This window comes from Typopeltis vanoorti, chromosome 5 (assembly GCF_054136105.1).
Source record: "Typopeltis vanoorti isolate ZY-2024b chromosome 5, IOZ_Tvanoo_1.0, whole genome shotgun sequence".
In the NCBI taxonomy this organism is placed as follows: domain Eukaryota; kingdom Metazoa; phylum Arthropoda; class Arachnida; order Uropygi; family Thelyphonidae; genus Typopeltis; species Typopeltis vanoorti.
In genome coordinates, this window is record NC_143553.1 from 70,324,222 (window position 1) to 71,436,147 (window position 1,111,926).

At 35.0% G+C, this 1,111,926-nt stretch overlaps 4 protein-coding genes and 1 pseudogene across 7 annotated transcripts; 2 read left to right on the plus strand and 3 right to left on the minus strand.

Moving 5' to 3' along the window:
* Nucleotides 1–1,851: 1,851 nt before the first annotated feature.
* On the minus strand, nt 1,852–319,505 carry LOC150106512 (uncharacterized). Its single transcript, XM_090393017.1, has 4 exons — nt 319,150–319,505; nt 147,895–148,017; nt 61,065–61,116; nt 1,852–3,001 (listed from the first exon to the last, which is right to left on the minus strand). The coding sequence occupies exon 4, from the start codon at nt 2,965–2,967 to the stop codon at nt 1,852–1,854; it is 1,116 nt and encodes a 371-aa protein (XP_090249143.1). The 5' UTR covers nt 2,968–3,001; nt 61,065–61,116; nt 147,895–148,017; nt 319,150–319,505.
* Nucleotides 319,506–441,554: 122,049 nt separating this feature from the next.
* On the plus strand, nt 441,555–804,894 carry LOC150106513 (cyclin-dependent kinase 17-like). Of its 3 annotated transcripts, XR_016548362.1 has the most exons (17): nt 441,555–441,672; nt 455,912–456,233; nt 465,887–465,985; nt 474,535–474,653; nt 508,773–508,898; nt 518,473–518,529; nt 532,287–532,401; nt 538,315–538,409; nt 572,669–572,731; nt 596,049–596,172; nt 619,215–619,275; nt 627,429–627,488; nt 667,801–668,047; nt 676,131–676,221; nt 684,284–684,358; nt 750,923–751,060; nt 804,855–804,894. XR_016548362.1 is itself a non-coding variant. In XM_090393169.1 (16 exons), the coding sequence occupies exons 2-16, from the start codon at nt 456,107–456,109 to the stop codon at nt 750,928–750,930; spliced, it is 1,467 nt and encodes a 488-aa protein (XP_090249295.1). In that variant the 5' UTR covers nt 441,555–441,672; nt 455,912–456,106; the 3' UTR covers nt 750,931–751,256. The 3 variants fall into 3 exon arrangements, 2 of the variants coding, with proteins under 2 accessions (XP_090249295.1, XP_090249294.1); XM_090393169.1 differs by lacking the exon at nt 804,855–804,894 and having other exon boundaries at nt 750,923–751,256; XM_090393168.1 differs by lacking the exons at nt 750,923–751,060; nt 804,855–804,894 and adding an exon at nt 715,070–716,090.
* Nucleotides 790,534–938,065, minus strand: LOC150106514 (3'-5' RNA nuclease TATDN2-like). 2 transcript variants are annotated; one of them, XM_090393170.1, is made up of 6 exons: nt 938,020–938,065; nt 877,081–877,988; nt 865,660–865,829; nt 848,402–848,531; nt 818,339–818,551; nt 790,534–790,827 (listed from the first exon to the last, which is right to left on the minus strand). In XM_090393170.1, exons 2-6 carry the CDS (start codon nt 877,900–877,902, stop codon nt 790,687–790,689), a joined length of 1,476 nt encoding a protein of 491 aa, XP_090249296.1. In that variant the 5' UTR covers nt 877,903–877,988; nt 938,020–938,065; the 3' UTR covers nt 790,534–790,686. The 2 variants fall into 2 exon arrangements, with proteins under 2 accessions (XP_090249296.1, XP_090249297.1); XM_090393171.1 differs by lacking the exon at nt 938,020–938,065 and adding an exon at nt 937,275–937,388.
* A 21,389-nt stretch (nt 938,066–959,454) lies between these two features.
* Nucleotides 959,455–1,091,083, plus strand: LOC150106515 (G-patch domain and KOW motifs-containing protein-like). The gene is made up of 10 exons (XM_090392510.1): nt 959,455–959,827; nt 972,754–972,914; nt 984,212–984,416; nt 992,542–992,704; nt 1,021,655–1,021,787; nt 1,042,761–1,042,929; nt 1,052,595–1,052,703; nt 1,065,609–1,065,678; nt 1,074,605–1,074,690; nt 1,087,709–1,091,083. The coding sequence occupies exons 1-10, from the start codon at nt 959,667–959,669 to the stop codon at nt 1,087,841–1,087,843; spliced, it is 1,392 nt and encodes a 463-aa protein (XP_090248636.1). The 5' UTR covers nt 959,455–959,666; the 3' UTR covers nt 1,087,844–1,091,083.
* Nucleotides 1,029,814–1,029,932, minus strand: LOC150106516 (5S ribosomal RNA; annotated as a pseudogene).
* Nucleotides 1,091,084–1,111,926: the final 20,843 nt, after the last annotated feature.

Below are 1,111,926 nucleotides of genomic sequence, written 5' to 3' on the forward strand. Positions count from 1 at the left end.
TAGAGTTTTTATAAAGGTCGGACAATTTGGTCTTGACAACCTCTTACTTGGTCGAATGGTTCTTTGGCGACTATTACTATCACTGCTGTACAGCTTCAGAATTCCACATATCTTTAATACTTAATATTTTCAGAAAGATAAAACATATATTAAAGGAGGGAAAAAAACCCAAATTGTTTGAAGTACTACCTGAAAATCCGTGAAGTGTATTCAAAGAACTGTTAAGTTAGACTGAGCTTAACGTTTGAGTGCAAAATAACTAAAGTACTTAATAAGGCAAACTGATTACTATAACATATGAAAACGTTATCTGTGATTTATCTATTACTACTAGCACCATAGCAGCGTTTTTCCCTCGTCTAGAAATTTTTGTTTGTTAGTGTTCTCTTTTGTAAGGATGTAAGAGTTATTTCGTAATTGTAATAGTTGTGTATTTCTTAACAGTTATACTTAATTGTGTTGTAGCGGTGGAAGTACTTTTTCTCTTCCTTTCAAGGTAATATTAAGTTTTGGAGCCAAATCACGTGAATATGATGGATAGTCGACTACTGTATTGAGTTTTTTCCACAACAAAGCAGCAACTGCAATCTCCACATGTCAAACTGTCAGATGGATATTGCAGTAAAGTGATATATTATTATAATACAGGAGTGTTTGGTTTGTGAATCAAGTCGCTTCTGGAAGGAATGCTAAGAGCAGGATAACACTGGAATTCAGCATATAACATATTTTGTTAGTTTCAAATATTTAGGCTAGTGGAAAAAATGATCCTAAAGAACAGGATCATTTGACATAAGAATAATGTTATTTGCATTCGATGAGTTCAAATTGTGCAATATTATCATCTTCTCTTTTTGCCAATATCACTGTTTCTGTGTTTGTTTTATACTTCATCAAACGAGATACACGCTATAACTAAAATGAACATTATTTTACGCTGGTAACTAAAATCATTTGTTCACTGGTACGAAAGTTATTTCTAAAAGTAACTTTGTTGTATTCGAATCTAATTCTAAAAATCATTCTTAAATGCAAGTGTTTTTGAAATATTAAATAAGAGAAACCTGATTAATTCGCTTTCTGTTATTATTTACATTTTCGCATTAGACTGAAAATCTATCATTGCGTAAAGTGTTAAAAAGATATAGTTTGAGTTAAAACTGCATTTTATCCAAAATACTCTGTGTTCTTGAATCTTTGTACCCCATCCTCTTAAGATTAAGAATTACTATTTTAGGAGCATAACTGGTAACTTCGTTTTTCAGTCATTTTCCAGAGACAGAGAAAATCTCCACCAATCCTTGAAGTAAGGCGCGAATGAGTTTGGATAGTGTAGGAGACAATCAGCCATTTACACATACTCTCTGAAGCATCGCATTTTCTAGCAGCTTATAACTTCAAAGAACATGACTAAACTGATTTCCTTATGCGGTCTAACAGTATTTTTATTTATAGCAGACTACTGTTGGGACTTGGGTCAGCATTCCGAAAAAAAGCCTACATTAGTATTTATAAACAACGTCATTTATAATATTACCTATTAGTGAGATTTTCAAATCGCTGTCGGATTCTTTCATAAATCAAAATAGCCTTGATTCATTTTCCCTTTCATTCTTTCTAATCTAATCACTTGGTTAGACTTCATATATTACTTTTCCTTAAGTCAATATATTACAATTGCAGTTCACATTTCAATTTTATATATTGGTAAATAATATAGTATCAATCATGTGTGATAAATGACTGGTATAGTTCAAATTTTTTTAAATATTAAAATTAAAAAAACATCTAAAAATGTACTTTTACACACTAAAAACTAATTATTTATTCTAAATATAAAAGATATTTAGTTTAACCATAATAAACTAATAAAAAAAAGGGATACTCACTACCTGGAACCACTAACAGATTTCTCTTCTCAACTTGAGAAGCTGCAGCAGTCATTGATAAATCCAACAGTCTCTGCATGCTGTCGAAATTGAAGTATCCCAAAGTTGGTCTTTCGGCCCTTTCAGGAGTTTGTGGATTACTTCCATCATCGAAAGAATCAGGTGCTGAGTTGGTTTGTTTCCGAAGAAATGATAACTTCCTTTTTTCTCGGCAACCAAGTTTTCGACTGCTGTACGATGATGTTGAACTTGCTGAAGGAGGTGGAGTTAATGGCGATGAGTCGCTAGGTGGCGATGCTGTCCTTGACGTAGGAGCACTATTGTTGTTATTGGTGGTGCTTTCGCTTTTTAGGAATTCTCTGGAAAGATAATCTTTTTCTACTGATCCTTGAAATTCCGTGCTGGGAGTGAGGGTTTGGGTGTGATAGGGCGCGTATAGTCTAGCTTTCTGGAGTGCGCGAGTTTCATCAAATGACATCTGATGCAAAAGACAACGATTTCTTCCTCGTTCGGACATCGTCCTGTGCAGTATGGAAGGTTTTTTCTGGTTAAATTTTCTTTCTAGGACTGGCTCAGGTGTTTCATCTTCTTCTGCACATATAGACAAGTTCGGAAGAAATGAATCTCTTCTTTGTTCAGTAACAATAACGGGTGGCGGAGGTGGCGGAGGAGGTGTTTCTTTTGGTGTTGGAATCAAGTAATTACTGCTTCGTCGAGATATGCTGTTCTGTTCGTCCGTGAAAGTTGACATATCACATTGAACTGCGGCATCTCGCTGCCATGGAAACCGTGGATCCCCTTTCTCACAATTGATGTCCAGGGCACTGCAGTAGGTCTCTTCGGGGAGGACGGAAAAAGGGTTGAAATGATCGTTCAGATTCGTCAAGCCGCGTATCCGGGTGTGTTCTGTTAGACCGACTGGCAGCGACGGACGTACTGGTCGAGCCGGATCTTTTTGTCCAGAACCGGCTGTCACTGGAGGATCTTTGAAGTTCTCAGAGTAGCTCCGTTTGGATCCGAACCGTTCTCGGAGCGATTTGGTCCGCGAAGAAAAAGGCGATGACTTCACAAGGCTCATGGCGATGTTTGGTTAAAAGGGACTAGTTGTTCAACTGAAATGCAATTAAATGAAATTAAAATACCTACAATTAAAATTAATTAATGTATTCAGAATAAAAAAATCGTTCTTTATTTAAATTCATGCAAAAAATAGAGAATGTTATTTAACTTTCTGCACGTTATCAGTAGATCAGTATGTTCCGGAAAAGACTGATACAGCTGCAAAGTTTGTGCGATGCTACACTTTGAGCAATTTGCCCTGCACTGAAAATGACGTTCATACGATTACAACATGACGTTTTAACATTTACAACACAAGTCATGTTGTAAATGTTAAAATTCCTATTATAAGATTATTTTCTTGCTACTGGTTTAACACTTAATGTCAATTCCATCCAGGAAAAGTTGGTAACCTATAGCACTGTTTCCAGGTGAACGATTTAAATAATGTGAGAACAGTGCACTACAACAGGGGCTCTACTGAAGGATGGTTGACTGAAATTTAAAATTTATTCCAATTCTTTTTCTAAGTCAAGTGCAGTTGCCAAAATATAAAATTACAGATATAAATAAAAATAATAATAAAAGGAAATAAAGATTAAAAGTCTACTCACATTACTAATGCACTACAAGTTTACAAACTTTTGTAGGTGGAAGTCACAGAAAAAATATGAAGCGGCATGAGATAAAGTAGACACAGCAGTACAGTTGTCTTGCACTTGTTTCCTAGAGTCAGAAACCGTTCACATAGACGTTTGTACCAAAGTAAAGGAAACGTTTGTTTTTTCCCATTAAAAATGATTTATTTAATTCACAACGAATTTCGAATTTATCAGCAGTCGATAACTGAATAATTACTGAATCCGCAACAAGATGGCGCGCGGACATTTTCACAAATCAACCACTGCACGTCTAAACAAAATGCTGTTTTTATGAACGCTTGGCAATCAAGCGTTTCAAACCATGGTTTTCCCTAAACTAGATTGAATCTCTTTTCATTGTAAGATTATTCACCCAAAGCCACATTTCAGCTCAAGCTCTTTAAACATTACATGTGTAGAATACAATATATTAGCAGAAAAAGGAAAAAGTAGCAGCTGACATATCAATTAACACAGGCTATCGAAATTAAGACGCGAAAACGAAAGATAACATAATATTTCTAGCCGACTGTAACAGTATTTTAATGTAAATTTCGCTTCGAGGCACTGAATGCAAACTAGATAGTGAATTCACATTATGCGACGAAAATGTCCAGTTAATCCATAGCAATGAGGCTAGTGAATTATGTAGTCAGCGCGAGTCAACCGACACACACATATATTGAGATGTAAATCGACTGCACATGATTAACTGCAGTTATAGTAGTATTACTCCATACCTCTTAGATATCTACTTGCATATAACAAAGCGCATAAATCTCTCATTTGTCGGGAAAATCACTAATACCTGAAGACACAGTTTCCCAATATAATTCTTCTGTGGTCCATGATCAAATATTTACATAGGTAAATTACACAGAGGTACACGTTGTTCTGATGGTAAAAGTATCTAAAGTAAACTCGCCAGTATGAGTCTGCATGAATTCAGCAGTCACTTTCGTATGTATAGAAAGATTAAATTCAATGGGGATATTCCATTACATGGGAAGGGAAGAATGGAAGATGGGCTAAAAGGAAAATTCTCAACTACCTGATGTGTTCATGCATAAGCGGTTATAACGCTTTTGTGAGAGCAAAATATTTTTGTTTCTATTTCTTAAATGAAATTGTGCTAATTACTTCTTACTATTCACAACACACACACAAGTATTTATAATACTTATTCAGCAACTTTATTCGATAAGAAAACATTAATCAGTTTGGAAAGTCGATTGGTAATTAAACCGGCGCAGTAAATTTAAATCTCTAGGACTTGTCAAAAAAAGAATACTGACAACGTGATTGATTTTGCTATAGCAAAATTAATCACGATTTTCTGTTTTTGTTTAATAGAGGCGTTAAACTATGTACGTGTGCAAAGCTTCCATGCTTTTCTTATTAAATTATAAGTCGTATATGGATACAACTTGCAATTATAAGTGTTTCTTATCTAAGAAGATGTATGATGATTTTGAAGGTTTGAAAAAAATATCAGTTAATATATTTTTTGCATGCATATCGTTTCACAGGATATTTATTTTCTCAACAACAAGGCCAAGATCAAATTATAGGTATGTACTGATCGCGAACAACTTGCCTTCTAGAACAATTATGATTACTACTATTAATAAACTAACCAATTAAAATAATTATGTCATCTTCGACCAAAAAGCTAGCATGGCTTTTGATCCTCTGTTAAGGCTAAGAAAAGTATTTGCATGATACATTTTTATGTCTGGAATTAATCTGTCGTGTGTGTGTGTGTGTGTGTGTGTGTGTGTGTGTGTGTGTGAACAGTCGTATATTTCATTTGTAGCCTTTGATGACCACCTTCACAACTAAAAATATCAAAAACGGAGTACCTTCCTGCTGCTACTGTTAGCATTTTATTTTACTTCCGGGCGCAATAAGTTTTGGGCTGCGAAACACGTCTAGAGAACTATTTTGGGCTAAAAAAGATCGTAAATTACGAAACACTGCGTACGAGACTTTCTGCACTGATTACGGGTATATCAGTGAGTGTATATTCAATTCAAGCTTCGTTGTTCTTTTTTTTTATTTATTTTTCTCGATATTGGTACGTTATTGTTTGCATTTTCTATTATAAGTAAATTTATTGTACTGTGTATCATACTTCTTCCTGTAACTGTTCAAGAAAAATATTAACCGATTCTTTTTTTAGAAAAAAAAATCTTAATCGCTTGCCCACACATGACAGTGGAGAATAACAATGCCAAAAATAATAGAGAATAAGGTTTACTTCATAATAAAAATAAATTAAAAACATAATTTCGATTAGAGATTATGCAGTTGAGTAGATTTACAGTGAGTTAAACTCGGCCTAATTCTATAATTTTGGCTTAAAAAAAAGTTTTGTTAGTCACATCATATAAATTCACTCCACTTAAGAATTACAAAATTATTCATGCGCAACATATCACAAAATCCGTTAAGAGCAAACATATGACAATAGTCATTCATCATCAGTGGTCCTAACAGGCACTTAGGCGCCCACGACCTTCCAACTATTACTATTCTTGGACTTCGCAACCGTAACTCGAGGATAAGGTGTTATCCCTATGCCTCCCGGTGTGTCTTATGTCTGTAGATATATATATATATATATATATATATATATATATATATATATATATATATATAACACAGGTTAAGTAAGAAAAGGAAATCAAAGCAAGAAACAACAATATTAGTCATATTAAGTCATACTAATACTTCACTAAATACTATCGATAATAGTATTTAGTGAAGATTCTCCTTCTCTTCATAAATTAGACATTTGTCACAAGATGAAAAGACCATCCAAGCTGGTCTTTTCATCTTGCTGCTACTGGTCGAGCCTCCCTAGCTGGACAGGTCGAGAGGTCGGAGCTGGACTAAGAGAGAGATACCCTGGTCTTCCAGATTGGGAGTTTTGCGTAAGGCTGGTTACCTTACGAAGTAAAAAGTTTCTACAACTCAGACACTTGAAATGGAACATTCATCCATTTAGTGAAGATTTTATGTTTAATTTACTACATATTTTGTTTTCATGAAATGCATTGAACTTATAAGGATTTAAGAGAATCTGTAATGCAGAAATCCTCCGCACAGTGAATATGTCACTGCGTACAAAACGCTCAAAACATAATAAATTTGTGAATCGAACAGCTAAAGAAAATCATTATTTCTCTCTAATGCAGAAGATGGCGTTAACAAGAAAAAAAAGCGTAGGCAAAAAAAGACGCGCAAGTAATTAAGACATGCGACAAGATGAAAGAACTGCCGAATTTCGTTTTTCTAGTGTAGAAAAATAACAATTCTTTATCTTTTGCATCAGAGAATTCTTCAATTTTTTAGTAACTGTTTCCTTTTACGCATCAAAACTTTGATCTTGTAGTCTTCCTCTAGCGCATCAGCATAAGAGAAATGAAATTTAAAAAAAAAAAGAAAAAAAAAGGCTGAATTAATGGATAAAAATAAGAGAGAACAAGAAGCACGACACCTTTGTCTAGAAGAGATAAAGCAGGGCTACTTTAGTTCGACGTTCAAAGACCGTGAATTACGGGGCCGTGTGAGACTTTATCTGCCCTGATCACCTGGACCGCTACTATGGGTGTTTAACGATGTCATGCAGCTTCGACATACAGCATCCCCCCGTAGAGCGTATAACGGAAACGATAACACTCGCCAGTGAGCACCTAATGTATTTAGTCACCATTAGTGGGCATATATATACTAATACCACGAGAGTTCTCTTGGGCCAGTTGCATTTAGATTTGGCGATAGAGTCTTACGCTCCAGCTACCTCAGAAATGTGATACGCCTTTTAACGGATCGGTTCATTCGATGTGCTGTTAACATCGTTGCTCCTGCTACACGTTTTGTTTAAATAAAATAAATTTGCTGAGAGGCAGTTTGCCATAGAAAGCAACGAGCGAAAGAACACTCGGTGAATACCTAGACACATACTTGAGTTGGTGCACCTTGGTGGAAACGCATTTACGTTTCCACGTTAAACACGGTCCACGTGAATTGACTCCTTTAGTTTCGGTGTATATTAATATACATATCAACTGTCGAGTAGTGAACTTCGTGAAAATTATCTCCTTTACTTATATGTATTAGAATTTTCTGTACGTGATCACGATTCGTTTTTTATTTGATTTATTTATTCATTAATATTTCATACTAGTTTTCTTATCAAGTTCTAATTTTAAGTTTTCTTCGTGTGACGATCCGTTTAGATTGAATTTATTTTTATACAATTACATAAATTTATACTGTAGTAGGAACTGAACTCCACCGGTATGAAATAGATCTGTTCATTTATAGCTTTATTGTTTATTGGCGGTCGCGATTTAAAAAAAAAGTACCATGTTTATTCACTAGAACAGAGTTTCTGGATCATATGAGCTATAATCTACTCATGTCGCAAACGTGCTATAAGTTGCAAACCCAAAACCGATAACAAAACCGACAATAAATTAAAAATTTAATTAATTGTCAAAACGTTTTAAGTTATTGTCTTCGTTATTTGTTTTATTCATGTTTTTGTATGCTAGTTGATGTATTTCTACTGGTTCTTCATCTTCAACATCACTTCCAACCTCATATTATTTTCGGCTTAATTATCAACTTCTGTACTAAACTACTCCACCGTGCCATCCTTACCTTCAAAAATATCCAGGTACACATAATTTCTACTCTTTTAAATATAAAAATTATAAAAAATAATTAGACACTTAATTGCTCCATTACCATAAACATGCTATTTTCACTTAATCATCCGATATCAGGAAGATTTCAGAAAATATAAATACATGATATTCAATTTTATCATTTACTACATAACTAAATACTAGTCTAAATCTCACTATTTTCAGATGAGCTTTCATTCGTCTCCTTAAGATGACATGACGGAAAAAAGTCTACCTACTAAAACCAATGTATTATGTCTGCTAAATGCAAGCGACCGTCTGTTCTCCTCCCGAAAAGTACGATTTTTCATCCCACAAAACAGGAAACTGACCACAAGAAGAAACCAAATTTCACTGCATTCTAATATCTACGGTGATAGAGTGAGTTACTGAATGGAGTGTTCGCTCTGGATATTGTTTTCTGAAAGCTGGAAGACTCCTCATTGTTGGTCAAAACTTATGTGAAGTATTGGTCTATTTACATTACCGTAATTTAGCATTCCACAAAGAAGATGGTTCAACACAACTGAGTGTCTCTTGAGAAATCACTTCTAAAACTAATTTCTCAGGAGATTATTTTAATCTTTAGCAATCGAGGATCGTTCAAAAAGAACGTTCACTCACAGTCTATCTTCCAAAGAATCTGTATGAATTTTCAAAATAGAATCTGCTACACACATTCGGTATCATGATTACTTGAATCTCTATACGCATCCGAAGAAACTGATAGTAAGAAATATTTTAGTTTCAATCATGGATATGCTCCGTCAAGCTGATATCTGAACAACTTACATTTGCTATAATGTGTTCAATCTCCAACATGTATGTACATGAATAATGCTTGAATTGGATGGAGCAGTCTTACACCTCAAATCTCTCTCTCACACACACATACAATTTCGTATGACGCCGTTTTCTTAAGTTAGCTTTTGATTCTTTTATCAAATAATATACAGACAAGAGAATTGTAATATACCGTTTAGACCTCACGAAATAACAAGGAATAAAATGTACACTATGTTTCATAAATTATACGGACACTTTATTTTGACAAATGTCAAAAATCGTTATCAAAGGTTTGTCAAAAGCGATTACTGGTAACATTTCTATTAAATGTTGCTAAAGGAATATATATGCATTTTGTTCCACTCTTTCATGAAAATCAACTTGGGCGTGTCAATCTCATTCACAGTCGATGACAGGATTATTATCAAATATTTTATATATGGTTCAGAAAGAAATCTATGAGGGTTAATCTCGACACTTCCTTCCTTTCTTCAAACTGTCGTATCGTCAAGCCACCAGCAGTATGACATCGTGAATTATTCTGTTGATAATGCACGATATCATCGGCTTTTGTGAAAACTGGGTCGTTTCACAGAACAACTTCTTTTCAGTTGAGCTTCTGGTTGCGGGATTACACTGATGCAGGATGAGGGGAGAGGAGGGAAGCACAACTTTTTTTAAATATTTTCAGCACTCTCATATCCTTCATTCTGTCAGTTTATGCTGACTGCTTGACAGTGTTTTGATTTATTTTTCAACCAACTTTCCATCTTTTAATGGTGAAATGAAATTAGCTACAGCAAATTTTAGAAGCTCTAATAATACTGCATTCGCATAAACTATTATATAGCATCATGCGATTAGACATCGTTAGCCTGTCCCCTCCCCATTTCAAGTTCTGTGCATGTGTACTGTCATTTAGCGTTTACTCCCAAGCCTTAATAGCCTACTGCAGTATTAGTTTGCCAGTGATTCGCAGTCTTCTATGAGGGTTAATCAAAGAAGACTGCGAATGTTAATCTTCTTCGAGAAGTTCAAAATTAGCCAGAAGTTCAAAATCCCGCATACCAGAAAAATGCATATTTAACTTCCATGAGATCATCAGAACTTTCACACACTTTTATTACTTATTATATATTTATGTTTATTAATTTATAATCATTAATATATATTTATATATAAATATTATATATTATATAATATTTATTAATTTTTATTCTCTAAAAATTATCGAAATCGAATATCTAGCTACAGCTAGAAAATGAACTGTTTATATGACGTTGCCTGGCTCTTGCATAACATAACATTTAATGTTCGATTATTATTTAAATTATTCTGATTTCCACATTAAATAGTACTTGGATAAAACGTTGATTACAAATCAGAAACGACTTATCTATGAACAGAAATATATACTATATACTAAATGCATTATACAATGTGTGCAATTGAGCCTCGATAAACTGTGGAGTAGACCAAAACAAATAAGAATCGTCAAGTCTCACTGTTGTTTAAAAGGGCATAATTAACAGCGACAGAGATGAGCTTTCAAATGTTAGGCATGTATACAATAATAATCCGAATTCAGAGAAAGAGAGTCGAAAATCTTAAATTCTATTCCTTTTCTTCTTCTTTATAAAAAGTGCAGTGACAGAAATTGTCACAGGTCCCAGATTAATTCGAGATTCTATAAAGTAAAAAAAAAATCAATTAAGGAAAGGAGAATCCACAATCTCCGTCATAATGTTCGGTGCCTTTATAAAGAAGAAATAAAATCCCTTATCATTTTCTAGCCGCGTACCAATAGCGACTGTCAACGTACTTCTAGTTGTACAGCGACGACAATCAATTTTGAGGCTGGAAAAACATATTTAAACCCATGCTGCGACGCCGATTTGATGGATTGCAGTTCATCATGAGATGAAAGCTTCGAATAAAAAACTGCTAATAAATCTACTAAGATCAACCATAATGGAAGCCTTGAATCAAAGGAGAATATGTAAATAGCGTTTGCCGCGTTCTTTAGAATTTAATTAGAAATCGGTAATGGAACGGAGAAAGTGTATGTGTGGGTAATGAGGTCATCAAAAAGAAATGAAATGGGAGTACACGAAGAAAAATTATCCCCTTGATGTTTAATGCGCTCGAATTTTGGACATCGAGGAAGAAAATCGAACAGTAAGATACAGGAACTAATGGATACAGTAATTTTCTGTATGTGTAGTCGGTCCGCATTCTGAAAAGAACATGAAGTTAGTGACCTTGTTTTTAATGTTTATGCTCCTGATGACAGAATAATATTATATTCGATAACAGATGGTAGCCAGCTTTAATGAAAGAGAGACACACTAAACTTGCAATCGGATTTACTGTTTTAGAATCATAACAATGTTTTAAAAGTTCAAACACTGTCTATGACGAGAAGATGACATTGCAAGTATTACACACACACACACACACACACACACACACACACACACACACACACACACACACACACACACACACACACACACACACACACACACACACACACACACACACACACGCGCGCGCGCGCGCGCGCGCGCGACCAATGCAATAATGTTAAGTATAGGAATCTTATCCTGTTGTTGAAGAGAGCCACAATTCGTTATTTTTGCTATATAGCAGTTCCTTTGATTTATATTTCTGCTAACACAAGCGTATGCCAGTAGAATATGTCACTAATTAACTGTTTACGTAAAATGAGTGGCAATTTTCTGTGTTTTCGCGTATAGAGCTGTAACCATTAAGAAGCAAGTTAGGAGCGCAACAATTTATACAAATATATACAGTAAACAAAATAAAAATAAGATATTTTGTTATTTTTGTTAATGTGTTACTTTTAAAGAACGTATCTATAAAACCTAAGGAGCATTTTTCTATTAGAAGGAACGCCTAGTAGAGTTTTTTGTTAGATGCAAAATATACTTTACAGCAATGCTCGACTAATGTCTACCGAGATTAGTTAGTCATCACTGACGTTCTGATTATCTTTCCGCTGAAAACACAGTATTATTATCGGTGGTCACTGTATTGCGTATCAGATTAGCGATATCTAATAAATTTCATTTCTGGTGTGACTGCACAGTATTGCACTGGTGTCTAAAACCCAACGAGGAATACTGTTTCTGAACATTACAATCGCAAATTCAGATCGGCTCGTGACAACTTGTACAACTGACGATTTCGAGTAGAACGCGAGTACACATTCAAATTTTCGAATCGCGCACAAAGGGATCACGTGGTAGCACTCAAGATAAAAGGCAAAAGGCTGCGCTAAACGAATTGTGTTTGAAGGAAGTCTTTTTGTGAAGAAATAAAGTTGCAAACTTGGATGTCTTGTAATGTCTCAAAGACATCTACATGATTTCACGCGAGAAAGAATTATTGGAAAGCTTGAAGAAGAACGCAAAATTGCCGATATTGCCAGATATTTAGAATCTCAGCGTTGTATCCAGGCTCTGGGCAGCGTTTCAAACCAATGGAATGTATTCCAGACATTTGCTAAAAGGTCGCCCTCGTTCAATCAAGGATCATGAAGGCAGATATTTCGTTATAACAGCAAAAGATATTCGACCCACCATTGCAGGTCAGCCTGCAAGTCGGCACCATTCAAGCACAGGTACGTAGATATCTCGACAAACTGTGTTAAGACGTCTGCGACAAGTAAGACAATACGTCCGAAGGCCTCTAAATTTGCCTCCCTTTCTCCACAGCTCATCGTAGAGCACGTTTTCAGTTGCGTTATATCCATTAAAATGGGAGAAAACACCAATGGGCTAATGTACTCTTTACAGAGGAGTCGTTTAACGAGGGTGGTCTCAAAAGTTCTCGGCGTAATAATGAAAAAACGAATTTATAACTTCAAAATTATTTTAATTTTTCAACATAATCTCCCTTAACATTAATACATTTATTCCAGCGATGCTCCAGCGCCATTATCCCGTCCCTGTAGTGGTTCTCAGTAAGATCTGCAAAATACCCCTCTACAGCTGCAATCACCTATTAATTCGAAGAAAAACGCTGACCAGCGGGGAAGTAGTTTTGGGAAGAGATAGAAGTCAGAGGGAGCTAAATCTGGAGAATAGGGTGAATGTAACAACAATTCATAGTGCAAATCCCTTAATTTTCCCATTGCCAAAATAACTTTGTGGGCAGGTGCATTTTCCTGATGAAAGATTTCTTTCTTCTGCAAACCGGGTCTTTTCTCACGAATTTTTTCGTCTAGTCCTGTTAAAAGATCGGAATAATATTCCACGGTTATTGTTTTACCCTTTTCAAGATGATTAATAAACAAAATACCTTTAGCATCCCAAAACACCGATACCGTGAACTTTCCTACTGATGGAACCGACTTTGTCTTCTTTGGGCTAAACAACCAGCTTCTGTCCACTGTTTTGACTAATGTTAGGATTCTGGTGTGTAATGGTGAATCCAAGTCTCATCCATAGTAATAAATCGATGCACAAAACCAGTTTTATTCTTGTTAAAACGCTCCAAGCACTGTCCAGAGATTTTCATGCGAATGCGTTTTTGATCTGCTGTGAGCAAGCGCGGCTGTCATCTTGCGCAAAGCTTTTTCATTTGCAATTCTTCATGCAAAATATATCCTGCACGTTCTTTCTGAAATGGCTATAGTCTCAGCAATTTCACGCACTTTGACTCGCCGGTCATTCAATACCATATTGTGCACTTGGTCAATGATTTCTGGTGTTGTTACACTTTTTGGACGTCCTTAACGTGGATCATCTTCAAGGCTGGTACGGCCACGTTTAAACTCGGCAGTCCATTTCTTAATTGTCGAAAACGAAGGAGAAGAGTTCCCATAAACTTTTATGAACTTCGAATGAATTTCTTTTGGCGTTAAACCTTCTTTTACAAAGACTTTTATAACCGCACGATACTCAATTTTATCGATTTCAAGGGATACAAACAACACGTTTGCTTGAGACAGCTGTATAAAACAAACTGCTTGATAGAATGGCTTGCAATTTCACATCGATGCTTATGATAGATGTACCAACTTAGAAAAAAAAACTATTGCCGATAGTCTTGCCATCTAGTAGAGGCCGAGAACTTTTCAGACCGCCCTCTTAGTTTTCCCTCGGATTCTAGATGACACTTGGTCTGCCATGAAAATGGTACTGCTTACCATTGCGAGAATGCTCTTGAAATGGTAAGCATGATAGTTATGGTGTGCGAGGTATTATGCTTAATGGACGCACCGAGCTATAAGTGCTGGAAAAAGGGACTATGACTGATGTTCGATATTACGATGAAGTTCTTCAACGTCATGTTCGATTATTCCTTGGTTCTGTTCGACGAAGAATTCTTTTTTTTTTTTTTTTTCAAATCACAATGGCATACCACATCATACACTAGCAACGGAGATACTTCTGGAGTGATCACCGCGTTCCCCCAGATCTTAACACCATAGCACACGTTTGGAACGCAATAGGGAGACGCATTGGTGCTCGAAATAGCACCAATGCGTCCAGCAAACAAACAAGGAGTTATACTTGCTCTAAAGGAGGAATGGGTTAGTTTGCTTCAAGAAATCCTGAGTCACTTGGTGATAAGCAAAGTACGACGTTGTGAGAGCAAATCGCAGTTCCGGGTGGACATATTCCATACCGAAATGTCTCTCCGCAAAGTTTTCTGTAAGCACTGTACATTAATTCTTTAACTACGTCTTTAGGAAATTTGTAACTTTTTCCAAAAGCGTATTACAATTTGTACGAAATTTATAACACATTTTGTGTAATATAATTTATTAGTATGTTGGCAATAAATTTATGTGCGCATTTAGCTGTAATCATGAAAATTTTTCAATGATTACAAGTTTCACATACAGGTAAAAATATAGTTCGCCCTTAACTTTTGTACACCAGTGTAGTTTATTATAGAATTGACGAGAGTTTTGGTGTGCAAATTGCATCCTATCTTTTCATGTCTGATAATTGTTGTTGTTCCTCTTTTAAGAAATAAAATAAAATAATAATAATAATAATTAATCATAAATTTCCCTAAGGCAGAAAGATCACATTTGCTTATAAAGAAATAATCCAACGGCGAACAAAAACTTCCGGCAAAACGTTCTAAGTAGAAGGATGCCACTGAAGAAGAAGGATAACGGGATGTTTTTTTTAGAAAAAAAAAATGCATGAAACTAGTTGATAAGACGTTCTTCAAGGTCAGTTGCGCACTAGTATGCAATCGTGAATTTTCGATGTTCCCCAACAGCAGAAATAAACTTTGAAACGTGTTCTTTGGCTAGCTCTGTTCAGTTAGGAAGCAAACGGTAGTAATGGTGAGCAAAATACAAAGGAACACAGCCTGTTTACGTAACGGCACCTGTTCACTCCCGATGATGCCGAAGATTGCAGCACTCCTGGATGCGATGCGTTTCCTTGGAAACGTACTCCCGTTAAGTGTTGCCGCGTTAACATGCATGTTTTCTGCAAGTCTTGTGGTGATTTGATGCGTCGTTCGCATTGTTTTCTTAGGATCTCAGGAGAACTCATATTTCCATCCTGATTGCCATTCAAATAGCATGCATCTAATGCTCGGAGTTCAATTTGTAAGCCTACCGACTGTAATAACATAGAAAAATAACAGAATGATAAACAGAGACGACAATTTTTTTTTTGAAACGCATCGACTTTGCCGCCATACCTTTATTCAACAAAGCGGCGTGAATATATTTTTTCCCGCTATCTTTCTTTCAAATGCTGACAATGGAACGCAAAGATTTAAAGCTGAAGACCACATACAATTTTTTGGCAAACTGTTAAACAGAGGAAATGAGATGGTTAATTGAATGGTTGGATGAATGTGAATCAAGTGCTGCTTCCAGCGAGGCACTTTATGCTGATCAAAAACTGAAGGTTCATGCATTTGAGTCTTTAATCTGATATCGAGCAGAAAGGCAGCAAGAATGTTACCTGTCGCCTTTCAAGTATACCATTCTTTGTATAAACAGGGTGGTTTTATTCTATAAAAATGCGAGCAGTAATATATATATATATATATATATATATATATATATATATATATTAACCACCTTTACAATGAGTTGCCTTGGTGTTGCACCACCTTTAGACTTGAACTATGTTCAGGCGCAAACTTAACTGTTTGCTTACTTGGGATTAGTATATATATATATATATATATATATATATATATATGGAGTTTGTAGGTTCAAATTGTGGTCTTTCCAGAATTCATTTCGCTTGCAATTCCTTCTAATATTCCTCTAATACAGTTTTGTCCTTTCTGTTTTAATAACTTACAGTTGATGTAGATAAAAGTATAATTCATTGTTCTGCTTACTAGGTGCGTTTCGCAAAATGTGTAATTAATTATCTATTAGATTCATTCAGTCTCTAGGCATACAATTCCATTCTATCTAGACAGATTTTAGGGTATCTGCTATTTTGGATCTTTACTAAAATTTGTTGTGCAGTTTTAATTTAATTGCAAATAGTTTTGTTAGAAAAATTTGGCAAGACGATTCGAAATTATACACATTTTTTTTCAAATAACAATAATAAACTATCTGTAATATATTAACTAAAACTAATCTAGACTCAATTACTGTGATAATGAATGATAGTCCGAAACAGATATTTATGATTCTCTCTGATAATTTTCCTTTTATCATGATGATACTTCAGTAAGTGGCATTTCCTTGAATATTCTCATAAACATATAATGTTTATAATTATAACTTTGAAAGTAAAAAAAATAACGCGAGTTATTTTTTTTCTTTCAAAGAATAAAAAACTGGTCTGCAAACAAATTACATCTAGTGATCTTAACTCAAATAGCAACAAGCCTAACCTAAACCAATCAAAGGGTGTTGAGAGACAGTAATACGTAATTATGAAGTCTTTGAATTTAAGGTATATAAACATATAGCTTCTTCCACTCAAATATCAACCTTATCTTGTCCTCCTGGTAGAACTTGTTATCACAAAAGAGGCTCTGGTAACAATATCTGTGATACAACCGCACTTGTGTATGAGAGGAAATGCGTTTGTGTAAAATGAATATCTTAATTCTGTGAAAAAGGTAGTAGTCCTACCACTATAACAGGAACTCTGTAGGCTAACAACCTACAAGTTTCTAAAAATTTAAATATTCTTTTCAAGTCGAATAAATGAAATCGCATGGATTCCTTGATGACGACTAAAGCATGAAAAATTAGGACATGAATCTGCCAATGGAATGCAAAACACTCGATAAAATAGGAAAACTAGAGCAATTAAGAAAGGAGATAGAAAAATATAAGATTAAATTAAGGATTAGTGAAGTAAGATGGAATGATACTGGTATCAAGTTATCTCAATAGAAATGAAATATGTTTTTTTTTTATTCAGAAATGCCTAGTACAGAAGGTACCAATATGGAGAGGGAAGATGTAGTCATTGAATGATCTGATCGGTACCAATTTCAGAACGGATAATAACGGTAAAAATGCCTTAGCTTGGACTACTTAAAAGACAAGAGCGTTCATATATTCGCCTTTTATTAGTCCATTTGATAATTCTCTCCATTTGAGAGGTTTGCTCTCTTAAATGGAGAGAATTTTCTAAAGAGAACCAACCAGTTCGAAATAGCTGTCAGGACAGTGAAACCTTTATCACATGGATTAATAAAAGGCAAATATATATGAACGCTTCGGAAGTGCTCATGTCTTTTAAGTAGTCCAAGCTAAGACAACTAGGGGATGCCATGGATTGTATTCTCGTAAGCTCTCAGGTCAGCTTACTAAACTTTCATAGTTTATACAAACGTTCGGGTTTGAAATAATGTTGGATTTAATATCCACTTTGCCTAGATAAAAATTTTAAATTAAATTTGGAAGGACGAGTTGTACAGTGCGTTCTCCAACTGAGAACGCACCTTTCGAAGAAATAAAAAATTCTAATAGTCTACTCGACAGGATCTTGATAATGATGATGACACATGGTAAAAGCAATCATGGCAGACGACTTGGGTAAAAATTACTACAAACAATGAGGATAAAGTTGGTACAAGTAATGAGATTATAAGGGGTAATGAAAGAGAAATTGTGAATTATTGGTGGAACTGTGTGGAAATAGGTGATACAGTCTTTCAGCATAAGAGAACTGCATCAAGTAACCATTATCACCGGATTGCAAAACGTAAAATCAAGTATATCATATTCTCATCAACCGAAAGTGCAGGAAAATGTTATTAGATGTCCGAAATATAAGATGTACTTATAGTGCTTCATATGATCATATAATATTGCATCTATGCAGCTATACATTCTAAAAAGAAAGAAGAAAATAAAATGAAATAAACAATAAATAGGGTAAAACACTTAACAGACACAAATTTCTTAACAAAACACTGACATTAAGGAGTTTAAAAAAGTTAAAGGAAAATATAGAGAGTAATTTGAATAGCCAAGAGAATAATGAATGAGGATATAAATGATAGATGGAAGAAAGTAAAAATAAATCCCTGGAACCTGGAGACCAGTTGAAGAAAGGAAAATATTAAAACTTAAATTATGTGCACGACATTCCCAAGAAGAAAATTAGCTTAAATATAATATTTTAAATAAAAAAACAATTACGTGTTAGGAAAGATAAACGTCAACTGTCTGAAGAACTGCAACTAAGACACAAGCTACAGCTAGTCATAATAGTAGCGTTATATAGTACTATAAGACTTTTTGGAGAAGCGGTGCAAAAATAATGCTCCAGCGAAGGTTAAATGAAAAATTCGAGTGTCAACAGAAGAATAACAGAGCTTTAAAGACGGGTAAAACATTTCAGCCAAATTTAAATAATAGTTATGAGAGAATACAAATGGAAATTTTAAAAAAATACATGAATTAAAAATTAATAGCTGCTCACAATCTAATTGGAGATAAAAAGACTTAAAGAAATGAAAAATAGGAAAGCTGTAGGAACATGATGGCGTCACTGAGTTTTAATATTCTGACAACAACAATCAGATACGCTCCATCCACTATTCCAAAATATTTGAGAAAAAGAGAGGTTCTACAGTGATAGAAAATGCAAGCATAACAGTAAAAATTATCAAAGAAAGGAGATTTAGCAAACTGTAATTGAAAAGGTAAAAACCTACTATGTGTTGTTAGCAAAATTTTATGCAAGATTATCCTTCAAGAATCTTTAGTATTTTAGATGGGAAGACAGCAATTAAGTCAAACAGTACTTGTATAGTTTTTGTTATTCTAAACATTCCTTCACTGACCATATTAACATCTTAAGAATAATAAATGAAATAAAGGAATAGTCTGAACCGTCTTCTTTATAATTAGCTTGCAAAATGTAAAAGCCTTTGATTCTATTGCTTCGATTGTGTATCGATTACACTTCAAAATAAATGTAAACCGCAGAAATAAATAATATAAAGAAAGGTTATTCAACTGCCAGGTGCTGCATGACGGATGTTTGTCACAAGCTTTTCAAACTATATCTGGAGTACGACAAGTACGCCTGCTATTCCCTTATTATTTATACTGGCACTAGATCATATTCTAGAACAGACAGAAATGACACATACCAGAGGAATATCATAGAAAATAAACAAAACACTTGGTGATGTAGATTATGCAGATGACGTACGTCTAATTGCTTACAGATATGTAGATATCCAAAAGAAACTAACCACATTACAATAAGACTCGCTGAAAGCTGGTTGGAAAACAAATACAAATCAAAAGAAACAAACGAAACGAAATAGATGAGAATCAATGTGAATAATAATAACGTTTCAAGTACAAATGAAAATGAAAAAAAAAACTTTGGCCGTTTAAAGTTTAAATATCTCGATAGTGTTTAATCTGCAAATGGAGAAACAGCTAGAGATATTTATATAATGATTCAAGAGACAAGCACACACGCTAAGTTTAGCAAATTATGAAAAATGGAAAATATTCTCACAGATACAAAAATAAAAATATTTAATGCATTATTAAATCAGTTATTTTATGGGAATGTGAAACATTTTTGGTTTCGAAGGACATATAAGGAAAGTGAAACATTCATTTCATAGCCGATGTCGGTGAAGAATACTGCGAAGATCGTGGTTTCAAATGATTAGTAATGAAGACCTATGGAAAAGAATAAATCAACCAAAATGTTTATCTGGAAATGGGAAAACGAAACTTCTGGTGAACTGGACAATCTGTCAAGAAATCTGTTATGCCACCTTGGAATGAAACTCACAAGAGGAAAGCCCAATAGTCCCAATAATAGATGGAGGAGAAGACTGACTTTAATAGAATAGGAGAAAAAGAAGAGTTTGCTGAACTAAGCGCACAAGCGAGGATAAAGAACCGACAGCTAACATTTACAGACTCCTTATATTCTCCATGGAATTTGAGAAACAAGAAGAAACGAATCAAACTAAGATTTGATTCGTTTCTTCTTCTTATGACTTCTTCATGTATAAAAGTCATAAGTAATCTGTTGCTATTTTTTATTAATTATAAACACGATCATATAGATATTTAAGCATACGAGCATAATTAATGGGCGATATAATTCTGGTCTGATAGCAGACTGGATGACCTACGTGTATTGTAAACTGAGTAAATTCTAAATTGTGCAATTTTAGAAAGGAAAATAGCAGACGAATGAAGTTTAACTCGCGTGGTGAGAAAGATGTAGATATTCAGAGTTTGCTATAAGAGATTTGTTTGCATATCCACAGCACTCTTACTAAATGCTATTTAGAAAACTTCGCCGCTTGCAGCTGTTCTTTCTTCTATAAGTACATGATTTAAACCGGAAGAAAGGGAATTTTGTCCAAATGACTCTTTTTGCGAGAGAGAATAGTTTTTCAAATATTAAAGTAAACGGAAAGGAAAATTAAAGAAATAACTTACAAACTTTCTCAATAAACAAAAACTCTCTCTTATTTGAATATCTTGGAATAAACTATTTCCCATACCTGATAGACCAAAATTCCCCACTCTTGCAGAATACATTAAAATAGAAACAAATAGAAAAGGCTACTTTTTATTTTAGCATAAGGTTTAACAACAACATAACATTTTAAAAGGCGGGGCTGTGGTGACCAGACTCGTTAATCGATAGATGGTCTGCTTTTTCTACGGCTACTCTTTCGAAACATCGAGAGTCCAAGACCGATGTCCAGGAGTACTTATGGTAAGAGCCTCTTGGAAATTATTCAGTTATCTAAACTGTATAACCTTATGTTCTTAATACCCCTTCTTCGTGACCACATGATTCACGATTGTGAGCAACAAAGCTGTTTTATCTCGTAAAAGTGGGAAGGCTCATCCAAAGACCCAGGTAGCATTTTCTTATGAGAAAGAAAGTTTCTGCTTTGATCATCAATCGACGGTATTATATGGATGATAATGTTCATTATGATTTGATACGGGTATCAAATCGTGGATATTCATAGGTAACTGAAAGTGGTTATTCAAATCCTAAACTAGGATTTGAATATCCGAACGGTTGCAATCAAGCTTCACTTGATAATTATAACCAATCGTCACTTCTACGCTATCTGTTTGTACAAATTTCAGAAATTCATCTTGAGAGAGAGAGAGAGAGAGAGAGAGAGAGAGAGAGAGAGAGAGAGAGAGAGAGAAACAGTGTAGATATTTTTTAAATTTTATATCGGTTTTAGAATAAGCCTTTTAACCTTACTTTTAAAATACTGCAAATAACTGTCTATCATTTCTTCATAATGGCTGTAATATTTATGATTCGGTTGAGATTGTTAGGGCCACCTCGCTAGCACAAGAATATGACAATATTCCTTATATTGAAACACCAGTTGGAATACCCTCAACCACGAGAGGATTATGCGAAGGCTTTTAAACTGCAACTAAGGTAGCTGATCTAGTGTCTTTTTCCCTCCAGGAAACTCGTTTTTTACTCACTTAAAAAAAGAAACGTTGACTGGAGAATACATGCAGTTTGAAAACCAAAGAGTACCAAGATGCTGGTCCTAATGGTTATGTCTTAGTGGTACTTAGGTACACGATAAAACAATGATCATCTCAAGGAAATAAAAAAAAAATATAACTGAAACAGATCACTGTAACCAAACATTTTAGAGATAAAAATAGCATAGAATAAGATTAGAGATAAAAAATGTTGCCAAGTAGGTAAAAGGTTAGGTAAAATATCCTAAAACCTGAGATTTTATTATCTATAATAACATAGAACCGTAGACTAAGAAGATACCCCTTTAGTGACCTCGGCTGCTTATCAAATATCGGTCACTATTATCAAACGTCATTGCACAGAAACGAGGATGACATATTTGTAGTAATGTATAAATTGCAAGTTCAGGATTGCCTTCTTATTACCTCTAAATGTTTTTGGTGACAGTGATCTATTTCAGTTTTTTATATTCCCTTGCGATGATCATGTTCATAAAATACAAATCAATGACTTTTTAATTTCTTTTCTTTCTTTTAAATTTATTCAATCCGCAGAACTAAGTGTATAGCTTTACAACCGTTTGTGGGCACAAAATAAGAAAGATAAAAAAAAAAAAAAAACTATTCTGTGCTTCATCCTCAAAGGTCCACCTTCACCTTCAAAATTCACGACTTTTAAAAACATTATTTTAATAAGGTTCATAACAATATTACCAATGTTGAAAATACGACGTTGAATGTTAATATTAAGACAGATCGCTTTCAAGTTAAGAAAGACAAAAAATGCAGGACGGAATAAGCACTCGGATCTGCAGCTATAAATTACAACATTATGATATAGCGAATCCCTTCGTACAATGACCTTCCCTTTTAGGAAGTTCACTGCTTTGCCTAATTGGGACTGATTTCAAATATATATGCGATCAAGGAAGTTAGTTAAGTTTGTTTTAAACGTTGAATCTCATGTAACAGTTAAGTAATTCACGGCGATGGCTAGATTACCGTACAATCACGCGATTGAGTATAAGTACCATGCAAGAGCAAAACTAATTACGCGATATGAATTCAAAAGAAAACATTTCGCATATTTATTAAAAAATAACAAAATTATCTTTTTTATATGTAAGCTAAACTATCTATTTAAGTTATTCATTTGATCGGTGACATGAAATAATATGGCATAATCAAAGACTTAATGAATAAAACATTTACAGATTTAATATTTTAGAAGAAATGAGAATATAATAAATACAAAAACGAAGATCTAGCACTGGCTATATTACTTGAAGTAAAAAAACGGAAACAAACAACAACTGACTAACCATAATGAAGTAACTGATTCTGTGTCACACCATCATAGATGGAACAATTTTACTTCGGAAAAGGGTAAATGCGATTCTCTCTCTCTCTCTCTCTCTCTCTCTCTCTCTCTCTCTCTCTCTCTCTCTCTCTGTAGCTTTCCTTCAAGAGCTTGTATTTAAAGATTATTTTACTTAAAAAGAGGTCAATTTGGTATGTTGCACAGTTTAATTGTGAGATAAAATATTTTAAACGACATGGTTTAAAAGAAATAAGACGGAAAATAATTATGAATAAGTTGGGATGCGATTTATATCTTTAATACGAATAAATAGGCCCACATAGAGGTGTTTCGCAGTCCAACACTTGATAGCATCTTAAGGAAGATGTAGAATAAAAAAAGAAAAAAAAGATAGGGCTGAAGACTCAGAAAAACAGTTAAAACAGATTAAGTTAGGGGGATAATAAATCCCTCATTATTTTAAAGCCGGATACGAAACTCGGAGATCGAAATCTAAGAGTTTCATGCCGAAGAACTATCGGCGAGTCCAAGCGTAAGTCATCACTTGGATAGTACAACACTAAAACACTAAAAGTTAAAAACATGTGTTGAGGCCATTTCATACTTTGAATAATGAACGTTTGATCCTCTTTCTTTAAATGGAAAGATACGATGGAAAACCTTATATATGAAAAAGTTTCAAGAGAAAGCTCTACCTCAATCCAATTTGAAACCATCCACATGGTGGCGTTGGACGACATATTTATAATTTTGAACAGTTGTGTAGCTTTTTTTTCTGAACAGTCTACTTAGATCCAAAAATAAACTTCGCGAAATAGATACAAACAGCAAACTCTCCTCTCTCGATGTTTTACTTATTAAAGAAGCAAACAGCGAGGTGCCACTGGATGTTTAAAAGAAACTAACTCATATCAACTGGCTTGAAGGTACGGTATCTCGTAGATACCGTACCTTCAAGCCAGCTCATTCCGTCATCTATCGCAATCATCGGCAAAAGGTCGGAATTATCACAGCGTTAAGAAATGAAACAATACATATCCTAAAGGATGACGTTAATAAAATAAAAGAAAGAATTTTATCCTCTCTTCGACTACTCCCAAAAGAGGATATCCAAGAGGTCTTCAAAAATTGTCATATAAAAAGCGTGCACAGATGTCAAATATAGACAATCCACAATTTTTTTTTACCATACCTCGGCAGGTCTTCCCGACGTATAGATTCTATACATTAAAAATGATCTCAAAAAATGATCTTTTTAAGGCCAATGCTTGTAATCCTTTTATGATACCGGAAATACAGTATTCCTTTCCAAAAATGTCATGGATCTACAAAATTCTGTTTCTATAGTAAATTTTACATAGGTAAGATTGGAAGAAGTTTTGAAATCCGGCAGAGTGAACATCTTAGTGACGGCACCGACAAACGCAAGGATAAACCAGATCATCCTTAAATGCTTTTAAAATAATTCTTTTCGTAGACTTTCAGAGATTATTTAATTTTTTTTTCTAGTGCAGCTTCCTAAAGATGATGTCAGATAGTGGAATATGTTTGAAAAATTCGTACTGTCCGGTTTTTTTTTTTTTTTTTTTTTTTTTTTTTGGCAGAGAGGAAAAGCCCAAAGAGGAAAATTTGAGGGCGAACTGATAATGAAAAATAAAACTATAGAAGCGTCTCTTTCTCTTTCTCTCTCCTTTGACTATGAGAGATTGCATTTAGCTATGTTTTCAGCCATTCCGATAAACAGTATTTAAAAATTGTAACATTTTAAAACCTCGTGTATTTGAAGAATTTTTTAATAACCATCGATACAGAAAATTATGGAAGCTATTAGAATCAAAGGGATTTAAGAGTACTGTATTTCAGAAGTTGCCTTCGAGAAATAACACAAAAACGAAAGTCCCTGCTGTGAAACAAGACAGGTAGAGAAGTACTCGCGTTCAAAAAAGAGGTGTGTGTGTGTGTGTGTGTGTGTGTGTGTGTGTGTGTGTGTGTGTGTGTTTCCCGAATCGCAACGGAACTATAAGATTTTGAATATTAGCAATCATTTTTTTTTTTAGCTTGAAGTCATGTGAACACCGCCACTGAAGAAAGGATAAATAAGGATATACACCACTCGAGTGATTAGTGTAATTCTGAACAGCAGAACAAAAATATAATGCGGCAGAAGACCTCTGTCTATCTGCAGTACTGGATACAAAGAAAATGCACCAAAAGTCGATTTATTCTATTCTGCAGCGCTCAATAAGTAGAGGTTTCCCCACAGGAAACCCTAACATCTTTTCCTTCTGATACCAAATAATTCCCAGTAACTCAGAACAAATCATCGCGATTGAAAATCCTATGAAAAATTTCTCGATGGAACACTAGACAAATACACTCACTGTTCGATTAATAGCAGAGTCTTCATTCGGAGAGTAAAATAAATATGCTGGGAATAAAGCAATGTATAGAAAAACTTCATAAATGCTGTAGAATGTCGAGAACCTAAGGAAGAAACACTAAAGATTACTAAAAGCAAAAAGAAAAAAATTAGTACTTTACAGATCGCACTACTGAAAAAAGATGGATTAAATTGTGAGCTTGGGTGGGTGTATGCGCGCGCAAGCGAGCGAAAGGGTGGCTCCATTTTTTATTTCTTGTCGAGATGACAAGAAATAAGAAAAAAACTCTTATGCTTTTCACATTTATGGATTGTTATTCCAAGATAAAACTGCTAGCAGGAATAAAATCAAGTTGAGTTTGAAGGGCACTGGTTCAAAGGGTGAATTAAAAGAATGTAGCGAAGTCGGTATTATGTAATGAGTATATCTACAATTTGGAAAATAGCGATTCTTATCCCGTTATTTGAATAAATGGTTTTTTATACTTTTTATTTTCCATTGCTGGGTGAAAGCTTATGCAAATAAAATAGGGTTTTCAACAGAAATTGATTTTTATGGCATGCAAGCTGTTGATAATCTCTTTTCCAAGAAGCGCTACTGTAAAGTACTGCGGTATAAGGGATATTTCAGTAGGAATATCAAACTATAGTATTAAAATGGATTAAAACAGATGGAGTAATTATAGCGATTAAAGATAAAAAAAATAGAAGGAGAATGGAATATGTATTTTATACTATATATTAAATGTCAGGATTTTTGAAAAGCTGCGAAGGCTTAATATGGAAATAACCAGAAGGAAAGTATGTGGTTCGAATCAACCATAGCTTATCAAGTAGGCTTAACGGAATATTCAGCTACTAGTCTGGTTGAACACGTGAATAATGTATCTGCTCTTAACTAAACAGACTAATGAATGGATTCTCATCACACTGCAGAATGGATATTTGAGAATGTCTAAAGACGTTTAGGTGGGAGATGAATTTCAATGCTAAGTATCAAACCAAAAGCCTCCTTGGGCCTGCAGTGGTTTGAAAAAGGTTATGCTTATCTAGTCTAAAAGCAGGGTTTCCAAATTATCTAATCCTTATAAAATGAACCAGAATTAGTTCATCAAAACAAGTAAACAAAAAATATTGTTTATGAACTCTACTAGCTTTGGTCTCTCTGTCTCTTCTTCAGGAAAAAAAAATCACACTTGAGATATTAAAAAATCAAAAATAAATAAAACATTCAAACTACGACATAAAATGGTTAATTATGTAAACAACTGAACTAAAACTATATGCTGTGGGTTTATAACTACAATCTTTCATAACTTAGATTCATAAAAATAAAAAAATAAAATAAAATAAAACCTTCTTAGAAAAATCAGAAAAATTAGAAAACTCTATTCTTCCACTCAGAATTATTACATCGAAATGGCAGTGCGCTACACCATTATTCCATGAATGACTCCATCTACTACCATTTCCCAAACTCGTGGATATATGCAATGTAGCTATATGACAAGTGCTCTCTCACGAACTATAAGCTTACTTATATCATTCTATTTACCAAGTTGTTTTTCAAATGAAACTGAATTATCCGGTCTAAAATAATAGCTACAGGTTCCGCTCTGCCTCTCCTGGTAAAAGAGACAAATCTTACACCGCAAAAGATGCAATTCCCATATACACTGGTGTCCAAAAACTAAAGACAAACTACATTTTACCTGTATATGAAACAGTTATTATGGCTACAGACAAATGTGGAAATAAATTTATTTCCAGCATACTAATAAATTATATTACAATTAAATTGATACGTTTTTGGAGAACGCTACAGATTTTCTAAGGACCTAGTTAAGAAATTAATGTACAGTGCTTACAAAAAGCTATGCGGAGAGATATTTCAGTATGGAATATGTCCACCCCAAACTGACATGCAGCTCTCACAACGTCGTACCATGCTTAACAGGAAGTGATTCGGGAGTTCTTGTGGCAAAATGGCCCACACTTCCTTCAGAGCAAGGAAGTGTGGACCAGTCTCCCCATTGAGTCCCAAACGTGTTCTATGGAGTTTAGATCTGGACAACGTACTGGTCACTCGATACTATTAATACCCGCGGTCTCAAGAAGTATCTCTACTGCTTGTGTAAGATGGGGATGTGGCACTGTGATCCATAAAAATGAATTCTTCGCATACAGCACCACGGAACAATCGAACATGACGTTCAAAAAGTTCGTGGCAATATCGTTCACCAGTCATAGTCAATTTTTTCAGCACTTGTAGCTCGGTGCGTCCATTAAGCATAATGCATCCCCACACCATGACATTAGCCCTTTCAAGAACATTCTCGCAATGGTAAGTAGTACTACACGACAGATCATGTGTCGTCTATAATCGGAGGAAAGACTACGATTCTCATTTTTAAGGAGTATTTTAGCCCACTGGTGTCTTCTCCAATTTTTATGGATACAACACCACTGAAAACGTCCTCTACGATGAGCTGTGGAGAAAGGGACGCAGACTACAGGCCTTTGGACGTATAGTCCTACTTGTTGCAGATGTCTTGCCACATTTTGTTGATATATCCGCGTGCTTGTGTTCGAATGCAACAAGACCTGTCGTGTTGCGTCGCTTACGTTTTGCTGTTAAAAACAAATATCTGTCTTCATGCTCTGTGATAGACCGAGAGTGACCTCAGCAAACGTCTGGAACACATTCCATTGATTTGAAACACTGCCCATTGCTTGGATACAACGCTATGCGAAATTCCAAAAGCTCCAGCAATATCAGTAATTTTGCGGTCTTCTTCAAGCTTTCCAATAATTTTTCCCGCGTGAAATCATCTAGATGTTTCTTGAGACATTACAAGAAATCCACGTTTGCAACTTTATTCCTTCACGGAAAGAACTTCCTTCCAACACAATTTGCTTAGCGCAACCTTTTCATGTTATCCTGTTGAGTGCTATCACGTAACCTCTTTGAGCACAATTCTAAAATTTGAATACATACCGGCTTTTTACTCGATATCGTTAATTATATAAATTGCCACAAGAGGATTCGTCTGAAGTTGAGGTTGTAATTTTCAGAAACAGTGTTCGTCTTTACGTTTTGAACACTAGTGTGCATTTACTCATAGCTCTACATATGTCGGTATCCTAAATATATCCAAAACCTCTAGTCAAATATGTCGCTATCACCAATATCCTGTGATATGAAATACCTGAGTTCGAATCCCATCTTGTTCTTGGGTTTGAAATACTTGGTTTCCCCATCTAGGATGCGAAAAATCTTTATAATGGTTTTATGGTTTTTCAGGTGAAAGTGAGAGTTAACCGGTTTCATACAGAAGTGGCAAGGTTTTCTCTACCCAGAAACTCGGATATCCCACACACACACATAATCTTAGCTACAATTTACCCGATTCCCATAGCGCAGTAATCCAGTACTGGCGCTCAAAAATTAGCTGTCGCACACATTCTACTCATGCCAACGGTAGCATGCGGTCACCTATTCAAATATGACTGTTATTATTCTGCTTTTTATTAAGCTGTAAAGTTCATTTTTTACCGTGTTATTTTATGTCTTATGTTTTTATTTCTCACCTGAAGAAGTCGGATCACCGATGAAACTAGTTGTGATGTATTAAAGGTTTTTGTTATACTTTCTCTGGTTCTAGTCAGTTAAATTTATTTTTATAAATATATATATATATATATATATATATATATATTATTTACAATAAAGAGCCAATAGGCTTCATTTCGGCGATGTAAACATTATTTAAATTAAGGGAATATTAAATCCCACATTATTTTAAAACCGAATAAGAAACTCAAAGATCGGAATCAAAGAGTTTCATGTCGAATATAGTAACTATAAAAATAACGGCGACTACTAGCGTAAGCTAAAGCACGTAGTTCAAGTACGTAGTACAAACTAGGGCAACTCGTAGCAAAGGTGGGTAAAGCTCTGATCGCTATTCTTAGTATTTCCCATAATGTAAAACACATCTCCTAGGAGATATATGATGTTATACATTATGGTGGGAGGTCACTACCCAGACCGGTTTCGATCTTTATTGAGATCTCATCAGTGAGTAGCTAGACCAAGTATAATACTAAGGGTATAGCGAAAAGAACTTATATACTCTGCTATACGAGTTGTCAAAAAGGTGCACGCATAAATTATTTAAAATAAAGCGCCAATAGGCTTCATTTCGGCGATGTAAACATTATTTAAATTAAGGGGATATTAAATCCCACATTGTTTTAAAACCGAATAAGAAACTCAAAGATCGGAATCAAAGAGTTTCTTATTCGGTTTTAAAACCATGTGGGCTATATATATATATATATATATATATATATATATATGCAATATATATATATATATATATATATATATATATATATATTGCAGCTGTTGCCCCTACAAACCAATTAGGAAAGGTGGGCCTTGAAGATGTATGTATGTATGTATATATATATATATATATATATATATATATATATTTATAAAAAGATTGAATGAGTAGAACCGAGAGAAATGAAAACAAAGTTTATCAGTACGACACAACTAGTTTCAGCTTGTATCAGCCTTCGTCAGGTGCACATTAAAAAATAACCAGTAAAAACAGATGGAGGAAATATCTGTAAACAACAGGGAAAATTAGTGTACATATATTTCAACGTTAAAACGTTGAGGTCTGCGCATTCAAAATTGTTCCCTCGTTGGCTTCATTGTTGGGCGTATGTATACGTATAGCATCTCGTGAACGCCAGTATTTGATAGCAGCACAATAACAGTCTGAAAGGTTGTAATTCAGGTTGTTGTTGAGATGTAGTAGGGGGGGGGGAGTTCCTTTGATTCTATTATCTTCCTTTCTACTTCATTATAGCAACGGAAAATGTTATTAGACTTGTCCCATATGACTGTATGGCTAGGGTTTTCTTCATTAGAATTGGCCGAGATGCTATACGCATGCATACGCCCAACAATGAAGCCAACGAGGGAACAATTTTGAATGCGCAGACTTCAACGTTTCAACGTTGAAATATATGTACACTAATTTTCCGTGTTGTTTACAGTTATTTCCTCCATGTGTTTTTACTGTTATTTCTTCTTTTCTAATGTGCACTTGACGAAGGATGATACAAGCTGAAACTAGTTGTGTCATAAACTTTGTTTTCATTTCTCTCGGTTCTAGTTATTCAATCTTTTTATAAAAATGTACAACAACCGAGTACAATTTTCATATATATATATATATATATATATATATATATATATATATATATATATATATATATATATATATATATATATAAACAAACATTCTATCTATTCAAAATGTCCGCATCCCTAAAATATGGCATCAAAATTATAAGTTGAATAGGATTACACTGCATGAATATAATCCTAGCATCTTTTAATTTAATCAAGTTATAAGAGGCCATTCCAGTGTGTTTCATCTACTTAAAATACTAATAGCCTAGCCCATTATACTTGATAACAACAACACGCACTATCAAAAAACAGAGGAGTTTAAAATAAATAAGTAAATATTTTCTAAAATGTTTACTGCTACAAAAACGTTGACAGGTTACCCAGTAATGGCTAACAATAGCAACCTGAGAAACCAGTGCAGTTTAAAACAAATGAAAGACTTTAAAAGGATAAAAATAAAAGTTATAAAGTTAAACTGACTCTTTCAACAATACACAAGAATCCAAGGCAGAATTCCAAATATTATCATTCGTTATATTTGAACTCATCCTTTAATTCTCAAAATTATGAATTTGTACTCGGTAGATACTTTAAACACTGAACTGCAGCAATTTCCATACTTCTATCAAAATGCTGAGGTTTCTTCGGATAATATTGCAAGTATAATGCTTTGCTAGAATAGTGTTGAATATTTACTTGCTACCACTGAAAAATATAAGCGCACAAATAAGAAGGACATTTCATTGGGTAAACAACTGATCTTCTTTCGTTTCTTGGAGACGCATAAAATGAAAAGTATTCATTTTATGTGTATTCCGTGTATTTCAGAGTTGCAGGCGAAGAAATATCTTTAACCGAACTGCTAAATATATCACCACTGTTATAAGAAAATTTTCAGTTGGCTTCTGCGATAGCAAAACCAAAACTGTAATTTATTTCGTATTAGAGAGTTTTTATTTTATTTATTTATTATTTTTTTATTAACTCGATGCATTCAACAACACACCGACAACACAAACTGCAATGTTAATTTCGTAATATATAAATGAAGAAATGAGACAAAAGAACTTCAAATTGGAAATTAATAAAAGAAGAAATAATAAACATCCATCATTTGAAATTTTTTGAAATTTGCTATATACTTACTATACTACATACTTATTATTCTTTCTTAATTTATTATTGAGAGGAAAAAAAATAGTTAGCTGCCTGCTTGTTTCTAAACGTTCACATTGAGAATTTGTTAAAATAATAATGTAAGAAACTACACAAAACGAAGTCAATTGTCAAAATATGTTAAACATAAATATGAAACCTGAGAATAATGTATGCTGTGAATACATAAGTCTAACTTGGAAGGATTTCATTATTTAATTATTTATTTGATATCAGTAAAATGAAAACGGAGAAGCTGAAATGAGCAACAAGATAACCGAAGATGCTTAACTTCAATTTTACTGATATCAAATAAATAATTAAATAATAAAATCCTTCCAAGTTAGACGTATGTATTCACAGCATACATTATTCTCAGATTTCCTCCGTTACTCCCACACAACAGACAAATCAGCTGAAGAATATACGCAATTAACATATATAATAATAATAATAATACACGTAATGTTAGCTGCTTGTAGTATATTAAGCAAGGCAACAATTTTAAGTTACATCGTTTTCCATATATTTAAATGAGTATACTGTGCACTAAAGAAAATGTGCCAATTAATTGACGTCCTTAGCTATGTTAACTCCAGAAATAATCCTGGTAAATAGCTGTGCATTTATTTACAAGATTTTACTTTTCTTCTATTATATTAACATTTATGTGTATAAAACAATGAGCAAAACCTTCAACATTGCCTATTTCAAGAAAGGATAATTAATATAAAATACATATTATATTCATTTACGTGAATACTGATTAAAATTCTTTAACATTTTAATGAATACCATTCAACAAAATATTTATAGAGATATTAAACACTTAAATTTATTGATTTTTGTTTAAAAATTCATTAACATTTCAAAATATATAGTCATCAATTCACTGGCATAGCATAAAACTCGCAGCTAATTTTATATAATAGCGATTAGACAAGTTGCTGCTTTGCTTAGCGAAGTTTAGGGGCATATTTAAGTTTTATATCATAACACTAAGAATGCAATCGTTGATAATAAAGTAGTAACACATATTGTTCTTAATGATAATCCAAAGTTTTCAAGTCTTATAAACAAAATACTTCTTGAATGGACTTCAGCATATGCAGTATTATTTTCTCCTGAAAAAAGACTTTTTTATTTTGTAAGGCAAATAGGCTAGAAAAACAAACAGTTAACAGCCGTAATATAATGGACTACCTGACCACAGCTGCTTTGGGTTTAAATTCAAATCAAACCAAGCTAAAGCATATGCGTCGTTCTCATACGAGACTAATGTTTTTGCCGATTTTCCTCAACAAAAATGATAAACCGGCCAAAAGAGCATCTGCAATTAATAGAGATAATACACTGGTCTCATAGCGCGAGTTGCTTCATCCATAACATCAAATAGCCCACAAACATATACAATAAATGCTCGATTATTATAGTGAAATTTAACAAAATTTAGAAGACAAACATTAACCAACAAGATTTTTCGATCTCTTCCCTGTATCTGTTTATTTAAAATTGTATAATTGTGTTCATTAGAAATGGCGATCAATCCGCATTTTGAGTGAATAAAATTATTTCGCTTTTCCCTTAATGTGGTAGGTTAAATGGCTTGCCTGTAGCGGCTAAGATGCATGGCTTAATATAAACTAATTAATACTGCGCTTCTTGGGGATGGGGAAGTGGTGGAGAGGATTCAGAGACGAGTGATCAAGCTGGTGACAGGTCTGTGGAATGTTCTCTATGAGGATAGAGTGAGGATGTGCGAGTTGAAGAGTTTAGCTGACAGTCCGAAGAGAGGGGATATGATAGAAACTTACAAGTTACTAAAGGTATACTATAAGACTGACACAAAAGAAAATTTTCACAACATGGGGAGCAGGGGGAAAAACAAAGGCTCACAGTTGGAAGCTATCTAAGTATGTGGTAGTAGTAGAAGTATGTGGACTAGGTTCTTTTCTTGGAGATTAATGAATGACTGGAATGGATTCCCACAGGTGGTTGTGAGCCCTAACAGCCAAAATGTTTAAGTAGATACATGATAAGTATTGTGTTGTTGGATAATGTGTATGTGTGTGTGTGTGTGTGTCTCCTGCGTTGAGCCTTTTGACTCCATGGCGTGCCCGTATAAATAATAATAGTATGATAAATTGTTTAATTCTACCTGTATAGTCTATCATTTGTGAGTGTACTCAAACCGGTTTGTCTGTTTTTTTTAATGAAAAACCTTGTTAACTGCGTGATACTGCTCAACTCACCTTCAGCTGAAAAGCCTTAACAAAGGTTCTTCGTATACTAGAAAGGATTCGAACACAGCTCTTTCGAAAGGAAGGACATCGTAGTTACCCACTGAGCTACGGATCTGAACGCAATTACTCTAATGAGCCACATTCTGAATAAGTCCCAGAAAAAACTCCGAAAGCAAAGATCTTATTCCTTTATCTTCTCTTCTCATTATTAAGCCTATAGTGCTGTTTGTTTTCGAGACTATCGTGCCATCTTTGTCTTGGTATTCTAGGCCACTCTTTACATTTGATACAATTCTTTACTTTTATTTCTAATGTTATCCTGCAGTTTTTATATAGGTTACCCCCATTATTCTTCTTGTTCAGATCCAATCACTAAACGCCTGTAGATTTTAGTTTTCCCTCATCTTTTGTGTAAATATTGCTAAACCTTCAACTTTTCTTAATATATTAATTTCAGTGGTTTCATTAATTTGTGCACCAATCCTAATCCTTTTAATCCTAAGCGGCTAACATAGGAGGCGTTCTCCGTTTGAGTTAGAAACTCGCCTGAGAACGTTAAACCCACTTTCTCTAAGATATCAACGTTTGAAAAACCGGATGGCTGCATCGGAATTGACCAAACTGAAAATTAAACGAGCAACTATAAGTTAAGCTCGTGGCAGTATGTTATATGTATGAAGTTAATCTTCACTTACTCGAAGACATGGTTATTATTACTTACAATATCAGTTCTTCTATTCTCTCTCTCTCTCGATATTTTATTTTTTAATTCTCTCGTCTCTCTCGACTGCAGGAAAAAGAATAGGGACACGTATAAGTGGGGGAGAGAGAGAGAGAGAGAGAGAGAGAGAGAGAGAGAGAGAGAGAGCACATCTGTAATTTTAAAATCGATTGTGAAACTCGTCATTTGTGCGTAATTTAGCAGCCATTATTATTTTCTCTCTGAAGTCTGAAATAATCGACTCCCATCTGCTAACAACTGTTTGCTTAATTCAATTCTAGAGAATTTCGTCGGACCTGTTTTTTTATTTATTTTTAGAATAAATAATTTTAGCGCAACTTATACCACAAGAGAAAACAAAGGAAAGATGAGAATTATTTTTCTTACTTAATATCTTGCTTAGAACTTTGTGCTTCATAATCACAGCTCATGGTTTGAATAAACTTGATGAAAAGATGCTTAGAATTAGGAAAAAAAGTATAAAAATATTTTTCAACAATTAGTAAATATGCCCATTCGAGAAGAGATGAGTTAAGAGGAACGGATAGATAGCTATGGTTGTTGTAATGTTAAAAATAGCTATGGAGTTTTCAATGGTAAAAAATAAGTTAAGTAGATATGTAACATAATAAAGTGGTTATATGACATATACATTTATGTTTACAAGATGTTTATAATATACGATAACAAGCGGTTCAACCACAACGTACTAAACTCGCGGATCGCCTCTTTACAAAAAATAAAAGCGAATGATTTCTACTGTTATTGCATTTACAGGTATATAAAATGTCGTGATTATGTAAAAATAACACAATAATAATTTCAAAGTCAAGCCATCTTTTCATTTATTTTCATGCAAGTAAATCCTAACTGATCCTTCATATTCGACGCAATATTAACGAACATCGATGACGACCTATTAGAATGGTACTAACATGTTTTCTCTTCCACTTTTTATTACAGCAGTGATTTAATCTATTTATTTTTCAAGTATTAAGTTATGAATTTCGAGTTAATATTAGTTGATTTTTTGATGCCAATAATTTTCTAGTATATTCATAAAACTTATATAAAATCAAATGAAATGTTAAAATTAATAAAATCCAGAGGCACGTATAGAATACACGTTTATTTTAATGTTTATAAAAAAAACACCCTCAGAGGAGCTCCATTTAATCATTAGGAAAGAATTTCTCGGGCCATATAAAATGGATGCTAAAGTGTCTCACGGATTGCGTAGTAACTAAAAGACGATAAACAGCTATAGTAAATAGACTACAATAAGCAGCTTCGTGTGATAACGCTGGAATCACCACCAAACTTCAGTGAGGCACAATACGGTGTTTCACAAACCTTTATTTTTCATATATCATATTTCATGACCATCATACATAAAGCTGCATTACAGTTTTATTCAACCATTAGACGTTTATTTTATTAAATAAAACTGTTCTGAAATAGTTCGTGAAATCAAAATAAATTAAAGATCAAAGGCATTCAACTAGAAGATGTAGAATTCAAGTCTCTCGCAAAACGATGAATGTTAAGAAAAAAAGAAAGGGGCATTTTCTAGATATGAATTCTTTATTCATGTCTTCGTTTTAGATTTCACAAATTATATTTTAGAAACACTTGCTTCGGGGGGACAAGCGCTTCTGAATGGGTTATTCTCTGCGTAGCAAAGCGTTGAATTTTGGCTGCTGATTACAGGAAATATTTCTTATAAAAGTCAACTGGCAAAAAAATTTTATGTTTTTCCCCTTTTGTTAGTCTTTATAGAGTTCAGTAAGTGCCAGTTAATGCGAAGCTTCTTTCGTGTCTGAAAACTGGAATCTTAAATAAGGACTGAACAGTGAAACTAAATTTAATAATTACGTAAGACTTCGGCATAATTTATTGTTGATTAGAAAAGAAACCTGCAGTAATGAGACTATTTAGAAAACTCTCTGAGGAACATCAGATATACATCGACATCATTAGTGGAATCAACCCCAGGACTGGGTTCTGTCATCTGCGCGAAAGATGTCCAGAACAATATTAAGCAGTTGCGACTCTCGATTCAGTTGTGATAACAAATGAAAGTATTATACATGGATGCTATTACGAAACACACCTTTACCCTCTACCATTTCTTTCTTTTTTGCTCTGTATTAGCTTTCACTAAATGTTAATGAGATAAAAGCTGAGAAGTATCTTGTACAGCTGTGTATGTTTATATGAAATTGCGTTAATGTGAAATTCGAGTATGACAGGTAGATCACGGAGTCTCAAATATCGTGATACTAAAGTGCTTATGAAGTTGTGCAACTCCAATTCTTTCCTCCGTAAACAAAAGTAAGCGTTACAACGAGATTAAAATTAGACAATAAATAAATGTCTCAGTCATTTTAGATATTTTATAGGAATACAAAAATATCAAATTTTAATTCCTATTGTTTAGTTTAACATAAAGAATGAGCTTGTTTACTATTGTATAATTTTTGAAATCTGGGTTTCTTGTCACACATTAAATTTTAATCGATATTCGCTTCTTGTAACAGCAACTGAAAACAACTCGGACGAGCAAATAAAATGCTGAGAACGGTTTCCACAAAGGGGTACATTGCGCCCAATAGTGGGATTAGCTCGCATCCCAAAATAAATTGCAAGAACAGTTAATAGGTTGGTGAATAACTAATTAATATGATTAAATAAGAAAATGCAACCGCGTATGTAATTATTAGAATTAACTTAAAATTCGAATTTAACTAAGGCTCTATATTAAATGATCACTATTAACGTTATCCACAGGCTGGTCTGTGTGAATGGAAAATGATTTGTTTCCTCTTCTCCTTCTTCTTCTTATTTATTTTTTTTAAATTAGTGTCTGAATAAATTCTTCTGCAATATCTGACATTCTGCGACAAACGATGTCATAAACAAAGGAATTTGTACAAGCCTCTTTGAACACGGTCATAACCTTATCAATAGTCGATGGAAGTATTTAAGTTTTATCAAATAGTGGAGGACGTTTTACGCTTAGCAGTCTGAGCATTTCTGTTATGAAAATTGACAAAAAAAAAAGCCAACAGTGTATTTGAGTGACGCGTATATATTTAACTAGACAATTTTGTTGTTTCATTTCATTTATTTTTCGAATAAAAAAACAACACGGGGTTTGTTAGCTATGTCTGCTTGAGTGTGTCCAGATGGTGTTTTAGTTTGCTATGCTTCATACTTTCAGTGGATAGCATTTTCCGACAAATAACACGCTGAGGCCATTCCATTCCAGAAATAAAAACACTGGTGGAGCTTATGGTGATTTTCATCATATGTTTAAATTTAGGCCTATTTTTAATAGCACTGCGGGATATTTCTGCCACCTTTTCTATCCTCAATTATTCCATGTTATAGGATAACAAATATAACGTATTTATTTAAAAAAATAAATTTATCACACACACACACACACACATTACGTGTTCGACAGTAACAGGCGTTATTACTCTCTCACTCTCTCTCTCTCTTATCGCATAGCTGTAAAAGAGCGAGAAAAAAAGGGACTTATGTCTTGTGATTTAGTTAATAGAACGAGTGTTAAACGAAATTTCAATTTTAAGTTAATTCTATTAATTACATATGCCGTTGCATTTTCTTATTTAATCATATTTATTAGTGTTATTCATCAATCTATTAACTATTCTTGTAATTTATTCTGGGATGCGAGCTAAACCCACTTTGGGCTTAGCTCGCATCCCAGATTTGAACATCGATTTGAGCTCAACAATTGTTGAGCTCAAATCGATGTTCAGAATAGCTCTATCATTTATAATGGAGCCATCGAGAACTCTAGCTTTCACTGCAGTTGCATACTCTGTTATTGATGGATGATTCATGTTATTTTATTTGGTAAAAGCAGTATTTGTTTTTCTTAAACATTAATTCTGCATGTCCATAGAAACAGTTCGCCGCTACTATGACAAAAGCAATTACCAGAAATTCTTTCCTAAAATTTCGTCCTTAGCGTTGATATTTTTGTCGGATGCACTGCCATTTAGGCTTATTTAAACTCATCTCATGTCACAAAAATTATCTCGTAATTAATTTTTGTAATTTATCTGGGACAAAAATTTTGTTTCCAAAGTGTCTTTAATCTGCCACAAGTCAAATCAGAAAGTTTCATAATTTGATGTTCAATATGTCCTAAGGCGCAAATTTGCATACTGGATAAACAAATATTGATTTGACTTTCATATACACGGGTAAAGTATACGACCATCCAGCGCCCAGTTTCATGGGATAACCCGAGAGCTCATGCCTGTAACCTCATTTAATATCTTCTTTACTTGATGCTCCGAGCTCAATAAAGAAAATGTTAAGACTTATATTCGTTAAAATTACAGACGACACAACTAAGACTATCCGAACAATTAAGAATTATCTGTTAATTATGTGTATTCCAGGACAGTGTGTCAGTTTTGGAGTATTAAAAACCCTATTTTCCAGGAGAGATTTTTCTACTCGAAGACGCGAAAAAGTCCAGAACCATACATACAGAAGATAATTCAAAGAATCTAAGTAACTGATAAATTCTATGCCACTTAATGATTACATGTTAGGATCCATTCTTCAAATACTTTTAGTTGTCGTACCTAACCTACTGCAGGCCTTTATTGCAGGCTAAAACTTGCTGTCCAACAGATTTTTTTCTTTTTATTTATTCGACCGTAGACCTGAAATTCCTCTTATATTCAAGTCATCAAATAATGTAGTATATTTTTATTATTTTGAAAGAAAATCGGTTTACGAAAGAAAAGGAAGCTTAGGTATACCAACAACAAATTAGCTAAGTATAATATACACCGATGCTGTAATAAATACCAACTAATTCCTTCCCACAGGCTTCTAACTGTAACACGTGACTGAGCAAGAGCGGAAGAACAGAATTTCTCTATGACCTCTGTTCATTGTTCATGCTAGCGATCCGTTTTCTTTGTGTCTATTCATTTTGATACTGTGATGATATACTCATCACGAAATATTAGCGATTTATATTAAATTCCTTATTTTCCTTAGATAATTTACGTATGTAGTCATTAAATTAATGATTATGAACTGAAGACGAGCTAACCAATCACATGCGAAAAGGTTTTTCATGTGAAAAATGCTGAGGCTCCCCTCAGCATTTTTATCCTGCAAAGCAGGAAAACCAACCCTAGAACGAACGAACGCGCACGCACGCACACACACACACACACACACACACACACACACACACACACACACACACACACACACACACACACACACACACACACACACACACACACACACGTTATTAACATACATAATTTACTGGCTTTAAGACCTATTGCTTTGACCGTAATCTAAACTCAACCAAAGTAAACATAACGGTTATATTTCTGAATAACTAAATTGACAGTAGTTCAGCACCTACCTTAAATCTGTCTCGTCCATAAGTTCCTTGAATATTTGCTTTTCAAGGAAATTTTCATGCGAAACCAACGATTTCCAGTTATCGTCAGAAACGGTTATTTCCATAGTTTATTTCATTCGGATGACAAACACATAACTGGGACAAAGTACAATCTGACGCAGCACTTTAGTTCTCAGTTATTTCTAGTTTTGATTTCTTAGTGATAAAAACCGGTTACACCCTGTTTCTACACCTGTAAAGGTATACTAAACGAACCAAAACTATTCTGAAATAAATACTTTCATTGTGCTAGATATTGCTGAGATTCTTTATCTAGTCATGCAACCAAACTCTGAAAACAAGAAGGAAAGGATGAAAATAAAATGTGCACACGACAACGAACGTTTGTTTTCGATAGCGCCTTTTTCCTTCTAACCTTTCAAACATATTTTCTAACATTCTATTTTCTTCCTACAACTTAAAATGTATTGTTCTTGTCCGTGTATAAGATCCAACGCTAACAATGATTACTTTGAATTGGAATCATTCGATAATGGAATATAGTAGCTTTATTTCCTAAATTCTTTGTCATTACGAAGTCCATTAAAAAATAAAAGATAAAATAAACTTACCAAAAATTCTGTAGTTTAAAGATGTTAACAGAAACTACTTTAATTAAGGATAATTTTCAAGAATAATTGTAAATAAATATGATATAAGTTATCAAATTAAGCAAATAAGCCACTAGAAATGAAAAATGATTTCAGGAAACTGAACTCTTTATTACTATGTTGCTTGCTACCATCTGGTGATCGGAATTAGCATTACATTCTATTTCACTACATACACCCTCTGATTTTTGAGGGAAAAAATCTTGCTTTTAAGAAGATTGTCTTTCGGCAGTTGCAAGTAAGTGTGCTTTAATAAACAGCATCAGCCGATATTTCTTAGCCAAACATCAACGAAATATTACTAGTCAGATCTTTTTTTTTTTTTTTTTTTCAAATGTGTATATGAAGAAATTAGCACAGAAATCGAGCAAAATATTTTAAAGAAAGTCGACAGCATAACTTGAATATAAAAATAATTTAATAATACTAGTAATCCAAACTTCAAAGATAACTGAAGGGATTTAAATCCGCTTATTACGTTTAAAGACTCAAAAGGACAAACATGAGAAGATTTCCTAAAGTCATAATACTAATTGCGTATTTCTGGACAAACAGCAGAATTTGCGGTTAGCATTTTCATCATTTTATAATCCCATTTTTTTTAAAGCAGTAAGTGATAAAACGATCAAGCTATTCATGAGAATCACTGGAGGGCAAAGTCTGACTACCACCTCCTCGTAGTGCCCTCTGGATGATCTAACGACAGCAGTATTTCTTTTTTCCCGTCATGGAGACAAATTTCAGTGATTATACCTATGCTACCGCATACAGGGAAGCCGACGCGACTCTTAATTTGGAAATGATGTCAGAGTCGAGAAATAAGCAAATCATAAAACCCATTACAAGAAATATTAATTCATCCAATGTAATTTAAATGGCATCGTTACTTCAGCAAGCAAAGAAAAACTAAATGAACGATTACTGCTAGCTGATAAACATGATGCTGATATTATTTGCATCCGGCAAACCAAACTTCGACAAACCAGCAGACTAAACATTAAAAACTATGAGATTATACGACAAGATAAGCCTACTGACCAAAATGGAAGAGGGCTTCTGACACTAATCCGAAACTTGTCATATAAAGTTGTTGAACTAGACCTAGTAGCAGAAGGAACTGAAATACAGTAAAAGGAATCCAAATACTGGAACCAAGTAAAAAGCCATTAAACATATTCAATTGTTATCATCCTCCTCACAAACCTGGATCAAATCTTTCCAGCCTATCCAATCTCATTGAAAAAAACTTCATTATCTTAGGAGATATGAACAGCAAACACCTGGTATGGAGTTTTGAGGAAATAAACCCAAGAGGAGAAAACCTGAGTAATTTATTAAATGAAACAGGACTAATAACTCTCAACAGTTGAGAACCCACTTATTTGTCTCATTCTTATAGTAAAAAGATGCCCTAGATATTACTTCTAGAGCATCTTTTTCTTCATGACAAAGCTATTTGGTCTGATTTGGAACCAGTAGGAAGTGACCATACCCCAATATTAATCAATCTGAACCCAAAAATGACTAGACCCAACCAAAAAAGAAAATACCATTGGAACTTCCAGAAGGCAAATTGGGAGAAATACAAGGAGGAAGTAAGTAAAATGCTGAAAGATCACGCATACCACAATGACTTAGACAAAGACTACATAACTTGGAACAATAATATCCTAAATGCAGCAAAGAAAAGTATCCCAAAGGGCTACAGGAGAAAAGCTATTTAAGACTACACAAAGGATCACCAGGAACTTTAACATCTTAAAAATTGGAAGCTCTCCAGAAACCAGGATCGAGTACAACAAGATAAATGCTGAAATTAAACAAAATTATAATATATTACAAAGAACTAAGTGGCAAGAATTTTGCCATAACATAAATCCAAACACTTCAGATACCAAACTTTGGAAACTGACTGCTAATTTACAAAGAGAACTACCAAAGGCAAGTGGGACTAACATGCTAAAAGATTCAGATGGAAATATCAAAATTGGAGACAGGGAGATCGCAAATATCTTGGCCTTTCATTTTCAAAATATAAGCAAACTAGAGGTGAATACTAGGAAAGACCATCAAATATCATCAGCAGAAAACGCTGCAAATTCCCCAAAATATAAAAATAAATTATTCTGGGATCCATTTTCAATCTCTGAATTGAGAGATGCCTTGGAGAGACTAGATATAAATAAATCATGTGGACCAGATAACATACAAGGAATTATGATTAAACATCTTCCTTTCCTAGCTCCAGATTGGTTACTTCGCCTATACAACAATAGCCTAAAACAAGGAAAAGCTCCAAAAGACTGGAAGACAGCCATAATCATACCATTCGTAAAGCCTAACAAACCTCAAGACCAACCAGGATGTTATAGACCAGTTTCACTGACTTCAATTCCATTTTTTCCATCTTCAATTGATGGAAAAAATGATACTTCAACGTTTGAATTACTATCTAAACAAAAATAGTATACTCTCATATTTTCAGGCTACCTTTAGAAGAAATCATTCAACAACTGATCAACTTTTCTACTTAACCCAGTCAATTCAAGATAACTTCCAGACAAAACCTACCAAATCCACCATCGTAGCTTTTATAGATTTTAGCAATGCCTTTGACAAGGTGCGGAGGCAGAAACTCTTTTCCAAACTTTGTCATATTGGAATAGAAGGGACTGGATTTATGACTTTCTAAGAAATAGCACAATTCGAGTTAGAATAAATAATATCTTTTCCAAGAAAGTGAAAATAAGACAGGGACTCCCTCAAGGCAGCATTTTGAGCCCATCTACTTAAACGACTTAGATAAAAATATAAATAAAGAAACAAAGATAGCTATGTTTGCTGATGATTTGATCCTATTCTCAGCTCATAACAACCTAGAAACAGCAGAAGGTCACTTAAACAAAGCGATTGAAAGTTTATCTACATACTGTGAAAACCAAAATATCAAAATTAACCCTACTAAAGAATACATTTTTGTATTTACCATTAATAACCATCTCAGAAATTGGAGACCAAAGCTAAACAGTCAAAAATTAATTACATTTAATGAAAACACCTTGGAGCTACTCTGGATCCATCACTAAGATTCAATAAATATATCAACAATGTTGCAGTCAGAGCAAAAAGAATACTAAATATCATGAAAAGTATCTCAAGTAGAGAATGGGGAGCCGATACTAAAACCTTAAAAGTCACATACACCTCTATTACCCAACCCATAATGGAATATGCTTCGCCTATCTGGATGCAAACATCACAAACCAGTTTAGACAAGCTTATAACAATTAAGAAAAATGCAGCTAGAATAATATGTGGACTAAGGAATACAACTGGAAAAATAGCAGAATTCGAATTCGACCTTGTTCCTTTAAAAATTAGGTGGCAAGAAAATCTTACTAAATTTGTAGAAAAAAGAGCCAACCTTGCATATCATAGAACAAATGAACTTTTTAAAAATTGGTAACCAACAAACAAAATAAAGAAACAATCAACAATGCATGAAATCATGGAAAATAAAATTCTCTTGGATTGTTTAAATAAAATAGCCAACTATCCAGAATTTCTTCCAAATCAAGACAGGAAAAATATAGTTAGCAATGTTGAAATAGGAAAACACGAGAAAAAAAGTCTAGAAAACTATGAAATCCTGAGATTATTAGCTCTTTCAAAAATAGTTGAATATGAACCTAACTCAATAAAGATCTACACAGATGGCTCCAAAAATCCAAATGCCAATTCTAGGAGTGGAGTACTTATCTGTGGCTCTCAAAATATAGAACTAAAAATAACTAACAGTATTGGATGCAACTCATACTATGCAGAATTAATAGAAATTAACGCAGCACTGCAACATTTGGATAAACAAAATCCAAAGGAATTTATATTTTTCACAGATTCCTTAGCAGCCCTTCAAGCTATTAAGAACTTCTACACTAGCCATCAAGAAATACTTAGAAACATAGCAAAAAACATAAACAAACTACATAAGGATTCTGAAGCAATTTTCCAATGAATTCCATCCCATGTGGGATTAAGGGGAAATGAAACTGCAGATGAAGTAGCAAAAATGGCTGCAACATTAAGTGATACCACAGATTTCGATCTTTTTAAAACCACTCAAAAAGAAGGGAAAAAAAAGAACGATTCTCCAGGACATGACTCGCCAATGGTATTCAGCAGAAAATCCAGAAGCTACCATCAACTCTAAGTTAAATCGCTGTGCCACTACCATGATCTCTCGCCTCAAGACCGGCCACACAAGACCAATCAAGTTTAGCAATGGCATAATAGTCTTCCCCATCTGCAAAATCTGTAACATTGAGGAGGCATCGCCAATGCATTTGCTAAATTGTATGAATATTTCCAAATGTGAACTTTATAACAATCCAGAAAAGATGCTGTATAAAATACATAAATTTGACCTCTATGATCTGGTGTAATAATAACATGGGATAATAAAAAAAAATGAGAATCACTTTAGTGGTTTTCGTTACCATTTTCGTTTTCGCTTATTCTAAGAAAAACCCCTTCAATTAAACGGTTTAATTTACGTTTAAACATGCAGAAAATATTCAAAATTCTATACATTAGAGTCGAATAAGAAACAGCTTCCCTCATTGTTGATTTAACAAGATTATTTGATTTAACAGAACACATGAAGTCAGGTATCTGAGATGCTTAACTAAAAATATTTATGTGAGGGTCACACTTGCACGCTGTGAGCGAGTTGCCTTTTCTTAAATCGCCGAAAGGGTAGAAACACACTTGAAGATTTCGAAAAGTGTAATTTTTTTGTTTTCTCCTGGCTGAACATCTTAACTTAAACTTTTCTTACACACCTCAAGGGCGGACTCCTCACCGAAATGGGTTACTTAATTGCATAGTAGATTGCGACACACATTACATCACAAATTATTGTTCGTTCAGCGCATTTATGACAATATTTGTGTTGATGGACTATAGGAGTGATGGGTTTCCCAATATACGAACAACAAACAGTAGCCTAATTTGATAGACAGATGATATTTAATAAGTGCCTCTTTCTGGTCAGCAGTTACGAATTAAATATGGCAAAACCTTAGAGTTTTATGACCTCGTTGTTGGCCCAATGAGCAGCATAAGATGCCATTCAGGTGTAAACAGCCAACAACGACGAGTTTAATTACAATGTCCTCAGTTTCCTGATTGCCAGCGAACAGCTGTATCTTTGTAGAATAAAATCGATTAGAACGATCCCGGCTGTACGCTAGTCTGCTATTTAATTAACATTAGTTGATGATCAGTTGTTAATAATGTAATTCCCTCGATAGTTAAAATTTACTGTCTTAAATGCGTTACTTCTGAGACAGCAGGCTTCGTGGATTTCAGAAAGTTTTACTGAAGAACTGGAAATAACCATTTACTGATACTTTTATTTATTGTTCAAGATATCTTCCATCTGAACAGACAGTTATTTATGACAGATTCTTAAAGTTTCTTAAAAATTCACTACTGTATAATTGGAGTGAAAATAAAAGGATGAAATAATGTAAGATACCACAAGTTTTCATGGCAATTGTTGTTGAATTCCGGAAAAGTCATCCGGAGAAACCAAACTGATTGATATATAGTCTCCGAATAATTGAGCATCATAAAGATTTAAAATAGGACTCTATTTTTGAAATGGTATTGGTGAAATGCAGTGGTGAAGAGTTAGCGAAGTAGTTCAAGGTCTCGATGTTTAGAGAAAAATGGATCATCAAACGAATTTGAATCTCTGTTCATCAATGAACACTGATCAATAAGAAGTATTTCCTTTTATAAATTACACTCCAGTGTAACTTTTGTTCCATTGCAGGATCAGATCAAAGCTACTGGAGTATGCAAGTTGTATGAGTAACATTATTAATAATCATCCTCATTATTCATTTATTTTGATAAAGTTGAATCGGACGATCATGTCATCTGATTCTTTGCGATAACCTTGGCATACTTCACTGTTCAGCGCTATCTCGTCAAGAAAGCAGAAATCTTTTATCTATGAAAATTCTCCTGATGCAATTAGTCACAAAACTTCTCTCGATGAAAAATACTGCTACTCAATCATTTTCGGCTACTCTCCTTAGATAGAAATTTCATTTATCAAATAGTAAATACTTATTATGTTTATTCACCAGCCATATCTCTACACTGTATATAGTGAATGGCTATAATAAAATTGTTACTATCAGTAAAAGACAGATATTCTCATCGAATATCACAAATCATAATACGATTCCGACAATACATTGTCGCATTTCAGGCCCAAATCACGGTACGGGAGAGGAAAAGATTACTAAAGAATTAAACAGTCCTATTTCTCGAGAAACGGTTTAAGGGTTCAATTGAAGACAAGTGATTGTCCATTAGCACACCCACTAAAGCTGTACGACAAGCTTAGACATGTCTTCTTGAAATCGTTCCACAATATTTTTTCAAGGTAGACCATAGTTAAAAGGAAAAACAAAGGTCTTCTTCCTAAATAACTTCGGCATTGCAAGAATTCCACTGAGGATCACCTGGAGAAAACTACTACATAGAAATTTCTCTTTTAGACGATAGCATTTGGAACAATATCATTTTATTAAATAAAAACAAATTCGTCGCCCAAATAAAACTCATGCAGGAAGGAGAAATTGCAGCATGACATTTCTGCTATTATATGGGCATTGTCTGGGTAAATGGATTCTTGAAAGATGTCTTTACAATTCTTATCAGATAAAAGACAATGATGTTATCACACATGTGATTTTTTGTTTTCCACGCGGGCACTAAAGAAATCAAACCCATTTAGGCATGGACGTTTCGTATAACTCTTTACACAAAAGTAAGTTTTTTATTAGATTGTCGCGATTCGAAATGTAGCGACAAACTAAATACAGCCTTCAAAAGCACAGAATAATAGTGCTAACCCAACCATACGAATTCCATGCATCACCGGATTGCATAACACAGAGTTGTTCAGTATTGTGAATATCATCACATGTGCTAAAATGCACTCTACAGCCAGCCGAAGAAAAACTAGTGATAATCGAGTTTTTTTTTTGTTTATTTTCTTTACTTTTTTATTTTTATGCAGACAGTGTATTCATAGTATTGGGGAATATCCATTTATTGAGCAGTGATTCTTCACAGATCATGAAATCGGGTATAACGAACCATCCCAGAGAGTTGGGATTCCGATTCCGATTGCGGTTTATGAATTATGGCGAAACAACTGTTTTGCAGGATGAAAAAACCTGGTTTCAAGAATAAAAAATTTTTGCTACCCCAGTCGGAGACCACCTAACTCACCGTTAGTTGAAAAACCCTGATAAAGATTCTTCGCTTATTGCATAGGAAACACACACACACACACACACACACACACACAGTGTGTGTATGTGTGTTTCCCCCCCAAACGTGTGTCCTATCCTCCGAAGACCTGGAATGAAATAGACTAGAACAGTCACATATTATTATTATTATTATTATTATTATTATTATTATTATTATTATTATCTGAGACCTCCAGGGAGTCAAGGCTCATTGAGGGAGGCTGTAAATTACCCAACCCAGCTATCATACCTTCCCTTAAATTCATTTACACTAGATGCACTCACTACCCGTAAGGTCAAATGATTCCACTCACTCACTACTCTCTGGGAGAAAAACCCAGCTCTTACCCATTTCTTGACTGAGAACAACCTTAATTTCCATGGATGCCCCCGTGTCTCTCCCCGCCTTCCATATAACGAAAAATTTCATCATTTGAAATGCTATAACACCCATTCAAAAGTTTATGGACCTCTATCATATCACCCCTCTTTCTCCTGTTAACCAGAGTCTGTAATCCACATACTCGCAATCTGTCCTCATAGTGTAAATACCATAATCCGGATATAATCTTTGTAACTCTTCTTTGCATCCTTTCCACAGCTTCATTATCCCCTTGGAACCTGGGAGACCTTGCTTGTGACCGCACATTTCCTAGAATAGATACCGACCTACTTTACTCGCGCTCGGAGGTGTCGACAACTGCGGGAAATTGAGTCAAGGCCAGCGCGCGCTGGCCTTAGTAACACGATCCACAACCAAAGGAGGAGCGCCTAATTTTCAAATACGTTTGAACTTGTCGCAGCATTTAAAACCATTCCAGGCTCATATTAATTTTGATAATTTTTCACGGAACACTTATTCACTTTCCGCGGAACACCAGTGTTCGTCGGAACATAGTTTGGGAAATCCTGGTTTATTAGATGAAATTTTGCTTGCTGATAAGTGCTTATATGTCCGCATGTACAAAATTATGAACACAATAGCTTAGTAATCGTTGAGAATAGAACCACTGTTCATGTAATTTCTATGTGTGAGGGAGGGGGGGGAACCTCAAAAATAAGATTCTTAAAGTATTGACATACAGTCACACTGCAGATTATGAATGAGCATCGTATACTGCGAATATTTAACTCTTCATGATTAAAATACATACAACGTCGCGAAAACTCATTTTGGGTCTCCAGTTGGATAAATTACAACTTTTATAAATCAAATCAATAATTTGAATACGATTACATGAAAAATGTGTACTAAATAAGCAACTAAAATAATAGAGTAGTGAAATTAGTAAATCTCATAAGTAAATATTTCAAGTTGGTGATTATACGGAAATGCGATGATATCGTTCACAAACACTCAATTATAAATTTCCAAGATTCTTATATAATTCTGTAATAGAAAACCAAACAAATATAGTTCCGATTTCAGAATTTTAACACATAAGCTATGCAATACAATGTTGTTCGCATTTTCCTCAAAACAATTAACGATTTTTGTAAAGTACAGGATTCAGTTAGAGTATGTAGGACAGTTATATACACCTGTAGTTCACTGTTGTGTTCTTTACACTAACGTAATTCATGATTCTGCAACAAAATAAAATAAAATAAATCCTCTCATACCTATTATTCCCCATAAGGAGTAGGCGGAGCTATTTTAGTCTAACAAACTTTTTGAAGACGGGCAATCAGTCTCCATCCTCTAAGCTTTCACTGATAGTGAGCACATCTATCAATTAACCAAAGAGAGCGTACAACAGACAACTGCTGCAATAGTGTGATATGCAAAATAATAATAAACAGCGCGGTCTGCACATGCCGATTTATGTTATATTGCTAAAATTTTGGCCTTATTAAATGCGTAATCACATATCTAGTTATTAATCACTTGATTCATCTGACTGCAGACACTACAACTGTTATAAATAGTTTTCGTCTGAAAAGAAGAAATAGTAAATTCTTTTTTACAGACGAAAACTTGGTGCATTTTTCATACTACTCGAGGCACTTCTAGTAAGAGAATGGTGGTCTTAGACCGAAGACAAAAATCACCTATCAATCAAAGATATTCACAAATTTTCTGCCACAGTAGGGCTCAATCTCCCACAGCTTGTAATATGCGTTTCTCTCCCGCTTCACAAAGCAGTCGCAAGGACGATGCTATACAGTATTTGACTCTTATCTTCCCTTCGGCTTGGAAAAAACCCCTAGTATAAATACCGTCTGGGATGAGAAAAATCATTATAAGGCCTTTTTAGTAGAAGTAAGATATCAAAGTTCCCTTCATGCAAAATAATCAAAGTGGCAGGAAAACACAAGTAAATAACAGGGACAATGGGCGGCCTCATTAACTCAGTTTCTTCGGTCGTTCCAACTCAACCAAACTAAAGATTGCAGTGGAAATGGAGACGCTATCCATGCATTCAACCAGGCTGGGTCTTCTAACCTATTCAAACATATGTATAATTTCAAATAGTTCTTTTGTAGCGATGCTGATTAGAATTATATATTTCGAAAGAGTAACCCCCCCCCCATTTCCTTATTGCTAGCAAAAAGATGTTTCCAACTCAGAACCGCGATTAATTCGATGTTATGGGCACGAGGTTTTTCAATATTCTCATCAGTAGTCAATGTGACTGGGTATCCTAATTGATCGTTGTCAGTGACACCTGTTTACTCCTTTCTTGAAGTCGGCCTGGTTGGCCTTTTCAGTCAAGAGGCTACGAGTACGAATCTCGCCAGTGGCATGGAGATTTGTGATTATTCTACTAACCGCTTACCATGTGTACTGCTGTAACCTGTGTCCTGGCGCAGTACAACTTTTGATGTCTTTGCGTCATCAAAATAATAAATAACTAACCTTTCCTGAACATGTAAATACACTCGTAAAAGTTTGCTGTGCAAATCACACTATCTAATGTCACCACAGTGGGCTGTATGTCCTAAACGAATTTCTGAATCCACTGTCCCTTGAGCCCACAAAACTCGAAATCCTGCACGCTATTTTTCTTTGGTCCCAGATTTCATATTGCATCATATCTGCAATACTTAATTATTAAGTATGGAAGATATAGCACTTTTAATATATCTTTATATAAACAATTTTAGTTCTGTACATTGTTATGTTTTCTAATTTTTATTCAATAGTCCACATCTTCCATTTCTATATCACGGTTGTGATTTCACATTATAATTATATTCTTCTGTTTTACTATTATCAAAAATATATATTCACTTTCGATCATAATGAAGTATACACGTTCCACGTATGTTTAGCATGTGACATTTTGGTTATTTATTGATTTTCCTACGTTTCGATACTTATATTCGACTATATTCATCAGTGTATTTATTCAGGTGAATAAATTACACAAACTCTTAGATTTCAATTATATACAACAAGCATACAATGTTGCAACTAATACAATTTTAATACACTACAATGCGATGTGGAAATAAATAACTTAACAACTATATTTCAAAGAAATGTAAACTACACATAGCCTTCTACAAGATTTTCATTTTCTTCCGTGTCGCAATATAACACCTGCATTGCATGGTACACTGTCATGTGGAAAGACACACAGATCCGTTCCGTTAAATGTCAAACTGTAGGAAGTACTGTACTGTATTATTCAAAAGTGTTGCATATCTTTTCAGGCACTTCAACCACGAATAATCAACACCACAAGAAGTTGCTTCAATCCATGCACATCTATCACCATTCAGAGCTGTGATGATGATGCATTCGGAAATAAGTCATTGCCCAGGCACCCATCACATCAGTAAACCACCCACCCGATTCGAAAATCGTGTAGCATGATGCTTGCGTTATGTACGGCAGCTTTTACGTAGAAATACAGATTGTGCATGTAGATACTTAAGTAATGGCCTACTACTAACCTCAACCCCATAGCTTGTTGTTGAACTTTCTGTTGATTGTTTCTACATCTCACTGCCGAGATTTTCGCATCATCATCATTCCAAGCACTCCTTGATCCTCTGGTGTTAACTTCTGACATTTCTTGCGAGGAAGAGCACCTTCACATTTTCAATGGTTGATAATGTTGCCTACAGTAACTGATTTTGAGTTTTCCAAGTTTTCATCAATAATCGCGACATATAAGCCGCTTATATGATATCTTACACCTTCTTCGAAGTCCGTAAATTTTTTCCTAGTGCCACTGTTGTATAATATGAAGTTGACTCTTGATGTACATTTATTTCTCTTATATAACAGTATAGTCTACGATGACAGAAATATATCAGTGAGTTTCAGCTAAACGAGTGTCCTAATGCTGATTGCAACATACAGGTATTCCAAAAAATGTAGATACACTTTATCAGTCCATTATCTGTATTGGATTTTCTTTTACAGATAAAAATTGGTCTTAGAAAAAAGAATAAAGAATGACAGACTTAGGTTTGAGGCTGAAGTTTGAAATTTGTACTGTAAGTAGTATTGGAAATGTGAAAACGTAAACAGAACCTCCAACGCAAATTGCAATTTCGCATATCTACGATAAATTTGAAACTGTGGCACACAAGCAAACACTTATACAGTTACGGCTAGAAATCGAAGCGAACTCCAGCACAATTACAAGAGATATGTTAACTGATGCTTGCAGATCAGTTTCTACCGATGTCAGCAATGCCTTGATGAGAATGAAAGTTATTTTGAATACTTAAGATAATGGATCATTTAAATATACAATACTTAATGCTTTTATATCTAGTCTTTACTGTAACATTTACTCTTAATTATACAATTATTAAATTAAAGAAAATAAAATACCAGTTATTAACAACCAAAGTATGTATGCATTTATGGGACACCCTGTATCTGTATACTGTATAACTAAGTTTCAATCGTTTACAAGCTTCTATAATTGCAAAGATGAAATAATATGGAATGTTTATTATCATTATTTGAAGCTGAAATACCATTTATTGATGTTTGTGGCTTATTGTGTTTCTAGATGGAAAGTTGATTTGATCTTTACGTGCAGTGATATGAAAATAAACTCATACCTTATGCAGTTAAAGTAGAAAATCTAATAATACTAAACGTAAGGTTGCAGTTCACGTTAGAATTTACAGTGTTGCTTGGACAAAATAGCTTCCTTACAAAGAAGTTCATATTTTCTTTCACCAAGGAAGGCATTTGCCGAGTTCCTTTCTATTTCATGCTACTTTTCAGTAATATGCGAGCACGGTCTTTTTATTATTATTATATTTTGTTTGTTTATGTGCAACTTCCACTATATGTACTTTTCCATAACCTCAGTTATATTTTTATTGATGTTATTGTCCGCGCGGTTAGCCTAGTGGCTGTGCGCTTCGCAACCATATGACTGGGAAAGGAGAGTCCCAGGTTCGATTCCCGTCGAAGATGTGAGGAATTTGAGGATCTTCCTCAGCCATAGCCAAGTTAGCCAGTCTTGGGCGCGGGCAGTAGGGTTTTTCATCCCGCAAGCAGGCAAACTGGCCCCGTGAACACACACGGATCTACAGCCATAAATACCTAACCCCCCATGAGGGGGCTCAACTCGCTCCAATAGGGAGGGGGGAGGAAACTCCATACGAATAAATAAATTGACGTTATTCAGTCGCAGCATATTTTAATTAACTAATACAAAAGAATCTCCCTGCACAGTGTCTCCATCTTGACGTGATGGGGGAGACTTGCCTATTCTCATGATCCTCTGAGATCTAGCGGAGAAGCATCCCAAGACAGATGGGCAAAGGCAAGGGGGTAGACGAAGAAAGCGCCCAGCCCTCCGGCTTTGAGATTGAACATGGAATAGACAGCACTGGCTCCTGAAAGACTCCTCCAAGTAATCTTCACTAGGCGGATTTAAATGGATATCGACCCAAGTCATGGAACTAATGATTCCAAATAGGATCACAGAACGTGAGAAGTTCGCGGAGCCTAAGAATATCAGGAACTCATACTTGAAATAAACAGATATTACATGGATATAGTAGCAACACAAGAGGAGAGATGGATAGGGATAGGCAAGTTGAAGACAGCTTCTTACTAATTTATGATGGAAATAAGTAAGATAAGCATGAACGTGGAACATATTTATCTGACTTGCATTATTGTCAGGAAAACATATGGTATCTATGATTGAATTTGAAGATTTTAATTTTCGAAAGAATAAGCACATTTCAATTACAAATTTAAATGGATCAAGATAATTTTTAGTAATGCGCATGCAGCCATAAGGAGCAGGAAAGGAGACAGAAGATGATTTCTACGAAAAAAAAACTGGACTAATTCTTGAAAACAAAAAATTAAACAAAACACAAAAGGAAATAATCCAATTATCAGATTTATGCAAAAACTACCCATGACTGGGGAAGAAGTGTCCCAGGTTCGATTCCCGTCGAAGACGTGAGGAATTTGAGGATCTTCCTCAGCCATAGCCTCAGTCTTAGCTACACTTGCAACTTTTGCTATGTGAACTTCGAACTTTAAATTCCTATCCACAATTACACCAAGATCCATAAGTTCATCAGTTTCTTGTAACATAACCCCGCTAATATAATGGGCTGCTTGAAATCTCATCATGTCAAAGCGCATAACTTTACTCTTACTAACATTAAAATGATAGCCATTTTCGTTTGCTCAGATTTCCAGCCTATTCAAATCATTTTGAATTGGTGGCATCCCTGATTGCCCTGGTTCTTTTCGCATCATCGGCAAACAATTGCAAATCTTTTGTTAGATCCTTCCTAAGTCATTAATGTATAGGTTGAACAACAATGACTGAATCGTGAGATTCCCCACTGATCACCTTACATATGGCAGATTCACACCCACCGTATGCCACGTTTTGATATCTGTCTGCCAACCATCCACTGATCCAAGTTAAAAGTTTATATTCCAATCCCATATTCTTCAGTTTATGCAACAGCTTTTTGTGTGGTATTGTATGAAATGCTTTAGCAAAATCCAACATTATCCATTCCCTTTAACCAACTCGGCCGTAACACTGTTATAAAATATGGACAAACTGCTAAAACATGACATTCCTTTAGTAAATCCATGCTGCTCCTTGCAGAGTACAGTGTTTGTCTATCCATTTCTGTATGCGAGTTCTTACCAACTTCTGTAAAATCTTCAATGCCACATCAAAGATGCTGATAGGTCGGTGGTTAGACACATCGGTTTTTGAACCACCCTTGTACAAAGGAACTGTCATACATTTCTTCCATTCCTGTGTTATCATTCCTGAGCTGATGCCCAAGTTATACAAACATGTGAAAGGCCTAGCCAATTCGGTTGAACATTCCTTTAGTAAATGTGCTGATATTCCATCTGTCCATATTGACAAATTCATATGCAGGTTATGAAACAGGTCTTCAACCCCATCTCATCAATTCCCTATCCAATATAGCAGTAGCACTGTGCACCATGTGACATACAGCTGGTTGACATATCTTAGCAAAGTGAGTACTCATTAATTGAAAAATCACAGATGGTACTCAATGCTAGAATACTATCTGCATTCAGTAAAGTTATTCGTCCACATTCATCCTTATTTTGCTTGCAGTTTAACGATAAAATTCTTTTGAATTGCATTTAGCATGCACTGCCAATTTCTTTTCATATTCCGTTTTAGCTTTCCACACAATACTTGTTACTTTTCTAGCCTGCAATTTATACATTTCATAACTTCTTTCACTCTTATTTTCACGATATTCTTCCCACATCGTCTTCTTTTTGTGGATCTCTTGCTTAATAAGGTTGCACATCCATTTCACTCCCAACCAATTTCTTCTCCGAACACTAGGGATACATTCAGATGCCGCCTCATTTAAGCACTTTTTCAAAGATTCAAAGAAAATTAAAAATTAAAATAAAATGAATATATTTAATTAATAAGTTATTTTATTAATATTTATATTAATATTATTGATTCCTATTAATTTATTTTTAATATTAATTATTAATATTGATATTTATTAATACTTAATTAATTTAATTTAATAAAATGAATACACATAAAAATTAAATTAAAGAACGTTTTTTCATAACTATCTACGAACTGTTATTATTTACAGATATCAGAACAGTTTTTTAATTCTTTAGTGGGTTTTCACCTACTGTGAAAACCCACTAAAGAATTAAAAAAACTGTAAAAAAAATACTTACTGAAAAAAATTGGCCCTCTGACATATTACGCTGAACACTGCTCTTGTCGGTAACTCATATCGAACAGTTAGTTGGAAAATCAGTCTGGCAATTATTTCAGAGTACATGTATTTAGTCTGTAATCAGCATTTTCAAAGTAAAGAATTTTATTATAATGAATGTAAAAGTACGTCTTCTTTTATCTGGTTTGAGTAACATCATAATAGAAGCATGAGGTGATATGCTTAATCCGTGTCTTCAGGGCACAAGCATCAAGATAATCCAACAAATAAAACATGTCCCATACTCACTAAGAAAGATTAAATTCTCTAGAGGTGATGAAAGCGAGTGAAGACAAGCGGGTTAAAATACCAGTTATATTCTGATGTGATATATTGCAGGCAGAGAGAAAGAGAGAGAGAGAGAATTGAGTAATCAATTTTCTTTTGTAATGCTAAATACAGAAGTATGGAATATTAGCCAAACATTTATCGTATCTGAAACCCAAACTGCACTCGCATTTGCAATTTTGTCTGTTTCGTAAGGAAACACTTTTAAACGTCACTTAAATATGGCATGCGGGCATGCACAGGACAAATAAAACAGAAAATCTGATGTGTCATTTTTCTTTCATCAGCTTTTAGAGCTTTTATTCAATCAGAACTATCTGTTAACAATTTTATTTATTTTTATTTTTTTGGTGTCTAAGAAAGGAGGGGTTCTTAACCGGGTACTCCCAGCCTGAGGATGCGAGAGGAACGTTGCCTGCCTATCAGGTTTGTAGAGCGTGCTTAGAATGGATCCATCAAAACTGAACAAAAGTAAGTTGATTTATAAATACCATATTTATTTAAATTTTTTTGAAATTATCTATGTTAAATTTAAAATGTGCCACAAGTAATTTAAAAAATTGGTTTGTGCATTGAATTTTCTTATGTTGTGGAATTTTCAAATTTTTATTGCATTTATCACGTGATCATATTCTTACGATGTCTTTAATTGAGAAAACATTGTGTTGAAAAGTAATTTGTAATAAATGTTTCATTTTATACCTAAAAATAAGGTCAAAATTTATCGTTACGAAAAAAAATTGGGAGTGCGGGGTTACCATAGATCACTATAGAGGTGTGGGACTAGAAAGGGTCAAGGATCCGGATTCCAATTTTCGGATTCAACTAACCTGAAAACATAGTGTTTTATTAATTCACACCATTCTATCGAAAGAGAGAGAGAGAGAGAGAGAGAGAGAGAGAGAGAGAACGTGAACCTTAATCTTTCAATTCTGTTGCATAATTCTTGCATACAAGATTATCTCATACATCTTTGTATTAATTGGTAGAGGCGAACCATAAATCATATTTAATGCGAATGATATTTATTTATTTATTAGAATTAACGTTCATACATAATGGAATATATTTTATATGTTGGCTGCTAGTTCATCGACCAGTTTTTCAACTTTAAGGTAAGAGAGGAAAAAACATTACCTTCTCTTTATGATAGTAAGACTATTTGCTAAATATTCTAAGTGTGCAGAATAAACTGAGGGTTTCTAAGACTTTCATTTTTTTCCCCCATTACAGATCATTAAATGAAGTAATGCTCTTTGGGGAGAGGGGGATTCAGAGAAGATGTATCACTCTGTGAGTGAAGAAGGGAGAGGCACATTTAGAATAAATTCATATTACAAAGTTGGTGAAGGCTTTGCTTAGAAAATATTGAATTTCATGATTTTAAGAGCCTTATTTTTTACAATCTTACGAAAAAAGTCATTTGAAATCAAAGCTTTCCTAAACTTGTTTTCAATATAAACAAAAAATCCACTTTTTGCTTTATCTTGTGATTTACAATATGGTGGTATCGGTCGTTGTATATCCATGCTACGTTTTATAAAATGCAATTTTATTATTATTATTATTATTTATTATTTTTTGACAATCCTCCGTCCCACATGAAACTATATAAGTGTACAGTACCTTAGTGGCATGGATAGATTAAAATCAGATAAGCAGCAATTTTGCTGGATCATTCAACCCTTTAAAAACACTAAACATAACACTTTTTTCAAGTCAATTCGGGCATCAAATAAGCAGAGTGATCAAGAATCGTCTAGCACTTAAAGAAATAAATTTTGGCAACTTAAATTCAGTACTTTATTTAGTTGTTTTATGTCACACTTTTTGACAGAGGGAAGATTCAAAAATCTAAAACTCCATATAATTAATGGACAATGTCTAACTTGTCATTCTCATTTTACTATTCCCAATGCGATGTCATTTTTCATTTCTCTTTTTTTTTTCTAGTTTATTAAGAACTTTTATTGAATTTTATGCTAATGAGCTAGCCGAATGACACAAGGAAAGAGGAAGCTTCCAAAGATGTTCAACTGTATGTGTAAAAGAGCCCACATTAATGAATTTAAGAAAATTCCTTTATGTAACAGCAGCTCATTAAATTAGAAGATTTTAAATTCGCAAGTGTTCATAACTGGTGCATATATATATATATATATATATAATATCCCTTTAAATGGCAGGCAAAGCACGCGGGGGGGGGGGGAGACTAATATCTCTTTTCAGAAACAATAATCGTATAGACAGCACAGGATTGCATTATCTAATATGATTGGATAATTCTTAATGAAGATAAATAGTTAAATGATGATACCGAAATTTTAAAGTGTACCTTATTCACAGCTGCAATGGCGATCGTAGGATGATTATCTACAGAAATATCGCAAAGTGCCGTCTTTTTTTTTCTCAGTACACGACATCAGAAAATGCTACCAAATATTCTATACAAATGTTATCTCAACATGTTTCATAACTCTCGTACATGAATTTGCTGTAAGTAGTACTATAATGGGATTTATATTAAAAATTATACAGAAAAATCATTTTCCCAACCGTTTTTATTTTTCTATGAAACAAATTATATTACTCATCTTTCATATATTTTTGCGCATATATTCTACTTCATCGCTAAAGTACATTTGTAATCGACGATCATTAGTCTTCCCAGCATTAAAATAGATCCTCGTTTACACAGTAATAGGGCGATGAAGTAGAATATATGAGAAATATTAAAACAGATGGGATATTAGTTTTTCTGCATAATTCAAAAGAAAGGATGAGAGAGAGAGAGAGAGAGAGAGAGAGAGAGAGAGAGAGAGAGAGAGAGAGAGAGAGAGATCCTCACAGAAAAGTCTCAAAAACAAACACACTTATGATGATTAAAGTATTTGTAATTAATGTAGATGCTAGATTAAAATTCTTACGGAAGTAAGACGAAAATGATGTGATAGTATAAGTTATGTAATTCCACAACAGTACAAAACTGCTAATTGCATATGAAATTGTGTGTACTAATAAAGATTTGGATAGGTCGTTTGATCAAGTCTGCAGCTCGAAAAACCTGTAATTACGTTAGTGAAATAATTAACAATTTACAAAACAGACGAGTACACCAAAATATGCAATTCAAAGTATAACGAATATCGACTTACAACAATAAACTGCAAACAATGCATTAAATCATTGGCTATTGAAACATTTAACATTTACTGTAATGAGTTGCTGGTTGTTTTACGTTAGATATATTGAATTGAATGAATTGAATTCATTCAATTCAATTCTAAGAAAGTCAGATAAACTGATAGTCGATCAATATTGTCTAACTTTGCTTGATAGGACTGATTTTAATTAAACTTCGACACAGCATAGGCTTATAGTCTCATTCCAGAAATACGCCTGTAAAATCTTTCAGTAACACGGCTGCTCTTGGCAGATATTTATTTTCCTTGAATCTCGTGCTTTTGGTTTCCCAGCTCTTCATAAAAGAATGGAGGCTGTGTTTAACGTAGTCCCATCTGAAAGTGGCAGGTTATTTAACGTTTCTATGAGTTACTGTAAGGAGAAGCTTGGTTGATTATCTGTTTGGTTCAGTGGAAACTTGCTTGCATATTCTTATAGCGACTCTGTTGTACGATATAAGCTTATGTCATGCCAACACGTCAAACAACGTGTTAAGGACTGAATTCCAGTTGAGAAAATAAAGGGATATTCAAAGGAAAACATGGTTAAATCACATCACACTTCATTTACCTTTCGTGGATCCTAGCCCTGCCACTAGATCTTAGTAGAAATCTGCTCTTGTGTCGATGGATTTCAACGCAAGATTGAGCACCGTGACGAATTCTTTTCGTACGGCTCTGCTTTATTCAGCTTTCAATATTCTGCAATTTATAGGTAACGCAAAACCAAAGTGACTGTACACTGAAAATCATTTTCATATTACTTCATAACCACAATATCAACAAGAACAGTACAATGATACAAAAAAGTGATCGGGAAACGGAATAATAAAACAGGCGATAGCAATATAGCGAAAAAATATATCTCGAGCTGTCTCATATTAGTAATGGAAAATTACTTACATTTTCATGAAAACTGGAACTCTATTTTGTTAACCAGTGAGTCTAACCAAACCTATGAAAGGCATAAAGAAAGCGGATTTCATAAAAGTTTAAACGGTTGTCAGTTATTTCTTATCTAGGACACAGTTATTCAAACAAAATTAATTCATTCAATTCATGATTCAATCTTATTTCCAAGAATTGTTGCGTTTCGTATAAAAGCAATTAATTACAGAAAGGCAAACGCAACGTGTTTTGTTTATGACCTCTTCGATTTCTTTTATCCCTTAGTTCAGAAGATTTGATGTGCACAACTAAAGAAGACAGGCGGCAGATATTTTAATAACGTCTTGAAGAGACTCTTGTTTTCACGCCGGGAATACAAGTTGTTAATTTCCAGGAGTTGATAACTATGCCGCCATAAATGATGCGATGCATTTCTATCATTATCCCAGAAAATATCTAACTTATAAAACATTGTGATTTTTAGGAACACGTTTTAAAATTTTGTTATTGTTAAAGCTTGTTTAAGAATTGCATTTTTTCAGATATTTAGGCTCTTAAAGCTTTTATCAAACTATTATGATATAATCAACCCCCACAGATTACACTAAAACCGAATAAGTTATATTTACAATAAGTTGCAATAAAACTAATAAATATAATTTCGATATCTTTATTTTATTATAATATATACATAATTCTTTATTTTAATACTCGTATGTTGAATTATTAAATTACTGATTAGTCCACTGAACCTGATCATTCAATGCCGCCCTGTTGGTGGTTAGCTTACGCGCTCTCGAACTGACAGACTGCGGGTTAGAACCCCAAAGTGAGCATGGATATTTGTGACTGTCTTTAGGTGGGAGATGAATTTCATCGCCCGGTGTGAGACCAACGCCATGCTTATTGGAGGTCTGAAGTGGCGTGAAAAAGTTCCATCCATATATATATATATATATATATAATTGACAAAAATAGAAAAATAATCCTTAACCTACCCACGATACAAAATGCACTATAGATTTGCAAATAACCTTTCATGGGCAGTAGCAACATGAAAAGAGAAAAATATATCATCATTAAATTCATCAAACACTGCTATGTACTGCAGTGATACACACGAAGTTCTTGAAGTAAAATAACTTCGACATATTCTCGAAAGATATATGAAGGAAATTCCCATTTTTCCAGACCACATCTAAGTTAACCGATTGGCTGAATACCTAAATCAGGGAGACAATTCTTTAATATTTCAAGAATTTCTAGACCTTGACCCTCAGTAGTGTACCTGTCACTCTGAATCAGATCAAATCAAGATAGGATAAGGAATCGTGACGTAATTGTTTGTTCAGATGATGACGTCATTGTCTACGAGACGTCACGAGTTTGGAATGTTTGGAATTTTTCTGGGGAACATATGTGTGTGTGACGTCACGTTGTTTGTTTTGTTTACGTATGGCATTATGGGTGATGATTAGAGATAAGGATTCGTATCGTGGATGTGTGTTATTGTTATCAGATTAAGATAAGTGACGTAATTTGTTAGTTGTAAATAAGTGACGTTATTGGTTTGAATGGAAAAGGAAGATATATTAGTGGATAAGGATTTGTGATGTGATTGGTGGAATACTTTAAACCAAACAGGGGTAGGGTAAATGGGGGAATCAAGTCCATGTCGTGGATGTGTGTTGTTATCAGATGAAGATAAGTAACGTAATTTGTTAGTTGTAAATAAGCGACGTTATTTGTTAGTTGTAAATAAGCGACGTTATTGTTTTGAATGGAAAAGGAAGATATATTAGTGGATAATGATTTGTGTCAAAATTCGTGGGGCACTTTGAACAAGATTAATATCAAGATAAGATAAGGAATCGTATCGTGTATGTGTGTTGTTGTTATCAGATGAAGATAAGTGATGTAATTTGTTAGTTGTAAATAAGCGCCGTTATTGTTTTGAATGGAAAAGGAAGATATATTAGTGGATAATGATTTGTGTCAAAATTCGTGGGGCACTTTGAACAAGATTAATATCAAGATAAGATAAGGAATCGTATCGTGTATGTGTGTTGTTGTTATCAGATGAAGATAAGTGATGTAATTTGTTAGTTGTAAATAAGCGCCGTTATTGTTTTGAATGGAAAAGGAAGATATATTAGTGGATAATGATTTGTGTCAAAATTCGTGGGGCACTTTGAACAAGATTAATATCAAGATAAGATAAGGAATCGTATCGTGTATGTGTGTTGTTGTTATCAGATGAAGATAAGTGATGTAATTTGTTAGTTGTCAATAAGTGACGTTATTGTTTTGAATGGAAAAGGAAGATATATTAGTGGATAAGGAGACTCTTACCGCGAGGTTAGCCTAGTGGCTTTGCACTTTGCAACCATATGCCTAGGAAAGTAGTGTCCCAGGTTCGATTCCTGTTCTAGACGTGAGGAATTTGAGGATCTTCCTCAGGCATAGCCAAGTTAGCCGGTCTTAGGCGCAGTCAGTAGAGTTTTTTCCGCCAGTATATCTGACGTTTTTCATCCCGCAAGCAGGCAAACTGGCCCCGTGAACATAAGCCTATACAGTCAAAAAAATATATCCCCTCCCCCCAGCGGCAGACCAGGCGACGGGTCGGTTGGAGTAGTACTAACAAGAAGTCGCATCTAAGTAACACGCGGACCCTGCATAGGAAGCGGGAATAATGTGTAGAAGTATTAGTGGATAAGGACTCGTAGTGTGATTGGTGAGACACTTTAAACCAAACAGGTAGTAGGGTGAATGGGAGAAGCAACATCAGTGTCATGGATATGTGCCATTTTAAGTTTGTAGATAAGTAAATGGTTTGCATAGGGCATTATGGGTAATGGTTAGTGTTAAGCTACAGTTTGGAATGTTTGGAATTTTGCCCGGGGGGCTCCTTTCTGTCAGGGACATCCCGTAGTGTGTTTGGTTCGCATTAAGCAATGTGTGTAATTTTAGAGATAAGGAATCGTGATGTTATGTGTTTGTAAATTTCTGGGGAACGCATGTCTTTGTGACATCATGTGATGTTTTGGTTTGCCTATGGAATAGTTGGTGATGTTTTGAGATAAGATATCTTGGAATTTTCGCAGGGTGACACACATTGTCATTGTCATCAAGTTTTGTCTTTGGTTGTCTATAGATGGCTGTACTAATTTTCCAATACATTTTGGGGTATTTTTTTCCTGTTAAAGGGTGGGAATTCTTAAAGTGGAGTCATGATGGTGGCAGTGTTTAGGCTTTTCTGAATAATTTAATTATATGCTGGTGTTCCCTCAAACACACACTTTTTTTGCTCATATACATAACTCATCTGAATATTTGGATTTGTCTACATTTAAGATCTTAAACTTCATTAATTTTCTAATTAACATTTGCTATTGGTATTTTTTAGTTTACAGTCAAGAGAAATACCAAACGCCATTTAAAAAATAAATTAAAAGAAACGGACACTTAAATAAATTACATCACCTTTTCTATGTAGTCTAGAAATTCTAATAATTTAAATTACTTACAGTCTTTCAAGAATGGGTCTTCTAAATGTAAATATTCCAAAAAAGATATTACAAAATAGTTGAATTTTATATCCACAGCACAATACACACTCCCACATGAGTTGAAAGAACAATATTTCTGTAAATAACCAAAAAATCTAGCTGACTACATCCTTTAGATTTCCATTCATTTGGTATTCCATTAATTTCTTCGCATTGGGATCATACTATGTTTTTATTCCCACGGAGGTAAGTGTAAGCTCAAACTGTCTTTTCCTCAGTAATATCCACCAGCGATTAGTAATTTCACATCTCTCAATGAAGATTTTTGTTTTATATCGTTCTTTTTTTCAAATGATTGGTTGTTTTTTCTATTTTACTTTTAAACAGTTAACTATATATTATAACCAGAATAACTGGGTAAAATAAATTAATAAACTGTGTGTGTGTGTGTGTGTCAATTTATTTTCCCCAACTGTAGATATTTCATGTGTTATCTTAACCTGACTTATTTCCAGTTGCAATTTAGTTGTCCATATGTGTGTCATCCTCTGATTAGGTTTGGAATTCTCAGGTAGCATTTTCTTATTGCCACCACAAATAAATAGTTATTTCTTCTTATTTCAAACGAATATTAGCTCTGTAATATAGTTTGTTAATTTCTATTACACTACAACACACAAACGTTTTTCTTTTTTTTAAAAAACCAATACGTGTAATTCTAATCAATAAATAAATTATGTGAATTTCTTCACTGTAGATTTTTCAAATGTGTTATCTTAAACTGCGTCATTACCGTTCGCTATGCTGGTTGGTTGTATTTCTTCTATTATACTTTTAAATTCAGTTCCCTTCATTACGAAATTGATAATCATTTACTATTTTTGGAAATTGAATTACCAGCTATTCGTATCATGGGGAAAATTATCGCTAATCGTTTAAAGTCATCAACGGTAAATTTAGACTTTCAAGATTTTATCCAATTTAATATAGTCTTTATTTTGGGACATTTACAAACATTTTACGAAACCTGTTTGTGTATATTTGGTGACAAAACAATACACAGAAAGTTTAGGGAGGCATGGTGTCATTTCCAGACTAACACAATATGAAATGTATGGAGCTGTGCTTACCATGGCAACTGCTCGAAAAACTCTTTTGTGTGATAAGCTATTTTGATATAATATAACCAAGAAACAGTGTGTAACAAAAATTTTATTCATTGAACTCTTTGGAAAATGTTAAGAGTGTAAGCTAAATATTGTGAAATATTTTTAGGTAATTACATCTTTTGAATTTTTCTCTGTGAATATACTTGTAAACAGTATTTCAGCAAAATAAAATATGCATTTATAAACTTAAATGAACAAAGATGTGTATTTTGTTGTGTTTTTCCACAGTGAATTTTTATTCAGTTATTCTGATTAGAATTGGATATTTAAATCCATAACTTTATACCTTAATGCAATTCTGTTTAATTATTGTAAAAAAATCACTATTGTGAAATAAATGTCAGGAATGGGAAAAAGTGGTGAAAACTGACATCCATGAAATTGCTTATTTTAGAAATTGTCTAATGCTACCTATTGACATTGTTTCAGTTATCTGTAAACCTTTCGTTCGCATAATCGAAAACCTGAACTGTTAGAACTTGGTTGTTTTACAGAGAAACAGCGGGTAATTTAATCCAAAAAAGTGACTTCAACTCTTAAAGTTTGGCATAGAAAAAAGATTTGTACTCTCCAGATAACAAAAATACAAATTTTATCTTTCCCCACACAAAACAAGATAAAACACATCAACAGTATATCCAGCAGCATGTGAAAACATGTTGTTGAGTCATCTGCATGAAAGGTTCATTTTTTAAGGAACAGTCAGCATAGGGTTGGGTAAGGTAAACAGTACTATAAGGAAAACAATCACGTTGAGTGACTTTAGACTTAAGGTAATCGTTCATCCACTGCACCTGCTGTATTGTGTTGTGGTGTTTTGTGTCCAGTAATGTAAAAATAATGGGTGAGCTACAAAATTCTTTGAAAGTTTCTTTGTGAAAAGTCCTAATTGTTTAGAATTTTATAATGGAAAGTTAACATAAAATATAAATCTGAGCTAATAATCAGTCAAATAATAATAATAATAATTAACTATTTATTTGTGGTGCCATATGAAGTAATGTAAGAAGAATGAATGAAAACGATTATGAAAAATCGACATTCGGTGAAAAATACGAATTTTCAGTTATCATTGGGATAATTGAGTGTCAATTTATTTTGAATAAGACTTCAAATTTATTTCCTAAAGAAATTTGTATTTCTGATGGAATTGTTTTAAGATATGCATTGACAAAATCACCTTGTAGTTGGAAAGAATTACCTGAAAGAGTTAAAAAACAAGAATTCTTGGTTAATAAAATATAACCATCAGCTGAAGTAGGAAATTGGTTCATTATCTCTGGACAAACTAAGAAATTGGATGATAGAATCAACATGCAAATATCAAATATTACTTGCCAAAGGAAGAGAAAAATCAAAAACAATAACAAGTTAATAGGGAGGTCTGTTCTTGATTTAAATGAAATTGGATGTCCAAAACGTGAAAACATAACGTGTATACTTTTAAATGCTTTTGGAAACATAGCGAACATTTTTGTGCTTTTAATAATGCTCAAAAATATATGTATTGGTTTCAAAAAATAAAAATGTGACCCTTAATTTTACTACAGTAACAAATTCCCAACGATCACAAATGAAGAAACTTTCAGATGAAACTTTCACATTGTTGAAAACCACATGATGACAATTCTGCAACCATGGGAAGAACTTTTGAACAACAGTGCAAAATTTATTTATAAATTTTGCACTGTTGTTCAAATATAAACAATAAGCAGATTAAGGAACAAAAATAAGATTGTATTTTTCACTTTATTAATTTTCTGTATGTTAGATTCAGTAAACACAATTGTAAATAATATTTCACTCAAATAAAATGTGTAAATTAAAATGAACAAAAGGGTGTTGTTGATGTGTTATGCAATTTTAAGTAAGACCATATATATATATATATATATATATATATATATGATTTTTAATATTAACTGACTTAAAACCCGAGAATTATAAGAAAATGAGATTTATTTGAAAACGCAACATGTTTCATCGAGATTGACTTCATCAGGCGTTAAGAACATAGAAAGATATTAAAAAACACTGAAAATAACATTGAGACACTCTAAAGCTATACTATTATAAAGCTATAATATTCGACTGTGAATTACAGTTATTATGAACTTGAGCTATAGTCCGTGTTAAAGTTCTATTGTTGTACACCACTTGTGTGTGTGTGGAACCACGCGATCTCCAGTATCTGATAGTAGAGCTGAAAGAGTCAGGCAAATTATAGCTGAGATTATTGTTCATATGAAGCGGGTTCAAGGTGATTTCTTTATATATATGTATATGTGTATATATATAAACACACACACACACACACACACACACACACACACACACACACACACACATATATATATATATACATATATACGTGAATCCGGAGTTAAGTGGGTTCTTATATGTATGTATTCCCGTCCCACTTCACACCTCACCACTAGTCATATCTTTCCGGTACTGGCTGCATTCGCCAGTGTTGCACATGCTGTGAACAAGCACTGACGTGTTTCTTGCCGTCTCCATTCATACACAATTTTTAGTCTACAAACCTTGCGATTGTTTAATGTTATATTCTTGATAAAAATTTCATCACATAAAAAATAATAATGTCGTCCAAAAGAAGCAATCCCGATTATTCTACCGCTAGCAAGAAAAGAAAAACATTGACTTTGGAAGCAAAAATCAACATTATTAAGGATTTTGGAGGCAGAATAAACATTTGTGAGCTGGCAAAGAAGTTCGATCTACAGGAATCCACAGTAAGAACAATCATAAAAGAAAGGTTTACAGATTTTGGAGGACATAGATTCTAAAGAGGAATGAATTGTAGCTACAAGGCAAGGAATAAAAAAATCATTAGCTTGCTATGAAGGAATTTTTCATATCAAGAAAAAGACATTATGCCATCAGACGAATCTATTAGCTTTTATTACACCATTGACATCGAAATAACTTTCTTTTTTATGTACGAAAAATTACAATTATGATTATATTTCTTAAAAAATATAGGTGTTTTTGTAAACCTTTCATCCCAATTGTATGTTTGTATACATAAATTACATGCAAAATTATACCCGAGTTATGCAAACTCGACTTATACGTTTTTTGTTGGTCCCACCTACTGCATAACTTATAATATATATATATATATATATATATATGTGGTCTTACTTAAATTATTATTTTTTTCTTGTGTAATTTCTTGCCACAAACTAACTGGAGACTTTACTTTCTTTTTTTTTTTTTTTGAAAATCCACACAGTGGATTTTAAGAAATATTTCAAAAAACTGTGTCCTTGCAAGCAAAAGGAATCGGGTATTAAATTAATAGCTAAAATTTTAATGGAGAAGATTTCACCTGAAAAGTGACAATTTGTTACTATATCTGTAGATACCTCCACCAGACTAGAAAAAAAAACAGTCATACTGAAAGTACAACTGTTAGAATTTGGTCATTTTACAGAGAGACCATAGATAGTTAGACCCATCACATTTCCCAAACTCTTAAATAAAGTTTGGTTTAGAAAAAAAACAAAGACAGATGTGATAGCTAATAATGTAATTGTATCTTTGGATTCTAAAAGAAAACACTAACGGAGAGTTAAAACCTTGTTTGTCTAATATCTGTTAACTTGTTAATGCTAAATGAAAATAAATAAATGAAATAAATTTCACTTGCAGAAATAGATTAAGAGCACAAGGAATTGAAGGTAAAATTAATAGTCAGAGGACAATCAGTTCTTTCTTTCTTTCTTTCTTTCTTTTTTGTTATTCTGATTAGAATTATATGTATTGGTTTAAAAAATATAAGCATTAATTTACTACAGTAACAATTTCCCACAGGATCAAAGAGTTCCAAACTAAACACACGTATTCTCACCTAGGTACAACAAATTGCGACCGGATATGAGACATATCTAGAGTGTTGGGAAAAGAAATTCATGTACAATTTATTTATTTATTAATTTTCTCAGTTATTCTGTTAGAATATGTAGGGAACTGAATTTAAAAGTAAAATAGAGGAAATACAACCAAAGGGCATAACGAACAATAATGACACAGTTTAAGGTTACACATTTGAAAACTTACAGTGAAGAAATTCACATAATTTATTTATTGATTAGAATTACATGTATTGGCTTAAAAAAAACAAAAGTGTGTGTTGTGGTGTAATAGAAATTAACAAATTATATTACAGAGCTAATATTCATTTGAAATAATAATAACTATTTATTTATTTGTGGTGGCAATAAGAAAACGCTAACTGAGAATTCCAAACCTAATCAGAGGATGTCACACGTATGGACAACAAAATTGCAAATGAGTCAGGTTAAGATAACACATGAAATATCTACAGTTGGAGAAAATAAATTCACACACACACACACACACATTTTATTTATTTATTCTACTCAGTTATTCTGGTTATAATATATAGCTAACAGAATTTTAAAAGTAAAATAGAAAAAACAACCAATCATTTGAAAAAAAAAAGAACCATATAAAAAATCCGCATTGAGAGATGCGAAATTACCAATCACTGGTGGATATTAGTCAGGAAAAGACAGTTTGAGCTTACACTCACCACCATGGGAATAAAAACATAGTATGATCCCAATGCGAAGAATTTAACGGAATACCAAATGGACGGAAATCTAAAGGATGTAGTCAGCTAGATTTTCTGGTTATTTACAGAAAAATTGTTCTTTCAACTCATGTGTGAGTGTGTATTGTGCTGTGGATTTAAAATTCAACTATTTTGGAATATCTTTTTTGGAATATTCACATTTAGAAGACCCATTCTGGAAAGACTGTAAGTAATTTAAATTATCATTAGAATTTCTAGACTACATAGAAAAGGTGTTGTAATCCATTTAATAGTCCGTTTATTTTAATTTATTTTTAAATGACGTTTGGTTTTTCTCTTGACTGTAAACTAAAAAATACCAATAGCCAAACATTTTGTAAAAAGAGAACATTAATTAGAAAAGTAATGAAGTTTAAGATCTTAAATGTAGACAAATCAAAATATTCAGATGAGTTATGTATATGAGCAAAAAAGCGTGTGTTTGAGGGGACACCAGCGTATGATTAAATTATTCAGAAAAGCCTAAACGCTGTCATCATCATGACTCTACTCTAAGAATTACCACCTTTTAACAGGAAAGAAATACCCCAAAATGTATTGGAAAATTAGTACAGCCATCTATAGACAACCAAAGACAAAACTTGACGATAATGACAATGTGTGTCACCCTGGGAAAATTCTAAGATATCTTATCTCAAAACATCGCCCACTATTCCATAGGCAAACCAAAACATCGCGTGATGTCACAAAGACATACGTTCTCCAGAAATTTACACACACATAACGTCATGATTCCTTATCTGTAAAATCACACACACTGCTATACGCAAACTAAACACACTACGTGATGTCCCTGACAGAAAGGGGTTCCCGAGCGAAATTCAAAACATTGCAAACTGTATCTTATCACTAACCATTACCCATAATGGCATACGCAAACCATTTGCTTATCTACAACTCATAACAGCACATATCCATGACACTGATGACGTTTCCCCATTCACCCTACTCCTGTTTGGTTTAAAGTGTCCCACCAATCACACCACGAATCCTTATCCACTAATATATCTTCCTTTTCCATTCAAAACAATAATCACTTATTTACAACTAACAAATTACATCACTTATCTTCATCTGATAACAACACACATCCAGGACACAGACGCACTTCCCCCATTCACCCTACCCATATTTGGTTCAGAGTGTCCCACCAATCACGACACCATTCCTTATCCACTAATATATCTTCCTTTTCCATTCAAAATCACTTATTTACAACAAATAAATTACGTCACTTATCTTCATCTGATAGCAACACACATCCACGACACGAATCCCTATATCTAATCATCACCCACAACGCTATATGCGAACAAAACAAACAACGTGACGTCGCACACCCATATGTCCCCCAGAAAAATTCCAAACATTCCAAATTCATGACGTCACGCACACAATGATGTCATCATCTGAACAAACATCATGTCACGATTCCTTATCTTATCTTGATGTGGTTGAGAGTGGCCGGTATACTACTACCTTCTATTTGGAGAAGCAGAAGTGGAGTTAGAATAAACTGACTAAAAAAAACTGCAAGTTTCATGTAAGGTAATAACAATATTCTTCGTCACGTTTGAAAATTTAAGGAAAGTAATGACTCGTTCTAAGATGCTTAGCTATGATATTTTTGTATGCGTGTGTCGCAAAATGCATCCAGAAGCCTATTAGAATCGTATGTCCATATACATGTTAGTGTAATCTAGCTGGAAGCATTTTATTTTAATTGGGTATTTGAAATCTCTAAAAAATGTTGAGCTACCTTAAATTTTCGACCATAATTCGCACAGAATTCAAAAAAATATTTCAAAATTATACGGCGTGATAACTTCACTGTTACTCCATTAAATTTAGTAAAATTCTGATTTAGCAGACACATTAATTTATATCCACGTGGTTACAATTCTGATTTACTAACATTTTAATTGGCAAATTTTTCAAAATAACTCGAGGTGATGGCAATAATTCTGTCCCTGCTGAATGCTTTTTTTCGAACTATAATTCATGATGTCATTCATTTTTAGGTACAACCGGACCATTTTTAATGTAAAACAAAATTATATGTCTCTGTATAGAACAAACCAAAAAACTATACAATAGCGATATTCCGAAACGTAATCTTCGATAATAATTAATATCTGCAGAATAGATATAATAGATTTAGAAAAACCTCTGTAGTCAGCTTTATATGATATAACAATTCATTGATATTTTGTACAGTATAATTTTAAATTCAACGTAGGTTCTAGACTTGTGTTTAGAACCTACGTTGTTCAGAACTTTTGCGAAGAGTTCTGAAAATCTTTTTATTATTTCTTTAATTTTTATATTTATTTATTTGTTTATCATATGCAGTAACTTGCATATCTTGGACTGCTCCATAGTTCTATAATAGTTTCAAGGGCACTGTTACTGATCTAGCTCCCGTATTTTTTCTAAATTTCTCAAAACTGTAAGAAGTCTCTTCTCTCTTTTCCCGATTTATAGTTTTTTCTGTCCAACACTACACTAATATAGATTTTACAGTTTTTTTTTGTCTTTTTGGAATTGAAATAATAAAAAATTGAACCGTACTTCATAAAATTGAGGATATCGACACACGTTTATGGTAATTTTCCATACCCAATAAATTCTCCTGAACTGAAGAGGTTCACATTTCACTTTTGCAATGGAGGTGACATTCATTTAAACAAAGCATCGATGTTTATACACAAATCAACAAGGAAACAAAGCATTCCACATCTTTCACAATAAAAGCTTTTCCATTTATTCATAAAAGGAAATTAATGATCCATAAGTATTTGTAATTGTAATGTTTCCGCAAACGAGTTGTCATTTATTAATTGACAAAGCAAAAGACAACGCACTTGTACTCCAGCTTGTTACGTGATTAATTCCTCTTGGTTTAATCTTTAATACTAAGAGCGTTACGAAGACATTTTGGCAAACTAATTAAGATTCGATCGGCTTTATGAAACCGTTTTGAAATAAGAAAAATAATATAAATCAACGTATATATAAAAATGCAACATTTTAATGGCACTTTTAAATTAAACTTAGTTGCCATTTTTCTTAACGTAAAACGCAGTTATAAAAGTATTGCCTTATAAACGCATAATTAACATGTGAGGCAGTATATATATTTTTTATTTCCATAAAACACAAAATCAAAATAATTAGTCAACAATTTAGAGGACACGATACTCATATTTCATTTTTTTTTTCTGAAGAAGGCGGTTCTGCAAAACAGCAGCTGAGGAGATTTACTGCATATATTTTTTAAAGCATTATTGCAAAAGGCAAACTGTTTTTTACAAAAAAAAAAAGACGCACTGGTGAAGGCACCTCGTGAAGTCATAAAAATTCCTGTTAATTGGTTTTTTATTTTCATTTTTATCAACTAGCTATTTGTACGCTTACACGTTAAAAAGCAAGAGGTGATCTTCACTCAATAAGAACACAAATTTAAAATGCGATAATTGCAAACCTTATCATTTAGTAGAGTACCCGATGTGATAAATTACTCAATTTACATGCAATTAGCGAACAACTAAATAATAAAAAAATATTTAAATATTTTATTATTTTAAACTGAATATATATATATATGTGGGGGGGGGGGGAGAGAAGTAAAACCATCAAACATCATATGATCATATAAATTAAGTGGATATTAAATCCAACATCATTTCAAAGCCGAATAAAGAAACTGTAAAAGTTTCGTGCGAAAATTGACCAGAGAACTTGCGGCAATACACCGCCGCTAAACTACGAGTTGTCCCAGGAAACTAACCTAATAGAAAAGCGCCCGTATATTGCCTTCTATTGATCCATTCTGTTTCAAACTCATTGGTTTTCGTCAGAGACACTGTTTAAGTAAAGGTTTCTTTAAAAATTAGACGATCCCCCGGATCACTCCCTACGAGTGACCGACTGATCGTCCAACTCAGGCGTTGGTTCCACTCAGAGATAGGCTCACCTCACCACTGAGCAGAACCGCTCATATTTCAGGGAAAAGAGCTCACCGACATGGTCCTTCACGGACCACGCCGGAAAGCACTCCCCCCCCCCCCCCCCGGAGACTCAACATGCTCTCTCAGGCAAAACTCTTCCGAAATCTTAAGTACCCTCAGCGGGGCAAGACACTGTTTAAATAAAGGCCTCTCTCTTTAAAAATTATGCAATCCCCAATCCGCTTAAAACGAGTGACCGAAAGATCGTCCAACTCAGCGTTGGTTCCACTCAGCGACAGGCTTACCCTACCACCGAGCAGAACCGCTCATATTACAGGGAAAAGTCGACACGCCCCCCCCCCCCCTCCACACACCGACCACGCTGGAAAGCACTTCCCCAAGAGACTCAAAAAGCTTTCTCAGGCAAACTGCCAGAAATCTATGCCCCCCCCCCCCCCCTCACCGGGAACAAAATTACGGAAGCAACCTAAGAGAGCAAAAACTCTCAGTATTGGGGAACTTGAAGAGTCGGAGAGGTGTATTTTCCGTAAGCGAACTCTCGGTCGGCGCGTAAAGTATTTACTAAATAAAGAGCCAAAAGGCTTGACTTTATTTAGTAAATGTATTTATTTATTATTTAATAAAATAATAAATTAGTAAAATGTATTATTTTATTAATTAATAAAAATTATATAATTTTATTAATTTATAAAAATTATATAAATTAAGTGGATATTAAATCCAACATTAGGCTCGGCTGGGGCAGCTCGTAGTATGGCGGCAGTGTATTCCCGCAAGCTCTCTGATCAATTTTCGCACGAAACTTTTATAGTTTCTGTATTCGGCTTTGAAATGATGTTGGATTTAATATCCACTTAATTTATATAATTTTGCACCGCCGAAGTCAAGTAATTTGGCTCTTTATTTAGTAAATCATATGATCATTTTTTATCGAAGTCCTACCTCCCCGAAAGGTCATACACTTTTCGTATTATAACACCAAGGCGGGCTAATCAAATCCAGAAGAAACTACGTTCTAGTGAAAAACAGATTTTCCTTCAGGCATCCAATAAGGAGGATGGTGATCTCTGAGAGATAAAATTCATCTACGAATCTGATCACAACTACGCCTGCATTGGAATTGAAACTCAAGAAACTGGATTGAAACTCAAGACCCAAGTTTAGAGAGAAAACTCTTATGCACTGGGCCGACCAAGCCGGTTATTAATAAACCTGTTAATTCATAAACGCAATATTTCCTTTTAATTTTTAAATTTGATCATTAAACAGGAGAAGTTTATTCAAGATCAGGACTCTCTGTTGGCAAATTTATAGAATATATTTACAATATTTGATGTGATAGCATTAAAGTTAAAAGAACTAGAAAACATTCCAATATTACGATGGTAATTATAGTCTATTAATTTCTTCTTTTTTTAGGGAGGGGTGGATCAAAAACAACAGTTTTTGAGAAATTATTAAACAGTATCGTTATGTTGCATTGGAGACCAGCAGTATGCTTATACTGCTTTAGAAACTTGTAGTATGCTTCTTATTTTTTTTATTTATTTCAACTTGTGTACTTCAGGCTAAATCTTGAATTGGTTCGGTTTAGGGAACCAATTCGAAATGAGCTTTAGCCAGAACATTCACGTTCTGGCTCCAGTTGCTAACAGTGATTCTGTACTGATCTGAGAAGTGGCTAAATGTATGAATATTCCATTAAGAAAATGTTATATGCTGAACTACAAAGGAGGAAATTAGGATCAACTGAGAACACTAGATTCAGTTCCACAGTATCGGTTGCTAGAAGGGGAGTATTAAAAATACATCAATGATACAGTTTCAGAATATGTCCCTGGAGTTCGAAGAATAACAAGTTGGGAGTGAAATGGATATGCAGTCGTATTAAGCAAGAGATTATTAAGAAAAACATGATATAGGAGGAATACCGTGTGAATAAGGATGATGTTAATTGTGAAAATTAAGGCGCAGGCAAGAACAGTTATAATTATTGTACAGAAAACTAAGGGTAGATATGAAAAGAAACTGGTTCTGGTGCAAGCTAAAGATAATCCAAGAGAATTCTACTGCTATGCTGCATAAAAGAAAGAATAGCTGTCCTGTACGAGGTGATATGCGGGTGGCAGATGCAAAAGCGACTGTTCAACTAAATTTCCCATTCTGCTAAAAACTACCCACTACAGTAGAACTCAATGCTACCGCTACACTACATTAAGAAATTGAGGTGTATGAGTAGGAGGCACTAATGCTGTTGATTAAACTGAATAAGGAATCTGGAATAGGGACTGATGGGATTTCAGCACGGATGCTAGGGAATGTTCAGCTGAACTGATTGTGCCTTTAACTGGCTGTATAATTTGAGTCTCAGAACAGATAAAAAAAATTATGATAATCCCATGCACACGGGTGGTGCAGAGAATGTTGTGTCAAACTCTCGGCGTATCAGTATTCCTGGAGTGGTGATGAAAACTGTGGAACAGTTTGAACGAGCCTACGTGCAGAAATGGGCTGACAGAGATTCTATACTTTTGTAAGGAACATCATGGATTTACTAAGGGAATGTCATGTTTGAGTAAGTTGCTCATATTTTATAATAACGTTACCATTGAGTTAGACAAGGGAAATGAATACACCATAACTTTGCTAAGGCTTCTGACAGGACACAGCATGGAAGGCTGTTGCATAAATTAGAATATATGAAATTCGATTATAAACAATTAACCTAAGAGGATAGTTGACTGGCAGATATCAAAAAGTGGTGTATGGGGATGTGTGTCTGCAAGATTTAAGCTGATCAATGGTATAACACAGTATCACATCTTTACATGAATGGCATTGGGAAGGATTTGACAGGAGACATGCGGCTATTTGCTGATGATGCAAAGAGAGAAAGGGGTAATCAGGAATGCGACTTGCATGCAGTACTTGCAGGATGGTTTGAATAAGCTGGAATTGTAGGTTTGTCAAAATGGATATCTGATTAATGTTAGATGTAAAGTAATGCACTTTGGTGTAATGAAATATCGAATGGCATATTAGGTATGAAATTGAAGTTCAGGGACCATATAGTAAAGACCGCGAATACAACTCAGAGAATTGCAAATTGACATGTAGGGATAACAAATCATTTTGCCTCTTTAGAATGTTTTGATACGGCTACATCTGGACGACTGAGCGCAGATCTGATCTTCTGGTTTCAGAGGTGATGCAGATACAGTGGAGTTGGTGAAAAGAGGAGTGTTAAAGATGATATCGAGAAATGTGGAACAGTAGATTATGAGGGGAGAGAGAGAGAGAGAGAGAGAGAGAGAGAGAGAGAGAGAGAGAGAGAGAGAGAGAGAGAGAGAGAGAGAGAGAGAGAGAGAGAGAGATTGAATACTTGTGAACAGCAGACACCACCAAACAGGAAAAAGTGGATTGATATGATGGAGACCTGCAAACTTCTCAAAAGATCACCGGTATTCCGGCAGTTGAAAATTTTCATTTTATAGAGGGTGATGACAGGACGAGAGAATATCCATTAAAGTTGACAATGAATGACTGTCAGGAAAGGGATAAGAACTAGATTTTTTTTTGTCATGGAGTGGTGCGTGAATGAATAGTGGAGGTGGTGATTGCAGACAGTGTGAATAAATTCAAGAGAATATATATGGTCTCCCTCGAGTCTCTGACTCCCTGGAAGTCTAGTAATCATAATAATAGTTTGAAAATCTGTATGCTTTTAGTGAATTTTAAACTTCGGTAGTTTTCTTAATTTTCTTTTTTTATTTAGTTTGTAAACGACTTCGTTTCAATTTTGTGCATAATGCAAATACCCCACTTTTCCACCTCCTAATTCTCTCTGCTGCACACACTGCATTTCAGCTGTATGAGTTAACAATGCACATAATCTCATGATATTATGCAGAACCTGAAGTTACCTAAATTAATTACCTTACTATAATCTAAATTTTATATTATATGAAATTTTATATTAAAATTAAAATTGCCTTTAGTTAGTAACACTGATAGCTCGAAATAATAGAATTTCCATTTCCATCTGCTATTTCCATAATTGCTGTTATTAAGAGCAACCTGAAACTGTAGTTTAAGAAAAATTTTAAATTTAAAAACATTATTTATATTGGGTTCATCATCTCTCTCTTTCTCTCTCAGTATAATATCTTAGGATACTCGTAGACGTTTAGTATTCAGTATTTGCTTAAGATAACTGAATTGCACGTTATTACATCATGTAATGTTATGCATTTATACTTTTTTAAAACAAAAAGGAAGAAATTCTAAGTAATTTTTAATCTTTCTGAAGAATACTGTATTTATTCTATCAGTTAAAATAAACAGTCAGTACCTTGCGGTCTCAGATAATCCCAATATTACGATAATCTGTAAAATTAAATTATTTGAGAATTTTATTCCTATGCATGTTACCAATGGCTATTACTTTATTATTTTTTTTTATTCAAACACCAATAAAGAAATATAAATTTTATCTAATATTTAAAGAAAAGATAAATTCAAGAATAAAAATTTAAGTAACTTAAGAAAAGATAAATTCATGACTATAAAGTTATGGAAAACTATAAATTTTATAGCTTTTAGGAATATAATTATTTTAGTGTTCCATCTTTTCTCTTTTACCTCATTCTCTCTTTAAAATTAGCTAATTTTCCCATTCCACGGTCGAATTCGTCGTAACAACATCTGTCAACTATTTTAGATCGGAAATGATGAATGAAATTGCACCATTTGTGCTCATAGAACAGAAACATAAACGTTAAGCTTAAGACTTCTGAGTTTATGTCAATTTTATCAACTGTAAAAATGGAATGTTCAAGAATATCGTAACTTGAGTTACTAAGAAACTATAAGAGATTTCCGTTTTCTTTAGAATGAAATTCAAAAGTGTCAGAGACATATCACTGAAGTGTTTTTGAAACTACGATGTGTAGCAAATCTCATGGTTCATTTAAGGTTCATTTAAGAAATAATTTGTTAGTAGACAGAAGATAAATTTTATATAACTACTGCAACTTTCTTCAATTAATCTTTGTTAGCGAAAATCTCTTTCTAGAAAGCTGATACCAGGCATGGCAGCATCATGGAAGCCACAGCGTGAAAACAATTTATAATTTGCTGCCTTGTCATTGTTAAAACAAGTATCTAGTAAACTTTCAAGCTAAACGAAATGAAAAATAGAAAAACAGACAAGATAAAAATTCTAATCTAAGAGTCTGACAAATGGATGTCATTTTAGAAAATGGAGCGGAATTTTCAAAACGACTTTGCAAACACCGTTATGCAAGATGATTCAAGTTGCTGAGTGCCGATACATTAAGTAGGACTGCACTTTGTATCTGTTCGTAGTGATAAATGTAATCTCACTTTATCTGTAAAACGAAACCACAAACTTTGTGCATCAATTTTTATTTATAACGTTTCGAGTCTGGAAATAAGAGAGGCCGATGAACTCTCTCCATGAATCACAAATATTTCTTTTGTTTCAGAGTTTAGCCGATAGTTTTAATCATTATTTTCCCTTGAAACGTAAGGATTCAATTTTATAATAAACAGCAGATAGATTTTTATTGTTTGAATCGATTCGCATCAATCATTCTAGGAAGAACATTAATTTTATGTGCTTTCATCACACGCAATATTTAGATTTCAACAAAAGAAAATAATAAAAAAAGAGATTTGCAGTCATTCAGAAAAGGATAAATAACTCGTATAAAAGCAAGCTTGTCTGCTCGATTACAATCATTGTTCGTTCACATGGCTGCTAATAAATAACCTGAATACTTTATCGATTTGCTGATTACTGCCTGAGTGTTCAATCACATCACTAAATAGATAAATTTATGCATAAATGAATTATGATATGACTATTATATTATTCTAAAGTTGAATAGCAGCCAACATAAACGAAAGAGAATACTTGAACTTCAAAACTGGCTGTATAATAATTTTAAATTCCATTTAAGTTTAATTCTATTTATTTAAATATGTAATTAAGTACGCGCGGTTAGCCTAGTGGCTTTCCGCTTTGCAACCAAATACAGTCAAATAGGCCTGGGGAACAGAAGTATCCCAGGTTCGATTCCCGTCGAAGACGGGAGGAACTTGAGGATCTTCTTCAGGCATAGCCAAGTTAGCTGGTCTGGGCAGGGTTTTTTCCGCCAGTTTATCTGGCGTTTTTTATCCCAGAAGCAGGCAAACCGACCCCTTGAACATACCCCTCTACAGCCAAAAATATATACCCCCAGCGGCAGGTCGGTTGGGAGTGGTACTAACAAGAAGCCGCATCTAAGTAACACATAGGAAGCGGGAATAACGCGTAGTGAAAGAAGGAGATTTAAATATGTAATTAAGATATTTTTTGTGGAGGTTTCCCTCCTTCTTACTTTTTGTACTTTAAGAAGATGTTCGTTTTCTGGCACATTTCATAAGTTGCGTAAGCAAGCACCTAAAAGATTCAGCTTGTCTTTTTGTCCGCAAATTTCTTAAGAACTATGTAGACAAAAAAAATTGTCAGAAATTTGCATTTTAGTTTAAATCGAACAGTTTATAGATGCCAGAAGGGAACAGACATGTCTAAATTATATAATACAAACATTCCAGTTGGCTGGATCAAATTTAATAAATAAAAGAAAAATAGTATGTAGGATTTGGTAAGTCTTTCAATCTCGATTTCAATCGGACAATTTTGAAGTGGCAAAAGAATCAAAAACTATATCTCGAAGTCTGGTAAGAAAATAATTGTAAAAAAAAAGCGCATTTCCTAAATTGCATTATCCTATAATGACAGCATTCTTATTATTACAATAACTGAAATAAGAGCCATTTTTGCTATATAAGTATATGTATAATTTTGGATATTTTTTTAAAGTTAAATGCCCAAAGTGAAATGAGAAATTATGGACTCTTTCAATTGAAGGTGAGTTAGCCAATCTCATACAGAGGTAGCACCAGAGGTTTTCAACCTACATACAGTCAAATAGGCCAGAAACAAACACGCAATTTAGAGACAAACATATTATTGGTGGCGGGCGGTAGAGGGCGTTGTTTGTACTTAGCTAGTAGATTAAGTAGTGGAGACGGTGAGTTGTGTGTAGTGGAGTAGAGTGCCCTCACATGATGAGTTCTAAGGCTCCTCGAGGTGTCGCATAGTAATAATACTAATTATCATTAAATTTCATCAAGCCAGGGAGGAAATATAATTATTTCTAATAGTTCTGTCAGTCGAAACAGTTTTATTAAAGCGAAAAAGAAAAAAAAACTAATTTCAAATTATTTTATCATAAAATAAAATTATAATGGTGGGAAAATTCATCGCTTTAGTCTTAAACCTAGGCCTGGCTTAAAAGCAAAATTTAGTGCTGTACACTATGCGCCAAAGTTATCAATACTATAAATAAATATAGGTTTAAAATGTTTTATAGTAAAATTTATTCTCGTTAGTTTTATTGATTTCATGACAAAGTTAAGTTATTCAAAGAATTTTGCCGAGTAGTGATATTTTTATAAATAACGATGACTGTATCAAGTTAAAACAAGTGTTTTAAATTTCACAAGTGCTTTTTCATATGCATGCACTCCAGATATATTTTATATGTAATTCTCACCTACGAAAGATTGCAAACCTACAGTTATATTAGTAATGTTTTTTAGGATAACATTATTTTTTAGGGAAGGATTTTTATTTATTTAAAATTTTTTATTTTTTATTTTTTACATAAGCTAGTCACTCTTCTCTGCAGACCAAATATGGAACTTCTTCAAGTGCTTCCAATATGTTGGGGGAGGTGAATTTCACCGGAAAGAATGAAATTCGTCTCCCACCTAAAGACATTCACAAAACATCCAGGCTGTCCACAGCGCGATTCTAATCCGCAGCCTGTTTACTGAAGAGCGAGTCTAACCGCTCAGTCAACCGGACAGACCAGCTACTATACTGGCAGTGGTATTTGCCGCTACAAATATCGAGACGAAACCAAAACTTATATTACTTTACAATTTTAAGATATCATAAATACCAAATTTCATTCAATTCCACCCAACCAGTTAGGAATTATGAATATATGTTTAAAATTGTTTTTGTCATATTTAGTAAAATACGTCGATAAACACTAACATTGAACTATGTGAGAGTATTCGTGCGTACATTTTCAATTCCAAATCTCATTAAATTTTATCCTGCCGAAGCAGAGTTACTGCAAATTTGGACATGCCGCCAAATAACAATCTCTTAACTTGCGTATAACAGATGTCAGATTTTCTGAAAAGTACTACTTCTCGATATATTCTTTAGCGGTTCTAGGAAATCAACAGAAATATTAGCAATAGAAGATTCTATTCGACGTAAATTATGTTTGAACTGTATTGTATGCAATTATAAGAAGCTGCTGTTCGATGTTTATTTGATCTGGTGGAACACCTCAGTTCAATAATTCTGTTTGTTTAAACCACTCATCGCTGCTTTAATTTTTTTTTTTGTTGTTGTATAATGCCATATTTATTGGCAACATCTTTTTCAAATGATATAATGTTTCTTTTTTCGCTATTGTTAAAATATTATTATTTTAAACCATTCGAATAGCTCACGCCTAGAAATGGTTATAATAATTCTTCTCTGGCTTGATGAAATTTAATAATGGAATTTGGTACGTAGAATGACTATTAACAAAATGTAACAAACTATTTTATGATTATACGCAAACTATTCCCCCCCCCCCCCTACATTTCCATGAAAATCCGAACACTGATCTCAAACATATTTTGGCAGTAGTATTAAAATGATTTACCCTTATATAATGTACTATTTCTTTCTCCAGAAATTGTGGGATAGAATTGAATAATGTGACAAATTCGCATGAAGGAGTGCAGTAAAAGAGAGTCTACTGTTATCCTCAGATATCTGAACTCTATCAAAATTATATAATAAATACCTCTAACGTATCAATCCTGAGTCGTTAGTTCCGGACAAAAAAAGTCAAGGTCACTAAAATGTTTTTGAAAATTTTGACTGTATTGCAAGAAGTATAGTATTTTAAAAAGATTTCTTAAGAAGAGTTTCAAGTCTTACCTTTGTATCCCTATTTTATAAGCACCATTTTAATTATTAAATTTTATTCTTATAATTCCTTAGAATATTTACGATTATTATTAATGTATTTAAGTTTTCATATAATTTTCTGTTCATTTCTTTTGGATGGCGCAGGCTACAAAAGCGAGATACAGCTAGCATAGTGAATGGCACTTACTAAAAAACCAAAATTAAAATTAAATAACAACCGTCCGAGGTTGTTATTTTAATTTGACACACTCGAAAAGAATATTAAGTCACATTTGTTGGGAGTGGGGTAGGTTGGAAAAATTTCTATCAATCAACGGGAATGACAGCAATCAGTCCAGCTTTTAGGTTGAGAAGACCTGGATTCGAATCCCGTCTAGGAACCTTTATAATGATTTGTTTTTTCACCTCAAGATAAGTTAGCTAATCTCATATGGAAAGTTCAAAATTTATTTTTTTATGTGTCTCCTATCTGCCAAAGGTTGTAAACCTATTATTGTATATCAGTACCATGGGCGGGTTAAGGAATTTTGTTAATTAATTCATTATTTATTATTATTATTATTTTTTTTTTTGTATTGTTACATAATTCGGAAGTCCTATTCTAGAGAACAAACATGGAACTTTTTCCAAGCCACTTCAGGCCTCTAACAAGCCGGTGGGTGGTCTCACACGGAGCGATGAAAATTATCTGTCATCTAAAGACAATCACAATCATCTATGCCTACGGCGGGATGCGAATCCGCAGCTTTTTGATTGGAGAGAGAGAGAGAGAGAGAGAGAGAGAGAGAGGAGATATGTTATCCACTAATATACGATGTAGTGCCGGGCTGCCTAGTCACAATTCTAATGGTTAACAGTGATGAGATCAGATATTCCATCAGCGACTTTTAACAGGCACTTAAGCGCCCATGGCCTTCGAAGCCATTGGACTTCACAACTGTAATACGAGGATAAGGCGGTTACCCTCTATGCATCTAAGTATCTTTGACTGCAAATTGCGTGTGTTAACGGAGCCGGATTGTCTATTCTAAGGGACGAAAAACGCGAGTTTCCGGGAGAAAAAAAAAACTTCTACCTCCGGCTAACTCAAATTCCTCACGTCACTGAGTGGAATCGAACCCAGATGTTTCCAACCAAAAGGTTTCGACTATACCGACTGAGCTACGGAGGCTCTGTGACCTTTGTCATGCAGTAAAATATAATAAGAACTCTAACAGAACAGGTACGCATCAGCGTCGCCCTTAAAAAACAAAAGAGCATTAATGTATATAGAAAATTTTAAATTACACCTCATCATAGGTCACAATCCACGTATTAAGAAACTCTTTTAAAGGAACCAATTTCCCTGGAACATGTATTATTCAGCTGCCTATAAATTAGTGTACCTGTCTGCAAACAACTTATTATAAAAGAAATAATCACATCCGATGGCTCAACTAGTAGAGAAATGCAACAGGAAATTTCAAATTTAAAAGGAAGTGCATGGAGAGGAGTGGTAAACCAATATTTTGCTTTTCACGTAGTTGGTAAATACACAAAAGAAAACGGAAAGAGCAACATTTCAAATCCCCGATTTTCAGGAAATTGCATACTAAAGATGCTATTATTGGTTTTTGCAACCGCACGTGCCCAGTTTATTTTCCTGCAATGCGTTTGCTGAAAACTCGTTTTATTCCAATATTTCCATTTGCAGAAAGCATTATTTTTTAGTTTCTTAATTTAAGAAGGATTTTATTTAGATTCCCCCCGCAACCACTGATAATCAGAAGCTTGTTGAATTATTCACTGATATTGGTCGCATTTCAGCTCTTGTGCAAAAGATGCAATATTTGGAATTTATCTCAGAAACGGAATGTTCCATTTCCTCTTATCTGACACATCTCTTAAAGTGAAATTGATCTAGAGGTAAATATTTTTCTAAACGCTCTAGAAATTTGGTGTTTGAAAAAAAAATTAAGAAAACGCTCTGGATAAAACAGTATTTTATACAGAGTATTTTCAAGCATACAAAAAAAAAAGTTTATATTCATTCAACAATCCAGCTGATGAAGAATATAAGGAGTGACATCAGATAGTTCTTTTTTCCGTTAATGTTGAAATGTAAGTAATTAACTCGGGTTTCTTTACTGGTTAGTTGAAAAATTGGCAACATTTCAGGAAAAGTGCGGTAATCACCCATTAGATGCATTTTCTAGTCAATTTTCTTTCTGGTGGAATATCTTGTAGCTATGGCGTTTTGAATTGTAAGCAAATATAAAAACCTGCGTTAAACACGGGAATCAAGGAAATGTTAAGAAATAACGAGGAGAAAAATAGGATGCGAGCACTCCGTAAGGAAAAATGTTTAAGTGGTTGAGGAAAATTAGGAAAACCATGAAGATGACATCAAATTAAGATTATGTTAGCAACATATCTTGATTTAGAAACTGCTTACCACATTCAATTTTCTGTAGGATGTGGTGACAGAGATACGAAACAAGAAATAAGCACTCTCGGCATCAAGCTGCTGGTTATTGTACACCATAATGCTCTTGCACCGAGGTTATTGTCCTTGTTCAGTGACGTTCGAAACTCAGTATGAAATAATCTGTCATCGCCCCCCCAAAAAAAAACAGTCTATGCGATTTTCAATAAGTTTCCACTTCAAATGTTATGGACTGTTTCATCAAAATCTATATTAATACCATCCCAAAAAGATTAAACTGTTATCCAAGAATGCACGGTATTATGCGAGATAGCAAGATATATATCGTGCGTGTACCACTAAAAAGAAAAATGTATGCAAAAAAAAAAAAGAAAAAAGAAAAAAGCTAACAGTACATATACACATATACGTTGCCTGTTTTGAGATTTCGGAACATTTAAACAATACTTATTATTAAAAGCAAATTTAAGAGATAAATACATACTTTTGAAATAGTTAATTGTTTTTAAATAGTTATTGTGCACCCTCAAAAGGAAAAGTGATGCTAGGGTTTCAAACAAAAGCAAAACGAGTGAATCTAAAAATTTACGAATTTGAATTGGAAACTTTGTATTAATTAAATAGGGTAATAAGGATAAATAAGGTGAGCATGTGACGCTTTTATAGGCGAATTTAACATTTTTTTCATTCGACTTTTTTGTCATAATTTTGATTTTTTTTAAAATGAAACCAAATTGGATAGTCGTGTGTCTATAAGTGTTTAATTATTTTTGTTTTTGAGCAGGCTTCCAAAATTACGCATTTCAATTTTTTAAAGTTTTTTTTTATTAAGGTGCAATTTACATGTAGCTGTGTTTGTCTCTATACACATATTCTTCGGGAAAGGAAAGATCGTGAATATCCCTTTTTTTTTGCATATTCTTTATTAAAAAATCTCTTTAAAATACCAACATAAAGAATAAATTTACATAATTTTTGGAGGGGACGAGGGGAGATTGGGCCCCCAATGTTTATTGATCGTGAATTGTTACACTCTCTGGTCCAAAATAATAACAATAAACGAACGCCTGCTTCATTACAAAATGCATGAATAAGTTGCATAAAAAACGTGGGAGGGGCAGATTTTAAATCAACGATTTCAGTGATGAGCCATACACTGATATCATATCTCTGTTATTAAGATGGTAATTGCCTAATGTTATACATGAGGAAAGATTAGATTAAGAAAACCTTTGTATATGGTTTTCTACAAATTACATTTAAAATTAACATTTGAAAAAAAAAAGTTTATTATTTTATTTAAATCTTATTTTTAAATAAAATATTAGTTTTTTTAATTATTATATATATTAGAAAAAGTTCATTTTCGAAATTTCGTATACGAGTCGCAAGTATGCTTTGGAGCAGTGGTTCCTAACCTTCTCCCACTTGTGTACCCCTTTTAAACCCATTTCTATAAATTGTACCCCTTGTTTTTAAAATAGCTGTTTTTAAATACTGACATTTATTGTTCCATAACTAACGTTTTGTACTTTACTATATGTATACTTTGTTTACTTTACTTGGTTTTCCGCCATTACTGATTATTTTTCGTGTACCCCAGAATGGCCAAGCACGTACCCTCGGGGATATGCGTACCGCCGGTTGGAAAGCGATGCTTTGGAGTACACTCATGCATCCTTAGATTTAAAAAGAACACAACAATACATCATTGGGTAAATCAACTATCCCAAAGAGTGTGATAACTGATGATCTACTGTTAGTAAGCTCCTAGTGAAATATATCTGTCCTTGTACTACAAGATATATGGAATTCTACTGGAAATATAGCATTTTTGTATGAGGTATAAATGCTGTCCAAAATCTGTTATCAGTCAGATAAATACGCAGATAGTAACATCGGTTTACTATCTGCGTATAATACGATAACAGAATATTCAATGTAAATTCTTTGTCTGTTAGTCTATCAGTCGTCTATATTGGAAGTAGGCGTTTCGTACAACGCGAATTAAAAATTAACTTATACGATAAACAACTATTGTACCTCTTTATCAAGAGATAGTTGTTTATGAGAAGGATTCTGAATGCAAACTAGGAAAGTATTTCTCAACTCGAAATCCTATCGTGGAATAAAATGTCTGTCCGCGGTAGAAAAACATGTTTACGTCAGTTATTATTATGCATGCTAAGACATCATTAGAGTCTACAGCTGAAATATGAGAATAATATTTCTGTTGGTATTTCTGTCTTAGCTAATATAGTGATTGTAGCAATAACATGTTTATCGGAGATTTCAAAGTAGATGTGTTTTAAAATTATTTTGCACATTATAGTATTTTATATCATTTATTCTATAAGAAAATGGCTGCACCATGATACTAAGTTATGGAGGTTCGTCAAAGACAGCCTACTACTTTTAAACTGTGAACAATTATTAAACATGTTTATGTAAATTCGCATAAAAATGTATTTTGCTATCTCTTTTTACCAGTATCTATATTAATACGTTAACTGGCAAAAAAAAAAAAAAATTCAATGCCGCAAGTTAATTTGTAAAAAATAGAATCAAAGAAACTATGGGCTTTAATTTCTCTGATCGCTCATGGTGACCAAAATTATATTAAGATATGGAAGAGAGAACATCTAGGTTTCAAGCATTCTTTTCTAGATGCAAATCTAGAAAAGAACGTGTGTGTGTGTGTGTGTGTGTGTGTGTGTGTGTGTGTGTGTGTGTGTGTGTGTGTGTGTGTGTGTGTGTGTGTGTGTGTGTGTGTCTCACACACACGCACGCACGCACGCACGCCACGCGCGCGTTTGCTTGTTTTTCATATAGTTCATTGAGAAAATGTATATTTTCAATTTTCTCAATGAACAATACATATCATGCATTGTCTCATAAATATGAAGTAGCAACGGTAAAATGCAGTAATCTTACGGTTGCTCGATAACGTGTCACTTAAGCATTAAAGACATGATATGTGCAATAGAATGTGCGACCTTTCTATTGCATAAAGGTCGCACAAATATTGATGAAGAATTCCACAAAATCGTCACAAAATGTATCCAAAGTTGATAAAAATAATAAGATACGAGAACTGTTAATAAAGCTGTATCCAATAAGATTACGAAATATTACACGGTGTAGTGTTTTCGTGCAAATATCAACTGTCAATGCTTGAAAGTTTTGTGCAGGGACAATAATCTATGAAGTAAATGGAGTACTCCTAGTCTTCATAAAAATCTCTGCTAGCTTTCAATCACAATCACAACTGTAAGAGTTCACAAGAAGACTTGGTATTAAGCTTCTTAAATGCAAGATATTTGATAATTTTTAAGGATTCGACTGATATGAAAGCTAATATTCGAACTCGTTGGTTTCTCAAACCCAGGATAGATAACACCATGAAGCAATCTACTAACAAGTCATTTTAGTATATATTTAATATTTTACACAACAAATGCTGAAAACGTTGCATCCGAAAACTAGCAAAAACATTATTCAGCTGTTTGTCTGAGGAAACCACTTTCATCTTGAATGATTTCATGACTGAAAAATTTCATGAATAAAATACAATGTGATACAATTAATTATAATTATAGTGACATTATCGTCATTATCACTCAAAGTAATATCTCCTAATTTAAACTCAATTGCGAGAGGGATTTAAAAACGTTGTTAATATTTGTACATAACATGAGACAGTAGAGCAACAAAGGAACATTATGTGAAAAAATATGGCCTTCTTGAAACTATTTTATAACAGTAAACTTAAGAACATAAATCCCAATCCCCAGACCACAAGAATTTTGGCAATCATCGCATATTATCTGGGACTCAAGAAAAACTTTGTTAAAACAAGGGCAAAATGGACATACATTCCAGTACTTAACTGTATACCTCCAAAATTTTCACAAGCAAAGCAAACTGAAAAAGACGATATATTTCTGAACCTCAAATTATTGAAGTATTGAAAGATGAAAGATTAGAAAAGGGTTTTGCTAAATGGAAGCCCGCAATTCTTTTGTTATTTAACAGAATAGAAAAACAATTATTCTAAATTTTTTTAAAAAAGTAACTAATCAATTATCTAGTATTTTTAGAATTTTACACTTTTCTAAACTACATGCTATCAGCAGAGACTGGGGGCCGGGACCAGGACGTCACTGAAGATTCATTTCCTTCAGGCTTACGTGGACTTCCTTCCTGAATGTTCACGTAGGGAAAAATGGAATGTAGTATAACTGGAGACTATGGTTCAGTTCTTCAAAGGGAGACTCGTGAAGAAGCGCTTTATATAAGTAGAAAAATCTATTTATACGCACTTTCACGCTTACATGGTTTTAATATTTTATCTGCTTAATAATTAGTTATGGTAATTACATTAAAATATGCAAGGACTTCAGTTTTACTATAATTACAATAAGAAACAGATAAAAGTGTTTAAAAGAAGGCTGTTCATAATCATGGAATAAAATACAATTCTTTTTATTGATTTTATTATTACCGAACAATACTAATTAACCTAGTTTGTATTTTAACATATATAAAACAAAGAATCCTTACATGCTGGAAAAAAAAGAAGCAACATCTATTTTTAAAAATTCTACAGTAAAACACATAGAATCCACTTGTCTTGATCATAGTTAAAAATACTTGTGGGCTAGTGTAATAATATTAATATATGATGACTGAACATCGCAACAAATTCAGGCCAATCCGTACAAAGTTATTTTATTTTTCAACAGCACACGAACGACAACCGTATGAATTTGAAATTCTGAATCTAAATTTTAGGAAACATAATTATAGTTTCGCCCCAGATGACAGCAAAAAAACGTTTTCGCACTTTTTTTAGAAGATTTCAATATGTTTGGCGAAGTAGAACACAAAAATCCAAATTGAATGGAACATTATTAATAGTAGATTCTGATCAAAACTTTTTTATTGTGTTATTTACATATAAATTTCAGCAATCTCATTAAGATATTTTGAAAAGGATATTTTTTAAAAAAAAGTAGCAATGCTAATTTCTGAAATAATATCAACATTCTTTGAGTGGGGGAAAAAAACTTTTCCAAAATTATTTTGTGAAGAGTGCTATAAAATTCAGCACAAAAATATTCGAGTGCATTCGGGTCTTATTTAACGTATCTAGACGGTAAAGAAGGACAGATTTCAACTTTAGGGATAAATTGCTATCACAAGTTTACATTTTTATTCCATGGTCAGATCAAGAAATGCACTCCAGGCTTTAATCCATGTGCAGCTACCTGAAAATGATATTTTATTGCCTGAGTTAGCAGGCAGTAAAATAAGCAAGATAAAAATAACGTAGTCGTTAAGAACAGCAATTTATCAAGTAATGTCACTGTGTTTACTAAGGAATGTTAGAGGGCTGTCGGAATGAAAGATGATCTTTAAGATGAACTCCCTTATCTACTTCAAAATGATCTCGCTATGGTTTTATACCGACTTTACACGTTTTTCTATTTGTCTATCTACATGAAAGATATAACACCTGCGAAGTTGGGGTAAAAAGGTCACAAATTCTACCAAGCTAAGAGAGAGAGAGAGAGAGAGAGAGAGAGAGAGAGAGAGACTCTTTATGACTTGAACACTTTCAGTTTTTAATTACAAAAAATGCAATTTAGATTTTTTTTGAAGTTTTCAAAATAACTATGAAGGTTAAAATCTATGCCGTTATAAATTAGCAACAATATAATTCGCTAGAAAATAGTAAAACTTTTTAGTATAATTTTATAACATTATAATATTTAAGAGGATAAAATTTCATTACCATCAATCCAACCAAACAATTCTGTTCTCTTTTATATACAGGCATACCCCGGTCATACGACACGTTAGGTTCTAGACCACTGTCGTATAGCTAATCACCACTTTTTTACTTTTTTCAGTTGTAGATAATGGTTTTCACTTGCATGTAATGGTTTAATAGCGTATTTAACAGTCATATATATGTACGTACTTGACGTAAATAAAGCATTCAGTTACGTCAAACACGCAAAATGTTTGACGAAGACGTTATTCTTCATAGTTGGATTAAGGAAAGGCCCATCAGTTTGATCATCAACCTGCACCAGCGATCGCAAAACATTTGCAAGGGAAGGATTCTATTTTAATTTGAAAAATAGAGGGATTGTAGTTGACTAATTTTATCATAAATTATGGCCTTTTCCCCATTTTGCATCCGTTACTAGGAATAATAGAAAAGGAAACAGGTTTTGTGAAAAAAGAATGAAAATCAGCAATGAATAAATAAAATAAATTATTTTATCTATGGTTACAATAAATTAAAAACATTGATTTTTAGTTAGTGTGAAGGCTGATGTTATCTGACGTTTAATATGCACCCATCTGTACAACGAAAAAGAAAATTCATGCGGTAAACAGTAAAAATACACCGACATGTGGCATACACATTGAATGTACATCGTGCCACAATGCGTTGTCGGTCTGTAACAGTCCGTAGTAGTACATCAAGGCTGTTTGTAGCATAAAATATTTGTTTTGTTCTCAAAAATGCATCTCTTGTGGACCCTCTCATGTTATCGCGGACCACAGGTTGGGAACCGCTGATCTATACCTTTAAAGTTTTCACTTCACTAATAACTTTACCATTGTTTTTTTTAACAACTGCAACAACAGGAATTTGAGGTAAGTTTAACCTACCACCTACCTCAGTGTTGGAAGTGCCATCGTCACAGCACCCTTACTTTGAATTTTATCTGTCATTATTAACCACAAGAAAATAAAATAATAGTTATGAACAGTTCATAATTCACAGCGAAACACCAAAACACAGAGAGAAGTATCGAGAAACAAATATTTCACGAAAACTTCACATTGATTGATTCACGACAGCATCATTCGCAAAAACCATCGTATAGGTGAATGCGGCGACGTATAACTGGACATAGGTCATTGAAAAGGGTCGTATGAGCGGAACGTCGTAATGCGATTAAGGCGGAGAGATGGCGTTAAATTATTACTATGTGTTATTGGAAAAATACATCTAAAATAACAATACCAGTACTTAATCGAATGAAAACAAAACATACAGCATCAATGTCAAAATAAAATCCTAGAGCAAAACGCCATTGCCAATCTCATAAACTGACCATTCACAATAAAAGTACATAAACTAATAAGCAATACTCGACATCTTAAACTGATAATAATCCGTGGTATTATATGTCCTTAAGGCACTAGACCATAATTTTTAGAATAAGAAAAAAAATAATGTAGTCTTATGCCCGGCTTGCCTGTTTGCATAACGAAAAATCTGCGTTTCTGGGAGGGAAAACTATCCCAACTGTATAACACAGGCTAACTCACCTTCAATTAGAAAACCCTGAAAAAGATTCTACAAGTCCTAGGACATTAAACTTCCACCTTCAAATAATATAACTTATCTTTCTTCATTTGTTTACAGTTTTCATACTATATAGTCTCCAGTTTATTCCAATGACTGAACACTAGAGCCTCCTTAGTCAGTTGGTTTAGATGAGCCCTTTAGATGGAAAAGACCCGGGCTCGAATTTCGTCTATGGTGTGAGGAACCTTTATCAGGTATTTTTAATCAGGTGAGTTGGTCGGCCTTATATGAAGTGTAGTACTTTTCCTTTCAAAACAGGCTAGGATAACACACGCAATTTACAGACAAAAATGCATTACCGCCAATAGCTTAATATTCGTTTCATGAGATGGTACCATACTTCTCCGTAAGGGGACCCGCGGCCGTTGTATCATCAGACATTAACTAACTAAATGAACGTTCTCTCACTAAGGAATATTTCCTGTTCTTAGTAACTAACAACGTTAATAAATTTAACCTATAACAAATACTCTATACGCAACTCTTAAGAAATGTAAAATTATCGTTGTAATTCAACTTATTCAATCCCTTGACAGTTTTGTAACTTTCGGTCAGGACTTTTACTAATTGTAACGTGTTTCTAAGATTTCTAGTATTACAGGATCTAGTAAGAAACTTATAACTAGATATTAATCAGATTGTTTTCAATTGCGCTTTCTTTATCGTATCATATCAATTTTTAAGTAGGGATACAAACTGGTATATTCCTCTAAATTAGGTCTAATTATTGATTATTGGGTCTAATGGCAAAAGTCCAACAAATTAATTAATTATTACTATATATTATATATGAAGTTCTGCTACCTACTTTACCGCAGTCGAAATGTATGTGCCATCCAGTCGTTTTCCTCTCTTGGTGATCTCATGAACAAAGGCTATCCATTCCGCTCGGCCTCTTGTCTTTTATTTCAGCAATTGTAAGTTCCTTAGCAAGTTTCTTTATGTTGTCCATCCAACTCTTTTGCAGTCTTCCTCTCCTTCTCATGTCCTCAATCTTCCCCAACATGCCTTTTCTAATGATTCATCTGTTCGCATGATATGGCCAAAGTACATTAACTTCAGTTTGCAATCGTTGCCTCAAAGGAGAATTCTGTCTTTATATTCTTCTTACAATAACCTTCTTATTAGTCATTCTTAGAATTAAATTACCTTAAAATTCTTTCCATAATCCATGGGATTCTTACTAGTCTCCTTCTCCTCCACTCCTGTAATTCAAATGAATCAATTCACTTTCTGTCATTCTTCTTAATAATCCATCTTTTACATCCATACATCACTACTGAAAATACCATTGATTTGAAAATTCTAACTTTCGTGGCTTTACTTACACCGTTATCTTTCATAATTTTTGTCACATTTAACATAGGTTTTTTTTTTCCCATGACTATCTTTCTTTTAATTTCATCTACACATTTACCGTCATTTATTATTCTGGGCAATCTTTATTTTAACGATCAATTAACCAACGATCTATATTTTCTCTCTCTCTCTCTCTCTCTCTCTCTATTATAACTTCATCTAACTTGCCAGAAGCCATCACTGTTGTTGTGCTGCTATTTAAATTAAGCCCGGCTTTGCTGCTTTCCCTGTTTACTAATAGAATCAGCCGCTCCAGATGTTCCTTAATTTCTGCTATAAGGGTTGTATCATCTGAATATCTTAAACAATTTTTCTGCCACCAATCTCAATTCCAGCTGGGTCTTTGTCTAAGTTAGCCATTTTCATAATGAATTTATTATAGATATTAAAAGATAGGGCGACAATATACAACCCTGCCGAACCCCGTTTTCCAATCGAACAACGTCTGTTCAAAAACTAAACTATTTGTTATTGAAGATTCTTGGTTGTCATGCAGCTCTCTTATCAAGAGAATTAGATATTCAGGTATTCTCATTGCACTCATTTCAATCCGCAGTCTATTGTAATCAACGCAATCAAAATCTTTCTTATATTTAATGAAACAGATAAGTGCTTCTTTCTGAAATTATCTTATTCTTTCCATAATCTATTCTCATGTTTACTCTCTGGTCTCTAGTTCTCTACCTCTCATAAAGCCTGCCTGTTCTTGTAACATTTACTCTATTTACATATGGCTCCACTCTTTGTTGGAATATCAAATATAAATTAAATAAATCGAAATAACATATATAAATTAAAGATTCCAAGAAACTATATTGTCGGTTTAACCCTTTACCGAAGTGTAAGCAAACAAAGTTTGCGCATGAAGTATCTTCACGACAGTGCTACTTGTATATATAGGCTAATGACTTCATATCATTCGCCTTAGTATCCCATAGTGAAAAGCACACATCTTTTCGGGAGGGTATAATGCTATGCATTATGAGGACCACTACTCAGACCGGTTTCGACCTTTATTGAGGTCTCATCAGTGGGAGCCAGATCCAGAAGAAATACCATATATGATAGTACTATTATTTGTTCTTGACATCTGACACAGTCTTGAGTTTTCATCCTCACCCACTGATAAGTTATTTTTAGATTATTTTGCTGCCTACATGGTGACTAGATTTTCAGCTTTTAAATTTGTCGCTGTCACTTGTATATTATCAAAAAATATTAACGTCAAATTTGTGATTTCATTATTCATTTCATTGATCAAGTAGAACAATGGACCTAATGCTGACTTTGATTGTATGTACCATTAATTTCAGAATCTCAGTTGGAGGTATGACCATTCGGTACTTCGCTCTAACTTGTATATTTAATCATTTCTCTTTCTTTTTAACTACTTCAATATCTTATCCGTAATTGAATTCCCTTTCTCCTCTTAGTCGGCAATCACGGTGCCCTTTGGTTGTAAAAGGGGGTTCGAATCCCGTCTACAAAGCGAAGTGCTTTTATAAGTGCTTTTCAATTCATAATCCTATTCACAACTTTGTAGACGATAGTATTCTCCACTCATCCTACTCATTTGACAAATCAAGAAATAATCTGCATTTCAGGCTACAAGATTATCTAAAACTAGTACCTTAAAATTGATCTACATACTATTCCTTCAATGAGGCCAGGACAATCTTGTTCAATATCACCAAAACACAGCATTGGCATTTTTCATGCAAAAGAACGCCACCTTACCTACAGTAATACAAAAATCACCAGATAAGATCAGATCGTTTTGCTTGGACTAATTTATCTCTAGTCTTCCCTGGCATAAACACATCACATCATTAGCCTCCTTAGCATCCAAAAAACTAGGCATTCTCTTTCGTCCAAGATGCTACTTTACACGCAACCAACTCTTAACTACATATACAAAAGCAAAATCCGCCCATTATTAGAATACTGCTCACATATTTGGTGTAGTGCACCTAAAACGCTATTCAGAGGGGAATAATTAGGCTAATAGATGATTCCCCCCCTTTACAGATTCACTTCAACCTCCACAAACGCAGTGTTTCAACACTGTGTCCTACCTCCATGGTCACTGCTCCAGTGAATCGACAACCATCTTTGCTCCACTTTCTGTTGCACATTAAACAAGAGCAGCAACTGTCTAGCATCGTTTTACTGTACAACTGCAAATACTCCGAACCTGTTTTTTCTCTTTTTCTTTTATTTCATCTGCCTCTGTCCTCTGGAACAACCTTCCTCATGAAATATTCCCAAACAATTACAACCTGAATAAACTTATATCTCAGTTCTCATCTACTGTATATCCCACATACGCCACTGATGCATTCACTGGTCTCTCGACCTCTAGTGTATAGGATTAATATAAAAAAATCCTCACTCATCTCCCTGCACTGTCTATTTAAATCGTTCTGAATCGCTCTTTAAGCTTTTGACAAATTTTGCACAATTTGCAAACTGAATATCTCTCTGAAAATATCATTTACAATATCATTAAAATACAAGGCTAACATACAGTTTAAAACAGAAATCAGCAATCCAAAGACATAACCGTATGACATTCCATTCGTGACTCTCCTACTCTGAAATTCTGCTTCTCTATACACAGCCATTTGACATTTGACAGAAAGTCAGTCTCTTATCCATTTAACTAACATACTATAGAAATTCATTTGATGCAACAAATATACACACACACATATACATACTTATCAATCAAACCCTATGGTCGCCTGCCAAATGCTTTGGCAAATGTCCAGTACACGCATCCTCGTATCCATCACTGTAGTAAACATATTATAAAATGCTGACAAAAGAAATCAACGGTCATTTTATGTTATATACATTATATATATAATAAAATCTGATAACATGAAGGCAATCAATTAATCAACACACACACACACACACACACACACACACACACACACACACACACACACACACACACACACACACACACACACACACACACACACACACACACACATTCGATATATAAACACTTTTTCGACACGCACATATATATAAATATAAATAAAAAAAAACATAAATCGCCACTGTTAATAACCTCTTTACAGAGTCTTTCCGCATCTACCTTATCCTGTTCTGGGGGTATAATTAAGGAAAACCTTAACTGTCACCTCAGAAACGCAAAATAGTCTGTAATTTGATATTGCTGTTTATTATGCACTACACCCTTAAGCAATGGCAGAGTTTTGCTCTCTTTTGCCATCGCAGTAGGTTCGATAGCTGGTTGTTTATTTCAAAAGGATAAGAGTTACACGTTATGGATAATTTTAAAGTCTTGTTTTCTGTAAGATTTTGCATAACGTCTTGACTTTATAAGAACTATCTTAAAATATTAGTAAATTCACTATATTTCTTTTTTATAGAAAACAATGGCTTCCACACACTATTCCGGTTGAAAAAACACATAACTATACACGAAGAAATGTAAATATTATACAAGGCGTGGATGGGTTAGTGAGAGGAGAACACCGAAGGAGCTTTCTGCTAATTATGTTATCTTGGATAGCTATGGACTATACAATGATCAAGACATGGGAGAGGAAACAGGCTCATACTCTTAAGATAATTTAACTACAAAATGCAACGTGTTGCCATTATTTCGAATATCAGCATTGAGACTGATATTATAAATATAAACAACAATCTTGATGTCTCGCTAAACAAGTAATTGTATCTAGTTCTCCCCTACCACATACATACACAAGAGGTTATAAAAATTTGCATTCATGTATAACAGTTTGCAATAATATGATATCCAATATGATATGATATCCAGGTGAATGGCTGAGAAGAAAAAAACATTGATAATCAGTACGAATAATTGGGTTGTAATCCCAGTTATTTCAGATACGATAAATGAGATATTAAAGAAAGTGCTCTTCAGTCAACAACAGAGAAACGGAATGAATTAACTAAGCGAAAACAGTTATGTGGAAAGCAAACCTGCCATCGAAAGCTCAGCTGGTTTTATATCAGATGATATAGATGAGAACTTGTTGCACTTTGATAAAAACAACTTGAAGGATAATAAAAGGATTATGGATGCCAGGTGCGTATTTGAATTATGTCCACTAAAATACCTAAAAAAGCCATAGAACCAAAGTAATACATGCGTACAATAGAGAATGGTAGGCTTCCTCTCACTTCTGAACAAAATAAAGGAATTTAAGACACATGTTATAAAACCATAAATGTGGATACAACAGATTAGGAATTTTATAAAAAAAGTTTTTGAAATCAAAATTCTTTATGTCACTGTTAATACAAGCAAAATATCAAAATATTCATATCTGGAGATTTATGACGGTGGTCTGAAAAGTTCTCGGCCTAACAATGAAAAAACGAATTTATAATTTCAAAATTATTTTTATTTTTCAACATAATCTCCCTTAAGACTACTACATTTATTTCAGCAATGATCCAGCGACATTATCCCCTCCCTGTAGTGGTTCAAGGTAAGATCTGCAAAATACCCTATACAGCTGCAATCACCTCTTGATTCGAAGAAAAACGATGACCAGCGAGAAAGAGTTTTATTTTTGGGAAGAGATAGAAGTCAGAGGGAGCCAAATCTGGGGAATAAGATGGATGTTCCAACAATTCATAGTGCAGATCCCTTACTTTTCCCATTGCCAAAACACCTTTGTGGACAGGTACATTGTCCTGATGAAAGATGATTTTTTTTTCTTCTGCAAACCGGGTCTCTTCTGACGCATTTTTTCGTCTAGTGTGGTTAAAAGATCGGAGTAATATTCCCCGGTTATTGTTTTACCCTTTTCAAGATAATTAATAAACAAAATACCATCAGCATCCCAAAGCACGGATGCCATGAACTTTCCTGCTGATAGAACTGACTTTGTCTTCTTTGGCTCTGAACAACCGGCTTCTGTCCACTGTTTTGACTGCTGTTTGGATTCCGGTGTGCAATGGTGAATCCAAGTCTCATCTCTCATCTCAAAATCAGTTTTAGTCTTGTTAAAATGCTCCAAGCACTGTTCAGAGATTTTCATGCGAGTGCGTTTTTGATCTGCTGTAAGCAAGCGCGGCAACCATCTTGCGCAAAGCTTTTTCATTTGCAATTCTTCATGCAAAATATATCCTACACGTTCTTTTGAAATGCCTATAGTCTCAGCAATTTCCTGCACTTTGACTCGCCTGACATCCAATACCATATTGTGCACTTGATCAATGATTTCTGGACGTCCTTCACGTCCTATACTTTTTGGACATCTTTCATGTAGATCATCATCAAGACTGGTACGGCCATTTAAACTCGGCAGCACATTTCTTAATTGTCGAAAACGAAGGAGAAGAGTGCCTATAAACTTATGAACTTCGAATGAATTTCTTTTGGCGTTAAACCTTCTTTTACAAATAATTTTATAACCGCACGATACTCAATTTTATCCATTTCAAGTGATACAGACAACTGTATAAAACAAAGTACGTGATATTGCAATTTCACATGGATGCTTATGACAGATGTACCAACTTAGAAAAAAAATCGTGCCGATAGTGTTGCCATCTATGGTCGAGGCCTAGAACGTTACAGACTACCCTCGTAGATATCACTAAGCACGATGACAGCGACCGTGGAAGTCGATGAAAGCAGCATCCTTAGCAAGAGTATGGACGATTTGTCGTGAGTGAGGAAAGTTCATTGAGATAGACGTATAAAAGATAGGGGGATACTTGAGACACGCCAAATTTAGCAGGAAGCAGGAAAGAATGTGATAAAGTTGTCCCCCCTTCTTCTTTATCAATGCATTGGACACACACATTTTGCAATATGATCACTTGATCATACCGCAAAATAAAGCTTTTCAAATGAGTTAATGGTGTCATATAAAGGATAGGGATTAAAGGTTTTATTCGAGAAACTCTAAGTCATTGTCTGTGACGAAAGTTCTTTTTTGTCTGTGAACTGCATGCGGCACATGCAGTTCACAGACAAAATATATATTTAAACAGGTATAAAACTAACCACCATATTTTAATAAATTAAAGATTCGGAAGTCAAGTTGGTTTCTGAGTGCCAGTGATGATGTATGAATAAGAAAGATTTTACAACTTCATTAATGAAATATTTTAAAACCTGCAGACACGTTTGCAAAATAACCATCGACAAAGAGATATCGCATTCTTTCCAGATTCAAATCTCTCTTGATTTTCATCTTCAAATGCAAGAGATTTATTAAAAATTGTGCATCAAATTTTATATTTGAAACTGTTTTTAGAAATACATTTTACAATATTTCTTATAATATTTCAATTATTTTAAGTTAGAGAAACTTGTATTTCTTCCATAACATCGGAAAAACGCATTCCACTTTACCATTATGCATGATACTATTAACCCAAAGCATTTTTATAATTATTTCATGAAATGACAACGGTATACATGAATTAGAACTTTTTTTTTCTGAAATCCAGTTAACAAAAGGGCACAAATTCACGAAAGAAAATTTTACAATTTCTTACTTTTATACATAAGAGATTGAAAAATAAATAAATATATATATATATATACCAAGGGCTTCTCTGACAAGGATGTCAGCAATGTTAGCAGATAAAGCTTCAGTTAACAGATATTTTACTCGTCGAAATAAATACTGGAAACATGACGACTCTTTCTATAGTGCAGATGCGTGAACTAACATCTTCAATTGGCTAATAAAAATTCAGAAACAAACTCTTATGGTTGTGACAGCTCTCGCTTAACTTTCAATAGATTTTTGCTAAAACTTCGCCTACAGAGGACAGGCTGGGGGCTACACTGGACGAAACTGACAAAAATGAAATGGAAGAGGAGTACGATCGAAGCTGATAAAAACGACGGAAACCTCTTATATGTAATGCCAGCTGGAGAAAAGAATGCTGGGAGGAGCGGTAAAGAAGCGAAAAGTGAACGGAGAAGATTTTACTTTCATCAATATTGTTTGAATAATCCTACCTTAAAATATATGAAAATAAAGCGCGTTTTCAACATATTTGCGCTATAAATTTTTGCTTCAAGGGAATTACTAAAAAATGAAATGTGAAATGCTAACGCATTTCTCGACAAAAACAGGTTCTTAAAATTTTCAAGAATTCTATAAAAGCATATCACCAGTAATTTATACGAGAATCAACACATACTAATCTTATATAACTGAGATATTTATTAAAATGTTACAGTTATTAAAATAGTAATAATTTATATAATAAGTATATAAAAGAGATCCCAGAAAAATCATTAAGTGTTGCAATAGTGACATTCTTTATTATTACAACTGGTCGATGAATTTCATCGTCAAGATAGGAGGCCAACAACCTGTTTATTCGGTAGCTGAAGCTTACAAATGTTCCATGCTTCGTATCTAGGTGGAGGTTTTTGGATTACCTAACTTTTAGACCACCAATTCATGTAAGATAAGTTTGCAAATTTTCGTGAGTAGAATTCACATTAAAAATGAATCTATTTAGTTCTGGTTTATATAGTGTATAAGAATTTAATGCCATTTGTAGTATATAATTTCGTTTTTCATTTTAAACCAAAATTTAGATAATTTCAGCACAGATCCTGAATATTAACTTTGAATAAAATTCCATCATCCAGAGCAAAGGAATCACGTACGTACAACTGGAAAAATGAATGTAACAGATGCATACACATTTAGTGAAACTTAACAGTTTTGACTGTTAAAATAATACAAACGAAAGAACAAAAAATAATAATAATTCAATAGTCGAAACATAATGAGAAATATTAAAACAATTACAGAAATTAATTATTCTAGTATAGGTTATCCAAACAAGATAATGGTAAATGGTGCTGCTTCATATATATATGAGTAGTATAAAAAAAGTTGATATAGAGAGTATTCTCAAACTAGTACTACAAACGTGCAAATAAAAAAAAACAATCTTAGTAATTTCTCCTCTGGTTCTAAACTTGCTAAAAACATCTACGGCTGTAGATGCTTTTAGCACTATAGCAGCAGTGGCTAAGATAGCCGATAGCTACTAGAGCTCTGAGGCATTGATAACCACTTAATGCTGACTGGCATTGAATGGCTACCAAGTAAGGTAAGGTGACTTAAGAGCGCTTGATCATCTTGCTTGCTTTGCTTTTCCTGCTGTGGTTGTAACTTCATGCTACGCTATAACTGTCGTAATAAGTTATGGCCCTGTTTGTATCACAACTCGATAGGAAATGCGTTATTTTTGCAAGGCAGTGTATATTACTACTGCCAGATCTACTTAATTTGTATTAAGTAGGACTAGGGAAAATTCTGAACGTTTAAGTTTAAATTAGCAATGAAGCAGAAGAAACACAATACACACATCTGCTAGGAAATTATTATAGAACACGGTGATTTCCCGTTGCCTTCCTTGCCAGTAGTATCTTACCTGTAGATAACGCGTATTCACGTGGCTAGTTTTCCCCTTTTGGGGGAAGAGAAATTCCTGGAGAGAACCACTCCACCTCCATATGAGACCGGCTAACTCACCTTTGACTGAAAAATCCTGATAACGGTTCATTGCGTTATAGACGGGATTCTAACCCAGGTGTTGGAGCCGTTTCAAACATAGCGTCATATTCAGAATTCATTCTTTCACATTTCTTAGAATGTGAAACACATTTCAGGATTTCAGGTTTTAATCATTAAATTACAGGGTCCAAGTCAACGAGGTCAAAAAATAGGGAAGCTCCTAAACACAATAAGCTTGCTATTATATTATCTCGATTAATAAAAAGAGGAGCTTCATTAACAAATTTCAGAAGTAATATAATAACGATCGCATTAATTAATTCACTAGTCCAGAAGATTTTAGATGAAAATTATTTATGCACAGTGTTAACGAATAATATTTCAGTTTGCCAACCAAAAGTCAGTGAATTCGAATCCCGCTTAGGGCATGGATCATTGTGAATGTTAAGTCACAAATGAATTTTTCGCCCAATGTTAAATGACATCCTTCTTATCGGACGTGTGAAGTGGCTTTACAAAGTTCCATGTCTAGTCTTCTAGAGCAGGATACCTAGATTACCTAAACCTTACTTATCCCACTTGTGTTTTTCATATACTATTAATTTGTTTAAAACCACTGTTTTAAATGTTTATATATACACTGCAGGATTTATATATATAAACATCGTATAGTCGAGTACAAAAATGATATAATACCATCTTTCATTAATATATAATAATCGATTAATAATCGATATAATATAAATAATCGATATAATATAAATAATCGATATAATATAAATAATCGATTAATAATCGATATAATATAAATAATCGATTGACAATAGAAAATATATTATTATATCTTATATACTTGTATATTATATAAATAGAAAACAACCTGTCAACATATATTCTTTAGGGTTACATATGCTGAAGTCTTTCTTATTCTGCGTAAATATGGTTCTTCACTATAAGAGTGTGACTTTAGCCAGATACATTAGTGAGTGTCTCTGATGCCAAAAATTCAAAAAGTCATTGTTAAAAATAGTTTTTTTATCAGGTGGAGAAGTGAGGAGTCCACTAGTGTTGACCTTAGCCATGAGTGTTCCGTTTTCATCATGCCGCTGGTTTCCTCTGGCATAGGTAAACACCACGTTGGGCTTTCTGTTTAGTCAAGTATACCAGCCGCTGAGGACACGCGGCGGGTTTCCGCCCTTTCCGTGTACTACGGTCATAATGAATGGCCTTAGTGTCACCTTATTTGTCTGGTAGTGTTATTTTGACAGGTCTAACCTTTCATCTTTCTTCCTTTTAGTTTTCTTCATCGATACCTTCTTCTCTTTTGTCTTGAGTATTTCCCGACCACCCATGCGGTAGTCTAACATTTACTGACAAGCATGACATGTGCTTTTTCTTTACCTTTCCCTGAATCATATCTGTCTTTGTAACCGGAACTATTCATTTTTCATGGAAAAATGAGTGGTTTCGGTAACAAAGTGTGTATGGAAACTGCATTTTTCCTAATTGCTTTTTTATTAAAACAATTAAGAAAAATGTTATTAAAGTAAAGAAAATTTGTTAATATTCGTATTAGTATATAATATTTAAATTTCAGTTAGTTTTTTTTTTTTTTTTTTTTCAAACATGGGTAATTTCGAGCTAAGAATACTGAGCAATCGAAATCAGGTGGACCAACTACCTACCATCAGGCTTCGACCCTTGGTAACAGATGGTTTTAATTGTCTAGTGCAGCGTTTCCCAAACGGTGTGTCACGACCCGGCACCGGGTCACGAAAGCTAAATGCCGGGGTCGCAGAGAAGCACTGGCGTCAAAAGAATGCCATTGTTTTTAAATGCAACTATGCAAGAATGTGTACAATTTATAAACTTTATAAAATCTCGTCCACTGAATTTAAGAATATTCTCTACGTTGTGCAAAGAAATGGGGAGTGAACATCTTTTACACTGCGAGGTGCGATGGCTGTCAAGAGGGAATGTTTTAAGATTTATTGAAATGAAGGATGAAGTTTTAATGTTCTTAGACCAACATCCCCCAACGGCTAGGGATGTAATATTTGAATTCAAAGACAGGTTTCATGATGTCAATTGGTTAATCAACATTGACTACCTTTGTGACATTTTTGATTTTTTGAATAATTTAAATCTGGCATTACTAGGTAGCAATGTAACTGTATTTAAAGTGCAAGAGAAGGTGGAAGCTGCAACAAAAAAACTCAATTTGTGGTCCCGTCGTGTGGAAGCAGGGAATTACAAATCTTTTACAAAGCTAACAGAAGTACAAAAATAGTATAATATGAGTTCCATGCCGGATGAGATTTCAGCTGTTATCAAGGAACATATGCTAGGACTGCAGGCAAGTCTGAAGGAATATTTCCCCCCAATCAACAGCAACAAAGCATGGATAAAGAACCATTTTACAGTGAACACAGATTCTGAGACAGAATTGCTGGATTCAGATATTGAATCTATAATTGAACTGTCGTGTGATACGGCACTTAAAGACATCTTCAACACAATGCCACTGATGGAGTTTTGGCTGTCTTGCAGTCAGGAGTACCCAGTTTTAGCAGAAAAAGCGATAAAATGTCTAATGCCTTTTGTCCCAACCTACAAGTGTGAAAAAGGATTTTCAACACTGGTTTTTCTAAAAAAAAATAAATATAGAAACCGATTGGAAGTCGAACCACATTTAAGAATAAAGTTATCATATTTTCCTCCAAACCTGAAGTTTCTAGTTAAAACAACAGCATCACACTTCTCATTAATAAATTACTTGGCTTTAATTTAATTTCTTTATATTTTTGTAAGAGTAAATTCTTCTTTATTATAATAATAATAAACGAAAATTCTATGAACATTCAAATCTGTTTTATTTACCCATTGGCCATAAAAATTTTAGTGAGTCACGAAGATGAAGTATTAAAATAACCGGGACACGAAAAAAAAAAGTTTGGGAAACCTTGGTCTAGTGTGAAAGTACAATTTTTCTTATTATAGTCAATCGTAAAATAAGAGATAAAATCGCAAAATAGTAAAAAAAAGTTTGGAAACCTATAGGTTTCAAAAAAAAAACTATAAAATGTGTCATATTTTGTCATCCATGTGTCATCTTTCTTCCCATGTAAACAAAAGATTTGGTCTGGTTAGGATTACAGCCAAGACAAAAAGGCTATGAGGTGAATGCATTCACTGGCATAACTAGATAGTTTGCTGCCAAAGGGAAGTCATTGTTACTTACTACTGGAGAATGAGACTGGAACCGTAGGTAATGAGCATCGTCGGTTTCGACAATGCCCCTCCCAGAAACTCGGGATTTTAGTCGGCAACCAGGCATACAACCATAGAAGTTATGCCAGGTTTCATTAGATGGTGTCGTACTTTCCCGTATGGGTTTACAAGGATGTTCGATTTAATCAGCAATTAATCAGCATATGATGATGATTAATTCACAGTAAAAGTTTCTGACTTTTGTGTTTCAACATTAATTCATACTTCTGCCGTTCTATGAACTGAAGGAATTTAAAGGGGAATTTTTAAAATTTTTTTGTCTCAATGGATTATGGTGGCCGGCGCGACTGCGCCCGACCTGGTCCACATCCCCAGTATCACACAGGATGCGTTGTGTATTAATTGAGTGTTTTCTCCAACAGGTTTGCTTGTTTTGCGAGATAATTTCCCAAGGTTTCTGTGAAGAAATTCTGTCTGAGCCCAAATGAGACAGGTTGCGAGGATAATGCAACCTTTGTCTTTGGGCTTCAAAAGGCTGGGTTCGAATCCTTTTTAAGACGGACGCACCTTTATAAGGCCTTTTCAAAGTTGAGTTATCCAGTCTCATTCATATTGCGTAGCCAGTAAGAATTTTCTCCATTAAACCGAGACCTTTCCATCCCGAAACGGGCAAGAAGTTCGGAGAATACACGCAATTAACAGAAAAGAGTTTAGGGTGGTTACTCTAATTTATTGCCAACGCAACTAAGGCGCAGAGGTCAGCGTACTTCGTATCTAAATTGCGTGTGTTGTTGTTCTATCCTGCTTGTAACAGAAAATATTGTCCCCTAATTAGATCCCCAGCTTTAATTTGAATCGAACTAAACCACTTTAATAATTCTAACGTATTGAGGTTATTATAATAAAAATTACAAAGCATGAAGTAAGATTTAACTTAACAATGATATTATGCAACTGTTAGAACATTTCTAATCTAGCTAGCATCAGTGAATAAATAACAGAAAATGCAACAGATGAAATGATGTTACAATTGTTTAACTTTTGCTATTATAATCTTGTTATTTGTATGAAAAAGTAAATAAACACGTCTATTTCATAATGTCCATGAACTCACAATCTTCTGTTTAATGCAAAGACTAAAAAAACATCAGTAAACCGCTTAAGATGCATTGTTACTTAGCCACGAGTTCAATTATTAAAATTACGTACTGGCTAGTTTAAAAGTCAGCTGTTAGACAGTTTAAACCATGAAATGTATTGAAGGGCAAATATGATTTAAGCAAATCGACTAGTTTCATTATGAGCTTTTGAGATCACAAGATACATTTCAATTTTAATGGAACTGTTATTCTGCATTCATTTTATTGCAGCGCGAGTAGGTCTTGGCTGATGTTTACATCATTATAAATTACTACAAGATGCAATATCAGTAACACTGACACAATGGGATCCGGAGTACCTAGTGTTATACATTATCTATCCATATATGCAGCTAGTGACTAGACAATTAACAGACTTGGTTTCGAAACCTCTAATAAAGTTAAGTTGAAGTGGAAATTTGATACCACTTAATTATCGTCCATAGAGGATCCAGGATATGTGATAAAACGCGATCTCATCGTTTTATCAAGCATGCTTTCTCTTCGAGTTTTCCGATTTTGAATCTCTCTAAAAGCACATAATAAGAGATATTTCACCGAATATCAGTTTGAATCTCCAGACGGAGGTTCCTTTTCACAGAAATATCATAATCATCTACGACATCGTACTCTTCATTTCACCTATTCAGATGATCTATGCTTTTTCTCACTTCATTTTAGGCCACTTTTCCATTATGTTTTCTGCTTCGTAATATATTTCGCATATTTAATCTGACCTAACAATCATATTTTATCATATCTGCCTAAGTACATTTCGAAGGGTTCTCGAGCTGAAAACGATTTCTATTTTATAATAAATAAACACAAGCTATAAATAAAATGCAATCCAACACGGCTATTTTAAGATGCTAAATTTGCTGAAAAATATATAAACTGTTCACTACCCTAACACAACCAAAATGACAGTCCTAGCTATCTCTTAAAAAAGTAAGCCAAGTACTTGAAGTAGCAGAATGTTGGTCGAAAAAGATCAAACGATGTTCCCGTATAGCTGTCCATGGTGAAGAGACCCCACCTTACAATAAGTAACTTTGTTTCATTTTATCCCTATTTGATAACATTGTAAAGGTTTCCTGAACATTTTAGGAGACCTTTAGCAAAGTTAGAAACAACTATATTCGCAATTTGGTAAAAATTAATTGAACAATACGACGTGAAGAAGTCATACAATTCCCACCCTCTTCATTTCAATCCGATTGGAACAAATATTTCAGAGGATCTTAAGCCGGTCTAGTTGGTCAAGTGGAAAGCTTACCTTCTGTACTAGCTATCCGATCAACATACTGTGGGTTGGAATCCCACAGTGTTATGGATGTCTGTGAAAATCTTTAGGTTAAAGCTGATTTTCATCGCCAAGTGTGAGCCTACACCCTGATTATTAAAGAACTGAAATGGCTTATAAACGTATCACGTTTAGATTTCAGAGAAAACGTTTCAGGATTATTTAACCCACAAGCACCTCCGTAGGTTAGTCGATAGCGGCGATGCCCTTTGGTTGGAAAGACTACGGTACGAATCCGTATGGGAAGCGAGGAATCTTATAAGAATTTTTTACTAAAGGTGAGTAGCCAGTCGCATATGGAGGTGAAAGCGTCCCCCCCCCCTCCTTTGAAACCGGATTTTTCATTCTACGGGACAGACAACCCAGCCAGGGGAACACACACAATTTACAGGCATAATACACTGTGGGATTCTGGAGGTTGTGGTTCTGGAGTTTGGATTCACAGATATAGATGCTTCGGGCCGTAATTCCAAACTCCAGAACCACAACCGCATACCCACAGTACTAATGTACTATAGGTTTACAGATTTTCGTATCATCAAGTTTATTTCTGGTTGTATTCCCAAGTTAATCGGTTGGAGAACAGTGACGCTATCCATTCGATCAATCAGACCGGTATTAATGCTGCGTTATTACGTACAATGGTGATTACAAAATTTAAACTTCATTAACATGACGGTTTTAATTGTTTAGAACAGGGCTGTCCAAAACATGGCCCGCGAGCCGCATGCCTGTGGGTTTTGATTTTCAGGAGCGAAAAAATAAAATAACAATTTGAACCGAATGCTTATTAGATATTTTAATTCTATTACTAATCGATAATCTCGTTGTTGGTTATTTTATTTGGTGTTTTTACATCACTATATACCACGTGTTTTTCAAATATTAGATGTGTCAAAGAAGCGTTCTTACACTGTTTTGTTCTAACGCACATGCTCCGGGTGCTCACGGGGAACGTGAGCGCGCAATTAGTGTTGTTCGTTTGTTCAGCTATCGAGGTTGTGTCGCCACTGCTAAATTACTAGATACGCATTGGATGCGGCCTTCGGATAAATCTTTTGTTTTTTTTTTAATGCGGCCCTGTATTACCTAAGGTTGGACAGCCCTGGTTTAGAATATCAATTCCCTCTGAAATTTGAGCAAGATCATAACAGCAGTATCAAATATCGATAATTATTTAAAAAGAAAGCCTACGTAGCGCCTATCTTCGAATCCTGTCTTGGATTCGAAGAACTTTTATTCAGAATTTTCATCTGAAGGTGAGTTAGCTGATCTCATATGAAAACTCGGTTCTTTTTATCTCGCAAACCGGTAATCAGAAACGCACACAGTATCCAGACAGAGGAGACTACAGGAATAAGGATTAACCACCCTATTCTATTGGTTCTGGTTTCGATAGCCTGCATGGTATGATATGAGTCTGCGAGTAAGCGTAAAACAGGAAGTAAGGATTTAAAATTATGTCATTCAAGTAATCGCTTCTAAATTGCAGCCAACCTCCTGTAAAAAAATAACTTACTTTTTGTAGCCAATCTTCTTTTCTGTAAAGAGAGCTTACATTTTATATGAAATGTTTTTATGGATCGATAAAACACAACTTCCTTCATGCATCAATATGAAAATACTACTTTTTTGCAATAGAAAAGTTTAGGCCATTGTACTGTTGATCGATTAGTTAAATGTATGCAGCAAGAAAACAAATCTAAAAACTAAATATTCTTTTTTATAGTTATCGTGCTAACAAAATCTACCTGTGTTAGGGAAAAAGTGACTTTTTTGTTACTAATTTAGAATAACAATGTTAAAATACAGGGTGACCCATAAGTCATGAAGGGGTTTAAACAGGTAATAACTTTTTTATTTAATTTTTAACCATTTTTTTGTTATAATGCAATACAGAACCTAGAGATTTTTTGAAAACTTATTTCGGAGATTTTTCACTGCCCGCAACGCTAAGGCCAGAATGAAACGGAGAGAATGGAACAGCTAAGAGGCATTTTTTTTTTTCGCGAGCGAATAATTTTGCGAAGATCTGCAATTAATTAGCCATCACGTTCTCCAGATCTGATGGCTCCCAACTTCTTCGTTGTGGTTCACATGCGCCTTTACTTGAAGGAAAAGGCGCATGTGAACAAGCGTCAGACATTCCAACAGCTGAAGGAGAACATTTGTGCAGAAATTAGGACGCTGCAGCCAGAAACATTAACACCTGTCACGGAGTATGCCGTAGAAAGGGTTCATCATTGTGAACTCGAAAATGGAAAATGTGTGATGTGGTTTTCATAACTAATAAAAAACTCTCTAGGTTCTGTATTTCCTTATAACCAAAAATAATACAAATAATTAATAAATAAAAAAATTAAATGTCTAAATCCCTTCGTTATTCATGGATCACCTTGCGATAATAGCAGGATGTTGCGCGCGAACACACACACGCACGCACGCACGCACACACACACACACACACACACACACACACACACACACACACACACACACACACACACACACACACACACACACACACACATATCGTAATGCTGTGGGATAAAATTACCACAATTTCCCAGGGTGAATAGGAACTTGCCAGGAAAACTGATATGGTTATCTACTACATCCATCTGAAAAAATTGCACTGGAAAAAAACCAGACGACGTTGGCTTTAGATTACGAACTACCTTCCTTACAGGTATATGGAAGTACTTTATTTTCTTTCTTTCTTTCTTCTTCCCCTTTGGATTTTCTTACAAAAATAAAGAATTAAAAATGGTATACTTATTCCCTTTCATCAGTGTTTTCATATCATGTTTGGAACAAAACAAATAAATCAAAACACTAAAATATGTTTGTCTTTTTGATTAGCTTATTTATCTGATCTATTATGTGGCTAGACTTCAAATATTAGCATAGGCCATTTTCTATGGAAATATGGATTGGAAGGCATCATTGTTTCTTTCAGCATGAATGAAACAACAATGCTGTCTCATTCAGGATGATAAATTCGCTAAGCTTTCCTTCCCTCTGGTCGTGAAATATATGCTAGGTGTTATCTTACCGTTCCTGTAAATATAATTTAATTTTGCAGAAAATGCAGAAATCCCATTTACATTTTACCCAGTTAGAGATATCAACTGTGAAAAACAAAATTCAAACTTACAAATATGTTCTATTATAAACTGAAATTCAGAAGATGTAAAATATGATTCTTACAGTGTTTTTCAAATAGTCTTATCACTATCGTGGCAAAAGTGACACGAGCCTATAGTCCACGAGATGATATCTATTATTATGATGATAAGCACTACTGCATCAGTCAAAGACAGGTAATTTTAGTGCTTCCCCAAATTTTTTTTCTCGTGACTTAAGTTGTTCGCTAAAAGGCTTAAATTTACAGAATAAGACATTTAAAGTCGGAAATAATAATGCATAGTAATATTTCATCAAGAAAAAACATGCGTAAGTAATCTTTATATCAGTAATCAGTATTACCAGACTGAAGCATAAGCTAAACAATGGAGACCTAACAGCATTTTGCCAATAATGCGTTAGATTCTATGCATCGGGAGTAACGGAAGTAAAAAAATTCGAAATAAAAATCCTAACGAGTAAATAATTTTTATGGAAAAGCGCAATATAGCGTAATATTCACAGTGAAGCGAACTTGATTTAATTTGTAGTAATCTATTCTATAGATATACTGTAAAGATATGTTTCGAAAAATTTCCCTGCCATATTAAAATAACGTCTTCATTCCTAATCACTGTGTAAGTAGTGCATTATCCCATACATACACGGTATTAACGTACTATAAGTTATAACCAACCAAACTCTCGTGGGGCCAACATAAAAAAAAAGATACCGATAAAGTTAAAGGATTAATCTCCAAATGCATACGTCATAGAACCATTTAGATATATTATATAAAATAACGGTGTATGTGTATAAAAACTGGGTCTTCATAGCTCAATCGGTTAGAAAGATCATGGTTGGAATCCCATCTAGGATGCGAAAACCCTTTATCAGGACTTTTCAAATCAGGTGAGCTAGCTGATCTTATAGGATGGGGAGGGTTTTTCATATTGCAATAACCGGTCAGAAGAACACGCACATATATATATATATATATATATATTTAGGCACAGGACTAACTACCGTATCCCAAAATTGTGATCAGGAAAGCCAGTCTGCGCAGATCGTGGATTTTAAAGTACGGCAGATTATTATGTGATTATTTATCAAAAGTGGAAGCAGAAATGGAGGGCGCCAGAGAAGATTTAATTTGATTCTTTAAATTAGGCATGGGCAACCTTTCCTAGTTCGGGAGCAAAATTATCATTCTGTCTCCGAGTCAAGGGCCGGACCAAATTATTAAATAAAATAAATTAATATTAAATGAATTAAAACAAGTTGCTACTTCATATTTCATTTATTTATAATATAATGTGTTTGGTATAAAGCTCTACATAAATTTTATAATATAATGAACGACATAACAATTTAATGTGAAGATTGGCCTTGTACTTCAACTACGAGACTATCAATATTGATGTTAATATTATTTAAGGATAATCGCATAGAATTTTCGAGGTTTTTCGCCCGTTATTCTTATCCGAATTTTTGATTTACTGTATTTCATCCTCGAAAAAAACTGTTCACACATATAGGTGCTGCCGAAAAGACAAATGATTTTTCTTGAAAAGGCGCGTAAATTTGCATATTTTTCTTCCACCAAATAAAATTTATAAAAATTCGTCAAAGCAATGTTGTTAAATTGTGATTTTAGTACTAAATCCGCCGGAAGCTCAATAAGTTCAATCCGTAAGTTTTCTGGCACATTATTTACATCAGCATCCATCGGACGAGCAAATATAGCGAATGTGGAGTCTTTGTTTTTGAAGTCGGCAAACCTTGTATCAAATTGCTCTATTAGTGCCTTCAGTTCATCTCCATAACAATTATAAGGGATATTTTTATGAGTCGCTAGAGTAGGAAAATGATAACAATTTTTAGCTCTTATCTGACTTTCCAACAATCTAAAAAGCTCTGACATGTCATACAGTTCATGAACCAATTGTCCTTGTTTTTGGAATTTAAGATTCAGTTCGTTTAGTTATCCGGTGACATCCACAAGGAATGCTAAATCACACACCCCGCTCATCATCTTTTACTTGGTTAATTGTGTTTCATTTTATGTCCATAAAATCTGCAATGTCTTGTCTCAGATCATACAATAGTTTTAACATTTTACCTTTACTCAATGGGTAACTGGACAATGAGACTTATTTGTGCCTATGGTCCCACAGAAGGTTCTACTAAGGTAGAAGTGGAGGAATTTTTTGAGGCTTTAGAAAAAGCAACTGACACAATGAAAAAGGAAAAGTTGGTCCTTGTTGGGGATCTAAATAGTAGAGTAGGAAATGATTGTGAGACATACAAAAATATTTTGGGAAAATTTGGAGAAAAGACCAAAGCTAATAATAATGGCAAATATCTGTTGGATTTCTGCTCAGGACATGGACTGGTTATTACTAACACCATGTTCCAACATAAAAATGTGCACAAATTCACATGGAGAGAAGAGGCTAGGAATAAGAAAAGTCTCATTGACTATGTTATTGTTGATAGTGATGTTTTCTCCCTGGTGCAGGACACCAGAGTGTACAGAGGATTTGAAATTGGAAGTGATCACTATTTAGTCTTGAGCAGAATAAAATTGAATTAATTTCATATTGAAAAGAATAACATGTAAGAAAGTTTTAAAGCGAATAAAAGTTGAGCAGCTCTCAGATGTAAACTGTAGACTAAAATACAGAAATATTATTGAAAAGAAAATGAAAGAGTTTGAGAACAGGAATCAAACCTTGGAGATTCAGTGGCAAACTCTGAAGGAAACATTGATTGATTCTGCCAGAGAGGCATGTGGTGAGGTTGTGTGCAAAGATAAAAAAATCAGAACTCCCTGGTGGACACAGGAAGTTAAAGAGGCAGTGAAGGAAAAGAAGAAAGCATATCAAAAGTTCCCGGCAAATAAGTCAGCTTTTACTCTTACAGAATACAGAGACAAATGTAAGAAATCTAAACAGTGTGTAAAACTAGCTAAACAAAAGTCATGGGAGGACTTTGGCAAGAATATAGAAAATAAATATCAAGAAGGTGGCAAAATATTCTGGAGGTTGTTGAAGAAGCTTAGGAATGGAGGAAAGAGTGCTGTAAAAGGAATTAGAGATGATAAAGGTGAAATGAAAACAGGAGAAAAAGATATCCTTGAAGTATGGAGTAATTACTTTGAAAAACTGCTAAATGAAACAAGCAGTGATGACAGCACAGTGATAAAAAACACTGACCAGGCATGCAGTCAGGAATACATATCCATACTTGAAGTAGAAAAAGCCATCAAAGGCTTGAAATGTGGAAAGGCAGCAGGAGTAGATGATATTCGACCAGAAATGCTGAAGTATGGTGGTATAAGAGTCTTACAGTGGCTGCACTGCATAGTTCAGAAAGCCTGGACAGAGGGACGAATTCCCGATGATTGGAGTAGAGCTCTCATAGTACCCATATATAAAAAGGGAAATAAAACTGAATGTGAGAATTACAGAGGTATTTCCCTACTGAGTGTTCCTGGCAAGATCTATGCAAGTATACTTGAGAAACGGTTGAGAAGAATTGTGGAAGAAAAGCTTAGTGAAGAACAAGCTGGATTCAGGCCAAATAGAGGCTGTCAGGATCAGATCTTCACTTTACGACAAATAGTGGAGAAAGCATGGGAATATAACAAAGATCTGTATTTAAGTTTTGTCGATTTGGAAAAGGCATATGACAAGGTGCCAAGAGAGAAGCTATTCAATACGCTGCAGTTATATGGTGTCAATGGGGCATTATATCAAGCAATACTTAGTCTTTATTTGAGTTGTGAGTCAGCAGTTAGAATTGAAAGAAGTACAGGAAGATGGTTTACTGTTAAATCTGGTGTGAGACAAGGATGTACATTATCCCCTCTGTTATTCATTATCTATATGGATCACATTATGAAGGAATGTGGTATTAAACCTGATATCAAAATTGGAGATGTTAATGTCAGCTCTTTGCTTTATGCGGATGATGTTATACTTCTAAATAAATCCGCTACAAGTCTGCAAGATTCTCTGACTAAATTGAATAGCTGTTGTAATAGATATGGTATGAAGGTCAGCAATAAAAAGACAAAGACAATGAAAATAGGCAGAATCATTGAAAATGTCAACTGTGTTGTGAATGGAGAACCTGTGGAACAAGTAAAACATTTCAGCTACTTAGGCACAATTTTTACTGAAGATGGTAAACTAAATATAGAAATAGACAACAGAATCAGCAAAGCTGGTATCGTGGGAAGTCAATTGAATAAATTCATATGGAATAAGAAAGAAATTAGTCGGAACACTAAATTAGCTGTATACAAGACTGTGTTCAAACCAATTTTAACTTATGGATCTGAGAGCTGGGTCAGAAGTAAAACACTTGACCAAAGACTAGAGACCGCAGATATGAGAGTCCTGAGAAAGATTAGAGGCGTGAACAGATGGCATCAATGGCAATATCATATTAAAAATGAGGCTATTAGAAAAGAACTTGACATTGTCAGCATCCAGGAATGCGTTAGCAGAGCTAATCTCAGATGGTATGGTCACTTGAATAGAATGGGAGAGGAAAGATTAGCAAAACAAGTGTTCTCTGCCAGGTTGGCAGGAAAACGACCCAGAGGAAGACCAAGATATAGGTGGATTGATACGGTACAAAGTGCCTTAGACGATAGAAATATAAGATCTGATAATGTTGGAGTCTTGACAAGTAACAGACTGATTTGGAGGAAAATTGTAGATAGGAAGTTAGTAATGATGTAATTTTTTCATGTAGTACTGTCATATCCTGTACACCCCTTGAGGGTACATGGCAGGAATTTGATGATGATGATGATGATGACCTTTACTCAACCACCTCACTTCACAATTATAAGACACATCTTCATAATCCGAAAATAGGTCTGCCAAATACTCCTTAAATTGGCAGTGATTAAGTGCACGTGACCTAATAAAGTTAATACTGGCTACTACAACTTCCATAACATTTGTGAATTTAATCGATTTTGCAAAAAGATTTTGTTGGTGGATAATGCAGTGAAAATTTGTTAAATTTTCCGGATGGATCTGTAGTTCTATTGCTCTTTCATGAACTATTCCAATAAATCCCTTCTGTGTATCAACCATTGCAGGGGCTCAATCAGTGAATATGCCAGATAGTGAACTCCATTTAAGCCCAACTCTCTCGAAGACTGTGTTGATTGTTTCAAATATATCTTCACCGGTAGTTGCTCCTTTTAACGGCCGAAACGCCAATAATTCTTCTGTGATGTTGAAGTCCGCATCAACTCCTCGAATAAATATTGCTAGTTGTGCTGTATCGGAGGCATCGGTGCTGTCATCCAAAGCAATTGAAAATGCTTCAAATCTAGCAATCTTTTCTTTTAAATGTTTTTTGATATCATCAGCCATAATTTCTATCCGTCGGAAAACAGTACGTCTCGACAAACGAATATTCTCGAAGTCGTTTTTCTTTTCAGGACATATTATACTTGCAACATCCATCAGACATTCTTTGATAATTTCTCCTTCACCAAATAACTTAGAATGCTTAGCGATTTTTTCGCTTACCACAAAGCTGGCTTTGACAATGCTGTGGTGCTGCGTTCTTTGCTTGTTGAACATTTGCTGCTGGGTATCCAAGTTCTTGTTCAACTTCTGTATTTGATCTTTTCGTATTGCAAAATTTCAACTTTTCGTAGTTGTCCATCGATTTTTGGGTGATCCGTATGTCTCGAAGTAAAGTGTCTCTTCAAGTTGTATTCTTTGTTGAAGGATACGGATTCGTTGCACAGCAAACATACAGGCAAACCTTTATTCAGAATAAAATAATAATCCTCCGTCCAGTTGTCTTGAAATTGACGATTCTCTGCATCTACTTTTCTTTTTTTTTTTGCAATAATCCCTGACATTGTCCCAAATTTATAAACGATATTCAGAACTGTCAAACAAAACTGCCTTCTACACTGCAGGCACTGAACAGAACACACCATGAACGCAGGCACCGAACAGAACATAACATCAATGCAGGCACTAAACAAAGCACAACACCAACGTAAGTACCGAACTGACACGTTGTAACACGTTCGCACACGCCGCTAGTCAAAGTGAGAAAGAGACCTTGGTTGGAGAAAACATAGTGTGTTTTGCGCAAATCATATGACGTCAGCTTAATGTGAGTTAGTAGAACACACCATGTTTTCTCCCACCATGAATCAGACAAACTTCACTGAAATAAACTAGGGCCGGATCAAAAGAAGTAGAAGGCCAGATTCGGCCAGCGGGTTACCCATATGTGCTTTAAATTAAGATAAAGCGTTAAATATTGCTAACAACTTGGAGCATAGCGCTTTTTTTAAATAGTTCCATTGGACTGCGGCAGGTTGTAGCCACACGTACAGACTATTAGCACGCGTAGCCCAATTATCTCAAAGAGGCATGCTTACATAATCCGTTCAATAGTCTGAAAATTGTGAATGAAGATATTAGAAAGGAACTTGACACTGTTAGCATTCAAGAATGTGTAAGCAGAGCTAACCTAAGGTGGTATGTCCACTTAAATAGAATGGGTGAGAAAAGGTTATCAAAACAGGTATTCGAAGCCAAAATGGCAGGAAGGATAATTCAGACAGAATTTCCTTAGAAGCAAGAAATGTTAGGTATGATAATATTGGAGTACTGACAAGTAACCACTAATTTGGAGGAAAATTGTGCATAGGAGATTAATAGTAATGTAAATTTAATCATGGAATACTGCTATAGTAGCCTGAACATCCCTTGACGGTACATATCAGGAAATTGATGACGAATCCCGAAAGACTGTAAACTTTTAATAAATTAGTAGCATGAGTGGACTAAATATTAGATAATTTGGAAATCCTGTCTAGAAGGGAAAAATGGGCATTTATTTCAAACAACTTACTTCAGGCCTCCAATAAATGCACAATGATCTCACGCCTGGCAATGAAATCATCTACCACCTAACGACATCCACGAAAATCGTTGGTGCATCTTGAAGAACGGTGGCAATAAAAATGAAAAACAACAACTCCACACAGAGTTGTTGTTTTTCCTCACTTGATAAAAGAATAGTATCCTGTGATGGAAGTGCCCGATTTACGCATAAGCTAAATAAGGTACAACTATGGACCTCACATTACAAGGGCCTCTGCCGAAGTATAAACAATTTTTTCGCAGTACAGGGGGAAGCTCTTAACAGTTAGAGCTTAGGCGCCGCCACAACCATAAATTCTGAAACTAAACTAGCTTAGATTAAAATTCAATGATGGACTGTGAACACGGTCTGTCTCAGGCTTTTTAAACGAAACAGAATTTATTTAGTTTTACTTTACTTAAAAGCTGTTCACTGATGACGTATAAACTGGTTAACGGACGGGGACTACCATCTACAACAAAGCAGAAGAGGTTAAACATTTCCAGAGTTATAACTGAAAGAGGTAAGGAAAGTCACGCGGCAACCCTGAGATTGTGAAGCCCTATCATATCATGGATTTGTTCTCTAACTAGAAATCAGTTTAAGGTAAAGTAAAGTAAATTGGTAAACTGAGGATTCCATCCCATCCAGGAAAGTTTTACGTTTGGTTTCATTTAGTTTGAATTACAGCAGAAGCAACTAGACAAATGCGTGTATTCTCCGACCGGTTGTCTTTGCCACTGTGGGATGAAAAGTTTCCAGAGTTACCAATAGGAAAATCCTATCACCTCCCTGGTGGCAGACTAAATCACCTTCAGATGAAAAACTCTTATTAAATTTCCCTGTATTAAAGACAGGATTGGAGTCCATTTCCTTCAAACTGAAGGGCAATATTTTAAATCACTCCATTACCAGGTTATTACATCTCCGCATGGTTCAGGTTAAATTTGGTCTTTCATGGCAAGGATTCTATTAGATCTTTTTCACACAGTGTTAAGTTTTCACCATCATTGTGATATTTTTCTAACGCAGAAAAGTGTATGGCTTTGGTGGAATGGACGAGCATAGAAAATCTGTTATTCCTCCATCTAAATCTACGGTTCGAACTCACTATTATGAATTTGTGACGTCTGTTAATAGTAGCTGGTTAGAGTGCCATCACTCTCTTACGAACTGATATCCTAAAGTGCCATGAAAAAAACCATGCTTGGTTTCTGAAAACAAGGATTCTGAATTAACAAACTCTAAGCTCAATCAAGGTACTAAAGTGCTAAAGATTTCCAACCTAAAGATTTGCTGGCGAGCCTTTCATAATAATGGTTGCATTAAGTTAATTACTCCTCAAAAGCTTTGGTTTGATTACTGGGATTAGTTACTTAAAATACTCAGTTTTTTCATACTTTAATACATGGTATTAAGATCTTTTTCAGTAATTAATCTTGCTTGTTTCAATAGCTTTTTTTTTCGTAAAGAAAATGTACTGATATAGTTCTTGAAATATTAAAATTGATTAACATATAAAGGTCCAAAATAAATATGAATAGATTTCCGTCCGTACACTGTATATGCACATACACGTTTTCAGCTTTTCATCGATATAAATTCTATATAAAATTCAAAAAATACGGAAAAGTATTGGTAATACTGTCAAAACATCAAAACCGACAATCTGCGATTGTATATATGATGCGCAAATGGCGGCTCCGATCAGTATCGGTCACATTCGAGGTCAACAATAGTGACACTAAAGTGGTTCGAAAAAAGTAGAGAGTGGCCATTCAATGTTTTCAATGCAGAACATTTACGCGAGACTAAAACAACTCTTGGATCAATAGTGACAAGGGACTGTAAAATGCAGAATATGTTTGGTTCATTTGGAGTGGCAGCATTTCCATGTGGAATATTGCTCGATTGGTGAAAGTCTTCTCAGGAAGTTTTGACAATTCTCCGCATATTTCTCGTAAAAGTATGAAGCAGTATAACGGAATCTGGAAAGTAACTTTTCATCGACAAGACATGGGATCCTCAATATCACAATAAAATCTCTACAAGATAGACAGATCCCCTGGAGGATCTGACTATCCTGTAGAGATTTTATTGTGATTTTGACGTCTTCACTAAAAAGAAGTGTGAACTGTTCATCATGAATAGGATATTTTACGCACTAAGACAACTTTCCTACGGATATTCAGCATAACCTAGTTAGCAAGACCAGTTTTATTGGCAGAGCGACTCTTCAATCAACAGGTTGCAAATTTCAATTCCATCACAAATATGGCCTCACATCGGCCGATGAAGATCAAAATCATCTACTACCTAAAGACATTCATGTCATTGGGGTATTCACACTCAATGCATGTAGGCTTAGAACGCTATGAACCCGGCCAACTATTTCGGTAAACATGCTACATTTCTGTGAACAACTTGGTTTCTGACTGTTTTATATGTAAGCAACTGTTGAATGTACACTTTTACACTAGTCTTGTGGATAACTTAGAGGATATCTAAAATAAAAAGACATTTTTTTTGAATGATTTTGTTGGAATTTGTATGGCTTTTATGAAATATTTAGTATCTAACGTTTCTAACCATTTCGTGATTGGATTTGGCGAAAGAAAGGAAGAACTCTCCATTGTTTTGAGAACTGTGAATACAATTTCCAAATCGATATTTTATTCTTCGCTTTATAAAGCATTTGCTGTTCAGATCTCATTAATTTCTTTCTTCAGTTGAATTTCAGAGGAAAGCGTTTGAATTAATATTCTACAACTAGCACCGGGGAAAATGACAATACAGTCTATGAAATTCAAAGCAGTTCTAAAAAGTTTAAAAACCACCTCAACTTTCATAATTTAAAGAATCTAATAATCGGAGTACAAAATTTAATTGGACAAATTCTAAAAAAAAATACACTTTGTATTTTAATATTTTTATAACAAATAAATTCTATATAGTATATACAGCTGACGTTGTACCATGTTGTATATGCTTTGTCTGATTATCAGATTATAGCGAATTATAACAGGATTAAATTCACCATAACAGAATGAATCTTGTAATCAGAATAAAATGTAATGAACTTAAAAAAAACTAATATGAATAAACCTGTCCTCTTCTGAATAGCATTATGGGGTATTAGGTGCATCACCTAATACATCTCTCATCACAAATGTGAGAGCAGTAATACAAAGCTGGAAGGATTTGCCATTTGTACAGAGCAAGTAGTAGTAGCTGAACAGATAGAAAGTAACGCCTTGAACAAAAAATAATGCTAAGTTTTTTTAATGTTATTTTTGGAATCAGAGAATACTATAAAAGTGATGATGTGTTTGTGTTGGGAAAGGCTAGGAGTATCAGCTAGAGATTAGAAGCCTGGACTTCACTTGAGTTGAGCATTATCAAAGGTAAAGGGGAAAGATTTAAGATCTTTTTTTTTGCAATAAAAAGACAAAATCGTGATTCTAAAGTATCAAAAGTACACACACACACACACACATATATATATATATATATATATATATATATATGTGTGTGTGTGTGTAATATATATATATTACACACACACTTACTTGTGTGTGTAATATATATATATTATGTGTGTGTGTAATATATATATATTACACACACACATACTTCCATGTCGCAATTTTCACTGTATAATATATATATATATATATATATATATATATATATATATATATATATATATATATATATATATATATATATATATATATATATTATACAGTGAAAACGACCTGGAAAGAACAGGCAATGGCATTACAAAAAAAAGTGAAGGACAGACTATATAAGATGAAAGACAGTTATAAGATGACAATTTTCTGATAGGCCTTCGATACTAACCCTATCAAACGCCTTGGAAATGTCAAGTGCAAGAGCACAGGTTTCTCCAAACCTTTCCATGGAATGTGTCTAGAGATAGGCGATGTAAGTGAGGAGTGACTGGCGAAACCTATATTGCGGTTAATGATTGGTTGAAGAAGTTGAATGTGGATGATTTTTCTTCATTACTTTATACAGCACTGATGTAAGAGTAATAGTTCGAAAGTTTGATAACTTTTGTCTCACTTTGAAACTGGTTATATATCGGCTTGCTTCCATGTCGCAATGTGGATGCTGACTGAATACCTAGTGTAAAGATGACATAGGAAAGGTGTTAGTTCAGGAGCATATCTCTTGAGTATAACTGATGGTATGCCATCACGATCAATACCTTTTCTGGTATCTAGGCTGATCAAGATTCTTCCGTCTTTCTGGCAGCACATGTAAATATGGGAGTGATTTTCTTGGGTCATCTATGAAGAAGCTGTATGAGAAGAATGATGCCAGGAAGTTAACTTTTAACTTTTGGTGATGTCGTCGCAATATTGCCATCAAGGCGCGCGCGCGTGTGTGTGTATGAGAGAGAGAGAGAGAGAGAGAGAGAGAGACCAGAGCACAGAGGGAGCAGAAATTGCGCCAGACACTGACCAGAATACACGATTGCCACTGGCACAGGAAGCGAGTTTTTTTATATTTAGTCCTTTTAAAGTGAGACAGCATCCGGTAATGATTATTCTGCATGTGTTTCGGTCTCCAATGTAGGCTGTGTATTAAGAATGAATTTTAGTCTCAAGATATTCTCTCTCTGTTTTTTTTTTTGACCATCCTGTCACACTTGGAAAACCTTGGCTTAGATAATGAAACAGATGGAAACAGAGGGAAAGGTGGAATAAAAGCTTGAAGATCTTCCCACTTGGCGTTGTTATAGTGTCAAATGATATGAGGTTGTGAATGGTTAAGAGAAGTGGAATTTTCACTAGCGATAAGCATGGCTGGGATTGGGATATGAATTACCAAGAAAAGCGGTCACGTGTCTGGAAGGAGAACTCGTTAAGAAAAAGATACTGAGCTTCGTTTGGGTGGATGGATTGTCAGGTATTCTGATCGGTTGGTGAATCACTTCTTTAGGTAAATGCTTACAGCAGAGAGAAGCATCTCTTCCAGCTTGGTCGTGTAATTGTAAAATGAAAGCCAGCGGGAGTTGGTTTGTGAACATTAAAATCATCAACGTGAAGATGACTTCACGGTTAAGGTAATTGGCCCGCAGGAAATCAAGCTTCACTGATAAGAATGCAAAGATCAAAGAGGTCAGAATGATTTTCAGAAGTAGGAAGTGGTTGAGACAGCAGATGAAAGATACATAAAGAGTCAAAAAAATTTTTGGCGAAAGAAGGTGAAAAGGAGGAGATTCAAGACTGGGTACTTTTGGTAGGAATCATCAGTGTGCACAAAAGCACATGCATCACTCTTGAGGAGGAGGAATCATACACACAGATTATAGTTTGCATAGTTAAAATGAAATATGGTTGTTGTAGCAGTAATGTGGACTTTGGTAAACAAAATCAGCTTTGGATGTCGGTAGGTGATAGTGAAAATAATTTAATTTTGTTGTTTTATGCAACGAATATTGGTGAAGTGAAAGAGGTTTTTTTAAAGTTTTGGAGTTTTATTATTATTATTATTATTTTGATTTTTGAGGGATTTTTTAAATTTTAACAGTGATATCTATCTATCTACCTAACATCGTTCATATATAAACACATATATATTTATATAACACTGTTCACGACAACAGTGTTTAGATAGATCCGTGTTGTCTCCTTAAACAGTTTTGCTAACATAAATAAACATAATAATAAAACACGTTTTGAATGATTTTCTGATCTATAGCTGCAAACGAATCTTTTTAAAACTACAGCAAAAAAGGTGGTATATAGTAATGCCTTTTGAGTTATAATATAAATCTGTACTCTCTCTCTCTCTCTAGCATCTTTCATTTATTTAGGCCAAATCTACACTGTAATGACAAATTCTCAGCACCAGTCAAGTTCCTTGACCACACTTGCTCAAACTTATAGTTTATTATTAAAATGCAAAGCAGTTTTTTAAGAACTTATCTTTTCAAAGAAAAGTCAATTAACTTCCATTTAATTAAAGTTACCATAGTTGGATTCGAAAAAAAGTATATTTCAAGTGAAAATGGCTACCATTAAATTTTACTTAAATATGGTCAAAATTCGCATAGTCACTCAATAAGCTGACCAATAATTAAAAAACAATAACTAGAGTATTGTAATTCATTATGTAGGTCCGTTGCTGAAGAATTGGACAGGAATAAACATGTCGTTTCTATTTACAGAGTATATTTATATAGCGTCATTGTACTGAAAAGTAAACGAACATTCTCCTCCATCGATATGCTATTTACAATTAGGCTGAAGTAGGCTTTTCATAAATTTAGTTTACGTTAGCCCTATCGTAATAATCTGTTACGCCTATTAATGCAAGTGTTCTGCAGCTAGCTTGTCAGTTTCGAGGAGGGGAAACATGCTTCTGGAAAATCGATTAATTAAATTTCAGCTGAAAAGTCTCGCTAACGTTCCTCGTAAAGATACCTGGTTTGAATCCAGATCTATATAAACGAAGAATGTGATCATTCTTTCGACTCCGCAAATAAAAGTGATCTGATGAATATGTTCCCTCCCTGGTAGGCATAACAATAAATAACTTTCTTCCTTACCTAGTCCCGCCAGAAACAGCAGCGACTTTCTCCTCAGTATGGGGTAGCGTAACTCACTTGGCTGCTTTTCAAATGGATAAATTTAGATCCCCTCTTTCGTCCCCATCTTATCAACGTCCTATTTCCACCTCAAGCTCTAGCCAATTAAAAGAATTACATAGAAATAGGACAATGTCAAAAGGCCTTGAAGGAGGAGGAGGAATAAAACTGGATGCGTACATAGGCACTAATAAATGATGTGGAGCAGCCAATAACTGTTTAACGGATCTTCTGGTCTCTCGGCAGGGTCATGTGATGTGATTACTAAGCGGTGCTCTGCATTCGATATAACGACGCAATCCTTTCTCCATCTTCTTTTTACCTGAGGAACTCTATGTTGCCATGACTACTAGTTCTTTAGAGAAATTCGTGTGGAACTGATTATGAGTAACGAGCAATAACCTTCAGCATTCGGCGGAAATCCATTTTAGTAACAAAAAGAAATTAACGTCAAAGCCTTTATCTTTCTAGTAATAATTGCTTCCATGGATAAACGTAGTATGCTCTACGAATGTATGTATGTAACGAAGTGATTGGTCATACTAGTTTAAGGCTCTTTTCACTCCGATTCAGATGAAAAAGGTGTAACTGATTGTCATGAGAACGAAAACTGTTTTTAATCGCTGTCATTCTGCAGTACAAAGATGACCTTCAAAATATAGAAGGCACTAGATAGACGTTTTAATGATGTGGCAACACTGTAGGTAACTGACAAGGGGGGTGATGGGATCGCAATTCCATGCCAGTGACAAAAAAAGAAAAAAACGAGCACGTCACACTAAAACAAGAGCGCATTGTTCTTGGAACATTTTAGTAAGCTAGAATAGTCTGAGAAGTCAGTGACGTCAAGCACTGTTGTCTAGGAAACACCTTGTAGCTCATAGTACAATCAATCATTATAACATTATAAAGCAAAGTTTTGTTTTTTTTTCAATTTCAAGAACTTTTCGTCATTCAAGCAATTCAAATCTCCCAAGACTTTCGGAAAACGACTATGAAGAAGTAAATTAGAACGAATAACAGACAACTATCACTGATGTTAGCACTATCACCATTATCATTGCTACGACTACCAGTAGCAGTTCCACCACAGTGTTGTTTCTTCGTTATTATGAAGGTTAAAATTCTGCATTTCATTATTGCTCAATAGCAGGAGTAAATGCTGTTGCTCAGAGAACAGTGGCCTTGAGAAAGTGGAAGTAAAATATTATTTTTCTTTGTCTTATCTGGCATTTTGCCTTTAAGTTACAGGTACTGTTATGTCTTCTGATGATGATGACTGTTGCTCACAATAAAGGGGCCCTGTATAGATGGTGACAGATTAAGATCACTTGCAGGGATTTGAGACTTTCAGTATTGACATATATTCTCCATTCCAACCTCTAACTGACAACCAATGTTTCGGTCAACCACTGACTAGTACATATAATGCTTCTAGAACAAATTATGAACGATCTGTATTTAGACATTTACGGATGACTAAGTTTATTTGGACACTGATATTTTTTAGAATAAACAGTTACGAGAATGCGCTATAAAATACATAATAAAAACTTTATCTAGCAGCCATTAAGTTCTCGTTATCGGCATACAGAAGCAAGCCTTCCAAGATTGTTTAAATTACATACTACTGTATTTGAACGACGATACTATATTAAAAGTGCGTTGTCAAGTATCTAGATATTGCGCTTCTGATCAGCGTTTGTTCTAAAAGCTTTCGATGATAAATGGATTAATGATAATACACAATTTCAGTTTTATATATTTTCAGAGAAAAGATGCAAACATCATGAAGGAATGAAAATAGATAAAAAGAATAAACGTTTCAATGGGTAAAAGGCATGGAAAAGTAATTATAATTACTAAAAGATAGCAAAATGAAAATTAATTTTAAGAGACAAAATAGGTTGACAATATTATAATTATAATCACGCTCTAGTTTCATTGTTATTTAAACAGAATATTACGCAAAGCAAAATAAAACCATATAAATCCTTAACTTAATTTTTTCCTTCCCAAATCTGACCTCTCCTACTAGGCTCCGTATGGCGACTCCCATAACTCACAGAGTTTTGAAAGCGAAGTCACTCCTGGGAAAAGAAGTAACAGAGTCGCAAACACCTTTTCTACACACACATACAATTAGCAGTACATCAACCACGAGCAGCTACACCCATGGTGGGATTTGAACCCACAGCCTGTTAGTTGAGAGATCGATACACTACTAACTCGGCCAACCAACCCACAGCACTGTTTTAGAGGCTGTTAATTACTGTTTGCATAAATATTTTGGAAAGGATTCAGTTTTTATACTACGATTCAACATTAGCTATTAAATCGACAAAATTTAACATTAATTTTACTCCTTGTTACTTAATTATCAGACCTCGTAATTATTACCTTATTAGATGTTTTCAGATGAAAGTTATGATACCGCTATCACTTTTTGCAATTAAATGTACGACTAAATATTAGGCCAATATCGATTTTTATCGTCCATTTCTTTTAATACATCCTGAGATTCACTTAATCATTGTTTTAAATAACAAACCAGTCGAAAGTGCAAAAAGATTGTTAAACACCAAACGGATGTATCTCTTTAATTTTAAGGAAAAGTGGGATAATTCACTAGTCTGACGGATGGTGTTGATTGTATCTCTCCTTCCAGCTGATAGGCGTAGTTCCAATTCCATTATCTCAAGGAGGATTGTGAATATTTTTAGAGGGAAAAATGAATTTCGAGCTCAGTGTGAAATCACCATGTTTGATCAGCAGGGGTTTGATCCTGAATTGTCTTATCCTTGGCCACCCAAGGCATTAAATGCTATTGACACATTTATAGTCTACTGTTTGTTGGTAGAATGCACATAAAAATAAATGCATGGTCCAGTTTGCAGTTTTAACAATAATTTAATTTACCTTTGACAAGTAAGGAAATGAGCATAAACTATAATAAAAGTGCGCGTTTCGTAATATCATTCTTGATTAGCGCACCAATCATTTTTGCAACAACTGAACTTTAAGCCATTTTTGATAATATCTATCGTAGACAATTTTGCTTTGCTTAATTTTGCCATTAAAATGGTCCAAAGTGAAATTATTCCAAAGCTTCAACACGCTAAATAAGAAATTTCATTAAATTACATCAGCAAGGTAGTAATTGCTATTTTGAACTGTTTTGCAAAACTTTGCCAATAAGAGAGGCCCAAATATCGGAAAGAAAAGAATAAAACGAGAAACACATTAAGCTAGCAGGCATATCTGTTGACACAACGAGAAATACAGTTAGAAACAGTTGAGTATTTAATTTTCGACCTTCGAGTGAGCTACTACTATAATGCCTGTAATAAATTTACGACATTCAAAGGGCGATAAGAATGGCTCACAGTATCCAAAGAGTTCTACCAAATAGTTTATATTGAAAGGGACATTGAATACTTACAGTATGTCAAAAGCCCTAATCGTTCAAAAAAAGCTACACATTTGTTTTAGCTACTTTAATCATTACAAAAGTTCGATTGAAACTGAAATGACTCAACTAATTTTATTAGCGTCTCAAATACCAAATTTCATTAAATTGCATTCTTGCCAGTACGGAATTATTATTGTCTGTTCTAAGAACAACTCGACTGATATCAAAATTGAAGCACTCATATCTTCCACTTCATAACTTAAATATCAATCTTATTGAATTCCATCATCTACAGATGAAATACTGCTACATATAACTTCTTTAAAAACATTTTTATTCCTTTAACCTTGTTCTATTGACGTAAAAACTGAGATAACTTGACAAAGCTTTGTAAGACTTCCAAAAAGTGAACTTCAGCAAAATTTGTCCTTTTCCGAGTTCACGAATAATTAACGTACGTTCAAAAAGTTCTCTACTTATTGCAAAAATTACTATCAACTAGTAAGGTACATTTTCGAAATCAACTAATAATGATTTATATTATTAACTAGTTGCAGCTCTGAGAATTATATCATTCGATGATGTCGACACATACACACACATGCTTAATTCACTACCATGATAATCCATTTAACTTTTTCTCGTTATGAGATCATGGTGCATTCCATTAACGAAAAAAACTTTAGCAATTCCAAGTCATACCGACATGATTATTATGTATCATCTATTTGAAATAATTCATTCTAGAGATTAGCTTTGGAAACAATAATTAAATCTCGTCACGCATCGGAACATGTCGATGAACAACAGTCGCTTAAAGAAAATTAAATAAAATAAATGTTGTCGGGTATTATGTGACTTGACTGGATGACTACTTAAAGAACACTCCAATCTCAGTTTGGCATGTGAGTACCATACTTCTTTCTCTCATTATTATTTCTGATTCCAAGAAATGAGTTTTACTTCCAGTTATTATATTTATTGCATCACACCCCAAATTTTATGGATTTTTATAATGTACATTGAATTAGACTTGAAATAATAGCTGATTGCGAAAACGCGAGATGTTTAAAAGATGCCATCGTGATAATGATCAATACAAAAACAAATCTCGACTTACTTACTTATTGTTAAGCAAGTAAGTCGAGATTTGTTTTTGTATTTACTTACCATATATTCCGGCGTACAAGTCGATATTGGAATTTTTTGAGTTTTTATAGTATACTCGTCGTATAAATCGACTCTAAAAATTTCTTTTTCGTATTGACCAGTTGATCAATAGTGAACTAAAGTGCAATGGCCCCTTTTAAAAGAATGAAATATGACGCGAGTTTTAAGTGCAAAGTGATTAAATTTGCAAAAGAAAATACTAACTGTGTTGTTGCACGTCAGTTCGGAGTAAACGAAAAACTAGTTCGCGATTGGAGAAAAAATGAAACTTTAATAATGAAAGTGCCAAAAAATAAATGCGCATTACGGAAAGGAATTTGTAAGTGGCCTATTCTTGAAAATAATGTTGCGGATTGGGTTCGAGAAAATCGCCAAAATGGACTCATTATAACGAGAAATAATATTCGTTTACTTGCTTTGAAGTGGGGCAAAGCAAATAAAAAGGACAGCGAAAACTTCAAAGCTACAGTGAGTTGGTGTTGCCGGTTCATGGAAAGGAAAAATTTAGTGCTTCGACTAAAAACGAAAATTGCACAAAAGCTGCCAAAGGATTCGGATGATAAGTTATTAAGTTTTCAAAGATTTATAATTGCTAAAAGAAAGCAAAAAAATTATTTATTGTCTCAAATCGGAAATATGGATGAAACTCCAGTTATGTTTGACATGACCGGGAATAGAACAGTAGAATTGAAAGGAAGTAAAACTATTTCTTTAAAATCAACTGGACATGAAAAAAGCCGTTTCACAGTTGTACTTGCTTGCATGACTGATGATACTAAATTAAAACCTATGATAATTTTTAAAAGAAAAACAATGCCAAAGATCAAAATTCCAAGAAACGTTTTGTCCATGTTCATGAGAATGGTTGGATGGACGAAGCAGGAGTTAACCTGTGGATAAAAAATATTTGGAATACACGACAAGGTGCATTAAAAAATCCAAACAGTCTTTTAGTGGGGGACGTGTTCAAATCCCATTTAACAGAGAGCACGAAATCTTTATTAAGAGAGAATAATACCAATATGGTAGTGATTCCAAGTGGGTTAACTTCACTAGTGCAACCGTTGGATATTTGTATAAACAAGCCATTTAAAGACAGTTTACGAAAACAGTGGAATGCGTGGATGCAAGAAGGAAAGAAAAATTACACAAAAGGAGGACAAATAGAAATAGAATACAAATACAAATGCGTCTTTGGTGACTATGTGTGAATGGGTAGCGAAAGCATGGGATGAAATAAAACCAGATACAGTAATAAAATACTTTAAAAAATGAAAGCCATCCGTGCCATCTAATTTGAAATTTTAAAAAAATTTCAAATTAGATGGCTCGGAAGATGATTTTGTTTACAATGATGACGAAATTGATAGTAAATCTGATGGAGAAAACGAATACAATTTATATGATGATATACCTGAAGAAATTACAGAACCAGAGTACAATGAACTTTTCATACATTCAGACAGTGAAAATTAAATTTTAATTATGTAGTTACCTACCTATTTTATTTTGTAAATAAATAATCATATAACATGTAAATACTTTTTTCTGTGAATAAATTTGATATAAGTTGAAATAGTTTTACTTATTTACCCTTTTTGTATACTGCTAATAAATTTAACAGAGTATGATACGTACTAGTTTTTTTCTTGGAAAGCAATCCATTTTTGATCCGGCGCATAAGTCGACCTAAAAAATTTAGATTTTAGGTCGACTAAAAAATTTACTTTTTTTCAATGCTGAAAAGTCGACTTATACGCCGGAATATACGGGACTTATTTGTTAAGCAAGTAAGTTAATACAAAAACAAATCTCGACTTACTTGCTTAATGATATTTGTGGATATCTAAAGAAAAATCATACAGAAAAGACAAAGTTGATGATTACTTTATTTACTTCTTTTTAGTATATTTGAATGAAATAGCATTATTGTTAATATTTCAATAATCTTTCTTCGACACAGGATCAAGAATTCTTTACTACCTAGTATAATGTCTGTTCTAGAATGTTCCGGAACAAGAATGTATTGTTTTTTTTCCTCAATGTTCTTCTTACAATTGGAAATACAAATATTATGCGACAAAAGATAGTATGCTTATATTTACGGTACAGTATATACACTATCTGAGCAAAAGTATCCGGGACTTTCCTTGTGACACACCTTCCAGTAGTGGATATTAATACGGGGTGGGTCCACCCTTTGCTTCTATGACAGCTCCAACTTTGCCGGGGAGACTTTCTACCAGGTGTTGGAACGTCTCTGGAGGGAACGTTTCTTCAGGAAGAATGCGTTACCATTCTTTCCTGAAGAGCTGTAGCCAGAGCAGTTCCTGATGTGGGTCGTTGAGCTCTGGAGAAAGTCGGCGTTCTAATTCATCCCAAAGGTGTTCTATGGGATTCAGGACAGGGCTCTGGGCCGACCAGTCCATTCAGGAACGTTATTGTCCACAAACCATTCCCTTACAGACCTTGCTTTATGGCAGGTAGCATTGTCATGATGATACAGACAACAGTCATCACTCCATTGATCTTCTACCGTGGACAGTACGCAACGGGTCAAAATGTCCTTGTACCCTTCCGCATTTAGATTTCCGTGTAGTGTTATGAGAGAGCCAAGTCTATTCCATAAAAACTATCCCCACACTGTAACACCACCTTTTCCAAATTTCACTGTTGGCACTACATCCGCTTGCAGGAATAGTTCTCCAGGCATTTGGCACACCTAGACCCTCCCATCGGACTGCCACATGGTAAAGCGTGATCCATCACTCTAAATCACACGTTTCCAGTTGTCCACTGTCCAGTAGCGTTGCTCTTTACACCATTGCAGGCAGCGCTTAGTGTTCACAGGAGAAATGTTTGGTTTATGGGCAGTTGCTCGACCTGGAACCCATTCCTCTTAACTCTCGACGCACAGTCATGGCGCTGACTGGGCAGTTAGTAGCACTGCGGAACTCCCGGGTGATTGTTTCATTCGATACCTGGCGATTTCCGCGAATCACCTTCTTCAAAGCTCGACGGTCCCTGTCTGTCATTAAATGCGGCCTACCTGACCGTGGTTTTGTTGTGCCGTCACGTTTCCACTTCAGAATCACGTCATTAAGTGTTGACTTGGGCAACTTGAGGACGGTTGAAATGTCTCTGACAGATTTCTTGCTGATGTGGCAACCAATAAAGTCCACGTTCGAAGTCGCTGAGCTCTCTTGACCTACCCATTCTTCTTACTTCTTATCATTGAACAACACACAGCTCCGTGCCTCCTTTTAAACCGGTAAGTGAAGTCATAGTGACATCTAGATGTCAGTTTACGAATTACAGAAGGGTGTCCGGATACTTTTGATCAGATAGTGTACTTGCACATGATCTTATAATTGTAAGGCATTTTTAATTTTACATGCGTTCGAAGTATATCCCTTAATAATGAATACCACATGTAGAACAAATATATTAATTATACAATTTTCTTGTGCGCAGCATTAATGTTTTCAAGTTTATTGACAAAGTGGTATTTCCATATTCAGAATTAATATCACTTTCAATTAACTGACTCCTATACAGATTAGCCGTTTGTAATTTTAATTATTCTTGAAAATAAAAGTTTGAAATAAATAAAGAGTTTTTTTTATCCGCATCTTATCTCTAACTTTATATTAACGAATGATTCAATAATGCTATCAGAAATACAAATGTGTGGGCTGCAATTTGGGTCCACTGCCGTGGAATTATACTGAGGTGAATACACCTTAAAATCAAATTCATGAATCACTTTTTGATAATAAATAAATAAATATTCGAGACCATATGCATAGATATTCACAGTTGTTCTATATTATGTTTCTATATGTTCAGTTCTCAAGATTCCTAAAAAAAGTCAATCTCCCCAGAGTTCTTACTTTTACTGCAATTCTTTCACTGGCGATAGTGATAAATGTCCTCCTACCATTTCGAACATCCCCCCCCCCCCTTTGAATTTTCGACAGAGAGAAGTCAAAACAGAGAATGTTCTTCCATTTAAATACTAAAATCTTTCCTGATCCCGACGACATTTTTTCTCTAATTGTTCTGTACATTTGTGCTCCAGAATTAACCCTGTTCTACGTCGCCTTTTTATTCTCTATTCTTTCACTAATATCCATCCAGCTTAGAAATTAACTTCTATTCAACCCAACGAATGGGTTGAAAGAATACCATAGAATTAGCAAAAACCTATCCAACACAAGGCCTCGATGCTTCCGGTTACGAGTCCTGCAGAAGTTTGATTTTCTACGCTAATCTGATATTAAAGATTTGAGTGATTTGACCTTTAAGCTGTGAAATTAGCCTCTATTCCATTCGTTGGGTTGAATAAAAGTTAATTTTTAAGCTGGCTAGATATTAAGTGCAATAAGAGAGAATACAAAGGCGACATTGAACAGGAGTTAATTCTGGAGCACAAATCTACATAAGAATTAGAGAAATGCCATAGGGATCAGGGAGAGATTTTGGTATTCAACTGGGAGGTTTAAGCAAATTCTTTCAGAATGTGCTAATTATCGACATTTGCAGTAATAACTGTGTGATTATATTGATTAATTCCACTGCATCCGGTTCTAACATTTTTATGGAGTAATGAGGAAGCTTAGAGTGAAACTGTAGCAGTATATATTATGAGATTAAGCCTCATTTTACGGTATTCCGTTTAGCAGAGTGCTTTCGTTTTTACTTTTCCCTGCAATTTATAAAATTCAAACTTTACTGCCAATTTTTATTTTAATTGCCTCATTCCATTTCTTTACAGTAACATTTTAAGGATCTAATGAACATGTAAATAAAAATATTATAATGATCTACTGTTTTTTACTGTTAATGATTTATTAATTTTACTTTATTATTCTCAAAGTATTTATTCTCTTTCGCTTCGTTTCAGTTTTTCACAAAATTATTAAATTCTTTCAAACATTCCATTGCTTCAGACTTATTATACCTCCGACGGTGTACATATATCAATCACAATTGAACATTCAGTTTCGGAAACGATCGCACTTGACGTCAATGATTTTCTTTTTTTCTAATGTTAAAAGTGCGAATGAGGAATGAAACTATACAGTTTTCGATGCAAATAAAGAAAAGTTGAACTAGTGGAATTTATTTACCAAGTCAACAGCTATTTCTTTCACGAATAAAAAAAAAATAATAATAACGACTACTACATGAAAAACCGGGTTAGTATGCTAAATGAATACCAGACTGCAGTTTAATTGATGGCCTAGATTTCTGCTCATGCGTGCGCTGGGTGTAAGTGTGTGTGTGTGTGTGGGCGGCGTGGGAGTAGTGGAAGAGATCAATAATTTTGGGCTCGCAAACCTGTGCTACGTTCCACGAACACTAGAAGATAAGCAAAGTGGGGAAAAAAAGATTTTCACCTCACAGTAGTTGCGAGCGTCATAAGGACTTTCCCAGGGTATTTACTAACCGAGCAAGAAAATATTAGGGAATGAGGATTATGAACAGCTTCGTGCTGCTGGAAGTAAACCTCTGCATGGAGTCATCAAGGACACACAAAAAAAAAGAGAAAGAGAAATGATGTCACTGACTATAAGAACTGAACTGTGATGGAATGCACAACGGCTTAAATTACAAGGCTACTCAGGAGATTATGCAGATTTCATGATCAGGAGCGCAATAGGTGAGAAAAAGGGAAAAAAGAGATAAAGGGATAGGTTATATCCTCTTAAAACGCGTGTTTCGTTAATATTTTTTTAATGTAAGTGGGATGAAAAATATATTTTTTCTTTCTTTTTTTTTTACTTTTATATATTTTTAGCTCACACTGCTGGATGAAATTCATCTTCCAACTAAAGACAATCATAAACATCTGTGCCGATGTGGGGTTCGAACCCATAGAGTTGGAAAGCGGATATGCTTTCCAACTCTCCAATTATCAATAATCCTGGTTTAATCGCTTATCTCAATTTCCACTTTTCCCAAAGAAGGGTTCAGATATTTATTAAAAGTTTAAGTTAGTTCAAATGTTTCTCGTTATTTAAATAAAAGTTTGAAGGAATTTTTAATTTTCAATTTTTAATTTCAATATAATGGTGTGTAGATCACGAAGTCGGCTAGATAGCCGACTTCGTGATCTACACACCATTTTCGTTCTCTCTCTCTCTCTCTCTGTCTCTGTCTCTTGCCCCTGGATTGTCTATGAGGTATTCAGGCTCACTGTTATGTTGTTCCTTTCGGTATGCACTAGTAAGTTGAGTTCATATTTCATGTGCAGATTCAGTCCTCCGAATAATAAACTTAAATATTGAAAAATGGGTGAATTGATAAGTAATCTAAACACATCATATTAAGTTTCTATAATGGGTATTTATAACAAAGATTTTCCTCGAGAGAATGCTGGGTAATTTAAACGATATTTTTCAAATCAAATTTCAACCTACTTAAGAATTCTGTGCGCATATGTGCTCATTACAATCTACAGTAATCGGGATCAACCAATGCTAGTTAAAAAACAGCTTAGAACATTTTATGGTGCACACATTTATGTTTGAGTCACTGATTTTTGTTCAATAACTGCAAGAAGTGGTATAATCAATTTAAAGAACGTGCGTGACAATACTGAAGACATAACTATGCAGGATACCTGTATCTAAAGGTTGGATAGAAAACAGCCAATTTTCTGGCCACCGCATAAGTCGCGACTTTGCACCCTTAGAATTTGTTTGTCGGATTATGTGAAGGAGCAATTGCATTTATCAAAAACTAATTCGCTACGATAATTAAAAGGGAAAATTAGAGGCTCTGCAGTAGGTGTAGTTAATTTATATTTCAATTAAAGAGAAATTAAAAGATTTTTTCAGAAACTATGTATAATGCTTTATGTAGTATGCTTTATGTCTTTCTAACCAAAGGTCACTATAGGGATGCTGACTTTTGGTTGGAAAGACAAATGCTCAAGAAAAGGAACTTCTATAAAGGCTATTAATTATGGAAAGTTCCTCGGTCTCACAGACAAGCAGTCGAGTTTTTACATACATACAGCATGTCAATAATTAGGTTTATAAGTTAAGCTGCTTGGTTGTAAGAGGCCATCGAGCCTGACACGTGGGGAGGCGAGTTCGCTTTTCCGGTTTTATGACATTCTTAATCAAGAAATAAATTTTAAGTTCCATTTAAATATTCCTTTCAGAAATCTGATGAAGAAATAAGCATTTTGAACACTTTATTACCCCAAAATAAGACATATTAGATGGCCGGACAAGAGTTTTATTCATTGTCTATTGTCCTAACTGACAAAATGTTTACCCAGGCTTATCAGGTTCCATTCAGATCATTCTGAATGCTATCGGATTATATTTGAATGATCCTGCTTAATTTTGCAATTTATTCTATCTCCAATTTCTCAGAAAGCCGATTAGGTTTCTTTCTTGTCCCTAAAATTAACTAGTTACAGGCTTTAAGCTTAATTTCATGTCAATGTCAATAGGTTAAGCTGTGTTTTACTGATCTTATTTAATTAAATAGATTTATCGGCATTCCTTTCGACTGTCTTTTCTCTTCAAGCGTGATCTCATTAAATGCGACATCAATCTTCTTTTCTCATTTCATTTTCTGGACGCCAGAACCAGTTAATCAGTGTCTGTGGTGTAATATAATGGATCCAGTTAAATGAATGACTATCGTTCATCAATATCCCCCCCCCCTCCGATTACTCTTTATTCTCAGTTTCGATTCTTGATCTTCAACAAAATTCCTTTCATTTCTTCACTACTGAATTTTTCATGAGCAGCATCCCCGTTTAATTTAAATTTTATATCTCAAATTGCCATCTATTTCGTATTTCAAGTAACTGTTATATTATCATTAGTTGGTATTTCGATTAAAAAACCTGCCCCAATTCAATTCTAATAGAATGAGAATTGTTAATTCGTTTTTCATAAATATCTCTAGGTCTTAATAAACGTATAAATATAGCTGAAAATTATACAGAATTCAATAAAAAACACTTAAGTTATTGCGAGTGGTAAAGTGAAGAAATGTTTCCATTTAAGAGAAACAAGAAACTCACATGTTCGGGGATAAATAAAAATGCAAACAAACTAACTTTTCCGCTTGAGCAGCAACATCATGACCCATTCCTTTGTGCCAGAATTGAGAAAGGCTGGAATCACAGCCGAGTAAACAAAACGATCCAGAACCTAATATGCCGTGTTAACGTGTTTCAAGAGTGTTTTTATGTTTCTAATTCGAACATCTAGCTGTAGAAACAAAATGTGACAATTTGCAAGCCACTTCACGTCTCCTCCAATAAGCACGGTGGTGGTCTCAAACCGAACTATGAAAATTATCGATCACCTAAAGATATTCAATTATACCTACAGACAGAGACATTCGAACTAACAATATTGGTTGGAAAGCATCTATGCTATTAATTCGGTGAACCAGGTCGGTTAAATCATACAGAAACAAAACATGGAGTCTCTCCTGGCGGATATCAGATAATGTCCGTCGATAAACAGCGCAGACTGGATACACAGATCTGACCAATTATGCTTCGATGAACTGTACGGGTATTATTCCATTGGGTTCTGTGTAGAGATTCCTAAACAGTGAGGCAATACGTGCTAATTTTTTTAATATCAACCTATCTCAAACACACGAGAGGTCACAAGACACGTAATATCGTGTTACGTGTAAGCAAGACCTTCTCTTGCTTACACGTAACACGATGTTGCGTGTAAGCAAGAGAAGAAAGGTGTCTTAATGTGTTTTTGAAGATTTGGGGTTGTATTGGTTGGAGAAATAGTATGGGAAAGACTGTTCCAATGGAAAAATATATAAAATCAAGGAAGGGGATGAGAAGCTGGTTCGGTGAGTGGAGCCGAACTGTAAATGTTCACCAGCAGCTGCCTGCTTTCGTACCAGGAGAGTGGAAGAATGTAGTACATGTTCAGTGGAGCAGCGTCCATGAAATACCTATAGAAAAGACATTGCAGAAAAAGAGTCCATGGGAAAGAGATTGGAGTGAATCAGTGAGAGAAGAGTCATCTATTAAGCGAATAGCTCTCGTCTGGATGCAATATAGCATTCTGAAGGAGATTTTTAGTGTACCGTTCCTACAAATAAGAGAACACTATTCTAAAGTAGAGCGGATTTGGGATTTATAAAGTGTTAGGAATTGAGTAGAACAAAAGGATTGTTTAGAAATGAATACTGAACTTTTTGGAAGCTTGAGAGAGAACGGAAGTGATGTGTTTATTCCAGATTATATGTAAAAGTCACTCCAAGAAGAGAAAACTGATCTCCAGTCGTGACGAAGAGTGAGACAAAGAGTGAAACATGTTTTTTTTTCGGGAAATCAAATAAGATTATGTTTTGGTTGCATTAGATTATCGATAAATATTATACGGAAAGAAGGACAAATCACTGCAGTTATTTCTTCTGCTTAATTGGTTAAAATTATGGCAGAAGCAATTAAATATACGTCAGTGTGCTATGTCTGTTAATTGCATATGCCTTTTGATCGGTCTGTGGCATGAAATAGGGAGCGAAAAATTCTGCTACTTCTTATGAGAATGGGTGAATCGTTAGATAAAACAGCTATTATTCGAATCCAGCTTTTCGCCTTATGGCGAAATGTCGCTTCGTTTTCGCAACCACTCCAGAAAGAGCCACTGTTACGTAAAAGTGAAATAATGAGTACAGCCAGGAAGTATACAGGAGCGTTTATTTCTGAATATACGCTTATCAATTTCTGCACAAAACAACCAGAGTAAAGTTGTAAAATTTATTGATTTCTAAGATGATACTTGCAGATTTGTTTAATCTGGAAGAAAATTTACTCATATTTTGTTTAGTTACATGATTAATATAATTGTACTAAAAAGAATACTTCCGTTATAATACATAGGAACCAGTATAAAAGGTTTTCAACGGAAGTTAAGTTAGCCAGTCTACATAAACAGGGATTTTCGCTCTCCCCCATTGTCTTAGTTCCTTCGGAGGTAACAATCATCTATCCAGAAATTCCACGAAATTCGGAAAAGAATACGCGGAAAAGGTATAGATGTTTTCTAGCTATGAATTTATCAAGTGTTTTCGAAATCTAGGTACGAAATTCCAGGAAATGCTGGTATATAACAGGAGAATACAGAGAGAAAAAACCGATGGTATATAGCATTCAGGAGAATGCAGAGCCTTAATGAATTTCATTTCATTAAGGACAGTTAATATTTTTTTCAAAAAGTCCATTATGCTGTCTTCAAATGCTTTCCCTCTCACTCCCTTTCATTGCCTTCTTTCACAAAGTGACTTATGGACTTTCTGAGTGACAAGCTCAGAAAAGTTCTGTCTCTCGAAAACACGAGGCTGTTAGTACCTGTTTTTGGCTTTAATGTAAGTTTGCTATCTTTGAAAAAGTTATGATCCTCGAGAGTTATGGCGTAATGGAAGTGCACGACACACACCATCACAAATGTCTTCTTCGGTCACTCGCTACCACTTTAGCACAAACCTGTCCGACTCAACGCCGACTAAAACGAAATCGCCAAATCTAATTTCTACAATGCGAAAGCCAAGAGTGCTAAAACCTACGAGCGGGCGGTGACTCTGCATTCATTTTTGTTTCTGTCTACATGAACCACACGACAAAGCAAGAAATAACTAGTTCATTTAAAGAACAGCAAATGAGATTTATGTAAAATTTCAACAGACCTGAAGGAAACGTTGAATTCCTCGGTAAATTAATAAGAAGCCACCACAATGCATTAATATTCACATGTGTCGCAGACTTACGTTTCTTTGACGAGAACGTTATTAAATATTGAATTACCAAATGGAGTATTAATACTGGAAATGTTTTGTGGTACAACCTCATACAAGGGCAAGACGGTCTTTAATATGCATGCAATAGACGCATTGTCATCGTGAAGTCGTGTGGGCAAAATTACATCCGATGTGTAATACCACAGATATAAATTTAAAAAAAAAATGGTATATGAACAGGGTTCTTTTAAATTTAAGTATATTGAATATTGAATAAATAGTTAAAAATTGAAAAAAAAAAACATACACTTTTGAAATTCAAGCGCTCTAACATAGGCATATCAAATACTGTCTTCTCTTTCAGACAACCAATGAAGAGATCGAAAATTTCATCTCTTTTGATACTACTGAACGGCACACTGCTATTTTGTAACTGTTCAATTGTCTGTTTAAAATATATTCATTTCTCTTTGATGATGTACACACTTTATATATATTTTGAGATGCAAACAACTGTAGTGATAAAGGATTATACTATTATGAGATTATGAATGAAAGAAACCGAACTGTAAGAAAGATGCAGAAATTTTACATTTATTATTTTTATTTTTTTTTTTTTTTCAGAATTCATTTTTACTCGGTTGGAATATTATGAAAACGCTTTAATGACTGATACCGAGAGATAAAAAGATGACATGGTATATTTAAAAAGATACTACTAGTACACTAGTTTCGTTGAATTGATCAACATCTTAAGGTATCACAGTCAAAGAAGTATATAAAGAGTTACAGAGACTTAAAACTGTAATAACAGAACAAGTACAAAAAGACAGTAGCGTGTTTGAAAACAAAATGCGAGCTTGATTTCCAAACAAACGTATACTACGCGCTGTCGCGAGTGCGCCAGTACTGAACAGCGGCAACGTGTGCGTCAGAGAGATTGAAACTCAGGCTGTTGTTGATATGAGAGGAATCTAGAGAAATTTCCCTAGATTCGACAATCTTTCTCTCGAGTTCATTTTCTCAATTTGTCAATTTTCTTAGGAGAGAAACTCCTTTTTTTTAAAAAAAACTTTTATTAATAATGGTTTCTCTCCTAAGAAAATTGACAAATTTCATTCGCCCAGTCACTCAACTACTTCTGAAGATCCCTCTTCCCCAAGAGCCTTCATCTCTTTGCCTTACATCAGCTCTCTCTCACCAAAACTGGCCAAGATTCTCAAGAAGTTTAACTTCAAAACTTGCTTCACTACGCTTCCAAAACTTCGTTCAATACTTAGCAAACCTAAAGAGAAACATCTTCCAACTCAGTTTCCAGGAGTGTACAAGATTTTATGTGATTTTGGAAAGCCATACTATGGCCAGACTGCTAAATCCATCCTTCTACGTTTGGAAGAACATCGTCGAGACATCTCCTATAACAGGACTAGAGCTCTCTCTAGCCACATTCTCTTTTTAGCTGACGCAGACGAAGGCTGCCAACACATTGTGAACTGGACTCAAACTTCTAATATCCACGTGTACTATGATGAACTCGAGAGAAAGATTGTCGAATCCAGGGAAATTTCTCTAGATTCCTCTGATATCAACAACAGCCTGAGTTTCAATCTCTTTGACGCACACGTTGCCTCTGTTCAGTACTGGCGCACTCGCAACAGCGCGTAGTATACGTTTGTTTGGAACTCAAGCTCGCATTTTGTTTTCAAACACGCTACTGTCTTTTTGTACTTGTTCTGTTATTACAATTTTAAGTCTCTGTAATTCTTTATATACTTCTTTGATTGTGATACCTGAAGGATGTTGATCAATTCAACGAAACTAGTGTACTAGTAGTATCTTTTCAAATATATCATGTCATCTTTTTATCTCTCGGTATCAGTCATTAAAGCTTTTTCATATATATATATATATAATATTATCCCTTCTTTGCTTACACATTAGATTCGTCAACATGTTAAGGTCAAGTAATCAGTTTCTTATAACAGTAATTCGGTAATGATATCGAAGGAGAGATTAATGATTAAGAAAAACCTGCTCATGCCTTCCCTGAATAGCCTAAGAGGGGTAGACCTTCGGGAAATCAGCGATAAAGCCATTCCACAAAAGAGAGAGAGAGAGAAAGATACAATGAAAGAAGAGAGGGAATTTGTTTGGTAAATTTAAGGCTACGTTCTATGTATGTGTGGGAGGGGGGGGGGAATATTTGACCAGCAGCTGCTCGTGTTTTAATAGGCTTAGAAGAAAACTGAATGATCTTAAGGCGGAACAGCCCACGAAATTATCAAAACCTGAGGGGAAATATGATTGAGAAATGAAAGGGGTGGGAGGGCAGCAAGGGAAGAATAATAATGTTTGATAGAATAATAACGGGAATAATAAAGAAGAAGAAGGATATTTAAACTGATTTACTCGATGCTTCGACTTTAGGTAATGTCACCTCTTCAGCCTTTATTATTTATACAATAAGTGCAATGTGATTGGCTAATTTGGTTTATTAGAGGAAAGGCTATAAATACAAATAAAAATGTTTGATTATTTTTTGTTTGAACTTTATATCTTCTATATTTAGTCATTTTTATTACGCCTTCTCGTCATTCACCTGAAATTCTCTCATGACCCAGTCGTTGGATAACCATCGATTTAACTATTTACTTTCTTTTGTGCTTTGTTTTTCGCATTATAGAAAAAAGATTTGTTTAGTCATTTAGTCGGGTGAGTAAACATTAGACCAGATGGAAATGCTATGCGGATTCTCTTCTATTAAATCGTTTCCCCCCTCCTCCTCCTAATTTCATCCAAATTATAATATAGAGCTGATTTACATTGATAAGAATGCCATTATTAGCGAATTGCATTATTTTCCACTTTAGTTTCTTTTTGTTTCTGGTAGCTAATTTATCATTAACATACTTAATTTCGGCAATCAGGACTTTGTTGTATTATAAATAATAATTGCTTGCGTTTTGTCCATAAACATACGATAAGCTATTACTTTGGAATTAGGGCAAAAGCAACTAAAATGAGGACAGTATGTTGTCTGTTAATTGCTTATGGCTTTCTATGAGAGTATTAATCTTTGCACATGTGCAAAATTTTTCTTTTTGGAAACGCGTGTTTTCTTCCAAGCAGGCAGTTTATATTCAAGCCTGTTGATTGTTTCTTGGAACTATGAATAACGACGATTCAGCATTCTAGAGGAGCACATCACTGTTATGTACCGTAACTTAACAGGTACAGTATTACGCCTACATTATATTACCTGTGTGCAGTATTCAGTACTCAATTTTGTATTGAATGTTATGAATGTGTATATTCTCACAAAATCTGAATTTGAAGGGTGAAAAAAATATCAATGACTTGATATATGAAATAAAATGTTGGTGATCTTGATTTAGGGTAATAAAATATTGTAATTTTTAATAGCTAATGGTGCCTGGCGAATAAGCTTGGAAGTCCTTGCCGACCTGTGGGCTGTTTATTGGGTTCAGTATTTCCCCGGTATAATAACCAACTATTCCGATATCTCTTAAATTATATATATCTTTATATAATTTTTCGCAGTCAGACAATGATGTTCAAGTATGTATCACTATTACTGAAAAGAAAATATATTTATTGTCAAGGTTACCAACCGTCCATAATTCTATGGAGATTGTAAATATATTCTAAACATCTTCTATGAAACCGTCTTTTATTTCTTCATAAACTTCAATAAAGTATCTCCAGGATTTATGGATCACAATTAGATTTCGATTGCCTTTTGCTCTCGAAGTTATGCGATTTGATTCCGTTAATGACACAAAGAATCTTCGTAAGGTTTTTTTTTTTAATCAAAGGTGGGTTAGCCGGTGCATATGGATAGAAAGTTTTCCCTCCGGAAACGAGTTTTGCGTCTGTCAACACCAGCAAACCAACTCCCTGAACACTATACACACCTTCCTTGTCCAATACGATACTATTAGACTAGGATGGCAACAGGAAGCCACCTTTTTCTATAATATTTATCTAGTAAAAGTAACATTACTACCTCACAACCATTGCGATGAGAGAAAAATACACACTTAATAAATCTATTACTATCTTCTAGTATGTCATTCATGAAACTTTCAATTAAAACAAATAGTAAGTATTAAACAGTCTTGTGTAGTATTCATTTTAATATTCATCAATTTAGAGATTTCATTATCTATTTTAGTTACATCTGTTCTTAACGCATGTTCTTTATTGTCATCATGCATTTTCCTAAATATTTAGTTGCTTTAGGACTTTTCAAATGCTCATTTATTCCTATTTAAGCAATTTAATTTTAAATAAAAATGCCCGTAAAACTTGTCAACTACAGTCTGTATTTTTCAGTGTTATTTTTAGTGTTATTCAACTACACATCCGAGGTTAATCTTGAATGGCAGGCAGACTCAATTAGAGAGATGTGGGCAAATATGAGAATGAGGAACTGGACAATGAGACTTATTTGTGCCTATGGTCCAACAGAAGGTTCTACTAAGTGGAGGAATTTTTGATGCTTTAGAGAAAGTAACAGACACAAGGAAAAAGGAAAAGTTGGTCCTTGTTGGGGATCTAAATAGCAGAATAGGAAATGATTGTGAGACATACAAAAATATATTGGAAAAATTTAGAGAAAAGAGCAAAGCTAATAATAATGACAAATACCTGTTGAATTTTTGCCTAGGACATGGACTGGTTATTACTAACACCATGTTCCAACATAAAAATATGCACAAATTCACATGGAGAGAAGAGGCTAGGAATAAGAAAAGTCTCATTGACTATGTTATTGTTCATAGTGATGTTCCCCCCCCCCCCTGGTGCAGGACACCAGAGTGTACAGAGGATTTGAAATTGGAAGTAATCACCATTTAGTCTTGAGCAAGATAAAACTAAAATTCATATTGAAACTAAGAACATATAAAAAAGTTTTAAAGCGAATAAAAGTTGAGAAGTTCTCAGATGTGGACTACAGACTAAAACATAAAAACTTATTGCAGAAAAAATGAAAGAGTTTGTGAACAGGAAACAAAGCTTGGAGATTCAGCGGCAAGCCCTGAAGAAAACATTGATTGATTCAGCCAGAGAGGCATGTGGTGAGGTTGTGTGCAAGGATAGAAAACTCAGAACTTCATGGTGGACACAAGAAGTTAAAGAGGCAGTGAAGTAAAAGAAGAAAGTATCAAAAATTAAAGTTCTTGGCAAATAAGTCACCTTGTGCTCTTAGAGAACATAGAGACAAATGGAAGAAAGCTAAACACTGTAAAACTAAACAAATGTCACGGGAGGACTTGGGTAAAAACATAGAAAATAAATATCAAGAAGGTAGCAGGATATTCTGGAGGTTGTTGAGGAAGCTCAGAAATGGAGGGAAGAGTGCTGTAAAAGGGATTAGAGGATAAAGGTGACATGAAAACTGGAGAAAAAGATATACTTGGAGTAATATGGATTAATGACTTCGAAAACTTGCTAAATGAAACAAGCAGTGATGACAGCACAGTGGTAATAAATACTCACCAGGCATGTAGTCACAAATATATATCCATACTTGAAGTAGAAAAAGCCATCAAAAGCCTGAAATGTGGAAATGCAGCAGGAGTAGATGATATTCGACCATAAATGCTCAAGTATAGAGGTATAAAAGTCTGGACAGAGGGATGAATTCCAGATGATTGGAGTAGATCTCTCATAGTACCAATATACAAAAAGGGGAAATAAAACTGAATGTGAGAATTACAGAGGTATTTCCCTACTGAGTATTCCTGATAAGATATATGCACGTATACTTGAGAAATATTGTGGAAAAGAAGCTTTGTGAAGAACAAGCAGAATTCAGGCTAAATAGAGGCTGTAAGAATCATATTTTCACTTTACAACAAATAATTGAGAAATCATGGGAATATAACAATGATCTATATTAAGTTTCGTAGACTTGGAGAAGGCGTATGACAAGGTACCAAGAGAGAAGCTATTTGAAACGCGGCAATTATATGGTGTCAATGGGACATTATATCAAGCAATACTTAGTCTTTATTTGTAAGTCAGCGGTTAGAATTGAAGGAAGTACAGGAATGTGATTTAATGTTAAATCTGGTGTCACACAAGGATGAACTTTATCCCCTCTGTTATTCATTATCTATATGGATCACATTATGAAGGAAAGTGGTATTAAACATGATATCAAAATTGGAGATGTTAATGTCAGCTCTTTGCTTTATGCAGATGATGTTATACTTCTGAATAAATCCGCTACAAGTCTGCAAGATTCCCTGACTAAAGTGAATAACTGTTGTAATAGCTTTGGTATGAAGGTCAGCATTAAAAATACAAAGACAATGAAAATGACAGGAACATTGAAAATATCAACTGTATTGTGAATGGAGAACCTATAGAACAAGTAAAACGTTTCAGCTACTTAGGCACGATTTTTAGTGAAGACGGTAAATTAAATATGGAAATAGACAACCGAGTGAACAAAGTTAGTATGGTAGGAAGTCAACTGAATAAATTAAATTTATATGGAATAAGAGAGAAATTAGCCAAAACACAAAATTAGCTGTGTACAAGACAGTATTCAAGCCAATTTTAACGTATTGATCTGAGAGCTGGGCCAAAAGTAAAACACTTGACCGAAGACTAGAGACTGCAGATATCAGAGTCCTGAGAAAGATTAGGGGGCATGAACAGATGGCATCAATGGCAAGAAAACAACTTGACATTGTGAGCATCCAGGAATGCATTAGTAGAGCTAATCTCAGGTGGTATGGTCACTTAATCGGAATGGGAGAGGAAAGATTAGCAAAACGTGTTCTCTGATAGGTTAGCAGGAAAAAGATCCAGAGGAAGACCAAGATATAGGTAAATTGATACAGTAAAAAGTGCCTTAGAAATGTAAGAAGCTGATAATGTTGGAGTCTTGACAGGTAACAGACTGATTTGGAGAAAATTGTATATTGGAAGTTAGTAATGATGTAATTTTTCATATAGTACTATCCTATCCTGTACACCCTTGAGGGTAGATATCAGGAATTTGATGATGATGAAAAATAGCTTCTAAATTAAATTAAACATACATGTAAAACAAATGTACTAACCATTTTCTTTCTTTCAGGGTTATAAAAAATGAGATCCTAGGAAGTATGGGTTTCACTCGGATTCACACCTCATTTTAAAATTATTAGACAACATGGAAGCAGTATCAGAGATATTGGTGTCCCCTATAAATAGATCACAAAACAGTGAAATGAATAATATATGTGCTTTATATGAATAAATGAGAAGAATTCACTCGAAAAATTACATGGAAAAAGTATTTAGGTCATTCCTTTAAGTAAAAAATTGACTCAACAAACATGTGATTTTCTGATATAAAAGCAAGCACGATTAAGAAACTATTATGCACTTCCAGCTTTCTCAAAAGAAACAAGAACTCTACAAGAAAAAAAAAGTAAGGTAAGGAATTTTACAGTTTCATTTTGAACTTGAAGTAATTATGCAAAATAGGTTCACAGTCAAACGATGATGTCGGTGATATTTACTTTCTTGATGAAATTTTCTGATTTCATGAAGTTGGTTTTCTGACCACTTAAGGCTAAACAGATCTGAAAGGCCATCTAATTAGTAAAACCCTAACATTTACGAAAATGATAAATGAAAACAATATACCAACAACCGCGTGTCTTTCGATTAAAATGTAATGTTTTCTTCATGAACACATTTTTGTGATAGGTATTTATGCAGCTATTTAATCTACATATATACCTACAAATATTACTACTAACGGTGGGATTTGAACTCGCAGCCTGTTGTTACTAGATCGCGTACGCTAACCATTCAGTCAACCAATCACGAAGGAGACGGTTACAAACAGATAGTGGAAAACGAAACTGAAAATTTATAAAAAGTAATACACTGAAACAGGAATAAAACAAGTGACAATATAATATAATAATGAATACATAAAAATAAAGTAATAATAAAGAACGGAAAAAAGAAATTGGTCTGTCTGCGTGTGTAACTAAGGATCTTAGTCATACTGGTTACTAGAAAAATATAAATGAAAGCAAACACTCGCTCAAATCAAATGATTGAATCCAGAATGATTTTATGACAAGCATCACACAGCACAGAATATATAACATAAGTCAACGTATAATAATTAGTCGTTAATTAGTTCACGTTTATACTATTTGTTAAATATAACGTTTAAATAACTTAGAAGTAGTTTTCAAGGGAAAAAAAAGGAAAATCAATAGAAAATAACGTAGAATTGCATAAAAATGCTGAAATAATATTCAGAGAAAGGCTGTTTTTTTTTTAATTTTTGAATAAATTATATTCAATGGAGGAAAGAACGCACCAAAAGGAAAAAAGAGCAACGGAAATTTCTTTTTTTTCTTTAAAAAAAGTAATGAAAACAGTGCTAATATCATTTGAAAATTCCTGTTTAAAAATATAGAATATTATGTAATAGACTCAAAAAATATTCAGATTTTATTCTAGAATCACAACATGCATTTTCTGAAAATCATAGATGAGTACAGATTCAGCTTTTCATCTAAAATGAATACTAGCAAAAAGAGGAGAATACAATCTAGAAACACCTAATACATTTAAAATTTTGAAAACAAAAACTAACATTTGATTAAGGTAAAAAATAATTATTTAAAATGCAAGGGAGAGAGAGAGAGAGAGAGAGAGAGAGAGAGATCAAATAACATTTTAACAGCAATTATGTAACTATGAAGAGAATGAAATATAGATAAGATTTAACTCTAAATTAGCATCTAAAAAGAAATGAACTAAGAAGTTAGACAAATGTGCACTTATTTGAAAAAATATTTTATATTTAAATAGCATTGACAATAATCAAACGAAATATTGGACTATCTCGTTCATTAACTGTAGTGAATTTAGTACTTACTTTTGTGTATATTTATTGGTAATATTGACGGATTATAACGATAAATTCCAAAACGATATTCTAAACCTAAATTAGATCGCAAAATTTTTACATGATAATCCCAACAGAAAATTGAAATATATATTGAAAATATTGAAAATTCTATGCTTAAACTTAACTCAGTGCAAAGATTGACTAAAATGAAATTTTAGAAATGCATTAGCTATACCAACACTACTTTAGTGTAATCTCAACAATAACTGATAAAAAGTGGACTGAAAAAACTGTAGTGTATATCTAATTCTATCGTAAAAGAAATGAAGGAATAATGAAACAATTAAACAATTACAACAGGAAAACATTAAAAAACAAAATTAAGAAATATAAATGCAACTGAACAGAGCATATTAAAAGAATGTAGCAGACAGAAAGACTGCCTAAACAAGTAATTCAGTATAAAACCAGGTAGAACAAAAAATACATCTGTCATCCTTTAAAATTACAGAGTAATAGTTCCAAAATCCTTGAAATTAATGATGAAGAAGATAATCATGGACGTTTTTTAGTTGATTATACACTGCAATAGGTTGTTGTACGTTCTGTAGTCTCATTTTATATCAGTTGCACATCTTCCCTCGTGTGTGGAATTTCATAGGTACATCACGTTAAACTCGCACGTGAGTCTGAGCGAATCTCACAAGAAAACGGTAAACCTATAAATACAGTACAACAAATTTGCTATGGAATTAGAAAGCCTACTAAAGTGACCAAACATGAAACTCTTCAAGCTGTTTCTGCCCCTAAATTAGCAAGTGGTGTTTTAGCATCCGGGTGATGAAATTAACCTCTCAGATAAAGAAAGTCAAAAAGATTTCTGCTCCACGGTGGAGGATTCGAACTTAAAACTTGCACAGATTGTTGGTTAGAGAGTGAACGTTATATATTCTATCAATGCATTTTGCTTATCTCAACCTCGTATTAGTGTTGTATATTTATACTCAGTTTACAAGAATGCGACAAGAACAAAATAATGAATGAAATTCTCCCCATCTTCAGCCATTTGAAGAAAACAGATATAATGAATAATTACTGACTTTTAGAGCATTAATGAGACTTCGAATAGTATTCTGAATATAATGCTAGAGCAAGTTGGACGTCGACGATACCATGTACAAGCTGTTAATCTTTAAAACATGCAGTGCAAGAGAAAATGTCGATGAAGATGTTGAGCCAGTATAAATCAGTTGTTTAACTAAGAATGAAAACATTGTTAGGTATTGAATTTTCATGATTAAAGGAAGCGATTTATTTACTGTTACCATAGCATGCAATCTTGCTGCCCTAAAATGAATAAGTGTTTTTCTGCAGAAGGCTGTGGATTTGAACCGCTCATATCAGGTAGATGATTCTGATCACACAATGAGACCACTGATCTTTATTTACTGAAAGAAGTAATAAGTTTAGTTTCTAAAATAAGACTGCAGTTTATCTATCCGTTAGAATTTAATATGCTATAGTTCTTCGATCTTCCGTAGATTATGCTCGCTTAAAAATCAGAGAAAGACGAAGCTCCCGAGCGAAATAAGCAAATGTTGAAGTCTTAGTAAATAATGAATATATTATTTATTAAACGTTTTCACTTGGTTATATATAAATTAAAGATACCAAGAAATTATATGCTTGGTTTAATCCATTATCCAAGTGTAAGCAAACAAAGTTTGCGCCTGAAGTATCTTTCAGGACTGCATCAACTCGTGGCAAAGGTCGTATAACTTCACATCACTTGTCTTCGTATCCCATAACGGAAATGCTATGTATAATGCTGACACGTATAATGCATAGCATTATACATGTCCGCAAGGAGATGTGCTTTGCATTATGGGACACTAAGGCAAGTGATGTGAAGTCATACGACCTTTGCCACGAGTTGTCCCAGTCCTGAAAGATACTTCAGGCGCAAACTTTGTTTGCTTACACTTGGATAATGGATTAAACCAAGTATATAATTTCGTGGTATTTTTAATTTAGAATATATTATTAAGTTTGGTAATCTCGATGTTTCCGCGGATCAAGTCCAAAATTTAAATAATCAGATTAATGAAGAAAAAAAATTAAGTTTTAATAGGGGAAGGGAAAGTTTTATTCATTATTATGTTATTTTGTTTCCTTTTTTGTTTGCTCCAACGAGAAAACTGATGAATACAACTTTAGGACAAAGTTAGCATACAGACTGCTGTTATCATTAGAATGTTCAAGAATAGTTTCATCTCAAACCTTTTTGATGTTTCTGTTCTCATAATACAATATTACTTTTCAAATCAGTAATCCAGACTTAAAGCAACTTTTGCCTTATGATATCATGAACTGAATGAACTTCCTGTAGTAACTTCTTCATTCTGCTACATTAGAGGTCAATATGGGTAACTATAGTAATTTAAACCAGTTTCTTCCATCAATTATAAAATTTTAAATAATTTCATTATTATTAGTGACAAATAATCCTGAAAACTAAACTATCATAAATACAGCAAGAAGAAATTTTGACCAGAAAACATCAACTGTTTATGAAAAGTTTTAAATGATTATTATTATTGACACAAACACGTATTTTATATAAAATATTGCCATACTACGCTTGAAGCAAATTCTGTGAAGGATCTCAAGGATTCTAGTTTTTGGACTGTAAAAGTAATATTGACTAAGGATAATTGGCTAGTAATAATATTAATAACAGCAATTTTAAATGTTAAATTTATGCTAAAGTTGTATCTAAGAGTTTTGTTTTACCTCCATGTTGGACAAAACAATTTCCTAAACAATCATACCGTGGTTGACTGATAACCTACGATACGTTATTAGATTTCAAGTTTTACCACTCAGTGTGAGTGGCTGTCTATCAGAACAGGAGGCAAATCTCTAGAGACCGATGAAAGAATCCTACTTACGTTCTGAAGAGACACTAGAGACTGCTGAAGTTGGCAAGGAGCAAGTCAGCTTAATTTTTGTTTCAACCTGCATACCATACTGAAACAAAAATTACACAATTTATTTGAAAATACTGGTTTGACGTGAAACGCTTATGACAGTATTTGAAATGTGTAGCTTATGACAGTGTGTGAAATGTGGTTCTCTAGAAACCACATTTTTTTTTCTTTCAGGAAAAAAAAAGGAAAATATGTGGTTTCTAGAAAAAAAGTTCAGTGTTTTAGAAATATCTTTCGTTGGCTAACATGGTGTATATTACTTAGTTCGACTTTAAAACTACTAAATTTCCTTAAAATGTCTAAATGGCGTTACATTATACGTGTTGTCTTATCCGCTCCACGAACTACAGAGATGGAAATTGAATCTCGAAAGAGCAATTTCAGTAGCTTTATAAGATATGTAGATTAAGTTGAAATTCCTCAAAAGAAGAAAAGAAACTCACTTATCATGGGAAGTATGAAGGCAACCCAAGTTTCTGGAAAGGTTAGGAAACCAAGGCTGAGGTGGTTTGGTCATGTTATCTGACGAGATAAAAGCAATATGGGAAGAAGAGTACTGAAGATGAAGCCACTGGAAAAAAGAAGTAAAGGGGAAACTTAAACAATGATGACTGGGAAGCTTGAGTGGGAACATCCAAGACCTACCTCGGACAAGAGGAGAAAATGGCCTTGGACGGAATTGAGTGGAGGAGGTTGATCCACTGCAGCGGCCCTACATGAGTGGGAATGAAACTGAAGAAGAAGAAAATTTCAGATGTCTGTTACTGAGACGAACTGAAACAATTAAACCTGTTGTTTAATTATTTCTCTTTGGCTGTAATTATTCCATTAAAGTGTAACATGAATGTAAACCACTCCTAAGCTTAAATACTTGAATTAAAAAGGTTATTCGTATCCCAACAAAAAAAAATCATTTGAAGATCAGAATGAAATTTGAAAATTTGAAAATTTCATTGAATTTACAGATTATAATTAAGTTGAAAAAAATCATATATTAGTGTATTATAATAACCAATCATTTATATCCAAAAAGAATGAGACATATAGTCATTTTTCAAAACCTCTTCACAATACACAGCCTATTCAGCCTATTAATTCACAAAAGAAAAAAAAACATGAAATATTCATAAATTCATAAAAGAAAAGAAAAAAGAAAAACCCAAACGTTATCCATTTGCAGACTTTTCAAAGGACGACGTAATTTGTAGCTTCCTTGCTGGTTTCCTTTGAATCTTCTTTTATTTCAACGCTTTCGTTTCATGCAAGCCTGTTGTGTAATCGGGAATAAACCGATAAGAAAGGTGAATAAAACTAGGCAATTATAGTTGTCTTTGCAGTCTATGCCGTGACAACAAAGAAATACCATTGAGTTTATTAAAAATAACTAACTGCAAATGCAAAAATACTAAAAGAAATGCCAATAAAATGTAAATTTTATATAGGTTGTAAAAAATCGTTTTTAAAATACTATATTCAGATTCTATTTAAGATGTATTCTGTTCAGACATAACACAGAATCCAGACATCAACAATTTTACATTGGTAAGTCGTTCGGCCTATTCTACTTCCTTCTCTGACCAAGGTCGACTTGATTGGCCGAGTGGTTAGCGTATCCTCTTCAGCCGAAAGGCTGCAGGTTCAAATCCCGATAAGGGCATGGATTTTTGTAATTGTCCTACTAACCAACTGCCATGTGTTCTGCTGTGACTTGTGTCCTGGTGCAGTATGACCTTTTGATATCTTTGTACCATAAAAAATCAAATAAAAAATCCCCTATAAAGAGCGACTCTGGGTTCACTCGGTCAGTATAACCTCTGTCGCCATCTCGGTATGTCATAGAAATATGGAAATAAATATTTCACTTTTTATGTTTGGTGCAATAATCATTAACTGATAAAATATCAGGCAAAACAGTGTTGTCCACCGTCTTAAAAATGCAGAAAATTGAAGCTGAAACAAAATGTTGGAGTAAATCGTTTCTCTCTATACTGGATTCATTATAATTAATTACATATGTCCCATAAACAAAACTGGCAACAATTATTAACGAAACGAAAAGATGAAGATTAAGTAGAGATCAGCACTATGCAGTCGATGACAATAATAGAGAATATGAATGAAGGCATATTTCTGATTAATTATCCATTCTTTACTTGCTATCCAAATAAAAGTAGGCTCCATAAGTTCAACGTTAATATAGTATTAGGTATTAGGTAGATGTAAAGTAAAAACAATGGAGGAAGAAAAGAACTGAGGAACGGTACAATGAAATACGAAATTTCTATGCACAGTTCAAGCAGCGAAAATACAAGCGGGATTCTTTCCAAGATGTGTAGGAACCTTATATAATAAGATTTAATTATTTCCCTGATAAAGGATGATAGTTGGACCTCATTTAAAATATGGTATTTAAAAGTTAAAGATTTCTATCCAACCAGACTACACTGATATTCTGGAGAAAGTGCAGAAGAGAAAGCTAACAATTATTAATTGATAAAGTGACAACTCTTTGAAGGAAAGGCTTATATTCTGTGCGTTAAAACTTCAGGACAAGATGCCTAAGTGGGAACATTGATTACATTTAGTAGGATATTACGTAAATTTAGATATATAAATATTTTTATATTTCTCAGAAACAGACACACAGATTTCAACTAATATATTACACTTAAAGAAAATATTCCTATATTCCTTTAATGAAAAAGTATAAAGTATTCTATCGTAATCACATCACTGTAATATATTCCTAAAAGTATTTTAACAATAATTACCTCAAACAAATTTCAAGGAACTAAACATGAATTTGCGTGGCATTAATTTAATGTGACTTATTCACTGTTGTTGTTGTTGTTGTTGTTGTTAGTGCTCATACTTTTAAAGAAATGTTTAGCACAGGATATGACCAAGTATAATTCTCGTAAGGGGTTATATAAAAAACTACATAGTTCCCTTACGAGAATTATACTTGGTCATATCCTGTGAATGAGCAGAAAAATTAAGGGAAAGAAGAAACTTGTTAATATTGGATAAAAACCTATACATTTCAGGAAACAATAAGACAGAAAACTGTTTCAAAAAACAGTTTTCTGTTTTTTGGAACAGTTTTATTAATAAATTAATAAAGGAGGAAAAAATTATAAACTAAAATAAAAATGCTCTCTAAGCTTGTTGAACTATGGTGTGATGAATATTCGCTACACGTGTTTTAAGAGATTTAGAGGAGAGGATATAAATTAACGATGGCAACACCGATGAACAGCAACCATACAAATATCTTGTGAACAGTAGAACCTGAACTTCTCGTGCTTTCAAAGATCAAAGAAATACCGTTAGGATAGAAGACTTTTTGGTATTCAATATGCACATGATTCTTTTGATTTCCTTCTGTCAAAAAATCAAAGGAGGCATTGGATGTTGCTTAGGAATGGTAAGAGAACGTTTACTAATATCGTATATGCAAGAGTTAAAAGCGATTTTTTTTCGTGGTTTATGATGCAACAGAACCATCAGTGTGTAAAAGAAGTGGAAGCATGGTGAGACAAAAGCAATGGTTTTGTCCAGAACAAGAAAGAATGCTTGTCATTTATGCATTTTTGCTTTTAGCTCTTTAAGAATCAGTTTTGGATTTGGGTATGCTGATAATTTACTTATAGCTGTTTTGAGCTTAACTCAAACAAAAGAAGGAGGAGGAGGAAGTGATTTAGATTAAAGTAAAGATATTGAATTCTTCTCTTGTACAGCCACACTTCTTGAGAACTAAGGTTTAGATAACAGAGGAAAATTTGTCCCATTTGACTTCCTTTATAATACCAAACAACATGTAGGTGACAGCGGCTGTGCGAGTTTTGTTCTGTTGAAGAAGGAGGCAATTAGTTAGGAAGGGATCTAGATCCACACCTCCACTATTGCTTACGTTAGTTCCCTCTTAGATAATTTCCTATAGTCGGATGGTTAGCAGCTTTGGAATATAACCAAAGGCTATTAAACAAATCAGCGTGAAACCAGCGTAGGTTAATCAACGTTTTAGACTTGACTTCTCAGATTTAACCATAGGCAATAAAAACATGTAAATCTATCTTGGCTATTCCGAGAAGAATGTCTTCAGCTCCCCTTTAGGACCAAGATTCTGATTTAGGACGCTCTATAAAGTGTGACTTTCTTTCAACAAATGAATACTAAGACTAATTATTTATTAGTTAATATAGCGATATTTCTCATATCGCTATATTAATTATTGATATTCAATTCCTTACAATCTAAATTTAAAATTTGGATTGTAAGGAATTTTTGACTTTTCTTTTGTATTCTCCATGGAAATTGTGTAATCCTTATCACGTTTACTTCAGTATGGATGGAATAAAAGATTGGATAATTTGGTAACCATGCTTTGGAGATCAAACATGTAAAGTTGTTCAATCCATCCTTCTATTCTTTAGGGGATGTTTAGCACAGGATATTCTTTCTTCACATTCTCCAACTACTTATTACCTATAAAAAGTGTCCATTTCAAAGCAGGCTATATTTCTATTTACCACTAGTGTGGATTGGTGTAGTGGTGCTAAATTTAGTAATATTTCAGGCACAAATCATATGGAATCTCCCAAAAGTTGGATTCTCATTTATTTTTTTATTGAACTTATTTATCTGAATCCTTTCATAAGAAAGTTGCTCATCACTATCTAATGTCATGTCTTTCAACTGACGACTTCCGCACTTCACCAGCAGGAAATTGAATGATGCCCAATATCTCTTGCCAGCGTCACATCTCGCTTACTGTACAAACAAACCAATCAATTTCTCACGAAATTCAGCGTTAGCGTCGCTTTTTTTGGTCAGATTATGCTAAATTTTAAGATTCCCTTTAATAAATTTTGGTTTGACGTTTTTCCTCCGGAATATTTAAAAAGAACAAAAATTTATTCAGTGATGAAATTTAATCAAAGAACTTATTTTTAAAGAACACATGAAGGAGTAGAACCATTAAAGAGTTAATGAAAAACTAATTTTGAATATTCCTTAACTAAAATACTGCTATAAAGTGAAGTGAGAAAAATCCAGATGAACAAAAAAAATTGAAGGAAATAAAGAAGCAGAGGAATGAAATTATATACTTTCCTTTTGTTAGAACGATCCAAGTTCGAATCCGGTCTAGGATGTGAAGAAGTTTTATTACAGCTTTTCAACGAATCGTTGTTATCCAATTTCAAATACAGAGTTGACAAAGTGTTTTTTTCCGAAAACTCGGATTTTTTATTCCGCAAAAAAAAACGAAAAACCGGCTAACGGAACACTCATTTGGCAGCCGTATAATACACAACGTAGATAGATATGATATGATCCAGAGTATTAATCAGGTTTCAAAAGAAGCCATGATACTTGGTCGTGACAGGCCACTGAGCTCAACATACAAGGGAAAATAGGCTAAACACACACACACACACACACACACACACACACACACACACACACACACACACACACACACACACACACACACACACACACACACACACACACAATACTATATATATATATAGTGTTATGCAATGCTGACAAAAAGCAATCGCACAACAATCACAGCCAACTGTTTAATGGGAATCCATTAGAACTGACTAGCTGGAGAAGTTTTACCTTGCTAAAAACAGACAAACTGGCTACAGCTCACGCATTTGGTGGATGTATTAGTTGTCTCTTCCTTAATTGTAACCAATCGGAACTATTAGTAGCTATTTCAGAAGAAATAAATTAGAAAGGTGAATTGTATATATCTTCTGCGCATCAGCGTTATTTTAAATTTATCAAAAGTATCAACTATTACCTAGTTACTTATAACGAATTTTGAATAATAATAATAATAAACAAGGAGCGATAAAGTGGATTTGTTGGAATTTCCACCGACGAAACTAAATCTATGATGTCAGTATTTATGTATGTGAATTGCATGTGATCAGTTTATCTGCTTAGAGGGATGAAAATACGATTTTACTACAGAAAAAACAAAACTTTCCTCCTCCGAAACATGATGTCACACTCATCTAAGAAAGTCTCATGAAGGTTTTTCATGTCTTACACGAGATTTAAACTCATGTGTTTTCCATTCGAAGGACAGATATGGACGTCTTTGCGAATACGCATCAAAGTGCTTGTTGAATACGTGATGAACTATCATACATTCTTGATGGAATTAGATATTTTACAACAAATAGAAAAATACACTTTTTAATATATTATGCTTTAAGATCATTTGGAATAAGAATAAAAAAGAATGCACGTGGTTTAGGATTATCATAAAGGGGGTTTATTATCAATTATCAAGTTAATGATCCACCGGTATTATTTTTATTAATTTTGTATTTGTTTTGTAGAATGAAAAACTTTGTTTTTAGAACTATCTTCCACCTTTGTTTGACAACTTTACTTGATTAAGGTATAGAATTCCTCTCATGAAGTTTAATGAAAACCCAAGGCGTTGTTAAATCAGTAAACCTCGAAACGCACTGAGGGAGGGTGGGAGAGAGAGAGAGAGAGAGAGGGGGGCGAATTGGTTAGGTTGGTTGATTAGTTGTCTAAATTACGCCACAGCAATTATGGCTAGAGGCGAGTGTGTTATGCTTGTTAATTGCATGCATGTCATATGGGATGAAAACTCTGCCGTCTTTGTTTGAGATGAACTAGCTCACATTTAGTTGAAATATTTCTTTATGAACGCGTTAGAGAGGAAACCCAAATCAAAGCGCATTGCTGTTGTTACTAATTAATTCAGAAAAGGCTGAAAAAAGAGAGAGAGAGAAATGTAGTCGAAATAAACAGCTTATAATAGCACAAACATTTTGATTTCATTAGTCAAATAGTACTTAGTAGGATAATGTTCTGTAGCGTTCATAACGAGCACACGTGTAGAGAAATGTTGAGTTCCAGTAAAACAATCATCGCTAATGTAATTTAGCATCTATTGCCTTGTCATCTCTGAAAAGCTAGAAGTGAAGTGTGAAGTGATTGGTTAGTTTGTCAATTACATTAGTGCAAGCGATGTCCCGAACGCGATCCCTTTTGCACTAGCCACATACCAGTTTCATCATAAAGTGACACCTTTCGGCAATGCTGGACAACTAAACTATTTTCCAAGTTACGTTTCGTGGCATCCATGTCACAAGACAATCATTCGGTTGATTAGATTCTGGTCGGTACTACGTCTTGCAGAATTTAGCTGAGCTAAGTCGATAAAGTACGCATCAGTGAGAAAGTTTCCATGGTAACCTTGAAAGGACTTGTATGTTCAACTACTCAGGTAACCAAGTAACCGCTGTTTAAAGAGTATATTTAATTAGAGGCTCCCGGAGTAAGCTCCTACTAACTTAGGTTTAAACATCGTGCTTGTTACAGAAGACTGTTGGCCTATTTTTTTTTTTTAAACTGCCACCACCCATTTGTTCTCTTACGTTAAGAAATCGACCACAAGTGCATTCAATTGGAAAGGGAAACATGGAAGGAATTTACAACAGTAGTTCTATCATAAGGCAGAAAAAGAAATCCTCGGAGACAGTTTCCATTTGGATGCAATGAAAGTATTTGAAAAAAAGAGTAGATCGCTTTTCATGATCAAGATTTAAAACGTTTTCTAAATAATGCTTGTATATACGTTAACTATTGTAAATTTCTGCCCCAAGAGTTCAGAAATGTTTGTTACAGAAAGTTTGTTTAGTGTGAACGTAGACCTATTCTGAAATTACAGATGCACAGAAAAATTTATGCTGGGATTGAATTTTTTCAGTGATTGAAAATTATCACGATTATTTGAAATCTCTCGACCGTTTTCCCTTTTAGTGATGTTCGGCACTATAAGATATGTACATCTTATCAGAGGCATGAATGTGGTGATTAAAACACGTGTAAAATGTTACATATCAACTTCACCCACAAAATGTTTTAAGCATGCAAAATGATGAAGAAATTAATTTGTTGGATAATAATTACCGTTCACTGTTATATACTTTTCTAATTCCATAATGAAATTAAAAAACGCTGAGTTCCTGCACAAATAATAAAATATTTTTTCTGTATGGCTTGAACATTCACTTGTTAAAGGATACTAAAATATTAATGATCTCTTGGGTATACGGACATGCTTTGGATTTGTTGGACAACAAACAGTATATTAATATTAATGTTAATGACTTCTGTTTACTAAAATGTGAATGACTTCCCGAATAAAACGATAGGCTTGGATTTGTATAAGACGGACAGTATATTGTGTGCCTATTGTAGTAGCAAGTGAAGGTCTGATTACTGGATCATTTATTTATCAAAAAAAAAGAAGGGCAATTTCAAGTTGGTATACAGACCAATTTCCTATCGTACCTAGATTCTGGTTAAGAACTTCACAAGGAAACATAAAGGAAAACATTTTACTGCAAAGAAGTTCGAAACTAATATTAGAACATAAAATGTAGTGTTAAACTGTCCTCACAAGGCTGCAAAAACTGAATCTGCAATAACCGCTTTAAAACATTAAATATACGGAGAAAGTTTATTAAAACAAACAATAAAAAGTGAAAAAGCAAGAAGTAATACATCGTAAATAAATGACGTATATAAATGAAAGTGAGAAACTATACAAAAGACACAAAACGTGTCCAGGTATTAGAGTTTTGACTAGAAATTGTTTCAATAAAAACACAAGATGGAGGAATAGAGGACAAAGACTAATGATATCAAATTACCTTTCATTACCACCTTTCAAAATATGGAAAATGAAGAAAAGCAGCTACGTTCCATCATAAAACAGTTTTAGTGGAAAAATGTGTTTTAAAGTATTTTTGGAAATGTGAATAAAGTCATAAAACACATTATATAGGATTCAGATAATAATAAAATCACAGTAATCGATGGTTTAAATGATTTAACAATACAGTTTAACAATGTTGAAAATTAATAATAAAAATCATCTTGGGCTTTTTTTGACAAAGTTCGTGGTTATATCTTTAGGAAATGAAATATTTTATTATGCTTTAAAATCAGTGTTGTAATTTAAAGGCAGTAACTAGAGTCAATATCAAGCTGTCACGGCATTCAAGGATAGAGATATCAGGAAGGGATTTTATTTGTAAATCACCCATGTTATGAATAATACAATCAGATATAAAATAAGCTCTAAGACTAGCATAAACATTTATAAACTAATTAACTATGATAACAGGTATCCTCACGGATCCTTAAAGTTACACAGTAACTTTAAGGTAGGATCCGTGAGGATACTACCTTAAATATAGGAAAATCAGATCCATGATATAATTCTGTCTAACCGACTGTTAGTTAGATCATGATTTACTAAAAATAAATTATTAAACAGGAAAAAATAAAGTTTATATATTTTAAAGTAAAATACTCTGATATTAAATCCACTAGTTACATTATATTCTAAAAGCGGGAGAAATGAAAATAGTTGGCCAATTTTCGGTATTAAGATGAGGTCTATTTTGTGCCGATGCTAATTTCGAAATAAACCGTATCATGGATATTTAAGTGCACATTATACTTGTGCTTTCGATCTACTTAAAACTGTAATGTATAAATGGAAGTTTACTACAAAATAAATTCAAGAATCTAATCACCCCTCTAATCACCCCGAAAAAAAAAAAAACAACTAAAATTCTGTATTCATGGTATATTTTTCAGTTTTCATTTCTTGTTTTCAATTTCTAATAATTTATCATTTAAAATTCGTGCTATTTTTCAATTTACATATAACTTCAGAAACTGATCTTGGCTAACATTATTGTATCCAAATTCTGAATCATCTGCAAAACAACTCTATGAACTGTGTAACTTTAAGAATCCCTGTTGTCATAGTTAATTAGTTTTTAAATGCCTCTGCTAGTCTTGGAGACTGTTCTGTCTGATTGTACAATCAATTGCCAAAAGTCTTACACCAGTATTTATATTTTTTAAGATTCGAATCTTTTAAAGCTAGGTAATCTCTTTAATTATATTTTTCGACTAGTGGAGAAATTCGATCTTTGAAAATATATATAGCTTTTTTTTATCAATTTTTATTTTGCAGCATTTCTCTTACTTCAGAGCAAGATGAATTCAAGAGGCTCTTTTTATTGAAGAAAGAATAGGAAGTCTAAAAAATAGACTTCACAATCACTGCGGTGATAACAATGAAAGTGAACTCGTTCGATCGTGTTAAAAGCCATATTTAAATACTGAGCAACAGTTTGAAGAATTTTCAGAAGTGAATAACAGTGAAAAAAGTTTATTTTCCCCATTGTTTCAGATTAAAATGCACTTGATAACATGCTATTAAGTGTTTCAATAAGAACTGATACATTTATTTATTTAAGGGGGAAATATCAAACAAACTAAAATAAAATAAAAATAAAAAATAAGGCATTTTTATAGTTATACAAATAGAGACGATTATGAAAAGCAAAAAATACACTAGATGTTTTTTGACTTCACAACTGTTCATTAATTCTCGATCCTTGATGATGTAAGTCTTACGACGAACAAGTTTTATTAAACAATGAAAAATATTTTTATTGTTTAATAAACATGTGGTCTCAATACCGAAAACTATCTCTAGAACTGCTTACCCACAGAGACCTTCGCTTACATAAAAAAATACAATTTAAACACCAATACGCTGACATTTCTATTTCATTTAGTAAACGAACAAGAAAAGTCAGTATAATTGGCCTTTAAATCAGTTTGTTTGAACTTTCTTGGCAATATTATGACGGACGGTTATCAATGTAAAGGAGAGAAGGTGCTATAAATCCATGGGATTTCTGAAAAAAATGTATTTAATATGTAGTTTAAAGCCAATTTTCATTCGCATTCGCAACAGGCAACATGGCAATAACCAAGTAAAAGTGAGTTCAACGAAATTCGAAGATTGCAAGTTTTGTGGTTGAGTGTTGCTGGATCGTTCACAGAAACTCTAGATGGCTACAAATGAAAATCATCAGAAAAAAATAACTTTTATTATTTATTAAAATTTATATATATATATATATATATATTTCCCTTAAAACAGTGGGTGATGCAAAAATTCCGAAATAAGACGAATGTGTGTACGATTTCTATTTCATTTAGTAAACGAACAAGAAAAATCAGTATAATTGGCCTTTAAATCAGTTTGTTCGAACTTTCTTGGCAATATTATGACGGACTAAGTGTAACTGGTAACACCAAACTATCATTGAAAAGTTAAAATTTTAACTCAGCTTTTTTTAACTTCGCTATTTCATCCACCTAATAAAAGCTGAAAATGCAGACTGTTTAGCAACAAATAAATTTCAATTGCGAAGTAAAAGTCTTATTTACAGAAACCTGTTGAATGTTTTCGATCGCAGGAATACATTCAATAGTTGACTGATATTAGAAGAGAACAGATTTATGTGTAGCAAAGAGCATACCTCAAGTGGCTCAAAGAAGCAGAAAATGCCAATATGATCGCTGGCTATCCCAGCTGTGAAAGGAAACCGAAAATCACAAAAAAAAAAAAAAAACGCCTGAACTTGCGTGAATACATGACATCAAAATGTAATAAGTAAATTAAATGAATATATAAATAAAATAAAATAAAATAGACGAAATTCCAACTCTGTAAGAACTGACAGTTTCCGTGCATAAAAAAAGAGAGTAAATAACTACTTTGAGGGTTTTCCGCAGTTTTTGACCCGAGATTGTTAAATCTATCATAAAAGGCAAATTTCAGAATTATAATCACCTTCATAATATAGCTGTTACTTAGACAAATCTTGGTCATCAAAATGTAATTAAAAAGAACAACGCAGTAGATATATATATATCTCTCCGCATTTCTACCGTTAGCCGTTAAATCGAACATCTGCGCCATATGTTGATTGCAGATGTCACTTAGCAAATAACATTTTCTGGTTCAAAATGCATAAAATGACTATGTTAGCTACGATTATACTGAAAGAGTACAAGTGGTAATTACTTGAAACATTAAAAATAATAAACCTTGTTGGCACAACTTTTTTTCTAGGTACGTATATCTCGATGCGAGATAGAAATTGATTATAACTCGAAGTTAAATGTTTAATACATTTTTCTTGTTACCGATTAACGTACGTTTCAGATATAGAGAATAATTGCAAATATACGGGGAAGTCATATCAATGATATTTAAATAATCTTGAAAGGGAAAAGTAGGTATGATTAATCACTCAACTGTGCTATCATTCCTTCGCTGCTTATGAAGATTTTTCGAAAGTGAATACTGAATAAATGAGTTAGTTATTCAAATTGGTGAAATACCAATTACTATGACTACTGAAACACCAGAATCAATGTTCAATGTGCAATAAAAACAAACAAAAAATTTAATTAATAGTTGATAATTTAAATCTTGCATTAGCACAGTAATTGATTACGTAGCACAGATTTATTTCTGAGCTATAAGGGCGACCAACTATTAACAGGAATACATTAACTCATGGGGTAATAATTTAAATAATGAGCAACAGATCGAGGCATGTAATAAATCATAGAAAAACAATATTGCATATCTGCAATATTAATTTCGCTGACAACGGCTCAATTAATATTTTCGTTACATCATAAAAAAAAGTAAAGAGTTTTTTCCTTTCCTTTTTAATGAAAAAAAGACTTATTGCGATTACTTTTTCTTCAACACTGTTATATCCGGATTGGTAATAAAATAGATTTATTCCAGGAAGTTAAACACTTACTTGAATCCCTTTAAACGTATTGACAGTAACACTGCTGTTATATAGTCAGCATACAAAGCAATATCCCTGCCATACACATGTGCTATACAGAACAAATAAATATACAGGGGCAGAAGAGTTTTACCTATAAATACATAACACTTCTGGGGACAGTGGATGGAGAGAAAATCCTACTGTGACTGTACGCCAAAAGCACATTAAATTATACATGGCATTTTTAAACAGAGAATAGCTTTAAAATTACAAACGAATAGCATCATGCAATTTTTGGACGAGACATTGTTTTGTAAGATAGATTTTTGTGTTAAGTAATAATATGGGCTTTATAAAAGTACAGGTTCACTAACCTAGTGAACTTGGACTTTTATATTATTTTTATATTATTATATTTTATATTATTTTAAAATATATTGTATTATAGACTTTTTATATTAGTTACATTACATACTTTTAACTTAAATGAATATCAGTCAAATATAAAATCGAACTAAGCAAGCAGGAGCTAAGAACTGCAAATACTACCACAACTTTACTTTAGAGACTGTAATATGAAATACAACATTGCTTAAGTCTAAATTTATTTTCGTTGTTTTTTACTTATTTTTTAAATAAAAGCGAAAAACAGGGGTTTCTCCAGAAACAATCAAAGAAGAGTTTAAAAATAAGACAATGGTTTACAGATTACTAATTGTTACTATTTGTCAATTTCTCATATTAATAAGTTCGAATAGCATATATGAGAAGAGTCAAACAAACGGTTACTGCCATTTTATTATAAGAGATATTTTGGCTAATTTACAACATTGCACAAAATCTAGACTTGCATCTTTAATATACATTTCAAAGGCTGATCGGATTATTAAAAAGTAACTTTTAAAAAACGAAAGGAAATGTGTGCCGAGGTCCATCCTCCCTGCTAAAACATATGCAAAAAATTATTATGAACAATGCTAAGGCCCTAATATTGGCCTGTGACATTAATGGAGATGGGAATTTATATTGCACTGCATTGAAAGCATAAAACAATGGGGAAGGAAAGGCCAATAAACATTCTGTGCCAAACTGTTCATTTTAATTTTCTCATTTTATTTCTGTCCATTTCTGTCTACTGGTATAAAAAAAGAGTATATAGTGGTTTAGTTTCAATGCTTCTTTCTGAGTTTTAGAAAACTATTTTCTGTCTCATTTGTCCCCTGATAGGCTATCATAGCAAAGTATCTTGGCTTCATAGTAACATAATTAACGCTCTAACAGGATCGTTAATCTTATCTAGATGATTTGTGTGTTTTATGAGCTGTTTTTTTGCAGGATGAAAAAATCTCGCGATCCTTGGAAGAGAAACTATCTGCTTATAAGACTAACTTCCAGTTGAAAATTTCTTATAAAGATTCCTCACCTTAAGTTTAGAAAATAGGTCTTTTCTAACATCCTAACAAACGATATGTATAACTTGAGTTGGAATATACAGCCAATCTCCTATCCGACATGAAGAATATTCTATAGACTTGTCAGACTCAGTTAATCGTTAGTTATTACTCATACGGAGATAGTATTTTATATTTCTCTCAAAATTGCGTCTAGGAAATCCAATACATTATATATAGTCTGAAGAGAGAGTCTCAATTTCGAAGATGAGAAGATCAGCAAGCTGTAATAAATAAAACTGGATATAATGGTGTCAGATATGATCTAATACTATTAGGTCAGTATTATGTCAGTATTAGGTCAAATATGACCTAATACTGAGACGGAATACGAGTTGAAAGTATTTTGGGAAATCGATAGAGTAGGCAAAACAAGATTTCTCGTTGTCATGTGAATGGTGTTCGTGAAAATTTACTCTTCTCATATTGCTACTGTGAATACTTGATTTCAAAAAATCCCTTCTTTCTCTCTCTCTCTCTCTCTCTCTCTCTCTCTCTCTCTCTCTCTCTATATATATATATATATATATATATATATATATATATATATATATATATATATATATATATATATATATATATATATATATATATATATATATATATATATATATATATATATATATATATATATATATATATATATATATATAGAGAGAGAGAGAGAGAGAGAGAGAGAGAGAGAGAGAAATACTAATATATATATATATATATATATACAGAGAGAGAGAGAGAGAGAGAGAGAGAAATACCAATATATATATATATATAGAGAGAGAGAGAGAGAGAGAGAAATCTCTCTCTCTCTCTCTCTATATATATATATATATATATTTTTTTTTTTTTAAATGAAGAATTGAATGACTAAAACCGAGATTTAAGTAAAAAGGTTTTAATATAAAACCACTACTTGTTTCGGCCTGTAACAGCCTTCTTCAGGTGACATTATAAAAGAAAGAAAAAACACTAAACATCGAAGGTTAAAAGACTATGAACAACATAGACAGGCTCTCTATATAATTAGCTTGAAAACGTTGTAGTTGTATTTGAAGCTGTTCTTTCGTTTGTTGAATTGTTGGGATAATTCCTTGCCTTTTCTTGATGTCAAACTGACTCGCTCTTCTGGTAAACTCAACATATCGATATATAGAAAGCCCGCACATACCAACAGATATCTGCACAGTCAGTCCCATTATTTCCCTCCTCATAAGCTTGGAATAATTTCCACCTTGGGACATAGAGCCAGTTCTCTTCTTGGTGACCCAAATGAACTTCTTACAGAAATAAAACATCTGAAAACTTCTTTCGAAGTTAATGGATATTCCAAGAGAATCATTGAAAACTTCCTTCTTAATCCTCCTAGACATCACACAGAAGAAAAAAATAGATTCAAAGGCAATATACTTATTCCTTACATGAGTACTGTTTCACATAAATTAGCAAAAGCTCTAAGAAAATACAATATCAGAACCTTGTTCACTTCACTTCCAAAGATCCGTTTCTTAATAAGCCACCCAAAATCTTGTCATCATCAATTCAAATACCTGGTGTATATAAAATATTGTGTGATTGTGATATTCCTTATTTTGGGCAGAGAGACAAATGTCGAATTGCGTATGGAAGAACACATGAGGGACATTACTTACAAGAGACAGAAAGCCAGTGCATTATCAACTCATATCCTTTTCTCGACTAATCCTAATGATGAAAACCAAAGTCACAAAGTCTGCTAGGAAAAATCTACTAACATCTTCCTTTGCAGTGACGAACTAGAGAGAAAAATCGCGGAATCTAGAGAAATCATCTTCAATCCTGTTCATCTAAATAGCAACTTGAGCTACAACCTCCCAGATAGTCATTCAGCTGTAAACATATACTGGCGTTCACGTGATGCTGCAAGCACGCAGTCTCCCAACAATGCAACAAACGAAAGAACAGTTTCAAATACAACAACAACAATCAAATTATGTATAGAGACTCTCTATGTTGTTCATAGTCTTTTAACCTTCAATGTTTAGCGTTTTTGTTTCTTTTATAATGTCACCTGAAGATGGCTGTTACAGGCCGAAACTAGTAGTGTTTTTATATTAAAACCTTTTTGATATATATATATATAAAGAGTACAAGGAAAAAGCAATTGTAATCATGATTGCACTGCATTTTCAGCGTTCAGAATTGGATTTCAATACTTATTCATATTGATAACGCTAATCGGCACGTTATGTAGTTATTGTTGAGCATTTAGCCTTAAGTTAAACATTTACTTCAATGTTATGTCACCGCCAGAGCCAATAGCTAATTAGAAAGTTAAACGTTTTACCTATGAATGCTTAAAAGAGATTTTTTTTAATCTGGAGAAACCTAGTCATAATGATAAAAGGCATTTGGTATTATGTACGTGTTTGAAATTAGTAATTCTATCCTATCCTAGAACAGGTTGAGTCTCCTCCTAATGAGAAATTAGATATACTCTATTAATTAATTTCTATCTTACTGTTCTTTATATATATAGCACTCTACGAATTATAATAATATAAAATAACTAGAAGTGTAGCCGGCACCTCGAATACGAACTTTCTAAAATGAAATGTGACACTGAAAATGTAAATTTGAAAATGCGTGAAGTATGTTTAGCTGCAGTTGCCAAGAATGGGAATACTAATGAATAAATAATGTATTTCTACATGATACGTTGTAATGCACGATAAAGCAATTTATCTTGAATGGATAACTGTTACGATTTGTCACTGAACAATGACTGTTTACTCTAGAAGCTAATAATACAACAGGGAAAGAGAAAGAAGATTTCATATAACTCTATCATAAATATCAATACGTAAAATTATTCATTTAGTTAGTTATATAACAATATATCATTATCGTGACAGGCTGTATGCGCATTCCATACTAAATGAGCGCTACAAAGATGGACGAAGTTCATTTACTAATGCTGCGTTTTTGGCATGATGCCAGCTAATGAGAATCTTCCCTTATACAAATATGCATATAGAAGAAGAAAGAAAGAAAGATAGAATGCAACGATATTATCCTCTCTTTCTCTTTATGCCTTCCCACAGTTAATGAATAGTATGGATAGATCTCACAATGAAGGCCTGATAAAAAGCATTTTAGTACCTTCTCATTTCCTTTACAAAAATATGTCAACACAATTTCTATCAGTTACTATATAATGAGAAAGGAATAAATCGTTTTCACGATGCTTATGACAAATATGCGAAAAATGAAAAAAACCCAGATGCAGTTAAGAAATGTGTCCCAGTCCATCACTATTTCGAATACGCAGAGATATCTATAGAAAATAATGTAAATAGCAGCAAAAAGAATGAATGGAAACTCACATTTTGATTCCATGAAATGGAAAGAAAAGGAGCTAGCAGTTTTCAATTTAAAGTCAGAATTTTAATAGAAAGCTATCTCATTTTTTCTCTCTCTCTCTCTCTCTCTCTCTCTCTCTCTCACACACACACACACCATTTCAAAAAACCGTTATACTTTCTTGTGGCTTTTTTCCCTAAAACATTACATTAGAATTAAAAATATATTCCTTCTATAATATTGTATAACTAATACCTTGATTTATTTTCATAAACTATTCAATAATTCTCTTAATGGTTAAAATAAATCAGGGAGTATGATCTCTTTACCACTTGCTCTGCATAAATAACTTTTATTTGGTTGTGGCGATGAGTATTTAAATATTTAAACGAAATATTTATATTTAATATAATAGAGAGGAGAGGAGGGAGGGAGAGAGAGAGAACTGAAAAGTTTAAATAACATGAATAGTCATATCACAGAGTTCGACAGAAATCTGAAGAAAAAATATAGTCGAAATTTGTTTAATTCGAGAGTAACTTTTCTTAAAAAATATTTCACAACCTATTTCACAACGTGAAATCCAAATATACAGTGATCCTGACCTTAAAAATTATTTTTTTATGTTGCGCCACACCACTAAAGGTTATTTGCAAACATATAATACATTTTGTACCTTGTGTGTGTGCTAAGGATATTTCTCCCCTATTTTTATCAATTATATATATAATTTTTATTTTTTTTTAATTTATTTTTACCTAGTCCACAAACCCTTCTCTACAGATCAAAAATGGACCTTTTTTCAAGTCACTTCGGGTCTCCAGTAAGTGGAGAGATGGTCCCACATCGGGCGATGAAATTCATCTTCTGACTAAAGACAATCACGAACATCCATGTCTATGCTGGGGTTCGGACCCTAAGCTTACTGATTGAAGAGTGAGTACACTAACCACTAGGCCAACCAAGCCAAATTATGACTGAAAGATACTTTGCTAGAAAACACCTTTCCCATTACCAAACTCCAAATTGGGAAATACGCTCACTTTTCGCTAGCGAAAACTAGAAAAATTTTCGCTAGTGAAACAAAAGTTCAAAGACTTATTTGCTCACACTGGAGAAATCAGGATTAGCTAGTTAACAATGGTTATAGCTACATACATCAGCAACAATTTGATTCAGCAACAAGACCTGTAGCAAAAATAAAAAAAAGTTCTGCATTTTGATCAGAGTAGAAAATGACAACAGAAAATACATGATTCAGTATTAACTATAGTGACTCATATTCAATACTGACCAGCATTAAATTGAAAGTGAATGAAAATTGAAGACTAAAATGTTTTTAAAAAGTTTTAAATGATTGAAAGTTCAAAATAATTTTTTACTAAAAACATCTCGAATAAATTATCCTTTAGATACAAAATCATTCATGAATTCACGTCTCAAACAAGGACTAGAATAATTATTTTGTAATTAGTCTAAATTACTAAATTAGGTAACGTAGATCAGCCATTATGCAAGACTGATTGAACATCAATATGCTAATCAGTTCAAGCTTTAGTAGTTTCTTTCTAAATTTTATTTCTGTATATAAAGTGTAATTAATCGTGATACAGTTAATCAATCATAATCATGATACTATCATGATGTAATTCTACCCTATATAGATACAATTTTTCTAGGGTAGAATTATAGTCGGACAGACGACCAAGAGCTTAAAGGAGCCAGAGCTTATCCGCGTTCACATTGCTGAAAAAATAACCTAAATATAAATTTAATTCATAGATTTTGCTCTCAGGTTCTGAATATATCATATATCGTTTTTTTTTAATTGTAAGATTTGCATTTATTTTGAAATGATCGGCTCTGTTAGTTAGTTAAAAGAATTTAATTATTTGTGAGGGAAAAAAGGATATTACCTGTTTTTTGTGGGGGAGAGGAGAAGAAGCACTAATCGTTTAGAAAGTGCATCAATATGCATAAATTTGAAGCACTTATCACATTATCAATTTTGGGAAATTATATAATACTAGCAGTAAATAAAGACAATAAAAAAAAGTATAGCCTGTTTTAACTTAGCGAGCTGATAATAACACTAAGTGAAATGTTTGCTACTTTATGATCATTTTTGTGCTTTATAATGATGAATTTTTTCTTGTTTATGTAAAACTTTTAGTATGCCCAACTGTATTCCAAAAGTGTTCGCTTTCTTTCGCTTTTTCCTCTGGATGACACAGTGGAAATTATAGCATGACCAAAGTGTTGTATAATTACTTTCATGTAAAGTATACAACACTTAGCTCTTGTTATAAAAATATTTTGTAATACTCTGAATGAAAAATCTTTTTAAAATCGCGACAGTAGCTCGGGTTTCTTTAAAATATGTTTAGATTATTGTTAACACAATTATTTTTTTATATTTGCATGTGTTTCATTAAACAGGAGTAACTCCGTTAGTTTAGTTTGCAATCTCTTTGAGATTGCAAATCGCGATTTAGCTACGCCTTCATTAAATTATCTAACTTTTACTAAGTGTACGAATATTTGTATATAAATATTAAGTTTTCAATAATATAATTACGGCTGAAAATTATTCCTTTCAATCAAATTTCCTACAGTTTTGATTAAATATCATAGATATTTAAAAACTGTTATTAATAAACTGACATACTAAAAATAACAACCGAACAGTGGCTTGCGGATATTATTATTCTCTCATCTTTATGACATTCCCTGAAAAGCGAATGAAAGAGAGAGAGAGAGAAGCGAGTGAAAAATACTAATTTTAATGATAATTCCACTCAAAATGAGTGGAATTAACAGTAAAGCATTAATATCATTAAATTAGCATGAGCGGAATGCTGCTTCTCTGATCATTCCACTCGAAATTAATGGAATGATCAGAGAAGCAATTAGCTCGTATTATAAACAGGTAACATCGAAATGACCTGAGACAATCATAAAAGGTATTATTCGTATTTTGATTTGGTAAAGTTATTCATTTTCACAATTACTGAGCCAATTCATTTCGGGCAGAAATTCTGGACCGCAAAAAGATTATTTCATCGGCATTCGTACCATATAATTTCGAATAATTTCGTTAAATATCATGAAATTCTATCCAACCCAGCGCAGTAACTACTTTATATCCTGTCGAAATGTCTCTTTTATTTATCTCACCTTTCCATGAAAAGAAGCTCACTTTAAAAATGTGAGATCATCCGACAACCACAAATAACGATGGCAATCGATGCAAGATATAGTGAAATTTGCACAACTCCAACTGGAGGGAGGATGAGCAAGAAGATATGCTATAAACGATGGATAGACAAAATTAATATAAAAGAACCCGCTAATGCAGTTTTCCAAATAAATAAATAAAATAACAATAATAAAAATAAAAATAAGCCTTTCTTTGACTGTCGTAATTGCAACTAAAAAGAACTATGCCTTGGCTTTGGAGAAAAAATTTAATAGAAAAGAAAGCTTTAGTGAAAGCTGAAATGGTATAAGGAAATGAAATAAAGGAGTTGGACTTATCCATGATTCCTGTACAGATTCACATATATACATTTCGTAACATAGTATGGTTTTATTATAGATTCACTTCTAAAATATTCGGTACTTTCTACACGTAATACAACATAGCAAATATGGAAAAAAAATGCAGAACGATATCACATTTTTATTAAATATATTATTTTTCTCTAAATAGTAACAACCCTGAGCATGAAAAAAATGAAAAGTAAAAAACAGCAAGAGAAATTCGTTTATTAAATGGAAATTTTGAAAGATATAGAAAGTAAATTATTCTTACTAATTTTCTTTACTTGGTAAATGCTTTTCATGAAAAAAAAAGATCATCTCCATTTGAATGATGTAAAGATTAATCACTGAATAAATCTTTCTTTTTTAAAGTTCTAAGCATAACATAATAATTTGCTTTCTCCAAAGAGAATTAATGTAAAGTAATTGTTTGGTGTAGTTAATGCACATTAATTATCTCAAGAGCAGTTTTAGAAGATTTGTTGAAGTACGCTAAAAGAGGATTATTATATTTCTTTGAGATTTCTAATTATTTAGCACTTTTCTTTTTCTAATCCACTTTTTAACTTGTTGAGTTCGCTATTTCCTCGTTGTGTTTGAATATTGTCACCTGATCTCAGGGTAGAATAATCAAAATCCAATGTATATTTCTTGACGAATTAAGAGCATAGTAGAAGAAGAAGACTATTTACACCTACGATCAAAGACTTCGTATTCATATTCGGCTTGTTTTCGTTACTACTAAATATTCGTGCTGACTTTTGAGCGATACCGCATTTTAATAGTTGTTGGGAAATACACAGAAATTAGTCTTACAAAAAGAAAGATTATTGTCTAGCTGGAAAATGACTTATTTAGAAACTTATTTAGAAATACATGCCTTGTATTATCAAATATGCGATTAAGAAAGTTATATATATATATATATATTAGGGTTACCAAGTAATTTTATAAGCTTGGTTATTTAACTCATAATCCCAAGTAAGCAAACAATTAAGTTTGCGCCTGAAACATAGTTCAAGTCTAAATATGGTACAACACCAGGGCAACTCATTGTAAAGGTGAGTAAAGATATGATCACTATTCTTAGTATTTTCCCATAATGTAAAGCACATCTCACTAAAAGATGTATACTGCAATACATTATGGGTGGGGTCACTACCCAGACCGGTTTCAACCTTTTTTGAGGTCTCCTCAGTGAGTAGCTAGACCCTAAATACCAAGGTTTTAGTAATACAGAGCCTTATCAACTTTACCTAAACAAGTTGCTACAAGGTGTTTTTATTTTTAATACGAATCTCTGGAGGAGATATAGATGTAATTAATTTTTTAACTTGGGGATACTGTATATTATAATATACAGTATCCCCAAGTTAAAAAATTAATTACACACACACACACATGTATATAATATATATATATATATATATATATATATATGTTAAAAATACCAAGCAATTTTAAACCTGGTTTTACTCCATTTCCCAAGTAAGCAAACAGACAAACAAGCCAAGTTTGCGCCTGCAAGTGATGCAAGTCTAGCTGATCCTACAGGTAGTGCAAGACCAAGGCAACTCGTGGTAAAGGTGGCATAAGCTCTGATCTTGGTCTTGCACTACCTGTAGGATCAGCTAGACTTGCATCACTTGCAGGCGCAAACTTGACTTGTTTGTCTGTTTGCTTACTTGGGAAATGGAGTAAAACCAGGTTTAAAATTGCTTGGTATTTTTAACATTTATTATACCCAAGGTAAAATACTTTCTACATATATTTACACACACACACACACACACACACACACACACACACACACACACACACACACACACACACACACACACACACACACACACACAAACACACATATATTATATATATATATATATGAATGAATGAAAAAATGATCATTAACTCGGTTAACATACATATTTTTTTAAAAAGAATTGAATGACTAGAACCGAGATTTAAGTAAAAAGGTTTTAATATTAAAACACGACTAGTTTCGGCTTGTAACTTCGCCTTCATCAGGTGACATTATAAAAGAAAGAAAAAAGAAAAAACACTGAAGCTTAAGTAAACTATGAACAACATAGAGAGTCTCAATACATAATTGACATTAAAACTTTGTGGTTGTATTTAAAGCTGTTCTTTCGTTTGTTGTATTGTTGGGAAAGTACGTGCTAGTAGCATCTCGTGAACGCCAGTACATGATTACAGCTGAATAACTATCTGGGAGGTTGTAGCTCAAGTTATTATTTAGATGAACAGGATTGAAGATGATTTCCCAAGATTCCACGATTTTTCTCTCTAGTTCATTATTGCAACGGACGATGTCAGTAGATTTTCCCCAGCAGACTTCGTGACTTTGGCATTCATCATTAGGATTAGCCGAGAAAAGGATATGACTTGGTAATGCACTGGCTTGTTGTCTCTTGTAAGTAATGTCCCTCATGTGTTCTTCCATACGCAATTCGACAGATTTGTCTGTCTGCCCAAAATAAGGAATATCACATCAGCTATCGCCTTTTTTGGTCGATAGGAATATCACAATCATACAATATTTTATATACACTAGGGTATTTAAGATGATGATGACAAGGTTTTGGGTTGCTTATTAAGAAACGGATCTTTGGAAGTGGAGTGAACAAAGTTCTGATATTGTATTTTCTTAGAACTTTTGCTAATTTATGTGAAACTGTACTTATGTAAGGAATAGATATATTGCCTTTGAATCTATTTGTTTCTTCTGAGCGATGTCTAAGAGGATTAAGAAGGAATCTTTCAATGATTCTCTTGGAATATCCATTAACTTTGAAAGAAGTTTTGAGATGTTTTATTTCTGTAAGAAATTCATTTGGGTCATCCAGAAGAGAACGGGCTCTATGTCCCAAGGTAGAAATTATCAAAAAAAAAAAAAAACGTGTTTTTTTCCCCTCCAAAGTTATCAGTATCAGTTGGAGGTGACATCACTAAAAGATATCCGGAAATGTGGAGCTCGCTCATCTCCACTAGGCTGAACAGACACTTTCTGGAGGAGAGAGGGATGAGGGTTAGAGTATGAGGTGGGGGAGCATTGCAAGGAAGCGTTTCTTTCTTTTTTTTTCGCTCTGCATTTATCAGTATCAGTTGGAGGTTTTTTGTTTTTCCTCCAAAGTTATCAGTATCAGTTGGAGGTGACATCACTAAAAGATATCTGCAAATGAGGAGCTCGCTCATCTCCACTAGCCTAAGCAGACATCTTCTGGAAGAGAGGGGAGGAGAATAGGGGGATGATGGGGTGGGGGAGCATTGCAGGGAAGACATATATCACCCTCTTAACTACCTTTTCACTTCCACTACCTAATGCTATTTTTCCCCCCATCCCAACAATTCCGGACATATAAGTGAGAGAACTAGTCACATGGTCTAACATCAAAAACACTTTTAAGGATAAAATACTTAACATAATAAGGACAAATAATATAGAATACTCTTTGAGCCACAGAGATAAGATTTGCCCTATGATGTCTCAATGTAAGATAATCTCACATCAACATCATATCCAACAGCATGTAGAAACATGTCCGTGAATTATCTGTATGAAAGTTTCATTTAGGAAGGAATGGTCAGGTTAATGGTCAGGTAAACAGTACTATAAGGAAAAACAAACGAGTCAAGTGTCTTTGCAGTTATGGCAAATTCGTTCATCCAGTGCAGCTATCATATTGTGTTATGTTTTGTGTCCAGTAAAGTAAAGTAAAATAATGGGTGAGTCACAAGTCATTGAAATTTTCTTTCTTCAGGAAAATAGCACGAGACAAAACTCTTCACTTAGCTCTAAAAGTATGGAAACTGATTATTATTTTAGAAGACACGTACATTGTGATGTATTTATCCAGGACCCCTTGGGAAAAGTTATGCAGGAAGTGGTCTGATATCCTCGGCTACTTGCAAAGAAGAGTTGACTATGAAATGGACCTCGGTGAGTGTTATATTCTGAAATGCCAAGATGGGGAACTAATACTTAATAATACAGGAGCTGATGAAAGTAAAGTTTTCTCTATTAGTTGTGAAGAAGCTCAGAGATTTTCGACAAAAACGTATGATACTGATCATCATTTACTATTTTTGGAAACTGAATTACCAGCTATTCATATCATGGGGAAAATTATCGCTAATAATTTAAATTCATCAATGGTAAAATCAGACTTTCAAGATTTCATCCAATTCGATAAAGATTCTTTATTTTGGGACATTTATGAACATTTTACAAAAACTGTTTGTGTATATTTGTTGACAAAAGAATACACAGAAAGTTTAGGGAGGCATGGTGTCATTTCCAGACTGACACAATATCAAATGTATGGATCTGTGCTTACCATGGTATCTCATCTAAAAACTCTTTTTGACCAGCTATTTTGATGTAATGTAACCAAGAAACAGTGAGTAATGAAAATTTTCTTATTGAACTCTTTGGAAAATGTTAAGAGTGTAAACTAAATATTGTGAAATATTTTAGGTAGTTACATGTTTTGATTTTTTTCTCTGTGAATATAGTTGTAAATAGTATTTCAGGAAAATAAAATATCCAATTCTAAACTGAAATGAAAAAAGATGTGTGTTTTTGTTGTTGTGTTTTTCCAAGGTGAATTTTTTTTACTTAGTTATTCTGATTAGAATTTGATATTTAAATCCTTAACTTTATACCTTAATGCATTCTGTTTAATTATTGTAAAAAATCACTACTGTGAAATTAATGCCAGGAACAGGGAAAAAGTGTTGAAAACTGATATCCATGTAATTGATTATTTTAGAAATTGTCTAATGCTACCTATTGATATTGTTTGAGTTGTCTGAAAACAATTCGTTCACATAATCAAAAATCCGAACTGTTAGAATTTGGTTGTTTTACAGAGAGACAGGAGATAATTAACCCCCAAAACATGACTTAAACTCTTAAAGTTTGGTATAGAAAAAATATTTGTACTCTCCAGATAACACAAATACAAATTTTACCTTTCCCCACACAAACTAAGATAAAAACACACCAACAGTATATTCCACAGCATGCGAAAACATTTCGTTGAGTCATCTGCACAAAAGGTTCATTTTTGAAGGAACAGTCAAGGTAGGGCATAGTAAGGGTAAACAGTATTATAAGAAAAAAACATAGAGTTGAGTGACTTTGGACTTAAGGTAATCATTCATTCACTGCAGCTGCTATATTGTGTTGTGGTGTTTTGTGTTTGGTAATGTAAAAATAATGGGCGAGCCACAAAATTCTTTGAAATTTCTTTGTAAAAAGTTCTAATTGTTCAGAATTTTGTAACAGAAAGTTAACATAAAATATAAGATCAGAACTAATAATTAGTGAAATAATAATAATAATAATAATAATAATAATAATAATAATAATAAATAACTATTTATTTGTGGTGCCATATGAAGTAATCTAAGAAGAAGAAGAATGAAGGAAAACAATTATGAAATCTCCACAGTGGGTGAAAAATACGAATTTTCAGTTATCATTGGGATAATTGATTGCCAATTTCTTTTGAATAAGACTTCAAATTTATTTCCTAAAGACATTTGTATTTCTGATGGACTTATTGTAAGATATACATTGACAAAATCATCTTTTAGTTGGAAAGAATTACCTGAAAGAGTTAAAAAACAAGAATTCTTGGTTAATAAAATATAACCATCAGCTGAAGTGGGAAATTGGTTCACTATCTCTGGACAAACTAAGAAATTGGATGATAGAATCAACATGGAAATATCAAATATTACTTGCCATAGGAAGAGAAAAATCAAAAACATTAACAAGGTTAATAGGGAGGCCTGTTCTTGATTTAAATGAAATTGGATGCCCAAAACGTGAAAACATAACGTGTACTTTTAAATGCTTTTGGAAACATAACGAAAGATTCTGGCCTTTTAATAATGCTCAGAAATCTTTGTATTGGTTTCAAAAAAATAAATATGCAACCTTTAAGTTTACTATAGTAATAAATTCCTAATGATCACCAAATGAAAATTAACTTTCTGATGAGAGTCACATTGTCAAAAACCACATGATAGCAATTCCACAAGCATGGGAAGAACCTATGAACAACAGTGCAACTTTAACAATAAGAAGATTAAGGAACAAAAAAATTGATTGCATTTTTCACTTTATTTATTTTTTGTATGTTAGATTCGGTAAATACAATTTGTAACTAATATTTCACTCAAATAAAATGTGTAAATTTAAATGAACAAACTGGGCGTCGTTGATGTGTTATACAAATTTAAGTAAGACCATGACATTTTTTCCCTTGTGAAATTTCATGCCACAAACTAACCAAAGACTTAAATTAAGGGGATAAAAATCCCTTATTATTTTACAGCCAGTATGTTTTCACATTATGAGAAAATATCAAGGATGGTGAGGGAGCTTTCTCCACCTTTGCTTCAAGTTGCCTTGGTGTGGTGCTACCAAGTGGTCACTTATGCTTGAATTCGCCGATAGTTCTTCATCATGAAACTCTTGGATCATAGTTTTCGATCTTAGAGTTTCGCATACTGGCTGTAAAATAATAAGGGATTTTTATCCCCTTAATTTAACTAACTTCGCCAGAAAATATAGCCGTTTGGCTTTTCATCTTAACCAGAGACTTTTTTTTTTTGAAAATCCACTCAGTGAAACTGTGTCAACTCTTGGAAGCAAAAGGAAATGGGTATTAAATTAATAGGCAGAATTTTAGTGGAGAATATTTCACCTCAAAAGTGACAAAAAAATAAAGAGGTATCGTAACATGCAGATAACAAGAGAATCAACATGCATATATCAAAAACTACTTGCCATTGGAAGAGAAAAATCAAAAAACATTAACGAACTTAATAGCCAGACCGTTATTCATTTAAATGATACCAAATGATGAAAACAATATGTACATGAATTTCAAAACTTTGAAAAAGCTGATGAATTTCTTGTTTGCTGTGATCATAAATATTTGAGGATAAACATTTTTTTTTCTTTACAATTTTTCTTTATTTCTTTCTTTCGTTCTGAGCTAATTTTCATTTGAAATAAGAATAAATAATTATTTATTTGTATTGGAAAGAATATCTAATATAATAATTGTGTTAATATATATATATATATATATATATATATATATATATATATATATATATATATATATATATATATATATATATATATATATATATATATAAATAGCCCTACCGTGAAATAAATGTCGGGCTGAGAGGACGACAGTCAATTGGGACTAACGGAAATCAGTTTTACATAGTTGAACTATGTAAAAACCATAGTTCAACTTGTTTTGAAATGTCACACGTGTAATTAATGAGAATAATCACATGAATTACATGTAAACACCAGTAGCAAATCATGCACTATGAACATCAGTGCAAATGTTAAAGCAGAAGAATAAGAAAGAAACAAAAATACTGACTTTTTCACTTTATTTAATTTCTGTATGTTAGATTCAGTAAATACAATTTGTTAATAATATTACAGGCAAATAAAAAAGATAACATAGAAATTAACAAAGTATATATTACAGAGCTAATATTCATTTGAAATAATAAGAAATAACTATTTATTTGTTGTGCTGGCAAAAGACGTTTCTAAACGAAAACGCTACAGCAAGTTCAAAACCTTGTTTGTCTCATATTTCGTTACTTAAAATTACTAATGCTAAAGAAAAATTAAATAAAAATAAATAAATTCCAGTTACAGAAATAGGTTATGAGCACAAGGAATCGAAGGTAAAATTAATAGTAATATTGGTTTTAAAAAAATAAATATAAGCATTACTTTACTACAGCAATAACTTCCCACAGGAACCAAGAGTTCCAACCTAAACACACGATTTCTGACCTATGTACAACAATTTGGCGACTGGATAAGAGATATATCTTTAAGATAAGACTTAATGAGAAATCTACAGTGTTGGAAAATAAATTCACATACATTTTATTTATTTATTAATTTTGCTCAGTTATTCTGTTAGAATATGTAGTTAAACTGAATTTTAAAAGTAAAATAGAAAAATAATCATTTCACTTACAAGAATTCCATACTCTAACAGCACTCTGAATTCGAAACCGGAAATAACACGTACCCTAAATAAAATGGGACAGAGACTTCCCACCAAGCTTGGGAAAACATAGCATGAGCAACTGTGGGAAATAATTAATACAGAGAACCAATCGGATAGTAATCTAAATTAAGTAGTCAACTAGCCTTTCTGGTTATTTACAGAAATATCTTTCAACCCCTATGTTTTGTGTGTTTTTGTGCTGTGAATATATGTTAGCCCCAGTAACCTATAATGAAAAAGTCAACTGCATTTTCAGACTGTTTGCGCTCTGTGCTGTGAATATATATTAAAAATCAACAATTTGGGATATTAAGAAAACCTAGACAGTACCAAGATGTTCCCATTCTGGAAAGAAATGTAAATTAGTTTGTTTTTTCTGACTTAAACATAACAATTGATAATTGTAATTTCAATAATCACTGCTTGTATGTTTTGGTAAGCATAATTCTAATACTGAATAGTTTTTTTTCATAAGAATAATCATAGGGTACATATTAGAGTATCAACATGGATACATTAGCGACTTTTCATCTCTAGTGTGTGTGTGTGTGTGTGTTTGAGGGACACCAGCATATAATTAAATTATTCAGAAAAGCCTAATCACTGCCTCTCTACAGTCACACGACTCTACTCTAAGAATTCCCACCCTTTAACAGGAAAGAAATACCCCAAACTGTATTGGAAACTTAGTACAACCATCTATAGACAACCAAAAACAAAACATGACGAAAAAGAATGGATGTGTGTGTCACCCTGGGAAAATTCCAAGATATCTTATCTCAAAAACATTGCTCGCAATTCCATAGGCAAACCAAAACACCATGTGATATCACAGAGAGACATATGTTCCCGAGAAATTTCCAAACATTCCAAACTCTTATCTTCATCTGAAAACAACACACATCCATGTCACGATTCTTTATCTTATCTTGATCTGGTTAAAAGTGTCCCACCAATCACGATACGAAGCCTAATCCACTAATATATCTCCCTTTCCATTCAAAACAATAACGTCATTTATTTACAACTAACAAATGATGTCACTTATTTACAACTAACAAATGATGTCAGTTATCTTCATCTGATAATAACACACACACCCATGACACGATTCCTTATCTTATCTTGATCTTGTCAGAAGTGTCCCACCAATCACGACACGCATACTTATCTCTAATCATCACCCGTAATACCATACGCGAACAAAACACAACTGAATCCATTGACACATATGCCCCAGGGAAATTCCAAACATTCCAAGCTCATGACGTCATCATCTTATCAACCAATCACGTCACGATTCCTTATCTTATCTTGATCTTGTCAGAAGTGACCCCCATACTACTCTTATGCTTATTCCGTTTTTTGGAGTAAGCTGAACTCGAATGCAGAACGTTTAAAAGTAATTGCACATGTTATCATATGACACTTTATCTACGGAATTAACGAAATAATATAATACACTTGACTAATTTGTCACGTAAGCAGGATTCATGGTTTCAATGGAAACGTATAAGCATTGTGTCACCTCTGTGTTAGTTCATGCATATTTCATTTATTTGGATATTTCATATAAGAAGAATATCACATCCGTCTTAAACAAATTTTTTACTAAATAGAGATACACAAGTTCCAAAAAGTAGAGAAGATGAAAGGCAAACTAAATGATATAATTTAGTTTTAGTGAAAAGCAGAGTATTTTTACATTAAAATGTTATAATTGTATGTATACGTACTTGTATAGAAGCCAATTCATTAACAATAATTAATTTCTTTCCCTTTGTCCATACTTTTGGGAATTAATTGACAGTGATATTTGTAAACTTTGGGTATGAAAATTTATCCATTATGATTTTCATCAGCCAGTGTGATATACAAATGTATTTTCCAGGTATATTACGTGAAACAGTTGAAAAAACGCGATCTTTAGATTCATTTGGTCTTCAGGATTTCCAGATTATCAAATCCCATGGTGACTGGTTTCCATAAGTAAGACTGTCATAAAAATGAGAAAATATGTTATTCGTATATCTATCTTCTCAGAATTAAAACTATATATTTTCTGATTTTAATGTAAAATGTGCAAGTATAGATTAAGAAGAGGTATTCAAATCGTAAGCGTGATGTTCGTGAGTTGAATTTACAAACTGTGATCAAGAATGACTTAAGCCAGGAAAAAAAAAATCGCACCTCATCCCTAACTCTATTGGAAGGTTGACGACCTTTCATGACTGTGATTTGGCACGATGTTCTATAGATGAAAATAGAATATTATCTGGAAGCTTTATGCTTTCTTGTGTGCTACTCTTAAATTCAAAAACATCACGGAATGAATTATTTAAGGATAGTAAGCTGTTCTGTTCCTTCTCCATTATACGGCTGATGCCTACAACACCACTGAAGAAGAAACCACTAGGGGTAACAAAAGCTACGTAGTTAACACCGCGAATCTATTAAAATTCAGCCGCCTTCTTCATGCATAGAAAAGTATGAAACGACCATAGAGTAAACACCAGAATTAGTTAGGCTGCGTCCAGGTACGTTTTATTTCCCTTTCTTTCTACAAGAAAGTAAAGTCCTTCACAAAGTACAAAGGCAAAAATCCCAAGTTTTATTCAGTTGTTTCTTTTTACTTACCAGAATTAAAACAACCACGTGTCCATTCAATAAACTTTCCTCATGATCAAACAAAGTACCTTTATAGACTCCCTGCGATACTAGTGTGACTGTAGAACATCAAGACTTATTTCCCCAGGGGAACCTGGAGGCATTTAACTTGTCGTTCTTGAAGCACGAAAACAGGTAATAGATTCTGAAGCTGCTGTTGGCGTGCTTGTGGTCGTCATGACTACGTGTGAAGTCAAACAAAAGAAAACAGCAGTTTGTCGTGGGATTCCATAGATGATGAGCCAAGCCTTGATGGGTGCCTGTGAAAGGAGAGTTCTAAACTAAATCATCTTCACTGATAGAAGCAGGGAAAAAAAATAGATCTGTTCCCCAAACGCCCAATTACAAAGACTTTAGAAAGATGTCAATCACTTCTTATATCACTATCTTAACGATGTCCCAGGGTTCTTTATAGTGGTAAAGAAAAAAATAAGGATATGCGCGAATGTTTGCGACTGCACATTTAATTATGTGCGGACGCGTTTCTGGTACAGAGATTTTTCAATGCCAGTTTCATAAAAATAACCGCAGTGCAGATGTTTTAGCCATCTAATTTTGTCTGGAAGATTCATAATTAGCTTCGGTGTTAATTTGAAATTGAGTTAAGGCTAGCCGTTTCAACGTATATTAATAGTTAGGAAGAATGTAAAAATTGCATTCTTAACTAATAAGCGGTACATTAATAATAACGTGCCAAAGAAAATCTTTTTTTTTTCATCCCCTCACCATATTCTCGTAAACAACTACTCTCTTAGTTTTACAAGTTTTCAGAAACAACCATGCGTAGTAAGCGAAACGAAGACAAATTTCATGATTCATGTAAATAAAGTATATCCATACTCTTAAAAGAATTAATTGTAAAAATATATGTGATTAATATCATCATTAACGATGATTCTCCTTGACTGCAAAGACCTTACGAATCTCATTGCCCGCTATGAAACTACTGCGCTACTTATTGGAGGCTTAAAGTGGTTTGAAAAAGTTCCATCTTTGGTCTCTAGAGCAGGATTTCCGGACCATGTAAATATCAATTAAAATACAAAATTTATAAAATGAATAAAAATAGATTAAAAAAAACTTAGTCAGATAATGGTACTAATGCACTATAGGTTTACGACCTTTCGTGAGTGGGGTCGCATAAGAAAATAAATAAATAAATAAATAAATAAATAATAATAATAATAACATACTGACCTCACAGCTTTAGTTGCTCCAATCGTAACTCCAAACAATCCAGTCTTAACTCTAATTAATAAGCTTAAGATATATTTTCTTTATTAATATAATTTATTACAAGACGAGCTATCCACAGCCTATAGGAGTAACTATGGTAAAAACAAGATATTACAAAAAACAGACCACAAAAACATCAAAGAAAGACTTTAGGCTAACTTATCACTGTGTTAGCCAATATTTCAGTGAAATATTGAAATATTTTTAAACTTAGACAAGAACCAATAAAGACTCGAGCAATGTCGCTAGCGAGAATCGAAAAAAAAAAAAAAAAACAGTTCAGTTCAAGCTAACACAGATTTGTTTATGGCACTTTGTACAGATCACAGGAAGTAGAATAATTATGTGGGAGGAGATGATGACGAAGATACCTTCAGGGTAGAAAATGATTCAAGATACTATTTAAATACTTGATAGCATTTTATTCCCCCTTTATGTTTGTCCCCTTCAGCTAATATTATGCTAAGTGTGAATCTCGTCTAAGATGAGAACTTTTCAACTGAAATGAGTTATCGGTTTCATAAGAGGGTGGCATGGTTTTCGCTCTCGAAAACTTTTTTTTTTCATCTGGTAACGCGGCGAAAGAAACGCATGAATTTAACAAATAAGATACACTGACCTCATAGCCTTAGTTGCTTCGAATGTCATTCAGAATAAACCAACCTGTATTCTTGAGTATACTAGTTTTCGAACTTTTATTAAAGATTATTCTAGCTTATCGTAATAATACTATTAATAAAGGTCCTAACATATGCATTGAGATTTTTAAATTAGAAAGTTAGTGTTATATGTCTTAAACATAAACACTATAGCAGTATATGGGCAACTCTAAAAATCGAAACATAAATGTTAGACGCTTTCATTTAAGATGGATGAACTTCAGCTAATATTATGCAAATATTACCTTCATTAGTTCAGGAACAAACGAACTAACAGTTATCGTTTATATTTGATAATTACTTTTCTTGGAAATGTAGTCATTTGATTTCACCCATATTTTTCCTTAGAACTGACTTCAAAAAATTAAAACGAGTTAATTTCTTTTACTTATCCTTGGAACCGTTGCCTCGAATATATCCATAATGCGTTATGCGTTTTTTGACACTTCACACATGCATCGACCGAATTCACCACGCTTTCGTTTGTTTTGAAAGAGCTTATAACCCTACTGTTAATAAAGCGTGAATTCTGAACAAAGTTTTGAGGCTACGTAACTCAAATTTCCAGTATACAGAAAGTTACTTTGACTCAAAATTTGAGCTTTCTAGTCCCAAGGAAAATGGAGTTAGATCTATCAGTAAGCCAGTCACTTACTATCTTGAATATCGTTTAGATAATATTAGAAAGCAAATATTTCATTTCTTCGTAGTCTTGATCAAAATGAGAATCGTATTTTTTTAGCATCCGACCTCTGGTCTAGAAATTTCAGAGCAAGTTTTGAATTCCTACAAAAGCCACCTACGAAGCGACTTTACAATCCCTGAACCGACTGATCCATCACTTCCGTAATTTCATAATCTTTATTGAAATATTATAACGAAAAACCCATTTTTGAATTAAATAATTCAGAAAGAGAATGGCAATAGCATTCCTTTCTGATCTATTCCATTTAAAAAATAACTTCCTAGAGTTAATATAATGCAATAATTATATTCTTAATATTTCCATGATAAATGACATTTAAATGCCTCGGTTATCGCTCATATGCATAAACCCTTTTCTTTTGCTCATGCATTTACAGGTACCTGAGCAGAGTAAATAATACTCTGAATGCCACTGGTACGATGACCAATTATAAGTCACGATAGGCGACCTGGATAGTGAGTTCACAAAATGTTAAGCACCTGAAATAACTTGTACACAAATTATTCGTGACTATCTGGATGAATTAACTTAAATTTGGTAATTGAATCCTTATACAAATATGTATTCTCATTTTCATTTCAATTAGACCATTTGCAGGAGCAAAAGAATGGAGGAAAATAAGCAATAACTCTTCTCTGGGCGACATATTTTATATGAATTCCAACAACGAATTTATCGTACCTCAGAATTGTGTGAGAGAGGAATAAAGATGAAATAATCGAATTTCCTCACTCTAGAGACCAAACATGGAACTTTTTTTCAGGCCACTTCAGGCCTCCAATACGCAAGGTGATGATCTCAAATATCCATACCCGCAGTGAAATTTGAACCTATGACTTACTGGATGGAGAGCGAAAGCTGTCCACTCGGCCAACCAAGGCAATTGATTAAATTATTCAATTCCATATATTTAATACAATTTGGAATTTAGAATTCGTACAAAACATCCGAATCATATAGTCGAAAATTTTATTAGAAAAATTTAACTAAACAATTCAATCTAATGTTAATAATCCCTTACTTAATGGACGAAATTTAATGAAATTCAGGATGATCAGAATAGAAATCATAAATGCATATATTTCTGACTCCTGTTAAAATTTATCTAGTCATTTAGTTCTGGTCTCAATCAGGATAACTGTAATGGCAAAAGCATCTCTTAAATATATAACACAAAAATAGATCAAATTCGCAAAATGACCTCATTTTTGATACACTGGCCAGAATTTTACAAAAATGCATGTTCGAAACAGAGTTCGTTAATTTTTTTCTTTATTCCCTATAACTAGAATAGTACATTTAGGTTAAACAAATTGTACAGTTCAACTAGGAATACATAAATGCTTCCGGTTCAATGATTGTAATAATGAGCGATGTCGCTATACAAGAATATTATTACGAAATAAATACACATATTCGTATGATTATACACGACCATTTAGTATATGTTCGTTTGGAACTCATTATTCTGCAAGTACAATGCAAGTACAAGGATGAATATTTTCCTATGCTTGAATTACTTGCCGCAGCAAACAGTCCAAAGATTGGTTTGGTGAAATAATTAGTTCTGGTTATGTAGTGGTATTGTACATAGTGTATATATCATAGTAATAAGTGGAAGATTGTTGTTATTTAAGCTTGTTAATGGAAATTCTTAGAAATGGGTGAGAATTAATAGCAACATGTCCTTGAGTTTCGGTATTTGGAAAATTTGTGATACCATAGAAAAGTATAGTCATTGATGTATGTGTATGAGAGAAAGAGAAGAAAATTTGGAGCGAATCGCAACAAAATTTTTAACTCTTGATACATCGATCCCCGTGACTTTTCCAGAATACCGAAATGCAAAATAAATCTTTAGAATTTTGTTCCTTAGCAATACAGATATAAGATAAAATTTATAATATAAAAGATATAATATAAAACTCAGTTCAAAAACGCAAACAACTTCTTGACAAATACATTTAAATAATTTAAATCTATTCTAAATACATTTAGAATTTAGGCGAAATTTTATACTGAGATGACTAGAGATGAACTGTTCAAAAATACTGTGCGAGTTGAGAAAGGATGGAAGGGGAAACGATCAACAACTGAAGTAAAAACTGTACTGAAAAGACATGAGTTCATGATTAAAATTGCAAAATGTTAAAAGTAAATTTATAACTTAATTAGGAATGTAGTCTAAAATGTCGTGGTGTCCCTACGAAAAAGGGATTTTGTTTAATTTCATTTTCAAATAAAGAGGGTTCTCTTAAAAATTGCTGCCACATCGAACATAAAACAACAACTATTTTAATATTTATAAACTATTTCTATTACTTTAGAGACAATCAAAACAATGTATAAGAATTTTGTATTTTAAATATTTAAAAAAAATTATTTTTCTATAGTCATGATTTCTTATTTAAATGTATATATATACTGTATATGCCTGTATTTTCTTTCTAAAATATGATTTTGAGGGCACAATCATACAAAAACGCCTTAAATGAGAATAATGAAACCATGAAACCAATGTGGCTTTCAGAGGGATCTCCATTATGAGATATCACTATATCTTTGTATATGCATAAACTGGAAAATATGGAATTATTTCCAAACAGATTATTTAATCATTCGTATATAAATCTCCAAATAAATCAAGATGCTAAGAAACTATAATCTTGAGCAAATTTAATTGCCTGTTTTTAACAACGCTTAATTTAATGAAAATTATCTTCATTAAAATTTGAAAAAACACGTTATCTTTGGCAAAAATAATGCGCGGATTCATCAATCTCGAACAGAAAGTTTAGCAAGCAAGAGAAGCTTTGTAAATAGCTCTGTCACAGCACAAACTGTTGAGACTGATGTTCCATGTAGGGTTCGACGTCTATCACCGTCCTTAGATAAATGAACCCTTAAGCGACAAAATACCAAAATAGCTTACGTCGCCGGCAAACTCTTCAGAGTGTACGCATTGTTAACTGGCATTGAGGACTGCAGTGACTGATTATCTTGATGATGGTTTTCGGAGGATGGAGGACTAAGGTACGGGGGGGGAAGGACTAGTAACGGCACAAGTTTGTTTCACTAAAGGAGTGAAGCTAAAACAAATATTTGCTAATAACCTCGTTTCTTGAACAAGTATTTCGTGCTTTTACTATTATAGATCCATCTGATACTTTTCTGAGCAATGTTTTCCTACAATATGTGTGTATACAGATACTAAGGTATGTTGTCAAGTTCAAAATTAATACCGATTTATTCCAATGATTTCTAAGAACTACATATTTAGTTGTGTATATATATAATATATATAATCAAAAGCCTGTATGTGGTATTTTACATTAATATCGATTCAGTAACTAGTAACCTTTAGCAATCACTGTCTTTTCTCAACTGTTTTTTTTCCTCTTAATTATTTCTTTCCTCTTTTAATCGTAAAGTAAAAAAAATGCTCCTTTAAGAAAGTAGTCACAGACCATATTTATGCATGCGATCTTCATTTAATTGATTAACAAAATTGTTTTTCGTAAAAAAAGCAACATGAAACCTCTTGAGACATAGAAAAGGACATTTTTTACTTGAAGACTAAGAGCAAATAGTTTTTTTTTTTGTCTTCTATTTTCAGGATACCAATAAAAGCATTAACAATGAGTATGGGTCATAAGAAATGTTTCAATTTAAAAAAGACGTAATTATATTTTCCTCCTTCTGCGTCTTTTTTACTTCACTTCTTACACTTAATCCTATAGAAGACGTAAATAAGTTGCAGCATTATTTCAGTGGAATTTTCTAACTTTGATGTATTATGTATAGAGCTGACAACACAGATATTTGAAGAAATACGCACTGAAACACTTCTTTGATGAAAAATGCGTAGTTGTCCCGTTTGATTTACATATTTTCTCTTTTCGGTTAGGTTTATATTTTGATAGTCTAAGAGCACAATTCCATTTTAGAAACTTCAAGTGGTTGTTACTATGCATAACAACTCGAAGATATTTACTTTTTGACTTTTTTAAACCACAAAACTTCAAATGCACAAATCCCCCACCCCCTCTCTCTCTGTTCTCTTGTTATTTCTTGTTTTTTCCTTCTTATCCATTTGAAGGAATACAGAGCCAGAGTAAGAATGAGAAACAAACATTTTTATTTCCATTAGTTCTATTTTATTTTCAGGATGCTAACAAAACGTTAACAACGAGTGCCAGTCATAGAGTTTTTATTAATTACTTGCGATGAAGTATTTCTTAAAATTACCATAGTCAGCATTTTATTATGATGTATATTACGATATGAAACAAGCAAAACTTACTCGAAGTTCGAAAAAGGAATGATAGTATTTATACACAAGCTACACACTGTTTAGTTCAGGGAATGAGATCATTTAAAGCAGTTAGAGAGTACACTTATGCATATTAGTTTGAGTTAAAACTGATTAAACTTGTTTACGCATCCAGCCACCAACACAGAAAATTTTACGAAACTCCCAATCACTCTAATTTTTATCCCCTCTAGTGTAATCTGTGATCTTAACACAATTTATAAATTGGAAAGAATAAAATAATTTCTCAAAACTTCACGTATCTTCCAAAGAATAACCTTCCTATATTAACTTTTGGTATGCAACTAACAAAATAATTTACAAGGCTAAATTATACAATTCAAGTATCAGTTCTTATTGTCCCATACAGAAACTAATAATCGAAATTGTGTTATATCCCCAACCTCTATGTAGATGTTATTCTGATAAGAGATTACAATACTGAATAAGAAACACTAAATAAAAAATATCATGCACATAAATGACAAACATTTCAACTTAACAGTGTTCTTTTGTTTGCTCTCGATTCAATCATTAATTTTTACTCAATTCGTCCATACAAGTTTATATATCCAAATTAAAATAATAACTAAAGAAATAATCATAGACGATCATAAAAATGTGCTTTTCCTAATCACACTTTCGAAGATTAATTGTATAATAACCTAATTCACAAGGATGAATTTCCTCAACAGAATTGTCCATTTATAGCGAAAAAAATAGAATCTTTTCTCACTCTTGAATAACAGACTAGTCAATAGTTAATAGCAAAAACTATTAGGCAGTGGTATAAATACCAAATCATAATGATGTTTAAGTGAAACCTTCTACCTTCTTCAATTCAATACAATACAGTCATATACTGATCAGAGATAAATTTTAGATTGTCGATATACTGTTGTTTTTGTGAGAACTATTATGATCTCTGTAACAGAAATCTGTCGACTGGTGATACTTTCAGGTTAAAATCGGACAAGTATGTAAACATCTACAATTTCAAACTGTTGTCGGTTTATGGACTATAGGAATAAGAATTTTATTTGCCAAATTTTGTCGCAAATGGTTCAAATGAAACAAGAATTAAAAAAATGTAAAACACTAGAAGATATTTTAAATTCCACCTAGCCAGTGCGTATTTATTAATATCAATCAAAATGTACTGATTGAAATCAAACGGACATATTTTTGTGTGCATTTTAAATCTGCCTAATCTCACATTTTATTTCGTAGCAGCTAGCTAGAAGGGGTTGTTGCAATACATATTATTATTATTATTATTATTAAGAGAAACCTCCAGGGAGTCAGAGACTCATCGAGGGAGTCTCTGACTCCCTGGTCATACCAGATATCATACTTATCCTTGAATTCATTCACACTGTTTGCACTCACAACATCCAATGGCAATCCATTCCAATCACGCACCACCCTCTGAGAGAAAAATCTAGCCATCACACCCTTCTTGGCGGCCATCATTCTCAGCTGCCAAGAATGCCCTCTTGTCCTTTCCTCACCCTCTATAAATTGAAAAATTCCATCAATGGAAACACTGTATGACCTTTTCAGAAGTTTGTAAGTCTCAATCATGTCACCCCTCTTTCTCCTGTTTGCTAGTGTCTGCAATCTACAAATACTCAATCTCTTCATAATCAGTATTCCACAATCCTGATATCATTTTTAAACTCTCCTTTGTACTCTCTCCAATATATCAGAATCACAACGGAAACCAGATCAGACCTGCGTACAATAGTCCAAGTGAGGTCTTATCAAGGCCTTGTAAAAAGTAAAAATAACATCCTTATCTTTACATGTGATCGTTCGTTTCAGCATTGCAATTATCTTTTGAGTTGTATTTGCAATATTTTTAAGGACCACATGGTCCCTAAACTTCAACTTCCTATCTATTAACACTCCAAGATCCCTAGCCTCATCAGTTTCTTCTAGCCTAATCCCACCAATATAATATGACATTGGATATCTAATCATGCCGAAGTGAATGACTTTACATTTACTGACATAGAACTGATACCCATTTTCCCATGCCCACAATTAAAGCCAATTCAAATCATTCTGCAAAGACTGCATATAAGCAGCATTCCTGATTACCCTACCTATCTTTGCATCATCAGCATATAACTGTATGTCACTTGTCAAATCCTTACCAATATCATTAATGTACAGATTGAATAACAGTGGACCAAGCACTGATCCTTGTGGTACACCACTTGTTACCTTAAACCCTGCAGACTCAGATCCCCCGTATACCACTTTTTGATATCTGTCAGTCAGCCATCCTCTTATCCATGCTAATATTGTATAACCCAAACCCATTTTCTCCAATTTATGCAGCAGTCTGCCATGCTGTATTCTGTCATAAGCCTTAGCAAAATCCAAAAGTGTCATGGTGTATCAATTCCCCTCGTCTAGTTCAATGGTAACATCGTTATAGAATGTGAGCAAGCTGCTAAAACACGAGCTTCCCTTAGTAAACCCATGTTGTTCATTGCAAAGTAGAGATTCACTGTCAACCCATTTCTGAATGCAGACGCTAACCCATTTTTCCAAAATCTTCACCACCACTCCTGAGATACTAACTGGTCGATAGTTGGATATATCGGTCTTTGCACCACCCTTGTGCAATGGAATTACCACACATTCCTTCCATTCCCGTGGAATCGTCCCTGTTCTGAGACTCATATTAAACATCCTGGTCAAAGGAATGGCCAGTTTAGTTGAACACTCTTTTAGCACAGGTGCTGATATTCCATCAGCCTCTATTGCTGAATTCTTATTCAGTTTGTGCAACAGCTCTAATATCCTCGGCTTCACACACCTGCGTTTCTTCATCTAGTGAGCTCACTGTTGCGTTCACCAGGTTGATAGCTTTTAACGAAATGGGTACTCATTAACTGAACCTCTTCTGCATCTGTAACCCTCACGCCATCTGGATTTAGAAGAGTTATTCTTTCGTTTACTTGCAGCATATCGATAGAATTCTTGTGGATTGTCTTTAGCACGCAGAGCCAGTTTCTTTTCATAATCAGACTTTGCTTTCCGTACAACAGTTGTGACTATTCTAGTCTGCTGCTTATAACGTTCATAACGGATGTCATCCTTATGCAAACGGTATTCCTTCCACATCGTCATTTTCTTACGAATTTCTTGCTTAATAAGATTTCCTTGGCATGTCATAATTTCCTTCTTTGTAGTTCACCATGTAACCTTTTCTGAATGGAACATTCATAAACTTAGTCACTTCCCAAGTGAATACTGCATGATCACTGTCACCAACCGGAGGCAGAATAGTTACGTCTTTAACTGAAACCCTCTGACACTATAATGAAATCTAACACTCGTTGACCTCGAGTTCCTTCCTGCACATGCTGCTTGAGGAAGTTATCCCGCAACAGATCAATATTTTGACAAGTTTTGGTCAGACAGAAATAAAAGCTGAAATGGCTCGATATTTTTTTGCCAGAGTCCTGCAATAAACTGCGAATGAACATGCAGATGAAACTATTCTTATATTATGTACCTGAACACTTTGTAAAACACACTTAGAAAGGAAATACACACTGAGCACGCATATTACTCTGAGGCTGACTTATCAAATCTCAGATGACATGCCAAGGATTTTCTTCTCAATAAAAGTTGAACCCTCCTGCGAAATAGAGAAGCTGAGCAATGATTACATGCATTTGACGAGTATAAGAAAATCACTCACTAAATAGAAGTATTAATATACAACACACCAAATCGCATCACTTATTTTCAGAAGCTATCTGAAATAGAAAGATACATGCAATAAATATTTTCCGATACTCCCCCCTACCCTCACATACATTGTCTACAAAAGGTGACACGTAAACAAATTTTCAGTTTTTCCCTTCCAACAATTTTATTTCTTTTAATCTAACTTTTCATATTATATATCATATTTTTCTGACCATGTTAAGTCTCAAGCCTGTTATAGATTCATTTGTCATCCTTTATTGAGATTCCATAGTTTTATAAAGCCACTATAAAGTTGATTCAGCAGTCATTTCAATCAACACAACCCATTTTTGGTCAATTTCCAAATTATATTTTCTTATTATTTTCCCTCCCGTATTACTGGCCGTTTAGGTTCTTATTTTAAGGAGGTTTTTCGTTAGGGTAATTATGTTCTCGGATCAAAACATCGTTTCTACTGTTTCTTTTTTTTTGCAATATTAACAACTTCAATTCTAATTTTAGTCTGCCTTAGAAAATCGTGCATTTTCATTTTTATGATATTATTATTATAATATGTATTATTATGATTTATATCTTTGGTTTGTTATATTTTTTGTGGTGTTGTATTAAACGTGATGCTTTCAGGTCTGTTATTGCTATTATCATTATTATTATTTAAAGAATATTTTGATGAGATGATTCTTTTGAAATAAGTATTTTGGCCTTGTGATATGATATATAGTATTAGCTTCATAAATAAATTAGATACAAACGCAGTGAATAATGGATAAAGTTTAATGTTTTATAATTAATTAATTTCTTACTTGTTTGATTTTCCCGACAAACATTAATACATGACAATCGATTACCCCAAGTAATCGAAAATTAATCCTGGGTTTGAAAAGGATCACGAATTCTTACATTTATTGCGTGACTACTATCCAATGCATAGTATATTTAAAATATGCTCTAGAGTCTAGACACTAGAAAATATAGCTTAAAAATTTTAGAAATATAACGGAATGCGTTTTGTGTTTCGACATTTCACGGTTCAAATTCAGAGATAGTAAATAACTATTGATCTCCAATTAATTATAGATCCAATCATTCAAACTGTGGAAAGTATTAATAGTTTACAGACAAACTGTTGAGTCGATTATATTTAAGATGGCGATTTTTACTAAAATGGTGCCATTGCTTTTTTAGCTTCACCGCCAGTTAGTAAAAATGGCATCGAAAAAATCGCCTCAGCAAAGCAGTTGCTAACAGAGAGAACTAATGCCAAAATAATATAACTTCATCTTCTGATACAGCTTTCTGGAGAACTTGTAATTGTTGCGCTAAAGGATGATCTGCACCACAATTCCATAAAAATTAGTCTTTAATTGAAGTTCTCGGCAGCAATAAGTAGTATAATATGCCTTTGGCTTTTAATCACTCCCACCACATGCAAAACGCGTCAGTGTACAGCAATCAGTGCCATGTGCCAAGCCTGTTGATATTCTTTTTGAACAGTTGAGATTCGTAATCTTTGGGGACCGCTTCTTATAGGAAATCTGTTCACAGAACTAAGGTAGATGGAATGAAAGATAAATGGACGTAGCATATTCAGCAATTCAACAATAAAAGGAAGGTAAATAGTTGCTGTGCCTCTTATTGCAATTTTAGTAAAAATGGAGGACATTATGGATGATAGTTCTGCTGAACTCTGATCATGGAAATAAATATCTACAGAATAGATCAGTTTCCTTCAGTTTGTCTGGAATAAGTGTGTGTGTGTGTGTGAGAGAGAGAGAGAGAGAGAGAGAGGGGGGGGGGGAAGAAAATCGTTAATTACCAGAAATTCCCTCTTCAGAACAGAGCCAGAAATTTTTAGAGGCTTTAAGGGCAACATCCCAAATTTGAATAGTACTTCAAGGTTGAACGAATTTGTACCAGGAAAGGTCAGGAAAAAATGTCAATCAGAGAAGAAGTGAGGTATGGTCTTGACTAATACTTTAAGCATTATTTATATTTGAAAAATATCAGAAAAACCGTGGATAGCACCTGGATCCCCACCCCCCTTTCGTGGTCAGTGGGAGACGGCTCTTTATATATATGATGAAGTGAGTGAGTGAAATAACAGAGCCCTCAGGAATACACCTACATTAGTATGAAAATCTGAAGAGAGGAAAACTCTTCACCATTACACATGGTGTGAACGACCCGAGAGAAAACCATCAGTCCAGTTATAAAGAAAAACAGAAAAGTGTAAGGTAGATCATAAGCTGACAATTTGCTGAAAAGTCCCTCGATAGTAAACCCTATTAAGTGCCTTGTAAATGTTTGAGGGCGACAGGTTTCGCCAAACCTTTCTACGATTGAAATCTTGTAGAAATCTTGTACAAAATTCTTCAACATGGAATATTGAAGAATTTTGTATGAATATACACAATAGCTTTACCTAACGATTACCAAATACGTTTCCTTCAGAAACCTGTATTTAATTATTTATTTTATACTATTATATTAGTATAATAAATATTTTGAAATATGAAAACTCATTTGAAATACTGCAATAAATCCTTTGCCTTTATATTAAAGAATTTCAAATCTCGGATGTTACATAAGGAAGAAGAAGAAGAAGAGAAAATAAATTTATTTCTATAAATCGAACAGAAACTCAAAAAGGTAACTTGCCATTAGTATTTCCAAGTGTCATAAGCACAGTGACTGAATCCAATTAGATCACTACATGGTCAATAAACAATCATAAAATAATGAGTATATCAAATCCGCTTTTTAATGATTCTTATAAATGGCTTGTTAGTTTCATTTTTCACAGAACTTCAGATTTGAAAAATTGACTTCTATACACTGAAAAAAAAACACGTTCTACTCTTAACTGGCACATTTCTAAGAAATTCGAGTGAAGAGAAAGCAGAACTGTAAGATGTAAGAATTCCAAAGAATTTACCCTAAGGAACAGCTAAGAATCAACCCAGTTGTCATCTTGTTTTTCTATTTGAATAACCGCCGAATCTGTGTTATTTCAGCCCCACAATAATGATACTACGAGGCTCGCTGAGGATATACGAAACCACCCACGAATTCATAAATCACCGCCTATTTGTACGGTATGTGCCAGAAGCATGTTTATCTGCTTCCGCTACTCCGCAAATAATACATCACGCTGATGACCAGTCATTAATGTCCAACAGTTCCCATTACAAACTAACAGTTTGTATATCACGAGCTTCCTCAGTTAGTCATTCCTATCACATATTGGAGAATATTAATTTAACTATACCTTTGCGCTTAAGCAGAAAGTGAAATATGGATGATAGTGATGCCGCTCCATTATTTACACTTCAGCGACCATGCATGATATTATTCGACGCCATCTGGCGTTGGAATGTGCAATGGATTCCCATTCTTTATCCTAATAGCACTTTCTTGGAATAAAGTTCAACTATTTACATTTTATGAAATGATTGTCATTCCGCGCAGAACTTCAGAAACCTTCGATTGTGTAACAACATAATTGATCTGCCTCGTATGCTATATTACATAGTATCACGCGTGCAACAGTGATCGTTATTTTTTTACTTGTCTTTCTTTGGAGAGATGGATAAAAAAAAATGCTGAAGTAGGCAAGTATTTCATCACCCTTAACATTTGTGCTTTATTACTCAGCAAAATATTACTACATCGCATTTCAGTATACTTTAACTATAAATGTTATGCCACTCTTCGTGAACGAGTGTGATAGTGTCTCTGCTCTCTGACTAATATTTTATGGATAGAGATGGCTGTGAAAGTCTTTAGGGATAGATAAATTTCGCTATTCGATGTGAAATCATCACAACCTTACTTATCTAGTGGCCTGGAAAAAAGTTCCCTGTCTGGTCTCTAAAATTGAATACCTACGAGTATATACGATTATACTACAGGTAATCGCACGTTCTTTGGTGGGATTAACAAAAAAAAAAACTGCTTGCACACTGTTTGTAAATCCTGCTTTCTTAAAAAATGTTTGCTCAATCTATCTTCCAAAAACTGATTGATGAGTACACTGCACAATTCATATTGAAATAAAAATCCAGTTTAAACTGATGCTCATCACCTCCATACAGATTTCAAACAACTAATATGCAATGCAAAAAAAAAATTATTAAATTATTAAGCACAATTTTATTCTGTGAAAAAGTAACATGAAATATGTATCTATTTTTACTTTTTTCTACATATGACGGTTATTACGGTGCCGAATAAATAAAAAAATATATAAAAGAATTGTTTCTTCGGAAATATTTTATTAATATACTTAAGAAAATAGAGTAATTTTTCGTTTTCTTATTTTCACTGAAATACGTTTGTCGTTGTGAATTCTGATTATATATGTGTGTGCGTGTGGTGTACTGTGCATATGCGCAATGGTGATTTTCATATAGTGTGTATTTAGAACTGACAATTTTTTTTCGATATTTATCGTTTTACAGCTCTGATTTGATTTTTCTTACTAATATAAATTAAACGAGACCATTCAGCATGAGCTGCGCACTAATATGATCAAAATCGCTTATCGTCTTTAAGAATTCAGGCGTGGATATGTTAAAACGCAGTCTCTGGATGACAGTAGAAACATGAACAGGTTAATGCGCACGTGCAGAGTCTACTTCCTATAAAAGTACGAAAGAGAGAAATGATATGACAAAAGAAACTCAGAAACATCGAAATGATTTCACACTTGACCAAGTCAAAAACAAACGTTTTTATTATATGTAGATTAACTCAAGAAAAACTCAAAAGGCAACTGGTCGCCCTTCATACATAGCCCAACTAACTAAACTTTAAATAAACTCTCCGAGCCAGTTTCTTCTCTTCATTCCACATTACACTATTTCTTGAAATACCGATCATCAATTTTCTGATATGTACACTCAAGGGGTGTTCTGCAATACCCTTCCTGAAGAAAAGCAATTAATAACCATCAAGTAAAATTATTTATTTATTCAGAGAATTTCTACTCAACGTATGGTGACCACTTCCTTGAGAACCAAAAAATGAAACAACAGCAGAAGCGTACATTGTAGAAAGAGTAAGAAATCAGATGTGAAATCATGCAGTACACTAATACGGTCAAGTTATAACTACAGCTCTAGAAAGGCTCACGACATTTGTTAAAAACAAGTCAACCTTATCAGATAGCTCTTCAAAAATAGCATCAATAAGTTTCTGTGATCTTCTCAATCTCTAAATCATATACTAATATACTAGGTCCTATAACCTCTGGTATATATGTGTGTGTGTGGGACTGATTTAAAATTTGAGAATTGATTTATCATAATTCGAATGCTAGATTTAATTCTGTAAAAACTTTCTATTTTCGAAAAGTTAGTGAGATACATATTTAAATAAATAATTTCTGAAAAGACTAACAATTATGAAAATTTCTCTGATTAACATGGTGCATCTGAAACAAAAACAAATATTCTATATAAACAAAGAAATGAAGTGATATCTGTCGAATTATAAGTGTCCACTTGTCTTTTTTCAAAATTTCATGAAGATTTAATTATAACGCAAAACAGTCTAATACATGTGATCTATTTTTGTTCAGTTTTTTCCTCAAATTTAAGACTTTGAGTAGACAGACCACTTTATTATTTTATTATGATCTCCAAAGGATTAAACACTCATACTGATAATGAATTTTCTCCATCTCTATTACTTGATACACTTCCTAGAAGACATTGTATGTAAACTAATAATGATAATATAATTATCAACGGACGTATCAAAGGAAAAGGAGTAGAACTGGCCGAGGAAATTAAGAATATTATGTCGCCATAACTGGAATCACTGACACAAATAAGACGAAAACCAGTAAAATTCTACTAAAATATAACTATGAGATGTTAAATTCATGAAGTTCTCAGAAAAGGGAAAGGAAGAAGTAGCTATAGCATTCAATACTAAACATAAAGATAAATTTCTGGATTGGCAAACAATTTAAATTAGAGAAATATAAGCAAATTTCAAAATGGTAAATTGGACAATGAAACTTATTTGTCAATAGTACCACAGAAGTTTCTACTAATTGTTAGTGATTACAGAAAGCAGCAGAACAAAAGAAAAAGCAGGTCCTTATTAGAGATTTAAACAGCAGAGCATAAAATGAATCGGAGATCTATAGAAATGTTTTAGAAAATTACGGAGAATACCGCAAAGCTAACAATAACGGTAAAATACCTGCTTGCTTTCTGTTCAGGACACGGATCATCACTATCACCATGTTCTAACATAAAGATGTGCACGAATTCAAACTGATAGCAGATACGAGAAATAAGAAGTTTTATTGATTATATTATTGTTGATAGTGATATCTTCACCTTGGTTCTGGCACAAGAGAATTATATGAGAATCTAAAATAGGAAGTGATAGCCATTTAATTTTTGGGTAGGATGAAAATGAATACCATATTGAAAAGAAAAATATATAAGAAAGTTTTTAAAAAAGGGATCGAAGTCCAGTAGCTCTCAGAGGTGAACTGCAGACTATACAAATATTATTCAAAACGAAATGAGAGTTTGAAAACAAGAACTCAACTTTAGAGTCTCAACAGAATATTCAGAAGAAGAGTACTGATTCAGCCAGGAAGACATGTGGAGAAATGATTCGCAAGGAGAGAAGAATCCGAACATCACGGATCAAAGTTAAAAGGCAATCATGGAAAAGAACAAAGTACATACAGAAAGTTCCTAGCAAGTCAAGCATAAGATCAGAGAGAACCCAAATAAATCTTCCCATTACAAAAGTCATGGGAAGATTTATAAGAGAGAAGGTAGATATCACAAAGGTAGTAATATATTCAGGAAATAGGAATCAGCGATGATAAAGGTAATATATAAACTAAAGATAAAGATATTTTGGATGTCTGCAGCAATTATTTTGAAAGATTTGGTAAATGAAACAAGAAATGACAGCACAAGGGTAAAATATATTCAACAGGAATGCAGTGAAGAGTACATAGTCACACTTCAAGTAGAAAAAATAATCAAAACTTGAAATATAGAATGGCAACTGGAGTGGTGAAGTAGACAGTAGACCAGAAATGCTGAAATATTGAGGTATAAAGTTTTGCAGTGGCTGCACTGCATTACTGAGGTATTTCTCTGCCAAGATTTATGCAATCATCCTAGGAAAAAAGAATAAGGAAAGTTATAGGAAAGAAACTTAGGAAAGAACAAGTTGGATTCAGACACATAGGGTTTGAGCTTTCAGGATCAGATTTGTCTCTATGTGACATTAAGAAAAATAGAAAAATAAAATTCATAAATCATAGAAATATAACAAGGATCTGTATTTAAAGCTTTGTAGGTATGGAAAAGGCATATTACAAACTGAAAGAAAGAAACTGTTCTAAATGCCACAGTTATATGGTTTAAACATTTTATATTCTATCTTTCAACTGTAAGTTAGAAGTCAGAAGTTAGAACTGAAGGCACAGGAAGATGGTTTGATGTAAATTCAGGGATAAGATGATAAACAGTATCTCCGCTATTATTCATATATGTGGATCACATTATGAAGGAAAATGGCATCAAACCATACTTCTGCATAAACTAAAGTACTAAGTTTAATAACTTAAAGTTCTATGATAGGTTTGATGCTACTTTCTTTCATATACTCCTATATGTATCAAATGCAAGGGATCCAATATAATTAAATATAATTATTTAATTATATTGGATAACTGCTGTGACAATCTTTTATGAAAATTAGGAAAACAACAACTGCGTTCCCAATATAAAACATATAGAAAGAGTAAAGTATTTCAGTTATTTAGGCATAGGTTTCGGTGAAGATGACAAATTAAATATATGAAAACAGTCAAATAATAAGCAAAGCTATTATAGTAGTGAGCAAGCTGAATACGTGTATAAGGAATGAGAGAAAAATTAGTTAACACTAAACTAGCAGTATACAAGAACAAGCTGGATTCAGCCAGTTTTCATGGATCTAACAATTGGAGCTGAAATAAAATAGTTGGTTAAAATTCAGAAACCAGAAATTAGCTGTTATTGGACGGATGGCATCAATGGCGGAATTGTATTAAAAAGATATTAGGAAGGAACTTGACAATGTTAGCATGTTGACGATGTGTAAACAGAGCTATCCAATGTGGTACGGTCAAACAGAATAGGAGAGAAAGGTTAGTAAAAACAGATATTGAATATCAAGATAACAGGGGGAAAAAGACAAAGAAGGTCCAGATCTAGGTGGATTGATGCAGCCATCAGTGCCTTAGAAGACCAAATGCATCTAACGATTTTGGAGTGCTAACAGATAACAGACTAATCTGGAGGAAAGTTGTTGATAGGAAGGTGATAATAATGTGAACTTAATCACAGAGTACTATCATTGTATCTCGTATCCCTTGAGGGTGACGATCACAAATTTTATGATTATGGCGGTAATATAATTATTATGTGCTGAAAAAACTACAAGACATGGTTCAGCTAGCTTATTTCGAAAATTATAGCTTTTTACTTCCAAAAAAGGAAATGAAACGGAAAATGGTCTGTGACGTTCTCTTCATCCCGAGCTACACAAGTAGCGCGATGCTTGTTGAAAAATTAACTTCAACGTAAACTGTTAGGATGCAATAGTTTCTTTTAAATATACTCTCTCTCTCTTTCTCTCTCTCTCTTCCTTAAACTGAAAAAAAGGACAGAGATTTCCTAATAAGGCTATAAGGAGTTTGGGGATAACAAATAAAAGTGAATATAAAACGATCACATAAGATGCCAAATTTTGTCTAAATATTTATGCTACCAGCGTTTACAATGGTCTAAATGTTGACAACTTTAAGATCATATGATACCTTTTATAGGTTTCTTTTCTTTCTTTTTTTTTGTAATTAGTCATTTCTTGTATATTTTATATAATTAAAACAGCACGTAAGGTGACAATATATTTGACTACATCCTTACACGATTCGACCAAAAAATATTTAAAAAGTATTCTTCAATATGTTTCGAGAAGACAGAAAAGGGTAATACCTCTGAAGGATTGCAACGCAATTAAAAACATTCCCTTTTCATTCCCAGAAGGAATTATTTTAGTCCTACTTTTGTAAATCGATAGACAGTCGGTCTATACCTTTCACCATTGCCGAGGTCGAGTACACATTCCTGCAGGATTCAAGATAAAAGGCGCGTTCGTAATTCTGGAATAAAAAAAAACAAACAGACTACACCAAAGTTTGACTTATTCTTGAATTGGTGAAAAAAATACAAGAATGACGGCAATTGAAGTATACGATAGTTCTGCAGATCTAGAGACATGGAACTTATCAAGAATGCATCGGGTATCCAGGAATTAAATATAGTTGGTTAAAATGGAAAAATCCGAAAATGCAGCAAACCTTCGGCAGAAATGATAGGTACCGCCTACGAAGTAAAGAGTGCAACTCGTCTACCAGGTTAGATATATCAATTGATATATCACCAGATATATCAAACCAGCAACTTTAAAATTACTCTTTTCAAATTATCTAAAATAACCTTAATATGAGGTTACGAATGCCAAAGCAACAACGTGATAATAGATGTAGAATGTGACGTTAAATATTAGGAAGCTAGTGTCACAGCTCCCTGCGCGTCAAATTACGGACATCAAACTACCCTAACCCATGATATGGCAAAATTATACTACCACAAGTGCAGTTTCAGCTCATCGTCGCGTACGCAGATGTTTAGGATGCAGATAATTATATAAACAACATTCTAAGCCTTTTATAACAAGCGCTGTGCATGAAGCAGTCTTCGCGATGCTTTGGAAGCGATGCTGTAATCTAAATGTTTCGCAAGTATTCTTCTTCCCGTTGGACACAATTTCACTTGCCGGAGTCACCTGTAGTTCTTAAAGCAGTCTCATTCAAGTCCTCTAGGCACGTTTTCTTAGCTAAGTTCACTAATATTGAACGAAATCGGAGTTATAATATCTCATCTAAACGCACACGTGCACTCAGAGGAAATGCAGTTAGTTGGCTCGCAAACTTGATAGAAACGAACGCATGGGCAGTTTTATCCGCAGACAGAAAATCATTTCGAGATTTATTTAAGAGATGTAATTACTTGGTACAGCTGGGAAGCTAAAATATTTTTGCCGATCACATCATCATGGAAAATGCAAAAAAATCGATGTCCAGAAATTTTAAAGCCGTACCATTGACAAGAAATATCTAGTATCGTTTTAACTATGATGTAATAATGACTGAAATAGTTAAGAAATATTGTATACATGTTAAATGTAATACTTATGAAAATCTAAGAACAGTTTTGACTCTGGCAGGTTTTCTTAGGTGAATTCCATGCACGTAATGATAAAATTATTGTACACTGGTACTCTGAACAGGCAAAATATTATAGAATTAGGAACCAGTACTCTAGAGACAACACATGAAACCAAGCCACTTCAGGCATCAGATAAAAGTGACAGAATCTCAAAAGTTGTGATTTTCATCACATGGCATGGTACACCAGCCTTTGGGGATACCACCTAAAACATTAGCAAACATCAAAGAGCGAAGCGCGAATCGAACTCACGGCTTACTGGATGAAATAAGGAATCGTTATCAACTCAACCAATCAGATTAGGATTAAATATTTGATCTGAAAATGAACATGATAATTTAAGATTTCCCCATTAGGAAGGTGGCATGGCATGTTTGTTAGCCTACAGATTATTTTGAAACGTATAGAGCTTTCTCTTGACAAAGAAGGCAACTATCATTCATCTATGATTTTCTCACAGTTCAACCAAATAAATTACTAATTGTGTCTTAATTAAATGAATATTTTTCGAAGGTGAAAGAAGAAGGCTCTCATTTTATAATAAAGTACACACAGGAATCTACACTTGCATTATATTACCAAGAAACAAATATAGTATTATCTGTGAACTTCTACGAGGAATACGATTATAGCTATGTGAGTAAATGGAAACGTTAACGTACTATACTACTCAAATATAGTGATGGAGGAAAACATATAGGGAAATATCAAGGTTATGTTTCAATTTATGAAAAATTACACGTTTCAGTAATTTACTTTCATAAAGGAAAATAGTTACAGAGAACTGGATTATAAGGAAATGTTAAAGTTGAAATCTACACGAGAAGAACTGTAATTCTTCTAAAGAGTGATTCATTTGTAACTGAATGGCATTTTAGTAGTTGGAAAGTTTATTGTTGTGTGTGTGTGTGTGTGTATGTGTGTGTGGCAAAATTGAAAAAAAATCTTATTTCTGGTTCCAGCGATCCAATTATTAGAAGCCAAACAAAATACCCACTTCTCATTAAATAAGTAAACTGACATTCATGCTTAGAAACAGAGGAAAAAAGTTTGCTAGAGTTGGATGTTCAATTATGAAGCATGTACATCAGTACAAAAGACAGAACGCTGATCTGACAAAATTGTTTCGAAAACGTTTTTTTTTTTTTTGTTATCTCCAAAATCAGGCTGTGAAAGTTATGAAATTCCTAAGCTTTCCTTCTACTGAAGATCAAAAATGAGTCAATATTGAGATCAAATTATTTAGAGAGTTAAAAATATTCTTTTAGCATGAAGTTCCTTATTGCGTGCGTGCGGTGTCTTCAGAAGTTTCTTCTGAAGATGTTTCTGAAAGGATAGACTCATAGAGGATTACAGTTTATGAAAGATCACAATTTGACTATCACATCTGACAAGAGTGGTTCAGTTGGGTTGTTTTGAAGTACAACCGAATCAGCCGAGGCTATCAGGTTTCTGGGAGGATGTTAAACTCCTACATCACTGTGAGAGATTGGCTAAATCATCTTCAACCGAAAAATCCTTATAAAATGGGATTTGAATTTAAGTCTTTCCAACTATAGCGCATCCTCGATAAGGATTGAGCTATTTTAATAGTACTGCATTACTTAAATTAGATCTCTTCCAGATACTCTCATTTAAATAAAAATTTAGTATTTAGTTATTTAAAAAACCCTACCTCTTTAAATGTATACCCAATAGCCAGTTCACGATAAGTAATTTGATTTTTTTATATATTTGATTTTAACCTGTTTTGCATGGCGGGAAAACCAAGCAGCATCCCAAAACAAACAAACAAACAAATCTTTCTCTCTGTATCTGAAAATAATTCGCGTGGAAAACCATCTTAAAAGTTACAATTCATCAATGATTGATTAAAATTTTTGATCAACCTGGTATATAGGAAATATAGCATTAATAGTCTATAATTAATAATAAATATTGCACTAATTAACTCTGCCATAGGTGGCTCTTATGCTCGTCCCTATACTGGTCTTAACCCCGGTAAAAGAGGAAGGTTGAGCGATGGGCTAATAATCACCCATCCTCGTAAAAATTGCTGATTACAGAAACCATGAGTGAAGCAAGAAATCCCTTGGGGCAGAGTGCTACGACCCGTTGTCCAACGACTACATACTGCATGGTCGAGCAGGGGGAGGGCAAGAGAAGCAGAACCGGATCGAAGAGGATAGCGCGCTAAATTCATGGCCTCATGCACCTCATAGGTGTAAAGAGCAATAAGCAATTGCCTTAATTAATCAGTGTAATAACAATAATAAATGAAGTTGGGTTTAATAATAGTATTGCTGTATAGTGACACATTCTTTATCAAACAACTTGAACCTAGAAGCCATTTTTGGACGGTTCAGTTAAAATCAAAATTTAAAGAACTTTAAATACGAATATAAATATAGAGATCAAATAATATATATATATATATATATATACACACACACAGTGTATTTACCACATACACCTGAAACTGGTTATTATATGCAATAATTTGAAATTGCTCTGAGTTGAATTTTCGAATAATGACAACACTTTTCTTAGTACTCTCATGACTGTGACAAATCACAGCAAGGTTTGTGAAACAATCTACCATTCTGTTTTACACACTAAAAACAAATAATTTAATTTCGTTTTGGCTCATTGTATTCTCGAACTGGTCGGAATAAAAGAAAAATCAAGATGGTCTGATCACTTTTGTTTTGTAAAGTAGTTCTAATAATAAATTTCAATAAAATCGCTCAACCAAATATCCAAAAATAGCTTGCATACGGGCACAATTTTCACCTTTCGCAAAATTTTAATAATACGTGCAAGTAAATTCTATTAAACCATAATATAGTATAGTACGTAATCGCTTTAGTATAAAGTGGCATTACTAATTAAACGCAGCAATTCATTCACACTAGATGCACTCACTACTCCTAAGGGCAAATTATTCCATTCACTCACTGCTGTCTGGGAGAAAAACCTAGCTCTTATCCCTTTCTTGACTGTGAATAAACTTAACTTCCATGGAATGCTCCCCGCGTTCTCTCCGCACTTCCAAATAACGAAATATTTCACTAGTTGATATCCTATACACCCATTCAAAAGTTTATAGACCTCTATCATATCACCCCTCTTTCTCCTGTTAACCAGAGTCTGCAACCCACATACTCGCAATCTGTCCTCATAATCTAAATCCCATAATCCAGATATAATCTTTATCCCCTTGGAACTCGGGAGACCAAATCTGCGCACAGTAATCCAGGTGTGGTCTTATTAAAGCCTTATAAAGAGGCAAAATGACTTCCTTATCCTTACATGAGTTGTATTTGCAACTTTTGCTATGTGACCTTTGAACTTTAAATTCCTGTCTACCAATACGCCAAGATCCCTTGCCGCTTCAGTTTCTTGTAGCATAACCCCGCTAATATAATATGCCACTGGAACTCTAATCATGACAAAGTGCATAAGTTTACACTTACTAACATTACGCTGATAGCCATTTTCGATTGCCCAAAATTTCCAGTCTATTCAAATCATCTTGTAACTGCTGAGTATCAGCAGCATCCCTGATTGCCCTGCCTATCTTCGCATCATCGTCAAACAACTGCACATCTGATGTTGGATCCTGCCTGATGTCATTAATGTATAGAGTGAACAGTAATGCTGTATATCTTATCTGTTTTCGGCATATACACTGTCGATATATTTTCCCGTAATTTAATGACATTAAATTATTAAACTGAAGTCCACGCGGTTAGCCTAATGGCTGTGCTCTTCGCAACCATATGACTGGGGAAGGAGTGTCCCAGGTCCGATTCCCGTCGAAGACGTGAGGAATTTGAGGATCTTCCTCAGCCATAGCCAAATTAGCCGGTCTTGAGCGCGGGCAGTAGAGTTTTTTCCGCCAGTTTATCTGGCGTTTTTCATCCCGCAAGCAGGCAAACCGGTCCCGTGAACACATACGGATCTACAGTCATAAATACTTAACCCCCCATGAGGGGGATCAATTCGCCCCAATAGGGACGGGGGAGAAAAAGGGAGGAAATTCCATACGAATAAACAAATAAATTAAACTGAAAAAAAAAGTCTACACAATTTTAATAGTGATCATAAATATCAGTTGCATTAAACTATTAAACTTTCAGGCTATGGAGGAATTAATATCATTTCGGATATTATTACTGTTAAAAACAGAATAAATATTAAAGAAAAAAATTAGTATTATAGTTTTACTAAAATAAAGAGCCAAAAGGCTTCAAGTTCGACAATGCAAGATTATATAAGTAAAGTGGAGATTAAATCCAGCATTATTTCAAAGCCGAATGTAGAAACTATGAAACTTTCGTAAAGTAAGTTGACCAGAGGGCTTAAGGGAATACCCTCCCCGGCATTCGAGTTGCCCTAGAGGGACTAATAGAAGACATAGACGTCGCCCAAGCGTCTATATATATTCGCCTTTTATTAGTCTATTTTGATAAGGTTTCACTAGGGGCCTGACAGCTGTTTCAAATTGTTTGAAAACAAAGACTTACTTTACGAAACTTTCATGGTTTCTACATTCGGCTTTGGAATAATGCTGAATTTAATATCCACTTTACTTATATAATTATAGTTTTAGATTATTTTGCTGCTAATAACGGAATTATGAATCGGGGACTACCAGTTTAACAACATAAAATACTGCACTTCATTCTAATCATTTCGAATTGTTTTGGGAATCAAAATGATTCAGTTATAGCAATTATATAAGTACGATTTCAAACTCTCATTTTGAATTAGTCTTACATCTAGAGTTGGGTTAACAACGAAAATTGTTCTACTGAAGTGTGCTCACCAAACAGAATACAATTGTGACAGTTAGCTCTTATAATAATTTTTTTTTATCCCTTAGCTGGTGTCTGGATGGGTCCCCTCCTTTAAAACAGTACACCACTATGTGTGCCGCTGGACTACTTTGTCCATTGGTTTCTTGCCTAGTTTTACGGCAGGGTCGCAGATGCCCTTCCCATAGAGAGTTGGAAGGACAATCACAAACATCCATGCCGTGTGTGTGGGGGGGGGGAGATTCGAACCCGCAGCCTCTTGGCTGGAGAGTGGATACGCTAACTACTCGGCCAACCAGGCTCGCCTTTTAATCGTTTACATACAATATAGGTTGAAACTGTTCACAACTGAAATTTTGATTGCGATATTTCTGTTATTTTACAATCATAATGTCTATAACAAATTTTCTATTCGAAGAACTTTATGAAGTACTTTTGAAGGGTGTGTGTCAATGACCTTTGTCTCATGTGCGCGCACGTACACACATAATAATTTTGTTTTGATTAATTTCGCTACTAACAATAGTCTGATTGAAACCAAAATTAAAATAAATGATCACTTTTAACATGTATCCTAAATAAAGTGCATTAAATTCCACCTAGCTTGAGTGAAATTATTAATATAAGTTTGAAATATTTTGTCAAATTTTCCATCAAAAATACTCTGAATGGAGCTAAAGTTGAATCACACGGACATCTCAGGTACATCATAAACCCCAAGTTTTATGAAATTTATTCCAATAATAGTAGAAGTATTGCCACAGGTAGTTTCGATATGTTTTGTTCATTTGGTCCGATTAAAACAAACACTGCAAACACTAGACAAATTCTATACGGATTCCAAATACCAAATTAAAATTAAATCTATTCAGCCAATCTTGAAATAATTTGCGTACACAGACGGGAAAAAATAACTCGTACGGTAATATGTTTTGCGGTTATCAGTTTTCATTATCAATCGCAAAGCAATCCTGCCATTCCGATTATATCACAAATTAATAACTTGGTCCTTGCACAAAACTATGAATTTGAATTAAAATGTACTACTTATAAGAACGATATTCGCTGAGAGAGAGAGAGAGAGAGAGAGAGAGAGAGAGAGAGAGAGAGAGAGAGAGAGAGAGAGAGAGAGAGAGAGAGATGCAGAAAGAAGTATTAAAAAAATCAGCGTAAACCTAAAGAAAGGAAGCCCTGTTATAAAACGAGCGAGCGCACACACGTAAAGCAATAATTTATGAAGTATTTTGAAATGAATATCGGATAAAAATTGTGGTTTCACATATTTTAAATGTCGTTTGGTTACAGCTGAAATTATTAAAACTAGTTGTTCGGAGTAAAGAAAATTACAGTCAAAGAGTGGCGCAGCAGCCTCATAAATATTGTCTTAAATACATATTCAATACATGAGGCTACACAAGCCATTATACACATGTTCATTTCGTACACATAACTGCAGACATCTCTTGCCTTACACTACTTGATCAGCAAAACAGAGAAGTGTCATTACAACAGGCAAAGCAAGCGCAGAATCAGTGTACAGAAGAATTCTCACTTTCAAATATAATGAACTGATTTTGAAAGAAAAAAAATATCCTTATCCTTTACTAGAGAGAGTGATAATGACTTACTGTTGTCTTGGAACAAGAGACAAGACGTCATTTCTCATATTACAGGCATTAAACAAAATGTAATATCATATAGAGAAATTTAAAGCCTTCGTAGCTCAGTTAGTATAGACGAGCTCTTTGGTTGGAAATACCCGGGTTTGAGTCCCGTCATAAGATATGAGGAACCTCTATCAGATGATTTTTCAATCAAATGGTGAGGTAGCCGGTTTTGCAGGAAGGTAGGTGTTTTCTTCCGGAAACTCGGATTTTTCGTTTCCCAAAACAGGCAAACCAGCCAGCAGAAAACGCGCAGTATAGAGACATAAGATACTACGGGAATAAAGATTACTCACCCTATTCCGTGTATGGATTTAAGGATACAGAAATTTATTTATTTGTATTTTATTATCTTCATTTTTTGAGAACTTTCCTTGAGTTGACTATTCACTTTATTTTAGAAAATAGAATAGGATTAAGTAAATTCTTATTAGCTAACATAAATATCATTTCGAATCTTATTCAACTAAAACAATCGAGATTCAACTGAATCCCGATGATGTCACAGGTAAGTAGTCAATAAGAATTTGACATAATGAAGGCATATCAGTCCAAAGCTTAGTTTTGAACTAATCATAAAATAATTTTCATGATATGATCTCTATCTTTAAATTATTCCTAGTTTTACAATAGTCGATTAGATGAAAGCACCGAGGCTGTAAATTCGTTGATTACCCGAGCACCTTTTGGAGTCTTGTCATTACCAAAGTTTAATACTTTCAATAGATGGCAAAGGAGAGGATAAAATTTATTTAAAGCTTCCAGGTAACATACTGCGAAGAAGTATTATCCTTTAGCAGGTTATAAAGCTAGAACCATCATTTCAGCCTTTCATTTCCAACCTAACAACGCCATAGTATTCCATTTCCGTTGAAGACTGCAAAGCAATTGAATAGATAACTAGCTTAGCTTGGACCCTGAAGTGGTGTTACATAATGCTGCGCATCTCTCTCTCTCTCTCTCACACACACATTTCACAGCAAACTTCGTAATTGCCGGAAGACATTAACTTCCGCTTTGTTATACGTCCGAATATTCGATTTCGTAAGTTCGTCTCTGTGCCTGTGGTGGTCTTAATTTGACTACGAACGTGTTAAAATGAAGGCATGTTACGGATACCGCTAGCCTTCCATTGTCATCTAGTAGATTTTCGCCGGATATCGTTTTTACGCTTTAGTTTGACAATCAAGTCTTCTCGTAGTCATAACCAAAGACATTTGTATTTCACAAGAAAAGAGGGAACACGGTAACCTGAATAACCGTATTTACTAGAATATAACTCGTCATGGCTCATATCTCGTACCCCTGATTTTACTTTACGAAAAAAGAAATGGAAAAGTTTCGCATATACCTCGCACACGAAAAAAAGTTTAAAGCATTAAGAAATATATGGTGAATATTGTTATGGCAGTTTCAGATATTTTAGAATTCAGTTGAAGAGAATCAGCATTTCAACTCAACAATCTTCGGCTTGCCTTTGTCGTTGAGTGGCGCGATCTTTTGTTAATACCGCATTAATCACATGCAAGACCGGAAGTGTGATCGTGAATAACAGATTCTTGGTATCATACCCATTTTAATTTTTTTTTTTTAACCATGGTGATCTTATGATTTCGAAATGATAAAAGGACCAACAATAATGAAACTGTTTTAATTTAATTACAGAAGCATTGTCGCTAAAGATTCAAATATATCGCGTGATGAAGCTGAGCGGACGATGGCGTTAATAACGTCGATAATCATAATCATCATCAAATTCCTGCCATGTACCCTCAAGGGGTGTAAAGGATATGACAGTACTACATGAAAAAATTACACCATTACTAACTTCCTATCTACAATTTTCCTCCAAATCACTCTGTTACTTGTCAAGACTCCAACATTATCAGATCTTATATTTCTATCGTCTAAAGCACTTTGTACCGTATCAATCCACCTATATCTTGGTCTTCATCTGGGTCGTTTTCCTGTCAACCTGGAAGAGAACGCTTGTTTTGCTAATCTTTCCTCTCCCATTCTGTTTAAGTGACCATACCACCTGAGATTAGCTCTGCTAACGCATTCCTGGATGCTGACAATGTAAAGTTCTTTCCTAATATCCTCATTTTTAATATGATATTGCCATTGATGCCATCTGTTCACGCCTCTAATCTTTCTCAGGACTCTCATATCTGCGGTCTCTAGTCTTTGGTCAAGTGTTTTACTTCTGACCCAGCTCTCAGATCCATAAGTTAAAACTGGTTTGAACACTGTCTTGTATACACCTAATTTAGTGTTCTGACTAATTTCTCTCTTATTCCATATGAATTTATTCAATTGACTTCCCACCATACCAGCTTTGCTGATTCTGTTGTCTATTTCTATATTTAATTTACCATCTTCAGTAAAAATCGTGCTTAAGTAGCTGAAATGTTTTACTTGTTCCACAGGTTCTCCATTCACAACACAGTTGACATTTTCAATGATTCTGCCTATTTTCATTGTCTTTGTCTTTTTATTGCTGACCTTCATACCATATCTATTACAACAGCTATTCAATTTAGTCAGAGAATCTTGCAGACTTGTAGCGGATTTATTTAGAAGTATAACATCATCCGCATAAAGCAAAGAGCTGACATTAACATCTCCAATTCTGATATCAGGTTTAATACCACTTTCCTTCATAATGTGATCCATATAGATAATGAATAACAGAGGGGATAATGTACATCCTTGTCTCAGACCAGATTTAACATTAAACCACCTTCCTGTACTTTCTTCAATTCTAACTGCTGACTTACAACTCAAATAAAGACTAGGTATTGCTTGATATAATGCCCCATTGACACCATATAACTGCAGCGTATTGAATAGCTTCTCTCTTGGCACCTTGTCATATGCCTTTTCCAAATCGGCAAAACTTAAATACAGATCTTTGTTATATTCCCATGCTTTCTCGAATATTTGTCATAAAGTGAAGATCTGATCCTTACAGCCTCTATTTGGCCTGAATCCAGCTTGTTCTTCACAAAGCTTTTCTTCCACAATTCTTCTCAACCGTTTCTCAAGTATACTTTCATAGATCTTGCCAGGAACACTCAGTAGGGAAATACTCTGTAATTCTCACATTCAGTTTTCCCTTTTTATATATGGGTACTATGAGAGCTCTACTCCAATCATCGGGAATTCGTCCCTCTGTCCAGGCTTTCTGAACTATGCAGTGCAGTCACTGTAAGACTTGTATACCACCATACTTCAGCATTTCTGGTCGAATATCATCTACTCCTGCTGTCTTTCCACATTTAAAGCCTTTGATGGCTTTTTCTACTTCAAGTATGGATATGTATTCCTGACTGCATGCCTGGTCAGTGTTGTTTATCACTGTGCTGTCATCACTGCTTTTTTCATTTAGCAGTTTTTCAAAGTAATTACTCCATACTTCAAGGATATCTTTTTCTCCTGTTTTCATGTCACCTTTATCATCTCTAACTGCTTTTACAGCACTCTTTCCTCCATTCCTAAGTTTCTTCAACAACCTCCAGAATATTTTGCCACCTTCTTGATATTTATTTTCTATATTCTTGCCAAAGTCCTCTCATGACTTTTGTTTAGCTAGTTTTACACACTGTTTAGCTTTCGTACATTTGTCTCTGTATTCTGTAAGAGTAAAAGCTGACTTATTTGCCAGGAACTTTTGATATGCTTTCTTCTTTTCCTTCACTGCCTCTTTAACTTCCTGTGTCCACCAGGGAGTTCTGATTTTTTTATCCTTGCACACAACCTCACCACATGCCTCTCTGGCAGAATCAATCAATGTTTTCTTCAGAGTTTGCCAATGAATCTCCAAGGTTTGATTCCTGTTCTCAAACTCTTTCATTTTCTTTTCAATAAACTTTCTGTATTTTAGTCTACAGTTCACATCTGAGAGCTGCTCAACTTTTATTCGCTTTAAAACTTTCTTACATGTTATTCTTTTCAATATGAAATTCAATTTTATCCTGCTCAAGATTAAATAGTGATCACTTCCAATTTCAAATCCTCTGTACACTCTGGTGTCCTGCACCAGGGAGAAAACATCACTATCAACAATAACATAGTCAATGAGACGTTTCTTATTCCTAGCCTCTTCTCTCCATGTGAATTTGTGCACATTTTTATGTTGGAACATGGTGTTAGTAATAACCAGTCCATGTCCTGAGCAGAAATCCAACAGACATTTGCCATTATTATTAGCTTTGCTCTTTTCTCCAAATTTTCCCAAAATATTTTTGTATGTCTCACAATCATTTCCTACTCTGATATTTAGATCCCCAACAAGGACCAACTTTTCCTTTTTCATTGTGTCAGTTGCTTTTTCTAAAGCGTCAAAAACTTCCTCCACTTCTACCTCAGTAGAATCTTCTGTGGGACCATAGACACAAATAAGTCTCATTGTCCATTTCCCCATTCTCATATTTGTCCATATTACTCTACTTGAGACTGACTGCCATTCAAGAAGATTAGCTTCATATTTTGTGTTGAATACTATGGCTACTCCTTCTTTTCCTTGATTGTCATTGCCTGAATATAACATTTTGTATTTATTGCTCAGAAAGATCTCACCAGTTTTGGACTTTTTTGTTTCAGTCACCCCTATTATGTCGATCTGGTACTTATCTAATTCCTCAGCTAGCTCCATTTCTTTGCCATTCAGGCTTCTTACGTTTATAGTACCGATCTTTAACTCTGGTGATGTTGAGTTGGGGTTTGTTTTCAGATTTGTTCCAGTAGCTGACTTTTCGCTGTTCGCCCTGGAAATAACGTCGATAATTAAAATTTAAATGCATTAATTTTATGAATAATGTAAGAAATTATAAATTATAATTAATACTGAAAATATAATTATAAACATGAATTTTTTTTTCCTGAAAAACTTTAATTGCCAAAAATACCCGCATATATCTCGCACCACGATTTTTTAACTTTAATTTTTGGGAAAAAAGTGCGAGTTATATTAGAGTAAATACTGTATACTCATGAAAATCATGACTTCAGAAGATCTCTCAAGAAAGTGTCACATAACATTAAATTTGATTGTCAACTCCGAATGAAACGATATTACAACGTACCCACCCTCATTTTGACAAATGTAGATTAGTAGATTAAAGCATTCTGAGAATATTAAATTTTTTCGGATTTTCTATGGATTTCGTTGGATTCAATGTGGGTTAGTATTGGGAAAGCAAGTTATTATCTCCATGATCTTTACTTTTTTATGATAGTATCACCTAAGAAAGGTTGGAAACGTAAAGCATATTAATACAGTGGTTAAGCGTTAGATAATATGGTACCCTTGCTCAAATATGTAACTTTCGTAAGCCATTTCGAGCCTCCAATATGCAGGGTAGTGGGGCTAACATTGAGAAATAAAATTCATATATCGCCTAAAGACATTTATGAAACTTCCCCGTTTGTGAATATCTTTATGAATGAGTAGCCCAGCAGACTAGCTAACCATCTGAGTCTACACATATATATGACGATTAATATTTCTATATATATGGTTACGGCTCCTGCTTCACACTGAAAGAATATTATTTAATCCTAACATTACAATTTTTCTCTTTACTCATACCTGTAAAATTTATTCGATGTAAGCATCATGCTAGAACTCACGTGTGCACAAAAGAATGCATTGAAAGCGAAAGAAATTAGCTCGGTTATCTTTATCACGCGATGTGCTTCATTCAACCTTGCATAAACATATAATATGTAATATAGGAAATGAGAAATGCACTCCCTCTCTCAACAGTAGTCAGAAACTATTTCATTTCGCTATTGGATAATATTCAGATTTAGAATATTCTTTTTTATTAATTTTATTAAAAAAAATATGAGCAAACAATGTACTGCTGAAAACCAACCTGCAAACGTCATGCCACAGAAAGAGATTATCGTTTGGTGTAATAGCTTAACATCCTAAAACTTAGCATCTTAATGGGCACTGTGGCCAGCATTATTCATGATCACACTTACTACAGAAACGTTTGCGAGCTGGATTGCGGAACCATTCCAGCAATACAGTCTTCAATCAGAGATATTCATTTCTTTTGGCCAATGCTGGATAGAACGATTTGCAACAGAAGAATAAATACTGGAACAAACATCTTAATGCTATGCTGTTCCGGTATTCAAGAAATACATTTAAAATGTCTTGAACCAGAAAACCACAGAGTTCAACATTCCTCCCCGGGGGGAGAAATGCATAAACTAATCGACTTTGTGCGGAAAGGTGATGTATACCAAATTCGACTTGATATGTCATAATTACATCATTCGCATGTAAGTGCTTGGAACACTATGTTTTGAATGACCCTCTTACATAGCATATGACGAGCATTTTGATATGAATTAACATTCATGCGATATTAGAAACACAATTTTAAAGTGTACGAGCACACTGGCCGCTATTTAATTTCATGAAACAAGCCTGGTAGTTGTAGCTTAGACTTAGATCAGCCTAATGAACGATAGCGCAGTCTTTGCTTCTTCCCATGCGTTAATACTGGAGGGGATATGCATGTGGGAAGGCGGAAGAGGGGGAGAGCACTACTTAGATTTCATGGAATGCTCTATTTTGATGGTGGAGTGAACACGTTCATTTCTTCAATAAAATGAGGGAAATCTGTTGGTATAATTCTAAATGGGAGGGTTTCTCTCATTTCATTCATTAAGTTTTAGGACAGTTTTTTAAGTGAATTAAGCTGACCATTGTAAAAAAAAAAAAACCAACTAACTTCATATATATCAATATGAAGTTAGTAATTTTTATAGACAGATACTGTATAATAGCATATACTCGTATTATAAAGAGCAACATATTACATATTTTAACAGTTAATGATATTGGTTATATTGCAGACAGTTGTAACAGCAGATAAACAATATATCTTCTAATGGTTAATGATTTCGTTAAAATGAGTTCAGTGAAAATAAACAATGACATATGAAGTCTTTCTTCAAATTATTCGAATGCGGAACTCTTAAGAAACAAAACATTGCATTGATAGCATTAATAATTTATAATGCAGATGCATATTAACATTTATTTAAAATGTTAGGTCTGATTATATAACTAAAACCTATGATAAATAAATTTCTAGCGTGCTTCCAATATCAACGTCACATAATCAGCACAATATTCTGGATCTGCTTTATCACATGGTAAAACAAAAATAAATCTACATTATTGAGATTTCTCCAACCAAAGAATTCTAACAGCAACTGACACATCAAAAGTCAGTGACTCACCCAACTGCATAGTGCAACTGGAAAAGGAGCAATAAAATGTCAACGGAGTAAACTTCTAATGAGATAGCCGATGCTTCAATAACATGGGTGATGGTTCAACAAGAAAAGCGACAGTTGTTTGTTTTATGAAGTGGCTTAAATAGGGAAGAAAACAGATATTTTGAAACTACCAGACATGGTTATTCTCTTCATTTTTGGGAAGATAATTCTGCTTAGCAATATTTTATTTTCCTGAAGAAATAATATATAACAGCTGCTGAAAGCACAAGTAGATATCCCTACATATCTACTAAATAAATAAATCAATATCAGTAGAACAAACTGGTTTTGAAATTACTTTTTTAATTAAATAAAATTTAAACTACAAATTTATTCAACGCATAGTTATCCCTTATATATCTGTTTTGGGGATGTTCCAAACTTTGTTGATACTAATCTTTTTCTAAATATGCAAATTTGTTTAATTCATTGCAATACTGCAATTATAGCTATAGATTTCAATTTTAAATATAGCCATCAATAGGAATGAATATGATCGACCATGGGCATTACTTTAAATTGCATCCTGCTCTTATTTACAAACCACAGGCCATCCTGGAAGTTATGTAAGATTGTGGTGAAGAGGGGGGGGGGGTTAAGGAATAGATTTTTTTAAATGGAGAATTGTGGGTGAATGGAAAGCATTAGTGGAATATGTTGTTAATGCAAGGAATATTAAGGATTTTAAGATTCAGTATGATTAATGTGTTGTCAGTTGAATGAACCTTCAATCATGAGTCCGCCGACACAATGGAGGGCGTAATAATAATAATAATAATAATAAATTGGTATAATATTCAATACTATTCTCATGCTTATGATAGTTTTATTATTATGCTGATTATTATTAAACTTGTGAATTTTTTTAACTTCATGTGCATCCTACCCATGAAAGGGTGTAATATAAAGCTTAGGTACCCATTCTATCTAATCATCATTAATACTATGAGTAAGCTAAAGGTTATAAAATCTGAAACCCTTCTCTAGAGACCAAATATGCTATTTTCAAGACGAATCAGGCCATTAACTAGGGTGGTGTTTCGTACCAGGTGACGAAAATCGTCTACTACATAAAGAATTCCACAAATCCAATCCCACAGCAAAATCCTAACATTCAATTAGAGAATGGAGATATTAACTATTCCGCTGGCAGGATATATATATATTATACAAAAGAAAATAGAAATTTTGTACCATATCGCAAAGACGGCCATTGTAATAATTAGCACTAAAATGTGCATAATCATTTCAGAGATTATTAGTTATACTGGAGGTTTTCATAAAGACACTATTTATCAGTTAAAATCGAGAACTACAAAAAGCAGAATAGCTACTAGCTTCTACGCACCTCAGAAGTAGAATATGATTACTTCACGTAAACTAAAATACTATATGACTTCGAAAGGTCATGACTCCAAATAAGTCTTAAATATGGGATACGACCAAAAAAGAGTTATAATCAGATTTAAGAGTAATACCTCCCAACAACAGTAGCCTGAGAAGCACGTTTTTTCTAAGAGACATGCTTCTTGATTTGCAAATTCCTAGAAGGGCGAATTTTAGAATATAAAACAGCTTGAATCATGCATTACCCAAGGATCACTTCCGGTTATCACAATGCAACTATTAAGAGGACTGAGTAAACAAATAGTTGTCAAACGTCCATAATTAGCCAATGCAGCTCAAACTGTACGGATATACCGATGACTGCAGATACACAGTCTGTATTAGCCATATGACTGATAGGTTCAGCATTGACCAAGACAGGGATGATTACTCAGTGGTCCATAACATGCTCACAAAACAAGACCAACATTAGTGGAGTAAATTTGAGATTGTGTTGGATCTAATCTATGGAATGTATGCCTGACTTACGTTTACTTGTGGTATATAAGTTGCCATATAAAATTGTATAAATAGATCTGCTGCCTAATACAACTCGTAGTTCTCGTCGTTATAGAATGAAAAACACAAGTTCTAGTATCTCCTACTGTAAAGTCACAGACTGTAGTTTGTTCGAAGTTGTAGTTGGTCCGAAGCATGGTGTCGATCAAAAGACTTACTTTTACTGAGAATTATCTTGTGCATTTACAAGGTTGCAGCACATTGGTGCTGCAACCTTGTTATACATATCTGACTGAAGAACCAAAGTGCTAGTAAGTATATGACTCGCAAAGGTACATTTAGGCTGATATCACAGATAACAAGTATTTTTTCTTTGCATTTATACTAGAGATGTGAACGCTGTCCCATGAGTCGGAAATGAAACTCTTTCGTGTTTCATATTCGATGCAGGAAAGCGATCTATTTGATGTAATTTTTGCGAAAAAATTCTCCTACAAGAATTATTACACTAATTGTAACAGATTACACTAATTGTTGACTATGAAGGCATTCGTTTTCAGAAAGATGCATGATGGAATCGCGCTGGGCATCTTTTCATGCAGCATTTCATAAAAAAAATAATCCGTTAAGCGAATTCTAAATAGACGGAACTATGAAATATTGAATTCACCATCAAGAAAAGAATTGTCAAAAGTCATATGCAAAGAACTGATAAAAGCAAAAAATAATTGCATCCATCTCGGATTGAGCAGTTTCTAGTACGTTTGTAGCAGCAAACTATTGCTTTCTGGTCATGAAAAAATGACACTTCTCTGTGTCCTTTGTTCACAGTTGCTTCTGGACTAGAAACATTATCTTCATTGGCTTAAAAGGTCAAGGTTTATTTGCCGTGAGCATAGGTTTAGAACACTATTTTATCTTTATTTATTAATGAACTGAAATTATCCAGTGTTGTTTCTTGTCAACTAAAAATTATTTAGGTATTTTGACTGTGGGGTAAACGATACAGTTGAAATAATTAATGGAGAAAAAACATTTTTCGGTGTATAATGTATTTGGGTTGCTTGAAAGTGATGCAATACATTCCTCACCAGCAGCTTTGCTTACCTAACGGTAAGCAAAGGTCGTAATTGCACTTACTAATATGTAGATTTATTCTAAAGAGGGTGGATTTTTAGTCAAGCATTTAAAGTTCATGTGCATATATTCACATTCGATTTTCTGCAGAAGAAACTTTCTGGTAACCTCCTGTGCAGGAAGAGATCACCCAGGTGAATTGCTTATTATACTGCAAGGACGTAACTTCTCACAGATGGAATACGAAGACGACATGAAAATAAAAAAGTTAAAGATATTTATTAATTATAATTAATTGTTTTTATTTACCTATTTCTAAATCGAATCACATGCATTTGAACAAGACACGATTATTAATCTTGTGCTCATTTCTTCTTATTGCGCATTATTATAAAAGGTTTCATTTCGATGAGTTAATTTAGATAATCGATTCAAAGGGATTAATCTTAAAAAAGAGTTACAGGGTTATTAAAATTGTCGTTTTACTTTGAAGCACTTATTACTTAAAAACAAACTTTGAAAGATATACAAAAGTGACGCTTACACTATTAAAAAAAAAAAAAAACACTTTCGAAATTCTCAAATATCTCCAAGAGATGATGAAACCTCAACCGAGCCACAAAGTATGCATGTTGTCATTACAACAGTGACTCAAAGGCAAAGCATGTGTTTTGTGGTATCATGAATTGAATTCAGATCTAATCATGAACCACTATCTGATCTCACATACTCACTGTCGGTGCCAGGTTATTTTGCGCACTAGGCAAAGTTTACAAGTGCGCCCCTTATTTCACAAGTGCACCCCTTATTTCTTAAACTAAAATGTTTCTAAGTGACATTAAACAAAATAAAATTGTCTTTCAGGTTAAATTAATAGGTAAATTAATACGGCTTTTTTATTTTCTTTTTTAATTAATTTGAAAATTCTCTGTTATCATTTATTTACAAAAAACAAAGTTATAAAATACCGAAATTTAATATTTTAAAATGTTAACGTTTTAAAATATTTATCTTTACTGAATTTTAAAGCGGTAAGTTCAAATCATTTAGGTAAGGAACAAAAAAAGAACCAAGAGTTAAATAGTAAAATAGTGTGATGTGTGAGGGATAAAGAGAAAGAATCGATACCTAAATCATATAGCACTATTTAATTTTGATATTTTAGTAAAGCGTGACTACAGTAACTACAGATCCATCTGTCTATTAGCACACACATAAAATATTCGCCAGAGTCATCCTAAACCGAATACAAACGTCCTTCAACGAAAAACCAGGCTGGTTTCAAAAAAAGGCTTTTCAACAACAGATCACATTCAAACTATTACTCAGCTAACAGAAAGAATACCAGATCCCACTTTGTCTTCTTTTTATAGATTTTAAAAAGTCATTTGATACTGTTGAGCATAACGCAGTATTCCAAGCGTTAATAGAACAAGGCGTAGAAAAAGCATACATCCAACTCATAAAAGATATCCACAAAGAAGGCACAATAAATATCACCCTTTTCAATCAGCCGATTAAAATTAACTTAAACAGAGAAGTACGTCAGGGTGATGTCTTATCACCTAATCTCTTCACATCTACTCTGGACAGCATCATTTGAAAAATTGACATGAAAGATGGAATAAACATTGATGGCGAAATGTTAAATATCCTATTATTCGCCGATGATGTGGTATTAATATCTCACTCACCCAAACTCTTAAAATCAATGCTGAATAACATAAGCGAAAACTGCCAAAAAATTGGATTGGAAATGCACCCGGATAAAACAAGATGGAAAAACAAATATTTTAAAGATCATACAATCACTCTAGAACTCACACCATTGAAAAAATTGAAGAATACATCTACCTCGGTCAGTCCATAAAAATTAATAATGATATATCAAATGAAATAGCAAGGAGAAAAACAGCTGCTTGGATAGCCTTCAACAAAATAAAATCAACAATTACCAACCAAAACATAGATATAGAAATAAGATCCCATATGGGGAGTGAAACATGGAACACAACTTTAAAAGAAGAAACAAAGCTTAATAACAACTCAACATGCAATAGAAAGAAGAATGCGCAATATAAACAAAATAGACCACGTAAGACACAGAAATCAGGAAGGAGTCTGGACTCACGGACATAATAAAAGCAATCTACAACAGCAAAAGAAGTTGAGCAGGAGATCTCGCCAGAATGAGAGACAACAGATGGACAGTCAGAGTTACAAACTGGTATCCGAGAGATACCAAAAGAAAACCTGGAAGACCAGCCTTAAGGTGGGAAGACCCAATGATTAAGAAAGTCGGAATAAAATGGAGAAGAAAGGCCCAAGACAGGAATAGCTGGACTCTTTACGACCTGCAGTCATGGATAAATCCTGACTGAAATCACAGGTCCATCAAGGTAAGTAAAGTGTGAATAAAGCATAGCTTAAAGTTTTGCGCCCCTTCATGGCTTAAGCCCTAGGCGGTTGCCTAGTTTGCCTAAATGGTAGCGTCGGCCCTGCTCATACTAGTGGTGAAAGCAGCTTGTGGAGAAAAATTGCTTATGTAATGGTAAAATCCTTTGAAACCTTTAGTGACTGACTATATTGTGAACAGATTCGTCAGTTATTTTTAAACAGGTATAAAAAGCTTAATACTCGAAAATAAAGCTCGACGTTGTTGTTCGTAATGATGTTTCACCTCTAGAATTTCTTCAAATATTACTATTTCAAAGATTTACGTAAAAATTAATTTGTGTGCGTGTAAGTCATTGCATTTTAATCATGAATAATAGAAAATATATAATATTTATAATAAAAATAAATAGACCGTACAATAGCATGTTTCATATGTTTATTTTTTACCCCATAAGTTCTTTAGCCAGCGATAAATAATCACAGATCAGATCAGATCAAAGAATCATCTAATCAAAATACAGATGGACTAAAAACTGTTCCACATCTTCCTTTACAGATTAGAACTAATTACTTGTTTGCCCAAGTAATCTGCATTTTTTTATTAATCCGATTTTGATAATGACGAAGCGGTTAACTGATAGTCTGCATAGCCGAATAACTCACTTTTAGGTTGTTCGAGCCCTTATATTACTTGCGTCCTAGATAAGGTTCGAACCCAGACTTTCAGCGTCGTATAGTCATAAAAGTACAAACTAATTCCTTATACTTCAGCCAAAGGAATGAGGAATTTTTATTTGCATAATTTTTACAAATGAATAAGAAATAAGAAATATACACGTTTGTATATTTCTTACTTTAAATTTGTATAATTCTAATTAGACACTAAACCACCTGCCTTGTTTCAGCAGCAGTTACCAACGCATGCACCACCGAATTTATTTCCATACACAACAATGAGTCGATTATAGCATTCAAAAAAAAAAATAAAATAAATAAATAAAAATAAATTAATACCACTGTGATATTTCGGTAAAAAGAGTTCTGAAGAAATATATATTGCATCGAAAAAAATGAAAAAATTAATTGTTAAAGATATTTCTCACTTTTTTGGGGGAAGAGGAGGATAACTTAATGTAAATTGAAAATTTGCTTAAAAAGTTGTAAGAGTTCATAGATTGCATTACTTATAAGAAATATTTGGATATCGACCTCAACTTAGTGATCATAATTCGGTGACCGGTAAAGGGAAGAGGTCACCATCACCGATAATCTTCCTTCCATAAAAGAAAAGAAATCTGGTCAGAAAATCAATACAGAGTGTTTATTGTCAAATAAATAGAAGATGAACTTTATAGCCTCAAGGTTGCACATTCACTCAGAATCGGTGTTATTGAAGTCGGTCACGCAGTAGCAGAGCTATTTACACAACTTCCAGATAGAGAAAGAAGAGAAAAAAAACTACTCGTGCAAAGTTTGATTCGGAATATAGATGTTTTCTCTTTGTACTTAACCACCATATCTGAAACACATTTTAAATCAGTTCTGCAAAGAAATTATTTCAAAGGTAATCATGAAAAAAACCACTACTCCGGAATGAAAATACAAATATAGAACACAAGAAAAAAAAAAGAAAATGTGAATAATCTTGCGAGATCAAAATGAAGAAATGAGCCAAGATGAAATAAATGAAGTTTTCAAACAATAAAAATCAGGAAAAGGCCTGAATTATGTAAAATAAATACAGACTCTAACTCTTTGAATATGGAGGAATTCTAATTAGACTGCTGAGTCTAATGAATAATATGTGAAAATTTAAACAATTTCTAGATTAAAAAAAAAAAAACATTAGTAAGTCTTTAGATAAAAAGCGACATGAATAAATGCAAAAATTGCAATGGTACGACATTTTGCTTTCGACCTTCAAATTTACATGCAAACATATCAAATTACAAATGAAATTGCGGAAGAGGTATTGTAAGTGTATTTTCCTGATGAAATCACACTTACAAAATATTTAAGTGTGGCTTCATCCGGAAAGCAAGAGAAACCACACGTGCAATATTTATATTGTGACAAATAATAGAGAAAAGAATGCATGAGAACCATTCTGCATATCTCTTATTTGTAGAATATTAAAAAGTACATGACACATAAAATATTAACGATAACGTATAAAATATATGAATGACCAAATTCCGGGGTCAATATAAATAAATAAGGGAATGAGGCAGAAATGTGGACTGTTATTAGTATCGTTTAGTTTATTTTAAGAAAATAAACTGGAATAGCGAATATAACGCAGGAATTCCAATAATCAATAATTCTACAATAAATAAATTATATTAGGAAACAATATATGCTTCTATCAAATTCAGGAGATAAATTAAGCATATGGTGCATCATCTAAATATAATTGAAAACTAATTTAGTTTAGGAATATTTATATCAGAAATAAAATCTGCTTAAATGTGTGGCAAAGATCTTAAAATATTAAAAATAGTAATTGCAGAAACATTATCCCACAAGTTACAGAATTCGAGTATTCAGGAAACGATGTATCAATAATCATTAAAAAGATATGGAATCTAAAATATAACAGAATCAATGGAATAAAATAAACATTTTAGCAATAAATGCCAAAATAATAATAATAATAAATACAAACTAAGCGCACAACAACCAAAGCAGCTTTCAGGCATGGGATTCAAATGAAATTCTTTAAACCATACATGACATACAAAATTAGATCATCAACAAAACGAGGAAATCAGAAGCAAAGCTCCAGATGATGTCTCAAAAAATAGAAAGAAAAGCTAAATGGAGAGGTATGGTATTTGTTCTTGGAACCTATCCTTTTGACAACTGGTTTACTTTTTTCTTTCAGAACCCATAATCGAAATTCAGCCTGATGTAATTTTGATAAGCATTCTGGTCTTTGGCTAAAGCCATTGGTGTCGCAGTTTCTGCCCAATACTGTTGCATCATCTCCCACAAAAAAAGCCAATCTCCTAGCTTCCTACTTTTCCTCCAATTCTTGTACTGCCGATTTTGATAAATGTCCTTCAACCATCCGACACATTCTACATTCACCGCCCAGTGTGTGTGTTTTTGCCAAAAAGAAATCAAGAGAATTTTGCTCAAATTGAATACCAAAAAAGCCTCCTGGACCTGATAGCATTCCTACGATTATCAGAAAGGTCTGTGCTCCAGAGTTGACTTCCATTCAGTGTCGTATTTTTATACTCTTATTCCATTGGTATCTATCCTGCAGTATGGAAATTAGCCATATTCAACCCATTCCCTAAAAATGGGGACAAATCTACACCCTCAAACTAAGTCCAATTTTTCTTACTCCAGTTCTTTCTAAAGTAATGGAAAGAGCTATCAATACTCAATTGCTACGATATCTTGAAGACTCTCAGTTAATAAATGACCGCGAGTATGGTTTCCGTCACTGTCGGTCAACAAGTAATCTACTTGCTTATGTCATCGATATCTGACAAGTAGTACAATGGAAAAGTTTGGCGAGTCCGAAGTGGCAGCCTTTGATATCTCCTAGGCTGCCACTTTGACCGTTTCTGGCATAGAGGCTGTTAAGTGAATTCCTATCATTTGGTCTTTTCCCTAACTTCTGCAACTGGACTGCTAGCTTTCTGACTGCAAGTTCACTTCTGGTGATGGTTCCTTATCTTCTTCTAAGTATACAACCAATGCAGAGATCCCACAAGTTCTGTTCTCTCACTCACCCTATTCCTTCTATATATAAATGACTTACTCCAGCAATCACAAATCAAGAATCATCATCATCACAGTCTCAAGAGCCTAAACCATTATCGTCTGAAATACAGATCTCCAAAACATTGATCAGTGGGGTTTAAGTAATCTTATCAATTTCAATGCAAGCAAAACACAACTGTGTTTTATTTCACACAAAAAAGAAGCCTTCTCTTCCAGCCTTACTTTTGACATCACCAAAATCTTTATGTATGATGAGATCTTCTTGGGATAACATTAACCTCAAATCTCTCTTGGCAGAAACATATTACAAATATTGGCCTCTCTTCCTCCAAAAAATTAGGTTTTCTTTCTCTCTCGAGGCGTTACTTTAACTGCAGACAACTTCTAACTTTATACAAATTACAAATCCCTCCGACTACTGAATATTGCTCCCATATCTAGGGTGGTGACCCCAAGAGCTTCCTAAAGATACAAGAATCAATGACGGCTCACTCACTAATACACTTCACACTTATAAAATAACTTCACGGCTTACACATGTAGGAAAAAATTATATTGAAATTTCATTTAAAACTGCAATATATTTAATCCAGTGTTAAGTGGACTTCATCAGGGAGATAGACCGTTAACTACATTCAAAAGATGAATCAAAATAATGAGTCATAAATCATGTGTATATTAGCTCTTGTGTCACTCACAGCTGAAGTATATGATATTACGTTATTAGAGTTCAAAGGAACAACTGTAAAAAGTTGTGTAGATGGAAAAAAATTATGAGCAGTCCTGCAAACGATATCCAAAACTTGGATATAGGCATGCAGTCTGATCGGTTCAGGTTCAGACGATTTCATAAAGTTTCACATGTTTCTAGGAAAAAGACGATCGAATTTGAACTTGCTAGAATGAAGTTTAGTCTTGTTCCAAAGAACTCTGTGCCGAGCGTGAATACGTGCGAAGCAAGGCCAGACTTGTCGGTTCCAAAATTATAATATAGTCTGGATGTTTTTCAGTTCTAACCAATGCAAAACAGCCAATCTGTCCAAAATAACAAAGATAGCATTAGCAGGATATTTTATAGACACCTGGTAAGGAAAGAGGCGGTAATGCATCCTTTGTGTAAGTAGAAAGGAAGACACTTTCTTAGCTGATTTGAAGGAAGTGTATAGAATGAATTTTCGAAGAATCCTTGCTATTTGGTCACAGGTTTTTTAAGGTGGGGTATTGAAATTCTTTTCACATCACATTGTAGTCTGGTGGAAGGATGACAATTATCAATAATTTTTGAATGGTTATTTTGATTCATTATTTGAATGTATTTAATTGGCTATCTTACTGACGAAATCCACGTAACGTTGGATGAAATATATTGGAGTTTTTTAAATAAAATTCTATATCATTTTTTGCTACATGGGTAAGCCATAAATTTTATAATGTCGAATTCACATGTCCCATTAAAGGAATTGTAACACTTCGCACTTATTTTCACATAGGCACACGGTTTCTGCTGTTAGCATCTTCTACAATTACTTCTACGGTTGGTGTTCATCAAAATTACCATAAATAATATCCCCACTCTATCAAATCAGTTCAAATGAGTGCAGCAACTAATCAACACTCCTCCCTTACAGTGCATCTCTAAATTCACAAAACAAATCTCTCCTCCTCTCCGTTTATCTCTTCCACTTTTGCCATCTAACGGGTTCCCTAAGGAATACAATACACAGTTCTTCAAGATAAATGAGAACAAGTTCCTTCTTGCCCATCCACGGTATACTAGTGTATTATAGGTTGACCAAACTCTCGTGGATAGGGAATCCATCCACGAGATATATTGGTATTTATGAAGACTAATGCAATGAATTTTTGGACAATTTGATTATGATAAAGAATTAATGATCATCATTGTCAAATTTCTGATATATACCATCAGGCATGTACAGGATATTATTATGATAGTACTTCATGAAAAAGTTATATCATTACTAACTTCCTATCTGTATTTGTATTTCTCTCTTCGAAGGCATCTCTACCGATCCACCTAGATCATGGTCTTCCTATGGGCATTTTCCCTGCCATCTTGGCAAAGAACACTTGTTTTGCTAATCTTTCTCACCCATCCTGATTAACTGACTATACTAACTGAAATTAGCTCTGCTAACACATTCATGAAGGCTAACAGTGTCTAGTTGTTTCCTAATATCCTCAATTTTAATATGATACTGCCATCGATGCCACCTATTCATTCTCCTAATATTTCTCAGAATTCTAATATCTGAGGTTTGCAATCTTTGATCAAGTGTTTTTTTTTCTAACTCGGCTCTAAAGACTGTCCTGTATATAGCTAGATTAGTGTTTCAACTATGTTCTCTCTTTTTCCATATAAATTATTCAGTTGGCTTCCTATTATACCAGCTGAAATAGCTGAAATGTTTTACTTGTTCTATAGGTCCTCTATTCAGGAGGCACTGATGTTTCAATGTTTCTCCCTATTGTCTTTCTCTTTTTTATTGCTGATTTTGATAGCAAATTTATTACAACAGTTATTCAATTTCGAGTTTAGTTATTCAATTTAGTTACTCATAAGATTCTGCTTTAAAAATAATAAACCAAAAAAGTATTAACAGAAAGACACTGAATATATTTTGGTGTGAGAATAAGAAAGATATAAAGTTGACAAGGAAATTATTTGCAAAATCTTTCTGCTGGAATTTCATGGAGAAGTGATGATTAATATATTTTTTTAGTTTCACGTGTATGTGTTCTTACAGTATTCAGCTTGGATTTGTAAGACCAGAAACTCAAACGAAACAACCGAACACGAACGAAAAAACCCTTTTATCTCCGTATGACACCGACTAAATTGAGATAGCCGGTGGCCGATGTCATACGGAGGTGAAGAGTTTTTTCCTACCGGAAACTCGAGTTTTTCATCGCTCAAAAAAGGCAAACTGGCCCCGTGCAATGGCCCACGGCTAGGATAGTAACTTCTGACCAATACCTCATCACCGATCCAAATGCCAACACTGGTATCCTGGATATTCCCGTACGCTAACAACAACAACCCAGCTTCCACCAGATATAATATCAATGGTTCTACAATGATTTCTAACTGACCTTGTAATACCCACTTATACTGGAATCACTTAATATATTGCAGCGGAATTAACCTGATAATATTAGCCAAGCCAAGAGAATGTCAAATGAAATGGCGTATATATGTCTTCAATAGTGGAAATATGACATGATACGAAAATTAAAAGAAAAAAGGTATCTGTATATGATCACAAAAATATTTAGTTTAATTGGTTTTAATTCGTTTTGCCTTTGAATGTTTCGCTAAACATTTTAAATCGACTTGGTCGACTTTTTTAGTCGACCACTGATGTGTGCGCAAGCGCGCGCACACACACACACACACACACACACAAATAGGAAATCATCATTTAGCAAACGTTTACTGTATTGGCATAATTATTAAATTACAGCCAAATTTAACACAAAGGAATACAAGATTAAATATGCAATACTTTGGCTAAGCCTATTATATTATATGGAAGTAAATCATGGCAAATGGGGGGAAAAAACATACCAAAGAAAAATAACATCTGCAGAAATGACATTTTTGAGAATAGCAGGATATACTCAACTAAATTAATAACAACTAAAACTGAAATTTTACAAGTACGACAAGAACTGACCTAACTTTAATAACGAATAGAATGTCACTGAAAAGATTTACCAAAATTACTAAAATGTTACAAAAAAAAAGGAAAAATAAAAATCCTATAAAGAAACGATGTGAGATCTCCCACCATCTCTTTAAGGGCAAAGGAAGACGAAGAAATCATTAAAAACTTAATCTAACTTTTGGTTTAAATAGGCATAGTCCCTTAATGTGGAACTTCTTTCCTCTTCACTGTATACAATGCCATGGTTTTTAGCTGATATCAAAGTTCAAAATTTTACTTTCTGGATGAGTGACGAAGAGCTTATTGCCAGAATTACAGCTCTAGCAAACATTTCAAAGATTACAGGTCATAAGTCTATTTAGACTTAGGCAGCCATAAGTTATAAAAATTCCTTCACCGCCGTTAAGTAAAACTTGAAGAGAACTAAAAGGTAATTCAATCGAGTTGTGCAGGAACCACTAATGAGACATGCGGCAAACAGCCCAAACAGCAAACTTCCCTTATAACGAGCACTGGTTATGCAAGAACTCCACCATAACTAACTTTAATAAATATGCTGTTAGTTTAATAACGTTATCTGTAGTGAAAACTTCTTTAAAAAGTAAGCCATTAAAGATTTCCGTACTAATGAGTATTTTTCTCAAAATTTATTTTATTTTCTTGCTTGTAATATTAATATCATAGATTTTTCGTACGTATCTCAGTCCTCTAATTCGTATCAACGCCGTAAGCAAATGTTTACGTTATCATGCAGATGACCGGACAAACTTGTGTAACTTTACATCGGAAATGAGTTAGTTTGGGAATTCCATTTAGAACTTCCGGTTTTCCACTCCTCAAGCAAACAGAGAGATCCTTAGGGCATCTGTAATTCAGTCAAATAATGCGCAAGATGTACCACTCATTTATGTACGACGTGTTAGTTATTCTGAGCCAGAAATAAAAAGTCAATAACGCTAACCTAGAAGTTTAACGTTATTGACTAAATAGGCTACATTGACTTTATGATCCCACTCATTTCAGATCGGCAGAAGGAAGATCGTTAACAGGGGCGGCTCGTGCATAGGCACTGTGGAAATGCAGCACCCGCAATTTTTCTCGATATATAAATATATTTATTAATTTATTTATATTTGCTAGTAATATTTAATTTTATCATCAACAATTCTATACAATTCTCTTATTTTGTATAAAAAATAATAAAAATCCATCTTGTAGCACTTAGGAGGGCGAAGGACGCTAGCAGCACTGTGTTTACCACGGGGTCATATTGCTACGCGCGCAAGCATATGCACGTCACAGTGAGATGCGAGCTATTAGCGTAATACGGCACTGTCCGTCGCGCAGTTCCACTGTTGTTTATAGCTTTTATTTTAGAACATTATTAGGGTTATTGATAATTATGACCTTAGAAATGCAACCTCAAGAAATAAGTTCTGTGATAGTAGTGACCGTAAGTGAACTACAAATTCTTCAACAGTCACACAAACATCAAGGAAAAAGTTATTGACCTTTTCGCTCAAAACAAGAAGAATGGATTTTATTTACAAGTAATTTTTAATTATATTAAACTGTATAATTTTATCGATAATAAACAATATTTTTTCATGTGTAATTTTTTTTTTTTAATATTTACCATAATTTTGATATTTTATCCACTCACGTATACACTGTACTTACAGTGTCTATGTATAATTCGAAAGTTGCATCACCCCATGATTTGAAGCCACGAGCCGCCACTGGTTATAAAGTCTTTTCATTCTACTAAAAAGTAAAATGAAAAGGCACGAAAGTTTTTTTTTTTTTTTAATTTTAGGTTTTTATCCTTCTTCTATTGTTGGTTGGTATTCTGCTGAAGAAAAAAAATGTTATCTCGACAAAAAATAACATATACTGATCACAAATCATTTTGTTAAAGTTGTGAGTTGGCAGATTTACATGTTTATTAAAGAACTGCATGAACAAGTTCAACATTTTGCGATGATTAAATTTCTAGTTTACTGAGTACGGTGCTAGGAAGAATGCTACATGTCTAATTAACAGAAGAATGACATATTCTCTGATTTCAAAGATACTGGTTTCATCACGTACAGAATACAAGTGAATCAGCTGTCTCAAGTGGAGCTGAAAGTTTTCCCTCCCCTCTTCCAGTAACTGGGATTTTTTTTTATTCCACAAAGAGAACAGCCAAATAAAACTTGAAATTAGCAAACAAAATATACTAATTATAAGTGTGCGAGGTTAAATTAAGGTGTCAAAAAAGTTAACATGTACGAGGATATGCTTTAAACGCGTAGAAGCAATGTAACTTGAAATTTCCAAGATCATATAGATACGAAGGATACTAATTTTGTGTGTGTGTGTGTGTGTGTGTGTGTGTGTGTGTGTGTGTGTGTGTGTGTGTGTGTGTGTGTGTGTGTGTGTGTGTCATGTCAAAGCAGAACTAATTAATTATTTATTTGAGCATTTCCCAAATAAGGTGCCGCGATTTTTATTTTTTCTAAATATCGAAGAAAGATATTCAAGTTCAAACCTCTCGTGCGTCCAAGACAGGTTGAGCCCCCTTATTACGGCTTTCGGACAAATTTAATGCAGGCGGCTTGCGGAAATACGGATGCCGGAAAAAAATTTATAACAGGTCACTATGGTTCTGGGAGTAAAACAAGGTTGAAAACCACTGATTTAATTGATCAATAAAAAGTTTATTTTTCTCTGCTTCGAAAACAGACTAACTTCGTTCTTAGTAGCGGCTGCGATTCACGTGTTGCTCAGATAAGTTTTTATTTTTAATATATATTAGTAATATTGTTAAATATAATTACTGTTATTTTCTTTATTTTTGACTGTGTTGTTTAATTGAGACCATTACGCGATATTATTTAAAAAGGATTCTAGGTTATGCCACCGACGCGTACGAGGAAAATAACGGTCAAGACATCAATGTTCAATGATATTAATATGCGGGATTTAGTGCGATGTAGCGTATGTTTAATATACAGTGATTAGAAGAAGTCAACGGATAACCCATGAGCAATGTAAATCGTACAATGTAAAGAATCACGCGTTTGTAGCCGGTATAAATTGAAGGAATATAATGCACCGAAGTCAGTGCAACTATCGCCGGATGAAATGGCTACAAGAAGGTAACTGACACTTTCAATGAGGCGTTGTGACAGGATGCAATATGGAAGGCCTATCTGTTCGGGAAATCGTTGAGAAATTGGCCCATCTCAGATGAACAATCAGTGATACCATACTGAGATGGAACAGTAGGGAGTCAGCTGCAAGTACTACAACTCACCACACGTCACCGTAGGGTGCTACGAAGGAAAATATGTAAAAACAGTCATTCTCAGCCGACGCGTTGAATGCCGAGTTCCGGGCATCGACTGGAACACAAATCGGCACAAAAACATTCAGAACTGAGGCTCACAACGTGGGTTTCCATGGTACGACCGCATACTACAAACAACACATTATCCGGATCAATTATTTTCAATGGGATATGGAAGCTTGGAAAGCTATGTTGGTGTCTGTTGTGCTCTCTATCTGATAAATGGAGGATATAGCGGAGGGATGTGTATGTGGATGTGGTGGATGCCCGGTGACGTCTCCTACCAGAGAGCATAACCCCAAAAATATGAAATTCTGAGGTGCCGTGTGATGGTATGGTCCTGTTTTTCCTGGTTTGGCCTCGGACCTCTGTTTGTGGGGCCATGAACATTGAACTCCGACATGTACTCTATCTGAACATTCCGGACAATGCAACTTTAAACAGTTGAGAGAGAGTTAGGTACAAGGTTGACACTGGGGAGTTCTTTCGTTGGGTGGAACGAGGGAAGGAGTGAGGACAAGGGACATCCCTGGAAGTTGTGAGCTTCTTACTTTGTGGCGTTTCTACATACATGACCATTGTTTCTTTCAACAAGGCAATGCATGTTATAAGGCTGCTGCTGTAACTAGCCTCCACAGAGCCATGATCTAAACCTTACTGAACATCTGTGGGATGAACTGAAGCGTCGGGTCAGATCAAGGGATTTCCTCCCTACAACAGTCCAAGACCTCAAATCAGAATCCCATTGATTGCTTCATACATTTGTGGAAAATAAGCCCTGTAGGTTTGCCACGGCAGCTTGTTCCTCACACTATAGTGTTCGTTGACTTTTGAATGGCTTGCGGTACGAGAGCGAGAATGGAAAGAATGCTTGTCGGAAATGTTTCGTGAGCGAATGCAATAATGAGAGTAGGGTCGGGAGCACAAAAAAGTAACTGATAATAAGAATATACGGCAGGATTGTGAAAGCGTTATGAAGAATGTGGGGGAAGAAGTGAATGATATTGCACGAAATACGAATGAGAGTTTGAATTAAGATGAAAGTGATAATGGGGATGATAAGATACCAAGTGCAGAAAGAAATTGCACGCATACGTAGATTCCTTCACAAGACTAAACATTACTTAGGTGACTGAAAAAAACGATTAGTGTGTGATACAGCAGGGGGGAGAAAGTATGAAACAGTGAATAGGAAACGCATAGAGTGTGAGAAACTGGGAGAAAACTGAAAATATTGTATGGGATTCGCTGATAAGAGGTATACTTAAGGCGAAAGTGACGAAACTATGTTTCCCAGGTGCGACGGTAAAGGAAGCTGTAAAGTGAAGCTGTAAGTTTGCAGAAGAAAGACGTGAACAAATTAAGTCTTTTGGTGGGCAGAAAAAATTCCAAAGGTGAGAAATATGCAATGTGAGAGGATATGAAGGTTCTTGGAAGAAGCAAAAATGAAGAGTAAGAGAGTAAATATTGTGAGTCTGCTGCCTCGTTATGAGAGAATTAAACTGAGTTAGATGCTTGGAGAAATTGTTGTTCAGTGAGAGTTTGAAAGGCAGAACCAGGGAAACTAGGCGGGAAGCAATCAAGCACATGTCAGCCACTTCTAGGATAAATGAATAAGAGGGCAAAAATGACTGTGAGGAAAATAGCCACCTCTGGGATATATTAGTAGGAGTGCAGGAATGAGCTGGGTACGTTTCCCAAGTTTCGAATCGGAATGGGTAGGTCATGACATTATGTAAGGTAATTGTAGGTCCAAGGGGATGTTGAAATGCATATACACGAATGCGCGAAGTATCAGAAATAAAATGAGAGGAGTTTTGGGCATTTGTTAGCTCGACTTGGCCCAAAATTATTGGCTTAAGTGAGACCTGGTTGTCCGAGAATGATGTAATTACAGGGATAATGTGTAATGGCTACTGTATTTTCGGAGAATACAGAGGAAATAAGAGAAGAGGTATTATTAATAATAGCTGAAGAACTTCAACCAACAAAAATCGAAGTTAAGGAAGATTATACAGTAGATCCTTGCGAAATGGTTCATTTGCAGCTATCTGGAGTGAGCCAAAGACTAATAGGACAAAAATATGTTGTTCGCTACTTCTATAGACTTGGGGAGAAGAAGATGTGGACATGATTACGACAATGTGGATATATCCACTAACTATGTGGATATAGATTGGAAAGAGGAAAAATCACATGGCAAAATGGAAATAGATTTTATATAGTTACTAAGAGATAATTACCTGAAACAGCACGTGATGGAGGGGACCAGGGGTTGAGAGTGTTGGATCTTGTAATAACAACATCAGAAGATATAACTGCAGTAGCAACTCTGCCTCCAATCGGGGAAAGTGATCATGCAGTCTTGTCCTGGGAGGTTGCTCAACAAGTGGAATTTTCAGTCAAAAAAGAGTTTATGTGAAACTACAAAAGCTGGCGATTATGACAAACTTAGGAGGCAACTTAGAGCAGTGTCATGGCATAAGAAGCTACTTGGAATGAATATCATTAGTGCAAGGGAAGCTATCATGGATTGTTTGAGTAAGACAGTGTCATACTGAATACATAGGGCCAGGAGAATAAGCCGAGTACGGATTAAGTGGATGAGGCGTAATATATACAGTAGATGTTGCAAAATAAATAAAGCATTGTATAAGTAATATAGACAAAAATGTGATCAGTATGCTCGTGAGCAATATAAAGCACAAGCAAGAAGGATAACAAGTATGGTAAGGAAGGTTAAATCAGATTTTGAAAGAAAATTAGCTAAGCAGACCAAAGTAAATCCAAAAAGAGTTTTTTCGCTACGTTGCAAGTAAGAGAAGGAATGATTATTGAAAGATAACTTTAATCAATACTGAAAGTAGAAAAGTGACAGAAACAAAAGAAATAGTTCAGTTACAAAGTGATTACTTTGCAAGGTTATATCATCCAAGTGACTTTGCAGTTACCGACGTGACAGAAACTTCAGTGAGAACTGAGGTAGACGAACGGGGTACTGAATACTGCAGTGGGCCTGGACAGTATGTCAGCTACGAGAATGTGCAAGTGAACTGACAGTACCTCTGAGGAAGTTATTTAATCTAAGTCTCAGTTCTGGCAAAGGAATGGAGAGAGAATAAGATTGTTCCATTCTCTAAGACAGAAGTAGCTAATTACAGACCGATCAGTATCTCCGCAGTGGTGGTTAAAGTACTGGAAAAGTAGGTTAAAAATAAAATTAAGGAATGGGTGCATAGGAATATGATACAGTACAGTATAGGGGGACAGAATGACTTTCTAAAAGGAAGGTCCTGCCTCAGTAATTTATTCACATTTTATAATAAGGTGACAGCCGAACTGGATAAAGGAAATGGCTACACACTGATACTGCTAGACTTTGCAAAGGCATTTGACAGAATGCCACATGGAAAATTATTACATAAGTTGGAGCAAATGGGAATGGACATGAGGTTGGTGGCATGGTAGGCAGGTGGCTGATAGACAGACATCATAGGGTGGTGTATGTATGGTCGAGTGGAATTAAGGCGAATGAGGGTGACTAGTGGAGTGCCCAAGGGATCTGTACTAGGACCACTGTTCTTTACTTTATACATTAATGATATAGCGGAAGATTTGAGAATATTCTATTGTTTACTGATGATGTAAAATTGGGGAGGACAGTAGTTGACAAAAGTGATATACATATCTTGCAGGAAGACAAATAAATTGGCAGTGTGTGTGTGCAAGGACAATGGTCGTCAGTTTAATGTTGTAAAATATAAGATAATGCACTTTGGGATGAAAGGATTACATACTTCGTATCATATTGATAGTACTAGATTACAGGATATTGATGAGGCTAGAAATCTGGGGAGGATGGTGGACAGAGATTTGAAATTCAGAAGACATATTACAAGAATTGACAAAATAGCTCAGACGATTACTCAGATGTTGAAGAAAAAACTGACAAGTAAAAACAGGGCGGTTATTATCCCTCTTTGTAAGGCTATAATTCGACCGATATATTGACTACTGTGCGCAGATTTGGTCAGCGGGATTTCTAGGGGGATGGAGAAATGATTCAGAGAGGAGTGATTAAGCTTGTGACGGGTCTTTGGAATGTTCCCTGAGGCCAGATTGAAAGTAAGTGGCCCAACAGTCAATAAGTTTAAGGAGATGTATAATAGGTATTGTGTAAATGGATAGTGTGGGTCACCCGTGATGAGTGTTTGACACCATGGAGTATCAGTATAAAAAATAATAATTTGTAATCTATATTGACCACACAGAAATCACTGTGACCTAGATTCGTTTTAATGGAAGCTGAAGAAATAAAATGTTGGCATCATTATCAAAAGGTAAAAAATAATGGTTGCATCGAGAAAAAAAATGTGAATATTAAAAAATCATCTAGGTTGTTAAAATATATATTACAGATGTATATATGCATTATACAATAAATGATGAATTGGAAGTAAAATCACCAAATCAATTCATACCTGTAATCTGTTGAATATTATTATATACAAACGTTATTGTTACACCACATAGTGAGTAAATAATTCATTCTTGTGAATTCTTGATTTAGTGAAAGGATTATTAACCTTTTTTTTGAGTCAAAACCTAAAACAATATGATGGTGGAAATCTATTTCATAATTTTAAAAACAGGCGTATTGGAGTACGTAATAAAATTGCATTTAAAATTGTGTGAAAAAAAGACCAAGATTTTTTAAACTTTTCCTTCCCGAACTCGGATAACTAAAACGGTTAAAGGACAAAATATATAAATAAATAAATACTAATAATAACAGAAATCTAATCTTTCAACAAGAATATAATCCTCCTACACAGATACACTAATATATCTTATAATGCACGTTGTCTTGTGTTCGTGATATTGCTGCCGGTTATTTTCCTAACCTGACCGGCAGCAATATCATCCAATTCGTGAGATTCTATGTAAGATGTGTTGTATTTTTTGTTACATCGAAATTTTCTTTGCTGAGTTACTTTTAACTTAGTGAAGCAGTTAACATTATTTTAACTAATGTTTGAACGTAGAAATAGTTTTACCTAACCTACAAAAATGAGAGCTTTGTTTTAATCAGTGACTTACAAGCCATTGGTTCTAGCAATCTTATCTATGAGTACTAAATCAGTTATGTTTCTTAAACATGCTGTACATGGTAGCTGAGATCGCAATGAAATATGAAGTGCAGCGTCTTAAAATTTAAAGGTGTTGTTGCTGTGTTTAATATGATCCGTGAATTCCATGGCAAACGGCTCACTCATTGTGGGCAACTATTCACACTCCACCCACAGACGTATCCGTGTGTTCTCCACCGGTTTACTGTTTTGCAGAATCAAAACCTTTCCGAAAGATAAACCCTACTACATGTGTATATCAGATCAACTATATTCCCAACTTGAAAAACGCCTCGCGTCGTGATGAGATTTAAACCACATATTTTCCAACGAAAGGTGTACGTCCCATTGTCATTTGATACTACCTTTGTTGGCTATTACAAGTATTAAAATAAACTATTTTTCTTTTAGATTACTTTTTGCGATTTAATACCGTAAAAAACTGTGGTACATTTGTCATTTTTCTTTAAAAGAAGAAATTACTGTTATATTGTTATATTTATTCAGAAATTGGGGGAGAAATTATCTGCCATTCTAAAGAAGGGGTTTATCCAATCTTTCATATCCGATTTGGTGTAAGATTTGATACCAGCAATTTTCTATAAGTATAATGCTGGGGATATCTTGATCTTGTCAGTCTCCTTTCAATATCACAGCACTCACACTTTGGTAGTTTCACTTTGTAATCTTCAGCGCGATTTCTCCGAACATACAAAAAACAGTCAGTGTACGAAGATTGTAGGCAATGTATCGATAAATCAGCTGTAGAAAGAGAATCAGAGAAAGAGAAGAATGCAGTATGTCGTTTCCAGTTACTTTCTGCTTTTCTAGAAGAATTACATACAGAACCACCTCAGGGAAATATAAATTGTCTTGTAAGAACTGTGGACGTGTTACAGAAGAGTGAACTGCATCTCTTTAATGCAAATATATTATTATGGAATGTTTCGTTTTGCGTGGTCGTTTGTGTAATGACAAACTAGTGCATTTCACATATCACTGCTTTATTTTTACAGCATTCAGTGGAATGCTAAGCCCAATTTGCATATGTCGAGAACGAAACGAACTTGGACAACATAAAGAATATTGGAAAACGAAGTACAAAAAAGGAAAACGATATACAAAATATCGCGTAACTTTAAATGCTACATTATTAAAGGACTCAGAACTGTATTTTTTATGAATTATTTATGGATTTTTACGATATAGAAATCATAATATTTTCCTGTCTTAGGATACTGGCATGCGGATACATTTTAATGTATCTATTACATTTTAATACAAAAAAGAAAATTATGTCGCAATTCTTAAATTAAGGGAATAAGTCACGAAAAAAAAAAGAAAATCTACATAAGCTTGAAACTTTTTAGCGTATTTTTAATTGGTAAAATTACTTATCATCTTGGTAACTAATTACTCACCTTCAGTTAAATAGCCCTGATCAATGTTCTTTGCGTCCTAGACGAAATTCGAATCCAGGTCTTTACAAACAAAGGGCTTTATCGAACCGACTGAGATACGAGGCTTTAAAGTCTTATATAATGAAGGGAATATGAACAGTGAAATTGATAATAGAGTACTGTAGATAATTTCATATAGAGTATAAATATCGTATAGCTTAAACTAAAATAGGACACGGTTCGAAATTTTAAAAAGTAAACATCCAAATAATAGATATGTTGAATGGATAATGCAACCAACCGGTGCTACTGTACTACTCGGAAAAATACTGTAACAAATGATTAATTATTTACTCGCAAAATATTATCCCATAGGTTACATATTATCGACCGTTCATCAAACTTTCTCTTGCAAAAAATCTTAAGGGTCTGAAATAATAGCATGAATTTAGTAAAGAATAGTAGGCAGATACAAGAGCAGATTAGTGAGATACGAGAAATAAAGAAACACTGAGTTTATTTTTAATGCGGTGTTATAGTATTCCAAAACGCCCTTTCTTTCACACAGTTTCTAAATATTTAAAACACGGAGTAGAAAACATTTTGAACAATAAAAGCAGATTAATTAGTAACGAAATCCAGCAAATGAATAGAAGCAAAACTAGATTATAAACTTTCTTCAACTAAGAATTTCTGCATCTCCTTGAGAAGTTTTTGGGCAACAGAACTGTTTCATTACATATATCTCATTTTTTAAAAAGTGGATAAACTAGTTTGTTTCTAACACAGCTTTGCTTTCTACGTTCATTTAGGAAATTAAAAATTTTCGTAATATTCAAACAAAAAAAAACAACCGAAGTGAATTCTCTTGAGAATTCTTATTAATTAAGCTTCCCTGATGAAGTTCATATTTATATTCTTATAAAAATTGATGCAAAACGTAATCTAACCGAAGTAACTGATGTAAACAAGACATAATTATCAACATTCTAACGCCAAACGTTTTATAACTAATTCTTTTACATTCAAATGTATGTAAAACACTCATTTATTCAGGGATGACCTAAACAATGCCGGGTATTCAAGGTTGCTCTGTATCCTTACACGTCGAAAAGTTTTTCAAACGCATTTTTGTACCTTTTTTTATACATGCGTTCCCAACGAAATTAAGTAGTAATTCAAGTTTACAGAGAGTTACAGAATAAATGTAAAATAATAAATTAATATTTATTTCGCTAATGCGCAGTGAATCACCCATAAATACAGTGGATAGATTTCTGACAGAATATCAAGGTCAATGCGAATCTTAAAAATTTCTGCAGTATTATTAACAGTTAACTACATAGAATAGAAATAATTCGCGCTATGTTTCTTGAACTGGAGTCAAAGCTCGAAAAATCTATGAAACTGTCTTTCATATCAACAACTTCACGTGTTGCATAATTAGCAAATCCAACCGACTTGTAAGATTCATGACAATTTCTGACGTAACCATGAGCTAGTTAGCGATGTAAGTGATACAATTATTCAAGGAATGTCAACCTCAAATGGAATATCTTCATGAACAACTATGAGGGTGAGGGATTCGAACAAGAGTGAAATAAGAACTGGCTGAATTACAACTAACCGAATAAATTTATTTGGCCAAAATACAATGCCTGTTTTAATGTCTAGTTAGGTCAGGAGTTTTTCTATATGTATAATCATGATTTCCAGGTGGAAATCTTGCACCTCTAGCCGATACTGGTGAACTCACCTTAAAATGAAACATCCTTATAAATTTTCTTCGCATCCTAGACGGTATTTGAACGTAGAATATTTCCAATGAAATGTCAGTTGAGCAATTAGATTCAAGTGCATCTTAACTGTAATCAACTCAGAATTTCCAGAAACTTATAGAAAGAACTATTACGGGGGGGGGGGGGTTAGAAACCTCTGATAAACACTAGAGCAAAAATTATATCAAAACAACTGATATAACCACAAGAAAGAATATATCGCAAAATTCTTTAACCCTATGTTTCATCAAATTGTAATAATAATTTGATTTTTTTTCATAAAATTAATGTTTGTTCTAGGTGTTTATCAGAACTTTCCAGTCCCCCCCCCGTACGTTTTTTTGCTAAACCATAATTAGTAATGAAATTAAGTGAGAGTAAATATTTTGATGAGCCTCCGTAGTTCAGTCGGTATAGACGAAGCCCTTTGGTCGGAAAGACTCGTTAGCCGTCTCATACGGAGGTAGGGTTTTTTTTCTCCTGGAAATTCTGGTTTTTAGTCCCTCAGAACAGGCAAACCGGTCAGTATAACACACGAATTTACAGAAAAGAATACTTAAGAGCATAAGGGTCACCGCCTTAATCTCGTATTACGGTTAGGAAATCCAAGGATACTTGGAAGGCCGTGAGCGCTAAGTGCCTGGTAGAGCCACTGATGAAAATATTTTGGTGGTTAAGTAATGTTCATTTATAACTCTGACTTTTATTAATAGTCGAGATATATTCACACTACAAATATTAGACATGAAAAATACAAAGCAAGTAAGAAACAGATTGGAAAATATAAAGTTGAGTCAATGTGCTAATAGAATTTTGAAACACTTTTGATACATAGGTGTGAGATGCAAGTTATAATGTATTATATAACGTTCGTCGGACATTATGTAATAACTTACATTCTTTGTCATGAAGTGATGCAGAAATCTGTTCATAATCGAAGACGAACCATAATTGAGACAGCTGTAACTGAAATCCTTTAAATGCATTTGAATGGAACAGGAACTGTTATGAACCCCATGGCAATCAAAATCATTCAAATATACAAAGTGAAGGAGCAGAATATACTTATTAGCCAAAGTATCATTATCACCTAAGAAGGTAGCACACTGGGCCTCTTGTTGTCGAGATAACCTGAGGTATTCAGACCGACTAGACAAATAACGTCTCGGAGATCATCGAAAGAGCGACGCACTGGCGGATGCTGCGTCTATATGATCTACAAATATACGATTCTCCTGATTCAAATCAGGCAGCCAGAGCAGCACATGGAATACTTAGATATCTTCGAAACCGTGCTTTCACAATGAGCTTTGTGACATACGACGTTGTCTTGCTGGAAGAATCCACACTGTCACCATGTAGGACAATACCTGGTCATCCCTACATAAGCATTAGCGGTCAAGTTGTGTTCAATGGGGAATGAGAAAATCCAGTAATGTCTAGAGAACAATGTCCATACCAGGATAATCACCAAGACCGACATGGATCAAGCCAACAGTGCGGTCTGGTTGGCTGGAACGAGGTTTGGTGGTCATAATGATTTTGAGTAATGGGTGTATGTTCAAAAAATAAACAAAGATTAAACTTTTCATTTAATTTCCGGCATTGAGACTACATGTTCTAAACATAAAATATTTTTACGCTAACTACTGAACTACATAACATAACATAACATCACTGGCCAGAAGGGTGAAGCAAAATGCTTTTTATTCCCCGTTGTCTAATAGGGAGGACGAATTGAAGGAAAGATTTATGAGCTGTAAGCTCGCTCTGTGGGGGCACGGAGATTAATCGTTGTTGCTAGTATTTAGGATGGCTTTTGGCCTCTTGCATTTGAAGAGGTCAGTTTCATCATTGTTTGCTGCCTATTTAACTAGATCGTTGGGGTGTGTAGAGATCTTTGAGAAGAATTTTTCCACTGTAGTTTGTAGGAAGGAGTAGATGTAAGGGATGTTTGTATCTCTATGCAGTTGGACGTTTTTCACAAACCACGGTGCATTCATGATCATGCGCAAACACTAATTCTGCACTCTTGCAGCCTGAGGATGTTGGTGTTGGATGTGTGGCTCTAGGCTGGAGATGCATATGTTATTATGGGGCGGATCGTCAGCAGGTAGAGGAGTACTTTGATTCTGGTATTTAGCTTGCTTTTTCTATTTATTAGAGGGTAAAGTTGTGCGATGGTTTTAGATGCTTTCGCGCATAAGGCTTTGAGGTGTGGATTGAACGTTAATCTTTTGTCTAGAATTACCCCAAGATACTTTGTTTCTGTTTGCCAGGGGATTTTGGTGTTGAATAGATAACGGTTCCCCTTGGGAGTTGCCAATCTTCTGGTGAAAAGTATCGCTATACTCTTTTGGGGATTCACTTGTAATCTCCATTTGGAGAACCATTGTTCTTGTTTTAGTGGGTTTTATTATTGCAGTTTTTTTAGTAACGAGATGTGGTTGTAGAGATATGGCAAGTACTGCTGTGTCATCCGCATAGAGTGCTAATATGGATGACATTGGGTTGTGTGGGATGTCTGCCATATATATCAAGAATAAGATCGGTGCCAGCAGGGAACCTTGGGGAACTCCCTAAGAGATCCGTCGCTGACTTGAAACTGTTCCGTTTATTTTGACTTGAATGTGTCTGTCCTGGAGGTAAGATTTAATTAGGTGGACTATTCTTGATGGTATGCCTGCTGAGATGAGTTTGTGTAGTAATCCGAAGTGCCATATCTTATCAAAAGCTTTTGCTATGTCGAGGAAAACTGCTCCAGTGTGCTGGTGCCAATTGTAGCCGGTGGTGATTTGCTCAATTATCCTATGAATCTGTTCAGTAGTACTGTGATGTTGTTGAAAGCCAAATTGTTCCTTTGGAAGGATATTTAACTCGTTTACTGAGGCTTGGAGTTTGTAGAGGATGATTTTTTCGGCAATTTTGCCTAAGTTTGAGATTAGGCTGATGGGTCGATAGCTTTCAGGCAGGTGTGGATCTTTACCTGGTTTATGCACTGGGACCACATCTGCGACTTTCCAATATCTGGGGAAATAGTTAAATCGGAACATGGCGTTGATTATGGTGGTGAGATGTACGACAGCTCCTAGGGACAACAGTTTAATTATTCTATTTGTTATGCCATCTGGGCCAGGGGCTTTTTTATTCTCTAGCCTCTTTAGAACTTCATAGATTTCCGCTGGTGAGGTGTTTGCAGGTTTATTGTTGCAGATGTCGGTGAGTTTTAGTGCATGTCTGACATGGAGGTGTATTTTAACTACTGACCTATAATCCTTATAAGGACTGGTTTAAAGGGGCGAAGCAAGAATGCTTTTCATATTCCCCGTTATCTCTAGAGGACAGTGTAGGGATAAGGTGTTATTGAACAATTAAAGCTCTGATCATGGCAGGAGAGTAACAGCAATAGCCGAGCCTCAGTTAGAACTTCATTGGCTACAGCACTGCCATCCATTACCCTCCAAGGGTATTGGATTGAATGAATCAATCACCGCATCTCACGGTCGATTGATTCCCAATCCTTCTTCCTTCCCCTTCTCATTCAACTACTGAACTAATCAGGCAGGCATACATCATATATTATCCATATACAAAGAGAAAAAGTGTTTTTTTTTTATTGAAAAGTAAATTATGCTTACCAAGAAATTATATTCTTGATTTTTCCTTTATCTAAGTTTAAACGAAAACATTTGCACATGAAGTATCTTCACAATGGCCTATTCAGACAAACATAGTACTGATTTTGGAAGACTACGTAGTTATTAAAGTTTTTCTTTAAGTCATTTATGAATTAACAATGCATGAATTTACTAATCTCCTGAGGATGTAACAAAGTCATTTAGGTTATGAAATCTGTCGTTCGACTTTTATAATTATGCAATTGATTCCTGGTATCAATAATAAAATATGTTGAACGAAAACATCTGTTACTATGTATTCAGAGAACTAACGAATAAAGAACGAACATTCCATAATTCTATATACAGCCATTGAATGGGAAATTTATATATCATATATTAATCAAACTCCACTGACCAGATTGATTCTGTTCCTATTAGTTTATCAAAATTCACCCCTATGAACAATAATTAACACAGCACTCATTATACATAGGATGAAAGGAAAACTATAAGGCAACTAAAACACGGTTGATATATCCTATATTGTCTGAACAAATAAAGATAGCTATTCTGCCTTTGTTCAGAAAAAGGAGGTTGTTCTTATGTCTTGTTCTCCCCTTCAAGCTTTTTTCATTTAACATTTTATTCAATATCGGATATACTACTGAAGAATAGTAAAGTCATTACTATTCTACTATTATTATATTAACGAGACATTTTATTTGAATGAATTCTCATTTGTAATAGCAAAAGACAACAAGACAGATTCCTGGTTTGAGGTATTCACGTAAAACATGCGATGATAACACCGATCTCAGAGGATATAGTTCAATCATCAAATTATATAATAAGAACAGAAAACTCTAGAAAAGGAATCACTAGATGATATAGATATATGAACTGTACACGCAGACGTCACATTAATCCAACAGATAACTTCAAGAGATCCAATAAATTTCAGCTAAAGCCGAAACAAAAGTTGTACAATTGAACCACTGATCCTTTCTGGTTGAAGAATTGTTATAGCTTTCTCGTTATTCTGTAGAGTAATAAGAACTGTATTTCGAAATGGTTCTCCTTTCAACCTACAAAAACCTCATATAATATACTGGTCTCTTGGAATCCTTATTGTTAAACAATAAACTGGAAACTACAGCGAACGAATCCGCACGTGATATCGTGATTTTTACTTGCAGACATTTTTGAAAAAGAAAACAAGGTTCTTCTCTGTTCTGCTATGGGAATAATTTATAGCTGTGTAAAATGATATTTTCAGAAATAATTAATTTCTCCAGATTTTTATTTTATCTCAGTGTGCTATTTCTTGAAGTAGAAAATCACCCAAATAGTGTCTGCTACTCAGCGAAACGCTGCTATGTTCTCATGTCTGTTACAGAAATAAAACTTTTCTGTAAAAAAAATGTGCATTTTTTTTCAGCAAGGTAAACTCATTGTGCGTCCTTGTGAAGAGTATTGTACATTGTTTATTTTAGCTATATAAATCATAAAAAGATTTTAAAAAAGGTATTAGAATGATATTAGACTACGGTACAGGCACACCCCAAATTACGAACATAATTCGTTTCTTCAAATATGTTCGTTAAGTTGAATGTTCTAAGCTGAATTTATTTTTTCATAAGATATATTGTTACCCTCAATCATGCATCAGTGAACTCCGATATTGTAAAATGTTCGTAAGCGCGTGGTTCTGTGTTCGTTAAATGAATTGGGATCGCAATTCATTAGCACATGCGGTGTTCGTAAGTACGAATTGTTCGTATCTTGAATGTTCGAAAGTAGTGGTTCGCCCGTACTAGCATAATTATAAGTTTTTATTATAAGTTTCGTATTATCTAGAATTAAAACATTACAACTAAAGAGGAATTAGATAAAGCTGAATATATATAAGAATAAGCTAAAACCATTTTCGGTTTTAGTTCACTATTTTGGATGCGTTGTGTGTTTTAACTGTCTTCACAATGTTTATTAATAGTGCTGTGCGTTTTTAATGGTGTAAACAAGTTTATATTCGTAGTGTTTTATTCATTTTATGTAGCTATAAAATGGATACATTTCCAAAAAAGCGTGCAAAAATATGCACTCTTTCTCAGCACACATCCATGACTCAAAGACAAATTTCCAATGAGTGTGGTGTTGGTCTGGATACTATTAATGCGATTTTAAAGGGAGACAGGTACCTTTTCTCCTGGCAGAAAAGGAAAACTACACTTACTCAAGATCGCTTACTATTTAGGTAAAGCATAATGAATCCAAGATTACCTGCTGTAGACTTCAATAGAGACTTAGCAGCTAGTGGGATTAATGTTTCTGACATGACAGTCCGTCCAAGATTGTTGCAAGAAGGAAGGACTGCCCACATACCAAAAAAGAAACAACTGTTCGATGAAGGATATGAAGAAACAAGGCATCAATGGGTTGTTTCACACATCACGGTCCAGGATCACTTGTGCCTGTTGACGGTATGATGAAAAGTAACCAATACATAAAAATATTGGAGAAAAGAGTGGTCCCATAGATCCAGAAAGACAAAGAACTCATCTTCGAACAGGATCTCGCGACATGCCACACTTCAAAAAATGTGAGAGTTCCTCAAAAATCACACCATCTGATTGCTTCAGTGGCCAAGCAACTCTCCTGATATTAACTTATAGTGAAACAGAGACCTGGAAAATTAAATTATGATACAAAGTATAACTTAATACAATCCATACTTGGCCATATCCTTCATATCCAGAATTTCGAGATGCAGACAGAAGAAAAATGTGTTCTACGTTAGTAGAGTCCATGCGTAAGCGAATTAATTAACTTATTAGGAACAAAGGAGTACATATAAATTATTGGGCAAAGTTAGAGTCAAATTTTTGTACCTTTTATTCTTGCAACATTAAAAGTTTTCTTTAAAATGCGAGTGTTCGGATTAATTTGTTTGCTACTGTATATGACACACATACTCATATGTCAAATTGATGAGAGAAGATTTATTGGATATTTTTCTTTCCATTCTATAGGTACTAAACACATTGCAATAAACACTGTTTGGAAAGACGTCAAAGCAAGCCATAGTGTGAGGAACAAACAGCCATGGCTCCAACCTTAATAAGATTAGGACCTTCTTTCGCTGCGATGACTGCAACAGTCCTACGGGACATACTGTCTATAGGCGTAGGATAGCAATCAATGAGAATTCTGGACCATCTTCCTGTTGGGAGTAGAGTGATGTAATGAGATCCTGGACTGTTGTCGTACTGACGTCCCTTGATATCACCTGACACTCCAATTCATTTCATGGATATTCAACATTCCATGAATATTCCGTGGAGGCCAATCAAGTACGACGAAGTTCATATCCAGAAACCATATAGTTACAGCAGTAGCTGTAGGCACCATAAAGTAGGAAGCATTGCATCATCAAGAATGTTCAGATACAGTACCTGTCGAAATCCAATATTCCTGCCACAACAGAGATCCAAAACCAAACCAGGAAAAAGGACCATACCATCACACCGCCATCTCCGAATTTCATAGTTGGGGTTACGCACTCTGATGAGAGACGCTCACCGGCTTCCGCTACGCCCATGCACATCCATCTGCTTGGTGGAGGGTGTGGCGTGATTCGCGTAGCTTTCCAAACTTCCACGTTCCACTGAACATGCTCTTTGCGCCATTGAAGACGACACTGCATGTTAGTTCGTGCAAAGTGGGGCTTGCATTTTTTTGGGTTCTACTATGGAAACCCATGTTGCGAGCCTCGGTTCTGAATGCTTTTGTGCCGATTCGTGTTTCAGTCGATGCGCGGAACTCTGCATTCAGTATGTCGGCTGACGAATGGCGATTTTCACATTTCTTTCTTAGCACCCTACGGTCACATTTGGTGAGTGTCGTGGGTCGTCCACTGCGGTAGTACTTGCATTTGACTCCATGTGCTTCCATTGCAGTATGGTATCACTGCCTTGGGAGCATCATATCCTCCAATTTATACCTGATTGACCTGGGAGGGCCTAATGTTTCAACACTGCCGAATAAATAGGCCTGTAGAATGGCATCCTATCACAACGCCTCTTTCAAACTCCGTCATTTCTCTTCTCGCAACCATTTCACCCGGACACTGTTGCACTGACTTGAAGCATCATATGCCTCCAATAGTTACCGGCCACAAATGTGTGACTAGTTACATGGCGCAACACCTTTCCTATGAGGATTTGCGTTTTCTTCTTTCCAAGCAATGTATAACGCATCTTTAGGAGAGAAAATTGTTAATATGATTGCAAAGGCTTCTACAATAAGATGCTTTTCCACTGATTTTCACGTTTATTATTTTTGTCATTGAGTGTACACATTCCGGATAACAGTAAGCAGGGGACGGTTGCGCATGTTTGCGTAGTATTGTAATTTACGCAATTATTCATATATATTACTTACGCAATTATATATATATATATATATATATATATATATATATATATATATATATTAAAAAATGATAATTATACTGACTAGGAACACCGAGAGAGGTATGATAAAAACTTTAATCAATCACGACTAGTTTCGTCGGAACGCCGACTTCTTCAGGTGTGTAAATAACTACAAAAGAACCGGAAAAAAATAACAAGTTAAAAAACATGGGACTTCTCATATAAAACAAATTGGGAATAGTAACAGTCAAATTTGAATTGGTGTCCGCGTGGCAGGTCTAGCGTGAGGCATACGTGAGTGGCTACTAACTCGAGAGCGCCAGAATTGAATCGTTGCACTGTGAGAGTCAGGCAAACTGTATCTTAAATTATTATTCATGTGTGATGGATCCAGAACTATTTCTTTTGATTCTAAGATACGCCTCTCTAGTTCGTCACCGCATTTATGGATAGTGGTCGTAAGGTTCCAGTCTATCTGGTGGTGGCGCTCTTCAAGATTGGAGTTAGCGGAGAAAAGAACATGACTGGAGAGGGCGCACGCACGGGTTCTCTTGTAGTAAGACAGACTTATCTGTTTGTCCATAATAAGGTTTACGCAGCTGCAGATAATTTTGTCTACTCCTGGAAATTGAAGTTGTGTTTTTGTTTGGGTTGACTCAGGAAAGAACGAAATTTTGGTAGGGTGATGAAGTAAGTTCTAATGTTGAATTTCTTCATAATTTTCGCCAGTTTTAGTGATAGAGAGCTTACAAACGTCAATTGAATGTGTGTAATAGGATTGAAGTTATCTTCGTGCTGAGGTTGAGGACGTGGATATAGATGTTTAGTTATGTTTCGAGATCAATAGCCGTTGATTAAGAACGTGCTTTTGAGGTGGTCAAGTTCTATTTGAAGATCTTCTTCTGAAATAACAGATCTCACCCGATGGGCCAGAGTGGAAATAATACCAAGTTTGTGCGGAGGGAAGTGATGAGAGGAGGCATGTAAGTATCTGTCTGTGTGAGTAGTTTTACGAAAAATCGAAAACTTGAGACAATCAGGCAACCTAGTGATCTTTAAATCCAAAAATGCGAGTATGCCGTTCATCTAGAGTTCTGATGTGAACTTGATGTTCTGGTGACGATCACTCAAATGATCTAGGAAGGATTGTAACTCCTCTAGACCATAATCCCAGATGAGGAAGATATCATCCATGTATCGTAGCCACAATTTAAGTTTTAAAGTTGTGCTTGAAATATATATATATTTTTTTCAAGATATATATATATCATAAAATGTCATAAAATAGAAGAAATTCCTTATCCCACTCACGGTCGAAAAATGTGCTAAAGGTTTGCAAATTACCTTTCGTTGGGAGAAACAAAAAAAAACTAATCCTCTTTTATAAATATCCAATATTTGAGATCTTTCAAATATGTATCGAAATATTGTTAAATTTTCTAAACAGACAAAATGCCAAATAATTAAAAAATATCATGGATAGTTAAAATTTCGGATAAAGAATTTTTAACATCATTAACATTGGTAAAGCAGTTTTTTTTTTTTTTTGTTTAACAGGGGAAGGGCTACTATCAACTCAGAATTTAACTATATGGAATTTAAGCTTACACAACATATTCCGAAATTAGTATTGCAGATACATAAGAGACACCGAGCTGTCGATGGGTACATAGGTTATAAAATTTCATCATTTGAGGCAAGCACAATTTAAGGTGTATATTACTTACATCGAACTAAAGTCACCTCCATCTACTATAACTAATGGAAGTTTTAGGTGTATCATCCCCAAACACGTGAACAGTATTCTAAACATGCTGTAAACACAGAAGTTTTCTGTAGATATACATAAAGCGTAGCACATCAGCGTCACTAATTCTCTGTCCGAGTATTTGTGAAGAGAATGAGTCCTCTAAAGATTTTAAAATTCATAGGAAACCCCAAAAAACCTGTAATACTAAATAAAAAGTTACACCTTGAAAAACGTGAACGCCTAGATGTAACTGATGAATGCCACGCGTTTCTCACTGTAATTTCCAAATCAAAAGAATTATCCTGCTGCAAATAAACTCATCACTATACGAAAATATTTTATGATGCAATATAATAAATTCATTAACTAATAAAAATATTCACTCAGTTTACTCGTATAAGAACGCAATATACTACTCGATTTTATCCTCTGATAAATATACTAATAGACTATCTTAGATCTCAAGGGAATTCACGAAGTTTCAAATATTACCTTTTAAGAAATGTACAGTAGCGTAACTTAATTAAAAAAAAGAAAATATCAGATCTGTTAGTTCTACTAACAACAGGCGCCTTTTCGACAGTTGACTAATCCCTTATAGGGAAAAAACAGATATACCTGAAAAGAATTCCTAGAAGGAATACTCTACTACTTCCATCCCACTAATGTCATATACTTCGACAAAAAGAATCTGAGAACTAATAACATTCAGAAGAACGAGTCATGTCTGGAATCTTATATGTGCGCTATAGGAAATATTTTACGAGATCTGTAAAGAAAACAGAATGACGAAACAATTACAACAACATTCTTTTACGTGCAAAAAACTGTATATTAAAAAAAAAACATATTTCGTCAGAATGAGAAAGAGATTAATGAAATTAAGGAATGCGAAATTAAACAAAATAAATCTTTTAAAGCGAGCATAAATGTTTTGAGTTGCATATATTTTATGTAATTCAACATTCCATGAGTAAAACAAAACGCTTCCGTAAAGACAAAAACATTAAGAAGAAAATAGGAGCACTGTATTATGCAAGATAATCGCAAATACACTTGCAATTAGAACTTGAGAATAAATTTCATTTAATGCATTGTGGACACACACACACACAGAGAGAGAGAGAGCATATCTTCGTGGGGAATAATAAAGATTCAAGGTCTGGATGAACAGTAGCCTCCGCAGTTTTCTCTGTGTAATATTTATGTTATATTAATGCATGGAAAGTATTTTCTCTTGTGGTGTGCCGTAGATAAGAAAAATATGACAAATTTCCAAAATGAAGTAAAATATGGATAAGCAAGCAAAAAGTGATATTAGCGGTTTCGAAATTCTGCACATTTAAAAATACTGTATATCCAAAAAAATAAAAAAAAATAGCCAGCGTAAGGAAATTAACATGACATGGTAATGTAGCTTCAAAACATTTCGATACACTAAGGTGTTTAATGTTTACTTTATTTGTTGAAAAACGACAATGTTGACGATTCTGCCTTGTTTCTGTCTCAATGAATCTCTTTCTGCCTGCTAGTTTTGCTTCCTTCTCGCCTAGTCTTAACCATACCTGACCGATTTTCTAACCAAGTAGTATGTGTCAATACTAACGGCATTATGGATATTTTAATTCTATTCAGAAATCATCGCAGAGGTATCCAGGTATCAAAATGCTAAACTATCTCCACAAAACTTCCGTAGCTCAGCTGGTCCCGACACAATTACAACATTACTTTGCTTGGAAAGATGGGGTTCGAATACAGTCTCCAAGCGATAGAAAGAAGACTTTTTCATCTGAAAGTGAGTTAGTCAATCTCATTCGGCAATGGAAAGTTTTTGTTCCCGAAAATTCAGGTTTTTCATCCCACAAAAACTGGCCAGAAAAATACGCGTAGTTTACAGATATGATACACTGGCCTGATAGCTTTAGCCTTTCTGGCTGCAATTCCAAACAACAATACCACCATTAACCATCTTCACATGTGCCGATGATCGTACACCGATGATTGTCTCCTGTGCGATTTGAAAATAAGTAACAGTATAGCGCATTCTTAGTCGGAAGGGCAATGTGACTTCTGTTTACAAGACCCAAGGTTAAATTTATTAAGGACACAGAGAACCTTTATAGTGACTTTTCAATTGAACCGAATGAACTGATTTCATATGAAGAAGGCGGAATTTTTCCTCTAGGAAGCAAGAACAGTATGAAACATCCATACAAAACAAACCGGCGGGGATACAACCTGAAAATATAAAACTTATCTACATAACCTTCATACAGCAATTATTATGAGATGACTTTTATTCATCCCATAATAATTGCTGCAAATAGCGAATCTGATTCAGATTCGCTATTTGAACCTTTTACAAGAAAATGTCGAACCGTTCCAGTTTTCAGTTCAGCTATATTCGGGGCAACAAAGAAATAACGTGTCCAAATTATATATTACAATAACTCTCTGACTTAACGGAATTAGTAGAAGTTGTCGGTACAAGAAGCTGTCTGCACGATTCAGTTTTTGTTCTAAATGGATCACTTTTATCATAATATTTTTGAAAAAAAGTTTCGAAATGATATTAGCAATTCCACTTTGGCTGGATAATTTAATGAAATTTTAGTCAAAATGTTCGGTGAATTGTTTTTTCGATGATTCGCATTTTCGACGAATTGTTGTTAGATGAATTGCCTTTTCGATGAATTGACTTTCGATTAACTGTTTTTTTCGACGAATTTTCATGGAACCAACCCTTTAACTGCGTTTACATAATAATAAAACAGCTTTTATTGGTGGAATTCTTAAGTGGAATACTATACCTAATAAATGGAGTGGACAATTTGAACGAACAGATTTCATTTGATCGTTTTTTCCCTAAACACATGCCTAAATAATATTACTAAATTTACTTTTTTGAATGTTTACAAATATTCTGAATTATCTGAAAAATCAGAAGTTTTTAATATTTTGAAATACTTTCAATTTTTCAGTCGAATTGAATATTAGTGACAAGTGTATCAAAATATCAGCTGAAACACACATCACAAAACCACTTCATTTTCACCTAAATGTTTCCTCAGAAATATTTGGACATAAGATGATGAACACGGCAAAAGGTTTTACCTAAATATCGGTACAATGATATCCAAAGATAATAGAGTCCTAAGTTATCAGCGAGTAAGAATGATATTACCGGTAAGACACACCAGTTTCCTCTGATAACATCCGGAACTCGTTCTAACAAGCATCCGGTTGAGCGTTTATTATGGAAATGTCAGATATTAAAATAAAAATCAATGGTTAAAAGTTTAAGTTTCGATTTCAAAATATATTAAAAATTATATTTCTGGAACACAGAAAGTTATCTTCGTATTTAGGGTTTAAAATATATATAAAAACATCATAATTCGTTTTGGGGAAAAATTGATGTAATTAATGATTTCTGAAATCTTCTTTATTCGACAATTAAATTAATTTAAAATATTATTCAAATATCAAAACCTTATGTGGTTTTGATATTTGAATAATATTTTAAACTCAATACAAGACCTACCCGCAATGCCAATTTATTTAAATCATCCTGCAGGATATCTACATCACCTTTATCAACTATTGCTCTCCTCAGTTTTACATCGTCAGCAAACAACTGAATACCCCCTCTTAAATCATTATGTCATTGGTATACAAGTTAAAGAGTAGTGGCTCTGGTAGCGAACCCTGCGGTACTCCACTAGTCACTATCATTCTCCTAGATTTCACTCCACCATATACCACTCTCTGGTGTCTGTCCGTCAGCCATCCTCCTATCCATGCTACTAGCCTCGTATACATTCCCATTTGCTCCAGTTTTTGTAATAATTTTCCATGTGGTATTTTGTCAAATGCCTTGGCAAAGTCGAGCAGTAGCATGGTGTAGCCATTACCTTTATCCGATTCTGATGTCACTTTATTATAAAATGTGAATACGTTACTAAGACAAGATCTACCCTTTACAAAGTCACGCTGCCTACTATAAAGTATCGTATCCTTATCTACCCACTGTTGTGTTTTACCTTTCCCCAACTTTTCCAATATTTTAACAACCGCTCCTGATATATTAATTGGTCTGTCGTTTTCTACCTCTGTCTTTGCGCCACCTTTATGCAATGGTACTATCTTATCGTCTTTCCACTTGGAACCCAACCCTGCCAGAAAAAAAAAGTAACCTCCCGAACAGGGTCTCAAATCCTGGATCCTTTAGGTTAAAAGCCTAATGCCTGAGCCATCAGGGCTACTAACTTGAACACATTAAGCTTAGGGACATGTCACCAAACTACTTGGTTTCTTCGTATAAATCTAATTAATGATACAATAGGACGGTCAACCTAGAAAGAAAAATAAAAATTGAAAAACTTTTTTGAATTGTTTCGCTACACCAATCACGTCCTACACGAGATTCGAATCGCTTCCACCCCCCCCCAAAAAAAAAAAAAAAAATTTGTTATCGTCGTCTGTGCTATGGAGAGAGGGATCTTTTCGGATATAAAAATAGCGCATTTAGTATGTAACAGCACACAGGTTAGATTCGGCTATGTAGAGATAACGCGCCAAAGTCTATCAACTCTGCATATATACTCGTATAAACCACAAGGAAAAGCAAAGCTATTTTGGAAATAGCAAAAAGCTAAAAAAATGTATAAATTAAATGAGAATTATTATATTAAGGATAATTTATTTGGCATACCTATTATGTATCTGCTGAATATATGAATGGCATAGTACTTAGTACAGGAATTGATCTAAGTTGAGATTGGTATATCATTAGGAGAAGTATTGTTGAAGATTTAGAGGTAGATAAGTGAGAGTGGAAAATATTCATCAGATAGCTGAAAAACATGATAAACCAATAACGAAAAAAAAAACGAATTAAGAAAACTATGTATTTAAAAGAAACGAAAAGTATAGCTGCTTAATTAATTTTTTTCGTTAAATATTTCCAATATATTTCCAGTGTAACCGATAAATATTTAAAACGCTCAGTTATCGGCTCTTCATCTTCAACGCTTCTCCCAAATACCAATCTCGGCTCAGATCAAGTTCTGTACCAAGTACTATGTCATTCTAACCTTCAAATATACATGCATAGGTATGTCAATTTAATGAGCTTAATATAATAATTCTCGTTTAATTTATATCTGTATTAGCCTAAGTTGGATAGAGGAACTACTCAATTACCAAATGTTTGCTTTTCCTTGTTATCTCATATAGGAATATCATTACATTTTCAGATAACCCAAAGCAATTTATTTCGTTCCTATTTGCATATTCGAGAGCCAGAGTAAATTCAAAAATAATACATGATTAAATCGGAACTCAATTAAATCTTTTTACTAGCACATTATCGAAAGAATTCACACCTTAGTGATGTTTAATTTTAAAAAAAAGTCACGCATTGGCCGCAGAAATATTAAATTCCAAAACCATTAATGCTTTTAATAAGTAAAATATTAATATTATTGTCTAATGCCAATAAGCGAAGGGAACATATGGCCCACCTTATTGTTAACAAAACAACAAAAATTAATCCTTCTATTCAATTGTGACCATTCATGATTCTCTGAATTTGACTGCTGAAACAACGGGTGGAAGATATTAAGTTATAGATAGCTTTTCTTTGGTAGTATGCCAAGCAAAATATAATACGCAGGAAGCTATCCTCACCGAGACTGACCTTCGGAAGTTACATTTGGGAAACAGTAGATAGACAGGAAGGAAGGCGAGCTGGCATGCTTGGGTTTGGAGATATGCAGGTATATTTAATTCGATTTCCGGCAAAATGTGTTATTTTTGTCCAAAATTAGGCAGTCTAGCACACTGCTACAGACGACCGAATGAAAGAAGTGCAAGGAGCTGTAGTTATTCGCGGCAAATTAGCAAAAGAAGATTACAGAGTTTCTTAACGTACAGTCTAGTTTGGCAAAGCTTGATCTGTGCATATACGAATGTACACGACAACTGATGATTGTTTTCACAGTAGTTTCAAGATTTTTTTATTAAGAGCATTATCCAATGATAGTTAACCTGAATAGTCATAAAAATAACTAAATATTGCATGCGAAGTTGTTAATTATTTTAGCTTTAACGATTTTACATATAATTCAAAATGAGTGAGGCAGGCATCCTTTCGAACTTTTTCTCTGTAAAATTACTTCCAAAATGATTTCTTACATCACATGGCCATTTACTTAATCTTTTTTTTGAAAAAGCAACAACAGTAATAGCATTTACTTCGGAATAATTAACTGCAAAAAATACAAGAATACAAGATCATATACGATGCACATATCAAACATATTCAAATATCTCCAACTGCTGGAGCCACATTTATACTTCACATTTGTGTTCAATTATTCAAATTGAGTGAAATGCCTTAGTATGGTTTCTGTATGCCAATGCAATAAGAATCATGCTGCTTGACAAAGGCCAACCTCTCGTCCGAACCGAAAGGACACGTATAAAGAGGTAGATTATTTAGATAGAGAATGCTTGATAGATGAAGATTCATTGTGAACACTGAGTTTTGTCCTTTGAGCTCTGGTGAAGCTAAAACAGACTCAGCAACCCAAATATGTATTTATTAACAGCTAAAAACAAAGGAATCAAAACTGTGTGCATCTGAATAGTAGACGACCCGAACTAGAAAGGAAACTAAGAATAGGAACATTGATCATACTGACACTTACAAGCAAAGATGAGGAGATAGTGGATTGTGTGACTGAGAGGAAATTAGATGTTTCGGGTTGGAGCGAGACAAAATGGATAAAAACAAGGAAAGAGGAGCTTAAGAGATGACTGTTATGTTTTGGAACGGAGTAAATAACCAGTCAAAAATTATTTGGTTTTATCGCCAGTAAAGAAGTATATGACACATATATAAAGCTTTATGGAAGTACTGATAGGATAATGAAGCTTGTGTTTGTATATAATGGAAAACAATTATCACTAATCCACTTATAAGCACCATTACAAGGTTTAGCAAAAGCATTTGAGGAGCAGTTGTAAAGTTCTTTAAAATATGGGAGTGAGGCCATTCCGTTTTCCTCAAAGAAATGAAGAACAAACGTCGTTATTATTTTTTTTTGCATTAGTAATGATCTCAAAATTGGAAGTAGCTGATTTGATAAAAAAAAAACAAAGTCACAGAATTGCATGATATATTTGCGATGACGACAAAAAATCTAAAATACATTATTTCATGCTTGATAAAGAATGGAGCAGGGATATCACCTATGATCTCAATACTCAGATGGCGATCATAGGCTTCTTATAGCCACCTTTAAGACTGGTATGGAAAAGAAATGTGACAAGAAAAAAATTAAATAAAAGCTGAAGCTGTGGACACAGACTGAGGAAAAGCAAGAATTTTAGCTCAGATAAGGTCAAAGGTCCATGAGTTAATTCCTCATAATGCACATAAAGAAGGGGAGAAATTTCAAGGTTTAGTGGTAGAAACAGTAGAAGATGTGTGCGTAAGAATAAGTTGAAGCAGAAAAGGAGATATAAAAGAAGCAATAAGTCAAAAAATGAAGCTCTTGAAATTCATAAAGACTAGATCACATTATAATAAATTGTTTTAATGACAAGTGCTATGCAATAAGTAATAATTCAAGAGGAAAATATAAAAAGCTGGATTAAAGGAGGAGAATATCCACAACCTGGACGAATATATTAATGGGAATGAGAAAATGTTATACAAATGAATGAAGAATACAATAATACACAATGAAGAACCAGGTTTTAATGAATAGACATAGAAATCCTGGTCATTACTGAAAGCGAAATTTGGATGACATGGCAACATTATTTCAGAGATCTCTTAAAGATGAAAGTCATAGTGAAAAGAACTGGAATAAAGAGATAATATGTGAGTTAGCCGGTCTCATACGGAAGTAGAGGGTTTTTCGTCCCTCAGAACAGGCCAACTGGCCAGTAGAACACACACACAAGTTACAGACAAGAATACTTAAGGGCATAGAGGTAACCTCCTTATCCTCGTATTACGGTTAGGAAATCCAAGAATACTTGGAAGGCCGTGAGCGCTTAAGTGCCTGTTAGAGCCACTGATGGATGGATGGATAAAGATAATAAGAAAAAAGATCTGGGCAAAAGTTGAATTGAGGATTAAGTATAATCTTCTTCCTAACATGATTTTAGGTCGGGTGGCCTGCTCGATCTCATGTCATCACTGTCATGGTCTTCCGATTCTTCTTTTTCCACTTATTTTATATATTATATTTTTTCATTAAGTATAATGAAGAATGGAAATTCCCTTTGGACTTGATTTGCCTATTGAACTGATCAAAGCTTCTGGTAATTCAGAAATGAAATGGTTATGAAACATCTGTCCACTAATCTGGAGAAAGAAAGTGATAGCTGATGACTTATCCAAGAGGAATATTGTTCAAATATATAAATGAAGGGGATGGAGAGGTTACAGGAATAACATTATTGTGTCACTGTGCAAAGATTTATGAATGGATAATGGCAACAATGGGAGATAAATAAAGAAAGGTCTAAGAGAAAAGAAGTGTGGTTTGAGACAATGGAGCTCAATTGATGATTTGATTTTTTCGGGGCATAGGGGTAACCTCGGTAAAGAAAACGGAGTAACAGGGGGAATTTTGGAAAAAGTCATCACATCCCTGATATGTCCTCAGGGGCTGCATAGGATATTATTATGATAACACTACATGAAAACGTAACATCATTACTAACTCCCTATCGACAATTTTTCTCCAAATCGGTCTGTTATCTATCAAGACCTTCAATATTATTATATCTTTTATAATTGTCTTCTAAGGCGTTTTTTACTGGATCAGTCCACCTAGATCTTGGTCATCCTCTGATGTTTTCCTACCATCCTGGCAAATAACACTTGGTTTGCTAACCTTTCCTCACGGTGACCATACTACCTGAAATGAGCTCGCTCTGTTAGCATTCTGGAATGCATTAGCAATACCATGTTCTTTCCTAATATCCTCATTTTAATATGATGCCATCTATTCGCTCCCCTAATCTTTCTCAGAACTCTTATCTGTGGTCTCCTGTATTTGATCTAGTTTTTTATTTCTAACCCAGCTCTCAGATCTATAAGTTAAAATTGACTTGAACACTGTCTTCTGTACAACTAGTTTAGTGTTTTGACTATTTCTCTCTTATTACATATAAAATATAAAGTTATTCAGTTGACTTCCTACGATACCAGCTTTGCTAATTCTACTATCTAATGCCATATTTAATTTGCTATCTTCACTAAAATTTGTGCCTAAATTAGGTGAAAAGGTTACGTTCTAAACTTCTAAAGGTTCTCCATTCAGTATGTAGTTGATGTTTTCAAATGTTTCTTCGTATTGTATCGTCTTTGTATTTTTACTTCTACTGTGTATACCAAATTTATTACAACAATTATTCACTTAATCAAGGAATCCTGCAAACTTGTACTGGATTTATTTAGAAGTATATTACCTGCATAAGTAAAGAGCAGAGATTACCATATCTAATTTTGATATCAGGTTTAATATCACTTTCCTTCATAATGTTATCCATATACACCCCCGAATAAACAAATTAGAATAATCAAAGAAAATGTGTTAATGATTTACAATTTTAATTTATTGCATAGAAAATAATTATTACCAAATATGAATTAGCATAATCTAAATCCACGTACTTTGGAGATTATATAACCATGTAAATACATAAAAATGTAATATAAATTATAAGAAAACTATTATTTGAAAGCATTTACAAAATTTCAATAATTTTAACGTGGTCCAAAATATTAGAATAATGCGAAAATAAAGGCGCAAAAATTGCAGTCAAAGGGAAACAACATGATAATTAGTACTTTGTTACATCCTCCTTAGCTTTTATGACCATTCGTAAACGGTTGGGAATATTGTGTTTACTAGCAGTTCATAGTCTGTTTTTATCAAAACATGCCCATATGGTCTAAAGACTAGAAATAAATTCATTTTTGTCTTTTGGAGCAACTTCTTGAAGACGTTACTTCATAATTCCCCACAAATTCTCAATATGGTTTAAATATGGTGAGATTTCCGGCCAAGGAATAATTACATTAATTTGCCTTTCTTTGAGCCATCTAGTAGTGGTTTTGGAAGTGGGACAAGAAGCTGAATCTTGCTGAAAAAGGAAATCGCCATCACATAAATCTTCCATGCCGGTAACAAAGTGCTCAAGAATTTCTTAGTACACTTTGGAACTGACTCTTTCGTACACAATACACAGGACTGCGTGGACTCTCTGCGGTCATATAAGCCCATATCATGACAGAGTTTACAAATTTCATTCATCATTAAAAAAGTACCTTTTCCAGTCCTCTTGATCCAGAACAGTCTTTGCTTACACCATCGCATTCTGGATGGGAGTGCGATGGTGTAAGCTTGGAGGTCATAAGCAACTTCGTCTTAGACACACGTGATTTAAAACCCAATTTGTGAGGTCGAAGATTTAGACACATTCACACCTGGTTCTCTCCATCTCCTGTGAAAGATACCTTCGGAAGCAGTTTTTCTTCACGTTATTCTTCAATCTCCTCTCATCTCTTGATGTAGTTATTACCTTTCGATCGCTACTGCAGCGATTATTTTGAAAACTCCGGTTATTTGAATACTGTCTCAATACTCTACTCACGCTTCCTTGAGAATATTTTAATTTCTTAGTTATAAACTGTTGAGTTTGGCCTTCTTTGTGTAAAGACACAATACTGAACTTCTTAGCTTCCGATATGTCACGCGTTCGACCCATGATTAAATGAAATCCATACGCAAATGATTCCTCACACAAGAGTCAGTTCCACTGTTACTGAAATATATGCTATTTCTACGCTCTCCTGAAAACCAATCGGAAAAATTTGGAATATAATATTTTGAACCATGATTTTAATTTTGTGAATGTTTTCATATTACAGTTTTCTTATAATCTATATTACATTGGTATGTGTTTACATGGTTATATAATCTTGCATATTATAGAGTAAGTAAACTTAGTAAATTTAGATTATGATACTTCATATTTGGTAATAATTATTTTCTATACAATAAATTAGAATTGCAAATCATTCAACACATTTTCTTTGATTATTCTACTTTTTTGATTCCGAAGTGTAGATGATGAATGACAGTTGAGATAAAGTACACCTTTGTCTCACATCTTATTTAGATTCGAACCATTCTTCCTGTATCTCCTTCAATTCTAACTGCTCACTTGGATAAAGTCTATTTATATTTCTTGATTTAGAAAAAAAGCTTTTGAATGCAACAGAAAAATCCAAGTCTGAGAAAGTTTGGAAATAAAAGGTAAAAACGAAATAGTTTCGATCAAGAATATGTGTGTTAAATGCAAGACTTTGTGTAGCTAATAATTTGGAGTGGTTTACATTTAATGAACTAAGACAAAAAAGTGCATTAACTTCACTGCTGTTCTATATATATATATATATATATATATATATATATATATATATATATATATATATATATATGTATATATATAGGAGACTCTCTATGTTGTTCATAGTTTTTTTTAACCTTCAGTGTTTAGTGTTTTTTTTTCCTTGTATAATGTCACCTGATGAAGGCTGTTACAAGCCGAAACTAGTCGTGTTATTTTATTAAAACCTTTTTACTTAAATCTCGGTTCTAGTCATTCAATTCTTTATAAAAATAAATAAATAAATAAATATATATATATATATATATATATATATATATATATATATATATATATATATATATATATATATATATATATATATATATATATATATATAGTTAATGACCAGGGAAAACATCTGTATTTACAAAGGTTGTGGTGATTTGAGCATATACAGAAGTATGGTGTTTTCTGGATCTGGAAAAGCATTTGATTGAGTTCAACGGGGGGAAAAGATGGGGGGAGGCAAAATTTGATAATTCGGAGCCGTTTGCACTTTGTAATGAATGGCAACGAGTACCTTATCTCCATTACTGTTCACTGTGGTGACTAACAGTGTCCAGATAATGCAGTAATATGGTCGTTAACCTTATTTGCAAACAGCTGCGTTTGCAAATGATGTCGTGATTTGGGCAAAAGAAGAGAATAAGAAGTTGGACAAATAGAACAGTATGATATAGAGACTTGGTTACATATTAATAAATAGAAAGACGGTAGATATCATTGGTTTAAATCGTAGATAAAATGTACAAGTTAACGGCGGTAGACTTAATGGGCACATCTTACCAGTAGTGAAAAACTTCAAATATTTGGGAACTTGATATAAACTTTCATCTCTTTTTTTAGAGATGAAGGTTTATATCAAGATGATTCAACTTTTTTAAAGGCTAAATAGTCTTTTTTGCATTATATGGTCCACTGAGGTGAACGCTGTGTTTTTGCTCATGCTGTCTTAAGCGGTAGAGATGTAGAGACTAATAAAAATAGACAAGTAGAATACAAGCAATGGAAATGAAAATTTGGAGGAAAATGGTGACCGAAAACAAGGAAAGATAGAATAATTACCACACATCAGAATGATTGAGGAAACTGTTGAAGAAATGCTTATGAGCTCTCTTGAAGTCGTTTTGAACATGAGAATGAATGTGAACAAATATCAAGCAAATGTATGAAATGAAAATTGAGGAATAAATACTTCCAGAAAACCACAGAAAAGGAGGAGATAAGATAAATATCGTATCTAAACTCCTCCTCCACAGAAAAGGAGGAGGAGTTTAGATATGATATTTATAGAGAAAAAAAAGAAACTTAAGCAGAAACAGTGTTTTTTGAAGGAATATGGAGGGATAGAAATAAACGTACAATGTTGGTCTGCCTTACCAGACCTTACAGTTTCGATTAGAGCAGTTCATCGAAATGAAGCACATATACTTCATCATCCTTTACTGATTATTCTCCTACTCATTTGAAAACTTGCTTTCTTTATTATATACTGATAAATACGGATACATATTTATAGCAGTATATAGTAAAGGTCTAGAATGCGATGAACCTTTATAATGGCTTCTCAGTGGGAAATGAGTCTCACACTGAGCCTGCAAACTTGGATTTGTATCCCTGTATGTGCATTTTGAATATTCTTTAAACATTTGAAAGGATCATTAATAAAGATCTGCATGATTATCACTCACACTAAAAACTGTACTGCATGAATCTGTCAAATCAGCAAAACGAATAATGCAGAGTACTCTGTATTAGACTTTTTTTTTATTTCGTATAGTTCATTCGCCTCCTAGATGGGGATTACAATCCAGGTCTTTCGAACGGAATTGCATTGTCGATAACGAATAATCTAAGGAGGCTCGCCACGTGAATCATTTCTCAACATATTCTCCCGTCTAGATTTGAATATGTATGGTCAAGCGGTAAAGAAACTTTTGCCTGCTTGCAAAAAAATAAATAACTTGGGCAGCAACTCACATATACAACTTCATTACTGTATTTGGAAGAGTGATGCAAAGATGCACCCACACGGAAGAATATCTCTACGTATCACTAACCTTGAGTTAGAAACTGGTCTAGAATGCGAGGAACTTATAATGGCTTCTCACTGGGAAATGAGTCTCACACGGAGACTCATTCCCCAGTGGGGAATACAAACCCAAGTTCACTAGCCTGTGAACTTGGGTTTTTATCCCTCAAAACAAGGCAAGGCAAATCGACCAATTAATGCACTTGCTTCCGAGCCTTAGTTATTCCAGCCAACACAACCGTTTGCAGACTTTAGAAACATTTCTCTAAAATACAAACGCGCTTTTTCAATTGACGTCAGTTAGTTTGTTACGTACGGAGATGCTAGAATTTTACTCGTTCCGGAAACTAAAGTTTTTCATTCTGTAATAAACCGGCCTAGAACACAGACAAAATATCGGAGCGGTAACGGCACAAACAAGCAAGCTGGATACTAGACTAATCTGGTATGATCTGGAGGGGGGGATGGAAGGCCTAAACATAGGCGGTTGTTTAAGGAATTAAAAATACACTGCTTGGAAAGAAGCCAACAGATACCATAGAGTGAAGAGCAAACAGGCATCGCGCTCATGTAACAAGATGCAATGACTACGGCAATCCTACAAGGCATACTTTCCACAAGCATACAATAGCGATCAACGAGACTTTTGGATCATTTTTCCTGTAGTGAGAGATGTAATGAGATCCTGGACTGTTGTGCTGACGTCCCTTAATATCACCCGACGCTCCAGTTCATCCCACAGATGTTCAATATATTTGAGATCAGGGTTCTGTGGAGGCCAGTCAAGTGTGGTGACGTTCCTCTCCACAAGCCACGCAATTACAGCAACAGCCTTATGGTACGGTGCATTATCTTGCTGAAAGAGACAACGGTCAGTTCCGTAGAAACGCCAAAAAAGAAGGCATTGCACTGTCCAGAATGTTCAGATACAGTACCTCTCAGAGTTCAACGTTTATGGCACCACAAACAGAGGTCCGAGGCCATCCAGGAAAAACAGGATCATACCATCACACCGCCAACTTCGAATTTCATAGCTGGGATTACGCACTCTAGTGAGAGACGTTCACCATGTTTCCGCCACATCCACACACGTACGTAGTTTGTGGCTGTGTGGTGTGTGTGATTCCTCGCTCGATAACCGCTTTCCAAGCTTCCATAACCCACTGTACTTTGCACCACTGAAGATGATGCTGCATGTTGGTTCGGATAATGTGTGGTTTGCAATATTCGATCCTACCATAGAAACCCATGTTGTGAGCCTCGGTTGTGAATGTTTTTGTGTAGATTCGTGTTCCAGTCGATGCTCAGAACTATGCATTCAAAGTGTCGGCCGACGAATGGTGGGTTTTACACATTATCCTTCGTAGCACCTTACGGTCAAGTTCGGTGAGTGTGGTGAGTCGTCCACTGTGGGTAGTAGCACTTGCAGTTTACCCCCTACGATTCCATCTGAGTGTGGTATCAGATGCGATTCCATCTGAGAATATGGTCACTGATTGATTGACCTGCAATGGCATCCTAGGTCAATCCAGTTAACACGACATCCTATCACAACACCTTTTACACACTCCGTTATTTCCCTTCTCGCAGTCATTTCACCCGGACATGGGTGAAATGGCTGACTTGGGAACATCATATTTCTCCAATTTATACCGGCTACAAACACGTGACTGATTATATGGCACATGCACCTTGCCCATGGAATGTCCGTTGACGTCTTTCCAAGCAGCGTATTTAACTTAAATAACAATACAGTGTCATGTTAATTTAAGTGCAGCATATTTTTGTTCTCTGAATTTTGAATTAGGAAAGATTTCCTGCTAACATTTATGATATTAATATTGTTCAAAGACTTCAAAGAAGCGTTTGTCTTTTAAAAAGAAAGGGAATATATTTTATAATGTAAACGCTTTCATTTATTTTTAATAAATGATCACTGTCTAATAAATAAAGATTACCAGAAAATAATTACAGCTTTCTTAGCCGGTGGTAGGATTGAAGATAATCAATTGAAAACTAAACAATTCTGCAGGAAAATAATTAGACTTTTCAATGTTATCATACAGAATGATATCTCGGATTCTAATAATAAGACTCACAACTAAATCTTACTTTGATATGCAAATCCGTAAACATAATTACTCGTCGGTTAATTAACAAGAGATTATAGATTAAGTAAGAGATTACTTCCATTCATCAATTAAGTAAGAACTGTCTTCGTAAACAATTCTTTGAACAAACCAAATGATGTTATTTGAGTGAAATAAATATATAAGAAAATCTATCCGGGTGCGTCAGATTTTTCGACTGTCATCTGACTTGCAAAAAGGAAAAAAAAACTATTATTTTTTTTTCAATTAAAAGTAGTAAAATGTTACATGGATCATGTGTTCTATGTTGGCAAAATGATTGGAACACCCGAGAAATACAGACAAAGATCAAAATATTACCGTTATAATAAAGTGCATGCTAACATTCGGTATCTATATCATTGCATTTAGTGAACATAAAACTTTCGCAGTACTTCTATTAAGTTTAATAAGAAATTAACTTTTATTTTTCACATACGAATGTCCTAAATTCGGTCAGTTATTACTGGCCTCCAAGGATGAATTTTCATACGTCGTTTTGCTTCATCCGCTCCATCGGGTTTTATATAGGGTGCTGAACTGTTCAGTCCATTAAAAGTAGGTCTTTATTTTGGTACGAAGCTATGCAGAAAACTTCGCACATTGCTTCGCTATGACAGAGTTGTTTTGGAATATAAGCCGAAGCAGCTAAGGCAATGTGGCCTGTGTATTATTGTATAATCGCATGTGTTCCTTGTGGAAGGTTCGCCTATTCTCAGGGACTCCTATGACAAACATTATTATGCAACAAAACTGTCCAAACTGTATTTGAGGCATCAGTACAGATTAAGGACAATGTAAGTGCAGCGTTATCCAGGAAGAGTTATATCACTCCTTCCACTGCGCTTTGTAGTCGAGACAATGTGGTCCTGCCGGACTGCTGTCAGATCTAGGTTATCGCATTCGATAAAATCATACTGTAAAAGTTCCTCCAAATTACTAAGATCGAGTTGTCCAAATTTTAGTTTTTGCTAATTTAAGCAGCGGTGAAAAGGTGTTTAACTGTTTTTATCACATACAAAACCTTGAAACTGCTCCGCTTGCCATTTCAATTAAAACTGAACGTGGTGTTTAATAGCATCTCATTAGTGTCCCTAGAGCACCACTTTACATCAGCTGCAGGTTCTTTGCATCATGTGCCATTCTTCTAGAGTGTGCAAATACTTCTTGAAATACACTGCATGTTTCCTAATTTGATTTGTCCTCTTATAACGTACCCTTCTACACTTTCGTGTGTTAGGTTCAATGGCCTGTCATGGACAAGTTACTTGGGTTTTAGAAACCTAGTTCTGCTTATGATAAGCAGAAGTGGGTAAGTCTTCTATGTCTTTAAACTGCATGTGTTCTTCAGGCCAGTTTGGGATGAAAAATCCAAATTGTTTCCGGAAGGAAAATCCTGCCTCTTCCATATGAGACTGGCCATATGGAAATGGCAAGATTTCAACTCACTTTCAGCTGAAAAAATCTTATAAAGGTTCTTCGTGTCCAATACGGGATTCGAACTTGAAAGGTACCGTTAATGCCGACTAGGCTACGAAAGCTCTCATAGTACTGATAAGCTGAAATATTCGGTATCGTCTGTGGAGTATGATGCAGTCGAATGCAGAATATCTGGATGTGTAGTATCAAACATTACTGTTGAGCTTTCAATAGGGATCACTTATTTCGTTCCTGATCAAGTAACTTATTTTTCCATAAATCATTAAAGCATTACAACACACCCTGATTAAACCAATAAACAAACTAAAGTATTACAGAGAGAAATTATTTGCCATTTTAATTAATATTAAAATATTATTCAGAGCAAAATTCACTGATAAATATTTTCTCACCTTCCATGTAAAATAATCATATTCAGTAATTATTTTAATATAAATGAATACCTAATATATAAAAATTTGAGTTCATGAAGTGTCAATGGTTTGGTGAAGAATATGAGAATGAGAATAATTATTATCTCAGTTTGATAATATACCTTTTAATAATTATTAATACTGAATCCCCCAGATCCATGATTTAATCATGCTGTATAATGTGATTTTTTTTAAAAATTGCAAACCTCAGAAAAAGTTTCGGACATGTTCAAATTCAACAGTCGCTATGAAACTTAACGAAAGCGAGTTGAATATTCTCGTATGAGGCAGTAAAGTCATTCATAACCCTCTTTGTTCTGACTTCCTTAAATCGAAACAACAAACGCCAAAGAGCGTGCAACACTCAACATATTCAGACGTGAGCATCAGACCTGATTTATTAACTGATAAAAATTAAAGTTTCCATTATATAAAGAAAAAAATAATAATTAAAAACAAATTACAAATTGTAATGTCTATTTCTTAGCATCTCGCCTAGCGACTGCGAATATTTGTAAGTATCCGTGTAATGCAATATTTTTAATTCTCTAACCAAAGCATATATACAACTTACATTAGATGTCTTCTGATTTTTTTAAAGTTTAAAAATTAAGGCATAATATAGCGTGTCTCTATCCAATGATGTGTATAATTCGTATTCAAAATTAACAGCTACATTTATTTGTAGAAAGTGAAAGAGACCTTTAATATAACATTGTCGTTGTCGAAATGCGGTTAAAATATACACTGCAACTAAACAGAAGGCCAAAAATCATTACTCTATACATAAATTAGAACCATGAGCTTAAGTTATCTAAGCGATATCCACTGTAAATCTATTGGAAATAACCAAGGCCAGTCTTATATTAAATGATGACCAGAGAGGTATTTCAGCATCCATTCACTCAGAAGTTTTTCTCTTTTTTTTCACAAAGATTTAGCTGATGGACGAATCGTTTCAGATTAGAATAATTAGTGTGTTAGAAGTACTTCAAAACTGCAACGTCTATCAAGGTACTGTGAACCGATGACCCATTTATGCTGAGTCGGCTGAACTTATGCATATTGTGTATAACACAATATGCACAAGTTATGCATTATGTATATAATACATAATATGCACATCCTTGAACATGGAATTGAGTCCGGAACAGGCCACTTGGCCTAATAAGCCTGGAAAGGAAAAAGAAGTGTTATACACAAAAATGCATATGACACAGTCGCCCAAAGAAAATTAAAGTACAGTTATACATACTACTGCATGAATGTTTAATTTTCGTTTCCCAGTGAGTAGAAAGTAGCCACCAGTAACAGATAGGATTTCGAATGATTTGAGTCGCTGAGCTAGACTAATCTGAGTTAAAGTTTCTTTCAAACACTATAACAGTGCATTGCGCTAATTTCCTATTTAATTTTTGGATACCATAATGCATAAATGTGTGATTTGTTTTTACGAAGGTAGCTAACAAGAAACATGTTTTAAATTGTGATAAATTTATCTCCAGCATGGAACTGTCTTATAATCCTTCTCTTGAAAACACATTCTGAAATGATTTCTTTAAAAATTACAAGTTATTAACATTGTAAAAACTGACATTATTTATTAAAGTATCATATAATTTCCTAGGTTAGATAAAGAGAAAAAAAAGCCGACAGCTTGGTCACAAACTTCATTTAAAAGGGAAAATATTAAATAACCATTGTTTCATACAAGTATCCAACTTGTGGAAAACTTAAAACTACTAAGTATTAAAAACAACAGATATCTTAAGAAAATACTTTCGTCATGAGTTGCCGTAGTACTGCGCAGCTAAAAGACGTACTATGTCTGTCTTCTCTTATATTAATAATAAAAGAATAATGTAATTCCAAGGTAAAAATCTCAAGATAGTTTGTCGTAAACTTATGACTACTTTCGAAAAATTTAGTTTCAAAGGCAAACATTGTTTGCCTACTTGGTATAAAATAATGGGTATTAATTATCCTTCCTTTTAATTATATACTGTTATAACTCGTGAAAAATAAGGCTGCTAACTGCAATGTTTTAAATATATATAAAAATCAAGTTACCGTATTAATTCTGACACCAAGCCAGTACTTTCACAGAGATTTTGGCAAGCAATAACAATGTCGCTGGGAATCTTTCCATACCCCCCCCCCTCGCGTATATACACGCGCAAACACAACGAGAAAGAGACATTGGTATATCCATACACTTCGCTGACCAATCAATATGTTAGGCCATTTTCTTCATAAAAGCATTTAGCCAAACGCGAAAGCTCCTATTATATTCGTATTGTTCGTTAGTACGTCTATAATAGCTCCACTCTGACTGGACCAAGTAATGAAATCTAACACTTGAGATATTTAATAATACCGTCTCAATTTCAATCAAGCTATTTCATAGTGGTAAAATTGGGACACATTGGAAACGATGTACAAATCTGCTACAGTCTACAGTGCATAAGCCAAATATTTTTCATATCCTTGTTCGTTTTGTATATGGAACTTTATATTGTAAAGATATTATGGAACTATAATAAATTCAAAAACAGAAATTTTGAATCAGGAAATAATTCAGAAATAATTGCAAAATTTTATTTCACCATGAGCTTCATATGTTCTATGAAAAATCTGATAATGCTTATAAATGATCATTAATTCAATATAGTAATATATACTCATATAATAACAACAGTAATTTTGTCTAAATGAACAAGAGATTAACTATTTTTCGTTCCTCTACTACGCTTAATAATTATCATTTATTCCATACTACTATTCCAATCTCTTTCTTTTGGCATCTACCCTACAGCATGAAAATAAACCTATATTCAACCCATTCAAAAGAAAAAAAGATGAAAAACGTTTTCCCAACTATCGTCCAACTACTGATACTTCTCTCAAAAATCACTGAGAAAGTCTAGGGGCTGAAGAAGTTAGTCAAGAACTAACGTTTTCACTACCTGGAGGTCCACCAGCACGGATTTCACCACTTGCGATCCAGTGGATCTCCAGTACCATCCAACGTCGTATCCAAGCCATGAAAAGGTTTGTGGAAGCTCATATGGTCGCGCTAGACATTTCTAGGAGAGTCGATTGTTTTTTTAACAAAAATGATCGCTCAACATCTTATGACTTTCTACCTTTGGCAAGTCTCCAGTTTCCTTTCTGGTTGTTAATTTTCATGAGAGCTTCCTCTCCTCATATTTCCTCATCAGTGCTGGGGACCAGCTCAGGGCTTTGAACTTTCATTATTCTTATCCTCCTGTACATAAATGAACTTTCCCTCACTGACCTCAAAATCCTATGCATTGCTACGACGATGACGTCTTCCATTTCTCTACTTCAACTGATAAAAAGCTGCATTATACAATCATTAGAAGTGTTAAGATCTTCTATAACCAATACCTTTAAACTCCGATCTCCTTGATATCCTTCAGTGATAAAAATATGACCTCGCTAACTTCAGTGGTACCAAAGCACAGTCCTATCTCGTCTCTAGCAAGAAACAACATACTTTACTTCCTTTTATTTCAGCCAATACCGAGATCTCCAAACAGCGTTAAATTTCTCTTCTTGGGATGACTTACACCTCTAGTGCAAATACATCTCATCAGCCACAGCTTCTTCAGCCTCCAAGAAACTTGGTATATAATTCCGCTCAAGACACTACTTTTCACTTTCACAACTGCTAACACCGTATCTCAAGTCCATGGAACACTGATAGTACATTCGGGACGGTGCACGCAAAACATCTCTAAGACTGCCCGATGCTATACAGAAGAAAGTAATTCGATTAATGATTTCCCTAGAGCCTCCGTTGCTCAGTAGGTATAGACGAAACCCTTTGATCGGAAAGACCTGGGTTTGATTCCCGTCCTTGACGTGAGGAACCTTTATCTGGTCTCTTAAACCTTTCGACTAAAGGTAAGTTAGCCAGTCTCATACGGAAGTAGAAGGTTTTTTTTCCGCCGGGTATTTTGTCCCTCAAAACAGATGAACCGGCCAGTGAACTCATAGGGATTTACAGTCATAATATGCATACTTAATCCCTCATTAGAAGGGCTCAACCAGTCCTATAAGATGGTTGAGGAAAGGGGAGAAACCCCACATGAATAAATATATGCTTCATCTCTCACAGATTCATTCCAATTATTCAATCATAAACTTCTGGTTTCTTTCATTCCATCTGCTTCTGTTCTTTGGAACACCCTCCTTCCCCCTGTCTTCCCCAAAAATTGCAACCATCACTGTACAAATAGCACGTTAACATATTTCTTCTATCCTCTTACTCCCTTGCGATGTAGTATGGGTACTGCAAGCTTTCGTGTGCGCGTCTAATATCAAACAGACTTGGACAACATGAAATGTTGGTTGATTAAGGGGATAAAAATCCCTTATTGTTTTTCAGCCAGTAAGACCTCAAAAAAGGTTGAAACCGGTCTGGGTAGTGACCTCTCCTCATAATGTAAAGCAGTATTACATCTCCTAGGAGATGTGTGTTTTTACATTATGAGAAAATATCAAGAATAGTGAGGGAGCTTGCTCCACCTTTGCATCGAGTTGCCTTGGTGTGGCACTACCAAGTGGTCACTTACGCTTGGATTCGCCGACAGTTCGTCGGCAAGAAACGCTTAGATCGTAGTTCTCGATCTTAGAGTTTCGCTTACTGGCTGAAAAACAATAAGGGATTTTTATCCCCTTAATCTATCAACTTCACCAGAAAAATAGCCGTTTGGCTTTTCTTCTTAAACATGAAAGGTTTTTTGAAGACAACCGTACTCACGAAGGGTTTAAAACTATCCACCGTATTAAAGGGTCAATAGTCCTCTAATATCATGAATGGAAACAAACGGAAAGATAATCAGAGTTCCCACTTTAGAAACTATACTTCGAACTTTTTCAATCCACTTCAAGTCTCCAATAGAGCAGGGTAGTGGTTACGTATCATCTACTATACAGCTCACAAACATCCACTTCACAAGTTGAACTGGAATTCGAACTCAAAGCCTGTACGTTGGAGAGCACAGTCCATTCTGCTAACCAGGCCCTTCTAAGCAGCTATAAATATCTTCATATCCATTAAGATATGCGACCAACATTTCAAGTGCTTAAGGAATTTACAATAAATGGAAATATTGATTCTAGCAGCGACACTGCTCTGATTGCTATAACCTCTGTTTAAATTGATATTAACATTAACAAGCGCATATAGATTAATGTGTTTCTTTTTGTTGTTATTTAGAAATTTAACATAATTGAAATTGCAAATCTAATAAACGCACTGATACAGCCAGTCTCGAAACGACTCAGCTTAGTTAAAAATTATCAACGAACATATATTTCTTTATTAGTTAGTATTCTCTTCTCGCCTGGATACATAGCGTGTTGTAGAGTACGATGGTCTCGCATCATGTGGCTGCTAATAGCATGTTGGTACTAGGCCAAAGAACTTACTTGGCATGTATACCTCAAGAAAAGAGAGAGAGAGTAAAATTGGTGACAAAGTTAATTATAGATTTACCCCGATACCCTATGCCATGCCAGGTATCATAAAGGTGTAATCCGGATAGCAAACTGTTTTCACATCAATAACTTCAAATAGTATAATGTTTTTGTAACAAGATCTTCCCTAATTCATCAAACTTGACTAAATATTGGGTAGCTATTATTTTCTCATCGATTCGTGTTTCTAACCTCAAAATTCCATCATAAGCCCGCTCTAATGCGATCATCTCTTTGTTTTTCCTGAACAAGTTGTGCCTTCGAATATTGATAACCGTTCGATTTTAGAAATTCTTGATCATATTAGAAGTTAAAGGAGAAAATAACGGTGATACTACGCATAATAATATAAGAATGCATAAATTCTCTAATTTCAAATACCTATATGAAATGTTTCAATAAATAACGTCCTTAACTTGTTAACAAAATGGATAATGATGACCATCATATATGATGATGGTAATATTCTTTGCGCATGTGCACAATTTATATCTTTTTTGAAGGTAAACAGCATGAAGTGCTGTATAACCGTTGCTACAATATTCCCTCAAGCTTTACTTTTGTTGTTAAAGCTACTTATTTAAAAATATGCATCAAAAACTTAATTATTGCATATAATTGGATTATTCTGCATCCAACATTTTAATGAAACTAGCCGCAATACACGAGTTTCAAGAGTTGAAAGAGCCTCAGATGCGAAGACCATAAAGGCTTTCGACTGAAGGTAAATTAATAGGTGTCATACGAAGGAGGGAGGGATTTTTTCTTTTGTAAACAGGGATTCATCAACTGGCAACAGGCAAAACCATCCAGAGGAACACACGCAATTAACAGACATAATGCACTGGCCTCACAGCCGTAATTTAACCACTCTAACAGAGCTGAAAGCTGTTTCGGAATATAATACTGCTTTTACCTCGGGTTGCTTGTAAAAATAGTGCGCAGCAAGACAGATCCTTTTTGAATGGACCAAACATATGGGAATCGCTGGGGAAAATTACAAAGATGCTGAAGAATTTCCAACCCTGGTGATCGAGGTGCTCCTGAACTAGGCTGGATATACACGGTCTGGATATACATGTTTTCATAGAGAAGGAAGATATCGGAGAGGGATAAAATGTGGACGTATCCTTTGGCTGGTATACCACGCAAAAGGGGCAATATGTTGCAATGTTTCCAAACTATACTCTGTCATTCCATGTGAAATCATCAAATGAAAAATTAAACTGAAGCTACATAAAGTTGTATATTGATGACGGTGAGAATTTTTAGTTACTCCAGCCTTGCCTTTTGATGGAAGAAACGTTTTCTTTTTTATATTTTTACTGGCATCCTATTAATTATAGTGGCCATTTTTATTCAGCAGATAGACAGAATTTGCGCAATTCCAAAGGATTTCAAAATTAATCAGTGTTCTATTTCCAGACAATTTCTGATTTTTTACTGCCATTCTAATGCGCAAACACTATTTGTATTTTCAGACAAACTCAAGATAACAGCTACTTGCATTACGTGTTCCCAGTGTTCTTTTCTCCATTTTATACTCTATCCTGCAGACTTAGGTTGAATGTTCAAGTCTGATTTCGTATGGGTTTTACGGGTGCATATAGTGGAATACATGTGCTCCAAATCACCTGGATTATGTAGGAGACAAATAAAATCTTAAAAAAAAAAATATGAGAGATACTCATGGTAGTAACTATAAAGCAAAATTGATCCCATTCTCTTATTTTCAACCCTTCTGCCTATACAGTGTTTTGAAAATGAAGAAAAGTGCATTTTTGTTGCATCCTTCAGCGTATTTAGTACAATCACTTTAGATATTGATTTCTATTTAAAGGACAGGGTAACAAATAATTTTTTATCAAAATTAGAAAGTATGAAGTTTCAGCCTGCTGATGATTCTCTTGGAATCATACCCTCAACATTCTCTCCCTTCAGGTTATAACAACAAATCTAGACTTCATATTCTGTAATAATATTTCAAAAAGTCTTTCCTCATTACGCTGACAGCGCTGCAGCTGTTCCAGGCTGGAGCAGTGTACAACAATACTCTTGTAAATACAGGTAGTCGCCGCCAATGTACAAGTATGAAATTCGAAGCCTATCAACAGTGAGATGCGATTGTCACACAGCCGTTTCTTTGAATAAGCACCCAAGACAGCATGTATTTTTAGGAGTGGTTGAAGTCCTCAGAGGATCAAACCTTTCCTCATTAGTGACATCCAATGAAAAACATTTAATTTAATAAATGTCACTTGATAAATAAATGATGAATTACATCGTGATAAATGGCACGCATTGTGATATTCTGAGATTTAAAAAAAACGCAGTACATTATTACTACTCGCCATTAACACTTATAAAGATACATTAACTATTTATGTCTGCGAAGGCCCTATTGTCCCGGTTCTGCCAACAGCATGCTGTAGGTTCGAATTCCGCTGTGGTTATGCATGTTTGTGAATGGCTCTAAGTGAGAGAAGAATTTCATTGTCCAGTGTGAGACCACTGCTCTGCTTAGTGAAGGCCAGGAATGCCTTCAAAAAAGTTCCACGTTTGATTTGTAGAGCAGAGTTTCTGGATTAAATAATACAAAAAATCGTTAACCTGCTCACACTACGATAGCTTTAAAAGCTTTCATGGATACGATTCCCATAAAAATATTCTGAAATGTTTAACACTAGGGTTGGAAATAGTTTTCAATTTCCCCTACTATCACCTCATTTGGAAACTTCGTTTACAACAATTATCAGATAACTATATTCACTAAGACTACCAGGGTTTTCAAAAAACAAAGGCATAGGTGACATAACAAATAATTCCGCTGAGGTTTTCTAAGCTACTGTTCGGGATGAACAGATAATATTGGAAAGAACCTATACAGCAAATATTCGTGAATCCCAATTTGCAGACAAAAAATAGAACGCGCGTTAAAATTGTAACCCATGACAAATGCAAATTATTACTGCAATTGCAAATGCGTTTTTTTTATTTTTGCATAAATTCACTACAACAAAAATAGACAATACTCTTTTATCTATTTATTGCACAATGTCATTTCATATTTTCGGAATCTTTTTTTTAGGTGGCTTGCACCCACGAAAGGTTTTTGTGTAAAGCTAGAGTTCATTAGTGTCGTAGGTGGACTAAGAATGTTTTTCTATTTTTACTCATTTTATATATTTTTTGTATTTTTAATTATTACTAGGGGGCTCCGCCCCCTGACTCCTACGGCGCCCCCCTCCCATAGGCCGGTTCTCCTTGAATTTCGATGACTCGAATTTTGAAGACTCGACACTGAGGGTAGCCCCAGAGTTTCAAAACGTTTTAAATAACTTGACAAAAAAGTTACACAAAAACGTCTAGGAATGGAAGTTTATTATCTTTTTCTAGTTCCAATGTGAACTTGATAGTGTTGTGGAAGCAATTAATTTTGTTTAGATAATCCATTAGTTCTTCTTTTTTTTTTGCGATTCCAAATGATGAAGATGTCGTCAACATACCTAAACCATGTGGTTGGTTTAGGGGTAATTTGGGATAAAATTTGAGTTTCCAAATTTTCTAAGAATAGGTTGGCACAAGAAGGAGAGAAAGAGAGCTACCCGTGGCTAATCCAGTAAGTAGTTTTCATGAACTTTCATGAAAATTACAATAAATATCTCAACATAAAACGTTGCACTTGCGACACGCGTATTGTATGTCTTACTGTATGTAATATTGTATGTTACTTCTAAAATTTATATAAAGTTATCCCTGTGAGTGATAACTTTATATAAATTTTAGAAGTAACACAAAAACGTTACATAAAAACGTTACAAAAAAGTTGCAAAAAACGTAACAAAAAACGTTACAGCCTACATCCGTTTCCAATTTCAGCTTATCATTTTATAGTATACAGTAGATTTACATAATCTGGAAACCTAACTCTAGAGACCAAACATTGAACCTTTTCAAGCCACTTCAGGACTCCAATAAACAGGTCGGTGGTCTCACACTGGGCGATGAATTTTATCGCCCAGCATGAGATGGTTGGGGAACGGACACGATAACCACTTGGCCGACCAAGTCGGTATTTAATATTTACAAGCTATTTTTCACTCATAAAAAAGAAATACTGCAAAAAAAAAAGAGTGATTGTTTTAGAAATCGCCAATTAATTTTCAAGACTCAGTTTCTGGAGTGAAAAATTAGAACAACTGATCCTATAATGTTGACTGTTAATGATCAGTTTACTGATTTAGAACTTGAACAATGCCAGTTTATTAGTCAATAAAGAGTACTCAACAATCATGAAATGATTACCTTTTAAATGGATTTTTATTTTGGGAAAACTATATGCAATAATCATTGAGCTTCACCACTCATTAATGTAGCATCATTGGCACTATTAAATGAATTTTAGGTAAACTAAACCTCGCGTTCTTAAAAAAAAAGTTAACTATATCAGAAAAAAGTGCTTATACTACTAGTCTTCAAATAATTGAAGAGCGGTGGATTGCTTTTCATGTGGTAACGCGCTTATTTGATTTTTATTATTTTTTTTTAAATTTCCGAATATGTTTCTGAATGCAGTCAAGTGGTGCTCGAGGTCTAGCGTGATGCTGGCTCTGATTAAATATTTTGAAACACTAGCTTCTCTGAAAAGGAGTATAAGTATCTTCTAACGTCCATGGAGTTCCTTACATTCTCATTCGAGAAAGTGAGACCAGGTAAGACACTGTAGATTATTTACGCTCCGAATAAGGGGTATACGAGTGCGTCTGTAACTGATGAACATTTTGAATTGTGGTAGTTTTTAAGTTTGTATAAGAAGTCGAGTTATTTTGTTTCTACCCCCCCCCCCCTTCATTTTATATTTATGCATGGCAGCCGGTACTTGTCAGATAGTGAGCGATTTTTAACGACTCGAAGCTTTTACTAAGATGTGAATAGTAATAGCAAACACGCCATCTTTTGGTGGTTTCGCGTAATTTTTACCATTTTCATAAATTAATGTGTATAGGAATTCCTAAACATTTAATGTTTTATTTGAATAACACTCGTGAAAAGTTGTAAATCCATAGCACATGTGGATATGCAAGGACTAGATAATCTGGAAATCGTGCGAGAAACTTCCCACGCAGATTGAAATAGTTCGCGTAGCGTCCTCTGAAAAATGTATTTTGGTCTTCATGTAAAGCGGTAAACATTACTGTCCGATTTTAACAAAAAACAACTCGAGGGTTAATTTATTCAACCGTTCTTGAAATGTTTCAAGTAGACTGAGAACGCTAGTTTGCATTTTTTTTCTTGCTAATAAGCCTAAAAATAGAAATACTAAAACTGTATTTTTTTTCTATAATTTGCTGGCAGTGATAAATCCTGCAAATCTAAAAAAGTATTGACTGCCTAAATGGAAAATAAAAATATCACTTAAGACAAACAATGCGCATGATAACGTATAAATAATTACATAAATTGAGTGGGAAATGCAGGACATTTAAAGTGTAATAATAAAATATGAAAATTTCAAAACTAATTTAACGTAATTTACTGTCACTCTTCACGGATAATTTTGGCATGTTCAGTCGCAGACTTCAATTACCATAATTAACTATTAATTCAACATATCTAATGTACAGGTCCGCTACAAATGTCGTTAACATTTAAATACCATTCCTAACAACGAAGTTAACTATTCGTATTTTAATAATTTAATCATCTTCACTGAGTGACTGATGATTTCTTGATGCCATATGTATATTAATACGCATCAATTATCAACAGGTCTTTTAAAGCATTCGCTTATTGGTTTAATAGTTACAGAATGAACAAGAATTACTGGGATAGTCTGCTTGGCAGATATTTTAAGAAAACTAAATAGGCTGAAACTAATAACGAGTGAATGACCAAAGTTATTCATTACCAAGCATATAACATTTTAGATTATTTTATTATTATATGTATTTAATTTTTTATGCCATCGGCGTTTTTTTCCCGGAAATTTGGTATGGCCGATTGTTTGCAATATACTTGGATAGATAATGAAACGAAATCCACAGCAAATAACAACGATAAGTATTAATGAAGTTGTTTAACAGGTAGATGATTGTTCATTTAGCAAATAGTAACGATTTACATATGTTATATTTGTTCATGCATATATCATACATTGTTATTTTCCGCATTTTGTAGAGAAAAAACCATGGAGTTGAATAATGAATGACATTATTGAACTCCATGGTTTAAAAATTGTATGTTCATTGCTCATTAAAATAACTGAAAAATCGTATGGCAAAGTTACATCGTACGATTTTTTAATTAATTTTTATTAGTTTATTTGGATAACAAATGTTTATGGCGCGCATTAGTAACCATCATGCTAAAAAAATATCGTACTTAGTTTTTCGGTCTGGTTGGCCAAGTGATAGCGTATTCGATTCCACCCAATAAGCTGCGGGTTTGAATCCTGCCGTAAGCATTGATTTTTGTGATGAATTTGACCGCTAGGTGTGAGACCGCCGCCCCGTTTAGTGGAGGTCTGAAGTAGCTTGAAAAGTTCAGTGTTTGGTTTCTAGAGTAACGTCTCCGAATTATGTAAAAACAAAGATTCCTTAGCCTATTCGCAGTACTAAACGTACTATAAGTTTACAACCTTTAAAAAGTGGAAGTCACGTAAAACTAAAAATCCACTTCCCAGGAATATGGAAACCGAACATCAAGCAGTGCCTACCGACATACATTATATTAAATATTTATGATTACTATTTGCATGTTATTGCATGTCAAATCGAACAAAAGCTTTTTTTTATAAACAATAAATTTTTATAAGCTGTTGGCGATCCGTCCCTGCACACTATATATTCCAACGTCTCTGACGGTAACATTAATGTACGAACTTAACGGTATATAAACAGTATACTTCTTAAGCAAATTATTGTTTTTAGAGTAATTTTCAAAAGGCATTAGGAATGCCTTACCATTCGCATTTGTGTGAACTCGCATATAAGAATCACGTCGAGTGAATGGATTTTATTGGTCATCTTAAGCTTCTCTGGTTATATTCCATACGTCAAAATTACTCATTATGTTTAACTTTAAAATCTGATATGTAAGCTGGAGGCGTTCAGAAGAAATTTGTCAAAACAAATTATGCCTAATACACACACACACACACACACACACAAGAAAACAACGTTAGCAGCAAACCAAAAGCCTTACATCTCATATAATGAGATTTTTCTGCCTACAGATTTTAGTAGATTCAAATCCCACTGTAGCATGTGTTTCTTCAATTCATTGGATGGCAAATGACCGCCGCTACGAAACTACTAGCTTGTTTAAGAGTCCTTGAGTGTTTCGAATTGTACTATGCAGTATCTTATAGTAGAATTCTTGCAATATATTATCCTTAGTCTGTCCGAGTAATTAAATGTGCTATAACATTTCGTGTACGTGACTATAATATAAAAACGCTGTGTTACAAATGCTTATAAAATTAAGAAGGGTGGGTGGCTAGTCTCTCTTAATGCACCCACTGGCAAATCTAAACATGTGAATCATGTGAATGCATTGCCAATGCTCCATACTTGCCATTACTAAAAGATCACGCATATCTATACAATTAATTGACGTATAAATTTCAGATGTGCATGCTGATGTAGTTTAACCATTTGAATAGTTTCTTGGAAACTGCTCTTCAGTTTCCTACCTCAAACAGACTAGTCTAAAAACGCAATCACTGCCTGCTCAATCAAAAAAAAAAATACTGCAGTTCTCAAAATAAATATAAACTGCACAATATTATATTCGAAGTTTAATGTATTCTAATCAAGAAGACTTACTGTGTGCTAGAATTCACATCCAGACCTGCAGTACAGTGAAAGCTATTCGGTAAAATGTTTCATAATAAAGACGGTAAGTTTACTACTGACACTGGAGAGAGTGAAGATTCCATGAGAATCAATACGTACTCGTCGTGGCAACTCTGGATTAAGATACAAAGTACGTTATTTCAATGGAATGAATGATCTCATTCATCGTCTTCGTGAGGCAACATTAAATTAGAAGAATTTTCTAGCCATTCCAAAGCAAGACTTAAATTAATTGGTCTAAGGAAGAACTAGAACAATCACAATGGTAAATATCTTGCCCTACTAAATTAAATTTGAAAGGCAATTATTTGGTTGTAACTAACTATCATTATATAATAGGGATGGAAATAACTAGAGGAATCTGATTAAGTTCACGGCATGAGATGCCTTAACTGAAAATTTTGTAGCAAAAGTTTGCCATATATTATAGCACTCTGATTCTTATGACGTAAGTTATAACCTATGTATGGCAATGTAACATATCATCCTAGAAAAATAAGGAATAGGGGACGACCAAGAAGAAGATGGACTGAGCCCGGAACAGGCTTCCAAATCAATCGACATACAAAATTAGACACACTACTCTTTGCGATGATCACATCATCTTTGAAAAGACTGAAGATGAACTGCAGAAATCAATTTATAATTTAAATAATATTATACAACAATATGGCCTAGAAATGTCAACGGAGAAAACTAAAGTCATGGCTTTTTACGGAAATAACCCTGTCAGAAGTAAAATAGTAATAAATAATAAAATAATTGAGCAAGTTAATAATTTCAAATACCTAGGATGTAAATTATCTTTCGTCTTGTCAATATCTATTACATAAATGAAATAGATATTGATTTTAAGATGGCAAACTTTATAAAAATCACTGCAGTAATTAACAGAACCTTTCAACCTAACAACGTACAGAAACACACAAGACTCAGAGTCAACAAAACAACAGCAAACGTACACTATTATATGGAAGTGAGATCTGGCCCTTCGGAAAGAGAGATATACAGAGAATTCAGACAGCAAAAATGAAGTTTTTCTGTTTTCCTTAGGAAAATAGAAAAAATCACTCTATTGGATAAAAAAATAAATAATGAAATAATTAAAAATCTTAAAATCAATCCCATAACAGACTCAATGATTAAATATAGGAAAAACTGGCTAGACCATATAGCAAGAACGCAGAGAGAAAGATTACCAAAAAAAAGATCTTAAAATATAAGCCTAGAATAACAAGAAATAGGGGACGACCAAGAAGAAGATGGACTGAGTCCGGAACAAGCCAAGTGGCCTAGAACTTGGATAGGAAGACGACGACGACTGATGTCATAAGAATCAGAAATAGCTTATTCTCCGTCCGAAAAATAAAGGAAGTATTCAATGAACATACATATTTAGTATAAATTCAAATTAATGCTATCATTTTTGGTATGCAAGCAAGATGGAATATAATTCAACCCTTCAGAATTCAAACTAAGCCGCTTTTCCGTTGTTTTCATTTTTTTCCCTCTATAATCCCATCCAATGCTGTAAACTAGCACTTTAGCACCCATAATGAATTAAAGGTTTTCAAGCCATTTAAGGACTTCTGCAAGCAGTATAGTGAGGGCCAATGATCATGCATTTGTGCTGAAAATCAGCCATCTAAAAGAGAAGTGCTAAACAGCATGACAAAGGGAATGAACGCTTGATGTACTTACATACAGTATATTACTAACAAAAGTACACGCTGTTACTTTTGTTGCATTTTATATAAAAACCAAAATGAAAGGTATAATGTTTTATTTAACTGCACTATTTTTGGATTTTTTGGAACAATAATTTTTCATCTTCCAACTCTCGATAACGATAACTTCCAACTCTCGATGTTCAGAATATTTATTCTCAAGTCTCCTACAATTCTGTTACTGACTTGCGCTCTGTTATTGTAAAAACAAATAGTGTGGAGAACGTCCAACGAGAAAAGTAATACAGATAATCTATTGATATCAGTGAAATCTGTAATCAGGAAATAGGGCCCTAAGAGCTGAGCCACCCCATGTTTTCCTTCGCTATAGTAAAAAGAACAGCGTACCGAATTTGATGGTACAGTTCTTACCGTTTCTTAATAACGCAATACGATGCCTTGTAGCAATGTCGTAAGATTCAAACAAGAAAACTCTGGATGCCCTAGCTTTTATTATTCAGGAGAAATACGTACACCAATAATGCGAAACTATCGTGCTAAAGGATTCCACAGCCTAGGAGATCCACTTATACCCAGTGGCTTAAGTTTCGGTAATAGGAAGCTGTATGCCACGTTTGGTTATCTTAACTATTATCGTTTAAGAGCTGTTGATCAAGAAAATCTGCAAAATCCAGGTCACGTAGCTGTTCTATTAAATTCCACTGTATTCCTTTTGCGCTTTTCACGGCATTTCTCATAACCGAGTCTATTGAAAAGCTTTGTAAATAAATGTTTAAGAATTTTACAAATAAAATGGCCAGAAAAGACATTCAGTGAAGAATTATGGCAGAGAATTAAACACAAACCAATAATGCATGACATCAATCAGAGAAAATGGATATGGATAGGGCATGTCCTAAGAAAACCTGAAAAACACAAAGCCAAACAAGGAGTTCGCAAGGAAGGGCTGTACACTAAAGATCAGCTGTCAGATCCGTGGTCATGGCCCTATGCTCCCGATGGAGGGAAGAGGAGTAAGTGAGTAAGTATATAATTAAAGTAACTTTAACGGGTTATTTCCGTGCATCAGTAGCTTCCCCACCAAACACACGCTGTTATTATCCATAACAGGAATATTACGTTTAATATTAAAACTGCTAATTCAAAATAATTAATATTATTAAGGGGATATCCGAAATAACAGTTTTAACTAGTCGATTTAAAAGGTGAGGGAAAAAAGAACAACTTCGAAGTAAAATCTTAGAATCTATGAAAATATTTCAATTCTAAAGTCAGGTTTCTGATTTTTTTTTTATATACAAAATGGAAAGAAACCATATTGATAACGGAGACAATATCGAATTAAATACAAAATCATTAAAAAACCATATTGAATTTCCAAAGATACTTCCCACGTATCGATTTCAACCAAAAACTAAATCTATTTCTAGCGGCATTTTAGTATGTATACAACCATTCATGAAAATTATGATACCTTTTCATCTTTTTCAATACATATACAAAATACAATCGGTGTCAAAGAATAATCTAGTCTATTAACAGTACTGATGATATAAAAAAACACCTTTTTGACTTTTATCATCCTATCTATAACTGTCGCTAATAATATATTCCTATTTCCAATTTGTTCCATGATAATATGCTTATCGTGATATTTAAGTATGATAAGATGATGCACGTGAACGGCAGAAAAACGGAACTACAACTACAAAAAACTAACAAAATCTATTCGGAAAGTCAGAGTATCTAAACCTTAAGAATTTTTTTATCAGATTCGTTCTGTAGAAAATGCATCCGAGAAGATCAAATGTTCTTGTGCAGTGAGCCTATGGCTGCACATGAATTGAGTTTTGGCTCTTTTGTGTGACAAAATTCCACATCTGATCTCTACAAATTAAATTTACTTCCATAAAAAATGCCTTTAGGTTTATCACCCAATAAATAAGACATTTTACTTCACCTTTTTTTATTTCTTAGATATGACTACTTTTTGTATCCAGCAGTTTAGGCAATCCTCAAACATATGACGTCTTTCACTGTTAAGTGATTTCATCGTTTGTAAGCGATGCTCTTTTAAAATGAGGAGGAAAATAATCTTGACCTCACCGAGACAGTTCTACGGCATGGCTGCAATGCTTTTCTTCTCTTTTTTTCAATTTCAGTAAGTGCCGCTACTATAATAGCAATACGATCACAGAATCGACAAAGTAAGTTTTAAAATATCCTTAAGATTGCACAGAAAGAACTTAAGCAATAAAATTTCATAGTTGAATATGAGATTTCTTCACATCTATGAAAATTTCATTGCACACTCGATTCGAAGAATCCGGCTTCAAAGAAACTGGAAACCTCCTAGAGAATTAAGAATAATTATACATATGAACAAGCTAAATCCCATGTGATGACACTCACTTGATTTGTGAAGCCTTTTCGGATAGAAGCTAGAGAAACTAACGTTTTTGAGTTGTTCTGGTTTACTAATGAAGAGATGATAATGAGAATTACTATTGATATAATATACAACGATAGCGTTCTTTAAAATGGCAAATTTGCTTTCACATTCGAAAATAAGAGTTTTTCTCAGAGATTTCTAGCTGATATTATATTTACTTTCATTCACTTTGTCCAACAATCATATTTCGTTTTTACACTGAAATTCCATTCTATCTTCCTATAGATTAGACTTTGAATCGAATGAAGATTTTCTTCCACTGTTCACTATAAGAACGCCAAACGCAATGTCATTACTGTTGTTAAATTCAAGTGTGAACTTTATCTTGTTGTAAAATGTAATTAAAATATTGTAGGAAACTACATAATTCATTTTCATCTTATTCTGATACGATTAGCACAACAACTTTGACCATAATTCGCATGTAAGATAGCATTCGTGAGAATTATCTGTTCAAACCATTCCATTTAGATAATGATTTGAGGGATAGTGAAAGGACAAACTCATCAGTAATCTAGAGCACGAGGCTGTTTTACCTGATTATTTCATCGAAAACCAAGACGATGGAATCATTCTGTGATGCCATCGTCTTCAGTTGCCTGAAATCATAATCATAAGATTTCCAGAATTGCAAGGATTCTGGAAATTCATGAAAAACTATCATTTTACGATGCAATTTCGGCTCGGAGCAAGAATTTAAAGAGCAAGACGTTTATATATATATCCTTTTATTTCATGTTGAGATTAAGATCGATGTAACAGTGAAAGGAGAATGCTATTATCATCTTTTTCAACATTTTCGCAATCTTTCTTTTATATACATATGATGAATCACTAATGTTCTTCAGTAATGAGAAATGCAATAATGCAATTTAAGTTTCCCTGAAAGTGTAAAAAAACAGAAATGAAAAAAAAAAAAAAAATCAGAGCACTGACGGATTCAATAATAGCGAGAATAATAAGCATTGTGTAGCTGCTCAGCTCCTTCAATAACCTCGAGTGGCAGCCCTACACAAGTGGCTTCACAATAAGCACGCATTTTCGCTTAAATGTAGTGCTCACCAACACGGTACAAAGTTATTCAAATAGGCTGTGACAAAAATGAGAACCGAACTGTTGAATGCTTAGCGCTTGAAGCACACGACAGTATTCTCAATTAGCATTCCAAAATTCGTATCCATCACTAGGAATGGATACGAATTTTTGGATGTGTGGAGTGAGTTTCAGAGAAGATTGGATTTGTATAAGAGGGGAGGGCTTACACCTGAATGCATTTGGTATCGGGAGGGACGTGTGCTAAAAGAATGTTCAAATGAACTGGCTATTCCTTTGACGAGGCTGTTTAATATGAGTCTCAAAATAGGGAAAATTCCACAGCAGTGGAAAAAATGTATGGTAATTCCACTGCACAAGGGTGGTACAAAGACCGATGTATCCAACTATCTTGATTAGGGCTCGCATTCAGAAATGAGATAATGGTGAATCTCTACTAAGAGAAGGTCATGTTTTATAAACTTTCTCACATTCTATAACAATGTTACCATTGAATTAGACAAGGAGAATGGATACACCATGATACGTTTGGATTTTGCTAAGGCTTTTGACAGAATACAGCATAACACTGTTGCATAAATTGGAGAATACAGGTTTGGATTATAGAATATTAGCGTGGATAAGAGGATGGCTGACTGACAGATATCAAAAAGTGGTATATGGGGCGAAGGGAATGTGAGTCTGCAAGATTTAAGATAACAGCTGGTGATGATTTTATGATGCAATTTCGGCTCGGAGTAAGAATTTAAAGAGCAAGACGTTTATATATATCCTTTTATTTCATGTTGAGATTAAGATCGATGTAACAGTGAAAGGAGAATGCTATTATCATATTTTTCAACATTTTCGCAATCTTTCTTTTATATACATATGATGAATCACTAATGTTCTTCAGTAATGGGAAATGCGATAATGCAATTTGAGTTTCCCTGAAAGTGCAAAAAAAACAGAAATGAAAAAAAAAAAAAAAAAATCCGAGCACTGACGGATTCAATAATAGCGAGAATAATAAGCATTGTGTAGCTGCTCAGCTCCTTCAATAACTCGAGTGGCAGCCCTACACAAGTGACTTCACAATAAGCACGCATTTCCGCTTAAATGTAGTGCTCACCAACACGGTACAAAGTTATTCAAATAGGCTGTGACAAAAATGAGAACCGAACTGTTGAATGCTTAGCGCGTGAAGCACACGACAGTATTCTCAATTAGTATTCCAAAAGTATGTCATGGTATAAAATTAAAACTTCTATTCGTGTTTTTCTTTCTTACATGAACGCCTTTTGGAATTTCTCGAAAACATTTCAAAGGAAGGAATTCCTATTTCCTGCTGACATCAGTTCTGAAGGACACAAGCTGACATCGGGTATCGGAAACACATTTATTACGTTGACATCGTATCTTCCGGGCAGATCCTTTATTCTCCTCCTTTCCCGTGTTCTGCTTCGGCGAGAAATCAAAACGTATGTTCATTATGAGATCTTCTGAACTTGGAATTTGGTCTCTGTGGTTACGAATTAATGCAGCAAATGCTCTTTAACCACTTGAATTTCTATTAATTTGACCGGGATAAGTTTACTTGCTCAATATTATACGATTTGCTACAACCGAGGAATTAATAATTCTAATTTGCTGCAGTTTGAATAATCGATTCTAAGCAGAAAGGAAACGATGAACAGACTCTCTAGTAAGTATATCTTATTAAGACTTCATGTGCATATAGAAATGTATCAATTCGTATTAATTAGGCGATAACCAAAGACTTCAACTAGTTGCAAACAACCAACTGCACTATCAATTCAAAATTAATCGAACTATGAAGTGTTCACTCACTCACTCATTGTGAATATCTTCATTTTGCTATAGTCTAACAGGGTTAGGTGTTTATATTATTTGGTAATGTACATGGATAAAATATGTTTCTAGTAGAAGTTTTCTAAAATGATGCTAAGAAGCTTTAGTAGAAGTGATTCAATTGTACGTTCATATCTCATGAAATGATTGCTATAACTGAATAACAACTCTCCAAAATAGGTCATATAAAAGTAGTCTTATTCGCATTCCAGTGGTAAAATAACTGGGGGAGGTTTAACAACTAGCTATTAAGAGGCTAGAACAAGAAAGATAATAAATACAGTTGTAAATTTATATTTATTATTTTACAATTATACATATTTATTACTGAGTATTATTTAGTTTCTAAGATGTTAAAATAAAAATAATGGAAATTACTCTTTTAAAAAATTATTTGAACTAGTGGATGGTTCCGAGAAATACGGACAAAGCTGGCCACAATTTGCGTAACAGGAAATTATGTATCGGCCTAAGTATACTTGACTAAAGAGTTAATCCGTTTTAATTATTCAGTCCTCCAACTATTGTTTTAAAATCTGAAAAGCTCCACGTGGGACCTTTTTCAAGCTTTAAAACAATAGCAAAATGACGATTTTCTTTTCAGACCATTGATACTTCTAGGTGGAAATGAAGTTAAGCTTTGAACGCCAGAATAGAAAAAGCTAAATTTTCGCGTGCATATATATATATATATATATATATATATATATATATATATATATATATATATATATATATTGCATGCCATAATATAAACGAGCTTCAGTCATTTTCCAGCTTCATATTTGTTTTCAAGTTTTTGATTCTTCGAAAATGGAATTATTTTTTCCTATTAGAGTTCGCTATTTGGAAACAGTTATAGTGTATAATATCGTATTTATTTCATATTGGTCTATGGATGTGTCATGGAAGTGGATTTGTTTTTTCGGCTCTCCGAACACATCTGCATACAAGTGTATTAAAAATCGCTGCTTAGCATATGAGAATTTCTTCACATAGTAAATACAGTCTTAATGGAGTAGCTGCTATATTATCTTTCGAGTCTCCATCGTTCAGTTGCGACATCTGTTGGCCCTTCAGGTGAAAAGACCTAGGTTCAAATTCCTCGATGACGAGAAGAACTTCACATGGCTGTTTTCAACTGAAAATGAGTTAGCCGGTCTCACATGAAGGTGCAGAAACTCAGTAATTCAGTTGGTTTCCACGATGCCATTTGATTTCGAATTCGGTCTAGGATGAAGGCGATTTAGCCCGATCTCTTACAGAGGCAGCAGTTGATTTTTTCCCTTCGGAAACGGGTTTTCCCCAGAACTAGATAAACCGGCCAGACACGCAATTTGCTGACAAAAATTGCATTAATCCGAATAAGATCCGTACGAACATAACTGTTCGTACGAGCCTTAAGCCCGTTGTATAATCATCGTCATACGCTAAGTAAATTAATAGGAAAGCAGCAAGGTCCGCTCCCTCCCTTTGGTATCTCAGTTTGTTTTTTCTTTTGTGTGTGAGCGTGCCTTGTATAACATTCCTAAGGACCAGAAACAGACTATGGGAATAAAGAGGATCGCCATCCTAGTGCTTGATATTTGACTTTGAATGCTTGCACGTTTAGATCTAAATGTAAGCTTAATATATGAAGAGCTAATCTGCGTCTTTACAAGTGCTAGACACAGTAACAATATTCAAAACTTAATAATCCAGGAATCAGAGCAGACTAGTGTAAATGGGTGAAAATGCAATACCTGTTGCATGTAATCCAAGACGTTATAATGCAAAATGCTTCACGTTATAATACAAAATCAACTTTCATCAGTACCCAATACCTTTTATGTTAGGAGTTTGAGTAAAGCCTATGAAACACCATTTAATATTACAGGCTTTATAGTTCAGTTTTTATATTTTAAAACGATTCCCCATACAAATAACATTACAAAACGTGAAATCATTAAGAATTAGGCTCCTATTAGTCTTATATTTTTGCAAAATACCTTGAATGCAAGTATTACAGAGAACTTGTATGAAGTATAATTATTCGATGCTTTATACTCCTATCGGCGACGTCTTAATATCTAAAGCTGGTGCAATTTAAGGTTCTTAAGTTTCTCTTACAGATCATTTACATGTTTATCAAATAAAAGCAGTCGTTATCACCCCCTTTCGTTTTTTAAATTTCTCTAAAAGAATGACAATACTATATGCGTAACAACGATTATTTGCATTTGTCAGTAAACATTACTGTCATAGCCAAAAAATAATATCTCAAGTTCCGCCTCATTTCAAAAAAGGGAATATATATGAATTATTTCCCTAACAGTATACGGTAAAATGTAAAGGTATTTGTTGTTAGTTGCTTCTTTATCCGAGGTGTATATATCTTTTTTTTTTGTTCATTTATCTATTCTGATATCCAGAAGAGGAGAGAGAATTTCATACAACGCAAGTGTGTAAACTTCTGTGGGAGTTTCAAAGTTTGGAATATTATCCTTGTGCGCGATGTTTTCCTACTTGAAGTACGACTTTGAAATAAGAGATACATAAAAATTGCGCGTTTATGTGTATTTTTCCTCGTAGAACACACTGCCTCATGTTTCGCAACGTTTTCATAACTTATGAAGTTCTTCCAACGACCTCGCTTTTGCAGCGAATATTACCTTCTCAAGGGAATATTAAAGTAATCTATTTAGCACGTCCCTCACCTTTTATATGAACTCCTTCTGTGCCTTTTCTAAAGATATTCACTAATCCATCTTAGAACATGTGCTTACGGTATTTATTAATGTCATATACTCGTTGCTGCTGTTTTATTTCACTCAAGTTAACAAACATATAAAAATTCGATATTCATAAAATTATAAGGTTTTTGTCTCAGACAGATTTGATATAACGCTTTCTTCTTCTCTTCAAAGATTAGGCATTGCCTATGCCGGCTTCACTAATCTTTCCATCTTGCAACTGGTCTTCCTCTCTCTCCCTCTGGTCTATATCTATCCACTTCTTTCGTAGTAGTCCATATCTTTCCATCCTAAGTAGATGCTCTTTTCATTTCTCTCTATATTCCTTGTCTTTTCACTTACGTTTTAAATATCTAGTTCTTTTCTGATATCTTCATATATTATATGGTCCAATTATATTATATTAAGCTTTGGCAGATTTCGAAACTATATAATGTAGCAGCTGTACAAGTGAGAAGTAGTGTCTTTAGCAGAAAAGAACAAGCTTTGTTTGTGGGGGGGGGGGGTTATGGGTGTGATTAAAGTGTAGTCAGTTGAAAGAAGAGAAATCTGATCATCTGGAGATATTAATTTCAAAAGGTAAGGGATAGTGAAATGAAACTGTGAGAAATAAGAATGTGTTATGTTTTGGTTCCACTGAAGTTAAATAGATTGTCTTCAACTTATAGAAGAATGAACAGGTGTCAAGTGATTTATGCTTCAAGATCTCTGCAGCCTATATTCGTCTCTCTCTTGACTTTTTATTTTGCATTTAACATTTTGTATTTTTTTTTGTATTATATAAAATAAAGTTGTTCACACGTGTATATTAATAAAGTAATGTAATCTTCCAATGTTGTGATCCAAAGTGCACTATTTTAGTAGCCTCAAAGAAGAGGGGAACAAAATAGGTCAGAGAGAGAGAGAGAGAGAGAGAGAGAGAGATGTATTCAACTGAAGATGTAAATAAATAGCATTTAAATGCTTGAATCAATTCAGTGTTTTTTGAATTGTAGGAAGTTCTTCGAAATAGTGCGCGACACTGTGGTAAGCAACAGCTTCAGTCTCATTTGAAAAGTAGTAGAATTCATCTGAATTCTCTCTTTTCAAAAGAATATTACAAGAAATCCCAAACATACTCCAAGACTATTACATCTTTAAAGTCCTATCCTATCCTTCTCATTTCCCTTAAGGAAGGGTTGATGAGCGCTTATGACGAATTAATGCAGCCGGTACGTCACTCCTCTGCTGCATCTCCCAAGGGCAATATTCATGACTGTAATCCGTGTGTGTGTTCACGAGGCAGTTTGCTTGTTCTGGGGGACGAAAAACCCGCGTTTCCGGATGAACCCCCTCTTACCTCCGTATGAGACCGGCTAACTCACCTTTCGTCGAAATAGACCAGGTATAGGTCTCTAGATATAGAAATCGTCGAAAGAGACTAAATATAGGTCCGATCAAAGGGGTTCGTCTATATCGAGTGAGCTACGGAGGCCCCACACCTTTAAAGTAGGTGGAATAAACTGCTGTTTTTATGACAATCTTATCCAAGAGACTGTAAATATATTATATTATAGTACAAGCGGTTTAAAAAACCGAGCATGATGCTTTTCAAACAGTTTCGACCTCCAGTGACCTCCAATAACTAAAGTAGATGTTTCACATCGGAAGACGAAATTCATCTAGCGCCTAAAGCGAGTTTTACAAATTCGTGTCACTAACTCATAGCCAAAAGGAAAGAAAGCAGAGACGCTATTCGTTCGCCTAAAATAGACCGACAAACATTACTTTTCCCTAATTATATGTATAGAAAAACAGTGGAGATAACACCTGATTTTATAAAGGGAAGCTCTTGCCTTAAATTTAAGAGCAAAATTCCTAAACTCTGCAAGTCAAGAACATTCCGATATGAATAACATTTTGCGCTGAATAACTTTGCCCGTCCATATAGTAGATCCATTACCAAGGGAATCGTTCAAATACTGATACATAGCAGTTTGACATAACTATTAGGAAACTCATTTCAGTATGAAACATGCTGATACGTATACTTGACGTCGTCAAGCTTGACTTTTGTCGCTATATAAGGTAAACATATATACAGAGTCCATTGCACAGATAGTTGCTGCTATATATCATATGTATACTGCCGACGGAGTTCAGAAAAACTTTAGGACTTGAAGATAGGTATAATTGGATGCCTATCAGCATCCTAATAGTAAGTAACATCCATTATAAAAACAACTGCATCACTTAGAATCAGTAAGCAGCATTATAAGCAAAGAGAAATGCGAGGATATCACCTCAGGCAAAAAAATCCACTGAAGAACCCAGGAAAGTAATACCGAGGGACCAAAAAAATGGTTGGATAACTATGCAATCCGATGTGGAAATAACCAGCCAGGAGTCAGTGAGTCTCAGGGTAACGAAAAGAGCTCCACGGTCTATATTTCTATAAAAGACAGTTACCATAGCCGAAAAATTAATTATAATAATCAAGAGCGCAAGAATTGTGTAAAAATACTGTAACTGGTTCGTCGGGCATTGGAAGTGCGTGATATGGGGCGACAAATCATGTTGACACATAGTCTAATCGGATGAGAGAGAATAAATGTGGAATGAGTCTAGGGAACGCCTTATGCCCAAGTGAATTATCCCGAATATGAAGTTTGGTAGTGGATATGAAATAGCCTGGTGCTGTTTAATCTGATATGAACTTGGATCTATGGTTGTAATGTCTAGAAGAATGAATGCCAACAAACACGGAATACTTTTGCTTTTTGCGGTGCTTCTTGCACAGGTCTGTTTCCATAAAACGCCAATGTCTTTCTTTTTCAATTCTCTGTATCATATTACAGGTGCATTTGTAATTTGTAATTATTTATAATAATTGTAATAGCATTTGTAATATTGTTTGCAGAAAATTATACAAAGAAAACCTGGACTAGCCTGTAAAGAGTCCAGATCAACTTAATAGAATACCTTTGAGACAAAGTGAAATGTCGGATGCATACACTACCAGTGCACACTATAATTAACCAGGGCCTGGTTATCATATTGAAGTGGTTAAAGATACTCGATTCATAACCTATAACAAACTGATGGGAGTATACGGAGAAGGATCGAAAGCGTGATTGATCAGGACCAAAGGCGGCTCCTCAAGCCAGTGAGGTGTGCAATTTAAGTTTGTCTGAATGTGCTGTCCCCATACTTATTTCAACATAACGAATCGTAAGTCGCAAGATTTGAAAGGAAAATTTTTGACACAAACATATAATTTATATATATAATCTCATCATTTTCTTAAGTGGTAGGAGTCCAGCGACCTTTCACAGTCAAATAACTTAGCTTACTAATAACCTAATTAATGCTCTCAAGGGAGGTTAATACTCCTGCATAGGCTGCTATGTCTGTCAGTTGTGTGTATTTTCTGGCTGTTTGCCTGGTTTTGTAGGATGAAAATCCGCGCTTAGCGGGAGGGAACCTCCTTCTACTGATGGACTTTCAACCAAAAGCTAACTCACGTTTAGTTGAAAAGCCATTACAAAAAGATTCTTTGCATCCTAGGTGAGATTCGAACTCTGGTCCTTACGCGCAAAGGGCATCGTCATTATCGACTGAGCTATGGAGGCTCCAACTCTCCTTCAGTTCAGAAACTATTATTCCTTTACAGCTTAGTCAAAATAGTCAGTTAAGGTATTCTCTTTCGCGTATTACCTATCAGCATGTACAAAAATTTGCTTTAAAAAAATCAAAATTAAGTATTCAAGTTTTTTTTTTCAGCTGTATAATTGCACCATGTAATTTTATTTGCTGCTGGAACCGCAAGTTCGGCTAGTCATTTCTTCTTTCCAGCTTAAGGGCTGATTCAAACCCTATTGTGTCATAGATGTTTGTGAATGTTTTTAGATTGCAGATAATTTTTATCGTCCAATGTGAGAACATAATTCCTGGGTACCTGACGTGGCTTCAAAAATACCATATTCGGTCTCTGTACTAGTATTCTCAGATTATTGAACAATCTTTAGCTCCCCCCACTTCAATCGATATTGAAGTGCTACAGAGTTGCAACCTTCCGTGGATACGTCATACAATTAATCTAGAGCTTCAATTTTCAAAGTGAAAGTGACCCCCCCCATTACAAAAATAAAGTAAGCTGGTTTTGAAATACAATTAAAACTGAATTGTTAAAACTGAATAAATGTTGTAAGTTTAATTCATGAAATCTGACTATTGTGTTGTAAAAAACATTTCCTGTAAATCATGTAATTATTCATCTACTTATTCAATAAAATAGAAATTTGTAGACTACATGGTTTATTTCATTTTGCACTATGTTTTTATATCAACTTTTGGGCATACAGAAACCTCATCCTAGATTATATTTTCGTATTTTTCAAGAGAAGAAATTTACCTACGGAAATTCCAACTTTTCTGATAACAGTAAAGAAGGATGATTGAGAAAATCATGTTTTGCAGCATTCTTGTATAGTGATGCCATTCATTATCACAGGAAATGAAAGTAGAGCCGTTCTATCATTTCACGAAATGAGTTAGCACTTAATCTTCAGTTTTAACATTTTTCTTATTCTTACATTTTAATATTATTCTTCAGCTGTGGTGGCTGGACTGATTTTAGATAAATTCGCCATCTGGTACACTACAAATATCTGTTGTCGAGATATTCATTCTCAATCCAATCGTAGAATTCCTGCTAAACCTTTTCGAAATTATACAAATTCTACTCGTACTGGATAAAATCTAATGAAATGAGTATTTGGAAGATCTAAACTATATTTTCTCGTCAGTTTGGATTTAAATTAGGCTACGTCTACAATGCATACTGGGTTAACTGTTAATTACAAATTAATCACTACACAAAAAACATTACAAAACACTATTTTATGTTTGTCCCTAATCACTTGTAATATAATTTTGTACACTTTCGAAATCGCTTTTCTAAATTTTACACGTAAAAATAATCTGAGTAAAAATAAAACTGAGATGACTCGAAAAATTTTAGTATAGATTCCCAGTACCTAATTTCAATATAATCCGTATCAATGGGAACCGAGTAATAATATGAATATGGACGAACAAAACCAAAATAGGTGCAACGTATTTTACGAAACCACCTATATATTAAAAGAAACCATGGTCACTCTCCAGCATTTATCATGGCTTTCGGAAATAGAACGCTGTTGACTCGCTGCAAGGATGAAAAACGTTTCCATCTCAATTTTCTGCCACCAATGTTTTCTAAAAATTGATTGTTCTAGCATTGATAAGTGACCATAGAGAAATATTTTCCAAACTCCTTTAATGCGCGCTAACAGGTAACCATCTGAGTACCTCTGGTGTACAAAGTAATGATCGATTTTCGCTTGGTGGATTTTCGATGATGGATGATACTTCTAGTCTTAGAATGTTCTTTTTTGTTCTTCCTAATTGAAATAAATCAATAAGTAATGAAATAAAACATGTGACTCTGTAGCTTTGTGTTCCATAAAGCTAGACTATTTGAATAAAGATATGGAATAGAGTCTATTAGCCAACTAAATGAACTTTTATCGGTTTTCTTATCAGCTAGTTCTCGAGTTAGTCGATCATCAACTTCGACGAAGGCAAGTATAATTTTTATCTTCTAGGAAAGAATTTTTAATCTCACATTCGACCGCAAAAATCACATTATTTCAGACAATAATGTAACAGCTCGGTCATATTATTATTATTACATCACACCTCCAGGGAGTCCAAAGACTCATCGAGGGAGAGCATCTACTCTACAGCTCTTCGTCTCACTACTCCACCAACCTTCATCATCTAACACCAAAGCCATCTACCGCTGACTACCACCATTAGTACTTCCACAGGCAACCGCAAACATCCATGCCCACCGCGGGATTCGAACCCGCAGCCTTTTGGCTGAAGAGCGGATACGCTAACCACTCCGCCAACCAAGCCGGCTAATTCAGTAAATAATATATAAACTTGGGGTTCAGGAATACGAGACGGCGGCTGATGTTTGCCGTAGTCTCTCTCCCCAAAGGTTTCAAAAATCATTGCTAGTCATAACCATTATCAGTGAAGATAAGAGTGAAGACAGTTGCCTACCGATTTCCAAATATTAGACAGGACTAAAGAATACTGCCTACTCCTTTATGGAAATAAAATGAGTTAGTGTATATTTTTACTATGAAAAATGCAAATATTTATTAGTTTAACTAAATAATAATGGACTTTGAGCTAATAAACTTTTCAATTATAGTGAAAAGAATGGAAACCTCTTAGTCAATCTCCCCGTGGGTGAGGACTTGTGACCCGATATATTAGTCTTCTCCAGCTGTCTCTGTCTTTTACCATTCTAAGTGCATCCTCCAACCTTAGTCTAGTAAGAGTAGGAATATGATCTAGCCATTCCTCATGGGACCTGCCTCTTCTAACTTCAGCATCTTTGCCATTTACTGAATCACCAAAGATTTGACTAGTCTGTTCTTTGTACAGATAGATGTTTTTCTATTCTTTCAGATCTTGGTAAGTCTTTGCCAGTATAAAGAGTTTTGTAGTGTTCGCCCCTTTCTTCTTGAATTGTGTCCAAAGCATCTAATGATTCTTTTCTCCACCATGTTGCATGACTCATTTCAAGATTTAACTGAACTTAGTTGAGGTTAATTATTTTATATATTTACCATGGTTATCATAAGAAACAATCAATTTGTACATCTATATCAATTTCGCTGCAGAAGTAATGGGAAAGAAAAAAATTTCACCAAAACAGGGCTAATTATTAACACCAAAATATAAAAAGCGAGGACATCAGAATATTATAAAATTTCGATAGAAGAGTAGTAGGCACAACGGATACTGGATTTTTTCTCACAAAATAATTACAGATTCCTGTCTAAGGGTTGCTACAGCCAGAGACAAATAGAAGATTTTGGCAATTCCCGAAACAGCAAAAATTCTTTCAATAATTAACAATAATTTATGAAATGAATTATACTATTTTATAATATTCCAATTATATCTAAGAAACCCGCAGAAAACTTTAGTTTATTTTGCTTTCGATAAATATAATATAATATAGGTAGGTTTAGATGTCTGTTATGCTGCAGTTCCATATCTAAATGCGTACTTTACACAGTATCAGCGGAGTGGAGAGTACAGTAGGACAGCAATTAACTGACACACAAGCGATTGGCAGGTGGCCAATCGAAGTGAAACTTGCTACTACGGAGCATCGATGTTAGCATCGTGTAAGCCCGGTCATGTGAATCGAAATGTGTGTTTCTTAAATAAGAACGTAATAAAAACTTACCCAACTTTTTATTCGTAATTTTTTTAAAAAAATCTCATCAAATTTTTATTTACGTATTAGATCTAACGTGAACCTATTAGTATCTTCTTCCTCAAACTTTTCATGATCATATAGCGGTTATTCTCTCTCTCTCTTTCTCTCTGATTCGCATGTTAAATCGTGGGTTATCTGGCGGTTATCTCTATATGAGACAAGCTAACTTTCCAGTAGAATTCGGACTCAGTTTTCAACCAAACAGCATCGCTGCTATCAACTGTTAGAAAGACTATTCTTAAATAATTAATTGTCATATATATCCCAATTATTTTCTTTTTAATTCTTGTTTCTCAAAATCCTAAAACAACTGCATTTATTTAGAATATTTTAGTTTTATTTGTAACTCTGCTTGACTAGTACAGCAAATGTATATTTACCTATGCAGAAAACAGTCATTGTTCGCTATCTTGGTTAGAGTCATATTTTTAACTTAAACAATGTATTCTACAAAGCGAAGGGAAATTTTAATACGACATTAAATAGGATATCATATTTATCAAATTATTCATATTTATTTAATTTATTCACAATATAAATAAATATGCCATTTATATATCATAATATCTACATTACATTATCAACAGGTAGACAATGTGGTCTAGAGAAATGTTCAAAATAGTAAAAGAGTGGCATATCTGGTTACCATTCGTGGAATGTCACAGAATGAGAATTTATATATGCTTATGTTTATTAAAGAAAAAATCGAACACCCCTCATCAACTTAAAAAAAAGAGATAGTGTTTCATAAAATTAGTAACCGACCTAGATAGCTCACGAATTTACACATACTTAGATACAAATACTTAGATGATTTGCTAAGAGAATCTGACAACTCGGTCTTACCAGTCAACAAAACAAAGCCAAAATCCTCTACAAAAGTCGATTCATAATGGAAAGGCTATAACAAAGAAAGTTGTCAAATTATGTTCCAAAACTCGAATTTAAATAGGATTTGGGGGTTGTTCTGGATTAAGGGTGTAACAATTATGGTTACGAAGGGCTTAATATTTTATACGTTTACTGGAAACATTCTATTCTACTCTAGTCTGCTTGTTTTATATCTTTTAATCTATCTTCGCATCAATCCTGAAAAATATGCAAGTCAGTGTGTAGTGCAAGATTTTCCCTTCCACTCCATACGCAACCAATAAGGGCTAAAGGCAGAAATCTGGGTCAGACGAGCATTTTTTTCGCACGATATGAACAAGTATGTAATAAAAATAAAATATGAATCATAAAAAGGTTTTATTTTATTCCGGTTAGCAATCTTTAGAATATGTTTTTCAAGATATTTATATGTCAGCGATTATGCAGCCCTGTACTAAATAAATTAAACATGAATACTTATTTCCAAGAAAGAAAGAACTTTAAAAGACTCCAAGTATGTCGAATTTAGTAAATATTTAATGGAAAAAAGAATAAAATTCAACACTGCTTAACCAAGGAAGGATTATTGATGTTGAGATTTTTTTTCTTAAGTATTTTACATTAAAATTCATACTGAGAGTGCCTGAATAATCAGAACAAGAAGAAAACATCCAAAAGATATTAGAGCCCTAAAGCTTCATGAAGCCTCTGGTAAAACTGGATGTTGGCTGGTAAAATTAGCTGTTGTAGTAAAACTGCTCTTCACAGTTTGGTTTTCCTGCACACAGAAAAAGTGATAACATACATTTGACTGAAATATTAAATCCTGATTGAATATGTAGCAGTTGGACTGCCGATTTGTTTGACTAACTGATGTAACACGAACAAGGGAACCTTCACTGTTATCATGTGGAAAGCTCAATTTTTTTTAATATACCAAGAAATTCACTGGCGTCCAAAAGTTAAAGACGAACTACATTTTTACCTGTATATGAAAGAATTTAATTTTCATGACTACAGCCAAATGTCAACATAAATTTATTGCTAGCATACTAATAAATTAATAATAAATTATATTACACAAAAATATGTTATAAATTTCGCACAAAGTAAGTTGCGATACGTTTTTGGCAAAAGTTACAAATTTCCTAAGGACGTAGTTAAGAAATTAATTTACAGTGCTTAGAGAAAACTATGTGGAGAGACATTTCAGTATGGAATATGTCCACCCTTGAACTGCGATGCAGCTTTCACAACGTTATCATGCTTAACACCAAATGATTCATGAGTTCTTGAGGCAAATTGGCCCACTTCTCCTTTAGAGCAAGGAGAAGTCTTGTTTTTTTTCTGGAGGGGAATTTTGAGCAGCAATGTGTCTCCCTATTGCGTCCCACACGTGTTCTATACGGTTGGGATATGAAGAGCGTGCTGCCACCCGATTCAATTAATATCTTCAGTCTCCAGAAGTATCTCCACTGCTCGTGTATGGTGTGGCATTGTCATTCATAAATTGTCCACGAATTGTCATTCGTGTACAGACATAATAATCTACCTGCATGTTCTTTTGTGTACTCTTGTGTGTAGTCTCCATGACACAGTTGGACAACTTGCAGATCTTTATTCTTCTCTAGTGCCTTATACATGCAGACATCTTTGCACAGTTTGCATCACTAGGAATGGATACGAATTTTTGGATGTGTGGAGTGAGTTTCAGAGAAGATTGGATTTGTATAAGAGGGGAGGACTTACACCTCAATGCGTTTGGTATCGAGAGGGACGTGTGCTAAAAGAATGTTCAGATGAACTGGCTATTCCTTTGACCAGGCTGTTGAATATGAGTCTCAGAACAGGGAAGATTCCGCAGCAGTGGAAAAAATGTATGGTAATTCCACCGCACAAGGGTGGTACAAAGACCGAGTATCCAACTATCGACCAATTGGTATCTTAGGAGTGGTGGTGAATATTTTGGAAAAATTGGTTAGGGCTCGCATTCAGAAATGAGATAATGGTGAATCTCTACTTTGCAATGAGCAACAAGGGTTTACTAAGAGAAGGTCATGTTTTATAAACTTTCTAACATTCTATAACCAAATGGTATTGAATTAGACAAGGAGAATGGATACACCATGATACGTTTGGATTTTGTTAAGGCTTTTGACAGAATACAGCATGACGCTGTTGCATAAATTGGAGAATATAGGTTTGGATTATAGAATATTAGCGTGGATAAGAGGATAGCTGACTGACAGATATCAAAAAGTGGTATATGGGGCGAAGGGAATGTGAGTCTGCAAGATTTAAGATAACAGCTGGTGTACCACAAGGATCAGTGCTTGGTCCACTGTTATTCAATCTGTACATTAATGATATTGGGAAGGATTTGACAAATGACATACAGCTATTTGCTGATGATGTAAAGATAGGTAGGTAGGTAGTTAGGTAGGGTAATCAGGAATTCTGCTGATACGCAATATTTGCAGAACGATTTGAATAGGCTGGAATTGTGGGCATGGGAAAATTGATGTCAGTTCAATGTCAATAAATGTAAACTCATTCACTTCGGCGTGATGAGATATCCAATGTCGATGGAATTGATGGAATTATGCTGGAAAAAACTGATGAGGCTAGGGATCTTGGAGTGTTAGCAGATAGGAAGTTGAAGTTCAGGGGCCATGTAGCAAAGATTGTAACTAAAAAGATAATTGCAATGCTGAAACGAACGTTTACATGTAAAGATAATGATGTCATTTTGACTCTCTACAAGGCCTTGATAAGACCTCACTTGGACTATTGTGCGCGGGTCTGGTCTCGTGGTTTCCGTCGTTGTGATTCTGATATATTGGAGAGAGGAGAGTGTTAACAATGATATCAGGATTGTGGAATATTGATTATAAAGACAGGTTGAGAATGTATAGACTGCAGACACTATCAAACAGGAGAAAGAGAGGTGATATGATTGAGACTTTCAAACTTCTGAAAGGGTCATAAAGGATTTCAATTGATGGAATTTTTCATTTCATGGAGGATGGGGAAAGGACAAGAGGGCATCCTTGGAAGCTGAGAGTGAATACCGCTAAGAATGGGGTAAGGGTTAAATTTCTCTCTCATAGGATGGTGCGTGAATGGAATGCATTGCCACTGAACGTTGTGAGTGCAAGCGGTGTGAATGAATTCAAAAATAAGTGTGATAGCTGGTGTGTGTGTGTGTGTGTGTGTGTGTGTGTGTGTGTAGTATGTGGCCTCTCTCGATGAGTCCCTGACTCCCTGCAGGTCTCTCATAATAATAATAATAATAATGAATTCTTATCCTAACAGAACCACGGAACATTCGAACATGATTTTGAAAAACTTCGTTGCAATATCGTTCACTCCTTTTTCCAGAACGTTTATAACCCGGTACGTTCATTAAGCATAATACCTCCCCACACCAGCACCGCCGTATCTATCCCTTTCAAGAATATTCTCGCGATGATAAGCAGTACCACTTTCACACCAGATCAAGTGTGGTCTAGAATTGGAGGAAAGACTAAAACGACTCATCTAAAGAGTATATTAGCTTATTGGTGTCTTGCCCAATTTTTATGGATACAACACCACTGAAAACGTGCTCTGCGATGAGCTGTAAATAAAGTGACGCAGACTAGGTCTTCGGGCGTATAGGCTTACTCTTCACAGACGTTTTACCACAGTTTGTCGAGATATCCGCGTACCTGTAATTGAATGGAGCCGACTTGCAAGCTGACCTGCCGCTGTGTGTCGATTATGTTTTGCTGTTACAACCAAACATCTTGTCTTCATAACTCCGTGGTAAAGCAAGGGCGACTTCTTAGCAAACGTCTGCAGCACATTCTATTGGTTTGAAACGCTGCCAAGAAATTGGATATAACACAATGTAAGATTCCAAATGTTCGGACAATATTAGTAATTTTGCGAAAGTGATGTCGGCGAGTTCATTTTTTCAGCATATTAGATGTTACAGTTTAAAATGGATGCATCATATTACAAGCAGAAAATCACAAAATTTAGATGATTTTCTTAAATCATAAAGAAACAAAATAGGCGAAGCAGTTGTCTACCTAATAAGATTTCCAATAATTCTCTCCGCGTGAAATCATCTAGGTGTCTTTGAGACATTACAAGACACCCAAGTTTGCAACTTTATTCCTTCACGAAAAGAGCTTCCTTCAAACCAATTCGCTTAGCGCAGCCTTTTGCCTTTTGAGTGCTACCACGTGGCCCTTTGCGCTGTATTCTAAAATTTGAATCCGTATCCGCTTTCTATTGGAACTCGTCTATTATACAAATTGCTATAGTACACACACAGATACGAGACCCTTCGACACTTCTGCGCATGTCAACAGAAGGAGAATCCATTCCGATAATAGGGTAATCAATCCGTACTGTGGGATGAGTTGTTTATTATTACACGTCGGGAAGTTAACTTCTCTTTTATGATCATTGTAGTTTTTAAAGTGGTAACTATTTTGTTTGTATAACAGTTGGAAATTTTTACCTATAAATCACGTGATTTTGCGTGTTGTTGACCAGTTCGTTCATCGCCTTACTTTTTTTCCCCTTTCAACATGAATTGACGCTTCTTGGCAGTCTGCAAACGAGAGCTCTCACTTATGTGGTCGGACTTTACAAGCTGATTCGTCTGAATTTGGGGGCTGTAATCTTCAGAAACAATATTCGTTCTTATGGTTTGGACACCAGTGTGCTTCAATGCAATGTAGAAATATATATATATATATTTCTACATTTCTATATTCTATATATATATAAACATATATATATATATTTGCGGCGTTTGTGAAAGGATAACACGAAGTATACGGGATAGAAATGAGGGACAAGCAAGCGCTAAATGACGCGCCTGTGCTCTTAGCTGACAAGGTATTTAGTCTACTCGTATTCACAGCCTATGATCAGTCTATTCTCTCCCAGGAAACTTGCTATGTAGAATCCAACAAACATTCTCTAACGTACAACACGTCTATAAGACTAATATAAAGTTCGAGTGTATAATCTTTAAAATACAACCTGAATGTGCATCTTTCAGACATTCATAGGAAGGGTGTATTTCAATAGGGTGCTGTTGAAGCTGACACTCCTGATATTTAAAAAAATGAATACGAAGCAGACGTCGATAAGGCATCTGAGAACAAAGAACATATCAGTCAGTCAACAAGTAATACCATCTAGTTTGACTACATGCTGAATCAAAAAAAAACCGAAAAGATCTACTCATTGGAGGAAAGATAGAAAGCTGTACAATTTTAGCTTAATGAAGGAAATAAAAAGCATATTAGTTCCTTTATAGAAGAAAAAATTTCATTTTCGTCATAATTGAGTGTGAACTTTATAGGTGGAATAATCAAACTGTTAAAAAAAAAAACGAATATCTAGAGCAGATGCGAAGGCTTCCTTTTTTTTTTTTTTTTTTTGATTTACTACTTGTGATGTGTACTGGGCCACACAAACAGATTCGCTATAAATGATAGATTTGCATGACTGAGTGATTTACACTGTTGGTGAAAATGATGTCGGCGAGTTCGTGTTTTCAGCAAATTAAATTTTACACTTTAAAATGGATGCATCATATTGCAAAAAATCGCTAAATTTATTACATGATTTTCTTAAATCACAAAAAAACAAGATAAGTAAAATAGCTGTCTACGTATTATGCATGCCAAAAATAACTGGAAATTCCTCGATATCCGCTGCGTGTACAATGTTTACCAATCATATTTCGAAAGTAAGATATTTTCTGAATGCACTTCGTTGTTGGACGAAAAATAGCAGTTCCTGTTTTTTTTTCCTTTCCTCGCATCAAACGTCACATGAGAATAAACAGGTGGAAACGCTTACAAAAAAGCATCGGAGTTGATCATCTATGTTTTAATTCAAGGCTTCGGGTTTAACAAAAAAGTCCATGGAAGTTCCAGGATAAGTGTATAAAAAAGGTAATCCCTAACGATATGGATAGTATCATTAGGGACTATATAGTCTTTCTGGATAAATTGCCACAATCACTGTATGGTGAGTCAGTCCATTTCCATTTGTAGGACATCGGTTTGCATCTCTCATGCTTGTCCTCATCCGATAAGGTGTAGGCATTGGATATCATAGAAATCAAAGCACTTTATACTTAAGTCTGGTAGTTGGACCAGGAAATAACAACACATAGGTGTTTTCCTGCAAGTAAAGTTTCCAGGATAATATGATATCAAAGTCCTTATGATTCCGAAGAGGTTGTCAATAGAGGTCATCTATTTTTAAATATCAAATAGTTGTGGAAGATGTCTTCTTGTACCTACAAGTTGCTATTTTCAATAATTTTATTTCGCACCTTCCCTAAGGCTCTTTTTCTCTCTAATTGAAAAATAGCAAGAATACTAATCATTAGGCCACTAAGCATTATTTGGTGTTAATCGTATTGCTCCAGAGGTAGATTTCGTGGCTTTGTCAGGAGATGAGCTTCGACCAGCCAGCTGTGAGCACTATTAAGCCACACTGGAACAAAGTATTCTGTTAAGGAATACAATAATGCCAAATCTGTTGAACGTAAGGTGCTGGCATCTCCACCTTAGGATGATGCCTGCTACTTTCTTCAAGAAGTTATTGCGAAGTTTGAATTTTTCAGAACCCTCTGTCAAGTGATCTTTCAAGCTCAGGGATCTGTGAGTCCCTCTAAGATATTTTTCGGTTCTGCTGAATTTAACTGTGCTATTTCTAAAGCAGATTTAGGAGCGTGGTTCAATTGGCTGTTATTTAAACGGAAAGCAAATGACTTCAGTTTCATAGCACAGTTTATGCCTATTGCGATAACCAGTCAGTACATTTTGTCGACCCAAAACAGTCTATGACAATATCAAAAATTTAATCAACAGGAAAAACTCAGTCAATGCAGAAGTCTTTCGTGAGAAAAAATATTCTTCAAAATAATCAGCGACAATGTTTTTCGAGTTGATATCTTTTAGTGGGTGACAGAATCTTAAAACAATTATTCCTTTACAATCAATTTTTATGTCACCCAGATTCTTTATCAACCTAAGTTGGTTGATAAATCCACATACACTGCATAATATGTGGCGCATCGTCTGCCGTTATTTATTCTATAGGCGCAGCTCCATCCGCGGAGAACGAGTAGGAATTATGAATTATGAATCTTAAATGTTCGTAATGTAAATTAAATATGTTCACACGTCGACTTTCTACGTGATAGTGACGGTGACCTTTGGCAGGATGAATACATCTAATCTAGGGCAAGAACAAAATATGAGCGAGTTTTTTCTCCTAGAAACTCTTTTTAATCTTGAAAAAGGCAAACCGGATAGATGAACACATGCAGTTAGCAGACTCAATACCATGACCCAACAGCTCTAGTTGCCCCTGTCGTAATTTCCAATAATCAAACCGAGCGTCTTAATTCAGGTGATGTACGTAGGATCCTCCCCAAACTTCACTTCGCCCGTCAGATTGCAGTAGATTGAGTGCTGGAACTTCAGAGTACTCCGAAGACAACAAAAAAAATCCATACTCTGTCATATTTTCTGACGCTTAGTTGGTGTTCCAGCAAAAAGTTCTGAATTGGAGTATTATTTGATAGGCTCTGAAGCAGAAAAACGGCAGGCTCCACATGACTATGTTGAAGGTTCCCTTGCCAGAGTAGAGTTATTGTCGTATGGAATTATAGATGAGCAACTAAGTTTATGAAACCAGTATATTATGCTTGTTAATTGTGTATGTTATCTGGCCAGTCCCCCGCCCCCATCGTATGAGACCGGCTATCTTACTTTCAGTTGAAAATCTCTCATAAAAGATCTTCGGGTCTGGAAGGGATCTGAACCTGGGTCTTTCTAATCCAATGGTACCAAATAAAGAGAGGTTTCTCTCCTTGTAGGAAACGCACCAAACTCATTGTGTTTTTATTGTTGCCGATATCATTAATGAACCTTGTGCCAAAGTACAAACCACTAGCCACTATTTTTCCAACACATATCGAAGTGATCCTAACAGAAATTTCAAGTAAATATGACACAACGAGGGATTGTGGTATTTCATTATTTATAATACTGTTTGGAAAATACCCAGCTTTATTGTTCTTATTCTGTTGAAGAAATGGTAATATCGGAACCATTCATCTGGTTCAAGCAAAGTCTTCAAATGCTGTCTGCCTGAGTGATCAATAAAGAAATAAACACTATTTTAATTGAAGATAAGCCAGTGAAATCTCCTTTGGTTTGGAAATTTCAAAACTGACTGAACCTTACTGGATGGATTTTTATTGAATCTCATGCTAAGAAATGTATTTTCATTAACATACAAAAAATCCTTCGTATATAGACCATGAAATATTCTATCAGTAACTTTTCAACGTTTCTATATGCAATGCTACAGCTCAGTATGCTGGGATGTCTAGTTTTAAGGATCTGTTAAGCAGTCTAAGAAATCATTTCCCAAATCAAATTTTTCTCAGAATATCGACTTTTGGCAGTTCTTCCACATTTTAAGTTACTCAACACATGCTGGAATATATTTGTCTGAATATAAATATTTTGTTTCATTACCATAAGAAAATCTATGTAATAAAACTTCTTTTCTTCTTAAACCACTTCGTTTAATAATTTTGGTGTATATATTATCTTCTGATATTATGAGGCAATCCTACTTAACAAATGTACTGTTTTATTTATAGGCGAAACGGAAGTCGTTTCCCCTGCCTCCTGGTGTTCTCAGCATTATCTGTATCATACAAATTCTTTGTAGCTCTCATCTCAGAATTCCACATTTAATTTCGCGATCACATTGCATAAACGTGGTCGAGTGTTATTCGTATATATATGTTTCACTAAGACATTACCCAAAGGATTTTTGTGCATGCAACAAATTTTTGGATAAGAAAATTCGAACAGAAAATAATAAACATAATTTACGTGTTAATTTAATTAACTGAGTTTCTTTAGAGTACTTACCAGCTCACAGAAAGTAAGCGCATAATAATGTAAAATGGGAACATTTCACGTCTTTTTTTTTTTTTTAACAGATTGATACATTTTGAAAACGGAAAATAGTTTCAGATCAGCAAATCAGGTATAAGCGAGGCAATCGCTTTGGAAGCCAAAGTAAAGGGGACTGCAAAGCCATGAAGAGATTACATATTTTAGACTGCTTTGGTACCCTTTGACCGACATTACAGAATTCAAATACTAGAACAATTCAGTGACTGCAAAGCCATGAAGAGATTACATATTTTAGACTGCTTTGGTACCCTTTGACCGACATTACAGAATTCAAATACTAGAACAATTCAGTGACACATACAAATACAGACGTAATTTTGTCGCTGAAAGCAAGCATGCTTAAAATAGAATACGATTATACTACAAAAACGATTCGATGTTCACTTCATATTCCATCATTGGCATACTGGAAAATAGGCACTTTGAGAATTTATTTAATGTAAATCTAACACACGAATGATTGTAAGCCTATAACACATTATTACTATTATTACTACAGCGAGTTAAGAATTAGATGATCCGGAAACCCTGTGATCGAACGTGGCATTTTAGAGCCACTTCAGGCCTCCAATAAGCTCCAATGGTGCTTATTGGAGGCCTGAAGGGAGACGTAAAATATTTACCACTTAAAATAATCATACCTCGCATATTGAAGAGTTCGAGAAGAGTGGTATCAGTTCATTGAGGTTGACCAATATATATATATAATAAACGCAACAAATTTTAAGATTGGAATAAAAACAATTTTATTCTTTCTTTGTCTAATCTCATTCAGTTACCAAAGCACTAACAAGTCTATTCCAGATCTCAATCATTCTTCGTGACAAGCTTAATCTACTTTATACAGACACATTACGTAATTAAAACTAAAGATACAGATAACGGTATAAAGTATATTAGTATAAATACCATTCTATATTAAAAATAAAAAATAAAACTGCCAGCTAGAGGAATTCTAGCTGGCAGTTTTATTTTTGTGTGATTAAATCTTTAATCACACAAAACGAAACAAGCAGACAAGTGTAAAAAGTTTGTGAATGCGCGCGTGTGTGTGCATATATCAGAGTATCAAATATATGTTTTAGAAAACATACCAAAAGATAAGTAGGGATAAAAATTATAAAAGTGAATTTAGAATTTTACACATTTTACAATTCTATTAAAGAGAGAAAAGCAGTAAGAAAATCAGAGTGAAAAACCCACTAAAAGGTGCGAAATAACTTTAAAACCTTTTTGGATGGACTCCAACTACGTATTGGAAAACCTTGAAGTGAGAGTTCACGGACAAAGTGGATGAAATAGCTAACATCTTATTCCGGTGCCAAATAAATGGGTCAGAAGGGCTTTGACTCGTGTTGAAGAAAATGAAGGTTCGCTTTCTAGTGGTCTCGATAAAAAGAGCAAGACGGGAAAACTCGGTATAATCTAACTGAGTTGTGAACAGTACAGTTTTTTTTTTTTCAAACAGTAAAGAGTTATTTATGTATTCCTAAACTGAGGTTTGAAATTTTTGTAAGTGGATCAAGAGTATATGTTTCAGTTCTTTCATAATGTTTCCCACTTTAGCTGAACAGAAAAGATGTTGATTAACAAAAGTTGTTGGGAGAATTTCATAATGAACGTGCAACACTAAAATTAAACAAGGACGTTTCATGTTCTCAGCCTTATCAACAGGAAAGAAGTCAGACAATACTCGGAAGCCCGCATGATTTTCACTATCGAAACAGCATGTTATAAAAACTAGTTCGTCTTTCTCGATTTAATTAATCAGTTTTGCTCACCAACAGACAAAAAACAATGCACACATAGAATTCTTTTCTGTCGATTTATTACCACAACTGAGCTAAGAGCCAGTTTGAGGCCTATGAATATGGAATCCCTTTGTTTTTGTTAGTGACTGTATGTATTGTGTTGTCATTCTGAATCGTTTCGTTTAATTTTGGGACAAAAACAGACTGATTTAAACTAAAACAGAGATAACTTCACAAAACTAAATAGTAAATTGCATTGAAAGCTGAAACTATCCACCAATACGAGATTGTAGATGCTTACACATTGTTGAGAAAAGCCTCGCTCTCACTTTTATGTTACCATATTGCCTTAACTAGAAGAATGATACCGATATGGAGATAAGGAGGAGGGGAGGAAAGCAATTAGAATAACAAATATAGCAGAAGGAACCGCTTCTAGAAATGTGTGTGTATAGAAACGCATTATGAATGAGATTTCTATAAACGAATTGCTTATTAAAACGATTTATTTCTAAAAAAAACGAAGTTTGTTACATAATATTCTTGAATGATTTAAATATTCCGAGTGATCTAAAGCACACAATTGATGTTTGCATAAACATAACGTTTATTAAGAGGTGAAGAATGGTTTGACATTTTCTTGAAAGTCACAAATAACATGTTTACGAACTTTACGATTCTTCAAAGTGTGTAGGGAAGGAAAAAGTATAACTTCAATAAAATCATTAGCCATTTCGCCATGTCCAGCGGAGGCACAGTGAATAATACATTACAGCCTACCTTGACACGTGACAACTATCTAGGTAAACTCAACGAATTCCAGACCAACACACCAAATTTACATATCAAATACGTCGTAACGTATCACACATCAAATATATGCATACAGTATTAAAAACAAAAAAAGAGCTAATAACGTCCATGTTATTAGCTCTTTTTGATGACACACATTAGTTATATCCCATAGTTACATATAAAACAGAATGTGAAAATAAAGAAACCACATAAAATATTCTAATGAGATATAAATACACTGCTCAAAAATAAGAAGTGTAAATGTATGACTCAGAACTGTAGATAGAAATTTGGGCATATAATGTACACATGTAATTGTTTACTTAAAATGATATTCCATAAATAACCCAAAGAAATACTCTCAGCCAACAAATTAGAAAAGTAATTCACTTTATTAAAGTTATGGTTGACTTCAATTCTTTATGCCAATACTAAAGCATCATCGTTAATACAGCATTTATGAATTTTACTAGCATGTCACAATTTTTTATTCATCTACATTTCAACGGTAAATAGTAGCAAAATCATGTTAGGGGAACTTACTGAAACTCCCTTCCTCTCTCTCTCTCTCTCTGACACACACACACACACACACACATATATATATATATATAAAATAAATTAAACTAAATATAATATTCAAAGGTCATTACTGATTTTTTTTATAAATGACACTTCAAAAATGCCGTGCTTCGATATAACTTGTTGGAACACTGGCTTCAAAAACCTATTGAATAACTTCTCCGCTTAACGGCCAGCTGAGAGTTTGAATTAATTCAAAATTTTGCTTCTTACATCAATCACTCATACATTAAATTATCTTGTGAGTAGAGCCGTGAGCACGTCGCAACATTTATTCTTCCACTAGAAAAGCAGGCTTCGAATCTTTTCAAGACAAGAGGAACTTTTATAGAGACTTTTGAAGGCAAGTTAGCTAGTCTCAATAATGAGATGGCAGGAAACATTCCCTTTCTCGGAAAAGCTTAAATTTATTCCCACATAACAGGAACAACTGGAAGATACCACGTGCACAATTAAATATATTGGCCTCATAAGAATTCCAAAGCCACACTAACATCTCATGTATTTTCATGACGGGATTTTGGCTCGTTATTTTTTTTTTTATTCCCAATCAATTTCAGAATATTCTCAAGTTTAAATTTGAACTAAAAATCAAGTCTTAAAAACAGCGATATTGAGCCTCCGTAGGACAGTTTCGAAGATGTCCTTCGGATGGAAACAGCTGCATTTCGAATCTGGTCGGAGACACGAACATTTTATGAGGGTTTTTCAACTGAAGGTGAGGTAGCCAGTCTCATACAGTTGGGGCAGTGCTTTCTCTCTCTCTCCTAGAAACTCGGGTTCTTCATTCCACAATCAGGCATGGCCATATGGTCAGGAGAACACACACGCAATTTACAAACAAGTCTACTAATAGGCTATCTACTTTTTCTTTGAATTATGGTTACAAAATTCCGGAATACTCAGAAAGTCGTCGGCTCTTAAAGGCCAGTTGTAACTACTGATGATGATGATATTACCAAGTTGATATCATGTATTGTCTTCATCATCATCACCATATAAGACTAAAGGATTTATATAATGACTTATCTGACAATTGAAAATATTAAGACTAAAGGCGATATCATCACCTTTAGTCCTAAGATTTTGGAAATTGATAGTAGCCCAAAGATTTTTTTTAGATCTGTAGACTTACTGATGACGAGAGCAGTAGACAACTATTGCCATTTGGTGTTCTTAAACTTATATTGCTGTTTGAATGGTGTAAGTTCTGTGCTCGATTTTAACTTTGCCAAAAATTAGAAAATTATACCTCCACTTTACTCATAGCTGCGAATCTATCTGAAGGAGAAACAATTCCTTTTATATGTAGTTTCAGAAAGCACTGGTCATTGTCTCTTCTTTAATAAAATCTTGCCTAGACAATTGGTATAATTTTATTAAGCATTATATGGAATTTAGTGATTTAAAAAAGAATCAAGAATCAAAATTCTTTTAGTTTAATTTCTAATAGGACAAGAAAAGTAATATACCTATTTTACTAGATACGTTTCGCAAAAAGCGTAAGCGGCTATAAAAGTCGTTTCGTCCGTCCGTTCATCCTCTGGACGCTGTCTGAAAAGATTTTACATACATTTTGAAAATCTATCAAAATTCAAAATCATATTTCATTAGCATCGTTCTGATTGAATGGAATTTAATAAAATTTAGAATTCAGGTTACACAAGATAACCATGTGAGTCAAATTTCAGTTTCAATCCGTTTCATTTTTATTGACAAAACGATTCGAACTTATACAAATAAATCCGTACTAGATGTGTAAATTAATAACATTTGATACTGATGGCTTCTATTGGACTAATCGTTGTGTCAAAATTAGAGAATAAAAAAAAAACTCGTCTACAGTCAAAGTCAAAACACAGGACGCATTTTAATAAAAACGCGTTTAATGGTTTGGCAGATTCGTACGTTTTTTCAAAACGTACTTTTTTTCAAAAGTACCACCACTAGTTAGCATTCACTATCACCGACATGATATTCCCCATTTTCCTTTGTGTGTTAGGCGCAATGTCTGTCACCGCCAGGGTAATTTGGCTTGCTTGAAAACTTAGTGCTCTAATTGGGGGGGGTAATCTTATCTGCATAGTGGTGCATGGCTATCAGTTGCGTGTGCTCTTCTTGTCAGTTTTCCTGTTTTCCGAGATGAAAAACTCTAGTTTCCGGGAGGAAAACCCTTTCACCGTCGTATGAGACCAGAAAATCCGACTTCAACTGAATATCCCTAATAATAGTTCTTTGAGTCTTACACGGTATTCGAACCTAAGTCTTTCTAGCCAAAGGGCATCGTCGAAACCATTTGCGCCACCTCAGTCATTACCACAACACTATCAAGTGTGATAATGAGTGATGTAATCACTAGATAAGAATGTGATTACGAAATGAACTTTTTATGATTTTACAATCATTGCGTTACTTGGTCTTTCCTGTTGGTGCTCGATCTTCATTTATGAGCGTTTGTGAAATTAACGAAATGTGTCATTGCCATTGTCCAGTCGTGAAAATTATAACATCAGCAAAGCTGCTATACTGTCCTATACGTGTACCTACTTTTTTAAACTCAAAATCGGACGGGAAAAAATGAAATATGTTTAAATAAAGAATAAACCTAAATCGGTTTAGATGTTCGGACTTTAGCGTAGTGATTTTCCTACATTTTACTTTTGTTAATACTACTATCAGAAATAAGAATGTAACTGAAATGGCATGCATTATACTTCCTCTATAACTTCCAATGTAATTTAGATAACTACCAGTGGTTCTTATCTCTCACACGCACATACACACACAATAAAGATAATCGCTTAGTATTGACGTACCACTGCATCTAATGCACAGCGGTAAATGATGCCAACCATAACGTTTATCTTTGTGTCTAGTGAGACTGGAAAATATGGCGAGAGACCCAAGGCAGAAAATACTGCGTAACGGTAGAAATTGTTATAAGATTATATCATAATATCACAGGCAATTACAATTTTCGATGGGACATTCCAGTAGTTGATTTAAATCCAACTTAATAAATTACAGAACATGTACGTCATAACATAATAGTGCAATACCATATAATCAATCATACTGAAGATTACTGCATTTCTTGATCAATGAACACAAAAGAGCAACTTAACAAGCAAAGATGCATACTAAGACATTGAAAATTCCTAGTGACAGCAACTTAACGGAAAACAGTTGGGTAGAAAAGACTGAATGTTTTCATTTTTTTATGAAAATCAATGATGTGAAGGAGAGTTTAGAAAACAATGATATTTTAAAGCAAACAATTATTTTACATAGAACTAATAAAACCTCTCGTTCGATGCAACTCACAGTTAAAGTCGAAGTTAAAGAATATCATTTACTTTGTATAGGAAGCAACTAATAATAATACGTTTATGTGCACATGTATTACTTTCGTATATACATAAATCGTTTCTTTTCAAAGTAAATTAAGTAAAATGAAAGTAAATGAAGGTGATTTTTCTACTTTTGAGTACTTAACAGACTTTCAGTTTGGTTGTGACATATTTCATAAGATTTATGAGAGCATGTTTTAAATGAAAATACATATTTACTTGATTACACAAGATGCAAATTTACAAATACACACATGGGCATTTAATCAAAAAGATTATGCCGGTCATATCCACCAGTCGCATAATAACTTACTAGAAATACAATTACATTTTCGTTTTTTATTTCAGTTCCACTATGTGAATATATAAGTACGGTGGAGAGCTTGTGTTCATAGATTTAAGAGAATGCCGCATAATAGTAAGTTTATGTAAATTAAAAGGAAACAAACAATAAGAAGAAAAATAGAAAAGCAGAATATAACATAAAAAGAATCAAATACTATGCTAAAAAAGTCAAAAAATGAGATAAAATTAATAAAATATATTTGAAAACATTAATATCAAAGAAATCTTTGTATACTTTGCAACTGTAGGACGCAAAATTCGCATAGCATACACATGTATTACCAAAGTCTACAATAAATCAAATATACTTCATGCTATATGATACCGAAGTATCCTAATAGCATTACAGTATTCTGTTCAAGTTACAGCGAATAAAATTTCTTTTATAAATCATTCAACAATTTAACAACTGTTACTAAAAAGAAGATATACATAAATCACTGTGTTATTTTGCTTTCATAGAAATGTTGACAAAAACTGTGGCACTGCAAATCAGAACTACCCAATTGCACACTTGATTACGAAAGACTTAGTTATGAATAAGATACAAAGAATATTCTTAAAATATTGCATTGATATTTCTTTAGTTTAACATTACAAGATATATAATGCAATTTCTTCTTTTGACAAGTTCGTTAACTTGTAGAAAGCGTAAGAAATGTACGGATAATTAATGGGCCTGAATCAAATTCTTGAAGTTTTTAGAAGAAATATAAAGAACTATACTATTATAGCTTTTTCAGAATAATCACTTTAAAATTGCTAACTGAAGAGCTGCATTGTGGCTTAGGAATTCAAGAATCAGTTTAAGAGTAGAAGAAACGAGGAACATCTTAAAGAATAAGTATAATTTATATCGAAACAAGTAACTTATTCTTGAGTATCATTTTTGATAAAGGCTCACCGACAATCACACATTCTGTTTTAATCATTGAATACATTTGTTTTGTTATTACAGACAAATGTATTCAATACATAAAACATAAGAACACGATATGTCAAATAAGCTAATAATATACCTAGATTAAAATAGACTTACCTTTCTTTTAAAGTATTCATTAGGGGAAAGATCCATGTATGAATTCAATTTATCTGCAATGTACATAGTCATCCAAAACTAACATATTTTGGTTAGCATCAGCCGATTGAAGTAGAAGCAGCATCTCAGTTTCCCTTATATTTATGAGTACATTCCAGGATATGTTAACCGAATCTAAAATTATTTTACGAGCCTTGAGTTCCAGTGCTAGTTCTGTTATCTGAATTACGCGGTTGTTCTCCCACAGGATCTCCCGAGTACGGAATTTTTAAAAAAATGCTATCACAAGTAGCGAAATGTAGAGAGAAGAAGCTCAAGTATAAATTCTTTCCGATGCTGCAGTGCATTGATGCTCTCCCCGCACTTATCCCGCTAAAAGTGACCGGCGAAACGAAGAGAGGCGCATGCAAAGAGTTCGACACCACTGCCACCTACGGGGAGAGAAGGATCAACATCTCTTCACTAGCGTGTTTCTCTCTAAGTGCGCCAGTTATGTATCCATAGGAGTTCGCTTCTTGGTATTCTATGCGACTATCGTTGCCGGTAATGAAGATTTTGTTGAGCGGAAGGAGCATCAGGTAATGAAGGCACAAACGTACAATATTTGCTACATGTTAATGACTACGAACACAAAAGGGAGAAGTAATTGGTATTTACTAGCCTTGATTTTATTCGTAAAATCTTGGATTTTTTTTTTCTTAGTCGAAATTCAACGAAACAACAGAATTGTCAAACCACTGTAATTAAAGGGAAAAAAGCAAGGAAATAAGTAGAAAAGAAAGCTCTCTAATCTCTATTTATCTAAAGAGTTTCCATCTGCAATTTTTTAGGTTAGTAAAAGCCGAATGATGGAAAAGATCTTTGCAGCAGTAACCACTCATGTTTAAAATAAAAACAATGGTTGCCAATGGTATGAATATGATAAAAGAATAGAACTGTATAATATTTCTAATTTATTAGAGCTTACTTACCATTAGGATTTAAACTGTTTAATTGTAAATATATCAGTTTTATATATTCGTGCTCAGTGCCTCATACTTCTTGTTACTTTATTCTTAGCATTCCTAATACAACTATAATAATAAACGGCTGTTTTAGCAATTTACTTTTAATTATTCAATCAACAATAAAGAGCTTTTACTGTGCTTAATAAACTCAATTATATCTATACATTAAAAAACGTTTTTCTTGAAACCTGAAACACACAACTTTTTCCGTAGAGAACACTAATAGACAACTACTACTAATACTTTTAACAGATATGCTTGATTTATTTTGATGAAATATTTTAAAAAGGGAGCTGAAGAGTGGTGAAAAACAAGATATAAATTACAAGAATTGCACATTTGAGTATACCTATTATATAATAAATAGCTAAGAACTCAAAAAAAAAAAAATTTGTAAACCTTATAAGATAGGATATAGCTGAATATTTTAAAGAGCTAGGACAATGAAATGTCTTATTATCGTCTTTCACCCATGTATTCTTCCACTAGTTTGTCTACTTCGCAGTAGGGAAAAAACTTTAGTCTCCCAATGGAAAAAAATCCTGAACGTTAACATCAAGATTAATGATTAAAACCAAGTAAATTAAACGTGTCTCTTTTGTCTCTCGACACCCTTTGAATTCAACAAAATTAGCACTATTAGTTTAAAAGCATGCAAAACATTTTTTTCAAGGTCTTGAATAAATCCACTTAAAAGCAGTTTCATTTCCCATGTGAATATTAATATCACTGATATCATTGAACACTTTATGAATCCGTTAGATTTTTTCAAACGCATGCTATTTCATGTTTAACGCATCTGTGATTGTATAAATCACATTTAACAATTCTGATATCGCCCCCTCTTCTTAGACGGGTATCACAGAAGAGAGGAGAGAAAGGAACAATAAAGTGACATTTAGCACAGTGATTGCAGTTGGGCATTTACAAGTCAGTAATAACTAAATTAAATATAGCATTATCCATTCTTTATTCACTGATAATACCCTAAGAGGAAAAATATTCAAGTTATTAAACGTTATTTATAAATCCCTATAAATCGATATTTTATCTCTTTCATATTCTTCAAATGTTTCAGAAAAGGTATTCTAATTGTCATTGATAATTTTGATTATAAAAATGATAAATGTTATAATTTATAACACTTATAATATTTATAATTTTAAAACAATTACAAATATTATAGTTATAAATTAGAATTAAATCATGAATTTCGTTTAGAATTGCTCTGCTTTAGAGCTACACTTTCAATTCTATTACACAGATCGATATCCATTTATGTAAGATGATTTCGTCCAGTTGGTCTTTCCACAAAAAAGTGTGTTTGACTGGCGTTTCCTTTCATGGAAGTGACAGCATGTTTCTTTATTTTGAATACATCAAGGTTCTTTTTCAAAAGGTCGGCTCCATAGCTGTTTACACGATAGAAGAAAGGCTGTCGGTGTATGTCTAGTAGTTCTTGCATTTAAGTATAAAAAAATCGATGAATTTGTCTCTCGACACCCGAGATCACTACTTATCTAGCTTCATCCTGAAAAATTAACAATTCGACAAAACGAATAAAATGTGTCTTATTGGCTACCTAAAAAAATACTAGAAATGCAACAAAGTGAATTGCCATTTATTGAAAGGAAAAACAAATCAACCATCTAAATCTACAAGTTTCAATTTCAAACTATTGAACTTAAAAAATCATCTGAAAACCTTATTACTTCAGCAGAGAAATAGGAAGCTTGATGACTACGAAATATGCTGGTTAATAGAACAGCAATCTACCAAATAATCATAATAATTAACACATTAATGCTGGCCAGGTTGGTTTAAGTCAATCGTGGATATAAATGTTTTGTGAATGTCTTCTGTCATTGTTTGGTGTAACACAATCACTCCACTTATAGAAAAACTGACACAGTTTGAAAAAAATGTTCTATTTTTAGTTTGTAGAGCAGAATTTCCGATTACTTAACTAGCTGAGTGATCAGCTTATCCGCTCTTCAATCGACAAGCTGCGTGTTTGAATCCCGCGGTGGGCGTGAATGTGTCTTTAGGTGCGAGTTGAATTTCATCGCTCGGTGAGAGACCACTTCCCCGCTTACTGGAAACCAGAAGTTGCTTGAAAAAGTTCATTTTTGGTCTCTCGTGCAGTGTTTCCGGATTATTAGGAAATAAAAAATACAAAATTAATAAAAACAAAAATATAGAAAATAAACCTTTAGCCTTCAGCAGCACTAATGTATTATAGGTTTATCTTTCATGGGTTGGGGGATCATTTAAAAGCCTCCGAACTAATATTAATGCATGATAGGCTAACAGCCTTTTGTCGGTGGGATTCATATATAACTAACAAAATCTAGAATTTTGCCATTCTTAAATGACTAGTAAGTATCTTATATCATTATAATTGAGTACATTATGGAGGACTTATACCTGCAAATACAAGATTTAAAATTTAAATTAAATTATTTTAAAATGTATCACTATTCTATATTTTATACTATCTTTATTTTCTAATATTGCTTATCAAAAGGGAAGTGGATCATTAGGGAAGTCACAAGGAGATCTCCTTCACCCCCCCCGTCTCTCGGACACATCACTTTCTCGAAGACACTGATTCTGTATCATAAGTATTTTCATCCCGCTGCTCCTACCTTACTCGTCGTTATTTCTGTATGTTTTTTGAAGCGTGTAAAAACATGAACCACTGTTAATCGCTATTCATATACACTTCAGTCTCAAACTTACCCAACCAACTTTTCATCCTCCTCTTTCATTTCATTAAAACAGCTTTCATCACACTGATTTCTTCGAGAACTACAGCCTCTAACTGTTCATGAAACACATTAACAAAGTTCCTTCCTTCTCCTTAACCACTTGCTCACACGTAGTACTGTCGTGTTATAGGTTTGGCAGCCTCTCATGAGTCGGGATGATAGGAAATTAGAACAAGAAATTCTGGAATTAACATATTCTTATATGGAAACTGAGGAACACATATTTCTCAGTGGTTGTTCGTTATGTGATTTCCTTTCGTGATAAGCCCTTTGGACTTTTCAAAATAAAAATTATGCACAGATGTGTAAGAAACTCCTTTCGTCCTATACCTTACACCACAATCACGTATGATAAGTAATCATAACTGTCTTCTGGAGTTCATGATCAAGCTAAAAGATACTTAATGTTAAAAAGTACAACTAGCAGGTCATGCAAAAATCTCAATCTGTATTATGTTTATTGACAAAAAGATTTAAATTAAGTATACGCATATGCTTCACTTTAACAAGATCAGGTTACTACTCACTTCGCTTAGATATCTACTTTCTATTATTATTTTGTACCGCAGACGTATCTTTGTACTGTCATTTTTTTTCCTTTTATTATATTAAGATATCTTCAAGACTACAATTTAATAAGATGATGTATAACGCAGATAAGCAAACCTAAATTGAAGCAATTATTTCGACTTGCAGTAAAAGAGATATTGATACTAAGAATTCCATTAATACCAGTTGATGACTGTTGCAGTTTCCTATTCATTCAACATTCGCTATGTCAGTCAATAAACCACAAGGACAAACATTCGAACGTCTATGTCGACTTGAGATATGATTTCTTCAGTATGTAACTAAAGCAAGAACCCAGATATGGGAGAATCTATTTATGCTCGCAACTGAAAGAAAAATTTTAAATACACTGTTGATGCACATCAGCATCAATAAACGCATACGCTGCATTACTGAGATACATCGCACAGAACGTTTTCATCCTTAATGACAAGAACAAAGATTGTCAAGCTGGAAAAATTGTGCCTTGTTTTATGTCCATTCTAATGAAAATCTAATAAGATTCTGATCGCGAAAAAGGAAAAATACCTTCAATCTAAGTTTAAAAATTCCAAGTTCTAATTTAAAAATTATACTGAAATCTGAAAAGTGAAAAAAAAGAATAATTCTTCAAAAACCGTTAGATTAACTCATTTAAAAATAAATGAATAAAATACCAAACAAAGCCGGATACTTTTATCACATTTGAAGAAACTAATTAGTATAATTAGTTATCGAGTATAATGCCAGATATAATAACTGATATAACAACTCTTATTTTATTTAATTACTTATATAATCACAATTACGCCATTTATGAGAACTAAAATTTGAAATAAATATTAAATGAAAATTTGAAGTAAATTATATTAATCAAACAAGAAACGTTAAAAAATACTTAAGAAACATTTCCTAATCACTAACCCCCATCCCAACCTCACCGTAGTCTAAATCCACCTGCTTTAAGATGGCAATTTTGAAACTATATCCACTATGAGGTGGGGAGTGTTTCATTTTCTTAGAAAAATGTTCATATTAGAAATGCAACAACTTATATTTCAAAAATAAAGTTGAATACAAAACAGAATCTAATTAGTCATTTATCAAAATGATTTCAAATTAAGAGTGCAGGATTACTGTGATAAAGAAATAAACATATACATATCACACTAAAATAATCTTAATTATCCGATCTACCAATTACCCACCCATCTTACCCGACCTTCTGGCTTGAGACTGGCTTAGAGGAATAATGATAACCTTTCCTTAATTATCGTGTTCCACGAAGCCTGGGGATTGGATAAGTGAGATAACCTGGTTAATTGAGTGCATCCATGTTAAAGATACCAAGCTATTTTAAATATAAACCTGGGTTTTTTTTACTCCATTTTCCAAGTAAGCAAACAGACAAGTCAGTCAAGTTTGCGCCTGCAAGTGTTGCAAGTCAAGACAACTCGTGGTAAAGGTAGATTAAGCTCTGATCACTATTCTTAATATTTACCCATAATGCAAAGCACATCTCCTGGAGGAGATGTATGATGCTATGTATTAAAGGCAAGGGGCCACTACCCAGACCGGTTTCGACCTTTATTGAGGTCTCGTCAATGGGAGTCAGGTAAGAAATACTAAGTTTTAAGTAATACAGAGCTTATAAATATGCTTATAAATGAGTGCATCCATATTGTATCCGTAAAGATATGCAAATAAAAGTTTGCGTATGAAGTAATTTCGTGGGTGTTCTTTACACACACACACACACGCACACCAGAAGAGCAAGAAGCCTGACTTCTCATATACTCCTCGTTCCCCATACAATATCGAAATGACCTTTATGCAGATATTATAAGCCAATATTTGCATAATGCATTCCAATTGCATTCTTGGTACATTCATTCATATTGCTATTATATACTCGTGTATATATATACATACATATATATATATATAACACACACACACACACACACACACACACACACACACACACACACACACACACACACACGTTTCCATGAACTTAAACAAAACGAGGAAATTTGGTAGGAATTGGTCATTCGTTCTAATCAAATTATATCCGAAAGGTGAGTGCAAATTCATCCAAAGAATTTACACTCACCTTACCCTCTGGAAATATATTCTACTCGACAATAACTCTGCATTCAAAAAAATCTTGCTGACATGCTTGAATATCATGCACTTATAAAACTTCAAGGATGACTGCATGCTGTTTCTACCTTTCTCCTCCATTCTGCAAATAATTTCGTCACACAACACAAACACGTTTTTCTTCCATACAAATGTATAATTCATATTGTTTTCACTTAATCTTGATAAGCCTCATTCTGTAGTTGCGATATTGAGAGAATCATTCGTCTCCAGACTTGTACTAAAGTTTGTTCTCTTTCCCAGAAATCTTAGAAATCAAACCTGCTCAAAAGTAGTGCAGAATGTCGTTTGAGCATTGGTAAATAATCAAATCTGTCCACCACTACTAGCGTCATCGGTGGTTCTTATAGGCTATTAAACGCCCACGACCTTCCAAATATCTTGGATTCGTAACCATAAGAGATAAGAGGGTTAGTTCAATACCTACAAGTGTACTCTGTAAGTAAATTGTGTGTGTGCGCTCTCGGTCAGGCAGAATAAATGAACCTTATATCAGTCTGGTCAATTTGCCTAAATAGGGGATGAAAAACTCGAGTTTCCTGGGAAGACAAACACTCCAATCTCCATATAAGACCAGATAACTCATCAACTGAAAAGCCCTGATAATGACAGATTCAAACCTAGGTCTTTCCGTCTGAAGGATATATTCGAAACCGAATGAACTACAGAAATGCTCCTAAATCTGTCACCAGTAACTACATTCTGTACTTCCTTCATTTATTTCCCAAAGCAACTTTGTATTTCAAATTCCAATCCCACCTTATATTTAATAACAGTGAACCACTCATTCAACTATTCAAAGTTATTACATCACTTTCCCTTATTATCTGCCTCAAGCTTACATTATACTCAAAATAATTGAGTATACTGTACTCGACATCAGTCAAACTTATGTTAATGATTCCAACCATGAAACAAACACAAAAACCCTATGGGTACCTCAGGTGTCACTTCTCTGTATATTGAGCATTCTTCTTATACGCAATTCGTTGTTACTGATTAGACAACCAATATCTTATCCAACCATTACTCTAGTATCCATTCTCTTTTTAACTAAGTTAAAATGGCAACTACTGTTCTTTAAAACCTTTGATTACAACAATTGTCAAAAAATCTTAGCAAAATCAAAACAATATTTGAATCTACCGCTCAATTGCAGTATTAGAAAATGTAAACTAATTAAGAAAACAATATCTCCATGACATTTTGCTATTCTTTACAGAATATTATATTCTTATAATATTCTGTAAAGAATATTATAAGAATATAATATTCTTATAATATTCTTTACAGAATATTATAAGAATATAATATTTTAATAAGAATAACAGAAACCGTCAAGCATTGTGGTTTTTCTGACACAATTTCTCAACCCCTTCTTAAACACTACTTCAGAAACGAAGTCTATAATTCGTTTTCTTTATCTTAGAACTCCCTCTGTGCAGTGGCGCTATCATTCACTGTTTCCCCATTTATTAGCATATTTCCTGATGAATGAGTGGATTTTCATTAAACATCCACGTCAGGAGCAGCGCTGTTTCTCTAATACACTCTCAAAACACGTTGCCATCTCAAACATTTCCATTACCTTGTTCACATCTTATATCCTTAATATCTCGATTATTACCTTTCATTTATCCAACACGCAAGAGAAACAAATCGGTGATCGTTATGAAATACTTCGAACAGTTTGAACAATGCATTTTGTACTTTCGTGTGAACATCCTTGCCATACACCAAAATCATTGTGTCATGCCCAAGCTAATTGCAATTAAAAGTCTGCCCAGTGGTCAGTTTAGATATTTATATCAATTCCACTAACTAAAAGACTATAGTGAATAGGCAGGTTAAAAGTTAGATAATACAGAAACCAAACAGAGACCAATGAATTGAAATTTCGCAAATATCAATGTCAAAGTGAGATTCTAGAAAAGCCCGTTGACTGCATATATAGAGAAAAATCTATCCACTATATAATAATAAAAAAGCAGGAATGTTTATTTTGTTTTTAAATTTGTGGAATGTATAAGTGAAGCTATGGCATTAGTAGTTTTTTCGAGACTTATTTTATGGTCAAAATGTAAGGTGGTGTTCGTAACATAGCGGCATGACGCATGCTATTGCTTTCAAACGTTCTGCCTTCGAGTTCAATTTACTCAACAAATGTTCTCTGAATTAATAAAATAGAAAGGAAAAAAAAAAAGAAGGCGTTATTTTAGGGCGTGCATGCGCGTGTATACACACACACACACACACACACACACACACACACACACAAACCTAGTACCTCGTAAATACAGTATATTATTCATTATTGTGTGGTTTTAGACAGACAACATATACCCTACAAATTCATGACCTTCTATTCAATATCTGTATATTGATGTTACAAATAACTTGAGTGTTAGAAGGCCAATCGATCTTGTTGAAGAAGGCCGGCTTGCGGGCATTATTACAGTACAAAAATAACGGTCACAGAAATGTGAAATGCAGTTTTATTTTAACAAGAGAATAAGATTCCATGTCATATCACGTTCCCCCGGAACACTGGTGTTCCGCGAACTGGTTAGAAGTGTTCCGCCGGTGAAAGAACGTCACATGACACAGTTCTGAGTATAATTGTCGAATAAAAATGAATACAAATGTCGAGGGAATTACTTCAGTTATAACAGAACAATTAACAATATTGGAAGAAAAGATTTCAAGTTACTTTCCTTCCTTAAATACACACAATTATGACTGGATACGAAATCAATTTGGCACAGTTAATACATCGAGTTGTGAATTTTCGTTACAAGAAGAAGAAGAACAATCGGCTCGTACTTTAAAAATGAAATTCTCTGAAAAACTCTTGAGGAAGTTTGGATTTTTGTGTCCAAGCCGAATACCCAGTTCTCTCCACTGAAAATTTTGTTACAGTTTTCAATAGCGTATACGTGTGAGCTCGGTTTCTCAATATTAACCCATATAACTAAAACGCGTGAAAGACTTACTAATATAGACAAGGAGATGAGGGTAGCTATATCACATATTAGACTTGATATTGCTGAAAGCCGACAAGCTCAAGTATCGCATTAAAATAAGTTCCATTTTTATAAAAAGCAAGTCCATGCATATTTTAATTGTTAGTTTTATGACCCTAATGCTCTTGGTGTTCCCCAAATTTTTTTATAATCAAAAGTGTTCCGTGACTTCGAAAAGGTTAAGAACCACTGCCCTAGCCTGTCAGTTACTACGAGATCGGGAGGAGGTAACAGAAATGAAAGTATACAAATGAACGATGTAGTATGCAGCGTTTTTTAATTCAAAATATTAAGAATAAATTATATTTATTCTTAAATTATAATTAAATTATATTTCGAATAAATTAAAAATATACTTTCTCTAAATTTAACAGGTAACTCAAACAATTCAGATCCTAAAACTAATTTGAAACATTTTAAGTGAATTTTAAAAGATTGCTGAATAAAAGGAGAATGATTTCGTTAATATATTCTATAGTTTTCGGAGATATACCGAGTCCTTACTGATCGTGCATTCATTATTCGTAAGCAGTTGTAAAATTTACGCATGACTATTCTGGAATGATGTAGTCCTATCGACAACTGAATTCAATATCCATATCAGAATAATGTAAATGGAAATTTTCATAATTAAAGTAGAGTAGATTGAAAAATAGCAGCGATAATGAAGAGCAGTGCATTTATTTAGTCAGTAACTATGTTTTGGAGATGGCGAATATACAGTATGTTTTGAGTATGTAATTTAAAAAACCAGCACTATTAAATGTCTCATGATCACTGGCGGAACTGTTATGCCATAAACCCACTTCCCAGTACGGGGAAAAGATCAGAAAAGGAATTCAATTAATCCTCACAACAACCAATTATAAGTCTCAACCATAGGATTTGCAAGAAGGTTGTAGTTATGCTACTCTTCGTACTATTAATCATATTACAGTTTAAATGAAGTATTTAGTTTTCTCATCACGAACGGGAATAATTCCAGTAAATCAGAGTAATTCCTTTTCGGTAGTTAAAACGACTCATTTCTGAAACTTAAAAAGACTAGATGTAGATCTACTAAGAAAGGAATAAGAGCTCATAATGTTTGCGATTTCTGATTTGATTATCTATTTCTCTTATGGAAAGGGCTGCATATCCCACTATAGAGGATTACTTAGCATTTCTTTAAAAATGAAATTCTCTGAAATAACTCTTGAGGAATTTTTGATTTTACAAAAAAATGAACGTGGAGAGATGCTTCTGGAATTTGCCACGGATAACAACCTGACGATTTGCAATACCAAATTCCAACAAAAAGATTGTTTTAAATGGACGTGGCGCTCCTTCGATGGCAAACACAGGAATATGATCGACCTGATATTAATAGACCAGAAATAGAGAACCTCAGTTCAACAGTGCAGATCATTCCAAGGAGCTGATATTGATTCAGACCACAGTTTAGTGATTGCGAATATAAGACTAAACCTGAAACAGAAGTACAAAGGAAAGTTCAAAAAAGCTAGAGACATCTCAAAACTAAAATGAAGACAGGCGAAGAACAGCATATCAGAACATATTGGAAACTAAGCTTAAGACCGCAAGTGAAAAACAAAATATAAATACAAGAGCAGAACGACTGACTACAGTGCTAAAAAAGCAGTAGAAGAAGTAATTCCTGAAAGAGAAAAGATCAACAAGAAATGGATAACTCAGGAAACCCTAAAATTGTTACAAGAGAAAAGAGAACTGAAACTTAAAAGAGATAATTCAGAGGCAGCAGAAGAGTTATACCGTCAAAAATGCAATGAAGTACGGAAAGCAGCAAGGTCTGATAAAGCTAAATGGTTGGAGGACCAGTGCAAAGACGCCGAACAGTACTATGGAGGGGAAAAAACTATAGAGGTCTACAAACTTATAAGAAATGTCAATAGGAAGTGGGAAACAAGATCAGTAGCAGTCAAAGATGAAAATGGTAAAGTATTGATGGACAAGACAGAAATCATACATAGATGGACAAGATATTGCAGCGAACTATATAAAAATCAACTAAATGATACTGCAACAGAAGTAATCAAAGAATTAAAAGCAATCTCTCCACCAGCAGAGATATTTGAAAATGACATCTTGGAAGAGGAGGTGAATAAGGCTATAAAACATCTCAAGAACAACAAGAGTCCTGGAAATGACAACATAATGCGAGATACTAAATTATGGGGGAGAATCAGTTGTAAAAGAAATATGGAGATCAAGATATGCCCCCGAAGAGTGGAAAAAATCGGTCTTAGTTGTTCTTCATAAGAAAAGCAGTGCTCTAGAATGCACCAATTACAGAACTATTGTATTAATGAGTCATCTTGACAAAGTGCTGATGAAAATATTAACAGAACGCCTGAAGGGGCATATGGAAGCACATCTTCCGGATGAGCGAGCCGGATTTCGACAAGATCGAAGTACAGTGGAACAAATACTCGCACTAAGACTAATAGCAGAGAAAGCTCGAAGAAAGAATAAAACGATATATTGCTGTTTCGTGGACTTCCAAAAAGCATTTTATAATATTGACAAAATATAACATGGGCTGTCTTGGAATCCTATGGTGTGGACAATAAACTGATTCGCCTGCTGAAAGATATAAACAGCCAAGCACAAGCAAAAATCAGGATAGCAGGTGAGACTGGAGATTGGTTTGCCACTAGTCAAGGCACAAGACAAGGGGAACAATATCACCAATCATCTTCATCACACGTCTGGGAAGAACACTAGATAAGATTAAAGAAGAAGGTGGAGGCATTTCAATAAATGGCATGAGAATAAACTACCTATGCTTTTCAGATGACATCGTCCTGATTGAAGAAGACGTAGCAAGGCTGGAACAGACATTACAAACACTATACACAGAAGGAAAAAGATATGGACTAAATATCAACTTTGAAAAAAGTAAAACAATGACATTCGGACAAGAGGAGTTACTGAACAGAGTTACGATAGACATATTTCAACTGGAAAATGTGGAACACTTCTCATATCTTGAATACCACGTGACGCATGACTTGGACCCCAAAAAAGAGATAAAATTAGAATAGCCAGAGCAACAACTATTTTAAAAGCCATGGTCAAAATATGGAAGAGCCGAGCTATAAAGATGCAAACTAAACTGCGCATTGTAGAAGCCTGTATCTTCAGCAGCATGCTCTATGGATGCGAGGCCTGGGCACTCCTGAGAGAATCTGAAAGGAGGATATTGGTATTTGAGAGGAAGTGCTATAGAAAGATCTTGAGAATAAGCTGGATACAGAAAGTGAACAATGAGGAAATCTACAGAAGAATACAACCAAAAGAAAACCTGATCTAGAAAATAATCAAAAGGAAACAACATCTATTTGTCCATATGTGTAGAATGAATGATGAGAGAACACTAAAAACGTTGCTGTTTGGAATAATTGAAGGAAAGAACAAAAGAGGAAGACCAAACAGAGAATGGGGCGACGACATCGTCAAATGGCGCGGAAACTCTATACACAAACTGAGTCACCTTCCATAAAATAGAATGCAATGGAAGAATCATATCAAGATGGCAGCAGACACCTACGAGCATTGGACCCATGGTTGTTGATGATGATGATGAAAATTGCATTAAAATTCCTTTATTGCATCTCCTAAAGGGCAGGTGCATTATGTCTAAACTATGTCTATCCTCCGGCTGATTGTCTGATTATTTTTATCACTTCGGGAATAAAACCCTACAACCACTATGTGACTGGCTAATCATCTTTAAAAAAAAAAAAAAAAAAAAAAGTCCTATTAAAGTTTCCTCGCGGCATAGAATAAATGTATACCTGGGTCATTCCAACAGAAGAACAAACGTTGCGATTCCCTTGCAATTAAATTACAGAGGATTTGTTCAGGGTGTCAGATATTTTAAGAATTTAGTTTTCTAAGTACTTTATTATTTTTTCAATGTAGAATATTCAGACAGTGAAACATGCTCATATGATTATATTTCACCGCTTGATTAATTCTCTAAGGTGGATTTGTATACACAAATCTGTAAAACTATCGTTCACTGGTATATTTTATAATCCAGGAAGGTACAGACTCTAATTCTATTCTGGGATTCGAACAATGTTTTGAAATGGTAATACCCGTTTTATATCTATGTAGAACATTAGGAGAAAAAGTTTGCAAAGAGATGAAATAGAAGAATATGTTGAAATATATCAATAAAGATTATTTTGTATCAGTTTAAGACATTACTGTTTAGTTCGCTTACCAGGAAATAACAGCACTAAGAAGTTTTTAAATTTTACACATGTTCCGGTCTAAAATTTACAAAAAAAGGCGAGAAAGTAAAAGCAACAATCTCTGCAAGTGAATTTAACATCGGTTCGATAATTTATAGTGTCGACGGATTAGGGTTACTTTTATGACTTCATATTTCAAAGTATAACAAATAGTAATTTAAACCAAGAGTAATTCGAACCAGAAGTACAATTTTAAAATGTTTTTAATATCCCACCCTTCTAGATAAAACAGCGTTTTCTCATTCTTTCTAGAAAACGCACTCTATGCGCTTTAAGATTTTAAGAATTATCATTGTTAAAATTTAAAATCAAGTGTCTCTGTTTCAAAATTGAATAAACTCGAATAGTCACGTTACATCTTCAGCCTAGATAAAATTAGAAAATTTTATCTAGGCTGAAGATGAATTTTATTTATCTGTGATTTCCTAGAGTGACAGTTTTAGAATGATTTTTGAATATCATCATAGGATGTCAACACAAGTTCAAGGATCCCGAATCCAAACACTCAAGTCCAGTTCTCGAACATAACGCTAATTCGAAATTTTATTTTTTATTATTATTTGTAACCATGAACGGCATTATTCTTTTCAGAGTAACTACTATCTCACAGAGATTAAACGCTACTCGGAATCAGTCTGATGGATATTGTTAGGAGGTCAGTATTCCTACAGGATGAGTCTACCTAATATTATTCTGGTGGAAGTACAAAGATGCCCGTCATTCCATTTTTAAAAAGTAAGACGAGGATATTAATCGAGATTTCTACATTCAAAAACTTCCAGCATTTTATGCAGCGAACCAAATTACAATTATAAATATACATTATAAATGTCCGACAGGCGAAAGAATATTTGTATGATTAAGAGAATTTTAAAAAACGTTCCACTAATTTGGAAAATCGCTAAGCCTAAGAAAGGGGGAAAAGGCAGAGTGGTAATAATCAATATTTTTCGTCACTCCAATTTTCTGTTATTTGGAATATTGATTCATAAAAATTGAGTATTCAAAACTAGAAATGAGAGACTGAAAAGATCTATTCCAAAATTCCCTCCCAGAAAGTGAAAACTTATTTAGATTTTACATTTTTTGTACTTTCTCGTTTCACTACCATATCAGTAAGCTGGTTTTATAAGCAGTCATAACGTACCACTATTTCCTTTTTTTTTGTTCGATACTGGACGCCGCTGTGCAATTCTTTTCTTCAAAATCGATCTCCTCTCCACTGTATGGTTACAAACGCGGAAACATTCGAGTGTGTGTATGTGTGTGAAGTTGGTTTTTAGATCTTCAATGGAAATCAGCTAGTGTCTGATCGCTCCCTTGCAGTCTTTAGTTTTCAGAAAAAATACCGACGTTTGTTAAACTGTATACAGATTAGAAATGAGTTTGATAGGTTCGTTTAACATATTTAGATGATACGCGATGCATTCCCAGTAATATTTCATTGGAATGCACGACATAGCCTGCTGTGCGATAATAATAATAATGCGCTGAAATATTTTGTCAGTTCAGTATACTGGGTGCAGCCAATACTGGTTGTACTCTTGTCTCTTTTCTCCAGTGTTCCCTTGAAGAGTAGTTAAAAGCATCTTCATGATGTATTAATGAATATATATCTGTCATCAATACTCCCACCTTGGAGGCAGTATGACTATTCCACAGCCACTTTGCTATATTTACTCATGCGTGTATGCATTACAGATCCGTTCTGGGAGGGGGGGGGAGTTCCATTAGTCGGTAGAATCGACTTTTTCCTACTAATGAGCGTTATAAAAGTTACCATGAGACTACAACAACACGCACTATTTTGTATTTTGTATATAATGTCTGTCAAGTGTGGGGTTCTCAGACCAGTTCATCTGTTCTTCAGAATTAAAGTTTATCTGTATCTCACATGGAGATTCAGATAAACTATCTCCATGGACCTTTAATTCAGTTTAACTCATTACTCAAGAGGATTACAGATTCCGTAATTATCATTCGATCGAATGTTTTCAATAAAATAGAACTACTTGTACATGCTGCTCGATAAAAAATAATCAGTTAAAAAACTCGCTTAAAAAAAGAAACCTTACTTTCTAAGACTCAAATTTCCATATTCCTTTCACCAGTCGAATATTAGGTCACTAGATTTATGTTGTTGAAATAGCAATTCTACCAGTGACAGAACCCATTAAAGTAAACTGCCGCGTAGCCTTAAACCTACAATACCCCTGTACCTGTTCTTGAAAAACAAAAACGTCAGCAATAAACTTCTTTGTTGTTGAAAGTTTTTCACTTGGTTATATTATACATTAAAGATAAGAAATTATATACTTGGTTTAATCCATTATCTAAGTGTAAGCAAACAAAGTTTGCGCCTGAAGTATCTTTCAGGACTGGGGCAACTCTTGGCAGAGGTGTATGACTTCACATCACTTGCCTTAGTATCCCATAATGCAAAGTACATCTCCGCAAGGAGATGTATAATGCTATGCATTATGGGAAGGGTCACTACCCAGACCGGTTTCAATCTTTATTGAGAGACCCCCTTCCCATAATGCATAGCATTATACATGTCCACAAGGAGATGTGCTTTGTAAATGTGGGATACTAAGGCAAGTGATGTGAAGTCATACCACCTTTGCCACGAGTTGCCTCAGTCCTGAAAGATACTTCAGGCGCAAACTTTGTTTGCTTACACTTGGATAATGGATTAAACCAAGTATATAATTTCTTGGTATCTTTAATGTATAAACTTCTTTTATTATTGCATTATTAACTTCATTTTAGCATTCAGTACCTATTTAGGAGTTAATTATTTGACGTTGTTACCGTAGATAATTGACGTGAAGTTAATCTAGGTTCAAGAAAACCATTATGGGACTGATTCGTGATCGATCACGAGAGTGTAACTAGGGTATTTTTCGATATTATATAAATGAAAGTTTGCTTTACCTATTTAGCCACTGAAGTGGTCCATTTAAAAAGAAAATTGAGGGGACTTGATAGATTTTATTAGCGGTACTAAATACTAAAAGTATGGCCAGTGTATTATGTCTGCATTTCCATCCAGTTTGAGTGTAATGAGAATTACTATCGTTTCGAATTGTTTTCTCGATAAAAATGGAAAGAATGAAACCAAAACTGACTGAACGAACATCCTCAATTCCCGACATTAAATTCCACATAACCAAAGCAGCGCTATTACTTTACATAATTTCGAAACGTTACTAACAACAACATCTTCAAAGTAACAACTAGATAAGAATATAAAAGCTTTCTTGAAATTATGATAAACTAAATTCCAATTAAAGTTATCCAGAGTCAAATTATGCTGAATTTAAGATTCAGGAGTAGGCTAAACCGTTGTTACTCCTATGTAGTTTCATGCATTCGTGGACTCTATTGGGGGAAAAAAAAAAAAAAACGTGAGAAATTTTTTAAAATTTGCTACTTAAGTAATATATTATTTCTTCCACTACCCCTCCAAAAGTGATCTCTATTGAGTTTGCGTTCAACTGTAAGCACAGAATTTGGATGTCTTCTTCAGTGGATACACATTATTACTGATATAGCGCTTAACCATGTAGTGCGGGATTAGTTACGAGACCCGCACATAACACAGCTTACATTATATTAATTCATTTATTTACACTTAATAGTCATCAAGCTAAATAACAGTAAGACTTTCAAGGATGACCTGGCTAGTTCCCAACAACACCGATAGCGCATTTCGATAAACTCATTCACTGATATTGCGTTTGCCTTCACCACTCCACTTGCACTCACCTGGAAACATTTCATTGACTCCTTAGAAAAAAAAATCTGCTTCTCACCTTTGGTTCCTTCTCCCATTATCATAACTGTATCTATCCCATAAAACTTCCTATTTTCTGTCTTTTTCATATCCCTCTTTCCTTTAACGGGCAACACCCAGTCTCAAAATATGTCCTCTGTCCTTAAATCATCTTAGTTATTTGCCTTTGATAAATGACATAAAGCACACGAAAATCTCGAAGACACTAGAAGAAGTCTATAGTGCGACTAATTAAGACTCTAATACACTCATCTTTTAAGAGATGCTGGATTGATTGGTCGGGTGGATTGCGTATCCCTCTCCCTAAAACCAGCCAGCTATGGATTCGAATCCCACCGCGGATATGGATGTTTGTGATTATCTTAGTTCTGTATGGAAAAGGTATTTGCAACCCTGATGCTTCTTCTAGAAGTGACTTGACTCCCAAAACTCAAAGAGCCAGGGAGTGACCACATGTTTAACACGGCATCAAATGAAAGAAAGAGATAGTTGGTGTGAATATCACAGCTCGATCAGTGTTTACTAGTTAGTACCAATCATATAAAAAGTCCTGGCAGAAACAAGTATGTGCATGCCTATTAGAATCCTCGAAATATTATTAACGTTGTCCCTCTTCAAGTGGATAAATCAAATAAGGAAAAAGCGAGAATAACATTTAATTACATTTTAAAATATAATACTATCTCTATGATATGAACTGGATTGTTGATATGACTTTGAGCACTTCATTCTTTACAACGGTTCTAAAGCCGTTCAAATCACACACACACACACACACACACACACACACACACACACACACACACACACACACACACACACACACACACACACACACACACACACACACAATATTAAAAATAATACAATCATCGATTTTTACGACAGATTCGTTCTGAAAAAATACCATGCAAATGAATATCGTGTAAATCGAGAGTAACATTTGTATAGAAAATCAAGGAATAAGTTCCATAACACACAATTAAATATTTATGCATTTTTAAAAGAAATTTAACACTTCATGTATAGATACATAAAGAATTTAAGGAAAATATAATCTAATTATATTGATGTTCCCATTAGAACAGGTTACATACTGAACTACAAAGCTGGAAATTATGATTAACTTAGGAGAATACTATCTCTGGTCACATGGTATCAGTTACTGAATGAGAAAAATGTCAGCAATGCATGGGAATCTTTGAAAAAGTGCTTAAATGAGGCGGTATCTGAATGTATCCCTAGTGTTCGGAGAATAAATAGGTTGGGAGTGAAATGAATCTGCAACCTTATTAAGCAAGGGATCTATAAGACGATGATGTTGAAAGAATATCGTGAGAATAAGAGTGATAGGAGTTATGAAATATATAAAGCTCAGGCCAGAAAAGTAACGAGTATTGTGAGGAAAGCTAAATAGCAGTATGAAAAAAAAAACAAAAAAACTTGGCAGTGCAAGCTAAAGGCAATCCAAAGGACTTTTATCGTTATGCCGCAAGCAAAAGAAATAATGAATGTGGAAGAATAACTTTACTGAATGCAGACGTCCGAAGCTAATGAGATTGTTAAATTAATGAGTGCTCACCTTGCTAAGATATAAGTGTATGTAACATGGCGCACAGTGCTACTGCTACATTTGATGAAGAGTTAGAGATGAGTGAAAATAAGTCTGAAGAGCTGTTGCATAACCTGGATAAGAATTTGTCTATACGGACAGATGGAATATCAGCCCGTTTGCTAAAGGAATGTTCAGCCGGATTGGCTATGCCTTTCACATGTTTGTATAACTTGAGCCTCAGCTCAGGAATAATACCACAAGAATGGAAGGAATGTATGATAGTTCCATTGTACAAGGGTGGTGCAAAAACGGATGTGTCTAACTACCGACCTATCAGCATCTCTGGTGTGGCAGTGAAGATTTTAAAGAAATTGGTAAGAACGTGCATACAGAAATGGGTAGACAAGCATTCTACTCTGCAGGGAACGGCATTGGTTTACTAAAGGAAGGTCGTGTTTTAGCAATTTGCTCATATTGTATAACAATGTTACGGATTGTACTATAGTAATGTTAGATTTTGCCAAGGCATTTCATAGGATACAACACGAAAGGCTGTTGCATAAACTGTAGAATATGGGATTGGAATATAAACTTTTGACTTGAATCAGTGTATGGTTGAAAGACGGATATCAAAAAGTGGTATACAGTGGGTGTAAATCTTCCAGATTTAAGGTGACTAGTGGTGTACCTGAGGGTTGAGTCATTGGACGACTGTTGTTCAATTTATACATTGATGACATCAGGAAGTATCTAACAGGAGATGTGCAATTTGTTTGCCGATAGGCAGGGCAATCAGAGATGCTACTGATATCCAGTACCTACAAATGCATTTGAATAGGCTGGAAATTTCGACAAAAGAAAATGACTGTCAGTTTAATGTTAGTAAGTGTAAAGTTATGCACTTTGGCGTGATGAGATTTCCAGCGGCATATTATATTAGCGGGGTTATGCTACAAGAAACTGCTGAGGCTAGGGATCTTGACATAATGGTGGTGTATAGGAATTTGAAGTTCAAAGGTCAGATAGCAAAAGTTTCAAATACAGCTTAGAGGATAATTGCGATGTTGAAGCGAACCTTGAATATCTAAGGATAGGAAAGTCATTTTGCCTCTTTATAAAGCCTTGATACGATCACACCTGTTTTAATGTGCGCAGATTTTGGTCTCCTGGGTTCCATGGGGATAAAGAAACTGTGGAAAAAGTTGCAAAGAAGAGTTACAATTATATCCGGTTTATGGGATTTAGATTATGAGGACAGATTGCGAGTATGTGGATTACAGACTCTGGTGAACAGGAGAAAGAGGGGTGATATGATAGAGGTTTATAAACTTACATAGGAAAAGTAGATACTAGATCCAAAATTATTTCAAAGCCGAATGGTTGTAGAAATTATGAAAGTTTCGTAAGTTTACCTGAGATCTTTCGAGAATACAATCCTCGACATCTCCAAGTTATCTCAGCTTGCACTTAAAAGATGGTCGCTGCCCAAGCGTCCATATATTCGCCTTTTATTAGTGCATCTGATTGAGAGCAAAAACTCTCGTTCTAAGGAAATCTAAATATAAGATAAATGTATTTTTCGTAATTGAACTCTAGGTCGGTACTTAAAAGTAATTACTAAACATAAGGCTTCATTTCGGCGATGTAAAATTATGTAGGCAAAGGGTAGATAGTAGATTCAAAATTATTTGAAAGCTAGCTCCACTTTGCCTATGTAATTTTACATCGCTGAAATGAAGCCTTATGACTCTTCCTTTAGTAATTATTTTACGCACCGACAAAATTTCATAAATTTTTGAATGGGTGTTATGGGATATCGTCTAATGAAAATTTTCGTTATATGGAAGGTGGGGAAGGAACATGGGGGGGGGGAGGGCATCCATGGAAGTTAAGTTTGTTCGCAGTCAAGAAAGTGGGTAAGAGCTAGGTGTTTTCTCCCAGAGCAGTGGGCGAGCGGATAGTTTCCCTTTCGGAGTAGTGGGTGCATATAGTGTGAATGAATTCTAGAGAAGGCATGACAGTTTGTGAGTGATTTATAGCCTCTCTCTATGAGTCCTTGATTCCCTGGAGGTCTCAGATAATGATGATGATGACGATGATAATAATAATAATAAAAGGCTCTTTAAAGAAAAATAAACATTATAATTAAAGATACAGTACCGTATTACAGTGATATTTCAACACTTGTCTCCTTATATTGTTTTCAAAATTTACGTTAATAAATAAAACAGTCGTACTTACATTAACTAGTGGACCAGTTATATGCTTATAATGATAGATCATTTACATCCAAATTGCATCGAATATTATTTTATAGCTTAATTATTACATCTAAAATTGCACACACGTGTCCGACAGACTGATACCTCAAGGTAACGTAACGTACATTTTTTAGTATTTTTGGAGGTACAAAACTGAAATTGTACAATTCATGTACCGAGTAAATTGAGGGTTGGGTGCACAATAAATGATAAGGCTCAGCAAAAGCGCCTGCACAGTTTGGTAGGGCACGTTTTAGTTTGCTCATTTAAATACATCTGGGGATTCTCTAAACCTCGAAAAGGGTATCAAAAATTAAAGTGTGTGAACAAAAGAGAACTCGGACGTCTCTGATACATTATTTCAACATTATTTCAAATGATTTACTCTATATGGTCTAAACAAATAATTACTACAGAAAGTGCAATCTAATCTTCATGGAAGCAAGCATTCATCTTAAAAAAATACCATGTTTCAATACCGTGCCAATATACTTAAGTAGAAAACTGATCCATGTGTTCTGTAAATGGCGGGCCAAACATCCAAAAAAAAAAAATAAATAACACTGACGAGGCAAACAAGCTCAACAATTAAATTAAAAAAATTTCTCTGCGACGAATTCGCTAAATTGTTTACATAAACCCTGAACATGTTTAGTGAATTGTTTACTCAGAACAAATATGTAGCGTGTTTATTAGGCCAAGCTTGTTGATTCTGTGAACTTTTAAGAATAAGAACAGTAATTTCGATCCATAGGTATCTTCAGAAGTTCAAAGTTTTACAAGTTAAATAGTAAAAAATAAGGGGGGAAAGGAAATTATAATTTATACTTCCATAATGTCACCTTTCTTTTTTAATTAATACAACAACCAATAGATACAAAGATTTTAAAAAATGAATTCTTACCTGCGTTCTATGTAAATAAATAAATATAACTTTTTGACTTTTGGTGAATGGAATTTATTCCCAAATGAGATAGTGAGCGCGCAAACATTGAACCAATTTAGGATTAGGTATGACAAACATTATCTCTGTTAGAATGTATCTTACTATTGCCTCCCTTGATGAGTCTTGGCTCCAGGAGGTGTTTGTATAATAACAACAATAAGAACAACCTATTACATTTTTGGAAGCCCATATTGGTGCATTTCTATTACTAAACAAAAATGTAGCCTCGCTTTTCGGCGTTTCCTAAATTTTCTCCGTCCCCCCCCCCTCCAAAAAAAGAAAGAAAAAAATACCAGAACGCAACTACGTATTTGATAATCGTGCACACATTCTTTCACTATTCTCCCATTAGAAATATCAAGCCTTTGAAAACTTTATAAAAGCTTTATAACTAGCGTTTCTGTGTTTTTATTCGTATTAATTATTATTTTAAGTTCAAAAATGTTAATTCCTACTTCTTTTTTTTTTTACTTTATAAAGTAGCATTTAAGTAATTAAATGCAACTTCAAAGTCAAAAATAGTAGATATATATATATTAGCAATGAAACTCACTTCCACATTTCCATTAATTTTGCCGAACTTCAAAAGACTCATACAGCATTAGACAACCATGAAAGCAATAAAACACGCTACTTACATGCGATTTTGACTTATAAAGTTCCGGTCTCTTCAGCATTAAAAACAGCAGTAAGCATAAAAGTAATACTCTCAGGGATAACAGTATCCTTTCCCTCATTACCAAAACATTGTTCAAGTTGAAATACTGGCTGAATATTTAACTAAAACACTACACAAGCACTTCTTAATGTCATCTAGTCACACCGATTACCAAAAGATTTTAATTATCTTATTTTTCTTATCCTCACTAGGAGCGCTGATATCAGTGTCCAAACCAAAACATTTACCAAGCAAAAAATAAATATTTAGTGTATCCTACCTTCTACACAAGTGACATCACAGATGATTTTAAATACATTTTACTGTCCTAGTGCTCACAAATATATATATATATATATATATATATATATATATATATAAACTAAGAGACAATATTTTAGTGACGCCGCACTAAGCCTGTTTTAGATAGAATGCTTAGATTTTTCTTTTAAAATAAATCACCTACTTTCTTAGCATAAAAAGGATGCAAGATTAATAACGGCCAGTGATATCTTTTATCGATTTATGTCTCTCAAGTCGTATTTTTTAAAATAAGCGATTCTAATTTTAAAATCTATCGAATCATCCTTTCGTGGAGAAGGAAAACAATTTGATTCTACGAGGGGGTTTCATTATCAACAATTTATAGGTTAGTTAGTACTTGCATCAAATCACAAATACGAAACTTATTCTTTCAGCCAGTAGAAGCGTATATAAAGAGTAGTCTACAATGCCTATTCACTGGAGAGGGAGGAGGGATTTGAGCTTGTTCCTGAGGTTGTTTAGAAAGATGAAGGTGAGCTTGTTTTCACATTGTTGATTCCTGTGGTTCTGGAGAGCTTCTCGGACAGAGTTGTTTAGTCTGTTGAGGGCTGTTTTGTCCTAGGGAGAGGGTTCTCAAATTGAAAACAGTTTGAGAACGTGTGTTGTGATATATTTTCCTTTGTCTGTTTTTTATTCCTTATTAAGTCCATGATTTCTTCCGGGAGACGGTTTTGTTTGTGGGTAATTATGGATGCTGTGGCTTTATTGATTTGATTGGCGAGGTTCTTTATTGCCGTGTCTATTTCTTCCTTGGCTTTTATGTGGGGAACAGGACCGATGTGTTCTGGTAGCACTTTCCTAAGTTTCTCCCAGACAATGGAGGTTTTTTTTTTGGGGGGGGGGGGGGGAGGTGACTGGTCTTTGATCCCTAAGTGAAGTAGGATTGGGTTGTGATCTGATGATGATTCGTTCAGTGCTTGAAGGCTGTAGTGATATTTGATATTGTGCAGGATAGCAATGTCTAGGATGTCGGCTGTGCCAATTGGGCTGTGGTGGGTTGGTTCGGTGGGTCCTGTCTGTGTAGCTGAAGAGGATATGCCCATTTTTATTTGTGGTTCTGCTTTTCCAGGAGGGATGTTTGGAGTTTAAGTCCCCAGCGACGATGATGGATTCATTTACGCCCAGGACAGCATCCAAGTCATAAAATAGCAGGGTCTTAGCAGGGGAGTTGTAGGCGGCATAGATTTTAAGTCTTCCAGTTGAGTTTGTGTGGACTTCGACACCGGTGAGTTCTAGGTTGGGGGGGGGATGAGTATTCCATTGTGCCTAATGCAGTTCCTGATAAATATGGCTGTACCACCACTACCACCTCTGTAATCCAGTCGGTTATTTCTATACAGTGTGTAGCCTCTCGGTTTTGGATTTCTGCAGGTCTTAGATGAGTTTCATTAATTAGGATGATGTCAGGGTTGTATCTGTGAGAGAATTCTTGAGGCTCCAATGTCTTGTTTTTTAGGCCATTGGCGTTCCAAGCGACGATTTGTAGTGAGTCTGGGAGTAATCTAGTTTGGTTCATTAACAAGCATTGATAGGATGGTCTGAGTTTCTTTTAGGAATCTTTTTGTGGAGTTTGGTTAAGGGTTGGACTTACTGAAGTCTTGGAGCATGTTTGCCAATGAGGCTATGATGATCGTTGTCATGTTTGGAAGAGGTTGGTCCTGCTGGATATCTTTGGATGGGCGTGCTACTTCAGCGTATGTACTGCTACGACGGTGGTTTTCCAGACTGTTGGTGCTTTCCATTTGTGAGAGTTGGTGTTTTGTTGCCCTTTGTTGGGTGTCAGGCATCAGAGGAGCCGTCGACTCTGGTGCCTGTGGGCAGGGTTGAGAGGAGATCTGTTTCCTTTTGTTGTCTGATTTGTTCTTAGGCTAGTGACTGCAGCCTGTGTAGTTTGCCAGGTGGGCCCCACAGTTCGCGCATTTGGCTGGTGAGGTCCTTGGCTTTGAGCAGGTTGTTGTGGGGTGGTTTTGTCCAAATATGAGGCATTTGTAGTCTGCTCTGCAGAGTTTCTGTGCGTGTCCGTATTTCTGACATCCGTGGCACTGGCCCGACGAGGCTCTTTTTCTTAAAGGTTCAGTTGTGATTTTTAGACTGCAGATCGTTGTTATGTTGTATATTCTTGTGGATGTTTTGTATCTCTACGAGTACTAGGGGCATTGGACTCTTGTCGGCCGGCAACATTCTCTTGATCTTGACAGGTGGGAAATCGTGGAGGCGGAGGTCTTCAGCTATTTTGTCTGTGGTGATGTCCTCTGTTACTCCCCTTAGTACAACTTTTAGGTTTTTCTCAGACTTCAGCGAAAAAGTATGATATTTCATGGCTGACTCGTCCATGGTTTTTGTGAGGTGTCTGTAGTCACCCACTGTAGCAGGCTGAATTTTGATTCCGTCGACCACGTTTTGTTGTTCATGAGTAAGCAATTTGTTGGTTTTGCATAATGGGCCTGAGGGCCGACCATCTTTCTTTTCCCATAGTACAATTGGCGGGACTTTTTCGTTGTTGAGAGAGGGGTGGGGTCAGTGTTGAAAAAGTCTTCTTCCATCCCCTCGTTTGTCGAAGTCTCCGCTGTTTTACGCTCTTTTTTTTCGAGCGTGAGTTTCTGTATGATCTGTTGGTGTGGGAGCAGAGATTATCAGGTTCATCTTCCCTTCTTCCCCAGGTGATGAATCGTCCCCTTCTGTAGAGTCCTCTGGCCACTCTACCTCAAATTTCTTCATTTTTTTTTTGAGCAGGTCAAGCGCTAGCTTCCCATCCAGCAACTGGATAAAGTCGTCCGGACTTAAGCTGTTCATGCTTAAAATATTAAAATAGGCTTACCTGAGATATATACATATATATAATGGCGAACTCCTCCGCGTAATCCTTGGTATAACGCGATGACCTCCAACGTATTTATCCTAATCAAAACACAATCAAAAACGCGAGACTAATAATAAATACATGTAAACGCTAACGCCATCTTACACTCACCAAAATCTAATCATCATTCACAGTACCTAGCGTACACAGATGCTGACAAAGCTGAAGCTATAGTAAGAAACCTAGAGAAACAATGCAATCCTGCATATGAGAACCTAAACATCAGCCATATACAAGATCCATCGTAAAGTCAGACTCACAATAAATTGTCCCGATGACAATCCAAGCCCTATTAAGCCTACCTCACCTACCGAAATAATCGGCATCATCAACCACCTCAAGAACAAAAAAGCCCCAGGTCCCGACGGCATCACTAACAAAGTCATCAAGTCACTGCCACGCAAAGCCATAGCACATCTGGCAAACATCATAAACTCCATCCTCAAATGGCAGCACTCCCCCCAGTCATGGAAAATAGCCGATATCGTCCCAATTCACAAACCAGGCAAAGACTCATATCTACCTGAAAATTACCGTCCCATCAGCCTGCTGTCCAATTTACGGAAAATAGCTGAGAAAGTCATCCTCATCAGACTCCAAGATCATGTCAACCAACTAAATATAATTCCACAAGAACAATTTGGCTTCCGTCAAAACCACAGCACCACCCAACAGATCCATAGACTGATAGAATACATCACCACAGGATTCAATGGGAATCAGCACACCGGAGCTGTCTTCCTAGACATCTCAAAGGCCTTCGATAAGATCTGGCATCAAGGCCTCTTCTATAAACTTATCATCGCAAACCTTCCACTAAACACGATACATCTGATTAAATCATACCTCACACACACACACAGGAAGATACAAGTGAAAATAAATTAAACAGTCTCAACCCAACGGAAAATCCTGTCTGGAGTTCCTCAAGGATCACTGCTAGCCCCGATCCTGTTCAACATTTGCATGGCAGACATCCCTCAAAATCCTCTCACATCCACCATCGCCCTTTACGCAGATGATACGGCTATACTAGCCAGATCCCGCCAATCTCATCTCGTAACCAAAAAACTACAAGACACCATCCTGAATCTATAAAAATGGTTTACAGACTGGCGACTACAATTAAATCCCCAGAAAAGCACATCGATACTCTTCACAAGAAGACGAGCATCCCCCAAAGGAGACTGTTCCTGTTCAACTCAAACATTCCCTGGAAAACTGAAACTAAATACCTCGGAATACTCCTACAAACGATTATGCTTAAACAGCCACATCAAGAGCACATGCACCAAAGCTTCAAAAGTTATCGCCCAGCTGTACCCCCTTGATCAACAGACACAGCAAACTAAACACAAGAAACAAAATTCTACTCTACAAGACAGTGATCCGTTCCACAATTATATACGCCTCCCCAGCCTGGAGCCATACCTCCAAGACAAACATTCTCAAGCTGCAAAGACTACAGAACAAGTGCCTGCGAATGATCCTGGATGTCCCGTGGTCCATCAGGAACGCCCAGATCCACCGAGACATAAATATCCCCTACATCTCTCGACTACTACGCTCCCGAGCAGAAAAATTCTTTATGAAGACATCTACGCATCCAAACCAACTAATACAACAAGCCGTAAACTATGACGGTAATGACTACTGGAAACATAAAAGAACAAAAGCTATCCTAACACTCAACGACGTGTAACCACTTCTGTCCACTCAGGGCGAGCAACAATAGCTCACAAATCTCTCCCATCACTGCTCCAGAAACAGACAACAGGGAATATAAAAAGAGTCAAGCTTCACCCTCTGCGCCATATATGTCCTGCGTCCTGCCTATTCACCGGATGGCCAACTTCCTTTCCATATTTCCAAATGACTGTCACAAACCGTGAATCACCTATGCAATGGCTGTTTAGTCTTATCTAACCAAACTGTCTTGTGCTTAAACACAAACACGTGAACAAACAAAGGCAAAGGATTGAAACAAGAATATGTATCATTTATTTTCCTGTATAATATACTTCGTGATCAAGGGGGGGAAAACTCTCTACAAGTGAACAAGCATAAATGGTATCGGATATCGTTTTACATATTCAACTATTCTATTTATGTAAACATTGCTGTTTTACTTTTTTAAAAAACTAGTGTAAAACGAACGGGATATTATTGTTAATCATCGGAAGGTTAAATACCAATAATTTAAAGAAAACTAAAATTGTTAGCAATTACCTTAAAATATCAATGTTTAAATCCTCAACAATTTAAGTTATCATTTACTAATATGAAAGAAAAAGTACACTTGATTATAACATATGGACTTCCCAGATGTATTTTAACTAAATTTTGAACAATGGTATGTAAACAGAATAAAGTCATGAATCACTTCAAAATTTGCAATTTATCATCACAGTTTGAGTGCAAGCAGAAAAATTAACTGGCAACAACAATCACTATTCTTTTATCAGAATCTGTGTACAGGTTCATAAAAAACAAATGCCGTATCAGTAGAGAATTATTTAAAGCATAAAATCGAAAAACCTGAAGCGACGCCTTCGTTCGGTGTAGAAAATACTCGTAACTTAGTGTCAAATGATAAGAAACTTTCCAGTTGTGGGTGAAATTCTTGTGCATTATCAATTAATATAGACAAATCATAAATCATTTCAAAGTTTTGTCATTTATTGCTATCTACAAAAGCGTTGGAAATGTGCCAGGCGAAACCCTATGGGAAAACCACGTAGATCAGATATAATACCACTAACCTCGTAATATCAGATAATGGGATTATTATTATGAATATCGCATTTTTTATGAGCAAATGTAATTTCATGATGCTTACTGTTTTAATTTAATAAAAGGAGTGAAGAAACCATATTTTAACTTTATCCAAGGGCAAAGCAAAAAAAAAAATATTAACTTGATGATTTATCTTCCAAAAATGTGCTGAAATCGAGAATTAGCTTTAAAATTAATAATCGCAGAAGTTACATCTGTATGTATATGTAATTAATGAATTACAGTTAGAAATAATTTTATCTAGACACTTCAGAAAAGTAATAATTGAAGGCTTTTTAAGAATTTCACACGAGGAAAGAGATTACCAGACATTTTTGTCATAAGCGATTATAAATTGAGGAAAAAAAAAAAAAAAAAGACAATATCGTTTGAAGGTTGGTGCATTGCCCATTTTCATTATCGCTAACCGCCTGAATATAAAATATACCTTCAATGCACTTATTTCTTGAAACTAAAAAAAAAAAAAACTCGAGCTAGGATTTTAAGCTTTTCGTTGAAGCAATCAGAAACGTGTGGCAGCCATTATTGACCGAACATAAAAAAGCAAAAAAAAAAAAAAAAAAAACCTGAACTAAATTAAAAAAAAAAAAAAGGAGGAAAGTATATACTCGAGGGAGAATTTCGGTGCATTAACCAAAACCATTTCTCTCAACTACATAGCGTCAAGTGTACTCTTTACCATATCTTCCAACTTATCTCGAGGGAATTTAATGCTTTGAATTTTCTACTTCAGTTGCTTTCAAGCTGGGAAGATGACAGATGTTTCTGTCTTCAACACGTGCCGCGTATGCGTACAGCTTGTCACGCCCACATTAACTCCAGTAAGAATGTCAATTTCTCGCGTGGCAAAGCAGCCAATGGATGATTATTTGCTCCATAGGCTTTTGATTGACTAAATTTCAATCAAACACACAGATACCTTGAATGATGTAAATTATGACTTTCCGCTTTACATGGGTCTCAGGTGAATAAAACAACGAACAGAAAATGTTCCACTTAAGAATTTGTAACGATACTATGGCATTAATACTAAACTTCTGCAAAATTGTAGGTCTCAATCAAAGTAGCATTTTTCATATCCCCAGCGATACAGATACGAACACTGATGATTATTAATTTTCTTTGTGAAAAATATAGATGTTTTATTCACAAGAATAACAGCGTAGAAAGAAAAACAAAAATAAATTACTCTTTCAACTCAAAGTGTTTTCTGTCGTAAAACCCGACTAAAGCTCATAGTTCTAAACTGCTCCTACTTGGACTGCATGTGAACTGTCCAATTTCATACTCATTATTTTTTATTTTTTTTTTTTTTTGGAAGAGGAAACGCAGTGTGCAGCATTAGAATCCCGGCTTGTACGAGGTCTATAATATCCATAAATTTATACTTATAAAAATATTCAGAGTGCCTAGTGGCTCAGTGGAAGTGGCATGTTCCGTTCACAGCGCTAGACCGCCCGAAGAAAGAGAGTCGCAAGTTCTATTGTAGTCTCCGACTAGAGGAACTTTTATTAATCCTTTATTCGACCGGTTCTCGAGTTAGTCTATCTCCAGCACTGGCAAGTAAGTTTTTCCTCCCCGAAACTCAGGTTTTCATCGCATAAACTCAAAAAAATCGACCAAGAACTCCACACTACTTTCAGACAGTAAAACAGTGTTATTCTGTCTTAAAGAAATCCTAATCCTCTAGGAAAATTACCGTTGCATTTTTGCAGTGGCGATCCCACATGATTTTTGGAAACTGAGGTTAGATTTGGTCCTGCCAAAAGTCAAGCAATAGATTTTCTGCAATCCAACCTTTAAATATGCTTTAGTGTGAAAGGCTATATAGTATATGTCAAAAAGACTCGAAGTGATTACAGTAAACTATTTAATTTATTTGATAACCATTGACTTTATTAAACAAAATTACGTTACTAATTACTAAACCAATGTTTTGCTTATCTCTCGCAATTTCCATAATTATCAATTATAATTTCATTATACTTTCTTGAATATATTGGATTTCTACCATGGAATGTGCGTCTTTTTTTATTATTAAAATTGCTTTCATTTGATATTTTTCATTATTAGGTACATTTTCTTTTAAAAACTATGAATATTTAAAACTTCTTTCCTAGTTGGACTCTCTTGTGATCGATCTTCCCTTCTGCTACTCTTTCTCAACACACAGAGACAAAGGACTAATGCCTTGCACGAAATCTATTGAATGCATTTCTGCCCTATTTCTTTTTTCAGTTTTCGTGATAACTGAATCAATATTGAAGTAATACTGCAGGTAGAAAAAAAAACTATTATAGTTTCAATTTTTGTGTACATCACCTTAGGGCGTGTGCAGAATGTGGTTTTTGACCAAAATCAATCTTTTCGTTTCGGATAATGAACAATAGAATCATACAATCCGCGCGTATCCAAATTCTTTTTTTTTTCTTTGACTGTTTTCATCTATAAGCTATCGATAATGACGACGTTTTCTTTTGCAAAGAGATAATAGCTTTTAAATGCGGTAAAGCCAGTGATAGATTTTAAGTAAAGAATTAAGGGAGCAAATAATTAATTGATGTCTACGAATTAAAGAATTAGTAACTAATTCTCTAAATTAATAGGCATTATTATATAGAAATTATCACATTTCGTCACTATATTGTATGCGATGTAATTTCAAGAAAGAAAGATTAGAATTGAATTAACAGCGTGTGTGTGTGTGTGTGTGTGAGAGAGAGAGAGAGAGAGAGAGAGAGAGAGAGAGAGAGAGAGAGAGAGAGATGGAATAATAATTTGGAAACAAACCCAACATTTAACTGTCATCAGGACATTGTCACGTGTTAGTCTATTACAGTGGTAAGGTTAGCTTAACTAAACTTTTCCTACAACTTACAACAGTTGAAAATTATTTTCGAACGGTATTCAAGATTCATCATCATCACGAACCATGGGCTAACTGCCCGTTGGTGTCCGATGCCTCCTTTACTATCTTCTTCCACCTTTCTTTGTTCAGCGCACGGTGTCGCAGTTTCGGTACACCCATTCCACACCAGTCTTTTATGTCGTCTATCCATTCTCTGTATGGTCTACCTCCCTCTTCTGTTTACACCATCAATCATACAACACATGAATGTCTATCTTCCAGTCCTCACTCATTCTGCAGATGTGTCCAAATAAGTGCAACTTTCCTTTTATAATCTTCTGAATTAGATTCTCCTTTGGTTGCATCTTCCGATAGAGCTCTTCATTTGTGATTTCCTGTACCCACCCTATTCTTAGAATCTTCATGTAACAAGTTCTTTCAAATGTAAAAATTATTTTTCTTGATTCCTTATTATTACCCACGTTTCAGATCCATACAGTACACCGCTAAAGATGCATGTTTCCTCGGTACTCGTAGTTTTGTTTGCAGGCTGATGACTCTACTTTTCCAGATGTTATCCATGGCCTTTCGATTTGTTCTTCCCTTTGCATTCCTGATCTTTTCTTTTTCTTATCCAAGATTAGATCGCATTTATCAAAATTCAGCGGATTTTTTCAAGCTTTAAGTAATCTGAAACTTTCCTGTTACTTTTACTTTATTAAGTTCTGTACGACAACTAGGATTTTGAGTTAATAATTTCGCTTTTAGTGATTCGTACCCATGATAAAAAGAAAAGAAGCACCAGAAAAATATTCATGTATTCTTGCGCTAAAAACGATGGTATTTTCTAAAAGATTCTGGTGAAGGATTCTTGTTCCAAAGAGGTAGCAAATGTTTTGCGCTCTTACCATTTCTCCCCTGTACAACTGCAAACGCTATACAAATCTTAACAATTCGCCCAACCTTAGAGTTCTTACTTTGAGGTGATGCAAAAAAAAAAAACAAGAACTCCTTGAAGATGCTTGACATCTAAAAGGCAACTGCTTAATGGATCTATCTCTCTCTCTGAGACTCATTCCAGTCGCTTTCTCAAATACATGATACTTCTATATTTGGTAATATCTATATTTCCCTTTAACTCTGTAAAATCAAGAGCAGCAGCGGTTAGTATACATCCATTCACAGTTTAGCTTCAAATCCATTTTGTTATCCTCCTTATTCATTCTACTTATCTCTATTCTCTCTTGTAAGAGATCCTCCTTCACATTGTTTTCCTTCAAACAACTACAACCTCCAGCTTTTCAAGAAACGCATCAACAAGTTATTTCTGCCATTTGTACTTGTCTGCACACGGCACTTCCTCACTATAGGTTCTTCAATTTTGAGTGAGTGTGTACGGTGCTGATATAAAAATAAAAAAAATAAATATAAAAAAACGTACAGAATCTGTGACATTGCCGCAGACACAATCTAAGTAAAGCTTCCAACCTTGAAGCGAAAAGGACCCTGAATGAAGTAGAGAAAGGTGAGACAAGTTGTGAAGAAGTTGACAGGTTTGGTCTCAGAAAGAGTAAGCATGATTTTCAAGAGTTGAAGATAGAAATTAATTTTGTAGAGTTCAGAATATGTCTTTGGTTATAATTTTGATCGAAAATTTTAACTTTGGGAAAGGCATGAGTAAAGACATTAACTTTTAATGATGGAAACCTAGCTCCTAACAATAACTTCTACTAGTTTTCCTTCACACTATTATTCATTCACTTCAAGAGTACACATGACAAAACGGTCAAGAGATTATTCATCACTTAACACAGGAAGGAAGGAAATAACAGAGAGAAAATCTACTCAAATCCAAAGTGATGATATCTGGTCAAGCGATGTAAGTTATCTATAACTTATCTATATCCATAACTATACATCACTGCCACCAACAACTTAGCTTAGATAAATTAGACAAGCCTGAAAAGTGTAATTTTATTTTCTCTGTAATTTTATGACAATCCTTTCCACATGCTGTTAGAAATATATCGTCCATTAGTACACTCAGTGGAAGAAGGGTTAGATTACCATGAAACTACACATCAAACATGAAACTCTTTCAAGCCCTTTTAGTCCGTGATGGCTTCACAGCGAGCTTATACAGGAGGATATTCGAATTCACAATTCAGTAGAGAGGAGGTGCTATCTACTGGTGTGATATAAGTTGCGTTTTCTTTAAAATCAGCTAACGCTTTTATTCCGTTATAGGAAGTAGGCAAGGTCGTTTTAGCGCTATCATCATTTTGGAGACAGAGGAGGGAAGTTCAATTTCCACCGGAAGCTAATCATAGATAGCTGGTCCAAGACTATCACTAATTATAACCGCCATCTGATGAAGAGATGACTGACAAATGTCGTCATCTCTTGTTCTATAACACAATGTTATTATCTGAAATATTGTGATACCACGGCCGATATTCTTGAGTGTTTATGGGAAATAAAACAGAGTTTCCAAGAGAAAAGTACGCTTGCCCATGGTAGAGAGCAACTTACTCGGGAACCGGTCGAAGAAATAATTAGATAAAGTTCTTCTGATCGAATTACAATTGAACCTAGGTCATTCACGCGTGACCTAGCGTAGAGTATGCAAACACTACGTTCACTAAGTTACATAGGACTAGGATTTGTTTCTTTTAAAGAAAAAAAAATCTTCAAAATGATAAGCATTTAAAATTCAAATCAAAAACCGAAATTTATTAAAATAAAAAAGAATCCGATCATCTTAACATTTAAAACTGCTTTCCTGGATTATAATAAAGAAATGCATAAACTTATGTGTTTTTAAGTTTAAATAACTTGCTTGGTTGCTTTCAGCTGTTCTGATTAACCTTCATTTTGTGCTTCGTCATTAAAGTTTTCTCCCTTATGTAATTTCTAGGAAAAATTATCAAACCCGTAAGTGGCATTCAAGAACACGCGAGACGATGGCATTAACTAAGAGAAGCTGCAGGCATGGATTCTCTTACACAAGTCGATTAGATTAAATAGAGATCAAGTTAGTTCTAATTACTTTGCATAGCTCATAACTGCGTAATGCAAAACCGGTGACTTTACAAGCATGATCGCTTATTCATAATACGAATATATCAAACTAAGTAGCATTAAAAACTGCAGTGAGTTGTAAAAAAAAGGGGCGATAACATAAAGTTGGATTTTAAAAACAACATATCTTAAAAATGAAAATTCATCGCTTAAGCATAAAAAATGAATAGTCGTGTTTTTTTATTCTTTTAATTATAGTCTGGATGTTAAGTTTGGAACGAAGATAATAAGAATGATTTACTGAAGTTGGATTTCCGGTTAAATGATCTAAGAGCTATCGAACACACACACACACACACACACACACACACACACACACAAAGCTGAACGTTTATCAAGAAGTTATCAGTTCAGAACACCTTGCACGAACATCGTAACAATGTTTTTAAAATTTTCGATTACTTTTAAATTTTGGTGCATTTTGGGCTTTCAAATAATATAAATGGTGATACTTTTGTTGGTGTTATGTACCTAATGTTATAAATAACAAGAATAAAGAACATGTTCCCTAAAAATTCAATGAACTCAACCTTTCTCATTCAATTAATGAAGTAAAATTATGCATTGAGAAAATAATAGAAACGTATGACAAAAAACGATAAAACCCAACAAATCATAAACAGAGAAATGTTGGGTTTGTCATCATTAAGTTGGATATAGCGTGTTCGTCAAGATGGAAAGAAAAAAAATCATATCCCAATAACAAGTTTTTAATACTAAGGTGGTCTGAAAAGTTCTCGGTGTAACAATGAGAACTTTTCAGACCACCCTAGCAATCACCTCTTGATTCGAAGAAAAACGCTGACCAGCGGGGAAGTAGTTTTGGGAAGAGATAGAAGTCAGAGGGAGCCAAATCTGGGGAATAGGGTGGATGTTCCAATTATTCATAGTGCAAATTCCTTAATTTTCCCATTGCAAAAACACCTTTGTGGGCAGGTGTTGTCCTGATGAAAGATGATTTTTTTCTTCTGCAAACCGGGTCTTTTCTCATGCATTTTTTTTGTCTAGTCTGGTTAGAAGAGCGAAATAATATTCCCCGGTTATTGTTTTACCCTATTCAAGATAATTAATAAACAAAATGCCTTTAGCATCTCAAAACACAGATGCCATAACTTTTCCTGCTGATGGAACCGACTTTGTCTTCTTCTTTGGCGCTGAACAACCGGCTTCTGTTCACTGTTTTTACTGCTGTCTGGATTCTGGTGTGTAATGGTGAATCCAAGTCTCATCGGTAGTAATAAATTGACGCAAGAAATCAGTTTTATTCTTGTTAAAACGCTCCAAGCACTGTTCCGAGATTTTCATGCAAGTGCGTTTTTGATCTGCTGTGAGCAGGTGCGGCACCCATCTTGCGTAAAGTTTTTTCACTTGCAATTCTTCGTGAAAATATATCCTACACGTTCTTTTGAAATGCCTATAGTCTCAGCAATTTCATGGACTTTGACTCGCTTATCATCCAATTCCATATCGTGCACTTGATCAATGATTTCTGGTGTTGTTACACTTTCTTGGACGTCCTTCACGTGGATCATCTTCAAGGCTGGTAAGGTCACATTTAAACTTGGCAGTCCATTTCTTAATTGTTGAAAACGAAGGAGAAGAGTACTCATAAACTTTATGAACTTCGAATGAATTTCGTTTAGCGTTAAACCTTCTTTTACAAAGAATTTTATAACCGCACGATACTCAATTTTATCCATTTCAAGGGATGCAGACAACACTTTTGCTTCAGACAGCTGTATAAAACCTAATTGATAAAATGACTTGCAATTTCACATGGATGCTTATGACAGATGTTCCAACTTAGAAAAAGAAAATCTTGCCGATAGTGTTGCCATCTATGGTCGAGGCCGAGAACTTTTCAGACCACACTCATATATACACAGTTAGCTTTGTTATCGTCTGATAACTTCTCTTTGAGGAGAAGTCATCAGATGGTCTGCATCGGCAGGACAAGAATCGACGCAAATGAATCGTTTTCAAGGTTTAGAAGTCTCTTACACGCTTATTAACTCATTCACAGTTCAGTGTTAATTGACTTGACATCAATAAAAACGTCTTTCAACCAGTGTTGTAATTTTCTTTTACATTTTCAGAATAGAAGATCTCTCTCTCTCTCTCTCTCACTCAAAATATCAAATATTGCCTTTTTGAAAAGAGTACACTTCCAATATTCCTGCCAGAAGGGACATCTAAATTCAGCTTTCAGTGTGGTGACAATATCAAATATTTCCTATTAAAAGGTTTAAGTCAAATAAAAAGTGAAATAAGTTACACCAACTTGCGTTCGAGTACAGGTATTCTCATTAGTAAGAGCGTGTGTTCTAGCTCAAAACTGCTCTCGTTTACGTTCAACGTTTGTTCATCTTTAAACAATAGAAATACTCGAAAAAGTGCACATTTCATTTACACAGTATGTATGTATGTATGTGTGTGTGTACATCCATGTGTTAGTTCCGCCTGATCGAATTTAACACGAAACATAATATTTTTTTAAAAAATTCTCTCCATTATGATTCCGTTGGGTTAAAGACGCAGGCTCGAATCTACGTAGACATATAGACAACTTTTATAGAGACTTTTCAACTGAAGTAGAGTTAACAATTTGCTCTGATAAACTCGTTTTTAGAGATTAATACATTTAGCCAAATGACCTTAGTAAACTTCTACCGTAATTCATATCAACAGGCTCCTAATTCTCAGAAATTACAATACACGATAACAACAACAATGCATTCATGCACAACTACCAAGCAATATAAAGAGGCATGATCTTTTCTGCACAAGAAGTAACTTGTCCAGAAACTTATCCAACGGTGCAGCATGTGACATGTACTGCATTCTGGGACATCCAGCAAAGATTTCGAAATGAAACAAAGCAGTGGAGTCTCACGATATGTTTTCATCACACTTTTATTATTACATGACATCCTACAAGGAGTTCGAGAACTCATTGAAGGCGGAAACTGTGACATGATTCTCCTTCTATTCTCTCTCTCTCTTAAACAGAAAGCGAATCGTATTTTGAAATGTTCAACAATGAAATCCCCTAATGAGTTTATTTATTTATCTGGAATCCTTTATAATTTTTTCTTACCTACTTAGATCATCTGGCACTGTAACAGTTTCTCATCTTTAGATGATAAATTGCTACAGTGCTCTACATGTACCAAAAAGGAAGAAACAAATCTACCTTTGTTTTCGTAGTATTTATTCAGACGATATCATCAGACAGGAGGATCATATATTAAGCACATAAAACGTGAAACATACTGTTCAGAAGGATAGCAGATAATCACAGCCATCACGATAGCGATGTCCAAAGTTCAGTATTTAAGTTAAATTCTTTAACAAACAGAAAGAATTCCCGTCTAGTGCTATGTAGTTTCCATATTACGAAATTCAACTAAAAACGTTGTGCAGGAGGTAGCTAGTTTCTACCTAATAAATATCAGAAAGTATTCTACAAAACGGTTTCGCTGTAATTTAATAAGTTTCAAGATAAAAATAATAATAAATTATGCATTTATGCTAGTTATAATTTAATCTGTTCTATAACTTCATGCAATCTGAGATGTTTGCTAAAATGACACGGTCTGACATAGTTTGAATTGCTCTAATATGAAAATTCACTATTAGTTTACGGTTTCCATATAGGTGTAAGAGGACCACTCCATAATTCATCCAACTTCATTTCACGTATGAATTTTTGTCTGTTAAATAGGAGTATTTTTCTGATTTGAGAGGGAAAAAAATCTGCTTCTTTTGCATAAAACTGTACAAGTCCTACCTTCAACTGAAAAACAAAAAAATCCTTATATTGCTCATGTACACATGTACAGTAAAATCAAATATCCGTGGATTACCAGTTTTCTGTTAAAAAATTAATTTCGCTGATCAAAATATTAACCGATGAATTTTGGTCTCTACTCTCTCTCTCTCTCTAAACAATATACCTGGAAATGTAAATAGTTGTTAAAATATATTTATTATGGAGGTGGTTTCTAAGCTTCGTGTATCAGGGGCCCCTATCATATATTTCTTGCCTTTTTGAAGAAAATATTTTTTCAGAGAATTATTGTAATATGCATTTTAATATAAATTATATTAATAAATCAATGCATAATTATTAATGAATCAGATATTTCAAATAACATAACTACGATTAACGATATTTAGTCTTATCTTTTAAAAATTAATACTGGAACTTGTTTTGCAACTCAAAAATGTTTTAAATCTATTCTTAACCTACGAATTCGCTTAGTATTGAAGTGAGTGTTATTAAATTACATTTAAATAGCAAATGGAACATCCTTATGACTGTCTTAAGCTTCAAGTATTATCCATCTGGATACAGATAATCAAAATGTATTTAAATATATATAAACATTTGTACTGATTCTGTAAGATGACGTAAGTAATATTTGATATTATAACATAGAGATGTTATACGTAATATTTGTACAACATTGCAAATTATACGATTGGAGTTATTTGGATATTAATACGCTGCTCTTGTTACCTTGAGAAATAGTACCCCTTAGTTTGGAAGAGATTTCTTAGAGAATAAAATACCATACTTTTTTTTAAAGAAAATGTTTCGCCAGAGCTATAAAAAATATGAGGATGGAAAATGCAGTATTTTATATTGTGTCTCAGTAATACGCATACTTTTTTTCACTTTCACCATGAAAGAAAAGCAAGCAGAGATCTTTGCTCTTCGTATCCCCACTTCATTCCTGGGCAGCTATTTGTAGTTTCATTTATTCACTTTTTTAAAAAGGGAGAAAGGAAAAAAAATAACTGTTATCGCCATGAGTCTAAGCACAACTTCACTAGCTTGACAACACCTGGATCCTTTCACAAACTTTAGCTATCTATTCGCACTACTGTGGCACAAAGATGCATCTCTTGGGAGTATGTAAACACTGCTGTTGATCCTCGTGCGACTATATTCTCGACAGAATAACATTTTAAGATCTCGCTTTCCATATCCGGGTGCAAGTAAATCACACATTACCGAATGTGGTGAAGCGTTGCAGGTCTTGACAACCACTAATCCTGAAATGTAGGTTACAGTTGAGACTATGCTAGTAGAAGTATCGATAAGAAGCTTCTTTCCGTGGAAAGGATCGAAGGTGAAACAGATCTTTAAGCGTCAACTTTGATTACATACATGATATCATGTTATATAATATAATATCCAACGTTTGTTATAAAATAAAGGCGCCCGCTATCAAACTAGTTTTTATCGATTATTTTATCAATTAAATGAGCAGACGAAAGTATTCATATTATACAAAACTTATAGATTCATTGTTTATTTTTGTTTCTATGGTTATAATCTGAAATGTAGTAAAGAGAAAATATACTATAATACATAAAATAGACAAGTTCAACAAAAAATGCGTGTTCTGGTGTAAAAAATGAAGCCACAACAAGCATTTCGAAGTTATAAAGACAATCTGTTTCCGTTTTCAAGACTTGCTTTCCTGTAGGAGAGTTCTCTTGGGTAATCTTTTTCTTCCATTTTTCTCTGTAGTAGTTTACTATTTTATTATTTAGGGAGTACTCTGACCTCAGGAATTTCATTTCCAGTATGTATTTTGTTTAAAGTCCACGTTTCTGTTCCATACATTAAGTTCTTATTGTTCCAAGTATGGTCTAAACTCTAGTTTTTGTTTATAATCAGTTTAATTATTAAATTAAATGTTGCACTCTAAATAAGGATTTTAAAGATATTCTTTAAAAGTCTTATTTTAAAAAATAAATTTATATATTTTGAAACTTTTTTTGAAAAGTAATAGTTTTGTATTCAAACATTATTGTCTAGATAGTTTTATAAAGCCAACAAGCCTTTTATGAGAATTGTCTAATATTTGAACTTTGATCAATATTAACATACGATATCGCTAAAGGCGAGTTTATAGTTGAGCTTATATCTCGGTAAATGATTGCTAAGCTTTTATCTGATGACAGGTATACGCATGCAGAGAATATAAGTCCACAAAGGACTACAGATTAACTGAAATAATATAGTTTCGATTACATTTAGAAATGCGTGTCGTTGACTGTCAACTGTTATATATGCCAAAGTTTATAACATAATCACTGCTCTTAATGAAACAAAAAGAAAGACAACTGTTCTTTGTAAAAATAAGAATTTTTAAGGAAGGAGAGCCGAAGTCATTTGAGGACCTGTCCTCAATTTTACCGATAGCAAAGTACACAGAAATATAACATTAAGCAAAAGTACATTGAATATTGATATTAAATAACTCTAACAGCAACTAAACAATTACAAATTATTTATGAATTAAATAGTGCACATACATACTTTTGAGATACTGCTCCAGTCTGTGGTAAAAATTCCAAAGCATCATTGAAAATAATTTTTATGTAAGTATTCTAAAATTAGATCAGTTTTGATCTGATTTTAGAATATTTTGAATTTGAGAAATATAATCACAATATAGAGCCTCCATAGCTCAGTCAGTATAGACGAAGCCCTTTGGTCGGAAAGACCTGGGTTCGATTTCCGTCAGTGGCGTGAAGAACCTTTATCTGGTCTCTTTCGACCAAAGGTGAGTTAGCCGGTCTCATATGGAGGTAGGGGATTTTTTCACCCGGAAACTCATGAATAAGTCTCAGCCATATGCCGGTCCTGAGCCCGGATAAAATTGGGGGTTGGGGAAAGCAATGATGAAATACCCTATAAAAATCTCACCAGGAATACTTTGTGGGCAATGCCTATAAAGTCAGCTACGGTCGGAAATGACTGAAAGGGAAAATTAGTCAATCACAATATACTTTATTTCCGCATGTATTGCGGAGATAAGCGTAAGATGGCGTATAATATAGAGTTAGAAAAACAAGAGGTAGAGAAAGTCTGATATACCCGTAAATAACTAACTATTGCTGAAATAATATTGTCTATTGTCCACCTTAACAGAACCTCGTAACTATCGAACTTCAAGTTATCTGGGCAATTACCAAAACTACCACTAACATTTCCAAAAATATTAGCAGAATAATTACCGTTTTCATAAAATTCTCTTTAGTTCATTTTTTTTTTTTTAACTGTCACCACAGCCCTTGCAGTGTCAGCATAGAAGATGGTGCATTAATGTTAAATTACACTTGGCGTCGACTTACGACCGACTTCCGTTCTGGCTGACAGGTCGTAAGTCGATCTGGTCGTATGTCGGCCATATATTTATTAACAGTATTCTTTAACCTTTCTAATCTTTTTATCATCTTTATAATTTATTTTTATATTCTTTTAAATTTACAATTATGTATATTGTACATAATGTGAAAAATACTGTACATACTGTGCTGTAAACACAAAAATACAATATAAAATTAATGCAAAAATTAATACAAATGAAATTTACAAAATCAATTTTTAATCTTACAAAATAAAGAAATAGAAATATAATGGCTTAATTTAAAAACGATACTAAATGTAGAAGCAAATGAAAGCTTAGGAATGGCCAAAGAATTCAATAAAAGAAAAAAAAAACTGAAGATCTGGGATGATATAATCAAAGAAATAATCAAAAAGAAGAAAGAAGTCTATTACAAATGGTTAAGCAGTAAAAGATTAGAAGATAAAATAGAATATAAAAGAATAAGAGCCATAGCTAAAAGAGAAGTCAGAAAAAGACAGAGAATCATAGAACAAATTTGTTTCTAATTTAGAACATAATTTATATAAAATAAGACCCAATCTATATATACAAGATTTTGAAACACTTAAATGCAAATACCAAAGAAAACATAAAATTAAACACTGATATTGAAATTAGAAGAATTTCTAAATTACTACACAGACCTGCGGACAGACAAATATTTTACAAAAGACAACTGGCAAACAATTAACGAAAATGAAAAGGAAATAACTAAAGAAGAATTAGAAATCAGCCTGAAAGAAACAAGAAACGGAAAATCACCTGGAGAAGATAAGCTAGGTTCAGAACTATATAAATACGCAGGAACAAGATTCAAAGAAAGACTTTTATTAATTTTAAATAAAATTCACTCAACTGGTATCCCCCAATAGAATGGAAAAAAGCAATTGTGATTCCTATCTTTAAAAAAGGTAATAGAGGTGACCCTAAAAACTATAGAGGTATCAGTATAATAAATTCCTGTTACAAAATATATAGCAGAATCTTAAATAGCAAACTAATGAAATATTCCAAAAACTTTATTTTAGAAGTTCAGAATGGATTTAGAAAAAGGCGATCATGTATAGACCTGGCCTTTTGCCTAAAATTAATAACAGAGAAAAGAAGAGAATACAATTTAGAAACACATATTGCATTTATTGACTTTGAAAAAGCATTTGACAAAGTTAAAAGAAACATATTATTTAACATATTAAAAGAAAGACAAATACCAAATAATATCCTAAAAGCTATCACAAGTATATATGAAAATAATCAAATACAAATAAGATTAAATCACGAGCTTCCATATACAAGAGAGATAAACTAAGGGGTCTGACAGGGATGTCCCCCTCTCAGCAACTCTTTTTAATATCTACTTAAATGAAATAATAATAAAATGGAATAAAAATTTGCATCAAGGAATTAAACTTTCTCCTACAGTAAACTTAAACACTCTCCTCATTGCAGACGATCAAATAATAATTACAAATTCTGGAGATAACTTACAGAAAACTATTTTAGATCTAAATGAGATATCCAAAGATTATGGTATGATAATATCAACAGAAAAATCAAAAACTATGGCCTTTAAAGGACAAGATCCAGCAAGAACTAAAATAGTAATAGATAACAAGATCTTAGAACAGGTGAATTCATTTAACTACCTAGGATATATGATCACATATGAAAATGAAAAAGATATAAACGTAAAAATTGCAAAACATTTAAAAATAACAGGCATAATTCTATATTTAAACCAAACCTAGTTCAAAATCAAACCAGACTGAAAGTATACAATACATTAGCCCTACCAGTCTTAATGTATGGAAGCGAAATCTGGACAATAAAACAAAAAGACAAACTAAGATTAACAACAGCAGAAATGAAGTTTATGAGAAAAACTGCAAAGTATACCCTATTTGATCACAAAAGAAACGAAGAAATTATGAAAGAATTAAACCAAGAACCAGTAATAGAAAAAATTAAAAAATATAAACATAAATGGATGGAACACGTTCAAGAATGAAAACAGAAAGATTACCAAAACAAGCCTTAAAGTACAAGCCATTAGGAAAAAGAAAACCAGGACGTCCTCTTAAACGATTCAACGATGACTTCTAAGGCCGGAACAGGCAATGCTAGGCCTAAATTCTTGATACGCATGATGATGATGATTTTTAATCTTTGCTTGTGCTGGGTTGTGGATCGTCAGGGTCATGTTCTCTGAGCTTTGTTTGAACAGTTTGTTTCTTTTTTTCTTCATATATCTCACGATAACAACGCACAGCATCTTGAATGATACGTTCAACCTTTGTGAATCGTTCGACATTAGGGTCAATTGCTTCGAAACTGGCGACAACTTTATTCAGTTTCGAAAAAGAATCTGATAAACTCTTTGCAGTGAATTTCTTTTCTGGCTCCTCTTCTTCCTCTCTCGCTTTATCTTCTGACACTCTCAGTGCTTCCAATTCAATCAACTCTTCATCTGAAAGTTCTTTTATTTCACAATCTAGCAACTCCTCTACGTCTTCTATTTCATATTCTAATTTAAGATTTTTTGCAAGTTTAACTATTTTTTCTGTAATCACTTCCAGTTCCTCTCCTTTTTCAAATCCTTCAAATGTATTCGAATAACATTTTAGACATTTTTTCCAAATTTCCGACGTACAATTCTTTGTTACACTGAAGAATGTTGTACTGCTTCCAAACGTCTAGCAAAGATAAATGAGCATCTATCGCTTCGATGGCTTGTGCGAATGTCGTTCTGAGGTAGTGAGCCTTAAATGCTGAAATAGCACCCTGATCCATGGGTTGAATGAAAGCGGTTGTGTTAGGTGGCATAAAAACCACTCTAACATCATGATAAAGGTCGTCCAGATGAGGAGGGTGGCCAGGGGCATTGTCCATAATCAATAAAATCTTGAAAGGGATACCTCTCTCCACACAATATTCACGAGCCTTGGGAATAAAGCAGTTCATGAACCAGTCTTCGAACAGTGATTGAGTCATCCAAGCTTTAGGGTTTGAGCAGTAGTAAACGGGCAGTGTGTGCTTGTTGAAGTGCTTAAATGCACGAGGGTTTTATGAACGATAAATGAGAAAAGGCTTCAGCTTAAAACCCGTGGCATTCCCTCCAAGCAACAAAGTCAACCGATCCTTAAAAGCTTTGAATCCTGGCATCCTTTTTGCTTCTTGGTGTAGGTACGTACGATTAGGCATGCGTTTCCATTGCAAGCTGGTTTCATCTACGTTAAATATTTGTTCCGGTAGATAATCTTCTTTTTTGATTAAAGAGTCGAATCTATCAACGAATTTTTGGGCTTCATCTGCACTTCCTGCTTCTCCTATGACACGTACATTATGCAAAGCAAATCTGTTTTTTAAAACGCTTAAACCATCCAGTACTAGCCTGAAAATCTTCTGCGTAATCGTCTCCGGCGTATGATTTTAAACTCTGAAACAGACTTCTGTATTAAATACGATAACTATCGTATCCCATAGTTATCGTACACGCAGCTGCCTGATTTATTAATAATTTATTATTTTTTTTTGACCAGGTGTACTTTTAAATACAGCTTAGATAACACAGAATTGTACATATGTGTTCATTTCTTCTGACACTACGACAAGGGTACTAATCGAAAGGACACGAAGCTCCTCATATCATAAAAACACCTACACGACACTTGACAGAAGAGAAAATACAATCTGATAAATAAGATTTTCCTCATCGCGCATACCAAACACGTTCATTCAGTATGAAGAATGAAGAATTTATCATGATTCCTCAGTCCATACTATTTTACAATTATGGCGAGTTCTGTACAATGCATTCGAATTCGAGCAATATTTTTGGTGACGGGTTTAACTTGTATGCACAGCCTTCAATGGAAAACAAAACTACGGAGTTCAATACACTACAATATTTGGGCACGAAGTGGCTCTTATTGCTACTTACTGTAGATCGAAATCCAGAGTGAGAGAGAATGATAAGATATGCATCACTTCACTCAAATTATGTGTCCTAATTATCTTTTAATAATATATAATAATATCAGCCACTTGATCTCCTATGCTTTAATTGTACTGCATTCTAACGAACTATTTGACGACTAATATGCCAACTTTTGATTTCCACCAAAGTACTATCATAGGTTGTCTAGTAGTCAAACAGTTCGTTTACTACCCATTTCTACTGTTAGGAACAACCGGAGTCATTTAGCACATATTCTGCATTTCGGTACCTTTATACTTTGATACTTTACCATTTGTGTCTGTAACAGTTTGTAACTCAAAACCTATTTTGGTGAAATGCATCCACTCAAATTTTCTGAGGACTGGTAATCCAGGCAACTTTCTTCATTTCACTCACTCATAAGTGCAGCTGGCTCTTACTCTCGCAACAATTACATGAATCTATTGGATATCACCGACAGGAAAGGTCTTGGAGCTGCGAAATGAAAACGTAGCTAAGTGCGCAAATAACCTTCCTTGTGCAAGAAATCAATATCTCATATACTGAATAAAAGTCTTGCTAGTAAGCCTTCATGAAAGAAGCTCCAAAATGAAGGTATCACATCAAAGATTTACACTTTGATTTTAACTTTATTAATATAAAAATTTCCGCTGAATTTCTCAAATAGAATAAAAAAATGTAGCTAAATTAATATCACCGAAGGAAAAAAAAAACAATTACAACATTATCTAACTTTTTAAAATATTACATTCAGTGTTTATCGATATGATCACTCGAGTCTTTAGCAGCCTAAAAGATGCTTCCACATAGCATTTCACGCTTATTCTCATTCAACAAACATCGACTTTCATTGCTATTGATTTCCAGAGTAATGTAAGGAATGTCTGATCTTGAAAGATATGCAAGTGATGATAAAGAAGGTCCACTGACCTGCATGAAATTTATATTCACTTCGTCTGTTTCTTTACAAATATTCATGAAAGACGTCCAAGAGCTTTGTCATAATCAAAAAACAATTCACATTCTAATATCTTTTCCGTCGAAATTTTATTTTCTTTGCAATCTTTGATTCAGCTTTATAAAGTTTTAGTAGTTTTGTGAATTTCGAGGTGTAATTAAACCTTAACATTTGAAAATGATACGATTCTCATAGTTACTGTAGACCCTCAACTATCCACTCCACTTTTATCCTAAATATTTTACTCCACACTCCTGTGGAGTAAAATATGTTGACTAACTTTATTATAGCAAAATATATTTTTTAGAGATTCATTATCATGTGAAAAATAAGACATCAACCGTAGTGTGTTCGAATGTGTACTTTTAGTGGGAAGAACTTTAATGTTATTCCCCTCGTAACTACGAACAACTCGGATTCAGAAAACCCGAATTAACTAGTTAAAGTTAGCAGTCAATTTTTAATGCAAAACGGAAACCATGGTACAAATTGAATATCTAACTAACTATCTATTACAAAACTTGATAGATTTTTACTATTCTAAGAATGTATTCAGGTTTTTTAAAATGATGAAATTTCAATCAATAAAGTTTAGTAGGACACTGTTTACAGAGTGGATAACGCTTCGATTCTCCAACAATAGGTCTTAGGTTCGAATCTCACTGGGTATGGATGTTTGTGAATATCTTTAAAATTACAGTCCCTATAGTAGGATTTCTAGATCAACTAAAGTTTAGTCCATCCACACTACTCATGTACAAGGGTACAAGGTTACAATCTTTCAAAGATGGGATTCACATAATAAATAATACTTCACTTTTTTTAATCACACACACACACGAAAACTTGAGAAACCTACAGCACATTAGTGCCATGTGTGGGCCAATAGATTCCAGAAAAAAAAAATCTGTTTTTTGAATAGTAGTAATACTTGGCGGATGACAGTGAGTGGACTATTCCAAAGAACAGTGGTAGATGGAATAAAAAAAAAAGAAGGGAGACGCTCCCTAGGTTTAAAGCTAGACTGTAAACGGGTATCGACTGGTAGCTGCTCCTGTTCCTAGTCTTGGGCGAATAATGGTAGCTAGTTCAGCTGGAAACCTAGTAACAATATCGAATCAAAAGCAATCAATTGCTATTTTATTCCCTCTTCCAATATCTATTCCATGATCAGTGGTTTTTTATGAAGAAAGTAAATTTATATAAACCAGATACTTTATGACAAGGATGTTATTCCTGTGTCTGGTTTGTTTTTCCTGTGTGGTTATGCAAGAAGAAAAACTCCAGTTACAAGAAAAATATTCTCGACACCACTCCCCACCCATTTAAGATAAGCTTCAGACGTTCAGACGAAGAAAACATATCAAAAAAGATTTCGCACGTCTTAGATGGGATTCGAATCCAAATGAAAAATGTCGTAACTATCGTCCTTGTTTTATCCATTGACCTGCTACAGATATGATAATTATATTTACATCATGATAAAAATAAGATTTTTGTGCTGTTGTAATTTAATAAACATTGCAATAATATATTTTTATTACAATTCAGCGCTAGGCTTCTTAAGCACTTATTTAACTAGAAATAAGAACACTTCTCGTCGTTATAGATGAAAAAATATTTCATAATCTGTCTTCTTTCGACTTATTCTCCCCCCCCCCCATTGCTTCCACTTAAGAGAAGCTTTATTTGCATACTGGGATGAGTTGATTCCTACTAGAGCATGACGGCTTTGTTTCCCAAAGAACGAAAGAAAAAAACAGAACAAAGAGCATCTCAAATAAACTCAGTGTTGTAAATAACGGTGCCTAATTCATCTTCTAGCGATTCTTTATCTTCTCGATCGATCCCTCCAATTTGATTTTGAGTAATATTTTATAAAGATTTTTCATTTTTCATTAAGTGATTATTCAATGGTCTGTTTAGTTGTTTTTTTTTCTTTAATTTAAATAAGCAGTCGTGTATAACAGGGGGAAATGTTACAGTACGCAGCCAGATGCGTTCCAAATTGATTTTTTCCCTTTTTGGCCGGTGTTGTGTAAAATAGCAAACAACTTCGTAAAGCTATCAGGATATTATTCTTTAGGAAAACCTAGAATTCAAATAGGACGAGTTATTTTTGTTGTGTCATGTCATTTTAAGCCCTTTTGTGAGTATAATACACTTTCTTTGTATTTCTTTCCATTCATCATCATGAAAAAGCGGGAGAACAGATGAAGCAATTTTGCTGAAACTCGGTATTTAAGACTAATGAAAATTAACGAATAAATTTTAATTTTGGTGAACATGCTATAATAATATGGAGATCAAAATATTTTTTTCACTGACACGAATAATTTCACTATGAGCATGACTTGGGCGTGCTACACACATAAACCTGCCGGACAACACACGGGAACACTTGATAGTCCTTAAAGTATTGACTGGTTTAAGCCGTTAACTTCAAGCCATAATGCCAACATTATGGCTTGAAGTCAGGAACAAGGCAACAAGACAGTTCAACTGTTATTCTGTTCAATGCTTCCTCTTATACTCGTGTCACGGAATCGAAATTATATGTCTAAGAAGGAAATAGCAGTTGATTTTTTCTGTTGTTGTTTAAACTTTCATAAACTTCATCTGTCAAAATTATTTACTATTATTTTGAAATAGAGGATTCAAATTATATCTAGGACATGAGATTTATAAGGATTTTACAAAACTGAAGATCAGTTCTCTATCATTTCCCAAAGAAGTGTGAATCAATTCAAGAAATTACTATTCAACTATTCTATAATTATTGGTCAAGATTGTAGAATCTTAGAGATTAAGAAATCTTTCTTGACTCAACTGATTAAGTACTAAACTCTCAAAATTACAAAACTAGATAAGTGTGGTTTCTTTCCTCCTTTCCGAGAGTTTCAGTGTTCCTGCATTCTGGCACAGTAAATGTTACTGTATATGTATTGAATGCTACTGATGTGACATTGATTTTATTATGAGTAAAGGAATATACCTTGCTGAAATTGGAAACCATTTTATTTGTTCTTAAAGTTAGATAAATCCACAAAAGCGGAACGACACGAGTGGTTATGAGATCGCCTAAATTGCCTTCAGTTGAAAACCCTTATGAAGGGTTTCAACTGAACACAAAGAACCTTATGAAGGTTCTTTGTGTCTTAGGTGCAAGTCGGACCCTCTATTTTTTCCAGTAGTACGACAAATGTCGGAAGTCTTTACAAACGCGCTACACAGGCATGTTTGACACAAAAAATCAGAAGAAAAGTATACGTCAAAACTCGTCATCTGAAAGTGTGTGGGGGGGGGGGGAGAGTTGCTGGATCAACAGGCATTAAAAGAAAAACTACTGTTTTCTAAGTGAACATCAGCAGGATGGAAGACGTTCGATATTGCCTGAATTAACTGTTTTATTTGCAGAATGAAACAGCGGAGAAAGTGGGAAGAATGGATTGAAATACGATATCGAAACTGGTATGCAGAAAATTCACCAGAAACAGATTAATCGAAGACAGTGCATCGAACAATTAGCAACAAGCCTGGTTTGCTGAAAGTTAATTAAAAAGTGAAAGCACGATTAGTTCAAAATAGGAAGGATACATTTTCCTGAGGTTAAAAAAAATGCGACTACCATTCACGAAAAGTTGTGGACATATAAAAAATGATATATACCAAGCAATGAAATTAATCTCTCACCTAAATACATTTACAAATATACTTGTACATGGTTATATTGACATTCGAACCATGCCCCAGTTGCCTCGAGAAAACGCGCTAGCAACTCGGCCAATCTGGCCGACTTAAATCAACGGATACTGTCCCTACCCAGTTACACCATTGAATATATAACTGCGAATAAAGTATTAAAATTTTGTATGATTTGTCTTATTTTTTCATCTAATCCTAAAAATTGTCTGCATCAAAAAGCAAAAAAAAAAAAAAAGTATTACAATGAAGACAGATTGACAAAATGCAATTTGCAGAAACAATACTTTGTTTTCATGACCAGAGTAAACACTACCATATGTCACGAAAATAAAATAAAGAACGACCAAGGATGATGGGCTTTATGATTATAGTAATCACGATATTTATATTCTGTTTTCTTGCGAAAATTTCAAAGGAATACATAATAGGAGAAGAGTATTTTCAAGTCAAGTTTATTAAATACTGCTTTTTTACATCTTACCTTATGTCCCATGACAACGGTGAATATTAACGTAAATTAAAACATTTATCATACTGAAAGATTCGCCCGGCTCGCTAAGACTATTCTAAAATTGAACGAAATAGTTATTAAAACAGACAAAATAGACCAAGGTTTGGAGTCCACTGCCGTTTAATTTATATGTAAATGATATTGGGAGAGGTGTGAATTGTGAAATGCAAAGATCGAGACATAGCTTGTTAAGAGGCTATTAATGTCAGGAAGGTTTTGCATAGAATGGGTGAAGACAGGAAGAGAACAAGAGGTCATCCCTGGAAGCTATATAAGGAGAGTGTGTGAGCAATGATGTGGGAGGAGCAGGTTTTTTGGGAATGCATTCCTTGAGAGTGTGGTGAGCGCGGAGACGGTGAACATATTTTATGTTATGATAAACTGTATGTGTAACAGTGGGACCTACCGCGATGAGTCTCGACTCCATGGAAGTTTAATAATAAAAAAAATCTCGATAGGATTAACTATGCTGTGTGTATCTTAGGCAAGGTTAGATCATTTTAATGAATGTATTAAAACAATATTTCGTAAGAAATTAAGTGTTTTGGTGAATTATGAAGAGAAATTCATTGGAGCATATGTAAATTGTTTTGATGTTTTCTTTCCAGATTAACTGTCGTTCGACGAATTGTTCTTGAAGAACAAAAGAATTGCTTTTGGGATGAACAGGCTTTCGATGAATTTTCATGAAACCGTCAGAACTTATAAATACACATTATGTTTTACTGATAATACCGGAAAACAAGATGCATCTCAATTAATAATAATCAAAATTGACTTGAAGATTTATAGGATTCTGGTCAAGATTCATGTATTTAGTCAAATATCAGTTTATCAGTTGCCTATAACTCGTAGCGATTCAGGTAACGAAATCTTCAGGGTAACGCCTGAAGATTTCGAATTTCTTATGCACTCAATCTTTTAAAATGCTTTCTTTCGTTTTTGTTTTTTAATGTTTGTCTATTTGACATAAAATAATAGATATTTATGATCCTTTTCGAAAAAAATAAAAACTTTGTTTTTAGACAGTTGCCTATGCTTTAAAGGAAAAATCCATATATGAACTACACGGATTTGTCTAATACTTAAATAAAAATTCATAATATAGCCCATTATGCGAATAACACAGTTTTTTTTAAAAAAAGAAAGAAAAAAAAGTAAAGATGAAGTTTATAATATTCATTTTAATGAAACTGGCACTATTTGAGCGCAAAGCTTCGTATAATTTCACGAAGATACACATGAGTAGAAAATAATGATGACAAAGAAATACAAAAGAAAACGTAAAAGTATTATGATATGAGGTTCTAGAAGTCTTAAATAACTGTTTTTTAAAATAACATTTTCAAATCATAAACTCTTACATAAAAGAAAACTTACATTTTAAATGTAGGAATTTCACATGAAATTATGAGGGAAAAAAAACCTTGTATGATCTACAATTATCGGCATCCCATAGATCGCCAGTAGAAAATTGAGCAGAACAGAAATTAGAATTTAGAATCTTCTGGGCTCCCCCAGAAGATTCTAAGTTCCTTTCGTTTTTTGATCTTAATAACGTTCTATTAATGAATGTATCTCTCCGAAAAGGGATGAGGAAAAGGCTCTTGATTAAAATTAATAGGAGGAAAGTTAAATTATGACGTTAAATAATGATGCTTATCTCTGGGCATATTTTAACTTGCCACACGCTAAAAGACGCCCGATAAAGAAGAGCTGATTATTAAAACATAAGGGAAAACAGCAAGGCGAAGTCTTAGAAGAAAGTGGATGATTGATATCGAAGACTAGACTTCGAGCAATACTTATGATGAAATGAAATATCTGAAAGATCAATGCTGTGATCCTATTGCTAATCTAAAGTAATAGCTAAACTAATTCAGAAGAAAGGGGGGAATGAAAACCTGGAAATTTGTCGCTGCAAAATGGAAATTAAAAATTAGAGTATTCTTCGCAAGAGCTAATACTTTGAATCATTAAAATCTTATTATTATGGGATCCTTTCCTATAAAGAAATTATTTAGTTCCGAGCACTAAAAACCACAACTCAATTTGTAGAGCGAATTTATAAAACAATAAAATATTTGGCTTTAAGCATTAATTATAGAAGATCAAAGAGATAAGTCTATTTGTTTTTAATAAAGAATTTTTGCTTCGTTAAAAATGAGGTTACAAAATATAAAAAATATGCTATTCCAAACTTAGGAATAAATAAATATAGCCTTTGGGTATGCAATAAAGGTATTCATATTTTTAGGATTCTCTCTGTTGTTATGGTTCAACTTAAAATAAGTTGCCGAACTTGTGTAAGTCCAATCTAGCTAAGTTAATACATTTAGGATAAGTTTTAAAATTAATGAAATAAAAATCGTTTGCTTTATCACAATGTGTATAAATACTCTAAATAAGTTATTTTTCTAAGTAACCTCGAAATAAACTAGTGAGAGAAAGGTATTTGACGTAATAGCAACCGAATTTGATTTAAATGAAAATCAGTTCACCTGAACAACTTCTTAACCTTCTTCTTTATCTTTTCAATTATATCCCATATTTTAATCTGAATTAAATACTGTTTTTTCATTCATGAAAAAAAATCAACTTTTAAAGTTTTATAATCGAGTAATAACCCCCTTTAATTCTTGAATACCATGGGACTCCATGAACGTGAGATTCAATTTCATAATTGAATAGGAATAACAATTCTTAATTATCCCCTCGGGCTTTTGCGTGTACAGTTTTAACGAAGAAGACAACATTTAAGAAGTCTCAGAAAGGCGCAAAATAACCCGAAAATGGGTAAGAATAAAGCCTTCGTTAGGATGTTTAAATTACTGAGAGAGAAACTGAAAATTAAAAATGAAGCATTGAGACATGAAGCGAGCATTGGTGTGGAAAATGCAAAAACCAGATGAAATAATCCAATTCCCTCAATTAACCTCCTTGTGGGTTGATGCGGTTCGTTCATTAATCGATGTAAGTGATCCTTCACCATTTTCGACTTCTGTACTCCATCCATCCAATTCCCTTCTGCCCAAGATGGGTTGAGTCCCCTGATTTGGGTTTTTTTATGCAGCTGGATGGAGTTCGTCTGCTGTATCTCACTACGGATAAGTATTTTATGTTTGTAGATGTATGTTTACGGGATGACTGGTTTGCGGGATGAAAATCCCCCGAGTTCCGGGAAGGAAAATATCACACCACCTATAATTGCCTGAATCACCTTCAGTTGAAAGGCCCTGATAATGGTTCTTCGCGTCCTAGAAGAGATTCGGACCTAGATATTTCCAACCAAAGAGCTTCGTCTACAATAATTGAGCTATGGAGGCGCCTATTTCTGAACCTAGGCCACTTTATTGCAGTTTGTAACATTTTGTATTATTTTAACCGATTCTGTTTAATTTTGCCATCAAAAATCATCGGTTCGGATTTAAATCAGAAGTGAGATCGCGCGACACATGTTAGCAGCGATCCTAAATATAAAAATCTTTATTAAATTCCATTCAACCAGACGGAAATTAGTAATTTATATCTTTTTAAGAGGTTTTTTCATTCCTGCAAAAGGTCCAATTTAAAACCAGAATACGGATCGACCAATTTATATAATGATCTCAGATATCAAGATCTTGTTGGTACTATTCGCAAGTTTTGTTATTATTTATAAGTACTGTTCGTGGACTGCAGATGGCGTAATGTGTAGATAGTAATAGTGGAATTATATGTAGATACAGGATTATGAAGTGTTGAGAAGGGTTCTACGGAGTAGAGTACCCTGATGTTATTAAAGGTGTCACTTAGTAATTTGTACATTCGAGACAAATTATTATCCACAACGAAAGATGGAAAACGTGAATCTAATTAAGTACTTACGCATTTTGCGAAATGCACCTAAAAATAAATTCCAGGAAACGAACCAAAAAGAACCAAAAAATACCATTCCTAATTTTTGTATCGTTGAAAAGTTTTTATATTCTACAAAACTACTAAAATGTTTGCCATTCTACGAAACTGCGTCAATGGAAATGAAATAATAGGCTGGATCATAAAGGGGAAAAAAAAGCTTATTATATTCCCAGCATTTTACAAAAACAGTGTCCGCTTTCACGAATCTTCAACTGTCTATACATATACGTGAATGCCTGAGTTTACTTTCACTAGAGACCTTCGTCCCATTGAAACAATTAGTCCAACTACGTAGTTGAAATCACCAAATCAAAAATCATAGCAGAGGGGAACAAAAAAAATTAAACTGCACTTCAAATAATATGTATGCGGGATGAGAGAGTTTGCTTACCTTGGCCTCAATTTAGTTTTTCAGGGTGATTTCGTTTACTTATTGGTTAGAAAGGGTGCTGGGGAGGGGGGTAAGTGAAGAAGAATTCGGAATACTGATCGTCTAATGTTCACAAACATATCTTGGCTTAAGACGTTTCTTGAAACAACTTCAATGCCAGAATAAACTCACTTTTTTTCCCTTATTTTTCTTCTCAAAGAGGGTTTAAAAAGACGGGAAAGTTCCATATGTAAATACGGAAATGAAGAGTAAAACAGTGTGGATAAACAACTGATTTTACTTTCACTTAATTAGGATTTCTCCAGTTGGCAAATAATTCTTTTCGCATGAAAGAAAGATAACACACAGAAAAGGATCAATGAAGGGGGAAAAACACAAATTTCGGATCGGAACTAATTACATTAGGGTCGACGAAGAACTTCTATTTCGTTTTTTTATGCTTTCATTTGATTTCTTTCTATACTGAATTGTAATGTTTTATTTGTTCAGTGAAATGAGTTTCGGTGCTCAAATAAAGCTGTACATGGAAACATATTCTGACATAGTTATTGAACTATGTCAATATTTTTAGGTATATTCTTTGGAATGAGCTTCTTATTCCCCACCAAATTCTGTAACTAATATGATATGAAATTTTTATAGGGGCGCGCAATTTTAATTCTTATGCATTTCTCTACCAATCACTTATTACCTTTATTATGTGCCACTATTTATTCTACATGTCGTCTGTCAATATAATGAAACTTAAATCTACTAGTTTTTATAAAGAACGTGAAGAATCAGTAAGGACAAACTTCGCAAAACAGTTATCGTTTGGAGAAGCCAAGTCGTTCTATCGGAAGTACGCAAACTTAACTTGCGTGCACTGCACTCCGTATTCTGTATGCCAAGAGATAGATAGGGAAAGTGGTAACTAAACTTAGGTAAGGGATAGTTTTTCTGAAGCATAATTAAGGATGTATTAGAAGAGAATTTTAATTTAAGAAATTATGTTTATCTAAACGCAAGTAGGTTCTGATTAATTTGTAAAATAAATTTTTACTATATTATTATAATGAACTAGCTTATATCTTGTGGCGTCATTACAGACGATTATCTCGTAAGAATTTAAGATCGTCCGCAAGTTTCGAAATAAAAGGCAGTCGTAAAAAACTTATTATTGGTTTGAATTTAAGTTTACTTGTGAACCAACTTGCATATACAGATCAAGCTAACTAATCAACCAATAAAATCAAACACCTCTAAAGAAATATACCGTAAAATTGTTTACAAAAATTATAGTATCCTCGTAATAACTTGCAACCGCTAGGCATTCAACATATAATTTATGTTTAATAGATACAATAGAAAACAGAGAAAGGATAGGGGAGGAAAGGAATACAATCCGGTCTTACTACTGACATGCACATATATACACGAGATTCTCCAGTGCAAAAAAAAAAATAAAATAAAATAAAGTAAAATAAAATTTTTAAAAAATTAAAAAAAAGAAGTTAGTTTCTCTTTCAAAAAAAAAAACTTTATTTCATAAAAATAAAATGTACTTACAGTTTTCTTGATATTCTTTTGAATAATCCACTGGGCACGTGTACACTTGTAGGATAAAAGAAGACCGTTCAAGTAACTACTGTTTTAAACCGAATTCAATTGTGACAACTCTGCAAAAAACTTAGGAGAATCACTTACTATGATCTACAGTAATAAAACTTAAGTGCATTATGATACACAACAGAACAACTTACTACCAAACCACGTTACCAATTCCTGATATTTCTTCCAAATCCACCCCAAAATTTCCACCGTACCAAACCCAGTTTTTATCACACTTAAATTTAAGTATTGCGATTATAGTACGGAGTGTGGCGTGATAAAGAGGATACTGAGAAAATGATATCATTACATTTACGCTATCAATAACTTTTGGAGAAGTAAAATAAAAACTAAATAAACTCTGGATTTGGCTTCTTTTATTTCTTAACTTGTGTTACAAGTAATCGACATAACTTACTTTAACATAATGGCAATGTTATTATTGCCGTTTTCTCCTAAATCACCACGCCCTCTGCAGAAAAAAACTACGAGTTCATACTCTATTTTTATTATTATATTATTACATTGCACTTTCATCAGGAAGCCTCTTCGCATTACGCTAACTCTAAAATGCTGCTGTCTGTTAACTGCGTGTGTTCTCTGGTCAGTTTGTATATTTTAAGTAGGAAAATCCTAATTGCTGAGAAGGAGATAATTATTACCTCCATATGATACAAGTAACTCGCCTTCATTTGAAGAGTCCATTCCTCACATTATGATGAAAATGGAACTCATTTGTTTTCCAAATGAACGATGCATGTGTATTTTTTGCCGACTTCAAAAGAGTCGCTACGTTATTCTCATCTGGAAAAATTTGCATGAGTGAAAAATAAATAATTCCTAGAAATAAGCGTATGAAACCTATGAAGGTTCTTCGCGTCCTAGGGGATCTGAACCTAGGTCTTTCCAACCAAAGAACGTCATCGATACCGATAGTGCTATATAGGCTGCATACCGAAGGGAGAATGTAATAAATCAAAGCATTTTATAATATATCATCGTATACAAGTTACGCCCGCTACGAAAAGAGTCGGCTGACTAATAGATCTCACTTCCTACAGTAAATATTTTGATCTGTTAGTGTCGGAAGTGAAATTTTGCACGAAGAAAAAAAACAACAACTTTTTTTATCTTTAACTGAAAAACAGTCCAGGACAACGTAATACGACTTCCCCCATTGGTATGGCTTAAAAATTAATAAATATTGCTTACCTGTCTATTCTATATTCTGTAGTGTCCGAGAAAATTCATTTTGAAACGGAAAAATCTGAAGTTCCGTTTTTCGAAAATTCTATGCAATTTCTTTTTAGCAGTGTACATTCCATAGTGAAGAAAATGCATAAAATCGATTTATATAAGCAAAATTAAACCGGAGAAATTTGAGGAACCTTACTTTCTCGCTCCCCTGAAAAGCCTTGATTCATTGATAGCTTGAGCTCCCTGTCAACGAAGACTAAAGGATTAGAGACTGGCTACCTAGTTGTCTTTAAAAAGGTTAGTTAGGGCTAAGAGAACTCCACCTACTTCCTTCGGAGAAATAAATGGCATCAGAGAATTTATTTTATTTTATATTTACAAAGTTCCGCTTTCCGTCAAGAAGTTCTATGTATACTTCTGCTGGAGAGTTCATAGAAATAGTTAATAGAAATTTACTTATATTATTCATGTTCTAGAGATGTCTACTCAAATAGTGACATAATTTCCCATAAGGCGATCAATAGAAGATGGAAAAATACAGTTTAAAAAAAAAAACCTCAAAACTTAGGACACATAATGCATAACTCTATTTTAAGTGTTGAAAGTTTTCACGTAATATAAACTCTTTTGGCACTACATTTGATACATCAATAGTAAATTTCATAGCATGGTTTTTATTGATATGTCCAAATGGAACTCCGAATCAACTCATTCCATTTCCAATTAAAATATTTCAACACTTGCTAAGAAACACATGATATGAAAACAGCTTTCTCCTCTTACATTTCCTCCCTTATTTTGCCGAACAGTTAAGTTCTCCTATTCGATGACAGCTAGACATCGTCAGGTAGGAGTATTTCGTAGTGCAAGTGCGAATTTTCTCTTAAGTTGAAAGACTTGGGTTCGAATCCTATCTATAATGAGTTAGTTGGTCTGGAATTGCGGTAGGTTTCCTCTTCCGAAAATTCAGGCTTTATACCCTCAAACTGGTAAACCAGCCGAACAGATGCAGTTAACAGACATAATGCACTGACCTCATAGGAAAGTTGCTTCCACGAAATTTCAAGCAAAACGAAACCAATCCTCATATAGCGGAAATGACAATAATAACCGAAGACTGGGACGACTTAATTTTTCAGAGGTTATGTTACGGAAATAAACAAATAAAGAAATTAAGAGGGACGAAGAGAAACCGCTCTTGCCATAAGCAAGCTTCATTTATAACATTATTTATATAAAAAAATTGATTAACAAAGATGTCTAATTTTGCATATTTAAGAATGGATTGTGTAATAACAAGATTCACATAGTCCGTCAAAAATAGTTATTAATTCTCTTTATTTTTCCTCTTAATTTACTTGCCGATTTTTTTTTAATTTTTAACAACTATTTTATTGTTATGCTGTCTTACGCTTTACGTATGAGGTAAACAATGTTAAATTAGAGCATCTATAACATGTAACAGAAATAATGCGCCAGTGAATTCTTAGAATTTCTTGTTTACTAAATAGTGCTTGTCAGGTCATATCAAGCAGCTTATTTCTTCTGATCGAAACCTAACATTTTTCGTTGTATTTGCATTCATTTATGGATATTATTTCTTGATGGAAAAGAATTCGACTAACTTCATTTCTTAAATAAAATTGTCATCTGTCACCTCTCTCTCTCTCTCTCTCTCTCTCTCTCTCTTCGAAATCATAATCTAAACTTTCCACGAAATTCCGAATTGGAGATGAAGTGAGCCTAGATACGCATCTGGGCGAACATTCCACTCTTCGAATATCTTCACCGTCAAATGATGTGCGCATTGTGCCGTATGACAGAGACGTCCAGTTATTAAACAGAGTTCCTAGCTTTTCTCGTCGACCTTGAACTACAAGAAGGCATAGAGATTAAAGAGAAGATCTGAAGACGTCTAGAATAAAGTAAAAAAAAAAAAAACAGAATGGTTCAGACGGCAAGAAAGAAAATTGACTCCTTTGCAGCATTCATTTTAATTGCATAAAGTTTAGCCTTTATTACAGAAATCATTACACTTAACGTTTATTGGATTATCTTTAACTGACGTTAAAGAAAGTCCAGACTTGCATATCGCTTTATTTTATATACAGTGCATAGATCTGCTTTTAAACAAATATAAAGAAGAGATGATTTCTCTAATGGAAGAAAGAAGAAAATGGAAAAATAAAGACACCCCCAGAAGGGAAGATACAATATAGAACCCTGAATGACAAATTAAAAAGGGAAGCAGAAAGAAGTAGAGAATATTGGCTTAAAAAACAATGTGAAGAAAGGGAAAATTATGAGAGAATGGGAAGGTATGAGCTTTTATACCGTATGAAAAAGCAAGAAGCATGAATCACAAGAGAAATGGAATTCGAGCTAGAGGCATAGAAAATAAGAATGGAGAAATCATAACTGAAGAAGATAAAATCCTAATGAGATGTAAGGAATGCATTGAAGATCTATATGACAAGGAAAATAGACCAAATAAGTTGCCATTAGAAGATATAAAGAAGGTAAATTAAGATGATCTAGGCCCAGAGATTTTGAAGACAGAAATAGAAATGGCCATTAAAGAACTAAAATGTGGAAAGGCAGAAGGAATACATGAAATACCCGCAGAATTCCTGAAACAACTTCAGAAGAAAGGAACTGAAGAAATAACCAAAATGATGAATTTAATTTATAACAAAGGAGAACTACCAAAAGATTTTATGACCGTAATATTTATACCGATACCAAAGAAAAGTAATGCAGTGAACTGCAAGGATTTTAGAACAATAAGCCTCATTTCCCATACAACAAAAATACTTATGAGAATCTTAACACGAAGAATTGCATCTAAAGTGGAAGAATTTCTTGGGGAAGATCAGTTTGGTTTCAGGAAGGGTAGGGGAACAAGAGATGCGATTGGACTCTTAAGAACAGTAAGTGAAAGAAGTCTGGAAGTGAATAAAGAAGTTAATATCTGTTATATAGATTTTGAAAAAGCTTTAGACTTCGTAAAATGAGATAAGATGGTGGAAGTAATGAAAAAGATTGGTATAGATTGCAAAGACAGAAGGCTAATTATTTCACTATATATGGGACAAACTGCCATGGTACTCCTCGTCCAATGATACCTGGTACAACAGAACCAGGTATCATTGGACGAGGAGTAAGACAAGGCTGTTCTCTGTCACCAATTTTGTTCAACATGTATTCCGAAGAAATGTTAAAAGAAGCACTGGAGAATTCGGAAGAAGGAATAAAGATTGGAGGTAGACAGATATTTGCAATATGATACACAGATGACAAGGCATTATTATCAAATACTGAAACAGGACTATAACATCGGTTGAACAGATTACTGGAATTCTGTATCAATTATGGAATGAAAATTAACATCAGAAAAACAAAGGTAATGAACATAGCAAAGAAAGAGGCAAATATGGATATCAGAATAAATGGGGTACAATTGAATCAAATAAAGACATTTAAATATCTATGAAGTGTTATTAACAGTGATGGAAGATGTAAAAGTGACATAAAAGCAAAAATGGTGATGGGAAGAGAAGCCGTAAATAGAAAATGGAATTTATTCAGAAGTAAAATGGATAAAAACCTAAAGAAAGACTAATAAAATGTTATGCGTGGAGTGTTTCCCTCTATGCAGCTGAAACTTGGATATTGAAGAAAGAAGAAATTAAGATTTTGGAAAGCTTTGAGATGTGGATTTGGAGAAAGATGGAAAAAATCAAATTGACAGATAAAATAACTAATGAAGAGGTCTTAAAAAGAGTAGAAGAAGAAAGAAGTCTGTTAAGGAGGATAAAAAGAAGCAAGGGAAACTGGATCGGCCATATTCCGAGAGGGAATGGAATCATCAGAGATGCCATCGAAGGAAAAATAGATGGAAAAAGACCCAGAGGAAGAATAAGGAAAACAATGCTAGGTGACATGCTGAATGAAGACAGGTACACAACCTTGAAAGAGAAGGCTCAGAACAGAAGATAGTGGAAAGAAAGTTTCTGCTACTAAAAGAAGAACCTGCTCAATTGCAGAATACTCAAGGAGAAGAGGAAGAAGAAGAAATACATTCTTTGTGTTCGTATAGCTCGATTTTCCCAAAGGGACATCACTTACCATTTGTTATTATCTAAAAGTAGATGTATTCAGATTATCCAATTAAAGGAAGAGAATTTACACTGTCCAAAATCTAACTACATTTTTTACCTGTATATGAAAACATTTTCATGACTATAGCTAAATGTGAACATAAGTTTATTGTCAGCATACTAATAAATTATATTACACAAAATTGTGTTATAAATTTTGTACAAATTAAATTGCAATACGTTTTCGGCAAACGTTATAAATTTCCTAAGGAATAAATGTACAGCGCTTACAGAAAACATGCGGAGAGACATTTCAGTATGGAATATGTCCACCCCGAACTGCGATGTGGCTCTCACAATCCGGTACCATGCTTAGCACCAAATGATTCACGAGTTCTTGAGGCAGACTGGTCCATTCATCCTTCAGATAGCGGATAAGGCAGACCTTCTTTGTTTTCTGGAGGGTAATTTCGAGTAGTAATGCTTTCCCTATTGCGTCTAAATTAGTTCTATGGGGTGAGATCTGGGGAGCTTGCTGGCCACTCAATTCGATTAATATCCTCAGTCTCCAGAAGTATCTCCACTGCTCTTGTACGATATAGCGTGGCACTGCCATCCATAAAAATTAATTCTTCGCTTACAGCACCACAGAACAATCGAATATGACGTTGAAGGACTTCGTCAATATCGTTCACTAGCGATAGCCTCTTTTTTCCAGCATTTATAGCTCGGTGCGTCTATTAAGCACATGATGACCCCAGCATTGCCGTATCTATCCATTTCAAGAATATTCTAGGGATGGTAAGCAGTATCACTTTCACGCCAGATCAAGTATCGTCTAAAATCAGAGGAAAGACTAAAACGACTCTCATCTGTAAAGAGTACATCATCTCATTGGTGTCTTGTCCATTTTTATGGATACAACACCACTAAAAACGTGTCCTGCTATGAGCTGTGGTTAAAGGGATGCAAACCACAGGCCTTCGGGCGTATAGGCCTACTTGTCACAGACCCACTGGTATAACCAAACATCTCTCTTCAAGTTCCGTGGTAGAGCGATGGTGATCTCATACGCAAACTTCTAGAATATACAGGGTGTTCGGGATAAATTTGACATATTTATAATTAATTATATTTTTCCGTAAGTTACATGTATTAACACACACTTCTCTTCATTTAAAAGTTTGGACCCTTCTTCATTCATATACAAGATGTCAGAAAGGATGGATAGCTGGAACCCACCTGAATCATGGAAGAGAATAACTTGTATCATGATGATTCGTGCCCGCCATCAAAATAAGGATATTACGACTGCTGCCCAATGCTCCCTGAATACAGTAAAAACAATCAGGCATGAACTAGAGACTTGCAATGGTGACTACGAGGATGTAGCAAGAAGAAAGATCCCTAGCAGACGATCTGATTGCGTTCGTACAGCAGAATTCCTCGCAAATCTGCAGGAACAGGTGTTGAAGAACCCTGGCATTGGAATTCGGGCTTTGTTCGTGGAGTTGCTAACTGTAGTCAAGCCCTGGATAACAAGGGTAGCCAATGGTAGGCCGTATGTATGGCAGCAGGATTCGACCCCTTGCCACACCTCTGGGAAAAGTCAAAAATGGTTGTCTGAAAATTTCTACGACTTCACCAGTCCAAATGTTTGGCCTCCAAACTCCCCAGACCTGAACCCCATGGATTATTTTGTATGGGGCGCAGTTGAAAAAGACACCAATCGCACTTCCAGTAATACAAAAGCCCAGTTAATGGATAAAATTAAAACAGTTTTTGCGGCCCTTCCCAGGGAGACTGTAGCATCAGCTTGTTCGAGGTTCCGAAGCAGAATTGAAGCTGTGATCGATGCTAATGGTGGTTATTTTGAGTAAATCTTGTTGATAGTATTGTAATTAACTCTGCCTCTAATGTTTTTTTGTCAATTCATTAAATTTAATAGATACAAAGAAGATTTTCTTTTTCCTTACGAAACTGTCAAATTTATCCCGAACACCCTGTATTTCATTGGTTTGAAACGCTGTCAGAAAATGGATACAACGCTATATGAGTTTCCAAACTCTTTGGCAATATCAGTAATTCTGCGACCTTCTTTAAGCTTGCCAATAATTCTTCCCCGCGTGAAATCATCTAGATCAGTGGTTGGTCGCCAAAGTGGATGATATCGACCCCTAGGGGGTCGATATAACATTGTTAGGGGTCGATTCGGGCTCAGGGGTCGATTGAAAAATATACGGCATCATTGTACGGGTAATATTTAATTCGGTTAACTTGGATTACCTCCATCCTGAATGACAACACAATTAAGAGTGAATCGTGGGAACAGTGACATGAATAGGACCTATAAGATGGAGCAAGGTCCTGAAAATAGTTACGGAAGCCAATCAAGTAGGCCAAAATGACGTATTTACCAATAAACGGATGTCGGTGGTTCCCGCCCGGCCGGCGCGGCGGTGCGAGATTGCAACACGTGCGCGGTTGCTTATTTATAGTTCGCCCACCATTTCTAGATCCCTTCTTGGCTTTGTGCCAAGAATAGCCGATTCATGCTGAAGGGGAGAAAGAAATGAAGGATGTACGAATTGGTCGCCAACATGCGAAATCACGTGCTTTCTTGTCTGTCGCTGTACTAGTACTAGCTTGATTTTTGTTGTTCTCTTTTTGCATTATTTTTTTATTATTAATTTGTATGATGGATCCAGTACAGTCAACAAGTTCTATTGTTACACGTTTCAGTAGCTCTTGCAAAAGAATATTGAATAATGTGCTGACATTCTGCGAAAAATAATCGTCAGAAGGCCGTCTTCTTGTTCCCCTTTCTCAAGTCATAAAACGTGCAAGTGCAATTGCGGGCGTATCGGGGTAGACTGTTAAAAGAATTCGTAGGGAATCAAAAGGTGAAGGTAAGCCAAAATTTAAATCTCCTAAAAAAAAAAAAAAGCGCCAGAGTAAAGAAAACCATCGAAACCGTAGCTTTGAATGATTTTGATGTAGACGTTATAAGAAGAGCTATTCACGAATTTTACGTATTCGAGAAAAGAGTGCCAACTGTTCCGAAATTGATTCCTGTGCTTAAAGAAAAAATTAATTTTCCTTGGAAAAGAGAAACTTTAAGGAAAATACTTCATGAAATCGGATTTTGTTTTAAAAAGTCCCAGAATAAAAGGAAACTTATCATGGAGCGAAGTGACATTGTTTTATGTAGAACGCAGTATTTGCACGTATTAACACTCTACGTACATTTTTCCAACTGTTATACAAGCAAAATAGTTACACTTTAAAAACAGCAATGTTCGTAAAAGAAAAGCTAAATTTTCCGACCTGTAATAATAAACAAACTCAGTTTGTTTATTATTACATCCCAGAAGACAGACTGATTACCCTATTATCGGAATGGATTCTCCTTTTTCTGACATGCGCAGTAGTTTCGAGGGACCTCAAATCGGTGTGCGAACTATACTTATACTTACACGTACAATTCTTTTAGGCTTCCAGGCTAAATTAGCCTTATTTAAATCATCATTGTTACGAAAAGCTTTTCAGTACTTTTCGAATCTACGGCAATTGGAAGTAAAAGATGAAGACAGAAATATACACAAAACATCTTCAAAATTTGAGCGATAATTTTAAATTGCTCTTTGCAGATTTTGAAAACATGCTCATTCCAGATTGGGTTATCACGCCATTTTCTGCAGATATTGAAAATATCGAATATAACTTACAAGATGAACTTATTGAATTGTCAGTTGATCTTGAAGCTAAGACGCTTTTTAAAATAGGACTTTAAGTTACTTCTGGACGAATATAAATGTTGTAGAAAAATATCGAAAACTTTCTGAAGTGGTACTCCCCTTTTTGCTTGCATTTCCAAGCTCGTACATGGTTGAAGCTGGTTTCAGCCATGTTAATTCCATTTTAACAAAACAAAGAAATAAGCTAGATATAGAATTCAGAGTGGCGATTTAAGGCTGAAACTTACTAATTTTGAACCCAACATTGCTAATCTTGTCAAGAGTCACGAAGCACACCCTTCACGTTGACAACGTTAGTAGATTGTATACTAAGTTAATAAAAGTCTTACTTTCATATATATAAGGAAGATTATATTATTGTTATTTTGTTATCTAAATTAAATTTTATATTTTATATATTATTTATCCCTCCTATCAAATATGCAATGTTAAGAAGGACGTCAAAATCAAAAACGTATCCCTTTGACGTTAAGTCAATATAATAATATATACTATATTGTACATACAATAAACACTGTAACTATAAAATAAACAATCTGAAAACTCACATAAGCGTCTTTTTTGCTTGTCCTGTTATAATTACGTAATAGTAAAATAGAGGTGGTCGATAAAAAGTCAAGAAACTCTTGAACGGGTCGATGGTCAAAGAAGTTTGACGACCCTTGATCTAGATGATGTCTCTGACACATTACAAGGCGTCCAAGTTTGCAATTTTGTTCCTTTACAAAAAGAGCTTCTTTCAAACACAATTCGCTTTTAGCACAGCCTTTTGCCTTTCATCCTGCTGAGGGATCCCTTTGCGCGCGATTCGAAAATTTGAATGTGTACCCGCTTTCTATTCGAAATCGTCAGTTATATAAATTGCCACAAGCCGATTTATGTGAATTTGCAGTTGTAATCTTCAGAAATAGTGTTCTTGCTTAGGTTTTGGACACGAGTGTATATCCCTCAATCACTTCGATACTTAAACAGAGTCTTTACTTCTCAGTCGGATACAAAACCCAGCTGCTATCCCGAACGGTTACTCAGCAAGAATAGTGCCCTGGTAGCATTTAAACCATGATGAGTTTTTTCATGGTACTTCCAAAGGCGATAATTTCTTCGACCATGGTATATTTAATACTCTGGATGGACAAAAAGGTGAAGAGATAAAAAGAAACGTTAACATTTGATTTGAAGATCCGTAAATTGTACTCTTTACGAAATACTTTTTTGTTTATATTACCATCCCTCCACACACACACACACAAACACGCACACGTACACACATATCGCAAAGCTAATAGTAAATAAATCATGTTATGTCGGGGGTGGGGAATAAATTGGGCAGGCTGTTCCAAAAGACAACAATAAAAGGAAAGAATGAAGACAAATAAATGGTTGAATTGTAAATAAGTGTTGAATAGCTGCTTCATGTGTTTTGACAGATTTGAGAGAGAGAGAGAGAGAGTAATGGAATAATTAATATCTATTCTGATTGATATAGGTATTATTTCTGGGAAAATTCCCATGTTACTCCTTTTAAAAACTATTATTTTTACGGCTATTTTTGCCTGCTTTCGTTTAGGTACGAAAACACATATGAGAGTCCGTTTTTTGAGAGTTCTTTCAAAACCACCTCCGCAGCTTTTACACATGCTTTGTTGCTTTCGAAATGGCGGCCTCTTAGTGGTTTCTTTGGCTGAGGAAACAGCCAGAAATCGCATGGTGCGAGATCAGGACTGTATGGAGGGTGTGGTAGGATATCTGTGTTGTTCTTCTGCAAAACGTCCACTACACAACCAGCAATATGTGGCTATGCATTATCGTGGTGCAATAAGAAGCCATTCTTCACCAATGGACGCTTCCTTTTGACGTGCTTGATGATAATCGCTGCTGTGTTGATCATTGTCTCTGTGATGGACGTTGAAGGTCCTCCCTCACGTTCAAGATCTTCCACATTTTGCCTTCCTTCCTTAAAAGTTTTATGCCAGTGAAAAACACTTGCCCTCGACATTGATTCATCGTGGAAAGCTTCGCGTATCATGTTAAAAGTGTCCGATGCCGATTTTTGCAAACGCACACAAAATTTAGTCGCATATTCCAAGGACGCTTCCATTTCGAAGACTGGTCGCACCTCGTAGGCGCGCCGATGAGCACTTGCGTTTAGTCACGTGATACTCTGGCACATCAGCCCGTATACGCCATCTATCAACCTCTTTTGTTAATACATACAGCAACATTTCTTTATTCCACAAAAATTAATATTGTGATGAGTGGTTTCGCCACAATAAAATTAGTCTTATTACTTATTGAACAGCCCACGTACATATATTGTATAAAATAAAATATTATATATATATATATATAATAATATAATATATACATAAAATGATATATACATATATTATGTTAAAAAAACCTGTTTTTTTCAAATTAATTCTCCAACTTTGCCTCAACTCCCCCCACTTTTTTAAAACCCTCTTCGCTTTTGTTAACAGCCTAACAGCAGAAGTATGCACATCGCACAACGAAGACAACCAAACAACAACATCCAAACAAGGTATGTGCAAATTTTCTTCCTCTATTATTCTGCATACATTGGTCTCTAAAACACATTTGTAATGCCCTAAGAATTCTTGAGTAAAAAGTCAATGACTTTAAAAAGTGCGTCACTCCTGAACGAAAGCAGGCAAAAATAGCCGTAAAAATAATATTCGGATTGATACTGCCCATGAAAATATTTGTAGAAAATTTTTGTATAAATAGCAGAAATTGAACGTTAGTATGAAAGAGAGCGGAATGAATTCATGGAGATATCAATCACTATTCAACCTCTGTTCTGTACTGAGTTAGTTTTTTTGTTAATATGGCTTCCTTCTACGAAAAGCTTCTATGAACCTATACTACAAGCGTGCCATGGGTAGTCTAAGAATTTTTTCGTTTATTTTATTAAATAAAATAAATAAATAAATATTATATATATATATATATATATATATTATAATTCATTTTTCCTCTGTGGGAAATATTATTAAAAAGTTTTAATGACTGATACTGAGAGATAAAGAGATGACATGGTATAATTGAAAAGATGCTACTAGTTTACTAGTTTCGTTGAATTGATCAACATCTTCAGGTATCACAATCAAGGAAATATATAAATAATTACAGAGAATTAAAATTTCATTAACAGAACAAATACAAAAGACAGTAGCATGTTTGAAAACAAAATGCGAGCTTGAGTTCCAAATAAACGTAGACTACGCGCTGTCACGAGTGCACCAATACTGAACAGAGGCAACGTGTGCGTCAGAGAGATTGAAACTTAGGCTGTTGTTGATATGAGAAGAATCTAGAGAAATTTCTCTAGATTCGACAATCTTTCTCTCAAGCTCATCATAGCACACATGGATGTTAGAAGTTTGAGTCCAGTTCACAATGTGTTGGCGGCCTTCATCTGAGTTAACTGAAAAGAGAACGTGGCTAGAGAGAGCGCTGGCTGTAGTCCTGTTATAGGAGATATCTCTACGGTGTTCTTCCAAACGTAGAAGAATGGATTTAGCAGTCTGGCCATAGTATGGCTTTCCACAATCACATAAAATCTTGTACACTCCTGGAAACTGAGTTGGAAGATGTTTCTCTTTAGGTTTACTAAATATTTCTCTTTAGTAAACTTAAAGAGAAACATCTTCCAACTCAGTTTCCAGGAGTGTACAAGATTTTATGTTATTGTGGAAAGCCTGACTGCTAAATCCATCCTTCTACGTTTGGTAGAAGGATAGTTGTAGAAGATATCTCTTCTACGTAGAGATATCTCCTACAACAGGACTACAGCCAGCGCTCTCTCTAGCCACGTTCTCTTTTCAGTTAACTCAGATGAAGGCCGCCAACACATTGTGAACTGGACTCAAACTTCTAACATCCATGTGTGCTATGATGAGCTCGAGAGAAAGATTGTCGAATCTAGAGAAATTTCTCTAGATTCTTTCCATAACAACAACAGCCTAAATTTCAATCTCTCTGACGCACACGTTGCCTCTGTTCAGTATTGGCGCACTCGTGACAGCGCGTAGTCTACAATTATTTGGAACTCAAGCTCGCATTTTGTTTTCAGGCACGCTACTGTCTCTTGTACTTGTTCTGTTGATGCAATTTTAATTCTCTGTAATTTTTTATATATTTCTTTGATTGTGATATATATATATATATATATATATATATATATATATAATTGTAATTATTTTAATTATAATTATTTATTTATTTTTACATAGTCCGGAAGCCCTGCTGTACAGATCAAACATAAAAGTTTTTCAAGCCGCTTCAGGCCTCCAATCCAATTAGTGGTACAGTAGTGTCACACCGAACGATGAAATTCATCTCACCTAAACTGAAATTTGTGATTTCTATAAAGAAACAGCAGTTTCCATTTCTAACACGGATTTGTGATTTATATAGAGTTAATAACTGTTCAAATATAAAGTAACACCTTGGGCCATAATTATTTAGTTATTCACATTTGATTCCATTTTAACACCGTGTGGTCACTTTCGTACCTCGTTGGGTTTTGGGAGTGAAGCCTTCTGCTAGAACACGTGATAGGAGTCGCAGATACCCTTCACACAAAGAGTTAGAAGGACAATAACAAACATCAATGACCCTAGCGGGATTCGAACCCACATCCTCTTGATAGGAGATAGGACACGTTAACCACTAGACCAATCAGGCCGGTGTGAACGAAAGAGAAAGTCTAATTTTTCGGATCTGTGGAAGCGATATTTGTGATGTCTGTATGTCAAGAGGGATTTGAGGATAGAGATTTCTGCGATGTCAAAAGTAAGAATTTAAAAAAAGAAGTTTCTTTTTCTTTTCCAAGAAATAAAACAGGACTGAGTTTTATTATAAAAGTAAAATTAATATGGTTATTAGAATCCTTTGTAGAATGGTTTGTAGATCACAATTTAAGAAGAAGTTTGTGTGATCTGTGAAGTATGTCAAACGTGGCAGTGTAAGGACATTAACAAACCTACATATTACGGATATAGATTTGCAGTCACATTGAGAAGACCTATATGATTGACATGTTCTTGGGACACTATTGATTAATCTCCGAACAACAAATTTAAGATTTTTTTTAAGATGGAAAAGACAGGAAGATTCCTGAATCTATCCATAATCTTAAATTCCGTTAATAGTCTCAACATAAATTTCAGTTTTAATTTCAGTACTGACACCAAGAAATTAAAGCCCAGTTTAAAAAAAAATGCAATCCTGCCACAGGTTTCAAATAACAATGAACAATAGTCACTGAAACGTATAAAGCAAGTCTTGAACTAATACACATATAAGACATATGTTTTCCATTTTTCTAACTTACCATTTTTATGACGAAGGTTACTGCAAGTGATGGCAACTAGTTGTAATCCAAACTAAATGAAAGGATTAATTGTGATCCTAAATTAGTTTTGATCCAAAATAAAGAAAATGGCTAGTTTTGTTTGCAAATAAACAAAGGATCAGTCACAGATAAACAAATTAAGTAATACTATGAAGCAAAATTATTATATCATCATCCCTTTTTTTTTGCAAGCTTCTCCAATTGTCAGCAGCTGCCTGTTCTCAGACTCCACTTTGCGCGATTCCTCCAGTCTTAATCTCGTAAGCCTCTATTCTCAATGGTCCCATTCCATATAGCCCTTGGCCATCCTCTTTTTCTCCTTCCAGGGGATGACCACTTCATAATTCTCGATGGTCATCGTTCTTCTCTCATTCCCTGGACGTGTCCATACCGTTTCAGAACGCATGCCTCTGTCCTCTCCATAACATTCTGTTCAACTTCCATCTCTGTTCGAATATATGCATTCCTCGAATGTTCAATGAACAATAGTCACTAAAACGTATAAAGCAAGTCTTGAACGAATACACATATAAGACATATGTTTTCCATTTTTCTAACTTACCACTTTTATGACGAAGGTTACTGCAAGTGATGGCAACTAGTTGTAATCCAAACTAAATGAAAGGATTAATTGTGATCCTAAATTAGGGTGGCTCTCATAGTTCGTCTGAACTAATCCATTTCCACGGCTTCTACTTGTTTCCACTGGCTACTAGTGAGGGTCTAGCACTCACATCCATAAGTCATTGTACTCTCTTTAATCACATGATACGACATTTTCGAGTTTTCTTAGTAAGAGCTTTCGTATCTCAGTCGAAACAGACGAAGCCTTTGGGTTGCAAAGACTTGGGTTTCTACCCGTCTAGGACGCAAAGCATCTTTATCAGATCTTTTCAAATGATAGTGAATGAGCTGTTCTCATATGAGGTGCAGGGCTTTCATCCTGGAATCTCTGGTTTTCGTCCCGTAATCAGCCAAACGGACCAGCTGAATACTCACCAGCAATTTACAGACAAAAAAAAAAAAAAAAGAAAAGAAAAAAAAGCATGACAACCAGTAGTAACATATTCGTTTCTTAAGGTAGTGCCTAATGCCCATGTGGGCATCCCACCGTTGTATTATCATATGCTAATAAATAATCCTTGTACTATCAGCGGATACAAGCTGGGGCTGTTCATTCTCTTAAAAATAAATATAATAAAACATTATATTTCTCAGCGATTCTATTATTATAAATGAAATTGATAACTATCAACGTTCATTATTAAATGCCTTTCAGCACACTTTTAAAATCGTACCAGTTTGTTTGTATTAAAGTCTGAAATAAAATTATGAATTCTGGTGCAGCTCTTGGCTTATCAAACTGTATGCTAAGATTTTACATTCTTTTGTGTGCCAATGGGGTGGCACAGGTTAATATAAAATCAGGTCCCATATGGTAAGCGTGTCACAAATTGAGTATATTTCATATATGTGGAATGTATGAATTTTTATTTTATTTTATTATTATTATTTTTTTTACCCAAAGCAGCTCGTCAGCACCGATTCAAAATAAGTTTAAAACCTATTTTAAATACCATTTAAAAGCTTTTACGAGTAGAAGTTTTCTTCTTCTGTTTTCATACCACTTTTCATTTCGAACATAATTTATCTTCGGTCTAAAAGAGCATTGTCACAACACCTTTAAACAAGTTAACAATTATTGACGAACAGTGGGAAGGAAATAATGGTTTCCCGTGCCGTATCTTAGTTTCGTACGAGTCGTGCTGATGCGAAATTGGACTAATTGCTGTAAGTCACATCACAATGTCGCGTACTAATTGTGTCTCGCAGTTCTCGGATCAAGAGAGAAAATAAATAGCTTTAAACATATTAAGAGTTTGTCGTCAACGCTTTTTACGTTTAGCTGCCTTATCTAATTCAATGGACCTCCACTGAGTATCGTTGCTCTGTCATTCTATAAAACCGTTGGTGACACTTGAGTCAGGTTACAGACTTAGAGTAAAACGGTAGAGACAAGACTTTCGCGTACTGTAGTTAAACCATAATGTAATTATACAGACGAGAATGAAGAAATTAAGGACTGAATGAAGGTAACACTGTGTATTCAAAATTTCCCAAAAAACTTTGTCGGTCATTTTCTAATATTGTCTGTATTTATACGTTTTTTTTTTTATTTTTATGCGTTTCTTAATATTCTGAGTTCATATTTGATCTGTATTCTCTATTTGTCCTCAAATGAAACAATTTGGGGGTTTAGCTCAACCAGAACGTTTTATTTTAAAAATAATTTGATTTTTTTTCCCCATACAAGAAATGGCAACTTTTTATAATGCATTTAAACCAATAATATACTCCAGTCAGATTTTTTTAAAAATCTTCTTTTACAACTCATTTCATTTTAAATTAAATTTAAAATATTTATTCAAAATTTTGTAATGTGTGATGATTTTAGAATCTGTTTTAAATAGGTTTCTTTTACTAATATGTAATATTATAAATGGATTTTGTAATAAGATCATTTTTAAGTCAGACAAAAAAGGTTGAAATCACCCAAGGAATATTTCGAATTACACTTACAGATGTTACTTTGTAATTACGAACTGACACATGTTAGAATGCCGAAAGTATTCGCTTACGTTTAGGAACTAAGGTCATTCTAATTTTATGATCGATTGCATTAATGAAGTTATCGATCGACTCAGTTACTTCATTGGGATTCAGTTGAGTACTTGACAAAGGCTTTACGTTAGAAAACAAACGGAAAATTGAGAATGTCAAAAATTTCATTTTATTTTGATGAGTTGTATTTAAACACAATTTCCTTGGCCACCAAAGTAAAATACTGTTCAGTTTAAATTCATTTATCATATCGATTGCCAATTAACTATAATCCTATGGAAATTAATTTTGGTTCAGTTACTTTCTTCGATGGTTAATTTCGGAATATTGAGCCAGGGTTGTTCTTTAATAGAAAACATTACATTGAAAACGGAATGAATATATGCATAACTTAAACTGATTAAGTTAGGTAAATATGTTTTTGACTGCATGCAGAGGAAACAAGCTTGTTTCAAAATCAATTTTGTTTTTTCGATCTGATTTCAGATATTTTTAGCCTAATGAAAACAGCTGGATAAATTGATTCATATCAGACAAAGACCCTACCCGAGGAGGAAGATGTGGACGTCTCAAAACTATTTTGTTTTTTTTTAGTGTGCTAACAAGCTTAAACCTGTGATAAATATAATTCAAATCTATTTCAATATAAATCGATATCTTATTGATTTATATTGAATCAAAGGCATAAAAAATGAGGATAGATGGGTAAAATAGTCCACAAACTCAAAGGGAGAAAATAAAATGCATATTCACCGATTTCTGATGAGTAGGAAAGGGCTCTCTTTCTTTGTTCGTGTTTAGAAAAAAAAAGATTTCGTAAAGGTTTTCCGACTTTCAAAATTCTTTCTGTCAGTCACACATCTTAGCCGCGGGCGAGTTTCGTGAAGAACTTTTCTTTAAATCTCAACTACTCCAATAGCATAAGTATCATATCCTCTTAACCTATAGGTACTCTTCGTGTTTAAAAATATTTAGATAACATAAACTAGAATTCGTGTTTAAGAGTTTCAGAAATAACCAGAATCGATTGTTCTGGAAATCATACATTTCTATAACTTACCTTAAAGAATTTCTACTCTCTCTCTCTCTCTCTCTCTCTCTCTCTCTCTCTGGCCATTATATAAATTATACAAAACTTTTTTTCACTATATAATCTCCCCCCCTTAATTCAATGAACTTATTTTACTTGGATTTCCAGACAGATAATTTTTCTCTCTGATGAACTTCAAGTTTCACATAAATAATTAAATACGTGAGGTGAATAAGTTCTATAAAAAAAAGAGAGAAAAAATCCGATAAACGTTATTTCTTTTGTTCTGTTTTCTTATTCCTCTTTAGTTTGAGAGAAGTTACTTTTTTTCCCATTTTGTCTGATATAATAGAAACGTGAGGTATAAAAATGGAGACATAAGTCGAATAAAAAAGATGAATATTACAGATAAATTCAGAAGAATGTTAAGAAGAATGTATGAAAGGGAAAGACCAAAAGAAAACCATCGAAGAGGTGCAGATGCCACATAAGAGAAGGAGGTATGAGGGATGGGGAAATAAAAGAAATGAAAAGAAAAGAAATAAAGGTGAGCTGCATGTAGAAAGAATATGGGAGGAAAGAAAGAGATGGAGAAACTTTATCAGCCTGACCTGATCATTTTGTTGGAGTAGGTTTGTTGTTTTTCAATGATGATGATAATGAAAAACAGACGCTTTTGACGTTATTTATCCTCACCTTAATCCAAGAAATTATCTGTAAATTTATAAAAATCAGTTCAGGATCATCTCAAAACACTGTTCTTTTTTTTTCCTTATACTGGACTATGAAAATTATCTGATCCCTCCCCAGAGAAATTCAGAAACATTCGTGCTATAGTAGGATTCGAACTGACAGAGATAACTGAAACATTATTTAGTCAGCTAACTTAGACAGGCAATATGCTAAGATTGCTACATCGCTCTGTTATCATCCCTTTGGGATACTTCAATAATTACCTGATTTTAGACTGAAAACAGAGCGATATTTTACTCTCTAGAAATATCTTGGATTATAACATATCTGATAAATTCCTATATTTGCTGCGCAGTTGTAGTCAATAAGTAAACAACATTAATGAGCTGTGTGATTGAATTGGCGAAAGTACACCTTACGTTTTCAAGTCTATCAAAATATTCCAAGGGTAACAAATTTCGACATATGATCTGAATTTCTCAATATGTAGCGGCTTGACGTAAGACGTTTACTGTCTTTTTTTTTTTTTGCTTTAATTGGAGATAACTAACCAACCAAACTTTTAGTTTATGAAAAAAAAAAAAAAGTCAAATTAATTTAGAAGAGATTATATGATTGCACAAACTGATATCATATTTTAGGTCTTTTTTTTTTTTAATTAGTATGCGAAACGTCTTTATATAGCAATGATATGATTGTGTCCAAAGTAGCTCATTGAAATACTTCCTTTGGGAAAAGAAAAGGCGTTAGAGGCTAAATTTATTTACTTGTTTTATTTACGTTTTGCCATTTCGTTAATCAAATACATTGCTTTTGAAAAAATGATTTTCAAAAAAAAAAAAATATATATATATATTAAAGATTCCAAGGAATTTTATAAGCTAGGTTTTAATCCATTTTTCCCAAGTAAGCAAACAGACAAGTAAGTCAAGTTTGCGTCTGAACGTAGTTCAAGACTGAGGCAACTCGTGGTAAAGGTGGACTAAGCAGTCTGAGGCAACTCGTGGCAAAGGTGGAGTAAGATCCGATCACTTTCCTTAGTATATCCCTCTAATGCAAAGCACATCCCCTTACGGAGATGTATGATGCTATGCATTGAAGGCAAGGGTCACTACCCAGACCGGTTTCGACCTTTGTATAGGTGAAGCGGGCTCTAAAAATAAGACGATCGCGAAAGATCGCCTAACTCAGCGTTGTTCCACTCAGTGACAGGCTCACCCAGTCACCGAGAAGAACTTCTCAGCATTGGCTCTACCCAGTGGTAGGCTCACCCCGCCACCAAGCACACCCATAATCTCAGCGGTGGCCCCACTCAGAGACAGGCAAAAAACTATCCCCAAGCAGAGCCTCTCAGAGCCAAGCCTGCACCGGTGTCGACCTTTATTGAAGTCTCGTCAGTGGGAGCCAGACCAAAAAATGCCAAGGTTGAAGTAATGCAGAGCTTATAAATTTTCCCTAAACAAGTTGCCACAAGGTGCTTTGACCTTATTAAATAAAAATCTCAGGATGAGAGCAAGATGTAGAAAGTTTTTTAACTTGGGTATACTATGTTAAAGATACCAAGCAATTTTATAAGCTAGGTTTTAATCCTTTTTTCCCAAGTAAGCAAACAGACAAGTAAGTCAAGTTTGCGCCTGAACGTAGTTCAAGTCTGAGGCAACTCGTGGTAAAGGTGGAATAAGCCCCGATCACTTTCCTTAGTATTTCCTCCTAATGCAAAGCATATTCCCTTACGAAGATGTATCATGCTATGTATTAAAGGCAGGGATCACTACCCAGACCGGTTTCGACCTTTAAACATAGTATACCCAACTTAAAAACTTTCTACATCTTACTCTCATCCTGAGATTTTTATTTAATAAGGTTAAAGCACCTTGTGGCAACTTCTTTAGGTAAAATTTATAAGCTCTGCATTACTTCAACATTGGCATATTTTGGTCTGGCTCCCACTGACGAGACCTCAATAAAGGTAGAAACCGGTCTGGGTAGTGGCCCTTGCCTTTAATGCATAGCATCAGGGCCGGTTTTAGACTGTTAGACGCCTGCGTGCTAGAGATAATTGGCTGCACTTGAGGGTAAGGCTAGTTCTTTGAACTAGTCTTACCCTCAAGTTCTTTGAACTTTTTCACCATTAGGTAAGAGTCTTACAAACTGTGACGTGGAAAATTATCTTCCATTTTTATCTTTAATAAAGTTTATATTTTGAGGTGTTACAAGTCCCTTATGAATTCTGAGTTCTAATAATCGATTATTAAGAATAGATGGCCAGGTACAAGGATCCCCTAAATCACATTCCGTCATGAATTCAGCACAATTACCAGAAGGCCTACTTTGTAAATTATCCCCACATCTTAATTTCGGCGTTGACTCTTCCTCCTGGCACAGTTCTGAACGAAATTCAAACTTTTCATTTGATTTTTCACATTCCACTTTGATTTCGCCCTTATTGTCTGGAATAGGTTCTGAAGTGATTGATGTTGTTGAGTTATCTTCGTCTAACTTTACATATTTCAGTATGGATCCTCGTAATTTTTCTTTTCCTTGTCACTTTCATTCTTTCTTTTGCGATAAAATGCACCAGTGAGACGTTTAGTTTTCCTATCTGACATGTGTACTATGTTTCATAGGATCTGTACTATGAAATGTTCCAACAATTCATAGTACAGATCCCTTAATGGGAAACCATTGCCAAAACACCTTTGTGAGCAGGTGTATTGTCCAAATGAAAGATGATTTTTTTCTTCTGCAAACCTGGTCAAGTTTTTTCGTCTAGTCTGGTTAAAATATCGGAATAATATTTCTCAGTTATTGTTTTACCCCTTTTCATGATAATTAATAAACAAAATGCCTTTTAGCATCCCAAAATATCGATGCCATGACCTTTCCTTCTGATAGAACCAACAACTCTGTCTTCTTTGGCGCTGAACAAATATATATATATATATATATATATATATATATATATATATATATATATATATATATATATATATATATATATATATATATATATATATATATATATATATATATATATATATATATATATATATATATATAAATGTTAAAAATGTTAAAAGTTAAAAATGGTGAAGACAAATCAGAACTCTATACCGCATCGGTCGTCGCGCGGGTTACCAAGGACCGCACTCGATGTTAGGCTTCCTGGACAGCCAGTGACAAGTGGGCTACAGGAGCAAGATCCACAGAACTCGAAAGTAATTACTAGGAAAAAAGTGGAGCATGGCTGAAAATCAACAAGTCATGCAGTGCTTCTACAGTTCAAATCCCTCAGTTAGGGGATTTCAGAAAAGAATGTTCCAACTTGGCTTGAACGACACCCAAATTCGGAAATTTCATTCGAAAGGCTGATGAAGCAACGCAGCTTCATTATCAAACGCAAGATATTTAGTGAACTTGAGCTGGAAGCACTGAAACCTCAAGCTGTAAAAGGAGACTGCAGTGATCCCGAAGTGACTAAGAATATGAATGGAGCAGAACCAGATTGCAACGTGCGGAATGCTGAAAATCTTGAAAATATACAAATAGTTGAAAGGAAGCTATTAGATAAGGAACAAGAACTCGCAAGAAAAATTATCGAGCAAATGAACAGCAACCAGGAACGAGTTAGGCTTCCAGCATTGAGACCTCATCAAAAACTGAAGGAACTCCTATAAGAGGCCAATAAAGCTGCAAGGGCTATTCCTACTGTAACTATTGGGCAAACGAATCAACTTATGTACTCAATAGCCTAAGTCGTAACATCTGAATTAGGATATAAGATTAGTGAACCCAAAAGCATTAAGGCTCAGGAACCAAAATGGAAGCATCGACTGGAGAATAAAATTCTTAAACTCAGAGTAGACGTGAGCAATTTGAAAAACCTTAAGGAAAAGAAACTGAAAAACACGAAAATCCGAAATAACCTCATCAAGAGATGTCATACTGGAACACGACCTGTTGATGAAGTATTAGAGGAATTGAAGCAAAAAATAATTGCAGTTGCAGCTAAAATAAGAAGATACAGTGTACGCATTGAACAGTACAAGCAAAATTCGATGTTTCGTGCAAATCAGCACCAGTTTTACAAGAAAATTTATTGCTGCAGGAATGATAATCTTAAAGAAAATATAAATATAAATTCCAGAGACAAAGAAAAGACACTTAAATGTTAGAAAAACCTATGGGATAACCCTAAGAGGCACAATAACAAGGCAAAGTGGATTGAACGAATTACAAACGAATCTCAAGAACGAAAAATGGACCAATTGAAAATAACAACTGAAATGGTTCAAAAGCAAGCTAAAAAGATAAAAAATTGGTCAACACCCGGGAAGAATGAATTACATGGCTACTGGTTGAAATATCTAACAGGCTTACACGAAAGACTTGCTAACCAATTTTATGATGTTTTAGAAGGAAAAAGCAAAGATGAGTGGCTCACAGCAGGAAAAAAGTTTTTGATCATAAAGGATAAAGAAAAAGGTCCAAACCCAGAAAACTTCCGACCAATAACCTGCATGCCAACAACTTTTAAGCTACTCACAGGCATGCTGGCTGATAAAATATACAGCTATCTTAAAGCAAATTCTCTTTTCCCAATTGAGCAAAAAGGTAACAGCAAAAATTCAAGAGGCACAAAAGACCAATTGCTGATTGATAAAATGATTCTGAAAAATTCAAACGTAGAAAAACCAACCTTCATATGGCTTGGATAGATTATAAAAAAGAGTTTGATTCGGTGCCTCATAGATGGATTTTAAAATGCACAGAACTATTCGGTATTAGCGAAAACGTACAAAAGTTTTTCAATCCAGCATGAAAAACTGGAAAACAACGTTGGTTCTGAACAGAGAAGAAATTGGAGAGGTAAACATAAAAAGGGGGTATCTTTCAAGGAGATTCATCTTGTCATTGATCCCCTTAACTCGAATTTTAAATAAAACTGCTCTTGGTTATCAAACTGCGCAAAAACGTGAAAGATATCTCACCTTTTATATATGGACGATCTGAAGTTGTATGCAAAATCAGAGAATGAACTCGGATCATTGCTTAACACTGTGCACATATTCAGTCAAGATATATCAATGGGTTTTGGCTTAGACAAATGTGCAATTGCTGGAATAACAAGAGGAAAGTTTGAAGATCTGAACGAAATCGAGCTACTCAATGGTGAAATAATCAAGGCAATAAAACTCGAAGATAGCTACAAATATTTGGGAATTTTAGAAGCATCAGAAATTCTGCACAATAAGATCAAAGAAAGAACTAGAGCAGAATACATAAGACGACTAAGAAAAACTCCTTAAATCAATGCTTAATGCTGGAAATTTGATAAAAGCAATTAATACCTGAGTCATACCTGTTCTGAGATATTCAGCAGGCATTGTTGAATGGACCCAGCTAGAGGTGGAAGATTTAGACCGAAAAACTAGAAAATGAATGAGAATGCACCATGCCCTCAATCTTCCCAGTGACACTGATAGGCGCTATCTATCACGTAAAAAAGGAGTTAGAAGATTATTACAAGCAAAGCAAGTTAATGAAGAAAAAAAATAAAATTTCAATGATTATCTGCAGCAAACAATGGAAAATGTTCTAATTGAGGTTAGGAAACAGGGTTTATTTAAATCCATGGAGTCAAAATTGGATTGCAAAACCAACCAAGTAAAAGTGAGAACCGAAAGAATGAAAAGACATTACAAAATACCTTCACAGCGTAGAGGACAGCGTTGACAGCAACTTGACCTGACAATGGTTGAGAAATGGAGCACTAAAGAAAGAACAGAATCACTAATTTTTGCAGCGAAAGATTAGGCCATTAAAACCAATGTTATGAAGGCAAAAATACAAAAAATTAAATGTAGATTGCGCAAAGAAAAGGAAGAAACGGTAGACCACATTATAAGTGGGTGCAGCAAAATCGCACAAATTGAGTACCGTAAAAGGCATGATAACGTAGCTAAGGTAATTCACTGGCATTTATGCAAGAAGTTTGGGTTTAAAGTATCTAATGACTATTGGAAGCATAAAGTTCACCTTAATTTTTCATTCTCAACCCAGAAAGTGGTTGAGAATGAAAAAGCTAAAATACTCTGGGATTTCGAAATCCAGAGTGACAAAAGCTTGGAATGTAATACACCCGATATAACAGTGGTAGATATGATATGATATGATATGATATGATATGATATGATATGATATGATATGATATGATATGATATGATATGATATGATATGATATGATATGATATGATATTGGTAACATGCTTTCAGACAGGTTCTTCTATATGGTACTGGGAAACAAAATGAGCAAACTGAGAAAGCTGAGCAATGGGCTCCCACAGGGCTGAGTATTAGCACCAATTTTATTCAACTTATATACATCTGATCTACCGACAACTAGGTCAAAAAAATTTGCTTATGCTGCTGATATAGCCCTCGCCATCCAACAGAAGAGCATTGAAGTAACAGAAGATATTCTCACAAATGACCTTTGAACCATTGGGGAATACTTTCTTAAATGGAGACTAACACCAAACCTCGATTAAGACCGAGGTTAGCTCTTTTCACCTAAACACCAAATTGGCAAATATGAAACTTCAGGTCAGCTTTAACAACACAATGCTGCAGCACCAAGATTTCCCTAAATATCTGGGTGTTACTCTTAACAGAACACTATCTTTCAAAAGACATCTGGAGAATCCCTCTTTAAAGATCAGAACCCGTAATAACATCATACAAAAACTGTGTGGTTCTACATGGTGTTCTTCTGCTATTACACTGCGATACTCCACATTGGCCTTAGTCTACTCTGCTGCAGAATATTGTTCACCAGTATGCCTAAACAGTCCTCATATCAAGAAAATCGACACACAAATAAATGCAGCGATGAGGAAAATAACAGGTTGTGTCAAATCCCCCCCCCCTACTGGCTTCCAACTTTGAGCAATATTGAACCACCGAACTTATGCAGACAAACTGCTCTAGTAAAAGAATACAAAAAAATAAACAGCAATCCCCTGTTGCCGATACATGAAGACCTCCCATATATAAACATGAATCGCCTTAAATCCCGACGGTCTCCACTAATACTGGCTGAAGAACTAGTCAATAGCAATTTCAATGTTAATTTAAAATAGCTAGAAACTTGGAAAGAAAAATCGCCACCATACTTAAACAAGTATATCCTTCCCAACCAAAATCCGAAAGAGATTGAGCTTCCGTGTCACCTATGGAAAAGCCTAAATAGGATACGCACAGGACGTGGTATCTACTGCGCAGACAGCTTATACAAGTGGAGAAGATCACCTACACCCCAATGTGACTGTGGGGCCATAAATCAAACCATCCGGCACATTGTGGAGAACTGCAGCATAAGAGCCTACCCTGGTGACCTGAGAGATTTTTTTGAGGCAGATCCTTCAGCTCTTGATTGGCTATCTGAATTAGACTTAAAATTTTAGACCTTTTTTTACCTAATATTTGTATATATACTGTATGTGCATTACTTGTTTCATTTTTATTGTCTGCACAAATATGTATTTATATAGTCTGATATCATGTGTCTTTATTATGCCATACACTAAATAAATAAATAAATAATAAGTGGTAGAAAAAAGTGATAACAAGGGTGTTAAGTTTATATAGAAATATCAGTACCAGGAGATAGTCGGATTGATGATAAAGAAAATGAAAAAATTACAAAGTATCGCGATTTGCAAGTCGAAGTTGAACGAATCTGACAAAAGAAAACGAAAGTTGTTCCCATAATAATGGGTGCTTTAGGCACCATCCCTAAAACATTGAAAAAAAACATCTAGAAGCACTCAAGTTAGATTGATTAAAAAACGGGCAGCTGCAAAACGCCGCTTTGCTCATCACAGCTTTCGTTTTCAGAAAGTATTTCCACAACTCATAGGCCCTTGGGTAGGGCTGGAATTAGTGGAATATAAGCAGCCTTTTACTTAAGACTGAGGAAGCAAATCAAGCTTTGATGAATATTATATATATATATATATATTATAAAAATTGATACACAGTCAAAACAAGCTTTAAACAACATTATGTAAACAGCAAATATTACTATTTAAACAACAATTTGACTGGTGATACAGAACGACTCAGATTCTACCCAAGAATCTAAGAATAGTCTGTCAGGTAGAGTCGTAAAATATGGACTGTTCCAAGTAATGCTGTTTTTTGTAGAATCTAAGAATAGTCTGTCAGGTAGAGTCGTAAAATATGGACTGTTCCAAGTAATGCTGTTTTTTGTAGGTCATATGGGGTCAGTTCGTTGATGTTTAATTGCTGTAAATAGTTGGATAACTTCTTTGAAATTGCGCCAAGTGCACCGATTACTATTGGGATGGCTTTGGTTTGTTTAAGCTAGCAAACTTCGATTGCCAGATCTCGATATTTAGTATTTTTTTTCTTCTTTGTTATTCATTTTGTTATCACTGGGTACTGCGATATCGATAATCCAAAGCTGTTGATGTTCGATAATTATGATGTCAGGTCTATTGTGTTCCAAATGCCGATCAGTTTGTATTCGAAAGTCTCAGAGAATGTTTGCTGTTTCGTTTCCAATACAGTCTCGATTTTACACTCCCACCAGTTAACAGATTTAGGAAAGCCATTTTTGCATACATGCCAATGAATTATTTTGGCCACTTGATCATGGCAGTATTTATAGTTAGTTTGAGCTATCTTGCTGCAGGCACTGATTAGATGTTCTACACTACAGTGTCAGCTTTCTGGTTGCATAATCTGCATTTGCTGTTATTATTGATGTTCAAAATTTTGCTTTCATTGCATTAGTTTGTAATGCCTATTCTTGAGTTACTAGAATAAATCCTTTTGTTTCTTTTTTAATATATCCATATTGTAGTCATTGCCACGTCTTGTTCACGTCAGTTTTGTTCTCAGTATCTCAAAGAAATTGACCATGCAAAGATTTATTTTTCCAGCGCACATTTCGATTATTTTGCTGTTCCTTTTTGTAATCGCATTTGTTTCCTTATTATTATTATTATTATCAGTGCTTTTTTTCAGTATCAAAAGCTGCCGGTACTCACCACGAAGATATTATTACAGCAACTTCCACACTTTTAACATATCCTCTGATATACCCTCGTCTTCTCTAGATCGCTTCTTGCTTTTGGTATCAATTTCAGAATGATGACCTCGGAGCAGCAGCCATGAGTCCACTTATTTGCTAGGGTTGAACTGAGTGAGAGAAGGTCCTACTATCCTTCGACTATCGGTGCAGAAGCTGTCCTTACAAGCAGAGATGAACTAGATGAAGTTACTATGTCCGGGACTTTATTTTCTTTGAAGATATTCACGGTAACCATGAACTGCTTCTCTATCATTTAAGTGAAAGTTGAGTGCTAACGTTTTAATTTCAGATTCACCAAATGTCAGATGCTGCCAAGGATTTTCTGTCCAATACTTGGAATCGAAAATCTTAGCACATAAGGCAAATGGGCATCATCTCCTTCAAGCAGACTTTTATAGAAAGCAGATGAACTTATTGCAGGATTGTGTCTTTCGTTTTTGTGCAGCTCAATCCATTTGAACTTCATGTTCTTCTGACTTTGAAGAGAAATATTGTAGTGCGGACTAGTTCAATTCTTTCTTCAAAAAGTTGAATTGTATTTTTTATCTTCATTTCTGCTTTGTACAAGTCAATATTTCTATTTTGTAAATCTAAACTTAGTTCACTAAGTTCTTGGAGAGCATCACACATAATGCCCAAATCAAGAACAAATTCGCATGACATTATTGTTCTTAAAAGCCCTCATAAAGAAAGCGATCTGTTTTGCTTCTTCTGCTGTCTTCTTTTGCTTACAGAAAGTGATGGACGAGGGTTTCAAAGTCTTGCCACACTGCAGAAACAGTGCGAAAGCTAGATGCAACCCAGCGAGTGCTTAAAATTCTGCCAATTTTAAGAAATTGAAGTTCTAGAGTCACTGCACATTCCTGTAGTTCCCTAGCATTCTTAGATGAAGCATGATAAGTCACATAAACTTTGTCCATGAAACTCTTAAAGCGATTCACTCCTGCTACATTGTTCACTAACATTGTCACTAACAGACAATTCAAGGCGACTGCTAGCCCAATGCCAGAAAATAACACTAGGAAACTTCTCTTGCATTAGCCTGCTTACACCATTACGCACACCAAACAACACAGCTGCACCATCACAAGTTACAGACAATAAATACTCCTTTAAGTAATCTTCATATAATCTTAAACACTCAAGATAACTAATTAAAGAGTTTAGAATTCCTCTAGCAGTTACAATTGATAATTCGATCAAATCTAGCAAAAGACTCACAGGAGCCGCAAGTTCAGGAAGAACTACAGGAACAATAATAATCAATGTTGTTGTGTTACTCACAGTTGTCGATTCATCAATAAGTAACGATCTTTTGTTCTTGAAGTTCACTATATTGTTTATTAATGTTTTTCTCATTTCATTTGCGATATGGCTCATAATGTTCATGCAAACATTTGCAGAATGAAGAATATATCCCATGTCTAGACCATTAAGTTCCTGTAAATTTATTTCTCCTCGCAACTTTGTAAGCGGTTCGAACCACTTTTCCTGTTACGTCTTCATTATGAGATAAAGTATTTAGGAAAACTTTCTCTAATGTTTTGTTTTTTTGCTTCAGATCTTATTTTATTTTTATTTGTTTATTTATTTTTGGCACGCTTTGTGCGTTGCACTCTCCTTGTGATCGTAAATCTTTTTTTCTTAATGACATTAACTATTGTTTGCGAGATTCTTCAAATGACTGATTTTGCCATTTGCCCACTCCGCTGAAAATTTCGTTCCCATGTGTTTATCGACGGTAAGACTTCCAACATCACGACACACTTTACAGCCCACCATTTTATTCTTGACATTCAGCCACTCGTTTCTCTCACAGAAGTAATTTTTTTGCAAAAGTGTTCCAAAATTCGGGGGGGGGGGGGGAGACAGTGATTATCAGAATCTGCTTCCTTTTAACCAGCTCTTCGGTCTTGGTTTCGTGATCCTCTTCACCAAGTGTATTTTCGGGGCTAGTTTTCTGTTGTACCTTCAACAATTTCTGCTTCTTCAGCCTTACTTTTTTTCTCATTGGCATAAAGTAACTACTTATTTTACTCATTTTGAACAATGATTGCACTGATTTAAAAATTAATATCAACCTATGAAACAGGAAAGTAGAGTACCAACTTATGAGTAATCAAAACTGAAAATTCAATTCGTGCAGTACTATCTACCGAATATTTATAATACACTTTGCTATCAATAAATCGTAAATTTTTAAAAATGTAAGAAAAAAAGGTGCCAGTACTGCGTACCGCCAGAAAAAATGCACTGATGATTATTATTATTATTATTATTATTATTATTATTATTATTATTATGTTTGCCGAATTTGTACTCTTGTCTTTGTACCAAACAAAAAATAAAATTTTATACTATTTCTTACATATTTTTTTTTTGCACGAAGTACAAAGCATTTGCGATTTTAAAACATGAACTTAAATTTTCGAAACTTCAGAAGAGGGAAGACTAAACTGTTCTCCCCCCCTCCCCGGCAGTTTTTTGTAGATCCGATTCCTGATCGATGTGACAATTCATTGACCGAGTAAAAAGTTTATGTTACGAACATGACGCTCTCTCTCTCTCTCTCAGGGTTTGATTAAATACACATTCGTAGCAAAAAAATTACAAATAATAAATAAACAAATATTCTAACGCCTTTTATTTTCCAAATGTGGTTAGCGTTAGCGGGATCGTTAGGACTAAAAGGGATCCCTTTTAGCCCTAACGAATGTTTTGGAAAAAAGTAGCCAGCCATTTTTCCTTTGTGAACTCAAGCTATCAATGAATGAAATCTTTCTAGGAGAGAGAGAGAGAGAGAGTACAGCAGACAAATGCCGCCATCTGGTGGCCTTAAACAACAACATTAGTATTACTGTCTATATTAGTGTGAGTTCTATAGTAGTTTTTTTTGAGATCTGGGGTTAAAAACCCAAGTTTCCACAGGAAACTCTCTACTGATATCATCAAAACAGATTATTTATTTATTTTCATTTTATTTATTTATTGTATATCTTTTTACCGATCTAATTAATTAAGATGGAATTCTTGTTTGCTGTTATCATTGCTTATAAATCGATTTTCGTTTATAATTTAAAAAATAAAATTTCTGCTTTTCGCCATTACAGTACTTCAAAAAGGGCGAAATCAGCCCACAAAACAATTCTTATCACAATAGATTCAAATAATTTTTATTTATTTAAATTTAAATAAGATATAATCGTTTGTAATTCAACGCTGCAGTGGAAAAAAATCATTTCAAAGAAAGCAAAAGTTTTATATTCTCGTAATAAACACATTACCTGCTGCAGCACCTTCATCAAGTTTTTTTTATTTATTAATGCTACTTTCAGTTTCATCTAATCATATTAAATTCAAACAAGATGTCCACCTTTTTATTGAAAGTATCAAAGCAATGATTTTTAGTTACCTCCACACCAACCAAATATTCCGATTTAAACAACATAAAACTGAATTGATCATTCCACAAATTTCTTTATCTATGTTTCACAAAAACTTTCTTCAAACTTTACTCCTATAATGAGACACTGATTAGCCATTGAACTAATAAGCTTCTTGTATATAGCTGTCTGTTTGTCTGTAGTTTTCACAGGATCTAACTCATGATACATTCTAATATTGATTTGATGTTACACTATAATAAGCTATTAAATTATTCGATGATGAAAAGTTCCTAATATTATGGTGTGTCTATGTGAGTATTAATTTAAATAATTTCATTTTCCTCGAAAAGTTTTCCAATTTTCCAATTATTTTCTGAAATTATAATTTTTCGTATCAAGTTTCCGAATGTATCAACACAGCTATAATATGTCTCCCACTACATTATTATAGTATCATTATACTGATTTCGAAATGACTCAGAAAATCCATACATTTCCAATAGCTTAAACGTTACCTTCCTACTCCTTAATTCTCTTAATGTTAGTCAGTTATTTTATATATTTTAATTAAATGAATACATTATATACTGAGAAGTTTGTCTTTGGGAACATTTGCTTCTAAAGATAAATTTGAATTATACAGCAAAACACAAATATTGCAAGTAGAGAAGTGATGTCTGTTTGCTATCCTAGAGAATATAATAAAAGGAAATAACAGGCTAAACTACCACATTCTTGAAGTAGTAAATGCTTTTCTGTATCTTGTTTCCTACATCGATACCCTAGCATAGTGAAAAGAAAGCACAGAGCACTTCAATTCCATAAAATTCTAACTAATATCCAGAAATCTAATCTCACAACCACGAAGACTAAAATCCATCTGTACAAAACCACCAATCAAGTCAAATTTACATATAGTGCTCAGACATGGGACATCATGGAACATAGAACTACTCAATGAGAAGTTAACAGCATCAATAGTTTTGGGACTACATGCCATTGAACAATACTAGGATGAATCTACGGTAGTTTGCGCTTCTATTTCGAACTTCGAATGCGTTTTGTATATTTTTCAGAAACATTTTATTTCAAAATGTTGGCCTGGTTGGCCGAGTGGTTAGCGTATCCGCTCTCCAGCCAAAAAGGCTGCGTGTTCGAATCCCTCCGTGGGCATGGATGTTTGTGATTGTCTGTGAAAGCACTAGTGGTGGTAGTGGACGGTAGATGGCGTTAGATGATGAAGGTTGGTGGAGTAGTGAGATACAGAGTTGTAGAGTTAATGCCCTCCCTCGATGAGTCTTTGGACTCCCTGGAGGTGTGATCTAATAATAATAATAATAATAATAATAGAATCTTCCTTTCAGTTTCCTTTCAGAAACCTTTTAATGTTTCATGTCACATCCCAATCATGGGGAAGGGAATATTGATAAATTACAGAGCTTTAAATTCAGACCACTGGATAATTTATTTCAAAAAATGAATCCTCTAGCGCTTTTTTATTCCCACGTGAACAGACAGAGCTCCTTTAGCTCTGATTGTATGTTTTGAAAACATATGAACAACCAGTCTCCATGATTCGAAACAAGTCACTGAGAGTGTGTTAAGCTTCTAATGAACCAAAACTTTTCACGAAGAAAAATAAGACAAGCAAATGCTGCAATTTCATGGCCATAATATTGTCATAATAGTATGAGTTCTAAGGTAAGTTTTTAGAGATGAAGTGAAAAACCTGAGTTTCTGAAAAGCAAAACTTTACTTGCTGATGCCAAAGATTGCTCAACTTGGAAGCAGTTAAAGAAAGACTTGAAGAAAGTTTCTTCAATGAGCGAGTAAAATCGAAACTATAACAGTCTTTCTTTGTACAGCCTAGTTCTATAACTACAAAGGCGCACCATATTATTATTATTTCAAAAAATGATTTTCTACACTTTTGTAATGAGTGCCTGTGTAGCTCAGTGGAAGTGGCATACGAACCTAGATCGCCCAAAGAAAGAGCGTCGCAAGTTTCATTCTAGTCACCGAATAGAGGAACTTTAGGCCAATTTTCGACCGGTTCCAGAGTTAATCGGTCTCTGGCACGTGTAAGCATGCGTGATTTTTCTCTCTGAAATCGGAGTTTTCGTCCCTTAAACTCAAGAAAATCGATCGTAGAACCCACACTATTTTCAGATAATAAAACATAATGTTAGGATTAGGGACCACGAGATGGTCACACTTGTCAGTCTCATCTCTTCACTGGATGCCATGTATAATTAGTGATTGTCTTGGACTAGCCATCTCTGATTGGCTATTGGTGGAGATTAAACTGCCTCGCGGTCTCCAAAAGTTAGATAGGCTTAAAACGGTTTTGCCTACTCCCTATACTGGAATAAAAGACGTTAGCTGATTTGATATACTTTTGTAATTTAATCATCGTGGTCTATCCGAATCAGATTCTGTGTTAAATTCTTGCATGATTATTTAAATTAGATGGGATTAGTGAACTCATGTAGGAGGTTTAATGGAATATTATCAGCACTGAGAAAGGATTAAAACTCATTTTAATGCTTCCAATATTTTGTCTCAGTCCTTCAGGGATTACATATAACTTTTTGTAACAACACACACACAAATACAATACAATGATAAGTAAAAAAAGTCTTATCTAGGTGGCGGGCCCTCTATGAGCATTTACAGGTGGCCTAGGATGTAAAGAGGGATCTCTGATAATTAATGTTTCCCAAATTTTTGGAAGTTTTATGCAACTGTATTTGTTTAAATTAAGTTGATTCCTGAGTGCAGATGCAGATTCAAAAAATACTTTCTTTTTTGAATTTACTATGGTAAATTCCATTAAATATTCCATAATATTCCATTAAACCTCCAACATTAATTCTTCACAGCACTTAAGCCTCAACACATAGTGATTAGCAAACCTAAGTAGTTTAAACTAGTTACTGTAATTTTTCTATTAATTAATTGTTCAAAATTATTGCTACTTCCTCCATCTTTGTCTTCATCATCGTTATTTCTTTTTGTTTTGCTAATATTGGTTGACAACTTATATTACTTACATTCTTCTAATTTTGCTATCTGATAGAGTAGATTATTATCTGCAATTATGATTAGTATATGCAATGTCACTTGCATTTTCTATATGAGTGATATGTCTGATATTTATCATTACTTTTTTCTTTTCTTCCATGACATTATTAATCGACTCTTTTACAAAGAAGATAAAAAGCAAATGCATTAATAGCTAGCTTCATTACTTCCTTCACCTCTCCCTTCACCATGAATAGTTGTGTTAATATTAACATATTGCAGTATTACTTTGATATTTTATTAATACATAGTATTTTGAGTATTTTATCATCAGTTGTTTATTATATAAGATTTTATTATATTATTTTATAATCCATATCTTTATTATGCAATCTCTATATATGTATTTTTTTTCTACTGCAGGGTATTGTATGAAATCAATAAAGCAATAATAATTTGACATTCCCAAGAACTCCAAGATATTACCTCTCCTTTGTGTTATAACAACTCTGTATCAGTTCTGATTTACCCATAACACTCGATGTCTCATTTGCGAAGCGCTTTGTGGGACAGCTGAAGAGAGCAGATGTGATGACTGAGGTTTTACTCTTAAGGTATTCAATATCGCGAACGTGTTCATCAATACATTGTTCAATTGATTTTTCTGTCTGTCCACAGTATGATGACTGGCAGTCGCATCATAACCGATAAACACCGGACATTGAAGTGGGCTATGTCTAGGTTTCGTGGATCAGAGTAGAGATCGCATCTTGATAAAGGGGATAAATACTATTTTGATTTTATATTCTAAAGAATATAAATATTTTTGCTCTTTTTATGGAAATAGAGTTAATATATGGACGCTTACTGAATCCTCTTTTTCTTCTTTATTAGAAATGTCTCTGATCTCATTTCAGTTGATTAGTCTGGATGATGATGTAGTCATTATTGTCATTTTGAAGAAAAGTGTTTTCTAAATGTTAAAGTTTATTAACTAGATCATCCTGGTCAGTGATGAGTCGGTGTGTTCTTGATCCTAGTGTTAAAATCATACCCAATATTTGAGGTCTGTAATGATGCGATGAACATGTAGATATCTGTCAGTATGTATATACTTCTGAAATATAGACACATTTAATTTCTCCAATTCCCTGGTTAGTCGAAGGTCCAGAAATGAGAGTGAACCATTAGATTATAAATCATAGATACATTATCTGTTAGGGTTTTGACTATTCGGGTACTCACGAAAAAGCAGGTCCATGGTTTCAGATTATGAATATATATCGCCCACTTACCTTTTCCATAATTTTGGTTTATAATAGTGTTCTTCTAGGATCTTGTTTTCGAATATTTCCATAAAATGATTTGTTAAAACTGGAAAACGAGGACTGCCCGTGGCTAGACCAGAGTTCTGTTTGTATATTTTGTTTTCATATTTTCAATGTCTAGATGAAATACAATGTTTGAGGAGTACTATAACCTTCTTAGAGAATTAATCTTGTAGCAGTGCTAGTAGATCATCACCAGGAACATTGGTAAACAGAGTAACTATATCAAAGCTTTCTAAAATGCCATGTTCTTCAAAGATAATATTACCGATGCTTGAAACAAAATGCTCGAAGCTTTCGACAAAGGATGGTGATTGTTTTTTGTCGGACCCTTAAGTAGTTTAGCTAAATATTTGAAGGTGGCAAGAAGGTATGTAGGCGACTCTATCCCTTCTGCTATTACAAGTAGAGCAGTGCCTACCTTATGAATTTTGGGCGTCTCGTATCGACGTGAGGGAAGAGATCGCAGAGTTAGTCTGGTTTCTCTGTTAACCTCATAGATTTACTAAAGGTTTACTTTTACTAAACCTTAGTAAACCTTTACTAAAGGTTATTGGTACTCTTTTGAAGCTCTCTAGTAAAATCATGATCCAAAATGGAGTAAGTGTCAGTATCAAGAAGCTATCTAATTTTGTAATAATAATCATCTGAGTCAAAGATAACCATAGCGTATATTTTTCTGCAGACAGGATCACTGTCAGAATTTTTTCTGTTATTGAGAGCAACTCGTTCTAAAGATGGAAGATTATCAATAAGTGGTTTCACTGCAGTTATGGCAAGTACCAGTTTGAACCGAGCTAATTTTGTGCTTGCAAAGATAAAATAATATGGACATAGCTCGTTCAGCTTTTGCTAATAATATTTCTTTTGGTACTTTCCTGAGGCACATTGCAGAGTTAAGGCACTTGCAAAGAACAACTCATTCCACTGAAGAAAAAAACATGCTTCTCCTTGACAACTGCTTTTTCAACAATAAGTGGTTTACGGGATTTTATCTTCAGTATTTTTGTCTGACATTAAGATAACAAATTTTATAATGTTTAGTTTTTTATATATATTCATAATTGTTTCTACTATTATAGAGAATGGAAGTTACATATTGGCATAGATTAATGTCAATTTTATTTTGAAGTGTATTAACAAGATGTAATTTTCTTTTCTAAAAAAATCAAGTGGACGTTTTTTACAATGCTTCTAATCTGTTTTTCCAAAATGCATAACTTTATATTTCTCCATAATATATTGATACCCATTATCTTTTAGCAATACTCACATTCTATTTAAATTACCCTGCAAGATCTCCACATTGCCATGATTAACTATAAAGCTAATTTCCCATCATCAGCAAAACTGAATATTTCCTTTCAAGTTATTTCCTAAATCATGTATGTACAAATTAAACAGCAATGGTTCCAGGACTGAACCTTGTGGCACAACACTTAACAATTGTTTTCGCCTCGAATCTGCCACTCCATATACCACTCCTTGATATATGTCCACCAGCCATTGTTATTCACTTAAAGAGTCTCGTACCCATCCCAACTTGTTCTAATATGCGTAAAACAGTTCCATGCGGTATTCTCTCAAATCCAGTAAAATCATTAAGTAGCAATTTCCTTTATCTAACTCAGCAGTTAGTCTGTAAAATTTAGTCATGCCTCAGTAAATTACTGAGGCATGACCAAATCTTCACAAAGCCATGTAGATCCTCATACAGCATCATAATTTTTTTTCTACCCATTCTTGAATTCTTGTTTTATTTGGCGATAAAAGTATTCGAAAAATTTTACCAATTTTTCTAATACTTTTATCACCAAGCCTGAGATACTGATTGGGCTATAATTTGCTACTGTAGTCTTACAACCTCTCTTAATGAAAAAAGGGAATAATTTTTCCCCTCTTCCCACTCCCTTGGATGTCTACTAGAGCTGAGACATAAATTAAACAGCCTAGTCAAAGGCATTTCCAGTTCCCTTGCACATTTTCGCAAAATGCGAGCAGATATCCCATCTAATCCACCAGCTGTCTTTACATTTATACCGAGATTCTGCAATATCCCAAGTACCTCCAATTCTTCCACCCCTGTTTTCACAACAGTGAAAACAGGGGTGGAAGAATTGGAGGTACTTGGGATATTGCAGGTTAATCTTCCATAGTCATTCTTCCTCTTACTTGCCACATAACGAAAGAACTCTTTGGGATTGTAGGTTAATCTTCCATAGTCATTCTTCCTCTTACTTGCCACATAACGAAAGAACTCTTTGGGATTTCTTTTGACCTGCTCGGCTAGATTCTTTTCTTAATCTGATTTTGCCTTCCTTGCCATGCTGGTCACCTTTCTCTTTATGTATCCTCCACAGCATTTTCTACTTCTGCAGTTGGTGCTTAATTATATTACTCATCCACAGTGGCGGCTGGTGACAATAGAAACAGGTGGGGCCTGGGGCCAAAAACAACTAAAAACAATTTTTTTATATTTATATAGTGGGTTCTATTATTGATTTATAGTTATTATTTCTATTGCAATAATGTTTAGTCAGAATCCACTGATGCATTGAGCTATTAATTTTTAAAAATTGTTAGGACGTAACATATACGGGCTCAACGTATCAATAACACGAAAACTCGAAAGATTTGCAGTTGCGAGCATAGCTCAATGGACCAGTGCAAAAAAAGAACTCAACTAACTAGAGCAATGAACCGGAAATCCAAAGACGCTGGTTCGACTCCAGCTGGCCGCCCTGCAAAATGTTTTCATTTTTCAAGTGTTAAAGCAAAAAAAGTTATTATTTATTTTATAAATCAATGTCGAAACTTTCGAGATTCCGAGAAACGTTTTTCCAATAAACTATCGATTTTGTTCATAGTTAAAATGTATTGTTAATGGACGTAATAAAAATTTAAACTTTAAAATAAATTATAACAAAACACGACAACAATAATTAAACACACAAAAACAATAAAACAGATCAATAACGAGAATAAATAATAAGACAATGAAAGAATCTCCCGCTATTAACGTGCAGTGACTGGACCAGACTAAACTGGCCCCAAGATAAGCGTTGCGCCCGGTAAACAAACACGATCGCTAGTGTACTTGCCTCATACATACCCTATGTTCTACACGTGTAAAATAGGGCCAGCCGTGGCTGGCCCAAGAGACCGTACTAAGTCGTATTATACAATATTGCCACAAAATACTATAGTAATTTTTTTTATTAAACAATAAAACGTGTTGGAAATAGATCAAAAAATAATATTACAAGAAACATATTTTTAAAATTACAATTATTGGGCTAGTTATATAAATATAGGTGGGGCCTGGCCCCCCCCATAGACGTGCTGCCTCTGCTCATCCATCTAACTCCTATCTGATTAACCCTCCTTACCTGAAATATACAATTTAATATTGCTTCCTCTAGATCAGGAGTCAGCAACCTGCGGCTCTTTGAATGAATAATTGCGGCTCTTTTCGTTATTAAACGATCTATTTAAACATAGAAGTAAAAAGAAATATTTTGTAGGTCAAATAACCCCTAACCATATGTCGATACTCAAAAAACGTCAGTTTACATTGGGCGCGATCAGCCAGGCAGAGCGCTACATTGTAGCAAATGCTAATCGCTACAAATTAAATTAATTTGTGGCGAATGGCGATCGCTACGGTAGCGCTACGATCGAGCAGTTGGCTCGGACACATTTATGACGTCACGCTAGGCTAGCACATGTAGCGCTTGCCTGTCTGAACGTGCCCATTGTCTTCGCATATAGTGCAGGTGTGGTATGTAAATCTGCTCACTTTGTTAAAATAAGTAAAGGTTTGTAGTGGGACGTTGCCGTGCTTTAATTTACTGGTGATTGTGTTAGGTAACGTGAATATTGTAACATTAAATTAAATATTAACAAAATAAAAATATTTTTATAGTATGTATTTAAAATGTCAGCAAAGAAGAGAAAGATAGAACAAGAAAATCGGGAGTTTAAAAGTGAATGGACGAAACCTACGCATTTGTAGCAAATACAGCTGGATTACCAATGTGTTTAATATGCCATGAAAAGCTTTCAAATAATAAAAAATCAAATATACAAAGACATTTTTTAAATAAACACGATACATTTGACAAAGCATATCCACGGGGAGATGAAAGAAAAAAGGCAGTAGAAGAGTTGCAACGCAAAGTAAATCTAATTAAATGTTTCTTTTCCAAATCGATAAAAGAAAAGAAATACAACGATTGCTAGTTTTGTGGCCGTTCAAGAAGTTGTTAAACGAGTAAAACGTTTTACGGACGGCGAATGTGTGAAAGAATGTTTTATTAAAATGTCCGAATATCTTTTCTGTGATTTTAAAAACAAAGCGGAAATAATTACAAAAATAAAAGACATGCCGTTATCTGCTAAGATTATAAGGGACAGAACTATACGAATGGCAGAAGATATAACAAATCAGCAGGTTACAGATCTAAATTCAACACCAGGATTCTCCATTGCCTGTGACGAATCATGTGATGTGGATGACATTGCACAGATTGTACTTATTTGTAGATACGTAAACTCTCAAGAACCTCAGGAAGAATTACTCGATATACTGCAGCTTACAGGACAAGCTCGTGGAGAAGACATTGAATCTGCTGTTACCACTTGCTTGAAAAGTAAGGGTACTAATATTAACAAAATAATATCTATTTCGACCGACGAGGCGCAGAGCATGAAAGGTATAAGAAATGGTTTTGTTTCTTTATTTAAAAAACAAATTTTGCCTGTTTTCCTTTCACTGCATAATCCATCAAGAGATACTTTGTGCACAAACTTTTCCAAAAGAGATAACAGTAGTCATGGATTTGATTATAGAAATTGTTAACAAAATAATGGCAATACTGCTACATCATCGGAAATTTTGTGAACTTCTTAAAGAAATCAATTGCGAATATTCCGATCCTCTTTTGCATAACAGAATAAGATAGCTTTCCAGAGGTGTCCTGATGCGATTTGCCACCTGCCTTGGAGAGGTTAAGTTGTTTCTAAGACAAAAGGACCTTGAATATGCATTAGAAGATACTCGTTGGTTACAAAAATTCTACTTTATGGTGGATATGACTTCCCAGTTAAACGCACTAAAGAAGAAACTACAGGGAAAGAAATAAATACAGCAGTTTTGTATTTAGAAGAAGTGATTTCGTTTGAACAAAAATTATATTTGTTTGCGACAGACTTAGAGAAATTAACATTATTACATTTTCCGACGTTGAAGAAATATGAACAAGAACAAGCTGATAATTCCATAAATGTAACCTTTTTCAAAGAAATTGTGGTAAATATGCGATATGAATTTAATGGGAGATTTGAGGAGTTTAGAAAGACAATGCAACTATGCCATTTTTATTGCGACCACTTGAAATTAATCCTGCCGAATTAAATTTTTCACCTTTTGCTGGAATTGATGAGGCTGCATTTCAACTTGAGTTAGAGGATCTGAAAACCAAGGATTTGTGGAATTCAAAATTTAGAAATCTTAAAGCTGACCTGGAGGAGTTGGAAAGACAAAAATCTACCCTTACAATACAACACAAATGGTCTGAAATAGAAGATCTTAAAAAGCAAGATCAGATTGTATTTGACATGTGGAATTGTTTACCAGACACTTACAATCAGTTAAAAACATACGCATTTGGACTTCTATCGATTTTCGGATCGACATATTTGTGTGAGGAAATATTTTCTAATATGAATTTTATTAAAAGTAAGTTGAGAAACCAACTAAACAACGTGAGTCTTTCGTCATGTTTGAAAATGACAATTACGGCGTATTCGCTGCAAATATTGAGAAACTATCTGAAGTTCAACAGCAAAAGTCGCACTAAGAAGATATTTTAAATTAAAAAAAAAATAAAGAAATAGGTATGTTATTGGATTTTATACATATGCTTTTGTAAGGAGAAGGAAATCTTTGTTTTATTATTTAATATTTTAAAATATCATATATTTTCATGTGACATGTCACCCCTGTGTTTTACAAATATGATAACGTGTTACTGTAAAAAAAAAAAAAAAAAAACGTGCGACTCCCTAATTTTTTTTTTAACAGATATAATTTTAAAAATGGCTCTTCACTCCAAAAAGATTGCCGACCCCTGCTCTAGATGAACCTTATCTCCCATGCACAAATAACATCGTTATACTGCACTGTTTTATGCCATAGCACAGATTTAAGCTTCTTCCTAATCTGGTCATAATCACCAGCCTTGTAGTTCCACATATACCCCTTCTTGAACAGAATATTCCTCATGTTTTAGTCTCCCAAATGAAGAGCGCATGGTCAATTCACCAAATGGAGCAATGTAGTCACCTTGGATATGGATAGCTCTTCTGATCCTGTGACCAGGTCCAATACTTTCCCACCACTTCTACCCTCCAACTCATGCTGTCTTAAGTAATTATTTCTTAGTAGGCATATAAATTCTATTTCCTTCCTGCTGTGTGAACTTTCTACCTTCTAGTCTATATCTCCATAGTTGAAGACCCCTGCATGAACAGTTGACCTGTATTAATCACGTGTGGAACTGCCTTGCCTATAGCAACAACCAACTGTATATTTTGTCCTATTGGCCTCGATCTCACACCATACTGACTCAAAAGAACTGCATCTGCACACCTGCTCCTAAACTTATTGGTTGTAATTCAACTGCTATCATCGGCAGTACTTCTCTCCACATCCTATCTTCTCTATCTTCTATGAGAATACTAAACCCTGCACATTCTATCTCTGTAACTAAATCATCTGATGCTTGGCAAGTCTCACTAATGCCTATAACCTTTGGCTATGTTGCACAAGCGAATGCCCAAAACTCCTCCCTCTTATTCCTGATACTTATGGCATTACTATATTGAAATTGCAGCATCTGTTTAGGTCCCCACCCACCTTAACTTCTAAATTGACTACCATATTCAATATTTTAGCTTAAAAAACTGGATTCTTCACTTGTTCATACTCACACTCACTCACTTCATGAAAACAACGTTCATATAAATTGACTTGCTTCCACCCTAATTACTTACATTTCCCTGAATTTGCACTTCAGCATGCTCGGTGAAAAAAAAAGCTCTCCCTAAACACCTAATGCCAAAACTATTATTATTATTTAGAGAGGGCGCTTTAGCAGCAAGCGGTTGCAAGCACACTGTTTCGATGCTCCCATATTTTAAGTTGCAAAGTAGATCTTTTCTTGTGAATTAAAATTTAAAGTACATCGGTGAATTCCGTTCTTCAAGACGAGCATATTGATGTAAAAACTGTAAGTATCTGTTAAGTAATAAGTAAAATATAAGTATTCAAAGTTCGAAGTATACATTGGTCAACTACGCGAGAAGAGAACAAAGGAAGTCGCCATATTAGAAATTACAGCAAGATCGTCAAACAAGAAATATGAAGTGCGACAAATGCCAAGAAGACTTAACGGGGGAAGAAAACCACGAAACATGGAGGAACTGCCAGAGAAACATGCATTTTCTATGTTCAGGATTGTCTGAGGCTACTTGGCAGCGAAAATCAAACAAGAATCGTGATGAGTGGAAGTGTCCCCATTGCAGAGACAACAAAGGAATGTCGCCTTCCACCGCAGGCGGAAAACAGCACATGCAGAAAACAACCGCAGGCAGTAAACAGCTATCAACAACAGAGGGAATTTAAAACAAAGAAAACAACAACAGAAACCCAGGTGAGCCAACTTTAAATACATTACTTGAAAATAGATTACAAAACCTAAAAGACTGTTTAATCGATTTTGTTGGAGAACTATTTAAAAAACATACCGCATAAATTACAGAAAAATTCAACCAATATGAGGAATTTATTAAATTTAATAATAACTCGGTAGAAGGTGTATTACAGACTGTTAGAGAAATTAAAAACTGCGTTAAAGAGCTAACAGAAAGACAGCATAATTTAATTAAAGAGACAACGGAACTACGGCAAGAACTAAACTCTTTAAAGCAACAGAACGAACTCTCAAACCAACAGCAGCACAAAAATGATCTCCTCATAAATGGTCTCCAAGAAATAGCTACGGAACATCTAAGAGACACCGTAATACACCAAATGCTTTAATGGGAGAGCCAAAAAATTGGCTCTCTCATTAAATCAAGAGATATCCAGTCAGTGCATCGGTTACCACAAAAAACGAAAAGAGAAAATAATACCCGTCCTTCTCCCGTCGTAGTGCGAATCACCAACAGCCCAACAAAAACTACACTTATAAAAGCTAGCAGGATTAAAAAACCAGTAGTCAAGGATCTGAAAGGAGACCACAACAATACCCCAATATACTTGTCCGAATACCTAACGCCATATTATCAGAAAATATTCTACCAAGCAAGGAAAGTAAAAACAGAAAACAATTACCACTTCATATGGATAAGAGACAGCAAAATATTCCTTAGAAAGACACACGACGCAAAACCAATCGAAATAAAATCCGTAGACGACCTCAACAGGCTGCCACATTGAAAGGAATATTGATAACTCGTAAAGAAGGAACAGCACACCAACCAACATGAATGCAGACCATCAAGCAGATGTAATCACCCCGGAACATGATAACTGCCACATTCTGAAATCAATAACAGATTGGAAACAAGTGACAATCCCCAAAAGAGGACTACCTATTCTCCACATCAACATCAAAAGCATTCAAAAATACTGGCTGACCCTGCAAGCTTATCTGGATGAAGATATAGATGAAATAGACATTTTAATACGCACTGAAGTATCTACGACAAACGAAGAGGCATCTACCTACCAAATACCACACTTCCAACAACACAAATACTGCAGACAAACAAAATGAGGCGGTGGTATAATAATATTTACCAAACATAAACTAGAAGTAACAGAAATAAACTATAAATTAGAATACGCAGAAAACATATGCATCGAAATTAAAAACATCAAACAAGAAAACTCCCTGATATTAAACGCAATATACAGACCACCCAACTTAAGCACCACAAAACTCCTAGAAGAACTAAACAGATGGCTTTCAGCCACGGAAGTAGGCGCCTCAGAATACTTGATAATAATAGGAGACATTAATATAAACATTAGGAACATAAATAACAATACTAGACATTAATATAAACTAACACAGAACAATACTAGACCTATTATCGGCATATAACATAACCCCATCATCCATACAGTGGTATACACGAGAAGAGATAGTCGGAAACACAACAACCTCATCCTGCATTGATCATATAAATATAAGGGCTCCCTTCAAACAGCCACACAGCAGCCGTCATAACATGCAAACTGGCAGACCATTATTTCACAACATTACAGTTACACACTGAACCAGAGCCCATAAAAATCACTGAGACTACAAAACAGTATTATAGCATTCTAAACGAAACAATAGTAAACGATGAAATCAGAAAAACAGACTGGATGCAGATAGCATCTTTAGACTCTGCTGAAGCTGTATATAATAATCTTAAACTTGCATTTAACAAAATATGTAACAAAGCATTAACAAAAATAAAAATACGCCCCCAAACGAAACAAAATCCACAGACATACAAAGAAAAGATGCCCTATGGAAACAACTTAAGAAGTCGCCGAACAATATCGCTTTAAAAGCTGAATACAAAAGAAAACGGAATCTCCTAACAACACAGATTAGAACGGCAAAAAGAAACTATTACAGCAACAAATTAACAACAGCTCAGAATGACATGAAGGAAACCTGGCATCTGATTAATGAAATGCTAGACAATATACACAGAACCACTGCCTCAGAAACAATAAAACACAGCTTTGCCTGCGACCCCAAATCCCTCAAACAGTTGGCAAACAACTTTAATCAGCACTTCGCGAACTCTGTCCAAAAGCTACAAGAAACAACCCTTCCTCACACAAACGAACATTCTCCACTAGGTCCACGAGCAACCCAGTCGATCTGGTTCCATACAATAACAAAAGAAGAACTATCACTGGTAATTCAACAAATTAACCCTAACAAAGGACCGGGGATAGACAGAATCAGACCAAAAGACGTAAAGAAACACTCAACCAACCTACTTCCAGTTATACAAAAACTGTTAAATAAAATCTTCGAAACGGGACACATACCTGAAACACTGAAGACTGCATTAATCACACCCATACACAAACAAGGAAAAAGAAACATTATAAGTAATTACAGACCATCTACGCTGTCTGTAATCAACCAAATCATGGAGCGCATCGTGCATCAGAAACTCTCCACATACGTTGAAAAATTTCAAATCATGCCCAAAACACAATATGGCTTTCAAAAAAATAAAAGAACAGCAACACTCCTGGAAGATTTCACAAATCTAATAAACGCTGCATTGGATAAAAACAGAATAACATTAGTGGTATTCATTGACCTAACAAAAGCATTTGACACACTAACACACAAAACCTTGTTAACACACTAACCCATATCGGATTTGGAGGTCATCTACTCCAGTGGTTTAAAGCATACACGAAAAACAGAAAGCACACCACACATATAGGATCAGCATACAGCAAAGAGGCACATGTAACCTGTGGAGTATCGCAAGGAGCTGTCCTATCTCCCATTCTATTTAACATATACACACACGACATAAGTCAACTCCCCCTAAAAGCCAGTATGCAGATGACACTGCCATAGTATCCATTCACAGCAATGCAGATATCGCTTACACAAATAGGCAACACGACATCAACGAAATCACTAACTGGTTAACCGAAACGGCATATATATAAACCCAGGAAAAACAAAGTTAATGGTATTCAAAAACCCCCAAACCCTGTCCATAGAAACTAAATATCTCACTATCCAACATTCATCATCCTATACACAAAGCGCAGAACCTAAAATTACAACCATCACACAGGTGAAAACAACACACTATTATTATTATTATTATTATTATTATTTAACGGTGTCTCCATGGAGTCAAAAGACTCATCGCGGGAGACCCGACATTGACACACTAACCATTATTTACACAATACCTGTCATACCTCTCCTTAAATTCATTCACAGTTAAAGCATTCACAACCAGTTCTGGCAAAGCATTCCACCCATTCACAACCCTCCAAGTAAAAAATCTAGTCCTAACACCCTTGTTAACCACACTCTTACACAATCTCCAGGGATGGCCCCTCGTTCTCTCACATCCTGCATTGGTCTTAAGAATATCATCAGTATCAATCCTGTAAAATCCCTTTAACAATTTAAATACCTCTATCATATCTCCTCTCCTACGTCTATCAGCTAGTTTTTGGAGCCAACAGATCATCAATCTATCCTCATAGGGAACATCCCACAGACCTGCAACAATCTTTGTAACCCGCCTCTGAATCCTCTCTACCACTTCCGCATCACCAAGAAATCCTGGCGACCAGATCTGTGCACAATAGTCCAAATGCGGCCTTATTAATGCCTTATAGAGTGGAATAATAACTTCCCTATCCCTGCTAGTTAGTGTGTTCCTCAACAACCATGTAATTTGATGTGATGTTTTGGCAATCTTAGCAATATGCCCTTTAAACTTAAGTTCTCTGTCCACAATAACTCCCAAGTCTCTTGTCTCATCAACTTCCTGCAGTTCAGTTCCGTTAATATAGTAAACAGCATGCGATGTCATCCTCCCGAAGTGCATCACCTTACACTTAGCCACGTTGAACTGACAGCCATTTACCTCAGTCCATAGCGTCAGCCTATTTAAGTCATCCTGTAAAATATCCACATCATTTGAATTGATTATCGCTCTTCCCAATTTTGCATCATCAGCAAACAAGTGGATATTTCCATTCAAGGTATTTCCAATATCATTGATGTACAAATTAAACAATAGAGGACCAAGAACTGAGCCCTGAGGTACACCACTAGTCACTTGCCTTTTCCTGGACTCAGCTCCTCCGTAAACTACTCTTTGATATCTGTCCGCCAGCCATCCTTTAATCCAAATCACCATCTTCGGATCCAAACCCATTTGCTCTAATTTATGTAACAGAGTTCCATGTGGAATCCTGTCAAAAGCCTTTGCAAAGTCAAGCAGTATCACTGAGTAAGGATTTCCTTTATCCAACTCCACTGTTACTTTATTATAGAAGGTAAGCAAATTACTTAGGCAAGACCTACCTTTCACAAAACCATGTTGCCCCTTATAAAGTATCATATTGCTGTCCACCCAGTCCTGAATTCTAATTTTAACTAATTTCTCCAAAATCTTAACCACCACTCCAGATATATTGATTGGTCTATAATTTGCAACATCAGTCTTAGAGCCTCCCTTGTGCAATGGAACTATTTTTCCCTCTTTCCACTCTATTGGCACTTTACCAGAACTGAGGCTTAAATTAAATATCCTGGTTAGAGGAGTTGCTAATTCTCTTGCACATTCTCGTAACACATGGGCCGATATGCCATCTAACCCAATGGCAGTGTTAGCATTAAGGTTCTTTAATATATTAAGCACCTCGATTTCATCTATCTCTATACTCTCATCAGTCAATGTCACATCTGACACTGCACTATCACTACTAAGATGGTACACTTTTGCGAAATGATCACTAAGCAACTCAACTATTTGATTAGCTTCAGTAATTTCCTTACTATCAACACTTTTTAAAGTAATCTTTCCATGCATATTCTTCCTTTTACTAGCCACATAGCGAAAGAACTCTTTAGGGTTTCTTTTGGATTCATCAGCTAGCTTCCTCTCATAATTAGATTTGGCTTTCCTTACCATACAGGTTACTCTCTTTGCCTGTACCTTATATTGCTCATTGGAACGCTCATCACCTTTTTCTTTATATGTCTTCCACAACCTTTTCTTTATCTGCAACTCTTGTTTAATAGTATTAGTCATCCATTTTACTCCTACTTGATTTCTCCTTCTGACTCTGGGAATACAGTCTGATACAGCTTTCTTCAAATACTCCTTGAGAATCTCCCACGCATCATCAACATCTCTCCCCTTGAATTTCTCATGCCATAATACAGCTGAAAGCTGACTTCTCAGCTTGCCATAATCACCAGCCTTGTAATTCCACATATACCCATTCTTAATAGAATATTCAGTTCGTCTTTCAATCTCCCAGGTCAAGACCACATGATCGCTTTCCCCAAGTGGAGACATTGTAACTAAATTACTTATTGATATGTTCTCCGATGTTATGACCAGATCTAACACTCTAGAATCTCTTGTCCCTTCCATCACATGCTGTCTCAGGTAATTATCTCTTAACAATTGTATAAACTCCATTTCCTTTGTTCCTTGTGACCATTCCTTCCCCCAATCTATGTCCCCAAAGTTAAAATCCCCCATAATAATTACTTGACCTTTACTCATTGTGCTAATTTGCCAATACATTCTATCTATATTCTCCCTTATTCCCCTTGGATTATAGCAACAACCAATTACATATTTTGCCTTGTTAATCTCTATCTCACACCAAACAGCCTCTAATGAACTGCCCTCTACATACCTGTCACAGTGAGGTACTTCTATCTTTTTTGGCTTTAATGTTTCGTCTATCATTAATAAAATCTCGGACTTCACTTCGATGCTGATCAAATTTGGAGTAGCCATACAAACTACCTACATACCAAGCTTAGGATAATAGCAAGCAAACTATACAGATTAAAAGACATTGCCCCAATCCACATAAAAATATTAATCTATAAAGCATTATGTGAAAACATTTTAAGATATGCCATCACATCATACGCATTCTGCGCAGACTACAGACTTAACAGGCTACAATGGTTGCAAGATAAAATGGTAAAACTGATATTCTGGGAACAACCCACTCTTGTGCAGGAAGCACGGACAAAACATAAAATATTTAAGGTGAAACGCTTATGCCACTACACAGTCATGTTAAAACATTACTACAGCCCAACCTATAGAGTAACCAGAACAACATATCAAATAACAAGACCACAGTCAACAAACTACATAACATATAATTACAACAATCAGCACGGCAAAGCCACCTGAAACTTCTACGTCCCTAACATGATAAACAAACTGCCATTCGACAACAGAAACCTAGGAACATACAGAGAGCTGAAACAGGCGCTATATATAAATATTATAGCGAGAATGAAAATTAGAGCAATTCCTGTTTCTCCCCCCCACACACAAACCTATGAAAACCTCCCCTCTCAAAAACCATCACTACAAGAACACAAAGAAACAAGCATATCATGTATAAATTCCAACCCTATTTGCACACAAAAAAAAGTTAAACTGTAATAGCAGTCGAAGTCTTCCAAGCACGTACCAACAAACAGTAAAATCAACACCTGGCTTGTGACCAGAATAGGAACATAACCATGAAACCACCATCATCTATCATCTATTATCTTCCTCAGATAAGCTCTGCCAAGCTTCGAGGAAGAAAATTATTAACTTGCAAGTATCTGTTATTCACAATTGTAATGTGTTATAAATATTATATATATATATAATTATTACAGCATCTATGTATGCAATTTATCTGAGACATAAAAAAATTATTATTATTATTATGTATATTCTATATTCAAAAAATATTTTAGCAGATCAATAAAAATATTATCATATCAAAAAAATTATTATTATTATTACAGGCAACTCCATGGAGTCCTGAGACTCATCAAGGGAGGCCCTGAACATCATGTCAAGAACTATTCAGCATTCGCACAGCATCAATCATACTTTGCTTTGAACTTATTCACAGTCATGGCACTCGCAACAGACTCTGTCAGCATATTCCACTCATCCACCACTATCCAAGTAAAACACCTAGTTCTAACACCCTTGCTAATACACTCTTGTCACTTTCCATGGATGGCCCCAGTTCTCCCACCACCAAACCTGTTCTGAAAAATTTCCTCTGAATTAATCTTGTAAACCCCCCCTCAGCAGTTTGAATGTCTCAATCATATCAACACTTTTCTGCCTATCAGCCAATTTCTGTAACCCACAGATCTTCAACCCGTTCTCGTAAAGGTTCATTCCACAGACGAACTACCATCTTGGTCACTCGCCTTTGGATCCTCTCTACCTCCTCCTCCCCGTCAAGAAGAAACCTTGGTTCCCAGATCTGGACACAGTAGTCAAGATGGGGTATTATCAAGGCTCAATAAAGAGGAACAATAACCTGCTTGTCTCTTCTCGTCAAAGCGTTCTTCAGTAACCAAGTGATCTCATGAGCTGATTTAGCCACTTTTGCTATGAGCCCCCTAGACTTCAACTCCCTACCTACCAACACTCACTCCTAAATCTCTGGCTTTGTCAATTCAACCACATTGGTTGAATTGACAAATTCAACATTTTGTTCAAACTGGGTACAGTTCAACCAATGTGGTATACTGCTGCTAATCTTTTCATCCCAAAATACATAACCTTATGCTTTGCCACAACCCTTATCCAATTCACCCATCACTGTATATTACAAAACGTGAGGAAGTTACTGAGGCATGATCTATCCTTCACAAAACCATGCTGTCCTCCATACAGAATCCCATTTTCATCCAATCATTTCTGTACTTTGCTCTTGACTAATATCTCCAAAACCTTGACAACGGTTCCTGATATGCTGATCGGTCGGTAATTTGCAACAATAATCTTGGAACCTCCTTTATGCAATGAAACTATTTCCCCCTCTTTGCACCCCCTCAGGACTAACCCATAGCTAAGACTTAAATGAAACAATATGGTCAAGGGGGCACTGACAATTCCTTTGCCGCTTCACGTAAGACTCGAGCTGGTATGCCATCCAATCCTGCAGATGTATTCACATTAAGGTTTCTGTAATATACTATTCACTTCCATTTTATTCACCTTAATTCCCGTATAGACCATTGGTTTCCTCATTCCTGCAATATCACCGCCTGGATGATTAGTAATTCTACTATTTCGACTGATTCAGTTACCTCCCTACTATCATTCTGCAGTATACATATTTTTTTATTTTACTTGCAGCATATCAAAATAATTGTTTGGGATTATCTTTAGCTTGCGTTGTTAATTTCCTTTCAAAATCTGCTTTTGGTTTTATTACCACACTGGTTACCCTTCTGGCTTGTACTTTTTATGTTCGTTGATGATGCAGATTATGATGTAATCATAATCATTAGGATTTTGATGCATCGGGATAATCAGATCTGGATGTAAAGTTGGTTGGGGGCATAAGGGGATGCTACAGATTCTATAACATCCCCTTATGTTATAGATTCTATATATTAATGCTAGAAGTATCAGGAATAACATAGGAGTTTTTGGCGTTGGTTAATGCAACTTCGCCAATAGTTATAGGATTTACGACACTTGGCTGACAGCAGATAACGTAGTTAGAGGGATCGAATAATGGATTTAGTATTTTTAGTGCGGATTGAGATGACAGGCTAGGGGTTAGGGCGCTGCTGATGATTAGCAAATGAACTGCAGACAACACGATTTGGAGCCAGCTGTGCAGATAGCAGTTCTTTGAGTTAGTCTGGTGGATTGCAGCCAATAGACAAAATATAAAATTGGGTTGCTTAATATAACACAATGAGCGAAAGTTGAGTAATTATTATTGGGGACTTCATCTTCGGAGACATAGACTGGAAGGATGAAATATCACTTCGAAGGAAGAAAACGAAATTTACGAGATAATTATTTGAAGCAGCATGTGATATAGGGCAAAGTTTACCAAACTTCTTGCTAAAGTGGAGTCCTAAAGCAAACAAAATTTTTGGGGAATCCTCACAATTCCGACTTTAAAATAAAAATAAAAAAGGAAGAAATCAGTAAATAATCATCATTTTAAAATGTAGTCTCCGTAAATTAAAAAGAAAAAAAATTGAGTTCATTTTAATGACTACAGTGCAGTTGTTTTGAACTACAGAGTTTTTCAGAGACTTATATGATGGACGTACCTTATAGGCAGCATATCATTTCCTGCATTTAGCCTGTTTCTGTATTTAGTTTTAGTAACTGCATGTAGTAAGAACGTCTTTTCACAGGGATATGTTGTTGGAAAACATATCAATAACTTCAAAGCTTGAATACAAAGTATGGTAAAGTGAATATGAAAATCAAAAACCACTCCGCTGGTCTGGTTGGCGAAGCGGTTAGCATGTCTGCTCTTTAGCCAAAAGGCTGTAGGTTCAAATCCCGATGTGGGCATTGATGGTTGTGATTGTCTGAAAATACTAGTAGTGGTAGTTGACAGTAGACAGCGTTGGTGTAGATGTTGCGGTGGAGATGGAGAGTTGTACAGTTGGTGCTCTCCCTCGATGAGTCTTGGACTCCCTGGAGGTGTCAAATAATAATAATAATAAACCTCGCCCCTAAAATCTCTTGCTATAAAATTTGACATATCATGCGTGATAGAGGTAAATGACAACTACCAGTGTCAGCGTGTCTGTGGACGCAAAAAAAAAAAAATGCTCCCAAAAATAGCTATAAAACAAACAAATATCTCATTCAACTCATTAATTAAAAAAATAATGATAAGTGAATGTTTGTAATCAAAATTCGCGCAGCCTTAGAATTTCAGTTGTGAGGCTTTAGGCTCCACGGAGCCTACTTTGGGAAACCCTGATATAGGAGACTCCAGTTTAAGACAGTGTTTAATCTATATATATGTGTGTGTGTGTGTGTGTGTGTGTGTGTGTGTGTGTGTGTGTGTGTGTGTGTGTGTGTGTGTGTGTGTGTGTGTGTGTGTGTGTGTGTGTGTGTGTGTGTTTCACCACAAGGCAGGTGATTATGATATACTGAGGCGGTAGCTTGAAGCAGTAACATGGCATAAAGATCTTCACGGGAAAGATGTTCACAATGCAAACGGAATTGTCAAGGGATATATGGAGAAAGCAATATCACACTGTATACCAAAGAGATGGACTGTAAATCAGGTAGGAGTTAGATGGACCAGCATGAGAAGGTAGAAATAGATTATGAGAAGATAGCCGACCAAGCGACAGTAAATCCAAATTACGTTTTTTCATTATGTGGAAATATGAGGAAGAATGACTATGGCGATAACTTTTATGTCTGTATATGGTAGAGAGGACACAGAGACGGACGAGAGTGTGTTAAGCTACTACGTGACCATTTTGCAAGGGTACATCATCGAAGTAAAGATATTGTTAAAGAAGACTTCACAGGATATAATAGGTATATGAGAACAGAGGTTGATGAATTGAAGGTTGTTAGGATATTGCATAATCTGAAGGCAAATATAGCTGTGGGATTGAATAGGCTATCAGCTGGCATGTGAAGAGAATGTGCAATGAAACTGGAGATGCATTTGATTAAGCTGTTTATTTTAAGTCAGCTCTGGAAATTCCAGAAAGGGGAGGCAGAGTACTGGAAATGTTGATCAAAAAGAGAATTCAGGAATGGCTGGGTAAGATTTCGATACTTTTTGACGGAAGGGGGGGTGTCATGGCTTCGATAAGGGTATTTCATGCCTTACAAATCTATTAACTTTTTAAATTAGGGTAACAGCTGAGTTGGATAAATGGAATGTATACACAGTGATATTACTAGAAATTGCATAGGTGTGTTTGATAGAATACCACATGGAACTCTGAGCTACACAGGCTCTCTACTGAACCTGTGTAGCTCGGTAGAAGTGGCGTTTGTACTCTACAGCGCTTGATAGCACGACGAAAGGCGTTCGAATCTAGTCGCCGACTACAGGAACTTTTTCTAAGCCTTTTCTCTACCAGTTCCAGAGTTAGTCGATCTCTAGCACGGGCTAGCCGGTTTTTTCTCCAGGAAAATCGGGTTTTTTGTCCCATAAACTCAAGAAAATTGGCCGTCGAACCCACACTATTTTCAGATTTTAAAAAATATTTTGTTAGGGTTAGGGACCACCATGGTGACACTTACTAACCGCCTTCTACACTGCGCGCCGATTAATTAGTGATAGCCTTGGGCCAGCTATCTCTGATTGACTACCAGCGGAGATTGAATTGCCCACTCAGTCTCCAAAAGTTAGATAGGGCTAAAAAACAGCCTCGTCTACTCACTATACAGGAACAAAAAGGCGTTAGCTGAATTTTTTATTTTTTTTTGATGAAATATTGCTTCAACGTTGACTTTTCTTGAATTTACGAGACGAATCACTTGAGATTCCTAGAGAAAAATTGGCTGTGCCAATTATCGAATAAATCGGGAACATGTCGAAAAAAGGTTTAGAAAAGGTTTCGTCGACTAGAACTGTATACTGTTTATCTAAAATAAATGTACTCAGTAGTTTGCATACCATATTTTTGTATACGAACACTACCTAATAAGTATATGATAATAATGTTTTTAACTTAACACGCTGTATTATAATAAACTATGATGTTGATATTGAAAAAAATATATATATCAGTTTGTTACTATAATAGGTTTTAATTGTATATAGGTAGGCTGACCATACGTACCGTTTTGAACGGGACAGTACCGTTTTTTTTTTTTTCATATTTCCAGTCGTTTTAATAAAAATGTCAGTTTTATCGGCTTTAATAAAAAAAACTATAAATATACTTTAATATTGGTCAATCATAAATTATAATTCATAACCTATAATCGTATATCAATATCATGGATACCAGTAACTTGTATAACCATGGAGTCGAATTGTTCGATACTAAATATCGATGTCTGCAGTATTTATTCAGAGAAAATAAAAAAAAAAAAAAAATACGAGTATATACAATCAGAGTTAAAGAACTGAAAAACGTTTGTGACTTTACAGGAAACAATTACGCTAATTTGTTAGAGCATGGAAATACAAATTTTTGTCCATGGGTCCATCAATTGGCAGAATTTTAAGTATGTTTGAGGCATCGTTTTTATTTTCTTTCTTGAGAAAAATGTCCTGTTATGTTGCGAAAATTGCTTGAAGATCCCTGTTAGAAATTTTGGTTGTTATTTGCAAGAGATCAAGTGTGTACGTTCCAAACATACATTAGCTTAATTGAAAAAAGATAATATTTCAGCTACAGAAGTAGTAAGAACGTTGAAAATCTTGTAAACAATTTAGATTCCGGAAAAAGTGAAATGTTTGTAACTACTGATGTCAAAAAACAACTGAAAATGTTAGTAGATTCAGGAGAAATTAATGAGGCTAAGGTTTCTGAGATAGTTGAGAATTTCTATGAAACCAGCTTAGAATATGTCAACAAGTGGAAGTGCAGTTTAGGAAACACTGAAAAGTTTAAGTGGGTGCTACTAAGGAAGACACCTGAATGGAAGGAAATTCAGGAGAGCTTGAACGAGGAACTCAGCACACGCACAGAATCAGAAGAAACTCGTGTATTCGATCAGCAGACCATCATAAAATCTATAATTGTGAGGCAGTTGGATACATGGAATAAAGAAAACATTCCCGTATCTCTGATAGATGGGTACAGATTTTTTCTGAAATGAGCCAAAAACGCCTTGACTTTCGAGACTTTTTAATATTGTAGAGTTTATTCTGTTTCTTCCAGGAAGTACAACACCTGTTGAGAGAATATTTTCCGTTTTGAACAGTATGGGGTCAAAAGTGTTCAGCTAATGAGGGTCATGTTAGTTGTAAGACAAAATTGCATCATGGACTGTGCGAAGTTTTACGATAAAGTGTTGAAAGACCGAAATATGTTTAATCGGAGAAATATTCATGCTACGATTGTGGTGAAATACAGTCCCCCTCTACGTCTATCTAAATTTTTGTACGGGTTCTGTCACTGCAGAATGATCGTAAGCTCAATATATTTATGTAATAAAACTTTTTTTGAGCCTGTGTAGCTCAGCGGATGTGGCGTTTGCACACCGCCGCACTTGGCCTCACGAAGGAAGACTTGGTTTTGAGTCTAGTCGGCGACTAGAGGAAATTTTTCTAAGCCTTTTTTCGACCGGTTCCCGAGTTAGTCGATCTCTGGCAAGGGCAAGCAGGTTTTTCCTCCCGGAAACTCGGGTTTTTCGTCCTGTAAACTCAAGAAAATCGACCGTAGAACCCACATTATTTCAGACATTAAATATATTGTGTTAGGGTTAGGGACCACGAGATGGCGGCACATTTGAGCCGTCTCTCTTCACTGCGTACCGCTTAATTAGTGATAGCCTTGGGCCGTCTGTCTCTGATTGGGTACCAGTGGAGATTGAACTGCCCACTCAGTCTCCAAAAGTTAGATAGGGCTAAATTGCCTCGCCTACTCCCGTATACGGGAATAAAAAGGCGTTAGCTGAAAATAAAAAAAATAAAACTTTTTTATCGTCTTAATTTTTCATGAGTACAGAATATTACATAACCACCGTCCCGTTTTTGCCATTCGAATGTTCCATTTTTGTCTCAAGAAAATATGGTCAGCCTATATATAGGTAAATACTCTATGATAATAAACCTTTTCATTGTTATTGTCATTACAGACGTTTCTAGGAATAGTGGTAGTTGGTTCAGTGGAGCAGACCTATGAAATTATCTATAGAAAATGTATCGTGCAGAAACATAGCACCGATGGGAATCTGCAAAAGAGGATATTCACGAATTCTCAGGAAGGTTTTGATGCAGCCCACAAATTAGAAAATAATGTTCTTAAATTGGTCGAATTATTGTTGTTGTTAACGAGTATCTTCACGGAATCCAAAGATTCATTGCAGGAGGCTCAGAAACATCATTCACAGTATATCTTTTATTTTAATTCTTCACGTTCCGTATCCTAAAGCTAGGACAATAACTACTACACATCAACTGCATGCACAGTCACATATAGTGTGCATATTGTTGATGCATGCTTTAAGTCGAAGTCCAACCAACAGCTTCCCTATTCATCCTCTTCGTCATTCGCTGATGCATATTCCCTGTGACCATTGCAGGCTGAAGGGATTGGAAGGAAAGCATTTTGATGTCTAGGGCACTAAGACCTAACAGCTGTGCATCCTTATTGGGCTTTACATACCACACCCCTCTATTTGAAATGGCAAAAAAAAAAAAACAGTAGCGAGCAATATTCTTCTAAATAATGTCTTTCAGAAGCATAATAATAATCTATTTTATCTTCATTTGCCTGATGAAGGTCTTGGTTTGATTCACAGAATTGAATATTCAGGACGACAATGCTACCATCTCTTGATGCCGAAAGATCAGGCTTTCTTGTGCCCACTTCAACAATATATTTAGTTCTTTTCTAAATAACCATCCTTTTTGCTCTACTCGGTAATTTATGATGGCGCATGCTTTTTAACTCTAATGTTGTGGGTTCTTAAACAACATTGTGATATACGTGCCATAATCTCTCTGAACCCACATCCAGCCCTACACGTATATATTATGCCTACCATGGGTTATACAAGCCTTGGTAGGAAGGGCATTTTATCCTTGCCATGAGCAGATCTATATATTCCCATCCAGGCAATATTCTTGTTCCTATCATACTTTGACAAATGTAACCATATTCACTATGGGAGTAAGAAACTAACCATTATTAACACAGTGCCTATCATACCTCTGCTTAAACTGATTCACCAGATCTGAGACATTATCATCATCATCAATACACCTCCAGTGTCAAGAGACATCGAGCTCATCGTACCTCGACTTAATTGCATTCACTGACACTTCACTCACCACATTCGCAATGCATTCCGATTACCCATCAGTCTCCATGATAAAATCTACTACTCACTACTCCCTTGCTTACATCTACATTATACAGCTTCCAGCGATGGCCTCTTGTTCTCCTGGTGTCTCCAGATATTCTATGAAAAATCTCATCCATTCGAATCTGATAATTACCCCTTACCAACTCATATGTCACGATCATGTCTCCCCTCTTCCTTCTATCCACTAACTTTGTAATTTTCATTATCTCAATCTGTCTTCATATGCCACATTCCAGAGACCAGAAACTAACTTAGCCAATCATCTCTGGATACTCTCCAACATTTCATCATTTTTTTGAAAATCTGGCGACCAAATATGTGCACAGTAATCCATATGCGGCTTGATCAAAGTCTTGTACAACGGAATCAAAACATCCTTACTTCTTGACGTCAGTGTTCAAAGCATCAATCCCACAGTTGCTGGGGATCGTCTTCATAATTATAGCAAAATGTCCACGAAATTTCAAGTCCCTGTCCACGATATCCCCGAAATCCTTCATCTCCTCCAAAATATCCACACCAATCTGTTATAATATATATATAATCATTTATCACACATACACATATTATGTATAATTTAGTTTTTGTTTAGATTTTCAACTTTCCCAAAAAGCCCACTATAATATTCAATTTTCAGATGATTGAAAAATTGTTACAGGTGGTTTTTCGTGAGAATTCTGGGATCGAACTCATGGTTGTCAACATGGATTATACAGAAAGGGAAGTTGTTAGGTTAGTTTATGTGCATTTTATTTTATATGTATTATTATTTTAATCCGTTCTGATCGTTTTCAAATCCAGTATACCGTCACTTGGCCTTCTTTGTTAAATGATTTTATCAGGAAAGTACTTTTATGGAAAACCAGAAAATTAATCTTATCTGAAATATATGCGATGTGGTAGTACCGATGTAAACAGGTCTTCCGATCCTGTTGGCGCTAGTTTATTAATAAACTTGTGTGGCCGATTTAAAATATATATCAAAGGGAAAAATGCATAACATAACTTAAAAAAGCGGTATTACTTCCAGGTTATGAAAGGAATTCATTTTTACCACCTTTTCTTCCTTATATAAACACCTGCATGCTTAAGGAAAAGTATGATTTTATGTAAATAAGATGCAAAGAACAAGTCATAGTAGAATCAGAAATTTTATAAGCACTCCAGTCTTCTATAAATGTCTAGTAAATTCTCTTATATATATATATATATATATATATATATATATATCACCTTATGCCACTAAATAATGTTACACTATCGAATTACATTTAGCAGGCAGATTTTAAGTAAACCATTAAAGTTAAAGCTGCTTAAACATTTCATAAAAACTATGTTAAAGTTATACAACTATCAGTATCCGTTGAAATCAAATAACTTTAAGAAAACTGCTGGTTTTAATAAATCGTAATTCTCCACCTAGACTATGAGTTCAGTTCATTTCAACTACACTAATAATGATTAGTCTTGTTAATATTCGCCGTATCTAAGGTGACTTCCTTCTCTTGCCTTATTACAGGAGGACTTATCACCCACTGAACACACCACTTAGCAAATGTAATTTTATTTTTCAGTTGATCACAGACTGATTTATCTGATTTTGCAGAATGAAAATGAGATTTCAAGGAAGAGGTTCCTGTCACCAGTGCATAAGACTGACTAATTCACTTTAACTTGGAAAAGTCATAAAAGTTCCTTATTGCCATGAAAACAATTAAGCCCACATCTTTTCCATCTGAAGGATTCATGTTGCTTTGTGAATGAATCTTATATAAATATATATGTGTGTGAATCTTCTTATATTTTGCATTTAAAAAAATTGTTATGGGCAGAATTTTTTTAGATATGTTTTAGGAAATCCAGAATTTTTGTACAGAGGTCCTCTTGCATTTAGTTTATTTATTTATTTATTATTATTATTCTTATTATTCTTTTGAGTAGACATTGGCATTTAGAAAGGATAATTGTAACATAATGTGGATGGTACAAAATGCTATAACTTCACAAATGAAATTCAAATATATTGAAAAATATTTATTGACTAGGATTAAAAAAAAAAAGAAAAAATATAAAATTTTTAGGTAGAAGATGAATTTTATCACCTCCAATAAATGTTTTCCCTGCCCCATTTATTGGAGTCCTGAAGTGGCTGAAAAAAGGTCCATGTTTGATCTCTAGAGCAGGGTTTCTGGATCATGTAAAATTAAAAAAAAAAAAATTGACAAAAAAACAAAAATGAAAAAAAAAAAAAACCTTAGTCCACCCACGGTACAAATGTACTATAGGTTTAGTAATAACCTTTCGTGGGTGGTAACCACATAAAAAATAATATATAATACAACTGATCGAAATACAATTTCCTTGACATATTTCAAGAATTACTGTTGTTATTATTATATTTTATGATAATAATGCTTATAGACACATCCTGAGGTCTCCCACTCTGCTTACATACTAATATCTGACTTAAAATTTGTTGATAGACATTGTACTCACTACCAAATGTGTTTCCATGAGGAACCCGTTGCAGTCTCCCTGCAAAAGAAAAAAAAAAATTCGCTGGTGGCAAGATGGGACAACTCATTAGGTACATTTTCTTTTTTGTAACTAGATCTCTCTTCTGAATGGGTGTCTCTCCCTCCCCCCCCCACCCTCTATTACATGCTCCTGAAGACAGTAGTCTGTTGGCAACACTGCAAACTACACATACCAAGCAACCTAATTAAAAACTTTTATTTAATACTGTGTTGAACCTTCCTTAGCCTGAATTATGGCACATATGTAGTTTATCATAGATTCCAGAAAGCATTCACCAGACAGTCCTTTAACTGGCTCAGATTTGATAAAGGAAGACTTTGCTCCAGGGTCTGTTTTTCTAACATGTTCCATATATTTTCAATGGGATTCAGATCTGAGTTTTGTGTTGGCCATGGAAGATGGCAGAAGTCACTGTCATGCTTGCTGAATCACTGCGATGGACAATAGCATTGTCCATGAAACAACCATCACCTGCTGGATTAAAAGTTAACATTGCAGGATGAACTTGATCAACAACAATGTTCAGTAATTTCTTGGAGTACAGCCGACCTTCCATCAATATCAGTGGCCCCTGTTCCATACCACCAGATCATGCACCATACCATGACACCATCCATAACCTTTAGTTGTGTGTATAAGTCAAGTTGGGTTCATTGCTTCATGGGGCTTCAACCAAACTCTGCCTACTGTCAGTACAGAACAAGGTGTACCCAGGCCGGCTCTAACAATGGTGCAACATGTGCATTTACATGGGCAGCAAGTTTTTTGGGCCAGAAAAATTGCATTTACTCTGTTTGAAGAGTATACTCATCTTTGCTTGAATTTAATTATCCATGCAGATGCACATTTTCAGAACAAAATTCCACTGTTAAAGGGTTAATTGTCTCCCTCTCTTTTTGTAAAAAATATAGTTAATGATAATTTTTCATTAACTTATGAATTTTCATTAGCTAATGTTACTATTTAGAATTTACGATCAGACGTATTGAAGCCTAGCTTAACATCATGGCTTTTAAGACATCATTAAAATAATATTTTTAGAGGGAAGGGGCAGCAAAATATGTTATTGCATGGGGTGGCAAAATTTCTAGTATTGGCCCTGGGTGTACCATTACTTGTCAGACTACAATAAATTTAGTTTAATCCTTTATCCAAGTGTGAGCAAACAAAGTTTGCGCCTGAAAGTATCTTCAGGACTGGGTTAAGGTGGTACAACACCAGGGCAACTCGTTGCAAAGGTGGAGCAAGATACCAACACGCCTATCTCAGTATCTCCTATAATGCAAAACACATCTCCTTGCGGATATGTCTAATGTTATGCATTAAGGGAAGGGCCACTACCCAGACTAGTTTCGACCTTTATTGAGGTCTCTTCAGTGGGAGCCAGGCCCAAGTGGAGATATCAGGCGGAAGCATTAGCAGGTCATCTCTACCTATAGGAATTGCCAATTGGTGTGCCACCCTTTTTTAATAATTTACTCTGGATTTAGAGAAAGATGTTGAAAGTTTATTTTTCACTGTGTTTTGCATTATAGGAGATACTGAGATAGGAGTGTTGGTAGCTTGCTCCACCTTTGCAACGAGTTGCCCTGGTGTTGTACCACCTTAACCCAGTCCTGAAGATACTTTCAGGCGCAAACTTTGTTTGCTCACACTTGGATAAAGGATTAAACTAAATTTATTATACTCTAACCAAGTGAAAAATAAACTTGTCAGACTACATTTTTTTTTTTTTTAGTCTTCCAGTGTCCAGTTTTGCAGAAATCAGTGGTTTCTGTATAGGGAAGTGACTGCCATTACTGATCCTCTTCAATTCTCTGCATGTAGTTTGGTGAAATATGGGTCAGGAACAACTTTTATTAAATGCTTTGATCAATTGCTGCACATATGATGTTCTGTTTGTCCATACAAGCCTCTTCAGATGGCAATGATTTTTTTCCTGACAGACTGTCTTAGGACCACAGTTACACCTCTTAAATAAGCAGTGTAGGCTATTTTTCCACCTGACTTTTGAGAAACCAGTTATCTCTGCTGTTTTCAAAATCGGAGCTCCAGTCAGACATCACCCACAATAAGCCCTTTATCCAACTCTGAAAGATCCTTTGTTTTTCCCATTGTGATCAGCACTATTTACAATTACTGACCAACAGCATTCGTAAATAGTTGCCTAGAACATGTAATGATGCACGTTACCAAGTATTTTGTATATTAAATGGTTATGTACATTGTACATGTTAAATGGTAATGTACATAAACATTACTTATACGCTGTATAAGTAATGTTTATGTACACCTGCATGAAGATTTCTAATTCAGTGGTTGGTAAGTGTATATCTTCTTAATGAAAACTATAATTATGTCCATAATGATTACTCCCCTTGTACTCAACTGATATTGGCAAATACGCTTTCAATGTTTATTTCAACATTCCTTTTTTTAATAGGTTATACAATGCATCTCTACCTTTTAGATGAACCATTTAATATCAAATGTCCATCATGATATTTTGCTGTCATCTTAAAGAATATGGTGAATAATTTTAGAATATTATTAAAATATTAATATATCAGAAATATATTAATCATTTGATAATTAATAATATTTCTCATAATTTGATTTGCAGATGGGTCACGCAGACCTAATAGTGCCTGTTCTACACAAATTTTAATTTGAAATAAACACATTCCAGAGAGGAACATTGATTGATATAAAAATACTGAAGCATATAATTCTAACACCTGTAATGAACAGAAGATTTTAAAGGGAAAAAAAAAAAGTTGTACTTTATTACATTGCAGATAAGATGCCATTGTAATAATTAAAAAAATCCTCTTACTAGTATTATTAGCATCACATTTTTATAGTAAAAATGTGCACTTTTGTTTATTTTATGGAATTATACATCAAGAATTTAATATCTGTTTAAATTACCATATGCCAAATCCATGAAGTTATACTGTTTTCATATTTAGCATCCTCAAAACACCCTGTTCAGCAGATATCAGGCAACTTAACATTTTCTTATGAGAAATATTGTTAATTAATTATTAGATGATATATATATTTCTGATATATCTTAATATTTTAATAATAATCTAAAATTAACTCGCTCTGCTCCTGATCATGTTTTATCTAGGCCAAACAAAGCAAACACAAATATTCCATCTTCCTTGAAACTTAATTCAGACATCAATTGGTTGATATTAATTTTCATTTCGACTTCAAACCTTTTACTAATTGCTCATCCTCTTCGTTATCCTTGCTATGTCTTCTGTGGATCAAGTGGGTTTCTTTTTATTATTATTTTTTTTAATGTCTGCAGAAACTATACTTAAAATTAAATTAAATAAAAAAATCTTCTGCATCAACCCTGGGCCTCACTCAGGATACTGCATCATATTCTCGGTCATGGGCAGTATCACTGAGATTCATGCCAATCTTCAATTGAATTATTACACATTCACAATGAATGATAAGTAAAAAAGAATACTATTGTAATATGCTTGGAGGGTGGGGTAGGGAAAAAATTGAATTGTGTGTGATCATTGTCCTGGTTGATGTGGGATTCTCAAATCAAAGGAATTCCACTTATCCTGAAATAGAATCACTAAAACTGTGATAGTTTCAGTAATTATATTTCATAAGTATGAAATTAATAGGTCTGTAACATTAAGTAATTACATTAGGGTATGCAACTCCAGTAAGCAGAAAACAGCTACTCTACTGTTTTCAGAATTTTTTTTTTAAATCACTTTAGCTTCCTTCTGAAGTCATGAATCAAGGACTTTTATTCATTATTTTCATATTGCATATGTTGTTTTATTGAATTAATAATTTAAGGAAACTCTTAGATACTTGTCTAATTAGTATTAATATGAAACTTTTTTTTTTTTTAATAACATTCACATACCTGATATTAATCTGGGTCATGAATCTAAAGATTGTTTGTACTGGTGTTGTCATGGCAACAATTGACAAAAGTTAATGGTAGCTCTGTTAGACTTGATATAGCACTGTGTGTGTGTGTGGAAACATTTGGCTGTGGAATAGGCTAGTGCAGTTACTTAGGCTAGTGCATTTTTTTTTTTTTTTAGCAGGGTTTATCAAGGTGTGTATTAGATTTGAAATTATTTCACTTCTTTAGTAACCAGAAAGTTAGCTAAGAGAATTAGTTATGCTAACAATCTTTACTTGCAGCTCTAGATTGGAGAATATTATGAGATAAACACAATTTCTCATAATTTTCTCCAATCTTGTTTACTGTTTCATATATATTTATTTATTTATTCTCCTTCCCCTGATTGGGATTGTTTTATCCATAAGTTTTTCATATTAAAATTTGATATTGCAGTTGCATGCATCCTAATGATTCCTATTTTTTTTTTTTTAAAGCTTGCTGATTCCAATAATAACTTAAACCATGAAATTTTATCTAATTGATTTGATGCTAATATGAGCAAACAGAATGAATTAAGCAATTTGATCATTATAATGAAGAAAACATTGGGAAGTCTGTGTGTGTTTGTGTACTTCACTATATTTTCCCAGTGAGATTGAAAACATGGTATACTAGCATTATGGGTAAGTCACAGATTAGATTAAGGCAAGAAAAGTAGACATTTTCATTAAATGTGACACATGCAGTAATCTACCAATTGGGCATGTGTCACATTTAATGTAATAGCATATGTTCAAATTCTCTTAGATTAAATGTGATATATTTTTAGAAATAAATTATGGAATAAATGAAACTGGTTATATGGCAACAATTAGAAATTTTATTTATACCATTCCAAACTTTATAGTATGGGAAAGTGAGAGGAGTGAATTGGTATCAATCTAATTCCCTCTCCTCTGTATTGAGTCAAGTATTTTGAGGGAGCTTTTAGGAACTCCACTCTAGATGTGAGAGCAGCATTCGATAGCTGGGCAGATTTGTGATTTGTATAAGGTTACAGCTGCATAGAAGTGAAGTAACATCTTGAGCAAAGAGAAATCCTAATTTTTTGGAAGCTGAGGATGCAATGGTTGTGATGTGTTTATGCAGGAGAAGCTATAATAAATTTAGTTTAATCCTTTATCCAAGTGTGAGCAAACAAAGTTTGTGCCTGAAAATATCTTCAGGACTGAGGCAAGGTGGTGGTGCATCTGTTGGCAACTCGGAAAAAAAAAAATCCACAACATATAAATATAAACACAATGAATTAGTTGTACATTAATTCATAGAGAGATAAGTCCATCATGGACAAGTGTGCTGTAAGATGAATTATTGCAGTTTGTCTGCTAAAACACAGGGATTAATGTTGTAACATCATAAATGAAAGATATTCATAAGTGCAGTCTTGGTTAGTGTAGAAAGACCATGTTGGATTATTCTATATTGTTTGTTGAACAACATTGGCACATGCAGGTATATGCACATATATATATGCACACACAAAACCTTATACGCTGATATTCAGTTTTTTATTGCTTTCATTTCTGGAAATTTTCTCTGTTCCGAGTTAGGCGATTTCTTTCTTGCTTCCTTGCGTGTTTGAGAGCATTCTGGTTAGTAGAAAAGCGGGACTTTCAGTGTCTACAAAAATGATTATTCATCAAGCGAAAGTGATAGCTGCTAACAGAGGGATCGCCAACTTTACTGGATCAACATCATGGTGTTCAAGATTCATGAAGAGAAACCAGCTATGTATGCGGACTAAAACATAAATATCACAAAAGATGCCAGCTGAATATGAAGAAAAAATTATTGAATTGCATTGATTCGTCATTAACCTAAGGAAACATGGATGAAGTTCCACTGACTTTTGATGTGCCCTTAAACAAAACTATAAATTCCAAGGGCACAAAAACTTTTACTGTTAAAACTCCGGGGCACGAAAAAAAAAACTCGTTCACAGTAAGATTAGGTATTTGTTGAAAGTGTACCTACTTATTACTTTATATTTGAAATACTGTAAATTGATTATAATATTCAGTGATAAAGTTTTTTTCCTAAAAAATGTGCACAAAAATGGGGGTGCATTTATATGCCAGCAAATACAGTATATCCAGGGGGGGATAAACTGTTCCACAGTACAGCAGGTAGCAGGGATGGAGGAGGAAAAGAAACATGTTCTGTTTCCATATCTGTACTTCCATTAAAGTTAATTACTGTGGTTATTGTGTAATTCATTGTTTATAGTCATAAATGCTACTTTAATTTTTGCTTCTGTAAAACAGTTTTAAACTATACTGTGAAAAGATGTTGGACGGCAGCTGTACGTGTTCCAGCAGGCTTAGCACTAATGCTATTTCAGATGAACATTTGCCATGAAAATATTTATCGAATACACAAATTGCAGAGACCAAACATCTGTGGCTCCCACCATGCAAAACACATCTCCTTGCGGACATGTATAATGCTATACATTAAGGGACGGGCCACTACCCAGACCGGTTTTGACCTTTATTGAGGTCTTGTCAGTGGGAGGCAAACCCAGAAACTGTGATACTAAGGCAGAAGCAATGGAGAGTTGGCAACTCGTAGCAAAGGTGCACCAAGCTCTCATCACTCCTTGTCTCAGTATCTCCCACCATGCAAAGCAATAAACTTCCAGCAGGTGAGGCCTGATGTCAGGGTAATTCCAAGAAGAGAAATTTCATCTTGTTTGGAAATTTGAGTGTTATCAAAAATGATACTGTGGAAAATGGTTCTTTTTTTGTGAAAAATAAAACAGAAGTAAGCAAAAAGTATGTTTGCCTCTTACTACATCATCTAATACATTATAGTGTAAACTATGCAGGCAATGAAAGAAATAGTCATAAATGCTAATCTTTGAAGCTGATTGTGGCATAACTATAAACAATAAATTCACAATAACTTTAAAGTAATTAACGTTAATTACTACACACTGATGATGTATTGAAAATAACAGTACATCATCAGTGTGTAGAAACAAGCAAATCAAGGAACAGGAATACAAGGTACATACATCAGTCAGCTTACCAATTAAAAACAGTTGCCGTGAGCTAGAAATTAATATATTAATAACTAATATTAAAGCTTTTTTTGATGTTTACACAAAGTGAGAATCTCCCAAACTTTTAGGGGAGAGAGAGAGAGGGGGGGGGCAATCATTCTGATTCAGGTTAGGCTGATGTAAGAGGGGTTCACAACTTTCTTCAAAAAGGCATTTTTATTAAAAACTGCTTCTATGGAGAAGACAAGCTTCATCCCACAGGATACTGTGTTTAGTGTTCAAAGCCCTTCTACATTAGCCTAACTTAAATCGGAAAGATTGTCTCTCTCTCTCTCAAAAGTTTGGGAGAGTCTCATTTTATGTAAGCATCAAAAATAGTTTTAATATTATTTATTAATATATTAATTTCTAACTCATGGCAACCGTTTTTAATTGGTAAAAAAATTGTACCTTGTATTCCTGTTCTTTGATTTGCTTGTTTCTACACACTGTGTACTGTTATTTTCAGTACAAAATATCTGTACTTCCATTAAAGTTAATTACTGTGGTTATCGTGTAATTCATTGTTTATAGTCATAAATGCTACTTTAATTTTTGCTCCTGTAAAACAGTTATTGTTAATAGAGGAAATGTATATATTCCATTTAAGCTATTTGAAGAGAAAAAGTTTATTAAAAATGTACTCCCTAAAAATTAAACTTATTTTCACAAGAATATCTCTCTACTAATAAATTCATGTTATATTCATTTCCGGTATGCATTTCTACAATAGGAATTATTCTAAAAATGTATATAGGACTGATTTCAAAATACAAAGCAAGAGTGAAGATAAAACATGCTGTATATTCTTCTTCCTGGAGAACAGAATATATTCTATTCAAATTTTAAAGTACTTTAAAGTAGAGAGTGAGAATGGTCAATGAGTTTAAGGAGTGGTATGATAGACTTTGTGTTTCTTAGGGGGGGGGAACTTCCCCTCGATGAGTCTTGACAGACTTTGTGTTTCTTAGGAAGGACCTCCTACAATGAGTCTTTTGACTCTATGGAGGCCTGAATCCCTAGAGAGCACGTCCCCTGGGTGGCAGATAGGGGAGCCCACCATGTGCGTGTGTGTGTGTGTATGGTGGGGTGGTCCGAATATACTGAATAAGGACTCGTGGACCAACACGGCCATAAGGGGCAATCATCTTGATTGTAAGGGAAGCAGCACTCCCATGGACCCCTAGCTGGATCTGTCCTCTCCTTCTACTTTGAGGAAGATCCACTTACTTTAATCTTTCCTATAAGGCTTTTTCAGCCAACTCTTCTTATTTTATGACCCTTATGCTATTAGAGTACTTGAGGGCCATGGGGTCTTTTCATTTCTGGCCTTACAACTATGCCCTCTCTATAAACCTTACTATAATTCTTCTATAATCTACTCTTTCCCCTTCAATATACCCTATTCCTCCTATGGGTTTAAATTCGAAAGGAGGCTAGTTCAGAAGCCTTAAGGTAGCAGCCCTACCATTGAACTATTCCATCGTAAGGCTAGTCCCCTGCCATGGAGAACATAATCCTACTTGTAAGCTGACAGAAAAAGATAATTGCATTGAATCTATGGGAAATGACCCTGGAATGGAGATTATGTAATTTTAGCAGGAGACTTAAATGCAAGAATTGGAAACACAAAAATTAATAATAATATAGGAATACATGGAGAACATACTCTAAACAGGAATGGTAAAAAATTGATGACTTTGTAGTTTATAGTAACCTAAAAATAACGAATTTCTTCTATAAACATAAAGACATACATAAATATACTTCGGCAGCAAGAGGATTGAAATCAGTATTAGATTATTTTATATTAAATGAAAAGACATCAAAATTTTCACTAGATGTTAGAGTCCACAGAGGATATGAAATAAGCAGTGACCACTTCCTTGTTAAAATAAAATTAAGATTACCACCTAAATGACTACAAGTAACAAGAACAGGAAGAAAAATTGTAACATTTGTTTATAAAACTAGACTATTGAATGCCAAATGCACAATGGCTATATGAACAAAGAATTAACCAATATCTAGATAAAATAAAACAAAATGAAGAAATAGAAATAGAATGGCTTAATATAAAAATGATACTAAATGCAGCAGCAAATGAAAGCTTAGGGAAGGCCAAAAAATCCAGTAAAAGGAAAAAACTGAAGATCTGGGATGATAAATCAAAGAAATAATCAAAAATAAAACAGAAGCCTATCACAAATGGTTAAGCAGTAAAAGATTAGAAGATGAAATAGAATATAAAAGAATAAGAGCCATAGCTAAAAGAGAAGTCAGAAAAAGACATAGAGAATCATGGAACAAATTTGTTTCTAATTTAGAACATGATTTATATAAAATAAGACCCAATGTATATAAGATTTTGAAACACTTAAATGCAGATACCAAAGAAAACATAAAATTAAACACTGAATTGAAATGAGAAGAATGTCTAAATTACTACACAGAACTGTGGACAGACAAATATTTTAAAAAAGACAACTGGCAAACAATTAACAAAAATGAAAAGGAAATAACTAAAGAAGAATTAGAAATCAGTCTGAAAGAAACAAGAAACGGAAAATCACCTGGAGAAGATAAGCTAGGTTCAGAACTATATAAATACACAGGAACAAGATTCAAAGAAAGACTCTTATTATTTTTAAATAAAATTTACTCAACTAGTATCCTCCCCCCCCCCCCCCCAATAGAATGGAAAAAAGCAATTGTGATTCCTATCTTTAAAAAAGGTAATGGAGATGATCCTAAAAACTATAGAGGTATCAGTATACTAAATTCCTGTTACAAAATATATAGCAAAATCTTAAATAGCAAACTAATGAAATATTCCAAAAACTTTATTTTAGAAGTACAGAATGGATTTAGAAAAGGACATCATGTATAGACCTGGCCTTTTGCCTAAAATTAATAATAGAGAAAAGAAGAGAATACAATTTAGAAACACATATTGCATTTATTGACTTTGAAAAAGCATTTGACAAAGTTAAAAGAAACATATTATTTAACATATTAAAAGAAAGACAAATACCAAATAATATCCTAAAAGCTATCACAAGTATATATGAAAATAATCAAATACAAATAAGATTAAATCACGAGCTTCCATATACAAGAGAGATAAACTAAGGGGTCTGACAGGGATGTCCCCCTCTCAGCAACTCTTTTTAATATCTACTTAAATGAAATAATAATAAAATGGAATAAAAATTTGCATCAAGGAATTAAACTTTCTCCTACAGTAAACTTAAACACTCTCCTCATTGCAGACGATCAAATAATAATTACAAATTCTGGAGATAACTTACAGAAAACTATTTTAGATCTAAATGAGATATCCAAAGATTATGGTATGATAATATCAACAGAAAAATCAAAAACTATGGCCTTTAAAGGACAAGATCCAGCAAGAACTAAAATAGTAATAGATAACAAGATCTTAGAACAGGTGAATTCATTTAACTACCTAGGATATATGATCACATATGAAAATGAAAAAGATATAAACATAAAAATTGACTCTATATTTAAACCAAACCTAGTTCAAAAACAAACCAGACTAAAAGTATACAATACATTAGCCCTACCAGTCTTAATGTATGGAAGCAAAATCTGGACAATAAAACAAAAAGACAAACAAAGATTAACAACAGCAGAAATGAAGTTTATGAGAAAAACTGCAAAGTATACCCCATATGATCACAAAAGAAACGAAGAAATTATGAAAGAATTAAACCAAGCACCAGTAATAGAAAAAATTAAAAAATATAAACATAAATGGATGGAACACGTTCAAAGAATGAAAACAGAAAGATTACCAAAACAAGCCTTAAAGTACAAGCTATTAGGAAAAAGGAAACCAGGATGTCCTCTTACATGATTCAACGATGACTTCTAAGGCCGGAACAGGCCATGATAGGCCTAAATTCTTGATACGCATGATGATGAATGATGATATATTGATTAATATGGCTCTTTTCTGTTATATCACCTCAACTAAAAAGAAAAAAAAGAAATACGTCTTCACGTGAGTACCAAACCTTGGAGATTCATTGGCAAACCGTAAAGGAAACTTTCAGTGATTAAGTCAGAGGTATGTGGTGAGGTAATCAGAACTCCATGGTGGACTCAGGAAGTTAAAGAGGCAGTCAAGGAAAAGAAGAAAGCATATCAAATGTTCCTGACAAATAAGTCACCTTGTGCTCTTAGGGAATACATATAAGAGAAAAATGTAAGAAACCAAAGCATTGTTTCTTAACATGGCTATCAAAATTATTAATATCAAAATTGGAGATGATTGGCATTCCTTATTGAAAATGCTGAAAAATGGAGGAAAGAATATTGCAAAAGGAATTAGAGATGACAAATGGGACATGAAAACTGGCGATAAAGATATTCTTGATATATGAAGTAATTACTTTGAAATATTGCTAAATGAACCGAGCAGTGACAGCATGGTGGTAGAAAACACTTATCAGGAATGCCATCGGGAATATATTTTGTACTTGAAGTAGAAAAAGCTATCACAAACCTGAAATGAGGAAAGACAGCCAGAGTAGATGATATTCGATCAGAAATGCTCAAATATAGAGGTATAAATGTTTTATGTTGGATGCATTGCATAAATTCAGAAAGAATAAAGCTGAATGTGAGAATTATAGAGGAATTTCTCTATGGCATGTTGCTGGTAAGATTTATGCAAGTGTTTTTGAGAAAGAGCTAACTAAAATTGTGGAGGAGAAGAATAAGGTGGGTTCAGGCCAAAAAGAGATTGTCAGATTTTCTATTTAAGACAAATAGTTGAGAAATCATGGGAATATAACAGGGATCTGTATGTGAAGTTTTGTAGATCTGGAAAAGGCATATGACAAGGGGCTAAGAGGAAAGTTGTTCAAAATGTATCAGTTAAATGATAGGACATCATATCAAACAATACATAGTCTCTCTTTAAGTTATAAACAGCAGTTAGAATTGAAGGAGGTACTGGAAGATGGCTTGATGTTAAATAAGGTGTGCAACAAAGGTGTACATTATCTCTATTGTTATTCATCATATATTTATCACATTATGAAGGATAGTGGTATTAAACCTGATATCAAAATTGGAGATGTTAATCTCAACTGTTTACTTTATGCAGATGATATTATACTCCTAAATAAATCTATGACAAGTCTGTAGAATTCTCTGACCATATTGAATAACTGCTATAATAAATTTGGTATAAAAATCAATATTGAAACGACAAAGACAATGAAAATAGGCAAATGTCAACTGCATCCTGAATGGAGAACCTACATAACAAGTAAAGCATTTCATCTATTTAGGCACAATTTTTAGTGAAGATGGCAGATTAAATTTGGAAATAGATAGCAGAATTAGCAAAGCTGGTATGGTGAGAAATCAATTGAACACATTTATATGGAATAAAAGAGAGATTAGTCATAACACTAAACTAGCTGTATACAAGACAGTTTTCAAACCAATTTTAACTAATGGATCTGAGAGCTAGATTGGAAATAAACTCTTGATCAAAAATTGGAGACCACAGATATGAGACTCCTGAAAAAAATTAGGGGGACTGAGCAGATGGCATCATATTAAAAATTAGGATATTAGGAAAGAATTTGACATTGTTAGCATTCAGGAATGTGTTAGCAGAGCTAATCTCAGGTGGTATGGCCACTTAAACAGAATGGGGAGAGGAAAGATTAGCTAAACAAGTTCTTTACCAGGATGTCAGGGAAAAAAAAAAAAAAACAGACGAAGACCAAGATTTAGATGGATTGATACAGTAAAGTGTCTTAGAAGACAGAAATATAAAATCGGGTAATATTGACAGATAATAGACTAATCTGGATTATAGATAGGAAGTTAGTAATGATGTAACTGTTCATGTAGTACTATCATAAAATCCTGCACACCATTCAGGATATATGATTGGAATTTGATGACGATGATGATAACATCAGTATACCAAAAAAAAAAAAAAAAAAAAACTTCAGCAGAGCTTAAGATTGGCAGTATAATCATGAATGGAAAAGAAATGGAACTAGCAGAAGAATTGGATAAGTATCATATTGACATAAGTGTTACTGAAACAAAGAGGATAAAACAAATAAGATCTTTGTAAGCAAGAAATCCATGTTGTTATATTCGGTAAATATCAGAATGGGGAACTGGATGACGACACTTATGTTCTTATGGACCCACAGAAGGTTCTACTAAAGAAGTAGAGCAATATTTTGCAGCATTAGAAAAAGGCAGCTGACATGATGAAAAGGAAAGGTTGTCCTTATTGGACAACCTTTCCTTTTCATCATGTCAAGAAAAGGTCCTTATTGGAGATGTGAACTGCAGAGTAGGAAATGATTACCAGACATATGGGAATGTTCTGGGAATATTGGGAGAAAAGAGCAAAGTTAATAATAATGATAAGTACCTGCTGGATTTCTGTTCAGGACATGGTGATAGTTATTACTATTTTCATGTTCTAACATAAAAATGTTCACAAATTCACACAGAGAGAAGATGCAAGAAATAAGAATAATGGACATATATAACAAAAGAGGAAATATACAGTTAATTTTTAAAAAATAGCGAATACGTAATGGAATATCCCTTTGGGGCATGATGTAGAGGATTTGTATAATCCATAGGCATTCATTGCTTAAAGATATACTGCTTTTTTATTCCATGTTTGATATATGCTATCCAATAGAAACAAAAAAAAAAATCACCAGCCTCGCACAGTCCTCTGTTAATATAGTGATTTCTTCATTCCATGATTTCATAATTGAAACAATTGAAAAAAGTGCAATAAACCCTTATGAAATAATATATTGCTACAGGAAATTATAGGGGTGATTAGAAAAAATGTTTGACTAAAAAGTCAAATGATTTAGTGAATGGACAAAGGTTGAGAAACACTGTGATAAAGGAATGGTCACCAAATTGGCCTGGCTCTGACGTGTTTTTATAACTTGGGTCTCAGCTTGGGAAATATCCTGCAGGACTGGAAAGAATGTACCATAGTGGATTTTTGTACCACTCATTGTACAAGGGTAGTGCAAAAACTGATGTGTCCTGTCAGTATTTCTAGAATGGTAGTAAAGATTTTAGAGAAGTTTGTAAGACCTCGCATACAGAGATGTGATAAACTGGGTTGACAGACAAGATATATTTTGCAAAGAACAGTATAGGTTTACTAAAGAGAGGTCATGATTTAGCAGTTTGCTCATATTTTATAATAATGCATTCAGTATAATAATGCATTGTTACATAAACTGGAGAATAAGGAAATAGAAGTCAAACAATGTTGAGTTAGACTGTAGGGAGAAGGGAAAGAATCGACTGCTGCACATTCAAGAAGATTGATGTAGTTTGGACTGTGTGTGTGGGTGGAGACAGGCCTTATTTTATAACAGCAGCATTCTCTTCATCAAGTAGATTGCCATTCTTATGATAAATAGTTTTAATCAGCTTGGTGAACACTATCCTACCATATGAGTTGAAATCCTGATGTATATGGTGCGATGTTTAAAAATTTGATTACCATCACCTTTTCTGCATTTGATATCATCCTGAAGTCTGCTTATTTTATTTTATTTATTTAGTGTATGATGTACAGGTCTCAGGATATTACATAAAACAGCATAAAAACAATTGTAAAAATCATATTAAAAGGGGTACAATAGGTTAAAATGATTATAATTAATCATTATAATTAATTATAATCATGATTATAATTAACCAAAATTAAGAATCAGGAGTAATAGCTTAATCCTTAAATCCCAGATCCATTCCAGGGATTCTGGGGTCAGTTTAAAAAAGTCCTCTTTAGTACCTGAGAATGAGTAGATAGGACACTCAAACACAATGTGATCGATAGTCTGGATCCCGCTTCCGTATTCACAGTTTGGAGTATTGGACCAGTTTCATTTATGCAGGAGATGCTTATATCTTCCATGTCCTGTTCTGATCTGATTTAAATTGGGCCATACATGTCTAGGGAGATCAAAGCCCTCCAGATCAGATGTGGGATTTGAAATGGGAATTTGAAGATTGGAGGTACGTTGAAGCCAATACTCCCCATGATTCACATAGGTCAAAGTTCTGGTCATTCATTTGTATTGCACTCCTCCAGGCAGGGCACCTGGATTTCAGTCTTTTTGAGGCATAGAAGAAAATGTCTTGGTGGATAGGCAAGGAACTGTTTCCAATTATTTTTCTCCATAATTTGTTTAAAAGCTTGGGTCCTTCAAAGCAAGGGAGGGGCTATATTACTGAGAGTTGGGAGCCAGTAGCCAGGAGTAGATCTTAGAGCTCCAAAGATTCTTCATATCTTGATTTAACTGGACATCAACTAAAGAAGCATGTGCACTGTTCAGCCACACAGGAGCACAATACTCTGCTGTAGAATAGACCACAGACAGTGTGGTAGTATGCAGTGTGTTGGCATCAGCACTCCAAGAAGTACCAGCAAGTTTATGCATTATATTATTACGAATTTTTAATTTTACAGCAATATTTTCTAGATGATATTTAAATGTCAAACTTCTGTCTAGGGTAACTCCTAGGTATTTTGGATGATTGTTAAATTTCACCTGTTTATTTCTGAAGTAAACTTTTGAGATATAGTTGGCCTGGATATTACTTAAATGAAAGGATGCTACTTCAGTTATGATGTACTCAGCTTTTTGGAATGTTGAGTTGCAATGGCAATATCGTCAACATACATGTATCTTTACGATGTTGTCTCTGGGATATCACTAATATATAAGTTAAAGAGCAATAGGCCAAGAACTGACCCCTGAGGTAGGCCATTTTTAATCTTAAAGAATTTACTTTTGAATTCATTGAGAGATACTTGTATCCATCTGTCTGTTAGTATTTGATTAATTAGGTTGGCTAATTTTGGTGATGGGATATTTTCTAGGAATTTTAAAATGAGACGCTCTCTCTCCACACTGTGTCATGAGCAGCAGAGAGGTCCACGAATACCGCTATTGTTTTCAATTGTTTTTCGTAACCATTCTCTATAAAGGTTATCAAGGCCAGTACTTGATTGCAACAACTTCTGTCAGTTTTGAAGCCAGCCTATTCCTGTGGAGTTCTATTATGTATACTTGAAGAAATTCTGTTGTATATCATTCTTTTTTGAGAAGTTTCAGGCAGATGCTTAACAAGGCAATAGGATGGTAGTTGGAAGCATTTGTCTTTGCCAGGTTTTAAGATGGCAATGATTTTAGATCTTTTAAAAATTGATGGAAGCATGCCAGAGTCCAGGATATTATTATACATAGGTAAGCCATTTAATAGTTTTTGGTCCACAGTTCTTAATGAATTCAGGGTAGATATTGAGTCCAACTGCCTTCCCAGTCCTCAATGAGTTAACTTACCCAGGCTATTATCTCAGGCTTTCACATTGGGAAGTGAAAGCCTGAGATGATGATGGTGGTGGATTTAAAATTTTTTAGTTTTTGTTTCACCTCTCTTTTAGCTACTCTGTCGTGAGGATATTTAGTCATTGAAATTATATGCTTTGCAATGTGTTTTGGATCTATGGTGGGCAGTTTACCAGAAGTCCTTGTATTAGGGTCAGGCTTCCTAATCAGGGACCAAGCTTTTCGACTGGAATGAGTAAAATTAAAATTTTTCATTGTTTTAATCTATTTGTCTTTTCTAGCATCGTTAAGAGACTTCAGGAGCTCAGTGGCTACTGTAGGATTATTATTAGTAGAGAATTCTTTATACAGTCTTTCACTGTCATTATTCCAGCCTAGGATATAATCTCTCCTAAAACCTCTTGGAATGGTTCGTTTGGCAGTACCAATAATAATGCCAACAAATCTATTGAATTGTTTATAGTGGGCTTTATAAGTCTTATTACAGTGTCAATCAACCTGTTTCTTAAAAGAATCCCAGTCAGCTTTGAGAAAGTTCCACCTAGGTTTTAATACTGTTCTTGTGATTGGAATATTTAGGCCTACTTTGTAGATTATAGGTCGATGTTGGCTATTTGGAAAATTGTCTAATACTTTCCTAGAGATGGGGATATGGCTGCCATTATTGTCTGCAGTACAGAAGCACAAATCAGGGTTATATCCCCTTTCCCATCTAGATGAGAGAAATCTTTGGCATCAAAGATCAGATAGAGGTTCTGATTTTCCATCCAGTTCATTAGTAGGGTACCATTTAGGTCATCCTTTCTATAGCACCAAAGGAAATGATGACTATTAAAATCTCCCAGGATTATGCTTGGATGTTGTTGTTGGGACAGTACTTGATCAGGCCATTTAACTAAGGGAGGTTGTACGCCAGATATTATAATAGATATACTATATATGTCCTTGTTGGTGCTTGGTTTACAGATCTTATAATTAGAAATGTCATTTTTTTATATGTTGCTACACCGTATTTGGGATGGTTTATGCAATTAATCACATTATATCCAGTGGTGAGCTATAAGGGGCTTGCGCGAGCTCTTTGTTAAATTTTTCTCAAATTTGCAAGTCCCTTGTTCTTCTTGTTTAATAATCTTGTAGAACTAGAAAATACCACCGTGGAATGTATGCATGCTACTATAATTGCTACTTTAAATTCATATGGATTTTCTGATAACTATATAAAAAATCATTTCATTGCATTTTGTTCTGATGGAGCTAGTGTAATGTTAGGAAACAAATCAGGAGTTGCAATCAGACTTCTACAAAAATTTCCCAACATTGTGATTTGGCATTGCGTAGCTAATTGATTATAATTAGCATTAGACGATTCGATAAAAAAACATTAAGGAAATAAATCATTTTGAAATATTTATGGATAAATTATATGCTTTTTATCATCAATCATCAAAAAATCGACGAGAATTAAATACGATTGCAAAAGACCTTGGTATCGAAATTTTAAAGATCAGCCGTGTGCTTGGACCACGATGGGCAGCTTGCAGTTTACAAACGGCTCTTACTTTGTGGAGAAATTACCCAACTTTATGCAAGCATTTTGCATCGAATGATAAATATAAGGGCTTTTTAAACCGACTTCTCAATTTGGAAATTTTAAAAGATCTAGCATTAATGATTGATATCCTACAGCAATTATCATATCTGTCAAAAGCTCTACAAAGTCTCAATATAAGTATTACTCTCCCTTGATAAGTCTTTGGACTCCCTGGAGGTGTCAAATAATAATAATAATAATGACTAAGTTAGGTCTTTTTTTTTTTTTTTTTTCTCTCAACTATGCGAGCCCTTTGTTAAAATTTCCATAGCTCACCACTGATTATATCCATGTATTTTCCCTCTTGTTAGTCAGTCTAGATCATCCTTAGTGTGAGTTTTCTGTATTACAACTACATCTGTTTAATGGTAATTCAGGATATTAGTAAGAACTTTGCATTTAGCCCTACTTATGCCTTTTATATTTAATTGGCATATTTTTAAGAGTGAGTCCATATTCTTGATTCTCAGGTCCTTGGTAGGTGTATGCTGGTTATCAGAGAGCCTGTGTCCATGAGTCCTGCTAGGAGAGGCTTAAAGGAGTAGAATGTTATCCTTCATTTCACTTTATTTTTGGAATATCCATACCATATTGCAGGGAGACGAGGAACATTTGTAGTTAAAATCTGGTCAAATCTGGTTTTCCTTTTGAAATGGGGGAAGAGTTAAGGAAAGTTAAAAATCTGATATGGCCATTTTATTTTCAGATTAATGATTAGACTACATATTTTAAGTAATGGCTTTATTGGATCATGAATTTTGAATGTAACTATAAATATTTTTCTGAAATTCAAGTAGCTAATGATTTTTTTTTTCCAGGTAATGTTTCCTTATGCAACTATTTTATAATAACATTATTTGGAGGCATGCTGAGAATTATAACTCAGGTGCTATTAACAAGTATCGTCCAGTCAAGTGCCTTTGTTTTTATATGGCTCAATTTATTTATGCACTCAAACTGAAAGCAATAAATTGGTGCTCTTCTGTTTTGCTACTGTTGTGTGATGTAATCCGATGATGAAGAGGCTCCGTCGTCGTATGTCCAATCAGCTTCGTACTCATCGCATGCCTAGTGATGATGGTCTGTCAGAGTCAGTTTCAAGTCTTTCATTGCGAGAAAATGGAGATGTCAGTAAAAATGGTGAGTGAATTTTTTCATTATGTTAATTTTAGTATATACATAGGGCAGCAAAGAAAGAAATGAGACTGAATCCAAATAAGAAAATGCAGATAAGAAAACTATTTCCATACTGTTTTCCTCAAAGTAATCTCTGGTGATTGATATGATAAGTTATAGTGTTCATATAATCTTTGGAAAGACTTTGAAAGCTTACCTGCTATATTTTGTATTTAGATCTGCCGATTTAGCATTTAGATTTTTCAAAATGTCATAAACACTGCCATCAGAAGTACTTGACTGCATCAGAAGAAATTCTGCTGCAGTCTAGTCAGGAGATTATAGATGGCATTTGAGCATTGTAACCCTTGTGAAACCCACGCATATTAATTGCTTTTGGCTAGGCATATTGCCATTCAACAGCTACCAACCAGACTCTTTCAAATCTGGTTTCTAAGTAATAATTGCTAGTAATAGTACTTTCTTCTGGAACAAATTCTTTATAAATTAATATTTTGTAATCAAAAAATGAGATCATCATCATGTACAGGATATGATAAGTTACATAATTACTAACTTCTGATCAGCAATTTTCCTCCAAATTAATCTCTTATCTGTCAAGATTCCGATACTATTACATGTTATATTTCTGTTTTAAAGTGCTTTTTACTGTATCAATCCATTTACATCCTGGTCTCTAGGTCTTTTTCCTGATAACCTGGTAAAGAATACTTGTTTTGCTAATCTTTTCTTATTCTTCATACCATATCATTTTCTTAATCTTCTCTTATTCCATATGAATCTATTCAATCGACTTCCTACCATTCCAGCTTCGTTGATTCTGTTGTCTACTTCCATATGTAATTTACCATCTTCACTAAAAATTGTACCTAAGTAGCTGAAATGTTTTACTTGTTCCACTGGTTCTCCGTTCACAATGTAGTTGACATTTTCAATGATTCTGCCTATTTTCATTGTCTTTGTCTTTTTATTGCTGACCTTCATATCATATCTATTACAACAGTTATTCAATTTAGTCAAGGAATCTTGCAGACTTGTAGCAGATTTATTTATAAGTATAACATCGTTTGCATAAAGCAAAGGGCTGACATTAACATCTCCGATTTTGATATCATGTTTAATACCACTTTCCTTCATAATGTGATCCATATAGATAATGAATAACAGAGGGGATAATGTACATCCTTGTCTCACACCAGACTCAACATTAAACCATTTTCCTGTACTTCCTTCAATTCTAACTGCTGACTTACAACTCATATAAAGACTTAAGTATTGCTTGATATAATGCCCCATTAACAACACCATATAACTGTAGCGTTTTGAATAGCTTCTCTCTTGGCACCTTGTCATATGCCTTTTCCAGATCGACAGAACTTAAATACAGATCTTTGTTATATTCCCATGATTTCTCAACTATTTGTCATAAAGTAAAGATCTGATCCTGACAGCATCTATTTAGCCTCAATTGAGCTTGTTCTTCACCAAGCTTTTCTTCCACAATTCTTCTCAACCGTTTCTCAAGTATACTTGCATAGATTTTACCAGGAACACTCAGTAGGGAAATACCTCTGTAATTTTCACATTCAGTTTTATTTCTCTTTTTTATATATGAGTACTATGAGAGCTCTACTCCAATCATCACGAATGCATCACTCTATCCACACCTTCTGAACTATGCAGTGCAGCCACTGTAAGACTTTTATACCACCATACTTCAGCATTTCTGGTCGAATATCATCTACTCCTGCTGCCTTTCCACATTTCAGCCTTTGATGGCTTTTTCTACTTCAAGTATAGATATGTTTTCCTGACTGTATGCCTGTTGAGTGTTTTTTACCACTGTGCTATCATTGCTTGTTTCATTTAGCAATTTTTCGAAGTAATTACTCCATACTTCAAGGATATCTTTTTCTTCCGTTTTCATGTCACCTCTATCATCTCTAACTCCTTTTACAGCACTCTTTCCTCCATTTCTAAGCTTCTTCAACAACCTCCAGAATATTTTGCCACCTTCTTGGTCTTTATTTTCTATCTTCTTTCCAAAGTCCTCCCATGACTTCTGTTTAGCCAGTTTTACACTGTGTTTAGCTTTCTTACATTTGTCTCCGTATTCTCTAAGAGCACAAGCTGACTTATTTGCCAGGAAACTTTGATATGCATTCTTCTTTTCCTTCACTGCCTCTTTAACTTTCTGTGTCCACCATGGAGTTCTGATTTTTCTATCCTTGCAAACAACCTCACCACTTGCCTCTCTGGCTGCATCAATCAGTGTTGCCTTCAAGGCTTGCCACTGAATCTCCAATGCTTGGTTCCTGTTCTCAAACTCTTTCATTTTTTCTTCAATAATTTTTGTGTATTTTAGTCTACGGTTCACATCTGAGAGCTGCTCGACTTTTATTCGCTTTAAACTTTCTCATACGTTCTTCTTTTCAACATGAAATTCAGTTTTATCCTGCTCAAGACTAAATGGTGATCACTTCCAATTTCAAATCCTCTGTACACTCTAGTGACCTGTACCAGAGAGAAAACATCACTATCAACAATAACATAGTCAATGAGACTTTTCTTATTCCCTGTCTCCATGTGAATTTGTGCACATTATTATGTTGGAACATGGTGTTAATAATAACCAGTCCATGTCCTGAACAGAAATCCAATAGGAAATTGCCATTATTATTAGCTTTCCTCTTTTCCAAATTTTCCCAAAATATTTTTATATGTCTGACAATCATTTCCTACTCTGCTATTTAGATCCCCAACAAGGAATAACTTTTCGTTTTTCATTGTGTCAGTTGCTTTTTCTAAAGCATCAAAAAATTCCTCCACTTCTACCTTAGTAGAACATTCTGTGGGACCATAGGCACAAATAAGTCTCATTGTCCAGTTTCCCATTCTCATATTCGCCCACATCACTCTACTTAAGACTGCCTGCCATTCAAGAAGATTAGCCTCGTATTTTGTGTTGACTACTATGGCTACTCCTTCTTTTCCTTGATTGTCATTGCCTGAATATAACATTTTGTATTTATTGCTCAGAAAGATTTCACCAGTTTTTGTCTTTTTTGTTTCGGTCACCCCTATTATGTCGATCTGGTACTTATCTAATTCCTCAGCTAGCTCAGTTTCTTTGCCATTCAGGCTTCTTATGTTGATGGTACCAATCTTTAATTCTGGTGATGTTGAGTTGGGATGTGTCAGATTTGTTCCAGTAGCTGACTTTTCGCTGTTCGCCCCTGGTTCCCTGGCGAAAACAACGGGGGCCTTGTTTAATCGGGCGACGCCCCAGCCGGCATGAAATTTTGTCATGTTGTACCATCATTTCATATCTTGGTTTAAGCCAATAAGAATACAATTTGGTCGGCTAAATCCCAAATTATCTGTTAGGTTACATGGGCTGGAGAGCAACATGTTTATATATATATATATATATATATTAAAAAAAAAAAAAATGTGATTATACATATAAATTTCAATCAATTGATATGGAATAGTTTCCAATAAAAGCTGAAAATTGCTTAAAGTCCTGAAGTATGCTGTTTTGTATCCAAATTCTTGGAATTTTTTTGCCACCATTATTGTTGAGATTAGGGTGGTTAATCAGAATTTCACGTGCTTCTTTAAATTTTCTTTAATACCAGGTTTCTGTATGATGTAAAGAGCAGGTACTTTTCCACTCAATTTGGTGTAGGTAGTTGAGAGCGTGATCTGAGAGGCCTGCTTCATCAAAATTTTTTTTGATGAAGCAGGCCTCTGCATGAACACAAGAGACACAAAAATGTCTTTTGTGTTCTTTTTTTTACGTATAGCGATTGTACATCCACTTTCACCAATATATACAGTTTCATCCACTTTTACCAATATATATAGGTACCATCAACATAAGAAGTTACAGGTGCAGTAAATGCAATAAACCCCAGGATGTACCACTGGGAGGAGAGGATCCTTAGAGGAGTTGAATATGTATTTTAATTTTATAGGTGTAGATTATAGGTGTGGAGATTATAATGGTGTAGGATTCTATTGATTTTTTCTGATAACCCTTTAATATATGGAATGGCTATGGTTTTTCTGTAATCTATATTCTTTTTTGATGAAATTTTATGAAGACCTTTATTAATAGTATTTTTGTTATAGCCATTATTTATAAATGTGTTGCTAGTAATCTTAAATTCTTGTTTAAGAGCTTGTTGATTAGAGCAAATTGTTATAGCTCTGTTTTGAGGATGTTAGTGACTCCAAATTTTTGCGATGGGAGGTGATATGAAAGAAAAGAAATCTGGTGTTAGATTAAGACCAGTAAAACAAAATATACAGTTGGTTGTTCTTATAGGCCAGGAACTTTCACAGATGATCTGGAAGACATGCATCGCCACATTAGTACAATGAGTACAGGTTGAGTGATTATTATGGGGAACTTCAACTATGGAGATATAGATTAGAAGGAAGAAAGATCACATGGCAGAAAGAAAATAGAATTTATACTATTTCTTTTCTGCCATGTGAGAAATAATTACTTAAGTCAGCATGTGATGGAGGAGACTAGGGGTGGGGGAGTATTCAACCTGGTAATAGGATTAGAAGAGCTATCCATAACCAAGGTTACAGCATTGCCTCCAATTGGTAAAATGACCATGCGGTCTTGACTTGGGAAATTGTAAAACATGAGGAATATGCTATCAAGAAGAAATATTTGTGGAACTACAATAAAGGTGATTATGAGATGCTTAGGAAGGAGCTTAAATCTGTACCATGGCATAAAACGCTGCAGGGTAAGGATGGTAGTAGTGCATGAGATATAGTTATCTAGAGGAAGCATTATTAAATTGTGTACCTAGGGTAAGGAGGGTTAATTGGGTAGGAGTTAGATGTATGAGTAATATCATTAAGCATGAGCTGCAGAAGAAGAAAATGTTGTGGAGAGTATATAAAGAAAAAGGTGACCAACAAACTCATGATCTGTACAAGACTCAGGCAAGAAAGGTGACCAGCATGGCAAGAAAGGCAAAATCAGATTATGAGAAGAATTTAGCCAAGCAGGCCAAAGGAAATCAAATCCCAGAGAGTGCTTTTGTTATGTGGCAAGTAAGAGGAAGAGTGACTATGTGGAAGATTAACCTTAGTAAGTGATGATGGACATGAGGAAACAGAAGCAGATCAAATAGTTGGTTTACCTAGTGACCAATTTAAGCATATATTTTCCTATTGAGGTTACTGCTTTAAACTATGTGACAGACACTAATATGGAAACAGAGGTGTATGAATTGGAAGGGTTCTTAGGATATTGCAGTATCTCAATGTAAATATAGCTATGCAATTAGATGGGATATCAGCTAGGGTTTTGTGAGAATGTGCAAGGGAACTGGCAGTGCCTTTGACTGAGCTGTTTAATTTAAGTCTCAGCTCTGGAAGAGCCAAGGGAGTGGTAAAGAGGGCATAATTATTCCTATGCATAAGGAGGTTCTTAGACTACAGTAGCAAATTATAGTCCTATCAGTATTTCAGGCATGGTGGTAAAAGTACTAGAAAAATTGTTAAAAAAGAGAATTCAAGAATGGGTAGATAAAACTATGATACTGTATGAGGGTCAGCATGGCTTTGTGAAGGGTCGGTCATGTCTTAGTAATTTACTAACTTTTTTATAATAGAGTAACAGCTGAGTTGGATAAAGGAAATGGCTACACAATGATTTTTCTGGATTTTGCAAAGGCATCTGACAGAATACCACATGGACCACTGTTACTTAAATTAGAACAAATGGGGATGGATATGACACTGCTTAAGTGGATAAGAGGGTGACTTCTGGACAGATTTCAAAAAATGGTATACGGAGGGGCAGAATCGAAGTGAAAACAGATGATAAGTGGTGCTACAAGGTTCAGTGTTGGGACCATTGCTGTTTTATTTGTAGATAAATGATATATGAAATAACCTGAAAGGAAATATTCAGTTGTTTTGCTGATGATATGAAATTAGGTAGAGTAATAGTTAATCAAAGTGATGTGGTGAGCTTGCAGAACAATTTAATGGGTGTCAGTTTGATGTCGAGAAATGTAAAGTTATGCATTGTGGGATAAATAGATTTCAAGCCATGTATTCATATTGATGGCACTGTACTCCAGGAAATACATTTAGCTAGAGATTTAGGGGTGGTGGTGGTAGACAGAGAGTTAAAGTTTAGTGTACATATTGCTAAGGTTGCTAAGGTAGTCAATAAGATTACTTGGCTAGTGAAGAGCACATTAATAAGGGTTTATTAATGTGTTCTCTTTATAAGGCCTCGATATACCTACATCTGGATTACTATGCTTAAGTCTGGACGTCTGAGTTTCTTGGAAATAAGGAAGTGGTGGAGAGGATTCAGAGGCGATTGACCAAGAAGGTGAAGTGGCCTATGGATTTTCCCCTCTGAGGAGATTGAAGGTGTGTGGATTGCAGAAGTTAGTTGATAGGAGAAAAAGAGGAGATATGATAGAAACATTTAAGTTGCTTAAAGGATTTTATAGAATAGATGCAAGGGTAATGTTTCAACACTTGGCTAGAGGGACCAGAATAAGGGGTTTTCCCTGGAAGTTGAATAAAGGTGTGGTCAGTAGAGATATGAGGACTAGATTTTTTGCTTAGAGAATGGCGATTGAGTAGAACGGGTTCAGGGAGAGGTATGATTGATTGGGTCTCCCACAACGAGTCTTCGGACTCCATGGAGTTGCCCATATAATATAATATCCTCATTTTTAATATGATACTACCATTGATGCCATCTGTTCACTCTACTGATCTTTCTCAGGAGTCTCATATCTGTGGTCTCCAGTCCTTTGATAAAGGGTTTTATTTCTAACCCAGCTTTCAACTCCATAAGTTAAAATTGGTTTGAACACAGTCTTGTATATAGCTAAATGAGTATTTTGATTAATTTCTTTCTTATTCCATGTAAATTTATTCAGCTGACTTGCTACCATATCACCTTTACTAATTCTTTTGTCTCTTTCCATATTTAATTTACAATCTTCACTAAAAATTATGTCTTCATATTTGTTCACCATTGAGGATGCAGTTGATGTTTTCAATATTTCCTATTTTCAGTGTCTTGATCTTTTTAATTGTTATTTTCATATCAAATTTATTACTACAGTTGTTCAATTTAGTCAGGAATCCTGCAGGCTTATACTGGATTTATTCAGAAGAATAACATCATTTGTATCAAGTAAAGAGCTAAGATTAACATCACCACATTTTAGGTTTTTCAATGTTAAGTTCTTTCCTAATATCCTCATTTTAATTTGATATTGCCACTGATGCCATCTGTTCACTCCTCTAATTTTTCTCAGGCCTCTCATATCTGTGTTTTCTAGTCTTTGGTCAAGCGTTTTTCTTCTAATCCAGCTCTCAGATCCATAAGTTAAAATTGGTTTGAATACAGTTTTTTATACAGCTAATTTACTGTTTTGACTAATTTCTCTCTTATTCCATATAAATTTATTCAGTTGACTTCCTATCATACCAGCTTTATTGATTCTGTTGTCTATTTCCATATTTAATTTACCATCTTCACTAAAAATCATGCATTTGTTCTATAGGTTCTCCATTCACAATGCAGTTGATATTTTCAATGCTTCTGCCTACTTTCATTGTCTTTGTCTTGTTATTGCTGAACTTCATACCAAATCTATTACAACAGTTATTCAATTTAGTCAGGGAATCTGACTAAATTGAATCCAGTGCAGACTTGTATTGGATTTATTTAGAAGTATAACATTGTCTGCATAAAGCAAAGAGTTGAGATTAATGTCTCCAATTTTGATATCAGGTTTGATACCACTTTCCTTCATAATGCGATCAATATAGATAACGAATAATTGAGGGGATAATGTACATCCTTCTCTGACACCAGATTTAACATAAAACCATCTTCCTGCACTTCCTTCAATTCTAAAGTGCTGATTTACAACTCAAATAAAGACTATGTATTCCTTTCATTTTTAATTTTTTTTTTCTTTATATAATGCCCCAGTGACAACATACAACTGTAGCATTTTGAATTTACTATGTATTTACACTATGAAATACACTATGTGTTTCTTAATATAATGCTCCAGTTATAACATACAACTGTAGCATTTTGAATAGCTTTTCTCTTGACATTTTGTGACATAAATTTTCCAGATCTACAAAACTTAAATACAGATTTTTGTTATATTCCCACGATTTCTCAACTATTTGTTGTAAAATGAAAATCTGATCCAGACAGCCTCTATTTGGACTGAATCCAGCTTGTTCTTCACCAAGCTTCTCTTCCACGATCATTCTCAACTGTTTCTCAAGTATACTTGTATAAATCTTAATAGGGTAATACCTCTATAATTCTCACATTCAGTTTTATTTCCCTTTTTATATATAGGTGCTATAAGAGCTCTACTCTAATCATCTGGAATTCGTCCCTCTGTCAAGGCCTTCTGAACTATGCAGTGCACGACTCTGTCAATTTGATCCTTCAGACCATGCATTGGATACCACTAATAATATCTTCTGGAAAAAAAATCGCCATGCTCCATCATAGTAAATTAATAAAAGAAAGACTGTTTGTGGAATCTGTAGCTACCCTCAGAAATCAACTGAATTTAAATAAATATAGATGCAAGAAACTTACCAAAATTTGGAAACAATAATCCTCATTTATTGATTTAGGTTGTAAATCCTCCAAATTTAAAACTTAAGCCTCCTACAATGCCTTAGATGAGACTTTAAGTTGTATATCTATAATCGTATATTTAAGTCGTATGTCTCATTTAGTGTTGTGTTGCCTTTGTGTGCGGTACAAGTGTCCTTTCATCCATCTAGTTTTCTTCATTTCATACTGTAAAAACTGATTTCATGGCTGTTCTTATCAATTCACTGTCATACCTTGGCAACAGATTTATAGTCTTTATTTTGCCATGTGGACACATTGCAAGATAGATAGCACAAGATGGTTTTAATTATTAGCAGAGATAATTAAATGGTTAGAATTGCTAGAATGCAGTTGACGAGAATAACTGAAAAGATGATGGAATGGAGAAAACTGGGAAAGACTTTTATCCAGCAAAGTTAGAAAATGATTTTTCTCACCCTTCTTTTTTTTTTTTTTTTTTTGCTTCAAGTAACTCTTTCCATCTATTTGCATTCCATATTTTTCGTCTTTTAAATCATTCATACTTGCAACAACTATTACATCTCACTTCTCTTTTTATTCTGACAGTGTCATTAACATGTCTCTATTATCACACCAAGTAAACACACTTTTGTCATGCATGAAGAAGGGAAGGTTACAGGTTGCCCCCAAAATTCATACTTAGATTACTGAATTCACCATCCAGGAGTGGTAATCATGAGCTCTCTCAATTTATGAAGCTTCTCATGATGTGAATCTATGCAGCCTTTTCTGAAAGGGAAATCCTAACCTCTGGAATTTAAATGTAATTGATGTAAGAATGTAACTGATGATAAAAGTGAACATTTTACATATATTGAGGTTGTAGGGTGTGGGGATGACATATAATCACAAGAAGACTGCTAATAAATTTTGATTTGTCATTTATATAATCAACATTGTTTTTTATATATAACAGTGTTTGAAGAAAAAAAAAGTAAACTTCATCTTTTGACAATTTAAATATTAGGTAGTCAAAATATGGGCCTTCTTGCAAGAGCCAGCCGACGTCTTTCATTCTCCACTTCTCGTATTATGGATATTCATCACAAGCATTCTTCTGTTCCTGGTAAGTACTCGGTTTATAATTTAAGTTATATGTGTAATGAATACCGTATTGCTATTTATTAGTGAAAGAGTTTATTGTTTGTGTGTGAGTGTGTGTTGGATATTATCCAACACTGCTACTATAATTTTTTTTGTGTGTGTTTACACACACACATACACAGAGTTAGCTTTGCATTAGGAAAACCCCCCACCCTGATTTACATTTTTGGCACAATAACGAGGTACCATGATATTAACGTTGTGTGTGGCTACTATAAATGGGGATACCGTTTCTCTGTACGTAATCAGTAACCTTTGCTAGTAATGGGAAAACATGCCGACGTAAGCCAGTTTGATCGCAGGCAGATAGTTGAGACTTGGAGGATAGGTGCTAGTATTTTGGAAACAGCTGCACTTGTTAGTTGCTCCTGTACTCCTGTATCAATGTGTGCCAGGACTGGATTAACCATGAACAGACATCCAGCAGAAGGGCTCATATTGGTGACACAGCTCACCCACCAGTACAACAGTGTGGCAGTTTGATCCATTTCCACATGCAACATGTGCCGTCGCCTGGATTTCTACAGCCAGAGACTAACATACTCATGTGATGACCAGGCATTGCAAACAATGCCTTGCATGGGCCAAGGAATGTTGGCAGTGGACCCTTGACCAATGGAAGAAAGTCATCTGTAGTAATAAGTCCCTTTTTCTGCTTCACCATGCTGATGGCTGGGTTCACATTTGGCATAAACAGCATTAAGCCCTACCCCTAATTGCACAGTTGGGGTTCAACAGGCTTGTGGATGTGGTGTTATGGCTTGGAAATCTTTTTTTTTTTCCTCTGGAACACCCTAGGTCCATTTGTTATCTACAAACATTGAATGGTGAACTCTACAAGGAGTTCACCATTCTACTGTTAGCTTACCATCTCCATCCATATCTGCAGGAAGTTACCCCAACCAGAATGCCATCTTTCAACAGGAAAATGCACCTTGTCATCAGGCTTGAACATCTACTGAGTGGTTGTAGGACATGACAACGAATTTTCCATATTGCCTTGGCCCCCAAACTCCCCAGACTTTAACCCAATTGAACATATGTGGGATATGCTAGGATGGAGTATGAGAACTGCTGATCCTCCTCCACGGAATGAGCTTGAATTGATGGAGTTCCTGCAGTGGATATGTTAGAGTTAATCATGGAGGATGGTCAACACCTTGTGGAATCTGTTCCTGGGCATCTGCAAGCAACAACTACACAGAGAGTGGATCAATGCATTATTATGCAGGTGTTCGTAATGCAAAGCTAACTCAGTGTGTGTACACACACACAGTATATCCTTTCAGGTGGCATCTTATAATTACATTTAATAAGTATCCTTTGTTTAAGCAGAAAATATGAATATTATATAGTGAACACTATTGAAAAAAAATCGAACAGTCCCATAGCAGCAGAATTAATATTGAACTGCATTTTTTAGCATTTGACACCAAAACTCACTCCTGCTGTTATTTTTACATGACATATACAGGGTGTTCGGGATAAATTTGACAGTTTCGTAAGGAAAAAGAAAATCTTCTTTGTATCTATTAAATTTAATGAATTGACAAAAAAACATTACAGGCAGAGTTAATTACAATACTATCAACAAGATTTACTCAAAATAACCACCATTAGCATCGATCACAGCTTCAATTCTGCTTCGGAACCTCGAACAAGCTGATGCTACAGTCTCCCTGGGAAGGGCCGCAAAAACTGTTTTAATTTTATCCATTAACTGGGCTTTTGTATTACTGGAAGTGCGATTGGTGTCTTTTTCAACTGCGCCCCATACAAAATAATCCATGGGGTTAAGGTCTGGGGAGTTTGGAGGCCAAACATTTGGACTGGTGAAGTCGTAGAAATTTTCAGACAACCATTTTTGACTTTTCCCAGAGGTGTGGCAAGGGGCCGAATCCTGCTGCCATACATACGGCCTACCATTGCCTACCCTTGTTATCCAGGGCTTGACTACAGTTAGCAACTCCACGAACAAAGCCCGAATTCCAATGCCAGGGTTCTTCAACACCTGTTCCTGCAGATTTGCGAGGAATTCTGCTGTACGAACACAATCAGATCGTCTGCTAGGGATCTTTCTTCTTGCTACATCCTCGTAGTCACCATTGCAAGTCTCTAGTTCATGCCTGATTGTTTTTACTGTATTCAGGGAGCATTGGGCAGCAGTCGTAATATCCTTATTTTGATGGCGGGCACGAATCATCATGATACAAGTTATTCTCTTCCATGATTCAGGTGGGTTCCAGCTATCCATCCTTTCTGACATCTTGTATGTGAATGAAGAAGGGTCCAAACTTTTAAATGAAGAGAAGTGTGTGTTAATACATGTAACTTACGGAAAAATATAATTAATTATAAATATGTCAAATTTATCCCGAACACCCTGTAGAAGCATTAGTTTTGAATTTAAATTATCTAGTACAATTACCAGTGGGATTGGTGCTGGATAATTACTCTGCTCTTCTCAGATTATTCCATTAATTGTGAATTACATCAGAGAGGAGTTTGATTTTATTTAATGTTTGATATTTAATATTTGATCTCTGCTATTGCACTACAGTAAGATAAACAATAAAAATTTGTTATATCTTATTGGTCTAATAACTTGCTCAAGAACAAAACTAATTTTAAAAATAATTTTGAGGTTTATTTTTTTTGTGATGTAAGAATGTAATATAAATAATAATAAAAGAGAATATAAAAGAATGAGTAATAAAAGAGAAATAAATAAATTTTAGTTAAGAAATGAAAGTTAAGCTTTGCCATTACAAAAACTCCATCTTTATTGTTGTATATTATATATAAGAAAGAATGCTGTAAGCTTTTCGGTATATATAGTAAACTATGGTTTACTCTCTGGCTGGAAATTGCTGGTAGTACCTAAGACAGACAAAGAATTTTTTCATAAACCCTTTTAATACCTAGCTACAATTAACTCACAAATGAAATAAAATCAATCTTGGATTATGCTTTCAGAAAAAGATTGAGGACCACCTCATGGGACTAAATAATGTTGACTTATTTTAAACATATATATCTTAAGAGATCATTATACCTTATATACCATGTCTAATTATGATTCTAATATATTATGTCAAGTATGTATCTTGTTATGTGAGCCCTCATAGACACAGCCAGTGGATTTTGCAGTGACTATCATGTAAATTTAATTTTCTAGTAACCATTATAGCTACAGTCCTTGGTTACACAAAAAAGTAAAATAAATAAAATATTTTAAAAACTCACTAACTTATTTTAAACATTTGTATAGACTATGAAAACTATCTGATAATGTATTTTACCCTATTTTTATATATAAGGAAAATATATTTATTTGTTTATAACAAACAATCATCCCAAAATAAATGTAAAAACCAACAGAAAATGTTGATGGTGTACTTGAATTGTATATTTATACATATTATGTATATGTGATGAGAATAGTAAACATTGTCAAATATCGGATTTCACATCCAATCCAGTAAGCGAAATCGCCGCTCCCCCCAAAAAAAAATAAAAATAAATATATTCAATACAAATGAACTTATAAAGGTTACAGCATAATTACCTTACCAATGGAAAAAAAAAACAAATGAGTAAATATGGATTATTGTTCCATACCAAGTAAGTAAAGAATGTTTTGTTTGTCTTAGAGCTAAAACGTTTTGAGGTTATTGAGTTTTTTTTATTATTTTTAGTTTTATTTTTTATGAATCTCACCCATAGAAAAATGTAACTCTCATTACCCCACCTAAAATACCAACAGTGTGGTGATATTTTAGGTGGACTAAGAGCTAGATGATTTGTAAACCCTGCCCTAGAGACCAAACATTTAGCTTTTCAGTAAGCAGGGTAATGGACTCATACTGGTGACTGAAATTTGTGTGCTTATGTGCTATCTAAAGACATAGCCTTACTAAATCTGAATCACTATCTGAAGATAACAGTACAAACCCTGTTGCCTCATGACAGATCTGAAGATTTGTCATTGGGCAGTAGGGCTTGTACTGACAACCTATTGGTTGGAGAGTGGAGATGCTATCCACATGGCAAACCATGCTGCCTTATGATATATCTTCAGCATACATTGTGAACTCTGCCCCACCCATTTGTGGCATTTTATTATCATTATTATTATAGCCTACTGCCACTATTGAAAACTCATAGGGTTTTGAGAAATTGATTATTATAGTGAATTTCTATTCAGAATACCATTGTGCTATAAAATGTGGTTGAGAGTGTTCTGTAGTTGTTTTTTATTTGGATCTGTACCATAGGTTAATAGAAAGTCTTCTATTAATCTATGGTATATTAATGTCATGGGTGGGCTAAGGATTTTTTTTCCCCATTTTTATTCATTTTATATATATTTATTGTATTTTTTTCATTTATTTTGTACATAGTCCAGGAAACCTTGCTTTAGAGACCAAACAGAGAAACTTTTTCAAGCCACTTCAAGACTCCATTAAGCAGGGCAGTGTTCTTACACTAGGTGATGAAATTCATCTACCACCTAAAGAAAATCAAAAACAACCACGCCCATAGCAGGATTCAGAATTGCAACCTGTTAATTGGAGAGTAGATGTTAACCACTTGGCCAACCAGGCCAGTAGTTATAGTGAGTTTATCATAATGATGTTTGTTATCAGGTGAGTTGATTGTAATGTTTTGGTTAAGGATTTCACTGACCTTACAGTAACTCTTGGTTTTCATTAGAGACTAAGCAGAAACCAAGAATAGTTAAGTGGGTTTATCTTAAAAGTTTAAGATTGGTTTAAGATGTATCTTAAATTTTTCAAGCATGAACTTGAAAAAAATCTTTTTTAAATATAACTATAAATCTCCACTTAATTGGGGAAAGACTGTATATTACTTGATCATAGATTTTATTAAAATGAAGTAACTTTCTGTCCTTTTTTATACCAGTGTTATTTATGTTCCATTTGTTTTTTGATAAATGGAATGAAAAGATTATTATTATTACGAGATACAATTGTGGTACGAAGACTCATCGAGGGAGGGCACCTACTCTTCAACTCTGTCTCCACCAACTACAAGTAACCACAACTATCATCATCCACACCAACTCCATCTACAGTTCACTACCACCACTAATATTTTCACAGGCAATCACAAACATCCATGCCCATGGCGGGATTCAAACCTTTGTGTACTAAAGTCCACTTACATGTCATTTAACAAAAGAGAGTGTTATTGTTTTAAATATCTTCATATTATGAGCAGTTCATTTGCCAGCCTGGTTGGCCAAGTGGACTTTGGTACACATTACTTTTCCACATAATTATCATCATCAAATTCCTGACATGTACCCTCAAGGATGGTACAGGATATGATAGTACTACATGAAAAATTACATCATTACTAACTTCCTATCTACAATTTTCCTCCAAATCAGTCTGTTACTTGTCAAGACTCCAACATTATCAGATCTTATATTTCTATCGTTTAAGGCACTTTGTATCGTATCAATCTACCTATATCTTGGTCTTCCTCTGGGTCGTTTTCCTGCCATAGCAGAGAACACTTGTTTTGCTAATCTTTCCTCGCCCATTCCGTTTAATTGACCATATCACCTCAGATTAGCTCTGCTGACAATGTCAAGTTCTTTCCTAATATCCTCATTTTTAATATGATATTGCCATTGGTGCCATCTGTTCACTCCTCTAATCTTGCTCAGGACTCTCATATCTGCGGTCTCTAGTCTTTGATCAAGTGTTTTATTTCTGATACAGCTTTCAGATCCATAAGTTAAAACTGGTTTGAACACTGTCTTGTATAGCTAATTTAGTGTTCTGACTAATTTCTCTCTTATTCCATATGAATTTATTCAATTGACTTCCTACTATACCAGCTTTGTTGATTCTGTTGTCTATTTCCATATTTAATTTACCATCTTCACTAAAAATCGTGCCTAAGTAGCTGAAATGTTTTACTTGTTTCACAGGTTCTCTGTTCACAACACAGTTGACATTTTCAACGATTCTACCTATTTTCATTGTCTTTGTCTTTTTATTGCTGACCTTTATACCATATCTATCACAACAGTTATTCAATTTAGTCAGGGAATCTTGCAAACTTGTAGCGGATTTATTTAGAAGTATAATATCATCAACATAAAGCAAAGAGCTGACATTAACATCTCCAATTTTGATATCATGTTTACTACCACTTTCCTTCATAATGTGATCCATATAGATAATGAATAACAGAGGGGATAATGTACATCCTTGTCTCACACCAGATTTAACATTAAACCATCTTCCTGTACTTCCTTCAATTCTAACTGCTGACTTATAGCTCAAATAAAGACTAAGTATTGCTTGGTATAATGCCCCATTGACACCATATAACTGTAGTGTATTGAATAGTTTCTCTCTTGGCACCTTGTCATATGCCTTTTCTAGATCAACAAAACTTAAATATAGGTCTTTGTTATATTCCCATGCTTTCTCAACTATTTGTTGTAAAGTGAAGATCTGATCCTCACAGCCTCTATTTGGCCTGAATCCAGCTTGTTCTTCACCAAGCGTTTCTTCCACAGTTCTTCTCAACTGTTTCTCAAGTATACTTGCATAAATCTTGCCAGGAACACTCAGTAGGGAAATACCTCTGTAATTCTCACATTCAATTTTATTTCCCTTTTTATTCCCCACATAATTATTATTATTATGTAACATCTCCAGGGAGTCCAAAGACTCATCGAGGGAGGGCACCTATTCTACAGCTCTGTCTTCACCACTCAATCCACCAACTACAATGAACCGCAACTACTATTATCATCTACACCAATGGCATCTACCGCCCATCATCATCACTAGTATTTTCCAGACAATCACAAACATCCATGCCCACAGCAGGATTGAAACCTGCAGCCTTTGGCTGGAGAGCGGATATGCTGACCTCTCGGCTAACCATCAAATGTGGTTATGCATTTGTCTGCCTCTGGTACCAGTCTGTCATATAAGTTGCTAAGGGATTTTATAAGATAGATGCAGCTTTTCAATACATGACAGGAGAATGGTAAAGAAATGATCACCCCTGGAAGTTGAGTGAATTTGACATTGATGTGAGGGTTAGAATTTTTTTTACTAGGAGAGTAGTGAATGACCAAAGTTTATTGTCAGAGATAGCTGTTAATGCACTATTAGTGAATGAGTTTAAAGAGAGAAGTGATGAGGGTGTAGGGAGATGTAGTGACTTTAACTAAGAAATGACAGACTACAGTGCTATACCCTCAGTTGAAGATTACTTGCCAACAAAGTGCTCCTTCAGGTGACTCTCGTGGTCCAACCCAGTTGTAACACCCTACTTTCTCAGAAGTCTTATTCTCCTTTATACCTCTACATTCAATATGTTGATATTCCTTTTCCTTTAAAGAGATATGGGATCATCCTTGCCAGGCTTGGAAAAGTTTTTCTGTATCAGTTAGAATTTTCTCTGTCATTTTAATTAAACTAGTCTTGTTGCTTAGATTGGCCTACAGTTTTAATTTAATGCTAACACAGGCTGGTACAAGATTTGTACCAGCCTGTGTTAGCATTAAATTAAGAATGCTCAATGAGTAATTTGTTGTTGAGATACTGTTTGAACTGGTTGCATTTATTTGGCTGATCTTTTATATCATCAACATTGTCTGTGTGTTTCACATATCTGATTCCTCTTAGGTGCATTCTTGATAGCCATGATGGAGTGAATAAAATTATCATCATTCTACGTGGCTCTTGTGTTAAGCACATCATTACAATCACAATCATGAATAATGATATAATCAATGAAATACCTTTGACTCAAGTTATTTTTTCCATGATGTCATGAATTTCTTCTTTTGAAGAAAAAGCATATTGGTGATAAAAGTCATTGTTCAACACACTTTATCAATAGGAGAATTCTATTTGAGTTCTGGTTTTCTAACACCTTTCCTACAATAGTTTTCTACCGGAGCATTGAGTCACATCCAGCTGTGGATTAAAATTTTGAGATTGTCTTGGGAAATTGCACAAGTTGCTGTCCAGTTTGGTATAAAATTTTCTGTTGGAAAAAACACCATATCTTCTGAATTAAAATTTGATATCATTAACATTTTTAATGATTATGATAGCTTATCCTGTTGTTAAACATAATTAGAATCATTCTTCAGCATACAGAGAGAATAAAAAAAAAAGTACAGTTGGCTCTCACTATAGTAAGTCTTTAGGAAATGAAGAAATAGTTTCTAATAAATGAAAATTTGCTGTAGTAAATTTCCTATAGTATACGTTGAAGCTATGGAATAATTAGCTTCATTTTTTGGTAGTTTGCTATTCTGAGTGAATTCACTATAACAGCTCTTGCTGTATTGAGAGTTGACTGTATCTAGATTTGAAATAGGACATTGAATTCTGCACATTGATTGTTTTTGTGTAAATCCTATAGTAGAGAAATATAAACTTCTGCTTGTATAAATCTTTAAATTAGTACCTTTATAATCACATATCAAAATCCAATTTTTAGGTATTGTCCATGAACACCCTAAAATTGGTTCAGATGGTGAAAGTGAAGAAGCATCGGGTGCATCAGATGAGGTTGTTTCACCTGTAAAGTTGCGTCCTAGAAGTAGGCGGTTAAGTCAGGTACTAGCTATTTAAATTTCTGTCTTATTTAAAATCCATATTTACCAGTATTTTCTTTTGTCTGCACAGCAGCTAACAGGTTCTGCAGTATCTAGGATTTTTCCCCATGAGTTAGCTTCCAATGTCTGTTCATTTACAGTTTTCCTTAGAGTGCTGTCCTTCCATAGCCACTAGATAATTTTGTCAATGCTCAATTTGATAATTTAAGAAATCAGTGAAAATAAAACTTAAGAAAAAGTGTCTGGTAGTCCTTGTGTGAGATTTATAAAGAGCAATAATATCCTCAGCACTCATTAATTACTGCTGTTATAGCATTCTTACTTAAGATTGTTGGCAATATTCGTTTCTCTAAGATGTCATTATACATATTAGTCAGCTATTTAATGGGCACTGATGTAGTAACTGTAAGAAATAAAAAGCGATATTTATTTAAGAAATCAAAAATAATAGTTATTTTAAAACCTGGGAAAGACATCTCTTGTTACAAGCTATTAGCACATTGCATTGTTAAGCATCTGTCTAAAACTTCTTGAACGATTGCTGTACATTAGGATTTCTCTAATTATCTACAGCAAGATACCCATAGAGCAAGCTGGATTTAGGCCTAAATCTGAATACAGGTCCATGTTATATTCCCATGACTTCTTCACTATTTGTCTTAAAGTGAAAATTTGATCCTGACAGTCTCTGTTTGGTCTGAATCCAATGTCTTTTTCTCTAAGCTTCCTTTCCAAAACTTCTTTTTTTTTTTTTTAGCTGTTTCTGAAGTATACTTGTATAATTTTTATCAGGAACACTCAATAGAATATTTCCCTGTAATTCTCCATTTTATTTCCCATTTTATAGGTGGGTACTATGAGAGTTCCACTACAAACATTCCGAATTTGATCTTCTGACCATATCTTCTGAATTATGCAGGGTGTAACTGTAAAACTTTTTACCTCCATATTTGAGCATTTCTGGCTGAATATTGTCTACTCCAGCAGCTTTTTCACATTCAGATTTCTGATGTTTTTTCTACTTAAAGTATTGATGTGTATTCCTGATTGTATTCCTGTTCTGTGAATGTTTTTCTATCATTATGATATCACTGCTGGTTTCATTTGTCAGTCTTTTAAATTAATTACTCCAGACATCTAGAATTTCTTTGGTTTTCATGTCACCATTGTCATCTCTGATTCCTTTTAAGGTACTCTTTCCTCCATTTCTAAGCTTTTTCAATAGCATCTTCATCAAAATTCTGACATGTTCTTCCAGGGAGTGCTCAGGATATAATAGTGGTAGTACACAAAAAAAGTTACATCATTACTAACTTCCAATTGACAATTTTCCTCCAAATTAATCTGTTACTTCTCAAGACTCCAGTATTATCAGATCATATATTTCTCTCTTCTAAAGCACTTTTTATTGTATCAGTCCATGTAGATCTTAGTCTTCCTCTGAGTCTTTTTTCTGCCATCCTGGTGAAGAAGACTTGTTTTGCTAACATTTCTTCTTCAGATTAGCTCTGCTAAGACATTCTTGAATGCTAACAATGACAAGTGCCTTCCTAATATCCTCATTTTTAATATTATACTGCCATTGATGCCATCCATTCACTCTCCCAATCTTTCTCAGAATTCTCGTATCTGTATTCTTCAGTCTTTGATCAAGTATTTTATTTCTGATTCTGACCCAGCTCTCTGATCTATAAATTAAAATTGGTTTGGACACTGTCTTATATATATATACAGCTAATTTGATGTTTTAATGTATTTCTCACTTATACTCTTATCCATATAAATTTATTCAGTTGACGTCTTACTATACCAGCTTTGCTAATTCTGTTGTCTGTTTAGTTTATTTTTCTTGCTGATTTTATTCATTAAAATTTAATGTAATAAAATGAATTAACTCAAATGCTGTTCTCAGTGGAAGGAATTTATGTATATGCATATCTTTTTGAGCAAAAGATTTCTTCAGTTGCATGCTAAGAGTTTAATGAGGTAAGAGAATATTTCATTTTTGAGTGAAAGATTGTGAATGAATAGAAATCAGAATAAAAGACAGTTATTAAGACTATCTTTAATTTCTTATATAATCTTATAAGAAGAAATCTTATATAATCATGATGTTCTTAGATTATGATTTCAACAGAATACCATGTTCCTGTCATCTGTACTACTTTGGATGCACTGCCTATTCTGCTGAGATCAGAATTCGAGAACATCAAGATTATATAAGATTTCTGGAATCAGAAGGTTCAGGCCTTGATTCTCATGTGATTGACACTAGACACACAGTTCACTGGAATCATGTGAAGCCCTACACCACTAATCTAATCTAATCTTAATTGAATAGACTATGCTTATTTCTAACTTTTGGAAAATAATTGCAATTAATTGTATATTATTATTATTTGTCACCTCCAGGGAGTCCAAAGACTCATCGAGGGAGGACATCCACTCTACAACTCTGTCTCCATTACTCACACTCCACCAACTGACCACAACTACACCGACCACCACCACTAGTATTTCCACAGACAATCACAAACATCCATGCCATGGTGGGATTCAAACCCACAGTCTTTTGGCTGGGGAGTGGATATGCTAACCACTTGGCCAGCCAGGCTGCATTTATTTTTTATTTTTTTAATATTTTTTATTTTTATATATATATTTTTTTTAAATTGCATAACTATACCTGTTTTCCCTGAAACTTTAATGACGTTTCCTCCTACTCACACAGCTGCAACCGAAACACAAAGCATGCACTTGCTGTATCAGTTATTCTTGTGCTCTTGTTTTAAATGCTGTAGCAAATTCTTTTGCTTTCTCCCTGAATGATGCTCACATTGAGCAAAATATATACATTATTTCATTAATTCTACTTTCCTTTACATATGTGAAAGTGTTATTTAAAAAATAGTATTAAGCATAACAATATACGAGGGTGGTCTGAAAAATTCTCGGCATAACAATGAAAAAACGAATTTATAATTTCAAAATTATTTTTATTTTTCAACGTAATCTCCCATAAGACTAATACATTTATTCCAGCGATGGTAGTGGTTCTCAGTAAGATCTGCAAAATACCTCTCCACAGCTGCAATCACCTCTTGATTCAATGAAAAACGCTGACCAGTGAGAAAGAGTTTTAGTGTTGGGAAGAGATAGAAGTCAGAGGGAGCCAAATCTGGGGAATAGGGTGGATGTTCCAACAATTCATAGTGCAGATCCCTTAATTTTCCCATTGCCAAAACATCTTTGTGGACAGGTGTATTGTCCTGATGAAAGATGATTTTTTTCTTCTGCAAACCGGGTCTTTTCTCACAAATTTTTTCGTCTAGCCTGGTTAAAAGAGCGGAATAATATTCCCCAGTTATTGTTTTACCCTTTACAAGATAATAAACAAAATGCCTTTAGCATCCCAAAACACCAGTGCCATGATCTTTCCTGCTGATTGAACCGAGTTTGTCTTTGGCGCTGAACAACGGGCTTCTGTCCACTGTTCTGACTGCTGTTTGGATTCTGGTGTGTAATGGTGAATCCAAGTCTCATCTATAGTAATAAATCGACTCACAAAATCAGTCCAAGCACTGTTCAGAAATTTTCATTTAAGTTCGTTTTTGATCTGCTGTGAGCAATCGTGGCGCTCATCTTGTGCAAAGCTTTTTCATTTGCAATTCTTCATGCAAAATATATCATATATGTTCTTTTGAAATGCCTGTAGTCTCAACAATTTCATGCACTTTGACTTGCCGGTCATCCAATACCATATTGTACACTTGATCAATGATTTCTGGTGTTCTTACACTTTTTGGATGTTCTTCACATGGATCATTTTCAAGGCTGGTACGGCCACGTTTAAACTCGGCAGCCCATTTCTTAATTGTCGTAAATGAAGGAAAAGAGTGCTCATAAACTTTTATGAACTTCAATTGAATTTCTTTTCGCGTTAAACCTTCTTTTACAAAGAATTTTATAACCGCACAATACTAAATTTTATCCATTTCAAGGGATACAAACAACACTGTTGCTTCAGACAGCTGTATAAAACAAACTACTTGATAGGATGACTTGCAATTTCACATGGATGCTTATGACAATTGTACCAACTTAGAATATAAAAAACTTGCCAATAGTGTTGCCATCTATGGTCGAGATGTTTAGAAGGAGGTTTACTGTGTATTCTAAGATAATAAGACATTTGATGCGTAGTCGGCAGTCTCTATAATACAAGTAAATTTGGTCGTAATAATATTTCACTTACAGATATATTTGCTTATGCTTGAGTAAGCACATAGCCTTTAAAGGAATGCAGAGAACTAACCAGGGCTTCTGACTTAATGTCCAATCCTTACCAATAGGGGTGACCGAAACAAAAAAAGACAAAAACTGGTGCAATCCTTCTGAACAATAAATACAAAATGTTATATTCAAGCAATGACAATCAAGGAAAAGAAGGAGTAGCCATAGTATTAAACATTAAATATGAGGCTAATCTTCTTGAATGGCAGGCAGTCTCAAGTAGAGTGATGTGGGCAAATATGAGAATGGGACTTATTTGTGCCTATGGTCCCACAGAAGGTTCTACTAAGGTAGAAGTGGAGGAATATTTTGAGGCTTTGGAGAAAGCAACTGACACAACGAAAAAGTAAAAGTTGGTCCTTGTTGGTAATCTAAATAGCAGAGTAGGAAATGATTGTCAGACATACAAAAATATTTTGGGAAAATTTGGAAAAGAGGAAAGCTAATAATAATGGCAATTACCTATTGGATTTCTGCTCAGGACATGGACTGGTTATTATTAACACCATGTTCCAACATAATAATGTGCACAAATTCACATGGAGACAAGGAATAAGAAAAGTCTCATTGGCTGTGTTATTGTTGATAGTGATGTTTTCTCTCTGGTACGTGTCACTAGAGTGTACAGAGGATTTGAAATTGGAAGTGATCACCATTTAGTCTTGAGCAGGATAAAACTGAATTTCATATTGAAAAGAAGAAGTACATGTGAGAAAGTTTTAAAGAGAATAAAAGTTGAGCAGCTCTCAGATGTGAACTGTACACTAAAATACACAAACATTACTGGAGAAAAAATGAAAGAGTTTGTGGCAAGCCCTGAAGAAAACACTAATTGATTCAGCCAGAGTCATGTGGTGAGGTTGTCTGCAAGGATAGAAAAATCAGAACTCCACGGTGGACACAGGAAGCTAAAGAGACAGTGAAGGAAAAGAAAGCATATCAAAAGTTCCTGGTAAATAAGTCAGCTTGTGCTCTTAGAGAACACAGAGACAAATGTAAGAAACAGTGAGTTAACATCAAATTTCTGGTGAAACTGAAGAAAATCATGACAAAAAGTTTTCAATTATTTACTGAGGCTCGGGGTGAAAGTACATATCTCATGCATGTGTTTTTGAATGGCACAAACAATTTTCAGAAAGCACAGAAAGCATGAAAGAAGATATTCTGGAGTTTGTTGAAGAAGCTCATAAATGGAAGAAAGAGTGCTGTAAAAGGAATTAGAGATGATAAAGGTGATATGGTACGTGTCACTAGAGTGTACAGAGGATTTGAAATTGGAAGTGATCACCATTTAGTCTTGAGCAGGATAAAACTGAATTTCATGTTGAAAAGAAGAACATGTGAGAAAGTTTTAAAGAGAATATAAGTTGAGCAGCTCTCAGATGTGAACTGTAGACTAACATATACAAACATTATTGGAGAAAAAATGAAAGAGTTTGTGAACAGGAACCACACTTTGGAGATTCAGTGGCAAGCCCTGAAGAAAACACTGATTGAGTCAGCCAGAATCACGTGGTGAGGTTGTCTGCAAGGATAGAAAAATCAGAACTCCATGGTGGACACACAGGAAGCTAAAGAGGCAGTGAAGGAAAGGAAGAAAGCATATCAAAAGTTCCTGGTAAATAAGTCAGCTTGTGCTCTTAGAGAATACAGAGACAAATGTAAGAAAGCTAAACACTGTGTAAAACTAGCAAAACAAAAGTCATGGGAAGACTTTGGTAAGAACATAAAAAATAAATATCAAGAAGGTGGCAAGATATTCTGGAGGCTGATGAAGAAGCTCAGAAATGGAGGAAAGAAATGCTGTAAAAGGAATTTGAGATGATAAAGGTGATATGAAAACTGGAGAAAAAGATATCCTTGAAGTATGGAGTAATTACTTCAAAAAATGGTTAAATGAAACTAGCAGTGACAGCACACTGATAAAAAACATGTAATCAGGAATGCATATCTATACTTGTAGTAAAAAAATCCATTAAAAGTCTGAAATGTGGAAAGGCAGCTGGAGTACATGATTTGTTGTTATGTTCCATCGAGTCGTTTTTGAGAAAAAATAGGCAGAAGCATTGAAAATATCAACTGCATTGTGAATGGAGAATCTATAGAACAAGTAAAACATTTCAGCTACTTAGGCACGAATTTTAGTGAAGATGGTAAATTAAATATGGAAATAGACAACAGAATCAATAAAGCTGGTATGGTGGGAAGTCAACTGAATAAATTTATATGGAATAAGAGAAAAATTGTAAATTTAGTTTAATCCTTTATCCAAGTATAAGGAAACAAAGTTTGGGCCTGAAGTATCTTCAGGACTGAGGCAACTCGTGGTAAAGGTGGACCAAGCTCTCATCACTACTTGTCTTAGCATCTCCCACAATGCAAAGCACATTGTATATTGCTATGCATTAAAATGAAGGGTCACTACATCTTTCTCTAAATCCAGAGTAATTTAATAAAGTGAGACACTTTTTGGCAACCTCAGTGTCTGGCTGCCACTGACGAGACCTCAATAAAGGTCGAAACCGGACTGGGTAGTGGCCCTTCCCTTAATGCATAGCAATATACATGTCTGCAAGGAGATATGATTGCATTATGGGAGATACTAAGACAAGTAGTGATGAGAACTTGGTCCACCTTTACCACTAGTTGCCTCAGTCCTGAAGATACTTCAGGCACAAACTTTGTTTGCTTACACTTGGATAAAGGATTAAACTAAATTTATTATTGTCTAACCAAGTGGAAAAAAATGTCCAAGAGAAAAATTAGTCAAAACAGTAAATTAGCTGTATACAAGACAGTGTTCAAACCAGTTTTACCTTATGAATCTGAGACCTGGGTTAGTAGTAAAACACTTGACCAAAGACTAGAGACCGCAGATATGAGAGTCCTAAGAAAGATTAGGGGCGTGAACAGATGGCATCAATGGCAATATCATATTAGAAAAGAACTTGACATTGTCAGCATCCAGGAATGTGTTAGCAGAGCTAATTTCAGGTGGTATCGTCACTTAAACAGAATGGGAGAGGAAAGATTAGCAAAAACAAGTGTTTGCTGCCAGGTTGCAGGAAAAATACCCAGAGGACGACCAAGATATAGGTGGACTGATACTGTAAAAAGTGCCTTAGAAGACAGAAATATAAAATCTGACAATGTTGGAGCCTTGACAGGTAATTGATTGATCTGGAGGAAAATGATGTAAATTTTTCATGTAGTACTATCATATCCTGTATGCCACTTTGAGGGTAAATGTCAGGAATTTGATGATGATGTTTTAATGCTTCACCCAATCATCATCAAATTCCTGCATTGTACCCTCAAGGGGCATACAGGATATGATAGTACTACATGAAAAATTTACATCATTAGTAACTTCCTATCTACAATTTTCCTCCAAATCAGTCTGTTACCTGTCATGACTCCATTCAGATCTTATATTTCTATCTTCTAAGGCACTTTTTACGATATCAATCCACCAATATCTTAGTCTTCCTCTGAGTTTTTTCCCTGCAATCTGGCACAGAACACTTGTCTTGCTATTCTTTTCTAATTTTTTTCTTATTCCATATAAATTTATTCAGTTGACATGTTACCATACCTTTATTGATTCTGTTCTCTATTTCCATATTTAATTTGCCATCTTCACTAAAAATCGTGCCAAAGTTGCTGAAATGTTTTACTTGTTCTATAGGTTCTCCATTCACAATGCAGTTGATATTTTCAGTGCTTCTGCCTATTTTCATTGTCTTTGTCTTGTTATTGCTGACCTTCATACCATATCTTCATACCATGACATCCTGACAGGAATAGAGATGAACGGATATGATATTTTTCGTGAAGATAGACAGGGAAGAAAGGGAGGAGGCGTACTGCTAATGGTAGCAGATGAGTTGTGTCCATCTAAGGTGGAATTGCAAGGTGCAAATAGTGGTTTACGGTTTTGAGGCCATATGGTGTGAGGTAGAAGTAAACAGGATGAAATATTTAGTTGGGTGTTGCTATAGACCTGGTAATATGGAGGGTAATGAGAAAATGTATAGGCAAATTGGCCTAGCTATCAAGAAACGAGTTATCATTATGGGCGACTTTAATTATGGTAATATAGACTGGAAGATAGAGACTGCATCTGGGGGTAAAGAAAATGAATTTTTGGAGTTTTTGAAAGATAATTACCTTAGGCAGCACGTAACGGAGGGTACACAAGGATCAAGAGTATTGGATTTGATCATCTCATCAGATGATGTTATTATAAATGAGGCGTCAAATCTTCCACTAGTTGGTGAGAGTGACCACGAGGTGATCACGTGCAGGGTGACCAGTCGTTCGAGGGCATCTGTTAGAAAGGGATATATGTGGAATTATAAGACTGGTAATTACGAACAGCTCAGGAAACAGCTTGCGATAATAAATTAGAAAGAGGAACTGGATGGAAAGGATATCAATGCTTCTTGGGCCATACTCAAGAACTATTTGGTGGAGGCAATATCAGAGTGTATTCCAAGGGTCAAGAGGGTAAATAGAGTGGGTGTAAAATGGATGAATCAAGAGATAAGGTATGCAATCTGGAAGAAGAATGTATTATGGAAGAAACACAAAATGAGTATTTATAACAACCAGTTGCATGAGAAGTACAAAGAGCAGGTGAGGAAGGTGACTAGCTTGATAAGGGTAGCAAAAATGCAGTATGAGCAGCAGTTAGCTAAAGCGGCCAAAAAAATCCTAAGGAGTTTTTTCGATATGTCGCCAGTAGAAGAAAGAATGATTATGGTAGGATGGGATTGATTGGTGAAAACGGAGGAATGATAACCACTGCGGAGGATATAGTTGATATATTTAGTGAGCAGTTTCTAAAGGTATTTCATTCTTGTGAATGTGGCATCATGCAGAACTTGAAAGCAGTGGGAAAGGAGGAGGAGGAACTGTTAGTAAGTGAACAGGAGGTATATGAGGAATTGAATAGACTTTATGTAAATAAGGCTGTGGGACTTGATGCTATTTCACAACGTGTCTTGAGGGAATGTGCCAGAGAGTTAACAACAGCTTTTGTATATTTTTCAACATGAGTCTCTCACTGGGTCAAGTTCCAAAAGAGTGGAAAGAGGGTAAAATTGTTCCAATTCATAACGGAGGTGATAAGAGTAAGGCTTTGAATTATAGACCAGTCTGTGTGTCTGGAGTTGTGGTCAAGGTATTAGAGAAGTTAGTTAGGAATAAAGTTCAGAATTGGGTTGACAACAGAAAAATACTCTTTGCCGGCCAGCATGGATTTACTAAAGGAAGATCGTGCTTTAGCAACCTGCTTACTTTTAATAATAAAGTGACAAATGCGTTGGATAAGGGTATTGCATATACAGTGGTATATTTAGATTTTGCAAAGGCGTTTGATAAATTGCTGCATGACAAGCTGGTAATTAAATTGGAACGGATGGGGCTGAACAGTAGATTGGTTTACTGGATTGGAGATTGGTTGTCTGATAGGTATCAGCGAGTTGTCTATGGAGGAGCGATATCCCAGAAGAGGAAAGTTACTAGTGGTGTACCTCAGGGGTCTGTTTTGGGTCCATTGCTGTTTAATTTGTATGTAAATGATATCTGAAGAGGTCTGAATGGTGATGTGCAGTTGTTTGCAGATGATTCAAAGTTGGCCAGAGCTATCAGGAGTAGTGTGGATGCTGTAGCTTTGCAAGAGGACTTGAATACACTGTCTGAATGGGTAAATAAGTGGGGATGTCAATTTAATGTTTCAAAGTGTAAGGTTTTGAAATTTGGGAAGCAGAGATGGAATGTAAAGTACACAATCGGTGTGAATATCTTGGAAGAGGTAGAGGAAATGAGAGATCTGGGAGTGATTGTAGACAAGGACCTAAAATTTCGGGGACATGTTACTAAAATAGTGAAGGCAACACAGCGGTTAATGGGAATGATGCGGAGGACATTGACTTGTAGAAGTAAGAATGTTATGGTTCCTTTGTATAAGGCTTTGATCAGGCCACATATGGATTACTGTGCACAAATCTGGTCACCTGGTTTTCAAAAAGATGAAATTGCATTGGAAAAAGTTCAGAGGGGATTGACTAAGGTGGTTTCTGGTCTCTGGAATGTCGAGCATGAAGTCAGATTGACAAAATGCAATTTGCAGAAATTGATGGATATAAGGAGGGGGGGGGGGGGGATATGATTGAGACATATAAGCTGTTAAGTGGTTATTACCAGATTAACGTTGGGGAGGTTTTGCACAGAATTGGTGAGGATAGCAGGAGAACAAGAGGTCATTCCTGGAAGCTGTATAAGGAGGGTGTGAGCAAGGGAGTGAGAAGCAGGTTTTTTGCATGGAGAGTGGTGAGTGATTGGAATGCTTTGCCCGAGAGTGTGGTGTGTGCAGAGACAGTGAATTTAAGGCACAGTATGATAAACTGTGTATAACAGTGGACCTCCCACGATGAGTCTTTGATTCCATGGAGGTTTTTATAATAATAATAATATCTATTACAACATTACTTAAATTAAGGGGATATTAAATCCCACATAGGTTTAAAACCGAATAAGAAACTCAAAGATTGGAATCAGAGAGTTTCTTGCCGAATATAGTAAAACTATAAAGTATCGGCGACACTAGCGTTAGCCAATGCAAGTGACCCTAGTACGTAGTACAATACCGGACGACTCGTTGCAAAGGTGGGGAAGTTCAGATCGCTATTCTTAGGTATTTTCCATAATGTAAAAACACATTTCCTAGAAAATGTATGCTATTATTACATTATGGAGGGAGATCACTACCCAGACCAGTTTCAGCCTTTTTTGAGGCTTCATCAGTGAGTAGCTAGACCTAATACCAAAGTGTAAAGCGAAAAGAACTTATATACTCTGCGAACAAGTTATCCAAACAGGTGCAACCATTAAGTTACTTAAGTATAAAGAGCTAATAAGCTTCATTTCGGCAATGAAAACATTACTTAAATTAAGGGGATATTAAATCCCACATAGGTTTAAAACCGAATAAGAAACTCAAAGATTGGAATCAGAGAGTTTCTTGCCGAATATAGTAAAACTATAAAGTATCGGCGACACTAGCGTTAGCCAATGCAAGTGACCCTAGTACGTAGTACAATACCAGACGACTCGTTGCAAAGGTGAGGGAAGTTCAGATCGCTATTCTTAGGTATTTTCCATAATGTAATTCATCTGTGAGTAGCATAGCTACTCACTGATGAAGCCTCAAAAAAGGCTGAAACTGGTCTGGGTAGTGACCTCCCTCCATAATGTAATAACAGCATACATTTCCTAGGAAATGTGTTTTTACATTATGGAAAATACCTAAGAATAGCGATCTGAACTTCCCCACCTTTGCAACGAGTCGTCCGGTATTGTACTACATACTAGGGTCACTTGCATTGGCTAACGCTAGTGTTGCCGATACTTTATAGTTTTACTATATTCGGCAAGAAACTTTCTGATTCCAATCTTTGAGTTTCTTATTCGGTTTTAAACCTATTTGGGATTTAATATCCCCTTAATTTAAGTAATGTTTTCATTGCCGAAATGAAGCTTATTAGCTCTTTATACTTAAGTAATCTATTACAACAGTTATTCAATTCAGTTAGGGAATCTTGCAGACTTGTAGCGGATTTATTTAGAAGTCTAACATCATCTGCATAAAGCAAAGAGCTGACATTAACATCTCCAATTTTGATATCAGATTTAATACCACTTTCCTTCATAATGTGATCCATAGATAATGAATAACAGAGGGGATAATGTACATCCCTGTCTGACACCAGATTTAACATTAAACCATCTTCCTGTACTTCTTCAATTCTAACTGCTGACTAACAACTCAAATAAAAGACTAAGTATTCCTTGATATAATGCCCCACTAACGCCATACAACTGTAGTGTTTTGAATAGCTTCTCTCTTGGCACCTTGTCATATGCCTTTTCCAGATCGACAGAACTTAAATACAGATCTTTGTTATATTCCCATGGTTTCTCAACTATTTGTCGTAAAGTGAAAATCTGATCCTGACAGCCTCTATTTGGCCTGAATCCAGCTTGTTCTTCACCAAACTTCCCTTCCACAATCCTTCTCAACCGTTTCTCAAGTATACTGGCATAAATCTTACCAGGAACATGTAAGAATTACAGAGGTAATTCTCACATTCAGTTTTATTTCCCTTTTTATATATAGGTTCTATAAGAGCTCTACTCCAATCATCTGGAATTCGTCCCTCTGTCCAGGCCCTCTGAACTATGCAATGCAGCCATTGTAAGACTTTTATACCTCCAGTCTTGAGCATTTCTGGTCGAATATCATCTATTCAGGAAAACGATCGCTAGGTATGTATTAGGCTATAATCCAGTGAGTGACAGAATCATTTCACTAAGAGTCAGTGGACATCCAGTGAATATGACCATCATACAGGTTTATGCATCCACTACAGAGGCACGAGAACAAGACATTGAAGTATTTTATTTAAAGTTACAAGAAGTGATAGATGCAACACCAAAGCAAGATTTTGGCTACTTATCAGAGATTGGAATGCAAAAGTGGGAGAAACCGAGAAACAAGGAATAACAGGTCATTTTGGTTTATGTATTCGTAGCACTGTAGAGATGAGACTATTTGAGTTTTGCAAAGAGAATTCTTTGTTTGTTGTGCTTTAAACAGTACAAATGGAGATTATACACATGGATGTCACCTGATGGACAATACAGAAATCAAATAGACTATATACCTGGACAAAGAAGATGGAGAAGTGCAATTCAGTCTGTGAAGACTTTTCCAGGTGCAGACTATGAAACAGATCATGAATTATTAGTGACTACGATACATGTGAAATTACGGAAACTGAAAACAACACAAATGTTGATCAGATATGATCTTGGAAACATACCAACTGAATACAATATTGGTATACAGAAAAGATTGAACACACTCAATTTGTGTGAAAGAGAACCAGATGAACTATGGGAAGAGATTAAAGATATAATTAAAACAGAATCAAAGAAGAATATTCCAACAATTTCCAAGAAGTCCAAATGGCTGTCAAAGATGCCATGAAAACTGCTCAGGAAAGGAGGAAAATGAAGGCCACAGGAAATTTGCAGGAAGTACAGCATTTGAATGCAGAGTTTTGACAAGCCAGAAGAGACAAGGAAAATGCTTTAACCAAGAATGCCAACAATTAGAAGACCAAAACAAGAAAGGAAAAACAAGAGATCCTTTCAAAAAAGATCAGAGAACTGACATGGAAGTTCGGCACCAAGGTGACAATATTGAGAAGTAAACATGAAGGATATCTTACAAAAGCTGCAGACATCAAAGAAAGATGGAAAAAGTACACAGAAGCCCTTTACAGAAAGGACTCCAAAATTACTGAGGAATTTGAAGAGCAGGATTAAAGAAAGGAGCCCATACTACTGGAGAGTGAAGTGAGATGGGCACTGCAACAACTATCCAGTAAGAAGGTACCAGGAGGAGATGGAATACCTATTGAGCTGCTCAAAGCCCTGGAAGAAGAGGCAGTTAAAATTTTAACAGCTCTATGTCAAAGAATTTGAATCACAACTACATGGCCTAGGGAATGGACAAAATCAGCTTCCTCAGTGAGAGGGTGCAGCACCATGTCCTTCCAGTTCTCTCTGTTGATGGCTTTTCTTTTTTGTTTCTGCATAGCCATGTGATCCTGTCCATGATCTTATATCTTCAAGCCATGCCCTTTGTTTTTTACCTCTTGATCCTTTTCCCATAATTTTTCCTTCAAAAACTGTTAGTATCTTCTGTCCTGCTGAATCTTTCAGTACATGTCCTGCCAATCTCATCTTTCTCTAGATCATTTCCTGTAATAAAGATCTCTGTGTTCTCATTCTCTGTAGGACATCTATATTTGTCACATGTTCTGTTTATGGGATTTTCAGTGCTCTCCTATAGCACCACATTTCAAAGGCCATTATCTATTGCCTTACTCTCTTCTTGAATATCCAGGTCTCACTTCCATATGTGAAAATTGGCCACACTAATGTACTTATCATTCTTTTCTTTGTCTCGATACTCACAGAACTTCTGAACATATCTTTATTTTTCCAGAATGCATCTTTAGCTATGGCTGTTCTTATTTTTATTTCTTTATTTCCTTTCCATCTGCAGTAAAGTAGGTGCCTAAATATTTATTGTATTGTATGTTCAATTTTCATAAAAAAAAAAAAAAAAAATCAGCTAACGCCTTTTTATTCCTGTATATACGGGAGTAGGCGAGGCCATTTAGCCCTATCTAACTTTTGGAGACTGAGTGGGCAGTTCAATCTCCACTGGTACCCAATCAGAGACAGATGGCCCAAGGCTATCACTAATTAAGCGGTGCGCAGTGAAAAATTTCCTCTAGTCGCCGACTAGAGGAAATTTTTCTAAGCCTTTTTTCGACCGGTTCCCGAGTTAGTCGATCTCTGGCACGGGCAAGCAGGTTTTTCGTCCTGTAAACTCAAGAAAATCGACCGTAGAACCCACATTATTTCAGACATTAAATATATTGTGTTAGGGTTAGAGACCACGAGATGGCGGCACATTTGAGCCGTCTCTCTTCACTGCATACTGCTTAATTAGTGATAGCCTTGGGCCATCTGTCTCTGATTGGGTACCAGTGGAGATTGAACTGCCCACTCAGTCTCCAAAAGTTAGATAGGGCTAAATGGCCTCGCCTACTCCCGTATATACGGGAATAAAAAGGCGTTAGCTGATTTTTTTTTTTTTTTTTATGAAAATTGAACATACAATACAATAAATATTTAGGCACCTACTTTACTGCAGATGGAAAGGAAATAAAGAAATAAAAATAAGAACAGCCTTTCATATTGTTTATAAATATTTCTGGCTCAGATCTGCTTTCTTTTGAGATTTTTTAAATTTGGTCTTTTTTGCATTTATATCTAATCCAAATTCTTTACCTTCTTCAATTAGTAGCGGCAGTAATTTGATTAATTTGTTTCTGTTTTCTACTATTAGAATGGTATTATCAGCATATCTAAGATTGTTGTATTTTATACCATTGATACTAATTCCCATTTTTTTGTTTTTCAATCTTTTTCATCACTGTCTCACTATAGATATTAAATAGATTTGGTGAAAGTATACAACCTTGTCTAACTCCTCGTTTTATTTTCACTACAGAAGTCTCATTGTTAAATGGCTGCATTTTCTGTTTGGTGTAAATCATTTTTATAATCTTAAGTACATGATCTTCTATGTCCAATTTATCTAATATATTGAACATTTTATTATGTTTTACCTGGTCAAAAGCCTTCTGAAAGTCTATGAAGCATATGTAAATATTCCTATTTCTTTCAAGTGATCTTTAATGGTTCCCATTAATAGCATTAATGGTTCCCATTCCTCTTTTGAAGCCTTTCTGTTGTTCATTCAATTCACTATGGCTCTTGGAATTTGTTTGTTAACAATGGTTAAAATAATTTTAGATGCATGGGGTATTAGGCTCACAGTTCTGTAATTCTTGCAATTTTGTGCATTGTTTCTTTGGAATTGGTATGCAGATAGATGTTGTAAAAACTTCAGGTAATTGTATTGTTTTATAGATGTCCTGAATGGATTCTACTAAATAGTTGTTATTATTGCCAGTCAAAGCTTTCAACAGCTCATCCGGAATATTATCACACCCAGGGGATTTATTATTAGGAAGATTCTTGATTGCGTGTTCTATCTCTTTTCTTGAGGGTAGAGTGGTATCTGTTGTTACATTTAACTTAAGGTGTCGTGAATCATCTAACATGTTACCATTATCATCATCATAGAGTTTTGATAAGTACTCCACCCATGTTCCATTTATCTTTTCCTTATTAATGAGTATGTTTCCATCTTTGTCCTTGATGTTATTAGACTGTGTACGTTTTACTTTTCCATTATGTTCTTTCACTTTCAGGAATGTTTCACTGGTTTTGTTCCTATTTTGTAATTCTTCTATCTCAGTGCACTGCCTATTTATCCAGTTTGTTTTCTTTCAATCTTTTACATAACTGTTTGATTCTTTTATCCAAAGTTTTATATCTTAACGTTTCTTCTTCATTTTTTCCTCTTTTCCATGTTCTTCTTTCATCAGTAAGGTCAATTAAATCAGTTTATATTCCTTTATTGAAGAAGGGCGATGCAAGGAGTGCAAAAATTACAGAACAATAGTACTGATATCTCATGCAAGTAAAGTCTTACTTAAGATCATTCAGAAAAGACTGGAACCATTCATGAAGAGAGAAATGCCAGATGAACAGGCAAGATTTCAAAAAGGAAGAGGAACAAGAGATCAGATCACCAATGTGAGATGGATAATAGAAAGAGCACAGGAATATCAAAACAATGTCTACCTTTGTTTCTTTGACTATAGCAAGACTCTGTAGACCATGTGAAACTGTGGAATGTGTTAAGAACAATGGGAGTACCAGAGCATTTCATTATCCTTCTAAGGAATCTTAATCTTATAAACAAGAAGCTATTGTCTGAACAGATCTTGGAGAAACTGAGTATTTCACAATAGGTAAAGGGGTCTGACAAGGATGTATTTTATCTCTATGCCTGTTTAACTTGTACAGCAAATACATTTTAAGAATGGCAGGGCTGGAAGAGTCTTCAGTTGAAATTAAAATTGGTGGAAGAAATAGTAATAATTTGAGGTATGCAGATGATACGACCTTGCTAGCAGAATGCAAAGAAGATTTGGAGGAACTTATTATTGAAGAAGAAAGTGCTAAATATGGCCTTAAACTTAATCTCAAAAAGACAAAACTTATGGTAACATGTGAACTTAATGATTTTGAAGTAAATGGGGAGAAAATGGAAATAGTTAACAATTTTGTGCTCCTATGAGCCAGAATTGATAAAGATGAGTATTGTACTGAAGAAGATTATTACTCGGAAAGAAAGCAATGATAAATTTAAGCAAGATCTTTAATGATAAAGATATTAGCCTCACAACAAAAATCAGAATTGTGAAAGCAATGGTATTCCCTGTGGTACTGTATGGATGTGGAAGTTGGACCCTGAGAAAGAGTCAAGGAGGGAAGATAGATGCATTTGAATTATGTGTTTTGAGACGCTTACTAAGAATACCATGGACTGCAAAGCAAACCAATAAATCAGTGATAGCAGAATAAAGCCAGATTGCTCCCTTGAAGCTATGATCATCAAGCAAAAATTGTCATACTTCAGACATATTATGCAAGCAAACAACAGTCTGGAGAAGATGATGATGCTTGCTAAAGTGGATGGAAGCAGGTGAAGAGAAAGACAAAGAATTAGATGGGTGGATGGAGTTAAAGAATCAACTGGAATGTGATTGGAAATTCTGAGATATGGCTAGGGACAGATCTGAATGGACAGCATAAATTCATAGAATCACCAGGATTCTATGAATTTGTGCTGTCCATTCAGATGTCCATTTCTCAATTATACTTGCATAAATCTTACCAGGAACACTCAGTAGAGAATTACCTCTGTAATTCTCACATTTGGTTTAAATTCTCTTGTTATATATGTTTACTATGAGAGCTCTACTCCAATCATCTGGAATTCATCCCTCTGAACTCTGCAGTGCAGCTACTGTAAGACTTTTATACCACCATATTTCAGCATTTCTTGTCAAACATCATCTACTCCTGCTGCCTTTTCACATTTCAGACTTTTGATGGCTTTTTCTACTTCAAGTATGGATATGTATTCCTGATTGCATGCCTGGGTCAGTGTTTCTTTTTTTATCACTGTGCTGTCATCACTGCTAGTTTCATTTAGCAATTTTTTGAAGTAATTACTCCATACTTCAAGGACATCTTTTTTTTTTTTTCAGTTTTCATATCACCTTTATCATCTCTAATTCCTTTTACAGCACTCTTTCTTCCATTTATGAGCTTCTTCAACAAACTCCAGAATATCTTCTTTCATGCTTTCTGTGCTTTCTGAAAATTGTTTGTGCCATTCAAAAACACATGCATGAGATATGTACTTTCACCCTGAGCCTCAGTAAATAATTGAAAACTTTTTGTCATGATTTTCTTCAGTTTCACCAGAAATTTGATGTTAACTCACTGTTTCTTACATTTGTCTCTGTGTTCTCTAAGAGCACAAGCTGACTTATTTACCAGGAACTTTTGATATGCTTTCTTTTCCTTCACTGTCTCTTTAGCTTCCTGTGTCCACCGTGGAGTTCTGATTTTTCTATCCTTGCAGACAACCTCACCACATGACTCTGGCTGAATCAATTAGTGTTTTCTTCAGGGCTTGCCACAAACTCTTTCATTTTTTCTCCAGTAATGTTTGTGTATTTTAGTGTACAGTTCACATCTGAGAGCTGCTCAACTTTTATTCTCTTTAAAACTTTCTCACATGTACTTCTTCTTTTCAATATGAAATTCAGTTTTATCCTGCTCAAGACTAAATGGTGATCACTTCCAATTTCAAATCTTCTGTACACTCTAGTGTCCAGTTCCAGAGAGAAAACATTGCTATCAACAATAACATAGTCAATGAGACTTTTCTTATTTCTTGTCTCCATGTGAATTTGTGCACATTTTTATGTTGGAACATGGTGTTAATAATAACCAGTCCATGTCCTGAGCAGAAATCCAATAGGTAATTGCTCTTATTATTAGCTTTGCTCTTTTCCAAATTTTCCCAAAATATTTTTGTATGTCTGACAATCATTTCCTACTCTGCTATTTAGATCCTCAACAACTCATAATTCTGAGAGATTTCTGTTTTCTCCAGCTTGCTTCTTCATCTCAGGTGATTTAAGCTCAGTTTTTGGTCTGGGTATCTTATTTGAGTGACCTTGGTATTAATTACCTTTTTCATTGAATTCTGATTCATTGAGTAAGGTAAGTTTCTGTTAGTTATCAGTTATATATTCTATTACTTTCCTTCCCTATTTCAGATTACACTCAGTAATTTTAAAATTTAACTGCATTTCCAACTCCAAATAAGTGGTCCCCCAATGGGAATGCATAGATTTTGAGTAAGCATTCACAACATTCAGAATTCTATGAATTCATACAGAACTAGTGGTCCAACTGGAGGTTGAAATTGAGAGGCCAATGGCCATCCTAGTCTGACAACCACTGAAAGCAGTCAGACTTCACGCTCAGAAACTGGCTAAGATTTTACTCAAGAAACATCTCGGGAACATGGTAGGTTCTATTAAGTCAGCAATAAAAAAATATATATATATATATATTATACAAATTAAGTGGATATTGAATCCAACATTATTTCAAAGCCGATTATATCTTGGTACCTTTTAAAATGTGACAACTTTTGGCAACTCATATGGGAAAGAATGACTTCTGCATCACTTGAACCTGGGTATTTCACATCTGGGTCTGGCTCTCACTGACGAGACCTCAACAAAGGTCAAAACTGGTCTGGGTAGTGATCCCTTCCCATGATGCATAGCATCATACATCTCCGCAAGATGTGCTTTGCATTATGGAGAATACTGAGGAAAGTGATCAGAACTTACTCCACCTTTGCCATGAATTGCCACTGTCCTGAAAGATTGCTTACGCTTGGATTTGCCGAAACTTTTATAGTTTCTATATTCGGCACGAAACTCCTGTAGTTTCTATATATTCAGCTTTGAAATAATGTTGGATTCGATATCCACTTAATTTCTATAATTTTGCATCACCAAAGTGAAGCGTCTTGGCTCTTTATTTCAGTAATAATAATAATAGATAAAAAAAATAATAAAATAAAAAAAGATGGAAGCATCATGCATTTTCCACTTTTCCTGGAAGTTAAGAATCTATGAATAGCAGTATTCACAGCCCTCAAAAGTCGCAAGATCAATTTCTCAAAAACCAGAAACACAAATAAGAAGTGGGTGGGTATGAATACAACCAGAAATGGTAGGCCACTGCTGAGCACTCACCAAATTCTTGCACAAAAAAACATCCCACACAACACATGCCTTCTAAAAAGTGAGAAAAAACATCCACTTGGTATAACAGAATCTGTAACCATAGAGGAAGTCACTATAGACCTTCAAAACCCCAGACTAAATCCTGTTAAAGTTAACTATATGCCCAATCATTGTCTCTTGTCCTGGTAGAAATCAGCAAACAGCACTGAGAGATCTATAATCAAAAAATCGTCTGAATGTGAGTGGTCTAGGAAATGCATGACCTACAAGCATTTCACAACTTGCTAGGGCTGAGATAAATCCTTGTAAACAAAAATGCACCTCCAGCAGCTGACAACCCAAGGCTCAGGAACTTGTTCTATACTCCAACGAGGGGTCCAAAACCAGCGAAGTGGTACTACCATCTTTGTTAAACACAATATACGATGCAATAAAGTTGTAAATTCCAACACTACCAACATAGAAATCATGGGGACAGTACTACAAATTCAGGTCTCGCTTGGAAATATGCAGTCCCACACAAAATAAAAATGAGACTAGCCCTATAGTTTGGGAATGGACAGTGGGAGGGGAGAGACAAAGATATGGTTATAGAACATGTTCTAATCTGTTACTGTGAGACAAAGCTCAACTCTATCACTTTACTCAGTACAAGTGGACGAATGTTCAAATATTGACGTTTTCTTACCCTCGGTCAGAAAATGCTGGAGTGCAAGAGTGAACAAGTTAACATCAAATTTCTGGGGAAACTGAAGAAATCTGTGACGAAAAAGTTTTCAATTATTTACTGAGGGTTAGGGTGAAAAGTGCATGTCTTGTGCATGCATTTTTGAATGGCACAAATGATTTTTGGAAGGCAGAGAAGGTGTGAAAGAAGATGATCACCCATGCACAGCAGTTACTGATGACACATTAAAGTGAGAGATGTGTTTCAAAAAGACAGAAGATTGGGGCTTTGAGCTGTAGCTGAGAAAGTTCATTTGGACAGGGAAAGTGTTCAGTGCATTTTAATGGAAGAATTGGACATGAAAAAAGGTTTGTGCAAAAATGGTTCTGAAAAGGTTGTCAGATGAGCAAAAAGAACATCGCAAGAACCTGTTTGGACTTTTGCAGTGCATTAAGGATGAACCAGATTTGCTCAATTCGGTAATTACTTGTGATGAAACTTGGATATTTACGTATTACCTGGCAACCAAGCAACAATCATTGCAGTGGAAGTCAGCGACATCTCCAAGACTAGAAAAGCATGCATGAGTCTTTTGAAGTTCAAGGCCATGTTGATTGTTTTCTTCGATATCCAGGGTATTGTAATCTTAGAGTGGGTTCCCAGCAGTGAGATGGTAAATCTGGCTAATAGGAAATGAGTTTAGAAGATTATCCTATGACAATATAGAAAATACATGGAATCAAGGTAGAAAAATTGTTACAAGTACTGCAAGAAACATATTTGGTACAACATCAAGACCAAATCATGAATGGATAACCCCTGAAATTCTAAATACTTGAGAAGAAAAGAGCAGCAAAGCATATATTAAATATAAAAAATACAGAAGAAAATAAACAACATTATCATCATCATCATTATCATCAAATTCCTGCCATGTACCCTCAAGGGGTGTACAGGATATGACAGTACCACATGAAAAAATTTAGCAAAATTAAACAACATTATAAGAATCTTAAAAACAAAATTGATAAAATGTGCATATTCGCCAAAAATAACTGGTTGGAGGAAAAAGCAAAACTGTGCGAAGAAGCTAATAAAAGAAATGATAATGAACGGTATACAAAATTATCAAAGAATTAACTAAGATCTATAAAGATAAACCATTAACATTGAAAGATAAAAACAATCTAGAAACTGGATCAATACAAAATATTAAAATAATTTGGAAGGGCTACTTTCAACCATTATTTCAAAAAGAACAGGAGGAGGAAAGTATAACAGAAAAGATGATATATGAAAAGGCACCACCCATAACTCCAGCAGAAATTATAAATGCAATAAACCAAATGAAACTTTCAAAAGCTACAGGTAAAGATGAAACATCTATAGAAATATGGAAATACGGTAAGGAAGCTATTAATTTCTTAATGAATTTATTTAATCAAATTCTTTATACTGGAGTAATTCCAACTGACTGGAAAACAGGAATTATTATACCAATTCACAAAAAAGGAGACAAAAGAATATGTGAAAATTATAGACTGATAACACTCTTAAGTCATAGTTATAAACTATTCATTTGAATTATACAAAAGAGAACACAGGTGCTTACAGAAAAAAATCATAGAGGAAAACTAAGCAGGATTCAGGCCACATAGATCCACTATAGACCATATCTTCACCATTAATGATATAACAGAAAAATATTTGGAATACAACCTGCTCATTGTTTTATAGATTTTAAGCAAGTCTTTGATTCAGTTAATAGAAACAAATTGATCACTATCCTAAAAAACGTAAAAATGGATTCTGATGTTTTAACATTTATTACAAATTATTATGGAGACACCAAAGCTTTTGTTAAAACGAACAACAGGGATTTCAGAGTCAAGAAAGGTGTAATGCAGGGATGCCCTCTCACCTCAACTCTTTATCATCCTAGAAGAAGTCTGTAAAGCTATAGCTGATGAACCAGTTTTAAAAATCAATGGTACCAACATTAATCACATAAAATATGCAGATGATATTATTTTAGCAGATTCCAAACTACAGCTAGAAAAAACTATTAATATTTTAAATGACTCTTGTAAAACTTATGGTATGAAAATAAATCATCATAAAACAAAAATAATGAAGATAGGTAGAGAAGAAGAAAATATTTCTATAAATCTCGAAAATCACCTGCTGGAACAAGTTAATAAATATGTTTATCTTGGCAGTCTTATATCTACTAACCTCAACAATATGGAAACAGTAAAACACAGGCTAAACCTAGGTTGGACCAACATGAATAAACTAAACAGAATATGGAAAAATAAAAAAACCCAACAAGTCTAAAATTAAAATTATATAAAACAATTATTATCCCAACGGCTACTTATGCTTCAGAAGCCTGGAGGTTAACTCAACAACCAATCAAGAAACTTCAAGCATGTGAAATGCCTCAGAAAAATTAATAACACCCACTGGATGCAACACAAAACTAATGATCAAGTCAGAATAGATTTAAACTTCCCAGATAATATAATAGACACAATCATTAAGCAACAACTGAGATGGTTTGGTCATATTCCGAGAATGGCCCCTCATAGACTCCCATATTTAGCTCTGAATGGATATATAGGAAGAAAAAGACCTAGAAGCAGACCAAGAAGTACTTGGATAAAGTTGCTGAAAGAACATCTACCCAACTGATTAAGATGGCTAAAGATCGTGATAAGTGGAGAACCTTTCTTCTTAGTGGACTCAACCCATTATCAAGCGGATGAGATGAGAAAGAACTATAAGAGCAATTTTATAAGCAAAGCAGCTGAATACAGAAAGAAAGGTAAGGCTGCTTCAAGTTCATCATGCATGCATTCGAAATCAAAAGTATTATAATGTTTGAATTAGATAGACTTTTTTCTACATGGATCGAAGACTGTAACCAAAAACGGAGCCCACTAAGCATTGACCTTATTAAATCAAAAGCATTAAGTCTCTTTGCAATGTTGAAAGAAAGGGCTATCAATGATGGAAAAGAAGAAGAATTCCACACTAGTGCTGGGTGGTTTGAGTGTTTCAAGTGGTGGCAAACCTTTTTATGTGTGCATGCCAAAAATTTACAAATCAAGTTGCTGGCATGTGCCAAAACTTTACCAATGAAGTGCTGGGAAGTTTTTAATAGTGGAAAAATTAATAGAAAATTAATCTAACTTTATTTATTTATAATATTTTATAAATAATATTTTATTTTATTTATAATATTTATTTATATATAAATTTATAATATTATTTGGTGTAAAATTGATTATTGTATTATTAAATTGATTTTAATTATGTTGGTTTGGGGAAAAAACGGTAGTGAAAAAAATATTTATGCATTGTAACTCACCATAGAAGTCAGCTGAGCAGGGGAAGCAGCAGAAGGATGTCAACTTATTGGCGAATTGCTTACTGTATTTACTCAAATATAACTTTCCCTCGCTTATAACTCACAACCCTGATTTTACTTTACGAAAAAATACATTAAAAAGTTTTGCATATACCTCGCACACGAAAAATGTTTAAACATGTTCACGTCGAGGTGATAGTAACTTGCTCCCCGCGGTTAACAACATGCCCTCCCCAACAGCCATTATACTGCACATGCAAGAAAAACAAATAGTTTTGTTGTATCCCTGAATAAGGTACAGAGCCTTTTGCGGTCTGTGTAATATATTTCTCAACAAATAGTGCAATTACAGACAGCTGGAATAAGAATGGTGCTAACTGATGAATCACATGTCTGCTCTCACAGAAACTATGCTGTATAGACTCAAGCAAAACCATATGTTTCACCGGAAACACAGTATCTGACTAAAAACTACTCTCCAATTATGCAATTACATGAATTACATGTTTGTTTTATTGCATTTGAAATTCTCGATGTTATGACAGATCACAAAGGCTAACTTCAAATTAAATTCTACCACGAATTAAAACATGCCATATAATGCATGTGTGAGTTCGCCTGCCAGCTCAAACGCAAACAAGCAGCAATAAAATCCAGTTGTTGAAAGTTTATGTGAGTTGAGCCTGTCGTAACGAGACGTTCCGTCAGAGCGATAAACGACGCCCCATCGTGAATGTGTTAAAACTAAGAAATATATAAAGAATATTGTAATGACAATTTCAGATATTATGGAATTCAGTTCAAGAGAATTAGCATTTCAACTCAATTGTTGGTTGCCTTTGTGTTTGGGTCGTGCGATCTTTTGTTAATACCACACCAATCATATGCACGTCTTCATAGCTGCTCTCTCGTGTAAAACAAAATTTAACTTGTACATATTGTACCAATTTAAAAAAATAAAAAGGTGAATAATTTATAAGCGTATAAAAGGATATCACCTGTAAATCGTTGACGTGCCAGCAAAATTCTTTGACGTGCCATAGGTTCGCCATCTAGGGCCTACATGTTTTAATCACAGGCGAAGCTACAAGTGCAGATATGGAAATTATCCAGATGCACAAATTATACAGAGATTTGAAGAAAATTGTGGAAGAAGGGGGCTCTTATGACCAACAAATATTTACTGTTGATGAAATTGGCCTTTTTTTGGAAGCGAATGCCTTCTAAGACTTTTCTAGCCAAATCAGAGAAATCTCAGCTTGGTTATAAAGTCACAAAGTCAAATGAAATTACTGCTAGTAATATGTGAGCTGTTTGGAAGCGCATTCTTCCACATTGTGCAAATGATTTTGCAGGCTTTTCAAATAATTCAGGATCTTCCCGCTGTGCATCTGAATTTAGATGCAAAGCGGGAAGATCCTGAAGAATATGAAGAAAATTTAATCACTGACAAGTCAAAAGAGATTTCACTGAAACAAATTGAAAATATTTTTTTTTAAGCAGCAATGTTTAGAGGATGACCCTGATGTCTCATTTTTTGCGACTGTGCCTGTGCCACCTTAAGGCGTAGTATCTCCTTTTGCCAAAACAACTGCAGCAATTCTACGGGTCATACTTTCCACAAGTGTACGATAGTGATCAATGTGAATTTTGGACCATTCTTCCTGTGGGCATGTAATGAGGTCCTGGACTGTTGTGGTTCAGATGTCCCTTTACCTCACTCAATGCTCCAGTTCCTCCATAGAGCCCTGGTGTTCAATAGGGTTGAAATCAGGGCTCTATTGGAGGCCAGTTAAGTGTGGTGATGTTCAGGTTCACAAACCATGCAGTCACAGCTGCAGCCTTATGAAACTGTGCATTGTCTTGGTGAAAGAAACAACAGTAGTTCTGTAGTAACAATGCCACAAAGTAGGAAGCATTGCATTGTCCAGAACATTCAAATACCTCTCAGAGTGAGTGTTTGTAGCATCAGAAACAGAGGTCTGAGGCCAAAACAGGAAAAACAGGACCTTACCATCACATTGCCACCTGTGAAAGTAGTTGGGGTTACATACTCTAGTGAGAGATGCTCACCAGGCATCCACTACCCACACACCTATCCATCTGCTTGATAGAGGATGTAGTGTGATTTGTTGTCCATAACACAGCATTCCAAGCTTCCATGTCCCACTGTACACGCTTTTTTGCACTGCTGAAGATGACTCTATATATTTTTGTGCAGATTCATGTTCCAGTTGATGCCTGGAACTCCACATTGAACTTGTCAGCTGATGAATGGTGGTTTTTACATATTATCCTATGGGCAGTTGATTCACTGCCCATAGGATAATATGCAGTGGATTCCCTGTGCTTCCATCTCAGTATGGTATCACTGAGTGTTGACCTGGGATCACCCAATGTGTCAACAGTTTGCTGAACTGATAACCCTGCAACATGGCATCCTATCACAATACCTCTTTCAAACTCTGTCAGTTCCCTTTCCAACCATTTCACCTGGAGACATTTGCACTGACTTGGAAACATCATATTCCTCTAATTTTTGCCATCTATAAACACATGACTCGCTATGTTACTCGATGCACCTTGCCCATGAGGATGTCTGTTGACTTCTTTCCTAACAGTGTATACTCCATATACAGGGTTGGCATAAAATAACTTTCCCTCTTTGGAGACATCTGTAGCTAAAACCAATAAACGGAATGAGACCAAATTTTATATTGAGACTTTTGAATGCACGGGGAGATGATTTCTGCGAAAAAAAGATTTAGTACCAAAAGTCGCTGATAGGGGAAATTTTGGTGCTGGCAGAGCCACAAACAAGCAGATAATTACATTAAAGGCAGATAAAATGGAATAATAACATTTCGACAGTGTACGGATAGAAGTGAAGCATTTTCCGTAAGATTTTCCAGACTGTACCATAAGTCATATCAAGTGGCATGAGCGCTTGGACCAGTACTGGTCCCTGTGTCGTCAAACACCGCAATAGCAGCGTCTGTTACTGTCTCTTCTTGCACTGCTTTCCGTCCTCTGCCAGGTCTAACTCCTAGTGATCCAGTTTCTTCAAACTTCTTAATCATAGCTCTCAGTGCTACAGCTGACATAGGACCTGTACGCAGGGTATGAAGCCTTCTAAATTCCCAAAGGGCCACTACGGCATTGCACTGTTTGAGGTAAAACAACTTAATAAGTAAAGCACGCTGATGCAAGGTAGGACGCATATTGAGCACAATTCGTCAGTCATTCGAATAACTGCCTGAACGTTCCCAATCCCTTTTTAATTGAAATTGGTGATGCTGCTGTCACGTACGTGCAGGTAAAATTTGCATAATCCTTTTCACCTGCATTTACTGCAAATATTTGGCTGCTTTCGGCTCTGCCAGCACCAAAATTTCCCCTATCAGTGACTTTTGGTACTAAATCTTTTTTTCGTGGAATTCATCTCCCCATTCCTTCAAAAGTCTCAATATAAAATGTGGTCTCATTCTGTGTATTTGGCACTCTTTAGGATTCTAGGACTGACTTCAGTTTTCTTCAGCCATTTTTGCTCAGTATTAGTGCCTGCGTGCACATTTCATTAATTTGTATGTTCCCTGAAGATGGTAATGTAACATTACGAAAGATTGGAAGTATTAATTAAAGTTATTTAGTTAATATTATAATATACGGTGTTCTTTCCTTAAAATTAACAGTTATGTATCACCCACTGCTTATCTACAAGAATTCCGTGTATTAGATTTAGCTACAGATACCTCCATAGAGGGAAAGTTAATTTATGGCCACCCTGTATAATTCTGCAAACAAACAGTTCCAGGAAAAAGACTTTATTGAAATAATAGGCACAATCCATGCAGTGCTAGTGTTTAAGGACCGAAGACAAAACTTCAGTCCTTAAACACAGAAAATCGGATGCTCTGGAAAATGATCCAAGCTCTATGCCCAGACTGTAAATCTCTCTAACCACTCCACAGTGAACATGGTCTGGTTTAGCATGATGCAAGTAAAGTTGAAGCTTTTGCTGAAAGCTTAGGGAAACAGTAGTTGACACTATATCCGTGTGGATGTAGACTTTATCAATAAAGTACACACCTGATAGTACACATGGTGAAATGCTTGCATTTCAAAAACTAACATTTCCTGCTGAGGCACGTGAAATCATCAAGTTTATGAATAGAAAAGCACTAAGTAAAGATATGCCTCAACAAAATCATCAGATGCCTGTCATCCTGGTCCATAATGCTTAATGTTGTTGTTATTATTAATACAGTATTAAGATTTCACTACTTCCCACCACAGGAAAGTAATCACCTGACGTATTCTTAATCCCAAAGCCAGGGAAAGCATGACAGTTCCCCCAGAACTACTGTCACATACTTGAATCATAATGGATATGTTGTTTTGTCGCTGAACTCACCATTAGAATCTTAACAACATTGCAGTAGTGCCTGATGACATCCACTCTGAGATTATAAAAGACTTTCTATCACCTTCTCTGGTTCTGCTTCTTTTACTTTACAGCAGAATACTTTTACAGAGGAAGAGTTTCTGGATCTTGGTGTAGGTCAATTGTCCCAAAACCAGGAAAGGATATAACACACAAGCAAACAATTATTGCCATATTGCTCTGATCAGCTGGCTTTGTAACACATTGGAAAAAATGATAAATGCTAGGTTTCTCTGTAAACCTAATAGACATGATTCAGCATTGGACCATTTGGTCTGTTTAGAAACTACAGTTCTTTTATTGAAACAAGAAATTTGGCTTCAGTCTTCTTTGACATGGAAAAAGCTTAAATTGTACATGTTTTGGTCATAAAGTATTACAAAATAAAGATTTATTGTTACAAAGACCATATATTTACAACGTACTTAAGCTCTTAGAAATTGCCTACCGGTTTCGCTAGTAACTGACCAGCTTTCTCAAGGCTTGCAAAATTTTTGCATTTACCTCAAAAAAAGGTTTCAAAATACAAAGAACCGTTAGTACCTGTTAGGTAGCTAGGGTGACATGTTCGCGTGACATAACTACTCAGCATCATGAACACGCGTTACATGCAAACGTGTAATATGATTATTTGCGTACTGTAGCTCTGTTGAACTGAGGGAGTTAATTAGATTTTTCCAGGTATCGTTCAGAATGGCCCCTTGATTTCTGTTTAGGTTACTTCCCGTACGTAGTACAACTGCCGCTTCTTTAAATGCTCGATGTCTGTAATCCTCGTCTACGTAGGGCATGGAGCTGTTATTCCAGTCTATAGTGTGGTTCGAAGTTGAAAAGTGATGTGCCAATCCTGAGGTGATCGTTCTGTTGTGATTAACATCGCCTATATGTTCTTTCTGTCTTATTTCCAGGCTTCTCGAAGTCTGTCCGATGTAGGAAAGACCGCACGTGCATGGAATATTATACACACCTGGATATTTATAAAATGGCACACTGTCTTTAGTGGATCTTAGGACCTGTCTTATGCTATTTGTTGGTTTAAATACAACCCTGATGTTATGTGTCTTTAACGATCTTGCAATTTTTGTTGAAGTTGAACCTATAAAGGGGATGACTGCTGTTGAGATATGCTGGGCGACTGTTCTTTCTTGTTGGTTATCTATGTATAGAAATTTGTTGATGATGTGTTTAGGATAACCATTTTGTGATAGAGTTGTAGCTATTTGAGACAGTTCTGGTTGAACTTCTTCCTCGTCAGAGATAAATTTTCTAGCTTGATTTCTTAGCATGTGGATGATGCTGTGTTTCTGTGACCTATGATGGTCAGAAGAGTAATGTAGATATCTTCCCGTGTCGGTTGGTTTTTTTGTAAATCGACAGTTTGATGCTGTTTCCTTGTCTTTTTACTAGTAAGTCCAAGAAGTGTAGCTGTTCGTTATTTTCTACTTCTAGAGTAAATTTTATTTTATTATGGAGTGCATTGATTCTGTTAACAAACAGATGTAAGCTTTCTAGGTTGTCTTTCAATATGATGAAGATGTCATCCACATATCTCCACCATATAGAAGGTTTAGGAGTAATACTGGTGAATATTTCATCTTCAAATTTCTCCATGAAAAGGTCTGCACATGGTGGTGACAGAGGGCTGCCCATGGCTAGGCCTTCTAACTGTTTGTATATCTTGTTGTTAACTTTGAAAAAATTTGATTGTAGGCAAGGCTCGAACATCTTTGTGATATCTGCAGGAAAGATATCTTTGATAATGTTCATTACTTTTTCTACTGGTACATTCGTGAACAAGGATACTACATCTAGGCTGGCCATTATGTCTGTTTGTGTAATTTTTATGTTTTTTAGTTTGTCCACAAAGTGTTCAGAATTTTTTAAGTAGGACTCTGTTTGTCTAATTTTTCCTTTAAGACCTTTTCATGGAGAAATTTGAAGATGAAATATTCACCAGCATTACTCCTAAACCTTCTATATGGTGGAGATATATGGATGACATCTTCATCATATGGAAAGACAACTTAGAAAGCCTACATCTGTTTGTTAACAGAATCAATGCACTCCACAATAAAATAAAATTTACTCTAGAAGTAGAAAATAACGAACAGCTACACTTCTTGGACTTACTAGTAAAAAGACAAGGAAACAGCATCAAACTGTCAATTTACAAAAAACCAACCGACACAGGAAGATATCTACATTACTCTTCTAACCATCATAGGTCACAGAAACACAACATCATCCATATGCTAAGAAATCGAGCTAGAAAATTTATCTCTGACGAGGAAGAAGTTCAAACAGAACTGTCTCAAATAGCTACAACTCTATCACAAAATGGTTATCCTAGACACATCATCAACAAATTTCTATACATAGATAACCAACAAGAAAGAACAGTCGCCCAGCATATCTCAACAGCAGTCATCCCCTTTATAGGTTCAACTTCAACAAAAATTGCAAGATTGTTAAAGACACATAACATCAGGGTTGTATTTAAACCAATAAATAGCATAAGACAGGTCCTAAGATCCACTAAAGACGGTGTACCATTTTATAAATATCCAGGTGTGTATAATATTCCATGCACGTGCGGTCTTTCCTACATCGGACAGACTTCGAGAAGCCTGGAAATAAGACAGAAAGAACATATAGGCGATGTTAATCACAACAGAACGATCACCTCAGGATTGGCACATCACTTTTCAACTTCGAACCACACTATAGACTGGAATAACAGCTCCATGCCCTACGTAGACGAGGATTACAGACATCGAGCATTTAAAGAAGCAGCAGCTGTACTACGTACGGGAAGTAACCTAAACAGAAATCAAGGGGCCATTCTGAACAATACCTGGAAAAATCTAATTAACTCCCTCAGTTCAACAGAGCTACAGTACGCAAATAATCATATTACGTGTTTGCATGTAACGCGTGTTCATGATGCTGAGTAGTTATGTCACGCGAACGTGTCACCCTAGCTACCTAACAGGTACTAACGGTTCTTTGTATTTTGAAACCTTTTTTTGTATTTACCTCTTTTTTGTACTATGCAAGCCTTGAGAAAGCTGGTCAGTTACTAGCGAAACCGGTAGGCAATTTGTAAGAGCTTAAGTACGTTGTAAATATATGGTCTTTGTAACAATAAATCTTTATTATGGAAAAAGCTTATTTAGTAAAATGGAAATACCTTTTTATTAAAACTTTCTGTCCAGTCAACTCTTCCTAGTCCTAGTGGGAAGCAAGTTATCTCGGCCATATCATCATGAATAGTGTTTTTCAAGACTGTCTTAAGTGTAATACTCTTGATATTCATGACTTCATAATTTACTGTCATTCTTCTAATATGGGGATAATTAAAAAACAACTTCAACAAGCAATTGATCATGCCTTGTCTTAGTAATGGATTCAGGTTTTCAGTAGAAAAAAATGTTTGCATACACTACTGAATCAGGATCTGAGTGAAAATGTATTCTTCACTCAGATTCTGATTTATGAATGGGACAGAATATTATTCCAGTACCACCAGAATCCAAGTTCTTGGGACTCATCTTTGACAGAAAGATGCACTTGTCAACTTAGAGAGAAGTGCAAGAGCATTGAATATCCTTCTTACTCTATCCACTACAAAATTGGATGTTAATCGATGTTCCATGCTTTGCCTTTATTGTGTACTTACACGATCAGTGCTCAATTATGAGTCAAAAGTTTGTAGTTCTGTAAGGGAGAACACACTCTTATTGAATCCTATTCCCATCAGGACATACAAATAGCTACTAGTGCTTTTCATTGTCCAACTCTGTCTTTATGTCGAAGCAAATGAACCTGCTCAGTTACTTTAGAAACAGTTGTCTCTCAAATATGGCTTAAAAATTGTCTCATCCAGGACATCCAACATGGGCTAGTATCTTCTCTATTTTGTGAAGCTTAATATTACATCCGACTGCCACATGCTCCTTTGATGTGCACGTAAAAGAGATTATGCAAGCTATTAACATAAATGTCTGGTTTACACTCTGTAGTCTCAATCTGTCAACTGTGTAAGTTTTATATACCATCTGTCTACCTGCAATTGTTTAATGTTCACAGAGCAGTCTGCTCTGAATTCTTGCCTATCAACACTGGTGGTTCAAAATATGAGAACACTGTTGGTTGTTCCTGACCTTATTATCTCTAATCAGATCCCACTCGGTTGTGGTATTTAGACAGCAGAGTTGCATGCCATTCAGTTTGCTCTTGTGCATATAAAAGAAAATTGCTGAAAATGAATAATGTATACAGATTCATGAGAGAACCTTACAGACTATCTCCTCCCATTTGTGCAATCCAATCCACATCCAGCTTTGTGAGTTTCTACAACTGTTGTACAAAATAAAATTTGATGTTTGATTCCCAGTTGCATTGGAATTAAGGGAAATGAGACCAGCTGCTAGATCAACTCATACTTTTCCCATGTACTATTTGACAGTCCTGTATATAGAATAAAGACTGTTTCTAAGATCAAAGTTAATTACCCATCAAAGCAGAAAGCACTGAAAACAGATTGTACAATATTAAGCCTGAAATTAAGCATTGGCAGTCTAGTCAATGTAAAAACAGAAGAGAGGAAGTTGTTCTCCATGCTATGCATAAGTCACAGTCACCTTACACATTCTTATTTACTGTGGCTGATGACCCACCTACGTGTGAAAAATGCAACACATCTCACCATTTGTCATTTCCTGGTGGAGTGGCAACACTTGACATGAGAGAAAAATGAAATCTTTTAATCTTTATAAATTCTGTATGTGTAGATATCACATTGCTTAACTTATTTAAAATTTGCATTTTTTGATGTGCATAACATGTTATTTACTATTTCCTCTCTTTAGTACTATATGTTGTTACCTTGCGTACTGCTGTAACCTTGGATTGGGCACAGTATGACCTCTGTTGTCCTTGCATCAGTGAACCATAAATCAACCAACCAATTGGTAGGAAAAGTAGACGGTAATACTAACAAGACTGCAGAAAGTCATGAATCACATCTCATTCCCAATGAGCAATTTGATTCTTGGAGAACCATCCCACCAAATAGTCATTCTTAGTAATTCAGAACATCATAGGTACAACCAGAAGTAGCATACAAGTTCAATTTTCATTGCTCTATACAGGGCCACGCCAACCCGAGGGTGACTGCACCCGGGCGGCAGCATTGATAGGGCGGAAAGAAACAAATGTCAAATATTTATTTTATGTAGCTAATATCTAATTTGGATTATACAATGCAGTATAATCATTAATAGTAGTAATATTTATTTCTTGGTATATCTTACATCATAAAATCTTTTTAAGGGGTGGCTGATAAAAGTTTGCACCTGAGCGGCAAATACCCTTGGCGTGTTCCTGGCTCTATATTTTAAGAATTCTGTATAGATAAAATATTCATTTTATTATAGCAAGATATCAGCAAGAGATTATCACTGCCTGCAGATCTCCGTCTTCCTGAAAGTTTTATTGCCAAACAATCAGTCAGTCCCACCCTTGATGGCCCCATCAGCAGGACAGTGCGAAGGCAATCCTTGGTAAGTTTTGTTTCCTTTGGATATCATGTTATTAATATTACTTGAAGTTTAGAAGTATCAGTTGATTTAATGTTGTTTAATTCAGCAAAAATAAAATAAAATAAAATAAATAAAAAAAAATAATAAAATAAAAATAATTATTTTTAAAAAATTTAATACGTATTGTAATTTAATTTAATATTTATGCTTATGCTATCTGCAGTTTAGCTTCACGTACATGTGCCACTTTCATGTTTATGAATAAATATGTAGATTTATTCATAAACAGTTTATAAATACACTTTTCTTTTTATTTCCTTACACTTACTACTCCTAGTTATGAAGCTGCTTATGATTGTTGCTTACTGATACAGAAAGGTGGCTTACCCCAAAGGATTAATAAGCAATGCCAAAAAATGTTTTGCTGGTTTTATCATTTTTGTAAAAGTAAAAAGACTCCATGTTATATTTTGTTGGATTTTTTTTTTTTGTTGTTTATTTTTCATAGTTGTATCCATTTGCTCTTATTACTGAGGTATACAAGAAAACTAAAATATTAATTAAATGAGCATAAAAACATGCTCATTTAATTAATCAGCCAAAAACAGTCTTAGGAAAGTTCAACTGAATGCAATAGCTGTAAAACAATTGTGACATTCAGTTTATTGTCTGTTACATTTCATGTTTCTTACTGTTGTGCTGTTGTGTAGAAGACAGATCTTAAGGTAATGCAGTGAAAATCCATACTCTTTTTTTTCTATAAAATAGACTGAAAGTTAAAATTACATGTGACTTTTAGTCTATTTTAAAAATAATAATTATTATTTGGATTCATAACTCCCTTTCAAAACAGTTAAAACATTATAAATTATGGAATGAAAGAATAATAGAAGCTAGAATAAAAATAGAAGTTATTTAACAATAATTGGTTTATATGCCCTAGAAGAAGGAAGAGAACAGAATATTGAATAATATTGAATTTTATAATCAGCTACAATATATATATATATATATATTAGGATAACCAAGCAATTTTATATGCTTGGTTATTTTAGCTCCTAATCCCAAGTATGCAAACAATTAAGTTTGCGCCTGAAACAAAGTTCAAGTCTAAAGATGGTACAACACCTGTGCAACTTATTGTAAAGGTGGGTAAAGCTCTGATCACTATTCTTAGTATTTTCCCATAATGTAAAGCACATCTCACTAGAAGATGTATATACTGCAATGCATTATGGGTGGGGTCACTACCCAGACCGGTTTCAACCTTTTTTGAGGTCTCCTCAGTGAGTAGCTAGACCCTAAATACCAAGGTTTTAGTAATACAGAGCCTTATCAACTTTACCTATATAAGTTGCAGTAAGGTGTATTAAGCTTTAATAAAAATCTCTGGAGGAGATATTGATGGGAATAAATTTTTAACTTGGGTATTTATTCCCATCAATTGTATCAATTCCCATCATGAGTAGAAATCCAAATATCTGTTGGATTTCTACTCAGGATATGGACTGGTTATTACTAACACCATGTTCCAACATAAAATTGTGCACAAATTCACATGGAGAGAAGAGACAAGGAATAAGAAAAGTCTCATTGACTATGTTATTGTTGATAGTGATGTTTCCTCCCTGGTGGAAGACACAAGAGTGTACAGAGGATCTGAAATTGGAAGTGATCACTATTTAGTCTTGAGCAGGATAAAATTAAATTTCATATTGAAAAGAATAACATGTAAGAAAGTTTTAAAGCGAATAAAAGTTGAGCAGCTCTCAGATGTGAACTGTAGACTAAAATGTGCAAAAATTATTGAAGAAAAAATGAAAGAGTTTGAGAACAGGAACCAAACCTTGGAGATTTAGTGGCAAGTCTTGAAGAAAACCCTGATTGATTCAGCTAGAGAGGCATGTGGTGAAGTTGTCTGCAAGGATAGAAAAATTAGAACTCCATGGTGGACACAGGAAGTTAAAGAGGTAGTGAAAGAAAAGAAGAAAGCATATCAAAAGTTCTTGGCAAATAAGTCAGCTTGTGCTCTTAGAGAATATGGATACAAATGTAAGAAAGTGAAATACTGTGTAAAACTAGCTAAACAAAAGTCATGGGAGGACTTTGGCAAGAACATAGAAAATAAATATCAAGAAGGTGGCAATATATTCTGCAGGTTGTTGAAGAAGCTTAGGAATAGAGGAAAGAGTGCTGTAAAAGGAGTTAGAGATGATACAGGTGACATCAAAACGGTAGAAAAAGATATCCTTGAAGTATGGAGGCATTTAGCAGTATTTAGCAGTGATGACAGCACAGTGGTAAAAAAAAAAAAACACGCATGCAGTCAGGAATACATATCCATACTGGAAGTAGAAAAAGCCATCAAAAGCTTGAAATGTGGAAAGGCAGCAGGAGTAGGTGATATTCAACCAGAAATACTGAAGTATGGTGGTATAAGAGTCTTACAGTGGCTGCACTGCATAGTTCAGAATGCCTGGATAGAGGGATGAATTCCCGATGATTTGCTAGAGCTCTCATAGTACCCATATATATAAAAAGGGAAATAAAACAATGTGAAAATTACAGCGATATTTCCCTACTGAGTGTTCCTGGTAAGATTTATGCAAGTATACTTGAGAAACGGTTGAGAAAAATTGTGGAAGAAAAGCTAGGTGAAGAACAAGCTGGATTCAGGCCAAATAGAGGCTGTCAAGATCAGATCTTCACTTTACGACAAATAGTTGAGAAATCATGGGAATATAACAAAGATCTGTATTTAAGTTTTGTCGATTTGGAAAAGGCATATGACAAATTGCCAAGAGAGATGCTATTCAATATGCTACAGTTATATGGTGTCAATGGGGCATTATATCAAGCAATACTTAGTCTTTATTTGAGTTGTAAGTCAGCAGTTAGAATTGAAGGACGTACAGGAAGATGGTTTAATGTTAAATCTGGTGTCGGACAAGGATGTACATTATCCCCTCTGTTATTCATTATCTATATGGATCACATTATGAAGGAAAGTGGTATTTAACATGATATCAAAATTGAAAATGTTAATGTCAGCTCTTTGCTTTATGTCGACGATGTTATACTTCTAAATAAATCCGCTACAAGTCTGCAAGATTCTCTGACTAAAATGAATAACTGTTGTAATAGATATTGTATTGAAGGTCAGCAATAAAACGACAAAGACACTGAAAATAGGCAGAATCGTTGAAAATGTCAACGATTTGTCAACGTGTTGTGAACGGAGAACCTGTGGAACAAGTAAAACATTTCAGCTACTTAGGCACGATTTTTAGTGAAGATGGTAAATTATATATAGAAATAGACAACAGAATCAACAAAGCTGGTATGGTTGGAAGTCAATTGAATAAATTCATATGGAATAAGAGAGAAATTAGTCAGAACACTAAATTAGCTGTATACAAGACAGTGTTCATACCAGTTTTAACTTATGGATCTGAGAGCTGGGTCAGAAGTAAAACACTTGACCAAAGACTAGAGACTGCAGATATGAGAGTCCTGAGAAAGATTAGAGGCGTGAACAGATGGCATTAATGGCAATATCATATTAAAAACGAGGATATTAGGAAAGAACTTGACATTGTCAGCATCCAGGACGAGGAAAGATTAGCAAAACAAGTGTTCTCTGCCAGGTTGGCAGGAAAACGATGCAGAGGAAGACCAAGATATAGGTATATTGATACAGTACAAAGTGTCTTAGACGATAGAAATATAAGATCTGATAATGTTGGAGTCTTGACAAGTAACAGACTGATTTGGAGGAAAATTGTAGATAGGAAGTTAGTAATGATGTAAATTTTTCATATAGTACTATGATATGCTGTACACCCCTTGAGGGTACATGGCAGGAATTTGATGATGATGAGTGTGTCTTTCGAGTGTCTATGTAATACTGGCAGAACCTTGGCATATAAATATTTAATTTAATTATTAAATTATTAATTTTCATTTCTGTTCCATATAGCATTTCTTCCAAAAAAAATAAAAATAACTTCAGTGGGGTGAAAGCAGAAAAAGAATTGGAAATGTTAGCAAAACAGATACTTGATGCAAGAATGTCAGAAAAAAACTAACGCATAAGAGCTGAATTGATTGATGCATTTAGCACCATGAAGTCTTAGAAAGTTAAAGTGTAAAATCTGATAATATTGGAGATGTGACAAATAACAGCTTAATTCAGAAGAAAAGTATTGATCAGTAGCTAGTAATAATGAAAACTTGATTGTTTTAGAATAACATTTTATGCCTACACTATATTATTACTATGCTTTAAGGATATAGTTTATTAGTAGCATTGGTTACATAACCATGTATGAAGGAAAGAGGCACAGAAATCTTGCCATTCAGGACGAACATGTTTTATTCACTGTAGTCTTTTCACCTTTCATGGGTAGGAGTTTCATGGACTTTTACCCTTGAAAGGTTATAAACCTATGGTATGTTAATACTGTGGATGAGTTAAAAGATTTTTAAGAAGAATTTTTTTTTAATTTCCTTTACACACACACACACACACACACACACTTCTTTTTTTAAAATTGAATGATTAGAAACCTAGAAAAATGAAAACAAAGTTTAATAGCACAACTAGTTTCAGCTTATATGAGCCTTCTTCAGGTGCACATTGAAAAAGAAATAATGAGTAAAACATAGAGGAAATAATTGTAGACGTCACGAAAAGTTAGTGTATATACATTCATTGTTGAAACATTGACGTCTGTGCATTCAAAACTGTTCTCTCATTGGCTTCATTGTTGGGCATATGCATGCGTATAGCATCTCACGAATGCCAGTATTTGATCATAGCACAGCAGTCTGAAAGGTTGTAACTCAGGTTGTTGTTGAGATGTAAGGGGGCTGAGAATGATTTCTTTTGATTCTATTATCTTTCTTTATAATTCATCGTGGCAAAAGAAAATGTTATTAGGCTTCCCATAGGACTGTATGGCTAAGGTTTTCTTCATTAGAATCGACCGAGAACAGAAAATGACTAGACAAAGCACTGGCTCAAATTCTCCTGTAACTGACCTCTCTTATGTTCTTCAATGCGTAACTCAATCGATTTCTCTGTTTGGCCAAAGTATGGTATATCACAGTTGCACCAAATCTGGTAAACACCGGGATATTTAAGGTTGTGATGTCTAGGTTTCGGATGGCTCACTAAGGTGCAGATTTTTGGAAGAGGAGTAAATAAAGTTCTTATGTTGTATTTCCTAAGAACCTTGGCCAATTTGGGTGAGACAGACTTATGTATGGTATAGAAATATTACCATTCACCCTGTTGGTCTCTTCATTATTGCGAGTGGGTGGATTTAATAGGAATTTGTCAATTGATTTTTGTGAATAACCATTTAGTTGAAAAGTAGACCTGACAAAATTGAGTTCTTAAGTTCTATCTCATCATCAAGAAGAGAGTGAGCATAATGTCCTAGTGTAGAAATGATTCCAAACTTTTGAGGAGGATAATGATGGGATTGACTGTGGAGATATCTGTTGGTGTGGGTAACTTTTCTGTAAATCAAGATTTTTAATTTCTCTGAAGAACGGGTCAGTTTTAATGTCCAAAAAAAGGAAGAGAACCATTAGCTTCAAACTCAGCCATAACTTTTATGTTCGGATGTTGATTATTTAGATGTTCTTGGAAGTTAAGGAGCGATTCATGGTCATGGCTCCAAAATGAGGAAAATGTCATCAATATATCTTTTCCAAATTCTTGGTTTTAAAGGATTAGAAGAGATGGCTTTAACTTCCAGTTCTTCTAAATAGATGTTTGCAAGTACAGGTGACAACGGATTACCCATTGCAAGTCCATAATTTTGTTTATAGATGGTGTCCTGAAACTTAAAGTATCCTGAGTGGATGCAATGGAAAAATGAAAACTTTGTTTTCATTTTTCTCGGCTTCTAGTCATTCAGTTTTTTTTAAAAATGTATATCAAGCGAGTAAATCAATCTTCCTGTGTGTGTGTGTGTGTGTGTGTGTGTGTGTGTGTGTGTGTGTGTGTGTGTGTGTGTGTGTGTGTACACACACACATACATACACGAGGATGGCCTGAAAGTTCTCTGCCTCGACCATAGGTGGCAACACTATCAGCGAGATTTTTTTTTTTTTTATAAGTTGTCACGTCTGACGTTGATATCTAGAAAAACAAAAAGATGTGTACCTGTGCTTCATAGATTACAAAAAGGCATTCGACAATGTTCAACATATGAACAATTAATTGAAATCCTTTCAAAAATAGGCATGGATGGAAAAGACATTAGGCTAATAACTAATCTTTACTGGGAACAGACTGCATCTTTGAGAATAAATAGAGACCTCAGAAAAATTCCCAGTTCAGAAAGGTGTGAGACAAGGCTGTGTCTTTTCTCCGATTCTCTTTAATCTGTGCACAGAAGAAATATTTAATAAAATTAGTAACCTCAAAGGAATCATTGTAACGGGCAGAAATTAATAACCTGAGATATGCAGATATGGTTCTTCTAGCTGAAAACAAATATGACCTTAAGACTCTTATAGATGAAACCCTCAAGTACAGTGAACAGTATGGCCTCAGTTTCAAATTTAAAAAGACAAAAATCATGATAATTTCAAGAGAAAAGGAAATAACAAAAATAATGATCAATAAATATAAAAAGTTCATATCAATTGTTTATATTCAACTTTGTTTTTTTTTAAAACTATTCCTATGTAGCCACTGAAGATGGTCTGTAATATTCAGACCGAAATATTTGGCAAATGAAACATTATTCTTGTGCAAACGTGTATATATTTCTAAAAAATCAAATATAAAAGGAAATAAATTTGAGCAGGTGCAAACATACATATACCTCGGATACTTGATCACAGAGAATGGCAGGACAGAAGATAAAATTAGAAAAAGGATTGAAATTGCAAGGTCAGTTTTCAGCAGTATCAAAAATCTACTGACATCTAGAGAATTAAATCTGAAAACAAGACAAAGAATCTCCAAATGCTACATATGGTCCACATTATTATACGGAGTAGAGACATGGACACTCTCCAATCTGTGTATGAAAAAACTGGAGGCCTTTGAAATGAACACTGTGAAGAATTATGAGGATATCATGAAAAGACAAATGAAGAGGTATTAGAGATGGTAGGCATAAACAGGAGCCTGATGAGAGAAATTAAAAAGAGAAAAGTCGGCTATTTTGGACATATTCTGAGATATAACTGCCTACAAAGGACACTTCTCGAAGGAACTGTTGAGGGAAAGAGAAGGAGAGGAAGACAAAGACTGGAGTGGATGAAAAATAAAGAAGACTGGGCGTATTTCTTATATGAGGAATGCAGTAGAGAGGCACAGAATAGGACATGGTGAAGACACATGGTAGTCAATCTCCTAGACGGAGAAGACACCTGACAGGACATCTGTCATGAGCATCCATGTGAAATTGCAAGTCATTCTATCAAGTAGTTTGTTTTATACAGCTATCTAAAGCAAAAATGTTGTCTGTATCCCTTTAAATGGATAAAATTGAGTATCGTGCGGTTATAAAATTCTTTAGAAAGAAGGTTTAACACCAAAAGAAATTCATTCGAAGTTCATAAAAGTTTATGGGCACTCTTCTCCTTTGTTTTGAACAATTAAGAAATGGGCTGGCGAGTTTAACCCTCTCATGCACAAATTTCTGAAATGGTGATTAAAAAAATAATTTAAGTATTTTTAGGATGTAAGAAAACACTGTAAATTTTATTTCAATTTTTTTCATGCATTCAATCTAATTTTCAATCCTGTCCACTGTAGTGGACTACATGCATTTAGGAATGCACTGCATGCATCAGAGGTTAAAAAACATGTCTCATAGAGCTGTAAAGTAAACCAATAGTAGCCGTCCACCACAGTGGACATGTGCATGAGAGGGTTAAACATGGTCGTACCATCCTTGCAGATGATTCACGTGAAGGATGCCCAAAAAGTGTGACAACACCAGAAATCATTGATCAAGTGCACGATATGGTATTGGATGACCGGCAAGTCAAAGTGTGTGAAATTGCTCAGACCATAGACATTTCAAAAGAACATGTAGGATATATTTTGCATGAAGAAGCTTTGTGCAAGATGGGTGCCCCCTCTTGCTCAAGCAGATCAAAAACACACTTGCATGAAAATCTCTGAACAGTGCTTGGAACATTTTAACAAGAATAAAACTGATTTTGTGCATTGATTTATTACTATGGATGAAACTTGGATTCACCATTACACACCAAAATCCAAACAGCAGTCAAAACAGTGGACAGAAGCTGGTTGTTCAGTGCCAAAGAAGACAAAGTTGGTTCCATCAGCAGGAAAGGTCATGGCATTCGTGTTTGGGGATGCTAAAGGCATTTTGTTTATTAATTATCTTTGAAAGGGTAAGACAATATCCGGGGAATATTATTCCGATCTTTCAACAAGACTATATGAAAAAATTCGTGAGAAAAGACCCAGTTTGCAGAAGAAGAAAAAAATCATCTTTTATCAGGACAATGCACCTGCCCACAAAGGTGTTTTGGCAATGGGAAAATTAAGGGATCTGCACAATGAATTGTTGTAACATTCACCCTATTCCCCAAATTTGGCTCCCTTTGTCTTCTGTTTCTTCCCAGAACTAAAATTCTTCCTCGCTAGTCAGCGTTTTTCTTCGAAACAAAAGGTGATTGCAGCTGCAGAGGGGTATTTTGCAGTTCTTACTGAGAACCACTACAGGGATGGGATAATGGCACTGGATCATTGCTGGAATAAATGTAATAGTCTTAAGGGAGATTATGTTGAAAAATAAAAATAATATAATTTTGAAATTATAAATTCGTTTCTTCATTGTTAGGCCGAGAACTTTTCAGGCTATCGTCATAATATATATATATATATATATATATATATTCACTTATTTGGAAACCCTGTTCTAGAGACCAAACTTGGAATTTTTTGCAGACCACTTCAGGCCTCCAGTAAATAGGGCAGTGGTATAAATTTTATTGCCCATACAGTGGTATGGGCAATAAAATTTATCTAGAGACATTCAGAAACATGTGTCTAGCAGTATTTGGACCTATTTATTGGAGAGTGGATTATGTTTACCAACCAGGCCTTAGTTTCTCTGGCCAAGTGAGGCAAGCTTAAAGTCGGTACAAACCACTATAGTCCAAAAGCTTATTATCCTGGATGGTGAAATTTCTTTACCACCTTCATGTTTGGTTGCCATTTCCTCTCTGGGAAGACATCTTTTTATAGTGGAAATATTTGCTGTTTTGCCTGAATCCCTTTGTTAAAAACAGACATGAATGAAAAAAATATATATATATGTGATTGACTGTATGTGTTTCACTACATGATCAAATTTAGTAAAATTCTCTGAATAAAAATCTATTTCAAAAATCTGTCTAGAACAGGTCTAATTTCATATATGTGAGCAAGAGATAAAGTTGTAGTGATTACAGTAGTGCATTGCACTTGGGCTTGCAAAATTCACCTCATAATAATTAAAATGAAATCAAAAAGAAAAGTGGTATTAAGTAGTATTTTGCTCTTATATTAGTATTAATTGCTGATTTATTTTATGTTTTTTACTTTCAGTCAGAAATTGGATTTGGTCGAATGGAAACATATGTGAAACTAGACAAATTAGGAGAGGTATGTTAATTCATATAAATTTGATTAAGTGACATTTAATCAGATTTTCCTAAAGTTTTGTACATACCTTGTATAAAATATTAATTAGTATTTTTAGCCATATCAAGGCAAATAAATACTTCTGTGAAAAGTTTCTTTGAGCATGATGTTATCCAGTGGTAATTGTTCTAATGTTATTATAGATTGGATTCTTAATGGTTGAAAACTATATATTATTTGCCAGAGAGGCAAGAAGGCTGGCTTGCCTTAATGCATTCTGATTATTTCAGGACTCTGGCTGGACTGATTTTACTGAATTTGATGCCTAGAATTCTTACAAAAATTTGTCATTCTGTCCAAATTTTTATTTCTGTTAGACCATTTTCAAGGACACTTGGGTCCCACTTGTTGAAATTATATATTGCAATAACTGCAGGGTGGTTCAAAATTCCATGTACAAACTTTGAGGGGAGGTAGAGAACATCAAAATCAACCATATTCACATAGGAAAGCATGACCGGAAAGGCCTCCCAAAAGTGATAGGTGGCGCTGTTTGTCAGCTCTCCAGGTGAGCAATTGGGTTCCTCATTTAAGCTATCGACATCGTATGAAGGACATGTGTCATTTTACGAATGCTGAGATGGCAGGCATGCACTTTGTTTACGAGTTAGCTGACAGTAATGGATGAGCCGCTGTATGAATGTATCACGAAAGGTATCCAAAAAATATGTACCACATCACCAAATGTTTGTGCATTTGCATCAGAATTTGTGTGACTATGGATCATTCAGAGATCACAGGCATGATAATGGGTGCATGCATGCGATGGACAATAATCCAGAGACAAGCACACGTGCCGTTTTCTTTGCTATAGGAATATCTCGATCCAGTGTATTGTGCATTTTGCACTCTGAGTCCTTACATCTATTTCATCTGCAATGGGTCCAGTTACTGATGGCCAAAGATTATCCTCGACATGTGGAATTCGCTCAGTGGTTTCTGCAGAAAAGTGTCATAGACCCAGATTTTCCAACTTGTGTTTTGTTCACGGATGAAGCTTCATTTACCTGCGAAGGGGTCTTCAATCACCACAATCTCATGTGTGGGCCCATGAGAACCCACTCACACTGAGTGATTCACATGCTGCACAACAACGCTTCGCCATTAATGTATGGGCAGGTATCGTCGCTGACTGTTTAGTCGGCCCATACCTGTAACCACCCTGACTGTATTCCCAGAAGTGTCAGATTTACTGAACAATGTTCCAATGACTGTGCATCAGCAGATGGGGTTCCAACACGACGGGGATCCAGCCCATTTTGGCATTACTGTGCGTCAGTATTTGGACAGGTCCTTTGGGGATCGATGGATTGGGCGTCGTGGATACGTGTCATTGCCCTCACGCTCACCTGATTTATTGAGCATTAATTTCTTTCTGTAGGGGACCCTTAAAGCCATGGTGTACGAAATGCCTGTTGCCTTTAACATGGACCTCGTGGCAAGAATCGGCATCACCGCTGCTAATATCTGGAAACTCCAGGTGTTTGAAATTTTCGAAAATGTATGGCAATCAATGTGTTGTCGGTGTTAGGCATGCATCATTGCTAATGGTCATAACTTTGAGCACCTGATGTGAAACCATATTACGTATCCAACTACTATTGAACTGTTCAGTTAGGCCTAATAAAGTTTTTTACACTACTTACTGCCTTGTGTTATTTTTGAATCTTTGTGTCCCTCTTAGTACCTTCCGGTGGCATTTCTGGTCATGCTTTCCTATGTGAATATGGCTGATTTTGATGTTCTTTATCTCCTCTCAAAGTTTGTATGTGGAATTTTGAACCACCCTGTATATTTTTGCTGTAATGGTATTTACTAAAATTTTGGGATAATAAAGGATGTACATAAGATGTCAAAATATTTAGGTTATGCTGACTAAGATGTCCAAGCTTAGAAACCAGAGGGTTAAGGATTAGTAGCTCTAAAAAATATTTACTTGCCTTTTTTCCCTTTTTTCATCATCATCATCATCATCATCAAATTCCTGGCATGTACCCTGAAGGGGTATACAGGATATGATAGTACTACATGAAAAATTTACATCATTACTAACTTCCTATCTACAATTTTCCTCCAGATCAGTCTGTTGCCTGTCAAGACCCCAACATTATTAGATCTTATATTTCTATCGTTTAAGGCACTTTGTACCGTATCAATCCACCTATATCTTGGTCTTCCTCTGGGTTGTTTTCCTGCCAGCCTGGCAGAGAACACTAGTTTTGCTAATTTTTCCTCACCCATTCTGTTTAAGTGACCACACCTCTTGAGATTAGCTCTGCTAACGCATTCCTGGATGCTAACAATGTCAAGTTCTTTCCTAATATCCTCGTTTTTAATATGACATTGCCATTGATGCCATCTGTTCATGCCTCTAATCTTTCTCAGGGCTCTCACATCTGCGGTCTCTAGTCTTTGGTCAAGTATTTTACTTCTCACCCAGCTCTCAGATCCATAAGTTAAAACTGGTTTGAACTTGTACACAGCTAATTTAGTGTTCAGACTAATTTCTCTCTTATTCCATATGAATTTATTCATTTGACTATCTACCATACCAGCTTTGTTGAATCTGTTGTCTATTTCCATATTTAATTTACCATCTTCACTAAAAATCGCACCTAAGTAGCTGAAATGTTTTACTTGTTTCACAGGTTCTCCGTTCACAACGCAGTTGACATTTTCAACAATTCTACCTATTTTCGTTGGTCTTTGTCTTTTTAATGCTGACCGTCATACCATATCTATTACAACAGTTATTCAATTTAGTCAGGGAATCTTGCAAACTTGTAGCGGATTTATTTAGAAGTATAACATCATCAACATAAAGCAAAGAGCTGACATTAACATCTCCAATTCTGATATCATGTTTAATACCACTTTCCTTTATAATGTGATCCATATAGATAATGAATAACAGAGAGGGATAATATTCATCCTTGTCTCACACTAGATTTAACATTAAACCATCTTCCTGTACTTCCTTCAATTCTAACTGCTGACTTACAACTCAAATAAAGACTAAGTATTGCTTGATATAATACCCCATTGACACCATATAACTGTAGCATATTGAATAGCTTCTCTCTTGGCACCTTGTCATATGCCTTTTCTAGATCGACAAAACTTAAATACAGATCTTTGTTATATTCCCATGCTTTCTCAACTATTTGTCGTAAAGTGAAGATCTGATCCTGAAAGGCTCTATTTGGCCTGAATCCAGCTTGTCTTCCACAATTCTTCTCAACTGTTTCTCAAGTATACTTGTATAGACCTTGCCAGGAACACTCATTAGGTGAAATATCTCTAATTCTCACATTCAGTTTTATTTCCCTTTTTATATATGGGTACTATTAGAGCTCTACTCCAATCATCGGGAATTCGTCCTGTGTCCAGGCTTTCTGAACTATGCAGTGCCACTGTAAGGCTTTTTATACCACCATATTTCAGCATTTCTGGTCAAATATCATCTACTCCTGCTGCCTTTCCACATTTCAAGCCTTTGATGGCTTTTTCTACATCAAGTATGGATATGTATTCCTAACTGTATGCTTGTTGAGTGCTTTTTACCACTGTGCTATCACTGCTTGTTTCATTTAGCAATTTTTCGAAGTAATTACTCCATACTTCAAGGATAACTTATTCCCCTGTTTTCATGTCACCTTTACCATTACCCTAACTCCTTTTACAGCACTCTTTCCTCTATTTCTAAGCTTCTTCAACAACCTCCAGAATATCTTACCACCTTCTTGATATTTATTTTCTATGTTCTTGCCAAATTCCTCCCATGACTTTTGTTTAGCTAGTTTTACCACAGTGTTTCGCTTTCTTACATTTGTCTCTGTATTCTCTAAGAGCAAAAGCTGACTTATTTGCCAGGAACTTTTGATATGCTTTCTTCTTTTCCTTCACTGCCTCTTTAACTTACTGTGCCCACCATGGAGTTCTGATTTTTCTCTCCTTGCAGACAACCTCACCACATACCTCTCTGGGTGAATCAATCTCAGTTTTCTTCAAGGCTTGCCACTGAATCTCCAAGGTTTGGTTCCTGTTCTCAACAATGACATAGTCTATGAGACTTTTCTTATTCCTTGCCTCTTCTCTTTATGTGAATTTTTGCACATTTTTATGTTTTAACATGGTGTTAGTAATAACCATTCCATGTCCTGAGCAGAAATCCAACAGGTATTTGCCAGTTTCCTAGAAGTCACACTAAATTGCTTCAAGCAAGAATGTCTTGTTTTGTTTTCTGTTGTTCAGATATCCTAACACAGTAAAACTGACATTTCTTTTACAGGCTGATGAAGTATTTATGCCAAAAATGATTTTTTTTATTTATAGTGATCAGTTTCACTTCTATTATCGAAAAATTCTAAATTATTTGATAATTATCTTGAAAAAAATTACTGCTATTGCTGCTGCTGCTCTTGCTTGTCATCTCACAAATGAATTGTATATTGGGTATACTTTCTAATATTACTTTCTACCCAGTAACAAATTGTAGACTAACTGAGATTACTAACTCCCCCCACACACACACCACTGGGAACCGGATCAAAAGAACATGCCCAGAAGGCAGCACACTAAAGTACCTCATGCAATAACTGAATATTTTACAGGCAGAAATTCCTTGTTCTGTTTTTCCATCTTTCTGATTGATTAGCAGACATTCAAAGCATATTCTGATATTGCATTTGTAGGATGACATTTTTAATGTCATCTTAAATTTTAAATATTAATTTCCCCTATTAGCCAACGTCACATAACTTCCTGATTTATAACAATAGGGAAATAATATGTATATTTTCTTATTTATAATTTGCAAATTTATAATAATCAAAACTTAGTTTCTGTGTCGAAAAAATTAAACGTTATGTGGAACAATTATTATGGAAAAATTACGAATGAAATAAAAACTGTACCTATGTTTCATAACAGCTTTCAGGTGGCTAATGTTGCAACGGGAGGGGAGGGGGGATGCTATCAAAGTGGAAATAAAGTTCATTTGTATTGTGGAAGGAAATGAAATTTCACATTTGATGCATTTGATATACATATTTTGAATGATAAAAATAAGCAAATGTATCGCTTACTTTAAAAATTGGAGAATAACATATCTGAATTATGCAGTAAATATCTATAACTGTTAATTTCATTTTGTAATGACCGATTATACAGGGAAACCAAGAAGTGAAAGTACAAAGAACAGTAGATTACTATATAATATAAAGAAAATATTTAGTGATATGATTAAAGAATTTCATGTTATTCTCTATAAAGCAAAGTTGCTCCAGCGTGTCCTAAAGGAAATCTGTGAAGTATTATTCGATTTTGATGGTTTTTGTACAAAAATAAAAATAATATAATCTGGAACGTCGGCAGCCAGTTTTCTTTTCTTTTTTTAAAAGAATATTTCAAATAATTATCGTGAATTAATTTCTTCAAGAACAAAGAATGATGTTTTGTCTAGAAAGCGATTAGAAAAAAATTAGCGCAAAAAAATTAAAAATGAAATTGGTTCTCCAAGGTAAGGCAATATTTAAGTGAAGAAATTATGCAAGACCTTTATTTTGTGCAGAAATTAAAATTGTATTGTACAATAAAAAGAGAAAACAAAAATATAAGTAATTTCTCTATTTTTAGTCTATCCTATATAACTAAAATCTAGTTAACCAGCATAGAACAAGGATGTGCATTTCTTGTTATAGGCAACTGAGAGGTAGCTACGATCGTGAGATAATCCGATTAACCGTTCTCTTCAGCGTGAGAGTTTATCACACCTTCTAATGGACAGGACGGTCAAATTGCACTTCTTATCCTGGTTCTTTAAAGAGGTGGGCTGAATCATATCCAGATTTAGTTGGACGTCTATAGATATCCTGGTGGTTTGGAAGGTTAACCGTGCGATGCCCCAGCCGGCATGAAATTCTTTCATGTTGTACCATCATTTTCCGTATTTGTTTAAGCCAGTAAGAATACAATTTGGTCGGCTAAATCCCAAATTGCCAGCCCATCCTTGTTCGTTCAGTATCCAGATAGATACCCAACAGGGTGCACCACGAGAAGGTGAGGATTGAACATTAGGTCAGAAACCCTGGTCGGTTCTCCGCATTCCTTTAAAGGCTATGTGGAGGTCTCCTCTCAGTTATACAGCTTTGACCCTTAAGCACCTGATGATGACAACATTTTAAGCCCTGTCCCTTTCAAAGTAGTCCCTTCTAGTGGCAGTACAACACTTGTTTTGCTAATCTTTCTTCTCCCTTTAAATTTAAGTGACCGTGCCACCTGAGATTAGCTTTGCTAACGCATTCCTGAATAATGACAATGTCAAGCTCTTTCCTAATATTCTTTTTTTTTTTTTTAATAGGATATTGCCATTGATGCCATCTGTTCACTCCCCTAATCTTTCTCAGGAGTCATATCTGCGGTTTCCAGTCTTTGGTCACGTGTATTATTTCTAGCCCAGCTCTCAGATCCATAAGTTAAAATTGGTTTGAACACTGTCCTGTATATAGCTAATTTAGTGTTTTGACCAATTTTTCTCTTATTCCATATAAATTTATTCATTTGACTTCCAACCATGTCAGCCTTGTTGATTCTGTTGTCTATTTTTATATTTAATTTACCATCTTCACTGAAAATCATGCCTAATTAGCTGAAATGTTTTACTTGTTCTATAGGTTCTCCATTCACAATGCAGTTGATATTTTCAATGCTTCTGCCTATTTTCATTGTCTTTGTCTTGTTATTGCTGACTTTCATAACATATCTTTTACAACAGTTATGCAATTCAGTCAGAGATTCTTGCAGACTTGTAGTGGATTTATTTAGAAGTATAACATCATCTGCATAAATCAAAGAACTGACCATAACATCTCCAAATTTGATATCAGATTTAATACCACTTTCCTTCATAATGTGATCCATATAGATAATGAATAAAGAGGGGATAATGTACATCCTTGTCTAACATACCAGATTTAACATAAAAACCATCTTACTGTACTTCCTTCAATTCTAACTGTTGACTTACAATTCAAATGAACACTAAGTATTGCATGATATAATACACCACTGATATCATATAACTCTAGCATTTTGATCAGCTTCTCTCTTGCCACCTTTTCATATACTTTTTCCAGATCTACAAAATTTAAATAAAAATCTTTGTCATATTCCCATGACTTCTCAACTATTTGTTAAGTGAAAATCTGATCCTGACAGCCTGTATTTAGCCTGAATCCAGCTTGTTCTTCACCAAGCTTCTCTTCCACAATTCTTCTCAACTGTTTTTAAAGTATACTGTCATAAATCTTACCAGGAACACTCAGTAGAGAATTATCTCTGTAATTCTCACATTCAGTTTTATTTCTCTTTTTACGTATGAGTACTATGAGAGCTCTACTCCAGTCATCTGAAAATTGTCTCTCCATCCAGGCTTTCTTAACTATGCAGTGCAGCCACTGTAAGACACTTATACCTCCATACTTTAGCATTTCGATCGAATATCATATACTCCTGCTGCCTTTTCACATTTCAGCCTTTAATTGTTTTTTTTTTTTTTTTTTTTTTTTTTTTTTTTTTTTTTTTTTTACTTCAAGTATGGATATGTGTTCCTGATTACATGCCTGGTCATGTTTTTTACCACTGTGCTCTCACCACTTGTTTCATTTAGCAATTTTTCGAAGTAATTACTCCATACTTCAATGATATCTTTTTCTCCAGTTTTCATGTCACCTTTATCATTTCTAATTCCTTTTACAGCACTGTTTCTTCCATTTCTGAGCTTCTTCAACAATCTTCAGAATATCTTGCCACTTTCTTGATATTTATTTTCTATGTTTTTACCAAAGTCCTCCTATGACTTTTGTTTAGCTAGTTTTACACAGTGTTTTGCTTTCTTACATTTGTCTCTGTATTCTCTAAGAGCACAATGTGACTTATTTGCCAGGAACTTTTGATACACCTTCTTCTTTTCCTTCACTGCCTCTTTAACTTCCTGTGTCCACCATGGAGTTCTGATTTTTCTATCTTTGCAGATAACCTCACCACATGCCTCTCTGGCTGAATCAATCAGTGTTTTCTTTATGGCTTGCCACTGAATCTCCAAGGTTTGGTTGCTGTTCTCAAACTCTTTCATTTTTTTCTTCAATAATCTTTATGTATTTTAGTCTACAGTTCACATCTGAGAGCTGCTCAACTTTTATTCATTTTAAAACTTTCTTACATGTTATTCTTTTCAATACGAAATTCAATTTTATCCTGCTCAAGACTAAATGATGATCACTTCTAATTTCAAATCATCTGTACACTCTGGTGTCCCGCACTAGGGGGAAAATATCACTATCAATAATAACATAGTCAATGAGACTTTTTTTATTCCTTGCCTCTTCTCTCCATGTGAATTTGTGCACATTTTTATGTTGGAACATGGTGTTTGTAATAACCAGTCCATGTCCTTAGCAGAAATCCAACAGGTATTTGCGACTATTATTAGTTTTGTTTTGTTGTTTTGTCCAAATTTTCTCAAAATATTTTTGTATGTCTGACAATCATTTCCTACTCTGCTATTTAGATTCCCAACAAGGACCAACCTTTCCTTTTTTCACCATGTCAGTTGCTTTCACTAAAACCTCAAAAAATTCTTCCACTTCTATCTTAGTAGAACCTTCTGTGGGACCATAAGCACAAATAAGTGTCATTGTCCAGTTCCCCATTCTGATATTTGCCCACATCACTCTACTTGAAATTGCCTGCCATTGAAGAATATTAGCTTCGTATTTTGTGTTGAATACTATGGCTACTTCTTCTTTTCCTTGACTGTCATTGCCTGAATATAACATTTGAATTTATTGCTCAGAAAGATCTCAACAGTTTTTGGCTTTTTTGTTTCAGTCACTCCTGTTATGTTGATCTGGTACTTATCCAATTTCTCAGCTAGCTCCATTTCTTTGCCATTCAGTCTTCTTATGTTGTAGTACCGATCTTGAACTCTGGTGATATTGAGTTAGTGTGTGTTAGGGTTTGTTCCAGTAGCTGATTTTTCGATGTTCACCCTCGTTCCCTAGCTAAAACAACGGGGGCCTTTTTTAACCGGATGATGCCCCAGCTGGCATGAAATTTTGTTATGTTGTACCATCATTTAATATTGTGGTTTAAGCCGATAAGAATACAATTTGGTTGGCTAAATCCCAAATTGTCAGCCCATCCTTGCCCGTTCAGTATCAGGTAGATACCTAACAGGGTGCACCACGAGGAGGTGAGGATTGGACCTTAGGTCAAAAGCCCCGGTTGGTTCTTCACATTCCTTTAAAGTCTATGTGGATGTCTTCTCTCAGTTATACAGCTTTGACCCTTAAGCACTTGCTTTTTTTTGGTGAAAGAAATATAGAGTGACATAGATTTGCTGAGTAGATATTTGGTCAGAAAGAATCAGAATTAAAAACCTAAACTTCTGTTTTGCTGGGGAAACAGATAGTAAAATATCAAATGAAATAAATATAGGAAATAAAATAAAATCTACTTCATTCAGTCATTGGCAGTGGCTGGATGAAGTAGATTTTATTCTAACAAACTGACTTTGAGGAAAGTTTGTGCAGATTATTGGGTTGATATTGATAAAACATGAGCAAAGATGGAATTGTCAAAGGTTTGCTAAGATGAATGCATCTATGCATGGTGACAAGCTAAGATAGGATTAGAAATTGCATTATTCCAGACAGTGTCAAAACTGGTCATGTGGTTGGGAATGTTGGAGATAGGTCCACTTAGAAGAATTATTGGCAGGAGGAGGAGCATGAAGTAGGAAATTACTAATAAAAAAAGATAAAGTAGAGGTTGTGAAAGTGGATATAATAGATTGTGGAGTAAATTTATATCTATCTCTGTGTGTGCAATACACACATGAATATTACAAACTTATAAATCATCAGTGCAGTGTGAAGTCTAAAGATTAAGGAAAAGAAGAAACTGTTTATATGTTTTTTGAATACCTGAAAGTCGTTTTGTGTTTCTTGAACAGCTGTCTGGAAAATACAAGAGTGAGGGAGGTGATTCCAAAGAACAGGGAATGAACGAGGAGGAAGAGAAGTTTGTTCACTAGGTTTGAAGCTGAATGGTAAGGATGCTATAAATGTTTGTATATGTTGCAATCTTATAAGAAAGTGGAAGAAAAATGGTGGGTAGTTAAGTAGAAGATTATGCTTAAGAATTCCATAACAGGGGCATAAGGCAGAAACAGCACATCTGAGACAAGTGATGAGAGTAGCAAATTAGTCATTAATTAATTGGTTGCCCTCTTCTGGATAGCATAAAGCATTCGTAGGGAGTTGTTAGGTGCACCACTCCAAATGCATGAGCCATATTCTAAGGTTGGATGGATTGGAATTTATGCATGCCATGGCTGTTCAGGAAGTAGTATACTGGGCAGAAAAATGCACTCAGTTTATTTTAGAGGCTGAAGAGGCTATGACTAAGATGGTTTGTGCCATAAAAGGCTAGAGATATAAGTCAAGGAAAGAAATATGCTCATGTTTGGAGAGTTATGCATTTTTAAAAATAAAAAACAAAGTGTAAGCTCTTTCTTGAGAGAGAGATAAAAAAAAAAAAGTATTACACTTTGGTAGTATTAAAGTTTACAAGGTTAACCTCATTCTACTGAAAAATAGCAAGAAATCAGAGTTTAATGCATTATTTATTTATTATTTTTTATTATTCATTATTTATTGAATATCATAAAAAATTTTTTATTACAGGTGTCATTTGAAGAAGAGGAATAGAGTATACATTGCATATATCTGGGGATAGGATTTGAGTGTTAGAGGAAGTCATATATGTATAGGAGGAACAATGGATGAAAGTTCAGAATCCTGTGATACTCTATTATTTGTAGAGAAATCACAGGAGAGGAAGCTGTCTACCATAACACATAGTGACCAACTAGAGAAGAAGCAGGTGATCTAATTGTGATGGGTAGCCTATAAGATGATAGTTTGCTGATCAGACCTCTGCCAGATTTTGATTGAATGCTTTAGAAATGTCAAGAGCAACCACTTATGTTTCTTCAAAGTTTTCCATAACTTGCTTGTAAAGGTGGCTGGTGATATCACAGACATTGGCTGTGGATCTGAAAAATGGCAGAATCCATATTGTACTAATTAATTAGTAGGGTCATCAGAAGAGTAAAGTTTGCTGTTGATGATCCTCTCCATGACTTTTGAGAGAACAGGTAGCAACTGTTGGACAGTAGCATTATGGCTCAATTTCATCACATTTTTTGAGAATTGGCTGAAAGTCAGCTTGTTTCCATGATGCAGAGTAGAAGTGTACCTGTAAGATAGATTAAAAAGACATTTCTGGCTTAGTGTTAATTTTAAAGCACAGTTTTTCAGCATAATAGGAGGGATATTATTGTGCTAGGACATCAAACAAGTCATCTGGTCCTGATGACTTGTTGACAAACTATTCAGGATTTTTCTATTTTTTTACCTGATAATGACTGTAGAGGGAATGAAGTATGTTGTTCTTGGTAATGTAGAAGGTAATTTCCCATTTTTGTCTGTGGAGAAGAAGAACATTGTCAGGAGGTCTGCCTTAATCTTTGGACAATGCTATGATCACACCATCGGGATGAGTGGAATGGGGAAGCATGTAGGGACAGAAGCTGAATGGTCCTGATGAGGGATCAGAAGTTTGCTATATGTGGAAACAGTTTTCTGCTTTTAGCCCTTTCAAAATCATGTTTGATTTTGTTGATGGGTTTTTTCTGTTTCAAGATGTATTGTAAGCCAAATGTGAAGTTGAAATTTCCATTTTTAGCAAGGCCCTTGTAATATACTGAAGATTATATTTCTTGGTCAGAGGTTTTTGATAGAATGGATGATAAAGCCTTCAATCCAGTTAGAATTATTTTTGTTATTAGATATTGCAGTATTTGGATTAGGAGAATGGAAACAGTAACCAGTCTGTGGATATTCACAGAGGTCATTCCATTTGGCATCATTATATAGGAGACTGAGAATGATAGTGAATGATGTTACAGGTTTGAGTTATCAAGAGGAGAACTGACATCTTTGAATATATATATTTGGAAGGGGATGTTTCAGAGGTGGAGGGAAAGGACTTGAAATGACTACCTCAAAAAGCTGTGAATCTCACGAAAGAAGAAAATAAGATCTCTATTGATTTGATTTTAATTTGGTTACTTTTTTGTTAGCAAACTATGGAAAAATAAAAAACTGATATTAAGTCCCTAGTAGCTGGCTGTAATATAATGAAATTTGGTATTTAGGATCTCTTTTAGTGGCAAAATTTAGTTAAACAAAATAAAGTCAATAGTACATATGATAAAATGACTATGTTTAGTTGTTTGATAATGAAAGGTGCCACTGAAATAAGTGAGATACTTCTAAATAACTGTAAGATATTATGCCAGGGTGGCTCACAGGACTACTTGGTTATTGAAGAACACACTAACAAATAGAGATATTACCATTCCTCTTTATAAAACCTTGATCTACGACCACATCTGGTGAGATGTCTGGTCACCTGGGTTTCTTGGGGACAAGGAAGTGGTGGAGAGGACCCAGAGGTGAGTGACCAAGTGATTGGTCTGTGGAATATTTCCTATAAGAATAGATTGAGGGTTTGTGGATTGCAAAAGTTGGTTGATAGGTGAAAGGGGAGGGAGGGATATGATAAAAATATTTAAGTTACTTAAAGGATTTTATAGGATTGATGCAGGAGAAATGTTTCAACACTTGGCTAGAGGGGAAAGAACAAGAGGTCATCCCTGGAAGTTGGGTAAGAGTGTCTGGAATAGATTTTTTGCTTGGAGAGTGATGAATGAATGGAATTGGTTGCCTGAGTTGAGTGCTTTGTTAATGGTTTCAAAGAGAGGTATGATAGATATTGTGTTGATAATTTGGATCTTCCATCAGTCTTAGGACTCCATGGATGTGCCTGTGCAATAATAATAATTATTATTATTATCCATAGTAAAGAAAAACATCTTGGCAGCTAATAAGAATTCATTATATTGAATTAATAAGTTCAAAGAGGCCTCTTAAATCACACACAATGTTCAGCACTTCACATTAAAAATAAAGGCCTTATCTTAAACCATTTGTGGTCTGTCTTCATAAAAGACTTAAAATTCATAGAACTAGGTTATGATGAACACATTACATAGATAAAGAATGAATTACAGGTGTCACACCTGAACACAATATGCACTATCAGTTTAACAAAAAAAAAAAAGAAAAAAAAAAAAGAAGTTAACTAGTAGTATATATCATTCGCACTAGCTGCATTCATCACTTCCAAATGCAAGCCATTCCAATCATGAATATCTTGAGAAAAAATCTAGCTATTACTCCCTTTCTTGACTGCATACATTCTCAACAAGATCAATGCCCTCTTGTTCTCTCCCCATTCTCCATAAAATGAAAAATTTCATCTACTGGCATCCTATGTGACCCTTTCAGAAGTTTTTAGGTCTCATTCTATTTCTGCTCTGGTGGTGATTTAAAAAAAAAGAAAAAAAGGAAATAACAATTGAAGGAGGAGGGAAGAGATTAAAATAAACATTCCTCTTAATCATTGTGGTTTATTGTATGATCTTTAAAATCATTTTATATTTTGTGTCATGGAGTGAAAAGGACTTAATTGCAAAATTTATTAAAAAACTGATATAAATTCACATCTGTTATCTCCTCTATTTATAGGGAACATATGCTACTGTGTTTAAAGGGAAAAGTCTTCTCACAGACAATTTAGTAGCTTTGAAAGAAATCAGGTTAGAACATGAAGAAGGAGCACCATGTACTGCTATTAGAGAAGGTTTGCACTCATGTTTAATAACAAAGTATTTTCATCTTATATTCACTTTTGATACAGTATGCACTCTTCTTTTAAGAATTAATGTGTTGCCTTTTATATATATATATATTGCAGATCTATAACAAACCCATAGGGAACAGAGAAATAGCTTGTTATATATATATATATATATATATATATATATATATCGTTTGCTAGAAGGAATTTAAGGAGAAAGACTGACTACTCCAGCTCCATTCCTTGGAAACAAATACCCAAGAAGATATTGAGTTATTACTTACTTCTCAGAGCACATTAATTAGTCTTTAATGTACTTTTCCCATCTGTTGAAGCATTTCAAGTATTGGTATCTGACAATACTTGAAGTATATTTTTATGAATAACAAATCAGTGTGATCTTCTTTGAAGAATGATAAATTTTGGGAGAAAACAATAACTGAGATATCAGTAAACAAAGGAGATAGGGAACAATCCTACATTGATCTCAGAACACAATTAGCAGGAACCATATTATATAAAGCATGCAAAATGACATGAAAATGTACAAATGGAAATCTGAATATGTACTAATAAATAGCCATTGTTTCAAAACAAAGAAAACAAACTTCTACTGAAGATGATAAATTTGGGGAACAAACTGTAGCTAAGATCACTAAACAAGGGAAATGATGTGAAACAGAACACAAAGGAAATGGTGGGGAAACATAACAAAAGAAATGGCTGGAAAATGTACATTAACAACAGAACAATGATTGGCAGGAATCCATACATGAAGCTCACAAAATAATATCAAGTACAAACATAAAATAATGGGAGAGTATGAAATTATAAAAATGAAAATCAGAATTAATGTCCAATGAATGATTAATTAGGATGGACTTCTAGACCTTTTATTCATTAAAACTGCATGCTTTTCTAACATGTTTTGCTGTCTATAATGCCTAACAGCATCTTCAGGAAGATATTTACACATTTTTAATGAACAAAGAACTCAAACATTTCCAACAATTGTTATTTCTATAAATTGAAAAATACTGGATTGATAGTTTTAATCACATGCATTATTATTAGGCACATCATGCGCAATCTATAAATTGCGTAAACTCTGTGTATGGTTGCTATATGAGAGAAGTTGCAAATGTTACATACATTAACTAATGCTTCCAGATATGAAGTATAAGTCCTTGGTTTCTGTTTGGTGTGCTGTGTGACCTAGTGACCTCAGAAGACTCCTTGAACAATCTGACAAAAGTGTTCTCTTCTAAGTAAGAAATAGAGAAAGCTTGCCAATCTACTATGTGGTGTTCTGTGAGGATGTGTGCTATGAGTCCACTTCTCTCTTCTCTCTTGTTATCAACATCACTTACATGTTCTCTTTTGTCCTTGTTTATGGATTTTGAAACTTCTCCAAGTTTAACGCATGTACACCTTTTCACAAGAACAATGAATCTTGTATATTACAGGATGTTTGCTGGAACAGGACATTGTCTTTAGGAACATAGGAAATGTTGTAAGGTGCTAACTGGTTTGAAGGCCATTCTGATGTTGATTGATTTTAATAATTAGGCTATTTTTCATGATGTGCTGCCAACATATGGTAACGAAACCATGACTTTGTAATTAATTTCTTGGTTAACATATGTGATGGCTCATCGCAAAATTTTTTAGGGACTTCTTAGAGTGACCATTTTGGACTGACCAAGTAGGATTTGAAGTTCTTTTAATTTCATCATTCTTGAGTATATATAAAGCTCGGTTTTGTGTTCTGATAATATCTAATTTGTGTTAGAGTGATGGAAAGAGCTTTGCAATAAATACTTGCCCATGTGAATTTGTTTCCTGTAAATTCTAATGTAAATAATCCAGCATTATTTTTGTTGACAGGGATATCTAGGAATTGTAATTTACCATCCTTTTCTGTTTCTGTTATGAATTTGATTTTTGAATGGTGATTATTCAGGAAATGTACAAAATCTTCAAGGTCTTTCTGTATGTGTGCTTCTATCATTATCATCATTAAATTCCAGACATGTACCCTCAAGGGGTGTGCAGGATATGATAGTACTCCATGAAAAACCTACATCATTACTAACTTATAATCAACAATTTTACTCTAAATCAATCTGTTACCTGTCAAGACTTCAACATTATCAGATCTTATTTTTCTGTCTTCTAAGGCATTTTTACTGTATAAATCCACCTACATCTTGGTCTTACTCTGGGGTTTTTTTCCTGCCAACCTGGCAGAGAACACTTATTTTGCTAACCTTTTCTCTTCCATTCTGTTTAAGTTACCATAGCACCTGAGATTGGCTCTGCTAACAATTTCAAGTTGTTTCCAAATATCCTCATTTTTAATATGATATTGCCATTGATGCCATCTGTTTGTGCCCCCCCCCCCCTTCATCTTTCTCCAGAACTCATATCTGCGGTCTCTAGTCTTTGGTCAAGTGTTTTATTTCTACCCAGCTCTCAGTCAGATCCATAAGTTAAAATTGACTTGAACACTGTCTTGTATACAGCTAATTTGGTATTTTGATTAATTTCTCTCTTATTCCATATAAATTTATTCAGTTGACTTCTACCATTCCAGCTTTGTTGATTCTGTTGTCTGTTTCCATATTTAATTTACCATCTTCACTAAAAATTACACCAAAGTAGCTGAAGTGTTTTACTTGTTCTATAGGTTCTCCATTCACAATGCAATTGATATTTTCAATGCTTCTGTATTTTCATTGTCTTTGCCTTGTTCATGCTGACCTTCATACCTAATATTTAAAACAGTCATTCAATGTAGTCAGGGAATCTTGCACTCTTGTACCAGATTTATTTAAATGTATAACATCATCTGCATAAAGTAAAGAGCTGAGGTTAACATCTCGAATTTTGATATCAGGTTTAATACCACTTTCCTTCATAATGTGATCCATATAGATAATGAATAACAGAGGGGATAATGTACATCCTTGTCTGACACCAGATTTAACATCAAACCGTCTTCTTGTACTTCCTTCAATTCTAACTGCTGACTTAAAACTCAAATAAAGACTAAGTATTGCTTGATATAATGCCACATTGACACCATATAATTAGCATTTTGAATAGCTTTTCTCTTGGCACCTTGTCATATGCCTTTTACAGATCTACAAAATGTGAATACTGATCTTTGTTATATTCCCATGATTTCTCAACTATTTGTTGTAAAGTTAAAATCTGGTCCTGACAACCTCTTTTTGACCTGCATCCAGCTTGTTCTTCACCAGGTTTCCATTCCACAATCCTTCTCAACCATTTTTCAAGTACACTTGTGTAAGTCTTACCAGGAACACTCAGTAGGGAAATATCTCTGTAATTCTCACATTCAGTTTTATTTCCCTTTTGTATATGGATACCAGGAGAGTTCTACTCCAATCATCTGGAATTCATCCCTCTGTTCAGGCCTTCTGAACTATGTCACGCAGTGCTGTAAGACTTTTATAACTCCATACTTGAGCATTTCTAGTCGAATATCATTTACTCCAGCTGCCTTTGCACATTTCAGGCTTTTCATGGCTTTTCTACTTTCTGCTTTTCTACAAAGAAAATTCCCTAGGATTTTCTTTGGATCTTAATGCCAATCTCTTGTCATATTCCAGTTTTGCCTTCCTCACCATACTAGTCACTCTCCTGGCCTGGGTCTTGAGTCTTATATTCCTCATGCATCTGCTCTCCACCCCACTCTCTTTATATCTCTTCCATAATCTCTTTTTTTCATCTGCAGTTCCTGTTTGATATTGTTTGTCATCCACTTTCCACCAAATTGTGTTCTCTTCTTCACTTGTGGAATACAGCTTACTATTGCTGCTAACAAATATTCCTTCACGATTTCCCAAGCACTAATAATATCTCCCTCTATGGAACTATCCCAAGTTGATAACTAAGACTATTATAATCACCTGCCTTATAATTTCACATACATTCCCTTTTCTTTGATACTTCTGCATGTCTATTCATCTTCCAAGTCAAAACCACATAGTCACTCTCTCTCCAACTGGTGAGAGAGATGTCATCTCAGTTATTATCAGCTCTTCTGATGCTATGACCAAATCCAAAACTCTTGAACTTCTTGTTCCCTCTATTACATATTACTAAGACATTTGTCCCTCAAGAATTCTAGAAATTCCATTCCATTATTACTACATGCATTTTCCTCTTCCCAGCTTATACTGCTATAGTTAAAATCTCCCATAACAGTCACTCTTCTTGCACTTTCCAAGCTCAGCTGCCTAAACATCTCCTGCTTCCCCCTTCTGTGCTCCTTGGCTTGTAGCAACACCCCACCAAATATGCTGTCTTGCTCACCTCTACCTCATACCATATGCTTTCGAAACCATTAGTGTCACTGCCTTCCAAAGCCTCTACTTTTACAGGACATAAGTCATCACTTTTCATAAGTAGTACTCCACCACTCGTTTTCCCTTCCTATCCTGCTGAAAAATGCTGTGCGCTGCTACTTCTATTCCTGTTGTTATATCATCTTCCATCAACCACGTCTCAGAGATCCCAATAATCTTTGGCCAGGCTGTTGCTATCAGTGCCACCAATTCATCACCTTTATTCCAGATACTCCTGGCATTAGTATAAAGCATAAAAATATCACTTCTTCTATACCTATCATTATCTCCTCCAGAACCCACTGGACTCAGTGTTACCTGATGTTGTCACCCATTCCCACAAGAGGCCACCCCCTGCTACCATTCGTCCTGGGAATTCTAGTTTCTCTGCATTGACACACCAACTCATTCAGAAAACATCAATCTCTCCAGATGCCTACGTCCTTCCTCATTCAAATGCAAGCAGTCTCTTGCATACATTTCCTTTCTGTCCTCAAATATCCTCCAAGTATAAACATATTCCAATCCTCTCATGACACATTCTGGCTATTATGCTATTCATTATTACTGCTGTTCTGCTCAGCTTGTCACTATCATACCTGGGCAACACACAAAATCTTTCCTCTCTGCGTTTTCTTTTGTACAACCGCAAGCAAGAATCTCAGATCTCTCGCCACCCAATTTACATTGTCTCTCAAGTTATTCATGCCCACCAACACAATCATCTCATCCACCCTTTCACCCTGCTTAATTGCTATAGCCACACTCTCTATCGTTCCTCCAGGCAAACACTCCTCTGGCATCCTATCTTGCACTCCACGGATCATCGAGTCTTCATACGTCACAGCTCTTTCCACTCTGTTCCTTTATTGCTCACCTGCATCCCTCCCTCTCTCTCTCTCTCTTTCCTCTAAGTCTTTCACTCTGTGTTCCCCTACTTACCTGCTGTCCTGACATCACTCTATCCCTGGTTCCAACACTCCCTCGCATTCTTCTCATTTTCTCTCTCTCTCTCTGTCTATTTCCATTCTCTTCTATCATTCCTATATATATATATATATACACACACACACACACATACATATACAGTGCTGTCTCTATAATTATGAATTATCTACAAAATCTTGGAAAATTATAACTATCTAAATTTTTTTTTCTGTGTAGAATACCGTTATTTTCATTTTTTTTTAAATGTAAATCCTGCACATGAAAGGTTGTGAGCCTGTCAAACATTAATACACTGTGGATGGGCTAGGTATTAGATAATCTGGAAACTCTACTCTAGAAGCCAAATTGAAATTAATGCTACAAAGAAAGCTGACTGTGTTTTGATCACAGTCTTTATGATAAGACACAAGAATTCATTTTGTAACTAGATTTTTTAAAGCTGGTTTAACTTAAAACGTAGTATTAGATTTAATGATGTTGCGCTTTTATATAGCAGTATGTTAAGGAGATTATTAATATTTATTTGTTTCATTATTTTCAAAGCATATTAACTTGAATTTTTCTGAAAATAATTTTACAACTATATTTTCAGTTTCTCTTCTCAAAGATTTAAAGCATAACAATATAGTCACTTTACATGATATTGTCCACACAGAGAAGTCACTTACATTGGTTTTTGAATATCTGGTAAGTAATTACTGTCAGTTCATTTCAAAATATAATTATAACCCAATGTATAAGTAGATTTTTATATGTTTGAAATCTGCAGTCTAGATTAGGTGTCTCTAACTTTTTCTGATGGACAAGCTAAATGAACAACTTATCTGATTCTTGATTTGTTTGTTTAGTTGCTAATTAGAATAGAGGCTGATTATGATATGTAAAGCTTGAAAGACAAATTGAGTAGGTATGTTGTATTCAAATCATCATCTGAAATATGCATTGAAAATATAGAAAAAAAAGTCATTTAGATTGAAATGCATGAATGGCATTTTTTATAAAATGCCATTCATGCATTTCAATCTAAATGACTTTGCAAGCCACGTACAATTGACTCTCACTATAGTGCACTCAAACACACACACACACACACACACACACACACACACACACACACACACACACACACACACACACACACACACACACACACACACACACACATTATAAGAAGCTCAATATGACAAACTACAGCAAAGGCCAACCAAAGCTCTGTAAGTACACTATGCTAAAAAAAAATTCACTATAACAAATTATTTCTGTAATCCCAACATGTTTACTTTACTTTTGAAAAGTCTACTTCTTAAAAGTCATTTACACTGGCATTTGAATAGCTGGCACAAGTTAAATTAAGAAAATATTATAAGTAATTATAATTTGCAGAGTAAAAGAATTTTAAAAGTGAAATCTTTGAGATAACAATATCTTTTATTTTTGATTTTTTTTTTTAAATTGTGCAATTAAAAAAAAAGAATTTAACAAAAAAAAAATTATATTTTCTCTCATCCAACAAAGTCCTTCCTTGTTTTATTTTCTTCATTTGTATTTTCATTTCTTTGAAGATAGTTTCAAACAGTTTTTGCTACCATCGATTGTGTTTTGCATTCAGGTGATATATTGTTTCATAAATACAATCTTGTTTTTAGTTCTTTCATTTTCAGTAATTACTCAGATGATTTTTAAGTGATTCTATTAATATATTATTATTAATAGATTAATATATTATTAATTATTTATTAATATTAATAATAATAATAATATATTATTAATTCATTTAGTTTTCATAGTGCATTCAAATAATGGCTTCTGTCATATGCTTTTTTATTTAAATTGACTTGTTTTAAAAAATCAGAATCCCTAAAGTCTCATCATCATCAAATTTCCTGTACACTCAAGGAGTGTACAGGAAATAGGGGTGTATAGTACTACATGAAAGGGGGTGTATAGTACTACATGAAAAAATTACATCATTACTAACTTCTATATACAATTTTCCTCCAAATCAGTCTGTTACTTGTCAAGACTCCAACATTATCAGATCTTATATTTCTATCGTCTAAGGCACTTTGTACCGTATCAATCCACCTATATCTTGGTCTTCCTCTGGGTCGTTTTCCTGCCAACCTGGCAGAGAACACTTGTTTTGCTAATCTTTTCTCTCCCATTCTATTTAAGTGACCATACCACCTGAGATTAGCTCTGCTAATGCATTCCTGGATGCTAACAATGTCAAGTTCTTTCCTAATATCCTCATTTTTAACATGATATTGCCATTGATGCCATCTGTTCACACCTCTAATCTTTCTCAGGACTCTCATATCTGCGGTCTCTAGTCTTTGGTCAAGTGTTTTACTTCTGACCCAACTCTCAGATCTATAAGTTAAAACTGGTTTGAACACTGTCTTGTATGTAGCTAATTTAGTTTAGTTTAGTGTTCCGACTAATTTCTCTCTTATTTCCCTAAAGTCTATGTATTGTAATTTTTCAGATATTCCAGTATATTAGTACCATGTCAAGAAAGCAGCTTATTTGGTATGCACATGGTATAATTTTTTTTAGAATCATTCCTGAAAGAATTATTCCAGGACTCATAGCTAACTCTGGCAATCCATTCTACACAGAAAATCTAATCTGCACACCTTTAGTAACCACACTTGTACACAACTTCTCATTTTATTGTTCTCTAAGCAATCTCCAAACTTAATTTTTGTTGAGACTTGATCTTATTATGGGATGTTGATTTTGTGATTAATATCACATTATTTGATGTTAATCACAAAATAAGCAGCATTTTGCATACCAGATATTATCACATGGTATCTCCATGGAGCCTGGATACTCTTTGCAAGAGACCCAGACTAACATTTATACATTCAGAACCTATCATACTTCTCAAACTCATTTACTCTTGGGGGCACTCACAACTAATTTGACAATCCATTTTATGCAGGAAATCTAGTCCACACACCTTTACTAACCACACTTGTACACAACTTCTGCAGACGATCCCTAGTTCTCTATTTGTCATATATTGAAAAATTAACTTTGCTTCAATTTTATAAAACCCTGTTCCTCTTTTCCACCTATCATCTAACCTTTGTAATTTACACACCTTCAGCCTATCCTCATAGGGAGCATTCCACAGACCTGTCACCAGCTTGGTCGCTCGTTTCTGAATCCTCTTACCACCTCCTAATTTCCAAGAAACCAAGGTGACCAAATCTGGGCACAGTAGTCAAGATGAAGCCGAATCATAGCCTTATAAAAAAAGGGATAATCACCTTCCTATATTTACTCATTAGCATGTTTTTCAACATCCAACAAGCACCTTTTGCAACATGCCTTCTGAACTTCAACTCTCTGTCTACCATTATCCCCAAGTCACTAGCCTCTTCAATTTCCTGCAGTCGAGTACAGTCAATGTGATTCATAGTATGTAACCTTTAAACCCAAAGTGCCTAACCTTACATTTTGCAGTGTTAAATTGACAATCATTATCCTTTGCCCACAATGCAAATTTATTTAAATCATCCTGCATCACCTTTATCAACTATTCCCCTATCCATCATCAGCAAACAACTGAATATCCCCCTTTAAATCTTTCCCTATATCTTTGATATACAAATTAAAGAATAGTGGCTCTAGCACAAAACATTTTTCTAGCATTCTAGCACAGTACTCTGAGGTACTCCACTGGTCACACTCATTCTTGTAGATTCCACTCCAGTGTATACTACTGACTGGTGTCTATCAGCCACCTCCCTATCCATGGTGCTAGCTTCATATCCATTCCAATTTGTTGAAACTTTTGTAATAGTTTTCCATGTGATTTCCTTTATCCAATTCTGCTGTCACTTTATTGTAAAATGTGAATAAATTACTAAGGCAGGACCTACATTCTATAAAGCCATGCTGCCCACTATAGATTATTGTATCCTTATCCACCCGCTGTTGGATTTTACCTTTAACCAACTTTTTCAATACTTTAACAATTACTCTCATGATATGTTAATTGTTCTGTAATTTGCCACTTCCGTCTTGGAACAATCTTTATGTAAAGGAACAATCTTATCCCTTTCTGCTTCCTTGGAATCTTTGCCAGAGCTGAGACCTGATTGGTGGTTCAAAATAGAACACTATTTAATTATTATTTTTATTTATTTATTTTATTAAGGGAGACCTCCAGGGCATCAGGAACTCACTGAGAGAGGTCACATACTACACACACACACACACACACACACACACACACACACACACACACACACACACACACACACACACACACACACACACACACACACACACACACACACACACACCATCTATCATACTTATTCTTGAATTCATTCACACTGCTTGCACATACAACATCCAATGGCAATAACACACCACAATATGAGAGAAAAATCCAGCCCTCATCCCTTCTTAGTGGCATTCATTCTCAGCTTCCAAGGATGCTCTTTGCCTTTTCCCAACCTCCATAAAATAAACAATTCCATCAACTGGAAACCTCTATGACCCTTACAGAAGTTTGTAAGTCTCAATCATATCAACCCTCTTTCTCCTGTTTACTAGTGTCTGCAATCTACAAATTCTTAATCTATCTTCATAATCAGTATTCAACAATCCTGATATCATTTTTACCACCCATCCTTTCCCCCCTCTCTCTCTCTCTACTATATTAGAATCACAACAGAAGCCAGGAGACCAGACCTGTGCACAATAGTCCAAGTGAGGTCTTATCAAGGCCTTGCAAAGAGACAAAATGACATCCTTGTCTTTACATGTCAAAGTTTGTTTCAGCATTGCAATACAAGTCAAAATATCTTTTGACTTGTATTTGCAATCTTTGCTACATGGCTCCTGAACTTCAACTTCCTATCTACTAACACTCTAAGAGCCCTTAGTCTGATCAGTTTCTTCTAGCATAATCCCACCAATATAATATAACATTTGATATCTAATCATGCCAAAGTGCATTACTTTACATATACTGCAATCTATTTTCCCATGCCCACAATTCCAGCCTATTCAAAGCATTTTGCAATTACTGCATATCAGGCGCATGATTACCCTACCTATCTTTGAACCATCAGCAAATGCTGTATGTTGCCTTTCAACTCCTTCCCAATATCATTAATGTACAGATTAAATAACAGGGGAATAAGGACTGATCCTTGTGATAGCACCACTGGTTAAATTAAATCTTTAGACTTGCATTCCCCCATATGCCACTTTTTGATATGTCTGTCAACCACTCTTATCCACACTAATATTTTATAATCCAATTTATGCAAGTCTTCCATGCTGTATTCTGTCAAAAGCCTTAGCAAAATCCAAAAGTATCATTTTATATCCATTACACTTGTCTAGCTTAATGGTAAGATTATTATAGAATGTGAGCAAGTTGCTAAAACATGACCTTCCCTTAGTAAACCATGCTGTTCGTTGCAAAGTAGAGATTCTCTGTCAACCCATTTCTGGATGGGAGCCCTGACCAACTTTTCCAATATCTTCACCAACACTCCTGGGATACTGATTGATCCACAGTTGGATACATTCTTCTTTGCACTATCCTTGTGCATTAGGATTACCATCTTCCCCCTCCTACGGAATCTTTTCTGTTCTGAGACTCAAATTATATAGCCTCGTCAAATGAATAGTTAGTTCAGCTGAACACTTTTAGCACCCGTTCAGTACCTAATTGCTGAATTCTTATTTAGTTTGTGCAACAGCTCTAATACTTCCTCCTCATATGCCTGAGTTTCTTCATCCAGTGAAGAGGTAACAGTGAACTCAAAATTAACACACTCATTAGTGTGTTCATAGTGATCAAACTCTTCTGCATTTGTCACCCTCACACCATTCACATTCAGTGGAGTTATTCTTCAAAATTCATCCTTTCTTTTACTTGCAGCATATTTGGTAGAATTCTTTGGGGGTTACTTTAGCTTGCAGAGCCAGTTTCTTTTCATACTCAGACTTAACTTTCCATACAACAGCTGTCACTCTTCTGGCCCACTGCTTAAAATTTTCATAAGACATTATCCTTATGCACATGGTATTCCTTCTACATCATCCTTTTCTTGTGAAACTCTTGCTTGATAAGATTACACATCCATTTGACTCCTACCCTATTTATTCTTTGTAACTCTCAGGACACATTTGGATACTGCATCATTTAAGTATTTTTAAATGCTTCCCATCCAACAACAAAACTATTGCGACTCACTATACTTCTCAGGTGGTCATAATTTCCTGCTTTCCTTTTCTGAATGGAACATTCATAAACTTAGCCACTTCCGAAGTCAGTACCACATGATCACTGTCACCAACCAGAGGCAGAATAGTTAAGTCTTTAACTGAAACACCCTCTGGCACTATAATCAAATCTATGATTCTTTGACCTTGAGTTCCTTCTGTCACATGCTGCTTGAGGAATTTGTCTTGCAACAGCTCAATAAATTCAGTTTCATTCTTCTAAAGAGATTTTAATGCTACCCAATCAATGTTTGAATAGTTAAAGCCCCCCCCCCCCATTATGATTACTCTTTTCAGGGCAATCATCTTTATTTGGTGATGCATTTCTTCATCACTCGCAACTGATCCACCAGGTCTGTAATGACACCCCCACTATGTAGCTGATCTTGCTACATTTCACCTCACACACCAGATGGCTTCACACTCACTGCCACATGAAAAACTGTTACTAGTATTACAATCATAGGTCTCAACACTAACTGAATTCAAGTCATCTGATATCATTAGCAGCACGATTGTGAATTATGATAGATATCTGTTCATCCTAAAGACATTTTCTTTATGCCAATGATATAACGTGTTAGCAATTACTAGCTAACACGTTACATTACATCGAGGATGTCGATGGATGATTGGTAGCTGACAGAGAAAGCATTTGGTACCTAGGTAGATAGCAGGGGGGGGAAAAAAAACACATGAAGTGGAAGTTTGAAAATGCAGATCAGAGAATTTTGTTTAGGAAAGTTTTAAGAAAATTTGACAGTTGGAATATATCAATAGTGGATTTAAAAAAAGAAATCTTAACACAGTGACTCCTTTGAGCAGAAGGGTAAGATTGTCAACAAGTGAATAGGAGTGAATAAATAAAAGGAGATATTAGAAGGAATGGATGCAAGTTTTTGGATGTGTGGAGTAAGTTTGAGGAAAGATTGGATTTTATAAGAGGGACAGCCTACACTTGAATGCATTTAGTATCAGTCTTGAAAGACTAATAATTGGTATGAGACCTAACACAGAGAGTTAGGGAAACTAAATTATAATGGGAGGAATGGTCATAAGAGCGACAATGTTATTTAACTGTGTGAATGATGGATTGAATTGGTTTTGCACCTCCAGACTCTTACCAAAGAACTCTCTCTTCAAACATCTAACTTCAAAACCATTAAAATGTAGTCAGTAATACATCATTAATTCCTACTTGGTTTATCCTCCTGACCTTGGGTATGCAGTCTGATACTGCTTCTTTCAAACATTCTCTGACCACTTCTCATACACTACTGACATTCTTTCCTTGAAGCTTCTCAAGTCATTGCATTGCTCCAAGATGCCTCCTAAGTCTGTCATAATTACCAACTTTATAGTTCAACATAAACACTTTCTTGACAGAATTTCATGTTTAGCAACTCCCCAGAACAAGACTGCATTGTCGCTCTCTCTGATTGGAGGCAGAGTATCCAGCTTGGCTATGGATATATCTTCTGATGCTGTTACCAGCTCCAGCACTTTCATACTCCTTGTCTCTCTCTATAACATGTTGTTTCAGGTAATTATCCCTTTGCAACTATATAAATTCCTCTTCCATCTTACCATGCTCCTTTCCTCCTTCCAATCTATATCTCCACAATTGAAGTCTTCCATAATAATTGTTCAGCCTGTAGTCATTGTACTAATCTGGCAATACATGGCATCTACATCTTCCTGGTCCAGCAGTATATTTTGTCCTGTTGATCCTCTCTCACACACAGACAGCCTGGAATGAACCATCTCCCCAAGACCTAAAAATCCTCTTTAATTTCTAATTTTGTTGGTTGTAGTTCTTCATCTATCATCAACAGTATCCTGCCTCCTGTCCTATTTCCTCTGTCCTCCCTGAAAATACAATACCTACCCTTTACATTCTATCCCTTAACTACATCGTTTTCTGTCAACCAGGTCTCACTGACACCTATAATTTTTGGCCAAGTCAAGCTGAACAGTGCCAAAAATTCTTTTCTGTTATTTCTGATCCTTCTGGCATTAGTGTACATGCATTTCAACAAACATCCCCTTGGATCCACAATTTCCTTTGTGTAATGTCATTACCAATCCATTCCAATTTGAAACCAGTGAAATCACATTCACTATTGCATAATCATTTCTGTACACACACACACACACACACACACACACACAAATTTGGCCAGACACATGCTTGACTGTATCCTCCTAATATCTCTAGTTTTCCTGGTTTTGCACTTCCAAACTCTTACCAAAGAACTCTCTCTCTCTCTCTCCAAACATCTAACTCCAAAACTATTTAAATGTAGTCAACAGACATATATAAGTTCTTTTGTTCATCAAATTCACTTCATACACCTATAAAGTACGCACAGCATTCCTCTTGTACAAGCTTCTCATCGACTTATTAGCAATCATGGCCCTTCTCATTTCTGCCGTACCATACCGAGGCAGCAGACTCGCAATCTTTACTTCCTTACTCTTCATTTTTGTTTCTTTCAACAACTCTTTCATATCCTCTCTCATTGCATATTTCTCCCCTTTCAAGTCATTTGTTCTTGCCCAAACAATGAAATCTTTCACTTCTCCCTTCTGCAAACTTGATCTTTGCATTGATCTTAACATTCTTGATCTTTTGCACCTGGGAAACATGCTTTCATTATTTTCTCATTAAGTATTAGATAAATGAAGAGCCAAAGGCTTCAATTCGGCGACATATAACTTGTTTAAGTTAAGGGATATTACATCCCATATAGTTTCTTAGCCGAATAAGAAACTCAAAGAGTTTCATGCCGAATATAGTAGAAACTATAAAGTTCGGCGATTCCAAGCGTAAGCAAATACCTGGATACTGCAGCAACTGACCCTAAAGGTAGTGCAGGCTGAGGCAACTCGTGTCAAAGGTGGAGCAAGCTCCGATCACTATTCTTGATATTTACCCATAATGTGAACTTAGCTCCTAGGAGCTGTATTATTGTTCGACATTATGAGAGAAGGTAGAGTAGGCAGACCTAGTTAATATCAAGTTTGTAGCGAACAGAACTTACAACCCTTCTACGAGTTTTGCCATGAGGTGTCCTAATAAATTATTAGATAAATGAAGAGCCAAAGGCTTCAATTCGGTGACATATAACTTGTTTAAGTTAAGGGATATTACATCCCATATAGTTTCTTAGCCGAATAAGAAACTCAAAGAGTTTCATGCCGAATATAGTAGAAACTATTATTCTTGATATTTACCCATAATGTGAACTTAGCTCCTAGGAGCTGTATTATTGTTCGACATTATGAGAGAAGGTCACTACCCAGACCGGTTTCAACCTTTATTGAGGTCTCATCAGTGAGTAGGCAGACCTAGTTAATATCAAGTTTGTAGCGAACAGAACTTACAACCCTTCTACGAGTTTTGCCATGAGGTGTCCTAATAAATTATTAGATAAATGAAGAGCCAAAGGCTTCAATTCGGCGACATTTGGCTCTTCATTTATCTAATAATTTATTAGGACACACCTCATGGCAAAACTCGTAGAAGGGTTGTAAGTTCTGTTTGCTACAAACTTGATATTAACTAGGTCTGCCTACTCACTGATGAGACCTCAATAAAGGTTGAAACCGGTCTGGGTAGTGACCTTCTCTCATAATGTCGAACAATAATACAGCTCCTAGGAGCTAAGTTCACATTATGGGTAAATATCAAGAATAGTGATCGGAGCTTGCTCCACCTTTGACACGAGTTGCCTCAGCCTGCACTACCTTTAGGGTCAGTTGCTGCAGTATCCAGGTATTTGCTTACGCTTGGAATCGCCGAACTTTATATATATATATATATATATAGTTTCTACTATATTCGGCATGAAACTCTTTGAGTTTCTTATTCATTAAGTATACCTATTACCATCAAATCTCCATACAGTACCTTATTTCCAGTATTTCATACTTTTCCCATTCACTTTTTCTTTCATATTTATATCCCGTAGGCTCTGTCTGGACTTCCAGCAGATATAGCATTTTTAGTATTAGTTTTCTAAGCCATCATGGAGTCCAAAGACTCATTGCAGGAGGTTGGAGATTCACAGACCACAATAACTTTCATACCTTGCTTTGAACACTTTCATTGTTGGAGCACTTACCACCCATTCTGGCAATGCATTCCACTTGTTCACCACCGACCAAGCAAAAATTATCTTTTGCCTCTTTACTCATATGACCCTTGTACAGCCTACAGTAATGATCTCTAGTTCTTGCATTACCCATTATCATATGCAATAATTCCCCTATATCTGTTTGGTAGGTTCATCTCACCAGCTTATAAGTCTCAACCAAATCACCTCTCCTCCTCCTATCTGCTACACTCTGAAGACCACATGCCCTCAATCTGCCATCATACTCAATATTCCAGAGTCCTGAGGCAGTCTTAGTTATTCACCTCTGCACTTTCACCATTGCTTCCCTATCACTGATATAGCCAGGTGACCAGATTCTGCACACAGAAAGGCCTAATTAGCACCTTATAAAGTTGAACTATCACCTCTATTCATGTCAGCATTATAGCAGCAATTTTTTGGGTGACCTTACAACTTACATAATGTGTCCTTTGAACTTCAGTTTTCTATCCATCCACCAAGATGCCCAGATCACTTTTTTTTTCCAGCTCCTGAAGCAAAGTTCCTCTTATGTGGTAAACCTCATTCCATCTTCTCTGGCTAAAGTACATAACTTTACACTTTGCAACATTGAAATGACATCCTTCATCCCATGCACCAACCTATTCAAATGCTCTTGCAACAACAGCACTTCTGAATTTCATGACATGCGCTCTTCCTAATCTAGCATCATCAGCAAAATACTGAATATCTGCTTTCACACCATGAATTATATCATTGGTAGATAAGTTAAACAGCTGTGGCTCCAGAACAGAATCCTGTTGCACTCCACTTGTCACCTTCATTTTTTGGAACACTGCATCTCCATACACAACTTGTTCACTCCTATTTGTCGACCAGCCTTGTAAACATTTTGGATGAAACCATGGCCATATTAGGGGATCCATAGGATGTATCTTTGTATGTATTCTGCATTTTCATTGTACATTTAAAATAATTATCATTGTATAGTAAGTTAATTGATTTGTTCTTCATTGCTACTTATTTGAATGGACAAAACTGTATTGTCTAGCTTATGACAATCAAAGAAATTACTAATTTAACATGAAAAAAAAATCCAAGAAATGCTCATTATGTTCACTTGTCAAAGAAGCTTCAAGCCTGACCCTTGTCTAAAGGAGAAAAGCAAAAAATTTATATCATTATCCAGATGGTAAAATTTTAGGAGGTTTAGAACTAGAATTAAACTCAATGCATTTGGTTTTGTTATAAAAAAATAAACTTTATTTTGCTTTTCAGGGTTATAGGAATTATAAATCTTCTTTCACTACGCATTATTCCCGCTTCCTATGCAGGGTCTGCATGTTACTTAGATGAGACTACTTGTTAGTACCACTCCCAACCGAACTGTCGCCTAGTCTGCCGCTGTGAGGATATATTCTGGACTGTAGAGGCGGATGTTCATGGGGCCGGTTTGCCTGTTTGCGAGATGAAAAACGCCAGATAAACTGGCAAAAAAAACCCTACTGCCTGCACCCAAGACCAGCTAACTTGGCTATGCCTGAGGAAGATCCTCAAGTCTTCGACGGGAATCGAACTTGGGACACTCCTTCCCCAAGCATATGGTTGTGAAGCACAAAGCCACTAGGCTAACTTCGCGGACGGTTATAGGAATTATAAATAATTAACCTTTAAAGCTGTTTTAATTATTTTGAGGATTAAGTAACCAATCCTTACATAAAATATATGCAATTTAAATTATTAAATTAAATTGATATTCAACCGGGGTGCTTAAGGGTCAAAGCAGTATAACTGAGAGGAGACCTCCACATAGCCTTTAAAGGAATGCCGAGAACCGACCAGGGCTTCTGACCTAATGTCCAATCCTCACCTTCTCGTGGTGCACCCTGTTGGGTATCTACCTGGATACTGAACGGACGAGGATGGGCTGGCAATTTGGGATTTAGCCGACCAAATTGTATTCTTATTGGTTAAACCAAAATATAGAATGATGGTACAACATGACAAAATTTCATGCCTGCTGGAGCATCGCCCAGTTAAACAAGGTCCCCGTTGTTTTTGCCAGGGAACCAGGGCGAACAGCGAAAAGTCAGCTACTGGAACAAATGTGAAAATAAACCCCAACTCAACATCACCAGAGTTAAAGATCAGTACTATCAACGTAAGAAGTCTGAATGGCAAAGAAATGGAGCTAGCTGAGGAATTAGATAAGTACCAGATCGACATAATAGGGGTGACTGAAACAAAAAAGACCAAAACTGGTGAGATCTTTCTGAGCAATAAATACAAAATGTTATATTCAGGCAATGACAATCAAGGAAAAGAAGGAGTAGCCATAGTATTCAACACAAAATACGAGGCTAATCTTCTTGAATGGCAGTCAGTCTCAAGTAGAGTAATGTGGGCAAATATGAGAATGGGGAACTGGACAATGAGACTTATTTGTGCCTATGGTCCCACAGAAGGTTCTACTAAGGTAGAAGTGGAGGAATTTTTTGAGGCTTTAGAAAAAGCAACTGACACAATGAAAAATGAAAAGTTGGTCCTTGTCGAGGATCTAAATAGCAGAGTAGGAAATGATTGTGAGACATACAAAAATATTTTGGGAAAATTTGGAGAAAAGAGCAAAGCTAATAATAATGGCAAATATCTGTTGGATTTCTGCTCAGGACATTGACTGGTTATTACTAACACCATGTTCCAACATAAAAATGTGCAGACATTCACATGGAGAGAAGAGGCTAGGAATAGGAAAAGTCTCATTGACTATGTTATTGTTGATAGTGATGTTTTCTCCCTGGTGCAGGACACCAGAGTGTACAGAGGATTTGAAATTGGAAGTGATCACTATTTAGTCTTGAGCAGGATAAAATTGAATTTCATATTGAAAAGAATAACATGTAAGAAAGTTGAGCAGCTCTTAGATGTGAACTGTAGGCTAAAATACACAAAGATTATTGAAGAAAAAATGAAAGAGTTTGAGAACAGGAATCAAACCTTGGAGATTCAGTGGCAAACTCTGAAGAAAACATTGATTGATTCTGCCAGAGAGGCATGTGGTGAGGTTATCTGTAAGGATAAAAAATTCAGAACTCCCTGGTGGACACAGGAAGTTAAAGAGGCAGTGAAGAAAAAGAAGAAAGCATACCAAAAGTTCCTGTAAAATAAGTCAGCTTATGCTCTTAGAGAATATAGAGACAAATGCAAGAATGCTAAACACTGTGTAAAACTAGCTAAACAAAAGTCATGGGAGGACTTTGGCAAGAATATAGAAAATAAATATCAAGAAGGTGGCAAAATATTCTTCAACAACCTCCAGTTGTTGAAGAAGCTTAAGAATGGAGGAAAGAGTGCTGTAAAAGGAATTAGAGATGATAAAGGTGACATGAAAACGGGAGAAAAAGATATCCTTGAAGTATGGAGTAATTACTTTGAAAAACTGCTAAATGAAACAAGCAGTGATGATAGCACAGTGGTAAAAAACACTGACCAGGCATGCAGTCAGGAATACATATCCATACTAGAAGTAGAAAAAGCCATCAAAGGCTTGAAATGTGGAAAGGCTGCAGGGGTAGATGATATTCGACCAGAAATGCTGAAGTATGGTGGTATAAGAGTCTTACAGTGGCTGCACTGCATAGTTCAGAAAGCCTGGACAGAGGGACGAATTGCCGATGATTGGAGTAGAGCTCTCATAGTACCCATATATAAAAAGGGAAATAAAACTTCATGTGAGAATTACAGAGGTATTTCCCTACTGAGTGTTCCTGGCAGGATCTATGCAAGTATACTTGAGAAACGGTTGAGAAGAATTGTGGAAGAAAAGCTTGGTGAAGAACAAGCTGGATTCAGGCCAAATAGAGGCTGTCAGGATCAGATCTTCACTTTATGACAAATAGTCGAGAAAGCATGGGAATATAACAAAGATCTGTATTTAAGTTTTGTCGATCTGGAAAAGGCATATAACAAGGTGCCAAGAGAGAAGCTATTCAATACGCTGCAGTTATATGGTGTCAATGGGGCATTATATCAAGCAATACTTAGTCTTTATTTGAGTTGTAAGTCAGCAGTTAGAATTGAAGGAAGTACAGGAAGATGGTTTAATGTTAAATCTGGTGTGAGACAAGGATGTACATTATCCCCTCTGTTATTCATTATCTATATGGATCACGTTATGAAGGAAAGTGGTATTAAACATGATATCAAAATTGGAGATGTTAATGTCAGCTCTTTGCTTTATGCGGATGATGTTATACTTCTAAATAAATCCGCTACAAGTCTGCAAGATTCTCAGACTAAATTGAATAGCTCTTGTAATAGATATGGTATGAAGGGCAGCAATAAAAAGACAAAGACAATGAAAATAGGCCGAATCATTGAAAATGTCAACTGTGTTGTGAATGGAGAACCTGTGGAACAAGTAAAACATTTCAGCTATTTAGGCACGATTTTTACTGAAGATGGTAAATTAGATATAGAAATAGACAACAGAATCAGCAAAGCTGGTATGGTTGGAAGTCAATTGAATAAATTCATATGGAATAAGAGAGAAATCAGTCGGAACACTAAATTAGCTGTGTACAAGACAGTGTTCAAACCAGTTTTAACTTATGGATCTGAGAGCTGGGTCAGAAGTAAAACACTTGACCAAAGACTAGAGACCACAGATATGAGAGTCCTGAGAAAGATTATAAGCATGAACAGATGGCATCAATGGCAATATCATATTAAAAACGAGGATATTAGGAAAGAACTTGACATTGTCAGCATCCAGGAATGCGTTAGTAGTGCTAATCTTAGGTGGTATGGTCACTTAAACAGAATGGGCGAGGAAAGATTAGCAAAACAAGTGTTCTCTGCCAGGTTGGCAGCAAAACGACCCAGAGGAAGACCAAGATATAGGTGGATTGATACGGTACAAAATGCTTTAGACGATAGAAATATAAGATCTGATAATGTTGGAGTCTTGACAAGTAAAAGACTGATTTAGAGGAAAATTGTATATAGGAAATTAATAATGATGTAATTTTTTTCATGCAGTACTATCATATGCTGTACACCCCTTGAGGGTACATGGCAGGAATTTGATGATGATGATATTCAACCTAATGCTGCCAGTTTTAATATGTAAATGATTTTTTTTAAAATAATGTTAATAGCATAGAACTTTTACTGCTGTAGTGGTTTTTTTTGTTAGAATACCAATTGATACATAGAGTTTTTACTGGGAATTTGTGAATTCACTATAATGGTTTTGTTGTATTGTTTTTATGTGGTTCCCACCACCCACAAAAGGTTATTAGTAAACCTATAATATATTTGTATTGTGGGCAGGCTCAGGGTTTTTTTTCCCATTTTTATAAATTTTATGTATATTTCATATTTTTTTTATTTATTTTCACATAGTCTGGAAATCCTGCTCTAGAGATCAAACATGGAACTTTTTCAAACCACTTCAGGCCTTCAATATTCTAACAAGTTGAAAAGTTTAGGTATGGAAATCTAGGATTCTAAGCCAATAAAGCTATTTATTGGCAAACCAAGCATAAATAGATAGAATAGATTTTAGTGTATAATTATTAATTTGAAGTAATTTAATAAAATAGGGTATATTGTGATTTTTTTTTTTAAATAATCATTAGTTTCATTTTCTTTTAATGTGATTTAATTTATATAATATTTAAGTAAGAAATGGTTACCTAGTTTTTCAGAAAATAATTAAAATATGTTAATGGTTAATTATTTGGAATTCCTATAAGTTTTAACTTCACATTAATATGAAAACTATCAAAACTCTAAAAATAATTTTAGAGTTTTGAGCCTTAAGAAACAATGATGTAACGCAGTCTTACAAGTTTATGAAGTCTAAAAAGGTTTAGCTATCATTTATTAATTCAAGTTTGTTTGTATATGAATTGCTAACTTGCAAAAAGGTGGCATTTGCATTTTTGCCAACTTTACAGGACCAACCAAAACTGTGTACAAGTTGATTTGTTGCAAAATTTTAATTTTTTAACTACAGTAATTTTCTTAATATTTTATAATCCATCACTTTCAAAATTTGTAATATTGAGATTTAATCAACAGTAAGACATCTCATTAAAGTCATTTTTGAGAAAAATGGACACATTCCTCTTCCTGCAGTTATCAATTATTCCTTTCTTCCTCTAATGCTGTGGCTACTTCCTCCACTGTCTGTTCAGGGTGCTTCCACCTTCTGCCAGGTTTGACATCTAAGGAATCTGTCTCTTCAAATTTCCAGATCATTTTGCATAAACTATTTGCAGTCATAGGACCTATTTTTAATCTCTTTAATGCTCACAACTTTCACAATGCTGTGAAGCACATCTGTTATTTTGGTAAAACAACTTCATGAGAAGTGTTTTACCAAATGGTAATGGTAATATTGTGCTTTAATACATTGTCTGCTCATAGACAATGAACTGATGCATTCTGCAGCTGCCTGATTTTATAGAAGCTTCTTTCAAAGTATACCTCATTGAGGACATTTGACATTTGTATAAATAGCATGGTTGCATCATTTCACTGCATCCCAGAAGTATCATATGTAATTTTTTACATGTATCGCTCTAGTGATAATTTTTAGAACCAAAAAATTTCATTGCTGGCACACATCATCATGTTAAATATTAAATCGTTAGAATACCAATTGTTTCCCAGTTACAGCCTTTCGAAATATGAACTTGAATTATAATCACTCTGTGTATGTATATATATGTGTGTGTGTGTGATAGTGTTACATCCTGAATGAAGCACTTTATTAAAGAAACAATTCATTCAGGATTTAACAAGTCAGAAAAATCAGCTGAGAGAAAAAAACTTATACTCGAGCAGAAGAAATAAAGTACTAACTCAAAATAGAAATAAAATTACCTCCTTTTAGTAGAATTGTAATACCATGTAAAGAATTTCGTGTATAAATTAGTATTATATGAAATGCATCATGTATACAATGAATGGGTAAATTAGATGTAAACATTAGTCCAAAGGTCACGGGCGGGCCTGAGGCATTGGCAATCTCGGAAAGCAACGCACATTTGTTTCCCAGAAGACGCTGCTATGATCTCGTGATGTGTCAAAGTTGCCGTGGACGAAGAAAGTAGCGGGTGGGTAAAGGTCGCAGAAAATAGTAAGAGGGCGCTAAAGGGGGGGGTGAAGAGAGAATAAAAAGGGTTTGCACCCTTTTCTCAAGGCCTTTTTCGCCTGTTTTGCTGTATGATAATTTGACTTCTCTCATGGACCGATGGTTCCTGATGGTGTTTCTTGGCGATAGTTCGATATCGGAAGGTGCGCCTTTCCCTTCGATGCCTGAATTTCTGCCGGTACTGAAGTGTGAGATGTCGGCACATGCTGCCTTCGCTGAAAGTTCCGACAGAATACTATCGCGGACGTATATTATGAACCGGCAGCTAGAAACAAGGATGGCCCGAAACAGATCAAGAATAGACGAGGAAAATAACACCAGGTGTAGATCATAGTTTAATCTGATGACCATAATGACCCACCATGTGGACGCAGGCTTATGGAAGTATATCGAAAGGTGATTCAAACAAAGAAGGACAGTTCAGATGGACCTGGAGATCCTGCCCCAAGAAAAAGTACAGATTTTGTTGTATAATTACCCAGTCGAAAAAAGGGAAAGATCATTGTAGTGTATTAATCGAGTATGGACAGTATTTGAGAACTTTAAGTGATTATTTAGCAGTGGCTGATATCCATAAGACAAATTGTTAGGAATGGTTATAGATGATTGTGACTAGCTTAATATGCAAGACTAAAATAGTAGGTAGAAAATTGAGTAGAAGTGTATAATGTGTATATGTGTGTTAAGTCTCTAACTCAAAAGAAGGATTTATTGTTCATGTATTAGAGTATTAATCAGTTTGAAAAAGTTTGATTTAGCATGTCCTTGAACTAATTGATAGTGAGATTGATCTAAGTGTATATTATGTCTTTAGATTCCAATAAATATGTTTTTTCTTTTATACCTGAGTTTTGCCTGTGATATGAACCAAAACTACCACTCATTAATCTGAACCATAACGGGGGGGGGGAATTGAAAGAAGGGCATAATATGTTATAGAGGTTACGACTGCACACTAGAATTTACTTAGCCACAGTGTTTGATTTATGAATTTAAGCACTAAATTTATTTACCTATGTGTACCAAAAGTCTGGAAAGGTCTCCCTGAATAAGAGTCCCCTCTATTCTAGGATATTGGCTGGTGCAGCTTTAAAAAATAAATTTGTCAATATCTGAAGAGGAGACGGCCCCAGAAAGAAATTAGAGGATTCGTTTCTTTTAGCAAGGAATGACCTTTAACAGTCAGGGTAAGCACGTGAGTAAAATTAGGAATCGACTGGAGATAAAGAATTTGCTTTCCTTATAGAATGAGCACGTAAGAAGTGTTACAGATATTAGAGTCAGGGAAATTTTATAAGTCTTGTAGTTATTGTAGAGAGGTAAATTCATAAAGGAAGAAATTAATTTAAGGAATAGCAAAAAAAATAAAAAAATAGTTTCATACTGAAAAAAAGAGGAGGCAAAACATTTTACAGTTTCCCAAAAGAGATGCTATGCATACTATTAGGTGAAACTTTGGGATTCAAAGAAACTTTAAAGCTTGCCTTACCATACCATTATGAATAGTTCATGCCACATTATCAGCATTCACATGGATTCTGGGTAACAAGAAGTCTCTTCCTTTCATATGCTGATAGTGTGGTATGAACCAAAAGCCATGGAGATAGTTACTTTTGCCCAGCCAGTGCAGATGCTCTAATACCAGGAAAACAAATGATATTTCCTATATAAGTATAAAGTAATTTAATGAAATATAAATAATATGAGAAAAATAGAAAAAACATTTAATTTGGCTATTCAGCCTTTTGAATGAAATTATCAAGAGAAAAGTGATAAGTGGTTTCATTTTTCTTCATAAAGCTGTTGGCAAGGCTAAAAGCATAATCTATTTCTCTTTGGGTTTTTAAGACCATGAGGCTTTTGGATCCATCCTCTAGTTGCTTTGTTTACTTTTATATTAACATTAAAAATTCCTCTACTGATGTTATCCAGAATTTTTTTTTCATGAAAAAACATTACTTATGAAATTGTTATGTTATAGAAGTGGTGGGCTTGCCTGCAATTGTCAGATTAACATTCCTCCTACATGGTCTCTTCAAGGATTAGGTTTCAAGGCTTGTGCTGGTGACATTCAAGGTGTAAAATAATACTTTAATTATTTATTTTTAGGGTGTTTAAGGGTCAAAGCTATATAATTGAGAGGAGACCTCCACATAGCCTTCAAAGGAATGCGAAGAACCAACCAGGGCTTCTGATCTAATGTCCAAACCTCACCTTCTTGTGGTGCACCCTGTTAGATATCTACCTGGATATTGAACGGACAAGGATGGGCTGGCAATTTGGGATTTATAAGAATACAATTTGGAATACCAAATTGTATTCTTATTGGCTTAAACCAAAATTTCAAATGATGGTACAACATGACAGAATTTCTTGCAAGCGAAAAGTCAGGTACTGGAACAAATCTGAAAGCACACCCCAACGCAACATCACCAGAGTTAAAGATCGGAACTATCAACATAAGAAGCCTGAATGGCAAAGAAATGGAGCTAGCTGAGGAATTAGATAAGTACCAGATTGACATAATAGGGGTGACTGAAACAATAAAGACAAAAACTGGTGAGATCTTTCTGAGCAATAAATGCAAAATGTTATATTTAGGCAATGACAATCAAGGAAAAGAAGTAGCAGTCATTATTCAACACTAAATACTAGGCTAATCTTCTTGAATGGCAGGAAGTCTCAAGTAGAGTGATGTGGGCAAATATGAGAATGGGGAACTGGACAGTGAGACTTATTTGTGCCTATGGTCCAACAGAAGGTTCTACTAAGGTAGAAGTGGAGGAATTTTTTGATGCTTTAGAGAAAGCAACTGACACAAGGAAAAAGGAAAAGTTGGTCCTTGTTGGGGATCTAAATAGCAGAGTAGGAAATGATTGTCAGACATACAAAAATATTTTGGAAAAATTTGGAGAAAAGAGCAAAGCTAATAATAATGGCAAATACCTGTTGGATTTCTGCTCAGGACATGGACTGGTTATTACTAACACCATGTTCCAACTAAAAATGTGCAGACATTCACATGGAGAGAAGAGGCAAGGAATAAGAAGTCTCATTGACTATGTTGTTGTTGATAGTGGTGTTTTCTCTCTGGTGCAGGAACACCAGAGTGTACAGAGGATTTGAAATTGGAAGTGATCATCATTTAGTCTTGAGCAGAATAAAATTGAATTTCATATTGAAAAGAAGAATATTATTATTGTTATTTGAGACCTCCAGGGAGTGGACTCATCGAGGGAGGCTGTAAATTATCCAACTCAGCTATCATACCTACCCTTGAATTCATTCACACTGATGTACTCACTATGCGTAAGGGCAAATTATTCTACTCACTCACTGCTCTCTGGGAGAAAAACCTAGCTCTTACCCCTTTCTTGACTGCAAATAAATTTAACTTCCATGGATGCCCCTGTGTTCTCTCCCCACCTTCCATATAACGAAAAATTTCATCAGTTGAAATGCTATAACACTCATTCAAAAGTTTATAGATCTCTGTCATATCACCTCTCTTTCTCCTGTTAACCAGAGTCTGTAATCCACATACTCGCAATCTGTCCTCATAATCTAAATCCAATAATCCGGATATAATCTTGGTAACTCTTCTTTGCACCCTTTCCACAGCTTCTTTATTCCTTTAGAACCCAGGAGACCAAATCTGCGCACAGTAATCCAAGTGTGGTCTTATCAAAGCCTTATAAAGAGGCAAAATTACTTCCTTATCCTTACATGTCAAGGTTTGCTTCAACATAGCAATTATCCTCTGAGTTGTATTTGCAACTTTTGCTATGTGACCTTTGAACTTTAAATTCTTATCCACCAATACACCAAGATCCCTTTGCCTCTTCAGTTTCTTGTAGCATAACCCTGCTAATATAATATGTCGCTGGAACTCTAATCACACCAAAGTGCATAACTTTACACTTACTAACATTAAACTGACAGCCATTTTCGTTTGCTTGGATTTCCAGTCTATTCAAATCATTTTGTAATTGCTGAATATCAGTAGCATCCCTGATTGCCCTACCTATCTTTGCATCATCAGCAAAGAATTGCAAATCTGATGATAGACCCTGCTTGGACTGAATCCTGAGGTAGACCACTGGTTATTTTTTATTTTTTTTATTATTCTTTTTACTGGTTATGGGCAGTATTACCCTTACATCTCGTCCAGACTTGATATAGGCCTAAGCCTTTACAAGTATTTAACTCTATGCCTGTTCTAGTTATCATTGTAGTCATTCTCTGGTGGCATTCTCTTCTCCTGCTTCCATCAACTTTAGCAAGCATAATCATCTTCTCCAGACTGTCATTTGCTCGCATAATATGTCCGAAGTATGACAATTTTTGCTTGATGATCATAGCTTCAAGGAATCAATCTGGCTTTATTCTGTCTATCACTGATTTATTGGTTTGCTTTGCAGGATGTATTTTATCTCCATACTTGTTTAACGTATATAGCGAATGCATATTAAGAATGGCAGGGCTGGAGGAGTCTTCAGTTGGAATTAAAATTGGTGGAAAAAATATTAATAATTTGAGGTATGCAGATGTACCACCTTGCTAGCAGAATGCAAAGATTTGGAGGAACATATTTTGAAAGTTAAAGAAGAAAGTGCTAAATATGGTCTTAAACTTAACCTCAAAAAGACAAAAGTTATGTCAATATGTGAACTTAATGATTTTGAAGTAGATGGCGAGAAAATAGAAGCAGTTAACAATTTTGTGTTCCTAGGATCCCAAATTGATAAAGATGGTTATTGTACCAAAGAAGTTAGAAGAAGATTATTACTTGGAAAAAAGCAATGACAAATTTAAACAAGATCTTTAAAGATAGAAATATTAGCCTCACAACAAAAATCAGAATCGTGAAAGCAATGGTATTCCTTGTGGTACTGTATGGATGTGAAAGTTGGACCCTGAGAAAGAAGGAAGATAGATGCATTTTAATTATGGGTTTGGAGACGCTTACTAAGAACACCATGGATTGCAAAGCAAATGATAGATAGGAAGTTAGTAATAATGTAAATTTTTCATGTAGTACTGTTATATCCTGTACGCCCCTTGAGGGTATATATCAGGAATTTGATGATGATTATTATTATTATTATATATTTTTAATGTCTGCTGTGCTTTTGTAAAATATTAACTTAATTATTTATCTTAACTTAACTTGACTTAACTTCTTAAAGTTAATCTTACTGTGACCAATTTCTTTCCCCCTGCTATTAAACAAACTTTGTGTTATAAGTAAATTTGTATGCAGTCCCATACTCATACAAATCAAATTAGAAAATTTATTTTTATTATCGACTGCATCGCCTAATTTGAGCTGATGTTGTTAGAAAGTAACAATTAAATATTGTTAGAAAGTTAGGGTGAGGAAAAACAGTAATTAATCACTAATTTATTAGTGATTAATTGTAAATGAAAATTAAATTAGATAGTGCATTTACCTCCAAAAAATATGCCCGCAGGTTCATATTTTTTGGAGATAGTGCATTACCTAAAGAACAGACCAGGTAGTTACAAAACATTTATTTTTAAACTAGACAAGAAGTACATCACACTCAAGATATTGTGCAATTATCACACATAACCCTCTTACAAATAGAAAATGCAACTGATAAGACAAAACTCACAATTCACACAATTACTGGGATAACTCCTCAGGCATAAACTGTATACATACTTGCTCACTGCATAAATAGGTTAATAAAATCCTTCCTGTAAATACTGACTTAGCAACTGTCTAACTACATACAAATTCTTAATAGCACTGCCTTTAAAACTAAGCACACATTCATTATTTAAATATACAAATTAACAAACAATCTTTCCACAGAACTTGTGGCTTAGTTAGCGCCTGTTTACAATCAATTTCTTGTAAGTACTTTCACAACTCCGAGATACACTTCCCTAAAAAATGCAAAAGTAGTGCTTACTTACAATTTTACCATGAATAGGAGTCCAAGCAAATTACAGCATACTTCACCAGCATTTTAGTGTCTTCTCCTTGGTTAACTTCCTACTGCTTAGGCATCACAGGCAGTCTCTTGTAGAATTTTTCTCTGTCAATTTGATATGGAATCAGCCGTAGTTACCGCTAGGCTTGCATGTAACCACTTTCTTTCTGGAGACTAAAACTTGAGAACCATCGACGAGGAAATCAGCCTGCTGTGATCTGGAGATGAAGATTCTACAGCACTCGATGGGTAGATAACCCGCAATGGGAAAGGAGCCCAAACAAATAGAAGGTGGGGAAAAAAGTCTCGAGCCAAGAGCTACAATCTCCTTTATGCAAAATGTCACTCTTTGTTCTCTATGCTGTTTTTTTTCAGGATTAGCCTTTAGGAATGACATCATTTCTGCCCATTCGGTCAACATCGGTTGACCTAGCAACCTTTTGTTGATGTTCTGCCATCGCTAATCTGGCATAATCCCTACTTACAGCTTTACACACAGTCAATGTATATGCATCTTTACAGCAACGTTTTATTTAGCACATCATATTTTAAATATTACTAAATATTGAGAAAAAAACTGAAAAATTGGTTGCGAAAAATTAACAAAGCAAAATTTTTTCACAAGAGATTTTACAAAGAACACTGATGTTCCAATTCTGAATAGGCATTGCAGAATAGTGTGCATCTATGTGTGGCCTATGGTAGGCGGGCATGTGTGAAATTCTGGTGTGGAATCTCTTTTTCTTTGATCAAGAATTCTTCATCCTCAAATTTATTTGGAACACTCAAAAAGCTCTATCCATAGTGATGTCTGACACTGAGAATAAGAAACAGAAAATAACATATGCACACATCCCATCTTTTCTAATAATATGTACACCAGATGTACGTTTTGTTCGAAAAATATCACTGATCTTTATCTAGAGGGTTTGGCAGGATCCCCAAAATCAGTAATGCAGTTCTTCTTGCTCAGGAGAATATCAGAATGTGACCATCTCGATGTTCCAGAAGAGGCGATTTGCTCTGAACTGAAGAATAAAAGAGTGACAGCCATAAGATATTCTCACATGCTGGAATGGTAATCTCCTAATAACTACAATATCATCTTAGCACTTAATGCCCTGCAGTATGGAGACTGTGGGAGAGGATGTATTTCACTATACAGATCATAAATTCCAGTTGTTAGTAATTACACTAAAATACTAATTGTCACTAAATACAGCACATTGGCTTTATATGCCGCGTTTAAGCTGCAATAGAATTATTTACTAAAATAAAGAGCCAAAAGGCTTAGTTTGGCAATGCAAAATTATATAAATCAAGTGGATATTAAATCCAGCATTATTTCAAAGCTGAATGTAGAAACTATGAAAGTTTCGTGTGAAATTTGACTAGCGAGCTTACAGAAATACACTGACTGGCATTTACAAGTTGCCCTAGTACAGACCTTGTAGAAAACATGATTGCTTGCCCAAGCATCTATATATTTAATGGACCAATAGAAGGTCCATTTTGATAAGGTTTCACTGGCCTGACAGCTGTTTCGAACTGATTGGTTCTCCTCAGAGACCAGGCAGAAAGCTTAAGAGAGCAAAAACTCTCGTTCAGTACTAAGGAACATGGAAGTGTCGGAGAGGTGTATTTTTCATAAGCGAATTTTACATCGCCAAACTGAAGCCTTTTGGCTCTTTATTTTACTAAATACTTTACACACCGACCGAGAGTTTGCTTACGAAAAATACACCTCTCCAACACTTCAAGTTCCTTAGTACTGAATGAGAGTTATTGCTCTATTAAGATTTCTGCCTGGTCTCTGAGGAGAACCATCCAGTTTGAAACAGCTGTCAGGCTAATGAAACCTTATCAAAATGGACCAATAGAAGGCAAATATATGAATGTTTGGGCAAGTGATCATGTTTTCTATATGGTCCTTGCTAGGGCAACTTGTAAATGCCAGCAAGTGTATTCCTCTCTTAGGCTCTCTGGTCAAATTTTATATGAAACTTTCATAATTTCTACATTCAGCTTTGAAATAATGCTGGATTTAATATCCACATGATTTATATAATTTTGCATCGCCGAACTGAAGCCTTTTGGCTCTTTATTTTAGTAAATACTTTATGCACCAACCGAGAGTTTGCTAATGAAAAATATACCTTTCCGACACTTGGAGTTCCTTAGTACTGAACAGGAGTTTTTGCTCTCTTAAGGTTTCTGCCTGGTCTCTGAGGAGAACCAACCAATTTGAAACGCCTGTCAGGACAGTGAAACCTTATCTAAATAGACCAATAGAAGTCAAATATATGGATGCTTGGGCAAGCGATCATGTTTTCTATAAGGTCCATGCTAGGACAACTTGTAAATGCCGGCAAGTGTGTTCCCATAAACTCTCTGGTCAAGTTTTGTACGAAACTTTCATAGTTTCTACATTCGGCTTTGAAATAATGCTGGATTTAATATCCACTTGATTTTTATAATAGAACTATTTTACTTGCAACTATGCAATATTGTGTCTTTTTGGAGAGATGTTTTTTATTATATAGGGTCATTTTCATTCCAGTAATAAGCTTCCGATATATATAGGTGCTTTTTGTTATTGGTTAGTTTAAATATACCAACAAAATATAGAATTACCCTTAGTTATTGATTTTTAATATATCCTGAAATGTTTAATATATCCCCCCCCCCCTTTTGTACATATACAGTATTTGGTTTTGATAGAAGCACTTGTCCCTGCCCATTCTCAAGGTGTTATTATGTTGATACTGTATATTAACAATAAAATTATTCCATGGTTCTGTGTTCCAATTGATTGTTGAGAGAGCAGTGATTGTGTCAATTGCATACATATTGCATCAAACAGTGAAAAATCAAAGGTATGTTTCATGCAACTTCATAGTGATAAAAAGAGATATTGAAAAGGTATATGTGTCAATAAAATTTTGTTTATTAATATTTATTGTCTTTCAGTAGAACTTTTTTGAAAATGTAAGAAATTACTGGTAATTGAAAAAAAAAGTCAGTAAATTTGCAATCCCTTCTGCCAACGTTTTTATGTATGCAAAGCGTTTAACAGCCATTCCAAAATCTTCACAACACTTCAGAGATGCTGTCACTATAATCAAGTAAACACGTTTTGACCTTGAATTCCTTTTATCACATGCTACTTGAGGAAGTTGTCTTGCCACAGTTCAGTAAATTTGGCTTCATTCTTGTCATGAGATTTCACCATTAACCATCAGTATTTGGTTAATTAAATTCACATATGGTGATTTCTCATTTAACACTTGTCAAGTTGATTTGTAAGCATTTCATCATCATCACTAGCAACTGATCCACTAGGTTTATAACAACATCCCACCATGTATACTCCACCTGACACCAGACAGATGGCTTCAAACTTGCTGTTACATGGGAAATTTGTTACTAGTATTGCAGAATAGCTTTCTACCTTAACTGGACTCAAAATCATCCAATATCATTAGCAGCATACCTCCTGCCTTATCTTGCCTGTCCCTTCTAAAAATATTGTACCCTTTACACTTGATTTCAGTTAGTATACATGCCTCTGAGTGTCAAGTCTTATTAATGCCTATATTCTGAGGCCACAATATATTCACCAAGGCAACAAATGATACAATAAGTTACCTCCAGGCTTTTTTTTTTTTATGTACTCACCTGTCTAGTCTGCTTGACCCAATTTGGACAACTTGCACACCTCTGTTCGTATGTAATGCTTTACTTATGCAGGATTATTGTTTGTTCATCCAGTTTGCACTTACTGAAGTCCAAACTGGATTGAGCACATAATAATCTTTTCATTACCATCTCCATGATTAAGCATATTCATATTATTAACTCAGTTTCATGTCTTAGTAGCTCTTACACATACATTACTCTCATTATGATATGGCTCTTCATATTAGGTCTCATACCAATAAATTCATGTGCAGGCTTTCTCTTTTATATAAATTCATTCCTCAAATTCACTCCAAACAACTTGCAACTATTTCATATCATGTTGTTTAAAGAAAGAATTTTTAATTATTTTAATCCTGTCTCTTTATAGAGAGATGATCTCTGTTCAACAATTATTTCTTTTATTTCCGTGTGTACCTATATATGCACAAGGGTTCACTCTGATTGGTGCAATGACTCTTTTTTACTATTGCTTTCAGAATCCAAAAAAAATCACTGACTCACTACCAAAATACAAAATAAACACATTTAATAAAACAAAAACAATATTTATACACTTCAAACAATATTACATAACTATAACTAACTACAGAATTAATTGCATCCAAGGCCTTTTAAAAATAAACTTACAATTAAGACTAGACTAAACACTTTATTTGCACAATGACAAAATGTTCATAGCCAGTTTCTCTCTCTGTCAAGGCCCTTTTCCAACGATATATGACTTTATTTTTAATTTTCACAGGATCCTTTCTCATCACTCAGGTGGCACACATTAATTCTTCCTGGCTCAATTCTGTCTCCTTTTCAGTAGAAATAATAGTTAGATCCGGCGTCCTTAAGACAGATGAAACTTTCTAATCAGAGTTTTCTCGAACATTCCTTTAGAACATAAATAGCAATTTCTTCTTTTATTCACTAATACTTATTGACAGTCTTAACTCTTCCACTTTAAAAAATTCACAGTTCTACGATTCCCTTTTCAAAATTTACTACTAATCTTCCAATTAGCGTTTCCTCGAATATTCCTTTTACAACGATCTATAGCAATATTTTCTTTTATTTATCAATACTTATTCCACTTTGAAACTTCATAGTTCCACGATTCCTTTTTCGGAATATGCTATTTATTTTCCTCCGACTGTCACATAAAAAAACTCAATTTCCTCCGAATCTAAATGTCTGCCGGCCTGTGTTCTAATTTTTTCTCCGAACACTCTTCTTGTTTACACCCATTACTCTGATACTGAACGCTGTTCTTGTTAGCTGTCAATCACACATCAAACTTCTCGGCAAGCATGCACACTCCTTGAAAGTGGCAAGCGAGAAACTAAATATAATGGCTGACATGTAGATTACGTTAGCGTAACGAGGATGTCTCTTCAAAACACAACCTTTGATAATTTTAAACTACAATAAAAATTTTTAAAGTAATACAACTAATCAAATCAAGTAAGTAAGTAAATAAATTTTTAACTGCTTTACATTTCACTTTGACAAAACAACTTCAATAACAGGCACATCGCAAGTGCCGACAATGCGTGTTATGAAACTAAAACTCATAAACATTCTAACATAAACAATTCATAAAAATATTCAGAATTTTAAATTATGATTATTTTTACAATGTCTTGGTAATAGGCTAACTTTTTACTTTTCAACACTTCACTCTCACTTCATCTAGCAATTTTCCTATCCTCTCTCAATAACTTTTTTGTTCATGCCTACTGGAAATATCATCTCTTTTATTTTTCAAGTGCATTTGTTATATTTCTGATTTTCATTCTCTGAAAACTCAACATACTAACGTAGTCATCAGTGGCATGTTTTATGAGAGAATTGCCATGCCGTATAATATCCTTTTTATATTCTACATCACTTACCTAGCTTTTTTTTCAAGTTTTAGTGTTTGTTGTCTCTTAAAGTCGCTGCTCAACTTTCTTGTCCAACCTTTGTCTCTCTAAATGCTTCTGGACTTTTTCTAATTTCCATGTTGTCCATTTAATAATTTGTTTAAGTGTTGAGATTTTGAAAATTAATTCATTTTCATTAACCTTATTTCTTATTATACTGGCATTTTTGTTCAGTGAGACAAGTTTGGCCACTGTATTGGATTTTATTGAGGAGAAAGACATGGATATACTGGTTATCCACAATTTCCCAAAAATAAAAAAGTTGAAGACTGATAAAAATAAGACTCCACAGAACCAGAAGCCATATGGATCCACCAAACGTAAATAATTACTACTTTCCTATAATGAAACTGTCTTATATCCTGCTAAAACTTTGACATCAGGCGCTGCTTTCAAAAGCATAAACCAGTGTACTCTTTTGGCTGCAGAAGACATGCTTGAAGTCTATGTAGATTGAACTAGAAGCCATATGGATCCACCAAACGTAAATAATTACTACTTTCCTATAATGAAACTGTCTTATATCCTGCTAAAACTTTGATGACATCAGGCGCTGCTTTCAAAAGCATAAACCAGTGTACTCTTTTGGCTGCAGAAGACATGCTTGAAGTCTATGTAGATTGAATCCGCATTATGGTATAGTTATCATTTGTAAGGACAGGATTGGAGATGAAACTGCTTATTAGTTGCCACCATTCTAGTGAGCAACCATATCCCATTCCATAGTCCCACTCATTAACATCAACTTAGTAAAGCAATTGCCATTTGCTCTCCTTAGTAGGTTTTCTTATCACAGTATGCTGTATCTATTTACTTGCAGATATATCTCAGGTGACCTTGATGACATCATTTTGCATTCATGATCCCCTATCCTTGTAATGGGAGATTTAAATGGCCAGAGCATTCTCTAGAGTAACACACACCTTAATATCAGGAGGAGGATTGTGGATGGCATGCTCAGCAACAAAATAACCTCTTCCTCTCAAATTCTATCAGTAACAACAGTTCCACACATCTGTCTGAATGTTCACTGCTATTGACTTAACAGTTTGTTCAAATAACATCCATGGAAGTAGTCATTATCCTGTGATTGTCCACTATTTTACATGGGTAATTGTATTCATTCACAGATATTACAATGAAAATAATCCTTAACTTGATCAGAATTTGATTCTGGAACATTCAGCTTCTCTCCTATCAGTAAAGCAGTGGATCACGTTAAAGTATATATAATAAAAAATTCTACAACTGTGCAATATCCAAAACTTCAAGCACAGTGCGAAACCTTTTCTCAAAATGGTGAAATGCATAATGCACAATAATAAGCTCAAAACAAACCTTGGAATATATTCTGCAGCAGATATCCCACAAGAAATTTAATTGCTTTGCAACATGCTTTTCTCAATTGGGATCTAGTTTACATCTTCCATGACTAGAACATAATCCAGAAAATGAAGGGCAGATATTCCATCAATTAAAGATACCAAGAAATTATATACTTGGTTTAATCCTTTATCCAAGTGTACGCAAACGAAGTTTGCACCTGAAGTATTTTCAGGACTTGGGCAACTTGTATATAGAGGCTGATGACTTCACATCATGACTTTGGCATTATTTCAACCTTAGTATCACCTCTGGGTCTGGCTCCCACTGATGAGACCTCAATAAAGGTTGAAACCGGTCTGGATAGTGACCCTTCCCATAATGCAAAGCATTATACATACTCGTAAGGATATGTGCTTTGCATTATGGGATACTAAGGCAAGTGATGTGAAGTCATCATCCTCTATATACGAGTTGCCCAAGTCCTGAAAACACTTCAGGCTCAAACTTTGCTTACACTTGGATAAAGGATTAAACCAAGTATATAATTTCTTTGTATCTTTAATTTATAATATAACCAAGTGGAAAAACTTCCAACAACTATCTCTCTAATGGCAGATATTCCATCTGCCAACCCACTTTTAATTCTAGAACACAGTGGATGTACAATTACTGTTCAAAAAGCAGTCGTGTATGTTCTCAAAAAGAATTTTTGCCAAAATATCGGTAATATCAAAGAGAAAAGATTCTATTCTCTTTGATTAGTCTACAAGAAAATCTACAAGAAGCTGTTTAAGAAAGAAGAATTGATAGTTGCTTTGCTTCAGAGCAGATTAATTGCTGTAGTACCAGACTCGTTATGCGATGGTTAGCATGTGCCTCCAATTTTCATGGATCATCTGCTCTATCTTAACAACAGAAGTTTCTGTGAGGATGAATTTCCAGATTCCTAATAAAGGGCATATAAATTCAAAAAAAAAAAAAAAAAAAAATTATTGTCCAGTTTCTCTCAACAGCTATTTGTGCAAAAGTTTTAAGAAAATAGTCGCAACAGTAATTATTTTTGGAGAGATCTCTCCCCCCACCAAGACACAGTCTGGTTTTTGTAAAAACTGCTTAATGTTAGATCAGATACTGGAAATATTCATTAGAGATGTTTTTCTAAAACATAAGCATTTAGTATTGGTTTTCTTTAACATGGAAAAGTATATGAAGAGCTTAGAAGATTAGTGGGAGCTTCACTTTCTTTGTCAAAAATCTTCTTTCAAGTCAGAGTGTGATCTCTCCCCCCCTCACTACAAATCATTTTTCTGTTTTCCTCATTACTCTGTTAAGTGGTACACTATTTGCTATCAAAGTTAACTCATTAACAAAACAAATTCCCCTTACCATAGACAGTGCCCTTTCCATGGCTTACTTTAGTCATTTACTTTAGTTTTATCATTCACGATATGCGAACCAATCCCAGAAAGACAGTTGCAGCAAGCCATTGACAATCTCTTCATCAGGGCACTTTTGTCGTCGTCATCATCATTAAATTCCTGATATGTACCCTCAGGGGTTGTACAGTATATTATGATAGCATTACATGAAGTTACACCATCACTAATTCCTGATCAACAATTTTCTTCCAATTTTATCTGTTATCATGACTCCCACATTATCAGATCTTATATTTCTATCTTCTAGGGAACTTTTTACTGTATTAATCCATCTACATCTTGATCTTCCTCTAGGTCTTTTCTTTCAAATCTGGCAAAGAACCTTTGTTTTGCTAAACTTTCCTCTCTCATTCTGTTTAAGTAAAAATACCTAATAGCTCTGCTAACACATTCCTGAATGCTAACAAGCACAAGTTCTTTCCTAAATATCTTCATTTTTAATATGATACTGCTATTGATGTCATCTGTTCAGTCTCCTAATCTTTCTGATAACTCTCATATCTGTGGCCTCCAGTCTTTCATCAAGTGTTTTATTTCTAATCCCGCTCTCAGACCACCGGTTAAAAATGGTTTCCACACTGTCTTGTATACAGCTAATTTAGTGTTTTGGCTAAATTTCTTTCTTATTCCATATAAATTTATTCAGCTTCTTACAACTAATTATATTGTCTATTTCCATATTTAATTTGCCATATTAAACTCATGAAGAAAAGTGCATGGGTTTAAAAGCTCGCCACTAAAGACCATTTGTGTGCACTTTTGCTTTCATTCTGATCCAGAATTAAGATTAGGAAAAACAATAGTCTCACTTGCAGAAGAGTCAACTTTGAACTCATTTTGAACTTAAAATTGACATTTTACCTCGCATTCACCAACTGCGAGATAAGTGCTGGAGTGCACTGAACATTCTCCACACCTTACCTCTTGGGGAATAGTAAGTGTGATTATCGGTTTCAAGTCCAATACCTCTGCCAGAATCTGTATATTTTACTGTTCGAATTTGGCCTGTCATCAGGCAATTAGAACTGCAGCTAGTGCATTTCAAACATCACTTGCTCAGCATAGGATATCCCAATATTATATTAAAACAATTTTTTAATGAATTTAAAATTAAGAAGTTAATAATATGTATTGTTTTATAAAGTTATTTAAATGTTTGTTTCTTTTTTTGTATGTCATGAGCAGGATGCTGCTTTGAGATTTTTTTAAGCCACTGAAATCTTGCTTACATATAAATGAAATAAAGATAATTAGCTTAACAAATAAATGTGTTAATAATACAATCTTTCATAGCCGTTTGGCTTTCAATTTATGTTATAATATACAAACACACCTTTATGGCATTCGCATAGTAAAGGTATGTAAGTTCTTTTCACTAAAACCTTGTTATCTTCCAGGTCTACTCACTGATGAGACCTCAAAAAAGGTTGAAACTGGTCTGGGCAGTGACCTCTCCTCATAATGTAATTACAGTATTACATCCCCTAGGGGCTGTGTTTTTACATTATGAGAAAATATCAAGGATGGTGAGGGAGCTTGCTCCACCTTTGCTTAGAGTTGCCTTGGTGTTGTACCACCAAGTGGTCATTTACACTTGGATTCGCCGATAGTTTTTCGGTATATATGAAACTCATAAATTCGTAGTTCTCGATCTTAGAATTTTGCTTACTGGCAGTTGAACAACAAGGAATTTGTATCCCCTTAATTAAGATCTTTCATATTCAAATTAGTATTGTATTTCAGTAGACACTAAGTGACCACTGTAGATAATTAAGTGAATTTATTTCACTGCATAAAGCATTTTGAAATGAATAAACGTATAAATTACTTGTTTAATTACAAATAATGGTGGACTGAAGCAGAAGTTACCTTTCTATATTTCAGAGCATGCACAGAAGTAAAAAAGAATGGTAATGGATATTGTAAAAATAATCATAATTTAAAATTAAGTTAGGTATGTCATGAATGCATAAGATATATGTACTAGTCTATTTTATCATTTACTACCATAAAGTATACACAAATCTATTATAAAAAGTTAATCAAAACTTACACACATGCAAACACTTATAGACCATACATGACCATTGCAGTTGAGAGAAATGTAAACAAATGTAAAGATGCAGTATTAAATCATAACTGCATAAAATTAATTGTTATTAATTACTTAATCAGTTAAATTAATTAGCATAACTAAAAATCTTATAACACATTCATTAAGTGTATAGGCTAGGCTACCATGAAGCAATCGTATCGATTGCACTAGGTTACCATAAAGCATTGTATTTGCTGCTTCTTCATTATCAGTGCATGAAAGATAATTGTTATACCTTTAAATAAATAAGAATAATTTCTTTTTCACATTATCTTTTCATTTTTGATGTCTAGTGTTAGTAATACGTATAACATCTAGTGTTTTGTATATTATATAAGACAACATTGATGTAGGTACTGACCAACATAAGATTCATCTTGTAAACAGACGATGTAAATTTATGGAATCGATAAATACAGTACAGTACTGTAAATGTATTTTCACTTCCTTATGATTTTCTTTAATAACATTTTCTTTTCTCTAGCTTACTTTATTGTAAGAATATAGTGTATATACATATATACCATACAAAATATGTGTTAATCGACTCTTTATGTTATCTGTAAGGTTCCAGTCAAATAGGTTATTAGTAGTTAGGTTTTTGGAGAGTCAAAAGTTATACATGAATTGGGTTGGTGCTCCTAATCCCCGTGCTATTCAACGGTCAACTGTATATATATATTTTTTATTTTTAGAAATATCATTCTTAACTGCAATTTTCTTTTGTTGCTGTAGAAATGCTCTGTGGGGGAAGACTTCTAACTGTTCATACCACTGATACACTAAGAATTTGTCTTCCATTCTGCATCCTACAATACATAAATAATCTGTAGTATATACAGTCTGCATTTGTGTATTAAGATTATTGGCAAAATTAAAATAATAGAAATTATAAATGCTATACTTATGAATATTTACTTCATTTTCTTTCTCTTACCTCCAGTTTGTTTAAATTCTATAGGACAAAGATCTGAAGCAGTATATGGATGACTGCGGAAATATGCTGTGTTCGAATAATGTTAGGGTGAGTTATGTAGGCCTATTTGTTATGTATCAGTAAGTGTCATAAATTTATTTTAAGATAAGCTAAAAGGCATACATAAATAAAATGTACACTGTTTGGAAGAGCTTCAAAAAAAGGTTTAAAACAGACTAGCAGAGTTTATTGAATTTATTGTTTATTTTATTTATTTCTGCTGTTATTAATCTTTGTTTGTCTTTTTGTTTTATTGTCCAGATTTCGCTTCCATATAATAAGACTGGTTGGGCTAATGTATTGTACTTTTAGTCTGGTTTGTTTTTGAACTAGGTTTGGTTTAAATATAGAGTTAATTACACCTGTTATTTTTAAATATTTTGCAATTTTTAGGTTTATATCTTTTTTCATTTTCATATGTGATCATATATCCTAGGTAGTTAAATGAATTCACCTGTTCTAAGATCTTGTTATCTATTACTATTTTAGTTCTTATTAGATCTTTTCCTTTAAAGGCCATAGTTTTTGATTTTTCTGTTGATATTATCATACCATAATCTTTGGCTATCTCATTTAGATCTAAAATAGCTTTCTGTAGGTTTTCAGAATTTGTAATTATTATTTGGTGGTCAGCAAAGAGGAGAGTGTTTAAGTTTACTGTGGGAGAAAGTTTAATTCCTTGATGTAAATTTTTATTCCATTTTATTATTATTTCATTTAAGTAGATATTAAACAGAGTTGCTGAGAGGGGACATCCCTGTCAGACCCCCTTGGTTTATCTCTCTCGTATATGATAACTCATTATTTAATCTTATTTGTATTTGATTATTTTCATATATACTTATGATAGCTTTTAGGATATTATTTGGTATTTGTCTTTCTTTTAATATGTTAAATAAAATGCTTCTTTTAACTTTGTCAAATGCTTTTTTCAAAGTCAATAAATGCAATTGTGTTTCTAAATTGTATTCTCTTCTTTTCTCTATTATTAATTTTAGGCAAAAGGCTGGGTCTATACATGATCGTCCTTTTCTAAATCCATTCTGTACTTCTAAAATAAAGTTTTTGGAATCTTTCATTAGTTTGCTAAACTAATTCATTAGCTAACTATTTTATTAGCAGAAATGAAGTTTATGAGAAAAACTGCAAAGTATACTCTATTTGATCACAAAAGAAATGAAGAAATTATGAAAGAATTAAACCAAGAATCAGTAATAGAAAAAATTTAAAAATATAAATATAAATCAATGAAACACGTTCAAAGAATGAAAAATAGACAAATTACCAAAACAAGCTTTAAAGCACAAGCCATTAGGAAAAAGAAAACCAGTACATCCTCTTAAAAGATTCAACGATGACTTCTAAGGCTGGAACAGGCCATGCTAGGCCTAGATCCTTCATATGCATGATGATGATGATGATGATGATTTTATTTATTTCTTTTCTGGATATTAATTGTCCACTGGTCCTTTGGTTAGATAAATGAGTACAAAAGTTGCACTGTCTTCTATGATAATTTTGTTTCTGTATCTACTACTCTTACTTCTCTTCATTTCACTTTGATCTGCACCAAAATGGCTCTATTTTGTCACTGAGAAAAGTCATTACGTAGCATATCAAAATGCTATTGCCTGGTGGTATTTCTTTGTTCTGAAAGCTTGTATACTTTTGGAAATACTCCATATCATTGACTTTAGTATATGCGGTACACTACTAGTTGAGCCATTTAATTTCTGACATCTGTGCTAAATGCAATCAAGTCTTTCTCCAACACTACTAGTCTCAGGCAGGAATTTTTTTTGCAGATGAAAATGAATACGATATCCTGATGAGAATAGAAATAGAAGGATATGGTGTTTTTTGTGAGGATAGAAAAGATAAGGAGTAGAGTGTGTGATTTGGATAATAGCAGGGGATGGCAATTGCTTCAATTGCTTTTGAAGCAGTGTAGTTTGAAATGAAGGTTGACAAGAAGAGGAATTTAATTGGATGTTGCTATAGGCCAGGAATTGCAGAGGGAGGTGATGAGGAAATGTATATGCAAGTTGCATTAGTAAACAAGGGAAGGGTGATTTTAATTATGGCAGCATAGATTGGAATGAAGAGATAGCATTTTTGAATAAGAAAAATGAATTTCTCGAGTTCTTGAGAGACAACTGTCTTGGGGCAGGATGTAAAGGAGGGCACACCAGGATCGAGAGTTGTAGATTTAGTTATTTCACTAGAGGATGTAATTGTAAGTGGGGTTTTGCACTTCCTCCCAATTGGTGAGAGTGATCACCTGTGGTGGGGCTAGCCATATGAAGGCTTCTATGAGCAATGGATTTATGTGGAAATACCAAGTTGGTGATTATTGCAAGCTTAGGAGACAGCTTGGAGTTATAGCATGAAATGAGCATTTGAGCAGAAAGGAAATAAATGCTGTTTAGGAACTGACAAAGAAATGCTTAACAGCATCATGTGTGAATGTATTCTGAAGGTCAAAAGGCTGAATAGGGTAGGTGCAAAATGGATGAATGAGGTATTAAGCATGAAATCTGGAAGAAGGCACCTTTGAGGCAGAAAAAGATGAATAATGGTAATAATCGGTTGCACAAAGAGTATAAAGAGCAGGCTAGGAGAGTGATTCATTTGGTAAGAATAGCAAAAGTGCTGTACAGAAATTAGCAAATCAAGCCAAGAAAATTCCTTGAGAATTTGTTTTGTGATGTGGCAAGTGGAAAGAAGAATGATTATAGTAAGATGATGTTAATGGAAAAAAATGGGAAATTGGTAACCGCTGCAGAGAACATAGTTGATATTCAGTGATTAGTTCATCAAGGTGTTTCATCCTTAGTATGAAATCAGGAGCTGAAGTGTAGAGAATGAAATGAGAGAAGATTTAATGTTTAGAGGTATATGAGAAGTTAAGTAAGCTAGATATAAGTAAGACAATAGGACTTGATGACATATCATCACGTGTCTTAAAGGAATGTTCCAAGGAGATAGCATGAGCCTTGGCCTACTTGTTTAACTTGCTTGCAACAACATAAGTCCCAAAGAAGTGGAAGGAATGTAAAATCATTCCACTTCACAAAGGTGGTAATAAAGCTAAGGCTACAAATTGTAGGACAAAGGCTGATCTGTATATTTGGATTGTAGTTAAGGTAGGTATTGCAGACGTTGGTGAGAGATAGGATACAAAAGTTGGTCGATAACAGTAGTAGTATTATTAAAATGAAATATATATTGATCTTTAATTGACCATGATTTATAAACATCTAATACCAACAAGTTTCACCTACAGGGCTGTTCATCACATTTTAAGATCGGCAAAAGACATTAATGCTTTTTTCAAACATGCTGGACTGTACAAGATCCGTGTGCTTGTGGTCTGAACTATATAGGACAGATGTCGAGAAGCCTCAAAATCCGAAAAAAAAGAACATATAGGAGATGTTAGTAACAACAGAACAGACAACTCAGGTCTAGCCCATCATTTTGCAATTACTAACCATACCATTGATTGAGATAACAGCTCCATGCCTTACCCAGAAAAAGATTTCTGTTGTAGGAATTTCAAGAAAGCTGTTGTAGTCCTCCATTCTGGAGAAAATCTTAACAAAAACCAGGGAATGATAATAGCTAACATATGGAAAACCTTAATAAGATCACTCAGTCTGCTAGAATTTAATTTTGCTAAAACTACAGAACGTGCTCTCATAACAGTGACTAACACAACAAGCTCCATGCGTGTAATGTTACATATTCTCTTTTAATGTTTAATTTATACGATAGTGTTACTCCATTTTCTCTGTACTAGCCACTTTGAGTTTTTTTTCTCTTACTGTTATAAGCCCTGAAGAAGGCAGACGGCCCTGTCGCCGAAACTTGTTGGTATTAGATGTTTATAAATCATGGTCAATTAAAGATCAATATATTTTAATTCTATGTTTGAATGACCAAATATAATCTAAACAATGAACAGTAGTGTTCTTTGTGCTTGTCAGCAGGTTTGTTTAATTAAGGTCATATGTACTATAACAAGGTGACGAGTGTTTTGGACAAGGGAGATGCATACACAGTGGTATACTTAGATTTTGCAAAGGCGTTGGATAGATTGCCACACCACAAGTTTGTAACTAAACTGAAGCAGATGGGATTGGATGATGGGTTAATGAGATGAACAGGCAACTGGCTCTCAGATAGGTTCATCAAGTTGTGTATGGGGGTGCAGTATCCTGGAAGAGGAAAGTCACTAGTGGTGTGCTACAGAGTTTGGGGACCCTTGTTATTTAATTTGTATATTAATGATATTGGGATGGGTTTAACTGGTGATATACTACTGTTTACAGATGATACAAAACTTGGGAGGATGATGAGGAATCAAGCAGATGTTGTGGCCTTATAGGACTTGAATGAGTGAGCAACAATATGGAGCTGTCAGTTCAGTGTTGCAAGAAATGTAAGAGGGTTCTGAAATTTGGTAGGCAACAGTTGGATGAATGCAAAGTATACACTTGGTGGGGAAATTTTAGGAAGTTGAGAAGACAAGAGACTTTGGAGTGGTGGTGGACAAGAATCTAAATTTCAGAGGTCACATTGCACAAGTTATGAAGTCCTCACAATCAGCAATGATGTGGAGAACCTTAATGTGCAGAAATAAAGAGATTCTGGTTCCATTGTATAAGACCTTGATCAGACCTTGTATAGATTATTGTGCACAGATTTGGTCCCATGGTTTTCATGGTGATGAGGATGTATTGAAAAGCATCCAAAGGAGATCTGTTAAGGTGGTAACTGTTATTTGAAATGTGGGATTTGAGGATAGATTGAGGGAATGCAGTTTGCAAAACCTTGGGAAAGAGAAGGGATATGATTGAGACATTGAAGTTGGTAAAGTTGGTTATCAGATTAATGTTGGAAGAAATTTTTCATAGAATGGAGGAAGGGGGGGACATCCCTGGAAGCTGTATGAGGAGGATGGGGCATGAGGAACAGGTTCTTTGCATGGAGAATGGTTGGTGAGTGGAATGCATTTACCGACATCATGGTGAATGCAGATACATTGAATGAGTTTAAATCGTAGTTTCATGGGCTTTGTGTGCCTCCCGCAGTCAGCCTTTTGACTCCATGGAGGTCTGGGCTTAATAATTGATGTCTTGAAATTGCCATGCTACTCTCATATTTAATTTGCTTCTTTTAAGTTATATTTTCAGTTGTGTAATTTTCATTTCTATATACCATTTAGTTTTTTTAATTGGATCATTTGAGAAAATGTGATAGTTGCATTTCCTGTGACACTCCTGGATCTTTTACATATATAAAATATAGCCTGGCAACATTGATATGCTATAGGTATCATCTTTCTTATGCAGTGAGAGGACAAGAGGGTAAAGACATAGCAGGAATCTATTTGGGTTTTTTTTTGAAAAGGTTGTAGTCTTTGGAGAAGACAGAGTGGGGAGCATTCCAAAAACCAGGAATCAAGGAGAAGAAAGAGAAGTTGTTTTAGTAAGTTTGGAGCTGGACTAAATGCAGCACACGCACACGCACGCACGCGCACACACACACACACACACACACACACACACACACACACACACACACACACACACACACACACACACACACACACACACACACACACACACAGCATCAAATTCCCTACACATACTAAATGATGACTGTAACACTCCATCATTTGAAAATACCAGAGGAAGCAGCTTCATCGATCTAACAATGGCAAACAACACTATTTTATCCCAGTTTCTGAATGTGAATACGAAGAGGATGAAAGCCGTTCTGACCATCACATAATAGGTTTCATTATCAGTAACAAAAATTTAAACAGAATAAACAACACAAACTATCGCATTAACATCAAGTACTTCACCAATAAAACCAACCTAGAGAAATTTATAAAAGCATTAAAAAGAGAATTTTCATGCCTAATCTCAGAACATCACTTTAATGTGAATGCCGAACAACAGCTCAGCTTAGACAAAAACAGCCATCTGGGCATCAGCACAAACCGATATAGACTTCCTTGCTTCTGCATTTTCATTTGGTCTGATGAAATCCAGTGACCAAACACTCAGAACAACCAAGAAGCTAAATATCAATGGAAGAGTAGCTTGGTGGAACAACAAACTACCAGTCCTAAGAAAACGTGTTAACTCACTCAGATGACTATGCCAAGGAACATACAGTAACCAAGATTTAAGAGAGAGCAGAAGACAGAACTACTATAAAACCAAATACAGCTATCAGTCCAAAATTACAAACATAAAAACAGAATCATGGAAAAAATTTTGTACAGTTTCAGCTATATCTAATCCTTGCAATTGCATATATAAATTAGCAGCAAGCAAGAATAAGACAACACCTATCAGCTATCACGAAAACAGACGGCACCTGCACTAAAAACTTAGCAGAAACTGCAGCTATTATGATAGAAGTTTATTCCCGATGATGATGATGAATCATGAAGAAATCCACAAGACTTACAGACAAAGAATGGAAACAGATATAGACATGCCTGATGACTCATTTGCAATTAATGAAATCTAGTCAGTATTAAGATCAATGGATCCAAGAAAAACTCCTGGAGAAACCGAATAACCAGCGATATACTCCTAACAGCGTTTCTCAAATTCCCCGAATTCATTACAACAGTTTACAACAAATGTCTAAAAAGAGGGCGATTTCCTTCAATATGGAAATACTCAAAAATTATACCCATAATCAAACCAAGAAAAGAAACATCCAATGAAATTAACAATTACAGATCAATCATTCTCATGAATGTTGCTGGTAAGGTACTAGAAAAACTTCTAATAAACCGAATAATGCACTATGTCTACTCAAGAAACCTATTAAGCAGCAATCTATATGCATTTAGACCTCAATCCAGCACAGTAAATGCAATTATAGAAGTTAAAGAGTTCGCAGAAGGCAGTCTACAGCAAAAAAAAGACGTGCTGCGATCTCACTGGATGTACAAGGAGCATCGATGCTGCATGGTGGCCAGCCATAATTAATCAATTAATACATTTAAAATACCCGAAAAACTTACTCTACCTTACAAAAAATTATTTTTCAGACAGAAGAGCAGCTATGACATTAAAAACCACAACTGTAATGAAAAAAGTCAAACGAGGCTGTACGCAAGGTTCCTGCTGTGGGCCAGATTTCTGGAACATCCAGTACGACTCGCTATTTAGTTTCACTACTAAAACAAAACTCATAGCTTTCATCGATGATGCGATGATAATGATTTGGGGATGTGATGGCTTACAGTTAGAAGTAACGTTCGAAGAAGAACTCTTTAAAATTGCAGAGTTGGCACACGAGAAGAAAGGATACAGGACAATATCTTTCGAGGCAGCTTGCGTTATTGCAGCTCTAACACCGACCTGTCTAAAAATACAAGAATTATCTATTATATATGATGTCACTTCCGGAATATATAATGAAAGTTACAGCATCGATCCAAGTTGCTACGAACGTCCGCTTCACTACAGTAGGTGGTCTCACCCAGCAAAGAGAACATACATTAAGGAGAAGGAAAGCTCTGAAAGTGACAATTTCCAAATATACACTGACAAAAGCAAAAACTGAAAGGAACGTTGGTTGTTCTTTCATTTTATACAACAGACAGTCCATTATACAAGAACTCTGCTCTAGACTGCATCCGCTCTGTTCCAACAACCAAGCAAAACAACTTGCTATAGTTTAGTCACTTACATATCTCTGGAAATTAGAACTCAACACCTCGCATCAAAAGACAGCAACAATTTACAGTGATAGTAGAAGCACTGTAGACAGCATAAAAAATCAGAACAACCATATTGCATTAAAAGAACAGACAAGAAATCTGGTTCGGAATCTCACTCTAGAGGGATGGGAAATCAAGTTCTGCTGGGTGAACGCGCATACTGGGGTAGCAGGAAATGAGAGAGTGGATCAGTTGGCTAAAGAAGCAGCTAGAAACAAGTTACCAAAAGTACTCGAAATCTGCTATAAAAACACTTGCAGAAGAGAAAAGCCTAGACATGTGGGAAGAAGAATGGAAAACATCAAAAAATGGATCAACAACAAAAGAATTCTTGCTAAGCATCAGAAGCAGACTCTGGCTGAAAAAACATGCCATTTCTTCAGGTTTAACCATGCTACTAATAGGACATGGAAAACTAAGACACTACTTAAACAGATTCCATATACTGGAATCACCGATCATGTATTTGTAGTCCACACCTTAAACAGACTGTTGACCACATACTTTACGACTGTCAGCTATTGGACTCCATCCGGATGCCCCTAATGCAACACATCATCACTTCTGGAGACAAGTGGCCAGTATCAGACAGAGACTTATCAAAAAGTATTACTCAGAATTAATTAAATGTGCCAATAAGATTAACTTCCGGTATTTATAATCTATCATAATTACTGATATTGTGTGAATTATATAGTGTTAATATATGTATAGATAAAAATATTAATATAAATATGAAAATTGATACAAAAATATAAATACAAATGTTAATCGATACTTGTAAGGTACATGTAATATAAGCATTGTGTGCAATGTAGCATGTAGGAATAAATTACCTCCTGGTAGGGTTACTATTGGGAGGAAAATGCAAACAAAAAAACGTCTAATAATGACCCATAATGGACTGTGGAAAAGTCTTGGATTAAATTCCATAAAAAGCAATGCTATTTTAAACTTGCCATTATAAATAGTAAACGCTGAAAAATTTCACCATAGTGAAGTTTCTTGTAAATAATGTCCCACTCAGGAGACAAAGGAAATTAAAGAAAATATAACGAAGAAAAATGTTGGAAATATAACAAAGGAAAATCACAGGCAACATAACAAAATAAAATTATGGGAAATTTTTAAACTGAGTAAGTTAAATCATGAGAAATCATACATTGGGGAGTGAAGGACCATACACGAAATGACAACATGAAAAACTTACAAATGCAAATAGTAATAGGAGCTATATAAGAAAGAACTAGAAGAGCATAAATTATAAAAATCTAGAATTAATGTTTGCAATTGGTTACATTAGCTTAACGTCGTTTACCTGAAATCTTCATAACTAAGTACTATAAATATGTATAAACTGTAAGAATTTAGATTTTTACAATTAAAAGTGAAAATTTAGGTCAAAAACTGAAATATTCCAATTCAGAAATTTCATTTTATTATCTTATAGATTAAGAGTCTCCATCATCATCATCATCAAATTCCTACCAGGTACCCTCAAGGGGTGTACAGCATATGATAGTACTACATGAAAAATTTACATCATTACTAACTTCCTATCTACAATTTTCCTCCAAATCAGTCTGTTACTTGTCAAGACTCCAACATTATCAGATCTTATATTTCTATCGTCTAAAGCAATTTGTACCGTATCAATCCACCTATATCTTGGTCTTCCTCTTGGTCGTTTTCCTGCCAACCTGGCAGAGAACACTTGTTTTGCTAATCTTTCCTCGCCCATTCTGTTTAAGTGACCATACCACCTGAGATTAGCTCTGCTAACGCATTCCTGGATGCTGACAATGTCAAGTTCTTTCCTAATATCCTTGTTTTTAATATGATATTGCCATTGATGCCATTTGTTCACGCCTCTAATCTTTCTCAGGACTCTTATGTCTACGGTCTCTAGTCTTTGGTCAAGTGTTTTACTTCTGACCCAGCTCTCAGATCCATAAGTTAAGACTGGTTTGAACACTGTCTTGTATACAGCTAATTTAGTGTTCTGACTAATTTCTCTTTTATTCCATATGAATTTATTCAGTTGACTTCCTACCATACCAGCTTTGTTGATTCTGTTGTCTATTTCCATATTTAATTTACCATCTTCACTAAAAATCGTGCCTAAGTAGCTGAAATGTTTTACTTGTTCCACAGGTTCTCCGTTCAAAACGCAGTTGACATTTGCAACGATTCTGCCCATTTTCATTGTTTTTGTCTTTTTATTGCTGACCTTCATACCATATCTATTACAACAGTTATTCAATTTAGTCAGGGAATCTTGCAGACTTGTAGTGGATTTATTTAGAAGTATAACATCATCCGCATAAAGCAAAGAGCTGACATTAACATCTCCAAATTTGATATCATGTTAAATACCACTTTCCTTCATAATGTGATCCATATAGATAATGAATAACAGAGGGGATAATGTACATCCTTGTCTCAGACCAGATTTAACATTAAACCATCTTCCTTTACTTCCTTCAGTTCTAACTGTAGACTTACAACAACTCAAATACAGACTAAGTATTGCTTGATATAATACCCCATTGACACCATATAACTGTAGCTTATTGAATAGCTTCTCTCTTGGCACCTTGTCATATGCCTTTTCCAGATTGACAAAACTTAAGTATAGATTTTTGAATATTCCCATGATTTCTCAACTATTTGATGTTAAGTGAAGATCTGATCCTGACAGCCTCTATTTGGCCTGAATCCAGCTTTTTCTTCACCAAGATTTTCTTCCACAAGGAACAATCAGTAGGGAAATACTTCTGTAATTCTCACATTCACTTTTATTTCCATTTTTATATATGGGTACTATTAGAGCTCTACTCCAATCATCGGAAATTTGTCTCTCTGTCCAGGCATTCTGAACTATGCAGTGCAGCCACTGTATGACTTTTATACCATCATACTTCAGCATTTCTGGCCGGATATCATCTATGGCTATTTCTTTATGGCTTTTTCTACTTCAAATATGGATATGTATTCCTGTTGAATGTTTTTTACCACTGTGCTATCACTACTTGTTTCATTTAGCAATTTTTTGAAGAAATTACTCCATATTTCAAGGATATCTTTTTCTCCCGTTTTCATGTCACCTTTATCATCTCTAACTCCTTTTACAAGGCTCTTTCCTCCATTTCTAAGCTTCTTCAACAACCTCCAGAATATCTTACCACCTTCTTGATATTTATTTTCTATGTTCTTGCCAAAGTCCTCCCATGACTTTTGTTTAGCTGGTTTTACACAGTGTTTAGCTTTCTTACATTTGTCTCTGTATTCTCTAAGAGCACATGCTAACTTATTTGCCAGGAACTTTTGATATGCTTTCTTCTTTTCCTTCACTGCCTCTTTAACTTCCTGTGTCCACCATGGAGTTCTGATTTTTCTATCCTTGCAGACAACCTCACCACATGCCTCTCTGGCTGAATCAATCAGTGTTTTCTTTATGGCTTGCCACTGAATCTCCAAGGTTTGGTTGCTGTTCTCAAACTCTTTCATTTTTTTCTTCAATAATCTTTATGTATTTTTGTCTACAGTTCATATCTGAGAGCTGCTCAACTTTTATTCGCTTTGAAACTTTCTTACATGTTATTCGTTTTAATACGAAATTCAATTTTATCCTGCTCAAGACTAAATAGTGATCACTTCCAATTTCAAATCTTCTGTACACTCTGGTGTCCTGCACCAGGGAGAAAACATCACTGTCAACAATAACATAGTCAATGAGGCTTTTCTTATTCCTTGCCACTGCCATCCATGTGAATTTGTGCACATTTTTATGTTGGAACATGGTCTTAGTAATAACAAGTCCATGTCCTGAGCAGAAATCCATCAGGTATTTGCCATTATTATTAACTTTGTTCTTTTCTCCGAATTTTCCCAAAATATTTTTGTATGTCTGACAATCATTTCCTACTCTGCTATTTAGATCCCCAAATTTTCCTTTCTCATTGTGTCAGTTGCTTTCTCTAAAGCATGAAAAAATTCCTCCACTTCTACCTTAGTAGAGACTTCTGTGGGACCATAGGCACAAATAAATTTCATTGTCCAGTTCCCCATTCTCATATTTGCTCTCATCACTCTACTCGAGACTGCCTGCCATTCAAGAAGATTTGCCTCGTATTTAGTGTTGAATACTATGGCTACTCCTTCTTTTCCTTGCTTGTCAATGCCTGAATATAACATTTTGTATTTATTGCTCAGAAAGATCTCACCAGTTTTTGTCTTTTTTGTTTAAGTCACTCCAATTATGTCGATCTGGTACTTATCTAATTCCTCAGCTAACTCCATTTCTTTGCCATTCAGGTTTCCTATGTTGATAGTACCGATCTTTAACTCTGGTGATGTTGAGTTGGGGTGTGCTTTCAGATTTGTTCCAGTAGCTGACTTTTCGCTGTTTGCCCTGGTTCCCTGGCAAAAACAACGGGGGATTTGTTTAACCGGGCGACGGTCCAGCCGGCATGAAATTTTGTCATGTTGTACCATCATTTCCTATCTTGGTTTTAGCCAATAAGAATACAATTTGGTCAGCTAAATCCCAAATTGGCAGCCCACCCTCTTTCGTTCAGTATCCATGTAGATACCTATCACGAGAAGGTGAGGATTGGACAGTAGGTCTGAAGCCTCAGTCGGTTCTTCGCATTCCTTTAAAAGGCTATGTGGAGGTCTCCTCTCAGTTATATAGCTTTGACCCTTAAGCACCCCATTTAGAATTTTTCAAACACAAAATGAACTACTACCTAAACAAATTTCGTGACTTTTACTTAAGCTTCAAATCAAAGAAATACTGCATATTGTGTAATATTTTTTTTTAATTTCCAGTTTTGAGAGAATAATATCAGTTTATGCTTGCTGTAAATTATTGTGCCATTGTCATTTTATCTATTTTAAACCCCAGGCTGACTAATGCAGACTAAGGTTTATAACACTTCTGTTCCCTTCCTGGTAACTGTAATTGGCCAAGTTGGGCCACTCCATTTATGAGCAGCATTCCATAGTTGGACAGATTTGGGATTAGATTATTGTTAGAGCAGTTGTACAAGTGAGAAATAGTGCCTTGAGAGGAAAATTACATAGTTTTTTTGGTTGTTACAGAAACCTTCGTTGAGGTATTTGTGCCAGAAAAGGCTGGAAGTCAACCCAAGAAGGGAGTCTGATCTGGATTTTATCATAAGCAAGCAAAAAGAACGCATTTGATACCATTGAAGTTTGCAACGTTGTCCTTATTCCACTGAAGTATAATATAGCAAAAGGAGATCAGAATTTATAGCATTGGTTATGATTAATCTTCAGTTTTCTAATAGTTGGGCATTACAAGGTTTGTTAAATGAAAAAGGGCACTTGGATGTATACTGTCATCAGCAAAATGGTAGGGTAGGATTTGAAATCAGTGAATGCGGGTCATTTATATATAGGAGGAACCCTTTCGTTTAATGTTACACGGTAATCTGATTAGCATTCCTTTTGATAAATTATGAAGACTGCAACCATATCAGAAATAACTACTTTAATTTTCTGACATTTCGAACTTTTCAGCTCCCCTCACTTGCATAATCTATCATCTGGATTATGTACATGTGAGGGGAGCTGAAAAGTTCTGATCAACACCTCGAACAAAAATGATATGAAAGCAACGGTTATAACCACAAGAAAGGACATATCTTCAAAAAGAACATATCATATGTTCTTTCTTGTGATAATATCAGTCACTTTAATATCATTTTTGTTTGAGGTGTTTATTAGAAGTTTACAGCCCCCCTCCCCCCCTGCCTCATATGTATGCAAAGCCCAACTATATTACATTACAAATAGTATGCCCAAGTGACAATCATTTCATCAACCGTTATTCTACTGGCCTGACCTCTGTAGTGGGGGGGAGAGAACGACTACATGAAAGTTATCTCCTTTTTACAACATTGCACAAATTCATATTCATACTTTTAATACTTCACCGGATGAGAAACTGACATGTATGAGGAGGAGGTATTAGAACTGTTGCACAAACTAAATAAGAATTCAGCAATAGGGGCTGATGGGATATCAGCATAGGTACTAAAAGAGTGTTTATCTGAACTGGCTATTCCTTTAACCAGGCTGTATATTTTGAGTTCCAGAATAGGGAAGATTCTACAGGAGTGGAAAGAATGTTTGGTAACTCCATTGCACAAGGATGGTGCAAAGACCAATGTATCCAACCATCAGCCAATTAGTATCTCAGGAGTGATGGTGAAGATTTTGGAAAAATTTGTTAAGCCTTGCATTCAGAAATGGGCTGAGAGTGAATCTCTACTAAACAATGAACAGCATGGGTTTACTAAGGGAAGGTCATGTTTTAGCAATTTGCTCACATTCTATAATAATGTTACCATTAAGCTAGACAAGTGTAATGGATATAAAATGATACTTTTTGATTTTGCTAAGACTTTTGACAGAATACAGCATGGAAGACTTGCATAAATTGGAGTATATGGGTTTGGATTATAAAATGTTAGTGTGGATAAGTGAGTGGCTGACAGACAGATATCAAAAAGTGGTTTATGGGGGAATACGAGTCTACAAGATTTAATTTAACCAGTGGTGCTATCACATGGATCAGTCTTTATTCCCCTGCTATTCAATCTGTACATAATGTTGGATCGTCGCTCCTGTCTTTTGATCCGCCATCTTGCTTTAACGTTGTTCTTATTAAGGTTAATTAATTGTATGTTGATTACTAATCCAAATATAGGGAAATTTCTATTATACTGCGCCACCTTATATTCAGATTAGTCTATGCAAAAAAGTGTAATCAAATATTAATTAACTTTAGCAATCTAATGTTTTTATATAGGCTGAATTTTACATTAACATTTGAGGTTCCTGCTAGGTCTGATAATTTTATGAGCGGTGCAGTGGAAAAGAATCAGGCTAACAACAAATTGAAATCAATAAAACTAAACATTTAATGCAAGGTTATATAATACATGCATAAGCATACTTTGGATACAAGATAATGCAAAATTAACTCTGTTCTACTACTCATAACATTCACTCAACTCTTTGTATTAAACACCGAGCTTCAAAATCTAATTTCTCCTTAATAAGCAAAGACAGTTCTAAAGTTCTTTACCACTGAAATTCACAGCAAATATTTTAACAATTGTATTCTTTATCTATCCCTTAGTCAGAAATCACAAAGCTCAGTCAAGAGATAGCTATCACTTTAAGGGGGGGTGAAGAGTATTAATCTTTTAGCTTTGGCTAATTTCAGCATAAACACCACAGTTTATGTTAGGATTTAACAGAAGGAGATAACTCTTATAACTTCACTCTAAAATGCTATAAAGTGCAACTGTTCTTACCGGAATAAATCTTTGCACATATTATTCACTGAGGCACACTTAAAACTTTAGTTAATTAACACACTGGAGCTACACATTTCAAAAGTAATCTTCTTTGAATTAACTTAATCTTTAACTTCAGCACATCACAAATGCAGACACACTTGCAGTAGAAAATTCACTTATTCCTCATATACTACTTTACAATAGAATCAGCTTTCATTTATCTTCCTTGAAAGCTCTGGAATACAACATTAACTTCAGAATTCCATATCAATATTCTGAGTTGCCAATTTACATTTCGATCCTTTGTAATCTGATTACAGCACTTAATTATTTGTACTACAGCCTCTTACTTAACTCCATGCTGCTAATAAATTATTTCTTCATCTCTATACTGTTCTGAGTGCTCCAACTGTACTCAGTCCTTAGTTCCCTAGTTCTAGTGCTAACTCCGCCGACCTAATCTTGTGTCCCTGTTTACTCTCGCTTTCTGTTTATGTACCTTCACTCCTTTTTCCCACCAAAACTTGTTCTCACCATCTAGTTTATATCAATTCCATCTCATGTCCATAATTCACGTGTTACCACGCTCGCACTTTCTGCTTTTAACTCCGTCTTCATGACAACAATTAGAGTAGTACATAAGCATTACATACAGAAACTAAATAAAAGGATATTTTTCAATTCAAATAATATATGATGAATATAAATTCTTCTATTATTAATATAGGAATAAATAAAATAATCTGAACGTTATTTTTATACAGAGTCCTTTCCATTATTAATACATATCCTAGATTAATTAATTAAATAAAAAAAAAACTCAAAGGTAATTATATGAATAATAGTTTATAACAAGAGATTTACATTAAATAATGTCTACAAATGTAGCCTTTGATATGGTGGATTATGTTTGATTCTGAAGGAAGTATTAATAATTTTAATTTCTCTTCGTTCAGAATCCAACAATAATGATATTGGGAAGGATTTGACAGGTGACATATAGCTATTTGCTGATGATGCAAAGATAGGTAGAGTAATCATGCAGCTGAAATGCAGTAATTGCAGAATGATTTGAATAGGCTGGAATTGTGGGCATGGGAAAATAGATGTCAGTTCAATGTCAGTATATGAAAAGTAATGCACTTTGGCATGATTAGATATCCAATGTCATATTATATTGGTGGGATTATGCTAGAAGAAACTGATCAGGTTAGGGATCTTGGAGAGTTAGTCGATAGGAAGCTGAAGTTCAGGAGCCATGTAGCAAAAATTGCTAATACTCAAAAGATAATTGCAATGCTGAAATGAACTTTTACATATAAAAATAAGGATGTCATTTTTGCCTTTTTACAAGGCCTTGATAAGACCTCACTTGGACTATTATGTGCAGGTGTGGTCTCCTGGTTTCCATTGTGATCTGATATGGTGGAGAGAGAGAGAAAGAGAGAGTGCAAAGGAGAGAGTTAAAAAAGATGTCTGGATTGTGGAATACTGATTATGAAGACAGATTGAGAATTTGTAGACTGCAGACACTAGTAAACAGGAGAAAAAGGGGGAGATTGATATGATTGAGACTTACAAACTTCTGAAAGGGTGATCTTTGGAAGCTGAAAATGAATTCCACTACGGGAATGAGATCTAGATTTTTCTCTCATGGAGTGGTGTGTGATTGGAATGGATTGCCTTTGGATGGTGTGCATGAATGAATTCAAGAACAAGTCTGATAGCTGGTGTGTGTGTGTGTGTAGTATGTGGCCTCCCTGGAGGTTCTCTCTTAATAATAATAATAACAATTAATACAGCAGTATTGGTAGCCTAATCAGTAATTTAGCATAAGTGTTTGTTATATTAAGGCTAAGATTCTAGATTACTACAGTCCTAATGATCTCTTAGAACAAAAGGATATATGTGCCAGCCATATTCTTGGGATTTTTAGATCACTATTATTGTTAAGATTAGGGTGATTGATAAGAATTTCACAGGGCTCTTTAAATTTGCACTCATACCGTGTTTTGGTGTGAGTAATGAATAGGTGCCCTTCCAGTCAGTTTTATGTAGTCTATTTAGGGCAAGATCAGAAAGGCTGGATTTACCATAGTTATTAAATTTAACATGTTGCTTATGTTCCTTTTTTCAGTTAGGAATTGTGTGTCTTGTTTCACCTATAAAAGGCAAATTACAGATGCATTTAATACACTATTCTCCAGAGTGGGCCGGTGGTGGAAGTGGATCCTTGGAGGAGTTGAATGAGTTCTTTAATTTTGCATGAGATTTAATGGTGACATTAAGGTTGTATTTCTGTAGTTTATTTTATCTGATATGAGCGGATACGCTAACCACTCGGCCAGCCGGCCTGACTGGCAGAGTGGTTAGCGTATCTGCTCTCCAGTCAAAAGGCTGCGGGTTCGAATCCCACCATGGGCATGGATGTTTGCGATTGTCTGTGAAAATACTAGTGGTGGTTGGCTATAGATGGAGTTGGTGATGGAGACAGAGTTGTAGAGCAAGTGTCCTCCCTTGATGAGTCGATGGACTCCCTGGAGGTGTCATGTAATAATAATAATATTCCTTTATGTGGCAAAATACTTCATACCTGAAAAAAGAAGGCATGGTCATGGGCTTGCCATTATCCTCCCAATTGCTAACTTTTATATGGAAGCTTTTGAGCAATATGTTCTAGATTCTTTTACTTTAAAACCAAAATTCTGGTTTAGGTATATTGCTATCTGGTCCTTGGGCCGCCAGACATTAGACACTTTCCTTAGCCACTTAAACAACACCAATGCATACAATTCACAATTGAAAGTCAGAACACACTTCCAATTATAGATACACTTGTCACACGGTTTCCTTACATCAGTCTTTCCTTCACTGTTTATTTACTGTAAGCTTACACATACTTAATAGGTAATAATAATTATTGTATGATGATACACGCCCATGAGTCCCCCTTTTATGCAGGGAGGGGTATGGCACCATTTCAGTCCCCCCCCCCCATATTTTATCTGTACTCAGAACTGGCATAGCTGACAAATAGCCCTATGGCTGGGTCAGTATTCCTGACTGTAATCTGTGTGTGTTCACGGGACTGGTTTGCCTGCTTGCGGGATGAAAAACCCTAGGATAAACTGGGGGGAAAATCCTGCTGTCCATGCCCAAGACCGGCTAACTTGGCAATGGCTGAGGAAGATCCTTAAGCTCCTCGTGTTGTCGACAGGAATCGAACCTAAGACACTCCTTCCCCAGGCATATGGTTGCGAAGCGCAAAGCCACTATGCTAACCGCGTGCACATACTTAATAGGTGTCATCAACACACTAAAAAACAAGACTTTAACAATTTGCTCCAATGAGCAAGCGCTTAAACATGAATTAAAAATTATCAACAATACCAACCTAAATAATGGCTTCAGCATAAATACTATCAATAAAACTCTCCACAAGACTCCACTTAATAACAAAAATAAACTACATTACAATAAAACTGTAGCTATTCCATACATTAAAGGGAATATCAGATAACATAAACAGAATACTACAGAAATACAACTTTAATGCCACCTTTAAATCTCCTGCAAAATTAAAGAACTTATTTAACTCCAAGGATCCACTTCCTCCATTGGCCCACCTTTGTGCATACCATACTCATTGCACCTGTAATTCGTCTTATACAGGTGAAACTGGGGTGCACTATTCCTACCTGAAAAAAAGAACATAAAAGACGAATTTAATAACTATAGTAAATCTGACATTTCTGTTCATGATCTGAATACTCTACATAGAATTGACTGGAAAGTCACCTGTTATCTGATCATTACATCTCACCAAACATTACATGAAAACAAATTTAAAGAGGCCTATGAAATTCTTATCAACCATCTGAATCTTAACAGTAATGGTGGTGTAAAAATCCTGTGAATATGGATGGCATATATTTTACCACATAACCTTTTGTTTTAACATCCTAGATGACTGTAGTCATCTAGGATGTTAGCCTTAATATAACAAACACTTATGTTAAATTATTGATTAGGCCATCAATATTGCTGTATTAAAAGTAATAGTATGAATTTGTTCTTTGATGGTGTTATAAACAGGATATATAGCTTTGGTGTTTTTTTTGTTGTTTTTTTTCACTTGAAGGAAGTCAGGCTAATAAAATAACAGTTGATCAAATCATTGTCGCTTTGGCATACTGCATGTAATGCAATATAGCTTAAAAAATAAAAAAAATTTTAAAATAATTTAAAATAATTAAATAATAAAAAATATTGCTTAAAAAATAAAATTTTATTATCCTAATAAAACTATTATCCAGTTTTATTAGGATAATAATAAACATTATTATCCTAATAAAACTGGTATTCCCTTTCTAAGCCTTGGTTCTCTGAAAGGTGTGCTAAGTCTGCTTGAGCTAAAAATCAAGCATACCGCAATTGGCTTTCATCAAGAACTCCATTAGTAAAGGAATATACTGCTAATACCAAACTCAAAACATCTGCAAGAAGGAAATGATCATCTTGGTTGGTACAAATGATTTGAGAGGTGAGAAGTATTCTATGATGGAGGATGTAAAGGAGTTGTTATAAGAGGCAAAACTTGAAGAGCAAGAAGGTGAAGATTGTAAGTCTCCTACCACGCTACGATAGAGGTGAATTGAGGAGAAAGGTATTGGTGTTAGCAGATGAATTGCAGCCAAAAAGAATAGGAGACAGGCAGGAGAGTGACTGTTCATTTGAAACAATCTGGTGTTGAGATTAAGGCCAGTAAGACAAAATATACAGTTGGTTGTTGCTATAGGCCAGGGGATTCCACAGATTATCTGGAAGACATGCATCACCTAATTAGTACAATGAGTACAGGTTGAGTGATTATTATGGTGGACTTCAACTATGAAGATATAGACTGGAAGAAAGATCACATGGCAGGAAGGAAAATATAATTTATATACCTGCTAAGAGATAATTACTTAAGGCCACATTGCTTCCAATTGGTGAAAGTGACCATGTGGTCTTGACTTGAAAGATTGTAAAACATGAGGAATATTCTATCAAGAAGGGATATATGTGGAACCACAAGGCAGGTGTTTATGACAAGCTTAGGAAGAAGTTTAAATCTGTGCCATGGCAAAACCCTGCTGGGTCAGAATGTTAGTAGTGCATGGGATATAGTTAAAGGTCATCTAGAGGAAGCAGTATTACATTGTATACCCAGGTTAAGGAGGTTTAATCAAGCAGTAGTTAGATGGATGAGTGATATCATTAAGCATACAAGCTGCAGAAGAAAAAAATGCTGTGGAGGGCACATAAAGAGAAAGGTGACCAGCATGGCAAGGAAGGCAAAATTAGATTATGAGAAGAATCTGGCCAAGCATTCCAAAGGAAATCCCAAAGAGTTCTTTCGTTATGTGGCAAGTAAGGGGGAGAATGACTGTGGAAGATTACCCTTAATGAGTGATGATGGTTACAAGAAGACAGAAGTGGATAAAATGGTTAAGTTACTGAGTGACCACTTTGCAATTATATATCATCCTATTGAGGTTACTTCTTTAACCTGTGTAACACACTGATTTTGGAATAGGAGTGGGTGTATGAATTGGAGGTTCTTAGGATATTGCAGAATCTCATTGTAAATACAGCTGTGGGATTAGATTGGATATCAACTCGGCTTTTGCGAGGATGTGCAAGGGAAGTGACATTGCCTCTGACTAGGCTCTTTAATTTAAGTCTCAGCTCTGGAAGAGTGGAAAGAGGGCAAAATAATGCCCTTGCATAAGAGAGATTGAAAGACTGCAGTAGCAAATTATAGACCAATCAATATCTCAGGAATGATGTGTGGATAAGAATATGATACTGAGTGAGAGACAACATGGCTTTTTGAAGGGTTGGTCATGCCTAATAATCTACTAACTTTTTATAATATAGTAACAGCTGAGTTGGATAAAAGAAATGGCTACATGATGATTCTGCTGGATTTTGCAAAGACATTTGACAGAATACCATATGAAACTCTGTTATGCAAATTAGAACACAACTGGTTATGTGGATAAGATGCTGCTGGACAGATATCAACAAGTGGTGCATGGAGCGGTAGAATCGAGGTGAAAACAGGTCACTAGTGGTGCCACAAGGTTCAATGCTGGGGCCATTGCTGTTTAATTTGTACATAAATGATATGGCAATGTGGAGAGCTTGCAGGACGATTTAAATAGGCTATCGGTATGGGCAAAAGATTATGGGTGTCAGTTTAATGTGAAGAAATGTAAAGTTATGATTTTGGAAAAAATAGATTACAAACCATGTATCATATTGATGGCACTGTACTCCAGGAAATAGAGGAAGCTAGAGATTTAGGAGTGGTGGTTGTAGACAGAGAGTTAAAGTTTAGAGGACATATTGCTAAGGTAGCCCATAAGATTACTTGGCTATTGAGGAACATATTAACATGTTGATAAAAGGAAGTTGTTATTCCTCTTTATAAGGATTTGATACACCCACATCTAGACTACTGTGCTCAAGTCTAGTTCCCTGATTTGAGGATGTGTGGATTGTAGAAATTGGTTGATAGGAGAAAAAGAGGAGATATGATAGAAACATTTAAGTTGATTAACGAGTTTTATAGGATAGATGCAGGGGAAATGTTTCATCCAAGAGGGACCAGAACAAGGATCAATCCTGGAAGTTGAATAAAGGTGTGGTTGAAGGGGTGTGAGGACTAAATTTTTTGCTTGGAGAGTTGTGAATGAATGGAATGGGTTGCTAGAGTCAGTTATGAATGCTTTGTGTGTTAATTGGTTCAAGGAGAGGATAGATTGGGTTTCCTGTGATGAGTCTTCGGACTCCATGGAGCTGCCCATATAATAACTATCAAACAATCTTGATTTTGAAAGAACTAAAAGCAAGAAACTTTCGATGTGTCCAAATGAGTCGAGCCCTTTGCTCTCTTGTAAGAGCAATTGGTTACAGAACATCAACCTCGATTACTCTTAATTTTGATCTCTAAACCATTCTTCTATGGAATTTTTATAACCTTGTCAATTTCATTGCTAGCAAAACAGTTCTCACATATTTCCAAAAAAAACTTTTCTTCCAGTATTACTTTTGACAACTCTCAGATTTCTAGATATGATGAGATTTCTCTTCTTAGAATTACTTTGCCATCGACCTCTCTTGTTATAACTATATTGCGATCATTGCTTTCTTGGTATTCAAAAATCTATGATTCCACTTTTGCTCAGGATGTTATTTACTTCAAAACAGTTATTAATCCTATACAAATCACAAATCTGCCCATCTATCAGATATTGCTCCCCATTTGGGATGCCCCCCCCCTAAGAGCACCCCAAAAATACTTACTTGAAATGGAATAGAGCAGTTATGTTGATTAATGATCTGTCTCTTACAAATTCACTCCACCCTCATTCACACAGGTGTTTAGTTTCTGTTGCATGCATTTTCTATAAATATTTCCATGATAATTGTTCATATGACCTAATTCCTCTAGTCTTTACTAAATGCAGTGAAATGGGAGCAGCTGCATCCTGTTCCTCCACAATTCAACTTCAGACTTACATAATAAGTTTTTCTTTTTCCTCTTTCATTTCTTCCGCTGCTGTGCTCTGGAATAGTTCCTTATGAATCACTATATGATCACAGTGAAATGTGATCATTCCAAGAGAATACAGTACCCATCTTCAAATAACACTTGAATAGATTTCTCCTTTCCTCAACTATCTACTCACAGTACTATTATACTATAGGTTGATCAACCAACCTGTTGTGTATTCCCATACATGACCAGTATCCCCATTCCCAACAACATAAAAATGAAAGTTCCAATCTCAATCATTATGTCACCTAATGCCTGGGTACTAGCAACACATAAACAGTTACACAGTGCAATGTGATCATTTCAAATAGCCTGAGTTCATGGAGTTAATGCTACTCTTTTTTAATTGTCAACAATAACTTTAGTTATGGATCAGCTGTTAGCAAGAAAGAATACCAATGTTAGTTATAAGAAGTTGTTGAATTGAGAGCATCACTGCTGTTTCATGAAAAGTAAATGACAGCAGTGAGAAAATTTATAAAAATTTGAATGTGCATTAAATATGACTGAAGAACAATGCTAGTAAAGAAATAAAAAAAATTATGTTCCAAAATAATGTGTTTTAAGGCTTCCAGTAAAAGAATAAAATTAATTCAGAAAATTGAACTGTGTGTGTGTGTGTCTACTTGTTTTATAATACATTTAACTGATTTTGCTTTTCAGATATTTCTTTTTCAGCTTCTTCGTGGTTTAGCATACTGTCACAAGAGAAAAATTCTACATCGAGACCTCAAACCTCAAAACTTGCTTATTAGTGAAAAGGGAGAATTGAAGTTAGCAGATTTCGGTAATTTCCAAATTCTAGATCTTGGTATTCAAATCCTTAAATTAGCAAAACTGAACTAGATCAAAATTCTATTATCAAATATTTTAAGATCTATAAATAATGTAGAAAACTTTTTATTTGTATGTCATAATTTGAAATTTTGTTAGAATTGGGAGGAAATATATTATACAGTTAGTTTTATTAAATTTAACATGTTTGAAAAGTTTGTCTCAAAAGATTCATCTTAGTAACAAATAAAGTTAAAAAAATAAATCCACTAATATTTCCCTATAGGGAGTAGATGAGTAGGGAGTTTTAGCCCTATATAGCTTTTGAAGACTGAGAGGACAATTCAGTCTTCACTGGTAGCCAATCAGAGATAGCTGGCCCAAGATTAATCACTAATTATACACAACATTCAGTGAAGAGAAGTGGCTGACAACTACTGCCACCACATGGTCCCTAATACTGACACTATGTTTTTCTATCAGAAATAGTGTGAGTTCTACAGTGAATTCTTGAGTTTATGGGACAAAAATCCTGCTTGCCTGTGCTAGAGATCAACTAACTTGGGAACCAATTGAACAAAGGCTTAAAAAAGTTTCTACAATATTTCTGCCCAATGTCAAGTTACATTCATAAGGGATCTAGTAAACACCAGCTAAAAACAGAAGTGACAGTTTGTTCTTTGTAGATGGTAATGGATGAGAAATTTGGTTGATAGAAAAAATATGTGGGAATAAAGTAATACATCTTCAGAATTCTACCAATAAGTTCAGAGATATAAGAAACATAAGGGTTTTGAGTCCTGCAGTCTTGAAAAATCCTTAGGTATTGGAACATAGGAGTCAATTATCTGTTGGATTTGATGAGGGTTGTAACCATTCAATTCCATTAAAGTTTTGAAAGTGAGAAGTTCTTGTTGTAAGCTTGAGGGAGAGGAGCACACATTAAGTGCTCCATTAATTAATGACTTAATAGCAGCAATTTTTCAAGAGGTCTGAAGAGCAGACTTTTGATGAATGTATATGCCAGTAAAGGTAGGTTTACGATAAACACTGGATGACAAAATACCACAGGCTGTGTGAGTAAGAAGGATGTCCAAGAATGGTAAATAACCAGTATTTTCTTTTTTTTCCCATAGTAAATTGAATGCTTAAGTGAAGGCTATTAATCTGATGTAGGAAAGTGGCAAGTTCATTTTCAGAACAAGGCCAAAAAATCAAAAATGTCATTGATGTAGCAAAACCAAAGAGAGCTTCGGGCTGAATGGGTGAGAACAGGTTATCTTCCAAAATTCAGTGGTCGGCAACCTTTTTAATATGAAGGATACAATACTGTGAGCGCCATGACGCTCGCGGGCACTGCATTGTCGACTCCTCCTGATTTAAATAATTAAAATTACAATTGGCATGAATGGTTTTGAAATGTCTTTCTATATTATTTTTTTTTTTAAAAATAGCCACGCTATTATTGCATAATAAACAAATACATTAGAATGCTATTAGAAGGGTTTTCTTCCCGTTTTCTTATGAAGAGTGCAATTTTATATTGCGCTCTTCATATTAAAAAGGTTGCTGACCTCTGCAAGATACACTTTACATTTATGGAAAATACCAAGGAAAGAGGTCTGGAGCTTGCTCCACCTTTACTATGAGTTGCCCATAAGGTACTACTTATGCTTGCATCTGCCAAAACTTTTAGTTTCTATATATTCGGCACAAAACTCTTGTAGTTTCTATATTCGGCTATGAAATAATGTTGGATTCAGTACTAACGTAATTTGTACCATCATGTATTATATTTGCAGTGTTTTTTCTTTATGTTTTCTTTCATTTTAGCACATACTAGTAATGAATATATCTCTCAGATATACTACTATCTACGCTGCAAAAATGACTGCTGTGAGCTCCAAAGCAGTTTGCAATAATTTCTCTGAGGGCGCACTAAAAATTCACTGCGGGTGCCATGGCTCCCACGGGCACTGCGTTGCCGACCCCTATTCCGGATGGTTCAAAAAATAGTTTGCAGATGTGTAGACAGAGGGCTAACCCACGACAATGCTTTTAATCTGTTTTCAGATCTTATTTTTCCAGATGAAATATCCAGATTGTATAACAAATTCAAAAATCTTCACAAAACATCAGGAGAGATATCATCATATAGTAAACTAATATTGCCATATAACAGAAAGTTGGTAAATAGAAAACCAATTTCAAAATTCACTAACATATCTGAAACTTGTAATTGAATATCTTTGATTTTTTTGAAGAAAATGTGTGGAATTCTTGATAAGTGATCCGGATTTTCCTTGACATTTAATAAACATGAAAGAAATTTAACAATTCTCTAGGTGAGAGAGTCATTACAATTCACAATGGGTCTTACTAGCTTCTTTATGAATTTTTGAGAGGCCACGTAAACGAGGAATCCTTCCAAAATGAGGGTACAATTATAAAACCCTTTGAACCTAGTTAACAACTTCATCAAGAAGCTTATTTTATTGTTTAATCTGTGTTTTTGTAGCATTATAACTACTTTCTTATTAGGTTGAGTTATCCTGTCTATCTTCCTCTCATAGCAACCTTATCCATTACCATACAGCTTTTCCTTTACTTGCTTTCAAAAAAGATATAAAAAAAGGTTCTTTTCTTTTAATGAAAGCAGCTCTTGAAGCTGCAAAATGCTTGATGAATAAAATGCATCATGCTTTGTTTTCTCAGAATTCAGTAGTAGATAAATTATATGGAGGTGATGTGGCGTTTGCACACCACCGCGCTAGGCTGCACGAAGGAAGTCTTGGTTTCGAGTCTAGTCGGCGACTAGAGGAAATTTTTCTAAGCCTTTTTTCGACCGGTTCCCGAGTTAGTCGATCTCTGGCACGGGCAAGCAGGTTTTTCCTCCCGGAAACTCGGGTTTTTCGTCCTGTAAACTCAAGAAAATCGACCGTAGAACCCACATTATTTCAGACATTAAATATATTGTGTTAGGGTTAGAGACCACGAGATGGCGGCACATTTGAGCCGTCTCTCTTCACTGCGTACCGCTTAATTAGTGATAGCCTTGGGCCATCTGTCTCTGATTGGGTACCAGTGGAGATTGAACTGCCCACTCAGTCTCCAAAAGTTAGATAGGGCTAAATGGCCTCGCCTACTCCCGTATATACGGGAATAAAAAGGCGTTAGCTGAGCTGAGCTGAATTCTTGTAGCAAGGCTTATACGTTGGTCATACGTAACTGGTAATTAACTTAAGGAATTTACAATGTATAAAACGGATATTAATTAAAGGAAACTTTAATGAATACCTTCAGTATTTCGGCAACATCACGTTGCCATCTTCAGGAACATACAAATGCTATGTGCACGCAGGCAATAACAAAAGCAAATGAGGAAGAAGGCAAGAAACTGTATTGTTCCTAAAGTCCTAATGGTGCCCCTTAGCAGGCTAATTGGGTTGTCTTGGCTGTTGGGCTGAAGTTCTCATAATGTAAGTCTCCCAAATTTGGGGCAGTCTCATGCACCCAATTTGTTGAGGTTTGGAACGTTTTTTTAGAGCTGCTGATGATTCCATGAATAATCTTTCATACTTGAACTTGCTGCGGTGTATTGTTAAGTTCTGAATGAAACTAGAATTAGATTAATTTACGTTTCCTTCAGACTTAACATGGGGTTACATTTTGAATCAATTGTTGATATATCAGAATATACTAAACACTTGTAAATTACCAAAATATTACTAAACTGAGGATCTTTCATTTATTTATGTTAAAATGTAAAGTATTGTGAATTGCTAAATTGCTTAAACCTTACTGTTTAAGTGTAAGTACTTATAAATTGCTGGGAGAAAAGGATAATCCGATTAAATAAAAGTGGCCGGAATCTAAACACGTTGAACAAAGAGTACAGGTGCACCCTTTTGGTAAGCACGAAGTCCCCCCCCCCCACACACACACACAGACACATGCTCGGAAGAGTACGCTAAGAATTCCGTGTGTGGCGCTCAGTACTGGGTGACGTGAGGTGACGTAGTAAAATGGGAGGAGAAATCGATGGCGTAGGGTGAACGTGTGGCGCGCAATTTAAAAAGTCGTGCAGTGCCAGAAAAACTCTTATGCTTATGCTCTCTTACGCTCCGGATCTCATGCCTTCTTGCGGTCTTGCTGTTGTGTGTGGAGCTTCCTCGTGGCATCCTCTCATTCCCCACGGATTTGAGACAATGACTGAGGAACTTTGCCGTGGAATTCCTGAAAGTTTACCAGTCGGCAATGAGCCCAGCAGAAGATAATCACTGACGCTTATGGAGATATCGTTACGATGTTGAGCCAGTTCACCAGGGAACAACGTCTACCTATTTTCGGATAGTTCCCCAGCAGTTGGTAACGTACAGTCTATGTTTTTTATAAGTAAATGTGTATTAGAAGAATATCTGTAAATTTTAGGAAGGACTCTAGAGATTGTTTCTTTTAATGATAGAGTTATAATGAGTACTTTATGAAGGAAATAGTGAGAGCACGTGGAGCCTAGGAATTGTCTCTTTTAATGATTGAATAAGTTATGAGAATTTTGTGAGAGAAATTGTATGAGAGCACGTGAAGCTAATTTAGTAATTCAGTTAACAAATGTCCTTAGTATTGATGAATAAGTGTGATCTTTCAAGTATAAATTGTTAACCATAAATGAAGTTCTTTGTCATGCATGCTAAGATAGATATAGAGAATCTGAGTAATTAGTGCTCATTCATTAGCAATTGCAGATTACTTAATCAGAGTGTATTCATAATGTGTAATATGTTTCAATTGAATTAAATGCTTTGCTTTTTTTTTGTTTAACTGATGACTTGCCTGATTTTCTTCTCTATTGCACTTTCTCATAAAATACGGACCACAGCGGGAGATTGATTAATAGAGAGGCTACGACTGCAAACGTAATTTATAGTAAAATAAGAGTGTATGCTAAACTGCGTTCTGGTTCCTTGATTCTACATTTATTGTTAATCTAGGATTCATGGTGGTGCAGTGAAAAATAATTTTTCCCTGAATCCGAAAAAGGAATTAGAACCAGTGTTGAGACAAAGGAATTGACATTTACCATTAGTATTCCCTTTGTCCCCCAAACCACTAGCATCGTTCTTATAAGTAAAGATTGGCCAAGAGAAATTATTGAAGTTATTAGAAATAAAGTTTTACTATAGAAGGATTTTAAAAAGGCACAGGTACAAGTGCAAAGATAAAAGTGAAATTAAGATTAAAGAGTACAAAAAAGAGAAAATAAATAAGAGGATAAAAATTTTACAGTATTATTTTAGTTTTCTTCCAACAAATTCTATGGCTGGCATCTGTGGCATGGGCTGCAAGTCCAGAGTGGCTGTACTGGTGAAACTGGATGTAGTCTTTGTGTTCTGAAATCCTGATATTCGCTGTTCTGCCTGTTTGGCCAAAGTAGGACAATTTACAACTGCAAGGGACCTGGTATACACCAGGTAGGTGTAGGGGAAGTGGTTGGTCTTTGATGGAGCAGATAAGGGATGCCAACTTTTTATATGGTCTATAACAAGAAATTAGGTCATATTTTTTGAGGATATTGGTTATTTTCTCAGAGGTGCCCTGGATGTAGGGAATGGTGATAGATTTAGTGTAATCTTTATTGTGGGGAGGGTTGTGGTTTACTGGTTTTAATATTTGTTGGGGGGATTGTAGCCATTGGCTAAGAAAGTGTTGAGGATGTGGTTTAGTTCAATGGTTAGGCATCGTCATCTGAGTAGATTAATTTTGCCCTGTTATACAGTGTTTTAATAACCCCATATTGTTGTGTGTGTGTGTGGGGGGGGGTTTGCTGGTGAATGTATCTGCCTGTATGGGTGGGTTTTCTATAAACAGAGAAAACCGAAGATCCATCAGGCTAATGAGTGATTAGAGTGTCTAGAAAGAGGAGGGTGTTATTTTCCTCTTTTTCCAAGGTGAACTGGACCCTGGGGTGTTGGTTGTTTAAGTGTGTTAGGAAGGAGTGGAGTGTATCTGAGCCATGTGGCCAAATGGCAAACACATCATCCATGTACCGATGCCAAATAGTGGGTTTTTGTGGGGAAGAGTTTAAGGCTTTCTCTTCAAAGGTCTCCATAAAAAAATGACCAAGGGTGGGAAAAGTAGTGAACCCATGGATGTCCCTCTATCAGTTTGTAGTATTTTCCTTGCCAAACAAAATAGCCTGAGTTCATTGTGAACTGAAATAGGGCTGAGATGTCGGGCAGAAATTTGGCTTGGATGAGCTCTAGGGTTTCTTTGAGTGGGAGATTTGTGAATAAGAAGAAGACGTCAAAACTGACCATTATGTCAGTGTGTTGGAATGAGAGGTTTTCTATACTGGCTTTGAAGTGGGCTGAGTTTTTTTTGTGTGTGATGGTGTGTTGCCAGTATAGTGTGTGAGCACTTTGGCTAAATGTTTGGCTAATTTATATGTGGGAGAATCAATGCCTTCCACTATGGGACGTAATGGCACATTTTGTTTATGTATTTTTGGAAGTCCATATAATCAGGGGATGGGGTTCTAGAATTGAAAGTTTTAGTTTGTTAGTAACTTCCACAGGCCAAGAAGTGACCTTCTTAAGGAGTCTGTGGAGAGTTCTAATCTGAGAGTTGATAGGATTATATTCAATAGGGAGGTAGGTAGTACGGTCTAATAATACAGCATTAAGCTTACCTGTGTAGTCCTTTTGGTTGAGAACCACCGTGGCATTTTCCTTATCTGCTTTGGTGATTACTATTTTTTTCTTTTTCTTCATTTCTAGTAGAGCCGCATATTCGTCTTTGGATAAGTTGGTTTTTGGAGGTCTTGCTTTGGTGAGAACACCAGCTACATCCAGTCTGACGTTGTTGGCGATATGGTTAGGAAGATTGCGAATCCCACGTTCTATTTGGATCATTATTTCCTTGATAGGTATTCTTTTAGGAACTAGGGCGAAATTGTGGCCATGTGAAAAAGCGGTGAGTGCTTCAGGTTTCAAAACTGTGGAAGAGAGGTTGACTACCATGTTGAGTGGTTGTTGTGGTATGGAAGTAGAATTCTTTATCAAGTTATCATTTTTTCGAATTCTTTTGTTGCTGAAGCGCATGAGATGTCATAAAGAATCGTCCAAAGGTCATAGCCGAGTGTATCTGAGAAATCTTCCTCTAGTCTAGCGCATGTAAGGTTTTGTTTTCGTCGGCAAGGAGAACACGCATCACGGTAATTTGTTCTCATAGTAGGGCGAAGCTCGTGCGGTTATAAATTCTGAGAGCTTTCTGTGAAGTAAAACGGTGCTTAAATTTAACACAATTTGGGATTGCCTTGTTATCCTGGCAGCGTTTTAGGAAGGTCAGACGATTTAATTGTCTTGATATCTTCAACTTCATTTTGCCGTTTTAGCGGACCTTCCATGCGATGGAATCTCCGTGGGTGATATTAATTCTTGTAGCAAGGCTTATACGTTGGTCATACATAACTGGTAATTAAGGAATTTACAACACATAAAACTGATATTAATTAAAGGAAACTTTAATGAATACGTTCAATATTTCGGACGTTGCGTTGCCATCTTCAGGAACATACAAATATGGTATGTGCACGCAGGCACTAACAAAAGCAAATGAGGAAGAAGACAAGAAACTAATATCGTTCCTAAAGTCCTAATGGTGACCCCTAGTGGGCTAATTGGGTTGTCTTGGCCTTTGGGCTGAATATAATGTAAGTCTCCCAAATTTGGGGCAGTCTCATGCACCCAAATTTGTTGAGGTTTGGAACGTTTTTTAGAGCTGCTGATGATTCCATGAATAATCTTTCGTACTTGAACTTCTTGCAGTATGATTTTAGTTTTCTTCCAACAAATTCTATGGCGGGTATCTATGGCATGGTCTGCAAACCCAGAGTGGCTGTACTGGTGAAAACGGATGTATTCTTTGGTTCTGAAATCCTGATATTTGCTGTTCTGCCTATTTGGCCAAAGTAGGACAATTTACTGCTGCAAGGGACCTGGAATACACCAGGTAGGTCTAGGGGAAGTGGTTGGTCTTTGAAAAAATCCAAAAAATACTAAAACCAGTAAACCCTTCACAATAAAGATTACACTAAATCTATCACCATCCCCTACATCCAAGGCACCTCTGAGAAGATAACCAATATCCTCAAAAAATATGACCTAATTTCTTGTTATAGACCTTATAAAAAGTTGGCATCCCTTATCTGCTCCATCAAAGACCAACCACTTCCTCCTAGATCTACCTGGTGTATACCAGGTCCCTTGCAGCTGTAAATTGTCCTACTTTGACCAAACAGGCAGAACAGCGAATATCAGAACACAAAGACTACATCCGGTTTCACCAGTACAGCCACTCTGGGCTTGCAGACCATGCCATAGATACCCGCCATAGAATTCGTTGGAAGAAAACTAGAATAATACACCGCAGCAAGTTCGAAAGATTATTCATGGAATCATCAGCAGCTCTAAAAAAACATTCCAAACCTCAACAAATTTGGGTGCATGAGACTGCCCCAAATTTGGGAGACTTACATTATGAGAACTTCAGCCCAACGGCCAAGACAACCCAATTAGCCTGCTACGGGGCACCATTAGGACTTTAGGAACAATATTAGTTTCTTGCCTTCTTCCTCATTTGCTTTTGTTATTGGCTGGGTGCACATACCATATTTATATGTTTCTGAAGATGGCAACGTGACGTTGCCAAATATTGAAGGTATTCATTAAAGTTTCTTTTAATTAATATCCGTTTTATGCTTTGTAAATTCCTTAAGTTAATTATCAGTTATACATGGAGGTAATTTGCTTCTAAAGAATGAAGTAACAACTTAAAAGTGTATTTTAGTATCATCTTCATTTGAAAGTCCCAAAGGATTGTGTTCAACATTATGCAACAAATCAAGATACAGAATGGATTTGGGTACAACAACAAAATCATGGCCTTTAGCTAACACACTAGACTCAGCATCAGGCAACACCATAAATGTTAATAACCCATTTATTAGTAGGAGTGTTATCAGCGGTCTCTATAAATGTCTTTAATAACAGCAGGTTAATGATTGTTTAATGTTGAATGTGTATTGAGGTAGGAAAGTGTCAGTTTAAACCTTGAGATAGGAAAGGATTAAACAGATTTTCTTTTCAAATATAATACATTTTGTTTGCCACAGTGCATATGAAATATTTGCTTTGTAGAGTGAAAGATTCATGGAAGGAAACGGAAACAGGTGAGAATGCGTGTCAGAAATATTTCAAGAGTGAGTGTCATTAAGTGAGGAGAGCAGGAAGAACAAAAGGTATGAGTTGAATGACAAAAGGCAAGAAATTATGTGCACAATAGTATGGTGGTTACTGTTGATAGTAATGTTGGAAATGAGCAAGGATGCATGTGGTATGAGTGATCATAAAAATTAAACGGTGGAAAATGAAGAGAATGACCAGATATAGAGATAGCATGCATATGTAGAGTTCTGCATAGAGCAAAACATGAGATAGAATGGTTGGAGAAATATCTGGGTGGTGGTCTGATACAAAATGAAAGAAGGTGGATGGATGGAAGGGGAAGAAAAAGCAGAATATGAAAAAGGGAGAATAAGAATTGAATTTTGTATGGTGATTCCACAATAAGAAGAGTGCTTGAAAAGAATGTGATGAAATGCTTTCCTCTGCCAAGATTAAGGATGTTAGTGATGCTGCAAGAATGCATAGAGTGAAGTTTATTTTGGCTGGTACAAATGATTTAGCAGGTGACAAATGTAGTATGCATGATGATATGAAAGTGTTGTTAGCAAAATAATAAGAAGAGTGAGAAAGTAAAAACTGCAAGTCCCCTGCCACAGTATGAGAGCACTAAGATGAGAGGAAAGACTATGATTGCATGAGTCGGTGCATATGTTATGCAGGAGGAATGGGGTATAGTTAGTGGATGTGTGGAGAATAGGAGGACTTATAGGATATAAGGTTTGCATTTGAATGGATTCTCAGTTGTATCTTGAGAAAGTATTGTTCAGCAAGAGTTCAAAAATTGTATAGTCAGGAAAAATAGAATACTTTAGAGCAGTGCTCTTCAGCCTTTTAATACGTAGCATCCACTTTTGTAACTTTCGTGAGGATAAAATATTGGATATCTGGTTCAATTTTTGTAAGGAACAATCGAAGGTCTGCTCTTTCACTGATTTTCAGACAGTTTCTCTGTTTGGTGACAATATGATTCACAGCACTAAAGCCTGATTCCATTAGATATGAGGTAGGGAAAGGTAGCAATAAATTAAAAATAATTTTTCACATATTTGGATATAAGGTGGGCATTTTTTTTATTTTGCCAGAGTTTTTGGTATCCACCACTATTGAAATTCAGTTTGCTCTCTTCATCATATTTAAGTTCTAATAGGTCTTCTTGATATGTTATATCAGTCTCAGCAGCATTTGCAGTAAAAGGATTCACCATCCAGTCATACACCTTCAAGCTCAAAATATTATTATTATTACGTGACACTGCCAGGGAGTTCAAAGACTCATTGAGGGAGGGTACCTATTCTACAACTCTCCGTCTCCACCACTTAATCCACCAACTACAGTGAACTGCATCATCTACACCAATGCCATCTACTGCTACTATTTTCACAGACAATCACAAACATCCATGCTCTTAGTAGGATTCAAACCCGCAGGTTGGAGTGCAGATACGCTAACCACTCGGCAAATTTCCATATCCAATTTCAGTTCATTGAGGTTACTATTGAACCTTTCAATCTACTCTGGAGTTACATCATCTTTTATTGATGACAATTCTGGAAACTGATGAAATTCCCTCTTTAAAAGATTATGATGGAAAAGATCAAGTTTTTGATAATGACACATTTTTGCAACTAATAAATGTTATATTAGCTCATTGAAGCTGCAAATTAATTTCATTGAATTCCTTAAAAATGCTTGACGAATAAAATGCATCATGCTTTATTGTTTTTAATTGTTGACAGAAATCAGCCTCATTTTCACTTTCAACAAAACAAGTCAAGCATTGCACCCTTTGAGAGCCAGTGAACTTCTGTGTATAACAGTAACCTAATTAATTGTTCATTATTGTCCTGGCACACAACTGTCAAAACATTCTACCATTTTTGGCATTCGATTTGATCTTATTTATACCCCTAATTATTATACTTAATGATGAATGAAGACTTGTACTCAAATGTTTTCCTACAAGATGTTGCCTACTTGCCACACAACGAATGCACAAAACCATAATAGCAACCTATCATTGATGGTGTTCCATCAGTAGTGCATGCAACAATGTTGTTCAAGGGTATATTATTTTTTGTACAATTTCACAGCAGTAAATATTGATAATCCTTTTGTATCTGTAATAAGATTTAAAGTGAATAACATGTCTTCTTGCAAAGTGATGTTATCATCAAGGTACCATACATACGCCATCAATAAAGCATTATTATTTGCAGTGGTAGACTCTTCCAACTGCATAGAAAACGATGAATTTTGGAGAATAGCTATAAGTTTATTTTCAACATTAAATGCCATTATACTAATGTCAAAGGTATCCAGAATAAGAGTCAGATGTTTTGGAATTGGTCAACTCATCTTGACCCAAAGTTATAAGCATTTTATTAGTGGGACTTGGTTGATATAGGGATAGAATGCAACAGGTACAGTATTTTCAGAAAGGATAGAGGAAACAGATGGAGGAAGGATTTTGTTAATGATAGCAAAATAATTGAACCCAAAAAATGTGGAATCACATGAGGAGTATAGTGATGCAGAGACCAGTATATATGAGTTATCTGGTATGGGAGTGAGGACAACTGAATGAAATATATAGTTGGTTGCTGCTTTAGACGAATGGAGAATGTGAACAGCATGCATTGAAAAATCAGCACAGTTAGTGCAGGGTTATATAATTATTATGGGAGGGATACTTCAACTACAGGTACATAGATTGGAAGAGGGAATGATTACAGAGAAGGTAGGAAATGGAATTTATATAACTGTTATAAGATAATTGCTTAAGACAACAAGCAATGAAGGGAACATGAGGTTTGAGAGTGCTGTAGCTGGTCATAGCATTAAAAATTAGCAGTAACCACTGTAGCCACACTACTTCTTCTTGGGGAAAGTGACCATTGGTCTTGACCTGGGAGATTGCCAGACATGCAATTTTCTGTTAAGAAGGGGTATATGTGGAATTACAAAGTAGGTGAATATGACAAACTGAGGAGTCCTCAGTGTCATGGCATACAATTTGGAGGGAAGAGATGTTAGCAGTATATGGGAGAGGATTAAGGGATGTTTGAAGAAAGCAGTATCAGACTGCATATGTGGTGTCAAGATAAATCAGGTAGTTGTTGGATGGTAGCATTAGCATCATTTAGCAGGATTTTTCAGAAAAGAAAAAATTGTGGAGGGAATATAAAGAAAAAGGTGATCAGGAAGCCCATGAACAGTACAAGGTGCAGGCAAGAAGGGTGACTGATATGGTAAGGAAGACCAAATCTGATTATGTGAAGAAGCTAGTTGATAAGCCAAATGAAATCCCAGAGAGTTCTTTCAATGTGTGGCAAGTAAGAAAGAATGACTATGGAAGGATGACTTCATCAAGTACTGGCGATAGGGAGGTAACAGAAGCAAATGAAATAGTTACTGAGTAATCATTTTGCATGTTTGTATCATCCAGACATGACATTAACTGATGGAAGCACCTCCAATTCACTTACCAGAGGTAACTGAATTGGAGGTGCTTCTGATATTGCAAAACCTTAATGCGAACATTGTCATGGGATTAGATAGCATATCAGTCTGTATTAAGAGATGCAAGGGAATTGGCACCTTCTCTGACCAAGTTTAACTTGAGCCCCAGTTCTGAAGGTACCAAGGGAGGAGTGGAAATAGAACAAAATAGTTCCACTCATTAAGGAAGCTAAAAGACAGAAGTTGCAAATTACAGGCCAATCGGTATCTCAGGAGTAGTGGTTAAGGCGCTATAGAAGTTGGTAAAAGACAGAGCACAGGACTGGATGGATATGAATATGTACTTTATAGGGAACAACATGGTGTTGTGAAGAGTATATCTTGCAGTAATAATTTTCTTACTTTTTATAATAAAATGGCAATTAAGTTGGATGCAGGAAATGGCTACTCAGTGATATACTGTTGGACTTTGTGAAGGCATTTGACAGGATTTCACATTGAACTCTGTTACATAAATTGCAACAAATACGGATGGATATAAAGCATTATTATATGATGATATGGATTAAGCAGCTCTCAGATGTGAGCTGTAGACTAAAATACACAAAGATTATTGAAGGAAAAATGAAAGAGTTTGAGAACAGGAATCAAACCTTGGAGATTCAGTGGCAAACTCTGAAGAAAACATTGATTGATTCTGCCAGAGAGGCATGTGGTGAGGTTGTTTGTAAGGATAAAAAAATCAAAACTCCCTGGTGGACACCGGAGGTTAAAGAGGCAGAGAAGGAAAAGAAGAAAGCATACCAAAAGTTCCTGTCAAATAAGTCAGCTTGTGCTCTTAGAGAATATAGAGACAAATGCAAGAATGCTAAACACTGTGTAAAACTAGCTAAACAAAAGTCATGGGAGCACTTTGGCAAGAATATAGAAAATAAATATCAAGAAGGTGGCAAAATATTCTGGAGGTTGTTGAAGAAGCTCAAGAATGGAGGAAAGAGTGCTATAAAAGGAATTAGAGATGATAAAGGTGACATGAAAACGGGAGAAAAAGATATCCTTGAAGTATGGAGTAATTGCTTTGAAAAACTGCTAAATGAAACAAGCAGTGATGACAGCACAGTGGTAAAAAACACTGACCAGGCATGCAGTCAGGAATACATATCCATACTTGAAGTAGAAAAAGCCATCAAAGGCTTGAAATGTGGAAAGGCAGCAGGAGTAGATGATATTCGACCAGAAATGCTGAAGTATGGTGGTATAAGAGTCTTACAGTGGCTGCACTGCATAGTTCAGAAAGCCTGGACAGAGGGACGAATTCCCGATGATTGGAGTAGAGCTCTCATAGTACCCATATATAAAAAGGGAAATAAAACTGAATGGGAGAATTATAGGGGTATTTCCTACTGAATGTTTCTGGTAAGATTTATGCAAGTATACTTGAGAAGTGGTCGAGAAGGATTGTGAAAGAAGCTTTGTGAAGAACAAGCTGGATTCAGGCCAAATAGAGGCTATCAGGATCAGATCTTCACTTTACGACAAATAGTCGAGAAAGCATGGGAATATAACAAAGATCTGTATTTAAGTTTTGTCGATCTGGAAAAGGCATATGACAAGGTGTCAAGAGAGAAGCTATTCAATACGCTGCAGTTATATGGTGTCAATGGGACATTATATCAAGCAATAATTAGTCTTTATTTGAGTTGTAAGTCAGCAGTTAGAATTGAAGGAAGTACAGGAAGATGGTTTAATGTTAAATCTGGTGTGAGACAAGGATGTACATTATCCCCTCTGTTATTCATTATCTATATGGATCACATTATGAAGGAAAGTGGTATTAAACATGATATCAAAATTGGAGATGTTAATGTCAGCTCTTTGCTTTATGCGGATGATGTTATACTTCTAAATAAATCCGCTACAAGTCTGCAAGATTCTCTGACTAAATTGAATAGCTCTTGTAATAGATATGGTATGAAGGTCAGCAATAAAAAGACAAAGACAATGAAAATAGGCAGAATCATTGAAAATGTCAACTGTGTTGTGAATGGAGAACCTGTGGAACAAGTAAAACATTTCAGCTATTTAGGCACGATTTTTACTGAAGATGGTAAATTAGATATAGAAATAGACAACAGAATCAGCAAAGCTGGTATGGTGGGAAGTCAATTGAATAAATTCATATGGAATAAGAGAGAAATTAGTCGGAACACTAAATTAGCTGTATACAAGACAGTGTTCAAACCAGTTTTAACTTATGGATCTGAGAGCTGGGTCAGAAGTAAAACACTTGACCAAAGACTAGAGACTTCAGATATGAGAGTCCTGAGAAAGATTATTGGCATGAACAGATGGCATCAGTGGCAGTATCATATTAGGAAAGAACTTGACATTGTCAGCATCCAGGAATGCGTTAGCAGAGCTAATCTCAGGTGGTATGGTCACTTAAACAGAATGGGCGAGGAAAGATTAGCAAAACAAGTGTTCTCTGCCAGGTTGGCAGGAAAACGACCAAGAGGAAGACCAAGATATAGGTGGATTGATACGGTACAAAGTGCTTTAGACGATAGAAATATAAGATCTGATAATATTGGAGTGTTGACAAGTTACAGACTGATTTGGAGGAAAATTGTAGATAGGAAATTAATAATGATGTAATTTTTTTCATGTAGTACTATCATATCCTGTACACCCCTTGAGGGTACATGGCAGGAATTTGATGATGATGATGATGATGATATGGATTAAAAAGTGGCTGATGGACAGATTTCAAAGAGCTGCATGTGGAGGAGTTGAATCCAGAAGAAGGCATGTAACTAGCAATATACCCATATAGCTCAGTACTTGGTACTTTGCTGTTTTATTTATATGTGATATAGGAAATAATTAAGAAGAAAAATTCAGTTGTTTGCTGATGATGCAAAGATGAGAAGAGTATTAGGCAATGAATATGATGTAAAGATCCTGCAGGATGACTTAAATAGACTGGCAGTATGGATAAAATTAAAAATGGTTACAAGTTTAACATAGCCAAGAGTAAGGTCATGCATTTTAGGATGAAAAGATCTTAAGCTTTGTACCGTATTGATGGAACTGAACTACAGGAAATTGATGAAGCCAGGAATTTGGGGGTTATTTTGGACAAGAGCTGAAGTTTAGAGGATATATTGCAAAGGTTGCCAAAACAACACATTAGATTATGTGGCTGTTGAAGTGTACACCATACTGACAAGCTGTGGTAAGGAGGTTATTATTTGCAAATTTTTATAAGCTTTAATAAAGTCACATCCAGGCTACTGTGTGCAAATGTCATCTACTGGAATTTTTGGGAATGAAGGAGAGATGGAGAGGATTCAGAGATGAGTGACCAAAGTTGTGGCAGGTTTATGGAACACTCTGTGAGAATAAATTGAAGGCAAGCTTCAAAAACTAGCTCGTAGACAAATCAGAGGGGACATGATAAAAACATATAATGTGACGAAGTGACAGATAAAATAATTGAGTTACTGAGTGACCACTTTGCAACAGTATGTCATCCACGTGAGGTCACTGCTATATGATAAAATGTCACATTATATGATAAAAACATATAATGTGACGAAGTGACAGATAAAATAATTGAGTTACTGAGTGACCACTTTGCAACAGTATGTCATCCACGTGAGGTCACTGCTATAACATATGTGACAGACACCGATGTGGGAACAGAGGTGGATGAATTGTAGGTTCTTAAGATATTGCAGAATCTCAGTATAAATACAGCTGTGGGATTAGACTGGATATCAGCTCGGCTTTTGCGAGAATGTGCAAAAGTGAGCAAAAAAGCTGGAGGTCAGTCATTAAGAGATACGAAAGTGGCACTAGTAATACAATGATTGTGTGAGACCTGGGATACAGCAAGTCTACAATTTGGACTATATTTAATAAGAGCGAGGAATACAAAAAAACAAGGAAAAGTTGCTACTTCTTCTTTAAGCATGCAGATCATCCAAAATAGAAGCCATTTAATGATTGAGATGGAGTGTCTTCTATTACTCTGGATTGAGGATTATGACCATAAAAGAATACCTCTTAGTACAGGAAATATTCAGGCTAAAGCTCTCAATATTTTTACCTTAATTAAAGAGACCAAATTTCAAGAGAAATGTGAAAGCTTTACTTCAAGTTTAGGATGGTTTGACTGTTTTAAAAATTGAACCGGACTACTGCATGACATAGGAATAACTGGGGAATCTACTAGTGCTGATAAAGATTTTGCAGCCAAGTTTCCTGAAGGATTGCAAAGGATAATTTAGGAGGATGATTATGACGATTGACAAATATGCAACGTCGACGAAATTGGTCTCTTTTGGAAGCGTATGCCAACAAAAACTTTCCTAGCTAAAACTGAAGCATCTCAACCAGGATACAAAGTATCTAAAGATCGTCTTATGTTTTTATTAGGAGACAATGCAGAAGGTGACTTTAAACTCAAGCCTGTGTTAGTTTATCATGTGCAAAATCCAAGATCTAACATTATTGAAGAAATCAGCATAATTGGAAAAGAAGTTGGATTTAATGAACTGAAGAAGAAGAAGTGAGAAACTTGCTCAATTCCCATTCAGAACAGTTAAGCGAAAATGATCTGTTTCAACTAGAAGAACAGCATGCATAAGAAGAAGATAAGGAGTGCAAACAAAAAGACAATGTTACGACTAAGAATCTAACTTCAAAAGAACTTGAGCTAGTTTTCATTCACATTGAGTATGCTAAGGAAATTTTCTTTGATGCTGATCCTGATATGGAACGAAGCTTCCAAGTCCGCCGAAATCTTGATAAAGTGATGGCCGATGGCCAGATATTGCAAATTGCATCACAAGATGAAAAAGTCGACCACTATTCAAAGATCTTTACTTAATTTTTTTGTAAAAAAGTAGCTCAATCAAATAAAAATTTAAGCAATTAATTTTTATCCTTTAATATAGCTTATACTGTAATTTTTTTCCAAATTTTTGCTAATTGATGGATGAATTATAATGATTCCTATTGTTGATTGTATTTTCTTAGCACACATTAATTGTTGTATTAATTAATTGCATTAAGTGAGGTTTTCTTGTACATATTGCTAAGTTAGCCCACAAGACTACTTGTTGTTGAAGAACACATTAACAGGTAGGGATAAGGAAGTTATTACTTTTTGATACACCCACATCTGAATTACTGTGCTCAAGTCTGGTCTCCTGGGTTTCTTGGGGATGAGGAAGCAGTGGAGAAGATTTACAGGCGAGTGACCAAGATGGTGATTGCCTTCTGGAATGTTTCCCTGTGAGGATAGATTAAAGGTGTGTGTGGGGATTGCAGAAGTTAGTTGATAGGAGAAAAAGAGGGGTAGTTGAAATGTTTTAGCACTTGGCTAGAGGGGCCAAACAAGAGGTCATCCCTGGAAGTTGAATAAAGGTGTGGTTATTAAGGGTGTGAGGACTAGATTTTTTTCTTGGAGAGTTGTGAATGAGTAGAATGGGTGTTGCCAGAGTCAGTTGTGAGTGCTTTCTCTGTGAATGGATTCAAGGAGAGGTATGATAGATTGTGTGGATAGTTTGGGTTTACCATGATGAGTCTTTGGACTGCATGGAGGTGCCTGTACAATAAATAATAATAATATAAGTCATTAAAGGGGCTTTATATGATTGACTCCAGAAACGTTGTAATACATAGCAGGAAAGGAGAAAACAAGGAGACAACCCTGAGAATTGTATAAAAGTGTGATTAATAAGAGAATAGTTTTTTTGAGGCTGGTGAATCGGTTGTCAGAGGTGTTTGTGAGTGCTTCATGTGTGGTTAAGTTCATGGAGAGGTATGATAAGTATTGTGTGGACAATATTGAAAGTTTTTTTCACTTGATTATACTATAAATTAAAGATGCCAAGAAATTATATTTTTGGTTTAATACTATCCCAGCAAATAATGTTTGCATGTGAAGTATCTTCACGACTGGGCTACATTTATATAGAGGCTAATGACTTCATATCAATTGCCTTAGTATTCCATAATGCAAAACACACACCCTTTCAGACATGATAATCCTATGCACATTATGGCAAGGGTTCACTACCCAGACTGATTTTGACCTTTAAAATATATCAGAATGCAAATCTTTAAACAAAATAATAAGAAAACATGCAGGGAGGCCAAAGACTTGGCTTTATATGCCTAGAAATAAAACAAGAAATTCGAGGTACGCTAAAAAAATAAATAAACAAAATAAATTACAATATAAACAATGAGTTATTCATGGAACTTTTTTAACACAATTAATTATGGTAAAATGTTATCTGAGGCTGAAGAAATTAAGAACACATGGGTAGAATGCATTTCAGATCTCTTCTGAGATAAGGAGCAAGAAATAATATCAGAATTTAATGATCTTGAATATGATCCTCCAACATTGTTTGGTTATACTTGGATAAAGGATTAAACCAAGAATATACTTTCTTGACATTTTTAATTTATAGTATAACCAAGTGGGGAAAAAAAAACTTTCAACATCATTTCTAATCCACATTATTTTAGTAATGTTTGACACCTTTTGACTAATTGTATATGGTAAATAGGTAATTCTGCATTACTTCAATCTTGGTATGTCTTCTTAGTCTGGCTCCCACTGATGACATGTGATAATGTTTGTCTTTGGGTTTGTTTGCTTCCTGGAGAGTAGAGAGGCTCTACTTAGTGGCTGGTGTTTGCCTGTCATTCAGTGGAGCCAGTGCTGAATTCCTGTCCTGGAGTTATTCAGGTCAGGAGTGATGAGTTTAGTAATAGTGATCCTTTTGGGTCACTTATTGAGATTTAGAGGAATCTTGTAGATTACTCATAGTTTTTGGAGAGGTATTCCTGCACTTTAACATACCTCAGTAAAGATCAAAACTAATCTTGGTAGTGACCCTTCCCATAGCCTTATATACATCTGAAAGGGTGTGTGCTTATAGTGGGATACTAAGACAATTGATGTGAAATCATTACCTTCTATATACAAGTAGCCCATTTGTGAAAATACTTCACTCTCAAACTTTGTTTGCTTGGATGAAGGATTAAACCAAGAATATAATTTCTTTTCATCTTTAATTTTGTGTGGATAATGATTAGAGTGGATCTCCCATTATGCATCTATGACTCCATGATCATGCCCAAGAAATAATAATAATACACAAAAAAATACACATATATTATTCAAGAAAAATTGAAGTCTGAGAACAAGAACCAGATCTTGGAGATTCATTAGCAGACCCTGAAAAAAAAAAATTGACTGATTCAGCCAGGGAGGCCTTTGGTGTGGTCATCTGCAAGGACAGAAAAATCAACTCCACTGAGGAAGTTCACAAGGTAGTCAAGGAAAAGAAAAAAGCATATTGAAAGTTCCTGGCAAGTAAGTCAGCTCATGCGCTGAGAGAATACACTATATATAGAGATATATAGCATATTTTCTATTATAATCATTTTCTTTGGTAGGATGGTATCGAAGTAGTTGAGCTCTTGGTTTGTTTTATCTATATTAATGGAGATTCTGTAAGCTCTGTCATGTAGGAATGAATAGTGCCAGTTGACAATGGAATGTGGTGTGCAAGTCTTGTTGGTGTATGTTGGCTTCCTGTACACTGAGTGTGTTCTACTTGGATACTTCTACGAGTGTGTCTAAAAATGGTAATGACCCAATCTTTACCATTTTTTATTATGTGCATTACCTATTATAACCCGTTTTTTTAGTTTATTCATGTATTTCTCCTGATGATGTGAAATACAAGAATTTTCTCATAACTAGTAGAGTAGTCAATAAATTATTCTGTTCCATCTGCTTCTTTCATATTGAAGAATACCAGCAAAAACATTTCTAATATTCTCATCAGAAGTGTATTTCAGGAAGACCGATGTAAATACTGTATAGTTAATACTCATATTAGAGTATTACTATACAGTAATACTCTAATATGAGAGAGAGAGAGAGAGCATAAATAATTCTGATTCTGAAGAGTAAGAGAGATAAGAATGCCATAATATGCTTTTGTGTAGACTGTGAACAATTTGTTTTCACATCTTATAAGTTGACTAGAAAACAACATAAGAAAAGGACGGTCCATTTTGAAAATAATTCTTATCTAGTAATCTTCCAATTGTAAAAGAAGCATTATCTTTAATACTAGGATATAATGTATTGTACGAGAAAATGAGATTTTTTGAATGTTACTTTCTTTTCAGCATCTTTCCTTTATGAACAAACTAGATGTAGTGGTTTAATTTATTTCACTGGGGAAAGGCAAAACATTATAGAAACTTGACAACTTTACAAATTTTTATAATTCTCTTTGAAACAAATAACCTCCAAACTGCAGTAAGCATTGGAGGATGCGATTAGTTGATATCTACTATTTATGTTACAGACTTTACATATGCTGTAGCATACACTGCTTGGAAAAAAGTCAATGGACTCCATAATGTGAGGAACAAACAACCATGACATCCACCTTAATAAGATGTAAGACCTTCTTTTGCTGCGATGACTGCAGCAATCCTATGGGGCATACTTTCCACAAGTGTACAATGGGAGTCAATGGCAATTTTGGACCATTTTTCTTGTTGGCATGTAATCAGGTCTTGGACTGTTGTGGGGTGGAGATCCCTTAACCTCACCTGATACTCCAGTTGATTCCACAGATGTTCAGTAGGGTTGAGATCAGCTCTGAGGCCAGTCAAGTGTAGTGACGTTCATGTCCACAAACCATTCAGTTACAGCAGCAGCAGCCTTATGACATAATATATTGTCTTGCTGAAAGAGACAATGGTCAGTTTCATAGAAATGCTACAAAGTAGGAAGCATTGCATTGTCCAGAATATTCAATGTTCATGACACAACAAAGAGAGGTTTGGGGCCAAACCAGGAAAAATAGGACCATACCATCATACTGCCACCTCTGAATTTCATCATTATCAGCAGCCATTGTCGATACACTGCTGGATGAAGGTCTTTCCAAGATAACTTCCAAGACTGTCTGTCCATAGCTCTCCTTTCCCATGTCACTCCTGCAAATCTGATGATATCATCAAGCCACCGTGAATTAGGTCGGCATCGTGGTTGTTTTTCCTCTGGTTTAATTCAATCCAGTACTTCTTTTGTCCATCGTTGATCTTGTCTTCGAGCAATATGCCTAGCCCATTCCCATTTCAGATGTTTCACACTTCCTATGATATCAGACACTTTGGTTTGATTTCTTATCCACATATTCCTTTTGTGATCCAGTCTTGTGATACCAAGCATACTTCTTTCCATACTAAATTGTGTTGTTCTTAATTTTTGAATTTCCTTTACATTTAGTGTCCATGTTTCACAACCATATGTCAATACAGGAAGAATACATTGGTTAAAAACTTTTATTTTCAGGCATAATGGTAGTTGGCTTTTGAACATTGAATGTAATCTTCCAAATGCTTTCCACCCAAGCATCATGTATCTTTTAATTTTGTCCATGATATTTCATTCCATTGATATCTGTTGTCCTAAGTATATGTAATGATCTACTTGTTTAATTTCATCATTATTAATTTTTATTATTTCTGGTTGGACATAGCTATTAAACATAACTTGGGCCTGCTTTAAGTTTATCTTTAGGGTAGCTGTTTTGCTAGTAATTTGGAGTTCTTGGATTATGAGGCTGTAATTCATGAGCAGTTGAAGTAAATATAACTGTGTTATCTGCAAAGTGTAAATGGCTTAAATATCTTCCATTTATCTTCAGACCTTTCTTTTCCCAATCAAGAAATTTGAACATTTCTTCTAGGCATGCTGTACACAATTTTGGAGATATTGTGTCACCCTCTCTCTGTGTTTCCACAGTAGAGATTTTTCCATTGAAATGAATTGCTGCTGTGGTATTGGTGTATGCTGATTTGATGGTCCTGACGTATGACTCCTCCACTTGTTGGTTTCTAATGCTTTAAGTATTGCACAAGTTTTTACTGCATCAAAAGCTTTCTCATAATCAATAAAACCAAGACATAATGATAACTGATATTCATTACACTGTTCGGTAATCTGTTGTACAACTTGAATATGGTCCATGTACTAAAGCCACTTTGAAAGCCTGCCTTTTCTTTTGGTTGTGCTTGGTCCAGAGTCGTACAGAGGCCTATGAGCTAAGACTTTTGTAAACCCTTGAGTATTTTGTCAATATTATTCTGAATTTTGTATTGCTATATGTTCTCGTTTGTTTGTTTTTTTTTAATTAAATATTCCAAATATATAAGGGTCATGAGCCAGCAAGCTTCATAATTTTCTTAATAAAGTGCATAAAATTTTTAAATTCATTTAATTTCATCTCACTTTCAGGTCTTGCAAGAGCAAAGTCAGTGCCAACCAAAACATATTCCAATGAAGTTGTAACTTTATGGTAAGTTTGTAATATTAGTTTTACAGTATTTTACATTTGTCAAAAAATGGCAAGCATCTAGTATGAACAACCACACTCATGTAAACCAACCTTAGCTTATATTAATTCTAAACATATAGGAGAGAACATTTTTACATTTTAAATCAGATAAATAGCAATTTTTCACTGAATTTTGAAAGTGAATTTAGGTAAAAACATGTAACTGATCTTCCATTGCAGAAATTAAGTAAAATCATATATAAAAAAAAACAAATTTAAAAGAATCCCTTGATTACATGTTCTAAATGAAACTATATAAAATGATGTCAGAAATAAAATTGTTTTGAATATGCTATGAAATTCTGAAGAGCAAAAAAAGTAATATAAAAGAAATACAAGAGACAGAAGGCAACGTAATGGCAATCCGACTGCCATTTTTATCAATATCATTATTACAAAGATAATGAATGCATGCATTCTCTAGAAATATTATTATCATCATCATCAAATTGCTGCCATGTACCTTCAAGGTTGTACAGGATATGATAGTACTATATGAAAAATTTACATCATTACTAACTTCCTATCTACAATTTTCCTCCAAATCAGTCTGTTACCTGTCAGGACAACATTATCAGATCTTATATTTCTATCTTCTAAGGCACTTTTTACCGTATCAATCCACCAATATTTTGGTCTTCCTCTGGGTCTTTTTCCTGCCAACCTGGCAGAGAACACTTGTTTTGCTAATCTTTCCTCTCCCATTCTGGTGACGCTACCACCTGCAATTAACTCTGCTAACGCATTCCTGGATGCTGACAATGTCAAGTTCTTTCCTAATATCCTCGTTTTTAATATGATATTGCCATTGATGTCATCTTTTCACACCTATAATCTTTCTCAGGAATCTCAGATCCATAAGTTAAAATTGGTTTGAACACTGTCTTGTATACAGCTAATTTAGTGTTTTAACTAATTTCTCTTTTATTCCATAAAAATTTATTCAGCTTTGTTGATTCTGTTGTCTATTTCCATATTTAACTTACCATCTTCACTACAAATCGTGTCCAAGTAGCTGAAATGTTTTACTTGTTGATCGCTTTCCTCTGAATACTCACCACCACCACTTCCCCATCCCCATGAGACTATACCTGAGCACAGTAATCCAGATGTGGGTGTATCAAGGCCTTATAAAGAGGAATAACAACTTTCTTATCACTACTAGTTAGTGTGTTGTGTTCTTCAATAACCAAGTAATTTTATGAGCTACCTTAGCAATATTTCATCTAAACTTCAACTTTCTATCACCTTCCCTAAATCTCTAAGGGTGGTGACAGAATTTCCTGGAGTAAACTACCATCAGTGTAGTACACAGCTTGTAATCGATTTATCCCAAAATGCATAATTTGACATTTTCCTCATATTAAACTGACATCCATTATCTTTTTGCATAGTGATAGCCTATTTAAATCATCATGCATGTTCTCCACATCATCTTGATTGATTATTACTGTACTTAATTTTGCACATCCTCAGTAGACAACTGAATATTTCCTTTCAGATTATTTCCTATATCATTTATGTAAAAAATAAATAGTAGGGTCCTAGAATGGAACGTTAACACACTACTTATCACCTTCTTTCCCCTGGATTCTGCTCCTCCATATGCCACTTTTGGATATCTGTCCAACAGCCACTCTCTTATCCACATAAAGAGGATGGCTGCTGTGAATTACCTTTGCAAAATCCAGCAGAATCATCTTGTAACCATATCCTTTATCCAACTAAGCTGTCACTCTATTATAAAAAATTAGTGGTAGATTACTAAGGTGTGAACCGACCCTTCATAAAGCCATGTTGCCCCTCATAGAGTATCATAACTTATTCACCTATTCTTGAACTCCCTTTTACCACCGCTCCTGAAATTCTGATTGTTCTATAATTTGCTACTGCTGTCTTAGAACTTCCCTTATGCAAAGGAATTATTTTTCCTTTCCAATCCTTTGGAACTCTGCCAGAACTGAGAATTAAATTAAAGAGCCCATCAGAGGCATTGCCAGTCCCCTTGCACATTCTTGCATAATGTGAGCTGATATACCATCTAATTCCACAATTGTATTTACATTAAGATTCTGCAATATCCTAAGAACATGCAATACATCCACACCAGTCTCTGTCACATATGTCACAGCATTATCCTCGCTTGGATAATATATCCTTGCACTCACTAACTGAACTATTTTATCTGCTTTTGTCACCTTTTGAATTTCCATTGGCCTGCTCTGCTAGTTTCTTCTCGTAATACCCTCCACAACAATTTTTTGTAGTTCATGCTTAATGATACTACTCATCCACCTAACTCCTACTCTGATTTACCCTTCTTACCTTAGGTATACAATTTATTATTGCTTCCACTAGATGCCCCTTAACTTGGTATGCTGAGAGTTAATCGAATGCAATTCATCGAACGACAATTTATCGAAAAAGCAATTCACCGATCAGCAGTTAATCGTAAGCACAATTGATCGAAATAAAACAATTCATCGAAAATACAGTTCACCGAAAAATGAATTATAAGGCATGTGGGGTGAAGATGTGTGTGCAATTTTTTTTTTTTTTTTTTTTTGTTTTGAATTGTTTTTAGAGGGATATATCTTTCGTGTCACTAATATATGGGTAAACTACTGTTTATCCGACTTCGTTCGGAAAGCGATTTTTTTGCGGGGCATACTGGTCGCAGTGAATGATATCCACTGAGGCAGATATAGTTGAGATATTAAATGAACATTTCATAAAGGTATTTCTTATGAAAGAATTCATTGAAAAATTTTCAGTGAATTGTTTTTTTTTTCGATGAATTGCCATTCGTTAAATTGTCGTTCAATGAATTGCTTATTCGGTGAATTGCATTCGATGAATTGTCTTTCAATTAACTGTTTTTAAGATGAATTTTCCTGTAACCCCTTAACTCACCTCCATGCACTACTATCCTTCCCTTGCTGGACTTTATGCCATGGCACAGTATCACGCTTCCTTCTACATTTCATAATCACTTGTATTCCTCATATATTCCTTCTTAACAGAATCTTCCAAGTCATGACCGCTTGGTTACTTTCCTCATTCAGAGAGAGTGTAGCCACCTTGGTTATGGATAGCTCTTTTGATCCTATTACCAGGACCAGACTCACACCCCCTAGTCCCCTCCATCATACGCTGCCTCAAGTAATTATCTCTCAGCAGGTGTATAAATTCCATTTTTTTCCTATCAGGTGATCTCTCTCTTCCTTGCAATTCATATCTCCATCCCCATAGTTGAAGGCAACCCCCATAATGATCACCCAGCCTGTACTCATTGTAATAATTTGTTGAGGCATGTCTTCCAGATATTCCGTGGAACCCCCCGACCTCTAATAACAACCACCCATATATTTTGTCTTATTGACCTTGATCTCACACCAGACTGCTTCAAATGAACAGCTACCCTCCTACCTATCTCCTATTCTTTTTGGCTGCAGTTCATTTTCTATCATCAGCAGTACTCCTCGCCATCCTATCTTCTCTATCCTCCCAGAAAATAACTATATCATCTGCTGTTAGCCAGGTCTCACTAATGCCTATAACCTTTGGCAAGATTGCACTGACTAATGCCAAAAACTTTTCTCTCTTGTTCTGATACTCCTAGCATTCATCATCATCATCATGATCAAATTCCTGCCATGTACCCTCAAGGGGTGTACAGGATATGATAGTATTACATGAAAAAAATTACATCATTACTAACTTCCTATCTACAATTTTCCTCCAAATCAGTCTGTTACTTGTCAAGACTCCAACATTATCAGATCTTATATTTCTATCGTCTAAGGCACTCAGTACCGTATCAATCCACCTATATCTTGGTCTCCTTCTGGGTCGTTTTCCTGCCAACCTGGCAGAGAACACTTGTTTTGCTAATCTTTCTTCGCCCATTCTGTTTAAATGACCATACCACCTGAGATTAGCTCTGCTAACGCATTCCTGGATGCTGACAATGTCAAGTTCTTTCCTATATCCTCATTTTTAATATGATGTTACCATTGATTGTATTGCTTGATATAATGCCCCATTGACACCATATAACTGCAGCGTATTGAATAGCTCTCTCTTGGCGCCTTGTCATATGCCTTTTCCAAATTGACAAAACTTAAATACAGATCTTTGTTATATTCCCATGCTTTCTCAACTATTTGTCGTAAAGTGAAGATCTGATCCTGAGACTCTATTTGGCCTGAGTCCAGCTTGTTCTTCACCAAGCTTTTCTTCCACAATTCTTCTCAAGTATACTTGCATAGATCTTGCCAGGAACACTCAGTAGGGAAATACCTCTGTAATTCTCACATGAAGTTTTATTTCCCTTTTTATGTATGGGTACTATGAGAGCTCTACTCCAATCATCGGGAATTCGTCCCTCTGTCCAGGCTTTCTGAACTATGCAGTGCAGCCACTGTAAGACTCTTATACCACCATACTTCAGCATTTCTGGTCGAATATCATCTACTCCTGCTGCCTTTCCACATTTCAAGCCTTTGATGGCTTTTTCTACTTCCAGTATGGATATGTATTCCTGACTGCATGCCTGGTCAGTGTTTTTTACCACTGTGCTGTCATCACTGCTAAATACTGCTAAATGCCTCAATACTTCAAGGATATCTTTTTCTACCGTTTTGATGTCACCTTTATCATCTCTAACTCCTTTTACAGCACTCTTTCCTCCATTCCTAAGCTTCTTCAACAACCTCCAGAATATTTTGCCACCTTCTTGATATTTATTTTCTATATTCTTGCCAAAGTCCTCCCACGACTTTTGTTTAGCTAGTTTTACACAGTGTTTAGCATTCTTGCATTTGTCTCTATATTCGCTAAGAGCACAAGCCAACTTATTTGACAGGAACTTTTGATATGCTTTCTTCTTTTCCTTCACTGCCTCTTTAACTTCCTGTGTCCGCCAGCGAGTTCTGATTTTTTTTATCCTTGCAGACAACCTCACCATATGCCTCTCTGGCAGAATCAGTCAATGTTTTCTTTAGAGTTTGCCACTGAATCTCCAAGGTTTGGTTCCTGTTCTCAAACTCTTTCATTTTTTCTTAGCATTAGAATACACAAACTACAGTATCCCTTTATGCTCTCAATGACCTTTTCTTCCTGAATCGACTACCCTATTGAATATATTTTGCTTGAGAATCTAAATTCTTCACCTCTTGGTCATTTTCACACTCACTCACCTCATTGGTGCTCACACACTAATTGCTTAACTTTTCTTGAATGTATGCTTCAGCATGCTTAGTGAACAAAGCTCTCTTTAGGTACCTAACACCAAAAACCATTTAGGTGCAGTCTGTCAGCATTATAGAAATCCTTATTTCCATCAAACTCAGACCATAGGTCCATCATCATTCTGCACAACCTGCTTATTGATATGTTTGCTATCATCACCATCCTCCTCAATTTGCCTGTGCTGTATCATGGCAGAAGACTTAAAATTTTCACCTTTTTGCCCTTCATTTTTCTTCATTCAACAACTCCTTCACATCCTCCCTCTAGAATACTTTTCACCTCTTAGATTATTGGTGCCAACCAAGACAATTAGTTCTTTTGCCTGCCTTTCTGCATCTGTATGGCATAACTAGTATCATTAATTTTTGTGCTAGGGAAACATGATTTTGTTATGCTTTCATTAAGTACTCCTCTGATCATAGTCTCCATATATAAATTTCTCCTTACCTTGTTTTTCTCATTTGTTCACGTGATCTCGATTCTTACCTTGAACCACATGCCTCTTTTCTTCTCAGCCCTGCTAATCTATTGCCACTTCAACTTTTTGATTTCATGCTTTGCCCTGTGAAGGATCGCATATAAGTGTCCTATTTCCTTATTTAGTTAAATTTTGTTCTCCTGTATTTCCATCAATGCACATTCAACATTAATTCCAACATTAACATTTTCCATTCTACTGTCAATACTGTCTACTCTACTCTAATAACATTTGCTTCGTTATTGCCACCCAACTGGTACTCACAATCAAAACACTTAATACAAAATCACTCACCAGTTTTACTCTTCCATAAATCCTTTAATTTTTGTGATGAAGACATCTCTCACACACTGCACTGTACAAAGTCATGTAAATTCACATCATCCAACAATGCTATCTTTGTTATTCCTTGCTTTCTAAACAATCATTAACCTGCTCTTATGAAAGATGTTTATAGAGACTACTGCAAAAAACACTCCTACTAATAAATGGGCTATTAACATTTATGGTTGCCCAATGCCTGGTGTTGAGACTAGTGTGTTAGCTAAAGGCCATGATTTTGTTGTTATACCCAAATCCATTTTGTATCTTGATTTGTTGCCTAATGTCAAACACAATCTATTGACTTTCAAGTGAAGATGATACTAAAATACACTTTTAAGTTGCTGCTTCACTCTTTAGAAGCAAATTACCTCCATAATTTATCTAGTATCGAATATACTATGAATCATTTATCTAGTATTGAATATACTATGGACACCACTTTCATTAAAACAAAAGGTGCATATATCTTTTTCAAAAGCAGGTAAAGGAAAAGCTGTAGTATTAATGGATAAGGCTGCTATCAGAGGAAGATAGACTGCCTTTTGGAATTGGATGGAATTTAATGGTTACAACCCTTTTCAAATCCAGCAGATAATTCACTCCTATGTTCTAATACCTAAGAATTCTTCAACAGACTGCATGATTCAAATCCCTTATGTTTCTAGTATCTCTAAACTTATTTGCAGAATTCTGAAGAAGTATCACTTGATTCCCACATTTTTCTATCAACAAAATTTCTCATCTGTTGTCATCTATAAAAAAACAAACTGTCACCTCTGAAAGTTTTTAGCTGGTGTTTACTAGATCCCTTATGAATGTAACTTGACATTGCACAGATGGGCTGTTATGTGGATAAAAAAATTAATGAACATCGTTACTACATTGAATAAGTGAAACCTCAAAAGTCTGGTCTGGCATAACATAGTATTGACACTAGACACAGTATCCTGTGGGATGATGCTTGTCTTCTCCATAGAAGCAGTTTTAAATATATGTGAGTTTTTAAAGAAAGTTGTGAAGCATTTTACATCAGCCTAACCTGAATTGGAACGATTATCTCTTCTCCCAAAAGTTTTAAGAGATTCTCATTTTATGTAAACATCAGAAATAGTTTTAATATTATTTATCAATGTTATTATTAATTTGTACCTCGTGGCAACTGCTTTTTAATAGGTAAACTGATTGTTGCATGTACCTTGTATTCCTGTTCTTTGATTTGCTTGGTGTTTCTGCAAACTGATGATGTACTGTTATTTTCAGTATGAAATATTTCTGTACTTTCATTAAAGTTCAATACTTTGTTTATCATGTAGTTTTATTGTTTATAGTTATGCCACAGGTACCTTTAAAGATTACTTTGAAATATTTTTTAATTGCCAGCCAGCAAAATTTGAAACTCTGCAGTGCATGTGGAGAGAAGTAAATTAAGAACCCGTTAAAGTGCTCTAGAAGAGGGAATGAGCATCCAACAGACTAAAGCTTGGTGTGAGATAAGATCAAGAGGCCACAGTTGGATAACTGTAGCTTCTTGAACTTATGCTACTACTTTCTTGGATAATTTTTTTTTCTTAGAATTTGGAAAGCAGCCCCCTCCTCCAAATTCACAGTAGCCAATCTTGCGCTATAACTGACTATTTTTTGTGGTCCTTATATGATCATTATGGTGAGCGTCTAGTGTAATAGACTAATTTGGAAACAATTGTTAGTAATAACAAAATCTTAATTCTGTTATACTATCATACACTTCACTCTTTGATAAGGGTATGCTCTACTCCTGGGCATTGTTATCTAAGGAAATTCTTGAGATATTACTAACAGTTATTGTTTCTTTATTACTGTATTATTCTTTATCTCAGCTCGCAGTTTAGTGTAAGCTGTGATAAAGAAACAATGAAAGTAATGTCAGATATATGCACATTGCTTGGAGAATAAATATATGAATAATTTCATTCATAGCAATTTTTTTTTTTTAAATATGAATTTTAATTTTAATTTTCCAAAAGAATACAATCTGTATTCTTTTGGAAAAAACAAACTTTTTTTTAAAATCTCCTTTTAGGTACAGGCCACCAGATGTTCTTTTGGGTTCCACAGCATACACTACCTCTATAGATATGTGGTAGGTTCTTGAATTTTGTTTTACAATTTGACTATAAAATATTTTTTTAAATTATATTTTATTTATTTATTTACTTTTTTTTGTCCTATTGTCACACTTGTGGTCAGTTTTTGATAACAATTTCTCTTTTTTAGTTGATATAAGAAATTTACTTTGAAATAGTATGTGTGACTATGTGATCAAAATCAGACACTAGTCACACCTCACTGAATGTTTATCATCTCTGTAGTGTGAGTTCACTTTAATTTAACTGGTAGGTAGAAGGCTACGGAGAGCCTCTATAGCTCAGTCGGTATAGACGAAGCCCTTTGGTCAGAAAGACCTGGGCTCGATTCCTCTCAATGACGTGAGGAACCTTTATCTGGTCTCTTTCGACTAAAGGTGAGTTAGCCAGTCTCATATAGAGGTAGAGGGTTTTTTCATCCGGAAACTCGGGTTTTGCATCCCTCAGAACAGGCAAACCGGCCCCGTGTACACACACACGGCTAAAGTCATGAATACTTATGGTAATATGTGGAAGAGATAGGGTCCTCATCACATGTCATTATGCCCATAGTTAAACACGAGTAACATTATGGTAGTCAACCTTCTAGATAGGAGACTGCACATGAATGGAATGGAGGTAGAAAACTGAAACATGTTACAAAGATTAAAATTTTGAACACAGAAAATAACAGTTGTGATAAAAAGAATCCCATTAAACATGTATTCAAATACTAATGAATATCTGGATTTAAATAACATTTTAAAAAGTTTGCCTCTATGCAAAAAAAAAGTTACAGTTATGTAAGTCGCTGATCAAGCCAGAATTGGATTAGCCCTCGGCTTTATATCACTGAGGTTTTAATGAATATACAGAGAATCAGAGGTGTTCAAAGAAGAGTCACTAATTGTATAGAATGCTAGTTTTCATAATTTCTTGATTAGTTATAGTTTTCTATATGATCTAAGAGGAGATGGAGATGAGATTTAATTGAAGATGATATGTATGTTCATGACTTTTATAAGATAGTGAGAGAGTTTTCCCTTGGCTTAACCATGCTATACTAGAGGACATAATAATAAAAGATAGTGAAAAGAGAGAAAAGCATACAAAGTCTCTTTTTTCTCTCTTAGGTTTGAAAATATGTCAAAGAATTTTAATTATTAGGGCTGAATAATTAAAATTATTAATTTGTATACCTAAGGTAAGGAGGGTAAATCAAGAGGTTCTAAGACTGCAGGTAGTAGTTAGATGGATGAGTAGTATCATTAAGCATGAGCTGTAAAAATAAGTTTTGGATGGTATATAAGGAGAAAGGTGACCAGTAAGTTCATGAACAGTACAAGGGTCAGGCAAGAAAGGCAACCAGCATGGTAAGGCAGTCAAGATCAGATTACAAGGAGAAACTAGCTGAGTATGCTGAAGAAAATCTCAAAGAGTTTTTTCATTATGTGGCAAGTATGAGGAAGAATAATCCTAATGAGTGCTGATGGTGACAAAGTGACAGAAGCAGATAAAACATTTGTTACTACATTACTTAACTGTTAATGCTGACATGTGACAGACTGGTATGGGAACAGAGATTCTTAGGATATTGCAGAATCTCACTGTAAATACAACTGTGTGATTAGATATTAGCTCACATTTTGTGAGAATGTACAAGGGAACTGGCAATGCCTCTGACTAGGCTCTTTAATTTAGGTCTCAGTCCTGGTAGAGTTTCATGGGATTGGAAAGATGGCAAAATTACTGTGCATAAAGGAGATTCTAAGACTGCAGTAGCAAATTATCACTCAATCTGTGTCTCAGTAGTTGTGTTAAAAGTACTGGAAAAATTGGTTAAAAAGAATTCAAGAATGGGTGGATAAGAATACTGTATGAGGGACAACATGGCTTTTTGAAGGTTCGATCATGCCTAATAATCTGCTAACTTTGTATAATAGAGTGATAGCTAAGTTGAAAAATGGCTACAACATGATTCTGCTGGATTTTGCAGACATTTGACACAATACCACATGCAAATGCATGTGGTATTCTGCCAAATGTTATGCAAATTAGTACAAATGGGGATGGATACAACACTGGTTATATGGATAAGAGGGTGGCTGCTGGACAGATATCAAAAAGTTGTATATGGAGGAGCAGAATATAGGAGAATGCAGGTGACAGTTGATATGCCCCAAGGTTCCATGCTAAGTTGTACATAAATGATATAGGAAATATCATTTCAGACTAATAAATATTAGTCTGAAATGAATATTCAATTATTTGCTAATGATGCAAAATTAGATAAAGTAATAGTTAATCAAGATAATGCAGAGTGCTTACAGGATGATTTGAATAGGTTAGCACCATTGATAATCGGTGTTAGTTTAATGTGGAGAAATGTAAATTTATGAATTTTGAGATAAATTGATTACATGTGTGTAACATGTTGATGGAATTGTACTCCAGGAAATAGGTGAAACTAGGGATTTAGGGGTTGTGATAGACAGAGAGGTGACATTTGGAATGCATACGACTAAGGTAGCCCATAAGAATTACTTAGCTATTGAAGAACACACTAACAAGTAGAGATAAGGAAGTTGTTATTCCTCTTTATAAGGCCTTGATACATCCACATTTGGTCTCCTGGGTTTCTTCGGAGTGAGGAAGTGGTGAAGAGGATTTAGAAACATTGTGATAAGTGGTCTTTGGAATGTTCCCTATGAGAGCAAATTGAGGATATGTGGTTTGCAGAAGTTGATTGATTGGTGAAAAAATAAGGGATATGATAGAAACATTTAAGTTACTTAAAGGGTTTTATAGGATTAATGTAGGGAAAATGTTTCAGCACTTGGATAAAGGGTTCAGAACAAGGTCATCTCCGGAAGTTAAATAATGGTGTGAGGATTAGATTTTTTGTTTGGAGAGTTGTAAATGAATGGAATGGGTTTCTAGTGTCAGTTGTGAGTGTTTTGTCTGTTAATGGGTTCAAAGAGAGTATGATAGATTTTGTTGATGGTTTGGGTCTCTTGCAATGAATCATCAGACTTAATAGAGGTGCCTGCACAATAATAATATTAAAAGTGTGTGTGTGTATATATATATATACACACACACATACGCATACTAGGGGGCTCTGCCCTTGCCTACTATGCCTGTATTCTCCTTTCTGATACTGAATTTACTGAAAAATGCATCCTCCCCCCCTCTTTTCAATTTTGCTATCCATACTATACTCTTTCTCAAATTATCTTGGTAGTAAAGAAATATACTACAGGCCGTAACACTTTCGAAAGTAGTAGGATATTAGTTCGCTGTTACTATGGCAACAGCTCATCGGAAACCACATGATAGTTAATTGCATTTTCCAAAAATGAATTCCCTGTAACAATTGAATGGTATGAAACATAATTCTAGCATCGGCAAGTAAGGAAGTAGTAAAATAATTATATACAAACCACACGATGTGATAATGTAAAAAATTTAAGGAACTATTTTATGCAGCACAAGCCTATAGTACGAATGTTAAGAAAAGCCAGAAATGTAGCTTATTCCGCTACTTCCAAGATAAAGAGTATAGTTACTTCTCTTGGAAGGGCACCTCATATAAACAGATATTCAGCAGCATTTTGTGAAAAAATGCTGTTGATACTGCCATTTTCAAACCTATTTAGTTGATATGTTCTCTATTTGGCAACATGGCTCAGACACTTTCTTCAGACTCTTTCCTCTTCCACTTCAATAGTCAGCACTTCATAATCCACTTCACTATTGAAAAAGAAAATAGCAGCTTGACTTTTTTAGATACTCTAATCATACATCCCTAATGGCATCCTTTCTTTTGCAGTTTATAGAAAACCCACCCACACAGGTAGATAAACATAAACTTTTCCATCATCCCTCTTCTGAACAATATGATATTATCAAAACCCTTGTCAACAAGCTTCCAACTTCTTCTTCCACCCAAGCTAAGGGACAGTGGAATTTGCCTTTATTTGCCAAACCTTCCTGTCCAATTTTTACAATGCCAAAAAAAGACTACAATAAAGTAGTATTTTTTGGCATTACTATTCTCTATATCTGGGGCACTTAAGAAAAAATAGTCAGAACTTTAATCTCTTCACTGCTCTTCTAAAGATCCACTTCCTGTACTCTCTTATTCAGGTATTTACACGGTTCCTTGTTCTTGCAGCTATGTTCGGACTAGAAGATCTGCTGACATCTGCCTAGAGCACAAAAAATGCATAACTGTGGTCAGTCAGGTCTAACAGACCATGCCTAGGATATCTTGGACAGAATCAGATGGAAGAAAACTATTATGCTTCTTCACAGCAAATACAAAATTGAAAGACCTTTAGAATCAGTAGCAGATTTTTTTTTTTAAAAAAAGCTAATCTTAATTCTTAGGCTTCCTGTCCAGCATCTAAAGCTAGCTAACAGCATCCAATGAGGGCCACCCTCATAAGACTAAGTATTCATTTAGTGTAATTTCATTTCTTCCACTTATTGTTTCTTTTGTGTTTTCGTGTGTGTTATTACAATTTTAACATTGCATTCCTGAAGATGTCTGTGTGATAGAGATTAAATATTGAAATAATTAAACCTGCTGTTTAATTATGTCTTTGTGCTTTAATTATTCCATTAAATTGTATCAGGAGTGTAAAACAGCATCTAAGCCTGAATACTAGTTTGGTATTATCCCACTGAATTCTGTGTTTTGTAGATAAGGTGTGGCTTGCTAAACCATATTTATTGGGCTCTTTAAGTGAAATATATTCTTGATCTTCTTCAAGACAAAATTGTGCAGAACAGCCAGTCTATCTATAATAACATATGCAGCAATAATAGGGAATTCTGTAAATCCCAGGATAATTCTGGGAACTTCTTCTTGAGAAGAGTTAAGATGAAAGCCATAATTATTGATTTTATTGATAGTTTTTTTGTATTATAACCATTAGAAATAAAGGTAACTCTGATAATAGACAATTCCATGTTTAAAAGAGAATTGGTTAAACATATTTTATGAACTCTATTTGACAGACTTGTCGTTCTGAACAAATTCTTCTTGAAGAACATCAGAATATATTTCAGTTAAAGAGCCTAATAAATCTGCTTTAGCAAGGCAAGATATACACCTTATCTGAAAAATATAGAATTGAGTGGATAATACCAAAGTTCTACAGAAAAGCTATTTTCTTTTGGAAGGACTGTATAAAGAAAGCTCTGAAGCACATATTTATAATATTCTAACCTTAACAAAAACAATTGCCTTAAACTATCTCAATTTTGGAAAGTTATCCACACTAATACTCAACTTTCATGTGTTCATAAAATATAATAGATTAATTTTTTAAGTTTAAAAAATTTATTATTTTTCTAATTTATTTCTTAAAATTTATTAATGCAGATGGAATTATTCTCCTGCAGTTGATCATGCATATAATATCACTTGCTTTCAGTTTAATTGTTGTTCTCTCTCTCTCTCTTTGTGGTTATCTTCATGTAATGTATTGAAAATTGCTATGAAACGTAGTCAAAAATTCTGCAAATAAACAGTTTTTGCATAAGTGACTTTCATAATTATTTAGTATTAATGGCTTCCATTTACATATTGATTTTCAAATATGCTTGTTTTTCTTGCATCTGCAATATGGTGTGTGTCTGTTGTGGGATGGGATGTTTTTACTATATAGAGTCAATTTCATTCCAGTCTTCTGAAAGACCAGACATGAATAAAAATGAATGTTTGTGTATATTATAAGAAGTGCATCTGTTCGTCTCCAAGAAAATGCTGGCATATGCAAGATATCTATTATTGATAAGATAAAATCACTGACAAATCACTCACAATGAAAGTAGTATTTGCGAACAGGTAGATTATTTTGATGATTAGAAATTATTTATGATAAGATAAAAATTATGATATATTCCTATGCAAAAAGTGTATGCTGGTTATTAGTGAATACTTATAAAACAAAGCAAATAAATAAAATAGAAATAAGTACATGGTAGCAAGCAGAACAAATTGCATAAGATGATTATAAGTGGCGACCGATGAATTGCAGGAGCAGGTCACATGATGCTCCTTCTGAATTCAAGAGAGAAGTTGGGCACCCACCTTGCACTGACCTTTGTCATGTGAAGCTTCTTGTGAATGATTTGAAAAACAGTTGTTATAGAAAGTTCCAATCTTGCTGAGATTTTTTTGAGCTTCAGCCGTCTGTCAATGAGCAGCTCCTCCTCAACAAGAGAGACATTTTCCTCTGTCGTCATTTCCACAGGCAAACCATTATGAGGATCCATCTTCGATGCTCTCTTTCTCACTAGGTAAAGGTTAAACTGTTTAGCCCATTCTTCATGGCGGAATATGAAGGTGAAGCTTTTCCATTAACACCATCCAATAGCTGTTTGATAGCACTTGGAGAAAGCCCTTCTTTGGTGAAAAACTTTATCACAGCATGGTACTCAATTTTTAACATGCCACATGTTAGTCAAATGAGTGCCTCCAACTGAATGATGCAGGTAGCAAGTTGAAACTGGTACACTAACTCCCCATAGATGGTGCCTTCTGTCTTGCATGATTTTTTTATGTCAGGCCAGAAACTTTTGGAACCTGCCTTATAAGTGGTAACTACATGCATGTCGTGATGAATTTGTGAAGACCAAAACTGTTATAATATCATCCCTTGTTTTTTGTTACACTGTAGAGAATGTCTCATCATTACTGATTCTTTGAATGCTCTTGAGAAAAATCTGTGATCTGTGTGGAGTATTTTTGTTTTTTGCCATAATACTTAATGTACTGATTGATGTTTTATTTTGTTTTCGGCATCCTTGAAGTGTTCTGAACAGCTTACCTTTCTTGACATGCCTGTCTGTCTTGTATAATGTAAGCCACAACTACAGCTGATCTTGTAGACACCTTGATTTTTAAATGACAGATGGAAAGGTTTAGGGAAGTTTCAGGTGATTAGAGATCTTGTTGATTGGGTAGAGGGTGGCCTTTATATTTTGTTGATGAAATATCCTTGCTGTTTTACCTGTGACTTGATTGTGTGTGTGTCTATATATATATATATGGGAGAATCACTCCTCTTCTAAAGTCTTGGTTTTTCTGTTCATCTGATCATTTTGTAGGTCGATGTAGGTTTTTTTTTTTTTTTTTTTTTTTGTTACTGTTCTGTTGTAACCATTCTTTGGTAGGATTATTATTACGTGACACCTCCAAGGAGTCCAAAGACTCATCAAGGGAGGGGCACCTACTCTACAACTCTCCATCTCCACCACTCAGTCCAGTGAACCCGCATCATCTACACCAATACCATCTACTGCCCACCACCACTAGTATTTCCACAGACAATCACAAACATCCATGCCCACAGCGGGATTTGAACCCACAGCCTTTTGGCTGTAGAGCAGATATGCTAACCACTCAGCCATTCAGGCCAGGCAACCAGGATTGAACTCAGGTATTGTAACTCTTGGTTCCTTTTATGTATATTAGTGGAAATTTTGTAATCCCTATTGCATAAGGAATGGATGATACTTATTTTCTGCACCTGATAGTGATAGAATGTGGGGTGTAGGTAACGTCCAGTTTTTGTTGGCTTCTTATATTAACAATTTTTTTTTAATTTTTCATGTAATTATCTTAATGGTGTGAAACCAAAGATTTTCACTCAATAAATCAATAAAATTAGTTTTATTCTATCTAATCGTTTAACTATGGAATCGAAAAAAACATTCCTGACATCTCCCTATAATTATTTACTGAGCTACCAATGTGCATGACTGCTATTTATTATTAGTTATAAATAATAAAAAATTCACATTTGATGTCTGTAGATACCATATGGTCACTGCTGTACCTCGCAGAGTTTTGGGAGTGAAGTCTTCTGCTAGAAAAAGTGGTAGGGGTCACAGATTCCCTTTCCACACACAGTTTGTATGACAATCACAAACATCCATGCCCATGGCGAGATTCAAACCTACAACCTCTTGGCTGGAAAGCGAACACGCTAACCACTCGATCAACCAGCCCGGCTGTTATTAATTAGCTACTTATATTTCACAAACAAATCTCTTTCCCTCTCCTCAAGTTTATTATGTCCATCATAAATGCAAACATTTAGGTCTAGATTTTATGGGATCACATGTAATTTGCTCCACCCTAACAACTTATTGGACACAAATATAATACTACAGTGGTAAATTATTCAAAATTTACATATGTGAAATTCTTTCTATTCACACCTATTCTTTTGCGCCTTATATTTGCTTTTCTCACATGGTTCATGCATATTTCTACCTTTTAGTAATTCCAGCATACAAACCAAATATATTATTCTCTTTAATTATTGTTTCGAATATATGCTAAAACAAATGCATTCCTTTACTTCTCTTAATCAAAGAACATGTCACAACATGTGATGTCTGCCAGTACGCAAACAGGAATTTTTTGGCAGGACGAGATGTATTCTCTTGCCCTGCCCTCATGGTCAAGGTAGTAGTAACAGTTTCCCATTCATCCCATTGTCGACATGTTAAAAGCATCATTGTTGGATCAGGTGTGCTCAGAAAATTTAAAAATATAAAATAATTTTGATGCTGCATACCGACATAGTATTTCATCTTTCCAGGTTTATTAAAGGAGCTTCCCTACTCTGTGATGTGGCAATATGCAATGCATAATATTTAAAGACACTAGTCTGGCTTAATTAGTATAGGGGTAAGCCAGTTTGCAGCCCATGAGCTTGGTGTTCAGGTCTCTACTGTAAAATCATAGCAAGAATGTTGATTTCCTTAACCTGAAAAGACTTATGAATATTAGTCCAAAACTAATTGAGCAGCAATAAACTGGGTTTCATTCTTGTTACCAAGTGTATTGCTTGTTATTCAGCCATATAGATCTTCAGTCCTAATTTATTTAAGTGAGCAAGTTTACTTGTGTGCTTGTGTACACATGCATGAATGTACTGTTATAAAAATTATATGCCTTATACATTTTTCCCCCAAATACTATTTACCAATAACAAATCATTTAATGGTACATAAATTTATAAAGCAAAGAATGCATATTAAACAATATTGTTACATACAGTACTAGAAATAGAATATAGAGTTAAATCTTCCAGAAAGATGGTATCATATACTCTACTTTTCAGTATTGTTTATCAACAAGTTAATTCAATTTCAGCAGATGCAGACCATCTGAAATCAATATAGCTGATGTCATTAAAAGATGGAAACATGATGGTTATGAAAATAAATCCAAGAGAGAATTAAGTGGAACTAGAGATTAACAGAAAAGGACAGGAGAATTCTAAAAAAGTCTTGTACATTTCTCTCAGTGTGTATCATTGGATTTTCTATCTCGGTTACTTCATATCATTGACAGGTAATTTTTCCAGAACATTATTCTGAACTGTATATCCTTCATTTCCATGAAACGACTGCTTGGGTTCAACTTATGTAATCATGACTCACCATGATTGGAGGAAGTAATAAAAGATGTGTTATGGCATGATGAATAACAATACACATGCTTCAAATCAAATAAATATGGTTGAGTATGCAGCTACCAAAAGAATTTTGCTTATCACAATATGTTATGAAACCTTTACATTGCCTGGAAGAATGAGTAACAAACATTGCATTGCCTTTTTGTGGAAAGAAAAACCCAGCTGTGTATGATAATGCTGCACCATATTGTTTCAAGGGCTATAGTAAGATGGGTTGAGATCAGGACTCTGTGTCAGCTAAACTGACTACAGAGAGTCCTGATCTCACTCACTATTGTGCTTTTTTTAGGGTAAAATTGACATGTACAACCTCACTCAAAGGAAGTGACTGCCATTTTGGTATAATAATGGGCCAAAATATCATGTCCGTTTATCAGCATCATTCATTTTTTTTTATTTGATCACAAAAGAAACGAAGAAATTATGAAAGAATTAAACCAAGAATCAGTAATAGAAATAATTTTAAAATATAAACATAAATGGATGGAACACGTTCAAAGAATGAAAATAGAAAGATTACCAAAACAAGCCTTAAAGTACAAGCCGTTAGGAAAAAGAAAACCAGGACGTCCTCTTAAACGATGACTTCTAAGGCCGGAACAGGCCACGCGAGGCCTAAATCCTTGATATGCATGATGATGATTAATTTTTTTTCCCCTCAGTGCCTAAATATTTGACCATGCTAAATGCATGGTCAAATATTTAGAATTCACTAATGACTAATGATGACATGTGGTAGCATCTAGTGCATATGGAATAGACTGTACATACATCTACTATTACATTTAGAAAGAAATTTTAAACTTGCTAATATATCTGATTTAGCCAATGTGAAGTAATTGATGTGTCACACTTTGGTACTCATTGCTTTATCCTTCTCTTCTGTGTATATATAAATGAAGTAGCTGCATGCATTTTACCTTGCTCTAGAGACTAAACTTATTCAAGTCATTTCAGGCCTCCTTGAGAGTGCCAGGTCTCGCACTGCACGGTGACATTCGCCCTACCTACTTGACTGATTTTGCTAGTGACAGTAGACACTCCATTTCTCTTCTTTGTTTGACAAATCTCTTGTAAAGCTCAAACATTTCAGGCTTCAAGATCTTTTATCAGTGCTTAAATATTGATCTTGCATTCTTCAGTGGATGAGGACAATCTTGTCAACTTCGGTGCTGCCAAAACTCAGTCCTGTCTTATTTTTCAAAAGATCTCATTTTGTCTCTCTTTTCCCTTGGTAGTATCCATATTTCTAGTTAAGATTGGATTTTTCTTCTTTGGTCGACTTTGATCTCTTGTATTTTCAGGCATAAGCGCATCACATCCATAGCTTTTTTTTTCAAAACTTTAGAATGGTCTTTGCATTGAGATAGTGGTGTACTAAAAACTTCCCTAAAATGCTTGATGCTATCCAGAAAAGGGAAGTCTGGTGCCCCCCCTCTCTCTCTCTCTCTCTCTCTCTCTCTCTCTCTCTCTCTCAACTAATGACTTGCTCTACTCACTTTTTTCACAGATGTTCTGTTTCTGCCTTATGATTTTCTATAGAAGGTTTTTCACCATTCTGCTCAATTTAATTTCCAGTATTCCTTGTTTTCTTCTCTAAGCCTGTTTCCAACAGTTGCACATATTTTTACTATGCTTTTTTTTTACTAGGTAGTTGCATGCATCTGCTAGTAAACATCCATCCACAGTTGTTAAGCTTCAATTGTACCAAACCAACTTCTCATCTTCTGCTTTCATTCCATCTCTCTCTCTCTCTTTTTTTTTTTCACTGAAAGTGTCTTGCTCACATGCTGTTTTCCCAAGTTAAAACAGTGTAAGGAAGATTTCTCTTAAATGATAAAGCATTATACAGTTCACTATTTCAACTGTTTTAGATTAACCATCATATCAAGTAACATTAATTCTCACTACTAATTTCTGTCTTATTCGACATAGCACTACTAACTCTTCAGAACTCTGCAAAAACTTATCATGTGACTTTTGAGAGGTTTGTTAAGTGGTAAAATAGTAAGAATCAACTGTGTGACTATATACTTAGTGTATATAGACTAGTGACTAAGACAATATCAGGAATTCGGAATGCTGTCTATGGAGAGAGGTTGAAGAGATGGTGATTGCAGAGTTTGGTGGATAGGAGGAAGAGAGGTGATATGATAGACATTTAAGCTAGTGAGAAGATTTTATCAGATTAATCCAGAGGGGATTATAAAAAGAGTAGAAGGTGCGAGGGGAAGAACAGTGGTCATTCCTGGAAGTTATGTAAAAGTTTGGTGAAGAAGAGTGTGATGAGTAGATTTTTTACATGGAGAATTGTCAGTAAATGGAATGCATTATCAGAATGTGTTCGTAATGCAAAGAGTGTTAAGGGCTTCGAGATTCTATATGATAAATGTGTTGTCAGTTGAATGAACCTCTAATGAGTCTGTCGACTCCATGGAGGATGTAATAATAATAATAAAAATAATACAGTCAATTCTCACAATATCAGCTACCACCGTATCAGATGTCATTGCACATGCAAAACATATTTGTGTATGTGAATATGCATGCAAGTAATAACACAAAAACTAGGTGTCATTAATACTCTAAAAAAAAAAACAGCTCTGAAGATCTGCTCCAGTGAACATGCACTGAAAGACTAATTTAAAGTTATCAGCAATACCTTTCAAAAAAATGGGTACACTATTAACAAAATTCTCTACAAGACCTCAATAAAAAACAGACAAACCAGACTACAATAAAACTTTAACCATTCCTTACATTAAAGGGACATCAGATAAAATAAACAGAATACTACAAAAATACAATCTCAAAGCCATCTTTAAACCTCCTGCAAAATTAAAAAGCTTACTCAACTCATTTAAAGACCCACTCCCTCTGCTGGCCCACCCTGGAGTATACCGTATTTATTGCACCTGTAATATACCATATATAGGGGCAGGACGCACAATTCCTATCAGACAAAAAGAACATAAATGACATTAAATATAATAATTATGGTTGAAGCTGGCCTTTCTGATCATGCCCTGTGAACACCTTACATGGAATTGACTGGAAAAGCACTAGTTGTCTACATCATACCGAAACATGGTATGAATGCAAATTTAAGGAAGCCTGTGAGATTATTATCAACCACCACTCTCAACAATAATGATGGTTTAAAAATCCCAAACATATGGAAGGCACATATTCGACCCACAGAACCTTCCTCTCTAAGAGTAACTATAAACAGGACTGTAGTTAATCCAGGATCCTAAATCAAAAATAAAAACTGTAATGCTAAAAATAGGACCTCATTGTTACTGAAAGAAAACTATCTATAAGAAAGAATGTTTATTCATGTTATCATAAATAGAATTTAGATTCATGTAGATTCTAAATAATTTTTTTTCCCACTAGAGGTCATGCCAGTAGAATAACCTATGATCAGATCATTGTTTCTCTAGCTTAATGTAACTCAGCTTGTCCTGTATATTTGTATATGCTCCAGATGATGATCTTAATATGAAGATTGAAACGTCTGGAAATTGAAAGAGTTATTTATAACACGGTTGTAAAGTCCATAATTTCTAATATCAACTCTCTGTTTGCTGTCATCCCAAAGTTCCTAGCCTAGTCTATTTTCTGGAGTTCAAATAGATAAATAGATCTAAATAATGAAATGAAAGCAGATGACATAATAATAAAATTATAGATTAATGGAATGACACTGTTTCTGCTTTTGTCATACCTTATGTAGTGCCTGCATACACATATCAATTTGTTCTTTGTTTCTTGATGGTAGCAATCTGACCTTGCTTAAATACTGGAAGTATTAATTCAGCTTTTTCTAATTAATATATAGTATATCTTGTTAATTTCTTTAAATAATACTGTTAGGTATAGAATTCACTGGAACAAAACTAAAGTCCTACACATAAGTTATTTTCTTCTTGAAAGATTATATAAAGAAAATTGTGAAGCCCAAATTCATAGTCCAAACCTCATAAAAAATAATAATTACCCTAAACTTTCCTAATTTTGGGAAGTCATCCTAAGTAACACTGCTCATTCCTGTGTTTCTTAAAATTATAATTATTTAAATTTATTTCTTTAAATTCTAATAGTTGGATAGAGTTATCCTCCTGCAGTTGATAGCATATATTGTCACTTGCTTGCAGTTGAAGTGTTTTTCTCATTGTGTTTATCTCTTTTCAACTGTATTGACAATGACTAAGAAGCCTAGTCAAAAATTCCACAAATCTCAAATAATTTTTCTGAACTTAAGTGTCATTCTGTTATTCTTTATCATAATTTCTTACAGTACAGTTCCATCAGTTTGGTACACAGCTTCTTATCTCTTTATCCCAAAATGCATAACTTTACATTTTTCCACGTTGAACTGATATCCATTATCTTTTGTCCATTTGACAGCCTATTTAAATTATCCTGCAAATCTCTCCAGATCACCTTGATTAACTGTTACTCTAACCAATTTTGCTATGTCATTTATGTATAAATTAAACAGTGCTGGTTTTTAGCACAAAGCCTTGTGCCACACAACTAGCCACCTACTTTCTCCTGGATGTTGTTCCTTTATATCTCTGGGCTTGCAGCCCACGCTCTGGATACTCGCCACAGAATAAGATGGAAGAAAGCCACAGTAATACACCGCAGCAAGTTCAAATATGAAAGACTATTCATGGAATCAGCCTCGGCCCTTAGGAACATGCCAAACCTCAACAAATTTGGATGCATGAGACTACCCCAAATTTGGGAAACATTTATCAGAAGAACTTCAGCCCAAAGGCCAAGAATTACCAATATAGCCCGCTAGGGGACACCATCAGGACTTTAGGAAAACGTTAGCTTCCTAGCTTCGGTTCTCATTTGCTGTTATGTAGTACTTGTGTGCACGTGTCTTTGTATTAAGTTCCCAAGAAGATGGCAACACGACATTTGCCGAAATATTGGAAAGTATATATTAAAGTTTATTTAATTTATATTTCTAGTGTACGCTGTCAATTCCTTAATTATTAGTTTCATATATCAGGGTTCAAAAAATATCCAAAGAATAAATCTCTTTTTGATCCTCAGACAATTATTCTAGAGTGGAAGGATATATTTTTTTGTAAATATATATCTATCCTACTGAAACAATTGATGTTAAAGTTCTAAGATATCTATCTTTGGGCATTTAATCCAGAGGAGGAAAAAATTTTTTTTCACTCTGGTAAATCGTTCTGATTTGGTGCAAAAAATTTCACTCTCAGAAAATAATGCTCCTTGTGATAAACGTGGAGCGCTATTTTCAGAAGATATTTAAACTGCACACACACACACATGCACATACATACATATACTATGTGTGTGTGTGTGTGTGTGTGTGTGTGTGTGTGTGTGTGTATTATTAAATTGAAGGTTTACTCGGTTTGATAGTCCGTGCGGTTAGCCGAGTGGTTATGCGCTTTGCAACCATATGCCTGGGAGAGGAGTGTCCTGCGTTCCATTCCCGTTGCTGACATGAGAAGCTTAGGATCTTTCTCAGACATAGCTAGGTTGGCTGGTCTTGGCCTTGGACTGCAGAGTTTTTCCTCCCCAGTTTATCTGGGGTTTTTCTCCTGCAACCAGGCAAACTGGCCCCATGAACACACACTTCTACAGACATAGGATACCTCCAGGAATAAGGAGTAACCAACCTATTCTGTAGGATTTCAGTTCTGAATGCCTACACAGTAAAAAGTGTAAGTCTACGTGTGAGCGTAAATCAGGACTTGGTTTGATAACATGTTACAATTATTTAATGACTGAAAACCGAGGTTTTGAGTTAAACTTTATTAATACACAACTAGTTTCGTCTGAGAACAGACTTCATCAGGTGCAAGCTAAAAGAACATGAAAAATATGAGAAAGAACCGTACAAATACTGGATTTCTACATAGCATAATGTGTAAAACAACAGAGGTTAACATTTAAATAGAAGAAAGAACTCTGGCTGTAGCATCATGGGCATGCATGCGTGTAAGGTCTTGCGATCTCCAATATTGAATGGCAGAGCTGTGAGTCTGGCAAACTATAGCCAAGGTTGCTATTAATGTGAACAGGGTCAAGAATGATTTCCTTAGATTCTAGGATCCATCTCTCTAATTCATCATAACATCTGTGAATGTTGTTAGTTAAATCCCAGCGTATTTGATGTGGGAGGCTTTCTTCATTACAGTTTACCAAAAATAATATATGGCTGGACAAGGCGCTAGCTCGAGTTCTGTCATAGGAGATGTCTCTTTGAAGCTCTTCTAAGCGGAGTTCGATGGATTTTTCCATTTAACCGTAGTACAGTTTACCGCAATCGCAGAAAACTCTGTAGACACCAGGATATTGAGGATTATTCTTTGGACGACTTGAGATTGAGCGAAGTTTGGGTAAAGTAGCGAAAAAAGTCTTGATATTGTATTTCCTTAAAATTTTTGCTAAATCTGTGATATAGAGCTAATATAAGGTAAGGAAATGCAGCCTTTGGAATTAGTTGTATCCTCATTGTGTTGTTGATGGTGATGGTTAAATAGTATTCTATTTATAGTTCTCCTAGAGTATCTCCATTGTTTTTGAAGGTATTTTGAAGGCATTTGAGTTCATTGTGAAGTTCTTGTTCGTCTGACAACAAAGATCTTGTTCGATGACCCAGAGTTGAGATGATGCCGAACTTTTGTGGTGGATAATGGTGCAAGTCCGTGTGAAGGTACCTGTCAGTGTGCGTCATTCTCCATTTCTAAAAATGGAGAATTTGATATATTTTACTATCGCACCATGTCAAATCAGAATATTTTAAATTCGAAAACAGTATTTACAAACAGAAGTCCGGTTTAGCAATTGGAAGTCCATATCGCCGGTCCTTGCAAAATCTATTTTGAAGACTTCGAAGAAAAAGCAATTTCTTCCTCTCCATTAAAACCGAAGATATGGCTCCACTACACAGATGATGTATTCTTGATTTGGCTACATGGTCTAGATAATCTCAAAATATTTCAAAATCACCTGAACAATATACATCCAAATATTAAATTCACATATGAGCTAGAAGTGGATGGCTCCCTTTCTTTCTTGGATATTCTACTTACCAAGTCATCTGAACATATCAAATTCTCCATTTTAAGAAAACTGTATTTCTTATGAAATACATTTAGTTAGTGACTACTTTTCTTACTATCAATGAATTATCATCATGGTTTCCATCTTCCAAAGTGGAAGATGGAAATGCTCTCCTCTGGTTGTTCCTGGCTTCTACCAAGTTCCATGCGACTGTCATCGTTCTTACATCAGACAAACTGGATGCTCAGTGGAAAAGAAAATACAAGAACACCTACCTGTTTTACATCAGCAATAGGAAATCTTAGAGATCTGGCTTAGCACAGAATAGATATGGACCACAATATCTTATGATCAGAAACACACTTATTTGATGTGTCGCTATAAATTCGAATGTTTATTTAAAGAAGCACTTACTTCACCATCTGAACTTCAATTGGAACAACTGCCTCTCACTATTTAAGATATGGAAGAGTCTTATTCTAATCATACATCTTTAATTATTTTTTTTAATGCTGTTAATGAATATCTAATAATACAATGTTTCCTTAGTTTTACTTTCCTTTTTTTTTTTTTTTTTATGTTTGACATTACACAGCTCTTACTGTTTCAAATCAGTCCATTGCTCACATTCTATCTTGTAGTTAACTAATGTTGCCACTGATGATAGCCTGTAATATTCAGGCTGAAATATATCCTTAAATAGATAGTTCTGAATAGTACCAAATCAGCATTGATTTCCTTCCCAACCAGTTGCTCATTCCATGATATAGCTGCTAGGCATCTCCTAAGTTTGTCATAATCATTGGATTTCGAGTTCCACATATATATCCTCTTTCTTACAGGAGTCTGTCTCAAAAACTCAAGAAATTTATTTTCTTTACCTCCAAGTGTCATCTCTTCATTCCAACCTTAATTACAATCACCCATAATAATCGTCTCTTTTCTTATTTGCCAGATTAATTTATCTATACATTTCCGTCTTACCGAGTAGTAGCAAGAGTATAGTAACATCTAACTAAATACTTCATCCTGTCTATCTCTCACTCTACCTCATAACTACTGCAATTATTTGCCCTTTTGCATCTCTACCTTAGATGGGTATGACTGCTCTGTCACCATCAAGAGCAGTCTTCCCTTTTTGCCCTATCTATCTTCACAAAAAAATATCATCCTCCCATCTCTGTTCATGCATGGATGTCATCCTCATCCAACCACTTCTCACTTTTTCTTACAATTTTTGGGTGAATGAACTCAATCAGTGCATTATTTTTTCCCCCATTATTTCTGATACTTCTGGCATTCATATTCCAACACAACTCATTTCTAGTTATTTAAGGAGTCCACTGATATCACTTCTTGGATGTTGACTCCTTTATACCCTCTCCTTCCTATTCTTCTCTATCACCACCAGTCCTATAGTCCTCTCCAGATGCAAAAAGAATTGTAGACACGTAAACACAAGATTATTTTAATATTTGCCAAATATTTCAGTCTGAAAATAACAGACTATCTTCAGTGGCTACATAGGAACAGTTTTTAACAAGGTGGAATACCAACAATTCATCTTTCAAAAGTAGAACGAGCCGCATGATGTTACATTGCTAGGTATTAAAGAGAGGAAAAATTTCATCAGTAGTGATTAAACTATAGGTGTTAATTCACAATTTCATGTAATAATCTTAATTTATAAATAACATTAGACTAATGTAGGAATTACAAATCTCAATTTAAAAAAAAAAAAAAATGAATGTGTTATCGTGATTAAACTTTCCCATATTTTTGATATTTCCTTATCAAAAATATGGGAAAGTTTAATAACGATAATGCATTATTTTTTTTAAAATTGAGACTTGTAATTCCTATATTAGTCTAATGTTATTTATAAATTAAGATTATTACATGAAATTGTGAATTAATACCTATAGTTTAATCATCACCGATGAAATTTTTCCTCTCTTTAATACCTAGCAATGTAACATCATGCTGCTCATTCTACTTTTGAAAGATCAATTGTTGGTATTCCACCTTGTTAAAAACTGTTCCTATGTAGCCACTAAAGATAGCCTGTTATTTCCGGACTGAAATATTTGGGAAATATTAACATTATCTTGTGTTTACATCTATAATTCTTAATCATAATGTCACAGATGCAAATATTTCCTCACATTCCAGGCCATCTCAGTCCTTTCTTGCCTACTCACACATTACTTTTGAATCCAGCACACACACAGTACTCATGCACTGTCTCCCTGTCCACCCTGATTTGTTTTTGTTCCTGCTGTCTCATTCTCTTCACACACACACACACACACACACACACACACACACACACACACACACACACACACACACACACACTCACACACACACACACTCACTTCACCTCTCTATTCATAAGATCTCCTGCCTTGTTTTCCCACTCTTGTACATCAATTTTACTTCCTCAGGTCTTCTGTTCATTGTAGTCATTACTCTCCTGCCTAGCAACATCCTCTCCAGCTGACTCACATGGAACTATTTCAGTGCAGTCTGTCCATCTTATACAGTTCCATCCATCCTCCAATTTCATCCCCTGCAACCTGAACACTACAAAGCCATCTGGTCCCAATGGTATCTCTCCTGTTGTACTCAAGTGTTGTGCTCCATAGCTAACACCTGTCCTCTATTGTCCCTACAGTCTTCTATACTCAACTGGCACCTATCCCATCTCATGGAATCTAACATATATCCAACCCATTCCAAAAAACGGGGAGACAAAAGCCTATTGCCATCACCTCAATCCTCTCCTCTTCACTACCTAGAAGCTCACTAGTTATTCAGCGACCACCAGTATGGAGTATGGATTCCACTAATCTAGATCCATGGTTGATATCTTAGCCTACATCACTCATCACTGGACATGTGCTGTGGAAATGTTTGAAGAAATGTGTGCTGTTGCCCTTGACATTTCCAAGGCTTTTGATCGTGTTTGGCATGAAGGCCTGTTTTGCAAACTGCCATCCTTCAGTCTACCTGCCACCCTCTGTAACTGGATAGCCAACTTTCTCTCTGGTTGTTTTTTCTCTCTCTCTCTGTGCACCTTGCCACCAGTGCAGGAGTACCTCAGGACTCCATTCTCTCACATACCCTCTTTCTCTTTTACATGAATGACCTACTCTTAATCACTACAAATCCTATCCATAGCTTTGCAGACAATAGCACTCTCCACTCATCCTACTCCTTTGACAAACCATGTAGTTTCCAGACATCTCTTATATCAAAATCACCTGCAACCAGTACCTTAAACACTATCTCCATACCATCCTTCAGTGGGGCAAGGATAACCTAGTCATCATCAGTGCCACCAAAAATGCAGTCGTCTTTTTTTTTTTTTTTTCTTCTTGCAAAAGGAGGGATCTAAGCTCACCTTCCCACATCTTCAGTAATACACACATCAGACAGGATGAGCTCTCTGCTTGGACTGACATTTATCTCCACCCCCCCCTCTCTCTCTCTCTCTTGGCACAAACACCACATCACTTCAATAGCTTTCAAGTTTCTAAAAAAACTAGGCATTCTTTTCTGCTCAAATTTTATACCCGCCCAGCTACTAACCCTATATAAATCCTAAATATGCCCATCCTTATTCATGGTTAAGAATTTATGGAGACACAACACATGTTAAAATAATTACTTTACTAATATTAGGAAAGTAACATTTGACGTTTCAACCTCTGTATTGAGGTCATCATCAGAAAAATACATGTGTATAAGAAACAAGCTACATGCAACTGCACTTAACAAAGGTAAAATGAATCTAAGCTACTTATTAATCTTTTATCTAGCCTGACCTCTAGTGGGAAAAGAAAAAAAAATTAATATTAAAAAAAAATAAATATATATTAAAAAAAAACCTGGGTGGGCCAGGGTTTACAAAATCCAATATGCATGTAACCTACCCTACATAGGGGAAACAGGATGCACTATCCTAATCAGAAAAGACGAACACAAATGACATTAAATACCTCCATTATGGGAAAAATAGGCCTATCAGACCATGCACTCAAAAAAATACCATAGAATTGACTGGAAAGGCACCAAGTCCTTACACCGCACCAAAACCTGTTTTTAATTTATTTTTATATTTACTTTTTTAAAACTTTATTTTATTTTTTATATTTTTTTATTTTTAATATTATTAATTTTTTTTCTTTTCCCACTAGAGGTCAGGCTAGATAAAAGATTAATAAGTAGCTTAGATTCATTTTGCCTTTATAAAGTGCAGTAGCATGTAGCTTGTTTCTTATGTTTGTTGTTGTTATATTCCATCGAGTCGTTTTCGACTCCTGGTGATTCTATGAATATACATTCTCCATTCAGATCTGTCCTTGGCCATGTCTTTCAGAATTCCCAAGTGCATTCCAGTTGCTTCTTTAACTCCATCCACTAATTCTTAGTCTTCCTCTTCTTCTGCTTCCATCAACTTTAGCAAGCATCATAGTCTTCTCCAGACTGTCATTTGCTCGCATAATATGTCCAAAGTATGACAATTTTTGCTTGATGATCATAGCGTTCAGGGAGCAATCTGGCTTTATTCTGTCTATCACTGATTTATTGGTTTGCTTTGCAGTCCATGGTATTCTTAGTAAGCACTCCAAACCCATAATTCAAATGCATTTATCTTCCTTCTTTCACTCTCTCAGGGTCCAACTTTCACATCTATATAGTATCACAGGGAATACCACTGCTTTCACAATTCTGATTTTTGTTGCAAGGCTAATAACTTTAAAGATCTTGCTTAAATTTGTCATTGCTTTCTTTCCGAGTAATAATTTTCTAACTTCTTCAGTACAATAACTGTCTGTCAATTTGGGATCCTAGGAGCACAAAATTATTAACTGCTTCCATTTTCTCCCCATCTACTTCAAAATCATTAAGTTCACATGTTGCCATAATTTTGATCTTTTTGAGGTTAAGTTTAAGACCATATTTGGCACTTTCTTCTTTAACTTTCATAATAAGTTCCAAATCTTCTTTGCATCCTAATAGCAACGTGGTATCATCTGCATACCTCAAATTATTAATATTTCTTCCACCGATTTTAATTCCAACTGAAGACTCCTCCAGTCCTGCCATTCTCAAATTGTATTTGCTGTACAAGTTAAACAGGTACAGAGATAAAATACATCCTTGTTGTACCCCTTTACCTATTGTGAAATACTCGGTTTCTCCAAGATCTGTTCGGACAGTAGCTTCTTATTTATAATAAAGATTTCTCAGCAGGATAATGAAATGCTCTGGTACCCTCATTGTTCTTAACACATTCCACAGTTTCACATGATCTGCAGAGTCAAAAGCCTTGCTATAGCCAAGGAAACAAAGGTAGACATTCTTTTGATATTCCTGTGCACTTTCTATTATCCATCTCACATTGGCGAATTGGTCTCGTGTTCCTCTGCCTTTTCGAAATCCTGCCTGTTCATCTGACATTTCTCTCTTCGTGAATGGTTCCAGTCTTTTCTGAATGATCTTAAGTAAGAGTACTTGCATGAGAAATCAGTGCTATAGTTCTGTAATATTCGCACTCTCTTGCATTGCCTTTCTTCAGTAAAGATATATAAACTGATTTTTTCCATTCCCTAGGCCATTTAGTTGTGATCCAAATTCGCTGACATAGAGTTGTTAAAATTTTAACTGCCTCTTTTCCCAGAGCTTTCAGTAGCTCAATAGGTATTCCGTCTCCTCCTGGTGTCTTCTTACTGGATAGCTGTTGCAGTGACCACCTCGCTTCACTCTCCAGTGGTACTGGCTCGTGTGTATAATCATGCTCTTCAAATTTCTCAGTAATTTTGGAGTCCTTTCTGTAAAGGGCTTCTGTATATTCTTTCCATCTTTCTTTGATGTCTGCAGCTTCTGTAAGATATCCTTTGTGTTTACTTTTCAGTATTGTCACCTTGGCACTAAACTTCCCTGTTAGTTCTCTGATCTTTTTGAAAAGATCTCTTGTTTTTCCTTTCTTGTTTTGGTCTTCTATTTGTTGGCATTCCTGGTTAAAGTATTTTCCCTTCTCTCTTCTGGCTTGTCGTTGAAACTCTGCATTCAAATGCCGTATTTCCTGTGGCCTTCATTTTCCTCCTTTCCTGAGCAGGAAAGGAGGAAAATTTCCTCCTTTGATGACACCTTCTGACAGCCATTTAAACTTCTTCTTCTTTCCTTGTGTTTTAATTATATCTTTAATCTTTTCCTATAGTTCATCTGGTTCTCTTTCGTACAAATTGAGTGTGTTGAATCTGTTCTGTATACTAATATTGTATTCAGCTGGTATGTTTCCAAGATCATATCTAATCGACATTTGTGTTGTTTTCAGTTTCCTTAATTTCACATGAATCATAACCACTAATAACTCATGGTCTGTTCCACAGTCTGCACCTGGAAAAGTCTTGACAGACTGAATTGCACTTCTCCATCTTCTTTGTTCAAGTATATAGTCAATTTGATTTCTGTATTGCATCAGGTAATATCCATGTGTACAATCTTCTTTTGTGCTGTTTAAAGCAGGTGTTAGCAACAAACAAAGAATTCTCTGCAAAATCTCAACTAGTCTCTTCCCTGCAGTGTTACGAATACCTAAAGCAAAATGACCTGTTATTCCTTGTTCCTCAGTCTCCCCGCTTGTGCATTCCAATCTCCGATAAGTAGCCATAAATTGTGCTTTGGTCTTGCATCTGTCACTTCTTGTAACTTGCATAAAATTCTTCTGGTGCCTCTGTAGTGGGTGCATAAACCTGAATGATGGTCATATTCACTGGATGTCCACTCACTGGATTATAACCTAATATATACCTAGCCACCTTTTTCCTGAGTAAGAAAGATACTCCATTTTTACAACTTGTCTCATGTCCTGAGTAATACACCATATAGTCCCCTGAAAATGGCCCATTCCTGTCCATCTAAGTTCACTTATTCCCAACATATCCAGCTTCTTGCACTCCATTTCCATCTTTATTATTTCCAGCTTACCATGGTTCATACTTTTAACATTCCAAGTTCCAATCCCGTGGTTTCTTGTGAAACAGGGAGACTCCCTTTTTCAACCAGCAATATCCATGACCAAGCTTCTTTCCGGGTTTGACCTGGACACATCATAAAAACTAGTTCTACTTGTGGAAGCCCTCTGTTCTTCCCCAGTTGCATGTTGTGGATGCCTTCAGGCCCGGGAGTCTTACCATCCAGCACCATATCGTACTTTATCATTTTTGGCATGTTCATAGAATGTTCTTGGCAAGGTACAGAGGTGGTTTGCCATTGCCTTCCTCTGGAATATTTTTTAACTTTCCAGTCTAGATCCGCACTGTTCTGTGAAAACGGGGGCACCTCTGGAAGGATGTGACTCTTCACCACACAGTAGTCTTGGTAAAGAAGAGGCTAAGTCTCTGTATTAGAGATGTATTGCGCATATCTTTACTAGGAATAATTCCCAGTAAAGAAATTATCCCTTACCCCCCTTGTTTCTTATACATATGTATTTTTCTGATGATGACCACAATACAGAGGTCGAAACGTCAAATGTTACTTTCCTAATATTAAGTAAAGTAATTATTTTAACACGTATGTTGGGTCTCCATGAATGCTGACCATCATGTAACCTTAAAAGAAAGAAATGCCCATCATTAGAATGCTGTACACACATTTGGGATGGTGCACCTAAAACTTCCTTAAAAATTCTTGATGCTGCCCAGAGGAGAGCAATTTGGCTCATCTATGAGCCAAATTGCTCTCCTCTGGGGATAGATGACCCCCTTCCCTCAAAGGTTCACTTCAACCTCTATCTCACATGTGGAGTGTTTCAGTTCTGTGTGCCTCTTCTACAAGTACTTCCATGGTCACTTCTCCAATGAATTGCCAAACATCAATCCCTTACTTGCTGTTAGGCCTGTTAAAACAAGAGCAGCTGTTGTCCATCAACTGCTCTTGTTTTAACATCCATCCCTTTACAGCACAACCACAAACTCGTTGAACGGCTTCTCCTCTTCCTCATGATGTTTTCCCAGTTTCAGCCTACAGCTCTTTAAGAAGAATGTCAATAGGTTTCTTCTTTCTCAACTCTCATCTGTACCTTACACATGACACTGATGAGCTATAGGTTATTGTACCTCTCGTGTGTGGGATAAAAAAAAACACCAAATGTACTCCATTCTTTTCACACATCTCGCCTAGCATATCATTCATTTATCGGATGCTTAATTTTATTCTCCAGTTTCTTTTTGATTTTGTACTGTTCTTCTTTGGATGCTAGAAAATTCATGTTCTGATTCATTTAAGTAGCTGTTCAGTATTGTTTAATTTTTTCTTATCTTGCTATTTATTTCATATAATTTTATATTCTTTATATATATATTGATCTGTTTGATTTTTCTTGTGGATATCTATTAAATGTGGTTTTCTTTTGCAAAAACTAATAATAATTAGTACAACAAAACTAATCTTCGATTAGTTTTCATACTAATTATATATTTTTTTCTCAGAATGTTTTTTCTTCATTATCTATAATATCTTTATCATTTTTCTTCTACTGTTTATTTGTCTTTATCTTTTATTGTTTCCAGTTTATCCAATTTAAACCAGCCTGATTGATTGGAGGCCTGAAGTAACTTGAAAAGGTTCCATGTTTGGTCCCTAGAACAGAGTTTCAGGATTATCTAACCCTTAGCCTACCCATGGTACTAATATCAATTTTTATTTTTCCAAGTATTAATTTATAATTGTTTGCTATATTTGCTGAGGTTAAATCTCTTATGTCAGTAAATGTTTTTGGGTATAAAATCTTCTCTATTTAGGTATAATGAAATTAATCTCATCAGCTCATGACCTTACATCTCAAGCTGTTAAATAATCAGCAGCCTACAGTTATCAGCATTTGTGTCCCCGTCTTGGATGCCATCCTATATAATATCCCAAAACAATAACAATGCTGATTATTTATTTTAGAGAAATTATGGACTCTACAACCATGTTAGAAATAACAATTTTAATTTCTAATGTTTTGACCTTCATATTAAGATCATCTGGAGTACACACACAGAGAGAGAGAGAGAAGCTATATTACATTTCACACAGTATGCTAAAGAGATAATGATTTGATCAACAGTTATTCTACTGGCCTGAACCGTTGATCAAATCATTGTTACTTTAGCATACTGTGTGAAATGTAATATGCTTGTTTCTTTGTCTCTATATATGTATATACTCCAGATGACCTTAATATGAAGGTCAAAATGTTGGGAAATTAAAATTATTTCCAACACTGTTGTAGAGTCCATAATTTGTCTAAAATGAATGCTGATCACCATGTAACACTAAAGTAAAGCACACTGATTATTCTTGGTGACTTGAATGCCAGAGCTGTACATAATTCAATATTCTTACATAGAATTGTAGAGAAATAGTTCGAAAATCAAACTCAAATGGAATCCTGCTGGTGACCGAATGTGCTGAACATAATCTTGTCATTTTTTTGTCAAAGAGTAAATTCAATCCATTGTGGAAATACACTTGCTCAGGTCAGTGGTTTCATTGACTGTTGTATCGTTTTCTGTGATTGTAATAATGTTCCAGTGCCAACAGTTATTGAACTGAACATCTTATCTGCTCTGTCATCTATCAGGTTGCACTTAAGAGGATGATTAAGGTGTAAACCCCATAAACAGAGACTTAATACTGATCCTACGAAGTGCAACTAGTTTGAACATTGTCTTGACAACAAATTGTTCACTGAACTTCCTGAGAGAATGCTGATCAGCATTGGCTGGCAATGAAGTCTGCTATTCTTGTTACCTGCAAGGAAATGACTGGCTAACATTATAAAAAATATCAAGTCTAGTTCTTATCAATCAAAGGCTGCAAGTAAATGCAGCTTTTGATTGATAAGAAATGGAAAGCTTTCCCTGCCTGTGACAGGATAAGACCTTAAAAAAAAAAAACATTAAAAAATAAAAGTGGAATCTTTTTTTTTATTGTTATATGGTGATCAGCATTCATTATGGCAAAATTATGAAAACTGCTATCATGTTGGAGTATTACCTGCACTTAAAAAATTTGCTCAACCCATGTCAGCTAGCAAAATTGCCAGCAAGTCAACTGAATTAGCAATACTTTGATTATGTTATGTGTATTATAAATGTATACATAATACGTGCACAGAAACAAGACTGACTGCTCACCAATTGTGAAGCAAGGCTTTACTCTCTTCATTGCAACAGTTCTTTGTCTCTCGTTGATAAAAAAAAAAAAAAACTCTTTAAAGGAAGTTTTTTTATCAATGATTAAATTGATAAAAAAATTGATAAAATTTTGAAATGATAAATTGATTAAATAAAAACTTCCTAAAGGAAGTTGTGCATACTATAAAAGATACTGAATATTTTTGCTATCCTGAAAACTAATAATTAGAATGGAATAATGTGCACATTCACAAAACTCTGAATAGAAGAACAGCAAGCTTAGATTAACTAACTACCAACAATATTGTTTGAAAAATATGTGCATGCATTTTTGGGAAGCTCTGACTCTAGATAGGCTGAAATGGAGAAAGGCAGTACCTAGAGGAGATCTTTGTATTTTGAAATTGTGCATGCTACAGAGAACAGGAAGAAAATAATAATAAAAGAGCATCAGCTCACATTAGAGGAAATGATTCTTGACTGTCAGTACTTCCTGGAAATGCATTACCTTTGTGGAGGATCATTGCAAGTCGTGCATCAGTGTAATAAGTCACCCCCAGACCCAGTACATTAGTTGCAGAAGTCATATACTCTTGTATTTTCATGTTATTTTATATTGGACTATTATGAAAATACATATAATTTATTCTTAATTCATTATTCATTAAATCTTATGGCATAAACTTGGAATTACTACATGCTTATGCTCACATTTAAATTTCCAATCACCATTACTCCTTCCCCCAGACACATACACACTGTAGTGATTGAAAAATCCAACACCAGTATTAATCTGTTAAAAGCCTCCATAGCTCAATCGGTATAGGTGAAGACCTTTAGTTAGATAGACCTGAGTTCAAATTCTGTCTAGGAATTGAAGAACCTTTATCAGGGATTTCCAACTGGAGGTGAGTTAGCTGATCTCATATGGAGGCGCTAGGTTTTTTAACTCCTGCAACTCTTGCAACTGTTATTTTCCTCAGCTAAAGGTATCTTTGAAATGTGAAAATATAATAAGAAAATCAAGTCATGCATCAGTGTAATAAGTCATCTCCAGACCCAGTACATCAGTTGTAGAAGTCATGTGCTCTTGTATTTTCATGTTATTTTATATTGGGCTATTATGAAAATACATTATTTATTCTTAATTCATTATTCATACAGTATTGTAGCAGATTCTATTTTCAGTAATTATTTATTCATTAAATCCTCAGGGGCTCACTTTAGTGAGTACGGGCATGGCAAACCCGAGGTACCTGATGCTGGACCATGCCTTACTTCATGTAATATACATCTTTTATATTATCTGTAGACTGGTCCCTCCTCTTCTTCCCTTGCTTCTATCTTTCTTCTCTTCTTGCTCCTTGCCCCGAATGCTATTAGAGTATTCGAGGGGAATCTTTCCTATTTTGCTGTGTCATTTCGTCTTGTGCTAACAGGACATTATCAAATACTGTAACATGATCAGGCCATCAAAAAATGTTCATACTGCATCGCCCATCGCGCAGGTTACCAAGGGAAGCGTTTGGGTTTTAGGCAGAGGGACCCATGCAAAAAATATGTTACAGTCTCCCTTAGACACCACTCCTCAGCACTCTGCTAGAGGAAACTCCATCAATGGGCCCGCTACCCATTTGGGGAGGTGTTTAGGGGCAGTGCAAAGAAATGGTTCTGCAAAAGAACAGAAATGGCAATGACAACGGCACTAGACTATGGCTTTAGGCAACTGGAACATCTTCTCTCTGACAGGGAAGGAGTTGGAACTGGTTGAGAAGCCAAGCATTGCTGGCTAGACTTAGTCCAGCTTTCTTCGACCAAGAGGAGAGGCTGTGAAACTGTCGACCTGGATAAGGGGTGGAAGTTCTACTACTCTGGTGTGAGCCTGACAATGTCTGCTCAGGCGGGTGTGAGGATACTCACAAGCCCCCAGCTGTCAGACTGTGTGTTGCTGAGTGGATCCCATTGGGGGGGGGGGTATTTGTGTTAAGGCTTCAGATGAAAAACCATGATTTGGCTGTGGTGCAAGCCTATGCACCTAATCTGGAGTCAGAATACTCTGCCGTCCTAGAGGAAGCGGATGCTGCTTTTGACAGGGTGGCAGACATGGGATCAGTCCTGCTAATGGGCGACTTCAATGCGCATGTTGGAACAGATGACCATACATGGAGGAGTGTGGTTGGGAGGAACGGCACCCTTGACCTTAACGCGAATGGATTGAAATTATTGGACTTCTGCTGTACTAACAGCTTGTCCATAATGAATACCTTCTTCCAGCACCAAGAAGTCCATAAGTATACCTGGTACAGGGATACACTAGAACAAATGTCTCTGATTGACTTCTTTATAGTCTCAGCAGGCCTATTTTCCTCAGTGTTGGACATTCGTGTGAGAAGAGGGGCAGAACTGTCAACTGACCACCACCTTGTTGTGTGCACTCTACGGCTTCAGAAACCAGATGCTACCATCAATGCTGGTAGGCCTAAGCAGCTATACCGTGTGAAATAGAAGGCATTGGAAAATGAGGCTGTGAGGAAGAATTTTGCAGATGACATTTCCTCCAGGTTCAAAGAGATTCCCAAGCATATTGCAGATGTTGAGGAGTGGAAGCTGTTCAGAACGGCTGTCACTGTCTCTGCACTCTCATGCTGTGGCAGAAATTGGCTCGGCGTGGCAACGGGCAGTGAGAAAAGGACACCATAGTGGAACCAAGAATTCCAAAAAAAAACTGTCCGGGCAAAAAAGGAGTCCTACCTAACATGGCTTAGTGTCAGGTCACCTGAGATACGTTTGCGGTATGCTGAGGCACGAAAAGCTGCTGCTGAGGCAGTAAAGACAGCAAAGCAGAAGGCTTGGGAATCCTTTGGAAAAAGATTAGATTCAGCCTATGCAAATGCAAACAAAGTATTCTGGTAAACCATCCACTGCCTTCGAGGGAGGAAATCGTGCACAGCAAGGACAATTAAGGCCTCTGATGTGCACTTTTGACAACCGAGAAGGATATCCTCCACAGATGGAGGGAATACTTTGAGAGCCTTCTTAACTGGGGTGGCCCAGCAGTTGTGGACATCCAAGAGGTTCAGATTGGGGCAATGACTAGTCTCACAGCAGAAGAGGTTTATTTAGCATTAAAATTGCTAAAATTGGGCAAGGCTGCTGGCGATGATGAAATTTGGCCCGAAATGCTAAAAACCTTAAATCGAGACAGTGTTCTCTGGCTGACTCGAGTGTGTCAGGCTGCTTGGATATCTGGGCAAGCACCAAAGCAATGGCAGACAGGCATAATAATACCAGTCTTCAAGAAGGTAGGACAGAAGGATAGCAGTAACTATCGTGGCATCTCTCTGCTCAGCCTGCCTGGAAAAGTGTACGCTAGGTGCTTGGAAAGATGATGCAGGAGCATAGTTGAGTCAGAGTTCCAGGAAGAACAATGTGGCTTTCATCCTGGTAGAAGCACAGCTGACCAAATCTTCACTTTAAGGCAAGTCTTTGAGAAATCTTGGGAATATGCCAAGAATGTCTACAGATGTAGAAAGTATTTTACCTTGGGTATAATAAATGTTAAAAATACCAAGCAATTTTAAACCTGGTTTTACTCCATTTCCCAAGTAAGCAAACAGACAAACAAGTCAAGTTTGCACCTGCAAGTGATGCAAGTCTAGCTGATCCTACAGGTAGTGCAAGACCAAGGCAACTCGTGGTAAAGGTGGCATAAGCTCTGATCACTAATCTTAATATTTACCCTTAATGCCAAAACACATCTCCAAGAAGGGGATGTATGATGTTTTGTATTAAAGGCAAGGGGGCCACTACCCAGATCGGTTTCGACTTTTATTGAGGTCTCATCAGTGTTGGAGCCAGGCTAGAAATACCAAGATTTTAGTAATACAGAGCTTATTAAGTATTTTACCAGAACAAGTTACCATAAGGTGTTTTAACCTTATTAAATAAAAATCTCAGGAGGAGATATAAATGTAGAAAGTATTTTACCTTGGGTATAATAAATGTTAAAAATACCAAGCAATTTTAAACCTGGTTTTACTCCATTTCCCAAGTAAGCAAACAGACAAACAAGTCAAGTTTGCACCTGCTTGTTCTGGTAAAATACTTGTAAGCTCTGTATTACTAAACAAGTAATACAGAGTAAACTTGTAAGCTCTTTACAAGTTTACTTGTAACCAAGAGCTTACAAGTAAACTTGTAAGCTCTTGGTATTTCTAGCCCCTGGCTCCCACTGATGAGACCTCAATAAAGGTCAAAACCGGTCTGGGTAGTGGCCCCCTTGCCTTTAATACAAAACATCATACATCCCCTTCTTGGAGATGTGTTTTGGCATTAAGGGTAAATATTAAGATTAGTGATCAGAGCTTATGCCACCTTTACCACGAGTTGCCTTGGTCTTGCACTACCTGTAGGATCAGCTAGACTTGCATCACTTGCAGGTGCAAACTTGACTTGTTTGTCTGTTTGCTTACTTGGGAAATGGAGTAAAACCAGGTTTAAAATTGCTTGGTATTTTTAACAATGTCTACAGATATTTTGTGAACGTGGAGAAGGCATATGACCAGATTCCTCAGGATAAGCTTTGGCAAGTAGTACAGGAGTATGGAGTAGATGGCCAACTATTAGCTGCTATCAAGTCCCTGTATGAATGCCCAGGGTTTTGTGTCAGGGTAAACAGTACAAAGTCTGAACCTTTCACAGTCTCCATTGGCCTCTGCCAAGGGTGTGTTCTGTCACCCTTTTCATAATATTTATGGACTGGATTGATAGGCACAACCGAGGCAGTGAGTGTGACAGAATTGGAAGATGTAGCATCGGACATCTGCTATTTGCAGATGACCTTGTTCTGCTTAGCTCTTCCACAGATGATCTCCAGCGGACCCTGGATAGGTTTGTAGCTGTTTGTGCAGACGCCAGAATGAAGATCAGTGTGGCCAAAACTGAAACATTTGTGGTCTCAATACAGCCATCCCAGTGCACTCTACATGTAAGTCGGGTCCCAATGAGGCAGGTGGAGAAGTTTAAATACCTTGGGTCCATATTCATGAATGATGGAAAATGGGACGTAGAGCTAGATACTCGAATTGGCTTAGCAAGCTCAATGTTGCGGGAGCTTGGCCATTCGGTAGTATTGAAGCGGGAGTTAAGCCAGAAGGCAAAGCTGGCTGTCTTCAATACAGTCTCTGCCCCCATCCTCACCTATGGTCATGAGAGTTGGGTAATGACCAAAAGAATGCGGACACGAATCCAAGGGGCTGAAATGAGGTTCCTTTGAGGGGGTTGCAGGGCTGACAAGATTTGACAGAGTCAGAAGCTCTGCAATTCAGGAAACCCTCAATACTCAACAGCTGCTTCTCCGTGTTGAGAGATCACAGTTACGTTGGTACCGGCACCTGGTCAGAATGCCACAAGAGAGGCTCCCTCAGCAGGCCCTCTTTGCCAATCCAGAGGGTGGGAGGCCACGTGGAAGGCTAAGGACTCGCTGGATAGATTATATCCAAAACCTTGAGTGGACACATTTGGGAATCCCACCAGAACACCTGAGCTTGGTGGCAGAGGATCGTGACCATTGGAAGTTCCTCTTGCAGCTGTTGCCCCCACAACCCAATTAGGAAAGGTGGGGCCTTGAAGTGTATGTATGTATTCATTAAATCTTATGGCATAAACTTGGAATAACTATATGCATATGCTCACATTTAAATCTCCAATCACCATTACTCCTTCCCCCCAGACACATACACACTGTAGTGATTGAAAAATCCAACACCAGTATTAATCTGTTAAAAGCCTCCATAGGTCAGTCAGTATAAGTGAAGACCATTAGTTAGATAGACCTGAGTTCAAATTCTATCTAGGAATTGAAGAACCTTTATCAGGGATTTCCAACTGAAGGTGAGTTAGCTGATCTCATATGGAGGCACTAGGTTTTTTAACTCCTGCAACTCTTATTTTCCTCAGCTAAAGGTATCTTTGAAATATAATAAGAAAATTAATATTAATAATAATAATATTATATTAATATAATAAATCTTCAAAAATCTGAAACTAATATTCACTAATGAAATCAGGAGTCAGTACTGTTGAGGTATATAGAAAAAAGTCAAATATAAAATTGTCTACATGTCGCATGCACATCAGGTACCAGTTCTGATATATCCATCCAGTCTTTCACACTATGATTTGTTTGAGCAATTTGTTTAACATTCTCTGGCAAGCTGTTAATACAACCAGAGAACTTCCTTGTTAGCTGAGTATGTTGATATAGTTTTCACACACGTCAGTACCCCTTTGAATATATGTGTGTTTGTAGTATACTTAACATATACTTCCAGTATACTGTCTCCTGTTCACCTTCATATCATGAAATTAGTGGAAGTAAGCAGGTGAACTAAGTTACTACTTTGCCATCCAGTAGGATGGCACTAATGATGGATGTTTGGAACTTTTGGGTGTTAGGTTTGATATATAGAAAATATAAGGAGTAGCTTGGATATATATAGAAAATGAAAGAGTAAAAAAAAAAAAATCAGATACTCAAAGCAGTGACTGAGAAGGTCAAAGATAAAGAGCCATTCATTATATGCCTGTGAACGAGGAAATTGGCAACCTGTTTTCAAAAGTTAATGAAATGGAACTGAGATTGGCTTTTATGAAATAACCTTATTAGAAAGCCATTCTATGCCCTCAATTCCTGTCTTTTTTTTTTTTTTTTTTCCTTTTTACGCATTACATTTGTCCAACCCAGATGATTCTCTCACTCAGAAATAATGAAAGTTATATTTGGAATTAGGCCGCATTTTACAACCTTCCTGTTGTAAAGGATAGCTGTTAATGGATTCTTGCATTATATTGAAATAAAAGCAGCCAGTCTTTTTACTTGGTGTTCTACAGAACACTGGTGGTCCACAAACTCACCAAAATTGCTCTGAATTCTTTTGAAAAAAATACAAAATTCTCGTAGTGATTTCTGAACAGCATCTTGTGATATTTTCTTTAGCTAAAGGTATCTTTAAAATGTGGACATATAAAAAAGTAAGTTAAACTTAAAAAACCTGAAACTGATATTTGCTAATGAAATCAGGAATCAGTACTGTTGTGAGGTATATAGAAAAGTCAAATATAAAATTTTCTACATTGGTGGGTGTTCTCATGTTCCATTAGTCAGATATCAAAAATCAAACATAACTGATCTCATAATTAGTGGTTTTGGGCTATATTTTCTTTTCCCTCCCTAAATTTCTATGACCCAGTCTGTGTAGTGTTGTATGTTAGTTTTTATTTATGTTAATTTATTTCACTCTGTTCTATTGTTATACTGTCTCTTTTATTTGATAATATTGTATCATGTTTTTATGATAATCCTGAGATAGCCATGAAAGTTTTGAAATGTACAGCACGAAATTAGTACAAGTAACAGTTAGTTAAGCCTTGCTCCACAGACCAAACATGGTTCACATTCATTCATTCAGATTTTTGCACTCATCTCTGCATTCTTTACTCAAACCTTTCCAATCACCATACTAACAATTCTTGTTTCTCTTACTTTTCACTTTGCTAGCTAACAAACAGCATATCCAATTGCATAATGCTTCCTCTATGCAAATGCAAACATCTTGTTAATAGTTTACATATGAATAAATTTAATGCAAGTCCTTTTTTTCTCCTGTTTATACACATCTGCAGACTTGAAGACTATTTCTCATGCAAACCTACACATAAAATCATTTGCAACTGTTCTTCTCACTTCACCCCTAATTATACTATGAAAGCACACTCAGTCTTATGACTCTTTCTTCTGTTTTTACTTACTTCCGCTAATTCTTTTTCACTTTTCCCCCCGTGTGAAATTTGTCTTTTAATCCCACTTCCATACATAACTACTAACCAGTCATTTCTAGAAGGTCCATTTCATTTTTGCTTCATTCAATGCATTTTTCCCCTCATAACATTTTTCTTTCTTTTTTTTTTTTTTTTTTTTGAGTTTATGCATTGTAATCCTCATTTACATCTTTTTCACATCCTGTTCTTTCTCACCACTTTTGTGTTAATTTCACTTTTATTCATTTTCACTTTTACCCCACTTACTATTCTCACCCTTATTTTCCTTACTGTTCTCGTTTATACCTACTTTTTTTGCTATTCTCCTGTGCTTATATCTTCTCTAATTTTATTTGATTTCATCTTTTTTTTTTTTTTTTTCATTCTCTCTAATCTTGCTCTTTTGATCCAAGGATGTATTCTCTAAAAAATGCATTTAATGTTCATCACCAAATTTAATCAATGTAACTCCATGAGTTCTCACTTTTGTAAACTATATGTATCGGCAGACTGGTTGGCCAAGTTGTTAGCATACCTGTTCTCCAACCAACAGGCTGCAGGTTCAAATGCCACCATTGGCATGGATGTTTGTGATTATCTTTAGCTGGGAGGTGAATGCCATTTCCCAGTGTGAGACCACTGCCCTGCTTATTGGAGACCTAAAGTGGTGGCTTGGAAATGTTCCATGTTTGGTCTCTAGAGCAGGGTTTCTCAAACTTTTTCTCCGGCAGAACACTTCACAAATCCTGAAATGTTCACGGAACATCTTGGTTATTTTGTAACGTATTAATTAATTAATTGGTAATTTAGCTTATGTTATTGTTAATTGATAATTAATTATTAATGGTTGATAATTATTAATTAAACATCAATTAAACCATCATTAAATTAATTTGTGCTGATTTTCCTTGACATATCCCATTCTGATCACCAAAAATTTATAATATTATAAGTACTTATGAGTGAATGCAGACTTTTTCTCCTGTGTGCTGGTTTTGTAGGGTAGGTAAATATAAATAAAATAAATGAGTAAATCTAAGCGTTAAGAAAAAACAATCATTTATTGTCAAATGTTAATTAGTAAAAACAAAACACATAAAAATAGTAAAACACGCATATTGCAAATTAAGTTCTTATAGTCGGAACACTAAATTAGCTGTATACAAGACTGTGTTCAAACCAATTTTAACTTATGGATCTGAGAGCTGGGTCAGAAGTAAAACACTTGACCAAAGACTAGAGACCGCAGATATGAGAGTCCTGAGAAAGATTAGAGGCGTGAACAGATGGCATCAATGGCAATATCATATTAAAAATGAGGATATTAGGAAAGAACTTGACATTGTCAGCATCCAGGAATGCGTTAGCAGAGCTAATCTCAGATGGTATGGTCACTTAAATAGAATGGGAGAGGAAAGATTAGCAAAACAAGTGTTCTCTGCCAGGTTGGCAGGAAAACGACCGAGAGGAAGACCAAGATATAGGTGGATTGATACGGTACAAAGTGCCTTAGACGATAGAAATATAAGATCTGATAATGTTGGAGTCTTGACAAGTAACAGACTGATTTGGAGGAAAATTGTAGATAGGAAGTTAGTAATGATGTAATTTTTTCATGTAGTACTGTCATATCCTGTACACCCCTTGAGGGTACATGGCAGGAATTTGATGATGATGATGATGATGTTCTTAATGACTTCGATGTTTTTGGGTCTTTGAATTATAAATTCTTTTGATATCAGGCACAATATTAGAAAGTTGAATTCTCATATTTGGTGTAGCGTCAAGTCTGTTCCTGGACTTTGATTTGGTTGCAGCATAATATGAAAATCCTGCCTCACATAAATATGTCGTTGTGAAATGAAGTAAAACAAGAATAGCTAGTTTTGACACGCTGGGGTACTCTTCTGTTAAATTTGTCCAAAAATCATTTATTGGCAGTTCTTTGTATTTTTGTTTTAAATCAGAGTCACTAATTAAGTCAATTAGATTTTTATAGTCACTTGTGCCGAAGCTTGCTGGCTTAGCTGTCGCTGCAAATGGATTTAGAACCCAGGAATTGTCCTCACTGGATTTTGGAAAATATTGCAAAAGGGTTGATTGCAGGTCATGCAAGTGTTCTAAAATTACATTAGATACTTCTTCATTTACTTTAGAATTTATTTCAGTCAAAAATTCATGCAAGGTGGAAAAACAATTAAAATTATTCTGTTCAACTGTAGAAATCCAGAATTGCAACTTCCTGTCGAAAGATGCAATTTTATCTCTTGTATTAAAAATTGTAATATTCTTTCCTTGTAATGATAAGTTAATTTCTTTGCACTTTGTAAAAATATCTGCCAGATATGCAAGCCTCATCAGTCATGAAGAATTTCTTAATAATTCAATAAAATTTTGTCCTAAATTATGTGACATCAAGAAGACCATTAATTCACTACGAAGTTCAAAAAGCCTCAATAATGCTTTTCCTCTGGATAGCTATCTTACTTCAGTATGTAATAAAAGTGTGTTATGTTCACTACCCATTTCATCGCACAAAATTTTAAATAATCTGGATTGAAGTGGTCGAGATTTTACATAGTTGATCATTTTTACGGCTTCATCCAAAATAGTTTTTAAATATGTAGGAATTCTTTTTGTTACTAGTGCTTGTCTATGCAAAACACAATGACTTTTGGTGGCTCTTGTAGCTACTTGCAGGATATGCATTACAACTCCCTTCATCTTTCCTACCATTGCTTGAGCACCATCTGTACAAATATCAATACACTTCTCCCAACCGATTTCCTGTTTTGTAATATAATTATTAATACAGTTGAATATATCTTCTCTGGTAGTTTTTTCTTGTAGATATGCACACGAGTAAATCTTCTTCAATACTTTTATCAAATATGTAACGAACAAACACTAGTAATACAGCGAGTCCTGTGACATCTGTAGATTCATCCATTTGCAATGAATATTCACTGCAAAGTCTAAGTCGATAAATTAGCTCTTTTTCTATGTCAGCAGAAAGATCTTTGATGGGGCATGAAACAGTATCATTTGATAATTGTACTGCATCTATTTTTTTTAGCAACCAGCTCTTTTAACATGCATGATATAATGTCTTTCACACACAAGGCTTAATGAGTGTCTCACCAATTGTATGAGCTTCACCATGAAGTGCGATGCAGTAACTCACGCGAAAAGATACCTCTGTTGCATTTTCAGTTGTAGCAATTGTAGCCATTTGAAGTTTAGATTTTTCTAGCGAGTCACGTCGTCTCTTAAAAAAATGTATATCTTTTCCTTTGTAATCAGTGTGTTTCGTTTCGAAGTGCCTACGAAGCTTAGCTGGAACCAAAGAACTGTTTACTAGTATTTTATTACATAAAACACACATTGCATCAAATACTCATTACATCAGAGTGTATTTGCCAATACATGTAAATCCATAATTTAAATAACTTTCATGGTACTTCCATTTTGGTCTGTTCTTAGATGACTCTTGTTCTTTAATATTAGCTTTTGAAGAAACCACAGTTTGCAATTCCATATCTTCTCCAATCATACGAGTAGATGTGTCAGCAGAAGTACTTGCTCCTCCTTGTGTTAAAGTTCCTGTCTTTAAACAAGAATCCATGGATATTTTTTCAATAATATTCAAATTCCAATATTTGTTAGAGCTATAATAAAAACAAATAGAATTGTGTTGTAAAGGTAACTTTAGTATGAAAAACAATAAGATTATAAATAAGAAATGTCGAATAATATAAAAGTAAATGAATAATGCAAAATAGTAAAAAAAACTGCAACACACAAAAGTAAATATGAATTGTAACAATACTTGTAAGAAAAGTACTGACCCATATCAAATAATGTAAAAGCAATTGTAATAAAAATGTTCAGTAACAAAAATTAAACAGTTCAAATAAATCATATATTAATTATAAATTTTGTTAAAAGAGTAAGAAGAATTCGTTTTTTTAAAAGCCGCCTCGCCTACTCCCTATATACGGGAATAAAAAGGCGTTAGCTGTTGTTGTTTTATTCCGAGGGCCCGGTCCCAACAAATTTACTCGTAAATACCTTCCAAAATTTTTTAAAGTTCATACAGTAACATAAGTATTAATAATTAATTATGGCATAATCATAAAGAGTATTAGTACACTTATGTATACAGTCTGGCATGTTGACAAATATAAATTACATTTAAATTAGTTATCAATCACTGGACTAATGAAATCTTGTAACATGTCATAGTTTCTTCAGGCAAACATCATTAAATTAATTTGTGCTGATTTTCATTGACATATCCCATTCTGATCACCAAATATATTTATAATATTATTATAAGTACTTACGAGTGAATGCAGACTTTTTCTCCTGTGTGCTGGTAGTTTTCCTCTCCTTTTGTACATTCTGGAGATCTTTGTAGACTTGAGGTGGATGACTCACTATCTGTTCCATCACAAACACCTTCAATAAGAGATTTCTTAATACCAAAATTAAACAAAGTGCTTGTCTCTTATTCATATTAGACTTTAACTCTGTATTCCTATTACTTTTTAAAAAATCACAGCACTCTGGTTTCAGAACAAGCACTTACACACTGCAATACGAACTTGCGAAGAAAGTATTCAGTAGTAATAGATTTGAGAAAAGGATACAGACTACCTTGATCTTCAATTTCAGTGGAAAAATTTTCTTTATACTTCCTTGCTGATTGGTCACTGACGTTTGCAACGCAGATGTTATTTCGTTCAGTTTTGAGAACATTTATGATCGGTCATAAATGGTGATATTCTCTTTCCCGATTGTTGAAAGATTTCAATGTGTGAAAATTAACGATAATTAATGAATATTTCCATGTTTAAAAATATGCTGCTTGGTCACTGACTTCTGCTACACAGATGTCATTTCCTTCAGTTTTGAGAACAGAGGATATGGCACCAATTGTTGTAATGGGCTTGCAGGCAATTTTTATGACCCATCATAAACAGCGGCATTTCCTTTCCCAAATGTTGAAAGGTTTCAATGTGTGAAAATTAACGATGCACAGATTTTATTAGGTGTTCTGGATCTAAGCTTTTCGACATATTCACGAATATTATTCTCCTCAGAATATTTTTACTGTAAAATATTTATTCATGAAAAATGCTTAGAAAACTAAACTGACAAATTCCATAACTTTTCACGGAACACAGTTTGAGAAACCCTACTCTAGAGCATGGTTTCCTGATTGTAGAAAAAATAAATGCAAAATACAAAAAATATATAAAATTGATAAAAATCAAAACACATCTCTAGCCCACCCACAATACAAAATGTGCTATAGGTTTGCAGATAACCTTTCATGGGTGGGAGCAACATAAAAAAAAATAAAAAAATGCATCATGTTGCCACTCAAGGTCATATAGTGAGTAAGAACCTTAAGTTATTTTGTTACAATAATGAAATATCATGGTAGGCATATTTAAGATAATTATATAATAAAATATTTACACGAGTTTTTATCGGGTATTATTATTTTAAACCTTAAGTTATCTATGTGGTTTGTCCACTCTGTTATTACACTAGATCCACCATTACAATCATGTCTAGATGAATACTATTTTGGATAATGATTGGATTAATTAATTATCTGATTGGATAATTTTCATATTAATTAATCATCAATTTCAGACTGATTCATTTTTAAATTTAAAAGTACACTAAGTTGTTTAATAAAATTAGATTTTTCTTTTCATTTTTAGGGGTGTAGGGTGTATTTTCTTTGAAATGGCAAGTGGTAGGCCTCTGTTTCCAGGTTCCACAATAAAGGATGAACTTCATTTGATATTTCATGGTCTAGGTACTCCTGCTGAGGAAACATGGAAAGGAATAACTTCTAATGAAGAATTTTTGTCATACAAATTTCGTGTGTATGAACCTGAACCACTTGTAACAAGGGTGCCTCAATTAGACTTAGAAGGATTAGACTTGCTGGCCAAGCTCTTAAAAGTAAGTAGGTAATTAATAATATGAAAAGTTTGAATTTTCCAGATATGTTGGAATCACGCTACTTGCATACATAGATTCACTAAGTATAGGTTAGATGGTTAGATGCACTGTATCTGATTGGTGTAAACTTTCTAAGTAGATACTAGTCACTCAGTGATCGATAGTCATTTCTCTGATGTTTCTGGATTTACTTTATTGCTATTAACCTTGTTTGCTTTTCTGTTGATTTTTCAAGCCTTTTAATGGAGTTTAAATGATGGATAATTATAACTAATAGACCAGTACTAAGTATGTGGCAGAGGCTTTATGCTAAATAATCTAAGTGCCTTTTCATGTTTCATGCTGTTTATTTTATTTTGGTTGAAGAGGGGACTCTTTATATTAAAAATGAAAAAGGTGTGAAATTATTTCAGTGCATGTTAATTTGCAGACTCACATTCCCTGTATACCACTTTTTTGATATCTGTCAGTCAGCCATCCTCTTATCCATGCTAATATTTTATAATCCAAATCCACATTCTCCAATTTATGCAGCAGTCTAAAGCCTTAACAAAATCCAAAAGTATCATTATTATAGAATGTGAGCAAGTTGCTAAAACATGCTCTTCCCTTAGTAAACCAATGTTGTTCATTGCATAGTAGAGATTCACTGTCAACCCATTTCTTAATGCAAGGCTTAACAAATTTTTCCAAAATCTTCACCATCACTCCTGAGATACTAATTGGTGATAGTTGGATGCATTGGTCTTTGCACCACCCTTGTGCAATGGGATTACCATACATTCTTTCCATTCCTGTGGAGTCTTCCCTGTTCTGACAACACTGAAATTATATAGCCTGGTCAGAGGAATAGTCAGTTCAGCTGAATACTCTTTTAGCACCTGTGCTAATATTCCATCAGTCCCTATTGCTGAATTCTTATCCAGTTTGTGCAACAGCTCTAATACCTCCTCTTCATACACCTGAGTAAATTCATTTAGTTCAGAAGTAGCAGTAAACTCCATTTTGTATACAGGTTGATAGCTTTTAGCAGAATGGGTGCTCATTAGTTGAACAACCTCTTCTGCATCTGTCACCCCTCACCCCATCTGCATTTAGAAGAGTTATTCTTTCATATTAATTTTTTTTTCTTTTAATTGCAGCATATGGATAAATTTCTTGTGGGTTGTCTTTAGCCTGCAGAGCCAGTTTCTTTTCATACTCAGACTTAGCTTTCCGTACAACAGTCATAACTATTCTATCCTGCTGCTTATGATTTTCTGAACGGACATCATCCTTATGCACACGGTATTCCTTCCACATCTTCCATTTCTTACGAATCTCTTGCTTAATTAGAATACACATCCATTTCACTCCTACCCTATTTATTCTTCGAACTCTCAGGATGCTTCCCATGCACTGTCAATATTCTTCCTATCCAGCAACTGATACCATTCTGCTGAACTCAGTATACTGATTGGCCAATTGGTTAGCATATCTGCTTTCCAGCCAAAAAGGCTGCAGGTTCGAATCCTGCTGTGGGCATGAATGTTTGTAATTGTCTGTGAAAATACTAGTTGTGGTGGTGGGCAGTAGATGGCATTGGTGTAGATGATGTGGTTTGCTGTAGTTCTGAATTTGAGTAGTGGAGACAGAGAATAGGTGTCCTCCTCGATTAGTCTTTGGACTCCTTGGAGGTGTCGTGTAGTAGTAATAATAAAAAACAAGAATCCTTCATAAAAGTCATTTCCTCAGAACATCTTTATAAATTTTATAATTCTTTTCATTATGCCAACTCATGGTATTTCGTTATTGAAATAAGCAAATAAGTTTCATTGTCCATTTCCTCATTATGAAGTTTTCCCACATAACTACTTTAAACTGCCTTCCAATCAAGAAGTTTATCTTCTTATTTGGTATTGAATGCTATCACTAGTCCTTTAATTTATTTATTTAATTATATTTTTATTTTGTAGAAAGTGAAACTAATGTTTTGTATTTTACTGATTGATCAGTTCCCTAAATTTCTGTTTGTTTCTTAAAATGTTAAATTTGTTTTTTCTTGCTTGGATACTATAGTGTAAAATTTGGTGTGCCATTGTAAAATTTTCTGCTGTGTCTTTGTAAATCTTACTTATTCTTCTTATTTGTTCTCAAAAATATTTTCGTCTAGATATGCTTGTGCTTATTGAACTTATCTCTAACACTTTAATTACCCTTTTAATTTAAATAATCTCTCTGGGCCTTTATTCATTCTTAAGAATGATGCTAGTGGATATAAGACAAAGGAATTGCTAATGGTCAACACCAATTCCTTTGTTTCAATACTGGATCTGATTTCCTTTTCAGATTCAGGGAAAGTTTATATTTATCCTGCACCACCCTGAATCCTAGATTAACAAAGCATGCAGAATCAAGGAACCAGAACACAGTTTAGCATACAATCTTATTTCGCTATAAATTACTTTTGCAGTCGTAGCGTCTCTAATAATTAATCTCCCGCGGTGGTCCGAATTTTACGAGAAAGTGCAATAGAGAAGAAAATCAGGCAAGGCACCAGTTAAACTTAAAAAGCAAAACATTTAATTACAAATGAAGCATCTTACACTTTATGAATATGCATTAATGAAGTAATCTACAATTTCTAAGGAATGAGCATTAAATATTCAAACTCTCTATCTTTATCATAGCATACAAAACAAAGAACTTCATATATAGTTTACAATTTCTACTTGATAGATCAAACATACTCTTCTCTACTCCTCAATACTAAGGATATTCGCTAATTGAATCTCTAAGTAAGCTCCACATGCTCTTACAATAATTCTTTCACTAAAATTTCATAATCACTCTGCTATAAAAAGAATATTATCTCTAGAGTCCTTCCCATAATTACAAACTTTTTTCTTATACACAATTGCTTATAAAAACATGGACTGTACATTACCAACTGCTGGGAAATTGTTTGGTCACTTCACATAGCACGACTGGACAATCATTTTCGATTCCTAGTTCCTTCTGCTCTTTCAGAGGCATTCTTCACGGGTCCGAGCTGTAGTTACCTCCGCCGCTGAAAGTAGGCATATGTTGTTCTCTGGTTAACTGGCACAACATTGTAATGATATCTCCGGAAATATCGGAGATTTCCTTCCACTGGACTGATTGCTGACCGGTAAACTTTCAGGAATTTCACAGCATAGTTCCTCAGTCTTTATCTCGAGTCTGCGTCGAAAAGCGGGGGACGAGAAGGAGCCACGAGGAGGTTCCAACACACCAGAGCACGTCCAAGAGCATAAGAATAAGAGAGTGTTTTAGGCACTGCAACGACCTTTTAAATTGCGCACTACCAATTACTTCTACGTCATCCAGTACTTAGCGCCACACACAGAAATCTTAGCGAGCTCTTCCAAGTTTGGGGGGGGGGGGGAGAACTGCATGCTTACCTGAAGGGTGCACGTGTTTAGATTCCGTCTACTTTTACTTAATCAGATTATCTTTTCTCCTGGCAATTTTTAAGTACTTACACAAAAGCAGCAAGGTTTAAGAATTTAAGCAATTTACAATATTTTACCTTATAACATAAAGTAGTGAAAAAATATTCTTAATTTAGTAATACTTTGGTAAATTACAAGAATTTAGTAAGCCTTATATATCAATATGTGATTCAAACATAAACCCATGTTAAGTCTGTAGGAAATGTTAATTAACTTAATTTTAGTTTCATTCAGAACTTAACAATAGGCTCTGTAGACAAGATTTTTTATTTATTTTATATTCTTTTTTTTTTACAAAACTCTGATTGGGTGGTTTGGAAGTAACAGCACCAAATGTGTAGAAAAATAGTGAAATAAAAAAAATTAAGTGTGTGGAAATATAGTGAACGGTTACAAAAATAAATAAACATTGTTAATGATCCAGATGTGATGATATTATTTTTTTTCCCCAAGAAGGTGAGGTGCTTTCAGTTATAGGATACCCACGTATTTTGTAAATGACTTCACTTTTTCTGAATATTAAAGAGATTTTCACTATATTATTTCAGGAAATTACAATGTACTGGATATACATCAAAATAAATTTTAATATATTTCTATATTTCGCCAATGTCACGCTGCCATTTTCAAGAACTTAGGTACAAGGTACGTGCACGCAGGCACAGCAAAAACAATAAATGAGTAAGAAGAATGAAGCTATTATTTCTCCTAAAGTCCTGATGGTGCCCTCTAGCTGGCGATGTTGGTATTCTTGGGCGATTGGGCTGAAGGTCTTCTGATGTAGGTTTCCCAAATTTGAGGAAGTCTCATGCAGCCAAATTTGTTGAGGTTTGGCTCGTTTCTTAGGGCTGAAGCCGATTCTATGAAAAGCCTTTCATATCTGTATTTGCTATGGTGTATTATCCTGGCTTTTTTCCACCGTATTCTATGGCAGGTATCCAGAGCATGGTCAGTAAGACCAGAGTGGCTGTATTGGTGAAACCGGATGTAGTCCTTGTGTTCTGAAATTCTGATATTTGCTGTCCTGCCTGTTTGGCTGAAGTAGGACAGCTTACAGCTGCAAGGGACCTAGTACACACCAGGTAGGTCTAGGGGGGGGGGGGGGGGGGAGGTTGGTCTTTTGTTGAGCGGATAAGGGATGCCAATTTTTTATACGGTTTGTAACAAGAAGTTATGTTTTTTAGGATTTTTGTGATTTTTTCTGAGGTGCCTCGGATATAAGTTATGGTGATGGATTTAGAGTAATCCTTGTTGTGAGGGGGGGGGGGTTGTGGTTTACTGGTTGTAATATTTGGGGGGGGGGGGGTAGCCATTGGCTGAGAACGTGTTGAGGATGTGGTTTCGTTCTGTGGTTAGGGCATTGTCATTCGAGCAGATAAGTTTAGCCCTGTTGTGTAGTGTCTTAATGACTCCATATTGTTGTGAGGGGGGCGGGGGATTGTTGGTGAATGTATCTGCCTGTATGGGTGGGTTTTCTATATACTGAGAAAACCAAGGTTCCATCAGGCTGGCGGGTGACTAGTGTGTCTAAGAACGGAATGCAGTTGTTTTTTTCCTCTTCCAGGGTGAATTTGATTCTGGGGTGTTGGTTGTTTAAGTGTGTTAAGAAGGAGAGGAGTGCATCGGAGCCATGTGGCCAAATAGCGAATACATAATCTACATAGCGAAGCCAAATGGTTGGTTTTTGTGGGGCAGAGTTCAAGGCTTGCTCTTCAAAAGTCTCCATATAAAAGTTGGCCAAGGGTGGGGAGAGTGGAGAACCCATGGCAGTCCCCTCTATTTGTTTGTAGAATTTTCCTTGCCAAACAAAATAGCCTGAGTTCATTGTGAACTGAAATAGGGCTGTGATATTGGGAGGAAATGGGACGGATGTAGCTTGTGTTCTGACTGGATGAATAGACTGGATGTAGCTTGTGTTTCTGACCAAAGCCAAACCACCTAAAACCAACATGCCCAATAAAGAAATTAAATCTCTATTAGAATTAAAGAAAAACTAGAAAATAATAATCACCAAAGCTGACAAAGGGAATGCCACAGTATTGCTGAACCAAAAAGATTACACAGGTAAGCTGAAATCTCTATTGTTAGATCGTGCCACTTACCTCCCTATTGAATACAATCCCACCAACTCACAAATTAGAAAACTCCACAGGCTCCTTAAGAAGGTCACTTCTTGGCCTGTGGAAATCACCAACAAACTAAAACTATTATAACTCCATACCCCCCCCCCCCCCCCCCGTATTTATGGACTCCAAAAATTCACCAAGGAAAATGTGCCATTACGTCCCATAGTGGATGGCATTGATTCCCCCACATACAAACTAGCTAAACATTTGGCCAAAGCTCTCTCACACTATACTGGCAACACACCTTCATACATAAAAAACTCAGCCCACTTCAAAGCCAGCATAGAAAACCTTACACTCAAACACACTGACATAATGGTCAGTTTTGATGTCTCCTCCTTATTTACGAATGTCCCTCTCAAAGAATCCTTAGAGCTAATCCAAGCTAAATTTCCTCCCGATATCACAGCCCTATTTCAGTTCACAATGAACTCAGGCTATTTTGTTTGGCAAGAAATTCTACAGACAAATAGAGGGGACTGCCACGGGTTCTTCCACTCTCCCCACCCTTGGCCAACTTTTATATGGAGACTTTTGAAGAGCAAGCCTTGAACTCTGCCCCACAAAAACCCAACCATTTGGCTTTGCTGTGTAGATGATGTATTCGCTATTTGGCCACATGGCTCAGATGCACTCCTCTCCTTCTTAACACACTTAAACAACCAACACCCCCAGAATCAAATTCACCCTGGAAGAGGGAAAAAAACAACTGCATTCCATTCTTAGACACACTAGTCACCCGCCAGCCTGATGGAACCTTGGTTTTCTCAGTATATAGAAAACCCACCCATACAGGCAGATACATTTCACTAACAATCCCCCCCCCCCCACACACACACACACAACAATATGGAGTCATTAAGACACTAAACAACAGGGCTAAACTTATCTGCTCGAATGACAATGCCCTAACCACAGAACGAAACCACATCCTCAACACGTTCTCAGCTAATGGCTACCCCTCCTAAAAAAATCCAAAAAATATTAAAACCAGTAAACCACAACCGCCCCCCCCTCCCCCTCACAACAAGGATTACTCTAAATCCATCACCATACCTTACATCCGAGGCACCTCAGAAAAAATCACAAAAAATCCTAAAAAAACATAACTTAACTTCTTGTTACAAACCGTATAAAAAATTGGCATCCCTTATCCGCTCAACAAAAGACCAACCTCCCCCCCCCCCCCCTAGACCTACCTGGTGTGTACTAGGTCCCTTGCAGCTGTAAGCTGTCCTACTTCAGCCAAACAGGCAGGACAGCAAATATCAGAATTTCAGAACACAAGGACTACATCCGGTTTCACCAATACAGCCACTCTGGTCTTACTGACCATGCTCTGGATACCTGCCATAGAATACGGTGGAAAAAAGCCAGGATAATACACCATAGCAAATACAGATATGAAAGGCTTTTCATAGAATCGGCTTCAGCCCTAAGAAATGAGCCGAACCTCAACAAATTTGGCTGCATGAGACTTCCTCAAATTTGGGAAATCTACATCAGAAGACCTTCAGCCCAATCGCCCAAGAATACCAACATCGCCAGCTAGAGGGCACCATCAGGACTTTAGGAGAAATAATAGCTTCATTCTTCTTACTCATTTATTGTTTTTGCTGTGCCTGCGTGCACGTATCTTGTACCTAAGTTCTTGAAAATGGCAGCGTGACATTGCTGAAATATAGAAATATATTAAAATTTATTTTAATGTATATCCAGTACGTTGTAATTTCCTGAAATAATATAGTGAAAATGCATAACCAACGTCTAAACCTTTCCACGAGAATTAAAGAGATTTTAAAGGCTATTATTGTTTTACAGGGCTAGTTTAAGATTATATTCACCTCTATATAATTATATTAAAGAAAATTATGGTTAAATTACACAAATCCTTTCATGACGTAAATGAGATTAAAGCAAAATTTTCATTTGTGAATGAAATACTAATTCTCACTTTATTAAAATACTGGTATTTCATAAAATACTAGTATTTTATGAAACAAAATTTTTTAAATTGATATTTGATAATATTTGTCTTATTGACTTTTTTGGGGGGTGGGGAGATGTATGGTGCATGCTTCCAAAGTGAAATACATAGCTAATTAATTAGCTTGCATGGATTAATTAACTATGTGGTTGGAGAGCAGGATGTTACCCACTCACCCAACCAGTCCAGCAGTCTGTTCACAAGAGAATTAATTATGTATTTCACTTTGAGAGCATGAACCTATACATTTATTATTATTTTTTTTTTTTAAATATTTTTATGGAAGTAATTTTACTATTTCTTCACAGATTCTCTCCTTCTCTTCCCTTGCAAATATCAAATGTGGTGATGGAAATCTGAATTTTGTGTTTAGCATAGATTAAATACAGTAACTTCACAACAGTAAGACAGATGTAGCTGTTAATCTTAACAATAAAAATTGAAAAGTAATGAACTTTTTTTTTATTTGTATATTTGACATTCTATCCATATTTCAGTATGATCCTGAACAAAGAATAAATGCTAGGGAAGCTACAAGACATCAATACTTCAGTATTCTGGGTCCAAATGTCCACAAATTACCTGATAGTAAGTTTTTTTTATTGCTCTGTGTTTATAAAATATCTAGAAGATAATATGTGGACATAATCAAGTGAAATATCATTTATTTCTAACCATTCAGAAACCATTGGAATGATTTATTAATTTTCTAGTCTTATTCACTGGATGCACATACACATTTATCTTAGTATTATAAAGTCTGTTTCTGTTCAGTTATGAAATATTCGTAAATAGGCTATTGGCATACACTCTTATCATAACTACTTAAAAGCAACATAAAGTTGTTGGGCTGTCTTCATGATAATGTAAACAGTCTCCTGAAGATATTACATGAACCCTGAGAGACAAGACCACCTAATATAGTATACAGCAACATAATTTTTTGTAAGAAAAATTGTGTCCCATGATTTTTGTAGAATAATATATATAAAATAATTGATATGTTATACGTCTGATTATTTGAGTGATATTGAGTTGTCACTTTATATCAGGCTCATGCTACAAATTTGGTTACCTTTGCAACTGATAATGGCTGACAGACCTTCACTGATTGATTAGTCAACAGAGATAAATGGTTTGAGGTATGAGCTAGACTTGGAGTTGCTGAATAACATATCCTTTGTCTCCATCCATCCATATGTTCACTGGGCATCCACAGATGCTGTATGGTCACTCTGATGCTCTGTGATGTGCCACACCAGGTCTCGCCATGTAGTCCTGTTGTATGCTTTTCTGGAGGCTTAAACTCTCTGAAGATCAGTCACTACACACACACACACACACACACACACACATACACACACACACACACCATCTACCCATCTCATTGATGGTCTACCACTTCCTCTTTTTCCAGGAACTTTACCATCTATTACTGTTCTGAGAAGTCCTCCTTCCATCCTTTCAGTTTGTCCAAAATATTTTAACTTTCTTCTGTTACTGATCTTTTCTAAATTCATTCATTTGTATGCCTTTCAGTACATGATATCCTCAGCAGCCTTCAGTAACACCATATCTCAAAAGCAGATATCCTCTTCTCATCTGACTTCTTTAGGTTCCAAGTCTCACATCCATAAGTCGCTGTTGGAAAAAACAACTGCATCCAAAATCCTCAACTTTGTTTCCATGGAAAATAGATCCATCCTTCCAGATTTTTAGACAAATCTTTGACTGTTGTTTTAGCCATTCCTAATCTTATTCTGATGTCTTCTGAATAGCAATTCTTTACATTAATAATGGATACCAGGTACTCAAACTTGCTGACTTCCTCAATTCTTTCTCCATTAAGGTACACTTGTTTCTCAAGAACTTTCCTGTTTGTATTTCCTTTGAGAACCATAATCTTTGTCTTGCTAGGATTGAGTTGAAGTCCTCTGTTATTACTGATCTTGTTAACATTGTCAAGAATTTGTCCTAGTTCTTCCTTGTCATCGCAAAGGAGTACTGTATCATCAGCATACCTCAGATTACTGAACAATCTACGTCCTATCTTAATTCCTGTGTTTAGCTTATCCAATTCTTCACGCATGATGTCCTCTGCAAAAATACTAAACAAGTGAGGAGAAAGTAAATATTTTTGCTTAACTCCTTTTCCAATCTGAAGTCAGTCAGTCAATCCAACCTGTTCTTACCATGGCTTCTTGCTCCCTGTACAAGTTGGCTATCAACCTGATAGTGTGTGACTGGTAATTAATTTACGGAATTAACAACGCATATAAAGTAAATTAATTAAAGATAACTTTAATGAATCACTTCTATATTTCGACAATGTCACATTGTCATCTTCAGGAACATAAAGATATGGTATGTGCACTAAAGGAACTAACAAAGCAAATGAGGAAGAAATTAAGACACTAATTTTGTTCCTAAAGTCCTAATGGTGCCCTCTTGCGGGCTAATTTGGTAGTCTTGGCCGTTGGGCTGAAGTTCTCATAATGAAAGTCTCCCAAATTTGTTGAGGTTAGGAACGTTTTTTAGAGCTGCTGAAGATTCTTTGAATAATCTTTCGTATTTAAACTTGCTGCGATGGATTATTTTTGTCTTCTTCCAACGAATTTTATGGTGGGTATCTAAGGCATGGTCTGCCAGCCCAGAGCGGCTGTACTGGTGAAACCGGATGTAGTCTTGGTGTTCTGAAATACTGATATTTGTTGTTCTGCCTGTTTGGCCAAAGTAGGATAATTTGCAGCTGCAAGGGACTTGGTATACACCAGGTAGGTCTAGGGGAAGTGGTTGGTCTTTGGTAGAGCGGATAAGGGATGCCAACTTTTTATATGGTCTGTAACAGGAAGTAAGGTCATATTTCTTGAGGATATTAGTTATTTTTTCAGAGGTGCCCTGGATGTAGGGGATAGTGATAGACTTGGTGTAGTCTTTATTGTTGAGGGGGGGAGGGGGGTTGTGGTTTTCAGGTTTTAGTATTTTTTGGATTTTTTTGGGGTTATAGCCATTGGCTAAGAAAGTGTTGAGGATGTGGTTTAGTTCCATAGTCAGGGCCTTGTCATCTGAGCAGATTAATTTTAGGACTTTAGGAACAAAATTAGTGTCTTAATTTCTTCCTCATTTGCTTTGTTAGTTCCTTTAGTGCACATACCATATCTTTATGTTCCTGAAGATGACAATGTGACATTGTCGAAATATAGAAGTGATTCATTAAAGTTATCTTTAATTAATTTACTTTATATGCGTTGTTAATTCCGTAAATTAATTACCAGTTATGTCTAACCAACGTATAAGTCTTACCACTGATAGTGTGTGTGGAGAAAAAACCATTATTTTCATTACTTCCCACAGTTTCACATGCTGAAACTGCTTAATGTATATTGGCTCTTTGATGTATATTAGATAAGAAATCTTCTTGTTTTAATCCTTCATATGCATCTGATTATTTCACTTATGTAATTCTTAGTATCATTCAGTTATGCCTTCATTGGATGATTATTATCATAGGTAGCAGAGTGAATTAGAGAGTGAATTCCTGGTTTCCTGAAATGGCATAAACCAGTATTGAGTTTTCAGAGCAGTATTCTGTTAATCCAGCCTTTGCTCCACCCACAGCATTAATTACTGTAAAATTGGGAGAAGAAAATAAAAGATTATTGTTTCATCATGCATAGGATCATCAAGAATGGGTTTCAGATATGGAAGCATTCTTGATGATTAAATAAAACTAACTTTTGTGTAGCTATTTTTGTGATATTATATTCTTACTTCCATCCTTTATATCCATGTGATGCACTTGTGTGCATGAAAGCAAGTTCTATGAACTTCTGAATTTTGATGGCTTATATATTGTATTATGTTATATTATTATGGAATATGTTTGCTTTTACCAAATTATACATTACACATGCAGAATTAACTTAGTTTAACATGCTGGTGGTTTGTTGAGTAGTATGGTATTGTATTAGGATTAGAGTTTGTAATTTTTTATTGTCCTTGGTATGGGTAGTTAACCTTCGGGGAGGGGGGTGGAGGTAATTTGGGCATGAGGATTTGGCTGAATGTGATAATTGTAGTGTGCAGAGTTATGCTGACAGCATGAAGTGTGAAGAAAGTAACAAAAGGTAACATTAATTTTATTTATAGGAATCATTTAGAAATAGCTGGAATGTCTGGACTTGTGCAGATGATAAGTGTGGTATAGTGCAATGTATTAAGGGTAAATTTTGGGCAGAAGTCACTGACGATTAGCTGCCAGATTAGTTAATGGAATAGCATTAAAAACTTGTTTCATTATTAAATTTTTTTTTTTTTTAAATGGAAGTAACACTAATATGATAGTGTTGCTTAATAGATAGTATAGATGGGAGGGGGAAGCAATTATCCTGCATAATTTTGCATATCCCTAAGAGTAAATTTTATAATTAAACTGGAGTCTGCTGGATGAATAATTAAGTTCTTAAAAAAAATACAATATAAGTAAAAGCTATGGAAAGAGTATGCCTGATAAATCACTTACTTTTGTATCATAGATAAGTAATAAACCAACATTAAATAAAATGTTAAGTACAGATTGTAAAGTAAAATTGGAATTACAACTAACTGGAATGGGTAAGAATAATAGAAAAAAAAACAAGCATAACACCAGTTCATCTGAAACAGTTTTGAATGATCTAGCTGTGGTTGCAGAAGAATTTAATAAGTAATTTGTAAGTTTATATGTGAACACTGGTTAGTTACATGAGAAAATTTTGCTTGAGGAAGAAATTGTTAATATCTTAAATTACTTGACTGTTGATAAGATTAATGATAGTAATGATATATCTTTCTTTTGTGCTAAATATATGTGTGTTATGGTTAATTAATCCACTTTTGATCATCTTGCCAACTCTCTGACATTGGAATAGTTCTTTCTGATAGGAAGTTTGCAAAAGTTTCTCCAATTCTTAATCAGCTAATATGGAAAATTGTAAGCCAATTGGTCTTCTAGTGTTATAGTATGGAAAAATAATTAGGAATCATATCCAGGATGTTCTTCACAAGAACCATGGCATGCAGCACTGTTTCATTAAGAGGAGATCACTTATTACAAATTTGCTTCCTTTTTATGATGAATTCATGAGAGAAATAGATCTGCATAATGATTACAATGTGATTTATTTGGATTTTAGTAATGCCTTTGTTAGTGTTCCACAGAAGGTATCAAATAATTATTGATGATTATCTGCTTGAGATGGATAGGAAATCAGGTAGCGGACAGATGGCAGGTGGTTGTGTTTAGATGAGTCTTCAAAGAGTCAGATTGTTAGGTGCAGGATACTGCAAGGTTTATAATTAAGAGAGAGAGAGAAGAATGCTACACAAAACAGAAAGGGATAGAATTGAAAATAATCAAATTAGATTACTGTGAAATGTTGTAAAGCATGCAAGATGGAGATTGGTTGGCCATATTTGCAGACTGACAGACAAAAGGGTGATAGAAATAAGGATTGAGTGGATACAAAGAGAAGGAAAAGTCATCACAGAGCAAGATGAAGGGATGATCTGCTGAGGTTTGATATGAGATGGTGAACATTGGCTAAAGACAGAAAGAATTGGAAAGTTATCCAACAGTGAGTGGAAGCAGGCTAAAGAAGATTAAGAGTAAAATTTTTCTCTTTGCTGATTATGTTGGACAGAGTAGTGTTCTGATGAGCTAAGTTCTTTAAAGGACGATCTTAAAATATTGGAATAGTGCATGTGGGGTTTAAAATTTAGTGTGAACAACTTCAAGTACTTTGATTTGGTAAGAAGATATTAGATGAATATAAGTTAAATGGACAAGCTTCAGAAAATGTTAATAAACAAAAAAAGATTTCAGTATTTTGGTTGGAAATTTTAATTCAGTTGCTAAGACATCTAGTAAAGCTCAGCAGATAACAGGATTAATTAAAAGTAGCATCATTTTAGATTTCTCGTACAAGATGATTACTTTTTTTTATCAAAGTAAAGATGCTATTATACACGTCAGGCTGATATTGGATCATGGCTCCCAGCTAAGCTTTCTAATGGATATCAAGAAAATGGAGGGTGTACAGATATGATTGACCATACTAACTCATCTCTGTATGCCTTCAATTTTATCATTTAGAGGGATTTTATCCTGGTAGTTAGGAGAATTGTTTAGTTAGTTGTAATGTGATGAATTTATCGAACAGAAGACTAGTAGGTGGTTTAATTGAAATACGAGGGTGGTCTGAAAAGTTCTCTGCCTAACAATAAAAAAAACTAATTTATAATGTCAAAATTATTTTTATTTTTCAACATAATCTTCCTTAAGACTAATACATTTATTCCAGCGATGCTCCAGCGCCATTATCCTGCCGTCCCTGTAGTGGTTCTCAGTAAGATCTGCAAAATACCCCTCTACAGCTGCAATCACCTCTTGATTTGAAGGAAAATGCTGACCAGTGAAGAAGAGTTTTAGTTTTGAGAAGACATAGAAGTCAGAGAGCTAAATCTGGGTGTTCCAACAATTCATAGTGCAGATCCCTAACTTTCCCATTGCCCAAACACCTTTGTGGGCAGGTGCATTGTCCTGATGAAAGATGATTTTTTTCTTCTGCAAACTGAGCCTTTTCTCACAAATTTTTCGTCTAGTCTGGTTAAAAGATCAGAATAATATTCCCCAGTTATTGTTTTACCCTTTTCAAGATAATTAATAAACAAAATGCCTTTAGCATCCCAAAGCACCGATGCCATGACCTTTCCTGCTGATGGAACCGACTTTGTCTTCTTTGCCGCTGAACAACCGGCTTCTGTCCACTGTTTTGACTGCTATTTGGATTCTAGTGTGTACTGGTGAATCCAAGTCTCATCCATAGTAATAAATCGACACACAAAATCAGTTTTATTCTTGTTAAAACACTCCAAGCACCGTTTAGAGATTTTGATGAGAGTGCATTTTTTGATCAACGCAGCACCCATCTTGCGCAAAGCTTTTTCATTTGCAATTCTTCATGCAAAATATATCCTACATGTTCTTTTGAAATGCCTATAGTCTCAGCAATTTCACACACACTTTGACTTGCTGGTCATCCATGTCATGCACTTGATCAATGATTTCTGGTGTTTTTACACTTTGTGGGAAGTCTTTCACGTGGATCATCTTCAAGGCTGATACGGCCACATTTAAACTCGGCAACCCATTTCTTAATTGTTGAAAACGAAGGAGAAGAGTGCTCATAAACTTTTATGAACTTTGAATGAATTTCTTTTGGCTATTCTAGTGATTTAATTTGAAAGTCATACTAAAGATACTGAGTGAAAATTTTATTCTTCTAAAAATTCACATAAGTTAAATCCATATTATGTTTAATTAATTATCATGTCTTACATTCCAATTTGCCAACTTACACATAAAGAGTACTATATGGTAGAGTCACATCCAGGAGAATGCAGCTAACTAGCGGTATATTTGTAGTGATGTTAAAGAGATTTGTCTCTCTTTAACATCCATGCCCACAGTGAGATTTGAACCTGCCTGTGCTTGGAGAAAGGATATGCTAACTCCTTGGCCAACCAGGCTAAATGATTAATGTATCTACTGTTTGCTGGTGATGCCAAAACTGAGGAGGGCAGCTGTTAATAACAGTCTAGAGATCCTGCAGCATGATTTCAGTAGACTAACAGTGTGAACAAAGAATAATGGTTGTGGCTTAATGTAGCAAAGCATAAATTTATGCATTGGCCATTGAAATGATCTTAAGCTCTATATCACATTAATGGAACTGGCCTGCTGGCAATTGATGAGGCTTAGGATTTGGAGGTGATGGAGGACAAGGATTTGAAGTTCATAGGGCATATTTGTAGAGTTAACAAAATAGCTCAAAGGATCACTTGGATAGAAGAACACACTGATGAGTAGAGAGATAAGGAAGTTGTTATTCTTCTTTATGAGCCTTTGGCACACTCATATCTGCAGACAGAGATTTGAACACCAGGTTTTTTTTAGGGGGTGTTGGAGAGGATCTAGAAGTGAGCAACCAAAATGGTGCTGAGTGTTGCCTGTAAGGATAGATTGAAGGTTTGAGGGTTACAGAATTTAGTTAATAGGTAGAAAAGATGAGATACGATAGAAGAATAGAAGTTAATAAAGGGATTTTATAGAGTAGGTGCTGAAGAAATTTTCCAATATATGACAAAGTGGGAGAGAGAACAAGCTGGTCAACCCCAAAGTTTTAGGAGTATGAAGACTAGATTTTTTTATGGAGTTGTCGTGAGTGCTTTGCCAGCAAATGAGTTTAAAAGAAATATATTATTATTATGACACCTCCAGGGAGTCCAAAGACTCATCGAGGGAGGGCACCTACTATACAACTCTGTCTCCACTCATTCCACCAACACTACAATTAACTGCAACTACACCAGTGCCATCTACTGCCCACCACCACTAGTATTTCCACAGACAATCACAAACATCCATGCCCACGGCAGGATTCAAACCTGCGTCTTTTGGCTTGAGAGCATATATGCTAACCACTCGGCCAACCAGGTGGAAATATGATAAGTATTGTTTTCTTTGTATATAAATGAAATGTTTATATTACTAAAGATTTTTGTTCTTGTCTGCTGTGTTTTTCTAAACATTTTTTACTTTTTATCATAGTTGCATCTATCTTTACTATCCCAGGAATACAACTCACAAAGGAGTTTGGCAGGTCCTCCTTATTTCCCAACTCAGGTTAGGTTTTATATAAAATGCATTGGATATGTATTTTCATTAGTTATCATATTTAAAATTAAATAAAAATTTTTGTTAAATTGCATGTTCCTCACCTAGTTTGAAACCATCACCACCACCACCACTTCATAATTTTTTTTGAGTCCTGAAATGTCTTGAAAAAGGTACATATTTGTTCTGTGGAACAAAATGTCTGAATTATCAAACACTGATTTCCATCTCCATTCCAAATTGTTTACAACTTTATTGAGCAGAAATGTCATCAAAATGAAAAAAAAAAGTTCCTATATAAGCTGATTCAAATTTACAATAAATATCTCATTAATTTTCACTATTGATTATATGATTACCATGATATCTACAATTAATCATAACTTTTCCCAGGTGCTTAGGAATAATTCTGAATGTTCCAAAGATGGAACTTCAGAGGAATTTAATAATTATTTTGCAAGCATATATATGAATACTGGTCAGTTAGAAGAAGTAACCTAATAACTTTAGAAGAGCAGGCTTGTTATAAGAGGAAAGAGTTAGTTGTCTGAGAAGCATTACTTACCTAGCGATATATACAGGAGAAAGAAATTTTTGATATCTTAAATGATTTGTCAGTTAATAAAGGTTAAAGAAAGAATTATGTCTCCTTTGGTAACGAGCAGACATGTGCCATGGTTATTGTTAATTGTTATGGTTAATTATCATTTTTTCATTATCTTCAATAAATCACTAACATTAGGAATAGTACTTTTTGATTAGAAGTTTGCAAGGATTGTTCCGATTAATAAGGTTGGTCCATTACATAAAGGAAAAGGCTTTTAGCTTAGTCAGTGTTGCTAATGTTATTAAATAAGGTAAACAAATTGGCAATTATAGAGGGCAGTTAAAAGGCATTTGAAGCAGTCTGATGCGAGATTAAGGCCAGTTAGACAAAATGTACAGTTGGTTGTTGCTATAGGCCAGGGAGTTCCACAGATGATTTGAAAGACATGCATCGCCAAATTAATACGATGAATAGAGGTCGAGTGATTATTATAGGGGGACTTCAACTATGAAGATATAGACTGGAAGGAAGAAAGATCACATGGCAGGAAGGAAATATAATTTATACACCTACTAACAGATAATTACTTAAGGCAGCATGTAATGTAGGATCAGAAGTGGTATCCATAACCAAGGTGACCATTGCCTTCGATTGGCAAAAGTGACCATGCAGTCTTGACTTGGGAGATTGTAAAACATGGGAATATTCAGTCAAGAGGGGGGCATATGTGGAACTACAAGGCAGGTGATTATGACAAGCTTAGGAAGAAGCTTAAATCTCTGCCATGGCATAAAAACACTGCAGGATAAGGATGTTAGTAGTGCATGAGGATAGTTAAGGATTATCTAGAGGAAGCAATATTAAATTGTTTACCTAAGGTAAGCAGGATTAATTAGGTGGATGAGGAATATCATTAAGCATGAGCTGCAGAAGAAGAAAATGCTATGGAGGGTATATAAAGAGAAAGGTGACCAGCATGGCAAGAAAGGCAAAATCAGATGAAAAGAAGAATCTAGCCAAGTAGGCCAAAGGAAATCCTAAAGAGGTTTCTCGTTATGTGAAGGTAAGAGGAAGAGTGACTATGGAAGATCAATCATAATCAGCCCTCTTTCTCCTGTTTACTAGTGCCTGCAGTCTGCAAATTCTCAATCTCTCTCTTCATCTGTATTTCATAATCCTGATATCTTTTTTGGACTGTGTCAGCATTACTTAGAGGGGCTATCCACTTTGATATGAAGTGAACAGTCCAAGAGGAAATTGGCCATGCAATGAAATGACAGAGCGAAAGGTAAACTATAAAACAAATAGGTATTATTTCTGGGAAAATTCCCATGTTACTCCTCTAAAATAAACGATTATTTTAATGGCTAATATAGCCTACTTTCGTTTTTCGTTTAGGAATGCCTCTTTTTTACAATGTCATTGGCTCTTTACTCAAATTCTAGGGTATTACTGAAGTGTTATAAAACTAATATATGAAGAATAAAATAGGAGGAAAGTTTGGACATACCTTTTTTGATGTTGTTTTCTGTCTCTTATCCCAGCGATGTGCGTTCATTATGCTGCTAAGCTGTTAAAGGGGGGGGGGGGAAGTAATGCAGGCGAATTATTTGAAAAAACTTGGTTTTTTATATATGTATAATATTATTATTATTAAGGGTAGGTATAGAGTGTTTGAAAGGGGGTGGGAGAGTGAGAGAAGGGTCTAAAGATAGAAATTATTTTTTTGGGGAACAGGAGGGATTTAAGGAAAAAAGTCAGGGGTGGGAGTAACAGGGTGTAATAACAGGGAGTAACAACATATGAACGCACATCGTCGGGATAAGGAGACAGAAAACAACATCCAAAAAGGTATGTCCAAATTTTCCTCCTATTTTATTCTTCATATATTAGTTTTATAACACTTTAGTAATGCCCTAGAATTTGAGTAAAGAGCCAGTGACATTGTAAAAAAGGGGCAAGCCTAAACAAAAGTAGGTTATATTAGCCATTAAAATAATATTAAACAATAGCTGCTAAGAGACCTCTGATGGCTAACCTTTCCATGTTTGTGTTCAGAAGTAATGTTGGCTAGGAGATCTACAATGGATCAGATGTAAGAGTATTGATATTAGTGGTCACTTATACTCTTCGTGATATAATAGAAAGTGATTTGTTTATTCACCTGCTCACAAGTTAAAGAAGAAAGAAATGATTCTAGGAAGCTGTTAACTTTGTCTTCATTCAGTGTCACATTGTTATGCAGTGGCCAGTGATGACTAGAAGATGATTCCATTTGAGAAAGGGGATACGTTTTCTGCATTTGGACTTGTTGGGTTTTTTTTTTTTTTTTTTTTTTTTTTTTTAGTATATGCTGAGTGTGAAGCTGGAGGTTTTATTTCAAGTAATTTATGGTATATTGAACACTTTGTTTGAATTATCTCTCACAGTTATTGGGAAATAGAGGCTGGGATACTAAGTAGAGATTTTCAGCAGAAAATGGGGAACTAAGATTCATTCATGCAGGAATTACTATATTTTTTGTCAAAGCAGAGGTGTTTGGATCAGGAGAGTGAAAACGGTAATCTAAACCATAGGAAGGAACATTAGAAATATGGAGATAAGAAATACATTTGGCACCACTGTAGTGTCAAAGGACATGAGACTGACAGTAACTAAGAGAAAGATGTTCTGTAGAAAAGGAAACTTGAGTGAGATAGTGATTGGAGTTACCATTAGGAGAGGCATCTATAATATACTTGGAAGGAGAAATGGTTAAGAAAATGTCAGATGTGCCTGGAGGATGACTGAGGGTTATCTAATATTCTGGCAGGCAAATTGCATCAGGTCATTGCTAAAAGCAGATATTTCACTATTTCTTCCTTCACTATCAGTGGATTGGTTAGTCACTGGAAGTTATGAAGATTTATTCCTCAAGTGAATTGTGGTGTGACCTGTTGTTACTGAAGGACCAAGTATTGCCAGTATAGCATCTTAAGCTCAAAAAAAAATGGCAACTATGTACCATATTTCTCCTGTAGGTCTAAATTTGGAGTAAAGCAAGTGCAGAGCCCTTAAGGTAGCAGCTCTCTTACTGTACTACTCAACAGGAATTTTACCTTACTTTTAAGCCACTAAAGAAGAACATTCAGATGAACTCTGGAAAATGTTCTTAGAATGAAAACAGAAAATGCAAATATAAATGACAAATATAAGAGGAATGACTTATAGGGAACCATGAAAACTGAGAACTTTCATATAATATATATAATGGAGTCAGTAAAAACCAAAAGGTATAGGCATATAGGTATGATTTGACTTTATAAATCTGTTTCAATTTCAAAACAGATAAATTGCTACAAATATTGGAACAAAAGAATAATAGAAATTTTGTAAAAATAAACAAAGGTTTTAATTACTTAATAACTGGATTTTATGTTCTAGAAGAGGGAAGAAAAGATGATAGCATTAAATTTTATAAACAATTACAAAACATGGATAAACAGAAATGATGTGATATTTGCAGGAGATTTAAATGCAAAAATTAATAACAATGGAATCTGTGCAGAAAATTAATAAATTTTGTAGTATATAATAATCTTAATAATGAATTCCTTCTATAAACAGAAAGATATACATAAATTTACTTGGTCAGCAAGAGGATGGAAATCAATTATAGATTATTTTAAATGAAGGAATGTTGGAATTTTTTTTAGCTCTTACATAGAGGCTATAAAATAGGCACTGATTATATCCTTACTAAGATCAAATTAGGATGGTTGCAGTTAATGAGGAAGAAAAGAAGGGTGGGGAAACAGCCTATTATAGAACCATATTATTAAATGATATAAATATGCAATGACTGTATGAGAAAAAGATATCCTTGAAGTATGGAGTAATTACTTTGAAAAATTGCTAAATGAAACTAGCAGTGATGACAGCACAGTGATAAAAAAAGAAACACTGACCCAGGCATGCAATCAGGAATACATATCCATACTTGAAGTAGAAAAAGCCATCAAAAGTCTGAAATGTGGACAGGCAGCAGGATAGATGATATTCGACCAGAAATGCTCAAAAATGGAAGTATAAAAGTCTTACAGTAGCTGCACTGCATGGTTCAGAGGGACCAATTCCAGATGATAGGAGTAGAGTTCTCATAGTACCCATATATAAGGGAAATGAAACTGAATGTGAGAATAACAGAGGTCTTTCTCTACTGAGTGTTCCTGGTAAGATTTTATGCCAGTATACTTGAGAAATGGTTGAGAAGGATTGCAGAAGAGAAGCTTGGTGAAGAACAAGCTGGATTAAGGCCAAATAGAGCCTGTCAGGATCAGATTTTCACTTTACGACAAATAGTTGAGAAATCATGGGAATATAACAAAGATCTGTATTTAAGTTTTGTTGATCTGGAAAAAGCATATGACAAGGTGCCAAGAGAGAAGCTATTCAATACGCAACAGTTATATGGTATCAATGGGACATTATATCAAGCAATACTTAGTCTTTATTTGAGTTGTAAGGCAGCAGTTAGAATTGAAGGAAGTACAGGAAGTGGTTTAATGTTAAATCTGGTGTCAGACAGGGATGTACATTATCCCCTCTGTTATTTGTTATCAATATGGATGACATTATGAAGGAAAGTGGTATTAGATCTGATATCAGAATTGGAGATGTTAATGTCAGCTCTTTGCTTTATACAGATGATGTTATACTTCTAAATAAATCTGCTACAAGTCTGCAAGATTCCCTGACTAAATTGAATAACTGTTGTAATAGATATGGTATGAAAGTCAGCAATAACAAGACAAAGACGGTGAAAATAGGCAGAAGCATTGAAAATATCAACTGCATTGTGAGAGAACCTGTAGAGCAAGTAAAACATTTCAGCTACTTAGACATGATTTTTAGTGAAGATGGTAAATTAAATATGGAGGTAGACATCTGAATCAACAAAACTGGTATGGTAGGAAGTCAACTGAATAAATTTATATGGAATAAGTGAGAAATTAGTCAAAACACTAAATTGACTGTATACAACACGGTGTTCAAACTAATTTTCTGAGACCTGGGTTAGAGGTAAAACACTTGACCAAAGACTAGAGACCTGAGGTATGAGAGTCCTGAGAAAGATTATAGGCAAGAACAGATGGCATCAATGCAATATCATATTAAAAAACGAGGATATTAGGAAAGAACTTGACATTGTTAACATCCAGAAATGTGTTAGCAGAGCTAATCGTAGGTTGTTTGGTCACTTAAACAGAACGAGAGATGAAACATTAGCAAAACAAGTGTTCTCTGTCAGGTTGGCAGGATAAAGACCCAGAGGAACCCAAGATATAGGTGGATTGATACAGTAAAAAGTGCCTTAGAAGATAGAAATATAAGATCTGACAATATTGGAGCCTTGACAGGTAACAGATTGATTTGGAGGAAAATTGTAGATAGGAAGTTAGTAATGATGTAAATTCTTCATCTATTGCTATCATATCCTGTACACCCCTTGAGGGTAAATGTCAGGAATTTGATGATGATGATGATAAACCAAACCAAATGATGGTACATGTTGAACTTTCATGTCACCTGGGAACATCGCCTTATGATATAACATGCCGAAATGTTTTTTTGAAAAGTCACTGAAATATGAAAAGTCAGTGGCACACACCCCACTCAACATCAGCAGAGATTAAATGACAAATACAAAATATTACATTCTGGTATGCTGATCAGGGAAAGAGGAAGTAGTAGCTGTAGTATTCAACACAAGAATAATCTTGAATTGTAGGCAAACATCAAAAGGAAGAATTTGGACAGTAAGATATATTGTGCCTTCTTTCTTCTTTTAATCCTTTTTTTGTTTTTTGCCACTTCTGGTTCTCCCAATTCTCTCCATCTATTTCTATCCTGAGCTTGTTGGTGCCAGAGAGTTCCAATTGTTTTCCTTATATCATCTGACCATCTTCCTGCTGATCTTTTATCTTCAGCCACTCCAATATAACTTTTGTCCATCTATTGTCCTTGTAATGTGTCCCACATATTTCCATTTCTTTTGAAGTATGTTTTCTCCAATATCTAATAATTTTGTTTCATCTCTTATTTCTTCATTTTTGATTATGAGTCTTATGTTAAGCAGACATCTTTCATTCTTCTTTTTTGTTTTTTTGCATTTTATCTATTATTTCCTTTTTGATTGGCAAGGTTTCTGCTCCATATGTCATAACAGGCAATACACATTGGTTTGAACAGTCTTGCTCTGTTCTCAGAGTTGTATTTAGCTGTTTAAAAACTCTTCAATTTTCCAAAAGCTGACCATCCCATCCTATTCTTCTTTTCACTTCTTCCATGACTCCTTGTTTCTTCATTGTTAACAATTTTCCTAAGTATACATATTCATCTACTATTTCGATTTCATTATTGTTTATCTTAATAATGTTATGTCTTTCATTGTCTCCTTTTCGGTTTGTCATTCCTTTGGTTTTCTCAGAATTAATGTCTAACTCAATTTCTATTGATTTAGTTTAGATCTTCCATCATTTCTTTTAAATCTTTCATATTGTTTGCAATAATAAGAATATGATCAGCAAATCTTAGGTTAATTTAATTCCATTAATATTGACTCCTTTATTGGACTATTCTAAATTGCTCATCATATGTTCCAGTGTTAATGTGAAGAGTTTGGGAGAAATGGTGTCTCCTTACCTTATTCCTTGATTTGTGAATTTTTTTTCCCTTTTTTTCTTGAGAATTATATTTGCTGTAGCATTTTCATAAATATATTTTAGTATGTCAATAAATTGTTTTTCAATGCCATAAGGCATTGAAAAACAAATCTCTAAGGGCTTCTATTATTGATGATGTTTTTGTGCAATCAAAAGCTTTTTTAAAATCTATGATGGCCATATGAAGAGGAAGGTTGTATTCATTGCAATTTTTCAATAAGCAGTCTTATTGATTGAATATGATCTATTGTACTGAAGTTCTTTCTTAAACCAGCTTGTGTTTAGAAGATTGTATTGAATCAAGTTTTGTTCTGATCTATTGGTTATAATTCTGGTGAAAAGGTTATAAATATGGGATAATAAACTAATAGGTCTGTAGTTTTCTAGTTTTACTTTACTTTCTTTTTTTATCCAATAAAATATTTTTTGCATTATTCCATATTTGGGGTGTTTCTCCTTTTTTGATGCACATATTGAAGAGGATTTTCAATTATTGTTTTAAAATATTCCCACCTTCTTTAATTATCTCTATTATTAAACCATCCTCTCTGGTAGCTGTATTGTTTTTCATTTGTTTAAATGCTTTTCCAATTTCAAACATTTCTAATGGAGATATATCAGAGGTATTATCATAATCCATTTTTTCTGTTGATTCTGGAGTTTCTTTCTATCTTCATTTTTATACAGATTCATATAATTTATTTTGTGTGTGTGATTTCTTGCTTGCTGAATAATTTTCTTCCATTTTGGTCTTCAAGAGCTATAATATTTTTAGTGAAGATGGTAAATTAAATATGGAAATAGACAACAGAATTAATAAAGCTGGTATGGTAGGAAGTCAACTGAACAAATTTTTATAGAATAAGAGAGAAATTTAGTCAAAACACTAAACTAGCTGTATACAAAACAGTGTTCAAATCAATTTTAACTTATGGATCTGAGAGCTGGATCAGAAGTAAAACATTTGACCAAAGACTGAGAGAAAGATTAGGGCATGAATAGATGGCATCAATGGCATTATCATATTAAAAATGAGGATATTAGCAAAGAACTTGACATTGTCAGCATCCAGGAATGCATTAGCAGAGCTAATCTCAGGTGGTATGGTAACTTAAACAGAATGGGAGAGGAAAGATTAGCAAAACAAGTGTTCTCCTCCAGGTTGGCAGGAAAAAGACCCAGAGAACGACCAAGATATAGTGGATTGATACAGTAAAAAGTGCTTTAGAAGATAGAAATATAAGATCTGATAATGTTGGAGTCTTGATAGGTAACCGACTGATTTGGAGGAAAATTGTAGATAGGAAGTTAGTAATGATATAAATTTTTCATGTAGCACTGTACCTTGATGGTACATAGCAGGAATTTGTTGATGATGATGAGAGATGAGATAAATGTACAATGACTGTAAGATCAAAGAATTAACTAATACCTAGATAAAATAGAAAAAAAAAAAAAGAGATGTGGGCAGTTGTTGAAAGTCTAGGAAAGACCATAAAATTTGTACCAGAAAAATTAAATATATGGTTGAAATTAAAGAAATAATCGGGGTTTTCATTGTTTAATATATTCGTTAAATAAGCAAGTTTCAGATACCCAAAGTCAAGTCTTCTCTTTGCTGTGATGTGAAACTGAGTAGACCATTTCACATGACTGCAGTTCTTTTTGGAATAATCTTATTAAAAAGGAGAATAAACAGGGGTGGGGAAACGGTAAGGTTTAAAATTCAGTGCAGTCAGATGTAAATATATGCCAGCATGGCTGAAGATGTCATCTCTTCAGCCAACAGTCTTTGGGTTCAAATCTACTGTGCCACATATGCCTGTGAAAGTCTTTCAGTGGTAAACAAATCACTCAATGCATGACCATCATCCTGCTTATTAGAAGCTAGAGTGGTTTAAAGACACATCATGTTTTGTCATAGGACTCCTGGATTATCTAACGCAGCACTTCCCAAACTGTGGGCCGTGGCCCCCTTGGGGGCCATAGGTTTTGTTGAGGGGGGCCATGAAATAATGAAAACAAATTTAAAATGCTTTAAGTAGATTTTTTTTATTTTAAAAGAAACATATTTAACTTTTATTATTTATATTTTAATGGAAAAATTCACACATTGCTGTTGGTTCACAAACTTTGCTTCCTGCATATTTCGGCGCTTAATGAATATTAGTAAATATTGCTTATTCATATGTTTCATTTCAAAGCAGTGGTTAATTGTATTTATTTCGAATGCTCTCCAGGGAAGCTCCAAATCTTCCTGTCCCTTTCATCACGCGTTCGTAATCAGGGACTGTTGATATTGACTTTATATACATATCAAAACTCGTTTTATATTATCACTGTCATCCGAGCTAGTTTTCTGTTACCAATAAAAGTTTCCCATATACTTCACACATGAAAAAAAAGCTTAAACAAGTTCATGTGGGGAGATAGTAACTCACTTGCAGTGGTAAACAACAGGCCCTCCCTAACAGCCACTATACTGCAGAGGCAATAAAAACAAGTACTTTTATTATGCCAGTGAATAAGGTATGAGGAGTCTGTGTAATATATTTCTCAACAAATAGTGCAATTGGAGATAACTGGGATAAAAACACACTAATTAATGAATCACATGCCCCCTCATACAGAAACTATGCTGTATAGACTGAAACAAAACCATATGTTGCATGGGCAAACACAGTATCTAACTAAAAACTATTGTTATTAATTAGATGTGTGTGTGTGAGTTCGATTTCCCAAGGCAGCAATAAAATTCAACCGAACGTGTTAAAATTTGTAAAAGTGTTAAAACTAAGTAATATATATGTATAATGAATGTTATGGCAGTTTCACATATGGAATTCGGTTGAAGAGAGTTAGCATTTCAACTCAATTGTCAGCTATGCTTTTATCTTTCGGCTGCGCGATCTTTTGTTAATACCGCACCAATCATATGTGTTTTAATAACCTGCCTTTGATGTCTTTTTCGCATTAGGCTTAATTACCATAAAGGGAGAAAAGTCACAAAAGAGAATTCACTAATTTCATGTTATCAGTCTGTGGTGTGCCAGTATCGGTAAGTTGTGATATTATTTGATCTATTCTACGTTAAAACATTTAACCCTGGGATGGATAAGTGGCTGATAAAAAAATTAAAAAAAAAATCCCGTGAACAATCAGAAGAAGCAGAAACAGACTCAAAAAAAGGACAGTATTTCATATTTTACCAGAATAGCCCGCATCGTCTTCAGAACCAAACGGTAAGAGGCAAAAAATGTAATATATGCATTTGATTTTTGCAATATTCGCTGTGTATGTTTTGTATTGAATATAAATGCAATAAATATTATAATAATATATCTCTCTATTACGATTTTTTTAGAGGGGGGGGGGCCGTGAAATATTTTAATTTTTGCAAAGGGGCCCTGACATTCTGAAGTTTGGGAAGCACTGATCTAACACATAACACATGGCTCACTCATTGTGCTAATGCACCTATCGGCTTAAAACCTTTTTATGGATGGGATTCACATTAAAAAAATAAAAAAAATGCAATTCAGTAAGAAAGCATGTAGTGCTGCTAGAGTCGATGAATACTCCAACTTTACATAAGAAGTATATTGCTCAAGACAAAGTGCCATAGGCAATATCCACATCTCTAATATTAATTGTAACAGTAAAGCACTTTGCATTGTACTTAGTCATTATTACTGTGCTAACATCTCTTGCAGCCATCTCATAGTTTCCAGTGATATTTCCCAGTTATAACTGGGAAAATATCACTAGAAACTACAGGATGACACTAAGGATGTTAGCACAGTAGCAATTTCCTTGCAGCCACGACAATGCAACCAAGAGCTCAGGAGACGGCAGAGCCAAGGCCAATTTGCAAACATAACAAAATTGATTTAGAGAAGAAAATGATAAACAAATATTGATGGAGAACAAAGTGTGTCTTTTACTTTCACAGCAGTAAGTTTCATAATCATACTCTCACTTAATTAGTAGTCTTCTCTGAAGACTGCTCATTAAGTATGAGTAATTGTCAAATGACAAATAATCAGTTGGCTGTAATTTATAGCTAAGTTCAGAGAATATGCAGAATGGATAGTAAGAATTTTTTCCATTTGGCTAAATTCAGGTCATGAGAAAAGTTAAGAGTTAGTGAATAGCAGAGTTAGAACAAATATACAAAAAAGTTCACATTCTTACTTCTTATTATAAAAAAAATGAATTTATATCATTTTTTTAAATAATTTGATTATGATGGCTCAAGGATAGATTTAATAAAAAAATGATGCATAATGTTTATCTAATTTAGCAGTATTGGACATTCAAGTATTGTTATGCATGTAAGCAGCAACAACAAAAAAAAATAATAAATATATCTTACGATATATTGTTTTCCCGTCATTAACAACTTGATGTGGACGTTATTTCCCATGATTTGTGTTTTTTTCTCGGGTGGCAGTACTGATTTTCGAAATGATTTCTGCGAAAATCTGCACATTTCTGTTCCCAGATGGCATTGCTTTTGGCTGTAGTTTCGTTTCCGGCATCACGGTGATGACTTGCACACTTGCAGTAGTGATGAGCGATATGTTTCAATTTTTTAATCAGAGTACGAATTGATATTGCAGAATTTCTGCTACGTAATTTAGTGTGTGAAAATTGCTTTCAAGTTGCGGTGGTGGATTATCCATGTTAGTTACATGGAGAAAAAAAGACAGAAAATGTATTCCGGTAGAAGAAAAGATGGTAATTCTGCGACTTGTAAATTGGCATGCCAAAACGTGTGCATTTAGCAAAAGATCTTGGAGTCTCCGTGTCCACTTTGAACATGATAGTAAAAAAAACAGATCAAGCATTGAACTCAATGCAAAGCAATCTGGCGCTATGTCAAAACAAAAAAAGAAACGAAAAGCAAAAACAATCAACAATTAAAGATTTTTTTTAAACAGATAAATGTAAGTAATTGTAAAGTCATTTATTTTTAGTTATTAAATTTTATAATCTAGTATGTAGACTCACATACTAGCAGTAAGTCATCTTTTAGCCTTTTTTTAAATGTTTTTTTACATTTCCTGCTATTTACACTTTTTTCCATCAGCCTCCCTGAAAAGTGTAAAAAAGGGGTTTTACTGTATGTATATATATATATATATATATAAATGAAATTCATTAGTCATATTAATGTTAGCTATAATTCAGTTAACTGCATTAACAGTCGTATTTTTGCAGTCCTGAGAAATGGATCTCGATAAGAGTCATAAGCTCTTGTTAGTGTGTGCATATGTAAATATTCATGTTTTTTTATGAGTTTATGAGGATCTCAGTTTAAGATGTTATAAAGAACATTTGTAAAATTATCATGTTACAGATAATAACAAAGTGAATGCTTTGTTTGCCTTCAATGATTATAAGATTTCTTCTAGAAATATCCAAAGCTGAATCTTCATGAAAAATGTCAATTTTTATTATCAGTGTCATTTTTCATCATAATATTTTTACTTTACTGAATTAATTTATTTATTTTAGTAAAGTAATTCAGTAAAATTTATTTTTACTGAATTAATCTATAGGATTAATTCGGGGGATATTTTTGAGAACAGAACTGGTGGTGAGAAGACTAGGGGACATCCATGGAAGCTGGGCAAGAGTGTGGTTAGTATGGGTGTTGGAGCTGGGTTTTTTACTTTTAGAGTGGTGAATGAGTGGAATAAGCTGCCAGAGTCTGTTGTGGGTGCTATGACAGTGAATGAGTTCAAGGCAAAGTATGATAGATACTGTGTGAATGTCGAATAGTTGTGATGGACATGATGTTTAGGACCTCCCTCGATGAGCCTAAGGACTCCTTGGAGTCGCCCATAATAATAATAATATTGACTTTTATTTCAGTAAAATTGTGAAGACTACAATTGTGTTGCAAATAATTACTTTAATTTCCTGACATTTCAACCTTCATATTAAGGTTATCATCTGGAGCATACGCACATATATATCACACAAAGACAAGCTATATTACATTTCAAACAGTAAGCCAAACTGACAATGATTTGATCAACCATTTTTCTACTGGCCTGACCTAGTGGAAGGGAAAAAACACTACTTCAAAGCTGTATTCTATTTATAACATCATCAGAGAATAAATTCATATTAATTCATTTTAATACAGCAAAAGTGATGGCATAATCCATAATTTGACAAACATGTTATATTAGAGTAATGATCCTAGATTGCTTACAGTCCTAATTATAATTAACTCTTAAAAAGGTTAAGCGGGTAGAATATGTTCCATCCATATTCTTGGGATTTTTAGACCATCATTATTATTAAGATAAGGGTGATTGATAAGAATTTCACAGGCCTCCTTAAATTTACACTCATACTATATTTTGGTGTGATGTAAACAACAGGTGCCTTTCCAGTCAGTTCTATGTAGAACAGGGATCTAAACTCAAATGCAGCAGAGGGCCAGTAAATTAGATGTATATCTGATGTGGGCCGTATTCAATATTATTCTGTGAACAAAACATAAACTAAAAAAAAGAAAGGCTCTTAAAAAAAAAGGTCCTTTTGTTGCCGGGCCTTTACGACTTAAGTAAACAGTTACACCACCATTTAAATTTAAATAAATAAGATAATTATTTAAATACATAATTTGATTTACAAAAATAAAGATGTTTATCTACTAGTCCTTTTTTTAATTTGATTTTGATCCTGAAACCTGGCATCTTTTCCTCTGTACTAACATGTCAATATCTGATTTTTCATTTTGTATTGCATTTAATCTAGAATCTTTTATTCGTGAGCAGAACTTTGACTTATGAAGTTTCATAATTGAAAATAATTGCTCACATACATAGATGCTTTCAAAGATTGACAGCATTTTTGCACAATAAATTTTATATTTGGGATATTTACTGCTGAGGTATTTATAAAAATTTGGTATGCCAACTTTGTTATATTTATTTTTTAGTTCAGTATTGCACTGGAATTCAATTACTTCCATTTGTAATTCTTCATCAATATTTTCAGTATTAATTAAAAAAGGTGAACTGAATAATAACAATTGATTTTCAAACTGGTTGAAATCAGAAAATCTTTTTTCAAATTCAATTTTCAATTCAATTTGAGGAATGTACTTTTCAGTATCATTATTATTTTGAGAAATCGATTTAAGTGTAGGAAAGTGGGCTAAATTATTCTTTGCCAACTGAGTTTGCCAAAGGTAGAGTTTTGCCAGAAAACTTAATTGAATCATACATATGACATATCAACTGTTTATGTCCTTGCAGAGCAGTATTCAGAGTGTTTAAGTGGCTTGTTATGTCAGCTAAAAAGGCCAAGTCTTTGCACCAATCTTCATCAGTGAGCCGAGGAATCAATTTTCCTTTGGATGAAGTAAACATGTCAATTTCTTTTAAGAGTTCAAAAAATCTTTTTAAAACGACACCACAACTAAGCCACCTAACCTCCATATAATATATCAAACTGCTGTATTGTGAATCCAACAAAGCATTGAACTGTTGATGATTCAAGGCGTGAGAGCATATCCAGTTTATTGTTTTAATTACTACACTCATGAAGTGTTCCATCTTTAGTTTTTTAGCACAAAGTAACTCCTGGTATATTATGCAATGAAACGATTTACGTTTGTCCTTGCACAACATTTCCTTTTTCATTTGAAGTTTTGTAACAAGTTTGACGTTAACACCAACCATAGCAGGAGCCCCATCTGTAGTCACACTTATTAATTTTGACCAGTGTGCGTGATCATTTTCAAGACATTTCTCAATACACAACGATAAGTCATTTCCTGTTGTTCCTGACATAAGCACTATATCCAATAGTTCTTCAGTCACATTCTTATCGTCATAAACGCCATGAATAAATATTGCTAGCTGGGAAGTATTAATAATGTCTGTACATTCTTCAATTGCAATGGAAAATGCTACAAAACTATTTTTTCATGCAGTATATCTTGGAAGTTCTCTGCTATATCTTCAACACACTCCACAACTGTATTTTTTGATTGGCTTATACTTTGAAATGCTTGCTTTTTTTTTTCTGGACATATGACTGCACTTAAAATACAATTTTTAATAAATTCTCCATGAGTGAAAGGTTTCGAAGCCTGAGCAATTTTTTCACTTATGATGTAACTACATTTAACGCATCACTTGTGATAACATTAGAAAATATCCTTTGTTGAAACTTCAGTTCATTTTTTAAATCTTTAAAGTTTGTCATCTTTTCTATATATTTATCACAGTTCTTATGGTTTGTTTCATAATGGCATTTTAGGTTATATTCTTTCACCATGGTGACACTTTGTCTACATATCAAACATGAATATTTTTTACTTCCACAAAGAAATACGCCTTCTCCCATTTTTCTTGAAAAGTTCTGCCTTCTTGATCTATTTTTCTTTTTTTAACATTAAATTCAGACATTGTTATGGGCAAAAAAAAATATGTTATTGAGGTAACTTTTTATTAACACATTATCATATTACAGTGGTAACCTGTAACTTATTGACATTGTATCACGTGGCTTAAAATGCTGCGTGACAAGTAACTTCCATTCAGTGTTGCCAACATTTGATGATAGAAACATGGTACAAAGAATTGTAGTAATAAGTTTTACTTTTGTTTAAAGCTGTCATAAAATATTTAGAAGTTTGAATTTTTTCGGTTTTAATCCCCGCAGGATGTTAGAAACATTGATTTTTAGAAAAGAAATCGTTAAGATCGCAGGCCAGATACGAAGCCTTTCGCAAGCTGTATCTGGCCCTCGGGCTGCCAATTTGTAACCCCTGATGTAGAGTATTCAAGGCATGATCAGAAAGACCAGATTTACCATAGTTATTAAATTTAATGTCATTTATGTTCCTTTTTCTGATAGGAATTGTGCATCCTGTTTCACATAGGGCAAATTACAAGTACAATGAATATGGTATACTCCAGGGTGGGCCAGTGAAGAAGTAAATCCTTGGATGAGTTGTATTAAATTATTAAACTCTGGTAAATCTGGTCTTTCTGATCACGCCCTGAATACTCTACATGGAATTGACTGGAAAGCCACCTGTTGTTTACATCAAAATATCCATTTTTTTTTTTTTTAATTTATTCAGAGTTCCCAACAGTTTTGAAGATATTGAGTCCATGTAATTTATAGGATATTAGATCGGCGAGTTTGTAATTAAAATAAATGATATCTCTAGAACACCAGCAAGGTTTGCCTTCTAGGCATCAATTACTTCCCAAACCTGTATAGTGGGTACAGGTCCCAAAATAAGAATATGACTGAAAGCCATGTCACTCTCATTAAGCTCTTCAAACTCAACTGTCTGAGTAAAATTCTAATATTCCTAGTCAGAATTATTATTATTATTATTATTTAGGCCTCCAAGGAGTCAAAAGAGTCATCGCGGGAGGTCCCTCCTAGGAAACACAAAGTCTATCATACCACTCCTTAAACTCATTGACTGTTCTCACTCTCACCACTCTATCAGGCAATTCATTCCATGGTTCAACCACCCTCCATGCGAAGAAACCACTCCTCACCCTCTTGCTCACAGCTTTCTTTCGTAACTTCCAGGGATGACCCCTTGTCATCGCTCCTTCCCATTGTTCCACCAAGTGAAAGAACTCCCCAGTGCTAACCTGTAACTGCCTCTCAACAGTTTAAAAGTCTCAATCATATCATCTCTCCTTCTTCTATCCACCAAACTCTGCAGTCCACATTCCCTCAACCGAACCTCATAACTAACATTGTACAGTCCTGATACTGTCTTTGTTATCTGCCTCTGTACCCTTTCCACAGTTAATTTATCCCCTTCAAATCCTGGGGACTAAATTTGAGAACAATAGTCCAAGTGTGGTCTGATCACAGTCTTATACAACGAAATGATAACTCTTTTATCTCTGCAGGTCAGCATCCTTCTCATTATTGCAGCAATCCTCTGTGTTACCTTCACCACCTATGCAATATGTCCCTTGAATTTCAGGTTTCTATCAATCATCAACCTCAGATCTCTTGTCTCCCCTACTTCCTTCAGTATAGCTCCTCCAATTGAGTATGTAGCCTCCCATCGATGTTTCCCAAACCTCAAGACCTTACATTTTACTGCATTAAACCAACACCCCATTCATTTTCCCATCTGTCTAGCTTATTCAAAATCTTTATTCAAAACTTAACTATGCACGAGATATTGCAAAATTCAAATATTTAAGCTTTTTCTCCCCTTAGTGTCCCTAATATTTATATTATACTGCGCCTTTCAGGACATTTAGTTTGGGATATATAATTCGAAAACAAGTAGCAATTACAAAAATATGTCCGAGTGTGAAACTATTAAGCAGTCGTGACCCTTTATCTCGTAACTTAACACATTAATTTTCCACATGATTAGGTTCGTAAGTTTTTCAAGTGGTGCATTAGGCAGCAATTTCAGACAACTGTATTATTAATGAACAAAAGTTTATTTAAAATCTCAAACATGGTACAATTCAATTTCTATTATATAAAACACAATTCAATACTAAGAATAAAATTACAAATTACACAAGCAAAATACAAGTATTAGGGCAAAATCCTATATGGAATTTGTGATCATGCTGTCATAATGGACTTTATACATATAGATATACACATATAATCCTGGAACAAATTAACACTTTACTTAAACTTATACTAGTCAGAGTGCTCTATATTGTCATACCATGGACATTAATGTTTATATTCAGTCTACCTTATCTATCTTACAAACAAACAATATAGGTTTACTATCCTTTTGCTATGCTCATACATACATTTGACCTTTAAGACATTCTCATATCAAATACCATGCTCATACATAAATCTCTAGCAGATGAATGCTTATCAAATAATATAAACTAGTTTACTCTCATTCTACTCTGATTTGTACTAAAGTCCTAGTATATCTTCGACTGTCCAGTAATTAACAATGATTGCAACTATATGCGATTTCAATTGATACAAGATTTTACAGTACCTTTCTAGGATGAACCCTGGTTTTCACGATCTATACCTTTCATGCTTGAATAAAGGACACACGCAGGATCTTCTATTCTATTGTTATGGAACTCATCACGTGGGCATGGATTTCTGTATGGATTTTCTTTCCCTCGATACGAGTACTGGATGATGAGATACATAGACAATTCCTTCCTTCTTGTAACTATATGGTGTTCCTCGTCTCTTGCAATAGGAATACGGGATTGAATTCCTGCACACTTTGTTTCTTTGTTGCGTCGGACGGAGATAACTCCTATGGTGTCACTCAGGAAAACCCGTGTTACCTATATGAAAATTTTGTGAAGAAACTCTCAGGAAAAAAAAGTCTCGTGTGTGTGTGGGGGGGTCCCTAACCCTTTTATCTGCATGGCCCCTATCAGCACCTTCTTGAAATTCCCCCCCCCCCCCTTACTGGAGTTGATCTCATTCACCAATTAAAGTCATGTTTTTTCTGCCCAAAACATGCTACGGTCCCTTGCACGCGACTCTCACATGACGATGTCTCACTTCAGGAATTGACCTTGAGCGATCGTCATTTGTTTTAAGCTAGCCTCTATGCTAAATTAATCCCCTTTTTAGAATTTACTTCAATATTTTAATCTCCTCTTTTCGAGTGTTAAACTAGCCTCTCACATACAAATTCTTATCTCTAATCTTCTTTGTCTTACTTAACCTATTATTTCCATATCCTTTTTTTTTGTAATAAGATTCCCTTTTTTATTATTTAGTTAAACAAACAATTTCTGCTATAATTAATTTTCTTGGATGCAAGCATATTTTCTGTCTTTAAATATCTTGTATTAGCTACTTACATAGGATTTTATATTTTTATTTTCTTGTTACACCGTGATAACTGAAATTTTTACATTCTTGGTTATCAGGGTGTAACACCGCAAACAACTGAACATCCCCCTGCAATCCACCGACAATGTTATTGATATAAAGGTTAAATATAGGTCCCAGTACTGAGCCCTGTGGGACCCCACTTATAACCTCTGCCTCCTTGAAACTGCTCCACCATACAACTCCCTGGTACCTATCGGACAGCCAATCCTGAATCCAGTTGACCAACCTGACATCCAAACCCATGTGCTGCAACTTAAAACAGGACTGTAGGGTAATTAATCCTACTGAATCTTAGCCAAATTAGCTATTATTCCCCCTCCCCCATCACAGTGACCAAATTAAGAATGCTATAATATATTGTAGTTTAACTTGTGGCTCTTCATCTTTATATGTATACACCAGATGATGACCACTGAATATGAATGTTGGGTTTATTTTTTATTTATTTTTTAATGCTATTACAGAGGATGATCGGTTAACGAACATAATCCGTTCAAAAACATTGTTTGTTAACCGATCATTGATTTACCATCAATTTTTATGGGAATTTGATTAATTCGTTCTGGAGACCCAAAAAAATAAATAAAAAATTATATAATTTCTTACTATGTTTATTTATAATAACAATAATACATACATACACAGTCTTGCATTTTCACCAGTCATGGTTTTTTTTCCCATTTGTGGGGCGTTAAAGAATCTGTCCAATGTCAATTGCTTTTCTCTCGTCAGGATTTTTCGGAAGTGATTAATAGCATTGTCGTTGTAGAGATCCCCAAGCCTACTAACCTCAACCTGGTTTGGGTGCCATTCTAAGACTGTTGTTCTGACATCCTCCCACTTCTTCAAAAGATCTTTAATAGCAGATGTCGGCATTGGTTCTCTTTTGTTTTCCTCTTTTTCAGAAGAAAACACATCTTGCTGAGTTTCTTGGAGTTCTTCTGTCGTCAGATCATTTTCATGTTCCATTATGAGCTCTTCAATGTCATGTTCATTCACCTCCAATTCCAGATCTCTAGCAGTTGTCACAATTTCATCCATAATTTCAGGGACATCATCTCTGTCTCCTCTGAATGCAGGATGGACACAGCTTTCGCCAAGCAGAATTCAACTGTCGTTGAGTTACTTCTGACCATGCCTTTGGAATGAGCCGGATAGCTTCAAGAATATCAAATTTTTCTTTCCAAAACGTTTTTAATGTCATCGTTGAGGGGAACTGGCATGCTTCAAAACACTGACGAAACAGCGCGCGAGTGTACAATTTCTTGAAACCCGCAATAACCTCCTGATCGATTGGCTGATTCAACGAAGTGGTATTTGGAGGCAGAAACTGAACTGTCAGCCAGGGAAAGTCTTCCAGCAAATTTTCTTCAAGGTCTTTTTGGGTGTCTGGGTGCATTGTCCAATAGCAACAGTGCTTTCAATGGCAATTCATTGATCTGAAGATAATCCTTGATGCTTGGTGCACAAAATTTAAACAGCCATTCTTTGAAAAGAACATGCGTGATCCATGCCCTTTCATTCGATCTTCACATTACTGGCAGTCTTTCTTTAATTATGGAATTTTTGTTGAATGCTCTAGGGTTCTCAGAGTGATAGACAAGAAGCGGTTAAGCTTCATATCACCACTAGCGTTAGCTCCCAAAAGTAACGTCAATCGGTCTTTCGTGGGTTTATGCCCAGGAATATTTTTCTCATCTTTCGTGATGTAGGTATAGTTCGGCATGCACTTCCAAAATCATCATAATTGAAAATTTGTTGTGGACAATATCCTTCTTTTTTAATGAATTCTTGAAATTTGAGACAGAACTTCTCAGCTTCTTCTTTATCTGCACTAGCAGACTCACCGTGCATTACCACATGTTTAATGCCAGATCTCCTTCTAAACTTTGCAAACCATCCAGTGGTAGCCTTGAATTCTATCTCCTCATGTGACAAATGTGGAGTTTGTTTCTTCAGTTCTTCAAAAATTTCTCTTGAATGATAGTCATACTAGTTCATCTCTTTTCATTTTCCTTCCTTTTATTCAAACTAAAAGCAATCTCTCCATTTTTTCATGGATGGCACATCTTTGTTTCTCAGATGTGATTTTTGTTACTCCTTTAGCTGCTTGAGTCTTCTTGATTATATCTTTCTTAGCTAAGATTGTGCCTACTGTAGACTTGTTCAAGCCATACTGCCTAGCAACATCAGACATCTTCTGCCCACTCTCAACCTTGGCTATTATCTCTTGCTTGGTTTCTATGGTGAGCACAGTTCTTGACACTCCACTCTTTTTTAGGCCCCATAATATTATGAGTTTTTTTTTTTAAATAAAAAGTTCAGAAAATCACTTACAAAAATTCAGAGAACAGAAATCAACTAGTGCACAAAAAAGTTATGGGTACAACTGTCAAAGTCTCGTTCCAGAAACCGTTCATAGATGGCAGTAAAATACAGTTCTACAAATCTTGCACACAGCGTCGCTTCTTCTTGTGTTTGTTCTGTGAGGTGTTCGTTGTCCGAACTGTTCATTAACCGATCACCCACTATACTTTAATATGGTTGTAGCTTCCATAATGAATATATAAAATTATGCACATTTATTTTTCTGTTAACACATGGTGTTAATGATGTTTGATCTGTGTCCTGAGCAGAAATCTAGCAAGTACTTGCCACTATTATGTGCCTTAGCAACACCTTGTCAACATGATATTTCTTCAGTTTCTCTGCAAATCTACTTTTCTACCATTGATGCTGTGCTGCTTACTTAATAGTAGATATTTTGTTCTGTTCAGGTTGTTCAGCAGTTGACTTTTTTCGGTTTGCCCTGGTTCCTTGACAAAAGCAAGTAATCACGTGAAAGCCAGCTCTCATAGCTGATTATTTATACCATCGTAATGTACAGGCCTCTTTCACCTCTTTCATTTTGGATGCCCAGTCTGTGAAATCCCAGGACTGTCTTGTTGTGGTCTTCCATCCTTTCCCAACTTTTGCATTGAAATCACCCTTAATGATCAAAATGTCTCTCTTAAGTATTGTATCTTTGGCTAAATTCAGATCCCTGTAGAAAAGATCAATGGTCTCTTCATCTGCATCAACTTGTAGGAGAATAAATTTGTAAGAGTGTGATTGGTATTAGATTACAGTCAATCCTTAAGAAATAATCCTGTTGTTGATAGGGTTGAAGCATAAGTATAATGTAATGTAGAAATTGGAATAAAACCTTGTAAGTAAAAGGTTAGAAGTCAATGTTTTTGTGATTTTGTTTATTTTTAAGTTACTGTAATCTGTGACTTCAATTATTAAATTGCAATCTTATTAATTTTTAGTTACAAAGCAATAAGAGAGACAAAAATACAGAACATAATTCCCACATTCACTTGCTCTTCAACAGTGCAACATTGAGGAAATTCATGGTCGTATGTTATTCTAAGCTTTTACTTTTGGAAACAAAAAGTGGATTTTAAGTGAACAAATTACTAACAAAAACATCCACTTCTCACTCTCTGGATGAGAAAGTAAATATTTTATTGATATTAAAAAAAAAACTCAGGTTAAGGACCAGAGCACTGGCAAAAAGCAGAACTTAGCCTTTATTTAGCTTGCAAATACATTTTGACCACTAAATAATACACTAGGATGCACTGGCATAGCATTTTTAATTTCCTCTAACACTCAGCTTTATTCTTAACAATTATACCAACTGTTCTGTGAGGTACGCTTAGCTTGCAGCCTATGTCAGTTATGCACGTTATGCCTTACTCACTAGGTTTCATTAGTTCCAGCTTTTCCTACAAATTGAGAAGCTTATGGCTTCTTTTAGCTTTATCACTATACTTAGGTGCCATTATAATCACAAATATAAGTATGAATACTGTATTATAAGCACATATATAAGAGATGCATAGCACACAATTTCTAAGGGATGCACTGCGTACAACTTCTATAAACACACTGAATGTGAGTCGATTCAGAGAAGAAGCATGTGGAAGGTTTGTGAAACATGGCAGAAGAGGAAAAAAAGTGGGGGAGACTACTGTATGTGAAGTTTCTGTACAGAATACAGTTTACTTGGTTAAGTTTCAAATTTCCAGCCCATCCTCATTCATCCAGCATCAAATATATACCTAAGAAGTGAGTGCACAATTGTAATGTGAGGATTGGACATTGGTCAGAAAACCCAGCTAGTTCTCTACATGCCTTTATGCCAGTATTGTCATAAAGCATCAGCAATTCATCAATGAATTGCTAATAGCTCAGCTACCTTACTCCTACAAAAAGAAATTAAGAAAAGTTAAACCTAGTGACTTTTAGAAGCCATATGAGGCATGCATAACACCCTATACTCAATCTATCTTTTTGGAAACTGCTTATTCATAAATTTTAGTGTGGCAGGGTCCTGTCATGCTGGGTTTGTTATTGTTTGAGTATTGCATAATTTTGCAACATATTTGGGTACATTGTCCCTGTTGTTATAACAGAGAATAAAGAAGAATAGTCTAATTATAGAATTGAAATGCTTAGAGTAAATTATACATTCAATTTAGATCTGTGCTCATTTTTTACATTATGGGATTACACTTCCCTAAATCCTTATTGAAATGAATTGAAATGCTTAGAGTAAATTATACATTCAATTTAGATCTGTGCTCATTTTTTACATTATGGGATTACACTTCCCTAAATCCACCATTTGCATCACTGTAACAAAATATGAAAGGTGTTATCATCTGAGAAGGCAACATGGTCTAGATTTACATGGCCATCATTAATCTGCCATAAATGTGAATGTGTTCCTAGTTTTGTCTACATAAGCAGAATATTTTAAGTTCTAATCCTCAGCCCTTTGTTCACAGTATTGTGCATAGCAAACCATAGAATATGAAGTTTGCAACTGACCTGATGGAGAAATTTATGATGAACTACACTGTGAAAAGCTTCTCATTTCAAGATGATCCACATCCAAATGGAAATATAGACATGGGTGTGGTTGGTGTTTCCAAGAGGAGACCTGACATCTGCAGTATATTTATAGGTAGAGTGGTTGAGCTTGTTAAGAAAATGCCCATTGTCTTGGTTAACAGATAGACGATTTTTGTTAGATTATTATTAACAGCATATACTTTGGCATCTCTCCCAGTTTAATCTGTGAAGAAAGAGTAGGAAACTAGGTTGAATTGTGAGGTCTACAAGGAAGATAATCATACTCTGTGGACCTTCAGAGATAAACAGGCAAAGAGGTCAGAATGATAATTGTAATTAGGAAAGCTGTAAGGACAGAAATGAAACTAACAAAGTGTGCCAAGGAAATCCACTCAGTGTGATTCAGATCACATTGAGTTGATTTTAGATTTAGCCATCTCTGATAAGGAATTCAGATCTAATTAATGCACATAGACTACACTCCTTAAGAAAAGAATCATACAAAATGTGGTTTGGATAGTTGAGGTCTGGTGAGAAATAGCAGATGAGGGTTTTGATGAATGTAAATGGTGGTGATGTACATTAAGTTTGAATTCAGGTTCCTAATGTTAGTATATGAGAATATTTTTTGTGCAAGACTTTTTTTAGGTCCAGAGTATCACTGCTATTTTTTGGTGATGCCTTTCACAATTAAAAATGATTCCAGTAACTTACAGAGAATACAGTGCAAAAGTCTGCTGTCTGTGGATGAGTTCCCTGTATAATGCTGTACTTGAACTCCTTCCAGGTACATTCTAGAAGAGTAAGTAGCAGCAGGATTATTTGCTAGCTGGTCAGGAAGCTTCTTGATGCATCAGTCCATCTTTTTCTCATGTACTGTCTAGAGGCCAACCTGTATTGCTGCTGTATCCTCAAATGGAAGAGATATTGGCTCCATACTTAATTACAATGTATTAAGCATGGCCAAGAAGAGTATCACTCGCACTGTATGTGGGGGGGGGGGGGTGCATATTTATGTACTGAAGATATGAGAAGCTAGAATTTGAACCTGAGCAAACATCATTCATTTACATCTTCACTTAAAAGAATTATTCCTTCTTTCAGATTGGAAATGAATAGAATGTACCAAGAGTGAAGTTGTGTCCAGTAGCCTTAGCAAGAGATGCAACTATTACTGGTAGAGTGTCATGATCTGATGGCTCTTTCAAAGTCATAGAAACAAAGCAGAGATGCAGAACGCCTGTAGTAATTCAGGATGAAAGTATGCAGTTATATTTGCTATCAACTGGAAATCAAAGCTATTATTTTGAAGAAAAAGCTTTTTTGGATTGTTCACTTTCACCTTGATTAAACTTTTTTGAATATCAATAAAATATTTACTTTCTCATCCAGAGAGTGAGAAGTGGATGTTTTTGTTAGTAATTTGTTCACTTAAAATCCACTTTTTGTTTCCAAAAGTAAAAGCTTAGAATAACATACGACCATGAATTTCCTCAATGTTGCACTGTTGAAGAGCAAGTGAATGTGGGAATTATGTTCTGTATTTTTGTCTTTCTCTTATTGCTTTGTAACTAAAAATTAATAAGATTGCAATTTAATAATTGAAGTCACAGATTACAGTAACTTAAAAATAAACAAAATCACAAAAACATTGACTTCTACCCTTTTACTTACAAGGTTTAATCCAATTTCTACATTACATTATACTTATGCTTCAACCCTATCAACAACGGGATAATTTCCTTAAGGATTGACTGTAATCTAATACCAATCACACCCTTACAAATTTACTCTCCTACAAGTTGATGCAGATGAAGGACTATTGACCTCTTCTACGGGGATCTGAATTTAGCCACAGATACAATACTGAAAAGAGACATTTTGATCATTAAGGGTGATTTCAATGCAAAAATTGGGAAAGGATGGAAGACCACAACAAGACAGTCCTGGGATTTCATGGACTGGGCATCCAAAATGAAAGAGGTGAAAGACTGATCGACTTTTGTATAGAAAGAGAACTTATGGTTACTAACACCTTCTTTAAGAAACGTAGACTATACATCTCGAGGTCGCCTGGAGACGGAACAAGGAACCAAACTGATTACATCCTTATCAACAAAAGATGGGGGGGGGGGGTCTATGATGAAAAATGTTAAACAATTTCCCGAATTGTTGCTGACACAAATTCCTCATTGTTGATATGAAAATATGCTTTAAAACAAATAACATAACATAACAAGCCAAAAGGCTATTTTACCGGCGACATAAGTTTAAGGGAGATGATAAATCCTGTATTATTCTACAGCCAGGTATGAAACTCGGATCGAAATCCTAGAGTTTCATGCTGAAAAAACTATCGGCGAGCCCAAGTGTAAGTAATCACTTGTGTGGTACAACACCAGGGCAACTTGGAGCAAAGGTGGAGCAAACTCCATCACTATCCTTAATATTCTCTCATAATGTAAAACGCAGCTCCTAGGAGATGTATTACTGTTTTACATTATGAGAAGAGGTCACTACCCAGACTGGTTTCAACCCTTTTTGAGGTCTCATCAGTGAGTAGGTAGACCTGGAATAGCAAGGTTTTTTTAAGTGAACCGAACTTACATATACCTCTACTAACGAATTGCTAAACTGGTGTATACTTATATATTGTTATTACTGCTATAAGAAGCCAAAAGGCTATTTTACCGGCGACATAAGTTAAGTTTAAGGGAGATGGTAAATCCCGTATTATTCTACAGCCGGGTACAAAACTCTGATCGAAATCCTAGAGTTTCATGCCGAAAAAACTATCAGCGAGCCCAAGTGTAAGTAATCACTTGGGTAGTACAACACCAGGGCAACTCAGAGCAAAGGTGGAGCAAGCTCCGTCACTATCCTTAATATAGTACACCAGTTTAGCAATTCGTTAGTAGAGGTATATGTAAGTTCGGTTCACTTAAAACCTTGATATTCCAGGTCTACCTACTCACTGATGAGACCTCAAAAAGGGTTGAAACCAGTCTGGGTAGTGACCTCTTCTCATAATGTAAACCAGTAATACATCTCCTAGGAGCTGCATTTTACATTATGAGAGAATATTAAGGATAGTGACGGAGTTTGCTCCGCCTTTGCTCTGAGTTGCCCTGGTGTTGTACTACCCAAGTGATTACTTACACTTGGGCTCGCCGATAGTTTTTTCTGCATGAAACTCTAGGATTTTGATCCGAGTTTCGTACCCGGATGTAGAATAATGTGGGATTTACCATCCCCCTTAAACTTAAATAACATAATATATTCACCCAGATTAGACTTCACAGGAATTACTGAGACATATAGCATCAAAATGGAAAATAAATTTCTATAACTAGGGAATTACACTGATGAAACAACCCCAGACATACTTTGGGATAAAGCCAAAATAATATTACTGGAAGCTGCAAAGTCAATATGGCCCAAAAAAAATCCAGAATCAGCACATTCTGAATATCAAATGAAAATCTTCAACAAGTTGAGAAAAGACAAAAGAACTTTCAACAGAAGATGATAGGCAGATATGTTTTTATCTTTAATGCAAAAAACTTTGCATTAAAGATAAAAACATCTTTAATGCAAAAAACTTTGCATTAAAGATAAAAACAACTTTATCAACAATATATGCAGAGAAATTGAAGATCACTTAAATCAAAATCAAACCAAAGACCTATTTAGCAAAATAAGGCTGTTGAATAGAATATTTAAACCAAAGTGTTCAAGTATAGCTGATGTCAACAATTGTATTCTTACTGATCCAGTAGACATCCTCAATAGATGGAAAGACTATTGCTCAAATCTATACAAAGAGAATTCAGTCCCATTCAAAAAAAAAAAAAAAAAACACCCGAGACCTTGCATTTTAAAAAAAGAGGTTGAAGAAACTCTTAAACTTAGAAAAGGGAAAACCCCAGGCCATGACCAAATACAAAGCAAACTTCTTGCATGTCTAGAACCCATAGGAATCGAAATCATCAGAAAAATTTGTAATAAAATCTAGGAGACAGGAGATTGGCCTGATATCAACGAATGCATAATTATAAAACTATAACCTTGATCTCACATGCAAGCAAAATTCTTCTCTATATTATTAAAGAAGGACTTAAACAATATGTCAAGCAACAACTTCCTGCAGAACAGGCAGGTTTTAGAAAGGGACATGGAACCAGAGATCAAATTCCTAATCTAAGTCACTTGTGGAAAAGGTTCAAGAATTTAATATTTGCTTATATATGTGCTTTATTGATTATACCAAAGTATTTGACTATGTCAGGTGGGAAGACTTGTGGAAAATACAAAGTAAAATGGGCATCCCAGAACATTTGACACATCTTTTAAAACAACTCTATGAGAGGAATCAGACTGTGGTGAAGATGGATGGAAAAGTCAATGTCGAGAAAGGTATAAGACAGGGATGCATACTCTCCTTTGAACTATATCGTAGCCCCCCCCCCCCCCCCCACCTTATTCATGATCAACCCTGGTCTGAAAATATTAAATGGAAAATTCAAGAAATAAACAATTTATAATTACATCGGCATAGTGGATATTAGATCCAACATTATTTCAAAGCTGAATGTTTGTAGAAACTATGAAGGTTTTGTAAGTTGACCTGAGAGCTTACTGGAATACAGTTCTTGGCATCCCCAAGTTGCCTTGGCTTGCACTACTTAAGTAGCTAAGGCAACTCAGGGATGCCGAGGATTGTATTTTGGTAAGCTCTCAAGTCAACTTATGAAACTTTCATTCATAGTTTCTATAAACATTCAGCTTTGAAATAATGTTGGATCTAATATCCACTTTGCCTATGTAATTTTAAATTGCTGAAATGAAGCTGTATTGGATCTTTCTTTTTAGTAATAGACAATTCATAAGTTTAAAATTGCGTGCCGTGAGTAGTTCTCAGTTATCAGATTGACTGTCACAATGCTTGTGTTCAAGTAACCCTTATTTTACTTAATAACGGCTCCAAAGTGCAAAAGTAGTGATGCTGGCAATCCAGATATGCCAAAGAGAAGCTGTAAAGTGCTTCCGTTTAAGTGAAAAAGGTGAAAGTTCTCGACTTCATAAAATAATAAGTAAATAATAATTTTTTTAAAAAACGTATGTTGAGGTAGCTAAGTTTCCATTCACATTGAGATAACTTTTATTACAGTATGTTGTTATAATTGTTCTATTTAATTATTAGTTGTTGTTAATTTCTTACTGTGCCTAATTTATAAATTAAACTTTATCATAAGTATGTATGTATGTATAGGAAAAAAATAGTATATACTAAGATTCGGTACTATCTGCGGTTTCAGGTATCCACAGGGTGTCTGAGAATGTATCTCCTGCAGATGGGGGGGGGGGGGCTACTGTATAATCTTTACAGAGAATGCATTATGAGAAGGGCATTTAATGGATACGATAGTGGTTTCTCGGTTGGTGTCATAAAAGATAAATAATCTTAGGTATGCTGACGATACCATTCTTATTGTCAGCAGCCAAAGGAGAACTGGAATCCCTCATTAAAAGAGTTGAATGGGAAAGCCTGAAATATGGTTATTAATTGCAATAAAAAACAAAATACATGGCCCTAGATGAAAATGACAATTTCACCCACAACATTGGCTTTGAGAAGGTGGATTAATTCATTTACCTTGGAGTTCTAATAAGCACCAAGAGAAATTAAAAGAAAAATTACCATGGCAAAGTCAGCAATGGTGCAGTTGCAGAAAATATGGAAAGACAGAAACATTTCTATCACCACTAAATCAAGACTGGTCAATAGCTTGATGTTTTTGATTTTCATTTATGGTGCTGAATCTTGGACACTCAGCAAAAAAGATGTGGACAATATAAACAGCTTCGAGATCTGATGCTGAAGACGGAAGCTGAGAATCTCCTGGATGGACAAAAGGTCTAATGAAAGTATAATAAGTTAACTGAAAGTCAAAAGGCAGCTTTGTGACATTGTAAATGAAAGAATTCTTAAATATTTCAGTCACATTTCAAGATGTGAAAATGACAACCTCGAAAAACTTATAATCCAGGGCAAAGTAGAAGGAAAAAGAAGAGGATGGTTGGTCACTGCTGCGACAGAAGGAAATGGAGAGACATTGTGGCTAGGGTCACCGAACAATGAATGATGAATTATGCTCTTGATTTTTTAATTGTTGGACAGTACCTTCCCCTTACACACTGTCCTTAATGTCAAACATGAGAGCACTGACATAACACTTTTCTTTTAAAATATTTTTTTTAATATAGCTACTGTTTCAGGATTCTGTATTAATGCAAACATTACAATGCATCTGGCAGACTATTTTTTGTTGGATGTAGAAATAATAATAATGTATAAGGAATGACTGTTTAAAACAAGGCCATTTATGGAAATGTTATCTAGTTTGAAATAGCCAACTATTCAAGAATTTTATATCATAAAATACCATTTAAAAAACAGTTTGTTCTATGATTGCCACTTTTTAGTCTCCTTTCCTTTTACTGTTCATACTCATTATCTAAATAGCTGTTTTCCATTCATTGTCCCTGTATCATAGATGGACAGTAATATTCTTATTGCATCTGATAACTGCAAATATGTTACAGACAAACTCTAACAAATAACTTATAGTAAATGAAATCATGCATATAAAGGTGGGAATTGTTAATCGAATTGATTTTCTTTGATTTCAGGACAAGGACAAGCTAGAAGACAGAGTATGTTACTCTGATAAGCCATGTACAGAATCAAATACTGTAAATCTTCATTACCAGTCCAACCCTCAGGCAGCTTTCTTTATTACATATATGTGTATATACAGTGTGTGTGTGTGTGTGTGTGTGTGTGTGTGTGTGTGTGTGTGTGTGTGTGTGTGTGTGTGTGTGTGTGTGTGTACACGCATGCACCCACACAAAAACTAAGAGAGATGCATACATGTTCACGCATGCACATGTATGTTTTATGTACTGGCTTGGTCATTAAGTGCAGCTCCTTGCATTGAATATCATTACTTTCATTTGAATTGTGATATTTCATCTTCACTTGGATGATGCCGTTCCTATTAATGGGAAGTGTATAAAGACTTGAAACTATGTTAAAAATTTTGTAGTTCATCAGGATTTATCATAGTTGACTAAAAGTTTTGAAATACTACAAAGTGTATGTTTTGTTCCCGAGTGATAAACAGAAGCAATTTACAAACTGAATATCATCATCATAAAAGTGCAGAAAGGAAAATTTTGTGTTTGATGCATTTTCTATACAGAAAAGGGTTAAGGAATTATTTCTAAATGTTTTTTTAAGTGGTATGTATATAACGAGTGCATAATATCGGATAACTGAATTTATTAAGAATTTTTATGAGATGATCATTAAGATTGGATATCTTTATGTATCTATATTTACAATTTTTCATGCAGATATAAATTCATTCTTTTATTTTTCTAAATCAAAAAAGTATTTGCTTAGCCACTTCCTTTGAGGTGAAGTGCTTTTTGTTTTATGAAATTACTAACCGTAAGTACAGTTACACTCCGAGTTACGTAAATTCACAGTTATGTAATAAATCTACTAGTGTGTATGAACATGTTTGCAGCTTTGCACAGGTGTGTCTTTGACAGCCTTATTGCAGTACAATAGTAGATGCCTCACATGGTTAGCTCAGTCACTTGTTATCACTGCAAGTTTTATTGTTTTTTTTACCCTTAAAATGGAATGCAAATGCAAAATCGAATGCGCTGGTAATAAATTTAAAAAACAAAGGTCTGAAATTACTTCAGAAGAAAAGTTGAAAAGAATTCGTATGCATGAAGGCGGGAAAATTCTATCAACAATAGCTTGGGAAATAAATCTACCTATTTCAACAGTGAATACAATAGTGAAGAATAAAGTTCGCATTGTTAAAGCACTAATGATGTTGAGATTGTTGAGAGCTAACTAATGATGACCTTATTCAGTTGGAGGCATTCTGAAATTCCGAAGAAAATACTAAGGCGATTGAACCACCAGACATAAAGAAATTAACAGTGAAAGGACTAGCCGAGGTTTTTAATTTGATAGACATGGCATTAGCAAAATTAAAATTGATGAATCCGAACACTGAGTGGTTCGAAAATGTTAACCACCGTATCTATTCCAATATGTCTGGCTACTAGAATGCTGTTCTGCAGGAATTTTACCTTCCCTTAGAACAGCCAACTTAGCCATCATAAGACATTTTTTTATTTGAAAAGTGAATATTTCAGTTTGTTTTTATATTCTTTTATATTATGTATTTTTCATGCTTTCATATTTTACAGTATGTATGTTATTCAAATACAATTGATAAATTTTTTATCATTGAATTTTTTTTAATCACCCCAAAAATGAAAAATATTAAAAATGGAAAATATCTGATTAATGGCAAAAAAATTAATGTAAGACCATGGTATGAGTAGCCATTGAACATTTCCTTGTATATATGTAACTTATAAATTCGACTTATGAAAATTCGAGTTACATAAAGGTTTACAGAACACGTTACTTGCATAACTCATGGTGTAACTGTAGTTTGCAAATACAGGAGTTTAAAAATACAGTTACATTTTGAAACTGTATTATGGAACTGTGATGATCAAAGAAATCACCCGGAAACCAACATTCCAACCAAACTCTTCAACCCTTGTGTGTGCAATATATATCAGTAGAGCATGCAGGAGGAAGGGAATATTTGTGGGAACCTGGACTTTTTCCTTTAAAAGGTTGTATACCTCAGTGCTCTATATCAAAATTTTCAGTGCTACACTGGTTTATCGCCAGCATTTCATTCTGGAAAATTTCATTGCTGTATTGAATTTTTTTTACTAGTTGATTGCATATTAGTAGACAACACAGCACAAAAAAAGATGATTTAAAAACAGTTACTCTGCATGTACATGGGCACAAATACACACATATGCCTTAGAAAAATCCTGCAGATTATCACTTGCACATCATGTGGATGAGTAATCAAAATGTTCATTTCAAAAAAACATTTTTCTGTCATATACTTAACTTGATTAAGCAATTAACCTAGTTTCTTAATTTGATCTTTACAAGAATTGTCTGTTCTTCCCAGAAAATTTGGCAGATTGTTGCAGAATAAATATATTGAAAATGACTGCCCTTTCAGTCATTGTTTGTATCAAGTCAAGGAATTAAGGCAGGCTTACTGTCTGATGAATACGAATGATTTCATTATACTGAAAGAAGTTTTCTCATGAAAATTTAAATTATAATTGTCAAGACACTTTATGTAGCATAAACATATGGGTCTTCTGAAGGACAATGCAAACATTACATTCCACTTTCAAATTGGCAACTTATAAAAAAATTACTTTCATTTAAAGTAATTTTTTTAAAAGCAAAATTTGCTGTCAAGTGACATTTGCAACTGATGTCTGGAAATATATCTTGGTTTCTGCCAATTGTTAATGTGCATATATAATAAAATACAATGTAGTTTATATATTGTGAATTTTAAAATCAAGTTAAAAAGTAATAGTATTTTACATTATTTACTGTATATAAGTTTGAAGGCTCTTGTAGGAAAAAAATTATTCTGTAAATATAGTTTAGTAGTTTTAATTAAATTTTTCTAATATATATATATAGAAAAAAGTTGCTCAGAGAGCAGAAATTAAACGTGCTGCATCTCATATTTAAAAATAAATGAATAAATATATATGGGGGAAGAGAGAATTTGAACAGACTGATAAAATATCAAAATTAAATACTTCACATACATTCATGTAAACTCATTGGTTCATATGCCCAAATTTATTATTAAAAATAAAAAATAAAATAAAAAAAACTCAGATGAATGTATATTTTTCGTTGGTGATTTTTTCTTTAGTATTCAAAATATCAAAAAATTAAATTACTCTCCATACATTCTTGTAAGCTCATCAGTTGCTTATGCTGACAGTGATCAAGAAGTGACTTGAATGACTGAATGGCTTATATTTCCTCTGGTAGTATTCTTTTTACATTATTATATCCCTGCAGTAGCAAATGCATTGATTTAACATATCAAAGTGAATTTGGAAAAGGGTAAAAGCTGTAATAATAAAAACTAAAATTTCTTTTTCTGAACTTACCAGGGAAAGACTAAATATATCACATTAATCTAAGGTTATTAAAATTGTTTACTGAACAATTTTAATAAAAAAAATTGTTCAGTTTCATTAACCATTATTCAAAATACTGAAGAAATATTATGTTAGAGAGAGAGCAAGGCTAATCAAACTACTATTGAGAAGGTTGAAGCTATGAATTATTTCTTACTGTATTGGACTGTCATAATATCTGGTAAACTTCTTCAGGATACACCAGAAAATAATAATAAATTCTTATTGTCATGACTGACTTTGTTGGGTTGCATCCTATGAAGCTTTGATGAATATATATATATATATATATATATATATATATATATTTTTTTTTAATTTTTTTTGTTGTGTTGTTGTTACCGTATTTGATATCAGTTACTATAGCGAATATAAGAGAGGTATAAGAAAAGAGTGTCAGATCACAGAGGTAAATACTCCTCAACCATCTATGCATCCTGGAAGCATGTCACCTTTGCAGAAGGTTGTGTATTGGCCTAATTAGTCATCACCAGATTTACCAGTAGCAGTTTAGGAGACATGCTTGATTATATGCAACTCCCATTGATGATGATGATGATGATGATAGGGAATAACAAGATACCCCAAAATGTGTCAGGGAGGTGAAGACCATTTTTTGAGATATCTGTACACCACATTAGACACATAGCAGTGCATATGTGTAAATGGTTATTTGTTTTTAATTCTAAAACTTAAGTTCCCTTGTGTCTGTCATGTGAATTTAAGGTGATGAAACAATTATCATTATTTCCAAACATATTACCCTCAAGAAATGTACAAACTATGATAGGCCAGAATTACTAGCTTCTTTTGACCTTTTTTGTTCCATATTGATGTCTAATAGTGTCCACCTAGATCTTGATGTTTCTCTGGATATCTGTCTGATATCTTTTCCTTTCACATTCTTCTTAAGTGACCATAACATTTTAGACTAGATCTAATCTCTTACACATGCTTAAAAGCTTATGAAGTCTTCTTGTTTAATACGATTCTACTATTTATGCCATATGTTTACTCTCCAGTTGTTTCTCAGAAAGTTTCATATCGGTAGTTTATAGACTTCAATCAACTATTTTATTTCTAATACAGCTCCCAAAATCCTTAGATTAAAATTGGTTTGAACACAGTCTTTTACGAGGGTGGTCTGAAAAGTTCTCGGCCTCGACCATAGATGGCAACACTATCGACTTGATTTTTTTTTTCTAAGTGGGTACATCTGTCGTAAACATTCATGTGAAATTGCAAGTCATTCTATCGAGTAGTTTGTTTTATACAGCTGTCTGAAGCAAAAGTGTTGTCTCTAGCCCTTGAAATGGATAAAATTTAGTATAAGTTATAAAATTCTTTGTAAAAGAAGGTTTAACGCCAAAAGAAATTCGTTTGAAGTTCATAAAAGTTTATGGGCACTCTTCTACTTCGTTTTCAACAATTAAGAAAGGGCTGCCGAGTTTAAACGTGGTCGTACCATCCTTGCAGATGATTCATGTGAAGGATGCCCAAAAAGTGTGACAACACCAGAAATCATTGATCAAGTGCACGATATGGTATTGGATGACCGGCAAGTCAAAGTGTGTGAAATTGCTGAGACCATAGGCATTTCAAAAGAACATGTAGGATATATTTTGCATGAAGAATTGCAAAAGAAAAAGCTTTGAGCAAGATGGGTGCCATGCTTGCTCAGCAGATCAAAAATGCACTTGCATGAAAATCTCTGAACAGTTCTTGAAGCATTTTAACAAGAATAAAACTGATTTTATGCATCGATTTATTACTATGGATGAGACTTGAATTCACTATTACACACCAGAATCCAAACAGCAGTCAAAACAGTGGACAGAAGCCTGTTGTTCAGCGCCAAAGAAGTCGATTCCATCAGCAGGAAAGGGCATGGCATCGGTGTTTTGGGATGCTAAAGGCATTTTGTTTGTTAATTATCTTGAAAAGGGTAAAACAATAACTGGGGAATATTGTTCCGATTGTTTAACCAGACTAGATGAAAAAATTCATGAGAAAAGACCCGGTTTGCAGAAGAAAGAAATCATCTTTCATCAGGACAATGCACTTGCCCACAAAGGTGTTTTGGCAATGGGAAAATTAAGGGATCTGCACTATGAATTGTTGACACATCCACCCTATTCCCCAGATTTGGTTCCCTCTGACTTCTATCTCTTCCCAAAAACTAAAATTCTATCTCCTGGTCAGCGTTTTTCTTTGAATCAAGAGGTGATAGCTGTAGAGGGATATTTTGCAGATCTTACTGAGAACCACTACAGGGACGTCAGGATAATGGCACTGGAGCATCACTGGAATAAATGTATTACTCTTACAGGAGATAATGTTGAAAAATAAAAATAATTTTGAAATTATAAATTTGTTTTTTCATTGTTAGCCTAAGAACTTTTCAGACCACCCTCATATATTGCTAGTTTTGACAAATTTTCATTCCCTATAAATTTATTCAGCTGACTCCCTACCACACCAGCCTTTGCTTATTCTGTTTTCTACTTCTGTGTTTATTTTAGCTTCATTAGAAATTATTTTAAAATTGATTTTGTACTTCTTCTGAAATGTATAGCAATGTACTTTCACCATTGAAAATACATTGCTATTTGTTCTGTTCATTCTATTTTCATAGGCTTTTGCTGGTGATTTTTACTGTTTCTACGGCTAATCTTCATTCAAAATTTGTTACAGAAGTTATTCACTTTAGTTATATATAGTGCCTTGGATTTGGTAGAAGACAGCATAGAAGAATAACTATATGTTTAAAATTCAATTAACCATTATATGTGACCCATATATAAAAGGAATGCAAAGCAAAACATAAACCATGAAAGAGCCTCCTGCAATAATGCAGTAATGCATAAATAAACAGTAATAAACCTTAAAAGAACTCTTTTTACAGCAATATGGACATATTACTATAAGTAGTAGTAGTTCTATATAACTATTAAATGAACTTCAAAATTCTTTTTTAAAAAAATTAGAAAGCATATAGAATGATAGATGTATATTCTGTTGTATAGCACCAGAATCAACATCACTATATACCATTTCTTCTATGTTACATCACACTTGTTTTTTGACATTAAATCATGCAGATGAAATAGGATAACTTACTTAAATTTAACGGAATGGCTTTGACTTCCATAATGGAAAAATTTTGAAAGTCAATTTTTATTTATTATTATTAACTAAATAAGAAACATTTCTGTGTGATATAAATGCATTTAGCATTCTGAAATGAATGTAAATCAGTAGCACTGAGCAGTACCGTGCTACTCACAGTATAAAGTACCATACTGCTCACAGCATAAAAAGTTGTCACTTTGCTTCAAACCTTTCACTGCTTCTGTATATGCAAAAGCCAAAACATGTTTTATGCACTTTTTTTTTAAGCTGAGAATAAATGTCTCATCTTATACATGGTGATATAGTAATCACTAGGGATGGATACTATTCTTCTATTACCTATTACTGTAAGTGGATCCCACTGCTAATCAGCTAGAGATGCCATCTTTGTTTGAAATAATCAGACTAACAAAAAAACAAAAGTAATAGTAGAAGTTTCCTCTTTCTAAATGCATAAGGGTGAGGATGAGACAGGAAAGAATGGAAATTAGAGTCAAGATCAGGGAAATGGGAGTGGTCAGACCGAAGAGAGAGGTGTGGTATAGCAGCTAGAATAGAGAATGTTGGTCCTAGTAGAAAGACCTCAAACACACATTGAATGTTATGTTTATACACAAATGTAAGGAGCATTCGAAATAACAGAGCTGAGTTTATTGCATTGATTGATGCCCAAAAATAATTGGAATAAGCAAAACCTGGTTGTCTGAGGAGGATGTGATGTCGGGAATAGAACTAGAAGGATATATAATTTTCCAGAAGGATACAAATGTGAAAAGAGAAGGGGGGAGTGCTGTTAATGATTGCAGAGGAATTGTGTCTGCAAAGTGTGGAAGTTGATACTGCATGCACAGATTTTGAATCTGTGTGGCATGAAGTTGAAATAAATAGGTTAGTATATCTGATAGGATGCTGTTATAGGCAGGGAGTGCAGAGAATACCAATTGTGAAATGTTTAGGCAAATTAGTTGGGCATGTAAAAAGCAGGTGATCCTGATGGGAGACTAATTATAGGAATATAGACTGGAAGGAGGAGATAATGTATAGGAACAAGGAGAATGAGTTTGTGGAATTTCTGAGAGAAATGTATCTTAAGCAGCATGTGATTGAAGCAATTAGGGGCTTTAATGTTTTGGATTTGGTGATAATTTCACAAGATATAATTGTTAATCAAGTGTTGACACTGCTGCCAATTGGTGAGAGTGATTATGATGTACTTGTTTGGGAGGTGATGAAACAAGAAAGGTCACTGCCAAGAATGGACACACACGTGGAAGTATAAAGCAGGTAATTATAGGAAGCTCTGTAGTCAGTTAGCATCAGTATGTTGGGTAGATGAGCTGATCAGAAAAGATGTTGACAATGCATGGAAACTCACAAGACAGTATCTGACAAAAGCAATGTATGACTGCATACAAAGGGTTAAGTGAGTTAATAGAGTAGGAGTGAAATGGATGAACAATGAAATTAAACAAGCTATGCTGGAAAAGAAAATGTTATGGAGGATGTACAAAGCAGTTGGTGGTGATCGGCCCCACGAAGAGTATAAAGTGCAGGCTAGAAAGGTGACAAGCATGGTAAAGAAAGAAAAGGTGCAGTATGAGAGGAGATTGGCTGGTCAGGACAAGTAATAAATTTAGTTTAATCCTTTATCCAAGTGTAAGCTTTGTGCCTGAAGTATCTTCAGAACTGAGGAAACTTTTGGTAAAGGTGGACTAAGCTCTCATCACTTGTCTTAGTATCTCCCATAATGCAAAGCACATCTCCTTGCAGACATGTATAATGCTATGCATTAAGGGAAGGGCCACTACCCAGGAGATGTGCTTTGCATTATGGGAGATACTAAGACAGGTGATGAGAGCTTAGTCACCTTTACCATGAGTTGCCTCAGTCCTGAAGATACTTCAGGTGCAAACTTTATACACTTGGATAAAGGATTAAACTAAATTTATTATAGTCTAACCAAGTGGGAAAAAACTTCCAACAGTCAGGATAAGGTTAACTCAAGGGAATTTTTCTGCTACATGGCAAGCAAGAGGAAGAATAATTATAGCAGATTAACACTGGTGGATAGTCATGGCAGCAGACCAACAGCTGCAAAGGATATAATGGAATTATTGAATGAGCACTATCAATGTATATAATACTGGTGTAAATGATGCAGTGGAATATATAAAAGAGAGGCAAGTATTAGAAGAATTGGAAGTGAAAGAAACAGAGATGTATCAGATGTTGGTTGAGTTAGATGTGAATAAGGCTGTGGGAATGGATGACATATCACCACGTATTCTTAAGGAATGTGCACCACAGTTGGCTATGCCCCTGACCTGATTATTTAATGAAAGTCTTGCATGGGTAGGGTTTCCAAGGAGTGGAAAGAAGGCAAAATAGTACCACTCCACAAGCATGGTTCTAAGACAGAATTCTCCAACTATAGCCCAGTTTGTATAACTGCAGTTGTGGTCAAAGTGTTGGAGAGATTGGTAAGGAATAGAATACAGGATTGGGTTGATGGACATAGCATTCTTTATGATGATCAGTATAGATTTGTAAATGGTAGGTCCTGTTTTAGTAATTTACTTGCATTTTATGATAAGGTGACAAGTGTGTTTGATAAGGGAGAATCATATACAGTGATATTCTTAGACTTTGCCAATGCATTTGATAGATTACCACATGATAAGTTGATGTACAAGCTGCAGAGGATGGGAATAGATAGTTTATTGGTTAGATGGTTCAGAAATTGGCTCTCTGAACGATACCAGCAGGTTGTGTATGATGGAGCAATGTCTCAAAAAAGGAGGGTAACTAGTGGCATGCCCCACGGTTCTGTTCTTGGGCCCCTGCTGTTTAACTTGTTTGTAAATGATATATCATGTGGACTGACTGGAGATCTTCAGTTATTTGCTGATGATGCAAAGTTAGGAAGAACTTCTAATGTTAAGCCCCTTCAGGAGGATTTCAATAGACTTTTTACTTGGACAAAAGAGTGGGGGTTGTAGTTTTAATATCAATAAGTGCAAGGTGTTGCATTTTGTAGTGCAGAAATATAAGGCTTGTACTATATCGATGGTGCCATACTGCAGGAAGTGGATGAAATTAGAGATTTGGGAGTGATGGCTGAAGGTAGACTGAAGTTTAGAGGGCATATTGCTAGTGTTGCAAAGGCTGCACATTGTAGTGCTGCTATGATAAGAAGTACTCTAACTTGTAGGGATAAGGAAGTGGTTGTGCCACTTCAACACTTGAAGAAATGTGGATTGCAGAGTTTGGTGGATAGGAGGAAGAGAGGTGATATGATAGACGTTTAAGTTGGTGAGAAGATTTTATCAGATTAATCCAGAGGGGAAGAACCAGGAGGCATTCCTGGAAGTTATGTAAAAGTGTGGTGAGGAGCAGATTTTTTACATGGAGAATTGTCAGTGAATGGAATGCATTACTAGAATGTGTTTGTAATTCAAGGAGTGTTAAGGATTTTAATATTCTATATATGTTGTCAGTTGAGCGAACCTTCCACGGTGAGTCTGCCAACTCCATGGAAGGTGTAATAATAATAAAAGAATGCTTAGATCAGTACTGTAATGCAAAAGAATACAAAATTTCTAATGTTATTGTTGGCCAGCAGAAATTTTGTATTGCAATATTAAAGAATGCCTGCTGATTGCTATCAATATGTAATAAAAAATTGACTGATTCCAGTTGACATGGTAACCTATCAGGAAATAATAATACAATACTTGTTTGCACTCAGAAAGTTTTATATACTGTATTTACTGTTCCTGTCTATCAGTCCATCCAGCAAGTGGCTAAGGCTTAGCTCATGCATTCATTTTGCTCCTGTCTTCCCCCACCCTCTTTTTATGTGTTTGTTCTTAAAGTAGGGCTTTCGTTTTTATATAATCAGTTTCTACATTCTAAGAGCTGCTCACTCATATAACTTGTGCAAGTATTTAATGAAAAAATGACATGACAGTTCCTTCTTCCTGATATAACAATGCCTAGCTAGCTTTGACTTTAACTCCACAGTTTCCTTCTCACACTTACTGGACTCCTTTCTGCAGCTATTAGCAGCAGAGGATTACTACCATGGTAATTGGATAATATGGTAGCTAACAGAAATATTGTATCTTCTCCAAAATCATTACTCTCACAAATCTGCATCAGTAAATAGTAACTAATTAACACTTCAGTAACCACCACTGCTACCACTGTAATTTCCCAAGAAAATGGAATTGTAATCTTTGCACCAAAGAAAGCACTCCTCTAGAAGAGTATTTGATAGCAATCACCAAAATTGTACTTGGAAAAGATATCACCAGTGTCTTCCGCATAGCATGTATTATAGAGGTAAACAGTACTACAAAAGGGCATTGACATCAGAGCTTATTGCCTCAAAGCTCCAACAGCATTGACTAAAGCAAAAAATTCCTCATCACTTTATCAGTGTAATATAATATAATAAACCTTTGGTAGACTGACCTTTATTAGGTCAGTCTACCAAACTCCACCTACTCTTTTTGGCAGGAACTCAAATCTCACCCCCCCCCCCCAAAAAGCACTATTCATCTCAACCTTCCAAACTACTACACTCTCTTCACTTTTTAACTCCTTCAACCCAAAGTTGGTGCCTGTGCATACATCTGCTCTGACATAGTTTGCCAGAGAGCACCGAACCTAGAATCGCCCAACTCTGATCTTTGGTTGAAAATATCCAAACTTCATGCTCCTTCCCCACTCAATCTTATTCATTTGCTGTCTCTATCACTCCCCTAATGCCACCAACCACTCTGAACTCTTTAATTTCCTCTTATTAAAAATTGATTTTATCCAGTCCCACTTTCCCAACAGCAAAATCATCCTGCTAGGAGATTTTAACCATTTAACTGCTACGGTCGAGTTAACTCGAGGACAGAAAAAAAATGGCGACCTTGCTACGATCGAGTTAACTCGATTTGAACGGTTGGTGCGCCTCCCATATTCAGACAATTTTTTAGTATGGAAAGAATCGTCATAAGATATTCAGACTTCACGGGTAGGTTCCTCCAGCATATGACATCTAAAGAGAAAAATTTTAACTGGTGCAACTAATCATATTAACCGCCTCCGTAGCGCAATTGGAAGAACAACGGTACATTGTGCCCTTCGACTGGAAAAGGCCTAAGTCCGATTCTCGTCATGATGGGAGGAATCTTTATATATGGACTTATTCAATCGAAGGTGAGTTAGGCGATCTCATACACAGGTAGCAGGGTTTTTTTCGGCCCTTCAAAACACACGCAATTTACAGACAAAAAATACTAGTTGTGGTGGAGGGGTGGTATATGGCGTTAATGTGGATGATTGGTAGTAGAGGTTTGGGCGGAGACAGAGAGTTGTATAGTAGGTGTCCTCCCTGCGATGAGTCTTCGGACTCCTTGGAGGTATCACGAATAATAATAATATGCAGCGCGATGCATAAACCACATGGCTGGGGATTTCCGGGATGTCACAATATGGTGTCTACCAGTAAATATCTGCATTATCTTACTGGTGATCAAATTGATGAATTGTTAACAACAAATGAGTCGGGAGAAGAATTGTCCGAGTTAAGTGAATTGCGTACTTCAGATGAAGAAGTTCCTGGTGATTCTACATAAATTAATGTGTGTAATTTGCATAATCAAGTGGACACCCCTTGATTATGCAAATTTTATAAAACACTATTATTGCCATTTTTGTGAGTGAACAAGTGTATATCAAGAATGTATGATGCTGTCCGGACTTCTTACTTCAGTAAGAATTTTAATTGATTTTATTTATAAATTTTTTGCAAAATTAATTCAGCACATGGGACAATGTCAGCAGAATATTAAGTCAGCAGTTAAAGGGTTAATGTCCACAACACCAACTGGCTTTCCTCCTCCAGTTGTATAGATCTTACATGTAGAGATGCCGAAACACTTGCCATCACTGACATTACACAACTTGTTCACATGCCAACCAGAATACTAAATAACCCAAACCACTTCCTAAACACCTGAGATCCCTGCCTCACCAACGACCCTTTCAAATATGCAGTGAATGTAGTGAGCCTTAGGTAATTCTTACCACTATCTAGTGCTCATCTCCTCCACCATGCAACAACGTTTACACAACCACTCTCATATAAGCAGTAGTGGATTACCCATTAAAACAATGAGGCACATGCCTAGGGGTCTCAAGCTTTTGGGGGCCCCCAAGCCAAGATATTTTCCTATAGTGTTTTAAAATATATTAATGTTTTCAGTAAACATCATAAAAATCTTGATTATTTTAAGCGAAAATTTTTTCAAACCAATTATTACGTTTTAATACATATTTTGAACAGCGCGCACTATCTACACTTTAAATAATGTAATGCCACAATACCAATGTTGGCACTAGTTGCCAAGTTTCATATTTTGTATTTTGAACAGCACGCTATCTATGCTTTAAATTAAACCGCATTACCAATGTCGGCGCACAGCACTGTTGACAGCTTCGAGGTCACGAAAACTGATTCCATTGCAGAGATAGGAAGTTTCGCCTGGTTGCTCCTTAACTTCATTTGTTATTGAATCATGTAAGAGTGAGGTGTTTGTTTCCAAAATAACTTTTTAGTGTGACTTTTTTGTGTTTTCATTATTTGAGTGTAGTGCAAGTAAAAAAAAAAACTTTGTAAAATTTAAAAAAAAAATAAAAAACGAATAAAAAGTTTTATTATTTATCATCCTTTAACAGACAGAAAAATCCAGAAGTACAAAATTTCATTTATTTGCCACCTAACTTTTATTTTTTTTTTTATTCTTTTTTATTATTATTATTTTTGTGGAGGGGCCTAAACTATCCTTAATCTGCCACTGCATACAAGAACAGTTTGGAATTATAACAGTGCCAAGTGGGATGGGGACAGCCTCTGTGACTTCTATGCCTCATTCCCATGGTTGGATTTTTGCTTCCGGCCTTCCAACCCAAATATATGCAACGAACATATTGCCAAAGTAATCCTCACTGACATGGAAACACATTTCCCACACTATTCTGAATTGCCTTTTCCTAACTAACCTAACTAAACACTGGTTCTCCTAAAGATATGCCAAGGCTGTACAAATGAAAAAATCAAACATACCATAACTGGCTCACATCTAGAACCATCCTGTCCTCCTTTAGTGCTTATACTCAAACCCAAAATAGATGCAAGAAAACTATCAATGCTTCCAAAACAGAATTTGAAAAAGCAAAAAGCAGGAAACTAGCAGCCTGTCCAAATGGCAGCCGAGCCTTTTGATCTCTCACCAAAGCAAATGGTCGTAACTTCTGCCCAACACTATTCCCACTCCTGTCATACCAAGATGGCTCTATTGCATCATCACCCACAGAAAAAGCTAATCTCTTGGCTTCACACTTTGCTTCTAATGCATGCATAACTGATAATGATAAATTTCCCCCAACCATTTCAGATGCCCAACATAGAATGCTCCCTATATCCTTTCCCAGAAAAATACTGTCCAAATTAGACACACAAAAAAGTCTCCTAGCCCTGATGTCATTCCTGCAATTGTCTTGAAGGTTTGTACACCAGAACTAACTCCTCTCCTATATTGTCTGTATATACTCTCTTACTCCACTGGTATCTATCCCACAGCCTGGAAATTGGCCTATATTCAACCCATTCCCAAGAAGGGCGACAAAGCACTGCCATCTAACTATTGCTCTATCTCAGTCCTGTCTAAGATAATGGATAAAATCATCAATTTCCAACCCCCTACACTATCTTGAAGGCACCCATCTAATAAACAACCACCAGTATATGAATTCCGTCACAGCCAATCAACAGAAGATTTGCTCACGTGTCACCCATCTCTGGACAAATGCCATGGAGAAGTTTGGTGAATCTCAAGTGATTGCACTTGATATCTCCAAAGCTTTTGACCAAGTCTGGCACAAAGGTTTACTAAGCAAACTTCCATCATTTGGTCTGTCTCAGGACTTCTGTAGTTGGATTGCCAGTTTTCTGTCAGGATGCATACTGTGTGTGATAGTAGATGGTTCCTTATCTTCTTACCATTCAACTAATGCCAGGGTTCCACAAGGTTCTGTTCTCTCACCAACCCTCTTCCCGCTATATATCAAATGACCTACTTAAGTTGACTCCAACCCAATACACAGTTTTGCAGATGCCAGCACATTGCACTCCTCCCTTTCATTTGATAAACCTTACTCTACACCAGTGGTTCCCAACTTTTTTTCCACTTGTAAAACCATTTCTATAAATTGTACCCATGTTTTTAAATACTGACACTTTTGTTCAGTACCTACCTTAATGTAAAACAGTGGAAATGAGGTAATGAGTTGGGAAAGGAAAATTACTACACTAAAAGTACAAACCACAGATTTAATTTTACAATATTCGTAACACAGAAATAAGTATAGTTTCATGTTAAATATTGGTAATGATCAAGTATTTAACAAACTTTTGATTTATTATTATTAATAATATTTATTTGTATTATCTGAAAAGTCTGTAATAATTGGTATACAGATCTCTAGCTGATTGAAACATTGTTGTGAGATTATTGAGCTTGCTTTAATGCACTTAATTTCTTGAAATCAGGCTCAAAAGATGCAAAATACAGTCTTAAATCTGGACTTGCATTAAGCTTGTTGCGGTACTTATTTTTTATGAAGTTGTAAGAAGAAAAAGCTCTCTCCACTAGTTCAGTATCAGTAAATGGCAAGAGGTATTTGAGTGCCTTCTCACTGAGCTGTTCGTATTCCTCACTGACATCTACCCAGAAGGTAATAAGATGCATTCTTTCAAAATCAGAATTTAAAGAAGAATCGGTTGAAAGTTAGATTAACTGCTCTTTTCATTGATTGATAGTTTAGCTTCATTGAAGGGATCTGCAATCCAATGGTTTTCTTTTCCATGTTGAGGGAAGTACTTATAAAAGGACACTTTGAGACCTTCCAAGTGACTTAAAATATTCTCTTTCACGTTTTGGGATAGGTGCAAGTCATTCTCAGATAAGAAGTTATGCAGTTTCAAAAACCTCAGGCTGAACTCTTTCAATACACACTTTCCAAAAGTCTAGTTTTTTAATCACTGACTTAATTTTGTCGGTTACTTTGAATATAGTGATTGAGCTGTTTTGAAGTCCCAAGTTGAGTTTGTTTATTTCTAGAAAAATATCTGATAAATATGCAAAACTTTGAAGCCAATCACTGTCATGAAACTTTGGAGCAAGACAGAAACAATGGTCTTCAAAAAAAAAAAAAAAAAAAGCCTGGACTTCATGTCTAAGTTCAAACAGTTGTGCAAGTACTTTACCATGAGATAGCCATCTTACCTCTGTATGCAAAAGTAATGTGCTGTGAAGGCTGTTCATTTCTTCACACAGCGCTTTAAATAATGTGGAGTTTCGTGGTTGTGACTTAATAAAATTTACAACTTTTACAGCCTCATCAAGAACGTCTTTCAGTTCACTAGGAAGAGGCTTGTATGTAAGAGTTTGTCTATGAATGCAGCAGTGACTCCATGGTACATGAGGAACTACTTTAACTTGGCTCCGTCAGTGCATACACCACAATTCAACCAACTAATGTCCTTTTCAATGAAATAACCATCACATTAAAAATATCTTTGCCTGTGGTACGCTCTGTCAATGGGTAACATAGCAACAGGTTTTCCTCAATTTCATTTTCTGTCAAGTACCTCGTGATGACAAGCAAAATAGATAAATCAGCAACTTTCATCGACCTGGATGGAAAAGAATTTACTTTTTTTTAATTCTATCTACTACTGCAGCTTCAACATCATCAGAGATATCCCGAATTTTCGAGACATTGTATTGTTTGAAAAAGAGATAGTATCAATTAATGGGATAAAAATCCCGTATTGTTTTTCAGCCAGTAAGCGAAACAAAGATCGAAAACTACGATCTGAACGTTTCATGCCGACAAACTGTCAGCATATCCAAGCGTAAGTGGCCACTTGGTAGTGCCACACCACGGCAACTCGTTGCAAAGGTGGAGCAAGATTCCTCACTGTTCTTGATATTTTCTCATAATGCAAAACACACAGCTCTTAGGAAATGTAATACTGTTCTAGGTCTAGCTACTCACTGATGAGACCTCAAAAAAGGTTGAAACCGGTCTGGGTAGTGACCTCTCCTCATAATGTAAAACAGTAGTACATCTCCTAAGAGCTGTATGTTTTGCATTATGAGAAAATATCAAGAACAGTGAGGGAGCTTGCTCCACCTTTGCAACGAGTTGCCGTGGTGTGACACTACCAAGTGGCCACTTACGCTTGGATACGCTGACAGTTCGTCGGCATGAAACATTCAGATCGTAGTTTTCGATCTTTGTTTCGCTTACTGGCTGAAAAACAATAAGGGATTTTTATCCCATTAACTGATCAACTTCGCCAGAAAAAAAAAAAAAATCGCCGTTTGGCTTTTCATCAGAGATAGTATCAATTTTGTGGACATGTTCTTCCCCAGACGTACAAAAAACGGCATCCTTAATACAAGGAGAAATTAAATCTTCAGCTATGGTGTGGTTTTTTTACCACATTTAGCTATGCGATAAGAAATACGGTAGCAAGCCTCAACTGCATTCTCATTGTCATTCTTTCCTGACGTTATGTATGAAGTTACATTTGGATGCTTTTCTAAGTGCTGAAAATAATGTATTTCTTTGTTTTTATATATATAGGATGTTTAAAAGGAAATACTGTGAAGAGTATATTAAATATGGGTTTTCATTTGTAAGGGATGGTGATTATCCTAACCCTGTGTTGTGTGGGGGGAAGTATTATCCAATCGTTGCATGAAACACTCTCTACTCATGCGACATTTAGAAAAGCTTTCATGCAACCATTGGATAATACTTCCCCACACACAAAGGGTTAGGACAGTCATCATTCCATACAAATGAAAACCCATATTTAATATACTCTTCACAGTATTTCTGTTTCTTCTGTTCAGTACCTGAGGCATGCACCTTTTTTATTATTTCCCCGTGTGGATGTATTCGTAGCGGTGGGTTATAATCCACATCAAGTTTTGGTTTTTTAACCGTTCCTGTTTTCAACCGCTTAAAAATTACTGACAGTAATAACTGAAACTACGTTAAACATTAAATAAAAAAAAAACTACTTTAAAAGAATCACAAACAAAGACAACACACTTACTTATACTCATTCAATAACTGAACTGATCAAACAGTCTGACTATGGATGTATTCATATTTTTGGAGAAGTTCTAGAAACATCGCAAATGGAAGTCAGTGGAAGGTTTGTTATCGCAGAGGTCATTTCTTAGTAACATGCGATTGTTCTGGAACGGAGGATGGGCGACAAAAGTGATGCATGAACTGTGCGTAATGATTGGTAGAAGAGTGGTTTGGGGAAGGGGTTCATAGCCACACCTTCACCGATCATCATTCGCTAATGTGAGCTAGTTTTGAAGTGTCTCCATTAGCTGTGATTCAAACATAGAATTTATTGTTCCATAACTAACATTTTGGATTTGGTTTAGTTTACTTGTTTTTCCGCCATTGCTGATTATTTATCATGTGCCCCTGAATGGCCCAGCACGTACTACCAGTTGGGAACCAATACTCTACACAACTCACCTCAGCTTACAGAACATCAACCACCACTGCTCTCTCAGTTTTGGTCTCCAAGCCATCTTACACTGGGGTTCAGATGACCTCGTCAGTTTCAATGCTAATAAAACCCAATCCTGTCTTATCTCTCATAAAAAAGAACCATTTTCTCTCAGTATTATTTTGACAACACTCAATTTCCAGCCAAGATAAGATTTCTCTTCTTGGAATTACCCTGACATCAAGCCTCTCCTAGAGATGCTTGATGTCAGGGTAAACACATCACAACCATTGCATCCTCAGCTTCTAAAAAAACTAGGATTTCTCTTTTGCTCAAGACGTTACTTCACCTCTGAACAGCTCTTAACCTTATACAAATCACAAATCTGCTCAGCTATTGAATACTCTCACATTTGGAATGGGGGGCCCCTAAGAGCTCCTTCAAAATGCTTGACTCAATACTCAGTAAGCAGTTAGACTTATTAATAACCTATCTCTTATCAACTCACTCCGTCTACTTTTGCACAGACATTTGGTTTCTGCAACTTGTGTATTCTTTAAATATTTCCATGGCAAATGTTCATCTGAAATAGCATCAATAATTTCCCCACTTGGTACTAAGCCTGTTGGAACACATGCAGCTGCTGCTCAATATCCCTTCACGGTGCACCTTGAAACCCACAAAACAATTTTATTTTCCTTCTCCTTCATTCCTGCTACTGCTGTATTGTGGAACAGTTCCTGGTGTGTTTCCCAAGGAATACAATGTACAGTCTTTTAATTCAAACGTAAACAAGTTTCTCCTTTCCCAACCCACTACCTATATATGGTACTAATGTACTATAGGTTGATCAACCAACCTCTCGTGTATGGGTTCAACATAAAAAAAAAAAAAAATTGAAGTGCCTCCCTCCCCCCACACAAATTATCTACATTCTTCAAGTTCACTACAAAAATCACTGAATCCCTATCAAAGTTCCAAGATATACATTCCAAACCGAAGTGCTAAAAGAATAGAGCAAAGATCAATAGACCCAAGAGAATATACTACCTGGTATATGGTTTGGAAAAACAATACAATGCCAAAGCTAAAAAAACAAAGCCTATGCATTACCTTGTCCATGAAAACCTATTATGACGTTATGCATACTGCCTTTAAATGCAAGGTGATGTTTTCTCCTTCTCTATGAAAAGAAAAAAAGCTGGTTCTTGAGCAGATACAATGCAGATTTAATCCTCTTTCGAGAAACCAACATCAGTTTCATATCTAAACTAGCAGCAAGATGGAATAGTCTTATGAATTTCACCTTTCCCCAATCAACAACAACATGGTGCAGGGATCACCTTAGATATCAGCCATGGATCCCCGTGCAAACTCAGGCTGACTGATGATATACCAGGTCAAGTCATATATATATATGCTAATCTGGAAACACCGAATTATATCATTCTCCACATCTTTAATATCTACATACCACAGATGGATGCTTTGGCAACAAAAATTAATCTGCAGCTCTCCATTTTTTCCTGCAGACCAGCTACATATTCTGGGTATTGCAAGAATAGAAGTGTCAATGAGATTGTCAATAATATCTAGCCACAAGACCCAGAATGTGTAACTGGTCTACAGTCCTTAATCTCAGAGCCTACCCAATCCAAAGACACAATAATACCCATGAAAATGTGATTGCCTAGTGTCTGCAATCCCAAATTAAAGTCTTTTGTACAACTCTCAGGTTACCAGAAGATAAGTCAAAAGAGATAGATCAGGAAAGTTGATCAGCTCCAGATGTAAAGTATCTGACTTTCATTCAGTTACACCACATTTTTATGCATTAATAAATTAGCTGATTTTTGTACTAAGCAATTATATATATATATATATATAAAGAGGAAAGATTTGGGATAATTAAACGTTTTCATTTCTTCACTCTTTTGTTTTAGTGTAATGTAATAGAGAGTAATGTCATGAAATTTAACTTCAATAATGAAATACAGTTGTCTTCATTATCACAGAGAGAATAAAGAATTATGTTAATAAATCATTGTATGAAATTTTATAGTTTTTTAGTTTGTTCTCGAGTATCATTAAACATCAGTGAAATTTCATAATGGTGATGGAGGTACATATGGAGTTGACAGTTTTCAAGTTCAAGAACTGCACTTATTTTTTTATTTATTTTTTATTTTTTTGCCAACAGATATCGACAATTATCACTGTTTTATTTAAATAGACTGAAAAGTTTGAAGTGAGTGCACTCATGGCTGACATTCAGGAAACCCTGTTACTAGTAGCAATTTTTTTCTTCTTTAGCTAGTTAAGCCTCTAGGGTTCTTAGCTGCATGCACCAACTTCTTCCATTGCTTTCTGTCTTGAACTTTTCATTCCAGTTCTGAATTCCCATCTCATATAAGTCTTTTTGGATATTATTCTCCCGCCACATCGACGTTCTGTTTAGCCATTCTCTCCTCACCCATTCTTTCTACATGCCCAAGCCATCTCAATCTACTTGCTCAAATCTCAATCAAGTGGGAATCTATAAAGTTCATATAGTTCTTGGTTATGTCTTCTCCATTCACCTGTTGTGCTATCTCTTATAGGTCCATAGACTTTTCTGTTATTTAGTTCTTGGTTATGTCTTCTCCATTCACCTGTTGTGCTATCTCTTATAGGTCCATAGACTTTTCTGAGGATTTTATTTTCAAAGATCTGCAATGCTTTTGCATCTTGGTCTGTTATGTTCTAGGTTTCTGCTCCATATAAAACAATAGGTGTAATGATTGTCTTATATATTTCTGTTTTAGCTCTGCTTGATAGAATTTCAGAAGATAAATGATGTAGCTAATGATAAGATCTATTGGAGGCATTATTCTAGCTTTTATTTCTGTATTAATTTTATTATCTTAAGCAATCGATGTTCCAAGATATTTGAAGGAGGTGGCACTTTTAAATTTCAGTTTATCATTGGTAAAATGGTCATTCTCCCCTTGATTATGATTTCTGCATACATTTAAATATTCAGTTTTATCCTAGTTTTTCAGCAGCAATTTTTAGTTTTCTAAATATTGTTCTAATATCTTCAGAATTTTCTCCAATAAGGCATATATCATCTGCATATCCTAATCTTACTGTTCTGTTTATGTTATCCTTCTTCTTGAATATTTTCTAATGCTAAATTAAAAAGGATGGGTGAGCGAGCATCTCCTTGTTTCAATCCTGTCTTAATATCAAAAGGTTCAGATCTAATTCCATTTGCTGATAGCATGGTTCGGCTGTCAATGGTGCAAATTTTGATTAGACGTATTATTTTATACTAATTCATCTAATATTCTTAAAAGTCCTTTTCTATGAATGCTATCATATGCTTTTCTAAAAGTCTACAAATTAAATATGCTTTTCTAAAGTCTACAAATTAAATATGTACCTGCAGATTGTATTCTCTTTTTTTTTTTTTTTTTTTTCTAGTATCTGTCTAAGTGTAAATATTTCTTTGGAATCTTGCTTGATATTCACCAATATTTTCTTCAGTATAAGGTAAGATTCTTTTTAGTATAATATTAAATAAAATTTTGTAGCCTGCTGATAGTAGCAATATTCTCCTAATTTTCACATTCATGTTTGTTTCCCTTTTTATAAACTGGAATGATTAGAGTGATTCTTTCCATTCTGTGAGTATCTTTTTCCCATATTAAGTGGTTAATTAATTCCCCCCCCCCCCCCAAGTGCTTTTTTTTTCTGGTGGTACACAATACCGGCACCTTTTTTCTTAAGTTTTTAAAAATTTGCAATTTATTGACAGCAAAATGTATTATAAATATTCCAGTAGATGGTACTGTGTTCACTAATTGAATTTTCAGTTTTGATTACTCATAAGTTGGTACCCTGCTTTCCTGTTTCCTAGGTTGGTATGCAACCGGAAACAGGAAGTTGTGTTCACTTCCGATTGCTTCCAATATCAGTTCATCACTTCTACATTCACTCTGCAACAGGTAGGTGTTCACGTGAGTTTTGAATTAATCTAAGTTAAATCAGTGCAATCATTGTTCAAAATGAGTAGTTACTTTATGCCAATGAGTAAAAAAAGGAAGGCTGAAGAAGCAGAAATTGTTGAATCTACTTGTGATCCTATAAAACAGAAAACTAGCACCGAAAATACACTTGGTGAAGAAAATTACGAAACCAAGACAAAAGATCCACGTGGTCAAAAGGAAGCAGATTCTGATAATGATTGGCCCGAATGTTGGGCACTTTTGCAGAAAAATGATTTCTGCGAGAGAAACGAGTGGCTGTATGTCAAGAATAAAATGTTGGGCTGTAAAGTGTGTCGTGATGTCAGAAATTTTGCCGTCAATAAACACATGGGAACGAAAATTTCAGTGGAGCGGGAAAATGGTAAAATTGGTCATTTTGGAGAATGATAAATTTCGCAAATAACGGTTCATGTCATTAAGAAAAAAGATTTACGATCATAAGGAGAGTGCAGTGCACACAGCATTACAAAAAATAAAATCTGAAGCAAAAAACAAAACATAAGAGAAAGGTTTCCTAAATACTTTGTCTCATAATAAAGACGTAACAGGAAAAGTGTTTCGAACCGCTTACAAAGTTGCTAGGAGAAAACAATCATTTAACAACTTTGAAGATGAAATAAATTTACAGGAACTTAATGGCCTAGACATGAGATATATTCTTCATGTATGAAGAATGTGGAAAGTTGTGAAAGTTGCTGTAATAACATTTCATAGTGAGTACCGGCACCTTTTTTTTTTTCAGAAAAAAAGCACTGCCCCCCCCCCCCTCCATATTTAATTATGTCAGCTGCTATTCTATCAGTACCTGGTTCCTTGTTGTTTTTGAGCAGCTTTATACTTTTCTCTACTTCAACTAAAAGTTTAATTATTTCTAGGTGACAAGTGTAATAAGTATTCTGTTTTAAAGACACAGTAGGTTCATCACAATTTACGAGTTTGTTAAAATACGCTTGTTTGTTATTTCATCTCTAAAAGCTAGTATTTGTCCATTACTATTGTTGATTACTGTTGTTTTCATGTGGGTCTGATTTTTGGTTTCATGAAAATTTTTTTTTCTGTTGTCTTATTATTTTATTGGCTTCCTTGCTGCTTTCTTTGTATCTCATAACAGATGAATATCAGCTGGGTTATTTATTTATTTATTTTTTTAACAGAAACTTGAATTTCAGCTTCTTTAAGTGGTACTCATCTTAATTTGCATGATTATGCCCTCTTTCTCATGTAGCATTTGTATATATGTTTTGTTCTTATGAACCTTGTAAAGAGTTTTCAACTTACAATTTTCTCCTCTTTTTTTTTTTTTTTTTGCTAAAAATTCTCTGCCTCTTTCTATCAAATTCTTTTGCTGTCTCTAAGACTCTCCTAATGCCACCAGGCATTCGGAAATTATGAACTTCCTTTGCTTCCTTCTATATATAAACAGTCTTTTCCAGTTGGCCAAATTTAGTTTTGGTGATGACAACACTTGTCTTCTCATTTGACAAGCCTTGCATTACCGAAAGCAACAAACTTCCAGGATTAACATTTCTGATCTCCGAACTATTCACTAGAAAGGATTCTGATAATCATTTACTTTTAATACTAGTAAACCTCAATCCTGTATCTAGCATAAGGAATCCTTTTTACTCAGTGTTAGTTTTGTTGACACCCAAATCTTAACATTATATTATACAAATCTGTCCAACCATTATTCCCACAAATTTAGACAGTGTCCCTAAGGACTTCCTATCAAATATTTGACTCAGTATAGAAAAGAAAAGTCTTCCTCTTCTAAATTTTCTATGATGGAGCAATGGTAGTCTTTTTCCAATTGATTCTGTGAGACATATCCAAAGCATTGTCTGCAAAGCCAGATTGACCATAGTCATGGCTGCAGATATATTTTTTATGTTCTTCCATGTGAATATCTTCTTGTCTGTCTATAGTTGGCCAACTTGCAGGAACAAGGAATTTTTTATACACCTGAAACTGAGAGAGAGAAGAGGAAGTTTGTCTCTTGTGGAACAGATAAGCATAGTTAATTTTAAGTGAGGCTTGAAAGGAGTTGAAGAGATTGTGTTTCTTTAAGATTCTGGTTATGTTATTTTTTTATGTGCCTCAATGATAGCATTACTAAAATCTTTCTGAAGAGAATATCATGGACTGGGGAAAAGACTGATTATTTTTGTGATACTGTGGGAACTGTAGCCATTAGATTAAAAAGTGTGGTGTATATGATTGAGTTCTGCTGCAAGAGAGTTGTCTTTGGAACAAAGGTTATAAGCTCTGTGGGTTAGTGTTTTAATGACACCATATTGTTGAGATGGAGGGGGGGGGGGATGTGAAATTTTTGAATTTATCTATGTGTTAGTGGGTGTCCTGTATACTGAAGGACAGGTTACCATTAGGTTGGCATGTTACCAAGGTGTCTAGAAAGGTTCAACTATTATTAGTTTATTTTTCCATGGTAAATTGGATTGTAGGGTGAAAACTATTGAGGTGAGAGAGGAAAGTGTCTAATCTGTCTGGGCCATAAGACCAAATAGAAAAGACATCGTCTATATATCTTAACCAGATAGAAGATTTGATAGGAGTTGAGTCAAGAGCTTGGTTTTTCAAAATCTTCCATAAAATAATTAGCAAGGGGGAGATCCCCATAAAGGTATCCTCTGTTTATAAATTTTGTTCTTTCAAGAGAATAATCAGAATAGATAGCAAAGGAAAAGAAGTCTATGATATCATGAGGGAAAAAAAAAAAAAGTGGAAATATTTGAAGAATTAAATACCATTTTTAATTCTTTCCTAGTGCTGTTTCACTCCATTAAACTTCTAACATGGGTGGGGAGAGTACTTCCTCAGCTGAATATAGCTGCTTTTTACATTATTTATGCATTCCTAAGTTCCATCCCTGTCAGACAAACCTGAAAGAAGAATTATTGTACAGGTTGCTTTCTTTGTAGATATCTACAAATTATATCTTTCTAGATGTTAATAGAGACGTACATGTTAGACATAGTATAATGTTTTAAATAACATGTAAGAGAAAACTAAATAGAATGTATTACTCCTATTTATTTTGCTTAATATTCATCAGCTTCATTCAGGAAGAAGACAACTAGTAAGCAACAACTAGTTGTCTTACTAGTTGTAAATTCTGAATACAAGAACAAGTCATACAGCATGTGTATAATTTCATGTCTCTTAGTTGCAGCTAAGGAGGAAACACTGTTAGAGTTCAGAGACATGGGTAGAGATGTATAATTAAGTAATTAATTTTTTTAAATTATAAAAAAATTAATGGCAATCACTTCCCAAAACTTAGAGATAAACATACAATTTGTCCAATTAAGATGAGGACGGTGGCATAGATCTTCACATGATTCAAGAAATAGATGATCAAATTTGAACCTACTGTAGTGTAACATCTTAGTATGGTTCCATTGAATTCTGTCTATGTCGATGGCATGAGAAACAAGAAATGAACCTTCAGATTCCAAAAATCTTATATAATCTTGATGTTGTGTGTGTGTGTACATATCAACCTCGCCAGAAAAAAATAGCCTTTTGGCTTTTCATCTTAATCTTGATGTTCTTGGATTCTGATAGTAGCAAAATGGCCAGTCTGTCCAAAGTAACAAAGATGACAAAAACTGTGTATTTGATAAACACCAGGCATGGAGAGATGTGATAATATATCTTTGATAAGCAGTAAGAAATATGACAACTTCCATGCTGGTTCAAAGGTGGTATACAAATTATATCTATGAAGGGTCCTTGCTATTTGTTCAGATGTTCCTTTAGGTAAGGTATGCTTATCCTTTTAACATCACATTGCAATCTGGAAGAGGGATAATAATTATCAAATATTTTCTGTAACAAGTTCTCACTGTATCATTAAGTAGTAGAGTAAGTTTTATTTTATTTAATCTTCTAACAGAAGAGACTCAGAAGAACAAATCATGTGTGCTCAGTGTACAAGGCTTTGGATAATATTTTTTATGAAGGATGATGATGTGAGGATTCGTGGATATATCTGCCAGTTCATGTTCAATATTGAACTTGATGTGAGTATATAAGGAATTAATTTGACCAGAAAATGAAGTAGTTCCGTTGCAGAATGAGACCAGATTGCAAAGATGTCATCCACAAATTGTAGCCAAATGTGAGATCGAGGAGAAATGGTGTTAGAAATCTGATCCTCTAAATGCTCCATAAAATAATCAACCAAAGAAGGTGATATAAGTAGGGTTATCCATCACAGTACCCTCAGTTTGTTGGAAAATTTATGCCAAATAAAATAGCCCTTAAAAATTACCTGCAAAAATATGTTATTATAGACATGATAAAGTTACCAGAATCTACTTGTAGATTTTCTAGGCATGATTTTACTTCCTCAAATATGCCTGATCCTCTTGTTCCATGAAGTGATTCAAGACCAATAGGTTCTTCAAAAATGTTAAAATTATCAATTTCTTTTATAAAAATGCTTAATTGAGCTCCATCACATATGCCAGCAGATTTGTCCAAAGCTAAAGAAAAGAAAGCAAAAGCATGGACAGTTCATTGAATTCACACTTACTATCACCTTCTGTTTTTCTTTTGCACTGCGATGGGTAACTGAATGTAAAAACAAGACTTAATTTTTGAAAACATATAAAACTGCAAATGTTCACAAAGGATGAACAAAGCACAACTCATTAGTGCACGAGTATCAATTGTAAACTGACTGACAAAAACCTGTGACGCATTGCTGTTTCTAACACTTGGCACCTCAGAATCAAAAACAGATGAATGTGCACAAAACAGTAAAATCAGTAAAAATAATTACTTTTAGTAGGATACTTTAATAGGACACCTCTTGGCAATTCTCATTAAAGGGATGCGAGTTCTGTTCGCTACAAACTGGGTATTAACATGGTCTACCTACTCACTGATGAGATCTCAAAAAAGGTCGAAACCGGTCTGGGTAGTGACCTTCTCTCATAATGTTGAACAATAATACAGCTCCTAGGAGTTAAGTTCACATTATGGGTAAATATCAAGAATAGTGATCGGAGCTTGCTCCACCTTTTACATGAGTTGCCTCAGCTTGCACTATCTTCAAGGGTCAGTTGCTGCTCTATCCAGGTATTTGCTTACGCTTGAAATCGCCGAACTTTATATAGTTTCTATATTCGGCTAAGAAACAATATGGGATATAATATCCCTTAACTTAAATAAGTTCATGTCGCCGAATTGAAGCCTTTGGCTCTTCATTATAATTAATACTAAGTTTTATTTTTTTTTCCTCTACAAATCAGTTTTTGGTTAATACTTTTTGTATAAATAGACTTATTTTTCATTATTATCATTGGGTCTAATGTGCCATAGGTTGGCCATCCTTGGTTTAAATGCTATTTAAACCAGAATGTGTACATTATAATATTCTATGTATCAGAATGTGCTATTCTACTTTCCTGGATTAGGGAAATCTGTGAAATTTATTTGAATATTGGTTTCAAGAATCTTACTCTTGACTTTCCATTCATCTCACACCCCTTCCCCAATCCCTACTCTTCCCTTGGATCTGTATCCCATATCTGTTTTGGAATTCATCCCATCATTCCTGATGTTCTTTCAGCTTGTTTTGGTTTTTCCGATTTTTTCTCGGATAGCTGACACCATTCTAATATCCATATTTTTAAATTTTTATTATTATTATTACATTAACTTTTATGGAATCAGCAGACTGATCATTCAAGGAAGCCCACTTAATTAGCAACCTATTTACATGTTGAACCTTGAAATCATTTACACTTCCACATTCAGAATGCATTCTGATATTGCATTCCAATCAATCACTTACCACAGCCAATCTTCAATCCATCTAACCAATATACTATTCATTATCATTCTCTGCAGCTTGTACACCAACCTGTCATGAGGTAATCTATGAAATGCTTTTAAAAAGTCCAAGAATATACCTTATGTGAATTCTCCCTTGTCCAACACATTCATTACCTTATCATAAAATGCAAGTAAATTGCTAAAACAAGACTTACCCTTTACAAATCCAAGCCTCATAAGGAATCATATGTTCATTAATCCATTCCTAATACCTTAGCTACAACTGCAAATATGCAAACTGGTCTATAATTGGAAACCTCTCTTAGAACCATGCTTCTGGAGCAGTACTATTTTGCCTTTTTTTTTTTCACTCCTTAGGAACCTTGCCCACTTCCAGACATATTAAATAACCAGGTCAAGGGCATAGCCAATTGTTTTGCACATTGCTTAAAAATACATGGTGATGTAGATGGCATCCATTCCCACAGCCTTATTGATATCTAAATCAGTCAACAACACTAATACTCCTCTCATTCTTTCACTCTAATTCTAATATTTGACTCCCTTTTACATATTGCACAGCATCATTTACACTGATGAAGTACTCATTAAATAATTTTGCTATATCCTTTGCAATGGTCACTCTGCTACCATAACTAGTATTAACCTGCCTTAAGTGTTCTTCCTCTTGCTTGCCATATATCAAAAGAATTCCCTTGAATTATCCTTGGCTTTACTGGCCAATCTTTTCTCATTCTGTACCTTTTTCTTTACCATGCTTGTTTACTTTACCTCTTAGCCTGCACATTATACTCTTACATATGATTGCCATTGACTCTCTTGTACCTTCTCCATAACATCTTCTTTTTCAGTGATTTCACTCCTCTATTTATTGAATTAACTCTTGGTTAATTTTTGGCCTTGGTTGGCACTTCCAGACCACAGGTTATTGGCATTAGTGAAACATGGCTGACAGAAGATGTCCTCCCATGTGTCCTCTCCTCCCAATCAATGTTACCATAGTTGAAATCTCCCATAATAATTACCCTCATTCCACTCATTTCTTCTATTTGCTTATGCATACTATCTCCACCATCTATTCCATCACCTGGTCTATAGCAGCACCCAACTGTATATTTAGTTCTGCTAGTTTCAATCTCACACCAAATAGCCTCAAATGTGCTAGTGGGATTGAATGTGAGGGGTATGGTGTGTTCAGGAGTAACAGGGAGAATAAAATGGGGGGAAGGAGTGTTACTGATGATAGCTGATGAGCTACAGCCAAGAAGAATAGAAGTGGAACTGCAGGATATAGAAAAGAGCACATTTGAGGCTATTTGGTGTGAGATTGAAACTAGCAGAACTAAATATACAGTTGGGTGCTGCTATAGACCAGGTGATGGAATAGATGGTGGAGATAGTATGCATAAGCAAATAGAAGAAATGAGTGGAATGAGGGTAATTATTATGGGAGATTTCAGCTATGGTAACATTGATTGGGAGGAGAGGACACATGGGAGGAAGGAATTGGATTTTATGTGGTTATTAAGGGATAACTATCTGTGACAGCATGTAATGGAAAATACTAGGGGTGTGAGAGTGCTTGACCTGGTAATTGCATCTGAGAATTTGGCTGTAACGAATATGACCACGTTGCCACCAATTGGTGAGAGTGATCATAGGGTCTTGACTTGGGAGGTAGTTAAAGGTGTGGAATTTACAATTAAGACCAGGTACATGTGGAATTATCGGGCTGGTAAGTATGACAAGCTTAGGAGATTGATTGGTTCAGTGCCATGGCATGTACAACTGCAAGGGCTAGAAGTTGATAGTGCATGGGAGGCGGTTAAGAAGTGTTTGCATGAAGCAATGGCTGACTATACCTAGAGTCCAAATAATAAATCAAGTAGGGGTTAAATGGATGAATAACACCATTAAGCTTGAGCTGCAAAAAAAGCAACAACTATGGAGGGAATTTAAGAAGAAAGGTGACCGACAGGCACATGAACGGTATAAAGCGCAGGCCAGAAGGGTAACGAGTGTGGTAAGAAAAGCAAAAAAAAGATTACAAAAGAACATTGGCCATGCAGGCTAAAGAGAATACCAAACAGTTTTTTCGATATGTTGCGAGTAAAAGAAAAAATGTATATGGCAGAATGATTTTAAAGAATGCCGATGGCTGGGAGGTAACCAAATCATTTGATATAGTTGAATTACTGAGCGAGCACTTTGCAAGAATATATCTTCCAAGTGTGACATTGCAGAAATGAATGAACCAATAGATTATACAGGAATTGTGGTGAATGAAGTGGAGGTGAGTAGTCTATTGTAAAACCTCAATGTCAATACATCTATGGGATTGGATGGTATACCAGCTCATGTCGTACGAGAAGCAGCTAAAGAATTGTCAGTACCCTTGACCATTTTGTTTAATTTGAGTCTGGGTTAGTCCCGAGGGGGTGGAAAGAGGGGAAAATAGTTCCACTGCATAAAGGAGGTTCAAAGACTGCTGTTGTAAATTACCGACCGATTAGCATATCAGGAATCGTTGTCAAGGTCTTGGAGAAATTAATCAACAGAAGAATACAGGATTGGATAGATGAAAATGGGATACTGTATGGGGGACAACATGGTTTTGCAAAGGGTAGATCATGCCTCAGTAACTTGCTCACGTTTTATAACACAGTGACGGCTGAACTGGATAAGGGTAATGGGTTTACAGTGATTCTACTGGACCTTGCCAAGGCCTTTGACAGGATACCACATGGAACTCTAATCAGTAACCTGGAGCAGATGGGGATGGATATAGGGTTGGTGAGATGGATAGGAGCGTGGTTAATTCAGGAGTGGAGTTCAAAAGACGGCTTGTAACTAGTGGTGTGTCGCAGGGTTCTGTTCTTGGACCACTACTTTTCAATTTGTTCTTTAACGATATAGGAAAAGATCTGAGAGGAAGTGTTCACTTGTTTGCTGATGATGCAAAGTTGGGTAGAGCAATTGTGAGTGCGCAGGATGTCAAAATTTTGCAGGATGATTTGGATAGTTTGGAGGACTGGGCTAGGGAAAATGGATGTCAATTTAATGTGGCAAAGTGTAAGGTTATGCATTTTGGAGTGAAAAGATTAGCAGCAGTATATCACATTGGTGGAACCATACTCCAGGAGATTGATGAGGCCAGAGATTTGGGAGTGTTGGTGGATAGAGAGTTGAAGTTTAGGGTGCACATTGCAAAAGTGCTAAATCATCTCATCAAATCACTTGGTTGCTGAAAAATACTTTAACAAGCAGATGGAAACAAGTTATTGTTCCACTATATCGAGCTTTGATAAGACCCCATCTAGACTACTGTGCCCAGATATGGGTGCCAGGGTTTCTTCTTGATGGGGAGGAGATGGAAAGGATCCAGAGACGAGTGACCAAGATGATAGCAGGTCTGTGGAATGAACCTTATGAGAACAGGTTGAAGATTTGTGGGTTTCAAAAATTGGTTGATAGGCAGAAAAGGGGTGATATGATTGAGACATTCAAATTACTGAAGGGTTTCTATAGGATTAATCCAGACGATATTTTTGAGAATAGGACTGGTGGTGGGAGGACTAGGGCCATACATGGAAGCTGGGCAAGAATGTGATTAGCAGGGGTGTTAGAGCTAGGTTTTTTACTTGGAGAGTGGTGAATGAGTGGAATAAGCTGCAGAATCTGTTGTGGGTGCGATGACCGTGAATGAGTTCAAGGCAAGGTATGATAGATACTGTGTGAATGTCGAATGTTGTTTTTGACATGATGTTAGGGCCTCCCTCGATGAGTCTGTCAACTCCTTGAAGATGCCCGAAATAATAATAATAATACTGCCTTATGAATTCCTGTGCACTGTCAACATCTTTTCTGTTCTGCTCCTCTACCCAATGTATTGATGCTAGTTGACTAGAGAGAGAGCTTCCTATAATAACCCACCTTATAATTCCACATGTATCCTTTTTTTTTTGACAGTAACCTTTTCTTCCTTGACCACTTCCAAACAAGTACCTCATGATCACTCTCATAACCATTAACAACCACATTTTGTGAGGATATCACCAAATCTAACACTCTGACCTTGAGTTGCTTCCATCACATGCTACTTAAGATAGTTATCCTTAGAAATTCAACAGATTCACTCTTCTCCTTACCATCTGTCTCCTCCTTCCATTCTCCAATACTATAATTAAAGTATCCCATTAGGATCACCTTGCCTAAACATTTCACTATCAGTGTACTCTCTATATTTCCTTGCCTGTGGCAATGCCCTATTATATATAATTTCAACTTCACATTGTGCAGATTCAAAATCTTTACCAGCATTTTCAACTTTCACTCTTTGTGGGTTCAATTCCTCTGCTGTCATTAACAGTACTCTCACTCTTCTTTTCACCTTCCAAAAGATTATATGTCCTTCCATGTCTATTCCCAACATTACATCATCCTAAGTCAACCAAGTTTTGCTTACACCAATTATCTTTGAGCATACTGACTCAATCAATGTGACAAACTCAGCTCCCTTCCTTCTAATACTCTTTATATTAATATACAAGCATAACAATCTTCCCCCCTCCCTGTCTTTGAGGCCATCCTACCAACACTCCCTACTTTAGCTGCTATACCACAGCTCTCTCTAAATAGCGTAAACAGAAAAATGTTTGTATACTGTATCAACATCCCACTAATATCTAATATTTGTGCTTACCTCAACCTCACATGAAATGGCCTCCAAGCCATTTCTTCATGTTCTGCATTGAGAGGACACAACTCTTCTGAAATCATCAGTAATACCCAACCTCCTCTTATCTTTTCAAAAAATTGCTATAACTATCACTTTCTACTCCCATGAGTACATCATCCTCTGTTAACCATGTCTCACTATCACAAATAATTTGTCCATAAACTTTTCACTCTCATTCCTAATACTCCTTACATTGGTGTATAAACACAGTAGTTTCCCCTGGTCCTCCTTGCCATCATTCAAGTAATTTGATTCAGTTGGTTCCATTTGAGGCCATCCCTATCTTGTCTTCCTTTGTGTCTCTTATGTCGCACAAATTCTGGTATCTTATACTCATAGCCTCACCATCTAGTTTTCATTTCCCTGACTGCCTACAAGCTCTACTTCTATCATCAACAATCTACCCAGCTTCACACTACCACTCTCACTCGAATGCAGACCATCTGTACCAAACATTTCTCTCTTACCCTTGAATTTATCCCATACATCTTGGTAGTATACTGACAGTATTCCTTCTCTCACTCTTCTGCTTCTCTGTCTCTAGCAACACTCGCAAATTCCATGCTACTGCCATCACACTTCCTTGCAAATCATTTGTCCAGCCTGCATTTTCTCTCTCCTCCACAGCTTCAGTCGCTCTTCCTATCATTGCTCTTCTCAGACATACTTTTGACGCCTCTATTTTCACATTTTTATCCATAGCCCAACACAGCCTTGCACTATTTTCCACCATTCCACTACAGTCATGCACCTTTTGATTCATCTGCTACTAGTAACTTCCTTCTTGTACCTCCAACTACCAATCTCCTTTCTAAATATCCTGTTTCATTCTGCGCAAGCCTCATTTATTTCTCAACCTTACCAATATCCTCATTTGTGTTCATATATTTCATGCTAGCTTCCTTATCATTCTTCATTCATTCTTCTACCATTCCACCATCTTTCACATTTTCCTCTGTCATTTATTGTACTTTGCAATCAAATATTTTAATTGCTGTTTTTAATTTTGAATAAAAGCCTATTTCTTCTGTGGTTTGTGCTACAAATGGCAAAAGTAAGCAGTTGATGTAAACCAATGCTGTATCAGTAGAGATCTATTGTAGCCTCTTCAGTGGTCATTTTATACAGAATTTAGTGCTTTAGGTGAAACATTTTCATCATCTCTCTCTCTCTGCTTTCTTTCTCATGTCTTTCATTTTTCTCTTTTATATCAGTTCCACCTAATATATTATCAGCCATAATTTTCAGTTTGTTTTGTCGTGTCATTGTATATGATTATAGATGTGCTGTTGTGTTTACCACTCAAAACGGTTGTAAAGTATGATCACGTGTAATGAATGCTAAATATCACATTACACATAAAGAAAGTGTAGTTAATTTATGTATTGATATTTTTTGCTATAACCCAATCTGTGAAAGGTCATGAGTTCTGTAGTACCTGTACTATGGACTGGAATCCTTTTTAGAGGAGCGAAGAGACAAAACATGGTTTTATACTACTACACCTATAGTAATACCTTTAGTATTACATTATCTTAGTGTGTGTGTGTGTGTGTGTGTATATATATATATATATATATATATATATATATATATATATATATAAAACTTGGAATTTTGAAAGGCTTTGTAAAACTATTATTTACAAGCATTAGATACTGCAGGAGCTAAGAGAATATGAAGTTTCATTCAAGAATGTAATATACCCTTTATTATATAGCCTCAATTAGTTTACCTGTTTCACTATCCTTTGAATTTTCATGCTGTAATATTCTAGTACTAAGCAGCGTTCATATATGTTTTGAAATTTTACTTTCAGTATTATTATTATTGCATGGGCACTTCCATGGACTCCTGGGACTCATCGCGCAAGATCCAAACTATCAACACAGTATCTATCATACCTCTCATTGAAACCATTAAAAGACAAAGCACTCAAGCAACCAATTTCATTCATTCACCACTCTCCAAGCAAAAAATCTAGTCTGCATACACTGGCTAACTATGCTCTTACCCAACTTCCTGGGATGACTTCTTGTTCTGCTCACTCTACCCAAGTGCTGAAATATCTCCTGCATCGATCCTATAAAATCCTTTTGGAATAGAAACACTTAAATGTTTCGCCTCTCCACCACTTCCTCATTCCCAAGAAACCCAGGTGACCAGACCTGAGCACAGTAATCCAGATGTGGTCGTATTAAGCCTTTATGAACAGTAATGGTAACTCTCTTATCTCTACTTATTAGTGTGTTCTTCAATAACCAAGAAATCCTGTGAGCTACACTGGCTACTTTAACAATATATCCTCTAAACTTTGAACTCTCTATTTACTACTACCACTACCTGCACTTCCCTGGCTTCATTGATTTCTGGAGTATGGTTCTCTCATCTCATTGGGGTACACACCTTGTAATCTTTGTATCCCAAAATGCAAAACTTTACACTTTTCTACATTAAATTGGTATCCAAGTGAAAGACATGCTGCCATTGCAGCAGTAGCATAATTATAACAATAGATGCAAGCTAACAATGCACGATTTTTAGACATGGTACTTCCCTGATTTTTGGTAACACTTCTACAGTGTAGCTAAAGCCTGATCTTTTAATATTGTTATTTAATATTTCTTTATAAAAATTATAAAGAGGTTTGTGCTTAGCAAAGCAAATTATGAAGAAAAAGGACTGAAACTTAAAAACTTCAGGAAAGTGCAAAAGGTGAAAATGTCTCGCATTATATAGCTAAAATATTTGGAATTCTATTTATGCTGCAATATTTTTATAATAACAGAAGTTTAGAACTTATGTGTTTATAATTTGTGTTCACTGAAATAGTTTTAAGTGAATGTTGAAGTGATAAAATAAAAATTTAAGAAATTTGATGATGACATGACATTACAGTATCTTACTAGGAAAGGTTAGATAGCAGCATAATCTTTGCCATGGCATTCTGTATTCTCATTTTGATTCATTATCTCTTAGTTTAACATAAAAGTATTTTAATTTACTGTATACTTTTGTTTTTTTGATAATTTTGTTTGAAATAATATTTGCTTAAATTTTTTCAGAAAGTTAACACCATGGCAGATTAAAAAAAATAAACTATCTAGAGTTCAGGGTCATAAAAGAAAAAATGAGCAAGATAGAAGATTCCTTCTTCATATATCTTGAATTTGACAAAGATGGAAGCAGCTCATATCAAAAATGTAAGCAGTCACTATTTCAAAACTACCATTTACTTTCTGTTCTGCCCTGTCACTCATGAGTCATCAAGAGGTCGTCTAGTATCATAACAGATGGTTTACATAATCCTGGAACTAACATGGGTGCATGGCTTTGCAGTATATTAATTGTTGAATTTTTTTATTTAAATTAAATATTTTGATATGTATTTGAGCCTATCAAGGAGCTAAAGTCACTCTTTTATAATCTTGTGGTCCTTTAAAGGCCGTTCTAAACAGCTAATATTTATTCCTCCATGTAAAAGAAACTTTTAATAATACTATTCATTATGAGCTAATTAATTGATTATTCCATCTGGAAGCAGTACTAAAATAACACTTCAATGTTTCTGTATGTATCACATGCTCAGAATGTTGAGTAACATGAAATGTATAATACTTTTGACATTGTTGCTGAACAATAAATGGTTCACATTAGCAGCAAGCAATCATTAAATAATGCCCTACATCAGTTGAATATTTTTACTGAATTAATGCTAAAATCTATTAATTCATGTTTGTGATATTTAATTGATACATGAGATTATAATAAGTGACATAAAAAGTTATAAGAGAAAAAAACTGAGAGAATAGTTGTTTTTTTGTGAAGCTTAGAATCATATATTTGTCAAAAGTCATTATATTCTATTTTTTTTCCCTTTTTTAAAAAAAGTTAATTCTTATGATTGCAAATAATTATACATACTATAAATAATAGCATTGAGATTTGCATATTTTGTGACGTATTATACAATAAAGCAGAATTCAGACTGAATGTAATATTATTAGTGAATGCTAATGTTTCATAACACTTTAAGAGGACTTATACAAAGGCAATTGGAATTATAAACAAGTGCATGCAAGATGCAGTGTGATGGATATAGCTGTGGTATGTGACATAATCCTTGAATTCCTGATATGTGCTGCTCGTTACAGATGGGGATGAAAAAAATACCATGATAGTAGTACCAGATGAAAACTTTACATTATTACTAACCTCTTATTGAAAAATTTCCTCCAAATTATTCTACTATCTATGTGAAATTTTATATATCATTCTAAGGCATTTCTAACTATATCAGTCTGCCTAGATATTGGTCTTCTTCCAGATCTTTTTCCTACCATTCTGGCATCAAACATCTGTTTTACTAACCTTTCTTTTCCTATTTTGTTTAAATTAACCAGACCACCTGAAATTAGCTGCATGCACATTCCAGAATGCTAACAGTGTCAATTTTCTAATATCTTCATTTTTAATATGATTCATCATTGAAATATTCTGTTCACTGTAATTTTTCTCAGCTCAAATGTATGGATCTGCAGGCTTTGATCAGCTGCTTTATTTCTAACCCATCTTTCAGATTCATAAGTTAAAATTGATTTGAACACTGTCTGTATATAGCTGGCTTGTTTTGACAGATTTCTCTCTTATTCCATACATTTATTAAGTCCACTTCCTACCATATATGCTTTACTTATTCTGTTGTCGATTTCCATACTTCATTTGCCAACCTCATAAAAATTGTACCTAAGAGAGCTGAAATGCTTTACTTTTTCTATAGGTTCTCCTTTCAGGATGTAGTTGATGTTTTTAGTGTTCTTGCCTATTTTTATAGTCTTTGTCTTTTTATTGCTGAGTTTCATATAATTATTACAACAGTTATTCAATTTAGTTAAGGAATTTGTATAAAGTAAAGGGCTGAATTCAGTAGCTCCAATTTTGATATCAGGAATAATGCCTCTTTCCTTCATAATGTGATCCATATAGATAATGAATAATAATGGAGATAATATGCACCCTTCTCTCAATACTTAATTTTGCATTCTTCCTATATCTCCTTCAACGGTAACTGCTGACTGACAATTCATATGTAGACTGTATATTATATCAAGCGATACACAGTCTATATAGGCTGTGTATTACTTGATATAATATCCCATTCACATCAGTTTTTTTGCACCTTGTCATATGTGCCTTTTTATAGCTTTACAAACTTAAATACAGATCCTTATTATATTTCCATGATTTGTCAACTTTTGTCTTAAAGTGAAGATTAGATCCTGAAAACCTCTATATGGCCTGAACCCAACTTGTTCTTTTCCAAGTTTCCTTTCACAGATATTCCTAGCCTCTTCTCAAGTATGCTTATTATTACGGGTATCTCCATGGAGTCAGTAGACTCATCGTGGGAGACCCAAACTATCAAAACAATATCTATCATATCTCTTCTTGAGGCCCTCTTTGCCAAGCCAGAGGGTGGGAGGCCACGTGGAAGGCCAAGGACTTGCTGGATAGATTATATCCAAAACCTTGGGTGGACATGTTTGGGAGTCCCACCAGAACAGCTGAGCTTGGTGGCGGAGGATCGTGACCATTGGAAGTTCCTCTTGCAGCTGCTGCTCCCACAACCCAATTAGGAAAGGTTGGACTTGAAGATGTATGTATGTATCTCTTCTTGAATTCATTTACAGATAAAGAATTCACAACCGAGTCAGGCAATGCATTCTACTCATTCACCACCCTCCAGGCGAAAAACCTCATTCTCACACCCTTCTTAACCACTCTTTTCCTTAATTTCCAGGGATGACCTCTTGTTCTTCCATCACTATCACACAGCTGAAACATTTCCCCTGCATCCATCTTATAAAAACCTTTTAATAATTTAAATGTTTCTATCATATCTCCCTCTTCTCTGCCTATCAACCAACCTCTGCAATCACAAGCTCTCGATCTATCAATGTAGGGAACATTTTTTACATCACTCACCAACTTAGTCACTCTCCTCACCCTCTCCACAATCTCCCCATCTCCAAGGAATCCAGGTGACCAGACCTGAGCACAGTAATCCAAATGTGGAAGTATCAATACTTTATAAATGGGAATAATAACCTCTTTATCTCTGGATGTTAGTGTGTTCCTCAATAACCAAGTAATCCTATGTGCAATCTTAGACACCTTAGCAATGTGTCCCCTGAACTTCATCTCCCTATCGACCAACATCCCCTAAGTCCCTAGTCTCATCAATCTCCTGGGGTACCGTTCCATCAATTTAGTACACAGCTGGTAATCTTTTAATCCCAAAATGCATAACTTTGCACTTTCCCACATTGAACTGACATCCATTACCCTTTGCCCATTTTGCCAGCTTATTTAAATCATCCTGCAAACTCTCAACATCAGCTTGATTTTTTATTGCGCTACCCAACTTTGCATCATCAGCAAACAACTGAATATCTCCCTTCAAGCCATTTGCTATATCATTTATGTACAAATTAAACAATAACGGCCCAAGCACAGAGCCCTGAGACACACCACTGGTCACGTGCCTCATCCTGGACTCTGCTCCTCCATACACCACCTTCTGGTATCTCTCCCTGAGCCATTCTCCTCATTAGTATCCGTCCCTATCTGCTCCAATTTGTACAACAGTATTCCATGGAGTATGTCAAAAGCCTTAGCAAAATCCAGAAGTACCACTGTGTAGCCATTTCCTTTCTCCAGCTCAGATGTCATTCTATTATAAAAAGTTAATAAATTGCTAAAGCAGGATCGACCTTTAACAAAACCATGTTGGCCCCTATAGAGTATCATATCCTGATCCACCCATTCTTGAATTTTGTCTTTAACCAACTTTTCCAATACTTTTACCACCACTCCCGAGATGGTGATTGGTCTATAATTAACTACTACCGCAGTTTTAGAGCCACCTTTATGCAAAGGAACTACTTTGCCTTCCTTCCACTCCCTAGGAACCATACCAGAGTTCAAACTTAAGTTAAATAACCAAGTAAGAGGTGTTGACAATTCCTTTGCACATTCATGCAACACCCGAGCTGGTATTCCATCTAAATCTTTTTTACTTTTTTTTTATTTTAAAATATTTATTATAACCATTAATTTATATACAAGAGTGGTAATCATAAAAAACATTTTATAACTAATTAAATGTTTAACATTAGCAAACTCAAACAAATCTCTCATTTTCTATTCAAAGTTTAGAGTACTTACAACTTACAAAATAAATCAATCGATAGAATTAGCATTCTGTTCAAGATATATAACCTCATTTGGCCATATAATAATTAGTTTTAACATATGTCTTTTGACTAACCAAATTAGTCATGCAAAAGAAGGTATCACAAACAGGAATATATTACTTGAGCAGTCCAAATTCCTGAGCTTTCATGCCAAATTCCTTCTGAGAAAATCAGAAGGAATCTCAACATACATTTGTTATATAGTTCATTATCCTTAGAAGGTAACTCCTGAAGGTCCTCCGACATTCTTTAAACTTAACTCCATAGGATAACTCTCTTGTCTGGCTCTGCTTTCTTGCATGCCTCTTCTTGCCTTATTTCTGAGCGATAACATCCTTACTTTCTTGTCAATCTCTTGTACTTTACTGACAAATTCCTTTTTTTTTTGTCTTATTGACGACAGCTCCACGTCACATTTGCACACATATTTGCCGTTTGTTACAATTCTTATGTCACAAGACAATTTGAATAATACTGAGTACATAATTACCATACTGAATAACTTAAATGTATTTCTCACAAATAATAATTTCTCAACAAAACACAACTTATAAAAGCGAACATAATTTACAGTAGCACATTAGTGCCATATACAGTATCTGTATTGATATATTAGGCTTATACAGTATCTGTATTGATTCAGTGGTATAACCAGATATGGTACATTTTTGAGGCTGCTTCAGAACTCCATTGATGCCTCTATTTAACAGGCTACTGGTCTCAAACTGGCCCATGAAATTAATCTCTAGTGAGAGTTGGCAATATCAACACCAGACTCCTTCAACAAATATAGAGTAGAATTTTAAAACATTATAGATATATGACGCTAGAAGAAGGTAGCATATTGATAAGACTTATCCTCTAGGATCATATGTATGGAATCTAAAAAAAAGAGGCAGACCCTAAATAAATGGTAGATGGATGAGAAGAGATGTGATAGAAACATAAATTAGTAAGGGGATGTTACAGTATGGATATAACAAATTTTCGGTTCATGTTTTTCTTATATATATAGCAAGGCCTGTAGAGTTTCCATAACTATACATTCATACCTGTGATTGTATAATTATGAAGTGGGAAAATAGTATCATTCCTGTAAACCAAATAAGAATATGGTGAACAAGTATAGTAGGTTGCCAGTGGGAGTGGCAAGTGTTTCATCTGTGAAGAAATTCAAGGACACATATTAGTTGTAAGGCTCTCATGCAGTGGATTCATGGACCCATTGGTGACCGTTATGGAATCCTTATTTTGCTCTCTAATTTTTTTCCTCCTATTCCTTGGCATGTTAGTAGTGTGGCAGCACGTGAACTCAGAAGTGGATACATACTGCATGTCTCTAGTGGAGTTTCTCTTATTTTTGAAACAGTTCTGGGTGATATGCCCGAACCTGTTACAATTGTAACACTGGAGGGACTCTCTCCTGTTCTTCCTTTCGTTGTCTTCCCTTTCGTGACATGAGGTGTTCTTGAAGGATTTTTCTCCTAGTTCCTCTAATTGCTTGATCAGTAAATTAATCCATTCCATCATAGGTTGTTGTAGTCTTTTGACCTCCTGCGTTATCAGTGACCATAATTCCCCCATGTCTGAGGAGTCTACACGTTCCTTATTGATTAATCTCCTGTGATCTGCTTTGTTTATACAATTGTATTGGTTTTGTCCTTTTTTTTTTTCTCTCTTTTCAGTGTTCGCTTAACTTTCCCGTTTGGGCATCTGGATCCTCTTTGAGCTTTGCGTCACTTTAGAAATCATTTTTTTTCTTAATGGCACGTAATTGGTTAGCACTCGAGACGGGATGGATGTCACCTAATCTCTCTTTCTTCTCCTTCACTGCAAGGAAACTCTTCTAAGTTTTTGATGTTTTTCTTGTATGCAGTTTCCTTGAACTCCTCTTTTAATCCCAGCCTGAACTGGGGGGAAACAGCCCGATCGAGGTGATCCTCTTCTTCCTCGAAGACGCTTAGACTATTTGCCAAGTTTAATAGTCTGTTATAAAATTCAGTGACCATCTCCTTTCTCTCTTGAGCACATTTTTGCAGTTTTTATAGTTTAGGACCCAATCTTCCTACCTTGGAGAACTGGGAAGTCAGGGTGTCCTTGAATTTTTTGTATTCCAAGGTGTCTCAGAGAACCAGAGACGAATACAAGAAATTCTTGGCCCTTCTGACCAATTTATTCCTCAGTAGGATTAGCAGCTTTAAGTCCAACCAGTTTCCTAATCTTCTGAGCTCTTCAGCAAAAGGACAAAAACATCATCGTGATCCTCTCCAGAGAATTGTGGGATGATGAGGTGAGGACTGATCATCCTAAAAAACTATCACCTATCGTGTTACTACTACTTGTAGCTTCTGAATTCATGTTATCCACATTCATGCTTTACAACTAAATTTTTTGAACATTTATATTTTCTTATATATTTTTGTCACCTTGATCTTTATTCAAAACTGTTTCAATCCAAATAATTTAACCTAATTATTGTGGATTTTATCCTAGACCGCACGGTTAGCCTAGTGGCTTTGCGCATCGCAACCATATGCCTGGGGAAGGAGTGTCCCAGGTTCGATTCCCGTTGTAGACATGAGGAATTTGAGGATCTTCCTCAGGCATAGCCAAGTTAGCCGGTCTTGGGCGCAGTCAGTAGGGTTTTTTCCGCCAGTTTATCTGGCGTTTTTCATCCCGCAAGCAGGCAAACCGGCCCCGTGAACATACGCCTCTACAGTCAAAAAAACATATCCCCCCCAGCGGCAGGCCAGGCGTCGGGTCGGCTGGGAGTAGTACTAACAAGAAGTCGCATCTAAGTAACACGTGGACCCTGCATAGGAAGCCGGAATAACGCGTAGAAGAAGAAGATTGTGGATTTTATCCTGTCGGCTGTGCCACTGTAAACGTTTCTCTTATGTGCACTTATTTGTAATTTTGGCGGCACCAATGTAATATCTATCTATATGCTTTATTTTCTATTATTAATTAATCCTCTCTACTCTATTCTTACTTTTATTAGTTTATCTCTACTGCCTTTTTAACTCTTTATCCTTTAATACTTTGACTCCCTATTCTTTATTAACTTTACTCTACTTTTAGTTTTTTCTTATACTGGGAAATTTATTTAGATTAATTGCTTGCACCACCAGTGCTCTCCTTGTGATATAAGATATAATAATACTTCCAGTAGAGTTCCCTCTGAAATTATCCTAAAGCCCTTCTTAACATTAAACAGTGGTGGCTAATATTAAATTTCTTCGCAGGTTCGTAGTTGTTTCAAAACAGTGCATTGCGTAAAGATCAGGCAGCACATTTTGTAAACAAAACAAACATATTTATTTACACTAAACTGTAATAATACCAAAATCATACAATAGGGAAAGATTCTCTCTTAACTCCACCTTAAGCTTAAAACTTCAGCAATTTAACATTTAGAAAATGCATGGAGTCATGCAACATATTATATCAGCGTTGTTTATTTCTTAACGGTATTTATTAGAACACAGAAAAATAAGTAAATAATTAATTAATTTAACTTATTGCTGATATTTCACTGGTGATATAACCAGCATCTTCAGAGCACAAAACACAGTTTGTCACAATACGCAAGACTATAACAACATGGTGTAATCAACGGACTAGTTAAACAAAATTGTAGCAGCAACACAAAGACTAGAATCCTGATTTTGGCACCCTCTATCTGAAAAAAAAAAAAAAATGCAGCTATCACATAAGTAATAAGTTGATAAATTAATTATCATCATTATCATCATCAAATTCCTGCCATGTACCCTCAAGGGGTGTACAGGATATGACAGTACTACATGAAAAAATTACATCATTACTAACTTCCTATCTACAATTTTCCTCCAAATCAGTCTGTTACTTGTCAAGACTCCAACCTTATCAGATCTTATATTTCTATCGTCTAAGGCACTTTGTACCGTATCAATCCACCTATATCTTGGTCTTCCTCTGGGTCGTTTTCCTGCCAACCTGGCAGAAAACACTTATTTTGCTAATCTTTCCTCTCCCATTCTATTTAAGTGACCATACCACCTGAGATTAGCTCTGCTAACACATTCCTGGATGCTGACAATGTCAAGTTCTTTCCTAATATCCTCATTTTTAACATGAGGAAAGAACTTGACATTGTCAGCATCCAGGAATGTGTTAGCAGAGCTAATCTCAGGTGGTATGGTCACTTAAATAGAATGTTCACGCCTCTAATCTTTCTCAGGACTCTCATATCTGCGGTCAAGTGGTCTCTAGTCTTTGGTCAAGTGTTTTACTTCTGACCCAGCTCTCAGATCCATAAGTTAAAACTGGTTTGAACACTGTCTTGTATACAGCTAATTTAATGTTCCGGCTAATTTCTCTCTTATTCCATATGAATTTATTCAATTGGCTTCCAACCATACCAGCTTTGCTGATTCTGTTGTCTATTTCTATATTTAATTTACCATCTTCAGTAAAAATCGTGCCTAAGTAGCTGAAATGTTTTACTTGTTCCACAGGTTCTCCATTCACAACACAGTTGACATTTTCAATGATTCTGCCTATTTTCATTGTCTTTGTCTTTTTATTGCTGACCTTCATACCATATCTATTACAAGAGCTATTCAATTTAGTCAGAGAATCTTGCAGACTTGTAGCAGATTTATTTAGAAGTATAACATCATCTGCATAAAGCAAAGAGCTGACATTAACATCTCCAATTTTGATATCAGGTTTAATACCACTTTCCTTCATAATATGATCCATATAGATAATGAATAACAGAGGGGATAGTGTACATCCCTGTCTGACACCAGATTTAACATTAAACCATCTTCTTGTACTTCCTTCAATTCTAACTGCTGACTTACAACTCAAATAAAGACTAAGTATTGCTTGATATAATGCCCCATTGACACCATATAACTGCAGCGTATTGAATAGCTTCTCTCTTGGCATCTTGTCATATGCCTTTTCCAAATCGACAAAACTTAAATACAGATCTTTGTTATATTCCCATGCTTTCTCAAATATTTGTCATAAAGTGAAGATCTGATCCTGACAGCCTCTATTTGGCCTGAATCCAGCTTGTTCTTCACCAAGCTTTTCTTCCACAGTTCCTCTCAACCGTTTCTCAAGTATACTTGCATAGATTTTGCCAGGAACACTCAGTAGGGAAATACCTCTGTAATTCTCACATTCAGTTTTATTTCCCTTTTTATCTATGGGTACTATGAGAGCTCTACTCCAATCATCGGGAATTCGTCCCTCTGTCCAGGCTTTCTGAACTATTCAGTGCAGCCACTGTAAGACTCTTATACCACAATACTTCAGCATTTCTGGTCGAATATCATCTACTCCTGCTGCCTTGATAAATTAATTATTTACTTATTTTTCTGTGTTCTAATATATACCATTAAGAAATAAACAACATGTACGACGAACACATAAGTCTGTCCACTATATTATATCAACGTTCAAAAAAACTATCAGCCCATTACAATTCAAGGAATATCATGCTCTGTTACTTTTAACTATAACTGTAAACAAACTATTCTTAGACTAGTTATATCAACACTTAAAGAAACTTATCAGTCCTTCTCAGACAGTTTCACATATCATAAGCAATCACAATGAAATTAACTCACATATCTTCTTTAACGCTATTATGCACCTGTTCCTAGTTCCTTCTTAAGTTCTTTTGCTTCTCATCTGTTTCTAGTTTTTGACTTCCATGCAGAGATTCTGTCGTCTCACTTGAGATGACTCACGGGGTCTGGAGCACATTTTTCCTGATGTGTGTGAATCAGCTGAAGGGGTTCGACGATTGAGGCACTTAGCCGATTGTCCTATTGGTAATGCATGCTGGTCCTGCTTCTCTTCTCCCTTTTGTAGTTTTACAGCTCCTGCGGCTGTCCCTCACGACTTCAACCAGACCGACGGTGAATCGACTCCTACTGAAGTTCTCTCTTCTCTTCCTTCTTTTTGTTTTCATTCGTAGATGACCTTTATACAATTTTCTCAGGTCTGGATGAAGGGTCAAGGCCCCCAAACATTCCTTTGGTCTGGAGCACATTTTTCCTGATGTGTGTGAATCAGCTGAAGGGGTTCGACGATTGAGGCACTTAGCCGATTGTCCTATTGGTAATGCATGCTGGTCCTGCTTCTCTTCTCCCTTTTGTAGTTTTACAGCTCCTGCGGCTGTCCCTCACGACTTCAACCAGACCGACGGTGAATCGACTCCTACTGAAGTTCTCTCTTCTCTTCCTTCTTTTTGTTTTCATTCGTAGATGACCTTTATACAATTTTCTCAGGTCTGGATGAAGGGTCAAGGCCCCCAAACATTCCTGCGCAAACTGTCTTGACTTTCAATTTAAAGCTCGCTTTTAGTTCTCACAGAATAAACACATTTAATCCTATTTTCAAAAAGGTGGAACTACTTCAGAAGTATACCACTCTTTTGCAACTGACCTTGAAGGTGGTATCAGGCTGACTCTGAGCACATTAAAATTTACTTACATTATATACAAACTCCGACATCAATACAATACCGATTTCTAAGGCATTGCCCTTGAACCTTACAGTTTAGACATTTTCTGTTTTGTACAATCTAGCATGTTAATTCCTTGGGTTAAATACATGGGCTTATTTACAACGTTAATACAAAGTTAGTTTAGCATGTTTACGAGTTGCGGCCTCTGTAAAAGTCGACAAGAAAAGAGGAAAATTTCTAATGCATCGAATTTTACATATATACATATTATTTTTAAGGGGGCTAACAGAGCATGATATTCCTTGAATTGTAATGGGCTGATAGTTTTTTTGAGGAAGGGGAAGAGTTTATGGGAAAAGGGGGCAGGGAAGAGAGAGTTAACAGGGTGCGAGCCGTTTCGACCATGTGTCATCGTCCGAATATCTTGGGATAAGTGTGTAAATAAATAAATTTATTATTTTTATTTAATAATGAAATATGCTTAAAATCTTACCTGGAACACTTGGTAGGGGAAATTCTACTATAATTCTTAGTTTCATTTCGATTTCTTATAGGTGGGTACTATGAAACCTCCTCCAGTCATCTGGAATTCAGCCTACTGACCAGGTTTTAAAAAATATACAGAACAGCCAGCATGACAGTTTTATACCTCCATATTTGAGCATTTCATACTAACTATCATCTGCTCCAGCTGCCTTTCCACATTTCAGGTTTATGTTTTTTTTTCTACCTCAAGTTTTGCTGCATTCCTCTTGAATATTTTCTATTAGTATTCTGTCACTGTCTTTCATTTAACAGTGACATGTCACAATGAAATGTCTCAGTGTTTCATTTAATTAACACTCTTTCAAAGTAATTACTCCATACATATAGGATATCTTCAGGTTTCACCTCACCTTTATCATCTTTGATTCCTTTTACAGTAATCTTTCCTCCATTTCTAAGCTTCTTCAATAGCTTCCAGAATATTTTGCTACATTCCTGATTTTTGTCCCATACAATATGCTGAATAATAGTGTGAGAGACTTCCAAATATATTGTAGGACTAGTATATGGTTTTATTTAGGGTGCCTTGAGAGCAAATAACTTCAAAGAATTCAGCAAAGTTATTCACTCTCATGGCCACCCCCTAAATAGAAGTCTTTTTCTACAAGATGTTTGGAAGTCTCTCATACTGTTATGTAGCATGTCAAACCACTTTGTTAGCGACAATCTAAAACCTATACATAAAAAAAAAATGAACATTACATCTGATGTGCAAAATAATACATCTGGTTAATCTCTCAGGTCATCATACTTCTTTTTTTTTTTTTTTAACAATGGCATTTATGAGTTTCCAGAACTCTTCTTACTGTATATTTCTCTAGTTTTTAACTTTCTGAAAGAGCTACTAGTTTTAAGTGGCAAAATATACATATATAGGTTAGCAATTAATAAATGAAAAAATATACCAATGAATTCTCATAATTATCATGTCATTATATAAATCACAGCTGATCAAAAAAAAAAAAAAAAAAAAAAGTGGCCAAGAAAAACTTAATTAGGGTGATCTTTTAATAGCATTTAAGTATATAACTTGCTCATTTGATTCAAATAAAGACAAAAGTAGTTAATAAAGATGGTTGATATATGTTCATTACATGCAGAGACAGATCTTAAAAATAGCTTACCTAGTAATTAGATTATAGATGTTTATTTGAGAAAATCTGAGTGATCATGGAAATTTTCTCATAAAGGTTATGTTGGATGGAGAAACGGAACTTTCATGAACGTAGTACAACTTACACAGTGATAAAACTTCTTTCTGAACAAAAGGGAAAAACAACATAAATCCTGATAATGACTAAGACATTGTAACAAACATTAATGTTTTTGTTTACTTTTCTACTTGGATTAATTTTATCACTGTAGTCTTTTTGAAGCTCTTTTTTCATATATTTTTTGTTTCAAAAATGCAGAACATTTTTTGCATTAGAAATTTCCATAAGTTTACTGAGTTTATTAGGTTAATAATTTCATTCAACTAAATCAGCTGGAAAATAATTTCTTTTATTTCTTGAACCAAATGGCTGAAATAGGATTTTTTTTTAAATAAGCTGCTCATACAAAATAAACCTTTGATATTTTTTATTAGTACTAGATGATAGCTTGAACTCAACTTTATAATATTTGAAAATTAAATCATAGTGATTGTATTTTGTTAAAATACATGACCTAGTTTGAAAAACTAGCAAAATATAACACTGCACACAAATTGACCAGAGTATACTCTTGATATCATGCTATCTTATAAAGTTAATAGTTACTAAGAGATAATGCTTTCAGCAGTTTTATCCTACATCAAAGAATATTATATCTTATCACTCTGATGCGCATTTACTAATGGTAAGAGATAAGTCATTATGGTTCTGAATATTAAATTATGTTAAACAGTTTTCTGTCATATAATTTTGCATTTCTTGTTCAGTCATATTAAATATCCTTATCAGAATATTTGGAATTGTCTTTGTAAATAGATGCATATATAGTTAGTTTACTTTAGTATATTGATCAACATAAGTAATGGCATTTTCCTCTCTTAATCTTTTAAGATATGTTTTCAGCATCTTGTCATGTTATGGATTGTTATGAATCAAACTGTTGCTATCATTCATGTAAGAGAGAAAAAATGTGTATAAATAGAATCCATCCAATTAGTTGATAGATATCTTATAGAAATACATTTAGATGAATCTGGTATTTCATTAATTGTCAGTTAATATCAGATGATAAAGCTTTGCAGACTCTGATCACAGTTTAACATTTTTTTCTGGGGAATAAGGTTTTCTGTATCCTAAATTGAGACAGAACTTTAAATAGGAGATATCATCATCAGAGACCTTCAGCTAGTGAAGAATTTATTGAGGAAGACCATACATCACCCACACTAGATGCAGTAATCACTTCAGTAAGCAAATTGTTCCACTCACCTTCTGTGGATGTCCTCTCCCCACCTAATGTATAATGAAAATTTTCATGAACCAATAACCTATAACATCCTTTCAGAAGTTTATAGACTTCTGTCTTCTATCTGCAGTCCACATGCTCTCAATCTGAGCTTATCTTTATTATTATTATTGCGAACTACTTCAAGGAGTCCTTTCCTTTCCATCTTCATTCCATAATTCTAAATTGATGAGTTACAAAAATTTATAATTTTTGTAACTCATCTTTATCCCTTTGGAACCCAAGGGGATATAAAGTAGTATCGTGGCCTTGTAAAGAGGCAAGATGACTTTCTTATCCTTATATGCCATTGTTCATCTCAACATTGCATTTATTCTCAGAGTTGTATTTGCTATGTGACCTCAGTGCTTCAACTTCCTATCCACCATAACTCCAAGTCGAATCATCAGTTTCTCCAAGCGTAATCCCACTAATATAATATGCTTTTGGAAGTCTCATTACATCAAAGAGCATCACTTTACACTTACTAACACTGAAATAGTCATTATCATTTGCCCACTTCAGCATATTCAAATCATTCTGTAATCAGTAGCATTCCTGGCTGCCTTTTTAATCTCTTTGCATCATCATCAAACAATTGAACATCCTCTGTCAGGTTCATTCTAGATTGAAGTAGTGGTTCAAGGACAATCCTCGGAGTACTCACTGGTCATCTTAAATCTGGCAGTTCCCTTTTCCCGCCTCACATATACCACTTTCTGATACCCGAAGAACTCCACATAAGCTTGCTGTTTCTTTCATGAGATCGACTTTGCTTTTCTGATCTACCACTGCACTCTCTTCAACAAACTCACTAATACTTTCATTTTCCTTGCTTTTGTCAATATTCTCCACTTCACTATCATTCATTTTATTCTCCTTACACAATTGGTGCTTACTTCAAAACATTTATTGCGTATATGTCCTTGCAGTCTCACTTTTCTTCCAAAAGTCTTTCTTTCTACACCATGCAAATATGTTTCTCTCTCTCTCTCTCTTGCACATGCACCAATCAAAATCTCTCATACTAAGCTTTCCCAACAAAGACATCTTGACTGTCTTTGTGCTATTTTGTATTAGAACCATACTGATAAGATCTAATATAATACAAAATATATAACTTTTTGTTATAAGGGAAACAACTCACACTATCACATCATTAAAAAAATTTAAAAAACCCTACAAATTAGCTTAATAATATTCAATGTTTTTTAATTAATGCAATACCTATAAAATAATTACACCAGAAAGTTTTATACAAAATAAATTATATGAAATGTTCAAGTTGCCAACGATGGGTTCACAGAATGTGCCTGTTTGACAGACTTGTTCCAACTCTGTAGTCAAAGAAATCAGAAAAAAATAGATTAATAACTGGGCAAGTGTTTATGAAACACCTTATATTTCATGTGCAGAATCAAAAGAGAAATTTAACGATATTTCTTCAGCTTCATAATCATTGTCAAACCCACTGCATTCCCTTTTGCTTTAATGATATCATTTCTAACACAGTTTTCACTTACAGCAGACCAACTTTCTGCAATCCATGTAACTATATCTTTATATGACGTTCTTTTCATCTGCCCTGCTTTGTTATATTCATGGATGCCATTCATCATCCAGTCTTCCCACTTAGCCTACAAATTGTCTTTGAATGGTTTATTTACTGCAAGATCAAGGGATTGGATTTTTTTTTTGTTAAACCACCTGGAATGATGGCCAATTTGGAATACTTCACAGTGCTGTCAGAGTAATGTCACGGTGCTCCCTAATAATGTGAAAATTGTAAAATTTGGAATTTAAAAAATTGACCACTGCTACTAGCAATGCACATGCTTTTAAAGAATTCCTCTGTCTGTACTTCCTAACTCTACTGCTAGTTGGCGCATGCGGGTTATCTTACGGTAGTCTTTGGTCTAGTACTATCTGAACTAGGTCGTGCAGTGAGTTGAGTATATACAGATGAACATGCAAATCATCTTTTGATATTGTGATCTTTTTTTTACCTTCCCAGTACATATTGAAAATCTAATCTTTCATTCTCAGAAATTCTCTCATAGCATTCTGAACATGGGAGGTTCCATTATTCTTTCAGGTACATTCTTTCCTTTCTTGCTCACATATGCTTTCCTGCAGCATAGTTAGCTTTGCATATGCTGCATAGCCATTCTTTAGTATTCCCAAGATGCTGCTCCCCCCCCCCCATTAAGAACTTTCCTTTTTTGAAACATGTGCCCCAAGATACTCAGAAGTTTTTTCAGCAACATTTCTATCAAAAGGGCATTGTATTTTCAAGTAAGATCGATAGAGGGAATAATAAAGGAGATGGAGTATTGCTGATGATAGCTAAAAAAATTCAACCAACAAAAGTAGAAATTAAGGAGGATTTCAGGTCAGATGGTTCATTCGTGGCTGTTAACTCAGGAACCAGTCAAAAAAAGGCTTAGAAAAAGTTCCTCTAGTCAGTGACTAGAATCTAACTAACAACACTCTCTCTCTCTCTCTCTTCAAGCGGTTTAGCACTGAGGAGTGCAAACACCATTTCAACTGGGCTATACAAGTTTTTATGTTGAACTATAAATCTGGTCATTATGATGGACCTAGGAGGCAGCTTGGAACAGTCCCATGGCTTAAGAAGCTACCAAGGACAAATGTCAATAGTGCAAAATGGTCAGGGATTGAAAGAAGCAGTATCAGGCTTGCATATCCACATTAGGGAGGATAAACCAAATGGGGGATTGAGTGGATGAGTAGAGATATAAAGCAGGAGCTTCAAAAATAAAAAATGGGGGATTGAGTGGATGAGTAGAGATATAAAGCAGGAGCTTCAAAAATAAAAAAGACAACATTGTGGAGGGAATATAAGAAAAAAAGGTGATCAGCATACTCATGAGCAGTACAAAGTTCAGGCAAGAAGGATGACTAGTACCAAACCAAATTCAAAAGGGGTTTTGGAATTTGGTTTGGTCTGGGAAGTAAAAGGAAGAAAAATTCTAGAAAGATGACTAGCAATGCTGATAATAGGAATGCAACAAAAGCAGAAGAAATACTTGAATTGCTGAATAATCACATGGCAAGATTATATCATCCAGGTGGAGATTTTGCAGTTACTGATGTGAGAATTGAGGTAGATGAATAGGAGGTGTTCAACATATACTGAAAAATATCAGTGTACATATATCAGTGGGACTGAATGGCATGTTGGCCCATGTGCTATGTAAGAACATTTGCAGTCTCTGATAAAGTTTTTTTTTTAATCCTTTAAGTCTCAGCTCAGGGAAGATTCCAAGAGAAAGTGGAAACAGAGTAAGGCGGCTCTAACACAGGTAACAAATTACGGAACAATTAATATCAGTGGTGGATAAAGTATTGAAAAAGTTGGTTAGAGGTAAAATCCAGCAATGGATGGATAGGAATACAATACTCTTAGCTTTCTAAAATTCTTTCGGTAACACGCCGGTATTCATTATTTCTGAGAAGAAATGGGCGAGCCATTTTTTGGTGTTTTTGCCAGCATGAATAAGAAATTCCGGATGAACTCCGTCGAAGCCTGGGTCTTTTCCAGTATTTGTGTCGGCTAGTGCATTGTTGATTTCCTCATTGCTGAAGGGTCTCGCATATTCTGATTCATCTTGTAGTATTCCCTGAATCAAAAGGGCATCGTATTAATTCTCTGGCTTCTCTTTTAACTTTGATGGTATGATTTCTGTCACGTTGGCATCTCGAGATTTTAATAATATGATTAGCAGTTTGGTTTGGTGTAACGTCTTTTTAATAGTCACCATTGTAGCACCTCCTAGCTTCCGTAACACACTCCAAGTCTTCCTACTGGAGTGCCTAAAGTCCGGTCTCTCAATTGTTTCAGTCCAGCGTTGTCTTGCTGCATCCAATTCATGAAGAAGATTGTTTGCGATTTCCAAATCACTGCTCTCCAGAAATTTCTCATAAAGTTGTTCACTCAGCTCATTCCATCCAGGGATATACTCCTTTCTATATGTTTTTAGCTATAAAGATGACAGCACCTACAAATCAGTTGTAGTTATTGGGTACAGGAGATATGAAGCAAACACGCTTGTCAAGGTCAGTGGCGTATTTTTCCCAATCGGCTCTTCGAAAATTCTCTTGGGCGGGGAATTGATTGGACAAGAGGTATTTTTATGCCAAATCAAGGAGGACTGGCCAGTGTTGCTGTGAGGAAAGTCAGTAAGAACTCTTCTTTGAGTAGGTAGAGGATCATTTGTGTTATTAGAGGTGACGAAAACAGAGGTCAGGATTATAGTCTCTTCTCCATACTGCTGAATTGAAGGTGCCACGCTCGGAATGATAGGCAGACATCAGAGAGTACATGGTTTGTTATTATTATGTCTGTGTTATATCAAGAATCAGTTTATTCTTTATGATGAATGTTATCAGGAGGGCATGCATGTTGGTGATTTGAAGGGGGGAAGGTGTATATAGTAGTGCTTTGAGATAGTGGATAGATATTTGAGTTGATGTGTACATGTTTTGTGGAGGTGGAAGATGGAGTGGGTGGAGGTGTTTTTTATGTGGGAGGGAGGGATGTGTTGGAGGTGAAGGCCAGCATGGGCAGGTATTTTGAGATAGAAATGAGTTGGTGTGAGTGCAGTGTGGTGGCCAGCCTGTGACATCAGTTCCGGCAACATCCCACAGGATGGGTGTTTTGTTTTTTGGGCTTGAGCACAGCAGACAGGCAAGTGGGTGCTTTTGAGCTGTGGAGGGTGTGCTGTGTGAGACTCGAGGGCCATCAGAGAGTTAACTTGACCATTTAAAGTGAAATGAGCAAATTGCTATCCTAATACAAACAAACAAAAAAATATCAAGCAGAAAATGCTTCTTCTACCGATGATGATTGTTAGTATTCATCAGAATGTGTAAGAAATAACAGCAATTCCACACCAAGAGAAATTGAACATTGCACATTTACAGAATTTGATGTTAAGTCAAGAAATACTACTTATGATATCCTCACTGATGATAGCAATTATTGTAACAGAAGAATATACAGAATCCAGAATAACAGAAGAATATACAGAAACTTATTAGTTTCCACTGTCCATTTGCCAGAATAATGTTTCACTTTATTTTCTCGTTTTTATTACTAGAATTTGCATAATGTAAAGCAATTTTAAATTCTTTGCTGCAAGGAAAAATAGACAAATATTGTGTAATTATTCAAAGAAGTTATTGAATATTGATCATGGTTTGAACAAGGAAAAGAAAGACATTGATAATATCCTGCACTGTGGGTATTTCTTCTCTTTGTTACCAGTGCTGGAATTTCCTTTGATGTAGAGGGTATTGCCCCTGTTTCTTCAATTCTTTGCCGCTCTGCTCCTTTCTTTGACATTACTGTAATTCTAATTTTGATGCTAATAACAGAATGAATTAAAATCTAGAAACGTTTATCATTTGCTTTCTTGCTTTTATATGTAATTGTGGTGTGTGGTGTAATGGGCAGTGTTTTGTGATGTGCTTTTTCTCTTCATGAAAATAAAGAAAAAAAAAACCATATTGTTAAAATTACTTGTTTTTGTGCTTACTTTATGGGTGTAATTTGTAATAAAGTGGAACCCTGGCTGTTGAACATAATTCATTCCTAAAGGCTGTTCGGAAACCGATTTGTTTGAAAACTGAAACCATTTTCCTATAAGAATTAATGTAAAATGGATTAATCCGTTCCCAGATGATTGCTTATTTAAACTTTTATAACAGTACTTCATGCATAAAATCATATACAAAATCAATGAAAATGCATAAAATCTTACACAAAAAGAATAAACACAATAGATAGATAAAATATAGACAAAAATTTAACTTTACCTGTATGGAGGAGAGTTGATGGTATTAGTTGAAGGTGGTGAGTCCCCTTCCCTAAAAACATCAAGTAACTGTCCTGGGTTTTTTCCTCTTTCTCTTTTCTGACTCTTTGCACCACTCGAATATCCTTCCTTCCTCTGTCCCTGAAGACATTTCCTACACCACCATCTTTTACTGCTCCTTCTGAAGGTGTTATGTCCTTACTTATTATTTCTCCTTTTATTTCTTTTCTATATCTTACGCTGCTAGTCTTTATCTTTAATTTCGTCTAATATATTACTTTATTCTTACTTATTTATTCGTCTAAGTCACTTAATATAATGTTCTTTCTCCCCTTTTCTCTACTATATACCCTTAAATAAAATATTTACTCATTAATATTTGCACAGCTATCTTAATTTTTTTACACATGCAAATAAAGCGTTTATTTCCTAACAAGTATTCTTTCCATTAGTTCTTTGCAGTCTCATTGGCCTCTTTATATCTTATGTTTTATCTAATCACACAACAATCTAATAGAGTTCACCTGATAAGTATTAACAAAATTTATTTTTTTCGCTGCACCAGCTAATACCTTGGATAGACAGGATTCTTACCCAGGGCGACCCTCTCAGAGTGATACATGAAAATTAGATCGAATTTAATCCTGTCCCTCCATTTTCTTATTTCTTCCTCACAATCGTGGCTCGCTTTAGGAGTTTATATACAAGGGTTTAACCCGCTTAGTTCGTTAATATTTTATGAGCGGTTGTTTTGAATTCATAAGACAAATGCAGATCAGGCAGGTACTTGAATGAAACATTTTAATAAGCTTGAGGAATTATGCAAATATACATTATAGACATATTATAAGGAAGGTAAATCAAGGGCTCAAATTTCAATACACTAGACACACATACAGACTTGCATTGACCACTATTACAAGCATCATCAGCATAAATCAATAGGCTAATATCATACCATCCTAATACACGTGGTCATAAATTAACACAATAACACACTCCATACATTAAGTTTAGCTCGTTCAGAGATATTCTCGGCCTTGTAGGCAAACAAATTTTAACACAATCTTGGCCCGTACTAAGTCATAGGCTATTCTTACAGTTCCTAAATTTTAGTCCATTACAAAATACTTTCTTAGGGATCACACTCTTCTATAGCTGGAAATAGGAATTCAAAAGTCTACCTTACCGTAGACTTTTGAATTCCTATTTCCAGCTATCTGATCTAAATTTCTTTGACCTGCTTCCTGCCTTGTCTGGTCATCAAGGCCTTCTGTTTTAGTTTCCTATGAGGACATCTCCAGTTGGACTGTACGAGTGAAATCTCAGTGAGAAAGATTGGAGGTGGCACGGTAACGTCGCCTTGACCAGACGGCATCCATTTGGTTCCCTCCGTCGCACGACAACGCACAGCTATCCTAATCCAAGGATATAGCTTGGCCCATTCCCAACACTGCGACAGATGAACTAAATGCCTTCCACGACTAGCCAAGAACTTCTCCGACGGCGAACTCGACCACTGTCTGCAAGATCTGGAACCAGGAATCCAAGAAAAAAAGCCGGGAATGGTGCTTGCATGGCCTTTTTGTTTAATTTTCTCCTCGGTATTTCTCGATCTTCGCGATGCGCGCCAATGCAGTCACATGTGTTTACCTCAATCTCCTTAGCTCCTATTTAGTTGCACGTGTACCTGATTTCTCTTCCTGGAAGGCGCTTTGGTTTTTCTTTCCAGTACTTCTTTCCCTTATTATGCATAAGAAGGGATTCTTATGCATAATACAGGACAGCAAAGGTGACCCTTGAACCCTGACTCACAGGCATAGTTATTTTAGTACAAGAGACGGGGTTCTTAAGTGGATTTGCCAGCTTACATTGATCTCTACATCTGGCCCTCACTTAATACAGATTATTTTTAACAGCTCTTTATACAATTTTATACTATTCCTAAATTTTTAATTGATTTGCATTTACAAACAGCTTACACTTATTCTGTTGCCAACGTTCCATATTCTCTGCCTAAGTTGTATTAAAGTTGTGACCTGAATATTTTACAATAAACATTTCTTAGCCTTTTCAGGACACAACAGTGTTCCAGTTTTTACGTGGTGAGCTCATTCCTGTGGTCCTCCACATCAGCATTGTCAATTTCCATGCCCATGCTTTTGCCCAGAGACACAATATCATCGACAACGGCAACATACTCAGCCTCAGAGTCTCTGTCTGCTATCAAGGCCAAATTCATTGTCCTTTGTTATATTGTTTGGTTTCTTATTGTATTTCTTTTTATTTATCTATTAATACATTTTAATTATCTCGTCCTTGTGTTAATCGATATGCTTTAATTCTTAATTAGACCGACTACCCTGAAAATCCTATCTTAACGCAAGCTATGGTGCTAGACTCAGAAGACTATCTATCTACTTGGCCGAATACTGAGTAACCATGTGTATTGAACTTTCGGACAAAGGGCCTATCTCCTTGTTGGAGCCAAATCCTTTGTAATTACTGTCTGGAGTTGTTTCCCCGTCAGATACTGGTAAATTTGTTTGTTCCGCTGCGCCAGTCAATATCCTTAGGAGGAATCCGTAACCAGGGAACTTCTCTCAGAAATTATACAGAGGTGATTATCCTTATGCTTATCCTTCAGCACCTAATTATCTAAACTAATTATATTCAATGATGCTTGCAATTGTGGCCTATATATTCAAATGTACTCTGCATTAGGTTCCGAATTTTATGAGTGATGAGTTGAATTCAGGCACAGGCTATTTTCAGGTTAAAACATAAAGAACATTTTATTAAGATCACTAAATTGTACATAGTTACATTCATTCTCACTATTAGATTAAAGTCATACTCAGGTGAGGAGCTATTATTGATATTTAGAACTTAATTGGAAATCTAACATAAGCTCCCTTAAAGATTCCACTCATTTGACTGTACACGGTACATTTATCAAAATTCTAATCTTCCCAATTTATCCTCTCAAGCTATGTTAAAGGTTACAAATCATGATTATCACACTCTACCTAATTCACAATCTGAGACAAAGTTACCAATAGAGCTAAACCTTTGCAGTTAACACTAATCACCTAAAGTTCCTTACTAGAATGTCCGTTCACACTTAATACGTAACTGCAATTCACACTTATCTCACAGCATGCTTCTCTTTTAGCATAAAGGTGAATAAAACATTACCAAGATAGTCCACATTCTGCATACAGTGCAAGGTTTTCCTTCCTTGAAACTGGGTCTGGAACATTGTAGAATTACTTTTACGCACGAGGTCATACATGGTGTTCGTCTCGCCTGCCCCTTCAGCACGACTGGTGATCTGTCCATGCTGGTCTGGTTCTGTTGCCCCATTCCACATTGTTGTCTCAGCAGTCATGTATACGGGAACTACGGCTGCCAATATTGAACATCTATGGTGCTATCCTGGATCCATCACGAGGCAAGATAGAACCGCTCGTCCGAGAAGAGCAGGTCAATAACTAAATGGTCAAGACACGAGCAAGGGCGAAAAAACGCTGCTCAAAAAGCCTTCTACATGGGGGGGGGACAAACCCTTTTTATTTCGCACCTTTAGCATCCTCTTTTCTCTTATGAATCTTCCTGCTAGTCCATCCGGATCACCACGTCTCCTTAGGTTTCTGTCTTCTGCGAATTTGAGTGTGAGCTACTTTTAGATAATTTACACTGCTGCAGGCGTAAAGCTCGCACAAGCACCTTGAACCTTAGATTATGTTTCACATAGACCATATGATTCATGTTTTGTATCTTTACATAAATTATTCATTCTATATATTCTTTTCACAATCAGTTTCTATACTAAAGCTCAAGTATCTCTTAATTGTTTTTTAATTCTTGTTGAATCCTAAATAAATAATTAAAAATTTTAAATTTTCCATTCAAGATTCAACACCTGTAAGTCACTTGCACCCAGGCTTTGTCAAGGATACTTAAGCAATGGAGGATGTTGAAGTGATTTTTCAGAATTCTCTGTCAGAGGTCACTTCAAAACACCTTTGAGACGGTGCTTTGGTGTAGAGTTTCTTAAAGTTCAAAATGATCTGCAGGTCCCTGGGCTGGATGAGAGGAGTCGTGTTAGTGGGGCAGGAACTTCATTGTGATAAAATCAAACTCCATCACCAACTGGTCCTCCAAGCCTGGAGGGTGAGCATGAGCATTTTCCATCACAAGAAGCATTTTATTGACATTTTTTTTTTTTTTGAAGGTATTTATCACTTGGGGCAAAGACTTCATGGATATACTCAATAAAATATTGCCTGGTTACTTTCATCACATTATTTTTCTTAAACACTCTGAGTAGTACACAAGCAATGACTTGACCTTGAAGTTCCTCACTTGTGTTTCTATTTCTACATAGCAAAAGAGTCAGCCTGTCCTTCATTGGCTTGTGTCCTGGCAATGCTTTTTTCTCCTGAGTGATGTAGGTCCTCCTTGGCAATTTTTTCTAAAACAGGCTGGTTGCATCACAGTTGAACACTTGTTGGGGAAGAAAATCCTCAGCCTTTATATAATCACTAAATTTTTGCACATATTTTTCAGCAGGCTTCTTGGTTCAAACTTGCAGCCTCCCCACACTATGTATGCCACTTCTCCTCTTAAATTTCTCGAACCACTCTCTACTAACTTTGAACACATCAGTATCACCACTCGTACCAGGGTTATTCTTTAACAGGTTATCATGTAATCACTTCACTTTTCACAAATTACGGCCTCAGAATTTGTGAAAACTATCACCAGCTAACTGTCGTTTATCCAAATCAGTAACAATTTTTCCACTTCAATCGTTTGTGATCTTTGTTTAGTAAAAATGTTCACTCCTTTTGCAATATATGAGCTCCCTTGATTGCCTCTTTATTTTTGAGTATTGTACAGATCGTTGATTTCACCATACTGAACTGTATAGCATGATCCGAAACACAAATGCCATTTTCATGTTTGGATACGATTTCTTTTTTCACTTCTATCATGGTTCTAACAACTTTTCACTTTGCTGATATCACTATCCTTCTTCATTGGCTTATTTAATAATAATTTATAAAAAAACCAGAAAATCAAGAAAAGGTATTGCAAATTAAATCAGGTGTCTGCACTGACTGGAAGCCGCAGCATAACCTGATGCCCTCTCGCCATACAACTTAGCCCACGGAGCATGTGGTTGCCAGTTTGCCTGTTCGGAAAATATGTTCGAGATGCGAGTCATTTGACAACTGAGGTTCCACTGTATTTGACATTTTTTTTAGTATTCACTTTGCTTCTTTTTGTTTTCAGTTTTTTCTCTGGAATGATTTCTAGTATTCCGAATGAGGGGTGCGTTCATTCCTGGTCTTCAGCATGGCAGTGCACCGATCACACCTGTGACGTCACTTCCAGTGATGACAAACAGCTCATTTATCAAGCAGGTGTCTGTGCCCACTTGATCACGTGACTTTATGTAGAGAGTATCGGCTGTGCTCATCATTGTGAAGTGGTACCACCTCATCTCTGACTTGAGCAAGTTGAGTTCCCCCAGAAACTTGGGGTTTTTAATCCTGCAACAGAAGAAAATCAACCATAGATCTATTTCAAGCAATGTATATCTGAGTGAGGTGGAATCAGTTATATGGCATTTCATAGCAAACAGCTGCCTATTAAAATCACATAGCCTTGAGCCAGCTGTCAGTGATTGGGTAAGAATGAAGACTCGCTTCCCATCAAAGCGAAAGTGGCCTCACCCTTTACAAAATAAAACATGTTAGTGACTTAAAATAAAAATGAATGAAAAAATTGAATCCTTATTTGAACGTAATTGAATTTTTCAGTTAATTTTTTATGATAGTCCTACTCGTGAGACTAGTACAGTACAGGCTGAAGGTTAGATAATCTAGGAGATTCCTGTTATTGAGATCATTTATAGTACTTTTTTAAAGTCTGCAATAAGTATAGCGATGGTTGTGTGAGATATATGAATTTTAATACAGATATTCCAGTTTCATGCTAGATTCACGTGACTGAAAGATAATATTCACAAACATCCATACCTCAATGAACTTCAAAACATTCTTTATAGATGTTTAGTCTTTTAAAATTTATTTAAATAAAATCTACCCTTTCCTCTAAGTACTTCTTTGAAATTGTCCATTATTTAGTTTGTTTTTTTAATATTAGTACTTAAATATTTGTGAGAATGTTTATTGTTTATAAGCTTGAATAATATGGTTTATTTTATATATATATATTTATTTCCCTCACCCTCATCCTTTATCACTGCATCTGATGGGTGTCCATAGTGAACCTAGTGCATGTTAACAAATATCACAGCAAGTATTCATACATGTGACTAATATGAAATTAGCTAAATCACTTAGAATTCACTGCTATTAAAATATTTAGTAATTCTCAATAATGTTTTTATGTGACTCGAATACAAACATGTTTTGCTATCTTTATGCTGATAACATCCTTAGGATAAATATACAGAACTGAACACAAATGCATGAAGTTTAGGTCACAAAAAATAATAAAATATTTCATAAGCTGCTAAACTTAAAACAATTGAGAATGAACTATCCATGCTTCACATATTTCATCATTTATAGGTGATTGCTTAAATAGTTGAGATTAGATGTTTTTGTGCAAAATATTACACATTATAGTTTTATATATTATACTAGGGGGGGCTCTGACGCCTACAGCACCCCCTTCCCCCGAGTTCTGGACTGGTAGGTCAGGTCTCTTTGAATTGTGATGACTTGAATTTTGAAGACTTTGGGGGGGGGGGGGGGGGGTAGACTGGTAGACCTGTTCTTGAATTCTGATGACTCGACACTCAGGGTAGCCCTAAGGTTTCAAATAACTTGACAAAAAACGTTACAAAAAAAAGGCTTATCATTTTATATTATAGAGTAGATTATATTACTGATGATAAAATAGTGCAACAAACAAACTAAAACACACTTATTCTGGCAGATACAATGTATATATAATTATTAAGAAATGCTGGATATATCTTACGTCCACAAAATCTGCAGATTTTTAAGAGTCCAATAATTTCAGTTTAAAAACGATGCATAACTAAAAGAGAAAATTATTGTTAAGCATAGAGGAATAAAGATTAAAAATATATATGCTCATGTATTAACTTTTCCAAAATTCAAGAAGGGGGGAATTTCAGCTTGTACATAATTTACTTTACCAGTTTGATTTAGGAATATTAATGGTTGCTGTCGCTGTATCATAATTGTACAATATCTGAGAATGAAAACTGGACTTAAGTGTTTTTCACTTAATTGCAATGTTATGATATATGTATGCAGTCCATTTTTATTAAGCTCATTCTTTTTTACACAACCTTGTTTTGAACTGGGGGGGGGGGGGGGAGATTGTCACATGGAACATTATCCTTTTGATTATCAGTATTAAAGTTAAGCATTTAGTAAGGAAATAAAATTCATTTGTGGGAAAGCTGTCAACCATGCACCCTGTTGTACAATGCCTATACATGTAAATAGGCATCCCAAACAAGAGCTGATCACTTTTTATAGTGCAACCAAAATTGATGACATTAAATTAAAATTCTGCTGAAAAATGCGGGGAGACTGTTCTGTGGTTTTTTTTTTTATAGTTCATTGAATATAGCCATAATTAAAAATATTTGTATTCACAGGTTCCATAATTATATATAATTGTTAATAAATAAATATATTTTTCACCAAATTTTAAATATTACGTTAGGATGTCTGGTAGTGTATGTTACTGTTACAGTGAAATAAATAGCTGGAGGACATTGTGTGCCCTCTCCCCATGAAGGGGGGGGGGGGGGAGCCATGTTTATTCACCTTAAATTAATCAACAGGATAATTGACAAACTCATTTCTTAATTTGTATTAGACATACCTCTGCAGCTTGGCTTATTGCAACTAAATATGCTATATGCTATTTAGTTGTATATTTGAACTGATTATTGTAAAAGCAACCTGCAAGTTCCTGTCTCCCCCCCCCCCCCCAAAAAAAAAAAATATATATATATACAGGGTGTTCGGGATAAATTTGACATATTTATAATTAATTATATTTTTCCGTAAGTTACATGTATTAACACACACTTCTCTTCATTTTAAAGTATGGACCCTTCTTCATTCATATACAAGATGTCAGAAAGGATGGATAGCTGGAACCCACCTGAATCATGGAAGAGAATAACTTGTATCATGATGATTCGTGCCCGCCATCAAAATAAGGATATTACGACTGCTGCCCAATGCTCCCTGAATACAGTAAAAACAATCAGGAATGAACTAGAGACTTGCAATGGTGACTACGAGGATGTAGCAAGAAGAAAGATCCCTAGCAGACGATCTGATTGCGTTCGTACAGCAGAATTCCTCGCAAATCTGCAGGAACAGGTGTTGAAGAACCCTGGCATTGGAATTCGGGCTTTGTTCGTGGAGTTGCTAACTGTAGTCAAGCCCTGGATAACAAGGGTAGCCAATGGTAGGCCGTATGTATGGCAGCAGGATTCGGCCCCTTGCCACACCTCTGGGAAAAGTCAAAAATGGTTGTCTGAAAATTTCTACGACTTCACCAGTCCAAATGTTTGGCCTCCAAACTCCCCAGACCTTAACCCCATGGATTATTTTGTATGGGGCGCAGTTGAAAAAGACACCAATCGCACTTCCAGTAATACAAAAGCCCAGTTAATGGATAAAATTAAAACAGTTTTTGCGGCCCTTCCCAGGGAGACTGTAGCATCAGCTTGTTCGAGGTTCCGAAGCAGAATTGAAGCTGTGATCGATGCCAATGGTGGTTATTTTGAGTAAATCTTGTTGATAGTATTGTAATTAACTCTGCCTGTAATGTTTTTTTGTCAATTCATTAAATTTAATAGATACAAAGAAGATTTTCTTTTTCCTTACGAAACTGTCAAATTTATCCCGAACACCCTGTATATATATAAAATTCATAAACTTAAGTAATATGAATGAAATATTTCATTGTTTCAAAATCCCTTAAACACTTACTCAAAAATGACTACAAAAGTAATAGGAAAAATATAAAAAGTTTTCTATTAAGATGATGGCAATTTTTAACATTTTTTTTATATGGTGTGTCCTTATATTCTCTGCTCAAATGAAATTTCAGATTTTGTAAGAGTATAAAAAATTATGCTATCCAGAACTGTTTAAGCACTAGAATTTAATTCATAAGTGATATTTTTAACTGCAAAAAATCTATAGTTCCTTTTTATTCCTTGGAAAATTTATTTTTTGAGTTAAGTACTATAACAATTTTTAGATAATCAGATTGTAAAAGATTACAATTGTGCCTTTTAAAATTCCAAGTTTAGTTAACTATATGCCTAAAAGTCTGATTGTTGGTAATTTCAATACCTAGTGTTGTTTTATACTGTTTGTTTTTTACTTTGATTGCTAATTGTATAATTCAGTTGCTTGATGTGCCTAAAACTTATTTGAAATTTGACAAAAAAAAAATTTGTTCTTTTTAATTGATGTTTTGTAAATAGTCTGTAGTGTAAATGATAATGAGATCCAGCACAGTCCTGTGTATAGTTGACATGATGCCTCACTTAAAAATTTTTAATTTCTTATATGTTTTTTAAAGATATGTTCATAGGTGATGCAATATTTTTTGTGAGCATTTTGTATTTAATCTCTAAGATTTTTTTGAAAGTGGTGGTATATCAATGCATTTGTATATAAATATGTTAAGCAAGGGGTTCTCAAACATTGTGATAATATTATAACCTCCTAAGATATATGTAAATTTGTGTTTGACTGAATTCTAATAGAACTGACTATGCATAAGGCTCATGTAATATTTCATCACTGCATCTTCAGTGTACATAAAAAGAAAACCAAAATAAAACAATATGGCTATAGTATGAATATAAATATATAGGTAGTTGCAGGAATTGATAATGACTGCTATTGTAGTTGTTCCACTGAATGTAATTTTAGAGAACAATTCCAAAAAAAAGTTATAAACAACTAATATAAAGTAACCATATTCATAAGTCTCACCATTTTTACATGGTCAATTCATTAAATTTCAGTCATACATATATTTTATAGCTGGTGTGTTTCTCTATCATTTAACATGAATTTCTATAGCCCTCTCAGAATTAAATTCAAATAACTGAATTCCAGATTACCCATATATCTTAATTATGATTTTAAATCTATAACTTATTGCATAGATTTAATATTTTAAATAATTCCAAGAAGAATGTTATCAGTAGTTTGAGAATCCTTATAACCGACAAGTCCTTCCAAAGGATAAATATTCTGTAAATTGTATAACTGCGATTCATGTGTGTGTTTGTCTTGTTGATATTTGAGCAGTTTCAAACAAGACATATCAATTCAGCTTACAGCTGTAATGCTCAGGTGTGATTTAAAGAAAAAAGAAAAAAAAAACTGTTCTCTATTGAAACAGTTTATGCAAACTTGGGTCTAGTTACTCTTTGTACATAGGCAATAAAGTTTAAACACATTTTTTTTTTTCAAATTTTCCTTTTTTTGAAATATAAATCAGAACACTAAACTGCTTTAGCATTAAGCTAAAAAATTCACTTCATTTGAATATGACATAAGATGATAAATAATTTCATACATACATCGTAGCATTACACAAAATAGGTTAAAAATCATCAGGCAACTGTTAATGGGATAAATGTCTTATCAAGTTCTTTTGTAATCTAGGTTGACAGTTCCCAAATATTTTCTCTATTTAGCATACAAAGTACATGCAGTGCATGATCTAATACATTCATGTTTCTTTTGTTTTCATCTTTCTTCTAGAAGGTAATCAACAGTTTTTTTTTTTTTTTCAAAGCAATTAAAAAAAAAAAGTAATTCTCCGTCTTAACTGCTAATGCATGCAAGATCAGGGGTCAACAAATATGCTCGCCCACAGTGAGTAGCTATAAGACTGGACGAAATAGAATATTTTTTATTTAATAAAATTTCTCCAAAACATGGTAAAAACACTCCTAATCACTTATTGAGACATATTAAAAGAATGAAAGGAGGGAGTGGGTTTCTTGGACATATTTTAGAGAAAAAAAAATAGCTCTTGTCCCTTTCTTGAATGCATTCAATCTAGCTTCCATAGATGCCATCTCATTGTACCCTAAAAAAATTAAAAATTCTACCTATTGCAATCCTGTATGACCCTTTCAGAAGTTCATATGTCTCTATTGTATCACTCCTGTTTACTAGCATCTGCAGTTCAGAAATTCTCAATCTTTCCAAAATTCCAAGTATTTATTGGTTCCTATTTTCAAACTCTTTCACTTTTTTCTTTAATAATATGTGTATTGTTGAATCTACTGTTTTTCCTCAAAGCTTCTCAGCTTTAATTCTTCTTTTCAATATGATATTTATTTTTTTGCAAAATTCATCAAGCCCTGTGCAGGATTATTTGAATAACATAAATTAAAGGTAAGCTATCTTTCAGTACACAGACAACAAAAAAAAAAAAAAAGCTTGCAGGCTACATTAACAAGGAACAAAAAGATTAAGTGGTGAGAAATGAAACTGCATTTTTAAAAATTTATTATATACAAATAGGTATAGTTTCTTCAAATCAGTAATAATTACTGTTTTATTTTCTACTTAAACCTGTGTTTTATCAAAACACACCTCTTTTGACAACCTTTCCTTTCATACTTCTTGAGTTTTGGCAAAAAACTGTAATAATAATTATTACAATTCACACACCAGCCTAAAGTCTACGTGTGTTAAGGCTTAAGTGCTGTGCAGAATTCATGTTGGAAGTTTAATGGAATAATTATCAGCACTGAAAAAAAGGATTAAAAATAATTTTAATACTTCCAATATTTCGTCTGTCACAGAGACATCTTCAGGTATTACAAAAAAACTTTTTGTAATGTAGCAATACAGTAGTGAGTGAAACTAAAGTCCTCTCTAGGTGGTACACCCTCTATGGACATTTGCAGGTAGCCTAGGATGTAAAGAGGGATCTCTAATAATTAATGTTTCCCAAATTTTGGGAAGTTTAATGCAACCGTATTTGTTTAAATTAGGTTGATTCTTGAGTGCCGATGCAGATTCAAAAAACAGTTTTTCTCTTTTGAATTTATTATGGTGGAGCATGGTCGTTTTTTTCCAGGAGATCTTGTGGGTAATATCCAAAACAATGATCAATCTGGTCTGCAAGGCCAGATTGATCATAATCGTGATTGCGGATGTAAGATCTGCATTCTTCTAACCAGATGGATGCTGACATGCCTGTCTGTCTGAAGTAAGCCAGTTTACAGGCACAAAGTACTCTATATATACTCCAGGCATTGAGAGAGGAAGGAGCTGGTCTTTGGTGGAATGGATAAGGGTAGCAAGTTTACGCCCTACTGTAAACTTGCTTTGAAGGTGGGGATCCTTAGCCAACTCACATGCATGAGTCAGAATCATAAAAAAAAAGAAGTTCCAATCTGAAAATTAGAAATCATTCTTCAGCATAACTGATATTTTAAAAAGAATAGCAGTGAATTTCAAGAGAGAAGAGCTGCATGATAGAGTGGTACAGTGCAGTAGATATAAGGTTGATAGATATGATTAAAAATTAAAAAAATGTTGTTTACACTTAATAAGGATCTAACTTTCCCAAAATTTGGGGAAAGGAAACAAGTCATGTAAGCACTCAAAAATGGAATGTAAAAGATGGGTCTTTGACCAAAAGATTCTGTAGTCTGTGGTGTCAGATCAAACTTTTTCAATAGAAGAGATGTAGGACATGTTCTTGCAGCCTTTTCTTAAAGGGATGTGTCTTGGTTTTCCAAAGTATGACAGAAAAGACAATAGATATATTTCGGTGATTACACCACACTGAAATAATAGTTCCCGACAAGTTTCGTAAATTGTAGGATTTACATCTTCAGGGGGTAAATAGTATAACTTAAAGTTTAAACAAGAGAATTAATAAATACAAATCATAACAGAATGCTGATATAAAACGTTATTGACATTGAACAATACTGGATGATGTCACGTGTTCTTGTTCTCGTTCATACAGTCCGAGCTCAGATTGAGGTAGATTTTTTTTATTAGAGCTGACCACACTTGGAGAATTAAACCTTGATTTTTATGGCATTAGGTTGGTTTTTTTTTTTTATCATATTAGAAGCTTCCTTAAATTTTCTTATATAACTGTTGTTTTCTTTGTATGACATCGTCGTTTTTTTGCCAGAGTACATCGTGTCCAATGGAAGTGGTATGGAAAGCAAGACCTGTTTTTTGTTCTCTTTTGTATTGTACGTCTTTTTGGTGTTCAGCCATGCGTATTTCTCCAGATCTTCCTGTCTGTCCTACATAGCAAATCCCAAAAGAGCAATGGATTTTGTAGACTTCTGGTTTTTTAAGAGGATGATGAGGTGGTTTTGGTGGATGCAGGAATCTTGAGATTTTTTCCATAGGAAGGAAGACTACTTTTATGTTGCGTTTGTTCATTAATTTGGCTAGCTTATCTGTAACATTTTTGATATAAGGAAGCGAGATTGCGTGTAATCCTGTTTTATTGTGTTGTTAGTTAGCATAGTTCTTCGTTACATCTTTCTTATGTGCTGGAGATATTGTATGCTCTGTCTCGAAGAGTTTGAATTAAGCTTATTTTTTTTTGTGAAGGATGGTGGTGTGAGGTTGCATTTAGAAATCTTCCAGTGTTTGTTGGCTTCCTATATACTGAGAAGGAGAGTTTACTTTCTTCATTAACTTCTAATAGAATATCCAGAAAAGGAAGTTTATTTTCTTCTTGTTCTAAAGTGAATTTTATGGTGTTGTGCAAATTGTTGAGATAATCTTTGAAATTGATAAGTTCATCTGTTCCATTGAATATGATGAAAATATCGTCCACATAGCATAGCCATATTTTTGGTTTTTTATGGTAATTCTTAAGAGCATTGTTTTCAATTTTTTCCATAAATAGGTTTGCTAATACCGGTGATAATGATGAACCCATGGCCAATCCTTCTTTTTGTTCCCAGTGTTGTTTATACAATGTTTAAAAAGATTTAAGATGTCCGGAGGGAAGAGGTCTTCTAGGAGATTCAAAATTTCTTGTCTCAGGACGTTTGTAAACAAGCTGATAATGTCTAGACTTGCTAAGATGTCTATTGGACCAATATGTGTATCTTTCACTTTTTCTATGAAATGTTTACTATTTTTTTATGAAGGAAGATGTTTTTCCTATATATATGTTGTGAGATCATGTTGGTGAGGTATTTCGCCAAGTTGGAAGTCGGTGAATCTCTTCCATCTACTATTGGTCTTAAAGGTATATCTGTCTTATGGATCTTTGGAACACCATATATTCTTGGTATCACAGGATGTTTTGATTGTAAGTATTTTTTAAGTTCTTCCGTCCAGAGAGGCACTTTTTTTTTTATTAATCATTTGTTTTTTTGTGTATGCCAAGTTGGGTCTCTGTCTAAGGGGTTGTATCTTCAAGGAGACTTTTCATTTTGTTATCACATTCTGTAGCATTTAAAACCACAGTTGCGTTGCCTTTATCTGCTTTGATTATGACAATATTTTTATCATCCTTTAACTTTTTAAGTCAAGCGTATTCATTGTAAGGTAGATTCCTATGAGGTAATCTGCTTTTTAATAGTAAAGCTGTACTTTCTGTACGGATAAGATCTGTCGTGTTGTCTGTTAGATTTCTAATTCCTTTTTCTATTTGTGCTACGATATCAATTTTTGGTAGGAAATGTGGGGTTAAGGCGAAGTTAAAACCCTTATGTAAAAGGTTATTCTCTTCTTTTGTTAGGACTCTCGAAGAAAGGTTAATAACTACTTTTGAATGATCTAGTTGTTTTTTGTGTATTTCCTTCTTCTGAAGGAGTAAGTTGAACTTATGAATGTTTCTTCTGTTCTGAGATTGCTATTGCTTTGTTGAATGTAACACTGTCGATGTTGTTCCATAGGTAGGATGGAAGAGATGTGGCCAGTTCGTTATGAAGAGAAAAAGTGTTATTACTAATTAATGCTAATTCAACAAACACCTACAAACCCTTAGACAGAGACCCGACTTGGTATATGCACAAAAAAAAACCAAATGATCTAATAAAAAATGTGCCTCTCTGGGTGGAAGAACTTAAAAAATACTTGCAATCAAAACATCCTTTGATACCAAGAATATATGTATCAAGAGAATCATTAAAATGCCACAATCTCCCTTCCTTATATCAAAAATGTTACAGATAAGCTAGCCAAATTAATAAACAAACACAACATAAAAGTAGCCTTCCTTCCTATGGAAAAAATCTCAAGATTCCTACATCCACCAAAGCCACCTCATCATCCTCTTAAAAAACCAGGAGTCTACAAAATCCATTGCTCTTGCGGGATTTGCTATGTAAGACAGACAGGAAGATCTGGAGAAATACGTATGGCTGGAAAAAGACGTACAATACAAAAGAGAACAAAAAATGGGTCTTGCTTTCCATACCACTTCCACTGGACAGATGTACTCTGGCAAAAAACGACGATGTCATACACAGAAAACAACAGTTATATAAGAAAATTTAAGGAGCTTCTAATATGATAAAAAAACCAACCCAATGCAATAAAAATCAAGGTTTAATTCTCCATCAAGTGTGGTCAGCTCTAATAAAAAATCTACCTCAATCTGAGCTCGGACTGTATGAATTAGAACAAGAACACGTGACATCGTCCAGTATTGTTCAACGTCGATAACGTTTTATATCTGCGTTCTGTTATTTGAGTTTATGTATAACCAGACAGTTATGATTTGTATTTATTAATTCTCCTGTTTCAACTTTAAGTTATACTATTTACCCCCTGAAGATGTAAACCTACGATTTACGAAACTTGTCAGGAACTATTATTTCAGTATTTTGTATAACTAAATAATAAAAAATGTGGTGTAATCACCGAAATATATCTTTTGAACCAATTAGCCTGTAAAAAAAAGACAATCACAACCTGGGAAAGAGGTATCTATTTATTCTTGGTGTAGGGTAATATGGAGGAGAGTTACCTGATAGGAAGAAAGTAGAAACCAAGTTATGTTTGAAATTGGTACAGGCACATGTATTGTGTTGGATCTTCTTTAAGATGAAGCCATTCTGCTACATAATTCTTTGGATAATGTCAAATTCTAGTTTAAAGCCATAGAAGTTGAAGCAGACAACATGCTCTATTAAAAAGCATTTTGACACAGATGATGTGCAGTCTTTGTAATACATCAGCCTGTAAGCTAAGGGTACAATACACTAGATAGAGAATGAGAGAAGAAGGTGGAGAGAAAATTCCTATTTATGGATTTTTCTTTCTCCATAGTGAATTTGATCGTGAAGTTAGAGCAGTTTCAGGGTGTGACAATACAGTGAAAACATCACACAGTGTACCCCCCAGAATGTTGGCTGGTTGAAGTTATATGGAGGCAAATGAGTTTTATATGCCCAAGGTAGTAATTTGCTAGGGCAAGAGGGCTCTCCTTTGTCAGCATGCTCATACATTATTTTTTAATCTGCGAGGTGGTGGGATCATTGATTAGCCCTCTTCTAAACAAGAATTTTTAAGAGAAGTCTTTGGTGTGCACTATTCCAAATATGAGAACAGCCTAAAGTTCAATAGATTTGGGATTTACAGAATTCGTAACTATGCAGGTTAACAGCAATATGAAGAGAAAAGGACACCAAGATTTTTGGAGGTTAAAGAAACAATAGATATGACTATCAGTAAAATGTAGAGGTAAATACCAGCCCAAGAAAGAAAATTTGATCAATAATCAGGATACCATAAGGATAAACACTTATGATACATAATCTAGAAGGCCAGCCCACTACACTGCATTATTCAAGACTTGATTAGAAGGTTGAATTCCAGTTAACTGAAATAGAGCTCTTGTAGTTTTCTTCTATTTTCCATGTATAGAAGAAAAATAAAGCTGAATATAAGAACTATACAAGAATTTCCTTGAGTGTTTTCTAAGTAAAATTTATGGTAGCATATTTTGAGAAGTTAAGAAAAATTGTGAAAGAAGAACAAGCTTGATTCAGGCCAAATATGGATTGTCAGAATACAATTTTTACTTGAAGACAAACAACTGCAAAATCATAGGAATACAAGGGCATGTGCTACCCTCACTGTTATTCATCATTAATGGATCACATTATGAAGGAATCTAGTATTAAACCTGATATAGAAATTGGAGATATGATATTCAACTTAGTTCTTTACATTCCATACAGAGATAGCAGGGTTTCATCTCGCAGACAGGCAAAATCAGCCAGGAAAACATGCAATTTACTGACAAAAAGTACTATTGTGGCAGTAGATGTAGACTTGTGTGTAGCAGAGTAGAGTGTCCTCACTGAATGAGTCCTCAGACTCCTTTGAGGTGTCATGCAATAATAAATTGGGCCTGAAATTAGACATGATTTTTACTGAAGATAAAATAATTTGACCCACTTTACCATATACATGCCCTTTACACATTGTGAGGATGCATATTCATAAAATTTACAGAGCATGTCAGTTCAACTTTTTCCGTATAATTTTGTAAAATTAGCATTTGTGAACAGCCTTAATGATATAGAAAATCACAAATTCAATTTGAACTCATTTCAAGTTTTATGTATATCTTTATTTGCTTTCAGCATTATAAACAGGCATTGCCATGTATTTTTTATAACAGAAAATTTTGAAAGAGGATGTTAGGACAAATGTTAGATACTGTGTTTGTTGCTACAATATGACTGTTCTGCTTGCATGTATACAGTAGTGTCTGTGGAAGTGATCTGTTTTTTTTATTATGTAAGGTCATCTTTGTTCCAGCTGTCACTAAATATAATACATGTCTTTGCACTGTATTTAGTGATACAATAATACTACTTATTTTTCTTGAGTCTGCAGTACAGCATCTGTTAGATGTACTGAAAATAAGTATTCATCTATTCGTAAATAAAAATTAGTTCTTCTATGGAGGACTGCATCTGTTGATCTTCATCAAAGAACAAATACTTGCCCATGTTGGATATCTATTATCGATAAAACAGAAAAGCCCCCCCCCCCCCAAAAAAAGAGGGGGGAGGGGAATCAAGGTATAATTCACGCGTTTTTGGATAATTCCAATTCAATCGTATTCCCTCAGCCATATGGTTAGTGGGGGGGTAGCTATATCAAAGAACAAATACTTGCCCATGTTGGATATCTATTATCGATAAAACAGAAAAGCCCCCCCCCCAAAAAAAAAAAGAGGGGGGGAGGGGAATCAAGGTATAATTCACGCGTTTTTGGATAATTCCAATTCAATCGTATTCCCTCAGCCATATGGTTAGTGGGGGGGTAGCTATATGCTACCATACTAGGGAGACGATTATGAGCAAAGTGGTTTCCCATTTCCTTCTGTAGTATATTTTTATGACTGTAGCGATGTGTCTTGAGGGATGAAAAACCAGAGTTACCAGGAGAAAAACCCTCCACCTCCATAAGATGGCCAATTAACTCACCTTGAGTCGAAAGAGACCAGATAAAAGTTCCTCATGGCACTGACAGGAATCGAACCCAGGTCTTTCCAACCAAAGGGCTTTGTCTATACTGACTAAGCTACAGAGGTTCCGATAACGATCAGAAATCGTTTATGCATAAGTTACTATAAATAAATGAAAATTATTAGAAAACAAAGCAATATATAAATAGAAATAGCAAGCACAACAAATTGTACAAGATGATATGCTGCTCCATCAGCCCACACTTATTCCGCTGTCCTTTAATGCACCAGATCAACATTACTTCATTGGATAATCTACCTATAGTTATTTGCTGAGCTACCAACTGTGATACAACTGCTGTTTATTATTGGCTAGTTATTTATATTTTGTAAACATGTATGTCTAGAGTTCATAGGTGCACATGTTATTTGCTCCACCCCAGCAACTTATTGGCCACACAAATATAATAATAATTTTAAATTAGTAATAATTCATTTGCCAATCTACATCTGTTCTTTCTCACCTTTATATTTGCGATTCTCTTTTGCTCATTAATGTTGGATCACATATTAACATCTTTTAGTAATTCAAATATAGCATTCTTCTTAATTATTTCCTAATATATCCTGAAATAAATACATCCCTGTCCCTCCTCAACACACATTTGGCAACAATTGAAGAATGCATCAGATGTGCCAATATGCAAATAGCAAACTAAGTGGGGAGAGATCTGCATTCTCTCACCACATCCTGTGGCCAATGTGTGGTGAATAAATTTCCAGTTAATACATTATTGCTCAGTCGTGAACATGTGACACTTTCAAGCATGTGTGAACAGAGCAAATCTAAGGCAGTATGTCACTTAAACAAAACAGGTGTGATGGCAGGAAACATACCCTGGAGATTAATTTGGAGGAGAATTCCTCATATGAAACTAGTCATAATATATTATGTACTGGAGTACATTCATACTATCCTGTACAACTTCTGAAGTTACATAGCACAAATCTGAAAATAATCATATGAGATGTTAATGACAACTGCTTTGTTTGGAAAGGTGTGGGTTAATAACCATCTAGGTTCTGAAAGGAATCTTTATATTGGCTTTTCACAATTGAGGGTTAGTTAGCCAGTCTCATACAGGATTCCTCCTCCAAATGAAACTCACCAGAGAATACAAGATACTGACATAAAACAGATCATATAGATATAGTAACTCTCATAACATTAATTTATATGAAGCCAAAGTTATTTGACTGCAGCAGCCAGAGAGCCTAACAGAGTAAGGAAACATGGATTGTGTTTACTTATGCATATAAAACTGAAAATTGTTTATGAAATAAACATTGCACTGAAACATAACAACGAATATAACTGTTCTCTTTAAAAATATTCGATTTAATAGTAATTTCATTTTATTAAAATGAAAGTACAATTTTTGTTAAAGATTGAAGTCTGTTTCTAACTGCTACGACTGGATTGATACTGAAAATTATTGCTATACAGTTTATTACACACACACACACACACATAAATAAATTAAAATAACTCTTCTCTCTATAAAAGAACATATAATTTATCATTTTAAAATCTTATGTTCTGGATTAATGCTTCCCTATCCATAAACCAAGCTTTTATTTAAAAAAATAATGATAAAAATGTACATTTTTTTAGCAGTTATAATATTCTAACATTCCTCTTGTGTATAATAAAATTTTGGGACAAGTATGCCTTTGTATACAACATTAATAATTCTATTCATTGCATATAATCAAATCCCATAAATATGTTGTGTATTCTTCCGGGAAGCAACCAAAACTTCTTCCACAGTAACCCCAGTTTTCAATACAGCTATCTGTGCAGCAACATGTATTGCCATCCCAGGATGTGATGACCTTAATTCTTGGGGCATCTGAAATGCAAATTACAGAAATCTAAAACTTTTAAAAGTATAACGAAACTTCTTGGAGCTTTTTTTTTTTTTTTTTTTTTAAATGCAATAATTCCAATTATATGAGGTGCTAACCAAAACTTCAGGGAATTTGAATACATACATAAACTGGTTGTAATACAGCCTTCTGCTGCTATTAGGGATGAGCAGCACCCTTGCTGAATCAGTTTGCCAACAGATGGCAAGTTGAAAGACCATGTAATTTACAAAATCACTAAAAGATTTTGTAAAATCTTTTAGTGATTTTTTTCTTCAGCAGAAATGGAGGATTTTAAGGAGCAAAGAAGCTGCGTCAAATTTTGTTTCAACCTCAAAAGCTGCTGCAAAAACCCACCGAATGCTTAATTAAGTGATAATGCTATGAGATAAGGCAAAACTTTTTGGCACAAATGCTTCAAGGATGGATAAATGTCTGTCGATGATGATGAGCATTCTGGATGACCGTCGACAAGCACAACACCAGAAAACATTGCAAAAGTGCATCAAACTATCCATGATGTTTATGAGATCATAGGACTGGTGTACAAGATTGTTCAGTGCATCCATCCACACATTTGACAGTTCCTGGCTTCCGAAAGCACGTCATTCACCTAAAAAGGTGAATGGGTGTCATTTTGACGCAATTGGAGAGATCAAGACAGAATCACAGGAGATGCTCAACAGTCACACCTGAGGACTTTCAGGGACTTGCATGGAATCATGGAAAAACTGCTGGGATCACTACACATACCCAAGGAGGTGTTGCTTTGAAGGAGGAAGGATAAACTAAGAGTTAAGGTTTTCTTTTTTTTTAATATTCAAATTTCCTGAACCTTTGGGTAGCACCTCGTATATATTATGATTCTTTTGTGAAATGCAAGCACTTATTAAATTTGTTTACCACTTAGCTGATTAGATTTCAATCAAACCACTTGCACTGAAAAATGTTTCAAAATCATAAGAAATATTTCTTGGGGTGCTTAAGGACAAAGCTATATAATTGAAAGGAGATCTCTGCATAGCCTTTAAAGTGTTAAATAGTAATTTCTATTGTTAAATCATCTCTTTAATCTTACCATACATTAATTTACTGTTTCTTGAATCTATCCTTTTGCTTACTTAAAACCTTATACAATCAAAATCCTACCAGCAAACTCTATTGTTACGTCGCTGCTTTCTCTATATTATATTTCGTTCTACCTCTATAATAACTCTCCTTCTAATCTACTGTCGTGCCCCTAAAATATTAATTCAGATTTATTTCCTCTTCGGATATTGGCAAAATTTATATTTTGCTGCGCCAGCCAATATCCTATAACAGAAGAGACTCTTGTTCAGGGAAATAATTCAAAATTCAAAAGGATACATACAATATTTTATCTCATGCTAGCGCTGTGCAGATTCAGTTAGCAGTTGTAGACCGAATCTCACTTAAGCAATTATATCTAAATTCCTTCCCGCCAAAGTGGTTTGAATTCGTAATCAGGCATAAACTCAGGTATAAGGTACAAAACATGTTTATTGGAAAAACATAAAACATTTACAGTTATGTAAGTTTAAATACTCAATGGATCAAAATTCACTCTAAGTTAAGGGTTATACTAAATTACAATGAATCTGAGTAAGTTAAATCCTTCAATTATGAAAGGATAAGATTAGGTTTAAGCATAATACTACTACTATATAATTCCTTTCACAAGTTATTCACAGAACACGCATTGAACACTTTCATTAATACTCTATCAATAATTATCTTAATTCTAAATTTCATTTAAGCAAGCCTAGCCATTCACAAATTACTGCCTATTAACAACTCTTCTTTGTTCCACAAGGGCTTAATTAATTCAGTCAAATTCTCACTAAAAGTTCTCTACTAGTGTCCTTTAGTTACAATGCACACAAATTTCTTGTTCTTCTAAACGAACTTTAACACAGAACGAAAAACTCTTACATTACTGGATCTTTTCAGATTTCATGCCACCATCTCATGTAGGTCTGGATTACCTTACTGCCTATTCTTCGGCCGTCTTTGTGCCTGGCGATGTACTACGCTTTTTCTTCTAATCGTTTCCGACTGTTGCGTGCTGTCTACTGCTCCGCAGGAAACTTTCTCCAATTGGACATTCTGCTAAGGCTCAATTCCACATAGGCCGTCGTATTGCAATCAGCTCTGCTTGAAAATCTTCAAGCATTCTCAAGAAAAGAACCTGCCATCCATCATTACCGTAGTCGGCCCACCGCTCTCTCACGAATCCTCCGACCAACTCTCCCTTAAACTCGAATCCAGCAACTGAAGATCAAAAGGTCAAAAAGAAGCCCCCTAAAATGGTGTGCTTCGTCTTTTATTCACCCTATTCGGGCGCCCTCTATTCGATGTGGTTTTCACCCACAAACCCCATCGTTCATGCCCCTTGGGTGATCCTACACTCTCCCTAACCTGTCAGGTTACATTATTCTAGGTAGCCACTCTGACGTCATTTTTCTGCGTAGGTATAGCCTCCATCGCCACGCTCGACTCGTACAGATTATATGCAATTATTCCGGATTACTACTTATAATTTTTCTCTGAATTTCGCAATGTACTAGACAGCTTACTTGGGAATTACAAATAACCTAACAATAACTCTCACTATATGGCACACATGGACTACACATTATTACATAACATAAAATAATACTTCATAATTATTAGCTGATGTGCAGATATCTCCTTAATTAGTAGTAGTTATCATGTTAAATCCTGAATAAAGAATTTACTTGTAAAGCTCTCCATTCAGGATCTAACAAAAGGAATGCACAGAACCGACCACTGCTTCTGACCTAATGTCCAATTCTCACCTCCTCATGGTGCAACCTGTCACCTGGATACTGAAAGAATGAGGATGGGCTGGCAATTTAGCCAACCGAATTATATTCTTATTGACTTAAACAACAATATAAAATGATGGTACAACATGACAGAATTTCATGGTAGCTGGGGCATCGCCTGGTTAAACAAGGCTCTGTTGTTTTCGTCAGGGCAAACAGTGAAAAGTCAACTACTGGAACAAATTCTAAAACACATCCCAACTCAACATCAGAGTTCAAGATCAGTACTATCAACATAAGCCTGAATGACAAAGAAATGGAACTAGCTGAAGAATTTGATAAGTACCAGATCAACATAATACAGGTGACTGAAACAAAAAAAAAAAAATCTTGAGATTTTTCTGAGCAATAAATACAAAATGTTATATTCAGACAATGACAATCAGAGAAAAGAAGGTATAGCTATAGTACTGAACACAAAATATGAGGCTAATCTTGAATGGTAAGCAATATCCAGGAGAGTGATGTGGACAAATATCAGAATGGGGAACTGGATAATGAGACTTATTTGTGCCTATGGTCCTACAGAAGGTTCTACTAAGGTAGAAGTGGAGGAATTTTTTGAGGCTTTAGAGAAAGCACAATGAAAAATAAAATTGGTCCTTGTTGGGGATCTAATTTCTATCCTGCAAGGATAGGAAATTCAGAATATCATGGTGGACACATGCAAGTAATGAGGAAGTGAAGGAAAAGAAGAAAGCATACTAAAAGTTCCTGGCAAATAACTCAGCTTGTGTGCTTAGAGAATACAGAGACAAATCTAAGAAAGCTAAACAAAACTCATGGGAAGACTAGCAAGAAAATAGAAAATAAATATCAAGAAGGTGACAAGATATTCTGGAGGTTGTTGAAGAAGCTCAGAAATGGAGGAAAGAGTGCTGTAAAAGAAATTAGAGATGATAAAGGCGACATGAAAACTGGAGAAAAGGGTATCCTTGAAGTATGGAGTAATTACTTCGAAAAATTGCTAAATGAAACAATCAGTGTCAGCCCAGTGGTAAAAAAACAATGACCAGGCATGCAATCAGTAATACATATCCATATTTGAAGTAGAAAAAACCTGAAATGTGGAAAGGCAGCTGGAGTAGATAATATTTGGCCAGAAATGCTCAAGTATGGAAGTATATAAGTCTTACAGTGGCTGCACTGCCTAGTTCAGGATGGACAAATTTCAGATGATTGGAGTAGAGCTCTCATACTTCCCATATAAAAAGGGAAATAAAACTGAATGGGAGAATTATAGGGGTATTTCCTACTGAATGTTTCTGGTAAGATTTATGCAAGTATACTTGAGAAGTGGTCGAGAAGGATTGTGAAAGAAGCTTTGTGAAGAACAAGCTGAATTCAGGCCAAATAGAGGCTATCAGGATCAGATTTTCGCTTTACGAGAGATAGTTGAGAAATCATGGGAATATAACAAAGATCTGTATTTAAGCTTTGTAGATCTGGAAAAGGCATATGACAAGGTGCCAAGAGAGAAGCTATTCAAAACGCTACAGTTGTATGGTGTCAGTGGGGCATTATATCAAGCAATAGCATCTTTATTTGAGTTGTAAGTCAGCAGTTAGAATTGAAGTGCAGGAAGATGGTTTGATGTTAAATCTAGTGTCAGACAAGGTACATTTTCCCCTCTGTTATTCATTATCAATATTGATCACATTATGAAGGATAGTGGTATTAAACCTGATATCAAAATTAGATCGAAATGTGACCTCTTTGCTTTATGTAGATGTTATACTTCTAAATAAATCTGCTACAAGTCTGCAAGATTCCCTGACCAAATCGAAATAACTGTTGTAATAGATATGGCATGGAGGTAAGCAATAACAACACAAAAAGAAGCATTGAAAATATCGACTGCATTGTGAATGGAGAACCTATAGAACAAGTAAAACATTTCAGCTACTTAGACATAATTTTTACTGAAGATGGCAAATTAAATATGGAAATAGACAACAGAATCAACAAAGCAGGTATGGTAGGAAGTAAATTGAATAAATCCATATGGAATAAAAGAGAAATTAGTCAAACACTAAATTAGCTGTATACAAGACAGTGTTCAACCAGTTTTAACTTATGGATCTGAGAGCTGGGTTGGATGTAAAACACTTGATCAAAGACTAGAGACCACCGATATGAGAGTCCTGAGAAAGATTAGGGATGTGAACAGATGGCAATATCATATTAAAAACTAGAATATTAGGAAAGAACTTGACATTGTTATCATCCAGGAATGTGTTAGCAGAGCTAATCTCAGGTGGTATGGTCACTTATACAGAATGGGAGAGGAAAGATTAGCAAAACAAATGTTCTCTGCCAAGTTGGCAGGAAAAAAAGACCCAGTTTAAGATCTAGATGGATTGATATAGTAAAAAGCAGCTTAGAAGATAGAAATAAAAGATCTGATAATGTTGGAGTATTGACAGGTAACTGATTTGGAGAAAAATTGTAGATCGGAAGTTAGTAATGATATAAATTTTTCATGTAGTACGTGTATCCCTTGAGGGTACATGTCAGGAATTTGATGATATATTTCTTTTTCTGGTTGAATGGAAATACAGCAAAATATATTATAAAATATTTGTGATAAATGCAACTAATAATACAAATGGACAATTTTTATTGAAATAATTCCATTCTAGCTGGATGAAATTTAATGATTTTTTTTTTTTTTAAATGAGAATACCACACACAAAAGGTTGTAAACCTATAGCACATTAGTAGAATGGATAGGCTAAGAGAAAGATATCTTAGAACCTTACTCTAGAGACTAAACACCATAGTCTTTAAGCAACTTCATGCGTGCAATGCATAGGGTAGTTAGTCTCACACAGGATGTGAAACTCTTTACCACCTAAAAAACATCTATACTGCAGTTATATTTAATACTGAGACCCATATTTTGATGGGGTATCTGTTCCATATAAATGATCTGGAAAAGTCTACATAAGAAACTGTTTTTGCAAGACCAAATATATTTTCAGCTTAACTTGCTGGGTCATGAGATGACTAACCCTGGGAATCACTGATTTAGATCACTAAAGTTTATATGTATATGCAATATTTAAAGTTTTAAATGCGCTTCACAATTTTATTTATTTATATTTTTTTTGAAAAAAAAAAGGTGTTATAATTACTAAATAATCAGCAATAATTGTCCTTAAAGTAGTATTATGCACATCACAGGAAGCATTTTTTAAAGTTAAATACTAATTTATTAATGTAAGTTATATGTTTCATGATGCAAAAGTAAAATGCAATGTCCTACAGAATATTTCTCAAGCACCCAGCTCCAAAAATATTTACTATAGCACAGTGTGGTGAAACTGCAAATAGCGAACAATGAGGATGTCACTGTGGTTAATGATCTTGGAATGTTTATATTCTGAGAAGCAGAATGTTTGCACAAGATCCAGTTGTTAGTTACGGCAACAGAACAATTCTAACCATTCCAATAACTTTTTGAATATACAATAGGTGCTCATTATTGCAACCTCTAGTGACTAGCAAAGTAGTGTTTGCCATAATGAATTTAGGGTAAAAAATGTTCTGGTCCTGATGACACCGCTCCAGTTATGCTCTATGCGCTCCTGAGCTAACATTTGTCCGAATGTGAAAGAAAGAACATTTCCAGCCTATTACAAAAAAAAAAAAAAAAGTAAGATGGAAGTCTGCAAATAAATCACTATCACTTAAAACCTCTCCAGCAGAATGGAGAAAGTCATCAATAGTCAACTTCTCCACTACTTAGAGGCACATCAATGTTGACTCTGCCATTCAAGATTCAGAGCTGAACTCTTAACATGTATCACGCACCACTGAGCATGTGCCATGGAAAGATTTGAAGTAACATGCTGTTGCCTGACATTTCTAACATGCATTCTGTGCATAAGTAATCAGACAATTTACAAATTTTACTTGATGGATAAAGAATTCAACTTTTCAAATACAAAAATAGCTGTTTCTGTTAACATGGTTATCCACACAAACTTCTGTAAAAATAATCATAATTTAAAATTCTGAATATTTTTACAAATTGTTTATGTTAGTACGTTTATTAGTTTTGGTTTCATAACATGCATTGTCGGCACTTGTGATTTGCCCATTATTGATGTTATTTTGTCAAAGTGAAATGTAAAGCATTTAAAAAATTCATGTACTTACTGGATTTGGATAGCTGTGTTACTTTCAGGAATTTTTTTGTAGTTTAAAATATTAAGTGTTGTGTTTTGTGAAGACATTCTGTTGTCGCTAACGGAGACAACATGTGCCATTATATATAACTTCTTGCTTGCCACTTTCATGGAGTGCACATGCTCGCCAAGGAGTTTGATGAGTGATTGACAGCTGACAGAGAGAGCGTTCAGTATTGAGATAATGGAGAAAACAAGAGAGCATTAGAAAAGAAAAGAGAACGAAGGCCAGCAGATATTTGGGTTCTGAGGAAAAAATTAAGGGTTTTTTTTTTTTTTATGTGACAGTTGGAGGAAAATTAATAGTGTATTCCGAAAAAGGAATCGTAGAACTGCGAGTTTTTAAAGTGGAAGACTGTCAATAAGTATTGGTAAATAAAAGAAGATATTGCAATTGACATTCTAAAGGAATGTTCGAGAAAACGCTGATTAGAAAATTTCATCTGTCTTAAGGACGCCAGATCTAACTGTTATTTCTACTGGAAAAGGAGACAGAATTGAGTCAGGAAGAATTAATGTGTGCTACATGGGAGTGATATGAAAGGATCCTATGAAAAAGAAGAAGAGAGTCTTATATCTTTGGAAAAGGGCCTTAACAGAGAAACTGGCTATGAACATTTTGTTATTGTGTAAAAAAGTGTTTAGTCTAGTGGATGTGATGAAGTACATGTTAAACAAATCAGTAATAGAATGAGTTAGAAAATGGGTGATCTCTTAAGTGTAAGTTTATTTTAAAAGGCATTGGATTCAATTAATTTTGTAGTTAGTTATGTAATTTTGTTTGAAGTGTATATATATATATTATATTGTTTTTGTTTTATTAAATGTCTAATTTTTTTTTGGATTCTGAAAGAAACAGTAAAAAAGTCATTGCACCAATCGGAGTGAACCCTTGGGCATATATAAATACACTCGGAAATAGAAATAATTGTTATAGAGAAAATCTCATAATAAATGAGAATAGATTGATAGAAATTAATAATATTATCCTATCTAAACACGTGGTGCAGTCGAATAGAGATCTTCTCTTAACAGAGATTAAATTCTAATAATCTCATCTATAAACATTTCTAACATGCTTTCTGTGCATAAGTAATCAAGCAATTTACAGATTTTACTTGATGGATAAAGAATTCAACTTTTCAAATACAAAAATAGCTGTTTCTGTTAACATGGTTATCCACACAAACTTCACATACTTCATCATCATCAAATTCCTGATATGTCCCCTCAAGGGGTGTACAGAATAAATACGATAGTACTTATTTCAGGTTTCATGAAAAAGTTAGAGCATTACTAACTTCCGATCAACAATTTTACTTCAAATCATTCTGGTATTTTTTTATTATACATTTTAGAGCGACCTTCATTAAATTCCTGATGTGCACCCTGGAGTGGGGATACAGGATACTGTGATAGTATTACCCAAAATGTTTATATTATTACTAAGTTCCTATCAACAATTTTTTTCAAATTAGGTATCTGTCAGTCCACTAAAGCACTTCTAACTGAATCAATCCACATAGATCTTGCTCTCAGAATCTTTTTCCTTGCATCAAATGCTTTGCTAATTTTTCCTTTCCTGTTCTGTTTAAGCTATCTTATCGCTTGAGGTTAACTCTGTTCACACATTCCTGAATGCTGACAGTGCCATTTTCCGTCATAATATCTTCATTTTTCATGATTCTGCCATTGACACCATGTGTTCATGCCCTCAGTTTTTCTCTTAACTCTGATATCTGTGGTCACTAGTCTCTGATCAACTGTTTTTTACTTCTAATCTAGATCTCAGATCCATAAGTTGAAAGCATTTGAACACTGTCTTGTATATAACTAGTTTAGTATTTTGACTAATTTCTCTCTCTCTCTCAAGCCATATAAAATTTATTCAGCTGATTTTCTATTCTATAAGTTTTGCTAATTCTGTTGTCTACTTCCATATTCAACTTGCTATCTTCACCAAAAATTGTGCCTAAATGGCTGAAATGCTTTTTGTTCTATAGGCTCTTCATTCAGGATATAGTTGATGTTTTCAGTGTTTCTGCATATTTTCATCATCTTTGTATTTTTAGTGCTGATTGTCATAACAAATTCATTACAGCAGTTATTTAGTTTGGTCAGGAAATCCTGCAGACTTGTGCTGGATTTATTTATGAGTATAACATCATTTACATAAAGTAAAGAGCTGAGATTAACATCTCCAATTTTGATATCAAGTTTAATGCCACTTTCCTTCACAATGTGATTCATATAAATCAGTTTTAAGAAGTACTAATTGATATATAAATGACATCATTCTTAAACTTTTCTGAGATGTTTGAGCTCTGGAGCAGAGTTTCTGAATTATCTAATCCTTAGCCCACCTACTGTAAGAAATACGTTAAATCAGTAAGACCTAAACAATAACTTCTATAAAAATAACCAACTAATATACTATAGGTTTATAGCTTCCCATGGATGGGATTGCCATAAGAAAATAAAATAAATACTCAATTGACTTCCCAAGATCTCCAACATGAAATAACACTGTTCACTCAGTGCTTTTAAAGGAGAGGCTAAACCCTCAAAACTATAATAAAAATAATTCAGAATACCTCATTGATGCTACAATGAGGTATTTCCTCCTCCCTCCAAAACAAAACTTTACACATAACAGTTAACACATTATTCACAGCACTTTCAACATCGCTGAGTACACCATCCCACTGTCTTTACTACTACATGTACACTACAAAACTGTGTGGCAAGCAGGTCCCAATCCACATCATACTATGGATTAAAATAAATTGTCTGAAGGTTGTGAAACCATTTACACTAACTTGACTCAGAGATTATTCCTCTTCCAAGCCACAGAACATTTCAGGAACTGTGGTACACCTGTCTCTCTGGTCTATCAAAAGTGCAAAACACCCCCTTCCAACCAATAAAACACACACAGCTTTCTGCTCAAGTTACTGAGACAGCACATACCAGAAATTGAAACAGCCATATGAACATACCCAAATAAAGTCACCCATGGAAGGACATTTAGGAAAGAACCACAATCCATCAATTACGTGCTCTAATTTGGTATCCTGATAATGTCAGGTTTCAACATATTTAAAATAGCATAATAAAAAACAACCCTTTCCCCTCAACTTTTTTTTTTTATATATATAACAACAACAAGTATTGAAGAAGTAGGTTATGTGAATAATATAAAACAACAGGAATGGATGACAGATGAGATTCTTTCTCTTATTGATACAAGAAGAATGTATAAAAACAAAGACCTAGCCAGGTATACAGAAACACACAACATCATCAAGAAAAAAATAAAAGAAGAAGCCAAGGAAAATTGGATGAAAAATTTATGTACTGAAATTGAACTGCTTCAGAAACAACATGATAATTTCAATCTGTATAAGAAAATCAACAAAATTTCCAGAAAACTGAGGAAAAAGCAAATAGTGTCTCTAAGAGACGAAAATGGAAAAATAGTTCTAGAAGAAGAGAATAAAGCACAGATTTGGATAAAATATGTAACAGAACTTTTCAATGATACTAGACAGAAACCTATAAATATAAAAGATAACATTCAAGGACCAGCAATCATGAAATGCGAAATAGAGAATGCTATACAAACAAGTAAAACAGGAAAAGCCAGTGGACCAGATGGTGTGCAAACAGAATTTTTGAAATTAATCGAACCAGATAACATCAAACTTCTTGAAAAACTATTTAATAAAATATATGAAAGTGATGAATTTCCATCAGATTGGCTCAAATCTACATTTATCACTATCCCAAAGAAACCCAAAGCGAATTCCTGTGGTGACTTCAGACTTATTAGTCTAATGAGCCAAACATTAAAATTATTTTTGAAAGTAATTCAGAATCACATTTATAGAAAAAGTGAAGAAACTCTAAGTGAAACACAATTCGGCTTTCGGAATGGTTTTGGTACTAGAGAGGCCCTTTTCTGTACCCAAATATTGATACAAAAATTCATAGAAAAACAGAAATCTGTCTTTATGTGTCTCATAGATTTTGAAAAAGCATTTGACAGTCAGACACACCAACTTAATAGAAATCCTTCAACAAATAAGGCTATTCTTGTTGAGAGGCTTATACGCTGGTTAGACATAATAACTAATATTTAAGGAATTGACAGCGTATACTGGAAATATAGATTAAATAAACTTTAATATACACTTTCCGATATTTCGGCGAACGTTACGTTGCCATCTTCTTGGGAACTTACTAAAAAGACACGTGCACACAAGTACTAATACAACAAATGAGACTGAGGCTAGGACGCTAGCGTTTTCCTAAAGTCCTGATGGTGCCCCCTGGTGGGCTATATTGGTAGTTCTTGGCCTTTGGGCTGAAGTTCTTTTGATAAAAGTTTCCCAAATTTGGGGCAGTTTCATGCATCCAAATTTGTTGAGGTTTGGCATGTTCCTAAGGGCCGAGGCTGATTCCATGAATAGTCTTTCATACTTGAACTTGCTGCGGTGTATTACTGTGGCTTTCTTCCATCTTATTCTGTGGCGAGTATCCAGAGCGTGGTCTGCAAGCCCAGAGTGGCTGTACTGGTGAAATCGGATGTAATCCTTGTGTTCTGAGATTCTGATATTTGCTGTCCTGCCTGTTTGGCCAAAGTAGGACAGTTTACAGCTGCAAGGGACCTGGTATACACCAGGTAGGTCTAGGGGAAGTGGTTGGTCTTTGGTGGAGCGGATAAGGGATGCCAGTTTTCTATGTGGTCTGTAACAAGTGGTCAAGTCATGTTTTTTTAAGATTTTATTGATTTTTTCTGAGGTGCCTCTGATGTAGGGAATAGTGATGGATTTAGAGTAATCTTTTTTGTGAAGGGAAGGGGGTGGTGGGTTGTGGATAACTGGGTTAAGTATTTTTTGGAGGGGGTAGCCGTTGGCTGAGAAAGTGTCACGGATGTGATTCAGTTCAGTGGTTAGGGCTTGATTATTAGAACAGATTATTTTTGCTCTGTTGAATAATGTTTTAATAACTCCATATTGTTGTGAGGGGGGGTGGTGGGATTGTTGGTGAATGTATCTGCCTGTATGGGTGGGTTTTCTATAAACTGAGAAAACCAAGGTTCCATCAGGTTGGCGGGTGACTAGTGTGTCTAGGAAGGGGAGGTTATTGTTTTCCTCTTTTTCCATATCGGAAAGTGTATATTAAAGTTTATTTAATCTATATTTCCAGTATACGCTGTCAATTCCTTAAATATTAGTTACAAATAAGGCTAGACGAACAAGACATAAGACTAATAACAAATCTGTATTGGAATCAGTCAGCTACCGTTCAATTAGACAACATTACCACCAGTGATGTTAACATCAAAAGAGGAGTGAGACAAGGATGTGTGCTCTCACCACTCCTGTTCAACATATATGCAGAGGTAATCTTTAAAAAAGCATTGGAAGAATGTCCAGAGGGAATCACAATAAATGGAAAGATTGTTAACAACCTACGATATGCAGATGACACCGTGCTAATTGCAGATAACATTATGCATCTCCAAAAACTCGTTGACAGAGTATACATAGAAAGCCAAAGAATGGGAATAAATATAAACATCAACAAGACAAAATACATGATCATCAGCAAACATCCAGCCTCATCAATGAAACTGACAGTCAATGGGAAAAATATTGATCAAGTGTCAAGATATAAATATCTTGGTTGCTGGCTTAATGAACGGTGGGATCCAGAAATAGATATAAAAACAAGGATTGAAGTTGCATGGCAGTCCTTCATGAAAATGAGAACACTATTCTGCAATAAAGACCTAAACATGGAAGTCAGATGCCAAATGCTGAAATGCTACGTGTGGTCTATTCTGCTCTATGGAGTTGAAACATGGACATTGAAGGCGACAACCATCAAGAAAATCGAAGCCTTTGAGATGTGGCTATACAGAAGAATGCTAAAGATATCATGGACAGAAAAAATTACCAATGAAGATGTCTTAAAATCCATTGGCAAAGCTAAACATCTTGTACAAATAATCAAGAAACGAAAAACATCATATCTTGGACACATCATGAGAAACAGCAAATACCAACTTCTACAAACTATTTTGGTAGGAAGAATTGATGGCAAAGGAACTAGAGGAAGAAAAAGAATATCATGGTTTGACAACATCAAGACGTGGACAGGAAAGAGCAGTGCACAACTGCTCAGATTAGCACAAGAGCGCAGTTTGTTCGCCAAGATGGTCGCTGACCTTCGATAGAAGATAGCACAATAATAATAAGAAGAAGAATGTATAGAAAATGGCATGTATAAATGCGTATCTATTCATGCACAGGTCTACATTAGCATACATTTATACATCACTTCACATCTTTACTTATAATTTTAATATATAACCACACGTGTAATGCCACTGCACAGTGAATGCAACTGTGGCCCACTTGCTTAATCCTCCCAAAATCTTCTTTTCTTAATACATAACCTACCTACCATCCAGTCCCTCCTTTCAGCCATCATCATCATCATGCACCTACCAAAGTAAAGATACCACTTCCTCCTGTCCACAATTTTTTGAACTTGGTGCACTGAGATAACAACAGCACTTGGACACATTTAAGTATCTTTCATTCAACAATATGTAATATCATATACAAGGGCTTAAGAGATCCTTAATTGCTGTAGTATGTATTCATTACTTTAAATGTGATTCAATAAATACTGTTAAATGTTGTGGTGCTGATCATATATTTTATTTTGTAAAAGCCACTGGAGAAATTGCTATAAAATACTAGTTTATCAAATGCTTACTTTGAATGCAAGTTATAAAATAGTAAAACAGATAAACTGCTTAAATTTATTACTTTATTTCCAAGTTTATTTATGTATAATCCACACTCACTATGAGGGGAACTCATAGGACCACAGACAATAGTGGATTATTTACTATTGTAAATTTTCTTTTAGAATAGCACATGCCCGAGCTTCAGCCAGGACTCACTCTTTTGTTATGGAACTGGACAAAGTGACAATCAACTATATACAGTATGTTCAAAGTCCACATAGTTCTATATATATATATATATATAAAGTTGGTAAAAAATAAAAACCACTGAGAAAAACAAAATGAAACTTGCCTAGTGTCTCAAAATACTGATTACTTCCAAGATTTTGGTAAAATGTGAATTAGTTATTCAACATGCTTTTATAATTACACACCAAAAAGAAATCCCATATCTAATTTGGTAACTTAATTATGACAAAGAAATTGCCCTCCCCCCTCACTTTTGTGACATGTTATTTTCCAGATATGAACCATTTTCTCAGAAATAGTGAACTCTCACTATAGCAAACATCTATAACAAATGTTTGTTATAATTCACTAAGAGTAATAAACTGCTGAAAGGTCCTGACCAGTCTCATAAATATGATATGATATTCTAAAAGAAATTCATTAGAACAAATTATCCACTATTTACAATAGTAAGAGTCAACTGTATTTTGTAGTATAAAACTAGAATACAATTTTTTTAAAAAAAAATATTTTAAGATTCTTTAAATCTGTTAAGTTTCCATTCTTTGAAAAATTCAAAATACATTTAACTCTTACTATTGTAAATAGTGAATAATTTGTTCTAATGAATTTCTTTTAGAATATCATATTTATGAGACTGGTCAGGACCTTTCAGCAATTTATTACTCTTTTGCCCCACATTTGCTATAATTGACAGTTTGCTACTGTGAATTTCCATTAACATAGCATTATAGAGGTGATTATTGGGGGTGGGGGTAACTATGCTCTTTTTCAGGTTATCTTGAAAGTAAAGAAATATACTATGGGCTGTAATACTTCCAAAGGTAGCGGGATATTAGTTTGCTTAGTTAGATAGAAGTTTGTAACTAAGCATATATGTAGAAAATCCCCTAAAAGCCATCACTGCCCGAATCACACCATTCTACATACAGCAATCCCTCGATTAATAAAACCTAATGGGGTCTTTAAAACAAGTGCATTAATCAAAAAACACACTAATAGAATATAATAACCTATGGGAAAATGTATAATTCGTTCCTCAGATTTCTTTTCTGACCCTTAATTTTTTATATAAAAGAATTAGGATACGTCTCAGGGCCTAGTTAAAGGAAAACCATGAAGCTGAAAGACAATAAAACATATTCAGAATATAAATTTATTATTCTGCTTCTTAACAAAGATTTGAGCTAACGTAGTTTGGCAGGCATTCTGTTTATTTTTTTCATACAACTGACGGTATGGACCTATTGCCTCTTCTGCAAATTTTACTGGTTCTCTCTTCACCAGGGTCAGTCTCTAAGCATCGCTGCTTAAAAACTTCGATTGTACGAAAACTATTTTCAAATTGTTTCTGTGAAATGGCTTGTCAGTGATTAAATTTTCTTCAGGATCTTCCCACTGTGCATCTAAATTTAGCAGGTCGGAATCACTCAACTTCTCAGAATGAGATTTAATTAACTTAGATTCATTTGAAAAGCCTCTAAAATCATTTGCACAATGTGGAAGAATGTGCTTCCAAATGGCTTGCATATTGCTAGCAGTAATTTCATTCGCCTTTGCGACTTTATAACCAGGCTGAGATTTCTCTGATTTGGCTAGAAAAGTCTTAGAAGGCATTCGCTTCCGAAAAAAGGCTGGTTTCATTGACATTAAATATTTGTTGATCACAATAGTCCCCTTCTTACACAATTTTCTTCAAAATCTCTGGATATCTTCTTATCTGCACTTGCAGCTTCACCTGCCATTAGAACATTATATAGGCTATTTCTCTTTATGAAACGCTCAAATCACCCACCACTAACGTGGAATTCTTCTTCTTTTCCATCATTGATAACCCTTTCTTTCCAGGTTACAAAGAGACAATGCTTTTGATTTAATAAGGCCAGTGTTTAGCGGGATCCGTTTTTGGTTACAATCTTAGATCCATGTAAAAAGAAGTCTCTCTAATTCAAGCATTATAATACTTTGATTTCGAGTGCATGCATGCATGATGAACTTGAAATAGCCTTACCTTTCTCTTTGTATTCAGCAGTTGATTCACCCATTTTTGTGTTCTTGTCTTATTTTTGCTCTGGACTCGCTTTGTTCATTTTTCTTTATTATTTCAAGTTTTTCTTCCAATCATATTACTTTTGGGATCAATTTAACACTTCTATTTTTTGCTCACTAATTCTTTTATTCATGATTAAAGGTTAGGAAAATAATTTAAAATAAAAAAGTAAGGAAAATACAATATTGCATGAGATAAGATCAGCAAAATACTATATAAAGCAGACAACATAAATTTTGGTGGTAAATTTGGAACATGGTGTACATGGAAATAGTGTAGTATGCCATTTAAAAATAACTTTGTAAAATGTTTCAAATTGGTAACTAAATTATTTCATCCTGGTGAGTGATTTTTTAAAATAGTTAGCCATAAAAAAATGTATAGATCGAAAATTTTTAAAATCTGTAACATTTATTTTTAAGATGTATATAGGCGCACTAATCGAATTTGGGTATTGAAAAAAAATTGACGCACTAATCGGGTGCGCATTAATCGAGAGATTGCTGTATAACATTACATTATGATTACTAATATGAAATTGCATGGCCAAGATGACTCTATATGACTGTGTGTCTTGGATTTTCTGGAATTAACTGATAAGCTATTAACAAAGTAGATTTTATATAGTTTATTATAAACTGGCTTAAGATAAACAGTGACTGTTTATGTTATAAAGTGAACTTCACTCGTCACAATGCATATTTCCGAACACGACATATTTTATTACAATAATATATACATAAACACTCTTATCCTTTCATTAATTTAATGAGGAAGCTCCTCAACAATATTTAAGGTCCAGTGGGTAGCATCATCAGATTGTGTATCTTCACTAAATAAAGATTCAGAGCTGTCACTACCGTGAAACACACGTTTTCCACCCCCTCATTTATTGTTCCATCAAGGACCCAGAATTTTTTCTTCTTCAATAACATAGGTTATGCAACTTTTCCATGTGCACTCAGTAATTTTTTGAAATCCATCTGAAATTTCCCAGGTTGCGTTTTTAGCTGCAACATTCCCCTTAATTTGTGCCCAGATGAGTTCGATGGGATTCAGTTCACAATGGTATGGTGGAAGACGAATAATTGTGTGTCCTTTATGTTTGCCAATACTGTCAATGCGATATTTTTGAAACTTACTCTTAACATTTGCCACCAAGTTCAATGGTTCTGTTTTTACCATATCAGAAAAGTAAAACCGATCCCTTTTTCCTTCAGCCGCTTCTGAATGTCCTTTTTGCATGTAGCCTGAGATGGCATATTTTCCAGTCGGACAGAATGGTAAGGTGCATTGTCCATTACAATAATGCTGTTAAGCTCAATGTTTTGTAAAAACATGTTTGTGAATCAATGTTCATAGTGCTTTCCCCTTATGATAATCACCTTGTGATTTCTGCGCTCATAAAATTTCAAGGGGCCCCTGGTACAAATCCATCTTCGCTGCCAGCGTGCATTACGATTATACGACCCCTTTCCACTCGGTGCTTTCAGGCTTGTCATTAAGCCCAACAAAAACGCTTGAACACTTTTTACTGTCGTGTCCCAGAGAACTTTAGTGCAGGTGTGACCGTCATTCACCTAAGTTTCATCTGTATAATAAATTTTTTGTCCCTCACGACGATATTTCCTGATAGAACACAAATACTGGCGATGCCATAAAATTATATCTTCCCTTTCAAGTAATGCCGATGATTGCTTTTTTGTGGTGTAAACAAAACCAAGGTCATTTAACAACTGGTAAGTTGCTGTTAATGAAATGTGAGGGAGATCACTGTTTACAGCAGTCATTAACTTATATATCAAAGGAATTTTGTTCTTTCGGAAGAAATCGTGCACTTTCTGACGAATTGCTGACAGTATAAAGTCACCAAGCCTGTGTGTAAATTTCACCAATCATATGTGTAGTCCTACAGCACTAGGCCTCTTCTTCCCTGGCGTATGCAGTTTGCCCACCATGGTCAGTTCCTTCTTCGTGCAGTATGCTACCATCTTGCTTACACCTGTCAGTTCTGCTGTTTGCTTCACGATATTGCCCACATTTCATCAGGATTTCTCATCCGTAAACCAGCGTAAACATTTAGTATGATGTGCTTCTCAGAGGTTTGCCTTTAGGATGTGTTACTAATTCAGAACTACTGCGAATGAGGAATAAAAAAGACAACACCACCAGTCATCTCCGCCATGTTTAGGGTAAAGTCAGCTGTCGTTGGAGACCACGTGATAGATAATTGCATTTTCTAAAAATAAGTTCCCTGTAACAATTTAATGGTATGAAACATGTAATTCTAGCATCAGCAAGTAAAGAAGTAGCAAAATCATTATATACAAAGTACCACACGATGTGATAACGTAAAAAATTTAAGGAACTATTTCATGCAGCATAAGCCTATGGTACAAATGGTAAGAAAAGCCAGAAATATAGCTTATTCTGCTACTTCCAAGATAACCTGGAAAAGAGTTTAGTTACCCCCACCACACACACACACTTTAGGACCTTAAAGTAGTTTTTTTATAATGAGCACGAGTGGCACAGTTACTGATTTATCTCTTGGCTATTTAGACTTAAATGCTGGTTTGAATCATTATAAGGTTTAATGGATTAAGTACAACACAAATAATTCAACACACATTTAATTAATCCTATATTTCATCTCAGAGGAAACAATATTAAAATTGCAAGCCATGCACACACACACACAAAATTGCACAAAACAATAAGTGGAAAAGCATAAACTGAAAGCTCTCTAAGGGTGCTGCTCTTGGCTAGCCTTAGTTGTTGAGTGGGAGGCCTAAGAATTAATGCTTCCCAATTCTTAGGAAGTATAATATAACCATTGGGTTGTTTTTTGAAATCTGCTGTTATTAAAAAAAAAAAAAAGTATTTCAAATTTGTATATATTGTGGCAAAGCAAAGTAGTTTTCTTCCATTAGATTCTGTGCAAAATATCCAAGGCGTGGTCAGCTAGACCTGACTGATCATTCTTATGGCAGCAGATGCATTTTTTATGCTCTTCTAGATAGATGTGTGCACATCTCCCAGATGGGTCATAATAATATAAGTTGCAAGAACAAGGAACTTTGTAAACACCTGGAACAGAGAGAGAGAGGATATAGAGGATCCTTGGGAGAGCAGATGAAGGTAGCCAGCTTTAGATGAAGTTTCAATGCATTCTGGCTATTTGTTCTGAGATGCCCATATAAGGAACAAATAGCCAGAACCCATCACTTCGTTAGATTAATGAAAGCCAGGATACTTCACAAATCCTAGTTTAAATCAGAGAAAATTGTTCTTGAAGCAGCATAAGTTCTTTAGGATCTAGGTAAAAGAGATTAGGATCTAGATAAAAAATAAGCTTGTGTTGAAGGTCATTCATGACTTATCTGTTAGACAAGTTTCAGCAAGCTTTTTGTTTATTATGTAGCAAAATTACTGACTTATAGATAAACTTAAAACAATTGGCTTTAATTAAACTAAAATATTTGCCATAAAAATAATTTCATTTATATGTGTAATAAACATGAATGTAATTCTTAGCAGTTAATGATGCAGGAATTGAATGAAAGTAGCCTGTCAGTTTTTTTTTTTCTTTGACTACAATTAAACAAAATCAGCACAGGTATTTAGTGCAAATATAGAATTGCATCCCTGCATGAAGCAGAGTTGTAACCCAGTAATAAATTTTCTAGCATACTGGATAGTCACTCATTCAAGCTCAGAAGTGTTATCCTTATAACTTTCTTTTTCTTCTTCTTCCTCTGATGTTTTGATTCAATTTCATCCTCAAAATCTTGATTTTCTTTATAGTACTAAAGACAACCGTCAATGAATACAAATGCTTCACAGTTTCTGATGTGGTTCACATCTATTGTGATATCATTTTCACTATCTGGCATATCCATAATTGAATGCTTGAAAACCAGTGAGCAAAACAGTTTTGAATGGTTCTTGTTGCTTATTCTTTGCCAACTATCACCCATAAACTGTAGTGTTTGTAAAATGTTAACTTTTGCAACTACCCCTTTAGCAATTGTCAAGAACCAGTAAAATTTCTCTTGATCTCCATTGTAATTCCATGTTCCAACTCACAAGCCAATTCTTAAAAATTCAGATATTATCCATGCATTTTTGTTCACATGGTATTGAACTGGCAAACTCTGAATACTAATCCCTTAAAGCAGGCATGTCAAACTCATTTACCTCCAAGGACCAAATTAAGAATTACACATCAAGCCGCAGGCCGCAACAGAAAAAAAAATCTCGAAATAAAGAGGAAACAGATTTTTTAATATTAACATTAGAGTATATAAGTGCAAAATACAACCATGTTACAAAAATACATATAAAATATAAAGTTTACATATTTAATTAACTCGGAGCTTCCACGGGCTACCGAGCGTTTCCCCTAGGTGGTGGAAACCCTGACTACCATCCGTTGAATATCAGGGCAGCTCTGAATATATTGAATAAAGCGCCTTGGACCAGTGGTTTGGGGACTGGCGATCCCATGTGAAAATATTGCCATTCACCAACTCTCACTATGCCAGCGTGGTGAATTTATGGCCTAACCTTCCAAGATGAATCCGACAGAAATAAAATGGCCCTCATTCCCTGGAGGCTAGATTGTTACTACCTATGGCAGCAGGCAGTTAAAGATGAAGGCAGAGGGTGCTAAGAATCCCGGGTAACCAGATCATGCTGCCTTTGGAAACTAGACCTTGGAACATTAAACTGTAGAACTCTGAGTAGTGAAGCACGGCTAACTGAACTAACTGAAGAGCTAAAGCGACTAAAATGGGACATTCTTGGACTGTGCGAAGTCAGACATAATGGTGAAGAAATTCTTCGATTAAAAAATGGAGACATTATATTATAGAGGCCAAGATAAGGAAAGAATCAGTGGAGTTGCATTCTTGATCAACAAAAAACTGAAGAACAACATAATAGAATTTGACAATGTATCTGATCGAATAGCAAGTATTGTTGTTCAAATCTCAAAAAGATATACTCTTAAGATCGTCCAAGTCTATGCACCAACAATAAGTCATACTGACGAAGAAATTGAAGCCTTCTATCATGATGTATCCCAACTCTACAATAAAGGAAAACATCATTTCAGAATTGTAATAGGAGACTTTAATGCTAGAATTGGTATTCAACATTCAGATGAAATCTCAATGGGAAATTTTGGATATGGCATGAGAGATGACAGAGGAGCAAGGTTAACAGAATTTGCAGAAAAAGAAAACCTGTATATCATGAATTTCTTTTTCAAGAAAAAACACATAGAAAGTGGACATGGAAAAGTTCAAATGGAAAAACTAATGAAATTGATTTTATCCTCAGCAATAAGAAAAACATCTTTCAAGACTGCTCTGTTATAAACAACTTCAACGTTGGACATGACCATCGTATGGTACACAGTAAAATTCAAATAAACTGCCAAAAAGAAAGAAGAAAATGTTTTGGAGATCAAAGCAAAACATAGAGAGCCTGTGTAGCTCAGTGGATGTGGCGTTTGCACACCACGGCGCTTGGCCACACGAAGGAAGACTTGGTTTCAAGTCTAGTCGGCGACTAGAGGAAATTTTTCTAAGCCTTTTTTCGACCGGTTCCCAAGTTAGTCGATCTCTGGCACAGGCAAGCGGGATTTTTCTCCCAGAAACTCAAGAAAATCGACTGTAGAACCCACATTATTTCAGACATTAAATATATTGTGTTAGGGACCACGAGATGGCGGCACATTTGAGCTGTCTCTCTCTTCACTGTGTACCGCTTAATTAGTGATAGCCTTGGGCCATCTATCTCTGATTGGTACCAGTGGAGATTGAACTGCTCGCTCAGTCTCCAAAAGTTAGATAGGGCTAAATGGCCTCGCCTACTCCCGTATACAGGAATAAAAAAAGCGTTAGCTGATTTTTTTAAAAAAAAAAAAAAAGAAGCAAAACATAGATGTAAAAAAACTCAACATTAAAAAAGATATATTCCAACACGAACTAAACAACAGATTTAAACATCTTATTATAGATGACAATGCTGACCTAAAAACACACGTAATAACTACAGTAATGACTATTTAATTCGTAAATATTTCATCCCAAGTATCTTGGGACATCATCAGCACAGTAGTTCAAACAATACTAGGAATAACATACAGTTAGGGCGCATGATTACAATGGAATCTCAATATGCGTGCAGTAACGTGTTATAGAAGTAAATTAAATATAACTGAAAAAATAAAAAAATAAAATAAAATAAATAAATAAAAAAATATATATATATATATAATTATTTTACACAATTTTGTATGACGATTTTCCATACTTTAGGAATAGTAAGAACATCGTTGCGGTTTAAATTTGGTGTGTGTAGTAGGGCTTCAGCACTTTCTTTATATAAATGTTCATATTTATATAAAGATCTGGGTAAAAGTTTCAACTTCTCCCAATGGATCATATGGTTTGGATTTTCAACTCCTTGTTTGGAGAGACCAGATTTCTGCGGTTTGAAAAGACGAATGTGGTCTTGATGTTCTGAGATGCGTTTCTGAACAGACCTACTATCTGTCTGACCAAAGTAAGATAATTTGCAGGAGCATGGGATCTCATAAATGCCAGGTAACATCAGAGGTGAGAGTTTGTCCTTAGGAGAAGGTAACAAGTTATAGATTTGGTTGATAGGTTTATAAGTAGTGGCAAAATTGTATTTCTTCATAATAAGATTTAATAGGATTTAATATATATAAAAATGCTGATCTATCAGAAGTTATGACATCATTATCCAAAACCTTCTACAATGCTCACTTGAAATAGCTGGTACCACAGAACAGAAACAAGACAAAATCTCTGAAGAAACAAAACAGCTTATGAAGAAACAAAGAGAAATGAAACAATCGATTAACCTACAGAATAGAATTGAATACATGGAATTGTGCAAAACAATCAGAAAACGTATCACAGAAGAAATAAGAAAATTCAATTGGAAATTCATACAACAAACAATTGAAAACAACCGTAGTCTCAAAAAAGCAAACAGCAATTGATGAACAGTAAACAGATGGTTGCAGTCAAACTACAAGACAGGACCGTTACCAGAGATAGATATGCTATAGCAAAAAGAATTGAAGAATTCTACTCAATATTATATCAGGATGATGAATTAAATGAAGAAGACAACTACGACACAGCTGAAGTACCACAGATTATACCAGAAGAAGTTATGAGTGCATCCAAAGCTTCCAAGATGGGAAAGCTGCAGGTGAGAATGGAGTTATGAGAATGGAGTTATAGTTGAACTTCTAAAAATAGGTGGAGAAATAATCTACAAACTCTTGGCAAAACTATTTACTTTATGCCCGAAGAAAAATGATGTACCAACAACATGGAAGAAGGCTACCCTAATTCTGATACATAAAAAGGTGAGATAGAAGACGGCAAACTACCGACCTATCAGTGGTCTACAAAGTGTTTACAAAAGTCTTAGCTAATAGACTTTGTGCGACTCTGGACCTAGCACAACCAAAAGAACAGGCAGGCTTTCAAAGGGGCTTTAGTACAATGGACCATATTCAAGTTGTACAGCAGATTATTGAATGGTGTAATGAATATCAATTACCACTGTCTTGGTTTTATTGACTATGAGAAAGCCTTTGATTCACTTAAAACTTGTGCAATACTTAAAGCATCAAATCAGCATACACCAATGCAACAGCAGCAATTCATTTCAATGGAAACATCTCTACTATGGGAATACAGAAAGATATTTTTTATTTATTTGTATGGAGTTTCCTCCCTTTTTCTCCCCCATCCCTATTGGGGCAAGTTGAGCCCCCTCATTGAGGGGTTAAGTATTTATGGCTGTAGATCCATGTGTGTTCACTGGGCTGGTTTGCCTGCTTGCAGGATGAAAAACGCCAGATAAACTGGCGGGAAAAACGCTACTGCCCACACCCAAGACCGGCTAACTTGGCTATGGCTGAGGAAGATCCTCAAATTCCTCACGTCTTCGACGGAATCGAACCTGGGACACTCCTTCCCCAGTCATATGGTTGCGAAGAGCACAGCCACTAAGCTAACTGCGCGGACATAGAAAGGTATAAGACAGGGTGACACAATATCTCCAAAATTATTCACAGCATGCCTGAAAGAAATATTCAAACTTCTTGATTGGGAAGAGAAAGGTCTGAAGATATTTAAACCATTTACGCTTTGCAGATGATATAGTTATCTTTACTTCAACTGCACATGAATTACAGACACGTATCCATGAGCTCCAAATTATCGGAGAAAGAAATATTCAAAATTTGATTGAATTTGTTGAGATGTAGTTCAATATTGCTTGCAGATGCTGGTCTGTTAATCTTGATCTTTCCGCAGTTTTATTATTCTTTAAAGTTGAAAATATTTGTTCGCATAAATATGTGCTACCGAACATAGATAAAATACGCCTAATTGCACATAACACATTGGGGTATCGATCAACTGATAAATAATTATAGAACTTTGGAATTCCAACATCCTTATATATTTTTGTTTCAATACGGAATGACACTTAATTTAGATTAATTCCAACTGTAGATTGTCATCAACAGTTTCAACATCAATGGACAGAGGAGAAGTAAATAGGTGAAACTGATTTTCATATTTCTTAAAATATAAAAATCTTCTTTCGAATTCAGTTTCTAATAAATTAATTTGATTGGCATATTTTGAAATTTTCAATTTCAGTGATTTTTGTGATAACGATTGACAACATTCAAAATGGGATAAATTTTCTTTTGCCAAAATAATAGTTTCTGTTTGAAAATGTTAATATTGTCAAATAACATGGTAACTACTTGATGTTTGCATTGTAGCTTAAGATTAAGTTGACTTGTAATGTCAATTGAAAAAGCCAGATCCTTTATCCATTGATCATTTTTTTAATATTTCACATTCATAATTTTTCAATTCTAAAAAAACTGTAATTTCGTCCAGCAAATTTAAGAATCGCTTTAAAACTTTATGACTGGAAAGCCATCTAATTTCTGTATAATAAGGTATATTCACTTTCTATATCTTCTAGAAAGTTACTAAATTGGCAATGATTAAGCCAACATGCATGAATATAATTTACAATTTTACTGAAATTTTTAGGACATGTCCAATATTTAAAACTTTGGAGCCTAGTGTTTGCTGATGAATAATGCAATGGAAATGTTGAAAATTATTATTACCTTGTTCTTTGCCTTTTTCTTTTAAATTTGTAACAACTCCTTAACAACACTAGTCATGGCAGGAGCACCATCAGTTGCAAGACAAACCAGCTTTAACTGTAAATTGTATTCATTCAAAACTTCCATAGGGGCATCAAAAATATCAACTCCAGTGGTTGTATCGTGCATAGGAAAAAAATAACTAGAAATTCTTCTCTTACTTTTAAGTTCATATCGCATCCACAAATAAAAACAGCCAGCTGAGCGATATCCCGTATACATCTGTAATTTCGTCAATTGCAAGGGAATAGGTCTCAAATGTTGGAATTATTGATCTTAGTTGATTCCTTAAGTTCCTGGCTATATCATCAATTCTGCTAGCAATGGTATTTCTAAATAAGCTTATATTTTTAAATTTCTTTAATTCATTAGGACACAACACTTCAACTATTTTAATAATACATTCGCGAATGAATTTCCCTTCAAGTGAATGGTTTCGACTTGCTTGCAATTAAATGTGATAAAAATAACTGGTTTTTACCGTAGCTCTATTATCTTCAATAGGTTTGGTAAATACACTTTGTTGATTTTGAAGTGTCAACTTTAATTCTGACAATTTATCTTCAAACATATTTGTCATAGTTTTCTTTACGATTTGTATTGCAATGCCTTTTAATATTATATTCCTTGCAAACTGCAATAGAGTTTCTACATATTAGGCATAATTTTTTTTTCCCTTGAATACAAAAATATTGAAACTCCCATTTTTCTTGAAAACTATGATGTTCTTCTTCAATTAATCGTTTTTTACTCATACTGGTTGAAGGTTTCGACATTATTTTTATCAATTCTTTATTAATTATAAAGAAAACACTATACTTTCTTATGACTTGAAAATTGCTAATGGCTAGCCTCCGAATGCTGTGGTCAGCGGATGTAGCCGAGTACATAGACTTCCTCGGTAAAATTCAATATTTATGCAGTGGTGTAACAAGATTTTTTGAAATGACAAATAGAACATTATTTCCTTTAGAAATTGCAGAATAGTTTGCCGTATATTAATTTTTTTGGAAAATATTAATTTTTTTTAAATGTTTATTTAATTCGATGTTGTCAAAAGTTAAATAACCATGTTGGTTACAACTTTTGGCGGGCCTAATGTGGCCCGCAGGCCACGTGTTTGACATGCCTGCCTTAAAGCATTAAAATCTGATCCTTTTTGCAATAACTAATAGCTTTTGTTTATTAGTTCCTGATATAACGGCATATACCTATTACATAATGCATTACTTTCATTGATCCAAACAGTGTAGCTTGTTTATAGTACAGGAAATCATCCAATGAGGCATGATAAAATAGCCTTGCTTTATCAGTATTGCAGAAATCAATTTTTGAATCAAGATTATGTAATTTTTCTAATACTCCATGTGGTAGAGGTTACTGGCTAGCCCAGTTAAATGGCATTGTGTCCCAAATAATTGAAGCAATTTTTTGTTATATTCTTATTTTGTTTTTGTTCTTCCAGACTTGTCCCAATAAAATAGAAGCCCCAATTATTATTATTATGTGCCACCTCCAGGAAGTCCAAGGACTCATTGTGGGAGGGCAAACTACTCTACTTCACTAAATACGTCTCATTCTCTCACTACTACTTAATTCTCCAACTACGACACTACTGCCATCTATCCTATTGCCCATCAATTAACCAGAATCTGCTGTATTTCATTTTGAACATCACTCAAAAACAATGTTAGTGCATAAAATAAGAACAATGGGAAATTCAGAGCAAACATGTGACTTCCACAATGAAAAGGTTATAAATGTATATAGTACCTAGTACTTTGGGCTGGCTAAAGACTTTTTTTTTGTTGTTTTATTTAAGTTTTTTTTTGCATATTTATTTTTCTACATATTCTAGGCAATGAAATCCACCTAATGTGTACTAGGAAAAAGTATGTATGATGAGTTAAAGTATTTTATGCAACTGAAAATTATTATTTCCTAAACTTTGTAAATGGAAAGCCTACTGTTGCATTTAAGATTCTGACAATGAAACAAAGTTTCAAAGCTTCTTTTGAAAATTTATATTTAAAGGTGCTTCAATGAGAAAATTCTATTTAAACTCATGCTGCATCTTCTCTAAATTAAACAAAAATAAGTGAAATAATACTTACAGCTCTGGGAAGAAAATAAGGTGCATCTGTTTCTAACAACAAACGGTTCAGAGGAATCCTCCTGACAACTTCATGAACTTCTTTTGCTGAAGGAAAGGATACAACATTTGTGAAGCCTAGACATAAATTCGGAAATGTTCGTAACCACATGTTTGCTTCTTGCCAATTTCCAGTAAAGCAATGTCGGTGGATACGATAATTTTTAGGAACAACCTACACATTTTAATAAGAAAATGAAATTATACTTAATCATAATTTATATTTTAATTTAAAAAGAATCACAGAATTACACTAAATGGAGATAAAACTAGTCATTGTAATCAACTGAACAATTTTAGGATATCAGCTTCTGAATAAGGAAATTTACAGAAATCAATATCTAAAAATAGTTTCTTTCCTTTGTTTAAAATTTTTCAGTTTGCTTTACATTATTTGACTAAAATTTTACAATACACATGATATATCATAAAAATGAAATGTGTATATTTTTTTAATGTGCTTGAATAATGAAAAAAATCTTATGGTGAAAAGAATTGAGAAAGTGGCTTGGGTTATAAAAGATTAAACTGTATTTGGACATTAAAGTTTTCCTCCCTCTAATCATTCCTCCAATTCTCAGAACTTGCATATCTGCAGTCATTTGTCAGAAATTACTGATCAACTGCTTGTTCCAACTCAAACTCAGATCCATAAGTTAAAATTGGTTTGATTGCCTTGCATTTCTTTCTTGTTACATATAAATTTATTCAACTGGCTTCAAAATATACTAACCTTATTTATTCTACCATCTATTTTCATATTTAATTCACTATCTTTGATAAAAAGTGGGTTGAAATAGCTACATGTGTAACCTGTTATATACTGAGATAATAAACTATGAAAATATTTATATTCTTCTCATAGTTCTGAAATTTTTTGTGCTATTGATTTTCATACCAAATTTCACAGAAGACAACATGTAACAAACAATTTTTTTTAGCATTTTCTACACAAATAAGGAATTAAGTTTAATTCTTTGACAGAGCAAAGAACTGAAATCTTCAACCTGATTGAACATGGGTTTAAGATCTTTCCTTAATAATATGATTCATATAAATCATAATCATTAAGCTCCATAAAAAGGCATATATTAACTTTCAAAACAATAGTTAAGAGGCCTTCAGATTTCTATCTTCTCATGATCATTCACTGTTAAAGAAAACTTTCATATAAATCTACTGGTTTCTATTTTAAAATTTCTTAACATTTTTCTATATTTCAAAATATCATGTTCTATTCAAATTTGCACATGCGCACACACACACTCAGTGACATTTCACAGTTGGTGATAATATGTTAAACTGATTCCTGAAAGTATGTACCAATGAAATTCTCCTATGGGAAGGACAAATAAATGTAAAATTATTTAAGACAAGAAAAACCACTTCATTATACAAAGCAGTTATTGATAACATAAGAATATAATGGGGAAAACCTTGAACTTGTTAACTCTAATTCCATGCATTAGGCTCTACTGCCATTATAAAATACCGTAGTCCCCTCTTATCCATAGTCAACCCTAGTCAGAAGATATTAAAAATTTTCTGGAAAATTTATTTTTCCAGAAATAAACAATTTTTAAATACATCGGCAAAGTAGATATTAGATTCAACATTATTCAAAGCCAAATGTTTGTAGAAACTATGAAAGTTTCATTAAGTTGACCTGAGAGCTCATAAGAATACATTCATGTGAGCTCACAATACAATCAATTGGCATCCATGAGTTGCCTTAGCTACTTAGGTCAGGTAGGTAATGCAACTCGGGGATGCTGATGATTGTATTCTCATAAGCTCTCAAGTCAACTTAACAAAACTTTCATAGTCTCCACATACATTCAGCTTTGAAATAATGTGGATCTAATATCCACTTTGCCAATGTAATTTTACATCACTGAAAATGAAGCCTTATGGCTCTCTCTTTTTTACTAATAGACAATCCTGCTGATCCCAGAGGTAGTCCAACACCAGGGTAAATCATTGCAAAGGTGGAGAAAACTACATGCACTTTGCAGTCTTTCAGAAATCTGGAATTGCGTGTCGTTCTGAGTAGTTCTCGGTTATCAGATCGACTGTCATGGTATCGCAGTGCTTGTGTTCAAATAACCCTTATTTTACTTAGTAATGGCCCCAAAGTGCAATGTAGTGATTCTGGCAATTCGGATATGCCGAAGAGAAACCTTAAAAAAAATAATAATAAAAAAAAAAAAAAAAAAAACGTGCGCTGAGGTTGCTAAGATTCCATTATTATAATAAATTTAGTTTAATCCTTTATCCAAGTGTAAACAAAGTTTATGCCTGAAGTATCTTCAGGACTGAGGCAACTCATAGTAAAGGTGGACCAAGCTCTCATCACTCCTCGTCTAAGTATCTCCCATAATGCAAAGTACATCTCCTTGCAGACATGTATAATACTATGCATTAAGGGAAGGGCCACTACCCAGACCGGTTTCGACCTTTATTGAGGTCTCGTCAGTGAGAGCCAGACCCAGAAGTGGTGTTACTAAGGCAGAAGCAATGGAGAGGTCAGATGTGCTTTGCATTATGGGAGATACTGAGACAAGGAGTGATGAGAGCTTGGTCCATCTTTACTACGAGTTGCCTCAGTCCTGAAGATACTTAGGTGCAAACTTTGTTTGCTTACACTTGGATAAAGGATTAAACTAAATTTATTAGTCTAACCAAGTGGAAAATAAACTTCCAACATTCCATTATTACAGTGATTATTAGTTATTGTTGTTAATCTCTTACTGTGCCTAATTTATAAATTAAAATTTATCATAGGTATATATGTATGGAAAAATACATAGCATATATATGGTTCAATATGTTGGATCGTCCTTCCTGTCTTTTGATCCACCATCTTGCTTTAACGTTGTTCTTATTAAAGTTAATTAATTGTATGTTGATTACTAATCCAAATAGAGGGAAATTTCTATTACACTGCGCCACCCTATATTCAGATTAGTCTATGCAAAATAGTGTAATTAAATATTAATTAACTTTAGCAGTCTAATGTTTATATATAGGCCGAATTTTACATTAACATTTGAGGTTCCCGCTAGGTCCGATAATTTTATAAACGATGCAATGGAAAAGAATCAGGCTAACAACAAATTGAAATCAATAAAACAAAACATTTAATGCAAGGCTATATAATATATGCATAAGCATACTTTGGATACAAGATAATGCAAAATTAACTCTGTTCTACTACTCATAACATTCACTCAACTCTTTGTATTAAACACTGAGCTTCAAAATCTAATTTCTCCTTAATAAGCAAAGACAGTTCTAAAGTTCTTTAACACTGAAATTCACAGCAAATATTTTAACAATAGTATTCTTTATCTATCCCTTAGTCAGAAATCACATAGCTCAGTCAAGAGATAGCTATCACCTTAAGGGGGGGGGACTATTAATCTTCTAGCTTTGGCTAATTTCAGGATAAACACTACAGTTAATGTTAGGATTTAACAGAATGAGATAATTCTTATAACTTCACTCTGAAATGCTACAAGTACAACTGTTCTTACCGGAATAAATCTTTGCACATATTATTCACTGAGGCACACTTAAAACTTTAGTTAATTATCACACTGGAGCTACAAATTTCAAAAGTAATCTTCTTTGAATTAACTTAATCTTTAACTTCAGCACATCATAAATGCAGACACTTGCACTAGAAAATTTACTTATTCCTCATATACTACTTTACAATAGAATCAGCTTTTATTTATCTTCCTTGAAAGCTCTGGAATACCACATTAACTTCAGAATTCCATATCAACATTCTGAGTTGTCAATTTACATTTCGATCCTTCGTAATCTGATCACAACACTTAATTCTTTGTACTACAGCCTCTTATTTAACTCCATGCTGCCAATAAATTATTTCCTCATCTCTATTGTACTGTTCTCAGTGCCATTACTATGCTGAGTGCTCCAAATGTACTCAGTCCCTAGTTCTAGTGCTAACTCTGCCGACCAACTGCTACTCATTCCTCTTGTTTACTCTCGCTTTCAGTTTATATATTTTCACTCTGTTTTTCCCGCCAAAACTTGTTCTCACTGTCTAGCTCATATCAATTCCATCTCACGTCCATAACTCACGCGCTACACGCTCACGTATTCTATTTATAACTCCATCTCCATGACAACAATTAGAGCAGTGCATAAGCATTACATAACATTATACCTTTACATACAGAAATTAAATAAAAGGATAATTTTCAATTCAAATAATATATAATTAAATATGATGAACACAAATTCTTCTACTATCAATATAGGAATAAATAAAATAATCTGAACGTTATTTTTATACAGAGTCCTTTCTTTATTAATACATATCTTAGATTAAATAATTAAATAAAAAAAAAACTCAAAGATAATTATATGAATAGTTTATAATAAGAGATTTACATTAAATAATATCTACAAATGTAGCCTTTGATATGGTGGATTATGTTGGATTCTGAAAGGAGTATTAATAATTTTAATTTCTCTTCATTCAGAATCCAACAAATACAATCCATGGGGTGTCTTGGAACGTATCCCCTGCAGATAGGGGGGGGGGGGACTATGCATAAATAAATTTTCGTGATACTCTATAATACAAAGTAAAGTCTGTTTAAATAACAAAAAAATTACAACTCTTAATTGTACAAAACAAGATTTTATTAACACAAATTTGAAAAGAATAATGCCATTTCGGAAACTAATGAGGATATCGAGTATGAATTAACTTCGGAAACATCTAGACTGAAGCAAGTTATGAGATGAAGGATGAGGCAACCAGAAAAAGATGAAAGCAATTAGAGAGGAATAAAAAAGACAAGAAGGATAAGTCGCAAAAGGACAAACAAAAAAAAAGCACCAAAACAGGCAAGATTTCACTTAAAGATAATCAGGTAGGTAAAACCAATTATAAAAAGATTATTATATAGTAAAGAAATTCAATCATAAAACATGCAATTGATGACTGTTTGACTGCTTTGAGTTTTCTAATTGCTAAATCAAAAATTTAATGAGTGTAACTGAAAAGTAGAAAGAAACGTAAAAGATGGTAGTTTTGGTAGGAACAAATGATAAGTTTGCCGATAAAGAGAGAGGATATGAAAGGATTGCTGGATGAAGCAAGAGTGTATAGTGAGAAAGTGAAAAGAGTATATTACCTAGACATGATAACATGGTATTAAGAAGAACAGCTATTAAGGCACTTCAATGCATAGGCTGGCTGTGTAGAAAGAATGGCTGCAAATATTTAGATGTGTGATGTAGGCAGGGCTCCAGAAATCCACTCGCCATAGTGAGTAAACAGAGACAAGTGGCGAGTGAATCTTTGTCCTCATTCAAAATGCGTTTTTTTTTTTTTTTGACATAATTTACACTTTTTGGTCTTAAAACATCTCATTCACTGTCAAGTTATTTAATCACGGGTTGCATTTGATTGTACACTCTGCCAATGAATTCATTTAAGAGGTTTTATTTCCAGATAGTTGGAAATAAAACTTCTGGATATGAAATCCTTAATTCAAACACTACAGCATTATCTCCGATTATAGGGTTTCTTTTCACTCCATGCTCCACTACTCAACACACTTCTGATTTTCATTCCAGTCATGAAGCAATAAAAGTGAGCCACCATTACATGTGTTATAGTTACTGTTCTTGGCTTGAAAACAGTAAATCCCCCATGCTTGAAGTGTGCAAGAAAATACATAAGTTTTTCATATCATATATTCATTTAAATTCTCCATAGAAAGAGCCTCCATAGCTCAATCGGTATAGACAAAGCCCTTTGGTCGGAAAGACCTGGGTTAAGTTCCCATTAGTGATGTGAGTAACCCTTATCTGGTCTCTTTTGATGAAAGGTGAGTTAGCCGGTCTCATGCAAAACGTAGGGGATTTTTTTCACCCAGAAACTTGTGTTTTTCATCTCCCAGAACAGGCAAACCAGCCCCTCAAGAATACTTAAGAAACTGTCCTTTCCAGCCATAGCCCTGATTCGTCAGCTATACCGGGCCCAAGCCCAGATAAAATAGGGATTGAGATGGTGTACCTCCTCATAAAAGGAGCTCAAAGCTTTATTACAGTATTTATTTCATATCATCATACGAAATAAATAAAATTTAAATTCAATTGCAATTATTTTTTTCAATAAATATTAAATCAATGCATTCATTTGGTTCAATATTAAACTTCCATGTATTATCTCTGTTAGGATGTATCTTACTATTGCCTCCCTTGATGAGTCTTGACTCCAGGAGGTGTTTGTATAATAATAATTATAATAATAATAAACAATACACTTGACATATGTAATAGACAATCTATTTAAAAAAAAAAAAAAAAAAAAACATTAATTGTACTTTTCTTAGAAGGTAATTTCATCAACAAAATAAACCAATAATTATAAACACAAAAATTAAAATTAGCACAATCTAATTAAATATCGTAGTACATCTACTTATCTTATTCTTCAATTTACCCGTTAATGAGGCATGCAACTGTAATATAGTATTTTCCTAAGCCTAGTTTCATAGTTCGTAACAAGAATTAGCTTAATGTAATTAAATGTGTGAAAAGTTTACATAATTTCACAAATTGAAAATTCTTTTTAATACTGTTATTGAAGAAATATAATTATCTTGAAAAGACAAATCAAAGGCTGGATCAGGTGACTGAGTGCATTGTGAAAAGTGAGTCTGGTTCTACACAAACAACAAACAAAAGAAAACACACACTGAGTTGTGATGAGCTGTGTTGTGTACATTTTCAACTCATCTCATCAAAGGAAAGTCTATTTCTGCATAATTACATGTAATATAGAGAGAATTAAGAAAAGAATTATGTACTTTGTTTTGTCAACTTAATATTTCATTTTTTTTCCCACTTTTTTTTTAACATCACCTTATAACAATATTTATGTAAAGTAGACTGACATCTTGGAAGAATAAACTTTTTTCTGGCTAGTGGATTTAAGTTGTAATTCTAGAGTCCTGGATGTAGGTGTGAAGAAAGAATAGAATAAGAGGAACAGCCTATACTTGCATACATTTATCAAAAGTCTAGAGAATTTATTAATTGTTATGAGATATAACACAGAATTGGGGAAACTAGATTATGAATGGAAGTAGTGGTGAGAATCTGTCGAAAAGAGTGACCATGTTATGTAACAGTGTTAATGAGAGGAATGTGCATTATATCTGTATTGTGACAACTGATGTGAAAAAATCTCTAATGTGAGAATTGCATAGGTGTTGACCTACTGATTGTTCCTGGTAAGATTTATCAATGTTTACATGAGAAATGGCCTCTACTTGAGAAAAAGGATTATAAGAGAAAAGCTTTGTGAATTCAGCTTGGTGAACAAGCTGAATTCAGATCAAATATAGGTTGTCAGGATCATATTTTCACTTTAACACAATGAGAACATAACATGGATCTGTATTTACATTTCATAGATCAGGAAAAGGCATGTGATAAGGTACCAAGAGGAAAGCTATTCAAAACCCTACAGTTATATGGGGCATTTTGAATATAACCCTACAGTTATATTCAAAACCCTACAGTAAATGGGGCATTATATCAAGCAACAGTGAATCTTTATTTATTCAATAGTTAATCTTTATTTGAGTTGTAAGTTAGAAATGTAAGTTAGCCGTTAGAAATGAAGGAGGTATATAGGAAGATGGTATGAAAGTGTGAGACAAGGGTACATATTATCTCCATTGTTATTCATCATCAGTATGGATCACATTATGAAGTATTAAAGTAAGGTATTAAACTTGATATCAAAATTTGATATTTAAACTCAGCTATTTACATTATGCATTATGTTATATATCTTTACATTATGTTATACTTCTAAATAAATCCAGTATGCAATATTCCATGACTAAACTGAATAAATGCTGTAATAATTTTGGTATGAAAATCAGCATAAAAAGACAAAAACAAAACAACAAAAAAAAAAAAAAAAAAAAATGTATAGAAGTCATTAGCTTCTATATATGAGTTGCCCCATCCTTTCAGGATGGGACAATTTATCCAAAAATATCATTTCTTGGCATCTTTAATTTATAGTATAACCAGGTAGAAAAACATCCAACATCTATCTCTAATCCAGAGTTCATTTAAAAATTTTATGGAATTTACAACCGTGTTAAAAAACTTTTTTATTATCCCGACATTTCGATCTTCATATCAAAATCATCATCTGGAGCATACCTAAATATACAAGACAAGCTGAGTTACATTATTAACTGTAAGCTAGAGAAACAACGATTTGATCACATTATTCTACGGGCATGACCTCTAGTGGGAAAAAAAAAAAAAAATATATATATATATATATTTATAAATTACATTTATGATGGCAGGATTAAACATTCTTTCTTACAGATGGTTTTCTTTCAGAACCAATGATGTCCTATTTTTAGTATTACAATTGTTATTTAAGATACTGGATTTTCTACAGTCCTGTTTATAGTTGTTCTTAGTGAGGAAGGTTTCATGGGTCGAATATATGCCTTCCCATATGTTTGGGATTTTAAGACCATCATTATTGTTCAGATTGGGGTGGGTGATAACGATCTCACAGGCTTCCTTAAATTTCCGTTCATAACATGTTTTAGTGCGATGTAAACAGCTAGTGCTTTTCCAGTAAATTCTGTGTAAGGTATTCACAGAGCATGATCCGAAAGGCCAGCTTCACAATAATTATTATATTTAATGTGTCGTTTATGTTCTTTTTGTCTGATAGGAATTGTGCGTCCTGTTTCTCCTATATATGGTACGTTGCAAGTACAATAAATACAGTATACTCCAGGGTGGGCTAGTGGAGAGAGTGGGTCTTTGGATGAGTTCAGTAAGCTTTTTAATTTTGCAGGAGATTTAAAGGTGGCTTTGAGGTTGTATTTTTGAGTACACTGTTTATTTTGTCCAATGTTCCTTTAATGTAGGGAATGGTTATAGTTTTACTGTAGTCTGGTTTGTCTTTGTTTTTTTTTTTTTTTGAGGTTTTGTAGAGAATTTTGTTAATAGTGTTTTGGCTGTATCTGTTTTTTTTGGAAAGTATTGCTGATAATTTTAAATTCATCTTTCAGTGCCTGTTCACTGGAACAGATCGAATGAGCCCTGTGTTTTAGAGTGTTGATGACACCTAGTTTTTGTGTTGGATGGTGGTAGGAGTTTGTGCGTATATGTTGTCCCATATATGTCGGTTTCCGGTAGACAGTGAAGGAAAGATTGCCAGAGGGAAGATGTGTGACAAGTGTATCTAGAAACGGAAGTGTGTTATGTTTTTCAATCTCTATTGTGAACTCTATGTGTTTGTGTTGTTTGTTTAGGTGGCTAAGGAACGTGTCTACATATCAAAGGAATCGTCAACCAGACTTTGCCAGACTAAGCCAGACTTTGGGTTTGAGGGGAAGAACTTAAAGCACGTTGCTCAAAATGTTCCATGTAAAAGTTAGCAATGGGGGGGGGGGAATAATGGCGAGCCCATGGCTGTGCCTTCTTTTTTGTGGGTATACCTACCTACCGAAAACCGGCACATACTGGAAAAATATATACACAAACTCCTACCACCACCAAAAACTAGGTGTCATCAACACTCTAAAACACAGGGCTCATTCGATCTGTTCCAGTGAACAGGCACTGAAAAACGAATTTAAAATTATTCAGCAATACTTTCCAAAAAAATGGACACAGCCAAAATACTATTAACAAAATTCTCTACAAAACCTCATTAAAAAACAAAGAGAAAACCAGACTACAGTAAAACTATAACCATTCCTTACATTAAAGGAACATCAGACAAAATAAACCGAGTACTACAAAAATACAACCTCAAAGTCACCTTTAAAACCTCCCTGCCAAATTAAAAAGCTTACTCAACTCGTTTCAAGACCCACTCCCTCTGCTGCCCCACCCTGGAGTATACCATATTTATTGCACCTGTAACATACCATATATAGGGGAAAGACGCACAATTCATATCGGACAAAAATAACATAAATGACATTAAATATAATAATTATGGTTGAAGCTGGCCTTTCGGATCATTCCCTGAATACCTTACACAGAATTTACTGGAAAAGCACTAGTTGTCTACATTGCACTAAAACATGGTATGAACAGAAATTTAAAGAAGCCTGTGAGATCATTATCAACCACCCCCCAATCTGAACAATAATGATCGTCTTAAAATCCCAAACATCAAACATATGGAAGGCATATATTCGACTCACAAAACCCTTCCTCACTAAGAACAACTATAAATAGGACTGTAGAAAATCCAGTATCTTAAATGATAATTGTAATACTAAAAATAGGACATCATTGTTTCTGAAAGAAAACCATCTGTAAGAAAGAATGTTTAATCCTGTCATCATAAATAGAATTTAGCTTGATGTAATTTATAAATAATTTTTTTTTGTAAGCTAGAGAAATCATTGTTTCTCTAGCTTACAATTAATAATGTAACTCAGCTTGCCTTGTATATTCATGTATGCTCCAGATGATGATCTTGATATGAAGATCGAAACGTCGGGATAATAAAAACGTTTTTTTAACACGGTTGTAAATTCCATAAAATTTTTAAAGGAATGCTGATCACCGTGTAACACTAAAAGAAAGGATTCTAATCCAGAGTATTTTAATAATAAGATGTGACACCTTTTGGCTACTTGTATATGGAAATATGACTTGTGCATTACTTCATCCTTATTTCTGGGTCTGGCTACCACTGATGAGATCTCAATAAAGGTTGAAACCGGTCTGGGTAGCGACCCTTCCCCATAATGCATAGCATTATACACTGTAAGGATATGTGCCTTTGCATTATGGGATACTAAAGCAAGTAATGTGTCATTAGTTACATGTCAAGTCATGTGAAGGCATTAGCTTCTATATACAAGTTGCCCAGTCCTAAAATTACTTCATTTGAAAATTTTGTTTGCTTTCACTTGGATAAATGATTAAACCAAGAATATAATTTCTTGGCATCTTTAATTTATAATACATAATGTGGCAATCGAACAATTATTATTACTGATGAGACCTCAATAAAGGTTGAAACCGGTCTGGGTAGTGACCTTCTCTCATAATGTGGAACAGTAATACAGCTCCTAGGAGCTGGGTTTCACATTATGAGTAAATACCAAGAACAGTAATCAGAGCTTGCTCCATCCTTGCTATGAGTTGCACTACCAAATGGGTTATGTGTTGCACTATCCAGGTATTTGCTTACACTTGGACTCGCGAACTTTATATAGTTTCTATATTCGGCATGAAACTCTGAGTTTCTTATTTGGCTACGAAACAATATGGGATGTAATATCCCTTAACTTAAATAATTTCATGTCACCGAATTGAAGCCTTTGGCTCTTCATATAATTAGTAAATTATTATCAGATATGTCTATGTAAGTGTAAATACATTATACGGATTTAGGATTTTTGACTTTTCTTTCCTGTAACTTTCATGGTTTAAAAGATCAACAAAACTTAATGGGAATTTTTATTATATGATTTCTTAGCTATATGCCATAAGCATCATAATCATCATCAAATTCCTGCCATGTACCCTTAAGGGGTGTACAGGATATGATAGTACTACATGAAAAAAATTACATCATTACTAACTTCCTATCTACAATTTTCCTCCAAATCAGTCTGGTACTTGTCAAGACTCCAACATTATCAGATCTTATATTTCTATCTTCTAAGGCACTTTGTACCATATCAATCCACCTATATCTTGGTCTTCCTCTGGGTCGTTTTGCTGCCAACCTGACAGAGAACACTTGTTTTGCTAATATTTCTTCACCCATTCTGTTTAAGTGACCATACCACCTGAGATTAGCTCTGCTAATGCATTCCTGCATGCCGACAATGTCAAATTCTTTCCTAATATCCTCGTTTTTAATATGATATTTCCATTGATGCCATCACGGATATAATCTTTCTCAGGACTCTCATATCTGCGGTCTCTAGTCTTTGGTCAAGTGTTTTACTTCTGACCCAGCTCTCAGATCCATAAGTTAAAACTAGTTTGAACACTGTCTTGTATACAGCTAATTTAGTGTTCCGACTAATTTCTCTCTTATTCCATATGAATTTATTCAATTGACTTCCCACCATACTAGCTTTGCTGATTCTGTTGTCTATTTCTATATTTAATTTACCATCTTCAGTAAAAATCTTGCCTAAGTAGCTGAAATGTTTTACTTGTTCCACAAGTTCTCCATTCACAACACAGTTGACATTTTCAATGATTCTGTCTATTTTCATTGTCTTTGTCTTTTTATTGCTGACCTTCATACCATATCTATTACAACAGCTATTCAATTTAGTCAGAGAATCTTGCAGACTTGTAGCGGATTTATTTAGAAGTATAACATCATCCGCATAAAGCAAAGAGCTGACATTAACATCTCCAATTTTGATATCATGTTTAATACCACTTTCCTTCATAACGTGATCCATATAGATAATGAATAACAGAGGGGATAATGTACATCCTTGTCTCACACCAGATTTAACATTAAACCATCTTCCTGTACTTCCTTCAATTCTAACTGCTGACTTACAACTCAAATAAAGACTAAATACCTCTGTAATTCTCACATTGTTTTATTTCCCTTTTTATATATGGGTAAAGCTCTTGCTTCAATTGCTTGAAATTTTTCATGTATTAGAAACTTGGAATATAGTAGAAAGATTTTTCACTTGGTTATAATTTACATTAAACTTGCAAGAAATTATATCTTTATTTAATCCTTTATCTAAGTATAAGCAAACAAAGTTTGCATGTGACATATTTTCACGAATAGGTTACTTGTATATAGAGGTTTATGTCTTTACATTAATTGCGTTAGTATCCCATAATGCAGCGCTTCACAAACTGTGGGCCGCAGCCCTCTTGGGGGCCATTAGTTTTGTTGAGGGGGCTATGAAATAATGAAAACAAATTTAAAATGTTTTCATAGTAAGTGTAGTATGTCAAATGTGTATGTAAGATGCTATAAATGTAATATTTGCATTTGATTTTTGTGATATTCGCTGTATGTTTTGTATTGAATATAAATACAATTAATATTACAATAATATATGTCTGTATTACGATTTTTTTTTCCGATGGGGCCATGAAATATTTTAATTTTTCCAAGGGGGCTTTTTACATCCATAAGTTTGGGAAGCACTGCCATAATGTAAAGTACACATTCTTTCAGACATGTATAATGTCTCAAAGTGGCCCTTGGAGGAATTGGTATCAATTGCTCCTCCAAGGGCCTACTATACTGGTTTCAGCCTTTATTGAGGTCTCATCAGTGGGAGCCAAATCCAGAAGAGATACTAGGGTCAAAGTAATGCACAAGTCATATTTCCCATATACAATACTGAAGAGGTGCATCTCCTTATTATTAAAATACTCTGGAGTGGTCATCCCATACATTAAAGGGTTATCAGAAAAAATCAATAGAATCCTACACCATTATAATCTTAATGCAACTTTTAAACCACCTATAAAATTAAAATATAGGCACATCCTGGAATTTATTGCATCTACTGCACCTGTAACTTACCTCATATTGGTGAAACTGGATGTACAATTCTTATACTTAAAAAAGAACACAAAAGACACATTAAATATAACAACCTTGATGAAGCAGGCGTCTCAGATCATGCTCTCAACACCCTACACCAAATTGATTGGAAAAGTACCTGCTCTTTACATCATACAAAAATCTGCTATGAAAGAAAATTTAAAGAAGCCTGTGAAATTCTAATTAACCACCCTAATCTTAACAATAATGGTGGCATAGAAATTCCAAGAATTTGGATGGCACATATTCAGCCTACTTAGTTTCCAGCAAACTTTAGGACTCTAAGCAATTTTCAGCTTGTATTGGAAACTATTCCATACCAATTGGTTGAAATGTATATGCATAATCACATAGTTTTTTTTTTGTTTGTTTGATATATACACTAGTGGCCAAAATTGTGGAAATGTTTAGGAAAAAGTGTATTTCTGAGGTTTGGTGGCTCATAACACCACTTTTTTTTTTTTTTTTTGAGTAATACCATAAAATTATATATCAATGAAAAGATAATTTAATCAAGAATGTAGTGCAATAACTTTTATGAAGGATTTTTTACTAGAACAGCAGTTACACTACAAAGAAGAAAAGTGAAACACATACTAAAAATGAGATATATACAAAAATTCTCACAATGTGAGTTAATACTTAGTTGGGTAATATTTTGACTCTGTGTCGTGTGTCTCTTTCAATGCTAAGTTACCTTCTTTGAATTAAATTGAGAGTCTGAACTCCCCCCTCTTTAGATTAAGATATCCAAAATCACAATCTCTTTGCTTAAGTAATACAAATCCTATATCTCTGTCATATTATTAAACTCAGACTCGACTTATCCGTACAGGGTTACTCAATGCTCACTTCCTAAGCACAATTAGATATAAACTTTGTACATGGCATATCAAACTCATTCTAACTTATATTTTAACATGGAAAACAAATTCTAATTCTGCAAAATCTCTATCCTCCACAATTAAAGTAAAATTCAGGCTAATATCTAACACTACAGCAAATAGCTTCTTCCTGACAAACAGTTCAAAGGTTAGGTTACTTTCTCGGCACAAGCTTACTTGACACAGACAATTAGTCCAAAGAGTCATTAAGGCACTATGGATAAGTTAATGTGTGGAGCTTCTCAAATCCTTGGCTCCTATTCCTTTTTATGTCTACAATTCTATAATATGTATGAAAAGGTTGTACATTACCATCTTATCTTTGTTCTTTGGGTTTCCGTGACTTCCCCCACGCTTTCACTTCCAATATGGCAAGACTTCCGTATTTCTTAGCCACGTGTTTCTATGGCCTATGCAACTTAACTTACACTTTCTTTGGAGGTTGCCCTTCGCTGACTATACATTGCCGTGGTTCACCAACGGCTCTTTACTGAAATTCTGACTTCATTCGACTCGGTACAACAGCAACCGGATGATTGTTGCTGGGCACCGGCAACGAGCTTCCTCAGCTATCCAGGATTTGGATGGGAACGCAGGAACAGAAAACAAGAGAGCGTTTGAGTCTCGTGCGCCACCTTATATTTGCCTTCCAAGCGCCCTCTCTCGTTGACTACATCATATTCTTTGCTGCGGCTGATTGGTCACCCTAACTCTGAACTATTCTAACATGGTTCAGAAACACAGATCGCTTAAGCACATTTAATAACAACAATTTTGATTCTGAAACACAGTTTTCCTTTGCTTATTTTACAGGAACAATATTGGTTATAAACACAGATTTCCTTAGCTTATTTAATATTAACAATCTCAGTCAAGTTGATATGCCTTTGAGTGAATATATATACATTACTCCCTTAGCCCTGTCCTTGGAAGTATAAGCATGTCCTTATCCTTAGGTTTTCATTGTCTCTGTGTTGGGTCAGAAACAAACAACGCCTTCCCATGGAGTGAACCAAGTTTTTTAGTTCTGCAGCTGTTATAATGTGAAAGCAAGATTGAATTATTGCTTCTATTAATTGTGTTTTATTGGTGGGTAGCATCTGACTAACAAGTTTCTTTAGTCAGCTCCATAGATTTTCGATTGGGTTAAAAAGTCTGGGTTATTCTTAGGCCATTCCAGCAGTGGAATATGATTATCTTGAAACCACTTTTTTTGCACACAGCAGCAACAAGACATGGAGCTGAATCATGTTGAGATATAAATGCTTCATTATCTGGGAAATGATCACATGCGGAAGGCTTCAGTTTGGGCTCAAGTGTTTCATTTATATTCCCATTAATCACGCAAATTCTGTCCACACTTTTTGATGTCATACAACCCCAGATCATAACATTAAGTGGGTGTTTCAAGGTAGGTGTAATGCAATCAAGATGCAAATCTTCTCCGATTCTTCTCCTTATGTATTTTATGTCATCACTACCAAACAGGGAGATTTTGGTCTCATCACTCCAAATAACACTGTCCCATTGTTCCGTTGTCCATTTAACATGGGTTTTAGCCCAGTTGAATCTTTTCAACCTTTGTTTGAGAGATAAAAATGGCTTTATTCATGGAATTCTAGCATTTAGACCAAATTCCTGCAGTCTGCACCGAACAGTCCTTGCACTCAACTTCACAGTGTATTGCACCATTTCATCTTGTATACACCCAGATGATTTTCTTCTGTCACGTAGGCACAGTCTCTCAATTATTCTATCATCACTTGCTGTTGTGCCCCTTTTCCTGCCTTTACCAGTCTGATTTTGTAATGACTGAGTCTCCTTATACTGCTTCAAAAATTAAGAAATGCCATCTTTGGTTAAGTTTCCACCAATTTTTCTTCTAATTTCTTCATAACTGTAGCCTTGTTCACTTAATAGTACTATTTTACATTGCTTTCTGGGTGACCAGTCAACTCTTTGCACCATTTCTTTAATTTTATTACGTTTTACAAGCTCACTAAATGAAAGAACACAAAAAAAACCAACCAACTTGATAGCAATCACATAACACCCTGACAAATGTCCTCCTCTCAGCTCCAATAAACAAAATGATATCAATAGCTGAATCCTACTGTGACCTTATTGGCTCATTGCCAAAACAAGATAACTGATTGGCTCTCTAAATACTCATGCTCATTGGCTACATTCAAATGAAGGAAAGCTACTTCATATCAACCTAAGCAAGTTGTGCTTCTTTTTTCTGGTTATTTGGCTATAACTTTTCATAGAATACAGATAATTGAACAAACTTTGTTGCATTACTTGATTGAATTATTTTTCCGTTGATATATAATTTTATGGTATTACACCAAAAAAAAGAGGTATTATGAGCCATCAAATCTCAAAAATACATTTTTTCCAAAAGGTTTCCACAATTTTGGCCACTAGTGTGTGCATGTGTATGTTATGTATATAAACATGATCTCCAGCCCAATTTAATTTTGCAACCTAATAGATAATAATAATAGGACTCTAGTTTTGATGTAGTAAATGTTTTTTTTTCTCACCAGAGGTCAGGCCAATAATTGTTGGAACAGTTGGTCAGTAACTTTGGCAAACCATGTAGATTTTAGTGCAGCTTGTTTCTTTATATATATGTGTATACTCCAGATGATGACCTTGTTATGAAGGTCGAAACATCGAGTGTTCATTTTGGTTTATATTAAACTAAAGTTTTGCTCTAACACGGTAGTCGTCTCCATAATTTTTTCATGATGTATTCTAATCACCGTATAAGCATGAAAGAAAATACTCTGGAGTGGAATAGTAAGACAATTAATGTGAAGTATCTTCCAACTTGGTTGCAACCTGTGAAGAACTTTCACAACCGGGCTACTTGTATATAGTCATTAGTCTCTATACACGAGTAGCCTGGTTGTGAAGATACCTCACATGCAAACTTTGTTAGTTTACACATGGACAAAGAATTAAACAAGAATATAATTTCTTGGTTAGGTTATAAATCATCACCAAGTGAAAAAACTTTCTAACTCTCTCTAATCCAGAAGTATTATAATAATATGGGGATACACCTTGTCACTACTTGTATATAGGAAATGCATAACTAATGCAACTGTGGTACCCCTTTTCGGTCTGGCTCTCAATGATGGTAGCTTGCTTCCTCAAGAGTAAAGCGGCTCTACTCAGTGGTAGGTTGTGCCTATCACTGAGTAGTCATCACCAATGAGTTTCCTGCCCTGGAGTAATTTGGGTCAGGAGTGATGATCTTAGTAGTGATCCTTTCAGATCACTCAGCAAGACTCAGAGTGAGCCTGTAAATCATTTAGTTTTTGGAGACCCCCCCCCCTTGCACTTAAACAGGGGCTGACTTCCTGATAAGTAGAGCAGTTCCATCTCGGAGATAGGTTTTTGCTTGTACAGTGGGTGGAGCCACTGCTGAGTTTTTCAGGCCTAAATTAACCTGAAAAGACCACTTCAGTTAGAAGTGGTCTTTTCAGGTCCCTCAGTGAGATTTAGAGTGATCTTGTAGATCATTCAATTTTTGGAGAGGTGCCCCTTTAACAGAACCTCAATGATCTGGCTCCCACTAATGATACCTTGGAATTTTGGCAAGTACTTAGGTTTTTTTCCCTGTGGTTTTTAATTTGATATTTTGATTTTATTTTATTTTGTTGGTGCTAATGGTGGTTCCCCACTACCACTGCTTCCCCCCCCCCCCCCCAATACACTAGCATAGGATTGTTTTAAGTATATGTGTATATATATTAATAGCATTACTGGTAGTGCAGTTAATATCTGCATTACGATTACCTTTGGCCATATCACAGCCACAAAAATTTTATAGTAGCTACAGCTACAGAATAAACTATTACAGGGTTTCACATTCCAAGGTAGCATGATAATTCCTGTAATAGTAAGAAGCCAGATTAGAAAAGTAAAAATTGAAAGATTTCCAACAGAATATAAGAAAACACAAATGTAATCTTCATCCAGATATTCTCAAAATGGAGTAATATCAATAACATAAAAAAGGGTATCTCAAGTGATTTTCTAGTGAAGTTGGCTTCACAATGGACATGAAGATACCCATACCAAATTTTGTCAATACTGATACAACTCAAACAATGGTGAACTATCCTGAGGTGCAGACAATACCTGCATTGCAGTGCATATGATCACATCAGCAGCAACTGCCCAAGGCTAATAAATATTTTAACTGGATGGAGATAGGACATGTCACTAATCAGTATCTTAAACCCTATCAAAAATGCAAAAGTTCTAAACATAGCATTACTACATGTCCTTGTAGAACTTTCACCCAAAGAGTTGGAGCACTGATAGAACCAATTGGACCATATACATTGGAGAGGAATAAGGAATGTTTCCTGTATCTTCAGTCTACTAAAGAGAATACTTTATATACACCTTGTCACTACTTGTATATAGGAAATACATAACTTCTGCAATGTGAAGTATCTTCCAACTTGGTTGCACCTGTGAAGAACCTTCACAACCAGGCTACTTGTTTATAGTCATTAGCATCTATACACAAGTAGCCTGGTTGTGAAGATACCTCACATGCAAACTTTGTTAGTTTACACATGGACAAAGAATTAAACAAGAATATAATTTCTTGGTTAGGTTATAAATCATCACCAAGTGAAAAAACTTTCTACCTCTCTCTAATCCAGAAGTATTATAATAATATGGGGATACACCTTGTCACTACTTGTATATAGGAAATGCATAACTAATGCAACTTTGGTACCTATTTTCGATCTGGCTCTCACTGATGGTAGCTTGCTTCCTCAAGAGTAAAGCAGCTCTACTCAGTGGTAGGTTTACTGAGTTTATCACATAAACTCAGTAAAATCACAAAAAGTGCAAGACAACTTCAGTTAGAAATTAGCCCAAAACTTTCAGACCAGCAGGTGCCACTTTCCTTATCAAATATGAATGGAACAACATTAGTTAAAATTAATAATAGCAAATCTAGTATAACAACTTAACAGATACAAAATTCAATGCAAACAAATGCTGTTATGCCAGGAAAAATTAAAGAGGAAACTGTAACGCGAGTAAAACATCTGAAAGAACTTAATGTCCAGACAAGATCATCAAAAAAGAAAAGATGAATTATTAATAATAATAATAAAATGATAAACAGAAAAGCAGAAATAAGTGGAAGAAACGAATACAGCAACACTTAGCAGATAGCCCTTCAGCTACATTCTTCAATACATAGTTAACCAAATGCCATGAAGAGAGGACCATCACCCAAATCTGCATGGATGGTGAAGACATGTCCATCACACAAAGTATCCTTAAATCCTTTCAAAAACACTATAAAAATCTGTTTGAAGACAACAGTACAATGGAAAACTATAATTCTTGGAACATTAATGCCTTGCCTGTTCACATCCAAGACAGGCTCGACGTACCCATAACAGCAGCTGAAGTTACCACAACCTATAAAGAATGCCAGACAAGAAAATCCCCAGAACATGGTCTAGGGATAGAGCTTTACGGCAAGGCCTGGGATTTTTATTCTTTCCAATTCTAGTTATACTCTCTCTCTCTCTCTCTCTGTGTAACAATTCCCATTACAAAAACTTCATAGAGATCATCTTTATCAACAGTTGGTGGCCTCTTTCTCTATCTAATATTGACTATAAGATATTTTTCTGCATCATCAATAATGGACTCAAAGTAGGAATAAGAAAACACAACTAAAAGCACATAGATGTATTGAAAGGCCAAGCATACAATGTTTCTGCGACGTGATCTACTCGGACTAGTTAATGCAAAAAAGCAGTCAATGGCATTATTCTCAGTGGATCTTACTGAAGCATTTGACAATGTTTGGCATTAAAGGAACCTATGCCAGGAAAACTACATGCCTCCTAGTTAATGAGTTCCTATCAGACCCAGTCAAAATTCAAAAAGGAGTCAAGAAAGGTTGCCCTATTAGTCCATGACCCTTTGCATTGGTTCTCAAATCTTTTTTTTTTTTTTTCCTTCAGGAAGCTGACAATTCACATGTTGTGAAAGAATGTCCCGATCATATCATACATTAGGTTATATAATGTGTGTGTGTGAGATCAGGATATTCTTGCATTTAATTGCAAGAATATCCCGATTGAATTTAATAACGTGTTTAAGTGGTCACACGTATATAAATGACACGAATAAAGTATTTAATTATGTCAGACACACAAATGAAAAATTTAGAATAATTTTCTCAAACAAAAAAGTTATTCTGCATGGCTTAACTATGCCGACCAGTTTGGTCATCAATCTACACTATTAAAAGTTTTTCTATTTCGGAAATAAGATTATCATGCTTACAGATAACTGTAGTATTAATTTATCTTTAACAACTGTAAAAACAGTACTGTGAGGTAAGTTTAGTCTGCAGTGTCTCTCAGTATGTTCAATACACCATCTTCACTAAATTTAATCATTTTAATCTCGGTATCTAATGTAAGAGGATTACACATCTTCTTTTCACTGGAGTAACAGCACCCTTACTTTGAATTTTATCTGCCATTATTAAAAACAATAGAATAAAATAATAATAATTATTATTATTACCTTCCAGGGAGTCCAAAGACTCATCGAAGAATGGTACCTACTCTACAACTCAGTGTCCACCACTCAATTCACCAATGAACCGCAACTACACCAATGCCATCTACTGCCCACCACCACTAGTATTTTTACAGACAATCACAACATCCAACCCTAAAGCAGGATTTGAACTCGCAGCCTTTTGGCTGGAGAGCAGATATGCTAACCACTAGGCCAAGTGCATAATAGTTATAGCGTATAATTCACTGTGAAACACCAAAACACAGAGAGATGTAGCGAATAACAACATTATAAATAAACCGACTTCCCGAATACTGTACATAGGTTGATTCACAGCGGCGTCATGTTGCTGAAAGTGTCGTGTGAGCAAATGCAGTGTTATATAAATGGGTATAAGTAATAATTGAAAAGCATCAGCATATCGTCATGAAATTAAGCAGTGTAACGTGGGGTATTACTGTACATCTTTTTTTTGTATTTTGGAAAAATTCAGCAAAATCAGTGGATTAACTGTCAATGCTTACAAAACAAAATTAAAAGTTTTTGGAAAGTGGGATCTCAGAAGAGATCTGTCTTAGGAGTTAGTCCAAAGGGAAAACTCTTAGTGTACTTGGAATTCCCTTCTCCATCTACCAGTATTACCAGTTCAAGAACTATACAAAAACATTAAAACCTTAGAAGACTGGAAAATTGGACTACTTTCCTTTTCTTTTAAAGCCATAGTACTTAAAACCATAATTTTCCCTTCTCAGTTGTACATAATTATATAGTAAACCTGTGCAATTTTTTTGGTCCAGCCCTAAGAAGTTAAAAAGGAATTTCTTCAACTATCAAAGAAGCATGGATATTCTGCAATTCTGCTATTTAAGCAATACGGCTTCAAAAATCCATAAAATATTGCAGACCTTCTCTGTACTACAGAGGTTTTCATCTGCTGCTATTTGGAATAAATGATTATAATAGTCCAAAAGCTGACACTGTTCCTGAATACTAGAACATTCTGTGCTTAAAATTTTTTGTTTTAAGAGACTGCATTAATAACTCATAACTCTAAGAGACTGCATTCTGGCATTGATATTCTTTCCATTAATAACAACAAAACTTGGTATAAGGACATCTTTAACCACCTTACCGGCCATTATGGATCAAATAGGCATCCTCATACGCTTCATATCCATCATATATTTCAATGTAATATAAATAGTATTACAATTTTAATATGCACTTCGCATCCATAGTAACTTGGACATATGTATGTCCTGGCCGGTAGCATGGTTAACATCTTCTGTCAGTTGGGCACTAACAATAACACTGTTTAATAACTTACTAAAATTCCAAGGCTATATGTTCTAGGCTATATTCTAAGGCTTTGTATTCTAGTAAATGCCATTAAATGGAGGTATTAACATTTTAGCATTGGAGATCCAATTTGTGACATTTGTCACAAATTTTAGAAAGAGTAGAACATGCAATCCACAGTTACCCTCTTGTCCTGCATATTTGGAATAAATTATGTAACGTGTTAGGCATTCCATTACTTACAACAGAATAAGTTCTTTTCATATCCCCATTTGTCAGCAATCAGAAGAGAATTTTGACTTTTACAATAAGTTAAAATATCATTTATTGAAAGTCAGGAAAAAACATCATTTGTGGAAAATAGCAAAATGACATACAAATACTTTACAATACCATAATATGGATATTTTATTGTTCAATCTGACAAATTTTGCATTTTTAGATAGGAACATTCTAGGAGAAACTAAATTTTTGGCTAGGTGGTGTAGACCATATTATGTAATATTCGCCAGGGGAGACAAAATTCTGTTTTTTAAAAGGTTCTGTCCTCTTAGATCACTGTGGTCTATGGTCAACTGAATGGATGACTGGAGAGCAATCCCAGGCAGAGAAGACCAACTCAAGGTGGTTAACTTAAATAAGGCTAACCACCTGGGTATTCAGCAGTATGAGTAGTAATACTAATAAGTAGTAATAATAATAATTATTATTATCATCATTACTACTACACTCTCCATGGAGTCAGCCGACTCATTGTGAGAGGTTCATTCAAGTGACAATATATTTATCATACTGAATATTAAAATCCTTAACACTCCCTACATTAACAACATATTCTGATAATGCATTCCATTCACCCACAATTCACCAAGTAAAAAAATCTGCTCCTCATATCCCTGTACATCATACTCTTACATAACTTTCAGGGATGGCCTCTGGTTTTTCCGCTCTCACCTTCTGCTCTTTTTATAATCCCATCTGAATTAATCCGATAACATCCTCTCACTAACTTAAATGTCTCTATTATATCATGTCTTTTCTTCCTACCCACCAAACTCTGCAATCCACATTTCTTCAACCCCTCTCCATAGCCAGCATTCCAAAGTTCTGATATTGTCTCTAGACTCTCTCCAATTTTTCCACATCATATTGAAAACCAGGTGACCAAATTCAAGCACAATATCATAGTCCAGTGTGGTTTCACCAGTGCTTCATACAGTGGTAGAACCACTTCCTTATCCCTACATGTTAGAGCACTTTTTATCATAGCAGCACTATGATATGAAGTGCAGTCTTTGCTATGCTTGCAGAATGCCCTCTAACCTTCCTTCGGTCTACTGTCAATCCTTACTCCTAGATCTCGAATCTTATCCATGTCCTGCAGTGCACTGCCATCTATATAGTGCAAAGTCATATCTCTGTATCCCTAAGTGTAGCCCCTTGCACTTATTAATGTTAAACTACAGCCCCCATTCATCTATCCAAGTCAAAAGTCTATTCACATCTTCCTGAAATGGAATTAACATCAGCAGTGCTAACCAACTTTGCATCATCAGCAAACAAATGAAGATCCCCAGTCAATCCACAAGATACATCATTCACAAACAAGTTAAACTGCAAGGGCCCAAGACAGAACCCCTGGGGAATACCACTGGTTATCCTCCTTTTTTTGAGACACTGCTCCATCATACACAACTTGCTGGCATTGTTCAGAGCCAATCTCCAATCCATCTAACCAATACTATCCATTCCCATCCTCTGCAGCTTGTACACAACCATGAGGTAATTTATCAAACGCTTTTGCAAAGTCCAAGAATATCACTGTGTATGATTGCCCCTTATCCTATGTATCAACCTAATCTTGTATTCTATTCCTAACTAATTCCTCCAACATCTTGACTAACTGTATATACAGACTAGTCTATAATTGGAAACTTCTATCCTAGAACAATGCTTATGGAATGGTACTATTCTGCCTTCTTTCCACTCCCTGGGAACTTTTCATTAAACAACCATGTCAAGGGCAGAGCTTAACTATTGTACACATTTCTTAAAATGAATGTAGTGATATGTCATCCATTCCCACAGGCTTATTAACATCTTACTTATCAACACCTCAGATTCTTTCACTTCCAATTCTCCTAATACTTGCCTCCCTTCTACATAATGCACAGCATCATTTACACCATATGACATACACTGCTTGGAAAAGTCAATGGACACCCCATTGGCAAAGTGCATCATTCTGTGATAAGTCACATGTTTGTAGTTGGCATGAATTGGGTGGGAACATGATGCTCCTAAGTCAGTGCAACTGTGTCCAGGTGAAATGGTTGTCAGAAGGGACTGACAGAGTTTGAAGGAGGCATTGTGATAGGATGCCATGTTGTAGGTCTAGCTGTTCGGCAAATTGTTGAAAGTCAATAATCAGTGATACCATACTGAGACAAGGAGTCGACTACAAGTGAAACCCACACTCACCGAACGTGACTATAGGGTAATATGAAGGATAATATGTAAAAACCGCCATTCTTCAGCTGACACAGATGCAGCGTTCTGGGCATTGACTAAAACACAAATCTGCACAAAAACATTTAGAACTGAGGCTCACAACATGGGTTTCCATAGTAGGATTGCAATATGCAAGTCCCACATTACTTGAACCGATATGCATTGTCATCTCCAGTAGTGCAAAGAGCATGTACAGTGGAACATGAAAGCTTGGAAAGCTGGGGTATGGAGCAACAAATCACACAAGAGCCTCTATCAAGCAGATGGACTAGTGTAGGATATCCAATGAATGTCTCTTACTGAGTGCATAACTTCAACAATGAAATTCGAAGGTGACAGTCCTGTTTTTCCCACAGACTTAGCTACCTCCGAGAGATATCTGAAAATTCTAGACAATGCAATGCTTCCTACTTTATGGCATTTTTATGTAACTGCCCATTGTCTCTTTCAGCAAGACAATGCACGGCACCATAAGGCTGCTACTGCTGTAAATGCATGGTTTGTGGACATGAACATCACTACACATCACTCTGGCCTCCATATTGCCCTGATCTCAACTCTAGTAAGGTCAAGAGATGTCCGCCTCACAACAATCCAGGACCTGATCACATGCCTACACGAAGAATGGTCCAAACTTCCCACTGATTGCTATCGTACACTTGTGGAAAGTATGTCCCATAGGATTGCTGCAGTCATCGCAGCAAAATCCTACCTATTATTAAAGTGGGCACCATGGCCGTTTGCTCCTCGCACTATGGTATCTGTTGACTTCTTTCTAATCAGTGTACGCTAATGAAGTGCTCATTCAATAATTCCACTATATCCTTTGTGACAGTCACTCTACTGACATGACTATCCACCAATGTCACCCTGAAAATGAAAAATTTGATTAAATTAATCTAATGTAAAATGTAATTAAAAATTTCATCACATGATAACCTATAAAACCCTTTCAAAAGTTCATAGACCTCTATCATATCACCTCTCTTTCTTCTATTTACTCGTGTCTACAGCCACATCCTCTCAATCTGTTCTCATAATCTATATTCCATAATCCCAATATCATCTCTGTTACTCTTCTTTGCACCTTTTCTTCAGATTCTTCATCCCCTCAGAACCCACGAGACTAAATCTCTGTACTACACAGCAGTAAAGGTGCAGTCATATCAAGATCTTGTAAAGATGTAAAATGACTTCCTTATCCTTACAAGTCAATGTTCATTTCGACATTACAATTATCCTCAAAGTTGCATTACAATTTTTGCAATGCGACCTTTGAACTTCAATTTCATATCCACATTTCTTTAGTATACATGTTGATATCTGGCCCTATTGCTTAATTCATATCCAGGTTATGCAAAAGCTCTTGACACTCATCCTCACGCACCTCTATCTCTTCATCTAGTGTAGTGGTAGCATTATGTTACATACACCAAGTTGATAGATCTTGGTGAAGTGAGCACTTATTATTTGAACTATCTCATCTGCTTCTGACACAAGGATACCTCCTACATTCATTTAAAATTACTCTTCCACATTCATTTCCTTGCAGCACAGCAATAAGATACCAAGCTTAATCAGTTTCTATTAATATAATCCCACCAATATAAATGCCAATGGAAATCTTATCATGCCAAAGAACATAACCTTACATCTGACAATGAATTGACAACCATTATCAATTGCTCACCAATTCAATTTATTCATATAATTCTGTTAGCACTGTATATCAGTAGCATCCCTGATTGTCCTGCCTAGCTTTACATCATCAGCAAACAATTTAATATTGTCTGTTAGGTACATCTCAATATCATTGAGATGTACCTCAATGTATAAACTGAACAACAATGGTCCAAGAACTGATCCCTGGAGTACACCAGGGATCAGTTCTTGATCTCTGGTGATTCACACTCACTATATATCAGTTTGTCAATTATTGACTTATTCAAGTCAATAGTTTATATCCAATCCAATATATTCTCCAGTTTATGTAGCAGCCCTTCAAATAGTATCATATCAAATAACTTAGCAAATTCCAACAATATCAGAATGTATCCATTCCCTTTATCCAACTCAACTATGACATTATTATAAAATATAAGCATACTCTTAACTAAAACATGATCTCCCTTTAGTAAACCTGGGCTGTTTTTCATAAAGTATAGCTTCCCCTTCCTGTATACGAGTTCTTACCAAATTCTCTAAAATCTTCAGCACTCCAGAGATAGTGATAGGTTGGTAGGTAAGACATCAGTTTTTACACCATCGTTGTACAACAGAACTGTCACATATTTTTTCCATTCCAGTAGGATCTTTCCTCAGCTGAGACTTAATTTTATATAAACATGTCAAGGACCAAGCAGTTCAGCTTAACATTCCTTTAATATACATGTTGATATCTGGCCCTAATATCCAGGTTATGAACAGTCTTGAACCTCATCCACCTCTATCTCTTCATCTAGCGTAGTGGTAGCATTACGCACTAAGTCATACACCAGATTGATAGATCTTGGTGAAGTGAGCACTCATTATTTGAACTATCTCATCTGCTTCTGACACAAGGATACTTCCTACATTCACTAAAGTTACTCTTCCACATTCATTTCCTTGCAGCATAGCAATAAAATACCTTTTTTGGTTGCCTTTAACTTGCATAGTCAATTTCTTTTCATATTCCAATTTACGTCCGCACGGTTAGCATTGCGAAGCGCACAGCCACTAGGATGTGCGCTTTGCAACCACATGCCTGGGGAAGGAGTGTCCTAGATTCGATTCCCGTCGGTGACGTGAGGAGTTGAAGTATCTCCCTCAGCCATAGCCAAGTTAGCCAGTCTTGGGTGTGGATAGTAGGGTTTTTTCCCCAGTTTATCCTGGGGTTTTTCATCTTACAAAGTAGGCAAACCGGCCTTGAGAACTCAACACTACAGAACATAGGATACACCGGGGCATAGGGCTGACCACCTTATCCTGTGAACGGTTTGAGGTCCAATGATTAATAAACCCTCGACACCGCGAGGTAAAAGGAAGATGAGATTCCAATTTACGTTTCTGTACAATGCTTGTTAACTTTTCTGGCCGTTGCATTATATATGTTATAACTCCTCTTGCTCTTGTTCTCATGACATTCTTTCCATATTATCATCTTATTATAGACCTCTTGCTTATATTTTAACTGAAATGATATTATAGTTAAAATGTAACAAATACAATGCATTGTATTTGTCTGATACATTTTAACTGCTTCCATACAATAGTTGTTCAAACATGAGTTAATTTATTATTCCATAAATTATTTTTATGTAATAATAATCATAATAAAGCTGGCAGTGAAATGGTTAACATATTTGCTTTCCAACTAACATGAAGTGGGTTCATACCCCACTGTGGGCATTGTTTGTAATTGTCTTTAGGTGAGAGGTGAATTTTATCACTTGGGGTGAGACCAACTGTCCTACTAATAGAGGCCTGAAGTGGCTTGAAAAAATTCCATTTCATCTCCAGTGCAAATGTACTTCTTGAAAGCATATCAAGTTTAATTAAGGAAAGCTTGCTGTTTTCTTATTTCTGGTAATTGGAATAGAAGAAACTTTTTTTAAGTGGATCTCACCCAAGAATTTTAATTTAACAATATTAATATTTATGCCTGTGTTATGCCATATAAAAAACATCACTCTTCATACCAGAAGGACAGTGAGTGCTTCTATTAGCGATTATGTTCTCTGCTAATGGAAGAAGACAGAACTACTTATTTCTTCATTTATGTTATCCTTCTTGTTAAAAAGGAAATGGAAGTTTGAGAACAACTTCAGGTTGATAATTCAGTAAATGGATTAATATTAATCATAATTTACCTACAGTGCTTTTGTCTACCACAGAAAACTTGCAGTGTTGTAGCTGCACTTGAATTCTATGGAATGCAGACTGATCACCTACTGGGATATCATTCTTAATCTCTGTTTTCTCGTTATGAGATTATTTGACTATTATTTTTGAGCCAGCAACATCTCTTTACACAGTCTAAACAAAATGCAAATACAGTGAAACTTACTGCTAATTTGCACTTGTACATATATATATTGACTGAATGAATCTGTATATAATTACTGTTGATAATACTATCAACAATAATTAATATATAGATTCATTCAGTAAACATATATGCAAAAGTGATAGTATTAGATCTTTTCACAGTGCTAGAACAAAATTTCTTACTTGATAGCATTAGAACAAAATAAGTAATTAAATTGCTTATTTTGTTCTACCTGAAGTTATTTCTTACTTCAACTAAAATAATTTAGGATTATATTTGGATTATTATTATTGTGACACCTCCAATTGGGTTACACTCAAATCTGAAATCTGTAAAAGCTTTTTCCAAAGACAAATCTGGTTAGAATTTTGTAAATTGAAGTAAATTAAAAAAAAAAAAAAAATCATTGAAAATTTGGATGGGCCATCATGAATCTTAATCTGGAATGTTAGCTGCTAAATACAAGTAGCATGTGCTATCTTCAGCTACTCTCCTCTGTCAGGGCTTTATTTCTTATCTGCTACTCAAGAGATAGACCACTTTCTATACTTTGATATGAGAATAAATTGTTATCAATTTCCAGAGATTAAAAAAAAAGGGCAAAAATTAATGCTTGAAACAAATAAATAAAATAGAATGATAAAAATAAATAAAGTTGAAATATAACAAATAAGGAAATGATTATTGGCCATCATAATAGCACTGTTGTAAAATTGATCTGAACTGAAATTCATTTACCCACTAAAGTCAGCAAGTACATTTATAATAAACCACCAAAAAAATCCCAACCAAATAGTAAACTGTCCACTGTAACCAATAATTCCTTTGGCCCTTACAAGTTTGCTGTAGTGAGTCAACTATATCATTTTGAAATGTTTTGTCCTGCAAATGGTCTCACTGAAAAGGAGATGGCCTGAAAAATTTTGATAGGATCCCAAATTTGTTTAACCAGGATCAAGGAATGACAAAATAAACTACAGTACTTCTGTGAAACACACCTGGGAAAAAAAAAAAAAAAAAAAAAAAAAAAAAAAAAAAAAAAAAGAGAGAGAGAGAGAAAAAAAAAAGAAGAAATCATGGGATACTTACTTCTTCGAGAATATTTAAGCAGTCCTCATGAGCATCTCGACAGTGAATTACAAGAGGAAGTTTACGTTGCAGTGCAATCTTAAGTTGTTGCCTAAGCACAAACTTTTGAATTTCTTTGTTGCAGAAGTTTCTATACATATATATAAAAAAAGGAATACCAATTGTGAGGAACAAAGACACTTTATTTTCTTATGAAGCATGTAAACTTTGAATTTTAAAATATATTGAGACAGAAAACATGAAATAATATTATAATAAATTTAGTTTAATCCTTTATCCAAGTGTGAACAAACAAAGTTTGCACCTGAAAGTATCTTCAGGACTGGGGTAAGGCTCCCACTGTAGAGAACTCAATAAAGGTCGAAACTAGTCTGGGTTGTGGCCCTTCCCTTAATGCATAACATTAGACATATCCACAAGGAGATGTGTTTTGCATTATGGGAGCTACTGAGATAGGAGTGTTGGTAGCTTGCTCCACCTTTGCAAGGAGTTGCCCTGGTGTTGTACCACCTTACCCCAGTCCTGAAGATACTTTCAGGTGCAAACTTTGCTCACACTTGGATAAAGGATTAAACTAAATTTATTATACTCTAACCAAGTGAAAAATAAACTTTCAATATGAAATAATATTAAAACATTAGTTGCAGATGAGTTTAATAAGCAGGATGATGTTAACATTGGTTAACATCATCCTAAACCTCTGAAATAACTTGAATGGTTGATACAGCAAAGTTCCCACATTATCTAACTCTTAGTCCACTATTAGTATACTAACATACTATAAATTCACAACCTTTTGTAGGTGGGATTCATGTACTGAAAGGGGGAAAAGCAACTAAACAACTATTTTGCAGTTCTCTGTTGAAGAGCCACTGATAACCAAAACTCTTAGCTTTTATCAAAAATAATTTTTCTAAGAATAAACATGAACAGTGCTTTGTAAGATTTGATCCATAGAAACTTGTCTTTGTAGTAAAACAATGTTTGATATTGTTCTTATTCTCAAATACATTGACTCCTAAAAAAATGAGACTGTCTGTCCAATGTTAACTACAGTAGGGAGCACTTGGGAAAGGGCAGGGGAAATCATCCATAAGTTTAAGACACTTTCCTCCTCCTACTCCTTTGGATATATACAAAAACTGGCTAGTCATCTGTAGGATAATGTATAGCAATTAACCTAAAAGGAACGAGAATGCCTATTATCCTAAGAGCATGTTATTAAACTATTAACTCTGGCATCAGAACTCAAATTATGAAACTACAGTCAACTCACTCTCTCTCTCTCTCCAGCAAAACTATGGGAGATCAAAAACAAGTGATCATCTGCTACACTGAATTTCTTATAGAACAGCACTGACATTAGTGGCTCTGATGTAGTATGTTGGATAAGTTGCTATCGTAAGTGTGGTGTTGCTACAGTGAAAGTAGTTGGTAGTCTGCCTTTAGTCATATCATGGCCAAGCAATAAATAACTCAAATATTTTTCCATACACTAAAAAACAGTGAACCTAATCCAAGCTATACTCCCTGTAGACATTATCATGAATCTGTAACCCCTACAGTGTACATCCTTGCTCTGTAATTAATATAGTAATATACAAAACAGAAAAAAAAGTATCATAAACAAAAATATGATTAAAAAAAAAAACACATAAGAAAGAACTACTTTCACATTCACTATAGGGTCATTCTATGTGAAATCAAATCAAAAATTAAATTGAAGCTGAAAGATTTTGTACTTTGATAAAAGCAAGTTATTTTGTCAACCTAGTCTTTGGATGGAAGAAATATTTTTTAGATTCTTTCCTAGCATTATTATAATTATAGACAGCCGTTTTATTCAGTTGATTCAAAGAATTTTGCAATTTTTTTATTTATTTTTACTACTATTTTAATGCTCAAGGTATGTACTTTTTGATTTCTTATTTGCATTTTCAGACAAACTTTTTTTTTTTTTTTTAAAGATGATAGCATCTGCTTTAGGTTTTCCAAGTGCCCTTTTTCCACATATTGTACTCTCTTTTAAGTCTTAGGCTGAATCCACAAATCCAGTTTTTTGAGTATTTCACTTATAAATGTAGTGAAATGTGTATGTCCCCAAATCACCTTGACTGAAGCATTTCGTCAATGAAAAAAATTACCTCCAAGTTTAAAAAAATTAAAAACAGTGAAGGCTGAAGCCCAAACAATTTATATGGAAACCAAATAAAACTTTGAAATTTCTATGAGAGTAGGATACTCTTGATAAGTGACTAAGAAAAACCGAATTTTCAAAACCGAATAAGAAACTCGAAGAGTTTCATGCCAAATATAGTAAACTATAAAAGTATCGGCAGATACTAGTGTAAGCCAAAGCACGTAGTACAAACTAGGGCAACGCATAGCAAAGGTGGGTAAAGTTCTGTTCACTATTCTTATAGCAATTAGTATTTTTCATAATGTAAAAACACATCTCCTAGGAGATGTATAATGTTATACATTATGGTGGAACGTCACTACCCAGACCGGTCTTGACCTCTATTGAAGTCTCATCAGTGAGTAGGTAGACCAAATTAATACTGAGGGTATAGCGAAAAGAACTTATATACTTTGCTATACGAGTTGTCAAACAGGTGCACCCATTAAATTACTTAAATAAAGAACCAATAGGCTTCATTTTGACGATGTAACATTATTTAAATTAAGGAGATATTATATCCCAAATTGTTTCACTACTGAATAAGAAACTCAAAGATCAGAATTAAAGAGTTCCATGCCAAATATAGTAAACTATAAAAGTATTGGTGGATACTAGAGTAAGCCAAAGCACAAAGTCTTTGGCTTACGCTAGCATCTGCTGAAACTACGTGCTTTGGATTACGCTAGTATCAAAGAGTTTCACCATGAATCTCTTTGATTCCGATCTTTGAGTTTCTTATTTGGTTTTGAAACAATCATCATCATCAAATTCCTGACATGTACCCTCAAGGGGTGTACAGGATATGATAGTACTACATGAAAAAAATTACATCATTACTAACTTCCTATCTACAATTTTCCTCCAAATCAGTCTGTTACTTGTCAAGACTCCAACATTATCAGATCTTATATTTCTATCATCTAAGGCACTTTGTACCGTATCAATCCACCTATATCTTGGTCTTCCTTTGGGTCGTTTTCCTACCAAAGTGGCAGAGAACACTTATTTTGCTAATCTTTCCTCGCCCATTCTGTTTAAGTGACCATACCACTTGAGATTAGCTCTGCTAATGCATTCCTGGATGCCGACAATGTCAAGTTCTTCCCCAATATCCTCATTTTTAATATGATATTGCCATTTATGCCATCTGTTCACGCTTCTAATCTTTCTCAGAACTCTCATATCTGCAGTCTCTAGTCTTTGGTCAAGTGTTTTACTTCTGACCCAGCTCTCAGATCCATAAGTTAAAACTGGTTTGAACACTATCTTGTATACAGCTAATTTAGTGTTCTGACTAATTTCTCTCTTATTCCATATGAATTTATTCAAGTGACTTCCTATCATACCAGCTTTGTTGATTCTGTTAACTATTTCCATATTTAATTTACGATCTTCACTAAAAATCGTGCCTAAGTAGCTGAAATGTTTTCCTTGTTCAACAGGTTCCCTGTTCACAACACAGTTGACATTTTCAACAATTCTACCTATTTTCGTTGCCTTTGTCTTTTTAATGCTCACCTTCATACCATATCCATTACAATGGTTATTCAATTCAGTCAGGGGCTCTTGCAAACTTGTAGCGGATTTATTTAGAATTATAACACCACCGGCATAAAGCAAAGAGCTGACATTAACATCTCCAATTCTGATATCATGTTTAATACCACTTTCCTTCATAATGTGATCCATATAGATAATGAATAACAGAGGGGATAATGTACATCCTTGTCTCACGGAGGATTTAACATTAAACCATCTTCCTGTACTTCCTTCAATTCTAACTGTAGACTTACAACTCAAATACAGACTAAGTATTGCTTGATATAATGCCCCATTGACACCATATAACTGTAGCGTATTGAATAGCTTCTCTCTTGGCACCTTGTCATATGCCTTTTCCAGATCGACAAAATTAAAATACACATCTTTGTTATATTCCCATGCTTTCTCAACTATTTGTCGTAAAGTAAAGATCTGATTCTGACAGCCTCTATTTGGCCTGAATCCAGCTTGTTCTGCACCAAGCTTTTCTTCCACAATTCTTCTCAACCGTTTCTCAAGTATGCTTGCATAGATCTTACCAAGAACACTCAGTAGGGAAATACCTCTGTAATTCTCACATTCAGTTTTATTTCCCTTTTTATATAAGGGTACTATTAGAGCTCTACTCCAATTATCAGGAATTCGTCCCTCTGTCCAGGCTTTCTGAACTATGCAGTACAGCCACTGTAAGTGGCTGTACTGCATAGTTCAGAATACCATCATATTTCAGAATTTCTGGTCAAATATCATCTACTCCTGCTGCCTTTCCACATTCCAAGCCTTTGATGGCTTTTTCTACTTCAAGTATGAAAGTATTCCTGACTGTGCCTGTTGTGTGTTTTTTTACCACTGTGTTATCTCTGCTTGTTTCATTTAGCAATTTTTCAAAGTAATTACTCCATACTTCAAGGATATATTTTTCTCCTGTTTTCATGTAACCTTTATCATTACCCTAACTCCTTTTACAGCACTCTTTCCTCCATTTCTAAGCTTCTTCAACAACCTTCAGAATATCTTACCACCATCTTGATATTTATTTTGTATGTTCTTGTCAAAGTCCTCCCATGACTTTTGTTTAGCTTTCTTGCATTTGTCTCTGTATTCTCTAAGAGCACAAGCTGATTTATTTGCCAGGAACTTTTGATATGCTTTCTTCGTTTCCTTCACTGCCTCTTTAACTTCCTGTGTCCACCATGGAGTTCCGATTTTTCTATCCTTGCAGACAACCTCCGCACATACCTTTCTGGCTGAAACAATTAGGGTTTTCTTCAAGGCTTGCCACTGAATCTCCAAGGTTTGGTTCCTGTTCTCATACTCTTTCATTTTTTCTTCAATAATCTTTGTGTGTTTTAGTCTACAGTTCACATCTGAGAGCTGCTCAACTTTTATTCGCTTTAAAACTTTCTTACATGTTATTCTTTTCAATAGGAAATTTAATTTTATCCTGCTCAAGACTAAATAGTGATTGCTTCCAATTTCAAATCATATGTACATCTGTACACTCTGGTGTCCTGCACCAAAGAGAAAACATCACTATCAACAAAAACATAGTCAATGAGATTTTTCTTATTTCTTGTCTCTTCTCTCCATGTGAATTTGTGTACATTTATATGTTGGAACATGGTGTTAGTAATAACCAGTCCGTGACATGAGCAGAAATCCAACAGGTATTTGCAATTATTATTGGCTTTGCTCTTTTCCTACAATTTCTGACAATCATTTCCTACTCTGCTATTTAGATCCCCAACAAGGACCAACTTTACCTTTTTCATTGTGTCAGTTGCTTTTTCTAAAGCATTAAAAAATTCCTGCATTCTACCTAATTAGTACCTTCTGTGGGACCATAGGCACAAATAAGTCTCATTGTCCAATTCCCCATTCTGATATTTGCCCACAACGCTCTACTTGAGACTGCCTGCCATTCAAGAAGATCAGCCTCGTATTTTGTGTTGAATACTATGGCTACTCCTTCATTTCCTTGATTTGTCATTTCCTGAATATAACATTCTGTATTTATTGTTCAGAAAGATTTCACCAGCTTTTGTCTTCTTGTTTCGGTCACCCCTATTATGTCGATCTGGTATTTATCAAATTCCTCAGCTAGGTCCATTTCTTTGCCATTCAGGCTTCTTATGTTGATAGTACTGATCTTTACCTCTGGTGATGTTGAGTTGGGGTGTGCTTTCAGATTTGTTCCAATAGCTGACTTTTCGCTGTTCGCCCTGGTTCCCTGGCGAAAACAATGGGGACCTTGTTTAACCGGGCATCGCCGCAGCCCCCATGAAATTTTGTCATGTTGTACCATCATTTTCTATATTGGTTTAAGCCAATAAGAATATAATTTGATCAGCTAAATCCGAAATTGCCAGCCCATTCTTGTTCGTTCAGTATCCAGGTAGATACCCAACAGGGTGTACCATGAGAAGGTGAGGATTGGACATTAGGTCAGAAGCTCTGGTCGGTTCTCCGCATTCCTTTAAAGGCTATGTGGAGGTCTCCTCTCAGTTATACTGCTTTGACCCGTAGGATTTAATATCCCCTTAATTTAAATAATGTTACATCGCCGAAATGAAGCCTATTGGCTCTTTATTTAAGTAATTTAATGGGTGCACCTGCTTGACAACTCGTATAGCAGAGTATATAAGTTCTTTTCGCTATACCCTCAGTATTAATTTGGTCTACCTACCCACTGATGAGACCTCAATAAAGGTCGAAAGCCGTGTGGGTAGTGACCTTCCACCATAATGTATAACATCACACATCTCCTAGGAGATGGGTTTTTACATGATGGGAAATACTAAGAATAGTGATCAGAACTTTACTCACCTTTGCTACGAGTTGCCCTAGTTTGTACTACATGCTTTGGCTTAAGCTAGTATCTGCCGATACTTTTATAGTTTACTATATTCGGCATGAAACTCTGAGTTTCTTATTCGGTTTTGAAACAATGTAGGATTTAATATCCCCTTAATTTAAATAAACTTTTTTTAGTATCATGAATGGTGTGTCATGTGACTTACAAATGGAAGAGTAAAAAAAATCTGAATGCTTAAAATGCAAACAAATAACATTTAAGTAAGGTACATAAAGTGTCGAGTGCCTCATGAAGAATTCTGATTTGTAATTTAATTTCTTTTATAGTTCACTTCTTCAATTAAGAGAAATGGCAAATTGGCCACTCAGCCAACTTACTATTTAATCTTTAATCTAACACTTGGCCAACCAGGCCAGCAGTCTGGTTGGCCGAGTGGTTAGCATATCCACTCTCCAGCAAAAAAAGGCTGCAGGTTTGACTCTTGCTGAGGGAATGGATGTTTGTGATTGTCAGTAAAAATATTAGTGGTGGTGGACACTAGATGGTGCTGGTGTGGATGATGCAGTTTGCTGTAGTTAGTGGATTGAGTAGTGGAGACAGAGAGTTGTAGAGTAGGTGCCCTCCCTCGATGAGTCTTTGGATTCCTTGGAGATGTCATGTAATAATTACTAAAGTAATAAAATATGATCATTGAGGTATATATGCCCCTCCCTTCATCTGGTTTTAAAATTAGATATTTAAAATTAAAACATGGTATAACAATGATTATGTATACTGTATTTATGATGGTAACTATTAAAAATTATGAATGATTACTCACCACTTAAATATAATTTAAGTACTAGTTATTTTTATTACCTAGCTAGTTAAAACTGAATAGTTTTATAAGCACCTCAAAGTACAGTGCATCTGTTCTTTGCAAACCCTAGCCATATGAAATTACTTTGTCCACATAGTTGAGTGTTAAATTACTGATATAAAAGTTAAAAAAAAAAAAAAAAAAAAAAAAAAAAAAAAAAAAAAAAACTGTTTTTACATAATTCTGGTGATATGCAAAAAAACTCTCAACATGTAATCTGCTTAGTTTACACAACTCAGGAGGTCAAAAAAAGCATGTGTTATTTTCTTCATTTTCAAAAAGCTGAAGTGATAAAAATAACAGAATGATGCCAATTTTGCTTTATAGTAACCTATCAGGAGTATATCTCTCAAAAAGTTTGGTCCCCCACATAAATTCTTTTGGATTCAACTAAAATCTTTCACTTTTTGCAAACTTTCAAATTTGAAAAAATCTGAAAACCCACCCCAACTCAACATCACCAGAGTTAAAGATCGGTACTATCAACATAATAAGCCTGAATGGCAAAGAAATGGAGCTAGCTGATGAATTAGATAAGTACCAGATCAACATAATAGGGGTGACCGAAACAAAAAAGACAAAAGCTGGTGAGATCTTTCTGAGCAATAAATACAAAATGTTATATTCAGGCATTGACAATCAAGGAAAAGAAGGAGTAGCCACAGTATTCAACACTAAATATGAGGCTAATCTTCTTGAATGGCAGGCAGTCTCAAGTAGAGTGATGTGGGCATATATCAGAATTGGGAACTGGACAATGAGACTTATTTGTGCCTATGGTCCCACAGAAGGTTCTACTAAGGTAGAATTGGAGGAATTTTTTGAGGCTTTAGAAAAAGCAACTGACACAATGAAAAAGGAAAAGTTGGTCCTTGTTGGGGATCTAAATAGCAGAGTAGGAAATGATTGTCAGACATACAAAAATATCTTGGGAAAATTTGGAGAAAAGAGCAAAACTAATAATAATGGCAAATATTTGTTGGATTTCTGTTCAGGACATGGACTGGTTATTACTAACACCATGTTCCAACATAAAAATGTGCACAAATTCACATGGAGAGAAGAGGCTAGGAATAAGAAAAGTCTCATTGACTATGTTATTGTTGATAGTGATGTTTTCTCCCTGGTGCAGGACACCAGAGCGCACAGAGGATTTGAAATTGGAAGCGATCACTATTTAGTCTTGAGCAGGATAAAATTAAATTTCGTATTGAAAAGAATAACACGTAAGAAAGTTTTAAAGCGAATAAAAGTTGAGCAGCTCTCAGATGTAAACTGTTAACTAAAATACACAAAGATTATTTGAAGAAAAAATGAAAGAGTGTGAGAACAGGAACCAAACCTTGAAGAAATCCCTGTTTGTTTCAGCCAGAGAGGCATGTGGGGAGGTTGTCTGCAAGGATAGAAAAAACAGAACTCCATGGTGGACACAGGAAGTTAAAGAGACAGTGAAGGAAAGAAGAAAGCATATCATAAGTTCCTAGCAAATAAGTCAGCTTGTGCTCTTAGAGAGTACAGAGAAAAATGTAAGAAAGCTAAACACTGTGTAAAACTAACTAAACAAATGTCATGGGAGTACTTTGCCAAGAACACAGAAAACAAATATCAAGAAGGTGGCAAAATATTTTGGAGGTTGTTGAAGAAGCTTAGAAATGGAGGAAAGAATGTTGTAAAAGAAGTTAGAGATGATAAAGGTGACATTAAAACAGGAGAAAAATATATCCTTGAAGTATGGAGTAATTACTTTGAAAAATTGCTCAATGAAACAAGCAGTGATAGCACAGTGGTAAAAAAACTCAGCAGGGCATACAGTCAGGAATACATATCCATACTTGAAGCCATCAAAGGCTTGAAATGTGGAAAAGCAGCAGGAGTAGATGATATTCGACCAGAAATATTTTCTATAGAAATATATTTGGCCTGAAGATATTTTCAGGCTCAAACTTTGTTTGCTCACACTTGGATAAAGGATTAAGCTAAATTTATTATAGTCTAACCAAGTGAAAAATATACTTTCAACAATAAGGTGGCACACCTTTTGTCAACTCCTGTAGGTAAGGATGACCTCTCCTTAGTATCTCCACTCTGGGCCTGGCTCCCACTCATGAGACCTCAATAAAGGTCAAAACCGGTATGAGTAGTAACCCCTCTCCCTTAATGCATAGCAGTATACATATCTGTAAGGAGATGTGCTCTGCATTATGGGAGATACTGAGACAAAAAGTTGAGATCTTGATCCACCTTTGCTGCGAGTTTCCCGGTGTTGTACTACCTTACCTCAGTCCTGAAGATATTTTCAGGCGCAAACTTTGTTTGCTCACACTTGGATAAAGGATTAAACTAAGTTCAAAAAATAGTTTGCCAAAGGTGGAGACAAAGTGCTAATCCCCCCACCATGACAGTGCCTTCAACCTATTTATTATTATTACATGACATCTCCATGGAGCCCATAGACTCATCAAGGGAGGACATCTACTCCACAACTCTCTGTCTCCACCACTCAATCCACCAACTCAACGAAACGCAACTACACCAACACCATCTACCGCCCACCACTACCACCACTGGTAATTTCAGACACAATCACAATTTATAGATCTTGTTTTTCCAACTGAAATACCCTGACTGTATAACAAATTCAAAAATCCCCACATTGGGAGGGAAATCATCATATAGCAAACTAATACTGTCAGATAAGAGAATGTTGGTAAACAGAAAAAAGAATGTCACAGCTTACTAACATATCTGACTCTTGTATTTGAATAGTTTTGATTTTTTTTTTTGAGAAAATGCGTGGAATTCTTAATAAATGATCTGGATTGTCCAAATATGAGCAGTTAATAAGCATGAAAGAAATTCAGCAATTTTATAGATGGGAGAGTCAATACAATTCATATTGGGTCTTACTGGACAACCTTCTTTATGAATTTTTGGTAGACCATATAAACAAGGAGTCCTTCCAAAATGTGTGCGTAACTTATACAAAGTATTTTGATCCCAGCTAACAACTTTATCAAGGAGCTTAATTGTTTAATCTGTGTTTTTGTAGGTTATAACTAATTTCTTGATAGATGGAGGTATGTTGTAAAAGGCAGTCTATCTTTCTCTCATAATCAGTTATACATTATCACTCAGCTTTTCCTTTATCCACTTTTGAAATAGATATATGGTACTTTTGTTTTAAAGAAAGCAGCACACAGAATTCGGTAGTACGTAAGTTATATGGATGTAATTTACTTCTAGACAGTGAAGCAGCAACTTCCAAAGTGTAGTTTATTAGCATCTTCACTCGAATGCTCTGATAGATTGCATTCCAAAAAAATCGAGTACAGAATGGATTTAGGTACCAAGCAAAATCATGGCTTTTAAGCTAACACACTAGTCTTGGCATTAGACAACAGGCATGCAGAAATGTTAATAATCCCTTAATTAGTTAGGAATGTTGTTCCAGTAAATTTTTGCTTACAATATTCATATTTTTGCATGTCTGTATGAATGCCTTTCCTAAGAGTGGCTTAAAGATTGTTTAGAAATATGTAGAATACAATCAGTAATTCATCGTCCACAGTAGATAAGTAAAGTGTTCCCTATCTTTAGTTGTTAGTGTGTTTTTCAACATCTAAGCAATCCCTTGGGCTATTTTACCATCTTTTGCAATATGCCTTCTAAATTTCAACTCTCCATCATTATCTCCAAGTCCCTAGTTTCATCAATTTCTGCAATCCAGTATCATCATTGTGATACACAGTATGCAACCTTTTCAATCTGAAGTGAATAACCTTACATTTTGCAACATTAAATTGACAATTATTATCCTTTAGCCACAATGCCAATTAATAAATTAAGATATCCTGCAGGATGATTGAAATCATCCTGCAGGATATCTACATGACCTTCAGAAACTATTGCCAACCCCAGTTTTGCATCATCAGCAAGCAACTGAATATCATCTCTTAACTCTTTCCCTATATCATTCATATACAAATTAAAGAGTAACGGCCCTAATACAGAACCCTGAGATACTCCATTAGTCCCCCCTCATTCTCCTAGATTCCGCTTCCCCATATTACTACTTTCTGGTGTCTGTCAGCCAACCCCCGATCCACATAACAAGCATTATATCCATTCCAAGTTGCTCCAACTTTTGCAAGTTTTTCCATGTGGTACGCTGTCAAATGCCTTCGCAAAGTCCAGCAGTCTCGTGGTTTAGTCATTCCCTTTATCCAATTCTTCTTCAATCCATTTTCTTCTTACTTGCTACATAATGAAAACACTCTTTTGATTTACTTTGGCCTGTTTAGCTAATTTTCTCTCATAATCTGATTTTGCCTTTCTTACTATACTAGTCAACCTTCTTGCGCGCCCTTTGTACTGCTCATGAGTATGCTGATCACCATTTACCATTTTCTATAATTACATTCCCTCCACACTGTTTTCTTTTCTTGCAGCTTTTGCTTTATACCTCTATTCATCCACTTAATCCCAACTTGGTTTATCCTTCTGACCTTGAGTATGCAGTCTGATACTGCTTCTGTCAATCTCTGACAACTACTGGCATTCTTTCCCTGTAGCTTCTCAAGCCATGGCACTGGCACCAAGATGCCTCCTAAGGCTGTCATAATTACCAACTTTATAGTTCAACATAAACCTTTTCTTGACAAAGAATTCCACATATTTAGGCAACTTCTCAGAACAAGACTGCATGATCACTCTTCCCCAACTGGAGGCAGAATGTCTATCTCAGTTATGGATGTATAGATCCAGCACTCTCAAACCCTTGGTCCCTTTATAACATGTTGTTTCAGGTAATTATCTGTTAGCAACTATATAAATTTCACTTCCATCCTGCCATGTGTCCTTTACTTCCTCTAATCGACGTCCCCATAGTTGTAGTCTCCCATAATAATTGTTTGGTCCGCATTCCTTGTACTAATCTGCCCACACATTGAATCTACATCTTCACGTGGATACTTGGTCTATAGAAGCAGTCAACAACATTTTATCCTATGGCCAATACCACACAGCAGACAGCCTCGCTGAAATGAACTGTCTCACTCATAACTAAAATCTTTAATTTCTAGTTTTGTTGGTTGTAGTTCTTCAACTATCATAAGCAATACCTCACCTCCTGTCCTATTCCCTCTGTTTTTCGGCCAAATCAAGCTGACCAATGCTAATAACTCCTCCTCCTTATTTCTGATACTTCTGACATTCAGTACATGCATTTCAACATCCCCACACTCTTCCTCCTTTACAGCAATTACTTCCTTTCTCCGACTTCAAATCCTATTCGCAGTTTTGCTGATGACAGTACTTTTCATTCCTCTTTCTCATTCGATAAACCCCAAGGTTACCCTAATGTTCATTGCCTAAAGAGCTTTCATAACCAGGTAACTTGAACGTTGACTTCCTCAAACATCCTGAAATGAGGTGAAGACAACTTAGTAAATTTCAATGCTATAAAATCTTAAATCTGCCTTATTACCTGCAAGAAAAATCCTACCTCGCCCTATCTCATTTTTGATAATGTTCCAGTTTCCTTTCAAGATCAACTTTCTTTTCTTGGGTTGACTGTCACATCCAGTTTATCCTGTTACAAACATATTACTTACATAGCCTCCTTAGCCTCTAAGAACCTTGGTGTTCTTTTCCATTCTAAATATTACACCTCTTCCTCTCAACTCTCAGATATGACTAATTTTGGAGTACTGTTCCCACATCTGGGGTACTCAAATGTGGGAACAGAGCACCCAAGACCTCTGTAAGAATTCTTGTGAATATTCAGAAGAGGGCAATCTGGTTAACAAATGATCCTTCCCTCAGACTCCAGTCACTTCATCACAGGTGCTCTGCTTCAGTGCTGTGCCTGTTTTATAGGTCCTTTCATGGACATTGCTCCTCTGAATTGGCTGCTATCATCCCTCCATTTTCTTCTAACCAGAACTAGAGCAGCCCCTGGCATACACTGTCCAGCTTCAAACACACTGAACTACTTCTCATCAGCTTCTTTCATTTCATCCACCTCTATTCTTTGGAACAAATACCCCTATAGCATTTTTCCCACAGTACAACCTCCCACTTGTCGTGACGTTCTATTTTCATGTTGTGTTCTAATCTGCCATCTTGTTTCAAGTCACTCTTATTAATAAAACAACTAATTGCAAATTGATCACCGATCCAAAAGTAGGGAAATTTATAATTATACTGCGCTACCCTATTTTAGATTAGTCTATATAAAACAGTAGGATCAATTCTTAATTAAGTTAGCAGTCTTCTTACTTAGGCCGAATTATTTACTATTCTACTTGGGGCACCCGCAAGATTCGAATTTTTTATGAACGGTGCAATAAAAGGGAATTCAGGCAAACACAATATTTAGATTAACAAAATAAAACATTTAATATATGATATATAACAAATACAAGAATTCTACTTTTAAATGAAACAATACAAATAACTTAATACATCTTGCTAAGTCTCTCATTCCAATTCAATCTTCTAAACTTTAACATACAATTCACAGCTTCAAGATTACAAGCTTTTTTAACTCAAGTTAATAAAACAAAACTTCTCATTTGATCAGTCTGCACATATCTATCAATTGTACTTAATGTTTATATTCACAGCAGGCACTAATCAAGATAGACAATATTCCAAGCAATCTTATTTCGGACTTTGAACTTCGAAGATACGTTATAGTTAATGTTAGAATAAACAAACATGTATGACTACTCTTCCAGATACAATCTTCAACACATCAATTTATTGTGAGCACACTTATGAATTAACTTATTTAAGCTAGCGGAACACATTAAATAAAATTCTCCAATGCTTTAACTGAACTATTGTTAATCGTGCTTCACTACTCTAAACAACAGCAATAAGGTACTGATATTTTTCCTTGTTTACTTTTCTCCAACTAGTTAAATTCATTATAATTCTTCTCAGGGCAACATAGAATTAAGACGTAATCCTAGACTAACTGGAACTAATCAGAATTTCCCATTGAATGTCCAGTTCTTTATTTATTTATTTACGACATCAATTTTCCTCAACAACAGCTGATTTCACTTGCAGCTGAGTATATGATTCACTACGGTTTTGCTCACTTCTAAACACTATTCTCATGAATTTCTGCCCTAAAGAATTTATAATTTTCTTTCACTTCTTTGCTTTTTTCCTACATTCCTTCAGGCTCCGCAAAAATCTCCCCTTTTCTCTCCCATTCAAGTTCTTATTCACCTTCTTTCTCCTTTTTGTTCCAAGGTCACGCACTCTTTGACTCGTGCTTGTTTATTTCATGCGTCTCCATGACAACCAATGAACGCAAACATTTCGCTAATGTAATACAACGCTCTACTATTACATAAGTGATTACATAACGTTAAATTTTTACAAATAAGAATAAACAGAATATTTGAGCTACATAATCAGCTTTTTCATTACGCATACAATTATTTATAATAACACTTTTCGTTACTTTATATATATATTTTAGTTATCATAAATTTCTACACATATTATTATTTAATAAATTGATAGTAGGTTAAGTTTAGAATAAATATTTAAATAGTAATCCTTAATTAAGGAACAATAAATAATTTTTATACAAATCATGATTAATATATAATAAGCAATGTTAAATGTGAATGAAAAAAATAAATTACACAACATAGTTTCATTCACAATTTAACACACTCTTTAAGACACATATCCACAGGCTATATTTTTCTCTTTAATCACTTGCCACTGTAGTTTTATATGTCTTATGATCTTTCATGTGGGATCAAGATAAAAAAAAAAGTTAATTAAAATAAGATATATCCAAAAATAATTAAGAAACTTACTAATATTTACTAAAATAAAAGACTTATTATTACGGGAAACTCCAGGGAGTCCTTAGACTCATCGAGGGAGGCCCCAAATCATGTCCATCACAGCTATTCGACATTCACACAGTATCTATCATACCTTGTCTTAAACTAATTCACTGTCACAGCACCTACTACAGACTCTGGCAGCTTATTCCACTCATTCACCACTCTAAAAGTAAAGAACCCAGCCCTAACACCCTTACTAACCATATTCTTGCCCAGCTTCTATGGATGTCCCCTAGTCTTCCCACAACCAGCCCTGTTCTCAAAAATATCCTCTGAATTAATCCTATAGAAACCCTTCAGTAATTTGAATGTCTCCAATCATATCTCCCCTCCTCTGCCTATCAACCAATTTCTGCAACCCACAAATCCTCAACCTGTTCTCATAAGGTTCATTCCACAGACCTACTATCATCTTGGTCACTCACCTCTGGATCCTCTCAACCTCCTCACCATCAATAAGAAACCTAGGTGACCAAATCTGGGCACAGTAGTCGAGATGGGGTCTTATCAAGGCTCAGTACAATAACATGCTTGTCTCTGCTCGTCAAAGTATTCTTCAGCAACCAAGTGATTTGATGAGCTGATTTGGCCACTTTTGCAATGTGCCCCCTAAACTTCAACTCCTTATCCACCACCACTCCCAAATCTCTGGCCTCATCAATTTCCTGGAGTACAGTTACACCAATGTAGTAAGCTGCTACTAATCTTTTCACCCCAAAATGTATGACCTTACATTTTGCCACATTAAATTGACATCCATTCTCCTTAGCCCAGACCTCCAATCTATCCAAATCATCCTGCAAAATTTTGACATCATTTGCATTCACTATTGCCCTACCCAACTTTGCATCATCCGTGAACAAATGAACTGTTCCTCTCAGATCCTTTCCTATATCGTTAATGAACAAATTAAACAGCAGTGGTCCAAGAACAGATCCTTGTGGCACACCACTAGTCACAGGCCGTCTTGTGCACTCTACTCCTGAATAAACCACCCTCCTATCCATCTCACCAACCCTATATCCATCCCCATATGCTGCATTTTACTGATTAGAGTTCCATGTGGTATCCAGTCAAAGGCCTTAGCAAGGTCCAGTAGACTCACTGTAAACCCATTACCCTTATCCAATTCAGCCGTCACTGTGTTATAATACATGAGCAAGTTACTGAGGCATGACCTACCTTTCACAAAACCATGCTGTCCCCGATACAGTGTCCCATTTTCATCTATCCAATCTTATATTTTCCTCTTGACTATTTTCTGCAAAACCTTGATAACGATTCCTGTTATGCTGATCGGCCAGTAATTTTCAACAGCAGCCTTGGAACCACCTTTATGCAGCAGAACTATTTTCCCCTCTTTCCACCCCCCCCCGGGACTGACACAGACCGGAGGATCAAATTAAACAAAATGGTCAAGGGCACTGACAATTCTTTAGCCGCTTCTCGTACAACACGAGCTGGTATACCATCCAATCCCACAGATGTATTGCTATTGAGGTTCTGTAATAGACTATTTACCTCCACTTCATTCACTACAATTCCAGTATAGGCTGTTAGTTGTTATATTCCTGTAATGTCACCACCTGGATGATATACTCTTGCAAAGTGCTCGCTAAGTAATTCCACTATATCGACTGATTCGGTTACCTCCCTACCCTCAGCATTTTTGAAAATCATTCTGCCATGAACATTTTTTCTTTTACTTGCAACATATTGAAAAAACTATTTGGGATTGTCTTTACCTGCATGGCCAATGTTCTTTCATAATCCGCTTTTGCTTTTCTTATTTGTAGGATACGTGCAACAATTATCATATTATCCGCTACTACTATCAAATCATTTTATAGATGGCACTTCAGATAGATTTTCGAGAAAAAAAAAAAAAAGCATATATTTGAATATCTTTGTTTTAACCATAAAGTTTTTATTTACACAAATACATGCATAGAACAAAAAATATCCAATGAAATAGCTTACCTGGATGAATAATCTAATCCAATTTCTCCTAAAGCAATAACATTAGGATTGTTAAGAGCAGTTTCAAGATCTTTCTCTTTCTGAGAAGTATAATCCTCAGCCATGTGTGGGTGACAACCAAAAGCACCCCATACACCTTTCTCATTTAAAATATCTTCCCATACATGTTTCTATAAAATAAATTATATAAATAAGATACAAAAAAAAAAAAAAAAAAAAAAAAAAAAAAAAATTGTATAACTTAATCTATCTTTTCTGTGTCCATGTTTTAAGTGAATCTTTTTTTTTAAATGAATTCCAAATTTTAAACCTAAGGATCAGATAAATTGAGAACCCAACTCTAAAAACCGAACATGGAACTAGTCATGCACTTTAGGCCTCCAATAAGCAGAGTGGTGATGGTGCCAAACCAAGTGATGAAATTCATTTACCAACTAAAATCATTCACAATCATTAATGCCAGACTGGGAATGGCAACAAAAGCTAAGTGGATAGAGAGCCACATTATCCACTTGGCCAATCAGGTAATTAGACGTGATACCATCTCAAAGTAATATTCTTCTTTCAATGAACATTTACAAAAAATTTCTGTACTGGTTCTTGTCTATGACCAACATAATATTCTTTAATGGAAGAGGAGGGAAGGAGAAAAAATGAAGTACATCATCTGGGATCAGGAAACTTTACGTTGCATAATAGTTTTTTTAACGTTATTTAATATGTAAAAATTATGAAGGAAAATGACATTAAACCTATTATCAAAACTGAAGATGTCTGAATTTTTTTTCTAAGTAACCATCGATTTATGTGCCTATGGCATTAGTATAACATAAATAACAATACCCAACTCAAAAATAACAATACCCAAAAGTTTAATTTTGCATGTAAGTTTTGTCTTTTCATTATCAAAAGTCTAATTTTGCTAATTTTTATTTTAAAGATTTATTTGACCCAATGGAAAAAAAAAAGCACCAAAGAAAAGCAATTTCTTTGGAAATGAAAATTGCAATTTTAGATTGCTTAGCAAAAGGAGAGTGATCTATGGCGATTGGTAAACATTTTAATTTAGGCGAATCTACTACAAGTGCAATTAAAAAGAATGAAGTCGCAATAAGAAAATCTGTCATTTCTGGCACAAAACTAAGTGCCAAATAATCATTGCACTCAAGAGATGCTTTATTATTTATTTATTTAGCACATGGCTCACACATGAAAAGTTACATTAATCCTTGATATATATATATGGATATAGTAATAGACATAATACAGTCATAAAAGAGACACTCAAGAATAGGCTACAACTGAATGTCTGGGTTGATTATCCAGTCAACTGCACTTGGGGGTAGCATGGATGAAGTCTGACAGGTTTCCACTGTATGCACATTGGACACATTCTAACATTCTGCTGTAATATGATTAATTGTCTGGTGGGGTGATCGGCAGTCGCACCTGGGTGAGGCAATCATGCTCCATTTGTAAAGGTGATCTGCACATCTGCCATGGTTGGTGCAGATTTGGTTAAGGGCGGACCAAGTTTTCCGAGGCAAGTCAAAATCTGAAGGTATCTGCGTTGAGTCCACTAATTCATGGAAGATCCCTGTTGAAGTGTTACACCAGAACTCTTTCCACTTCTCATGTTGAAACTTGTCTCTGCAAGATTTTTTGCTGTTAAGAAATGCTTTATTAGAAAAAACGGAACGAGGGCTCGTAATTTGGATTGAAGAATTAACTTGAAGAATTCCTATAAGTGGTTATTTAATTCAACAAAAAGCTCTTCGGTTTTATGAATAGATGAAGCAACTGGAGCCATCTACTTCCACTTCCCAGGCTGATAAAGAATTTTCAGCTAGCAAAGGATGGTTAACTGGGTTTTTAAAAAGGAATGCACTTCATAATGTGAAGATTACAGGCGAGGAGGTTGCAGCAACAGATGAAGCAGCCAAAAAATTTCAGGAGAAGTTAGCCAGAATTATCGCAGATGGGGGATGTTGTCCCAATCAAGTGTTTAACGCTGACGAAACAGGATTGTTTTGGAAGAAAATGCCTAGTCGAACTTACATCGCAAAGTCTGTGAAAAAAAAACAAGTGGGTTTAAAGCAAGCAAAGATCGACTAACGTTGTTACTTTGTAACAATGCACCAGGAAATCAAATGTTGAAACCTCCTCCTAGTAAATCGATCTCTAAGACCATGTTCTCTAAAAGGCAAAGACCGAAAACAGCTACTAGTACATTGGATGGCTAATACAAAGGCCTAGGTAACAACTGCTGTATTTACTGAATGGTTCCATAATTGCTTTGTACCTGAAGTGGTATATGAAGCAAAAAGCTCTCGCTTTTAAAGTTTTATTAATTGTTGACAATGCACCAAGTCATCTGCATTTAGACCATCCAAATGTGCAGGTAGTGTTTTTTCCACCCAATACAACAAGAATTATTCAGCCATTAGATCAAGGCATAATTGTTACTTTTAAAAAATATTACATTAAGCACACTTTTCAATTTATATTGGATTAACTAGAAAATGAATCATTAACAGTAACTGACGTTCGGAAAAAATTTTCTATTTTGGACTGCTTAAATCATGTTGCATCTGCTATCGTTGAAATAAGACCACAAACTCTAAATGCCTGGTGGAAAGCAGCTTGGCCTGGATGTGTTGCAAACAGTGCAACCATGCAAAACATCTACATTATCAGCTGAAATCATTACTTTGGCACAGGAAATTGGTGGAGAAGGTTTGATACATTTAGCCAGAATGAAATGAACTGCTTGTGGATAATGCCTTAAGTAATGATGATATTATTGGATATCGATTAACTTTAGATATCGTCAAAGATCCAAAAAACGATAGTGAAGCAGAAGAAAACCCTGTCTCCCTCACTGCAAATATAATTCGAGAAGGTCTTGAACTGTGCAAATGAAAAATCATTTTCTAGTTAATGACACAAATTCTGAACAAGTCTTTAAATTCCAACGTGAGCTGAAGAACTGTATGTCTGGATATTGCGAGCTGTATAAAAAATTAGTAAAATCATCATCGCAAAGTTTAATCACTGATTACATTGTCAGAAGAAAAAAAATCAGCACAGAACGAGGGTGAAGCTAATTCTGTTTATGGAGAACCACTGCCTTTACCATACAGATCTGATGTACTGACTATCTCTTCTGGTGATGAAAGTGATTTTGCAGCAGTTCGCAAACGTTGCCGAATATTGTCTAATAGCGACAATAACTCTGATGACAAAATATAAAAAAAATTGTTACTTTTCAATAAAATTAAATGAATAAAGCTTTAAAACAAACTTAGGCATCCTTATTTCCTGAATTTTTATAAACGTTTTATGCGATTTAGGTTTATTTTAATTCACTGATTCAGTTTTATGCAGTTTTAGAAAATTATGGAACGATCCCTAATTTTTCAACGTAAGTTAGGTCTTTTTTGTGCGCTTTTCTGTGGAACGTATCTACCACATAAAAATGGACCCTACTGTATATCTTTCTAAACAAAATAATTTTTTAACCTTAAGAAAATATAGAAAAATAAGGGCCATTCTACTAACAGAAAAACAAAAAATAATGTAACAAATTATATTTTCAAGAATGTTATTTGTTTTTACAGTGGTGCTGTATCAAAACAATACAGCACCATTAATCTTATTTAACTCCTAATTTATTGAGCCATATCATTAAAAAATGGATGGGGTGTCGGGCAAGTACATTTTTTAAATAATTAACGAGAGTACTTTATATGAACTATGAATGATTAACCAGGTTTGATTCGTAGATCCTTTATTTATTAAATGAAGGTTACTCCGACACGTTTTGCTGTTTTCGTGGCTGATAGCATCTTCAGGAAGATATTTAATAGAAAATAAAGCTCAAATGGTTCCAGCAGCCATTATTTCTATAAATTGAAAAATACTGGATTGACAGTTTAATCACACATACAAATAGGCACATCATACACAGTCTGTATATAGTTGTGCTTAATCACATTACTCATCCATCTAATCCTACCTAATTAACCTCCTGACCTTAGGTAAACAATTTAATATTGCTTTCATGGCAGACAAATAAGATGCCCCTTATCTACCATGCACTACTAACATTCTTCTTGTGCATGATTTTATGGCATGGCAAAGCTTCAGGCTTCCTCCTAAGCTTATCACAATCAACTGCCTTGTAGTTCCACATATACTCCTTGTTTTACAATCTCCCAAGTCAAGACAGCATGGTCACTTTCCCCAATCAGAGGCAATGTGACTGCCTTGGTTACGGATGGGTCTTCTGATCCTGTGACCAGGTCCAATACTCTTGTACACTGAGTCTGTTCCATCACGTGCTGCATAAATTACAGGAAAACCTCGCGTAACACGATTAATTAATCTATCAATTAATGTGTGCTAAGCAAAGTCGCATTAAGCGAATACAATAAACAATAGGAATAATTATAATTCATCCATCAGTTAGCATAAATTTGAGAAAAAAATTAGTTCTTTTGCAGTTAGCTTCTTAGCCGTAACTTTGCACTCCTTATCTTCATATGCACACTGTTTTTCTAGTTGAAGGAGATCATTCTTGCTTAAATGTTCTGAATGGGAAGCAAGCAAGTTTCTCACATCCTCACTATCCAGTTCATTAAATCCCAGTTCTTTTCGAATTGTGAAGATTTCTTCAATAATGTTAGATCTTGAATTTTGCGCACGATAAACTAACATAGGCTTGAGTTTAAAGTCGCCTTCTGCATTGCCTCCTAATAAAAGCATAAGACGATCTTCAGATACATTGTATCCTGGTTCAGATGCTTCAGTTTTTAGCTAGGAAAGTTTTTGTTGGCATACGCTTCCAAAAGAGACCAATTTCGTCAACATTAAATATTTGCTGATTGTCATAATCACCCTCCTGAATTATGCTTTGCAGTTCTTCAGGAAACTTGGCCACAGAATCTTTATCAGCAGTAGCAGATTCCCCAGTTATTCTTATGTTATATAGTTTAGTTCAATTTTTAAAACAGTCAAATCATCCTAAACTCGCAGTAAAGCTTTCACATTCCTCTTGAAATTTGGTCTCTTTCAATGAGGTAAAAATATTGAGCGCTTTTGCCTGAATATTCCCTGTACTAAGAGGTATTCTTTTTTGGTTATAATCCTCAATCCAGAGTGATAGAAGATGCTCCATCTCGATCATTAAATGGCTTCTATTTCAGATGATCTGCATGCTTAAAGAAGCAGTAGCAAATTCTTTGCTCTTATTTAATATCATTTCACTCAATCGCACTAACTGATTATCACGTCTATCAAATTCGCGTTAAGCAAGGTTTTCTTGTAATTATCTCTCAGTAGGTGCATAAATTCCATTTCCTTCTTACCATGTGATCTCTCTCTCTCCCTTCCAATCTATATCTCCATGGTTAAAGTCTCCTATAACAATCAGTTGACCTGCACTCATTATACTAATTTGCTGATGCATATCTTCCAGATCATCTCTGGAACCTCCTGGCCTATAGCAACAACCAACAGTTACAAGTCACACTAATGTCCATAACATTTGGTGAGGTTGCACTTACTCTTGCCAAAATATCCTCCCTTTTGTTCCTGATACTTCTGACATTGATAGATAGAAATTATGGCATCCCTTTAGTGTCCCAAACCACCTTTACTTTCTGAAATGACTACCCTAATCAATATTTCTGCTTGAGAGACTAGATTCCACACCTGTTGGTATTTCTCACACTCACTCGCCTCATGGATGCTCACACACATTCATCTGCATCCACTCTAATTGCTTTTCCTGAATTTGTGCTTCAGCATGCTTGGTGAACAAAGCTCTCTAGACACCTAACATCAAAAAACTATTTAGGTGCATTATACAAATCCTTCTTTCCATCAAACTCAGAACATACGTCCACAAATCCTACATCATTCCTTCTGTACAAACTGCATATCGATTCATTTGCTATCAATGCCCTCCTCCTCAATTTGTCTCTACCATGGAATTGGAAGGAGACTCACAATCTTCACCTTCTCCCTCTTTATTTTTGCTTCATCAAACAACTCTTTTACATCCTCTCTCATAGATACTTCTCAGATCATTAGTGACAACCAAGACAATTAGTTCTTTTGCCTTACACTTTTGCATCCAGATGGAATGACTAAATATTAAGTTTTGTGCTAGGGAAACATAATTTTGTTATACTTTCATTAAGTATGCTTCTGATCACAGAGTCTCCATACATAATTTTCTCCTTACCTTGTTTTTCTCATTTTACTCAATATTGGGATGGATTTATCTGCAGTTGTAAAATCTGTTTGCAGATGTTCAAAACTGGAGAGAGTAATGCAGAGTCGAGCAGATGTTTTAGCGTTACAGAATGACTATTCAAGTTGTTCTGTAAGGCCACCCTGCAAGGTCCTTATAATTCATTCAATCATAAGCAATGATTGAATGCAAAGTATACACTTGGTGGGGGGGGGGGAACTTTAAGGGAGGTAAAGGAGATGAGAGATATGAAAGTGGTGGTGGATCAGCACAATTGTGAAGTCATCACATCGGATAATGGCAATGATGCAGAGGACCTTGATGTGGAGAAATAAAGAGGTTATGATTCTATTGTGACATATTATTATCTGACACCTCCAGGGAGTCCAACGACTCATTGAGGGAGGGCACCTACTCTACAACTCTCCATCTCCACCATTCAAATCCACCAACTAAAGCGAACCACTTGGCTAACCATGCTGGCTGAGTGGTTAGCATATCTGCTCTCCAGCAAAAAAGCTGGGGGTTCAAATCCCACTGTGGACATGGATGTTTGTGATTATCTGTGGAAATACTAGTGGTGGTGATACACATTAGATAGCATTGTTGTAGTTCGTTGTAGTTGGTGGAGACAGTTGTAGAGTAGTCTTTAAACTCCCTGGAGGTGTCATGTAATAATAATAATAAAAGTTTGCCAGGGGTTGTTATCAGGTTAACATGGAAGAAATTTTTCATATAATGGGGGGGGGGGGGGGGGGAACAAGAGGCCATCCCTAGAAACTGTATAACAAGGGTGTGAGCAGAGGAGTGAGAAACAGGTTCTTTAAATGGAAAGTTGTTGGTCAGTGGAATGTATCACCTGAGTGTGTTGTGAACTTGGACACACTGAAGTTTAAGGTATGGTTGGATAAGCTTTGTTGTGATCATATGTGTGCATCCTGCATCACCCCCCCCCCAGGACGAGTCTCTGACTCCATGGAGGCCAGATAATAATAATAATGAAGTATCTTGTTCCATTACACTTTACTATATAACTTCATAAGTTCACAAATTCTAAAGTGATCTCTTGTGACATTTCAGAAGAGATTATTTATTTTAAGACACATGAAATTCATTTTTATCTTTGAAAACAGACAATAAATAAACTGTGCAGTGAAAAGTTCAAATATCAAAAGAAAATGAAGGAAATTCAAAGTAAAACAATATACCTTAAGTCAAGTGACACAGGTCACTCCATCACAGTTAATCCACTAATGGTTCTACAATTGCAGTTAAGGAATTAATGGGAGACAGAGGAGCGTAATTACACAATAAAAGGCACAACTATTCATTATGTTGAATTTTTTCTTGACAATTATTCATAAGACTATTACCAATTTTTTGTATGAATTAGAACCATCAGTTATAACCTAGTCTGTAACCTTCATTTTAGCTTACTAGTTTGTATTCCCTGAGGATGCCAATAGAAAAAATTGGCGAAACATGTAGGAGGATAAAATAAAGCTACTTGACAAAGATTATATATAAAAAAAATGTAATAGTCTTAAGGCACAACTATGTTTTTAATTCATGAAAAATGCTAAGGTGGCCTGAGTATTTCATCCACTCTAGCCAGTTGGGAGGTTAATCTGTCACAATACAACATCTACTGCCACACAAACAGTATTTTTGCTGGACAATTGGCCTGTATATCTCATAGCTGCATGTTCTAGACTTGGTCAAGTTAAGCTTTTGCTAGAGTTATGACTAATTTATGCCAAGTGTAACTAAAAATGTTGGAGCAAAAAATGTTAACCACTTATACATTAGCATATATTAGTCTATGAGACATGATTAAAAAAAATCATATTTTATTTACTATTATTATTATTTAGGTAACTTACATGGAGTCAACATACTCATCATCGGAGGCTCACTCAACCAGCAACATATCTATCATAATAACTGATAATCTCTGAAACTAATTACACTCCCTGTATTCACAATGCACTCCAATGCATTCCACTCACCAACAACTCTTCGTGTAAAAAATTTATCACTTCTTTATACAACTTCCAGGGATAGCCTATCATTCTTCCCATCTTAACTTCCACTTGTTTTTATAATTCCTTCTGTATTAATCTGATAAAATCCCTTAACTAACCTGAAGATCTCTATCACATCTCCTCTCTTACTCCTATCCATCATCTCTACAATCCACACGCCCTCAAACACTGTTCATAACCAACACTCCAGAGTCCTGATATCATTTTGGTCATTCATCTTTGGACCCTTTCTAGTGTTTCCATATCACAATGAAAACTAGACTACCAAATATGAGCACAATAGTCCATGTGTGGTCAGACCAACACCTTATAAAGAGGGACCACCAGCTCCTCATCTCTACAAGTCAATGTACTTTTTATCAGAGCAGCAATATGATGTGTGGTCTTTGCAACACTTGCAATGTGCTCCTGGAACTTTAGTCCACTGCCTACCTTCAACCCAAGATCCTGAATCTCATCCACTTCTTAAAGTGCAGCTCCGCCAATACAGTATGCAGTTTTTATATCTCCATACCCCAAAGTGTAACATCTTGCATTTATTAATAATAAAACTATAACCCCACTCATCTGTCTGAGCTAAAAATATATTCAAATCTTCCTGAAGAGAATTAGCATGCAATACTCCTGATAATTCTACCTAACTTTGAATCGTTGGTAAACATTGGAAGATCGCCAGACAATCCCATGAAATATCATTAACAAATAAGTTAAACATTAGAGGCCTAAGAACAGGACCCTGGAACACACCACTTGTCCCTTTCCTTTTCTGAGACAGTGCTCCATCATGCACAAAACTTGCTGGTAACTTTCAGAAAGTCATATTGGTTAGATGGATTGAATACTATTATCTAATCCCATCTTCTGCAGCTTATACACAATCTATGTGGAAATCTAACAAATGCCTTTGCAAAGTCCAAGAAAATCACTATATATATGAATCTTCCTTATCCGACATCATAAAACGTAAGCTGATTGCTAAAACAAAACCTGCCCTTTACAAACCCATGCTGACCATCGTAGAGAATCTTATGTCCATCAACCCAATCCTGTATTCTATTTCTAACCAGTTTCTTCAATACTTTGACCACAACTGAAGATATATAGAAAAGTCTATAATTGGAAACTTCTGTCCTAAAACAATCATGCTTGTAGAGAATTACTGTTTTACTTTCTTTCCACTCTTTAGGAATCTTCCCCACTGCAAGACTTTCATTAAATAACAAGGTCAAGGGCATGGCTAACTCTTTGGCACATTCTTTAAAAATACATGGCGATATGTCATCCATTACCACAGCCTTATTAACATTAACCCAAGCAACACTTGATACACCTCCCTTCTGCATGTTGCACGGCACTCACACCACTATGATATACACTGTTAGTGTTCATTAAATAATTCCACTATATCATTTGCTGTGGTTACTTTGCTACCATAACTATGTACCAGTGTCAGCCTGCCATAATTATTTTTCCTCTTGCATGCCACATAGCAGAAAAATTCCCTTGAATTAGCTTTGACTTGACTGGCCAATCTCCTCTCATATTTTTCTTTCCTTTTTTAACCATGCTTGTTATATTTCTGGCCCACAGTTTATATTCTTTATGCATCTGTCCACTACAAATTGTCTTTTACCTCCTCCATAACAACTGCTTTTGTAAGATTTGATTTCACTGTTCATCCATCTCACTCCTACTCTATTTTAGATATATTCGCTTAACTCCTGGTATTTAATTATACACTGCTTGTATTAAAAAATGTCTTTCCCTTTACACACGGGCATGGCTAACTCTTTACAACACACACGCGCACACAAATGCTAAATAATAACAGCAATGCACAGAGTAGTTATCTCTGTGTAATTCTCCCTCTAAACAGAATCTAATAAAAGATAGAAAGGTCTAATCAAATAATATATGAGTTTGTGTATCTGAATTTTGAATATTAATACTAGCGTAATAAAGTGTTGTCCACATGATGTTAATGTTAGCAACAGTCAAAATTACTAATGAAAAAAAAAAAAAAATTCAATTTGCTTATTTATTCTTAGTTTATTATTTTAATTTCATGTTTGCAAATCTAAAAAGGATAATTTTTTGGTATTCTCGACATAACTGATGCAATGGATGACAAGGTAAGACTGGAAAACTACTTTCACAGTAGCCATTCAATAAACTAGACATCTGCAATATTTTGCAAGTACTAATGATGCTCTTGAAAGGCACTAAAAGGGGGAAACAGTTATGCAGGTTAAGTAGATGTCAGCTGAAAGTACCAGGAGTTTCAACAAAAACTCTGATAGGAATCTGAAAAATGTGTCATGAACTATAGCACTTAAGATGCACATACAATATTGCACTTCAAGTATATTTGCAGTATTAAGCTATGTTACTTTAATGCTAATGAACAAAAGGCAGGTTTAGCAGAAAAATATAAAAACAATTACATCCACAATAAGATTCAGTGGATTTGACTGATATCCTCAAAGTGGTTAAAATCACCAGCACTCTAAGGAAATTTCATTGTATGCTTAACTCCAGAGTGAAGTTACTAGTTAGTATCTCAATGAAATGTATTTTCGTTTTCACATAAAATAGCAGTCACCATGGTCCCAATTTTAATGAAAATTAAAACTGACTTACAATTTTTCCTCATCTTAAATGTTAAGTTTTATCAAACTCATCAGAATTTACATCACCACATGGAATCTGGCTAGAAAGCAATGTCCACATTCTTTTTCATGACAAGTAATGAGTATGTGTGGAATGGGCTACCATGAAATAATGTGAGTGCATTATCAGTGATTGTGTTCAAAGAGAGGTACAAAAAGTATTTAAGTATGAGTGACTAACTCTCTTGACTGGACTACTCCCTGCAAGAGCATAATAATAATCTATACTGCTTAATCTGCTTGAACTGTTTCATGTGGACAGATAAATATGATAAAACGAAAAGATGCCATTCACTTTAGAATGTAGCAAAAATGTTTGATCTATTAAAATATGGCTATTTTAATTTTGATATTATGTAATTATAAGTATTCATATTATTTAACATTGTTTAAATAGAAGGACTACTTCTCAGGAAATATTTGACTAAATCCAAACTTAAAATATTACCTTTCCAAATGTTTCTGGATCACAAAAAACTGCAATACACCCTTCATAACACTGCGGATATGTGTCTATATGTAAAGTTCTGTACTCTGAGTAACTGCCTTTGAAATTTTGTTTCCGAAAAAGAAAATCTATATGGCAGTGGGTATCAACAAGTCCAACACCAGGTTCAATGGTCCTAAGGCTAGTAACATTATATCTTGGAAGAGAAGTATGATTATTGAATCTTCCAGTTGTAGTTGCTTGTGGAGTTAAATATGCAGGTCTGTTTCCATTTTTTAATGAATCACCTGACCAAGTATGAGTTTTCTGGTGAGAAGAGCGCTGATTTTGATCAGAGGTAGATATACAGTCTGAAGTTGGAGTAGTTATTTTGTAAGCAACACTATTCAATTTCTGCCGTTTTATATTACAGCGGTCATCAAAAGGATAAGATGTTCTCACATGCTTTGAAGTGGATGGCACAGTGAAACTCAATGAATTATCTTGAACTCCTCTCTTCTGTGTAGGAGTTGAAACTGCATTCATATTGTGATTCAAGTGAGAAAGCATAACTTTAAAAAATTTATGATCCCTAGAAATTTTGGGAGATGTGTCAGATTCTTGTGAGCTGATTTGAGGAGATGATGTATTTGAATGGAAGGAATAATATCCCACTTTGGAATTCAGTAACTTTATCTTTCTATTTAAACACATTTCCTGTTTTTCCATACAATTCTTGTTTCCAACTGGCTGCTCTGTTGTAGACCTTTCAGACTGCTCTTCTGATGAAGTTTCTTCTTCACTATCCTCATCTGTTATATTCTCATTCCACCTATCTTCCATGGTGTCTTTTCCAGGTTGAACTGCTTTATTATCTGCTTGGATACTACTACTTCTATATACCAAATGGAAATTTTAAAGGAGAGTTTCTGAAAAATAGAAAATAAAAATGTAAAACTGCATTTTTGTTTATGACCTGGTGCTTTTGAATAGAATTAAGCTATAAAAATCAATATAAACTAGTACACAAAATAAAGCATTTATTTAAGACATAAGAAACTTAAACATAATGAATTTTAAATGCTTAAAATTTTATGAATTGCCTTATGTGCTGTAAAACATTAATTGCTCTAAATGTTCCTATTTAGAACACAAACATGATATTTTGTTTCCCTGTTCAACAGTTCTAGTTCTTTTTTAAAACTGTGTCTTTTCAAATTTACCACAGCAGATTTTCTTCTGCAATCGATACATATGATGCAGAGCATGCACAAAGTAAAGATAATCTAAATTCTCCATATTTTGACATTAGTTTACTACTTTGTTTAATAACATGGTCCAAAAGCTTATATATATATAAGAAAATACAGCCCAGGATTGAATAATACCAAAGCAATATGTTGCAATCTCACCAAAACATAACTAGCAGCTGTCAAGTCATTAAGAGCTAATAAGGATATTGTTATCACAAAAGCTGACAAAGTAACGAATGCTACAGCCATTTTAAACATATTGGTCTCTGAAAGCACTACTTATCAACTTGTGAACTAAAATCCAACTAACACGATTAAGATGAAAACAGTTAAATTATTTGAGTCAGTCACTTCTTGGCCATCAGATAACATCAACAAGCTATTATGACATTACGCAAGCTTTCCTAGAATTAATGGTTTTCCTAAAGTATACCAACACAATGTTCTGCTTTGGCCACTAGTTGAAGGTATGTATAGCCCTAATTGTCACCTAGCCCAGAAATTAGCATCAACACCAAAGGAGTTGGTCATTTCCCCTCCTATGTATATGTGTGTAAATAAAAATTTTAAAAAAATTGCAACACTCCATTAAATAACAAAAAAAAAAAAAAAAAAAAAAAAAAAAAAAAAAGAACACTCAACAAAGATGGTTTATTAGTCAATTTTGATGTTTTGCCCTTTTCACAAAGGTCACAATCAATGACAATTCTTTTACAGAATAAATTTCCACCCGACATTTTGCCCGTGTACTACATTCTGATTAATTCACGTACAAAATAGCTTCAACCTACAAAAATAAGGTAGAGCCATTGGCTCACCACTATCCCCTCCTATCACTAACTTTTATATGGAAGTTTTTGAGCAACATGCTCTAGATTGCTTGACTTTAAAACACACACTTTGGCTTAAATACATTGGCAATGTTTATTATATGGCTATTCAGCCACCGAACTCTAAACACATTCCTCAGCCACCTGAACAAACAACACAAATGCATACAATTTACTACTGAAATTGAAAACCGAAACTCGCCTTTTTATGAATGTACTTGCACATATCTTCCTTTGGGAAATTTATCCTTGTCTTCTGCAAGGCAACACATACTGTCCAATGCATACATGCAAACTCTTACCACCACCCTTCACAAAACTTGGAGTCATGATCACCCTCAAAAACAGATCTATTTTAAGAGTTTTCATCTTAATCGTGTTAGTTCGGTTTTAGTTCACAAGTTGATGAGTAGTGCTTTCAGAGACCAATCTGTAAAAAATAACACAAGCAGCACATCAACTTGAACAATTCTGGTAAATCAAGCCTCTCTGATCATGCTCTTAACACCCTACACCCGAATGGAAAGGAACCTGTTCATGACATCATACAAAATCTTATGAATGCAAATTTAAGAAATTCTGATCAATCATACTAATCTAAACAATAATGGTGGCATGCATAAAAATCTTAAGAATATGGATAGCATACATTCTACCTACATAACGTTTCTTTCAAGTTCTCCAGAAAACCCTCAATTTCAGCTCTTATTTCATTTAATGGTTACCATCAATACTGATTTTGTTATAATTTATTTATCAGTAATCTCTAGCCAAATAGATAACAGGACTCTAGCCTGTTGTATGTTTCTTTGAACCAGTTATCAGGCCAGTAGTGTTAATGGTTGACCAAATTGGTGTGACTAGCTTACTATGTATATTGCTAATGTCCCCAAATGTACCATTGCAATGGTACAGGTTGAAAATGTTTCCAGGTCTGTGCTGATATGAGTTCAGTCACTGATATGGATCAGGCCATTAACATCAAGGGGTGATTTGTGGTAATTAGGGAAAGGACATTTACGTAATGTTATCATGAACTCAACCACAACAAATGGGTGATCAGCAAACAAAATGAACATTTCAATATAGTCCCTCACAATCAAGATTGGATCACCCCTCAAGTTGAGTTCAATGCTGAAATCATAAAACTCCTCTCCCTAGTGATGATAATGCAGTGTTGCATTAACACACACCACATTAATGCACAATGGCAAATTACACAAATGCTGACTATGCCAACATACAGTGAAGCTCAATGTAATGGGAAGGGCTGCACATCAGTTGTACACACAGCACTTCCCACACTGTCCAACTCCATCGCACATCCTGTTTGCCAACATGAATCAAAGGTTACAGAAACAGGTTACTTCAATGCCAACAGCCATGAATGTGGAGCTCCAAGGACTTGTCATACCCGGACTTTGACGAGATGCTTTGTCAGGTTGTAGAAACCCCTTCTCTGAATACCTGTGACAATGTATATGCCATGAGTGTTCCTCACTCCAGCACCTGGCATGCTCTGCATGCCAATCAGCTTCACCCTTTCTGGTATCAGAAGGTTCACATACTGAGCCCAACCAATTTTGCATGAAGGGTTAGGTTTTGTAGGGTAGTTCAGTCAACGTTGTGTAGAAGAGCCTGGATTTCCAGAACTAATGCTCTTCACCGATGACGCTGTATTCACTAGGGAAGGCTTGCAGAACTACCAAAAGAGCCACATTTAGTCCAAGGACAACCCTCACAGTCAGAACAAGTCCACCATCAACATGTGGACAGGCATCGTTGGTGACGAGTTGATCAGACTGTATCTTCTTCCACCCACCCCAGCCTGAAGGGTCCCATGTACTTGGCATTTGTGCAGGAGACACTGCCACAGTTGTTGGAAAATGTGCCACTGCACATTAGGCAACACGACAGTGTGCTACCACACTTTTCGCGTGATGTCTGACACTACCTCCACCAAATGTTTGGTGGGCGATGGATTAGCAGACGTCACCCAGTGTCTCAGGCCACAGGAAGAGTCATGTAGGAAACCCTTGTGAAGGTGGTAGAGGACCCTGACCCTCCCCCCTCCCACATACCATAGACGTTGGTAATGGGTATTCTGAAACACTGTATGTGTGTGTGTACGCGTGTGCACACACATTGCAATTATCCGAGTTGTATTTGCAACTTTTGTTATGTGACCTTTGAACTTCAAATTCCTATCCATCAATATGCCAAGATCCCTTGCCTCTTCAATTTCGTGTAGCATAACCCCACTAATATAATATGCTGCTGGAACTCTAATCATGCCAAAGTTAACTTTACACTTACTACCATTAAACTGACAGTTATTTTCATTTGTCCAAATTTCCGGTCCATTCAAATCATTTTATAATTGCTGAATACAGTAGCATCCATGATTGCCCTGCCTATCTTCACATCATCAGCAAACAATTGTACATCTGATGTTAGATCCTGTCTGATGTCAATGTATAGATTGAACAATAATAGTCCAAGAATGAACCCTGAGATACACCACCTTAAATCTGGCAGATTCGCACCCACTGCATACCACTTTTTGATATCTGTCTGTCAACCATCTCCTGATCCAAGTCAAGAGTTTATATTCCAATTCCATATTCTCCAGTTTATGCAACAGCTTTTTGTGTGGTATCCTATCAAATGCCTTAGAAAAATCCATCAGTGTATCCATTCTCTTTATCCAACTCAGCCATAACTTCTTCTTCTTCAGCAGCTTCTCCCACTTAAGTGGGGTCACTGTTTGTTATGAGTCTCCTCCACACCTTCCTGTCTTGGGCTGTCACCACATCCAAGTTCTTCATCTTCAAGTCCTCTTCTACCAGCTCCCTCCATCTCTTCTTTGGCCGCCCACGCTTCCGCCTTCCTTGCACATCCATCTGCATGACCCTTCTTCCCACATATTCGTCCTCCCTCCTCATCACATGACCAAACCATCTCAACCTTGCCTCCTGTATTTTCGCTCCTATGTTCGTAACTTTCACTGTTCCCCTGACATAGTCATTTCTCAGATGATCCTTTCTGGTCACACCGCACATCCACCTAAGCATTCTCATCTCTGCTACTTCCATCCGGCTAATGTTATTTTTCCTCAGGGCCACAGTTTCTATAGCATATGTCATAGCTGGCCTCACTACTGTCCTATAAATTTTGCCTTTCAGATTGATCGGCACCCTCTTATCACATAACACTCCAGCCATCTCCCTCCAGTTCCTCCAACCTGCTTGTATCCTGCATCCCACTTCCTTCTCACCTCCTCCATCTTCTTCCACTGTCGAACCTAAGTATCTAAAGTCTCTCACCTTCCTGATGACATTTCCTTCCAGCTCCAGGTCTGTCTCCAGGCCACCGCCCACTGCGCAACACATATACTCTGTCTTACTTCTGCTCAGTCTCATACCTCTCTCTTCCAGTACTTTTCTCCATCTTTCCAGTTTAGTTTCCGCTTCTTCTCTTGAATCTACACACAGCAAGATGCCATCTGCATACAACATTGTCCAAGGTGCATCTTCTCTCACCTCTTCTGTTACTACCTCCATCACAATATTAAACAGAAACGGACTTAATGCTGACCCTTGATGCAAGCCAACTGTTACTTGAAAACTTTCTGTCTGTCCCAAACAGGTCCGAACACTTGTCTTCACATTTCTGTACATTTCCTGCACCAACCTGACATATTTCTCAGGCACCTTCTTCTCCCTCAGACACCTCCAGACTTCTTGCCTTGGCACTCTATCGTATGCTTTCTCCAGATCAATAAATACCAGATGTAGCTCCCTTTGTTTCTCTCGATATTTTTCCATCATCTGTCGTAACCCAAAGATAGCATCTGTTGTTGATCTACCAGGCATGAAGCCAAATTGTTCCTTGGCAATTTCCACCTCCTCCCTCAATCTACCATCAAGAACCCTTTCTAGGATCTTCATTGTGTGGGACATCAACTTTATTCCTCTGTAATTTTTACAGTCTTGTGGATCCCCTTTACCCTTGTAGATGGGAACAAGAGTATTCTCCCTCCATTCCTCGGGTATATTTTCCTGTTTGCAAACTTTCATGAACAGGTCCCACAGCAGGTCAATTCCCTCTTCCCCCAGTGCCTTCCATGCCTCCACTGGAATTCTGTCGGGGCCCACCGCTTTTCCATTCCTCATCCTCTTCATGGCCTCTGTCATTTCCATTCTACTGATGTTCTGCACCATCCCCTCAGAAGGCTGCCCATCTCCTCTGTGAGTCCTTGCATTTTCCTCATTCAGAAGTCCCTCAAAGTATATTTTCCATCTGTTTCTTATGTCCGCATCCCTCCATAATACTCTTCCTTCAGCATCTTTGATCTGCCTCACATGTAAGATGTCCTTAGCTGCTTTATTTCTACATTTCGCTAGTTGGTAAATTTTTCTCTATCCTTCCTTTGTTTCTAATTGATCATACAGATCTTGATATGCCATGGCCTTCGCCTGTGCCACAACTCTCTTGGCTTCTTGCTTTCTCTCTTTGTACACCTCTCTGTCCTCTTCCACTCTTGACTCATCCCACTTCTGCTTTGCCTTCCTCTTAGCTGTCACTGCCACTTGTACATCATTATTCCACCACCAACCCTCCTTCTGCTCTCTAATCTTTCCAGATGTCTCACCAAGTACCTCGATTGCACAGCTCAGGATTACTTTTGAATTGTTTCCACCAATCTTGTACACTTTCCAGTCCATCCGAAATCCTCTCTAACACTCTCTCCCTAAAACGATTCCTCACACTCTCTTCTTTTAAGCGAAACCACTTAATTGTCTTCATCCCATGGCAACCAGAAGTTCTTATCTTCAATCTTAATTTAAAGTCTGCGCACAGCAGTCTGTGTTGTTGTGCTACTTGATCTGTTGGAATTACCTTACAATTTGTCACAACCTTAAGATGTTTTCTTCTAGTCAAAATGTAGTTAATTTGTGAGCTGTTGTTACCACTTCTAAATGTTATCAAATGTTCTTCCCTCTTGAAGAAAAACGAGTTCACAATTGCCAGATCAAACGCTACTGCAAAGTCCACAACCCTCTCTCCTTCCTGGTTCATCATTCCCACTCCATGGCCACCATGCACCCTTTCACAGTCTCTATTCTGTCTTCCTATGTGCCCGTTCAAGTCTCCTCCGACAATCACCATCTCATTTTCTTCCAATTCCCTCATTTCTTCATCTAACACGTTCCAGAATTCCATATTCTCCAGTTTATGCAACAGCTTTTTGTGTGGTATCCTATCAAATGCCTTAGAAAAATCCATCAGTGTATCCATTCTCTTTATCCAACTCAGCCATAACACTGTTATAAAATATGAGCAAATTGCTAAAACATGACTTTCCTTTAGTAAACGTATGCTGTTCCTTGCAGAGTATAGCATGTTTGTCTACCCATTTCTGTATACAAGTTCTTACCAACTTCTCTAAAATCTTTACTACTACACCATACTGATAGGTCAGTAGTTAGACACATCAGTTTTTGCATCACCCTTGTACAATGGAACTATCATACATTCATTTCATTCCTGAGCTGAGACTCAAGTTATACAAACATGTGAAAGGCCTAGCCAATTCGGTAATGGGTACATTTTCTTTAGCAAATGTACCCATTATGAAAATTTTCTTTAGCAAATGTACTGATATTCCATCTGTCCCTATTGACAAATTCATGTACAATAATGTATATTTTTGTTGTTCTCTTTTGACATTAAGAAGAAGTCTTCTAAGAATGTTTTTAAGATGAAACTAGTTGACAAAAATACTATTTATTCAAATAATATAGTATTTTTTCATTTTGGTATCTCTCAGCTTCTAGTCATTAAATTTATTTAATTATGTCATATAGTTGAGTAAATCCGCTGCAAATATATATATATATATATATATATATATATATAGGAAGTATTTTTACCTTGGGTATAAAATTACTTGGTATCTTTAACATATATATATATATATATATATATATATATATAGAAAGATATTTAATGACTAAAAAACCGAGAATTAATTAAAAGCTTTAATGATAAAAAACACAACTATGTTTTGGCTTTTTACAGCCTTCATTAGGTATCTTTTAAGAAAAGGAAACAATAATAAAGACTGAAATTCCAAGAAACTGAGAAGCACAGATAAATTGCAGCACATAATTGAAAATAAAAAACGTTGTATTAACATTCGAGGTATTCTATTTTACGTGCCATGGTTTGTTGTATGCGTGGTAGCAGACTCTCGAGAACGCCAGTACTGAATAACAGCAGTATGGCTATCAGGGATGTTATAGCTTAAATTGTTGTTTAAATGTTCAGGATTAAGGATGATCTCCCTGGATTCCACTATCTTTCTTTCAAATTCACCATGGCAACAGAAAATGTTTTCAGATCTATCCCAGGAAATTGAGTGACCTTAAAAATCATCATGAGGATTGTTAGAGAAGAGAATATGGCTGGATAAGGCACTGGCACGTGATATTTTATAGGCAATGTCTCTTTTACGTTCTTCCATAGGAAGTTCAATAGACTTATTAGTCTGACCATAATAAGGAACATTAGTCACACCCATAGTTTATATACGCCAGGATATTTCAGATTGTGATGCTTAGGATGGCTTATAAAAGATCAGATTTTCGGAAGTGTAGTGAATAACGTCCTGATGTTGTACTTCTTAAGGACTTTTACCAATTTTTGAGAGACCGAACTGATGTATGGGATTGAGATGCTACCTTTAAAATTGGTAGTTTCTGTATTGAGGTGCCTAGGAGGATCTATAAGAAATTTCTTAATGGTTTTTTATAATAACCATTTTGTTCAAAGACATGCGAGAGGTGATCAATTTCTTTTTGAAGTTCATCTGGATCGTTTAAAAGAGAGCATGCTCTGTGTCCCAAGGTGGAAATAGTTCTGAGTTTTTGTGGTGGAAAATGATGAGAAAGATTGTGAAGATATCTATTAGTATGCGTTGGTTTTCTGTACATAGAGATTCTAAATTTTCCAGAGCAGCATGAGAGTTTTATATCCAGGAATGGTAGGGAGTTTTCATGTTCTAGTTTGACTGTGAATTTTATATTTGGATGTTGGTTATCGAGATAAAGAAAATCCATGAGAGAGTTTTTGCCATGACTCCATATAATAAAAACGCCATCTACATAAAGCTTCCAAACTTTTGATTTAAACGAAGAAGATGATATAGCTCTTGTTTCGAAGTCTTCAAGGTAAATATTAGCCAGAATAAGGGATAAAGGGTTTCCCATTGCCAAGCCCTGATTCTGTTTATAGATAGTGTCTTGATATCAGAAGTTGCCAGATTGAACGTAATGCTTTAATAAAGCAAAAAATTTTTTGGATAATTTATCCTTTAGTAATATTAATACTTCTTCAGTTGGTACGTTTGTAAATAATATCAAAACTGGCTATATCATTATTCTCGTTGATGGATATATCTTTTATATGTGACACAAAGTCTATGGTGTTGTTGATGAACGATGAAGACCTATTAGAGAGAGACATGAGGTATTTTCCAAGATGTTTTGAAAGCTTGTAGGTTGGAGAATCAATACCTTCCACAATTGGGCAAATTTTCAAGTAGTTGAAGCATCTTGCTATAGTATTCTTCAGAATTGAGGATAACAGTGGCATTTCCTTTATCTGCTAGCACAATTATTATATTTCTGTTCTTTTTTAGATTTCTAATAGCTTGTCGTTCGAAGAAATGTTATCTGTTGGAGGTTTTGCATTATTAATAATAAAAATGCATTCAATACGAAGAAGTTTAGCCAAATGAGTAGGAAGAAGTGAAGTAGCTTTTTCCATTTTAGTAAGAAGAAATTCTTTGGGAATAAATAAATCTTGGTGAAGGAAATGAAATTAAGGCCTTTGCTGAGAATATCTTTTTCGGCATCTGTAACAATATGAGAGGATTTGTTTATTATCACTTTGTCTGGATTGATGCAGGCTTTTGTAATATCATATGTATTTTGCACTCTCTAAAGATTCTCAAATTTTCTGATAAGAGTAATCTTATTATTATTTTGTATCTGTGTTGCTTGTGTTTCACTATTAGAAATAAACTCATATAAGCTATCATTATCCAGAAACTGTTCAAGTTTTACAATTAAAGATTTTTTTTCGTTGAACAAAAACGCTAGACTACTTTCTGTATTCAAAATTCTTTCACTGAGTAGGTCTAACTTGGCTTTACGATATTCTTTTGGTGCGTACTGTATTTATATTTTCTTTAAATGAGATCAAATTAGGAAAGACTGCATGAAATTTACAACGTTTTAGGAATACTAACCTGTTGACTCTCAAGTCCTATTTTCTTCAATGTTTTTTTAAAGTTTCTTTTTATATCATTTAGAGATGCCTCATCATTTAGGCTATGAATGTATTCATGAGCACTGACTCGGTTACTTGGATACATTTAGAAAGATATTTAATGATTAAAAATCGAGAATTAATTAAAAGTTAAGAGGTACTTAAGGACCAAAGCTGTATAACTGAGAGGAGACCTCTACATAGCCTTTAAAGGAATGCAGAGAACTGACCAGGGCTTCTGACCTAATGTCCAATACTCACCTTCTCGTGGTGCACCCTGTTGGGTATCTACCTGGATACTAAACAAACGAGGATGGGCTGGCAATTTGGGATTTATCCAACCAAATTGTATTCGTATTGGCTTAAACCAATATAGAAAATGATGGTACAACATGACAAAATTTCATGGCGGCTGGGGCATCGCCCGGTTAAACAAAGCCCCCGTTGTTTTCGCCAGAGAACCAGGGCGAAGAGCGAAAAGTCAGCTACTGGAACAAATCTGAAAGCACACCCCAACTCAACATCACCAGAGTTAAAGATCGGTACTATCAACATAAGAAGCCTGGGCAAAGAAATGGCGCTAGCTGATGAATTAGATAAGTACCAGATCGACATAATAGGAGTGAGTGAAACAAAAAAGACAAAAGACCTTACAGAAAATTGGCATCCCTTATCCACTAAAGACCAACCACTTCCCCTAGACCTACCTGGTGTATACCAGGTCCCTTGCAGTTGTAATCTGTCTTACTTTGGCCAAACAAGCAGGACAGCGAATATCAGAATTTCTGAACACAAGGACTACATCCGGTTTCACAAGTACAGCCATTCTGGTCTTGCAGACCATGCTCTGGATACACGCCACAGAATACGGTGGAAGAAAGCTACAGTAATACACCGTAGCAAATACAAATACGAAAGACTATTTATGGAATCAGCCTCAGCCCTAAGAAATTCTCCAAATCTCAACAAATGTGGTTGTATGCGACTGCCCCAAATTTGGGAGGCTTACATCAGCAGACCTTCAACCAGACGGCCAAGAACACCTATTTAGCCCGCTAGAGGGCACCATTAGGACTTTTAGGAGAACAATAGCTTCATCTCTTCTTTCCCAGTTACTGTGTTTGTAGTGGCTACGTGCACGTGCTTTTTTTGTAAGTTCCTTTAGAAGATGGCAATGTGACATTGCCGAAATATCGGAAAATATTTATTAAAGTATAAATCAATTTATATCCTTAACTACGTTGTTCAATTCCTTAAGTGTTTTAATAAAAAAGACAAAAACTGGCGAGATCTTTCTGAACAATAAATACAAAATGTTATATTCAGGAAATGGCAATCAAGGAAAAGAAGGTATAGCTATAGTACTGAACACAAAATATGAGGCTAATCTTGAATGGTAAGCAATATCCAGGAGAGTGATGTGGACAAATATCAGAATGGGGAACTGGATAATGAGACTTATTTGTGCCTATGTTCCCACAGAATGTTCTACTAAGGTAGAAGCGGAGAAATTTTTTGATGCTTTAGAAAAAGCAACTGACACAATGAAAAAGGAAAAGTTGGTCCTTGTTGGGCATCTGAATAGCAGAGTAGGAAATGATTGTCAGACATACAAAAATATCTTAGGAAAATTTGGAGAAAAGATCAAAACTAATAATAATGGCAAATATTTGTTGGATTTCTGCTCAGGACATGGACTGGTTATTACTAACACCATGTTCCAACACAAAATGTGCACAATTTCACATGAAGAGAAGAGGCAAGGAATAAGAAAAGTCTCATTGACTATTACTATTACTACGGGCAACTCCAGGGAGTCATTGGACTCATCGAGGGAGGCCCCAAATCATATTCATCACAACTATTTGACATTCATACAGTATCTATCATACCTCGCCTTAAACTCATTCACTGTCACAGCATCCACCACAGACTCAGGGAGCGCATTCCACTCATTCACTACTCTAAAAGTAAAGAACCCAGCTCTAACACCTTTACTAACCACACTTTTGCCCAGTTTCCATGGATGTCCCCTAGTCCTCCCACAACCAGCCCTGTTCTCAAAAATATCTTCTGAATTAATTTTATAGAAACCCTTCAGTAATTTGAATGTCTCAATCATATCTCCCCTTCTCCGCCTATCAACCAATTTTTGCAACCCACAAATCCTCAACCTGTTCTCATACGGTTCATTCCACAGACCTGCTATCATCTTGGTCACTCGCCTCTGGATCCTCTTCACCTCCTCCCCATCAAGAAGAAACCTAGGTGACCAAATCTGAGCACAGTAGTCTAGATGGGGTCTTATCAAGACTCGATACAGAGGAACAATAACCTGCTTGTCTCTGCTTGTCATCGTATTCTTCAGCAACCAAGTGATTTGATGAGCTATTTTGGTCACTTTTGCAATGTGTCCCCTAAATTTCAATTCCTTATCTACCAACACTCCTAAATCTCGTGCCTCATCAATTTCCTGGAGCACGGTTCCACCAATGCAGTAAACTGCCGCCAATCTTTTCACCCCAAAATGCATAACCTTACATTTTGCCACATTAAACTGACATCCATTCTCCTTAGCCCAGACCTCCAATCTATCCAAATCATCCTGCAAAATTTTGACGTCATCTGCATTCACTATTGCCCTACCCAACTTCGCATCATCCGCAAACAAATGAACTGTTCCTCTCAGATCATTTCCTATATCATTTATGAACAAATTAAACAGCAGTGGTCCAAGAACAGATCCTTGTGGCACACCACTAGTCACAGGCCGTCTTGTGGACTCTACTCCCGAGTAAACCACTCTCTGATATCTCTCCGTCAACCACCCTCCTATCCATCTCACCAACCCTATGTCCATTCCCATATGCTGCAATTTACTGATTAGAATTCCATGTGGAATCCTGTCAAAGACCTTGGCAAGGTCCAGTAGAATCACCGTAAACCCATTACCCTTATCCAGTTCAGCCGTCACTGTGTTATAATATGTGAGCAAGTTACTGAGGCATGACCTACCCTTCACAAAACCATGCTGTCCCCGATACAGTATCCCATTTTCTTCTATCCAATCTTGTATTTTCCTCTTGACTATTTTCTCTAAGACCTTGACAATGATTCCTGATATGCTAATCGGTCGGTAATTTACTACAGCAGTCTTGGAACCACCTTTATGCAGTGGAACTATTTTCCCCTCTTTCCACCCGCTCGGGACTAACCCAGACCCGAGACTCAAATTAAACAAAATGGTCAAGGGTACTGACAATTCTTTAGCTGCTTCTCGTATAACACGAGCTGGTATACCATCCAATCCCACAGATGTATTGACATTGAGGTTATGCAATAGACTACTCACCTCCACTTCATTAACCACAATTCCCGTATAATCTACTGGTTTATTCGTTTCTGCAATGTCACCACCTGGATGATATACTTTTGCAAAGTGCTCACTCAGTAACTCAACTATCTCAACTGATTCAGTTACCTCCCTACCATCGGCATTCTTTAAAATCAATCTGCCATGTACATTTTTCCTTTTACTTGCTACATATCTAAAAAACTGTTTAGGATTCTCTTTAGCCTGCATGGCCAATGTTCTTTCGTAATCCTTTTTTGCTTTTCTTACCACACTCGTCACCCTTCTGGCCTGTGCTTTATACCGTTCATGTGCCGGCCGGTCACCCTTCTCCTTAAATTCCCTCCATAGTTGTTTCTTTTTTTGCAAATCAAGCTTAATGGTGTTATTCATCCATTTAACCCCTACTTGATTTATTATTCGGACTCTAAGTATACAGTCAGCCATTGCTTCATGCAAGCAATTCTTAACTACCTCCCATGCACTATCAACTTCTAGTCCTTGCAGTTGTGCATGCCATGGCACTGAACCAATCAAACTCCTAAGCTTGTCATACTTTCCAGCCCGATAATTCCACATGAACCCTGTCTTAATTGAAAATTCTACACCTTTAGCCACCTCCCAAGTTAAGACCGTATGATCACTCTCACCGATTGGTGGCAATGTGGTCATATTTGTTACAGCCAAATCCTCAGATGTAATTACTAGGTCAAGCACTCTCTGACCCCTAGTATTTTCCATTACATGCTGTCGCAGATAATTATCCCTTAATAACCGCATAAAATTCAGTTCCTTCCTCCCGTGTGTCCTCTCCTCACTCCAATCAATGCGACCATAGTTGAAATCTCCCATAATAATCACCCTCCTTCCACCCATTTCTTCTATTTGTTTGTGCATACTGTCACCACCATCTTTTCCATCACCTGGTCTATAGCAGCACCCAATTGTATATTTAGTTCTGCTAGCCACAATCTCACACCAAATGGCCTCAAATGTGCTCTTTTCTCTATCCTGCAATTCAACTTCTATTCTCCTTGGCTGGAGCTCATCAGCTATCATCAACAATACTCCTCCCCCCATTTTATCCTCTCTGTCATTCCTGAACACACTATACCCATCACATTCAATCCCAATAGTTATATCATCTACAGTCAGCCATGTTTCACTAATACCTATAACCTGTGGTCTGGAAGTGCCAACCATGGCCAAAAACTCTTCCTTCTTGTTCCTAATACTCCTAGTATTAGTGTACATGAATTTAAGACCCCCATTAGCCCCAACCCTACCTTGATGCCTTATATTAACTATCCCACTCTGATTTGTTGTCCTTATTTGCTCTGGCATATTATATTCATTCTTACATTCAACTGCCTCCATAAGGACTGTATCTCTACTCCCCCCCCCCTAACAAATCTAGTTTCCCTGAATTTGCACATCCACTACATTCAGCAACACTTTCTCAAGTCTTCTTACACCGTAACCATTCAAATGCAAGCCATCCATCTTATATAGATCCTTTCGCCCATCAAACTCACTCCACACATCCACAAATTCCACACCACTCGTCATACATAACCCACGGATAAAGTCATTTGCAATTATAGCCCTCCTTTTAAACATTTCACTGTCATACCGTAGCAAAAGACTAATCATTCTAACTCTCTCACTCTTTTCTTTTGCTACCTCAAACAATTCATTCAGGTCTTCTATCATTTCCATTTTATCTCCTTTCAAATCATTCGTACCTGCAAGTTGTGACTATGTTATTGTTGATAGTGATGTTTTCTCCCTGGTGCAGGACACCAGAGTGTACAGAGGATTTGAAATTGGAAGTGATCACTATTTAGTCATGAGCAGGATAAAAGTGAATTTCGTATTGAAAAGAATAACACGTAAGAAAGTTTTAAAGCGAATAAAAGTCGAGCAGCACTCAGATGTGAACTGTAGACTAAAATACACAAAGATTATTGAAGAAAAAATAAAAGAGTATGAGAACAGGAACCAAACTTGGAGATTCAGTGGCAAGCCTTGAAGAAAACACTGACTGATTCAGCCAGAGCGGTATGTGGTGAGGTTGTCCAAGGATAGAAAAATCAGAACTCCATGGTGGACTCAGGAAGTTAAAGAGGCAGTGAAGGAAAAGAAGAAAGCATGTCAAAAGTTCCTGGCAAATAAGTCAGCTTGTGCTCTTAGAAAATAGAGACAAACGTAAGAAAGCTAAACACTGTGTAAAACTAGCTAAACAAAAGTCATGGGAGGACTTTGGCAAGAATATAGAAAATAAATATCAAGAAGGTGGAGATATTCTGGAGGTTGTTGAAGAAGCTTAGAAATGGAGGAAAGAATACTGTAAAAGGAGTTAGAAATGATAAAGGTGACAGGAAAACAGGAGAAAAAGATATCCTGGAAGTATGGAGTAATTACTTCGAAAAATTGCTAAATGAAACAAGCAGTGATAGCACAGTGATAGAAAATACTGACCAGGCATGCAGGCAGGAATACATATCCATACTTGAAGTAGAAAAAGCCATCAAAGGGTTGAAATGTGAAAGGGCAGCAGAGGTAGATGATATTCGACCAGAAATGCTGAAATATGGTGGTATAAAAGTCTTACAGTGGCTGCACTGCATAGTTCAAAAAGCCTGGACAGAGGGACGAATTCCTGATGATTGGAGTAGAGCTCTAATAGTACCCATATATAAATAGGGAAATAAAACTGAATGTGAGAATTACAGAGGTATTTCCCTACTGAGTGTTCCTGGCAAGATCTATGCAAGCATACTTGAGAAACAGTTGAGAAGAATTGTGGAAGAAAAGCTTGGTGACAAACAAGCTGGATTCAGGCCAAATAGAGGCTGTCAGGATCAGATCTTCACTTTACGACAAATAGTTGAGAAAGCATGGGAATATAACAAAGATCTATATTTAAGTTTTGTCGATCTGGAAAAGGCTTATGACAAGGTTCCAAGAGAGAAGCTATTCCATACGCTACAGTTATATGGTGTCAATGGGGCATTATATCAAGCAATACTTAGTCTGTATTTGAGTTGTAAGTCGGCAGTTAGAATTGAAGGAAGTACAGGAAGATGGTTTAATGTTAAATCTGGTGTGAGATAAGGATGTCAGCTCTTTGCTTTATGTGGATGATGTTATACTTCTAAATAAATCCGCTACAAGTTTGCAAGAGTCCCTGACTAAGTTGAATAACTGTTGTTATAGGTATGGTATGAAGGTCAGCATTAAAAAGACAAAGACAATGAAAATAGGTAGAATTGTTGAAAATGTCAATTGTGTTGTGAACGAGGAACCTGTGGAACAAGTAAAACATTTCAGCTACTTAGGCACGATTTTTACTGAAGATGGTAAATTAAATATGGAAATAGACAACAGAATCAACAAAGCTGGTATGGTAGGAAGTCAATTGAATAAATTCATATAGAATAAGCGAGAAATTAGTCGGAACACTAAATTAGTTGTATACAAGACGGTGTTCAAACCAATTTTAACTTATGGATCTGAGAGCTGGGTCAGAAGTAAAACACTTGACCAAAGACTAGCGACCATCAATGGCAATATCATATTAAAAACGAGGATATTAGGAAAGAACTTGACATTGTCGGCATGCAGGAATGCATTAGCAGAGCTAATCTCAGGTGGTATGGTCACTTAAACAGAATGGGCGAGGAAAGATCAGCAAAATAAGTGTTCTCTGCCAGGTTGGTAGGAAAACGACCCAGAGGAAGACCAAGATATAGGTGGATTGATATGGTACAAAGTGCCTTAGACGATAGAAATATAAGATCTGATAATGTTGGAGTCTTGACAAGTAACCGACTGATTTGGAGGAAAATTGTAGATAGGAAGTTAGTAATGATGTAAATTGTTCATGTAGTACTATCATATCCTGTACACCCCCTTGAGGGTACATGTCAGGAATTTGATGATGATGATGATAAAAAAACACAACTAGTTTTGGCTTTTTGCAGCCTTCATCAGGTATCTTTTAAGAAGAGGAAACAATAATAAAAAACTGAAGATTCTAACAAACTGAGAAGCACAGATAAATTGCAGTACATAATTGAAAATAAAAAATGTTGTATTAACATTTGAGTTATTCTATTTTACGTGCCATTGTTTGTTGTATGCGTGGTAGCAGACTCTTGAGAACGCCAGTACTGAATAACAGCAGTATGGCTATCAGGGATGTTATAGCTTAAATTGTTGTTTAAATGTTCTGGATTAAGGACGATCTCCCTGGATTCCACTATCTTTCTTTCAAATTCATCATGGCAGCGGAAAATGTTTTCAGATCTATCCCAGGAAATTGAGTGACCTTGAAAATCATCATGGGGATTGTTAGAGGAGAGAATATGGCTGGATAAGGCACTGGCATGTGATCTTTTATAGGAGATGTCTCTTTTATGTTCTTCCATATGAAGTTCAATAGACTTATTAGTCTGATCATAATAAGGAACATTACAGTCACACCATAGTTTATATATGCCAGGATATTTCAGACTGGGTTTTAGGAAGTATAGTGAACATAAAAGAGACATCTCCTATAAAAGATTACATACCAGTGCCTTATCCAGCCATATTCTCTTCTCTAACAATCCTCATGATGATTTTCAAGGTCACTCAATTTCCTGGGATAGATCTGAAAACATTTTCCGCTGCCATGATGAATTTGAAAGAAAGATAGTGGAATCCAGGGAGACCAAATCCCATCTGAACTTTGGAAAGAAGGAAAGCAAACAACTTTAAAATTCCTTACCACACTTTTCAACAAAATCATTAAAACAGGAAAAATACCGGAAGATTGGAGAACAGGAATTATCATCATACAAAATTAAGTGGATATTGAATCCAACATTATTTCAAAGCCGAATATAGAAACTCTTAGTTTCAATATCCACTTTCAGGCTAGGTACACAGAAGTACACATTACATTTGCTGCATTTTCATGCTGTCTGTTTACATCTTTTCATGACATATTCACTTCCTTTCTCAGCTTAAGTTTTTTCATAGCACACAATAATGAAACTCTTAGAGTTTCTATATTCAGCTTTGAAATAATGTTGGATTCAATATCCACTTAATTTTGCATCGCCAAAGTGAAGCCTTTTTGGCTCTTTATTTAACTCAGGAATTATCATACCAATTTACAAGAAAAGTGATAAGAAAAATTGTAAAAACTACAGACCAATCACATTACTCAGCCATGCTAATAAAATATTTACAAGAATCTTGCAGAACAGAATAAAGAGCACATATGAGATCATTCTTAGTGAAGAACAGGCAGGCTTCAGAAAGAATCGTTCCACATTGGATCAGATCTTCATAATACAAAGACTAGCAGAATTATACAGGGAACATAACAAAAATATCTATTACTGTTTTATAGATTTTAAACAAGCATTCGACTCAATAAACAAAGTAACCTTATTAAGAATATTAAAACAGAAATAAATTGATGAAGATACCCTAAACTTCTTAGAAAAATATTATAGTCTCACAGAAGCAATAATTAAATTCAATAATATAACAACAGATAAAATAAATGTGAGTAAAGGAGTAGTCCAAGGATGTCCCATCTCCCCATACCTTTTTAACATCTACCTAGAGGATATGGTTAACCAAGTCTTGGAAGGAGAAAAAGGGGTCAACCTAAATGGTTATAATCTTAATAACATAAAATACAGAGATGACATTGTAATGATAGCAGACACAAAAGAAAAAATGGTTATTAAAATTTGGTTATTAAACCTAATAACCAAACTAAACAATACGGCTAAAGAATACAGCATGACCATAAATATAGACAAAACAAAAATCTTGATAACTGGAAAAAACGAAGAAAAACTAAACTTCTCCTCGAATGGATCAACAATTGAACAGGTAAAACAATTCAACTATTTAGGAACAGTAATAACAGAACACTTAGATACCATGACCACTATTAAACACAGAATATCGACTGCATGGTCATCATTTAATAAGCTAGATAAAATCTGGAAAAATAATAAAATCTCCAAACCTCTAAAAATAAAATTATATAATGCAATTATAATACCCACTGTGCTATATGCTTCAGAAACTTGGACACTCAAAAAGACAGAGATACGAAAACTGGAGGCTCTCGAGATGAAATGTCTCAGAAAAATAAATAAAACAAAGTGGACAGAAAAGAAAACAAATGAAACTGTAAGACAATACCTAAAATATGAAGACTCATTAATCAAAATGATCAAAAGAAAACAACTTTAGTGGTACGGACATGTCAAGAGAATGCCATCAAAAAACTACCCAACCTTGCTCTGTATGCAAGAATAAAAGAAAAAAGAAAGATCAAGAACTAAATGGATAATAACAATAAAGATCAACTCTGGATTACAAACACATAGACAGCTCACAGCCACGCAAGAAACCGAGACTCCTGAAGGTTATTGTGGAAACATGGAACTCAACCTTTTCCCGATGGAAGAGGACAGTAAGTAAATAAGTAAAGCCTGACAAGTTTTCACATTACTTTTCATATTACTAATTTTCAAGTTTTTATATTATTTTTTTTATTGATGTATGTTTTAGGAAAAAGCATTCTACACAAAAGTACACATTACATTTGCTATATTTCTATGCTGTCTGTTTACATCTTTTCATGGCATATCATATCCTTTCTCAGCATGTGTTTTTTCATAGCATACAGTACATCTTCTTTAGAAAGAATTGTTTTGTTTTCAAAGTTTTTATTCTATTTTCATAATAAACCAACGTGGCCCCAAGGAAAATTTTTTTCCTAATGTTGAAGTCTATGTGTTAAATTATGTGTGCCACAGCTTGCAGATACCCAGACCTGATCTACTATTCTCAACAGAATGGCAGCATTGTAGGAGCCTTAACCTTAATTGTCAACCTCAACTTTCCTAACTGCACTCTGAAGGATTTCATACAATGGTGGAACCTGTGCATTTGTGAAGTCTGACATTAAGTGCCAGAAAATGAAAATATTGAATTAACTCTCTATGATCTGCTGTGGCTGAAACTTTCCTTGCACCATTTAATTACATACATTTGCTGTCTCTGTCTGCTCCAACTAAATAACTGAAATCCTTAGTGGAATGAAGTTTGTTCAATCATTCAATTTAAAATCTCAGACCACTATTCAAACCTTGGTTTTTTCCAAGTATTGTGCCAAAGCAGTTCAGGAAAAGAATTCTGCATATCACATGGAATTTGAAACCAAACTCCATTATCACACTCAGTGTACAAGGCAGAATGCAGTAGCTGCAAAAAAAAAAAAAAAAAGAAAAAAAAAAGAAAAGTCATGAGCCAATCCAAATCTGAAAGAGCCAAGTGCAAATATACTTGACTCCTGCTCAAATAACAGCTGAGCCCTCCAGTCCCTTGCAAAGCCTGTTGGGCACAACTTCTGTCCCTCAATTTTTCCATTTCTCTTACATCCAAATGATACCATTGTTGCAACATCATTCAAAGACCAGGCTGGACCTCCTGGCATTGTTCGTTTCCTACACTGATAATCAAGTCAAAGAATTTTTTGACTACTTTGAATACCAAGAACTGAATGTGGGGATTACAGAGGTATTTCTTTACTGAGTGTTCCTGGTAAGATTTATGCAAGTATACTTGAGAAAAGGTTAAGAAGGATTATGGAAGAAAAGCTTAGTGAAGAACAAACTGGATTCAGGCTAAATAGAGGCTATCAGGATCAGATTTTCACTTTACAACAAATAGTTGAGAAATCATAGGAATATAACAAAGATCTGTATTTAAGTTTTGTAGATCTAGAAAAGGCATATGAGAAGTTGCCAATAGAGAAGCTATTCATTTTAGAAATTATGGACTTTACAACCGTGTTATAAATAACTACTTTAATATCCCGACATTTCGATCTTCATTACTGGCATGACCTTGAATTAAAAAAAAAAAAAAAAGAAAAGAAAAAAAAATTAATTATTTATAAACTACATCAAGCTAAATTCTATTCAGTATATCAGTAACAATGATGTCTTATTTTTAGCGTTACAATTGTTATTTTTGATTTAGAATCCTGGATTTTCTACAGTCCTGTTTATAGTTGCTCTTAGAGAGGAAGGTTCTGTGGGTCGAATATATGCCTTCCATATGTTTGGGATTTTTAGACCATCGTTGTTGTTCAGATTGAGGTGGTTGTCTATATCACACCATGTTTTGGTGGGATGTAGACAACTAGTGCTTTTCCAGTCAATTCTATGTAAGGTGTTCAAGGGCAAGATCAGAAAGGCCAACTTCACCATAATTATTATATTTAATGTATCGTTTATGTTCTTTTTGTCTGATAGGAATTGTGTGTCCTGTTTCTCCTATATATAGTATGTTACAGGTGCAATAAATACAGTATACTCCAGGGTGGGCCAGCATTAAAAAGCCAACAACTCATCCAAAGACCCACTCCCTCTACTGGCCTACCCTGGAGTATACCGTATTTACTGCACTTGTAACATACCATGTATAGGAGAAACAGGATGCACAATTCCTATCAGACAAAAAGAACATAAAGAACATATTAAATATAATAATTATGGTGAAGCTGGCCTTTCTGATCACGCCCTTCAACGTCTTACACAGAACTGACTGGAAAAGCACTAGTTGTCTACATCACACCAAAACATGGTATGAACGCAAATTTAAGGAAGCCTGTGAGATTATTACCAACCACCCCAATCTGAACAATAATGATGGTCTAAAAATCCAATACATACGGAAGGCATATATTCGACCCATGGAACCTTCCTCTCTAAGAGCAACTATAAACAGGACTGTAGAAAATCCAAGATCCTAAATCAAAAATAACAATTGTAATGCTAAAAATAGGGCATCATTGATACTGAAAGAAAACTATCTGTAAGAAAGACTGTTTATTCATGTTATCATAAATGGAATTTAGCTTGATAAATGATAAATAAGTAAGTGTATAAACTTTTTTTTTTCACTAGAAGTCATGCCAGAAGAATAACTTGCGATCAATTCATTGTTTCTCTAGTTTACTGTATGTAATGTAACTTAGCTTGTCCTGTATATTTGTATATGCTCCAGATGATGATCTTAATATGAAGATCGAAACATCGGGATATTAAAAGAGTTATTTATAACACGGTTGTAAAGTCCATAATTTCTAAAATGAATGCTGATCTGATCACCGTGTGACACTAAAAGAAAGGAGAGAAGCTGTTCAAAATGCTAGTTATATGGTGTCAATGGAGTATTATATCAAGCAATACGTAGTCTTTATTTGAGTTGTAAGTCAGCAGTTAGAATTGAAGGAAGTACAAGATGGCTTAATGATAAATACAGGCGAGGATGTATATAATCCCCCCCCTGTTATTCATTATCTATTATGGATCACATTATGAAGGAAAGTGGTATTCAACTTGATATCAAAATTGGAGATGCTAATGTCAGCTCTTTGCTTTATGCGGAAGATGTTATACTTCTAAATAAATCAACTACAAGTCTGCAAGATTCCCTGACTAAATTGAATAACTGTTGTAATAGATATGGTATGAAGATCAGCAATAACAAGACAATGAAAATAGCACTGCAAAATTTCAGTGCTTCTGCACATAGCAGAAGCACTGAAAATATTAACTGCATTGTGAATGGAGAATCTATAGAACAAGTAAAACATTTCAGCTACTTAGGATTGATTTTTAGTGAGGATGGAAAATTAAATATGGAAACAGAATAAATTCATATGGAATAAGAGAGTAATTAGTCCACACACTAAATTAGCTGTGTACAAAACAGTGTTCAAACCAGTTTTAACTTATGGATCTGAGAGCTGGGTCAGAAGTAAAACACTTGACCAAAGACTAGAGACCGCAGATATGAGAGTCCCGAGAAAGATATCCGTGAGCAGATGGCATCAATGGCTATATCATATTAAAAATGAGGATATTAGGAAAGAACTTGACATTGTGGGTATCGAGGGATGCGTTAGCAGAGCTAATCTCAGGTGGTATGGTCACTTAAACAGAATGGGCGAGGAAAGATTAGCAAAACTAGTGTTCTCTGTCAGGTTGGCAGGGAAAAGACCCACAGAAGACCAAGATATAGGTGGATTGATACAGTAAAAAGTGCCTTAAAAGAAAGAAATATAAGATCTGATAATGTTGGAGTCTTGACAGATAACAGACTGATTGGAGGAAGATTGTAGATAGGAAGTTAGTAATGATGTAAAATTTTCATGTAGTACTATCATATCCTGTACACCCCCCCCCTTGAGAATATACATGGCAGGATTTGATGATGATGAATACCAAGAATTGTTCACTTCCCGCCTCCTCTAGTCATGCATCAGAAAGACATCAGAAGAATCCTGAATAGTCTGGATACCAATATGTCATCTATGGCCGATGGTATCTATCCATCCTCTCCTAATGTTTAAAACTTGCTTAAATCTTTCATATTCATCAGGCATCTATCTACCCCTTCAGCACAGAAACAAGAATATATCCAATTAATCCCAAAGAAAGGAGATAACGGCTAGCCATCCCATGAGTGAGTGTAGTGGGACAATAAATAGCCCCACTGCACTCACTTCAGTTTTATCAATTTAAATTTAGAAAGTTAATGAATGATCAACATCTTTGCTACCTAGAAACTCACCAGTTAATCATTGACTATGTTTTTGTAGTACACCCTTATTGGATATCTACCTGGATACTGAACGAATGAGGATTTTTTCAAGTTGATCAAATTGTATTTTTATTGGTTAAACAACAATATAAAATGTTGGTACAACATGACAGAATTTCATGCTGGCTGAGGCATCGGCCAGTTAAACAAGGCCCCCATTATTTTTGTCAGGGAATCAGGTCTAATAGCACAAAGTCAGCTACTGAAACAAATCTCAGAACACATTCCAACTCAACATCAGCAGAGTTCAAAATTGGTACTATCACATAAGAAACATCAACTGAAAAGAAATGGAACTTCAGAAGAATTGGATAAGTACCAGATTGACATCATAGGAGTGACTGAAACAAAGAAGACAAAAACAGGTAAGATCTTTCTAATAAATACAAAATGTTCTATTCAGGCAATAATAATCAGGAAAAAGAAGAGGTAGTTATGGTATTCAAAAGGATAATCTTCTAGAATGGTGGGCAATATAAGTAGAGTGATGTGGGCAGATATCAGAATGCAGAACTGGACAATGAGACTTATTTGTGCCTATGACCCCACAAAAGGTGTTACTAAGGGAGAAATGGAAAAATTCTTCAAGGCATTAGAGAAGTCAGTTGACACAATGAAAAAGTTGGTCCCATGGTTCACAACGAACGTATACAGAGGAGAGAGAGTGTTAAAAATAATGTTAGGATTGTGGAATACTGATTATGAAGACAGATTGAGAATTTGAAGACTGCAGACACTAGCAAACAGGAGAAAGAAGGGTGATATGAATTGAAACTTACAAATTTCTGAAAGAGGTCATACATAATTTCAGTTGATGGAATTTTTCATTTTATGGAGGGTGGGGAAAGGACATGAGAATACCTTGGAAGCTGAGAATGAATGCCACTAAGGAGGAGGTGAGGGCTAGATTTTTCTCTCACAGGGTTATGCATGATTGAAATGGATTGCCATTGGATGTTGTGTGTGTGTGTGTGAATTCAAGAATAAGTATGATAGCTGGTGTGTGTAATCACATCACATCCATAGCTTTTACTGCATCCAAAATAACTGTGCACTTTCTGCTCAAACCAGACATTAGATTTTTGGTGCATCACCGAAACCTCTAAATTTGCTTGATGTCCAGAAGAGGGTGATTCAGTTAACTGGTGACACCCCTCTCACAGACTCACTCTAATCATCACTATCTCATAGACATACTGTTTCTGCTCTGTGCCTCTAAGAATTTTCATAGGCACTGTTCCACCAAACTGGCTAACTTCATTACTGCACTTTCCTTCAAACCTATAAACACTCGACCTCCATTCAATGTCCAGTGAACCAACTTCTCATCCTCCTCTTTCATAACTACCTACTTTCATGTTCTGAAAATTGCCTTCTTTCCTACACAGTGTTCCTTAAGCAATATAATCTTCAGTGACTTAAAACAGTGCAAGTTTCTTCTTCCTTCTTGACCAAATGCTCACACATGGCACTGATGTGCTATAGGTTATGCAATCACTTGTGTGGGATTAAGTCTTCAAAACTCATTAAGAAGATTAAATAACTGCTGAAATAAATTCACTATGGGATCCAGCAAATAAACAACTGAACAAAAATTATCATTCCATTCTTCCACATTTTAGATCAAACATCTTAGGTTGGAAGAAATGCCAACCACATACTGTATTTCTTCTATAGATCAGAGGCTTTAAGCTAGTAACAGCCCTACTGCTGAACAACCCATTGCTAGGCTAGCAACCTGACAATGGAGAACTTCACCTTATTTTTAATAAGCCACTAATGAAGAACATTTGGAAGGAATCTTTGGAAAATGACTTGGAAAGAAAAAAAAAAAAAGGAAATTAAAAAAAAAAATAATGAGCACTACAACTGCAAATGCAAGAGCTTATAAAGAAATAGAATCAGATAATATTAAATATAAGAGGATTTAAAATTGTGATTATCAATGAAACAAGGAAAAAATTAAAAAGGAATAATATATAATGGAGTCAGTAGAGATCAAAGGACATAGGAAGGCATTATGATCAGTTTTTATTAATTATTTCAAAACAGATAAAGTACTACAAATAATGGAACAAAAGAATAACAGAAGTTAGATTAAAAATAAACAGAGGCTACTTAACAATTTGATTATAAGCTTCAGAAGAGAGAAGAGAAGACAACAGCATTGGATTTACAAACAATTACAAACATACATAATAAGATAAACAAAAATGACTGCAAAATTGACAGGAGATTGAAATGCAAGAATTGGAAAAACAAAATTAATAATAATACCGGAATCTATAGAGACAATACTATAAACAAAAATGGTAAATGAAAATAACAGATTTTTGTGGTATATAATATTAAGTAATGAATTCCTTCTATAAACAAGGATATACATAAATTTACTTAGTCTGAAAGAGGATGGAAATCAATTATAGATTATTTTAAATGAAAAAACAGTAAAATTCTCTGATGGCACTGATCACTTCTTTAAATAAGAAAATTAATTGCTACCTAAATGGCTGCAAGTTAATGAAGTAAAAAAAAAAAAAAAAATGTAAACATTTCATTATAAAACCAGATTCATAAAAGATACAAATATACAGAGGTTATATGAGCAAAGAATTAACCAATACATAGGCATAAAAAAAATAAAATGCAGAAATAGAATGGGATAATATAAAAATGATAGCAAAACTGCAGCAAAAATCTAGGAAAGAACTCAAAATTATTAAAAGGGGAAAGAAAAAAAAAAAGAAATTAAGAAACATACTGCAAATAGTTAAGCAGAAAAAGATTAGAAGATAAAATAGCATAGAAAGGTATAAGATCCACATCCAAAAATCAAGAGATGATAGAGGAAGAGATGTTTCTCATTTAGAATGTGATATATGTAAAAGACCCAATACATATAAATTTCTGAAGAATCTATGTTCAGATATCGTAGTGTTCGTGCAAGCTCCAGATAAGATAAGTATCATTTTCAGTTATCGATACAAATTACTTAATATTGTGTAGTTTTGTTTTGTTTGCCTTGCGTATTTTAGTGCGTCTATTCTTGGTGTGTTATAACGTATAATTTGACAAAACACGTTACAGATAAGTATGGCACCTGTGCGAAGGAAAATGGCGGCCAGTAACGAAGATTCGCCATCGTTATCAAAGAACGGTAGCATAAAAGAAATGAGTCAGTGTACTAGCTGTGAAATGTACGCTTTGCGGAGTGCAGTCGGAGTGTGGTTAGATGATAATAAAGGATTGAATGTGTGTAGAAAATGCAGGGAGAATGAGGAATTGAAGTGTATTTCGGATCGTGAGTGTGATATTTTTGTCAACCTTCAGAATGAAGGAAATAGGGATATGACAAGAAACGGCAAGGTAGTACATGAAAATTGTGAGAGTGTGAATGTAGAAAGTGTGAATGATAGTATAAATGGTTTCTCAGAGAACAAAAAAGATGAGATAGATGCATTGAGTGAGATCGCGTTGTTGAATAGTGCGATAGAAAGAGCAAAACAGCAGCTAGAGTGCATGAACAAAAGTAGACCGAATGAACCAACCAATAATAAAAGGTATGACAGGAAAAATAGACGTATGAATGTGAACATGAACAAAATGAAGGATAGAGTGCTGTATGGAGACTCGTTAGTACGAGGTGTGTTAGTAGAGGATTTGACAAAATCGTACCAACCTGGTGCGACCATAAAGGACGTAACTGCGTCTATTAGAGAGCAAACGGAAAGGGTGAAAGAAATGATTGTTGTGGCAGGTACGAATGATTTGAAAGGAGATAATATGGAAATGATAGAAGACCTGAATGAAATGTTTGAGGTAGCAAAAGAAAAGAGTGAGAGAGTTAGAATGATTAGTCTTTTGCCACGGTATGACAGTGAAATGTTTAAAAGGAGGGCTATAATTGCAAATGACTTTATGCGTGGGTTATGTATGACGAGTGGTGTGGAATTTGTGGATGTGTGGAGTGAGTTTGATGGGCGAAAGGATCTATATAAGATGGATGGCTTGCATTTGAATCGTTACGGTGTAAGAAGACTTGAGAAAGTGTTGCTGAATGTAGTGGATGTGCAAATTCAGGGAAACTAGATTTGTTAGGAGGGGGGGAGTAGAGATACAGTCCTTATGGAGGCAGTTGAATGTAAGAATGAATATAATATGCCAGAGCAAATAAGGACAACAAATCTGAGTGGGATAGTTAATATAAGGCATCAAGGTAGGGTTGGGCTAATGGGGGTCTTAAATTCATGTACACTAATACTAGGAGTATTAGGAACAAGAAGGAAGAGTTTTTGGCCATGGTTGGCACTTCCAGACCACAGGTTATAGGTATTAGTGAAACACGGCTGACTGTAGATGATATAACTAGTGGGATTGAATGTGATGGGTATAGTGTGTTCAGGAATGACAGAGAGAATAAAATGGGGGGAGGAGTATTGTTGATGATAGCTGATGAACTCCAGCCAAGGAGAATAGAAGTTGAATTGCAGGATAGAGAAAAGAGCACATTTGAGGCCATTTGGTGTGAGATTGTGGCTAGCGATTGTGGAATTATCGGGCTGGAAAGTATGACAAGCTTAGGAGTTTGATTGGTTCAGTGGCATGGCATGTACAACTGCAAGGACTAGAAGTTGATAGTGCATGGGAGGTAGTTAAGAAGTGCTTGCATGAAGCAATGGCTGACTATATACCTAGAGTCCGAATAATAAATCAAGTAGGGGTTAAATGGATGAATAACACCATTAAGCTTGAGCTGCAAAAAAAGAAACAACTATGGAGGGAATTTAAGGAGAAGGGTGACCGGCAGGCACATGAACGGTATAAAGCGCAGGCCAGAAGGGTGACGAGTGTGGTAAGAAAAGCAAAAAAGGATTACGAAAGAACATTGGCCATGCAGGCTAAAGAGAATCCTAAACAGTTTTTTAGATATGTAGCAAGTAAAAGGAAAAATGTACATGGCAGATTGATTTTAAAGAATGCCGATGGTAGGGAGGTAACTGAATCAGTTGAGATAGTTGAGTTACTGAGTGAGCACTTTGCAAAAGTATATCATCCAAGTGGTGACATTGCAGAAACGAATAAACCAGTAGATTATATGGGAATTGTGGTTAATGAAGTGGAGGTGAGTAGTCTATTGCATAACCTCAATGTCAATACATCTGTGGGATTGGATGGTATACCAGCTCGTGTTGTACGAGAAGCAGCTAAAGAATTGTCAGTACCCTTGACCATTTTGTTTAATTTGAGTCTCGGGTCTGGGTTAGTCCCGAGCGGGTGGAAAGAGGGGAAAATAGTTCCACTGCATAAAGGTGGTTCCAGGACTGCTGTTGTGAATTACCGACCGATTAGCATATCAGGAATCATTGTCAAGGTCTTAGAGAAAATAGTCAAGAGGAAAATACAAGATTGGATAGAAGAAAATGGGATACTGTATCGGGGACAGCATGGTTTTGTGAAGGGTAGGTCATGCCTCAGTAACTTGCTCACGTATTATAACACAGTGACGGCTGAACTGGATAAGGGTAATGGGTTTACGGTGATTCTACTGGACCTTGCCAAGGCCTTTGACAGGATTCCACATGGAATTCTAATCCAGTAAATTGCAGCATATGGGAATGGACATAGGGTTGGTGAGATGGATAGGAGGGTGGTTGACGGAGAGATATCAGAGAGTGGTTTACTCGGGAGTAGAGTCCACAAGACGGTCTGTGACTAGTGGTGTGCCACAAGGATCTGTTCTTGGACCACTGCTGTTTAATTTGTTCATAATGATAGGAAATGATCTGAGAGGAACAGTTCATTTGTTTGCAGATGATGCGAAGTTGGGTAGGGCAATAGTGAATGCAGATGACGTCAAAATTTTGCAGGATGATTTGGATAGATTGGAGGTCTGGGCTAAGGAGAATGGATGTCAGTTTAATGTGGCAAAATGTAAGGTTATGCATTTTGGGGTGAAAAGATTGGCAGCAGTTTACTGCATTGGTGGAACCGTGCTCCAGGAAATTGATGATGCACGAGATTTAGGAGTGTTGGTAGATAAGGAATTGAAATTTAGGGGACACATTGCAAAAGTGACCAAAACAGCTCATCAAATCACTTGGTTGCTGAAGAATATGTTGACAAGCAGAGACAAGCAGGTTGTTGTTCCTCTGTATCGAGCCTTGATAAGACCCCATCTAGACTACTGTGCTCAGATTTGGTCACCTAGGTTTCTTCTTGATGGGGAGGAGGTGGAGAGGATCCAGAGGCGAGTGACCAAGATGATAGCAGGTCTGTGGAATGAACCGTATGAGAACAGGTTGAGGATTTGTGGGTTGCAAAAATTGGTTGATAGGCGGAGGAGGGGAGATATGATTGACACATTCAAATTACTGAAGGGTTTCTATAAAATTAATTCAGAAGATATTTTTGAGAACAGGGCTGGTTGTAGGAGGACTAGGGGACATCCATGGAAACTGGGAAAAAGTGTGGTTAGTAAAGGTGTTAGAGCTGGGTTCTTTACTTTTAGAGTAGTGAATGAGTGGAATGCGCTCCCTGAGTCTGTGGTGGATGCTGTGACAGTGAATGAGTTTAAGGCGAGGTATGATAGATACTGTATGAATGTCAAATAGTTGTGATGAATATGATTTGGGGCCTCCCTCGATGAGTCTAATGACTCCCTGGAGTTGCCCGTAATAATAGTAATAATAGTAATATTAAAAAAAAAAGTAAATATATGTAGTGAAATAAAAGCAGAATTTCTAAATTTTTATTCAGAATTATAAACTGATAATGTGACAAAAGCATGTTTTCCAGGTGCGAAGATAAAGGATGTTAGTGAAGTTGTAAGTTTGCAGAAGAAGCAAATGAATTAATTGTTTTGGCAGGCACAAACGATTTGAAAAGTTAAAAGTATGCAATGAGAGAAGATATAAAAAAGTTGTTAGAAGAAGCAAAAATGAAGAGTAAGAAAGTAAAAATTGTAAGTCTGCTGCCTCAGTATGACAGGATGGAACTGAGAAGGGACATAATTGCAAATGAGTGCAAAACCAGGAAACTAGAGCTATTAGAGGGAAGCAAGTAATAAGTATGAGTGCAGGAATGATTATGAAGAGTTGGGTGGAGCTTCCCAGGTTTCGAATCAGAATGGGCAGGTAATGACATTATGTAAGGGTAACTGTGGGCCAAAGGGGATGTTGAAATGCATGTACACAAATGCCTGAAGCATCAGAAATAAAGGAGAGGAGTTTTTAGTATTGGTCAGCTCAACTTGGCCAAAAATTATTGACATCAGCGAGACTTGGTTATCGGAGAATGATGTAATTTCAGGACTAGAATTGTATACTGGATTTTTACAGAAGACGAAGAAATAGGGAAGAAGGAGGGGTATTATTAACGATAGCTGAAGAACTTCAACCAACAAAAATAGAAGTTAAGGAAGATTGTAGGTCTGATGGAAATGGTCATTTGATGCTGTCTGGTGTGAAATAGAGGCCAACAGGACAAATATATATTGTTGGTTGCTGCTACACATGGGGGATTATTATAGCAGACTTCAACTATGGTGATATAGATTGAAGGAAGAAAGGGCACATGGCAAAATGGAAATTATACAGTTACTAAGGAATAATTACCTGAAAGAGCACATGATGGAAGGGACCATGGATTGGAGAGTGTTGGATTTGGTGACAGCATCAGAAGATCTATCTATAACTGCAGTAGCAACTCTACCTCTGATTGGGGAAAGTGACCATGCAATCTTGTCCTGGAAAGTTGCTTAACATTTGGAAATTTCAGTCAAGAAAGGGTTTATGGGGAACTACAAAGCTGGTGTATAACAAACTTAGGAGGAGTGAGGCAACTTGGAGCAGTGTCATGGTACTGTTCCAAGAAACTACGTGGAATGAATGTTATTAGTGCATGGGAAGTGGTCAAGGACTGATTGAGTGAGGCAGTATAAGAATGCATACCCAGGAAGGATTAAGTGGATGACTAGCAGTATAAAATAGGAGCAGCAAAAAATAAAATAAAGCATTGTTTAAGGAATATAAACAACATGATCAGCATGCCCATGAGCAGTATAAGACACAAGCAAGAAGGGTAACTAGTATGGTAAGGAAGACTAAATCAGATTTTGAGAGAAAATTACTGTATTTACTCGGATATAACTCACCCTCGTGTATATCTCTCACCCCTGATTTTACTTTACGAAAAAAGAAATTAAAAAGTTTCGCACATGTCTCACACATGAAAAGAGTTTAAAACTTTAAGAAACAGATAGTGAATGTTGTTATGGCAGAAATAATAAAAATTTCGGATGTGAAGACCAATGTGGCCATTATTCCTGGTGGTCTTACAGCCCTTGGAAGTATCGTCAAGGACTTGAAGGACTATGTATGAAAATTCTATACAGAGTGGGTGGATGGAGGCAGTTGCTAACCTAACTCGAGCAAGGAAGATTAAGAGATCATCGTTAGAAATGTGGTGCAACTGGATTTTCAAAGCTTGGGACATAATTTTGCCAGAAATAATTGCTAAGAGTTTTTTAAAAACTGGCATCTCTAATGTCCTGGATGGGAACAAAGATGATGCTATTTGGGTAGATTGACAATGCACAAGAGGAAACTGCTCGAGACCAGAAGTAGCAACAGCAAATAGGAGATTCTTGGTAAGTCATACCCATTTTCAGTTTCTTTAAATCATGGTGATCTTATGATTCTGAAATGATAAAAGGACAAGCAATAATGAAACTATTTGTTTTCATTTAATTACATAGGCACTGTCACCAAAGATTCAAATATATCACGTGATGAAGGTGAGAGGCCAATCGCATAAATAACATTGATAATTAAAATTTAAATGCATTCATTTTATAAATAATGTGAGCAATTTATTTATTCATTCGTATGGGGTTTTTCCCCCTTTCGCCCCCATTCGTTAGAACAGGTTGAGCCCACTTAATGAGGGATTAAATAAATGTATTTTATGACTGTAAATTCATGTTCACAGGACTGGTTTGCCTGTTCTGAGGGATGAAAAATCTGAATTTCTGGGTGAAAAAAACCATCTACTTCGGTATGGGACCAGGTAACTCACCTTCAGTTATCTGATCTCAAAAGAGATCGGATAAAGTTTCCTAACGTCTTGGACAGGAATCAAACCCAGGTCTTTCCGACCAAACAGCTTCGTCTATACCGACTGAGCTGCAGAGGCTCTATGTCAGCAATTAAAAACATAACGAGTACTGAGGATTTAATTATAAACATCACTTTAGTTTTTTCCTAAAAAACTTTAGTTTCTAAAAATCTCTGCATATCTCACACCAAGATTTTTTAACTTTAATTTTGAGGAAAAACGTGCGAGTTATATTCAAGTAAATACAGTAGCTAAGCAAGACAAAGTAAATCCAAAAGAGTTCTTTTGCTATGTACAAGTAAGAGAAAGAATGATTATGGAAGGATAACTTTACATAGTGACAGAAGCAGAACCTGTGAAGTTACCACCTGGGATACCCTTTGCAAGGGTATCCCAGGTGGTAACTTCACAGTTACAGAGACTGATGCGAGCATTGAGATAGATGAACAAAAGGTACTCTGTATATTGAAAAACATCAATATGAATACAGCAGTGGACCTGGATGGATATTTGCTCATGTGCTATGAGAATGTGCAAGCGAACTTGCAGTGCCTCTGATGAAGTTGTTTCAACAAAGTCTCAGCTCTGGCAAGGTTCCAAGGGAATGGAAAGAGAGTAAGAATGTTCCACTGTAAAAACTCGATGTAGCTTAAAAATATCAAAGTGCTTTACATCGATTTTTTACATAGCCAAGTCCCATTAGAACTGTAAATAACCTTGTTTGTTTCTATGTATATTTTGCAAAATATTGATGTAGTTAACCCTGTGGGAAGTGAATGTATTTATTGTTTTAACGTCAAAAACAAACGCAATGCTTTGCCATCGGGAACTTTGTATATAGTTATGTGTAAGAGCGCAACAGAAGTTGTTTACTAGTTTTGTATATAAGAGTTGCTTACAAGCTCTGTGCTAACACCTTTAAAGTTAGTACCCAAGACTGCTATTAGGGTTAGAGAAGTTTCCGCGGCCCGAAAGGAGAAGCTAAGTATCAAAGAGGTCCGTTAGTTTTAGAGACAGGTTTCCATGCCTGGCAAAATACGATCAAACAGATTGCATGGAGGAGAAAACAGAGAGTGGGTTAGACTAAAAAGAAGATGAAAGAGTTATGCCGAATTTTTCGGGGTTACTACCCTTAGTGCAAGGCCCAAGATTGCAAAATAAAAGGAAACTAAGCAGAGCATAAGGGGCTTCCAGATGTCAAGAGAGAGTCATCAGAAAAGGGAACTAGAGGCAGTTGGAACCAGAGTGGAAGATAGCTAAGACTATAAGCAGAGTCCGAATCAGAGCAGTGGCAGCATAGAACCATGCAAGGTCCCAGTTACAAAGAGGAGAGCCGAGATCCAAGCGCCCAAAGAGCAAAGGTGAAGTGCTGCTACCAAGAAGAGCCCGATAGCGGCAGTTAGGAGCAGAAGTTCCCGAAGTAAGGATCCAGAGGAGAATTTGCCCGTATGCTGAAACCTCTTGTATGTGCTATTCGAGTACCACAGATTGCAGTCCAAAATCCTGCTAATATCCAAGTGATACCACTGAAGCAAGATACTCCTGAAGGAAGCCTATGACTCGAGATGAAAGAAAAGCCATAAAGACTTTAGTAAAAGACTCTTGACTGAATGTGTGATACAGAGCCCCTGTAAGTCATATAGTTTTGTATATTTTCTCTTATATTCTAGGAGATATATTGTATATGGACTGTAAAGAGATGGTTTATTTGTAATTAGAAGTGTTTCATAAGAGAGAGTCAATTGGCATGTTAAGAGTTGATACAAGATCCGTAAAATTAACTTAACAGAGAGTTAGCTAACCTCTTTGCGAGTAAACCAGAAGTTTAATAAGTTGAATTTGTAAGCAAAGAGTAAATAAGTATTTGAGTTAAAGAGATTATTTAGTATTGAAGTAAAAGGGTTCTAATTTCATGCAAGATTCTTAGATGGGTAGAGAAAGCAATCTCCCTGTCATTTGATTCATGTATATTTGATAGTGCCCGCTAGAGGGCCAGACGGATGGTTGTATTTTCAGAGAGCTCCCAAAAGCTAAGTACAATTTTGAGCAAAAATTAAAATATAGGTTAAAATCATAATGTAATATTGCCTAATTTTGGTAGCTTGTTGTGTCTGTGGGATTTTGGTGTGAATTCCGTTATTTAATTTAGTATATAACGTTACGTTTCATAGATTTGAATATGGCGCCAATGCGACGTAAGATAATGGCGTCCAAAAATACGACGGCATTGTTCAAAAACTATAATAATGTGAGAGAGTTTGTCCAATGTGATGTGTGTGGGATGTATGCATTCTCGAATGAGGCTGGAATTTGGATTGAAAGTGATAGTGGTGGGAGAATGTGCAGAAAGTGTAAGCAAAGTGAGGAGTTGAAGTATGGGTCAGGTTGCGAGATAGTTATGGTTGAAGAAAGCCAGAATTGCCAGAATGTGAGTGAAAATATAATAGTGGCTTGATAGGGAATTGCGACGTACAAGATGGCAATGAGAGCGGTGATCTAAGAAAGAGTGAAAGCAACCATACAGAGAGAGAAAATGGTTTAAATGATAAAAATAATGAGGAATTATTTGTAGGAAGTGAGATCGCTAGGTTGCGCGCAGTGATACAAAATGCACAGTGGCAATTAGAGCACCTGCAAAACTCTTTCCAGAGTGATTCGGCTAACGTAAATAAACAGCGTAAGAATGGGAGAGTTTATGAAATGAAGAAAAGAGTGTTGTACTCATTATTAAGAGGGGTGATAGATGGCAGTGTAACTAAATCGTACTTACCGGGTGTGAAATTAAGGATGTAAGTGAGAGTATTAGAGTATAAAAACAGAGGGCGAAAGAATTAATAATTGTGGCAGGTATGAATGAATTGAAAGGTGATAAATTTTTTATGAGAGAGGATTTGAAAGTATTGTTAAAAGTAGCGAAAGAAAAGAGTGACAGAGTTAGAATAGTTAGTCTGTTGGTGCGGTATGACAGAGAGGAGTTCAGAAGGAGGGCCATAATCGCAAATGACATTAAGCGCAGGTTATGCAGACGGTGTGGTGTGGAATTCGTGGACGTGTGGAATGAGTTTGAAGGGCGAAAGGACTTATACAAGATGGATGGCCTGCATTTGAATGGACTTGGTGTGCAGAGACTGGAAAGAGTGTTGCTGAATGAAGTGAAAATGGATGTGCAAAACCAGGGAAACTAGAACTACCAAGGAGGAGGGGGGAATGGATATGCAGACATCAGTGAGACAGATGAGTGTAAGAATGTATATAATGTACCCGAGCCAGCACTAAGGACAAAAAATGGGAATGGGTCATTTAGAATAATGCATCAATATAGGGGTGGGACTAAGGGATCACTGCATTTCATGTATACTAATGCCAGGAGTATTAGGAACAAGAAGGAAGAATTTTTGGCCTTGATTGGCTCTTCCTGGCAACAGGTTATTGGCATTAGTGAAACATGGCTGACGGAAGATGATATAGTTAGTGGGATAGAATGTGTAGGTTATAGTGTGTTTAGGAGGGACAGAGAGAATAAAATGGGGGGAGGGGTATTATTGATGATAGCTGATGAACTGCAGCCAAGGAGAATTGAAGTTGTATCGCAGGATAGTGAAAGGAGCTCATTTGAGGCTATTTGGTGTGAGATTGAGACTGGCAGAATAAAATATACAGTTGGGTGCTGCTATAAACCAGGTGATGGAATAGATGGTGGAGACAGTATGCATAGGGAAATTGATGAAATGAGTGGAAGGAGGGTAATTATTATGGGGGATTTAACTATGGTAACATTGATTGGGAGAAGAAGAGGACATGTGAGGAAGGAAAAGGATTTTATTCAATTATTAAGGGATAACTATCTGAGAGAGCATGTAATTGAAAATACTAGGGGTGTGAGAGTGCTTGACCTGGTAATAGCATCTGAGAATTTGACTGTAATGAATATGACCATGTTGCCACCTATTAGTGAGAGTGATCATAAGGTCTTGACCTGGGAGGTGGCTAAAGGTGTGTAATTTTCGATTAAGACAGGGTATATATGGAATTACCATGCTGGCAAGTATGACAAGCTTTGGAGATTGCTTGGATCAGTGCCATGGCATGTACAACTGCAAGGGCTGGATGTCGATAGAGCATGGGAAGTGGTCAAGGAGCATTTACAGGAGGTTATGGCTGATTGTATACCTAAGGTCTGAATAGTAAAACAAGTAGGGGTTAAATGGATGAATAACACCATTAAGCTTGAGCTGCAAAAAAAGAAACAACTGTGGAGGAAATATAAGAAAGGGGGGACCTGCAGGCACACGAACGGTATAAAGTGCAGGCCAGAAAGGTAACGAGTGTGGTAAAAAAGGCAAAAGCAGATTATAAAAGGAAACTAGCTATGCAAGATAAAGAGAATCCCAAACAGTTCTTTCAATATGATGCAAGAAAAAAACTGTACATGGCAAAATGATTTTAAGGAATGACGATGGTAAGGAGGTCACTGAATCAGTCGATATAGTGGAGTTACTGAGCGCGCACTTTGCAAAAGCATATCATCCAGGTGGTGACATTGAAAAAATTAAGGAACCATTAGTTTATACAGGAATAGTGATGAATGAAGTGGAGGTGACTAGTCTATTACAGAACCTTAATGTGAACACATCTGTGGGATTGGATGGTATACCGGCACGGGTCTTGCGTGAAGCAGCTAAGGAATTATCAGTGCCCTTGACCATATTGTTTAATCTGAGTCTCAGGTCTGGTTTAGTCCCGAAGGTGTGGAAAGAGGGGAAAATAGTTTCACTGCATAAAGGAGGATCCAAGACTACAGTTGCAAATTACCGACCGATCAGCATATCAGGAGTCGTTGTCAAGGTCTTGGAGAAAGTAGTCAAGGGAAAAATACAGGAATGGATTGATGAAAATGAGATACTGTACAGGGGACAGCATGGCTTTGTGAAGGGTAGATCATGCTTTAGTAACTTGCTCAAGTTTTATAACAAGGTGACGGCTTAACTGGATAAGGGAAATGGGTTTACAGTGATACTGCTGGACCTGGCAAAGGCGTTTGACAGGATACCACATGGAATACTAATCCGTAAACTACAACATATGGGAATGGATATAGGGTTGGTGAGATGGATAGGTGGTTGGCTGATGGAGAGATATCAAAGAGTAGTTTATTCAGGAGTAGAGTCCAAAAGACGGCCTGTGATTAGTGGTGTGCCGCAGGGTTCTGTTCTTGGACCACTGCTGTTTAATCTGTTCATTAACGATATAGGGAAGGGTCTAAGTGGAACAATTCATTTGTTCGCAGATGATGCAAAGTTGGGTAGGGCAATAGTGAATGCAGAAGATGTCAAAATCTTGCAGGATGACTTAGATAGATTGGAGTTCTGGGCTAAGGAGAATGGATGTCAATTTAATGTGACAAAATGTAAGGTATTGCATTTTGGGGTGAAAACATTAGCAGCAGTATACCACATTGGTGGAACTGTACTCCAAGAGATTGATGAGGCCAGGGACTTGGGAGTATTGGTGGATAGGGAGATGAAGTTTAGGTGCACATTGCAAAAGTAGCTAAATCAGCTCATCAACTCACTTGGTTGTTGAAAAATACCTTGACGAGCAGAGACAAGCAAGTTATTGTACCTCTGTACCGAGCCTTGATAAGACCTCATCTCGACTACTGTGCCCAGATTTGGTCACCTCGGTTCTTTCTTGATGGGGAGGAGGTGGAGAGGATCCAGAGGCGAGTGACTAAGATGATAACAGGTCTATGGAATGAACCATATGAGAACAGGTTGAAGATTTGTGGGTTGCAGAAACTAATTGATAGGCGGAAGAGGGGAGATATGATTGAGAAATTCAAATTACTAAAAGGAGAGTATAGGATTAATTCAGAGGATATTTTTGAGATCAGGACTGGTGGTGGGAGAACTAGGGGACACCTATGGAAGCTGGGCAAGAGTGTGGTTAGCAGGGGATGTTAGAGCTGGGTTCTTTACTTTTAGAGTGGTAAATGAGTGGAATAAGCTGCCAGAGTCTGTTGTGGGTGCTATGACGGTGAACGAGTTCAAGGCAAGGTATGATAGATACTGTGAGAAAGTAATCGCATAGTTGCGTGGACATGATGTTTATGGCCTCCCTCGATGAGTCTAAGGACTCCTGGAGTCGCCCGAAATAATAATATTTCATATTAATGTAAATAAATGTGCTTTAATTATTTGTTAAAGAGTGCTGCCTGTTCCTTTATTTTACAACTGCGCTGTTCTTAAATAAATCGGATTTGTGAGCGGGAAACAAGGCAACAAAAGCGCAGTTTAGTTACTTACGAACCACTACTGTTTATGTAAACATTGTTGAGGGAAGTTTCACTCGTAAGAGAGAGAGAGGTCTACTGGAAGTTTTATTGAGTCTTATGCCAAATATTTCATATACTGATGGCGCAGTCTTACAAATAAATTTTCAGTGTTCATTGGCATACGGCTAATAAATACGGAAGGTGGACAAACATAATACGCAGTAGAGTAAGTGAGAAAGGTTAAGAGAGAAAAAACGCACTAGAATAAAGCTATAAAGAATTAAGTATAGAATAAAGATAGAAGAGTAAAGATATATTACATAGTAAAAAAAAACATACGTTTACACCACTACATAAAGGTGGCTTCAAGACAGAAGTTGCAAATCACAGTCCAATTAGTATCTCTCTAGAGTGATAGTTAAAATATTGGAAAAGTTTATTAAAAGTAAAATTCAGGAATGGGTGAATGATACTTTAATGGGGGGGGGGGAGAGAGCATGGGTTTGTAAAAGGTAGGTCTTGCTTCAGTAATTTAGTTACATTTTATAATAAGGAGAAAGCAGAATAGGATAAAGGAAACGGCTACACCATGATCCTGCTAGACTTTGCAAAGGCACAATAAAAAATTATTATATAAGCTGGAGCAAATGGGAATGGGATATGAGGCTGGTAGCATGGATAGGGATATCTGGTAGGCATCAGAGGGTGGTGTATGGTAAAGTGGAATCAAGGTAAATGAGGACGACTAGTGGAGTGCCCCCCAGGGTTCTGTACTAAGACCATTTTTATATTACTAAGACCATTACGTACATAAGACAATTTTTACATTAATGATATAGCAGAAGGTTTGAAGGGGGGGGGGGCCTCAGTTGTTTGCATTGAATTAAGAACCATCGTCCCAAGGACGATGGTTCTTAATTCAATGTTGCAAAATGTAAGGTAATACACTTCAGGAAGAAAAGATATGATTCGTATTATACCGATGGTACTAGTTTACAGGAAATTGATGAAGCTAGGAATCTGGGGGTGATGATGGATAGAGATTTGAAATTCAGAGGACATATTGCAAGAGATGGAAGAATACCTCAGAGGATTACTTGGATACTGAAGAGTAGAAAGTTTGAAAGGGAATCATAGCCTTATTCCTCTTCGTAAGGCTATAATTTCAGAGATTTGGTCACCTGCATTTCTTGGGGATTGGGAGGTGGTGGAGAAGATTCAGAGACGAGTAACCAAGTTGATGACAGGTCTGTGGAATGTTCCCTATGAGGATAGACTGAGGATGTGTGGGTAGCTGAGCTTAGCTGACAGGTGGAGGAGAAGGGATATGACAGAAGCTTACAAGTTACTAAAGGGACACCATAAGATTGGCACAGAAGAAATTTTTGAATACCTGGGAAGTAGGAGGAAAACAAGGGGTCACATTTGAAAGCAGTCTACGAGTGCAATTAGTAAGGGCGTGCAGACTAGGTTCTTTTGTTGGGGAGTGGTGAATGAGTAGAATGAATTGCCAGAGGTAGTTTTGAGTGTCCCAACAGTAAAGAGGTTTAAGGAGATATATGACAGGTATTGTATTAATGGATAGAGTGGGTTTCCTGCAATGAGTCTTTTGACTCCATGGAGTGCCCATAGAAATAGAAACAATAATTAATAAAAATAAATAAATAAAAAATCTGGCAAACAAGTAGTGAAAATAATGTATAAAATTCATCAAATGAATGGAAAAGAGCAATAGTAATTCCTATTCATAAAAAAGTAATAAAGAGAATCCAAGAAATTACTGGCACTGGTTAGCTCAACTTGGCCAGCATTAGTAAAACTTGGTTGGCAGGGGATGATATAGGGATAGAATGCATAAGATATAGTATTTTCAGAGAGGACACATGGAACAGGATGGGAGGAGAGTTTTCCTAATGATTGCAAAAGAATTGAAGCCAAAAGAAATAAAAGTACATCAGGAGGACAGGAATGCAGAGGGCAGCTCATTTGAGGCTATGAGGTGTGAGAGGCCATCAGAATGAATCATGTAGCTGGCTGCTGCTCTGGCCAGAGGATACAAGGGAGAATGTAGATAGCATGCAATGCAAATTAACATAATAAGTGAAGACCAAGTAATTATTATGGGGGATTTCAACTATGAGGACATAGATTGGAAGGAAGAATCGTCACAGGGAGGGAATTTACATAGCTGCTGAGAGATAATTACCTAAGACAGCATGTAATGGAGGGAACATGAGGTCCGAGAATGCTATATCTAGTCATAGCATCAGAAAACTTAGCAAAGGTAGCATGGCTACATCAATCTAGCCATGCTACCTTTGCATGAGGGAAAGCAATAATGTGGTCTTGACTAGGAAGATTAGCAGACATGCAGAATTTTCTGTTGGGGAGGAGATTATGTGTGGAATTATAAAACAAGTGATTATGACAAGATAAGGAGTCAACTTGTAGCAGTGCCATGGCATAAGAATTTTAAGGGGGAGAGATGTTGAAAGTGCATGGGAGATTGTCAAGAAGTGTTTGAAGAAAGCAGTATCAGACTATCCAGAGTCAGGAGAAGAAATCCAGTAAGAGTTAGATGGATGAAAAGCATCATTAAAAGCAGGTGACGAAAAAGAAAAAATTGTGGAAGCAATATAAAGAAAAAAGTGATCAGCATAACCATGACCAGTATGAGGCACAAGCAAGAAGGCCAATGCTAATTATGAGAGCTAGCTGATGAGGCTAAAAGAAATCCTAAAGGGCTCTTTACATGACTATGGAAGTATGACTTTAAAAAGAAGCTGATGGTAAGGAAGTAACAATAACTGATGAATTAGAGGTGCTTAGGGTATTGCAGGGAATAGATTGGATATTAGAGTGTTATGAGAATATGCAAGGGAATTAGCACCTCCTCTAAATTGTTTAATTTTAAGCCTCAGTTCTAGGAAGGCACCAATGGAGTAGAAAGAGGGCAAAATAGTTCCAGTGCACAAAGAAAGCTCCAAGTCAGAAGTAGCAAATTATAGACCAATCACTATCTCAAGGTGTGGTAATTAAAAGAAGTTGATCAAAAAAGGAATTCAAGAGTGGCTAGACAGGAATATGATACTTTATAGGAGACAACATGGTTCTGCGAAGGATCGATCTTGCCTTAGTAACATGCTTGTTTTTTATAATAAAGTGACAAATGAGTTGGATAAAGGTAATGGATATTAAGTGATACTCCTGGACTTTACAAAGGCATTTGACAGGATTCAACATGGTACTCTGCTGCATAAATTGGAGCAAATAGGAATATATATGAAGCTGGTGAGAGAGGTGGCTGAAGTTGTACATCAATGATACAGAAAACTATTTGAGGGAAAATATTTAGTTGCACATAAAGCTGAAAAGAGCATGCTGACTGAAATAGACTAGCAGTATGGGAAAAGATAAATGGCTGTCAGTTTAATGTGGCCAAGTAGAAGATGATGCACTTTGGGGATAAGAAATCACAGTGTACTTTACTAATGGAACTGACTCCAGTAAACTGATGAGGCTAGGGATTGGATTTGGGCATAAACAGGAAATTGAAGTTTAGAGGTTATATTGAAAAGGTAGCCAAAACAGCACATCAGATTACATGGTTGTTGAAGAGCACACAAGCAAGGATAGGGAGGTTATTGTACCCCTTTATAAGGCTTTAATAAGGTCACATCTGAACTACTGAACACAGATCTGGCCACATGGAATACATAAAGGTGAAGAAGTGGTAGAGAGAATCCAGAGATCAGTGACGAAGATTGTGGCAGGTCTAAGGGATGCACCCTATGAGAATAGACTGAAAGTCTGTGGGCTTCAAAAACTAGCTAATAAGTAAAAAAGAGGGGACATGATAGAAACATATACATTATTAAAGAGGTTTTATATAATTTACACTGAAGATTTTTCAGTACAAAGTAGGAAGGGAGAAAACAAGAGATAATCACTGGAAAATGCATGACAGTACTATGAAAGGTAGTGTGCCAATAATGGCTAATATATGAATAATGGGTCATCCACAATGTATTCTGACCCCATGGAAATACTTGTATAATAATAATAATAATAAGCATCATGAATTCCTGTTACAAAATATATATCAGAATATGAATTAAAAAACATACAAGATATTCTGAAGACTTTATTCAGAAATAAAGAATAGTTTAGAAAGGGATGTTCATGCATAGATCCAGCCAGGACCATTGTTTAGGGTACATGTTAGGGTACCCCAACAAAAAAAAAAAAAAAATGTTTTTATGGTTCAGAAAAAATTTTGCCAATGTTTGCTGCTGAGAAATCTTGTCGGTCCTAGACACTGCCTTAGTTGCACAGGTTACGATGGCCATGGATTCAGCTTTGTCTAAAATTAATATTAGAAAAAAGAGTACAATCTAGAAATACACATGACATTTTTTGATTTTGAAAAAGCATTTGTCATGTTGTACCATCATTCCTGGATGTCCTGGACATCCATTCCTGGATGCTGACATTGTCAGCATCCAGGAATGCGTTAGCAGAGCTAATCTTAGGTGGTATGGCCACTTAAACAGGATGGGCGAGGAAAGATTAGCAAAACAAGTGTTCTTTGCCAGGTTGGCAGCAAAACGACCCAGAGGAAGACCAAGATATAGGTGGATTGATACGGTACAAAATGCTTTAGACGATGGAAATATAAGATCTGATAATGTTGGAGTCTTGACAAATAACAGACTGATTTGGAGGAAAATTGTAGATAGGAAATTAATAATGATGTAAATTTTTTCATGTAGTACTATCATATCCTGTACACCCCTTGAGGGTACATGGCAGGAATTTGATGATGATGATGATGAAAAAGCATTTCACATAAGGTGAAAAGAAATATTTTATATAGCAAGTTGCAAGAAATACAAACACCAAATAACACTATTAGGGCTGGCAAAGTGGTTAGCATATCCACTCTCCAGCCAAAAGGCTGCAGGTTTGAATCGGCAGTAGCATGGATGTTTGTGATTTTCTGTGAAAATAATAGTGGTGGTAGTTGATGGTAGATGCCATTGGTGCAGATAATGAAAGTAATTGCAGTTCATTATAGTTGATGGATTGAGGTGGAGACAGAGTTGTGGAGCAGGTGCCCTCCCTCGATGAGTCTTTGGACTCCCTGGAGGTGTCATGTAATAATAATAATAATGAAATAGAGATATGATTGAACTCTGATCTATCATCTAAGAGGTAAATATACCAAGGAGTTAGACAGGGATATCCCAGATCTACTCCATTTAATATATCCTATCCTAATTTACGCTCACATGTAGACCTACACTTTTTACCATGTAGGTATTATAGTTCGCCCACCATTTATAGATCCCTTCTTGACTTGGTGCCAAGAATAGTCGATTCATGCTGAAGAAATGAAGGATGTACAAATTGGTTGCCAACATGCAAAATCACGTGCTTTCTTGTCTGTCGCTGTACTAGTACTAGCTTGATTTTTGTTGTTTTTTTTTGCATTTTTTTTTATTATTAATTTGTATGATGGATCCAGTACAGTCAACAAGTTCTATTGTTACACGTTTCAGTAGCTCTTGCAAAAGAATATTGAATAATGTGCTGACATTCTGCAAAAAAGAATTGTCAGAAGGCTGTCTTCTTGTTCCCCTTTCTCAAGTCATAAAACGTGCAAGTGCAATTGCGAGTGTATCGGGGTCGACTGTTAAAAGAATTCTTAGGGAATCAAAAGGTGAAGGTAAGCCAAAATTTAAATCTGCTAAAAAAAAGCGCCAGAGAAAGAAAACCATCAAAACCGTAGCTTTGAATGATTTTGATGTAGACGTTATAAGAAGAACTATTCACGATTTTTACGTGGTCGAGAAAAGAGTGCCAACTGTTCCGAAATTGATTCCTGTGCTTAAATAAAAAATTAATTTTCTTTGGAAAAAAGAAATTTTAAGGAAAATATTTCATGAAATTGGATTTTGTTTTAAAAAGTCCCAGAATAAAAGGAAACTTATTATGGAGCGAAGCGACATTGTTTTATGTAGAACGCAGTATTTGAGAGCAATAAGACATTTCAGGGAGGAGAAAAGACTGATTGTGTATCTAGATGAAACTTGGATTGATAGTAATTTAACTTATGGAAAATGTTGGCAATCTAAAGAAGAATGTGGAGTGCTACAAACTGGAAATGCCTCGCGGCACATAATAATATTGTGTGAGAGTGGAGAAATGGGTTTTTTTTTTTTTAGCAAATTCAAACTTACTGTACAAAGCCAATTCAACTATTGGAGATTACCATGGGCAAATAAATTCTACGATCTTCGAAAAGTGGGCAGAAGAAAAACTGATTCCAAACCTTCCGAAAAATGCTGTTATAATTGATAGAGCTTCATATCACTCTATTCGATTAAACAAAGTTCCAAATTGGTCTAATAAGAAGCAAGTTCTTATGGATTGGCTCTCTGCAAATAACATTTCTCATTCCCCAGATATGCGAAAAATTGAATTGCTTAATTTGGTCAAAAGAAACTCGCCCACAACTAAACTATTTAAATTCGACACGATGTTCAAAGAGCATGGATTTCTAGCTTTGAGGCTACCACCATATCACTGCATTATTAATGCTATTGAGTATGTTTGGGCAGAAGTGAAAAGTTTCATTCGCCATCGCAACGTAACTGGGGATATTGACATGTCAAAACTTTTTAAGCTTTCAGAACAGGCAATTGAAAGTATTACAGTTCAAAAGTGGGGAAAATATTGCTCTCATGTCACCTCATTGGAAAATATATATTGGGATAGAGACGGAATTATCGAAGAATTGTGCGAACCTTTGGTGATCAGGTTAAGTGAAAATGATGGCGATTCGGACACCGATTCAGATGACTCTGAAGATTAAAAGAATTTGACAATGGTATTTTTTCCAACATTTTTTTTGCATGCTATTGAGAGTCACAACAAGTCATAAATAATTAATCAGTTTAGGACATTAAAGTGTCTCAGTTCTCTCAACTGCAAGTTTAGAATATCTAAGTTCATTTGAAATAATTTCTGTTTTTCTGTATAATTATTTTTATTTTATAGAAAACTTTCTTAAAAATAAACTTAGTTACATTTTTGTTTTATGCTATACCTTTTTTAATTTTATTAACACTCTACGTACATTTTTCCAACTGTTATACAAACAAAATAGTTACACTTTAAAAACAGCAATGTTCGTAAAAGAAAAGCTAAATTTTCCGACCTGTAATAATAAACAAACTCAGTTTGTTTATTATTACATCCCAGAAGACAGACTGATTACCCTATTATCAGAATGAATTCTCCTTTTTCTGATATGTGCAAAAGTGTCAAGGGACCTCTAATCGGTGGGCGAACTATAGGAACCAAAATCCTATGGAATAGGTTAGTTACTTCTTATTCCTAGGTGTCCTATGTCTGTAGAAGTGCATGTTCACAGGGCTGGAAAACTGGCCCGTGAACATGCGTGAAAAACCCAATTTTCAAGGGTGAAAAAACCCCCTACCTCTGTATGAGACCGACTAACTACCTTTCATCAAAAGAGACCACATAAAGGTTCCTCCCGTCTCTGACGGGAATCGAACCCAAGTCTTTTCGACCAAGGGGCTTCATCTATACTGACTGAGCTATGGAATCTCTTAATATATATTTACATGAAATAATAAAATGGAATAAAAACATCAAATTATTAAACTATCCTTTAAAGTGAATTTGAACACTACATTTTCCTCATGAGCAGATAATAATCACAGATACTGAAGAAAACCTTCAAAAAGCTATTCAAAACCTAAATGTAATTTCAGCAGAAAAATTAAAAATAACAGCTTTTAAAAGTCAAGATCTAATTAGAATTAAAATTATAATCAATCACAAAATTTTAGAACAAGTAAATTCCTTTACATATTTGTGATACATGATTTCATATGGAAATGAAAAGGTCATAAAAATGAAAATCACAAAATTCCTAAAAATAATAGGTGTAACAAATTTGGTGCTTAAACCCACCCTGGCATAAAGAAAAGCTTGATTAAAAGTTTATAATATATTAGCTTTACCAATGCTACTATATGGAAATAATATTTGGACATCAAAACAAAAAACACAAGCAATGATTAACAGCAGCTGAAATGAAATTTATGAGAAAAATAGCAAAATATACTGTATTTGACTATAAAAGAAGTGAAGAAATAATGAAAGAAATTAAGAACCAACAACAGAGGAAATAAAGAAATATAAGTATAATTGGATGGAGCAGTGTTCATGAATGCAAATGGAAAATTATCAACCATAAATAAAAAGAAGACCAGATCATCAATTGAAGAGGCTTATCAATGAATTCTGAGAATGGAACAGACCATAAGTGGCCCTAAATCTTTGAAGCAGATGATGATGACGATAATGTGGTCAAATATAACTTGATTTACCTAATTGTAAATGATAATGAATATTATCTGCTTTTCGTAGCACTTTTAGTTTCTTTCACTAGAATTATTGCTGATTCATTCTGTGGCATAGAATGAATGAACAGTTCATTGTAATTTGTCAGTAGCTTTAAAAATATTATCACTTTTAATATTTATCATGCATATTCTTTCCAAAACTTCCCAGAAAGAAATATCTCTTTTGCTTTTGCACATAACTTATGCTCACTTACACATGTGCACACATTTATATTCTACATGTTATGGGTGAATTTTTAGATTGCTTCTTTGATTCCACAGACTTTTTTTTTTAAATCACTGCTTTTGTTTTTGTGATTGTCTGATGGAACTGTAGTCAAAGCAACTAATGATGCAAGATCAGTGTATTATGCCTGTTCAAACTTACTGAACCAAGTCCTTATCCAAATCTTCAATTCCATTTTCTGCCTCAGTTCTTTGGAAAAGCCTTCTTCACATCATTTTATCCAAAACCTCCAAATATACAAGAAATAACTCCTACTTTCTCCTTAACCTTCTCATGCATGAATTTTTATATTCATTTATAAAAAATTATAATGATGACAAAATACCATTTAATCTTACAGTATTACCATGAATTCATTGATTTTGCTAAATGTGTGCCCTGTATATGTTAAAAACGATGTCCTCACCTGAGGACATCATTCTTATGTGTCCTCATATGAGGTCCTTATGCATGAGAGGGTTAATCATATTATTATTATTCAGGCCTCCATGGACTCATCGAGAGAGGTCCTTCCTAGGAAGCACAAAGTCTATCAAACTCATTGTGGGAAGTCTCCCTCCTAGCCAAAACACAAAGTCAATCATACCACTCCTTAAAATTATTGGCCATTCTCACTCTCACCACTCTATCAGACAATGCATTCTATGGTTCAACCACCCTCCATGCAAAGAAACCACTCCTCACTCTCTCTTGCTCACAGTTTCCTTTCATAACTTCCAGGGATGGCACCTTGTCATCACTCCTTCCCGCTGTTCAACCAAGCCCAAGAACTCCCCAGTGTCAACCCTGTAACCACCTCTCAACAGTTTAAAAGTCTCAATCATATCACCTCTCCTTCTATCCACCAAACTCTGCAGTCCACATCACATTCCCTCAGCCGATCCTCATAACTAACATTGTACAGTCCTGAAACCATCTTTCTTTTCCACCTTTATAGCCTTTCCAGAGATAATTTATCCCCTTCAAATCCTGGAGACCAAATCTGAGAACAATAGTTTAAATGTGGTCTGATCAGGGTCTTATATAACGGAATGATCACTCTTTTATCTCCGCAGATCAGCGTCCTTCTCATTATTGCAGCAATCCTCTGTGTTACCTTCACGATCTTTGCAATATGTCCCCTGAATTTCAGGTTTCTATCAATCATCAACCCCAGATCTCTTGTCTCCCCTACTTCCTCCAGTATAACCACTCCCACAGTGTATGCAGCATCCTATCGATATGTCCCAAACCTCAAGATCTTACATTTTGCTGCATTAAACCGACACCCCCATTCATTTGCCTATCTGTATAGCTTATTCAAAACCTCTTGCAGGGCTACCATATCTGCACTATTACTAATAACCCTTCCCAGCTTTACATTATCTGCAAACAACTGAATATTCCTCTGCAATCCACTGACAATGTCATTGATATAAAGGTTAAACAATATAGGTCCATGTACAGAGTACATGGACCTATATTGTTTAATATAGGTACTCTGCCTCTTTGAAACTGCCCCACCATACACAACTCTCCGATACCTATCAGACAGCCAATCCTGAATCCAATTGACCAACCTGACATCCAACCCCATGTGCCGCAACTTAATTTTCAGCTTATCATGTGGAACCCTGTCAAATGTCTTCACTAAATCCAAGAAAATGGCAGTATATACCTTTCCCTCATCTACTGCTCTTGTAACTTTATTATAAAAGGCTAGCATATTACTAAAACAAGAGTGCCCCTTCACAAATCCATGTTGACTCTCACAGATAACATTACCCTCATCTGCCCAATGCTGTTTACGGTCCCTCACTAATTTCTCCAAGATCTTAACAACTACTGATGACACACAAACTGGCCTATAATTAAACACTTCCAGTCTGCTACCACCCTTATGCACTGGCACTATCTTACCTTCCTTTCATTCCCTGGGCACTTTCCTGTAGCCAGACTTTCATTGAAAAGCCAGGTCAAAGGAACTGTCAGTTCTTTAGAACATTCTCTCAAAACTCATGGTGAAATCCCATCCAGTCCCACAGCTTTACTGACATCCAGAGTAGAGTACTCAATATTTGGAACACACTCTCCTCCTGCACCTCTAAACCTCGAACCCGCCCAATCCCTCTAGCATTAAAACTGACTCCTCCAGGATGAAATATTTGAATAAAGTGTTCATTGAACAATTCCTCTATGTCCTCTGCATCAGTCACTCTATTCCCATTTTTATCTTACAATAAAAATTCCCATTTTTATCTTACGATATCATTCTTCCACAGTCATTTCTCCTCCTACTGGCAACATATCTAAAAAATTTCCTATGATTTTCTTTGGATCTTAAGGCCAATCTCTTCTCATATTCCAGTTTTGCTTTCCTTACCATACTAGTCACTCTCCTGGCCTGTGTCTTATATTCTTCATGCACTTGTCTCCTCTTTTTCGCATGCAGTTCCTGTTTAATAATGTTTGCCATCCACTTTACTCCAAATTGTGTCCTCTTCTTCACTTGTGAAATACTGCTTACTATTGCTGCTAACAAATATTCCTTCACAATTTCCCAAGCAGTAATGATATCCCGGCCTTCCAATTCCTCTTTCCATGAAACTTCCCCAAGTTGACGTCTAAGACTACTATAATCACCTGCGTTATAATTCCACATACGTTCCCGTCTCTTTGATACTCCTGCATGTCTATTCATCTTCCAAGTCAAAACCACATGGTCACTCTCTCCAACTGGTGGGAGAGATGTCATCTCAGTTATTATCAACTCTTCTGATGCTATGAAAAAATCCAAAACTCTTGAACCTCTTGTTCCTTTTATTACATGTTGCCTAAGACATTTGTCCCTCAGGAATTCTAGAAATTCCATTCCCTTATTGCTACATGAATCTTCCTCTCCCCCAATTTATACTGCTGTAGTTAAAATCTCCATTAACAATCATTCTTCTTGCACTTGCCAAGCTCAACTGTTTAAACATCTCCTGGTCCCCACCCTGTGCTCCTTGGTTTGTAGCAACACCCCTCTAAATATCCTGTCTTGTCCACCTCTACCTCACATCATATGCTTTCAAAATCATCAGTGTCACTGCCTTCCAAATCCTCCACTCTTAGAGGACATAAGTCATCAATTATCATAATATTCTTGTTGTTATATCCTCTTCGGTCAACCACGTCTCAGTGATCCCAATAATCTTTGGCCAGGCTGATGCTATCAGCACCACCAATTCCTCTCCTTTATTCCGGATACTCCTGGCATTAGTATAAAGCATAAAAATGCCACTGTTTCTATACTCAACATTATCCCCTCTAGACTCCACTGGTCTCAGTGTTACCTGATGTTGTCCCCATTCCCACAAGAGGCCACCCTGGGCATTCTAGTTTCCCTGCATTGACACACCAATTGTTCAGAACAGCAATCTCTCCAATGCCTACGTCCTTCCTCATTCAAATGCAAGCAATCTCTTGCATACAATTTCTTTCTGTCCTCAAAATGCCCTCCAAGCATCCACATATTCCAATCCTCTCTTCTGACACATTCTAGCTATTATGTTATTCAATATTACTGCTCTTCTGCTCAGCTCATCACTCTCATACCTAAGCAACATGCACACTATCTTTCCTCTCTGCATCTTCTTTCATACAACCTCAAGTAAGAATCTCATATCTCTCACTGCCCAATTTACATTACCTCTCAAGTCATTTGTTCCTACCATCACAATCATCTCATCCACCCTTTCACCCCTCTTAATTGCCATAGCCACACTTTCTATCGTTCGTCCTGGCAAACGCTCCTCACGCATCCTATCTTGAACACCACGGATCATTGAGTCCCCATACATTACACCTCTTATCACCCTGTTCCTCGATTGCATCCCTCACTCTCTCTCCTCTAACACTTTCTCTCTGTGTTTCCCTACTTACCTGCCTTCCTGACATCACTCTATCCCTGGTTCCAGTGCTCCCTCACATTCTTCTCTCTCCTACTGTTTCCATTCTCTCCTCTTCTATCATTCCCATAACTCTCTCATTCCCTCTCTTCCACTCATCCTATTCTCTCCTCCTCTAACATTCACATAACCCTCTCTCATTCCCTCTCGTCTACTGTTCCTATTTTCTCTCCTCGTCTATCATTTCCATAGCTCTCATTCCCTCTCTTCTACTGTTCCTATTCTCTCCTCTTCTACCATTCTCATAACTCTCTCTCTCATTCCCTCTCTTCTACTGTTCCTATTCTCTCCTCTTCTACCATTCTCATAACTCTCTCTCTCATTCCCTCTCTTCTACTGTTCCTATTCTCTCCTCTTCTACCATTCTCATAACTCTCTCTCTCATTCCCTCTCTTCTACTGTTCCTATTCTCTCCTCTTCTACCATTCTCATAACTCTCTCTCTCATTCCCTCTCTTCTACTATTCCTATTCTCTCCTCTTCTACCATTCTCATAACTCTCTCTCTCATTCCCTCTCTTCTACTGTTCCTATTCTCTCCTCTTCCATCATTCCCATAACTCTCTCTCTCATTCCCTCTCTTCTACTGTTCCTATTCTCTCCTCTTCCATCATTCCCATAACTCTCTCTCTCTCATTCCTTCTCTTCTACTGTTCCTATTCTCTCCTCTTCCATCATTCCCATAACTCTCTCTCTCTCATTCCTTCTGTTCTACTGTTCCTATTATCTCCTCTTCCATCATTCCCATAACTCTCTCTCTCATTCCTTCTCTTCTACTGTTCCTATTATCTCCTCTTCCATCATTCCCATAACTCTCTCTCTCTCATTCCTTCTGTTCTACTGTTCCTATTATCTCCTCTTCCATCATTCCCATAACTCTCTCTCTCATTCCCTCTCTTCTACTGTTCCTATTATCTCCTCTTCCATCATTCCCATAACTCTCTCATTCCCTCTCTTCTACTGTTCCTATTCTCTCCTCTTTTACCATTCCCATAACTCTCTCTCATTCCCTCTTTTCTATTGTTCCTATTATCTCCTCCTCTATCATTCCCAAAACTCTCTCTCATTCCCTCTCTTCTACTGTTCCTATTATCTCCTCCTCTATCATTCCCATAACTCTCTCTCATTCCCTCGCTTCTACTGTTCCTATTCTCTCCTCCTCTATCATTCCCATAACTCTCTCTGACTCCTACTCTGATTTGCCTTGCATTCATCTTTTCCATTCACCTAATCTCATCTTTCACACTTCTCGTCTCATTCCCTAGACATTTCACCTGCTCTTTCAGCTCATCTATCTCTCTCTGCAAGTCAGCCACTCTTATTTGCCATTCATTTTCCAAATTGAGACCATCTCCGAAAACTTCAAAATCCTTCAACCTTTCCATACTCCCCACTCCCATTATTTTATTCACATTTCTTTCGCCATTCTCTTCCTCTATCATACCACTCATCTCTCTATGTGGAGAATCTCCCGCCTTTGACTCAACAAGGTCAGTTATAGTTATCTCTAACTCACTAAGTTCCTCCCATTGCCTGCATTTTGCGCATATATGTATACCTACACATAGCACTCTTCTGTGTTGCAGGTTTTGTGACTTATCTTGCGTGTTCAGTTAATTAAAAAGATATAATAATAATAAAACAATAATAACATAAAAAAATAATAAAAACTAAATCAAAAATAATAATGATAAACTGGCAGTCTGGACAGAGAACAGATATCAGTTTAATGTGGCAAAGTATAAGGTTATTCATTTTGGGTTGAAAAGATTACCAGCTGTAGAACATTGATGGAACTGTAATCCAAGAAATTGATGAAGCCAGGGATTTGGGGATGTTAGTGAATAGGGAGTTAAGGTTTAGGGGGCACACAGCAAAAGTGGCTAAAGCACCACATCAGATCACTTGGTCACTGAAGAATACTTTGACGAGCAGAGACAAGCAGGTTATTGTTCCTCTTTATAAAGTCTTGGTACAACCCTCATCTTGACTACTATATGCAGATCTGGTCATCTGGGTTTCTTGGGAGATGAGGAGAAGAGGATCCAGAGGCAAGCAACTAAGATGGTGTCAGATCTATGGAATGAACCTTATGAGGACAGGTTGAAGATTTGTGGGTTGCAGAAATTGATTGACAAGCAGAAGAGGGATGATGTGATTGAGACACAAATTAATGAAGGGTTTTTACAAGATTAATACAGAGGAAATTTTTCAAAACAGGTCTGGTGGTGGGAGAACTAGGGGTCATCCTTGGAAACTGGTAAAGATTGTAGCTGGCAGGGGTATTAGGACTAGATTTTTTGCTTGAAGAGTGGTAAATGAGTGGAATAGGTTGCCAGTCTTTTGTGGATACCATGACTGTGAATGAGTTCAAAGTATGATAGACAGTGTGCAAATGTTGGATAGTGCATGCCATGATGTTTAAGGCCTCCCTTGATGAGTCTAAGGACTCCATGGAGTAGCCAATAATAATAATAATCATTAATTTTCTGGTAAGTTTGCCCTTAAAATATCTACATGTTCTTTCTAACCAAAGGTTATCACCAGTGGCATACAAGGGTATTCTAAGGAGTGAGATGTGGTAAGGCAACAATATTAAAACAAAACATTATTCTTCTTTAGCCTCTTTCATTGACTGCTAGAATTTTCCAGTTCTGTCTGTTTGTAGCCAATGTCCACCATCTCTTCAAATCTTTGTAGATCATCCCTTCATCTTGTTCTTTCATGATCTTCTCTTGGTATCAACTCGTTGTTTAATTTTGTCCATCTTTCATTTGGCAGTCTACTAATATGGCTGGCCCATCTCCGCTTATATACTTTACAACACTTCATATCCTCTACTCCAGTCATCTCTCTAATTCTAGTATTTCTTATTCCATCCCTTTTTTGTTATGTGGAGAATTTTTCTCTCTCGCTCTCCAAGGCTCTTTGGGCCACACACAACCTGTCTTTCTGTTTTTTAGTCGTAACCCATGTCTCACTTCCACAGGTAAATGCTGGAATAATGAATATATATATTAAAGAGCTTCTTTTTAGGCATATACATGCAGAAATACCCCAGGATTCTGTTCTTTCACCCACATCTCTTCCTCTTGTATATAAATGACCTGCTCTCACAGACTTCTAATCACAGCTTTGCAGATGACAGTACACTCCATTCCTCCTTTTCATTTGACAAACCTTATAGCACTCAAGTATTAGAATCCTCAAAATCTACCACGACCAGGAACCTAAATTCAGATCTCCTAGCCATATCCCAGTGAGGGATATAGCTAGGAGATCTTGTAAACTTCAATGCCACTAAATCTCAGTTCTGTTTGATCTCTCGCAAGAAAGAGCTCACTTCCCTCCCTCCCCCCATACCTTCAGTAATACTGAGATATCCAAACACGATCAGATTTCTCTACTTAAACTAACCTGCACCTCCGATCTTTCCTCACACAACCACATTATAACCCTCAGTTATTCAAGCAGAAAGTGAATGAATTCCTCCTTTCTTCTATTCCTCTTGCCAAACACCTACAGCACATAAGTGAGGAGTCAAAAAGATTGCCAAAAATACAATCTTCCTTTAGCAAACCATGCTCTCCATTAAAGGAAATTCTGCTGCTGTCAACCCAGTTCTGAATCCTTGTCCTCGCTAGCTTCTCCAACACTTTGACCACAACTCCAGACAAGCTGATTGGCCTGTAATTCAAACCATTAGCCTCATCATTCCCTTTAAGAAATGGAACAATTTTGCCATCTTTCCAAGTTTACGTAATACCTCATGTACGAGGATTGTTTGAAAAGTTTGGTAAAAAAATAAGTTAAACACTTTTTTTTTGGAAAAAAATCACCTTTATTTCTCAACATAGTCTCCACTAGGTCTACACATTTGGTCCAGTGAGTTTCAATTTTTTCATCCCATCTGAAAAGTAGGATTTGTCAAATTCTGCAAAATAGTCATTGACAGCCTTGATGACATCCTCGTTCGAAGAAAATTTTTTTCCACTGAGCCAAATTTTTTAAGTTTGGGAACAAGAAGAAGTGACACAAGGCCAAGTCCGGAGAATATGGTGGATGTGAAACCAATCTGAACCTCTATTCGTGCAATTTTGCCATTGCAACAGCCAATGTGCGGGATGGTGCATTGTCTTGATGAAAAAAGAGCACTTTTTTTGTGAGCCAATCTTGGCCATTTTTTCTTCAGTTCTTCTTTAAAAACAGTCCAACATTGATGCATAATAGACTCCTGTTATTGTCTTACCCTTTTCCAAATAGTCATCATGATAATTCCTTGGGAACAGTGGCCATCACCTTCACAGCTGACAAAATGGTATTCACTTTTTTAGGTGCTCTTTCACCAGGCATTGTCCACTATTTTGACTGAGGTGTGCAGTGGTGGATCCAAGAATCATCTACATTCACGAATCGATGCAAAAAATCCTGCAAATTGCGATTAAACAATCACAATTTAACAAACACTGTGTCGAAATGTCTTTTCACATGCATTTTTGATCGACAGTCTACAATTGCGGCATTCATCATCACGCACACAGCCTTTTTATGTGCAATTTTTCATGCAGTATATTATACACCCATTCAATCGAGATGCCTACAATCTCAGCAATCTCATGCCCTTTCACTTGGTGGTCTTCCACAACACTACCATGGATTCCGTCAATCATTTCCTTCGTAGTGACCTCAGTCGGACATCCAGAGCAACCTTCATTTTCGATGGACGTACAACTACGTTTAAACTCATTTATCCAAAAATAAATAGTCTTTAATGCTGGTGCAGAGTCCCCATGAACTGCATCTAACTCAGGTTTGATCTGCACGGCGGTCCACTTCTTCAAATCATATTACTGCACGAAACTCGTTTTTCTCCATTTTTATGAAAAATGCGAACATGGTCATTTTTTATGTCTGCCAGGTGTCATGAAAAAGATGATATGTGCCGACACTAGTATGAATGAACGAATTGTGTCGCCATCTATTGAAAATTTAAAACAAACAGCCCTTGTACTTCCTGCTCCCTTACCATCAATGGTTCCTCTCCCATTCCCACTGTTCTCAAGTTCTACATTACAAATACAAAGTGAGTCACATTCCTTTCTTGCTGTTTGTACTCCTCATGTCACTGATTATCTCCACTGATCTTGTGCCATCTCCACAATTCCTTTTTCTTGCAGATTGCATGCTTCACCTCTTCAGTCATCCATTTTATGACTACATCTCCTAACATTTGGAATACACTAGGTCATTGCCTCTGCCAGATACTTCCTGAGTAGAGAGACAAAGCAGCGCTGATTTCCTTCCCATTCAATTCCTCATTCCATGATATTGCTGCAAGCTGCCTCCTGAGTTTGTCATAATAACCTGCATTATAGTTCCACATATAACGATTTCTCACAAAAGTTCTGATATGGCTGGTGATCACTTCATGTTTACTTTCAACAAGTGGAGGAAGATGTGACACTTTGTTTACAAGTTGGCAAAATAGCTCAAATGATTACTTGAAGGTTGAAAAACACACTAAAAAGTAAAGACAGGGAACAATCTATTTAGCTATTCTAGACAATGGATTACAGGATATTTCTACACGTTTCTACACGATCTTAACCTGCCCTTATGAAACACATTCACGAAGATACCATACAATAATTCTTTCTCTGCTGGCTACATATCAAAACAACTTTATAGGATTTTTTTTTTCTTTTGCTTCATGAGCTAACTATGGGTTATCATTACCAACCCAGTCACCTTTCTTGCCTATCCTCTATACTCCTCATGCAAGTGATAATGCCACTCACCTTACAGTGTCTGCATAATGCCTTCTTCTTCTACTACTACTAGATTGCATACCTGATCTCTTCTTTCATCCATTTCACTTACATTATTTAACTTTCTGACTTTTGAAAGATATTCAGACAATGCTTCTGCTAGCAAACAAACAACTTTGATCTCCCTTTCTATCCAAGTCCTGATTCTAATACATAACTGCAAGCTGTCTCCTGAGGTTTTCATAATCACTAGCCTTGTGGTTCCACATATATCCTTTCCTCATATAGCTGGCCACTACTTGGCCAGCTATATATAATCACTTCATGGTCATGGCTCGCCAACCAGATGGAGACATGACACCTCATTTATAATGATGTCCTTTAATGAGATGATCAAATCCAAGTCCTTCAATCTTCATAGTCCTCTGATATATATTGCTTAAGGTAGTTGTCCCTCAAAAACATGAGAAATTCATGTTATTTCCAAATATTATCTTACTATCCTATTATTAACATCTGATCTCCATGGAGTCAGAGGCTCATCGTGAGAAGTGCACACTATTGTACACAATGCTCATCCAACAGCGCCTTAAAATTAATCAGTGTGTCTACATTCCCAACACATTCAGGCAATGCATTCCACTCATCAACCGCTCTCCATGCCAACAACCTGCTTCTCACTCCTCTGCTCACACCCTCTTTATACAGTTTCCAGTGATGGCTATTGTTCTGCCCCTTCTCTCTCTCAGTCTATGAAAAATCTCTTCCAGGTCAACCTGATAACAACCCCTGACTAGCTTATATGTCTTAATCATATCCTCCCCCCCCCCGTTCCTTTTATTCACAAGGCTTTGCAATTTACATTCTCTCAAGCTGTCCTAGTAACTGTAATTGCAAGTTACAGTTACGAGGCTACTATCGATCCTTTCCAACATATCCTTGTCACCATGAAAACCCTATTTTAATCCTATTCTATATTACCATAATAAAAATCAGCCTTTTCCTACATGATTAATTTACTAATCCATTTCATTGTCACCATGCTTACCAGGTCAATAACACTTATCTAAATATTTCATTCTAACCATGCTTACTCTGTACCATACTGCCTCAAAACCACTGCCATTATTTCACTCTTGCATCTCTACCTTGAACAACTTTATTACAATTTGGATTCCACAAATGCTTCATTACCTATGTAAAAAAGTCTCAGATGTAAAAAGAAAAGTTTATCAATTATATCTTTTAAAAGTTATAAACTATATCATTCTTAGGTGGTAGATAATTTGTGTCAGCAGGTGTAAACTCACCACCCTGCATATCAGAGACCTGAAATGGTCTCTAGAGCGAGGTTTTAGATTATCACCTTACACCTCATGTTGTTAATGTGTTAGACAGTACTATCCAGAGGCAGCTCGTGCATAGGCATTACGGGACTGCAGCACCCTCCAATTTTTCTCGATACATAAATATATTTATTAATTTATTTATATTTGCTTGTAATATTTAATTTTATCATAAACAATCCTATACAACTCTCTTATTTTGTATAAAAAAAATAATAAAAATCCATCCTGTAGCACTTAGGAGGGCAAAGGATGCTAGCAGCACTGTATTTACCACTGCCATACTGCTATGCATATGCACGTCATTAGTAAGATGCGAGCTATTGGCGTAATGTGGCACTGTCCATCATGCAGTTCCACTTGTTTATATGCAGTTTGCGCCAATAGTAGTGTTCGTAGTGCTTATCGTGTTTACTCAGTCTCCTTAAATATTTGGACATTACAATTAAAGACATAACATTTGTTACAGTTTTTATTTTAGACATTATTGGGGTTATGATAATGGATTTCATTTTTTAGTAATTTTGTATTATACCAAACTGTATAATTTTAACGATAATAAACAATATTTTTTCATGTTTAATTTTTACCATAATTTTGATATTTTATCCAAACACATATACACTGTACTTACAGCTTGTACTTGTATGTATATTTCGAAAGTTGCAACACCCCCACGATTTCAAGCCACGAGCCGCCACTGCTACAATTATTTAAATGGGATCTACTTGAAACACAGTAATATGGCTCCATATCAATGCCTGCTGTTTTCTGAAAAAATCGCGTTCAAAATCACGATTGCTCTCCTTCACTTTGGGAGTGGAAACAATTTCAAATGCGAATGTTTACGTTTCGAATGTCACTTTAGATCAGTTTAATCCCTATCCCATATACACCGTCTTTGCATAATAAAGAAATCGAGTAAATCCAACCTTATTGGTTAATGATTACATACTTAAAACGATAAAAGCTGCTAATAAGTATAAAAAATTGAAAAGGTCTGCAAATAATTCTTACACTGTTACTAGTGAAAATCCAATATGGTATGTTATATTAATATGGGTTTTATGTTAATATAGCAGTATTTGATGTGTTAATAATGTATTATTTTGGCATTTAATAATTTATGAACAAATTGCATTATTATTTATATATTCATCTATATACTATTCGATAAATCTATAATAATAATTCCCATAGGTTCGTTAGCAATCGTGTAACTCCAGTCTTTTTAAAAATAGCATGAGAAACTTATGGAAAAATTTTAACATATATTCATTAATAAATCTGAATACCATACAAGCTTAAGTTTTATTACAAGAAATTTAATAAAAGTAATAAGTAAACAAAATAAAAATGCTCATTGAACGATAACTAACCCTTACAATAGACACAACCGCTGTCAAATTTCCCGGTACATTCGTTAACCAGTAATCGAATAAACAATGAATAATGTTACTCTTAAACCCAGATGTTTAGGAATGGTATTAAAAATAATAATTATTATTATCAATATTATTATTTTCCATCATTATTATTATGCAAATTAAAGCAAAGAATAGTTTTGTTTTATTAAAAAAAAAAAAAAACAGTTTTGATACCAAATTAGAGTATTAATCTCTAGTCTACACGAAGTAAAAGCTGGTTTCATCAGAGAAAAAGACGCCATATCCTAGTGATTCCAAAAATATTGGCTTTTATTATAGACATTATTAATTATATCGACGGCTAGTATTTTTTATCACACTGTACAAATGCGGAATATAAATATTTTGACCTCATTAACACTGCGTTTTCAAGAATTCCCTACTTCAGAAGAAACCAAGCACTGAAATGGAATGTTTCGTTTTGTTTCTTTTTTTCAATATTTTTTTAACTTTATGTCTCAAATAAATTACATACATATAATGTGACATTTAAGCAATAATACTACATTTTCTTTCATGTGACTAAAGAACAGATTCTAATTAATACAATTATAAAATGCAATTGACATACGGGATAATTCATGTATTATTAGTAATACTAATAATATCACAATAATAAATTATTATTCTAGTTCACAGTTATTATTATTATTATTATTATTATTATTATTATTATTATTATTATTATTATTATTATTATTATTGTTATAACGGCGTCTCCATGGAGTCAAAAGACTCATCGCGGGAGACCCGACATTGACACTAACCATTATTTACACAATACCTGTCATACATGTACTTAAATTCATTCACAGTTGAAGCATTCACAACCACCTCTGGCAAAGCATTCCACCCATTCACAACCCTCCAAGTAAAAAATCTAGTCCTAACACCCTTGTTAACCACACTCTTACACAATCTCCAGGGATAGCACCTCGTTCTCTTACATCCTGCACTGGTCTTAAGAATATCATCAGTATCAATCCTGTAAAATCCATTTAACAATTTAAATTCCTCTATCATATTTCCTATCCTACGTCTATCAGCAAGTTTTTGGAGCCCACAGATCATCAATCTATCCTCATAGGGAACATCCCACAGACCTGCAACAATCTTTATAACACACCTCTGAATCCGCTCCAACACTTCCGCATCACCAAGAAATCCTGGCGACCAGATCTGTGCACAATAGTCCAAATGCGACCTTATTAAGGCCTTATAGAGTGGAACAATAAGTTCCCTATCCCTGCTTGTTAGTGTGTTCCTCAACAACCATGTAATTTGATGATGTTTTGGCAATCTTTGAAATATGCCCTTTAAATTTAAGTTCTCTGTTTACAATAACTCCCAAGTCTCTTGTCTCATCAACTTCCTGCAGTTCAGTTCCGTTAATATAGTAAACAGCATGCGATGTCATCTTCCCGAAGTGCATCACCTTACACTTAGCCACGTTGAACTGACAGCCATTTACCTCAGTCCATACTGTCAGCCTATTTAAGTCATCCTGTGAAATATCCACATCATTTGAATTGATTATCGCTCTTCCCAATTTTGTATCATCAGCAAACAAGTGGATATCTCCATTCAAGGTATTTCCAATATCATTGATGTACAAATTAAACAATAGAGGACCAAGAACTGAGCCCTGAGGTACACCACTAGTCACTTGCCTTTTCCTAGACTCAGCTCCTCCGTAAACCACTCTTTGATATCTGTCCACCAGCCATCCTTTAATCCAAATCACCATCTTCGGATCCAAACCCATTTGCTGTAATTTATGTAATAAAGTTCTATGTGTAATCCAGTCAAAAGCCTTTGCAAATTCAAGCATATCACTGAGTAAGAATTTCCTTTATCCAACTCCACTGTTACTTTATTATAGAAAGTAAGCAAATTACTTAGGCAAGACCTACCCTTCACAAAACCATGTTACCCCTTATAAAGTATCATATTGCTGTCCACCCAGTCCTGAATTCTAATTTTAACCAATTTCTCCAAAATCTTAACCAGCACTCCAGATATATTGTTTGGTCTATAATTTGCAACCTCATTTACACAAGGAAATATAATTGCATTTCAAAGTTTACATTTTCTTTTCAAAGGTTGGCAAAATATGATCGCATAAGGGAAAATATGCACAATTCACTCATATTTTCTGTTTAGTACAAACATGTAGTACATAATAATAATAATAAATCAGTTAAAACCTTTCATTCCTGTATAGTAGGGATAGGCAAAGTGGTCGACATGCCAACATGTTTAGTAAAAACATGTAGTATATAATAATAATAATCAATCAGCTAATGCCTTTAATTTCTGTATAGTAGAGGTCAACAAAGTGGTCCATATCGACCCCTGGGGGGGCGATATATTATTATTATTACCCAAGACACCATGGAGTCAAAGATTCATCTAGGAGGTCCTTTTATCCTACAAATAGCTCATCATACAGTGCTTTAAACACACTCAAATTCTCTGCAGACACCCACTCTCAGGCAAGGCATTCGAATCATTCACAACTCTGCATGAAAAAACCTGCTTCTCATTCCCCTATTCACACCTTCCTTATACAATTTCCACGGATGACCTCTAGATCACCCCTGATCTCCCACTATTTTCTGTAGAACATCTCCAGCATTAATCCTATTACAAACACTTAATAACTTGTAGGTCTCTATTATATGTCCCCCTCTTCCTCCTGTCCAGCAGACACTGCAAGTTGATTCTTCTCAATAATTCCTCATACTCAACATTCCAGAGGTTAGAAACTACCTTAGTCAGTCGCCTCTGGACCCTTCCCAACATCTCTTCATCTCTTCATATATTGTGTTCACAAAACACATCATCTCCTCCCATCTCTATTCCTGTCAGGATGTCGTCCTCATCTAAGCATGTCTCACTTGTTCCAAAAAGGTTTCGGTGAACAGACTCAATTAGTGCAACCATTTCACCTGCCTTGTTTCTTAAACTTCTAGCATTTGTATATAAACATAACAGCTCATTCCTGGATCTGTAGCTAGTTCCACTGATAACATTCATTCGAAGTGATCTCTCCTTGCTCGACTCAGGCCATTTCCCTTTCTGCTTATTAATTTTAGAAGTCACTTCAATTCCAACTGTTTCCTCTTGATCACAGGTTATCCCATTCCTTGCCTGTCTACACATTCTCTTGGAGCATTCATCTTTTCTCACGCTGTGTATCTCTGTCTATCCTGAGCCTCCCCATTTCCCTGTTCATCTTTCACACCTATCCCCTCATTTTCCATACTCATGCCACTTACTTTCTCATTCATAATCACCTCTTCAGTCTCTCCTGTCGTACTCTCCTCCTCTTCCACATCACTTCTTACTTGATCTGATTCATTCTCTATACTCACTTCTCTACCTTCCAGCAACAGTCTCACCAAGTGATTCATAACCACTCACAGCATAACCACTCGAATGAGTTCATCGCTACCATACAGCTCACTTCGTCCTTCAAACTCATTCCACATATTAACAAATTGTCTAGGGTCAAAAGGGAGTTAAATTTTAATGTTCTTTATAAATTTCGTTGAGTGTTTCTTTAAATTTCTTTAAATATTTCTTATCGAAAAACATTAAAGAAGTAAAAGGGTGAAGGAATTATTATTTTTAAATTTAGAAATTTATTAATGTTAACATTTTTTCATTTATTTAACATGATAGGGATCGATGAGTGATGAAGGATTCTATGAAGGGGTGAATAGTCTAAAACGTTTGCCGATCCCTGCTGTATAGAGAGTAGGCTTTACGCAAGCCGTTGAGCACTCTCTAACTTTTGGTGAATGAGTGCTAACCAATCAGAGATAGCTCCCCCCGAGGCTATCACTAATTAAGCGGCACAGAGTGAAGAGGCGGCTCAACAAGTGCCGCCATCTCCTGGACAGTAATCCTAACACAATATATGTAATGTCTGAAAATAGTGTCGGTATTACAGTTGATATTCTTGAGTTTATGGTACGAAAAAACGAAGTTTCTGGGAGAAAAACACTCGATTTCCCGTGCCAGAGATCGAATAATTGGGGAAACGGTCGAGAAAAGGCTTAGAAAAAATTTTTCTCCGCAGTAGCAGCTCTCAGCAGTCAGCAAAGATTGGTCGATTGGTAGAGCCTCTGCTACTAATGGCTTAAGCAAGTTTGAGCGCGGTTAGTAGTTGGACGGGTAACAATCGTTCGATGGTGTTGGCACACTCTCCCTCGATGAGTCTTTGGACTCCCTGGAGGTGTCACATAATAATAATAGTAATAATAATCACATAGTTATTCTCGAATTCATTCACACTGCCTGCACACACAACATCCAATCGCAATCCATTTCAATCAGGCATCACTTTGCGAGAGAAAAATCTAGCCCTCATCCCCATCTTAGAGGCATTCATTCATTCTCAGCTTTCAAGGTCTCCTTTCCCCACCCTCCATAAAATAAAAAATTCCATCAATTAAAATTCTGTATAACCCTTTCAGAAGTTTGAAAGTCTCAATCACAATGCCACTCTTTCTCCTGTTTGTTAGTATCTATAGTCTACAAATTTTTAATCTAACTTAAGAATCAGTATTGAACAATCCTGATATTTTTATCTCTCCTTGGCACTCTCTCCAGTATATCAGAATCACAATTGAAATATTAACAGATATTTACAAAGAATATCAGAGTCACAACGGATAATAATAATAATCGATCCCGAATCATAATAGTGATAAGTAAGAAAAAATCCATACGTGATCAGTCGAAGCCAAGTCATCAAGGTCTGCATCAGATGTTGGGGATCCTGGTCATCAGGAAACAAATGCGCTACAAGACCCAGCTCTCCTTGGTGGGCAATCAGGGCAGGAAGCTGCAAATCGATTGGAAGCAACCAAATGTAAAAAATAGACTGTATAAGAAAATAGGGAAGTTACGAAATGATGTTACAGATAAACACCAGAAAAACGAAGTTTTAGAAAGCGTATGCATTTAATTTGGAAACAAAAATTCCCCCCAAAAAAAACTCAGCTAACGCCTTTTTATTCCCGTATACGGGAGTAGGCGAGGCCATTTAGCCCTATCTAACTTTTGGAGACTGAGTGGGCAGTTCAATCTCCAATGGCACCAATCAGAGATAGATGGCCCAAAGCTATCACTAATTAAGCGGTACACAGTGAAGAGAGACGGCTCAAATGTGCCGCCATCTCGTGGTCCCTAACCCTAACACAATATTTTTAGTGTCTGAAAATATTGTGTGTTCTACGGTCGATTTTCTTGAGTTTACGGGACGAAAAACCCGAGTTTCCGGGAGGAAAAACCTGCTTGCCCGTGCCAGAGATCGACTAACTCGGGAACCGGTCGAAAAAAGGCTTAGAAAAATTTCCTCTAGTCGCCGACTAGACTCGAAACCAAGTCTTACACGAAGGAACAAAAATTCCTCCAATCAGCAATTACAGAAGACATATGGACCAAAAAATTTCATTTTCGAAAAATAAATATTTTCTGAACTTGAGTTGCAACAGTTACTTAATAAACCAAGAACTCCAGTAACAGCAAATCATCAAGAGGTAGCTATATCAATCTTTGGAATTCAAGTCAGTAAGCATCAAGCTGGTGACATACCTCAGAATATTTATACAGAAGTGCAATGTAAATTGAAGTCCGGAATATTGGAAAATATGAACTCCATAAATGACTGTACACCACCCTAAAAAGCTTTACATAAATCTAAGCTAAAAGAGCTCCTCTTAGAAGAAAATGCTCTGATCAAAACCACCATAACCAATAGTATAAAGGAAACAAATTAGCTCCTATATAGCACAGCCTATATCATTACAGTGAACTATGGTTGCAAACCGCAAGAACAAAAGAATCTGCACGAAACAATCTGCACCATCGAAAGTCCGGTTGAAACGAAAAATGAACAAACTTTGTGCTGATCTGAGCAACTTACAGAGTTTTAAAAAAGGACGGCTGAAAAATAATAACACCAAAAACAGACAGATTAACATGTACTTTGGCCAACAAAATAATTTTGAAGTTACCTAAGAGCTAAAACAAAGAATTATAGCGACTTCGAAGAAATTTAAAAGTTACGAAACAAGAATAAACCAATATGTACAAAATATTCAGTTTCAACAGAAACATTCAATTCTTTCAGTCTCTCCAGAGTAATTCGAATGCAAACAATCATTCACCAGATAAAGAAGAAACACTCAAACTTTGGAAGTCAATGTGGGACAATCCTATTGAACATAATTAAGATGCCTCATGGTTTAAGGAAATTAAAAACTGGAATGAAACATAAACAAATGCAAAATGTCGTTATCACTAAAGAAATAGTGAGTGCAGAAGTTAGAAAATTAAAACACTGGACTCCTCCTGGAAAAGATGAATTACATGGATTTTGGTTAAAGCATCTAACCAGTCTACATTATTGAATAGCAGAACAATTTAATTATTTGTTGTAGTCAGGCTCATTGAAAGACTGGATGATATCTAGAAGCATGCTTCACTTCATGAAAGATAAGGATAAGGGTGCAGACCCAAGTAACTATCGTCCAATAACATGCCTACCAACTAAGCTTAGGCTGTTCACTCCAATCATAGCAAATTCCATATATCACTACTTATCAGATAATAATATTGATCCGATTGAACAAGAAGGCAATTTTCAAAAATCTAGAGGAACAAAAGATCAAATTCTTGTTGAAAAGTTATATTTATATTTAATTAATTAACTATAAATTTTATTTATTAACTATAATATATGTTAATTATAGTTAATAAAGAAACACAACCAATATATCGATTATAAGACCATATGTTTAATAGATAAATGTACAAATTCGTCGACTAGTTTCGCTAGCATAAATGACTAGCTTTATCAAGTCTAAACTGAGAAAAACAAATAAATGCAAAAAAAAAAAAACGAAGGGATGAAGTTACGGTTTACAACAGTTAGACAACAAGATCGGAAGGCACCGCGTGACATGGTATGCCTGAAGCGATATACTTCAGTGATTATTATAAATACGCGTTACATAGTTTTTGTTGTACTGTAGTTCCGCTAAACTCAATGAGTTAATAAGATTTTTCCATATATCCTTTAATATTACTCCTTGGTTTCTGTTAAGGTGGTTTCCTATTCGTAGGACCACTGCAGCTTCTTTAAATATTCGACATCTGTAATAATGACCGAAGTATATCGTTTCACGCATACCATGTCACGCAGTGCCTTCCAATTTTGTTCTCTAACCGATGTAAACCGTTACTGCATTCCTTCGTTTTTTTTTTGTTTTTTTTTGCATTTATTAGTTTTTTCACCGTTTATTCTTGACAAAGATAGTCAGCTTTGCTAGCAAAAATAGTCGTCGAATTTGTACATTAAATTGTATTAAAGCTATGGTCTTATAATCCAATATTGGTTGTATTAATTATAGATCAAATCCTATTAATAAAATAATTCTCAGAAATTCAAAAAGAAGAAAAACTAACTTAAGCATGGCATGGATATATTATAAGAAAGCATTAGATTCCCTGACACACTCCGGGGTCATAAAATCGCTATAAATATTTGGAATTAGAAAAAGCATACGGTCGTTATCAGCTGCTGGTATGAAATCATTGAAAGCAACTTTAATTGTCAATAATGAACGATTCGGATATATCAGCATTAAACGTGTAATTTTCCAAGGTGATTCCTTTTCAACATTGCTTTTCACCCTTTGATACCTTTGTCTATGATTTCAAGTGAAACAGAACTTGGATATGAAATTCCTAAATGTAATATTAAAATTTTTCATAAGGGTAATGGGTATACAGTGATACTGCTGAACCTTGCTAAGGCACTTCACACGATACCACATGGAATTCTAATCAGTAAACTGCAGCATATGGGGATGGATATAGGGTTAGTGAGATGGACAGGAGGGTAGTTGATGGAGAGATATACTTTTTTCAGAGGTAGAGTCCAAAGGATGACCTGTGACTAGTGGTGTGCAACAGGGTTCTGTTCTTGGACCAATACTATTTAATTTATTGATTAACGATATAGGAAAGGATTTCATAGGAACTGATAAATTGTTTGCTGATGATGCAAAGTCGGGTAGAGCAATAGTGAATGCGCATGATGTCAAAATTTTGCAGGATGATTTGGATAGGTTGGAAGACTGGGATAAGGAGATTGGATGTCAATTTAATGTCGCAAATATGTAAGGTTATGCATTTTGGAGTGAAAAGATTAGCAGCAGTACACCACACTGGTGGAACATTTGAGAGTGTTGGTGGATAGGGAGTTGAAGTTTAGGGAGGGGACCATTGCAAAAGTGGCTAAATCAGCTCATCAAATCACTTGGTTGCTGAAGAATACTTTGACGAGCAGAGAAAGGCAAGTTATTGTTCCTCTGTATCGAGCCTTAATAAGACCCCATCTTGACTACTGTGCCCAGATCTGAGTCCCTGGGTTTCTTCTTGATGGGAAGGAGGTGTAGAAGATCCAGAGGCGAGTGACGAAGATGATAGCAGGTCTATGGAACGAACCTTATAAGTATAGGTTGAAGATTTGTGGGTTGCAGGAATTCGTTGATAGGCAGAAAAGGGGTAATATGATTGAGACATTCAAATTATTGAAGGGTTTCTATAAGATTAATTCAGAGGATATTTTTCAGAACAGGACTGGTGATGGGAGGACTAATCCATGGAACCCGGGCATGAGTGTGGTCAGCAAAGGTGTTAGAACTAGGTTTTTTACTTGGAGAATGGTGAATGAGTGGAAAAATTTGCCAGAGTCTGTTGTGGGTGCCACGACTGTGAATGAGTTCAAGGCAAAGCATTATAGATACTGTGTGGATGTTAAATAGTTGTTCTTGACGTGATGTTTAGGACCTGCCTCGATGAGTCTAGGGACTCCTTGGAGTTTCTCGTGATAATAATAATAATAATAATAATAATAATAATAATAATAATATGGATGACCTGAAGTTATATGGAAAATCGGCCCAGCAAGTGGACTCTTTACTGAGCACAGTTCTTATTTTCACTCAGGACAGGACATCAAAATGGAATTTGGTTTAGATAAATGCGCAATTTTATCTATTAAACGAGGAAAAATTAATGATACTATGACTTTTAATTTTGATCACAAGAAATATATAAAAGCAATTTCAGCTGATGAACAATATAAATAACTAGAAATTTTAGAAGCCAGTGACATTCTCCACTCGAAAGTTAAACAGACAGCAGAATACAAAAGAGTTAGAAATATTCTGAAAGCAAAACTAAATGGATTAAACACAATTAGAGCAATGAATTCTTGCGCTAAACGCGTGTCCAAAACACAGCTGGCATAATAGATTGGACAAAAGAAGACCTGGACAAATTTGTCCGCAAAACGAAAAACTAATGATTTTCATCATGCATTACATCCACGAAGTGATGATGACCGGTTGTACTTACCAAGGAGAACATTGGGACGGGGTGTGCTGCAAGTGAGACAGACTGTAGAAGAAGAAGAAATTAGCTTAAAAAGTTACATCAACAATAGGTCTGACCAAATGCTTCAAACAGTTATACAAGAGGGTCTTCTAAAAGCAAAAGGTAGCAAACGGAGGATTCATTCTAGCAGCTGAAGGACAAGCATTACAAACTAATGCAATGAAATCAAAAATTTTGAACATCAATAATAAGAGCAAATGCAGATTATGCGATCAGAAAGATGAGACTGTAGAACATCTGATCAGTGCATGCAGCAATATAGCTCAGACTGACTATAAATACCGCCATGAACAAGTGGCCAAAATAATTTATTGGCATATATGCAAAAACTATGCCTTTTTTACATCTGATAACTGGTGGCAGCATAAAATAGAGACAGTATTGGAAAACGAAACAGCAAAAATTCTCTGGGAGTTAGAATACAAACTGATCTGCATTTGGAACACAATAGACTTGACATCACAATTATCGAACATCGACATATTTGGATTATCGATATAGGAGTACCCAGTGCTAACAACATTAACAACAAAGTACTGGAAAAAATGACTAAATATCAAGATCTGGCAATCGAAGTTGGCAGACTGTGGTTTAAACACACTAATGTTATTCCAATAATTATCGTCGCACTTGCCGCAATTTCAAAGAAGCTATCCAACTATTTACACAATTAAACAAGAAAGAAATTACCCCCATATGACCTACAAAAACAGGACATATTTAACGACTCTACCTGACAGCCTATTCTTTGATTCTTGGGTAGAATCTGAATTGTTCTGCATCACCAGTGAAATTGTTGTTTAAATAATATTTGTTTTTTTAAATAATGTTACTTAAATCTTGTTTTGATGTATCAATTATGTTAATAAATACTACTACTAATAATAAGATAACGCTTTTTATTTCCTTATAGAGAGAAGGCCTATGTAGTTCAATGGAATTGACGCTTGTATCCTCTGCGCTAGGCTACACGAAGATAAAACTTATAGTTCCATTCTAGTCGCCGAGTGGGGGGACTTTTCCCATGCCCTTCCTTCTTACTGTCCGAAATAATGTGATTTCTACGGTCGATTTTCTTAAGTTTTCGGCACGAAAACCCTGAATTTCCAGGTGAAATAATTTGCTGACCTGTACTAGAGAGATCGACTAACTCGGGAAATGGTCGAAGAAAGGCTTAGAAAAAGTTTATCCATTCGGTGACCAGACTTGCTATAAGTCTATCGCAGAGGATGCACCTGCCTCTACCACTGAGTGGAAGTGTTGCTACACATGCCTATCATTATTCACATTTGTCAAATGTGAATAATATTTGATATAATGATAACAACGACAACAATAAGAGTAATAATAATCTATCATAGCTTTCCTTGAACCCATTAACTGGAAAAGTGCAAACAACTGACAATGGCAATCCATTCCATTAATGAAGATCTTTCCAAGCAAAAAATCTAGTTATCAATCCCCTGCTAACAACATTTTTACTCAACGTCCAAGTATCACCTCTTGTTCTGCCAAATATATTCATTGCATCAATGCTATAAAACCCTATGAAATGTTTCCATCATATCCCCTATTTTTTGCCTATCTACCAACTTCTGCATCCACACATCTTTAATCTATTTTGATAGGAAACATTCCACAGACTATAATACTCACCATCTTGGTTGCTTATCTATGAATTCTCTCCACTGCTTCCTCATCCTAGGAAATCCAGAGGATGAGACGTGAGCACAGTGACCCGGATTTGGGCATATTAATGCCTTATAAAGGCGAATAACAATCTCCTTTTCTCTATTTGTTAGTGGGTTCTTCAATAACCAAATAATCTTATGAGGAACCTTTGCAATATATCCTGTAAACTTGAACACTCAGTGTATCACAGTCCTAAATCCCTAGGGTCATCTCTTTCCTGGAGTACAGTTCCATCGATCTTGTACACAACTTGTAAACTGTTTATCCTAAAATGAATAACTTTTCATTTCTGTACATTAAACTAACACTAATTACCTTTTTCCCAACTAACAGCTTATTTAAATCATCCTGAAAAACTCTCCACATCTCCTTGACACACTATTGCCCTACATTATTTGCATCATCAGCGAATAAGTGAATATTTCATTTCTAGTTATTTCTTATATAATATATGTTCAAATTAAACACTAGTGTCCCTAACACAGAACCTTGCTGCACACCACTAGTCACCAGCTTTCGCCTGCACACTGCTCTGTTGTATGTCACTACTCATATTCTACCAGCAGCCATCATCTTGTTCAGATAATCAGTGACACATACCTGTCTCCATTTGTTCTGATTTGCATAACAGAGTTCCATGTGGTAGTCTATGAAATATCTTTGCAAAATCCAGCATAATCTTCGTGTAACCATTTTCCTTATCCAACACAGCTGTCACTCTATTATGAAACAGTTAGCAAATTACTAACGAATGACCGACCTCTCACCTCTTACAAAGCCTTGTTGCCCATCATAAAGTATCATATTCTTATCCACTTTTTGATCAATTTTTCTAGTCCTTATATCACCACCACCACCACTCCTTAGATACAAAAAGATTGACTTATAATTAACTGTGGTTGTAGAACTTCATTTAATCTAAGGGCATTGTTTTTCCCTCTTTCCACTGTCTTGGAATTTAATGTAGGTCTCAGCTCTATCAGAGCTGTGATTTACATTAAGGAACTTTGTCATGAGTACTGGCAGTTTCCTTGCACATCCCACAAAACTAGAGCTGATTACCCATAGTTTTATTTAAACTAACATTAATTAATATGCTGATAAACTCTAATAGAATTTACTCTATGCATACGCAAGTCTCTGTCATATATGTCACAGCATTAATTTCATTTAGATGATTAAACCCTTGCTAAGTGACCACAAAGCAAGGGTATATCATTCAAATGTATCATGAGTTTGCTGCTGACCTTTTTTCTTATATATATATATATATATATATATATATATATATATATATATATATATATATATATCCCCTAACTGACCCTTTTGAACTTAGGTAGATCAGGACGGTCAATTCACACAGACACGATAACTAGGAATGCCATGACACGTGACTGAACTGATTATATTATTTCCATGTGATATAATTGGTTGTCTTAGGTCTTGTTATATGGTATGTACTTCTTGATATCCTGTTGTTGATAGGAAAGTAATATTTTAGCATAGCTGCATAATAACATAAGTACACTTTGCTGTTAGCATTTTATGTTCTGCCATTGCAGTGTGTATAAAATATTAACAAAAAATACGTCACTATGCAGCTATGCTGAAATGTTGCTTTGATGTCAAGCACAAGATAGCAAGAAGTACATACCGTATAACAAGACCTCAGACAACCAATTATATCCCATGTAAATATAATAATTACTAAAATATGTATTGAATTTAGAAATCTTACAAAGTACAGTAGCCTAAAGAGAGCCCGATAGTCCTAGCATGAACGAGAAATACCTTCGACTTAATGAAAACATATTAATTCAGGCTTTTCAATTCGGTCACGTGTCATGGCATTCCTAGTTATCGTGTGTATGCGAATTTCTTACACTATGGCTGTGGTAAATAACAATTCTATAAAGTGTCAGTCTACTTCCGATAGCAATCAAACTAATAAACCATTATTAACATATGTCATGAGAGCCTCCGTAGCTCAGCCGGTATATACAAAGCGCTTTCGTCTGAAAGACCAGGCTCCAATTCTCGTCCATGACATGAGAATCCTTTATCTGGTCTCTTTCGACTAAAGGTGAGTTAGTCGGTCTCATACGAAAGTATAGTGTTTATCGCCCAGAAAATGGAGTTTTCTCCTCCAGAACAGCAAACCTGCGCCATGAACACACACGGATTTACAGTCATGAACACTTACGACAATATGTGGAAGAGATAGAGTCCTCATCACATGTCGCAAAGCTCGTAGTTATCCGTCAAATCATAATAACCCAGAGGTGGGTCAAGCGGGTGTTGGCCTGGTAGCCGTTTGGAGGGCCCTAGCTATGTTGAAAAAATTAAGAGATCTACAAGAACGATATAGATATAAGTACTATTACTATTACTATTACTACGATTGACTCCAGGGAGTCCGTAGACTCATCGAGGGAGGCCCTAAACGTCATGTCCACACAACTATACGTCATTCTCACAGTATCCATCATACCTTGCTTATCTACTCACTCTATCATATCTACTCACTCACCGTCATAGCACCCACAACAGTCTTATTTCACTCATTTACCACTCTAAAAGTAAAGAATCCAGCTCTAACACCACTGCTAACCACACTCTTGTCCAGCTTTCATAAGTATCCCGTAGTTCTCCCACCACCAGTTCTGATCTCAAAAATATCCTCTGAATTCATCCTATCGAGACCCTTCAGAAATTTAAATGTCTCAATCATATCTCCCCTTTTCCGCCTATCAACTAATTTCTGCAACCCACAAATCTTCAACCTGTTCTCATATGGTTCATTCCATAGACCTGCTATCATCTTAGTCACTCGCCTCTGGATCCTCTCCACCTCCTCCCCATCAAGAAGGAACTTAGGTGACCAAATCTGGGCACAGGAGTCGAGATGGGGGTCTTATCAAGGCTCAGCACAGAGGAACAATAACATGCTTGTCTCTCTGCTCGTCAAAGTATTCTTCAGCAATCAAGTGATTTGATGAGCTGATATAGCTACTTTTGCAATGTGCACCTAAACTTCATCTCCCTATCCACCAACACTCCCAAGTCGGCCTCATCAATCTCCTGGAGTACAGTTCCACTAATTTGGTATACTGCTGCTAATGTTTTCACCCCAAAATGTATAACCTTACATTTTGTCACATTAAATTGACATCCATTCTCCTTAGCCCAGAATTCCAATCTGTCCAAGTCGTCCTGCAAGATTTTAACATCTTCTGCATTCATTATTGCCCTACCCAACTTTGCATCATCAGCGAACAAACGAACCATTCCTCTCAGTTCCTTCCCTATATCGTTAATGAACAAATTAAACAGCAGTGGTCCAAGAACAGAACCCTGCGGCACACCACTAGTCACAGGCCGTCTTTTGGACTCTACTTTTGAATAAGGTGCTCTTTGATATCTCTCCATCAACCATCCACCTATCCATCTCATCAACCCTATATCCATTCCCATATGACGTAGTTCACGGATTAGAATTTCATGTGGTATCCTGTCAAATGCCTTAGCCAGGTCCAGTAGTATCACTGTAAACCCATTACCCTTATCCAGTTCAGCCGATTGATTTATAATAATAATAATAATAATAATAATAATAATAATAATCTTGCATTGACCATTTCAACATATGGGCTACCATCAATACATATACCTCATTAATAATTAATACCAAAATCGCCTCTTATTACTTTGTCTCAGCTTTTTCGTTACGCCACCTCTCCCTCTTTCTCCCCTCAACCCCGCAAAACTCTACAAAAGTCGATCATATATAAGTGCATTGTCGAAAAGATTATAAAATTACACAGTGGTATTGCCTACTCAAAATAAATGACCGTGTAACTTTATACGAAAACTTCCCACTAATATTTATCGAAATATGCAAAAAAAAGCAACAAAGTCTACACAAACGAGGAAACAAACAGATATAATCCATGGATAAATGGCGACATTCTAAACAGTGTTACAGTAAAAAAAATCTATGAAAAAGACTAAACGAGACATGCAGTAGCAGTCATCTATAAACACACAGATGAAATCAACTAACAACAAAAATTCTTAGGGCAAAACGATATTACTACTTTGCAAAATTTAGGGAATATGACAATATGAATTAAACATGGGCTGCACTTAACGGATTACAAACTCGAAAAAAAGAAAACTTCAGCACAAGATTTATCGCAAAAAGCTCTATCAGGACACGAACCAAGAGAAACTAGTAGACTCATTCAGCCTGCATCAACAATATCACTCAATTCAAAAAAAAAAAAAAATGCTGCATTCAATTTGGTGCTGTTCATTATAATGAACAGCACCAAATTAAGATTAAGATATGCGATATGTGTCTCTGTTGTAATGATAGGTGTTTTTGAAGTAATTTCTTAGTAACATTATGCATTGTTGACCTAAATAACATACACATATCGCATATCACGACTCACAACAATTTTTTACACCTGTAGATCGTTAAGCAATTCATACGGTTCTGCATTGAGATCACATCTCATACCTACGCAGCAAAACAACCTAGCACAAAATCTATAACAAGGAGACAATCACAGAACATTAAACAAGAAATGTAGAAGCTATACCAACACAGTTAACATAGTACTAGCACCTATGTAGATTATAGACATCAGCGGTATCCAACGCTACATTCCATCCATAAAAGTATCAAACAGTATAAACAGTGTATGCTAATCCCACTCTTTTCATAAAAGCTAACGCTTACTTCGTAGTAGGTGGAACTAGCACACTTCAGCATGGCTTAATCAACTAATCCTTATAATCACATTATCAAAGTTGTGATTAACATTGTTACGATTGCGCAAACATTGAACTCTTCGAACAGATTGAAATGTATTAATCGTATAATTGCAAATAGCCCGAATGATAATAATAATCTGTGTGAAATATGTAGTTACTAAGGGGGAAAAAAAAGAATTCATTCGGTTTGGAGTGCCTCCTGCTAGGGTAAATGAAAGGCCAACTGTTCGGTGATGCGCTCATTGCTCGCGAGTGCCAGTCGATCCTGTGTGGGGAGAGGAGAGGGGGGGGGGGATGAGAGAGGTATATGTTCGTTTCCCCTGTTCTGTCCTGGGAGCAAGAATGCTTTTTTGTATTCCTTAGCGTCTGGTTGGTTCCCTTGTGGGTGCATCTGTTATTGTGGGATGGTGGTTTAGATTTCTATATGCATGATATTTTTGTGTGATAGGGAGAATAGATGTAAAATATTTTGTATGCTGAAAAGAATAGTTGGCTTACAGTTGCAGTATTGTTATAGTTTGAGTGGAAGTGTTGTTCTCTTGTTTATTTGGAGGGGAGAATTAATTACTTTTGTTCGTACATACATTTTTTGTTTATTTATTTTAATTCTCAGATATCATTGATGTTTTGGATAAATTAATATCATTCTTGGTTTTTGCAGAAGGTGGTTTAGTTATTTCAGATTCTCATTGATTTCTTGAGGATTTAAATAAATTTTTAAATGTGAAATGTATATTGATAAAACTAATTGAATTATAAGTTTATTTATTTTATTGATGTTCAGATGGACTGCTGTGCGATTTCTTTAGGAGTTAATCATTTTTCTATTGTAGTATCGATTATCGGGTTTAAAAAATGAATGACACATTGAGAAATTCAGAGTCAGCAAATCACTCACATGGAAGAACGAAACACAGAAAAAAAATACATCTTTAAAAAAATAAAACCGCGACCACCAAGCAACAAACTCGTTGCTTGGTGGTTGCGAATCAACTTCCTGATTCGCGACCACCAAGTGGATGAAATTGATGATTCCGACTCACCCTATCTAACTGCGAAAAACTTAGCAGTCAAACAGAGCAAAAGTAGAAAGCATTTTTCATATATTTATTTTGTTCAATTTTCTGTTACTTGTGCTGAGGGTAAGCAAATGCTATGATTAAAAAAGCATGCATGACACGAGAATGATAGTAAGTATAATTTAACATACCTGTTTGTATCCAAATTAAACAGAGTAAAATTTAATTAAAACGGTTCTCCCATTAAAATTTTTTCTCAGTTAACATTGTCAATACAGAATTATAAATCTGAAAATAATTAAACCTACTTTGCCACCTGCTCAGTAAAGTTCTTTACATTTTCATAAACGGAAAACAGTCTTGAAGGGTAACTGACACCCAGTGTTTTTTAAAGCTACATGTAGGATTTTCGTTTATGCAACCCATAGAAAGAATATATGCTGCAGAGGTTTATCAGCTCCTGCCATTGTACCACTACTCAGAAACTCATTTCTACACACTTCCTGTAATGACAGACTTAAAACGCGACCTTTCTGCACTGCTATGTTTGTATGAACTGATCAGTAATAGACCTGAGAAATAAAGGTGTTTGTGTGGTTTTATTAATCCCTTACGAACCCTGTAACCTTTGTCCAGGTTTCTTTATGCTTTTGTTGGTACGGAAGGGAGACCAGTTGTCCAGATGTTCAACTGTGTGGTTCCAGTTTCTTTCTGATCTAACTGTTGCTGTGCTGAGAAAGTCGACATGCCTATCCCTCGGAACCTATTTTTTTGTCTATTTTTTCTGATTCGGATGACATCGTAGAGAACGCATATTGCTGCTATTTCATGACTAAATTTCTTCGGTTTTCGAAGGCACTTATTTTACTGTTTCAATCCATGTAGTAAAAAAACAGCGTCCATATCATGGATGCATGATTTTCTAAACTTTTAACTTAAGTTATTTATTTATTTTATTTTATTTTATTTTTGAGGCTGGTATAGCTCTGTGGAAGTGACGCTTGCATCCTCTACACTAGATCGTTCGAAGTTAGACTTAAGTTCAATCTACTCGCCGACTTGAGGAACTTTTTTTCTAAGCCTATCTTTGACCAGTTCCCGAATTAATCGATCTCTAGCATGGACAAGCGGGTTGTTTCTCAAGGAAACTCGGGTTTTTCGTCCCGAAAAACTCGACAACTTATAAAATGGACCATAGAACCCATATTATTTCAGACAGTAACAAATCCTGTTAGGGTTTGCACCAGACCACTTGTTTTCCGGTCTGTTCACCGGTGGCCGCTTACAAATAGTGATTAGTCATGGACCAGCTATCACTCAAAGCTAGACAGGGTCAAAAGGCCTCACCTACTCCCTATAAGGAAATAAAATGCTTTAGCTTATTTATTTATTTTTATTTAGTTTTTTAGTCTTCATTCGTTTTTTGAGTGTTTTTTTCATTTGTTTGTGTATTTTGATAAGTTAAAAAAGAATCATGCATTTTTCCAATAAAAAGCCGTTATTTCTGGCAGTAGCTTAATCAAAATTAATGGACTTTTTCTTTCCCTGAAAACATTTCCATGTAACTACTTTACTTGTGTTTTGGAATGTAGAATTAAAATTTAGCAAACATATCTTTCTAATGCATTCAATTTTAGACATACTGATTTTCTAAACTTTAAAATGATTTTTAAAAGTAAATACGGTGATGGGGGTTCGAATCTGCACAACAAATGAAACTATTTCATTTACACTGTAATATCTGTGTTGTTCTTTAGCAGCATAAAGAATCTGCTTTTCACCTAGTAAATAAAGAGGTAATTCATGCATTAAAATTATTGCCACTGAATGTGAAGAATCCCTATCATCACTGAGACATATGGAAGAATTCCTATCATGATTTTCCTATCAAGTGTAATTAAATCAATAGAATGTCGTTGAAATATAGCAGTAGTGTTACTATTTTCCAGTAATGTATGACCTCATGTATTGTTTTAATCTTTAAATAACTGTTAAAACAATACAGAATAAAGTATAAACCATCAACCAACTAGGAATGTAAAGTTAACCTTTGTGCTCATATGTGGTAACACAAGTGCGTACTCTACGACCAAAAAGCACCAATTATTTTCAAAATAACCATAATCAATTTAATCGCGTTTTTTTAGAAATAAGACGTTTTAAAATTTCATTCTTTAGTTAACTTTTTCCTAAAATGAAAAAGAAATAATATTACATAATTTTTTATAAGATACTAATTGAAGTGAAAGTATTCCCATATAGCTCAGTGGAAGTAACGCTTGCGTCATGTGCGCTTGGCCGCACATAGATAGACTTATTTGTTCGAGTCTAGTCACCGAATGGAGGGACTTTTTCTAAGCCTTTCTTCGATCGATTCCGGAGTTAGTCGATCTCTGGCACGGGCTAGCGGGTTTTTTCTCCCGGAAACTCGGGTTTTTCATCCCGTAAATTGAATAATATTGACAGTAAAACCGACATTATTTCAGACAGTAACATATCCTGTTAGGGTTAGGCACCAAGAGATGGCAGCACTTGTTTTCTCATCTCTTCATCGGTGCATCTATAATTAGTGGTAGACATGGACCAGCTATCTCTGATTGGCTACGGATGGAGATTGAACTGCCAACTCAATCTCCAAAAGCTAGATAGGGGTTTAAAGGATGCTCTAAATTTAAAGACCTTGCCTACACCCGAAGCGGAAATAGCAACATGAATTTTCAAACTTCACATGGCACTAGTATCATTAACCACCCATCACCAACAACAAATCAGCTAACGCCTTTTTATTCCAGTATAGGGAGTAGGCGAGGCCGTTTTAGCCCTATCTGGCTTTTGGAGACTGAGTGGGCAGTTCAATCTCCGCTGGTAGCCAATCAGAGATAGCTGGCCGAAGGCTATCCCTTGGGCCAATTATCAGTAGGTTAAGAAGGTGGCTAGTAAGTGCCACCATCTCCTGGTCCCAAATCCTAACACAATATTTTTAGTGTCTTAAACAGTGTGGGTTCTACGGTCGATTTTCTTGAGTTTACGGGACGAAAAACACGAGTTTCTGGGAGAAAAGACACTTGCCCGGCCAGAGATCGACTAACTCGGGAACCGATAAATTGGTAAAAGTTCCTCTAGTCAGCTACTAGACTTGAAATCCAAGTCTTCCTTCCAGAGGTTTAGTACTGAGGAGTGCAAACACCACTTCCACTGAGCTTTCACTACCAACAACTGCAGTATACTGTAAATTGCTTGTGTTCTCACATCCGATTTTCTACACGGGCAATTAAAAAAAAAACTAGGTTACAAGAGAAAAATATCTGCTCTCCTGGTATGAGATCGGCTAACTCAAATTCAATCAATAAAGCCCAAATATAAATTTTACCTTTTAGGACGAGAATCGCACACAGGGCTTTTCCAATCGAATGGCACAATGTTCCTTTGGTCTTCCAGTTGTGCTATGGATTTTTGTTCCTCTCTTTTCTCGGAATAAATTTTTTCCATTATCGGTAATAGTAAGCTATGCTTATTCGGACTTATTATTCGGATCACGAATACTTCACAAAGTGTTACTGAAACGTGATCTTTTGAATGTATTTTTATTTATTTTAATGTCCCCTAAATCAGCTCTTCTCAAACTATGGACTGCGGCCCATTGGGGGTCGTATGTTTTGTTAAGGGGGGGCGTGAAATAATGAAAAGAAATATAAAATCTTTTAAGACTAAATAGATTTTTTTTATCTTAAAAGAAACGTATTTAATTTAGTGCAGGTTCACAAATTTCGCTTCCTGCGTATTTTGGCGCTTTATGAATATTAGTAAATATATACTTTTTCATATAAGTTTCATTTCAAAGCAGAAATCTAAGAATTGCAGTTTCAAATATTTCACCTGATATTGGTGTAGCAGTATTGTAACACATCCATCACATTAAATTGTTATTAAACTTCTTTTATGTTTTTAATTCTTTCTTTATTACTAATCGTTTTAAGTTTCATGTGCTTGTACTGCAAATGACAATAACAATATATCTATCTACATAAAAATATGAGATAATGTGCCATGTCAAATGCGTATGTAAGATGCTAAAATGTAATATTTGCATTTGATTTTATCAATATTAGCTGTGTATGTTTTGTATTGAATATAAACACAATGCCCACTCAGTCTCCAAAAGTTAGATAGGGCTAAATGGCCTCGCCTACTCCCGTATATACGGGAATAAAAAGGCGTTAGCTGATTTTTTTTTTTTTTTAAATATTATAATAATATATGTCTATATTACGATTTTTTTTTCAAGGGAACCCGTGAAATATTTATATTTTTCCAAAGGGGACCCTGACTTCCAGAAGTTTGGGAAGCACTGCCCTAAATAATGACTATTAATCAAGCTGATAACAACCTCAGATGTCGCTGCAGCGTTTTGTTATGGTGCTCGTCAGGGTTTGGATTTTGCGTATAATAATTTATCTTTTTCCTTAATGTACTGATTTCGAGTGATTTTTTGCGTCAGTACTTAACACTTCATAATTTATTTATTTTTGGTGTTGCTGTTTTTATGATATAATTATGAACGTTTATGAAAGTGAAGAAATTAGCCAGACCTTTCGGCACTTCATTACTGTTCAATAAGCAATAATGAATAACACATCTCAAAATGAACGAAAAAACATTAGCTTTAAATTTCTGAAAAAAATCGAATTGCCTAAATTTGGTGATAATGTATTGAATGACGAGCTTGAAGTGGACAGCAAACCTCAATGTGTTGCATCTTTTGGAGACAATTCTAAGTTTTTAAGGTATGTAATGTGTATTCAGTGTGAAATTCCATAAAGAGCAACCATCCTTTAATTTTTATTTTTATTACTCGACATTCTCAAGGACTCATCGCGAGAACGTTGTAACAAGTGTTACAAATAAATACGATGTTATAAATTGTTTAGGTGATAAGAAACTTGGTTTTTTTTTGAGGTGGTTAAAGATATAGTTAGGAAACATAAAAAGCAAACGGAGCAAACTCATTAAGTTTTATCTACCAATGACCCATTGTGATTCACCAATTTCTCCGCAAGTGTTCTTATATGAAATAAGTAAATTATTTCCATGTACTATAACTGTGACCCAAGGTGACAATCACAAATAACGTCTCTGAAAGGCCCAGCATGAACCATCCTTGATGATCTTTCACATAACCCCAGAAGAAAAAAAAAATCACATGGATTTGCAGATCTAGAGGCCAATGAATGGATTCTGCACATGATATCAGATCTCCCTGAATGTATTTGCATCCAAGGATGCCTGTGCATCTGTATGGGAGTGATGCAGAGCTCCATCTTGCTAAAACTGGAAGCATCCTCAGTCTTTCATTAATTGAGGCAACAAACTAAACATGATATCAGTAATAGTGGGTTCCTGAAAGAAGGGACCATGCACTATTGCTTTTAATATATAGCATGAAACAGCAACTTATAGCAAGTTGCATGTAGATTCATAGTTTCCCCAGTTGTGATCTTTATTTACTAGAGAGATGAAAGGCAGACTTATAGTTGAAAATTAGATATTCATCAGATGTTTCATGTTTAAGTTGATTGACATGCCCTTAAAAAACACCCTATTTTACCATGTTTGTAGCTGATGTTTGCTGTAACAGTTTGAGAGCATATGGTTTAAAGTTTAATCTATGTTTTCATTATCATTATTATCAACATTTGACCTCCATGGAGTCAGAGACTCATCATTATGTGGAATAACAATTTATTGACTTGCTCTGGTACTGGATTCTGAAAAAAAAAATTCTTAGGTGATCAACATTTTTCCTTGCTAATATAGATGGTTAGTGATCTTGCTCTTAACAGATGTATCATTTACAAATATGTACCCATTTCTAGTTCATTCAGCCGTGAGTAGTTTCATTCTGTACATCCTGTGATTACTGAATTGTTTCACAGACTTTATTTCAAGAAATGACAAATAACATTGTACTACCTGTTGTGGAAGACTATAAACATTAGTCTCCCAGCAGTTTTTGGGAGGGAAATAAAAAAAAAAAAAAAAAAAGGTGTGGATTAACCATTGATGCACTTAGCATTTATGTTTAGGTAGACCGTACTAGTCATTGGTCTTTCAGGCTTCTTAAGAGGAACAACAACTTTTATTTTGCATGTAATGTTTCTCCAACTATCATATCACGTATTACTACCATCAGCTTGCATTATATTCTTGAGATATGTGGTTCCATGACCTCCTGTGACTTATCTTGTTATGCTAAGGCTTGAAACCTGTCTTAGAATAATAAGATGAGTCTGCTGTAATCATTCTCTCTAATTATGCAGTTCCTAATTCTGTGGGTCCAAGCTACTAAAAAATCTCAATAATTTCTCTACTGCAACTGAATTTTACAGTTCTCAGATGAAATAGAGTTACACTACACTGATTGAAATCTCCTGTACAGGAAGTTTCAAGTGCCAAGGAGATGTCAAGTCTATAACAAGATTTTCCAGTTTCTGCAGACCCGTTTATAAATTTTCTTCTCCTGCTGAACATAATTTTTTTGGCCATTGTTATTCTCTGGTTATATGATTGTTTCAGAACAGACTAAAACTGAATAACTGAATGGATAACTGCTCTAAATCAGACCATCAGTTCAAATCCCATTTTGACATTAATGCTTGTGAAAGCATTTAGGGTAGATAATTTTCATCAACCTGTGTGAGGCCACTGTGTAATATAAGCCTGCATATGAAACAAATTGCATCTGCTCTCCAGAGCAAAGTGCCTAGTTTATCTTACTTAATAATTCCACAGTGCTAATGTACTATTACAATCCAGCCCATGAAGGTTTTAACTCTTTTGGGTGGATTGTGATAAAAATAATAACCTTAAGACTGTTCTGTATGTACATGTCATATCAGTGCCTTTTCTTTATTAATGATTCAGCATTACAGACACTAACATTTATTTCTCTGGTATCAGTTTTTTTTCTCTCCCCCCCATTTCCTCATATATTAATTGGCCCTGTTGCATAATTAAGTCTGACAAGCACTGCACATACATACTTATGTCTGCAATACCCAGGCCTAGCATGTCAGTTAACAGATATCAAATAATTCTCTAATGTTTTCATCTGTGTGTGTATATATATATATATATATATATATATATTACTTGTTCATAAAAGTGCATTATTTTGCAACATCAAGTTATGAAATAATTGGTCTTATTTAGCTGATATAGATTTGTTTGTTTTACTTACTTTTATTCATATTATCCTTGATGGTAGTATTTATAAAATTGATTTTTTATTGCAAATTTGTTTTGTAAAAAAATTTAAACAAATCAAAATACTGAAAGATTTCTATGCTGCTTATCAGCACATCATTAGATTTGACATCAGTCAGAGAATGCTTACCTAGAATTCACTTCTTTTTGATATGCTATGGGCTTACAGGCCTCTCCTATTCCATTCTGTTCACAGTGCTCAGAGTGCTCAGATGAAATATATCTTATTTGCTCTAATTTATCATTATTATTGCTCTCCAAATTTAGATAACTATTACTTGTTCATAAAAGTGCATTATTTTTCAACATCATGTTACAATTTATTTATTTATCTCTGAAGTTCATTTTTCTGTTATCCAAACATTGAATTGAAATTCATCTTCCTTGCAGATTATATCCATAACTCAACCTGAAGCTCTCTTCACAGTTTCACTGATCAAGTTGGAAGAATTGTTAAATATTTGCTGTTAGCAGTGATCTGAAACATTGTTCCTCTATTTCTCAGATTCCAGATAATTCTCACCTTTCTCTTCAATACCCTTTCTTCTTTAACTTCAAGATTTCTTGTTCTGTACACCATCGTTTCCCCAGCCAGGCTCAATCTTTTCTTTGGCACTATAATATTACTCATTCTGCTCTCCTAAACTTCTGTAACCAAATAACTGAAATAATTCTTGCCAGAATCAACATCTTCATTCCCTATTCCACCCAAAACCTTCATTATTGTCTGAGCATTTGTTCATTAGCAATCTTTTTGAGACAGTCCAAGAAGAAAATTGTTTATCACAAGTGACAAGAGGAAAAAAAATTCTAGCTTTACTTTAAGCTATGCTTAAAGCAAAGCTAGAATTTTTATATATATATAGATATAAATATAAAGATATAAATTAAATAATTCCCACTCAAATAATCATTCAAAATAAAATAAAAAATGATAAATAAATAAACCTGCTTTTGAAAGTAATACTAAAAATCTTGGTATTGTTTTTCACTCAAGATCCAAAGTTCTCACCAGTACAATCCTTAACACTATATAAATTTCAATTTACCCAACCTTAGAACACCACCTCATATTTGGGATGGCATGGCAAAAATCTGCTAAAAATGTAGATTGCTCTTCAGAAGAGAGCATGTAATTAATAGATGAATGATTCCTCTCTCTCTTGCAGCTTCACTCCAGTTCCTTACATGTTCTGTTCCTGTGCTTTTTCTTTAGATTTTTTTTTTCGTGGTGGTTCTGCTGAATCCCATTGTCATTATCCCACATTTCTTCATTTAATTGCAATTCTGTTCTTGTAATTGATAGGTTTCATTTCGGATTGTGTTATTACTTGACCATTGTGGTCTGCTATTATAACATTTTAAAAGTGATTTCACTTAACCATCTGCTCCAAAAGAAAGTAATAGTTCTCAAGAGTCTGAAGGTCACTAAACCAACCATAAACCAATTAAAGCATTAAAAAAAAAAGTTTTCCTGTGCTTTAATATCAGCCATAGCAACTTCTCACCAGTATAATCCTTAACACTTTATAAATTTCAATTCGCCCAACCTTAGAACACCACCTCATATTTGGGATGGCATGGCAAAAATCAAAAATCTGCTAAAAATGTTGACTGCTCTTCAGAAGAGAGCATGTAATTAATAGATGAATGATTCCTCTCTCTCTCTCTTGCGCAGCTTCACTCCAGTTCCTTACATGTTCTGTTCCTGTACTTTTTCTTTAGGTTTTTTTTCATTGGTGGTGGTTTTGCTGAATCCCATTGCCCCACATTTCTTCATATAATTGTAATTCTGTTCTCGTAATTAATAGGTTTCATTTCGGATTGTGTTACTTGACCATTGTGGTCTGCTATTATAACATTTTAAAAGTGATTTCACTTAACCATCTGCTCCAAAAGAAAGTAATAGTTCTCGAGAGTCTGAAGGTCACTAAACCAACCATAAACCAACTCTAAGCATTTAAAAAAAAAAGTTTTCCTGTGCCAACGTGTAGCCATGCCTGCAGCATGAAGCAAAGTTGGTGGCAACAAAAAGAGCCACAACAAAATGCTACAAGTCTTGTTACTGCAGATAGACCTCTCGAATCTTTAAAATGCTGAAGCTGCAAGCTAAATGTTACAGCAAAGAGGAGTTTACTTTGTGATTTTTCTTGAGATTGGACTCATGCTAATTGTGCCAAAATCAAAGAATTGGTGCTCAAACTGCTAAGCAACCTCAGCCAGCCATTTTTCTGTCTCTTGTGTCTGCCAGCAGTTTCTAAACTTCGCAAAGTGTATCAGTAGCCTGGAACAGCACCTTATCATACTGGATGAAACCTTCTCCTGGAAAATTGACACAAAAAAAAATAACTTGAAGCAATTTGTGATCAATGTCGAGAAGCTAACATGCCTACAGCAGACAATGCCAGCGAGCTTCATAATCTCATTGCTTCATCAGTTCAAGGCACAGTTGAGGCAGAAAATAAAAAGTACAATGCAATCATCTAAAATCTCCATTTGGAAACTGATGCAATAATAAATGATGATGTTTGCAGGCTTGCTAAACAATGCAACTTTGACTCCAAGAAAATTGTCAGGTGTCACCACTGGAGTCATCACTGCTTCAGTCCCATGATTACACGGAGAGATGGAACAAACTTCCACTGCTTCATAAAAGTGACCTGCAATCCCCCAACAAGCAGATCGGTGTTCATATTGGCCACGAACAGCAAGTCAGAAGATACCAGCCCTGCATCACATGTACAAGTCTGGCCAGATATGACCTGTGCACAGCATGAAAAGAGCTGGAAGAGAAATGTCAAAGTGAGACAAAGCATGGACAATCCTGATCCTAAACACCGCTTAGGGAACGTGTGGGACTTATGTGGTCAAAAACAAATTTCACATAACCTTCCAGATACATTTCACAAACACACACGGTCTGAGCTCTAACCTTAACAATGTTCACGTCCACCTTCAGTCTTCAAAATCTCACCTACTCTTCCACCTCAAATACTACTCATCTCTGCTTTCCAAATTTCACACTCTTTTACTCCTTTTGCCTCAGAGGCTTGGTCTGCACATATGTTTGCTCCATCATGCCAGAGAGTATCCAACCTGTAATCTCCCAATTTTGATCCTCCTTTAATTAAAAATCACCTACCTCATTCTACCAAATTCATTCCTTGTCTCTTCTACTCTTATAATGTCAGCAACCACTGAACTCTTTGATCACATTTCTTTAAATGTTGATTTTCTTCAATCCAACTCTCCATACAGTGAAGTCATCTTCCTTGGAGACTTCAGTGCCCACAACATCACTGGCTTCTTGCTTCGAAATGCACAGATCAAGCAGCTAGAGAGCCTGAGACTTTTGCAATCACAAAAGATCTTGCACAAATTGTCCACATGTCCACCAGAATACCAGACAATTCCACCCACTCCTCAAACACCTTGGATCTCTTCCTCACCATTGACCCATCTAAGTATATTGTGAATGTTGTCTGCCCTCTAGGCAGCTCAGACCACAATGTAGTACAGTGCTCTTCCCCTGCGGACCAACACACACAAAACACTCACACTGACATGTTGTATGGCATTACCAGAAAGCCATAATAAATTTAGTTTAATCCTTTATCCAAGTGTAAGCAAACAAAGTTTACACCTGAAAATATCTTCAGGACTGGGACAAGGTGGTACATCACTAGGCAACTCGTAGCAAATGTGGACCAAACTCTCATCATTCCTTGTCTCAGTATCTCCCACAATGCAAAGCACATCTCCTTGCAGACATTTTTAATGCTATGCATTAAGGGAAGGGCCACTTCCCAGACTGGTTTCGACCTTTATTGAGGTCTCGTCAGTGGGAGGCAGACCCAGAGGTGGTGATACTAAGGCAGAAGCATTGGAGAGGTCATATTTACCTATATGAGTTGCCAACAGGTGTACCACCTTATTATTAAATTACTCTGGAGTTAGAGAAAGATGTTGGAAATTTATTTTGCACTTGGTTAGACTATAATAAATTTAGTTTAATCCTTTATCCAAGTGTAAGCAAACAAAGTTTGTGCCTGAAAATATCTTCAGGACTGGGGCAAGGTGATACATCACTAGGCAGCTCGTAGCAAATGTGGACCAAGCTCTCATCACTCCTTGTCTTGTTTCCATCCACTTGAGCTAAACCTAAGTGTAGAAAGAATCATCTCATCTTCATTATACCCTCTTTTACCTTGTGGTGTCAAGGGTTTATTAATCATCGGACCTCAAACTGTTCACAGGATAAGGTGGTCAGCCCTATGTCCCATAGCGTTGAGTTCTCAAGGCCTGTTTGCCTGCTTTGCAAGATGAAAAACCCAGGATAAACTGTGGAAAAAAACCCTACTGTCCACGCCTAAGACCGGCTAACTTGGCTATCTATCTCTAATTCAAAGTATTTTAGTAAAAAGGTGTGACACCTTTTGGCTACTCTAAATTATGTATTTAGTTTAATCCTTTATCCATGTGTAACCAAACAGAGTTTTGCGCCTGAAGTATCTTCAGGAATGGGACATCTCATGGCAAAGTTGGACTAAGTTCTCATCACTTTCCTTAGTATCCCATAATGCAAAGCACATCTCCTTGCAGATATGTATAATGCTATGCATTATGGGAAGGGTCACTACCCAGACTGGTTTCGACTTTTATTGAGATCTCTCTTCAGTGGGAGCCAGAGCCAGTAAATGAAGGTTGAAACCGGTCTGGATAGTGGCCCTTCCCATAATGCATAGCATTATACTTGTCCACAGGGAGATGTGCTTTGCATTATGGGATACTAAGGAAAGTGATGAGAACTTAGTCCACCTTTGCCACAAGTTGCCCCATTCCTGAATATAATTCAGGTGCAAACTTTGTTTGCTTACACTTACTGGTGGACATGAGAACAATTTGTGCAAGATCTTTTTCAATCACAAAAGATCTTGCACAAATTGTTCTCATGTCCACCAGAATACCAGACAATTCCACCCACTCCCCAATCACCTTGGAGCTCTTCCGTAAAGTTACTTCACTGGCAAACTTTGTTTGCTTACACTTGGATAAAGGATTAAACAAAGAATATAATTTCTTGGCATCTGTAATTTATATTTATTCCCCACTCCACCCTAAATTTTTATCCCCCATCTAAACCCTATTTCTCCCACAAGTGTGGCAAAGCTCTACAAAAGAAGAGTCAGACATACTGCAACTGGCTTTCATCCAAAACGCCATCTACCTATACAGCCTGCACCAAATCCTGGAATAGCTGCAAGAAAATTATAACCACGTTGAAAACTGATTTTGAGAGAGCTAAAAGCAGAAAACTCGCATCCTGTCCAAATGGCAGCCATGCCTTCTTTTTTCTAGCTAAAACTATCGGCAGTAAATTCTGCCCAGCTGTACTCCCACCACTATTACACCCAGATGGTACTATTGCATCATCAATGACAGAAAAAGCCAAACTCTTGGCTTTCTACTCCTCCAATTCTTGCATAGCCGATCATGGTAAATGTCTGCCAACCATTCCAAACATTCAGTGAAGCATTAATCTTTTGCCAGAAAGAGGTCAGAAAAATTTTGCTGAAGCTGGATACAAAAAAATCTCCTGATCCTGATGGCATTCATCCAGTTGTTTTAAAGGTCTGTGTCCCAGAGTTGACTCCCACTGTATGATGCCTGTTTACATTTTCTTATTCCACTAGTATCTATCGTGAAGCTGGGAAATTAGACCATATACAACCTATTCCTAAAAAAGAGTGACAAATCTTTACCATTCAATCTCTCTCGTCTCAATTCTTTCTGAAGTGATGGAAAGAACCATCAACAGTCAATTCCTGTGCTACCTTAAGACTTTCATCTAATAAATGATCAACAGTATGAATTCTGTCTCTATCAGGGGACCTACTAATCTACATCACCCATCTCTGGATATATACCATGGAAAGGTTTTTGGTGAATCTCAAGTGGTTGCTTTTGATATCTCCAAGGTTTTTGACAGTTTGGCACAAAGGTCTATTAAGAAAACTTCCATCATTTGTTTGCTCATTGACTTCTGTAATTGGTAGCCAGCTTTCTGGCCAGACACTCACTCCAAGTGATGGTTGATAACTCCTTATTTTCTATCTATACAACTAATGCTAGGCTCTGTTCCCTCATCCACATTTTTCCTTCTATATATAAACAATCTACTCCAGCTGACTGCCAGTCCAACATACAGTTTTGTTGATGGCAGCACATTGCACTCCTCCTTTTCATTTGACAAACCCTGTAAAGCACAAATCATCACAACCTCCAGAACTCTGACCTCTGCTACCTTAAATTCTGATCTTCAAAACATTCATCAATGGGTCTTGAATAACATCATCAACTTCAAAACACAGTTTTGCTGGTGCAATGAACAATACTCAAATCTCTTTTCAAGATAGATTCACCTTCTCGGAATAACTCTGACCTCAAATCTCTTTTGGCACAAACATATTGCAAATATTGCTTCCTCTGCATCCAAAAAATTAGACTTTCTCTTTCACTTAAGTTACTTCAATTTCAAACAGCTCTTAACCTTATACAAATCACAAATCCACCTGACCATTGAATGCTGCTCTCGTAGTTGGGGTGGTGCCCCCCCCTAAGAGATCCCTGAAAATGCTGGATTCTATACAGTAAAGAACAGTTAGATTGATTGATGACTCCTCTCTCTCTCTCTCTCTCACACACACACACACACACACACCAATATACTCCACTCACTTTTGCACAGCTGTTCTGTCTCTGCAGCCTGCATCTTCTATAAATACTTCTATGGCCACTGTTCATCAGAATTGGTGTTAATAATTCTTCCGCCCTCTTGCAAATCTGTTCAAACATGTGCTGCAGCTAACCAACACTCCTCACAGTTCAACTCCAAACCCACAACAAATTTCTGTGCTTCTTTGTTTATCGCTTTCATTGCTGCCCTCTAGAACAGTCTTTCATGACACGTTTCCCAAGGAATACAATCCACAGCTCTTCAAATCAAGTATGAATAAATTCGTTATTGCCCATCCACAGTACAGGCAGCCCTCGGTTTACGCCTCACTTCTGTTCCTGAAAAAAATGGGCATAAACTGAATCGGTGTAAAACAAACCCAATTTTAATCGGAGGTACAAAGTTATGTTCCGCTCAGTCAAAAAATATGCACATGAAGTATGTGTAACATTATTATATTTAAAGCTTTGATAATACATACATATATATTTGTTAAAATAAAATTGTTAATAACAAAAACAAAACAAAATTGTATAAAAAAAATATGAAACTTCGAAAAGATATTATATATTTCTATGTTGAAGTTCCTGGTTTCGGATCACCTGCATTTTTTTTTGAAAAACGTATCTAGTGTTAACTACCTAGATTTATTTTTCTTTCTTTAAGGAGTTCAGTGTAAGGTCGAATAGATGCAATCACACTCCTTTTTACGTTCGCACTCCATTTCCAATCGTGGTCCATTTCGCAGAGTTCATCAGTTAATGCCTCTATGCTTCCAAGGATACACTGTAAATCGGCCATTTTATATATCTCTCAGAGGACCTTTTTCGTTTTCTTTCTCCTCCTTTGGATGTTGACTTAATTGTTCAGCTAATTCTTTTAAGTCTTCATTGGAAAGCAGTTTATCATTGTTCTCTAAGATTTCTGTCACATCTTCAGCTGTAATATCGTCCAATCCCACCTCTCTTGGAAGCTTGGTAATGTCTTCAATAACATTCTCCTCTTGCTCTAATTCCTCAAAGTCGTGCATAAATGCTGGAAGAAGTTTTCGCCATGCTCCTTTTAAACACTGCTGACACTTCGCTCCAAGCTGCCTTGATGTTGTTAATGCCCTTCAAAATATGGAATGACCACCAATAGTCTTTAATAATTTTTCCTGATGAAGTGTCCAAGACTCTTACCTTTTTCATAAATGTTATACGGAGGTAATAGTCTTTGAAGATTGATATAATCCCCTGATCCATCGATTGCAAAAGCGATGTTGTGTTTGGGGGCATGTAAACAACCTTGACATCCAATGGTGTTCTTACTTCAGCAAGGTTTTGAGGATGTCCAGAGACATTATCCAAGAGAAGCAATGCCTTGGCTGGCAAATCATTTTCTTTACAGAAGCGAAGCACAGTAGGACAAAAATAATTTGTGTACCAATCTATAAAAACGTCTTGTGTAAACCAAGCTTTCTTGTTCCATTTCCAATATACTGGCACATGGCTTTTAGACCCTTGAAGGCACGTGGTGTCTGTGAATGGTACACCAACATTGGTTTAAGCTTCAAAGTTCTGGAGACATTTGCACCCAACAAAAGCGTGTCTATTTTTTGCAGCTTTAAAACCTGGAGCAGAACGTTCTTCACAGGAAATGAAGGTTCATGATGGCAATTTTTTCCAGTAGAGTCCAGTCTCATCAACATTAAAAATGAGATCAGGAGGATAACTTCCTTGTTCTACACGGTCTTGAAATTCTTTAGGAAAAGCAGTCGCCGCCGCAACATCTGCACTTGCTGCCTCACCACATAATTTGACACTATGGCACTTACTTCGAGACTTAAATCTCATGAGCCATCTGCTTCCTAAAAATGTTTCTTCGTGTCCATCTGTCTTTAAGATCCTCAAAAATTCTGTTTGCTTTCTCTGTTATAACAGCCTGCGTCAGAGGAATGTTTTTCTGATTTAAGTCATCCACCCATAATGATAATAATTTTTTCATGAAATTTACCCCTGCTATAACTTACATGTTTTGCATTTAGTACTGCCATAGATTGTTGCGCAGACTGTTTTATTCTATCTGTATTTTTCATAATTGTAGTAACAGTCGATGGAGGTAAGTTCATACCTCTACAGACATTAGCACATGTCTGCCCATCTTCCATTCTTCGAATCACCTCCATCTTCTTTTCAAGTGTGATTGATTTCCGTGCCTTCTTAACACCAAGTTCTGCTACCTTTTCTGCACTTCTTTTATCAGACATGGCTTGTAATTATGTACTTGATCAACTTAAATATGTACATATGTAAAAAAATAATTAAATAGAACAATTAGGTAGATTCAACAGTAAAACTAGGTTTGATACCTATACGTTATAGTAGCTTGGTAAACACTCGAGTGCCTGCTAGTTACAGTCAGACCACACCACAGTAAGAAAGCATGCTCAGGCATCCGCCATTATTGTGAATCAGAGTAAATTAACCTTCGTAAACCGAGGGCTGCCTGTACTAGCATGGTATAGGTTAACCAAACTCGTGGATGGCTTCTCCATAAAAAAAAAAAATAAATAAATATAAAAATATTAAAAAATATGTAAAAACACAAACAGTTGCTGGTCAACATCTATAACAATTCAATTTTTTTTTTAGAGCAGTCTTCCTCTGACTTTTCTCACAAGGAAGATTTCCTAACCTATTCAAGATGTTAACATTACGAGGTTCCCTTCTTTCATGTTAACAACTCGCACGCACACATGACATTGAAGCTAAGTTTTACAACCTGTCATGTGAGATTGATATAAAAAAAAAAAGTAAGACTTGATCTTGGTTTTCAGCCAGTTAGATGTATCATCTGCTGTGATATTTGTACCAGCTGATGCTTTGAAGTAAGCATGCCATGTGTGTTAATGGCATGTATTCTCTGGCCAGTTTTTGTTTTGTGGAGTGGGGGGAAAAAAAAAATTAAACTCCTGCTACAATACTGGGTAGTTCATCTTATTTGTAAAAGTGCTTATAACAATTTCTCAAATCCTTTGTATTCAAGCCTTTTTACATGAATGAAATGGCCATTCTTCCACTTGCACTGTGAAATTACTGCTTTGCATTACATAATTTTAAGGTTTCAGAAATTCATTTCTGCAAACTTATTTGAGGCTAAAAGTTTATTTTTCACTGGCTAGACTATAATAAATTTAGTTTAATCCTTTATCCAAGTGTGAGCAAACAAAGTTTGTGCCTGAAAGTATCTTCAGGACTGGGTAAGGTGGTACAACACCGGGCAACTCATTGCAAAGGTGGAGCAAGCTAACATCACTCCTATCTCAGTATCTCCCATAATGCAAAACACATCTCCTTGCAGATATGTATAATGTTATGCATTAAGGGAAGGGCCACTACTCAGACTAGTTTCGACCTTTATTGAGGTCTCTTCAGTGGGAGCCAGGCCCAAGTGGAGATACCAGGCAGAAGCATTAGCAAGGTCATCTCTACCTATCTGCCTGATAAAAGATTAAACTAAATTTATTATTTGAGGCTAGTATATTTTAGTTTCATTTTTAAACTCCTGTTATAAATTTCTGTCTGGTTGATAAACAGAAGGGGGCAGAAAAGTTGAAAAAATAAGTTATCAAAAGTATTTTATAATTTTAGTGTTGTGCATTTTTTTTTTTTTTTTTGCTATTTATTGTCTGTTATGCTTAATTACGTATTGTGTTTTTAATGCCCACAGTTCAAATGAAAAGAAGGAGGAACTTGTTATTCCACTTATTAAAAATGAATGGAAAATAAGATCTAATAAAGAACCTTTGCACAAAGTACAGGATAAAGGAGATAAACAAACTAAAAAAACATTGTCATTAGATGAATTAGCAGCCAAAGAATTGTTACAAGGTAATTTTAGGATTTTTTCTCTATTTAATTAACACATCACATCTTAGTAGCTTTTAAACATTATTTATTATCAGTGCTGATAATGATTATTTGATACACACACATATTCACAAGAATAAAGAATGGTAATAATGCAAATATTTCAGCCAGAAACTAACCAGCCATCATGATCAGCATAATCACAAAATGAAGCTAGAACTACAAGTGGTTGTATGATGATTATGTTGATACACTGATGATGCCTTTTAGCTTCTGGACAAAATATTTGCAGTAATAAAATTATCATTCTTTATTCTTGTGAAATGCATGTCTAATAATCATTGCTTTCATAAGTGCCACCAGTGTTGATAGTAGTAGAAGAATGTCTGATGGTCATGTCTGTCTGTACTTATATATTCTCTACTTAGTGGATTTTGTGAACAAATCTTTGAGATGTGTTCCTTTCATGGAAGAAGATACAAGTTAAATATACACTGCTCAAAATTTCTGTCAGATAATTATAAATTTCTGCAAATAATTATAACTATTGGGTACTTTATACATGAATAAATATTTCTTACTTATGGATAGGATGTAATTGATGAGATATTGTTTAAATAATCGATATTTATTACAAATTTAACAAATTACACATTTTAACGTGAAATTATTTTAACAAGAATAGCCAAAAACACTTTTGTTAATTTTTAATAGGATGTATATGGTCTCCATTAACAGCCAAAACAGTGGTACATCTTGATTGCATGGACCAAGGGCCGTCGCCAGATTAGATCACATCCTGAGGCAAACAATTATGGTAAATATTGCCCCTGATGGATTACAAGACAAAAATATAAGAAAATATCCATTTGCTATTTGTTTTTATTACAAGAAAAACATTAATGCAAAACGATTACATAATAATATTAATTAAACGTTTGCTCTATGGGGATATTGCACTAAACCTGTTTATAAGCTCTTCTAAATTTAAATTATAAGATATGTCCACCTCTATCGATACAGTTGCTATAAGTTTTAATCAGTTTAAGCTTGGAAAAACTTCTTTCCGTTCCTTCTACGCTAATAATTCCTGTGAGTGTAGCAATGTCGCCTACCGCAATATGGCTGAATGAGCGCCCTTTTTAAGCCGTGCCATGAGGCAGCCTGCCTCTAGGCTATCCTGTTGATGATACTGCATGGACTGGATGAGATGATCAAACAGTTCTTGCGTGATATTTCCCCACTCTTCTGTGAGGTCAGTTTCGAGCTCTTGAAGCAATCGTGGTGGCACCAGTTGTGCAGAAACGAGCCTACCTAAAGCATCCCAGGCATGTTCGATTGGATTACAATCTGGTGAACAGGCAGGCAGGTCCATTTGTTCAATACCTTCTTCCTCAAACCACACTTATACCAAATTTGTACGATGTGAATGAGCATTGTCATCCATAAAAATGAATTCTTGGCCAAATGCAGCAGCATATGGACGAACTATAGGTTCCAAAATCTCATCGCGATACCTTTTGGGTAAACATCGCCCCATCAGGGGCAATATTTACCCAAAGGAACCACTGATAAGGAACTGTTTCTGATAAAATAGAGAACTGTATGGCCACCATACTTATTCCAGCCCATACCATCAAACTCCCACCTTGATGTTGGGGTCTTTCACAAAAAAACTGCGGATTATTTCTTGTTCCACTTTCATGCCATATCAATATATGTCAGTTATCTGGTTGCAGACTGAACCTGGAACTCATCACTAAAAAGTACACGAGCTCAATCCTCATTTGTCTGATTATGGTGTTCCTGTGACAAAATTCTTCAGGCTCTTTTGTGATTTGCAGTAAGTGGAATGCAAACCATTGGTCTTTGAGCATATAAACCTATGGCATGAAGTGTCAATTTTGTACTGTCTGTGTCGATACCAGCCTCCCTGTTGCTGCGGCAAGTTCGCTTCGAAGTTGTGTTGCATTAAATGTTTGATTTCTTCTGGCAAGTAATGACAAATACTGATTGTCTCTTGGAGCTGTTGATGATGGGTGACCTTGTCTTCGGCAAACGTTTCCCATCTCCAGAAAGTGATTCCAAAGTCGCGAAATTACGCTTTGAGATACACGACACACACATTTGAGCGACAACTTTGCTGCGTTTGTCTAGCTTCTAATCAACCAATGGCTCTCCAAGCCATAGATTCCGGGATATCATGTTGCTCTGCCATTTTTAACAAAATAATGGGTGGTAGGTGACACAAGTTTACAATTGAAGTGATAATTATGCACCTGTGGAAGTGAGCACAACAAGCCACAGCTTTTATCTCCCCCCACATGCTAATACGGCTAAGACACATTTCGACAAGTCTTAACATGATTTTTTATGCAGTTGTGTGTTCTACACTGTTGTATATTAAGAATATTTTAAAATAAATGTGTTACATTTATTGTAAATTATTTTTTTAACTTATTAATTTACAAGAAAACCAAAATATCCCCTAATTGTTTTGAGCAGTATAAAAAGTAGTGCAATTAAATTTAAAAGTTGGGTTGACTTTAGACTTCTAGATCTGGTTCCCATTTTTGACAACCTCAAATATCTCAACAAGCAATATACAGGGTGTTTAAAATCGAAGTACTTCTGTTCAGTGCAGTCTGTAAAGAGAATCTTAGATGAAATACCCTCAAAGTTGGTGGGTACCCTAACCAGATCATGGAAAAGAAATTTTGAGAATAAAAAAAAAGTTCAAAAATGACTAGGCCACTGTGAGCAAGAAAAGATAGTGAATTTTGCATTATCACATGAGCTGTAAACCAGTATAAATGCAGGTGCAAGACTGATTATAGTCATTCAACTTGTGCAATAGGTCTCACTTTGCCTGATTTTGTTATAAAGTGATTTGATCTCTGTTACCAATTGTTATAAAGAGGGGATTATTTATTAATTTATTTATTATCAATCCTCATTTGTTATGAGATTTTCTCTATAACAATTATTTCTAATTTCAGAGTGTTTTTATTTATATGCACTAGGGTTCAATTCCAATTGGTGCAATGACTTTTTACCATTTCTTTCAGAATCCGAAAAATCATTGACTCAAGACCAAATACAAAATATACACATTTAATAAAACAAACACAATATATACACTTCAAATAAAATTGCACAACTAACTACAAAATTAACTGGATCCAAGGCCTTTTAAAATAAACTTACACTTTAGAGATATCACCCATTCTCTGACTCGTTCCATTACTTGTTTGTTTAACATATACTCAATCACGTCTACTAGACTAAACACCTTGTTTACACAATAACAAAATATTCCTAGTCAGTTTCTTTGTTAAGGCCTTTTTCCGAAGATATAAGATTCTCTTCTTTTCCATAGGATCCTTTCTCATCACCCTTATGTAGCACACATTATTCCTCCGACTCTGAAGTAAGATATTCTGAATTCACCGAAGTATAAGTACTCTTACTTCCTGCAGCTCAATTTTGTTAATTTTCGTACCAGCGAAAGAGATTTCTTCTACTGCTTTATCTAAGTTGCTAAATTCCATCTCCTTTTCTAGTTAGAAATAACAGATAGATCCGGTGTCCTTAAAACAGTTGAAATTTTCAAGCAGTATTTCCTCGAACATTCCTATAGAACATCAATCGCAATATTTTCTTTTATTTACCAATACTTATTTACAATCTTAACTCCTCCATTTTAAAGGCTCACAATTCTTCGATTCCCATTTCGGAATCTTCTATTAATATTCCTCCAACTGTCACATAAAAACTTAATTTCCTAAGAACAAAATTTTTCCGGCCTGCTTTCTTAAACTTCCATTAACTCTCTTTTTTATCCTCCGTTCTTTGATACCGAACACACTCGTTGTTTTCGTTACCTCGATACTGAACGCTCTCTCTGTCAGCTGTCAATCACCCATCAAACTCCTCGACGAGCATGTGCACTCCATGAAAGTGGCAAGCAAGAAGTTAATCTTGCTTGCCACTTTCATGGAGTGCACATGAAAGTGGCAAGCAATCTTGCTTGCCACTTTTATTTCACAATATAATGGCTGACGTGTTGTCTCCGTTAGCGTTACGAGAATGTCTTTACAAAACACAGCACTTAATAACTTTAAACCACAATAAAATTTCTGAAAGCAACACAACTATCCAAATCCAGTAAGTACATAATTTTTTTTTAAATGCTTCACATTTCATTTTGACAAAATAACATCGATAACGTGCACATCGCAAGTGCCGGCAATACGTATTATGAAACCAAAACTAATAATGTACTAACAAACAATTTGTAAAAATATTCATAATTTTAAATTGACTGTTTTTTCATAGGGCACTGTGATCAAGAAAATATAGTGAATTTTTCATTACCATATGAGCTGTAAAGCAGTATAAATGCAGGTGTAAGACTGATTATGGTCATTCAACTTGTACAATAGGTCTCACTTTGTCTGAATGTGCCTTGCTTGTGAAGCGTTTTTATAGATTGGGGAAAATACTGCAGCAGCACTTCATGAGTAGACACCTAAAGACTTTGTGAAAAGGCCTAACGACACTATATGCAGTGTGATGCATGATTTGTCGTGCATCACACTGCATTTAGTGTCGCTAGGCCTTTTCGCAAAGTCTTTAGGTGTCTACTTTAGGTGCTGCTGCAGTATTTTCCCCATTCCTATAAAAACGCTTCACAAGCAAGGCACATTCAGGCAAAGTGAGATCTATTGTACAAGTTGAATGACCATAATCAGTCTTACACCTGCGTTTATACTGCGCTTTACAGCTCATATGGTAATGCAAAATTCACTATCTTTTCTTGCTCACAGTGCCCTATGTAGAAAGTCATAATTTAAAATTATGAATATTTTTTATGTTAGTAGAATTATTTGCAGAATTCAACAGTCCAACCAGGAAGAGGGCTTACATGTGAAATTCTGGAAATGACTGACGATGTTGCAACTTGATGTCAACTCAGTCAAATGAGGATGTTTTAGGTTCATGCAATGCAGGTGCCATAGAAAGGCAATGAAATGTGCCATACATAACAGTATAGAGAACTTTGCATATAGCATTGCAGTGCTACTCATGTAAACTCAGCCACAGCCAAGAGTTGCAAATGGGAAATGCCAGTATCTGAGAAACATTTTTGTTAGCTTTTTTGGCACATATGGAGGTAGATGAGGATTGGCTTTGAAGTATCTTACAGAGTGATGAAGTGCATTTTCATGTTTGTGGAACAGTAAACACTCAGAACTGCTGCATTTAGGTTACAGAGAATCCCCATGCATTTCAACAAGTTCCCTTACATTCGCTAAAGTCACAGTATGGATAGGATTTATGCTCAAGTTCATTATTGGGCCATATTTCTTCAGAGAAATCTACTGAACCAGACTTGACCTGAGCAGCCATGTCTCCATGTTATTGGGACATGTTAAACAGTTTTGTCATCCATGGGCTCACCACTATCCCCCCCCCCCCCAATTGCTAACTTTTATATGGAAGCTTTTGAGCAAAGTGCTCTTGATTCCTTTACTCTAAAACCTACGGTGTGGCTTAGATATGTTGACGATGTTTTTGTTATCTGGCCACACGGTCGACAAACTTAAACACGTTCCTTAGCCACCTGAACAAACAACAATTTATTATTTACTATTGAAATTGAAAATCAGAACTCGCTCCTGTTCCTGGATACACTGGTCACAAGTCTTCCTTCAGGCAGTCTATCCTTCACGGTTTACCGCAAAGACACATACTGCCCAATATATACATGCTAACTCATATCACGATCTGTCGCAAAAATTTGGAGTCATTAACACCCTTAAAAACAGAGCTATAACAATTTGCTCTAATCAACAAGCTCTTAAACAAGAATTAAAGATGATTAGCAACACATTTATAAATAATGGCTATAACAAAAGTACTATTAATAAAGTTCTTCATAAAACTTCATCAAAAAAAGAATATAGATTACAGTAAAACCATAGCCATCCCATATATTAAAGGGTTATCAGAAAAAATCAATAGAATCCTACACCATTATAATCTTAATGCCACTTTTAAACCACCTATAAAATTAAAAACATATTCAACTTCTATAAGGATCCTCTCCTCCCATTGGCAACTCCTGGAGTTTATTCCATCTACTGAGATAAATAAATTCCGTGCAATGATACAGCATTTTCCCCTTTATACTGGAGTTCATGATACCATCTAGTAACCCCAAATTTTATCTGGGCTCCGGAACCGGCATAGGCTGATGAATCAGACCTATGGCTGGGTCAGTATTCCTTACTGTAATCCGTGTATGTCCTCGGACTGGTTTGCCTGCTTGCGGGATGAAAAACACCAGATAAACTAGCAGAAAAAACCCTGTTCTCCACACCCAAGACCAGCTAACTTGGCTATGGCTGAGGAAGATCCTTGAGCTCCTCACGTCGTTGACGGGAATTGAACCTAGGACACTCCTTCCCTAGGCATATGGTTGCGAAGCGCAAAGCCACTAGGCTAACCGCGTGAACATTCCATCTACTGCACCTGTAACTTACCTTATATTGGTGAAACTGGACGTACAGTCTCTATACTTAAAAAAGAACACAAAAGACACATTAAATATAACAATTTTGGTGAAGCAGGCCTCTCAGATCACGCTCTCAAAACCATATACCAAAATGATTGGAAAAGTACCTGCTCTTTACATCATACGAAAATCTGCTCTGAAAGAAAATTTAAAGAAGCTTGTGAAATTCTGATTAACCATGCTAATCTCAACAATAATGGTGGCATAAAAATTCCAAGAATTTGGATGGCACATATTCATCCTACTTAGTTTCCAGTATACTTTAGGACTTGAAGCAATTTTCAGCTTTTATTGGAAACTATTCCATACCAATTGGTTGAAATTTATATGTATAATCACATAGTTTTATATATATGTATAAACATGTTGCTCTTCAGCCCAATTTAATTTTGAAACATAATAGATAATAATAATAGGACTCTAGCTTTGATGTAGTGAAGGTGTTTTTTTTTTTTTTTCCCCCTCACCAGAGGTCAGGCCAATAATTGTTTTAACGGTTGGTCAGTAACTTGAGCAAACCATGTAGATTTTAGTGCTGTTTGTTTCTCTATATATGTGTGCTCCAGATGATGACCTTGATATGAAGGTCAAAACATCGAGTGTTCATTTTAGTTTATATTAAACTAAAGTTTTGCTCTAACACGGTAGTTGTCTCCATATTTTTGATAATGTTTTCCTTGCCTGGTTTTCCTTGAGGACTACAACATCCATCTTATGTGGCACGAGTGTGTATGAGTAGGATTGACAAAAAAGAAATAAAAACATTCAATTATCATCATGGAGAAATCCTCACTTTTAACTTTCTTTTTGGCAGGAATTGAAATAAATGAGTGATTTCTTTAAGAAGAAGAACCTTTTTTTAACAGTTTTTTGAAATGTTGAAAAATTGTTAATTCATCATTTCGAATTTTTATTAGATAATTATTTTTGCTACAAATTCTAATCCTTCAAGTATGGTTGAGCATTGAATAGGAATAATTGTTGAATTTTTGAAGAGTAGTAGTTTTAAGAATATTTTGTCATCTTTATTGATTATATCATGAGTTAACAAGAAGCTACCGTAAAAATGCCTTACTATTTCTAGATAACCCCATCACCTTCATCAGGTAACTCAGTGTTCTCTGTTTATAGATAATCTATCCACATGGACTGCTCTGTACGTTATCAGGTCATTCCAAAAGTAATGTTGTTTTTTATACTGTACTTGCTCAAATGAGTCTCAGCTTGTCTAAACATGAATTTTTAAAGCTTTATAAATATTGCTAAGCCGAGATGGCCTCATTCTAAAGAATTCAACCTTGCAAGAACATCATACATAAGTTATTGTTTAAATAACCCCGTGGAAGTCACTGAAAAGCAAATCATGAGTTCAAAAAAAGGCAACAATGCTGCTAACACTGTAAAAAAAAATATGCAAGGAGTGTATGGCGATAACGTTTTGAATGTGCAAAAGTGCCAGTGATGGTTCCAAAAATTTCGACAAGGAGACTTTAGCTCAAAAGACACTCCTCGCTCTGATTCCCTCTCTCTCTATCTCAATAACGATATGCCGGAAGCCGCTATCTATTACAAGAAATGCCAACGCAACTGTTGAAGATTTATCAGGAGATCTTAATTCATCATCATTGACCATCCATTGCCATTTGCAAGAACTTGGAATAGTGTCTAAGCTTGGCAAGTGGGTTCCTCACGAACTGACGAACAACAATCGAAGAGAGCATGTCAACATCTGCACTGCTCTTCATTCTCTTGAGGTTCTATCTCTGTTTTTGAGTCACATAATGAAAAATGGATACTTTACAAAAATATTAAGCACTGAAGGCAGTGGGTTCATCCAGGGGAACAGACTAAACTTCAGCCAAAACAAGCTTCACCTTCAGAGGGTTTTCTAAAGCACTTGGTAGCATATGGCTGGTATTATACACTTTGAACACATCACAAAACCAAACAATTACAGCTGAAGTATACTGTGAACAACTCAATCGATTGAATGAAAAACTGAAAGAAAAAAGTTGTTCTCAGTTCAGTCGAAAAATTGTTTTTCACCATGATAACGCATGCCCTCATAGTGCAAGAATCAGCTGTACCAAGATTGAGGAACTCGGCTGGGAAAAACTTCTACATCCTCCGTATTCTCCTGATCTTGGACCTTTAGATTACCACTTATTTTGAAGTTTGCAACGTTTCATTAATGAAAAATAATACATTAGAGACACTGAAATTGAGCCTAGGTGACTTCTTTGCTTCCAAAGCTCTTGAATTCTATAGAAATGACATTATGAAGCTTTCACAATGTTGGAGGAGTGTTATTGATTCAAATGGAGAATATACTTGATTAAATTAGCAAGTGATTTATCTTTTATGTATTTTAAAAACTTAATGCTAAAAACGACATTACTTTGGGGGATGACCTGATATATCCAAAAAATCATGCATGCCACTTACCAAAAGCTAGGAGTCATTAGATAAATAGAACATCAACAATCCCCCCCCCCCCCAGATACAGCCTGTAAACAGAACCTGAAATAATAGAAAAATTATCTCACATAATATTATATCCAAAAACCATGTATGCCATAATATACATAATCATATGCAAAATTTCATAACTAACATCATTATCCATTAGCATCATCACATAGCATCATTATCCATTCTACATGATAACAGCCATTTATATGTGTGTGTGTGTGTGTGTATTCAAGGGCAACTTTTCTTCATTCAGATTTCCTGGGAACAGACACAAGATTTTCAAGATTTTAAAATTTAAAAGATATTATGATTGCAGAAGAAGTGAGTGGGGGAGATTAAAAGGTGTAATGTTTTTAAAATGTATTTATTTTATTTTATTTTTTTTTTAATAAGGGAAATTATCCATTGTATAGCATGCCCATGCTTTTGAGATTTCCACTTGGAAACTTGCCAAGAATAGTCGATTCATGCTGAAGGGGAGAAAGAAATGAAGGACCTACAAATTGGTCGCCAACACGCGAAATCACGTGCTTTATAGGTAAATTTTTCCAACTGTTATACAAGCAACATAGTTAACTACAATGATCATAAAACAGAAGTTAATTTTCCAACGTGTAATAATAAACAACTCATCCTGCAATACGGAATGGATTCTCCCTATTATCGGAATGGATTCTCCTTTTTGTGACATGCGCAGAAATGTCGAAGGATCTCTAATTGGTGGGCGAACTATACAATATTTTCTTCCTATAACATACAAATATATTAATCAGTAATAATGAACCAAAATTTTGAATAAGAAAATTCTAGAAAACAATAAAACAGTATTATATAAAATGCATTGTATCTTTCTGTGGATTTGGATAGAATTACATTATGGACTAAATCAAGTCAGCAGGCTACTACTGCCGAATGTTAAAGGTACTTCAAAAAACATCAGGAGAATCTGTTTAAAAAACTTGTTTTACAAATGGCAGTGTGCAGGACTCGTTTTGGCCAGACAGGCTGTATAGCATCTGAAATACTCAGGAATCAGTTCCTATCTTGAGTATCTAACTATGCATTATATGCTAGTCACAAGATCTATTAGAACAGCACTTGCTTATTTCATGCAACTAATTATTGGCACAAAAGAAAATTGAATGAAGCAGAAGAGACCATATATTAAGAATTAAAAAAAAAAAAAAAATCAGCTAATGCCATTTTATTCCCATATAGGGAGTAGGCGAAGCCGTTTAGCCCTATCTAACTTTTGGAGACTGAGTGGACAGTTCAATCTCCACTGGTACCCAATCAGAGATAGCTGGCCCAAGGCTATCATCACTAATTAAGCAGCACGCAGTGAAAAGGCTGCTCAACAAGTGCTGCCATCACGTCGTCCCTAACCATATCACAATATATTTAATGTCTGAAATAGTGTGGGTTCTACGGTCGATTTTCTTTAGTTTATGGAACAAAAAACCAGAGTTACCTGGAGAAAAAACCCACTTGCCCGTGCCCAGAGATCGACTAACTCGGGAAATGGTCGAAAAAAGGCTTAGAAAAATTTCCTCTAGTCACCGACCAGATTCAAAACACCAAGTCTTCAGTTGTGTGGTCAAGCGCCGTGGTGTGCAAACGCCACATCTGCTGAGCTACACAGGCTCTATATATTAAGAATAACTTTAAAATTATCAAGGATATAATTCACTTGATGAAATTCACTATAGAAAACCATTCTTATGATAAATACATTAGTCTCTGTGAGTTTAATGACAGTAGTTTACTATTCCACATAATATTTATATTTCTTTATTTGTAATATGTGTCGATGAATGTGTATTGATAGTATGTTATTAAATTTATATCTGTTATTAAAGAAATATGAAAAGATTATCATACTGTAGTTGCATACAAGTTCTCTGTAATGTGTGTGTGTGTGTGTAAAAGCATGAAAATATTATGATACTCTGCATCATAATGGAAATCTGGTGTGTGTGTGTGTGTGTGTGTGTTATATATATATATATATATATATATATATATCTTGATGCAGTATCTTAATTTTTCTTTTACTTGATGCAATATCTTAATTTTTCTTTTACTTAGAGTAACCTGACCCCAGATGAAGCAGAATTTCATTTTTTTTTTTTTTTTGAGTTGTCAAGATAACTCGCAAAAGATGAGATTCTGTCCAATTCTGAAATGACAGAATCTGTATAATTCTTAAATATTTATTTAGGCTTCACTATATTATTTCAAATATGCTTTTTTTTTTTCCGAATAGAATCCTCTGAAGCTAATAAGTTATGGGACAAAAGAGATTTCAAAAATGATGACACTTTAGCAGTTCCTCTGCCAACAAAAAGTGCATTGGATAGTGATGCTTCTAGTATAACTGATTATGAAAATATTCCAGTTGATGAGTTTGGATTAGCAGTGCTTAGAGGTATGGGTTGGAAGCCAGGCAGCACTATAGGATTGAGAAACAAGTAAGTTTATATGGCTTTCTTGAAATAACTAAAACATTCAGCATTATGTTTTTTCCATGTCTCTCTCATCTGTTGTGTCAACCAGTATATTCTGTGTACTAACTACTGCAACAAGGTAATAAATATTTTTTTAGTTCTGGACAAATATTTTATCATTATTTTAACAGTGGTTTTTGATTTGACTAACTCTTACATTTATTTTTTCTAAAATTTTTCTAATTGCTTCATCTGACCTATATCTTCATTTTCCTTTGGATCTTTTCCTGTTATTTTTGCTACATATACTTTATAATAATCTTTAAAATGACTGCAGTATATATAATCATCTATGTTTCTTCCTTGCTAAGTTATAATACATAATAATTAATGTATTTATGTAAAGTATTATCTCAAGGGCTCACTTTAGTGAGTAACACTGGAGTTTGCCACTCACAGTATATGATGCTGGACCATGCCTTACTTTACGTAATAGATATCTGTTATATTATCTGTAGACTTGTCTCCCTCCTCTCCTTTCTCTTTTTTTTTTTCTTGTTGTTCTTTCCCCTTCAATGCTCTTAGAATATTCAAGGGCTAGAGGTGAAGTTTTCCTATTTTGCTATTCCATTTTGTCTTATGCAGTGGGAGTCTACCTTCTCTCCTAGGTATTTGTTTCATCTAGTAGGCTGAAGTTCCAACCCACATGGTCAGTGTGGGATAAACTGGAACCAAAACCTCCCTGATATGTGGAAAGGGCCTCTCCAGCCACTTTTTTTTTTTTGCATTGACTTCACTCCAAAATGCTAATATAGTTGTGCCTTTTAATACATCTCGTGCTGCATTGGTTGTCATACAGAATAATCAGAGCCATATCCAAGGCTTAGGCAGAGAGTCCTTTTTGAGAAGTATATTACAGTCTCCAACAAAAGCCATTGTTATTGTGAACAAGGAATACAGAAGGTATGGGATTAATCTTAGAGGGGGAACTTTACATAGGCATGGAATGTACAGGGTCTACAGATCGATGCTCTTGATATTGTCTGTAGAGATGAAGAGGTATAGAGAGGTATCATGGAAATATTACAGAGATCAGATGGAATGGAGAAGGTCACTTCAAAGACAGGACGGTAAGCTAGTTGTTTATTCAGGAGGTGACTCAAAGCATCATGGATAGATGCAATACTGAAGGTGGTTGGCAAGAATCCTTGGTTATAATCCCATTAATGACAGGATGCTTTGTATTAGACTTCAGGCTCATCTTACCAATGTGTCAATCATGGTAATTTATGTACTTCACACAGATAGGTCTGATGAAGAGAGTGAGGAATTCTATGAAAACCTATAGACTTTGGACTGCCTACCAAGGAGAGATGTACTTTACACATCTTAGAGGACTTTAATGCAAAATGTGGGAAAGAGTATGAGAGTTAGGCCTGAGTATGGCATGTTTGGTCTGGGTGACTGTAAAACCCTTGGTGAAAGACTTTTAGAATTTGCTCATGCTAACAGATTAGTTATTACCAATACCTGCTTCCAGAAACACCCACGACAGGCCTATACTTGAACATCTAATATATAGGTCAGCACCAGATTGATTACATCCTTTGCTCACCAACGGGCGAAAACAAACATCTCTGATGTGCATATTTGTTCTGGATCAGACTGTGGTACAGACCATCAGCTAGTAAAAGCCAAGGAAGATTAAGACCCTGAAAAAACCTTCCAAGTCAGGCATGTCCCCCTAGACTGGATGTCAGAGCAATCCTTAGTGGGTTCACAAAAGAAACATCAACTTGGTTGGATGATCTTTTGGAGACCATTGAGGAGAGCTCATCTAGAATGTTTTGGGAAGGAGTCAAGGTCACAGCCAAGAAGTATCTCGGCCCAGTTAGAAAACCAAGAGACCCATAGATATCAGATTCAACATGGAATCTTAATTGAAAGAAGGTGGTTAGAGAGAAGTCAGAAGAACCATCAGGCAGGACAAGGAAAATTTTTATACTAATAAATGTGAAGGGAGTCCAGATGAAGAAGTACAATTGTAAAAGGATATTTTGTTTAGTTCATGACCAAAAGCACAAGGTTAAGCCTAAATTGAATGTTATCAAAGACAGGAATGGAAGTTAGATGGAAGGAATACTGAGGAACTGTACAGTAGAAAGAGGAGGAGCCCTCTCACCAGGAAAATTTCGATTTGGAACTTTCTCCACTTAGGCATAAGGTTAAACAGCTTAACAACAATAAATGCCCCAGGTGCAGATGGAATCTCATCAGAGTTAATTAAGGCCACAGGTGATGGAGGAATAAGAGTGTTTCATAGATTGATTACAAGGATATGGGAGACAGGGTCATGGCCTAGAGACTGGAAAAAGTCATTTTCATACCACTTCTAAGAAGGTATATATATGAAGGATTGCAAGAACTATAGAACTATTAGTTTAATCTTGCGTGCAAGTAAAATTTTATTAAAGATCATTCTAAATAGGATTGAGGTCAAAGTTGAGGCAGAGATGCCTAAGGAACAAGTAGGTTTGTGGAAAGGTAAGGATACTAGAGATTAGATCCTTTGCCTTAGACAGATCATAGAAAAGCATAAAAAATTTAGACTCCCTATGGTAATGTGTTCATAGATTCCCACAATTTTCACATGATCAGCATGTGAAATTGTGGGAAGTAATGAAAATAATGGGTTTTTCTCAACACCCCATCAGGTTGATATCTAACTTGTACAGTGAGCAAGAAGCCACAGTAAGAACAGGTGTTGGATTAACTGATCTACTTCAGGTTGGTTAGGAAGTTAGGCAAGGATGCCTACTTTCTCCTCACCTGTTTAGTATCTATTCTAAGGACATCATACATGTAGCATTGGATGAGCTTAAGACAGGAACTGGGATAGGTAGTAGATTGATCAGTAATATGAGGTTACACTGATGATACAGTACTCCTTTATAATGACAAGGAAGAACTAGGACAAATCCTTTACAAAGTCAATGAGATCATTAAGAACAGAGTACTTCAAGTCAATCCTAGCAAGACAAAGATTATGGTTCTCAAAGGAAATACAGACAGGGAAGCTCCTGAGAAACAAGTACCTTAATGGAGAAAGAATTGAGAAGTCAGCAAGTTCGAATACCTGGATCCATTATTAGTATGAATAATTTCTGTTCAGAAGACATCAGAAGAAGATTAGGAATGGCTAAAACAACAGTCAGCGACTTGTCTAAAATCTGGAAGGATGAATCTGTCTTCACAGGAACAAAGTTGAGGATTTTGAGATGTGGTGTTACTGAATGCTATTGAGGATATCTTATACTTAAAGGATTGGTAGAACTTTAAGACTTTTGACAGAATGGAGTTGAAATACTTTAGACACATTGAAAGGATGGAAGGAGGACTTCTCAAAGCATTAATAGAAGGTTTATTTCCTGGTGAAAGAGTAGACTGTCAATGAGATGGATGGATGGTGGATCTGGAGTAACTGATCATCAGAGAGTCGAAATATCCAGAAAAGCATTCAACAGGACCACCTGGCAAGGACCGTTGTGACACTTCACTGAACATCTGAGCGACTTGTCTAAAATCTGGAAGGATGAATCTGTCTTCACAGGAACAAAGTTGAGGATTTTGAGATGTGGTGTTACTGAATGCTATTGAGGATATCTTATACTTAAAGGATTGGTAGAACTTTAAGACTTTTGACAGAATGGAGTTGAAATACTTTAGACACATTGAAAGGATGGAAGGAGGACTTCTCAAAGCATTAATAGAAGGTTTAGTTCCTGGTGAAAGAGTAGACTGTCAATGAGATGGATGGATGGTGGATCTGGAGTAACTGATCATCAGAGAGTCGAAATATCCAGAAAAGCATTCAACAGGACCACCTGGCAAGGACCGTTGTGACACTTCACTGAACATCTGAGCGAACTGTACATCATCTGATGGCATCCAGTGAATAGATGGATGGATACGAAGTATGTATAGTTAAATTTCCAGAGTGCAACGGAAACCCTGAACAGTTTTAATATATTTTAAACCTTACCTATCCTTTCTATTATCTGTATCTATCTGTCAATATGTTACTGTTTAGTAACTATTCGATTCTGCAGTTTCACATCAGTCTTTCATTTTTGTATTATTGAACTCTAAGTTAAAATAAAACAAAACAATCAAATATGTAGAACAAATAAATTAAAGATGCCAAAAAATTATATTCTTGGTTTAATCCTTTCTCCAAGTGTAAACAAACAAAGTTTGCATTTGAAGTAAGGATTAAACCAAACATATAATTTCTTGGCATCTTTAATTTATAGTATAACCATGTGAAAAAGCTTTCAACATGTAGAACAAATGAAATCATCTTCATCAAAACTGTGACAAGAGGCATTGTATAAATAGAACATTCAGCTGATAATATCTCTTCAAGAAGTCAATGATTGCACATATGTTTCTAGATTTATGTGAGTACTTTTTGAAGAAATGCAGCATAATATTTGGATACTTTTTTTTGGGGGGGAGAGAGAGAGAGAGATTATTTTTCAGTCATTGTACTAACGAATCTAGTATTTGCAAATAATACTTTTGTTTTTCGGTGATGGTAAAAATTAACCTGATGATTTGATTTAAAGAATAATTCTATGGGACAATATAGATTAAGTTTGCTTAAATAGTTTCGTCTCTGGAGTTCTAAAACAAATAAGGGTGAAAAAAAAAAGAATGAGAGAACAGTTAGATATTCAATATGAATAATTCATAATGAATGATGAATAGTTAACCATAGTAAACTAATATGCAAATCTGAAAACACACCCCAACTCAACATCACCAGAGTTAAAGATCAGTATTATCAACATAAGAAACCTGAATGGCAAAGAAATGGAGCTAACTGAGGAATTAGATAAGTACCAGATCGACATAATAGGGGATGACGGAAACAAAAAAGACAAAAACTGTAGATAGGAAGTTAGTAATGATGTAATTTTTTCATGTAGTACTATCATATCCTGTACCCTTGAGGGTACATGGCAGGAATTTGATGATGATGAACTAATATGGAAAGGAATTTATTGCACTGTTTTATTTTGTAGTTTTTTCGCCAGAAAACCAGGGCGAACAGTGAAAAGTCAGCTACTGGAACAAATCTGAAAGCACACTCCAGCTCAAAATTTGATGATGATGATGTACTAATATGGAAAGGAATTTATTGCAGTGTTTTATTTTGTAGTGTTCCTTACAAGTGTTCCCATCGTGTTAATGAAATTTACAAGTGATTATTATCATGGCATGATTGCCTATTTTATCTTTTCATCCTTCACATCAGAATATCATCATTTTGCAATTTTTAGTGTAAATACATTAATAATAATCATTCCAGATGGTTCACTGGCAACAATATATACAATGTTATAATATAATATTTATAATATGTTATTATAATAAATGAAAACTCTTTCACCACGTTTCAAATGCAGTCAACAGTTATTATAATTATATTTCAAGATGCACTGACACTATAAATACAGTATTATAATAATAATAATGTACAGTATAATAAAAATAATAATAACATACAGTATAATAATAATAATATTATTATACCGTATTATTATTATTGCATGATGTCCATACACCAGTTATTATGGGATGAATTTTAATTAAATTCAGTGTCTGAAATTCTTACAAAAATTTGTCATACCATTCCAAATTTTAGTTCAAATATTTTTAGTTTGACAAACAGATAAGGTATCAAAATTATATATTGCAGTAATTCTCTGACTTAGTGGATTGTGATAAATTTCAGTATTTGGGAAATGTACAGAAAGTTGTCTATGTGGTCAGATTTTATTCCATCTAGCTCAGTTTTATTGGAAATTTTGCAACAAAGTTTTGAAATATTAATAATTTTGCTAGATGAAATTGAATGAAATTTTGTGGCTAAGATTCCCCATTAAAATGTGTGTCAGTTTTTATTTTGATCCCACTGTTATTGTGAAAATATTGAATGAAGTTGAGATTCTTTTTTTATAAGCCACCTGTGGTATGTTCAATTTTTTCCTTCAACTCCTTTAATATACCTTTTGTTAAGCTGTGGCTTGGAAAGTAAGCAGGAAGTTTGGATGGAATGTGAGATGAACCATTTTCACCATTTTTATGTCAGTGAGGATAATTTCTGTAGCTCAGGCAGAACAGGTGTTTGGATCAGAAAAGTGGAAGCAGTAGTGTGACATGGAAAGGAAAGAGTAGTTTTGGAGATCATCCCACTTGGTATTTTTATACCACCAAAGGACATAAAATTGGGAGTGGTTGGAGAAAGAAAATTTGTACAAGATTGTAGTCTGAGTTATCATGAGGAGAGGTGACCTGTATGGGATGTCTGTAAGGACTTTGTTATACCTTTATTTCATTTATAATTTCATATGCTTCTAGTTCTTTCTTCTGTTTTTCACATTATTGTTTAAATTTATTCTTTTTTTTATGTTATTCTTTATATATTCTCGTAGACATATCCGCCTTATCCGCTCCACTAAAGGCCAATCACTTCCCCTAGACCTACCTGGTGTATACCAGGTCCCTTGCAGTTGTAAACTGTCTTACTTTGGCCAAACAGGCAGGACAGCGAATATCAGAATTTCTGAACACAAGGACTACATCTGTTTTCACAAGTACAGCCATTCTGGTCTTGCAGACTAGAATGGCTATACTTGTGGATACACGCCACAGAATACGGTGGAAGAAAGCTACAGTAATACACCGTAGCAAATACAAATTCGAAAGACTATTTATGGAATCAGCCTCAGCCCTAAGAAACTCTCCAAACCTCAACAAATTTGGTTGTATGTGACTGCCCCAAATTTGGGAGGCTTACATCAGCAGACCTTCAGCCAATGGCCAAGAACACCTTAGCCTGCTAGAGGGCACCATCAGGACTTTTAGGAGAACAATAACTTCATCTCTTCATTCTCAGTTACTGTGTTGTAGTGCCTACGTGCACGTGCCTTTTTTTGTAAGTTCCTTTTGAAGATTGCAACGTGACGTTGCCGAAATATCGGAAATATTTATTAAAGTGTAATTTAATTTATATTCATATCTACGTTGTTCAATTTCTTAAGTGATTTAGTAACTTTATATATTGTCCTTGATGTACATGTCCTACTAAATCTTGTATGTTCTGTATGCGAACAATTTCCTTTGTTCATTATCCCCACTTTACAGCTCTCCCTGATTTTCTGTCCTGTATGTACTTTCCTATTTATCCTCTTCACTTCCTGCAGAGCATTGGGCCTCAATCATTACAGTCCACTTGACCCTGTTATTTGCTTCTCTCTCTCTTAATCTCATTCCATGATTTTCCTATCTGTCTTGTCTCCAAGAGCCTTCTGTGTTTTGGCTTCTCTAAGAGAGCTTTCCCCAGCCTGCATCATTTCCTCTGATTGTTCTTCATCAGAACTAGTCCAATTTCCTTCAATCCTTGAAGTTTCTTTAGCAGAACATTTTTTTATGTATTGTGGTTCCCAATCAGAAGTATAACTCTTGTAGCTGTGGTACCATGGGAGACAGCCATGTTATCTTCATAAAGTTGATTCCTAGCATGAATTGAATTTATACTTCAGACTAACGTGAAGATCGGTAATGTCCACAAGTCAGTAACTTTTGTATCAGGAAATAATACTAAATATGAAATCATAGGACGACAAAAGAATTTAGTTTGGTCTTTACATGTTCAAAGCTTAAAATACCCTATTCATAGTTTCCAACTCCCAGTCCTTGAAACTGGGTTGCGTAGAGGAGGGAAGGATAGCAGATGAATTAAAGTAGTCAGGAGATGGAGGAAGAAGTGATTATCCTCAAGAAGTCCACTGAAGCATTGGTGCGAGAAGTCATATAGTCTGGCACTATACTGGTTTCTCTGACTTAAGGGATTGCTATAGTGAGTGTCTATTATAATAAATAATAACTCATAATTTCCTGGAATTTGGAAATTCTTGGTCTGGTAATGAGTTGCTGTTTTTTGAGATCCTTGGTTTAAATTGCTATCTGATGCTATCATTTTTACTCGTTTTGTGTTGACTTAAAGATACTGTAATTTTTCTTTAGTGACTTGCAATTTTATGTAACAAATGCGACTTTTTTTTTTTTTCTTTAATGACAGGCAGTTTGAATATAAAGAAGTAATACCAAGGCCTCAGGGTCTAGGGTTGGGAGCAGACAGAACAAAAGAACTTCAAAAAAATAACAAGGAAGAAGAATCAAAGTTAATAAAAGGAGCTTATATCTATATTGAACAAGGTTTGAATAAAGGAATGTATGGTCAGGTATGCTTTATTTGTTTTAATAAATGATCATTAAATTTCAGAGGAAAAGTTTAGACTTTACTTCTGTTGGAAGAATTTTTTTTTTTTTTTTTTTTTAAATACAAATGTAGGTGATATAGTCACTTCCTGTGATTTATTTTTCACATGATTAATAATTTTCCCACAATGAATTAATTGTGTGGACACACTTTCTCATAACATTGTCTCAGTAGTTCACTTCATGTGTACACACACCCACACCATGTTATCTGAATTTCCTCAAAGATGATCTGGCAGAATAAGTGGTAGCAGGATAATGCACTTAATGATATGCCTGTATATCTAGCAGCTGACCTACAAAATTACTTTACTGCTGTACCCTTGAATGATTCCCTCACTATGAAAATGAAGGAAGAGATTTGAATTACCTCAATGCTGATCTGGAAAAATAAGTGGCAGCAGGATAATGTATTAATTGATTGGGAAGCTGCCTAGTATATTACCATGGACATGTCACGCAAACAGGTGATGAAAGTAAAGTTTGTTCTTATGTAGTCCTTGAAGCAAGGTTAGTGATGTATATCAGGCTGTGAAGGTCATCTACCACCTTGTCATTCCATTTGGAATTTGATATTTTCCAAGTTTGAGGAAATGCTGTGTATTGCACATTAATTATTCTTATTTATTAATATTTTAAGTTTATCTTTTTTTATTTATAGTGTCAGGCATCTTGAAATATAATTATAATAACCGTTGATTGCATTTGAAACGTGGTGAAAGAGTTTTCATTTATTTATGAAAGTGATGATTTTGAGATGATTTAAATATTAATAATGTGCATATTATACACATTTTTAATATTTATTTAATAACTTTATTCTTTGAAATTAGAGTAATTTCTCAATTATCTAATTGAATTGGGAAATCAGTTTACTGGTAATTTAACTGAATGTATGGTTAAGTGAATATTCAGTGTTACATATTGTTGTTCCAAGAGTGTATTTACATGCTTAACCACTTCATGTATTAATTGAGTGTCTGGTTGTTTGAGGATCAGATAATTGAAAGATCACTATATACTCTTGCATTTGTATTTTTTGCTAGCATGAGCAAATAATGGTTTGCACACACAGAGTAATTTTTAATAATAAATTTAGTTTAATCAATCCTTTATCCAAGTGTGAGCAAACAAAGTTGCGCCTGAAAGTATCTTCAGGACTGGGATAAGGTGGTACAACACCGGGTAACTCGTTGGAAAGGTGGAGCAAGCTAACATCACTCCTATCTCAGTATCTCCCATAATGCAAAACACATCTCCTTGTGGATATGTATAATGTTATGCATTACGGGAAGGGCCATTACCCAGACTAGTTTCGACCTTTATTGAGGTCTCTTCAGTGGGAGCCAGGCCCAAGTGGAGATACCAGGCAGAACATTAGCAAGGTCATCTCTACCTATAGGAGTTGCCAAACGGTGTGCCACCTTTTTATTAAATTACTCTGGGTTTAGAGAAAGATGTTGAAAGTTTATTTTTCACTTGGTTAGACTATAATAAATTTAGTTTAATCCTTTATCCAAGTGTGAGCAAACAAAGTTTGCACATGAAAGTATCTTTAGGACTGGGGTAAGGTGGTACAACACTGGGAAACTCGTTGCAAAGGTGGAGCAAGCCAACATGACTCCTATCTCAGTATCTCCCATGATGCAAAACACATCTCCTTGCAGATATGTATAATGTTATGCATTAAGGGAAGGGCCACTACCCAGACTAGTTTCGACCTTTATTGAGGTCTCTTCAATGGGAGCCAGGCCCAAGTGGAGATTCCAGGCAGAAGCATTAGCAAGGTCATCTCTACCTATAGGAGTTGCCAATTGTTTTGCATTATGGGAGATAATGTTATGAAACAGTGATATGATATGTGTGTCACAAGTACGACGTTTTATTTGTTGTACTTGTGACACGCGTATCATATCACTGTTTCACGTTCAGTGATAACGTTATATAATTTTTAGAATTGTCGGTTAGTTTCCTAGTTTTTGTTACTTTCTATCGCCTACTAGTGTATTCCTTTGAAAATGATGACAGATATTAGTCAGTGAAACATTGGATATTAAACTGTTATTTATTGGCTAGCTTACAAAATAAGTCTTTAATTAATTATTAAATGAAGATCAATTTCATTTCACATTCCCATTTCATTTTTTCAACCTGAACCAGACTGAACATATGCTATCCTGAATTAGACCTTACTATATTATCAACAGTAACATAGTAAGGCTTATGTATTTCTTATTTGTTCTCTCCATATGAATTTATGTTCAAATTGAAATGTGACTTTAGTAATGACTAGTTTTTGTCCTAAGCAGGAATGCAAGAATTATCGTTATTGAAAGATTCCTCTACTTTTGACCTACTGTCACTTTCATTGGATGCCATACAAATTAGTCATCTGATTTCTCATTTTGGAATTTACCTATTACTATTCTATTTGCAACTACCTTTCACTCAAGAAGTTTATTTTCATGTTTAGATTTGAATATTGTACTACTCCTTCCTTTCCTTTATCTTTATTGCTTGAGATATACTGTCTGGAATTTGAGAAATGAAGTGAGAAAGAATTAATTCTTAAAAAATCAAATAGGAAAACTGAGTCTGCAGAGCTTTACAAGTTTTCCAACTTGATTGTTTTCCAAGTTATTTAAGTAACTTTGCACTTATTTAAGTAACTTTGCACTTATTTATCCAGCATTTAGAAAGGCTTAAATGTTTGTGATAACTTTCAATGGTTTTAATATTAACTCCACACAAAATAAATAGTATAATTTATTAAGCTGCTGACATTTTGCTGGATTTCAAACTGGAGCAAAAAAAAAAAAAAAAAACATTTGCTGCACTTTGTTTTGTTTCTGAAGAAACAAAATGAAGTGCCCAGATATACATTGTCAGTATATCTGGGCATCAGAGTTTCTGCCTGCATCAAATGTCCTGTTTACAGAATATAAGGTAACTGTGGAAATAGTTCAAAATTATAATGGAAGAATGACCATATTGCCCTCTGTTTATAGTTTCAGATAAGTCTGAAATATGTCAGTTATGCAGGGCTTCAACAAAGCTTTCTTTGCTTTGTTTAGATGGTTTTGTAACACAGTCTATAGGGCATAAATGTAAGATTGGTAATAATATTCCTCATGCTATCTGATGCCATACCTTCTGGAGTGATGGTCTAGAGAAAAAGAGAGTCGCTTACATAACTGAGGTTTTGATGGCTTTCTTCAAGAGTGGTGAGCTGTGGAAGAACTAAGTATATTCATAATCCTAGTGACCCTTGTTATTGTCAAGGTGTAACATTCATTCTCTGCTTTCACTTTTCTGATAACTTTCAACTATACATTTGGTTCACTGGTTGTGTGATAACTTCATTTTGTTCTGAAGAAGTTCTGTAGTATATTCAGGCATCAGAATGCATAAAATATCATGTACTTTTAACTGGATGCTCATTTCTTCCTGTTCTAATGTGAATTTTTCTGACATTAAAATTTTTTTTATTCTTTTGTGTTTAGGTTTTCCATTTTCTGGTTCATTTTTCAACATTTTTTTTTTTATAAATCTAAAATTCTAAACTTAATTATACCTACTGTGTTATTATAATTATATAGCTATTTATGTATCTGTTAATAGAAAGAATGTAATTTCTTTCCTATTTCTTTTTTTTTTTTTTTTTGTTTTCTAAGAACACTTTTATTGCCCATAATTGCTATCATCAGCATAACTTTTTTTCATAGAAATACATATATAAATTCATTTTTTATAATGTGACATATAGGAACATAAGACACGATAATTAATAAATAACATAATACAGATTTACCTTATGTATATATATTTTATTAGTATAAAATTTTTACCCTAGTATCAAGGGCATCTTCAATATGACTTTCAAATTAAACAAGGACAGAAACCAGTATATTCACAATGACATGCATGAACTGCATTCGCATAATATAGAGCATAGGTTCCCAAAGGGGGGTGGTACCGCCCCCTAGTGGGCGCTGAAGCCTTCTAGGGGGGCTATAGTGGAATCAGAAGCATTTGGGGGGGCGTTCAGATGGTCTAGGGTTTGGTGCCTCTTTATAGAAGAAATTAATAATATATATTTAAAAATTAATTATTTTCGTGATTTTGCGATTAGATAATCATTTAAAATTTAAATATTGAATTTTAATTCATCTTATGCCCGTCTTACACGATCAATTTTTTTTATCAATTTTTCTATTTCAATTATTTAATCATTTGAAAATTTACCATGCCAGATAGAAATAGATATCAATTTTCTATGTCACTGAGAAAATTGAACGTATCATACAGGATATTTTAACTTCTATTTTTTATATACTTAAAAAATTTATTTATTTTTTGCTATTGTAAAAATTGATCGTGCCATACAGGCTTTAGTCTATCCACGCAGCAGACGCGTCTTAACTAGAAGTATGTCGGTCAACTATTACGTAGGTAATTCACTCAATTCCGCATGTTTTGACAGGAATATGGGTGCTTGCAGTGACTTGTTCAAAGCACGAGCACGATGGTATCGCAAACAAGTCAATGCATGCAAGTCGATTCGGGCTAGTATTTTCAAATCTATAAATACCAGTGGTTTAGGAATAAGTTTCATTATTTTTTGTGTGCTTTGCCAACAATCATCAGTCGAAAGCGTGATAGTTAAGTGGAGTCATACAAAGTGTAAATTAAATCTTTCATTTTGTGAATATTATTGCAAATTTTATTACTTCATTATGTCTGAATATAAGAAGAAATGTCGGGAGTACAGTATTGAGTATTTGCAATATGGTTTTATTCAAACTGTTATAATGGGGGATGTTACAAAATTTATGTCTTGCAAAGTGGGTGGTGGCCCGAAAAAGTTTGGCAACCTATGATATAGAGCATCATAGTCTAATTATATTAAGGTTCTAGTAAAAATAACTTTAACAAGATTAAAAAAATAATAAAAAAATTAAATAAATGAAAAAATACACACACATATACATATGTATGAAGATTGATTTACTCGGTTATTATACATATTTTTAAAAAGAATTGAATGACTTAAACCGAGAAAATGGAAAAAACAGTTTATTAGTACTACACAACTAGTTTCAGCTCTTTAACAACCTTCATCAGGTGCACATTATAAAAGAAATAACCATTAAACATGGAGGAAAAAAATGTAAACATCACGGAAAGTAAATGTATATATTTAACGTTAAAACGTTGAAGTCATTTTCTATATTGGTTTAAGCCAATAAGAATACAATTTGGTCAGCTAAATCCCAAATTGCCAGCCCATCCTCGTTCGTTTAGTATCAAGGTAGATACCCAACAGGGTGCACCACAAGAAGGTGAGGATTGGACATTAGGTCAGAAGCCCTGGTCAGTTCTCCACATTCCTTTAAAGGCTATGTGGAGATCTCCTCTCAGTTATACAGCTTATTTCATGCTGGCTGGGGCGTCGCCTGGTTAAACAAGGCCCCTGTTGTTTTCGCCAGAAAACCAGGGAAAACTACTGGAACAAATCTGAAAGCACACCCCCAGCTCAACAACATCAGAATTAAAGATCGGTACTATCAACATATGAAGCCTGAATGGCAAAGAAATGGAGCTAGCTGAGGAATTAGATAAGTACCAGATCGACATAATAGGGGTGACTGAAACAAAAAAAAAAAGACAAAAACTGGTGAGATCTTTCTGAGCAATAAATACGAAATGTTATATTGATGCAATGACAATCAAGGAAAAGAAGTAGTAGCCATAGTATTCAACACAAAATACGAGGCTAATCTTCTTGAATGGCAGGCAGTCTCAAGTAGAGTGATGTGGGCAAATATCAGAATGCGGAATTGGACAATGAGACTTATTTGTGCCAATGGTCTCACAGAAGGTTCTACTAAGGTGGAAGTGGAGGAATATTTTCAGGCCTTAGAAAAAGCAACTGACAGAATGAAAAAGGAAAAGTTGGGCCTTGTTGGGAATCTAAATAGCAGAGTAGGAAGTGATTGTCAGACATACAAAAACATCTTCTGTATCATTATAATGGTTAATATTCTGATACACAAATATCCTATTGATTCTGAGTGTTTTTTAGCATGTTGAAAATAACAGGTAGCTGCATTTCAACCCTTATGAAGTGCTATTACAGCTGCACAGTTCTCATAATCTCCCCACTGCATGTTAACTGGTACAGCTAGACAACTCTCTCTCTACTGATAAACACAGAAATGTTGGCAAGTTGTACGTGTGTGTATATGTATATATATATTTTTTTTTTTTTTTTTAAAAAAAGAATTGAATGACTTAAACCGAACCGAGAGAAATAGAAAAAACAGTTTATTAGCTACACAACTAGTCTCAGCTTTTTAACAGCCTTCGTCAGGTGCACATTATAAAAGAAATAACCATTAAACATGAAGGAAAAAACTGTAAACATCACAGAGTGTAAATGTATATATTTAACGTTAAAACCTTGAAGTCTATGTATTCAAAGCTATTCCCTCGCTGGCTACATTGTTAGACATGTGCGTGTGTATAGCATCTCATGAACGCCAGTATTGATCACAGCAGAAAGACAGTCTGAAAGGTTGTAGCTTAGTTTGTTGTTTAGATGTACAGGGTTGAGGATGATTTCCTTAGATTCTATAATCTTTCTTTCCAATTCGTCATGGCAACAGAAAATGTTGTTAGATTTGTTCCAAAGGATTGTATGTCAATGGTTTTCTTCATCAGAATTGGCTGAAAACAGAACATGGCTAGATAAAGCACTGGCACATGTTCTCTTGTGCTCCTCAATGCGTAACTCGATTAACTTATCTGTTTGGCCACAGTAAGGAATGTCACAGTCACACCAGATCTGATAAACACCAGGATATTTAAGATTGTGATGACTAGGTTTTGGATGGCTGACTAGAGAACGATTTTTGGAAGAGGAGTAAATAAAGTTCTTATGTTGTATTTTTTAAGAACCTTGGCTAATTTGGGAGAAACAGGGCTTATGTATGGTATAGAGATATTACCTTTTACATTATTATCAGTTGGTATCTCATTAGAATGAGTGGTGAATCTTAAGCAACCAAAATTCAAAATGATAATAAATTTAAACTTATTCAAAAATTTGAAGCCCTGAAAAAAGTACAAAATAATTTGAATTTTTCAAAACCTCGCATCCATCCTGACAAAATTGTGATTAATAAATCAACTTATCTTTCAGATGCAGAAAAAAGTATCCTCAGTAAAGGATTAAATTTTATTCCATCTCCCAGATCCATCCCAAAAGAATTATAATTATAATTCTTTTGGGATGGAAATAAGATGTTTGAATTATTACTGAGTGGCACTTACTCAATCCTCGAGAGAGATCCCACTCGTGAACTCCAAAACTGGACCAACAACTTACTGAAAACTACCTCTGAACTGTCTAGAAACATTTGCCCTTCTCTTCGCTCTCTCCATCCACTTATTCCATGTTTATATGGAGTTCCCAAAATCCACAAGGAAAATACCCCCACTTCGTCCTATCGTTGAAGGGATTGACTCTCCAATATACAATCTTTCCAAATATCTGGCAAAATCTCTCAAATGTTTTTCAGGCAAGTCACCATCTTTTATTAATAACTCTGTGGATTTTGTGTCATATATTAAAAATATTATTGTCAAGGAAGATGAAATCATGGCTAGCTTTAACATAGTCTCCTTGTTCACAAATGTTCCTACAGACGAAGTTCTGGTACTACTCAAGGATAAATTATCTGAAAAGATCTTAGCCTTACTTACTCATTGCATCAAGTCAAGATACTTTAAATTTCAGGATACCATCTATAAACAAAATCATGGTCTTGCTATGGGTAATCCTTTATCTCCTGTACTTGCCAACATTTATCTTGAAGATTTAAAAGTTAAAGCTATCTCTTCCAATCCCTTAAAACCAAGAATTTGGAAACGATATGTTGACGACATTTTCCTAATTTGGAGCCATGGCTGTGAATCTCTCCTGAAATTCCTTGAACATCTCCATCTCAATTGTCAACACCCAAATATTAAATTTACGGCTGAATTTGAAACTAATGGTTCCCTTCCTTTTTTAGACGTCAAACTGACCCGTTCTTCAGAAAAACTCAATCTACAGGAAACCTACCCACACCAACAGATATCTCCATAGTCAATCCTCATTATCCTCCTCAGAAATTTGGAATAATTTCTACTTTGGGACATAGAGCTCGCTCTCTTCTTTATGACCCGATTGATCTTCATAAAGAAATCAATTTTCTTAGATCTACTTTTCAACTATATGGATATGCCCAAAAAATTACTAAAAAATACCTGTTTAATCCTCCTGGTCACCATAATTAAGAGTCGAATAATGTAAAAGGTAATATCTCTATACCATACATAAGCCCTGTTTCTCCCAAATTAGCCAAGTTTCTTAAAAAACATACAACATAAGAACTTTATTTACTCCTCTTCCAAAAATCCGTTCTCTAGTCAGCCATCCAAAACCTAGTCATCACAATCCTAAATATCCTGGTGTTTATCAGATCTGGTGTGACTGTGACATTTCTTACTTTGGCCAAACAGATAAGTCAATCGAGTTACGCATTGAGGAGCACAAGAGAACACGTGCCAGGGCTTTATCTAGCCATGTTCTATTTTCGGCCAATTCTTATGAAGAAAACCATTGACATATAATCCTTTCGAACAAATCTAACAACATTTTCTGTTGCCATGATGAATTGGAAAGAAAGATTATAGAATCTAAGGAAATCATCCTCAACCCTGGGGCGTCGCCTGGTTAAACAAGGCCTCCGTTGTTTTCGCCAGGGAACCAGGGTGAACAGCGAAAAGTCAGCTACTGGAACAATCTGAAAACAAACCTCAATTCAACATCACCAGAGTTCAAGATCGGTACTATCAACATAAGAAGCCTGAATGGCAAAGAAATGGAGCTAGCTGAGGAATTAGATAAGTACCAGATCGACATAATAGGGGTGACTGAAACAAAAGTGACAAAAACTGGTGAGATCTTTCTGAGCAATAAATACAAAATGTTATATTCAGGCAACGACAATCAAGGAAAAGGAGTAGCCATTAGTATTCAACACAAAATACGAGGCTAATCTTCTTGAATGGCAGTCAGTCTCAAGTAGAGTAATGTGGGCAAATATGAGAATGGGGAACTGGACAATGAGACTTATTTCTGTCTGGGGTCCCACAGAAGGTTCTACTAAGGTAGAAGTGGAGGAATTTTTTGAGGCTTTAGAAAAAGCAACTGACACAATGAAAAAGGAAAAGTTGGTCCTTGTTGGGGATCTAAATAGCAGAGTAGGAAATGATTGTGAGACATACAAAAATATTTTGGGAAAATTTGGAGAAAAGAGCAAAGCTAATAATAATGGCAAAAATCTGTTGGATTTCTGCTCAGGACATGGACTGGTTATTACTAACACCATGTTCCAACATAAAAATGTGCACAAATTCACATGGAGAGCAGAGGCAAGGAATAAGAAAAGTCTCATTGAATATGTTATTGTTGATAGTGATGTTTTCTCCCTGGTGCAGGACACCAGAGTGTACAGAGGATTTGAAATCGGAAGTGATCACTATTTTGTCTTGAGCAGGATAAAATTGAATTTCATATTGAAAAGAATGACATGTAAGAAAGTTTTAAAGCGAATAAAAGTTGAGCAGCTCTCAGATGTGAACTGTAGACTAAAATACACAAAAATTATTGAAGAAAAAATGAAAGTGTTTGAGAACAGGAATCAAACCTTGGAGATTCAGTGGCAAACTCTGAAGAAAACATTGATTGATTTTGCCAGCGTGGCATGTGGTGAGGTTGTCTGCAAGGATAAAAAAATCAGAACTCCCTGGTGGACATAGGAAGTTAAAGAGGCAGTGAAAGAAAAGAAGAAAGCATATCAAAAGTTCCTGTCAAATAAGTCAGCTTGTGCTCTTAGGGAATACAGAGACAAATGCAAGAATGCTAAACATTGTGTAAAACTAGCTAAACAAAAGTCATGGGAGGACTTTGGCAAGAATATAGAAAATAAATATCAAGAAGGTGGCAAAATATTCTCGAGGTTGTTGAAGAAGCTTAGGAAAGGTGGAAAGAGTGCTGTAAAAGGAGTTAGAGATGATAAAGGTGACATGAAAATGGGAGAAAAAGATATTCTTGGAGTAATTACTTTGAAAAACTGCTAAATGAAACAAGCAGTGATGACAACACAATGGTAAAAAATACTCACCAGGCATGCAGGCAGGAATACATATCCATACTTGAAGTAGAAAAAGCCATTAAAGGCTTGAAATGTGGAAAGGCAGCAGGAGTAGATGATATTCGACCAGAAATGCTGGAGTATGGTGGTACAAGAGTCTTACAGTGGCTGCACTGCATAGTTCAGAAAGCCTGGACAGAGGGACGAATTCCCGATGACTGGAGTAGAGCTCTCATAGTACCCATATATAAAAAGGGAAATAAAACTGAATGTGAGAATTACAGAGGTATTTCCCTACTGAGTGTTCCTGGCAAAATCTATGCAAGTATACTTGAGAAACGGTTGAGAGGAATTGTGGAAGAAAAGCTTGGTGAAGAACAAGCTGGATTCAGGCCAAATAGATGCTGTCAGGATCAGATCTTCACTTTACGACAAATAGTTGAGAAAGCATGGGAATATAACAGAGATCTGTATTTAAGTTTTGTCGATTTGGAAAAGGCATATGACAAGGTGCCAAGAGAGAAGCTATTCAATATGCTAAAGTTATATGGTGTCAATGGGGCATCATATCAAGCAGTACTTAGTCTTTATTTGAGTTGTAAGTCAGCAGTTAGAATTGAAGTAAGTACAGGAAGATGGTTTAATGTTAAATCTGGTGTGAGACAAGGATGTACATTATCCCCTCTGTTATTCATTATCTATATGGATCACATTATGAAGGAAAGTGGTATTAAACATGATATCAAAATTGGAGATGTTAATATCAGCTCTTTGCTTTATGCGGATGATGTTATACTTCTAAATAAATCCACTACAAGTCTGCAAGTTTCTCTGACTAAATTGAATAGCTGTTGTAATAGATATGGTATGAAGGTCAGCAATAAAAAGACAAAGATAATGAAAATAGGCAGAATCATTGAAAATGTCAACTATGTTGTGAATGGAGAACCTGTGTAACAAGTGAAACATTTCAGCTACTTAGGCACGATTTTTAGTGAAGATATTAAATTAAATATAGAAATCGACAACAGAATCAGCAAAGCTGATATGGTAGGAAGTCAATTGAATAAATTCATATGGAATAAGAGAGAAATTAGTCGAAACACCAAATTAGCTGTATACAAGATAGTGTTCAAACCAGTTTTAACTTATGGATCTGAGAGCTGAGTCAGAAGTAAAACACTTGACCAAAGACTAGAGACCGCAGATATGAGAGTCCTGAAAAAGATTATAGGCGTGAACAGATGGCATCAATGGCAATATCATATTAAAAACGAGGATATTAGGAAAGAACTTGACATTGTCAACATCCAGGAATGTGTTAGCAGAGCTAATCTCAGGTGGTATGGTCACTTAAACAGAATGGGCAAAGAATGATAGGAAAACAAGTGTTCTCTGCCAGGTTGGCAGCAAAACGACCCAGAGGAAGACCAAGATATAGGTGGATCGATACGGTACAAAGTGCCTTAGATGATAGAAATATAAGATCTGATAATGTTGGAGTCTTGACAAGTAACATGCTGATTTGGAGGAAAATTGTAGATAGGAAGTTAGTAATGATGTAATTTTTTTCATGTAGTACTATCATATCCTGTACACCCTTTGAGGATACATGGCAGGAATTTGATGATGATGATGATACAACTTGCCAACATTTGTGTGTTTATCAGTAGAGAGAGAGAAAGTTGTCTAGCTGTACCAGCATCATGGTCTAATTATATTAAGGTTCTAGTAAAAATAACTTTAACAAGATTAAAAAAATAATAAAAAAAATTAAATAAATAAAAAATACATATATATACACAGCTTGCCAACATTTGCGTGTTTATTAGTAGAGAGAGTTGTCTAGCTGTACCATTTAACATGCAGTGGGGAGATTGTGAGAACTGTGTAGCTGTAATAGCACTTCATAAGGGTTGAAATGCAGCTATCTGTTATTTTCACCATGCTAAAAACCAGAATCAATAGGATATTTGTGTATCAGAATATTAACTATTATAATGATACAGAAGATGTATCTTCTAACTGCCAAAGAACAGGTCAACCATGCTGAATTAGGATGCAACAGCTTTTGAGGGCTGTGAAGGCATGCTCCCCGCCCCCACCATAATCCTGTGAGAACTCAGAAAGTGATGTCACAAGAGATGAACATTTCTCAGAGAACGATGTCAAGTGTACTAACTGATGACTTTGGGGGTGAATAGGATTTCGTCATTCTACTAGACACTTCCTAACACCACAACTTATGTGGCAGAGGGTGATAAAATCAAAGGCACTTCTCCGGTGGTACGCAAACAACAGACACAGAAATATCCTCTTCACGGATGAGAAAATTTGCCCTATTGAAGAGTTAGACTTAATGGATGGTCATACAGTATGTGCCATAGCACCCAATATTCAGAGATGTCATCACCCCATGTCAGTGATGGTTTGATTGGGCGTTGGGGTATTCAAGGTGCATTTCTGTTAGAAAGCAGTCAAAACCTCTGACAAAGTGTATCAAGACTATGATGGAACCTGTGGTTTTGGCCCCCGAATAACACCTTGTTTCACAGTAGATAGTGGATCTCCCAACAGGACTCACCCCCCCCCCCCCCCACTCACAAGGCGAGGACCACACAACAGTGGTTTGAGAATGTGCTTGACCACATATCACCGTCTGGAAGTCTTGCCGTGAATCTGTTGGACTTCAAATTGTGGTTGGAACTTGAGAGAGTCACCCACAAGAAACAACACCCCAGCATCACCAGCCTGAAGGTGGATTTGGAGCGAGCAGTGGCAGTGTTTCCATAGGGATGTTGTGCATGCTAGCATCAGTATGTAGTTTCACAGACTTCGGGCATGCGTGAAGGCAAAAGGAAGACATTTCAAACATTGAGTGCTGCTAAATGCATGTTTTATATATATGTGGTTTGTATGTGCTGAACGAAAGCTGTAAATGATTTACTGATAGATTAAAGGTTTATGCATTGTTCATGTTGTAACAGTATTTATGACTAGACTAGGTTTAGTGAACATTCAAAGACATTCTGGATGCCATGGTATTGTTGGTCGACTGGATGAGGGCAGTTTCTGTTGATTCCACAGTTCTTCTCTCCAGCTTGTGCATGAAGGCAAAAGAGGGGATATTTCGAACATCAAAATGTTCTTGCTCTGTGCACATTATACATGTGGTGTCAATGTGCTGAAAGTTGTAAGTGGTTTATTGATAGATTAAAGGATTATGTGTTGTTCAAGTTGTAGCAGTATTTATGGCTAGGTATAGACAGATAATTCAATTTAAGTTAATTCTGCGATTTGTTTAAAGGTGTGGTTTATTGTATTTTGGCCAAGCAGGCAAATCTGTGATGAACGTTTAGACCATTAAGTTCCACGATCCAGAGCATTTGGGGCTTGCGGTGCATGCTATCACTACCAGAAACCAAGTTCTGTGGAAGAAAATTAAGAATCTCCGTACAAGTAATAATCTCTTGGAACATTTATATAAAGAGAGTTTTGAGACCTTGCTGCATCAAGCAAATCTAAATAGAAACGATGCACTTAATTTATCCCTCTTATGGGAAATAGTTTTTACAAATTTCGGAATTAACTTAAATTGAATTATCTATCTATATTTTTATTTTTTTAAAATCTTCTTAAAGTTACTTTGACTAGAACCTTAATATAATTAAACCATGATGCTCTACATCATGTACATGCAGTTTACACATGTCCTTGTTTAATTTGAAAGTTATACTGAAGATGCCATTTATACTAATAAAAATATATATGTAAAGTAAATTCAATTTTTATTATTTATTAAATTTATTTTTATTATAAATATTGCAGTAAACATAGCTCAGTTTCTTTACAACCCATTTCAGAATAATGAATAAGATATGACTATTTGAGAGTTTTTAACATTCTCAAATTCTATTGTATGTTGAAAATAAAAGTAAAGAAATTATAGGAATTTCTTTACTTTTATGGATTTGTTATGGATTTGTTTCCAAGAAATTTTCAATGCATCTCCTTTTTAATTCTGAAAGTCTGATTTTAAAGTTATTTTAAAGCACTAAGAAAAACTATAACATTTGAAGGTCATACAATGTTTATAATTGTAAAATCATCCAGTAAAATTTTTTTGCTCTGTATTTTGCACATAGTTTCTGCAATGCAGTAACCTTGTGCAAAGGAAGAATTTGCACACATCTTGAGTTGTTTCTGTAGTCTTATTTTCATTGCAGATGATTTGTACTTATCAAGTATTACTTTTATGTCATCAGGTGACATTTTAACAAAACAATAAAATAACAAAAAAATGAGTAACAAAATTCGAAGCTGCCACTTTTTATACGATTAGGAATAATATTGCTCTTTTGAATATTACTTAAGACCCCTCACCTTATCATATACAAAACAATTGTGTGAAAAATTATCATTAGTCTGAAAATGTTCCTTATAAATATTATTATTCATCCATTTAAAGTAAATGTTACTTTATTCTCTGACAAGAAATATATGCTAATTCTATAAAGGAACATTCTTCATAAACTTAAGCAGCTCATTTTACGAAAAAGATGTTTCCATCATGGTGGAACTCTGTTACATTTTTTTTTTTTTTCCTCAACAGTTTCTGATTATCTGAACCATCACTAGCCAGTCTGTTGGACTTGGTTGGTCAGCTAGATTTTCCAACCTTAACCCTTAGTCGAGTGTGTCTGGAATCATATAAAAGAGGATTACATACATGCATACAAAAAGTCAGTGATGAGGGTGCAGTGCATTAGGAATTTTGGATTTTGCAGACTGTATTCTAAACCAGTACTAGGGAAAACATATGCATTATTATGATGCATAAAAATGTATATTCAAGTGGAAGACTGCCATTTTGAGCATCTGTTATAAGAACTTTATTGAGAGTTCATATAATTATAAGAAATGAATCTCATGAACATTATAAAAAAAATAATTACAATGCCATATCATTCCTACTCTTCAGCTAAGATTGTGGCTTCAAATACCCACTGGCATTGGATGTTTTTGAATGTTATTAGGTGATAGAGAGTATCTTGAAAAAAAAGTACCTTATACAACAGATTAGCACTCTTTCATAGAGATGGAATTGACATAAAAAAAGAAAAAAAATTAAATTAGATTTTTTTGATGGGGGGGGGGGTGTATAAAATTTTGTATAGAGGATTTTAGAATAAAATTTCTTCTTTACCGATTTTACTTGGGAAATAAAATTAATATAATATACTGGTAATTTGATTAATACTTAACTCAATTTTTCTGTAATAAACCTGAAAAAAATGTTAGAATAAATTGTAATAAGAAATTGTACAGATAAAGAATAACTCAGACTGGATTAAAAATGTAAGACCTGAGGCTATCGCAACTTGCGGAGGTCAACGATGTACAGGGTTTCCCGACTTGACTCAGTGACCGCCGGGTGGCTGAAAGACCCCCCCCCCCCCTCCAAGAAAATCCGGGAGATTGAATCTGTAAGAGTTTCAAAGTTGGGTGAGCAGAATAAAAGGGGGAAGAATCGAAGGAAATGAGACTTTCAGCACGAAGCTTTTTTACCAGAGGCTTTTCGGAAGCTAGGCTTGCTTTTCTGGTTTTGCTGTTCCTGCTCTTGCTGTGAGTTCCAGTGTGTCCTGCCGTTCCAAGGATGGGGACCCACGTCCCACCAGCTGATGCCCGATGATGATAGAAGTTTCATAATAGCAGTGACGGAATACTCCAGCGTTCACACCACTAAATTCCTTGGCGATCTCCGCGTGCGAAGTATCATCGATGTCGTATAAAGTCCCGTGTGTGAATTTTACTGGAAAGCAGAAGAAGAAGGTGTCAACGATCTCTAGGATCTTGTGTAATGAACAGAATGACAAAGTAATAAGGAAGACTTTTGTATAGGACTATCCTAGATGTGAAATTAATGGCAAAGATTGCTGAATTTTTTTGTTTGTTAGCATGAAGAACAGTAGTAAGGACAGAAAGCTGAAATTAATTGTGAAGTAGTTTGCAGAGTTATGAGGAATTAGATGCTGTTATATATTGAAGAAGGAATAGTATGTGAAAGTTTTAGTTAAGTCTAATATCATATATAGTCTGAGTTAAATTAATGTAAAGTGTGTACAAGTCTGCTCCCGTGTCTGAATTATATGTGAGCACATTTAATTGCATTAGTCATTAAGCTTAAGAGAGAATTGTTTAATTAATCTAGTGGAGAACCAGACACCTGATTTTTATATTATTTCCATGTCATTTTATTTAGTGAGTTTGAGTTGGATAAATTTAGTATGTGTAGTGTTACCTTTTTTATGTATCTTGATTTAGCATGAATAAATTGTTTTGTTTGTCAAATAACTTGCCTGATTCTGCCTGACCAATGCACTTCTCACAAAAAAGACAGAACCTTGTGACCTTAAGAGTAAAAGTAGCCACGACTGACGAATAGTAGATTTAAATGTCGCTTGACTTAGGGATAAATATTAGAGATTTTTCCGTGTTGTGCCGAGCGCTGTTTTTGCATTTATTGGAAGATATACAATTCCTCTACGCGATCTCTTATGGTGCAGTTGTAAATACAAATAAATTTTCAGAGATCATTGTGAGAAAAAGCCAGCTATTTAGACAAAAAAATTGGCTCCAGCCAGAGGCAATTCCTGATTCTAAAATACGTACACGTGAAATAGCATAGTCACGACCTTGAGAGGGGGGGGGGAATTAAATTGATAGACTGAAGGGATTAAAGGTAAGAGTCTATTTCAAGCAACGAAAACGAGATACACACTGAGTTTATGACTTAAATAAGTTAATTTAAGAAAAGAAAATTTAAATAAGTGAGAAAGAAGAAATATTGAATATTGAAGTACAAACATTTTAAAGTACACAGAAATCTTTATTCTTACAGGGGTGATAGTTTGGAATTGGATCTGGTTTAGCATAGTATTCTAGATTTTTCTTACAGTTGCTATCTCAATGTATTATTTAGTGGTTGAACTCATAGTGCTGAACTGTACAGATCATGAACTTTTATATGCCAAGATCTGAGTAAAATTTTCCAAAAAAAGAAACTAAGTAAAGAACTTCAAACGAAATCTGAAAAAATTCTATTTGAATACTGTTAAAACAGCTTATCAAAATGAGATCAATCGATGTATGAAGGAAAGATAAAACAAGAAAGTAGTTAATGTTGAACATGTTTGGAACTTTTTGAAAAATATTGTAACCAACTCAGCTAACAGATTTTTTTTAGAAAAAAACAAACAACAAAAAAAAAAATGAAATAATCACTGGATAATACCTGAGATAATGAGATTATGGGAGCAGAAAAGACAGGATGTGCCAAAATGCAAAAATAAATTGTCTGAATGGTAAAGCAGACACAGAAATATCCTTTTCACAGATGAGAAAATTTTCACTATTGAAGAGTTAGACTTAATGGATGATCATACAGCAGAAGAGAAGCCTATTTACATTACAACTCAAAGTTTCTCTATTCTACAGTTAAACAGATTACCAAAGACTAAATTCTTTCACCGCTCACATTGAAAGATTTTCAAGACAAGATGCTGGAAATATTAGACAAATGGAACATATCTGGTATAATTACTTCTCTAATATCTTTAAAGAAAAAACTTTCATCTGCATATACTGACCAGTGAGAAAGATACAGCATCAATTTATTTATCATATGGCTTGTACACATGGTTAAAAGACAATAAGATAAAATACATGAATATAGATAAGATACACATATATGATAATGTGAATAAAAGAAAGTAAAACATCTACATTCAGGCAAATACAGATATGAAATTTATGACAAGCATCAGATGGAAAATTAATCATATTTTAACATTTAGGTTTTTAATCCAGTTGATCTCCTCTGGGGATAGGTCAAAGATATCCTTAAAGTCACCTGGATATGCTGTCAGCTCGCATTCCTGTACTATATGGGGGAATGGTTTGGGTCTCAGCTCCACACGGACAGTGAGGATTTGGAATCTTACCCCACTTTGAAAGTAAGTCTCCACATACTCCATGGCCTGTACGAATCCTGTTAGCCGTCGTCCATATGGGCAGTTCAAGTCCAGGTGGTTTTTGGAAGATGTTTATGTAATTACAAACTTCAGGTGATACTGCTTGGGACCACAGTACATCCCACCTGCGACGACATGAAGCTTTGCTTCCTGTCATCGCAGTTCCGGAGGAGCAATATGGCTCAGAGTGGGGAGCCATTGTAAGGGTGTACTCCTAATGCAACCTGTTATTAAACACAGAGTGGAGTTAAGTTGAGCATCTAGTTTATTGACATGGTAACTATTGAGCCAGACAGGAGCATCCATAATCCTAGAGGATGAGGTAATCCATTCACTTAATCACATGAAATCATCAAAAGCACCTGGAATTGACGAAATACCCACAGAGCTCTATAACAATGGTGGACCTCATCTAATTACACACATAACCAAACTTTTCACTGGAACTATCCTAAGTGATTGGAAAATAGACAAAATTTTGCCTATACATACATTAAAAAAAAAGAAGAAAAAAAGTGTTGTTCAAAAATGTAATAACTATAGACCAGTTACCCTTCTTTGCCACTCTTACAAAGTCTTTGTAAAAATAATACAGAATCGTCTAAATAATATTTATGAACAGCTAATAAAAGAAAAACAAGCTGGATTTAGAAAAGAAAAAAAAAAACAGGTCAACAATTGACTATATTTTTACTTTTAATGATTTGACCAAATTTGCATGGGACAAAGGGAATAGACCTTTATTGCTGTTTTGTGGATTTTAAACAATAGAAGAAATTTCTGTCAATAGAGGAAAACTTATTCAAATATCAACAAAGAGAAACATAATTTTGAAACACTAAGATTTGTTTCAAACTACTGTTAGAATACAAGTGCTGTAGTTCAATATAAAAACATAATAGCTAAAAAACTTGAAATCAAACATGGAATTATTCAAGGATGTCCACTCTCTCCATGCCTTTTTAACAGTTTCATCCAAGAACTCATTAAAGAAGCATTGTCCTCAACAAAAGGAGTAAAAGTCAATGAAAGACCAGTCATACATATTGTATATGCAGATGATGCAATTATAATGGATAAGTCAATTCTCCAATACTGGCTTGAAAAACTACAAGAAACCTACAGAAATTATAATATGGTTATATATTCAAGTAAAACGAGGACAATAAAAATTGGAAGATATACAAATAACATTTAATCAGAAAATCTTAGAACAAATTAATGGTTTTCATTACATAGGAGCATACTTCAAATTTAAATGACATAGTAGCAAATGTCTGGTTTATGACACTTTTCATAGCATGCATGAATAAACTTAAAATTTGGAAAAACATAAAATTATATGCAAGTATAATACTATCAACAGCTCTCTACAGAGCAAAAACTTGGACCTCAAAACAAGAAACAGAGAGGAAACTGTTGGACAGAACATAGTACTAAAGCACAAGTACTACAAGATTTGAATATCTCTAACTCGACAATTTTTAATGCAGTTTAAAAGCATTGACTCCATTGATTTGGCCACATTGTGCAAATGGAACCAGACAGACTTCCTTGCTTGGTATTTGAGGGCACACTATGGAGGAGTACAAGACCTTGAGGAACACCAATTTAACATGGTATAAAATTCTTAGAACTGCATTGAACTTCCCCAGCCGTTTGCATATGAAAGAGCTTGCTTTGGACAAAGAACAGTGGAAGGCTCTTATCCATGAAGGACCCAATCCATCTTGAGGACAGAAGAGGAGGATGACCAATGTTGACGTAATTTTTTTCCCCAGAATCACTCAAGAAATCAACCTCTTGATTCTGATCAAATTCTTCCCCTGATGCCCTGTATGTATCTATTCATATGTGTGTGTGTGTATTTGAAGTAGATTAAATGACTGGAAGCCATGGTCATAAACCAGAAGGTGCATGAGATATTATGGTACTTAACATCATACACGGTATTTCATGATTACATACTGCCTTCTTTTGTCAGGATTCTGATTTGATCAAGCTCCTACATTTCAAGTCTTCTAAAATATGCCTGTGTCAATCCACTATATCTGTGTCATTCTTTTTTTTTTTTTTGCTTTAAACACTTATTTATAATGTTTCATCTTCCATTAAGTGACCATACCATCTTATATTAGCTCTTTATGCATTCTTGAATATTAATAATGACAAGTGCTTTTCTGATATCTTAATTTGTGATATGATTCTGTCATTATGTTCATTCTTCTAGTTTGCATTGGAACGTTTATATCTGTTGTCTCCAATCTTTGGTCAGCTATTTTATTTCTACCCCAACTCTCTGATCCATATGTTAAAACTGCTTTGAACATGCTGCTAGTTGTATTTTAACTAATTGCTCTTATATTCTTTGTATTCATTTAGCTTCCATACCAGCTTTGCTTATTCTTATCTATTTCTATATTTAATTTGCCATCTCCACTAAAAATTGTACTTAAATAGCTACATATCGAAAACAATAGTCTGGCCATTTATGTTATTTTGTATGATGATACAATGGACATTGTTGCAATACCCCTATTTTTTCCTGGCTTGGGACCAGCATAGCTGACGAATCAGGCCTATGGCTGGGAGGGACCGTTTTTAAGTATTCCTGACTGTAATCCATGTGTGTATATTCATGGGGCTGGTTTGCCTGTTCTGCGGGATGAAAAACCCGAGTTTCCGGGTGAAAAATCCCCCTACCTCCATACGAGACTGGCTAGCTCACCTTTCATCAAAAAAGACTAGATAAAGGTTCCTCACATCACAGACGGGAATTGAACCTAGGTCTTTCCGACCAAAAGGTTTCATCTATACAACTGAGCTATGAAGGCTCTAATGGTCAGACTCTGTCTGTCCATGGAAAGTAAAAGTTCTGGTGATCTTCCCACTTGGTGTTGTTAGACTGCCAAAGGATATGAGGTTGTGCGAATGGCTGAGAGGAGGGTATTTCACTAGAGATGAAACTTGAGATTGTGATCTGAATTACACAAAGGAGAGTTCGCCTTAACAATGTACCTGGAATGAGAACTGATTAAGAAAAGAATTCATCCAAAAGAGAGTTTTGGATGAATGGAGACCATTATCAAGTATTCTGATAGGCAGATGAATAGTTTGTTTTAGATCAACAGTAAATAGCTCGGCATCTCTTCCTACTGGTTAGTGGAATTAGAAAAAGGGGGAGCTAGTTAGTTGTGGACCTCTGTCACCAAGAAAGATGACTACTTGACTATTTGGAATACAGGAAATCGAGCTTCAAGGATAATAATTCAAACAGGTTAGAATGACCTGCTTGAAGAATGAGGAATTTTTTTAAAAATTTTAACTACAGTATATTTCAATTTGTCATGTGATTGTGTTTGAGATGAAGGGAAAAGAGAGCAAGGAAACATCTAGTAAGAGGTATACTCTTAGAATGTCATTCATACAGAGTATCTAGCCTTCACACTACAACATGGCTTCTATAATGCTCCTTGCATACCACCACACAGTCTCCCTACAGTCATGATCTCGCAGTGTGGATGATAGTGGGATTATGCACCAGTTGATTGGGAAAGCCACCTAAATGGATTACCATCAGGTTTGGTCCCATACACTAGCTTGAAACCATCCTGAAGAACTGCTGCTATACTCTTAATGACAAGGAAACTCTTGATCTCCACAGATTGTTTGGTATGCCCTTGAAAGCTATCATTCATACTGTATTAAATTTAACTTGCCACGAAATTATGTTCTTATTTAATCCTTTACCAGGTGTAAGCAAACAGAGTTTGCACGTAAAGTATGTTGGAGACCTGAAGTGGCTTGAAAAAGTTTCTTGTTCGGTCTCTAGAGCAGGGATTCCAGACTATGTAAAAATAAATAAATAATTACATAAAATATATATAAATGATAAAAACGGGAGGAAAAATCCTTAGCCTACTCACGGTACAAATGTACTATAGGTTTACCTTTCTTGGGTGGGAATCGCATAAAAAAAAAAATCATCAATCCTTCAAGTGCAAACAAACACAGTTTGTACATGATTTATCTTTTTTTTGCAAACCTTCTGTAACAAGTGTATCCATCTATTCATTGGACATCAGTTGATGCTCTATGGTTGCTCATATGCTAAGTGATGTGCCACACCACTTAGCATCTGGAGGCTTCAACTCTTTGAAGATTAGTCACTCTAGACACACCGTCCATCTCATTGACAGTCTACCCCTTCCTCTTTTTCCAGGAAATTTACCTTCTGTTAGTTTTGAGAAGTCCTCCTTTCATCCTTTCAATGTGTCCAAAGTATTTCAACTGTCTTCTGTCAATATACTTAGTCTTAAAGTTCTGCCAATCCTTGCTAACACCCATCCGTTTGTTCACCTTTCACTATATGATATCCTTAATAGCCTTCTGTAACAACCTATCTGAAAAAGTAGCTGTCCTTTTCCTTACATCAAGTTGCTGTTGGAAAAGCAGCTGCATCCACAATTCTCAACTGAACTTCGTTCCTGTGGAGATAGGTCCAGATTTTATACAAGTTTCTGTTGTTTTAGCCATTCTTAATCTTCTGATGTCTTCTGAATAACAATTCGTCACATTAATAATGGATCCGAGGTACTCAAACTTGCTTAGTTCCTCAATTCTTTCTCCATTAAGGTACACTTGTTTCTCAGGAGCTTCCCTGTCTGTATTTCATTTGAGAACCATAATCTTTCTCTTTGTTAGGACTGAACTGAATTCCTCTGTTCTTACTGATCTTGTTAACTTTGTCAAGAATTTGTCCTAATTCTTCCTTGTCATTACAAAGAAGTACTGTACTCGAACTTGTGTTTACCTCAGTATTACCTCATATTACTGATCAATCTACCACCTATCCTAATTCCTGTCTTAAGCTCATCCAATAAATTAAAGATGCCAAGAAATTATATTCTTGGTTTCATCCTTTATCTAAGTTAAGCAAACCAAGTTTGCACATGAAGTAACTTCACAACTGGGCTACTTGTATATAGAGGCTAATGACTTCACATCGATGGCTTTAGTATCAATAATGTGACACGCATCCTTACAGACTGGTATAAAGCTATGCATTATGGGAAGGACCACTGACCAGACCAGTTTTGACCTTTATTGAGGTGAAAAAGTAAAGGGTTGCTCATCATAGGCCTAGAGTAGTTAGTATAGGGATACAAGAGAGCCTGATAGTATTAGGAGAAAGAAAGACAGATAGATAGCATGAGAGATAGAGAAAAGGCTTCAGCTCTTTTATATCATCAGATAGCCAAAGGCTATCAGTTTTCCTTTTCCCCAATCTCATATAAATGAACAACCAAAAAAAAAAAACAATTGAAATTAAAGTGCAAAGATGACTGATCCCCAGGTAGTTAGCCCCATCTGGGTTAACTGCCTTGAGTTGGCCTTCTCTGCCTGGGATTGCTTTCTAGTCATCCCTACAATTGACGATAAGACCCAATTGAATTAAGAGGATGAAACTATTTAAAAAAAACCTCTCATGGCAAGAATAGATAGAATTTTATCTCCCCCTGGTGAATATTGCATAATACGGTTTGTCTACACCATCTAGTCTAACAGATAAGCTTAGGTGTTGATGGTTATTCATGACTTATTTTTCACGGTATTAACAACACCACAAACACTTTTAGCAACAAAGATGTTTTATTAACGCTTATATTTCGCTGATTTTCAACTCAGCATCATCAGAGCACAACACACATGTAAACGCGACAGTGAGTGAGTGAAACAATATAATTGCAAAAGACAAAAGATCTAAAGTCCTATTTTTTGGCGCCCTCTAATGAGGGAAAAAAAAAAAAAAAAAACAGCAGTTATCCAGGAGTTTTTCTTAGGCTAACCGTCTCCCAAATTTTTGGCAAATTAATGCAACCATATTTGTTAAGGTTGGGAGAATTCTTCAAAGCCATTGCTGACTCAGAAAATAATCTTTCAGATCTATAACGACTCCTAAATAGCACATTCGTTTTCCCTCCATCTAATCCTATGTGAAGGAGTGTGCAAAGCGTGGTCTTCCAGTCCCGACTTTCCATAGTAATAGTAGTGAATGTATCTTTCATGTTCTTCCAGGTGGATGTTCACTGATCTTCCTGTTTGCCCATAATAGCCATTAGAGCCATTTGTTCTAACGATACAGCTCTAACCACTGAACTCCAATACCTGCGCCATACGTTCTTAGCCAACAGCTACAATCCCTACAAAATAGATAAAATACTACATAGGCCCATTACTCTGCCCTCTCCTAATACACAAGAATACAACATGACCATTTCTATTCCCTATATCAGAGGTACATCGGAAAAGATAGCCAAAGTATTGTTGAAACATGGCCTTCGCACTACTTTCAAACCTCATGTCAAGCTGGCAACTCTGATCTGCTCGCCTAAGGATAAACTTCATCCTTTAGCACACCCAGGAGTGGATGAAGTTCCGTGTGACTGTGACTTGGCCTATTATGGGCAAATAGGAAGATCAGTGAACATCTGCCTCAAAGAACATGAAAGATACATTCGCTACTATTACTATGGCAAGTCAGGACTGGCAGACCACACTTTGGACACTCCTTCAGACAGGATTAGATGGAGGAAAATGAATGTGCTATTTAAGAGTTGTTATAGATCTGAAAGATTATTTTTTGAGTCAGCAATGGCTTTGAAGAATTCTCCCAACCGTAACAAATATGGTTGTATTTGCCAAAAATTTGGGAGACAGTTATCCTAAGAAAAACTCCTGGTTAACTGCTGTTTTTTTTTTCTCGTTAGACGCCGCCAAAAAATAGGACTTTAGATCTTTTGTCTTTTGCAATTATATTGTTTCACTCACTCACTGTCGCGTTTACATGTGTGTTGTGCTCTGATGATGCTGAGTTGAAAATCAGCGAAATATAAGCGTTAATAAAACATCTTTGTTGATAAAAGTGTTTGTGGTGTTGTTAATACCGTGAAAAATAAGTCATGAATATACCATCTAGTGTAAATAAATTTAATATCTCCTAGAATTCTTCTTCCTAAGTACAAAAATCATCTGACTGAACAATAAAATTTCCACAATACAATATTATAAAGCATTTGGATGTCATATTGCTGGTTTTCAAATCCATGGTTTTTTCTAACCTTCCATAAATGGTATTTTAATTCATTAATTAGAAAAAATAAAATTCTCTTCCCATTGCTGACAGGTGGTGTTGGGTATTTTAAAAACATAACCTTGTACTGTTGTAAGTAATGGAATGCCCAACATGTTACATAATCTGTTCCAAATACGCAGGAAAGAGGGCAGCTGTAGAATGCATGTTCTACTGTTTCCAATCAGTAACAGATATCACGGATTGGATCTCCAGTGTTAAAGTACCTCCATTTGATGGTATTGACTGGAAGGTGGCCATATGCAATTCTCCAAGCAAGATCCCTCCTGTTAGGGTACACTTTGAATTTCATCTAGTTATGAAATAAAATATTGTTGTCTGTACCTAACTGTGGAACTTTGCAGCGAAAGAGATTAAAGATTTCTTTATACCAAATTTAATTTTTTTTTAATGGAAGGAATATAAATTCCAGAGTGTTTCAGCAGTCTTAGAGTTAAGCACAGAGTGTTGTAGTATTCAGGAACAATCTCAGCTTTTGGACCTGTATAATCATTAACTCCAAATAGGGGAAGATGAAAACCCAAGTAGTACTGGAGAAGATCTGCACATGTGTGATCAGTCCACAATATTTTATGGATTTTAGAAGCTGTATTGCTTAAATAGAAGAATTTTAAGACTGGAAGTCCAATTCCTCCATGCTTCTTTGATGAAGAAATTCCGTTTTAACTTCTTGGTATCGGCTGGACCAAAAAAATTGAAAAGGTTTACTATATAATTGCTTTCCCTCATCTTCTGTTATGTCTGTAATATTTATTATGTACAACTGAGTAGGAAAGATTATGGTTTTGAGTACTATAGCTTTAGAAGAAAAGGAGAGTGGCCCTATTTTCCAATCTTCTAACATTTCAAAGTTCTTATAAGTTCATGGACTAGTAATTTTGGGTAAATGGAGAAGGGAATTCCAAGTATAATGAGGGGTTCTCTCTTAGCGGTAAGTCCAAAAGGAATGTCTCCAAGATCCCACTTTCCATAAACTTTTAATTTTGTCTCGTCTATATTAATAATTGATCCACTCCTTTTGCTGAATTTTCCAAAATACCAAAAAATATATATAAATATGGAATCATTATCCTTCAAAGTTCCCACTACATCATCAGCATATGCTAATACCTTATTTTCCTTTATTGTTGAAGGAATTGTTATTCCTTTATTGAGGTCTCATCAGTGGGAGGGCTCTCTGTACAAGTTGTGAGGTTACTTCATGTGCAGAGTTTGTTTGTTTGCACTTGGATAAAGGATGAAACCATGAATATAACTTCTTGGCATCTTTAATTTATAGTATAACCAAGCAAAAAAAAAAATTTCAACATCTGTCTCTAATCCAGAGTATTTTAATAATAAGGTGTGACATCTTTTGACTACTTGTTTATGGAAATATAACTTCTACATTACTTCAACCGTGGTATCACTTCTGAGTCTGCCTCCCACTGATGAGACCTCAATAAAGGTTGAAACCTGTCTGGGTAGTGGCCCTTCCCATAATGCATAGTATTATACCAGTCTGTAAGAATGTGTGCTGCGTTATGGGATAATAAGGCAATCAATGTGACGTCATTATCTTCTATATTCAAGTAGCCCAGTTGTGAAGTTACTTCATGTGCAAACTTTGTTTGCTTACACTTGGATAAAGGATGAAACCAAGAATATAATTTCTTGGCATCTTTAATTTATAATATAACCAAATGAAAAAACTTTCAAGAAAGCACATCCAATGCTACATGCATGATGTCTTTGGTATAGATACTAAACAGTTAATGAGAAGTACTCATCCATATGTAACTTCCCTTTCAACCTGGAGCCAATTAGTTAATCCAACACCTGTTCTTACTGTGGCTTCTTGCTCACTGTACAAATTAGCTATCAACCTAATAGTGTGTTGAGAAAAACCCATTATATTCATTACTTCCTACAGTTTCACCTTCTGAACATAGTCAAAAGCTTCAGAGTAACTGTACAAGTAAACTTTATTTGCTACACTTGGTACAGTTCATACTGCATGCTAAACTGTTGTGGGGTAGGGAAAAACAAAAGCTGGAACCGTTGGTCTGCAGACCAAATATATCGTCAGCCATTTCAGGCCTCCAGTAACCAAGGTGATGTCACTGGTCATTGAAGGTCATCTACCACCTAGTAGGTCTAATTGTCATTTCCTCCAACTAGGAATGTATCCTTTGATAACAGACTTAAATTAATAAGACTATTACACTTTTTTTATATAATCTTTGTCAAGTAGCTTTATTTTATGAAATGAACTTTCATAACAATTACGTCATGAGCCATAACGAATAAATCACGTTAATGAGATGCACATTGTCACGCACAATACCAATTTTTTGTATGAATTAGAACCATCAGTTATAACTTAGTCTGTAACCTTCATTTTAGCTTACTAGTTTGTATTCCCTGAGGATGCCAATAGAAAAATTGGCAAAACATGTAGGAGGATAAAATAAAGCTACTTGACAAAGATTATATAAAAAAAGTGTAATAGTCTTATGAATATTTGTCAAGAAAAAATTCAACATAACATAGACTTAAATAATATTTGCTGGACTGATTGATCACGTGGTTCTCTTATCCACTCTCCAACAAATAGGCTGTAGGTTTGAATCCTACTATGAGCATGGATGTTTGTGAATGTCTTTCTTTAGGTAGGAGATGAATTTCATTGCCCAGAATGTGAAACCACCACTCCATGTATTGGAGGCTTGAAGTGGATGGAAAAAGTGTGATGTTTGGTTTCTAGAGCAGGATTTCCTGTGTAAAAAATATGTATAAAATTAATTAAAAAAATGGTGAAAAAATCTTTAAATCTTCCATTATAAGAATGTATTATAGGTTTATAGAATCCTTTCATGGGTGGAGCCACATGAAAAAAAAATAATAATAATTTGAAGTTTATTTATTAAAGAACTTAATCAATCATCCAGAGAGTTGAACGTGTGGTGGTGAGCAGTGTAGAGTTTAGTACAGTTTAGAGCAGTGTTAGAGTTTATGTAAAACTTACTACTGGTGGACAGACTTTAAATCTACCAGAATTCTTTGTACGAGTGGTTAGCCAAAAAGAAGTCAAGAAAAATTAGTAAGGCTAATTAGTAAGCTGGTTTTTTGATAATTGTTTTTATCGGATATCTAATGACTGGTTAGGAATGAATAGCAAAGTTTTTAAGGGACTATCTCTTCTGTATTTAAATAACTTGTTGATTTTTGCTTTATTTAGCTAGATTTGAACATTTAATTACATAGTTATGTTACAATTTAATATATTGTCAGCTCCCACTATATCAAATTCCATTTTAGCAAACTCACTCACTGTAACTAGCTGCTGAAAAGCTGACCGCACTCCGTGGCTGTGATTCTGTTTTAAAGAAAATCGACTATAGCAAATTTTTCAATAAACTAATTCTTTGATACCTGCAAGTGTGCTGTAGTGAGAGTTAATTGTTATAAATGTTGCTTTAGATGCATAATATTATTTCATTCCTATTATTTTCATAATTTTTTTATTTTATTGTTTTATAGGTTGAGGGATTAGATGTCGAGAATGCTAGAGTTTATGTAAAACTTACTACTGGTGGACAGACTTTAAATCTACCAGAATTCTTTGTACGAGTGGTTAGCCAAAAAGAAGTCAAGAAAAATGAAAGGCTAATTAGTAAGCTGGTTTTTTGATAATTGTTTTTATCGGATATCTAATGACTGGTTAGGAATGAATAGCAAAATTGATTCATTAATTTATAAAATATACTAACATATTTCATAAATTTATGAGCTAAATAAAGAGTCTTCATAGCTCAGTCAGTTTCAGCCATGCCCTTCAGTTGAAAAGACCTGGGTTTGAATCCTGTCTAGGATGTGAAGAATCTCTATCATGGCTTTTCAGATGAAGGTTAGTTATCTGGCATACAGAGATGGCAGAGTTTTTCATTCTACAAAACAGGCACACTGCCAGAAGAAACACACACACACACACACAATGGACAGTCATAATACACTGTACAGATAGGATTAGCCACCCTATTAGACCATTAATCAGGTTTCAAAGAAGCCAAGCTCAATGGCCATGACAGGCCATTGAGCCTAATACACAACAAGGGAAAAGGAATGAACTAATTATGCAAGTGTAAAACAGAAATTTCAGGAAATGCCTGCTTTTGATATCATTTGATACCAGTATTTGAACGTATTGGAAGGTATAAAATTTTCTTTTGTTGACTTAGTTATAAATGCTAAATTGAAGTCCCTTCTTTGATTTTCATTTTGTGTAATTAAAGCTTATGTTTTTTTTTTTTTTTGTTTTTTTATTGTAAAGTACTTTTTTAATCTGAGAATTTTTCTTGATTTGGAACCAAAATGAACTAGCATTAGCATTATCAGTGATAAAATAGTTAAAATTGTTCCATTAAAACTTCCAAAGTTCAGCTTTTCAGAGAAGAGCAGAAGTTAAACATTTAATGAGATGGTTGTATATCCCTTAAGGTGTCAGATTTTTCTCCCTCGATTAAATAAAGCTGTATACATTAGGGAAAAAATTGTTTAATATATTTACTAGATTCTTGATTAATTATAGTAACAGAAAAAAGAAAATTTAAATAGCACAAAAAAGTATTTATCAATAATTATTATTTATTTCACTCAATTTATGTGTAAGACTTTAGACTTATTGCCAGTTATCAGGTAGATATCTCTGTTGAAATATACTCTGTCAATAATTTCCAAGCTTTCCATTGACACTGGAAATATTTCAAGTTGTAGTGAAGCATTGCATTTTATTTATATAAAATGCAATGCATCATAACACATGAAAATGATATCATGTGATTCACAGAGCAGCATCTTGCATTTAGCTGTACATCACATCTGACTTTTTCCCAATTCCTGATATGTACCTTCAAGGAGTATACTGTGATAGTGCTGCTTAATTAGGTTACGTTATTATTGACTTGCTATTTGAATTTTCTTCCTTTGTCTTTATTCGATACTGACATTTGATACCTGTTTTGCTAAGCTTTCCTATCCTATTCTGTTTAAGTGGACTTGCTACATTAGATTAGCTCTGATGATATTATTACCTCTGCAAACATATTCTTAAATTCGATGTCATGATCCTTTCTAATATTTTCATTTGTAATATAATTCTTCCTTTAATGCCATTGCTCACACCCCTAATTTTCTCAGAACTCTCAGATCAATAGCCTCCTTAGCTCAGTTGGTATAAACAGTGCCATCTGGTTGGAAAGACTTGAATTTTAATCTCATCCAGGATGCAAAGAATCCTTTATCAGAGATTTTCAATGAAAGTAACTATCTGGTCTCATATGGCAATGTTTTTTCTCCTGGAAATCAGTTCTTTAATCCTGAAAAACTGGCCAGAAAAACATGCACCATTTACAGCTATAGTAGACAATGTGACAGACAGTTGAGCTTATCATGACCAGGAAGATGGGATGGGATGGGATGTTTTGATCATAAGATAAAATTGGTTTGAAGGCTTGTTATCATTAATTACGTTTATACAACTGGCTTCCTGCCATGGCAGATTTGCTTATTCCGTTATCTGTTGCCATTATTTAATTTACTTCCTTTTTTTTGAAAAATGTGCCTTAATAGTTGGAATGTTTCACCTTTTCTAAGTTCTGCATTAAGAATGTAGTTGATGTTTTCCTGTGCCCATCTATTTTGATGGTTTTTCTTCCTCTCTTCCCCCATCATTCATGTCAGAAATTTGATCAAATTTCTGACATGAATCTTTAGGGAACATACAGGATATTATGATAGTACTACATGAAAAAGTTACATCATTACTAACTTCCAATCAACAATTTTCCTACAAATTAATCTGTTATCTGTCAAGACTCCAATATTATCAGAACTTATATTTTATCTTCTAAGTTACTTTTTATTGTACCAATCCACCTAGATCTTGGTCGTCGTCTTCTGAGTTTTTCCTACCAACCTGGCAAAGAACACTTGATTTGAAGATTAGCTCTACTAATACTTTCCTGAATGCTAACAATGCCAAGATTTTTCCTAAATATCTTCATTTTTAATATGCCATCTGTTCACACTCCTAATCTTTCTCAGAACTTGGATCAATTGTTTTATTTCTACAGGTGTCAGATTCATATGTTAGTTGTTTTTTTGTAACTTCTCTCTCTTTTTATTGCTGTCAAATTATTACAGCAGTTGTATCTGCATTTAATATCTGATTTTCATATCAGATTTAATTTTTTTTATGTGACTCCCACCTAAGAAAGGTTGTAAACCTAAAGTACATTAGTACTGTGGGTGGGCTATGAGATTTTTATTTATTTATTTTTACATAATCCAGAACCCTGTCCAAACATGAAAATTTGTCAAACCTCCAGTAAGTGGGATATTGGTCTCACTGTATGGTGAAACTCATCTCTTGCCTGAAGACATTTACAAATATCCATGCCCAATGCTGGCTTCAAACCTGCAAGCTGTTTGTTGATGAGAGGGAGTGTGTGCTAACCACACAAGTTAGAAGTACTGTCCTATTTCTTACCTGAATTCTTGTAGACCTTTGAACTTCAAGTCTGTTGTTTCTGTCTTCAACCACTTTTTTCCTCTTGACCAGCTTCTTTGGTCTGCCTGTGTATTCCTTGTGTGAGACCATCTTTACCATTGACTGATAACACTGGTCATGTAGGGATTTTGTAACTAGGATCAAAAAGGTGGATTCTATGCATTTTATGGCAGAGAATTAAAAACTAGAACTTATTTTCTTCTGGACAATGGAGTTTTTTTGTTTCAAGTATGTCAAAAGATAAACTCGTCAACTATTCCTCATTAATGGGGGGAAGAGAAAGCTGTAATTGTTAATAAGACAGAAAAAAATTGTGTTTTGCAAAGTGAAACAATGAAAACAGTGGAATCAAAAAATAAAATAAAATACACAATTTTAAAAGTGCTAATAAATCTTTGTTTTCTCTTGTAATCAACTTTTTGTCTCTCTTGAAAGAAAACATTTCCCATCCTACTAGCATCCCAATTTTCTTGATATCATCAAATCGGTACCATGATAATGAAACTGTTTACTTTGCTCTTCACCTGCATCAAAGTCTTTAAGAAAGATATCCGGTAAGAATGAAGTAAATCTTCAGTGATATCCTGTCATCTTATGGTACTTTGTTATAAGTTGATCAACTAATTCATAATCCTACAGTAGTATCTTATCTCTGAATTACTTCAAGGCTTCATGTTCTATTTTACCTAAATTTCTTTTGAATTCTTTATCTTTCACAATACTCCACTAATTTGAGAGAAGTACTTTACATCTCTTCCTGATGTGAAATTTTTTTTGGAAAGGCCATATTTTTTTCATGGCATAATGTTCCATCATTGCCTTTCTAAGTCCTTGCATACCAAACAGTAATGCAGTTACTTTTAAATTGCTACAAATATTCTAGTGATAACCTTTCTTTTCTACCTTATCACTTTCATTAACTTGGATATATTTTTAAAAGTTTTCTTCATACTTGTTGCATGTGCAGGAAATTTTGAAGTCTTCTCATTATTATTATTATGGAACTAAACTTTTTAAGCTTCTTTTGGAAGAGTCTACAAGCACGTGCCAATCTTCCAGCTCATGAACATCTCTAAAAAAAAATAATCTATTGTGGTATTAGCAAATTCCATTCTTTGTCTCAAATATGAAACTGAGATTTTTTTTATGTTTTGAAAACAAAATTTTTGTTCCTGGAGCTAATAAGTTCCCTCATTGAAGATAAGCTTCAAGAGGTTTAGATTTGTTTTAGATAAATTCAAATCTCTAACAAGATTAATACCTTCTATTCAGTCAGATGAAGTTTGTTGACAACTACATAAAATCTTTCATTTGATGACAATGATTTCCTATCCACAGAAGCAGAAGATACAATCTGTTAGTACCTCAGCATCTTGCATTGATGGCAGAGCAGGTGGTGCTGAAAGATCTGAAGAGTGAGGCACTGGTTTTGATGGCAAGATTCTAAGCGTAGGTATGACACCAAATATTTGATTTTCATAAACTGGATACAATAGTTAAGCAGAAGTAACAATCCTTTACACATCTTTTGTTTCTGAAAATCATTGGCATCTGAAAAGTCATAGACATACTTTTTTTTTCTGAATTCATTAAGTCAGACTAACTTTACAAGTCTTGTGCAAGACTGCAGCAATAAATAGGAGCCCTTTTTTTTATTCTTGGTTCCCATTTCTCACCCAAAATAATGAACATATGTAGTCCTTATTGCAGAAATTAGATTTTTGCTGCTTAACACCCTGGTTCTGAAATAGACTGCATAATAAAATATTAAAGAAACAAGAGATTCAAAGAAATCAGAGCACAAGTGAAAACTCTAAATGGATTTGTATAACAGCATATTTTGATACCTCAATTTATTCAAACACAAAAAAGTAATGTCAATAATTTAAAATTTTATTATTATTATTAATACTGACTATTATTACTGACTAATTTATGATAAAATACTTAAGAAACTAATGAAAAGTGTACATATCCATAAATAAATAAAATCCTTACGTGATGAAATTTCTTAGATTGGAGATTGGATTCACTTCAAAATACATTACAGTAGCTATATTCATATTACAAAAAAAAAAAAAAAAGAAAGAAAGAAAGAAAAAAGTTGATCAGCATAATGTTGCCTCCATTTGATTTAGAATTATGCAGTCTTTTACTGATTTCTCAAAGAGAGAGGCCACTGAAGTGCCGTTTTATGATAGCATTTCAAATCAGTATTTTCCTCTATGCCACTGAACAATATACAGTGAACTCTAGGAACATATATAGTATGCCTGCCTTATAATAGCAGATTAAGCCATATGTGACAGTAGGAAATTCTAAGATAGGAAGGATAATTAAACTCTATTTATTTTATTTACCAAGTAGGCAACTGATGCACCGAAAGTTTTGAAAAATTAAAAATTTTGAAACTTATTGATAACATACTAAATTAGGTAACTACAGTATAACCTTGCTATTGCACTTAAACATCACAAACTAAAAAAAAAAAAGTCCATATACTTGTCTCTTTTATTAATGCTTTCATTAAAGTTTCCACTGATCTGAGAACATCCTTTCAAACCTACTAGTTTCTACTCAGTAGTTCAAAATGTTAGTGGAACTCTTGATCAAAAGCATTGATAAAAGACAATAGCAATGTATTTCATGTCACTAGTTATGTCATAATCATCATCCTTTCAAGGATTTAGGCCTAGTTGTCTGTTCCAGTCTCATTCCATCTTCTCCTTGATTGTACTTGACTTCTATATCCTCCATCTAGGTGGTATTGGAAAATTTTTTGGGGTATTCTTGAATTATCCATTCTTTCTATATGTTCAGTTCACTTCTTTCAGTATTTGTATATTTTGTCCAATACTGAGTCTGTTTTTAGTTCTTTATGTATTTCTGTGCTTCTCTTTTTGTCCTAGAGAATACAGCCAACTGTCCTTCACAGGAATTTCATTTCTCTAGTTTCTATTCTTTTTTTCTTCTGTAGTATTTACAGTCCATAATTCACTTCTGTACAGTAGAGAAGGTCTTGCTAAAACTTTATTATCTCTTATTCTTGTATGCTTTTGCACTTGGTTAGGTTTGAAAATATTATTGATCATTCCTTTTTTCTTTAGAAAGGTTGAAATTTTGATATTAATATCAGCTTCTTTTGTATGTGATACAGCACATCCAAGATACTTGAAGTGGTTAATTTGTTCTAAAATTTTATTTTCAATCATGATTTTACTTCTGACTGGAGGTGGTCTTTTAAAAGTCATGATTTTTGTTTTGTCTGTTGATATTTGCATTCCATATCTAGCAATTATGTATAATCCAGTTTAAATGCTGGTTTTATATTTCTCTTCCATTTCTCTACTATTTCATCTATATAGATATTAAATAAGAGAGGTGATATTGGGCATCCTCGCTAGACCCCGCTTTTTATTGATTTCCATTCTGTAACTTTTTCATTGATTCTTACAGCTATTTGGTTATTTTGATACATGTTAGTTATTGCAGGAAGCAGTTAATTTGGAATGTTTAGATTTTTGAGTATGGTCCACAGTTTATTCCTTAAGACTCTGTCAAAGGCTTTCTGGTAATCTATGGTGAATTTGTAATATTTTTCCATTAAGATTTTTAATGTAAAAGCTGAATCAGTGCACAATTGTCTTTACAGAAGCCATTTTGCTCTTCACAAAGTTTATCTTCTACATTTAAGTTTTGAAGTTAATATTTGTGCCTATAACTTATAACCAGTATTTAGGAGACTTATTCCTCTGTAGTTTTCACAGTTGGACTTAATTGCCTTTTTTATATATTGGGATAATTCCAACTTTCTGGGATTTTTCTTTGCTGCCAAATATCATTAAATAATTTTAAAAGTCATTTGTTGAATAGGATGCATTTATATTTAATAAGTTCTATATTTATTCCATCTTCTCCAGTGGATTTTTCTGATTTGCTTTGCTGCATTGATTGTTGGATTTTTTGTAATCTTATTTCTTCTAATGTATAATTAGTAGTTAGCATTGAATCAGTTTTAGATTCATTACCATCTTGCCATATGTTTTGGAAAAAGTCCAGCCAGGTTTTCTCTTTGATTATTTCAAAGGTACAAATAACGTTTTTGTATGTTTTTACCTCCTTATTCATATATCTTAGAATTTTGTATGTATTTGGTCTCTTCACTGGAAGACCTCTTTCCAATTTTGCTATGAAGTTATCCTATGTTTCTCTATTCTTTTTCTGGCATGCTTTTTTTGCTATTGCTCTTTTGTATTTATAATTAATTTCTGCTTCTAGTGATTTTGTGTTTATCCATTGTTTCTTTCTTTCTTTTTGTCTTTGATTACTGCTTCACTGTTTTTATCCCAATTTCTGATTCCCTTTCTCCTCTCCTGTTTACTTTTTGTTCCATTGAATTTTGTTGCTGCATTTATTAATATATTTTTTAAATTATTACATTCTATCTCTATATCATTATTTTTCTTTTATTTCCTCTAGTTTGTCATTTATTCTTTGCAAATAAAAGTAGTTAACGCTTTTATGATTCAAGAGGTGAACTCTAAATATTCCTGGAAATTTCTCTTAACACACTGATTTGGTTAATTTTAAACTATCATCATCATCATCATCAACATCAAATTCTTGACATGTACCCTCAAGGGATGTACAGGATAATATTATTATTATTATTATTATTATTATTATTATTACCACGGGCTACTCCAGGAGTCCTTAGACTCATCGAGGGAGGCCCTAAACATCATGTTCACACAGCTGTTCAACATTCTCACAGTATCTATCATACCTTGCCTTGAACTCGCTCACTGTCATAGCACCCACAACAGACTCTGGCAGCTTATTCCACTCATTTACCACTCTAAAAGTAAAGAACCCAGCTCTAACACCCCTGCTAACCACGCTCTTGCCCAACTTCCATGGGTGTCCCCTAGTTCTCCCACCACCAGTCCTGATCTCAAAAATATCATCTGAATTAATCCTATAGAATCCTTTTAGCAATTTGAATGTCTCAATCATATCTCCCCTTTTCCGCCTATCAACTAGTTTCTGCAACCCACAAATCTTCAACCTGTTCTCATATGGTTCATTCCATAGACCTGCTATCATCTTAGTCACTCACCTAAAAATCTTATGCCAACGGTACTCGGTATTCCCAGGTGTTCACCCTCCCAAGTACTAACCAAGCTCAACGCTGCTTAACTACGGTGATCGGACGAGAACCGGTGTATTCAACGTCATATGACTGTTGGCAAAATAAAAAATCAAATAAAAGAGTCCGAGCGGGTACGATTCGAGCGCACGGCCGCCATCTCCTCCTAAGAGCGAGGTGACTTCGTCCTGCGAACATGGAGAATAGCGTTCTAGCGCTTGCGCGCCGCCTTCCGGCCTGTGTCGGGCATCTCTGTTTATGACGGTCCCCGCAGTCGAGAAAGCATTAGAGCTGACATTCCATCGGGTGTGCCATCGCTTCACAGCGACATCGTTAATGATCCTCCCGCAGGTTCACCTACGGAAACCTTGTTACGACTTTTACTTCCTCTAAATGATCAAGTTTGGTCATCTTTCCGGCACGCCGGCGCAACGCGATGGCCGCTCCAAGCGCCAGTCCGAAGATAGTACTACATGAAGAACTTACATAATTACTAACTTCCTCTCAACAATTTTCCTCCAAATCAATCTGTCATCTGTCAAGACTCCAACATTATCAGATCTTATATTTCTGTCTTCTAAGGCAATTATTTTTACTGTATCAATCCACTTATCTCTTGGTCTTCCTCTGGGTCTTTTTCCTACCAACCTGGCACAGAACACTTGTTTTGCTAATCTTTCCTCTCCCATTCTGTTTAAGTGACCATACTACCTGAGATTAGCTCTGTTAATACATTCCTGAATGCTAACAATGTCAAGTTGTTTCCTAATATCCTCATTTTTAATATGATATGATATTGCCATTGATGTCATCTGTTCACACCTCTAATCTTTCTCAGGACTCTCATATCTGTGTTCTCTAGTCTTTGGTCAAGTATTTTAATTCTAACCCACTCTCAGATCCCAAAATAAAAATTGACTTGAACACTCTCTTGTATACAACGAATTTAGTGTTTTGACTAATTTCTCTCTTATTCCATATAAATTTATTCAGTTGACTTCCTACCATACCGGTTTTGATGATCTGTTGTCTATTTCCATATTTAATTTACCATCTTCACTAAAAATTGTGCCTAAGTAGCTGAAATGTTTTACTTTTCTATAGGTTCTCCATTCACAGCGCAGTTGATATTTTTGTTGTCTTTGGCTTGTTATTGCTGATTTTCATACCCTGTTTATTACAACAGTTATTTAGTTTAGTCAGGGAATCTTGCAGATTTGTACTGGATTTATTTAAAAGTATATCATCTACATAAAAGTAAAGAGCTTAGATTAACATCTTCAATTTTGATAATAGGTTTAATACTGCTTCCCTTCATAATATGATCCATATTGATAAAGAATAACAGAAGGAATAATGTACACCCTTTTTTGACACCAGATTTAATATCAAATCGTCTTCCTGTACTTCCTTCAATTCTAACTGCTGACTTGCAACTCAAATAGAGACTAAGTATTGCTTGATATAATGACCCACTGACACCATATAACTTTAGCGTTTTGAATAGCTTTTCTCTTGGCACCTTGTCATATGTCTTTTCCAGGTCTACAAAACTTAAATACAAATCTTTGTTATATTCCCACGATTTCTCAACTATTTGTCGTAAAGTGAAAATCTGATTCTAGCAGCCTCTATTTGGCCTGAATCCAGCTTGTTCTTCACCAAGTTTGCCTTCTACAATCCTTCTCAACCGTTTCTCAAGTATACTTGCATAAGTCTTACCAGGAACACTCAGTAGGAAAATACCTCTGTAATTCTCACATTCAGTTTTATTTCCTTTTTTGATATATAGGTACTATGAGAGCTGTACTCCAATCATCTGGAATTTGTCCCTCTGTCCAGGCCTTCTGAATTATGCAGTGCAGCCACTGCAAAACTTTTATACCTCCATACTTGAGCATTTCTGATCAAATATCATCTACTCTTGCCAAATATCTGGTCAAATATCATCTGCCTGTCCATATTTCGTGCTTTTGATGGCTTTTTCTACTTCAAGTATAGATATGTATTCCTGATTGCATGCCTGTTGAGTGTTTTTTACCACTGTGCTGTTACTGCTTGTTTCATTTAGAAATTTTTCAAAATAATAAGGATAATGGCCAGCACTCGACATCCTAAACAAATACTAAAATATAAGCCAATTGGAAAGAGAAGACAGAATAGACCTCATAAAAGGATATTGGATGGATAATGAGACCGGAACAGACCAATGTGGTCTATACCCGTAATTAGTGTTATGATGATGATAATGAGGATATCTTTTTCTCAGTTTTCATGTCACCTTTATCATCTCTAATTCCTTTTACAGCACTCTTTCCTCCATTTCTGAACTTTTTCAACAGTCTCCAGAATATTTTACCACCTTCCTGATATTTATTTTCTATGTTCTTACCAAAGTCTTCCCATGAGTTTTGTTTAGTTGGTTTTACACAGTTTTTAGCTTTCTTATGTTTGTCTCTGTATTTTCTAAGAGCACAATCAGACTTTTGCACCAGGAACTTTCGATATGCTTTCTTCTTTTCTTTCACTGCCTCTTTAACTTCCTGTGTCCACCATTGAGTTCTGATTTTTCTATCCTTGCAGACAACCTCACCACATGCCTTTCTGGCTAAATGAATAAATGAATATGTGTTTCTTCAGGGCTTGCCTCTGAATCTCCAAGGTTTAGTTCCTGTTCTCAAACTTCATTTTTTCTTGAATAATGTTTGTGTAATTTAGTCTACAGTTCACATCTGAGAGCTGCTCAACTTTCATTTGCTTTAAAACTTTCTTACATGTTCTTTTCAATATGAAATTCAATTTTATCCTTCTCAAGACTAAATGGTGATCGCTTCCAATTTCAAATCCTTTGTACACTCTAGTGTCCTTCACAAGTGAGAAAACATCTATCAACAATAACATAGTCAATGAGAGTTTTCTTATTACTTGCCTCTTCTCTCCATGTGAATTTATACACATTTTTGTGTTGGAACATTGTGTTAGTAATAACCAGTCCATGTCCTGAGCAGAAATCCATCAGGTATTTGCCATTATTATTAATTTTGTTCATTTTCCAGATTTGCCCAAAATATTTTTTTATGTCTGACAATCATTTCCTACTCTGCTGTTTAGATCCCTAACAAACACCAACTCTTCTTTTTTTCATTGTGTCAGTTGCTTTCTCTAAAGCCTCAAAAAATTCCTCCACTTGTACCCTAGTAGAACCTTCTGTGGGACCATAGGCACAAATACGTCTCATTCTCCAGTTCCTCATTCTGATATTTGCCCACATCGCTCTACTAGATATTGCCTGCCATTCAGGAAGATTAGCCTCATATTTAGTGTTGAATACTATAGCTACTCCTCCTGTTTTTCTGATTGTTATTGCCTGAATATAACATTTTGTATTTATTGCTTATAAAGATCTCACCAGTTTTTGTCTTTTTTGTTTCAGTCACCCCTATTATGTCGATGTGGTACTTGTCCGATTTCTCAGTCGGCTCCATTTCTTTGCTGATCTTGAACTTTGGTAATGTTGAGTTGGGTGTGTTTCAGGCTTTGTTCTAGTAGCTGCCTTTTTGCTGTTTGCCTTTGCCCTGATTCCCTTACCAAAAACAACAGGGACCTTGTTTAACTGGGCCAAGCTGAAATGAAATTTTGTCATTTTGTACCATCATTTTATTTGTGGCTTAAGCCATTAAGAATACAGTTTGGTTGGCTAAATCCCAGATTGCCAGCCCATCCATCTTCGTTCAGTATCCAGGTAGATACCTAACAGGGCACCACGAAAAGATGAGGATTGGACATTAGATCAGAAGCCTTCCACATAACCCACATATAGGCTATGTCGAGGTCTCCTCTCAGTTATACAGCTTTGACCCTTTGTGTTCCCTACTCTGATATTGAAATCTCCCATTATTAATAGATTATCATTTTTTTTTAATGTTTAATTTTTGTAAATATGAATAAAATGCATTGTTATCTTCCTCTGAAACATAGATACCAGTAATAGTCAGGAAGCAGTGACGTATTTGTAATGTGTGATATGTTTTTTTTTTAATTGACTGGAAAATAAAAATCATTACTCCTGCTCTTTCTTCTTTTTTGTTTTTTCTTTGTTTCTGTTATTACTGCTAATTTGATATTTCTTTCTATTAATGTTTTGTATAGATCTTGATATTTGTGATGAATACCTCTGACATTCTAAGTAGCAACATTCCAGATATTCTTGTTTATTTTCATTCTTCTTCCTTTTCATATCCTGCTAATATCTGTTAACCTGTCTGAGTTATTTTTAGAGTGACAGTCCAGTTACTTCTTTCCTGAGACATTGGAGTAAGAAAAGATTCATCTTGGTTGGCCATATGCATCCTAGTTTGGTGGTAGAGTTGCCACCTTATGGCCTCCAAACTTTGCCCTAAGTCTCCCTTCTCTTGTTTGTACCTGGCCAAGCTTCTCACTGAAGTTAGTACCAAATCTCGGGTTCCAGGATTAACCATGTGGAGGTGAGAGTTTGATTGGGGAGGAGAGGCTAGGTGATCCTACTTGAGAGGATCATATATATTCCACATCCACTCCCTTTGAGCCCCAGTTGTTAATTATCCCTTGTTATAAAATATTGCATTAAATTGACATGTAAAGATGTACTCTGGAGCATTCTATGTGTGGAAAATGCAGATGCTTTGTCCTTATATTCATTATGTTTAACCATCAGTTAAACGTTATTAATAATTTTACAGAAAAATATTTCCTGATGGAACTTTAATATTTTTTGGTGTTATTTGGATATACAAGTAAACACTTATGTTGCAGCATATTGGTGTCAGAGTATATATCAAATTTCTATATTCTTCATTCATTCAACCTTGCTATACTAACCATTCCTCTTTATTCATCTCTGCTTTCCCCATCAGTGTTTACTGGAAACTATAATCTGCAATTTTATTGTCAGTAATTTTTTACCCATCATGTGCTAGTGTACCATACGTTGTATGCCTTTTGCATATGTATGTAGGGAGAAGAGCTTATATACCTATTACATTAATTAATATATAGGAAAAAAGTTGCTATGTTATCTCACTTAAAACAAAATCGACTGTAGAAAACACACGAGTAAATATGAATAAATGCTTGTTAAGGCATAAGAGCATCTACCTTACTAATTTCTAAAAAAAAAGTTAGAGCTAATAAAGTGCTTTGTACCCATTTAGGAAATGAAAAGATATTGGAGGATTATTTTATTTATTTTGTATTATCTATCTGTCTACTTTTAAAGCATTCCTCTTCGACAGATGGAGTATATCTGAACGGATTTGTTTAACATGTTATCATCATCATTATCAGCCATTGTCGATCCACTGTTGGATGAAGGCCTTTCCAAGATTACTCCAAAGCTGTCTATCCATGGCTCTCCTTTTTCATGTCACTCTTGCAAATCTGATGATATCATCAATCCACCATGATTTAGGTTGGCGTCGTGGTCATTTTTCCTGTCGCTGAATCCAATCCAGTACTTCTTTTGTCCATCGGTAATCTTATCTTCAAGCAATATGTCCAGCCCATTGCCACTTCAGATGTTTCACTCTTCCTATGATGTCAGATACTTTGGTTTTATTTCTTATCCATGTATTCCTTTCGTGATCCAATCTTGTGATACCAAGCATACTTCTTTCCATATTGAATTATGTTGTTCTTAATTTTTGAATTTCCTTTGCATTCAATGTCCATGTTTCACAGCCATATGTCAGTATGAATACATTGTAGGAAGAATACATTGGTTAAAAACTTTTCTCTTCAGACATAATGGTAGTTGGCTTTTGAATATTGAATGTAATTTTCCAAATGCTTTCCACCCAAGCATCGTCTGCCTTTTAATTTTGTCCATGATATTTTGTTCTATTGATATCTGTTGTCCTAAATATATGCAGTGATCTACTTGTTTAATTTCCTCGTTGTTGATTTTTATTATTTCTGGTTGGACATAACTATTGAACATAACTTGGGATTTCTTTAGGTTTATCTTTAGGCCAGCTGTTTTGCTAGCAATTTGGAATTCATGGATACGAGTCTGTAATTCATGTGCAGTTGAAATAAAGATAACTGTGTCATCTACAAAGCATAAATGGCTTAAATATCTGCCATTTATCTTTATACCTTTCCCTTCCCAATCAAGAAGTTTGAATATTTCTTCTAGGCCTGCTATGAATAATTTTTGGAGATATTGTGTCACCTTTTCTTATATCTCTCTCTCTGTATTCCCACAGTAAAGATGCTTCCATTGAAAATTTAACATGTATTCCAACTTATATAAGAAGTTTCACCAGATATACTAGTATGCACTGATTTGTAATAGGATATAGACATTCATTTTTTCACAGAAAAAAAAATATGACACTGATAGTCCACCATAGACCATAGAAATTCTTGGATTTTAGATATTTAACTATCTCAAGACAAGGTGATTGTTTTCTGACAGCACTGAGCTGTAGGGGAAAAAAAGTGCTGATTGTATATTTCTTAGTGTGGCTATGTTAAAATTATATAGCAGTTATTTATAACTTTTAAATAATTAAATCTCTCTGTATTTATAGATGTAAGCATAGTTTTTTGTTGCTTGTATGTACATTACATGCACAAATTTTATAAATACACACAAGAGTTCACATCCTGTTCATATGGAATAAAATAAATTTCAGTTGCCATATGTTGAGCTCATCAAATTGATGATGAGCAGTTAATTTTCCGGATTGAAATTAACCTATTTGTTCTACTTAAAGAGGATGCATTGCTTTAGGAAAGCTTAGATTCTTATGTAGACAATAAGTTAATGGGTATGGTGTGTGTGTGTGTGTGTGTGTGTGTGTGTGTGTGTGTGTGTACGTACACAAAAACAAAGTTTAATTTCTGATGGTTACCCAGCATAATCTCTGATGGTAACCATCAGAATTGGGTGTGCTGAAAAGTTGTGATAATCACCATTATTTACTGATATCAACTGTTCAGAATATAACTTTGAACAGGAAATATTTTGTAGAAAATTTGCTGGTAAATTTATTTTTTATATAACTTAACTATAAATTTAACTATCATCATCATCATCAAATTCCTGATATATACTCTCAAGGAGTGTACAGGATATGATGATAGTACTGTATGAAAAATTTAAATCATTACTAACTTCCTATCTACAATTTTCCTCCAAATCACTCTGTTAAATGTCAAGAGTCCAATATTATCAGGGCTTATATTTCTGTCTTCTAAGGCACTTTTTACTGTATCAATATCCACCTATATCTTGGTCTTCCTCTGGGTCTTTTTCCTGCCAACCCGGCAGAGAACGTTTGTTTTTGCTAATCTTTCCTCGCCCATTCTGTTTAAGTGACCATACCACCTGAGATTAGCTCTGCTAATGAATTCCTGGATGCTGACAATATCAAGTTCTTTCCTAATATCCTCATTTTTAATATGATATTGCCATTGCTGCCATCTGTTCATGCCCCTAATCTTTCTCAGGACTCATATCTGCAGTCTTTGGTCAAGTGTTTTATTTCTAACCCAGCTCTCAGATCAATAAGTTAAAACACTGTTTTGTATTCATCTAATTTAGTGTTTTGGCTAATTTCTCTCTTATTCCATATAAATTTATTCAGTTAACTTCCTACCATACCAGTTTTGTTGATTCATATATCTACTTCCATATTTAATTTAACATCTTCACTAAAAATCATGCCTAAGTAGCTGAAATGTTTTACTTGTTCTATAAGTTCTACATTCACAATGCAGTTGATATTTTCAATGTTTCTGCTTATTTTCATTGTCTTTGTCTTTTTAAAGCTGTCCTTCATACCATATCTATTACATCAATTATTCAATTTAGCCAGGGAATCTTGTAGACTTGTAGTGGATTTATTTAGAAGTATAACATCATCCACATAAAGCAAGATTGGAGCTGAGATTAACACCTCCAATTTTGATATCAGGTTTAATACCACTTTCCTTCATAATGTGATCCATATAGATAATGTACATCTTTGTCTGACACCAGATTTAACATTAAACTATCTTCCTGTACTTCCTTCAATTCTAACTGCTGACTAACAACTCAAATAGAGACTAATGATTGCTTGATATAATGCCCTATTAACACCATATAACTGTAGCGTATTGAATAGCTTCTTTCTTGGCACCTTGTCATATGCCTTTTCCAGATCTACAAAACTTAAATACAGATCTTTGTTATATTCCCATGATTTCTCAACTATCTGTTCTAAAGTGAAAATCTGATCCTGACAGCCTCTATTTGGCCTGAATCCAGCTTGTCTTCACCAAGCTTCTCTTCCACAATCGTTCTCAACCGTTTCTCAAGTATACAGGTAATCCTCGTATAACGTGGTACTTATACAATGCGGTTTCAATATAACGTGGTCTACAAATTGTAGTAACCCTTGTTGAATGTGGTGCTTATACAACACAGTTTCAATATAAGTTGGTCTAGAAACTGTAGTAACCCTTTATCTTTTCATATATTTTTCAATGCACGACTTAAAAATCAAATTTTATCTTCGTTAAATTTGCGTCTAACTGTATCAAGCATGTAGTTATAAGTAGCAAATTTAGATTAGGGGAAATACCCTCTAGCATGCATGGACGTCAATTGTTTACTGTATGAAGTATTTATTGTTGAAAATTGTCTTCGTTTTCTGCCAGGAAAGCGCATTAAAAATCATAAGTGTGTTAATCTCAAGCTAAACACTTTATTTTTTGATGAGTTACATACAATATGTGATGCTTTTTTTTTTTTTATGTAAAAAAAAAAAAAAAATTATAGTAATGGCCACTTAGAGCACTTTTGCGATAATAATATGCGTTTGTTAATAGGGATAAACCCACCCACTGTAAACTGCCAAGGTAACAATTGAACAAGACTGAAGATACATTCGGTTTCGATCAGAACATGAGACTCAACCTTTGCGAACTTCTTCATAAATGCTCCAATCTCTTCAATAGTGAATTAATTGATGGGGAAATAGATTTAAATGAGGAGGAACTGGTACAATTAATAGATGATGTCAAACCAAATGGCAGGGAAAGTTCTGCCAAAGATTCTGATTGTGATGAATCCATTAAAGAATTCAGTTTAAAGAAATTAGCGGAAGGATTGGACTTGGCAAAAAAGTTATTTTATGATAATCTCTCAATGTAGCACTCTGGAAAATTCACGAGATAATTGGATTTTATTTAGCTTTGTATTATGAACTTAATAAAAACATTGCAGCATGGTGTTTAGCAAGGTCTTATTACTGACTTCTTGATAACTACACCAGCTGAAGTATGCACTGAGAATTATACAAATGATGTGCAAGAGATTTCAAGTGATGACGACATCCAGCCACTCGTAAATAAAGAACATCTATGAAATGTTAGTTTTGAAGAGAGTGATGACGATTAAAATATACAGGTATCCCTTGATTAACACAGTTAATTAATCCCTCGATGTTACTGCGTATATCAAAATCGTGTTAATCAAATCTAATAATCAATGGTAAAAATTACAATTTGTCCATGATCGATTACTGTATTAATAATTCGTTTTATATGGTACTTTTAGGAAAGATAAAAACTGAATGCAAAGTAAATGTTTAATAAATACTTGTAACTACATTATTTACTATAATTTTTTTATCAAAAGAAGTTATCAAGAGTCATTTGAACAGTTTTAGTTTTTTTTTCTTATCGGCATAAATTCTACAATAACAAGCAAAATGACTCTCCCGACCTCGGCAAACAAGCAATAACACAAAGAAAAAACACTGCAAATATAATACATGATGGTACAAATTAACCTCCGGAGCTCGCAACTGATCTGACAGATACATGCAAAATGTTTAATATAAATATTCTTGCACAATTCAGGTGTATAGCTTGGAGGTCATGAGTAGCTGTGCATTCATATGTTACAAGTGATATTCCGTACTGTTTATGTATTATGTGCAATGAAGTTTACGTACAATTTATAATTTTGTACTATGTATTTGTTTCATAGTTTATGTTTTCTTAACTTACATCAATTACCTGAATTAAATAAAAATATATTTTTGTTGCATATGACATTGTTTATATAATCTTTAAAAAAAAAAAGATTTCGGAATCTAACCCTACTTTTTCTACGTGATCTGAGTCTCACATAACGCAATTTACATAACGCGGCATTTTTGCGGAACCTAACATCTGCGTTATACAAAGGTTACCTGTACTTGCATATATCTTACCAGGAACACTCAGTAATGAAATGCCTCTGTAATTCTCACATTCAGTTTTATTTCCCTTTTTTATATATGGATACTATGACAGCTCTGCTCCAACCATCTGGAATTTGTCCCTCTGTCCAGGCCTTCTGAACTATGCGGTGCAACCACTGTATGACTTTTATACCTCCATACTTGAGGAACATTTCTGGTCGAATATCATCTACTCCTGCTGCCTTTCCACATTTCAGGCTTTTGATGGCTTTTTCTACTTCAAGTATGGATATGTATTCCTGACTGCATGCCTGGTCAGTGTTTTTTTTACCACTGTGCTGTCATCATTGCTTGTTTCATTTAGCAGTTTTTCAAAGTAATTACTCCATACTTCAAGGATATCTTTTTCTCCTGTTTTCATGTCACCTTTATCATCTCTAATTCCTTTTACAGTATTCTTTCCTCCATTTCTGAGCTGCTTCAACAACCTCCAAAATATTTTGCCACCTTCTTGATATTTATTTTCTATGTTCTTGCCAAAGTCCTCCCATGACTTTTGTTTAGCCAGTTTTACACAGTTTTACTTTCTTACATTTGTAACTGTATTCTCTAACGCTCAAGCTGACCTATTTGCCAGAAACTTTTGATATGCTTTCTACTTTTCCTTCACTGCCTCTTTAACTCTGTGTCCACCATGGAGTTCTGATTTTTCTATCCTTGCAGACAACTCACCACATACCTCTCTGGCTGAATCAGTCAGTGTTTTCTTCAGGGCTTGCCACTGAATCTCCAAAGTTTGGTTCCTGCTCTCAAACTCATTCATTTTTTCTTGAATAATCTTTGTGTATTTTAGTCTACAGTTCACATCTGAGAGCTGTTCAACTTTTATTCTCTTTAAAACTTTCTTACATGTTCTTCTTTTCAATATGAAATTCAATTTTATCCTTCTCAAGACTAAATGGTGATCTATTTCAAATCCTCTGTACACTCTGGTGTCCTGCACCAGTGGGAAAGCATCATTATCAACAATAACATAGTCAATGAGACTTTTCTTATTCCTTGCCTCTTCTCTCCATGTGAATTTGTGCGCATTTTTATGTTGGAACATTGTGTTAGTAATAACCAGAAATCCAACAGGTATTTGCCATTATTATTAGCTTTGCTCTTTTCTTCAAATTTTCCCAAAATATTTTTGTATGTCTGACAATCACTTTGCACTCTGTTATTTAGATCCCCAACAAGGACCAACTTTTCCTTTTTCATTATGTCAATTGCTTTCTCTAAAAAAAATTCCTCCACTTCTACCTTAGTAGAACCTTCTGTGGGACCATAGGTGCAAATAAGTCTCATTGTCCAGTTCCCCATTCTCATATTTTCCCCATCACTCTACTTGAGACTGCCTACCATTCAAGAAGATTAGCCTTGTATTTAGTGTTGAATACTATGGCTACTCCTTCTTTTCCTTGATTGTCATTGCCTGAATATAACATTTTGTATTTATTGCTCAGAAAGATCTCGCCAGTTTTTGTCTTTTTTGTTTCAGTCATCCCTATTATGTCAATCTGGTACTTATCCAATTACTCAGCTAGCTCCATTTCTTTGCCATTCAGGCTTCTTATGTTGATAGTACCAATCTTGAACTATGGTGATGTTGAGTTGGGATAAGTTTTAGGATTTGTTCCAGTAGCTGACTTTTTGCTGTTTGCCCTGGTTCCCTGGCGAAAACAGTGGGAGGCCTTGTTTAACCGGGCAATGCCCCAGTGTGCATAAAATTCTGTGATGTTGTACCATTATTTGAAATTTTGTTTTAAGCCAATAATAATACAGTTTGGTCTGCTAAATCCCAAATTGCTAGCCCATCCTTGTCTATTCAGTATCCAGGTAGATACTTAACAGGGTGCACCACGAGAAGGTGAGGATTGGATCAAATTGTATAGGTCAGAAGCCCTGATTGGTTCTCTGCATTCCTTTGAAGGATATGTGGAGGTCTCCTCTCAGTTATATAGCTTTGACCCTTAAGCACTCCTAATTTTAAATATATGCTTTATAAATTTGCTGCATCATTATGTTTATAGAGTTTCAGCCATTGTTGAAATACAGTTGTTGGTTGTTCTCAAGTTACCAGTCCAACATGTTTGTTCAGAAGATACAGAGTACACCAGGAAGGTGAGGATTTAGAAATTGGAACATTGGATCTGAAGCCCCTCTTGATTTTCCACGTTACTTACAGACTATTACAGGTTTTGTGTCAGTTGTATTGCTTCTACTTTTGAACAGCCTTCAGTTTTATCATTAAAAAAAAAAATGAGGCAGTTTCATATAGTGCAAAATTTCTATAACTGTTCTTTGTGACTCTTATTTTTTTATCCGAGTCTTTTGCCTTAAATTAATAAATGAATTAATGAATTAAAAATTCTGTTGCTAATCACTGTTCAAATAAAAGTTTAATTCTTTTTATAGATTCGGTTTCTTTCCTAATCAGTCAAATGCAGTTCTAATATTACTGTTTACCTGAAAGCAAGCTTAATTATTGTATGACTTGTATGACATTTGATTTTATCAATTAGATCAATTTCATTAAATAAAAAAAAAATTGAGGTTCCGAAATGACAATCAAATTTGTGTTAATATTATATAGAGAATATTATGGTGATTAGGAAAGAACACAATAATTGTAAGTTTCAACAAAAAAAAAAATCATTTTTAACTTAGATAAAGAAACATATATGGAGGGTTGCAAAAGAGAAGAAAGAAAAAGGGAAAAAGAAATGTCTAAAGAAAGAAATCATGCAGGGGCTGATAAATGTTCTAAAAGAAAGGATACATGTAGAGAATATACAGAAGAGACTTTTGAAAAAAAGAGACACAAAGATAACTTTGAGTAAGTCATTTTTCTTTATTTACATTATATAAACTTTGTTGTTTTTTTCTCTGATTAAAAGAAATATTAGACATTAAATAAAATTACATACAATTAATGCTGGAATTTATATTCCAGTATTAATTTATTTCTTCTGTTCTTATGAGACAAAATATAGTGGTGGTTCTAGTTATGTGGTGTATATATGCTATAAAATTAATGCTTATTAAATTACTTAAGGAATTTACAACGTACAAATGATATAAATTAAAATTAAACTTTAATCTGTATTCCAATATTTCGGCAATGTTACGTTGCCATTTTCACAGGAACTTAGAGACACATGCATACAGGCACTACACACAGTAACTGAGGATGAAGCAGGAAGCTGTTGTTTCTCCTAAACGTCCTGATGATGCCCCTTAGCAAGCTATGTAATTGGACTGAAGGTCTTCTAATGTAAGTCTCCCAAATTTGGGGCAGTCTCATGCAACCAAATTTGTTGAGGTTTGGCATGTTTCTTAGGGCTGAGGCTGATTCCATGAATAGCCTTTCAAATTTGAATTTACTACGGTGTATAACCATGGCCTTCTTCCACCGTATTCTGTGGCGAGTATCCAGAGCATGGTCTGCAAGACCAGAGTGGCTGTACTAGTGAAAATGGATGTAGTCCTTGTGTTCTGAAATTCTAATATTCGCTGTCCTGCCTGTTTGGCCAAAATAGGACCGCTTACAGCTGTTATATGGTCTGCTCAAAAGGAATTATGCAGACCACTGTTTACTGTATCAATCCAAGATATAAGGTGGATTGATACAGTAAAAAGTGCCTTAGAAGACAGAAATATAAGATCTTATAATGTTGGAGTCTTGACAGGTAACAGATTGATTTGGAGGAAAGTCGTAGATAGGAAATTAGTGGTGATGTACGTTTTTCATGTAGTACTACCATATCCTGTACACCCCCCCTTGAGGGTACACGTCAGAAATTTGATGATGATAGTCTCATGAAGAAATATCAACATGGAATCTAAAAGTGGTACTGGACTGGAAGAGGATGACGTAATAAGTCATTAAGGCATGGTGGTGGGGGTTGTCTTGTAGCCAATTTAAAACAACCATAATGAGTGGTATGGTAGATATCCACTTCTATAATTACTCGTGTGTGTTGTAAGAGATATATTATAAGACTGTGGAAGGTGTAGTAACTTTCTTTAAGACCCCCCCCCCCTTCATTATGAATATCAGAAATGAAGATGTCAGGGAAAGCTGCAGTTAGTTCAAATTTTAATTCATGCCTTCAAGAGAGTTCCCTGCTATGTGCTTGTTGTAACCAGAAGAGATATTCTGTCTGTGTTGTTTAATCTTTAATGGCATTTGTGACATAATTGAAAACAGCTACTAAAACATGTTGACACAAGAAGTTAATAAAACTTTATTAAATCAGATATTTTGATCTGAATCTGACATATCATCTTCAGTGAAATGACAATACAATAAGATAGAAACAATAGCTTCAGATTTCATTGGATTTCAAATTATGTGAGCCATGTACTAGTGTAATACAGTACAGAAAACAGTGCAACGTGATTAAAAAAAAAAATGCTCGTAACTAATAAGACTCTTCTAAATTTTAGGTAAATAGATAGTTACAGTTCAGGTTTGGGTGATATAGTGCTTCAGCACCCTCTTTAAACATACACTTATTTGAAGTAGATCAATTTTAGATCAGATTTGGTGGATAGTGTTATCTTTATACTGTTCTAAACCAGACCCTCTTAGACGTTATTATTATTATTATCAACAGACCTCCATGGAATCAAGAGACTCATCATGGGAGGTCCTACTCTCACATGCACAGCTCATCATACCTTGATTTAAATGAATTCACTGTTCCTGCACTTACTACACTCTCAGCCAATGCATTCCAATCACCCATCACTCTCCATGCAAAAAAATCTACTTCCCACTTTTATACAGCTTCCAGGGATGGCCTCTTGTTCTCCCCATCTCCAGATATTCTATGAAAAATCTCATCCATGTTAATCTGGTAATTACTCCTTACCAACTTATATGTCCCAATCATGTCTCCCCCTCTATCCACTAGGCTCTGTAATTTGCATTCTCTCAATCTATCCTCATATTCCAGAGACCAGAAACCAACTTAGTCTATCGTCTCTGGACCATTTCCATCTCATCATCCTTTTGAAAGCCTGGCTATCAAATGCACAGTAATCCATATGTGGCCTAATCAAAGTCTTGTACAATGGAATTAAAACATTTTACTTCTACATGTCAATGTTCTCTATATCATTCCCATCATCTGCTGTGTCTTCTCACAATTTTGTCATTAAAGCCCTTTCCAATGTCATTTACATACAAATTCAACAACAACGGTACCAAAACAGACTTCTCTGGCATGCCACTAGTAACTTTCTATCAGACATCCAATCTCCAATTCAATGCACTAATCTAGTATCCAATCCCATCTGTTCCAATTTAACTACAAGTTTGTCATGTGGTACTCTATCAAAATCCTTTGCAAAATTTAAATATACTACTGTATATGCAACCTCCTTGTCCAATATATTTGTCACCTTATTATAATAAGTAAGCAGATTGCTAAACATGATCTTACTTTAGCAAACCCATTCTGTCTATTAAAGAGAATTCTACTGCTATCCATCCAGTACTGAATCTTTGTCCTTACTAGCTTCTCCAATACCTTGACCACAACTCCAGACAAGCAGATTGGCCTATAATTCAAGGCCTTAGTCTTATCACCTCCTTTATAAAGCAGAAAAATTTTGCCATCTTTCCATTCCTTTGGGACCTGGGCTAATCTTGAACTCATGAAATCTGAAATCTGGACTCATGTTGAAAATGTATGTTAAAGATGCCATTAACTCCTTGGAACATTCCCTCAAAAGTGATATACCATCAAGTCCCATGGCCTTGTTGACATTGAGTTTACTCAATTCCTCATATACCTCCTGCTCACTCACCATCAGTGGTTCCTCCCCATTCCCACTGCTCTCAAATTCTACATTTTGTTACAATCACAAGATGAAATACTTTAATAAACTGCTCATTTAACACCTTGACTATATCCTCAGTGTTTATCATTCTCCCATTATCACTGACCAACATCATTCATAATCATTCTTCTTTCTACTAGCCACATATCAAAAAACTCCCTAAGATTTCTTTTAGCATCATTTGCTAACTGCTGCTCATACTGCACTTTTGCTAGCTACCATTACTAAGTGAGTCGCTTTCCTTGCTTGCTCTTTGTACTTCCATATAACTGATGTCTCCACTTATCTTGTTGCACCTCCACAATGCCTTTTTCCTCCAGATTGCATGCTTCACCTCCTCAGTCATCCATTTTATAACTACCTTATTTAATCTCCTGACTTTTGGAATACACTGTCATTGCCTCTGCCAGATAATTCCTGAGTAGAAACCAAGCAACATTGATTTCCTTCCCATGTAATTCCTCATTCTATGATATCGCTGTAAGCTGCTTCCTGAGTTTGCATAATCACATACCTTATAGTTCAACATATAACTCTTTCTCACAAATGTCCTGATTTGGCTGGCAACTACCCAAGTGATCACTTCACCAAATGGAGAAGGACGTGACACTTCATTTACAATATTTTCAAATAATAATCAAATCTAAAACCTTTGATTCATGTACTGCTTAAGGTAATTTTATCCCTTAAAAATTCATCCTTTGTAAAATTTTTTGCAGAGGATGAGTTTTATTAGCATACCATTCCAAATCTCCAAGAATTTCATTCTCTTTGGTTCCTGATGCTATTTCTTCATTCCAGTCTATATTACCATAATTGAAATCGTCCATAGTGATCACCCTTATCTTATTAGACAGACCAATTTCTCTAAACATTTCATCCTGTCCACTTCCACCATACTGCTTCAAAACAACTGTCAGTATTTGCTTCTGGCATCTCCATCCTAGATGGGCACAATTCCTTTGCCATCATCAATGACAATACTCCTCCTCCCTTTTTTTGCTTTGTCTGTCTTTGCAAAAGACTACATCTCCCTCCATCTCTATTCCTGTCAGAATGTCATCCTTGTTCAACCATGTCTCACTGGACAACAATTTTAGGGTGAATAAACTCTATCATTGCTACAATTTCATTCCCCTTGTTTCAGATACTTCTAGCATTTGTAAACATACACACTAGCTCATTTCTGTTTCTATAACAAGTCTCACTTATCCCACTTCTCAGACAGGACTCTTCTATACTCTCCCCTATCCATTCCTGAAATTCTCTTTTCATTCTCTCCTGTCCATTCCTGTCTATCATCACTGATACTTCACCCCCCCCCCCCCCCCAAGACCTACATATCACTCTCACATCCTTGACTGTCTTAATCCTTTTTTGTGCACTCACACATCTACTCCTGAAACCATCATTTATACTTTTCAAGCAGTGTCCCCGTTTCCCTGTCCACTCTGTTTCTTCTCTCTTATTCTCTCCACTTGCACCACTCACCTATTCACAAACTTGCCTGCCTTACTCCCCTGCTCTTCCACAACACCTCTTGATTCCTCAGGTCTTACATTCACATCAAGCATTCTCTCTCTCTTGCAGCAACAGTTTCTCCAACTGACTCACGCCAAATCCTTTCAAATGTAGACCATCTCTTTTATATAGCCCTCTTTCTGCCCCTCAAACTCATCCCACACGTTTACAAAATGAACTCCTTTCTTCACACATGACTGCTATCATACCATTCAAAACGCTCTCCTTCTCAACTCATCATTATCATACCCGGGCAACATGCTGACTACCTTACCTACCACACTGTGATCTTTCACTCACTTTAATAGCCTCGTGACATCCCTCCTTACATTCTTCTTGTTACCAGTCAGGTCATTCATTCGTGTGAACTACCTACCTACCAACTCTTTTGCTCGTGCACTCCTCTTATCCAATGCTTCAACCACTCTGCTCGTTCTACCTCCCAGAAAACAGATCTTTTTATTTTATTATACATGATGTAAGATTGGTGTTTTTGCAGCCTCTTCTCAACAAAACATCCTATTTGTCCAAAGTAAAAGCAATGGCAATCACAAGGACTTGGTAATTACCTTAGAGGGACAGAAGAGACCCTTAGTCTTGGTGGAAGATAACAAAGAAGAGAGTTTGCTGATAGTAAAACAATATGAATACTGGATTATATTTCTTGTGGATCTTCAACATTGGGATGGAAATGCCAGCAGCATAAGGAATTTAGGAACTGTGTGTACAGGTTCAGTGTTCTGCGCAATAGACATATAGGAGTTTAAAAATGTGCTGAATCCTCCTTAGGGGGGGTTGAAGCCATTCTGTTGCATAATACATTGGTTGTTGCTCAGTTCTAGTTTGAGTTCATGAAGGTTGGAGCAGACAGAATCATCTACTAAGCAACACTCTTTCTATGTTTTGCTTAGTAGATGATCTATTTGTCATTTAGTCTCATTCTAAAAATGAACTAAGCACCTTCTTACATAGAATACATCCATGTGTTCAGTTTACTATGGAAAAGGAGTTTTTTTTTGGGGGGGGGCGGTCCTTCTTGGACATCATACCTAACTGCATGGTCTCTGATGCCACTGTATATCAGAAATCTATCTTCACTGGATTGGATATATATACATGCAGTCTTGCTATAAATACCGTTATAACTTCTGCACACACACCATCTTTCTGCCCACAGAATTGCACGAGCCCAGTGCCATTAGTGCCACTGTGTGCAGCCAACGTATGCATGTTTATCAGTAGAGAGAGAGAGAGAGGCCTAACTATACATTAACATATAGTTGGGAGATTATGAGAACTGTGTAGCTGTAATAGCACTTCACAAGGTTGGAATGCAGCCATCTATTATTTTCAACATGCTAAAAACACTCAGGATCAGTAGGCTGTTTGTGTATTGGACAGTATGAGATGCAGTTCATTTAATTAACACAACTGACATTTAGATTGTAAATTCAGTTTCTTGTCATGAAACAAAGTGCATTATACTGTTCCAGAAAATTGGGTAAATATTTCTGGATGCCTATTAACTGAAAGTGAAACCCTTGTTCTTTCAAAAGGACATGATTTCTGCATAGTTCCTAAAAGAATACCTTACTGAGATTTCCTCTTCAACATTGAACAGAACTTATTCACTCTATCTAGTGAGGATGCTAATAAACGTCATTTAGAAATTTCATCTGTCCTACTAAAATCCAAACTTCCACCTACAAATATCACTTTAGCTGAAATGAAAGTGTTACAGTCCTTAAGATGCAACAGTCATCTCATTATTACTAGGTCTAACTAGGGGGAACTCTGTTTTTGTTATGGATTCTGTTAATAATAAAAGAAAAGTCACTCTTTTATTGTGGATCAACTGGATGAAGTTGCAATCCTTGATAGAGACACCATAGAAAAAACTTTGAAGTTATTTTGCTAGAACCCCTAGGTTTTATGGTTTACCCAAGATACACAACAAAGACATTCCACTTCATCCAGTTGTCGACTGCATAGATTCATCTACTTATCAAACAGTAAATTTTAGTGCACCTATTGAACGTTCAGATTGGCAATTTCTACTCATTTAAAAAAAATTCTTCCGATTTTCTAGACCTATTGTAGGGAAACATTTTCTACTTCTAAAATCGTTCATATTTTAGAAGTAGAAATATATCTACTTCTTCGTGAATGGTTAGTTTTGATATAAAATCTCTCTTCACAAATATTCCTTTTGAGGATACACTACATCTGCTTTCAGAATCATTTCCACAGGATATAGTGAAACTATTCAACTTTATTAATCATTCTGGATATTTTATTTGTCAGAATAAAGTTTACAGTCAAGTTGAAGGAAACACAATGGAAAGTCCACTCTCACCTGACTTACTAACTTTTATTTAGAACGTTTAGAAGACATCCTTTTCTCATCCATACGCCCTCAGCCTTCATTTTGGATTTGTTATATAGACAATAATGTTTTTGTTACCTAGCCCCATAATTAAGACATATTGCCTACTTTTTTATCAAATATAAACAACTTACATCTACAAATTAAATTTACTGTGGAAATGGGGAAAAAAACAACAAATTGTCCTTTTTAGATATTCTCCTCCTTTTCACCATCAGGTGAATTATTTACTTCCATTTATTGAAAGCCTACTTTCACTGGACTCTACATTTACCAGCAATCAGCTCACCATCCATCTGGAATTATAAAAACTTTATTTTGACATGCTCATATTATTTGTTCTACACCTCAACTATTACAGCAGGAACTCTTAAACATCAAATGATATATGAAACTCATTGTATGGCTTCTCAGAAAGGATCATAAAACAGCTTTTTAATTCCTATAATCCTAGCTCAAATAACAAAGAAACAGTACATCATCATCATCATCAAATTCCTGCCATGTGCCCTCAAGGGGTGTACGGGATATGATATTACATCATTACTAACTTCCTATCTACAATTTTCCTCCAAATCAGTCTGTTACTTGTCAAGACTCCAACATTATCAGATCTTACATTTCTATCGTCTAAGGCACTTTGTACCAAATCAATCCACCTATATCTTGGTCTTTCTCTGGGTCGTTTTGCTGCCAACCTGGCAGAGGATTGATTTGGTTATTTTACTTTGGCATCCAAACTTAAATTTGAACGAATGCCTCTCTCTATTTGAGATATGAGAAAGTCTTATTTTAATCACACATCAATAATTTTTTTTTATTGTTATTTTTTTTTAAGAGCTAATCAATTATCAATATTGCAATATTTCTTCAGTTATATCATTGTATTCTTTTATGTATAACCTCACGTGGCTCTTGCTTTTTCAAATCAATCCATTGTTCACGTTCTGCTTTATAATTAACTATTGTTGGCACTGATGATAGCCTGTAATATTCAGGTTGAAATATGTGGCCTTAAATAAATAAATAGAATTACTTATCCCTTGTGTTTTTTTCATGTTAATTGAAGAAATTGGTATGTATTCTTGACAGGCTCATTTAATAATATATTAGGTTATGTACACATATTACATACTTTGTATATTTTTTTTTTTTTTTTTTTTTTTTTTTGTTGTACCATCTTAACCCAGTGCTGAAGATACTTTCAGGCGCAAACTTTGTTTGCTCACACTTGGATAAAGGATTAAACTATTATACTCTAACCAAGTGGAAAATAAACTTTTAACATCTTTCTCTAAATCCAGAGTAAATTATTAAAAAAAGGGTGGCACACCAATTGGCAATTCCTATAGGTAGAGATGACCTACTAATGCTTCTGCCTGATATCTCCACTTGGGCCTGGCTCCCACTGAAGAGACCTCAATAAAGGTCGAAACTAGTCTGGGTAGTGGCCCTTCCCTTAATGCATAACATTAGACATATCCGCAAGGAGATGTGTTTTGCATTATAGGAGATACTGAGATAGGAGTGTTGGTAGCTTGCTCCACCTTTGCAACGAGTTGCCCTGGTGTTGTACCATCTTAACCCAGTGCTGAAGATACTTTCAGGCGCAAACTTTGTTTGCTCACACTTGGATAAAGGATTAAACTAAATTTATTATACTTTGTATATAATTCATTCATATAATATATATGAATGAATTATATACGAAGGAATTAATATATATACAAGGCGTGGTCAAAAAAAAAGACCGAACTTTTGCTATAAAGACTTTATTGCTCATTTTACATCATTTTAAGGCCCTCTCCCCCTTCAAAGTAGTCTGCTCTACTTGCAGTACACTATTCCCAATGTTTCTTTCATTATTGGAATGCTTTCTGGAATATACTTTCTGTGATGGTTTGCAGTTCTCTTATCGCATTTTCCTGAATCTCCTCTATGGTTTGGAAAAGACGTGCTTTCAAAGTGGTTTTAAGTTTGGGAAACAGGATAAAGTCTGCTGGGGCTGAGTCTAGAGAATAGGGTGGTTGGGACACAACGGATGTCTGATGTTTTTCCATATAACTGCAGATGAAGAGCGATGCGTGAGCCGATGCATTGTTGTGGTGCAACATCCAAGTCTGGTTTTCCCACAATTCAGGCTTCTTCCTGTGCACAGCATCCCTCCAACACGCTAAAACTTCTTGGTATAACTCTTTGTTTACCATCTGACCACATTGTACAAATTCATAATGGAAAATGCCTTTCCAATCAAAAAAACACAAACATCACCACCTTGATCTTTGACCGACTCATCCATGCTTTTTTTGGTCGAGGAGATCCTTTCCCCACCACTGCGACGATTGCATCTTGGTTTCAACATCATAGCCATAAACCCACATCTCAATTTTTATGAAGTTTGCAGCAAAATTTCACAGACACACACACACACACACACACACACACACACACACACACACACACACACTGTTCTTCGAGCTCTTTCATTGTCACTAATCCAATGAACATTTGTGCACATGCTCACTTCAGCAGATGTAACTCGACGACTAATGCTCATAGCAGAATGGAACAAATGGCAGTTTGTTGCCGAAACCTGTCGCAGCATGCTCTCTGGGCCAGTTGGTGCACTATTTAAAAAGTTCTGCTTTTTATTGAACATGTCTCGTATATATTATAAAATAAATTTAAAAAACTTATTGCATTACATAGTTTTTTAGAAACAAATTTTTGTACTTTATTTGTAGCAAAAAACCTTGTTCGGAGAAGAAAACCAATTCTCCATGGGTCACATCTGAACTTAGAGTTCGTTTCATTGATGCAGATTTTAAGAAAGGAAAGTACTTTAACAGAAAGGTATTTTTCTTTGAGATAATAACTTTTAATTTTAATTAAATTTGTTAAAAAAGTGTCTTTCTGTATGGCTCTAACATCACAACACATTTTATGTAAAGTATAAAATGATAATTCACTGGAAATTTCTACCACAGTGAGAAACAGTGCATAGTGATGATGCTATAAATCACTTATGTTTGTCATTGACATTCTGCATTTTATTCCTGGCACTTTATTGGTAAGGTGCAAGGAATAAAATAGTACACTACAATATCCCAAATTCAGGATACTTGGAACTTGGAGACTCATCTCAGTTTTCTGGTTTGTGGATGATCCAGTAATTTCTGTCACAGCCAAAGGTTTCATGTGTGTTTGGGTTGGAAGGAAAGAGGACAACATATGAAAATAGATCTAAATATTGAAACATAAGCAGATGACATAGTAATAAAATTATTATACAGTAATGGAATAACACTTACATTAGGAAAAATGTATATTATTTGCAGAATTTTTGGCTAGGTTTAATTGCCAATACAGTTGAAAAGAGATACACAATAAGAACAACACTTAAATATTTTAATTATTTACATTTATTTATCTGAATTGTAATAGTCATAGATAGCATATATTGTCATGCACTTGCGATTTTAAGTGTTGTTTTTATTTTCATTATCTCTAATTCTTGTAGATAAACTTATACGTTGGTTACACATGACTAAATTTTTCAGGAAATGACAATGTATACTAAAATATTAATTAAAAAACTTTAATCAATACCTTCCTGTATTTCGGTAATGTTACATTGCCATCTTCTGGAAACATAAAACTATGATGTTGAAAGTTTATTTTTCACTTGGTTAGACTATAATAAATTTAGTTTAATTCTTTATCCAAGTATGAGCAAACAAAGTTTGCGCCTGAAAGTATCTTCAGGACTCGGGTAAGGTGGTACAACACTGGGCAACTCGTTGCAAAGGTGGAGCAAGCTAACATCACTCCTATCTCAGTATCTCCCATAATGCAAAACACATCTCCTTGCGGATATGTATAATGTTATGCATTAAGGGAAGGGCGAGGTCTCTTCAATGGGAGCCAGGAGTGATGATAGCTTGCTCCGCCTTTGCAACGAGTTTCCCGGTGTTGTACCACCTTACCCCAGTCCTGAAGATACTTTAAGACACAAACTTTGTTTGCTCACACTTGGATAAAGGATTAAACTAAATTTATTATAGTCTAACCAAGTGAAAAATAAACTTTCAACATCTCTCTCTAAATCCAGATTAATTTATTAAAAAGGTGGCACACCGTTTGGCAACTCCTATAGGTAGAGATGACCTTGCTAATGCTTCTTCCTGGTATCTCCACTTGGGCCTGGCTCCCATTGAAGAGACCTCAATAAAGGTCGAAACTAGTCTGGGTAGTGGCCCTTCCCTTAATGCATAATATTATACATATCTGCAAGGAGATGTGTTTTGCATTATGGGATATACTGTGATAGGAGTGATGTTAGCTTACTCCACCTTTGCAATGAGTTTCCTGGTGTTGTACCACCTTACCCCAGTCCTGAAGATACTTTCAGGCACAAACTTTGTTTGCTCACACTTGGATAAAGGGTTAAACTAAATTTATTATAAAACTATAATTATGTGCATGCAGGCACTAACAAGCAAATGAGGCTGAAGAAGGCAACTGGCATTGGTCTTTGAGTCCTAAAGGTGCCCCTTAGCAGGCTAAATTGGGTTGTCTTGGCTGATATTCTAAGGATGCAAGCTTCCCAAATTTGGGACAGTCTCATGCACCCATATTTGTTGAGATTTGAGAAGTTTTTTAGAGCTCAGGCTGATTCTAAGAACAATCTTTCATATTTATATTTGCTATGGTGTAGTAAAGTGGCTTTCTTCCAGTGCATTCTGTGGTGAGTATTTAGTGCATGGTCTGCAAGTCCTGAGTGGCTGTATTGGTGAAATCGTTTAGAAAAAGTCATTTCTTTATCTCTTTTTAACTGTACTGACAATGGCTAGGAAACCTAGCTAAAATTCTACAGATAATATTTTTCCTATGTGTTATTCCATTACTGTATAATAATTTTATCGACATGGGAAAATATCCTTATATATGTTCAAAAATTCTCTTATTGTGTAACATATACAGAATTATAAATATTTAAAGTAAATGATGAATTCTCTTTTAAAACTGAGAATTAAGACATTTAATTTCTTTTGAGTTGTATTAGATCAGCTCTGGTGAAGCTAGCGAACCTATGACATGAATGTACAAAATAATTTTATTGATACTCAGCATACACTACTATCTCTAATATTTCTACTTAGGTTGAGTAATAGAATCTTAGGTTAGCAGTGCTTAGTGTATGCCAATAAATCTTCAAGTTGCTTCTGGACAATTTGAATTCTACTGTGTTGCACAGGACTGCATTTGACATGTGGTTGTTTTATAAACATTGGAATTTAAAGTAATGACAAGAATGAGCATTGGTTCCATTCTGCATATTGTTATTTTTAGTTATATCTTTTAAAGCATTATTAATATGTTTTTAATTTTTTGAATGGGTTTTTCAGAATGTGAGCTGTATTTATTTCATTATATTAATAATTTGGGCCATTAATGAGCTGATGTTCAATATATAGCCTCTTCCAGTCAAATCAACCCCCCCCCCCACCATCCTGTGGTGTGACCTGTTTCTGCAAACAGTACTCTGGCAAGGTGCATATTGCTGCCTTATATGTACATCTTTCCTAGTTGGAGGAAATGCTAGCCAGAGCTGAAGGTGGTAGATGTCTTTCATCATTCAGCACTACCCTGCTTATTGGAGGTGTGAAATGGCTTCCTCCAAGTTTTGTCTCCAGAATAGAGTCTCTGCTTTCTGTCCCCACTCCCAATTTCTTCTTGCATGTAGTGTGTGTGTGTGTGTGTGTGTGTGTGTGTGTGTGTGTGTGTGTGTGAGATGAACTTGCTAATGTTCATCTCACACACACACACACACACACACACACACACACACACACACACACATTGCTAGTGTTCACTCCCTAATTCATTAATAATAGTGTGTAGAGCATGAATTAGGGAGCGAACACTACCTCTGTTTGAGGGTGCAGCAATGAAGCATTTTCTGCATCTTCTCAATTCTTCCTGGTGAACTGACAAATAATCCTGATACTACTTATTCTTCTGGGTTGTGCCTTGAGGTAGTCAAAGTATAGTAGCATTAAGGGGTGTAGGAGACACCGTCGAGACCATACTTGGATTGGAGTCTGGGTGTAACCGAACTGATTGTCCAGATGTTTTGTGGGAGTTAGGTGCATGCTCGTAAAGTTAACTGCACTAATTCTACCATGAAAGATAACCAAACAATACTGTGGATGTAATAAATAAATAAATACTCCCAAAAAAATAAAAAATAAAAAATTGCTCTAGTGAAAAATACTTCCATATTCATTTCACCAACATCCAGGCATCAATACAAACATTAATAATATACACCACCACTTACAGGCATGAAAACCCAATCGGCTATTCTTAATTGATTGGTTGTCATCCTTCATGACTGCAGTCCACTTCCTCAGCTATCCCAACTCCATCTTGTATGATGCATTCTGTAAGAAAAACTCTACTTATAAATTCTACTTGTTTCATTTTGAAATTATAATTAAATAACTTTCCTGTATTGTGAAATAGAACTTTAGCATAGTTTCAAGCACAGTGCTGAAAACAGGATGGTGCACAATGGTGGACTGAGCAGAAGTTACTCTACTGTATTTCTAAGCATATGCAGAAGTGAAGAGAATGTTAATAGATGTCGCTAAGCATTCAGAGCTGTTTAGAAGAGGAAAATAAACTAAAGGAACACAGCAGAAGGAGAATTGTGGCGTTTCTATGTCTTCAATATATGAAGATTGAGTCAAAATGAGAAGAAAAGTTAGAAATGGAAGACTGAAAGAGAATATCCTTTAAAAAACAGATAAGTGTAATGTTTATTGTAGTTATTAATCCATATAGAATTTATTCATTTAAAAATTGGAGGAAATGTTATTGCTTGTTGGTTCAGAAATGGGCTAGGTAAAGTTTATTTTTATTTAGGATTCTCAGTCTGAAAGGTGATTTAAAGCTGTTGTGTTTTAGCATTTGAAAATTGAATTTAATATTGAAAAGAATAACATGTAAGAAAGTTTTAAAGCGAATAAAAGTTGAGCAGCTCTCAGATGTGAACTGTAGACTAAAATACACAAAGATTATTGAAGAAAAAATGAAAGAGTTTGAGAACAGGAATCAAACCTTGGAGATTCAGTGGCAAACTCTGAAGAAAACATTGATTGATTCTGCTAGAGAGGCATGTGGTGAGGTTGTCTGCAAGGATAAAAAAAAATCAGAACTCCCTGGTGGACACAGGAAGTTAAAGAGGCAGTGAAGGAAAAGAAGAAAGCATATCAAAAGTTCGTGTCAAATAAGTCAGCTTGTGTTCTTAGAGAATACAGAGACAAATGCAAGAATGCTAAATACTGTATAAAACTAGCTAAACAAAGTCATGGGTGGACTTTGGCAAGAATATAGAAAATAAATATCAAGAGGGTGGCAAAATATTCTGGAGGTTGTTGAAGAAGCTTAGGAATGGAGGAAAGACTGCTGTAAAAGGAGTTAGAGATGATAAAGGTGACATGAAAACGGGAGAAAAAGATATCCTTGAAGTATGGAGTAATTACTTTGAAAAACTGCTAAATGAAACAAGCAGTGACGACAGCACAGTGGTAAAAAACACTGACCAGGCATGCAGGCAGGAATACATATCCATACTTGAAGTAGAAAAAGCCATTAAAGGCTTGAAATGTGGAAAGGCAGCTGGAGTAGATGATATTTGACCAGAAATGCTGAAGTATGATGGTATAAGAGTCTTACAGTGGCTGCACTGCTTAGTTCAGAAAGCCTGGACAGAGGGACGAATTCCCGATGATTGGAGTAGAGCTCTCATAGTACATATATATAAAAAGGGATATAAAACTGAATGTGAGAATTACAGAGGTATTTCCCTACTTAGTGTTCCTGGTAAGACTTATGCAAGTATACTTGAGAAACGGTTGAGAAGAATTGTGGAAGAAAAGCTTGGTGAAGAACAAGCTGGATTCAGGCCGAACAGAGGCTGTCAGGATCAGATCTTTACTTTACGACAAATAGTCGAGAAAGCATGGGAATATAACAAAGATCTGTATTTAAGTTTTGTCGATTTGGAAAAGGCATATGATAAGGTGCCAAGAAAGAAACTATTCAATACGCTGCAGTTATATGGTGTCAATGGGGCATTATATCAAGCAATACTTAGTCTTTATTTGAGTTGTAAGTCAGCAGTTAGAATTGAAGGAAGTACACGAAGATGGTTTAATGTTAAATCTGGTGTGAGACAAGGATGTACATTATCCCCTCTGTTATTCATTATCTATATGGATCACATTATGAAGGAAAGGGGTATTAAACATGATATCAAAATTGGAGATGTTAATGTCAGCTCTTTGCTTTATGCCGGTGGTGTTATAATTCTAAATAAATCCGCTACAAGTGCAAGATTCTCTAACTAAATTGAATAGCTGTTGTAATAGATATGGTATGAAGGTCAGCAATAAAAAGACAAAGACAATGAAAATAGACAGAATCATTGAAAATGTCAACTGTGTTGTGAATGGAGAACTTGTGGAACAAGTAAAACATTTCAGCTACTTAGGCACGATTTTTACTGAAGATGGTAAATTAAATATAAAAATAGACAACAGAATCAGCAAAGCTGGTATGGTGGGAAGTCAATTGAATAAATTCATATGGAATAAGAGAGAAATTAGTCGGAACACTAAATTAGCTGTATACAAGACAGTGTTCAAACCAGTTTTAACTTATCAATCTGAGAGCTGAGTCAGAAGTAAAACACTTGACCAAAGACTAGAGACCGCAGATATGAGAGTCCTGAGAAAGATTAGAGGTGTGAACAGATGGCATCAATGGCAACATCATATTAAAAACGAGGATATTAGGAAAGAACTTGACATTGTCAACATCCAGGAATGCGTTAGCAGAGCTAATCTCAGGTGGTATGGTCACTTAAACAGAATGGGCAAGGAATGATTAGCAAAACAAGTTTTCTCTGCTAGGTTGGCAGCAAAACGACCCAGAGGAAGACCAAGATATAGGTGGATTGATATGGTACAAAGTACCTTAGACAATAGAAATATAAGATCTGATAATGTTGGAGTCTTGACAAGTAACAGAGTGATTTGGAGGAAAATTGTAGATAGGCAGTTAGTAATGATGTAATTTTTTACATGTAGTACTATCATATTCTGTACACCCCCTTGAGGGTACATGGCAGGAATTTGATGATGATGATGGTGTTTTAGCATTTTAGTTGATTCGATCAAGAATGTTGAGATTTTCATATAGGAAGTAAATTGATTCAAAAAAGATGAATCTGCTGATATTGTTTTAGTAGTTTATTCACTGAATCTTGCTGTGACTTTTTCAATATTCTGTGATTTTAGGATGCTGGAAAATTTCAGTTATGTTGCTGTCATATAAGAACAGAGTTTCTGTAGGATGCAAGAGACTAAAGAGCCAAACATTTTGTTCATGAAGGATAACTATTAGATTATGTAACTTAAACTGTGCAGATTAAAGAGTTTTTCATGCTGTTTGATGTGTGATTTAAGAATATACTGGAGTTTATGTACATTAAGTTATAGCGATTTTATGTTGCGCCTAATTGTGTTCTTTTCATAAATTAAAGATAGTTCTTTTGGATGTAAAGATGTTTGAAAACTCAATCTCTTAATGAGTTAATGGGTTAATTTAGAAGATGAAGGTTGCTAAAAAATTATATTCTTGTTTTATGCTTTATCAAAATGAAAGCAAACCAAGGGTGCATGCATGAAGTATCTTCACAACTAGGCTATGTAGCAGCTGATGGCTTCACATCAATTGCCTTAGTATCCCACAATGCAAAGCACACTTCCACATGCGATACTTCACATGCAAACTTTGTTTGTTTATACTTGGAAAAAGGATTAAACAAGAATATAATTTCTTAGCAAGTTTACTTTACTTTACTTTGTAACCAAGTGAGAAAGCTTTCTTTGTCTGCTCTCCGTCAAATAGGCTATGGATTTTGGGGCATGGATGTTTATGAATGCCTTTGAGGTAAATGAATTTCAGTGCTCAGTGGTGTGAAACTGCCATTCTACTTACATGAAACATGAAATGGCTTGAAAAAGTAAGCTACATGTTTGGAACTTTATTTTTTCACCACTAGAGCAGAGTTTTGGATTATATAATCCTTTTCTGAACAACTATAATCAAGTAATGTAGGGTTACAAGCTTACATGGTGGGAAAAATGATGTGCAGCACAGTAGCCTTCATACATCCCAAATGCATCTGTCAGAATAAAGCTTTCCTCCATAATGTTGCTTATTACTTTATTTTTTGAATAAAATATCACTTTGTATATTTTCTGAGAATGTTTCAAAAAATAAATAATATTTATGCAAGAATTCACTAGCTAAAAGATAAAAATTATATCTCAAATGTCTTGCTTGTGACAAAAAAGAAACAAACTTTCAACTAAGCAACTTTACAAAGTAATACAGCATTACTAATTTCTTAACTTTAATTCATTATTAATTTATGGAATATCTGAATTATAATAATATCTTACACATCACTTGCCAGTTAGATTCTCCTTTACTGGTCCAAAGAGATGAAAATCACTTTGTGAAAGATCAGGCCTGTGCAGTGGGTAATCCAGAACCTCCTGCAGTTGACTTTGTCTGAAATTTGTTTCTGTGACAGAGTTTGTTTTGTACACTTCTACCAGCTGGTAGTGATTTTTGCTGGTATGATATCCTTGTCTGCTCTTCCTTTACTGTAATCATTTGCATGCTTCCCTCAACACCCACCCACCCACCCACCCACCCCCATGGAGGTACATCCACCTCCCAACAGTATGGTGTTATTAAAGCAATAGGAAATAAGAACTTGACATTGTCAGCATCCAGGAATGCGTTAGCAGAGCTAATCTCAGGTGGTATGGTCACTTAAACAGAATGGGCGAGGAAAGAATAGCAAAACAAGTGTTCTCTGCCAGGTTGGCAGCAAAACGACCCAGAGGAAGACCAAGATATAGGTGGATTGATATAGTACAAAGTGCCTTAGATGATAGAAATATAAGATCTGATAATGTTGGAGTCTTGACAAGTAACAGACTGATTTGGAGGAAAATTGTAGATAGGAAATTAATAATGATGTAATTTTTTTCATGTAGTTCTATCATATCCTGTACACCCCTTGAGGGTACATGGCAGGAATTTGATGATGATGATGGAAATAAGAATTAGAACCATCTGCTCAGACCATTCTAGCTTCTCCACTTAAATATGTCATATCTGATACATTTCCTTAGCTAATAGCTTCCTGCTCAACAGAAACAACAAAACTTGAGACTAACCCCCCGAATCGCAAAAAATCCATTGCTACTTCATACATCCAGAGGACCTCTGAAAAAGTAGCATTGGTTCTTAAATTATATTTAGACCTCCTTCAAGCTCTTTTACCAAATCTTCATAATAGATGGTTTTCTTGGTAATCTGACTGCAGTGGATAGCTCACCATTTTGTTTGTTTCTACCCCAATTGCAAGTTGTTAGCAAACTTGCATATTACTTGTTATAAACAAAATATAAACCCTAAATATGTCTGAGAAATGTCAAGGTAATGAGAATACATGTATTCACAGTGATAAGAAGATTAATGGAAGAAATGGAAAAATTATTAGTAATTTGGATTACATGTAACTACAGGAAATGTTGATAAATCTTATTCTTATAGAGCAAGTTTTGAATTTTACAGACACAGTAGTAGCTATGAAGTTCGTTAAGACTTTGGCAGAAATCATCAAAAATGAGGATTATTTATCACAAAAGGCTATTAATGACAAGACTGGATTGTTTTGTGGAAAAAATGCCATATCATTCTTACATATCACAAAATGAAAAAACTATGCAGGATTTAAGATATCAAAGGACATGTTGACTCTCCTTTTTGTGTGGAAGTGCTGCTGGAGACAGCAAAATAAAACCCTTGTTAGCTTACAAATCAAAAATACAAGGGGCTTCAAATATATTTCAGAGCCAATATTTCCTGTTGTATAGAAATCCAATCAAAACAGCATGGGTGACTCAAGAAATTTTCCAAGACCTGTTTCTTCATCATTTTGTGCACAAGGTTGAAAATTATTACAAGGTAAAATGAAAAATACCTTAAACATACCATTTAAGATATTGCTTAAGAAATTTAAGACATGACTCAAGAAATTTTCTAAGACTGGCTTCTCTATCATTTTGTGCACAAGGTTGAAAATGTAAAATGAAAAAATATCTTACACATACTATTTAAGATATTGCTGCTAATTGATAATGCACCTGATCACTCAAACATCTGTTTGTGACTATCATGAAAACTTAAAAGTAATATTTTTGTCTACAAATACAATTTCTCTCATACTACCCATGAATCAAGAGCAGTTGGCATAAAATCTCATCATGTTGTACCATCATATGCATTTGTAGTCTGAATCTGGTTGGCTAAGTCCCCATATCACAATCCCCAGTCATTTCTCCCCATTCCTTAAAGGTGATGTGCAGGCTTCTTCTCAGTTATTTGGCTTTGACCCTTAAGTGACCCCAGCTATTTTTTATAAAGTTGAAATTCTGATCTTAACAACCTCTATTTGGCCTGAAACCAGCTTATTCTTCTGCAAATTTCTCTTCCAAAGTTTTTTCTTAGCCTTTTCTCAAATATGCTTGAAGAAATCTAACTGGAATACTTACTAGTAAAGAAATTTTTCTGTAATTCTCACATTTATTTATTTCCCTTTTTATAAATGAGAATTATAGGAGCTCTATTCCAATCATCTAGAATTCTACCTTCTGACTACTTTCTGAGTTATGCAATGTAGCTACTGCAAAACTTTAATGCTTTTTGTGTTTGATCATTTCTCATAAGTTATTTTCTACCACAGCTACTTTTCCACATTTCAGGTTTTTGATAGCTTTTTTTTCTTCAAGTATTTGATTTGCACTCCTGAAAATATTCAAGAGGAATAGAAATTCCTCTTGAATGTTTTCTACCACTACTTGATGCTGCTTGTTTCATATAACAGTCTCTCAAAGTGATTATTCCAGAATCCATAATGTTTAATTTCAGTTTTCATTTCACCCTCATCATGTCTGATTCCTTTTGCTGTGCTCTATCTTCTGTTTCTAAACTTTTTTTAATAGCCTCAAGAACATTTTGTCATCTTCTTTAACACCATTACATTTGTCTATCTCTTAAGGCATCTTCAACTTAATTGTTAAGAACTTTTTTTATGCTTTCTTATTTTCTGGAATGCCTCCAGAACTTCTTCCATCCACCATGGAGTTCTGATTTTTCTCTCCTTGCAAATAATTTCACCATATGACTCCCTACCTATAACAAATGATGCTTTCTTCAGAGTTTGCCATTGTGACTCCAAGGTTTGGTTCTTGTTTTCAAACGCATTAATTTTTTCCATCCACCATGAAGTTCTGATTTTTCTCTCCTTGCAAATAATTTCACCATGTGACTCCCTACCTATAACAAATGATGCTTTCTTCAGAGTTTGCCATCGTGACTCCAAGGTTTGGTTCTTGTTTTCAAACTCAATTTTTTTCTTGTATAATATTTTATAGTTGAGTCTGCAGTTCAGTGGTAAAAGCTGCTCACATTTAGTTCTTTGTAAAACCTTCTTAGATATTTTTCTTTTCAATATGATATTCATTTTTATTCTTCTTAAAACTAAGTGATGATCACTTTGAATTTTCAAATCTCCTCTCTACTCTTGTATCCTGAACCAGTGTGAAGATATCAATATCAACAATAATATGATCAGTAAGTCTTTTCTTTTTTCTTGTGTCTTCTCTTCATGTGAATTTTTGCACATCTTTTATGTTGAAACATGCCATTAATAATGACTAGTACATTTCCTGAACAGAAATCCTTCAGATACTTACCATTCTTATTAAATTTGACCTTCTTTTTTTTCCAAATTTTCTTGAAACATTTCTCTATGCCTGTCATTCATTTCCTATCCTGCTGTTTAGATCACCCACTAGGACTAAATGCAAGGAATATTGAGGTTGACTGAACAAATATTTTATATTGTAAATATCAAATTTCATTAAGATTCCACTGAGGAAGAGTGGAATTTTTCCAGCTATAGAATTATTCCATTTTTATAATTTTGAAATATTTTACAAATTTTGTCCTTGCAGATTTAGACTGAAATAAAAATATGTGGTGATTGGCTTTGCAGCTTTTTGTAAGGATTCCAAATGTTGAATTGGTTTTCCTTCCTTTTCTAATAAAATCCATCCAGCAAGAGCCAAGAAATAACATGAGTATGGTTAATACTTATCTGATAGTTGCTTAGACATTTTTCATTACACTAAAAATGATACTTTATGTTATTTTTAAACATTTTCCTTTCTTTAAATATTAAAAAAAAAGTAGTATTTAATGATATATAAGGGGGACCGGAAAGTAATCAATTATTTTTAATAGGTCATTTTTAGCCGATTGTTTTTTCTTAAATAACACATAAATTATTAAATTTGATTTTTATTTGAATATTAGCATTACTTTTCTATTTAAAAAATCTTTTTTTTTAAAAATTTTTTAGATTATTTTTTTTAATATGGCAGACTTTGAAGTTGAAGGGCACCATTTACGTCGTTGTATGCTGTTTTTGTTTCACCAAGGAAAGAATGCTACCAAGGTTACCAAAATCATTTGCTCAACTTATGGAGATGCATTGAAGGTTAACAAATGTCAGCAATGGTTTAGGAGATTTGCAGAAAAAAATTTTGATCTCTCTCTGATCGTTCTCGATCTGGAAGATCTCTTACTCTAGATGACGAAGCTCTTAAGACTCTCATTGAATCAGATCCAAAACAAACCATACAAGAATTAGCAGAGAAACTTAATTCATCATGATCAACTGTCCAAGAGCACTTACATAAGAGTGACAAGGTTCTTAAACAGGGTGTATGGGTACCGCATGAACTGTCAGAAAACAATAAAGCACAGAGACGGGCGATTTGCAATTCATTGTTGACCAGACAACAAAATGCCCTTTTTGAAACGAGTCGTAACTGGTGATGAAAAATGGGTGCTGTATAAGAATAATAAACGTAAAAAACAGTGGCTTTCTCCAAATCAAACTCCAATTCCAACACTTAAAGATGGACTTCATCCACAAAAGGTTCTGTTGTGTGTTTGGTGGGATATTCATGGAATTATTCATTACGAACTCATGGAACAAAGTAAGACTATCACAGCAGCCTTCTACTGTGAACAATTAGAGCGACTACATCAAGCATTGTTAATCAAACGTCCTGTGCTTGTCAATTAAAAAGGGGTAATTTTGCAACAAGATAATGCAAGAATGACTCAAGAAAAAATTAGGCAGTTAGGATGGGAACTTCTACCACATCCTCCATATTCGCCAGATATTGCCCCTAGTGACTATCACTTATTCAGGTCCTTAGAACACAGCATAAGAAATAAAACCTTCCATTCGCAAGATGATGTCCAAAGGAGTTTGATATCATTTTTTGCCTCCAAAGAAAAGACTTTTTTCAAAACAGGAATTCTAAACTTAGTAGATCGTTGGAATAAGATTATAATTAACAATGGTGATTATAGAATTGAATAATGTTAATTTGTTCTTTAATAAAATTTATATTAAAAATGTAGTTCAAAAAAGTGATTACTTTCCGGTCCCCCTTATAATAAAGAAGTAGTTTGTGATAGTAATTTCTTATTTATTTTTTCTTTCTTTTTTTTTTTTTTTTATGTAGATGATCATTCAAGATGTTTCTAACTATGATTCTTGTATCTGCCAAACAGAAAGTGGAAAGCTTTTAGATGGTATATATTAAATTAGTTCTTTCTGATTTTAAATTGATAAAATATACAAGAACAAAAGAGCCTAATTGATTTGTTTCGATCCTCTGTAGACACTCATAATAATTTATTGAATAGATTAAATTTGTGATCATTACTTTGTCTTCAGTAACAGAAGTATGATTTCTAATTTCCTGGAAAATGTTTGCTGTGTCTGTAAGCTTCCCTCTGCAATACTGACAAAAAATATGAATTTAGTTTCATTTCACATGAAATCATCAAATTACAATTTGTAGCTTTGATTAAATTTTTATCTTAATAAAAATGAGTTATTTGGTTACCCTGTCCTTTTAGATGGAAGAAAATTTTGATTTTTCCTGACTGTTAATTATGGCAGCCATTTTTATTTGCAGATCCACAAAATGAAAACTTAAATTTCTGTAGCTTAGCAGTTCTGTGGGAAGCTTTTAGTATTGATACCACATTATAATGTAAATAAAGAATTTAATAAAAATAAGCAATTATAACCCTACAAGTTGCATAAGTCATCAGACTTACATTGCCAGGGATATTAGTGCAAAAACATTTTACACAACAAAAGAATATAAACAACTAATTACACATATTACATGTTATCATGACTTCACAACTGGTTCATACAAATAAGAAACCAGAATAAAAATGTTAAATTCATTACTGTATGCGTGTTGGAACACTGCTAGTTGTTGCCATCAAGTTCTGTGGCATCAAACATGTCATGTCTGAAATCCGTGGCAGATAGATTTTTAATGAAAGCAGACCATACTTGGTATAAGATTAGGCCTTCATTTTTGTTACATTGTGGGGCTTCCTTGAACTTTCTTGTAAAACAGTATATGGCATTTTTGTTTGTTGCCAAACTACTTGATGCGATAGTTGTGTGGAAAGCCAAGCCTCATTTATGCTTTCTTTTTTCGATGTCTTTTACTTGTTCAGGCATGTGGATCTCCTGACCTTCCTCTTTTGCCTGCAAAACCTCCACATCATCCTATGGAAAAAACAGGCATTTATTGAGATGATGTGGAGGTTTTGGCAGATGTAAGAATCTGGAGACTTTATGCAAAGGTTAAAAAAAAAAAAAAAAAAAAAAACTTTGAAGTCATGGAGCAACATTGGTGCACCTTTTGATTTCTTATATGCATTTTCAAACAAACTAATTTTTTGCCAATGGCAGTCACGTCTTTAGGTGTTTGAGTGCCTCTTTTTCCTCCATTTTGTACACTCTACTCTGTAAGTCCTAAGTTGAATCCACAAATCAGGTTTTTTGTGTTTTATATATAAGGTAGTGAAATATGTATGCTCAAAATCACTTTGAAATGTTTCTTCTATGAAAAAATTTCCTGAAAATTAAAAACAGCTGACTTTTAAAGTCCAAAAATGTTATATTGGAACCAAATAAAAAATTTGAAATTTTTATAAAAGTTAAATACTCTTGATGAGTATAATGCAATTTGGTTTCATTCTTTTATTTTCATCCTTTTAGCCTAGACAGCCTTTTGAAAATGAAGAAAAACCACAATTTTTTTGTTGCACTTTGTAATTTAAATTGATATGTTCACGTTCACCTATCAAGACAATTTCTTTTAGAATGATGCATGGCTTTCTGCATGACAGTAGGAAATGGTAGAGTAAAAAATGAATTATTTAAAAAAATAAAAAAAATCGTTAGCCTAGCTCACCACAAAGATAATTTTGATTATTTAGTGGCTTTTTTGATCGGAAGATCCTATACATGATGATGAAAAGAATGAATGCTAATTTTCTGTAGATTTTATTCAAGTTCCTATTGAGAAGTTAATGTATCTTCGCTGTTGTAAATTTTCTTTGTGATTAAAAATTGGAAAGAAAGCTATTCTCTATGTTTATGAAACTGACAGCTGCCAAGTAAAAAACACAAGAATATTCCAAAATGTTGTATTCTGTTTCATTTCTGGATAGTTGAGGCTTATGAAATAAACTGTTAATGTTTTGGTATCTTCTTTAAATATAAGCTGGATATGCTTATAATAATGTTATCAAAGATACAGGTATGAGCTGTTTCTTCTTAGAAAACTACTGCTGTTTCTCTTAAACATCTTCCATTAACTCAGAATACTTAAGATTTGATGTGGATGACATCCTTTATATTTCAAGAACATTGTATTTCAATACCAGGCTTGCCACACTTAATGTTCCTATTTGATTCTCTGACTGAAATATGTAGCATCTGCCTTTGCAGACATTTTGTAATTAATGTCAGAACAGATTTAACCCAGTATTTTAAGATTTTGAATGGGTATGAGTGAGTAGGAGAATCACCATAATTTTAATATAATTTTCTTTTATATGTTGTGTTTATATATATATATATATATATATATATATATATATATATAAACATATATAAATATGTGTGTGTGTACATGCATGCACACACACATTCTACCCACGAAGGGTTGTAAATCAATAGAGGGGATAACCAAGCTCGTGAATATTGACTGCATAGTTATAAACAGTGCTATATTAAATCTGATATTCCAATAAGAGATGTTATCTGCAGATGATGTTATCTTCTTCGCAGGGCTTTAATCATTAAATAATTGTTGTGATAGATGTTGTGTTGTGATAAATAATTGTTTTACAAGATTAAGAGGAAAATTTTCAGAACAGGTGTGGTGGTGGGAGAACTAGGAGGGCCATCCATGGAAACTGAGTAAGAGTGTAGTTAGCAAGGGTATTAGATCTAGGTTTTTATCTTGGAGAGTAGTGAATGAGTGGAATAGGTTGCCAGAGTGTGGATGAGTTTAAAGCAAAGTATGATAGATACTACACAAATGTTGGATAGTTCTTCACATGATGTTTAGGACCTCTCTCGATGAGTCTAAGGACTCCTTGGAGTTGCCCTTAATAATAATAATAGATTTTAAGTGGTGGGTAGTTTTCTTTGTCCTATGCAAGATCACTGGACTGCTTATTAGAAGCCTGAAATGGCTTGAAAAATGCCATATTTTGCTCTTTGTATGATATGTTGACAACTTTTTGTGGGATTGGATTCACTTAAAAAATTAATCAGTAGTAAAAAGACAAAAAAAAGAAAATAGACAGGGAGGTAGAAAACATCTTCTCAATATCAAATCTATAGAACAGGTTACACATAATGAACTTTTTCTACTTCAAGTATGGATATGTATTCCTGCCTGCATGCCTGGTGAGTATTTTTTACCACTGTGTTGTCATCACTGCTTGTTTCATTTAGCAGTTTTTCAAAGTAATTACTCCATACTTCAAGGATATCTTTTTCTCCCATTTTCATGTCACCTTTATCATCTCTAACTCCTTTTACAGCACTCTTTCCTCCATTCCTAAGCTTCTTCAACAACCTCCAGAATATTTTGCCACCTTCTTGATATTTATTTTCTATATTCTTGCCAAAGTCCTACCATGACTTTTGTTTAGCTAGTTTTACACAATGTTTAGCATTCTTGCATTTGTCTCTGTATTCCCTAAGAGGACAAGCTGACTTATTTGACAGGAACTTTTGATATGCTTTCTTCTTTTCCTTCACTGCTTCTTTAACTTCCTGTGTCCACCAGGGAGTTCTGATTTTTTTATCCTTGCAGACAACCTCACCACATGCCTCTCTGGCAGAATCAATCAATGTTTTCTTCATAGTTTGCCACTGAATCTCCAAGGTTTGATTCCTGTTCTCAAACTCTTTCATTTTTTCTTCAATAATTTTTGTGTATTTTAGTCTACAGTTCACATCTGAGAGCTGCTCAACTTTTATTCGCTTTAAAACTTTCTTACATGTCATTCTTTTCAATATGAAATTCAATTTTATCCTGCTCAAGACTAAATAGTGATCACTTCCAATTTCAAATCCTCTGTACACTCTGGTGTCCTGCACCAGGGAGAAAACATCACCATCAACAATAACATAGTCAATGAGACTTTTCTTATTCCTTGCCTCTGCTCTCCATGTGAATTTGTGCACATTTTTATGTTGGAACATGGTGTTAGTAATAACCAGTCCATGTTCTGAGCAGAAATCCAACAGATATTTGCCATTATTATTAGCTTTGCTCTTTTCTCCAATTTTCCCAAAATATTTTTGTATGTCTCACAATCATTTCCTACTCTGCTATTTAGATCCCCAACAAGGACCAACTTTTCCTCTTTCATTGTGTCAGTTGCTTTTTCTAAAGCCTCAAAAAATTCCTCCACTTCTACCTTAGTAGAACCTTCTGTGGGACCATAGGCACAAATAAGTCTCATTGTCTAGTTCCCCATTCTCATATTTGCCCACATTACTCTACTTGAGACTGACTGTCATTCAAGAAGATTAGCCTTGTATTTTGTGTTGAATGCTATGGCTACTCCTTCTTTTCCTTGATTGTTATTGCCTGAATATAACATTTTGTATTTATTGCTCAGAAAGATCTCACCAGTTTTTGTCACTTTTGTTTCAGTCACTCCTATTATGTCGATCTGGTACTTATCTAATTCCTCAGCTAGCTCCATTTCTTTGCCATTCAGGCTTCTTATGTTGATAGTACCAATCTTTAACTCTGGTGATGTTGAGTTGGGGTTTGTTTTCAGATTTGTTCCAGTAGCTGACTTTTCGCTGTTCACCCTGGTTCCCTGGCGAAAACAACGGGGCCCTTGTTTAACCGGGTGACGCCCCAGCCGGCATGAAATTTTGTCATGTCGTACCATCATTTTTTATTTTGGTTTAACGAATAAGAATACACTTTGGTCGGCTAAATCTCAAATTGCCAGCCCATCGTCGTTCATTCAGGATCCAAGTTGATACCCAACAGGGTGCACCAAGAGAAGGTGAGGATTGGTCATTAGGTCAGAAGCTCTGGTCGGTTCTCCACATTCCTTTAAAGGCTATGTGGAGGTCTCCTCTCAGTTATACAGCTTTAACCCTTAAGCACCCCAAAAATATTTTATACATAATAATATACAGATGATTAAAAAACATTACAGTGGAACTGCATCAAATTCATCTCTACAGTCCTGTTATCTTAATGTTGCAGTTTTGCCGTTATGTTCTGAATGCTGTATGGGTTACAGATGTGTCTTCCAGATTCTTGGAATTACTAATCCATCTTGTTCTTGTTAATATTCTTGTTTAGATTGGGTTGATGAATCAGCATCTCATGAGCTTCCTTGAATTTTCTTTCAAACTAGGTTTTGATGTAGTATAGTGATTTGGGCCTTTCCAATTAATTCTGAGACATCTTTTGGAGTGCATGGTCTGACGGACCTGTTAATGCAGCTTTTGTGTTTGTCTTGTTGAAATTGTGCACCCTGTTTCCCCTTATATAGGGTAAGTTGCAGGTGCACTGGATTTTGTAAACCCCCAGGTGGGCAAGGTAAGGTAGGGGGATCTTTGGATGAGCTGAGTATACTTTTTAATTTTGTAGGAGTTTTGAAAGCTGCCTTAATATTGTATTTCTGTAGTGGTCTATCTAACTTTACTGATATTCCCCTAATGTATTGCATTTCATTTTTGTAATTTTTTTTTACCTTTCATGGCGTTCTTGTGGTGGAGGATTTTGTGAACTGTTTTTTTGTTGTAGCCATTTTTTATGAAAGGTTGAATAATACTTCCATATTCCTTCTTCAGTGCCTATTCATCAGAGAAAATTGTTAGGGCTCTATGTTTGAGTGTATCCCTAGTTTTTGTGTTGGATGTGGTATGAATCTTTGGGTATGTATTGGCCTGTTGTATGTATGTCTGTGGTAAAATGTGAAGGAAAGACAGCCCGAGGGAAGGCATGTGACAAGTGTGTTTACAAAACAATGAGTTATTGTTTTTAATCCTGATGGTAAATTGGATACATTTGTGTTGCTTGTTTAGGTGACTTAGAAATGTATTTAAAGTTTGGCAATGTTGGGGCCAAATGGTGAATATATCATCAGTATATCTGAGCCAAATTTTTTGCTTTAGACTTGCTGAATCTAAGCTCATTGCTTGAAGTTTTCCATGTAAAAGTCAGCTATGGGGGAAATTGGCAAGCCCATAACCATACCTTCTTTTTGCAGGTATAAATTATTTTGCAACACATGAAATACCTGGAGCGAAGTACATGGACAAAGAGGGTAATCATATCGGGTGGAAATTTGTTCTGTATGATTGATTAAACCAAGAATATAATTTATTGGCATCTTTAATTTATAGTATAACCAAGTGGAAAAATTTCCAAAACCTGTATATGTATATACATATAAAGGTCCAGAAGTGATACCTTGAAAGAACTGAGGTTGTGCAATATCAGGCAACTCATAGCAAGGGTGGAGCAAACCCCAAGCATTTTGCCATCTTTCAAAAATCAGTTTAATATCTTGTGGCTATATATATCAGATATTAACTAACAATGAAGAAAGGGAAGAGCCCATTGCTGATCCTTGCTTATGTTTGAAATATTCTTATTGGAATATGAAGAAAGTGCTATTTGTGCAATGTTTAAAGAGATCTATGATTTCCTTCAACACTGTAGATCTCTTTAAACATTGCAACAATAGCATGTTCTTCAGATATTAAGCTGATAAGAACAGGTATCACACTCTTATCTTAGTCAAAAAGCTGAGGTGCGAAAAGTGTGGTATCTGTCCTTATTAGTTTAATATTTTATGTGTCCTATCGACCCTCAAGATATTAAACTAATTTTTGGAAGATTGCAAAATGCATGTAGCTTAGTCCATCTTTGCTACTAGTTGCCTTATTGTTGTGTACTACCTTTAGGGTCAATTCCTCTCCATTGAGGAGATGAAACACACGCACACTAAACTGAAACAAAAGTTTCACAAAACAATACATGTCTTATAATTAATACAGTGAAAACAAAAATGTAGCAAAGTATCAAACATGAATTTTATTAAGTTAAATATAACATAGGGCAGGAAAAATCAAAATAAACAAAAACAGAAATTAGGAAATATTTTATTTAATACCACAAGTGTCATTACTATAAAACATAGAAAGATTCATTTTTATTCATGGGAGTGAACAGTTTTGCACACTGTGCCTATTCTTTCAGAATATGTGTGAAAATGTCTCTGCATAGTGATAAATATCCACTTCCCAATAGACATTGCACTGCAAATGCAAGAAAAAGCAGTAGCTTTATTGTACCACTAGATATATTATGGACACAATTAATATGTACAGTAATATCTCGCTAATCTGAACCTCTTTAGTCCGAACCCTCCAGTAATCCGAACTGCGGTTTGAAAGAAAAAAAAAGTTTTATTTATTACGTATTATTATTTTGTGTGCTATTATTTTTATTTAATAATTATTATTTTAACTATTATTATTTATTTTATTATTATTACAGTACAGTATATATTTTTTTTCATACTCTCAATGTATGGTTACACTGTAGGCCTATTTTGATTTATTGTGTGTTCACGTTTGCTTTTTTATATTGTACAGTACATACTATATTGTCGGGAAGAATCACTGCTGTCGAGCGTCATAGAAAAAACTGTGGCCTGCTGGAATTTACGAAGATAACTAGAGTGATACACAAAAAGCGGATATTCAAAACGGGCATAATTTGGTTAAAAATATAAATCCAGATGTTGAAATTTCACAAACAGATTGTACAGAATGGATTACAGGCAGAACTGAAAGCGAATTCGAAATTAAATCTGATGCTTAAATTATAAATATGATGCTACAGAATGAATTAGCAGACGATGATGACGATAAAGAACTCTAAGAAAAAAAAGTAAAACACGAAGAAGCAGTTGACAGTTTTAATGTATGTATAGAAACAGGCTAAGCAGAATGATACACCATTCCACAAAATTTTATTGCTAATGCAGCTCTGAGAAGAAGCATTCGAAAAAAGTTTAGCTTCCAAGAAGCAAAAGAAATTAAAAAAAAAACTTTTTTGTGAAACTTTTTTTGTGTGTTCTGTACAAGAAAGTGATATTTTTTATGCAAATTAAGTTATGTACTGAACTATGCAATTTTATTAAATCAGAATCCTCAACAATACAGTTAAATACAAACTAAATATTTTACTAAAATAAACTTGCGTACTGTATCATTTTTTTAAGTTTTATATTACAGTACAGTAGCATTTTTTCTATCAGTTAATTCATTTATTTACAGAATTAAATTGATGTACCATTAGAATCTGATTATTTTTGTCTTAAACGCTAGTTATTGTTGCCTCTTGGGGAGAAAATTTGCTAATCTGAACGAGCGCAGTTTTTATTAGTTCGGATTAGCGAGATACCACTGTACTACATGTAGCAAGTTGGTGTAAATTGGAGACATCTGGATAAAAATGACCTGATTCTCTATAATGATAAACAACAGACACTATACATTAAGACAATACTAATTTCGCAATTAAAATTGAACAAAAACATTCAAACTAGCATGCTGAATACATTTAAAACTTGGTACAAATGCACCTGCTCAATGGGAAGGAATATAATATAACATCATGTGAGTTCTTTCTAGAAGGGAAATGCAGAACATGACACTGCCCGATGTGAACGTGTTAAAGCTAGGAAATCTATGAGATACACTCTGATATTTTTTATTATACAGTACTTCATTTTTTTAAAAAAAATGTTTTTTTGTCACAGCCCACTAATAGGTTAAAACCCACAGTTTGAAAAACACTGTTCTAGTCTGAGAGTGCCCTCAGAAGAGCAGATAATGTGCCCTGTATGCAAACCTATATCTTGGCCTTTGTTGTTTTTTCTGCCATGTTTATTTCGCATGTTGGTTACCGAGTTTGTGGAAGGAATAGAATGGGGGTGGGGTTGTTTCCCCTCCTTTCTATATCTGTATTAAATATAGCTTGGCTATCTATCAGAAGGTAATAGGAAAGTTTTTATTGTATATTCACTAATATTCTATTTTTACTGAAAAGTAAACTCAACTTTCTTTCTACAGGTATTCATCCTGAAATGTTAGAGACTGTTATTCCACGGAAAGAACCTGGATATGTTATGATTGTGAAAGGAAAGCATAGGAGACAGGTACTGGTAAAATTATTTTGCCTACTTTTGAGTTGATCTCTTAGAGCTTCAGTAAGAAAGATTTGGTTAGAGCTTAGATAAGTAAATAAAATAAAAAAATCCTTAGCCCACCCACACTACTAATATACAGTTGGTTCACAACTTTCGTGGATGGGAGTCATCTAAAGAAGAAATTTAACAGAATTCTTAAAGAGCCGTGATGAATTTCAAGATATGTATAGAATACAGGGATTGCTTAAGGGTCAAAGCCAAATAACTTAGAGGAGACCTCTACATCACTTTTCAGGAATGTGGAGAACCGGCTGGGTTTCTGACCTAATGTCCATTCCTCACCTTCATATGGTGTGCCCCATTAGTAGGTACTGAACTACTTGGTACTGAATGAACAGGGATGAGTTGGCAATATGGGACTTAGCCGACCAGATTCTACTCTCTGTTGGCTTAAATTACAAATGCATATGATGGTACAACATGATGAGATTTCATACTGGCTGGGATTTAACACCTGGTTAAACAAGGCCCGCCCTGCTGTTTTCGTCAGAGAATTGGGGCAAACACTGAAAAGTCAGCTACTGGAACAAGCTCCAACTCAACATCAAGGTGAAGAAGAATAAGCCCAATGTCGGAAGAGGTGAAGATGGGAACCATCAACATAAGGAATATTAATGGAAAGGAAATTGAACTTTCAGAAGAATTGGAAAAGTACCACATGAACATAATTGGCATTACAGAGAAAAAGAAGACAAAAACAGGGAGATCTTACTAAATAATAAGTATAGGATAATAAGCATAGGCCAGCAAAGGTTGGTAGAGCCTCTGCTACTAATGGCTCATGCAAAAAGTTAAGCAAGTTTGAGCATGGTTAGTAGTTGGAAAAGAGATCAATAATTAACAGAATATTCCAGGTAATGCTGTTGGCACACACTCCCTCAATGAGTCTTTGGACTCCTTGGAGGTGTCACATAATAATAATAATAATAATAGGATGTTGTATTCAGACAATAATGATGAAGAAAAAGGAGTAGTGATGGCATTCAACACCAAACATGAAGATAAACTTTTTGATTGGAAGCCTCAAGTAGATTTATGTGGACAAACTTCAAAATAAGGAAATGGACAATGAAACATATTTCTGCCTGTTATCCCATAGAAGGTTCTTCTGAGGAAGAAGTGGAAGAATTTTTTGAGACATTACAACAGGCATCTGATATAAAGAAAATGGGAAAAGTGGTCTTTGTTGGAGATCCGAAAGGCAGAATGGAAAATGAATCCCACCTGTCATATAGGAATTTTTTGGGAAAATTTGGAGGAAAGGGCAAAGTTAATAATAATAGTAAGTATTTGTTGGACATCTGCTCGGAACATGAAGTAGCCATTACTAACACCATGTTCCAACATATAGATGTGCACAAGTTCATGTGGAGATAAGACAGAAATAAGAGAAGCCTCATTGACTACGTCATTGTTGACAGTTATTGCTGGTTCAGAATACAAAAGTGTACAGAGGATTTGAAATTGGAAGTGACCATTACTTAGCAGGATAACAATGGATACTACATTGAAAAGAACTGCATGTAAGAAAGTTTTTTTTAAAAAAATTAAAGTTGAGCAGCTTTTACAAGAAAACTGTAGATTTGACTACACAAACATTGTTGGAGGAAAAAAATGAAACAGATTGAAACAAGAACGAAACTTTGGAGTCTTAGTGGCAAACTCTGAAGAATACGTTAATTGATTCAGCTAGGGAAAAAAGAAGAAGAAATAAGTCACAGATGCCCTAAAAGAATACAGAGAAAAATGTAAGAGAGCTAAGCTAAGTGTAAAAGTAGCTAAAAAAAGTCATGGGAAGACTGGTAAAATAGAAAATAAATATCAGGAAGGTGGCAAACTGTTCTTAAGGTAATTGAAAAAACTCAGAAATATAGGAAAGAGTATTGTAAAAGGAATCAAAGGTGATAAAGGCAACATGAGAACTGAAGATAAGGATATCCTATATGTCTGGAGTAATTATTTTGGAAGACTGTTAAAAGAAAACAAGCAGTGAGCCATACTAGAAAATTTTCAAGAGAAATGTAAAGAGGAGTTCATTATCAATACTTGAGGCAAAAAAAAAACAAAAAAAAAAAAATCATAAACTGGAAATGTGGAAAGGCAGCTGGAGTAGATGATATTCAACCAGAAATGCTTAAGTATGGAGGTATAACGGTTTTGCAGTGGCTACACTGTATAATTCAGAGGGTGTGGTCAGAAGGTCATGTTCCAGATAATTGGAGTAGAGTTCTCTTAGTTCCCATCTATAAACAAGGGAATAAAGCTGAATGTGAGAATTACAGAGGTTTTCCCTACTGAGTGTTCCTGGTAAGACTTATGCAAGTATACTTGAGAAACGGTTGAGAAGGATTGTAGAACGGAAACTTGGCGAAGAACAAGCTGGATTCAGGCCAAATAGAGGCTGTCAGAATCAGATTTTCACTTTACAACAAATAGTTGAGAAATGATGGGAATATAACAAGGATCTATACTTAAATTTTGTAGATCTGGTAAATGCATATGATGAGGTGACCAGAGAAAAACTTTTTAAAACACTACAATTATATAGGGTAAATGGAACATTATACAGAGCAATATATAGTCTGTATTTAAGTTGTATGTCAGCAGTTAGAATTGAAGGAAATACCGGAAGATGGTTTGATGTAAGATCAGGGGTATGACAAGGATGCACATTATCTCAAATCTTATTTATCATCTATGTGGATCACATTATGAAAGTGGCATTAGGCCTGATATTAGAATTGGACATGTCAGACTTCATTCTTTGCTTTATGCAGATGATGTTGTACTTCTAAGATCAGGTTAAAAAAAAAAGACAGACATAAACTTGTCTAATGTAAGCCTGCAGTATTCTCTAACTAAATCGAATAATAGCTGTAACAAATTTGGCATGAAAATCATCGATGAAGAGACCAAAACTATGAAAATAGGCAGGAACATAGAAAACTTCCAAGTGTATTCATGCTAGAAAAGTATTTCAGCTATTTCGTATCCCATCTTTCTCATCTGTCCGTTAGGACGGGTTGAGTTCATTCCCTAATGAGGGGCTTATGACGAATTAATGCAGCTGGTTCGGCACTCCTCTGCTGCATCCTCTAAGGGCAAGTACAGTATTCATTATTAGATTCGTGTGTGTGTTCAGCTATTTAAGTACAGTTATTAGTGAAGATGGCAAGTTAAATCTGAAATAGACAACGGAGCTGTTATGATGGGTAGACAGCTGAATAAATTTATATGAAATAAGAGAGAAATTAGCCAAATACCAAATTAGTAGTATACAAGGCAGTGTTCAAACCAGTTTTAAGTTGTGGATCTGATATTTGGGTTAGAAATAAAGCATTTGATCAAAGACTAGAGACCACAGATATGAGGATATCTGAGAAAATATTCTCAGATATCCTATCTGTGGGTATGATATATCCCATAATTTTTCTCAGAATATCTATGATATTCTGAGAAAAATTAGTAGATTGAACTGATGTCATCAATGGCAGAATCATATTAAAAATGAAGATATTAGAAAGGAACTTGGACATTGTTAGCATACAAGAATGTGTCGGCAGAGCTAATCTTAACAGGTGAGGAAAGGTCAGCAAAGCTGGTATTTGATGCTAAGATGGCAGGAAAGAGACCCAGAGGAAGACCAAGGTCTAGGTGGATTGATTCAGTTAAAAGTGCCTTAGAAGCACAAAAGATTAGATATGACAATATTCGAGTGCTCACAAGTAATAACTAATTTGGATGAAAATTATTGATAGAAGATTAATAAGAATGTAAACTTAATCGTGTAGTGCTGGCATAGTAACCTGAACATCCCCTTGATGGTACATATCAAGAAATTGATGCTAATGGTGCATAGAGTAATAAAATATATTCTTTGACATAAACTGATCAGCCCTATATTTCAACTTTAATATTGAAGACATCATCAGGAATATAAACATATGCACAAAAACACAAGCTAATACAACTGCATTAGGATAACCAATATATTAACTAACTAACTAACCAACCTTTTGAAGAACCAGAAAATGCATAAAACAAATATGTTCTATATCTTATATGTACATATCTGACATCTTACTCGTGAACAAACGAGTTACAGCCACAGGATATGGGGCTAGTCACCTTATCCTCAAGATGGGGTACAACTTAGAATGGCTTAAGTTAGCCCTGTAATAGGCCAGTAGGTCTAACACATAGAAGGGAGAAGATCTTATGTACTCTCAGGGACACCTCATGTTCCACATATGTATCCTTGAGGTACATCTTAGGAATTTTGTTGATGGTGATGTATTTTAATAATAAATATTTTTATTAAAAATTAAATTATATGCATACAACATAATGACCTAGTCCTTTTTTAGCAGTAAACATATTCACTTATTATATAACTAATCATATTATCAAATGTAAGTCATTCTCTGGTGGAACCAGAGAATATCTTATTATCAAAATCAGTAGAAAGGCTTATTTGTTGGCAGTTCATGTCAATTTATTTGATGGTATTAATTCACAACACAGAATAATAAAATAATTAATATATATTTAACTTATTTGCTGATATTTCAATGTATTTGATCCTAAAACAACTTTCTCCCAGATTTTTGGTAAACTGATAGAGCCATACAATCTCTTTGACTTATGATTTCTGTGCAGCACAACTGTTTTCTTCCATTTGATTCTGTGTGAAGGGGTACCAAGGCATGGTCTGCTAGTCCCAACTTGCCATAATGATAGCGCCAAATGTATTTTGTATGTTCTCCAAGGCAAAAGTTCTTGTCTGTCCATAGTAGGTCATAAGTACATAGCACTTAATACACTCCTGGATGTGTGATAAAGGAGAAAGTTTGTTCTTGGTGAATGGATGAGAGTTGCCAATTTGATATATGGTTTAAATGTGGTACAGACTAGCAGTCCATACCTTGGATACCCCTTCACACAGGATCAAATGGAAGAAAACAAATGTGCTACATAGAAGTCATAAGTCAGAATGTTTTTGGAATCAGCAGCAGCTTTAAAACATTATCTAAACCTCGATACAAATTATAGCTGTATCAGTTTACCAAAAATCTGGGAGATAGTCATTTTAAGATCAAATTAATACTTGTTTTTTTCTCTCTCTTTATCCAACAATAGATGACATCAATTAAGACTTTAATTCCTTGTGTTGTCTGTTACAATTCTTTAAACTGGTCCCACTGTTAACCAAATTGTTGCTGTTTGTGTACTATGACAAACTGTTTTTGTACTCTAAAGATGCTAGATATAATACCAGCGAAATATCAGTAAATAAGTTAAATATATATTAATTATTTTCTTATTATTTTCTGTTGTGAATTATTATTAAAAGGTTTAAATAGCTAGAGCCCTATTGTACCACAGTGATTAAAAACTTTGAACCAGTCATTATTACAAAAAAAAAGGAGATGGGGAGAAGTCCTGTTATCAGTAGCATAATTAGAATTATTCTCTTAGTACTGAAAAAAAGTTGACTGGAATTTTTATATATATTTCAGGAATGCAGCTGATACGCAGTACTTGCAGAATGATTTGAATTAGCTGGAATTGTGGACATGAAAATGGCTGTCAATTCAATGTTAGTAAATGTAAAGTTATGCACTTTGGTATGATTAGATATCCAATGTCATATTATATTTTTGGGATTATGCTAGGAGAAGCTGATCATGCTAATGATCTTGGGGTTTTAGTAAATAGGAAGTTGAAGTTCAAGGACCATATACAAATACAACTCAGAGGATAATTGCAATACTGAAAAGAATCTTGAAATGTATAGATAAGGAAGTCATTTTGCCTCATTGCAAACCATGATAAGACACTTCTTGTGTGCAGGTCTGGTCTCCTAGTTTCTGTGGTGATTCTGATACAGTGGATATAGTATTAAAGATATTGGGATTGTGGAATACAAATTATGAAGACAGATTGAGAATTTGCAGATTTACAGACACTAGCAAATAGGAGAAAGAAGGGTGATATGATTGAAACTTACAAACTTCTGAAAGGATCATATGGGATATCAGTAGTTGGAATTTTTTATTTTATGGAGGGTGGGGAAAGGACGAGAGGGCATCCTTGGATATTGAGAACGAATGCCACCAAGAAGGGGGTTACAGGTCGATTTTTCTCTCATAGAGTGGTGTGTGATTGGAATTTATTGTCATTGGATGTGGTGAGTGCAGGTTGTGTGAATGAATTCAAAACCAGGTATGATAGCTGCTGTGGGTAATATGTGGCCTCCCTTGATGAGTTCCTGACTTTCTGGAGATCTCTCTTAATAATAATAATAAGATTATATATTATTATTATATATTTATCAACTCCACATGTGAGCAGTTACAAAATCTGTCAAACAGCATTGATCAGGTGATTAAGAAAAGGGATCTGCTGGGTAAATTTATTTAAAAGGTAATGTAGTAACAAAGCTTTTGAGAAAGTCATTGGAGTGAATTAACAATTATGATAATGGAATTAACTCAGCTAAAATATTCTTTATTAGTAGAATTTTCACCTGAGTATCACAGGCATCATCAGTATAAGTACATAGGCTAATTAAATAATAACTGACATATTCGCAAAACGTCACCTAGTGATGGTCCTTAAATTTCCTAAACTTATTAAAAAAAAAAACTATATATATATAGTTTTTTTTATTTTTGTGTGTGTATACAATTACAAAAGTTAGGAAAAATTAGCTGATTTATAGAGTACTATCTATCCCCTTTGTGGGAGATAGTACTCTATAAATCAGCTAATCTAATTGACCATCGGATCTGTTTAAGTTAGGGGAATGAAGTAACATTTCACATGTTTCTTTGTAAAGCCATTCCATGGGGAACCGAGTTTTGCAAATGACTTTTATCTTGTTCCAGTGAACTCTCTCTGGTGTTGATGGCATGCTCTGCAAGTCCAGACTGTTCGGAGTCAAGATACTGAATATACGACTTGTGTTCTTCTAACCGGATAAGAGCAGATCTTTCTGTTTGTCCGAAATATGATAACCCACAAGAGCAGGGAATCTGGTAGACACCTGGATAACAGATGTGGGAACTTGTCCTTTGGAGACATGAGGAATGTGGAAATTTTTCTGATTAGTTGAAAGCCAACACAAATATTTAGTGGTTTTAACACTTTAGTTATTGTGTTCGCTAACGCCTTGCACATAGGGATTGGTATACACGTTATTTCTTCTGTATTTGAAATGGATGCTGAAACACGACTACTTAACGCTCTTTTTATGAAGGAATTGTTATATCCATTGGATAAGGAGGAGGAATTAATGTATTGCAATTCTTTCTGTAATAGTTCTTCTGAAGAACAAAAGGAGTGGGCTCGAAGAACCAGTATTTTTATAGTACCTGCCTTTTGACTGATGGTGATGTGATTCAGCATGGATGTAATAGCCTGTATGAGTCTCCTTCCTATAGACTGAATTATAGATTACCATCTGGCTGTTGAAGAATTAAGAGATCTAGAAAGGCTTACTGTTTATTTACTTCTACTTCTAGGGTGAACTGGATCCTTGGATGAAGTGCATTTATTTTTGAGAGAAACTGTTGTAATTCTTCAGAAGTGCCCTTTCATATGGCATTAATGTCATCCACATATCTGAACCAATGGTTAGGTCTAGGTGAAATGTCAAAAATACGTTGTTTGAGGTGCTCCATGAAGAAGTTGGCAATAGCAGGAGATATGGGATTACTCATTGCTGTTCCTTCGATTTGTTGGTATAACTGGTTTTTTGAAGGGAAAAAAAAACAGACTTTATTACAGATTCAGATAATTTCACTATGTCTGGAGGAAATTCTTGGTGCAGTAATTCAATGCTGTCCACTATCGGAACATTCGTAAATAGAAAAACAACATCTAGACTAATGAAATTTTATTTCTGAAATCCAAAGAATTTTTTATGTATATGTAGCAGTTCTACGCGTGGATAGGCTTATGTGTTCGTCAGACATTTTTGTAATAGATTTCACGATTTGATATGAACACAGATGATTAAGAAAATAACTATTTATTAACTTAAAAGCCAATATTTCACTGGTATTATATCCAGCATCTTCAGAGCACACAGCACAAAGTTTGCTACAAATGCAAAACAACCACAATCCGGTGTAACAGTGGGGCTAGTAAAAGTAATTGCAGCGTGCAACACAAGACTAAAGTCCTAATATGGCACCATCTAGGTTTTAAAAAAAAAAAAAATCACAGTTTTGAAATAGTAGTCCAAATGATAGTCTTAGAAAGTTTGAAATAAAATAAAAGTAATAAATATTAATTTGGTCTTAAGATGACTGTCTCCCAAATCTTTGGTAGATTTATACAGCCATACTTGTTAAGGTTCGGAGTATGTTTTAAGGCTTCTGTTGATTCCAGGAACAACCTCTCTGACTTGTAGAAGCTTCTGTGCATTACTTTTGTTTCTTTCCAATTGATCCTGTGTGTAGGGATATCCAAAGCATGGTCTGCCAGACCCGACTTGCCATAGTGAAAGTGTCGGATATAATTTTTGTGTTCACTGAGGCAGATGTCCACAGTTCTTCCTGTCTGTCCATAGTAGGCTTGATGGCAAGAACAGGGCACTTCATAGACTCCTGGATGTAATAAAGGAGTGCATTTGTCCTTAGGTGAACGGATGAGAGTTGCTAATTTTACATAAGGTTTAAATACTGTGCGTAGTTGGTGTTTGTTAAGCACCCTAGATATCTTTTCAGATGTGCCTTTAATGTATGGGATGGTGATAGTTTTATTGTAGTCTTCTGTGGCAGATAGAGGGGATTTCTGGGTAGCATTTAGTATGTTATCTATTTTATGGGGATTATAACCGTTGGTTAAGAAAGTGTGTTGTAGGTGAGAAAGTTGATATTTTATATTAATATTTATTTATTAATATTTATTACTTTTATTTTATTTCAAACTTTCTGAGACTATCATTTGGACTACTATTTCAAAACTGTGATTTTTTTTTTTTTTTAAACCTAGATGGTGCCATATTAGGACTTTAGTCTTGTGTTGCACGCTGCAATTACTTTTATTAGCCCCACTGTTACACCGGATTGTGGTTGTTTTGCATTTGTAACAAACTTTGTGTTGTGTGCTCTGAAGATGCTGGATATAATATCAGCAAAATATTAGCTTTTAAGTTAATAAATAGTTATTTTCTTAATCATCTGTGTTCATATCAAAACCGTGAAATCTATTACAAAAATGTAGCAGTTCTAATTGAAGAAGTGAGTGAATTTGACAGAAATTTTGTAAGTGGGACAACCTATACAGTCTACAGCTTTGGAAGACCCTATAATCTAGGTTGGCGCCTGCAGGTGGTTTTTAGTGTTTTCTTTTTATCTTCATTCAAGGCAGAAGAGAATACGAGAGAAAAATCTTACTGTTACTCCGTGACTATTCAACTTGCAGGTCCCTCGCATCGGATCCTACCGGTAGTCAAATAAAAAAGAAAACACTAAATAACTCCTGCGGGTGCCTGAAATGTTACTTCACTCCCCTAACTTAAACAGATCTGATGGTCTGCGTCTATCCCCTTTGTGGGAGATAGTACTCTATAAATCAGCTAATCTTTCCTAACTTTTGTAATTGTACACACACACACACATATATATATATATATATAGTTTTTTTTAATAAGTTTATGAAATTCAAGGACCATTTTTATTATCTTACTTTAGCTACATAGGTGGTGCCTTGTGAATATGTCAGTTATTGTTTAATTAGCCTTTATACTTGTACTGATGATGCCTGTGATACTCAGGTGAAAATTCTACTAATAAAGAATATTTTAAGTGAGTTAATTCTGTTTATTATAATTGTAAGTAATATGTCTACTCATGGTATTTCCTTACTGAAACTGACATTGGAGTGATTCTATGAGAAAGATAGGGAAGTTTATGGAATACCACTCTAAATGTGAGAACAGTATTCTAAGATGGGGTAGATTTGGAATTTATGTCGTTAGGAATTGTACAAAGAAGTCATTTCTAAAACTGAAGCAGATGGAAACAAATACATCACATCTGTAGACCAAGTTCTTTGGGCTGTGGATGTGATGTGCTTGTGCCAGGAAAAACTACACATTTAAATGTTACCAAAGGTAAGGGAAAGTAAAGTGAGATCTTTCTCACAAGAAATAAAATAGGTCTTTTGGTAGCATTCAAATTTACTAGATTGGCATGCACATCAATACTTTGGAGCTTTCAGAACTTGTAACCCCCTGTAAACGTGTTACCTTAATTCTATAACAATTGCTGCTCCAATGCATTGCATAATTAATAATGAAACATATAATCATTATGATTATAAAATAACTTAAGGAATTCACAACGTATACTAGAATATAAATTAAACTTTAATATATATTTCCAATATTTTGGCAACGTCATCTTCATGGGAACTTAAGATAAAGACACATGCACGCAGGTACTACACACACACACACAGCAAATGAGGATGAAGCGAGAAAGCTACTGTTTTTCCTAAAGTCCTGATGGAGCCCCTAGTGTTGTAATAATAATAATACATTAGGTATTCTTGGCCGTTGGGCTGAAGTTCTCCTGATGTATGTTTCCCAAATTTGGGGCAGTCTCATGCATCCAAATTTGTTGAGGTTTGACATGTTTCTTAGGGCTGAGGCTGATTCCATGAATACTCTTTCAAATTTGAACTTGCTGCAGTGTATTATTGTGGCTTTCTTCCACCTTATTCTGTGGTGTGTATCCAGAACATGGTCTGCAAACCCAGAGTGGCTGTACTGGTGAAACCGGATGTAGTCCTTTGTTCTGAAATTCTGATATTCACTGTCCTGCCTGTTGGGCCAAAGTAGGACAGTTTACAGCTGTGAGGGACCTGGTATACACCAGGTAGGTCTAGGGGAAGTGGTTGGTCTTTAGTGGAGCAGATAAGGGATGCCAATTTTCTATATGGTCTGTAACAAGAGGTTGCTATGTTTTTTTAGGAAATGGTTATACATGATTATTTAATAATCATGTATAACCATTATATAAGCCTTTCTACAAGAAATATAATCATTATAATTGCATTTCTGATGAATAAATGTATGGTAGTAAATTTTACCTTAATTACAGACCACGTTATAGTGAAATGCAACATTCACTTTTTGAAACCACATTATTGCAAGGTATTGCTGTATATAATAATCATTGTGTGTGTGTGTGTGTGTGTGTGTGTGTGTGTGTGTGTGTGTGTTGTGGTGTGGTGTGGTGTGTGCATTTAGGAAGTCCAATATTTCAGTAAAACACTGAAAAACTTGATTATACTAATGCACTAGCTTCTTAACAACAAATTATGCTAAAAGAATGCTAAAAGATGAAAAAGTAGTAGTGCTTACTGTCATAAATTCAGAATCATAATTGTAAATACTGATATTGAAAATTAACGTTCTCATCGATACTTATAATTCCAGCAGTATGATGTAATACTTAGCCTTATCACAAGGATTTTTTTTTCAGGCATGTTCATTATGTTTATTATTCTTACAACAAATAGTTGGGAAATCATGGGAATACAACAAAGATCTGTATTTAAATTTTGTAGACCTGCAAAAGGCATATGACAAGGTGCAAAGAGAAAAGTTATTCAAAATGCTATAGTTACATAGGGTCAATGGACCATTTTATCAAGCAATAATTTATTTGAGTTGTAAGTCGGTAGTTATAATTGCAGGAAGTACAGGAAGATGGTTTGATGTTAAATCTGGTGTCAGATAAAGATGTACAGTATCCTCTCTGTTATTCATTGTATATATGGATCACATTACATTATGAAGGAAAGTAGTATTAAACTTGATATCGAAATTGGAGATGATAATCTCAGCTCTTTACTTTATGTGGATGATGTTATAATTCTAAATAAATCTACTACAAGTCTTCAAGATTTTCTGACTAAATTGAATAACTCTTGTAATAGATACAATATGAAGGTGAGCAATAACAAGACAAAGACAATGAAAATAGGCAGAAGCATTGAAAATATCAACTACATTGTGAATGGAGAACCTATAGAACAAGTAAAACATTTCAGCTACTTAGGCACAATTTTTAGTGAAGATGGTAAGTTAAATATGAAAATAGACAACAGAATCAACAAAGCTGGTATTGTAGGAAGTCAACTGAATAAATTTATATGGAATAAGAGAGAAATTAGCCAAAACACTGAATTAGCTGTATACAAGATAGTGTTTAAACCAATTTTAACTTATGGACGTGAGAGCTGGGTTAGAATTAAAACACTTGACCAAAGACTAGAGACTGCAGATATGAGAGTCCTGAGAAAGATTAGGGGCATGAACAGATGGCAACAATGGAAATATCATATTAAAAACGAGGATATTAGGAAAGAACTTGATATTGCCAACATCCAGGAATGCATTAGCAGAGCTAATTTCAGGTGGTATGGTCAGTTAAGCAGAATGGGTGATGAAAGATTAGGAAAACAAGTGTTCCCTGCCAAGTTGGCAGAAAAAAGACTCAGAGGAAGACCAAGATATAGGTGGATTGATACAGTAAAAAAAAAAAAAAAAAAAAAAAAAAAAAAAAAAAAAGTGCCTTAGAAGACAGAAATATAAGACCTGATAATATTGGAGTCTTGACATTTAACAGACTGATTTGCAGGAAAATTATAGATAGGAAGTTAGTAATGATGTAAATTTTTCATGTAGTGCTATCATATCCTGTACACTTCTTGAGGATATATGGCAGGAATTTCATGATGCTCATTGTTTTCTCATAACACTAAAATCAGAGGATAATTTCAGATATATTTTTATTTTGTTGCATTGATGATAAAATATTTTTGAAGAAATTTGTTACTTCACTAAAAATTTATAACTGAAATAATTTGAATTGCTGTTAAATATCATTTTCCATAATAATTATTAAGATTGGAAATTCACGTGAAATGATATTTCCTTTTACAGATAGGCATGATTTTGAAGAGAGACAAAACCAATTGTGTTGCCACAGTTCAGCTGCTTTCTGACAGGGACAGTATATTAGAATTAGATTATGATACAGTGTGTGAATATTTAGGTGATGTAACACAGTATGAATAGATATCATTGATCTAAAAACTATTTTTGTATATATATATATATAAAAGGTCATGTAACTGTAATCATTTGCTTTTTATAAAAAAAAAATTCTGAATATCCCTGTAAAAATTGTTCCATTATTATGTGACATAAAATAGAAATCATCATTTTTTTTTTTAAATCTAATTTTAAATGAGATCTAGTATTTATTGGTATAAATTATTCATTTCATTCTTTAGAATGAAATATGAATTAAATGAAATAGAAATAAAATAAAACATAATCTCTTAGGATTGTGTTTTATCTCACATATTTTGCTGATAAAATCTCAAGCAAATAGTATTAAAATCTTATAAATATCTGTCAAGCACTAATTTGATTTATTTTTCCATTTTATGAAATATGTGTTTCATATATATTTCAGATTTTAAATAGAGGCATTCCCTGACTTATAAATTTTTATAAAAAACATTTATAAATATTGTTTTACATAATATATAATGAGATTAAAAATTCATGTGTAATATTTCCTTTTTAGGTCCCCTGACTTATAATGTTCCACAAACTTTACCTAACTCAAATTTTACCCTTCATTTGTTAGTCACAGCTTATTACTTACATGTTTATATTACATGTAATAATGCATTAACATGCTTTAAAGGTTATTTATTAGTTTCAGTCACAGAATTCACAAATTGGATTTCAGTATGTAATTATGAATGCAAAGTAATATAACACAGTAAAAACGTTTATTTTTCCTGTGAAAATAGGAAAAACAAATCTTTAATTTAGCCACTCGACCTTTCTTTTTAAGTTATCAACAGATTACTGAACATGACCTGTTTCTTCTCTTCATAAATCTCTAAATAACATGCTAATTCATCCATGAGACATTAGGATCTACACAAATGCTGAAAATATAGGACGTCCATGTAAAAGTTTGAAAAGTGCACACAGGTGTGGGCTGTCTGCCGTTGATGGCAGACAAATAACATATGATTAATTCACCATTTTCTATCACTTTCATAACTTCAAATTTATATATAAGTTGGGAACTGCCTGTGTATATTTTTAAATATTTAAATAATATATGCTCATGTGTGGAAATGAAATATATTTCATATATGTTTAATTTTCACACATGAGAGTCTACAAAGCCTATGGCAGATCAGTGCCATGTGTGGACAGGGCAAGAGTCAAGTAATATGCTGATATTTGTTTTGAAGAACTGGATATTGTTCTTATAGATGGGAATAAGGAATAATAACTGTACATCATGCAAAAATCTTTTTCAGGGTTACTTGGCCATGGAAAATGCATTCAGAATTGTAATTTGAATAAATATGATATACTTTTTTTTAATAAGGTAATTGTTTCATCTTTGAGAAAAAAGAGTAAACAGACTTTCTTGGAAAATGCTCCTGAAAGTAACTCAAATTTCTAGTTTTAAATGAAGCATGATTTTGTATTGTATAAAATAATATTAGAAATATTAAAAGTAAAAAATATTTAGGCTTAATGAATATGGTAAAAATAGATAAAATATTTTGTGCTGAAAAAATAACTGGATATTTCTGAATTATAATTGGCAAAAAATTATATTCTTGTTTAATCCTTTACTCAAGTGTAAGCAGTGTTTGCTTGGAAAGTATTTTCATGACTAGGCTACTATCTGCAATTGACTTCACATCACTTGTCTCATTATCTCATAATACAGTATACTCCCTTTTGAACATGTACGAGGGACATCCAGAAAGTAAGTTCCGATGGACTATTAGAGAAACAAAAATATACTTACAAAAAAAAATTATTGGAAATTAAAGTAGACACCTTTCACTACTTTCTACATAATTTCTGCTATTGTTCAGGCATTTATCATAATGGGGCACCAAGTTGTATACCTTCGTTGTAGAAGGCTGCCGCTTGTGATGTATTGACTGCTTCTTTGACCTCGTCGTCATCTTGAAACCGCCGGCCACCAAGGAAAGATTTCAGATGTTTGAACGGGTGAAAGTCGCTTGGTGCGAGTTCAGGACTATATGGGGGATGATGGAATTGTTCCTAGCCGAAGGTGGCGAGAAGTGTGTTACGCCAGCCATGTGTGTGTGTGTGGGCGGGCGGGCGTTATCATGAATCAAAACAATGCCCCTGGTAAGAATGCCACATCGCTTATTTTGGATTGCATAATGCAGTTTCTTAAGGGTTCGACAGTACATACTCGCGTTGATTGTGGAGCCTTGACCCAAGAAGTCTAGCAGCTAAATTCCTCATCTTTCCCAAAACACAGTGCATATGATTTTCTGAGTGGAAACCGTTGTCTTCAGTTTTGTCTTGACTGGTGATGAGGTGTACCTCAACTCCATGGACTTCTGTTTGGATTCAGAGGTTGTATGTGACACCCAAGTCTCTTCCCCAATGACAACTCTCCTCAGGAAAGCATCACCATCCTCATGGTAGCATGTCAAGAATTCCAACGCACTGCCCATCTGATTCACTTTGTGTTGTTCTGTAACAATTGCGGCACCCAGCGTGCATACAATTTCATGAAGACATGAATGTAAAACTTCTGGAAATTGCAGCGAGAGTGACGTCATAGTGAATCCCCTATTCTGAACACATTAAATCTTCAACTGAACACATTAAATCGTCAGTCACTAAAGATGGTCATCCGCTCTGTTCATCATCGTGCACACCTTTTCTTCCTTCATTAAAAAGTCTTACACATGTTTGTATCATTGAATCACTCATTACATGTTCTCCCTAAACCGCAGTAATTTTTCTGATGAATTTCAGATGCTTTAACGTTCCACGCATCCAAGAAACAGATAACCTAATTTCACATGCGGCGGGTGATTTGATTTCCTTAGACATTATAAACGCACACACCAAGAAGTGTATGCACTGCGAGGATGTATGAAAATGGCACCAATGCCTTGCTAAGGAATCAACAAACTGAGCATACATACGCACCATTGCAATTGCAGTGCTGCAGCGAAAATATTTACAAACGGAACTTACTTTCTGGACAGTCCTTGTATATTGCTCTGTATTACGAGAGGAGTCACTACCCAGACTGGTTTCAACCTTTATTGAGCTCTCATCATAACGTAAGAAGATATGAAAGTTGAATCAATGCAAAATTCATATATTTTCCACATACAAATAGACAAATGGTGTGTCACCATGTTGTTAAAATACTCTGAATCAGAGAAGGATGTATAAAGCTTGTTTACAAAGTAAAATATACTTGACCAGAAATTATATTCTTCTTTAATCCTTTACTTAAATATAAATAACCAAAGTTTGTTTCTGGAATATCATCTCAGCTAGACCACTTGTAAGTAGAGATTGTTGATTAATGAGGCAGTTCATGCCTCATCAGTTCATTAGGCTGGAATATCTTTGAGATGTTACTGCTATGTGCCTTACAAATGCAGAAAAACTCCTGTATTTCTTAAAAGTTTATCATTGCAATTTTTTTCGCTCTAGGAAACTTATAAAAAAAATGTTTGTTTGGAGAGGAAGCAGTTGCTGCTCTTCCTTAGTAATATATTACAAATTTCTACAAAACTTGTTCATTGCTGCATGTAATATGCCAGCATTAATTTTAAGTATAAAGACTTAAAAAGTTCATAAACACATCTCCAGGAAATACTTAAAAACATATATGTCCAAACAAACAATACATCTCTGCCAGTGCACTATTCTCACTTTTTTAATGTGAATTCTTATATGTGATGTCTATATGAAAATATCCTTATCCTTCTGGTTTTTGTTCTTATACTATATAAAAATCATCTTATACTCTATATTTGATGGATGTTCAAACATAGCCAGATATATATATAAACCAGGTTTAAAATAGCTTGGCATCTTTAACATATATATATATATTTTTTAGGTTCAAAGCTGTATAACTGAGAGGAGACCTCTACATAGCCTTTAAAGGAATGCGGAGAACCGACCAGTGTTTCTGACCTAATGTCCAATCCTCACCGTCTCGTGGTACACCCTGTTGGGTATCTACCTGGATACTGAACGAACGAGGATGGGCTAGCAATTTGGGATTTAGCCGACCAAATTGTATTCTTATTGGCTTAAACCAATATACAAAATGATGGTACAACATGACAAAATTTCATGCAGGATGGGGCGTCGCCTGGTTAAACAAGGCCCCCGTTATTTTCGCCAGGGAACCAGGGCGAACTGCGAAAAGTCAGCTACTGGAACAAATCTGAAAGCACACCCCAACTCAATATCACCAGAGTTAAAGATCGGTACTATCAACATAAGAAGCCTGAATGGCAAAGAAATGGAGCTAGCGGAGGAATTAGATAAGTACCAGATCGACATAATAGGGGTGACTGAAACAAAAAAGTCCAAAACTGGTGAGATCTTTCTGAGCAATAAATACAAAATGTTATATTCAGGCAATGACAATCAAGGAAAAGAAGGAGTAGCCATAGTATTCAACACAAAATACGAGGTAAATCTTCTTGAATGGCAGGCAGTCTCAAGTAGAGTGATGTGGGCAAATATCAGAATAGGGAATTGGACAATGAGACTTATTTGTGCCTATGGTCCAACAGAAGATTCAACTTTTCCTTTTTCCACAATGAAAAAGGAAAATTTGGTCCTTGTTGGGGATCTAAATAGCAGAGTAGGAAATGATTGTCAGACATATAAAAATATTTTGGGAAAATTTGGAGAAAAGAGCAAAGCTAATTATAATGGCAAATACCTGTTGGATTTCTGCTCAGAACATGGACTAGTTATTACTAACACCATGTTCCAACATAAAAATGTGCACAAATTCACATGGAGGGCAGAGGCAAGGAATAAGAAAAGTCTCATTCACTATGTTATTGTTGATAGTGATGTTTTCTCTCTGGTGCAGGACACCAGAGTGTACAGAGGATTTGAAATTGGAAGTGATCACTATTTAGTCTTGAGCAGGATAAAATTGAATTTCATATTGAAAAGAATGACATGTAAGAAAGTTTTAAAGCGAATAAAAGTTTAGCAGCTCTCAGATGTGAACTGTAGACTAAAATACACAAAGATTATTGAAGAAAAAATGAGAGTTTGAGAACAGGAACCAAACTTGAGATTCAGTGGCAAGCCTTGAAGAAAACCCTGATTGATTCAGTCATGGAGGCATGTAGTGAGGTTGTCTGCAAGGATAGAAAAATCAGAACTCCCTGGTGGACACAGGAAGTTAAAGAGGCAGCGAAGGAAAAGAAGAAAGCATATCAAAAGTTCCTATGTAAATAAGTCAGCTTGTGTTCTTAGAGAATACAGAGAGAAATGTAAGAAAGCGAAACACTGTGTAAAACTAGCTAAACAAAAGTCATGGGTGGATTTTGGCAAGAACATAGAAATAAATATCAAGAAGGTGGTAACATATTCTGGAGGTTGTTGAAGAAGCTTCGAAATGGAGGAAAGAATGCTGTAAAAGGAGTTAGAGATGATAAAGGTGACATGAAAACAAGAGAAAAAGATATCCTTGAAGTATGGAGTAATTACTTCAAAAAATTGCTAAATGAAACAAGCAGTGATAGCACAGTGGTAAAAGACACTTAACAGGCATATAGTCAGGAATGCGTATTCATACTTGAAGTAGAAAAAGCCATCAAAGGCTTGAAATGTGAAAAGGCAGCAGGAGTCGATGATATTCAACCAGAAATGCTGAAGTATGGTGGTATAAGAGTGTTACAGTGGCTCCACTGCATAGTTCAGAAGGCGTGAACAGAGGGACGAATTCCCGATGATTGGAGTACAGCTCTCATAGTACCCATATATAAAAAGGGAAATAAAACTGAATGTGAGAATTACAGAGGTATTTCCCTGATGAGTGTTCCTGGCAAGATCTATGCAAGTATACTTGAGAAACGGTTGAGAAGAATTGTGGAAGAACAAGCTGGATTCAGGCCAAATAGAGGCTGTCAGGATCAGATCTTCACTTTACAACAAATACTCGAGAAAGCATGGGAATATAACAAAGATCTATATTTAAGTTTTGTCGATTTGGAAAAGGCATATGATAAGGTGCCAAGAAAGAAACTATTCAATACGCTATAGTTATATGGTGTCAATGGGGCATTATATCAAGCAATACTTAGTCTTTATTTGAGTTGCAAGCCAGCAGTTAGAATTGAAGGAAGTACAGGAAGATGGTTTAATGTTGAGTCTGGTGTGAGACAAGGATGTACATTATCCCCTCTGTTATTCATTATCTATATGGATCACATTATGAAGGAAAGTAGTATTAAACATGATATCAAAATTGGAGATGTTAATGTTAGCTCTTTGCTTTATGCAGACGATGTTATACTTCTAAATAAATCCACTACAAGTCTGCAAGATTCCCTGACTAAATTGAATAACTGTTGTAATAGATATGGTATGAAGGTCATCAATAAAAAGACAAAGACAATGAAAATCGGTAGAAACATTGAAAATGTCAACTGTGTTGTGAATGGAGAACCTGTGGAACAAGTAAAACATTTCAGCTACTTAGGCACGATTTTTAGTGAAGTTGGTAAATTAAATATGGAAATAGACAACAGAATCAACAAAGCTGGTATGGTAGGAAGTCAGTTGAATAAATTCATATGGAATAAGAGAGAAATTAGTCGGAACACTAAATTAGCTGTATACAAGACAGTGTTCAGACCAGTTTTAACTTATGGATCTGAGAGCTAGGTCAAAAGTAAAACACTTGACCAAAGACTAGAGACTGCAGATATGAGAGTCCTGAGAAAGAATATAAGCATGAACAGATGGCATCAATGGCAATATCATATTAAAAATGAGGATATTTGGAAAAAACTAGACATTGGCAGCATCCAGGAATATGTTAGCAGAGCCAATCTCAGGTGGCATGGTCACTTAAACAGAATGGGTGAGAAAGATTAGCAAAACAAGTGTTTTGCTAATCTCTGCCAGGCTGGCTGGAGAATGACCCAGAGGAAGACCAAGATATAGGTGGATTGATACGGTACAAAGTGCCTTAGACGATAGAAAAATAAGATCTGATAATATTGGAGTCTTGACAAGTAACAGACTGATTTGGAGGAAAATTGTAGATAGGAAGTTAGTAATGATGTAAATTTTTCATGTAGTGCTATCATATCCTGTACACCCTTGAGGGTACATGTCAAGAATTTGATCATGATGATTTTTTTTTTTTTTTTTTCATTCCTTGGGTTACTAATATATGGTAAGACCAATTAGAGATGATAAAGGTGACATGAAAACTGGAGAAAAAGATATCCTAAAAGTATGGAGTGATTATTTCGAAAAATAGCTAAATGAAACAATCAGTGACAGCACAGTAGTAAAAAAAACAGACCAGAATGTAATCATGAATATATATATCCATTCTTGAAGTAGAAAATGCCATCAAAAGCCTGAAATGTGGATTTTATAGTGGTTGAACTATGCAGTGCAACCACTATAAAAGTCTTACAGTGGTTGCACTGCATAGTTCAGAAGGCTGGAAAGAGGGACGAATTCCAGATGATTGGACTCAAGCTCTCATAATACCCGTATATATATATTTATATATATATATATATAGAAAGGGAAATAAATCTGAATGTGAGAATTATTTCTCACATTCAGATTTAGTATTTCTCTACTGAGTGTTCCTATTAAGATTTATGCAAGTATACTTGAGAAATGGTTCAGAAGGATTGTGGAAGAGAAGCTTGGTGAAGAACAAGCTGGATTCAGGCCAAATAGAGGCTGTCAGGATTAGATTTTCCTTTATGGAGATAGTTGAGAAATGATGGGAATATAACAAAGATTTATATTTAAGTTTTGTTGATCTGGAAAAGGCATATGACAAGGTCCCAAGAGAGAAGCTATTCCAAACTCTACAGGTTGTGTGGTGTCTGTGGAGCATTATATCAAGCAATATAAGATGGTTTAATGTTAAATCTGGTGCCAGACAAGGATGTACATTATCCCTTCTGTTATTTATTATCTATATGTATCACATTATGAAGAAAAGTGGTATTAACCACTCTACTGGCTGAGGTGGATGAAGTAGTGAGACCAAATTGCACTTCTTATCCATGTTATTCAATAGGTGTTACAGAATCGTATCCAGATTTAGCTGTACATCTAAAGACGTCATGGCCGGTTGGGGGGTTAATCCTGATATCAAAATTGGAGATGTTAATGTTGGCTCTTTGCTTTATGCAGATGATGTTATACTTCTAAATAAGTCTGCTACAACTCTGCAAGATTCCCTGACTAAATTGAATAACTGTTGTAATAGATATGGTATGAAGGTCAGCAATAACAAGACAATGAAAATAGGCAGAAGCATTGAAAATATCAACTGCATTGTGAATGGAGAACTTATAGAACAAGTAAAACATTTCAGCTACTTAGGCATGATTTTTAGTGAAGATGTTAAATTAAATATAGATGTAGATATATGAATCAACAAAACTGGTATGGTAGGAAGTCAACTGAATAAATTTATATGGAATAAGAGAGAAATTAGTCAAACCAGTAAATTAGCTGTATACAACACAGTGTTCAAACCAATTTTCTGAGACCTGGGTTAGAGGTAAAACACTTGACCAAAGACTATAGACCGCAGATATGAGTCCTGAGAAAGAATATAGGCGTGGACAGATGGCATCAATGGCAATATCTAAAAACGAGGATATTAGGAAAGAATTTGACATTGTTAGTATCCAGGAATGTGTTAGCAGAGTTAATCGCAGGTGGTTTGGTCACTTAAACAGAATGGGGGAGGAAACAGCAAAACAAGTGTTCTCTGCCAGGTTGGCAGGAAAAAGACCCAGAGGAAGATCAAGATATAGGTGGATTGATACAGTAAAAAAGTGCCTTAGGAGGCAGAAATATAAGACCTGATAATATTGGAGTCTTGACAAATAACAGACTGATTTGGAGGAAAATTGTAGATAGGAAGTTAGTAATGATGAAAATTTTTCATGCAGTACTATCATATCCTATATACCCCTTGAGGGTACATGTCAGAAGTTTGATGATAATGACTGTTTCTTTCTAAAAGATGGTTGAGACCTCAAAGATACAGATAATTGGTAGTTAGTACTGTGATCTTTCCCATTCAAATGGAAAGCAACTTGACATCCTAGAGGACAATTCAATTTTTGGAATTCAATTTTGAGTATGGGTCTACATAAACATTCACTGAATACTGAAAGGATGAACAGTTTATTATTGCCATTAGAACTTGTCCATCATCTCTGCAACTTAATTTACATCTATTATGTACAAATGTCTTTATGTGATAAAATTAATTTTGGCCCTGGCTAGATGAGACAAAGGATCATTCACATTTAATGTTTCTAATATTTCATTTTCAGACACTATCAGATACCACTTCATTACTTGATGAACCTGAAGGGGGTAATAATTGCATAGAAATTTTATTTTAATGCATATTATTATTATTATTACATGGGAACCTCTATTGAGCCTTATGGCTTATCACTCAAGTCTATTTCTAACCATACCGTTGGGCACTCATCTATCAGTCCATTCCACTCAGTTCAGTACTCTGAAAAAATTTAGTTCTTGTTACATACACTCTTACACTATTTTTAATGGTGACCTTTTGTTCTATCTTGTCCTGTCATGTATTGAATAATTTCTTTGCCATTTGATCTACAAACCTTCAGTATGTCCTCATAGAAAACACTCCAGAAGTAATTCTTTTCTTTCCTTTAGTACTACATAGTGATCAGCATTCATTTCAGTAAAATTATGGACACTACAACCGTGTTAGGAATAATTACGTTAATTTCCTGATGGTTCAACCTTCATATCAAGGTCATCATCTGGAGTATAAACATATATATACAAAAACAAGCTATATTACATTTCAAACAGTATGCCAAAGTGACAACGATTTGATCAGCTTTTTTTCTACTGCTCTGACCTCAAGTGAAAAAAAAAACCCTACTGCAAAGCTACATTTATAACATCATCAGAGAACAAATTCATGTAGATAGTTTTAATGCAGCAAAAATTGGTGACCTAATTCATAATTTAACAAGAGTTATATTAGAGCTAGGATCCTGGACTGCTTACAGTCATAATTATAATTAACTCTTAGACCAGAAGGTTAAGTGGGTAGAATATGTGCCATCCATATTCTTGAGATTTTTAGACCACCATTATTGTTAAGATTAGGGTGGTTGATAAGAATTTCACAGGCCTCCTTAAATTTATGCTCATGCCATGTTCTAGTGTGATGTAAACAGTAAGTGCCTTTCCAGCCAATTCTATGTAGAGTATTCAGGGCATGATGAGAAAAGCCAGATTTACCATAGTTATTAAATTTAATATGCCTTTTATGTTCCTGCAATGAATACTCTACATAGAATTGACAGGAAAGGCACCTATTGTTTACATCACACCAAAACGTGGTATGAGCATAAATTTAAGTAGGCCTGTGAAATTCTTATCAACCACTAATCTTAACAATAATGGTGATCTAAAAATCCCAAGAATATGGATGACACATGTTCTACCCATTTAATCTTTTGGTCTAAGAGTTAATTATAATGAGGAGTGTAAGCAATCCAGAATTCTAACTCTGATATAACACTCTTGTTAAATCATGGATTTAGACCACTACGTTTGCTATATTGAAACTATCTATATGAATTTGTTCTCTGATGATGTTATGTTATAAATAGAATATAGCTTTGATGTAGGCTTTTTTTTTTCACTAGAGGTCAGGCCAGTAGAATAACAGTTGATCGAATCATTGTCACTTTCGCTTACTGTTTGAAATGTAATATAGGGCATACTTTTCACAAGTGTATGATAGCAACAATGGGAATTTTTGACCATTCTTTCTGTAGGCATATAATGTGGTCATGGATTGTTGTTCAAATGTCCCTTGACCTCATCCAACTCTCCAGTTTATCCTACATGTTCAATAGGGTTGAGATCAGGGCTCTGTGGAGACCAGTCAAGTGTAGTGACGTTCATGTCCACATACCACGCAGTTACAGCAGCAGCAGCAGCCTTATGACATGGTGCATTGTTTTGCTGAAAGAAATGCCAACATTCTGGACAATTAAAATAGGAAGCATTTAATTGTCCAGAATGTTCAGATACCTCTCGGAGTTCAATGTTCATAGTACTACAAACACAGCTCTGAGGAACAACAGAACCATACAATCACACTGCCACCTCAGAATTTCATAGTTGTGGTTACACACTCTGGTAAGAGATGTTCACTGGACATTTGCTACATCCCTATGTACATGCTGCTCCTTGCACCATTGAAGATAATGCTGCATATTGGTTGTGGTATATTGTGGGGCTTCCGTATTGCATTCCTACCATGGAAATCCATATTGTAAGCCTTGGTTCTGAATGTTTATATGCTGATTTGTGTTCCCGTCAATGACTGGAACTCTGCATTCAGTGTGTCAGCTGATGAATGGCGTTTTTTACATGTTATCCTTCAAAGCACACCCTACCAGGGGCGCGCCACCATATGTGCAATGTGTGCAACACACACAGGTGCCAAAGAGGAGGAAATACTTTAAAAAAACGTTTTTTTAAAGTGATTTTTTTATTGGAGGGGGGGATAGGGGCAGCAACTAAAGTTTTGCACACAGGTGCCAGACACTACTGGTGCACCCCTGCACCCTACAGTCACATTTGGTTAATGTGGTGAGTCGTCCACTCCAGGTATCACTTGCAGTTAATTTCCTGCACTTCTATCTCAGTATGGTATCACTGATTGTTGACCTCAGATGGCCCAATTTGCTGAACAGATAGGCCTGCAGCATAGCATCCTATCACAACACATCTTTCAAACTCTGTCAGTTCCCTTCTCAGCCATTTCACCTGGACACAATTGCACTCACTTGGGGGGCATCATATTCCTCCAATTCTTACCAGCTACAAACACGTAACTCGTTACATGGCACCATTCACCTTGCCCATGGGAGTGTCTGTTGACTTCTTTCCAAGTAGTGTATATATTCAGTCTGGTCTCCATATTCTCAGATTCATTTTTTTGCATTGGCAGTTTTGAAATCGTGCACTTTTAGTAAACATCATCCAAGTAAGATAATTTGTGAGCTTTGTATATGTCTGTTTTAGGCTATTTGTGCTTAAAATATTACTGTGCAAATGTCAACACATGGCTTCTAAATGAAGTGCATCTAGTGATGGACAAAAGCCTAAAAGGGCCAAGAAAATTATGACAGACTAAAGCGCAGATTCTAGATGCATGTTTGGAAGGGCTCACATGGTTGTAGGCTACACGTTTGGTATCAACAGAAGTGTTGTACAATACACATGGAAACAGATCAGAGGCAGTGCAAACTGTTGACATTCTTACTGCTAAATATACAGCTTATGTGTGTGTGATAAAGTGACGTTAAAGATGATGTATGATGTCAATCCAAGACCAGCATAAGAAAAATACCTGTGAACAATGATATGACTTCTGGTAAGGCAGTTGTTTTTTTTTACAAGTGATTTAAGCAGCAAAGGTTGGTTCCAGAAATTCAAGAGAAATTATTCACTGCAGTATGAAGATTACCAGTAAGTCTGCTTCAATTGATCATGAGACTGCTATGGTCCACTTTACACAACTGAATGAAGAAGTTCAACGAAAAGAGATATAAACCTGAATAGGTTTTCAGTGCTGACGAAGTAGCATTATTCTGGAAGATGTCTCATAACATCTCTGGTCATTGAACCCAGGCTTTAACAATTATGCAGGTAGTTTGCAGTAGGCCATATGACAATTTCTGGTCTAATTTTCCACACAGAATCCACATCCTGTACATGAAATATTTCTTATGTTCTCTGAGCTCTTGGGTTCTGTGTGGAAAATTAGATGCAAGCCTGGACGAACTTCATGAACTGGTTCCAGCACTGCTTCATCCCTAAAGTCAAGAAGTACCTGGAGGAAAAGGAGCTCCTCATGCTAGACAGTGCACAGGACACCCAAGTGATGAACAAGGCTATGCATGTGAAGATGTAGAGGTCATGTTTTTTCCTCCTTATACTATCTCCCTTATCCTGCCATGCAATCAGAGGCTAATCAAGGCTTTTAAGACCAACTACATGAAGAGGTGTATGGACTGAATCATTGATATCATGAACTTAGAAGAGAATATCAGCAATTTAATTGATGTACAGGCAACAACACTAATGGATGATTAACTCAAGCTTGTTCCAACAGGATGAGGACAAGGTTGCAGAAGAATCTGCCAAAGGGACAACTCGTGTGTCAATGCTTAAAACTACCTACAAACTGGAAGTCAACATCAGGTGGGCACAATTCAACAGCTTCCATTAAGAGTATTCCTCCTGTATTTTCCTGTCTTCGCAGAGATGACATCCTGACAGGAATTCATCTCTCTTCCTATCAGGATGTCATCCTTATCTAACCACGTCTTGATTATACCAACAATTTTGGGACAGCACTGATTTAGGTAGTGGATCTGGATTTAAACAAGCAGTCAGTCCTTGAATCCATTTTATGTGGGCTATGAAACGTTTTCCTAATGTGATAATATGCAGCTGGTGAAATCTTTTGATAAACTCAGGAGAATACTATACAGGGTGTTCGGGATAAATTTGACAGTTTCGTAAGGAAAAAGAAAATCTTCTTTGTATCTATTAAATTTAATGAATTGACAAAAAAACATTACAGGCAGAGTTAATTACAATACTATCAACAATATTTACTCAAAATAACCACCATTAGCATCGATCACAGCTTCAATTCTGCTTCGGAACCTCGAACAAGCTGATGCTACAGTCTCACTGGGAAGGGCCGCAAAAACTGTTTTAATTTTATCCATTAACTGGGCTTTTGTATTACTGGAAGTGCGATTGGTGTCTTTTTCAACTGCGCCCCATACAAAATAATCCATGGGGTTAAGGTCTGGGGAGTTTGGAGGCCAAACATTTGGACTGGTGAAGTCGTAGAAATTTTCAGACAACCATTTTTGACTTTTCCCAGAGGTGTGGCAAGGGGCCGAATCCTGCTGCCATACATACGGCCTACCATTGGCTACCCTTGTTATCCAGGGCTTGACTACAGTTAGCAACTCCACGAACAAAGCCCGAATTCCAATGCCAGGGTTCTTCAACACCTGTTCCTGCAGATTTGCGAGGAATTCTGCTGTACGAACGCAATCAGATCGTCTGCTAGGGATCTTTCTTCTTGCTACATCCTCGTAGTCACCATTGCAAGTCTCTAGTTCATGCCTGATTGTTTTTACTGTATTCAGGGAGCATTGGGCAGCAGTCGTAATATCCTTATTTTGATGGCGGGCACGAATCATCATGATACAAGTTATTCTCTTCCATGATTCAGGTGGGTTCCAGCTATCCATCCTTTCTGACATCTTGTATATGAATGAAGAAGGGTCCAAACTTTTAAATGAAGAGAAGTGTGTGTTAATACATGTAACTTACGGAAAAATATAATTAATTATAAATATGTCAAATTTATCCCGAACACCCTGTATATCGATCATGGTATCAGTTACTGAACGGGAAGGACAGCAATGCATGGGAAGCTCCAAAATGATGCTATGTCCAAATGTGTTAGTTTAAAGAACTAATATGATGGGATTGAAATGGGTGTGCAGTCTTATTAAAGAAGAGACCATAAGAAGATGTGGAAGGAATATTGTGAGAGTAGGAGGAGCTATAAAATATAAAGTGCAGGCCAGATGTGTATAAATAAATCATGAGTCAGTTATCCTGATTCTGTGGAATGCTGCGAATAATTGTACTCTTTTTTTTTTATCCTACTCATTTCATCTAACAAACTGTGTTTTGTTGACTGCAACTTATTTTGCGACAGAATACTCAATTTTTTTCCCCCTTTAGAGAGCGCAAGTGGTGTACTAGGAAGTAATTTTATACAGTAACTTAAAATAAATTTAGTTTAATCTTTTATACAAGTAAGCAAACAAAGTTTTCTCCCTAAGTATCTTCAGGACTGACAACTCGTGTTAAAGGTGGACCAAGTTCTCATCACTCCTTGTCTTAGTATCTCCCATAATGCAAAGCACATCTCCTTGCAGACGTATAATGCTATGCATTAAGGGAAGGGCAACAACCCAGACCAGTTTTGACCTTTATTGAGGTCTTGTCAGTGAGAGCCAGAGGTAGTGATACTAAAGTGGAAGAAATGAAGCCATATTTACCTATACGAGTTGTCAAAAGGTGTCACATTATTAAATTTCTCTGCTTCCACCTTAGTATCACTACCTGTGGGTCTGGCTACAACTGACGAGACCTCAATGACGGTTGAAACTGGTCTGGGTATGGCCCTTCCCTTAATGCATAGCATTATACTTGTCCTCAAGGAGATGTGCTTTGCATTATGGAAGATACTAAGATAAGGAGTGATGAGAGCTTGTTCTGCCTTTAACACGAGTTGCCTTAGTCCTGAAGATACTTCAGGTGTAAACTTTGTTTGTTTACACTTGAATAAAGGATTAAACTAAATTTATTTAATTTAATTCTTTTCACGTGTTTTCTCATGGTCTAACCAAGTAGAAAAACAACTTCCAACATCTTTCTGTAAAATAAATACATGCGCAGTAGCGAATTGACAGGACCAGTAATGTCATATGATGTGGCAGCAATGAGTAAACAATAGAAAAATTTGTTAAATTTTTTTTTGGGGGGGGGGGGGATTTAATGTTATGTGATCCCTCCAAGAACTCATAATGGGAGGGCACACTACATGCAAATCACCATCTCATCTACTTAATCCTTCAACTGCACCACCACTGCCAATGGTATTTTCGTCTGTAAATTGCGTTTTCTCACGGCCGATTTGCCTGCATGCCAGACGAAAACCTTGCTATTACAGCATGAGATTGGCTAATCACCTTCCATATAAAGATTCCTCTTGTCACGACGAGAATCGAACTCATATTTTCCAGTCAAATGGTACAAATCTTGTTTTTCAAACTCTACGGAGGTATTAGTAAAATTGCTTTCCAACTTCTATATATGCCAACGTACATGACGAAATAAGCTAATGAAACATTTTGAGAAAAAAGGTAAAGCGGATTTTTCTCACCGAAACTCGGGGTTTTCGTCTCGTAAACTGACGAAAATCGGCCGTAGAACCTACATTATTAAAAATATTGTGCTAGGGTCAGGGACCGCGAGGTGGCGGCATTTGTTGAGCAGTCACTTCACTGCAAGCTGCTTAAATTAGTGATAGCCTTTGGCCAGCTATCTCTGATTGGACACCAGTGGAGATGGAACTGTGCACTCAGTCTGCAAAAGTTTGATAGGGCTAAAACGGCCCACACCTACTCTATACGAGAATAAAAAGTCATCAGCTGTTTTTTTTTCTCTAAAAATATTCAATGTTTTTACATGAATTAAAAAAAAACTAATACATGTTTTTCGATTGTTTGCTGCTGAACCATGCGACATCATTGATCCTGTCCATAAGGTTTGGAACAAATCCAAAACAGAAAGCCCACTAATGTAGCTATGTGTATAGACCTCACGGTTTTTATTTTATTCAGAGATTTTATGACTTCTGGATGTTTTTGCTCTCATTGTTTATAATGGCAAAAGATATTATCTGATATGTTTTCGTAAGTAATCTGAAAACGTGAAAATGATCAGTTATAAGTAACTAATAATAAATCGCCATGTACCACTCCTAAAATAAAATGCATGTTTCTTAATGTCTTATACTGCTAAATTCAAACACACAGATTTTTTTTAATGTAACAGGTATATGTCATTAATACCATGATCTGGGAAACCCGCTCCGAAATATTTAAAACTTTTCGGACTATCAATAAGTAGCGACAGCTGTATCAGACTAGGCGATAAAATTCGCTTTTTACTTAAAAATTAAAAGCCTGTGTAGCTCAGTGGAAGTGGCGTTTTAGGGTCTAGCTACTCAGTGAGTAGCTAGACCCTAAATACCAATACCAAGGTTTTGTTTTGATCATTTTATTAAATTATTTTATATTTAAGGCATTTCTTATTACATATGTGGGACTGTTTTTTTTTTCATGTTTATTTCTAATTACATAAGAATAGTTGCATAACAATAATTGCGTTCATTTTTTACTCTTATTTCATTATTATTATTTTTTAATAATATAAATTGTTAATCATTTTAACATATCGTTATTTGGTTGCACATTTTGATTTCTTAAAGATGGCTTCTAGTATTCCAGATATTGTATCATTAGCTGATTTTATTTATTCTTTTTTTGGTATGCTCTCTCTCTCTCTCACGCAAGCACGCACGCACGCACGCGCGCACACACACACACACACACACACACACACACATAAAAATAAAAAATTTTCCTGTATAGCCATCTAGATGAATGACTTGGTTAATGGTTAGTTTAATGAGAAGTGAATTCCTAAGGACTCCTATTCCTCTGCGTTCAGCATTTTCAAAAGGATAGAGTTCGTGATTACATCTTAAAGTATTGATGGAACATTGTCATAATATTTTCAATGCATTTTTTTTTTCATATATATAGTCACGCTTGTATGTCTAAATGGTATACATAGTTATAATAATTACGATTGTTTGTATTCTACTTAGCTTCTCCTCATTTAGCAAAAATAGTGCATTTTCATTTATTACAGGAATCTGTGGCCTCCCTTCTTTCAAAACAATCCAGACTTCTTCCACTTTTTTACAATAAATCATCATGAGTTAAATTGTTTCTGTTTTTTTTTTTTACTAAAATGACAGGTTCCTGCCAGAACCCACATTTTGGTTGGTAAACCTCATGATGAACTTTGAAGAAAAATGTTTTGTAGAATGAAAATTTGGTGAAAGTGGGAATACATTTTTTATAACTGGCTTTAGTATGATCTTTCTTCTTTTTTGTACTCGATGCTGAAATATAGAGAAAATGGATTTACAAAGCTTTGCAAAGCTAAGCGCCTCCGTAGCGCAATTGGAAGAACGACGGTACGTTGCGTCCTTCGATTAGAAAAGGTCTAAGTTCGATTCTCGTCATGAGGGGAGGAATCTTATATGGACTTTTTCAATTGAAGGTGAGTTAGCCGATCTCATACGAAGGTAGCAGGGTTTTTTCTCCCAGAAACTCGTGTTTTTCATCCCGCATACAGACAAATTGTTCTTTCAAAACACACGCAATTTACAGACAAAAAATATACTAGCTGTTTTGATGGTGGTGGGAGGTAACTGGCGTTGATGTAGGTGATTGGAAGTAGATGTTCTGTGTAGTAGTAGTAGTGGAGACGGAGAGTTGTACAGTTGGTGTCCTCCCGCGATGAGTCTTCGGACTCTTTGGAGGTGTCACGAATAATAATAATAATAATAATATTGCTTGTGATATGGTATGTAGTATCTTCTCTATCCTGTAATTTTCTTCTATCGTACAAACCGGTATCCTTCAGCCATTTCAAATAAACATTCTAGGTGGTATTTGTTTCACACAGGCCTCTCTACAAAGTTATTATTATTATTATCTGAGACTTCCAGGGAGTAAAGTGCTCATCGAGGGAGGCTATAAATCACCCAAATCAGCTTTCATGTTTTTCCTTAAAATTGTTCACACTATATGCAGTCACTACCCCTAAAGTCACACTATTTCCATCATTCACTGCTCTCTAGCTCTTGCCGCTTTCTTGACCGTGAACGAACTTGACTTCCATGGATGCTCCCGTGTTCTCCCCCATACAACGAAACATTTCATCAGATGATGTCCTATTGCACTCACTCCAAAGTTTATATACCTCTATCATATCATCTCCCCCCTTTCTCCTGTTAACCAGAGTCTGCAATCCGTATATTGGCAATCTGACTCCATAATCTAAATCTCATAATCCAGATATAATCTTGGTAACTCTTCTTTGCACCCTTTCCACAGCTTCTTTATCCCCTTGGAACCTGGGTCACCAAATTTGCGCAGAGTAATCCAGGTGTGATCTTATCAAAGCCTTATAAAGAGGTAAAATGACTTCCTTATCTTTGCATGTCAAGATTCGCTTCAGCATCGCAATTATCCTCTAAGTTGTACTTGCAACTTTTGCTATGTGACCTCTGAACTTTAAATTCCTATCCACCAATACGCCGATTCCTTACCTCTTCAGTTTCTTTAGCATAATCCCGCTAATATAACATGCCACTGGACCTCTAATCATGCCAAAATGCAAAAACTTTATACTTACTGCAATTTAAATGAAAGCCATTTTAGTTTTTCCCAAATTTCCAGCCTATTCAAATCATTTAGTAAGTGCTGAATATCAGTAGCATCCTTGGTTGTCCCTGCCTACTTTCGCATCATCGGTAAACAATTGCATATCTGATGTTAGACCTTGCCTGGTGGCATTAATGACTAGATTGAACAATAATAGCCAAGGACTAAACCTTGATGAACATCACTGGTCTCCTTAAATCTGGCAGATTCACACTCACTTATATCACTTTTTGATATCTGTCTTTCTTCCAGCGGCCTAAGCGCTGTAGACACACACACACTCCACTTTCACTGAGCTATACAGGCATTTGTAATAAAATATTTGATATATTTATTCTGTGTAATATATCAAAAATATGTTTTTACTTTATCAAATGCATTTTCATAATAATCAATGAATAAAAATGAGTTTCCTAAATTAAATTGTTTTCTTTTCTCTATAAGTAATTTAAAATAAAATACTGCATCCATTATAAAGCGTCCTTTTATAAATCCATTTTTAGATTCTAATAATATTTTGGCTACATATATTTAATTTTCAGTTAGGTATTTTTCATTAATTAATTTTTCGTTAATTATTCTGCTGTATATTTTGTAGCATGCATTCAATGAACCGATACCTCTGTAATTAGCAACTTTTATTTTATCTCTTTTTTTAAAATATACATAATACTATACTCATTTTCATTCTATTGGTATTTATCTACTTGTATATATTTTATTTAAAATTTTTAATAATCTCTCATAAACTTTTTTCTCCAACAAACCTGTCCAGTTTGCGTTCATCGCGGCTGCTGATGATTTATTAATTTTTTTTTGTATTTTACTTAGGTTGTCCTTTAATTATTTCATTGTCATTATATCATCTAAATCATTTTTCAAGTTTTTGGTTCGATGTTAGTAATATCTGTTCAAAGATCTGTAAAGTAACCTAAAAATTATTTAAAATCTACTTCGTAATTTATATTTGCAGTGTCTTTTATATCTGCATTCATATGCTTTAGTAATTCACACGCATTTCTTATTTTGTATACGAAGGTGTGCTGGAAAGTTGTGATAATCACCATGAAGGAACTCCCATGTCTGACATGTCTTCTTATATATCCTAAAAGAAAAATAACAAATTATTACAATTTGATGAAACATAGGGGGTTAAAGAGTTTTAAATATGTTCTTTCTTGTGGTTATATCAGTTGCTTTAATATAATTTTTGTTCTAGGTGTTTATCAGAACTGTTCAGCTCCCCCCCCCCCCTCCCGTATATCATCTTCTTTCTCTTTTGACTATTGCTACTTGACCATCTTTTAAAGGCTGGCTTTTCATTTTCAGTTATTGTTTTTATTTTATTGTCCCATATGTGTATTTTTATTTATTCATTTACTTTTATTTTTATGTGAACCTAGACCTTCATATGCTGCCAATGTAATAACTATTTTCGTATTATTTCATTCTTTCTCCATGTCTTTATTTTTTTTTCGAAATAGTTATTAATCTTCTATTGGTATAAATTTGTTATAATTAAATCTTCTAGTAGTCTTACTTTGTAATTAGATTTAGTTTTTCTAGTTTCTTTATTATTTATTTATTGTGTATTTTTTGTAACCGGTTTGGTTGAAACCTCAATAATGACCTGTATTTGTTCCTGGTCCTTTCCTAACTTTAACATCTAGAAAGAAGCTTTGCCGCTTTTTTTGTTTCGCAGATTAATAAAACATTGACGAAAAAAATGGATGAGCGAAAGGGAATTGAACAGTATGAGAGTGAACAAACAGTCTGGTGGTGGTGATGTTGTGTGGAGAACTTGAGTTACATGTACTGTATATCGGTTTCGTCGCAGTGTGGTGGTGATAGTCAGCACAAAAGTTACCTACCGCTAGTCGTTTACTGGTATTATGCTTAATAAAAATTATAAATATCCTAAAAATATGAATAACGATTGAACGCACATTAAAAAAATTATCCATTCTAACATAATAAGGAATGACAATTAATAAAAAAATAAAAAATAAAAATTGAAAAAATAAAATAATTAAAAAAGTGGCAGGCAATGCAGCATGTGCTTATAACAGGAGTCTGAGTCACAGCTGAGAAATAGAGAAAAGAAACAGAGCATATTGACTTCAAAATCTAACAATGGGCAGACGAACTGTATCATAATAGTTAGGAGAATCGATTAGTTATTTTTAATCTGATAATTTATCTAATAGGAGAAGGAGAGGAAATTTAATTGACGTTTAGTTCAGGACATATAACGGATAGATAGAAGTTTTCTCTAGAGAGCAGAATAAAAGATGATAAGACAAAATGCAAGAGTTATGTATATTATAATAAAATTAAAATAAAATAATTTTAGCGATAGCTTGTGGTTATTACTTTCCGAAACTTAGATATAGGCATACGTTCTGAAATTCAGACGATATGCCTATTTGGAAGGTGAAGTAATGCTTGGCATGTTTCCATGAAGAGATAATAAAATTTGAATCCAAAGACTTGTCATATCCTATTTTAAAGGGGGCAGACTTGTTTATTATTCACTTGCGCAATAGATGACACTTATTGCCAAAAATCCTATAACCATTACTATTTTATAATTTTTATAATTATTATTTTATAATTACTATTTTTATATTTTAAAAAAGTTATCTCTGATCACAATTTTAAAAAATAATATGCTTTTATATAAAATTTTGCGCTCACTTACACCCACACACCCACACAGCCCATGTGAAGGGAATATTTTGAAAATATTCGCTTCACATGGACAAAAGTTTAAGATAAAGTTCAGTTCATTTTTGTTTGATCTCTGCATTCTGTTCGCATTTGGTTGGCATTCGTGTTGATCTTTTCACAACTGCTTCTGCCTTGAAAAAACGATACCACCCTGAAAGAAAGCCTGTCGACAGACCTATGTTATACAGCTGACCTGCCAACAGCATGAGTCTTTAGAAGAAAGAATTTCCTTTTCTTTTACAGCATGTAGCTTCCTTTTATTTCGTGACAAACGCACTTCACGTGAGATACTGAACATAAAAGCATAACATTAAATGCCCGAAGGAAAGATAACCTATTCACGACTGCTGAATAAATATTCTGATATATATATATATATATATATATATATATATATATATGTAATATTAGGATGCTACCAACACTCTCTTTCTTTGATGAAAATAAAGTCGCCAAAAATCCACTGCTGCAAGAAAGTCGTGGTCATGAAGTCCTATTTACTGCAGATTGCTATTTTTATTTTGTTAATTATTGGTAACGTATTGTTTTAAATTATTTGAGTCATTCATATGATCGAAATAGGTTTATCACCCGTTCTCCACGAAATTTTACGAACTCCATTTTCTTAAACAAAAGTATAGATTTTCATGTCTCCCCCCTCCCTCCCTCTCTCTCTCTCTCTCTCTCTCTCTCTCTGTGTGTGTGTGTGTGTGTGTGTGTGTGTGTGTGTGTGTGTGTGTGCGTGCGTGCGTGTTATTCATTTATATTTTATCTGCTTCAGATTGGCACATCTACATAGAAAGCTGCACTTATTTAACTTATTTAGTACTGATTTTTAAAAAAACGATTTCTTTAATTTTTCATGATATTGCATTGAAATCAGGGCCGACCTTAAGTCAAATTGTAGCTCAGGAAGCAAAAAATTTCTAGAATCAAGAACTATATTGTTTAATAGCATATATTCCCAATACTTAATTATCTTAAATGAGGGTCCCCAGTAAAATGATTCGAATCGGACTTCGTATTCATCACGGCCAGGAATGATTGAAACAATTACAAATTCTTCTTCAGCCATTTTCTGTCTACTGCTGGGCTAAAGCCTTCTCCAAAGTCCTCAATTCAATCGTATCTTACCCCTTCTAGGTCACTGAGTTCAAACCATCTATTTAATCTCATCTTCTCACATTTCTTTGCTCTTTCTGTAGTTCTCTTTCTATCTCGGGATAACAAATTATGCAGATTTATCTAGATATATAAATATTTTGATGCGTTATGTAGAGCATTTATTAAAAGCAGTATTTTATATCACGTTGCACTTTTTATAATACTATAATCTTAGAAGTTCATTTATAGTTCATATTAATAACGTTGATTTTTAGTAAAATAGTATTGTTTCGAAATTTCTTTATAATGTTATATTTATCTGATGTATAGTAAGACTATTATTTTATGGTTGTTCGTGAAGCTTTTTTTTTTTTTTTTTGTGATTTTGGATGGAATTCTGTATTTTGCGGTTTGGTGACAGGATAAGGACTTATTATTGAGCTCGAACTTTAATTATTATTTACTAAAATAAAGAGTCAAAGGGCTTCATTTCGGCGATGCAAAATTATATAAGCAAAGTGGATATTAGATCCAGCATTATTTCAAAGCAGAATGTAGAAACTATGAAAGTTTCGTAAGGTTAGTTGACCAGAGAGCTTACGGGAATACACTTTCCCGCATTCACGAGTTGCCTTAGTGTAGACTACTTAAAAGACATAGGCACAGCAAAATTATATAAGCAAAGTGGATATGCTGAATCTAATATCCACTTTCCTTGTATAATTTTGCATCTCCGAACCGAAGCCTTTTGCTCTTTATTTTAGTAATTACTTTTACGCACCGACCAAGAGTTTGCTTACGAAAAATACATTCATCTGACATTTCAAGTTCCTTAGTACTGAACTAGAGCTATTGCTCTCTTAAGGTTCCTGCCTGGTCTCTGAAGAGAACCAACCAGTTCAAAACAGCTGTCAGTCAAATTTATATAACAATTAGGGTGGAAAAGTAAATTAGCCCATTGAAGTCTCCTTTGCCTTCTTCCACATTAAGTAAGGGGATCCTTCTGTAACGTTACGGCTTTATTAATTA

Coding starts and splice junctions, on each gene's coding strand:
- LOC150106515 (XM_090392510.1), top strand. CDS start 959,667: ATGAATAACACATCTCAAAATGAACGAAAAAACATTAGCTTTAAATTT. Junction 984,417..992,541: donor ACTATAGGATTGAGAAACAA/GTAAGTTTATAT, acceptor CTTTAATGACAG/GCAGTTTGAATATAAAGAAG. Junction 1,074,691..1,087,708: donor AAGGAAAGCATAGGAGACAG/GTACTGGTAAAA, acceptor TTCCTTTTACAG/ATAGGCATGATTTTGAAGAG.
- LOC150106512 (XM_090393017.1), bottom strand. CDS start 2,967: ATGAGCCTTGTGAAGTCATCGCCTTTTTCTTCGCGGACCAAATCGCTC.
- LOC150106513 (XM_090393168.1), top strand. CDS start 456,107: ATGATGAAGAGGCTCCGTCGTCGTATGTCCAATCAGCTTCGTACTCAT. Junction 627,489..667,800: donor ACTACCTCTATAGATATGTG/GTAGGTTCTTGA, acceptor TTTCATTTTTAG/GGGTGTAGGGTGTATTTTCT. Junction 684,359..715,069: donor CTCCTTATTTCCCAACTCAG/GTTAGGTTTTAT, acceptor CTTTGATTTCAG/GACAAGGACAAGCTAGAAGA.
- LOC150106514 (XM_090393170.1), bottom strand. CDS start 877,902: ATGGAAGATAGGTGGAATGAGAATATAACAGATGAGGATAGTGAAGAA. Junction 818,552..848,401: donor GCTTAAATATTCTCGAAGAA/GTAAGTATCCCA, acceptor TAAAATGTGTAG/GTTGTTCCTAAAAATTATCG. Junction 790,828..818,338: donor CTTATTTTCTTCCCAGAGCT/GTAAGTATTATT, acceptor TTTGCATTTCAG/ATGCCCCAAGAATTAAGGTC.